The sequence below is a fragment of the Lepisosteus platostomus genome, chromosome 1, assembly GCF_059453375.1.
Source record: "Lepisosteus platostomus isolate fLepPlt1 chromosome 1, fLepPlt1.hap1, whole genome shotgun sequence".
Lineage (NCBI taxonomy): Eukaryota > Metazoa > Chordata > Actinopteri > Semionotiformes > Lepisosteidae > Lepisosteus > Lepisosteus platostomus.
Genome location: NC_142611.1, coordinates 42,271,940 through 43,425,372, shown reverse-complemented (window position 1 = coordinate 43,425,372; position 1,153,433 = coordinate 42,271,940). Strand labels below are relative to the sequence as shown.

At 36.8% G+C, this 1,153,433-nt stretch overlaps 15 protein-coding genes and 1 pseudogene across 28 annotated transcripts; 8 read left to right on the top strand and 8 right to left on the bottom strand.

Annotated features, from left to right (window-relative positions):
• Positions 1-46,264: 46,264 nt before the first annotated feature.
• On the top strand, positions 46,265-49,119 carry hmx1 (H6 family homeobox 1). Its single transcript, XM_088629505.1, has 2 exons — positions 46,265-47,111; positions 48,110-49,119. Exons 1-2 carry the CDS (start codon positions 46,811-46,813, stop codon positions 48,706-48,708), a joined length of 900 nt encoding a protein of 299 aa, XP_088485631.1. The 5' UTR covers positions 46,265-46,810; the 3' UTR covers positions 48,709-49,119.
• A 3,873-nt stretch (positions 49,120-52,992) lies between these two features.
• hmx4 (H6 family homeobox 4) lies at positions 52,993-55,013 on the top strand. The gene is made up of 2 exons (XM_088629491.1): positions 52,993-53,314; positions 53,528-55,013. Exons 1-2 carry the CDS (start codon positions 53,095-53,097, stop codon positions 54,076-54,078), a joined length of 771 nt encoding a protein of 256 aa, XP_088485617.1. The 5' UTR covers positions 52,993-53,094; the 3' UTR covers positions 54,079-55,013.
• A 7,979-nt stretch (positions 55,014-62,992) lies between these two features.
• On the bottom strand, positions 62,993-63,090 carry LOC148677981 (U6 spliceosomal RNA; annotated as a pseudogene).
• A 152,464-nt stretch (positions 63,091-215,554) lies between these two features.
• cpz (carboxypeptidase Z) lies at positions 215,555-243,433 on the bottom strand. 2 transcript variants are annotated; one of them, XM_088629467.1, is made up of 11 exons: positions 243,209-243,433; positions 241,454-241,483; positions 239,135-239,509; positions 232,678-232,893; positions 231,642-231,838; positions 229,221-229,382; positions 221,383-221,541; positions 220,973-221,108; positions 219,765-219,904; positions 219,273-219,372; positions 215,555-217,636 (listed from the first exon to the last, which is right to left on the bottom strand). In XM_088629467.1, exons 1-11 carry the CDS (start codon positions 243,321-243,323, stop codon positions 217,287-217,289), a joined length of 1,980 nt encoding a protein of 659 aa, XP_088485593.1. In that variant the 5' UTR covers positions 243,324-243,433; the 3' UTR covers positions 215,555-217,286. The 2 variants fall into 2 exon arrangements, with proteins under 2 accessions (XP_088485593.1, XP_088485584.1); XM_088629458.1 differs by having other exon boundaries at positions 231,609-231,838; positions 243,209-243,431.
• A 2,438-nt stretch (positions 243,434-245,871) lies between these two features.
• On the bottom strand, positions 245,872-250,242 carry LOC148677979 (G protein-coupled receptor 26-like). The gene is made up of 3 exons (XM_088629478.1): positions 248,808-250,242; positions 248,262-248,375; positions 245,872-247,298 (listed from the first exon to the last, which is right to left on the bottom strand). The coding sequence occupies exons 1-3, from the start codon at positions 249,473-249,475 to the stop codon at positions 247,061-247,063; spliced, it is 1,020 nt and encodes a 339-aa protein (XP_088485604.1). The 5' UTR covers positions 249,476-250,242; the 3' UTR covers positions 245,872-247,060.
• A 91,242-nt stretch (positions 250,243-341,484) lies between these two features.
• On the bottom strand, positions 341,485-366,110 carry trmt44 (tRNA methyltransferase 44 homolog). 2 transcript variants are annotated; one of them, XM_088629439.1, is made up of 11 exons: positions 365,683-366,110; positions 364,231-364,348; positions 362,501-362,720; positions 361,203-361,271; positions 360,101-360,208; positions 358,445-358,516; positions 357,185-357,291; positions 356,569-356,752; positions 355,123-355,531; positions 346,001-346,117; positions 341,485-343,903 (listed from the first exon to the last, which is right to left on the bottom strand). In XM_088629439.1, exons 1-11 carry the CDS (start codon positions 366,089-366,091, stop codon positions 343,665-343,667), a joined length of 2,052 nt encoding a protein of 683 aa, XP_088485565.1. In that variant the 5' UTR covers positions 366,092-366,110; the 3' UTR covers positions 341,485-343,664. The 2 variants fall into 2 exon arrangements, with proteins under 2 accessions (XP_088485565.1, XP_088485574.1); XM_088629448.1 differs by lacking the exons at positions 341,485-343,903; positions 346,001-346,117 and adding an exon at positions 354,110-354,944.
• A 9-nt stretch (positions 366,111-366,119) lies between these two features.
• On the top strand, positions 366,120-417,061 carry acox3 (acyl-CoA oxidase 3, pristanoyl). Its single transcript, XM_088629426.1, has 18 exons — positions 366,120-366,417; positions 367,612-367,798; positions 368,214-368,447; positions 369,156-369,230; positions 370,030-370,119; positions 372,322-372,465; positions 375,280-375,368; positions 379,353-379,449; positions 380,227-380,409; positions 380,545-380,667; positions 382,230-382,356; positions 383,537-383,659; positions 385,763-385,876; positions 394,097-394,212; positions 398,790-398,964; positions 399,320-399,387; positions 399,897-399,983; positions 416,093-417,061. Exons 2-18 carry the CDS (start codon positions 367,634-367,636, stop codon positions 416,210-416,212), a joined length of 2,130 nt encoding a protein of 709 aa, XP_088485552.1. The 5' UTR covers positions 366,120-366,417; positions 367,612-367,633; the 3' UTR covers positions 416,213-417,061.
• A 16,683-nt stretch (positions 417,062-433,744) lies between these two features.
• LOC148677976 (serine protease HTRA3-like) lies at positions 433,745-461,136 on the bottom strand. 4 transcript variants are annotated; one of them, XM_088629404.1, is made up of 11 exons: positions 461,043-461,136; positions 454,613-455,718; positions 444,386-444,485; positions 443,854-444,076; positions 441,281-441,475; positions 440,667-440,699; positions 439,356-439,470; positions 437,351-437,408; positions 436,120-436,215; positions 434,425-434,620; positions 433,745-433,840 (listed from the first exon to the last, which is right to left on the bottom strand). In XM_088629404.1, exons 2-10 carry the CDS (start codon positions 455,019-455,021, stop codon positions 434,452-434,454), a joined length of 1,398 nt encoding a protein of 465 aa, XP_088485530.1. In that variant the 5' UTR covers positions 455,022-455,718; positions 461,043-461,136; the 3' UTR covers positions 433,745-433,840; positions 434,425-434,451. The 4 variants fall into 4 exon arrangements, with proteins under 4 accessions (XP_088485530.1, XP_088485540.1, XP_088485514.1 ...); XM_088629414.1 differs by having other exon boundaries at positions 434,512-434,620; XM_088629388.1 differs by having other exon boundaries at positions 433,745-434,620.
• A 2,344-nt stretch (positions 461,137-463,480) lies between these two features.
• LOC148677975 (von Willebrand factor A domain-containing protein 2-like) lies at positions 463,481-479,617 on the top strand. Its single transcript, XM_088629347.1, has 14 exons — positions 463,481-463,664; positions 464,434-464,501; positions 464,946-465,020; positions 465,695-465,828; positions 466,727-466,836; positions 467,348-467,539; positions 468,665-468,798; positions 469,267-469,405; positions 470,248-470,303; positions 473,823-473,930; positions 474,171-474,188; positions 474,271-474,840; positions 475,433-475,984; positions 476,275-479,617. Exons 1-14 carry the CDS (start codon positions 463,645-463,647, stop codon positions 476,415-476,417), a joined length of 2,319 nt encoding a protein of 772 aa, XP_088485473.1. The 5' UTR covers positions 463,481-463,644; the 3' UTR covers positions 476,418-479,617.
• Positions 479,618-480,532: 915 nt separating this feature from the next.
• Positions 480,533-510,011, bottom strand: sh3tc1 (SH3 domain and tetratricopeptide repeats 1). 4 transcript variants are annotated; one of them, XM_088629315.1, is made up of 17 exons: positions 509,651-509,991; positions 509,213-509,381; positions 501,767-501,894; positions 500,375-500,480; positions 499,880-500,023; positions 498,988-499,186; positions 497,296-497,372; positions 496,757-496,952; positions 494,749-494,879; positions 493,897-493,938; positions 491,778-493,481; positions 489,741-489,921; positions 487,430-487,580; positions 486,570-486,692; positions 483,709-483,859; positions 482,778-482,974; positions 480,533-482,169 (listed from the first exon to the last, which is right to left on the bottom strand). In XM_088629315.1, exons 2-17 carry the CDS (start codon positions 509,346-509,348, stop codon positions 481,918-481,920), a joined length of 3,918 nt encoding a protein of 1,305 aa, XP_088485441.1. In that variant the 5' UTR covers positions 509,349-509,381; positions 509,651-509,991; the 3' UTR covers positions 480,533-481,917. The 4 variants fall into 4 exon arrangements, with proteins under 4 accessions (XP_088485441.1, XP_088485452.1, XP_088485431.1 ...); XM_088629326.1 differs by having other exon boundaries at positions 509,811-509,991; XM_088629305.1 differs by having other exon boundaries at positions 509,213-509,991.
• Positions 510,012-520,255: 10,244 nt separating this feature from the next.
• On the top strand, positions 520,256-624,244 carry ablim2 (actin binding LIM protein family, member 2). Of its 3 annotated transcripts, none has more exons than XM_088629367.1 (22): positions 520,256-520,738; positions 549,280-549,423; positions 566,797-566,980; positions 576,020-576,132; positions 578,292-578,418; positions 583,866-583,959; positions 588,274-588,361; positions 588,949-589,007; positions 589,396-589,434; positions 592,491-592,568; positions 592,955-593,098; positions 593,419-593,457; positions 595,166-595,283; positions 596,762-596,818; positions 599,202-599,297; positions 601,728-601,781; positions 603,182-603,228; positions 603,546-603,657; positions 604,531-604,589; positions 609,742-609,796; positions 610,196-610,444; positions 620,453-624,244. In XM_088629367.1, the coding sequence occupies exons 1-21, from the start codon at positions 520,729-520,731 to the stop codon at positions 610,228-610,230; spliced, it is 1,752 nt and encodes a 583-aa protein (XP_088485493.1). In that variant the 5' UTR covers positions 520,256-520,728; the 3' UTR covers positions 610,231-610,444; positions 620,453-624,244. The 3 variants fall into 3 exon arrangements, with proteins under 3 accessions (XP_088485493.1, XP_088485485.1, XP_088485502.1); XM_088629359.1 differs by lacking the exon at positions 520,256-520,738 and adding an exon at positions 540,901-541,142; XM_088629376.1 differs by lacking the exon at positions 520,256-520,738 and adding an exon at positions 540,902-541,142 and having other exon boundaries at positions 593,425-593,457.
• A 2,442-nt stretch (positions 624,245-626,686) lies between these two features.
• On the top strand, positions 626,687-735,566 carry afap1 (actin filament associated protein 1). 3 transcript variants are annotated; one of them, XM_088629283.1, is made up of 18 exons: positions 626,687-626,961; positions 689,383-689,511; positions 691,094-691,176; positions 708,243-708,351; positions 708,859-709,070; positions 710,460-710,639; positions 716,945-717,034; positions 717,860-717,935; positions 722,269-722,418; positions 723,726-723,937; positions 724,586-724,731; positions 727,830-727,947; positions 728,498-728,755; positions 730,405-730,516; positions 731,446-731,610; positions 731,938-732,128; positions 732,370-732,534; positions 733,250-735,566. In XM_088629283.1, exons 2-18 carry the CDS (start codon positions 689,385-689,387, stop codon positions 733,274-733,276), a joined length of 2,421 nt encoding a protein of 806 aa, XP_088485409.1. In that variant the 5' UTR covers positions 626,687-626,961; positions 689,383-689,384; the 3' UTR covers positions 733,277-735,566. The 3 variants fall into 3 exon arrangements, with proteins under 3 accessions (XP_088485409.1, XP_088485399.1, XP_088485417.1); XM_088629273.1 differs by lacking the exon at positions 626,687-626,961 and adding an exon at positions 681,730-682,082; XM_088629291.1 differs by lacking the exons at positions 626,687-626,961; positions 728,498-728,755 and adding an exon at positions 681,742-682,082.
• A 1,541-nt stretch (positions 735,567-737,107) lies between these two features.
• Positions 737,108-1,105,282, bottom strand: sorcs2 (sortilin-related VPS10 domain containing receptor 2). 2 transcript variants are annotated; one of them, XM_088629251.1, is made up of 27 exons: positions 1,104,850-1,105,282; positions 992,263-992,330; positions 909,755-909,854; positions 809,417-809,581; positions 802,658-802,731; positions 798,288-798,352; positions 794,320-794,438; positions 790,410-790,499; positions 777,574-777,753; positions 771,476-771,622; positions 767,394-767,496; positions 763,291-763,367; positions 758,069-758,160; positions 756,530-756,637; positions 754,830-754,950; positions 753,438-753,571; positions 752,517-752,645; positions 750,261-750,432; positions 749,689-749,875; positions 749,170-749,303; positions 747,971-748,094; positions 746,877-746,989; positions 743,232-743,354; positions 742,542-742,641; positions 741,475-741,577; positions 741,029-741,186; positions 737,108-740,457 (listed from the first exon to the last, which is right to left on the bottom strand). In XM_088629251.1, the coding sequence occupies exons 1-27, from the start codon at positions 1,105,189-1,105,191 to the stop codon at positions 740,393-740,395; spliced, it is 3,393 nt and encodes a 1,130-aa protein (XP_088485377.1). In that variant the 5' UTR covers positions 1,105,192-1,105,282; the 3' UTR covers positions 737,108-740,392. The 2 variants fall into 2 exon arrangements, with proteins under 2 accessions (XP_088485377.1, XP_088485386.1); XM_088629260.1 differs by having other exon boundaries at positions 741,041-741,186.
• Positions 1,105,283-1,132,134: 26,852 nt separating this feature from the next.
• Positions 1,132,135-1,139,875, top strand: grpel1 (GrpE-like 1, mitochondrial). The gene is made up of 4 exons (XM_088629239.1): positions 1,132,135-1,132,289; positions 1,133,641-1,133,800; positions 1,134,434-1,134,515; positions 1,137,630-1,139,875. The coding sequence occupies exons 1-4, from the start codon at positions 1,132,222-1,132,224 to the stop codon at positions 1,137,974-1,137,976; spliced, it is 657 nt and encodes a 218-aa protein (XP_088485365.1). The 5' UTR covers positions 1,132,135-1,132,221; the 3' UTR covers positions 1,137,977-1,139,875.
• A 2,326-nt stretch (positions 1,139,876-1,142,201) lies between these two features.
• tada2b (transcriptional adaptor 2B) lies at positions 1,142,202-1,148,557 on the bottom strand. Its single transcript, XM_088629229.1, has 2 exons — positions 1,148,233-1,148,557; positions 1,142,202-1,147,289 (listed from the first exon to the last, which is right to left on the bottom strand). Exons 1-2 carry the CDS (start codon positions 1,148,500-1,148,502, stop codon positions 1,146,150-1,146,152), a joined length of 1,410 nt encoding a protein of 469 aa, XP_088485355.1. The 5' UTR covers positions 1,148,503-1,148,557; the 3' UTR covers positions 1,142,202-1,146,149.
• Positions 1,148,557-1,150,524, top strand: cfap184 (cilia and flagella associated protein 184). The gene has a single exon (XM_088629217.1). It carries the CDS (start codon positions 1,148,866-1,148,868, stop codon positions 1,150,426-1,150,428), a length of 1,563 nt encoding a protein of 520 aa, XP_088485343.1. The 5' UTR covers positions 1,148,557-1,148,865; the 3' UTR covers positions 1,150,429-1,150,524.
• The last annotated feature ends 2,909 nt before the right edge of the window (positions 1,150,525-1,153,433 follow it).

Sequence of the window (1,153,433 nt, the reverse complement as noted above, 5' to 3'; positions counted from 1 at the left end):
TTTTCTCTCTTATGGAAGGGCTCAGGACTCTGACTCTGAAGGATTACAGGTGGAAATGCCATTGCTATAGCTTTGAGCAAAATACTTTACTCAGATTGCACAGGTAAACCCAGCAGTACAAATGAATTCCAAATATTTGTAGGCTAAAAAGAGTTTCAGACAAAAAAAAACATTTGCTTGATGTCACATCCATCAAGCAAAGAGCTAGGTGAAATGGTTTCTATATTTTTAAGCCATAATAATTTGCCGATTTACAGATTTTTCACAGGACTATAAGGAATCAAGCAATAAACATCCAACATGTTGTTGACAGAAGTGTTTCAGATAATGTATGTTTAGAGCCCATTAATAGTTTCTTTTAGGGACTAATTTTTAAAAAGTCGTTGATCGTTGATTTTCCTTCAGTCATTTAGATCTCTGGTTAAGCAGAATAATATACTGAATTTTAAAGAAACTTCTTTTTAATGTAACAAATGCGCAAAGTGAAATGTCACTGTAATGATGAACGTAGGGGCTTTGTTTAATGCTGTCTATGTGAGTGAAAATAAGACACAACTGGGTTAACTAAAAACTGGCAACAAGCAGGAGTGAGAGTGCAGATCTGGAAGAGAGAACATATGATTGATTATGTGAGTGAGAACCACAGATTTCACTGCCCGTATACAAGAAAGTAGAGGACAAATTGTCAACATGTATAGGAAACTTTTTACTTTCTGTGAAAACTAAGAATATTCTGTTATTTTCATAGATTCTGTGGCAGCAGGCAGTGATACATTTCATTAATTATTGGGTGTCAAAGCACTCTTCCAAAGATCCGTAAAGCAGATGCATGGATAAGATATGAAGAAATAGGAAATTATATGCTTCTCATACGCCTTCACAACCAGGATGACCAGAGCAGCTGGGCCTTGCTGCTCTCTCTCTGTTCGTAATTTGTTTTGTGATAATGGCACAATTTTCCTTGAAATTAAGCCAGCTGGGGCAGCGTGTTGGTGCAGTGGTTATCATTGCTCTCTTGCCGTACTTTTGCCCTGGATTCCATTCCAGACTTGGAGTGCTATCTGCTTTGAATTTGCATGTTCTCCCCTTGTTTGCATGGATTTCCTCTGTATGCTCCGATTTCCTCCCACAATCCAAAGACATACTGGTAGGTTAACTGGCTCCTGGAAAGAATAGGCCCTGGTCTGAATGTGTCTGCCCCTGAGATGGACTGACGTCCCCTCAAAGGTGTATCTTACCTTGTGTCCTTTGTTTGCTGGGATACGCACTGGCTCTCCCGCTGCCCTGTATTGGATGAAACGGTTAGAAAATGAATGGATGGATCAGCCAGCTGGTGTCTGTCAGCCTGTCTCATTCCTCTACTGTCTGTCTTGAAATTCAATTGATTGTTACCTTCCTAATTATCTCAACCAAAACAAAGAGGGCTTTGGTTTTTGCATAATGTATGCCAGTTTAAAATGGGCATCATTATGTAATGGTCTACACATTACACATATAGTAGAGTTTCATACCAAGTTAAAGAACAAGTGTGTTTGTATATTAGAGAAGCACAGTTTATTTTAATAACATTATAATTAAATCTGACTAGCAAGCTGTACCATATTATAGCAGGTCCATATACAGTAAGCAGTTATTTAAAGCCAATAAAATTACCATCTTTCCATAAGCTGCTCATCACTGAAAAGGGTAATAAAACTGTGGTCTCCATAAGGTTAATTCCAGTGTGTACTGATATATGGAATTGTTCTAATAATATGTATTGTTATTTCAAACAGTAGTCCCAAAGCAGTGATTGACTACTTGTCTTTCAGTTGCTTGGATTTGAGAGAGACTTACTAATTCCATTCAATACATTATAAAGCAGTGTTCTCTTTTGTTGCTCTAAATATACAGTACAAAGGTTTCAAATAGCAAGCACCTCCCTTACTCAAGCTCTGACATTTGCAAGAGTTCCTGCTGATGATAGAAGTGACCTATTAGTCCATCCTGTTAAATTATTTAAGACACTAACTACAGGACAGCAGGGTGGTGGCTTGACAATTAATGCTGCTGCTTCATATTCCTTAGGTCTTGGTTAGGTGTTGGATTCTGACTATGTCAGATTCCGACTGTGTCCGAATGGATTTTCTGCCTTCCTCCCACCCCTCAAGTACAAGCTGACTATGTTCTTTGGTGTCTCAAAATCTTCTCTCTGTGTTTGTTTGCCTTCCTTGCCTTCCTATTAAATTGGATTGCCATCCCACCCAGAGTATATCCAATTTGCACTCTATAATGCTGTGATGGGCTAAAGTTTGCAATGAGCCTTACTAGGAATGAACAGCTTTCTAATGATGGGTTGATTTATTACAGGAAACATAAACAGGATGGTATTTATGTAGTATTGGAAATGATCTGTCTCCAACATTAAACTGTATATACAGTATATTATTTTGTATATTTATTAATTATTTAGTATATTTATTATTAGTTGTCTACATGTTATAATTGAATGATTTTATTTTTTCTTTGGCTTACAAAATGGCAGGGTTATTCTTATTCTTTTGTTATTATTTATTGTACAGACCACAACAAGCATACTTTCCCATTTCGAATAAATTATCTCAGGTGATACCAATTGATAATCGACATGTTCTTTAAAACGGAATTATCTGTGTAGTTTGGCATTATTTCTTTGGTTAAAATTTAAAATACTGTATGCAGAGTGTGCCATTTATTCGTTCTTAGTAGATTTAACACATTTTCAAAACAACGGCAGTTTCCAGTGGAAGGGGCTCAGAAATGAACAAGTAGGGCTTGAACAATAAATGTAGCTGAATGATGCACTATCTAACCGCAGAACGATGGCATGATAGAGTGCTGGAAGACAGGAAAGTGGCCAACCCTTCCCCTGTCTCAGTGGAGTAAACCGGGACTATTGTCTTTCTCCATTCCTGTTCACTACCCAATTTGCTTTCAAGCTTATTGTGCCTTCAATAACTTGACCAAAGGAATATGCAGTGTCAGCCCATGGAATGGGGCTATTGCTGTTTTAAAACATTTATCTCTGTGTGTAGGCTTTAAAATACTAGATAAATATTATATCTTTCTATAAAGTTTTAAATGCTAGATTCATGTATTAATTGGAACAAAATGTCTTAAAGTCTTGATCAGCTATTTTCAGGAGGCATTATAGACCTTATTGTTTATATACATATATGCAAATACTGATTATTATGTATCAAAACAGCAAGTGTTATCATTAAGTGAACACACATATGCATTTATAATATATAGTGTTGAGATTAACTTCATATACCAGAAGTGTAACATCCAGAAATGGCGGTAGTTGCAAATCAAACTTGCCTTAAAAATGTTAAATCTTTTTAAGTGCTCCCACAAAAATGGGGTGGTTTTTAACTCTCTGAACCTCCTTTTTTAAAAGCATTTAGTTTGATCTTCTTCAGCTTATATTTCTAATAAAGTGCATCCCAATCATCAATTAGGCTACTTAAAATACATGGAGATGTTCTAAAGTACAGAATGCAAGAATTCGCTTTTTCCATTAAGGGATGTAAGAAATTAATGAATTAAAAATCAATTTATATATTGTACAGATTTCTCAAGTGTAAAGTGGTTTCTAGTTATTAAATATGTTTAAATTAAGGTATATTCATAAATCTTTTTAGAGTATTATTAGTCTCACCCTACAAGCCAACACTGGGATTGTGGGTACATTTTAGGACTGATAGCATACTGATCCTTACAACTTCTTTGGAAAGTTAAATAATAATAATAATAATAATAATAATAATAATAATAATAATAATAATTAATAATAATTGCTTACACTTATATAGCGCTTTTCTGGACACTTCACTCAAAGCACTTTACAGTTAATGGGGACTCCCATCCACCACCACCAATGTGCAGCATCCACCTGGATGATGCGATGGCAGCCATAGTGCGCCAGAATGCTCACCAGACACCAGCCATCAGTGGGGAGGAGAGCAGAGTAATGAAGCCAATTCATAGATGGGGATTATTAGGAGGCCATGATTGAAAAGGGCCAATGGGAAATTTGGCCAGGACGCCGGGGTTATACCCCTACTCTTTTCGAGAAACGCCCTAGGATTTTTAATGACCACAGAAAGTCAGGACCTCGGTTTTACGTCTCATCTGAAGGACGGCGCCTGTTTACAGTACAGTGTCCCCGTCACTATTCTGGGGCATTAGGACCCACATGGACTGCATGGTGAGCGCCCCCTGCTGGCCCCACTAACACCTCTTCCAGCAGCAATCTTAGTTTTTCCCAGGAGGTCTCCAATCCAGGTACTGACCAGGCTCACATCTGCTGAGCTTCAGTGGGTTGCCAGTTGTGAGTTGCAGAGTGATATCAGTATATCAGAGTGATAGAGTTTACTGATAGCTGTAAAATTGTTCGCAGCAGTGTGTCTCAAAGTAATTATTTAGTGCATCACAGAGATTACAAAATGTCCTCAGTATAAGTAGGAAGAAGACAGAAGACATGCACTTACATTCCAAAACATATATTATGTTTCAAATTGATGTAAGTATGGCAGATGGTGAATTAGGGAGGGTGGGACACATAGTTTAATGCTTAATACTGGACAACCCAAGAGAGACACATGGTAAATGCTATCATGGTGGTCAATTCCTAACAGTACAAAAACTGCATAAAGAGTAACTTCAAATGGTTTATCTCAAATGCCACACAAAAGGAACATGATTTATAACAGTATTGCAAACTTTGAAAGAAATCATATTTAGCTAGAAAGAATTAAGAGGTTCAGTTTTCCAAAAGGCTAACAGCTCATTTTCACGACAAACCCACTTTGTCCTGTGTGTTAGAAAACATTTCTAACACAGATAACAGAAATGAATCTAGACAATGACCAAAATAGCAACACGAGTTGTACCCTCAGTCATAATTTGCACATACAGTATCCTGTCTAAGAAAATACATATAAGAATATCAGAACGTTTATAAATGAGAGGAAACCATTCTATCCATCATTTTAGTTTGGTTTCAAGTAATTGATCTGACAGTCCCAACCAGCAATCTTCTGAAAGAAGCCTGGGTTAAACAATACTTAGTTTAAAGTTGAGATTCACATACTGTACCTCCTTTTATTACTCAGTAATAAAATTACAAATGTTATAATAATGTATTGGTGCCCCAGGTCACAAAAGTTGTGAGTAAAATAGTTTTACACATCAGCCAATTATTCAAAATAATACATAAGCTCATGTCTTATACATAAGACTTGGATGTAAATTTCTTTATCCTTGAAGACAAATACATAAATGGTTACAGTGTGCTGTTATTTCTTTAATATAATCACAATTTAAGTAAGTAAATCATGATTATAAGATTTTCAACCTGAATCTTGATTAGAATGTGGACATAAAATGTCAGATGTTTATTTTCATGTATTCTCCCTTCTCCAGCACTCTTCTGAAATTTAGTTCTTCTTTAAAATATATGCTTTTATGACTTATTGACTTGGCTTTATCACCTTGAATATTACATAATGGCATACAGCTCATTGTAAAGTCACATACATTATTTAAGAAATCAGCCAGTTCCATTTTCTATAATAATACAGCAACAGCACCATCTACCACACATTGAAAGGCTTTGATGGCAAAAAAGAATATTGTGTAATGAATTAATGCATATCATGAAGACATAATGCTGAGTTTGAGAGCCACATTTTTATTTTCTTGTTAATAGTGAAGAAAATAAATGTTTTTTTGTTTTAGGATGGTGCTATGTACAGTAAAACACTGGCAGAAATATTGCTTAGCTAGTAGCATTATGTATTTCTCAGTGCAAAGCATTTATGGCAGAAATGGGCAATAGAGTTTTGTACTTTTGCAGTTTTGATACTGACTATGCAAGATGCTGCATTAAAACTGGTTTCTTTAGGTTCCTGATTTTAAGCACATTTTTTAAGTACTCCAATAGAGAAATATAAAGAAACTTTTGTCTTGATTCTTTCGCCATCAGAACATTCACCCACTGCCCTGTGAGCATAAAATGAAGCTACTGTAAATCCAATTCCGTCTCTAAATAATAATATATTGAATCATATGCCATAAACTGGTGCATGAAATTGAAAAACATCAGATGGACATTTTTGGGGTTTTCATTTTTTTTGTTAGCTTTTTTTTGTCTACAAAATAAAAGTGTCCTCATAAGTTTCAGACAGAAAACCGAATCGGTGTTGGACCCAGTGGCTTTTCAAACCGTTATACTCTGACGCCCTCTACAGGAAAAAAAAGTAATTCATCCTTCATCATTTTCAAAACTGCAATTTAAATATGGCTTATGCTCCATGTTCATGTTAATATTTACTAAATGATAAATATGAAGGGTTATACCCTACATTTTAAAAACACAGTTAAAATAGCACTTTAATTCACAGCTTCATAATATTTTCAATTCAGTATGTACAGTATGAACAGGTATCCTCTCGAGGTGTCTATACCACTATGAGTTTATTTTCCAAAACAATCCATATATGCATATTTTCAACAATGTATTAAGACAATGACAGATAAATGGAATGTGATTTTAAAATGAGGGGTTTACCTTTACTTTGCTGAAAGCAGAAAATGTTGTTTAGATGCAAATAGTTGTATACTGTATAAAGTATATAATAATATTATTAATAATAATAATTGCTTACACTTACATAGCGCTTATCTGGACACTCCAATCAAAGTGCTTTACAGGTAATGGGGACTCCCCTCCACCACCAACAATGTGTAGCATCCACCTGGATGATGAGATGGCTGCCATAGTGCGCCAGAACGCTCACCACACACCAGCTATCAGTGGGGAGGAGAGCAGAGTAATGAAGCCAATTCATAGATGGGCATTATTAGGAGGCCATGATATATACAGTATATTATTCCACAGCACTAGACCAGCTGATTAAAACATGGATTTATGTATATGCTATGTATACTCACTAATGAGTACGAGTACAGTACTGTATATTGTTCTAATGTAAGTTCCATTTTATTAAAATGTTTTGGAAATACTTTCAATTTATTAGTTGTTAATTTTTTGTTAAATTGGAACTGTAAATCTGCTGTAACAAATTATTGAGTCTTTCCTTAAGGAAAAAAAATGTATTTTTTGTAACACTGTTTGTGAGTTCTTTGTGATCTGCCTGTTTTTACATTAAAAATTAATAAATCATTTTCAAATGTATGTTTACCACATATACTAGATATAATATTTAGTAAATTGACATAAAACTACTTAAGAATGAAAATCGAATTAACATTTACTGGAAACGTGAAGAATCATTACCTTGTTGGAAAATGGTTTTCACTACCCAAGGAGGTTATTCCTACAAGAAAACACCGCAGGGACTAAAGCACTATAGCACTTTTGGTAAAATTCATTAATCCTGTTGATAAACCTTTAGCAAAAAGTTCAATCACACCAAATTTTCATCATTTATGCTTATGTTCCTCTTTTTCTCTCAGTTTCACATTACTTTTTAAGGTGTGAAAAATTAAGCCAAAGAAGACTTTTATATCAGTAGCTGATTTAACCAATTTAAAAGGATTTTCAATCACAGTGGTCTAAATTCATATGCATTACAAATCTACAAAGGCTTTCTACTCTCTTCATGACAATTTGCTGTGCAAATTAGACTGAAAATATATTTCAGAATTAGGAGAAGTTTATGTATGTACACATATGTATGCTTAATTAACTTATGATTATAATTTTCTATTGATCGGTGACTGTCAGACCTCAGTGTCTGTAAATTTGCCAGAGAATAAGTTCTAAAAGCTATTTATAAGTACAGTAACTAAGAAATACACAAAATGCTTGGCTACTATTATTTTTATTGAATACAAAACCATCTTGTGTGAAAACAAGCCTGGACTGATCTTAAACCAGTCAGTAATATCAGTCATGTAATTCTCTCTTTGATTAACACAGTATTTGACAAAAGTACTACCACAGTTTTCTCTTGCAGGCTAAATCTGCTCAGTACTGGCTTGGGAGCCTTCCATTGAAAACTAGGATGTTACTACAAACATAGGTGGTAGACCTAAAGATGGCGCTCTTTCCCCAGGACAAGAATTTCCAAACCAATACCCCAGTATGGCAACATAGGACTGAGCTGTCAGACTGAGCTGTCAGATGTTCCATCTGTGGAACTATTTCAGTTTATAATTAAGTGGATCCACCTCCTATGTGTAAATCATGTTGGGTTCCTTTAAAGGTAAAAATCTCTGTGCAAGAGGAAGGAATTATACTTATTTTATAAGTTATTATTGTTGTTGCAGACACATTAAAAAGTTATGAAGTTTCCATGCCTATGTAAGTCAGTCCTTTTCTGAATGACATGTTTAGTTATGATTGTTACTTCTTCACAGTAACACAGAACTTTTGTTTTGGATCACACACCATGAAAAAAGGCTTTTGGAGTGTATTTAAACAGTGTGGCAACAGTGGATTTAGATATGACATCTGAAGTCCTGATAAACATGCTTATGACAAGAACCAAAGATCTACAGTATATGACCAAAGCTCCTATAAAATGTTCTTTATATCATTGTATACCTTCATGTTTCTTTCCCCTGCCAGGCATTGGGGCAGCACTGAAAAAGTAAAAAAAACAACAACAACGTTTTCTAAGAACAACTGTTCTCATGATCTTGCCAAGAAAAGTGATTATAATAGGCTTTGATTATAACCCGTGTAGCCCCAAAACCATATTTTCATTTAAGCTATTGTTTATTTTTATTTCGGAGCAAACTACAAAATGAAAACCAAGTTATGAACTTGCACCTGTAAAGATCTGTACCTTGTGCCACTGTTATTTAAATTTCTGGCAATTGTATTGTGTTTACCTTACTTCTAAAACAAGTTTGCTGTATACAGTCTGTCATTCTTAACTGAAATGAAAGCATCAGACTCATAACGGTATGAGTGTCTTCATACAATCTTAAAACACTTAAAGGTTTATTTTAATTAGTGTTTAATTAATGTAGAGCATTATTTATGTTGCCTACCCTTAGAAATGAGCTGTTAATTTTTTAAAAGACAAAATGTCTATCTGTCAAATGCAACTGAAAGGGGGTTCAGGCTAACAAATGTTAATACTGTAGCAAAGTGTTAAAGTGTCTTCACAAAAGATTAATGTAAGTCATTTACAACAGCTATGATGCATTTAACTAAAAATACTGCATTCTGTAAAATTAACAGGAAAAGGCTAAAAAACAACCAATCACAGCTAAAACAAATCAAGAACACAATTTCTGGTCATTGCAAACAACACTTTTCATTAAGCCTGACAGTCATTTTAATTTGTTGTGCAGCAACGGAAGACAAATGATCCAGGGCTTAGTGTTATTTTACAAGTTATCATAATTTCACAGAACTAATAATACTCTCACCACCATTTAGAAAAAAAGTGTTTCACAGTCAGTGGCCTATAATCTATGAATGCTCATTGCATTTCAGCATTTAATTGTTTCATTGCTCATTAAGATATTATGTTCTTTTCTTAACGAATGCTTTGTGGTTCACTGCAGTAATATAACTTCTGCTTTCTTTCTTCACCAGTGATTGTTTGGGGAAAAAGTTTTACCTCACACTTCCATCAAATTCCATCAAACAGATGAGCATCATGCTAGCTGTGAGTGAAGAGAAAGTCAACCTCAAAACAATTTCACCACACAATTGTCTTCTCTCATTTCTTTAGTGCTGAATACAGAAGAAAATGGACTAAAAGAAGACACAGAATTGTAAGTCATATACAAAAGTATCAAACCTGCCAGTTCATGGGTTGCTCCTCATTGTACATGACATAAACAGATTAAATTTTATTTTCTTTGTTCATATGCTCATGACCTCTTAACTGTGTCATTATGATATCACTTTTGCAAAACATGAAAGAAGCATGAAAGCATGAAAGAAACATCAGTTTAACACTTTTCTACGTTAATAATTACATTAATATATTACTATATTAAAAATATGAATCAAGTAAGTGAAATATTAAAATAAGTTTATATTGATTTTTTGGGGAATTGTGCAAATAGTTTTTCTTTAGATATTAATATTCCATTTGGTACAGACAACAGCTTGATAAAGTAAAACTTGGAGTAAAAGTTGGTGAAAGATATTGACATGAATAATTAGTTTTTATTCTTGCGTTATTACATGTCATGTGGGCTAACTTCAGTAAAACAGAACAGTAGTCCTTTATATTGATGCTTCCATCGACATGTTGATGCTAACTATGCACGACAAAAATCTACATTCACTTTCTTAAAATATACTTTATTATTCTAATGTTCTGTGGAAGATAAAATCTCTGTTAATTAAGTTTTCCGTGTTTTATGCCATTAAATGATTGGTAAAACTTGGTAGTGTCTGCATATGTTTCTTAAATATGTTGACTAGTGAGCAGCACAGTGCTGCAGTGGTTAGCATTGCTGCTTTAGAGCGCTGGGACCCAGGGTTCAATTCTAGACCTGGGGAGCTATTTGCATAGAATTTGTATGTGCTCCCTGTGTTCACATGAATTTCTTCTGGGTGCTCTGAATTTCTCCTGCAGTCCAAAGATACTGGTAGGTTAATTGGTGTTGGTAAAATTGGCCCTCAGAATGTGTCTGTGTGTCTTCCCTGTGATGGACTGGCTTCCTGTCCAGGGTGAACTCTTTCTCCCATTTTTCTGCCAGGATAGCCTCCAGCTAAAAATATTTAGAAAATGGATGGATGCTGATTGGTATTTTGGTGATCACAGTGAGTTTTACAGTCCTTTGTCAAATTATGCAAACCCTTCTACATTTCCAGAAAGCTGTGAGGAATGACCTGCCATCCTCAGTTACCTGATCAATTGGTGTAAAATCAGAAAGCTATGGCTTTCAGAATTGGTCATCTGCTGTCTGGAGGTAATGGAAGGCAGATACTCTGTTATGCTAACTGCACCAGAGAGAGGAAAAGAAAGAACCATCTGATTGACAGAGCTGAAGTGAGGACAGGGAGGTTTATGTGTTTTTGAGAATGTATGATTTTTAATGATTTGTTGCTAGTAAGCAGCTTAGCTGCCCCGTTGTGTTATACAAAACGGCTGTGAAGAAGTTAAGTTAGATGCTCAAAGAGGGGCTTTTGCCTTTGATTTGTTTTCTGTAGTTTAAATATTTCCCTTATCTTGTTCATGAAAGAGCACTTTATCTTTATGTTACATACTGTACTGGTTCTGTCTGTTTTAGACCTATACAGATTCTCACCTATAACACCCCACTCCAATGTGTCACAAAATGAAAGAAGTTAAATGTCAGCGAGCAACTGAAATATAATCTCAGTTTCTTTGGACAAAACAACACAGTTTTATTTTATGTAATGTGAATGTGCTGCCTGAGTGCACTGACCACAGCTAAGAGTGGTGGTGTGTGCTCTTCTGTACAGTTGAAAATACAGTTTCAGGGATGCTATGCAATTTTCACAAGCAATCGCCTTAATAATTATTTAGTAGATGGGGCACGGCAGTAAGGTGTATTTGAAATGTGATTTAAAACCTGGTGTAAATCATGCAATAAAATACAGAAATGAACCAATATACCCTGCTAATAAAGAGAAAAATGCCTCTACAGTAAGTCATTGGTAAATTCTAGACTGGACTAACTTGCATACTAAAATGCTCAAAGCTAACAATTTTTAACCTGGCAAAACAGCCAAACATGGTCCATCAGTTATAATCCATAATAAGAACAAATGAAAGATAATATATACCTGTGTGAAGAGGTCATTTTTATCTAATACATTTGGTAAATAGTCGCTTATTGGTTTTGAGGATCCTATATAGCTGTTTCTTGAAAGTATCCAAAGTATCATCAGAATATGGCCATGGCTGAGTAGATTGTTCCATACTCCTACAAAACTTTGCGTAAAGAAGTGCTTCCAGTTCCTGGTTTTAAATGCACTCTCATGTACAGTAGTTCCTGCTTGTGAGCTCTGGCTCCTATTTAACAGGTGATTCGACAGTGGAAACTGGGAGACCCTGATTGACTACACCACTTTATCCAGTTCTGGGCCATGAGAGCTGGAGCCTATTTTTAAAAACAAAAGGCACAAAACAGCATATCCGCTGGACGGAATATCATTCAACAGCTAGGCTCTGGGCTCACGGCTCACAAAGACACACACACATTCACACCAGAACCACTTTTCCCAGCAGCCAATCAACCAACCACTATGTCTTTGGACTGTCAGAGGGAACTGGAGCACCAGAAGGAAGTGCACATGAAAACAGGGAGAATATACAAACTCCACAAAGACTTTACCTCAGGTCCGGGACTGCACCCAGGGCCCCAGTGCAGAGAGGCAGCAATGCTAACCACTGTGCCAACGTGCTGCCCCAGGTTCAACACATCATCATAGTGACAGTCTGGGTAGGAGTATCTAGTCACTACATATCTGCACTAGTGGGACAACATCCAGCGAGTCATCATATTCATGTAGGCACGGTTTTCTTGTGAGATGAGAATGTGACATGCAGTTGATGCTCTACTCAACAGACATGATCTCCATTGAAAAGTTATGCAATGAGCTGGGATTACATGTAACTCACAGGACTCAAAGGACCTAGACATGATTGACGACACTTTGTGAGAGGAATGGGACAGTAATTTACAGTAATTTTGTAGCTTTACATTACCTGACGTAAGCCCTTACTTAGAATACCAACCTTTTGCAACAATAATGACGTTTACCAACTTCTAAAACCTAGTGTAATGAATGTGGGTTTCAGTAATTAGCAGTTAGGTGACTTGATCTGCAGCTTAATGACAAACACTACACAATTACAAAAACAGTAGAACAGTAAGCTGTAGTAGAACTATTAGAATCTTAGAAACCTTAGAAATCTTAGAAAATTAGACACTTTACCACTTTTGGTTTGAGTCACACACTAAACTCAATAAATGGACTTGCATAGCAGAGGCACAATTGTCAAGTACACTTCAACAGTAGTAAGGAGGGCAATGAGATTCAAGATTATGAAATCAAATGACACCCACATTCTTGCTCAGTAGGATTCCTCTGCCGGCCGTGGGATACAAACCAGCAACCTTCCAGCCACAGGCGCAGATCCTTAGCCACAGAGCCACCGCACCACCACTAGTAGTAATGTTTGCGGTAATAGATGTTTTTATAACTAAATATAATAATTAAGATTTCCTAAACGACAATAAGTCAAACGACATCAAATGACAGGTTTTGTAGAAAAGATCAATATGCAGAACAAATTTCAACTGAAGGAACTGAAAAAACATTTACTGAATTCAGTATAGATGATTATATAATGTATTAGAAATGATATTTTATATTATAAAATATTATATTATATAATAATACAAAATTATATATAACCAAATTCAAAATTATATTCAGAATAATTTCAATATAATTTTAATCTTCCTGTGTTACAGAAATCTAAAATCTTGTAATATTATTTACAATCTACAGTAAAAAAGGAAATGGTAAAAGAGTATAATTATTTGTGGCCTTGAAATCAAGAAGCAATGACATAAATGTGTTTTTCTAAGATACGTCCTACACAAACAGATTTCTGCCACTGTTTCAATACAAATTAAATGTTACGTTTTTTAATTCAACATATTTAAAGATAGAGACGATGTGCTCTTTCTGCGTGAAAAACACTCAAAAAACACTTTTCAAAAACAATAAGCACTACAAAAACCAGATCTACAAAAAAATGCAACTGAAGCAACCAATCGATTACTACTACAAATACAGTAGATAGATAGTATTAAGATTAATTTAACCATTAACTCGAGACCAAATGCTGATTTATGTTTGTGTACCCCAGGAAAATAGGGATAATAATAATAGTAATATTAATAATAGTAGCAATAGTAGAAGTAGTAGTAGTCCTGACTATCTGGATGCCACATGTAAGTAAAAACACTCTACAGTATCTTCCTTAAAGTGCCTTTCTGTTGAAGACTGAAGAGGTGTAAAACGAATCCTCCTGGGGCTTGATCTACTGTAGTTCAAGTAGTTAGCTGCGTCCGCATGCGTAGACTGTAGATGAACAAGTAACAGGTTTATTCTTTTGTTTAAAATAAAAGAAAGAAAACTCAACGTCCTCAGACGTTGTGTGACTCTCGTGGCTGCACAGCCGAAACGTCGTGTTTTCTTTTTTCTCTTTTCAGCAGGGAATAAACCAATTACTTCATCTACTGTGGTAGATGCTGCACGGAGGTGGAGGGGGGGTCCCCATTACCTGTAAAGCGCTTTGAGTGGAGTGTCCAGAAAAGCGCTATACAAGTGTAAGCAATTATTTATTTATTTATTATTGTTGTTTTGTTGTTGATGTTGTATACGAGCGTGTAAACCATGGCCTCCGTAGCCATCTTTTTAAACAGTGGTAGTTTCTGTGCAGGCAGGGGGTTCAGACGAAGATCAGAACTTTGCCGAGAGATCTTTCTAACAACAAGTAAATTACGTGATGACAGTAACATAACAAAAAAAAAAACAGGATTCGAGTATTGGAAATGTGGATAATGTAATTTGTTGGATTTCTAACAAACCAGCTAGTGTGTTTAAGCTACATTAAAGAAAATCACTTCCTGACAAATTGCCTTTTTTTTGCAATGTCTAGTCGTTATGAGTCTGCTCTTAAATTATATTTATTCAAGATGTTGACTTTTTCTCCCAATTATATTTTCCTAATCTTTATTTGTATATTGTATCCTCTATTGGATTATAACAAAAAGAATTTCGCCGTCAACCCTCAACAATAGCAACACCTCCAAAACCAGTAGTGTACTCTTCACTGTTAATGTACAGTATCTACAGTACATCAGACATACAGTACAGTACGACCGAATCCACTACAGACTCAGGACATTCTATACAATTATTGTTATTGACTGTTATGTACAACTAATTTTGGAACTAAAGAAAATAAAAAATATTTACAGATCCTCCTGCTGTCGCACTCTTTTCTCTGTATTTTAAGAAAATCAATACATTGATTTTGGCTAGTTTTCTTTACAGTAAAAAGTCACTCGTGCGGTTTTATTGAAGCCATTGCCACCAAATACGGTTGTTTTAGACTGTCAAATTTAGCTTAATTAAATATTTCAACGTGTAATTAAAAATATAAAACCGAATCTCATCCCTACAGTTCATGTTTTGATTCTGATACTATTATTATTATTAATTTAGTATCGGATGTTTTGTTGTTAAGAGAAAAATATATATATTATTATTCAATTATTGGACATTCCACAGTATTTTTTCATTGTTTGAAGTTTACGGAATTTCGTTATCTGCTAAAACATATTGATTAAAATTGTCGCTTTAACAAACATTATACTGCATCATGTCGTTTATCTATTTTATACAACATCGGTTTGTGCTACTTGCGAAAATCATTTCAAAGTAAATACTATGTTAATTCGATTTTATTGAAAACACAATCCCTTACATTGAAAAAGGTGTGGGAGATCATAAAGGTAAGACACGAACACGTGCTATCTGCATGCATCATGAATAAATCAGCTGTATTTAAACGCCTTTGAATCTTAAACGAGGTGGTTTTGCTGCTACAGTTGCAGTAAATGTTATCGGCAGCAATATACAGTAAACTCAGTTTTGCCTTGTCGCAGAAATATTCAGGTCAGAACTATGGAAGGAGCAATCGCATTCAAGGAGAGCGACAGTGAAATTGCGTGACAGACAGAAAAAAAAAAACAAGAGGCTCTAGGGCAGGCAGCTATCCTTAAGGCACTTACTAAACCAGGACTCTTTAATCTTTTATGTCGCTTTTGGTTAACTTACTCTTTCTCTCTGTTGCCATGTAACTTAAATCACATTAGATTTACTTTATTCAAGTGTAGCAATTAGAAGGTATATCGTGCTTTACTTCACTCATAAAATCTTTCGTTTAAAGAAGAGTGGGTTAATTACCTTGTGATTTTAATTCCATTTGATTGGTAAGGAAAAATCTGTAAGAGTGGGACTTGGTTTTAAAAATATGTTGCAAGGAAGACCAGATTGTTTGAAGGTTTCTGTGGGATACTATTCCCAACGAAATGAAACAAAATAAAAACCTAAGCGCACTTGTAATACATTAATATGCTTGCACCTGATATGGATAAAAAGAACAACATTTACACTGCAAATTACAGTCCAAAAGTATACAGCTATACACTTCAGGACGGTAGAATCAACAGGCATTGTGCATTCAAAGAAGTCATTATCAAGTGAGGGGATTTCATTTAACGTTTGGTGGAAAGATTTCATATCAATTTTATATTGATATTTTCATAAATGTGAGATGCTGAAGAAGCAGGGGAGTCATAATTATCATAAAAATAACACTCATAAAATCTTTCGTTTAAAGAAGAGTGGGTTAATTACCTTGTGATTTTAATTCCATTTGATTGGTAAGGAAAAATCTGTAAGAGTGGGACTTGGTTTTAAAAATATGTTGCAAGGAAGAACAGATTGTTTGAAGGTTTCTGTGGGATACTATTCCCAACGAAATGAAACAAAATAAAAACCTAAGCGCACTTGTAATACATTCATATGCTTGCACCTGATATGGATAAAAAGAACAGCATTTACACTGCAAATTACAGTCCAAAAGTATACAGCTATACACTTCAGGACGGTAGAATCAACAGGCATTGTGCATTCAAAGAAGTCATTATCAAGTGAGGGGATTTCATTTAACGTTTGGTGGAAAGATTTCATATCAATTTTATATTGATATTTTCATAAATGGGAGATGCTGGAGAAGCAGGGGAGTCATAATTATCATAAAAATAATATTAAATAGTCCAGGAATATTACGTCACAGTACAGTATGTTGCTTCCAGACAAATGTTTTGGGATATCACCAAAATCACCTTTAGTAAATCGAACCACGGATCGTTTTGAATTATCATATCTGTAATTTTACTAATAATTATATCATTAATTCTGACTGTTAATTTAAAGAGTTGAATATTGTATTTTGCTTGAAAAGATAAAACGTTTGTTTAAAACAGGTCTTATACTATATTTTACTTTCTGATTGCACTTTTACATTATATAATTTGAATAAAACACATTCACATAATTGACGATAATTCGTTTTAATTAATTAATTCAAAAGCTCCGTTTAAGACATATATTTTGTATTGGGGGGGGGGGGGGTTGTAATCAAGACAAAATGCAGGATGAACAATTGAACCAGAGATCAGATGATAAGGACCGCTACCAAAACATTGTCCGTTACAAGACTTTTTGAAAGAACTTTGAAAAAGGGCATCAAGATATGTTTCACGTTGTGCGTGTGTCTTCTGTTAAGGTATAGTTTTTTTTTTTTACTCTAGCCACTCTGCTTACTTGTCAAGTCAAGGTAACTTCACTTTTTTAAGCACCATGTGTGTTTGAAGTAGTCTGCCTCCTGTACATCATACAGTGGAAAGATTACAAATGAAGAAGATCCCCAAACCGTCCTCTTGTAGAGTCTGTATGTACTGTACATTTAAAAACCATGTATCTCTCTGAGGTGATTACGTTATAATACTAAAGTACGTGTTGATGCGAACACTGTCGGTGCTGTATAAAAGCCGCTGTCAAGAAAAGGTAGGCCATTCTAGTTTCTAGTTCGCAAGCAAATGTTGTGTAAAGATAAATGATGGAAATTGTTGATGATTTTCTCTCTGAAAATGTCACAATGATAAAATATCAAACATTGCATTATCGAAAGCGGATACACCACACTGAAGCTTGATTTTCGGTTGGTTTTGCTCCTGGAAACGATATATCAAACGATCACGTCCCTTTACGTAGTGTATTTATTTGTTGGGAGCGAATTTAGACATCAGTAGGTGGCGCTCTTCTCTGTGCTGTAATAAATGTTCCATTATGTGTGTGACCATTGAGTAAAGCGCGCTTTACGATGAGAGCCTGAATCCACACAATTGTGATCGAGGCTTCTATGTTATTGTTTTACAAGAACAAGGAATCCATCCTATTGTCCTGACAAAATCAACAATCAGGTTAAAATAACTGGACCCCCAATCCCCTATCGGTTATTACTAATAATGTAAGAGTAGGAAACTAAAGGAACGTTATTTCTAAGGAAATGTGTAACATTTTACGAGACATTTCCCCCCCTCCTATCATTCTAGTAAATTATTTTAGCACTTCATTTAAAAAGCAACTTTAACATTGGTCTTAATTTCAGGACTTGGAAACAACGTGAAAAATAATATTATACCTACTTTTAAATATTTTTGGGATGATCTCTTATTTCCATTTAACACTTGTAAAAATATCTTATTTAAACACCGAATAACTTATTTTCCCTTATCATCATAATCATTATTCTTATTATTATTGCTTCTACAGCAATTTACCATGGCAACAGACTATGTGACCACTAAAATGCTTGTAGTCAAGTACGGCAATGACAAAATAACGTAACTCATAGATTCTGTACATAGCAATAGAAATGAACCCGCCCCTCTGCACGATAATATAGTAAGAACATGCTAAAGCTCAGGGTCACTTGCATCAAGTCAAAACAGAAAGGCCCCAAGGCTACAGCATAAGCCAATAAATGGTACTAAATAATTTTACAAATAGCCAGCTAATCAATGACACGCGACTTCTTCCCTGCAGGCCTTTCGCATCAAGAGTTTTTACATTTATTATGAAAGATAAACCAGCAAAAACGCCCATGTCGTTCTTACAGTGAAAAGTTCGCAACCATGGAAAAGTCGCCAGATTCTACTGCTTCGCCTTCTGTTTCTTTTCTCATTAATGACATTTTATTAGAAGACTCCAGTCTATCTGCCGACAATATCCGAGCGATAGAAAGGTGTTAATCTTCTCAAATAAAAGGGAACACTCCCAACAAGACAATGCTGTAAAGTTAAATAATTACGGTAAGACAACTACATTTTAAATTTAATGCTTCTCTGTCCTACGAAGGGTATTAATATGCATCGTTACTTTCAAACAATAAAGCGGGTGTGTTAATTTTTTATAGAGTTTATCAAGCTAGCTGTAGACACAACAGCGTTAATGTAGTTTCATGTGTCCCGTTATGTAGAGATCACAACGCTAATTCCAAACTGCTTCATTTTATTCTAAGCAAAATTATTTAATAATTTTATCATTCTTACGATAATTACACTTGCACACCTGCTTGAAACATGGCTATTTTAGATCTTCAGTTTCTTGTATCATTTAGGCCTGTTGTTGATGTTTTAATTCTACTCTTTGTGATCCCCTTCATATGCATATGCATATGTTCTGCAAACACACGATGGACACCAATGTCCGTGCTTAATTTTCTGTATTCTCATATAATTTCTAATATAATTAAGTCACTTAACCTCATATCCCCCCCCCCCCCCCCCCCCCCTTCATAGTTATCGCTGAAAACATAGCTTGTGGGAAATATTCAGAAGACGCAAACGCGGAGGGGCAACCCAATGCACGCAACCGCAACCAGGTCTGCCATCAAAGGAAAAAAAAACGAGGACCATTTTCTCAAGAAATCAAATTTTCCATCTGCAGTCAACGTTTGACATTAAAAGATATTTAAGCAACTCGGAAAGAGCTGTTTCGCTACAGCTAACTGAGACACAGGTTAAGATTTGGTTCAAGAATCGAAGAAATAAATGGAAACGGCAACTGACATCTGAAACAGAAGTATCTGACCTCGTGGCTGAGCACCAGGCAAATAACATCGGTTCATATCGAATCGCCTTTACAGAGGACTCTACCCATTCCTGGAGAATTCATGCAAAATGTAGCTCCTATATTCACAACGTCCTTTCTAGCGTACTGTGGGACATTAATTCCACAAGATTCTGTTAATAAACTTTGCTTTACTTGAAAATTGCAAAAGTTTGTTCGACTGACTACACAATATTTAAGTCAAGTGTTATTAGATAATAACTTACACATTTCTTGTTGTTCTATATATTGTATTTACATACTATTACAAAGTTTACGATGTGCCAAGATTTTCTAATATAGGCTTTAACGAAAGCTCATTTATTCTTCAATTAACTTGATGAAAAGGTGTAATAATTATAGCTTTCACGAATAAAAAATGCTTCTTATGTGGCTATTTTCCCTTGTTTACTTACATATAGTTAACTTAAATGCAGATACAGTACGCGATTTCGCATGATGCTACACGTCTCGGATAAACAAAATGCTTTTGCACATTGTATGTTCCCGTAATTGGATTGGAAGAACAATATAAAAACGACATTTTATAAGTTATTTATATTTTGTTATATTATTTGACAATACTATTTATAATTTAACAACCATATATATAATATATATATAATTTAGCAAAACTTACACATGAGTATTAGCACTGACAGTTTCACAACATTAGAAAGCAGAATGTTCTAACGAATAAGTTTAAATATAATCAAAGTAACCAAGTGGTTCGATTTTATTAAATCAATCTATTTCGCCCGTATTAAGATCTGTTTATGTGTCTCATACACCTAGAAAGTAATTTAAGAATAAAAACATAAATTAAGGTTTAACAGCAAATTCCATTATAAATCACAGGACCTGAAATAATTTTACATGAATACGACGGTATGCTGAACGCCCACTTTGAGAAATAAGCACTCAGCGATGCATTTTAAGGGAAAATGCATCATTTATTTAAAGAAATGGACCTGGTGTAATAACCCGCAAACACGAATTGCTTTAACCTTGAGGGCAGTGCAGTTTCATGTCATCTGCCTTTTCAGTGCACCTAGACTGTCCTCTCTGCTTTCTCACGCGATTGCCAAATTCAATAGGAGCTCAGTTAGGCGTAGAGTGTCTCTCTTTGCAACAACCGGTTAATTGTCAGTTTAAATAACTTCATCAGCAAGATGAACTCAATCATATGGAGCGTTTGGAAGATAGTTGTTTGTATTGGATTAAAATATGCAGAGACCGTTTTTTTTTACCTCGGGAAAATCATCCTTATAAATCTCATCCCTAATACCTAGGGTAAAAACGTTGTTTTACCTTCTGCTGGAGATCATTTTTATTTTCTCTGTATTTTATTTTGCAGGTTCTGTACTTAAACAAGCAAACAGGGAAACAGATTAGAGTTAATAAATTATCTACGAAAGACTAAGATCATAAAAATATTTTTTCCTGAAGAGGTGCTCAAACTCACACAGGTTTCTGCATTATTACCTTTTCACTGGTTGCGGGTTCAACTTACTGTAACATCAGTAAACATTCTATTTTACAGGCTAAAAGAAAAGCTCTGAAAGTATGAAATATTAAGTAGTAAACGAAAACGATAAATCAATCGTCAACATCCCTATACATACATTAAATATTTTTATATAGTTTGCATGCATGTTTACACAATGAGACCGCTTTTCAATACATGTATTGTATGTTCAATATACTGTAGAACATTGAAATGTAATACCGCATATAAACTGCTTAATTAGTTCAGTGTTCGATTAAGGGGGATGTATTTTTCTAATGGAACCCGTCTCCTTGGATCTGGCATAAAATATGCACGTTAGCAAATTTTTACATTTGTGAGATGCATTATCTGCATTAAGAAAATCTCCTTTAGGCCTTTACTTAGTAAGATTTAGCTTTTAAAAAGTCCGAGTATTAGAGGTAATGATCCACGTGTCCTCCTAACCCAGTGGAACTTCACACACCAGGTATTTCAGACACCAATGTCGAAATATTGTAGAAATTAACAAGCAAAATGTATTAGCCTGCATGTAAAAGTTCAGGTCACAAACATCTAAATTTCACTGGCTCTTGTTTAAATTTAGATTTCTTGTACAGTAGGTCATGTCGCTGCTTTATATTTATAAGGACGGTTGTCATTAAATTTACAGTATAATGCAAGGCAAAAGTGAATCAATAATAATCTAAACACATCTTGGTGTTAAAAAAGGTCTGTTTCCCCAGGATGCCAGTCGTTTTAACTATGGTAAGGCCTACCTGCACAAAAGTAAACATGAAAAAATCGGGGAAAATATAGAAAAAAGTGATTCGGCAGTTTGGCACCAAAAGTGGATTATAGCTTGTACACAAGTAGTCTGAGATATTCATGTTCCCTTCGAGAATCAGAACTGTACTCATCGATATACAGTTTAGAGTCGATTACTATTTACGACTATTTTTTCCTACTATTCAATTTACAATTAACAATTTGTTTTAAAACTACATGGAGTATTGTCAAGTAACATGTAACTATTATTCGTTACAAATAGAAGAAGAAACAAAACTGGTTTCATGGACAATTTCATAAATCTGATTACATTTTGGCTTTATTAAAGAGATAGGGTAAACAATGAATAGGGACAATTCTAAGTTTTTAAATCTAATTATGACGATAAAATAGTATGTTAATTATGATTATTTATAAGAACAATTTATTAAATAGATATAAAATAAGCCTAAATGCCATCATTTATTGTGTTAATTTGGAATGTGTCCAATTACACAACAAATGCGGTTTTAATAATCAATGATTGGAAATGATCCTGCAAAAAGTGATGTATTCGCATTTGACCTTAGTTCATGGCACTACCAAGGAAAGAAGAATGCAGCTGAAGTACTGCAGAATGCAAAAGTGTTGGAACTGACTCCGATCGTCTACATTGATCTAATTTCCTATAAGACCATTTATTTTTAGTATTCCAGTAATACAGTCGATGCAGTTGGGTTAGGTCTACTCTTTACATTGAGGGACAACATGCAGTATATACTGTACAGTACTGTGTATACAAGATTAAATCTGGCAGAAATGGGTGTCTGTTTCTGTCTATACTCTAAAATCAGCTGATTTCGTCTAGACTTTAAAGTGTTAGCCCTTAACTAAAACAAAATGAACTAATAAAACTTTTTCATTCGTCCGTTTTGAGGATTTGGAACCAGGCTAAGGAACATAAGCAATTTAAGCATGTGTTAAACGTGAATTAAAATAGGGAATGTCACGTCTAGAAAACCGCAATTTATATTTGTCACATAAAAAGTTAGAAAATCAGAAAGATTGCTTTCCTTAATTTTGTTTTCAATGTTTGGTTAAGTGGTCTGTTTTAAATTGGAGCGTTGGCTTAGCTAAAGCAGAGCAGCAGTGTTCTAAATATATAATTGATCTTTAAACATAGAAAATAAGATAATAATCAGAATAATTCAGAAGATTCCAGTCATTAACAATGTCTATTACAGCAGCCAAAGTACAACTTAAGAGTGGAGAGTCTATCCAGCGTGAGGTTGCTGCAAAGAAACAAGTCGAAACGCAGAAAAAAGTAGAAAGAAGAAACACGCCTTGTCAGCTACAGAACCGTCTTCACGCCGGATGAACCTTTACTTGTTTAAAAGTAGTATTATACCATTATCATCAACTAAACCGTAATATTCTCACATAGCGAATAGAGATACAGTGTACGTTGCTTATTTCCACAACATACTGTACCCATCCACGACTCAATGAACTAGCCTTTCCAACTTCAAGTTGATTTTTACGGTACGGTATATAACATTGTACAACACTGATTTGTACAGTGTATTATTATGCTATGCTAATAGTATTCTTCTACTGTGTTACACTGTACATACTGTACAATATCCTAAATATAATTTATAATAATCAAATGATTTGTAATTTTAACAAGTACTTACCTACTGTGGGTGAGTCCCGATTTTCACGCAAATGTACAGAAGTGTGGTAAGAAACGCCATTTGTGGGCTGAATCGAGATAGTTAAAAAGTCACTCTTTTTTCTCCATTGTCTACAACTGACGAGTTCGCCCTGACAGAGGTTAAGCTGCCGTAAAGGGGTTAAATAAACGAACATTTGTTTTTCTTGGCTAGATGTTCCGATTGGACTTCCCCTCAAATATATGTGTATTGGCCTGATAAAATAAAGTTATGTTTTTATTCATTTACACGACAAAAATGTTGATGCACACTTAATATATTTCAATGAAATGCACTTAATATGTATGGATGGAAGTTACAGCTTTCAACCTAAAATACATTTAAAATGATGCCTGATCAATATGCATTCAGGGGGCATGGAGGTGAATATAAAAACGAATTAAAAGGGAACAAGTATGCTTCAGTCGAGATGGTCATTATTCAAGTTTGGGTTTCCAAGTAAACAAAAAGCACTATAAAACATCTACTACAAAGGAGAAAGTGGATTTAAAGTTATCCACAATGGCACAGCAAGCAAATAGATAAACACGCGGTCGAAAGTTGCGCTGATGCTACATAATGAAATAACTTTTGTTTTGTACCGCTGAACTTTGATCATGTTTGAAACAAATCTTTTGTAAAAGAAAAAAAACAGCTAGGGTAGTCATTATTCTTTCTTGTATCGAAAATATTAATTATTATTCTTCCCATGTAGTAGGATTCATGAATTACAGCTTTTTCTTAGTCTCTTACGCTTCATGGTTCTTCATACTTTGAACTTACATCTTCTGAATAAGAGTCGCATCCGTAGCTAATTAATGTAAATTCGGTATGCCTATGTCCAAATAAAACTGAAAACTACAGTATACTCAAGATGAATATGGAATGCAATAGTGTCTAATTTACTCTAGTCGGACACGATAGCCTACAAACATATTGCAGGTATTTAGCTGTATATTTCAGTGCAGTAAATTCCCGTCAAACGAAATTTCTATCTAATCAGTATTTTCTAATTGTAATCCTGCATTCCTGACACTATGAGACGATGCACAGTGTGTCCTATAGCCTACATAAACAATATAGGCGTTGTTTTGCCTTAGATTGTGGAAAGTAGGGGACAATTAGTTTATTACTCCTATTGCTAGTTTCTAGTATCTCATAAAGCACTTCGGGATGTTCAATACATAGCTAGAAAAGTGATTTAAATATTTAATTATGGGTAACATTAAGTAAATGGATGGGCTCCGAGGAACATCTATACTATATATTTATATCTCTGCGTTTATTTTGCAGTTACTGTATTAGTTGTTCGGTTTTCCAGCATAACCACCTTTGAAAAGACAAAGATGTTATTTTATTCATTGAGTATAAAGCTTAGCATGAAATGACACAAATCCCTACACTGGGATGCGCAGCGTCAACAATAAAACACATTGCTCTTTATGCTGTACTTCATCAGCAACCAACAGGGGTCAGCACAAACTAAAGCATCTTGATTTCAAATGTTTTTGCAATGTAACTCCAAATTTGAAATCATTGCTAGCAGAAAAGAACATGTCCAATTATTCTTGGATAAAGTCAAAACATTCAATCCATTACAGGCAAAATAATATCTCTCACATTCCACAAATGCACCTGAGTTCACATACTGTGTACCCTCGAAAACCCCAAGCTCCAAGCCAGATTCTTATGATGGGTGCTGTTTGAGAACTAACAAACCGGATTATTAGCTCTAAACACAACTTCCTAAAGCTATACTTGTTTTACCAGATAAGAAAGGGCAAAGGTTTCAAAACCTTTGTAGGAGTTAATCCATTGAATTCAAGGTTCAGTGAGTACCTCATTCTGTTTCTGCTGGTTGTCTTAGGAAGTCAGTAGTCATGCTTCCAACTGGAATGTAGAGTTTTTAAAGATATTTTCTCATTCCTCTCTAGACCCTTTCCTTAGTCTATATTCTTTGCAATTTTTGTCCATATAAATACAGACCCAAAAGACAACTAACCAAGTATAATCATTCCCACATTTTTCTAATTCTAGAATGAGCAGAACTAAGCGTTCCTTAATTCTCTCTCAGATCATCACTTTACACTTTTTCTATATTGGAATGGATGTTTAACTGATAGACATCAATCCTGGAAGGAACTACTGTATGTGGTATTAAGTACGGTTTCAGAAAGGTTGCTTCTCATATTGGTTTGTTATCCTGAGATTATTATTACATACACAGGATTAAGATTGAGTTAAAAACTAAAACATCATAATGTTTATTTGACCAAACTGAAATGAAACTGAGTTTAATGCACTAAGCAGTGTATTGCCAGCATAATTCTGAACAAAATCCATTCATTTCTTGCATGACTCAAGTTTGCAGCCTAGTAGGTACTCAGAGTGACAAGAATGACATAAGTGGTGTACTTACTGTATATAGGTCAGTTATTTTTAAATAAAATATTTGGGGAGTTTCCTTTATATCACTAATGTAAAAGAAAAATGTCCTCTAAAGCAGGAGGTTCCTTGTTCGATCCACAAATGGGGACAAAAACAATCAATTAAAATTGAATTATTTACAGCTGGCATCCAATTTATTGTTCGCCATAATAAAGTCTCGTAATTGAATTCACATACATTTGATGTCAGCTGACTTGAATTCCTGCCTATCACTGATCCATGTCAGTTAGTAAGCATTCGAAGTTAAGCTTTGCTGGAAATGGGAAAGACAAAACAGATTAACCCTGTGAGCTGGTTATAGATACATAGGATTTACAGGTACTGTAAATGGGCGATTTCCCCATTAGAGAGACAGCAAAGCAAAGTGTTACCAATTCGACCCCTGTCTGGAAAAAATTAAGAACTGGCCTATGACTATTTTTTTAATATTGGTATTATTTGACCAAATTAACACTGCTGCAAAAACACAAAGACCAACAAGTACCTGTATAGTGACAAATATACTACATTATTTGGTGGTGATCAGTAAATTCCACAGAGGAACTTTCATGCCCAGGCAGGTGGCAGCTTGCAGTCCTTGGTTGGCCCAGGACACTGTAACATTCCCACAAGTGATCACATTCATGCCAGGGGCTCTCAGAGAATGGTCAGGCCACTTGACCATGCACCCCTCTCTCAACCAATCTTCTAATCTGTCTGGTAATCAATCGTTTATTCTCTATTCAATCCCATAAACACCACTGGAACAGTGCTCTAACATTGAGATACTCCCAGTAGTGCTATTTTCACTACTTTATGTTTTTGGACTGTGAGAGGAAGCCCACATAAACAAGTATTTACAAGGGTTCCATTTTTCAACATACATTTGCCCTGTGGGGTGGAACAGTGGGGTGGTGGCTAGCATTGTTGCCTCACATTGCAGGGGCCCTGGGTTTGATCCCAGACCTGGCATGCTACCTGTGTGGAGTTTGTATGTTCTCCACATGTTCAGAAAATTGGTCCTGGTGTGTGTGTCTGTGTGCCCTGCAATGGACTGGTGTCCCATTCAGAGTGTATTCTTCCTTGAGCCTGTTGCCTGCTGGCATAAGAATTTGTTTCCCTGTGACCCTAAATTGGTAGAAGTGGTTAGAAAATGGAGGGTTAGATTTGACCTAAGTTATAATTAGGGGATTTTTTCAGTTTCCTACATCACATTTTAAATACAGTTCATCAAAATGGTTTACACATAATTAACATGTTAACCTATTTATAGAACAGCATCAGTCCACAGCAAATTCGTTGTGGCACAGGTGCCATCTAGTGGTCAGAGATGCACCAGTGGAAAGGATTATTGCTGTTTATTTACAGGCAGCTGCCCAAAAAGATAGCCTGCCAGCCAGCTGACACCTCACCGAGCTGCCTGGATCACTTAACACAGACAATTTAAAAGAGATCCCTCTTCCTGGCAAAAACAAACCTCTCAGAAGGACATACACAGCAACAAAGAGCAATAATAGGCAAACACAGAACTCACGTTTGTACTTTGTAAGTTTATTCTGAATGGTGTGCAAGCAGAGTCCAGCTTTCCAGTACCGAATCCATGATCCTCTAAGATTGCGCAAAATCACAGCAGAAGCAGGCTGATGGGATATATACCAAATCACTCTGGTAGAATGCTCAGAAACCACAAGGTTCTAAAACCTTCTGCTCTAGAGGACATTTTTCTCTTACATTAGTGATATACATGTACTACACCATTGTTCATAACGCTGTATAATTTTTGTTCAATTGAGCTTCTTTCTGAAATAATTTAAATGGATTGGGCATGATAAAAGCTATCCGTCCACCCCTTTTCTAACTGCTTCATCAATTTTAGGGTTGCAGGGAAGCCAGAGCCTATCCCAGCAAGCCATGGGGGAAAAGCAGGTCACACCCTGGATGGGACGACAGTCCATCACAGAGCACACAGACACAAACACACACACTCATACAGGGCACATTTTCCCAGAAACCAGACCTACCAGTCTGTTTATGGACTGTGGGAGGAAACTGAAGCATCCAGAGGAAACCCATGCAAACATGAGGAAAACATACAAACTCCACACAGATTGCATTACAGGTCCGGGATATCATCTAGGGTGCAGTGTGGTGAGGCAGCAATGCCAAACACTGCACCACAGTGCCAGCATAAAAAATGATATAAATGATATAAATTTATCAGTAAAATGATCAACCTTACCAAAAGAGATTCTTGACAGCTAAGGAGAGAATACATTCTCAAAACTCATTCTGTTTCACACTTAAGACATTTCAGGATATATTCAAATATACTGCATATATATTTAGTTTTTGTTCAAGTAAAAAACTACTTGTTCAAGTAGTTGTGTTCAAGTAAAAAACAGACTCCAGTAAATCTACCTCTTACATTATTTGTCTGGTGTCACCAGAAGGTCCACTATTACAGCACAAATTGCAGGAATCAGGGTCACAATAAATATTTTTTTTGAAAAAGCAGAATGGTTTGGAGTAGCAAAACCATCAGTCTAATGCAGTGGTTCTCAAACTTTTTGGACCAAGTACCACCCCTAATCCAACCAAAGCATCCAAGTACCACCTACAAGTCATCATCTCATAGGAACCCCAGAAATTCTCAATGACCAACATGAGCACACGTGCACACACACTCATACATACGTATAATACATACTATAATAATAAACTTTGTTTGATATATTAAAATGTGGCTTCTCAAAGTGTTTAACAGAAATAAAACAACAACAAATAAAAATAAAAAAGCACCATTTCAGTGAGAGGGGTGAGCCTGTTTAGTCGAGCAAAGCAGATGTGAATTAATTTTTCGAGCCTTGATATAATTCACAACAGTCTTAACAGATTTTAAATCGTCAGACATTTTCTCGACGGCAAAGGTCTCGCGGTGGATGTTGCAATGAAACCATTAATTTCTGGAGCAAACTCTCTAATTCGTGCAACTACACCGCTGTGTCGGCTTGTCATTGCTCTAGCACCGTCTGTACAAACTCCGACATTTTATCCAGTCGATGCCATTCTCTTCGATAAATTCATTCAGAAGCTGAAATACGTGCTCTCCTGCAGTCCTGTTGCTTACAGAACAGAAAGTTCTCATGGGACGCACCCTCAAACTCGTATCTAACGTAAACGAGCAAATTGGCCAAATCGACGACAGACTCATCTAATTGCAGTGAAAAACATCTGCTCATCTTAACGCGCTCTGTCAGCGTATTGTAACGCAACGGGGGCTCAGGCGGGCGCCCTTGCCGCATCTGGTCGGCCCAAAGTATAGGTGGCTCGAACCCGGGACTTCCGCGTCTCTCTGCAGCGACCTAGCCCCGTGAGCTAAAGAGAGATCTCTCCACAGCCCAGTAGCTGTGGTCCTGCTATCACAGGGAAGGGCGGTGACGTCACCCGCTCTGGTACGCCGGCTCTTACACACACTGCTTGTCGGCCGTAAGCGTTACACTCTCCCCCGCTTAAATCGCCGTCCCCGGCGAAGGGCTATCCCAACCCGCTTCTGACACCAATGTAACGCAACGGGGGCTCAGGCGGGCGCCCTTGCCGCATCTGGTCGGCCCAAAGTATAGGTGGCTCGAACCCGGGACTTCTGCGTCTCTCTGCAGCGACCTAGCCCCGTGAGCTAAAGAGAGATCTCTCCACAGCCCAGTAGCTGTGGTCCTGCTATCACAGGGAAGGGCGGTGACGTCACCCGCTCTGGTACGCCGGCTCTTACACACACTGCTTGTCGGCCGTAAGCGTTACAGTACTTTTGATATAATCCTTCATTTCAATAATTCGATGAACGACTGTGTCTTTCGGGGGGCAGCAGGTCGAGCCGTTCAGCAGCTTTTTCTCCACACATAACAGTGTGGGGCTTACCTGCTTTAGCAATCCGCAAGCTTGCATTTTTCCACGTTTCCGTTTTTATTTCAGTGTTTATTTTCAGTATTTATTTCATGCGCATGGGAGAGAAACACTGAGACGCTCGGTGTATTTTTCTCAAATTAACTTAGAACAGTTCTTAAATTTTTTCTGTTATTTTTCACGCTTTCCTGTGCTCACAGGATTACCAGCGTTCGTAGCACGCATTTCTATGCATTCCTGTGTTTACAACGTTGGCATTGTTCCAAAATCACGCACATTCTCCTTTCTCCCTATTTGCTGGGGATACAGTAGCTTTTTTTAAATACAATTGGTCACTTGCGTCCTTAGCACGCATTCCTATAGAGTGGTATGGAATTACAGAATATCTCTTGTGTCCACTGAAGTATTAGCGCGCATTGTATCGTAGTACGTAGGCTGCGTATTCGACACATATAAAAATACAAAATATGAAAACCCGTCCCGATTTTTTCAGCGCAAACAACACAGTTCCAGGGTCATTTGGCGTACCACCTGGCGACATGCCACGTACCACTGCAGGTACGCATACCACAGTTTGAGAACCACTGGTCTAATGTATGTTTAAATTATGTTATATTAACCACATTCAGTACTTTAGATTCAACTTACCATATCTCTTTCAACTGACTACAGGTAGCTTCAACATGAATTCCTTATTTCTATGGTAAAGTTAATAATCTGATTATTCACTCTCATGATTTGATTAATCACTTAAACATCACACTATTTTAATTGAACATGGAAAGTCTACATCTTTTAATTTAGAGTATAAAGAAGGTCACAGAAGGTAAAAAATATTTTTGTCTCCTTTACAGTTTCCATCAAATGTCCTTGATGCACAACATGTAACCTACAACAATCAAGGTTCACCTGTTTTTGTACGTGTGTTAATGAGTGAAGCATATCTAATTTCTTAAAGCCAACTGTTGGCTTTTTATTATAACACGAAGGCAATTTTAGGACTGGAGGAGCTTTAGGGACTGACAATTAATGCTCACTTTATTCAATACAAAAATCCTATACAGTGGCGTCACAAAGTCTGTCTAGGAATCTTAACCTCTGCTAATGCTAGTTAATGGAGCACAGAACAAAGTTATTAGAAGGAGTAAATCATTAATGCTGAAAACAAGTTCATCATAATTGCTTTATGTACAGACAAAGATCACTTAAACTTTATGAATAATGTGCACTTGGAAATAGTGTAATATGTGTCTTTGTACTAAGCACAAGTTAGAATGCTGCTTTCAGCAAAGCCTGTTAACATGATAGTCTTCAACAATTAATTCTACATAAAACATTTTTACTTTTGTTAAAAGCCAAGGCAAGACAAAAACAATAGCTTGAGTATTCTAATCCTTAGGTGAGATATATATATAATGCATAGTTTAAAAATAATGTTTTTGTTAATAAAGTATTAGTGTTTTTTTTTCTCTAATGTTGGATTTTATACTCTTATAATTACTAAGACAAGACTTCATGATAAGGCTCAGTAATGAACTGGCAGACTGTTTGAAAGCAAAAGGTCTTACTTCATTTTTTCATGAGGGAAAACAGCTGTAATGTGTAACCTGAAGATGATTTCCAATTAACCTCTGTAAAGATAAGGTGAACACAGGTCACAGAGCAAGTAGTGTTAGCGTTTAATTGCCTGCTGTGAAACATTGAGACAAATGACTCCTTTGCATTTGGTAGTGCTGTATTCTAAGCAAAACAGAGAAGGCATAAATATTGCGTTTTAATGTTGTTTAGCACAGAATGATTATCATCACTTCTATTATGTACCATCGATTGTTTAAGGAAATTAAAGCACATTATATGCTGTGTAAGAAGGCACGGTGGTAAAGAGTTATCATTGCTGCCTTGCAGTGCTTAGAGTCACAGGTTCAATTCCAGACCTGGTTTGCTATCTGTATGGAGTTTGTATGTTCTCCTAGTAGGTTTCCTCTGGGTGCTTTGGTTTTCCTTCCACAGTCCAAAATTCTCAGACATACAGTAGATCTGATGATAGAGTAGTCATTACTTTTAGGTTAAGTGTGACAAGACAAACAAATTATTTCTTTACAACACATAACACAATTATACAAATGTATTAAATAGTTTAAGTAAGAAATCAGTGGGTTACATTCAATGTGTTCCAGAGTACTAATTCCTGTAGACCTATAACAGATCAGGATTTTGTCCCTGTATTCCAAATACACAACAGAAATACCTTAAAAAGACCAAAAAGAGAAAACCTTTGTCTTAATACAAATTGATTTTATCCAATCCTAAGTCATGGATGCCGACAAATGAATGGGAAGAACATTTTAGCTTGAGGATACCACAATATAGGAAATCAGAATTTCCTAAAATATTTAAGACGGCAAGTTCTCTTATAATAATGTTATACTAATGTTCATATTATGTAGACAGAATCTGGTTATGGTCTGATTAGAAAAAAGAGCTGTTCTTCTTCCTCTTTCCTTCTCTTCTTCTCCTCTCTCTCAATTTAATTCAGTTCAAGATGCTTTATTGGCATGACCGCTGAGTACAATCAGTGTTGCCAAAGCAAATAAAATAAAATTAACATTAAACAAAAAAACAAATATAAAATAAAATCTACAGACATATTACAGACATTTACAATAAAGACATATCATAAAATATTTACATATGCTGTAAACATATTGAGCATTATTGGGAGACAGGCTCACTGTTCCTCAGGCTGAGACAGGAGATCACATACAGTACTGGGATGCCAGTTCAACTGAGTTCCCTCCCCCCTATCCCAGTAAAATTGGGACCCATTGTGATTCTGGCAGGTATGGAAACTCTGGGATTACGTTACTGAATTTAGGGAAGAATGTTTCTCTAATCCCAGAATATGTGTCACAGTGCAGGAGGAAGTGCACGTCTGTCTCTATTTCTTCCCACTGGCAGTGGGAACACAGCCTCTCCTCTCTCCTTCTGTTCTTTCTCTGTATTTATGCTAATACCTATTGCTATAGAGGCTGGCTAAGGACCTCCCTTGAAATGTCCAATCACTGTTGACTATTTATTGCTTAATAAAGTCCTAACGATTTAATGAGAAATTACATAATAAAAGAAAATCATTAGGAACACCTTTTGTTCATCTGTGATTTACCCTAGATTTACTCTGCATGCCTCTTTTCCCAGGGACAGCTAAGCAAATACTGTGTGACACAACCCTTTGTTTTAAGCCTTCTGATTAGGGAAATCTAGCAGGGAAATGCAAACGTAGCTGAACATAGCAATACCCCACCCTAGCTGTAACAATATAAATGTGTGATTCAGTATATCAGAATCAATATGTCACATACATTTTAAGTAACACACAAGTCTTGGATAGTGTGTTTAAATTTTTCAGCGTAAGAGGAATCCAACTTATAAACAACACAATACAAAGAGTCAAACAAGTGTTTAATTTTGGTCCCCAGCAATCCATTGCATTATCCTTTTACAAAAGGATCAGACCCACTTGTGAAGTAAGTCTTGAATACTTTTATCGTGTCAATAACGTTGTGTATATAAAGTCCAAATTATATACAATTATTATATACTGTACAATAAGGGAGAATAATTTCTCCCTTATTACTGTATATCTCAAATACTTATAAGGTGATATGAACATATACTGTATGTGTATCTTACCTTATGGTGATCTGGCTGTTGTCTTAGTAGCTCTAAAGAGATAAAACCTACTTAAACTTACTTACACTTTTACATATTTTTCAGTGGTTAGTGTTTGTTACAGCATGTCTTGTTAATGAGCCCTAATAAGCTTGAAATAGCTGCCTGTGACAGTTTACTTCAACTTGATATGCACAAAGGTCAGCATTAGAAGTCATAATATGGTTCCATCTCCTAAGTGCTGTGATTAGGCAAAAGCAAATTAATATGCATATCCATAATTCCTAACTAGCTACTTCCTAATAAAAGCCCTTTACTTAGCAATACAACACAAAAATAAATATGAGGAATTTTTATATGGAACGATACATTAAGATTTGTAATTGCATCACAACAACACCAGAATTTATTTAAAACATTACACATTTGTGGTTAGTGAAACTATCAACAAACCATTGTTGTAAACATTTTTAAAATGTCTTCTGGGCTTTCAGCAACCCACACACCATCATTGTACTTTATATCTTCAAATATTAATGCATGATAATAACTGAGATAAGTGTCAAAACAAAGTTAATAGAGATGCTTTATTGTGTGCCATCATCTAAAGTGAATCCAGATAAAAGGGTCTGAACAATTTCGAGGACACTATTTTTGTAAGAAAATGTCTGGTCGAAGAATACATGTCATAATGCGCATAAAGAACTACCTGAGCTGAGACAGAAAATTAGACAAGACGTTTTGAGATGGAATGCACAACAAATTAAGAAATAGATGCTCTGCTGTTATGTTTGATTGTTTTAGTCTTAGTAGTCTCAGAATTTGTCATCTTCACCATAGTTTAGTCATCATTTCATTTTCTTTCCCTATATTAATGAGTAATGTAGCCTAAAGATCTGAGGCAGTTCAAGCCGAACATGTAGAAATACTATTATTTAACTTCAAAAGTTAAAAAAGACGGCTAAAATAAAGTTTAGCTTCATTACTTTGAACTATTATCCATTTTCTAACCGCTTTATCCTATACAGGGTCGCAGAGGAGCCGGAGCCTATCCCAGCAAGCAATGTGCACAAGGCAGGATACATCCTGGGTGGATGCCAGTTACTTATGAAATGTCAACATGAAAAAAACAACATAATGCTATATAGGCTTAATATATCCATGGACATGACAACAGTTAAACATTTGAAAGGTAGAAGTCACTGCCATGGAGATTAGCTGAAGAAACCCTAAAACCAATCACCTCATGCTACAAAAACCCCAGAGGACAACACAACCATGCTATTTGCCATCCTATAAGGCCAGTTCTCAAAACTAATTCTGCTGTTATGAACATAATACAACTTTGGGACAGTTGTTATTCCAGTTTTAACTTATAATAATATAAATATTAGCCTAAACAGATTCCCACACCACCATTCTGTCCCAGTATTAACCTAGACAAAGTCTTGCCCCCATTCGCTCACATCCGAACATAGATATCATCATTAACAATTTATGCCCAGTAATCTATCCTAGAGTGGTAGAGTGGCAATTAGTTCAGATTCTTCATTGCTCCTGCGTTTTATGCTCAATTCCAGCCAGGGGTGCCTTCTGTGTTCTGAAGTTGGCAAATTCTCCCCAGGTCTCCATCTACAGAATTAACTCCACAAGAACCTGACAATGACGAGGGCAAGAAAAAAGAATCTATCAGTTTGCCAAGTGAGAGGCTGCAGAGGCCAAAGATGTTCAGAGAATCACATGGCTAAAGCACCAGAGCGGTATTTGCCAGATCGTGTTTGGAAAAGGCGAAGATTGCGAGGACAGGGTATTTCAACAGCCTCCTCGATGGATGGTGTGTAAAACCGCAGATGTTGACTGCATGAAGACCCTATGATCTTCGAGGAAGTTTTCTTTACTTTTAAAGGGTCAGTGAGGTCTCCAGAGGTATTAGAAGGGCACGTCAGCTGGGGATAATGGGAACACTGTGGTCAAAAGGACACGTACTGTACTGTATGTTTACATATGCTAGCTCCACAGACCACTCAGTCAGTTAACTTTATTATTCGTATCCTCAAACACATAGGGGATTTGCATTGTGCTATTCGTTACAGGAGTGTAACAGAGGTAAGCTACCAACTGAAAATGCTTGGCAATAGCATAAGGCTGGATAATAGAGAGAGTCATGTTTTGGACAGAGAGCTTCCAGTAGCGGAAGACAAACTGCACCTCAGTAGGGGAACAATCAATGTAATTTTTCCTTGATTGGCGAATAATATGTTCTGGAGCACAGTGAAATTAAAGCACAACTGTAGTAGTATACACATTTTCCAAACATTATAGTCTATGCCAAATATAAGAACTCTTGGGCCTGGATCATTTAGATTTGCTTTTCCTTTCCTTTAAATAAAAAAAAAACAGTGACTGTGGTATGGTAAACACTAATATCAGTAAAATTCAACTGAACTCTTTAGAAACATTCATACAAATAAAACAAAATCAAATCATATTTCATATACTGCATGTTTTTGCTGATTTCATCAGGTTGACTTTTTTTGTCTACAATCCTTTACACACATTTATTCATTGTTTTATCGAATGAACTAATAATACAGTATAAGGTAGAATAAAGTAATTATATTTCATAAGCATTTTCCCTTACAGCTTGCTCACTCCAATTTAAAAAAACAGTCCACTCTTGCAGCAAATGTGTTCTTCTCCAGAAACTCTGTGATCTCTCCCTGCCTACATGAGTGCAGATCTCGTAACAACAGGAAACTTCTTCACTAAGCAGACATCATGTCTGATGTATTTACTGTGAAAACCTCCATCTCAGCTAGATGCTAATTACCCACCTCCGACCTCCCCGAGGGAGAAACGTACTTTCTCACAGAGGATCAATTTCAACAGAAAAAAGCTACAGATTTACAACATCGAAGATTTTTAAATTCACCCAAGGCTGCTATGTGGGGATGATTGTATCCACAAGAAAAAAAAACGCTTGTTTTAGAAAAGAAAGGACATATGGCAGTATATGAAACAAATTTGTTGTTTTCCTTTCTCCACACGTACCAAAACAGACAAAAAATTGATTTCTCAGATCCTACAAAGTTGCAGTTCAGACTAAATGTTCACAAAACTGCTTTGAACATACTATACGTCAGTCAACTACATACTGTAAATTAAGTTGGAAACTTCAGGAAAAGATTGGAGAAATCGACCTTTAGGTGGCACTGCAGTTACAAAACTATCGCAGAATTTAAATTATACCCCATTTCGCAGTGAACACATCGAAAAGGGAAGCAACAGATAAATACCTGTTTTAGTACAAATATAATAAGGTACAAAGTAAAAAAGTACATCACATGAAGCTTACAGCAAATGAGGTAGAAATGTTGAAAACTGAATGCACGGTTATGCATTTAAATATCCAAATGTTTCATCACGCTTGGAGAGAGTTATGTAGTTTTGTTAACATTTTTAGAACCTAATACTTGCAATGTGCCGCAAACAATTTCTGAACGGTTCACTCTCAGTAAATACTGTAGGTTGCTTGTCCTAAAAAAAGGGAGCTTTCCTCTTCGTTAGAAACACTGAAGCACGGGTTATTTTTTCATTTTTCATTTGTGTGATACTTGGACTGACTCAAAATGTTTGAAAGTTACAATAAGATGACAAACCTTTAATGGTTGAAATTATTTTGCTGGACCTTCAATTCTGCTTAATAGATTTTAGACGGTTTGAAATCAACATCTTCCCGTGAAGACAGGTTATTTTAGACATAAAGATACTGTATATCATACTGTTTTATTAACTTTATATGCAAACGGTTATAATTAATAAAATTTAAAAATACTCGCCTAGTTGCCAGATTTCAAGAATTAAATTATTAAAACAACATTTATTTAGTAGTTTATGGATATTTAATATTTATGTTTCTTCAGTCAAATTTCCTCCTCAAATATCATAAATGCTCTGTGTGATAAATTTTGAATCCTTTATACTTGATGTTTCATTAACTCCAATACAAAAGAATGAACTTGGTATTATAAAAATCGCGGATCGATTTATCTGTCTGGCTTCTCCTGGTATTCTGTTGAAGGTGTTTAAACTCTCACGTATAAATTAATCCAATCATAAGTTACCTTGTGTTTTGGCAGATACTGTAGCATAAAAACAAACGGCCTTTAAAGATATTGGAAATGTAACGACAAGATTAAATATTTAGCAGTTTTCCGATGATGAAAGATGAATCTAAGAGATTAATGACGAGTGCGTTGGTAATATAGAAAAATGGGAATATTTTAAATATCAAGTCTTCCATTATAGTAAGGAAATTACAATAAATTAAGACTAATAAAAAATGACCTTTTGAAAAAGTCAAATGAAAGCTTTAATAAACAATCACTCAAAGAATAAGACTCACTTAGGATTCTTCAGTTGTATTTGAAAATGGTCAAAGGCATATTCATGTGTTCTGGAGATAATTGGCTATTTTGTGTATTTGGAAAAAATGTAACAAGGAATCATCTTCTCTGAAACATAATCAAAATGTAAGCGATATCTTTCAAATCTCTTACCACATTCTATGATTTTTTTTAGTTGGACTGAAATATTTTATGCAGGCAGAAATAATTTAACGCTGATTAATTGAGCTTGAGAGGCAAAGCTTTTTCAGAAAGCTCGTGGACTCCTTGGAATGAAAAAAAAACATTCTGTCACATGGCAGATAATCTAATGCTAAAGTTTTATTTTTGAAATTGGGAAGACATTAAAGACCCATTAATTTATATTTTAATGACAATCCCAAAGAAAGGGGAAATGTGAACTACAATGAAACAAAGCCTTTTAACACTCAATCTTAAACCTAGCAAAGACCAACTCTTAATTAACAGCAGGAGACCTGTAACCTTGTTAAATGTGGATTATAAAATGTTGGCTCAATCATATGCACATCATTTAATGTTAGGTCTTAAGCAGACAATCTAGACAAGGAGTAATCTGTAATAAAGAGCATATACCATATGTATAATATCCTTAGTAACATTAAATCCCTGTTTTCTGTAAAGCGGCACAAAAAATGATTATGTGATTTTAGGAAAACTTCCTATCTTATATACTTATCTGTGATTTACACTTTCAAATAAGGAATTAGTTCAATTCACTATCCCAGTAAGTTTAATACATTAAATTAGAAGTCATTTATAGTATCTTGTGAACAGGTAAATACAGTATGTGATTTGCTAATGATTCTCATAAAGACCTAGAAAGAAATTGTTAATTTCTTGATACTACTTCCAAAATATTATTTTCACAACTCAAACGTATCTGTTATATATGCCCACAGTATTTTAAAGCAAATTCTACCATAGTGTATTTCACATGCATTTAACTACAAAATATTACAGTTTTAATGCAAACTCTTAACCATCATCTGATCTCTCTATGTAACTTGTTTTTTCTTTTATTCAAAATGACATAAAGTAGAATTTTGGACTCATTGCTCTCCTCTTCTTTTTGGTGCAATTCTCTTTAATGATTTTCTATTTGCTTGAAAGTTTGTATTTGCCCTGAATTATTGTTTAATTGATCAAATAAAAACATCCCAGTATTTATTTTAATAATTTTGAAATGATGAGTAGTTAATGCAACTCCAAATTAAAATAGTAACTTTATATGGTTTCTTCAGCTGCGTATATAATTTTAAAAATATATAATGGTAAAAAAAACACATAAAACCTAACCACACCTGGCATTTGAACTTCTTCATATGTTTTTAACATTTCTGGAGTCTGTCAAAGTGGTGTTGTTGACCCCTGATATATTGCAGTATGTGAGCCTACTGTTTGATAATAATGTGCAGTATTCCATGCAATTTACTTTTTACCTTTAGTCCTACTGAACATAGTGATGTTCCTTTCTTATCTCTTTCACAAATAGAAACAAAAGATAAATAAAACAATGCAATGGATTAAAAGTCTTGAATGGCTTAGTTAGAAAATATACTATACTATATTACTTATGATTTTCTTTATTGTTTAAAACTTTCTGGACATACTTCTCCCTGCATTATTATAGAGCAGAGGTACAGTACGGTATCCTGAAACCTCTTGCCCTACAACCAGGGTTGGTTATACCTCATGTGATCCCACAGTGCATTATTTGTGTCCCATGAACAGGCTCCCTGTTCTCATATCCTGTGTTTTGTTACCACTTACGTTTTTAAATAATAAGAAGAGAAATTGCTTTTCAGAGTTTATAAATTATTTTACATGGTAACAAGACATACTTTATACATACTACATACAACACTACTACACATATCACTGTAAATTATCACAGCACAGCAAAGACCAACTCTTAATTAACAGCAGGAGACCTGTAACCTTGTTTTTAACCTATTTACTCTTGATGATTTAAAAGTAATTCTATATGCAAATAAAATGTAACTGTAAAGGATCACATACACACCCTGGATACACCATTTATACTGGGCCCTGACACTTATGATATAATTAGGGGGAAGTATATTGATATTATTTAAATAATTAAGATGAACAAATAAAGAGATGTGCAACAGTCCAAATTGTTGTTCTAAAAAGTGTAAGACACATGAGGCTTTTAAAATATTGAACAGATACATCCTGAAGTCCTCAAGATATGAAAGCACATTTGATTATACATAGTTCCCCATGTTAATGCGTGTTTTCACTATTCCACTATTAAATGTTTCTGCATTTTTCCCATTTTTCCCTTGAGTCTGCGATGGTGAGGGTGTGGGAGGTCAAGACTCCTGCCTGGGGTTTTGGGCACATCGGTACATGGAGGGAAAGAGAGCATGTAATCAAGGGATACCCTGTTGATGGTGAAGCTTTGGATTTTTTTAAAAAAAGTACTCCCTTACACAAGTAACTTGTAACTGTAATGGATTACTTTTTAAAAACAGCTTTCACAATCAGTGGTTATAATTGATGTGATTCTTCTCAAAGACATTTCAGAGTGCATCAACAGCAGAAATCTGCTTTTTTGGCAGCTGTTCTGAGACTTAAAATAGCTGTGGCAGCATGTAATACTGATGTACTATTCAGGTCTGTGGTGATATCATTTGACCATGCAAGGAAATGCATCTTATGACCAAGAGAGGAATGGCAACTTCATTAAAAGGCAATATTACAATTTGTTACAAGAATTTTTATGAAGTGTCTGTAATGACATGCTCATAATCCTGTTCTTTATTTTAACTTTATTTATACATTCATATTTTGTCTCTCAATGCAATATTTTCCTGTGTGAAATGTGAAAGCTTCTTTGTGCCATGTTCTAACTCTCTGACTGAAATTGATTGATCTCAGCATTCTAGGCAATCTACATACCATGATTGTGCAAAATGTAAAAATGTATAGTGAAATAAACAGAAGGCTTGAATGCATAACAAAGAGGTTACAGTCTATGGCTACCTCAAGAATGGCTATGCTAAAGCTTTATAATGCTCCAGGTAGTTGCACTGGTTATTTTTCTGGAGCACTGAAAGCGGTTCATCTCAGGTCTTCACAAAAGGGATGAAAAAGCATTGAAGAAAGTTCAGAGGAGAGACATTGGGTGCATATTGTTCTGCCAAAGATTGAACTGTGTCCTCACCACTTACTAAGGTAAGGATAACCCTTTCTGGAATGTGGACCTTTTTTTGCTTTTCAATTAATTATGAACAAAAGTGTTAACAACAGTGTTAGTTCAAAGATCACATAGGCTGCCTTTACAGCAGTTCTGATCTTTTGTGTCAGTGCTTCTGCCTGGAAGAAGACTGTAGCCTTTTCCTCTAGAGAGAGAAGAGGGAAATTAAATTATAGTGATAGTCATATATCACTATATGAATATATGAAGATTTTGTGCTCTGTTACTGATATACAGTATAGCGAGAGTCAGCAACTATGTCACTTTGCAACCCACAACTGACAATCCACTGAAGCTCAGTAGGTGTGAGCCAGGCCACACCTGGATGGGAGACCTCCTGGGGATGCTCAGTATACTGGTGCACTATGGCTGCCATCACATCATCCAGGTGGGGCTGCACATTGCAGGTGGTGGAGGGGAGTGTCCAGAAAAGCTCTATGTAAGTGTAAGGATTATTATGAAATTGGATCTAATGGAAGCTATCTGGAAATCATAGATCCAGAAAGTGATAAATGGAACAGAAGAACAGTTATTTTAGGGCAAGGACATAGTACCTCTGCTGATGTAGAAATGAACACACAACTAGTCGTTTCTGGAGAAGAGGTTGCCCAAAATGGAGTGCTGCTGAAGGTTTTGCAAAACTATGGGGCTGCCTGGTTTCTTGAAAGATGCCAGGGTCACAGCTTCAGCAATACGGCTCAGTAACTTGTTAGAGATGGCATTGTTTTGTGCCAAGAAGGGACTTCTGTTTTCAGTTTTAAAAGGACTTCCCCATAGTTTTCACTTGTGTCCTCTGGTTCAAGTTATACTACTGACCCTGAAGTCCAATGGGTTTACTTTGTAAATGCTTTTGAGGATTTTCAGTACTTGAATCAGGTCCCTTTGTAGTCTAGTCATCTCTGTTTTTAACTAAAAAGGTTTGGTTCTTTAAGCCCGAAGCAGTAGAAAATGTATTTCAGCCAGGGAATGTATTTAGCTGCTCTTCAGTCTTTAATGAACTGATTCTGGAGAAGTGTTATTTTTTTGTTTTGAATATGGTGATCAAAATTGTAAACAGTCTTGTAAATAAGATTGTAAATTATAATGGATTGATGAATGGTCCCAACACACATGGTCCCTGTAGTACTCTGTTAATTACATTTTCACAGTTGGAAAAATGTGTACTGTCTGTACCAGTTTCTATCCATTAACCACTACTCAACTTAATTGCTTGAATTTTCTTTTTTGTCTCCTGCCTTGATTGTGAGAATGAGTCTTTTATGAAAAACTTGATCAAAACCCTTTCTTAAAATCTATACTTTGTAATACTATACAGTATGCTTTCCTTGAATCCATCACTGCTGCTGCTTGTTCTAGGAACCCTAATAAGTTAGTTACAGTACATCGCCTAACTTATCTAAATCCACACTGATTATACCCTACCTTCCTATGAATTTCATACAATACTTTGTACAGCCATTATTTCTCACACCTCAATCTAATGTATTGTGTAATGGCACTACTTGCACATAATGGCTGCCATATCTCACCCATGTACCCATACTGTATGCTAAACCCTGTGGATGAACTAAGTTTCCTTTTTATAAGTAAATGCAAACAATTATTATAATTACTTGTATTTATATGTGCTTTCCATCCAAAAGGAAAAAAAGGTTTTGTATATACAGTAGGAATTATTATTATTATTGTTATTATTATACCTATTTTTAGATCCTAAACATTTTCTTTATTCTGCAATGCCGTGGCCTGTCTTGGAAAAAGAATATCAAAACACACCTTTGGTCCTCTTATAGACATATGCAGGATTAATCACATGTGAACGTTGGCTCTGTGTAAGGTATTTTCAAGTTTGATTTATGCTGATGTCTGATTTTATATGACTCAGAAATACAACTATAGTATAGTGCTTTGCTCATTTCATGAATGCGCCTACTTCATACTTGTTTCTAATCTGGTAGAAGTTTAAGAATTGTTCCTATACATGTACAATAAATGAATAATATCCATGTTCCTGAGTCATGACTTATACTGCTTCTTGTATAATTGGAATTACTATAATGCACCAAAGATGGTAAATTTAAGTCTTTATCTGTTTGTGTGCTTATTGTGCAGATTTTACATGTTACTGATAATTATAGATTATATTAATTATAGTTAGTAATTACTTTCTTAATTTGCCACACCAAAGTTAATCATTTAATAAACACTCATGTAAATGAATAAATGTAATCTTAAGAATGATCACATACAAGTACTACCTCAAAGAAGTTCCATGTAATTCCTACTGTAACTCCATAGTAGTCTGTTCATGGAGGTTTCCAGACACCAAAATTTCCTTCCTCAAATACTTGGACATCCTGTAATTTAACATTTGTGAACATTTAATGTCAAATAGCTATGAACATACAGTACTCCATTAATACTTAACTAATAAAAATGTTAAAAAAAACACTACAGTCCACGGTTAAAAATAAAAATTAAACGTAGTATGATTCACTGAAAGCATAATTTCGTTGTATAACAAAAAGTCACCACTGTGTTATTGCGATCACAGACAAAGTAACCCCGACTCAAAAACGATCTTCCTTGATATCAAAATCATATAAATAAGTTCTCTAATTCAATCACATTCTAAGGGACTGTAGTTTAATGAAGCCATTTATTGATCAACATTGGGGTGAAATAGTCAAATCTGTAAGACAACGAAAAAAAGACGCGGTCCGTGTACCGAACACCGGTGTAAACAGAAAAGAAGTGTGTCGAAAACCTACAGGCTAAATTCCACATTCATTTTAGATTTGCACAAAGACGTGGATAATACTTGACGATAGTAAATAGGTGATTTAAGAGCTGACTGGGGCCTTAAATCAATTGACAAAAACAGGGAAAAGCTTCTTGAAAACTCGCGATGCATCAAACTCAATATACAGTATTACAGCGAGTATATCTGTAGCTGTTCTTAAAAGTATACGAACAACATTAAAATAACTTGCTGTACTCATCTCTTGGTGCATGAACACCACACCCTCTTGTGAAACGATAATTCCAACATCATTTATGCTATCTTGTCAGGTATGCTAGGAAGGTTATTTTTATTGACAGATAAAAGACCATGCTTAACACCTAAGGTGTGGTAAAGTAACGCTTTTGAGTTTTTACGTGGGATAGGCATAATTGTCCAAGTCTGAGAGGTGTCATTACTTGCTATACTCATGTTATTGCCTATTGTTACGTGAGATATGTGGGTCAGATTACTGTACCATGATCCGACATAACAAAAGAAAATTCAGGCCTTGAGGAGAGTTAGATATGGATCTATCAATCACTAATATAGAACTGATACGTACAGCTTCAGGGAAGTATATAATTAGAAAAATGACACACTCAAAGCCCAATATTTCATATAGAGTCCTTGTCGGTCAGGAAGTCACTCTTACGAGCATCGTACCAACTTCAGATATTCTAAAGCTTTTCAAGAGTCCTTAGAATCTACTCGCCAAAGACAAAAATCGCTAAGTAATATAATCCCGTTTAAGTTCGTATAACACTGTTCAAGATGAAAAAAGAATGACCTCAGACTTTCTGAAGGTTCGTGATTAAAAGGAATCAGTTGGCAACTAACCTAAGGTTCTGATTTCATTTAGTCCGCAGCAAGAGATTTTTTATGTATTAGGCTACAGTGATTAACAATAATAGGGCCCATTAAGATGTCTACGCCATTATTGTGTATCTTGAAAAGGAAAGCCATGACAGACGTGCTTCATCATCATCACCATCATTATCAAGCAATGTAGCAACGAAGGTGTCATTTAACAGCAAAATCATTAAGCTCGCAAATGTATTGATTTGCGTGTCCTTTACAAAATAACTAACAATTAGACATTTATAAAAATAATCGGAAATTCTGCAATATTGACAAAACTTTTTTTAATAAAAACACTAATATTTACATTATTAGTACTTTATCTTAGTGAGAGTAAAATTTGCTTTAAAATTGAATCGAAAGCTTATTACAATTCGCTTAGACGTTTAAGTTTCTGGTCTGAAACTCTTAATATCAGTGAACGACTTTAAATATGTCTGAATTTCAAACTCTCGGGGTAGATATTTGGATAAGTTAAATCTCACAGTTATTTGAATAAAATATGTTCTTTTAATTATTGAAGAGACAATTCTTTGCAGATACTTGACATTCAGTTATAGGATGTCCTTTATTTGAGATATTCTGTGAATCTTCGGCAGTTTCACCTGAGAGTGTTACATGGCAGTAAATTGTGCGTTAACACTTACCGTCCTTTAGATGACGACAAGACGAAATGGGCTACCTAAGGGAAATAAATGAAGATAGTTGTTATTCGCAAGTTTTTTAATTGGCTTGTAAAGATTGTTATGTCAATTTTCATTGTCTGGTGAGACAAGGAACTATTGAAAAAGGCTGGCGTGGTCACGTGCCTTTCACAATAACTGTTTTGCAAAGGATTAAAATGTGTAGCAGTGATTAAACAGGCAACACACAACATCTCTACATACATACAGAGGTTCAGTTAGCATATTACCCTTAAACTAGTATCTTGATAAGATTATCTACAGCTTATAAAATGCACCGAATTACGAAAATATAACTTTGCTGTTGCTCCAAAACCCATGTTTATAGTTCAGTTCCAAAAAATACTATCTAGACCTACAATCTAGACCTTCAATGTAAAAAAGTCAAAAGCTCTACATTTGCGGGATGTAATTACTATAGCACACAACGCATGATTTTACAATGCCTTAATGAATGTCTAAAGTATCTTACTTCCATTAAAAAAACCTCTTACTGACTATTAAAAATTGAAAGCGCTGAACCCGAAAGAAAAAAAAACGTAGTCTTTAGCATCTTTGGGTTACCTCGCTCCGGCTTTCCTTTCTGAAATAATAACAGGATGCGAAGACACAAATAGCCAATAGGAGGTACTGTATCATGTTCTTTTAAACCTCTTTCTTTCACTTGACGTGGAATTTGAGCCTTACACACCGCTATCTGTATTTTGATTTGCTCCCTAATTGACCTAAATAAAGCCCCTGACTGACAGGGTTTCTCTAGCCCCCCAAGGCACACTATCTAACAGAGTAGTGAACTCTTTGCAAGTAATTCCCTTATTTTCTTGAGTAATCCCATTTGCTATTGTGGTCGTCCAATCGCAGAATGTTATTTGCTTGTTAAGCGTTTAACTTGCTTGACATTTTTACTTCAGCATTGCCGCTGTCTCCCAGTTTCTGGCGCCTATAATTTTATGTGGTTATTTTAGTGGGTTTCATCCTAGGAAATAGTTGACATGGTTAATCAAAGACGGCGAGACGTACAGAAGGGAATACGTATTTTGTATTTGAAGTGAAAAGATCATTACCGAAGTAAGGGAAGACCAACACTGTGACCAGTTAGAAATTAAAGCGGACATCATGCCTGACAAAGCGGCGGAGAGCCAGAATTCAACATCTGCGAGGGTTTCCTCGTTTTTTATTGAAAATTTGCTGGGATCCAACAGAAAAGAAGAGACGAGGGATACAATTCAGGATAATATAGACGACTGCAGTAAAGAGATGGTTTTTCACAGCGGAGTCGCAGTCAGCCATTGCAATCAAATCTGTTGTCAAGTATCTAATGCTGGATTCAGTACGCAGAACTGTCCTCTGAGGATCTATCCTTTGGAATGGTACAGAAGAGCATCGCTGAACTGTGCAGCACACGAAAGACTGGGGAGTAAGTATAATTTTGTAAATTGTTCATTTATTTTATTTATTTGAAGTTGTCTATATTACTGTAAAAAAGAGAAGCATACTATTGATTTGACTCAAGCAGATCATAATGTTCCTCCCTACCACCAATACACACACACCTCTTCCTCACGTTTTCAGAAATATAGAGTTAAAAGACAAAATGTTTACGTGCAAGTCTGCGTATTCTTGAAATATAAGGCCTACATATTTTATCTCCAGTACAGTTTGGAGTACAAATGCTTAGCCTAATTGTTTCTTCATCAGTTTAATAACCATGCCGCAAATGCACATACTGCAGGTTGCTATTGCATTACACGTTGCATTTGTATTTAAATATTTCCAAACGGAATAAACAATAATCTTTTTTGGACTGTGCTGCTCAGTTTTTCCTTTAGGCTATACCTCGTTTATTAAAACCTTCAAAATCAGCAAGGGTGAACTCTTGTTAAATACTGCAAATTCAGCACGATTGGAGTGAAGGCTTTACTAATTATATTAAGGACGTACAGTAAATATTCAACTGGTTACAGTATTTATGCTTTTAAAATATAGTTCTGGGGATTGAGGAAATGCCAAACTCAAAAGCTTATGCGACCATATCAAGGTTAGGACACATTGTTATACAGTTAAAATGGACTAAGCATTGTCTTGTAAATCACATTTTACACTCTAGAATTACGGTTACATTTAGAGAATTATTCCTTTTCCTGTTATTAAATTATATGTATTAAACCAATCGACGCCACATTTAGTTAGGTTATTATTTAGGCCCATATGAGTTGCGTATAATTATTTTTTAAAGAAAAAATACATGATCACTATTTTCGAGACAGAACATTTTCAACACTGCTGTCTTAATGGTCGCTTTTATTTGACTATATTTTATCCTTAAGAATGTGTTAATGGCATTTGCGTTGCGTCGCGGTTCCTTTTCCACTACGAATATTTATATATATATAAATGGCATATTTATCATTTCAGGTCCAAAGGAGAATCACAGTTTAGATGACGCTTGCTACTCTGGAACAGCTAGCGACCGGGATTCTCCAGGGATTTCTGAGCCCACTGAAGGGAACGAGAGAAAGCAGGAGGAAAACACAGCAGACGGAAAGGGGGATGATAATCTACATACTTTCCACGGATTGCCTGATCAAGAAACCCCAGAACAGAAATCTGCCCGAAAAAAGAAGACTCGTACAGTTTTTAGTAGGAGTCAAGTTTTCCAGCTGGAATCTACCTTTGACATGAAAAGATACTTGAGCAGCTCCGAGCGAGCGGGACTGGCGGCGTCGCTGCATCTGACTGAGACTCAAGTAAAAATCTGGTTCCAGAACAGAAGGAACAAATGGAAAAGACAATTAGCGGCGGATTTGGAAGCAGCGAACCTTTCTCATTCGGCTCAAAGGATTGTCAGAGTTCCAATTTTATACCACGAAAACTCAACTCCTCCTGCCTTGGGTTTTAGTGTGCCTCAAGTGTCGCCACCATTAGTTGGCTTTTCGAGTACTGTGAATTACCCCGTTACAGCCTTCCCCTCTTCAATGTCCTTTATAAGGTCACAAATGACAGGTTTTGTGTAATAACAAGAATACATAATATTTCCACTTCAAATATTTCTGGTGGATTTATTATTGAATCAGAGACGTGCAATAATTCACTGGATAGTGATGCAGAAAATTGCGTTTGTTTGCTGCATTCACAGTGAAAAAGGTGTATAAATCAATACATTATAACATTAATTTAAAACGTGTTAATCCTCATGGATATATAAATTAAGCAATATGTTGTTGTTAATTTTTTTTATTACATCTTACCTATGGGCAAGTTCTGGGTAATATTCTGATCAATACGGGGTCACAACCCACGCCTTTTACCTTACGAAGGGGATTCTTTAAAAGTATTTTACAAAAAAAAACTTTATTCAATTCTTGTTTTCAAATTTTGTCACGTATCCACGACTGAATAGCTACAAATAAATACTTTACAAATAATTGTACTGTCTTTAATTTTATTTCAACACAAAAAAATAAATCCTTTGCCTCTGCTGTAGTTGCTGATAAGCCATATGTTCTGCGCGATACACTGCAGTATTTCTCAACACCTTCCATTTGATGTTTTTGTTTCTAATGCCAGCGTCGGATTTAGCACTAACACTGTAAAGTGTTAATATCCCTTATATCATTTCTGTTCCTGGTTTCTTGTTCACTGAGTTTTAAAGGCCGTATTGTTTCAGCACAAAGCCTCTCAGATAAAACGGTAAGAGGTAAAATGAGTTCACTACGGAACGCTATTGAATAAAATACTAAGTTCTGGAAACCAAAAAGATATTCTTTTAGAAAACAATGAATACCCAAAGAGGTAATATGAAACAGGCTCCGAAGCTCATCCACTTTGCAAATTCAGTTCACGTTTCTCAAACTAAAAGCGGGATCTAAGCACACGATACTTTATTTTAAAAGCACACTATACAGCAAATATACTGTACAGTGGTTCACAGGATAACTTCCAGGCAGTTAAATGTTTTTAGCATTTTCTAATTTTCTAGAAGTACGGCAGTTATCTGAAACACAGACACCACAATGTTTTTCTATCTGAAGTTATGTGCACGTGAATTACACTATTTATAGCCAAACATTGGAAGTTATCGAATACTGTACCTATGATTATTCTTTTAGGGTCCTTCAATAGTTCAACAACTTATTTAAACTAAAACTACAGCCTGTAGTTGTACAGTAACTTCTAAGCCAACAAGCTAGGCTACTTACAGTATCTATACTCAGGTTTAGTTCGAAATTCAAAATGATCAGGATTAATTGGAGGGAACAATGTGATTTGGATATCCATGTGCAAAGGCATACAAATAAATAAGTTAAAATACTTATCAAATATGATGATTTACGTATATACCTGTTACTCGTCATTCTACTTTGATCTTTTCAAATCCAACGCTTGCTTTAAGCACAAATTTAACACCGTACATTATAATTGCTATTTTTATTGAACACGTTTGATTTATGATATATTTTTTAATGCGTTAGTTAATCTCTCTCTTTAATGCTAATAAGATCTATTAGACGTCTGTTTCAAAGCATAAGTGATACCTCCTGTAGAACATTATAGATGAAGGCCCAGATTAAATCAAACTCTTGACCCACTTCCAATCACAAATTACATGATGACTAGTTACCACAACGCAGAAGGAAGAAGCCTTTGGCAAGGAAAAAAACAGTCATCGAGGATTACTCTTTCAATTTGCATTTCAGGAGTAGGTTGAAGTTTTGATTTAAAACAGTTCTACATCTTAGAATAACAACAGATAAAAGATCGAGATTTTGGTAGTGGTTTCAGTAAACTAAGCGCTAGGTCTTCACCACCATAGATAGATGTGGCTGTCCAGTTATACAGTTATAAATGAATACTCAATAATGCAAACGAAAATCAGTCGATGCAAAGGCTGCTTCTATTTCTGTTAATGTCTCGAGACTATTATTTGAACACGCGGAATTTAAAAAGGGAGTGGAAATAAGTGTTGTTACCTCATTATACAGGTGTTTCCGTTATTGTGAGAACTATTATTTTAATTTAGAGTCAACTAGAACATCATACCTCAAAAGGGTTCTAATTTTACAATTCACTGAATACTGAAATACTCAAATCAAAGAAATGAGCATTAGATATGTTCTGTTCTTAGAATTAGAACTAGTTTATATCTCTAACGCTGATAAACACTTAGAGTTACCCTTCTCTTGGACAAAACACTATTTTCATTAGCGCCACACTAATTCGCCTTTAAAGGAGAAGCGGGTTATCGCTTACACTGGGAAGAGAATAACTGTAGAGGCTATGTGTTTATTTCAGGCAAAATGTATACAAATGTTATTTGCAAAAGAAGACTGGGTCATATTTTATGTTTTTGGGGTATGTGACTGAATCACTCCTTAGTCCTCAAATCACCCTGTGTTCCTGACAACGCGTGGCTTTCCCATTCGTAAAATTGTAGCAGCACTGTCAGCAGCAATTGTAGTTTAAGTACAGTAATTAGCAATAATTCGGAATAAATAAATGTATCTTGGTTTTAAAATATATAGTTTAAAAAGAGCTAATATGTCCAATGAAGCCTTAAGAATATGCACATTCAAGTTAAGAGAACTTAAAAGGTCACTTTTTTTATAATCGGTGAAAAGTACGCTACTCTATAAATTCAAATAATAATAAAAGTTACTTAGGGTCGTGGTTAAAACATTCTATTTTAGAATTATTTTCTGTTTTGAGAAAGTATGTAAGATGTAAGAGACTCTGTGTAGATGTAAATATCTATACAAAACGTAATATTCAAATTCCAAAATGAATTAGTTTCTTCTGTCTCCTTTGTACAGGTTAGTAATATAAGCACCTCCTACTGTATATTGCAGTTTTACGGCATATTCACGAATTCTTAAGTTGAAAGTAAAGTTCCATGTCAGCTAATTCCATCTACAGTTGTTTGTTATTTGAACTGAAAAGTAGTCCTACAATGTGATGAGAGATTTTTTTTTAAAAAAATGATTAAATCAATGAAATAAAAATCATTTTTACAATTATTAGTAGTATTATTACACCCATTTTACCATCTTTCCAGTGGATAAAGGTGAGGTGTTTTAGCTCTCTCGTCTATTAATAATGACATTTTTTTTATCTAGATGCATGTTAGTTTCTGGTGATGGTGTTAATTACAAAACAAATAGACTTCGTTGTCATTTTCAAATAAGAAAGGAGGACTACATAGAAAATCGTAGGAATCACAGATTGTTACATCTGACCTTCAGAGATTCGGTTACAACAGGGATGAGTAATTTGTGACTGTAGAATAGTATAGCATGAATAACAGCTTCTTCAGCTTTATCAACACTATTTAAATTGAATGTACCTACGCTGCATTGGTCATTTTTCATAAAGTGTTACTAGTATACGTACTCCTTATTGTTCTTAGTAATATCTGCCAGTTGAAAATGATGCCCAATAACAAGCCATTGCAATGCAAATATCATCATAACTAATACATCCAAGGCCATTGCATCTGCAGATGTCTGTAGTTTAGTAGTAACCAGAACTGAACTTTCATTACCCTTTTTAGGATATGTTATACTTTAGTGGTACAATTCATAGGTATTTAATCAATACATTACAGAAGTATGTAATTTCATATTTATGCACAATCGACGTAAAACAAAATATAATTTCGTGTCGCTACTGTAACTATATGATTACTTGACCTTTTAACCTATGACAAAGTCAGTTAACGATTTTAAACGCGAAATGTATTTTCTATTGTAGGCTAATATTCTAGGTACCCATCACCGTGTAATGTTGGTATTACGAAGAGGAGCAGAAGTGGTAACAATGTTGTTTTTTCATCCTTTCAAAGAATCCTAAAGCGCTTTACATATAGAAAGGGACCCAATTCGACCATGACTGAAATGCAGAGCTCAACCATGGAGACACGCAGCAGACATTCTGCGACAGCAGATCAGGTGGAGAACTGAGAAATTACTTCACCGATTGAATTCGAAAGCCCGATACTGAGACTGTTAAAACTCTTAAATAGGCAAAGAGACGAATGATTTAACAAATCTTCACATGCAATATTATCTTTTCTGTCTACATGGCTAAAATATCCGGATAATACCCTATTTTATACTCGATCTTCACCCGTATAGTAAAAATATCGAACAAATTAGCTCACATTCCACCAGCAGTTAAAACACGCCAGCTTTTAGCTCCCGCCCTCTTCTGTTATTGGCCATGACACTGTGTTTACCATTCGGCCAATCGATAGCTGCAAAACCACGCTCTTCCGGTTCATTGAATAACTGCCAGCCATCTGGTGCTGCAGCTCTAATCTTGGAGCAATGGTGCTTGGAGTATCAAGACGCTACAGTTATCCGGAAACACGGCGATAATTCCAAAGGCAGAGGCTGCTGTTGTAAATGTCTGGGAATATGAGCAAAGAAGACGTGCAATGCCGAACCGCTTCTTTGAAATTCACCATTGACCATATTCTCAATCTCAAACAAAACAGCAAAGATCTAGACGTCTCTCGCCCCAAAGTGCAGATAGCGACGGACAGCAAAAATGATTTACATCACCGATTCGAAGACCAAGAAGTGAATTACAGACATGAAGTCAACTATGCACTCAAAGAAACAGGTTATTATTATTATTTTATTATTATTATAACAACATATAAGTAGATATTTCTTAAATAAATCCATAGTTGGGTACTGTTATACTGCATGGCGACTTTTAATTAATTTAAATTAGTTTTTCGAATGCATAAAATACATTAATGTATGTGAGGGAGTTGGAAAAACAGTTATAAAATGAATGTACTGAATTATATTTTACCACTTAATTTCACAGAGCAGATAGACTCAGTCTGTAACGCCACTGCTCATAACCTCACTGTCTGCAGAGAAGATGCTCTGAACATCAGGGAGTCACGTCCGAGGACTGAAAGCACAGACAGTTGCGACGATGGGGCTCCACATAACAAAAGCAGCAAGAAAAGCAAAATGATGACCAAAAAGAAGACTCGCACCATCTTTTCGAAGAGACAAATTTTTCAGTTGGAATCTACATTTGACATGAAACGATATCTGAGCAGCGCAGAAAGGGCTTGTCTGGCGAATTCTTTACAACTCACCGAAACGCAAGTTAAAATCTGGTTTCAGAATCGCAGGAATAAATTGAAAAGACAGTTGTCTACAGAACTTGAAGGCCCTAGTTCTGCTGACCATTTTGCTGATGCGGGAAAGACTGTACAATTTCCAGCACTCTACAAAGACAACAATATACTGGGTAGATGTCTGTTACCAATGCCTTTTCCTGTTATGTATCCTGGAAGTAGCGCTTCTTATCTATGTTTCTCAAACGCAAGCAAATATTTCAGTCTTTTCGATGGAGATGTATGACTTTTGAGTTGCATGTGGAAGACGAACTGAATTTCGCACCAATATGGCTTCAGTTGACAACTGCTTTATTATTATCATTTATCTTTCGTTTATATTACATTAAGATTCTCAATTCATTTTTATTAAAAAGTAAATGTTACACTTATGGAAAAAGCCAGAAAAATGCCCGACAAAAGTTATGCAAGTATATCTATATTAAATTCTTTTTTATTCGTAAACAATTTTGATATTTTGGATTTACAAGTGAGTGTATGTGACTGTTTCTTTACACCTGAAACCTTTGAAAATGACCTTTTTATATAGACAACGGTAAGTTAGGGTACAGATGTTTGGATGAACAATATTTGGTCTACATAGTTTTAATGACTCATAGTTTTTCCTGATTTTTTTAACCAGTATGTGGTGTCAGTTGAACAGCAATTACGATTTGTTTACATCCGTATTTATTAAATATTTCTTACAGTACTGAACACAGCCAAAGACAATCAGTTTAAAACTCTTTGCATGCATTTATATAAACTGAATTTTAATAAAGATTACTTTTTAAATTAATACCATTTGCTATATATTTAAAATGAATGTCTAAACTTTTTTTGAGCATGTCTTTTAAAACTATATTGTGTATTATATTAATTTTCCGACCTTTGTTGCTTGCCTCCTATACCCAGCCAGGTAACACTATTTACACTTTGTCTTGACTTATTAAAATAATCTAATTTTAAAACTGTACAGTAATTATTATAATTTTATTGTGCACTTTATTATTTTACCTAATAATGGCGTTTATACATCTTCAATAGTTTTATTAAGGACGTGTTTTTCTTGCAAATATTGTGTATTTTGAAGTGGTTAATACCTCTTTTTCCCCTGGTTTATCCATCAGCAGCTCTAGGGGGAATAAGGTATTTCATATAAAAACAAATGTGAAATTCTCAGATTTGTATTTAAGTGTCTTCATTGAGGTAATAAGATCTGAAATAAATATTTTATTGTAATAAAACAGATTCAAAACAATTTAATTCAAAGATTAAACCACACAGTACGTATTTTAAGACAAGCTTAGAAAAATAAGAATGTGATTATGTAAGCTCGTAACTCGCGTTTATAAGGATACAGGAACGCTTATTTTCCAAATGTATATTCAAGCTTATGTTTTGCATATTTAAGAACATTTAAAGATTTAAAATCCCTCACCTTTATAATCGTAAAAAAAACGCCGGATCTCAGACCAAAATTTGTTGCATGACTTAAGTTGTGAAGACAAAGATGAAATAAACCAGTTTAAAAGTGAGAAAGTAAACGCATTTCAAATTAAAATGTATTAATTTTACAAAAAAAAAACAACAACAATTTAGCTACGTTTTGTAGTTTCATCCAATTTCTCCACACCGCGGTAGCGGTGTTTGGATATTCAGCTGAATAAATCTGACATTAAAGGAAAGTGACTCCCAAGTTCAAGTTTGAATGTCAAAACCCAAATCCTTAGATATCAAATATACAATATCTGAGCTCCACTTTGAACTTTATGCCTATACATATTCAATTAAATACAAATACCAAATATCAAAATGTAATCTTCATTATCTGGCATCGGCATCCCCCTGTGAGGATGAAATCATAAATTATTTGCACATGCAGGAATACTGTAGTTCGTGGTTATAGGCAGATTAAAATTTCCCAGCGGCCAAATAAAATCCTAAAGAAAAGACATTAGGTTAGACATGAAGGAGAAGAAAATGCTGACTTCATGCTGATTTCTTCATAGCGGAGAAATAAGCACGAACATGTATTTGAGAGGAAATTTTAAATTTGTTACTTTGTTATAAAACTGTTCTCTGCCAAGCTGTCACGACATAACAGCTTTTTTTTTTGGGGGGGGGGGGGGATAAATACCCCCTTTAATAGTTAAGAAGATAGTGTGTATAAAAAAGTGTTTTATTTTCCCCCTGTTTTATTTTCACCAGTTTGAGAATTGCTGATTAGGCGAATATTTTTATTCCATATGTATCTGGTCTATATTCTTAAATGGCTCTAAACACTGATTCCACTGTTATTCCACGTTATTTTTCCTCAGAGGAATAAAATGCAAATGTCTGTTTAAACGCAATAAGTCGCTGTGAAAACTGTATAGTATGCATCTGAAGTATGCGAGTAATTCATTTTTTTAACTTGATTTGCATATATCTTTACAACCTTCTGAGTTAATAATTGTGGACCACGCTCTACGTCTACAGTTTGCATCTGTTGAGACTTGAGCAATTCGAGGACAGAATCCAACCTCACCTGTAAATTTACTCAACCAGGCATGAGCATGTATCTTGTATTCCCAGAACAATTGTGAGGCCTGACAATTGAGAACTCTCGAAATATGCATAAACTACAGGTGCGCCTTTAGGTTATGAGATAATTCTCTCCACAAAGCCAGAGCTTGTGATTTATCATAGCATTTATGACAGCAAATTAACCCTGACAAATCCGATATAATCTGATCTGCAAAACAGTTGTATTTGTCTAATGCAACTTAACAGAAACGTACAGAACAACAATCAAATTCTACATTTCTTACACAGTATCGCAGTTTATCATGCAGATAATTGCTTCACAGCAAAAACGTCAAATTATTATATATACATTAAATGTTTTATAACATTGAAAATTAAGATAGTAAAAATATGTTTCGAAATGTATTTTAATAACCGTGTCGAAACATACAGGTAGCAAAATCGTGTCTTATGCGTTTCAACTATTTCATTGAACAATGGTGGAGGATTATGAATAACCAATAGCAAAGAATGCGGAGGTAAAGCGATCAAAAAGGTGGATGTACCACAGGCTTTAAATTTAACACGATGGCACATCAAACACAACAATGTTTCTGTAAAATTAAACGAATTTCTCCTTCGAAGAAAAACTGAGTGTTAAGGTAAGGCACTGTACAGTACATCTTATATAGTATAGGAAAACATTTTCCATATTCTAACTAAAATGATTTAAAAGAGTTGCAGTATCCTCTCATATTTGATTTCCGCGAAGTAGCACAAACCAGGCCTGTTTCAATCGGCCTCTATATAATGAAAGTGGATGGCAGAATAATATTTTGAAATATCGTGTTATCTATATGGTGATAACTATAGTTATGGGTTTTGTTGTTGTGAATGAATGTCAAACATTCTCAGTGAAGCCACTAACGGCATATAGTACATTAAGTGTGACTTCATGTACCAAGGGGGAAGCTTAGATAGAATACTGTACATGGGAGAGATGTACAGTACAATGCAGTTATTCCCTGCAGTTATCATCCAATGTCATTATATACATTAATGTAGTACTGTTTCAAAGTAAAATCGTTTTTTAAAGCAAAAAGGCCACAATGGCATTTGAAACGCATTTTTATTATTAAACGTTTTGTCTCTACGCTAACCACTTAATGCAGTCTTATCGGGTCAGCGGTTCCTTAATATGTGAAGCTTTTCGTTGCTCCTCTCAAGCCTTTTGTACGTTCAAGCTGATACTGGAATGAAGGCTATATCGAGCGTTGTTTGGGACTGCTGGTAAGATGGTCATACAGTATATTTATAAATATTTGAACAATAACACGTTTGGTACTGTGTTCCTGGTTATGCAGCTACTGTAAATGCATGCATGCACATTTTGTACGGATAGTTGAAAAAAAACGATATTAAAAATCAAATGTTCCCCATATTATTTTAAAGTAAGACTCAATAGATGTTTGTTTTAATGTTATTAAATATTAACGTTTATAATAACCATATTTAACATTTGGTGCTGTTGGCCACATGCATCTTTACAAGTATAAACAACATTCTTTCCAATTAATAATGCAATTGTATGTCACTGTATGTACTGTATGAGAATTACACTCTGGAGAAAACACAAAATATTAAATGTTTTGAATGCTATAAATATTAAAAGTTGTCTAACCTAACTAATAATGTGATAATCAGCGCGCAGTCATTAGTCAGGTGGTAGTCGATATTTACAATGGCAGTGTTTGCAGATATAATCTTTTTATTAATTTTTATTAACAAGATTACATTTGAAAACATGGCAGTATGACAACTATTTCAAAAGAACAGACCCAAACCGACCAGGAATCGGTAGCAATTGACAATTCATTAATGCAATAATCATGGGTCTTGGACTCTATGCTGTTTTAGTTTTGGGGTTTGAAAACTCATAACGATGAGAGATGGGTCATATTTTTTTAGATTAAGCCAATGTGCTGCTTGACAGTTCTGTTCCACATTACTCTTTGTGAGGGAGGGTGAGTGGAAGATGTTTTCACATTTATAAAGCTGATGATTATGCATCTTTGTAGCAATACACTACTTGGCAACAAAATACAAAAAGGTATTTTAGAGTTCTTGTTAAATTAACTATAGGAAAAAGATTAACCAAAAAATGTCTCTTACCTAGATTTATTCAAACTCAAACAAAAACATTACTTCCAATATTCTTTACTTAACCATCTGGGATGAACATTGCTTTTGGTATTTTTCCTAATTAATACAAAGTTAAAGTTCATTTATTTAATTATTCATCATTTTTAAATATAACCTTCAGCTTGTTCGGTTACTATTAACCTTTGAACACAACAGTATTAAATATTTTTTTTAGCAGTGGCCAGTGTGCTCATAATCACGTACAGTACTGTATACTGTGTATACTGCACTTTATATGTTTATTTGTGATTCCCTCAAAACCAGGTTCTTTAACCCTATATTTTCTATTTGCTATTTTAATAAATTAGGTCTTGTAAATATTGTGACTTATACTGTGATTTTATCAGGAAAAAATAATAACGATACAAAACTAATGCTTATTGCTTGGTCAAATCACTGTTTTACACCTTGTCATTAAGAATGAAGAAGTTGATATTGAGAAATGGCTTTGAAAAAAATACTCACGTTCTTCACATTTATTTATAATTAAATAATTAAAATGAATACTTGGACATGTGTGTAAAGTGCTGAATAGAATCACAGTTTTAGTGTTAATGTGTAAACTGTTTTGTCAGCATGGCTCAGCTGTACTTTGTGAAGTTAGCTAACCTGGAGTGCTGGTAGATACAGTATTTATTTTCCATATGTATCCATCCTTGCGTTCTGCAAAAGTGAAAAACGATATTACCTTCTGTGGAAAATTTGTGAAATATGTTGCAGACACACTACACAAAACCCGTTTCTCACTGAGGGTGGAACCAAATCCAAAACTAATAAATGTAAAACATTTTGATAATATAATGAGCAAAGCTGCTCTGACCTCCTGGCTTAGGTAAACCAAGGCCTATTTTAAATCAAGAAAAACAGAGCTATGATAACACCACTTTCTAATGGCTGTGGCAGTTAGCTAATTTTGATTAATATTACCCTGTATTTTTATATCTATTTAGTGCCCCATAATCTGGCACTGTTTCTTCCTCTCTCTCATGCCATCCCCCATTAGAAAAGGAAATCTTTCTTTCTCTCTCCCTTCTCCCTTCAACCAGCTGGGGAAGGGTCTCTTGGTAGACATCTTCCACAGTATATGTATTTTCAATGGCAGTATAGCGTAGAAGTCACCTATGATCATTTCACATTTTCTTGGAACCCCCCCCCCCCCCCAACATAATTGAATGTTGCACAAATCTGCAAGTGACCTAAAATCTACTTAAGTTAGTGAATTGTCTCCCCTCATCTGTTGGTGTTTATAATGACCAGTCTACGTTTAGGTTTTCAAGGCTTTGAAGGAAAGCAAACTGAAGTGAAACCCTGGGTTACCATTGAGCAATTTAAAACATTTAACTTACTCTGAAAATTTAATACCTACCTGAATAAGCCCAATACTAAAAGATTTTTGTCAAGAAGTCCCATTGTAAACACTGCTGTTGTACCTTGAGCAAAGTACTTTATCCTAATTTGTGAAAAGTATTGGGACCAGTATTGCTGCCAGTAATCCCAGCAATGGATAGACATCCATCTTGGATGAGGGGGAGTGGTGGGGTAGCCACATGCTCTCTTGTCTGGTTAATGACACAGAAACCAAGTTTTAGGTTTTGATCCAATGAGGCCATGTGGCTCAGATATGAAACTTACCTATCTAAATACTTCCTATATTTATGACAGTTCTCTCTGGTTTTACAAAAATATACAGAGTAAATAAGGCAACTAAGCCAATTAATGATAGGTTCTGATAAAATGTAGACGGCTGCAAATTTACGTTTAATTAAGACCTGAACACTTTGAATAATGAAAGTGATTTTGAGGGAAGCAAAGCCAGAAACAAAGACAAAAGCTTAATGATGTAAACATCATCTATAAAAGAGGTTAACACAAAGTTCTAGGCAAAGTTGTTTTCTTTAGACAAAAAAGGCAAGGAAAAGTATTGCCATAATAAATCTTTCCAAAGACCATTATAAGATAATTCCTTGTATTAATCAATTCTTTCTTTTCCCCCCAATATTTATGGAACTCTGATGAGTATTGTGATGAAGGGGAGATATACTCAGTCTTTCATTGTGATTGTACTGCTCCAACTGTCAGATTTAGCAGTGGATGTTTTATGGTATAAGATACCATAAAGTTATATGTCATCTGCAGATGTAGCAAATTGGTTGTATCTGAGGTTCAAATGAAATCTAACCCCTGCAAAAACATATTGAACAATTGAACAAACTTCTGAAACCTCTCATTAATACTTATTGTTTTCTAGTTCCAAGACATCCAACAGTATAATTCAAAAAGATAATGCGCCACACATTGCACAATATGCTAGAAAAAGACAAATGGAGGGTATTTATTTGTTTCAAGATTGGAAATTTGATTACAATACATTTTTTAAGTGATTGTTACCTTACCAACATGATCATACTTAGTCATTAGTCATAGTGCAATAGGTTCTGTGTTTCAGTATGTTAGACTGGAAAATATCCCTGTTTGCACTGATACAAATCAATCAAATAGTTTCAAAGTTACAAAATTCCTACAAAATCACAATACCATATGAGCACGCAATGTATGGTTTGCAGCTTGATTGGCTTTCTGGAAGGAAAATATGTTGGATGCCATGAGCTGGTTTCGTTCAAGATTTGTGGACATTAACCACAGTTTGCGGATCTCCACTGCAACACAAATATCAGTAGTTTGGTAAGATCCTAATAAATGTATGAGAGGGACAAGATATGCAGAGTGTATTTGGCATAGCTCACCTCTATAAGGGTGAGGCTGCCCAGACACCTCCCCAAAACAATCCCCAGAAAACACCTGTGCAGAGTTCTAAACCCTGGGATAAGAGCCAGGCAGTTTAGCTCTTACCTCTTGTGCTACAAACAAAAGAATCTGTGTGATGCAGGCTTTCTTTTCCTAGTGGGCTCGGATGCAGTGCTTGAGAAGCAGGTACAGTATGCTGCAGGTGACAGTACTAGTGGCTAACAGCAGTAGCAGGGCCAGCTAACGTGGTCAGTGTGGGGAACCAGTGTGGTGTCCTGCAGGCTCTGAAATGTTATGGAATGCATAGTGGAAGTATAGAGTGGTCCATGGTGTAAGAAATAGAAGACCATAAGGGCGTGGCGGAGAGGAAAACGGAAATTCCCAGTGGAACAAAGTAAACCTCTGCCTGGTTGTGGCCCAGTGGTTGCCCCCCTCCAGGAAACAAAGTATATTACTTTATGGACACAGCTTTTTTACTTGGACTGTAACTGGACGGATGTACCTGTGTGGAAGTAGGTGACGCCGAAGTGGAACAGGAACTGCTTGCTGATGCATGCAGCCGAGTAGAATGTTATATGTTTATTTTTTCCGGTTTTCAGCTATTGTCGTACGACCCAGCCTCCGACAATGTCCTTATGAGGTTTGTTCCATAGTGACGTGCCCAGCTTGAACGGAAGCGGGAAGAGAGCCACTGGATAGCTGGTACACTAGTTCTACTAGCTGGTTTCGAGATTGAAGCTCTGTGGTGGCACAGGAAGGCACTGGTGGCCAGAAGAGCTGCTGGCCCATAAACATGGAAGAAAGCAGCTGCCTTTTGAACTTAGCTAGAAAGGAACTAATTAGAGGCTGAATGCTCCCAAAAGGAAGGAATACTACTCATGTAGTTAGAGGAATGGGAGGGAGAAGAATTTACAGTCGGTACTGATCAGTTGGACACCAGCTAAAGAGGGGTAAATGGAGTGTACCCACCTAGGCCTGGCTAGGGACAGCATGGAGGTGAATGAGGAAGCCCTGGTGGTCAGACGTTTGACCAGAAATGGAGAGAGAAGTGGAGAGGGAGGAGAAGGGAGCAGGAGACAGTAGAAAGAGAGAGGGAAGCAGAAAGAAAAACTGCTATGGGGACAGCTACCACAGTTTCTTAGATTTCTGGGAGGCATGCTGACACTGGGAAACCTGAAAGAAAAATGCAGATGGTATGGTGGGCATACAGCCACTGTCTTTGTAGTGGGACATTGAGGCTAAAGGGGCATTTGTGCCACACATTTCACTGTGAGTGGCTTTTTGCATCATTATCTTTTTTGACTCAGGTGAAGTTATTTTTATAACATATCAGGGATAAAAAAATAAATACATACTGTATCTTGCACCTGTAAATGCTCTGAACAATAAATAGCAGCTGCCACAACAGAGATCACTGTTAGCATATTTTATATGCTGAGCATATTTTAGCATATTTTATGTGCCACATCTTCAAAGTATTAAATAAGATTAAAATCAGTATTCCAGCAGTTAACTGTTCATTTACTATACATTTAACCATGTGCAGGAGCATTTTAGTTTATGAGTAAGTTATAAGATACTATAAGGACTATGTAGGAATATGTATATATACATATGTATAATATTCCTTATGGGAATATGTACTATAAAGAATATGTTCTAGACATGACCAAAGCTTGTTAAAGTGTTTCCTTGCAAGATAATCCCAAAGACATTAACTTTTTACAAATTTGCACGCCATCCTTGGGTCAATGCAAATCTTCTTTGTATAGTTCCAGTTTAGTATTTGTGCCAAAGCAAACATAAAGAAAATGCAAACAAACATTATCAAAACCTTTGCCTCAGTTGAAGATTCAGGCCATTTTCAACAGTCAGTATGTGATACAGTATATTAAGGCCACATAGGTGCAGACAAAAAACACTATCTTTAATGGTATACATTGGCAGTAGTAATGAGGGGTCAAACACCTGCACTAGTGCTGGTTAAAATGAAGATGCCAGGATCTGTTGATGTTCATGAGAGTTTTATATTCCAGAGTTTCCAGAGTTCTTGGAATCAAAAGAAATACAGTCTTAAAGAGCAGGGAAAGCACAGGTTTATGTGAGTTCACATATGCTGTAGAGTAGTTCATTCATAATTAAACTTTTTTTCTCTTCTTGACAATTCTAATATTTATACATTATACAAATGAATTGATTGCCTTTTTCCACCCAAGAATTTTTGACACTGTCTCAGATTTAACATTTGAGCCAAATCTGCATTTTATAATTTACTGGTGACTAATGATCATAATTATCTCCAGATTATTTTATAGGGATGATTAGAACATGCATGTACCCCTACAGCCATCAACCATTATTGATCATGAATACACCTTTCACAGTCTGGCATGCTATTAAAACAATAGTTTTGATTTCCAAGGTGGTCATGCACTGTTTTAGAATTTATTTTCATTATTTATAATATGGATTGGAAACATTGAAATTACACAACCAGTCTATTCAGTTCTTGTGCATGACTAGATAGTTTCCGTGCATGACTAAATTGCTCTTCTTTTAAGAGTTGTATGTCACATGATTGCCCATTAATTGCCTAGTTCATAATGCATAATAGAGGACCATTCATCTTTAGAATGTTTACCAGTATTTTTCTCACGGTCAATTATGATTTATTACACACACTTGAGCTGTGGAAGCTTTATTTACACAGAGAAAAAGCCAAGAGTTAAATCAGAACCAAATATAATGCTGGAGCTGTATCATTTTGTAGTTGCTGGGAATAGCTATGATTACATTTGCCCATTGTTGTTGATAGATAATGTAAGGGAGAGGGGGAAAGACTAGCTATTATCACACGTTTTCTTTCCTCATTGAATATTGAGTACTACCCCAATCTCCTTTGTTTCTCTTCCCCGGTAGCTGATCATTGTGTACAGTACTCCTCTCTTCTCTATTTCTCCACAATTCTATTGTCTTATTCTCTCCCCTAACAGCTTCTGGCTGTTCATTTCAGGCTTCACCAGGTGTCATACGTGCCCGTTCAGTCGGGTTTAAGAGATAGATTGACTTGGCCAGTCTAAGGTTTGCCACCTTTTTCTCTTGATGAACTCCTGGGTGGCATCGGTCATCATTAACCAAGTCCATGTTTCGATTTATTATGCACTGAAGTTCAGGAGGGATAACAACGACAAGTTAATCTCACACAGCTGTTGCTAGAAACGATCATCATGGAAAAGAGTCTACTGTATATCGAACACAAACACCTCCTTTCACATTTGTTTCAACCGCCCATCCTCCACCCCACATCCACCTGTGCAGCTAACCCTTGGTTCACTTCTCTCTGAATGGGGTCCGAACCTCCTATTCCTATGGCCATAAGGCTGCTGGTAGTGAAGCAGGTTCAGCCAGACCTATCCTACCAACTAATCCAGAAATTCATAAAGCGTTTAATTCTTGGATGTTGTTGTCCCTCATATCCAGTTAAGTAGGCATTTTATATGAAACAAAATAAAGTCAAAGCACACAAAGAACAGACAGGAACTCAAAACATTACAGAAGGAGTTCTGTGAGCTCAGTGGCTTGCAGACAGCATGCTGTTATTGAATCAAAGGGAAATGCTAACAAATAATGACTTTTACACTCTGTAATTTACTTAAAGTGAATGTGTCTCACTATTAACCGACTTGAAATCTGTGCGTTTAGCACAAAGCAATTTTTGTACTAATATGGCCAAATATATCCCAAGAATTATTCAAAACTAAAACATATGTACAGTACAGTATAGTGTTTATCATTCATGTGATCACAAAATACTTATTATCTGACTGTATAGCAAAAATAATATTCTTAAATCTCATTTTTGAAGGACACTGTATTTAGAAGTAGTGATACAGAAATACAGAGAGATGGATAACAAGAGATGTTAATTAGGACATTAATGATGCACAAATGCACATACACTGTCTGCCATTAATTTGCTGCAGTTTTGTCAATTCCAAGAGGACAGCAATTCACAGATGGTGAAATGCATTTGCGTTTTCCTTGATGCACTGTATATAGATTGGTTTTAAAAGTTTTGACAGCTGCTCTGAACAAATAAGACTAGAGGTGGCAGGTTCTTTGCAGCTCCGATATTGAGTTTCCTCATCTTTTCCTTTAACCCCACTAACACTCTTTTCTCGAGCTGTTAATGGTGGGTGATATGGCATGCCGGCAGACTTCCTGACTCTGCTTGTGTGCAAAGCTTGCAAACACTGGGCCACCTTCTGTCGCCCGGCGCACTTTGCTCTCAAACCACAAGGTTCAAATGACCTTCTGGCTCATTCCATTTTGTTGTGAGTTGTTTTGGATTGTGATTTGTCAGAGCCCCAAAAAAATCTATTAAAAACTTTACCTGATCAAAGAACGGACCTTGAAGACACACCATCTGCACTCATTTAGGGATATCCATGACTCAAACACATTATAGACTTTTTATAAAGCTTATTGATTAACGTCACTAGTAGCTACAAAAGACATGATACACTATTAAGGAAACGTTTCAGATTTCTTATAGTCATTTAAGCCTTTTTTGATTTAACAGTCTTTGCCGTCTCACACCCTTCAGGAGCTGGCGGCACTTTTGGTAAAGTATGACAAACAATATCACCACCAAGCACATGTTTCCAATTCATTCCTACAGCTACATATTTTTCAGTTCACATCCTCACATCAGAACCGTATGACAATCTAATCCATTGCTTTCCATAACGAGGTGTCTTCTTTCTTACTAAGAATGAAATGTGTACTGCCCGGTTTAATTGACAAATACTCTTCATTAGGTTTATTTTTCATTTTTAAGATTTCAACAACTAGAGTTCAAATTGGTTTCAAACCCCCCCAAAAAAGAATGATAGGATTTCTATATCTTTAAGTAAAGGAAACATAAATTACATGCAGAGTATTTACGCAATATATACAGTACAATAGTAATACACTTTTACTGTGTTTTCATATGAATTTGAGAATACCCTTAATATATTTAACCACTTGTTCGTCTGGAATTTTCTTATTATTTATGCAGAGGTAATTAAAACCCTAAGCTGTCACATAAATAATAAATAGCCTTCACTATTTAGTGCTCCCTTGGGCTATCTACACAGAATCCCCCACTTTTATAAAAAACAAATAATATACATTCTCAAAACAAAAAAAAAACTTTCACCATAAAAAACACTGTATCATTATATAATGGCTAAACTATACAATTATCCAATTAAGACAATAAAACAAAATAAATAAAATGTATATAATATATTTTTATCTAGTGTATTTATGTAAAGATTGGATTTTAAGCCACTTTCCAGTTTACAACAGATCTATATTATATTATATCCACGTATACATTTGAAATGATCTCAGAGATTGAATTCTAATTGCTTGTTTGGGTGCAAAAGATTACATCTCTTAAAGTGCCCTTTAGCAGCCATTGATGATGTCTCACATTTCCGCACATTCTGTCATGTTCTTTAAGCCTGACATCTAAAAATGCCCTGTGGCTCGTACAGCAGTCTGTACTTTACTGGCAATCCACAGAACATGTAGTCCTTCCATTTTGTTATGCACTGAAATGCAAAGAATGCCAAAACAAGGTGCCTTAACACAGTACAAGACATCTATTGCTACAAATATGAGACAGAATAACAGAATATAAAGGTTTACAGAAAACATACTAGAAAAACACAAAAATCATTGCTATCAGTATTTCATGTACTGTATACAGAGTGGGTTAAATAGAGTACCATGTCACCTAGTCAGTAGAAAATTGTAATTGCTATTGCATGATGTATTCTTGTTAAGAAGAAGAAGCAGAAGAAGATTTTTTTAACATCCATCCAATTTCTAACCCCTTCATCCAATTCAGTGGGTGGTGGAGCTGCAGAAACAATCAACAAGTCCATCACTGGGCACACACAGACAGACACGGACACACACCCACTGAAGCCAATTAACCTACGACAATGTCTCTGGACGGTCAGACCAAACCAGAACACAAACACAAGGTGAATTTCTGAATGCAATGCCAGTTGCACCCGAGGCCCAAAACTGAACCCAGTGCTTCAAGGCAGTGATGTTAACCACTGCACTTCTGGTCCAGCCTGTTTTTGAATGATTTGTAAGACTCACAAAACCTCATACAATAGGATTGTGCTGGTGCAGAATTTGAGAGAAAATTAAAATGACATTGGGACCTTATTGTCTCAATCAGTTTCATTGCCTGGATCAAATCCACTATTGCTGAGGAGAAGGGGGTATTTACTGTTTTGGCAGAATAGAACATCATTTTTCTTATGTCCCTGAGGCTGATGAATGAAAAACATTAGGCTAATAAAAATGGAGTTTGGTGAGACACAGATACAAACGTTAACTGCATTTTTGGTGCTGTGACTTAAAACCCAATCACATGAACTAAAATGCCATTTGGACGGTAGGAAGAATGTGCTGGTGTTGAGCTAATTCCAACCATGGTCTTGGAGAGTCTCAGATCAAGAGATACTATAGGGGTATTCAATCTAAAGATAAAATTACTTATCCTAATGAATAGGAAATATAACATGTGATTCTTCAAAACAACTAACACAAATGATGAAAGGCTGTCCCTCCAAACCAACCCCAGCCTACTCAATCCAAACTCATTCCATCATTGAAAGCTCTGGACCTCAGTAACTGACCTCCAGACAAAGGGTCTTATTGTGTGCTTCGGAATGAGGTTTTCACTATACTTGTATGTTGCTTCTATTTATTATGTATTTATTATTAACTTTACATTGAATCATACCATTGCAACCCAGGTGTAAAACAGATATGAGAGAGATCACATTCTATAGTCCATTAGACGTAACCAAAGTCTATTGATTTATAATTTTCACCAATCATCTCTACTTGATTGGTGAGAAACAGATTTTAAGTCTCTATACTTAGCGTAATTTTACTAATTTCATCTATTATGATCAAAGTTTTTCAGGGATTCCGTTTGCTGTTATTATTAATTAACACCCAACTATTATGTTAACACGCATTTGTCTTCTTTTGATTACGTAATATACAGTAAACTACTTAGTGCTGCACATACTGAAAAAATAAAACAGTAGGGGCCAAGGCAATCATTTGATGAGGCAGAAGATGAGCTCAAATAGGAATTTAATTACAAGTCACTAATAACAATAAAGTGCAACAGCAAGAATCAACGACCTTCTTATGGGTATAAGCATGCTGCTGAATAAACAGCTTCCATGTGTTCACTTCCGTAGACTCCCCAGTAGCCAATAACAACAGCTCCTAAAACAGGCCACTGCGGCCCAACCAGTCAGAACACACACAGAACTGCAACACTGTAAATCATGCATGCACATGGTTCTCAGTGGAAGACAACGCACCTTCATGGAACTTTACGTACTTTCAGTCCTCTGAACTGCTTGAGTAGTGTCTTTTTTTCTCATTTCATTCCACTTTAAACAGCTGAGAATAGCTTTGGTAGCCAATCTATTTACTTACTATTAAACCAGTGTGTCATTAGTAGTTCAGGTTGGTAGCTGCGTCAGCATGCGTCGGCTGCAAAGGAACAAGTAATAGATTTATTCCATGCTGAAAAAAAGAAGAAAGAAAACACAACGTTTCGGCCGTGGAGCCTACGCATGCTGACGCAGCTACCACACCTGAAGAAGGCTCCACGGCCGAAACGTTGTGTTTTCTTTCTTCTTTTTTTCAACATGGAATAAACCTATTACTTGTGTCATTAGTTGATATTTCATGATGAGTAAGAGAACAATACTTGTCGCTGTACAGTTAAAGATCAAATCTGAATTATCTTCGAATTTGTAACAGTCTGTTCTGTAAGTCACAGTGTAGCAATCTGTATAGTAGCAAACGTGCTGGAAAGGGTGACAGCAACGGAGCAGAAGTTTTGCACACCAGGCTTCCAGCTCACAGGCTAACACTCTGGGGCCCTGTTTGCACATCCACAAGCGTCAAATCCATTCAACCAGAAGACCCATCGTGACATGGGCGTGGCAAGTGTGAGGAGATAATTACGTTATCTTTCTTATTTATTGTTTCTGAATGATAATGAGATAAGCAAATGAAATAAATAATTCAGTAGAACATGCAGTGTTTTAGCTTCAGGAAAAAGTGGTCATACCTTAATTTCCGATATCAGACCATGGTGCAAATATAAAAAGAATGTCATGGTGTGACATGAAACACATTTTATGTTCTTTTGTAATATGGTGTTTATCTGATAGTATATACCCTTCTATTCTCCTAATGTTTCTTTCGCATACAAAACCTTTGTCTTGTAATAACGTAGTTTAACAGTGTTACTGCTCAAGAAAGTCATATACAGAACGTGCACATTTTTTGGATGTTTATTTAGTGAGTTATAGTATCTACACAAACGATGATTAGTTCTGCATTACAAAGAAATAGAGTGGCTTATTTCTATTTTGGAGAGTTTACAATTTTTTCTTGGCGCACAACTTTTTGACATTACATTTTCCCATCTCTTATAATAAGGGTGCTCAGCCCTCAGGGGGTAAATCTTACCCTGCCTGGCTAGCAGATAATGTTACCAGACTAGATGCCATGGATGTTTTGTTACAAAAGCCCGCACACTCTAGACAGTAAAACCTTTGCAGGAGCTGCATAAGCATGGGCCTGAATGAGAAGGGGTTCAGAGGAAAACTGAATCTTGTGGAGTAGTTTTGTAAAGCTGTAAAGGGTCGCGGGTGTTGTCAGGCAACCCTACTCCCTTGCATTAAGGTGAATGTGCTTTATTCTGATGTCTGTGATGGAACGGATTGCTCACAATGGTGGTGGGGCTAGAGACCATGCTGTCTGCTGCCATTTTTCCCTTTGGAGAGGTCAGAGATGACTCAGACTGAATAGAAAGGACAGCCGCAAAGCAAGACAAACAGGATGTCCTGTTTTCGTACGAATGACCCTGCAGGAGACAAAGACATTAGTCATTCGGATGGGCATAAGTAGAACATAGAAGGTCAGATGTAAGTAGAGGCCAGTTGATTAAGATCTTTAGTTGTTTAAGATTTTTCATTGAATTTCAATATTTCTCTTCGCAGTTTTTGTCACAAATAGCGGTAGTAGCCAGAGACTGGAGAAATACCAATGTAGTACCCATTCATAAAAATGGTGAGAAAGCTGAATCAAGTAATAACATGCCAGTAAGTCTGATGTCTATTATATGCCAGGGTATAGAAACAGGCAGATGAGGTGACAAACAGCATCACCTATATGAAAATAAAATCCCTAGGAAACAGCACTGATTTAGAAAAAGAGATACAATTCAAGACTTTGCAAACCCCTGGAAGATGATGTTTAATGGAACAAGTAATAGGTTTATTCCATGCTGAAAAGAGAAGAAAGAAAACACAACATTTTGGCCGTGGAGTCTTCTTCAGGTGTGAGAAAGACAGTAAGGTCACTGGTCTCTCTTTCTCACACCTGAAGAAGGCTCCACGGCTGAAACATTGTGTTTTCTTTCTTCTCTTTTCAGCATGGAATATACAATACCTATTACTTATTCCTTTGCAGCCTACGCATGCTGACGCAGCTACCCACCTGATGATGTTTAATGATGAGTACAGGGTATTACATGCAGGTAGAAAAACATAAATTATAAATACAAATGCTGAGAAACTACTTATGAAAATGTAAGGATAAAACTAAAAATAAAATACATATACATAGGTTTCATGTAGATATATTTACATGTTCTTGACAATCTGGAGAAGAAATAGGAGGGCATTTGTAGGATATACAGTTAAAATCACAGTTTATATCAAGGGATGCTATGTTAAAAAACACAGTAGTAAGAACTAGAATTTAGAATATTTCGTACTTTGTTTTTTAGCACGTTATTGCTGTTTTGGAATCATTTCAGATTGATTTAATATTTGGCTTAAGGGAATGTCCTACTCTCGCAGGCTGAAGGAACTGAAAAATTTTAAGCTTCAACTATGAGAGGACCTGAAACAAATCTTCAAAATCCTCTGGCACTGACAAAGTCAACCCAACAGATATCTTTATCTTTTTAAATTTTTTAAACCTGAGCCAGCAGGCACAGGTAGAAATTATGGAAAAGTGCATTTAAAACCAAGAACAGCATGTGTGTCTTTACCCAGAGAGTTGTAGGAGGATGGAACAAAGCTCCCAGACATGTTATTGAAGCTGGTACATTGGCTTCTTTCAAGAAATGTTTCTTGGCAGTTGCATGAGATGGATCAATTAACTACTAAATACAAAAAAAAATCTGGAATAGCCTCCTCTCACTTATTATTTTTATTTTCTCATGTTCTTAATTTTTCCCTTTTTTTTACTCTTCTGTGTTTTTTACAACCTTGTAGATAAATCAAGCAATTGAAAAAGAAGAGCCTCCTGTGTTGGTGTTGCTTTCCTGAATTTAAAACAACCATGACATGTGACTCAAAGGGTCTGGAATGCTGTTTAAATGCCAGAGGGTTACCTCCCTCCTTATGTTCCAAATGGGCCCTGTTACACACAGAAAATGTCTGATAAGAACATTTATCATCTCATTACTTCTTCGTTTCTGCCATCCAACTTTAGTACACTACTTATAATTATACTCATACACCATTTGTACTTGAATTATACATATCTGCAGATGTAATGACAGTAAAACACGAACCAAAGGACAAGTGGGAACTAACAGAACATGCCTTTTAAAAAAGCCGTATTGTTGAAGCTCTGACCCTGGATTCTTTAGAAATAAACAGATACACGAAGAAACAGAAAAATGATGTCCGTGTATAACTCAGTTACTGTCAATAAAAAAGAGTTAAATGGATCATCTTGTTTGTAATCTTTCTATGTTCTTCTGATTCTACACCATCAATTGCTTTGGTTAACATTAGGAAAGATGTGCCCTGGAAAAACTTCTAAATTGTTCCTAATTTGGAATTTAACTTTGATGGTTACTGCAATGTCTGTAAAATGTACAATATTTCTTTTTACTATGAACAGGCCAGGTTCTTCTTTTACAACTGAAAGCAGTGACAGTTACAGCTCTGTCTGTGCAAGGATTCAAGCACAGCTGCTCACAGGCTGCTTTGAATTCAGAGCCATAGATGTGCCTTCACAGACAGCAAAGAGCTCTACTTTGCTCTGCTTTGCTCCAGCTCTACTGCACAGTAGAATTCAGGTTGCAAGGGGGTGTCACCTTCTCTGACAGGCCTCTCAGGACCAAGCAATGTTACACAACTATAAACTAACACTGTGATAACACTGACCTAGTAGTACAGATCCAAAGGTGTTAGATGGTCACAGTACAATGTCGCTACATTATTGTTTGATTAGCAGTGACAGGGTACAGGACAGTACATGGTTTAGTGTATGATACCAAAGGCTAGGCTATAATGTGTGGAGAAGTAGGTCGAGTTCCGATCCTGTTGTACTGTTGAACAGGGTACTTCACTCAGAATGCTCCGGCAAAAAGTGCAGAACAGTGCAGGACTCGGAAGCGATCAGGGGATGTATTGGTAATGGCTTAGAACAAAATAGCATTTCAACTACCATTTCATTCTTGATCTATAAAACATTCCTTGGTATTAAATTGCATACCAAATGGGCATTTTGTAAAACTGGATCAGTGTCTAATTTATCCTATGTTTCTTTAAGATATTACTACAGTATTTCATTAATACCTATTTGACAGATAAACAACAAGGAGAACTGCCCCTAGTTATAAATCTTTTTTAAGTTGTAGATTGTGTTAACTTTTTTTTAAATCCCATTGTCCAAGTTCCTGTTTCTAAGATGAGGGAAGAGCAGCTTTGAAAATATTATATCATCTATGAAAAATGGCATATCATGCTCACTTTAAAATGACTTCTTCACTCTCTGCTCTATCTTGATACATGGAAAGTTCATACCAGCCTTACACCTTTCTGTCAGCAAATACCTGTAATTTCAAATCAGTATAATAATGGGATAATAAATACAGTTATAGATGTGGAGTTATTATGGATAGAATATTTTTTTGGTTGTTTCTTCTTCAGCTGAAAAAAAAAATCCTTCATCGTGTTTTCAAAATCCTGTGTTTATTTGCCCCTGAAATGGTCGATATGTAATTCCATTCATATGTGTTTCTACAGCTGCTTATCAACCAGACCCATGGCAGAAAATCTCACCCCTCCCCCAGTCACCTGTCACTCTGTATTATGGCTTCATTGCTTTGTGGATCGAAAACTGTCGCTGTATACCGGAGTGACAGTCGGAGGAATTGTTCAATAACACGGTGCAATCGGAGAAAGATAACGTTAAAAAAGGGATACATCCACCATTTTGTTATGGTGGCACTAAGAATTTTTATTCATATATTCTGTGCGCGGCATTCATATATTACTTTTGCTTAATTCTGGGTCATGAAGCGTAGCCTACAGAATGAACACTAAACTCTTTCTGCGTAATTGGAGTGCCACTGTGGGTCAGTGAAGCCTTGGATCCTCCAATTTGTTTGACCTCTTTCACCTTTCTCAGTCCTCTGACAGGGGTCATTGTCTGCAACAATGAGCTTGATAGTTTCTACAAGGCACTTAAATGTAATATGAGGATAAATCAAGCTTAGAGCAGTATTCACATTGTATGGATGAAGTATTAGTTTCACATTTTGCTGATACGTCTCTTTTGGTAAATTACCAGTGGAATCGTTTTTAGAACGCCTCATGTGTAATATTAGTTTTTCTTGAATCATATTTTAATGACTTTTAAAAATGAAAATACTGAATTGTATTTTGGCATTTCTTAGAACTGGGTTCTCTTTCTCATCAGCTGTGAAATGAATTACCTGAAATTGCAATTGTGAGGAAACATAAAACTGTAGATATCAAGTTTTAAAGCTCAGTTTTTCTATTTGAGTATTTAGACTATTTTAGTGTAACATTAGTACTACAGAGTTTTTTTTCAAATCCAATATATATATATATTTGTGCTAACATGAATACTGCTCATTTCATAGTGAAATACAGTATTCAGGAATTAGTGTAAGGTAGACCGAATTTGGTTTTGAGAGATCCTGTCAAAAATAAAATCTCAGGCTGGCTAAAATAATTTATCTTTTAAGTTCACCGGCAATACCAAGCCAGAGCTTTGATTTAAAAAATGCATTTTAACAATGTAGGAAGGAGATTTTATAGGTTTTATCCAGATGGACTGTAGTGTTTTTTTTCTGTTAAGAAAGCAAAGCATAATACTGTATGATCAAGGTACCAGATGAATGTGCATTTATGCGTGTTCCCTTTTGTGTCAGAAAGCTCGTGTATAATACCATACATTATGCATTTTCTGTGTATACTACATTATGTACTCAATCCAAGATTTGCTCCAGAGCAGCTTAAAATGGATCTATCATTTATGTAATTATGATTTGAAATTAACAGTTCAACTTAAAGTGGATGAATCTGTCTGTAAGGCTAGGAATATTTGTAAAAAAATTACTTTAGATTTGTTTTCTTTACATTGACAGCTGCCTTAAATATAGCTGACACGTCTCTGAAAGCTTCTTGGCAGAAAAAATAATTATATACATGAAACAGTTGTATCTGAACTTTTAAAGCACAAGTATATTATTTCAAAAGGTGTGTACTTAAAATATGATATTGAAGCGAGGCAGAAAGTATTTGAAAAGTGTAGGTAATTCATCAAATGAGCAATTACAGGTAACCACTTTGGAGTACTAATTCCTCTTTGTGGGTGTCGGTTTTCGTTTGTACTTTTCCAGGGGGAATAAAACATGCAGAACAACTCTGGGTGATTCTCTGCTAAATTAACAAAATCTTTGCCGTCTGTTTAGACTTGTGATGGGAAGAATAATTTTGGACGCTACTTGGTAACTATGCTCGCGGGTAGGTAATTTGATCTCAGTGGTATTTCACAGTGATTAGCTAAGACGCCAGAACAGTATTAAAGTGCATTAACAGTGATTGCCCAGGAAAAGTCTAAAACTATGTTGAGAACATGTTCAGCAAATAAGAGGATGATTCACTAAACTAAGACAGCAAGAGTTTACGTGGTTTATTCATACACAGCTACAGGTACATCCAGCAGCTATATCACTGTGCAACAACAGCCCACTGAAGCTCAGCAGTTCTGAGCCTGGCGACACCTGGATGGGAGACCTTCTGGGAAAAATGCAGGTTGCTGCTGGAAGAGGTGTTAGTGGGACCAGTAGGGGACACTCACCCTGCAGTCTGTCTGGCTCCCAGTGCCCAAGTGTAGTGATGGGGACACTATACTGTAAGAAAGGCGCCATCCTTCAAAATTCTCCATCGTTAAAAATCCCAGGGCATTTCGTGAAATGAGTAGAGGGTGTTGCTTCAGTGTTCTGGCCAAATCCCTATCTATGAATTGGTTTCATTTCTCTGTTCCCCTCCCCACTGATAGCTGACATGTGGTGAGTGTACTGGTGCACTCTGGGTGTGGTGGAGAAGAGTGCCCATTATCTGAGAAGTGTCTTGAAGGGAATGTCCAGAAAAGTGCTATATAAGTGAAAATTATTATCACAACTACAACCAGTAATAAGGACATACACCTCTATTCCACATAGTCTCCAACTAGTCTGGCATTCTAATCATCATGACAACATTGCAGAGGAAATCCAAGACAGTAAGTGTGTACTGCACTTTACTCTCTGATTCTTTAAAGGCCTACAGAAACTGACATCAAGACAGACCACAGGTTACAGATTTGAAGTGGAAGGTTTAGGACTTCCCACCTGTAATACCAGAAATACTTATGGGCACAGCTGGCACAGGGTCATCATGCAGCAAGATGATGCCCAATTGCTAGAAATCAGGCTGTTTTGGAATGAAACTCTGGAAACAAACTGCGGACAGTAATGACAGTAATCCTTAGTGCTTGACCACTTTTTCTACAAGACCTGCCATCTTTAAACTGATACTGGACATTACCACAAAGACAAGCACACACTCACACCAGGGCCAGTTTTCTCAGAAGCCAATTCACCTACCAGTATGTCTTTGGATGTGGGAGGAAACCAGAGCACCAAGAGGAAACCCACACAAACACAGACAGAACTACAAACCCCATACAGACAGCAGCTTGAGAATTTAACCCAGGGCCCCAGTGCTGCAAGGGGCACATACTGTACATTATGGTGTGACAGTGATATACCTACAGTATTGAAACAGACTTACTTAACTTGTTATCCAACTGTGAGAGGTCTTAGTACCTTACTTTTTAAACTCTTTAAAGGATTTTAATTACTTTATTGATTTACCTGAACTGCATATGTACCTGCATGTACTCTTTTGTTTCTGTATATTACAATGGATTGTAAAATTGTATTACATTCATTATTCCTTTTTAATCATTTCACAAAATATGAGTGGAAAAATGTGTTCCTTTTATAGTTACTGTAACATTCTCTTCTGTTACTTTCCTCATCAATGATTAAACATTTGAACCTTTCATGCTGCTTTAATTTCACTTCAACACTTTTGTAAATGCCCCAAACCATAGACATTATCTTGTCTTGTATATCTAATGGAAGCCTATTTGTTAAGTGACTAATTTTGTTAGTGATTAATGTGTTGAATATTAATTTGAACTGCATTTACTGTGGAATGGAAAACTCCTGAGGCAGTGTACTATATCAGGAAGCTGGACGACTGCTAAAGCACCCAGCATCAATTAGGTCAGTTGTTTCTCCAAGGTAATGATATCCTCTAAATACCTACTCTGTCAATAGTAGTTACTTGCAAGTCAATACACATATTAATTCTTGCATGTGTAAATGAAACAGAGATTCTGTACCAATGAACCAAAGTATAATCAGATGAAAATCATTAGGTTGCTCAGTATTGCTCAGTAATGTTAATGCTCCAAATTATACAGAGTTATCCAAATTAAAGGAGTAATCAGTTGTTAGAAAATATTTGGCTCTGGAGTTCATTTTAATTTAATTAAAATTCAGTTTCACCTGAGTGCCTGAGAACATAAAGTCCTTTACAAAAGAGAAAATTAAATCAGTTTCGGTATTATGATTTTGAGATTTTTACATTTTTATCATTTTCAGTATGTTACAGTATTTGTGCATCTGAAATAAAAAAAAAAAATCAAACTTTCCTGTATTGTAAGCATGAGGCTACTGAAAAGAAAATGGTCTTGAGTTAATTTCATGTGAGCTGTTACACTGTGAAGGTGAGGAATAAAAAACAAGTGTTGTTTTTCTTGGTTTAAGAAATAATATTACATTTTTCATTTTTGTGAAATGAGTACAAGTGTGAATCTTTGTGCCCCTCATCTGAGTCACATTTTCTCTCGACTCTCACTGATGTTGTACTTATTCTGCTGAATGCCAGGACTGAAACACGCTCTACATATGTCTGAAATAAAGGCAGAAATGCATCAGTATTCTGTAGCTGGGCTGTTGTTAGGTAATACCAGATTAGTTACATCTGTTTAATTGAGCCAGAATAGAAAGCCAAGTTCCCAATTTTTAATGATGTATACAAAAGTAATGCTTGGGGGAGAATCCTACAGAAAAAGCAATAAAATGAACTATACATGTTGAGAATACACATTGCACTATATTTGTTTTTGGTTTAAATTGCGGTAAGTGTATGCTTTTTTTCTTGACAAAGCTTCTAACATTATATATACATTCCTGCTTTTAATCATTTTGATATTTTTCCAGCTTGATCATTTACTGTGGTTAGATATATAGTTTTTGACCATTCAAGAAAACTACTGTATGAATGGACTTTTTATGCTGCAGAATCATTGCCCAAATTGTGCTTCTTGTTCACTTTCTTCATTTATATTACTTACATTTATAGTAAATGCATTTAAGAAATAATGGTTGTTTAGACCATAAATAACACAGTACAAAAAGTCACACATTCAGCAAAAGAGCACTACAAATGTTTGCCCTTTTATTATAGCTTTTGCATCCAGGTGTCTATCACTAACTATCCTCCCTAATGATGATGACGAAGTAATTTAGCAAAATAATTTATCCAGATTGACCTACAGAACATGTTGAATCAAATATCTCCCATCTGGGCTGGGAATATCATACCGTAACTTATTATTAAAAAGTAAAAATCCTATTAGACGGTGTCCTTATATACAGTAGTACATAGGCATACATGGCCAATAGGGATCTCTCCCTTAAATTTTCAATATGTTGAAAAATGTTTTTGTGCTTCTACGCATGTATAAGTAGAAGTAGCTTTTATATTGGGTTATATCAGGGGTGAGACATGTGGTAGGTTTCGCATTAACATGAAAGTCTCACAATCTCCTCTCTGTGTTGGTTTCCAGGCTTTCTGTTTTGGAATGAAATTTTAAACTTTTGTCCCCAAAAAAACCTCTCCATTCCAAAATATGTAGTTTGTGCCTATATGGAATCTGTCAGGGAACCAATACGTGGAATAGGAGGATCCTTATGCGTGACCGGAATCCCACAGGACACAGAGTAGCAAAGGGACAATCCAAAAGACAAAATCCAAAGGCAGGGTCGATAAGGGAGGCAAAGGGTCCGGTAACAAGAGATAGTCAAACAATTCAAAGGCAAAATCCAGAAGGCGAGGTCAAGAGGCAGAAGCAGAAGATTCGTAACGGGAGATCAGTCAAAAAGGTTAGGAAACATGCACTGGAGAATACTAAGATAGGCTTCTCAATAGTGAGCGTGGGAAGGTGTGCGAAGGGGGTTTAAATACTGAAAGGAAAGGGGTGTGATTGGATGATTGGTTAGGGAGTGAGAATTTGAGGAATCTGATGCATGTGAGAATGTGCTGGGTTCAATCAGGGATGAGATTGGGAAGCAGAGGTTCCGGGAATGTAACGTCGTTTGCGAGGGAGAGTGTGGGGCGTGACAGTACCCCCCCCTTTAGGGTCGGCTCCTGACGACCTCAGAGAGCGAGTACGAACAAAGTCATCAATGAGGCTGCGATCCAAAATATCTTTCTCCCAGACCCAGGAACGTTCCTCAGGACCATAGCCCTCCCAGTCGACTAGAAATTGTTGGCGACCTCGGAGCCAGCGGGCATCCAAGATCTTATTGACCGTGTAGGAAGGCAGACCATCAACGAGTCGTGGTGGGGGTGGAGGTGGCCGAGGCCGGGAGAGGGGGGATCTGTGGTAGGGTTTCAGGAGAGAGACGTGGAAGGAGGGGTGCACCCTGAGAGTTGGAGGAAGAGCAAGACGATAGGTTACAGGGGTGAGCTGGGAGAGGATGCGAAAAGGTCCAATAAAACGGGGTCCCAACTTATGTGAAGGCTGTCTAAGGGGCAAGTTTTTAGTAGACAGCCAGACAAACTGTCCTCGTCGTAGTCTGGGCACAGGTCGTCGATGACGGTCAGCGGTGGTCTTCTGCCGCAAGGAGGTCTTCAGGAGGGCGGATCTGGCTTGTCTCCAAATCCTCTTGAGGAAAGTGAGGCGCGTCTGGAGGCAGGGAATATCCGAATCAGGGATAGAGTCCGGGAGAAGAGAGGGTTGGTATCCCAGGGAGCAATAGAAGGGAGACATCCCAGTGGTGGAGGAAGAGAGAGAGTTATGAGCATACTCAGCCCAGGGGAGGAGAGAGACCCAGTCATCTTGAGAAGCAGAGACGTAAGATCGAAGGTAAGTAAGAAGGTCCTGGTTGGTTCTTTCCGTCAGTCCATTGGATTCAGGATGATAGCCAGACGTGAGAGATGTGGAAGTCCCGAGAGATTTGCAAAAAGTTCTCCAGAATCTTGAAATGAATTGAGGTCCTCGATCTGATACGATATCCTCAGGAATGCCGTGAAGTCTGAAGACATGAAGAATGAAGAGGTCAGCCATGTCTTGAGCAGATGGGAGGGCAGGAAGAGGAATGAAATGAGCCGACTTCGAGAATCTATCTACCACGACCATAATGGTAGTTTTGCCTTGACTCTCAGGAAGATCTGTAAGAAAATCCACTGAGATGTGGGACCAAGGTCTTCTAGGGGTTGGGAGTGGTTGGAGTAAACCGGGCTTCTTGAGACGGGAGGATTTGGACATGGCACAGATGGGACAGGCCTGCACGAACCCAGTAACATCAGTCCTCATAGAAGGCCACCAGAAATGTCTAGAGATGAATTCCAAGGAACGTTTGACACCGGGGTGACCTGCAAATAGTGAGTCATGACCCCAGCGAAGAACAGTGGAGCGTAAGGTATCCGGAACAAAGAGTCTGTCTGGAGGACACTGAGGGGGAACGGTTTGGTTGTGAAGTGCACGTTTGATTTGGTTCTCCAGGTCCCATCTAATAGCAGCCACAATTCTCTCAGGGGGTATAATGGGTTCAGGAGGGTCCAAAAAGCCAGGGGGATCATGGAGGCGAGATAGGGCGTCAGCCTTTATGTTCTTGGATCCCGGTGTATAAGTAATAAAAAAATGGAACCTAGAAAAGAAAAGTGACCAGCGGGCCTGGCGTGGATTCAAACGTTTGGCAGTTTGTAGGTAAGAGAGATTCTTATGATCTGTAAGAATAGTAAAAGGGTGTAGGGCCCCCTCCAACCAGTGTCTCCATTCCTCCAGGGCGAGCTTGATAGCCAGTAGTTCTCGGTCTCCAACATCATAATTAGTCTCGGCCCGGGACAATTTTTTGGAGAAAAAGGCGCAGGGGTGGAGGATACCCTTCTCTCCATGACGTTGAGATAATATGGCACCGACTCCGTTGGCTGAGGCATCCACCTCAAGAATGAATGGAAGGTTGGGGTCTGGGTGATGGAGGAGGGGGGCTGTGGTGAACAGGCTCTTGAGATGAAGGAAAGCTTGGTCTGCCTCAGGAGTCCATTTCCCTTGATCATGACCTTTTCGGGTCAGGGCTGTAATGGGGGAGACGACAGAGCTGAAATTCCTAATAAAACGGCGGTAAAAATTGGAAAATCCTAGGAAACGTTGAATTTGTTTTAAATTCTGGGGGGTTGGCCAGTTTTGTATGGATTCAGTCTTGGCAGGGTCAATTTCAATGCCCAGGGGTGAGAGGATGTAGCCAAGGAAGTGGATTCTGGTAACATGGAAAGTACACTTTTCCAATTTGGCGTAGAGTTTGTTCTGAATCAAACGATGAAGAACCTCACGCACATGAGAGACATGTTCCTGGGGACTTTGGGAAAAGATCAGAATATCATCCAGGTATACCAGGACATATTTGTGCAAGATATCCCTAAAGATGTCATTCATGAACCCCTGAAAAACAGCAGGAGCATTAATCAGTCCAAACGGCATTACTTGGTATTCATAATGACCGTGGGTAGTAATGAATGCCGTCTTCCATTCGTCACCCTCCCGAATGCGGATCAAATTATACGCACCGCGGAGATCCAGTTTAGAAAAAATAGTGGCGCCCCGGAGTGATTCCAAAGCCGATGAAATCAGAGGGAGGGGATAACTGTTCTTGATAGTTATGTTATTCAGACCGCGATAATCAATGCAGGGTCTGAGAGAGCCGTCTTTCTTTTTAACAAAGAAGAAACCGGCGCAGGCAGGTGAGGAAGAGGGGCGGATGAAACCAGATTCCAAGGACTCCTGGATATAATCTTCCATAGCCTGAGTCTCTTCGTTGGAGAGTGAATAGACATGGCCCTTAGGGGGTAGGACCCCTGGAATTAGGTCTATAGGACAGTCAGATGGGCGATGAGGCGGGAGGGATAGGGCCTTCTGTTTACTGAAGGCTAGGTGTAGATCCGAATACTGGGAAGGGATATTGGGGAGGTTATCTTGAGATATGTAGGAGACGGAAACTTTCTGAGGAAGCTGACAACAATGCGAAAGGCAATGGGAACCCCAGGCTGTGAGTTCCCCTTGTGACCAGGAGATGTGTGGGTTGTGAATCCGTAACCACGGGAAACCAAGAACCAATGGGTGAGAAGAGGATTGAATGAGAAAGAACCGAATGACCTCCTGGTGGGTGGCGCCGATGCGAAGAGTGAGGGGAGGGGTCTGCCACTTCACCAGACCAGGGGAGAGGGGGGAGCCATCAAGAGTGAGGAGCCGAAAGGGCTGGGTGACTGGCAACCGGGGAATATTCCAGGACGAAGCGAGTCCAGAGTCAAGGAAGTTCTCTTCGGAGCCCGAATCAACAAAAGCAGAGAGAGAGGTCTGTCCAGTAGTCCATGACAGGGTGGCTGGGAGAAAGAGTCCAGATCTGGGAGAGGAAGAAGTGACACTGGCCATAACAGCAGGTGGATAGGAGCAAGGAGGGCGACTGGGGCAGGCAGCTCGGAGGTGATCAGGGGAACCGCAGTAAAGGCAACGCCCCTCACGACGTCGGCAATCTCTTTCCTCGGAGGTCAGTCTATGGAAGGAAGGCAGTTGGGAGGGTGTGGGAGGGGTCCGATTGTCCGACCTTCGCTGTTGCAGCCTGAGCTCTAGTTCAAAAACTCGAGAAATGAAGGAGTCAAGTGATGGGAAGTCCAGGGGCAGGTGCACAACGTGATCCTTGAGTTCATCAGATAATCCAAGGCGGAAGTAGTGAATCAGGGCATTGTGATCCCAAGCGAGTTGAGCAGCCAGAAAACGGAATTCGGAAGAGTAGTCCTGAAAAGAGCGAGATCCTTGAGTAAGGGAAGTGAGGCGTGCAACAATGAGGTGGCGAGAGTGCAACTGCCCAAAGGCAGATTGTAGAGCTGTCTGAAAAAGGTGGAAGTTAGCAGTCTCAGGAGCGTTTCGAGAGAGGAGATGTCCAGCCCATTCCAGAGCTCGTCCAGAGAGGCAAGAAACCATAAAAGCAATTCTTTCTCCATCGGTGGGGAAGCAGTCTGGACGGATGTGGAAAGCCATCTGACATTGAGTCACAAAGCCCTGACAACTGGAGGAGTCGCCATCAAATTTTTCCGGGAGGGGAGGGGGTAGAAGATTAGTTTGTGTTTGAAGCGGGGGTGCAGGGGCAGGAGCTGCAGGTGGGGGAGACGGCGGAACTGCAAAGTGGTCAGCTAGTTGCTGGACTGCAGTAGTTAGCAGGTCCAGATTCCGGGAGTGTTCAAGGAGAATAGAAAGTTGACTCTGGTCCGCTGGATCCATTTTAATAAGGCTCACTATTCTGTCAGGGAACCAATACGTGGAATAGGAGGATCCTTATGCGTGACCGGAATCCCACAGGACACAGAGTAGCAAAGGGACAATCCAAAAGACAAAATCCAAAGGCAGGGTCGATAAGGGAGGCAAAGGGTCCGGTAACAAGAGATAGTCAAACAATTCAAAGGCAAAATCCAGAAGGCGAGGTCAAGAGGCAGAAGCAGAAGATTCGTAACGGGAGATCAGTCAAAAAGGTTAGGAAACATGCACTGGAGAATACTAAGATAGGCTTCTCAATAGTGAGCGTGGGAAGGTGTGCGAAAGGGGTTTAAATACTGAAAGGAAAGGGGTGTGATTGGATGATTGGTTAGGGAGTGAGAATTTGAGGAATCTGATGCATGTGAGAATGTGCTGGGTTCAATCAGGGATGAGATTGGGAAGCAGAGGTTCCGGGAATGTAACGTCGTTTGCGAGGGAGAGTGTGGGGCGTGACAGAATCGTGTACTCTGTAAGTCTTTATGGAAAGCAAAGATTGTTTTACACAAGACTACGGAGTGGACAATACATCAGCACCTGATGCTGCAGGAATCTCATCTGCTGCGGTAAAGCCCTTGTCTCAGAGAGGCTAAGCAGTTTGAGAAAACCAGCTTATAAAAATTCAGTGGCAGTGACAGAGTTTGGATGTTTCTTGATCAAGGTGGCAAAGCCTGTACCTTAATCAGTGGTCTACTTCACCTTCTGGGAACTTCTGCAGAGGTTTCTCAGTTGAATGCTCTGGCTTCACAGTCTAGAGTTTAGAGCATGGGAACCCGATTCCATTCCAAAGTCTGCAGTCCGGCAGTCTTTTTTCATCTCGAGTTTCCTAAGAAGTAGGAAAGACTTCAATGTTTCCAATTAAGCCAGTAACAATTTCAATTAGGTAATTAAATGTTCACCTGGAAAATGGAAACTTTCTGGTATTCTAGGAGTAGCTGGTTATCCCTGGTCTAAAGTACACCACTCCTTCTCTCCTTATAGACACAGACATCGAATAAATGGAAAAACTGAAAATAATAACACAACAATTATAAAATAATAATAATTATAATGAATTATTGTATTATATCTATAATCTTATAAAAAGTATAGTGTTTGCCAATATAAGGAGAGTCAAAATTATGGAGTTTCCTGTGCAATCGTGGTGAAATATTGTAAAGTCATGAAGAATTAAACAAATCTTTGGTTTATAAGGAAACATTTTTTTTTTTCAAATGAAAGCACAACATAGATTATTATTTTGCAGTAAATCAAGTTTTGACAAAAATATGGCTCCACCTCTTAATGAAACCTGTACCTACTCTGAGACATTCTGTTATACACCTGAAGCAATGCATCAGTAACAGCAGTCAATACAGTCTTAATCATATCTCCGAGAATAGGTTTGCTGGTTAAACCTGTTTTCTTTGTGCTGCAAGGTTTTCTGCAATGTATTTCAGAGTTTAAGTTAAAAGCCTACCAGTCTTCTAATTTAGGTCATTTAGGTGCAGTTGGACTGTGTCTTGAGGGCCTTTGTTATGTAAAGAACAGCTTTAAACAGTTATTGGGTGGAATATTATATGACTTGAAGAATAGGATAACATCTTTTTAAATATATCTTCCATTTTTAATACAGCCCTTGTTTGTGCATTCCCTGAACAACTAAAGCTTCATGTTAATATATTGTAACGCAACAGGGGCTCAGGCGGGCGCCCTTGCCGCATCTGGTCGGCCCCATCCCGACTGGAGGCTCTAACCCGGGACTTCCGCGTCTCTCTGCAGCGACCTAGCCCCGTGAGCCAAAGAGAGATCTCTCCACAGCCCAGTAGCTGTGGTCCTGCTATCACAGGGAAGGGCGGTGACGTCACCCGCTCTGGTACGCCGGCTCTTACACACACTGCTTGTCGGCCGTAAGCGTTACAATATGATGCTGTACTGTAGGCACTGCCATACTGCAGGCATCACAGGAGTACAAGCTTTGATTTCAAGAAAGGCATGAAAAGATGGTAATAATGTCTTACTTTTCACCTTGAAAGATGAGATAAATCACAGTAAAAGTACAACTTTCTATGGAGTGGAGTTCACAATCAATAGATAAAGAAAAAAATGTCATCTCTGCAAACATAAAAGCCATGTACAGTGTAGTGAGGAAGCAGTTCAGTTAAAATACTTTCTTAATAAGCAGAAACTCATCTTGGTGCTGATTTAGGTTACAGCTAAATTGCTTCATTACATCACTTTCAATAACAGCTTATCTGATTGAGGGTCAAGTTGGCTTGAAGCACCCAGTCCATCACAGGGCACATACAGACTTGAGGACACACTCACACTAGAACCAGTTTTACAGAAACCAGTTAACCTACCATCATGTCTTCAGTCCGTGGAAGGAAACCAGAGCACTTGGAGGAAACCCGTGTGAACGCAAGAGAAGGGAGAGCATACAAACTCCTCCACACAGATTGCACCCCAGGAATTTAACCCATTGCTGCAAGACAGCAATGCTAACCACTGTGTTACTAAATGTGCTACCCATACTAAATTACTTAAAAATATTTTGAAAAGTAAATCACTTTTCATTAACCTATTGAACATCTATAGGATGGTCATGAGAACACAGTAAAAAAAAAGGCAATCAGTAATAAATATGCTGTTCTTACTTTATGGACAGTTGCAGGAGTTACCACTAATGTTTTATGACACAATGTCTAGAGCACATTTGGCTTTGATTAGCATTTATGTATTCATGAAAAGTTTATATAAAATGAATACGAACAACCTCTTTTGGCATTTTCTCTCAAGAAGTTATATTTTTAGATGATTCAAGAATGGGTGATCCCTTAATTTCTGCTTTCTTTTCATCTACAGTATGTGACTAACGGCAACAACAACAACAATTTCTGACATTTTTAAAAGAAAGCCGTACAAATCCTGAAACTACTCTCCTACTTGACAGATGACACAACAAATGTTGAGACAAATGTTCCACATACACATTGACTCTGTGAAGCATGAGTCGAGCCACACTTTAGTGAAGTCGACCTTTTAAGTGAGGGTCATGCATTTAGTTACCTCTGCCTAGAGGCTCTTTGACTAATGAGAAATCTAAATGCCCCAGAAGGCACTGGACTATGAGCTACTCAAAACAAAAGAACTTTTTTCAGATATTTACCCATAAACAGACACATTTACCTTAATTAATTCAATTGTCAAAACAGCTATCGTCTCAATAAAATGGTCTAAAGAAAATCCGCAGAAGTGGGGAATCAAAGGTTTCTGTCTCTTTTTTCTAACTTTGCTAAGAGAACTACAAATGTTTTTGACAACAATACATAATAAAACAGAATGTCAACCTAATGGTTATGTTAAAAATGCTTTGCATTGAATATGTCTTAATATCTCTCACCACATAATCACAATATATTTAGAAAGTTCCGAAAAAAATTAAATGGTGGATTAAAAAAAATCTCCTGAATGAGATGTAGTATTGATCAATGGACTACCTCTGTGCTTCCAAATGAAGAAGTGCCATCATTTAATAATTTTATGGACTGAGAGCTGAATTTCTAAATTAAAGTATTTAAATGTTTTTCCCATTTATTTTAATATAATAATTATATTATATGGTAATGGTAAAAGACACTGTTCACGCAAAATCTTTATCAGGAGGAAAAAAAAAGAAAATGCCTAAAAATTCAGTGTTTATCAGGCAGATAAAATGTAATATAATGCAGACTGTTACATGTAAGCAGTGGAAACAATATAAGATTTTAAACACTGAGCTTGAAGAAGTTATTTATAAAAAAGACTATGGTATGCTGCAATATTATTATATTCTAAAGAATGTGTGCAGAAAATAATAAAGGAAAATATAATGATACAAATGCAGTTAAAAAGTACAGTTTAAATAAGGGAATGTTGTAATTGTATAGTGCACTAGAAATATCACATTTAGAATATCATATACAATATTGGTCCCCCCAAAGATTTTCCTTTAGTGGTCCAGACAAAAGAAACCAGATTCTCAAGTTTAAAGGAGTAACCTACTGTACATTGATATGGTAATCAAGAGCTTAATCTTTTAAGCCATGAACACAGAAGATTATGAGGTGACCTTTTCCAATAATTCAGAATCATCAAAGGTATTGGGGAAAAAACCTTCAGAATTCAGAAGGAATTAAATTTATGTTCTTATGCAGAGGGATGTATTTCATTAGAATTGCTGTCTTTAATAGAAGAGGAAACCTCACGAATCATGCACTCATTCTGAGTAGTTTTCAGCATTACAAAATAATTTGAAACAATCTGGTTTTGAAGGAAGCCACATTTTGCATTCGGATTTAATCTATACAGTATGTAACACTTAAACTAAAGTGACTCCAATGAAAGACAAAATAAAGTTAAAATATGAACAAATATTTAAATTTTTATGGACTTCAGAATCAGCAGTGAAGCAGGACCATCTACAAATGCATGTAAAACTTACAACAGGAGGCAAGTCTTTACACAAAGGGTTGTAAGAGTCTGGAACAAGCTACTCTGACAGGCTGTCAAAGCTCGTACTCTGGCATCTTTCAAAGAGCTGCTGGATGAAATCCTTAGATCTGCTAAACGACAAAATAACTGGTTTGGTCAAATGGCCTCTTCTCATGAGTTTATTACGTTTTCCACAACTGTAGGATTTAATGATATACAGATTTACTTGTTTTTTCCTTTCTTTTATCCAGATTTTTTTCAATACAAAATGTAAACATGCAGAAACACAGAAAGTTTAGAAAAGGGATTTGTAGGAGTATGGTCTAGCAAAAAAAAATATATGAAAAGAGCATTTATGTTATTATAGTGTCAACTTGAAAGTTCATAAGAGAATATTCATGATAAATACATTTTAGAGTACTTGCGTTACGGTGTTAATTCACACTTGTCAGACTCTCCAAAGGCTTACAAAGACTTAATTTGTCAAGATGAAGTACCTATGATGCTCTGATACTGGGGAATAAAAAAGTTTTTCATAGGATTAAAAGTATTATATATTATAAGTATTATAGTTCATTTGAAAAAAATATATCACGTAATGATCTGCTGTTTTCCCTTCTTAATGCAGAAACAAAATTCCATCTGGTGATATGCTGAAATGTTAGCTATGTTGTTTTGACCTAACAGTTAATAGTGATTAAGCTGTCTTTTGTTGTATAAATATAACCATTTATCTATATGGTTATGTAGAGAGGAACCAATGATGTTAATAACAATGAACACCTGACAATGAGTCCAGTAATCTGATAGGTAAAAATGATGGATTTGCTTCTACAACACTTCATTTTGACTGCTCACGTGCAGTTAACCATGATTTGCTGTGATCAGTTTTTTTGAGGATTCTGATCAATGTGAATTAAAGAATGCAAACTGACAGGCTTGGTTTCAGAGAAACTGTATTCATATCACCTGAGCTATATTATTAACACGCCAAGCTATAGTAATAGAATAGAAATAGTAATAGAAAACACTAGTAGAGGTTTTGAGTGTATTTGTTGATACTCATATATTCCTTGAAAACTCATAACATTTAACGGGTTTAACATTACAGATTTAAGAGTTTTTGCACGGTGGTGTACATCATGGTAATACACTTTTCAGTGCCAGTTATTTCACTAATGGGGTTCAGAGCACTGAACAATGTAAATGTGCTTATGCAGGTCAAATTTTCTAAACTAGGATGTTTGTACTAGAAAAGCTGGTTAGTTTAGCAAAGCTAACCCATACAGAGTGAACAGCAGCAATTTGTAAAATGTTCTATCCAAACCTATACACAGCTGCATTACAACAGGAAGACATGGGACTTATCAAAAAAGGCAAGAAGTGGTCCAAAAGCAGAGCTTGTAACATACAATATGGAGGTTCATACTGAAGAAGGTCATACCCTTATCTCTTCCACTGCCTACATATGAAAATGATACTTCTCGCTTCTTTGCTTGTGGGACTCATTTTTACACCCCTCCCTTCACCCTGTCTTCTCTTTTGCAGCAGTTCTCTGGCCCACCCTCCACTAAAAGTGGGGGTCTGTCTGTCATGGATCGCACACAAACAACGCAAGCGCTCCCACATTCTCACGAGCACTACTCTTCGTAAATGCCCACGCACCGATTAACACCACACTCGTCCTTACTGAAACCCTCACTCTCCTCTTGGACCTCGGTCACTATTGAGGTTTCCTCACTGAGCTGCTCTTTGGCTGCCTTCTCCTGAAGACAACCCTTTTCTTGTTTTTGTCCTTACTGGTTTTTGACACCCTGCTACTGTACTCGACCTCGACCTTGCAACTCGTTTTGGTTTAGGTATCCTCTCGGATCCCTGTCCATCACCTGACCCGACTCCACCGGAGACTGCTACGCATAGGGTCCAACTACTCCTGCCTGCTACACTGTCCCACTTCTCCTCAACCAGATGAGTTACCCTCCATTCAAACTCTAATTAAGGCCTCTTCTCTGCATTAATTAGAGTTCTGACCGAACTCCTGAAATATCTATTGAACATAACCATACACTTTAAAAGACAACAACACCCTCTTAACACCATGTCAAGGATTTGTCTGAACTTTATCAAAGCTCACAAATGTTCTATTCTGTGTGGATTAGCCAGCCTTTGCTCTTGTGTTTCAGTTTTATATGAAATATACATGTGTGATATACAGTACTGTATATATACTGTACACAATGTTCTGAGCGTTTTTTGAAAGTAGATTATATGGAAACACTATTTTCTGGTGATTGTTTTCTATAAAATACAAAATTGTTCAAAATGTTTTGGACATTGAGATCTTTCTAGTGCATAATCAGGCTATAAAATATGCTGTTTCAAAGGAACAATTTTATTCACAACTACTAAATTCTCAGAATAAACCTTAGTTTATATGCTGAATTTCAGGATAATTTCATTTTTCTATCTTTCATACTAACTAACTTTAACTGTTTCCTACTAAGAATTATTAAGGAAATAAATGAGATCTTTATTATAGGAAATGTAAGTTCTGTTAAGTTCAGGAATTTATTCACACAGCTTAACATTAGTGTAATTTTTTCCTGCCTAATGTTCAGAGCATTTCTTTTCATGTTCAATTGAATGAAAATGAAAGACATGATCACATGAGTTTTGACAGCTTTTCAGACAAATGTTTTTGACCAATTATTTGGTAATATGATGTATATAGTAATGTTTTTACATCAATTAAAAAATAGAAAATGGATACAAAGATAAATTGTTTTAATTTTCTGAAAATTGAGTAAACCATTGGAACATTAAGCAGTTTCAAAAATGTTTGTTCATGCCTCTTTTCTTTTTAATGTACAGTATACAACAGCCATGGCATTATATGACCTCCTAAAACATTAGCAAGAGAAAAAAACTGAAGAGTCCTCAAACACTTTTTCATCAATTTTTCAACAGACTGACATCTCCCAAGTGTGCTTTAGGAAGAGGAGGGAGCTCGTAATAAGAACTCTGTGACACTGCACATTACAACATAAACAACATTCTATTCGTTAAGATCTGAAACCAGAGAGGAACAATGGGTATTTCAATAATCCCAGAAGAATTTTAGATGGCTTATTGATCCATTAATTTAGTAGACTTCTGTGGTTTGAAGTAATGTACAGTGTTTCAAAAAAAAATTGAAAGGGGGTTAAGGGATTACAATGACCCTCTGCAAAAATTACGAGATAAATTGAGAGCCTCTGACATATAAATAAAGTCACAGGTCATTTTGCTTTGTGAGGAATAAGTGCAATCTGTCACAGACAACATTAACAAACTCTCATTACGTATAGATAAAGATCAGGAGGTCTTTGTAAAAACACTTCAAAGACCCTTAAAATATCTTTGAATATGATGAAGTTGATGATTAAGAAATGGAAGGCACCCAGACACTGCCTACAGTAGATCAGTTCGTCCTTCCAAACTGAGCAGCAAGGAGGAAACTGGTTAGGCATGCCAATATGAGGCCATCAGCGTCTTTAAAATAAATTAAAGCTAGAGACAATGGCCTTATTCAACAAGCTGGTCATTCCACAAAAAAGCATTCTGAAATCTGAAATCTCACACAGGAGTTTCTACAAAGCATCAAATTGTAGTTTTTAGGTTTAAATGCAAAGAGATAGATCTGCTGGAAACCCAACATAGTGCCTCACTCATTCAACAAGATCCCAACTTTCAAGCATGGTGGTGGCAACATTATGTTATCGTTCTGCATCTCAGTAACAGGGACCGGGAAGCTTGTCAAGAAGGATTGATGCAAAGATGGAGCAAGGCATTGGCTAATCTTGGATGTAAACTTGCTTCAGACATAAACCTGGGACAAAAAATAATCTTTCAGCAGGATGATTAAAAACACAAGACCAAACCTACACTGAGGTGGCTTAAGAATAAAAAAGTGAAATGCCCTTGAGTGACTGAGGGAAAGTCAAAAAAGGGAGATTCCTGCCTTGAATCATATAGAGAATCTGTGGAATGATTGTACCAAACTGGTGTGCAAAGTTGGTATAGACTTACTATGGAATACTTATGGTTGTAATTGCTGCTACGGATAATTCCACTAAGTATTGACTTTACTCACGTGAATAATGTAAATTTACAAAATGGAACATCACAGGAAGGAACTGACCTGTTTTGCAAGACATACTGTATACAGTACATTTCTTCTTATGGGTATGTGTCCAGGTATGTATCATAGTAAGTGGTCCATTAGTTTCTTCAAGTTCCTTTATGGAAGATACTGAACAGTCACAGAGGATCTTTCTTTAACACACCTTTTGTGTGGACACCGATGAACTGATCACTCTTTTGCTTTACATAATGCTTTGTACCAAACAAAGAGGCATTTTTATTAAACAAAACATCTTATGCTATGCAGATGTATTTTATATAGCAAAGGCTTGCAGAACTACTGCTGAGCAAAATAAAGTGCAGTATGTAAAACCCACAAATGATAGCAACTAGAAAAGCACAAGATTTTTTGTCATTCTAACCAGACATTTTACATTTTACATATCCCTCCAAAATGAATTGACCCATTTTGGTGTACTTTGCGCCTGAGACTGCCTGTGCATTACTAGATTTAGTATTTTTTATAACTGTACCTTTCCTTTCATTTAAGGCAAATTTAAAGTATTCAATATCATTTACTTCAACAACAGACAGAATCCTATCCAGATTCCACATACAATGAAGGGTACTGTATCTAGAAATTCAAAACTTTTTTAGAAAACAATGGCAATATTTAATATATAATACCCATATATATTGTTGTCAACAATTGTCAGTATGATCCAACTTTTAACTACACAGACTAGCAACTGAATAAGTGGACAAACAATTGCATTATTCTAAAATTTCTAAAGTCTAATAAAAGAGCTCAGTTAGTTCAAAACAAGCAGAATTTATTAAACTTCAACTGGAAGTCTGATCTTTCTCGGCACATATTGGTTTATGTTGTGATTTGAACCATCTTTTCCCACATCCTTTCAATAAAATATGTCTCTACTAACAAAACACATCAAATGAAAACAGCTCCATATAGGAAGTCAATGTAATCTGCTTCTTTTTGGTGCCAATTTATCTTCCTTCATCTGGACATATCCCTTCAGTTTCATAAATGTCTTTCAAAGCCAGCAGAGCTGTCTTTCTGCTGTCATATTATCACATGCATCTGTTTAGCATGCCTACTGTATATAGTAATTAGGAGAAAACAGAATGTGAAAGAACATTATCAACAGAGGGCAGGGTTATAAAAATCATTACTTTAAAAAAAGGAAGGAGCACCCTGTGGACATAAAGCCAAACTTATCTCCACATTGCCTAGAGAACAATTTCTTGAGCGTGTGTTCGAATGACTGTACATACTTTAAAAAAATCAATAGTACAAGCTGAGGAAAATAGAAATGTGAGACTAATGGACACAGAATTAAGGTGACAGACCTAGGGGCTAAAATTCATATTAATACGGACAGCAAAGGCCAATGCCGATGCTTAGCAAAGAGGGCAGCGGGTCATTTTGACAGCTTATCCATTCTTAATGGAAGTCTATCGACTGGACAGTGTGAAACCACAGTGAATATTACATATCACCTAGTAGTGAGGAGTCTCTAGGTTTATAGATTTCTGTGTTTCAGCTCCCCTACAAGATGAAAGAGCTTCTCCCCTCCCTTTTTGATCAATAATTTGTTTTTAGTAGAACATTATCGGCACATTAAGACAATGTGTGGAGCAGACAGGAGGGGTCTGAAAAGGAGCTCTTTAATTAATAAACACACTGAAGTATGACATTGTATTCAAACTACAATACATGTGGTTTTATTTCTGCTGTTTATTTTTGATTTAGCTTGCTGACTCTCACAATAGTCATCCTTTAGGATAATATAAACTCTTTGGGAATATAAAGAAATATGAGATGGTTCTAAACTATTAATTGAGCGAACCAAATTTCTCAAATTCCAGAGTTAAATCCTGTATTTAGGATTCAAGGATGTTTATAAACATTTTAATGGAAATCAGTTAAAAATGTACACTATATTTTACCAGTGCTTTCCAATTGTGATTAATTGTATACTGTAGATATTTTTGTGTCCTCTAACAATTAACTTAAAATTTTACCTTTTTACATTTTACATATGAAATGGAAGATTTTTCACACTGAAGAAGGACTCTACAGAAATAGTGTATTAATTAAAAATACTTTTTATTTTTAAGCTTCCAATAAAAAATGTTATTACAAAATGCCTTCATCCAATGATAAAAATTTACTCTAAGTATGTTTCATATAATCAATCACTGTATCTGTGTTTAGTTAATGAGATATGTTAACTCCAGGCATACAGTTAAAAAGACAGATACATTAATTGTCTCTTTGTCCAGTAATTTATTAAATACTGCAGAAACCGTACAAAGTAGTCTATAAATAGCATATTACATATATTTGAATCTAACATCCTAGTAATTAGAACATTTTACAGTGGCTTCAATAATAATTATGTGTATATTTCATGAATGCAAATATATTTCCTAAAGTCAGTAAAATTGTGAAGATTAGCATATTGTAAGGTGTCTGTAGATATTTATTCGAACCATCTTAATCAATTATATAATACAGGTAGGGCAAAACCTGTAACAGAGCATCAGTGTCCCTTACTCTAAATTTAAATATGATTAAAATGTTGCATGGAACAAATTGGAACAAGCATTAGAATTAATTGCAGCAGATGCTAAAAAATTAATATTGATGTGAAACTGACCAGTTAAATGTAATGCGAGATTCTTTTTGCCTTTGACTTTTTTTTCAATATAACTATTTTTGTTAGATATTTAATATTTCAAATTTACCAGTCTCCTTTTCCTACAAGAAAAAAAATACACAAACAAATTTGGAACATGAGACAAATGAAGCCAACACAAAAACGGTCCTATTATAGTTATCTTTGCATAGAGAATATAGGAAATGGAATTTATGTAATTGTCTTTGTATCAGGCAAGATAAATGCTAATAATTCTTAAAAACAGTATTTTTTCTTTATGTTTTGTGTATATCTCATAATTACAGAAATTACGGTTGAACTCCAGCCTGCTTTGCACTAAATAGCTTCAACTGTTTCTTGTTACAATCTCTTTAATAAGAATTAGACCATCCTTTAGATGTATCAGTCCACCTTTAGATTGTCATCACTTTTACTGAATAGTATGATGTGTATTCATGGGAGTGGGAACATTAAGTGATGGTTTACCAAAGGGACACATTTAAGAACTCATTTTCACAAGTTCTTTCACAATCTATTTAGTGATTCTGTTAAAAGGAGCACTGAATAAAGAGAATGGATGCTCAGTTTATGACTAGACAGGAAAGGTGTAATTAAAGCTTAGGTCTGATATTTGTTAATTTAACATTTCTTGTTAGAGATTCATTTTAATGTGTATTGGGTGACATCTTGGGGATGAGATGAGTGCGAGTATGCCACTATATTGATAATGTAACTATGACTCCTGCTTCTCTGCTACATACAGCACTACCTCAAGTGGCCAGCTTTACAGGAACCTCAATTCATCAAAGAAAGACATCAGATCATCTGTGGTTTCCCTAATGCACACATCTGTTCTGTCTCAGCTGCTTTTTTTCAAAGGCCAATCAGCTGTAGTGTCCATTTAAAATGACCTTTTCTCCACCTGTCACAGCAAATGCTTTTCAGCCAAATTGGTTAAAAATGTCAGTTGAAAATATACTGTATGTCATGCTAATGTTTTAAAACCTAGCAATTTTTAATTAACTTGTTTTCTTAAAATCTAGTAAAGGAACCAATCGTAATACAGTAGATTACTTTATTTTTGTATTCCTCAATGGTACAGTAGGAATGAAATCTGCCCTGTGCTTACTCTTACTCTGTCATGTCTTATGTTTTTGTCCAAAAAGTATTGTATAAGATAAGATCACTTTATTAGCCATATACAGTTTTGTACATTAGGAATTTGTCTTTTTGTATACCCCAGCTTGCTCTCCATGAGACACACAGGCACACAGACGAGGAGAGAGTAGCTTGGGGTCAGAGTGCAGGTTTAGCCATTTATAGAGCACCCCAGGAGCAGTTGGGGTGAAGGGCCTTGCTCAGGAGCCCAATGGAGTAGGATTCCTCTGCCCGCTGCAGGATTTGAATTGGCAACCTTCCAACCACAGGCACACATCCTTAACCACAGAGCCGCCACAGAGCCGCCACTCTGCCCCTTATGTACTGTATGTGATGCAAATACCAAATTAGTCATTAAACATGTAATAAAGCCTACATTATTTGATCATTATAAAAAAAATACTCCTTTGATTTTTTCACTTAAAGGTCCTATTGTGATAATGTTCCTTAAAATCAGAACATGGTTAAAATGTGCTTATACTTTTGTTCATTTTGTCATCATTTAGCCACAAACTAAGCAGATGCTTCGAGAAGACACAGATTGTTAACGTTGCCTGCCAGTAAAATAAATTAACATGTAAATTAATCTGTTGCTAAATTCACTTTGTTGTGATTAATCTTCAGAAGGCAGCATTTAAATAAAATAGGCCCCAGAGAAAATAAAAATTAAAGCTCAGCTTGCATTTTTTTCTGACATTATACGTGGTTTGAGAAGAAGATCAAGATTTTTAGCATGCTGACCTAATCTCCAAAGCATCAATGCTAAAGTCAATTTTAAAGTCATGTTAAAGCCACCCATGTTAGATTGTGCAAAGGTCCCAATACCTTCATGTGTGCCTTGTCAGTATTAAGGTATAGAAATGGTGCTCGAATTGTGCAAACATAGTAACACCCTGATTGATGTTGCTTAAATTTATAAAAGTGTAAAAAAAATACTTAAAAAAGTACTATTACAATAAATACTGAGTGATGTCAGTGTGGCTCCACCCACATTCTGACTTTCATAGAGAGTGACTGCTCAGTATAGTAAGATAATCATACTGAGCACATTGACATAGTATCAGTGAACCTGACAGGAGTTGTTTTCTCAAACTTCAAAACATAATGCTGTACTTTGTACTAGAGGAAGACACTGTACCTGTGCTTTCTGATTCACATAAAACTTCTACACCATATGAAATGGTAAAATGAAGAAAATTAATATTAAAAACCAATAAGTAATACTACAGTAAAGTAACGCCCAAGAACAGAGTAAGAACGTGTAAGCACTAAACATTATAGTAAATCAAGGAAATAAGATGCTAAAGTATCAAAACATCATACTGGGAGTCAATATAAATATTGAAGTTCCCTAAAAAAACCATACAGATGTAGGGTGAACAGAACAGTGTTAATAAGCCTGAAAATTCATCTATAAAGTTAGTGGCTGACAAAAAAAGAGAAAAATAATAATAATAATAATAATAATAATAATAATAATAATAATAATAATAATAATAATAATTCCTTACACTTATATAGTGCTTTTCTAGACACTACAGTCAAAATCCTTTACAGATAATGGGGACTCCCTTCCAACACCACCAATGTGCAGCATCAACCTGGATAATGTGATAGCAGCCAAATTGCGCCAGAATGCTCACCACACATCAGCTATCAGTGGGGAGGAGAACAGAGTGATGAAACCAATTCATAGATGAGGATTATTACGAGGCCATGATTGGTAAAGGCCAATGGGAAATTTGGCCAAGGTGCCAGGGTAACACCTCTACCCTTTTCGGGGACCCCCCTTCTGATGTTTAATGATCACAGAGAGTCAGGACCTCAGATTTACAGGTAAGGACGGCACCTTTTTACAGTCTTGTGTCCCTTTCACTATTCTGGGTCTTTAGGACCCACACAGACACCTGGGTGAGTGCTCCTTGCTGGCCCCACTAATACCTCTTCGAGCAGCAACCTTAGTTTTTCCCATCCAGGTACTGACCAGGCTCACACCTGCTGTGTTTCAGTGGGCTGCCAGGGTGATATACTGTACTGTAGCTGTTGGCTATATAGAATAGACCAAAACCACAACCAATGGCTGCCAGGTAATTAAATGAATCAAAAGCATGTAGTAGTTTTAAATTAATCTTGGAATGATCACAGCCCACCCCTGCTCCACTGAGTCTGCTTTTTAAAAAAAAATGCATGTCAGAACAAGGAACCTGATTTCGCAGCAAATACCATAGCTGTTTAGCCGATACTGGATTTGTACTTGATGGAGAGACAGTAATAATACACATAAAAACAACACACCATTTGAAATGCTTAATTGAATAACATTGGTATTTTACCAATGAAGAACATTAGAAAGAAAAAAATCATACTACAATCATGAGTGTGAAACTAATTTGAAAACAAAGCTTTATACGTATATTAAATATAAAGTGTTTAGTGAGGAAAACTTCACAGACTTTGCATGTAAAAAAGGCTAAAGTCAGACAACTGAGATTTCAGAACTGTGTACAGTATGTTAGTGTTGGCATTCACCACTAATGTGGTTACAAAAGACTGTGCCAATAAGACTAAATGATATTAAGATTTCTTATAGCATGAGCAATAGTGACTTAGCATCAGCACAATTAAAACTACTATTTGCAATATTACTGGGAGGATGACTAACCAGCACTCAGAAGCCAAGCAATTCTGTGTTGACAGGCTACAAGCAAAGTAACAGCAAGACACAGTTTTATTTGTCTTAATTTAGATGTAGCAGGAAAACCTGATTGATGAAACTGGTTATCTTTCAAAAGTCACCATTTAAAAAAATGCATTTTTAAAATGACTATTTATGCTTACATATTGCTTTATTCTGTATTTAAAATTGCCTTGTGTATAACTGGTTTAACTAGTTGAGCAATTATCTTGGATTATAATGTAATACAGCAACATGTCTAATACCTGTGAGATCCACTTCTTCAGCATTTCAAAGATTTTTCAGCATTTTCTAACCTCCAATTTGCTTTTACAAAGTGTTCCCACTGGTGTAAAATTAAATTTCAAGGGTGACCTAAATGCTGAACATTGTAGACAAAATGGCACCCAAGAGGTTATAAGAGGATCTTGCAGTTGCTGTTTACTACATCAATGTTGCAGAATCCATATTTTCTGATGATTCAGTTAGTGAATTTGGAGTAGTAGAAAGGAGAGTTTAATTACTTGGGGGACAAATATCTGAAACTAAGATGTTTAATATGAAATGGAGAAGCCTTTGTCAAAGAAGATTTAGGGACGTATTTTGTTACATCTCACAACACAATCTTTGTTAAAAAAATTGCTTCTGGTCCAAAAACACTATTTACAACAGAAATCAGTTTCTTAACACCTCTCCTATTCCAGGACTGACCAGCTCAAGCATTGCTTAGCTTCTGAGATCTTACAATATCTAACTAGATTGTGAAAACATATTTATATATCTTTGGATTTAAAGGCTTATACATACAATAGTAGCTTTTATATGTCAGAACCTAAACAGTTGGAACAGAATTGACTGAGATTAGTTAAATTATTGGTTAATGAAAATTAGGACTCAATCACAACATTCAATTCACGTCAGTAATGATGCAATACAAAGTACTGGATAAGACAGTAAACATGAGTTAATGAATACCAGCTACCGAGTTACAGAAACGCTGTGGATATCCCAAGCTGTCATTCAGAAATTGGAGAACCAACATGAAAGAAAAAAAAACAATGTTTAGTGAACAGAAACTAGAAAAAATGTTTCAATGGAACAAGCAGGGCAGGTGAGGCACAATACAAAAGCACTCTTCAAAGGAAGCCCCTGCACAATCCCCTTTACCACTGAGGCCTAACCCAAATGAATATCATCACAATGTTGTATCTATTGTTACCAGCCATTACAGATTCATATGCATAAAAGTGAACCAGCCAGGCTCTCAAAAAAGAAAAAAAATACACAATCTCCTGTCACCAGACACCTTAACCACAACACAAAAATCTCCCACTCCCAACTCCTTGAAAAGTCTTACTCCTTAGCTCAAAGAATCACACCTTATTTCTGATCACGTAAAGAGATTCTTATCATGTACAAAAAAGAAGCTTTTGGCATATGGCTTCTGGAATGCTGCTTTGAAGGTGTGCACACAAAGGGCCTTAGAAAAAAGTGGGCCTTAGAAAAAAGTGCTTATTAATTTTACCCTACCTGCCTCACCTAACAATCAGGTTACACCACCAATACCCATTTAAACTGCTAAACCACAATCAATTCACAGCCATGCACAAAGTAACAAGAAAGTGGGCTATGGTTTATAACCACAATCAATACTAGACCAATCAATAGTCCGAACAGCAATTGTATCATATTATGCTAGCTTTTACAACAGTATGCATATACATTCAAAAGCACAAAATCTTTTCATTTTTAAAATCAATTAACATAAATACAACCACCAAACGGCAAAATACTATATATAACAAAATTTAATGTTCAAAATATAAAATAACCTGTGAAAGGTGGACTATCACCAGTAAACAAAAACATGAACATTATGTGACAAAATATTACATTTTTGACAAATGTTTTCAATTTCTTGATTTCCATTTAACTGCATGACTTTTAGCTATATGACAGTAACCTGATACTCTGTTCTTGCCACAAGAGGTTGTCATGAAAGCTGTTTCCTTCTAGATGATCGGCTACCTTTGCTCTGAGTATTTTTGCTGCAGTACCAACCAGTTGCAATTCATCAGACTTATCCTTTCTGACAGCTCAATATCTGAAATGAAATGATTCATCAATCAATGGGGAATATTTTGTGAAAGTCAATCTCACAAGAGTTGTAGAAACTATTATCATCATTAATTAATACTGCTAACCAACAGCAACGACAACAGCAATAATAATATAAACAATGTTTGCCTTTCTAACTGAATCTGTGAAGATAATAAGATCTAGGAGACAATATCTAACTTGACTACAGTACAGTACATGTATACTTATGAATCCTGGCCAAGAAGAGCTACTAAGTGAAGTGAATCCTGACATCCACAATTTAAACAGAAGAAAATTAATTCACACATCTATTCATGTTCTAGGAGCCAGAGCCTATTCCTGCAAGCAACAAGTACAAAGGAGGGTACATCCTGGAAAGGATGCCAATCAATACTGGGACAAATAGAAAACAATATACTACATATTTGTTCTACAATATGTAGTATATTGCACAGGGGCCTCACCTGAGCCAAAAACAGCCCTCAGATCATCAACTCAACCAGGAGCTCCTGGCCTCACAACCGCATCCCTTTGGTGCTTCCCTACCACCCCAACACACTCTCTATCCCCAGGACCATTAACGACAACTTTCCTATCCTACAGGATGATCCCTCGAATGGGGCCCTCTTCCCTGACCGCTCCATCATCTCATATCGCCGACCACCTAATCTGCGTAAACTTCTTGTTCACACCTCCCATGACCGCCCTAAGCAACCATCCACACCAGGCACTTTCCTCTGCAACAGAGCTAGCTGTATCACCTGCAAGTACATATTTAACACCACACTCATTCAAGGCCCCTCAGGACGATTCTGGATCACTCAGATGATATCTTGTACCTCCAGCAACCTTATTTACTGCATCTCTTGCAGATGATGCCCAGATATCTACACTGGGGAAGCAGGAAGGAGACTGGGAGACTGCTTCAGAGAACATGTCAGGGCTGTGAGGATCAAAGATTTCTCCAAGCCCATAGTTTTTCATTTCATTTCAGGTCTGATGATCTGACCTGGCAATGATCGCACTGAACTCTCTGTCTGCGTTCTCGAAGAAGGGTTTCTCAACTCCAATTGGAGAAAGCCATCCAAAACCAAAATTATCCTGAAACTTGGTTCACACCTTTCCCTTCTCCCAACGACTGACTAGTTCCCTTCTAATCCTCTCTATTCATTTGCAGGTTTTGACTTCACACCTCTCTTCACCTCTCTCGACTTCGCACCACCTGAGTGCCCACTATGCTTCCCTCCTGCTCCCGCCTCCTCTCCACTCCCAGCTTTTGTTCTCCCATGCTGTATCAGCTGCTGACTTTCCTCTCTTTCTCACACCTGAAGAAAGCTCCATGGCTGAAACGTTTCTTTTCTTCTCTTTTCAGCATGGAATAAACCTTGATCCTTATTAGGGATATATATGCCTTTTTATTTGAAATCTGAAATAGGTAATATCCACCCCTTATACTGTACCTGTACTGTGTTCACTGTCATTGATTTCAATATGGTGATTATGATTCACCAGTTATTTCTTCATTTATATATCCAAATGTGAAATGAGTAATTGTTGCTTAGAAATACAAGAGATAGACTGCATTCAAACCTAGTTTCCTTGAGCTATTGGGATTAGGATTTATTCTGTACTTTGATTCCCTTGTGTCCATTTATGTCTTGCATAACACAGTATGAGGATCTTTCATGATTTCATTTGTTGGAGACAAAGGAAGCTTTTTGTTTTGCTCATGACTATGGTCACTTGGAAATAGAGCAAGATGATGGGTTTGGTAATTAAAGTCTTCTGCCTTTTTAAAATAATTTAAGATGAACAATTTTGAGCTGAAAAAAAAGAGTTGCAATACCATGCAATATCATGTGATCTAGGGCATTGAGCTCTTTTCTGCTTCTGCAATTTCCCATGACTATCTAACCAACCGATGTTCAGTTGACTCATTAATGCTTATGACCTTGAATACAATATATAGATGACAATAAATGAAGCAAAAATAAAGACATAAAACAATTTTTCAAATATCAAAGTTCAGAAAACGCAATCAGAATATCCCTTGGCTAAATGTGATACACTGTTTTTCCTGGCATTTGGAGTGGTTTAAATTAAATATTTAATAACAGTTAAAGTTATATTAACATTTTATACATCGATTTGATTGACTGTATGCTATTTTTACATTACAGGTGATTTGCCCTGAAACACTCTTTTGGCACCTATCTGTGTCATATTACATTTGCATTTACTGATAAAGATTAAACTGTTTTATTGAAGTATGAAATAATTTGTACATAAATATAGTATACGTGTCAGCTTGATAGATTATTTTAGTGTTATTTCAATACAAAAATAATAATAATTCCTTGCATTTATATTGCAATATTGAGGGATTAGAAAGTGCAAGTCATCCAGTCTAAAGAGTTCATTATTAATATGACCGCTTGCTGAAGGCTTACTAAATATTAATCCTTTTCTTTATCCTTCATACATGCTTCTGTAATGATATGGTATAACCTGTAGGGTACTGAAAGCTGTGCTGAATGGAGATGAGACAGGCACTGATGGTAAAAAAACACAGTTCAGACACTGAAGGGACGTTCCAGAAATCATTGTCGATTTCACAGTCTGGAAAACTAGCAGAGGCCGGTACAAGATAAGCACAGTGAAAAGCAAGCAAATCGAGAGAGAACACCAGCAGAGCAAGCAAGAGCATGGCTGAAACAGGGGGAAAATCCCAATGACAGAGTACTGAGCAAGGGCATTGTCAGGACTTAAACACAGGAGCAGATAAATGCCTATCTTATTAACTAATAAGATAGTACCTTGTTAATGCGTGGTGGGGGGTGGGGGTGGGGGGGCAGATGATCACCCATACCGAGTACGGACATCCTCAGTGGAAGATTCAGACTGTGTGAAGACCTGTCAGCCCTAGTGATATGGGGGGGCAAGGCAGCATTTGCACAGGTGTTACAGTAACCTCTGGCCGCTGGACAGTGTGGTGCAAGCAGCTCCCTGGCAGGAACCTTGGTACCACAGTCACTCCAATGGATCATGTATTGTAGGTGACCCTGGACCGATCGAAATCCAGGATGTGTTGAGGCCTTGGATCTCGGGACCCTTCAACTAGAGGGGAAGTAGGTTTGGTTGGTTGCTGCTCAGTGCAGGTTTCAATAAAGAAATACGGAAAGCTGATGACATCCATCATCTGAGCCAGCAGGGAAGAGTAAGCTGGTAAGTTGCAGCATTCAAATGTTTGATGACTTGGTAAGGTCCTATGAATCAGGGGGGCAATTTTACCGTACTAAGAAAAACCCAACACTGGCAGGTGACATAGAAGAGCAAATGAAGCTTTTCTGGAGGTTCTCAGAAACGTACTACTCTATCGCTGCCTTGGACTCTAGAGGTGACAGAAGAAACAGGCACACCTTCTGCACTAAGGTTCCTGGGAGGAGCTCAATGGACAGTTGTAGGGCCATAGGGTTTCTACCTTCTCCTTGCTGAATACACTGGCAAAATCCAGATACTGGGCAAATGAAATGGTCTGAAACAACATCTGAAACAGCAAGAATTTTTGGAATGAAACGACATCTCTCTTGACACTCTGGCCCCCAGGCTACCAGTTCTCGCTTGGTCCACTCTAGCCGGGCTGTGCAGTTCTAACCAGTACAAACCCAGCACCAGAGGACACAGAGGTGAAGGAATACAAAGGAAAACCACATCTTCCTTTTGGGGGACACCCAAAGTGAGGCTCAAAGGGCAAGTCTGCTTTTTGATGTACCTGGGTGGATGGGCTTTCCGTCCAAAGCCTGAAACATGGGAGAGGTCAGGCATGGGACCATGGAAATTCCCAGGTGAAGCTAGATGAGAATCTATAAAGTTCACGGCCGCTCCACCTCCACCTGAGCAGTATGTGAGTTCCATTAGAGGGTGACTGGTAAGGTAAGACTGGCAAGCTTTGAGGACAAGTGGTGCCCTGCTCAGTGCTTAACTGAGCTGGGGTGTTTCCTGACAGCTTGGGACAGTGGTTGTGCTGATGCCCCTTTCCCCACAGTAGAGACACAAAGCCTCCCTGTGGCACAGAACTCACTCTGCCAGAGTGAGCCTTGTCCTCCTTACCTGCTTTGGCTACTTATCAAGGCCGGAGGGTTGCGCGGACATAATACGTCTTTAATACTGTACATGTCTAAGTGGTTTTACAGACTGATATGAAACTGATGATAACAGCTAAGTTAACCAATGATGTTGAATAGTTATCCACCCTTTATTTTAATGTCCATAGTTTATATATATTTAAAACTTAACAGTTTTAATAGAAGATAATAGAACTATTAAAACATAATAGTTAAAAACTTTGCATATCAGCCTACCAATATTTGCCTTAAATTTAATATAACTGTATTAAAATTCATTATAACTCACTGACCAATCAGTTTGCTGGAGAGATACCATATTTTGTTTAAAAACACAATTATCTATGTTACAGGTGCATGTTATGTATGTCATCATATCTTTGTACTACTGTACAGCACATGCATTTAAAGCTTATATTTGAGATCAAATATTTCTTGGCCGCAATACAATTAAGATGAGCAGACGTTGATCAACATTTCTGGTATTCATTTTCCACAAGGGCTTAAGTTAATTGCAAGCAATTATCATCTAAGGAACATTAGCATTGCTTCATCACCCCTAAATTTTTTATAAATTATTGAAGCTGATCAGTTATACTTAACTTCAGTTTACCTATTCAGGAAAGAATTGAACAAACTCAATGAGTACCAACACATTAACTTGTCATAAGCTGTCTTGTCAGCTAAACTGCTTCAAGATTTCTTCACCTCCTGCAATACAAGCTTGAAATGAGCCATCCCTGTTGTTAGAGACTTGTGTCTTCGTGTTTCTACATGCTATTTTATTAAATTTGGTGGTTGTATGAATTATGAATGTTAAATGTATTTAAAGTTAGAAATATATCTCTCCTTTAATAAGTGTTTTTGTGTGAGACTTTGTCAGCTGCTTTGGTTTCCTGACTCTTTTGCAAGACATGTTGGCTAGTTTAATTGGTGTCTCTAAAACTGCTTGTGTACAGTATGTGTGGCACTGTGACAGAATGATAGTTCTCCAGTGATAATGTAATATAATGTACATACTAATGTAAATATGTCCATAAATTTAAATATGTCACGCCTGACATCCCTCCCTAGAGGGAGCTCCACTACTCCCGTTATTGTCCTTGTGATTAAGATCTCCAGGTGTACCTTCTTAGGTGTATTATTTAAAGACTAGCTCCTCCAGTCCTCGGGGCTCATCATTAAGGTAAGGATGTCGCGAGGCCCGCTTAGCACCAGGAAACCCTATGTCCATCTCCTAAGGGCATAGGCCTCATCCCCGACACCTCCCGCTTCCTGAGCCCGGGGTCTGGAGGATCTTGCACCGTCACCCTTGGACCTCCATGTTTTGTATGTCCATGTGTTCCCACCTCCCAGGAATTTTAACCTTGTCGCGTCTGAGTAATCCAGGATGGATTACTCGTTGATGGACTCTCGGACTGTGCCCTGACCTGACTTTGGACCCATTTGGATTTGGATGCCGTTCTTTGTCTCCCCCGTTCACTGTCTCACGGATTGCCACTATTATTTTGTGCACTATTAAGCCCCTGTATGTTTGATTTTACCACACCTCCTGTTTTCTCCAGCTCTTACCCCATCGCATAGGGTCTACTACAAGACCTGACACTAATTTCATTCCTGTCCTTGACAAAATATGGTAGTACCATGGACCTATGTTGAAATAATAAAAAAATGCACAATAGAAATGTAGCGAAGCCTGGTATAATAGTGACCATCTATGCCCAGAAAAAAACATTAAATGTCATCGTTTGTTTCTATGTTAAAAAGCCATTATATACAACAAACTGTAAATAGCATTGCAAAATTTTGGACTGACAAAGTACAATCAATGCCTCATAATGCTATTTTTTCATTTTCAAGAAACGCTTGCATGGTGGGAGTACAACTGACTATCCTTCTACAGAACAAATAGTTTACTGTAGACTTTAGCTGTGCGGGTGTTTAATATTAATTTACTCCTATTGGATAAAATAGGAGTACCAAGATACAGTTTCCCAGTGGCACAAAATACAGTAGCTATATCTGATTTTCTTAATCAAATGATAGATTACTATAAATTAAAAATAATAATAATCAAAAATGTAATTAATAAAATTAATGGTTTCTTGCTCAGCAGAAAACAATGCAGAAAAACACAATCAGTAATAAAGGATATTTTAATGCACATATATGCAAGATTAATGTTGAACATTTTAAAAGAAACATGGAATGATTGTCCATAAAAGCTAATCAAAATAAGGAAGAAATACAATGCAGATAATGTAGCTACATATAATTTTTTTGTTACAATTTGAAAATAATCTGAAATGGTCCTATGTGTTTTTCATAAATATGGCTACTTAATTAGCAATAGACTGCACAATGAATACAAATTCAGAAAATAAGTCCATACCAATAGAAACAGGGTCACTGAAACACACAGTAATGTTCTTCTCTATATACATTTTAAATTCTGTGTGTTTGCTCTTGCTCTGTTGTTTGCGGCTTATTTATTTAAAAAAATGGAAATCTTCAACACACAGATGATAAAATAGGGCTCCAACATAGAATCCTAAAACCATTTACCAGTCCATTGGTCCTTACTGTAAATCAAGTGGAACTGAATTTGTGACACTTCAGCTATTTCTGTGGGAACTACTGGTGTGTAACAAATCCAGTATGTGCAAAAGAATCAAAGCTGTGTTTGTTTGTTCAACCAATATATGACTTAATTTACTATGTATTCCAAGTAGCAATATAATATGAGTATGGTAAATGAGAAAGTAAATAGATACAGTTGTTTTTCCAATTATAGTAACACCATAGCCTTGCATTATTGGTACACATATATACGGTATTTTATATCTTGCACCTTTGGGGATATTAGAGTCCCTAAAGTCAGTTAAACATGTGAAAAAAGTAAGGTTGAAATAGAAAAGAAGCAATACAAATATTGCAAACCTATGTCAACAGGGTTGAGAAATAAATAAATGGTTCTGTAGTGACTATTGTGAGAAACGAGAATTACCTCAGTAATTTCAGTTGAACAATAATAGCAGCTATCAATTGAACTACTTCCTTAACTCAGTGACACTATTGAATCTTGGAACACGTCCAATGTGGCAATTTCAAAGGTATTTGCCTACAGTACAGTACATCTGAAAGAGCTATTCTGTTTGTTCTGAGGCATTATGAAGTCTTTTACAGAAGGCCAGATCATGTGAAGGCTGAGCACTGTACCACAGGCATCTGTGTCCACATTAAAACATGATAACCTTTGTTTCTGACTATTTTTCTTTGGTATTTATACTCCTTTTCACTTTTTGATTTGTACTCACTTAAAAAAATTATTTCCTTTAATACACATTTAAATCCTTCCTCATATTAGATATACTTACTGTATATTGTGCATTCATGCATGTGTCTAGTTTCTTGTATAATATGAAATATCTGTAGAAATTCATGTTGATTCTTTCCGACAAGATGAAGAATGTCTGTCACATCCTGGAAAAAAATATTTTTTAATCAATTAAAAGTAGTGTACAAACATCCATTTCTTTTAAAATTATTTATTAAGTAGTTCAACCTACTTTAATATATTTTGTGTAATGTAAATGTGAAGAATATATACACAAAGTAAGAGTTATTTTCAACATTATTGACCACTTGCATTTTTGTGAATACATTTTAGAGTGTATAGGATGCTTTTTGTGTTTGTAGTTGTTTTTTCACCTAGTTTAAATAACATTAAAATGATACATGGAATATGACTAATGCATATATTCTTTAATAATATTCAATTTTTCCAAATTTGTACAGTATTTGTAATTCTAATTGAGCAGCAAAGAAAAGAGTTAATTTTACATACAGTATTTGAATGCTGGTTTAATGAAGAAAGACCATGCATATATATTTTATATGTTCTCTTTTAGATTTCAGCAGTGTAGTATACTGGATATTAATACTTTAAAAACAAATTAGGTACTGATCAATGTAAAAGCATGCTTGCCTACTGAAAGTATTTTGACTTTTATTTCTATTCTCTATTTCTATTCTATTTTTATGTAGTTTTGCTGATGATTGATGTCTTTCACATATAAGACGTGTTCCATTTGCACGTTAAATTTGGGTTTAAAATGTTAACTTTAAAATTAAAATCATCTTCTTTTCCCAATGGCCCATTAGTCCTTTCTATGTGTCCGGGCCCATTTTAGTGATTAACTCTTGTTGGTCCCTAAGTCGCTTTTTCTGTCACGTCTTGTCCTCGGCTCACATCAGCCCTTGTCTCATGGGAAATCTAGAATTCCTGCATCTCTTCTTATTCCACGTCCAGGTTTCACGCAATATGTAAAACAGGTAATGCATGCTGTCTGAAAACCTTCTTTTTCAGGCACAGGGCATTTTCCCTTTTTAGAATTATGTCTGTAAGGCATGTAAAGCTAGAAATAAAAACACATTTGTTTGCCTTGTCAGATATTTCTGGTTTAAATACAAAATGAAATGTCACTTACATTTAATGCCATATAGAAACAAAACTATAAAGAGACAAATCTATCTATATGTATTTATAATGTGCCATTCAAGAACAGTTGTTCTCAGTAAGTACATCTGCCGACATTCCCTTGATAAACAACATCCCATCTTACCACAAAGTGCTGAATCTGCAAAGTACCCGCACCTTTTAAAATGTTTTTCTTGAATCTTATTTGAACTTCGTTGGTGAATATCAAGGGAATCTGATTTAATTATTTAGTAGGTTGCCTTGATGACACGTCACCTATTAAAAGCTTTTACTTAACAGTGCCTGGAGCCACCAAAGCACCAGTTGATAGAAAATGTGTGGCGTGCAAGCTTTGTAACCACTAAGCTAGACAATTTAAACTCTTGATTGACATGATCATGACAACATAAATGTCTGTCATTGTGTTTAATTCTGATTTCATAATTTTTTGGCATGTACAGATTTTATGTTTTTCATAATCCAATCTGACATAAGTATAAATACAAATCTGACATAAGTATAAGAAACAAGTTAAAGATTTATTCCATGCTGGAAAGAGAAGAAAGGAAACACGTTTTGACTGTGGAGCCTTCTTCGGGTGTGAGCATGGTATACTGTAAGTATAAGTATGTTTGTTGGTACTGCCATTTTTGAAATGGTAGCTCTAGATTAAGTGCTAGCCCACAGGAGAGGCGGAGCCCAGTGATAATTTCAATAATTTTGAATATTTTGTATCCCTGTTGAGTGACGCCGGAGGCCCTGGTTCGAGTAACCGACTGTGGGGGGCCGACCTGATGCGGCAGCAGGCGAGGGCGCCCACGTGAACCCCGTAGCGTTACAGCTACCCACATAATACAGGCTAATATATAACATATGCATATAAAGTATATATTACAGATGAAGTGTACTTACCCTGCCTTACCCTGCTGCTTGTATTAACAGATAAGTCTTTTTAACTGACTTTATTGGATGAGTTTATCAGCTTCTTCCAATTTCTCTTCAGTTGCTTGTTCTTTATAGAACCTGGAAAGTTTGATGGAACCCCATCAGTGATTTTCTAATGTAAGCATAGTGACTGTTCCACTTGTGATTTACCATTAAGGTCTCAACCTGTGATGTGATAATCTTTTCATTACTTTCTTGTGCATTGAACATCATCATAATAAAATGCATTTCATATAATGTCAGTTCATATCATGAAACAGAGAGTTGTATTTTTAAGAAACAAAAGTAAAAGTATCAATTCAATCAGAAGACAGTATGACAATATAGTTTTAAGTAAATTAAAAAAACACAAACAACAAAAGTCCTATATTTAAAAAACAAATGCATACTGCAATGTTCTTGTTAAGTTAACAGAAAAAGAATTTGCATTTGCACAAAGAGCATGCATTGTATAATTGGGAGTATTTTGTAGCAATTATTCAGGGCCTCATTATATACGGAAATCCATGACTATAGCTTAAAGCAAAACTGTTAAGCATTGAAATAGGAGTGAAGTGATTATAGTAATTATGAGATTCCTTGTTCATTTCATAAGGTCTGTAAAACACTGTAGTGTTTCACAGCAAAGAAAGAATTTAAAGTTTTTATAAAGGAACAGCATTTGTTCTCATCGCTTACTATCTAATTAACAAGTAATAAAACAAATGCAAATAGCATATTTGGTCGCCCTTCCAACTTTGGCATTCATATTGATGCATCTTAACCTACTTTTACACGAAGCAGGAGAATCAAATTGTACTTAAATTTTAACATCCCATGTTGATATTAAGAAATACCTTTTTAAGACCATAATCTAAGATCACGAGTTAGCCTTTATTGATAATAATTTATGCCAATAAATTTGGAAAATGTCATTACAACCTAAAACAACCTTTTCAGGTCCTGTGGCTTTACTCATCACACAGTAATGTGTAGCGTGTAATTAATTATCTTAAATTTGACTGTAATTATCTGCAATTTGACCTGGCCCAAGACGCAAGCGCATGTTTCTTCACAATGATGCACCCAAAGTTGTGATTGTTATCAAGATGCGTAAATCATATAGCTTGATCATGTTTTTAAGGCGACTATTTGTCCAGGTCCAGGTTTCAGTGACCAATGAGTTCCAGTGAAGCAGTTTGGGGAAGAATAAGTGCAGTAGCAAGACAGCTTTTTGAATTTGTCATGCCACAGTTTACAGAGCGGTCCATCATAATCAACAAATAAACAACTGCTGAAAACCATCCCATATGTGGTCATTACTGTATAATCTCACGGTGCCAAAATTATAATCACGTCTGTTCTGACTCAGGTGAATGTAATTCTGTCAGCCTTTACAACAGTAGACCACCAGAGCATATCAGAGACCAACATCTATTAATATTGTACAGCACCAGCATCATGTTTGTTATCATTCCTATGTTGGTGCAAGTTTTAGCTACATTAAGTAGAGCTAGTTTTAGCTTAGTTTTTGCTGGTAGCTGACCATTTTTATTCAGATTCTGAAACTGTGCTAATCTTAGTTCTGCTTTTATGTTCTGGGAAATGTCTTTTTTTTGTTCCAATATGATCATGCCAGAGCATACGTATATACCTTATATACTGTAGTTGTAGGAATCAATGGGTTAGGCTATGGTTTTGTTTTAAATACTGCAATTCATGTGAAAAACAACAATTTAAAATAGCTAGCAATTTCAATATGTCAAATTAATTTTTTTTAAAAATAAAGATTTTTATATTCATTTTATATATAGATTTTATATTTAAATAAAGATGTTGTCATAATAAGACACATTATTATTAAGAGATACCAGAAAATAAATAGGATATAGCCTGAAATGTTGTTTTTTTGTTATGTTAGGCATTTACAAGAAACAGTGTGGTACAGTGGTTAGCAATGTTGCCTTGCAGCTCTGGAGCCCTGGGTTCAATTCTGGACCTGTGGCTCCCCATGTTTGTGTGGGCTGTCACAGGTGCTCCGGTTTCCTCTTACAGTCCAAAGACTGGTACAGTGTGGGTGTGTGCATATGTGTGTTTGTGATGGTCAGACGGTGACCCCGCCTTGCACATGTTGCTGAAATAGACTCTATAGGCTCCCCTGCAACCCTGAATTGGAAGAAGAGGTTGGAAAATGGACGGATGGATGGAAGGCATTTTAATATGTCTTGAAATGTCTGAAGGCACCTATAAATAATTTCTAACATCTTTAAAATCTAATATTATGAGCATTAAATAATGATAATGTTTTTTTGTTTTTCAAAAATATCTTAAACACATTGTAAGAAATTTGAAATATGTGAAATCTGAGTTATCTTCCAGTCCAGTCAAACAAGATGTCATAAAATGCCTTACAGATTTCTTCAATGTGTGAGATGTATTAAGGTGGGTATTTCTAAATGTTTTGAATGTTAAAATTAAGGAAGAACTGATTTTGCAAAACCCAACAGAGCACTCATGCAATAAAAAATTACAAGTGTCATCAAGAAACATTACAATTCCCAGCAATCAGTGAAGACATCAGTGGTACTTTTTCATGTGGAATCATAAAAAGATTTGTGCACAAATAGAGAAAAGAAGACTTAGCCATGTCACAGGATAACCCAGCTGTTATCCCTATTCTGTTCCTTCTGGGGAGCCATTCCTAGGTCCTGTAGATCTAGATCTTTGGATATACAGATTTTGTGCGTAGAGGCAGCCAGCAATGATGACTGTTTTCTTACAGAATCATAAAAATAGTTCCTCAGTTTCTTTACATTCTGATGTGCTTCTGTGGTATTATCAGAATGTTCAAAACAGTTTGAAATCTGTACCAGCCAATCATTTGTTAGTATGTGTCAGTTCATCCCTCACTTTATAACTGAATACAGAGTACAAAACAAAAAAAAATACTGAATGTATGAACACAATGACACATTAAACAAGTACCCTGTCTTGAATGAAGATATTTCCTTTATTTTGGGGAAGAGAGTAACCATATGACAAATAAACAACTTTTTTTGTATGGAATTTTTCAATACTTTTTCATTACCCATTTAGCTTTAAAGAATTAAAGATTTTCCAAAATTTCTAATAAGCTGATTTTTACAGCTGACTTTTCCACTCAAGTGACTTTACAGTTATAGGGCTAGTTTCTATTTGTCACATGCTTTTATCACATTTAATAGTGTCAGCTTTTATTCCCCGATCTTCGTAAAGTGCTTCAGCTGGCTTTATTATGGATTCAGAGGGTTTTTTTCTATTTTATTACCTTCTACACTTATCCCTGTCAGATTCAATCAAATTTACCTCCCTTACCCGAAGCAACTTTATCTCACGTGGTTTGGTTTGTCACTGGCTTACAGCCAGGAGTTTTAAAGTGCTCCATAATAGCCTGCAATAGTTCTGATGGAGAGAAAATACTGTTCTCTTAAAAAAATATACAGATACTTTATAAGGCGGACATATGTTTTATAATGAATATAGGTTTAATGTTAAAATATTTATTTACCAAGGAGAAGTGCCTAGCTAAATGGTACTGTTAAGGGGTTTGAGGGAAAATCAGATCTCTAGTGGCGATGGAAATTCCCTTAGCCTACACCTACAGTGCCTGGATCCTTCTGATGTCATCAGTGCACTTCAAACCCAATTACATACGCTTCATTGAATTTCTACATTCAGTACTACAGAGAGACACAGTTCCACAGATGCATCTGAGAGTAGGATTGAGTCCAAATTCCTTGATGAAAGGTAGAAGCATTCAATCAGAACTCTGTTTTTTTTTTACTACTTGTGATGAATCAGTCATTTTGTGTACAAAAATGGCTCTTGGTTTATATATTAATTCTATGCACACTAAAGAAAATCGTAATGTGTTTGGTAAAAAATAATCATTCACAATAATGAACTGCTGTATGTATGCCTCGGTTTGACTCTGTTACTTGCAGACTATATAAAACAGCTTCTTCATTGCCAAGGAAATAACCCCTTTTATGATAGACAGGCTAGGTATTAGATCCGGCACATCTCAGCCTTAGGGCTATGCATTATGAGAGTACTATTAAAAAATGAAGAGAAGCAAGACCCCCCACCACTGTGTTAAAGATTAAATACTATAGGAAAGGTCATTTCCAGCTAGGTTCAACACAGAGACAGCTTTCATAGCTCATCAGATCAGAAATATCCAGGCTAGCTACAAGAACAACAAAACACAAGATAAATCGTGTTTAGGTCCCTGCAGAATAACTCTTAACCTTATGTTGCTCTTTCTGGTCAGCTTTAATATTGTATTGTTTGAGTGTTATTTATGGTCATAGTGAAATAAAATGCATTTTGTAGGATATGAAGTAAAATATCTGTCCATTATGAGAAAAATACTTATTCCTGGTATGGGTCCTGGCAACCCAGAGATCATTCTGGAAGCATAAGATAAGGAAAAGACCTACAGTACAAGCTGAACGGAGTGCCAGGCCGTCACAGGGCACAAACGTACACACACAAGCACTCAAATGAATGGCACAAACAAGCCTGGTTGGCATTTCTTTGAAAGGTGGGAGGAAACTAGAGCACCCTGAGAAAACCCATGTGAACACAAGGAGAACAAACTTTACACAGTAGATACCGTTGTCCAGAATGAAACCCAGGACCCGAGACCCTTAACACTAACCATCATGTTACCATGCAAACCAAAAGCTAAAACTTAAAATCATCAAATTTTAATTTAATGTACGGGACTTTTGTTGTTCTTTGTTAAGGTGGCATTGAATTGAGTAAAGGCAAGTGAACAGCACCTGTGGAGAATGGCATTTGAAGTGTATCTATCAAGAAATAATTAGGTCGACATATAAGTCAGTTCCAGTTTAGCATGAAGAAGAAATAGTGTTACTAAAATGTAGTTTAAAAGTGCTTTACTATTCAATCTATATCATTTTATTAAGCATGTGTATTGCATCTGGAAATGCAAGATAATAGCCGTTAATGAGCCACACCTGTGTGTGATTATAAACAATCGTTTGTTAATGAGTCTAAAAAGAGGTGGGTTTGAAAAGGATAGGAATTTTATCCTAATGTGTTGAAACACTTCAGGAAAAGTGCTTTTCTTCTGGAATTTGTTGTCTGCTTTGTTAGTACCATTTTTATTAAATTGTTTGATTAATGATTATTAAAAACATTCATTTATTCAATTTATGCACACGTCACTGAAGTCAGTGTTTCTCCTTAAAACACACATCTTTTCCTAACAATGGCTAGCCTGTGATATTCCCAATCCAGCTATCTTAAAAAGCAGGTCTATTTGCCTCTGAGATTTTTTTACCTCAGTGAAAAAAGGCTACTCTTATTTTGCTGCAGGAGTACAGGAGAACCCAATTACTGACACGTTCTTCAAGACCTAATTCCTGTGCTCTTTCATATTCATGTCGGAGTCTCTGATGATGATGCCAGACTTCAAGATAAACTTGTGAAGGGGGGGCCAGAGGAAAGCCAACTGACCTTGGTCCCTGGTGAGACTCAGCTGCACAATGATAAGTGAACACAAGAATGGGCTCCCATAGACATACTTCTTCCACTGTGAATGGAATTACTGATCTTCCCATCCTGACCAGTCCTCCTATTCAGATTCCCTGGGTGCAGTTCTGAAGACTCTGCAGACAGCCAGGCTACATCATACACATCTGCTCAGCTTCTCTTTCTGCTGAAGCCCACACCTTCCTCCAGCCAGGAAAACAGGGGACCAGGGTTACTTAGAGGTAGGATTTCAGCTCAGAATCACTACTATGCACCTATCTGCACCCAAGGTGTTTCCTGTCATGTGTCACACTTGTCCACCCTACTATCCTACTTGATGGCACCCTGGAGTGCATATTGTCTGGGATAGTTTTAGTGTGCTTGCAGTGTGTAATAATTGCCACTTTGCCAATGAGGTGGCAAAATAGTCCATGTACTGTACTACTCTGCATGACTCACTGGAGTGCAAAACCATGCATCCTGGGACAGTACCCCTTCTGGTTCGCCAGAAAGCGGCTTGCCCACCAGACAGGATGGACCCTCTTATCCCTGTTGCTCCCATAGCATACCAAACTTAAAGGAGCTTAGAGGATCATGTCTCTCCCTTCAACTTGTCAGTGCGCTTTGTGTTCCTTCCTCTTCCTTTTCCTTATATCCACTGACGTAGCCCTGCCACTCAAGAGGATGACATCCCTTGTGGGCTTGTCACCACCACCATCAGCACCATGTGACAGCAGAATTGTGAGGGCATTTGTGCTGAGAAGTGACAGCAGTGGGAAATTGAGTTGAGTGAGCATGAGGAGGCACTGTGCTGGACAATGAGGTCGCAGAACACATTGGGCTGGTGAAACTTCTCAAGGACCATGAACGTATCATGAGGTTCTGGAAAAACTCAGTGGGATACTGGGTATTTCACAATTCAGTGTTAGGAAGAGACAGAGACACCTCTTCCAGGCCTGACAGTGGATCAGGAGCGGTGGGAAGTGGAAAACCTGAAAGGGTCCCCAAGGTTAGGGACCCCTGAGGGAGAAAGATAAATTAATATGCCTGTATGCAGATCGTTTTGCCACTTCTTTTTGTGAACCCTACTTTTCAAAGTATACTGTACTTATCCAACCAAAACAGTAGAAAGAAAACCTGTGTTTTATGCAAGAAACATAATCTATTTAAAACTGTTTGAGGTTTCTACACCTAGAGAACTACTGAGTTTAGAAAAGAGTCTGGGCAATCACCTGGCAGATGATGTTTGTTGCAGAAAAGTATGTGGCATTGTATCCAAGTAGCAAAAATGGAAAACTTATAAATGGAAAATGGAAAACACTGAGCTTAAAAGGTTAAATATGAAAAACATTTAAATGAATTGTTTTTGTTGACATCTTTTTATAGAAGAGATATTGCTGTTGTAGTCCAGAGAAGAGCAGTCAGATGGATTCCAGGGCTTAAAGGAATGTCTTACACTGAGAGGCTGAAGGAATTGAAACATTTAGTCTTGAATAGAGAAGGATACAGTACAAGTATTCAAAATCCTCAAAGTCAACCCTATGGATTCCAACAGAATTGACAGTGAAACACAAACCAGAGGAAATAAGAAAAAGTACATGGAAATTATTTTAAATCGAGAACAGGACGTCAATGGTAACCCTAAGGATTGTGTAAGTATGGATTAAGCCATATTGTTGAAGCCAGTATCCTGGCATCTTTCAAGAAGCTGCTGAATGACATCCTTAAATTAATCAACTGCTAACTGACAACCAGGCTGAACGGCCCCTCTCTCATTTCAAAATATTCATGTTTTTCTTTTCACTTTATTTAATCAGTTAAGCATTAAATCAGCCAGGTAGTATATTAGGGTGGCAGGTGGTGCAGTGGTTGACATTGCAGCATTGCAGTGCTACTGTAGGTCCCTGGGTTCAGTTCCTGATGCTGTCTCTGCTTGGAGTTTGTATGTTCTCCCTATGTTTGTTTGGATTTCCTCCTTGTGCCGTACAGTAGTTTCCTCCCCCAGTCCAAATATATACTGATAGGCTAATTGGCTTCTGGGAACAACTGGTATTAGTGTGTCTGTGTGTGCCCTGTGATGGATTGGTGTCCCCCTTCAGGGTGTACCCACCTTTGCCTTTTGGCTGCTAACCCTGTATTGGACAGATAAGTGGTTAGAACTGGCATAGTACTGCCTCACATTTCTAGGGTCCTGCTTTAAATTCTGAATGAAATTTGAATGTTCTTGCTGTGTCACATACTGTATATTGCTCCAAGTTCCAGCCTGCCTCCAAAACAGGATGAGAAATTGCTGCTTCCAATAGGCACAGCAGTGCCTTGTTTGATGTATGGTATCTCTGCTACAGTACAATGTTGATCCCAAAGTAATGGTGACAAGATTCAGGGAAAGAAATATGTAAGCATAAATTCTGTGTAAATACATTGCTTTTTCATATATGTATACTCTTTATATCAGATATCATGTTCTGATGTATGATGTACAATTTGGTATATAAAAAATACTTACAGTATGACTCATTATGATATGTGACGTTTCTGCCACATACAGTCTTTGTTGTACAGTAGCTCTAGAGGGCTATTCCAGGTTGCTGCAATTGCTGTTGCTTTATATGCTTCACTAATTTTCAGATATTTTTGGTTGTGTGTTGAGACAGGGACAATCTCTTAAAGACATTAAAACATAAGATGTTGCCAATGTTTTTGTATTTCCAGATAAATGCAAATTGCATGAAATTGCAAATGTCTTTATGAGAGTTAAGGTCAGCATTCAGTAGCATCAATAGTTCCCCTTTTTAACTTTGGTAGTAATATACTGTAGATGACTGAGTCTGATAATATATGTTACTAACACATCGTACAGCTGTTTATAATTATATTGTTTTGCATTGCTGTTAACATTTGGTATGGCAACGTTCACATAATGGTTAAATTAAAGTGTTATACTTGCATTATGACAAAGTCTGCATCAGTAGCAATACCACTTTGTAGCTTGATCTTCTTAAGTCCCAGAAGCATGGCTTCACCTTGTTCTGTAGGTATTGAAATGGGAGTCCAGCTAAGGAAAAGCAGATTGGTGTTGATAGTTATGTGGGTGACACTCTTCCTTCTGAAATTTCAAGAAAGTTCTTCAGTGTAGCAACTGGGGACACTATGAATGAAAATTAAATACTGAATTAAACTGTGGTACTGATAACTTGAAGAAATACAGTCATGTTACCAATAAAATGTGTTATGAACCTAAATGCAGGTTTTGGACAGACATTAATGTTTTATGTTCCATACAGTCTCTAATTTTGGCTTGTCACTTAATATCATCAAGGATCCCATGGTAAGATTAGACATATTAAACCCATGTGTCCTGGCTAGATTCCACTCCGGGTTTACACAATCTGGTGTACCGAAAGTTCTTGTTCAATTGGTGAAGCAAATTCTCAGTTCTTTACCAGCTTTGCTGTGTAGCTAAGCTACTGGGACAAAATGGCTGAAGTACATCAACTATTAGGTTCAGTGGAGTTGGGTGCCACACTTCACTAAAGTTGAATTTATTTACTTTTCTGACACGAGATGTAGCCAGTGTGGGCTTGAATCTGTTCCTGCTTTGCACCTTTCACAAAATCAGGAAGAATCAGTGAAGAACTATTCCTGTTATTAATGTTATTTACAATGTATTCGATGAGAATGTATCAGAATATTTTCTTAAATACGACATACTTAGGAGCCAATTATATCGTCACTGTCTTTGAACTTAAGATATTTTAAATAAAAAATATGAGTTGTTTACCTTGTATCCTTAAGCATCATAAGTAAAGTTTTGAACTTTTGAGTCTAAAATATATTGCACTGAACAAAAACAGTGCATGAAAGAACATTAGGTTGGTAAACATTATCTTTTGGGTCAGTTAGCATTTTAGCACTGAAAAGAAATACAATTCTTTCCTCAGTAAATGCGCTACAAAACTAAATATAGACTGTGGCCGGAGGTGTACTTTAAAATGCAGTGTTCCATACAATCTTTACTTTTACCTCATTACTTAAGTTCATCTTTTGAATTTACAGACAAATAACTATTTGTTGGTGGTAAAGAGACAACAATTTCCTGAGCTCCATTTGCTTTCATCTAAGCAGATGTCCAGTGGTGGTTAAAGTTGTTTGAGCTCTAGAATCAGTCTTGTTGCAAATCATTCTAAAAAAAACAAAATTATGGAAAAAGATACTTCAGTCAATAAACTAAACAATTATTTCAAAGTGTGAATCTCTTTAAAAAGAACAGGACAGTGTCACATGAAAATAATTAACATGTGCTTGAATCTGCACATCACTTTGCAACCCAAAGACGTCCTCGGTTTAGATTCTCTTTGCCTCCTCTCCCCTTTATAATGTCGTCTCACTGTGCTTTCAGAAACAAAGATGTCCATCAAAGCCAAATGCTGTACAATGTCCCGTGTTGACTTCCCGTTTCTTTTCATCTTCATTATTTGGTGTGAGAGAGTCTTCGTGATTTTGGCCATTGTCCGTCTCCTTACCAAAGCGATAGAGTGGTGCAGCTTGAATTCTGTACCTATATACTGTATGGTATGGTACAGATAAAACTTACACCATACCGATGAGCTAATACCAGGGAAAGACACTCCTATTTTATTTAAAACACAATATGCCAGGAAATGTGTCTGATGCATTAGCAAGTTAAAACAATTGCGTCGAAACCTGGGCGTAACAGCTGTTTCTTTTTCTGATCACTTGCTTTCTGGATACACATCTCACCTGTCCTGTTCTTTGTTTTCCTAGTTTGCTGATTATGCCTGCTGCGATCCACTCCTACCCTCACACCTAAAGAAGACTATTTTAAATTTCTTGGCGCGGTTCATTGCGCAATTAAGCCTTGTATGTGCTGTCCTTAAGGTGATATCACATAAAGGTGATATGTAAAATAATGTTTTTATATATAATTGTATAGAGAAACATGATCAGATTTTCCCTGGTTCAGAAAAAAAGAGCTAAAGTATACTAGTTTGTCACTAGTATACTTTTAATACAGTCTTTGCTGTGCTCTTGGGGATCCTTGTGATATTTCAAGCTCTGGTTGGATGATAAGTGTCGCAGTTTAAATAATTTTCGGTGTTGGAAATTATGAAACGCTCTGTTAAAAGCAAGGGAGTTTTTGTGTCCGTTACAGTAAAAGAAAATGTCTGACAGAGTAGGGCTTGGACAGATTCCAAGTGCATTTTTGCAATCAGCCTTATTTATGGGTTGCAATTTAGAAAAAGTCAAAAACCGCACTCAAAATGCAATTAAGAGCTTTCTGGCAAGAGGAGACACCCAAATTAATAATGTAACATGCCACTGCTTGTGCATGAACAAAGTTATACTGCGATTTCCTTAGAGACGCGATTAAAAAAAATTAAAAAAAATTTGAATCCCTGGCGGAACACATTCCATAAGAATCAGCGCTTTTATATATCGCCTTTAAAGGTGGCTTCTCAAAACGCTTTACAGGATAAAAACAACAATAACAGCAACAACAACAATATTGTATTTCAGTGCACTTTGAAAACCAAGTAATAACTTAACTATATGTGCAAACGTTTTATGATACTGTATGTCACTGTTGTGAATGTTTGTGGAGTGTATCTTATTTGCCTGTCTGTCCTGGCTCTCTCCCTCAATTCAATTCAATTCAAGGTGCTTTATTAGCATGACAGATGGGTACAATCAGTGTTGGATATTTACTTTGCTTTGAGATTCCACTTTTAAAGGTGATATATAAAATCAAGGCTTTAACTTGCTTTAACTCCGCAAGTCTGAGTTTTCGTGTCTGTCCTATCCGAACACGAAAGTATTACAATATGTATCTTTATAGCAGGTGGTGTACAACTTTTTAGCATAGATTACACTTTTATAAAATGTATTTAAAAAATAAAAACGATTACAATCTAATCTTTCCACGTTTGATCCCAAGATCCCAAGAAATATAAATCTAAACGGGGAGAAAGTTATGCTGAAAGTTTATTAAAATACTTAGAAGACAAAGATATCAATTTATGTTGCATTTGTCTGATTGTGAATCAAAAAACACATATATTTAAACACGCGTTTACGATTTAAATCAAAACGTGATTTAAATCAATATAAATGTTTATATTGTAACGCATAGGTGACTATTCATTGTTATTAAAATGACTTAAATTCGATCATGTTGTGATATTTAGAAATATAAATTCGTTTGGTGCGAATGAGGTTTTATTTAATCTCTGACCAAGGGAAACGTTTCATTTTTTCAAAGAAATGTTTGTTAAAAAAAAAGTCATGGTTCCAGTGGGATTCGATCACAGACCATGTGACGGGGGAGTCAGGAACCTAACCCACAGCACCACCGGCAAGGTGACATGCAGAGGGCTGAAAAAGCACTACAGAAACATTATCAACAGACAATGTACAGCGTGTACTATTCTTGTGTTGCGGTACATGAATATAATTATATCGTTATTAATTTCTTTAGACACGCGATTCCATATTATATTCTCTTTTAATCAAATTCTAAAAGTATGCTTGTTGACTCCGGTATCTCGTTAATTAAAGACTTCGATGCTTAAAATGTTTAGGAAGAAATGGAATACTGGTGTGTATTTTTTCTTTAAAGTACCAAGACCAGCCATATACTGTATGTTTATGTTCCAAAATTAATACCGTTTATGGCCTTCACACGCGTTACAGTATGCTCCTATTCTTTTTATGCTCAGCTACTAAGATTTCCCTTCAGTGGTAAAATTCCATATAAATATTCAATACTAAAACGGGCACAGTAAAGACGTTTACTGTAAATCTTTCTACGACAGACCAATGGACCACGAGTGCCCCTGTCGGTCAACCAATCACGTACCGTGGAACCGCGCATCATCGTGCGTCACAATGCGCCAAGCCGTAGCCAATTACCTCCGGTACGTGTCTGTACCGTGCACTTTGAATGGCTGCATCTGTAGGAAGGGATCTGGTTCATGCACCACCTCTATGGTTCTAAAGAAGGCCAAGAGTATTATGGAGTATGTGGGACGCCCTCTCCACTGTGAATTTACACTACTCCCAGGGAGATGGCTATGCGTCCCCAGGTGTTACAGTGATAGAGTAAGGAAATCTTTCATTCTCTCTGCAATCTTGCTCCCAAACAATCAGACAATGAGAAATAACTCTCTGATCTGCTGTAACACTGTTGTTCTCTCTTTTGTGTTAATAATGATTGTCCATTTTTGTTGAGTTGTTGTGTTGGACCCTACCGTAAAACAAATTGCCCCCAGGGGACATAAAGTTTGAAATGAATTGAATTGAGTCAAATGGAATGAAATGGAATCAGACCAAATCAAACCAAACTGATGTGCAGCACTCACTGATTAATTAAAGCAAGAATACAAATATATGAATATTTTGAAATGAGAGGAGGCCATTCGGCCCATCTGTCCCATTTGTTTTTAGGAGTTTATTGATCCAAAGATCACATCTGTCAAGGATGTCGTAAAGGCCAGCCTTGGAATGAACAGAAGATCAGAAGAGACCCTATGCGTAGCGGTAAAAACGGGACAAACACAGAGGTTTCCTCTGGGCTCAGGGGTCAGGCGATGTTGGGGATGAGGCCTGTGCCCTCAGGACCCTGATGTGGGATGACCTGGTGCTAGGATGGACTCACGACATCAGCACCCTACTTCTGAGCGAGGAACACTGGAGACACAGGGACTAAATAGGAAACTGAAACCAGGCACACCGGAAGGACATGAATAATCACACTGAACTAGGAACAGGAAAGAAGTAGAGCGCCCTCTAGGGGTTGGATGTTGACCGAGCAAGTACCACACGTAGAATAAGCTGCACAGCAGCTGGGGGTGGAAACACCTCATTTAACTGTCAGGAAACCTACAGGAGTCCACAGCTGAGAGTTACCATCTCCTACAGGATATACAATAAACTTTATTAACATATGGTAGAGGGAGCCGGAAGTCTCCCGTGGACCGTGACAACATCTAGTCATTACTTGAAAGACATCAATCTGAAATGCCAGCAGCCATATCACCCTGCAACTCACAACTGGCAACCCACTGAAGCTAAGCAGGTGTGAGCCTGGTCAGTACCTAGATGAGAGACCTCCTGGGAAAAACTAAGGTTGCTACTGAAAGAGGCGTTAGTGGGGCCAGCAGGGGGCGCTCACCCTGCGGTCCATGTGGGTCCTAATGCCCCAGTGTAGTGACGGGGACACTATACTGTAAACAGGCGCCGTCCTTTGGATGAGACGTAAAACCGAGGTCCTGACTCTCTGTGGTCATTAAAAATCCCAGGGTGTTTCTCGAAAAGAGTAGGGGTGTACCCTGGTGTCCTGGCCAAATTTCCCATTGCCCTTTATCAATCATGGCCTCCTAACAATCCCCCTCTATAAATTGGCTACATTACTCTGCTCTCCTCCCCACTGATAGCTGGTGTGTGGTGAGCATTCTGGCACACTGGCTGCCATTGCATCATCCAGGTGGATGCTGCACATTGGTGGTGGTGGAGGGGAGTCCCCATTGCCAGTAAAGCACTTTGAGTGGAGTGTCCAGAAAAGCGCTATATAAATGTAAGCTATTATTATCAAGGTATCAACTTTAACAGCATGGCTCGGTAGCTTGTTCCATACTCCAACAACCCTTTGGGCAAAAAGGGTTTCTCCTGTTCTTGGCTTTAAGTGCACTTCCATGCAGTTTCTACCTGTGTCCTTCAGTTTGTGTTTCACTGTTCATTCTAAAAAGCACTGGGTTCACTTTGTCAGTACCTCTGAGGAATGTGAAAGCTGGTGTCTGGTCCTCTTCTAATCTTCTCTATTCTGAACTAAAGTTTCTGTTACTTCAATCTGTTAATGTAGGATATTCCCTTTAACCATGGAAAATATTTGGTTGCAGTTCTCTAAACAATAAAAATACTTTTTAACAATGTGGTGACCAAAAGTGTAAACAATATTCTAAATGAGGCCTTACAAGTGTGAATAATAAGTTACTAGTGCAACCAAGTAGTCAGGACCTACAGTAGCCTTAAAATCTTCAGCACGCTGAATGATTAAAGTGTGCGCATCTGCAGAGAGCAGAATTAAAAATGTATAGCTGAAAATGATTAGTTCTACAGTATGCAAGGTCAGGTATTGGTTCCATTGATGATGAACAGTGGTTAGTATTGCTGCTTTGCAGTGCTGATCCCCTGGGCCTGGGGTTCTATCTGTATGGAGTTTAAATGGTTTGCATGAGTTTTCACTGGGTGTTCTGTTTTTTTTCCTCACAGTCCAAATACATAATTTTGCCCTGGTGTGAATGTGTGCATTTGAGACTTTCTGTGCCCTGCGACGGTCCCATCCAGGGTAAATCATTGCTTGCCAGGATAGGCTTCAACTCCCCTGGATGACCCTGAGTTGCATGAAGCGATCAGAAAATGGATGGATGTGTTTACACACATATAATTTACAAACTCCATATTAATTATGAAGATTGCTTGTGTATATATGTAAATATTTTGGCACAGTATGTGTATTGCAGCTAATTATCTTAACATGTCGATAGCCGTTAATAACTGGAAGAATTCTATTATATTCTATCTTTTACTACATAGTATAGTATATTCTAAATTATACTATATACTATATTATATATTATAATAATATCATAGTTATTATACATAGTAAATAACTAGAGGAATTGTGAAAAACAAATTTCAATGGATATAAAAACAGGTGAAATAATTATTTCTCTAAAAAACTGTAGGTAGATCTCTGGACTTATTCTCTCAACTCCCAGTAGGGTAAGTCTGTTTTATCCTGTTGGAGATATTGCTTGTTTTGTCAGTACATTTGTTTTGTATCACTCACTGACAGTGCCTATTAAAGACAGTTATTCAACTCTGTGTTTTCCCTGAAATAATTAAATGAATAAAATAATAATGTCCATACATGTGCATTAAACTGTGCAGAAATGTTTATACCCTTCAGAGGCTGTGTTAACTTCTTTTCACTAAGAGATTCAGTGAAACTTGCAATTTGACCAGGGGTGCCCAAAGTTTTGCATACTACTGTATGTGTCTTTGCATAATGAAATGTAATGCTCGTGTCACACAGTGAAAAAAATGAGTGCTGGGCAACAGGTTTAGTGGATTACATGGAGTTTGAATTTTCATATAGCGGCCAGTGTTGTTGTCAGGTTTGGTGTCTTTCTTCTTGGCCTCCTCTGTTCATCAAATTCTCACTGCTTCCTGCCACAAGCAGTATGATAGCTGGCAAAAAAACAACTGATGGTTTGCATAGGCACCTGTTAGTTACACCACACGTTGGACACATGCATGGACAATGCATCGTTACACCTGGAAATCTGCATACAGTCTAGCCTGTTTGGCTGTTGGCTCTGTCTATACCCACGTCATTACCAGGACACTCCCGTCCTTCATTGCAAGGCCTGAGCTCTGGCCAGAAAGGGGCTTTATAAACCTCAGTCAGGAGGACTTAAAACAGAAGAATTTGAGAGCAGCAGAATTCTGAAGTACACTGCCTTCCCTGCAATCGAATGACTTCCCACCCAGGGTGTACCCTTCACTGTACTAGTTGCTCCCCTATGACCCTGAATTGGAAGAATAGAAGTGCACACTACAAAGAGCACAAGAGGAATGCTCTGGCATCTTCCCCTTTTAAGTATTAGACTCACAGAAACAGGGTGGAGGGACCATATTGGACTACACTGTTTGGGATGATCAGGACTGAAAAGTATGCCGTCAAAGCACTAGACAGAGTTTATTCTTTTCCTATGGTATGGCAGACAAAGGCACCAGAGGTAACAGGACAGAGCTGTTTCATTAGAGTGGTGCTATAGGACTCTTTTTGTTTTTTATTTGGGGACTGTGGGTAATATGTTTGCTATTGTGAGTATTTGTGTTCTTCATTTGTGTGTCTATATGGGTATTGTCACGAACATGGACTGAGATCCGTGTCAGGTCTTGTAGTAGACCCTATGCGATGCGGTAAGAGTGGAGAAAACAGGAGGCGTGGTAAAAAGGGAACACACAGGGCTTTGATAGTGCGCAAAATAATAGTGACAATCCGTGAGACAGTGAACGGGGAAGACAACGAACGGCATCCAAATCCAAATGGGTCCAAAGGCAGGTCAGGGCACAGTCCAATAGTCCATCAACAAAGAATCCATCCTGGGACGCAACAAGGTTAAAATCCCCAAAAGGGGGGTGCTCAGGAAGCGGGAGGTGTCGGGGATGAGGCCTATGCCCTCAGGAGACGGACGTAGGGTTTCCTGGTGCTAGGCGGGCCTCGCAACATCCTTACCCTAATGATGAGCACCGAGTACTGTAGGATATAGTCTTTAATTAATAAAGCTAAGTGGGTACACCTGGGGAGCATAACAATCACAAGGACAATAATGGGAGCAGCGGAGCGCCCTCTAGGGAGGGATGTCGGGCATGACAGGTATAGAGAGTCAAAACCTATAGTTATGTAGGATAACTTGTGCTGGTCTGTGGGTGTACTGGTGGCCCTGGGGGATACAAAGAACTTGTTATGAGGAAAAAGGAACCAAAGACCCTTAAAAAGTATATGTGTGACACTGAGAACCGTCATATCTTTCATTTTGTGTACCCCCACTTACTCATGGAAACTATAGTGGACAGACTGGTTAGAATCTTTCATAATAGTATTCAACAAGCAGATAGGCATAGAAACATGCTTTTTTCCATGTGTTGTTTACCACAATTTTAAATATCTTCTTCATAGAATGTGAACCTTGCTGTGGCTCCTACAATAATTTAAACAGAGCTGTGTAAACTCTTTCTTTTAAATCTTTATAACATGAATTAGGATATAGTTAACATGATTTTGCATTTCAATCAACAACGTTTTGTTCCTTAGATTGCCACCATCTTTCAATTGCCTAGGGGCCTGGAAAGCAAGAGCAGGAATTCCTTCAAACACGTAAAACATATGGAAAGATATTTTTAAAGTACTAAGCATGGAGAACAGTAGATATTCATCCTTTATCCTCAAGTGTTGTTTATAAATTTGCATATACTGTACATCGATTAGTACAAGTGCTGGATTTTCCTAATCTTAGGGTGAGCTGTACAGTATGTTTTAATCCACTTCTAATAGGAAGCAGGTGAGCTTCAAAGGAAAAAGTGAATTTTAATTTCACACTGAAAACTACAGTACAAAGAAAGAGGAAAACGTTTTCTACTCCTCAGTTTATGATTTTTGTCTTTCTTGCTCTTCAGTGCTGAATTTACCTCCATTTCCAATTTTATGATTACATGTCCAAATGATGCATGTCATATACTGTAAGACATTAAATGAATCATTTCACATGCCATGTATCCAATATCCTTTTCTTGTGAAGGCACTCAATGTTGAATTTTTATAACAAGCATTTAAGAGCCCTTGTGAACAGGGCTCTTCCCATCAGTGTGGTAAAAAATATATCATAGTTTCATCTGTAAAACTCTCCTGGTCATTATGTACAGAAATTCAGAGCAAATCTTTTGTTCTTGGTGCCGATGATAGGTTTACATGTTGTGGTGTAGCATTTGTAGAGCTGTGGATTTTCACTGCAATCTTAAGGTTGTTTCTCATTTCACTGACAGTTGTTTTACAGATTTCCTTGACAGCTCCAATACAATTTTTCAAAAGCATAAGGAAATCATTCAAACTAAAATCTGATCAATATACTTCTTAACATAGGTACACTTTAAAGAATGAGGAAGAAGAGAACAAAAGATAATGAGAGAGTTTCTTAAAAAAAACAATGCTTCTGGCCTAATTTCAATATAGATTTTTTTCATTGATTATCAGGTACTTGACTCCTGGCACTGATATGACATTGAACCCCCTACAAAGGGTTTACATTCTAAATTATAAATATACATTATACTAAATAAAGTTAATCTTGTTTATATTGATGTATTTTCAGCAGGAACTGTTAATTTCCATTTAATTGCATAAATATGCTTTAAGAAGATTGTTTTTTTTTTGTGGTAAGAAAAGCAGTACTATACATACAGTATGGGTACATCTGTTTAGTGTTCATTATTGTAGGAGCTGGAAATTTAGAGAGAGTGGTGCACTGTTTATTTTTAAGTACCAACATTGCTTGAATCAATTTGAGAATTAAGAAAAAAATAATTTGTTTATGCTTTAGAAATCTGGTACTCACTATAGTTGGTAAGTATTAGTTTTGTAGTAGTTTATATAGTGGATTTCTGTGAATTTTTGTATTTTAAAATTTATTTAAGCAGTTTCATTTTATTTGAGTAACTGTTTTTTTTTAATATTGGTTATCTGCTTATTCCACTGCCACCATAAATTATATATAAATAAATATAACAATCTAATTTTGTTTTGAGTTCAGAATTTGGTAAAGGAAGTGGATAAAAATGGAAACAACTGTGTAAGTGGGGTACACCAAGGGCAGTGTGGGCTCATTCATTAATTGAGCAAAATATCCCAGGAAGCTTAGAGTCATGAATAGGCGTGACAGGCCTAGTTGCCTATAATTACGACCAAATTGCTTACAAGAAACCCCAGCTAGTTTGAAAGACATGGTATTGCTGGGACACGTTCTGCAGGACCTTCAGTGACTGAGATAGAGCAACTTGTTGATGTTTCGTGAACTACTGTATATAAGTAGATACAATATTTCTGAAAAATTTAGAATCCATTGTGATACCATAATTAGTGAAATCATAAGACAAGTGCTTCAGAGGAGGCTGTGGGTGCCTAGGCCATGATCTCTGGCATGGTTCACAGGTGGAGTGCAACTCTTTGTATCATCAGAAGTTCTTTTCTTTCTCCATACCTTAACCTTCACATCATTGTGGTAAAAACCTATCATGGTCTCTTCTGTCCATAATACTTTGTGGAAAAACTCTCCTGGTCATTATTTACTCCAGAGAAAATTCTAATCTGGCTTTTGTGCTCTTTGTGCTGATGATAGGTGTACATGTTTTGCTGTAGCATTTTTGTAGAACTGTGGATTTTGCTGCATTCACCCCTGTAATCTTGAAGTTGTTTGTGATTTTACTGACAGTTTTCTTATGGTTTTCCTTGACAACCCCCATATAATTTTGTTGTCTTTAACAGCAGAGGAGTTTCTTGGGTGACTCATTTTTGTTTGATAATTATAAACTATGGTTTCTTTCATTTTCATTATAATTTAAATTGTATATATTAGTATTCAAAATTTCTCTTTTCTGGTTTTGATTGCATATTTGTTTTTTTTTTCTTTTACAGTTTGACTACAGGCTCCAAGCACTGAAGTCAAGGCAAGACAAGGTTGATAGGCTATTTACAGCTCTTTTATGAGTTCCTAATTACTAAACAACAAATACCTGATCAAGAGACACCAGTCAACCAATGTTCCCAATACATTTCCACCTTCCTGTGATGGACTAGCATCGTGTCTGGGGTGTATCCTGCCTTGTTCCCATTACTTGCTATGCTTTGACTCCTCCACAGCTTTTTTAAATAATTAATCCAAAAAGGTACAACAAAACTGACTTTATTTAAAAACAATGTTTAGTAGTTTTGCTTTTCTGTCATTTACTTAATAGGAAATGATTTTAGAGTTCATACTGAAAATCTCAGCTGAAACTTTTAAAAGGTAGAGTACATGCCAAGTAGAGTTGGAAGTTAGAAGGAAAACATTTAGCTTTCTAGACTGAAATCTCCAGTGCTAATTAATATTTCCATTTCTATATTTTCTACACTTGCTCTAACAAACATCATAACTGTGAAAGGTGTGCCTTAAAAGTCCAAGATTGCTTTCCAGGTCTCCTGGACCCTTGTCATCCAACATCGTATTGTTGGCTTGACTCTACCATCTGCAGGATAATGGCGGTATTGAGCAATATTTTACCACCTTAGAACAAGAGGTCACAGCCTATGAATTGCCAAAGAAGCAATGAAAGTTTGCATGACAAACAGGCCTGCAACCTTCTTCATTGAGGACAATCAGGACCATGGTCAGGTCAAAAATTATTTTAACCAAAGAGATTAGTAAAGAGGAATACTTTTACTTGTTCAGGATTACACTGGAGCAATGACCCAAGTTTTTGGCAGAGGTACTGTATGAACCTGAGTTTGTGGGCATAATCCTGGGAAAGCTTAGAAGTGCATACAGTAAATGAAAACAAGCTTTCCTGCCAACTCATGACATGGGCAGAAATGACTGCACTAGTCAATCATCTTTCAGCTGTAAACCACAACCTGGTAAGTCTGCTGGTTTGAAGAAGGATATGGTTAACCAAATGCCTGGCCCTGGCTCAAAATTATCCAAGATAAACACAGTGCACCCTCAAATAGTAAAATGGTCAGTTATTAAACATTTAGATCTTCTGATGCATTCATTTAAGCCATGTATGTTCTGGGATATAACTTCATTTTAAAAATAAAGCACTGAATGATGCCCTTGCCTCTGGGAGCTGGACTTACCATATGTAATACAAAGTACTGTACATCACTAATAAGCAAGAATTAAACATTTTGCAGTTAAGGATATACAGTACAAATAACAGATGATCACAGATGATCATTTAGAAAAATATGTAAAAATATATATCTCCCCTTAACGATATAATTCCAAGTTTAAATAAAATCTAAAAATTAATGAGCAAAGAATTATATTGACTAGCTGAGAGAAATATCAACCTACACCTCTGCTAGGAAATTGTTAAATCAAACACAAAACCCAAAAACATTAGTTTCCAAATCTACAAACTAGGACCTAAATCTCTCAAGCTTATAATAATGCACTTAAAACAGGCAAACCTACAGTATAGCATGTGTTATGATGGTAGTGGAAGAATTACAGTAATATAGAACATAATATGACCCTCTTTAGGAATGCCAGTACACCTCACTCATTTGCTGTTTATCTGATTAAAATCTGTGAAAGAACAGTCTGAGAAGAAAATGATCCCATTTCTCAAAACAAAGCAACAAAGCAACAGGTGTGCACATTTTATCTACTTATATCTAAACATTGCTCTTCTCCAGCTCCTCAATACAGTAAATCTTTATGCTTCTTGTCCCACGTCAGACAGACTTGTTAGACCACCTGCTTGAAGGATGATCTTCAGCTTGTCTTGGTGAAACAGGAAGCTCTACACCCTAAACTGGCATAGAGCTACCTGCACTGGGGAAGGAATAATCTAGAATAATTAGTCAAATCCTCGTACTGTTGAAACTTTGCTCTTATTTTTCTACACAGTGTTATCATAGTATGGTAGGAATGTCACAAGCGTCTCTTTATTTTATCTGCTTGTCATTGCTTAATTAAGCTTGTTTTATTTATATATTGTGATACATGAATTGTGATTCATGATTTTATTTGATCATGTTTAGACTATTGTAGTGCTTTATTTACTGATGTATTCTGTAAGGTTCTAAATAGGTTGCAATGTGTCCAGATGTCTGCAGCTTGTAATTGAACATATTCTACATCAGCTATAAGGTTCTGCTGCTCATGTATTAAGCACTGATTGGTCTAGGTGTAAGCCTATGAACATACATGTATCTTATAAATGTGCATGGCTATAGTCCAACGTTTGATCTGAGATCTGAGACCCTTTGTTGATGACTAGGTTTCCCAAAAGTGGTGATATAGGCCTCTCATGCAAAGCACTACATCTGTGGAACTCACTCAGATCCATTAGTGATGACAATTATTTCATTTTTGCTTACAGACCTGTCATTCCTCTAAGATTTTGTTTTACAGTTTTACTACTGTTAGGATCAATTGCAAAATGTTTCTTTTTTATTTTCTTCTCTTCACTTCTGTTATGGGTATTACTTGTGCTATTGTACAGTGCTTTGATTTCCTAGAAAAATGTATAGAAAATTGGATTCTTTTTATTGTTAATTGATAGATAGATACTTTATTGATCCCGTGAGGGAAATTGCAGTGCAACAGCAGCTTAACACACACAACACAGCCACCGTGTAACGAATTATATACTAATAGTACAATACATACAATACAATACAAGAGTTACTCACAGTCCGGACACACAAGAGGAAACTAGAACAGAACAGTACACAGAAAATCGTATCACACGTATGAATATAAATATAGATGTAACCATAGATCTAAATATAAATATAAATGTATTGCACAGGTCCCTGGCATATATTGCACAAAAGTGGTTGTAAACGGGAAAAAGAAAAAGAAAAAGAAAGAGAACAGATGTAGCAGTAGATGTGTATATGCGTTTAGTCCAGAAACAGGTCACTGTCGCTGTTGCCTCTGCCAAGACGCACGGTGGATGCGTTGTACAGTCTTATGGCAGACGGCAAGAATGACCTCCTGTAGCGCTCCCTGTCGCACCGTGGATGAATCAGTCTATTGCTGAACGTGCTCTTCATTCCTGCAAGCCTGTCATAGAGGGGATGGGAGAAGTTGTCCATGATGGCCTCTAGTTTGGACATCATTCTCCTCTCAGCCACTACCTCCAAGGGGTCCAGGTCAGACCCAATGACAGAGCTCGCTCTCCTGATGAGCTTGTTCAGCCTTTTGGAATCTACTGCTCTAATCCCAGAGCCCCAGCACACCACTGCGTAGAAAATGGCACTCGCTACCACCGACTGATAAAACATGTGCAGCATCTTACTACACACATTAAAGGACCTGAGCCTCCTCAAGAAGTAAAGTCGGCTCTGTCCATTCTTATAGATGGCCTCGATGTTCTTAGACCATTTCAGTCTATCGTCGATGTGCACTCCCAGGTACTTGTACGAGTCCACCATCTCCACGCCACTCCCATGGATGTAGACAGGAGTAGGTTTGACCTTTTTCCTCCTGAAATCTACCACCAGTTCCTTTGTCTTTGTAACATTCAGTTCCAAGTGGTTCACCCCACACCACTCCACAAAGCTGCTGACCAGTCCTCTGTACTCCTCCTCCTGCTCACCCTTGATACATCCCACAATTGCAGAGTCATCTGAGAACTTTTGCAGGTGGCATGACTTTGAGTTGTACTTAAAGTCCGAAGTATAGAGGGTGAAGAGGAATGGAGAAAGAACTGTCCCTTGAGGTGCCCCTGTGTTACTCACTACCAGTTCAGACACACAGTTCTGAAGTCTCACAGACTGTGGTCTGCCCGTCAGGTAGTCAGTGATCCACGAGGTCATGGAGGCATCGACTTGCATCTCCTCCAGCTTCCTCCTTAGAAGTAAGGGCTGGATGGTATTGAAGGCACTGGAGAAGTCGAAAAACATGATCCTTACAGTGTTGCCAGCCCTGTCCAGGTGTGAGTAGGCCCTTTGCAGCATGTAGATGATCGCATCCTCCACACCAACACTGGGCTGGTAGGCAAACTGTAGGGTGTCCAGTGATGAGCTGACCAGGGGTCTCAGGTGGGATAAGACCAGCCTCTCCAGTGTCTTCATGATGTGAGAAGTCAGTGCAACTGGTCTGTAGTCGTTGAGGACAGAGGGGCGCCCTTTCTTTGGTACCGGGACCAGGCATGATGTCTTCCAGAGCACCGGGACTCTCTCCAAGCGCAGGCTCAGGTTGAACAGTCGCTGGAGCACTCCGCTCAGCTGATCAGCACAGGCCCTCAGAACTCTGGGACAGATGTTATCTGGTCCTGTGGCCTTACCCTCGTGCAGCCTCTTCAGCTCCTTCTTCACCTGGTCAGCTGTGATGGTCAGCCTGGCCCGGGGGATGATGCTCATAGTGCTTTCAGTGCCGGAGGTGTTAATGGCGGAGGTGTTGGAGAGTGGCAGCTGTGGGGGATGGGTGGGTGAGCAGCCGTCGGGGGTTGTATCTGTAGGCGGCCATGTTTGTGGGGGGATGGAGGAGGTGTTGGGCAGTTGCAGCTGTGAAGGGTTAGGGAGCGTGTGGCTGTGGGGGGATGGGTGTTGCGCCACAGAGGACCCAGAATCAAACCTATTAAAGAACTGGTTCAACTTGTTGGCCATCTCCAGGTTCCCTTCTGTTGCAACCCCAGCCTGTTTGAAGCCAGTGATCTCTCTCATGCTGCTCCATACATCTCTCACCCTATTCCTTTGCAACTTGTCCTCTACCTTCCTCCTGTAGGCGTCCTTGCTCTCTCTTAACTTCTGCTTTAGCTCCCTCTGTACACGCTTGACCTCTTCCTTATCTCCCCTCCTAAAGGCTCTCTTCTTGTCATTCAGAAGAGCCTTCAGGTCGCTGGTGATCCAGGGTTTGTTATTTGAAAAGCAGTGTACGTCTTTGGTGGGGATGGTGTTGTCTACGTAGAAGTTAATATAGTCAGTGACACAGTCCACCATGCTGTCTATGTCGTCCCCATGTGGTTCGCACAGCACATCCCAGTTGGTGGCCTCCAAAGCACCACGTAGATCCTCCATAGCCTCCTGAGACCATCTCCTCACGGTCCTCATGGTCACAGGTTGGCGCTGGACAATAGGCTTGTATAGTGGTGTAAGCAAGACAAGGTTGTGATCTGATCTGCCAAGGGGGGGAAGGGCTGTGGAACTATATGCATCCTTAGCATTGGCATATAATAAGTCCAGTGTTTTGTTTTCCCTGGTCGGGCACTTAACAAACTGGTGGAAAGTAGGCAGAGTGGTGGAAATAGATACGTGGTTAAAGTCCCCTGAAATAGCTATAAAAGCGCTTGGGTGCTTTGTTTGTAGCCTGGCTGTGACTGTGTTTATGACGTCACACGCTACCTCTGCATTTGCCGTAGGTGGAATGTAAACAACAACAAAGATGGCGCATGTAAACTCCCGCGGCAGATAGTACGGACGCAGTCATAAAAGTAATGTCTTACATAGGGAAATCTTTCAAGGCTTTAGTGTGTTTTAAAAGCAAACAGTGAATAGGAATTATGGGAATGGATACTAAATAGCTCTCACCATTTATGTATGTAGAAGTTGTAGTAGAACAACAGAAAAATATAATTGGAAATTACTTTAATGGTTTGGTTTGCTATGTCTGTTACCCCTTGCCATCAGTAGGTCTTAATAAAGTAGTATTTCTTTTGCATTTTACATGACTCTAGGGCTTACTGCTTTCGCCTGTCTGCTCTCCTCAAATCACGTCACATTAACTGGAACAGTTCTGGGCTGCAGGTTTTACTTCTCTGCCGGCATGAGTGTCTATGCCAGATAACATACTACAACTACACTTTGCAACAAACATTATGTAGACAGCACTAACAGAAGGAAATATAGATATTTTAAGCTTCATTAATTGCATGTACTGGCAACTTTTACTTGCTGCATTGCATTACTGAAATAGTAAAGAAATTGAACATATTCTAGAGTTGGGTATCCTACATAATGTCTTATACATACAGTACAATGCTAAGAAAAGGACAGCAGCTTTTTAGGATGTGCATTTTAACTGTTTGCTTCTTATTTAGGCAGTTGGAATTTCCAGTATCATAACTATTGATTAATAAACATTTTCAAATTAAACATTTTGCAGATCATTTCCATATCTTGTACAGTACATACTTCCCCCAGAGTGTTGGCTGATATTTATTTTCAAAACGTGCGTGCATGTTTAAACATATTCTAGAACAATATAATGGTCACATTGACTGTCATTGTCTGAGCAGATTTTCTCAAAGTATATGGTTTCAAACTGATTATTCCCCTGGGGCACTAAAACTACATGACATGACATGATAACACTTACATTTTAGTAACATCAGTTACTTTGTGTGGGAAGTAAAACATTAAATATCTTAAAATTAAGGATGACTTGTTTTACTTTGTAAATTTCTTAATCACAGCAATATCTACTTATTTTCTTATTTGCATGAATTATTTATATGTTATAGAGATAGTTCCATGATCACCATCATACCAATATGTTTGGCATACAAACTTGTGGGTGTTTTGCATTGGGTCTGTGAGTTTATATTTGAATAATGTCCATACAGTACCCAGCCTGCTCAAAAGAATGATATCACAAGCTTCTAAACTGTATAACAGTTAAAGTATGTAGCATAACTGAACCACATATTGTCATCTGGAAGAAGAGGAAAGAAGAATTATTTCTTTATAGCACCTTTCATAAACTAACACAAGTCTAAACACTTTACAATTAAATCCAAAGAACAAAACACATAAATATTTATATGTTTATATTGTAGTATGTATCCGATCATGGAATGTTTGAGTAATACGTCTGTGCTGTGAGTGTGACAACTACTTTTAAGATAACAATTATATACAGTACAATATTTTTGGTCCATATAATATTTGCATTTCTGGCAATTCAAAAAACAAACATAAGCACTGCAATTAATGTACATTAATTAGAGCTATTTTCAGAACTGAAATATCTGAATAAGCACATGAAAGACAGTAAATTAATCACACTAATATACTGTCATTTGAAATAAGCGTTTAGCACGTAAAGAATATTATAACAAAGATCATTTTGCATTTTAATCTGCACTGATAATTGTGTTTGTACATTTTCACAATGTCCCTTTGCTTATACTGAATTGATGTTCATTTTCTTTTCTTGGCTAAGTGCAGCCTAATGGTAATGATCATGTGAAAAAATCTAATTCTTACTTGTCATGAAAGGCTCAGCTTCACTGACTGCAAGCTTGCATCTTCTTGACAGTGGAGCAACAACTGGCCAATTAGCAAAAGCTCTCCCAACATTTTCTACTGCATTTTGTATCTTCATCTCTTCTTACAAACCCAGAAAAGGTAAGGAGCAGGTAATTAGCTCCAATTTCAGTACTGGGTCTTTTCTTCCCAGAGAAAAGACCTTCCCCAGAGCTTTACAACAACTACATTGGGTAAGCTTCTCTGCATAAAACCTAATGACACCTGCTTCATCATCACTTGTTCCTTGTTCAAAGCTTCTTGACATCACAAGAAAAATCCTACACTAAGAAATAAAAACAAACTGACAGTTTTAAACTGTGCAGCTTGCAATGATGTGTTTTAACAGTTACTGTATGGGAATCGATTTGACAGTTTTTATATTACAATTGTTTTTTTTTTGCTTCTGCTTTTGATTAGGTATACTTCTATTTGGCATGTCTCATTAATGTTTGCTCAATAAAGCATATGCCCAAAAATTGAACTAATTCAAAGAAAATGGGAAATGATATTGAAAAGGAACTAGAAATTAAACTAGAATCAAAAAAGTGATCTAGCCTGTAACAACTTAGGCAGGGTTTTTTTTTTCATTTAATAGTCAAAACCCACACAGAAACTAAATTCTGTTCAGTCTTTTGGCTTTGTTTATATGTGTGTATAAATATATTATCCATCCATCTGTTTTTTAACCACTTTATCCACTACAAGATTGTGGGGGAGCTGGAGCCTATCCTGTCAACCAATGGGCACAAGGCAGGATACACTCAGGATGAGACACCAGTTCATTGCAGTGCACACACCAGACACAAACATGCACACACTCACACCAGAAGCCAATGTTCCCAGAAGCCAATTAATCTTAGCAGTACAGATATGTTTTTGGACTCCAGGAGGAAATCAGACCACCTGGTGAAAACCCATGTGAACACGGGGAGTAAGGAACTCCACACAGATACTGTAGCACCCCAGGAACTGAACCCAGGGCCCCAGTGCTCTGAGGCAGCAATGCTAACTACTGCACCACCATGTCACCCCAAAATATATTACATCATATCTATATAGAAATGTTTAAATGCAGATCATCACATAGTTAATAGTAAGCAATAAATAGGAATGAAAAACATTTTTATTGTAGTATTGAACAATCTTACTTCACTGGCTTTAAGGAACTGAGGATTTTCACTTCAGAGTACTACAGAGAATACTCATTATTTAAATATACAGCTTTCTTTTTTTTTAATCAAAAGCGGACAGGGAGTCTTTTAGCCGATTAGTGTCTGTGGGAACGCATTAAATACTAAAGAGCACTATATTTGAAGGAACTGAACACAAGGCTGGGTTTTTTATTTAATGCACATTTAATGAGGCTGCCTTCTATGCCTAGAGCAAAAAATTCAGGCAAATAACATCATTCAGAGTGACAGGCTGTAAAGTGAACTATGAATTATTGCTTATTAAAAGGGCTAATTACTCCTGCCTCTCTGATGCAAGATTTATTGGACAAAGGTGCAATTTGGGCTGATAGTTCAGAGATAAAACGCTGAAAGAGAAAATACCATTTGTCCATATTATGCAGTGGGAACTTCACCCTGCAATGTGTACTTCCAATATAATTTGCATAAATGCCTAAGACTCGGTAGCAGTTCTGAAATAAAAATTACTGATTATTTAAAAATATATATATATTGTCCATGTACTAAACCTAAAATCTAGAATCCCAAAGGAGAAACAATAACTACTTTTATCATTATTCTGTGAACACATTTTCATGCATTTTAGAAAGAGTGAATACATTACTCTAGCTGTTTCCTGGAAAATAAATCGGGGTATCAGCCTCAACAATATTGCTTGTTAACCGTGGTTCCAGTTTCACTGTTTATTCAGAAGAAATCAGTTGGGCTGACTTGGTCAATAACTTTGAGGATTCTGAATACTTTTAACACCTCCCTTCATAGTTTTCTATGTTCAAGATTAAAAAGAATCAATTTCTTTAGCCTGTCTGTGCACAACATTGCCTTAAGTTCTAGAATGTATCCAGATTCTCTTCTCTTGGTAGATTCCAGTGTAGCTATAGCTTTTCTATAAGATAGCTACAGTACCAGAACTGCAGACAATATTCAAATTAAGGTCTTAATAGTGCATTTTACAATTTTATGTTCAACTGGTTTATTGTTTTTTCAGGAAAAAAAAAGATTACATGGTACCATAAAGAACAAATGTGAATAATCATCATGGCATGAAAGACTTGGTGTTGCTCCCTTAGATTAAAATTCTACCCTTAACTTTATGTCCTAAAATTTTGTTTGTCTTTTTAATTGCTTCCCCACATTGCCTAAAACGTAAATCATGTGTCACCATAGACACTTAAGTCTTTTTCATAAGTTCTTCTGGCTAAGCGTTTTCCATTTTGTATTTATATGTTTTGTTTTTTTCTACCGGCATGCAATACCCTGCACATTAAATATAATCTTCAATTGGATCCTGTTTTTTTCAATTGTATCTTGTTTTATTTTATAAAGCAATCCCTTATATATTTCTAAATTGATTTATTGAACTATTTGGCACACTATTTTTAAGCTTTTGATTTACTGACTTTGTGGATACATTTCTATCCATATGACTCAAGTAGAATCTGTCTGAACTGCTGCCATCGATTTTCTACTGATTTCATGTCCATTCTATCCCATTTTACATTTGTTAAACTGTGCCTCATTCCAACAAAATCAAATTTATTTAAATTGTAAACTTTTGCTTTGTACTATTCCCTTACAGTTCCAAACTATACTTCTAAGTGCACAGTATTCTGATCGCAGTTTGCTCATCTCCAGCAGCCATATCACTCTGCAACTCACAACTGGCAGCCCACTGAAGCTAAGCAGGTGTGAGCCTGGTCAGTACCTGGATGGGAGACCTCCTGGGAAAAGCTAAGGTTGCTGCTGGAAGAGGTGTTAGTAGGGCCAGCAGGGGGCTCACCCTGCAGTCCATGTCCTAATGCTCCAGTATGGTGATGGGGACACTATACTGTAAACAGGTGCTGTCCTTTGGATGAGATGTAAAACCAAGGTCCTGACTCTCTGTGGTCATTAAAAATCCCAGGGTGTTTCTCGAAAAGAGTAGGGGTGTAACCCTGGTGTCCTGGCCAAATTTCCCATTGGCCTTTACCAATCATGGCCTCCTAATAATCCCCATCTATGAATTGGCTTCATTACTCTGCTCTCCTCCCCACTGATGGCTGGAGTGTGGTGAGTGTTCTGGCGCACATTGGTGGTGGTGGAGGGGATCCCCATTTCCTGTAAAGCACTTTGAGTGGAGTGTCCAGAAAAGTGGTAAATAAGTGTAAGCAATTATTATTATTATTATTATCTCTGTTTGCCTTCACTCTGTATTGACAAGCAATCTATAAAAGCATTTACTTGTAGATGTTCTGACAAACTGGGTAAGGACCTGGTCATTAACCACCTCAAACATTGCAGTTTCTGCTGCTGATATCCCTGCAGGTCTTTCCCAGTCCCCAGATCTGGGGGAAGTTAAAATGTCCCACAAAAAACTACTTCTTCTTATACAGTATTGAATTATAATCAATATCCGTTTTGGGTGGCATATGGTATTATTTGTATTGTTTTTTTAATAAGCCCCCAAATCCCAAGTCTGATGGAGGGAATTAATAAATTAATTAAAACATCATTAGAAGAAAACACTTCAGAAAAGGCCCCAAAATTCTTAGCCATAAAAAGAATGTAAAAACTAGAAGCATATCTGGAAAAGCAAATAAGAACTGCCAAGAAAAGAAAAGCGTATTGCTGGAGAAGCAATTCATGTCACTTCCAGAGCAGCAAAAGCAATGAAAAACAGAAATAAATCATTTATGAGATAATTGAGAATGAATAACATCCATCCATCTTCTAACCGTTTTATCCAATAAAGGGTTGCAGGGGAGCCGGAGCTAGAGTCTATCCTGGAAAGCCACAGGCGCAAGGTATAGTAGGATACACAATGGACAGGACGCTGGTTCATCAGAGTGCACACAAAAATACAGACATGCACACTCTCATACACAATAGGGCAATATTTACCCAATTTACCCAATATTCTACTGTACCTGAATGTCTTTGGAAGGAGGGGAGAAACCAGATGACCTGTAGGAAACCCACACAAACTCAGGGAGATCCTGAGTCCATGCAGATATCAGCTCAGGAATATGCCCCACTGCTAACCACTGTGCCACACAGATTTAATAACAGATCAAAAATAGACAGTATGCTAAATAAATGTCGTCTGCAGATTGTTACACTTTGCTGATATGAAAACAATTGTAAGTGACTTGAAGTGCCTGTAAGGATCTCGATCCAATGAGTAACACCTGGCAAATGTCAACATTTCCAAGTCTTGGGAGCTGAATCTCAAAACAAAATCTTAACTTTGTTCAAGTGACGAAAATGATAGCTCACATGGATGCAGAAGGCAAAAGGCCATTTTAACTAATGTTTTATAATTCTTTGCAAAAGCAACAAGGACAGTTGATACCCCTTAAATAAATCATAACATAATTAGATTTCAAGAAAGTGTTGAAGTCCCACGTAAGAAAGTTAATTTTCAAATGCCCTAGGAAACCTGGACAATGGACAGATAACTGATTAGTATACCAGAAGCATTCAGACATTCCACAGGGACTAATTTTAGGCAATGTGTGTTAGGAAATAGTAGTGAGGACCCTATGCAGAAAACCAGAGCGATCTCCAGAGGCTTAGTCGATAGAACAATCTGAGGTAGGAAAGCTGTAGGTAAACAAGCTGGTGCAAAAGAACAGAAACCAGAAGCGGAGCCGTAAACGCTGAGGAAGCCGAGAGTCGAAACCAGAATGGGAACCAAAGTACCAAAACCAAAACCAGGAAACATAATCGGAGAACAATCCAGGGTCAGGAAGCCAAAAACCAAGTAGTAAGTCGTAGCCAGGAAAAACCCTAATACTGTGCACAAGGAAGAGTGTGAAGCAGCATTAAATAGGCTGGGGTAAATGGGCTAATTTGGAAACGTGCTGGAATGCGAGGTGGAATGACGAGTACTCAGGGGCCATGGCGTAACAATGTGGTGCAGGGGAAGAGGATGTGTGGCTGCTGTGACACAGAGCATGTGAGCTGAAGGACCAGCAGTGGGATGATGGGGCTTTATAATAACTTGAGAACATGAGAAACATATAATAAATGAGGAGAGGTCATTTTGGTCATTGGTCTATCCAACTCATTTTGTTGATAGCTGGTTGATGTCTGGTAATTGATCCAAGGATCCTAAACAGACGGTTTTTGAATGAAACCCGGGCGCTGGTTTAAAAAACAGGGCTGAAAGGGTTGGTCCATTACTTGGCAATCCTTTGTGTTAATAGATGCCTTCATTGTCTCAATTTTCTTTCTACATAGTTTCCCACTTGTGACCATTGGTTCAGGTTTAACTGTTGATTCGGAAGAGGTCCATAGGGTCAGTGCCTTTGAGGATTTCAAGTGCTTGAAGCAGGTCCTCTTGTAGTCGTCTCTTTTTAAAAGGTTTAGTTGTTTTAGTCTGTCAGCGTAAGACATTCCCTGATGTCTGGGAATCTCTGGTATCTGGTTATTGGTCTGTGTTGAACCGGTTACAGAGAAGAAATATCTCATATGAATCATGATAACATAACTTGCACATAGAATACTCAATGTGGTCCTGCTACCTTTTTAACATAACATTGCTTATTCTTTTAAATATACAGTATACTATATTCTAATATTTTGACATCTTTCTTATTGCTTCACCATATAGTTTATACACTGTAACTGATGCATCATCTTACGCAAATGTAATTTAATTTCTTTAAATTAAACTAACTAAAGTTCAGAGTTTTCCATTCATTTACATTTACTGCACTGCCTACATTAAAAGACATTGGCTAGATGGACCAGACTTGACCTATAACATCAGGAGCAGGAAAGAGTAAGCTGTAGGACAGAGGCTTAGAAAAGTGACAAAGAATAGAAGAATAGAAGAACTTCTGTGGTATGCTGAAGTATCTGGGCTTGGGAATCTGATCAAGAATAGGCCACTGTATGGGGGTATCTATGGGGGTATCTATTAAAATCTTCAGTTTCTCCAATATTCTGTGGCTTGTAAAGCTGCACTCCATCAGCATATCATCCCCATCCAATGAAAAGTGCACTGGCTTCCATTTTGACTTTAAACTCTGTTGATCATGTACAGGCCCAGTCAAGGCATTAAATGCTATACTGTAAGTCCTGGATGTTTTTTAGGCACTATCACAATATCTTGATCGGAGATCTGCCAGTTCAGGCCTATTTACTCAGACCAGGCTTCACACAATGGACAGTCAAGACTCATTGCCCACACTTAAGGCCACTATAGCTTTTAATGATAGTAACATTTTATTTTTGGTTGTATTGGGTTTTGTTGTGTCTTTTTGCTACTGTTACATCTTTCATGCATTTATTATTGTACAAAGCTTGGATTATTTTAAAAATGACCTATGAATTTACTATAGCATTTTTACTTATTCGGTTCTTTTTATTTGCTTTTCTTTTGTTTTTATTTACTTGATTCTTTTATTGCTGGTAAAGCATATTTATTGATTTGTCTGAATAAATGTATGTAATCTACAGTATGTGTAATGCACAATGATTTTAAAATAATTATTTCACTATGAATACAATTGAATAATAAAAAATAATTCAATAAATGAATAAAATGGAATAAGATTATTTGCATCATAACCAACACAATGATAATGATGCTTGTTCCCAAAAACATACAACAAAGGAAAATTCTAAATAAATATTATAAAAAAACTAATCTACAATATTTGCACTTATTTCGTCATGAACAAAACTAAAAGTATAAAAAAATCTCAGATTAGTCTATTTGTGGCTGTGTTCCTTTCGTCTGTGTGTACCAAGTTAATTGTTTGTGGCATATTAAAATTAACTGATAATTTCCCAATCATCTTTATTGTTTTTTTGTTTTTAAGTGTGATTATTAATTGTAATATGAATACAACAAAATGACTACATACTGTACAGCAATAGATCCACCTACTTCTCTTACATCATTAAAACATTACCATAACAACCCCAGACATCTTTTCTCGACCATCAACAGTTTGCTAAAGCCAAACTGCCCCATCACATTACCTTCCTCATCGCAACTTTGCAACAGAGTCTTAGATTTCTTTACCACCAAGATCGACAACATCCAGCATCACATACTACACATATCATTTCCATACCTCCTCCCTCCTTATCCAACTTTTCTGGTTCCCTTCTCTCCAACTTCTCTCTTCTTGACTCTGCATCCCTCAATAAACTAGTTATACACATGAAACCCACCACATATATTTTAGATCCCATTCCCACCACTTTATTTCAGTCCTGTTTCTCTTCTCTCTGTCCCATTGTCCTCAATATTATAAATTAATCCTTGAGTAATGGCGTTTTACCAACGGTCCTCAAAACTGCTGTCATTACCCCATGCCAAAAAAGCTTAACATGGTTCTCGACAATCTTAACGATTTTTGCCCCATCTCCAACTTACCCTTTCTTGCAAAAATTCTAGAACGTGCTGTCACATTTCAGTTACATAACCACCATGGCAAATAACCTTTTCGAACCCCTCCAATCTGGCTTCTGTCAACTTCACAGCACAGAAACTGCCCTGGTCAAAGTCACTAACGATCTACTAATAGCTTCTGATTCTGGTTCTCTTTCTATACTCATCCTTCTTGATCTCAGTGTGACTTTTGAAACTGTTGACCATCACATCTTACTTTCTCGTTTTGAGAGTGTGTTTGGAGTTTCTGACACTGCTCTCAAATGGTTCATGTCTTACCTCAATGATCACTGTCGCTTTGTTTCTCTTAATGGGTATAGGTCTTAAATTGGTCTTGTTAAGCCTGGTGTTCCTCAGGGCTCAATACTGGGCCCCTTGCTCTTACGCATTAACATGCTTCCACTTGGTCAACTTTAAAGATCACATGGCCTCAGCTATCATTTCTGTGCTGATGATACTCAAATACACATCCATACCAAACCTGACTCTGATGTGGCTGTCTCTATTCTATCTAATTGCATCTCTGACATAAAAACTTGGATGACTCAAAATTTCCTTCATCTTAACTGTGACAAGACTGAAGTCATGCTTATTGGCACCCCCCATCAACTTTGTAAAGCCAATCCTGTAACCCTATCTGTAGATGGTTCTGTACTTGAGCTTCTGTCTAAATTGAAAAACCTTGGAGTGATATACGATTCTGGCTTAACATTCAACCCACATCTGCAGCATATTGTCAAAACATCTTTTTGCACCTCAGAAATATCGCTAGACTATGCCCAATGTTATCACTAACTGTGACTGAAAAGCTGATCAACACATTTGTGTTTTCTTGAATTGACTACTGTAATGCTCTACATGCTGGGGTATCTAAATCTACATTGAACAAACTGCAGTATGTCCAAATTTTGGCAGCCAGAATCCTGACCAGGTCTAGTGCAAGTGATCACATTACTCCTATCCTGGAGTCCTTGCAATGGCTTCCTGTCAAATTCCGTGTGGACTTTAAAATCCTCATGCTCACCTACTGTATGAGGCTTTGCATGGCTTGGCACCTCAGTACCTGTCTGAACTATTATTGCCCTACTCCCCACCTCGCAACCTTCTCTCTTCTAATTCTGGTCTTCTAACTGTCCCTCAAGCCCGTCTACATTCTATGGGTGGCAGGGCCTTTTCCTGTTATGCCCCAAGCTCTGGAACTCTCTCCCCAAGGATATCAGAGAGTCACCTTCTCTAAACTCCTTCAAATCCAGACTCAAAACCTTCTTCTTTAGAAGAGCATTTACTTAACTGGTTCCATTCTTTACTTCTCTGCTCCTACTATACTTAGTACCACCATCCACAGTCTCCTCTGTGTATTGTAATTGTGTTTTATCTTGTGTATTCTTTTTTATTATTGTTGTTGTTATTCTGTAAAGTGCTTTGAAAAGCCACTTTTAAAGGTGCTATATAAAATAAAGTTAATTATTATTAATTATATTAATAAAACGAAGCTCTTTAACAGCATGATACCACATTATTTCAAAACAGTTTTTGTATAATGCCAAACTTCATTAGCAAAAAAACACAAAATCTAAAACAAGTAACATACAGTATATTAAATAATCGGCAGGCTTTTACCTAGGTGTATGTACAGTAACTCGAACAGTTTCCAGAATAAGACAGCTTTATGTTTTTTTCATTATTTCTGGCACTTACAGTACGATATTAGACCCTTTCATTGAAAATCAGAAATTAAATTAGATTTGTGCTGTCTGATGAAGACTTGCTGTTTAGTTTGAATGCCAACATGGTTTGAGTGTTTTATATATATATATTTGGCATTCAGTCATCCGCTGAAAAGCATAATCATTTTGCTATTTGAGCAGGTCAGAGATTTTAAAAAACCAAAGCAAAAAGCTACTGTGGTTTTTCTGAGAAATGTTTTTTTTTCAATGGTGAAATGTAAAATACCAAATGAGCAAAGCACCAAACAAAAATAAAAAGAAACAGGACATCTGCTTTGTTCTTTGTCTAAAATTCAATAAGTAAATCCAATTTCTAAAACACCAAACAGTATAAGAATGAAAAAGAAAAGATGAGACAGCTGTTTGCAAATTGTGCTCTGAGCTACTGCAGTTTTAAAAACTTATTTCAAAGACTGCCTAATCTGTAAATTAACTGCAGGCTGTTAAGAATATGCACAAAGTGAAGTAGAAATGTCGAATAAAATACGTTTTATTACCTGGAAGCAAAAATCTGAATTGTATTTAAGAGATGCATAATATTAATTATGTATTAATTGTTTATGCAGTCAGTTAAACCATTGAAACCCTGGCCCCATTTGCAAGGAGGCTGTACTAAACAATTTAAAAGAACCAGAAACATTAAACTTCAGGTCCATGTGAGATAACATTCATAATGTTCTCATCTAGGTATTTAGAAAATAAAGTTTTACAGGAAAAAGGGGCCACAATTAGGGTTTTATTGTTTTATATGTGTATGTACAGTATAAAGAGTATCAACTTCTATATAACACTAAATAAATGTCAGTCCCAAAATCCTATGTTATGCTTATCAAGTGTTCAATATTGTCAAAGAGAACGGGTAAGAATGGGTTGAAATATGCTGAGTTCCTAGTATCAGACAAATAAAGAGCTCTTGTCCCAGACGTAACCTAGCAACTGACTGGAGAAGCTGTCTGCTGTCAGGCACTGACCTCTGTGACCTGTGCTCCACTGTCCTGCCCTGTTCCCAGTGGCTGTGCTGCTGCAGCATGCTCAGCAAGCTCAACAAGTCATTACCATGCTTCTTCATTTTTTTCTTCTTAGTTCAAACTATTAAAAAAGCAAAAACATTATTTTCCTTAAATTTACACTAATTTACATTAATCATTACATAAGGAAAATGCAATGGTACCTGGCAGGGTTTAATGTCTTCAGTTGTAGGCTTTACGAACATCATGTATCTATTGTGACCATATTGTTAATATTAATATTAATCATTTTTAAGCAAACAACTGTATTCATAGTACTGTACAGTAGGTAGCTGTGTCAGCATGCGTAGGCTGCAAAGAAACAGGTATCAGGTTTATTCCATGCTGAAGAGAAAATAAAGGAAACACAACGTTTCTGCTGTGGAGCCTTCTTCAGAATGGGATAAACGTGATACCTGTTCCTCAACTGTATTCATGGCAATTTACAGAATCCTATCAGTTCGTACAAAGAACATGTTCAGGTTACAGTGTTTCTTCGATGAGCATAAGTCATGTAATAACAGCGATGAGTAATATGATGGACTAGTGTTATACTGTATAATCTATTGATACGTATACATGTACAGTATGTAAATATATTCTAGTATCTTTCCTAAAGTTTATTATTTGTGTGTTTTTGACTGTGCCCTATGTTGAGAAGACCTACATTTAACCATTATGTTTAATTCACTGCAGTACTGAAGTTCTGTCCGTGAGCTGAGTACAGCACTTATATTGACATGGCCTGAGAGAATTAAACTCTATTTCTTTATTTATATGCTTGTTTTTAGCATAAGATATCACAAGATGCCAAAATGTCTTTTCATTTCAAGACTGAGCTGTGTAATGTGTTTATTACTTTTTCATCAAATGAACACAGAGCATACATATAACATATAGAGAAGGAATCAATCATTTTGTTTTTTTAGGACATGATTTGTTCTACTTTTCTCTTCTATTGTTTTGGGGTTTTGGCTGTACCTGTTCTTTTATTACCGGTAAAGCACATTCATCAACTTGTTTGAATAAATATTGTATTTAGTCTGTGAGCAATGCAGATACTTTTAATAGTTTTCTGACTTAGAGTCTCAAAGTGCTATTAATATATTTGAATGTTGAGATTTATAACATTTAAAACGTAGAATTCGTATGAAAAACAAATATTAATACAGTACATTATCCACCTTATGACAGCAGAGAAGAGAACTTTATGAGCAGTTTTCATCTTGAAATCCCAATGTGTATATTCCATATTCTGCTACTCCCTATGTACCCAATAGTTTTTTATTAAGATGACACCATGACTGTAGATAATCCAGATTCTTTCATGCATATTGTTCATGTACTGCGGTACTCTGTATATTTCCATTACATTTTTCTCCTACAATATTTTAACAAGATATCCTCTAAAATAACTTTTTTACAGTATATATCTAGATGGAGACATTACATTAAATAGTATTTGCTTATATCAAACTACTGTTGCTTATAGAGTTACTAATCACAGTCAATTGGCCATAAACTGTGTTCAAAAACTCTTAGGTGCTTCAATCCCCATAGGTGCTCTATTCTATAGAAGATATTCAGTAAATGCAATTGTTCCCTCTCTAGGGGAGTAGACAAAGATGACTCTGCTAATATCAGGATTGTCACTGAATATCCAGCAGATGTGATTACTGTGTCTCTCCATTACAAAACATTTTTATATATTGAATGACGGAGTATTGATTTTAAGGATAATGTTAAATTTATCATTATCATTGTTTAATTTCTTTGGGAAAATTTCAGATAAATAATTGAGTAAAATATTTAGGCATTCTCCAAATCCTTCTGGATAGAATAATTTAAATAGGGGACCTTCATGCTTTGATTTTATCCAGTCTATTGTGTGCAGTGGTTGTGTTTAGTTCAGCACTACAATTGAACCAATGGTGTATTTTTGTGCTGCTAAATGAAGAGAGTTCAGGTGCAAAGGTTAAAAAGCTACATCAGATGTTCTCCCTGTTTTTATATTGAAGTGTAGGCATCATTTCCCTGTTGAGTGGCTTTATTTTTGGCTGCAAGGAAATAAATCAAGTAGCACTGTGTCGACTTTTGTTATTTGTGAAGATCTTTACATGCAAGATCCTTAAAAGGGTGCTTTGAGTTACATCTAGCAGTTGTGTCTCATTGTATCACATATCAAGGACCTATTGTGTAAGAAAGCGTAAAACAAGTCATTGCATAACTTAGTCAGGTTGGATTTCTATGTAAAGTGTAACTACAGATGTGCTTTTTTCTAGTAGACATGCAATTTAATATTATATTAACAGAATACATACTGTATACACAGATAGATGCAGTTTTGTACTTGTTTCACTGATTTAACATTGGAGAAATTATTAATACCAAGGCTGACATTTCTTCTTGTTAATGTAAAAGGCCAATATGTATGAATAGTTTGTAGAAGTTTTTTTTGTGCAGAACACGAACCTGATACATTCCCGTTTTATACATATACATTTATTACCCCAGAACCCCTCCAGCAATTTAATAATACATACTTCAGTTTCACTAAATGCAAAGAGAGTTGTTCGAAAATGACAGTAATATTATATGTAGGATAGTGAGGTTTTGTTGGACGGGCCTCAAGTTGAAATTGCATCCCAGTTTTTAACAGGATAATATGACAGACGGGGCAGATTTAGATAAGACCGCACAATACCTCTTTAGTCTCGTCTCAACAAACACAGAGACAGCTCCTTTTCAGATCACAATTGCAGGCACATTTTATTCCATCTTAGAAATATGTAAGAAATATTTTCATGATTATTATCTACCTGTAATTAAATTTGGTGAACAATAAAGGTATTTGTTTGCATTTGCTGCTTTTCTCAGACCATATATACAAGTCTTTAACCACAAAAGCACAGATTAAATGTCCAACACAAAAAGCGTTTAACACAAGTACAACCTTTTAGGCCATGTTTTAAACAATTGTGAAATACTATATGTATGTACATACACACATACACCATTTTATTGCAAAGAAACTAATGCAGCCATTAGACAGGAAAATAGTAAGCAAACAAGTTTTAAAACAAACTCTGTTCTTTCTAAATCCTGTTTTAGTCTGTCAGAATAAAGATGGGGGGATAGAATGAAAATTAAAGACAATCACTAAATCTATCAAAATGTTTAATTATAAAAATTGAATTAAAAAAAATACCAAAGAGTCTACAATTCAACTTTTATCATGTGGACTTCTGATTGTTTGGACAATGTAATCATTTATTTAATTTGGGAATAAATAGTATCCCGTATCATGTTTGCCACAAACAAAATGTCTTCTGGTTCTTTTAAAACATACTGATAATTTAAATTTTAATTGATGTGACGATTGACTGCACAGGTTCGCATTTGTAACACATTACATTTTAAAATTTTCAATGTATTAGTTTTTGGTTTTATTCAACAAGAATGTGACAGTTATCTCAGATCTTATAAAAATGATATTCCTTCTTTGAAATATATACATTTGAATTTTCCTGTTAACTATCTTATGTTTTCCTGTATAAACTACCCTGCTTCAGAAAATTAGGGTAATTCAAGTGGTTTTAGTATAGCACATTAAAACCTTTGCAGGGCATTTAAACAATTATCTTGGAATTTTTCATTCGAGGTGATGAAGGATGAAGACAATATTTGTGTTATCAACTCTTCCTGATCTTTGTTATTCAATACCAGCACTTGTTGAGAACATAAATTATATAAAACTCTCTAATGAAGCAATAATGACATGAGACAGATTTGAAAATTAGTTGAAATTACTATTCAAAACAATAAGATTAAAATTGGCAAAAATTAAGTTCTGCCAGAAAGACTTAAATTACTATAATTGCCATTTTCTTCATTTATTGGTGTGGATTTACCACAAATTTTATATTTTTCACAAGAATAGTAAACATATAAAGGAAATAATTTCTCAGGTTTCAATATATTTGTGTAGGCATACCAGCTTGAGTGTACAGTAATAATAGGAATGTACAGTATAACAACAGTATGAACGAATACTAGAGACACAAGTTAGAAACCCAACATAGCAGACAACACCAAAGGCTGTTGCTGAATTTTCCATGATTAATGCTATTCTTGAGTTATTCAGACTGTCATTGGAGAGTTTAAATATGATTAAAAGCATAAAGAAACAAAATCAGTATAAATCTCTGATTTATACAGAATTATATTAATTCTATCGTATCTATATAAGTTAACATAATACATTAATCTGTAGTGAGCTACCAACTACCAAAATGCTAGAGACATAAGTTCTAAACCCAACATACCAAATAAGACCAAAGACTGTTGCTGCTTAATAGGTCATGATGTATTATCAAATCTTAATGTGACAAAGATGCCACATGTTTGAATTTTTTAATTTCTTTATGCCCTACCTACAGAAGGCTAGTAAACTGAATGTGGATGCAAATTGCAGTGATTTATTTTCTTTACTAGACTCAGAACCTTTCAAATGACCACAGCATTAGTCTATTATTCTAATATTTGGGAAGATGCATCATGTAACTAAAACCGAGAACCAAGAGGAATATGCTGGTAATTTAATTTCCTGAGGTTCGTCATTGATTTAAGCACTTCTTGGTTCGAACTCTCTGCATTTAAGACTCTATTATAATTGTCTTAATAATAGATTTATAAGATATTCAACAACTTGGGAATAGATTGACAGACCATTTTTTTTCTGTTTTCTAATCATCTGACCATTTAGTTCAACATTAAAAAACAAATATCTATTTTCATAGATATTTGAAAGACTTATCTTTGTAAACACAGTAATAATACAATAATACAATAAGCCCAAAGACAATTCAACTACATGCAATTACATTTGTGGCCTGTGTAAGGAGATCTTTTTTTTAGAAAACAAGATAATCTAAATCTGATCTGATTGTGTGGATCCGAAACATTTACTCAAGTGTCCGGTAATAAAAAAGGTCCCTGAATGACAAAGATATTTCTGCAAATCTGTTACCTTCACCTTCACAGTTCATTACAGGCGTCTTTTATAATCATTATTTTGTGCCACATACTGACAAAGAGCCTCCGTGCTGACAAAAGCACATGATAATGAATATCTTGTATTAAATCACATAGCCCGGATTTTGATTCAACTCCTTTTGATTGCAATAGATTTCAGATGAGGATCAACACTTTGAAATAGAGTCAATGGCCAGGGGCCAGTTGCCTGTAGGTCACTGGTAACATTTACAATTTTAATGTTTGATCAAAGCACAGGAGGTGAAGTCTAGACATTTTAGGTGTGGACTTGCAAATGGAATTCATTAGGACCCCTTTTCCTCTGGTGCCATTGTTCTAGCTCTGCTCTTCTTCATGCCAATCTGTGACTGATTTTAACTGTGGTGCCCAACTGCCTGTGGCGATGGGATATGGCTTCCAAGACATTGCTTTTTCTGGAACAGCAGAGCCTTACAACAGATCACATTAGTTTAAATTGACACATTCATTAACCTCTACAGAGTCTTTGAAACAAATCCTTCTCACTGGCAACTGAAAGATTTTGCATGACAACACTTTGAAACTAAATTTTTCATCTTTTGAAAACAATGCTGCAAATGCCCTGGGAATATTAGGTTTCTACTGTGGGACTGAGATGCTTGTTTTGCAGATGTTTGAAAAAACTTACAACCATAGACATATCCCATACCTTATATTAAGCTGTTATGTGGGTCATTTTCTTGTCTTCAGAAATTCACACCTTTCCCAAGCATCATATACTGTATATATTCTGTATATATATATAGGCAATTTTACAAATTGATGTATAAAAATGACTATTAGGTGATCTGGTTAGACAGGAAAAGTGTCCTAAATGTGAGAATTAGCCACGGATAGCAATCCAAGACGGAAATGAAGAGCGAACCCTATTAGTTTGCATGATTAATGCTATTCTTGTGTTATTCAGTTTCTCAGTGTAGAGACCTGCAGTTAAAATATAAGGCATTCAATTAGAAAGTATCAGTATAAACCACTGTTTTATACAGAATTATACTATGCGTTAATTTTATAATATACTGTATTAATCTATATACAAGTTAATATAATAAATTAACCTGTAACCAGCTAACAAATATTAAATGGTCCCCTGTTGTTTGTGACTTTTCTTGTTACTTTCTTATTTTGTGCATACATTACCAGTAACCTCCCAGACAATATTTTTGCCTGCTGGACTGTGCGGGGAGGGACCTATGGGTTTTAACAGATCAATTGCAAAAAACGTTACCAGTCTTTCTTGTTACAGTGATTTAGGTGAATTTAACTATTTAAGGTGCAATTATGTTGACAACCAAATCCTATAGAACTTACATACTGCCTTCCAAAGGGCAGAGCATGAATGAAGACTGGATAATATCATTGTGTCAAATATCAAAATGTTCTTTCTGTTGTAACTGAATTGCCTCATTGTAGGTAAACAAAACAATAACCCACTTTCCCCATTTCAGTGAAAGCACAGCAAAGGAGTGTAAGGTAAAGTATTGTAGTTCCCACGAAGGACAGAATAAAATTATTGGGCCACCAAATACCCTTCACAAACAAAGTTATTCTTTCGGGGAAATTCCAAGAAAAGTCCATGTTTAATACAAACAAGTGCAGACAACAAACATTTGATGCAGAAAAATGTTAACTACTGAAATAAGAGCTGTTGAAGCAAAAAGAGGAAAACAACTGAAAACAGAGACAGATTCTCTGAAAAACCAAGACTAATTTTAGTTTCCTAACAAGCACCCAATGTAGAGCTGAACACATTTAATAAAACTCAAGATACAAAATGTTAAAGAGTGGCTATGGCTGGAAGAGAAAAAAAATCTTTATCTAGAAATATAGTTTACAAAACAGAATATAAAAATACATATTATATCATAGCCATAGTTTTATTAATGCACATTATATATCCAATGGGTTTAGCAATAATGAAGGCCGGTAAAAATCAGATTACATGTTTTTTTTATAAATAAAATGTTTCCAGTTGTGCTTATATTGATGTGAATTCAGAATAGTCACGGGGTGACTATTAGTTTTGACCAAGGGCAAAATATATTTTTCATCTCTTAATTATTTGAAAAGGGAACGTACTGTATGAGTCACAAATGGGTAAACAAACAATAAAGGACAAAACAATTCAGAACATTGGTTCAGAACAAAAATAAATAAAACCAAAATAAATATGAAAGCATCCTGCATAGTAATTGTGATTCAATTCTATGTATTTTCATTTAATACAAACCGTGTCATTATTTTGGACTTTATTGTTACCAGTGAGCTGCATATCTGAAATAAATACTTGTTATTCATCCATCTATTTTCTAACTGCTTTATCCAACACAGGGCTGTTGTAGAGCTGGAGCCTACCCTGGCAAGCAACAGGCACAAGGCAGGACACTCCCTGGATAAGACGCCAGTCCATCACAGGGTACACACAGAAACAAACACACTCCCAGAAGCCATATAACCTATCAGTATGTCTTTGGACTGTGGGAAGAAACCAGAGCCCTTGGAGGACACCCACGTTAACATAGGGAGAATATACTGTACATATCCCACACATCCCTTGTCTGGAATTTAACCCAGGGCCCAGCGCTGCAAGGCAGCAATGCTAACCACTGTGCCACCATGTTATCCATGTTTCTTATTTATAGATCTATTGACCTGTTTATTAATAGTGTGCTCATCCACAAAAAATAATTATATCTAAAAAGAGTGGCAATAGCCCGTATCTTATACTAGATGCACTGTGCACTCCAGGGGACTCACAGGTTGGGAGAAAATCTAAAGTAAGCCCATGTGAACATGGGAAGAACATGCCAACTCCACATATAGGGTCTGTCCAGAAAATTAATCCACAACTGAACCCAAGACCCCAGCAAAGTGAGGCAGCAGCATTTCCCCACAACAACTACCTTATTTATCAATCATTATGTAATTTTTCAAATGTGAAAATATGTATATTTAGTATATAATATGAAAGACTGTATATTTAGAATAATAATAGTCATTATGCATGGATATACTATTTTCCACTAGTCACAGAGTGTACTGTGGATTGCGATTCGATTAACCAACTAAATAAATCATAAATCTTCAACTTTTCAAGCCTGTAATGTGGTCAGGCATATAATATTAGCACTGGAATTCTAGAAATGAAAGTACTGCAGGATTCTATTGGCTGAGCCCTAATCCTGCCTTTGTTGAACAACTCTTGTCAACTTGCAAATGAATATAAGTTGCCTAATTGACCACTGAGCACCCCTGTAAGTGCTCCTCGTTTTCTCTGTTATTGTCTTGCAGGAATTACTTCCTGAGTGTTCTCCACTGATGTTGGTTGTGGGAACGACCACCGTGACTGTTACTGCTAAAACCTCCACAAGAACAGCAAGAGGTTTTTTTTCCACAGACTATTGCCTGCAGTGACAATTAGATCTAATTGCTGAATGGGTAGGAGCTTTAAAGGTCCAGTGTTTATCCCAAGGCTCTGGCACCAGTAAATTCAAGGATTCCTTTGACTTGTCATTAGCAATTGAGTATAGATTAATATTTACTAAGCAGATGTCTCCATGGACAGAGCAACTACAATGATTAAACATTTTCAAAGTGTTAGAAGTTTCCATTTGTAACTGAAAGGCTTAACATTTGTTTTGGATTTTCATCTTAGAGTATACACCCATAGAAAAATCTAATACTTTAAATCTGAATTAAAAAAAATCATATGACAATAGAAACATACATTTAACACTATCTTTTAAATATTGCTTTATTTTCCGGGTGCTGGGTTATTCCATAAATATAACAGGCTAAAACTGAGGAACAATATAAGTGTAGTTGTACGGTAGTTATTTTAGTTATAAGCAAAGAGAAAAAAAGAAAAACCCCTTATATACAGATCATATAAAAGTATCCTCTGCAACTGAAAATGTTGCACTTACCAGCATGTAATCATACCATAATACCCACATGAAATAAATTAGTGTAGAAGGAACTGGATGTCTATAAACACTTTCTTTTGAACTCTTAAGCACAAATTGATTCAAGGTGATGAATTTGTAATCAGTTATGATTGATGGAGCAAAGAGAGGGAAAAGAAAGGTTTGTGTCAAGTGTACTTTCCTTGGGCACAAACATGTTTAATTTTATCCTTTAGAATTTTGGTACCTTTTAGACAGAGATAAAGAAAATAAAGTCAACTGCTATATTTAACTTGTATTGAAACAGATGCTGCTTCATTAAATGTTCAAAGAGGGGGAAGTGTTACAATATAGCTTATGGCTACTTGAACCCTATAGGTGGATAAAGGGCAGATTGTATGTTAAACGATTCTGATAATGAATAGGTGGATAATGACTCAAGAAGTAGGTTCCCAGCTTTAGTCTGAATGACTATGCAGCAAAACAGAAACATGTGGTGTAATATTAAAATTTCAAAGACCTAAATATCACTAACACTCTTCAGTCTTCTTTTGGAATGCACTTAAGCAAATCATAAACATGCTTTGAAACAGTAGAGGATATCTTTTAACAGGACAATAGGCCAAGCTGTCAAAAGTATTATTTGTAGCCATAGTAGTGCAGCAGCACCAATAATCATTTTATTTTTTAGTGGTATTTAAGTACTTTTATTAGTTTGATCCACAACACTGCCACAATTATGGAATACTCTGGACAACCTCACTAAAATTGAACAAAGAAGGAAAGCACCAGCAAAACTTTTTAATTTATATGATAATACACAGACCTTCTCAACAGACAACATCAAAATTTAATATTTTGCTTCCATTTTAATGTTTTTTTTCCTCTTGGGTATGTCTGCTTTGTTAACAATGACAGCGGCTTACAGCCAAGTTGTTCCATCCATCCACCCATCCACCCCTCTTCTAGCTGCTTATTTAAATCAGGGTTGTGGGGGAACCAGAGCTATCCCCGCAAGAAGTGTGTACAAAGCGGGGTACACCCTGGACAGGACACCAGTCCATCACAGAGCAGACACAGGCACACACACTCCAGCACACACTCACCCCAGAAGCCAATTAACCTACCACTATGTCTTTGGAATGTGAGAGGAAACCCAGGCACTCACAGAATACCCACACAACCACAGAGAAAACACAACATACTCCACACAGACAGCACCCACATCCAGAACTGAACCCAGGGCCCCAGCGCTGTGCTGTATGCAATATACAGTACACATTGGGGTAGCAATGCTAACCACTGCACCACCAGCTGCTGGCTTTCATTGCTCATTTGCTCATAATCCTGTCTCAGCTCATGCTTCTTGCAGTCTTTCTTCACAGTTCTGTCAATATTTATCCCACAGAAGTTCAGTTTTGTTTTTGCACATGATGTATCAAAAGTGTTGCTTTTCTTTTTTATTCTTGTAATAAAGGTTTGATCGAGGACTATGTTTTGGGTCATTGTCATCCCGAAAAGCAGATCTTTCACCTATACCTTCTTGGTTAAAAGGTGAAGCTGAAAAATAGAGTAAAAACTATGTGGGAAATTGACAGAAAGACATATAGTATCACCTGTTACATTTTGTTTTAACTGACATATTTAAACATAGTTTGACCTTGTGAAATCCAAGCACAGTTTTTTTTCTAAATGGGAAGAAACACACATTTAAAATGTCATAATATGTGTCATAGCTTCTTCCAGGTTATAGTTTATGATAGTTATTTAGATTGTAGTCCTATTTGAGGAAAAGTTTCCAAGTGACACTGTTATTTTGACTAATGGCACATATCTATGCATTTAAACACATGCAGTATATCTATAACCATACTGTATTCTGTATATATAATAATATGTTATGAACTGTGTCTGACCCTAAACAGTACACTCTCCAGAAGCAGAATGAGTCTGAAGTGATGCAAAGCTGTGTGCCTCAAGATGCTCCAAAAGATTTTTTTAAAGTGATTCATTTTCACAATTATAAACAGGTGAAACTCGTACTTTAAAATATTGCACAAACAACAGGGAAATACATGAAAAGAAGGAATTCATGTGTTATTTCTTAAGAGACAAATTCAATTAGGTTAGATTCCTATTTTTTTTTAGGAAAATGCAAATGCAAATGTTGAAAATTGGCTGACAAGTCTGTCTGGTACATCAAAGCTGTAAACAAAACTGTATCGAAGTTGACTGAACAAAGCCATTTAAAAATCACTGGAGAGAACTATTAAAAATTAGAAAACTACTTCAAATACTTTAATGACCATGTTTAATAAACAATAATCTGTAATTTTCACAAAACCTCTTGAAATATACAGGGTGTATCAGGGGGTTTCCTGGCATAAAGCAAATCAGATTTGAAATAATCATATTTCTTTATGATGTTTTTGAAGCAAAAGTATGTTGTAAAACAGATATCTGAGAGTAACGTTGTCTGGCAAAGTGCTTATCTATTTGGATTCTGTTGCTAGTCTGTTTCCAATTAAGTGATTAGGTGCCTGAAGATGCTACAACACAACACAAAAACACTTCAATGAATTGTGTTTGCATGAGAAATTTGTTCAAGAATTTCCTTTTCACTGGATTTTGTTTTACTTCAGAGATTATATAACCAGGAGACAAAATAATTCTAAACACTGGAATAGCTCAGCAGAATTTATTTGCGTAAAGGGAGATACAGTATACCGATAGCAAGTGACATTATAATGTTTTTACTCCATACGTTTGGGTGACCCCATGTTGCTACCTGAGGGTGAACTAACTGAGGTGCTGAGAGGATGTTATGCTAAAAATGTTATTGCTTGAATTTCAAGTGAAATAATTTCTGTTAGATTTTTTGGGGGTATTTCAGAAAACATAAAAGAAAAATACTAAGTTATTAAAGTTGAATATCTGAAAGAGAAAAAGAGTTATTCAGTTGTCCTTTGCATAATTTCATTGAACACATCAATGCTGTTCAACACAGATATTCCTGGAAAAATAAAAGTTAACAATGAAAGTCTTGTGCCTTGTACTAGGGGCAGCAATTTAAAGGCGATGTATCAACATAGTCATACAATAAAACAAAAGACAGAAATTTCCTAAAAGAACAGCTAGCAATCTGATGGTGTCCAAATGCAGTGACACAGAAGCTAACACAGCTCTTGAAATAAAGCTCTCCTTGTTTTGTTTCTCTGAAATATCTCTTGGAATATAATGTGTCATGAAAACATCAGTGTTTCTTGCTAATACATTTAACCCAACATTCGTGCAGGCATTCTATCAATAACAGATGAACAAAAATAACTGCTTGGGCAAACATGCCTGGCATGGACACAGACTCCCACGTGTATCTTACATTGTGGGTCAGCTCGCATCACAGATGTGATACTTTTGTGATGTGTTTTATCAATGTGGCAAGAGAGTTCAGAAAAAAAGCATGAGTGGAGACCCTTCTTGAGGTGCCTGTCTGAGTGCTGATTGCCGGAAGAGCTGTTTTCTGTACAACCAAATTCACATACAGTACATGATCTTCCATAGATAAATGACCACTGAATTTATTCATAGTAAATTTCAATTAATCACAGCCAAACCCAACACAACTTATCTAAAAATGAATTTGTGCGAATGGAAGAGAGCACCTACTACTCTGAGCATTTTTTTTTGTTTAATGTTCCTTTTATGCATTGCAAAATGCATTGAGATAATTTATTTGAAAGGCACTATTTAAAATTACGTTTTTATGATAATGAACTTTTTTAACTTTGTAAAGTTAAGTACAACTGCTGCATCTTTTGAATGTAAAGAATATCACTTTATGTTCTTAAGCATTAAAGATTTGCTTGCAAATCTTAATTTTTAGAGAAAATGTTCCATCACTATTATTTTTGTAAAAAAATGCTGCAGTCCTTTTTAACTCCTTTAGAGTTGTAAAAAAGTCAGTTTCATTATCCTTTGACTGTAGGATAAGAAAGCACTACACGGCACAGTCTTTTGACCATAATTAAAATCCTCTAATTCCACTTCTTTTGCATCATTTTCTAAAATTAGCTGCCATTTAACAAACTTCAACTGTTTGTGGGAAAAAGAAAGTTTGGAAAAAAGACACAGGGTTCAATGGTTCCAGCATTCAATGTCAATGTCACTTTTAACCTCACAGAGCCTGGTTTGCTGTTCTTTGTCAATCCATTCATTCACTCCTACACTGCACTTGCCTCCATTGTTTTGTGAAGGTTAAACATTTTCTAACATTCTCTGAAGAAGATTTATAACATCTTTTAGTTTCACACACCTACATTTCAGGCATAACACCATTTGGTTGGGTAGCCTATGTCTGTGATATTGAGTGCAATTTTACCTGCATTGTAGAGCTTCCCTCTATTCTTTTGGGATTTTCAGTAGGCTAGTCCTCATAGACAGGTTGGCACTCTGTTAGTCAGGCAAGTTTGAGCCAATTAAGCAAACCAATTTCTCATATACTTCCACTTCATCTAAATTAGGATTGAATCAAAGTACTGAAATGCTCCTTAGAAATCTTGTTTGGTCATAAAATCTTGTATTTGCAGTTCTCTGAGATGAAAAAAATGAATAGAAGCAAAGGTGTTTACAGATCTGAAGGGAATCTTCTGGTGAATTACTCTAGTTAACTAACTCATTGGTAGATTATTAGAGTCCTAATCAACACACTGGAGACCTTCATACAAAAAACAGGTGATCAACAACAACAGAGAAAGAGAGAAGGAATGAAAGAAAGAATAAACTATCAGGTATGAGAAACTTGTTCTGATCAATCTTGGAGACCAGACTGTGGGGCTTTAGTAATTTGAACTTTGTTTAAGAGAGCCATAATAAAACATGCCAAAACCAACTTCTATTTACTTTATGCTACTGGTATGAGTATATTTGGATCCAACTCTATGATCTTGTGATCCCTGAAATGAACCTGTTTTGGACACTTCTGAACATGTTTTCTTGGGGAGGGAATGAAGAATTCATGTAGAAACTAAACTTGGCCATTTTAATGTATTCAAAAACAAACTAAAGCATTTCCATTTCATTATAATTGGTTTCAGACTACAGAAATTTAAAACAAACAACACCAAAAAAAAAAACTTCTGCTGTTCAGCTCCACGTTGACTCAAGTTCAAATCAGTCCAAATCACATCATCAGAATTCATTTAATGTTTTTGAAATACACCTGTTCGGAAAGGTTTAAGATCAAATTCGGTCTGTCTGGTCGTTCTCACATTAATGTGTAAGAAGGAATGAAGTAGGTGGTATCTAAAAGAGGCTATATTGCTACAGAATAAATACAGATTTGTTTTGCAACCTGCGGATGTGCAGGAGGAGGGAATTTAATTCATATATGGTATTTTCGAACCCAGTAAAAACAAATACTAATTTGAACTGATGCTTGACTTAGCAGTCCCTCCCAAGTCCCCTCAGAAAGTAAGATCTAGAAATAAATACATTACAGTACAATCTGTTATACAAGGTAATGTTCACATCTCAATAAACTGAAAATAATATTAGCATGTGGTCAGCATTTTAAATCAAAAATGAACCTCAACATGGAAGAAAATAAAGGTTCCTGCATTGTTTTCCCAGATATAAAACACCTTGATCAACATTTAATGTTGAACGAAAAGTTAGGGGCCTGTGATGAAAAGTAAAAGCATCTTGACATGCAGAATTTACTATATTTAACCTACTGTACAGTAACTATGTAAAGTACTTGCTGAGGAGAAAATAAAGGATGCTTTCTGAATTTGTCCTGTTTTTTGTTTACTTACATTTCTTTTCACTGTACAATTCATACAAAGCCTCAAAAGGCATTTGTGATGCAGCTGACTGTTTTCAACTAGATAATGTATGACATAAAGCCTTTACTTTCGAGACTTGGAATTGGATAGTTGCTGTTAGTATTGTATTTAAGATTGCTAAAGTGTGATGAGACCAAATTTCTCATTATTGATATTTTGTGATGATCTGCGCTATCGATGGAACTTGTTATTTTCTCTTTCCAATGCTGCATTAAAACAATACAAAACAGTCCAGTTGCTGGAGAAGTATTTGTGCCACATGGCACTACTCCACATTTTCAAACAAGCTCAATTTGATTCACCTGGAGCTATAATCTCTGTGGAATATCTAATTCAACTCAGGTGTGTCTAATTATGATCATTGCATTGCCTGGAATTTTTCAGTCTCAACACTGGTTATTTAAAAAAAAAAACTTCCAAATAGTGAAAAGGTTGGTGGATTCATACTGAAAATAATAGAATGCCCACAGGCACATGTTGTAGTGCATGTGGCTAAACATACACAGCATTAGGTTGGGATTAACCAAATATCATGAATAAAACCATATTTTAGAGCCAAAGGAATAGGACTTGAATGGTTAATGGACTTGTGTTAAATTTAGTTAACTGAGTTAAATTTAGTACATTAAACTAAATTAAACTATTTGATCCCTGGGTGAGAGAACTATATTTCCAACAACAAAAACAGAAAAGCAAAAGGCACAAACAGTAAAGAATACCTACAATCATGGCAGTATCACGGCAAACATAGGAAAGACAGATTGTGTAGAAATGTTAAATACAGTATATAGTAAATACATGTTCCTTTTATTAACAGCAAGAATATTTAGACATATAATTTTAAATTAACTTATCATGTTATCATGATCTGCTTTACTTATCCCAGTTTATTTTCAGTGATTCCAGTATTCAAAAAATTCCCTTCCACAGCAGAACTTCTTAGAGTATGAGCCTCATAAGCAATATGGTACTGACACACTTAAGAATACCTTGATGTGATGTTAACTCAATACAAAAATGAAAAAGTCTAACATTTTTTTAACATGGAGGTGTTTAAAATTAGAACACTCCCAAGCGAATAAAAAAAAATATTTCCTTCTTTAAAGCTAAAAATTGAAAACATTGTTGGATTTTTACTCAGAACATGTACTTGCTTATTGCACAGGCTGAACTTTAGATTTAAGTGTTGGAAAAAAATACATATATATATATAAAATAAAGTAACCAGTGTTTCGATTATTTTTAAAAACAATAAGTGTGCATAATATTTATTTATTGCCATAAGCCTTGCCCTGTAAAAAAAAGAAGTATTTTGAATCACACTCTGCATTTTCTTTATCCCATTAGTTGAAGCTTGTATATTTAACATCACCTCTGTTTCTAGCAAAGCCTGTGTCATGCTGCCCAGATGTTAGTAAATTGGCCATTTTCCCTCCCACGAAGAAACACATACTGAAAACCTTAAGGAAACGTGATTTTTCATCTTGTTGGTAGAAAATGTAAAGTCCTTTTCTAATGCAATCCAGAAAGTAATTTGTTTTTTTGTAAATAGCCTTAATCACTAGCACCTATGCCAAGCACTTAAATTCTAAATTCTGTGCTATGGATATTTGCCACCAATCTGGTTCTCTGGAATTGGGGAATCTTGTACATTTACAGCATTTGGTATGATTTACGTGCAGAAATAAACCCAATAAATAAAAAATAAATACAATCTGATCCCTTTTTACTAAGTACACCTTTTCATCCAGTCCATGTTACCATGGGGATGACCAAATGCATATTATATGCATGCATGAGCTTCAGTACCTTAGAGCATAAAATAGAAATGTGCTCCACTTAAAATGCTAATTTTACATATTTAATGTGAGGCTTTTTAGTGTAAACTGCACAATAACTGACTGCAGAGCACTTATGGAAGACTCGGCTGTAGTGTTCTAAATCTTTCTTGACTCAACAATCTTTCTATCCTGTCCGCTGTCAACCCCCAACACACATTTAACAGATGTCTGATATGATAACTGTTTTCTTGGAATGTGTAGGGTTGGGGCTTCTACGGTTGTTTTAATAACTCCACTGCTAAAGACCTGTTCTTATGCACAACACTAAATACCAAACAAAATTCTATCCATTTGTTAAAATAAAGGCATTACATGTTGTAAAACCTCCTCTCTTTTGTACTAAGAATAATGAATATTTTGTTGGTGAAAACATAAAGTTCCATTCTCCACCCCAAAGCTGTTTTGTAATAGTAATTGTTACATACTCAAGGGTAAAAAGACTCAGCACTTTCATGACTGATTTCACCAATCCTGATTAGCTCTATTCTCAGATTGTCTAATTATTTTAGGTAAGGCTGTTCAAGATTACAACTAATTGGGATTTGTTAAATCAAGTGGAAGGATCAGATTTTCTTTCTCATACACATATTGCCTGTACTGTGAAAGGATTTGCTGTAAATGCCTTTATTGTACTGCAGTTCGCCAGCCTCTGAGGTCTGTGCTTAAAGCTGGCACTGAATTCTAGCAAAGAAGCTATATTGCTGACTCAAAAACCTTGCAAGGATGTTGGTGTAACGACAGATCTAATGTTCTAATGAAAGGGTGTGGGGCTTGATGGGTGTATGTGATCTGTAGTTTAACCACTCCAAAATGAAACGAAATCCCTCCCCTTGGCAGCTACCTGAGTGTATTTTTCATCAACTTGTGAATAAGCTAGTCTGGATAATCCACTCATATATCCTCCTCCCCCAACACCACAACCCATTAGCACACCTGGAAAATAACATGATTCAGGGGTGAAAATCAAATTGTTCAAAACCCCACCAAACAGCCCACAGAATTCCTTTAGGAATCCCCCGTGGAAAACTTTATCAGAAAAATATTTCCTGAAGGAATAATTCTGACTGTGTGTAGAAGTTTAGAAGGATTTTGATCCCCATTAATTACTACAGGGTTTCTACATAAAGTATGTCATGCCTATATTTATTTTTTTAAGTGCTCAGTCTAATACAAAAATTTGACATGGTTTTGTCCAATTGGTGGTTCATTGTGTATAACTATCATAGTTTGTTAGGTAATTGAATGTATTTGTTTGTTTTTTTTTTGTTTGTTTAAAGGTATGTGAAACTTTATTTTTAATGTAATTAAAAATAACATCTTATTTACTGTGCTTAGTTGGCTATCTTGCCTCTACATCTCTTAAATAATAAAACAAGCATAAACATAGTCTGTCATTCTCTTTGTAAGTGAAACTAGTCTTTCTGTCCTGTCTTGGATTGGCCTGTTATTCTTCCAAACCTGCTCTTTGATCATTAAAATGAAACAATGGACTGCATGTTTTGTCAACCATCTAAATTATTTCTAAAATTCCATTAAAAATCATTCAGTGGCACTGAGCCTGTTATGTTGCCAAAGCTCTCTTTGTCAAAAGAGTTCTTGTAGGCTGTATCTGTAGGTCATTACCCTGTAGTTCAGGTATTAGAGTAATTTCCTTCCACCATATTGAATTAATTTATTTATCCCCAATTAACACGGCCTTTCAGAAAGGAGAAGAAAATTCAACATACCATCATTCTATGTCAGAATCCCCCACACACTAATTTTACAGTGATCCATTTTGTATATTTCATACTGCAATACATTTGTAAATATTGTGACTATAAACATATGTATTATAAATCTATAAATATTGCTTGCCACATCTGGGAAGTTCTGTATCCCACATAAATTATACAAGTTACTTGAAAAACTGTCCCATAGAACTCAATGCTTTTTTCAATTTATTAAACCGCACATTGTAATTTGAACCAGTTACCCAGCAGAGCAATGTTTAAATCCATGCTTTTTAAGTTGAATGTTCACATGTACTATTGTACAACAGATGTATTAACATGCAAAGTCTCCAGATGTATCATTTATCTTTTCAAACTCATTTTCTTTTCAAGTACTCTTAACTAATTTCTTCTATGTATATGCATTCACATAATGTTTTCCATATATTGATGAGGTATACATATTCAGGCATATTCTTCCTTGGATACTCCACTGACCTGCCACCAAACATCAGTCTTTCTGCCAGATATGTGATGTTATATGTTCTTGCTGTAATGTCTTCAGCTAGTTCAATAAGATCATCCTTTTCCAGCTTAATCAAGATAGAAAACATGCAAGTGTTTTTAAAAGGTTATTGTACTGTTTCTAAGCAATTGGGGTGCTTGTGCAAAACACAGGAGATATGTTCTGTATCTAATTCTAAGCTGAGAAAATACTGACAATACTGATAAAAAAATTAATCTTAAAAATGTAATTGGTGTATTTTTAGCTGACGGTTCTGTGAAACCAAGCCTTTATTCTAAAGCTTAAAACTGACATCTTAGGAAAAACAAATAGGAGAGAGCTGATCAGAGAAAAGCAATGTCAACACAATACAGTAGTGTTCTTTTAAAGTACTGTACCATAAAACACAAATGTCTGATGTCTCATCAATCAGTGCCTTGCAGCCATGTCACTTTATGTATTGGTGTATTGTTTGTACAGTACTTAGTTATCTGGATGTGTATACTATTAGGAGGATGTACTGTACACTATTAAGGGTCAGTATGTACAGTATGACACTACAAAATAGATACGGACCATTGGCAGAAAGCACATTTCCACTAGAAGTCAAAGAGAAGTCAAAGAGACATTATAAAATTAAGATTAAGACCATGCCAACATCCAGAAATTCATGCTTTTTATTTTTTTATGTAAACAAAATTAAAAATAAAGAATGGAAAACAAACGTTTTACAGGGAACATAAAACCATTGACAACTGACAAAACCATCATTTCGGGTTTCCACTGTAAACGTCATCCCTGCTTTAGAGTCACCTGGGCAATTGAATTGTTTTTGTTGATGGTCACCATCCAGCTATATGAACATACCATAAATGAAATACTTTATTATATCAGCACAGCATCAGGAAATTTAACAGAGGTGCCCAGCCCAAATATCTTCTATGGGTTTTGGGGCAGAACAACTTGACCAGGTTTGTCTTGTTGGGAAGTAATTTATCTCTGTCAGCCACTCCCAGATGGCCAGGGGTCATGCTGCAACATGCTGAGAAAATGTGTGTACGAGGGGGCCGCTTCCTCCTGTGCAGCCTCTGTTATGTAACGTGTGTGTTTTCATACACAAATATTGAACTAACTATAGACAACTGACTTAAACGTACAGTTGTGCCTTTTGCTAGTGTGATATGCCACATGTGTCTTGAAATGCAGGTAAACAGAATCCTAAACTGAAGCTTTAAAGCTGCTTTTTTTCCCCTCAACACCCATATGCCATCCTTTGCTTTTTTCGTTAGAAACGTACTTACAATGAGAGTGCTAAAAGTTAAATTGTTCAAGCCGCTGGTGAAGGGCTGACACATGTGTTTCAAATGCTGCCTGAGCATTGAAATACATTTCACTTGTGATCATATACAGTTAAGATGTTTTTTTGGTCACTTTAATCTTGAAATAATTCAAGTGTATTTCCCTAAGGTACAAGTGTAGTGCATTAAGCCAGCGCATTAATCCAGGTCAGAAATTTTGGCCACAGGATCTGAGTAAGCTTTACAGTTGCCCAGACATTTGAAATAGCTTTTTCAGCTTTTTTGACCGAATGTACACTTTTATTACTATTATTACTTTTATTACTTTCAATAAGAGAAAATTGTAACCATGGTTATTTATCCTTAGGGAATATAAGTATATATATATATTATGAATTAATTTATGTTAATATTTTACAATGGTGAAAAAAATATTTTTGCCTGAAAAAAGTGGCCCAGACTCCTAGGTCAGACAAAAAGGACTAAAGAAAGAAAAGACTTGAATGCCACAAATACACGCTAACTAGTTTGACGCATAGACTAATCCACTGTTTTTCTTAGGTAATTAGCTTCTGCTCGGCCCTGTCATTTCCATAAGTGCAGTTATTCTTTCAAAAAAATGAACAAGAAAAACAAGAGCTCAGGCAGCCCATGAGGTCATTGCTTGCTGAGGCCTGGATTACTGCACCAAAGGAACCCTGAGAAGCATGTATTGATCCAGTCTGACAGTTCCTGCCACATTAAGCCTAGCTGTGGCTGCTATTCAAAGGCTTAAAGCTGTTATCATAAATACCTTCCACTATCTTTAAAGAGCATCAAAATTGCTTCACACTGTATAAGATTTATTGTCACATAATTAGCTCAATGCACCCTAACAGCAGATCACTTTAGACTGCTAATACTAGCTTAAAGGTCATATGCAGAGGATTTCAGCTTAATTAACTTGTTAGCCTGTAAAGACTGCACTGAGCATTAACATTGTACATCATATTTGTGTTTAACAATTTCTTGGTTAAAAGATAATTTACTAGTTTTACCTTCCTTATAATGTAGCTTGACCAGTCAGTGTTCAACTGTATTTGTTCAAGCCATTCTCCTACATGTTATTTCCTTCTTGAACATAGAAATGCTGCAAGAAAATAAGAGAAAATAATACACCATCGAAAATCATTAAGGCACACATCAGTTTTTGGAAAGTTGCTCTAATACATAATAGGATGACTTGCACTACGTCGGTATGTCATAATAGTTGACTTATTATGCTCCATTTACTCTTGGGTATTGCCCTTCTTTCATTTTTGATCACTGATTGCCAATGGTTTGACTTACAGATCTCATATAGCTTATAATTACACATTTTAAAGATAAACACTTTTTAAAGAGAGCAATAAAATGTTAATTTAGAAAGAGTCCCACCCCCCACCCACTTCTGGTACAACTGTGATTATACAGTACATTCTTATTAAACCAACTACAATTACAGTGTATACCAATATTTTATATTGTGTATACCAATATGCTTGTTTCTTTGTTTCTAACTGTTACTATTGATTCAGCCTACAAACAAAGCCACAGACATAAGGAAGCTGTATATTGTATTTAATATAATCTAAGATGTTTTGGTTTGCAGGAAAATGAATTAGCTATCCACTTCTTTTGGCTTCACTCCATATAAAATGTGACCAGTCTTGTGGGTTTCTTAGCTGTTATTCATGAGAACTTCAAAGTTCACTGCTCATATTAGTGGCTGGCTTGAGGTCTGACTGAGTTCTCCTTGCACGTAAAAAGAACACTGGAAGTAAAGTAAGAATAAAAAGAGACAGCATGAATTCATACTGCATGTAAGATTACTGCAAAATACTATTACTAGTGAAGCAGCTATTATTTCCAGTCAATGTCAGAAGCTAACAGCTTCATTGATGCCATCAATTGCGAACCAGAAAGATTACATTGTCTGGAAACTGTTAATAAAAAACCACCAAGCTTCAGCTGCTACATTTCAAATTCACTTCTTAAAGTATTTAGTGCTTTTATATCAATTATCATGATGCCATTTACTTAACAGCATCACGGTGTCACATTTGGTAGAGGATAATCTGACTGCATGATTCATTTAGACAATGTACACACCCTCTGGAGAACATTTTTTCTTCTGTTCTGAACTTAAGCTTAATTTAGAACTGGCACTCCAGCTGACATTAGGCCAGTCATGCAGAAGCAAAATTCATGCATTTCTCAGCAAAAGGTGTTATGGAAGAATAATCTATTGCTACTTTACTAATCCAAGTTTGTCTCCTATTTATTTATATTTTAAAATGAAATAAAGATTGAAATGGGTAACTCCTCAACAATCTCTCACACAACATAGGCAGCTCATGCTCATTAGCGCTGGCAAAGTACACAGCATAGAAATGGATATGAGTGATTGAGTGACTCAGGTCTCAATTACACATGCATTGACTTACTCCAGAATAGAAGATACAAAGTCTTTGCTGTGGCACACAACAATGTTGCTATATTTCCCTTGATATACATAAAGACACTGTAAACAAAGAGGCAGTCACTGTGGAAAAAATATCATTTAACTACTACAGTATGTCAATAATTATAACTTTGATATCGTTTATTTTATTGTTAAACATTTGATGATTAAATTAAAACCTGTTTCGATGGTGGGTGGCCACTGGAGTACGGTACAATGCAAATGAACAACTGCCATCAGGTACTTGGTTTACCTCAGTTGTATCAGTCACATGCTGTAGATTTGATTTAATTTAATGACTTTAAACACTGTCCAAATACTTCTAAAACTGAGAACAGGAGGCACTATTTTACACAAAGGATTGTAGAAGACTGGAACAAGCAATTCCTGTTCTGATCAACTGCTGACTTCCCAAGCTTCTTCCAAGATATAGCAAACAAAAGAATTAGAATGGCCAAATAGCTTTCTCCCACTTGCACACTCAGTATTATCTCTTAAGACCTGAACAAAGAATAACAGTATAAAATAAAGGAGTTTAAATTTATCTGATGTATTTTCAAAAGATAATCCATAACCATATTGTGTTTAAGTACTTGTGTATGGTTATAAGTACAAAGGACATGAATTCCCTTTAAAAATAATTGCTTTCTTTAGATTTACATTGCAAAATCATCACAGATTTCTGGTTTTCTTCATGGTAATATTAACCGACACAAAGTGACAAGATCAGTGAATTGCTTTTTTTTTTCTTTTTTGAAAAAAAAATAAACGATTATCTAAATTGCCCATGTAGCTGGGTAAGAAATCAAAGAACATTTTTATTCCTATCTGTTTAAATGGCAGACTGGATTATTCAGCAGTCTGTTGCACAAAATATGCAGACGTCAGAACACTTATTATACGATCAGGCCAGAATCAGTAGTTTTGTCAGAATCAGTTAACTCACTGTGATTAAAAAGCGTAAGTTAAGCATCACAGCTTTCAGCAGAACATCCTGATGCTGATGCATGACAGCTAAAGTAGCTGCATGTAATGTAGATGTTTCCAGCCTAAAGCCCGGGGCATTTTTTGTTGCTGATGTTTTAAGCAATTTATCTCAGATATACCCTAAAAAGTTGCATTAAGACCAAGACACTTATTTAAATCGCTGCTTATAGTTTATTCTGTCCTTAATTTAGAATCTCAAAAGAGTGTTACTGTATATGAAGTAATGTACTGCATAAACAAGTAATGGTGTCATTGCTGACAATGAGGGGATGTGACAATAAGGGATGTGAAACATATTCCTATGCCTTTTATTATCTGAAATGTTTTTTTAGCTCTCTGTTAATAACAAGCAGTTTTTCAAAAGAGAAAGCTGAGAATTACTTCAAAAAAGTAAATGCATTGCAGTTACAACTTACTTGTGTAAGTGTTTTCCCTTTAACATTAACAATTTTAGATATATTTAACTGTGTAGAGTACATATAGTTACTATGCAAAATAATATATTAATGTTTAAAAAGCAATGTCTTTCAAATTCTTTATAATTTTAAAAGTTAACCTTTACACAAGAATCCTTTAACTGTAATTGATTACTTTGTAGAAGCCATTTTCAACCAACACTCAACATACTGTAAGTAACTAAGCTGAAAACAGCTTGTGTTAAAATGAATTGGGCCATTCGCATTTTCAGTAAATATCATAGAATTATGTGGATGAATCATTGATTATATTTACTATTGATTATTTTTTCTTTACACTATATCTACAAATGGCTTGTGACTTTCATTTTAATATACAGTACTTGAAACATGTACAGTATTTGTTTGTCATGTAATCATTCATGATAAATGACTTAAGCACTGCTTAGGGGTTTGGAAATTACTTACAATTGAATGTTTGTCTTATTTAGTGAATCTGCATAATTTATTGCAAAAACAATAGACTGGCATAAAAAGATCAATATAAAGCCAACTTTGTAGCGGTTTTGGTGAAAAGTCATATCTGTGAACTCTTCCCGGAGAGTTTTTGCTCTATAGTACATTGAGAGAGAGTCCATACAGTTCTAAATCAATTTAAATAATTAGGATACTATATAATTAGCACAAAATAGTGTGGTGGATGTATACTGAATGATAACTTGATATGGGATGTGATAGAACTCCTGGAATGAAAATAACATGGCAAGCATTTAGAACCAAAGTCTCAGTTACAGAAGTCTACATTATGCATCAAATTGCAGCTCTGTTCAATGTTTCAGAAGGAGATGTATGCAAGCTAACAATGGCATATGATGGTGCTGTTGACCACAGAATTGGCTGAGGCAGAAAAACCCACAATGTCCAGTAGTAATGTGACATATGTCAAATTCCAGTAATGACAAAATGAGACAATGAATTTAAGGGGTTAGTGTGATTAATACTTTGACTTTCACTTGCCTGGCTGAGTTAATGACTGATCAGGTAATCAGGTAATGCTTCTTGAAGGTCTTCACTGTCACATTCCAGCTCACTTATGTGTCAGAAAGAAAATGATGCAGCAATGATGTTGGAGTGGAGGAAGGGATGTTACACAAGATGTGCGAAAGCACCATGCTCAGACAGGCAGCATTTATGCATAGGGAAGCAGAAGTGCAAGATTAGACGTTGACCAACCAAACGTCTGGTCAAGAAGATCTGCGCTATAAAAACCCACAGGAAAGAATCCCCACAAACACAGATTCAGACTTTCAGCTCTGACTATGAGCAGGTTGGTTCATCTGTGGTTCCACTGGAAGAAATAGGAATCAGTCAGATAACCAAACCTGGAACAAAATGTAGTTTACTGATGCACTGAATCTAATCCAAGTATTACAGTATATCCAGTTTACAACAGCTAAAGTAAAGATGTTACTGTAGATCAATACAACTGTGAGGCTGGATCTAAGCCAGAGGTTTCAGACCTTTGCAAATCATCAATGGTGCTTCAACCACCAACAGACACAGGCAGATTTTGATCCATCATGCCATTCCCTAAAGAAAACAAAGACCACTGAGTGAGGATTCATCTTCCAACATGACAACAGCCTAAAGTATTCAGTGATTGTAGTGAAATAATGCCTGGGATGTAAAGGGACTTACAGAGTCCTTAAATGTATTTAGGATTTTGATAAACTGGAACATTCTTCAGCATATTTGAAACAATGTTACTTAGTTCTAGTCTGATAAACTTTATGGGAGCATGGAAAACAGAAACTGACATGCAATACACAGAACATTATGCTACAGCATGTGAAAAGGCAGTATATAACAAAAACCAAATAGTACATGCATGGAACATTTACTGTTACTAAGTGGGTAAATTAATCAATTAGTTAATCATCCATTTAGGGAGATTGTGATTCATTAATCAATAGATTAAAAGAAAATGCCACTATTAAAATTTATATGAAAAACTATTAAAATAAAAGTTGGGCCCTTTTGATAGTTAGTAAATAATTGAGCCAAAAATCCTATCCAGTTTTTCCTTTGAAGAATCGAGGATATTGGTGTCAACAACATGGCTGGTAGCTTGTTCCATACTCTCCCAACTCACAGTTTTGAATGTACTATTACCTTATTTCCACATGCACTTTTGGGTTTACATTTCACTGTTGTTTCTGAAGAAGTACATTAAGGTGGCTTTTTCAATGCCTTTAATGATTCTAAGCCCTTGAAACAAGTCACTTCAATCTTCTATGTTCAAAGCTAAAACAGATGTTCTTGAATGTCCTGTCATTTTAGTATATATCTTTACGTTCATGAGGTTTTCTGGTTTATGTTCTCTGGACAAATATAACTATCATTTTGGGAACCAAAATTGTGCACAATATTTTAAATGAAGTCTTCCTAGTGCATTGTAGAATTTTAACACATCACCCCTTGATTTAATTTCTTCGTCTTTAACTTCAAAATCCCAATGTTCTATTAACCTCTTAATTGCTTTCTTGCATCTTCTAGAAAATGTAAATGTTGTTTCAGTATTAAAGATATTCAGTAAAAGCCTTTTTCATAAAAGCTCAGTGTTTCTCATTTTATATTATTTTTTGCTGCTTACATGTAACACTCCATTAATTGTGACCTAACAGATACTGTGGATATTCAATTTTTAGGTTTTCTTCATTTTAGCTCCCATTCTGCTTCTTGCAGTTTTATATATGCAGTTTCCTCTTTCCTGTGTTTCCTGTGGTTCATGTTTCACTGCTGTAGAAGTTGCTGGGTTGACTTTGTCAGTACCTTTGAAGATTTTGAAAACGTGCAACTGGACCCTTCATAGTCTTCACTGTTCAAGACTAAAAGGTATGCTTTCAGCATAGGACATAACTTTAAACCATACATTTTATGTACTGTAGTTGCTCTTCTTCTGATTTGAATCCAGAGCAGCAATATCTGCTTTGTAATGTGATGACCAAGTACACAATATTTTAAATGAAGTCTCACTTGAGCATTGTACAATATTAACCTCTGTGATGTTTTTGAAAGTTTGTTGAAAGTTGAAAGTTTGCATTCACATTTTCATTAAAACAATCACTTTAAAAATGTGCATACTGTAAATCATTTGTAATTCAATGAATAACAAGATCGGAAGGGATTCAAATTATGTTAAATATGATTTGCTTTTGTTTTATATGAAGTATATAAATCAAAACATTTTTCAGTTAGATTCTGTATAAAAGACAATATGTAAGTCTTACCATAGCATTTCAACTAGTTTTGTTGTTAATGAAAATATATATTTTAAATAGCAACTTTAAAGCATGTTACTTCACTTTTATATTAAGTTATTTGCATTTAGCAATTTACAATAAAAACATTACTGATGTTTACAACCTTTTGCTATGCAGGGGACTATACTTAAGAAAAATAATAGTAGTTATGAAATAAAACAAAATTAAACTTTAATTTGTTAATTTAATTTAATTTAATAGATCTATTTTCTTCTTAGATTCATTAATCATAAATGTGAACTGAATTCAATTGATAATACAATGTTTTTCCAGAAAGAAGTGATTTCTTAGATCTAATGATGAAACATCAAATTGGTATTCTCATTATGTGAAGATAATTTGATAAAACTTCAAAATGGAACATTGTGAATGTTAATGAAAAATAAGTAAATGCAAAATAGGGCTTAGGGGTTATGAATATTGGTACTGTACATACTATAGACCTCTAGATAATTAGAATGAAGAATCAAGCTCCTTGTTTTCACAAAAATGGAGTAAATCCAATATTTTTTACCTTCAGATTGACTGTTACACACTGCACTGTTGTATCTTCATTAAGCAGGATTAAGATATGTTTCACTTGACTGTTATTGGATTACAACAATAAAGAGTATGTATGATCCAGCTGGTTAGTTTCTTCTGTGTGGTATAAACCATCAGAGCAGACAGGGAATGATAGCTGAGGTCAGAGCAAGTTCATTAACGCACATACATTCCATGGTATTATAAACTCACCCCTTTAGCAAAATAGTGAAATTCATAGGCTTGAATGTAACTGAATACATCTGAAGATGTGCCTACATATTTTCAATGTCTAGGGACGATGAAATGTTCTTATTGTACAGAGGCAAAACACACACAACCAAATGGAGCCATTTGTGAACTTCACACTATGGCATTGCATATCATGAAGCAACAGCTAGTACTATTTTAATATTTTATTAGAATTATATACAGTATTTCATATAATGAGAAATAATTTTATTGTAGGTATATGAGCTTGGAAGACTGGTTCATTAAACTAACTATGTTTAAGTATTCTCAGGAAATCACGATTTGATCATGTACACAGAGCAGTATCTAAAATATCAGGGTAAAGCCTTTTCTTTATGCAATATAAATGAAAGCATCTGCAAGAGATGCACCATATAGAATCACGATACTTCTGCAGAAAGTATTGTATATCTAAAACATTGGTGAATGCTGAAAAGGCCACCCTGTGCACAAAACATGTGGGCATCTTCCCTCTTTTGTCTGACTTTAGTTTGATCCTAGAAGTATACCTATACTAGACTGAAAGACAATAGGGCAGAAAAATGATGGGCTTCCAAACCCAGAACAATAAAGTATCAAGTAGAAAGAACAAACCCTAAGAACACATTAGTGGGGTCACCTGGTGAGCCTAAAGAGTCACTGTAATTTTACAGAATTGAAGTTCTCCTACCTACCTGGTAATATTCAGTGAGTTTAACACCTAGCAATCGCTCAACATACTGTAGGATCCTACTCAGGATGTCACATGTTTTACCATATGACCAACACACAGACACAGATCACATACTGTACATAAGACATTGTTGCAGAAAAATCATGCTTAAATAAGCATGAAAACAAACTTGTTCAAGAGACTAAGCTTGAAAAAGAAACTTTAAAAAAAGCTATGCTCCAGAAATGAATCTACACCTTTTTAAAGAATGTACATTTTTCTCAATATCATTTCAGGGTTTAAACTCAGTGTATAAAACAGACGTGCTGTATGTTTAATACATCAAGCTGCAGCTATTAATCTAGTTGTAGTTGATGCATTCACCAATTCATTTAGATACAGTACATAACATTCTAAGCAATTTGCCGGTAGTACTTATCCTGTCCCACTGGACATTCATATGTCCTTGCAAATTATAGTTAAGAAGTTATATTGAGTTCACTAATTTAAAATACTGAATGATGATACTGAATGATGATCTGTGGTTCTAAGTAGTAGATATAATTTTTCAAAACCTTTAGATTATTTTTTTAAAGTTTAGAATATTTTTAGAGGACTGTCAATTGATGTCTGAGTTCACAATAATGAGTCTTGCACTACACTGGATAACTTAGGATAGGAAGACAAACTAATCACCCCCTTAGCCATCCCTTTGTCTTTTGACACACTGCAAGCTCCATAGTGCCTCACAGGAGCATTTGTGCCAAATGGAGCCCCAGTTTGATTTCACTACAGGCCCACAGGCATCTAAAGAGATGCAGGATCTACTGTTTCGCTAAGAGACAACAGAGCCCTCTCTCACTAATTCTATCCCTACCTCTAGCAACACTCTGCTAATTATGTGCTGCCACTTGGGGAATCCCAGCCACATTCAACTAGTGACATGACCCAGACTTGAACTCCTAATGTCTGAGCCATAGAGATCTGCCTGTGCTCTGAAGTGGCTTAACTGATTGAGCCCTTTAGGATCTTCGACATGCATTGACATTGTCCACAGTCTGTTATGTATTTGAATTAAAATATTCTAGTTTTTCAGACAAATTATACTTCTTAGATGTCATTCTTACACGGATATGCATCACTTTCTTTTATGCCACAGGTTTGCCTCTTTTTAGCTATACATGCCATTCCTCTTGCAAAGCAATTTTAGAGACTTCCAAGTGGCTTATCCAGTGAAGGTACTTATTCTGAGTGTCGATCATGTCCTTTCCTACAGCTTTCTCTAATTCAAGCCTAAGTCATGGCTCTAACCAGCAGTGACTGAGATTCTCCATTTGGCCAGGTTTGTTGTGACTGATGTCAAAGTATTGTAGCACTCTCGGGTTCACATGGGTATGCACCCTTGCCGCTGCCACCTCAGGTCAGCCACCCACCGCTGGAGACTTGAACCCAGGCCTCCGGTGTCACTCGACAGGGACCCAGACAGTTGAGCTAAAGGGAAATCTCCCCTCAACCTGGCGGCTGAGGTCCCTGCTATTCACAGGGAAGGGTGGTGACGTCACCATGCTAGTAAGCCGGCTCGCACAACCTGCACTAGTGATCTATGGAAGCTGTTGGGCATCCATGAGCTTGCAGTGTTGTCCTTAAGAGAGTTTTTTTTCTATTGGAAATTAAGTCTACTTTTAATCAAATTAAATCATTACTTAGATACATACAGCTGTTTTACAGTATTGTATATATGTAATGTGGAAAAATGGAATAAGCCATGTTGTTGAAGCCAATAAAGCTGGTTTCTAGAAATAAAAGGCTGGACGAGTTAATTGGGTTAATTACTAAACGGACTAGCTGAGTAAAATGGCCCCCTCTTGTTTGTAACTGTTTTTAAGTTATTATAAGTAAAGTTTTTAATATAAAAGAAATCTAGCAGAAATAAAATGCTAATACTATGTCCACTTTGGAGGGGTGTTTTGCTTTAACTTTTTCAAATTGGGCTTGGACCCTTAGAGCAGAAATAGCTTTAATATAAATTGTTTTTATTTTGTGTGCATCTGAAAACAATGTATAGCCAAAAAAAACAACTGAGTTTTGATTGAAAAAGCCATTGTTTAAAAATGTGGTTGTAGATGACATCTAAGATATGGATGTCCAGCACTGTGCCTTTCAATGCTCGTAAGCCAAAGTAAAAAACAAATAAAAAACAAATCTTCCAGTGGATATTTCATTTTCAGCTTCATTTCTTTTACTGTTGCTAAAAAATTTATGATCACGTATTCAAAATTATGGATGAACTACATTTGTGCGTTATATAAGAACATGAGAAAGGCTGTGATCAGGACGAGAGTGGAACACCATTAGCCTGAGGCTAGCATCTAATTGAATTGAATTTACTTCAGTACATTTTGGAAAGCCTAAAAGGATAGAATAGTAAAAAACAACAAATTGAAAAACAGTATGTAGATCTATATCAGGTGTCTAAAACTCAGTTTCAGGATGTCCCAGTGTCTTCTGTTTTTTTTTGCTCCAACCTGAGTTAAACAATTATTCTAAGTATTTTTTAGACATGAATTAAGCGTAAAATCCCTGGTCCATATATTTCCTTTTTAAATGTGTTTGTATTCAGAAATATGAACTACAGCTGTTTTAGACACTTGTAAGACATTATAGGTGGATCCGAAGATTCACTTATGTCCACAAGTTAAAACTGATTCTGTAAACATTTCAAGATATGTATTGGTAATATATTATGTATTACCTCTTTATTATTATATATAGTATACAAGTATAATTGATAATATGTTACCAAACCTAGATATTCTATTAATGGACTGTATCACAGATCGTATGGAAAAAGTCATATGCTGTTTAGAGTTTGTGCATGCTAGTTCAATGGATTCAGTGGGGATCTGCTCTGTGAGACAATTCCTGCTGGTATGTGGATCTAAGTTGACAGCCTTTCAGTGTGGAATGATAATTGGTTGCCACATTGCATGTCCAGTGTCAGTAAGATCACAGACTTTTCAGCTCTCATAGTCCAAAGTGAGGAATCTTTTACAGAAATGCCAAGAGTGCAACCCAGACCAGGCATGCCAAAAAGTATGTCAGATCAAGCCCAGAGAACAATAAAATGTGTAATGAAACCAAACAAGATGCCTGACCTAAAAGCCATCACTTGGGAGATCGACACCACAGGTGTCCTGCAAGTGTATGTGTTGTAGAAATTATGTGCTTGAGGGTTGTGTGGCTCTGCAGCTGCCCAGCATCAAGCAGTCACACCTGTGATTACTAAGAGGTGGCTGCTGTGGTCCTCAGACCATTGAAAGTGGGATATAGAATAGCAGTGATTCATTTTGCACTTAGAAGAGCCTCATTGCACACACATTGTTTTGCTTCAGATGGTACTGTGGGTGCACTAGCAGCCCAGAGATCACAATTTGTATCATCCCTCTGCTAGCTAAAAGAGTTGGATGGGGTTGAGGTGATTTCTACAAAATTGGATGATTTAATGTGTAAAGGACCCATGAGTGACCACACAGGAAAGCTCCTTATTAGTCACACACAATTACAGTTAGCTTTAGTGAAAACCCCTCCAGTTTCTATGACTTCTGTAGGGAAATAACCTGCAGATGATTTCAGAACCAGCGGTGATACACAAACTAAAGGGCACATTTGAAAACTATGTAGAAGCGCATTTTAAACTGAGACCCTTTTTTCTGAAAGCGTTGTGGGAGTCTGGAACAAGCTACACAGCCGTGATGCTGAGACAAAGCCTTGGCATCTCACAAAAAGCAGCCTGATGAGATCTTTGGATCAATTAATGACTAAATACCATATGGCCTACAGAATATCGGCTGAATGACCTCCTATCATTTGAAGGTATGCTTGTGTTCTCGTACAAAGGTTACAGTGTATAACTACAGTATAACAGGTAAATCCACAAAGTACATGGAAACTACATTGATGTGCATTTAAAACTGAGAACAGGGGTAATTTTTACACAAAAAGATTTTGGAAGTCTAGAACAAGCTACCCAGCCAAAGTTTCTTTAAGTGTTCTTAATAATGAAATACTGGAGCTATGGTTTTATCAAATAGGGTAACAAATTACTGTTTATATTTTTTAAAATAAATTTAGAATTGCCACTTTATTTTCACTGGGAGCCAGCACCATGCAGCAGCAAACGTTCAGGAGTCTGAAGTGACTCTGTCTCTGAGAGCCTTGGCCCACTAGTCCCACCCTGCCATCAGAGGTGTTAACCCACTTGAGCCCCAATACAGACGTGTAAATGCATAGCAGAAGTTAGCTAGCAACATGCCTCAGGCTTGAACCCATGATCAAAAAGCACCACTTGCAGTCAGGCAATAACCTTTACTAGTAAAGCCTCTCAGACAACTTTGAGATGGCTCAAAAAAGAAATTATCCATATTTCCCTGTGATGCGTTTTGAGTGGAGTGTCCAGAAATATATACTGTAAGTGTAAGTTATTATTATTCAAATTCCCACCTTCTTCGACCGTTGAAGCAATTTCTTACTTCTATTCCTGAAATTCTGTGTAGTGGTTGCCATGTGTCACTCAGGTGGATGAAGTGGGTTTTCTCTTATATGAAAATTCATTTGAGTTACATTGGATTAAAAGTGCTACATAAATGTATTGAAGTATTGTAACTAAAATGTTGATACAGCTGCTAATTTGATCACTTTATTTGGCCTCACTTCTATTAAATACCATTAGTGGTGTAGTCGTCAGAACTGCTACCTTGTAGTGCTTGGGTTCAATTCCAAACCTGGGGAGCTCTATACAGTACGTATGTGGAGTTGTTTTATAGTACAGAATGTTCTCCCCTTATTTCCATGGGTTTAACTGGCTTATGGAAAAATTTGCCCTGCCATGTTTGTGTCTGTCTGCCCTGTGATTGACTGGTATCCCACCCAGTATGTACCCTGCCTTGGATCTGTTGCTTGCCTGATTAGGCTCTGGCTCCCCTGAAACCTTAAATTTAAGAAGCAGCTAGAAAATGGATAGATGTACAGTATAGGTTTTAATGTTCTTGTGGCTACCATTCAAAATAAATACATAGCTTTAATTTAAACTCTGCTTGCATTTCTTTTCTGGAACTGAAGTCTGAATGCTGAATAAAAATGAACACTGTCAGAGAAATGATTTGGTCTAATCAAAAGAATATAAAAATTGAGACTTCCTTTTGAATTGGAGTTGACAATGCAACTTTGGTTCAAGTTCACTGGTCCAAACTTTCCCCTCCAAAAACCAAGAAAACTCAAAAATAGGTAAATCTATTAGATTCATGAGGTAACCAAATGTAAATTTTTAATTGTCATACAACAAATAACATTATTAAGATTTTATACTTTGTAAGGAGTTGGCTGATGTTGATTTAAAAATGAAAGAAATCTTTTTACAGTTTGAAGCTAGACAAGAAGCAGTTCCATTTGTTGTTTTGATTGTAAATGAATATCTGCTTTAAAGTAATGGTATACAATTACCTTTATTACTGTGCCAACCTTTATTTAAGATACGCTATTGTGTTTGAAGCCTGTGTATACACCCATGTGTGGGGAAAACAAACATTAAATAAATGCACAGAATGCATGCATACTATTACAGCAAATAGTTGTTTTATTTTTCATAGGCAGAATATATCTTTGATCAAAGAGGCTTATATGACATTTTCTATTTGCCATCAAATGGGTATTTTGAACTTCTCATTTCATAGAAGGTAATAAAATATCTTTATGCAGATGTTAATGCTAACTCTAATGGCATGGAAAGTATCTCTAATATGACAGCTTAACAGACAAGAAAAAATGAGGGGAGTGATGAGAGGAGCTTACCTAGATTCACTGGTAATAATTCGGTAATACAGTCTTTATGTGTCATTAGAAAAGTATTTGTTATAAATTCATAACCATGTTTTTTCACCTTTATTTATACAGCGGTAGGACATGTAAAATATGAAAGCAGTCTCAAGAATACTGTGTGCCATGGTATATCTACCATTCAAATGGCTGGCCAAAAAACCTAAAGAAGCATAAGTAAAGTTGATTGACTTTTAAAGTCCTCACTCAGCTCTCTAAGATTTAACATTGGTTACATTTAAATAATAAGTTATTCACAGTGCTGTTGCAAATGATTTCTTTTTAGTTTTTTCTTCATTAAAAATAAATAGATCTATGATTTCAAAATGGACAACAAAGTACATTTTAAGCAGACATTTAAATGACCACTCGATTAAAGCGACAAATTATGCATAACTAATGCGATTAATTTATTAGTTCTGATATGCATATGGGCTCTTATTTTCAAAGCGTTATTTATATAACATATATTGCACGTATATAACATATGAAATGTTTTCTTATTTGGTCAGAACTGAAAACATGATCTTAAGGGTTATTGTCCAGCACTTTAAACAAAGTGTTCAAAACACACATGTGAAACTTGCTCTACGTTATTTTGTTTCCAATCTGGTTGTATTCACAGTGCTTACTGAAGGAAAAAACCGAGTCCTTAGATTGAACAACATGTTTTTTGCACACCAACGTGGTTAGAAAAGGAAATTCAAAAGATTTTATTTCTGGGTAATGTTTGCGAAAGGAAAAAAATGAAATTTGGCAAAACAGAACAAACAATTTTTTGTATATTATTGCAAACAATAATAACATTATGATTTAATTGGTTTCTAATCAGAATGGTTCTTAATCAGGCCACCATTAAGTAAATGTTAGAAATCACAAATAAACCAAACTCACTGTATATGGTAATTCTTTCTCTCCTAAATGATCTCAAGCTGTTGTAGCAACAATTTGTTTGAAAAAGTGCTATTTTTATAATATTGTGCATTTAGTCTTATTATTTAGAATTTCTGATCTTAAGAAAAAGGCAATTTTTCCATGTTATAGTCTTTTAATAAATAGATGCCCTCCTGCAAGCCTGACCCTTTCTTATGTCTTTTTAGGAATCCTGAGTACAGACAGTGAAAAGGGCAAAGTCCATACAAGAGCCACAGCAGCTCATCAGACCAAAGCTTGTCCTGGTTTCTCTGCCATCAAGCAGACTAGAGAGTCCCCCTCTGGATGGGACACATCACATGGATTAATCCCCAACAATGCTGGACTCCACTTATACAACTGGGTGGACTGGAGCAAATGGGGTCAAGTATCTCACTCATAAGAGAAACAGCAGTGTCTACATCAAGGATTTGAAGCCATAACTTGTGAGGTACAAATTTGTTATGAGCAATTAACCTTTTTCTGCTAAGCTGTGTCAACTGGTTTAAAGTGTGAAATGTTACCAAAGATTTATATCAGAAACGGTGCTTTATATTTGGATGCAAATTCAAAACCTGTGGGACAATATTATGTTATGTTGCTAGTGTTCTACATTGATAACATAAAACTAGCTACAGTAGGTAGGTTAAATTTTATATTTGCTCTTACATTACCTCAATATTACCTCCTTATTCTTGGCTTTTCATTCCTGACAAGCCTGAGATAATGCACTTATTTAGCATTGTCTCTGTGTTGCTGCTTTCTAGAAGATGGCATGTAAATTATGTTCCACTGAAGCAGATAATCTAATTATGTTTTTACTTTCAGCATCTGTATTCATTAGAACAGTTATGCTAGATCCCCACTGACTTCCAAAATTTCATTATAAATATGATGTTGCCACTTCCAGTAGAGTCTATTTTTATTTCTGTTTCTTTTTGTGGACATTAATTGCTTAAAGGCATATGCAACACTAATTAAATATTTAACAAAGAAGCTTTTGGAAGGGCTAAATGTTAAGATATGCATATGCGACTCAGTTAATTGCTTGCAATATATCGCATTTCCTTAACTAGATTGTGTTCTTTTTTAAAACCCTTGAAAAAGTGCTGTCATTTTCCATTATCTGCTTTCTATCCCTTAATTTACTTCCACTTGGGAAAGTAAATCAAAGAGATTTACTTAAATTTCTAATAATTTCATATCAATCTTATTACCTTTTACTTATCTTAAGCTCTGTCTCATTCCTTCTTCATCTGCTTTTCTGAAATTGTAAACCTTTGTTTGGATTCTTAACTCTGAGTCAATAAATGCATGAAGTACTGTATGTGACTGATTTTACTGAACATTCTGAAGTCTTATTTTCTGGAGGGTTCTGATTCAATTATTTCTTCAAAATCTAAATGCTGTACATGTGCTATTGGATTTAAATTAGGAAATGGACTTGGCCAGTCTAAAAATTCCTAATTTCTTCTCCCAATAAACTCCTTGATTGCAATGGCCAAGTTTCTTACCAATAGTAAGAATTTTGTCTGTCATATAGGCAGACAAAATAGTTGCGTAAATGTTAGAATTCATTTTGATGCTGTGAGAGTGCAGTATGCTCAGAGAAGATAAAGATCTTTGTTTGAACAATTTTCCACAGAATGCTGTGAGGAACGACTGCTGCCCTCAGTTACACCAGTTGGTCAGGCAACTGTATTGTAGTGTATTGAGCTGTGGTTTTGCAACCCCCAGGTTGGTGCTGTTCTTTTGCTGGTACATGAACTCCAGAACATCAGAAAAGCCAGAACTGAGAAAAGGCCATTTTTAGGTGAGACTCAACATGAAGTGATGTGCTGTTGAAGTACTGTTGTGTAAAGCATTGTGGGTTCCTTCTGAATTAAAACATGGGCTTTGTTTGCTTTGAAGTGCTAAACGAGTGTGAAGTGCAATTATTACATCATGCTTGATGGAGACAAAGTAATAACTGGTGGCATGAAATACACCACTTCACACATTTTGCAAGTAGACATTTTGCTTACGGATAAATAAAGTGCTTTGTGTGTTTTTAGGGTTTTATAGGAGTTTTTGTCCTGTACCAAGATTCTATAGTATTTTTTTATTTTACTGAAAGCTTGAAAATGAAGAATTTGAAAATTATACACACTGTTGTCACATTTTGAATGTGTTAAAAACGCTAAATAGTCTTTTGAAAATAAAAAAGTGTGACCAATGGATTAAAACCACTTCATTTTTAAAAATAAATTGAAGTCTAAAATTAAGAACCAAAACCTGACTAACCCTTTTGTTTTTGTTGAAGGGAAACTCTTCTTTGAATGGGTGAACTGAGCAAGATGACAGCAGCTGTTGGCACTGATCTTATTACTGCTTGAGTTTCCCATTTCCTATATCAGCAAACATCAAGGGATGTGTATATAGAGTGCATACTGAAATTCACTAGTTGGCAGAGCCTTTAAAAATTACAGACAGGTACAGTACAACACTTATTTGTTAAGTACATGACTTTGTTCTCATTAGATGTCTGTGCTTGTTATCTTTTCTTATTATTGGTGCCTGTAATGAGTCCAAATAACCAAGTTAAGCCTGAAGCAGTAGTGTCTTGCATAGCAGACACTGAAACATGTTATTTCAAATCCAGTTTTGCAATGTTGGATGCTTCTTTTGCTGAAATCTGATCAGGAGTCACTATGGCCTAAGGCCTAGCAGCCCTTCTGTCTGACTGTTCCTTCTTTATGCTTCTTGAAAGAATGGAACATAATGCCCTATTTTTCAGTGTGGGTTTTCTGAGACTATGTGAAGTACTTGGCTGTAACCAAAGTCTGGGAAAGTCGGCTATCTGTGAAACTGTTCCTTAAAAACACATTCTTCCATAGGGTTCTTACACCTGTAATTAAAAAAAAAATCCTGTCATATTACAATACGTCTTTAGGATGATGAAGAATTCTTCTGTAGCACATTCGGCTTCCAGCTCTTTAATTCTCTAGTGTTTGGCTTAAACCTGTTGGGACTGAATTAATCATTAACCAAAAAATTTTCACTCCCGCAGTCCTCACAGATTCCAGTGGTATTACATTTCCCATTCATTATTTAGAAACATGTTTTCCCAACTAAAATGACTAAACATTTAATACTTTGTAATGACTTTTAATTCTTAAATTGCAAGGTGGGTATTTCCACACTTTGAAAGACTTGCCAACCATGTAATTAAAATGTAAGGAATGCCACTATGCCCTTAAACCAATCATCACATCTGCTGTATATTACTTTTTTCTAGACTTTGTTTCTAGATTTTTTTTCCCCCAACTTTGGTCTTCACAGCTACAACCATGTAGAATACCTAGTCTGATGAAAAGCAAACAATAATTTGCAGTGTAAATAGAGAAAGAATGTTGTAGTGAATGTGTAATATATATTATATACAGTATATTCAGTGATAAATGTGTTTAGTTGTGAATTTAAGTTAATTACAAGAATAAACATTAAATTAGGTATACTGTACCTCATTGAAAACAATATATATAGCATATATTCCTCCAAGTTTTTGTTTTGAATTTGCTATGTTGTGTTAAAAGTGATCTTATAAATCTCAATTAGGAAATAAAGTGATTTAGTTGATGCAGTATTGTAAAATCATGATTGATGTAGCTCGCTCACCCATTAAATAAAAATGAATTGCTGGACTCAAATCATCTGAAAGTACATGCACTATATAGAAACTTTGACTTGAGCATTCATCCCATATCTGTACTCTCTTTCCTCTATCCATTAACTAGTTCTCAAACCAAAGACATGGAGTACTTTGAATGCCTACTGCCTGCAATCTTAAAATTAATCTTTTATGAACTTTATCAAAAGCCTTTTGAACATCTAGTGTAAATCCACCATATCATGTGGTCTGTATCCTTACTGGCAGTTATATAACCATTGCTTAAACAGGACATACCCTTCCTAAATCCATGTTGACTATCCCCTAGAATCCTGTTTCTATGGAGATGATACTTATAATCGTTGTGTCTATAACATTACATTGGAAGAGTATAGAGCTAGTTTTGTAATATTATTTCACAATGCAATTTATCTAACAAGTTGCACTTTGTGTCAAATAGAATATACTGTATGTCAGAAAAAATGTTTAGAAAACATTGAAATAAGTGTTTCCCGAAATATCACGTCTGTCCTAAAACACAGCCATGCCATCAAACGTTGTCTACATTTTGTGGGAATCCTAAGCCTAACCTTAGCTAAAGGTTGACATTAGGTTAGGGTTCAAGATTTTGTCAAAAGACATTCCACAACCTTCCACTTAATTGATTGGAAAATTTACTTCTGTGAATCAAAAAAGTTAGTCTGAAAAGACTAAGCAACCTCACCAAAACAAAGAAAATGCACCAAGAATGGTAAATTGAATTTTTGACAAGTATTCTGTTTTGGGAAATTTTGTGTTAAATGGAGTCCTGATGAGTATGTGTTCAGGCTTAAATGTCAGAAACACCTAATACATTTTGGCCTTATTTGTTGCTATGCCTGTCCATACAATACCTATTGCAAGAGTGTGAAAAGATTAAGCAGTTTCTTTCCAGTTGTTGCTAGTAGGGCAATTTAGACAACATACCCCTTTAGTGCAACTTAGAAAGCACTGAAATAACTGTTTTCCTAATTATCATTTATATCTTAAAACACAGCCATGCCATCATAAATTGTCTACGCTTTGTGGAAATTCTAACCCTAACCCTGGCTATGGGTTTGGCCTTAGGTTCGGGTCAGGGTTGGAGTATTTGTCAAAATATTTTACACAATCTTCCACTCATTTGATTGGAACATTTACTTCACTGAAACAAAATATTAGTCTGAAAAAGCTAAGACCCTCGTCAAAACAAAGGCAATGAATCAAGAATGGTTAATTGAATTTCTGACAAGTAGTCTTTTATTGGAATTTTTGTGTTGAATTGAACCCTGAATGAGTATGTGTTCAGGGTTTAATGGCGTAAGAGTCGGTAACTCCTAATAAATTGTGGCCTTATTCGTTACTATGCCTATTGCAAGAGTTTGAAAAGATTAAGCAGATTCTTTTCGATTGTTGCTTGTAGGCCAATTCAAACAACATTCCCTTTTGGGGCAATATCCTGTACAGTATATAGGCATATGTGTCAGAAACAAAATGTTTAGAAAACACTGAAATAAGTGTTTTCCTAAGTATCATTTCAGTCCTAAAACAAAGCTATGCTATCAAAGATTGTCTATGCTTTGTGGGAATCCTAACCCTAAACCTAGCTGGGGGTTTGCGCTAGGTTAGGGTTAGGGTTTAGGAATTTGTCCAAAGACTTTCCAAAATCTTCCACTCATATGATTAGAAAATGAGAAATGAGAAACATGTCAGAAACATCTAATAAATTCGGTCCCTATCTGTTACTATGCCTGTGCGTACAATGCCTATTGCAATAGTTTGAAAAGATTAAGCAGTTTCTTTACAACTGTTGCTTGTAGGCCAATTTAGATAACATTCCCTTTGGGGCAATGCCCTGTACAGTATATAGGCATATATATCAGAAAAAATGTTTATAAAACACTGAAATAACTGTTTTCCTCAATATCATTTCTGTCCTAAAACACAGCCATGCCATCAAAAATTGTTTACGCTTTGTGAGAATGTGGAGAAGTATCCCTTTGTCAGCCTTGATTTCTTTAAATGTCAAAGGTTAATCAAATATTTTTTTTTATTGTTTTCTATCTCTTAATCTCTTCATTTAATAATAATTCTGATTGTCCCCATGTTGACATTGATTTTACTTCCCTTCTTCACACCCAATTCTGAATAATCAGAATAATTTGGGTGTGACTATTGTAAGAAAACACATGTAATTCTCCATTTACAAGGCAGATGCATTCATGAAGGATGCTGTGTAAACTCAATATGAGCAAATGAAGGGTGTTTAAACCTACAACTACTTGTTTGCTTCTTTTCAGACATTGTGGTGTCTTTTTACCACATTTTTGGTGCTTACAGAAATGCTTGTGTTTTGGGCCTGCAAAAAAGTTATACTCTGCATTCTAAACCTCAGCCACATTCTCAGTGTCATCCAATGATTTACAAACTTTTGGAATTTTATTTCTGCTAAAATTAAGCACATAGTATACTTTGTTATATGCGAAACGTGTAACACAATATGAAAAGGTATTTTCTCTCAGTTGATGTGTTCACAAAGCAGTGTTCGGTTTCAAATATCTTTACTCGAAGATTGTCGTACATCTGCCGGTTTCCCAGTTTTCAATACAATATTATGGCCATAGCTGGATGAACACTTTCATATAAGAGATCACTTTGATCCTAAGCTATGACAAAAAGCTCATTTAAACCAATAAAAAAAAGAACAAAGTACAAACAAACATTGGCTGTTGAAATGATCCTTTTCAAAACATTTAGAAGTCAAATTAGTTTCAGGGTCAAGCCTAAATTGTAGTCTTTTCAGTTGTGTGACCTCTATTTGTTACGGTACTAGATAGCAAATCAAATAAAACAATAAAAATGTTAAAAGAAAATCACTGAAATTTTTGTAAGCCTTCCTGATGGCTTTTGTAGTTAAAGCATATGTAATCTTGTGTTTTGAAAGGAAGTGACTTTCACAAACGAGTGATTCTATATTTTTTTCTTCCTTTCATTTTCTTTTGTGCTTAGTCAAGTAATATTCAGAGAGGCATTACCTTAACCTAGTTGGACCTGCTTTGTTATAGTTGAAGAGTTTTTGACAACAGTGATCTTTACTTTTGTATGGAATCATGCATGAACTGCCACATTATTTTTGCTTCATAGATTTGCTCAAGTTTGCTCAAGGTCTGTAACAATGAAAGTGGCTTATTATCGCCTGCTGAAGTAGTTGTCTGCACATGTACAGTCCAGTAATTGCTGCCACTGAACAAGCAGACTGAATTGAAGATGACACTGAACCATTATTAGAAAATCAAGTGCTATTTTTGCAATTATGTTAGTTTGGCTGAGCACAATGAATCGGCCTTGTGATTTTCATAAAAAAACTTAATTCATTGGAAATTCCCAAACTCTGCAATGTCTCAACAACAAAAATATCACTTATTAAACTAGTTACTGTATACAGTATTAAGTTTTATGTTTAAAGCATAAATAAGTCTTGTGTTTTTAGAAAATTACTGATAAACTTATCAGTCTCCACTGCTTAATTTCAGATATTATCCCTAATAACACCCAAGTTAAAACTTTTTCGAATCAACACATTGAGGCTTTTGTTGAGTTTGTTTTCATTGAGTTCAATTACACATTTCTCTGCAAGACAAGTCAGTGACTGGGTCTCAAAGTAAGTTTAATTTGGAAAAAGAAAATCATTCATGTAATGACACTGAACAAAAGGCAAGAAAAAAATAATTTTAGGGATTCATTATCAATTTCACATTTTCTGTTCTGAAAAATAAGCATATCACCAAAAGAAAAAAGCAAACTATATTTATACAGTGTTGTATTTGTACTGTATCTTAGTGTACAGTATATATATTATAAAAACACACACCCTCACAAAAGTTTGTGTTTTATTTTAATTACCACAGGAGGTGTTTTTTTCTGGAACAAATAACGTGCAGCAGTATAGCTATCAGAACCATTTTTTGCTCACAATTAAACAAAGTAGACGGAGCTTGAGATACGACAGAAGACTGCGTATTCCTGCTGTTAAAAGAATAAACCATGCAGGCTCAGTGAGCTGAAATGAAGCATTACTAGCAATTGCCTACCTGCAAGCAGCATGACACTAATTCAACGTGGCAGCTGAGAGCAGCTCTATACAACTTTCTCAGCCTCCCTAAGTAATTGGTGACCTAGGACCCCATCTCAGATGGGAAGCTGGGGAGAACTACTCCCAGCGAGGCAGACAGGTCAATCTAAAGCAAGATTGTTCTGAACTTTGAAACATGTGACCTTTCAACATAACTTTCTCTCTCACACCTAGAATATGCCACAGGTCCACAGATTTGCACTTTGATCACTGTGCACTGTGTTCAGTTTACCTTTCATATTAGTCCAGTCAGGTGTTCTTGAACTGAATAATATCTGGAGCTTTTGGTTTGGACCAGCGCATGCTCAGTCTCTTAGTGATGCCCAAACGTTTCTAGTTTGCTCGCTATTATGATCCACTAATTTCTCACAATGTGAATGTTTGTTTTTTCCATTGATTCAAATTCCCTTTCCATAGCTTATTTTAATTAATCTGGGAAGGTAAATTGTCCTTCACTAAACTTCCAAAGAACCTGCGAGTTATTCTTAATCTTTACTGACCTCTAAAATTAACATACAAAACAATCTGTACAACACCCTTTCATTCTCAGTTACCCTGGAATGGACTGGCATCCTATCTATGGAGAGAGCTTTGTGTTTTCTCAGCTCCCATTTTTCCTCTGTGCTTGTAGGAAAGGTTGCATTTTGCCTCAGAGCTCACCAGGATCAGTGGCTTTCTGGTGGTAGATGGATATAGTTATCCTCTATTTAGGGATTTTTTTTTTAAAAATGTAATTACCTTAAACTACAAAAGTAATTATCTTTTCATCCAATAAAATATTATTCCTCTTTCTATGCACCCAACAAAATGGCTGATTTCAGACATTATACTACTAATGAGACTTGTCAGTGATGTGAGCAAACATCTTCCGGATTCTTGAATTATCTTGGATTCTTCATTTCACACCATCAAAGCAAATTTTAACCTAGATGCATTTTAGTAAAGTGTCATTATGTAAAAGAAACTGCACAAGCTTGTCAGACTCTCTTACTCTTCAGGACGCCAACTGCCTTCCAGTGACAGTCAGTTTTGCTGTATGAATCAATTTGTCTCCACTGACGGAAAATAATTGCAAAGCAAACAAATTATCTCTGCCACATTGAGCTCACTCCACTCCAGGGACACTGCAGATGAAGCATCAGAATCCTTTAACATACTAGTTTTATTGCCATTAAACCAAGTGTAAATATATTATGTACTGTATATACTATAGGTCCATCTACCTTGGAAACAGAATATAAGAGGTAGAGATTATACAGTAAATACACTTGTATTAATTACACATATATTTTGTTACAATTTGTGTCTGGCAGGAGAATACCCTTCAAATAAATCCATTTTTAATTACATGTGGGAGGAAAAGCAATATACATCAATGGTGGCCACAATTTAATTTTGTGCATATAGATTTTCAATATGATAAGATACACAAAAAAGGATGAACAAATATCCAATACCAATACAAAATGTTGTATTTCGTTTATCATCCTTGCAATAGCAAGATACAGTGCCTTGCGAAAGTATTCGGCCCCCTTGAACTTTTCAACCTTTTGCCACATTTCAGGCTTCAAACATAAAGATATAAATTTTTTATTTTATGTGAAGAATCACCAACAAGTGGGACACAATTGTGAAGTGGAACGAAATCTATTGGATTTTTGAAACTTTTTTAACTAATAAAAAAATGAAAAGTGGGGCGTGCAAAATTATTCGGCCCCCTTGCGTTAATACTTTGTAGAGCCACCTTTTGCTGCGATTACAGCTGCAAGTCGCTTGGGGTATGTCTCTATCAGTTTTGCAAATCGAGAGACTGAAATTCTTGCCCATTCTTCCTTGCAAAACAGCTCGAGCTCAGTGAGGTTGGATGGAGAGCGTTTGTGAACAGCAGTTTTCAGCTCTTTCCACAGATTCTCGATTGGATTCAGGTCTGGACTTTGACTTGGCCATTCAAACACCTGGATACGTTTATTTGTGAACCATTCCTTTGTAGATTTTGCTGTATGTTTGGGATCATTGTCTTGTTGGAAGATAAATCTCCGTCCCAGTTTCAGGTCTTTTGCAGACTCCAACAGGTTTTCATCCAGAATGGTCCTGTATTTGGCTGCATCCATCTTCCCCTCAATTTTAACCATCTTCCCTGTCCCTGCTGAAGAAAAGCAGGCCCAAACCATGATGCTGCCACCACCATGTTTGACAGTGGGGATGGTGTGTTGAGGGTGATGAGCTGTGTTGCTTTTACGCCAAACATATCGTTTTGCATTGTGGCCAAAAAGTTCGATTTTGGTTTCATCTGACCAGAGCTTCCACATGTGTGGGGTGTCTCCCAGGTGGCTTGTGGCAAACTTTAGACGAGACTTTTTATGGATATCTTTGAGAAATGGCTTTCTTCTTGCCACTCTTCCATAAAGGCCAGATTTGTGCAGTGTAAGACTGATTGTTGTCCTATGGACAGACTCTCCCACCTCAGCTGTAGTTCTCTGCAGTTCATCCAGAGTGATCATGGGCCTCTTGGCTGCATCTCTGATCAGTCTTCTCCTTGTCTGAGCTGAAAGTTTAGAGGGACGGCCAGGTCTTGGTAGATTTGCAGTGGTCTGATACTCCTTCCATTTCAAGATGATCGCTTGCACAGTGCTCCTTGGGATGTTTGAAGCTTAGGAAATCTTTTTGTATCCAAATCCGGCTTTAAACTTCTCCACAACAGTATTACGGACCTGCCTGGTGTGTTCCTTGGTCTTCATGATGCTCTCTGCGCTTTCAACAGAACCTTGAGACTATCACAGAGCAGGTGCATTTATACAGAGACTTGATTACACACAGGTGGATTCTATTTATCACCATCAGTCATTTAGGACAACATTGGATCATTCAGAGATCCTCGCTGAACTTCTGGAGTGAGTTTGCTGCACTGAAAGTAAAGGGGCCGAACTTTTGCACGCCCCACTTTTCATTTTTTTATTAGTTAAAAAAGTTTCAAAAATCCAATAGATTTCGTTCCACTTCACAATTGTGTCCCACTTGTTGGTGATTCTTCACATAAAATAAAAAATTTATATCTTTATGTTTGAAGCCTGAAATGTGGCAAAAGGTTGAAAAGTTCAAGGGGGCCGAATACTTTCGCAAGGCACTGTATTTTACCCATTGACATTAAAAAACATTTCTGCAACACAGACATTCCGTGTTATATTAAAACATTTGTTTATATTTATACTTTTAGATTTTACAAATAAAAAGTGGGAATAATCACACTATACTGTTTCAATCTTTTATTGATGTCTAGTTTTATAAATGGCATACAGTACATGTAAATGGTCATCAGTGGGTACTGTATACAGTATGTGGTACAGTATGTGGAACTAATCCAATTAAAAGCTAAAAACATTGGGAATGTTTTGTATGAGGATATGAAAATATGTCTTTTGTTACAATATTAGTGATATACAGTATATAGGGAATGTTTTTTTCTTTATCTTTTTGTAAAAAATGAGCTCCTAGATCTGTTTAAAATAATTATCAACTGAACCTGAGGTGTTATCTGAGTGGAGTCTCTATGTTGTTTCCATGCTACATGGCTTTTTCTCTGGGTGCTCCAGTTTCCTCCCACAGCCCAGGGACATACTGGTAGGTTAATTGTCTTCTGGGAAAACTGGCCCTACTGTGAGTGTGTGTCTGTTTGTGTGTGCCCTGTGATGGACTGGTGTCCTATCCAGGCTGCATGCTGGCTTGCACCTTTTATTTGCCAGGTTAGACTCTGGCTCCCCTCATGACCCTGTACTGAATAAACTGGTTAGAAAATAGCTGAATGGATGGATGCAGGTACTAGAATATCTTAGTTAAAAACTACATTTCCCAATGTCCCACACACATTGAAGAATTCTATGAAGTGTAAGAGGACCAGAGGAAGGGTCATCCAGGACAGGTATTTTAGGAACGATCTGCTCACTATACTTGACTTAGACCTGATCAAGATGGCCGCTAAGAGAAACCAGCTGATCCACAGATGGAAAGGGCTCAGTCTGAAAGACAACCAGACGCAGGTGGGTCTCATCAGGAAACAAAATATATATGCCCCTGAAACAGTGAACCGGCACAGAAGCCAGTAGGTGAATGCATTTTGGAGAAGATAGGGGAGTTTGGTTGGAGTGAATAAAAGATTTAAGGACAACGGATTTTCGGAATAAATAAAGGATAACGGTATACGGCTTGTGATTTGGACTCGGCGCGGATTTGTTGGATTTTACGAACTTTTGGAACACGGACTGAACAAGGACAGAGAAAATGGATTACGGACTGGTTTGGAAGACGGACGAACGAAAGAAAAGGAAGAAACCTCACGAAAATAAAAGAAGAGTTTGTGGTGTGAGTACTTTTGTACTTATTACATTTATCTAATTCCCCCGGAGACACCACAGAAGTAATATCCACAGATATCAATACACCTTCTATTATCACCTTTCTTGCAGACTGCGTTTATCTACAGTAGATGCAATTATTTACACCACTATTTTCCAAGGGATTATAAAAATTAAATTAAATGTTTTGAGCAGTACAAACCTCAACATTGTAATGGGAAATTGTAATATTAACAAGGACAGGAAACCTCACTGCCAGTGCACACACCAAGGGGAGAAGTGCTACATCCACTGCAGGGAAAATGCAGTGTGATGGTGAAACACAATACCAGACAGGAATAAAATAACCCACAGCACCCAATACAGAATGAATTCTTAGTGTTTTCGTGTTCTAACAGTATTTAATCCCCTTGGTAACCAGAGCAGGGCAGGCAGGAGCGGGGAGACATAGCAAGCAGCCACTATAGAAGCACACAGCACATAGCTTCACGGTGGGGCGTGACATTAACGTTGACATTGGTTTTGATTTGCATTCTAGATAGCTGCATCATTAAGTTTTGAACACCACTCAAAATGACAAAATTCTTCATTCTGATAACAATAATCCTCTCCCAAAGTTCATTCTAAAATTCAGACATTGACTTTCTAATTTTAACAATAACCTTAGTGTCACGAATCTCCCTCACGCAGGCAAGCGTTCCCGCATTCCCACGAGCTCTCCCCGTACCAAACATGCACGCATCAATCCGTCCTCTATTTAAACCCTCTCTAGTCCCCCAGTCAGTGCTCACGATTGAGATTCTCTCCCTGAGCTTACCTTCGACCAACTCCTTCGCCATACAACTGATTCTCTCCTGGACCTTGACCCTGCTTTTTCCGACTACGTCTTAGCCACTCGATTTTGTACCTTCGCCTCTAGAATGCCCTCTCGGATCCTGACCCCTGCCCGTCTCCTCAATTACGCCTCCGCCTTCTGATATCCACTCCGACCCCTCTTCAACGCCTTCCCAGACTCCGACCCCAGCCTGTTTCCTCGATTACGCCTTTGCCTACCGATTCTACGACAACGCCTCTTCTACACCTTCCCGGACTCGGACTCCTGCCTGTTTACTATGACCATGCCTACGTCTTGCACCTACCCTTCCTAGAGCATCGCATTGGATCCCAATCCTCCGCAGTCAGCCCCAGCGTGACACTTAGCTTTGTATTTCTACTTAATTCTGGCTTTTAATCTCATGCAAACTCTAATTCTAGAAACGAATTTTAACTTAACCTCCAAAGAGTCGACAGGCTACTTACTATCAAAGCCTGGTGAAAACAAAGTTGTTGTTTTCTGTCTTTGACATAAATTGCACACTTTCCCTATGTAATAGATTCAAAGACAATGTGGACAAGCTGAAAAGTAGAACCACTTCAGTGGTTAGGTTCTCACTATTCAAAGCAAAGTAACACAATACAGAGCTGAAGACACGGTGTACTGTAGGGAAGCAATTATTGGAAACCTTATATAATTGCGTTCACCAGCATGGCTGGCCCATGTAGATTGATGGTACTAGTTGCTATGTAAAGTGGCACTCCAAAAAGTTGGTCAATATGGAAGAGGTAAAGGTGTCACACTATACATCAAAAAAGTATTCAGGCACAGAAACACAATTAACAGCAGATCAGTCAAAAATCTCAGAATTCAAATGAGTCAGGCTTATAAAAACAATCAAGAGACATACTGATAGGAATATGCTACATATTGTACCTCCAAACACAGATTCCAATTATGCTGCAGCTTCACATAATGAAAATAAGAAGCTTTGTGTAAAGAAGGAGTTTATCATAATAGATTTTAAATTTTTAAAGAACCACTAATTCTGCCAGCTGCTGAAAGTAAAACATTAACCACATTGCTTTTCTGCCTTTTTCTCCATGTGTGCATATGTACATTTTCATTTGAGATTATTTTATTCTTACCACCTGTTACATTTGAATTTATTTTTCTGTGTAAATTGAATCATAATCATAAAACTGAACAAAATTAGCAGTTTTTGTAAACATTATAGTTGTCTTGTATCTAGTCTGTAATGCACACTGACAACCAGAAGATAGTCATCAAATTGAACAGATGGCTTAATGACAAATTACTGTAAATCTGTGTATCAGTGTAGAAAGTAAAAGTCAATGCTGCAATCACTGAAACATTTACCCAGGGGTAGGATTACTGCATAGAAGAGCAATGGGCCAAGTATTGAACCCTGGGGAACACTGAATTCTATTTCCTTATCATACATTCCAAAAATGGAGCTATGGTAGCTCAGATGGCAAGGGCATCTAGCTCTTGACCGGAATGTTCAATCCCAGGTAGGGGCAAGCGATGTAGCTTGCTCTAATTCCTTCCAGACGGCTCCCAGGTCCACTCAGCCTGCTTTCCAAATGAGTACCAAGGGTTAATCCTTCCCAGGGTAATAGGCCAGCCAGAGCATGATGCTGACCACATCAAATCCACTTCCAGTGTTGGATGGTTGAGAAAATGAGCTCCCCCATGAGCCTTTATGGCCCGAAAAGGGGACCGACGTACTTACCAACCTACATAGATTTTAAAATAAAACCTAGATTTTTTCTCAATAAATAAAGGCATAGGTTATCACATTATTTCTGTTATTACTTAATTTAAAAAAAGTATTGTTAATAATTAGTCTTAGTACATTTTCAGTATAAACTATGTTTGTATAGTTTAAATTGAACAAGAAAAATCCCATGTGATCTCTGACTAATAGGGACTTTTTCCCAAGCTCTTACCTCACTTCCCATTAAATCCAGCATCTGAGTTTTGGTGAGGTGCATTCATATTTAGTCATCAAAACTAGAAGTGGATAAATTCCACTTTTCTCTGGTACTTCTGTAAAATATAATAGATGTATCTAGCTGAATGTCATCTCACTAGGCTAGTCACTGTTATACAGATGTTAAAATGACATATTTGCACCTTTAAGTGAAAGACCTCCTCAAAGATGGCTTCTAATGTTTTTTCATATGCTGTCTATAGCATTTCCTCTTAAAATAAATATTGTGGATCATTGAGTTGGGGGAGGGATCTCCAAACTACCCATTACACCAGTAAACTATTAATTTAATAGCACACTTATTAAATAAAATTAGTGGAACAGATAATACCCTTATTCAGGTTAAGAACTTTTTATCCACAGATAGTAGGTTCTTAACTCAAGCGGGAGTTAATTTACAGCGGGAACGTGAACTCAAAACTTACCAATTATGAGTTTAAAGGCTTACCCACTATACTATGCTGCCCCCATACAGTAATTCCTAAAAAGGGGGAAGAAATACAGTACATAAATAATCACATTAAATTTGTCAATTAATCAGGAAGTTCAGTTAAAAGTATAATTACTGGAGAGCATGAGCAGATTTTAAATAAATCTAGTTACTGTGTGTATTTGCTAGATTCAAAAAGATGATCCTCTTAAATTATATGTTTTGGGAGATCACGTATTATTTTATAAAATCTTCCCTTTTGAAGTTGTAAACAGCTGTTAATCTAGCCAGTTGGGCTTCCAGGCAAAGCTAAATATAACAATAGGATAAACAGCAGCGCATATTTTATGAGGCTCTGTAATTTTGCTCACTAATCACCTTGCTGTTGCAGGCAAGCTGCAAACTGAAAAAGGATAAACTAGAACAGGGGGGTGGGAACACCCCTTTGCTGTGTTTTACCATATGGGAATTGCCAGTACCCTTTTACAAGGAAGATTGAGAAATAACAATCTGAACATAGTTATTCAAAAAGGGATTCTAAAATTGTGGTCTGGGGATTTCAAGCAAACCATACAGTGGTGCTAGAAAGTTTGTGAACCCTTTAGAATTTTCTGAATTTCTGCATAAATTTGACCTAAAATAGATCTTCATCTAAGTCATAAAAATAGATAAAGAGAACCCAATAAAAAAAATAACACATGAAAAGAAATACTTTTTCATTCATTTATTGATCAAAATGATCCAACATTAAGTGTCTTTGTCGGGAAAAGTATGTGAACCTATGCTTTCAGTAACTGGTGTGACCCCCTTGAGCAGCAATTTACGGTAACTGTTGATCAGTCCCACACATCAGCTTGCATGAACTCCCCGCTTCAGGTCCTGCCACAACATTTCTATTGGATTAAGGTCTAGACTTTGACTCAGCATTCCAAAACATAACACAACATTTCTTCTGCTTCAACCATTCTTTGGTAGAACCTTACTCTTTGGTAGAACCTTACTCTTCCTCAGCATGCAGTATAGCTGTTTGGTGACATCTGATTTAGGCTTCACATTTTAGTTCAGGAAGAATCAGTTTTTGTCCAGACAATGGTGGTTTAGTCATAATCTCAAGTACCCCCAACAGTGCGAAAAGATCTGTCATAGTGTGGATTGTATAGTGCCTTGCCAATAGCAAAACAATCTTTGAAGCCTGTGCTCCCCCACCCTGTCCTGCATAGAGACAAACCAGAAATGTATCTTTCAAGCCTACAGTACTTCTGCTAAAGGCCTAAAAAAGCTGCAAAAATTAAACCTTTATCAAGACGTTGACACTTCTTTCCGAGCTGGGCACAAAGTCTCTCTTTTACAATCTTAGATGACACATGGCAGATAACAAATTAAGACACTAAGAGTCTAATGAGACACTAATTAACTAATTAAAAACCTAGTGACCATCAATGGAAATTTCATTAAGTATAGACAATGTGGTAAATTTATATTTACATCATAATTGTCCATTTGTTTTCTAGATGCTCAGCTTTGTAGGTTTTCTAAATTAGGGAAGATTAACTGTGTCTTGTTATCACAACACAGGAGATAACTGCAGATTTTAGGGTACCTGCGCAATTGTAGGGTACCTTGTCTTTAATGCATATCTGATTTAAAAGTAATTCAACACCTGGTCAATTTAAACAACATACAATACAGAATGAGATGATAATCTGTTACAGTACGATTATGACATTTTTAAACATAACAATATTTTCAGTTTTTTTATGTAGCATGTGAGGCAGCAATGCTAACTACTGTCCCAACATGCTGTCTCTTTTATTATTCCACAGAATTCAAAATTCTCATACAAACTCAAGGAATGAAACTCAGTAAAGGACTGATGACTACAACTTTATTCTTTTTAGAAGCGTAATCTTTCCTTAATTTCCTTAAAACTTCCATAATTAAGATTAACATTTCTGCTTATTGAGACATTTCAGAAGTGAAAAGGAATCAAATTCCCCCTCTAGGAGCGTGCTCAATAAAGTTTCTCTTCCATGCTAGTGATTGTATTGTTATACAAAAACAGAGAGACACTTTATGTTTCTGGTTTTTCAGGTTCATGAATCAGGGTGACTTGGTCAATGTCAAGCTGAAGATTAACACAGAAGGCAAACTAACTTCCATAAATATATAAACACAAAGGGAAGTCTATTTCGGTTTACATAACATTAGAATTTGACAAGTTTATGTTGAAAGATACATACAGTAATTATGAAAGAAATACACTCCGGCCTTCATTACCCATACGACTAAAAGAAATAACACAGTGTAATTTGAAGAAAATATTTTTCATGCTAACTTAAAATGTTTAATCAAATTAATTCTTCTCATCCTATGAACTCCACAATTGACTAAATCATGGACTTAAGAAAAAGTTTCATTCGTATGTATCTGATGTACAATAACTACAAATGGCATTGTAGTATGTCACGACCCAAGTGCTGTACAATCACAAGGCACATCTTATGCATGTGTGTGTCTTGAATTACATCCTCTGTCCATAATGACTTGTACTGAGATTAAGAATGAAAGGAGACATTTAATTTTTTTTGGGAGAATAGCTGAGAAAAGGCACACAACGCCTTAATTCTAGTTCTCTTATCAGGCTTGCAGTGTTGGCTAGAAAAGTCTTATTTTGATGCTATGGATGCCACAGCAAGAGGACTCTTTTCCTGGTAGAATGGAATGCAAAGAGAAGTAAAGAAGACTTCATAGAAATAGAACCAAAAGGTTATGAAACTATACCCCTTGTACAGTATGTTAAAAATCTGCTTAAACATCTTTGCATTTTGACCCAGTTCATTTCAGCACAATTCAAAGCTAATGCTATATCCATAAAGTTATGCCTTTACATAGAGTTCAGCTCAATATCTCAGAGAATTAAATATGAACTGCTTCTCTTCATAATCTAATTCTGATGCATTAATTACAGTGTTACAATTAAGCAGAATGGAAAGATGGTTTAAATACTTTCAACTTTAATCTAAAAATTAAAACATATATTGTAATTGATTTTAACTCTTGAACTACTGTTCAGTTGAAGAGTCATTGAATTATAGATATAGTGTACAAATCAAACAGTCTGCTTTGAGTCAAAGTGTTTGTGAGATTCTAGAATTAATAGCAGTCCACAACCTATCTGGTAGCAGAGGTTAATTCAATACTCACCAGTAGGAAGGGAAACAAAAATAAGAAAGTTTCCTGTTGAGCCTTCTTGAGGTATGAAAGGAGAAAAACGAAAAATTGTGTTTTCATTTTCATTTTGTTTCAGTGTGAAATGTACTTCTCCTTATTGAGTAAATTAATTAGAAAAGTTCCAAACAGACTTATATAACCAGTCTTTATAGAAGAAAAGATTCCCAAACATGAAGTATGATTTATTGTAAATTCTGTGAAGCATGTCTCCAAATGACTGTATATTTATTTAATGTTTTGTGGGAAGTCAAATCCCAAATTGCACTTCTGCTTCTGTGCACCTGTTCTAACACAGACCATTCTGGCCTACAGTATATACATTGTTTCATCATTTATTCTTCCCAATCCCCTTTCCCACTGTCTCCTTAGGAGTCCCGCTGATCACTGATGCTCACTCTACATCAAATGCACCTCTCATTCATTTTGCACACATTCTCATCAGCTTCTGCAAAACGTTGAACTTGAACCAACTCCCTTTTGGCTTAGGATATGAAATCTGCATCTGATCTGGGGATCTATTACTGAAGCAATAGTTGGATTTGTACAACGTTCATGAAATTGATTGATCCCCAGTTTTAGTATTATTTACATTTGTCACAATTTTGAAAGCTGATTGAAGACAAACTCACAAACAAATTTTCAATTGAGTTCTGAGATCAGTCTAAATGTCTCTCACCTGAAGAAGGCTCCACAGCCGAAACGTTGTGTTTTCTTTCTTCTCTTTTCAGCATGGAATAAACCTATTACTTGTTCCTTTGCAGCCTAAATTAATGTTAGCTTGTCTGAATTAATACAATTAGTATGCTGTCATTTTAAAAATTAACAATAGTAATTGATTCTGATATACAAGCAAATTATTGTGGTAAAAAATGTTGATTCATTACATTCATAGGTAGATTTAGGCAATATTAAAGGTTTTACAGATTAGATATACAAAACGACTAGAATAACACAAGGACACTTCAACATGAGACATAGGCAGTAACAAAGGTTATTTCTAAAAACTTCTGCTTCTACAAACATGCCCATGAAAGGCAAAGCACATCACATGTGCTTGCTCTGTGACACACATCCCAGAAAGGGCACACAACCAGTACTGTACAGTATTTTTGCCTCTAATGAATACAAATGTTGTCTGTAAGAGTGAACCTTAGGATAACTCATTATGTGGTCAGAGCCTGCTTGTAAGAATCTACATATACAGCATTTGACTTTTGATGCTTCACCAATAAACATGAAGACATGTCTTACTTGGCTAAGATTCAGTCAAATTCAGCTTTTCAGGTTGAAACATCAGCAGTTATTTTTGTTGTTTTCAATTGCTAGTAGGCTAATAGGGATTCTGGATTCTGAGTTTCAAAAAACTGTAATATTCAAATGTTCCTTCCTGTCAGAACAGTGGGTATTCCCAGATCTCAACTGAAAGAAAGTTAGGGTAGCAGTGTAAATTCTGGAAAGATATTGTTATGCCGCGATTACCAGCAGGCGGAATACCTGGCCGAAATCCAAACTCAGGATTTCCAAGGTTAACCAAGGAAAGCAGCTGCAGCTATTCAGGTAAATCCTGGGCTGTCCGTAGGATCGAGAAGGCGGGGCTGACAGTAGCATGGCTGCCTGGGTCTTGAGATATTTATTTCAGAGTTTTAAGCAGACGAGCAGGGCTGCTCAAGTTCTTTGTAGGTTGATGGACAGCTCAAGGCTGCTTGGTGTTTCAGTAGGAGAGCAGTGGGACAGAGCTCAACAGAGTGGAAGTCAGTATCTCAATGTCAGAGCACTGATTAAGCTGTGAATCAAGCCTTTATGTTGTAGTTCATTGGTGGCTTGCTTAGAAGATTGGCTGCCTGATTGATAGGCAGCCGGACTGACTGACAAGCAGCCCAATCTTGTTTGCACAGGATTAGCTGGAGGGCGAGCACTCATGAGAATGCTGTGGTCGCCTGTGGCAACCGCAGACTGTGAGATGCTGCCAGCCTGGGTGTGACGGGTATCATAACAATGCCTGGAACCTAACTTGTCATCATAGCAGATTATTTGGTAGTTGTGCAGAGCAAAGCTGAAACTCTGCAGTCATACATTGGCAAGGTATTATATAAAAAAACAAGGCTAGAGTTGTCCTTCAAGACTTTGTACAAACAAATAATATGCAAATTATGCTATGCCCATCAGTTTTACCAAATCATGACCAGAAACGTTGTGTGCAATGATATGGAATGATAGCTACATTTGCAACTACAGATGATACAAAACAGCCATGATTCAAGTTTGTAATGCCATAAAGCATTCTAATCATGTCTATTGAGGCTCTGGTCAACATGGTATGTTGACCCTCCAAAGGGCTCAATTAAGAGTTCCAGTTCTACCTGTTTATAATCTTTTGTTTTCATTCCACCAAAATGTTTTACAATTTTCAAGGCTCATCTGCTGAGAGAAAGTTCATACTGATATTCTTTGTCTTATGATGGCCATCGGAGATTTCAGTTACATCGACAGATTCTCTGCTTCTGTTTTAAATTATCCACATAAGTATCCCACATATACTGTACAGTGGCTATCGTATTTACAGTAAATAAAGATTTTATAGAGCTGAAATTGATTGCTGTCCAGAAATCCTGAGGAAATATCTTCTCAGAGAAATAATTGCAGAAATTAGCTCTTAATTTGTACAATTAACTATTATTTTTTTCAATATCCTGTTAACCTAAGAAAATAAGGACAAAAACGAGGAGGCCATTTGGTCCATCTAGCCTGACTGGTAGTTAACTCCAAGGATTTTATCCAGCTGCTTCCTGAAAGAAAGAAGTGCCTCTTGATCTCCGTTTTAACTGCACTTCTATTTGTGTCTTTTGCTTCGTGGTTCACTGTTCATGTTTCAGTGCTAAAAGAGTTCAGTTAATCCGGATTTCAATGTAGAACATTCACTTAAATTGCAGTCCCAATTTCTGGTATTATATTATCAATGTACAGTATTTAGAAATTCTCCTGTACCTAGGTACTACCCCTGTCTTAATGGAGTGTTTGAGTTGGGTGAATGGCTTCTGAATAATACCTCTTGTTTCTTTGTGTATAATTGATAAGATGCATTTGTGCCCTTACCAATTATATTTGGGTATTTCTTAGTTTTGGGTGATTCCAGTACCCAAAAGTCTTTTCACTATTCTATATTGATACTATCCAATACAGAAATATGTTCTTCCAATACCTGGAGGATATTGTTGACTTTTTCTTTAGTGTGTACTGTATGTGAGTGAGTGAGTGAAATACTAAAGGAGTCAAATACTCATTTAGTTCATCAGCCATTTGTCTTTCTTTGTGAATGTATTTTATTTGATCCTCGATAATTATTTTGTTGTTGTAATTCTGAAATAATATTTTATTGTGCATTTTAGCCGTAATTGCAATAATCCTTTCAATTTCTCTTTTGGCCTTTCGGATCTCCTTTTTTACCTATGCCTGTAATATATTGTACTCTTTTTCTTGAAGTGGATTCTGTTGCTTTTCAGTAATTTTACAAAGTGCACTCTTTCCCCTTATATTTGTCCTAATTGATTTTGATTCAAAACATACTTGAAAGCACACCATATTATGAAAACAGTTCCCTAGTGGTTATTTCATTTCTCTTGTTTGAAAATACAAGATCTATACAAGTATTGCCTCTTGTAGGTTCAAACTGTGTAAAACAGCTGTCATCAATCATGTCTACCTCATCAGTTTCTGTTGCTGATATTCCTATACTGTAGGTCCTTCCCAGTCTGTGCTGGGAAATTTGAAGTCTCCCATGAAAAGTACTTCCTTTGTACAGAAGTTTCTAATTGCAATGGTGGCCTTAAAATTAGAAATTTAAAACTTAAAATTTGGAATGTTTTTTTAAAAGTTTGACCCAAAATAGATTTGGAGATTCTTAACTCTTCTAGCATAGCTTCCTGAACCTCAATATTCTTTTTGATATGTAGTGATACGCTTTCCCCTCTTCTATTATTTCTGTCTCCCTGGGACAGAATGTATCTACTAATGTTACATTCTTCACCATCATTTGTGTTCAGTCACTTTTGTGTTAATTCCAATAACATAATTGTCTGCTTTTGAGGATAATCTCAGAGATTTTCCAGCTGTTGAGAAGATTTAATTGTAGCGTTAAACATATACAGAATCAAACCATTAGACCTCTTCAGAATCATCCGTGGAACATGAACAAGGAAAACATGGCCATGTTTTTTAAATCAATATCCTTACTTCTTTTAATAAAAAGTTTGATGAGGTCTTCAAATTACTTAGCTGATAACAACCAAACATGTTAGATGGTCAAATGGCATCCTCATATTTATCATTTGTCTTACTTTATTTTTCCATCCGAAGTCCATAATTTCTATTTGGTAATGTATTCTTAGAGATAATATTAAGTTTTTACTCTTACTTACTCTTAAATTACTTACTCTTAATAATTTTGAGGTGAAGGATTAAAATAACCTTTTTTCTCCAAATATTTGTTTTAAATGTCTTTTCTATTAATGTCAATGTAGTTATTATTGAAATGTCCACATGTCTTTAACTTTTATATTTTTCATTACTTAACAGTGGCTTTTAGGATTACCGATACCAGTTAAACTACATTGAAGCTTTTGCTAGGACAGAAAAAAACAGAAATGTGTTCCTATGTCTGCTAAGTTGTGCCTGCAGATATGATATTAATGAACCTGAAATCTTATAACAAAGACATACTGTACTGTATATGTAAAATGCTTCTACAGATAGAAGAGATTGAGGGAGAGACTCACAGTTCAAATATCATTGCCAACTCAATTACAGAAAAATGACAATGGAACTAATTATGATAACAGATGCTGTAACTGGATGATGGGCGGGTGATTCAAAAGAGTAAATTTTCTTGCAAGAAGAACATTCTATTCAATCTAAAAAATACTAATAGCCTTTAGAATAGTATAACATTTAAAAGCCTAAACCAGGCCACTTGGAGATTTCAATACATAAATATGCATTTCAGTTGCCTGTGCATTTGTTTTTCATCTCATGCTTATTTTGCTGAGTAAAGAAAGGAAATATTACATTTAAAAATTCATATTCACGTAATTTTGATATTAGTTTCTCATCCAATAAATAAGGGTTAGATCAATAAGTAAAGTTCTGAGTGATTCGGCAATTTGATATAAACAACTCATTGACACAATAATGTCCAGTACTTTTCCTTTATTTTACCAGGAGATATTTCCAACGATGTCCTGATTTTTACTGTACATCAATGACCTGAAGACCCATTAAACAAAAGGTGTTTACTGAAGCAATTTGAGGGAATTTCCTTGCTCAAGGGCACAACAGCATTTTTTTTTATATGAAAATGTATGTCTTGCTGTGACTTGACTTTCTGAATGGCTTTCAACTCAGAAAATCAAACAAACACGTTTTGTCAATCATAACTAGGGATCCCTTATCACTTGATACATGAGTTGAAATATGTAGCCTTGTTAGAGGAGGAGCAAGTTACTGTAAACTGTAGCTTTAACACTTCTTTTGCTCTCCTGGGAATGAGAATCCAGAGTCTAGGATGAAGATGATTTTATTATTAAAGATCAAGGAATGTTTCCCACCTATTAACAAGATACAGGTCCAGTGGCCAGTACGTGATAAGTTTCTGGTCACTTTGTGACTCTGGTCACACATTTCACTTTGGAAGGTTATCAGCATTAAAAACATTAAGGAAGAGGGGAAGAGGAAGATGTGAATAAGGAATAGGAATTAGGTTAATGTGCTGAGACAAAGATCGTACTAGAATATTCTGTAGAACAATGAGATGAAATGTGTCCACCTGCCAAACAGCTGGAGAAATTGCCAAACTTCAGAAGTACACAAACATTGACTCTGTGACATTTGACCTCTAATAATTGCCTATACAATACTTTTGTGTAAGTACTCAGTAATCGGACTGGGCTGGTACATTTTTGAATATTATACTAGAGGACACAACTGTACCAACAATGATTGGATAAGGTGATAGCATAGTGGGTAAGTACTGTATCTGTAGTAGTTCAGGTGGGTAGCTGCGTCAGCATGCGTAGGCTGCAAAAGAAACAAGTAATAGGTTTATTCCATGCTGAAAAAAAGAAGAGAGAAAACACGTTTCGGCCGTGGAGCCTTCTTCAGGTGTGAGAGAGACAGGCAGGTCTCTGTCTTCAGCATGGAATAAACCTATTACTTGTTCCAAGTAATGTATCTGACTTCTTAACAATGGGTTGTGAGTTTAAGTCCCTACTGCAGACACTGCTGGTTGACTTTGATTGAGGTACTTTACCTGTTGCTCCAGTCCACCCAGTTATATAAGTGAGGACCAGCATTGCTGGGGGTTATCCCTGTAATAAACTGGGGGAGGAGGGTTAAGTCATGTGCTTTTTTATCTGCTTAAAGCCACAGAAAACAGGATAAGCTCTGCTGCGCTGAGTAGATGTATCTTTGGTATGAAAATTACCTACAATATATGAAATGTGGGCAAAATCAGTTTTCATAATGTTAAATGTTTAAGAATTAGGAACATTTATAGATTCTAGATTCTCTATGACTTATTTAAAGCAGGTGATAGTCTGCAGAATTTACAGGAAACAAAATGACAGAAAACTGATGTTTCAACAAAGTGAAAACAAATAAAAAAATATATATAACATATGGAAAATTCATAACTTTCTCTCCAAGTTGCTTCTATGGTCTTTATCAAACCATATACAATGGTGACTGGAAATAATCTTGATCATGAGTTTAAAAAGTGTCATGATTAAATGTGAATTTTTTGTTTTTAGATGTGTCCCAGGAGATCTGGAACTCTACCATCAACCTGGATGAAATATGAAGAAAAATAAAGAGATAAAAGACAGATATGTTGATAGATTGTTACAGATATGCATTGTTGTTTAAGCAAAAAAAATACATTATACAGTTCTGTTCCTGACTTCAAACATTCTTTAACATGCATACAAACATATGGGAGTACAACTCCAGGCAAATGAATGGGAAATATAATTTTCCTGGAAATGTGTTCCCAATTACCCCTATGATCCTATTCACCCTAATTGAGGTGCAGGATTTCTGTGAGATGCATGAAGATTTTAGCAGTATTCTTTGACTAATCTTACTTTGTGGGACTTTGGCACCCCCATATGGGCCTTCTGCTTTAATGTTTTATTCATTTATGAAGTTTGAATTATTAACAGACACCAGAAAGGAAAACAGATGAGGATGGAAAAAGTAAACCTGTTTAAAATACAAAATACATCTGTATTTTTGAAAAGATACTAAATGTTTTGTGTTAAAAAAACACATGATCACAATATATTCTTTCATGAAATCCCATTATTGAAAGTAAAAAATGGCATCCTCAAGAAAAAAAAATCCTAACATATTTTCAATCAAACATACAGTACTTATTAAATTTATGTGTGTGTTTTATTACTTATTTTCTGCTTAAGAATGTATCACTTATCATTTATGATCATAATTTACCTTTCACTATGCAACACCATCAGTTAAGCATGAGGCTTGTTCAAACGGATCCTTAGTAATGGAAGAAACAGTACTTGTATACAAATAATGTGTAAGCAAAAAGATACCAATAACTTGTAAAACACATTCTATGCAAAGTTTGCATTATTGTTGTTTGGAGTCTTTACACTGAATTCATAACAATTTTTTTTTTTATAAGAACAAGGTTCTTATAAAAGTTCTTGAAACTGAATAATTGTGCCCTCTGGTGTTTATTCCTGAAGAAGCACAGAGATTCACAACTCAGCACTGTACCAGACTTCAGAACTTGAACAATGTTTTCTCAAATGTTCAAGATTGGAGTAATTGGATGCTTAAGATGAGTCAAATCAGAATAACATAATCATGTAATTAAAGACAATAATTAATTATTATTATAACATTTTAAATTTACAGTACATTATCATTGTATAATTATTTTATCTTACAATAAAAAACAAAATCAACTAAAATGAAAATTAATTTAATTATGGTAATAAAATTATATGATTAATTAAAACATATTTTTAAATTAAAATAGAAAATTGCAGTAAGAAAGAGAAAGGTCTGATTTTGGAAATGTGAACAAACAAAATGTCATATTACTAAACAAACAGTATCTTTAATTATATATTGAATAAATAAAGAGACTTTCAACTTAGAGTGTTTGTTCTGGATCATTGTGAATGTTATCATTCACATCAGTTAATGTATCAGCTATCATGTTTATTATTACTGCAGCAAGTGAAATATTCTTGTCTGTACCTTTTAATCTGTGATTTAGGGTGGGAGTATACTGCCCCCTTTTGGTACAGACTGAATTCAGTTCTGAAAGGTTCTATGCTCTGCTGTTAGTAGAAGTAATAATAATTATAATAATAATAATTGCTTACACTTATATAGCGCTTTTCTGGACACTCCACTCAAAGCGCTTTACAGGTAATGGGGACTCCCCTCCACCACCACCAATGTGCAGCATCCACCTGGATGATGCGACGGCAGCCATAGTGCGCCAGAACGCTCACCACACATCAGCTATCAGTGGGGAGGAGAGCAGAGTAATGTAGCCAATTCATAGAGGGGGATTATTAGGAGGCCATGATTAGTAAGGGCCAATTGGAAATTTGGCCAGGACACCGGGGTTACACCCCTACTCTTTTCGAGAAGCGCCCTGGGATTTTTAATGACCACAGAGAGTCAGGACCTCGGTTTTACGTCTCATCCGAAGGACGGCGCCTGTTTACAGTATAGTGTCCCCGTCACTATACTGGGGCATTAGGACCCACATGGACAGCAGGGTGAGCGCCCCCCCGCTGGCCCCACTAACACCTCAAGTAGACCTGCAGACATCAGATCATGGACACTAACTGTTCAGTGCTTTGTCTATCATATTCAATAAACACATATAATTTTATTATAAAGATCCATAGTCTCTGTTTAGGTATATTTCAATATATCTAATGTATTTCACTGTTCAGCTCAATTAGTTAAAAGGGTTTTGGATAGAAAATTGTGTATCTAGGCCGGCACAGCCCCCCTCTATAAATGTGCAGGTACTGTAATACCTTCTTAAGTACTACACACTACACTGTTACTTTCAATCACTTTATGGTCCATGCTTTTATTTATGTTTTTCTTTTTTGATTTATGTATATACTTCTTTCTCAGCAATGTTGATTTTTTATGGTTATGTGTTGTACAGTATGTTGCACCGCTTGCTGCTGCAGTTGCCCCTCTGGGGATGAATGAAGTATTTTCAATTGCATCGCATTGCATCGAAGTGCAGTGACGTGCTTTAAAGGAATTCCTGCCTTTCAGCACTTGAGCCTTGGGTTCAGTTCCAGACCTGGGCTGCTATCTCTGTGTTTTTGTGTTCTCTTCATGTTCGTGTGGAGCCGTGGTAGCTCAGACAGACAGGGGCATCTAACTCCTGACCGGAAGGTCCCGAGTTCAATCCCAGGTAGGGTCAAGCAATGTAGCTTGCTCTAATTCCTCCCAGACGGCTCCCAGGTCCATCAGCCGTCTGGCTGATTCCAAATGAGTACCGTGAGTTAATCCTTCCGGGGGTAATAATAGGCTGGCCAGAGCATGATGCTGACCACATCACCTCCACCTCCAGTGTCGGGTGGTCAAGAAAAACAGTGGCCCTTGCCCCGCATCCCCCCTTGGGCCTTGATGGTCTGAAAAGAGAACCTACTGTACCTACCTAGCATGTTCATGTGGGTTTCCTCCAAGTGGTCCAGTTTCTTCCCACAGTCCCAAGACATACTGGTAGTCTGGGAAGATTGGCCTTTGTGTGTGTTTCTGTATCTGTGTGTGTCCTGTGATCCAGGGTTTACTCTGCTTTGCACCTATTGCATGCCAAGTTAGGCTCTGGCTGCTTGGTAACCCTCAGTTAGATGAAATGGTAAATGGGTGGATGGAAAATAAAAGGATCTTATCCACACATTAAGTATAACACAAAACTGAAAGTATTGTATCCATAAGGATGTTTTTGAATTGATGAATTGTTAAAACGTGTATGAATCAGGAAAAAGGACTACTTGAGAATTATGTTTAAATATGTAGTAATAATTACTGTGACAGATCATCATCTCATACTGTATGTTGTTTAAATTGACCAGGTGTTGAATTACTTTTAAAACAGTGATGCATTAAAGACAAGGTATCGGGATGCATGCAGGTACCCCAAAATCTGCTATTATCTCCTGTGTTGTGATAACAAGAAACAGTTCATCTTCCCTAATTTAGAAAATCTACAAAGCTAAGCATCTAGAAAGAAAATTGACAATTATGATGTCCCGCAATCTGTGTGGTGTTAGTGTGTCTGCCCTGCATACCCTGCCTAGCTCTCGGATAGTCTCCGGTGAATTGGATGTATTACAGGTAGTTGGATAAAGACAACGGATGGATATTGTGCATTTCATTGCCAGAATAAACTAAAGTCTCCTATGGGTTTGTACAATCCGGTCAGTCTGAAGTCCCCCTTAATTTAATAGGTGATGCAAATCCTTACGTTTTCAGTTCTCCTCCTACTGTATGCAGTATGTCAAGCTTTTTGAAGCAGATGAAAAATGACAATAATCATTTTTTTAGTGGTTAAAATGTTTAGTACTGGATAAACTGGATAGTACTGTCTGCAATATGATGAAAAGGAGGAGGAAAAAATAATAATATAAGAAAACAAACTCTAATGTATACTCTAAATAATAAATTGGAAAACAAAAGCGAGATGTTGTTTTTATATCATTTTTTAACCAACTATCATTCCAAAAATGTGTGGACAAAAATTGAGACTAAAAGGTTTACAAAGCCCAAAAAGTCCACATAAAGATATTTCACTAGGAATAACAACATCTAAGAATAAAGTGTCCTGGGAGGATTATGGAGTGAGCGTTTAGTGAAAATTTGGCTTAACCTGCTTGGCTGAGAGCTAAACTTCAGGCCAGAGGACGAGGAGGCTTGGGACCTCCATGCAGGGTGGCCAGGGGGCAGCTGCAGAGGTAGAGATGGGGTGGAGGCGGGATGCAAAAGACGTACACGAGGGAGAGAAGGGGATCACGTATAGTATTTATAGTGTTTTAGGAGAGGAAATGACATCAGGAGTGATAAGTAATTACATTACGATTAAGCTTATCCACAGATTCTTTAAAACATCTTCACAGCAACAGGGCTCTTACATTGTTTCACATTGTTGAAAGCCATCAGTTTAGATCTCCTGATTTTTCCTATCCAGAATTTAGTTCTGACATTGATTTGTGGTCATTAACCAAACATTTATTAACGTGTTTGTGAGGAAACAGCATATTTCTCTTAAGAATGATGGGACGATATATCTTTCAGTTGCTCATTTCTAATAATTATGAAGAAAGCCGATGACTGTTAAGGAGTAGGAGAGGTGTACTGTAAAATGCTGTAATGGTGAAGATGGGTCGGAGGGAGGCAGCTGTGCTAAAAAGATTCATGCAACCAGGGAGCTTTTATGCACAGGGAACTGAAAGGGTGAGATTAAAATTTGACTTCCACCTTAACTTACTGTAAGCTAAATAAAACCATTTCAGTTGTCTGGCCAAATTCTAAGAATGGCGAAGCTAGCTGATGAGTGTAATGCTTTGATTTTAATTAGTCTGGCAGAGAAAGATGCTGTGGCAACCCAGAAGAGTAGATTCACACATACGCAGGAAGAGAGCTACTGCTTTGCAGCTAGCAGCTTCACAGGATTTCCTAATCCCCACAAGTGCTAGGGACAGCGTTTGAGCAAAACCACCCAAGAGGAGAGAGTATATGTGACTGGAAGCTTTGGGGGAAAAGTCGAGGGCTGGACCGCACCAGTTGGATGCCAAACAAGGGGGCTCATCATTGTAGCTTAGGCAAGAGTGCTAGGGACAGGATGAGTTGAACAATGAGGTCCAGATCTGGTGAAGAGTGATGCTGTGTACTCATACCACTAAGTACATATACAGTATAACTTAACTTGGAGCTTAAGAACCATGTAATCAGGTGATCTGTGAGGCACATATAACACTTGAAGAAGGCTCTATGCCATTTTTTTCAGAGGTGGAGTGGGAATTTGTGAATATGGGCAGCTAAAATATGGATAGTGGAGAGATAACGGAGTGTGGAAGAAACAAAACAAGACATAAGCTGGGGTCCTAGATGCGATGGGTTGAGCACTCAACCAATGTTGGAGAGAAAATAAAGCAAAGGGAAATTAGAAAGAGAGAGAGGGAAAGGAAAATGATAAAAGTGTGGCAAAAAAATGCCACAGTTGTTCTGCATTTTTGGAAGGCATGCTAGGAACAAATCCGCTTGTTTTTGTGGAGTGTTGAGGCTGAAGTGCCAAGAAAGAGACACAGGCCCTGGATGAATGAGATGAAAGTAAGATCACAGCAATTCCAAGTGTGAAACACATCCATCTGCAACAAAATGAAACACCAAGTGCTACTGTAGAAAGATTCACACAGCACAGTGTTCAGCCAGAATTTATGCGCAGGGAAGTGGAAGTCTGGGGTTAGAATTTTACCTCCAGCTGAACACCATTTTTCCTGGGCAGATTAGTGTTAATTGCAAGTTAGACCTTCAGAGTAGTTTCCTAGTGACAATAGACAAATAGTTTCCAAAGACATCAGTTTAAGGTCTTAATAACCCATCTATCACCCGTATAGATTTATCTCAACTTTTGCAGCATTTGAATGCTTTAAAAAAAGTTCTGTAGCATTGATTTTAAGATTAACTCTAGCACCAGAAGGTTCTATCCTGGGTCTTGCAGAATCAGTGCCTTGCAAAATATTCATCCCCTTCCAATGATGTCCCATTTTATTAAGTTCAAAATTAAGTACACTCATACCCTGGTATCTGAACCTTATTTGCTCCTGAAAATCTGTTCAGAAGGCGGGAGATCATAAATCGAAAATAACAATTCTGTTATTTCTTATGGGGAACATTCCCCCCCATTCCGAACCGAAGACAAGTTCACTCAAAAATCCACTCTAAACATACAGTATAATACCATACAGACCATTATAGCCAGCTTAGTGAACAGTGCAGGTCTGCTTAAATAAGCCAACTATAGCTGTAAAATAATGATATCATGTTTACATTTTTCATTCTTTCGTAATACTGTTGTTGACTATTACGTTAAAGAATCTTTTTCTCATTCTTGGGCCCATAATGATAAGCAACACAAAACAAACACAAAAAAATACTTTGAAAATGAGAGCACAAGCTTCCGCTGTGATCGTAAACAAAGCACTGCTGCCTCACGGCATCCTTAACCATAATGCCTTGTGCCCGCAAAGAAACAAACAGCTGTTCAGTGGCGCTGAATGCAAATGTTCGCAAAAAGTTCTCGGTCACTTTTGAACTTCAAAATTTGGAATTAGCGAAATTTCGTTCTTATAAGGAATAACAAGGTACAAATTCTTCATGTTCGGATTAGCGAAAAATTCAAATACCGAACGTTTATGAGTGAATACACATTTAATGTGCTATTCATTTTTATGGATGAAGGATTAAAATGTCAATAAAGACTGTAACTAAAATATAAGCAATTACAATCTTTGTTAAAAGACCAGGTGCTCTACCATGGGATAATAGCTACTAGTCTTGTTTCCAGTAGAGCTAGGCTGAATTTGTAGGATTACATTTTATGTACAGTATTTCTATGTTGAAAAACGAGTGTATTTTATGAGAAAGAAATTGTGCATCTATAATACACAGCAGACCTCACAGGCAATAAGAACTGATTCATTTTGTCTGGATGTACTTTTTATTGCAATTGTCTTCAAAACATTTTAATCACTTGAGTACAAAGTATACAAAAACTGACTTTTACAAATGCTGATCTACTGTATGTACTGAATGGTAGTGAAATGTTTTTATTGAAAAAGAAACACACAAACAAACTTTGTATTAGTCTTTAAATTTCAGGCTGACTGTTATGACCTTCATTATTATGAAATTCAGTTTTCTACATAAAACCATGTTATCACCCACATAAGTCACCACCTAGATATAATGTTACAGCATTTAACTTATCTTCTAACATTCTTCGTGTGAAGCTCCAACAGATATCCATTTTAACTACTGAATATAAGGAATATACTGTATACTGTAAGAATGTGCAAAGAAAAAAAAGTTTAAGAAAAGTCTTGAAATGTGAAAATACAAAGTGGCCATTTTATGCTTGTGTTAATTAAAAGGACAAATGTAAAATTATGTATTGTTTTTTTTTCTATTCAAAAGTATGAATAAATAACTATTTTAGTTTATTTGCAATTTTTATTTAATGTTAGCTCCATAATATAAATAGTTTAAGCTTGCAAAAAATTGAATGTTACACTTTCATTAATGTTTTGTTAAAAGGGTGGATTTTAAAAAAAGGGAAAAACAATAAAGGAATTAAAGTATTTAAGCATAAAAGAAATCAAAGGTTTCTTTAATGCAAAAGTAACACTGTAACTGAACTAGCTGTGCATGTAATATTTATTCAATAGACTGAACATTGACAAGATAATATACACAACATGATGTATACTGTATATATAAGATATATATCAAACAATCTGTTTTTATCATTTGTATTTTCTTCACTTAAAAGCAGGAAGGGCTAAAAACAATTGGTAAAGAATCTTTAAGCCATTTTGAGTTTTTTTTTAAAGATCACTGTTGATAACAACCTCAGTATCAGTCTCCTATTGTCAGTCTATTTGAAGTTAATGAATATCTGAGAATGTATTTTATTTTCAGCATTATGGTCAATTACATTAAATTTACCTTCTCTTTTCCTCATCCAAATGCCAAATACTTATTGTGTTTTATATCAAATATCACGTTGTATTACTATTAATAGTTGTGCATTTGTGTATCGGACAATAGGTCATCATATACATACTATGAACTTACCATTTAAAGAGCTTTTTTTTGCTAGAAACCAGTTGCACAAGTTAATACCAAAGTAGACAGTATCACAGAAGAAGAAAAAATGTGAGAGGTATTAGATACAAATATTTGACATACAGTACTAACTTCTCTTAACTGCAGATCCTAATACAACATCCTGCATAGCTCATGTTGTCACTATTTTTTTTAACAAAGGACAACTGCATTTATTTTTATTCAGCAGTCTCAGACAGTAATTTATATTTACCTTTTTATTTACCTTTTCCATAATTTGAATAACTGAAATATTTGGTAGTAACCTGGGACATTTTATTTGTTGATTGAATGAAATATTCATTCTAGGATGGAGAAAGCAAAAGAAACTATCTGGGGCTTAAGTCTGTAGTGCAATAATTAATTATTCAGGAAAGCATGTCAAATCCTTTCAGATCTAAGCTAACTTATACTTTACAGTAAAATGTCTGAGTGTCTCAGTTGCCTACAACTTTGGCAAGAAAACTATTTGCTTCCATATCTGCAATTGTTTATTAAGAAGCTGGAAGGAACTATGGTTGATAATAAACACAAATGCTTTAGAAGGTTAATAGTTCCTCAGTAGCCAAGTTGGTGCTGCGTTACCAGACAAGGCAAAGTAAGACCACCACCAAGGTTTTTCCTGTACCTCCTCTTCACCAGGTTCTCCAGTTTCACGTTGGGTGTATCTTTCAAATTGATTAAAGGGGTCAAACCGGTCATAGGTGTCTTGAGCAGGGAAATGATCATTTATACCTGGTTCCAGAATTTCACGTTTTAGTACGAAATCTACCCGTCCAGCTTTCTGCAGTCTTGGTGGTAAGTTAATCTTTTTCATGACTTTTGTGTAGCCCGGTGCAGAAGCAGTAATGATATGTGTCCCAGAAGTCAACAGTCTCCAGTAGTCCCCATCTTCAGCTAAGGTAAAGATTAAAAATATAGTTTTATATTTATTTCATGCTTGATGAAATGTGATACTGAGGACAGTGAGAACTTAAAATAAACATAAGGGGAACAAGACAAGTAAGATTTATTTTTATATGAAAATGTAAACAAATTGGCATTTATTATACAGTACATAGATCACCACAAACATCCAAGAAGCCTTTTCTTGTCAGTGAAGACCTTAGATACCCTTTTAATGCTTTTCATTATTTAATATCCCATGACTATTTTATCCCATGACTAATATCCCATTTATACAATTATAATTATAATTATTACTATTTTAAAACACAGCTGTTCTTAGAATTTTATAAATCACACATGTATATTCTATTCATTGACAGTTCTAATTTTTCATTGATTGCATAAACCCTTTACATCCAGTGTTACAACTTAACTTTAATCAGTACTTATCACCATCAGAATATTCTTTCCAAGTGATTCTGAGCTGCTAAACACTCTGTAATGTATCTGTCTTCCACTAATCATTCCCTAATCAATCAATTGCAAGTCATTAACTCTAATACTTATTAAACTCTCTGTACTACAAAAACCACAAACATTTCTTGTGGTGTTAAAGCACAAGAGCCCATATGTACAGTATATGTATTCTGATCTAAAACACATCATAGTAAATTTGGTAAGACTTGAATGGTTCTCAGTAGCAAGCAAGTACTGTTTACACTTGCTTCTGTTCAAATTATTCTGAGGACATGCCCCTGCAGATTTAAGCCAAGTTAAGAACACCAGGGTGTCTCAGTATAAAAGCAAGTATATTGTGATTATTGTTACTGAGATACATGGATTAGTTAAGAAGAATACTCCCGTTCCCAGACTTCCTAAAACTGACAGAGTGAAATAGGTATTATAGTGACTTTGCTATTGAAAATGTCTGTGGGGGGAAACATAACAGTGGACTGTTAAGGTAATTTAAGTGTTAAGGTAATGTAGTGACTTAGAGCTGTATTTTGTTCTTCTTAATCATGTTCTATACTGAAGTAGTTCAAGTAGGTACAGTAGCTGCATCAGCATACGTAGGCTGCAAAGGAACAAGGTTTATTCCATACTGAAAAGAGGAGAAAAGAAAAACGTTTTGGCTGTGGAGCCTTCTTCACACACCTGAAGAATGCTCCACAGTCAAATCGTGTTTATTTTCTTCTCTTTTCAGAATGGAATAAACAGTTTCTATACTGTATCTTTATGGCTATTAAATGAATGTATTATGTTTTAATAATTTGCTGTATGTCGTTTGATTGGCTCAAGATGGTCTACTGTAGAGCAGTAATAAAATTAAAATTTACAGGGCTTTGCTGGTTGTCAGCTAATGAAAGTTCCAATCAAGTACTTGTGGTGGGTTGCATTTTTTAACCTTGGTCTCTATAATTATAAGGAATTATGAAATGAATGAGAGAGACTAACATTTCACATCAGGCACTAATGATAACATCTACCAAAACTGTGCAGGTCAGAATGGAAAGGTGCAGATCTTTTGAAAAAAAAACACAGATCTTAATTTTCATCAGACCTTCTCTATTTCAGAAAGATGCTCCTAGATTAAAAAAAAAAGCTTTGCAACAGCAGATTTACAATATAATTATGAAATAATTACCGGTAAAGATGTCATGTCGTACTCCTCTGACTGATATACGAGCTCCTTTGATTCCTTTACCTGTTTCGTCTTTGACTATCCCCTTTATTCCACGATGTACCTGAAGCAAAAAGGAAAGGAATTTCAGTTTTGAATTCAAGTAAAGGTGTAATCAGGAAAAAGGAATATACAGTAACAATGTTTACAACTACCGGTATCCAATATGAACTGTGAGCTTTGAGACCACAGTATTTTATGCAAAGAACTTTTGACACTGTTATCAGTCAAAAATAGGCAGTATTTTTAGGGGGACTGCACTTAATATTGCCTTAGGGCAACCTTGTTGTGAGAGGTGCTATATAGAAATGAATTGAATACTGTATGTGTGCAGTATCTTTAGGGCAGATAACAGTATAGCTTTTATTTTTCTAAAATACTCTTCCATAGTACATACTTATGTCTCCTTATTTTGTGTTGAGTCGTGAAATTGTTTTTAACGATTAAAAGACTCACAGCTTCCAAATAGCTTAAGAGAGGTTCTTTGTTTTGCTGCCAGCCCAAGTACAGTTCATCTTCACTTGGAAACTTGTCACAGCCCAGTTCCACTGTTATCTCAAAACAGTTGGTATGAAGGTAGTTGAAGTCAGACATTCCTGTTTAATAGGAAAATGCATTAATATCACACACGCATAGTATATTGTACAATACACCAGGTACACAGCTAAAAAGTAGTTACTGTTTTTTTTTTAAGTTAAAGATAGAAAAGTTTAAATAAAACTCAGAAGCTGCAATAACTTATGTACTGTAAAATATTATAGTGAAACATGTGGGTTTAAGGCAACAAGAGCTCCCATGTTAGTACACAGCTACAGGACCAACCAATGTAAAGACAGTATCTTGTTCTATGTATCACACTATCATTTAGAATTCACAGTGTCAGCCCAGTAGAAGAAGTTACCATGAAGGATACTGGGAACATAGTTCCAAAAACTATCCCTGGTGACAAGATTGTTTTGAACCTCTGTGCAGGAGGGAACAACAGAACGTTTCTTTGTCATGGATGCAGATATTTGTTCTATTGTCACACAATGTGGCCATGTTTCATCATGAGAAACCCCACAGACTATATTCTGTATAATATTAAACACATTCAAGAGGACCCCGGCCTTTTGGAATCATTAACACCTGTCAGTTATGTTAGTAGCCAGGAAGTGCCCATTTTGCAACAATCCACTTCTTCATGAATGATGTTATGCACAATAGCCTGTGAAATGTTTGAAATAATATCATTACAGTATTTCATGTATCTGCAGTACAATTAACATTTTCATCCACAGATGAAGTGCTTGGTTGTCCAGGTCTCTGCTCACCTTGACTGTCTGCCCCACTGCTATCAGTCATAGCACCATGGCCCCACACTGTCTGTGCATCACTATATAATGGAAGTCTAATTCAGCCAGAGTCATGCCCATAGAAATAAACTCAGACTGAACACCTTAGTTCAAGATAGTTTCATTACCATTAAAATCTATCACACTGCCAGGGGCACATGTCAGAGCAGATAATGTTTAAAGTGCTGTACCTCTTCAGGTCCTCTAAGCTACCTTCTTTTTTAAACATGAGAGATTTTGTAACCTTTTAATTGAACATATAACCCTCATATAACAATTTTCAATAATGATTATAAATGAAAGGTTTGTTGTTTTGGCAGGCCCATTTACCTCCTGAAAAGCTATACCACATTGCTCCATTGATAATACCCCCTTTGCTGGCAAAAGATGCACCACATCTGTCTGTGGAGTTATCAGACATGGTGGGGTGTGCATCTGCATAGATCCGAGACAGCAGTTTGAACACCTTTCAAGAAAATGAAAAAATGAAAAGAGATATACTTAATCCATTATTATTTTCAGACCCAACTATTTGAGTAGCAAAACCATATCAAACTACTCAGATTACTGAATCTTAGGAGGGCTTAATTTCACTTGTGATCATTTATACTATATCATTACCTCTGACCACAGTTTTAACACAAAAGTTTCAAAGAATATGCAGAATCAAGTTTGTTTTGTATTCAGATCCTGTGTTTAATTCTGTTATATCCAATCTGTTTTGAGCTTTACCATATTACCTGCTCGTCAGGGGTAGGAGAAAACATTTTTTCTTCTTCTGGGTGACGTGAAAAATCATAAGGGTAGGAGACGACCAATTCTCCTCCATGTAAACTCGCCGACATCACGAAGGGAATTGATCTTACCCACTTCATCACAGCATATGTCTCCGGAGCTACCTACAGTTTACAAAAATAAATACGCTAACACATTTTCCCATTTTAGCTGTATATATCGTCTCCTAAGAGGATCACACATTTCAAACTTTCTAAATTGTGATTAGGTTTTCAAAAGCTATTGCAGTACTCCATGTGATACTGTTACCATTGACTTATCTTAAGGTCTTTGTTAAAACAATAACAAACAGTTGAAAGAACAACACTTTTATTTACTTATCCTGAAGAAGTCATGCCAAAGATGCTTGTGGTAGCAAATTAGTGGAGACTTTTATGGGGATCTTTATGTTCAATCCATGACTAACTTGTAATTATGAACAAAACAAAGTAATTTTCTCCCAAGTTTATTTTTTTCTGATTGGTATGCTCAGTTCATCCAGTGCAACACTGCACATTGGGCAATAGTGTCTCAATTTGCCTTTGTCTTTAATCAGATATTCTGCCTCTTCTCATGTCATGCCAAGTTGTTTAAAGTCATTCTTATTTCCATCCAAATTTTTCTTTGCCTTCCTTTCTTTTATCTCCAGGTTTCCATTCCATAACTTGGCTGGCTCTTCTGTCTTTATCCTTTCTGGAAATGTGCCCCAATCACTGTAGTCTTTTCTTCCTTATTGTTACCTCCAGCTCTTCTCGGTCTGTTATTTCTCTAATTTTTACATTTGTCAACTCCTCTTTCGGATTATATTAAGCATTTTTTTCAGCTATCTGTAAACGAGCTTCTATTTTATTTTCATACGGGCTGCTGTCTTTAGCCGCGTCTCCACTTCATAGTTGAGTACTCAAGACAACTGTCACGAACCGCATTCCTACGAGCACCTCTCCCCGCCAACACCTTCGCCCGAATTAATCAATTGTCATTCCTCACGCTCTTCCCTATTTATACCCTCTCACTCCACTCAGTCCCCACTCACTGTTGAGAATTACCTTTGGCTTTCTCTTGTGCTCGACCTGATTTCTGGCTGCCCGGCCTTGTTTTTCTTCCGGCTTTGACTTCGTCTCATCTCTCGTTTTGGATTTGGATACTCTCAACCTGACTCTTGTGATACCCGATCTGGCTCTTCTACCTCGACTACGACTTTTGCCTTTTGCCCTTAGGATTTGGATACTAAACACTAGCTGCCTACAGACTCAGCACCGCATAGGGTCCAACAAGGTACTCCTAATGTCACCCTTGACAACAACATGTCCATGTGAACTGTGGTTGTATTTTAAACTTCAGCCTTTATATTTCTCGACACATTTATAGTTTCCTAATTGTTTTGTTTTTTCTGCCCTTTCTTGTTGTATTTCTTTGTCACATCTGCTATAGCCTTTAACTGGGCTGCCCAAGTCATAAACCCTTCTATGATTTTAACCCTCTCAGCATCCACTGTCATGCTAGCTGTATCTTCTTACATACCAACTTTTAGATTTTTGTTTCTAACAGCAACACAGTATGCAATTCCCTAACTACTGTAAAAACCTTTCCTGCACTTTAATAATTTGAATTCCAGTACTCATTTTGAGGTTAATTAATCTGCATAATTATTGCAGAATGAAATAATTTAGACTGGACAAATTCCACATTCAATTAGGGCATATATTAATGATGTGTGATGAAAATAACTTAAAAAATAATCTTGGCTACTCTCCCCTTAAAAGAGTTCATGTTGCAGGATATCAAGCAATCAGCTGCTAGATAAATTACCTCTCTGAAACCAGCCAGCTCTGTAAATGTGTTCATTTTCTTTGCCATTTTCTCACTCCTTTTTTCAATCCCTTCAGTTTCCTGAAACCTACATTTGTTTTCTTAACTACACTATAGCACAGTTTATCTCTGTGTAAAACTCCAATATGGCAGTAACAGGAATCGCTCTTCATTTCTGTATTAGGTTGGTAAGTTTTTTTACATTGAATAGCCTGGAAAGCTGAAAAAGTCATTCTCATTTAGGGGAATATATATTGTTTTTGGAAGCACTGAATAACAACTGCAAAAATCTGATGTTAATGAAAGCAATATTATATTATATTAACAATATTGAAACAAAATCTTTGTCTTCGTTCCAGGCTTCAACCTGCAGGACTGCAATAGTTACTATACATACAGTACAGTATTACACATTATCACATTATGATAACAACCAACACTGTTACAATGGAATTTATTATAAATAAAAATAACATATTATTGATATCAATCCATCTTTTATGTGTCTTAGGACACTCTATATCAAGCTGCAATAGTGTGTTTTGACTAATTATATTATATTATATTATATTATATTATATTATATTGCATCTGGGAAAACTGAAGCAGTAGACCATGTGGGCACATACTGTACAGTAGGACAGGTTTCCTCACAGTGGGACAAAACAAGCCAGTTGTGGTCTCAGGTTCAATGTAGGCCATCTCTCCAGGCAATGCGTTTGTGTTACAATAATTATAATACAGATGCAGCCATTCAAAATGGGTGGGGTATTTCGCGGCATACCCCGGTGGGCGTGTCGCGGTATCACGCGGTGTCACGCAGTATCACGCAGTATCACGTGGTTAATCGCGCGTCATTTGACGTCATGCCGGAAACTATCCAGCGTCACCTTGTAAAACCGCCAGGGGGAGCTTAACCTCTCATGTACAGCATTTGAGCTTTTAATTTTGAACTGTGTATTACAGCATGTTAATCATCAGTCATTAAAATGTTGGTATATTTTATGAAAGCAAGATTGCTCAGTTGGACAAAAGTACACAACCTACCTTTATTAGAAATATTTATGCATCAAAGCCTTTACCGAAGATATTACTAATAGTATTAATAATGGATGACTTTGGACAAGCTGTATACTCAAAGTATAATTTCTTTAGCACATTTGTACAAGCACTTGGAATCTGTCCAAGCCATACTTTGTCAGGCATTTTGTTTTACTTCAACGGGCATAAAAACTTCCTTGCTTTTAACAGGGCGTTTCATAATTTCTAACTACGAAAATTATTTAAAATGCGACACTTATCATTCAACTAGAGCTCAAAATATCACAAGGATCCTCAAGAGCACAGCAAAGACTGTCTTAAAAGATACTTGTATGTATCAACGCTTTCTTTTCCGTATACCAGATTTTATGGAACCACTTCAGAAGGGTGTCAGCCAGTCAGATTCCAGGAATCGGTACTTTAAAGGAAAAATACACACCGGTATTCCATTTCTCCCTAACGATTTTAAGCATCGAAGTATTTAACTAGCATGTGAAATAGCGTGTGAAAAAGTGGTAGTTTTAAGCTTTTCTGCTAATATAATATGGAATCGCGTATCTAAAGAATTTAATAACGATATGATTATATTCGTGTACTGCGACAGGGCTGTGTAGGGCTGTTTCGCCTCCCTCTTCATGCGACTTCCCCTGTAGCCTACTGGTCTACGTGCCCGACTACCAACTCACGGGTTGTGTGTTCAAATCCAGCTGGTGCTGGACTTTTCTTTTAACAAACATTTCTTCGAAAAAATAGAATAGCGATATTATGGACAATCAATTGACTTTTATATTTCAAAATATCACAACATGATCGATTCTAACTCATATTTGATAACAATCAACAAACAACCATTTCTTTGAAAAAATGAGACGTTTCCCTTGGTCAGAGATATAAATATATAATATATAAATAAATTAAATTTAACTAACGTGAAATAGCGTGTGAAAAAGTGGTAGTTTTAAGCTTTTCTGCTAATATAATATGGAATCGCGTATCTAAAGAATTTAATAATGATATGATTATATTCGTGTACTGCGACAGGGCTGTGTAGGGCTGTTTCGCCTCTCTCTTCATACAACTGTACCAGGAAGAGGATTTCTTTCGATTCGAAACGTGTATTTTAAAAGTTTAAGAAGTAAAAACCTTACAGCGTACACAGATTTCTAAACTGATCAGGATCGTTATCTTTGTCTTATGCATAATAATGTTCACCGCTCTGTCCAGCAAATTAATAATAAACTTTATTTTATATAGCGTTTTAAACGAATAAGTAATTAGATTGCTCATAAACCTAATCACTTGCTTTTTTTTTATTTAGGCTCAGATTTCAACTATAGATCGTATTATTAATAACCATAATAACAACCAACCAACAAAAACAACCATATAAACATAATACCAACCAAAAACATAGATAACGACCACAATACAAAATCAAATATATCAAACCATTGTTCCAAAATTAATATCGTTTATGGCCTTCACACGCGTTACAGTATGCTCCTATTCTTTTTATGCTCAGCTACTAAGATTTCCCTTCAGTGGTAAAATTCAATATCTACAACGGGCACAGTAAAGACGTTTACTGTACTGTAAATCTTTCTACGACAGACCAATGGACCACGAGTGCCCCTGTCGGTCAACCAATCATGTACCGTGGTACCCCGCGTCATCTTGCGTCATGATGCGCGACGCCGCAGCCAATTACCTCTGGTACGTGTCTGTACCGCTCACTTTGAATGGCTGCATCTGTACATCATCCCCTGTCCAAGATTATTGAAATAAATGATATTTTTCTTCATTTGAAAACATATACTAAGGAACAATCTGATCTCGCCAGACTTGCCCACATTAACTCAGAAAACAAACATACAGTATACGGTATAAGATATTTTTAGATCTCAAAGTCTCTACAAGTGCAAACATAAGCATAATATCGTAAATTTGTATCTGCTAAAAGCAATAGAAACTAAAGATTTAAAAGATGTATTTTAAAAGACCCTGTCTTCAGGTGGAGTGGCCTAGGAGTTTTCCTATTTTTCTTCCTCTCAGGAATTCCAACACACTATGTGTTAATGGAGTTACTTCTCCCTTATCCAGCATCAGGGTTTCACTCAGGGAATGGATATAATAAAAAAATCCTTGCTTAACTACTAAAGATCTTTCCCCAAGTGTCCTGAATAGTGCCTAAAGCTAGTCTCCCCAGTATCGCAAAGGCTAGTATTTATACAGAGCACTCTGACCTTTAATCCCAGCAGTGGTACATTAATTTGGTCCACTTTCAGTAGTTATAATTTTGTTCATATTTTGGTGGTAAACTGGCTTGGCCAGGCCTATCAGTTATATTATATTGGCAGTAATTGGACTTTAACAGTAGAAGTAGAAGTCTTCGCCAAAATCCAGACAACCTTCAACATATTCTACTCCATCTCAGTGCATAAAACAGAAGAAGAGTCTAGAGAAGGTGATGATAAATTATTAATACAAATACATTTTGTGTGAAATCACTATGGTTTTTTAGTTAACAATGTCAAAACTTTCAAATTAATCTATGGTCAGAATTAACTACAGTAAGTTTACCTTTCCAGGATTTAAATTGTTTAAATTAATATTCCACAATTCAGTATAGTACCTATAAAAAGTATCATTGAAGTCTCACATTTGATGTGTCAGTGCCACAGAGTTTCATGCATTTAATTGATAATATAAAACTGAAATATCATAACTGGACAAGTTTCCAGCCCTGATTTAATACTTGGTGGAAGCATGTCTGGTAGCAGTTACAGATGGTAGTCTGTTGGGACGGGATTCTACTAAGCTTGAACAAAACATTTTGCTACAGTACAGTACATCTCTACAGAATGTAAATAGAAATCAAAGAATTAAAGGTGGGTTTACTTGAGTATTGGCTTCCTTCTTGTCATCTTTCCACAGAAGCCAGATTTGTGGACTGCTTGGGATAATGTTGTCAGTTGTACATTCTACCGACCTTAAAAGCATATACAGTAGCGATTTCTAAGTTGCCATTGGCCTCTTTGTAACCTCTCTGATCAGTCTCCTTCTTGCTCTGTCATCCAGTTTTGAGGGACAGCCTTATCTCAGCACGATGATCTTGGTGGTGTCATATACCTCCCACTTCTTAATAATGATCTTGACCATGTTCCAAAGGATAGTCAAGGTCTTTGTATTATTTTATACCTATCCCCTGATCGCTGCTTTTCCAAAGCTTTACGTTGAAGTTCTTTTGAAAGTTTCTTATTGCTCATGGTTGGGTCTTTATTTTAAAATACACTATCCAGCAGAGAGATCATAAAACAGCTGTTGAATTTATCCTGAAATGATGTGAATGACCACATTTGGAAGACACTTAACTTGGTTTGTGATTTTGATGGAGATAGGTTAGACCTGAGATAATTTAGGATTGCTATGACGCGGCACACGCAGGGAACACACATGTACACAGGGAGCCCACACACATGCACTACTATAGCCTGTAATGTAAATACAGCAATGCAACCAGTAAATCAGATTCACAGCCAGTCTGCGTGCTAACAACAGAAATCATGTGCACACTTGCTTTGAGACCAACCATATGCAACTACAACAACAACAAGATCCACCCTGGGTGAGCACATTATTTCAAGAACAGCACCAACAATCACAGGACACTTCCAAGTCATGCACAGGGGCGTAGTCATTACAGTAACAATAATTCTGGCCCGTCAGGGGCCCTGATCAATCTGGGCTCCTAGGCTACAGCCTATGCCAGCCTGTTCGTTAATCCACCCTAGGGCATAGAAACATGTCCAACCAAGCTATTTCAGTTTTTAATTATTTTTTCTTAATTATTTTAAATTCATTAATAAATTTAAGTAAAGTTTCCAGAAATGTTCTTTCACTTGGAAGTAATGAGGTAGGATGTATAGATGAATAAAAATAAAACAATTTCAATACATTTTAAGTACAGGTTATAAGGCAATAGATCATTTGAAAAGGGGTGTAGAGTTTTTCTAAGCACTGCATCTGCTTCACTTAAATAAGATCAATCTTATTTAAAGAACAGAAGAAACCAAATGTATAATGATAACATTAATATTGTTACAGCTTGAGGTGACTAAGAAGTTCAGATAAAGTTTGTCACACCTGGCAGAGTAAACACTTCTAGCTTCAAAGCAGAGAAGATGTTTGCTGAGATGTGGGGGGGTCCCTTGAGCAAAAGCAATTGTAAGGTGTACCTTGGTATAACTTCTGTCATGAAGTCATGGGTATATGATTGTCAATGAGCAGTACAGAAACACACAATATTAGATCACATTAGAAGAGGAGAAAAGGAAGGTCAGGGATAGAATAGAATAGGGAAACAGGCTCCCATTTATTCTGTGGCATCCAGAGTACAGAGAGAGAGAGATTTAACTGCAGGTTGAATTGCATTCATTTAGAAAGGCGGCTTAAGTCTTATTTGGCCTCTGTAGGCATTAAGGTTTTCATACTTAGTAGACGTCTGGGGGTTTTCTGAGTTATTAGGATGTTAGGCCTCTGAAATGCGTTGTTTGTAAATACTGTGCATAGAGTAACTTGTGTGTCCTATGTTTTGTTTTGTGTAGTAAAGTGTTTGTCTTGTCATCATTAGTAAATATTTGTTTAACCAAGTGTGCCTGGATTGTTACTCTTTTCAACAAAAAGTGAATAAAGAATTCACGTGCCTCTATTTATACCAACCCTGCAGGTATATTCTGGAAAAATCACTTACAAGTAGGGGGTTATGAATATTTTATTATTGACTAAGCCGCTTGGTCAATTCCTGATTTTCACCATTTTCGTAAAGCCCCATGTGTAACAATATAAACAATCACACACATATTAAACAATGTAATTTCTTGCAAATGGATGAATGTACAGTAGGATGCAGAACATGTTCTCTCAAATTTAACTTAAATGAAAAAAAGCTCCATACCTTACTAAACCAGTAAGAATCTGGAATTGGTACGTGATCCGTTCGGTATCCCTTGTTTCTCCTCCGGCTGTAAACAATGGATGTCAGGTCGGGGAAATTTCTATTAAGATCGATGTTCTGTGCATTTGCTCTTCCACTGGTCCAGCCATTATACCTGTGGCCCTAAATATTTCATATGATGAAAATGAAAAACAATATTTTTGGAACATTTAGGGCTGGTTTCACACAGCCTGATTAGCACTAATCTTGAACTACCTAAATGTTCATTTAGGTACACTATTCAAAGACTAGTAACCAATCAGTATCTGTGAAATCAGCCCTTCGAATTTTACTGTTAGTTTGGAAGTATTCAATTAGATTAAAAGATTTATTGCTCATTGCTTAATGGGATTTTGTAATGACTTGTCAGAGGATAGTAACAGAGAGAAAACCCTCTGTGCTCAGAAGAGGCCAGCATCCCAGGATTTGTGATGCTCAGGCACAGCAGGGAACCTGAATCTTAAAAAATGTACAGGGAAATGATATCTTTGTGCCTTTGAATAAACCAAACAGCCACTTATAAAGATTCTTTTATTAAATACTGAAAATCAAGGAAGACTCTCACACTTGCAACTTAATTAAAACTTATTGAGGTTTCATCATTAAAGTTATAAATCAAGGCTCTCCAACCCTGATCCTGAAGAGCGCTAATCTAAAAGGTATTATAGGTAAAGATGAAATCATCAACATCTAAAACTGAGGAATGTTTTTTTTTTCCACAATCAATTAGACTGGTAATATGTTCAATTCAGTAATTCAGAGTTCACTGGGAACACAAACCTGATTATCCATGAACCTGAATAATGGCCAGAGCTCTTTGGATTGAATAAATTGATCAATAACTTCCAAGTGGTCCTAATCGAGAACAAATAAAAATATAATAAGAATGGTAATTTAGAGATTCCTATTTGACTTATTGGATTGGTACTCTCTAGGCCCAGCATTGAAAACTTCAGCATTGAAAATTTTAGCTGGAGACTTCCTTAACTCTCAGTTTCTGCTTTCCATGTATTTTTTTTCCCTTAAGGGAAATAAAAAAGGTTTACATTTCATTGTTTACAAACAGGACAATTCTTTTTAAAAGGCATTATAAAGTAACCCTTCACTGTACATATTTAAGGTAATTAGACCAACACGGCTCAGAGTTCTTTCCAATCTCCAATTGAAGAAAAATGTAAAATGATCATTGTAAATGTAGAATTTTAATTCAATCAACAACTTCTCAAAAAAACTGGAGGAACAAAATTCCTTCTTCCTTTCAAGATACATCTCTCTCTGCGTTTCATTGTTAATTGTTCTTCAACCATTTTCCATCAAACAATTTGTCAGTGCATTTCTTATTCTGCTTTTTCTTTTAAAAACCCTGCACATACAATACAGTAGAGTCTTGTAACTGTACTTTACAAGTGTGTTTGACATGTTAAATATTTTGTCTTAAACATTTCTTTTCCCCTTTAATCTAAGCTTTTCTCCATTATTTTATTCTATATTGTATTATTTATAACCTAGAACATGACAAATCATTTAATCAGAAGTAATGTTGTGTTTGTAAGGTTAATGTGAAGAAAAAATAAAATCAAAATGTTTTTCCTTTTAATGACTTGGGAGGCTTAAAGCTAAAGAAATTAAAAATATATATTTAACTATGCGTGTTCTGGTCAAAATTTTGATTTACATTACAATAGAAATTCATAGGCTTTGTGATTAATAGATAAAACATTGTTCTTCCATGATATATTTGAATAATAAATTCAACATTATAAACCTAAAGATGTTTATATTTGGTATCTTATTATTTATAGTACTGAGTTAAAATGAGAGAAAAAAAAACACGTTTATGTATACCTGGAAGATACATTTAAAACTTATAAAATTATTTAGAAATCTATTAAATTTCTTTGTTATTTAATAATTGATTTTCTTTTTGTCCGTGGTGGCCATTTGTATTAAAAGAGAAAATACTTCTCTATTTTGCAGTAATGTTAAACTACTGTTGCACTTTTATTAGTTGACTATGTTAAAAATTAGTGATTAAAGGTAAGAAAGGTTTAGGAAATCAACAAGTTAGTTGAATCGATGTATTTTGTGAGTCTCATGGCCACTCCCACTGCCAGCTGAAGCATCACTGAAGCATTATTCTATTTTTATTTCTAATTAGAGAATTATTCTAACATTCTAATAGCACTGGTGACTTTTGAAAAATCGTTTAGGAATCCGGTGCTAACTGCTATGTTGCATCTTTTTTTCTCTTGTTCTTGATTCGGTTACACAGTCTGGTAGTGGGGGACCTTGCTGAAGCAGCAGAGCGTCAGAGAGGATCCGTAGTGTATCTTGAGAACTGATATTTACTTCATCTTGTTCCTGCTCATTGGTATCCTCTACCTCTGCAGCAGCTAACTCATATCCATCAGGATTCATTGAGGGGAAGAGATGAATTCTGGTGTTATTGATTAGAGTCTGGATTCTCTCATTTCCTAGCTGGTACTCTGAGCACAAATACTGGGCTAGGTAGATCAAGAGCTGCCTTCCGAGCACTTCATTTCCATGCATGTTGGCAATGTATTTCACTTCGGGCTCCACTGTGAAGAACAAGAGCATAAAACACCGGGGTAAAAGTTAAAGATACAAACTGCCAAATAATTATAAGTCCTTCATTTTTAATGAGTCAAGACTCACCTGTAATTCTTACAATTCAAACAACGTGACCTCAGATTTTCAGACAAAATACCTACCACTACGATTATATCAGAATCCAAATAATTTAGGCTTATAGGTCAGAGATCTTTCCGAACTGAATGCTCTTGTACTTAAATCATTGAAAAAGTCACCATACTGTACAGTATGTGTTAAAACAACAGAATATATTTGTTGTATTGTACTGATATACAGTAAGACTTTATATGGTGATAAGACAGAACATGGGATATATATTTGGTACAAAATCTAGTCTGAGGAAGGGAAACTCATGACCTTCCACTGGAACTTGAACTCTTATTCATGATGCCTGATATTGATCACATCATTCATCTGCTCATTAAATTAGTAGCTCACAAGTGCTGCATTTCATACTAAATCAATATCCTGTCTGGCACAAATGTACTTCCAAGTTAATTTACAGAGTGTGGGCATCCATGTTTCCTGCTGCTTGCTTGTATATCCGTGCCTAATAAATTAATCTGAGTGGATTGAACATTTGGATTTCATTCATCCGTTTTTGACACTTTACTCTGTTGTGAGATTATCAGTCACATACAGTATACTGTATGCCACGTGTATCAAAATATAAATACTATATAACCTTTCACAAACATTTTTTTTATTTGAATCTCATTGGCCTTCATGTTGACTCAATTCTGTTCTTGCGTTAGTGTGCACAGGTCTTTTCATTTTTCACAAAATCACAAAATAATTTACTTACACAACTCATGCTGTCCTGGGTTATCTGAAAACTCAATTACAAGAAGGTCCTTCCCTTCAAAACTTCGACCAATACTGTACGTTCTTGAAATGTCAGAACATCTTGCTGCTGTCTTTTTTAACACATTCTCCATTTGTAAGTGAGAATGGTAGGTAAACTGAATGATAGTTGAAGGCTCTTCAGGAGAAATGCTAGCAAGGGCAACTTCTTGTTTTTCTGAAAAACATGCAACATACACAAGTACATACAACATACACAACGGAACAGTGATTACCAACAGTTTTATACATAATTAAATTATTGTTTCACAGTAATGTTCTTACACTTATATATTTAAATTTGGATTCACCATAGATTTTGAAATGCCACTGCAAGACTCATGTATCAGTAAAGTCAAAATATCTCATATACAGTACCAATGGGACCAGTCTACATCAAGTAGAAAATGCCGGGTAATATGCTGAAGAATAAAAAATGCCTAAATAATTTGTGTAAGATTATGACTTCTACTAGTTCAGCTTTTTGTCTCCCTTTTTACTAGAATGGCTTGTCATTCTTGTTATGTTTAGTAAAGTTGTATTCTGAAAGGCTAACTGACATATACTGTACAGTATATACAGTATATATACTGTAGCTGACTTCAGAAAACACACTTTCCATCTTTTAAGTGATTTCTTAACTCAAAGCTCTTTTATAACATCTGCATCATAATGTTCCACAACAATTTACTATCCTTCTATCTTTTTTACTGCAGAGAATATAACATGATTTCAGACATTAAGGAAAATCTATTAATTTAAACTCCCCCAGTGCCTTAGGCTGATTAAGTAAAGAATTTAATTTCATACTGAATATCATTTCAGTCATGGAAACAATGAATTACTCTGAAATTATGGCAAGCACTTTTCCTTTCTTACTTATTTTTAATTGCTATAAACTCAATCTGGCAAAGGATATTATAGTGTAATAAAAGTTTTACTCCAAACAGATGAACCACATTTTCTGGAAAAATATAATACTTTGCCTATGGAAAAACACCTTTATATAAAAAACCTGTGTAAATTATTAATATGAATACTTTAATATTATTAGTAGTCTTATTATAATTATTATCATTGTTGTTGTATTTATTTCCATTTTGTTTCTAATGTTCTCACCATTAAATTATACCATCACAAACAGTATTTACAGTGGCCATCATTTTTTCAAAGCTGTGATTGCAAAACTTTTTCAGGCAGCATTATTATGAGGATCACTGTGTTAAATTTCCAAGTGATTTTAGAATAAGGTCCCCAGGAGCCAGTGTACCAACTGTGACTAAGATCTCCAGGAGCCATTGTACTACCGGCTGTTGTACCAACAATAACTAAGATTCCCAAGGTAGCATAGTACCATAGGCTGAGTGCCACTAGGCCTGGGATAGCAGTCAGCTAGATGTTCCTAGTTTTCTGAACAACATCGGCTCCTTGTGGCTTGCTGGGTTTGCTGGGCACCTGTGGTGGTTTTGATGCTGCTGTCAATGAGAGCTGTGTTACTGCTTTAGTTAATGCGAACTGTACTGTCTTCAGCTTGAGGCTTACAGGACTGAAAAAGAGCAGTGTAGGGTTTGGAGGAAATCAGCCTTCACCTCTCCCACGCCAGTACGAGTCCTGTACTGTTATATGAGTAAAATAACAATTAGGGATTCAAAATCCATAATACTCTGTATATGTGAAGCGGGAGGGGAAGGAACCTCCCATAAATTTCATTGTTCCTCTGATTCTGAATTCTTAAAAGAGAATCACATCAGTGATTGTCAGACTTTAATGATGTTTCTGTCATGCCCAGTACACTTAGAGGACGCTCTACTTCTGTCCTGTTCCTAGTTCCCTGTGATTATTCATGTCTTTCTGGTGTGTCTTGTTGTGTAGCCTATTTACTTCCTGCTTCTGCTCTGCTCCTTGCTCAGCATTGAGGTTCGGATGTCCTGAAACCTGCCTAGCACCAGGTCGCCCCACGTCCTCTACCTGAGGGCATAGGTTTCTATAAGGCATTTCCTGAACAGCTGAGCCCGGACTAACCCCCATCTCGCCGCTATACATAGGGTCTTTTTCGCTCTCCTGCCATTCCACGGTTCATCCCTTCTGACGTCCGTGATAATTTCTATGTATAATTCCATGTACTGTTCTGTAACTGTTATGTTCAGTTTTTTTTTACTCCCCTCCCATGTGAGAGTCCATTTTTGGAGGTGCATGTGTCCTTAAATTGGCTCTCTCTGTGGATTGGTTGAAGAGAGCGGTCCGGTTTTAAAATGCCGGTACGAGACGTCCGGAGACAGAGGTAGAAGAGAGGTGTGGAATAAACTACGGCAAATTTTTGTGAGACTAATGTTGGTTTGTAGTTTTTGGTAAACGCGAGATCTGTCGGGCTTTGCCATCCCCCTTTCTCAGAAGACAGATTTAGAGGGTATTGGGTTGTAGGAAATTGTAGTGTTTTTTTGTGTATTTCCTTTCGTTTAATCCCTGGCTCATGTTAGTCTCCATTCGCCCCTAGACTGAGCCATATTGGGGACGTAACAATAACATACTGCTGTGTTTAAAGTATGATGATAGCATGTTACCCACTTACAAGATTTTAAGGTGAAAGTTTCTAAATCAAACTAGGAGGATAATCTGTAGATTAACCATTTAAGACCCGCATTGTGCATTAAATTGTCAATCCTGTCTATGTTGACAGGAGAATAAGGAGGTATGCTTTCCAATGGAAAGTGTCTGTCAAACACCACTTTTCTCTTTCTTTTTTTCTGTAAAGATGGAAATGTACAGTATCTGTTTGCTTTTCTTTGGATTGCTTCTAGAGCAGCAATAGTTTTGTATTTTGGTGATCAAAACTATATACAATATTCTAAATAAGGTTTTACTTGACAGTTTTAGTTTCACTCCATTTGCATTATAAGCTTGCTGTATATCCACATATCCTTATATTCTGCTTGCCTTTTTATTGACTTCCAGCAGTGTCTATAAAATGAAAATAGTGTCTACATAAAGAGTCCTAACAGTCAGGTTTTCTCATAAATAGTCCCTTCAAGTATGTCCTATTTTATATTGTAGCTGATGTTTTCGCTATCTGCATGGCATTCTGCACCTGACTTCATTAGATGTCATCTGGAAGGTGTTAGCACAGTCTCAAATGTGATCTAAGAGTTTTGAATTTCTATGGTGTTTAATTCCCAAACTTGACTAGCATCTTCACTATGCTTCTTTAAAATATGTTTGGCATTCATTTCTTAGTCAGTATAATGAATATTTCAAACCCTATTATATCCACTAGGAAACAGATTAAAAAACAACATACAGATTTTTGTAATCTAGAAAATAAATTTAAGGTCTGAGTGTCGTGTGTCTTGTGTTAATTAACTGAACCTGTAATTTATTTTTAATACCTGCCTTGTTTTACAAGAATCAGGCATTAGTTTGTAAACATTTGTGTCCCAGGTGTGTGTTTTAAATTCAAGTGTCCCTTTCGTAGGTTTTCACTCAACAGATTTTAAATTGACTTTCAGGTGGTGTTTTGTCAATTAGCTTAAGAATGTTGCAGAGTTACACAGAAACTGAACATAAACTAATTAGGTGAAGCTGTTCCAGTAAGCATTGAAAACTAATAAGCATTAATATTATAGGTGATTATTAAATGGAATTTTCATAAACAATTCAATTAAGTTTGAAAATATTGTTTCTTAATTAAAACATCAAATTCAATACATTTTTATAAAATATACAGACAATAATGAAAATTGGATAGAGAATGATCTTTTAGCAAATTTTTAAATAATGTTATGTAAATTGCATTACCCTAAACTGTACGGTTCAGTAATTAAGCACAAAATAAAATATGACTTCTGTACGGGCTATTCTCAATTTTCAGCATTTGATACACAGATAAAACCACGTACACAGGAACAAAGCGAAAATGGGCATAGAATGAATGCTGGTCGTACTGCAGTGTACTCAGGGTTGTTCATCCGTGGAAGAAACATAAACCCAAAATGTATCATGGAACTTATGGGAGGTTTTACATAAAGTTCCCATGCAATTAAAAAATATTAAGATTAAATGCAAATTTTACTAAACTCAATCAAAATGCATGATGCAAAATGTTTCTGACAGAAATAAAAAGGACTGCACATAATGTTGGCACATTTATGACACACTAATATTCCCACTGTGGCATAGCAGACCTCTTTTTCCCCTGAAAATCCTCTAGTCGCACAGCTTGCAGAACTTCGTCTCAGAGCCAGAACTCATTCTCATTCATGTCACATTATTTCTCTTTTAGAAAAAGAGTTATTGTCTCTAGTAAAAGGCTTCTTATAGTTTCTTTCCAAGGACATTCTATTATCTAATTCCTAGGCTGGCCTTCTGTCTCTAACGGAGGAGGTATGGACTAGAGCCGGCCTCCAACACAGAACAGTTCTCTTCAGGACAGAACCTTGATCATGTTACATGTGGCGCCCAACGTGGGTCTCTGTCTAAAAAGTTATTACTATGGCAGATAGGATTTGATAACCTTAAGAGAACCTTCTCTCTCTCAATCTGTGGCCATACAATTAGAGGCCAATTCATTACAACAGAGAGCTCAAGATGCCCTGCAGGCACAGCCCTCTGTCATCCAGGTGTTGGCAGTCTCACAAACCAGATGTCTGCAGGAACAAGTCCAGGTTACCCAGGAATTGTGCTATCAGATGGTGGATCACATGATTCTTACGGGGCTGGAGCCAGAGAGCTCCACTCAACTCCAGTTTCAACTAACCTATGTCCTGCGGAAGATGATTCCTCAGGGTGACATGGAAGCTTACCCGAGGGCAACTGAGCGAACCGCTGAACATCTTAACTGGGACCCGTCCCTGTGGGCAAGCATTATAGCCCCTTCTTGTACCGAGAGATGCAAAAAGCTTATTATGACCTCCACAGCACCGCTGCCTCAAACTTTACAAGGCTAACGGTGGAAATCCTTTCTCATACAGACATACCCCAGGAATGGCTATTTCATTATCCGAAGCACTTCAGAACTTCACCATTGTAACCCTTAGACTGAAGATCAGGAAGAAATCCAGACCCAAAGCTGTGGATTCAAGCCCAAGGAACACCCAGCGGTCTAGCGGTCTAGACCTGAGAACCCAAGAGCACCCCCTATTCAGAAACTGTACTCTTAATTCGTAAAACAACAGGAGCACTAATCAACTCAGGGCTTCTTACAGTTTCTTTCTGAAGACATTCTATCAACTTAAAGGAGATCCTTAAGATGGCCTTCAGTGCCTAACGGAAGAGGTTAGACTAGAGCTGGCTACAGACGCAGAACAAATCTCTTCAGGTCAAAACCTCCATTGTGTTACACCACCCATTATCAACTCAGAAGAAAGTTAAAAAGATGGGGCCTGTTCTTTCAAAGAAATTGAACCAAATGTGGCATCAACAGCCACAGACAGATCCAATACTCCCCAGAACTACTGTTCTGGATTCCCATTAGGTGAACAGAGTGACCAGTTCATCACGTGCATGGTGTGCTCTGTCAGAAACTCCCACAGATATACACAGTACAACATGTGGCCTTGTGTCTTCAAGCATAATTTTGTGAGGGCATAAAGTAACTTACATTATTGTTTACCTTCCTTTGCACAAGAGAAGATACTACTTGTTGTCAAAAATATTGTCTCTGTGGTGCTGCACAGAAATGTGTACTGGAGGCTCTATTGCCTTTATCCAAGAGACATCATCTTACTGTATGGAGCCTGATCAGGCCACAGTTTGTCCAGGCATCTCTGCAGCAGTTCAGGATCTATGACTATATCCACCCTGGACATGCCCCTGATAACAATGTAGCTGTTCTTGGTCATGAGTTGTACTCATCTAAATATACGTGGCACATTTGACAGGAGAACACCAAAGTATCGGTTGATCCTAGATATTGTCAACCCTACCCTCAATTTCCCCAATGACCACTACCATCCTACCTTGAGGAACTTATAGTATTTTGGTTCATCCTTAATCAGTCTATGTTTCACTGGATTTTGTACCCACAGTCACAGGAGCAGTAGCATATGAACATTATACGCGCATTGTATGGAGTGTTTCACTTTTTGATAACTGGTTGTTCAAAAATAAAGTGAACGAAATTATTTTTTACTGATAACTTGCAAAAAAATTTTGAGAACTATTAGAAACAAAACCATCTGTTGCATTTTAATGCCTTTCAGGAACAATATTTAAGAAAATCCACCTTTTAATGTTTGCTGTTTTAATTTTCAAATTAATTTGGTCTTTTACAAACATCAGTGACAAAAACGTTATGAATTGTACTTAGGTTTGTTTAAAAAAAAACACTTACCACTAACCAACACAATATGTACTGGAAAACATTAAAACAAATCACTTTTCTAGATTATTTTTTGCACAGTATGTGAAACATTTTTAACACTTACCTCTCAGATTTTCCAAAGGGTCATAGCATCCTTCCTCTTCTCCAACAAAGAACCGATCACAATCCAGAAAATAGGGCCAGGCCATTTTGATGCCTTCGAATGCATGTATGCAGTTTTTCCTCACTGATTCACAGGTACTCCGGCAAGGCTTCATGATCTTGCCATTTTCACACCGGGGAGCAATGATGGAGCAGCCCAGCATCCTTATATCAGGCGTGCACTCGCCATTAAGCAAAGTGTGAATGACACTGAGAAGAAGGTATTCTGTCCCCATCTCTAACTCCTCTCTGTTTTTATTGTCCAGCAGATTGGGGAATAGGGTTTTGGAGTAAGGCATATCATCACAGTAGCCCAGTACAATGTTAGTACATTGTGCTGGAAACACGGGAGGCAGAAACAATGATAAAAAGGATAAAAAGTTGAAGAAAGACAAAGTTAGTAAGAAATAAGCTTGTATTTGTTGTTTGATCACCCAGATTCGCAAATGTTTCTTTTCCAACCGCACAACTAATTCATAGACTAACTGTCACAAAAAGATGTAATAATAATTAAAGACAGAATATTAATCTGGTTTTTGTATCCATGAATGACCTCGTCATTATTCTGTGAGATTATGTGATCAGATGTTGAAATATGAGGCAATGTCTTCAAAATAAATATTCTAAACTTTGCTCTAACTGCTCATTTTCTTTTTTTATCCCTCTCCCTATCTTGGCTTGATAATGTCTGCAGGAGTAAGTGTTTTAAAATCGTGGCCTATACCATGAGCAATGTATCAGGTTTCAATCAGGGTTATTTGATGGCAACATGCCTGCCTTGACAAAGCACAGACAAAAATGTCAGAGGGTACCAGCCCAATCTCTTGAAGACTGGTGGAATGCTCTAGATAGTTTTCTGCTTAACATCCAGGAGAGTACTGTAATGCTAAACCTGTCACCCTACACCCCCACTTTTCCTTTTATGTTGTAACTTATTCCACAATATACAGTATATTTAAAGCCCTTCACCAAATACTATATTCTAATTAGGTACTGTAATTATGACATATGGTTTGTTTTTTAAAGATTGTGAATCATAGCTCTACATTAAAAACACATTAAAAGGTATGTGTCTTGTCAGGGAAACCCCTATGGCTCAGAGATAAAGCCCATTAAGACCCCCATTGTGTTGTCTGAAGTTATTTATAGATAGCAAGGCATGCTGCATCTTGCAATTACCCTAAGTCTCTCAAAGAGTCACGTACCCAGATGTTTTTTCAGTCTTCCTTTGCCTCTGAGCTATAGTACACGTACAATGTATAATGTTTTGGCTTATATCCACACAGAAATAAAAAATGCAAACCAATTCCCTTAGAGATTTTAAAGGATGAATGATATCTGAAACAGCTACAGAATAACTTCTTATAGTTGCAGATCATTAGCTGCACAAATCATTACCACAGAGTATTTAAGGTAGTGAGTTTCTTTGGTTACTTGCCTTTTGTTTCTGTAATTGGTATTTTTCTATAATTTCAATTTACCTTTGTTGTTATTTCCATTACCTTTGTCTCAGGCTTTTTTAGCATTTAATTGAAGAGTTTAAAGAAATAATATGAGATCATCTTATAGCACTACCATATACTATGGACAATAAGCTACATGGCAAAAAGTTATAAATAAAATAATGATTCTTCAGCACACTTACTGTATATTCAGGCTACAATAGCATTCATTTAGCATTCAGGCCACTCTTGACACTATGTAATTATCTTTTTTGGAACACAATATTGAAAGCAAAAGAATGCCTCACATTACTAAAAATCTAAACACAGCTATACTATCAAAAGGTGAAAAGTGTATGTAAAAATATTAAAATATTGCCAATTAAATGTTAAAATGAATGCACACAAACATGCCCTGTTATTACCAGATTGTCTGATGACTGAAAAGCACAATATTTTCTATCTAAAGGCTCAACAGCTAATTTGCACATTCTCAATGAATAGTTTGCTGTATGCAAATGAATAGTCATAGACTTTTGTTAAAAAGCCATCTAAATTTAAGAACAGTTTTTTAGGTAAGGATTTATCTAACAATCAAATTTTGTGCTTAATTTGTACTGCTTAAATTTGAATTTTGGGCCTACTCCAATTCTTCAGCAATTCCTTTTTTCCAGTCCCTTAAATTTGAAATCAAAATCTAAAAGAAACAATTGTTCTAATCTAATGTTATAGGTATTTTATATTTTAACTTTTAAAGGGATTCGTAGAATACATTATGCAAATTGATTAAGACATGACTTTCAACTATAAGTACACTACTTGCCAAAAACAAAACGTACGTTTTTCTTCAACTGGAATTCGGCATCGTCCTAAAAAACATAAAATAATGAATATTATGATTACAGATTACCTTGGTGTAAACATCAGTTTAAACACTAGGTGGCAGAAGAGCTTTTTTGTGAAGCAGACCTGTTTAGAAAATATTTCTGGTGTTGGTGTTTTCTGTTGGAGAAATATTCGAATGCAATAATATTACATACCTAAATAAATTACCAATAACATGTTTTCATCTGCAATACTGCAAAAGTGTAAATATAGTAAAATGCAAACATTTTCAATGCAATGTAGCCTGTAGTATGAATACAATACTTAAATATTTCAGGGGTATTAAGAATTCAGTCTCCTTATTTATCGTGAAGGACAGGCACACCGTTGTTTTTCAATCTACAGTGCTCAAATTAACTGTATCTGGGCGAGATTGACTTTTTGAAATCAATCTCCTTTTGAAGCTGGATAGTTCATTAGGTCATACTTACAGAAAATTGTCTTTGTTACAAAACGCCTTTTTAATTAATTTTGTGTAATGTCTGAAAATATGCATGTAAAATCAAAAGGAAAAAATAATCGAGTCGATGAAGGTGTACAGTATGTGTGTGTGGGAGGGATCACAACTTTAACCTCTTGTAGAAATTGAAAAATATATTCCTCGTTGCATTTTGATCGAATACAGTATAGGGAGACAGAAAACTAAATGATACCGACAGTCCTTATAAGATTTCTAATTTGTTTAGCTAATATAGGAATTCTTGTGATTCCTTCCTGTGGCTTGACTCGGTTCGTGTCTTCCCGCTGAAGTTCTGCGGTTTTTGCTTCATACTTCTATACCAGGGATGGACTGTGCCCGTTACTTTGTGCATCACAATCGCACTTCTGTGGAACATGATTACATCAACAGAAGTGTTGTAATAAATGCAGAATCAACACGGTCCATATAAAGAACTAGCTCAATGGAACTGGAAGGGATCACATCCTTCTACAACAGCATTTTATTCCACGTTAGACATATTTATTAATTGATGCAATTAAAATGGTTGTTTTAAACGATTACACTAGTAAAGGAAACGCAACCTTGGTTCTTTTATTACGTTTATCTCACACAATTATACACACTATGATGAGCTGAATTTTAAATTTCCTTAATGCACACACCAGTTTCACTTACTTAACTCCTCATAATCGACGAGATATGATCAATTCAATTGAATAATTCAGTGATTCCACAGCATCTACACTATACCTTTCATCAAGCAATTTATTCGGGCCTATCGGTATATCTGAATAATCGTTTATACTGGACAAATAACAAAAGAAACTGATTACATATTAATTTAGTGTTAATACAATTAATTGTACGTGACATATAAAAATGTACATGATCACATCTCCTAGAGTTATTTTTTATCATTCTATAATCTTTGTTAAGGGCGTTTTTTCGCCGACAAAATATAGTAATTAAAACTCACGACGATACTGATATTCTAATAAGAAGCTAAATGTATTCTTGTCATTTGGATTCTGTAAAGACATTAAACTGCTAATCCTGCATATAGAATTAATTAATTCCGTCTATCACCCATGGGCATATACAATGTGTTATTAATAAATCTAGAAAGTGTTACAGCACTATGCTCTGACAATGAGAGTAACATCTGTTTTTCGCGTCCCACAACCCTGTCTTCTTTCTCGTTTTAACTTGAGTCCTACAAATAAAATAAACCAGCGCCCGGTTAAGTTTTGAAGCACATATACTTTACCAAGAATTGCGTCTCCAGGTTCGCAACGAGGTGGGGCACTCCAAACAACTGAAGCCAGTAAATTAAGAGCAAAAACAATTGAGTTCATTTTGATCCGTTTGTATCCCATATGCATTGTGATGTGGCACTCACATGGATGCACTCTACGCTTTTAATTACTGCAGAAACTTTTTTTTTCAGTTCACAGACTTCTCTTTCAAAAAAATGTCTCTTTACTACAAGTATTACGGTCACCGATCATATTACACCAAGACGTGCTAGACGGAAGAGGAGTGAAATGTAGTGTTAACATGTACATGTATTTTAAACAATGGTTAAAAGTTAAAAATACATGGGCATTTAATTCCATGTTTTTCTTTTCTTTCTGAAATAGTTTTTTTTTTAGAATATTATACCAGGAGCCGTGTACGGGACAGCTTTTGACAGTCCAGACACAACAAAGAAAGAAAAACAGGAACCAAACCTCCACACAGCTTGAGTGTGGTAATGTAATTGCTGGGTATGTCTCTCCAAGATTCTCTTTTAAGAAGAATCCTGTTTCCCCTGGAGTGTGCTCAACAGATTTTGACCTTGCAGTAGAAAACACACGAAAGTATTTTACTGTTTTATTATTGTATGATACATGTTGGCATCTTTGTCAATAAATATAAGCATCGGGCACAATATTTGCCTATTCATGTGTCAAATTCGTCAGACACACCCTCTCTGGATCTACATTAACATCATGTTTTAATGCCATCGTGTACTGTAGTTTTCCTAGATTTTCCTGATAAATACGTCATCCAATTCTGTTTGGTATAACCTGCATCTTGAAGTGCTCATCCTTGTCCTTGTCCTAGCACTTACAGTCTGTCAACTTTGAACAAGGCTAGCAAGAAAGAATGTTGCATGCAGCGTCTCATGGGGTTCTATCCCTGCCCCTCAAATGTATAACCTCGTGATTTCCTTCAGGTAACTTGATTCAACACTTCAGTCCCCTGTGCCTTTCCTACACTGATGAATTCCACATTTGCTTGAAGATCAGACATGGATGCAAAAAGAAATAGAATCATGCAAAGTTTGGCACTTTGATCTGAATGACATTAACTGGCAAGAACCAAACCACAGACAGAGAAATGTACTGGCCCTGCTTTTCAATTTGGAAAATATCAGCTTCTGCTATCCTGTAAACTCGACCACCAGCAGAGTGGCTTTCAGTTAATGCACACTCACCCACTCAACTGTGAAATCTTCATTCCAACACTTACTGTACAGTAAGTCACACTGCAGATGTTTGATATTATCACTCTGTTACAAAGTTTACTTGTGATGCCCTTATCATCTTCCAACTTGTGTTGGTGCCATATTGCATTAAATAGACATTTATCCATCCATTTTCTAATCACTTTCTTAACCATTACAGGTCACTGGGGGAACAGGAGCCTAGGTGCAAGGACAGTTTCACCCTAGACTGGATGCCAATCACAGGGTGCACACAGACACAGTCTTACAATGTCTTTGTACCATGGAAGGAATCTAGTGCACCCAGAGGAAACCCATGCATGCACGGGAGAGAACATGCAAACTCCATAGAGACAGCACCTCAGGTCCGGAACTGAACCCAAGGCCCTAACGCTGTGAGACAGCAATGATATCTACTGCACTACTCTGACACCCTAAATGGACATCAATTTCACCCATTTTTAAAGATTCAGAATTCACCTTGTAGCTCTATTTGGAATTAACCTACTGCACATGGCTACACACCCTGCACTGAGCTCATCAACAGTGATTTCCCACAGAGAATTTAATTATATTCAGGACTCTACAGTACATCTAACTTGTTTTCTGCATCATTCCCAAATACATACCCAAATACGTCTTTACTCAGCTGATCTTATTTTATAAATTATGGTCATCATTGCAAACGACTGCAAATTTATACTAAAATCAAAAGCTAAAAATGATTTATTCCATTAATTCCATATTTTATGTTGTTTTCAGTGTTGTTTACTGCATTAAACCAACCAAAAAGTCCACAAATAACTAAACACTTTAAAATAAATTTGTTTTGAAGAGAGATGTACATTCAATTACATAAACAAAAGTATGCAGAGTCTTTTAAGATGATATGTTCAAATAAAATACTATAAAGGACAAAATGTTTTAAGTCCTCATAACTAAGAGACGTCAATGTTCAAATAATAACAAATACTATACTGTATCTTCTCTTTGGAAGAAAAGTCGCTTCATAAATAGGAGCTGCTCCCCTAGTCTCTAATTCCTTTGGATTCCTTTGTATGTGGATCTTTAAATCAGCAGAAAGGTGCTGTGCTGTAAGCAAATCATTTTAGCCAGGGTACCCCTACAATAGATATCAAAATAGGCAAAGTGTCCTCTGACCAACCCAGAGTTGAGTTTACAGTTGCTCTGTTATCTTTGGCCCTCCATTTACTTAGGAGATGAAGTGGTGGTATGATAACAATGTAAGCTGTTAAAAAAGGCCTTCACTGTCCTGAGAAAAGAAACACAGCAGATATGTGAACAAACTACAGTAAGCAAGGTCATAACAATACAACAGTGAACATCTGTACAAGGATATTTACAAAGCTTTATTGTACTTGTACTTGTATGGTTTTCCTCTTGAAATGTACGAGAAGACATCATATGATTCAAGGTCATAGTTGTTTTTGCTTTCAAATATTTTTTAATGTTATATCTCAAAAGCAGCAAAGTGGATATGTTGCAAATTAGTTGAATGGAATTACACTGACAAACCAAAGGTACATAAATGTACAGAGATTACCATAATCTGGCACAAAATATATGTAAAACAAAACAAATTAATAGTACAATATTTCCTACACAACCGTTGAATTCTTCTGTTAATTCTTTCCTTAATAATAACTGTTTAAGCAAATAAATGATATTGTTTTCACACAATTCAGTGCAAACATGATAACCTAATGTTGTATACAGCATATAAACATCATTGTATAAACATTTAAGTTTCAGCAAAATAATAAGAATACAAATACATTTCAGTTTTAACAATCTGGCAGTACATTCGATTCTAACATAAGCTTTGATACAATGAAAAACTAATATTTGCCTTTGGCTTTTTCTTGCAAGTATTGACTCTGAAAGACAAAGTGCATTGAAATCCAGTAAAGAAAATAGATAGGGGAATATCCAGAGTATGTGTTTTGTCAGATAAGCAGAATGTTCTGGAGATATAAAACAACAAGTTTTGCCCTACACAAGCAGACTGTTTTCACAAAAAATACTAATACATGTATTATCTTTGCAGTTGAATAGATTCAAGCTACAAGCTGTAAGCTACAGCACCACACTTAGCTATAGCACTGTACTGTATTTGTGCTTGATCTACATCCTCATTGCTCATTTTCAAGTGATCTGCAACTGGCAGAAGACAAAAAGGCTTCAGCCTTTGACCACTTAATAAGAATCGCCTATTACTGTATATTAATGATATTGTAATGGATTGCTCCAGACAGATATTTAATGCTTATATTTCCTTAAACATTGCTTATCTTGCAATCATCCAGAATTGTAATTGAGAACTTTAAATGGCACATGCATTTCAGATGCTTGTGCAAGATGACACACTCTTTCCTTCAAGAAAAACTCATGGATTCTGAATGCTTGCCCTTCTAAACATTTTAACTAGGCGAAAAAAATCTGAATCAAGGTGTTATACACCTTGTTTTTGGCATTTTCACATCATTTTCTCTAAATCAGTTTCATAACAAATATGAAGAATGCATTTCTGTAATTATTTCAAAGACCATGTACACTACCATCTCTATCACCATATTTCTGTATTGAGTAGCTTATCCTTTTACAGTTCTGTTAGCTGACTCTTTGGAGACAGTAATCATTCTCTGTGTCCAAAGAGCTGTTGTGCCCAGATGAAGGATACAGATCTCTTTTAAGAATCTTGTTGACAATATTAACCAAGACCTTCTTGTACTGTTGACGCAGAAGAGAATAAACAAATGGATCTGATGCAGCCTTGCTGTATGTGAGGCACTTACTTACAATTCCCCAGTGGTGATTTACTGTTATAAATGGAAGGAGCTCTATCAGTCTGTGAAAAAGCATAAAAGAAAAGCTACATTAATAAAGCATGTAAGATATACTGTATTAATCTGCTAGAACTTTGAAATATAGACACAGATCAAGAAGCAGCACTAAATAGAATATTTTATGTGACAAGAAGTCATGAAAAGCAAGTTCTATAATACAATATACATGAAAGTACCACACCTTATTTGCACTCCATGCCATATACAGTATTTGAAATCCTTGTTAAGTCCCTATACTGAAATACTGCCACTTCATGTTAATCAGAAAATATCACATTTTCATTATAATCATTATATATGTGTGCATGTTTGAATGCACTGTTTGTATGTTGGTTTAACTTGAAAGTACTGTGGTATTAATTGAAATTGAATACCTTACAAACAAAAATCTGAAAATATTGCCTTGAATTCTAGCTGAGTGTATTTTTGCAGAAGATAAATGATTCCAATAAGCTCCCCCTAAAGTAAATATTGTTGATTTTAAAACTGCTTGTAAACAGTTGATCCACAGAATAATTAAACAATTGAACAGTTAAAAGCTTAGTGAACAGGCATTGGATTTAATTCTTAAAACAATATTATCTGAATCTGAAATACTTGTTTTCATTGAGAAAAACAACTTATACTTTGGGGGCAATTATTTTGGGGGCATTCATATCAACAATTGGTAATGCCCATATCAATACATTCCACTCACAGTTGTCCACTTTATTTTATACAATCATATTAGAATGTTTTATCAGGTGATACATATTAACTAATAATAACGCAGTAACAGCGCCCTCAAAATTACTGATTATGTGGACGTTTTCTATTATTTTACTTTTTTTTAGAACGTCTAATCAACTCATTATGCAAAAGGAGACTGCTTACACAATTAATTTAACAGTGTAGACTAGTTTGATAAGAACACAAGCAAAAGTAACTTGTTCCCGTTGCCACCTGTCTTTGAAATAATTACTCACCTTGTAATAATATATGGGGCGAAACAGATAATAAACGATCCTATAAAAATGCTGATTTTCTTAGTAGCACGCTGTCTCCTCTTTTTTTGTTCAACGAGGCAACGTTGTTTAACACTGAAAATATTTAGAACATGTTATTAGTATGAAATAATTTCTGCTTATATATGTGTGAACGTGAACAAATACTTTTTTTTTAGGCAAGCGTTTGATAAAACAGTAAAAAAGTAAATATTGTCTTCGTCCAATTTAAATAAGGAAAGACAGAGGAGCAGATATTGGTTAAAAAACACAATGCTTTAAATCGTTTTATATACAGTTAAACAGTGTTTTAGCGTTCCGTATTTCATCCATATACACACGCGTTATTACTGCATGTCCCGTAGATTGAAATGAATTCATCCCGAAGATATATAGTTGCTACGATTAGTGAAGTTGACAATGAGGTATTGTATATGCTTTTTTGGGCGATTCTAACATCAGGCTTTGAAGCTTGCCAAAGTTTTTGAAAACACACTAAATACACCAAAAGTAAGCTTGCATAAATACCTTGGGTGAATATCTACCAGCAAGAGTAGAGTCTGCATGGTAATAATGTCTATCCTCTTGCAGTGAAACCTTGCAACTTTTAAAACCTTTAAGTATGTGAAGCACAGTATTAGTAGGGAAAGCATGAAACTCGTGGCATGGAACACGATGGTAAATACAGTGAACTTTCTCCTTTCTCTTTCTTCTTTTAAATGTAAGGTGCAAGATGCATAGATTTGGTTATAGTCAACCCAAGAAAAAAGCAGCGAGATGAGAGAAAAGGTAAGAGAATGAAACCATGAGTAGCACACCATGATTACTGCGTCCTTGTATCTCATTTTACTTGAATAACTCAGTGGAAACACTACAGCAATCCATTTATCTATGCTTAAAGCAGCCATGCTTAGCATCGTGTTTGTAGTCAAGAAAGTCTCCAGAAAGCTTACAGTTTGGCAGATCCAATCTCCAAAGGGCTGATGGTTTTTGATAATCCCGAGTAAAGTGGACGGCATGTTGAAAACAGTAATAAGTAAATTGCAAAAAGACAAGTTCATGATAAAAATACCCGGGACTTGTTTGCGAATCTCGGTGCTGTAGATGAAACATAACAACACTAGTAAGTTCGATACCAAAGAAACAATCACTACCACGACAATAAACAAAGCCAAAAGAATTTCTGGCAAGTCCATTTCTTAATCCGAAATTACAATAGAGGATTGTCTTCAATCGTTGAAAACAAATATTCGAACGCTATCTCCTGCATGCCCCTCCGTTGTACCTCTTTGACACTTCTCATACTCTTAATTAACTCCTGCAAGTCAGCTTTCGGGTGGAGCTGTCCGGCGTGCTGAACACAGAGAATCGAGTTCCTTTGTGCAGACGAACCATTAAGTTCTTGAAGCTTGTCACCTCCTTTCTCAAGCAGGTACCGGTTTAGTCCAAATATTTACTGTATGAGTATCAAAGTATAAAGTGCTTTCTGGTTTAAAATAAAAGAGCTGGTGCCTTTTTCACATTCTTCTGCCGCTGTGACTTCTTCAGTGTGAAAAGCCCGAGAAAAGCTTTGTGACACGTTTATCAGCGCCTGTTCACACGGGTCATGCGCAAAAGATGTTCAATAGGGTAACAGCAGACATGACAAATCTTTGTAAAATTTTAATGACCCGATCACTTTTAAGTGTAAAAGTATGCTGATGTGAAATGACTCTTTTGCAATTAGTATACAAAAAACAAAGCCAGACATACCGAAATGAAAAAGGAGCAAACGAATACAGTAAATAAGATAGTGCCCCGTTCATTCATTTTATGTGAATCAACAACGTTCGTTTAATTATAGAAATTTGATTTACATGATTTTAATAGTACGTTAAAATGTACTATTAAATGTGCTAAAATAGTTCCTGCATTTAAACACGACTATGAATTGAGCTGTGTGCAGATGTGGGTGCTGGATGTCATTAAAACCATTTTCCTTCCCTAGTGTAAACAAGACGCCATTGACTGCACGGAGTTAAAAATAGGATCCTATTGTGACGATGGAGAAGTGTGAGAAATCCACCACCTGTCATACATTACAGCGCTAAACAGCTGGTCGGCCGGGTGAAATCTATCGATTCAACACGTTCTGAAGCGAAAATCAGAGTTTAATAGATGTATTAATACAGTACATAGAAAACTAAGTACTTTAAGAATCTTCCCAGCAAGTTCCTGTCCACTACTTTAAGTAATACAAGTGAACTAAGTAGAAGCTACTGTGCAATGACACCTGTCACGTTTAAGGTTCAATGGCCAGTTTTTAGAAAGAGCAGTTATAACATAGTAAAACATAACAACAAAAGAACAAGATTTGTTTCAACAACATAGATTGGTAGCTTAATCCACATTCCTATAACCCATTGTGCAAAGGAAGCACCTCCTGTTTGCAGTTTTAAATGTGCACCCTCTTAATGTCCTTCATTACTGGCTGCTGTTTTATTGTTTTTTCTGAAGATGTCCATTGGGATGACTTTGTCAGTTCCTTTGAGGTTTTTTAATACTTTAATCAGGTCCCCTTTAATAATCGCTGCTCTCTGCTGAAGACTAAAGTGGTTGTTTATTTAGATTGTCAGTGTAGGGCATTCCTTTAATTCCCAGAAAGTGTATGTTGTTTTTCTGATTCCAGAGCAGTAATATCTGTTGTGTAGCATGGTGACCAAGCTTGTACACAATGTTTGACACAAGTCTTACATACTGTAGGTACGTTTCAATTGAATCATTAGATTATTTCAGGGGATTGTAATAGAGACTGGTTAAACAAGATTTCAGCTACAGACAGAAGAGTTTTATTTTAACCCAACTAGTTAAAACACTGACTAGAATCAATCCTCAAACTAAAAATGGAACTTTACTTCACTGGATACTGGTGACAAGACCTGATAGAATTGTAAAATTGTGAATCCTCATAGATTGCTTCAGAAATCATTTTACAATATACTGCTGCTGGAAAATTAAGATCCCACCAAAAGTACCACCAAAACTGGCAATAACAGCGATAACATTACAGAAGTAACAAAAAGCAGATAATTAATAGTGAGTCTTTCATTTGTGATTTAATTAATATTAATTGAAAAAGATTTCAGTTACTACCAACAATCAAAGAGTCATGGGACTATCTCTGCACATGCAGAAGTTCACAATAGTCTTTGACAGACATGCACCTTGGAGGACATTCGAAGTCAAAGGAAGAATTTAATACACTTTTCTGATTGGGAGATTCGTAGGCATCCAAACCTTGTTTTGCAAAACCAAAACAAGAAATGCTAAGGCCTTCTATTTGAAAGATGTTAAAGTCTTGCCTTAAAAAAATTAAAAATCTAAACATTTTCTAGAAATCTGCAAATAACCCCTTTAACAAATCCAGCAATAAGCTTATTCAGCAGACAACCGTCAATGACAGTGTCATTGCTGAGCCCTTGCACATTCAGTAGCTGACACGTTTATTCAGCATTTTGTACTGTATCTGAGATCACTTCTTCTTCTGATCAAACTTAATATACTTTTTCTAAATGTACAGTACTCATCACCAGAATACCAGTCATAAAAAAATGATATTTCAGTTTAAAATAATGAAGCAAATACAGGTTTTGTGTCTTCTTCATGACTTAAAAATTAAGAATTAAGTAAGGATTAATAAAGGACCCAGTTTAGATGAACTAGAACCAAATGTTATTAAATGAGCTGATTATAAATTAATGTGCCCTATTACAGTTTAGTTTAATTTGTCACTAGCAACTGGTGAGATTCCATCTGTATTGAAATGTGTTAGACTCAGAACCCCCCCCCCCCCCCCCTTTATAAAGGTGATAACTCTTGTCATTTAAATAAGTAAATATTACTTTCCCAGATATCTGATTATCTTAAAGAGTTCAATTTTTATCACATTTCCAGTCTGGTTTCAAACTATTCAACCATGACAGCACTACTGAGATTAACTAATGACACTTACATACTCTCCTGATAAAGGTAAATTAACTGGAGTCATTTTATTTGAGTTTTCAAAACATTTAGATTTCATTGATCATAGTATACTTTTACCAAAGTTTTTTTTTACCTAGATTTGTCTGATTTGGTTTAATGCATACCTTTCCTGAGTGCAATTATTGAACATGTATCCAAATTTCTTGAATTACATAGAAATACAGTTTCTCATAAGGTTCAGTTTTATATCCTTTGTCCTTTACTGTTATAAAGACTTAGTCTTTTTATAGAAAAAAATGAGCATTCATTTATAGTATATGCAGATGATACCATGTTTTACTTTGCCATCTCCAGTTTAGCACATACAGTACTGTATGCACGTTTTTCTACAAACTGATTTGGATTTGGTTCAAAAGTTGTTGTCTATAAATAATTTGATTTGGTAAGGAAAAATCTTATAACACGTTATTTGGTACAAGACAAAGGCTGAGAACTGTTAAAAATGTTTATAATTTATACCAGTAATGGCTCAGCACTTGGAAAGTGTGATTACATAAAATACTTAAGTTTCAGAATTGACTTTCAATTATATTTTTTTAAAATATATTGATCATCATAAAAAAATATTTATTCCACTTGGGATACTTATTAGGTCCAAAGGTTGTTCTACAGTGAACATTAGAAATACACCTGTGACCCAGTAACTGTTGCCTATCTATTAAATCTATTAGATTTAGTGACAGAATTTAAGGGAATGTATCTAAGACTCAGCTGTCCACCCTGGCCTATAACAATCTATAACAATATAGAGCTCACCATTGCTAAATTTACAAAAAAGTTAAATGGTCATCATTTTTCAACAGGTGACAATTGCCCAGTACCAGTTTCCTTTCAAATGTATTCATGAACTTTAAGATAAACTGAAAAACATTAGTTTAACATTCCTCCAGTACATCTTGTGGTAGGAAAGAACAAAGATCACAAAGATTAATTGGTACAGTATGTTTTTAAAAAAAAAACTAATAATGTATTTAGAAACACAATGTTCTTGTAATAATTATACACTTTTATACAACACTTATTGGTTGTATAAATATTGTATATAGTACATATTCTAACAGATCCCCCTTGAAACTAAATTATGCATCTTAAGAGCTTTATCCTGTCAATAATGTTTAATAAGATTTATTAAATGTATTTATTATTATTAACATTTATTACTAGCATTTCAAGCTCAGTGTTTCTTGTTTTCTATTCATGTTTTTGCTACCTGCATGTAGAACTCTTTATGTGCCTATATTAAACATCATCTGCCAAGTGTTTGGCAAGTGTTTAATGTTGTCTAAGACTTGCTGATCTTCAAATCAGGCATTGCTGCTGGAAGGAAGCAGGTTCAAACAGAAAGACTGACTTCTTAACTCTGTTTTTTTTCCTTTGACAAGATAAAGGATTCGAATGGCAAAGTTGTTAACATTTTTGCCTTATAGTGCTGGATCCTGGTTTCTTTTCCAGACCTGGGGTGCTCTCTGCATGGACATTATGTTCACATGGGTTTCCCCTGGGTGTACCAAGTTCTTCCCACAGTCCAAAGACATAATGGTAGGTTAATTGGCTTCTGGGAAAATTGGCCCTGGTGTGCATGTCTCTGTTTCTGTGTGTGCTCTGCAATGGGCTGGTATCTCATCCAGAGTGTACAGTACCTTGCCTTGCTTCTGTTGCTTGCCAAGATAATCTTTACTCCTCCGCGACCCTGAATTGGATGTTAGAAAATGATTGGTTGGAGATCAGATATGAATCATATCCTACCTGCATCCCAAGAATTCAAGCATTTCCCCGGCCACCATCAACAAACTGGCTCAGTACATTGAAAATGGAATCAAAGGAAGACCAATTTTTGGAGAGAAATGGAGATAAGAATGGCTCCGCCTACTATATACTGAAAGTGGAAAGGGAATGCTTCACAGTGGACTCCACAGGGATAAGTGGAGTGGGATGGTGGAGTGAGGTTGAAATGAGGAAAGCAGCAAGCGTGACATGTCCATATGTTACTGTTCTATTCAGAGTTTACACTGCCTGTTTTGCAAGTGGTCTGTGCAGAAAAGAGGAGCACTCCTACTTGTCTGTTAATGAACTACAGTAGTTCTGCAGGCTGAGCTTGATATGACCAGCAATCAGAAACCTGTTACCAGAAAATGTTCTAACCAGTCCCCAGCGCCGGCTAATTCCACAAAGCACTGCTGCACATGTTAATCAGCCATGCTGTATGTTTTCAGAATGTGTTCAAAGAATCAAATGTTGATTTAAATGGGATCTCCTCTTGATTGCAAAAATGAGACAGTTTGACAGCCAAAAAACAAATCAGTGCATTGACTTTCCATAAACTCGCTTTACAAATGGAACTCATTGAAGTAATCAATTTTTGAAACTCAGAAATGACAAGCAAAAAAAATGTCTAAACAACCATCAGCCATCAGTTAGGACTAGAGATTTAGAGCAGAGAATCCTTGTAAATTCTCTAATCTCAGAAATAATTAATTAATCAGCATAGAAACTGTGATAGATTCTACAATTAGAAACTAAATCTATAGATTTTATGTGCAAATGAATATGTTGATGCAATGTAAGTGAAAGACAATTAAAAATTGACATATGATCTACAGGTATATTAAGAAAAAACATTTCATTGAGTGAATTAGAGTGTCTGACAGATGTACTGGATTGATTTATTTTGCGAAACCTACATGTTATTATTGAACTGCACTCAAAAGATAAAAGATTGCAATAGTCTGCAAACTCTCAATAACATACAAAGGAAATGTCAGAGCTTGACACTTGTGAGAGGAAGTCCTCTTAAAAAATGCAAAGATTTATAATACCGTTCAAAATCCATTCAAAGATAGGTGCATTCCTCAATAAATCAAATAATAATAATAATAATTTCAAAGCATTTACTAATGAATCTAAAGATATAAATGTTTTCTGTTTTTGTTTTACAAAGACAAACAAGCATTGTTTTAATTGACTGTACACAATAATTGGCGCCAGTTAATCTAGTAGATACAGTTTATCTGACAGAATTAACTCTCAGTGACACAGGACAAGATGAAATGTTGAAGTGTATTTGAAGTGAAAGTTAAAAATACATGGCTGGGTCTGTCTCAGATTATGTCAGTTGCATGATCAAGGCACATAATGACATTTATTGAGGCCTGTTGTCAGATTCCTTAGTTCTTGCAAGTAACATACTGTACAGTATGAGCACATGCAGTAATTCTCAGAAAGCTGACAAGCTTGATGCAGCTGTGAAAAGAACTTTAAACATTGTTCAAAAAGGAATGTACAGTATGTTTAAAAAAACATTGAGAGACGCAGCCTAACAGGAAGCCTGTTCTCTAATCATTTGGATGCCTTTTGAGCCATGTACAACACAGGGTGACACTTGGTTTTCTGTTACAAAATACTATTCAAAATACATTGGTTTTTAACCAAGCTTTTGGAAGAAATGCACATTTAATTGAATATGGTGGCATTAATTGGGGCATAATCATTGCTGAAGGATGTACATCTGATGTGGTTGATCTAGCAGAGTGTTTTGAGAGTCATTAAGTTAGAATCCACAAAGGACATAATACAACTGCAGATTCCAACAATGTATACCAAGCATTTCCTCAACAGATGCATAGCACAGATAGTTCACTAAACACATTTTGTGTTTAAAACTTCAATGGAGGTATGGAAGAATTCACAGCATACTGAATCAATAAAAAAAAGAAAACCTGCTTCACTCCAGAAAATTTCTCAAAGTAGCAGTTTGAATGTGGATACTCTCTCATTAGACTCTTTTACAGGTTTTCGTAATGATTGTAAATCCAAAGTAGAAAAACATACAAAAGAAAATGGCAATACAATGTAATTTTTCCAAAATTCAACAAAAAGAGTGAATATTTCAATCAAAATATAATAGGTTTTGATTTTCATTTGGGAGCATAGAATAAAAATATTCACATTAAAAACATGTTTTACATGATTTACAATTCAGCAAAATGGAACATTATTGGAAAGCATTTTCAGGATACTGTACAAACCAAATTAACAGACACTGGAGGTGAATGAGAAGAATTTCACACACTTACAGTGTATAATATTAAAGAAACTCAAATGCCATACAACACATACTGTAGATCAGCAAAGTAAGAAATTCCTATGAGAAATGAATATTTTCAGCAAATATTTTATTGACATATACTATAAGTAAAATAATACAGAGAGGAGACCATCAGTTTGATTGCCTTCACTGCCCTTCCTTTAATTAAGTTAAGAGACTTACTGTAGTAACAGGTTTCCTATTCCACTCTCCTAATGGAAAGTATCTAGTCTTATACTACACTGTAGCATATAGGAGGAAGAACTGGCACAAGGTAATGATGACAATTTTTTACTGTGCTACATTTATCATTTGAGGACAAACATAAAAAGCTCACTTATTAAGGAGATTTATCTCCTCTTACACCTATATACCGTATGCTCCAGGACAAAGCAGAAAAATCATAGTTTATCAGAGACTAATTCCAAAAACGGAAAAGGAATGAATGATGTATTGAATGAGTAAAGTAAAAATAGCAACTGCTATGTGAGAATGGAGACTCAGAATAAAAGCAATAAAATTGAAACCCTCAACATTGCACTTTAAAAGGGTCGTGCTACCATCCCCATCCTCAACAGCAACAGTAAGACTTCAATGTGGGACCTCAATTGGGAATCGCTCCCTTGTTGAATATGTAAGATTTCTGACAAAACTCAAAACACTCCCACACACACATATGTGATGAGTGCAGCTTGACTATCAGAAATTCATACTGTTTATAAAGCCTGAGGAATGCACCTTGTCCTACAACTGTCAACCTTCTCACTCCTAATCAGTCACAAATTGTCTTCCTGGTATTTGTATGTTGAAGATAAAGAGCAACTGTTGAAACTTCTAGTTTACGCTTTATATGTTAGAACAGTTAGAAAATTCCACCCTAGTGGAAATTCTTGGAATAATACTAGGATATTGTAGCACAAAGGATGTTGTATAAATGGAAATTCTTAATTGAAGTTCATTAGGGATAACAGTAGATAAGCCAGCCCCACCCAGCTTTTCTAAATCCCAGTCATTACAGACTTTTGCTGTATATGTAACTAGCACACACCTCACATTTGTTTGCAGTATCTTACCTCCATCCTATCTCCATCTTTGCCACTACTGCTTGCTTAACTCCTCTCTCTGAACGGAGGCCGAGACTCCCTGTGTTACAGTCTGCAGGCTACGTCGTAACATAGTAGGTGAAGCCAAAAGTTATTAAACGTAAATGGATTCGCAAAGCATCTGTTTCTTGGATGTTGTTATTCCTTGTGATATGTAAAATTAGAAAGCTAAAACCTCATAAAACCATAAAATGGAAGATACATACTGTATAGTTAGAAAAAAAACAACCAAGTTTACATGTTCTCTATATCTCCCTGGTACTGTATGATGGTTGTGGAATCCCTAATGCATAAAACATAATGCCAACATACTGTATATAACGATAAAAACATGAAGATTAATGACAAAATACACTGTAAGTGCGTATAGTGTAAGGAGTGTTCCAAAGAGTAGTATGTTTTTTGTTATATTTCAAGTCTGTTTTTAATGTATTCACACATAACGACCACATAAGGCTTTATCATTGAAATGAAACTGAGGAGTCAATGAAATCAAAACAGTAACCATTTTTAAAATTATTTTTCATTTCTAAATGTACATTAAAATGTTCATGTTATGAACAGGTACCGGATCTGTGCATGGAGCATGGACAGTCTCATATTGTGAGGTACTGGAGCGGAGCTCTTGTGAATTCCGACACAAATTAAGCCCAGGATTATAGGCCTCGAAGATTAAACCTAAAATGGTGGTACTTTTTCTTTAGGAAGGTGGAACTCAATCGAAGTTTCTTTCTTCAAATCCATTGGATGCGAAAGATCTTTAGTCAAACATAGTTCTAATACTAAGCCTACCTACTTGGACCAGTCACCCATTTGCTATACCAGTACCATGTTTGGCCATTTGTCACACCAGTCTCCACTTAATTGTACCTCCCACTCCAAAGGAACAAGTTCAATATTGTAGTTAGGGAGTGTCAGTACCAATTTTCTGTTACTAGCCCACCTCAAAGCTCACCCCAACTACCTCTCAGTGTATCCCCTAGTTCCAGATTTGCAAAAGACTAATGATTGGTGGATAATTACTGAGAATACTTCAAACAGTCCCAGATTACCCTTAGCTTCTCAGATTGACGTAGGCTCCATCTGTAACTCTGGTTACTGGCCCGGTTATTGACCTTTTGGTATACAGTAGAATACTCAATTACTATATCATAATACACATTAATGTAATTAGCATACACCCTAAAACACAATTTAAAATAATAGGTTCAAAACATTGAAGCAATTGAGCACATTCCTCAGCTGTACAGAATCTTCTTTGCAAAACAAATGTTCAATAAGCAGAAAAAAATAAATTTAACAATTCTAATCAATAGCTTTAAATATGCTTTACCTATATGCACTTATGGTAATAGTAAGTGAATGAGACCATTTTTTTCAGTATTTCAGTTCTTGGTTCATTCTATGAGCATTTTATATGGGAAGTACTGTATACTCTAGCTGTTTGTAACAACACTAGGCCTTACCTTTGTACCTCTGCCTTAAAAACTAGTATGACAGATGATCTTTTGGAATTTTCATTGGTCTGTCTTCACATAACTGCTACATTTGGACTCCCTCTGGGCTTCTATCTCTACCACTGGTCCCCTTCTGGGGAAGTCTGAGTGAACTCCTTCGTCCTTCAGATATCTTGATGCAGATTCTCTGGTCTCTGTCTCACACACACATATTGTGTGACTCCAGAAGCTTTCTCAACCGTTTGATCTTCTTACAAACTCTTCTACACCTGGGAATGGATTCTTCATTCTGACTCACTCCATGATTCCCGGTTCTTTTTTTTTCTTTTCACTATGCTGTAGAGCTTTCAATCCAACTTGCTTTGTAGCACTCAGTGATAATGCCTCCTGTCAGTCCTGTTCAACAAATCATTTCTGTTCCTCAGCAGCATACTTCTTTACCATTTAGCCTAGCAAGTGGATTACCCAATTGTCCAGGACCTGCACACTTCAATAAAGCATTATATAAATCATTATTAAGCTCACCCATAGCTCACTGAGTCTCTCAGGCCTGTCAGTCAACCCAGCCTGTTTACTACAAAGCATTTTTGCTTATGTACAGTACCTCTCCACATCAATAATGTTGTTTGAAATCTAAAAGTATATGTTTTCAACATAAAAGGGAGTTTACAGTATTTTTAGTTGATACTTAGTATTAGATGTACCAGTAAATTAATAAAAGCTAACTCCGTATTTCTTCCATCCTGTTGCCTGATTCGGGGCACTGCAGAATTCCAGCATACAAAACTTCTTACAAGAACACTTTGTCAAAACTATAATAAGGCCTGTTAAATAAACAGGATACATTCATAAATATATAAAATAAAAATCCTGTTCCACTGTTATTTGGGTAGGATTTATGACTGAAGAAGACACTAGGCATGACACGCAAGACCTGGCATTTCTCAGAGGCATGCTGGTAGGTATCCGAACGTTGTATATTTTCTCTGTACTCTTGAAGTGAAATTGCCATCCTTGTGGATTATCTGTATCACACACCCCAGTGATTATTTGCCTCTGTTGCTCTCCCCTTAAAAAATAGTCCTTGATCTGTCAAGGTCTCTTCCTTGCTTGACTGCAGACAGGTCTCGCTCAAGTGTTGCCATGAAAGTGTAATGGGATCCAGTGCAGGCTCCCACAAAGCGTAGTTCAGGACCCTATGCAGACGGTATAATCTGGAAGTAAGTGGAGAAGGACAACAGGGAGGAGACGAAGAGGATTAGGATGGGTTGACAGACAAGGGGGTGTGAACACGGTGATCCAGTGCTCAGAGGGCATGGTGCAGGCAACCAAGTTCAGACAGTCCAAGGGAAAATCCGAGGGTGCAGTCCAAAGTCCAAAACCATCCAAGACATGGTTAAAATCCGGAAGGGGATCCGGAACAGGGACAGGGAATAAAACCAAGGTAATTAGGCCAGGCACTCTGAGCCCCAGACTCAGATGGTCAGGGCGCCATGATTATGCCGTCTAGACATTTCTTTGCCAGATAGATCAGGTCAAACATGGGAATGAGTACTTGTAGCATGACTTGTGAAATCCCTGGGTTCTGAAACATGTTGTAACACTCTTGCGAGCTAGGATTTCTACCTTTAATCTTGTGTAGTCTAAGGCGGCGCTGCTATTGAGGTCACAATAGCCTTTCTGTGCCTCCCCAAAAAAGAAGGAAATTAAAATATTAGCCTACAGGTCCCGGTTCCAGTTAAGGTGCTCAACAGTTCTTTCGAATGCCCTGAGGTAAGTCTCTACATTGTCCTACAGGACATGTGCTGTTTGAATTGCCATTCATGTTGAGAGGTTGGTTTCTGGGTTCTGAATGATTATCCAATCCACCATCTGCTAGCGTAACTCCTGGGCGGTTTGAACTTGTTTCTGCAATTATTGAGTTAGTGCAGCTGTAGACTCCTTGATTTCAGAAAGCCTTGCCTGAGCATCATGGGTTCTTTATTGTAGAGCTTTTGCCTTTAATTGTAAGGATAGGGAATGCAAGAAGATTTGCACCTCTTGATTGAGAGTGTTAAATCAATCAAGCATAACAACCACTAGTCCTGAGGCAAGGCCCTCATTGGGTGTCACATGTAACTGTGTTCTGCTACTGTAATATTTTTGATCGACAGTGGTCACGGATGAATACCTCCTGAGTGAAAGAAGGAAGACGACCAGCCAAGTGATATCTTACTTAATTTGTATCAATACTTAAAAAGACGAGAATGCCAAACCAATCTCATACTGGTTGAGAGATGGAAAAAAATCATTAGATTCCTTTTCCTTTTGTTATGAAAATAAAATTGACAACTTTGTCCAAGAGTGTGAGGATGAGGTTCATGAAGGAAAAAAAATAATCATGTTTTCGTCTTCGAAATCAATTTAATATTGTTGTGCACCTTATATTATAAAGGGAGTAATTTTACCCCAGGCATCAGTTTGGATTAAATTACTAGATGTGTATTGAAATGTTTGAACAGCTGCAGGTGAATATAACCAGGTACAGACTAATACAGACCAGATGGCTAGACCTCTTATCAGGCAGGAACTCTTCAAAAGATGGGCAGCAGGTCATGTGACTGTGTGATATACATATAGAAGAGAACAATGGAAATTACAAGACAGGAGAGATTGAATTACCACTGATAGCCACATTTTGCTGACAGGCTGAAGAATCCAGTTGCTGGAGCCCAGTGAAGGCTCGGAAAGAGATGGGAGCTGATGGGAACTGCCGAAGAAGGACAGAAAGCAAAAGCTGAGATTGCTAAGACAGGATTGAAAGTCGTAGCGGATGGGACTGACTCGTGGAAGAAGGCAAGTGCAGCTATCAAGGTTGATCCAGGCAGGGTAGCTGTGCCGCCACACAGAGTTGCAGGCTGGAGATTGAGAAACCTGTCACTTGTCTGGTGCTTGGCTGAAAGCAAGAGGGTGCAGGCAAGCAGAGGGGTTCCAGATAGATGGAGAATCTCTTGGGCAGGATTCAGGCTAAGAGTCCTTTGGAGATGCAGGTTAGTAATGCTGAGAGCACTACCCAGGTTGGAAAGTTTCGCATTGACAGAGCACAGGGTCAGTGGCAGAGCAGTGTTTCAATATCTTGGGCTTGATGGAATTAACACCCATTAACTGGAGGATGATGGTTGGGACAACTGAACAGGCCCTTGAGCAAATGCGCACAGTTTCTGAGAAAACTGTGGGCTGAGATCTCTCGCTCGCTGCAACAACCACTTGTTGAAAAGATACCAGTCACCGAAGGAATTTAGACTACATTTCGTGGAAAAAAGTTGAAGGCATTATTACGGAAGCTTATTTGTGCCACGGAGACAAAAATCATCTTGTTTATACAAGATAGAATCTCATTTATACATGAAAAGTGTCTTGTTTTCCTCTGTGTTGCTAATACGTTTCGTACAATAAGCTTCCATACATTTTTGTATTTGTGGAACTATTTAATTCTGAAGGAATTAATTTTCAATCCACCAGACTGTTTGCCTCTCTTGTTTATTTGGATAAACTTTTGTCTCCTTTTTATCATCTGTTTAGATGCACCTGCATAGATTTGTTATATGAAGCTGTTCTTTTTAAACTTATAAAAATTGATGTCCACTTCCAAGTGGATCAGAACCTAGGGGATAATTGTGGGCATAATGCAATGGGTTTTATAATAATGCAATGGCCTATAAATGTTTCTGTGTTCTTGTGTTAGTTAAATATACAGTATCTTTATCTTATGAACTATTGTCTCCAACAACTTATTCACAGAACATCAAAGAATCTGCACACTATAGCCATATACAGTATGAAGAAAACAATGAGAAGGTATCAATGAAATATCTTCAGGTTATTATTAGGTTGCGTTAGGATTCAGACTCTTCAAAGATTTTATGTAACCTTCATTTGAAGGGAAAATAGAATTCACTATATCAAAATATTAGTCTGAGATGACCAAGCAACCTCACAGGACGAAAAAGAATATATCAATAATTGCTAACTTATTTTCTTTGACAAGCATTCTACTATTGGAAATTTCGTGTTGAATAGTGTTCTCAGTGGGCATGGATTCAGGCTTAACTATTACTAAGATTCCAGAATACCCAATATTTGTAGCTTCATTTGTTAATATGCCTGTATATTTAATGTCAAATGCAAGAGACCGAAAAGTATATTCACTTCATTGCAAACATTTGATTTTAGGGAATTTTACACAGCACCCCATTTTAAGGCAAAGCAGTGGACATAGCCATATATGGAAAAAAAATCTGAAGCTATCAATGAAATATCATTTATCTAACCTTTAATTTCTGTCCTAAAACACAACCATGCCATCAGAAATTGGCTACCTTTTGTGGGAATGCTAACCCAAGCTAAGTTTTGGGTTAGGTTAGTGTGTTCAAATAGTTTCCTCAATCTTCCACTCATTTCAGTGGAAAATAGATTTTGTTTAGTCAAAATTTTATTCTGAAATGAATAAACAACCTAGTCACAACAAAGAGAGCATGTCAACACTGAAAAAATTCAATTTATTGTCTCGTGTTCTGTTATTGGAAATTTCATTTTGAATGGTGTTCTCAATGAGCATGGTTACAGGCTTAACTGGGCTTACGACAAAGAATACCCAATAAACTTTGTCTTCATTTGATAACATGGGTGTGCATTCAATACCAAATGCAAGAGTCTGAAAAGCGTAATCACCTTATTTTTAACTGTTGCTTTTTGGGCATTTTAGACAACATCCCCTTTCAGGGCAATGCAATGTATACTGTATAGATACTATATATAGGTCATAACAAAAATGTGAGATAAAATTGAAATATCACCTTTCTTAAATGTAATTTCTGTCCTAAAACACAGCCATGCCACCTAAAATTTTCTCTGTTTTGTGGGAATCCTAACCCTAACCCTAGCTTAGGATTTGCATTAGGTTGTGGTTAGGGTTCAGACTTTCTTCAAAGAATTAATGCAACCTTTCACTCATCTGAAGAAAGCATAGATTTCTCTATATCAAAATATTAGTCTGAGATGACCAAGGAACCACACCAAACCAAAGAGAATGTATCAACAATTGCTAACTTTTTTTGACAAGCATACTGTTATTGGAAATTTTGTGTTGAATGGTGCTCTTAATAAGCATGGTTTCAGCCTTAACTACTGTAGGCCTAAGATTCAGGAATATCCAATAACTTTGGTGTCATTTGTTAATATGCCTACTGTATATCCTTACACAGCATTTCATGACTGGTGGAGGCGTGGTATCATTTATGTCTTAAAAATTGCTTGTACTTAAACTGGTTTCGGGAAAGACTGTTATTTTAGTCATAATATTTAAACAATTTAATCTTCTTTTCAAACTCTTCCACTGTGCCAGTTTTAACCTCCTCAAAGCAAAATATACACACACCTTGACATACTGGCGCCCATGGCAGTACTAACTGAGAATACTGGGGTTTCAAAGCTTGATTATTTGTAGGTATTAGAGAAACCATTCAGATATGATTCTTTTCAGCTACTCTTTAAAACAATGGATACAAGACATTGGAAAATATTTTCTTTCCATCTGACAGTTTTGCTAAACAATGGAAAACTGTTTTCATCATACTTAGCAGCTTTAATGACCATCATTTTTTTTTCCTTTCGGTCATTATGTACCCAGGTGTCTTTTATAAAGGATACATAATGCCGTATACATTTACTTGTGTTCCTCTGTTTTGCCTTTTTTGCAGCCACACTTTATTTGCCAAATAATTCCTTTACTATCTACCTTTAGTTGTATTTTACGTAATATATGTAATGAAGACTAACAAAGCTGACTTGGGGTTTTCATTACTGTTAATTAAGTTATTTAAAATATTACAGTTAACCTGAATAGTTCTAGGTTTCATAATCTTTGATACTGAATAAACCTATTATATTCTATTCTAAAAACTAACTGTATTGATCTCATTTTGTTGAACGCCTCTTCATGAACAAGACAACATTTCTTTCATCTGTATTATTAGTTTTTACTCATTGACAGTCTATCTCAATAGAAACCCTCACATTTAATGTACTAATAACATGTATTTTGTTGATATAATACTAATGAGGTGTCTTTTTGCTATTCATTTATGAGCTTCTGAAGACAATAATCAATGCAACCTCCTTCTATCAGCCTGAAAAACATTTCAAAATATCAGAAAACCTTTATCTCTACTTGGCTTAGAGGACTGTGTTGCTAGGTGATAAGAGAGAATTGTCACAGAATGAGCAATGCAACAAATATTTAAAGATAATACTTGTCAATAAACTAGTTTCTTGTGAAGCAATTTGACATTTCTTCTAGTTAAAATAGTGAAAAATAAAAAGTATATATTCAAAAGCCTTATTTAAATAGCAATGCTTAGTCCATTTTACATGGTGTGCCTCTATATACTGTAACTGTAGTTCATTCACTTTTGTAAATAGAAAATTTATAAAGTGTATATTAAAATACGTATTCCACTCTAGCTACATAAGGTGCATTGTATAATTATAGCTGTATAGAATTGAACTCTGGATTGTAACACTGTTTGTAGTGTTTAAATACTAACAGGAGCTCATTTGGCCCATCTACATTTCCAGGAATACTGCTCTGGGACTTACTGCATTAAGGTATTATTTGCTCGTTTGTATCCCAACCTTTTAATATACAGAATTAAAATGCTTTTGAAAATAATTAAATTTCTGTTCTTAAATTGGGATTAAAAAGGTATCTGGAGAAAACAAAAAAGATTCTGGACCAGGTAACATCTTGCAATATCCCAATACATTCACTGTTAAATTGCACATTATTGGAAATTTTGCGACTTAATTGTCATACTAAACTCATTCTGTGAAGCCTGTGACCCAATTGAAAATGATTTTCAATCCAATTCTTCAGTCTGCAGCCTGTGAACTATGTGAGCCAAGTGAATTTGTCAGTCATTTCAAAGAAGCATTTAGCTATGAAAGTGTGAGACTACAGTAACTATCGAGCTAATTGTGAACATGATCTTGAAGTGAATGTATTAAACAAGAAAAATAAAATTAAAAGCTGGACATGCAGAATCGTGAGGGTTAATGATGATTACTTGTAGAAATAGTCTGCGATCTTAAACGATTCATTACCCCCAATTTAGTAATGTAGTAGGATTAGTTTTAGATTACTTTTGGAATCATCTCTGTCTCCATTTTGGATTCCTTCATGGATGAAAATGATTGTCTTCTATCATAGTTGTATGAACAACGAAACACAAATCAGAGGAGACAAGTGTAAAATAAGTGGAAGCACATTTAAAACTGAGAACAAGGAGTACTTATTTTCCCATGGAGATGCAACAGTACAGAACAAGCTACCCAGCCATGTTGCTGAAGCCAGTGCCCTGGCTTGCTGAGATACTTGGATCAAATTACAGAAGGTTGCTAGCTACCCTAATGACCCAGATAGCTTTCTCATCTTATGTTGGGTTATTATCATATTGTGTTGAGTTACTTGCAGCACATTCCTCCTCAATTTGTACAATAGTGTAGTCCTGTGAAATAGTTTCTTACATGTTGGTGTTGATATTGTACTTTTTCATGTAGGAATATGAGTGATTTTTCTTCCCTTCCCTTGGGTGTATGCCATGGTTGAGCTGATAGAAAAAGGAATTGCTTTGAGAGCCTGGAATTAGGCATCTGTATTGAATGGCTGAAATTAATGTCAGATGGGCATTGCCTCAGTGCTTGTTGTGTTTGTTCATGAGAGGATGCTAATGTTACTTTGCCTAAATTTCAGACTGACTGCATTCAAATTTCCAAAAGAAACATTGGTGATATTTTTCGATCTTGAGGTGAATTTCATTTCGATCTTCTGTGAATCTGTCGATGTCAGAGATCTCTAAAGTGGTGTGAAGATGATAACAGCTCAAACCTTTGTTTCAGATGTGATATCAATATGCTAAAGCCTGAAAGCTTTTTCATGGAGGACACTTATTTTCTGACTATTAAGAGTCAATTCAATTTTCTTGTACTATATGTCAACAAATGTCTGAAAGTCAGCCCACACTACAGCACAATGGAGCTCGGCAGCTTAAATTAGGTTGGCCTTTGATCTGGATTGGACAAGGCTGAAGTTAATTTACCTACCATTTGGTAATTTAGCTGTACTCCACTCCAGCTTGGAGCTACAGTAGGTATTGGCCCAATGTATAATCAGAAGCACAATTACTGATAAGGGTGTTGAGGCATTGAGAGGTTTGCGATTAATCAATTGCATATTATCATACAGTAGGTGAACCACAGTGACACATTCTGGGAGTCATTTGTACTTCAGAAGGCTTTTGTGATGTCAAACAATGTCATATAGAATGGCTAATTGTTTCATTAAATTTTTACATACCTGGCAAGCACTGAAGGATATGTCATTTGTTCCACAAGATTCCTCCAGAATGTGTCCTTTCTACATGAACAAAACTGGCTATTTTCAACATGAATTACTTTAAAAAGAAAAAAAGGTACATTTGGTGAAGGGGGTAATTCTGTATAATAATATAACATTCCCTTTCAAAAATTATATTTTGAAACTGCACAATATAATATCAATTCAGTTTTGATCAATTCCATACTGAGGACATGATGTTACATATTCATTAAATGCATTAGCATCAAATAATGTTGAAAAATTGAAGGAATATTCAGAAATAAAAACAAAAAAAATCATTGATCTGACTTTAACAGAAAAAACAGCAGGCTCTGTGATTTATTTTTGATCAAATTATTATACAACTTGTATGAGGGGCAAATGTCAGAGGGAGGGGGCTTTGATTTATGATTAATGTATATTCAGTAATGCAAAACTGATATTTGTTGTATTATTTCAGTCTTCTTTCAATTTCCATGCTTATCAAATTTCTAACTGGTCCCAAAATACGATCACCTTCCATTTCCAAAGAAATAAGTGTCTCAACAAGAGAAGGAACATTCATTTATTTATTTAAATCAGTTTGCAATCAGTTCTTTTGAATATCTCTGTTTGGTGGATTTTGTAAGGGAGCTCCTACTTGTTCTTTTGGGGTTCTGACAACTTTGGGATTAAAGACAGGTTACTGTTCACTCAGCCAACCTAATTCTCTTATTATTATATTATAAATATACTGGAACTGCTGAATACCAAATAAAAGTGATCAAAGTAGCTTCTGGGATGCATACATATAAATGAAAAGTTTTATAGACATTATTAACTAATGGCTGCAGAGACACCAGATATAATTCAGTGATTTTAATTAATATGCAAAGCAAAGGCAGAATGAAATAGTGTGTCATAATTAATGTCAGGTTAAAAAGAGCAGAATTAAAATGAACAAAAATAGAAAGCAGTACTCAATAGGATTGCACTAATGTGAATTTCATATTCTACAGTCAGTCAGAATATTTTCTTAGCTTTTCCTCTCTGATATTTGAAGTTTCTAGTATTATCATCTTGTTTTTCACCTTATTAATTGTAACTCTTTCCTCCAATATTTTGCTACTGGAGTCTTTTCTTGTTGTGTCTGCCTAGTATTTGTGTGTTTGAATATTTTTGTTTAAACAATTTTCCATTTTTATCATGCTATTCTGTCCAAATTAATCTTGTCCCCGTCACAATACTGGGGCATTAGGACCCACATGGACCACAGGGTGAGCACCCTCTGCTGGCCCCACTAACACCTCTTCCAGCAGCAACCTTAGTTTATCCCAGGAGGTCTCTCATCCAGGTACTGACCAGGCTCATACCTGCTGAGCTTCAGTGGGTTGCCAGTTGTGAGTTGCAGGGTGATATGGATACTCCTCTCTACAAAGATGTGCTGGAGAACAAAGAATTCATATGCCTCTAATTATACCAGCGACTCAGCTATATTGCTAGAAAATCACTTACAAGTTGAGTGTTATGAATAATTATTTTGCTTATTGACTAAACAATGTGCAGGTGGTGGTGGTGGTGGAGAGGAGTCCCTATTACCTGTAATGCACTTTGAGTGCAGTGTCCAGAAAAGCTCTATATAAGTGTAAGCAATTATTATTATTTAACTGCTTGGTCAAATCCTGATTTTCACCATTTTCGTAACCCACCATTTGTAAAACTTACATTCTGTAAGAATGTTGCCTTTTTAATATGGTAATATATACGGTAAGAATTCCAATTTGCATGTGGGAGGCCATTCAGTTCAACTGGCTCATTTGATAGTTTTCCAATAAAGTGAATCTAACATGTCATCCATTTTCAGACATTTCATAATTTGGGCTGTTCCAGATACCCACAACATTTTTTTGTAAAGATATGTTTCCTGTTCTCTGTCCCAAATACATTTCCTTGTAGTTTCCAAATGTGACCCCCTGTGCATGTTTCACTACAGAGTGTGAAATAGTGTGAAATGTTGACTCTTTTTGCTTAGAATGTTATTTTCTCAATCAAACCTCTTCTCAGTTTATTATATATATATGAGACTTTCCCCCTTTAACCTGCCCATATATGACAATTGCCAGACACCAGGTCTCATTCTATTTTTTCTGTTTTTTTAGCTCCAACTCAATACTGTCCATTTTGTAAATATGGTTACCAACGTATTCTAAATAAGGACTTACTGATCCATCATAAAGCCAAAGGATAACTTTAACCTGATTTAAATGCTACACACTTTACTGAAAGCATTATGCTTGCTTTTGTTATTGCTTTCCATATCGGCTCAATGAAGATATACTGTAGAAGAACATATTGTTTATCAGCACCTTTCATGATGCCTTTCATGCTTAGCTTCTTCCAGGGCAGAATCACTCATGCTATATAAGTATAGTGTAAGTTCTTGTTCTCAAATTGATTACTTTGTTGAGTTTTGCAGTATATTAATGTTCAGTAGGAAATCAAACCCTAACCTACTGTATAGAAAGTACAGGTATCATGATTCTTGCATAGTTGTACTTTGCATTACATTTTGCTCTCACACAATCCAGAGCCACTACAATACTGTATGTTGAAGAGAATTAAACAATTGCACAAATATTTGTTTTGTAACCAGTTGGGGACTACAGGCGGTGTTCTATTTTAGTGAGATTATGTAAAGTATTGAAAGTGTCATGTTTTGAATCAGGAAGATTTGTCTAGTCTCAATACTATATTATTATGTATGCTGTTTGACTGTAGATTAAGTATTAGTAGTCCAATCTAAACTCTTGTTATTTGTTGACAATATTTAGCCCAAAATAGTTTAATTAGAAATAACAATGAAGGAGAAAGAGTTAATTAGTACAAAGTAACTATTTAGAACACCATTGCCCTGCAGCTATTCAGCTGTAAAAATAATGAGGTGATTCCACTAAGCTGTTACTAATTTTAGGTGTCCATTGGGAGTTAATGACTCAGAGCAGAGGAAACTGGTTTTAACCAAGTTGTCAACCTTCTGCAAAAGGCTGATATTATAAATTTATAAAAAAGATAATTGCACAAAGAAGCTTCAAAGACTTACAGTCCTATGCTCTAAGAATATTTGGGATTATTTATAACTGAAAATGAGCTATTTTAATGAATAGGGCTCCATCTACTTCACATAAAATTGGTGTTATAATGGCATAAAGTGAAATCTGACATACTGTACTTTCTGTTCACAGAAGTAAGTGAAACTCTCAGATTTTCCAATGAAACAAAACATTCTGTTTGTTCATTCCTTTTCAATCAGTTACTTCTAAACATCTGCATGAGATCCTTGATTAACATAGATATTTTCAACCAAACAGTGAGTCACATCGCCTCCTCTCACTTCCTTATATTATAACCTTTCTCGTGTTTTCATGCTCTTGTGTCACAGGTTGAAAAGGATGGGTGTTTGGGCACCAGGTATCGAGGCACACCTGGTGTTAAGTTGCATTGATGGGTCAGTGACACCTTAATGCTGAAGTAGTTTCATGCCTTATCCTCTACATTTCTGCCCTGATCAAAGGCCCTTTTAACACTGATGCTGGGCAATCTCCACACCACTCAGGGGTAATGTGGGGGGCAAGCTGGTTTCACTGGACCTTCCATCAAGGTGAGAGTAAGGAAGAACAAGGACAGGATGGGAGGGAGCAAGCATCATTACACATTGCCATCTGTGTACAGCCATTTCCCTGAACAAGCCTTGTGTGGTTACCCCTGCCCCCACCCAGAACAACACAGAGACACTTCCACCCCCCGGAGGAGTTGAGAGCCGTTGTTAAGAAGGTTTCAAAAGCCCCAGTCAAGAGAGAACAGGGACCTTTTGGCAAGAAGGAGGCGTTTGGTGGTCAGATTACAGCATGTGACCCCTGGTGATGACTCAGACATCAGGGACTCTACAGGGAGCAGCTAAGGAAGGCTTCGGCATCATTGTCCTCTCTCCCTTCCTGACCCCAAAGATTAAGATTAAGAACCACCAAAAACATCTTTACAGAGGACAGAAATGCTGGACAAAAAGTTTGTTTGGTAATACATAAGATAAGATCACTTTATTGACCACATACAATCTATTGTATTAGGAATTTGTCTTTTCACATTGCCTAACTTGCTCTCCATGAGACACACAGACGGGGAGAGAAGCTCGGGGTCAGAGCAAGGGTCAGCCATTTATACAGCTTCCCTGGAGCAGTTGGGGTTAAGGACCTTGCTCAGGGGCCCAACAGAGTAGGATTCCTCTGCTGGCTGCGGGATATGAACCAGCAACCTTCCAGCCACAGGTGCAGATCCTTAGCTACAGAGTCACCACACCCCTTCAGCACCACACCGTCCATCATTAAATAATGAGAGTCCATCAGGGTACTTATATGAGATGTGTGTCCCTTATAGTTGTTTTTTTTTAATGTGTCACTAGAAAATAATAAAAGGATCTTATAGTATATAATACTAGTGTCTGTTGCAGGCCTGTGCATGCACTGATGATTCTGTGAGATGAATAGAACCTGTGGTATAATAAGGATCCTAGCACCCTTTCTAATTGCTAAGGGTGTACAAAGCAAACATACTGTAGCTCCTGTATTCTGTATTTAGAGGTCACAATCCATGAATTGTACCCAGCAGGGTTTTTCATATACAGGTTGTGCAATCTTTTAATTCCAAACTGGTTATAATAATTTAAACCAAGCATCAAACTGAATTTAGAACTTGCTTTACTGGAATAAATTTAAAATTCTCATCAGGAAAATCACAGTCTTTTTGTAAGAGGTATACTGATATTTTATTGAATAGACATGACATAGATAAATTCAGTATGTTCAGTAACATTTGTCATCAACAGTTTCAATCCACTGGGGTTCAACTGTAATAGTCAAAGGCAAAGAGCATAGGATTATACAGTACATACTAAACCTTCATTCATTACTAAAAGGGAATTGTAGAACTGCTGGCTAATGCACCTGAAGTATTACTCCTACAGTATGTACCCGTGGCACAAAGGCATTTTTCTAGGGGTACATTGGTTTCTTTAGGTATTTTTTTTTCTTGTCTGCTTTATTGTTCTTAAGGGAGACCACATCTGCTCTACAGAGAAAAAAGGGAATTCCCTCCTGTAGGCTCACATGTGTTAAATGTGATTATATTTCCATTTTGTATATAATATTGTTTTTTTTAGACTGTATTAATTGCAAGAAAGTTTAACTCTGTCTTGGACTTCTGTCCTCTATTTCAAATCTTTCAAACACAAGAGAACATAATCTTAAAATTAAAAAAATCTTCAAAATCTCAAAATTTAATTTCACGCCCACATTGTCCATAAATAACATGGAAATGGGCAGTGAATGGGTCGGCAGATATTTTCCAGCTCAATTACAGATTTACATCTAACATTTTTTTAATCTAGTTTGATTTAGAAATGAGTTACATTTTCATCCTCCTCCAGAACATTACAAATGAATTGCAGGTTTCTGTATACTTACAGTATGTATACGTTTACGTATTGCTCCTGCCAGTCTTTAAATTAAACTTTCTTTAAAGAAATGTTCTCATTTTTTTTAAAAGAAGAACAAGTGAAAAATAAAATTCAACAACATCAAAATACTTATTTTACTTTGGTGTGAAATACACTTCACATAAGCAATGTAACAGTGAAAAAGACGTCATTGTACTTGAACACACAATTCCAATCCTATTTTTATACACCTATTCTTGTGTGGAAGGACACTCTCCGACACACTTGATTGAAATGTTTTCTTTTTCTTTTAGATCTCAGCAGTTGTCGCACATTCAAAGCCTTAATGTTTTTTCATGTTTTAACACATGGCTGAAAAAGTAGCTGAATTCTTGATCCACAACAGATATTTTTCACATGTATAATGTTATTAGGAATAGAGAATCAGAAAAGGGCCATTTTCTGTACAAATGTACAACGAAATTACTAACATGCTCCTTGGCTCCATGTAAATTAAAAGTAGAAAGTATGCTCATATTAGGTCACCGTTTAGCTAAAGTATCCAAAAGGTAAATAAACTGAACCAGGTTGTCTCAGATATCCTATATGAAATTCAGATCTTCATGTGTTAGATTAAAGTATAATAATGAAAACAACAAAAAAATTAATACTCAGAAAAGCAGAAGGTGTGAAACATAAAAAGAGGATGTTGGATAAGAGTTGATTTGAAAGCACAGCAAAATGAAAATATGTTTCTGTTGATATTGCTGTATGTGGTTTCTTATCAGTTAATTAATTGGTTGCTAGCTACCCAGGCATGTTATCTGTTATGCAAGTGCTAGACTGAACTGAATTGAATAATGTGCTTTGAATGTCTTCAATTCTTTTAAACCTGTCATTTTTTTTTATTTCCCTTCACGTGATACAGTATGTACTGATTTCATAACATAAGATAAAATTAGAGCATCAGAAAATAAGAACATTTTCTTTAACCAAAATGAGATAGATTAAAACATACAAATGACAAAAATAGTAATACAACTGAGAAATCTGAGGTGAAGAATGTGGGAGTAATCATTAACTCTGAATTATGCTTTGAGTCACATGTTAAAAATATCTCTAAATTATACTTCTGTCATCAGCAATATATTGCTAAAATTAGATCATACCTTTTTATGACCCTGCAAAAAGAATGCATCATTTATCACACCTAGATTAGACTATAGTAATGTATTTTATTCTGATCTGCCAGGTCATTCATTATCTCGTCAGTAACTTGTGCAGAATACTAACAAAAATTTTAAAAAACACCCACATCGTCCCTGTGTTGGCATCAGTGCATTGGCTGTCAGTGTATTATTGACCTTAAAGTATTTTGTACTGTAATTAAAGTGCTGAATGCTTTTTTACTGAAATTAATTTAAGAATGTACAAATTGTGCATTAACCTTTGTTAATACCTACTTATTTCATATTCCTAAGGTGAATCACAGAAGGGAGTGTCTTCCTTCTCTTACAAAGCCCCCAGGCTTTACCAGTTTTCATCAGAGATTCACCCTTTACTGAATTGTTAAATCTGTTAAATTTATAACTAAATTAAGTATTTCAGATTAAACATCATTTTAGCTTTCCAGTTTTCATTATGATTTTTTTAAATCTTATGCACAAACAGAGCCATACAAAAGTTCTCATACTAAAACCATGGTGTCACATTTTGTGAAATTACAAAATGATGCATAAACATTTTTAAACATATGATTTGATTTATAACCTGAATACTTGAAGATTTTTAAGGAAAAGATAAGTTACCATAAATGTCAGAATCTATCCTAACCTACTGTACGAATTCAACATTTGGTGGAGCAGCTTTGACAGCAGTCAAAATTCAATTTTTTGGTAAGTCTCTATCAACCTTGCATATAGTCTTTGCCATTTGCTCTTGGCAGATTTATTCCAGCTCTCCTAAGCTGCTCGAGAATCGCTCAAGGACAGCAGGTTTCAAGACTTTTCACAAATTCTCAATACGATTCAAGTCAGCAATTATATTGTCAGGGAACCAATACGTGGAATAGGAGGATCCTTATGCGTGACCAGAATCCCACAGGACACAGAGTAGCAAAGGGACAATCCAAAAGACAAAATCCAAAGGCAGGGTCGATAAAGGAGGCAAAGGGTCCGGTAACAAGAGATAGTCAAACAATTCAAAGGCAAAATCCAGAAGGCGAGGTCAAGAGGCAGAAGCAGAAGATTCATAACGGGAGATCAGTCAAAAAGGTTAGGAAACACGCACTGGAGAATACTAAGATAGGCTTCTCAATAGTGAGCGTGGGAAGGTGTGCGAAGGGGGTTTAAATACTGAAAGGAAAGGGGTGTGATTGGATGATTGGTTAGGGAGTGAGAATTTGAGGAATCTGATGCATGTGAGAATGTGCTGGGTTCAATCAGGGATGAGATTGGGAAGCAGAGGTTCCGGGAATGTAACGTCGTTTGCGAGGGAGAGTGTGGGGCGTGACATATATTGGACCACTCAGGGACACTCATTTTCTTATTCCTAAGCCATTTCAGTCTAGTCTTGACCTTCTGCAAACCTTTTCACTTTGGATCATGTCCTGTTGAGAGGTGAGTTTTTTTTCCCAGCTCTAGGTCTGAAGTGGGCATTCCCCCAGGATTTGCCAGTATTTTGCTCCATCTATTTTTCTAACAGTCTTGAAAAAAGTCCTAGTCTATGCTGAAGAGAAGCAGAACTAGAAAGAAATCATACTTGACATTAGGAATGGTTTTCACTGGGTGATACATTATGTTGGGTTTGTATATTATCAAATGTAGCACTTTGTATTTAGACCAAAACGTTCTAATTTTGTCTCAACAGAACACAAACTGTTTTGCCACATGATCGCAATTTCATTTAACTACAGTACTAAGTTGCAAACAGAATGTGGGATCTGAGATGCTTTTTTTTCCATTCCATATACAGTAAGCCCCCTTTGTGGAGCTTTTGTGGAGGAATATTTTTTGAGCATTGACATTTTTTCCCTCCATGCAGTTGGGTTTTGGGTTGCAGCTCTTTTAAAGCCATTGTAGGTTTTATTGTAGCTTCTCTAATCATTGCCCAATGGCTCATCTAGGAGCCACAGACTGGTCTAGACAGTATCTGGGTGGTACCTTACACCTTTCATGTCTTAATGATTGATTTTACCATGCTGAAAGGATTATTTAGGATCTCTGAATATCTGTGCCTTTTTATAGCTTTATCTCCTAGATAAAAACACCTTGATCTTCATGGTTGAACCATTGCTTGAAATTCAGTTCCTGGCTGAAGAACCTCACAGAGACACAGATAGCATCTTTTTCTTTGCAGTTGTCACTGACATTTATCTTCATTTACCCTGTGACAGAGCTGACCTCTTCTATCTCCTAGGCATCCCTGCCAGTTCTTCTACTCAGCTCATGGTTTTGCCATAACCTCTTATACAGTATATTCTAATCACTACCTGCTCTCTGTACAGTGGAGACCAGTTTCTTGTTTTTCTCCATAAATTATCTTTCCAGAAATCATCAACCACTGGACAGGCATCCCATCCACCTTGTGCTTGTTGCTTTCTGGGACAGGAATTTGATGAAGTTATTAGAAAATGGATGCCTGGGAATATTCAACTCTACTCCACGTCTCCCAGTCCAGTGCATTCACCAATACTTTATACAGTACATACTCTTTAATAACATCATTACTTCCCTTCTCGCTTATGCATTGTTTCTTCACCAAGACTCATTTTCCAGTTATTCCTATTGTTGTAGTTTGGGGTTTGCGGTTTCCTTACTACTCACTCTCTGAGACCATACGTACTGTATGTCAATCTCCAGTTCAGACAAAGGGAGTACTTGAGATTCAACTTGTGCTATCTAGACTTCTCACCATCAGATATGGGGAAAACATATGCTGATACCTTGGCAGCGCATACCATGCTCTTTCAGATGCTCTTGTCAGTCCTAGTTCAGTATGATAACCCATTTCCTTTAGACCTGGTCAAGCACGCCTACAGTATGTGAAAAGCCACTGAGTGTCTTTTCTTGAACTGTGGAGTCTCACAAGCCTGTAGATCTGACTAATCTATCAACCCTCCTCTGGATCTTTCATTCTACTCAGATTGAAACCCTTTTTTTATAAATCTAATCTTATAAACTTCTTAATTAGCACAGAATGGTTCCACCCAAAGCCTGTCCTAACTGCTCCTTTCTCTCATGAGTATCTGCACTCCCTCTGATGGACAAAGACTCATTTAGACCAGCTGTGCCACATTCTTTAGCTTTCCCCAATTAACAGTAAACCAACTTGGTTCAAGGCCACACCACCTCACTACAACCTACTTATGTGTCACTAGTTTGGTTCATGTACAATGTATGTGGCAGCTGTAACAAAAAATGAAAATGGAATGTGCTTCAGGAAGTATGAGTTCACATTAGGGTTAGTTTATAAACACAGTAGTTTGAGTTTTCTTTCTAACTACTTTATCTAACACACATAACACTCCAGGATCTCACTGCTGCAAGGCTGCATTGCTGACCACTGCACTACCATGCCTGCCCACTACATCCTCCCATTAAGAAAATTCATTAATAAATAAACCAAAAGAGGCAGGTTCTCAATGAACTCCAGGTGTTGTCTGCAATTCTTTCTTGAACAACATTCATTTTCCGCCTCTGGAACTGCCTCACTCATCTTTATCGATGGCTGCAGAAGAATTCATTTTGAAATTTACAGAAACATTCCATCTCCCTATGTAGAAAAAGAATGTTTTATGCTTTATTCAAATATTTTAGACAGTCCTCACCAGTACTTTTGCTACAAATCACTGAGTTGACCACAAAAAGGTTTTGTGTTTGTTCTAATATGATCAAATACATGCAAGGAACCATAAATACAACATATATTATATTCTATTTATTACCCAAATTAATTTCATGATCACAAACACAAAATAAAGGCCTAACAGGAAAGCCTAACAGTTTTAAATATAAAGTAACATAACTTTTTTTGAAGGGCATTGCATACCCTTTTTCCATGTCAGCGCTCATTCTTGTCTTGTTGCTCACTTGGAATTACCCAGGGTGTTCTTTACTTAGATCTTGCCAAACATTTTCTGAGCTGTGCAACATGTTTATTGATTATATGCCACATTAAAACTACTCTAACAGGTGTCTTGCCCATTTGGTGATAAAACCAAGACAAGCTATTAAATAGAAGAATAGGGGAGCACTGACTGAAGCTGTGCTAATGCTTTACAACCATTTACCTGTACACAATTGCCATACACAGCACATGAGATAACTGATATCTCTGAAGTCAAACAGCTGAATCACCTGCACTGCAGTATTTAATTGGATTTTGGTAATAACTGCCTCAAAATCTGAACACCATTATGTCTGAATGTGACACATTCTATGATGTAGAACAATACATTTCTACAGTCAAGCATAATAAGAAAGTAATCAGGTTATAAACAGGAAACATTCAATATTTTGTGTTTGATAGTACAGTAACTTATGATGTGAGGATCTCCTCAAGCCATTTATCAAAGGTTCCTGTAGATCAGGAGTCAACAACGTTTCACTTAACAGCAACAAGTCCCTTGCTGCCTGTCAGTGAGTAGTTGGCATAATGACCCTGAAAATCCCATTAATATCCAAGTAGTATATTCATTTCATTCATATTAAATGTACTAATGAGATCTCCCAGAGACTATTAAATCAAAGCCTTCGTATGACACCCCTGTTTAACCAAAATTCATTAATAAATCATTGAACTGAATAAATTCCAATTACATTCCAGCAGATATTAAACAAGGTCAAAGTTTAGTTTTATCATAGATATTTTATCCAAACACCATCTGTTAGTTGGGTTGTTATTCGTAAGTAAAGTTAACTTTTTCATCCATTTGAAACTGAGGCAGGTCCATCAATAATGTAGCAAAAGACCTACTATTTCCATCAGAAGTGGGAGAATAATTTTTGCTCACAAGTGTATTCATTTAATCTGTGGTGTGAGCAGGAATGTAAAGAGACACTTCACTACAATTCATAAGAACTTCAAATGGGATTATCCCACTGGAAGCAGTCTGAAAAGGTTAACAAGCGATAACCTGCTTTGCAAAGACAGAAATCCAAGTTCGCCAAATCTTATTTTTTTTAAAATCTAGCAACAAACATATTTAAAAAAAGCACAATATTTAACAACATGAAGCTGTTTACAGATTGTGAAATTGTTAGGAGAACAATGATATTTGGACTTTAGTCAAGGATTACATACAGTACTATACACAGTCCCGGAATCAGAGCTGCTGTTTCAGACATGCAGCTTGGAGCAAGCACCATGGCTAGAAGCATTTCTGTGCAATTGGACAATGTAAAGAAGCAGTAGAAATGGGACAGATGCCAATTGAACTGTCATATGAACAGTTACAAAGTGATCTCCATTCAGTGTAATGAATCTCTGGACTCAAATGGTGTTTAAGTATTTCACCATCGAAGAGGAATTTAGGACATTTTTGCCTCTAAAAATAACAACCAGAAGTTTTATCAATAATGTGAAAAAGACCTATTTAATCAAAAAGAGTGTGCCAATTAAGAAGTTCAATAACAATCAACAGCGCACCAGCCAGACCGAGAGGCAAGTGGGTTTCATGCAAATCGCAAAGAAGTCCCAGACTTATCTTATTTTTGCACTTGTTAAAAATATCCTCCAGCAGGTAATGTGAGCCAAGGTGATGGGTTTTCATCGTCCAATGACACCTGTCTTTAATGCTATTCATTTAATTTGTGGACAACTCAAGCAATATTGCAGCTTCAAGCTAATTCAGAAGTAAATATAAACTGAGTATAGCAATCTTTTGCTGCACACTGCAAATCAAAGAGTCCTGCAGGGGTATCTTTCACTTTTGTCTAAAAAGTGCCAGACACTACATGGTTATTGATTTGGCATTTCTAACAGATGTAATTGAGGAAATAAATACCCTGATCTGTGAATTACAGGGAAATCACAGATATGATCAGTGCAGTGAAAGCTTTCAAGTCTAGAGTGAACCTCTTTTTTCAACAAGTGCTGAAGAAAAGAATGCAGCATTTCCACTTTGTGCTAAAGGTGCTGCTGCTGGTGGTCTCCTCACCAGCTCTCTTTGTCACGATCCTCATCCTTCCTCTTAAAAGCGCTCCGACCCTTTCATATTTTAGCTCATTACATGCCCTGGACCCCTGTTTGTCCATCTTAAGGCTGGTGCTCCCGCTATGCCTGGCTCAGCATTGGGAGATAGACGCCCGGAAGCCCGCCTACCAGCGGGTCCAGGTGAGACCAGACGCATAGGCTTCATCACGGCGTCCTGACCATCTGAAACCGGGGCTCAGAGCACCTGGCCTCGTTAGCCTGGTTTTTACCTTTTGTTCCTGTTCCAGATCCTGTTCCGGATTTTAACCTTTGTCTGTCTTGGATGGTTCTCACCGGTACCTGGACACTGGACTGCGCCCCGGATTTTCGCCCTTGGACTGTTTGGACTTGTCTGCCTGTGCCACGCCCCCCCGAGCACCTGATCACCGTCGTCATGCCCCCCTGTCTGTCAACCCGTCCTGATCCTCTACGTCTCTTCCCTGTTGTCCTTCTCCACTTGCTTCCATATTATACTGTCTGCATAGGGTCCTGAACTACGTCTCACAGGAGCCTGGACCGGCTCCTGTTACACTCTCATTGTACAGCTGTAACCTGTGGAATGGTGGAATGTTGTGCAGTTTAACTTCAGTTCTGTGCCCCTAGAGGTGGACATAGTTACCCTTTAAAGTGACATCCAATTGAAGTCACATCAGTTTGACACAGATTTCAGAAGCCTTATGGATAAAGAGAAGTACAAAAGTATAAGGTCTGTGGCCATGAAAGCAGATTCACTGTTTCACTTAAAATACCTGCTTAAAATATGTATCTGGATGTCTCCATCAGACTTAACTGTCTCAGGTTATACCCTAAATTACAATACACTGGTAGATAGTATGCAGTTTCAAGCCTCTTGCTAACCTAAAAATATTAAAACAGGACATGTTTAAATATTTAATAATCTTGAATCCATCAATTACAAGAGATAGGTAGTCTATGTACCTTTATTAAAATATCTATTAAAATATAGCTCTGACTGCTATAACAAAGAAAAGGTTAGCAATCTCTGCCATGGAATCTTCTTCAAAAACATGCCTTACCAACTTCTTCCAGGCATGCACCATGTTTAGAGTAGAAAAGTCCCTTTTCTGTCTTAAATACACCTCTTGATAACTTCTAATTGTGCTTCATGTTTTTGTCTCCTTGCGGAGCATAAAGTGATTTATTGAGTTCACTCCATACCTTTCAGGGTTTTGCATACTTTTAACAAATGATCTCCTTCGTTCAGGACTAAAGATTTTCAAATCATTTCTTTTATTGGTGTATAACGTACCTGATAAAATCATTTCGATTAGTCGTATTTGAATTCTTTCTAGGGCTGCAATGGCCTTTTAAAAAGTATTTTAAATTAATTAAAACTAGTGCATTTTAAAAGCTGAACAGTACCACCTTTAACTGTTGTTGTATTTTAAAACAACAGTTTTTGCCTTAAGCAGAATCAGGGTTTTTAATTATGCTCAATATCTAATTTCTCTATTTAGGTGAAGCACAGAATATGAAGTATGAATATTCTGCATTTCTCCAGAACTCTGCCGAGAACATTTCCTGTCTTTCAGCATTTTTGTGTGTGTGTGCTTTACATGTATGTTTGAATGTAAATATAATTGTCTAATCAAAATAAATCATGTGGTGAAAGAAAGAGGATTAGTTGAATAAAGGAATACCTTTCCAATGTGCTGCTGAGTATTTATGCATTATCTAAAATGCATGTTTCAAGAGATGTTTCAAGCCACATTGAAAAATATACTTTACACAGAGTTGAATTCATCATAATGACAGAGTCCAAAACAATTATATTTTCATGAAGTATTAGATTAGATGATAAAAACACTTACCATAATGCCTTCATACAGGATGTATCTCTTCGGGTCAGCAAGAAAAAATTGAATTTGGGTTTGAGTTAGTATGAACTTGTATGTACAGTACCTGTATTAGTATTGTATTTTGGGAGAATGGTCATAAAAGATAAAACATTATTGTTACAGCTTTTGCCTAGAAGACATTATTTTACATACAGCCTTCTGTAATTCAAAGGAAGCTTTTCAGTACATAAAACGTTTATCAACAATCTAAAAATAATTTTGACTGAATGTTTTACCTTTCTTCATGATAATGCATGGAATACCAAGAAACAACCTTCAGCCTTTGCCTTTACAGGTATGTCTTTTCTGAGAGACATTGATTCCTTTCCTTGTTGTTTAAGTTTCTTTTGTGTATTGCTAACAAAGGCATTTAAAGAGACTCACTGGAAATAAAGTACTTTATTGATACTACTTTGGTGCTAGTATTAGGCTCATGTTGACTGATATCTGCTTTCTGTTTTGAAGTTAAAGAGAGCTGCAGAATATAGCACACTACACTGGATAATCCAATGGAATAAGAGCTGTCAGGCAATGCTTTCAGCAGTCATAGGTTAAATCAAAAACCCCAAAAAAGGATTAATGTGAGTCATATTTCCATAGCAACTGAGAACTCCAACGAGATATTATCAATGTTTGACCTGCCATTTGATTGCTGTTAGCTTAAAAAAGCCTTCAGAGAATCAGAGTTGTAACTTGTCTTGACATCCTTTCAGATTCTCTCAGGACCCCACCAAACAACATGATTGCTTGTGCTGAGACAGTAACCAAAGAGATTATAAAGACCTGAAGGAATTTGGTGTAACATTGCTGTTCTTAGACTGCTCACATTGTTTTGTTCTTATGCTATATTTTTCTACCGACCAAGCCTTTTCACATACTTTATATTACCTTATCATACTGTAACATATTATAACATAACATTAAAATGGTGTACATTTCCTTAGAAAACACATTACCACATTTTTATGAAACAGATGAAAAGGACTAATGAAAAGCTTTTCCTTAGTTATATACTGTAAGACTTCCTCAATATGAGTTATCAAGCTTATTATGCATTTACAAAGCTGCTCCTTTTAAATGGTAACAGTAAGTAGTTAAAAAAGAAAAAAAATATTCCTACAAAAAAACAATGCAACAGGTCTAAATTTTGTTTTGTTTTTTAAATTGTACATTGTTTCAGTCGTATTTGTATATTGTAAACAAAAAAGCACCAATGTAGAAAACAACAACAAACAGTAATATAAACCTTGCAGAATAAATGAAACACTGTTGTGACTGGCTGACTCTGTGCAAAGGTCTATTTGCTGCCAAGGAACACAGTTGCAGTTATAAATCAGCATATCTGTGCTAATTCTCATTTGTCTTCTGTGTCTGCTCTTCTGTTATAGACACAGCCTACTCATATGTCACCTCTATAAACAACCCTGTCACTCTTGGTTATCTACAAATGTGTAGAGGGTAATTCTGTGCTGAAACTTAATAAGAAAAAAAGAAAAGGCCATGGAACCTTCTTCAGATGTGAATATTATTTTAAATTATTGAACAATGTGGAAATATACAGTAAATTGAACTAAGCTGTTCTGTACAAGACAATCACACAAAACAACTGACAAAAGTTTCAATAAAGGGCCACATTTGATGCCTGTTCAGACAGAGTGTACTGTATACTACAGCACAATAATTAATGTAATTAAACAGAGCTAAGTACAAAACACTTATAGGTTAAAAAACAGAAATTTACCTCAAATCTGACATGTTGCTAACACTGGGAGGGAATGAAAATAACGGTCTATTAGCTTTAATTTTAGCTTGTTTCTTTCAGCAAAAGACCATACTCATTAATCAGATTATGTAAAAATCCTAAAATGGGGTGTGAAAACAGTTCTGTGTACTTCAATATTCTGCTGAAGATAATACCACTTTAGAGGGATGTGGTATATAATGTTGTAGGCACAAGTATTGCCACTCTTTTAAAATTATGTAAATTATTAATAAATATACCTCTCTATTTTATTAAAAATACATCTGTACTAAATTCTATTTAACTAGAATAATTATTTTGTTCTTATAGTAAGCCTCTTAAAACTTTAATAATAATAACAACTTTATAATCAAAAATCACTTTTGCTCTGATTGGTGCTCATCTCTGCCAGTGAGATAATGTCTTGATTGATTGTGTGTGATTTCTGTTCCATTTCAACTGGCAGCTCCCAAGATACCACAGTTTAATTGGCTATCAAGAGCTGGAGTCAAGTGTAAATAAGGAGTAAAAATTACATCAAATATCATTACCATCAAGTCTCATGACACTGATATCCAGCCATCCATTATCAAAAAGCTGCTTCTCCCAATAAGAGTCTGAGAAATCTGGAGGTACCGCAAGCACTACATGCTGAATAAGATTGTGCAACATCACAAGTCACAAACAAAACTGGTTTAAAGACACCGTTTAACCCAGCCAACATGCAAACTCACATAAACAAGATGCAAACTCCACCAACCAATATGCCACAGGCTGGAATTGAAGAGCTAAGAGCTATATGGAAACAGTTCAATCCTCCACAACACTTTGCTGCCCATTGACATCCTTTTGATGGATTTATTATTTAGTTGAATTACATTAAAATGATTACTCATCTGGGCGGCATGGTAGTGCTTCACAGTGAGGGGGACCTGGGGTGTTTGAAGTTTGTATGTTCTCCCATGTTGTACATGTTGTCAGGTTGCTTTTCCAGACATTGTGTCTCCATATCAGTATGGATTGGCATGAAAGGGAGTTGGTTTTAGGCCAAAGTTCTTTAATGGACTGTCGCTGCGAATATGGTGGATGAACTGCTTTATGTATCTTGAAGATTCACACAGCAAGAATTGATTGTATTAGCAATCAACATGGTATATCAACAGGCAAGCTTGTGCAGAACATATAAAACAAGAAAATGAATTGGACCAGCAAGACCAACCAGATTATGCGCAGTGTAAGAAACGTTATATAAAAAAACATCATGTAAATGTCATGTCTGTTTCCCAGACACAGTTTACAGATAGTCATTAAATAATATTACAATGAATAATAACATATTTTTATCAGGGAATACACCATCAGCAGGAACAAATCTTTTGTTTGGCAAAGGAGAAGGCAAACAGCAGCTGACAATGATGTAGTTTGCTACCTTCTCTAGAATATTTGCAAAGCAAAGAACTGACTTATTCAGTACAGATGGAGGACAGCTTGGTGATGGAAACATTATATTTTTATCACAACCATCCTTTTTGCTAAACCACAACTGAGACGCTGAAGAATGAGTCAGCAGGATTGTCCTCTTTTGTGATTATATCCTTACTGCAAATTTATTTATCTCTTTCATTCCCTTGTCTTCCTAGAAAAGGACAGAGTCCATAGCAAAATACACTCTTTAAAAAACTAAATGAATTAACCCTTTCTTTAAAAATATTTTAAGCATAAGTGATGGACTAATTCATTTTTAAATTATCCAATACAAAACAAATTAGAACAAAGGAATATAGACAGCTGTGCCCTAACACTAAGTTACTTTGGTTGAATAATCTAGTGTCTGGTCAGTAATGAATACAGTGAGGAGCCACTGAGAAGATCCACATGAATTGTAAACAGAATCAAGTAAAGATAATTTTAAAATAAGAGGATGAGGCAGTCTTGCCCAAGAAAGGAACACCAAGAAAGAACTAGGATCCCAGAGGGGGTTTTAAAGAGAATAGACAATGTAAACCACAAAAAAACGAAGGTGATGAGCTGGTAATGATGGACATACTGTACAGTTGTGTGTTTTTAAGTTTTTGTCATGGAGCCTGTTTTTAGGATAGAAGTAGCAGAGTGTCAAATGACCAGTCCACACGCTCTCACAAAAGCCGTCACATTCCCTTGCGCACCCACGTAAACAGACGCTCACGCCGCAACTAATCTTCCTATCGCCTTTCACTGCTGTCATTACTCTAACCCTCCTCTTTTCCCTTACCATTGCTCACCAATTTGGATTCTCCCTGGAGCTCCCTAGTGCGCGTACCCTTCTTCAAAAGCTTGTACACTTCCTTACTTCCCAACTCCTGCTAGATTCTGACCACTATTCTGCCTTTGCGTTTTTGGATTGGTTGCCTTGCTGTATTGTCTCTACCCGGTCTTGACTGTCGCCTGTCCTTTGGGTTTCTGATATTAGGACTTGCTTCTTTTTTTGGTAGCCTTTTTTGTTTGGACTTCCTACTACTGCTCGGGGAATAAGCCTTACTGTAGCCCTGCACAGGGTCCTTATTTTCAGCATTCATAACTGCTAACATGGCCTTAGTTGGACTTTCTGAAGTCTAAGCAAATAACAAATGAAAGTTCGCATCTCTGACAACTGCCTGGAAAAAATACTAATTGGGCAGGGGAAACATTGGCTGTTATAAATTACTGTACAATGCTTATTTGTTTCAACAACAGCATTGTTGAAGTGCTGGTGTACTTGTTTCTTGCCATATTAGTGACATCAAATCCGAAAGCCATGAAATCTAGAAACAACCACATATACTGTATTCAAATTAAAGCCAAACAAAGTACTTCCCCACATCCAATGTATGAATAAAAGTCCACTCAGGCAGAGGCAACATCTGTAGCTACATGTGTGGCATGTGCAGTACGTGATTGGGAACATTATCAGATTCAAGATGCTTGTAATACATCTGGTCTGATTCCGGTTTATTTATTTGGTCATATAGTCTTCTATCCAGTGTTTGAACAGATTAGTGAATTTTTTATAATAGTCCACAAACAGTGTGGGATCCTTGTTTTTTATCAATAACAAGGACAGAAAGACAGTGTTAACCTCCTTCTAAAAAGATTATAACTCAGAGAATATTTTTTTCAGGAGCCAGCAAAGTGCAAAAGAGGGACGATGTATATTGGCTGTAGAGGGCATTTGGCATGACAGCTAGCTGAAGGAAAGGCAGCCTCACCATTGAGGATAAGGCTGCACAGATCCCACCACCCATCTTAACTATTGTGAGGAGTGAGCCAGGGAGTTTTATGATTGTGTAGATGTGGTGGTAAGAAGAGTGTAAAAGATGTACAGTATGCGTAGGAAGGTCATGGAACCGAGATTTATATACATTGGAGAGTGGAAGTGTACTGTACAAGATTTGGTCTAAAGTATTTCCCAAACTTGTGTATTAAACTACATAAATTGCACATGTGTCATGTGATACTATACTTACCATGTCCAGATTATATTTTTACATCAAAGTAAATACAAATGTTTTAAATTGTCCAAAAAGAATATGGCGTTTCTTTTATTCTGTCTTCATCCAAAGCTTTCAGACAAGTATCCAATAATAGAAAATATTCAAAGTCACGAAATAAAACATTTTTGTGTGTTAATTTAAGAAAATGTTTTTTGTACTTTCAAAAGTGTGTTTAGTATTTAATATTTAAATTTTCCATTGTGATAAAAATGTTCAAGGGAAATTATACTTTTTCATTTGTATCCTCCCAATGAATATTAGATATACAATGGATAACTTCTGTCATAGATAAGCATGTCTGTATAAGGAGAAGATGGGAAATTGTATTTTTATGCTTAAAAAGAAGACAGATGTTCAGATACCTGTGGTTTGGAAAATATTGCCAGCCTTAATTTCTTCAGGGGAGTGATGTTTCTTTTTACTTCCCTAGAGAATGTTGTTGACACGATAGAAAATATACAAGCTGGAAGACTAAGAATATGTTACTCATTTTTTCTGGGAGCTGGCCATAGGCCAATGAACAGCAAAAAGACTGGCTTTTCTCCAGATACAATTTTATAATATCGGCTCACATATTTCTAAACAAAGAAAGTGGCGTGTTAAAAAGGCATATGCTCAGTGCTGTAACAGTCAATGTACAGTTTGTTACTGTATAAATTTATATGTTCTGAATTTTGGCCAGGGGTGAGGTCACTTGGCACCAATAATATTTAAAATAACGGCTCATGATTCTGCCTGTGTTTATACAATTTCCATGTGTTTTGAAGTATTGGTCATGGTTATTTATTTACATGTTGCGCAGATTTATTTATAAAACTAACAATGTTTAACAGAAGTTCAGCAGGAGGCCAAGTGCCGGCTGTACTTCCACTCTCTTCCAGTACGTGCTGCATAAATACTCTCTGGCTGCGCACAGCTCTGCACCCATCTTTTACAGGCTTCCCTCCAGCCCACTGGGGCATTCTCTCCCTGGTTTAGCCCTCCTAATGAAAGCCTTCCAGATGAAGGGGGAGGGTGGTGAGTTGTGATGGCATTATTCTTCAGCCAGCGCAGTCATTTCCTCTATTAGGCGAGTTAATTAAGCATATCATTCCTTATGTTTGTCAACTCATTTCATACAGCACTTATTAGAATGCGACTGAACTACTTCACCTGGTGTCCTTGAACTCATCTGCTGTGATCATACATTACAGTAAAAAACATCACTGGAAAGAGAATTCTATGGTGACTTTTGCAGAGCTTGTTATGCATTCTACAGTATGAAATCAACCTTTGAGACTATATTCTTACAAACAGGTTCACATTGCAGAAAACTGGCTCAGACACAAATCACCTGATGTGAATCCATACAAATATTATCTATATAGATAGCTGAGATGTTGAATGTTTAAGTCGAATTCAAAATTAAAATGCATCAATGGAGTAAGATTAACGGTAGTTCAACCAGTCATGATTTAGAGTGAATTGTGGATTTTGAGAATATGCTTTAGGAATATGATTGAATATTTGTAGTGTCATTGTGTAATGAGCCTTAATTTTCTTCATCTTAAAATAATTCTAATATTTTAATAAATGATCAACTAAATTAAATAGGAACAGTGGCATTAAACAGCAGTAGTGGCATGCTGTTTACAGCAGCTGTTATGCTTTTTTAGGATGATTTCAAACCAGAAGTACCAGCCTTCATATATGTGACCACAATTGGATGGACAAAAGTGCATCAAAAAAAAGTCTGGAATATTGGAAGTATGGAATGTTTTTTAATACGAGATGTGAATAAGAACTTAAATGTACCAATGTTTTAAGAGTGTCATGTCTGCGTTGTGACAGACACATGTCCTATGGTTGCCCCTGGCAACAGCAACATTCCCACGAGCTTTCAATGTGCCACTCAAACCAGATCAGAACGTCTTTCAATAGTGTGTTCAAACCAACACTTTTTCAATCAGGCTCCCAGTCTGGTTCTCAAACTCATTAATTAGACACCTTATTTAAGACTCTACAAACCTCTGTATCATTGCTCTGTTATATGGAACCTCAACACTCATATGAGTGTTCACTACTCCTTTGCTAGTAAATCTACTACATTCTATTTCCTTTCTTTCCTGTGCAAAGATCCAGTGGCTTCCTCTTCAAATCATTTTTTTTCCCTTTTATCCTTTTCCTTTTGATATTTTTCTTTTCTGGGCTTAAAAGAAATAGGATTGTCTATGCCTTTGAAATGTATCTTTTAAGTTACAGCAGTCTGATTTTCTATGGACATATCGTCATTCAGGGCTCCCTGTACCACAACTGACTCATGAGGCATGTACAAGGGACCTCTGCTTCTGCTGATATGTTGCTGTTTTTGACAGATCATTTTCGTGGACTTGAGTTCAGGCCCCACTGTGCATTCCCATGTCTCCTTGGGCGAAGTTTGTGCTACTTTCCCCGCCTAGTAAGGAGTCATCATGTTCCAGCTTCCATCTTCCAGTCTGGAAAACAGTCCTTGGTGACAGAAGATCCATCAGTGTTAAGACTTCCTTCCAGCTTTCATGCCCTCTCATCATAAGTGCAGTTGTCTGGTCCTCTGCACTTTCGTCACCCCTCACAGAAACAGCAAACCTTGCATCTGTTTCTGTAGAAGTGGAGTTTTGTATGGGGTATGGTTGCTGGCCCTCCTCCTTTACCCAGGCTTGGGATCCTCCGTTATCTTGAAAGGGACTGCCAGGCAGAATTTCTATGGAAGTATAGGCTACACAAAACGTCAGGCATTCTTGTGAAAAAAATTGAATTCTAATGGTCAAGAGAGTGAAGATAAGAAATGTACTGTAATTGCTGTAAAATACCCTGTAGGATTTTAATTACAACGATTTGGACATCTGATGTTAAAGAAACCATCAGTCATATTTTTCGATTCGTGAAATAATCTCCCACTTCTCTGCCTAATTTACTGTGTAGTAGGTCTGCTGGCACATAATGGCTGCCACCCATTTGAATGCTGCAGGTCCACTGCTATACATCAAGCACTTTGGGATCCATTGGGAAGAAAAATGCCAATAATTATTATTATTATTGATTATTAAGGAAAGGACATTACCCTTGACAATTTCCAGATTTAGCTGTGCAGCAACAATATAACGTTATTGGCATCCCAGACAATTAAGGTCAATTTTTTCTTTCCATAAAGGAAAGCTCACTGTCCACAACATATGAGGTATTTCAGACTGTGTCTTTGATTCACAATCAAGAAAACTCCCTACTGAGTCACTGGTGGTATGGGTCATTGTGTTAATCGATAATGTCTACTGTTAAAATTATAGAAATAATTGGCTGCCTTTCATGAGAATTGGAGGTGTTCCATAATGAATGGAACACTACCTGCTGTTCACTACATGCAGAACACAATGCACTTTGTAAAAGAAAAAAAATCTAAAGAATAAACACTTTATGCTATTTCCAGTTTTCAAACTTCATTTGAAATCCACTGCCTTTGGCTTGTTTTTGATTCAGCAAAAACAATATTAAATGGCTTTTCTTTAGTGAAAGTGATTTTTTAAAGGTAGCTAAATATATATATTTTGTATTCATCTTTCTATTTTTTGGAGGTGGACTGCCAACAGTAATGACCTTGAATGTTTCTGTATGCATCACACTTTGAACACAAGGATAAGTTTTTCCAATGACAGCCTTGCTTTTCAATTAGTCCTATCTTGTGAAGAGATTGGAGCATGACTTGTTGAGCAAACCTACTGAGTCACACAAACAGAGGAAAGATAAATTACACAAAACACAACTTATAGGATTTTTAGATTTTTTTCTTTGAATTTTGTGAGATGAATACATTAATTGTTTAGACAATTAGGAACTCTGTGCATGTCTCTGGTTGTTACTTTAGGCATGACATTTAGATATGTCTAAAATTAGACATGACACAGTGTGTGCTGAGCATGACTTGCAACCTTCTCTAAAACTGCAACTTTCAATTTAGTTTTGAGTTTTCACGTGACGGCTTCTCTGCAGTAATGAAGCCAATAAATATGAACACATCCAAAATAAAGGAAACCTAATTGAACACTAAAGAAAAAGGTGAGAAACAATAATACATTTTATTTTGACAAATATCTTTGTACTACCAGAAAATGAATCTAATAAAGGCATGGAAACCAATTGCTCAGAAATAAAAGTCTATAAGAAACATAATAAAGCTTCAGTATATGAAAACCTACAGTATGTTAAATAGCGTGGGAGGGCACATTCAATGTGACTTGGTGATAATATCTTTCATAATAATAACATCTTTCAGCTCGGGACACATATGCAATATCAACTCAGAACCTACAGTACTGTACATACACCCCCATCCCTACTTCTTCATAAGCAAAACCGACAGCTAATTGGGTAATGGTCATTGCAAAACTGAAAAAGAGAAGGTGGACTGGGCAAACAAAAAGAATGTCTATCTGCCTTCCAAGTGATATTCCAGGTACATCTACAGTATTAGTCCAGTCATTTACGTGACACTAGGGTCCAGAGAAGAGCTCACCAGATTTCTCCAGTGGTAGAGCTAATAGCAGCTGTTGACCACCTCTCTATGGTGGATGTTGGCATCAGCTGCCTTTCTCTGGCTCAGAGGGCACTAGCATTCCTGGGTGGTAATGCAGCTACTGCAGTACCCCCTTCACTGGGTGTGTCAGTGGCAGTTCATCATCACATCATCTCCTTCCTCTTCGTTCAAGCTCAAGCCACTCTGAAACCTCTTGTCACGATCATCATCCCTCCTCTAGAGGGTGCTCCGACACTTTATTGCTAAGTTCATTATCACGTTCACCTGCCCCCTTGTTCTGTTCTTTATTTAAACCTGGTGCTCCAGAACCTCAGCGCTCTACATTGGAAGACAGACGCCCGGAGGCCCGCCTGGCTTCAAGTCGCCCTACGTCCGTGGCTTGAGGGCTTAGGCTTCTGATCGACATCCCGACCTGCACTCGGAGAGCCTGGCCTTGTCAGCCTGTTTTAACCTCTTGTCCTGTTCCTGAACCTTGTTCGTCTTGGATGGATCACCCCACTTTAGATGTTGGACTGTGCCTGTATTTCCCGATTAGACTTCCCTGGACTTGTTAGCCTGCGTTCCCCCCTAGACCACTGTCGGCACCACCCCCTGTTTGCCATTCCTTCCTTTCCTAACTGTTTTCCCCGTAGCCCTTTTCCAGTCACTTCCGGATTATGCTGTCTTCACAGGGTCCTAAACTACGCTTCATTACACCTCTCGCATCCCCACTTTCACTCTCTCTAGCATGGGAACCTTTGTGTGTTCTGCCTCACCGTGAAGATCTGCCCAAGGCAGCAATGGTTGTTCTTCCTTTTCCTCTTAATCTAACCATGGCTTGAGGTCACTTCTCTCTTGGCTGGAGAAGCTTCTCCCCCTCATGAAAACTCCTCCCATCATCCTACTCACACACTACATTGGAAGGTATATAGTATCAACCTTTTTTCCTTTACAATGGAATCATGATAGATACAAATAGAAGAATAACGATCATTTTTAAAACTTAGAATGTATAACTCACTATACACATATCACAAGACAAATGTGAGCCTATATACTGTAGGTGGGACTCACTAGAGGGGTCCCTGTGTAGATGCACCAGTTGCTTTGCCTATACAGCTCCAGTGAATGGATTTCCTGATGAGTTTCTCTTATGTGAATGTTCGCTGTGCAGTGAACCAACATTTCCCTGAACTCTGAGAAAATAGATTAATCTATTCATGCTCAAGGTGGACATTAACTTCACCTTTCTGATTATTTGGAGTTCTTCTGGTTTGGACCTATTTTTCAGTTGTGTTTGACTCCTCCTAAACCATTATTCCAAAATGGGTAAAGTTACGGGTTCCGAAATGACTGTAGAACCAAACAGCAGAAAATGCTAGAGTAGCTTTCACAGGCTGGGACTGGAATGGTAATCTTAGGTATTCTTCTGAAAGCTTTTAGTGCTCTTTGTAAAGGACAAAAATTACAGGGAAATCTAGGCTTTTAACCAGAAAGCAGATGATTGCTTTTCAACAATGCCCATCAGAACTTGAAATTGACCTCTAGCAAATTAGGTCACCAATTCAATTCTACTCAAATTAAACAGTGGTGAATCATATCTAATTTTTGATCAGAAATATAGTATAAACATACAGAATTATGGGCTTTTGTTCATTGTCATGCCTATATAACAATGGAAATCTGATGTTTTGTATTTATTTTTGTGGTTGTTACAAAAATGCCTTCTGGGAAAACTGGTCCCGGTGTGAGTGTATGAATATTTGTGTCAATTTGCCCCATGATGGACTGGCATTCCATATAAAATGTATTCTACTTTTTGCCCATCGCTTGCTGGGATAGGCTCAGGCTCTCCTAAGGCCTTGGATAAAGCAGTTAGAAAATAAATAGATATATTTTTAAGGTTCAGTTGTTTTCTTCAGTAATCTACATTGTTTTATCTCATTTCGTCTCTATATACTGTACATTATAATATATATAGATCAATTTCCAGTTAAGATCTTGGAAAAACCTGATGCATTTTTAGTGTTGGATTATCAACTGAAATAATAAGTAGTATGAGTATCTGAAGAAACAGCATTTCCCACACATTTTGGCATGTCTTTAAATTCTAATTTAGCCTTAATTTATTCCACTTGTTCACAGATATTTTCTTCTAATATATCCAGGCTGTTTTTATACACTATATACTCATAACTCGATAACCTAATTTGTTACTGAAAATTCCACCCCGTTCCGAACCTAGGACAAGCCAATTCAAAAACCACCCTAAACTGATGATTGTCTGTTGTGTCTGACAATAACAGTTGTACTTTGTGCAACTCATCTGGAAGAGGAGCAAAACAACCCAAAAAATCTTTGTGCAGCTCATCTTCCAGATGAGCTGTATGAAGAAACCTGTGCGGCAAAACTTTTTTTGAAGTGGGAAAGCTGTTGCACTGGGACAATCCCACTCTCTGGACCTCAAAAGTCTGGGTCCAGTAGTATGAGTAGTTGTCACAACTGGAGACTTCCTTAGTTGCAGTGGATGGCCATGATGCCTTCCGTACCTTGTTATTCCCTTCACTTTCCATGGAGCGTTGCAACAGTATAGTGTCCCATCACTAAACTGGAGCATTCGGACCCACACAGACCACAGGGTGAGAGCCCCCTGCTGGCCCCACTAACACCTCTTCCAGCAGCAACCTTAGTTTTCCCAGGGGGTCTCTCATCCAGGCTCTGACCAGGCTCACACCTGCTTAGCTTCAATGGGTTCCACTTGTGAGCTGCAGGGTTATATGGGTGGCAAATATATAATATTATACAGACCATTATAACAAGCTTGGTGAACAATGCAGTTCAATTCAAATAAGCCAACCGTAGCTGATCAATGATATCATATTTACATTTTTCATTCTTTCGTAATACATCGCTATCCAAGCGATCAGCTAGAATGATGTGCATACATGTACTGTTGTCGACTATTACTCTAAAGAATCTTTTTCTTTTCCTTAGAACCCACACTGAACAGCAACTACAAAACAAACAAAAAAAATACTTTGAAAACGAGAGCACAAGCTTTTGCAGTGATCATAAACAAAGTCCTTAACCACAATGCCTGTCGCAAAAACAAACAGCTGTTCAGTGGCACTAAATCCAAATGTTCGCAGAAGGTTCTCTGCCAAAATCGATTACTTTCGAACTTCAGAATTAAGATTATTGATATATCATTCTTATAACGAATTACAAGGTACAAATTCTTCATGTTCGGATTAGCGAAAATTCATACTGCTCAATTACATTGGCCTATTCTTTGTGTGCTTTACAGAATTGAGTTGAGCCTGATTTACTTACAAACACTCCTCAGGAATATTTATGTGCTAAACTGATATCATTCTTCTTTGGATGAAGAAAGATTTGTTTTAATTACAACAATAAATCCTTTTTCTGTCTGTTTTAATTCATGCACAGACTTTTTACATATATTTAGACTATAATAAATTATGATTTTGTCTGGTGCATAGGAAATCTCTTATATTTCCACTAGAGTAAAAGTGAGGCATATTCTTTTGTTGTCATAAACATCTATATTTATTATTGAAATTTTTTTGTTGACAAAAAATGGAAAAGGATAAATATTAAACTACTTTACCTGTAGAATCTATTTAAAAGGAATTCACAATGGCTAATTCTCATTCCCTTTGTAAATTAAAATTCTCTATGTATATTCATCTGTACAAAAAGGCTCTGATCCAAATTAAATAACATTTTATCGCATAAACATTAATTATTCACTAAGACTGTCAGATAACCATTTGTTCTCAGACAGTAAAGACCATCCCTGATTAGGACTACAATCAAAATATGCAGAAGTAATTTGTCTTTTAAAAAAAGCTTTTTGTTCGCTAATTTTATGTTAGTTTAGATTTCAAAAGAGTTTGTTAGATGATATTGAATACGATTTTTAGAAAGAAGAATTTAAGCTAAATATTTTTCTTTTACAAATTACTAAAGGAGCTCATCACACTACAGCTGATGATTGCATGCCCTGGATTAATATACTATATACAGTATATATTATACTGTGGTTTTCATATTATCATATAAATGTGCTTTTCATATTTTTATATAAATATTTTCATATTAAAATGTGTATACTGTAAATCATCTACAATTCAACATGCATTTTATTGTACACAACGTACAGTACGTTGAATTACGGATGACGTGTACACATTTTAATCTGAAATATTAAATAAACAAATGTATGTTAAAACTGAATACTTTTGGTGAAAGAAGTTAAATGTCACTATAAATTGCAAAGAAAAAAGCAAAAAGTGAAATATGTTGATTGCCTATGTATTAAAGCCCCTAAGTAAATAGCGAAATTTGGTAGCATTTAAAGATGTGAGTCTTTGTGAAGTCTCCCCCATCTCTGAACACCAGGATGGTGCAAATTTCACCCATAATTCTTTGCAAACTTGCTCATGTTCTGTCAAGGTGATTGAAGATTGCTGATGGATAATAATTTTCAAGTCTTGCCACAGAAATTCTATCAGATATAAATCAGATCCTTGTTTCACTCACTTTCTTCTTCTTAAGACACTTGATGTTATAACACAGAAGTTTAGAAAGAAGTCAAATCTCACACTTCTGCTCTCTTACGTATAAATGTACTTTTTCACATACTTACAATATTTATACTTACATATAAATAAAATACATGCGCATATCTTTTCTTGCACCCCTTCCTCTGCCTCATCATCACCCTTCTCAGCAGCCTCTCCAGTTCATATCTAGCAAGTGAGCGGGATTTTCACAGTCCTGATCAGGCCCGTGCTGTGACTTCCTCAGTCACACAGGTTAATGCCAAACATTAAAATATTAGGTATGTTATCATTTATATTTGTTTCTTATCTCGTCATAATGAGATTTTGACCAAACTACAGAATTTAAGCTTTATCTCGCATTGTCCCGGTGAAAGATACATTTTACAATTTTAGGTCATTAGTAGAATTTCTACTAGGGCTTGCCTATTTCTCCCTCAATATGCAAATTTGTGTACACACGATAGGTGATGAATAAATATATGAAAAATAAAATAATGTGGGAAATTTTGGCATAGCACACACCTGAGCTACGCTTTGGGAACTGGTTAGAGAATCTATAATGCTGGTGTTTTCTTTATCATGCAGCTTTGCCCTCAATAAGGCTTGTCAAATAAGACAAGTACGAAGAGGAAAGAAAACAAGTACGCAGGGGAAAGGCAAGTCACAGCTTATAACATGAGTCAACTAATCAATAAGCACATGATATAATGACTTGATATCTAGATTTACATCATCATTCAATAAAGTGTATAAAATTTACTTTCAATAAATCTGTATCCAACATACTGTAGAATAAAACATCCACAACCCATTGACATACTGTAGGTGTAAAGAATGTTTCTTCCATTTCATGAACAGTTAACCTAGGCAAGTGGTTCCCGTGGTAAGGTAATAAGGGGTTCTGTGACTCTCTACAAGTGAACTATACAATTTAAGTTGACATTTTTTATACTTCTGTGGGAGGAATGTCACACATACTGTACTGTAAAATGGCCATTGCTAAGTTCTGGCTATTTTCTTGTATATTTCAGTTCTTTGCATCATTGTGCAAAATAGGACATCATACATTTCTAACTGGAAAAGAGACTTTAACATTGGTTGAGCAGTGTAAAAAGGATGTATTAAAAAGAGACATAATCCCCCAAATATCTTTCATTGGCATACTGGCAAATCATATTTCATGCAAAGGGATTTAGTTCAATATTACTAACAAAGTCTTTCTTGATATTACTTTAATATAGGATTAAGTTGTGATTAAATAGGTCCATGTGCATATTAGTTTTGAACCAACAAAAGGGACACTCGTTGATGTTTTTTTCACAGCAAAAACTGAGAACAAAATGTAACTAAGTCTTAAACTATTTATGAATATTACATTATGGAAAGAAAACGTTATCACTTACTGATATACATGCAAAATCCATACAAATTTTGAATAATGTGGGAGGCTGTTAAAGTGGAATAAATTATTTAAAAATAGTACATAGGTTTAAAAATAGTGTCATAAATGCTAGGCAGGATAACAATAAAACGTTCTGAATAAAAAATGAAAATGTGTCTTTGATATATATATATATCAGTGAAGAGTTCATAATCTTGCAGCTAGGTTACCTAAACATTTGTACTTCCCAGCAGATTCAACCTTTACAATGAGTATTCTCTTGTTATATGTACGCAGCTGTGGTACTGTAAGTCCCTGAAGATAAGTACAGTAAATGTTGTGAAATGTACAGATGATCAAAGGAGTGGTACTAAGACTAACCTCAGGTTAAACTAATTCACTGTTAAATTATTAAGTCGTCATATTAGAACATAAATATTTAACAGTGACTGGACCATTTTTAGTGAGGTCATTATGCTAGTCACCATGGGGTGGATCATGAGACAGAGAAGGTCATGAAGCAGGATGAAATACAGCAAGACACCACAGGAGAGACAGGAATAACAGACAACAAGAGAAAGAAGGCAGAAGGAAGAAAGTCAAAAGAGTGGAGGAAGGGAATGTGTCATCGTCATCATCTCAAAGGTAGTAGAGAAGATTGAACCGTGAGAGAGTTTCCTTTTTATATCAGAATTAAACTTGGATTCTGCCCATAACATTTCTTACATTGTGGAATCCACAGACTAAAATGGTATCTCCTTATTTAGAGATACTTTGTTTATGACAAGGAAATTGTTTCATTTGTGAACATCTTTTTAGACAGAGTGATATAATCTCAGGACAGTAATTTTTGTTTTTTTATGACGCAGATTCCCTCCTGACCAGTTAAAGTGATTTGTGTTTTGATTATTCTGTAGAAAACAGGGTTCCAAAACTCACAGATTTTTAAATATCTATAAATAGAGGTAATGCTGTGTTTTGTGCATATGTTATATTTATTGTAATAATTATTTGTTTGTCCTGTTTAAGCTTGCCGTATGGTCATTACTCTAGTATCAAGCTGTGGCAGAAAAAAAAGAACACATGTTCTTTGTGACACTCAGTATTCCCTGACTCTAGGGGGTAAATTAGCACTAATCTTTAGAATTGGCTAGCATCACAAGCTGGTCGCAGGACCTGATTCTTTGTGATTTAATTAACTTTAATTAACATATTGTTATTATTTTATCACACTCCTTATTGTAAGTATATATATACTGTATCATATATTCTGATGTGTCCAACACTATTGTAAATGTTTTTTGAAACTGCATAACGCGTCCAAGTCTTAAAAATTAGCTCATTTACTTTAACAATAAAAAGTAGCATATGGCATGACTTTTTTGGCTTTTATTTATTAACAGAAAAGCAGAAATATGTTGACTAAAATTATTCAGACCCATGAACTTAATATTTGGTGTAAGCACCTTCAGCAGTAATTATTGTATAGACACAGATCTTTTTGAGTAAGTCTCTTTGCACACCAGATTTGTATAATTCTTGCCCATTCGTCTTGACAAATTTGTTGAAGCTCTTTCTTTTTGCAACATTTCAAAACCCATAGGTCCTTAACTAAGCTGCTCATGGACATTCACTTTCTTATTCCACTCCAGTGTAGCTTCTGCTTTGGAACATAGACTGCTTAAAGATAACTTTTTGCCCAAGTTTTACATTTTTAGAAGGACGAATTAAGTTTACCTCTTGCATTTGTCTTTACTTTACTCCATCATTTTTTTCCCTTCAGTCCTAACAAGCTTTCAAGCCGCTAATGAAGAGAAACATCCATCAACATGCTTGACTGAAAGGATGGTGTTGACTGGGTGATTCACTGTACTGTTTTTGTGCCAGATATAATGCTTTACAATTACATGAAAAGTTCCGATTTTGGCTTGTCTGAGCCAGAGTGCTTGAGACTCTGCCATGCAGGCCAGCTTTGTGAAGTTGCCAGGAAATTGGCTTTTTCTCCAATCGCACCCATTGATCCGAAACTCTTTCAAACTTGGTGTTTGCCTTAGTTCGAGAGGTGTGGGTGATTATTTGTGAAAACCTTTACTTGAACAGACACAATAAATTGAAATGATTTTTTTGTTACATGGAGTGACACAGAAGGAATGAATGATTTTATTTTTTCTTGTTTTAGATTTTCTATTTTTATATGTCCACAAAACAGAAAAGGTTGGAACAGAACAAAGCAATAAAGAAAAAATGTGTTTTTAAGAAACTGGAAATCAGGCAGAGAGAATTTTATTTATCCTTTTCACTAGACTCGTGTCAAATATTCAAGGTATTGAACAATTGTACCATTCAATATCAATTCTGATGGTCCCTGTTTTTTTCTTGTGATATGGGATCAGTATCAATGGTACCTTTCCAAGTAAAGGAAATTGGTATATTGGTGTTCTCTGTCTCTTGGAGCCCTGGTGTGTACTATCAGAGCTCTCTCTCTGACCCCTCACATACCTGACGAGAAAGAGCACGAGTTTAAGCAATCAGGAGCTCAGCTGTCAGGGCTCGGGAAGTTGAAGACCGACAGCTGGCTCCCAGCAGGTGATCATTAGAGCTGACTGCCTGTCACATAGACATTATGTTCTAATGACATGGAGTAAGTTCAAAGAAGATTCTCTGGAATACTTGGGAGAACACAGGGAAATGCATGCTTTCTTCTTGTGCTCAAAGCAACCACTTGCACATGCAGCAACACATAAAATCTTATTTTAGTAGGTACTGTGGGTTACATGGAGGTAGTTTAAAGATACAAATTTCTGGTCAATGGTAATAGAGAGATGGACACCAGTATTGATTAGATACTGATATTAAAAGTCGAGTCCCTTAGCAATGCTGGAAACAAGTGATTTGCATCACTAAGGGAAAGCAAGGAAATAAGAGCGGACATATTTATTCTGATTTGTAAGCATAGCCTAAGCAAGTGACAAAATGAAGAGTTGGTACTGTCATGTGGAAGAGAAAATGGCATAACAAAACAAAAAAATTGTTTCCAAAGTTAACCATGCTGGTTTAAGAGTTAATGGATTGATCTTTACAATACTGCTTTTTGCATATTAATAACTGTAAAAATTCTGGAATGCCCATCCCCTGTTTTGCTAGTGAGGAATCTCGTTATTCCAATGGAAAGTCAATGCATTTTCATCCAAATAATTAATAATAGGAATCAATAATTGCTTACACTTACTGTATATATCACTTTTCTGGACACTCCACTTAAAGCACTTTAGAGGTAATGGGTACTCCACTCCACCACCACCAGTGTGCAGTACCCACCTGGATGATGTGACGGCAGCCATAGTGCGCCAGAATGCTATCTACACATCAGCTATCAGTTGGGAGGAGAGCAGAGTAATGAAGCCATAGACGGGCATTATTAGGAGGCCATGATTGGAAAGGGTCAATTGGAAATTTGGCCTGGATGCTGTAGTTACACCCCTACTCCAAAGTCATTAATTATTCATAATTGGGTAATAAAGTGATTTTGAGAGTTTGTCTAATTTTGCAGAAATCACACATTCAAGAGAAAAAGACAAAATGCATAGAAAACATATGTGAGTGCACGCTAATGAATTTGTTTATCAGGGGGTTGTTACGAGTTCGGTAATAGGGACCGAACTAGTGAGTGAACCCACTTGCAGGAGCGAACAAAGCCAAGTCGTAATCCGAAAGCAAACCGTAATCGTAGGAACGAGCCGAGAGTCCAGGGGAAGCAAGATATCCGAAAGGGAACGTGTACCAAAGCCGAAGTGTGATCCGAAGTCGTAGTCCGTAGAGCAATCCGAGAATCCAGAGGTAGCCAGTAATCCAAAACAGAGCGAAAGTACCAATCCAAGCCGAGATCCGAAAAGCCGAAGTCCAAAGGGAAAAACCGTAAGCCGAAATCCAAGACAAACACAGAGTAGAAGAAGCGCAACCAGGAAGCTCGATAGGGAAAACCAATACTGAGCAACGAGGTAGGGAAGGACAGGTGTTTAAGTAGGATGAGACGGGGGTGTGGTGGTGAATGGGAAAACTGATAGGTGGACTGATGGATAGGGACTACGCCTACTTCTGCCTCCTCCGTTGCCGAGAGGCAGGGATCGTAACATTACCCCCCCCTCTACGGGCGGCTCCTGACGCCCTAACGGGACGATCCGGGAAGTTAAGGTGGAAGTCTTGGATGAGGTTGGGGTCCAGAATATCCTTCTCCGAAACCCACGAGCGCTCCTCCGGACCGTACCCTTCCCAATCGACGAGATATTGTAGGACTCCACGAGACCATCGGGAATCCAGGATTTTATTGACCGTGTAAGCAGGGAGTCCGTCAATCACTCGAGGCGGTGGGGGTTTTTGTTGCGGTTTCGACAGGGTGGATCTGTGAAAGGGTTTAAGGAGGGAAACATGGAAAGTAGGGTGGATCCGAAGGGTAGGAGGCAAGGCCAGTCTGTAGGTTACAGGGGTGATCTGGGCGAGGACACGAAAAGGACCAATGTACCTGGGAGCAAGCTTGCCAGACGGTTGCTTAAGAGGGAGGTTACGAGTAGATAACCAAACAAACTGACCACGTCGAAGTCTGGGTGGGATACGACGGCGCCGATCAGTCACCTTCTTCTGCTGAGCGGAGGTGCGAAGAAGGGTGGATTTGGCCTTCCTCCAGAAGATCTTCAGGTTAGAGATGTAGTCCTGAACCGAAGGTACCTCTGTGTTGGGATGGGAGTCAGGGATAAGAGGAGACTGATAACCTAAGGCACACTTAAAGGGAGACATGCCAGTCGATGTGGTATACAAAGAATTGTGTGCATACTCTGCCCATGGGAGCAAGGACACCCAATTATCATGGGTAGAGGAGATATAAGTCCGTAAATAGGTCAGCAGTTCCTGATTCATTCGTTCTGTCTGACCGTTGGCCTGAGGGTGATAAGCTGAGGTAAGTGAGATTGAGGCGCCCAGTGACTTACAGAAGGCCCTCCAAAACCGGGAGACAAATTGAGGACCCCTATCAGAAACAATATCCTTAGGGATGCCATGCAGTCGGAAGATATGCTGTACAAACAATTCTGCTAGTTCTCGAGCTGTAGGTAAAGATGGTAGGGGAATAAAATGAGCAGATTTGGAAAAACGGTCTACCACCACCATAATAGTCGTGTGTCCATGGCTGGGTGGAAGGTCAGTAATAAAATCTACTGAGAGATGGGTCCAAGGACGCTCCGGGATGGGTAAGGGTTGAAGAAGGCCCGCTGCCCTCATCCGGGAAGACTTCATTTGGGAGCAGATAGAGCAGGCCTGGACATATTCCTTGACATCCTTGGCCATAGTTGGCCACCAGAAATCTCTGGAGATGAAATCCAAGGTACGGTGGAATCCAGGGAGTCGTGTCCCCATTGTAAAACTGCCGATATGACGGAATTAGAGACAAATAACTTGTCCTGAGGGCACTGAGGAGGTACCGTCTGCCCTACCAAGGCTCGTCGGACAATTACCTCAATGTCCCATCTTACCGCTGCCAGGAACTTACCAGATGGGATGAATGGTTCTGGAATCAATTCGGCCTCAGGGGGGTCGTGGATCCGTGAAAGGGCGTCTGCCTTGATGTTCTTGGAACCTGGAGTGTAGGTGATCAAGAAATTGAATCTGGAAAAAAAAAGGGACCACCTAGCCTGGCGAGGACAAAGACGTTTGGCCGACTGCAGATACTCCAGGTTTTTATGATCAGTGAAAATTAAAAAAGGGTGATGAGCACCCTCTAACCAGTGCCTCCATTCCTCCAATGCCAGCTTAATGGCCAAGAGCTCACGGTTACCGACATCGTAGTTCATTTGGGCAGGGGAAAACTTCTTAGAGAAGAAGGCACAGGGATGAAGAATCTGTTTTTCTCCATGACGCTGGGAGAGAACCGCACCCACACCATGGCCAGAAGCATCCACTTCTACCACAAAGGGCAAAGTTGGATCAGGGTGTTTAAGGATGGGGGCTGTAGTGAACAAATGTCTCAGACACTGAAATGCTTCTTCGGCTTGAGGGGTCCATTTGCCTTGTTTAGGTCCTTTACGGGTCAAAGAGGTTATGGGAGTAACCACCGAGCTGAAGTTTCGAATAAACTTCCTGTTAAAGTTAGCAAAGCCGAGAAACCGTTGAATGTGTTTGAGATTCTTGGGAGTGGGCCAATTAGTAATCGCCGAGACTTTACTCGAATCCATTTCCACCCCCTCCGGCGAGATGACGTACCCTAAAAAGTGAATCCTCGAAGTATGGAAGGTACACTTCTCTAGTTTGACATATAGTTTATTCTTAATGAGCCGGGAGAGAACTTCTCTGACATGGAGAACATGATCCTGGAAAGAATCAGAAAAAATTAATATGTCATCTAGATAAACCAAGACAAATCTTTGTAGGAGATCACGAAAGATGTCATTAATAAAAGATTGAAACACTGCTGGAGCATTAACCAAACCAAAGGGCATGACCAAATATTCGTAATGTCCATGGGTTGTCATAAATGCCGTCTTCCATTCATCCCCCTCCCGAATGCGGATTAGGTTATAGGCCCCTCGTAAATCCAGTTTAGCAAAGATCTTGGCTCCATGCACAGACTCACGTGCTGCTGGAATTAAAGGCAAAGGGTACCGATTCTTGATGGTGATCTCATTGAGGCCACGATAGTCGATGCAGGGACGGAGCCCACCATCCTTCTTTTCCACAAAAAAAAAACTGGCACATGCTGGTGAAGTGGATGGACGTATAAGCCCAGCCTTCAGAGAATCTTGTATATAGACTTTCAAGGCCTCAGACTCAGAATTGGAGAGTGGAAAAATACGACCTTTGGGAGGGATAGTACCAGGCAAAAGGTCAATGGCACAATCGTATGGTCGATGAGGGGGGGGGGGGGCAAGGCCTCCTGCTCATTAAAGGCTTCCTGAAGATCAGAGTATTGAGGGGGTATGGTAGGAACCCCTGAAGGGGACGTCGCCATGAGTGCAATCTTCACTGGTAGGCGACAGCATTTTCTAATACATCTGGGTCCCCAAGCTACAATCTCTTTACGGGACCAAGAAATGTGTGGGTCATGCTGCTGTAGCCAAGGAAAGCCTAGTACCAGAGGATGTGTTGGAGTCTCCAGGAGATAAAACCAGATGTCTTCGACATGGGTGGCGCCTATCTGAAGGCTTATAATTTCCGTTTGCCACCTAATAAGTCCTGGAGATACGGGGGAGCCATCAATAGACTGGACACGAAGAGGGGTGGACACCAGGGTCAAGGGTAGTTTCCAAGCTCGAGCGACGGAGGCGTCTATAAAGTTTCCTGCCGCCCCCGAGTCTATAAAAGCAAGAAGAGGTCTCCTTTCATTATCCCAGAATAGGGTAGAACAAATAAAAAATCCTGAGGAAAACTGAGGGAATTGAGTAGTCTCACTCACCTTAGGATTCCGAGAAGGTGGGCGGCGCCTCAAGGACGAGTATGCAGCAGGGCAGGCCGCTTTAAAGTGTCCAAGTTTCCCACAGTACAGGCAGCGACCCTCTCGTTGACACCTCTCACGTTCTTCAGGGGTTAACCGGGTGCGGGCTATTTCCATAGGTTGTTCCGAGTCGGCAGATCTGAAAGGTGATAGCCGAGGAGCCTCTAGTATAGAGGACCGGGATCTCTCAGCACTCCTATGACGAATTCTGAGTTCTAATTGCAAAACCTGTGAAATAACTTCCTCCAAGGTATTGCCCAATTGTGGCATATTTACCAGATGGTCCTTAATTTCTTCACTGAGTCCTTGACGGAAAAGAAAAATAAGGACCTCATCGTCCCAGTGTGTCTCTGCTGCCGCTACTCGAAAATCAATAGCATAATCATGTACAGACCGGCGGCCTTGGTGGATGGAGGAGAGGCGGAATGCAGAGTCTTGGCCAACTACGGGGCGACAAAAAACCCCCTTAAATTTTTCTAAAAAAAGATCATAATCCTGAATTTCAGGAGCCCCGCGATCAAGCAGAGCAGTAGCCCATTCCAGAGCGCGGCCGGTTAGCAGTGAAACTATGAAGGCGATCTTGTCCTGAGGAGAAAAAAAAGTTTCCGGATGGAGCCTGAAAACCAGCGCACACTGTGCTAAGAAGCCCCGACATTTGGTAGGGTTGCCGTCAAACCTGTCAGGTGGAGTTAGTGGAAGAGGTCGAGGGGCAGGTGTAGCAGCTGGCGGGGGCGGAGCCGAAGCGGCAGCTCCAGCATTGCTTCCTAGATTGCCGATGGGCGGCATTGCAGACAGGTGCGCAGAGATCTGTTGGACAGAAGCCTGGAGCTGGAGTAAGGCTTGTCCGTGCTGATCCAAAGCCGAGCGAATCTCCTGTTGCTCCGCTGGGTCCATGTTAAAGGGCTCAGTATTCTGTTACGAGTTCGGTAATAGGGACCGAACTAGTGAGTGAACCCACTTGCAGGAGCGAACAAAGCCAAGTCGTAATCCGAAAGCAAACCGTAATCGTAGGAACGAGCCGAGAGTCCAGGGGAAGCAAGATATCCGAAAGGGAACGTGTACCAAAGCCGAAGCGTGATCCGAAGTCGTAGTCCGTAGAGCAATCCGAGAATCCAGAGGTAGCCAGTAATCCAAAACAGAGCGAAAGTACCAATCCAAGCCGAGATCCGAAAAGCCGAAGTCCAAAGGGAAAAACCGTAAGCCGAAATCCAAGACAAACACAGAGTAGAAGAAGCGCAACCAGGAAGCTCGATAGGGAAAACCAATACTGAGCAACGAGGTAGGGAAGGACAGGTGTTTAAGTAGGATGAGACGGGGGTGTGGTGGTGAATGGGAAAACTGATAGGTGGACTGATGGATAGGGACTACGCCTACTTCTGCCTCCTCCGTTGCCGAGAGGCAGGGATCGTAACAGGGGTGACGTTATACAGATATGAATATGTAAGCATGCATTTTTGAACACTTCAGTAACAATTATCAGGTAAGTTTAGTAGAAATGACACCTGGGAGAGATAAGACAGTGCTAGTAATGTAAGTTCAAGTTCATGTTTATTTGTCATTCCAGCCATACCCAAGTATACAGTGGAATGAAATACTGTTCCTCCTGGTCCACAGTGCAAATACAGACAGGGCAGACAGAACACTGACATAGACATTGTAGACAGTATACACATAGTGCAAAAGGCAAATACATAATACAATATACACAACACACTGGGGGTTTAAACTGAGGGTTTAAACCCTGTTTCTGGAATTGGAGTGGGTGCACATTGATTCCAGGGTGTTGAGGAGCCTGACAGTCTGTGGGAAAAAGCTGTTACAGAGTCTGGTGGAGCTAGCCCATACACTGTGATATCTTTTCCCAGATGGTAGGAAAGCAAAGAGTTTATGCGAGGGGTGGCAGGATTCATCTACTATACTGGAGGCCCTGTATATGCAGCATTTGTGATAGGTGACAGAAATATAAGGGAGGATCATGTCCCGCTGCATGAAGAGAATCGTTCCTTTCTTGAACCCCAGGACAACACCTCACAAAAATCTAGTAGCAGTAACAGACTAAGGGAGAAAGGGAACAGTCGCAATTGGTGTAACAATGAATGGAATTATTACAGGAGAAGACTGAAACTGTTATATACAGCAGCTTGTTCATGGAGATAGACATAACACTAGAATTAAACCTTTGGACAGTGGAAAAGGGTCACTTGGGATGGTAAAAGTCTTTCTTCCCTTTAGCTACACTTAAATGTGTAATGTAAGTGGAACATATGATTTTGAATAGGTGCTTAAGCTTAGAAAAACAATTATAAGGAGACTTTAAATGAAAGCCCAACTAAAGACACTGAGCTACAATTGTGGCTAGAATTTTAACATTTACATTTAGTTTGTCAAAAAAAGAGTGGCAAGAAAGGTTTTAAATGAAAAAAGTAGTTTCCCAGAAGCACACTCATTATTTTCCATTCTTGAACTGAAATTCATAAGGAAAGATAGATTAGTGAAAGATTTGGAGAACAGCAAGCTTAACCAGTGGGGCATCTAGGAATGAGCCTATTTTGTAGAAATTTATAGGAAGCCCATTAACCTAGGAAATCTGAATAAACTGTCTGCATAATCTGCACAATCTCATCCACAGCAGGTGATCCTCCAAATCTGTTTTAGATTTAAAGCCAATAACTGTGATACTGAGGTTCATAAAGAAGCAAACTATCACAGAAAGATCTATGGGCATTAAATAAAAAAGAGGTTAAATTACATTTTGGAGAGTTAAAGAAACGGATTTGCTGAAATAACATGACACCAGTCATGAGTGCTAAGGGCCACTGCATTACGTTTTTTAAATGTTTTTATGTTTTATTGAAAATCCATCCATCCATTTTCCAACCAGTTTACCAAATTCAGCACTGGGAAAGAGCCAGAGCCTACCCTTGAGTTCCCTGTATCTATCACAGGGCACTCAAACACAAAAACACACGCTCATACAAGCGTCAGTGTTCCCACAAGTTAATTAAACTACCAGTAGTTTTTGGGACCAAGGGAGGAAGCCAGAGCATTTAGAGGAAACCCACCTGAACACGACTGTAACGAACAGTTCTTTCCGGACCCTATGCGGACGACACAATCCGACGAAGTGGGGAAACACTGGGGAAACGTCATGCAGGAATACGGGGCTGAAGACAGGGGGGCGTGTCCAAGGTGCGCTGGTGCACGGGGGAGGTGTGGCCGAGGGCGAACAATCCAAAAGAGTAGTCCTTAGAGAGTATCCAAAACACAAAGGTAAGTCCAAAACCAGGAGATCCATCAGAACAAGGAATTAAAACACGAGGGCCGGGTCGGAACCGGCAGACAGGGAACAGGAACGGGAACCGAGATTAAAACCTTAACGGGACCAGGCGCTTCCAGGTCCCGGACTCGCACGATACAGAAATCAGATGCAGAGCCCGGATGAGCGTCAGCGCCTGGCTTTTAAGGTGGGCTGGGAATAGGAAACAGGTGCACAGAATAAAGTCTCAAGTGAAAGGGCTGGAGCACCCTTAAGGAGGGGGGACTATAATCGTGACAACGACAAGAACATAAAAACTCTATGCCAATAACGCTACAGGTCAGGAATTGAGCCCAGGACACCAGGACTGCTAGGCAGCAATGTTAACTACTGTACTACCATACCACCCTGCTGGAAGGAATTTTCTTCTAGATTATTACAGTTGAAACAGAGTGCTCATTTTCCGTCTAGCACTGAAGCACTGGTCATCCTTTTCAAGGTGAACAGATTTGTTGACAATAAGCCCGTATATATCCATTGGGGAATTCCTGGTAAAAATAACTCTTAAGCCTGGCTGTCATATTGCTGTCTGTCTTTTCTGATAAAGCGTCCTGTTGAGGAAACCTAGCAGCTCTTACATGCTCTCTTGGACCCAAGAGAATGTTGCAGAAAGAAAGCACTGACAGTACTAACACGTAAGATATCTGTCGAGAGCAAAGACACTAGTTCTCTCCTGCTTGACTACTTAAAGTACTGGAGCATTGTATAAAAACAAGTATATGCCATGAGTCATTGCCGAGAACAGTATTATAAATGCCCTGATGCAGAGTTTTCAGCATGCTGTCGATTCAAATTCTATTCACTGTCTGTTGTTAATACACACCAGTAAAGAAGAAAGGAATGAGAAATTAAACCAGAGGCTGAAGAATTTCTTGATAGAAATTTCTTCTTGAAGGTCTTTTTTGCAAATGTCTTTATTTCTTTCAAATGCGAGAGGTGTATCAGAAGTGGTTATTTATCATTCATCATTAATGATAATGCAAAAGACAAATCACATTATTACCAAACATCAGCAAGTCCAGGGGGTACCAATCTTTTGGGGGGATATGATAATTTCATACAATTAATGTACTGTATGCCCTCTTCATCACTCTTTAGAAGGATATTTATAATGATTGAGCTAGAATGAACAGTTTAGTTTTTTAAAGATTAACTTTAGAATCAAATCATCAGGCACACAGATTTGGAGTAGAAGGAATGGAAAAGGCCAAGCAAATAATGTGAAATATGTGACCAACTGCATAAGGAGAAACTGTTCTTGCACCCTTAGATTTTGAGTTTTCTATTCTAAATGAAACCTTTAGATGTTCCATCCATGCATTTCCTAACCAATTTATCCAATCCAGGCCAATGGGAGAGCTGGATCCTATTCCAGCAAGCAACAGGAGCAAGGTAGAATACACCCTGGATGGGACACCAGTTCATCACAGGGCAGACAGACACATTTATTCCAGGATGCACCTAACAAAAACTCACACAAACATGGGAAGAACATTAAATCTCTACACAGATAGATTCTTAGGTCTAAAATTGAACTCAGGGCCCCAGCTGTGTAAGGCTGCAAGGCTGACCAATTGCACCACCAAGCAACCTTAGATGTTGATTCATACATATAATTTAGCGAGTGGATTTTAGGTAAAAACAATTAAGGTATTTAAGACTTGTAATTGTGCCATGTACTGTATTCTCCTTTTTGTTTTTATTTTTATATTTCAATGACAACTTTGCATTTTCATGGTATTTATTAAGCAGCACTTCAGTGCTTTTCCATGAAAAACCTAATTCTAAATCCAATGCATGTTGTTATATTGAGGTGTACTCTTCATATGACATTATGTACGTGACAGAATAACCTTTACTATATTATAAGGTAACCCTAATTTGAGAGCAGTGAAGTGAATGAGCTGTCCATCATAGTCAATTGTTTTCATTTTACTATTTGTATACTTCTGAGATGTTTGTACTTAATAACAAGTATAAGTATACAGTTTATACTTTTCTCCTGCTGCCATTATGGAAACATTCTGCTTCTACTGTTTTCAGATATTTTTTGCTTTATTACACATAGCCATTATTGCATGAATCTGTGTTATAAATATTTATTTAAAAAAATTTATTTGGATTATAATTTTATTAAATAAATGTTTTTGATGGTGGAGCAGTGGTAAGCCATGTTGCTTTGTAGTGCTGAGGCCCTGGGATCAATTCTGGGCCAAGTGTGAGTGTCCTGCGACGGATTGGTGTCTCATCCAGAATGTACCCTGCTTGGTACGTGTTGCTTGCTGGGATACATTTTGACTCCCTACGATCCTGAATTGGATGGAGTGGGTGCATGGATGAAAATGTTAATGATACATGCACAGTATATACAGTACATTTCCTAATAAGCTATCATGTGTAATAAAATAAAAATGTAAAATAAAAAGCCCACAAAATGTTTAACTGCTCTGCAATCTGTGGTATGATTTTTTTTCATTTACCAGTCAAAGAAAGTGGCACTTTATGAATTTGCTTTCAATTCATTTTTAAAGTAATTCATTTTGTGTGTGAGTCTAACTGTACAGAAGCAAACTCCTGTGATTCTTTCATTTCTCCAGTGGCTTTCGCTTCAAAGGTTAACATGACACTCAGCCTAGTTATCATTTCTCGCAACTCCAGTTCTATTTTAAAGCCACTTGGAAAGCTAAACCATTTTAATTAGTAAGTAGGGAGAGTTTAACAAAGGACACCTAAGGTCACATTTTAATAACAGTAAAACATGGAGCACTGCCTTTACTTAAGTTTCCATGTCTTTCCTTAGTTATTATTTCTTCTTTCCTTGGGGTTTCCTGGTTCATGAATATAAACAATACAGGTTATGGTCTACATATTATATTGAAAATGGAATATTAAAATATTTGTTGTGATGCAGGTACTGTATGTAAATCATCTGTAGTTTTCAATTATCAGCAGAGTCCAACCATTTAATTAAATTTAGGGTCCCTTTGCTCACCACATACAGTACCAAAATTATATTTCTTTGTATTTTAATCAAAACACATCACAAATGTGCATTCATTCTGAAGAATAGACCGAAAGCAACACAGACCACAATTAATCCAGTCAGAGGTATACATTCTACATAGCTGCAAATACCCCAATATACAGTATAACAGACCCAAATAGATCGAGATGACAGGAATGACTGAGATGTGGCTGAGAAGTGGATGGGAGGAGGTGACATTTTAATTGCCTTGATTAAACTTTACATCAAAATCCATCAGTATGACAAGGAAAGATAGAAATTGTACTCTCATTTTGAGCATCCAAAAGTATTCATCTCTTTTCGACGATGACCATTTTTTTTTCCAATTTACAGATCATTTCTAAGCATTTTTAAAGTGAATATTTTCAACCAAAACTTCAAGTCTCAAACCACATTTTTATGGGTAAATGGTTAAATGTCAGCAAAATAATAAAACACACAACAGGGAATAAATAAAAAATGTTGTTTTGTAATGACAAAGGGAGCTGAATATTATTGCAAGACATGGTAAATGATAAGTTATAAAAAATGGAGACATATAACATCAGATCAGAGTCTGATCCTAAAAGTTCCACAAGCCCCTTACTAGAAAGTCCTGTCAAAGTCCTTTAGTCAAGTGAGATACATTACGTTCTTCCAGCTCCACTACTTTAGCAGTAGCTGAGTGATGAGATGCTTAAAGTCTCAGCCAAAGATATGTACTGTAGCTGCTGGCTAAACAAGTTCCCTTATCTGCCAGGGGAGACTTTAGAAAATATCTCACATGTTGCTTTACTTAGGATCTCAAGCTCACAAAACACAGATACAATTCCAGAAGAAGGATTCTGAAGGAAATGGTGTCACTCTTACACAGACAAGTCATTAAAACCCTACCACAATAGTCGAGCCTTTTGACACCACAGACTATTGACTGTCCAGAAAGAATAGAAACCTGTCACGCCCTCTGCAGCCAGGGGGCGCTCCTTCTCTGTCCTGTCCCTAGTTTCCGGTCTGCTGTCCTTCCTGTCCCTCTCTTTCCCTTGGGCTATATATTTCCGGGTTTTGCACTCTGTCCTTGCTCAGCATTGACGTTCGGATGTCCTGAGACCCGCCTAGCACCAGGGCGCCCCACGTCCGCTCCCTGAGGGCATAGGTTTCTATACGGCATTCCTGAACTCTTTGCATTATGAGCCCGGGCCTTTTTCCCGTCTCGCCGCTACGCATATGGGTCTTTTTCCGCTCTCCTGCTCCCCACGGTTAGTCCCTTTGGACGTCCGTGACAGAATGCTGAGCCACCTAATGACCCCGCGAGCGGCGCTTTTTTTTGTCTTGCCGCAGTTTTTTTTTTCTCTGGGCTGTTTTTTTTTCAGTTCCTCTATTCTAATCACTGGATATCACTCCGATCTTCCGTGCCTGTGAGCGGGTCCTGTACCTGGCTTTCCTCGGGTAGATCACTCCGATATCAGTGATTGAATGTTGAGCTGGCTTGCCTATTCTTATTACTGGATATCACTCCGAGCTTTTGTGTCTGGAGCAGGTTCTCGTGCCTGGCTCTTCCTGGTCTGGCTCTCTCCGATATCAGTGATAGAATGGTAAGCTTTCTGCCGTTCCTCCATGCCTTTCGCTGGATATCACTCCGGGCATCTGTGTCTGTGAGCGGGCTTCGGTCTGGCTTTCCTCAGGTTGTCCACTCCGATATCAGCGTTAGTATGTGAACGTGCCCATTCGCCGTTCCTCCATTCTTTTCGCTGGATATCATTCCGGGCATCTGTGTCTGTGAGCGGGCTTCGGTCTGGCTTTCCTCAGGTTGTCCACTCCGATATCAGCGTTAGAATGTGAACGTGCCATTTGCCCAATCTGCGGTATTTTTCCCTGGGGTTTTTGTGTTTTTTTTTCTTGTTTTTTGCCTTTTTGTTTTGATTTTTTCTTCCTGGTTTCCCCTCCTTTTTGGTCCCCCCCCTGCTCTGTGTCTCGGAACTTTGGTTCCTACCTGTTTTTGGTTCCTATTTTTTTTGTGTGGTTTGTCTCCCTGGTCTTTCCCAGGTTTTTGTCTGTTGTGTTTGTGCTTGTGTACTTTTTGTTTTAAGTCTCCGGAGCTCTTCTCTACCCCCCCTTCCTCCACCCAATAAAGGTTTATACCCCGGAGGAAGGGGTAGCTCTCAGCCGTGGATTCCCGGAGGTTTCCTTTCAGTTAAATGAGGTTTTTCCTCCCCCCAGTGCTGTGCAGCTTATTTATTTGTTTGGGCGTCGGGAGCCGCCCATGAAGGGGGGGGTACTGTCACGCCCTCTGCAGCCAGGGGGCGCTCCTTCTCTGTCCTGTCCCTAGTTTCCGGTCTGCTGTCCTTCCTGTCCCTCTCTTTCCCTTGGGCTATATATTTCCGGGTCTTGCACTCTGTCCTCGCTCAGCATTGGCGTTCGGATGTCCTGAGACCCGCCTAGCACCAGGGCGCCCCACGTCCGCTCCCTGAGGGCATAGGTTTCTATACGGCATTCCTGAACTCTTTGCATTATGAGCCCGGGCCTTTTTCCCGTCTCGCCGCTACACATATGGGTCTTTTTCCGCTCTCCTGCTCCCCACGGTTAGTCCCTTTGGACGTCCGTGACAAAACCCTAGACTAAACCCATGAGCACATTAGTATGCAAGTATTGCAGAAATCCAGGGCACATGTCAGCATTGTCAACCAAAGGACAGAGAGGTAATACTGAGAAACAGAGGAATTAGGGCAAGACATTATTTTAATTAAAAAAAGGTTTCACTTTTTGGTACCAGTGCCTCATACTTGTTTTAACCTGACAAAAGGTATTAAAATTTCAGAGCAGCTTTTCTAATAATTCGGCATCCTCCTTGCAGTTCATAGTGCAGTCTACGGCATACTATTGAAACAGCTCTCAGTAACCCAGCACATTACAAGAGCACAGACTTTAGGTTTCTGCTGCAGCACATCTTATGTAAATATTATGATTGACCTTTTGTTTCAAATAAATCATATTAAGCTTAATGATGGGAATTTGTTTAAAAATAGGATGTTTCCCTAGTAGCAGAACACAGCTTATGTTTTTCTTAACAGCCTACATTAAATAAAACACCTTACTGGTGGAAGAGGAAGAAACTGAGGTCAAGAGTTTGGAGCAAGCAGCATCAATTGACTCACTGTGTTCCATTTTAGAGACACAAAAATATCAGCAGGTCTTAATGGAATATCCATTTATTCATTAAAAGAAGGCTTGAGTATCTGGGTTGTAAAAGCCAGTCTCTGTTAGAATCCATTAGTGTTTCTGTGTGTTCCTTTTTACCTACACTGTTTAGGTATTTTGAAATGAAAACATTTTACACAATAAGCTTAGATGGTTACAGGTATTTACAGTATGTTTTTTTTTATAAGACATGAATCTATTTCACAACATGAAAGCTGCAGGTATCTATAGAAACAAATGAGTATGGACTGTTGTTAAATGCCCTAGGTCAAATAAAAGCATGCAGAAATCAGTTTATCAATATAAATAGTCAAAATGATTATACTGTAAAGAACATTTCTTAAAGAAAAGATCAAGATTAAACTTCAAATGCATTCTACCTTTGCCTTTACACACCACTTTTCTTTTACCATAGAAGTCCAGAGGTGAGGCAAACCTAACCTCGATTTCTAGGAGATGGGCTAGTGGTTATAGAGGTTAAAGAGTTAAAAATGACATTAAATATTTAGTCAGTCCTCACATTAGCTTTAAAGGGCAATTTATAAAGCTTAAATAATCCTAGACCTCAGACTGTCAGTAAATGCATGTGATTTTACATGACTTTTTTATCCTCCTCAAGAAAGAATGTTCTTTTCTAGATAAGGGGCACTAATTAATATAAGCATTTAAAGATAGGCTTTTATAGGTCCCATCAGTATCTGATTGAGCTGGTTTACAGGTCTGCGGGACTTTTATTGTAAGACTGTACTGAAAGTGTCACAGGTGCTGGTTAGGCATTTTGTTTGCCAAGCTCAATGGAGCTGAAGTGTATTGCATAGCAACTGGGAAAGCCAGCTGCACAAGGGCTGCATGCAGATGTTGGTACCTAGAGGACTGGGGCATCATTTGGCAAGGAAGAAGCTGCTGTGTCAGGTGTACAAGTGTCAGTTACAGACAGGTGTCAAAAGCCAAATAGGATCAGCTGGGGTAGTCAGTGATGAGAAGAGTTACTGGTTGTCAGTGAACGTCAAGAGTAACAGCAAAGACTTGAGCTGAAATTATTATTAAAAATAACGATTGAGCGATACAGAGTATATTGAATACTCTAGGGCCTGCATTGTATTAAAGTTAATTTAGACAAGCGATGATGAACAGTGTGTGGAGTGCTTCGTGTCTAATGAAGACAAAGAGTTAGTGAGACAATCTAGGGACTGTGGGAATAAAACCAAGAGAAGAGCAACAAAGAAGGAAGAGGCCTGTGCAGTCTTACCCAAGAGGGGGAACACTCTGAAATAACTAGAATCCAGGAAGAGGTCCAGAAGAAGATAGACAGACCACTTAAAATGTGAAAAACAAAGATGTTGGCAGTGATTGACCGAGGATGTTGTGTATGTTGGCAGTTGTCAAAAAACATCATTTGAAACATAAAAGGGATAAAGTCCGAACAATACTTTCTGTCTAGTTTTATGTGGGTTTGCAGAATATTGGCAGATTTTTCTAGATACTATTATATGCATCACAGTGGGGCGTGTCACAGTAGTACTGGCCAGTGGCCACGCCAGTGGTGATTATAGACAAATCACCACAGCCAACTGAACACTTGTCAGTTCTTTCAGAGGAGACCAGTAACTCAACAGGCATTACATTGGTGTCATTACTTGTAATAATCTCATGGTGATGGCAAATACAGCTTCTGCAGGAAGGATGAAGGGAGAAGCAGTGGGAGGATCTGGAACAGATGTAGCTATTGTGTTAGCCAGGAATCTGTCAGTGGCAGACTGCAGAACACTCTCAACTGGAGTAAATGTCATGGTTACAGTCTCCAGCTATCATAAGCAGTTGTCCTTATGGAGAGCAGTTTAGTTTAAAACCTGTCTGACTGTGTGAGCAGAGCTTTTAGGAATACAGGAGATAGTGAGCCAACATGGAGACCACTATGCAAAGAACACCTCACAATCAGTCTGTTGTCTTGCAGAGTTTATCCAGCCTGCTAGTTATTTGAACAAAGAACAACAATAATGGATTAAAAACACAGTACAGGGAAGTGGATTTACAGAAGGCTTGTAACAAAGTTCTCCCTAAAAGATTAGGTCTCACATTGCAGGCGTTCAGCATAACACATATCTTTGAATCGAGAACAGCTTAATGGGTAGAAAAGTGCAAATACAGATACATGGGAAAGGCTCAGACTGGGGTGATGTGGTGGAGGAGCACAGGAATCTTTCTTAGGAACACTGATATTTCTCATTCAAATCAATTATCTGGATCAATGGCAATCATACCTGGTTCTTGGGTGCTAGGATTCTGAACATTTCAATAACCATGTGTTTAAGACCTGGAAAACACAGCTGATTTAACAACGTACCAACTTAAATGGTTCACATAAGTCATTATGATACCCAGAAAAAATGCACCAATTGATAACCTGGGTTGCCTCTGATGGTAGGCTGTAGGTTGAGGTACAGTTTGCAGGCTAGAAGAATTCACAGTTAACAACAAAATAGGAAGATTAGCAAACACTTTAGTACAGTATCTGCAAAGGAATTCCAAAAATATGTATATAAAAATCAAGACTCCTCAACACCTGGCATATGACCTTAAATGTACTGTAAGTGTGATGTAATGAATGCTTTAATAAACAATTTCTGTAAAGCTCTAGAGCAAGAAAGACCAGTTACATTCCCTGGTTTAAAGTAATGTCTCAAACAGAAAATTATTTCAAGGGAGTGTGAATTAAGTATTAAAAAAAAAGGACATTCAACCTAGTGGACCTCTTCAGAACCAACAGTTAAACTCACATTGGAGGACACTTTTTTTAGAAAAAGTAAATATACAGTACATATTGCATTTACAGTAGAAATGTACATTGGACGCCCATATTACAGTAATGTTACATGCCAGTAATTGGATACAAGAACAATTTAATTCCTACAAGATAGCTTCTTGCCCATTTTCTGATAGAGGGTAGTATAAAGAGCAAATGTAGTGAGGGATACAGTCCAGTGGGTTTCAGAGGATTACTTAAATTACTATCTACTTACTGTATGTCTTGTAAAGAATTGCAAATAAGACATGCATTAATGAAATTACTGAAGGCTCTGTGACTTCTGGGGAACGGAGTAGACAAAATAGCTGAAGACGGTTTGTGAAAAGCATTCTGTCTTATTTAATGGAACACTTTATTTTCAGTAGTATGGTGTTAGAAGTGCTTCTAATGCTTTTATCCTTCAAGAATATGGTTAACGTTGATTGGATCTAGTGAGTCTTAGAAGATGCAAAATACTACAATGTAAATGCATCTCTGCTCTGCGTTTACAGCATTGTTAGCAGAAATTGTTTGAGTTCCCTTCTTCTTAAATCATGATTTACTGTTTGTGTTTCATTCTTTTTTCATCAGTTTTTATAGATTTGTAAGGGTGCTCACAATACACCTTCTGGAGCTCTCCCTCTGTGTAGATTTTCTTCTTAAAGAGTGCTGAATCATCTCATGGCCCCATTCTGTCTCTTCCTTTGGGTGCTGTCTGATGAAGATGCACCTGGTAGACTGCAGATGTAAGCACCTGAAGAAACATGAAGCACTCTTCAAGGTCATAACAGGGACAGAGATATAATAATCGTTGTGTATATGTCAAAAAAATTAAAAGCCGACTATGCAAGTAAGGGTATTTTTCCAGTAGCTTTTCTCACTCAACCATTAGTCTATTCAGCCATGCTATTTTTACTCCAAACCAATTAAAACCTGACCCGTCTTAAAGATAAATGAGTTACTGAGAATAGCTTGGTATTTTATGATTTAAAGCATTTTTCTCCATTAATATAAATGCAACTAACACAGACCAAGTGAACCTAATGAGAACTTGATCTCCAAAGCTACAGTATGTATTTATGGCTATCCAATCTGGAGAGGAGTGGTCAAAAAGCAATGTCACACCCCAGGTTTAGAAACATACATTGATGAATAGCTGTAGATGATGTGGCACTCTAAACCAGGATGCTCATCTCTCAATTTATGAACACCTGGTTTACAAAATTTAGCAATAATGAAGCTTGCATTTTTTATAGCTGTTTCCTCATACAGACAAAGCCACTCAGAACATGCATTGACATGCATTGCTGCGTTAGACTACCACAGTTGACACGGTGTACGTCGCTGTGTGCTTCACTGGCCAAAGACGATCGATAGGTGGCACTTGTGGTATGTTAGATTTAAGTGAAACGATTGCTTTACGGAATATTAATATGGAATTATGTAACTAAAGAAAAATTTTGTAGCTGAAAATAAAACTAACTGAAGTATAATGTCTCTGAATGTTATAAACAATATTAATTTATGAATATAAATATACATACTGTCGTTACAAAGAGAGTTTCAGTATAATAAAGGTGCATCCTTTGTAGCCGAATGGAAGACACCATCCTCATAGCATGACTTCACACAGGTGCACAGTGAGTCTGCAATTTTAGAATTGTTACACATTTTATCTTGTTAATGACTGTACATAGACTGTAAATATCATAAGTGACGGTCTTTTTACTTTCACGATTCAGAGTCCTGTTAGGGAAAAACACAAGTACTGTGTGCTTTTCTTAACCTTAGGAATCAATCAGGAGGATTAACATGTAAACTAATGAGAATGTATTTTTCTGTTTTCAGATTTTAACCCTTCACTTAGTTTTTGAGGACTGAATTATGTTTAAAAATCAAGAAAGGAAATAATAATACCAATCGGGTCTCCATGAATGACAATAATCACCCTTTTAGATAAGGATAAAACAGATTTTACATTTGTTGAAAGCTGCCAAACACAACAAACTGGAAATTGATTTCTCTTGTAGAGATGTTACAGTATGGTTAGAATTTACTGGGACTGAAAAAGTAAAATGGAAAAATTGGAGGAGTAAATAGCAAGAATATTTTGTATTTTTATGGCTACTAGGAATACAAATATATGCACAATGATTCATTGTATTCAAAATATATCTTTATTTAATACTACAAAAGTGTGCAAAAAACATCAAGAGTACAGATATATGTCAACCAATCTGTCATGATACAGTTGGAGACACAGGGTTAACAAAATAGAGAATTACAGACATAGAGTGGGAATTATTAATAAGTAAAATAAATAATCATAACCCAATTTGTAAAATAACCAAATTATAAAAATATTTTAAAGAACATACTCAAGTGGTTACTATAATTAGAGGCATCTGAGTTCTTTGTTCTCTAGCACAGCTTTTTTAAAAAGAGTAATAAATTGGGCACACTGGGTTAAACAAATATTTATGAACAGTAAACAAATATTTATGAACAGTAAACAAATATTTATGAACACACACTAAACAGCACACAACACAGCCTACAACATATAAGATACACTATTTACAAATGAAGTATCTAAGTGGTTTATGCTCTTAGAAAAAAAAACCCAGACTGCTACCAAGTATTCAAATCCTACATAACACCTACACAAGTCCAAAAAAGGAGATAAACCTGCTTTCTAAATTAAACTCAATAAAACCTGCTGATAAATCTCTCTATAAATGTGAATGTTACACGGTGAAAGGGAAACCTGTCTTCCTATTTTAGGAATGCATCTACTACCCAGGAGAGGCAGTTTAAACCTAGAGATTCTCTATACAGGAAATCAGAGTTTCCTGAAAATCAGAATGGCAAGCTGTTTTAACATGGTTCAAATACTTAACTCGATTCTGGTCTTAAGCTGATTGACCTCCTGCCTGGCACTGTCTCTTCTCCACTTCCCTTGTGTCATTCTGTCCGTCCCTTCTCCTCTGTTTTCCTCCCTTTCTACTCTTATGTTCCTGGACTGTTGATTACACTTAATGATTTACCAAGTACTTAATTCACCAAGGTAACCCAGAGGATTTCTTTGATTAATACATCTCAGACGCAACACAGCTCAGTAAACTCCTCGGGTCCTTTCCTCTTTTGAAACTCCTGAAAATGCAGATGTTGACACTAGCTAGATGATGATCACAAAGGTATGGGTAATAGAAGGGTAGAATAAATTGACTAATAACAATACTTATAATAACACTTGTTATTGTTAACTTCATAATTTAAATCAGTCTCATATATGCCAATATCCATTCACTCTAAGACAAGGAAATGTTTATTGTCAATTATGGGATTAAAATTTATTATTGTACATATTTATAGTAAAAATACAGTAAAAAAGTTTAATTCTCAAGGTTTGTAATGTGAACATTGAATTTATATTCACCCCAAGTAACACACTGGCCAGGGTGTTACATGGAGAGTTTGAAAGTCTGGTTCAGAGATGGACCATATACATTTCCAATCTTCTTTCACTGATTCAGTGCCAAAGGTTTTACTGTTGGTGTCAGAAATTAAAAAGAATACCTTGATACTTTCCACTGAGTTCTGCTTTCTTAGAAGGTACGCACAAGGCCTGACTTGGGTTCAGTTCTCAAGTGAGACAGAGGTGAGGAGAAACTCAATTTGTTTGTTTTGGTTGTAGCTGCTACAATTGAATTAGTGTTGATTAGGTTCATTGACAAAGGTCCAGCAGCCATATCACCCTACAACTCACACCTGACAACCCAATGAAGCTAAGCAGGTATGAGCCTGATCAGTACTTGGATGGGAGACCTCCTGGGAAAAACTAAGTGTGCTGCTGGAAGTGGTGTTAGTGAGGCCAGTAGGAGGTGCTCACCCTACAGTCTGCGTGGGTCCTAAAGCCCTGGTATAGTGACGGAGATACTACACTATAAAAAAAAAAAAGTGCTGTCCTTCGGATAAGACGTAAAACTGAGGTCCTGACTCCTGGGATGTTTCTTGAAAAGAGTAAGTGTGTTACCCTGGTGTCTTGGCCACATTTCCCAATTATGGCCTTCTAATAATCTCCATCTATGAATTGGCTTCACCACGCTGTTCTCCTCCCCACTGATAGCTGATGTGTGGTGAGCGTTCTGGCGCACTATGGCTACTGTTGCATCATCCAGGTGGATGCTACACATTGGTGGTGATGGAGGGGAGTTCCAATTACCTGTAAAGCAATTTGAGTGGAATGTCTAGAAAAATGACATATAAGTAGTGGAAGTATTAATTTTGTTGATCAGGCAAAAAGGCAATCAGAGGAGCTTAGTGTAAGACTTCCCTGTTGCAGAGAAAGTCTTGGGCAGCACTCCGGTAACTTACACATGTACTCACTCAGCCAGGAACGTAAATTCATTTCCTTGAAATTCAGACAATACTGTTCTCTGTCACCTGGTTGATTAGCTGGTTAGGTTGCCAGGTTTCAAGTAAGAGGAAGAGGAATCAAATTTTGACACAAGTAAAATGTGTCGACAAGAATGAACAGGCACCAGAAAGGAAAATCCATAAGAACTTTACTGTATCTTGTCTTATAAAACCAATTTGACATGGTTGTTCATCACAGCTCTAAAAGAAAAACAACTGCTAGTTCAGATTTGGAATAGAAAATGTATCAGTAGCTGGCACTTCTTTATGCTCAAAATGATAGGTACATCAGACAGCTACAGAAGCCACGCTGTAGAAGCTAATCCACTAGGAACTCCCCCGTTAGTAGCCTAGCAAGCTTTTCACTGTTTAACATGACAACAGTCTCTGATCATAACAAACTGTTTTTTTTATTCCACCAATGTCAACATTCTACCTATGCAGAGTTTTGTTTTCTTGACAGTTTGACAGAGCATGTGAAAAGGAATAATTCTGAAGGCTAAACTGTATAAACTGAAGGCTGTATTATTTTTTTTTTAATGGACTCTTACTGTAGAATATGATTGTATGGATAAATGACTACCAGCTGAAATATAAAGAGCATTGGTACACAACTGTAAGAATACTCTTAAATGTCCCTTTTTTGGTAACTAGACATTAGAATCTTATTTAGCTTAACATATTTAGTTTAAATATAGCTAGGCATTATTTTCTTGGGCAGAACCGCTCATCATTAAGTAGTCTCTCAAGGGACGTTTATTTGCTAATATTCATGTATCTCATTATTGTGCTTTAAACAATGAGTGTCAGAGGCAACATTTTAAGGTGGATCCATAAATACAAAGATGAGCATCTTCCTTTTTGAATTTTCTTAAATTGACTCCAATGTTCCTCTGCTCGTTTGCAAATCTGTGATTCAACCAGGGACACCTGAGCAAATTAATTTAATTTTGATTAAACCCTCATTAGCTAAAGAGTCTCTTTATCTTTCACAGCCGTGCCTCAGACAAATCGAATTGTAACCATGACACTTTTGACAGCAACAGCACAGATTAAATCTCTTTTGCATTCTAGGTTAATGTTTTAATTTATTTGTAAAAGGACTTAATTGCATCTTTCCCTAATGATTACAGATCTTTTGTATATTTACTGATTAATTTAACGAAAAAAGTCTTCTTGATTTTTTCACATCTAATATACAAGATTGACTGTAGTCTGTCTATATTTTTATGATAAGATATTCATAATAAAATCTTTTTTTTTCTCAAGAACTGTGTCTTTGAACTCTGGGTTTTACTTTACCCAGCAATAATTAAAATATTTCGGTGACTTAATATGTAAACATGCATAATTTGAGATGAAAAATGTTTATGTTGAAAAAGCTGACAATTCAATATTAATAAATGTGTCAATAATCACAGGTAAAATGTTCAAGGACAGAAAATTGTTTGAAGGAATAAGAAGCAAGTCTCAGCAGGGACTTTGAAATGCTGTAGTTTCAGTACCAAAGTATTTTTGTAAATCAAAATAAATTACTTTCAATGAAAAATTAAAGAGAAATTATTGCTGGTAACAAAAAAAATATCTGTTTATTTTTTATTTGTAAAAGCCAGTGTATTTCATTTCTGTTCATGTTTCTGTACTAATTAGAATTTAGGTGAACTAATTAATAAGAGTGAACTTTATAATTGTAGGAACTATGGAACTATGTGAGTGTCCACAAAAAGGTTATGGACTGCATACTCAAAATGTTATTTTTCATTGACAGTCAAGCAATTTGGTTGTACATCACTTTAAAGCTGTAGCAGCATGAAGTCTGCAATTCAATAAGCTCACTGAAATCTTTATCAGATGCCTTGACAAGCCTTTGTTGCAGTATTTGATTATTATTGGGGTGTTCTGACTTTTGAAGGACATCAAGTCAATTCTTAATGGGATTTATAAGGAGACTGACTTGTCCATTCTCTGCTTTTTTCTCCTGATGAGAATATTGGTTGCATTGCCTGTAAGTTTTGGGTCATTGTCATGCTGCATAGTGAAGAGTTGCCCAGTACATAAGTATAACAGGGCAGCAGTACTGTAGCTACAAGGGGAGTTCAGCAAGAGACCAGCCAATGAGTTCCAGCTGCTGCAGGGAGCTGCTTGTGTACATCCCGCTATATTGCTCACAAGTTCTAATGTGTTCACACCTTCGTACCAATCTCCTTATCTCTCTAATCTCTCTTCTCAATCTTTACTGTATATGGCACTCTGGACACTCCAACTAGGTGAACTCCCCTCACAATGGCTGATCTCCTGTTACATAAGAAAGCATTCTCTTCTACAGGAACAGACAAAATATTTCAGAATTTGACCTGCTTCTGCCATCATCATACAGTACATCATCAATAAAGATGAGTGCACTTTCAGAGGATGCCATGACCACACTTCAGAAACGCACATGAAAGTACAAATATGAGCCAGGAGTTTTTTCTGGATGTATGATACCAAGTTAAACCTCTTTATCCAGTACAAGATCATGGGAGAGACTGGAACCTAACCCAGCGAAACAACCGGCACAAGAGAAAATACAGCCTGGGCAGATTCCAGTCTATCACAGGGTAGGTACAAGCACTCACAACAGGGCCAATTTTCCCAGAAGTCAATTAAAGGACCAGTGGAAGGAAACCCACACGAACATGGGGAGAATATTCTGTACAACCACCACACAGTTAGCAGCCCAGGTCCGTAAGTGAACCCAGGGCACCAGAACTGCAAGGCATCAGTGCTAACCACTGTGCCACTGTTCTACTGCATATACAAACCTTTTCATCTGTATTCTTTCATATTCCTTAAAAATCTATATATCGCTAACTAGCTGGCAATTCATTCGTGCACACTGTTGTTCTGTATATTACACGCTTGTTGGAACATAAAAGGCAGACGTGAAAAAAGCCTGGAGCAAAGCACCTGTATCAGTCTCTCTATTATTTATTATTATTTGATGTGTAGCCAAGCAGCTGCTAGAAGGTTAAGTAAAGAGATGGAGCAGATAAGATATTAATCTTGAGAGCTAGCTTTGAAATGTATAGAATTTGGAGTCATAACCTTATGATTTCCCCCAGCTTGAGTGTTAAATCACTTCAGACTTTAAATTAAAGGCAATTCATCCTAACAGCTTAAGTTACAGTCTTTGGATACGATTCAGATAAAACCAGACTCAACCGGTGGTATTTGTTTGTCCATAAGCAGTTATTTTCAGCATATTAATTACCAGTGCTGGTTGTTGTTGTACAGTTTTTCTAAATTCTGTATTTACAGTAGGTGTGTTATGTAAACTCATTCCAATTAGTTACTGTATACACCTATAGCTATAATAAATAGTTTCCCCACAATATAAATTGCACAAATTATCTCTAACTGTTAGTTTCCGGCTATTTTCTTATACCCTGTAAATTAAAAAATAATTGGAATGAACAAGTAAAGGAATTCATATTACATAAAGATGTCATCAAGTTTTTTAAAAATGTTCTGACCCAAATGTAGAGTGAACTAAGTAAGATGTTTGGTCCAGTTAATACATTTAACCAAGATTTAGCCATCAAAAAATAACATTGGAGTGAATGTTGTGGAAATTGAGTGCTGAGTGTGTTGTACTGGTTTGGAGTTTTCTTTCAGACATATGTTGCCATTACATCTTTAAAAGCTAGCATAGCCCCACTCAAAAAAGCATTCAGGAGAGTGTTTCTTATGTATTATAGAATACTTACTGAATTCAGAATTACTACCCTCTTCTTAAAGGGCAGTTATACAGTACCAATGTAGTTTCTTAAAATATTAAAATATGGAATCGGGAGAACCAAAGTTGATCTATTCTATTTATTTTATTCACTTAGCAAGATAAAAACAAAAATAATTTTGCGCTGAAAAGATTAACATGCTTTTTATGTTATATTTCTTTTATGCACCCATTTGTACATTAGAAAAAAAATCCTAGGAGTTTTTAACAAAGTTTCTGGACGGGTGACAACAACCAAGGTCTCTCTCACTTTTGCACTTTTGTTAATCTACTGTAACTCAGAATTCATTTCCTGAATCCTGGGTGGATACTATAGATATCATTGGAAGTCTCTCTCTTGCTTGCATTTGTCTGTCTGCATCTCTCCTCCCCTCTGAACCCATCTCCACCTTTGCAGCTCCCGGGCTTGGATAACTCTATGTTTTTAGGGACTCAACATCCTCATCCTAGAGGCCAGATGACACCCTTAAAAACCCTTAGCCAAAGGCTTTAAAACAAAGTTTCCTTAACAGATATTCATAAATGCATTTTTCTTATAGGGTGATGTTATTCTTTGTGAAACATTTCCATCAGAAATTTAAAACCTTAAAATGAAAAAAAAACCTAATCAGCCAGCATGGTGACATTTTATGTCTGTAGCTGATTTCCTTTTTTAGAAAGAATGGTGCTCCTAGCATTTTGGAATATTTTGAGCTGTGATATTTCTCTGCTGTGTGGTATAATGACAACTAAAGATGTTCATTGAAAACAAAAAGAAAAAAAATACTTTTCTTTCTTTCCTTTGAAAGACACACTAGATTTGATAGCACAACATACTGTAGCTTCAGACATTCAGCAGCAGTTACATCATTTGTAGAGAAATTAAATTTAGTTAATGCCCTTAATCAAAGTAGCACTTTCTCTTTTCAGGGAGTGTTGAATTAATTCTGTATGATGTTTAGTTATATGCATAATATAAGGACAGTATTATAGCAACTACTTGTTATACAGTATGTGTACTGTCTGTACCCATGTGGTTATTTTTCTACACTATTTGGACAGTTTTGATCTTATATTGTGTGAAAATTATATTCTATGTAAGACTGAAGAAGGTGAATTGACATTGTCTTTGTGAGATATGGATTTTAACGTTAATTGAATATATGGTTTGTGTTTTGAATAATATAAGGGAGAAGTGTTTTGTTTTAATTTGGGTGTGGGGGCTTTAATGTACTGTATATACAGTACTTAAAACATTTTCTTGTTCCTTTTACAATATTTGGTATAATGTACTGAAAAACTTACCTGCATTTTAAGTATTGCACATTGTTTTGATTTTTTTTTTTGTTTAATAAATTAAATTTTAAACCTATCATATTTGAAATGATTTGTTTCTGTTGTGTCTGGGGTTTTTTTTGTCTCAAACCATTTATACATTTCTTTGGGGTTGTCAAATACAATTCCCTAGTCTGTTTGACAGATGGTGTTCTTTCCTCATAGCATATTAACTTGAGCCACCTAGCATTGCAGTGTTTGAAACCCTTCTGATGGTAAAAGCAAGCAGAAATGGGGAGCATGCACAAAGGGCAGAAAGCACCTTAAATAATTTACAGCTAAACAAAGGTAGAATATAAAAATTAAATGCACAAAAAAGAGGGCATGAGTCATGAAGTTCAAAGAAAAACCTGAAAGTCAATGGAAGGGGCTTTAATTACTACAGAAGAATGACTAGTGCAGAAAGTCATTCCAGTTTTCCCCTCCCTGGACTTGGCCATACAGTAGGTCTGAATGGCCTCTTGAGAGTCTGAGGAATTTTCCACAGTATGGCTAAGCATCCTTCTTTTATCTGGGTCATGGCTCTTTTTATTATTTATTATAAGAATTATATTCAGTGTCATCTGGATCTTTTTTTGTCTCTTTCTGTTTTTCTCATTCCCAATTTAGTTTGCTAGGTGACAGTTATACATTACCGTTCATGCTCTAAAAGCAAAAAAAAAGCAGCATTTTGTCTATTCCTTTAAAGAAAAATAGTCAGATAAAATTGATCATTTTTTGTGATTATTTTGTTCTGAGCCGTCAGTAAAACAATCAAGCATTTTTCAGAATGACTTTATTTCCCACCTCTTTTAAATAGAACTTAAAGACTACAGTAAAATGTAGAACAGCTGTATCCTCCGTGGGGGTCAGTTTATTCAGACACCTGCATAGCTTCATGTTACTGAATTTAACACCTTGGGAGGTGAAAATGAAAGCTGCAAAATGTGCAATAGAAAGCACTTGACGTAGAAACAATTAACTGACAGCAACATGATTCACCACAAAGGTTTCATGCAAAAAGCATCACCAGGGAATTACAATGTGTTCAGGTTTTTTGTGTGGTTAAAACAGAGACTGACATTTCACATTGAAGTCATTAGCTGTTTCTGGCTGTTATCTTTCCACACCACACTAGTCTGTTCATGAAAGACATGGATGATTTTTGTGGATTGAGTATCCACAAACAAAATATTTCATTTGGTGAGATTTTCCTGTGCATCTGCAGTATTGAGCCCTTTGAAATTCAATTAGGTGATTGAGAGATTTTTAATTAGAGATACTTTTTTTTTCAGATGGAGTTCACTCAAAGGATAAGTCAATAATGAAAAGAGAAATCGTAGTGCGGTGTTGCGTTAAGCTGTGTTTTTTTTTTACAGTAACCTTGAACAAGTCTGGTTCTGAATAAAATATGAGATACATTTTAGCTGCTTTTAGAAGATTTTAATGTACACCATGAATAGATTACCAGATAACTATGCATTGGTGTATTCAGTGTTCCAAAGACAGAATCTGTCTTTATTTTAATAGAGAAGGCTCCACGGCTGAAACGTTGTGTTTTTTCTCTCTTCTTTTTTTCAGCTGAATAAACCTATTATTTGTTCCTTTATTTTAATAGGTTGAGCCATAAAGTAAATACAGTAGGTAAAAAACTGCTAGGATTGGTCTGGCAGGGCATCCTCATATTATCACTGGACAGAGATAGCTGTGACCTACAACCTGTCTGAGACCTTGCAGTGTTGCCAGTGAGAGCTGTATTTCTCCTTCATCAGTTGTTGGTAACTCTCTTGTATGGTGGTATGGTGCTATAAAACTAACAGCGAGTAGAACAGCAAAAAATCCCTGACAAATACGTTTCAGAGGCAAGCAAGCCTGTAAAATTATTGTAGAAACAATTCCCTGAACAATAATTTGATTCTAAATCAGGAGTGATTAAACAGAAAACCAATGACAATTTTTAACATTAAGAAGTACTGATGAGCTAAACAAATTAGGTTTAATTAGGTATTTTTCTTTTTAGTTTTATGGTAAAGATGTCTGCACAATGACAAAGTGACAAGAGACTATGACTTCACATTCTATTGATTAGGACTAGTCTTATTTTGTCATAACATTTGTCATAACATCTCATACATCAGAAAGACCACCGAAACTAAAATTATTCTGCAGTTAGGATCACACATTCTCCCTTCCCTTAACGACAGATTACTGTTCTTTTAAATTTTCTCCATTCATTGGAAGTTTCATTTCACACCTCTCTGCACCCATTCTGACTTCACACCTCTTGATTGGCCTCTCTTTCTGTCCCCTGCTCCCGCCTCTCACTCCTCCTCCCTCCCAACATTTGTTCTCCCGCTACTTTACCTTGGCCTACTGCCCTGTCTCTCTCACACCTGAAGAAGGCTCCACGGCCGAAACGTTGTGTTCTCTTTCTTCTTTCTTTCAGCATGGAATAAACCTATTACTTGTTCCTTTGCAGCCTACGCATGCTGACGCAGCTACCCACCTGAACTATTATATGACAATATTGACAATGTATATTGACAATGACTCAGGTGACAATGAGTCAGGTTCAAATATATAATTAAGTTTCTGGGTGGTGCATTCGGGTTTTATTTTATCTATTTGATTTATATCAGCTTTGAATCTTCACATAAAGTACATGTTACTTATCGTATCATAATAGATTTTTAAAGAATCCGGGTTTTGTACTATGTAATACTCTGTTCCACAGACAAATTTTCCAAATTGCTTTGCAGCAGTCCCTTTTGAACTAAGATCCTGATGTCCCTTCTGGAGAGAAACAAGGAAAAATTTCACAAGTAATGGTTTCACAGAAAATGACAGGATGAACTTTGTCTGGGTTTCCTCCTGCTGCTCCAGTGTCCTCCTACAGTCTAAAGACATACTGGTACATTAATTGGCTTCTGGAAAAAACGGTCCTTGTGTGAGTGTGTGTATGTCTGTGTTTGTAACTGTTTCTGCCCTGTGATGGGTTGATGTCTCATCCAAGGTGTATCCTGCCTTGCACCCGTTGCTTGCAGCCTGCTTCCCCACAACCCTGAATTGAAGGAAGTGGTTAGCAAACGGATGGGTGGACTCAACCATGAAGACTGAGGACCTTTCTAAGCAAAGTCAATAAACTTTAAGTCTTCTCAATGTGCAATGTGCTGCTACTCAGTCAACAAATATGATAAGATCACTTTATTATCCATAGACAATTTCTTGTATTAGGAATTTGTCTTTTCTCACATACCCAAACTTGCTCTCCATGAGACACAGACAGGGAGAGAAGCTTGGGGTCAGAGCACAGGGTCAGCACCCCTGGAGCAGTTGGGGTTAAGGGCGTTGCTCAGGGGCCAGATGGAGTAGGATTCCTCTGCCGGCCGCGGGATATGAGCTGGCAACCTTCCAGCCACAGGCCATGTCTAATCCTATGAGTAGTTTGCAAAAAAGCATTTAAGTGATGCTGCAAAGATGTGGTCTGACAAGAAAATTGTTTTGGATATTTTGGTCTAAATGCAAAGCCTTTCAAACAAACTGAGCACAGAGCAGCACCCAGTCATCACTGCAACATTATGTTATGGAGTTCCTTTTCCTGTTTCAAACTGCTAAAAACTAAAACTATGCTGAAAAATAACCTTCAAACAGGGCAATGATCTGAAGCACAAAATCAAGATACACCGGAGTGGCTTATACATAAGAAAGTAAACACCCTTGGGTGGTCCAGTCCAATTCCTAACTTGAATCCTGAATAAAATCCATGTAAATACTTAAACTATTGTCTTAACCAGTTCCCAAGCAACCCTAGAGAGCCTGAAAAAGTCTGCTATGTAAAACAGGCAAAACACTTACTGAAAAACAATTGTCGATCTAATTGCTGCCAAGGTGCTTCCACCAGTTCACAGGTCTGAGTATAATCTTATGCAATCACCATATTTCAGTTTTTTTAGAAGTTTCCTTTTTTGCTGAGTAATCTTACTTCATTTAGAGCTTTCAGATTTTCAGTGATAGATTAAATTAAAATGTGTGAGCATTATTTTGTCATGCTGTAACACAAGGAGGGTTTGTATACTGTATGGACTCACATTTAATTTTCATACTGTATATCTGATTTTTTTTTCTTTTATTAGGGATTATTTGTTTTATGAAAATGCCATATTCATAAGGTCAAAAGTAATTTCCTGTTACTGTAGTACACAGCTTGACGGAATTCTTACAGTGCTGCCATTCATCTGATTCAACCTGTACAGTTCAACCTAAACTTCTTTAAATACTGACCTCGCACCTTACCAGAATGAACAACCTATAGTTCCAGTCTGCTGCTGCCAACTGCCTCCTGCACAAGCTAGATGCCTTCAGGCAGTATATGGTAAAATAATCCTCATTTAGAAAAACTGGACTTTATTAGCTTAATTGTGGGGAACATTTTAGCAAGCATTAAGCAATAAGGAATTAAACTTATGCTTCTTTGTTACCTGTAACACTGTATTTTTCTATTTAACTTCATCATTAATTGAACTCATTCTCCTAATGTGCCTTCCAGTACTTTATTTTAAACAACAGCCACATGTGATTTGCTGAAAATCCTGTGGGAACGCTAGTTTCCCTGGCAACCAGTGCACTTTCCATTTTTCAGAAAGAAGTAATTTGAAGCAATGCTGCATTTTAATAAATTTATATCTAAAGAATACTGGAGTATGAATAATATTTTTTAACTATATATTACACTAGAATTTAGTGTTAATAATTGTCCCTAATGAATTGTAAAGATACTGTATGTTATGTGCAATTATCAAATATTTGCATCATGTCGAATTAAGTTCCACTGTAAAGACAACTTTACACAATTAAGTCATGTTTCTTTTTAGGGTTAACTTCACCTATATTCTAGAATCAGTGTAAAGCAAGCCTGGACCTAAATTCATTTTTGAAGGTGGTAGTGAAATACTGATGCTGCCATGTTAACAATCACACAGAAATATGCTTTCCCACTAGTAAAGGGAGCTTTTGTGTGTTATGTCTTGGAACTAAAAATGCTACTTTGGTTTAAAAAGTAAAATGTATTTGTCTTTCTTAAAGTTTCCCCACTCGATTTCTTTTACAATGACTTAACCCTCCTTGGAGATGTCTGAAGGTTTTATCTTGCGGTATGCAAAAACCATTTTCATGTTAACCATACAACACTGAACAACACAGGAATTCTGACAGAATTGGCCAACTTGTCATAGAGGCATTAAGCAACATGTGGTATGATACATGGTTTTCTAATGTTGCTGAAGGTAGAGCAGAAAAATAGCAGTTTTTTCTCTACAGCTTATTCTGGCTGATCCGAAATCCAGAAGTTCAGTATTAAGTATATTCAAAGGGTTCATTCTTCTACATTGATTTTCAGTAGGGATGAGGCTATACTCATTTGTGAAAACCACATCTGGAAAAGAAGCAGACATCTTAAAACTAGGAAATGCCACGGGAAGCCACAGCACCAAATAATCTTTTATTACATTACAAATACAGAAATGTAGTAGAGAGAGAAAAAAAAATAACATGCAAGATAGACAAGAAGAAAATACCTCATCTACTATATTAGTTTCCTAAAGAACATTTGAAAACAATCAAACAAAGATTCTGTTAGTAAACAAAATGACTGCAGTTAAATCCTTCCACCCACAAAAAGAATTTCAGGATATTTGAAGATATACGACTTTCTAATATGATGAAATACAAGTTTTATTTTGATTTAAATTGTGCAATAGTGAATTGCGCAATATATTATTGGCCATTTATTTTCTCCAGGACTGACTTTCAGTTTGTTTCAGGAATATTTCTAACTACATTTTTTTAGATGCCAAGTCCATGGCATGTTCCAAATATTCTGGTTATGAGTTCATGGTAAATCTCCATCTGAGTCATTCTCTTATTATACCCTCTTATTATTCTAGTTAGTACCTAGGAAAACATGCAGCAAGCTTCATGCTGTGAAATAGGTGGGCTTCCATCAGTTTTTGGGGGTATCAATCATAACAAACAGAACTTAAGATTTTTCTTATGGATAATGCAGCTATTTTCATTGTTACAGATGTCAATTTTGCCAAATTAAATACCTCCTCACCTTTAAAAACAGAATAAAATATTCTGCCAATGAATTGCTTGTATAGTTTAATGGATGATATCGTGCCAGCAAAGCTTTTCATTTTCAGTAATGAGAGGAACAACAACTGTTTAACATCTGACCAAATCATGTTATTTATGAGAAAGCCCCCCAAATTAAAAACCTTTGCCACTAATTATTTCAGTCACTGAGTGCAACAGCTTACTGGATGCACTGAACCTACATTTAAATATTACCTGGGGTAAACTGTTGATCTGTAAAAGTTCCTTTTTCATTTTCCAGTAATTGACTTTGCAGATTAGAGCCCTTTTATGCTCACTCACAGAGGTTACAGAGAGGAAAGATTGCAATAGAAAGATGCAAGCAGTTGTCTAGTTTTTGCTTTCTTTTGTACATCCATTATTTTATATCCAGGAGCTCTTGCCTTTTTATGCTTATCAAAAAAAAATTGCTGCTACTAATTTGTCTGACACATTTTCTAAAGCGACATTCCCATGCACCCATTTATACAGGAGGGGATTTAAATGGAGCAATTTGTGTGAAGTACCTTGCTCAAGCGTACTACAGCAATATCTTACCTGGAACTGAACCAACAGCCTTATAGTTACACTTCAGAATTCTAACGGATGATGGCAACATTTTCATTCTCCTATTTTATCAATTGGAGCAAGATTATTTCCTTGGCACAGATTCTAAAGAAACAATTTTGACAGACCCCATCCTAACTATGATAAAGCCAGGGATCTAAACATATTAAAATCAACACTGGCAATACTGAACAGTGCAGAAGGATTTATTTCAGCATTTTCAAATATTCCAAAATACCCTCCTCTCTTCTCCATTTATGAGACCATTTATATCCAAAGACATATCATTAATTAGCCCCATGTGTGAATGCATAACTATCCACAACCAATATTCTAATTAACTAGCTAACTACTACCCCAGGTGTCTATTTACTTACAAAATATAGACAGTCTGTATTGGCAGGTACAGTCCATTCCAAGACCTGTCTGCGACAACAATGTTACAGTCCTACTTTCTTTTCCATTCACTAACTTAATTGAAAAAACGGTGTCCCTTAAAATATACTATAACTCCTGTCATTATATTTGGAAGTTAGGTTTTATTTCCTTTATGTCTAGACATGGATTATTTTATATACAGTAGGCTGCAAATTTATTCCACTCCTGATGAATTGCTCCTGGAATTGTAATAGCATTGCACAGAGCAAAGTCATATTTGTCATGCATAGTTATCTGAATTCCAGAAAACATGAAGATCACATTTATTCATACATATTATGGAGAAACAGCCCAAACCCATTTTGGTGGAGAGGACGGTGACAGAGAACAGGCAGGAGACAGATTGGCAGTGGGTTTATTACCATTTTAGTTACAGAGGAAGATGTTGTTCACCAGGGAGAGATAAGGGGAGAGACACCGGAGGTGGAGAGAAAGAGGGAGCATAGCTTCCCATATCTTGCCCTGCAGTGCAAAGAGGGAAAGCACTAAGGTGCTACCTTACATAGGGTAGAGTGGGGGAGGGGAAGCTGTGGTTCAAGGTCATAGGGCAACGGCGCAGTCCATAACTCCAGGGACGGGGGGTTGGGTTGGATGCTACAGTGTCCATTAAAACAAAATCCCAAAAAAGCCAATTCAGCTGTGTAGAGGTCTCAGAAGGTTTTCTGCTCCTCTGGGGTATTAAAGGAGATAACTTACAGAACATATTGAGTAGTACTTGCATCATCATAGTCAAAGTCAGAGAACTCTGCCCTCTGCCACAAAAGTGTAGTCAAATGGTCATTAACCTCCACAGGCTAGGGGGTTGCTGTAAAAGAGTCCACATAAAGCTCCAGTGTATTCAGAAATATAGAAATTTAGTGGAAGAGGGTGCAACTGTATCTTGCTGCTATGAGCTGTAAAACAAGTGATTTAAGAGGTAACTCAAAATCCAAAGGGAGCGGTTAGAGATCTGCAATACGAACTGGCAGTTTCCAGATACTAAGTATCAAAAACCACCATTCAGCATCTGCTGCATGAATGTGGTATTCATGACAGCATTGTAAGGAAGAAACCTCTTCTAAAGGTGAACCGCTAAAAGAGGCAACTCAAATTTGGCATAATACATATGAATGTGAAATTAAGTCTTAATAGAATTAAGTCTTATGGTCAGATTAAAAGCAAATTCTGCTCATCATAGTTATATTTGGTGTAAAAAATAATTGAAAGCTCATGTTGAGAAAATATACTGTGAGATATGCTGGAGGGTATGTTACCTTAGGAGGAATCATGAACTCATTCAGGATGATTCACAACATTTGTCAGACACCTTGTCCCTTCTGCCAAGTTGTTTAGGCTTAGCCAAAAATGTACAATCCAGCATGACAAAAATCAAAGATCAAATCAACAACAAAAAAAGTTAAGTGCACACAAAACAAATGTTCTTGACTAACCATTTCAAACTCAAGAAGACACAAAAATGAAAACAATACGGTCTGAAGGACCTGGAGCAATTCTGCCTGGAGGAATGGTCAGAATTCCCCCCTCTGAAGTCAGAACTTTGGCCTTGTTAGAGGTGGATTTACAAATAACACTTTGCTCTAAGCAATACTATTACAATTCCAATGTAACATCTTTCAAAGTTTGAAGCAAGAATCATGATCCAATCTGCAAACCTGATATTTGATGTTTCTTGTGCCTATTTCCTTGTGTGTATGAACACATCTGGAAGGCACTGTAATGGGGAGATAAGAAGTTACATAGCAAAAATTATTACATTATAGCACATTGAGATTTTCTAATTCATATTATGTATTGTGATTTTGCATCTTCAAATTTTTACTGTTCTCTGGAAAAGGTTGTTAATTACTGTTACAACCCCAAGTGTCTAGGGGTAAAGGGGTGTAACATTTAGGATAATTTGTGGATGCAGGTGGGTTCTGGTGAGGGACTAGGAAGCGTGACAACAAGTGTTGGAGCTAAAGTGATTATTTTAAGGTGAATAAGTGACTGGTACTTACTGTAATAAGACACAATAACACAAAGTAAAAAGGAACTAGAGTGGTGCCAAAGAAAAGAAAATTAACAAAATGGAGCTGGCTAAGAAAGTAAGGGAAAGCTAACCTAACTACAAAAGAAAACCCGAAACACACGATCTTTGGCGTCTTCAAACGCCCTAGCTAACCTTCACTGACTACCCAAAACCATACAAGACAAAAGGCACTCACCCATACTAAACTAGTGTTACTAATACAAAAATCAACTATGTCTGCAGAATGTACCCAACAACCTAAACTAACCCTATACACAAATGTTCACACAAATAAATTCTTGTGCCACAGTGTTTCCAAATGTTAAGGCAATTCTTGATTAAAACAGTTACGTGGTCATCAGGAATTGCTTACTACACTGTGTCATGTGTTTCTGTATTCTGTTTTCTGTTTTCAAACATATGTATTCCAATTAGCAAGTGTTTCTTATTCCATCCTGGCATGAGCATAGTTTGTGAAAATGTCACATGTAGGACCTCATTACTTCTGCAAAATCTGTGATTATTTTCCAGAGGTCCTAAAAGACGCAAACTGAAGAGAGAGTAGGTTGCAGACATTCTAGAGTACATGCCGGCAGAAACTAGTTTTCAATCCATGTTTCCCTTTCATACTCAAGGCATGTTGTAAGAGCATAAAGATGCTAGTAATCATGGGACTGAATATTCATTATCTTTGGCTACAATGTTATTCACAATTTGGAGAGGGACAAAAAAATAAGAGACTTCTAATTCTATAAATTTCTATAAATACATACAGTAGATGTGCAAAGTGGGTAGAGATTCACAGCTGTAATAGCTGCCGAAGATGCTTCCACTATTACTCGTATTAACTCTGGGGTGAATACTTATGCAATCAACAGATTTAGTTTTGGATTTTTCTCCCACTTTTGCTGTCATTTAACTTTTGTCACCCATAAATATGTTCAGTTTGAATATTCAAGTTCTGATGAAAAATATTCACTTGTGTATAAAGTACATCACGAATACATTTCATGATTCTAGCATAGCTACTTCCACAGTTTCACCTCATCTTTGCCTTTGCAGCTGCTGCTCTACTGCTTATTTCTCATAAGAACAAAGCTTAAACTCTGACAGCCTCATCCTCGTGTTGCTATTCTCTCAGCAAGGCAATTTAAGTCAATAACGCTAACTAATTTAATCACGCCTCTACTGTTTTATTTAAGATTTATTTGAGGTTTAATCAAACTACCGAAATGGAGTTTTAAACAAAAGTCCAAGAGTACTGTCTGTGAAACAGTAATCTCATCCACGTCTACTTACCTACATACTGCAAATATCACATTTCTAGCTCACCCACCTCCGCATCTCATTTAACACAACACCATTCAGCACTTGCTCTCACAAGAGACTGGCCTAATCTTGCGATTTTCCATGGCTCCCTTCTTTTTCCACCTGCTCAAAAAGAACAGAGATCAGAGCTCCTGTCATCACAGCAAGCCACAGAATTCTAACCGGATACAGAAGTTCAATTCCTTTTCTCCTGAAATTCAACCCCAGAACCCCAGTCTGCTATCACCCTTATCTACTGTAGCTTCATGTTCTTCTCCTTCGTTTCTCTGTTTAAAAAAACCTATACCTTTGTCTGTTCTCCATGGAGGGCGAACCTATATGGAGCCTACCGGCCTTCTTGCAAGTCCGCAAGTGGTTCACCTCATCGCCCTGACCTATCCTTCATTATGCCATGGAAAAACAGCCCACCCACCAGAGTCGCCTTGCTGTCCTCCCTTCTCCCACTGCCTGTCCTGAAGACATCACCCCTCCACAGAGCTCCACTATTACCTCCATATTCAAAGATCATCATGTTTTTTTAAACTCTTTTGTCTATCCAATCCATGGCCGAAAAATATCTAATAACTGAAGAACAGTTTGTTAAAGTCTTCGTAAAAACGTTACTTACGCATCAACAGATTTTAGTTTTGGATTTACATGCCTTTCCCTCTTTTGCTGTCATTTAACTTATTTTCCCCACAATGGTGTTCAGGCGTTATTCAGTTTCTTCTAAGGAAGCTCAGCTATCAAAGAGGCATTACAAAAGCACAGGCTAGGTCTCCATATTATGGGTTTGAATCTGAAATGTGTCAGCTGTGTCAGTTATGATCAGGATTCTCCAGCTACCTGGAGTGGGTCTGAGTGAGGTATCCATCCTGGGCTAGCTAAGCAGCAGTGAATCCTTTGATTGACTGGGTGTGCATCACTCATCCAGTTGATGCGAGATCTTCTTTGAGATATGTTGACTTGAACTCTGAATAACAGGTGGGTGGCTCTGATTCTGCGTGTTATGCAGGAATACATGCCTCTCCTGTGTCTGTTTTTATTTGATTTTTAAATAAAACAGCATTAAGATAGCAGGAGTAAACTGAGTGCTATAATAACTGGGTGCTGGTAAAAGGATAGTAGTGCTAAGATGAACTGATTAATATTTATTGATTCAGAATAGCAGGGGTGGTGGAGGAAAAAAGATTACATGCATGTGCCACTGGGGTTAAAACACACGTTTTATTTAATTTGTTTTTCATTGCTGCCAAATTCCTTGCAACAGTCCTTCTTTAAATTTAGAACTACAAAATAATAAGTGGTGTTAAAATCCCATTCCTGTTTTTTTGGATGACCTGGTATGTATATACCAATACTAGAATAAGTTACTGGTTTCATGGGTTAGGGTGGGGATGCAAACTTCACTATTCTAGAATAATTCCAACAAGAATTTGGCAATGATGATAGTTATAACATTTTTAAATCAGGACATATAAGACCTTTATGTAGGTTTTTGTAAAACTATTCAATTATGAATTGAATGCCAGCAGCCATATCACCCTGCAACTCACAACTGGCAACCCACTGAAGCTAAGCAGGTGTGAGCCTGCTCAGTACCTGGATATGAGACCTCCTGGGAAAAACTAAGATTGCTGCTGGAAGAGGTGTTAGTGGGGCCAGCAGGGGGCGCTCACCCTGCAGCTCATGTGGGTCCTAATGCCCCCAGTGTAGTGACGGGGACACTATACTGTAAACAGGCACCGTCCTTCGGATGAGACATAAAACTGAGGTCCTGACTCTCTGTGGTCATTAAAAATCCCAGAGTGTTTCTCGAAAAGAGTAGGGGTGTAACCCCGGCGTCCTGGCCAAATTTCCCATTTACCTTTATCAATGATGGCCTTCTAACAATCCCCCTCCATGAATTGGGTTCATTACTCTGCTCTCCTCCCCACTGATAGCTGATGTGTGGTGAGCGTTCTGGCGCACTATGGCTGCCATCGCATCATCCAGGTGGATGCTGCACATTGGTAGTGGTGGAGGGGAGTCCCCATTACCTGTAAAGCGCTTTGAGTGGAGTGTCCAGAAAAGCACTATATAAGTGTAAGCAATTATTATTATTATTATAAGGTTTAAGGTTTGACAATCAGGGATTGGTGCTTTGTAAAGTCAGTCCTTGTGTGAGGAAGGTGGTGCAATTAAATACTGTATGCTTGACACAGTTACGGTTATGTTTTCAGTAAAACTGTAGCAGTAATTATTTACAGTGGTTGTTAGGAATAAATTGGGATTGCCATAATTCAGGGATTTAGGTCAGTCTTATTTTTATTGCTGTTTTAGTGGTGGAATAGTATTATTGTTGTCATAGAAGTGTAGTTCCCGTAGCTGGCTTTGTCTTTATGCAGAGGCTGCAAAGGTACAAGTAAAGGTTTATTCCATGCTGAAAAGAGAAGAAAAGAAAAGCAACATTTAGGCCGTGGAGCCTTCTTCGGAAGAAGAACTGAAGAAGGCTCCACATCCGAAACATTGTGTTTCTTTTCTTCTCTTTTCAGTATGGAATAATCCTTTATTTGTTCCATCATTGAACTGTGTATAGCAGAATAGGATTTTAACATTTCATATCTGAGATAAAGACAGCGACACTTAAGTTTAGGTTTTAATTAATTTAATTAATATTTATTGTTATAATAAAACAGCATTGAGAAAGCAGGAGCACACTGGTTGCTATAATACATAGAATGTTCTCATAAACAATGTCTACACAATTATTAATTGTAATATAAACACTCCCTCCCAAGAAAACCAACTTAAGTACTTGAGTATTGCTTCATTAGTTGAATGTTTCGTACTTGCACCACCTACTGGTTTATGATAAAAGATATATCTTACAGTTTAAACAGGCATACAAATTTTGTTTTTGCATTTGTGTTATTCAAAAACAGTCATTGCAGTTTATTGGCTTCAACATGAATGTCAGTCAAATTGGGCTATTCTGCTATCATTGTGAAACTATTATTTGCTATAATTTTTTAACACAATTAAATGAAATACCTACACTATGTCATCAGGTTTGATTAATCTAATACTGTATGAACACAATACCATATTGTTTTGTAGAATCAATTCCATTGTAGTGTTGTTTATTTTTGGGCCTTTTAAGGCAACAACACAGCAGCTGCATGTTCTCTCTGAAGGAACAGCTGGGGTGTGACATTGCTGAAGTAATCTATCATTGATTGAGGTCAGGTGTCACATGCTTATACAGCAATCTGGCAACCAAAAGGCTTCTGCTGATCTTTTATTTAATGAAAGTAACAGTGTCATGAGGTCAGTTTGAATTACCGATTTTTTTTTAACATGTTTATCGTCTGTCAGGAAGGAATCTATTGATTTATTATGTTGGTTTTCATAGCAGTGCAGGATCACAATGCATGGTTAATTAACAGTTTTACAGAACCAATGTTGAATCATTGTGCACTACCTTTCATTTCCTTTATTAGGTACACCTATGCCCTGAGCTGGACTGGTGTCCTGTCCAGGATGTATCCTGCCTGGAGCCCAGTGCATTCTGGGATAGGCTCCAGCTCCCCTGTAACTCTGAATGGGAAGGAGTTTAGATGCATGCATGGCACACTTATGTTTGCAGATGCTATTAAATAGACATCAGAAAAAGTGAAAAGAAAAAAAAACTTATCTCTTTAAGAAGCAACTTGGATAAGACAATTTTAAACATATTGATGGTATTGAGATTGGGTCTGTTGCTCTGTTTAAGTTATTTTCTGACAATTACTGCTTACATTTTCCAGAATCAGCAGACTCTGGGGCTCTACTGCCAAAATGTTGTGTATTCACTTTTTTTTTCTACTAGCCTAACCTCGTTTGGTATTCAGTTTAGTAAGGTATCTTCCTTACTGATTTTACAGAAAAAGGAAATGAGAGCATTCCATCTTGTTAAAATTATTAGTGGATTGGGTAATAAAAAAAACATGATTGGTATTATTTATTGTAAGCCAAACTGCTAAAAAAAATAGTTTGTAAATGCAAGACATCCCCTTTTAATCAATTCATACACTCTAAAATATGTATTTTCAAAACTCTAAAATAAAAAATCTTCCAATTAATTTTTGCTTGAGTAAGTACATCACAAACTCATTAACCTCAGTTACACCATTTTCATTTATTTTGACTTTGATGAAGCATTGATGACTCATTTACAACATTTTGGTGACATTCCAAAGGTTATGTTACTGTGGAATGTTTAAAAAATGCACTTTAAACAAACAAACAAAATGCAGCCTTGAAATGTTAATGAAGTCAAAAGGCTGTCTTAGCAAAAGATCAGGCTGATTTTTGTTTACAGCTGTAGAGCTCCTAGTCTAAAGCATAATACAGAATGCTAGTGAGATTCTCGCTACAATTGGCAGGAATTCATACAATCTAATACTTATTTTGCACACTTCAATGTCAATTACCTGTGGTTTTCACGAATGTGAATCTGCTTGTTCACAGTTTGATTTACATTTGAATATATTAGAAATATTTAATTAGACTAGAAAATTAGTATTTATATTAGAAAATAATTACAGCCCCCCCCAAAACAAATAAAACAGAGTCAGATTTCATGAGCCATAACTGATATTCCACACAACTTAATTTTTTTTTTCCCTTTTCAACACAGGGTTTGGACTCCTTTCTCCAACGCAAGGCTATACTTTGACAGCCTGCTGTTTCTGGCTGACAGTTTGTGTGGGTGGTTCTTCTCTTCTTCACTCTGGTTTAAAGTGACATTTTCAGGTGGCGGACGGTGGGCGCAGTGACAGGAAAACAAAGTGGCCTTCACAGAGAACACCCTCAATGCTCCTTTCCGAATTATTTATGATGTTAACATTTTGATGAAAGAGAATGCGGCAGCTCTCATTCCCTCTTAACCCTTTTTATGTCAACAGGGGGATCTTCCTGTAATTGGAAAAAGCCTGCTGGGGGGGCTCGTTTCCCACAGCGCAAGGATACGGGGGGTGTCCATCCAGGTCCAAGAGTTATAATCGTCTCAGAGAAGGGCCGAGAGGGAGCTCCATCAGAAAAATTTAGCCTAGCTGACGGATCGTGTGATACAGAAGGATATAGGGTACAAAGATCTTTCCAAATTAACACTTATCCCTGTGCAGGGATTTTTTTTTCTCTGTAATTATACAGAAACTGAGTTAAATACATCAAAATTTATTAAACAAAAAAAATCACAGCCACAGAAACCGAGGGACCAAAAAATGATTTTTTGTGTAACAATCAGAGCTTCTTCTACTGTTCCCCGTAGTAAAGCCAATCTAATTCAATTTCTAAACATATACTAACTTAGGGCTGGACATCATCTCCAATATAAATATCCAAACTGACACACCCAATATGACAGACGATTAAGAAAAACACATTTATGATGGTAAATCCACATTGCTAAAATTGGTGAATCCAATATTGCTAAAATCTTGAAAAGTAGATGTAAATATCCAACCAAAAAAAGTTTGGCATTTTAAGGTCTACAGGTACACCAAAATGACTTGCATTTCAATTGGACATGAAAAAACGTGGTATTCAGATTGACAAGAGCATCAGTGGCTTTTATATTTTAAAATATTGCAATATCTGGACACAATCTGTGCTGGACTGGGTAAGACAGCCCAGATGAAAAAAAAAGTTTTTCAATTTTCAATGAAAACATGGCAATTACCCTATTTTTACCCTATTTTTCTGGCATTGCAATCCAAATAAAACAATCAGTAAAACTAGTGTCAAGACTGATCTAATAAACTGTGGTATGTAGCTATCAGCAGATCTAAGACCCTCTTGGCTTGAGTCAAATATTTTAGAAGCAACTAAGCCTGCAGCTAGCTGCTGCTGCAATGCTACACTTTGGTATTTTATGGCAGGCTATCATCAATTAAGAGTATATTTCACCTGCCATTACAACTTAGAACAATGGAAGTACTGTATGTCAATAATCATGTATTTTGAACAGAAATCAAGTTACATTAGGTATTAAGTGAATATAATGAAAAAAAATATTCCTAGCTTTTAACTTTTAGTATGTGTGCTTTTATATCCATTTTTTGGCAACACATTGGAATAACAGGACAAAATAGAAAAAAAAAATATTTCAAAACATGTTTTGTTCAATTTTAAAATCAGTGAGTCGTTAAATGGTTTTTGGCTTAATCACTGCCATAGACCACACACAAAAGACTACCAAGGGAAAAGAATGTTCTCCGACCAAGGCACGTAGAAAGTAACAATCAACTAAAATCTAAAAATCACAAACCATGTCCGGCAGGTAGTCAAGAGGACATTCACATTTGCTGTTGGTGCTGCTTGTTCTTTTGGCGTTTGCTCTGGAATGAGCAGCGCCGGAGGTCTTCCGGTCCGTGGGCAAACGCACAAGACTTGGGGGGCAAGGGGCAACCCTGTGGGTGGTTGACGTGGAACCAGCACAATCGTGTCTTGAGCAGCTCTGAGGACGTCTTCCGCTTGCTCGTCCTGCCTCCTGTCTCCATTCGCCAGTCACGGATCCCAACTCTTCCCCCTTCAACTGCACCATCGTGAAAAATACCATTAAAAATGGTGGCTCATATTAAATCATTGCAGCTTCATAATGTATATATACAGTATGAAAATTATATTATAGTCAAGAGAATATCAAAGAATTAAGCTTCTAGAATCTAATATAATGTGAAATGCATATTTTAACTGCTTTTGAGCAGACCTCGTTTTCATGGTAAATATACAATTTTTGCATTCAAAATGCAATCTCTTTAGAAACTTTTCAATAATTATTTAAAATAATTTAAAATAAGACAGTCAAACGTCTTTAAAAACTTGGAATAATTAAAGGAGTTAAGTTTTTGACATTTAGTGAGCTGAAGATGTGCAAGCAGTGTAATTATAAGAAAGCAAAGCATCCAGATCTGCAAATCTGTGTTAAAAAGTAAAGCTAATTAAAATCAGGCATGTGCATCTCTGGAAGTGACAATGCACCTTATGTGAAGTTATCTCAAATATTTTCTTAATTTTAAATAGTTTTAACAAAACATAACATTAATATAAATGTGCATAAACTCCTAAAAAATCTGTGTTAAAAATGATCCAACCACACTGAAACCTGTTGACACTGAATATACTTGTACAGTGATAATGGTGATTTTAAGATAAATAGAAAATTCATAGGTTTAGAGTCAAACTAAATATGATTAAGTGATACGAGAACAATGAGCAGACATGATATTGTCCTTTGCTGGCATGAAATGAAGTGCAACATTTGTGCAAAAGCAGAGCAAATTAAAGCAAGCATTAATTTGTTCTGCTTTCTCAAAGTGTTAGCGAAAAGCACTAACTTTTACTTCTATAGTTGCTCATTCAGGCCTTGCTCTGCCTAGACGAAGCCATTTTCTGCTGAACTGCTCATGTGACCACATTTCTTTAATTTAACCATCTTTAAACCTTTTCTCTGTAAATGATATTTAAGTATAAGCCATAAATAAAAAAAACCTTGTCATAATAAAGTAGTAACATTTATAAATCGGTTGATTTTGAGTTGGGCATGGAATGCACCCCCACCATTTACTTTACATTTCTGAATAACACAGTTTCAGCTAACATTAAATACCTGTACACTGTATGAGCACTGCTATGACTATGAATTAATGAAGGTTTTCTGTATAACTTTTAAAGGGCTCAGTGTTTTCCCCCCATCCCTATTAATGACTAACATTTATTCTCACTTTTTTCCTATACATCTGTACTTTGCAATTATTGGTCATAATGGTGCAGTTAGAGCTGCTGTCTCTCAGCTGCAGGGTTCTGGGTATGATTCTGGCCTCAGGCATCTGTGAACTGTTTTCCAGGAGCTCCATCTTCCTTCCAAAGAGACATGATGGATAGGTTTGATTGACGGTTCTAAATTGTCACTTTCCCAATGGCCCTGTGATGGACTGACAATCTCTCAGTCCTGCTTTGTGCCCATATGCTCCCAGATCAGGCTCCATTTTGCCACAGTCATCCACACAGGTACAAAGAGGTGGTCTCCAGTTACCTTAGAACCCCAGACAATGACAAAGGGTTCATACAGCATTCCTCCTTGATGATTTCCAGATTACGAGAATAGGCAAGTTTCTTGCTGTTACTAATTACCATACCAAACAGCTGTTGAAAGCTTAGCACACAGAGCTCTGGCCATGCAAAGCATATCCAAAGCAACATACATTTGTACCTATTTAGACAGCTGGGCATTTTACTGGGGCACTCTGGTTAAAAGACCATGTTCAAGCATAAAAGAGCAGTGCCCTATGTAGGATCTGGTCCCACAGCTTGCCACTGCTGGCAAACGTAAAGAGGACAACCTACCATTCCTTCAGATTAACAGTGGGAAGAGTAGAAGGCTTCAAATTCTAACAACCATTCAATGTGCAGAGACTGGATAGACAAGATATAGACAGGAAGGCTGAGTTCAAAGCAACACAGCCTCAATCCTGTCTTCAAGGAGAAACATACTTTGGCATCTGACAACACCCATAACTCCCCAATCTGCTCGACAGATGTTAATGCCAGCAGAAAAACAGCGTAAGAATGGGACCCACCACTCTCCAGCATGGACCATTATTGTTACTGTAGCAAACAAAGAATTCCATACCTTTGAACACCTGATGATTGTTTTTTAGAAGGGTCTGTAGGCCTCCACATTCATTTTTCAGATTTTGGAGTGTTTCTTTGTCCAAAAGCTCTGCTGTTTCTCTTAGGGTCAGACTTCCTAGGAAAGTACAAAAGTAACTACCTTGAAGACACTTGTAGTTTCATTTTAGCACAAAACTCCAATAAAGTATATTTTCTCATCTTTAATTCCCACATAAGGTTTAATAATCATAAAGAGCAATGAACTCTTATGTTGTTGAATGTGTCATAAAGATTACACTTTCAGCTTATTACAAATGAAAAGTAAACAAAGCAGCACTTACAAAAAAAAATTGTATTTCATAATCTAAGCTAATGCCTAAATATTATTATACTATCTACATTCTACAATTGTGTCATTTTTTATAAAGTTTTTATAATTTTAATTTTTATCTAAACTATTCTGGGGCAAAGCATGGATAAAAATGGCAGCTTAAAACTTACATACAGGAATATACAGGAGTTAAAACACTTTGTATTTCACAAAACAGTCAGTTGAAGAACTATGAAAGAACTATGGAAAAGTGATCGCACTCTTTTTTAGCAATTCTAGATTAATCATTTTAATTTTTATCACACTCTCATTTCTCATACACATACTGAAACTATCTGTTAAATTCGTAATGTAGAAAGCTGTATTATTAATCATTCCTCAACATGTGAATCGTGTCCCTTAACAATGTAACCACCAGTTTTTGAAATGACTGTTTTTTCAGTATCTCCAGGAAACAATTCAATGCTTAACACAAGAAATCTTTGGAACAATACTGAATAAAAAAAAACAACTTTCCATAACTTAAAGAATTTTGATTAATAGTTAAAGTGAAAATAACCTACAGAAAATCATGAAAATGCTCTTCAAGTGATTAAATCCCAAAAATATTTTTAGAGGGACAAAGTGCAAGGAAATGCTGGTTGGTGATAAGTAAAAGAGACTGAAGACAGAGTCATTAAAGTAGAATTAATTGTTAAGCTTTTCATATAACAGCTGGTGTTCATACCATTTATATATCAGTTAATATGATATGAAATCAAATATATCCTATCAACAAACAATGTAAAGGCTTGCGAATATGTGAGGATACAGACTGAAATTGACATTTTGATATTTTGATATGCTAACCATACGCAACAGGATTTATACCTTAATTGTAACAAAATTTAAAAAATAAATAAACCATCCTCTAATCATGATTTATTTACAAAGTTAGCATTTAATGGAAAACCCCCCCAACAAGTACTATTTGTAATTTGCAACTTGGCACGTAGGTAGAAAAAGTGATTTAATCAAAGACTAAATCAGGTTAAAGACAATTGAAGGACTTAATTTGTGGCCATTATACAAGGGTGGATTGGGATCCCAGTAAGAATGGTGAGAATGGCAATGTATTCATCATGTGACTTGGTTTATTTGTAAGAAGGTTAGTGTGTATTTGTGAATCACTTATATTTTGTTATTTTTCTCTCAGAGGAGTAGAAAAAATAAAAATTGGGACTGCTTCTTTCAAATCAAAAGATATACTACATTAAAAGCATTGTTGCAAGGCTATAATTGGTAGAATTTGCCAGAAAATGTCCACAAAATTATTGGAGCTTCACCAGAGAGTTTCATAGTTTCTACCCTAAGAAAGTCTGATTATAATTGCCAGGTTTTGGTCATAGTACCATAGCAACGATGTAACCCTCAAGCAGTGGTTAAGAAAACTATTTTTTTTTACCAACTCTAGTGCCACCAGTTAATGAGAATTTAAGAGTGACGTATTAAAGTACAGTAGAAGACGTAGTCAAAAGAAAAGTCAATAGCAATAAAAGGTATTACATTTTATATTTTTAAAAGAAAGGTTTGGAGACCGTGAAAGAGAAGCTTGTTAGCCCTGCTGATAGCCTGGGGGTAAATCATACACTTAATGAACCCTAACAAAAATGTACGTTGCTTGGATGCAATATTTAAATATATATAGATTCAAGACAAAACAACACTAGCAACTCTTGTCTGAACTTAGTTAATTCAGCTGGTTGTATATGAATGAAGCTAAGTTATAACACTGTACTTAGTTTATTTATTACAGCTTCCTTACTTAGGAAGTTGTAATGGGTAGATTCTAGTATTATGTCAGCTGAGTTATAATCCGTTTCAATTCTCGGAATGTACTGTGACTAAAGCTCAGATCCGCCAGGGAAAACTTTGCTGTGTTATCAAAACCGTTGAGGCTGTCCACCCACAACCCATCAGGTTTAAGCAGCAGTGAAGCTTTATAATTGAAGGTGACAGAACAGGGAACAGCACATCCTCTGATAGTATCCACACAAATCCCATTCCATCAAAAACTCAGATGATCAGACCTTTTAAAAACATTCAATCTTGATGAACTAGTGATGAACCAGATGAACTAGTTTGTGTGTGCTTTGAATGAGTTTGTTACATCTTTACTATATGCTTGTTCGTATAGATTTTTAAAATATTAATTAAATTGATATGAAGACGATAGAATTTCCTTTTTGGTATTAGATTTCCATAAAGAAAAACAGCTGCTATATTTAAATAAACCTACCAAGCGTCAGCTATGATTGCAGCAATGTTTGTTTTATCTCTATGAAAACAGCATACCTACTATACAAACACAGAAACTGCTACATTTTATTTAATAGTTTACATATCATATATATATCAATGTGGCAAATACATTAAATCACTATACAGTATATATGTGTAGCTTCCAATTACAAAATATCCTAAGTACTTTGCAAAGTCAGAATTCCTTAGAATAAACCTATACTGATGCATATTGAAAATATTATAGTTTTACTTCAACATTAAGTATCATATTTCAAATCACTCACGTCAAGAGATATTTGAGTACTTTACTCTTAAATTAAATTAAATATAATTTTATATGTAACTTTTTTTCCCTGAGGATATAAATCATGGAATTTATCAAAAAGAGTAAGAGGGTTTTCTGTTTTATTTATTTACAGTATATGCCGACACATACAGTATGTTTGTAAAGCTTTTTAGGACACTTTTTTTTCCATATTCTGCAGCATGGCTCCCAGCAACTGAATTATATTATATTGTTACAGCTTTATGACTTTCCCTAGGATTTTTTCAGTTGTAGCCTTCATTTACATAATTGTAAGAAAATCACAGCGAGTTGCAGAGAGTCCCAGCGCACGCCCATTACCATCAGTTGTGTAGTGTGACACCCCCAGCGACTCAGTCATAGCGCTCTTAACACCCCCTTCGACTCTCTGCAACTGGCTACGACAAAATCAAACTGGTTTGACTTTCTCGTAGCGAGTGGCAAGTCGTAGGGGTGGGCTCTTGTATCTGCGACAGTCAACAGCCAATGAGCGCTCAACCAGACGTACAATGCATACAATGTGGCCGCAAGGAAGGAAGGAAAGCGAGTATTTTGGACTGTGCAACTGGTGGAGAGGCTCGTTGAACTTTGGAGCCAGCACAGATGTCTGTTCGATTTTTCATGTTTGTCATTTTGTGTTTGTCGTTAGTTTACTTTAGTGCTCCTCCCCTTAATCCGGTGTCCTCCACGTTGATTGGTTGCCAAAATGAGTCGACCTTGGGGTACTTTCACGGCGCAATACGAGATGATGAAAAGGTGAGAGGGAGTCATGTAGTCACCCCCTGCAATTCCTAGTCGTATAATTTGACACCCTCTAGGACAGAAAAGGGAGCGAGATTCAGCAACTGCAGTCGTTAAATTTGACATACTCTCCAACTAGAAGTTGAGTCATGCAGTGTGACACCAGCCTTTAGGTGACTGAGAAGTGTCTCTTAGATTTTAGATAAAGTCTGTGACACTTGCAACAATAAAAAGTTCTACTTCAAAGCAGAGAGGATGTTTGCTGAAGTCTGAGGGGTCCCTTGAGCAGAAACAATTGTAAAGTTTACCTTAGAATACCTAGGTGGATTAATGATTGTCAAGAAGCAGTACAGAAACACATAGTAGATCACATTAAGAGCACAGGAGAGGAAGAAACACAAAAAGGGGGTGGGGGTGGGGGGGTTGCAGAAGGAGAAGAGGGAGGAAGAAACAAGGGAAGCAAAGAGTCCCTTGTAAAGTCCGCAGGAGCTAGGATTTGAAGCTTGCGCCAGGCAAGAGCCCCTACTTCATGATTATCCAAACCAAACCTGAATGGAGCTAAGTATTTGAACCTAGTTAGAGAGAGCTTGCTATTCTGTGTTTTAAGGAACTTGGGTTTCCTGGGTAAACGATACCTCAGAAATGTCTTTCCTGCTTAGGGTGCATTTTTATGGATAGGAATATAGGCTCCCATTTATTTTCTGGCATCCGGGGTGCAGAGAGAGAGATTTAACTGCAGTTGCATTGTATTTAGTTAGAAGGCAGCTCATCTCTTGTGTGGCCTCTGGAGGCATATTAAGAGTTTAGTGCTTAGTAGCGATCCAGGGTTTTCTGGGTGACCAGGATCTTAGGCCTCTGAAACGCCTTGTTTGTAAGTACTTGTGTGTTGTATGTTTTGTTGTGTGTAGAGTATTTTGTGTCTTGTAATTATAATAAATATTTGTTTAACCAAGTGTGCCTGGTTTATTACACCTCTCAACAAAGCTGTGCCAGAGAACACAAAATTCACATGCCTCTAATTATACCAGGCACTTGGGTATATTGCTAGAAATCATTTACAAGTTTGAGGTTATGAATAATTATTTTACTTATTGACTAAACTGCTTAGTCAAATCTTGATTTTCATATAGTTACGTAACCCCCCATTTGTAACAAAATTAATTATATTAATTAATTAGATCAAAATTGTTATGTTATTATATAATATTAATTAAATCGAAAACCATTACCCTTGTAGGGGCAGAAGTAAAAGTATTAAAGGCATTTAATTATACAGTATATAAATCTCAAGGGTCTGACAGAATTTTACTAATGGTACCAATGGTACTCGATAAGATGTTATTCATCAACCATTAACAAAATACTTCAAATGGCTAACATCAATACATCTAATGACATACAAACACATCTTGTTTCTGTTATACGTAAGATTATGAAGGCAATAATTTCAACTAACTTAAGAATAAAACAGGGAGCTATTTCAGTGTACACTGGCAAGAACGGAACAAGTAAACTTTAATTTTATAATGAAAAATAGAAACAGTTGTGCAACATTTCAACTGTACTTTTTTCGGGTGCAACTGTGAAATAGAGGAGTATACGATCAGTATGGCTTCAGGATTATGAGCCGTTTAGAAACAAAATTAAAAAGATCGATCTTTTTCTAACTAGAGAGTTCTTTGACCAAGCAAAAACTGTATGTCAAACAGAGCCTATGACACGGTATATCATGAATTGGAAACAGAACAGATAGAAGCTGGGCATTCAAATTGTGATGATAGAAATAGTTGAGTACCCCATGAATCTGAAATAGTACCACTACTCCTCCTAATTTACATCAATGATTTGGATTCTAGTACACTCTTTAAACTAGTTAAGCATATGAAGGACTGGCAAGTACTACAGAAATTGCAAATTGCAAAGAAAATTCCTGAAGACTAAGACAAAATTCAAGAGGCAAAAACATGGCAGATTACATCTACTGTATACACCTTGAAGAAGTGATATAAAAAAGTTGTATGTCTTGACATCATTATGGCAATTATGTCACAAAAACATATTAAAATATTGTAAATCCTCAAGCACACCGACATAGTCAACCCATTGACTATGACTATTTGTACTTCTCTAGAATCTAGAATTCGACATGAAATGGAAGACCAATGCAGAAACTATGGAAAAGTTTATTTAAACGGAGAGCAGGAGGCCCTTTTTTTCCCCACGATTGTGGGCGGTTAGAACAAGCTACCCAGTTATGTTGACCAAAGTGTAATCCTGACATCTTTTAAAAAACCCACTGGATGAGAGTCTTGGATTTATTAGATACTAGCAACCAAAAGGGCTAGATGGGTCGAATGGATTTCTCACGTTTGTACACTTACTGTACTTAGCTTAAGCTTGGTGCTGCCTAGCTAAAGATTGTCCACTGAACAACGAAGAAGCTAGAAAACAATTCTATAGTTTGCGCTTCATGGTGTGGGTATGTACAGTACAGTATATCATACCCTGGTCTGGGTAGCTGGTATGCTCTGTGAAGTGACCCCAAACGTAGCCTAGTACACAAACATTTCTGAAGAAGAATGTAGCCTTTCTATGCCAATAGCAATCAGTATTTGATTTTCTTCAAATTAGGATTAAAAGTCTAGAAGAGATCCTAAAATCATATACAGTATCTACTAGCAAGCAAACTAGCTAGAATGGCCAAATGATGACCTCTCATTTGTAACCTTTCTTATGTTTTAAACCTTCCATATTTAAATGGAAATCATTATTAGGACTTCTCATATCCATCTTGTGTAATATAGTCCAAAATAAAATATGATTCTATATTTTATAGAAGCTATATGTAAAATGTAGTAATGAAAGTAAAATTTTTATCTAACATTAAAGAGTACCAATGCATTGTTCATTATTAACAACACTGGAAGTATAATAATAATAATAATAATAATAATAATTCATGTATATTTATGTGTATTTCACAAAAGGAAATAAGTGATTTAACAGGATTCATCAATTAAGTCCCTGCTGACAGGTTCATAATAATTACCCAAACAATAGGATTAAGCAGTGCATATTTTTTATAGAATTCATTGCAGAGAAGGGAATTTAACCGGAGTGTTAGTAGTACTATATGTAGATAGTCCTAACAAAGATATCCTTATTAGTTTTGAAATGCAGATTTTCCTACTTTTGCCATGTATTAATGAACAACATTCTGGAAAGCACTGTGAAACAAGTAGGAACAAGACCTAAATCAGACATTACAGTGCATTGCACTGGATTCATTAAAATATTTAGAAAATATTGAGAGATTATTTAAACACCAATTAAAGAAAAATAATAAATAAATAATCAATATTGTCTTCTCTGGAGTACAGGACGAGATTGTAGCCTACTGGTGTTATGCGAACTTGGTTAAGGACTTATAAACTACCATTACAACATCACGTCATGGTCTTTTTTCCCATTACAGTATCACAAGTCAGGTATTTCTGGCTATATTCTTTAATTCTGACCAGTATTTTCTGAGTTGTGGTGAAGATTTTGATAGCCAAAGTAGAAACTAAAACAGGTATAAGCTTGTTCCGATGATATAGCTATAATTACAACTCAATGTATCTGAAATAAGACTAAGCTCACAAGGTTCATAAATTTAAGATCCACAACAGCAATCTAGGTGTGTTGAGACCTATCATCTCTTTATATTCTCAAATTAGGCTTAAAAGGTGCACACAGTCACTATATATTGTGGGATTCTATTGTGGGCAATAGCACAGCAAGAGCCATATTGCAGATCTGTGAAACTGAATATCGCTGTTATCTCAAACACTGCACTACCTCTTAGCTGTAAAGATTATAACCCTTATTTTGCTCTCAGCTTTTTCCATCTTTGAAACAACCAAGTATATCTCTCTATGTACATGAAAGTGAATAAAAGAAATTCCAATAAGAGGCATAAAACGTTTTGTCACTATAGTACAGTCTATGAGATAAGAACATTTACTTCTACAGGTCAATACCTCATACTAGAAGACATCTCTTACTAGAAGACTCCTGTAACCTCAAAAATGTACTCTTATTTTTTTTAAGTAAGATTAATGAAGTACAGTTTCTTCTTACCAGACAGGAGTATTTATCTTTCCTACTTGGGTGTAGGACACAAAGGTCCATACACCAGAAAGCTCTTAAAGGAAGTGCCTCCAAAATGAATAGCTCCAGATGTGCATGCGGCAGCCGTACAACCATGCAGACTCATCAAAACTGATTATTTCTCTCTCCCACATGATTTCTTCTCCCTCTCCATGCATGCATAAATGCCTTTATTTTATTTAAATAGACATACTGCACCCAGGGATCGTAAACATCATTGTCTGTAGAATTTATAACATTGGTGTCCATGTTTCCACCATTTCATCATATTATTTATTCACTCAAAACTCTCTTTCGGTATTAATTATAATTGTGCATTTTATATTTCAAAGGAACTTTAATCCAACTATAACTTTATAACAAGTATGATATAAATACTGGCAGGTGAGACAAATTAGTGTGGCATCCATACTGAGCAAGGGTCGCGGTGAGAATGGATGCAAGGCAGGATATACCCTGAATGGGATGACAGGGCACACACACAATCACACAATGACAAGCTTGTACAAGGGACACCTTAAAAAACACTAATCCGATTAACCAAGATGGTGTGTTTTTGATCTGTAGGAGGAAACTGAAGAAGCCAGTGAAAAAGCATGAAAACCTGAGGAGCATGCAAACTCCACACATAACCTAACCTAGCATGAACTGAGACCGAGACCACGTGACAAAGCCATGTCTCATACACTAATTGTTACGTGTACACAAATAACCACCCAAAAAGGACTTATGAAATAGTGCAAGTAATGTCCCTATTTGAACAGAAATGTTTTCAATTTTCTGAGTATATTGAATTTAAAATTCAATTTAGAATTTGCTTGTTACATGCGCAATTACTAATACATTATTACTCATAACATAAAAAAATATATATTTCCAGCACCAGCAACTACTTGCATTATACCACTGTTACATTTAAAACAGCATACTGTATATAATACACCACTGCAACTAAAAAACACAATTTCAGAAATCAGACATTTACCAGATGGAGAATTCCTCATTTTTTTCACTGGAGGTACATCTGAAATTAAATCAGTGAAATTGCCCTTCACATTCCTTTGAGAACAGAGCCTTGAAGGACTCTTTTCAATAGAAGTTCAGGTGCTCAACATGACAGGACTACATTTAAAAATCTTTTGGAATTACACTCTGAAAATGAAAAAACAATGGAAGGTTGATTTGTTCAGGTGAAATTATAGTTCTTTTCAAAGAAAAACATAATGCAAATATTTTGGTGTCATTTTTGCCCAACTAAGAGGCCTAAAGCACAGAAGGCATTTTTAACACTCACATTCGGTTTGCTTTGCTTGCAAGAACAAGATCTTACCTCCATTGTTCCATGTATTATTATTACATCTTTGCCCATCTTCTGTTTTCAAACCTAGCAATGCGTTTGCCACTTGAAGCACAACTTTGTCAATTAATTCACGAGGAAGATGAGCACAGTTTCTAACACATTCAATCTTCTCTCTAGGTTGGAATCCAGCTGCCCAGTTCCCAGTGGCACAAACTTGCTTGTCAGTGTCATGGTTAATTTCCTTTGCAACATCATCCATATGGGTAGTGACATTAAGGCAATCAACAGTGGCCCGTAGGTGAGTAGTTTCTCCAGCACTTTTTCCATGGTTAGCCATTGCTTGGCAGGCCAGTCTTTTCTTAATATACTGGGTTCTTTGATCATCCACCAGGGCTTCTTGTGAACAGTCATAGTTTCTAGTCTTTCCGATAAGACACACCTAATGAGAAATTAAGGGACAGAAAAACTTTTAATTCAATGTGTGCTTAAAACGGTTAGTGTTAACACGAATCTTAATAGGAACAAGTAAAGGATTATTCCATGCTGAAAAGAGAAGAAAAGAAACATAATGTTTCGACTGTGGAGCCTTCTTTCGGTGTCAAACCCAAAGAAGGCTCCACAGTTGCAACGTTGTGTTTCTCTTCTTCTCTTTTCAGCATGGAATAATCCTTTACTTGTTCCTTTGCAGCCTACACATGCTGACGCAGCTACCTACTTGAAACACTTATCTTAATGCCTGGGATGTTTTGCAGGCATTTGAAACTTAATATAGCACGGAGCCTCTTTTAAAGTTAAGTGAATGACGCAAAGACTAAAGAGGATGAAGTTAAACTTACTCATATTACCCCGCTGTGAAAGTATTAACTATAAGGTCTACTTTTGCGACACATTTTGCAGCTGTGACAAGTACTAAAATGAACACTCATGACCAACTCTTTGCAAAGGAGTACTATACAGGTCTATGAGAGTGCTACATTCTTCAGTTAAACATTTATATACATTGCAATATATTTTTATGAAGATATGTTTATTAAATATTTTCTAGGTCATATGTTTTCCCTCTCTGTGATAAATTCTGAGTGGGGCCTCTCTGTCGTGAATTCTAGATATCTAATAAACTCATGAAGATTTTTTAAATGAGGAGGACATAATAAGCACATTTCACAATGGCAGGTGCTTAGCAATTACAGTCTCATTACACTTTCCATCATCTACAATAAATCGATTAATAAATCATCCACTTCTTGCCTAAACCAGCCGTACATCTTGTTCTTCAAACAGTGACTGATAATTATCGAATTCATTTTAACAAATGAGCAACATATGATTATCAAGAGAATGCATCATCAGGGCTAAGGTGAAATAAAGAGACACACAGGCTATTATGTCACAAAGCATTGGACATCAAAGACAAGTAGCTTTTTCTACACTCCTCGTGAAACTCGATCTATATACCACATCAACGTTCTTATTCACCCGCTTTGTTGAAGGGATTCTGAGACAGTCTTCTTCCACTGTAAATCCACACACATGGCTCACTTCAGCTATAAAATCAATATATTCTTTGTACTGGGACTTTTCACTGTGCTGCCGGCTGTACTTCCCGTAGAAATCAAAGAAGCAGCAGGGTAGAACAAAGTACCGACAGAAATAGGAGGACCTAAAGTTGAAGACATTTAAATGAAGGATTAAGAAATACACTTGTTTTACTTTGCACTGCATCTAAGCAAGGCTAACATTTTTTGTAAATAATAATCTTTGTCTCATTGAAAAAGTCAAAAGCACCATATGTTAATAAACATCCATGAATGAGTCATTTAAAATACACTTCTTCAACATTCATGGTGAACAGAAATAATAAACAAAAAACATATACAAAACAGAACCAGTAAATAACAGAAAAAAAGGAAATGCAGACTGTGATTTTACAGTATATATCCTTGGGTTGCCATGTTTTGTCATTAAAGCCTTAAGAATAAAACTCTATAGCACCACCTGGTGCCGGAAAGATGTTTAATAAATAGAACAAGTAAAAAAAGCCAATCAAATGCTCAGCTGGCTCTACAAAACTACTCATCATCTGATTACATGCCTGGCAGCCATTACAGGTATCCATGGTGTTAGCTCATCTGAGTGGTTTCCGATCAACCAGTCCGCTTCTCGGAATAAGAAGCTATCACTTGGGGTGATTGCACATTCCTTTAAAAGAGAGAACATGAAAACATGATGTACAGTATTAGAGTATGAGCACAAACAGCACTATTGTCGTTGTACCACACCTGTTACATGGGTGAACTGGCAAGCAGTATTCACCACTTAATTCTTTTTTTACTTTTCAGATCTTATTGGAAGAAAACAGGCCTTTGAAAATTGAAAAGCATTAGGTATTGCTGAAAATCTATGAATTTCAAAACTACATTCTCACAGATTAATATGCAGATGTTTTGTAATTATGCAACTTTTTTTTTTACAAAACACCAAAGCACCGTAAAAACAAAATCATCAATCTATCTGGTCCATTGACCAACACTGCAAACACGAACTGTGTACTGTACTATTACTATTACGTAAAGAAGTGAAAATATTTTTTAGTTAGCATCCTTTTACTAATAATATTATTCATTTACATAATGGCTTGTAATGTAAATGTAATCCAACAACCAGTTTAAAACAATTTGATAAGAATTGACAAACTATACTTCAGTGCTGGTACAGAAGGCAGGTTTAAAAAAATCCACCCCCCTTCATACATACAGTACACGCACTCCCTTGTGAGGATGGGGCATACACATAAAAGGCTTTTCTGCGACTTTTCTAATAGTGAATAAAGAAATTGCAACTGTGCAAATGAAATAATATGCTCTCAGGAATCTGCATATATTTTATTGTAACATGCAGACCATCAGACAGGATTCCCAGAACGAGCAGTTACTACTTTTCCAAGCAGTCTGGATTTCTAGCAATGTGCTAATGAGCACGTCTGGAGTGCTAGTGATCTGGGTCAGCTCCCGAGCCCCAGACCTACCCACATCCTGTCATGCATCCACCCTGTGACAAAGATACATGAGGCCAATGTTTCTTTGGAGATCACAAAGGCTCGAGTCTCCACACATTGCAGACCACTGCGGGATTCATTAAATAATGCATGTCCATGAATGTTCTACAACCCATTTACAATCCTGCTGATAAGCCAGAGAGAAATATGCATAATGTCCTTTTTTCCCATCTAAGTGTACAGATCTGTAAATGGATACACAGTACACTAGAACTATAAGTCTTTCAGACATTAGGATTAAGACCTAAATTAAAAAAAAATAAACTCTAATATCTACTTAGATTCCACTTCCTTTACCTCAAGATGGGTTTGGGGGCCATACATGTCCCAGATCTTTCTTTTCCTCACATCAATACCCCTTCCAGGATGCTGTGAAATACATCAAATTTAAGTCTGGCTAGAATGTAAGTGCAATATTAGCATGTTCTGTGGAAAGTAAACCAGAGATCTATGCCCTTTGAACTTCTTTCCTCAATATTTGTCACAACTGAATGTAAAGTAATACAATGTTATGTTACGATGTTTAAGTCATCTGGGCTCAGGTCAAATAAAGATCGTATCTAATAAATTTTAGTCAAAATAGTTGACACATATACAGTCATCTCCAGAATTATTCAATCCCAGATGAAATGGGAACAAAATACCTCACAAATGTGTACAGATTGGATAATATACCATTTTTTTTTTTTGGGGGGGGGGGGGGGGGAGTCATACTGTTAATCTTAATAGAATCACAGATAAAAAAAGTTATTTTTGTCAGAAAACATGAGGGTCATATTTATTCACATCCCTGTAGCTACTACTTTTAGTGTGCCATTAGGTTCTGGCGCTTCTGAGGGGGGTGTGTTGACTGCTACTCCCTTAGGGTCTCATGTGTGCTCTAGGTTAGGAACCACCTCTATTCAATTGGACTGTGGACTGGACATTGACATGGTATATTTTGTGTGTTGTTCTTTGCCAATTTGGATGTTTGCTGTGAATTGCTGTCATGGAATATCCAATTGTGGCCAAGCCTGAGCTTCTCAACATGAGCTTCATGTTTTAAAACTCATTAAACTCATGAGTATGTAAAGAAAAGCTCAATTTTGCATTTCATCTGACCATAAGACCGTAGATCCAATTGTCATTCAGATGTTATTTGGGAAATCTAAGTCACTCCTTTTTATGGTTTACTCTTAGAAGATGTGTCTTCCATACAAACTGTCCCATGAATGTTATTTTCATGCAGGCAATATGGAATGGCACCTTCTATACTTTGCATCCTCAAAAAAGTTATTTTGTATGGTAAAATCTCCAACTGCTCCCTTTTGGATTTACAGTTACTTACCAAACCAAGTGTCCCCCAGCCCAAGGCCACACACCTGGTCCAACTGCTCCCTTTTGGATTTACAGTTACCTACAGTACCAAACCAAGTGTCCCCCAGCCCAAGGCCACATACCTGGTCCCTCATCCAGACAGGATTGCCTTTATAACAGCAGCCTCAAATGTCTTAACACTAGACACTACAGTACTTGCACCCTTATCTAGACAGGACTGCCATTATAGCATTATAGCAAAGTGTTTTAGTAATGGACACTACATTACATTTTGTTGTTTTAGTTTATTATTTTATACCCACCTCCCAGCTTGTGAATGGAATTCAATTACGGCAATTGTATAGCATGAATTTGCACTATACAATGCCATTATGATCATGGTAAGATTTTTTAAATTGATTTAAGCAAGTCACATTATCCAACCCATTACACATTCTGTAAGGTGTTTTTTATCTATTGTATGTTGTGTACAAATAAATAAGGAGGGAACTGTAGTTATGTTATGCACAGTATTTGATGAAAAAGTGTTTATGAACATGGAACAGTTTTAGGATTTCTGAAATGCAATGAGTTACTAGTAGTATTATAAAATATAAATTCTGCTATTAGCTCTCGAGCTAGACATGTGTTACATACTCCTTCATTGCTTAATATGTGGACTAAAAGTCCATTTCCACAGCCCAGGTCTACAAAGGACTGTTTTTCCATTATGCCCTTTTCTGTACGTTCCTCTTCCCAAAACACCTAAACAACATAAGAGAAAAGACAATAATATAAGATCATAAGTTGGACACGGCAGTATATTTTGCACTTAAGACCTTTGTATTTAAAACAGATACAAGTAGCAAGGGATGCCTTATTTAAGAAAACAACGTGTATTGAAAACATCTGCTCATGCCGAGATATTTACATTTCACTGGAGAGATAAATTCAATTTATCAACAGTTATGGAAACTCTTTTCACTTTACTTGACAGGACATATCTCCAAGTTGGTTCTATTCCCAACGCATCCATCCATTTTGTAACCACTTTATAATCCAGGGTCACAAGATTGCCAAAGCCTGTCCCAGAAAGCAACAGGCAGTAGGTGGCATTCACCCTGGACAAGACGCCAGTCCATCGCAGGGCACGCACAGACACAGAAGTGCACAGACTCACACCTGGGCCAGTTTTTCCAGAAGCAAATTAACCTACCAGTATGTGTCTGGACTTTTGGAAAGAAACCAGAAGACTCAGAGAGAGATAAACTCTGCACAGATAGCAGCCCAGTAACTGAACCCAGGGCCCCAGCGCTGCAAGGAAGCAATCCTAACTACTGTACCAACATGCTGTCCTTCCAATACATTATTAATATAACTAAATTTAAAACAAAGCAATTAAAAGGAAACCTTCTCTTAGACACTTTCCTCCCCTGTTTACTGCAGGGCCACTTTCAGGTTTGTAATCTGTCGTGGGCAGAGGGTGTTGAGGCTCTGTACATATGTGTGTCTGTATTTAGAATTATTCACACACTTGGATAAAATAATCTACTTTGATTTAAATTAAAACTATCACAACGGCACAATCCTATCTTGCATACAGTATAAAGCTGCTTTTTAAAGTATAAAGATATGAGATCGCTGATGTCACCCTCATTTCCACTACGCCTTAAAATCGGAAGCATTTTCTAAGTTAAAATCCCCCCCATAATGGCTTTGATCACATGAAACTAAAAAATACAGAAAAACTAACACATACCAATAAATATGTCGCGATGGCAACATCCTCGTAAACAAATTTTTCTGGATCTGTGACTTCAGGCCAAACCTAATACAGAGCATTAAAAAATAGATAATAAATTAAAATGTATGTTAGTGAATCAGGTATTTTACCATACCACAATACAGCATTTGAAGGGTTATATTAAACGAATACAGCGTCCTGGTAAAGTGCCGTTAACTACTTATAGAAGAACTTGATGACTAACATTTAACTGTTTCATTAATCGCAGTAGTTGAAGTTTTAAATCCAACCATTCGTTTTCTAACACAGGGGCTTGGGGGAGCCAGCGCATGTCCCAGAAAACAACAAGTGCAAGGCGAAATACAGCCAGGCAGAACATCAGTCCATCACAGGGCATGAAGTTAATAATATCCTATGTTTTGTAACTATTGTTTAACGGAGAAGAAATTTCTTTGTATAGATGTAAACTGAAAAATATACTTGATTGGTTCTTATATGCCGTGCAAGGACACAGTTTACAATAAAAAAAAACATTATAGTTACTGGAAGGGACTACAGAGGTGTCTGGGGCAACAGTTAAACATTTAGCTAGTGTCAACACTCGTAGTTTTGGGGAATCATCTGATTAATCTTGGTTAATTATGTTCTTTGTAAATGATTAAGAGTCCTCAACAGTTGAGGAACTGAGGATAAAAACAGGCAGTTAGGGAGACAGAGAGAAGGACACGAGAAGGAAGCACAGCAAGACAAAGGGAAAAGGAGAAGAGAAAGTGCCAAGTGGGAGGTCGTTGTTCCGATCAGTCTTTAAGACCAGATTCGAGTGGAGAATATAAACTTTGCTAAAAGAGCTTTCCAGTTTTCCATTCTGTTGTTTTTCAGGAAACTTGGATTTCCTGTATAGAGAATACCTAGGATAAAAATGGCCTCATCTGGTTATTGGATGCATTTTTTGCAAGGGAGATAGGTTTCCCATTGACTTTTTAGTATCTGGATTTATATAGATTTGCTTATTTATAGTGTAACCTGTATTTGTATGTTTACGTTGTGTCATTATTAATACATATTTGCTTAACACAGTGTTTCCAATTTATTACTGTTTTCACCAAAGCTGCACCAAAGAACAAAGAACACAAGCAACTTTAATAATACCAACTGAACAGACTTTGTAACCCCCTATTGGTAACAACAATAATAATAGTTGTTAAATAATATAGTACAGCACTGCTAAGTATTCACTAGAGTGTCTTTATCCCTTTTGAGGAATACGAACAAAAAAATGTAAAAAGTTAACAATCCATTTAGTATGCACTTACTTTGACCATTGCCTTGTACTTTTCCTTTAGCTGCTGATATAAGATACTGTACTTTTCCACGGGAATAAGAGAAAGGGTGCTTTTAAATTCACTCTTGCTCTTCTCAGTGCACCACTTCACTATTTTTGGTAGCAGCTCACTGCTGAGCCATGAAAGTTTGGGGTATACCACCCCGTCAGAGTCCCAGTTCTCTGAGCTGAAGGTGGAGATGGAAATGGACCTACAAAATAAGACCAGAGGCATGGATGACAACATCATGCAAATGATATTATGTAAGAAATCATACTGAGGACATATGGAGAAAGATGTGTTGTACATGTATCCTCTGGCGGACCACACCATTGAACGAGACGTTACAGTACTTCAATTCCTCCACTTAGGGAGCAGTTCTACCATCACCTGAAGAGAGCAATCTTACCCGCAGGTGAACCATGGCATCAAAATTGGAGGTGCTGTTTCCCATCTTCACGCTAAGTAGCGAAATGGATGAGTTCAGATTAAAGATCACATTCGGAAACCTCACAGAAGGTTTCTGAATGCTGTTGTTTTGTTTGTTTAAAAAATAATAAAGTAAAATATCTGCATTTTTTTTCACAAGAAATTCGATTTCATTACTGTTAGGATTTGGTGAGGACTAGGTGAAAGTCAAATACGTGTTAATATGTAAAACCACAGAATCCTAAGAGGGTGTACTTTCTTTTTAAGTGTATAGTCATGTCACACTACAAGCCTGGAAAATCCCAAACCGGATATGCTCCATTTCTTCAGGGTGAATCATTAACCTGCATCTACTTAGGAACTTAAACTCTGCCAGGTTAGTCTGCAAGTTCAAAAATGCAATTAAATGAGGTTCCAGTAAATTTTAAGGTGTCGTTACAAGATTACAACCTCTCGGTGGCACCACTGAAAGCATGCTCTTTGACTTGTTATTCCAGATCTTACCCTACACAGTGTAAATCTAGAGATAAAGTAATCAAACAGAATGCTTCTTTTCTGCTTGGGTTTGCATAAAATAACCTAACATGAATAGTAAAAGCAAAAGGAGTTAAATAGATGGAACTGGATCACCTGAAAATGTTGTTGTGTTACATATCCAATTGTATGACGGTGGAAGACCTAATCATCATTTTATTCAAATTCACTCACACCAAATGACAGAAAGGTCGTCTGTGATACCTGAAGGCACATGTTCTGTAATTACCTGTCAGCAGTGGCAAAGCTTATTAGTTCAGTTGCACCAAATTACTTTGACACACCACACAATGAGTAGAATTCCCTTCTTTTATCAATTAAATGAAGGGAGAAATCAAGTAGAAGAGATTGTACAAATAAAGAGTAGAATATAATCAGGACACCAGAATTAACACCTTTACTCTTTCAAAATGTGCTATGGGATCCTTGCAGACCAAAAAGTTAAGACCTTGTTTAAATGTCTTATCTGAAAGACAGCACCTCCTACAGCACAATGTCCCCTGTCACCGGAATGGGCAATGATTTTAAAATTCTGGTCCAGGGGAAACCTAGTGATCTATCAATACCTCTTACAGCTGTAAACTGGTTTTCATTGGATGTCTCCCATTCTAGTACCAATCAGCCCAACCTTGCTTTGCTTCTGAGATTGAGTATTTCAGCACTAAAGCTACTTTACAAGAGTGTGTATCAATAAAAATGTTTATCTAGCACACAAAAAAAATGAGTACAGTATAAGTACCTGAATTCAAACTACTCACCATTCTTCATCATTATCTGGCTGGAGCTGTATCTGATAAATATTGCCCTTTTTAAGAACCATGAATCCTTGAACGCTTTCAGCTACTGGCAGAAATGTCACCCGCATGCTAAAGAGATCTGTAAAGATTCAGTATTATGATCAAGATGACAACAGAAAAATGTATATAAACCATAGCATATTTGTAGAAAAATTATTAGCAGACTTCATGTAGTACTTTTATCATCTAATGAGCTCCTTGAACCATTTCATAAAGGGCTTAGACAAAGATACAGCACTGAAACAGCTCCTGTTATTGTAATGTGATAATGGCTTCAGACTCTGGGTCTGCTATATCCTATAACCCCAGTATGCATTTGATACTGTTAATCCCAGCATCCCACTGGATTACAAGGAAAAGATTTGGCAGCCAGAAGCCAACTGATGAAAACTCTTTCGAATCCGATGTAGTTCCACTTCTCCAGGGGTTTTCCCAGGGTTCTAGGCTGGGACCTTTACTTTTTATTATTTCCATGTGGTTTCTTGATCTGATTATTTGCCATCAAGGACTTGAGTACCACAACTACGCTGCTGATACACAAATTTAAAACAAATACTGGTATAATTTCTGAAAATTACAGGTGTATACTTGAGATTGACATATAGACGTAATAGAACATTTGTAAACTAAACTCATAAACTCCCATTGCAAAGTTCCAGATTTCAATGTAGTTTTTGACCTTGCTGAAATCAAACCTTTGTTTATTAGCGATTTAGTTGCTCCTTTTGGAAGACGTGTTCTTCAAAAAGGAATCTTTCTTCCAGCATAAACCCCACTCTGCCTATCTGAAACTGAAATGGTGACAGATGCCTCTATTATATCAAGATTAGACTACTCTAACACCTTACTATTGTATCTTGTAAAATACAAAATAGGCTAGTTTGGCCCTGAATTCAGTAGCCTTAACTAAAAGACCTCACGTCCCATGTAAATTGTACTCACTCCCTGTGAAAATTAAGAGTGGATTTTAAAGTTTTCCTGTTTGCCTATAGAGGCACGGAATGTTCTATCTCAAATTATTGTAAGGATTTACGTTGTTTTGATTGTGACGGATTTATTCAGCTAAGAACTTGGTTTCACATGCTGGACGATAGCGCTAGAGCCAAATGTATAGATTCATTGCACAGTCCATTACATGTACTTTCTATGTATGGTGTACTCTGTCTTTTGATTAAATTTTAGCTTCCCCTGCCCTACTGTGCATTTAGTATCTTTAATTTGTTTGTATTATTATTTATGTATTGGTACGGACCCCTACTAACTGAAACTGAAACTCTGTTTAAATGGCAAATACAGTGAGTGGGCGCAGTATTTGAACTTTTGAGTATTGAGTATTTGAGTTAAAGATGCTAAACGTCTTTCTCTTTCTTTCAAATATACAGTGAAAAAAAAAGATTTCATGGCTGGTCTTACCTTTCACTATAAATTCTTTATGATAGCGAGTCCCATCTAGACTGACTTTAGGAATTACCGATCTTGTTGTAAAACTCCACTGTTCTCTTTTTCCAGTACGGTATTGGGAGATCCCTTCAACACCGTTCCTTAGATAGCAGAATACATCGTTTAGTTCTTTAATGTCAGTATTCCAAAATCCTGATAAAGTATCTTCTATCTCTGCATCTTCGCAATCCTTACTCTCTTCTTCTTTGGCTCCACTCAGTCTTTTATTTACTACATGAGGTTTCTTTATCCAAACATCTACAGCCGACCAAAAACCACCGGGCAGAGACCCACATGAGTCTTTAAATTTTAATTCTGAAAGTTTGGACATTTTAATTTGCGTCTCTCCATTCACATTGTTGGTACGAGAAACCAAGCGCATAGTGATGACGACATGCACAAACACCGGTTCGTCCTTAACTTTAGTCGTCACTCGTCGATTATATTAATTTTATTTTACCAGTAATGTTTTTGTTACACAGCTATATATTTCAAGATTCCACTTGAATCACGCTCGAAACATTAAATTAACAGCTTTCATTATGTGTTGTCATTATCACTCTTATAACACTGTATGAAGAAGCTGTGTGTGACAAAGGGTAAAAAGTTAGGGCAGCAAGCTCTGGGGTAAAAGGACTATCGCACCGAGAAAGCGACAAACAGGACGATTCTTTGACGTACAACTGTGTCGTTGTTTGTAACAGAAAGGTAAGACAAACAGAGGCGGTGTTTTGATGTTAAAAACGTTCTACTGAGACATACAGTATAATGAATTGATACACATGTTGTCTTTATTTTTAAATGCCGTGAATCGATATAAGATAAGATCACTTTCTTGCATTAGCAATTCGTCTTTTCGCATACCTCAGCTTGCTCTCCATGAGACACACAGGCGGAGAGAAGCTTGGGGTGAGAGCGAAAGGTCAGCCATTGTACAGCGCCCCTGGAGCAGTTGGGGTGAAGGGCCTTGCTCAGGGGCTCAACGGAGTAGGATTTCTATGCCAGCCGCGGGATTTGAACCGGCAACCTTCCAGCGAGAGGCGCAGATCCATATATATATATACTGTATATACAGTATACGACTCTTTTCAAGAACAGAAAACTTTAAAACTGCCAAATACATATTGTGCAAATATCTCTCCATTTCATGTACTGTAGCTATTGATAAGAGCTGTTAGCTGGGTTATTGGGAGTTGAGTCGGGCAGTTTTTCTTCGCGTCAGGTGGTTTTACTTAAGACATTTACTGTATATTTAAGCTATTCCCTTGAATTTCAGTGCAGCTAAAACACTGAAAGATTTTTCTCCACTGATGTGTGTTACACACACTGCAACTCTACAGGTCCCGAAAACAATGTCAGTCGAGCTACTAAGAAGTTGGAAAAGACAATATGTTGATTCTGCTTATTTTTGAAGTTCTGCTGCAGATCTGGGAAACGTGTCTGTTACACAACGTGTATTATTATATAGTGATATAGTTCACTATTATTACTTTCAGTTTTCAAATGTTTTTAACTGATTTTAACAAAGTATGATTTGAGTAAGACTGTATCACAGATCCACAAAGATAGTTCTCCCCTCTGTTTTAGTCCAACTCGTTATACTTCATGCAATGCAACAGAACAACGGGCAGTTCTGTCACTCAGCTTTTGATAGCAGTAACAAACCCGTTTGACCTTGTAGGAACTACGAGCAAATTCACACCAGATAGAAAAGTGAAATCAATTAGACTGTGGTTAAGTACAGTACTCAGCAGTATCAAAAACTAGAAAATGCAGCTTTTCTCCTGGACCAGGATTAGGAACTGCTGGTTCCTGATATAATTGTCAACAATGTGATTTAATGATGTCATATAATAACGTTGTGTAAGAAATTAATTTGTGATAAAAATTTCTCCTTTTCAGGAATTGAAGTATCATTAGAAACATGAGTGTACAAAATAACACTGGGATCGGGATTACCCAGCATGGTGCAGGGTACGATCTATCTGATCTTCCCAGTGGGCCATTGGATACTTATCGAAAAAAGGCCTCTTTTGATTGGAAAGAAATGGTTGTGTTTCTTGACGGTGAAGAAATATTAGCCTTCAAGGTATGGATTTGTTTGATGTTCCAAATTCATTGACATTCATTGCTAAATGATTGCTATCATTTATGATGTTTTAAGTAAATGGGCAGGTTGAATACCACATACATCATCCAATTTAAGATTCAGTCTTTGAATTTGTCCTTGTTAAGAGACGTACGTCATAGAATCAATTTTACAAATTAATATTGTTTTGGGTCTTCCATGCTCTTCTGCATGTAGCACATCCACTTTTTCTTTGACTGCTTTAAAGTCATGCTGTTTGAGGCATTGAATCTCAGCCATCAGGACAGTTCATGAAGGCTCCTGTTATAGGACTTCTTTTCACCTTAGTTCTGTTTTAACAAAAACTTTATGTATCGATCATCAATGAATATAATGCATTTACAGTAGTATATGGTATTTTTCATTCTTTTCACAGCAAAAGGTTTTCAGGGCTCTGGAAAATGACCCTTTGTTTGCCCGTCAGCCTGGTGAAGATCTGTCTTTGGAGAGGCAGCGTGAAATGACTTTCTTCCGCTGTAAACAGCTTTTTAAATATGACTTTCTCACAGCCCAGGAAGTCATGGAGAACCCACTGAAGACAATTGCTCTCAATGACTGTTTAGGCATGTATGACTGGTCTCTGTCCTCCAAATATTTTCTCAATAAAGGGGTGAGTCTCAGCTTACATTGATAATGAGCAAAGTTAGAACAATGGGAAGTTTTGCATTTCTATAAAAGTGCACCCCAAATCATCATAGACCCTCACAGCATTAATGTCGGCATATGTACTCTAATATAGGTAGAACACAGCCTATAAACTTTACGCTTATCCGTACTAAGAACCTTGAACCGCATTTGAAAGATATGTATTCTTTAACAATCTGTGCTGTGTTCTTTCATATGGGAATGCTTTTTGCTTCTACAAAGGTCACATGTATGTTATGCTCATGTGCCTGTGACCCTTGAAACATTGTATCTAGATAAGCTGATACAATAATTCTATCAGCCAGGTTCTTCACTGGTTTCTAGAATTTCCTTACTAAACAAATATCTTTTTTTCTATAGCATTTTCTCCACTATCCTCTACCTTGCCCTATACATTAGTCAAGTTAAAGCCTTTTACTGTTTTTGAACTCTATTCAGCTTCACACAATAATTTGTAACAATTTTACAATTCTCGCTATAGTGACATATTAAAGACAGTAATATAGGAATGGAACTAATAATGAACGTTTTCATCAGATTTTCAGTTCACGCCATTTTTATTTCATATGCACAAAAAGTGATTATTATAGAAGCATTACAACATTCATAAAATTGCGCATTAGGACAGCTGTTTATTTTAAAGTGCGGAATACAAAACATGTTTATGTTTCAGATGTTTGGTGCAACAGTAGCCAATTCTGGATCAAAGAGACATGAGCCATTTGTGAAAGATATAGAGGATATGATGGTAAGATAACTAGATTTGCATTTTACTCTGTTTAATCATTATTGCGTTCATGAACTGTGATTTTTAAAGGCATGAGCTGCCATCATAGTGAAAATGTGAACCTTTTATTTGTGTCTTTTTATTCATTATTGTAATGCCACGCATATCAAAGGTCATTGCTTATTTGCTTTCTGCTGTGCACATATTGCCCCTTGATCTAGGTGCAGTTCTTATCAGTTCATCCCTAAACAACTAATTTTAATGAAATAACATTGTTAAATTTCACGAAGTTAAAATATTCTTTATTACCTTGTTTTCCATACTTGTTACGTGGACGTGTCACTTGCATTCTAGAATTTATTTTTTCCAGTTGGGTGATGTCATGCTTTCACATATAAATTCCTCGTATAAAGATATGCAGAATAAGGGATAACATGAGTTTATTTTCTTCTTTTATAGATTTCAGATCCCTTTTTGTTATAATAGTAGCAAATCACTCTTAAGAAGAAATAAGGAGAAACATCAGGAGAGTTGTGCAGGACATATGCAATAGCAGAGCAATATACCCGATTTATGTGGTAATATTCTAGGCCTCTGGAGAGGTTTGTGCTGCTGGAAAGTTGACACCAAATCAAAGCACTCACCTCAGAATGACGCCCACTTTTATGTAATTGAGAACAGTCTCATAAAGCCTTGCCAATCCATAAACAATCAATTTTTCTCTGTTCTGCCTCAGATTGTACTTGTTTGAAGTATGTTGACATTTAATTTTAATAAGTCTGTGCATTCTAAACTGTGCCTTTTGTAATCATCTCTCTAGACATTTGGATGCTTTGCTCTGACAGAGCTGAGTCATGGTAGCAATACGAGAGCTATGAGGACAACGGCAAAATACGACCCTACCACTCAGGTTTGTAAGTGGTATCAATCATTGAGTATCTTACAGCTTTTAATTTATTTAGTTTATTACCTTACTTTTGCATCTTATATTAGGATTGTTACAGCAAGCTGCTCACCAAGAGCAAGGTGGTTGTGAGGCCAGCAGGGGGCGCTCACCCTGCAGTCCATGTGGGTCCTAATGCCCCAGTATAGTGATGGGGACACTATACTGTAAACAGGCGCCGTCCTTCGGATGAGACGTAAAACCGAGGTCCTGACTCTCTGTGGTCATTAAAAATCCCAGGGCGTTTCTCGAAAAGAGTAGGGGTGTAACCCCGGCGTCCTGGCCAAATTTCCCATTGGCCCTTACCAATAATGGCCTCCTAATAGTCCCCCTCTATGAATTGGCTACATTACTCTGCTCTCCTCCCCACTAATAGCTGATGTGTGGTGAGCGTTCTGGCGCACTATGGCTGTCGTCGCATCATCCAGGTGGATGCTGCACATTGGTGGTGGTGGAGGGGAGTCCCCATTACCTGTAAAGCGCTTTGAGTGGAGTGTCCAGAAAAGCGCTATATAAGTGTAAGCAATTATTATCATTATTATTAAGAGTATGTGGGGGAGCAAGGCAGTGTGGTGGTTCCAAGAGCCAGGGCATCACAGTCCAGGGGTAGTGGGCAGCGCCCTGCAAAATGGACTCCGCTTCTTAGGGAAGGAAACAGGATGGAGAAGCATCGGTCTGCACCTGGAGCTGGGGAGCTCTTCCAGAAACCTGGCCAAGCTTACACTGTCAGGGTGGACAGGACAGGCGCTCCAGGGAACAGACCGAGCAGTGCATGCTGTCCAGGTCTGGTTCAGAGTCCCAGTGACAGGTCAGGACAAGGGAGAGGCAGGCTAAAGCAGAGATCAGTCATAGGGCAGGAGTGCAGGCGGGGATGGAGAGTCTGCACCCAGAGCTGGGATGGACAGGGCACCGGTCGTTGGAGTGATCAGTTGCAGGCTCATCAGGAACGGGGCTGAGAAGGGCACGGGCTGTCAGGGTGATCTTCTCTTGAAGATCTCCTGAAGGGTTTGCCTGGAACTACCCTGCCCCCTGAGGATCAAGTGTAGGACTTGGGCCACACAGCCTCACCTAGCAGACCGGACCAGTTCTGGAAGGCACAGCGACAGACGAGGCTCAAGGGAGTCGGGAAGCAGGAAATCAGGAGCAGAGAAGTCTCCGCTGGGAGCCGCCATGTTTGTGGATTGGGAATGAAATAATACCATATTGCTGAGGAGAAGCTGAGCGGGGTTTAAGTAATCTGGTGCACCTGGTGCTGTGTGTTTTCTCACAACAGCCAGGTGCTCCGAATATCCTGTCTCCTCAGCAATCAGGGCAAGACAGGCAGGAGGGTAGAAGTATGGTCTACAGCCACAACAGCTGCAGCACGCCCCACCACTTCGGAGCGGGGCAGACGAGACGAGAATGTTACGAATCACCAATTCTAGTACCACACAGAGATAAAAGGAAATAGAATATAATCTACATGAAATAACTCTGGAAATTATTTGTATACAGTCCGTTTATTCACAAGAAAGTGAAAACCAGTACCACATTAAATCAATATGGAGAAAAAATGGTAGTTGTGAGTGATATGTCCTGAGATTCTGTTGTGTTTTGCCTTTTTATATTTTTTCATATGTAGACTTGTATATCTTGCTTCTCTAAAATTTGTATATTTCTTTACACCTGTATTCAGCCGAAATAGGGTTTCAAAAGTATTCATTCACAAAGAATCAAGGTAGGTTATAAAATTATACAGAGTGAATCAGTTAAAAATAGCCACATAAGAAGGGGACAGGAAATCATGAATACAGTGTACTGTTAATTGAAGTTGTTGTATAAATAGGAGCTTAGAGCAGAATTTCCGTAGCCTTAAATCTGTTGCTGTTATTGCTATCTCAGGATATCTTTTATTAAATATGTTTTGTCATTTTCAAAGAAGTGGGCTGCTTTTAGCAGACTTGATGAACATTGCAGTGTTAATTATGTAAAAAACAAGACTGTTTTTGCAACATACTGTCCTAACAGTGAAGTAATTAACACAAATGAGAAACACATTTTTAAATTATTAAAAGCTAATACACCGTATTTCTAACCTTGTTTATTGTTATTAGAGTCGTCTTTGATTGTATATTCTTCAAACTAAAATCCCTTTCAGCAAAAATGATTTTTGTCTTCCAATTCTTCTAGGAGTTCATTATAAATTCACCAGACTTTGAAGCAGCTAAGTTTTGGGTTGGAAACCTTGGGAAGACAGCAACACATGCTGTGGTATTTGCTCAGCTCTTTACACCTGATGGACTTTGTCATGGGCTGCATTCCTTTGTTGTGCAGGTATAAATTATTTGTGCACACTCTTTCTAACACCATTATTTAATTATTTGGTAAGAAAATGGCACTTTGTTTTACTTGGAAGGATAATTTCAGATTGCCGAATGTTTTAGCATGTTAGTCATTCATCTTGAAATGAAGAGACCCGTATCATATAAGGGCAAGAGCAGAGCACTGCTTGCATTAGCACAACAGAAGTATTCTACACTTACTCATCAAAATAAAAGAACTCCCAGCAAATAGCCATAACAAGTAAGGGTATTCCTGCTCTGGAAAAATATGTCACCCTGCAACTTACAATGGGCAACCCACTGAAGCTAAGCAGGTGTGGGTCAGTACCTGGATGGGAGACCTCCTGGGAAAAACTAAGGTTGCTGCTGGAAGAGGTGTTAGTGAGGCCAGCAGGGGGTGCTTACCCTGCGGTCCATGTGGGTCCTAATGCCCCAGTATAGTGACAGGGACACTATACTGTAAACAAGCGCCGTCTTTCGGATGAGACGTAAAACCGAGGTCCTGAATCTCTGTGGTCATTAAAAATCCCAGGGTGTTTCTCGAAAAGAGTAGGGGTGTACCCTGGTGTCCTGGCCAAATTTCCCATGCCTCCTAATGCCTCCTAATAATCCCCCTCTATGAATTGGCTACATTACTTTGTTCTCCTCCCCCCATTCCGACACATGCGGAGCGACGTGGCGGTTGGAGTATTCTCGGTCGCATTTAATGGCAGCGTCAGCTCAAAGATTTGGTTCTAACCACCAAATGGAGATGAGCGTGCTGACAAGCGGACCCTGCTGATGTGGGATTAACGCTAGGATGAGAGAAAGCGTTAAACCTTTTTCAGGTTGTGGTATAGAGGGAAATTCTGACATCTGTCAACTTATTACAAAGATATTTCTGGCAGTTGTTGGCAGTTAGATACTTTATTAATCCCACAAGGGAAATTGCAGTGCAACAGCAGCCTGGCACAGTCAACACAGCACAGTGTAACGAAATGATACAATAATACACAATACACTACAGTAAGTAGTCAGTGAGAAGTGCAGTAAAAACTAAAAAAAAATGGAGTATACAGAATAGTTCACAGTACAGAAGATACAAAATAAACCAGAATGTACAGTACAAACAAAAAAGATGTATTGCACATTATCAATATATTGCACAAAAATCAGTTGTAAACAGGAAAACCAGCTGTAAACAGAGAATTCATGTTTAGTCCAAAAACAGGTCAATGTTGCCCCTGCCCACACACAGTGGACACGTTATATAGTCTTATGGCAGAAGGCAAAATTACCTTCTGCAGCACTCCCTGTCGCACCATGATTGGATCAGCCTATTGCTGAATGTGCTCTTCATTCTCACAAGCATGCCATAGAGGGGATGAGAGACGTTGTCCATGATGGCCATTAATTTGCACACCATTCTCCTCTCAGCCACTACCTCCAGGGGGTCCAGATCAGACCCAATGACGGAACTTGCTTTTTTGTTTAAATGGCACTCGCTACAACAGACTGATATGAAGCATCTTACTATACACATTGAAGGATCTGAGCCTCCTCAAGAAGTAAAGTCGGCTCTGGCCCTTCGTGTAGATGGCCTCCATGTTCTTAGTCCATTCCAGTCTATCATCGATGTGCACTCCCAGGTACTTGTATGAGTCTACTATCTCCACGCCACTCCCATGGATGAAGACAGGAGTAGGTTGAACCCTCTTCCTCCTGAAGTCTATCACCAACTCCTTCATCTTTGCCACGTTCACTTGCAGGTGGTTCTCCCCACACCACTCCACAAAGCTGTTGACCACTCCTCTGTACTCTTCCTCCTTCCCACCCTCAATACATCCCACAATTGCAGAGTCCTCTCAGAACGTCTGCAGGAGGCACAACTTAAAGTTGTACTTAAAGTCCAAAGTATAGAGGATGAAGAGGGACGGAGAACAAACTGTCCCTTGAGGAGCCCCTGTGTTACTCACTACTGTCTCACAAACTTGTCTGCCCATCAGATAGTCAGTGATCCATGAGATCATGGAGGCACCCACTTGCATCTCCTCCAGGTTCCTTCCTAGGCTTCTTAGCCTAGTAGCTGTGCAATCCAAGGATCTCATCTAGCCATTATTTGAAAGAAGTCAGGGTATCAGCTTGTTCAGTATTACCACAAGTCTTTGTGTAAAGTCGTTACTCCTTTTCTCAGTTTTAAATGCACTTTCACATAGTTTCCACATGTGTCCACTAGTTAATGTTTGATTTGTGATTCTGAAGAAGTCCAGTGAGTTGACCTTGTCAGTGCCTTTAAGAATTTTTGATACTTGTAGTCCCCTTGTTTAAGTCTTCTGTTTAAGATAGAAGACAAAAATGTTGATTTTCTCCGGTCTGTAAGTGCAAGACATTTCCTTTAGTCCATAGGTGTATCAAGTTGTGGGTTCTCGGGTATATTCTAAACCAACAACATGTAAAGTGGTAACCAAAATTGTAGACAGTATTCTAAATGAGGTCTTGCTAGTGCTTTTCAAATTTTAACACAATAATTATACGCTTTAATCTATATAGTTATATTTCATAAGTAGGCTCTTGAACCTCAGTGTTTCCCATTATACAGTATATCTACAATGTGCTTTTGCTGCAGAATCTACATGTGGTACTCTGCACTTGTCTACATTAAATGTAATCTGTCAGGTGTTTGCCCACTCTTGAAAATTTTCTGTCCCCGTAGTATTTGCTGTTTTGGTATCATCTGCAATCTAGACTAGTAACTTACTATACCAGAATCTCAATCATGCTGGAATTTATGATAACTGAATCTGTTCTCTAATTCCAAAAACTGTAGGTTAGAGACCCAAAGACCCTTCTTCCCATGCCAGGTGTGATGGTTGGAGATATGGGAAAAAAGCTTGGACAGAATGGCCTGGACAATGGGTGAGTTTGTAGATTTTTGAAGGTGGAATAACACTTTTCGGGTTTTGCTTTAATGTGTATAGTAACATAAAATTTGTTTTTCACATTTTTTTGAGGGACCTCCTTTATGGATTTGTGTTTAGGATAACTACTGTAATAAATAGGGGCTGTTAATGAGTTAAAGATTTTTGGCATTTATAGTAAAGAATAGATAATAACAGATTACAAGATAATAGATACAGTCAATACGCTGAATATCTGAAGAAACTATATCACTCTGTGCATGCTTTTAATAAGAAATGTTAGATGTTGTTTCAATTATTGGCATCGTTTTGATTAATTGATGGATCATGACTGACCAAGACACACTAATAAGACTTGAACTTGGATGAGTTTCTTCTGATGCTCTATTAATTTAAGTCAAAATACTGTGATAATCCTGATACCAACTGAAGTACAGGCAATTTATAGAAGTTAAATAATAATACTTCCATACAGGTATCAAGTGAGAATATGTGGCTCCTTTAATTTTCTGGAAGCAATTAAATAAACAGGCGATAGCATAAGAAACAGGTGTTACACAAATTACAAACAAGCCGCAAAACTAATTTGCAGTTGGATTGAGTTCTAGAGCTCGGCCAATTAAATACAACCTTCCACGCTACAACTCTAACCTTGACCACCTTATTTCATAGAGAAAGTGAACATAAATCGTCATAGTAATACATAAGACTATGTAAATGTTTATCTTAAAAAGGAGGTATTGTTCTGTGACTAACATAAAGTGCATCACAAAGAAGATGAAGGTGAAGAATTACCTGGTGGTTTTTAAAAAGGAAAGGGATTGAAGGATATGAAAATACAGCACCTTGCCCCAGATTTAGTCCCTTCAATTTTATAGGTTTTTGTTCATAAATGTGGTTTCCAGTGGTGAAGATTGGTTATAAGTCACTCTGTCCAACTCAGTACCTAATGTATGCTGTCTGTCTTTTTAAAGGCTGCGTTGGTGATATGGGCTTGCTGGTTTATTTCTGGGGAAATTCCATAAACTTGGACTCTGCTCAGTTGGGTCTGTAATCTAGTTAAATATCCCTGAGTTTATGGGTGGCTTATCTAATCAAAAGCTTTAACTGGCCTTATGCTCTTTAACAGATACACTTCCTTTGGCTGCCAGAGTGACTTTCCAAGATGAGAGATAGTAAAAATAGCCATAGAGCTAGAAAAATGTGTGATAAGGACAGTTATTTGCAACTAGGATTGTGTTTATAATTGTATTTTGACAGCTGGCAAAGTGGTTGGTTATTTGTTAAATTGGTCTTTTAAATTAGGTGCAGACTTACACAGTATACAGTTTTTTCCATGACTACAACAAATGTTGTATTATTTATGTCTAGTGTGACTAGCATAACAGACTAAGCTTAACACGTAGGTTTGTTGCCAGTGCCTTATTTTTTTCACCTACAATTTTGTGAAATATTTTTTTTAACCTTTTGAACATAATTGTTGTGTGTTTGTGTATAGTCCACAAACATCTTAATGTGATGTTTGTGGACTATAAAAAAGTTAGTTCTGTGATCATGCTTAGTAGTTCCTTAGTAGTAGTAAGTAGTTCCTTTTATACAAAATGAATGTAAACATTTTTCAGCAGTACCCGTGAAAGAGTTCCACAATCATTCTTAAACATACTCCCAGTAGGTTTAGTCTGTGAAGCACTCCATTCTTCCACTAGGTGGCACTTAGCTCTTGCTCTGTGTGTTCACAGGGACAGTGTGGGCAGATAAGAAAATGGTTATTAAAACATAGGGCACCAAACATCTACCAAGACCAATTACATAAAATACAGAATTCTACAGAATAAATAAATAAAAAACATGTTTAAAAAATATAATAGTGGTATGTAGATCTATAACACTGAATGAAAAAAACCTTTCTATGTCCTTCACTGACTATATTTCTTTCTGCAAACCTTAAAACAGCAGAAAATGCTGTGTGTAAATGGACAAATAAATTCAGTATTCCCAGAATTTACAATTTGACAATGAAAGGGATAATGGGACTTCACAAGTATTTACAATTTGACAATGAAAGGGATAATGGGACTTCACAAGTATGCACATTCATCACACTTCACCTTAGAAATCATATTTTCAGAATTTGTCAGATCAATGGTATATCGTTTAACTAAGTTAAATCAATTAAAAAAACATGAATTCCATTCAAGACATTTATTCTACTTTGTAATAAATGTTCTTTACTACCTGTATTGACTTACACCAACCACTTAGGCACTAAAATCCCCACAGGAAGCAAAGAGGATGTAGACATATATATTTTAAATAAATGTCATATACTGTAATGTTTAGTCACTGGTGTCAATAATTACCTGTATGCTGGTGAAGAATAATGAGGTGGTGTTTTCATTTTAATCTGTACTTGTCCTTTATGCAAGCAAGAATAATTCATTGAGTGAAATCTTTGACAATTTTTAAGGTTGTAATGAAAGATTTCTTCACCTGCTGTATGTATGCACTGTATCCGTGTGTATGATCACATAGCTTTGAGAGGAAATGAAGGTTTTTAACTACTCTTTAAAAGGACACATTAATCAAAACTGGGGTAGCTACGTGGCATGGTGGGTAAGGTGTTTGTTCAAATCCCAGAAGGGACAAAGTGGCTGCAGCAAAGCATCTCAAATGAGATGGTGTGGTCAGTGGGTCCATCTCATGTTTCATGTTTCATGCTGGTACTGAAAACTTGAAAGGGGTATGCAGCCAAATATTGAGTTTTACAAGTTTACTTAAAGTGGATGTGTTCCAGTACTAATGGTCACTTATCACTTACAACATCAGTTGGTTGAACATAAAATATGTATTTGTTCTAATGTGATCATATGTGTACCTGTATATGAAAAATAAAAGTTATATTGTACGTATCATTTATATTAATCTCATAAATGCACGAACAAATTGCTTGACTGAAAAGCAAAGATAAGCTTGGACTTTGCTGTCCCATTACATTTGGAGGGCTGCATATGTCCTAAAATATTTTGTGTGAAATAGAACAGCAGGGGTTTGGAATTTTATAAGTATGTGGTGATTTTAAACCTGTCAATTCCCATTGCAAACACATACTTATATGCAATTCATGTTCCCTTAATTTAACAACTTTAACTTTCAACAACTGCAATTTATGCCCTACTTTTATATACTGTTTATATATGTACTTTTAATGATCTGGTGATTTTATGATTTTTCATTAAAAATTGTTGTTTTCATATGGAATTTTAATTTGTGATAATGACTTGAACTTATTTTTTTTAGCTTATGTGTATAGTTGTTTAAAGAACAAATTTAGCTTCATTAAGCCTTTTAACATTTTGGAGAACATGCACACTTTTTATGTTCTGTTACCTAAGGCTATTGTGCTCAGCTGTGTGCCAATTTGGAAGAGCTGTGATGGTGAAATTTTCCATGTCAGTTGTGCTGACAGATGACGTGACTCCTGCCTTCTTCCAGATTGCAGCAGACTGTTGTCTGGCCCTTGTTTGCTCACTGTCTTTCCTCAGCGTGGTTCTGTCTCGCAAAGTCCTCTGCACAATGTATTTCCAACAGATTTGCCTCTGTTGCTCATAAACTGCTCAACCTTTAGAAGTCCCATTTTAAGCTTCTGAATTGTCCTGTGTTGAACCTTTTGTTTAATACATTTAGTTTCAAGTATTCCACTTCTTTGATTTAAAAGGGCCTTTCTAGTGGATTATGTCCCAGTGATTCCAGTTTTTTAAATTAGCAAGCGGTTTAATTGAGATACATCACAACAACATAACCAATATAGCCATTTGGTTTGGCTTGATCATTTTACATACGGTAGTTGGGCTTTCTTATTTGTTTTAGTACTCCATGATCTGAGCTTAATAAAAAGTGATATTTTTTCATAAAAAGTCAGGTGTGTAGGTGAGTTCAGAAAAGAGGCTTGGACTTTGACTTTTTTCTTGTTGTTATTTTACAGGTTTGCAGTGTTTCACAATGTCAGAATTCCCCGGGAAAACCTACTAAACAAAACAGGAGACGTCACACCTGAAGGTTATTATGTCACTCCATTCAAGGTGAAAACAAATGCTCTATTTTGATGTCTTGGGCAGAAAGGGGTCAAGAGTGGGCGAGGGGTGTTTTTTAAAGAATTTTAATGGAAGTGGAAAGCAAACAAATTCAGTAACTACTTATTGTATCAATTCTGAAAACAAGTACTAATCCACACTGAAATGGAAAAGAAAATAGTTGAAACCCAATACAACATATACAGTATACAGCACATTTTCCAACATGCTGAGTCGTTAAAAAATTTAATATAACATGCTGGAAAAATGAGAGAGGGCAAAGAGGTTGTGGAACAGTATGGCAGCACTCTTTTCTTCTTTCCAAAATAAAAAATAACCCCACTTTACAAAACAAGCCACTGTCAGTATCTTGGGCTGCTTCAGTAGTGGTGTCTTTGTGGCTCTTTCTCTGGTCTTCCACTGTTTTGCTTTTTATTTCTCAAATTTGGGCTCTCTTGCACAACCCTTGTATGTAGTGTCTCTCACCCTGCCCCTGGCTACAGTGCACCTGCTAAGTGGGAGTACATATTAAAATAGAGAGGAGCACAGCTGTCAGGTTTCAGGATCAGGAGGATCAACAGCTTCTCCTCTCAGACGGTGTTTCGGTTGTCTGCCTGCCACAAACCCTATATTTGCATATTATAATATGTTCTCTTTGCTTTAAATAGATCATAACACATCGAGATGTAAATGCGGGAAATTTTCAGCTACCATTTCAATAATGAATGTTTTTTTCACCATTTTTGGCACATTGTTATTTTTAACAATTCTGTGTTTGCCTTGAAGGACCCAAATAAGCGATTTGGTGCGTCGCTTGGTGCATTATCAGGGGGCAGAGTATCCATTGCTAGAATGGGGGTTATTAATTTGAAGCTTGCTATGTCGATAGCAATTCGCTTCTCTGCAACCAGGCGGCAGTTTGGGCCCAAGGATGATGAGGAGATACCAGTATTGGAATATCAACTACAGGTACATGTGCAAACGTACAGTATGTTTTTCAGCAAATACACAACACATGTGTCTGATGCAGAAAGGAAAAAATAGCGCTTTCTACCAAATTTTCTAATTTTGTCCATTTCTAATGATAGTGATTTTTTTTTTCAGCAATGGCGCCTCATTCCCTATTTGGCTGCAGTGTTTGCCTTGGATTATTTTTCCAAATCTTTGTTTGAAAACTTTGTTGAGTTTCAGATTGGCCTCATGATGAACGATAAAAGTAACAGACAGGTAAGTTCTAGAATGCTTAAGATAAAGGGTTTTGCACTTTTAAATTCTTAAGAACATTTAAAAAGTTCCAATTGAGAGGAAGTTTATTTGGTAAGTAGTTGAATCTTCTGAATTCCATCTTATACAACACTTTGGAAAAAAATGTTTCATAATGGAAGTTATGGGTAGAAAATACTCCCCTGTGTTGAGGTCATCTTTACCCCTTAGGATTTTATATAATCCTATATAATTACATAAAATCTCCTCTCAGTCCCCTCTGTTCTAGACTGAAAAAAATATTTCATTATGTCTGTATATATCAATTCATAAAGACCAGGAATCATAACTATTGCTCATATTTGAACTTTTCTGTTCTGTTCTGAAGTTTTGTTTCTATATTTTGGGAGGTCAGCACTAGGCAATGGAAGATTTCTTCCATGTTTTAATAGATCAATTTGAATAGAGTTGCAGATAAAATTACTGGAGTCATGCACATGTAGTTCCTAATTTATGTGGCAGATGTGTTCATGAAGGTGCCACATAAATTAACAATTTCCCCATAGGAATGTATATAAGCAGGATAATTGTGTTCCAGATCAACTCCCAACCAGAGTGGACTCCCAAATTTGTACTCCTAAATAAAAAAATGAATTTTAAGCATGATGATTTTGTTTTCCATTGTTTAGAACTAATGATGTTTTTTTTCATAAATATCTTGGTTTTTAGGATTTTAATGATTTTATTTTTCAGTTAAAAGGTACTTAGGCTAGAGATTAAGACAAAAAGTCATATAATCAATTTATTTTGTAAATGAGATGATAGGAGTTGAACGGCAATTGGAATAACTCTGAGACAAAGATTGCCCATCTGCCTGAATGTTACAGAAGTAATGCTATTCATCCCAGCTTGAAGCTGGGTACACATAGAGTATATTGTCTTGAACATTGTCAAGTTGCCTTATGCTTGCCATGTCCAAAATTTCCTACATTATGACGCAGTATAGAAATATTTTAGCTGCTACTCAATATGGTGGACGTATTCCATATGCTTAGGTGAGTTGTTGTTAATGAATAAGAAGATGAAACCAAAAAACATTATCACATTTAAAACGTTACTGAATAACTCTTTCAGATACAAGGTTTCAAAACTAATGGGCAACTGAGCATGTTGCTGTACGGTATGTTGCGACTCACTGGAAAAATGTACATAGGTGCAGAATTTTCTACAGCTCTGCTCATCAAAGCACAAAATTAAATATGTACATGTACTATATATTATTACACAGTATTACCACTGTTTGGCTGTTTTGGATTTGAAATAAGTTTCAGTAACTGATTCCGTGGAATTGGAGAGATTCTGCTGAAAATTCCATGCCCCCCCCCCCCCAACCCATATTACTCAATTACTCTCTTGACATTTTTTTTTTGCTATTTTCTAAAATGTACAGTAATGATCTGACGCAAAGCCAACAGACAAAAAAATCAAGTGGTGGCTGGTCTGCAAACTGTATTACATTGTGTTTCAGATGTATTTGTACAGAGCACAGTGCTTTTCTTAATCTCTTACCTCTTTTAACATAACAGTTGCTGGCAGAATTGGGTAGAGAGATCCATGCCTTATCCTGTGCCAGCAAGCCTGTGGGATCCTGGACTGCTCAGTGCGGTATCCAGGAATGCAGAGAAGCCTGTGGAGGGCACGGCTACTTGGCCAGTAAGTGAAATAAGGGGCTGACCATTCACCGGGTCATGAACTCTCTTTTCTTGCCCTTGTGATGTATGTTTTAAATAGTCTGAGTTACAAAACATAAGAACATATCAGCCATGACAGTAAGTCAGCAGGTACAGTGAATTGTAAACTTTCTCCTCCTATGCACTTCACAGGTGAGAAAAACTCACATATAATGCTAATTGTGCAAGGAAATGGGTGCTCACATAATGAAATACGTTAGTTTGGGCTGTGAGAGCTTCCTATCCCACCACTACTAGGACTTTGTTCAAATCTAGTAGCTTTACAAAAAATCCAACAGACTTTGTTGCAGAATATCAAGTGCATTGCATGGTAGACTTCAGTTTTGCTGGGTTCATGTCATGTTGCAGAATGTAACAGCTGATGAGTGCCTGAGGTTCTTTGTGTGCATTTCGGTACTCAGTGCCGTAGAGTGTTTTGCACTTGTTACTGTGTCACAGTCTGCTTTGAAGTGGATGGCAAAAATCCTAAGTTTATACTGGTCTTATTGTGCACGTGGCAGTAGAACAAGTTGCTGCCCACACAGTTGTTCATGTACTTGATCATAATTTTTTAAACCATGCACACCATAGGTGAACATTATTCTGTAACATTTGTAACCTGTTGTGCAATGACTCTTCTATAAATGTCACTTGGTTCAGTACTTTCGCCAATCAAAAACCTCCATTTCCACTAATGGTGCAACCATCTTACAGAAGTGGAATATCATCTAAGTGGTCAACAAATCACACTTTCTGCATATAATATTATATTAATATAATTCTATCGCATACGTATATGCATTATTATTAACAGAAAAAAATACTTTATTCCTTGACTTATCCTACGTGTGTTATGCTATGATTGTGTTTAATATATAAGAACATAAATATGTGTGTGCTCTCATGATGATTTATTGCCAGACCTTTGGAAGTTTATTTACTGTTTTACTTAATTGCAACAATAAACTTCCCGTAGTCTTCCCTTGTGGATGTCTAATTCCCTGTAATTAAGTAATGCTGAACACATTCCGAGTCTGTGCTAGAAGTCTGAGGCAAAATGTTAGGCACAAAAAGCAAATGTAAGCATGATTTGAAGAGAAACATTTTGACAATGTTAGATGTTGTTTCCAAACTGCTCAATGTTTTGATTTATTTCTTTTTAGTGAATCGGCTTGGTGATATCAGGAATGACAATGACCCGAACTGTACATATGAAGGAGACAACAACGTACTGCTACAACAAACTAGCAATTACCTACTCAGCTGGGTGAATATGAAACATCAGGGTCAGTTAAATATTAGACATTTCGGGGAAATTTATAACATACTCTAAATACAGTGCAGTCTGTAAGTATTTGGACAGTGACACATTTTTTGTTGTTTTGGCTCTGTACTACAGCACATTTTATTTGAAATTAAGCAATGACTATGAGGTTAAGGTGTCACGATTGTAGTCCCTCCTCCTTAAGGGCGCTCCGGCTCTTTCACTTTGGACCTAATTTTGTGCACCTGCCCCTTGTTCCAGCCTCCTTCCCGTCCCCCTTAAATGCCAGACACTCAGTTCGGGGCTCTGCATCTGATTCCCATATCGTGTGAGCCCGGGACCTGTATTCGTCTGGCTCCGTCATGTTTTTAAGTTTCCATTCCCCCCGGCGGTTACGACTCGGTTCCTGTTTTAAACCCGTCTGTATCGTATGGATCACCTGTCTTTTGGACTTTTGCCCTGTCTTTTGGATTTTCCGTCCATCTCATCCTTGGATTGTTTGCCCCGGACTCACCCCCCTGGACACCTGTGCACTTTGGACACGCCCCCCCCCCGTATTCATTCCCGAATCCTGCATGACTTTTTCCTAGTGTTTCCTCACTCCCCCCGGATCGTCCGCATAGGGTCTGGAAAGAACTGTTCCGTTACAAAGGTGCAGAATATCAGCTTTAATTCGAGGATATTTATGTCTAAATTGGCTAAACCATATTGGAATCACAGCCCTTTTTATATATCGCCCCCCTATTTAAGGGGACCAAAAGTAATTGGACACTAACATAATCTTAAATAAAATTTTCATGTTTAGTACTTGGTTGCATATACTTTGCAATCGATGACTGACTGAAGCCTACGACCCATAGACATCACTAGACACTGGGTATCTTCCCTGGTGATTCTCTGCCAGGCCCGTAATGCAGCCATTTTCAGTTCCTGCTTGTTTTTGGGTCTTTTTGCCTTTAGTCTTGTCTTCAGTAAGTGAAATGCATGCTCAATGGGATTCAGGTCAGCTGATTGACTTGGCCAGTCAAGAACATTCCACTTTTTGGCCCTGAAAAACTCATATTTTCTTTAGCAGTATGTTTGGGGTCATTGTTCTACTGCAAGGTGAAGCTCCATCCAATGAGTTTTGAGACATTTGGTTGGATCAGAGCAGATATAATGCTTCTTGTACACTTCAGAATTCATCCTGCTGCTGCTGTCGGCAGTGAACTCATCAATAAAGACAAGTGAGCTGTTTCCACTGGCAGCCATACATGCCCAAGCCATGACACTACCTCACCATGTTTCACAGATGAGTGGTATGCTTGGGATCATGAGCAGTTCTGTTTTTTCAACACACTTTCCTCATTCCATCACTCTGGTACAGGTTAATCTTCATCTCATCTGTCCATAAGACTTTGTCCCAGAACTCTACAGGCTTTTTAATGTACTTTTTAGTACAGAGTACAGAGCTAAAACAAGAAAGATTGTGTCACTGTCCAAATACTTACGAACTGCACTGTATCATTGCAAACTGAACCACATTTATGCAAAATCCCATTTTGATACAATACAATGTACTATAAATTAGGACTACAGTGAGCTGGGTAGATGTACAAGCCCATTGCATTAACTTTTAAGACAATACCATAATTTATACTCTGAAGTGTACAGTGTCCCTAGGCTGCCATGGGCACATTTTTCATATGGTCTGGAGATACATAGATGTTTTAGTGTTTTGGTTAAAGGGAAAAAATGCTGTCCATGGAATATTCCTTGCTTCCCTTTGGTATTACTGCTAAACGACGACTCCTCTATTGGCTTAACAGCACCACAGTAAAGGGTCTGGTGGACTGGTATTACATTGTGCCAATGGAGCTGTCTTCTGCTCAGGTCCTTGATGCTGGGGAGTGCATTTTACATTTCTGGAAGACAAGTGTTTTGCTGAGTTGGTTTCACAGGATTTCTAGAACTAGCCATTTGGCATAGAGTGGGTTTTGAGGAAAGCTGGTAAGGAGTTTGTGCCCCAAGGGTGAAGAAATTGTAAAAAAAGTTGATCACAAAGACAATTCTTAAAATGTATTGAAGTTTACGTTAAAATGTATTTCAATAATGTAAAGTGAAGAAAGTTTTGCTTTGATTGCAGGTAAATCAACTGTTGAGTCTCCTCTGGGGTCTGTTAACTTTTTGGAGGACTTCAACACCATCCTGGGTAACAGATTTTCTGCATCTACAGAAGAGGAGTGTATGAACTCAGCAGGTATTGTACATACTGTATGAATGAGTGTGTCTATACTGTAGGTTGACCTAGACATGATTCCAAATTGGGATAGTTAAAATACACAGATTGTGAGTAATTTATGTATTTAGAACAAGACCTATCCACAGGTATGTTGACCTTAATGTTTAAGATTGTTACAGAGAAGGAAGAATGTATAATTTTTATTTGTAAATAAGAATGATTGTTGAGGGCTTCGTGATGAATAGGTCAAGTGATGGAGATTTCCTTTGTCACGGCGACCTAGAGCATTTAATTCTATAAACAACCAAAAACAGATGTTTTGTTTTGTTTGATTTGTTTACACAAAAGAAAAATTTTACAGTGAGTTTCTAAGTGATTAAAGAACTTTTATTTAGCAGCCCTTTTGTCTTGTTGTCCGATTACCCATACAGTTGGTCCTTCGCAGTCAGCCTTGTGGCTCTCTTATTCAGCAGCTTAACTTTTGGATGTTTATGGAGCTCTTTTCTCTGGAGCTCTCCCTCAGAGCTCCCAGGTATGCTGTACTGGCCCTCTCATCAGCTAGCTCACACACATGCTGGAAAGACTCTTAAGAGCGGTACTAACTAAGCAGGTATCAGAACAACTGATAGCTGGTTCCTCTTAGGCAGTAACTCACATTGACTGTCATAGTTATATAAAGATTATTTGTATATTTGTTAGTATGAAGACCATAACTTACAAACAAATGCCATTCTTATGAAATATAAACAATGTGAAAGGTTTCTGTAGAATTGTTATTATTTGTAAAAAAGCAATGTATGCCATTTTTATATATGTAGTAGTATAATAACTGACATCTGATCTTATGTACTTACAGTATAAAGAAATTGTGTTAAACCTCTGAATTTAAATGCATTGGAATATTTTTAGTGAAACACATTAATCTGCTTATACCCACTGACACAGTCTATAAACTGCAGTATTATATTTGGAATTTCTATCTAGACTATTTAGAATAAAATGATAGTCAAGCAGCCATCATTGCTTATAAAGGATGAATTTGTAAATATTTTAATTGTATTTACTCCAAAGATAAACACCAAGATTCTTTTTAACTGGGCAAAGTGTTATTTTAACAGAAGTAGTAAATGTTATTTGGACATGTTCCAGTACCTTAAGTAGTTTTAAAGGGTGCAGTACTTTACAATACTTTAGTGATTGTGGCAAAATGTATGTTTTCGAATGTAAACAAAACATGAAGTACTAAAAATACACTATTGAAATACTGTCGTACTGCAGTTACTATTTTTTTAAAATAAATCCTAACAACCACCAGTAATTTCTGCTCTTGAAAGTCTAATAAAAATAAATATTTTTGGGTGATTTTGGAACTGCCTAGTGCATGTTCTTCATGTCTTGGCTCCAACAACCAACACAGCAGAAAATGAGCATACAGTATATTCATAAATGGATAGATTCCTCCGACCTGTCATTTAAGATCTTTGACCTTAAAACAAGTCTAAAAAGCTTTTGTAATCTATCAAAAGGTTTTCTATTCAGAAAATATAATTTTTATGAATATATTGTAGAATAAGGTTATTTTTAGAACTTGAACACACCAATATGCAGAGAACCAACATCAGTGTCTTTAACGATTTTCATGGTGGACTAAGCCCAAACAAACTGTAAAGCACGAGGGCTTGTTTTGAAACTAGAGAGATTGTTGCACCAATGCTTCTGTTCTCCTTCTTAAGAGCTCCCCTAGTAGACAGGTTGTACTCTGAGGTTACTGGATAAACGAGCAGCTCCGCTCCAGGTCACCCTTTTCTCTCCTGTGGACCTGACAGTGGTTTCTGCCGGGGTCAGCTGCTCTTGCCCCAGGGTCTGGTGTCTGTGGGGAATCAGTGACCACCACAATAAGTAATTATTGTTACAACATATTGCCGTAAGCAGTTACTTTGTTGAATGTTGGTGATTTTACTTTTGTTTTATAAAAATGTTTCATAAAAAATACTAAAAATACATACATACGAAGCACTCTTCTTACTAGTAACATACTTTAGGTATAAGGTGTCATAAAATCATACAGTCACTTAGAATTATAGAAATGTATTGATTCACTCTTGCCATTTCAAAATACAGAGGTGGACAGAACCATTTAAACTGACTTTAATTCTGCTTTTTGCTGTACTGTAAAATCAAAGTTAACTGTCATGGACAGCTGCCTTGCAAAGTACTTTGCAACGTCTTGTTCCAGCATAATTAGGAATGACTAATTTCACTCTGTGGTTTGGCTGCATCCTGTTTATAGTATTTACTGACCTATTTACAGGAAAACAGTGTGGATTCGCTTTCAGTGTCCATAGCTTTCTAGCCACAAACATATCCAGTAAATACAGTTCAGAAACTGCTCAGTATTTTTCTGTTTTGTGGTATTTTTTCTGCTTTTCTTACACAAATGCTGTGTTCTTTTTTATGCTTTTTGAAGGAGTTTGTCATAAGGTATTGTTAAGTAAATGTTATCTTGTTTGATGACCAATTATTGTATAGTTTGTAATTGGCCAGAAAATGATATTGTGTTTATGTTTCAAGAGAGAGCCATAATCAACCCTGTTTCTAATCTCCCTGCTCTTTAAATTAAAGACATTTACCAAATGAATAAAGAGAAATTCAAACTTCTGCCTCAAGGTTTGGCTCACAGCTGGGGCAGTTGTTTTGTTTATTGGTAAAGAGTGGACACTGCTCGTAATTGTCTTTATTGTGAGGATGCCAGTTTGCACCTAGTTGCTGCCTGTCACACCTACACATCTGCCTTTCCTTTTCTTGGCGAAGAGTGAATGTAAATAGATGCCAAAGAATTTTCAGATGCCCATGGTGGCATTTTTATGGGGCAGATGTGTTTATGCCGCACATTTAGTAAAAGACCACTTAACCCTGTGCTTAGTATTATATTGGTGGTAGCTGAAATAATGAGACGTTTTTTGTCTGTTAGTGAAAAAGACGATTGTGTTAAGAAGAATGACTTGTAAACTTTGTTCATAATATTGTTAATTTTAACATAATAAAGTACCTATGCTACTTTATGGATAGTTCTCATCCCTTATCCAATACATTTGTGGGTTTCTGAGCTAAATTTGTGGGGAGGCTAGATGATTGCATGTCCTATGCAAACTTTATCTTGCTGATTCTTAAAATATTCTACTAGTTATTCTAGCATTTTCTTCATTCATACATTTTCATTTCTGAGAAAATTCGTCTTTAATGCAGATGCCACCCACACTCACTTCTGAGATTATCATAAAAGCTAGGAGTGCTCCGGTTTGCAGTTGAGAATGCAGAACCATAAAATCTTTCCTGTCTGGTAGTGTTTTGCTTCTGTTTTTTCAGATGATGAAGATGGGAATAGAGCCTCTGGCACTGCAGGTCATTTAGGTGACCCTCAGTAAAGGCTTGAAGCGAAGGCACTACAGGTCCATGGGTTTAATATACATTGTGCACATGACTGTTTATATTTATTGCCAATGTATGATCATTAAAAATTTGAGAAGCAACACCACTGCAATGACTTCTCTCATTAGATGCACGATCACAACATTCAGGCATGTGGTTAATGCCAATACTCTGGTTTCTTCCAGGAAATGGATGGAGTAGATTGTCAGATATACTGTTAAATTGTTAAATACCAATTGCATTGGATGGGCGAAATGGCCTGCTCTTGTTAGTAACATTTTTACTGTACATTCTAAGTAGCACTTAAATATCTGTAACATCTTAGAGGATTGAAGCAGCCCTTTCAGATAAACCTGATTGGGAACAAAAGAATATTCAACCATTTTGTATATATTGCAGAACCATCAGCACTTTTCTCTGATCAGTTCCAGAATTTACATAATGTTGTGCTCAATGGACTAGAAATAATGTCTAACGTCAATGTATCAATGTTAGTTCAATGAGAATGGTGGTGTTTGAGAACAAATAAGATGTGTTTTGGTCACAGAGGTCCTAATAATGATCATGTCAGAGCTGCCCAAAAGAGATACATTGTCTACTTTGGTATGTTTAAATATGATATCAATCCTTATAAATAGGAATAGAAGAGGTTTTTATTGCTTCCTAAAACTGTTTTTTTTTGTCAGAACAAACTAAGGCAAGAAGTTATGTTAATTAATACGTCCAACATGTAGCAAGGTGGGGTTTGTGATAAACTCACCTCGTTGTCTTTGGGGAAAAAAATAACAAACCAAAACAGCTTTTCCCGTAAGAAGAGACAAGAGAAATGTATTTTGTGTAAAAACAGGCACTTCCAAGGTAAAGACAGGGTTGTACGAAGAAATATAAACCTTGGATAGAGCTCTTCCACAGATGTGAAACATCTGTTGTACTTATTAACATCATACCACAGATGGTGAGTCACTGCTATTGCTAAGCGAAGGGTATTGTGCTGATCTGAGGAGTGTTTGATATTTGTAAGTTAATGTGTTGATATCCACAAGTATAATAGTTCATTCTTTTTAGTAATAATAATAATAATTCCTTGTATTTGTATGGTTCCTTTCATCCCCGTTGATCCCAAAGCACTTCACAATAAGTAGGAGATCAGTACTGCTCTGTGCAGTACTGATCTTGGACCACAGATGATAAATTCAGGCATTCTTTGAAAGAGAGATCAATTGACAATAGTAAGTCTTAACTGAAAAAAAACAAGGTATAATGAAGCAATGGATGAGCCAGCACAGTGGTGTGGCCATTAGCACTGCTGCTCCACAGGTTTGTGGTCCTATATTTAATTCTAGGCTAGGGAGGCTTCTGTAAAGAGTTTGCATGCTCTCTCTGTGCTCACCTAGTTTACGTCCAATTGCTCCAGTTTCCTCCCATCTTCCAAAGACATGCCGGCCAGTTTGACTGGCATGTTTACAGTAAATCATCACTGTGCAATGTGCCCTGCAATGGACTTGCGACCCCTCAAAGATGCAGCTTGTGTTTGCCAGCTTAGGCTTTGGGCAAAGAGTCTTTGGGCCATGGAAGACTGTAATGTGATGTTTAATGTAGCTGTTCAGGAAGGTGTCATTTCTTTGTTGTTATTTTCTAGTATTAGTTAAGAGAGACACTGTTTTGGAGAACATACACTAGCTTATTTTTGTCAAGTTTGCTATATTGAAGTGTTTTTTTCTGTTTCCCTGTTGTTTCCTACTGTATGTACTCGTATAGCCGTTCACTGCACTGCAGCTGTGGTTGATCTCTCCACACATGCTAATGTACATCAGCACATGGGATGGGGCAGGGGCTGATATTTGGGATGTTTGTGTTGTTTGTACTTTGCCCTTTCGGCCTTCAGCTCCTTCAAATACACAGCGGTAGAATGCAGTTTTTAGTGGAGTGACCTTTGCAGTGAGCGTTTATCTTTTCCCACATCTGTAATTTATACTGAACACAAAAAGTGATACAGTATTTTGCATTCAGTTCAGTCCAAAACGTCCACTCAGATATGCATATTTATTTAAATATTTTCATGGCACTAAAAGTCAATATGAGATTAGCACAATGTCAAAAAGTGAATACAATCAAGAGGCACCTTTGAGCAGTTTCACTCTGAAGGTTAACATGTCTCTGTTGCACCAAGGGCTAACCACCTTAACTGCAATAGTTCTGAGCGGGCTTCCGCTTTATTCGTAACAGCTGTGTTATTGGTTGGAAGTCAGTGATGAAAATATAAACAGTAGGCAATGAGACAAAACTATTCTCGTAATGTTACAAAAATATGCTTCCAGTACTGCAAAAAGAGTGTAATTCCATCACGTCAGCCTCATCATTCACTTTGTTCAATTGACCACATGTTTATTGTTTAAAGAAGTGAAGAATGAAAGGACGTAATTTCCTTATTGATCATTTGAGAATCATCTTTGCCAGAATACCATGTAAACTCTTCAATTTGCAGTAGATGTGTTCTTGACCAAAGCAGTCTGCAAAATAAATTACTTAAATATTATCAAATTACTCCATTCGCCCAATAAATAAAAGCTTGAGTCAGCGCAGACTGAGTTTAAATGTGTTCAGTATTTTTAGCATGTTTTAACATAGGTGAAAGCCAGGCTTTGTAATTTTTCCACTTTCTTATCTCATTATAAACTGAAGTATAAACTGTAATTAAACAGAATGAACACCAACCATAGAATAATTTATCTTCCATAAAGCACAAAACATACAAAATAGGCACTCAACCATCCACATTTCCATGCTATAATATCTTTGCTGACTGCCCTATCTTTCTTACACCCAAAGAAGGCTCCATAGCTGAAATGTTGTGTTTTCTCTCTTTTCTTTTCAGCATGGAATAAACCTATTACTTGTTCCTTTGCATCCTGTGCATGCTGATGCAGCTACCCCACAATAAATAATGAATACAGTGCAGTCTGTAAGTATTTGGACAGTGACACAATTTTTGTTGTTTTGGCTCTGTACTCCAGCACATTGGATTTGAAATGAAACAATAACTACAAGTATAGGGTTATGCAGAATGTCAGCTTTAATGCAAGGGTATTTACGTCTATATTGGCTGAACCATATAGGAATCACAGCCCTTTTTATACATAGTCCTCCCATTTTAGGGGACCAAAAGTAATTGGACAATTGGCTGCTCAGTGACAACAATGATGTTGTTGCATCATTAGTTCATGCACAAGAGAGCTAACAAAAAGTCTAGAGTTGATTCTAGATGTGACATTTGCATGTTGCTGTTGTCTTTCAACATGAGGACCAAAGAAGTGTTAATGCCATTAAGGCGGGCCATCATGAGGCTGAAAAATCAGAATAAACCAATTAGAGATGTAGCCAAAACATTAGGTGTGTCAAAATCAACTGTTTAGTACATTGTTAAGAAGGAAGAATGCACTGGTGAGCTGACCAATAGCAAATGACCTGGCAGACCACAGTAGTGGATGACCAAAGAATACTTTCAATCGTGAAGAAAAACCCCTTTTCGACTGCTGATCAAGAACACTCTCCAGGATGTAGGCATAGATGTGTCAAAGACCACCATAGAGAGAAGAATACACCAGCATAACCTCAGAGGGTTCACCACCAGATGCAAACCACTGGTAAGCCTCAAGAACAGAAAGGCCAGGTTACAGTTTGCTAAAAAGAATGTAAAAAAGCCTGTAAAGTTCTGTGACCAAGTCTTATGAACAGATGAGTCAAAGATTAACCTGTACTGGAGTGATGTAAAGAGGAAAGTGTGGAGAAAAAAAGGAACTGCTCATGATCCAAAGCATACCACCTCATCTGTGAAACATGGTGAGGTAGTGTCATGGCTTGGGCATGTATAGCTGCCAGTGGAATCGGCTCACTTGTCTTTATTGATGATGTGACTGCAGATGGCAGCAGCAGGATGAATTCTGAAGTGTACAAGAAGCCTCTTATCTGCTCTGATCCAACCAAATGCTTTCAAACTCATTGGACGGCGCTTCATCTTGCAGCATGACAATGACCCCAAACATACTGCTAATGCAACTATGGAGTTTTTCAGGGCCAAAAACTGGAATGTTTTTGACTGACCAAGTCAGTCACCCGACCTGAATCCCATTGAGCATGCATTTCACTTACTGAAGACAAGACTGACAGCAAAAAGCCGCCGAAACAAGCAGGAACTAACAATGGTTGAATTACAGGCCTGGCAGAGCATCACCCGGGAAGATACCCAACGTTTGGTGATGTCTATGGGTTGCAGACTTCAGGCAGTCATCGATTTGCAAAGGATTTGCAAACTGCCAAATTTTATTTAAGGTTATGTTAATGTGTCCAATTACTTTTGGTCCCATGAAATGGGGGGACTATGTATAAAAAGGGCTGTGATTCCTACATGGTTCACTCAATATAGATATAAATACCCTGGAATTAAAGCTGACATTCTGCATTTTAACCTCATAGGCATTGTTTTATTACAAATCCAATGTGCTGGAGTACAGAGCCAAAACAGCAAAAATTGTGTCACTGTCCAAATACTTATGGATCGCACTGTATGTTCAATAATGTGTGTACACGAGACTCCCAGTTGGGCCATCTGTGTCAGTAGATTTTGAGGTCCACCAACAGGCCTTTCTGAAGGTTACAACAATTCTGCTTATTTGGCACATTTGCAGCATGTCTATTATAGCTTAACACAATTTCAGAAGTTTCATTAGTTTTATGTGAGGTTGTCCTTGTATTTTAAGTAAAATATGCACACTATTTACACAGCTTATTCTCACTGTTCTTCTTCCCCAGTTCCACTGGCAGCTTACAAGTGGTTGGTTTGCTTTCTTCTACGAGAAAGTTACCACAAACTCAAAGAAGAGAAGGCATCTGGGAAAACAGATTTTGAGGCAAGAAACAATAGCCAGGTAAATTATCCCCTATCCTCATCTCCATTATTGAGATGATACTGTAAGTTATGCTTGGGGCACCCACATTATGTGAGGCCTTTTGTTTTATGAGCTTGCTTACAGATTTGTATGTCTTATGGGTGCAATTAAGAACCTAGTAGAATCCTGAACAAATGTGTAAATGCTTTAGGCATTCATCCTCGCTCTACAGCTCCAGTTTTTCTATTTCTTTTTTTTAAATTAGTGATCTGCTCCCTGAAGGTAAGGCTGCAAGAAGAGCAGATGTTTGTAATGGATTGTGTGCTTGTTCTCTTGAAATCATTCTTGAAAACCTAATCCTTTCCTTTCAGTGAACAGTTCCCCAATTGTCATTTTTAATGTATCAGTAGAAATAATCTTTCCTTTTTTTTTCCTGTTATAACTTAACACAATTGTTTATAGTTAGATCAAAACATGTTCCACTGAAGAATATGGAATGTAACATACATGTTATTAAAGAATAGTTATCTTAATTCTGTCTATCACTATGTCTGGCTATGCATCGGTTTGTTGTTCAAAGTAAACACTTTCAGTTTAGGAAGTATTCTTACCACAGTTTATTTTAAATATATTTGTTGAAATACAAGTTCATAATTTCTCCTTACTGGTGACAAAAGTGCAAAATATTTTCATTGTCTAATATTTGCATTGTCTGGAGGTTTCTGGAACAATTTAAAGGAAAAGGGGTGTTCATTTTTTTCTGTGTTTTGTGAGTGTTTAACAGCTGTTGTTTCCTGAAAGGATATTTCTCCCAGGCCTAATCAAAATACAGAAAACTTACCCCTTACCTCGTTTTTGAAAAATAATATTTTTCAAGGAGGATATAAGCTCTTTCAGAAAATAAGCACCCTTTGTTTTTGTGCTCTTCTGTGAAGGTCTTTTTTGACACATGGGTTTCCATGGCTCCCAGCTCAAATAAGAGGTTTCTAATAACATAATTTCTAATGGACAGATGTACCATAACACAGTTGTGTAGTTGAACACCAGGTAGACTAAGTGCAATTTCATGTTGTCTGTTAAAGAACATGTTGGTAACTGCAACTAAACTATAGTTTGTTTTAAAACAAATGTGAGAATATACTGTAGGGCGGCACAGTGGTTAGCATTGTTCTCTCGCATCACTGGTGCCCTGGGTTCAGTTCTGGGTCTGAGATAGTATCTGTGTCGAGTTTGTATGGTTTTCCCCCTGTTGCCTTGTGTTTCCCCACAGTCCAAAGCCGTTCTGGTAAGTTCATTTGCTTCTATGAAAATTGGTCCTGGTGTAAATGTGTGCATCTCTGTGTATTTTTCTGTCCTGCGATAGACTGGTGTGCCATCTGGGGTGTACCCTGCCTTGTGCCCTTTGCCTGTCAGGATAGACTCTGGCTCCCGTGCAATCCTGAAATGGATGAAGTGGTTACAAAATGGATAGATGTTTGAAAAATTTCAGCCATTAATGTGATATTTTTTGTTGTACCGTACAAATATAATGGACATTCACAAAATGCCATTAGCTAGCTAGTGCTATTCAAATGACAAGCAAGACTGATTATTCATTTTAGTGAGTAAGATTTATGGTAATGTTCAATATGTTCATGTATCTTTAACAAAACAGCTGTCCTCTTCCAAAAATAATTAAACTAACGATTTTAAATACGACAGCTTGTGGAACAGTTCTCGGTATGCAAATTAATATTATATAATAAAAGTAACCAGGAATGTCTAAATTATGTTTTAATTGGAATTGAGAATGATACTTAAAAGGAACATTTCAACGGAAAATAGTTATTGATCTGTATTATTAATTAATATGTGACACTATTAAAAGCTAAAGTCTATTTTGGTTGCATTCCAGGGATGGTTAGCAGAAAAATATAGGAAGTACTGCAGTGCAGCTGCAGGAACACTCTGTGATGTTTCTCACATTTGTTACTGATAAGTTTTCATTGTATTGCATACAGAACAAAAATCCATCTGATGTGTGAAGAGAAACATGTGGTTTAAAAGATAGATAATCTTTTAATGAGGTTGGAATTGATCCCAGTTGATGACAGCCGTATGGTTGATGTCAACTTTAAGAGTAAAAAAAGTATTACGGGAAATCAAAGATAAAGCAATGATTCATTTCCCTTATTGAGATGTTTGTAAAGGAAAGACACCATTTTAGTTTTCCAAAATGCATTAAATAAAATACAGTATAATACAATAGAAAGGTTTGTTAAAAGTCCGCCATTTAAATCTTTATATTTAAAGGTATGAACAAACAATTTAAAAGGAAGGACCCTATTTCCACACAGGACTAAATCCAAATGCTATATACACAGATTGAGATTAGTTTCTCCCAAAGGCAGAAATCACAATTAATCACAATCACAGTTGATCATGTCTTGATCAACAACAAATGGAGATGATTCATGACAAATGTCCATATCGGAAAAGGTACCAATGTCATGTGACATAATGTTCTAGAAATTGGTACAAGCCATAATATTACCTCTAACATTACTGGAATAACAAAATCAAAACTGTTAATCAAGTTCACCAAACTCTTTTTACAATCATTTGCAATGCTTTGCTGCAGTAGCTTTAAGGTCTTACTGATCATTGGGGTGTTCAGGCTCCAGTGTTTTCTTCAGAATGCAAAATGCATGCTGAATTGTATTTAAATGCAGGGATTGACTTGGCCTGTCTTAAGAATTTCCACTTTATTCTCCTGATGAAATCCATAGTTGCATCCTGTTACCAGGACAAATCCTGGTTGATTCAGCTGCTCCTACTTCTGTGCAATTGTGCTTTCATTTGCAAGATCCAATCTGTTACCAACTGGTGCCCCTGCTCCAGGGGACGTCACATCTATAATTTTAAAAGTACAGTTCTGACGCTACTTCCCTATATACAGTAACTCATGTGTTAGCCTTCTTTATTGTTCCCCTATACTTTATGAGTTAAGTTATGAGTCAGCCTAAATGTCTACATTTTTCTACTTCAGTACCATCCTTTAATACTTAAAACGTATTACATTGCATTCGTCAATGTTAAACTCTTTAAGTGTCAGCCTAAGTCTGCGTTTTGACTTTTATCTTTTGTGTTGTGGAAGCTATATTATATTTCTTACTTACATTTAAGGGAACTCCTCTTAGCAGTACCTCTTACCTCTAAACAATTGACCAGTTATTAATTTATGTGGATGTACATTATTTGGATTTCCTGTTGCTTTCAGTGAGAATTTTTTTTTGTAAAGTGTCACTTTGTTATTACAGTGTTTGGTGACTGTTTTAGCTTCTCAAAGAAAATGAGGATGAGAAGGAGTGAATTATGGAGGACAAGGCATGAGTGAACAGAAGGAATCAGATGATGAAGTAAAGGAAGAAAAGTGGAAACAGCAGGGCTAACGTAAACATGAAATAAACTGAAAAATGGAAAGAAGAATGTATTGAGTAGAGAAGGAAAGAAACAGAGATGAAAGAATAGTCAGAGCACATAAGAGTGGTGACAAAGGGAGAAGAAAGAGTCATTCTGGAAAAGATTATCTTATGTCTAATGTGCAATATATACTAATGCATAACTAAATACAGAACAAAATTCACACACATACCGGAAGGATTCAGAGTCAAAATGATTTTTTTTATTTTTTTATTTGTAGTATTAAACTTTGCTTGCTCCTTCACAGTTCAAATACAGTATTGTTGTACTCCCTACTCTAACCCACATTACCAGTAAGGTCCAAAAGCAATTATGGAGATGGTTGAGGTGGTTATAACAGACCTTGAATGATATGATGACCCTCTGTCCTCCTGGTCATGCCAGTAGCAACCAGGTGATATGCCAATAGCAACTCTTGCCAATAACAATAATTTATTTTTTTATTGTTATTTAACCAGATTTCTTACTAATTTTGATCATCTCAAGACAGAAACAGAACATGTGGTGCTTTTATTAAATCACTTAATTTGAGCTCAATATTTTTTACACCAAGGAATAATGCTGAAAGAGAAATCAACAAACCAATCTGCTTACATACTGTAAGCTGTAACTGTTTGATCATTGTCTTCAGGTATATGCCCAATAAGACATTAATGTAAGACTGTTGTGTTTTCATTGTGTTTCATCAAATATATTTATAAAACTATGAAGGACATTTTATTTTACCCGTTAGACAATTATTTTACTGTTTTCATATACTTATCAAGAATTCACTAAAAATAATGTGAGGAAAAATCGAAAATTGAGGAGGCACAGTTTCATCGACAAAGTGATCGGTTTCCGGTAAACTAGTTGATGGAAAAGGTGTTGCGTATAGGAATTAAATTTAGCATGAATAACCAAAAAGATGGTGGTCGTTGTGTTGTATAAAAACAAAGATTGTTTTCCATTCGAGAAGTAAAACAAAGTTGTTCGTTTGCATTTATAATGATAGCATTGGAAGGAGGTAATGAATAGTAGCTTGGTAGAGATTCAGAGCAGACCACAAAATGATTTAATGAAGCCTAAAGACAAGGATATTAATACAATTACAATGTTTAAAAACTGCAAACAATTGTTTCTGAAATCTAGTTCTTTTCTTTCTTTTACCCTAGGTCTATTACTGTCGCTCTCTGGCGATTGTCTATATAGAGCACACTGTGCTACAGAGATTCCATGATTTCACACATGATCCTGCTACTCCAGCCCGCCTGCAACCTGTGTTGAAGAACCTCAGTGGATTGTATGGCCTGTGGACACTCAGCAATCATATGGCAATCTTATATCAAGGTGCTGGTCATGCTTTCTTTTTACAAACCCCAAACTGAATTTTAGGCAGTTTGACAAGTGGGACAACTTGGTATAATAGATGGGTTACAATATTACAAATATTGACTTGCGTGTTTTAAAACGTTTTACAATTGTGTCAAAATGAACAAGCTCGCTCTAGTCTGCAAATGTTATAATTCAGAAGCAGCACATCATGTTTTTTATAATCATTATCTACAGTACAGAGAAATACATTATTAAGATGAAGCTCCATTATTCAGGACAGAAAACATTTGGATTTCTGAAGGACTTTGTCTTCATTAAATTATTCTGCCATTTTCACTTATTTTGAATTTGTTTTTGGTTCTTTAATTAGGTGGATACTTATCCAGAAAGCAGCATGCTGACATGATTCAAAATGCTATTCTTAGGCTCTGCTCACAGGTAATTGCCTGACTATTTATTGTTTGTTGTCTTGTTTATTGGGATTTATGGAGGGCCTGAAAAGTTGAACTTGTCAGTTTGATTTTAATCCACCCCATTGTAAATATTTAAATATTTTGTATTTGCTTAAATTCACTGCATGTGCAAGCATTTTTATGTGTTCATGAAGTTTTTTTAACACAGTAGAAATCAGGTTAAGATTGAGCATGATGATTCAGTAGAATTTAATATGGACTTGTGCTTTGTGGGTAGCACTTACTGTAGGTTTTCTATAGCTGTGGGATTAGCAGTTGTTCTGCACCCCACAGCACAGATTACTTGTCTCATTTCTTCATTGTAATAATAATTGTATTAGTAGTAAATTGGAATAGAGGCACCTTTCATATTAAAGACGCCCCAAAGCTAGGTACATAAGGGCAACAGTATTCACTCACTGCTAATGTAATTCTAGAATTCTTGTGTGCTTTTGTGGTGCAGTAGCTTTGACTTCATATTTGTCTCTGTAATAGCTGAAGGATGAGGCTGTGGCTCTGGTGGATGTCTTTGCTCCCCCTGACTTCATCCTGAACTCACCCATTGGCAAAGCAGATGGTGAGGTAAGGGACAAACCATGAAGCAAATTATTGCTTAATGTTCTCTTAAACCTTTTGCAGTAAAGAAAATATATATTTTAAACACATTTCAATAATAAAACGTTTACTCTGATGACTAAGGTGCCATTTACAGTATTTGAGAATTATTGCTGCTTTAATTTGCCTGACACCTTAAATATTTAGGTATTTAATATTAATATTTAAATTTAGGATTATAACTAAATTGAATAACTTGATATTAAATATTAAGAGAAGCTGAAGGGATTAAGAAAATTCATTTGGACATCTCATATGAAGAAGAGACCAATGTTTCTCAGTCTTTTCCTATGTGTTATGGCTAGCAATAATGCATATTTTATTCGCAAGGGCAGAGGTGTAGTTTGTACTTGAAAAGTGATCAGGCTTAACAAGTGACACATTTCTTGGCCGCAACCCTGTAAAGTCTGGCAGCCTCTTCTTGTCACGAACACGGACTAAGATCCGTGTCAGGTCTTGTAGTAGACCCTACAGTATGTGATGCGGTAAGAGCTGGAGAAAACAGGAGGCGTGGTAAAAGGAAACACACAGGGGCTTAATAGTGCACAAAATAATAGTGACAGCCCGTTAGACAGTGAACAGGGGAGACAATGAACGGCATCCAAATCCAAACGGGTCCAAAGACAGGTCAGGCCACAGTCCGGGAGACCATCAGCGAATAATCTATCCTGGGACGCGGTAAGGTTAAAATCCCAGGGAGGGGGGAATACACGGACAGACAAAACATGGAGGTCCAAGGGTGACGGGGTGAGATCCTCCAGACCCCGGGCTCAGGAAGTGGGAGGTGTCGGAGATGAGGCATATGCCCTCAGGAGACGGACGTAGGGTTTCCTGGTGCCAGGTGGATCTTGTGACATCCTTACCCTAATGACGAGCCCCGAGGACTGGAGGAGCTAGTCTTTAAATAATACACATAACAAGGTACACCTGGGGAGCTTAATCACAAGAACAATCACAGGAGTAGTGGAGCGCCCTCTAGGGAGGGATGTCAGTCGTGACACTTCTAGTGACCAATATCACCTTTAATAGCATATCATATCAAATATCTCATATTTAATATCTAATCTTTAACTTTTTAGTAAGAATTATCATGTTCATCAACACATCATTGCAGTAAGTCTTATAAGCACATGATTTGTTGGTAAATATTAAAAATCCTTTTTCATTGAATGTTTGCTAGATACCTAATAGTTGATTATATTTACACTTATTTATCATTCAATTTTTACAAAGGTTGTTAGGACATTTTTTAAGATTATTTGATGTATTTTTTGTGTGAATCTACCATGGTTTTGTTTTTACTTGTAATTGTTTTCATTTGATATCAGAAGAAATTTTGGCATCTCCTGATGTCCCTTAAATGTTTCAAGAAATCAAAAACCACTATAAAACATGTGACAAACATTTTTCTCCTTAATTGGAATTCATGCTAATTACTGATTCTGCCTTTACTTATTGCTAGTCAATATTTTTTACAAATACAATTTCAAGAAGATTTCAGGCAGAATGATTAAGAAGGGCTTCATAAGTAGAAAAAACAGAAGAATGTTTAAAAAAGACAGACACATACCACTATTTCCTCATATCCTCTAGAGGACTGACACACAATGGATTGTTTGCTGAAGTTACTCTGACACACAACTTTTGTACATATTTTCACAATTTAGTCTCTTGAACTTATTTGTGACTTCTCATCGTACACAACTTCAAAAAACACATCTAATTTTGTTAGGTTTTCATAGTTTAGTTAAATTGTTCAGATAAACCATTTGTTCTAAAGCTTATTATAGCTTCTGTACTTACACTACCTTCAAAACGTTTGGTGTACCATGACTGTTGAATAATTCTGCTATTTTGTGGTTCCACCAGTAGTCAGTCAAAAGGCTAAGGACTAATTATGTAGATCAGCACCGCTTGGATTTTCAGAAAGAAAATTCAGCAGATATCCATCTGTCCATCTAATAACAGCTTTATACAATACAGAGTTGCAGGAGATCCAATCCCGGCAAGAGAGGGCGGATGAGATGCAAACACAGATATGCACACACTCACAACAGGGCGAGTTATCCCAGAAGCCAATTAACCTACCAGTATATTTTGGAATGTGGGAGGAAACTGGAGCACCCAGAGGAGAACCATACAAACACAGAGAGAACATACAAGCTCCATGCAGATGCTGTAGCACCCCAGGTTCAGAACCAATCCCAGGGCTCCATGGATTTGGAAAATCATGCTTTATTAACATTACGTACTGTATGACACACTTTTACAAGTGTTATATGTTTTATGATCACTGAGGGACATGTTTCAGATTAATTACTGAAACCACAGATGGGTCGTATTGTTTTATATACAGCTGTGATAGATTCCATAGGAATTTCAAATGAGGTATGGAGATCTGTTTTGTAATAATTTGTGCCCTGGTGTTAAATGAAACAGGTTTATGGCCAATACAACATAAACATATGTTGACAATTAAAAATTTTAAAGTGAAATATTTTAATGCTTAGAATAAATTCTGAGAACATTTATAAATGTTTATAGAACAGACGTATGTATTTCTTCTTTGTCTAAAATATTGCTAAATTGGTGAATTGTTTTGCATCCTTATTTTCCATTACTATTTCAAAAGTCTAGTTTGAATCATGAGAAGTGTTACTCATTGTTTCGGTATTTATTTTTTGGCATGTGACTTCACTTTAAACTTGTCTATGACCAATGCTCATTTTCAGTTAAAAACTAACATGTGCTAATCACAAAATAAGACCAGCTGCTCTCCACTTCACATCTCAGGCTCACCTATCCCTCAATCGGAGTTTATAGGTGACACTTATCATTAATCCAAGACCCAATTAACTGGCTTTTCAGTCCTGCATGTTACCAACTCATACTGCATGTGTATTTGCTCATTTATGTTCACCAAAAAATGAGACTTCCGGACAATATTATCTTGAACGGGTTTAAAATGTAGGAAATGTACTGTAAACACAACTGCAATATTTTAATACGTTGTGATTAATAATTATAAAAAACATCTATACCCCAGAAGGGTCTAGTAAAGATGTAGTGATTTCTAATATCCTTTGAAAAGAAGGTATGTTGTTGTAAAATAAACAGGGAAAACACAAACACTAATTCATCCAAAAACCATTTGTCCGAACTATGGTGCATCACAGGTGCTCTCCACACCAACCTGACAAAGCTGAGGATGATAGGTGGTACTGTATACAGTGTGTATATTGAGTGCCATTTCAGTTTTTTGCAGATGAGGATTATAAGAACCAATATGAAGAAATCTGTTGTGCAGCTCTATACGATTATACTCTCTTCCTTGCAGTACTGCTGTCAGTCTCTTCCACTCAATAATTTTATTACAGAGATTTATAAGTGAGCTCCTAATAGAACTCCCAAAAGTGCGAATCCTGCCATAGGGGAAGTAAAGAAAAACAGTTTTACCGGTCAGTAGATCACCAGACCAATAATCTCCAGGATACTCGTAGAGCGCAAGGGAATTTAAAGATGCCCTTAGATAGAAACCATAATTGAGGTTTTTACTAGTGTTAAATGCTATTTTTAAAGCCACTATGTATAATATTTTTAATATAATTAAAAGCTGGAAGGACTTGATTCTTGAATCTTGAATCGTGATTAATTCACATCGGATAGAAGATACTAAAAAAATATTAGAATCCTCTGACAGCAGGGAATATTTCTATTCTGTCGGCCTGCCGGTAAGGTAATAATAATAATAATAATAATAATAATAATAATAATAATAATAATAATAAACTTTGTTTTATATAGCCCCTTTAAAGGTGGCTTCTCAAAGCGCTTTACAGGATGACAACAACAATAAATAAGAAGAATACACAAGATAAAACACAATTACAATATACAGAGGAGACCGTGGATGGTGGTACTTAGAAAAGCAAAAGGGTGAAGAATGGAATTAGTTAAGTAAAGGCTTTTCTGAAGAAGAGGGTTTTTAGTCTGGATTTGAAGGAGTTTAGAGAAGGTGACTCTCTGATATCCTTGGGGAGAGAGTTCCAGAGCTTGGGGGCATAACAGTAGGCTGGGCAAATGATTTTTAAAATTTTTAAAAAATAAATAAAAAATGAGATATAATGATGTGTTCCTGCTTAACTTAGACATTGCATGACTTTAAAACATATAAAAACAGGTTTTGAGAGTTAAAAACCACTTTTTATGCGCGAAAAATTAGTGATTTTTCTTCCTCGTGATCAGCTCAGAATCTTTGTGTACGCTGTAAGGTTTTTACTTCTTAATTAAACGTTTAAAATACACGAATTTCATAAAGACAACACACGTTTCGAAGAGAAAAAATCCCATTCTTTTCTCTTCCTGGTGTGTGAAACTGATCAGCAGGTCTTTTTTTCCCAATCAGAGGCTCTGAAAATAGCGTACCGCCCACTGCGCTCCGTCAGAGAGGGGCGCGGCACCGAGAGAGGGAGGAGGCGCGGAGCTCAGCAGTACAGAACGAACGTTCTGCTACCTGGAGCGCTTATGGCAGCGATCGCGTCTGCATTTATAACTTAGTTTTTAAAATTAATCAAGCAATATGAACCATCTCTTTTTACTTTTGAGTCACTTAATTATCATTAAGCACAGCTTTCTCACCACTTAGACTACTTTTTGATACCATCCTTAGACAAAGCAGAAACTTCTTGTTCTGTCTAATGACATTACAAGTGGAAAGATTACAGATTTTAATCGTCTTTAATTTTGTTACGTTATACATTTTAGAAACGTTTCATCCATACAAACACCACAAAACTATTCTCGATTGTATTTCTGAATGGTATGTTACACTTAGTTCACTGTTTTAAATACATCTAATTAAGAAAGTTAGGTGTTAGCATAAACTATTAGCAATCAATATTAAATTTAGCACTGTAATAAGTTGTTGCACTTTCCCCCGCATCTTGTAAAAATATATTTTCATTGTTCAAATATACATTAAATCTGACTTTCATATAATAAGTTAAATACAAAACTAAAGAAAAAGTAGGGTTGAATATAATTCAAAATATTTTGCTAACAATGTTAACTGTTTATAAATAATAAATTGTATTAACTAAAGAGTAGGATGGCACAGTTGTTAGTATGCTTTTTGTTTTGTTTCTTTTTCATAAATACAACAGTAGTACCTGATGTCTCAGTGGCTTTCAAAATTAAATTATGCATGCAAACCTGTGAACTAGAAAGATGACTAAGATATCCATCCATTTAGAATGGTGGCAAAGTGGTTAGCATTGCTATCTTGGAGCACTGGGGTCCTAGATTCAATTCCTGCCATCCTGTGTGTGTGGGGTTTGCATGTTCTCTCTGGGTTACATGGTTTTTCTCCATATGTGTGATATGACTCCCTCTCGCACTCCAAAACATACTGGTAAGTTAATTGGTTTTATGGGAAAACTGGCCCTGGTGTGTGTGTGTTTGTGTCTGTCTGTCCTGTGATGGACTGGCGCTATGTCCAGGGTGTATTCTGCCTTGTGTCCGTTGCTTACTGGGATAGGCTCCAAATCCTCTGTACTGGATAAAGAGATTAGAAATGGATGGAAGTAAAGGCACTGTGTGGATGGAACTATACACAGTGTTAGAAACCCACTATGAAATGGCAGCATCTCACTGAGAATAAAATATTTTATAGTGCTGGCTTAAGGAAACAGCCTTTCCACCTCTCTTGCACATCAGTATCCATACCTAGTTATTTAAACAAATTGCCTCTAATTATAAACATCTTAATATGCTGGCTCTGTGGATCCGCATCAGCTATGTTTGCCCATTCCTTCAATTCATGTGCATCCAACACACAGTTCAATGCTAGCAACTACACAAAATCTAAAATACAATCCTCATTTCAGTATCTATGTAAACATACAGTCTGTTAACTTCATCATCTTCATCAAAAGTATGCCTAACCCCATTAGGAAGTGTTCTTGTTATCAGTGTATTCCTCAAATTATCTTCTTCTTACCAACCTCTCTAGTTCTTTATCCTGCAATAACTCAGCCAACACTTAAATCTTCAAAAGCTGCTTGTGTTAATTTCTTTAAATCACAAATATCATGTGTAAATACTGGCCATGTAATACTCTGCATTGTGGAATAATAGTTTATTTTAAAGGGAACTATAGAAACTAAGAACTAGAGAAATCAAGAAAGGGTTTTTTTTCTAGAATTAATAAATGCACATCCTGTTCACTGGGGAAATTAAATCCACACTGAGCATTCTTCAATATGTTCAGAATATGACAGCGAGAATCCTATCAGGGATGCATTACACCTGTTTTCAAGTCCTTGCATTGGTTACCTATCAGGTTTCGAGTCAACTTCAAAATCCTCATCCTCATTCAGTACCTACAGTATATGGCTTATTATCTGTCTACTCCCCACCTTTGTCCGTCTGACTCTGGTCTTCTAGCTGTCCTCAAGAACATCTACATTCTGTGGGTGACAGGGTCTTCTCTAGCTGCACCCCAGAGCTCTCAATTTGTATTCCCAGTGATATCAGTCACGTACCCTGAGTGCATTTAAATCTAACCTCAGAACCTTTCTTTTCAGAAGACTTAGTGTCTGTATCTGCTTCATTTTCTAATTTTGGTAGCACCTCTAACTGCTTGTCTTTCTTATATGTATTTACTTTGTAATCTGTGGTCCTTTTATCTGTTTTTATATCTACTGTATTGCTTTGAGATGCCACTTTTAAAGGTGATATATAAAATAAAGTTTTTTATTATTGTTATAGAGAAACATGATCAGTTTTCCCTGGTTCAGATAAAAAGATCTAAAGTATAATAGTTTGTCACTCTTCTCATTCCCTTTGCTAAATGACTTATCATACTAATCTGATCAATCTAACTGCCTGTTTTCTGTGCTTTCTCTATCCTGCTAGATTTGCAATTATTATGAAAATTTTCTTCTTGAAATAACTCATTTCTAAATACCTTTTTTCACTGTTAACATCTTGCAGCAACTCTGTGACAAAATATACACTTAGCACAGTTCATCCTGCTACCAACATTGAATAAAAAAAATCTTAAGATTTCTATATTTATGTCTTTATTTAGTGGTTTCATTAGTGACAAAAGGCTAAACTTTCTTGGAAAAATGTATTTTATGTGTTGCGGAAAAAACTGACTTGCTTTAACAAAGTATGTTTACAAATCCTTTCACCTGGCAATCTACCTGAATGCCCAACTATCTGAGAAGCCCTCCATGAAACCATGGTTGCTATTAATTCATTTAGGGCTCATTGACAGAATTGCTGTTTTTTATGCATGCTAATTTTCTGATTCCTCACTCTGTTTCATGTTTATAGATAAGACTGCAAGACTGATCGCGAAGGGAAATTGGTGTACATGTTCATGTACATGATGAACATGTTTGCATGTTGTTTTGTAACATACACCTTTTTGTGATTTTTTGTATATCTAAGCAAGTGTTCCTGCATCCCTCTTCTGCACTATAGTCATGGCTTTTTTTCTGTTTGCTTATTTCAAAGCAACACCTGCTCCATTTCTAAATCTTTTTACTCATGTGCATTTTTGTATTTTTTACAATTCTAGCACTTTAACGTCCTGAATTTTCATTTGCCTTAATTTGTTAAGGAACTTGAGTTTTAGCCTAAAAAAGCTTAAGTTTTCATTATCTTTTGTTTCTTGTCCTACAACTGTTATTATTGATCTCCGAATTATTGTTCTTGACATGACTTCATTCAGCCTTTCCTGAACGTCTATGACAGGCAGAGAGAGTGCTGTTTCTGGTGCGATCTTTTGCAGCTGACATTTCACTGTTTTAAACGAACAAGAAATTAGATTGCTCATAAATCACTTATTCTATATAAACACAGCGTAATTGCCCTCCGAAAATCCTCTTTTTCTTGTTCGTTTTAGAGACCTTGATCGAAACTGATTTTAGATGTCAGAAAGGATTTCTTTTCTCTGTATTTCCTACATGCTTTGTCGAGATTTTAACTTTATATCTAACTTTATATCTAGGCTCAGATTTCAACTATAAATCGAACAGTAATTAATAGCAGTAAATACTGATGTTTTGTGCCCTCTTACCACAAAAATATATATGTTTTGTAGATTTGATTAACTTTATTTCGTACGCGTAGCTACTACCATTCGGACACGGAACAGTTAAAGATGGCGGCAAATCAGACACCCAGAGAGGGGGGGGGGATGGGGCGTCTTCTCGCCTCCATAACTAAAATGCCAAATAGGAGTGGCTTAAGTGACATACACAGTCGTGTAACTGACAGTTTGAGGTAGCCTATTGTGTAAATTTCGCTTTGTTGCTGATAGGTTAAGCTTTCGAAACTGCCCCAAAGTCATGTGACTGATTTTTCGCCCTGTTTCGTTGGTTAAACGCGATGATCACAAGCACCACCATGGTAACTGGGATATGTAGTTTTTAATTCCGTTTGAATTATAACTGTACGTACTGTCTTCATATTTGGCCAGGGCTTTAAAGAGAAGGCGCGCCAAAAAATTTCGGTGACATCGTCTCCGCTTTAAAGCTACCCCCGTGCTGGAAGAATTTGACCTCGGAACGTTTTCCCAGCGTAATAACAGGAGAAGGCCCTGTCACCCAATACAAGCCAGTGCAAGGACTCCAGGATAGGAGTAATGTGAACGCTTGCACTAGAACTGGTCAGGATTCTGGCTTCTGAATTTTGGACATACTGCAGTTCGCTCAGAGAAGATTTAGATACCCCAGCGAGTAGAGCATTACAGTAGTCAATTCGAGAGAACACAAATGTGTTAATCAGCTTTTCAGCCACAGTTAGTGATAGCATAGGGCGTAGTCTAGAATTATTTCTGAGGTGAAAAAAAGATGTTTTGACAGTATGCTGCACATGTGGGTCGAATGTTAAGCCAGAATCAAATATAACCCCAAGGTTTTTCAATTTTGATTGAAGCTCAAGTACAGAGCCATCTACAGATAGGGTTACAGGACTGGCTTTACGAAGTTGATGGGGGGTGCCAATAAGCATGACTTCAGTATTGTCACAGTTAAGATAAAGGAAGTTTTGAGTCATCCAAATTTTTATGTCAGAAATGCAATTAGATAGAATAGAGACAGCCACATCAGTGTCAGGTAAGGGCAGGCCAGCCCGGTGGCATCAACTGAGTTGAGGGGCTACGACTGCTACTCCCCCAAAGTGACTAGCCAGGGAGCCAGAGGTGTGGTTTGGTGTGTCTGGGTAACCATGAGTGAAGGGCTCATCGAAGGAAGGAAACCTCAGGATGATCATATGTGTACCTCGTGTCCTGGTTGCCCCAATGTACATGGAAAAAAGAGAAAATGAGCAAAACGTTCCCCAGCAGTCGTTGAGAGGCATGTCTGGAGAAATGGATAGCCTGTTTCATGGCCATAATGGTAGCTACAACCCCCTAGAGTCACAATACATATTTATGTACGTACAGTTGCATGTATTTTATGCAGAATTATATTTATGATTTATATAACTGAACATATGCATACCTTTAGTCATGGCATGTCAGGGTTTTACTCTTATTCTCCTAGAACAGTATGTTATGCCTCATTTTTGTATATTATTTGTGCTTTTGTACAGAGTTTTGAGTTTCTTTAATGTCACTCATGAACAGAATTGTAGTAGTGGCAAAAGAAGAAGCTTGTAATTCCAAATTATAGCCCTCATGAGGCTGTTTGGTTCAGTATGACCTTGTACTTACTCTGTCTAAAAACTGCTGATTCTGATTGCTGATCCTGTGATTTTGCAGGTAGTAATCATGGGGAGCATGTTTAGGATGTAATTCCAGAACTACTCAGTTATTGGACAGTTCCATTTCATTCTTAAACAGTATATAATTATCAATGGTATTGCCAGAACAGTTTTAATAATTCTTAGATAGAGTATGCCTAGCTCCATACGACAAAAGCCTTTTATTAGGGCAGTCTGTGGAGAAAATCTATAGTTTATGAGTTTTATTTTTACATTTTTGGAAAATGACAAGGCATTTCCCCATATATTTAGCCAATATGTGGTACACCAAAATATCTCACCCATGTATTAAATAGCGTTGTGATGTCTTTCTCAACTGATGACATAACTTTAGATATTTTAGAAACAGCACTGCATAGACCTTCAAAACTATCTGAGATCAGGGGTGAATTAGATGTGCATAATCCCCAAACTGGTAGCTAATATGGGTCCTTTTAAATGGGAGGTCAGTTTTTAGATAGACAATATCGTTCTTCCAAATTCTTAAAGGAAGAAAGGTCTCTAAACCCAAAAATATTGTTCAGATGAGAAATGTTCTTCCTGTTCACAGAAGCAAATGTAAAATATTTCCCTGCAAAGGCAAAGTCTGCAATATGCCAAACAGGAAAATACTTTGATGAAGAAAGATTGCTTAAAAAAATAGAATCACTGATTCGTTTTTTTTTCCCCACCCAGTTTTCATATTATCAGCTGTGTGTTTTTCTCAGCTGAGTTCACAGCCACAATCCCCCTGACCTCACACAGGCAGGAATGAGGTAGTATACAGAGATTCCCACAACCCACGCACCTTCAAATGTCATGTCTTTTAATAGGCTGGGCAAACGATTTTAAAATTTTTAAAAAATAAAAAATGAGATATAATGATGTGTTCCTGCTTAACTTAGACATTGCATGACTTTAAAACATATAAAAACAGGTTTTGAGAGTTAAAAACCACTTTTTATGCGCGAAAAATTAGTGATTTTTCTTCCTCGTGATCAGCTCAGAATCTTTGTGTACGCTGTAAGGTTTTTACTTCTTAATTAAACGTTTAAAATACACGAATTTCATAAAGACAACACACGTTTCGAAGAGAAAAAATCCCATTCTTTTCTCTTCCTGGTGTGTAAAACTGATCAGCAGGTCTTTTTTTCCCAATCAGAGGCTCTGAAAATAGCGTACCGCCCACTGCGCTCCGTCAGAGAGGGGCGCGGCACCGAGAGAGGGAGGAGGCGTAGAGCTCAGCAGTGCAGAACGAACGTTCTACTGCCTGGAGCGCTTATGGCAGCGATCGCGTCTGCATTTATAACTTAGTTTTTAAAATTAATCAAGCAATATGAACCATCTCTTTTTACTTTTGAGTCACTTAATTATCATTAAGCACAGCTTTCTCACCACTTAGACTACTTTTTGATACCATCCTTAGACAAAGCAGAAACTTCTTGTTCTGTCTAATGACATTACAAGTGGAAAGATTACAGATTTTAATCGTCTTTAATTTTGTTACGTTATACATTTTAGAAACGTTTCATCCATACAAACACCACAAAACTATTCTCGATTGTATTTCTGAATGGTATGTTACACTTAGTTCACTGTTTTAAATACATCTAATTAAGAAAGTTAGGTGTTAGCATAAACTATTAGCAATCAATATTAAATTTAGCACTGTAATAATTTGTTGCACTTTCCCCTGCATCTTGTAAAAATATATTTTCATTGTTCAAATATACATTAAATCTGACTATCATATAATAAGTTAAATATAAACTAAAGAAAAAATAGGGTTAAATATAATTCAAAATATTTTGCTAACAATGTTAACTGTTTATAAATAATAAATTGTATTAACTAAAGAGTAGGATGGCACAGTTGTTAGTATGCTTTTTGTTTTGTTTCTTTTTCATAAATACAACAGTAGTACCTGATGTCTCAGTGGCTTTCAAAATTAAAGTTTGCATGCAAACCTGTGAACTAGAAAGATAACTAAGATATCCATCCATTTATAATGGTGGCAAAGTGGTTAGCATTGCTATCTTGGAGCACTGGGGTCCCAGGTCCCATCCTGTGTGTGTGGGGTTTGCATGTTCTCTCTGGGTTACATGGTTTTTCTCCATATGTGTGATATGACTCCCTCTCGCACTCCAAAACATACTGGTAAGTTAATTGGTTTATGGGAAAACTGGCCCTGGTGTGTGTGTGTTTGTGTCTGTCTGTCCTGTGATGGACTGGCGCTATGTGTATTCTGCCTTGTGTCCGTTGCTTACTGGGATAGGCTCCAAATCCTCTGTACTGGATAAAGAGATTAGAAATGGATGGAAGTAAAGGCACTGTGTGGATTGAACTATACACAGTGTTAGAAACCCACTATGAAATGGCAGCATCTCACTGAGAATAAAATATTTTATAGTGCTGGCTTAAGGAAACAGCCTTTCCACCTCTCTTGCACATCAGTATCCATACCTAGTTATTTAAACAAATTGCCTCTAATTATAAACATCTTAATATGCTGGCTCTGTGGATCCGCATCAGCGATGTTTGCCCATTCCTTCAATTCATGTGCATCCAACACACAGTTCAATGCTAGCAACTACACAAAATCTAAAATACAATCCTCATTTCAGTATCTATGTAAACATACAGTCTGTTAACTTCATCATCTTCATCAAAAGTATGCCTAACCCCATTAGGAAGTGTTCTTGTTACCAGTGTATTCCTCAGCTATCCCAAAATTATCTTCTTACCAACATCTCTAGTTTTTTATCCTGCAATAACTCAGCCAACACTTAAATCTCGAAAAGCTGCTTGTGTTCATTTCTTTAAATCACAAATATCATGTGTAAATACTGTCCATATAATTCTCTGCATTGTGGAATAATAGTTTATTTTAAAGGGAACTAGAGAAACTAAGAACTAGAGAAATCAAGAAAGGGTTTTTTTTCTAGAATTAATAAATGCACATCCTGTTCACTGGGGAAATTAAATCCACACTGAGCAATCTTCAATATGTTCAGAATATGACAGCGAGAATCCTATCAGGGATGCATTACACCTGTTTTCAAGTCCTTGCATTGGTTACCTATCAGGTTTCGAGTCAACTTCAAAATCCTCATCCTCATTCAGTACCTACAGTATATGGCTTATTATCTGTCTACTCCCCACCTTTGTCCGTCTGACTCTGGTCTTCTAGCTGTCCTCAAGAACATCTACATTCTGTGGGTGACAGGGTCTTCTGTAGCTGCACCCCAGAGCTCTCAATTTGTATTCCCAGTGATATCAGTCACGTACCCTGAGTGCATTTAAATCTAACCTCAGAACCTTTCTTTTCAGAAGACTTAGTGTCTGTATCTGCTTCATTTTCTAATTTTGGTAGCACCTCTAACTGCTTGTCTTTCTTATATGTATTTACTTTGTAATCTGTGGTCCTTTTATCTGTTTTTATATCTACTGTATTGCTTTGAGATGCCACTTTTAAAGGTGATATATAAAATAACGTTTTTTATTATTGTTATAGAGAAACATGATCAGTTTTCCCTGGTCCAGATAAAAAGATCTAAAGCATACTAGTTTGTCACTCTTCTCATTCCCTTTGCTAAATAACTTTTCATACTAATCTGATCAATCTAACTGCCTGTTTTCTGTGCTTTCTCTATCCTGCTAGATTTGCAATTATTATGAACATTTTCTTCTTGAAATAACTCATTTCTAAATACCTTTTTTCACTGTTAACATCTTGCAGCAAAGCTGCGACAAAATATACACTTAGCACAGTTCATCCTGCTACCAACATTGAATAACAAAATCTTAAGATTTCTATATTTATGTCTTTATTTAGTGGTTTCATTAGTGACAAAGGCTAAACTTTCTTGGAAAAAAATATTTTATGTGTTGCAGAAAAAACTGACTTGCTTTAACAAAGTATGTTTACAAATCCTTTCACCTGGCAATCTACCTGAATGCCCAACTATCTGAGAAGCCCTCCATGAAACCATGGTTGCTATTAATTCATTTAGGGCTTATTGACAGAATTGCTGTTTTTTATGCATGCTAATTTTCTGATTCCTCACTCTGTTTCATGTTTATAGATAAGACTTTATTGATCGTGAAGGGAAATTGATGTACATGATGAACATGTTTGCATGTTCTTTTGTAACATACACCTTTTTGTGATTTTTTTTGTATATCTAAGCAAGTGTTCCTGCATCCCTCTTCTGCACTATAGTCATGGCTTTTTTTCTGTTTGCTTATTTCAAAGCAACACCTGCTCCATTTCTAAAACTTTTTACTCATGTGCATTTTTGTATTTTTTACACCTCTAGCACTTTAACATCCTGAATTTTCATTTGCCTTAATTTGTAGAATGAACTTGAGTTTTAGCCTAAAGAAGTTTTCATTATCTTTTGTTTCTTGTCCTACAACTGTTATTATTGATCACCGAATTATTGTTCTTGACATGACTTCATTCAGCCTTTCCTGAACGTCTATGACAGGCAGAGAGAGTGCTGTTTCTGGTGCGATCTTTTGCAGCTGACATTTCACTGTTTTAAACGAACAAGAAATTAGATTGCTCATAGATCACTTATCCTATATAAACACAGCGTAATTGCCCTCCGAAAATCCTCTTTTTCTTGTTCGTTTTAGAGACCTTGATCGAAACTGATTTTAGATGTCAGAAAGGATTTCTTTTCTCTGTATTTCCTACATTGCTTTGTCGAGATTTTAACTTTATATCTAACTTTATATCTAGGCTCAGATTTCAACTATAAATCGTACAGTAATTAATAGCAGTAAATACTGATGTTTTGCGCCCTCTTACCACAAAAATATATATGTTTTGTAGCTGGGATGAACTTTATTTCGTACGCATAGCTACTGCGATTCGGACACAGACGGTTAAACATGGCGGCAAATCAGACCCCCAGAGGGGGGGCGTCTTCTCGCCTCCATAACTAAAATGCCAAATAGGAGTGGCTTAAGCGACATACACAGTCGTGTAACTGACAGTTTGAGGTAGCCTATCGTGTAAATTTCGCTTTGTTGCTGATAGGTTAAGCTTTCGAAACTCTGCCCCAAAGTCATGTGACTGATTTTTCGCCCTGTTTCGTTGGTTAAACGCAATGATCACAAGCACCACCATGGTAACTGGGATGTGTAGTTTTTAATTCCGTTTGAATTATAACTGTACGTACTGTCTTCGTATTTGGCCAGGGCTTTAAAGAGAGGGCGCGCCAAAAATTTTCGGTGCCGTCGTCTCCGCTTTAAAGGTACCCCCGTCGCGGAAGAATTCGATCTCGGGACGTTTGCCCAGCGTACTTTTAACATATTGTAGGCCACAAGGTTCTGCACTTGAGTTTCAGCACTGTTTGGAAGAGGTGGAACTCAATAACACTGCAAATCTGCAAGTTCACAATAAGCCTACAGTATTACAGTATGTTACTGAGCTTCCCTTCATCTGAACTGAACACTTTTACAAGTTGAGTCACTCACGATTCCCCAGTATTACTTTTTAGGATATTAAGAACTACTCATAATATTAAAACATGGGTGCTTTTGCATAATTTCCATTGTACCCTTTTATTTATACCAACTCATAGACTTGTGAGATGCATTGCATGTCTTGCCACTGTGGCATAAAATGTCAATTCTGCCGTGACCCAAGTTTTTGGTTTTCAGTGTTGTCCCTGTACATGTAAAGTATATAGTGCATATACGTATGAAGTTGCAGACCAAATAATGTGACCGTAAAAAAAACTGAAAGATGAAATAGAAACTCAGCTGCATGATAATTTCCAACATTGCATATCATGCAGAAAAAAAGATAAATTCATATTTTGGTCCAACATATAAAATCGATGTGTATATTTGTTATTTTATCTGAGAGTGACAATTAATAATTTCATTTTAATGAGACTGCTTTAAATATCATGGCTCCTTATAATTAATTTCTAATTCATTGTCCTGGGCAGCATAGTGGTAAGCATTGCTGCCTTTCAGCACTGGGGCCTTGGGTTCAGTTCCTGGGGCATTATCTTTGTGGAGTTTTCATGTTCTCCCAGTGTGCACTTGGACATGCAGGTAGGTTAATTGTGCCATGCAGTGAACTGACATCCTGTCCAGGGTGTATCCCACCTTGTGCCCAGGGCTTTCCAGGACAGGTTCCGGGCCACTGTGACTCTGAACTGGATAATTATTGAAAGTGAAGTGATTCGATGGGTAGTGTGCAGATTCTTCCCCAGACTCAACAACCCAAGAATCTCCATTTATCATTAACCATTCCTTAGTCTGTCAATCTAACCCTGTGGTGTGTTTTTGTTTTTCAGATTTATAAAAACCTGTGGGTTACAGTTCTTCAAGGCAGTAAGGTGCTTGAGAGACCATCGTGGTGGTCAGAGTTCTGCTCCAATAAACCTGCTGTGGGTAGCCTCAGGGCAAAGCTGTAATGCTTAGGTGACCGGCACATTTTAAAGAACCCAAAGATTATCAAAATCTACAACCTGTGACTAAACCTTGAGACACTCTGAAAAACAGGCATAGTCTTGAATCCATAGACTTTGAATTACAGAGAATTGTGAATGAGTGGGATAGCATGGTCTAGATATACTCATTAATCATGAAATGATATAACTTGGTCTATAAAGGGTTTCTGGTTTTAATTATAAAAAAGAATCTTCCCCTCAATAATATATCATGCGCCTCCTTTGCTTTCTCATGACAAATGCACAACATGTAAGCATAATATCCAAACCAACCAAGGTGTAACATTTACGTGTCTTGTATTATTTGCTGATTGTTTTGTTTTGTTTCTTTTCATCAGGCTTAATTAATTGTCTCAAAGTAATTTTATTCCACATATAATCTACCTGATGGTGCACAACATGTTTTGCCTTTAAATGGAGCATAGAATTGGTGCAAGAATTATTTTTTTTTATATTTTTACAATAAAGTTTTACCTTTTATTGTTATTGCTGATATTTAATTTCAAACATGGGAATTTCATACAATAGCTGTTGATTATTGTAGTATTTTTGCTCATTTGTCTGTAACTGTATTATCAGGATTTCTTCTTAAATTCTTTTAATTTCGTTTGTGGGTGTATTTTTTAAATAATACAAAAATAATATTGTTTATATAATTGCCAAAATATATTTCTGGTTTTAAAATAGTGATAATAGTTCATCCACACTAATAGAAAATCAGAAAATAATAGAAACAAATGCTAAATTGTTTAGATATATATGTTTGTAAAGTAATTTAAATATTATAATACAAATAAATATAATACAACAAAATGTGCTGTATTCATCATTATTAAAAAATAAGTTCTCAAAGCTGGTTTTCCTACTGTAACTCCCACATCAGAAAGACTACAGAAACTAAAATTATCCTGCAGCTAGGATCACACCTTTCCCCTTCTCTCAGTGACAGACTAATTTTCTTTAAATTCTCTCAATTCATTGTAGGTTTCATTTCACACCTCTCTTCACCTATCCTGACTTCACACTACCTGATTGACCACTCTGTGTGTCCCCTGCTCCCACCCCTCACTCCTCCTCTCTCCCAGCTTTTGTTCTCCTTCTCCATTACCTTTGCTTACTGCCCTGTCTTTCTCACACCCGAAGAAGGCTCCATGGCTGAAACGTTGAGTTTTCTTTCTTTTCTTCTCAGCATAGGATAAACCTATTAGATGTTCCTTTGCAGCCTACGCATGCTGACGCAGCTACCCATCTGAACTATTATTAAAAATGTGTTAAATGCCTTTTCAAAGAAAATCTATAATATAAGATTTATATCACAAAGTAACAGTTTAGTATACTGAAGCTTTAAATATATATTTTATATTGCAATATATAGTATACAGGGAACATACTAGTAACATTGAAAATTATTAATCAAAAACATTTAATATAATCTCCCAGTCAAACAGTCTGAAATAATAATAATAATAATAATAATAATAATAAACTTTATTTTATATAGCGCCTTTAAAGGTAATAACAATAAATAAGAAGACTACAACAATAAATAAGAAAATTTCACAAGACAGGACACAATTGTAATTACAACAATACAACAATAAAAATAGAGGAGACCGTGGAAGATGGTATTAAGAAGAGCAGAGGGGTGAAGAATGGAACCAGTTAAGTAAAGGCTTTTCTGAAGAAGAAGGTTTTGAGTCTGGATTTGAAGGAGTTTAGAAAAGGTGACTCTCTAATATCCTTGGGCAGAGCTCCAGAGCTTGGGGGCATAGCAGGAGAAGGCCCTGTCGCCCATACAATGTAGACGGGCTTGGGGGACAGTAAGGAGGGCAGAATTTGAAGAGCGGAGGTTGCGAGGTGGGGAGTAGGGCGATAAAAGTTCAGACAGGTATTGAGGTGCCAAGCCATGTAAAGCCTTGTAGGTGAGCATGAGGATTTTAAAGTCTACGCGGAATTTGACCGGAAGCCAGTGCAAGGACTCCAGGATAGGAGTAATGTGAACACTTGTACTAGACCTGGTCAGGATTCTGGCTGCTGAATTTTGGACATACTGCAGCTTGTTCAGAGTAGATTTAGATACACCAGGGAGCAGAGCATTGCAGTAGTCAATTCGGGAGAATACAAATATGTTGATCAGCTTTTCAGCCACAGTTAATGATAGCATAGGGCGTAGTCTTGCGATATTTCTAAGGTGAAAAAAATATGTTTTGACAGTATGCTGTACATGTGGGTCGAATGTTAAGCCAGAATCGAATATAACCCCAAGGTTTTTCAATTTTGATTGAAGCTCTAGTACAGAGCCATCTACAGACAGGGTTACAGGACTGGCTTTACGAAGTTGATGGGGGGTACCAATAAGCATGACTTCAGTCTTGTCACAGTTAAGATGAAGGAAGTTTTGAGTCATCCAAATTTTTATGTCAGAGATGCAATTAGATAGAATAGAGACAGCCACGTCAGTGTCGGGTTTGGTATGGATGTATATTTGAGTATCGTCAGCGTAAAAATGAAAGCTGAGGCCATGTGATCTTAAAAGCTGACCAAGTGGGAACATGTAAATGCTGAAGAGCAAGGGGCCCAGTATTGAGCCCTGGGGGACACCAGACTTGACAAGACCGATTTCAGACCTGTACCCATTGAGAGAGACAAAGTGACAGCGATCAGTGAGGTAAGACTTAAACCATTTGAGGGCAGTGTCAGAGACTCAGAACACAGTCTCGAGACGAGAAAGCAAGATGTTATGGTCAACAGTGTCAAAGGCAGCACTGAGATCAAGAAGGATGAGTATGGAAAGAGAACCAGAATCAGAAGCTATTAGGAGATCGTTGGTGACTTTGACTAGGGCGGTTTCTGTGCTGTGAAGTTGACGGAAGCCAGATTGGAGGGGTTCGAAAAGGTTGTTTGTCATGAGGTGGTTATGTAACTGAAGTGTGACAGCACGTTCTAGAATTTTAGAGAGAAAGGGTAAGTTGGAGATGGGGCGAAAGTTGTTAAGATTGTCGAGAGCCATGTTAGGCTTCTTTGGCACTGGGGTAATAGCAGCAGTTTTGAGGACCGTTGGTACAATGCCGGTTCTCAAGGATTCGTGTATTATATTGAGGACAATGGGACAGAGAGAAGAGAAACAGGACTGGAATAAAGTGGTGGGAATGGGATCTAAAATAGATGTGGTGGGTTTCATGCGCGTAACTAGTTTGTTTAGGGATGCTGAGTCAAATAGAGAGAAGCTGGAGAGACGGGAACCAGAGAAGTTGGATGAGGAGGGAGGAGGTGTGGAAATTATATCCGTAGTGGAGAGAATGTGATGCCGGATGTTGTCAATCTTAGAACTAAAGAAATCTAAAAATGTGTTGCAAAGTTGTGATGAAGCAGGTAATGTGGTGGGGCAGTATGGCTTGAGCAGTCTGTTGATGGTGGAGAAAAGATGTCTGGGATTGTTTTGGTGATTTTCAATGATGTATGAGAAGTAGGTGGATCTAGCAGACTCTATAGTAACCTTATAATCAGATAAGTAATCTCTCCAGGCCTGATAATGTACATTGAGGCCGGAAAGACCCCACCTACGCTCAAGTTTGCGAGAGGCTGCCTTCATGGAACGCAGATGGTCATTGTACCAGGGGGCAGGGCGAGAGAAGGAGATGGTTCGAGTTTTTAAAGGAGCAAAGGTGTCGAGGGTAGATAAAAGAGCATTGTCAAGTAACTGTATTTTGTCCTCTAGAGGGTCAGAGGAAGAGAAACAGGATAAGGAGGACAGAACAGAATTTGCAAACCTTGGGTGATCAATTGATCGCCAGTTGCGGAAATTTACAGAGCATGAGGGGGAAGTGTTAGAAACAGGTAATTCCAGATTGAAGAGAATGGCTAAGTGGTCAGAGAGGCCTAGATCAAGGGGGGAGCAGTGGGAGACAAAGGAGTCATTTGCAATAATTAGATCTAAGGTGTGTCCTTTGTTATGTGTAAGGGTACAAACAAACTGAGCAAGGTCAAAGCATCCCAAAAGAGAAAGGAAGTCTTTAGCCAGACTGGAAGAGGTTGAATCAATGTGTATATTAAAGTCCCCTAGAATAAGGATCCTTTTAAATTTAAGGGATAAGAATGAGAGAAAATCAGCAAACTCAACTAAGAAGTCTCCACTGGGTTTGGGTGGTCTGTAAACTGTGGCAATAATAGTAGATTGGGGGATAGAAACATTTAAAACAAGACACTCAAAAGAAGAGGGAGGAGGTATAGCTATAGGACTTAGACTGTAAAAAAGGTTGTAAATAACAATGATGCCCCCGCCTCTGCCTGAAAGACGCGGAAGGTCAAAGAAACCATATCCAGGAGGAACTAGTTGGTTGAACAGGAGTCCATCGTTTTGTTTGTGCCATGTTTCGGTTAAGCACAGAAGGTCCAGTTGTTTTTCTTTGATAATGTCACATAAAAGAAGAGCCTTGCTGTTAACGGAGCGGGTGTTGAGTAGCGCTGATCTGGCCAGTCTCGGGGATGCGGGGGGAAGCGGAGTGCGGTCCAGGTGCGGTAGTGAGAGGAGATTTTTTTAGATCGGCGCCGGTACGTGATGGACTTACAGACGTGCGCCGAAAGGCAGGGATAGAGACTCCGCAGGCAGACGAACGAAAAGAACGGCGTCCTGTGCTGCGATGGATGTAGCGAGTCGGTCGTAAAATCCCAGTAAAACGGCAGTAATCGAATGTGTCTTTGACCAGGAAGTAGCTTTGTTTTAGTTGAAGAAGTTGCAGTGCAGTGTACCTCACAGACATGATCGATGAAGCGAGACGGGAAGGAAATCCAGAGAAGGCGGTAGCAAGAGGTGAAGGTCTTCAGTTGAGTAAGTTCACAATGCAGTGGAAGTCGCATTTGTGAATTTGTAACGTGTGAAGCGGATGAAAATAGATAAATTAGAAATCAGTGTAATCGAGGAGAAAAAGGGAAAAAAAACATAAATAAGTAGATAGAAATGAAAAACTGGTGAGAGGAGCGGCAGCCAAGTGCGCCAGCGTTCCCTCTCGACCGGAACCGGAATATCCAAATTAATAATAATGATGTAAATAAGATGTAGTGGGGAGCTGCATGAACATGTGTAGGCTGCAAAGGAACATGCTACAGTAGGTAAGAAAAGGAAAAGAAACGCTACATTTCGCCTGTGGAGTCTTGTTCAGGTAAGTCACACACCTGAAGAAGCTCCACTGCTGAAACAAAGTGTTTCTTTTCCTTAGCTATCAGCATAGAATGAACCTTTGCCTATTCCTTATTATGGACATGGCTGAAGCAAATACACTCTTATCCCTTGCAACCTCTGTAAAAGGGAGAGAATATCACCTGCCTGTAGGCTATAACACCTCTGTCTACCAGTTCTGCCAGATTTTGACCAGGGGTTTTGGGTGTTTGAAGAGGAATTCTTTGTGTTAGAGATGAGACGTTGCTTCCATAAAGGCTCCTAGCACTGTATTTTCCACATGCCATCTTGAGTTTTAATATGCTCAGGCCTAATGAGCCACCTTATTTAGGCTGAGGCCTGTTGCACATTGTTATACATTTTTTGGTAAATTGAGCCAAATAATGTTTTGACTAGACAGGGATATCTCACTTCGTGATTGAAGTGTGTTCCAGATAAATGAATACTGTGGGAATAGAGGAAATGATAACACATTATAACCAGGGCCAAATGGGGATGGGTTTCTTGGAGAACAATTTCTTACTAGATTCACTGGGTTATTGTAATAGTGTTACTTATAATTTTACTGTAAAATTCATTTTATTCAGAAAGGAGTTTTATTTTGTAAATGACTGTATAATGACAGAAGAAAAAACTACATCCATATATTCAGTGAGAGCTGTCATACTGTAGATCAAGTACCGTCAGCCTTCACTCCTCCAGCTTGGCAGCAGTAGAGTTTACTGTACATCTGCCGAGATGTGCCAGACTGTGGTTCATTCAATATTAATAAGTTCAATATTAATAAGCAAAATTGGCACAAGAAATGGGAGATCTATTACAAATGACACAGGGCATAGTCATGTGCAGTCAACATAAGCATTTTTCAACACTTGTTGGCTGAGAGATTGAGCACCATTTTTCTTTGCTTTTTGCCTTTAGTCTGTGTACAGACAAGCAAGCATTTTGCTTTTAAACAGGATTATTTAAAGTAATTAAAACAAGGACAGAGTGCTGTGGTGAATTGGTGCTAATAAAATGTGTTATGCAAGGTATTTCTATAATACCTAAAAACTACTATTATTAATATGAGAATAACATTCCAGTTTTCTTGCTAATACACAGAGAAATACACATATTTGCAATATGCTCTTATGTAAAGCACAGTAGTTCCACCACTAGAATTAATGCATTTTTGCAACAAATCTAAATCTAATGTGAAAATTTAGTGGTTTATAATAAGATGTTTCTTTTGGCTCTATATACTGTTCAGGTGCCAGGAAAAGAACCCTACGATCTTGGGAGACAGCAGCCAACAACATGGTGCACTATGAAACATGTCATCATCATTCTGCTACTGATTCAGTGGTTTCTGGCTTCCATTGTGGGATGGGTTAGGGAGAGTTGCCACTGGTGAAAGAGGGGAGATGGATTTTTGATTTATAAACTGAGAATATACTTTTTGTATTTTATTTGTATTGTTCGTTTTTGTTCCCATAAAACGTAAAAAATCCCTACTACCTTATATCCTTTGTCACTGACAATAAAGTCTTCAAGAAATGTCTTTTGCTACTTATCTGTATGAGAAACAGAAAAGTAATTATATATTTTTTGTCACTAGGTTCAGTATCTCCTCATGTATTGTATAAACAAAGTGTTTGGACTTGGAAAAAAACATGTTCTCTTCTTAACAGATGATCTGGAAAAGTTTTGATTCAGGTTTTAAGACATCCCGGAATTTATTAAACAATACTGGGATATTTTATTATTTTTTAACCTCATACTGTACCTCTTTATATTCTTAGTTAAAAAGGTTATTCTTTCCCTACTTTAGACTATAGTGTATATACTGTGGTATATTCCATATACTGTATACATTTAAAATAAAGTAATAAATGAATTATTGAATGATAGAAATAAATATATGAACAAATAAAATTAAATATTTAATTACCGTACCGATCTGCATACAACCAATTCAACATTGAGCCCTGAGCAGATACCTCTGGCCACATCCAAAACATTAAAGTGACACTGCTGTCCACCAAACACACAGTCTCCTCAGGAACAGGTCGTGAACCCTAGTTACGAGAGGTTCATAAAAATTAATAATAATTCCTCATACTTATATTGCGCTTTTCTGGACACTCCACTCAATGCTCTATTCAGGTAATGGGGACTCCCCTCCACCACCACCACTGTGCAGCCTCCACCTGGATGATGTGACAGCAGCCATAGTGCGCCAATACGCCCACCACTCATCAGCTATCAGTGGGGAGAACAGAGTGATGAAGCCAATTCATAGATGGGGATTAATTAGGAGGCCGTGATTGGTAATGGCCAATGGGATAATGACCAAGGGTAACACCACTAGTCATTTTTAATGACCACAGAGAGTCAAGGATGCCGCCTTTTACAGTATAGTGTCCCCGTCACTATACTGGGGAATTAGGACCCACACTGACCAGAGGGTGAGCGCCCCCTACTGAACTCTCTATTATGTCAGCAGAAAGCTTAGTTTTTCTCTGGAGCTCTCTCATCCAGGTACTGACCAGGCTCACAGCTGCTGAGCTTCAGTAGTTTGTGAGTTGTGAGTTACAGGGTGATATGCCTGCTGACAATTAGACATGCGCTTCTGCGTGGGCATCATAAGCCCCAGTCAAGAGAACTCAAAAGAGCATTTGAGAGGGGAAAACTGAAGGGAACACAACTTGCAGTGTTAGAACCAGGAGAGGACGCAGACTCCTGGTACTCTACACAGAGCAGTGGAGAGAGGCCCCAGCATCATCTTCCTCACCCCCTACTCAAAACTGGATCGCATTGTTCAAGATGCCTATGACCGTCAAAGGACTGCATAGAGTTTAGCGGAAGACATGATGATGCTGTAGCAATCCGAGGTTACCGACTTGAACGGTTTTGGAGAACAGAGATTTGGAACGGGCCCTTGGGACAATGGGTTTTGGGTAACTGGTCATATAGTCTGTGAGTGTGATTCCCATGTGGAATTTAATATAATTCTAACATAATTTGAGTCATGGATTGTGCATGATGGATATTGACAGACTGTAATCAAAATTGAAATTGTCCGGCCGGTGGTTGCTCTGGAGGTTCTAAAAGATAAAAAACATTTGGATGGCATAACCAGCTACAAAATCAAAAGTTTACTGCTTATAAGGGGCACTTTACAGTCTACACAAGACAGTTACATTATTACAGTGCCAAGACCAGAGCCACCCCCCCACCCCCCAGGAAATGGGGCATAGCTGTAGGCGTTATAGACCCAAGAGCCTGGCGCAACAGACCAGGGTGAATGGCCAGCTGCCTGCACCTCAGGTGCAGTAGAGGGGCTGGCACAATGCTCTGCCAGCCTGAGGATGAATTGACCATTAAAGTCTGCCAACCAGAAACTGGGACCAGGGGCCACCAGGATGTCACTCTCTTCTTCCCAGGAGGGGATTCCTACTGGAGAGAGGAGAAGGCGGACAGCAAGCTGGTGTCGCCCAGGGTGCAGGCAGGTGGACTGTATTGCAGGAAGGGATGAACCACCAAAGTACAGAGCTGTACGTCCAGAGCTCAGACCTCAGAGCTACGTCCAGAGGGTTTTACTTAAAAGAGGGGCCTGACCTTCCATGCTGCGCAGGAAACTCCAAACCTGGGGTGGTCTGGCCAGAGGGCAACAGGAGATGGAACAGTGCATGCCCTTAAGGCTGGGGGTCTCCTCCAAAGACCAGGCCAGGCGTGTTCTGTTGGCGAAGCCTCCTGCCATAAAGTCCTCTGGGGAAGTGCCTGGATTGTACCAATTTCCCAGGAACCATCTGAACCAGGCTGGCAAAGACATCTGCTAAGGTCGGGTCCCCAGTTTAGACTCAATCTCTGGTCCCCTCTCAGCCACTGGAATTCTCTGGACTGCACAGCCATAGGTAAAAACTCCCAGACAGAGACCAAGGAAACTGGAAACCAGGAACAGGAAGGTCTCTGTTGGGAAGGTGGAGTAGTGGCTCAGGAGTGAGATGTACAGTGTAAATGTCAATACTAGATCACCGAGGAGAGGCTAAGTAAGGTTTAAATACCCTCAGAGGACCTGCTGCAGTGAAAGCTCTCACTAAAGCCAAGTGCTCTGCATCAAGTGTTTCCACAGCGATCAAGGCAGAGAGAAGGCTGCCACTGCAGACCAGCGAGGGTGAGCATAGTTGTGTCCCTATGAAATATGCATCCTTGCCCAAGAGTATAACTACAGTGCCCCCCCTGAGATTTAAATACACAACCTTCGAATTAGTCTGAGCCCCTAAACAATACTCTTTCAAAAGCACCACCCTCAGTTTAACTTCTCATCTACATATTTATTAATTTGGCTGATGCTTGGATCCAAAGAGTATTATCTTAGATTACAATTGTCTATATTTAAATTTATAAATTTGTCATATTTATGTGGTATGCAATTTTAATTGTGCTCTTCTGTGATCTGTCCCAAAATCCCCCCTTCAGTTTATTTTGAAAGCTTATAAAAGCTCCTGTCAACCTGATCCATGTTTTCCTGCTATAACAATCCCTGGCTTAATTATAGGGTGACCAAGAATCACAGGAATCCCGCTGATACCACATTCCAGACATTTCTCATGGCTTCTGGGGGCAACAATAAGGAGAGCTCTATGGAGACCATTGAACTGTTTTTGTTTTAGGTGGAGTCGACTATAAGGAAATATCAGCCCTGTAGGAAAAGACATATTGGGGATATATTTACATTATATTACTAAAGTATTAAAGTATCAGTATTATACTGATTTGATGACAAAGTAATGAACAATTAATACACAGAACCATGGAAAGAAATGGAAATCAAAAATATTTGAAGCATTTTGAAATTTTAACATTATGTTCCTCTTCGACCGTAATCGTAATGTCTTAGATTTATTATGTGTTCTGTTTCTGTTATTTTATACTTTATTTGTATATAATTTGTCTGTGCTAGTTAGATGTGGGTTTTTTTTACACGCATTTAGAAGTGTGAGACTTGAGAACAGCTATAGAGAAACTAGATATCACAAATAGATATACTGTATTACTATATATACTACTATAGATAAGTTCAATATTTAAATACATTGGGATGACTGAGCTATTAGAACACTATCTGAGAATTGGTTAATGGTGTTATTTATCAGAAGGTTAGATGGAGGACAAATTATTAACATTTTATAATATATAAAAATATAATAAAACCTCACTAGCTGAACATGGTGCTGCACACATCTTTCTACCACACTGCATCTCATTTGATTGCAGAAGGATGTGTCTCATATCCGGCGTTACTGGATATGATAGGATATTATATGATATGTTACGGCATTACTTCACCGCATTCATCCAGGACTGTAGTTACCTTCGCCTTGAAGACTTAATACTTCACCAAAAACAAGCGGCTCTGCACTCAACATAGATGTGCAGTTTATCTTTCAGGCCTTCTGATGTCAGTTAGCTTCTAGATACCCCAGGTAGCTATCCCTATGGCAGTCCTCATTTATCTTCTTTCTCTCCCTAATCCTTCCTTCCACCCTTCTCTCTCTGTTTCAGGTCGTACATCCCACCACACCACACCTACGGACGCGGCCTATATGTCCTGTTCTTTTCGTTTTTTTTCTCTCACCAGTTCTTCTTTTTGTTGTCCACTGAAGAAGCTCCCAGTCCCCCATGTGTCATGACCATCCGCAATCAGAACCTAACCCTACGCAACTCCCGCAAACAACCCCGCATTGTTGCCAATCAGGCTCCAGTCTTCTCCAATTCCAACAAATGCCATCTCGTTAACTAATCAACCAATCAGACCTTTCTTTCGTCACCACACCCAGTACATCCTGGAATACATAAGCCCTCACCACCATCACCTCAACTCTCAGTATTGATTTTCACCAAGTGGAGCTCCACATCTCTGTCTCGAGATTTGTCTGCAAACTTCCTGGCTTCTGAAACTTTGGCTTCCTGACCAACGAACCTGTCTTTGACTATGGCTTTTGAACTGCGATTTGGATAAGTACACTCAAATTTTCCAGCAAATTCTCCTAGCTCTCTCAAGATCCTTTAGTCACCACATAGGGTTCTACAATTCATCTGGCCAGTGCCGTAACACCAAGTTTGTCAGTATGTCACTGGATCAGACTTCTTTGTTCACCTCTATGCTCCCACTCTGTCCCTAGCACTGAGAGCTAGGCAGCTGCTCCTCCCCAATTTGTTCTCCTTTTTTAGTTGGTGTCCAACTTGTCAGTGTCTGCCTTCAATTCTTCCCTCCTCCTAAGGCTTCCAGCTTCTGTTGGCATTGGTGTGATTGTCTCTATTTGTGTCTGTTTGTGTGTGTCCTGTGATGGACTGGCATCCCCTCCAGTATTTCGCCTTGTGCCATTACTTTCTAGGATAGGTCCCCAACAACTCTGTACTTGATAAAACTCAACAATGTGGTTAGGAAATGGATAGATGCATCTCTGGTTTATTGTAATGCTGAGTTTTTACTTTTATTGGCAGTTCATATAAATGTTGTGTTGAACATATTTTAGTTTCATATTTAATGGGTATTTCGAGAGGGGAAAGGTTGAAATTTAAAGATGGAAAATCGCTTCTTCCCAGAGACCCTGGGTATCCACATATAAAATTATTATGTGTCATTTCTTTCCTGTAACAGTTTCTTCTTTTATACAGTACATAGTGATTTTCATTTATTTTCCACATAGATTTTTATCATATTTCTAGAAGGTCAGAACAAAAACAAAAGCACAAATTCACAAAGTTTAAAATTATGCTAAATGTGCAATCAATTACAGAACTACACCCAGACATACAGTAACTGATGAGAAAGCTCTCTTCTGGGGAGCATGGTTACTATTGGTAACCCCCAGTGAGACATAAATAAATTATTTAACAAATATACAACTTTAACAATATTACGAGTATGATGATTAACTGCAGGAAACTTGGCAGTCAAGTCTCATTTTGTAGTCAGAATGTCTCAAAAATTGTTTTATCCTTTATCCAGAAAACTGATATCCTATGCCGTATTTTACTCACTAAGCCTAGAAGCTGAAAGCCAGGTTTTCTTCATTAAATTGCCACAGAATTTTGCTTTTCATCATACAGTACATTATGCTTCACTTAGATCTATAAATCCTCATAACAAAGCTTTGCCAAAGGAAATACTGCTTGGGGTTGTCAGAGTTAATATTTTCGTATTCCCTAAAATCCTTGTAACACCTCTGAAAATTGTTGCCTTATCCAGGCATTTGTTTTTCTTCTTCTTCTGAGTTCTTTAAATAACATAAAATGAACATTGAAAAATCCATTGATATGAAAAAGCTTTTTCGGGAACATCAATTCCCCAGTATGGGAGATATCTCGTTGTTCAACTACTCAAATATAAAGCTTGAAACCTTTTATAAATTTTACAAAATATAGTTGCCATTAACAGTAGGGTTGGGGACCATACATTAGTGTGTGTTTTGTTTGTAGCTAACCAAGTACAGTACAGGGGGTCCTGTTATAAATCCAAGTAATGTTCCTAAATAGTAAAATGACTTAAGGGAAATAAAGGGAAATTTATAAATATATATAAGGAATAATGAAAATAGCTTGAAATAAATGTCTAATGCACTGTTTAGGCATCTACAGTATATACAGTATGCATTTATTGTACCTAAAACCTAACCAAAAAAGTAATTCAACACTTCAGGGTAGATGTTTTCTGCATTTACTGTTTATGCATTTTATAGGTAGAGATCACAGTTTTATCAGCAACATAGTGTATGGTGGTAAGAACTCAACTTTAATGTTGGGGTACACTGATTCCTAATCTTAGTCATTACAACATGACAACAGAATTGTCTACAAGAACATGTTCAATTTTGGTTTTTACTGTGTTTTTTTTTTCATTTCTGAACAACTAACTTTGCTGGATTTTTGTGCCTTGGAAAACACAAGTGGGGGGATTTTTATGTTGAGTTCCTTAATTCTTCAATGATGTAAATGTGAAACAATACAACAAAAAGTATTTTTGGATAAGTCTCTATCAATTTTACAATTTTTGGTTGCTTATGGATAATTTATGGGCAGCATTTTTTCCACAGTCTTTCCACAGATTAACAGTAGGATTCAAAATCAATACTGGGCCAATCCCGTGTTGCTTTGGCCTTTAGCTTTTGATCATTGTTCTGCTGAAGGGTGAAGTTTTGGCTACTTTTTAAGTATGAAACGGGTTTTCCTCTGTGATTTGGCAGTTCTTTGCTCCATTTATATTTCAGTCAGTCTTGACAAGCTTCCCTGCTGACAAGGAGCAGGATAGCAAAATATTCCTGTCACAATCATGTTTGACAGAATGAAAGAGGGTTTTTAAATTACTGTAACAACCAGAAACTGAAATGGTAAATTACAAAATAATTTTAAGGAATCTATCAAACAATAATTTACATTCTCACACATGGATTTTAAATTTACAATATTACAATTTATTGATATTAGACTGAAAACAGCATAACAAATGTAACAGAATATATCTATGAAACCATCTGCTGTTATACAAATGGATGATTCTTCACTCAGGGATTACAAGGAGAAGAGTTAATAACTTTAAAGTTAAATACATAGCTCTTTTTTATCAGTCTCATATAATTACCTTATTCATATTTTAAGATACAAGTAAATATGTATTTTCTATTGTGAACTAAATGTCAGACGTGTTTGAAATAATAGTTCAACTCTCAAGAATTAAAATGTGAATAAATAGTTTTATACTCAAAGATAAGTGGACAAACCCCCTTGATGAATTTAATGTTTCACTAAGAAGATGGAGCTGGGCTGGATCAGTCAATGGTCTAATTTAGCAGCTGTCTGCTCTTCCTTGGGAGTGTCCTGGTGCAGAGAGAAGAGAGAGAGAGCTTTGCCTTGTACTGTGACTCAGTAGCTAGTGTTGACCCTCAGGCAGCTCTATTGGGTCTGGCCACAAGATAGACAGGCGGGAGAACTTAGTTGAATATATCAACAAAAACATCCAACTGCCTTATTATGTTGATCAGGAGAAAATAACAGTGGGTTCACAAAAGAATATCAGGGACAGAATTCTGTACTTTACTGACTACTGACTGACTCAGCCTGGCATCTTGGAGAAGTTTAAGTCTTGACTCAGACTGCTTGCAGTCACATGTTTGGAAAAGTCTGATTGCCTGTTCAGTTGAAGAGAGGTGAGGAGCCAGTGAGTAAACCACTGAAAATGAGTTTGGATCTCGCTTTTAAGGTCCAAAATCAGAAGATGCTATTAGGTTTGGTTCTGGTACCCACCCTGCAGATCTTCCATTAATGGGTGATGGGCATGGGTTGTGAAGAAAAAGCCTACAGACTTGCTGGAGTCCATCTGCACTATACTGTATATAATTAAGTGGTTCAACACTGGATACAGCTGATGTCTCTTATCAGTGGGGCATCTTTACACTTAAAGAGAGACACCAAGCTGTTTTGTCAAGACAACACAAAGATTAGTAGAAATCTTTAACAACGTTTAATTCTTAAGTGAAATAATAGGGCTTGTGACTACAAAGGTAAGCATAGTCAACATAATATAATATAATAATATGTGTTTTTAAAAGTTTCACTGCTGTGAAAACAAATTTAATAGAGGACTTAGAGGATATCGGAGATCACTTGCAATGTGAAATACAGTACTTTGTGAAGTGATTAAAAAATATGTTCGTTATCACAATGCAAGTTTAACTTTAGCTTGTTGTAACCACAGTGAAACCCCTAACAGACCCAGTCGTCTGGAACTTTTGTAAAGATGTTAAAGACAGAAAAGTATTTTTTTATACATAGACTGTTCAACCTTAGTTCCATTTTAATAGTTATAGATTAAGTTCTACTACTCTGCACTTGTTTACTTTAAAAGTTATTTGCCAGGTGTGTTCCCAGTCTTCGGTTACATCTGTTTTTTATTTCCTTTATTGCTTCTTCCTTAGTGTTTGCTAATCTCCCTATTTTGTTATCATCTTTAAAATAATTAAAACTAGTTTACTAAATATACGAGAATCAAGATCACTGGTATAAATTGCAGTGTTTCAAAGTGTGAAGTCAAAACCTGCAAATGAATAAAGAGGATTAGAAGGAAATGAGTCTGTCGTTGAGAGAAGGGGGAAGGTGTGAACCTAGTTTCAGGATAATTTTGGTTTCGGATGTCTTTCTGCAATAGGAGTTAAGACACCCTTCTTTGAGAACACAGACAGGGAGATCAGTGTGATCATGGCTGTTAGAGGTGAAATGAGAAACTATGGGCTTGGAAAAATCTTTTATCCTCACAGCCCAAACATGTTCTCTGAAGCGGTCTCCGAGTCTCCTTCCTGTTTCCCCAATGTAGATATCTGGGCATTTACTGCAAGAGATACAGTAAATAAGGTTGCTGGAGGTGATGTCATCTGAGTGATCCAGAATTGTCCTAAGGGGCCTTGAATGAGTGTGGTGTTAAATAGTGTATGTACTTGTAGGTGATGTAGCGAGCTCTGTTGCAAGGGAGAGAGCCTGGTGTGGATGATTGCTGAGGGCGGTCAAGGGAGCTATGAACAAGAAGGTTACGCAGATTAGGTGGTCGGAGATATGAGATGATGGGGCATTCAGAAAATACTTTTCTTTTGCCTCATCTACACTCCTGGCTTTTGTTCTCCTATGCTACTGTATATACAGTAATCTCTGGTAACACCCCTGTCTGTCTCACACCCAAAGAAAGGCTCCACAGCCGAAATTTTGTGTTTCCTTTCTTCTCTTCTCTTTTCAGCATGGAAAAAACCTTTACTTGTTTAATTGTAATTGTAACATATACACCTGACCTGCATAGGTGCAAGATGTTTTATGTGACTGTGATGGCGGGTGACTGGGAAGCCGAGTATTGCTGTGCGATCACCGCCTGCTTAAAGTCTGTGGGCACTGATAGGAAGTGCTGATAGGAAAAAGTGTTTCCCTATTGCCAGACAGCCCAAGCTTTTTGGCAGTGAGCAAATGCATTTGCCTTTGAAAACAATGAATGGGGTTCAGTTCCCCAGCACAGACTGTCTTGCCTGTGGCAACAGACTGAAAACACACGGCGCTGTTGTTGTAATGCAGACTTCCCCAGCCCCTCCTGAGAGTTGAGAAAAAGATTTTATCTGCGTTGTGTGGTTCCTTTACTGCAGAATGATTGGGCTTAAGAGCCTGGAGAATATTTGGGAGCATAATAACATAACATAGTCAGAAACTTTGGCAACTGTTCTTATGAAGCAGCATGAGAGACTTGTAGTCCACAGAAAATCTGTATTTGAGAAGTATACAAAGTTAAGATATACAATATTTAAAAGTTTATTGTAAAAATCACTTTGAAGGATTTGGGGTGTCCTGCAATATGTTACATGTTAAGTGCATTAATTATTAATCTTTATACATTTGTTTAAATTACCTTTGAAAGGCTACACCTGCTGTAGATTTGCATCAAATATGTCTCTATAATCTATATTTGCAAAGCCACTCCAAAGGGTCAGTAAACTTTATTTCCCCAGTGTGCCATGCTCAGGTAGATGGTACAGTACAAGAGGACAAGTGCAACATATTATTCTCAAGAGGGCATATTTTCAAAAATACAATGATATTTTGTAAAGCTTCCCAAATAAAAACCACCCATTATCAGAAAGCCAACACTGGTTAGTGTTGCAGCAAAATGGAGCTGATTCCAGAGGCACAAGGGACAACATGGGAACACACCCAGGATGAGATGTCCGTCCACTGCAGAGCACACACAGGCACACTAATTAACCTAACCGCCATGTTTTGGGAAGCAGAAAGAAGCCAGAGCTCCACAACTTGAATACCAACATGGACAAGAGGAGGTGCTCCAGGCTGGACTGAAGCCCTTTCTTCAGTTCTGGGTCCTACAGTAGTTTAGTTCAGAGCTGTAGGTACAGTAGCTGGCCTAACCACCAAGCCACAGTGCTGCCCATGTTAAGCCAGCCATGGTAATTCATGTTTTATACTACATACAGTATCCATCATTTAAACATTCAAAAAAATGAATATTTCACTTATAATTTTAAATGTAGTTACAGTAAATAACTGAAATTTGATCCAATTTAGAAACCCTACAGAAAAAGGTTTGCTTAAAAAGCAACAGCTGAAATTTATAACACTGCCTCTTCTGATTTAAAAAAAAATTTGTGGCTTGTAATTGGTATATTGTTTGGATAGAAACCACCATTTACTTCTTTTCCTTTTTCATAAATATATCCATTATATACTGTATGCTTGAGAATTACTTATTAGCTGAAATGTTTATATTAAAAAACAACAGATAACAATAGTTTTAGGAATTGTTAACTTTTATTCAACACTGGATGCAAGCAGTAAACATACAAACTGGTGGTATGATGGCTCTATAGTCTTCAGCACAAGCTTGCCTTAATGAAAACAGAAAAAATGAATTACTAGGTGTAAATCACCAACTGATATTTTATGAACTCACTGTATGCTGCTGCATCAGTTCTATAAGAATTATTCAGTGACATACTGCCTTTACAAAAGATAAAAAGAGTCCATCTGACCGGCAGCTTTTGTTTAGCTCATAATGACCATTAAATATTTCTAAACATTTTAGGTTTCCAGAACCAGCGTCAATTTTGTTTTGTATATATTCAAAGGGTATGGATGAGGTTTCATTGATACACAATGTACTGTATTATCCTAATAAAGGGATATCAACCTACTACAGTACATTTTTTTAACTACATCAACATGCTACTTCTGTCATGTTATTGCTAATAGTGTGGTATTTTTTATCGCATCGTGTGTAAAGTCTTTTGAATTAATTGGTGACATTGAAGAAACAGGGGTTAGAATGTAAAACTGGATTAATTGTAAAACATGTAATCATTGATGTCCAGATATACTGTCCCTAAGTCTATGAAACTGCTAGATGAACACAGATGGACACATCCAGCTTAGTCTCTACAGCTCACTGTAGAAGGCCCAACAAATTGTCTACCCACTTCCATATGGCTGTGTTCCACTTTCATTGCATTATGATATCAGGCTCAATGTTGAAAAGCAGGTCATCATTTCCTCTGCGTACTTCGAGAAGCAGTGGTGATTCGTTCATTAGGGCTTCTTGCAAATCACCAGTTGACAACAATGGGCGTCCATTCAGTTTAACAATGATGTCGCCGTCTTTGATCCCACCTCTGTCACAAACAAAGAAAACAGTTTCAGGAAGGTATAATCAACAGTAACATTTACCTTTAACAGCATTAAAGGTAATCTATAATCAAAGTCCTTTTGCCATGTGCCCAAAAGTGCTTTCAACCACATCCCTCAACTCTAAATGAAAGCTTTGAGTTCTGTTTGCAATAGGACTTTTAATGCTTTTAATAGATTACCTTTAATGCTGTTAAAGGTAAATGTTACTGTTGATTAAAGCATTAAAGGTAATCTATAATAAGATACTTATTCCTTCATTTCTGTGGAAGACTCCCTTTACATCCCTTTACATCAATTTCCCTACGGGATTAATAAAGTATTATCTATCTATCTTTCAATTATGAATTTTGTTGGAAGTTTGCACTTGAACTTATTTACTGTATATTTTCAATATTAAAGGGTCTGAATACTTATGCAATCAATGTATGTCAATTTCTGATCTTTATCTGCATTTCTCTGCTGACATTTAACTTATTTCACCCATAAATTTGTTTACTTTGCATATGCAAGTTTTGATTGAAAATATTAAATGACAAATGTGAATACATAATTTGTAATTCAACAAAATGGTGTCAATATTAATTTGCTGTTTCATTAGATTATAAAGCTTCAAACATTAGTTTGTCCATACTTTAAAGTAATTCCATATAAAGCAATACATAATTCCCACTAATGATATGAAATACATTTTAATTCCCTCTTTTAATTCTTAACTCTCTTTTAAGTCTTAGACTACATTTATACTACATCCCCTATTACCCATAAATTATACCTGAACAACTGCATAAAGTGCACAAAGTGCTATTGAAATAGAAAACATTTTACCACATTTGTAGATCTGAAATCTGAAACTTTGAAACTTTATTCAAATTTTGTCCACACTGAAAACATATTTTATGTTGGTGTTAATGGACATACTGTACTTACGTTTATTTTGCAAAAATGAAAACAAATTCAAATGTTGGTAAGCATGAATTAGTGTTATTAGCATAAATATTACAAATTAACAACATTGTTGATTTACACATCAACAAAATGTAGTGTCTTGCCACGATTAATTGGAAAATTACTGGATTTTTTTCACACATGTTTTTCTTGGTGCACTTAGTTAAATTTGTAGCACCTATCTGTTCAGCGAATCAAGACTCCCCAGCAAATGTGTCTAAAGAATGACACATTAAAAGCATTTACTTTATCAATCCACAAACATGTTCAGCTATTTTACATATTAGAGAGGAGCATTCTGATTTAAAGAGGCTTCAGTAGGGAAATTATACAAGTTAATAACATCTATTTATTTGCATAGCTACTGAAATTCAAGTTTGATAAACTACAGTATGAACTGTAGTACACAGTAGTAAAAAAACACCCCAAAACACACAAAACACTTAATATACTGCCTTGAAACACACTTTTCCTTAGGTAAAAAATATGTATATAAATATTTATTAACTCGTAGATAAGCATCTTTAGGTGCACTTACTTCTGAGCTGGGGAATTTGGCACAACTTCATGCACATAGATGCCACTACTCACATCCGGGAAATCAGAGTCCTGTTGCTTCAGTTCCTCAACCAAGCTATAAAAAACAGACAATCAATTATTCAGAAGGAAGCCACCTGGTAACATCCTGTTTAAAAAACAAATAATTCTAAGTCTTTGGATATTGAAACTTAGAAAGCAGTCAAAATTAAGATGCAAATATCTACAATGTTTGGCAAGAATAGTATATACTGTACTGTTCTTCATGATGTGTGTGAAAGTATTGTTAAGAGTTTGTTGGAATGAATATCGGTAATCCCCTGAGATCTACAGTATATTTACAACAGTGATAAAATATTTTGAAACTAAAATCCTTCAATACGACACAATAAACACTGAATCTGTCAGTACAGCTTATAAGAAAATTTTCTTTTACAAGCACTCTGATATCTTTCACTGCTTTCTGTGCCACACACTTCATTCTTGAAGAAAGCAATTGGTATCTTTGGATGCAAAACATCTGCATTTCATTCTTTGAACAGAAACAACATAATATAAGTATGCTTTCAGTGGTGCAGTGCTGACTCACTTGTGAGGGACTGAAGAAAGACTATAAAAAAGAGCAAACACAGCTGTTTAAACAGCCCTCACTTCTCTTGTCAGTATGAGAAAATAAAATGCATGGCCTAATTGAAAACCCAAATAAAATCCAGATTATAACATAGAGTGTACTGTGATGTTAACACTTTATCTTTCTCTGACAAGTTGTTGAGACATAATAACTACAATGTTACGATCTGAAATGGGGGAAATATGAATTCTTTATTTTATATCATTTTATTTTTTTAATTCAATAACTGACAAAGATTCAAAAAATGTTTGTCAATGTTTTTTGAGAATTGAGACACTTGAACTGTCCAATATAAGAACTGGACAGTGCAAATGTTTTAAGCTGGTGAAAGGTTTGGAAGTTACATCCTGTACTTCAAACATCAAAGAAAGAACAACACTCACAATGAATAATTTTAGTTCATCCATGGTGATGGTGAATTTAGCTAAATTATTGGATTTATTTGTAAAACAAATTCCACAACATGGATAGATACATCCTTTATAAAAAACAAAATTAGTGGTCTGTCACAGCAGAATTCAAAACTGACTTTATGGCTTTGTACTGTTGCATTATTACACACTGTTCAAATGAACATAATTTAATAGAAATTACTACTCACCCTGGAGTAATAGTAAGCATTCGTATGCCAATAAAACGCTTCTTTACTGCCTTAACCTCTGAAAATAAACAAGTTGCATACCACATTGAGTACACATATAATGTTAATTAACAATTTTTCTTTTAAATATGCATTTCACTAAAATCACTAAATGCCAACAATTTACGAAATTCATAAAATGAAGACTGTGGCCCTTGCTTGCTGGGATAGGCTCCGGCTCCACTCAACCCTGAATTGATAAAGTGGTTAGATAATGGATGGATAAAATGAAGACAATCTACCTAGATTTCAACCAAAATTAGATAAGGAATTATCATTTTTATTTGTTTTTAAATAAAGGATGCAGAATCTCTGATACTTGCAGAAATACTTAGGCTATGGGTTGAGAGGATGCACATGGAGCAGAAAAAATAGGAACGTGTTGATTCTCTCTACAGTACTTAAATCCTGTTTTAGGACCTTAGAGTACAGTTTGAGCCTTTGGGAATAAGCATTGCTCTCTTACACCATGCAAACATAATTTATTCCTTGCGTGAATGTTTAGGAATTCAACAGAAGTCATCTTCTGGGTTACTTTTCTTTCCTTTCTAAATTTTCTACTGCACTTCCATGGGTTATTTGAATAGAGGCCTCATCTGAAATGTAAAAATGATTTTACGACCCCCAAAATGAGTATCACTCAAATGCATAATGCATATCATATCAAAACGTAAATCATCCTTTATATTTAAGATCCCTCAAGCCCCCTTTTTTGTGGTGTTCAAGGCACATTTAAAATATTTATCTAGCACAAATGTCATTGTTTGCACTAATAAACTACTTGCTTCATGCCTGCAGTCAAAAAACATAAAATAGCAAGCCAACAATGTTAAGTTGGATGGATGTTCACTGCCCATACATTCAGCTACTTTCTTATGACCACACTTTAAGAATATATTCAGAGTTGTGTCAATTAAAAGGTGCAAATGTAGAAAAGGAGAGACTCATTTATTTATTTTTCTTTTCACATACTGTATATTACCTATCATATTACCTATTTTTAGAAACATATGACGCTTAAGCTGTCCAAGTCAATATTCAGTGTGTGTAAACAATCTTTTTTTTTATTGTACATTTTATTTAGCACAAAACAAGCATGTACAAGCAAGTAATGTGGGAGGGGTAGTATAAACAATTTCTCCTTCACAGTCTCACCTGTATCAGATCACAATGTCTGAGACTGTGGAAAATAATAAAATCTCCACAAAATATTTTGTTGTACTACAATCAAGATAAAACACAAAGCATGGATTTTGGAAACAAAAAGCATGAAAAATATGCCATAAGAGTTTTGTTCATCAGTGCCACCACACAAAAAAACTCATTTGAAACAACTAATGACAACTTAGAAAAATAATCTTTAATTATGAGACAGAAAAGTCATGTACTGTAAGTATTTCTCTATGAGACCACTGCAACAGAAGAAACAAAACGTCTTTGTTATAAATATACCATCAGACACCAGGGTTGAACAATAAATATACTATATTTTATGTATTATACTGCACATTTTAAGACTAGGACAATCACTAGTTCACTGTACATTTGCAATGATTTGTGCCTAGAAAAAACTATGTATCTCAAGGCTGTGATGGAAAAATATTGTACTTTATGCAATATTGTCTGCTATGTGTTGATTTCTAAAGATATTAAATACTTGTTACAATTATGTACAAGCAGTACATCATGTACACAGTCAGGGAAAGTAGCCCTTCTGTTATACGGTATGTCCCTGTTTCATCACTGGTATCAATAGATATGGAGGATAGTGTTTTGTTTAAAACTTATAGGACCCTTTGTAAAAACAAGCTGTTTTATATTGTATGTCCATAATCTATCAACCACTTGAAGATGTTGAGAAAAAAGAAGGGATGTAGACTACCTCACAAAATGTTACTAAAGATGTTACTTAGCTATTTAAACTGATAGCTTTTTTCATCACTGTATTAGAAGCAGACTGTATTACCTTTGCTGTGTTTGTCATGGGATTCATTGAGGAAGCGAGTAATCCGATCAGAAGGGATTGCAAAGGAGATTCCAGCTGTGACTTTTAAGGTATTGATTCCAATTACCTCTCCGTCCTGGAGAAAAGAGAAAATGTATTATTCAATATACAGTAGCATCTTCCAATAATAAGCGCTATACTAAAGATTAAGGCTATAGCAGAAACTTAAATTTCTGCTCTATCTGATATTCCTTTTACATTTGTGTCAGTCTATTCTTAGCTACAAGTAGATCCAAGTTGAATAAATAATTGTAGTTTAATGGGGAACTGCAGTCCCAGTTTCATAGACCGGTTATTAAATATTGGTAACAAAAAGAATGAAGGTATCACAAAATTTTACAAGTTCCGAATAAAGCACAAAATCATGAACTTTGTGAAAGTACTGTATAGTCGCCATGTTGTTGAAAACCTCTGTTCTTGCCAGAGACGAGAGAGTTTGCACGAATTGAGATGCGAAATGGCCCTTCCTGCTCACTAGTCACTGTAATGACTAAGGTAGTAAGATGTACGAACAAATAATCAGACTGTGCAGCAGAAATTTTAACACGACAGAAATGTTCCAATGGGATCTGCATGCAGAGTTAGCAATTTGTATTTGTTGGAAAAGCCGTCTCAAAGTCGAGAGTCATATTTCTATTGGATTAAAAAAACTGTAGTAACAAACTTCCCTTTTTTGCAATGTAATAAGGCCACGTCATGTCACCGGATGTTTTGTTGCCGGATGTTTTGTTCTGAATTACAGAATACGGCGCTGTGCATACCTGCAAATTGTGCCTATTTTGTGATGCAAATTGGAGGTTTACACATTACTGTGTACATTTCACTTTCGTTGTGGTTTGAAATGCTCTCATCAATACAGATTCTTTCTAGCCCAAAAATATAAAAATAGTGTTGCAGTTCCCCTTTATGTCTTTATTAGATACTTCTTATTTACAAAGGACGAACAGAGTATAAAATATATTAAAGTACCTTATTCCTAACTAAAACAAGAGTTAGAGAGAATGACAGTGTGAGCAGCCCACTTAATCCTGAATAGCAGGGAGCAAGATTGTTAGTACATCACTGAAATGTCAGAGATGGGAAGCACTTCCTTCTGGCATCTATTGAAGTGCAATTCATGATGCACACATTACAACTTTGGTTTAAACCATGTTGGGAAATAATGCAATTCTAATGTTAAAAATAAGGTTTTCTGTCATGTTGCAAAATTCAGTTACATTTCATACAAATATAATTGACTCAAAATCAAAGCAGTTAATCGTTTTTACTTACTAGGTTTACAAGAGGTCCACCTGAATTTCCATACTATTTATGAAAAAAGGAAAAAAAGGTAAAATAAATAGAGAAAAGGGCTGAATTGATTTGACAAATGTATAATGAAGGATATTACAAAATTCATACGTAAACAAATTTTCATTACATTAAACCAATAACAAAACTTTTAAATCATGTCTGCATTTTAGTGGAAGCTTAAAAAGTGCCTCTTTTTTGTTCTATTTTGTTCTACTTAAAATCCTTATGAACAACTGCATTATGAAGAAGCAGCCAGGCTTGCTAAGTCACAACCTTCAACACAAAAAAGGCATTTCAACAGTGAAGTCTAGTGTATGAATTAGTCCTTATACGTCAAACTCAGCACTTCAGTCACTCTAAATAAGAATGGAAAAAGATCTGTTATAATATATATCTATATAATATAAACAGCAGCAGTAGTCTAAGATGAAAGACGAAATTTACTATAATACAGTACATTCAGTCATTCAGGCCAAAAGAGATGGAACACAGTTGCAAATTATCTGTTTCTCATTTGCAATTCTCAAAAAACGCAGAAAGTATGAACATCAAATTTCTAGACATGACTCGGGTTGTGTATCTGTTGCCCGTACATTGATGATTGCATCTGTCTGAATGTAGTCCATGTCAGAGTCCCTCAGGCCCAGCTCCTTTCCATCTCTCTGAGCTGTGCTCACGATCCCTGTAGTCACAGTGTTTTGCAAAGCGAAGGGACTTCCTATGGCAACAACAAATTCCCCAGGTCTGAGGTCAGCTGACTGGCCCAGTAACAACACTGGCAGCTTTTTCTGTCAAACAAAGGAGTATTTGGTTAAGCGAAATCAAAACAGAATGCCGGAAAGACATGTACTGTAAAGAGTAGTAAATGGCAAAAAATATATCTCCTTAGCAGAGCAACTAAACCTAATTTCACTCTTGAAATTTGACACAGCTAATTGTTTTTACTTAATTACTATTTCTCTACTTCCCATACCCTTTTGGATCTATTAACTTATTTCTGAAAGAGATCAAGGAAAGTGATGCAGAGCCCTTGTGTACTGTACCTATGGCATGAAATTCAAAACACTCAAACAGACTCATGGCTAAGAACACAAGCCTTAGACAGTGCACACATTGTCTTTCTGCCCTGGGAGTACCACTGGTAAGGCAAGACTAACACTGCATTTCATAATGACAGGGGTAATTGAGAAGGCATGCCCAAAGGCCAATGCATCAATGCCCAAAGGCCAAATGTCATACCAAAATAATATAATGTCTAACAATCATCTATTTCCAGGACTTTGCTTCACGGTGAAGGCCGTGGAATACTCAGTTACTCTTGCATTTCACCTCTCAAAACAGACTCACTGGCACCCTTGTGCCAATCCTTTAAAAGATCTCATTGCCTTCTCAATGCATTTTTTAAGAAAGGCCTTAGCTGAGATGTATTGCACTGTACCTTATTACAGTACCTGTAATGTGGATACTAAAATAAAGCTGTAACTACATATTATGTAAGAAACCGGGTAAAGAGACTATTGGTCATGAATAAATTTTGATTTTGAATGTTTGACAGGATTTTTATGTTCAAGCTGGATCATGTTAAGCCTTCTAAAAGATTTTGATCCAACTTATTGGAAATACTCCTTGACTGTCTAGCCTCAATATAAACCAAATGGCCTCTTTTTTAGCTCTCATTTGGAAATGATGCTAAACACCAATACAAGCAAAAGCCAAGTGAACTCCCTATGTAGTTCAGCCAAGCCACAGAAGTGCTCCTAGCAGCCAATGCTTGAGGAAAGTACAAATGAAACACTTAGCATTTTGCCTAATACACCAAAAACATGAATGTAACAACAGGACTTCTGGTATACTTAGTTGACATGTTTGACATGTCATGTATGCAGAATCTGCTCATTTAATTTTGTCACATTTAGAGAAAAAAAATCTCTTTTTTACAAGCGAACTGCAACTACTGCCATGGATGTTGGATGAAAAAGACCCACGTGTGTAGTGGCGGAACGGGGGATTAGCCCGGGCTCAGCAGTTCAGGAGATGTATAGAAACCTATGCCCTCAGGCAGCAGACGTGGGGCGACCTGGTGCTAGTGTAGCGGAGCTAGTTTGGATACGGTGATGTCAGCGCCCTCACTACGCGTAGCAGGGACCTCAGCTGCCTGGGCTGGCGGAGGTCTCCTTTAGCTCATGCGGCTGGTTCCCTATTGTGTTACGCCGGAGACCCGGGTTTGCGCACCAGGTGTGCGGGACAGAACAGGTGGCGGAGGGCACGAGCCCGCGCGGAACCGCGACGATCACACTAGGTGGGCAATGCTGAGCGAAGGTGAATGAATGACCCAGAAATATATAGCCCCAGAGAGATGGAGACACCGGAAGGACAGCAAAGCACAGGAAACTATGGACAGGACAGAGTAGGAACGCCCTCTGGCTGCAGCGGGCGTGACAACTACTCCAAAACTAATCTGCTCATCTAGTTTTGTCATATTTAGAAAAAATGTCTTTTTACAAGCAAACTACTTTTTTCAATTAAAAATTATAATATTTCACCAGAGCAGTCTTTCATTTGCATTTATACTGTATATAGAGTTAAGGCTAGAACACTGATTTCAGTAATTCGGGACAAATCCTATTAAATATGACAACATGACAAATAGCACTGACCAGAGGCTATTCCTTTTGCATAGAAGTGAAGTGGGCTGCTTTACTGTTTTGAATGGTAGGTCATTTAAATATGACATGCCAGGATTTCTCCTGCCAAACTATTGCTTCTCTTGTTTTCTAGCAATTAAGATAGCAGCTTAAAGTCTTTAGAATACTAAGAGAGTTTTCTGCATCTTTTAGGTCAAACACTGACCAAGGGACACTTTTGTTTCTCCAGAAAACATAAAAAAAACTTGGAAAAGCTTTCCTTATTTTTCTTTTGATCCTTGAACTAAAAATTCTCATTTACACTGGTAACCTGCATTGAATCAATCTAAACAGCAAAACATTTGCTAGAGCAACCTGAGTGTAGTACCCTACTCATGGTTAAGAAAGCAGCGCACAGCACTGAGCCCAGAGTCTTAATCATTAATCCATGCTTGCCAAAAGAATACGTATTGTACAGTATATATGGAGAAGATTAATCACTGTTTCTCCTATTTTAAATTTTTGTGAAAAAATCTGCGTACCTGTGGATTAACCTTAATAGTCGCTATATCTGATTTCTTGTCTATATCTTTAATAGTGGCCTCATACGTATCCCCATTGTGCATTTGAACTTTCAACTGCTGCCGACCAGATACAGCAGTTGTGCTTGTGACAACGTGGGCATTTGTCACAATGAGTCCCGTCTCAGTCATGATAAATCCTGATCCACTGGACAATGGCACATTACGACCAAACAAAGGATGTCTGAAAGAAAAACAAAGAGGCAAGATATTAACATTAAATGGGCAGTTTTGTTTTGTCTGTGCATATCACAAAATGGTAATCTATACTGTTAAAATATCACTGATCTAACAGACTAATTTAATTTGTGCATTTCAATGTATTGCTCCATTGTCCATACTTTCCCATCTCTTAATCTAACAAAATATTTTGAAAACAATAACACAAGGAGTTTGAGTTTGCTATCAGCAAGAAACAACAATGTCATATGAAACGTCATTTTAAATACTTATGTTATTTAAAAAATTAATGTTTCACCTTTAGAATACATACCTTATGAAGAGCTCGATATGCACAACTGCAGGTGCAATCTTCTCTACAACGTCTGCGATGAAATTAAACTTGTACCTTGGGCTGTTGGGGTGTTGAGGACCTATACTAGCAGAAATAATTGTTCATGTTAATAAACAGTATCTCAGTATATCTTTGATGACTAAAAATGGAACACAAGACACGTCACAACAGGTTGTACAAACAAAAACAGACACTTAGCTCTGAAACATCTGAGTAGGTCCCCTTTTACACCAGAATAAGCATAACTGTATGTTCACCCTCAAGCTATTTGTTGTGTTTTAACTATGTCATTGTAGAATATAATTTAGGTGGCCATACTGTACATCCTTTCATTTTTAAGGGTATACCTGTTATATACAGTACCCAGAAGCAAATGTAAATCACTCTCTTCAAACTTATCTTCTTATCTTATCTTAAACGCATCTTCATAGAAAAATGAAGTACAGATTTTGGATATCGACTTAATGTTTTGGCATACTTTCACTCACTGTCTGGGGTGTTCAGAGCCAGCACTTTCAGCTAAATGTGATCCATCAATTTTAGGCAACAAAGGCTCTAGTGTGATGTTCTTTGCAGGAGTATTAGTCATTACTGAACTCCATGTGTAGTAATTGATGGAAATTGATTAAGTGAAACTCCTGAAAGCTCATCTTGATATAACACCATTTCAGCAAGACAATGTCCATGCTGGTTGTGTGATGGCTGCTTCCTTACAAGATGAGAATGTAAGTTACACCCTGGACACCCTCCTCACCAGATTTGAGATTCATGAGAATTTGTGGGATGATATGAGATGACATGTGAAATCTAGAGTTTAGAAACCAACATACAGGCACATGCTTGTCCAGGCTGTATGAGAGGAATGGGATAGAATTCCACAAGACAACACCTTCTATCTGGTGCAAAGCATATGCTGCAGTTGTTTAACATGTGGTGCTTCAACAGTGGCCACACATACTACCAACCACAGATTTTCACAACCGAACCCCTGCTGATCAGCCCCCTGATGGCAAGTGTTAATTACAGTAGCAAGAAAAATTTACCTCAGTGATATTTGTTCAATAAAATGACAATGCACTTGTTCTAAAAAATATAAAATATTTTCCTGATGTGAATTTTCTGGAGTTGCACATATATATTGTTTTATATGCTAACTATAGAAACTGACAAACTCTTTTTATTTTGTTAAAAAACAGCCAATGCAATCGTTGGGTAAATTAAGTACACTGAATAATATTTTTTCTTTTTCATAAAGAAATATATTGTAAAAAAAATATATAATTTAAACACATTATGCTATTTATTGCCCCTATTTTAAACCTATTCTACAATATCATGTACTATTTATCTATAGTACATGATATTGTACTATATCTATGTTTTTTTATTCACTCATTATTTCCCATAGTATAGAAAGTTATTGATTACTTTGATATGGGTTTTTTGTTATCATATCATTGCTAACTGTCTAATAACTTTGGTTCCAGAGACATGCCTAAGTAGGTGTTGTTAAGAACGTTTTCCTGTTCTGTTCACTTGCTTGCTCAGGGACAGTATACTCTGTTTTTGACAGTGGAAAAGATCACAAACTATCAAAAGTGGCATTGCCTTAATGTCTCCCTTCCAAATTCTGTTAATAAAAAGAATACAGTTTTGTATTTTTAGGATGCATTCCTGCAGGAGGCAACATGAGGCAAAAAGAGAGCTCTCAGCATTTTTTAAAGTACACATACCTGTTGTTAAACCTTTTTAACAGTTGAAAAGCACACTTAAAATATTTTTAATGTAATAGTATAGCATCTCTGTGAGGAATGAGAGAACAATGATTGAGATTGAGATCTCACTAGAATTTACTACTGCTACAGTAGTATAAAATGTATTTATAACAAAGTAAAACATACAGTACAGTACACCTTAGGTACAATAGTAACTTGTGTTTATATAAATACCAGTATTATTGTGACCTCAGTTTTAAATATTTACTCTGTGTGCATTGTTAAAGTATGCTATCTGTTCCCCTTTTACAAAGGATGTGCAATCTGAAAAGAACGTTTTTTTTTTCTGTTTTGTTGGGCACACACAAAACAGTTAAGTCTCCCTGCAGGACCCAATACCAATGAATGTACATGTACCTAAAAATAAAAAACGGAATAAATATGTCTTTCTATGTAGACTCACAGATCTTGAAATATTTTGGGTTGTTTTCTGAAAAGGCAATTACACCTACTGTAGTTATTTCCAGCACACAGCATCATGGAACACAGGTTTTATAACAGACTCTTAACTGAATCCTTCTTCAAACCACCATTTCCTGTACATTTTTTGGCTATGGTTAAGTCATACTCATTCTCTATAATTTTGTGCCTTCATGGTATTTAAGGGTGGTTCCAACACTCTATACTCTCAGTTGGTAGCCAATAGTTAAACTTGCACTTTTTTCACTTTGCAGAAAGGCGTCTGCCACTTCGTCATTTCAAAATTCTATTTAGTATATTCACAGCAAAAAATAAAAAGCTTATTGGTGATGAATTTAATCTAAATATCCATCCTTTGTATCATAAGTCCCACTGCAGATTTAATTATACACAAGAGACACTAAAACGTTTGTGAATGTTTGAGAGTAACGTCTTTGTACAAATGCAACATTTTTACTTCTTTAACAACATTTGCTGCACAGTATTAACACTGACATGATGCTTTAGTGAGTTAACATCTAACACTTCAATGAGGAACTCTGTTCTTTGGTGGACCTCTAGTCATAAGTGTGATAGACCACATGTTGAACAGCAAAGGTCTTGTTAGTTTAAAGGTGATGAAATTCACTGAATATATATATTAAACAATGTTTTCCATGTCTTAATGTTTTAATTGTTTTGTTGTGAAACTGTAGTTAAAACATACACCCCATGGTTATTTATATTTTAGAGACTATTTTTTCTTCGATTGCTTTGCTTTTTTAACCTCTAAGAAATCATAAGTTAAAGTGTGTAACTTAAATGTCAATGTTTACATTTTTCCACAGCTTGGCTTTGCTTGATGTTCTGCAACAGAAGTATTCAATGTGACTGCAGCTGTGGAAAACTGGCAGAGAAATAAATAGCTGACATTGAATTCTTGGCGGGAATGTACAGTAGTAAAAGGTAAATGTTTTGGTTAGTGCTGGGATTGCAAATGTATTTTCAAACTTCCAGCAATTGTATGTATTTTTACTCATGTTTTAAAAGTCAATAACAAAAAGTTACAAGTAAGAAGAACCTACATTTTATATAGCCCCTTTCACGTTCCATCACCTCAATAAAACAGAGACAGTTCTACACAAATTAAAACAGTAAATTGGAAGTGAGGATTTGAAAATGTTTACAGATCTGCAAAATCTCATATGATCTGGAAGGTCATTCCACAGTACTGGAGCAACAAATCCAAACCAGAAAGCAGCTTCCCAGTGGTCTGAGCATTATGTTGGGAACTAAAAAGTCTTTAAAGGATTGAAGCAGTATATTTAATTTTATTCTGAAATCCACAGGGAGATAAAGTAGGTGATACAGTAAATTATCATGCATTTTTATTTGGGTTACAATCTGACCATCTGAGCTCTGAACATGATGCAATTTGCCCACAGTTTTAATCTACCTGTAAACACTACATAAGTCATTCTGCATCAGACTGGGAAAGATCTGTATGGATACACACAGTTTTATAAAGATGAAATAAAAACACCTTTACAACACTGTAAAAATTAGATTCAAATTCAAGGCTCAGATCAAAAGTGTCCCCAAGATTTCTCATTTCAGTACTTACACTGATTTCAAGAACATAATTGGTTAAACTGAGGCTGAAACATTTGCGGTGTTGCTACAGAGATCCAAGCAACATAACTTTAATATTTTTTCAAGTTTGTATGTTCTTCCATCCAAGTTTTAACATTATGTGTTACAACTGCATGACTAACGGGCAGAGTGGTGGCTCTGTGGCTAAGGAACTGCGCCTCTGGCTGGAAGGTTGCCAGTTCAAATCCTACTCTGTTGGGCTCCTGAGCAAGGCCCTTAATCCCAACTGCTCCAGGGGTGATCTACAATGGCTGACCCTGCACTCTGACCCCAAGCTTCTCCCCCTGTCTGTGTGTCTCATGGAGAACAAGCTGAGGTATGTGAAAAGACAAATTCCTAATACAAGAAATTGTATATGGCTAATAAAGTGATCTTATCTAATTACAAACAAATACAAAATTGAACATTGAAATGAAGGCTGATGCAATACTGTACTTTTCACAACCAGAAAAATCTGAACCAAACATTTATAAAAACCATTAAGTGATGAAAAGAAATGGAGAAAGCAGTTGTGTGGTGTCAGATGTGACATAGTTTGTTGAGAAGGAGGAACAGCCAATTTAAGCACACTATTTTCTATTAAATAAAGTGATCTTATCTAATTACAAACAAATACAAAATTGAACATTCAAATGAAGGCTGATGCCATACTGTACTTTTCACAACCAGAAAAATCTGAACCAAACATTTATAAAAACCATTAAGTGATGAAAAGAAATGGAGAAAGCAGTTGTGTGGTGTCAGATGTGACATAGTTTGTTGAGAAGGAGGAACAGCCAATTTAAGCACACTATTTTCTATCAGGAAAGTTTAACCCACAACAAAGCACTTTCAGTACTACCAGTTACCTTTTCTAAACCATTCAACTAGAGGGTATGATCAAATGTTAAAGGTAGCACTACAGTGCAGCTGGACAAGAATGGATCATTAGTAACACTATCAAGAGCTGTTTCTATACTATTCATTGCTCTTAGGCCAAGGACTCACAGCATGTTTGTATATACAGTAAGTGAGCTTGTAAAAGAACAGTATATGCCAAATGTTGAACCTTTGCTAAATTACAAGTTAGATATTCACCAATAATTACTGAACAGGTAAGAGTCTGCTTTTTTAACAGAGGGGTAACATCTGCAAAGGAACAATTTCAGACCTTAAAAATGAATTGATAATAAGCATGATAATGGGAATTTCATGAAAATTTGAAATTAGCAGGGAATCCAATTGAATCCAAGAAACATCTATTGGAATTCATTTTAGTGACCATTTTTAGACAGCTGTTGAGGAGAGACTGCATGAGATTCTCATGCATGAGAGTTGCCTTAAATTTAAGATTACATAAGTATTCAAAGAATTGGAATTACAAGATGCAATTTGACTCCAGTAGTTAATTTCAAATTTTAGAAAAATGAATGTGCAACAAGGTGACAAGGTGGTGGCAGGAGTAGCATCCTCTCTCAGACTGGTTAGTTAGTTCTCTGCTACCATTTGCAAGACTTCTGTCCTGTGGCATCCCTGGCAGAGGTGAAAACCTCTGGAAACTGGAAACACTCCCTTGGTGTTTTCTAATTTTTTGAAAATAAAGCTCTAATTAAGGGATGCCATCTGAGTTCATCCTCAGTGCACAACTGTCACCCGTGAAGCCACCAGCACTGGGTGGGACCTGTCACCACGGCCTGCCAGCTTAGAGACTTGTGATGTAAATACACTACAAGTAGTCCTGCAGGTTCATTGGAGGTTAGTTCCTATACCTAAGGCATCACAGCCAGTTTCTATACCTGTGTACTCATTGATTCATGTTAACCCGTGGAACTGTTTTACCTGCTATTAGGAAGAATTAACATAGGGTTTCAAATACATTAGACCCGAGGCTCTTCTAAAGCAGTATTCAGATCTGATTTCAAGAGGCAATGAATAGTGAAAAACAGGGTTCTAATATTACTTTACCCTTCATCGACTGGCTTGCCAAAAACAGGCCTCCTGTAGTATTACTATTGGACTACTGGTGTTTCTTGAAGACTTGTAAATGAACAGACAGGCCTGGTTTTCTCCATCTATTTTCATATATTCTTGAGATTTCACTAAGAGAATGTGGTTGTTATACTGATAGAATTAAAATATAATAAAAAACAATTTTCACAACTATCTAAAATGCCATCAATGCTGTAACTGTAAAGCATAACTGACTTCAGAAATCTATAGACAGAAGTTCAGTGACATGGGTATTTTGAATTAATAGACCAGCTGTAGCAAAACCTAATAGCACACCTAGTTTTGTGTTAGTTAATAAAACTAACCACAAGTCTAAAATAAAAGGTTTTACTGTTGAAGAGTGGTGTTTTAATTAAATCGATACGTAATGCTGACAAATCAAATTAAAAAAACATGTATACTCTTCTTACTATTGCAGTGTTACAGTATGCTTTTACTACTGAATGTTTGATTGTCACACATTGGAATCGAATCTTCCTCAGTGACAATAGCTTGAAGTGAACTTACTATGAATAATAAATCCAGCTGATAGAACAAACCTGGTTGGCATAATGAAAAGTAAGTTAATTTATGAAAAATCTGAACTGATAATGATGCCTTTGCTTGGATCCTGTGTAACCACAGTACTGTATAGAAAATTAAAGGCAAATGTTTACCAAGTTTATTTTGTTGCATAGGACTGTGAATAAAACACTCCGATTGTAGCTAGTTTCCGTGTCAAAAAACACTCAGGGCTTTCTCACAGACTTCAAGGACGACTGGGAATCAGACTGGGCTGAGCTTGTAATTTTACCAGTCACCCGTGTCAAGGAATAAGCAAGTCTGACAGCTCATGACTACCATGTCTCAAGGGAAGATCACAGGCATTTAATTCAGAATCAAAGTAAAACTCAACCACAAAAACATATACACATCTATTTAACCAGTTTCTAGTGTTTCCTGTTGCCTTTCATTATTGGGAGTCAGTGAATGTTTATAGCTTTGTATTGATCAATCAAACGGTCAACAGTCAAGTTTATGTTCTCAAGGAATTATATTTAGATCTGAAAATTGGTGGTACATTAGTATTTTCCTAAGGCCTCTGTTGTCAAGATCTGTATTAAGGTTGATGGAGCTTAAACACATATGGTATTATCTTTCCTAAATACTGAAGGTTAGGGTAATCAAATAATGAAACTAAAACATTACACCTTTTAATGTCAGAACTCTTGAACATACATTGTGACCCCAAATGTCAGTCAGGATGTTTTTTTTCCAAATTATGTCCTATTAAAACCTTATACAATCAACCTACATTTATCCTGTGCAATAATCTAGGAAGCAAGGTAACAGAAGGGGTATATTATGAAATGGAAAGGTTTATACCTCTTACAACCTTGCCTTGATAGTATTTGTAGCTACTGACTAAAGCCTGCAAGTCAGAACTACAAAAACCAGGATGCTGTGAGACAATTATTGGTTCAAACAGGCTGATTGTTCAAAGTTATTTTCCATTCCCTCTGAAGCATGTATGTTTCTATCTGGGTGTGGCAAACTTTCAGGTCTTTTTTGGAGACCAGTACCATGTTGTTGGATATAAGCTCAAAGAAACTGAACGGTTAACTTAAAGGTTGCTATAGGTGAAGTTTTGTCATTTAAATCAATGTTTCTTTGACAGGTATTAGGTTATTAGATTAGGGAACTGCCCTTTCCCAATCATATGAGATCATGGAATACAACAGGAAGTTACTCCGTTTCCATGTTAGAGGACAGAGGACTCACGCGTAGTCTTTGGTCATAGCAAATTTGCGTCAAACCTGCTTGGCTGACTGACCTCCTGACCATAGGACTCATACAGTAAGAAATGAACTTAAGAAGTAGCTGAAAAGGTGGAGGAGAGGTCCAAAGATGAGTATGAAGGAGAAAAGGCATACAGTATGCATAGTATTTACAAGTTTTTAACATAGTAAATGAATGATTACAATTTGAGAATCAGGAAATGATTACAGTTCAGAATAGCTGGGAAGAACTGAACCTGGCTTATGTCGTCTCTCCCAAACTTGATTGTAAAATAAATGATGAAATCTTACACTTTGAAGACACTTTGGAATTCCATTAACTTCCTAATTAAATGCTTTTTTCTATACTATTAGAAAATGCAAAGTAATTGCTGTATCAATCTGACACTAAATAATCTACCCAATTTCTCCCAGAAGTGCACAGTTGGGTTAAAATAGTTGAAACGATTACAGGGTTACAATTCCCATCATAGAGGGTAGAGAGACTCAAAATGTAGTCAACAAAGTCTGCCATCATCATCAAAACGTTGACTCCAAAAGTTCGCAATTACCATGCTGTTCAAAAACAATGTTTTGCCAGCACCAACAAAAATGAGAAAATCGGACCTTTCCATTATATTCAGCAGGTTGTTGCCCAAGTTGGTTATATAATCATGTAAAGGAACAAGAAAAGGTTTATTCCATGCTGAAAAGAAAATAAACATTTCAGCTGTAGAGCCTTCTTCATAATCATGTAGCCTGGTCACATTGAAAAATGGTTATAAGAATCATAGATTACTTTATTGTTGGTTATGGGTCTTTCATTACATCTAGATTCATTAGCACAAGCAATTAGAGTCCTAATTATAACTAACTGGCACAGGCATACCTCTGATTGCCTAATCTGCCTTAATAAATTGTCTTGAGAGACCTGAGCATAAAACAACACCAAACAGTTTGCTCTTACTTCATTAGATTTGTCATACTGTCAATCATAGTTGCTGTAGTCTCTTTGAATCTGATGATCCTGCCATTGGATCATTACACACAGTTCACCAGATATGCATCAATCACAGATACTTTCTGACAGGAGAATGTGTTCCTCCTCTGGGTCACTGAGATTTGGCCTCAATGCAGTGTGATTGAAACTGGTAAAACCATGGGTGTCTTATGCATGCAATTATCATCTATTTCTTATGACTTTAAAATCACCGTATCACTTACCCTCTAAATTATACCACCAATAGTCCTGCTTACTAGTGAGTTTATTAGATGATGAATCTTTTATACATTGACAGATAAAAAAATAAATAAAGGTAACATTTCCCAGGAAACAAACACAAATTGCTAGTTACCACCAAAGGGCATGGTGTTCAGTTTTTCAAATGAAACGTTTACCGATTGTGCTGTTCTTTGCTGAACTCTGAAAACAGTAAAGCTGTCTGGGACTGAAAAAAAAACATTCCTGTCAACTGCAGGAAATGACAGAGGCATTTTAGCTACCACACTCAGGGTGCAGCAGTAATAGAAGAGACATTGTAGCCTTGTTGGCGTATGGTAATGAATAACTGTAACTGTTCAGTGGCACAGGACAGGGTTCAAGCCATGCTTGCTGGAGAGTTGTCATCCACTGGGCAGAATGACAATCTAGAAACTTTGAGGGGTTGTGCCACACGTCTAACAGCTGTTTTTATAGGATGTTGAAAGTGTGGGCTGAGAGCATGAATTGGTGCATTATGTCACCCTTTGACAGAGTATCAAAGGAGAGCATCTGTGCAAAAACTCTACTGGGTAGCAACAAAGCACAAAGTTACATCCAGTGCAAATCTGTTTTTTGCACAGCAGAAACATTGCCTTACTTTCAGTATTCAATGCGTTTGAATTTTACAGAAATAGTCAAGAACGCATTATTCTTAGTCTTATTTTATGCCAATCTAAAAACAAAATCTTTATGTTAACAGAATTTATATCCTCAAAACAACCAGTAGGAACACTTATAGTTAATAAAGCAAGAGGTTGCCCTGGTCCAAATCTTAAACAACCTTCCAATTCTCCTCTGAAATATTAATAAGGAATGATGAAGTGAGATAATTTTCAAAGGTTAAATGGAACTTATTAAATATCTTGTAAATCTTTGAATTGGCAGACCTCTCATGTTTTCCTCCAACTGCCAGTAAACTGCGAGTTTATCCAGAAAACACTTACGCTATATACAGTAAGTGTAAGCAATTATTATTTTTAAGCGCTTTGAGTGGAGTATAAAGAAAAGTGCTATATGCTGTAAGTGTAAGCAATTATTATTATTATCACCATGTATTTCAGATACTGTATATGAAAGACATTTTAAGTATATAGATCCATTATTATTGTTATTGCATTAATCTTCATCAGAGATAAACTCAGATATGAATGCAATTCTTATTCTTTTCAGTGCTGACTTACTGTACTTCCGAGAAAACCAAAAGGTTTTGTCATTTTTAAATAGGATTTTTAGTAACAGAGCCTTCCAGTCAACTTATTTAGTAAACCATTATTTTTGAAAAAAATAGTATTGAGTCAATCACTAATAAAATTAAAACTAAGAAATCACAAAGTCTTGTAGCCTGTCAGGATTTGAAACAAAAAAGACTTACCTGATTCACAGGGTCCTTTCTGAACCTGGATAATCGCTGGCAGTCCTTGCTGCAGAGCTTTCCTGCTCATCGCCTTCAGCTGGCAAACATTGCCGTAGGTTTTCCCGTCGTTGCCACAAACCTTATAGGCCAGTTTGCATTGACAGACCCCCTTTGCAAGGCGCTTTCCTGCCGGGTGCTTGCACTCAAGACCGTCTCCGCAAGGCAAGTCATCCTTGCGCCCGCAAGGGTCTCCTTCGCCGTGGGCGCACACCAGGCAGCAGTTACATCGGTCGGGAACATAGCCGCTGGGACAGCTGGGGCTCGGGCACCTACTCACATCGCAGCGCGACGGACACTTGGGTCTAGGCTCGGCATCGATAAATTCTTGGATGACGAGTAAAACTCCTCCAAATAAAAAAAGCTTCATTCTTAGTTTCACAATGGATTTGCAAACTAAGAGAATAACCTACAGTACTGTATGTGTCACTTGAAACGTACTGTATGTACGAGACCAGGGAAAGGGCAGTATATGAAAAAAAATCTCAATTAAAAAAGTTTTAACAGTTTAACAGTCTTAAGAGCATAATCTTATCCTTTGAGGTTTGTAAATTTAAAGTATATCAACAAAAGAAATGGTTTAAAATAACAATATCCAATGCTAATGGAAAAGTGCGTTCCAACACCTGAAATAATAAATCATTGGAAGCTAAAACGCTTCTCCAGAAAGGCACGATCGTATTGTTTCAGCGACTGAAAAGTCATAAAGAAAAACACCTGACTCGAGAAAAACGATCAATTCAAACGCTTGCTTGGTTTAAAAATGACACAAAAAGAAGCACAGCTATGTACACCGTTTTACACGAATAGGCTTATGTAAAACGATTCGAGAAAAAGAAACTCTGCTGCGTGTCAGGAAGTTTTATTTGTCCTCGAAGCTGGAGTTGTCTCAGCAGTTAAAGCAAACAAAGGCGGACAGCGGTTTTATTTGTATCCTGCCATGAGAACTTTTCTCGGCTAGCGGAGTCTGGAGCTGCCTCTCTGGACCCCTGCGGTCATCATGACTGTAGAAACACAGGAGGAGGAGGAGGTAACACACCGCCCGCAAGATTCTGTTTAAAATTCGCCTGCAGAAAAAAAAATGGAAAGATGACTGTAGGTCTTTACTTTTTGTGCTGAGGAGTAGCCAACTTTATGCGTTGAACTGCTGAAATGACATAAACCCACAATTTTAAGAGCCAAGTAGCTGTCTTATTTTTTAATGCAATCTTTACTGTATGCACTAAGTACTATTACTAGTAAAATCATGGTATTAGTAACTATACGAATAGTGAAATGGGTGGGAGCAGTAATAGCTGTTAATTTGATCATATTTACACTGCAAGTCTATCTTAATTCATGTCCGATATATAGGATAGATGTAATGTAGGGAACTGGATCAGTAATGAATATTACAAAAACATGATTGTTAAGTCTAGGAAAAGTACCTACCTTCCAACTGCTTCAGTTGGAAAACAGAAGCACTAATAAGACATGCTACACAAGTTTAAAAAAAGATTTATGAGCATACTGGAAATTGTAATAGATTAGTTGTTAACACTCAATGAATCCATCCATTTTCTAACTACTTCCTCCAATTCAGGGTCTCAGGGGAGCCAGAGCCTATCCCAACAAGCAATGGGCACAATGGGTACAGAGTACACCCCGTACAGGGGGCCAGTCCATCAAGGGCAGACAGACACGCTGACTTACCTAGTGTACTGTATGTAACGTACGGTATGTCTATAAACCTACAGTATGTCTTTGGTCTGTGGGAGAGCACCCAAAGGAAACCCATGCAAAATAGGGAGAACATCCAAACACCACATACAACACATAGCACCCCAGATTCAGAATTGAATCCAGGGATCCAGCACTGCAAGGCAGCCATGCTAACCACTGCACCACCATAGCACTTCATTTTGGCTGCAACCATACAGTATGTAGTTTGTCTTCAATGAGCATTAACACGTTTTTGAAGATTCAGGTCTATGTGAATTAAAGATGCCTAAATTATAAGCTTTGCTCCCTACAATACTCATAATAGGTAACTAGAATATTAAAAAAAAATATTCATTCCATCAAACTTTTCAGCCTTTGCAATCTACTTGAGCCGTTTCCTCCTTATAGCCAGAGCACTGTATGTTTCTTTACATTCATATCTCACAGTGCTTATGTGTTACAGTAGATATTACTGAATGTATTGTAAAATATTTTAATTCCCAATATACTGTACACTTAAACTACTGGCAAGAATACTATGAAATGTATGCATGTAAAAAATACTCTGTATGTCAACGTAATTGGGTTAAATTGGTGTGCAGGAGTGAATTTATAAATGTCCTTTAAAATACTGGACGTTTAATATATAAAATGTCATTAAAGTTCTGCTAAAAGATCTGTGTCTATAAAAGCAAGTATTTCAAAGGCATCCTCAAGCTTTCCGTTTCTTTTATTGTGTGTTAAGCTTGATATGACCTCTTGGTAACATCCTGTAGTGCCTTTAGCAAAATTAAATCTGTCAATCTGAAACCACAAGTTGAAATTCCTGCTGGTACCAGGAAAAAGCTTGGATTTCATTACTGATGTGTGGCTTTAAAGAAAAAAAACCCAAACGTTTATGTCCCATTTTTAGTTTTGTAAAACTGTATTTCTGTCACATGATAGTGTCTGTAATGCTTTTTAAAGTTCTGAAAAACTGATGTTTGGAAGTACTTATGTGAAGATTACTTTTAGGGTACATTTAAATTCAGAGTGAATATTTGCAGCAAATATAAACTTCTTCTTGTTCTTGTACTAACTCCATATGCAGCACATACATCACTCTCAATGCTTACAAAATGGCAAAATGATGACTTGTATAAATTGAGTTTTCAAGTGAAGATCATCTGCTTATTGGTGAGAAAATGCCATATCAAGGTTTGCATATTTTTCATTCATACAGGTTCCTGTTACCCTTCTTATAAGCTAAGGATCATTTCACCCTAGGTATTAGCCCTTAATGAAACCAGTTTTGTTGGATGAAACAAAACACATGACTCCATAGTTGAATTATTTCCTTGGAAAAACATTCCTTTGCATAAAGCCTGCACCAAAAGATCCCAAACAGCTTGCCCCATAATTAGATTAATTTTATTTTACAAATAAGGCTAAAAATATATTTTTTTGCAGCAGTCTAATAAAACAAAAGAAGGCTGCAAATATTATTTTCCTAATATGTTAAAATATTAATCTACAATGTATCTTTAAAAAGAAATGTATATAATACACACCACTGTTCTATTGTTGTAGTTAATCATATTTTTTCAAAACAAGTTCAAAACAAACTGAAAAAAGAAATACAGTGCCTTACAAAAGTATTCAGACCTTTCCTATGGTATCCAATTTTGTGAAATTACAAAATTATGCATACATCTTTTTTAAATCTAATATTTTATTCAAAACCTGAGTGCACAGATTGAAGTCTTCTAAGGGCAAGAGGTTTTAGTAAGTGTCAGCGAAAACTAAAAGAGAAGAAATTGAAATATGCGGATTGTAAAAATATTCAAACCAATATACTCAGTATTTGCTGGATGCACTTTTGGAAGCAATGATTTCTTCTAGCCTGCATGGATAAGATTTTTTGTAAATTCTCCTTGCTAGATTTTGCTCAATCTCTGTTTTCTTGGGTATCACTAATGGACAGCCATTTTCAAGTCTTTTGGTAAATTCACATTAGGATTCAAGTCAAGACTTTGACTGGGCCACTCAAGGACATTCAATAGTCTCAAGCAACTCCAGGGTAGAGTTTTCCTTGTGTTATGAATAATTGTCCTGATGAAAACTGATTTTTGTCCCAGTTTCAGGTATTGTATGAAGCAGGTTTTACTCAAAGATTTGCCAGTTCTTTGCTCCATCTCTGTTTCCATCCTTTAAAAGCCTTCCAGTCCCTTCTGATGAGAAGCAGAACTACAACAATGCTGACAGCAACATGTTTCACAGTAGGGATGGTGTTCACTGGTGTTTAAACCAAACCTTCACAATTATGTCTTATCTGACCACTAAACCTTTAGTTACATGCAGTATTTGCAGTGGGATGGGGTTTTTTTTTGTTTGCAAAATTCTTGCAGGATTTGAGAATTTGTTCAGTTCGAGACAAAGCCATTAGTGGAGTGTCTGGCATATTATTGACTCATTTTCTCCTGTCTAAACCACTGAAATATGTACTGTATTGTAACTCTCTCAAAGTCACCATTGGCCTCACAGCTGCTTCCCCAACCACTATCTCCTTGCCATGCTGCTCAGTATGGAGGCACAGCCTGAACTAGGCATCTGGGTGTCTTCCACTTCTTAATATTCAAATTTTCTGTGATCAAATAGATATTAAGTGTATCTGACATGTATTTACGCCCTTTTCATGATCTCTGCTCTTATACAACTTTATCCCCAAGTTGTTCTGAAAGCTCCTTGTTCTCCCTGGTTGTGTCTTTGCTTGATATTCAGTACCTGTCTGAGGGTAATTTATAAAAATATTTGAGATAAAAGAAAAAAAAGTTTAAATTCCCTGTAACACCCATCTCAAAGCCCACAGAGTAAATGTTGCCCAGAAATGTGCAAACTTCCGTCTAGGAAATAGAAGGGAAACTGATGCAGCTGTGAAAACAACTTCCAAATACCGAAAGCTGTGTGCTGACATATTTTATCAGCTCGAAGACTAAAGGAGGATAGCAACACCTATCCATTTCACAGTGTTTCCTACGGTAATACAGACCACAATGTAGAGTTAATGGTGAGAGGATTAAATTGTGTTGAAGAGAAAATAGCAACTGCTAATGAATAAATATCTTATTTAATATTTCTGTTCTCTCATCTCTCATTAAGTATCCCTTAATAAACAATTTAAAGTAATAATATTGCAGTGCTCCACTCTCCCCAGTGAGTACTTCCTTGTGAGTATGGAATGGTTCCTGCCTACGACCACATGTTCCCTTTCTCTTTTGCCACATGTCTTGCTCTCTAATCTATAGTACTTTCTGTTTCTCCCTAGTGACTAGCACACCACTGTAAACTAAAGGGTAATTAACCCCCTGTCGTTGAAGCGAAGTCTCCAGCCTGCTCTGTGCTGCCGTCCAGCTGATGACCCTGCAACAGGGCCTGCAACAATCATTTAGCAGCTTACTCACAACTCGGATATCGATGTTACGGGATGTCTGTCTCAAAACCGGATGCTAAAGATTTTCTCGCTCATGAGAAACGTATACTTTCTGTACCATTTTATTAAATCTTAAGAATTATAATCGTAGTTTGAATCCCATCCATCCATTTCCTAAACCGCTTTATAAAACTGCTTTCTAAACAGGGTTGCCAGGCAGCCAGAGCCTAACTCAGCCAGCAAAGGGTACACGCCAGAAAATTTGAATTATGTTGAAATATATTTTCTATGAAAACAATATATAGATTCAGGTATGAGTGAGAGAATGTTTGTAGTATTAGGTCTTCTTAATGAACTATGAAGTACATATGTAGAGTAGGTTGTCAACCAAAACAAATTATTTAAAAATGATTTCATTGCATAGCATGAATTCAAAATTGCAAAAACATCATTTTTCTTTTACATTTTGTCGCAGACCTCAATTAGCAGACATTCAGTAATATGAATGTGTTTATCTAAAACATTTTTTATAGCCGGTACCTTAAAGAACTTGCTCTCATTGATGTTTTGCATTATTGCTTAAGAGTCTTACTATCAAGACAAGAACAGAAGCAGGTCTCTTCTGCTAGCTTTCTATTCACTTTAATGTCAAGTGAGAAACAATTGCAGTAGTCCTTCATCCATTTTAATGAACTCATAGAAGGATTAATTTCCTCTCTGTGCATTTTGTGGTATGATCTGTTCTATTCATATCACACCATCTAGTGGTTCACAGTTACATAGCATAAAACCTTAACAATCTACTTTTATTCTTTCTTTTGATGGAGCAGGAGTGGACTTCCTATTGTATAAAAAGAATAGTAACAAACACATGCCATATGATTAGGTCAACACCAAGTTAATCGTGTAGTTAGAGAATTATACAGTCACCAGAAGAAAAGGAACTAAAAAGCAGAGGCTTTCAATGCATTTCAACCACAGGGTTTAACTCCAATTTAAAGATCTATTGTTAGTATAAAAATTCTTCTATTAAATATAAAATATTAAAAATGAACCAACAGGTCAAGGGATCTATCCTAAGCAATATGTGAACAGATTCATTGTATCCAACATTTTCTTTGATACACAGATTTGGGAAAAATATATCTGTTTCTCTCTGAGGAGCCACTTGAAAGTCTCTGAGGTTCCCTGACATACTTTATCCTTTTTTTAACTTATTGCTGTTGTACACAATGTAAGCTAGGATTATTGTATTTGCGTGTTTGTTTGTATTAGCATTACCTGTTGTGTATCCATTGTGCTGCCCTTATCTCCTGTTTGTCCCACCATTTTGTGTGCAGTTCCAGACCCTGACTCACCACTGGTTTAAATGGAGGCCTCTTGTCCATCAAAAGGAGGCAGGGGTGGAGCTTAGGGCATTTCACCTGCCACTCATAGCATAACAGTTAGACTTGTCTTCCTGTTTGGTTTCCCACCTGATCTCTGTGCTATTTCAAACCCGGACTTACTGTATAGCAGCTCAGAATCTTGAAAGTTGTTAACGTGGAATTCCCTCATGAAACTGTAGTTTATTATTTTTGTTAAACATTTTTTCATTTCTCTTTTCCATGCACAAGAACACTTCAAACATTAAAGTTTACATACTGTATTTTGAACTATTTATCTGAATTTCCAATTGCCTATATTTTTCATTACTTCTGTGACCACCCTGAACTAACTGCCTTACCTACAGATGTTAGAGCTGTGAAGAAACAACTAACTGCAGCAATAAGAATGATTACATTTACAATTTGTCTTGATACAGGTGTACTTAACACAAATGTTTCCTTCATTTATTAAATGGTAAGTTTCTCAAGTGACATCATCCCTTCCAACAAGTATTGACTTGGAATCGGAAATTTTAAAGATTAGCTGTGGGCAAGTCTTTCTGAGGAATGTCACTTTCACAGCTGCCGCTGTCAGACTTTGAATTATCAATTGTCTGATGAACCATCGTTTCCCCATACCCTGGGGCTAAAAATTCTTTAGGAAAGTTTTTAAAAAATTACAGTTGAAAAATTTTAACTTCTTGAATGATTTTGATCCAATATTTTCAATCCCACACATACTCTGCACTTTCAAGAGGTTATTGTAAAAAAGTAACCTCTGTGCCAAAGACCTCTTCAAGTTAAGCTGTAACCAAATTATCAGGATAAAACTCCATAGCAAAACAATCTTATGTTTTATACAATGTAAATTGTATTAAACAAGCACGGCACATAGCACATACTCGTGTGTGTGTTTTTTCTCATAGTGTGTGAAGATGTATGGAAAGGAATATTTAATTTGCACTATTTTATGTAGCTCAAAATTTGTAAACTCCCAGTGGTCTTTTCATATACATATTAAATTCTGCCTTGGTTATTATCTTAAGGAAATGTCATGTAAGCTGTTCCCTAATATTTCAGTCTCTTCCCTGTATTTTCACACGAAGTCACAAATACAGTACAACTTTTATAAACATTCCAGTTCTGTTCTGTGAAGTCTTGGCAATGTGGAATGATATACTTTAATAATAAGTATTTCTCCCTTTCTTTATCTTTTGGTTGATGTTTGTGTTTTCTGTTTTTGATTTCTGATGCAAGAAAGATCACTGGAGCTTCTTGCCACTATTTGGTGACCGTGTGTTTACCATCTTAACAGCTTTTGGCGGTCAGTGTAGTTAGAAAATTGCTTGGCCTCAAGCAGTGCTGAACTAGAGATGAGAAGTGAAGTACAAGACAGTACATGTCACCAAAACGTACAAGACATGCCGAAAAATAATATTTATTATAGGACGTTATGCTGAGCTAAAGAAAAACACGATCATCATGTTAATGAAGGTAAATCTGATTAATGGTAGTTACAAATCAATTTTTATAAACTTTAGCATTATGAATAAGAAAGTACTTTAATAATAGCCCACCATTTCTCTACTGTAGTCTATTGTAGAGTCTATTGTAGGAACAGCATGAAGTATATCAAGTAAGTTGTGTTTTGCTTTTGTTCTTCACTTAACTGGCATGACTTGTGACCTAATTATATCATGAGCTTGAGCTTTATTAAATTACTTTTAAATGAGCAAATTATCATTCGGTGTGGTACAGGCCCTGCATGTAGTATGTGGATAATTCAGAAGCTTGTGTGGTCAGATATCTTACATCACACATTCACAGAGGTAGTCAGGCTCACTCACATTGTGATCTGGCATTATTTATATTTTTTCAGTGATGGTTTATTTCTGCATGTAAAGGTTTTTTTTAGATCCACACAACAAAAAAAGTATTTTATACCCTATTATTTCTATTCAGGATCAGATTCCTTGAGTCCCTGTTGCCCCTTTTTTAGTGTTTTTTAGTTTACTAGTCACTTTTTACAGTAGTTAAATGTATACTGTTAACTGTACTTATTAGACATGGCCTTCTATTCCGTTGCTTAATGATTAGGATATATATATCTAAATGATTACTTTTCTTAATTAGTATAATTCAAATATACATTTTTTAATTCTAAATTTTAATGTTTAGATATTTAAAACAAGACAAACTGTAAAGAATACAGTTCTTCAAGTCAAAGCATGCTTCCACACATTTAAAATTCCTTACATTTCCTAAAGGGAAGAGACAATTTCATTGCCAAGTGTTTTGTTTTCATTTGGGAACTAGGTGGAGCTTCACCTTTAGAACCAAGCAGGTAGGCATTCGGTCATTATACTGATGTATAGAACTTGAAAGCTGCAAACAGCATGGTTCCCCTTTCATTGCAGATTAAGATGGAATAACCAGAATACTAAGGTATATTGGGATAGGAATCTGAATTGGAATACTAAAGTAAACAGAACAAATATTTACAAAAGGTTCTATAAATGACAATTTACATGAAGAGGTAGGTTCATTTTCAATTACTGTAGAACTCTCTGTTTTCTGCATTGATCATGTGGTGGAAGACGAATTCAAAGATTAAAACAGTAAATTGAATGGAATGAAAATTGTTTTCAAATGTATTTAATCTAATGTGGCCGTTTTTTCTCTTTTGAAAGTTTGTTACAGCTAAACTTTTAGTACAGCTATTTTAGTTTGTAACTTAATATTAAAATACCTGATCTTGTTTTATGTGATGTACTGTATATTTTATTTCTTTCCTGACAATGCAGTTCATGTGTTTATGTATTTCTAGTTATGGATGTTGTGTGTGTTACAACATGCACTTTTTCAAAGGTTCTTTGAAAAGGAATAGAAGAAAAGTGTTAAGATACTACATTATCCTTTTGTCTAAACAGAAATAGAATATGCTTCCATTTGGAAAGCTGTGTATAGATCATTCTGATCATTTTAGTGTGCTAGTGTGTTTTCCATTATTAATGTAATGTGATAATGTTGCTTTATTAGCCCTATACAATTTCTTGCATTAGGGATTTGTCTTTTCACATACCCCAGCTTGCTCTCCGTGAGACACAGACAAGGAGAGAAGCTTGGGGTAAGAGCAAAGGGCCAGCCATTGTACAGCGCCCCTGGAGCAGTTGGGGTTCAGGGCCTTGCTCAGGGGCCCAACAGAGTAGGATTCCTCTGCCGGTTTTGGGATTTGAACCAGCAACCTTCTAGTCACAGGCACAGATTCTTAGCCACAGAGCATGTTACTTTCAATTATTTTTTAGGAGTCAACACTGGAATATGAAGACGAATATGATTATGGAATTCATTGTGTTCTATCTTTCCGTGTTTGGTAATGTATTCACACATTTGATGGTTTATAGTAGTATTTGGTGGCTTTTGTATTATAATTTCTAAGGTAGCCCATACCCATACCTTACCACTGTGATACAATATTCCCTTTCCTTTCAAATCCTATTGTAAAAGCCATAGAACAATGTAAAATAAAATTAAAGATACTTACTCATACAGTATACAGAAGAAGTACTGTTATAAATCCACAAGCCTGGATTTCTGTTGTCTAATTACAGCACATTAACCTAACCATTTTAATTGGAGGACATTTAATATTTTAATTGCAGTTTTGATTACAAATTTAGAATCTGCAATGGATATCGTGTAAAAACAGAGGAAAAAAAACGATATTTGCAGAGACGTGTATGCATGTATTGGGGTGCATATCCATTGTTGTGAATAAGTAAAAAAAAAACTTTAAACTTTTCATCTGCATTTTTAGTAATCTGTGGAGAAAGCCTGCAGCAGCTTATGGCTGAGAAAGACACAGTAGTGAAAATATCAGCTGCAGGGAATTGTGAGTATTTGAAAAACTAAAAAATATATATTTGTTAACTATATACAGTACTTGTATATAAGTCCAAGTAAGTAGCCGCATCAGCCTGCGTAGGCTGCAAACGAACAAGTACAGGTTTATTCCATGCTAAAAAAAGAGAAAAGAGACACAATGTTTTGGCTGTGGAGCCTTCTTCAACACACTGCACCTTGTGGGTTGATGAAGGCTTTGACACCTGAAGAAGACTCCACAGCCAAAACTTTGTGTCTCTTTGCTTTTCAGCATGGAATAGACTTTTACTTGTTCCTATATAATTGATATGTAATTAGAATTATATTATTAAAAATAACATTTTTTCTTTTACAAAGTACGCATTCTCTGAAGAGTTTAAGAAAATTCAGCTGCTTTCAATAAATAAGCGTTGACAACTGACATCATCAAATATTCTGAAAATAGGGTGGGATATGATCCATCCAAATAAAGGGTGGATCATATCTTCAACAAAAAATGAAGGTTTAGTATGTGCGACTAATTCAAAGTAATTAAAAGTTTTGTTGCTGGTATAGACTATTCCACTGAGAGACAGTTTAGTTTAATTTTGTTTCATTTAAAGTACATGGAAACTTTGGCTAGGTGAAACAGATTTCCTAATTTTTTAACATCTTTGATATTTTGGAGGATTTTCTCTCTTTCAGTGATTCGGTGTTCAGCGGCCATTGATGTTGTTTTCCTTCTGGATGGCTCCTATAGTATCGGAAAAGGAAGCTTTGAAAGATCAAAACATTTTTCCATGAAAATGGTTGATGCATTGGACATCAATCCAGACCGGGTAAGAAGCGTAGTATGCATTTATAAATTGAATAAACAGAATGATTAAATAACCACATTTTACTATTAAGAAACCTGACAACACTGCTGCAATTGCCAATTGTTTCAGGTCCTATTTAAATTCAAACAGTTGATGAATTACAATATAATTTTTCTGTCAATCAGCCTCAGGATCTCTGTCTTACTGTACACTGTAATTATATTAGTTTTTATGTGAACTACTCCATCCCCAATCAAAACAAAAAAAAGAATAAAATATGAAAAATGGAAGCATTCCCTCCTACAGTATATGTTTCTAATCTTGATCATCCCCAGTTGTTACAGTCAAGAATGTACCAAATTAAATCAGACAATTACAACAGAAACACCTTGCAACAAGTCCTTAACTGCAACATCAGAAGCACCTCCACTGCCACACCAGGACAAGCAGTCTGGTTCAAAGAGAGCTCCATATAAATAATATCAAGATTGGCCAGGATCCAATGATATCAGGGGAGGGCGTGTTGGAGACTCCCAGTGCAGCATCAGAATCTTTATGCTGTAGCTGCAATCAGACCAGACAGTCTCTGTATTCCATGGACTGGTCTTTAACAGTTTCAGCCACGTCTCTACTGGGTGTAAATTGTAGCGTGATCTGAGGAAAGGCCAATACGCCATTTAGGAGATTACTTGCTTCACACCACAATATCCAAATTAAAGCTGTAGGGTGCCTTTAGGAGTAGATAAGGTAGGATGAGAAATTATGCCATTCCTCTTTTCACTTGCTCGTTATTTCAATCCTTGAGCCCACTCATGGTGAAATTCAATAGTATCAATAGTGCTGAATTGTCAAATATTATTTAAAATTTATAAAATAACAATGGTGTCTATGTGTGTTGATGTCTGCTGTTGTTCTTTAGGTACGAATTGGAGTGATACAGTATAGTTCCAAAGCAATATTAGAATTTGCTCTTAATATTTACCCTACAAGAGAAGAAATGAAGGAAGCGATCAAAAATATTTACTTCAGGTAAGAGTAAGTCTGATTTCTAGCCTCCTGTATTGGAGCATACTGTCATCTCTAAACAGATACAGTAGGTCTGTGTTCCTTGACAATACTTTTTATTTTGGGACTAATTTGATTGGCACGATAGGGCTAAAGTCCTCTTTCTTACTAGTGATAGCAAATTTTGAGTTTGACTTTACTTTGATAAAAACAAAAGTAACTAATAGTTACACTGTAGTCTGAAAATCAAAGTCTGATCTTGTTTTATACCTTAAACATTTAATTTAATATTAACAGTGTTCCCAACTGTATTCTGTTTTTTCAAGTTCAGCAATACTGCACTTGCTAATTTTAAACCTTGTCTTTCCTAGAACCAATGATCATGCCTTTATGAATAAAAACATAGGTAAAAAGTGAATACTAACAAAAATAAACACAAAAACACTCATACCAGACTTCACTATTATATCTAAACATATCAGTTCTTAGGGATTTGCAAGTTAATTACTGAATTAATTGTATCCTACATTTCAAGAGGTGGGAGCACTGACACTGGTCGAGCCGTAAAGTATGTTCTAAGGAAAGGCTACAGAGGAGGAAGAAAAGATACACCCAAAATCCTAATCCTGCTGACTGATGGAAAATCACAGGACAATATCATGGCTTCTGCTGCTTTAGCCAAGAAAAGTGGAATAAAACTATTTGCAGTGGGAATCAAACATCCAAAGTAAGCAAACATGAGATATTTCTGTAGGCCATAAATGATACAGATTATCAGTCCACAATGTTAAATATCCCAAATCTCAGCTGATGTGTTAGAGGAAAAATGTTGTCTTACACATTAGCAGAATTGCTGCTTTTCTTAAAAGAAGATTATTGTGGTTGTTCCCCCACTCTAAGTCAAACAGTTGAAGTCAGAATGTTCACCACAATATCACCCATGATTAATTAAACCTTAGTGTGAGTGTGTGTGTCTGTGTCTTCTTTGAGATGGACAGGTGTCCTGTCCAGTGTGTATCTTATCTAGTGCCTGTTGCTTGCTGGGATAGGATCCTTTCCCCCATGACTGTGTAATGAATAAAGCAGTTAGCAAATGGATGAATGGATGAAATAAATATGCTTTTTGTTTAATTAATACATTTCGATTTTTCTATATATCTACATTTTTGCAGCCTTAGGAATTTCTCTCTTGAGAATTTCAATGGCTTTGGAACATTCCCTTTGGGTTTGTGGCCAGACTCAGTACTTATAAAAGCAACCTATTGGACTCATAAATCATTTTACATGACAGTCAGTTATAACGTTTTTTTTTTAATTTAAACTGTTTAAGTGTGTACATACTGTATGTAAACCAAATTATTTACAGTACAAGGTGCTGTATAGTACAGACAATAAATAATCTCCTAGTAGCAGAGAATGCAAGCTGCATATAACATAACATAAATAGGAAAACATTTGTTTGGATTTCTTTTTTAGAGCAGAGAATGGAATTGCTATGACATCTAATCTGTCGTATCCTTGATCAAATGAAGATTTATTACACTTTTTTAATAATCAAAAATGAGTTGTAAAATTTGTATCTGTAGCTGGAGTAAGAGGGGAAACAGGCAATAAATAACAAATTAAACGTATCTCGTCATAACTGATTCCCAGATTGGTTCCCTTTGAAATGTTTAATAAAGGTGTAATTCCCAAAAGCTATATAGTGATATAGGTTTATCATTTTAGAATGTAGAAACCATAAAATGCTTTGAGTCATTGAATTCAGTTATTTTGGACTGTGATAAATTGAAGACGTTGATTAAAAGTTTTCATCTGTCTAATAACCTGTGACTGTTCACATCCTCTTCAGATGGGAAGTTCTTCACAGAGTGGCCAGCAATCCCAGTGAGCTGTATGTCTTTTTTGCTGAACAATATGATGATGCAGTCAATGGACTTGTCACAACATTAACACAGACATCTGTTTGCAATGATATTCATCCTAGTAGGTGATTTCTCCACTAATTAGTGATCAAGCAAAATAAAAGTGTCTCATTTCAAATCTTAACTACCCACTTGTCCTTTTTATAAATCAATACTGTATTTATTATGCAATTAGTTAGATGTTCCCAATTCTGAAATTATATTAAAAGTAGTCAGTGTTGGCACCTGTTTTCCATACCATTACAAGTCTTTGTTTCAGCTATTCCTTAATTTGTCGACATAGGTTAATTAAGCATTGAAGGCACAATTCCGTACTTAATTTACTGGAAGGCAGCATAAAATTGAAGCATTAAGGATGACTACCACTGATTTAGATCTAACTTCTCTTGGATGGCAAATTGTGAATTAATTTAAGAATTTACAAGGTTTTGCCAACCAATGCCAGTCATTTCTGTAAAGGTCTGATAATAACGAATATAAATGTATCCTAGGAAGAGTTTTGAGAGCTGCAGGCTTTTTATAATTTCAGCATGTAAAGTGGTGTCACACTACTGCCTTAGAACCACTATAGAAGCTCACAGAGAGTACCAGGGAAATCATGTGTGCTGGAAAAGTAAAGTCAAAGGATTACATGGAGGTCCTATGGCCAGTATGTGTCCTTACTATGGGTGAGTTTATTTATTTTTTCTAATTATCTGATGCCCTTATCAAGAGTGATTTCCAATATATACAGTATATATGAAATTTACAGTTAGTACGTACTGTACCAATAATGGTAATAAGACAAGTTAATAAAACAAAGAAAAACGCAAGGACAAGCTGGAAGAACAGCACAAGCTGTGCTGTGCCAGGTAAATGAATAGCAAGAATTAAAACAGTATGCAGATCGTGTAGATACAAAGCATTAATGAAGGCAGAACAATTGCATACTGTACATTCTATGTTTATTGTGTATAAGAGCAATTAACAAATCACATTGCAGTTTGAGAGTTAAAAGCATGCAAAAAAAATGTAACTGAGCTCTGGGAGGTCACAGGCGCTGACTAAACAGATGAGTCTTGATCAAGGATGCCAAGAGGTGGTCAGGGAATAACTGACGCTGGAATTGTCAGGACAGAGGGGAAACAGAAAGCCTTGTAGAATATGAGAAGAGAGAGTGGGGAAGAGTGCAATTGGAAAAGATAAGAGATTTAAAAAGTCAACAGTGAACAGTGGAGTTCTGGATAAGTTGTTCCTCCTGTTTATTACTTTGTTACTAGGCTGTACCAGAGAAAAAAAATAAAATGCATGCTACTGTATTTGAAGATAGGAAGTGTATAATTGTTAACCCTTATTAATTTTTTTTGCATAGTAAGCTGGTGTCAAGACATTACTGGTATTGTTTTATTACTCCTTTGTTTTAAAATTATCACAACTTGTTGTATCCTCACCCTCTATTTCAACACAGTATACCGTATATACTGATTTTGAATGACAATTCATTTTGATTTTATATTGCTCTGAATTGCAGATGGAAACGTATAAACAGAACATTACAAAGTCAATGTCACCGTACACTGTGTCCAGGTACTTAATTTTTGGCACAATCATTTCATTAAAAATATTTTTTTCATGGGAAAGCATCTGATTTAAAGTAATGATTTCAGATTTTTCCGTGTAACGATTATTAAACATTCTATGCAAAACAACATACCGCTGAAGGACCTTTGAAAATGAACTAAAGACTCTTCAACAGCTGCTGCCTGTTTTGTGCTGCCAAATGTGTTAATTTAATTAATTCAGCCTGTAATTATAAATATGTAGGTAGACATTCACAATATTTATTTTTTCAGGCTAATGTGGTATGTTTTTTGTATCGTTAATTTGTAAGCTGGTAAGAAAGTCCTGATCTTCAGTTATTACTTCAGTGAGAAAAGTTATTACTTTTCTGGAGCATCATTTACATGGACATTTGTTCCTTATATCACAGATTTCTATACTCAACAAAATGTTTAGTTTGTATGGAGAGTGGGAATTTTTAATCAGCTTGTTCTGTGGAGTGAAATCCTTACTTGTTTTAGTGTAACATGTTAAGTACTTTGCACTATCTATTACTAGTTAGTGTGACATAAAAAAAGTTTGACAGTAAGATTAGGGTGTTCCTTGGAATTGTTTGAGGTTGTTTGATTATTGTACACAATAGTTCCTGTACTGACCATAAAAAACCTTCTTACTCCATTACCTCTTATACATGTTGTTTGAAAGATGAAGTGTACCGATTTTGAATATTTATTAAATGCCCGAAATGTGGTATCATTTTGATTGGCTTCTTGACTGACTGACCATTCATGACAAATTGTAACACATTTGAAAGACTTGACATGACAGCTCCATAACACTTGTGGTACAGCCAGGTGTGAGCTGCTGTAATACAGATCTTTTTCTAGTTCCCTGTTTCATCAGATGTTCTTGACCACTGAAAGTCTCTAATTCCTGGTTTTAACTGCAAGCTGACCAGCTGTCTTTCTCCAGTTGATCAGGTGATGAAGGACAGCAGGTCATTCCCCACAATTTTCTGGAGAATGTGCTTCAGAAAAAAACTGCCATCTTGTTTCTGCATTTCACCTTCTTACAGTACGTATCAAGCCCTCCATGATGGAGGACATCAGCCAGTAGAAGATTAGTCTTCTCTTTTTCTTATTCCCTTTTGATCTGAACTTTTGGGCCTCAGGCATCACCATCATCAGTTTCCATATTCATATGCTGCAGATCTTCCGTTCCCATCTGCAAGTTCTTTTTCCAGTCCTCATTCTCAGGCTTTCTATCTCCTAGCATTTTTTATGTCTCTTCAACCAAGGCATTGCTTTGATGCTATTACTCTATTGAGGAGTCTGTTTAATGGAGTTTAAAACGAAAGTTCAAGAGGGATGACAACAGCCAAGATCAATCAGACTCAGCTGTCAGTATCTGTAATGAAATCTGATGTCATTTCCTCATCTAAAACATTATAAATACTAGTTGAGGTAGCTGCATCAGCATGAGTAGGCTGCAAAGGAACAAGTAAAGGTTTATTCCATGCTGAAAAGAGAAGAAAGGAAACACAATGTTTCGGCTGTGGAGCCACAAGAAGTGTGAAGAAGGCTCCATGGCCGGAATGTTGTGTTTTCTTTCTTCTCTTTTCAGCATGGAATAAACCTTTACTTGTTCCATTATTAATACTATACGACATCCATTTCTCTCCCTCCAGTACATCTCCAATCCACTTGTACACCATCTCCACTTTGTCACATTCGTCATCCCTCCTCTAGAGAGCGCTCTGACCTTTTATTATTAGTTCCATTATTACGTACACCTGTATCCTGTTTTATCCTTCACTATATGAGTTATGTGCCTCCTAAGCTCTTGGCTCAGTATTAGAAGACGGACGTCTGAAAGCCCTCCTATCCACCGGGCTCAAGAGAAGCCCGAGAGCAAGGCCTTTTCCCCAGACATCCTGACCATCTGAGTCCGGGGCTTGGAGCTCCTTGATCCGTTATGGTTTCATTTTCCAAGTTCCTGGATCCCTTTTCCCTGTCTTTGCCTTGGACTGATCTCCTGGCTATCTGGACTTTGGATTGCACCCCATTTTCTGCTTTCAGACTCCCACTGGACTTGTTCGCCTGCGCTCCCCCTCGCACCTGGATCACTGTCGGCACCGCCCCCTGTCAGTCCTCCCATCCATTCCTCTCTGTGTTTTCCCCGTAGCCCTTTTCCAGTCTCTTCCAGATTATATCGTCTGCACAAGGTTCTAAATACGCACTACATGGGAGTCAGGACCAGCTCCCGTGACACACCTTTGCAGATGCCCCTTGGTCACTCCTTGCTCTACATGGATGTCCCAGTCTCCTTGTCCTATGGCCAGGCCCTCAGCCAAGAGGGTCAATCCATGTTTTGTTGCCTAAAGGACTCCATTACGCTAAACCTTTTGTTATGTTTTATTCTTGGGTGTTGTTATGCCTAGTGAACTGTCTATTGAGTCAGGATGAACTTAATCAGTTGTTTAATCACTTCCAAAATTATATATATTTTTGTCCCAACACAATACTCTGTCGCTCTATTATCAAAAAGTCACTAGAGGGTGCTGTTCCCAAGACCAAAACCAATACTGTACATATACCTTCTACTATATCTGGTACATTTCATGTCTCCACTTACTGCCCTCTGATACACTACAGTACAATATATTAGGTCACTTACTGTATGACACATTCTGACTGAAACATGGGCGCATGTAATTACAGTAGGTGGTTAGTAATTAGGTTTTGAATGTTGAAAATCATGATAGAAAAACACAGAAATTACCAATATTTCGTGCTTATCACAACAGTGCCATCGTTGTGTTAGAAGAACACCTCATCTTGACTTGTCAGAAATGAGGCCTAGTTTTTAAGTGAGTAATCAAGGTTTTTTGACCAGCACAATAGACATTAGAGAATGTATTGCAGACATGCCGAAAAATATTCTAAGCACTTGGGAGGTCAAAATGGGGTTTTTGGGCAGGGGTGTCTGGTTGCTTTAGAACTCCTTACGTAGAGATTGAAAGAAAACGAACTGTATGCACTACATTGATCAAGTTAATATGACTGAAGTGACAACAATCTAGTAAGACAACACAAGTCCTCATGATGCTCATGTAACAATGGCTTTCTTTTGAGATGAGAATGTGATGGTTATGCCATATATGTTCTACTTGATATACTTGAGCCCTTTGAAATGGGGAAAAGTAATGAGAATGTGGCACCTGGAGCTCAGAGATCAGTGCCCAAACACATGCTTATCTAGGCTCTAGAAGAGGAATGGGACACAGTCCACAACACAGCATCAGCAAACCTTTGCAAAGCATCTTTCACTAATGTACAGCTTAAGTCTTTATTGCTTCCATTGGCGGCCATGCGTTCTAAACAACATGAATTTACCTACAATGCTAGAGCACCTGCTACAAAGTGGGTTTTTAATTATTACTGAAAATAACCTTGGAAATGTATTGCGGTTATATATTTATTTTGATGCTTGTTATATTTGTTCTGGTCATTAGATCTAGTAACTCATTCATACTGTATGGTCTAGATCCCTGTGAATCCAGCCCTTGTTTAAATGGAGGCACCTGCATTACAGAAAGCGTGGAGGATTTCAGTTGTCTCTGCCCACTAGGATATGGAGGTGACCAGCATTGTGGTAAATCAAGACTGATTTTTTTTAATTGAATGCACTTCCTCACTCTTTTCTACAGGAGAGACATCAGACTATCAAAAAAACTCTCATATTGTAATATCAGAAACAAATAATTGTGTTATCTTTTCTTAGAATCTCAAACTGATGTTTAATCATTATCTTCAGCGCCACACTATATTGATGAATGATTTTGATCGACATGAAATAAATTCCATCTAATTTTGCATATTTGTTTTCTTACAGCTGGAAACAGATACCTTAGTAAGTATGTGATAACATACAACAAATTGTAAGTTGTCCATAACATCCTTCATACAATTACAAAAGAGCTTGCACTCTTTAGTACCTGCAGGTCTAGTGGATTGTGCAGTGGACCTATTCTTCCTTATAGATGGATCATGGAATATGGGCCTTGAAGAGTTTCTTACAGCTAAAGATTTCATCAAGAGACTCATCCAGTTTGTCGCTTCAACCTCTGTCAAAGTTCTGGTTGGGATCGCTCAGTATGGGGACATCCCAGTTATGGAAATCCCTATTGGTCATTACGGCAGTGTGTCAGACTTGACGAAGGCCATCGATGTCATCCACTTCATGGGAGGAAAAACATTCACTGGGAAAGCCCTGACGTACACCGCTGAAAACGCATTCAGAGCTGACCGAGGTTCTAGAATGGAGGTTCCTCATGTCCTGGTCCTGCTGTCTAATTCTAAATCACACGATTCAGTGATAGCTGCAGCAGAGAGCACCAGAAAAATGGAAATATTCACTCTGACAGTGAGCAGGAAAAAATTGTTCAATGAAATGAGCCACATCACTGGGGATCCCCGTCTGGTCTTTACATATGCTCAACCACAAGAGTTGTACAGCAAAGTGCAAGAAATCAGAACAACAATTTGTGGGCTAAATGCCCCAGGTGAGCAGTTGTCTTCTCTTATCTGTTTATGACATTGAATACAAAATATACTGTAAATATGGGGTTTTTCCACTTGAGTTGGAAGCACCACAAGTAGCATTTCACTCAATAAATTAGAAGTCCGTACAAATAGCAGGATACATTTTATTTTACGCATTCAAAATAGATATTTGTAATGTATATACTATACATATTTTACTGCACAAGAACATAACAGTTATAAACGAGAGCAGGCCATTCACCCTGTAAGGCTGAATAGTATATCATTCATCCAATGATCCCATCTACAGTAGCTGTTTCTTGAAGGAAGCCATGGTATCAGCTTCAACAACATACAATTTATTCCATCATCTCAAACCCTGTGTGTAAAGAACAGCTTATTGTTCTCAGTTTTAAATACAGTTTAATTTAATATATACACATGTACAGTATGTTAAAAAACATTTACATTGTTCATGAGAATACATATCTGTATGTTTTGCCAATTAAATTATTTTTCCACATTTGAATTTTACAACATGTCAAGTAGATAAAAGTAGCATTTCAATAAAATAAATATTTCAGCTTAACATTGTACTCTCTGTTGCCACAGGTTGTTATTCAAAGCCCGTGGACTTGGTATTTGCTTTGGATTCATCAAATAATGTCGGTCGGCATGGCTTTCGGCAAATTAAAAGTTTTGTCAAGAGTGTAATTTCCCAGTTTGACATTGATGCTGAGCTCACACAAATTGGAATGGTTCTATACAGTGACAAACCTCGAACAGCATTCGGCTTAGATAGCTTTGACAGTGAAGGGAAAATGAAGAAAAGTGTGAGCTTTGCTCCTTATTTGGGTGGAGCTGCTCAGACAGGTAAAGCTTTGCTTTACATCTCAGAAGACACCTTAAGTATCCAGAAAGGTGCTAGGCCAGGAGTCCAAAAGGTGGTTGTTGTAGTAACCGATGGACAAAGTTCAGATGATGCCATTCTCTTTGCGGATCAACTGAGACGACGTGGAATAACAGTGCTTTTAGTTGGGCCTGGAGCTGTCCAATCCCAGACTCTTTTGAGATTAGCTGGCAGCTCCAGCTTTATGATTCCTGTTCCTTCCTATGAACATCTAAAGCATTATGTGACAAATTTAGTACGCAGGATATGTGAAGGTAAGTGAGTTATGAACCCTAATTACTCAGTTTATTAAGATGGATATTTTTGCGATTGTAAAATTGTTACATTTCTTCTTTTGAATAAAGATTTTTAGTTTTCTTTATGAAGTTTTTATTTAATATTACTATTGAAATGAATTATATACTACTGTATAGAAAAGAATTGGAACATCCTGCAGTATTCCAAAATAAAACATTTTTTTTAGTATTTTATCAACCAAATAAACTTGCTGCAATATAAACACCTTGGATAAATAAGGCTGTTCACATTTTATTTCTGTTTATAGCTGGAATGCCTTCTGTCAGTTTGTGTCTACCCAATCCCTGTCTGAATGGGGGAATCTGTCTGCAGAGAAATAGAAGCTATAGCTGCCAATGCTATGGTTGGAGAGGAGCACACTGTGAGGAACGTATGTCAACTCGTTTCTAACTTCAGCAGAATTTGCCAATTTTCATTGCAAAAAATAAGTACCTTCTATATAGTAACTCTTATGCTGTGGTAAATTAAGATTGTTCTAGACCTAATATAAAGGAGCATCATTATCCACAAATGTATAAGCAAACCCACAGAGATACTGTAGACAGTATGAAATATGTCTTATGTTTTTTAATATTTCTAAAGATGTGCACCATTACATTTGTTTACAAGGCAGAAATAGCTATATTAAACCTATTAAGATGAGTGGTTTGGGAGATTACAAATGCATTAGTTCCACTAATCAGTGAATTTGCTTGGAGCACAGATGAAGTCATATATTGTAGATCCGAAATGACTGCTTTTCTAAGTCTTTTTAAAGAATAAGCACATGATGAAAAAGAAAAAAACTTGGTAATTTGGCTCAATAAAGACAATAATGAGCAGATTTACATTATCGAGAGCAGAGCTGGAATGAAAACCTGCACACTGGCCCCACAGGACCAGCTGAATGACCCTGGTCTAGATGTACAGTATGTCATCAGCCAACTGTGACCAAAATTCCCCATGTGGAAGTGCACTATTGACCAAGTACCGCTGAAATGATCTGCAAATTGCCTGATGACTCTAGTGTTTCCAGTGTTGGGAGTGAGTCTAGTCAATCTTAAATCTCCTACAGGCTCTGTGCAGCATGCAATGCGTGTATGCATGCATTACTTTTGTAGGAAAGCATTCATTGTACTCACCCCAACAGATGCTAGAAAGTAATAATTGTGTCAATGATGGTTAATAACAGGTAAATCTAAATTGGAAGGAATTTAAAAGCCTGTAAGAGATCCCTCTGGTGGTTTAATCCCTTAACTGACACTCCAGATCCAGTTGCCCTCTTACAAAGATGTAAAATAGCCACATTTAAAATACTGTTGGTGATTTATACACATTTTGTTCAGTTTCTAGGTCTAGCCCTTCAAGGGACTTTCCTGCCATGACATGCTATGTACTGTAACTTAATCTTCTTGTCTATGCTTGAACAAAGCCGAAAAAGGTACAGCCCCCTTTGATCATGTCTATATTGCTTCGCTATAGTTTTCCACAAATTAGAGGATTACAAACAATGTGATTTCGATTTGATCAATTTGAACGGAGTAAGTTTTCCATTTAGCCTTGTGTTTCCATTTCCATTGTGACCAAGAGTAGGTCAGGGTGCAGTAGAAACAATCAGTATAATTATCAACATCAATATAATTATTATCTTAGGACATTATGTAATTTAAGTGAAGGGGTAATGTGTAGTTACAGGGCTTAGTGTTATTGGGGGGTATACATTTACAGGGCTCTGGTGTAGTTCTGTGGATACCAGTAGGAACAGTGGGAAATAAATATTTATGGTTTTATGTCTGTTACAGTATATAATATTATTTTTATTTGTAATTACTTTTTGCTCTTTTTTTGTACTGTTTGCATATTGTGTAATGTTCTGTGTGTAAAAAAGCTGCTTTGATGCATGACAAATTTCTGAGAAATCACAATAAAAGTATAAGTGTATTGTATTTAAGCCATAAATACCGTAGTTTAAGAAACCATGTAAAACAATGCAAAGCCAAGATCTTTTTTTTTTTACAGTAGTCTTTCATGTTGTTTATACAGACTTAATAGCGTAACACTCAGGGTTTAAAAACCTAAACAACAGGTATGTGCCAAAACCAAAGATGTTTTGTGATAGATGAAGGTTTACTGAATTATAAAATAATTAATGAGGCTGTCATGGTAGCATGAAGCTTAATGATGCTGCCCATCAGTGCTGGGTTTTGGGTTCAATTCTGGATTTGAATATCTGTGAGGAGCTGGCATGATTTTTCCTCCAGTTTCCTTTCATCTTAGGAGATTCCTTCCACATCTCAAATCAAATTTAAAATGATCCCTTTCTCTTCAGCTCCGCAATGGACTGGTGTCCTGTCTATGGGGAGAACAGTTATGTGCCTCAATCGCTCCTCCTGCCCTATGGGTGGATTGTGACTCTTGCCAGAATAGGTGGATTACTGATAACAGATAATTGGAAAGAATCTTTGAATCCTAAAATTATTTTTTTATATGTGAAATAAAGGGTTTTTTCTATCTAAAGAAATCTTAAATGACAAACAGTTTTTGGGCAGTATCTCATTACTGCAACATGTACAGTATACAGTACCACCTTCCATACTACTCTCAACCCACTAGAAAGAAGTCTTCTTTGAAGGAACCAGTTTTTTCTTCACTTGTATTAATGCTGGAAAGTAAACAATAATGAAACAGTATATTAGACTAGTTGTCTAATGTGAAAATTTGCAGTTTGAGAATTCTGATTTATCATATTGTTTACTTCCTGTACTTGTCAATACAGAAGGCAAGTGTTACGTCCTTAAATAATCACCCTTATGTGATGACGTATTCAGGCAGATATTGCTAAACATGTTAACTTCTATTAACCACCTTTCTGTGCTATAAATCATCTACTGTATTAATCTTACCATGTTCAATCAGTGCCAGTTAGCCACTGACTTTAAAGATCACATTGATATGAAGACTGCAAAGATGCTTTAAGCTAAGGTAGTACAGTACCTTGCACCCCAGATCCAGAACAGTTGAACTCTAGTGCCAATGTGTGGACAGAAACAGCTTCCACCTAGTTTGGGCTAACCTAATTTCCACTAGTTGCAAAGTTAACAGCAGTCACTGTTGCAAAAGCATAGGATGACTGCAGCCAAGCCAGTCAGTGATGACACATTGAAGTAAGGAAGAATTTTAGCATTTACCTTTTATTAAGTATATAATATAGTGACTATTTGGCTTTGCCTTTGCCTTTTTGCTTAGCAACAGTATAAAAGGATAATTCAAGCATATTATTTGACATTTTGATATTAATGCTACAACCATAGAGAGTCTAACTCATTTCACACCTTTTGTTTACTTACTTCCTTTTGTCTATATACAAGGTAAAATTGCTTAAGAAGAACGTGGTCAATTACAAAGAAATGTTATGTAGAGAGAAAAGAACAACTCCTAATATGGAAATTTAGAATGCGCTTTCCTGTATGAATTTTCCGTATAAAACTCATTGCATTTACCATCTCGTTGGGGAGGTTACTCACAGATCTGTATGGGAGACTGCTCTCAGATCTGCATGATTGTATCCTCCCCATGCGCATGAATAAAGGACTCTGCTTGACCACACCTAACCGGAGTGAAGAGTTTTCTTCGAAAGAAGTTTGGCTCAATCTCCAGCAACTCCCAGGCACAATCATTCTTGAACTGTGCAGCCTGGACTTCACTCAGCAGGGTACTAGGACTCATTTTCACAATCTGCACAGAGGCTGCATGAACTATGAAGTATGAAAGAACATTAAAAAGACTTGTACCAAGAGAGGAGATAAGTAATTGTTTTGTTTCTCTTAGTTTTTACAAAACTTTATAGGTATTTGGAAGTCAACAGATTTTCATGATAGTCACTGAAATGAAATTTAAAATCAATACAGTATGTAATTACAATCTACTAGCAACGATAGATTGTATCAGTTACTTAGAGGGGGGTGAGCATTTGGTCTATGATTGACTACAATATTTGATGCTTTTTAAAAAGGGGGGACTTAGAAAAAAGTATGATGTAAAGACCAACAATAGCTTGAACACACCATCTACAGGAAAATGTATTGTAGAACTACATTAAAGCTGGTATGTAAGACCAGCTGACATTTTATTATACTGAGGTGAATGCAAATGTGGAACCTCTTAAGTAACAGGTATTATAGCCTACTAGTATTTATGTAGTACTGCATGTAGGCCATACTGTATAAGGCGAAACTGACACATAATTTACTTATTAACTAATTAAAATATACACTCTTAGAAAATGAAAAAAAAACATAATACAGTTTTAACCAGTGTCTTTTGTAGTTTAAATCTATACAATCAATCCTTTAAGAAGGATTTGCAGTCCCAAGTCAAAGTAATTTAGAGATACTGATTCTGACAGTACCCCCCACCCCACTTTCACCTTCAGCAGGACAGATTACATTTTAAATTAAAGGATGAAACTGTAAAATACAGAATCCAATATACAGAATCCCATTTAAATTTAAAAGAAGCAAGAAACCTTTGTAGGAGTTACAAAAGATTTGGATTTTTATTAAAAGAGAGGTCAGATTGTAATATCTGGCTCCTCTCATGCAAACACTGTTAAACAAATGAAAAAAGATCATTACCTTAATAATACCCAAGCAGTAAAAGAAAATCTCTATAAAGCCTGTCCTACATATTTTTCAAAGCAAACATTTTTAAGATCTCTTTAATAATGAAAAATATAGTTAATACATTTGGCAGTTTCTACAATGGTGTTCAAGTAAATGTACTGTACCTACAAAGTAGTTCTATTAAGTTGTTGATTTACACATTTTAACAATGAAATTATTACTCTTTATCCAGATCTGACATATGTTAATCCATTTGATAGGTAAAATAGAGACTACTAACTTTGCATCAGGAGCAAGATTTGCTGTTTTGATATTCAGTTTCAGACAACGTTTACATGCCTACTACAAATATAATGTAAATATGAAAGATAAGACACACTTCATAAAACCATACTGACAGTCTTCCTTCAGTCTTCAGTTTTTGTTATTAATTATTCAAATGTCTCATAATATCTGGCATAACTTACAATCTGATTAAAACTGAAGAATTAAACACTTTGCAAAGTATGTAGTTGCATGTGACGGTGTAGTGTCATGAAAGCTGTTTGATGTAACTTATAAGCACAGATATTCTGAATATAATAATCACATGATAAGTGACAGAGACATTGCCCTTCACTTTTGTTTACTCTTCAATAAAAAAGCAGTACAATTATTTCTGAAAATACTGCAGATATTTTACTCTGATTTCATTATATTTTGCTCCAAAAACAGAAAAATAATGTTCACGATATGTATGTCCTATGGAAACCTTTCAATTCTGCATTCCATTTAGGCGTGTGAACTGATGGGGTGCTTAAAAATTATTGCTGATCTAAGGGTGTGGAAGCCTGTGAATTAGGAAAGCTATCTTAAGAGAAATATTTTTTCAACTGAACTAGATGTTTCTGCCAACCGGTTTCATGTTTGACCCTACAATTTGGTTAATCAATACCTGTCAACATATAGGAGTTTAAAAACATCCAGATCCAAGTAAAAACAACCTTCACTTTTGGCCTATTTAAGCATCTTGTGAGCACATCATTGGAAACCTGGGTTGTCCTTTAAAAAATATTCACAAAGCATAAGACAACACACCCAGAAAACCATAATATCAAACACATTCTTGTCGTTGTACTTTGTTGTTTTAAGAGCACACCCAAGTCACTTAGCTCTATAAAGTCAATGTACAGTATTCAAGTGTAATGCCTATCGTGTTCCATTACTTCATCCTTTCCTTCATCAGAGCCCAGCTGCCTTCCTTCACACTGCCTTCCTTCACACTGCCTCTTGCTGAGAAGTTCCAGATGTTAGACAAATGTTTTATACTGAGATACGCTTTGGTAATACTGGTCTGGTGACAGGTTGATCCTCCTCACATTCAGGTCTGCAGCAAAGACCCTGGCCTTCTGATAGAAGAAAAGAGAGAGCTCTCTGTTGACGAGGAAGTTGTGATAGATGGTGGCGAGCCGTGTGCAGAGCTTCAGCTGGGACTTCTTATTGCCTAGGTCCATGGCAGCTGCCAGAGCCAGGTGGTAATATCCGGCAGCATCATAGGGATCCTGCATCACACGTGAAGGAGAGAGTTCATTTTAAGGAGCGAGCATCTCCTGGCAGACTCCAGCCCACGTTTGATCCATTCTATTAAATGTGTGAATACACCTAGTCGTTGTGCAAGACTCACAGCATATTTCTGTAATAAAGATGTCAAACTCAACACATAGTTTACTTACTCTATAATCTATAATCTCTGTTCACCTAAACATGCCACCAGTTTAATTAACATGTAAGTATTAAACTAGTTATGGGCTTTCTAGGTCTCTGTCTTTGTGAAGCAGTAAGGCCTTAAGTGGGGCTCTATTTCACTACTATAAATAAGAGGTGGTTTTGGGAAGAACAATATTCTTCCACATCCTCCATCATAATTCTAACTTGTTCTTCATTTTGTAATTTCTTACCAAATTCGTAATCACTGCACCAAAATTAAATTCCAACTAAAATTTAATATAAAACAAGACAAAATGTAAGTTATGCAATACATAGCCCGAACAAAAATGAAATTAGAAGCTTGCTGTGGACACACGTTTTGACATTTATACTACCAAGTCAATGGAACATTGAAGGCTGATGGCGCAGTTGAGATATCGCTGACTGAAAAGACTGTCTTTACCTTTAGGTCATAGAAAATCATGTCTCCAAGGAGCTGGTAAACTTTCACGTAGTACATAGTCTCCTCGTCAAATTCCAGGGGTGAGGGACAGAGGGAGAGAGCCTTAAGGTAGTAGTGCTCAGCCATCTCATACTGACCCAAGCAGTGGAATAAAGTGGCCAGTCTGTGAAAAGCTACTCGCTCATTCAGCCTCTCGCCTGCAAATTACATAACATTTGAAATAAAAACACTTTAGTCATTATCAATACTGACTAGCAGTTTCAAAACTGAAAGTCATTTCTATTTGATTCAGAATATAAACAAGCTACATTATAACGTCATTACACTACTGTGAGATCCAAAATAGTAGTCAAGTCAAAGTTAATATAAATAAAAATGATACATACTTTCACCAAAATGGGATAAAATGCGGCATAAGTACATAATACTAAATAACCAAAATAGTTTCTCATAATTTGGTAGGAGAAAACATGTGATAATGTACAAATGCCATCATTGATATTTTGCCGTGGCCTTCCAGTTATCCCTTGTTCACAATATCGGGCCCATTTTAGTTCAGCAAAAAAAATAACTTCTGCATGGGAGCACTGCCATCTGGTGGCAATAGCAAGAATAGTTTTTATTTGTTTTCTAAACTGTGCCTCACTGAAAGAATAGAGTCAAATCAAATCATAAAAGGAAATACTGCAATAATGATCTGTGGGTGGGTGTGAGTTTTCATTATGAGAGGCCCATACAGCAAACCCCTCAAGGCAGCTCAAAGCTGTTACGTACTTTAGCAACTGGACATAAATTAGATTTATTTTTTTTAAGAATATAAGTTTGTAAGAAGAATTAAACAGACTAGACCACGACAGATTGTTTCAGGACAACTGCAGTTTCAAGGCCCGAGTGTTTTGGAGGCTACAAGCTCATCCCCCCTCTACTTTACCAAGGCTGATGCTGATGGCTAATGCTGCCTGGGCGTGGTCCACGGCCTCTCCGTAGAGCTTCAGCTGCAACAGGAGCTCCGCCAGCTTGTTGGACAGCCTCAGCTGTGTCTTCACATTCCCTGTCTTCAAGGCAATCGGAAGGGCTTTGTCCTGAAACAACACAGCACTCCGTCCTATTCCACCTTGGGGCCTGGAATTGAGTTTACCACTCTTAAACATTTGGGTAAAATTTCACTGCAGTGAGTTGATGTGGTTCAAAACATGGTACGTTTCCAGACCAACAGAAAATGGAAAACAGATTCCATGTACCGTATGTGGAATCTTACCATTTATTTATTGGGCTGATGCTTTCATTCTCAGGGACTTACATTTGCACATGTTCTTGGCATTTTTCTGAAGCAATCCTGAGTGAAGCACTTTTTCTCAGGGATAGGACAGCAGTGCCCTGCCTTGGATCTGAACTTAAAACCTTCTAGCTACACATCCAGAGTCCTAAACATTATGCCACAGATTGCGAGCTCTGTATTTAAACTAGTTACTAAAACATTCTACTGGTGTTGTGCTGAAGCACACTGAGAAAATACTTCTACAGAGAGTATAGAAGTATATAATTAAAAATAGTTCTACAGAGAGAAAATTGTATTTGTATCATATTGTATTTTTGTGTATGAGCTTTAAAAGGTATTATTTTCAATGTACTGAAACATATTTTTGATTCCATCAAGCTAAAATCCATAAAATGTCCTCTCATCTTCAAAACAGTTAAAAAAAAGTAACTGTAGGTTACATAACATTTCTAACTATATACAGTAGTTGCATGACAACCCTTCTAGATTTAGCTTTAAGCTGGAAGTAAACACAGTCTTCCCACAAGGCACATGTAAACTGGAAAGTACTCAGAGCCTGTTGACATCAGAACACTGGCTCTTTAAACAATTGTTGCAAAATATCAGTGAGAGACACCTATACAGTACATTACAACATCCTTTGACCATTCAATTAGTTTTTCAACAAAGCCATCCTATACCATAAATCTCACTGCAGTCGACCCAAATGATAACCAGACTGGCCATAGTCACTAGTGTTGGATTTGTACGATGCCATTGATATCTTCAAATTGATAAAACTGTATATGCTAAAACACCTTTTTCCAAACATCATTTACTCATATTCCAGAAAAATTGACATACAGTACATGTTGATCTTCACAAGCCGTAGTTCACGCGTACACATTTTAATTGATTTTACTGTATTTTATCTGGACAATGCAATTCCAAAATATGGAATCCAAACCTCATATTTCCATGGTATAAAGTGAGTTTCTGTTGGTCAGATTCCTTTACACATGCACAGCCAGTACTGCAGTTGTAGGTGCAAAGAGAGGATAAAATTTGCTCATATAAAAAGTACACTGAAAATTTCCATCTGCTTTCATGTCCCCTAACCGAGTAAGTGAAACACCTGGTTTAATTTAAACCCTGAGAAAAAAACAATGGAGGTTTTCCATGCTAACACTACTAGTGATTGAAAGCAGAAATACTCTTGCATACAAATCTTGCTAAGGTGAATCAGCTTACAGGCTCAAAAACTGGATTTCCTGAATCTCAATACAGTATGGACACATGAAATATGAAACAGATTCTGAAAGTTCCAAATACCAAATGACTTATTATATTTATATTATAATTTGTTTAACGGACTTTTTTTTTACAGAAAAAAAAGAGTGGATTACAATAGCATTGTATGATTAACAACTAATGTACTTGATATGATTCTGTGAGTTTTTTCCACAGGGTAGTATGATAAAATATTACAGAATTATTTTAATGTGATAATAAAGAACAAAATGTGGCAAACTTGGCATGGAAGAATGTCAATAAATCTAAAATATTACACAATAAGCAACAATTTAAGCACATTTTAGCAACAACAGCATAGTAAGTCCAAATAAATTATTAAATTAAATCATTCTAAGGTTGATTTGTCTTAAATAGCAGTTATACAACAAGACAACAAAGTTCTGTCAATGTCTTGAGGTGAAGACACATTAAATAGGGAATGACATTTAATTTTGAGGGAAAATGATCAGCATGTTTTAGCCATGTTTAATACCTCGTGTCAAAACTGACTTACAGTTGAAACAGAAATATAGCCATGGATCACTCAACTGTCATCTCACAATTATTTAAATAAATTAAGATCTAAATGTGCTTGAAAAATGACACAAGGCTGTTCTGAAGTTATATGCAAATACTGAAAATGTATTTTAAGATCACAGAATTGGTGGAAAAGGACTAGACAAAAACATGTTATTATGTCAGCAATATTCCATATATTATGACATTATGGGGGTGTGAATAGGATGGAGCTCTTCACAGTAGGATGAGTCATAAAGATAGATTTATAAAGGGATATTATTGGAACAGTGTTATCCACGTGAAAACATGCCAAATGGCCAAAGGCAGGAATTAAAATTTAAAAAACTGGACAAAGGAAATTCTGAAAAGGATCATAACACAATGAAAAATGATAGGGAGTCCTCATAGAAAATTGTAACATAAAATCATGAAGTTGGAAAAGGATTTAAAGAGTAAGAGAATGAAATCTGGCCTGCTGTTGATGTTAATATACTGTAATAACTACTCTTACACTATCCTAATTATTTTTGAAATTATCTTAAAGAGGTTCCGTGATTATTCTGTGCATTAAGAATGATGATTCCTGTTATAATCAGACAAACATCTAAAGTATAGAATTCATGCATTACTATAACATTCAATAACACCTAATGTAGTATTTGCAGCTTCCGCCATTTACTCATGTTGATTTCAGTGAAATTCAATGTTTTATTTCCACCTACCCTGTAGAAGGTCAGAGCTTTTTCCCTGTCCTGGGAACTATTGAAGAACACATCCCCTGCAGCTTCTAACAGCTCCAAAATGAAATGCATGTCTGCAGTGCTTAGACAACAATCTTGTGCAACCTGCAGAAAATGAGGAGACAGTAAAGTGAGTCACATTCACTTTACCTTTTGCTGAAACATATGCCGCCTGCCATTTTGCTAAAGTTGACAGAAATGAGTTTCCTTTGGTGAGGAATTAGACTGGATGTTCCAGAAACTTGAAGATGTAACATTATGCTTTATTAATGGACTGCGACGTGTACTTTTAACTTCATTGAACAAATAACCAGAACAAATCCTGTTTTCACACTTTGTAAATCTTTCAAAAATGCTTTCGTACACCAACAATTTTTCTGTCAAACTCAACTTGAAAGGGAGGATTTACTGTGAATTGCACACCGTAAAAATGAGATGTCTTTCTCACTGTGAAAGACTTATTAATTTTGAAATACTTTCCTGACTTATTTTGAATAGTTTTTTACATTGGTACATGTAGTTGCTTTCTGCAGCATTTAAAATTCACGAGGAAGAATTATTTTTATATTGTATTGACATTTTAACCAACTTGATTCAAATGAATTAGCATATACATTCCAGCACTGAAGGGATGTAATGTTATTAAAGTCAATAAAAAAATCGTTGGATGAAATAGCTTAGCTGCCGGCAACCTAATGTGCTAAATGGGTTGAGTGGCCTCCTCTCACTCGTCACCTTATGCTTTTATGCTTGTTAAGGTTTTATGGTTTGTCAAAGAAACATCTGTATAATTAAATTTACAAATAATTAACTCCTCAAAGAGCTACAAGGTAGCACAGAACCTGAATGTAAAGATCCACCAGCTCATTTTGTCTGAGGATGTGGTAGATCTTCCCAGCCTGCAACCAGGCATAAGCCTCTTTTTCCTTTTTTCTTAGGTCAATGAAGATACCAAGGCTCCTCTTTGTGTAATCTAGAGCAGACTTGTAGGCTCTGAAATAGAGGGAAAAAATGCAAATACAGTATGTAAAAAAAAACAATAAGCTACTTAGGGTAAACCTAACATTCTTTTTATGAAGCTCTGTGAAAATAGCACTAAATAGCGCTAAAATAGCACAAATAATGAAACCCACCAAATTTGTGTGTGCTACAGTACGTTTATACTGGTTTGTTCTTTTGAAAGAAGCATTGGTGCTGCTTTTATTTCCAAAACACAGAATAGCATATTCTTTTTTTGGGGTGTGATGTAGCTCAGCCACCCCTACACAAACGAATGAGACCAGTTCCGTTCTCCTGTGCCATAGCCATTGTAGGGGGGCCAAGTGACTTAACTCTTCCAAAAGAAGAAGGCTATATCCTGGGAATGAAAGCGGCACAAATGCTACTTTCAATGTCATGAATAAGCAAAGATGTATGTTTGCTTCATAAGATTTTTATGAAGCACATCCATAATCACTCTCAGCCTAATACCACCAACTTTATCAAGATATCACAGTTTCATGATTTTAAGATTTTACCATAACAGTCTTCTGTTTATAACTGGTATCCCAACCCATGTAATGCAATCCCATGTAACTATATAATAATAGTAACTGAAACTTTTCAGCAGATAAATGGTAATTTTAGATTTAGCAGCTACTGTACTGTTTATCAACATTCAGAAACTAAGCAAGATGTATTAAAACATCCCATATTATTAATTTAATTTTTATATCAAAGGCGTTTGCTGCTGAAAGCAATAAGCATTTTGCCTGTAACTATTGGCAATTCTGTCTTTTCATTATAGAAGGAACTTTGTTTAATATGCTTAAAATCTTAAGATTGCACATTATTACAGTACTGTATGTTCCCTACTAATCTTATTTGCTTATTGGCTTAGAAAACGTTGTCTAATGTTTTGTGAACCTTATTTGAAGTATTATATTACAGGTAGTAGACAGAAAATTGAAACACCAATTTAAATTAATTTAATAAGGCAATGGGTCACACACTACCAGCCAGTACGACCTGTATGTTCTGTGGCGTAGAGTCTAACAGCATCTGGAATTCTGTAGGAGGGAAGCAGCACCATTCTTCTGTAAGAATGTCAATGAACTCATGCCTGGCTGATAGTAGAAAATGCTGTCTCAGACATCTATCCAGAATGTCAAATAAATACCCAATTATGTTCAGATGTGGTGACTAAGACTTAAACTTCAGTGTTATGTTCATCAAACCACTGGGCAACCACACAAGTTACAGTATGTGGATGTGTTACACGGGATGATTGATCACTCAGTATGATTAAGTAGTGATTAGTATTGACCGTGCCTTCTATGTGAATTCACTCAAAAAATGACAGGAAAAAAAGGGCTCTCAGGGCTGTAGAGTTCTTGAGGTTGGTGGCACACATGCTCGGTTTGTCGAGAACATGGTGAAGGATGATTCATCTAACTAGATTGCACTCAGTAGTCCATTGCCTGTTTTCTTTGCACCACTGGACTTGCGGATTGCAGTGCACGCTGACTGTGGTCTCCCATTCTGTGGAACTCTCAGTGTACTGTTTTTGAAGAAGCTATCTGCTTGCATCCCACATTGAAATTTACAGTCAATTTGTAGTCAATGATTTTCAATTTCTCACCAGTTTTGTGCTGCACTTTGTATTAATGCATGCATATCACTCTCCAGGAGTAGGCATTTCTATCCACTTTTACCCTTTGCTGATGATGTATCTCCCTCTTCTCTGGTGATATCAACTGCTTAGACATACTTGTAGTTGATCATTAAACATCAGCAAGTCAACCTGTCTTTGTCACTGAAGCTCCTGCCCCCAACAATCAGCCCTCTTTCAAAGTTACCGAGGTCTCCTCTTCAGCCATGCTAGCCAGAATTATAGGCAATCAGGCCTGAACAGCATTTTTATACAGTACATGATCCTGTGCCTGTGTACACAGTAGTCATACCTGTATGGGAGCCCTTGCTTTCAATACATTTCCAAGATATTTGATGTCCCTCCTCCTAGCCCAGTGTTCACATTTTTTGTCCACTACCTGAATCTACTAAACAAACTAAACACAGGAAATGCATGAACATTTCATTTAAATTTCAATTGACAGTAATCACACAAGTACATTTGTTCTTTTCTGACTTCTACCCTCAATAAAATCAGTGCACCTTTCAGTTCCTAAGCTGAAATACAGTTGACTAATGGTCTCCAGGATTTCTCCTTCCCATTCCTTGTTGCCTGCTTTTCGGACCAAAGTCAGCATATACTCATTGTAGATTATGCACTGGGCTTCATTGGGGCAAATCATGTGGTAGAAGTGACACAGCTGCTTAGCGGCTTGGAGTTGGCCTGAACAACAAGAGTAGAAAATACAGCACTGCTTTACAATAATAAATGATATGAAACGCCTGAGCCATGTTAGAGAAGAGCACATAAGACATTCATTAGTGCAAAAGATGACGAAATCCCTTTTATAAAATGTGATAAGAATTTGCAGAACATATAAGATTCCAGTACTAACATCCTTCAGATTATTAAAACCCATTCTCACTGGGGCTCAGAGATTTATATAAAATATTTGCCAGCAGCCATATCACCCTGCAACTCACAACTGGCAACCCACTGAAGCTAAGCAGGTGTGAGCCTGGTCAGTACCTGGATGGGAGACCTCCTGGGAAAAACTAAGGTTGCTGCTGGAAGAGGTGTTAGTGGGGCCAGCAGGGGGCGCTCACCCTGCGGTCCATGTGGGTCCTAATGCCCCAGTATAGTGACGGGGACACTATACTGTAAACAGGCGCCGTCCTTCGGATGAGACGTAAAACCGAGGTCCTGACTCTCTGTGGTCATTAAAAATCCCAGGGCGCTTCTCGAAAAGAGTAGGGGTGTAACCCCGGTGTCCTGGCCAAATTTCCAATTGGCCCTTACTAATCATGGCCTCCTAATAATCCCCCTCTATGAATTGATAGCTGATGTGTGGTGAGCGTTCTGGCGCACTATGGCTGCCGTCGCATCATCCAGGTGGATGCTGCACATTGGTGGTGGTGGAGGGGAGTCCCCATTACCTGTAAAGCGCTTTGAGTGGAGTGTCCAGAAAAGCGCTATATAAGTGTAAGCAATTATTATTATTATTATTATTATTTCCTTACAAACCTTTCTAAGAAATTAATATTTCACCAATATATAATGTTTCATTGAAAGTAAGTTTTCCCCTTATTAGAGTATTAAGATTCCTGAAGAAAATCCAAGATATTCTTTCATTATTTGCAGATAAAACACAACAGAATGAAGCAAACAGTCATGAGTGCTTCCAAAATAAGCTAATCACAAATATGTAATCACTGCTTTACAGGCTAGAATTATTTCTTGTAGGAAATTGAGCTGCAGCTCTTCTAATATATAATAATATTGTTTCAGCTGTTACGATAATATCTGTCAATTAAAGACAGATGGGGCTCAAATCACAGCAACCCAGTGTAGCCAAATGTGTTCAACGCTGTGTATTTATACAGTATATACTGTACATGTCCGCCAGCAAAATACTATAAAGGGACTTTTATGTGCTGATGTGGTAATAAGATGGTTCACTGGATTTTAAAAGGCTCTTCCAAGCAGATGGCAGTGAGATTACAGGTTTTGCTTTTTCTTAATGCATGCAACAAATTTATCTTTCAGCTTTGAAAACCCTATAATTTTTGCCAGCAATGAAAGGATTGGAGAATTAAAAGTATTACGTATTTCAGTGAGCCTTGACAACTGCAAATAAAGTCAATACAGTTCCAATAAAGAACTCTTCAAAGACCAAAAAAGGTAACTGCATTACAGAGGATTGTTGTGTAGAATGCAATAAAGTACTGCAGTGAGTTATATTTAAACAAGCAGAATAGACCCTCAACATACCAAAAAAACAACAAAACTAACAAATGGAAAGAATAGAAGTTAAGCATTCAGAATATCTAAACACATTTTCTCCCTCAAATGTAATAAAAAAAAACTTAAATAACATTACATATTTTAGAAAATCCAACAGCTAACCAAATCATACTAATATTGTATTTTATTAACTTAGTTATACACCATGCCTTATGTTTTTAATGCTTAAGGTAATTAATCATTTTATAAATATAGTTCACTTTTTGTTCTGGGTACATTTGTTTTACTACTGCCATTTTACTGGTGATCCAGTGTTAATAAAAAGAAACACTTACACTCAACGTGGTTTGCCTTGATTGCCATGAGGAAAGCCCATTCGTAACAAATCATCCCCTTTTCCAGTTGCGTTTGACTGACATAATACTGGCCCAGCTCAAGCAAAACAGTTATAAAGTTCTCCTCATGAGCTACATCTTCCAGCTGTGAGAAAAGCTCCACAGCCCTCACAAGGCTCAGCTCAGCTAGGCCTTTAGCTTTGGCATGCAAGCACAGGAAGCCAAAGTTGGCTTGCGCAATGGCCCGGTTGTACTTAAAGTCAGACTCCTCACAAATCTGTATTGCTTTACCATAACTCTCAGCTGCCTGTTTTATGTCTTCAGTGTATCTCAGAGCGACAGCACGCATGTTATAAACCAGGCCTTTCTGTAGTTTTGTGCAGTGTTCAGACAAAGAACCCAGCCCAGAGGTCAAAATATCCAAAGCCATGTGATGCTGGCGATTTAAAATGTGAAGCCATGCGAGATAAATTAAGATGTTGGCTGCATGTGTTGCACTTGGCCAAACATTTTTGGAAATGACAGTATCAATATACCAGATTGCTTTGTCGAGCATGCCATGATATTGATGCAGATGAGACAAACACAAGGAGATGGTCTGACAAAGCACTTGGTCTTTCTTATCGGCTGCAAAATAAAGTGCTTTATTAAGGTAAGGTGCAACTTGTGTTGGGACTAATACACCACACTTCCCTAAACTGTACAACCGGGAGGCATTGTCCATGACAAATTCTGTCCCTATTAAACAGTCTGTAAGTGTGGCACCAGTGTGGAATACGGCTTGTTTTACTGAGCTCACTGCTAAGTGTGGGAGATATTTCTCACCATAAAGTTTACCCAAGGTCAAATAATAGTCACTTGGCATCACTTTGCTGGTAAGAGACAACTCCTTAGCAAGAATTTGTAGTCTCTCTGTGAACAGCAAAGCACTCTGAGGCTGGTTGAGTTTTGTGTAAAGTTTAGCTAACAGGAAGCAGGTCCTTACTTCAGCAACTTTGTTTTGAGCCAGCACTGCTTTCTTCAAGACATATTTTAAGATCTCAGATTCTTGCTCTGTGCTGCAGATGTAGTTAGGAATTCCCATCAGAAAGGCAGCAATCCGCTCAAAAATGGACACATATTTCTCCTTGTTCTTCTGCTTTAGATATATGGCTGCAAGGTTTGTGTAAATAGAAATTAACAGGAATATATCTTTAAACTGTTCTCTGGCAACGCTCAGCGCCTCTTCAAAGTAGACTCTGGCTTGGGAAAACTTAAGTCTCCTGGCACACAGTTTCCCCAAGAGAAAACAGATTCTCGTCTGAGCCCAGAGGAATTTCTTCTTTCTTGCATCCTCCCTTGCCATTCCCAGGTAGAACACCAACTCTTCATCATCTGTGTAGCCTTGAAACATGGACTGAAGAAATCTGAAGGAAAAGTCGTAGATGTTTCGGAACTCTTCTTTGTACTCACTGCAGTTGAGGAAAGCAAGCAATGTCTGAAAGTCATCTGCACTGTGATTGTCACCTTCACTATTAATAATGAATAAAGGCTCACTGTGCTCCTTGGATGACAGAGAGTGGTTATGGTGGTGCTCTGACTGCCTGTCTTCATGCTGAGTTTCTTCCGGGGGAACATGTGGCTCCTTCAGTCGGCTCAGACACACAGCTATTTTGTTTTGTAGTTCCTGTCTTTGTGGATCGCTCTCATTGTTGAAGGTGGAAGCTATAATCAAAAGAAAGTATCAGACCATGGATCTTTGACAATCTCTAAAAGAATTCAGGCCAGCTGTCAAAAGAAGAAGAATATAATACACAGCCATGGCGAAATAATGGAAGAAACCATACTAGCATTGTTTAGCATTACATTATAGCAATCAGCATTGACCTATATTCTTAGTTTTCTATGATTTTTTTAGGTCTTAATTTTAACAACACAGAATAAAAACCATATAGAAAAATACATCTTCTGGAGAGCGAAAGACTTGGTAACTGAAACAGCAGCAAAACAACCATGAATAATGTCTTGAGAATAATGCATTTATATTTTGGAAATGTTCGATTACTGCAGTAAGTTCTTGAGGTACTACAAATCAGTGAGATGACTGTAAAGTACAGGATGAATGAGATGGGATTCTTACTTTGCCTTGGTATTCCTGGAGGATCCTGTGTATCTAGTTTATCTATATAAAATAAAAATATAATATGACACAAAATAGATTCCAGTCTGTAAATCAGGACAGCAAACAATGCACACAAACAAAAACACAATACTGAGGAGTAACCAGTTTCTTTACAATAGTTTTTGGATGTTATTTATCAGCCTATTATTGTATTATAAATACAATAAATTATTGTATTTATCTTCAAGACAGTAAATATGGTAGTATTAGAAAAACAATAATTTAGTAAAAATATTATTACAACAGTTCTCTGCTTTTATACTTCTCAAAACAATTTACACACAGGATGTGACCTAATTCACCAACCCCTTAGTGCAGCACTCACCTGCATGACACGACACGGCCATTAAACATAGGCAATGCCACTACACAGCAGTTCAGGGAGAGAACTGAGAAACTGCTTCAACAACTGAACTGATGAAACTTTAGGATCGGCTGATTGTACAAACCCAGATTAAGCGATTAAGCGAGCACACCAGGGTAAACACTCCTAACTCTTCTGTACTTCAGTTTCATGCATTATCTGAAGGATGACACCTGGTACAGTGCAGGGTCTATGGCCACCACATTGGTGCATTGGTTTAGAAACAAGTCTAGCAGTAAGAACACCACCAACACAGCTGCAGCAACCAAGTTTTCCTTAGAGGTCTCCCATGCAAGTGCTAACCAGGTCCAGTTTCAGTTTCTGATCTGGCCCTATATATTCAGTATTAAGAGACGCCTTTTAAGTACTATTATCAAAATTTAAATTGGACAATTTGACATGAAGATCGAACATTTGGATGGACAGCAATGACTGATTAACCTTACCAAGCTTGTAAACAGCATCCACGTCTGTTTGACACATTTTCTTCAGAACATCAATAGATTTTTTTTCAAAGAATTCCTCTTTCCATTTGAACAAGGATTCCTCCTCTTCACTTAGAAACACCTCTGCTGATCTAGAAAAAAGCACCCGTGTATTGCAATGGGTATGGGAATTTCTACTATTTAAAGCAATAAAAAAAGGTTAAAATAACAACAAATATACTGTAGCTATTGATATACGATAGTCTTTATGTCAGAAATTTTCATAAGTACAGTACATAACACTAATAAAATGAATTGCAGACAAATTATGAACAGCTGGTGATATTAATTATGAACATATGAGGAGTTTATAGAAGACCTACTGTAGCAATTTTTACATTGACACTAGTCCAGGTTGTAAACAAAACCGGAGATCAAATGATTTTACCTACAGTAAGCCTGAAAGACTAAACACAAACTTTGACCTACACACCAGTCACAAATTGCACACCTCATACCTTGTTTCAATTAGCAGTAAGCTGCTAGGAAATAGAAAGTAATCATTCAGACAAGGTGTGAAACATATGATTGGTGAGCGGGTTTACATTTCTTTGTAATCTGGATTTAATTATGGCATTGGAATGGAGCTGAAACCAGCCAAAGAGTGAAAAGTATAGATTTAGAACAGGTGGGCCATTTTAACACACTTGTTAAGAGTTCTTTCAATCACGTGATCAAGTAATGGATACAAAAGGAGCATATGATATGGCATATTTAAATTTTAAAAGACTGTCTTTGATAAAGGCCTGGATAACAGAAAGCAGGTACTGTACAGATAAGGTTGAATGGGTGAATGCTCATACTGGGGTGATGTAAGATATCACATGAATTGCTTATTACACACAGCAAAGCAAACTTGCAAGTCCAGTGGTATAAAGAGCACAGGAAGTGAGACTATCAAGCAGTGGAGATATTTGATATTATCAGGGGATTCATCCATTACCATGTTCTTGACACATGCTTGAGGACAGGTGTGGCGTTTTCACACGTAAGTGCTTTGTTCCAACAGTGAAGGGTTCAGTGCTTCCGTAATGTTGTTGTGCACATTTCCCTGGCATAGTCTGAGTGCACTCATTTACTTGAAAGCAAAATCAGTGCTAATAATTTATTTTACAAAGAGTTGTGAGAATCTCAAGCAAACTACCTATCCATATTATTAAAACCGATATTACTTCTTGATTGCTGGATGAGATTTTCGGATCAGTTTTCCACTAAAAGAAAACAAGGAAGCTTTTAATAATAAATTACGTCCAAAGAAGAATCCTTCTTGGAATTACACACAGTATCCTGGTCCCGACAACTGGACTTATCACAGTTCAGATAAAAGCCAGAAGCAAGGTAAGTTCATTTCATACTCTGTGTCCATTCGTCACTCTGGAAAACAATGTATTTAAAGACACTGAGGGAGACCTGTGCACAGTTGTGCCCTTAGTGTACTGACATCTTTAATGAAAACATAGCAGACCCACAGGGCCCAGCCTGTGTGTGACTTGTTTCAGAAGCATGACAGAAACTCTTGACGTTTTCCACAGCCTGCACAGCTCCCACATGAAGCTGACCAATCAGCCATCTTAGTGTTTAAAATGGAATATATAGAAAATTCCCTCCTGAGGTGATTAAAAGTGTTTAAAAATATATATACTTACTACTGGCTGCAGTGTACACATCATAATCTTTGGGTGTCAAAGCAAATATCAAATCACATCAGCACTGATGATCTATACAAAGGTCTCAGGCACTCAATATAAGTATTTTACAGAACTCAATTGTAAAAATCTGGACTAAAAAAAATAAATGACAATAAAGGGTTTTAAGGATAATTCAAATTAGAGTGATTAAAAGGTAAAAACCTCATTACCAGCATATTCATTTAAACTATTTTCAATAAAATATTGATACTGTATAATATTTCGGTGTACGTAATCACATTTTGTTAACAGAAAAAAGAAAAACCCAGAATGTTACTTACTCACAAATAGAATTAGTTGGCTTTACAAGGCTTGTCTTCACTAACCCAGTCCTTCCAGTTTCAGAATGCTTCCCCATAAACCACTCAAAGCACGAGACGAGGAAACCCACAATTTCAACACAATCTCCACTTTTAAAGCTGAGTTCATCTGGCCCAGAACCTTCATATCCCACAGTGGCTATGCAAGAGCCCACAGCTGATGTGGCAAAGAAAAAAAACAGACTCACTCAATTCACAGCTGTCACGACACTCAAATATTTTGCTGTCACTCTCACAATGCTTTTTAAAAAAATGTTACTGCACTTTTAATACTGGCCTAGGACATCCTATTGAAGATCAAAAGAAGAATCTCAGGCATTTTACCATCTATACGGTGATATGTGAGCTCAACTCAGTACTAGTAATTTTTAATGTTTTCTGCTTCTATACGTATATGAAATGTCATTATGGTGATCAGGGCAGCCAGTTAAAATACCATAGTCTGAAAATATGTTGCCGCCTCAACATTTCTTTGATTGAACATAATGACCTATCCTTACCAAACTGGTAGGGGAATTCACACAGCAGTTTTGCATTGCCCATCAGTATATTTTCGGGACACGCTTTAAGGAACCATCTAAAAATAAAACAATAGTACATAGGTTTTTAATTTAGATTCCCAGCATCATTGAATAACCACAGAAAAAAAGAAACTGCAATCATTATCATAATGTACAATTAACTGAATGTCGCTGCTTTGCTTTTAACATCGCTTAATTATTAGTTTGGAAAAGAGCAGCTGCCATCAGATGCATTTATGCTTTTGTTATTTAAAAACTGACCAGGTTGCAGAATTGCAGTTGCATACTTTAGCCACCAGATAGCGGTAAATGCATTGCTGAGACGACAACCGCTGATGCTCAGCTTGTTTTCTTGCTTCTTAAACTAGTACTTTGTGATTATTTGTGTTCTTTTTATAGCTGATATTTTGTCTGCTTTGAATCATCTTTTTTAGGCTTACTACAAAGAAAATACATTGTTAAATTTAAAGTTTTAAATTTATCATGTTACAAAATATTGCTGTTCTGGAACCATCCCAGAGAAAAACGATCAGATATACTTTATTCCTGAGCTCAAGGTTCAGCTCTGTCAAGCTAAAAGAACACTACAAGGAGTCACAAACAACAGGAGCCAAATGGAGAGTAAAGAGAAATTTAAAAACTGAGACCAGGAGGAACAAATACAAAGGGTTGTGGAAATCTGAAATAAACTAGCCAACCAACTTGTTGAAGCTGACACCCTGGCTTCTTTCAAGAAATGCCTTAATGAGAGCCTCACATCAATTAAATTCAAGAAATCAAACAATTAGGTGGGCTGAAAGGTAACAAATGAGAGGAAGCCGTAAATCCTGTAATTCCTCAAGAGCACAACGTAAAGCATAATGCTCTTTTATGGAACAGGGTTTCCTTGCTCATTTTATCTGTCTAAGGATAACCCCCTAATGGCCTTGTACTTATATTGCTCAGTCAAGTGTGCAAAAGCAGAGGAGGCAAACAGACTCTTCACCAGCAGGGATTAAAGACTACAGTCGTTTACCCCATGTCTACTGAACAAATGACTTCTGTGAAATAGGTTAATGTACAAGAGGATGACTGAAAACATGAACTGAAATTATTTCTCTAGTTCAATTACAGTGCTGGGGCCCTGCCTTCAATTCCAGAGCAGGGATGCTATCTGTGTGAAACTTGTATGTTCTCCCTATGTTTGTGTGGGTTTCATCTGGGTGCTCTGGTTTCTTCCCACAGTCTAAAGACCTACTGCTACAGTAGATTAACTGCATATCTCTGTGTGCGCTCTACAATGGACTGGAGCCCCGTCCAAGGTGTTTCCTGTCTTGCACACACTGTTTGCCAGGACAGCCTCCAGCAACCCTGTATTTGATAAAGTGGTTAGAAAATGTATGGATGATTAATATTTAAATATCACTTCCTAGGTAACCAAAGGATAAAAAAAATTGGTTATGACTAGAGCGCTACATATCACATGAAACGATCACAAGAGTAATGTAAAATGAAAAACTACAGAGAAGTGTTTTCAATTGCAAGAGTATGGTGCACTCTTTGGGTGTTATATTTCAACTTTCATCAACTAAGCAACATACATTTTTAAATTTAATTTTTCGTACGAGAGGTGCTGCAAGGAAACCTAAACTTATGGAAAAGAAACAACAGGCATGGTTAAAATCTACTTACTGATGAAATGGACTGACTGGCTCTAGTGCCGGTTTAGCAATGGACCCTCTTGAACCATCTACCAACAACTGCACTGTCCATTCTGATCCATCCGAGGGTGGCTCAAAGATAGCTACGTTACCCTCCAGCAGGCGCAGCTCACTGCCTGTGGAAGCGCTCTCGCAGTTCTGTTCAGCAGTGCATACAGCAAAGAAGGATTCTGGGAAGCAGAGAGAGATGTATTTTGACACACCAAATACCAAAGGACTCAGCTTGAAAACTAAGTGTTCTAAGGCAATGAATAATAGTCTTGTCTTATTGGCTCTTCTACCTTAAAGACAGAGACTACTCAGCAAGCCACCGTGTCAGAAATGCAGGATAAAACCAAGCCATCTAAGAGTATTTCTAGACAAATACTTAAAAAAATCAGAGGGCAGGCTCCAAAGAGCGTGAAACAGAAAACCTATTTTCTTCAAGCTCTGGCTGTGGTCAAAGGCACAGATGTCCTAGTTCAAGCCTGGGTCATGTGTCTATGCCACTGTGACTGGTTTTCACCAAGCAGCTGCACACAACTGGGAGTGTGCCACTGATGGTGGAGTACAGATTCAGTGCCTGGGCTCTCTCAGCTCTTGGAGAAGCAGTAATGTTTGCGATTTCCCTAGGTTCTCTAGTAATGACACTGAGGAAGGTTCCTCAGAAAAACATTAACCAACATGGAAGTGGCTGTGGAGTTTATAGTCAGTCAAAATGTAAATGGCTCTTAACAATGGGAAGGTCAGTGGGCCTGTCTGCACTTCTCTTTCTCCCTGTAGGAGTCAACGCTGTGATCCAAGGCAGAAAAAAAAAACAATTAAGAGGATCAAAAACTGGGTGGATTAAAAATTAAATACTAATAAAATAGCAGGAATCCTACCTTCCTGCATCAGGATCCCTTTGTACATTAAATGTAATGTTTCTTCATGGATTAAGACCTCAATTCCTAAATCCTCTTCATCTAAATGGTGTAACCAGAAGACCTGATCAAGGAGGAGATTTTCCATGCAGTGACCAAGAAGCCCTAAAAACAATAAGCTTTAATCAGCAAAACTCAATAAGCTGCAACTCCATCTACATACTGTAATACCACAAAGCCTGATAAATACATCCTAATGAAAAATATTTTTAAAGAAGTTTTTCAATTAACGTTTCATCGAGATGCACAATTTAGAAGGTGTTTTTATAAATATGAAATCCAACCATTTTTACATGCAGAAACTAAATAGAAATTTAAAATATGTATTAAAATATTACATATTCCTTATTATAAAAATATTAAAATATTACATACTATTATAATTATTCCTGTTTCAGAAATCATCAATGGATACTATTCACTTCAGTGGAGCATGCAATAAGCAAGCAGACATACCCAGTGAGTAGTAAGTGTTAAATTTCCATATTTCTTCAAATGTTTTAAATGTAACAACGATTATATCCTCTTCACTGTGGATGGAAAGCAGCCTGGCTGAAAGCTCCTAAAAAGACAACATTTCAAAGCTTGGACTAACAGTTTTCAGTTTGAGTCATTGCACGAAGACAGCCAAAATATTGAACTTTCATCTGCCAAGCATGTTCAGCAGCAACATTTTCAATGAAAGCTCAATTTGCACAAAAACATGACATTAATGATTTTTGATATGCAGTTTGACAAAGACAGTTTGGAACTGAAGGAGCTGAACAGACAAGCTATAGAAAAATCTATTTTTTTTAATTGCATTATATGCATATACTGTATTTGTACAGAATTAATCTTAATCCTTAAAAGACCTAACTCATGGTCAAATATTAAATGAATATATTGCCATACAGTCACTCAAGACTCAAGTTGCTAAAAAAAAAACATCCGTTAGCATTATGAATCAGTAAGATTGATTAAGATTACGATTTATGAAGGTATCGAGCCTAGTAGAACACTGAAAGAATAATCTTTACATTAATGACATTACATCTACTAGTATTTTCTTCCAAAGAGTGAAAATATCTTTTAGTGCCTGCAGAAACATAGTCAGTACAATAGTCATTTTCTTTATAGAAAATAAACAGTGCTTTGAAACATTTATGAGAAAGGTTTGTGCCAAAACTCATTTTTGTGTTCCCTTTGAGTTGTATCATTATTCTTATTACCACTATTAGTATTATAAATGTACCTGAATATTCCGTAAATAACACTGAATGATTATTCTGTGGAATTTCCCTGTGAGGTTTCTAAATGACCCTTCAACAGTTCAGCCAATTCCTAATAAATTGTAGAGGTGTGATTTGAATTTACTCAGCCTGGCTGAGGCAACAGCAGCCTAATCACAAAGATAAGCTTTAGGAACCCTCTTCATTTCTTGTGGGATGAGCCAGGGACCTGCAGGAAGACTGATGCTGAGGTGGAGACAGTGATGGAAATGGTGATGCAAAATTGGATGCACAAGAGTCACGATACAGATACTGTATGTAAGAAAGCAAGAGTGCATGAGAATAGGATCTGCCCTCCTCCCGAATGTTCAAGCTCACATGGCAAATGTGGAAGTTGTAGGAACCCTCCTACGAAGACAACACACTTTGAATTTGAGAATTCTGTCGCCCGATTCACAGTATTTCTCGAGGCTTAAATACATTTTTGTGAGCTACACTTTGTTCTTGCTCAAATCTGTTTTAACACACTCTGTCCTCATGCATGCTCACTTCCGAGTTCTCTCGAGCACATGACGGATCCGAACTTCAAAACATCACTGACAACAATGGAGCAAAATACCGCAACTCCAGATCTTACACTGAAAAGTGCCATGACCTCCCCACTGTCATTCTCCAGGATACGCAGTTTTCCTCTGAGCATTTCCTGTAGTTCCTCATCAGGAAGTCCTGTCTTTCGCCGCACCATCACCAGCTTCATGAAGATTGCTGAAGAGGAAAGAATATGAAACAGAGTGTAATGCTGACTTTAAACAATAAAGGTAACCTATTAGATGTTTACACTGGAAAAAAGAAAATTAGTCACTTAATGCTGGTTGATGTTAACTGAAGCAACACAGACCATCTCTCCCTTACTTTCTATTTATTTTTTCTATTATTTTCTTACTTGCACATACTGTAACATACCCGGAATTTTATTTAAAATTTTAATTTGAAATATATGACATTAGGGAAGAATAAAAGGAACTCTTTAACTACCATTAGAAAAAATCTGACTATTCAGAAAAAAAAATGTAAAATACAAATCTGTATAAAGTGGAAAAATGTATATTCTAATATTGATCAGTAAATGATATTCAAGTACTTCCACCAAGATGACATAGTTGGAAGTAAGGAGCTCATACACCAAAATAAAAGATGATCTTCAAAATAATGTACTGTATACATAAAGTTGCAAGAAAAGGTTTGTGAACCCTTTGGAATTACCTGGATTTCTGCACTAATTACTCATAAAAATGGGGTCTGATCTTCAACTATGTCACAATAATAGACAAACATAATCTGCTTAAACTAATAACACAAAAATAATTGTACTTCTTCTTGTCAGTATTGAACACTTCTGTTACGTTGTACATTGGGTACACATAGTTGGTCTTTGTATTAGAAACACTAGTTTAGGATGGGTGAGTGCCTTTTGTCTTGTATGGTTTGGGTAGTCAGCGAAGGTAAGCTAGAGCGTTAGAAGACGCCGAAGACCGAGTGTTTCGGTTTTGGTTTTGTAGTTAGGTCAGCTTTCCCTCACTTTCCTAGCCAGATTAATTTTGTTTGTTATTTTATTTTCTTTAGCACCGCTCTAGTAACCTTTCCGTGTGTGTTGTTGTGTCCTGATACACACCAGTCACTTATTCATTTTTTAAAATAAATCACTTTTGCACCAAACTTGTTATCACGCTTCCTTAGTCCTTCACCAGAAACCCACCTGCATCCAAATCCATGCTAAATGTTACACCCCTTTACCCCTAGACACCTGGGGTCGTAACAACATCGTTTAAACATTCACAGCCTAGGTTGGAAAAAGTATGTGAACCTCTTGGCTAATAACTTCTCCAAAAGCTAATTGGAGTCAGGTGTTCCAATCAATGAGATGAGATTGGAGGTGTGGGTTGGAGGTGCCCTGCCCTATAAAAAAGGCACACAAAGGTTGGTTACTGACAGAGTCTGTTCTTCTCAAGAAAGAGCTGTTCATGTGGACTGTGCCCTGATCAAAAGAAATATCGGAGGACCTTAGAAGAATTGTAGAGATGCATAAAGTTGGAAAAGGCTACAAAAGCATTTCTAAAGGCCTGGGTGTTCATCAATCCACAGTAAGACAAATTGTCTACAAATGGACAAAATTCAGTACGGTTTTACTCTAACTAGGAGTGAGCTCCCTGCAAAAATCATGGCAGGAGCACAGCGTGCAGTGCTGAAGGAGGTGAAAAAGAACCCTAGGTAACAGCAAAGGACCTGCAGAAATCTCCTGAACTTGCCAAAGTCTCTGTTCATGTGTCCACTAGAAAAAAAACACTGAACAAGAATGGTGTTAAAGGAAGGACACCATGGAGGAAACCACTGCTCTCCAAAAACATTGCTGTACCTCTCAAGTTTGCAAAAGACTACCTGGATGTTCCACAACACATCTTGGACAATGTTCTGTGGATGGATGAGACAAACGTTGAACTCTTTGGCAGGAACGTGCAATGCTATGTTTGGAGCAAAAAAAGCACTGCACGCCAACACCAAAACCTCATCCCAACCGTGAAGCATGGTGGAGGGAGCATCATGGTTTGGGGCGGCTTTGCTGCCTCGGGGCCTGGACAGCTTGCTATCATAGAGAGAACAATGAATTCAAAATTGTATCAAGAAAGTTTTCAGAAGAATGTCAGGATAGCGGTCTGTCACCTGAAGCTTAATAGAAGTTGGGTGATGCAACAAGACAATGACCAGAAACACAGGAGTAAATCAACAACAGAATTTGTGTTCTGGAATGGCCAAGTCAAAGTCCAGACCTCAACTCAATTGAGATGCTGTGGCATGACCTGAAGAGAGCTGTTCAAGCAAGGAATCCCAGAAACATCAATGAACTGGAACAGTTTTGTAAGGAGGAATGGTTTAAAATTCCTCCTAACTATTGTGCAAATCTCATCAGCAGCTACAGGAAACATTTGGTGGAGGTTATTGCTGCTGAAGGAGGTTCTACCAGTTACTAAATAGAAGGGTTCACATACTTTTTCCAGCCTGGACTGTGAACGTTTAAATGATGTGATCAGTGCTGACAAGAAGTACAATTGTTTGTGTGTTAATAGTTTTAAGTAGATTCTGTTTGTCTATTATTGTGACTTAGTTGAAGACGAGACCACATTTTTATGAGTAATTAATGCAGAAATCCAGGTAATTCCAAAGGATTCACAAACCTTATACCAGCTGTAGATACAGTATGGTACACAATCACAAGTACATCCCAGATGTGCAGTACTGCTTAGTAAATCACTGCCTTTTATAAGTAATGGGTTGTCGACAAGAACTACTAAAATTTATAATGTGAAAGAAAAGATGCAGTAAATTGAACTTGAATTTCACAGGGATGAAGGCTTTAAAAGCGGCTCAACCATTCAAGACAGTGTCAGAGAGATACTGTAAGTGAGGCCTATAGTCTCGTGTCACTGTTTCAGGTCTCAGAAATGATTTTTATCTTAATGTGCCTGGAAGTTACCAAGTAAAGACGCACAGCTGATCAAGCACCACTTCAGTCAGGAGGATCTGAGGGGACCAGGGTATTCTTGCTCTGCAGCTCAACAGTAGCCCCTGCGTCTTGCTACTGTATATACACACCGAGCTTGGAGATACTGTCAGTGAGTACTGTGTCACAACTCCAGTCCACACAAACTCTCCTTTACAGTCACTGGGGGCCTTGGCACATTATTCATGCTTATTACTAGTAACTGGTCCTAGTTATAAAAAACAAAAGAAAAAATAATACAAAAACTGACAGTATGCTACATACAGTACAGGTACTGCATGGTCTTCTCAACCCTTAATTAATATTTTAACTCTTCATTCATTAACCAAATGCTATGAATGCTACAGTAGGCTTCTCCATAAATCTAGCCTTCTCATCAACTTTATTAATAAATAACCTAGTAGGTAAAGTTAAAAATCAAAAGGACAGGAAAGTTAAAAGGTGATAGCTTTCCCCAGCCTGGATTTGCAGTCACAATATGGTGCAGACTTATTCAATTGACTAATGACATTTTACATTTATACCCAAATACCTGAACTGCATCAGTCAATTAACTAAGCATGAATAAACACCAGACATTAGAAACCCATCTATACTCACAAGCTGCATGTGGAATTTGCATCTCAGAAAAAAAAACGTTATTCTTGGGGAGCAGTTTTGAATAATTTTAAATTGATAGCTCAGCCCAGTTCTGACTGAAGCATTTAACTGTAGCATAAGCCTTTGGGTGCATGAGCAGCACCACTCCATGCTTAGACCTCCTGTTACTCACTGGGTCCATGAACTGGAGCAGGAGAGTAATAATGTCATGGTAGGGCAGGATCAAGCAGTGTAAGGAAAGAAAATGGAGGAGCCCTCAACGCAGTGCCAACATCTTATTAATCATAGAGAGACCCGACAACGAGATTCATTTCTGCAGCTTCCAGAGGCAAAGATTGGATTTATCATTTAGCAAGAGCAGAAGGTGAGAGCAAGGAATCACTTGGTCCAGAATGGTGGGCAAAGGAGAGGAATTCTGCTTATAAAACAACATCCTCTTCCAACAGCAGCCTTCGGAAAGGGTGTACAGGACCCAGTTTTTTCTTTTCAGTATTGAGTGCAAGCCATTGAATTGTTTCCTCCCCAAGTAAATCAAAACACATAAATGCACAACTAATAACGTCAGACCTACAAGCAGATACTGTATATTTGACAGAATACTCATGGAAAATAGTGTGGCAATTTTTATATAGGTATTTTTTAAGGTTTTGTATGTGTATTTATTTTACACATACTTTATAATACACATTCTTAAAATATAATTCGACCTTGCTCCATTTACTCATTTTAAGCTGTTTCGATCCAGTACAAGCCACTGGAAATGAAATGAATTTGAAAATACATGGTGCAAATCGCCAAAACAACCCTAAAAAAATGCAAATGCACAGTCATCTTCTTTACATGCACTGTAAGCAAAAATTATACTTACTATGGAAGAAACAAAGGCTGTATGTTTATTTTTCAGAATGATATACAGTACCATTACAAAATAATGCAATACAACAAAACAGAGTAATTTGATAAGACTTCTGAAGCAAAGCAACCTGGTTGTTTATAAACAGGAGGGTCTTAGATAAGACACACTTGATGATATTCCAGTCCTTTAGCCAAATAAACATGTTAGATAACTGAATAAAAGCTCAAATGGAGCTCTTTCTTGTTCTGTATAATGTGTAAATGAAAAGTCATATTTGTTTCCTTGAACTGTTGCTTTGCAAACAAAATCCACATTGTTCAATTAAAAAAGCAAGCTCTGATTGTGGTGTTACCCTGTTAAATTGTACCTGGTTAACAATTCTTAGAACATCTTACTGTACAAACACCGGACGTTAGGGTTAACAAAATTAAGAACGATAACAAAATATGGATTACCTACGGCTGTTTGAGCTCATGATGTTTAATTAAAATAAATGTCAAGCTACTCATTATTAAATGAAGAGTGAAGAAAGCACACTGATCTTTAAAGATTAACTGGCATGTCTTCTGTATGGCTTTAGGCATTCAGTTAAATTAATAATATTAGCAGAGCTCTCATTATGCTACTTGACTCTCACAGTGGTGTAAAGAGAGCCTGAGCCAGACCTCTGTCTCCTAAACTGTACATCAGTGAGTCAGTTTTGCTGTCCAAGTCTCAGTTGTTTCCACGTAAATAGAGCCTGCTGTATAGCTTCAGAAACGCAATAAAAATGTTGGCTTGTGTATTTTAGAGGAAGTCTTGACATTGTAGTTTACCTGTTGGAAATGCGTGTTCTGACGCAGCGGTTTTCAAAGTGTTTACTTCCCAGGAGTTGTTTGATTCTGAAAATACCTTACATGCAGTAAGTAAGATTACGATCACAATGTTTTTATCTGCTACAGTACATTATTCTGATATTTTTATTTTGAAAAAAATAGATCTTATTGTTTCCAACAAGGAGTGCATCTTTTGTACAAAATCGTGTGAGTAGACAGATATACTCAGCATCAAAAGCAACTTACAGCAAAAAATTGGCAAGGCTGCCATCAAGAAAATTACAAGGTTTTTGGCAGAAGCAGCAGTGATATTTTAGTGAACAGACATGACAAAGTACATGCTCATTTATTATGCTGCAGGGTTGTGCTGTGAAAGCAACAGGCTAGAAGGGTGTGTGTTCACTATTTCTTATCTAAGATGCAGAAGCATCACAACCTGCACATCTGTGACATACTGTAAGCTTTGCACCAGGTTACAGATGGTGTCTTGTTGGATTCTGCCCCTTTCCTCTCATAGACAGTGGTCACTCTGTGTGAAATCAATCTGATTTGGCATCCACTAGCTCCTAATGTCCTGAAACTCAGTGCATACTGTACATTTGTCCCATAGAGCAAAGGGCATTTAAACATACAGTATGTTGGTTTTCTTAAAACCATCATAACTTCTTTTCTACTCATGCTAGACACATGTTCAAGTTAAAATAGCCTGCAATCTACAGTAACTCTGGCCTTTTGCAATGAGGGCCCAGAATGGCCTGGTTTTAAAGACATCAGAGGCTTTGACATAACTGAATTTGATGGGAAACTACTGTATATATATCATAATATTTTTATGATATCTTCACTTTTACAACTGTACTGTACATAAACTTAATAAAATGTACCTTAATTTCCATCACGTGAAAACAACCATTCTGCTTTTTAACTAGCAATGTATGACAACTGATGATATAATTAAATGTCCATATTTTTAAGTACAGTGTATTTAAAATAGTATTTTAATAGTAAAATAGAAAACTGCCTTATGGTCCACTTCCTCTCATCTCATGTACTTAACAAATCATGCTATTTATTTTAAATGGCTCACACTTTAATTCAAAGCTACTCACATTTCTGCCCATACTGTATAGTATGTACTGTACTGTATATCTTTGCATTTTACCAAAGCAAATTTAGCAAGTGCCCTTCTAAATGATACCACTGCAACATGCCACCCGGAAAAGTAGAAAAAGTAGTACTTTTTTTAACCTCTATTGAGTTGCAAATCCCCAACTCATACCACTAAAGCACTAAATAGGAATGTATTACTACAAATGAGCCTGAAAGAAATGTAATAACTGAATCAGTAAAGACATCAATAAGACATACAGTATCAATAACCTATGGAGCACTGTATACAAGAAACCAGTTAGACCTGACAGGATCAAAATCATTCTGTAAGGGATATAGTAACATCTCTTTCCTGCTGTAAGGGGTGATTAGGTTCATGTGAAAACCTGTGTATGGCTGACAACACAGATATCTTAAAGCATATTTATGATATACAGTACAGCCCATTCTGCAGAGACTACTTTCATAGTGCAAAAGTAATTGACTTAAGCTAATAGCAACCTGTCCGGTAATTCTGTAACTAAGCAATTTAGTCATAAGCAGCTCACACCGTTTTCTGCTTTACTTTACTGTATGTCTCAGGCTGCAACAATCGAGTTCATATCACTAGCTGTTCCTTGGCAGTCTCTCCTGCTCCCTGTATCAGGGGTTCTGTTCCTGAGAACCACAAACCTGTTCTTTGTTCCACACGAGTACTTAAATAACTATTGAAACTATTAGCATACAATAATTGGTTAAATCTGAACTCTGAAATTATTTTCTGTTTCTGAACATTTAGGAAGTTGCCTTTTAACCACTGTGGTTCTTAAGTAACTAAAAATCTCTTTAAAAAAAAACTTTCAAAGGCTCCAAATAAGTAACTTGTTGGTTCAATTAAGGATTAATTTAAGTGAACAACTCATCTAAAGAAATTAGTCCCTAGGACAAGACTGGGAATTGGGAATCCTGTAATAAATCATTAGCCCAGTCACTCCTAAAGTATTGTTACAGCCTTATGGTCTACTGTATTATGTGACTTCTCTGCAAACTAAAAAATTGTATTACACGAGGTGGCAGCTATACTAGACTCCCACGTCAGTGAGATGTTCAGACTTAAAATGTATGTATCGGGAGTTAACAAAACCATTTACCAGAAGGTTAACTTACCAGCATCTTTCGATTTATTGCCGAAACCACTCTCCATTGCGTCCAGCTCTTGTATCCAAGGAGGATCTCGAAAATTCACTTCACCTCCATTTCTCACCTGTTTGGCCTCTGGAAGCTCTCTGAGTGCGCTGGACATTGCAAACGACTTTGGCTGTCGCACTCCTGAAGGCTGAGAAGTAAAACTTTTATTTTTTTAACAGCCCATTCTGCTGGGCTTCTTCCGTCTCCATATATGACACAGTAATGGGATACCCCATCCAGAGAGAAAAATAGTGTGTTTCCACGTTAAATGTTCTGGAAAATGTAATGGCCTTTTCAGGACGTATTGCTAGGTGTCAGACTGGACACTCATTCTATAACACGTTTGTCTGCAGTAGCCTTTTGCTTTCAGACAAACAAAACGTATGTACTGCACAAGAGTGTAAAAATAACCCGTACCAATATTTTTAGGTAAAAGACACGAAGTCGCACTTCAGTTAAAAACTGTTTAGTAAGAGCATAATTAACTGCAGATCGTTTCAGTGTCAGCAGAATACATTTTTGCAATATTCGAGGATTTGTGCGTGCACAGCTCGTAATTTGAGTGCCGGTTTCTTACATCCTTTAAATCCCGCAGTCTTCTTCAGAGGTTTTACCAAACTAGTTAATAATCTACAAGTGTATAATTTACACCCCCTGAATGTCGCCCACACTACCTACTGTTTTTTCCCGTTTTAGGGAGTGTGTGCATTTTCCTTCTACTTAATGTGTTAGAGCACCGCAAACAACAGAACGTTTAATTTAAAAAGAGTCATATTCAAAGTTATAAAATGTGGAAATTTCGACGAATGTTTTGTATTATACTATTTCTCAGTGCATATGGCCATACTGTACTGTACTTTTAAAATATTTTAAAGACTCAATCACGCCCCATACAAACGCAATTATCCCTTGGTGAGAATGGGCAGTCTAGATTTCCACTAGTTACATTAAATAGGAAAGTACATTTAGTACTTTTAAATGTAATGGGAAAAAATATATATTAACACCCGCGTGCAACTCATTCAGAGAGGATGCAAAATGTGCTAAATCAAAGTGGATTATTTACTTCTGTCAGAAAAAACATATGTTTTTAAAGGGGGGGGATAAAAATACATGGCACAGCTGAGATTGATGCTTAAATAAAAGTAAATGAACAAAATTCTAAAATGTAATTAGTTAATCTTGAGAATACTGTTGTACACTGGATAACATAAAACTCACCAACCTGCATGTATTGTGGAAAAATATACAGTACAGTAAAATAAATGTGTTATGTATCAATGTACATTTTGTCAATACGTCTGAATGTTTTTGCAGGCTTTCACTAAGATGCAGAGGTCTGAAACAAATCCACAAGAACAAGAACAATGCCCTTAACGTTAGTGATGAATTAGAAGAAGCACTGTATATGGAAGATTTCGAATTTTGTACTGACTTTTCCTTCACCATCTAAAAAATGTGGGAAGCAATAAAAAGAACCTATACTGAAGTTAAAGGCGTAGGATTTACATTACTAGGAAAGTAATGTAAATTCAATACTGAGGTCAAATTAATTCATTACTTTGACCTCACTTGGAATATTGTTTTCAGTTTAGGTGATTACATTACAAGAAAGATACTGCTTTTCTAAAAACAATACAAAGGAGAACCAGACTAATTCTTTATCTGAAGGGAATTTGATACTCAAATTAAGGGAACTGAACCTTATCATGATACAGAGTACATTATGTAAAGAGTAATTCTACAGAATTAGAAATATGTTACTACAGATGTCTTTAAGATAAACAACCATACAAGGAAGCTCTAACACCAGTGGAATTTATATTTAGGAGTATTCACGACAGACAGATGAGTCCTCTCCACAGTACACAGAGGGTTGTGAAAGCATGGGACCAATGATGAAGCTGAGACTGAGGGATACTTTAGGAAAAGGCTTAACAGACTTCTGCTATCATGAAGCTACCAATAAAAATAAGAATTATGGGTCGAGTGGCTTTTTCCACTTTGCAGTCTTTTTGGTGTTTGTTTATTCTTAAAAAACTCCTTTCAGGCAAGCATCCAAAGACAACCACAAGGGGAAAAACGGAGAACCTATACTGAAGTTAAAGGCGTAGGATTTACATTACTAGGAAAGTAATGTAAATTCAATACTGAGGTCAAATTAATTCATTACTTTGACCTCACTTGGAATATTGTTTTCAGTTTAGGTGATTACATTACAAGAAAGATACTGCTTTTCTAAAAACAATACAAAGGAGAACCAGACTAATTCTTTATCTGAAGGGAATTTGATACTCAAATTAAGGGAACTGAACCTTATCATGATACAGAGTACATTATGTAAAGAGTAATTCTACAGAATTAGAAATATGTTACTACAGATGTCTTTAAGATAAACAACCATACAAGGAAGCTCTAACACCAGTGGAATTTATATTTAGGAGTATTCACGACAGACAGATGAGTCCTCTCCACAGTACACAGAGGGTTGTGAAAGCATGGGACCAATGATGAAGCTGAGACTGAGGGATACTTTAGGAAAAGGCTTAACAGACTTCTGCTATCATGAAGCTACCAATAAAAATAAGAATTATGGGTCGAGTGGCTTTTTCCACTTTGCAGTCTTTTTGGTGTTTGTTTATTCTTAAAAAACTCCTTTCAGGCAAGCATCCAAAGACAACCACAAGGGGAAAAACGGAAAACTAAGTTATCTCTGCATACGGACAATACAAGCCCAAGACGTTTGTCCATGAAAAAAATGTTAAGATTTACCAATGTTAGACATGTTAGCGACAACATTTTTCTTTTAAAAGATTGAGAAATGGGGTGTGACTCTGAAAGAATTCCGGTTTCAAGCAGTTTGAAAGTAGTATTTGGACAAGCTTTTTAATCTCTTGGAAATCTTTGGTTTGTTGACTGGAAGTGTCTTGTTACAGAGTGCTGTACAGTATGTCCTGCAGTAGCCTGTACCAAAAAAGGGGTGTGAGTGTGAAATAGATTAGTGGAAAATTATGTAGTGGAAAGGTAGGGCTTTGATTGACATTGAGGACAAATCCTCACCAAATTAAAACTTTCTCTGGTATCAAACCTGTTTTCCAGAAACTACAAAATTGAGTTTGAATCTTACTATATCTTTCTTACAGAACATGCCCTCTTTTATTTTCAATTTCATTTGTTTAAAATTACCCATACTGGAACCAGTGCCCTTCCATAATTACCAAAAAATGGAAGATCAAGATTCTTTTATATATAGTCAATTTTGCAGGTGATATGAAAATAAGAGAATTAGAAAACAATGCTGAACTAGGATACGAAATTAAAAAAAAATATTTACTGTAGCTACAGGGACATCACATTGGAACAGTAGTTAGCATGACTGCTTTGCAGCTCTGTGGCCTGGGTTCAATACTGGACCTGGAGTGCTCTCTGTGTGGAGTTTGAATGTTCTCTCCATGTTCTCGTGGGTTTCCACTAAGTGCTCTGATTTCTTCCAAGTCAAAAGATGAACTGATAGGTTAAAGTCTTCTAGAAAATTTGGCACTAGTCTGAGTGTGTGCATGTCTGTGTGTCTATGCTGTGATGGACTGGTGCAAACAAAATGTTAGGCTATAAAGTTGAAAGTATAGAATTTAATTAAAGAATGATTTCCTAAAATTGTATTACTGAAGTAGGAAAACTGCTCTAAAATCAATCTAGAGAAGACGAACGATAAACATTGTGGAAGACTTATTAAACATTGTGGAAGACGAGTTTTCAAAATAGCCAAAGGCAAAAGAAATGCCAAAGACAACTCATCAGATTTCTTCGTAATGAACCTGCCATACTGTATGTATATTAGTAAAACAGTTCAAGCTTTGAGTGCCGGTAATACAGGTCAAGTACTTATTTAATCCACACCTAATGTGCCAACTCCATTAAAGTGTTAAAGAGTTAAACTCCATTTTATATAGAAAGTATGTCCGCACAGACAGATGATTACAAAAGTGATATTATCTCATCAGTATTAATTGCCCCAAAAAAACATTAAAGAAATGTTCCAATACACATTTTGGTTTAAAAGGCAACACTCAGTGTCTTTAGCTTTGCTATATTGCTTCTTTGTTTACATATGGCCTTACAACCTAACAATTGTCATAAAAATTGAGATACATAAAATCAAATTCTGTATGGTACAATTATCATGAAGTTTTTAAAAATGTTTGAATATTTTCTTTTATGATTCTCAATTGTATTTGTTGATTTTTATTAGTTTTTTTGTAAGCAACAGCTCCTAGGTCAACTTTTTCTACACTTATATTATTTTTTCTTATCTCATCCATATCCTAGGAAAAGTGTCAGCATTTCCTTTTCCCTGCCAAAACAGCTCTTGACCTTTCATCCAACAGGAAAACCCTTACGTTTCCCCTGTTCTGCGATCAACTGTTAAGGAAAACCAAATGTCCATCAGTCTATGTGAAATGCTGACTTCAAGATTTTTTTAAAAAATTAGAAATGTGTAAATTATAAACAAATGTAGAAGCTAAATGCTCCTTTAGAGTGTACTTAAAGTTTCATTTGATGAGGTAATTCTAGCACACAGTTATCACAGAAAAAAACCTAATACATGAAGGAATGCACGAACAATAATAAAATAAGTCCTATTAAATTAATATTTCAGAGCTGTGTGATTTCATAATTGAGGAACTGCATTAATGTTGTGTTTCTTGTTGTGAGATACAGGGGTATGATTGTAAAGACTAGGGCAAACAGAAGAAAAGAAATAAGGAATTTAGAGCTTTTACTACGCACAAATACAATCAAGATACATCTGTGTATCAAAATGAAATATTCATACAGTACTGTATACCTCTATGTACTGTACTATACTGTGAGGATGGAGGGCACAAGGATCATGGAGTTTTGTAGGATGAAGAAGGACATCCTAATAAGGGTGCTATAATACTCTCTTTTCTGTATTTTTAAGATTTAGGATTTAATATTTCAATATTTAGTTTTCTAGCACATGGTTGTCCATCTAAAGAGTTTCACAATTAAATCGTTTTTATGATATAAGTTTTTAGGATAGAAGTACAGCCACTGAGGATGGGAGTTGTACCCACAGAATGTGTAACACCTTTACTAAAAAATTAATAAACTGTAGTTGAACCAGAAAAGTGTAGACCAACCAGTCATATTGTTGTTACTAGTAACATTATGGAAATGAGAGTGAGAACAAAATTAGAAACATGTTTACATAAGTCCATTATGCAATGCATGTTTAAAATATTGTGTTCAATAGGTTTTGTTACCATATTACTACCCTGGAATCAGAGCAATGAAGAGCCTGTTTGTGGGCTCAAAGGAATGTCTAAAACTGACTAGAGGCTAAAATAAATTAATCTTTTGAAATCTGAGAGAACATTATGGGAGGACCAGATTCAAATATTTGAGATCCTCCACCCTCAACCCAACTGTCTTCTTTAGAATAAAAAATGAAACACAAAAGAGAGCACACAAGTAGAAACTACTGGAAAGTGAATTGAGAACTTTTTCACACAAACGTTTGTGAGAGTCAGGAACAAGCAACCCCCTCATGCTGTTGAAGCTGATACCTGACTACATTCAAGAAGTGGTTGGATAAGAACCTTGGATCAATTAGTTATTAAAATCCAAACACACTAGAAGGGATGAATGGCTTTGTAAATGTTCATATTTATAAGGCATATGGCTTAATATAGTATAGTATATTTAGATACAAAGGTAAGTTTTTGATAACATCTCTCATAAAAGGTTAATACTGAAATTCAAATCAACAAGCAAGCACTCTTTCTTTCTTACCAAAGACCCAAACACACATTGAAAATCTACCTCTACCATACATGTCAAAAGCTCACTCCCCATAATTTCTATCCCTTTATTTCATTCTGTTGATGCATGTTTTTGCACATAACCTGTTACCTTTTTGCTGTTTTGCACAGTGCCTGCTGTTGTTTTTTTGCACATTGCCTGTTGTTGTTTTTGCACATCGCCTGTTGTTTTTTGCACACTGCCTGTTGTCTTTGTCTTTCTTTTGTTATACAATTGTATTGTTGTTGTTGTTTTTTTCTTTCTTTGTACTACTTATGTCCGAGAGCTAGCTAAATAGCATTTCATCATACCATATACCTGTATATGAGTATAATGACAATAAACTTGAACTTGAACTTGAGGTTACGTCATTTTAATTGGGTGAATGTAAGTAGTGTACCAAATGTGTTTAAGGCCCATTCCTCTTCCCTATCTATATCAATTTAAATTCTGCTGTAGTAAAACTACATTTATAGGTGATACACAAATAGTGGGGATTTGGAAAATAGGAGGAGCAGTCTTGTCAGAAAGTCAAAATTTGGACTAAATCAAAGTTTCTCAATCTGCTTTATGAGTCCGCCACCAGAGGCCGCTAATTGAGAAGAAATAAATATCTTTAAAAATATCTACAGTACAAGTGATTTAGGTGATTGCTTCTGGATTTGCATTACAGTACGCTATTATTTATTCCAAGAGAAAATCATTATGACTCTGAAATTGTAGTTAGATATATTTGAAAATAGTTGACACTATTTAAGTCATCAGAAAAAGAAAAAAAAACAGGTTTGTAGATTGTAATCAATAGGTTGCCAGGTCCCTCTGTTAACAGTAAGTTAAGTTTAAGTCCTTGGACACAGACAATGTGACTGATGTGTTGGCTTATGCACATCTGAATATTGCCACTGGTGGTGGTGGTGGGGTGGGGTGGTGACTGATTTGGCACAACTCTAACATGAGTCACACAAACCACAATAAAGCCAGGGACCTTGAGTTAGGAGTAAAACTGGATAATGGAGCTCACGATTGGACATTCCAGAGGGTAAGGACTGCGGGAAGCTTTTAGGGCCAATTTTAGGCTGGCTGCAAAGTAGGAGGAGAAGACCACACTGCTCAGGATGAGTTGAAGGGGAAGCTCGGTGTGTTCTTCTACATCTCTCACCAAAAGAAGTGCCTGACTTGAAGATGAGCACAGCTACGGGAGAGGAGGATCACATTTTAAGGCGGACATATGCAGTCACGTGAAGGGGACTTGAATTTTGGGGTTAATTTTCCTCTGAGGGGCTGGTGCTCAGCTGTACCCCCGTCAGCAATCAGTTTACTTCCTAGGAGGGACAAACCTCACCCTACACACTGCCTGGCTCTTAGAAATAATGTCCTTTCTTGCATCGCTGTTCCACAGGCCCAGAACAACCCTGGCTCTTCTAAATCTATGCCTTTGACATTGATTTTGACATCCTCTCCCTTCAACACATGAAAGTGCTGCTGACACCCGTGCAGAACCAGAATGCATCCAAGTGACTGATGAAGAAGTTCCCCGCTGACTTATCATTTATTCATTCCCTTAGCATCAGTTACTTTGAGAACTTGATGGTCCATGGTTGCTCCTTGACAATACTTCCCAAGCTCTCCACCTGGTCCTGGAGAGAACAACAGCAGCAGGTCTGGTCAAGTTTCATCTGCTGTGCTGAGAGGTTTTCTTCCTTGGTCTTCGGATAAGTGAAGTCAGTTTCAATTTTGAGAGGGATAAAGTCATCACTGTGTGAGACTGGTCTATGCCAACCAGTTTATGACAGCTCCAAGCTTTTTCTAAGATCAGCTTTCTATTATTGCCGATTCTTGGCTGGTTTTGCCACCATTTCCACTTCCCTCCATAAGCTCACCTGTAAAGGCACTGCATTCTGATGGACTGAAAAGAGGAAGCAAACCTTTGACTCCCTCAAGTTAGAACAGTGTGGCACCCCTGTCCATCGATGAAGGTCCAGGCATTGTCCTATCCCAGAACTCTAGTGATGGAGAGAATGTGATCATCTATTATAGCTAGACCTTCACACTATGATAACAGGCCAGAACTGCTGACAGTTGAAGATAATGCCTTAAAACCCTTCAAACACCACCTGTGTGGCCTTCTGTTTGTATTTCACATTAATCACACTGCCCTGCGTTATCTGATGTCATTCAAGGACCCAAAGGGCCAGCTGACCTGGTGGATTGAATAATATTGAAAAAAATCCAGGCCTACACGCTGAGTAACACTGTGCAGTAGAGAATCACCCAAATACACACATGTTCAGAGGATAGGTTTGCTCTCTGCCATCACTAGAAGGAGCAGGAGCTAGGGTGCTCTTCTCCCCGACCTTTGACTTGCTGGAACACCTTACCTCAAGGATGGAAAGGCAGGAGGCAGACACAGAACTCCAGGTGGTGTGTTGGCAGGTGTTTGCTGGGAAGCACCCACATGGGGTGAGATGGCTGATCAGTGTCCTTCTCTGAAATCATGCTGGGCCCAGTGGCCAGGTCTGCAACTCATCCAAAAGAAAGTGTTAAAGAGACGCTGGGGAGATATTGTATGAGGCAATAGTTCCTTCTGCCAGGGCTTCTACTGGGGGTGCATCACACAGGAATAATGGGATGCCTGTCCTGCCCACAGAGGTCCTCAGGAGCAGTACTGAAAAGCCTTTCAGTCCTTCCTAGCAAGTACCCTATGGAATCAGTGGCCATCAACATCTTGGGCCTCCTTCCAGAACCTCCAGATTTGTGTAGGGCCATGGATCATTTCACGGGCTAGCAGGAGGTAAATGGGCTACTAGATTAGCAGGCTGAGACTGTACTGTATGTGATGTGTTCATTAGATTTCTTCAGCTGACTCAGAGTTCTGCAGGAGATCCATTTTTTAACAAGGACCGATTATTGTGTTTTCCAGGCCATGTGCAGCTGCTCTTTGGCTCAGAACTCAGTACACTACTTGAAATAGCCTTGAGGGTGATCAGGAAGACCCTATGCACACCCTCTCATTCTTCAACACCAGAGGAGGTTGCCAGTCCACATCGGGTGTGGGTAGGGGGGCAGTATAGTATTTTGCTCCTCAGAGATGGACTGCCAGGACTGTTCTTTGACCTTTGCCCTTCTAGCACATGCTGCACTCTTTCTTCCACTCTCTCTCTATCTCTGCCAGTGACAAGCATACACCTGACTAAGGTAATAAACCCTCTTGTGTGCTTTTATTTTATTTACGATGGAAATACACATTTCTACTACTGAGGTTTCTGCACGTACTCTCTCTTAACACCAGGGGTCTCCATATTCATACAGCATTCCAAGACCTTTAAGCTAAGTCTGATTTGATCTCACCAGGTTTAATTTTTTCAAGTGTTTGTTTTGTTTCTCAGATCCCGATGAAGTAATATTGGAAATACAATACATTGTCTGTGAAAAGGCTTCTCTAGTGTCCAATCTGGGTATTCAAGTTCAACAGTCTCCTGCTGACAAATGTTGATTTGGGTGTATGCACTTCAGTAAGCATTTGGCTGACCTTTTGAGACTCTCTAAAGATCTTGATGTACTGAAAAGCCTCTGTTATTTATCTGATGGAAAACAGTTCCTTAGCAACAGTCTAGAGGCATGTCTGACATGTGCTGTATGGTAACAAATACAGTACAATATGTGAAGTATCTATGCCAAATTGTGAAAAATAAATATTAAGTAAAGGTGATTTTCTCCCAATTCTGATTCCATGGTTGCAATTAGTTTACTCCAAGCGCTGTATTACTTCATGCATACTAGGGACTCATCTCAAAAATGAATATGTTATTTTGTTTATCCAAAAAAAAATTTGTGTTACTCTCTTTGTTTGAAAACTCACACCAAGTTTAACATGTCAAAATCAGAAATGAATTTCTCTTTTTACTGCTCTCCTTTTACAGATCTAGAAAACGCGTTACTGATATGATTGAATATATTTGATATATTTCTGACACAATCAGGTTTGGAAAGTCTCAGCTTTATGACTGTATGTTCAAGTTCACGATCAGAAGTTGATTTTCAAACAAACCCAATAATAAAAGATGAACAATGAGACATTGACCAGAGGAAACAAAGGAAAATTTAAGATGAAACTATAGGGGAGTGCATTTCAAAGTGACTATAAAAAATGTCTTTACACAACAATTGTGGGACATGAAACAAACTGACTAAGCATGTGAACATTGACACCCTGGCTTCTTTCAAGAAATGGCTTAGGTTCTTGGATCAATGGGATCAAACCAAATGAAATAGAACCTTTAGTTTGTAACTGTTCTTATGCTCTTACCTGCATACACCCATTTGATTTTACAGTATGTTTCACTTCATTATGTACTGTACTATAATCCAATTTAGAATGTTTTTTGACTGCTACATCACTGTATAAAAATTGTATAGGTGAGTTATTGATTAAAAAGGATGGCACGGTGGTACAGTAGTTAGCATTGCTGCCTCACTGCACTGGAGCCCTGGGTTCAGTTCTGGACATGGGGTGCTATCTGCATGGAGTTTGTATTGTCTCCCCAAGTTCATGTGGGTTTCCTCTGATTGCTGTGGTTTCCTCCCACATTCCAAAGACATACAGTACTGGTAGTTTAGTTGGCTTCTGGGAAAAATGGCTCATGTGTGTGTGTACAGTATTGGATAAAGCGGTTAGAAAATGGATAGGTGGATATACAATAAACCAATTTAAAAATATTTTTGTTGACTGGCAAAGTTAATGAAGCACAGGATAATAACTAAAGACTAATATATACAGTAGGTGAATGGTTTTAAGCACATTTCATTGTGGGAAAATGAAGGTTACTGTACCTGTGCTATATGAATAACAAACGGACACTGTGAGATATTACAATTTTTATACAATTAAAATGCTGATATAATTTTAAATTTACATAAGTTTTATTTTAAATTTACAGTATAAGAGAAAATCTAAACCACGGTACATTTTAGTAGATATATTGGCATTCCTCAAACAGGCGTGCAGATGATGCCCAAGTGCAGCTCGTTTCACACTTGACATTTTCACAACCCCATGTCTCCGCCCAAATGCAGTTCCTACCGCATTCGTTTTATGCTCGGTTTTTGAAAAAGACAAAAACAAAACTAAGACGTTTCACATTTCAGCGTACAATAAGTCTGGGCAATATTTTTTTTACGTCAAGAATTCGGCGTCTAGTGGCATTTTTGCTTGGTTACATCTCTACCCCTTTTTGTTTACTAATTTATATCACCCATGGTTGTTGTAGTCTAGGTCTCAAGTTCTCCGGAGCAGTTCAGAAGCCAGATCCGTCACGAAAACTACATTTCCCAGACGTCTTTTCCGTCATATTGTACGCAATGAGGCTGTCAGATGCACTATTTATCACCTGGCTCCAGAAAGATGCTGAGGCAGAAAGGCGCAGCTAGAGCGCTCGCCTGTATCATCGTTTTGTATCTGCGTTTGCTTTAAGGGCTGTTATATAAAAAAAAAAATAGACAGCATCCGTGAAGCCGAGATGAGAATTGCATAGAAGTACTGTTTATGTCTGCGTACCAACCGATTACTGATTTATTACTTCTTCTGCGGAATTACCATCACTGTGACACTCGTTTGGCGTAAAAGGGATACAGCGCAAGTGGATTGAGATTAGTACTATTCGAAAATCATCATGAGTACCGGTGAGTAGCATTTTCCTTTCCTCTCCCGGTGTGGTTCTCAATTGCAATTGAGATAGCCTTCTAAAATTATCCTTAATAACAGTAATAATGATGGTAATACGCACTCACTACGTCATAAGATATAATAGTAAAAATAGCTATTGAACAGATTTCAAAACTTAAACAGTCTGTCATTCATTTATTTAGGATTTTGCATGAACTTTCCAGATTGCACTAACTAGCTTCAATAACCTGTTCGTGCGTATTGTTACATGTGATATTTTGTTACGTAATGCGTTTTATGACTGAGCAAAATGAAAAGGGAGCGAGCCAGCATATTAACGTTTGTTTGTCATCACATGTTGCAGTGCAGGCTCAGTTTCTTTTCAGGAGGGACGTGGTCAGTGGTTTTCCTAAAAAGAAAACTACAGCCATCTCGGGTAAAATATAACTAAATAATATCTGAGTGCCTGTGTGTCCAAGTTATGATTTACCTTACTCGAAAAATTGATTATGTGGTTTCATTACTTCGGCTAACATATAAGTAGTTCCTGGCCACATACAGTACAACCCGTAAATGAATAAAGAGAAAGCTTTAATTTTGCATGGGTTTGGTGTTTTCATGAATTTTAGCGAGGATTATCCGACTTTGTAAAATATTGCTAAAGCTTTCGGACCTAGACATACTTATTACAGGATTACTTATTGAAAAGGTGGCAGAAATTAATAAATTGCATAGAATTTATTCGATCCGCGTTAATCACATACAGGAGTAGTGGAAACATTTGATGTGCGCTTTGAAATAGTCCTGTTATTGACGGTGACAGGAAATGGAAAATCATCTTGAGAGGAATATGACAATGCAACACATTCTGTATTTGGTTAAATGTTGTGTATATACTGTATCTTCGAAAACACGGAAAGCAAAGTTTTATAAAAGCATGACAGTAGCCGTACAGTATGTATGGTAGGTACTGACAAAGACACCCCTAAGGTATGTTCAAATTGTGTCAAATTCATCAGCTAAACGCTGATATGACTCAGCCTATTATAGCCCGTTTGCAAGATGCGCAGAGCAACCTCAGCAGTAATTTATGGAACCACAGTGTAGAATTTGCACCAGACTGTAACCTGTTGCATCTGGATTCCATATGCTGAGGTCATTTTGATGAGTTATTAGCTAAAAGGGTTTTTACTATGTGTTGTATTTGTCCTGTAGCCCACAAAAACTCAAGTATCCTTTAGACCAAAAACTGTATTAAATGAAATAATTAAAATAGGTTGCAAAAGTGGACAAATAAACTAGGCAATATAAAGATATTTGAATGGGAACCAACTACAACGAAGAAACAACCAAAAAAACAAAAATGGGAAAACGTTTTTTTATGTTTTATTTTTCCCAGCCTAACAATCATTCTGTAAGAATTTTTTAAATAGTAATCTTTATAAGGCAGTCTGTCACTTAGTTAAAACCAGTTATTGTGTTTGATGAGTCACTGTACTTCATTTGAAACTTTGGATCGCGGCATTGAGTGTCATTGTCATTACATTGTAGTGAGGTTTTGAGGGCACAGAAATTATGGATTTTTGTTTACTGTCTAAAAATATAGTTGTAATCCATGAGATCTTTTTCTCCTTCAAAATAGACTCAAGTAAACTTGCCTGCCCTTTTAGAAAATCTAAAATCCTGGCTATACAATTGGATACTGTAGATTGAGGGAGTATCATAGCATATTGTGTTCGTTTATCTGATTGGCTGGACGGTAATTTGTTTTAACTTGGCTGTGTACTGTATGTTTACTGCAAGTGAGATGCTGTTTTGGGGATCATTATTTTTGGGAGATAATACTGTGTAGCAAGCCTATGGGAAATTGGTTACTGTGCTTACATACAGTATTAGGTCATTTTAAATTGTAAAAACAAATCTTAATCTCTGATTTTACAGTATATTTGTGAAGATTAAGGCTATTTTGTAACAGCCATATCCCAGGTATGAGGATTATCCAGACTGCTGGATTACATCTTTTCATTGCTTGATTTGAATATTACCTGTTAGAGAGTTAATACAACATACTGTTAACACACTACTGTTACAGAAGTAATAAGGATGTAAACTTGTATCAAGCTGTATTTACTGTATTTACAGGGTTTATTCATTTAGAGACTGTACTATAAATGTTCAAGAACAAGAATCTGTCTTTAAGGAAAGAAGAAGTAATCTCTACAGCACTCAAAATGAAGTCTCCCTAGTGACTAGTCATATTTGTGGTAGTAGGCATAGCAGTTAAACAGTGCTGTGTGTGTTCACAATAAAAATGGCAGCCATACTTTTTTTTGTACATGTGTATTTAGTTTCTCTAACAGTTAAAATAGAATAGAGATAATTACATTTTTTTTAGATTCCAAGGCCTCTTCAGAATTTGAAGGTTCCTGTGGGTATAACAACGTTTTTATGAATGTTTTATACTCAATGCAAAACTTGCAGTTCCATAATACTGGTTTTCTTTGCTCACAGAATATTAGCCAATAATCTTTGGTGTTGCTGCTGCTTGATTTGGACTGATCTTCTTGTTGGATCCTTGTTTTATGTTCCAGTTCATCTGCTGTGTAAGGGCTTTCAAGTAATCTCTTGTTACATCTGTCCCACCCATTTTGCTAAGGGTAAACACAATGCAGTGTGTCTCAGTTGACTTGTACAGTATGTGTGCAAGTTTCACACGTTTTCTCAAGTCTCACCCAGTTGTGTCTTGGGGTTTATTAGTTCATCTAAATACATTGAAAACATGACAGCTTGTGTTGAAATCTGGCAGGATTGTGCACACCAGGCCTTAAGGACTCGATCCAAAGAATGTTTACCTTTTCGAGTGTTTATATTTCATTCTTTTGAATTTATGTGTCAAATGAGTGAGACGTATTCTAATTCAGATGGAGGAACGTGTCATTGTCAGGTTTGCACTTATGTATCTGTTAATACATATTATTAACTTCAAATGCTTACTTTTTATTCTTTTCTTGGAGCTTTTTGAGATTTCTTTTCCAGGGGGTTCTTTAGATTGAGAGACAAGGGTGTCTGCTTTATTGAAAAAAAGGCATCAAGAGCTTACAAACCACCTGACATTTAAATACATATTCCTGACTACATGCTTAAATCGTTTGACTTAAATTAATGACTAGATTTTCTTATTCTGCCATTTATTCTGCTGGATATGGTATTGTGACATTGTGAATGAAATGTATATCTGATTTTGTAGGTTATAACAATATTTAAGTTGAATAAAATGTCAAAAGGAAGCTTACATAATGATTAAAACACTTTTGATGCTGCAGTATCTACAGTATTTTGTTTTAAAACATTATTAAGAGGATACAAGCATCATGTTTTTGCATTTGCAAGTAAGCAATGAACTACAGACTGGTGCTGTAGGCTTTTATTTTATTTAGTTCTTGCTACTTTCTACATTTTGATGGTGACTTAACTAAATACCAAATGTAACAATTCAATTACACTGGTTAGAAATTAAGGTTAACATTAATCTATTTGTATGTTCTTGTATAGTAGTTTATGAAATGAAGGATGTGTTAGATACACAGACAAGCATACAGTATCTTATCAGGAGATTCTACAGCTGTCAGAGTCATCACTGATAAATACTGTAACATCACTGATCTCATACTTGCAAATTAACAGCACCGTGTTTATATACAGTACAATGTTAATTACCTCTGAGAAGTTTGGTTTACTTGTGATATTTGTGACTTCAATGTTTGTGTGTCTCTTTGACCAGAAGCAGCAGTCAGATGAAATGTAATGCCTATTAGTCTCACTAATAGGATATGAATAGCCTGATATCTTTTTTTTCTTTGTTCAATATGCTGAATAGTAAAAATCTGTTTTAATTACATCTTATCTCATCAACCATTTATGTTTTTACCAATTGATGAATCATGAATACAGAGTTTATTAATTTCCCTGAGAAATTAAAGGGCCTAATTTGTAAAAGAAAAATTTCAGAAGGTTTTGTGCTGTTACCTACTGTATCAGTACCTTTAAGGACATTATTTATTGTGAGCTGAGTAGGCAGTTACCTCCTACACCAGTGCAGTATTGTGTTCAATGCTTTTATTCTGTTTTATTCAGTACAATACTGTAGATCTTCATGTTTGTGAGATGTTTTATAGTCATTTTCATTGCATGTTGGTGTGGGTTCCTAGCACTGTTGCTTGGGCCAGGACAATCCATTCTAATCTAGAACTGAGCAACAGAGCTTTACTGCAGTGCGAGGATACTGTCAAGAGACATATTAAATACTGTGATGGTCCCTTCAGAAGCAGAGAAGTGCATTAGTAAATTGAAATATTGCTAGAGTATTTTTTTTAAGTTAATGATGCTCATAGACATGCAAAGCAAGTCATCTAAACCCTAGGAATGAATACATTACATATGCAGACAGAAACAGTATTAGATTTGCTTAATAAAGCAAAATCTTCATATATAATTGATTTTATCATTAAAAATGCAAGGGAAGTACTACAAAATAAAATGATTGCAGCACAAGGATATTTTTGAGTCAATATTAATTTGAAAACTGTTTCAGCATAATCCCCTTATACAGTACACTTTACACTTTAAAAGTTGTTGTAATAAAATTACAGTAAGTCAGTGTTACACCACCACTTAAAGCTTGCTTTTATCCAAATTTAATTTTTGTAAAGGTTCAAATGTATTTTTTTTTTTTTAATTATTGGACTAAACATGAAAATCTGTCAGTCCAAGAACTGTACTGTAAGGTGGAGTAACAGTTCAAAACCAAGCTTTACAATGCACCGCACTGTGGCACTCAGTCACTCTGGGTTTATGTTGTTATATTGCAGAATAAAGGGGGTAGGTGACCAATTGTCAGGAAAGTAGTAGTGGCAGTATTCTGGGGCCAGAATAATTTTTTTCTCGTCCACTTCAGTGGAAAACTCAGTACTTCAGCAGGTAAAAATAATGTTAGAGGCACATACAAAACATTGTAGGGCACTCAGCCCTAGTGCCACATTGTGGTACTGTATGTGTCCACTTACTGAATAACATGATTTTGAACTTATTTAATTATTATTAATATTAAACATTATAAACATAATGAATAATTCCTTACATTTATATAGCACTTTTCCGACACTCCATTCAAAGTACTTTACAGGTAATGGGGACTCCCCTCCATCATCATCCAATATGATCCAATATGCTTGCAATGGCAGCCAAAGAGCGCCAGTATGCTCAACACAAATTAGTTATCAGTGGGGAGGGGAACAGAGTGATGAAGCCAATTTTTTAATGGGGATTATTAGGAGGCCATGATTGGTAAAGGCCGGGTGAAATTTGGCTAGGACACCGGGCTCAACACCCCTGCTCTTTTCAAGAAACACCCTTTGATTTTTAATGACCACGGAGAGTCAGAACCTCGGTTTTATGTCTCATCTGATGGCATCTTTTTACAGTATAGTGTCCCATCACTATACTGGGGCATTAGGACCTAGACAGACCACAGAGTGAGCTCTCCCGCTAACACTTCTTCCAGCAGCAACCTTAGCTTTCCCAGGAGGTCTCCAGATACTGTCCAGGCTAACACCTACCGTATATTTGAAAATTGCCTAGCTTGAGTCACAAAATCATTTCAATTATTGGACTTGTACTTTGGTCTTTAACATAGCTAGTACAGAGTTATCACTCGCAGTCAGATGTTTGACCTCCAGTAGTTGGTGAGTGATGTTCTTTAATATGCTGTAGCAAAGCTCCAGCATGTGAAATGTGCAAATGTGCAAATCGCTGCTCGGGAATACACAACTTGGGACAAACCCTGGTGCTCTCTAAAGTGCCCTCCACTACCTTGAAATTTTAAAAATGTTAAGCTTTTCTTCCCCCAGGTTGGAACAGAATACTCTTAAGTATTCATACCGACATTCACTTGCTGCAAAACTGGTGTTGCCTTAAAACTAACTCCATATACAGTAAAACAGGACCTAGTACAGATTAAAGAATCATCCTGATGTTTATGGATATTTGTGTTTTTACTAATTCTTACAACAGGCAAAATGTTGATTAAATACTTGGGACAGATTATCACTAAATGGTTGAAGATCATTATACTCTTGGAAAGGCTTGCCTTGTAAATTCATATACAGAAAATTTGCAGTTTTCAATGGGAAAAGTGAATTATCAGTTTTGTAAACCACGTTTATTGGCAGGCTTGATAGATTTCTGACCATAGCTTAATGTTAAACCAATCTGTTTTAGTATGGATAATAGAAGACTTTCTTTCTGGTACTTAAAAAGCCTTAGAATTATATTAACATGACAGGTATCCAAATGTTGACATGTACAGTACTGTCAGTTTCTGGTACTGTATAATTATCTGGGGGTAGAAATCCTATTCCTTGCTGGATTTAAGATGGATTTACTGGCTTTATCTGCAGAGGGAGTGCAGGATTCTTGCAAATCTTTTGACTCAAATAAAGTAGGTCAACATGGAGGCAGAGAAAAAATTCCCTTAATTACTGGCATCATGGTCATGTTCTGTTACTCTAGCTCACCTACAGCAATGGTGGAAACTAGTATGTACTGTACATTAAATAAGTGACCACTTCCTCAAAGGAATCCAACCTGTCTCTGCTCGGAAGGGTTTTCCTTTCCTTTGTTTTAATTCTTTTTGCCGTACTGGAAATAACATTACTACTGTAGGATTAGTAGTTTGTTTCATTATTACTGAGCATGTTATGAAATTAGTTTTCCATGGAACAAGTTACAGTAGTTTAAGCTTCTGAATTACATTGTCTTCTTACACAATATTATTATGAGTCAGAATACCTCAAATGTTTTGGAACAGAGGCTAAAAGAAGTGGTGACAGCACAAAGAAAAAGTTCCTTTTAAAAAAGCTCATGTCTCATTTTTTGTGTAATCCACAGAAAACTGTAAAACTGAAGCCATTTTGCAAAATCTTTGTATATTTTTATATATGTTATTTTACATTTGGAGATAAGGGAGTTCCTTTAGCACATTCAACCAATTCCTAACAAAACCTAACTTTTTTAAAGGAAGGCTTTCTTCTTTTAACATTTTTAAATTTGTGTTTTCTTTTATTATGCTATAGAAAATGGTCTACAGCAGTGTTAAATTAGAAAGAATAGATACACATGTAGAAAACAGAGAATTTAGAATACAATATAATATTGTTAGTACTGGTTTTATAAATAACTTACAATTTACTTGTGTTTTCAAAAATGTAAAATATGAATTTGTGAAATCTTTGTGCACTTGACTATGTTTACATTATTATTTCACTTTTATTTAATTTCATGATTATGAGAAGAAATCTTTCTTTAGCTCATTGTGCCTAATGCATCAAGACCCAAAACATAGTGAGAAATCCAGGAGGTGAAACAGGTAAAACAGAGCAAGAGCATAGGGAAATTTAAAAAGAGTGGAGACAATTCAGTTCATGTGCAGTAGCTGATTTAGCTGCTTTTAGTTTATTGATGCATGAATCTCGTTAAATCAAACCAAAAAGAGTAATGATATCTGCTTTGACAAGATACTATGGCTGTGTAAAGTGTTCCAGTCACCCACAACTCTTTGTGTTAAGGAGTGCCTCCTGCTCCCAAAGACACATTCCATTAGTTTCTTTCTCTTGTACATACTGTATACAAATAAAACTCTCTTTCTTTACACCAGAGACTTAAGTGTAATATTGTCTGGGAAAAAATGTTTAAAAATCAAATAGAGGCTTCACAACCTCTATTTACTGTTGTTATATCCTGGCAATGAAGTCGGTAGATAACAGCATTAATTACCTTTTTAGATAACTCAGAAGATACAATTATAGGATTTGGTACAGCAACAAAATCTTATGTGTTCCATTATTTTGCATCAGTGAAACTAGCTTCCTGGAAAGCTTTCTCTTAAATGTTTCCATCGGTTTATGTGAATTTCTGACAAGCGGAACATTACAGATGAACACATGTTGTTCGTTTCGCTTTGACTGCCAGATGATCAGGGTTAGTCTGCATAGACACATTGCCAGGACATGTTTCCACCTCACGTTTACAGAAATTTTAGAAAAGCAAAGCATTATGTGTCATTTGTTTCATCATGGGAGGTTCTTAAAATTAAATTACAGGTGATACTGATTAGACAATACACCCATACAAGTAAAAAATAAAAAAATATTCTTGTCTAAAAAAACATCAATACTGTAGCAATCCTTGATGTACTGGCAATTAAGTACTGTACTCTCATTAATATAATTAAACAAAAATATTTGTGCTTGTGAAGACAAAAATGAAGTAAGTGCTCAACTAAGTAATTCACCATTCAAGCCATTTGTACAGCATCTTAGTTACACTAAATAGACAAAAAATGTCATCTTTCCCTCATGAGCACTAAATGAACTTCACAGGAGATTGGCCAATTGAAGGGTATTTATTTAAAAAATAGGTAATGTCAAAAACAGTCAGAAATCCCTGACAGACGTACAATGTGTAATATTTCAGCACCATGTTTTTTAAACCAAAAAGTTTGAAAATGAGTGGATACCATTTGACCCTCCTAGCTTGCTGGGCTTTAGTAGCTGTTTAATCTCAGGATCATATCCACCCATTTCTTGATAAAAACAAGGGTATGAGCTTTAACAACATACCTGGGTAACTTGTTCCAGACTCCCCACATCCTTTATGTAAAGTAGTACTTCCTCCTCTACATTTTTCTACTAACTTTCCTTTTTTAAATGCACTTTTTCATTGTTTCTATTGGGGTTCTCTGGGTTGCACTGCTGAGTTTGAAGAATTCCATACAGCGGTCAGTGTCTTTGAGACTTTTGAATGCTTCAATCTGGTCACCTCATGGTCTTCTCTGTTTGAAGGAAGAAGATTTATTTCTTTTAGAATTGCGAATTTAGATAGATTCCGTAATATATCTTTTTTCTCATGTTGACAAAACAATTTTCAAAATGATGCTGTTCTAGAACGTTGTACAATTTGGACATAAAAACTAAAAAGTTGTCTGTATTTTTTAATTCCGTACCAAGTACTGGTTATACTAGGAATAACACCCATGGTGGCCCTTAAATTTTGGACTATATTTACTGTAGTCCCTCTAGGAAATGAAAATTATGTCAGTATTTACTCAAGACCCTTCAAGCTCCTCGTTTCCAATGTTATATGTTGTTTATAGGCTGTTTATACGTATAACACTCTGCAGGCTGAGTGAAGAGTGAAGAGACTTGACATTTCTACATTAAATGTAATTTGCCAGTTGTTCGCTAGTCTTGAACTTAGTCTATGTCTTTTTGAATTCTTCTCTGTGATCTTCTGATTTGATTGTATTCTTGTCTGTAACATTTTGGGGGGAATTATGAAATAGAAAAGGTGGGGTGAGTGGTATGAATATGTCCATTTTTTCAGTCTAGCTTCTCCTGCAATGAGACATTTGCATGTGCGTAAATGTGGACAATTATAACTGTGGATTTGTCCCACTGCCTTTCAAGTTCTGAAAAGGTCATTGTCTTACTTGCTTTTCAAAGTATACCATCACAGCTGTTGTGGCTGGCACTATTTAACTTTTAATGATGTGATGATGAAATGGAAACAAGTAGTTACAATTTAAACAGAAATCAAATCTCGCACACACTGTATTGGAATAAGAATGAGTTAATTGGTCTGCAGATGCTTACAGTATGTACAGACCCAGTGAGTGTATATTCTTTAATTATTCAAAAAGGCCATGCAGCTTTCTCTTCAATCAATAACCTCTCGTGTCAGAATATGTTGTTGTACTGTAGAAAATGAGCTAGCCTAGAGTGAGGCTCCAATACACAAAATGTGGTACTATGGAATCACAAGGTCTTTTTACTTCTTAAAAGTCCATTGCAAGTTAAATCTGTTATTGGGCTTAATTGGCCAAAACTAAAAATATGTCCTAGGTGTTTAGGTTAGGACAGAGACACTCTAAGAACAGGGCTGGTCAACTGTGCAATATACTCTCCCGACTAATGAGAACCGACTTATGCTATTGTAGCCTGGAGGGATTTTCTAGGAAACTGAAATAGTCATTGTCCTTTTCTTTTTTATTCAGAGAATAGGCGTTTTAATAGATACAGCCCGATACCTTTCAAATATCATGGTTAATTAATGAGAGGCTTGTTCATTTTTAATACTGTTTTTAGCTATAAAAAATGTTAAACAAAGTATCATGAGAGATAAGTGGCACAAAAGTCATTTTTTCATTTAAGATGAAAGAAACAAGTCACATTTATGTTATGGAGGGCCTGAGATATAGATGAATGTGGTTCTAGACCAAAAAAGGTCATAATGCATTCTGGGAATAACAAGGCATTCTGGAAAATGACAGGGAAAGCATTTCCTTTACAGTATGTCCTAAATCAAACCAGGCTGGACATGTTAAAAAATCTGGAGGTAATAAACACAGTCTTCACAAGCACCGTCTTGCTCCCAGACTTGCTTTCTTTGACTCTGAGGCCTCATTAAATGAGTTTAAAGTTATTTGTGTGATAGTATTGCATGCATCCACAAAACACACCCTCTGGGGGCTCACAGCGCACGAGTCCTGGGTTCGGTTTGGCCAATGAAAACGTTTGTGTGGAATGTGCATGTTCTTCTGGTGTCCATGTGGGTTTTGTTCATACATATGCTTAGCTTTTCTTCCATCACCTAAAGGAATGCTGGCTAGATGTATTAATGACCAAGTAATAGGTTTATTCCATGCTAAAAAAAGAGAAGAAAGAAAAAAAAACGTTTCAGCCGTGGAGCTGAAACTGCCCTGTCTTTCTCACACCTGAAGAAGGCTTCACAGCCGAAACGTTGTGTTTTCTTTCTTCTCTTTTCAGCATGGAATAAACCTATTACTTGTTCCTTTGCAGCCTACGCATGCTGATGCAGCTACCCACCTGAACTACAGTAGATGTATTTATGTCTCTTAATGGTCCATATACTGTATGTGCATTCCTTATGTTGGACTGACACCCCAACGCGGCTTAGGCTCTGCTTTGCTGCAAACCATTAGCAGAAATAAGTGTTTTGCTGATAATGGATGGATGCACTGATGTTCGGCCACATGACCTCTTTTTGTTACTGTTTTTTTGTACTGTCATTTTGCTTTGAGACAGTACTGTATATACATTTATTTTGGATTATTATGGTTCTGTTTCTTTGCTAACATTTAACTTTTAAAATTTAATAACATTTAATTCAATAAATAATTATGTTACTCTGAATTTGTTTTTTCTGTTTGGTTACTTGGATGTTTTAATGGATTAGAATAATATAGAAATATGTAATGGATCTATCAGAATGTGCTTTGATTCTTTGTCAGCCTTGGCCATTTCCTTAGCTTTGTGTTACTCAGTAAGCTCTGACATAATTTCCTTATTATTGCATGATAATTAACTGTCAGTTTTCCTAACGACGCTGTTGTGATTGAATGAAGACTTATGTTGGCTTGCAGCTAGATCCACTGATTATGTCTCATCTGTGTGAATAAATAAGTGTCACATAGGGAGTTTCTAGCTAAGTGCATGCTGACATTGAGATGGATTCAGTCATTTCTTCACATCTTTGGAATATGTGATAAACAATGAAATGTGTGAAAATCTAAGTTAATGATGTTGATGACTGAATGGATGTGTCATGTCTTTTCCCTTAGGAGACTTTGATTAAATGGATTAATTTAAATCATACTCAGTTGTCTATTCAAATATGTTTATACATTTTTAGTGACTATTGGAATTGATTAGCTGTAATCTATAGTATATTTTATAGTATGTAGAGTATATATTGGAGGTATCTTACTGTATACCTCCAGTTCTGAGAGGTTTTTTCGTGCCAAATTGTACTACACTGCAGCTTGTCTATTAAGTTGTAATGAGGACTGAAAATTCATCCATTCATTGGCAGAAAGCAGCTTATTTATGGCCACCCTTATGGACAACCCAGAAGCACGGAGACACAAGGCAAGACCAAAACCTGGACAGGATAGCTGTCCAATGCAGACACGCACACAGAGGGACAGTTTAGAGACACCAGTTAACCTAGCTGGGACGCATCCAGAGAAGAGCCTCACAGATATGGGAATGACATGGAAACTCCTTACAAAAGGCCACCATAGTCTAGAATTTAACCCAGGCATTTAAAGCTGTGAGACGGAAGCACTAAGCACTTTGCCACGATGCTGCTCCATTTATTTTCAAATTATTTAATCGTCAGCACAGTGTAATACATGCCTACTGTGAATTTTATGGTTTTCTATATACAGTAAATACTGTAAGTGGTCTAGATGATCAGGATTTTCATCAGCAGTTCCTTTCATCCCTGTCCACCCTGTTTCCAAATAGTTCTTTCATCTATTTATTAGACTTAACAAACAGTGAACCCAATTCTGTTCACAGAATACACTGTTTTCACAACCTCTTCTCAGTGTATGGAAAATTGTGAGATCCAACAACTTATAATGACCCAATAAAATAGAAAAGGGAGAGCTAAAGAATAGTGCTGTATGTAGGAATTCATTCTTTTAAAAAATATTTTGATACTAAAACTGAAGAGACTCTTTTCTGTGATGGATTGGCATTGCCATTGGCATTGGATTGCCAGCATAGGCTCCTACTTCCCATGACCCCGTATTAGAATGAGTAGTTAGAAATAGATGGATGGATAGAAGTAACTCTTGCATTTTCTTTACAGTAAATAAGTCTTTAATGCACTATTTGTGAAATGACCTGGCAAGTTGTGAATTTGTGAAAAACCGGGTAACATGTTATGGGGCGGTTTCAGTTGTAAAATAGGACGTAAATACACTTGATCACATGAGGTCACAAAATGAGTCGTACACAAATAATCTTGCCTTACTGCAGGGCTTCGGCATGCTACAGCAAAATTGATTAATGAAAACTGGTCAATATCGACACCCGAGTATCTAGATTTTTAGTCATGTCTGTGACTCTTGTGCCTGAGAATTCCCTTTCTGTGCTGATCTCAGGTAATTGTTACAACAAATCATTTGCCTTGGCCATTTCATTACATAGTAGTAGTACCATTTTGTTCGACCTTTACTCCAGCCACAAGACCACAACAAAGAAGGTAAACTGTGTGAACCTGCAAATCATTCAAAGACAGGGTGTATCAATTCTGAGGTACAAGAGCTCTCTTTACTAGCATGTACACTGTCTATAACAGTTATTCAGGAAGAGCAGTGTTTATTGTGATTATACAGTATATTGAAGGTGAGTAGTGCAGTGAAACAGGTAATTATTTCTGTTGGTGTATTTTGTATTTTTTTAGCACACCTGGCATATAGGGTCTCTTTTATCACTTGTATTTGATGTTTTTGAACACAACCTCATTTTTCAGTATATTTTCTTTAAAAAGTTTGCTACTTCTTATTTCTATGAACATTTTTAAAATGGGCTGTTTTTCGTGTTACTTTCAGTATAAAACTAAATGGAACAAGAATAGCAATCTGTCTAGTTGGTTTCAGTATTGACATTATTTTCTAATGCATTTCATTGGTTTGTTAGGAAAGGTATAACAGCAATGTAGTTTCACTAAAGCTGTATTTATTTTTTATTTAGTTTGCTGATGTCTTTTTTCTGAGGTTTCTTCAATATCTTCAACTGAAGATAACTGGAAAAGTTGTACAGTATAAATTGACACATCATAATGCAAAAGAGTACTGTAAGTCATGCATGCCTTCAGGTTTCAGCAACTATATTAAGACCTAAGCTTTAGGTTATGAGTCTCCAATGTTTTCTTTCAGCAGTCTGTTTTATATCTTGAAACTAAAAATTGATTTCTTACAAACATTATTTAAATGTTAGTGTACAATTGGATTTTTAATAAATAATGACAAATAAATATTGACACATGAGCATGACCAATATTTTGCAAAAATACCTCCCATGGATTTTAATTTCTGATTGTCTCTAAATACAGTACAGTATACAGTTAAATGAAGTCGTTTTGTATAATAAGCCACTGATCATGTACAGTAGCTAAAGCGACAAAGATTAGTAGGTTATAATTTTAATTCAATATAATATCCGAGCAAGATATCTAATTGTTGTGTTTAAGCTTTCACACAGCTGTTCATATAATGTCACTGTCCACGTGATCCTGTGAAATTAAAACTGTACCTTGTTCTGAAGGATCATAATAACCATGCAAATCACACATAAAGTACAGAAGGCTACTCATTGATACCTTCATGGAGGATGAATTGGGAATTGCTGGATGGTATATCCATCCAAAGTGATGGGAATAGCAACTGCCTGGGTCACAAAAAATGATGGGCAGGAAAGTGACCATTGTTTTGAAGAACAATTCAGTGAGGTGATGGGAAGCCAACATTAACAATGACGCAAGTCAGGAATTTGTGGGCTTTTCAGCCACCTGTGGCACTGAGTGTAGATTTTGAAAACCGAGAATACCAAGGAACCCCTTGGCTTTTGGCCATTTAAATTGGTAGAGTGTGAATTAGAAAAATGCCATGTGTTGTTTTTTTTCAATTCCCTTTAGACTGCAGGTGACTCTTTAAGAAAAGGAAGTATCATTAAATTTATCCTCTAGAGAGGAAACAATCTGTGGCTGTTAATGGAACACTGAGAGCAGACAAATAAAGATGATCTGTATTTGCACATTCTGCATATAGCTTAGGCGATTTTAGTGAAGCTGCAGTTGTTCCAAAGTATTCAGTCTGGATGTTACCATCCAGTCTTTTCACATTTTGTGCAGAATAATATTTGACAAAGTGCAGTGAGACTTAAATTCTTTTCCAGCACAATACTTTAGGTTTTTATATATATGATCTACTGTTATGATTACTTGTGCCTCCTGGACAGGTAAAAGTTTCTTTCAGTGTTCCTTTCATGTACGGAAAGGACTATTATACCCTCAATATTTTCTCTACCACTACAGCCCACAAAATGAAGCAGGCTGAAATGTGCTTTGTTTGTTCCATCATGTAAAATCCCGTTATACAAGTTCTATACAAATGGATAGAACTGTAGTTATTTTACCTTAATTTCACGAGTGGCCTCCTCATTTAGATCTCCTGTGACACTACTATATTAGGCAAATTAAGACAAGCGGATTCTCCTTACTTCAAGGGAATGCTTTGCAAATAAGGAACCAGCTGTATGTAGTCTGCCAATATCGGAAAGAAAGGGATCTCTGGTCATGAGGTTGCAGAGTCCTGGCATAACTTTCATATAGCATAATGTCTTAGTGAAGGGATATTTGATACTGGATACCAAATATCAAATGAATGGATAATGATAAGCGGTTCCAGTAGCGCTGAAAATCATTCTCTTAAAAAAGTACTTTGGCTAATCCCTAGCTAGGCTTCTTTATAAACTGATTATTGAAGCCAGTGTCATGGTTTATGATTAAGTAAATAGGATGAGGCTTATCGTAAGTGAAACCTGTTTCCTCACATTTTTTTTGATTAGCCTGTGAACAGCAACTCTTGAGCACAGCATGTGCTCTGTAGTATTCCCTGAGCACTGGCTCAGCACTGCTTTCTTTTCTGGAAAGAAAAATAGTTCACATTTCTGCACACTTGTCAGCTTCATGTTGACTGAGCTGCCTCGTGAGTTAGTGGCATGACTATTGATATTGACAGTGCTTTAGTATGAAAATATTGTGTCAACAATCACAGAGGCACCTCCAACTGACAGCAATTAATAACTGTGACATTTAGGTCTCAGTGGTTCACTGAAAAATGTATAGAATTTCTCCTTCCTATTCACTTCCATCTGTGGGATATGGTGCATTGATGTGGTCCACCACCACGTTTTGGCTTAACACCAACTATTCATCAGTAGAATGTAGTGGAGTAAATGTACTTCCTGTAAAGAACTGTGCAATCATTTTCTTAGCTAAGTTAAACGTACTTTGAGCATGAGAAATAAGTGTGTTGTGTTAAATAAAAAAACATGTGTATAAAATTAAGAATTAAGTATAAATACATTTTCTGTGCTCTAAAGACAAATGTTTTTATGCCATACCTCATAAAATGCGGTATACTTAAATTTGATTAATGTTTTTGTGGAGCTAATGAAGCCCAAAGTTTAAATACTGTATATCCAGGAAAGGTACAGTATATAATGAGAACTAATGGAACATGTGGAGGTGCCGGTACATCTGGTCACTCTAAGCTATAAGCTGCTCATTGAAATTTAGCTATTGGCTTTCCAGGTATCCAAGCTGCTTTTGGACTCCAAGTATAAAATACTAATAAATAAACAAACAAATATGTGAGAAAGAAATTGAGTTAATATTATAAGTGTAGTGTAATACATTTTAATGTAAACCATTTGGTACAACATTCAATACAGAGTTCTTTTTTTTACTTCTGCTGCCAAATTATATGCCAAGGGTCAATTTTGTTATGATATAAACCCATCTTCAATGACGGAACACTTTGAAATTCCAGCCTCCCTAAAGCGGTTCCCTGATATAGAACTTTTCTGTCCAAAATATATTTATTATAATGAACATATTCGAGAATGGATGTGTTTGTCCAAACATTTTTAGTAATGTTAGAGGACCGTGGTTCAGAAAAAGTTAGTGTGTTTATCTCTGTGCTACCCAAAACGTACTTTAGTAATTAGCCACAGTATAGATGCAGGCACGTAATGCTGCTATTCTGGTTGACAATTTCAAGGTGAAAATCTCTGTAGCATGTTCAAGCCATGTGCTGTTATCCAACAAATGCTGCTGCTTCACACGCGTACTGATAATCCTCTCCTTGTTGGGAGTGCTGTTTTCAGTGTGCCCTCGATGAGAAATTAAAGGAAATCAAAGCTATATAAACACTTGTACTTAACCTTGTCCCCCAAAATGTTTTGATTAATAACCACACAGTACTCTAAATGCCTCTTTTACCCTTTGTTACGTCCTTTTTGTACATGCTATATTGTATGTGTGTTGTGTATTGAATTCTGCTTCACAGTTGTTGAATATAATGAAACAGGCCAATTTGGCATTTTGTGCCAAGGTGATATTTGTGGCACAATATGCTTTATTTTCTTCAGATTCAGTGTTGGGAGGCATGGTAGTCCCTGTGTTTCCATGTTTCCTTGCCCCGGTCTGATGACATGCTGGTAGGTTAACTGGCTTCTGGGAAAATTGGCCCTGGTGTGAGTGTCTCTGTGTCTCTGTCTCTGTCTGCCCTGCAATGGACTGGCATCCTTTTCAGAATGTGTCCTGCATTTTGCCAGTTGCTTGCTGGGATAGGCTCCAGCTTTCCCATAACCCTATCCTGGATAAAGTGGTAAGAAAATGAATAGATGGATTCACTTTCTTCACTCTGTCAATGATGAACTGACTATCATTACTCATTTTAATGTACCAGAGGAATAAGGACAGCCAGCTCCTTCCTCCTAAATGCCTTTTTTTTGTTTTTGCAAGCCCTACAGCACAGATGAAGGATTGATGCAGCTGTCATTCTTTTTCACAAGAAGTAGTGTATTTTGAGTTCACATACAGTATACAACCTCATAAAATAGAAGAAAATGTTTCTGTATGTGATTGTTCTGTTACCTACCTTGATACATATGAAATGCTATGACATCAGCTACAGTACATACAGTAACCCAAACAGGACAATAACGTTAATGTGCAAAAAAAGAGATAAGAATACAGACAAACATTTTTGAGGTGCTGTCCTGAGGGAATCATTCATAGCAATGAGATGAGCGGGACGTACACTTTCTACTCCAATATAATTTATTGGAAACTGTTAATATTTTAGCACACTAGCTAATGTAGGCCTTTCTGTGCCAAAACGTTGACTGTGTCCAGTAAATTTCTCTGGAGTGAAGTGTGCTCACGTCATTGCTAGGAATAATAATCCAACATTCACATCTCACAAATCTAAGCCTTTATCTAAGGTGACTAGTCTAAGGTGTTTGTTTTCCCTCTAATTCAGTTAAAATGGGGAATTGATTTCTTTTGAAACAAATGGTACAGAGAGTCCTGCTTTTTTCCACAATGAAGAAAGGGAAAATAGCCACCTCAAAAGACAACAAGTGACAGTAATAAGGAAATCCATCTGTCTTGCAGATGTTGTTCCAGATCACAGCAACAAAGCCAGCAACAAGCCAGGTTGCCATGTGCTGCTTTGAACTATGAATTAGTGCAGCCCTGTTCTGTTCTGAACTGTTCTGTCCCCATGAGAGTTGATTCATTTTGTCTTTGCTAAAATAATTTATGTTCTGCACCTCCCTGATTGCCCATTCAGTCTTCAGTCTCCTCCACCATTTCTTTGAGTGTGTCCCAAATCAAGATGGTTGCATTTGTGACTCTGACAGCTTTTACCTTGGCTTTTTCCATTCCGTACTCCAGAAAGGGCAGCTTGATACTGTCAAGTGCTGCTCTGGTGCTGATTTCCAGGGCTTTGATACCAACGATCAAAGTTCACACGGAGGAACTGCCGCTTCAGCACAGGATAAAAGTGTTTTTTGTCTGCATGAGAGAATTGATTACTCACACAATCAGGTGCAAGTAATTCAACAAGTACTCCAGTTTAGTTAATGCTTGACACAGTCAGCTAATGTCATGCGCCAAACAAGAACTATTGATAACAGACTGCAAGGTTCAGCCTGTTATCCAAATAAGTGCTTTTAGTAGTTGAATTTCGTGGTAACCCCATAACACCATATTTGAGATATATCTGACCTTCAGATAAGATGGGGGTCTCAAATGACTTGAAAGTTCATAACACTGAGGTATTCATCACTTCATGTGTACAGTAGTTGTATGCATGGTTTAAATGTTCACTGTACTTACTGTGGTTACACTACTAAAAAAGTATAAATTCATCTACATGTGTTGTTTCAGTGCTCAAAGGGCAGCAGATAAGTGTTTATAGGTCGTTGTAGGATTACTGATCTGGACAAGATCAGTAAGGCATTCTCCAATTGTCTCAATTACATCGAATACTGTAGGCGTCATTCAAACATCATATGGTGTGTTCAACCAGCAGAGCACCACCAGCAGAACACTTTCTTTTGAATTTTAGTATTTTTCCATGTGATTGTTCAGTTGCAGACAGGACGAAGGGCTTAGTGGACGTGTCCATGAGAATCTGTTGAATTAGCTTATGTGTTTCCAAAATATACAGTAAACAGTATGACTTGTAAAGTACATCTAAATTGACCTAGAACAGTACTAGACCTAGTACTTTATAACAGTGAAAATTATGCACTGAGGTTAAGGCAGTCAGATCAACACATTCATTTTTGCACAGTTCTTAATGATCTGCTTGTGCTTTTTTTCTCCATTGCTTGAAAAAAGGGTTCGCTCCTGAATCCTCTGTCCCTTTAATAACATTCTTTTACGTTTCCATTAATATACACTAAATATTATGTGGCTGATGCCATGCTAAGTAATACAGCAGAATGACGTCTGAAATGACTGCTGAAATCTAGTTCTGAAGATAAATGGTTAGAAAGCAGAGTACCTATAACCAATTTACTGAAACATGTACAGTAGATGAAGTGTTAAAATACCTAATTAAATGCGCCACTCGGATGGTATTTTCCTGGCATTGGGACTTTTTTCTAAGGTGGCACAGAGTTTTACAATGGCATGATCAGTGTACAGTATAATGTCATGTATTGTAATTGAGAAAACTAAGACCAAAAGAGAATATCGGTGGCTCCCTGTCTTGCATTGAATTTGGTTCATATACTGTAAGCCTCTGTGCAGGAGTCTCCAGACTTTCATCCGTTATGCAAGGCTCTTCCATCCTATAGTGGAGGATGTAGGCCATCTGAACTGTACTTCTCAGATAACAAATAAGATGGAAAAAATTATAATTTTTTTTCTGGAATGTTTTTTGAGAAATGTTTAAGTACTTAAAGGTGGATCAAGGCAAGATATTAATTTAAGTGAGGGCTTCTGCTATGAGATTATTGCTTCACAAAAGCACAACCCTTGTTTAGGAAAACATTTCAGTACAATCAGAGGGAAGGCCCTTCTGCTAATGAACTGATTTGTAAGCAAGCCCTCTCGCAGTGTTGCTGTAGTAAACGCCCCAAGAGATTTAATTTTTTTTTAGGACTAGAAGGTTCTATTTATAATAGATAGCAGCGATAGCTGAGCTATAACTCAGGCTGTTTGTGCCTAAGAGCCCGAGGAGTCATATGACCCAGTGCTCATTCCTGAATCATTAGGAGGTATCTCCAGTGACAGACTGCTGCTTGCTGTTTAGCTCATCCTGCTGGGGCACTTTCAGAGACTCTGCATTGGCCACTGCTCTGGAGGATGTACAAAAAAATTTAAGGGCAAGCCTTACCCTGGATAAGCTATTTTGTTTTGACACCTGATGTGAAAAAGACTAAGGAAGAGCGGGGATGCCTGAGGAAAAAGGTAATATGTAATACATTATTTGCAAATACTGTATGAGTGAGTGAAAATGGGGGTATTTAAGGAATTTGTATTAGGATTTTTTTTGGTTTAGACATAAAACATGGCTTATTAGGAGCTGTCTTAGGTAAGAGCTATTAGAAATACAAGCTATATTTAGAATGTCTTAATACGTAAAAAGTATTTAAAAAGCAGGTTATCTTTTTAGAATGGAATCTTTTTAAGAGGTCACGGAGGTGTTAAACAGCAAAAGACTCTCAGGGATTGTTATATTTAAACTGTAGCAGAATTAAATTTGTTGCATGCTTAGAGTTATTAGCAAAAGGAAAAAAGAGTGCTTGATAACTCATGTAAAATTCTTTTTAATTGTCCTTTATCAAGAGCAGCTACTATAATACCTTTTAATATCAGAAATGATACAGATTTTTACATACAATAAGACAAGCTATTAATGGTTTAAAAAACTCTTATAAACAAGGTTCTGTTAATTCCATTAACTTCAAAGGTAAATGTCTCTGTGGAGACAGTGTTTTTCTTTTTTTTTCTGTTGTTACATTCCGGTGCCTAATAATAGTAGAGTTAATAAAAGAAGACTTGTCTGCTATGATAAAAGTGGAATACATTTAAAATATTTCCTCCATCCAGGAATGATTTACTCAAATTTCATGCTAACTTTAGAATATACATATGCATCGGAAAAAGTACAATTAATGCTATGTTAATAGTGTTTTTGTGTCATACTTTATTTGAGGAATGCTGTATTCGTTTTATATAATTATAGGATATTATTTAAAGTTTCCACAAGGCCTTAGTATTTATGATTTATGGTTAGATCTGCATTATATACACCAGTATTTAGTTCACAAAAATGACCAAAGATTTCCGAAGAACCCCTGTATTTACTGTATAATATGAAGGTAAAAATAAGATTAGGCTTTTGTCATGGAAGTGAAGTTAGATTGATATTTTGAATATAATAATATATTATTGCTGTCTAGCAATGATAGCATTGCTGTCTTGCAGTGCTGGGGCCCTGGGTCCCATTCCTGGGGTGTTATACACTGTAAGTGGAGTGTCAGTGTTCTCCCTGTTTTCTCCTGGGTTTGCTCTGGGTGCCCTAGTTTCCTTCCATAGTCCAAAGACATACTTGTCCCTTGTTAATTGGCTTCTGGAAAAAGTTGCCTTTGTGTGAGTGTGTAGCCTTAGTGTTCCATCTAGAGTGTATCCTACCTTGCTTCCCAGGCTGGCTGCCCACAACCCTGTTTTGGATGAAGAGATTAAAAAAAAGATCATTGGAAGTTTTATTTCCCATGGAGCTGCAGTGTAGTGTACAGTTCAAGGGCTGTGCTGTAACATCCTTGCTTTATGATAATCTTAAAAAACTGTTTGAATCTTACGTTACATGATGGTGAGAAATTCACTGCAGCCTAATAAAAAAATAGTAGCTTTTAGATAAAGTAGATAAAAGACCAGACTTGATTAGGGCATGTCCAGTATTTACGAGCCATAATAATAATTCCTTGCATTAATGTACAATCTGTCTGTGACATTCCTCCCTGTTGCTTTTGGGATGTTATGAATTGCATTTTCTAGTGGCCATTTTTAGCTGCGATACAGTATATTTCTGTGATCAGTAGAGTTGATCTTGTGACTAACCACAGTTCCATGCTTTTATGTTCCAATATTCCTATTTCCAACATTATTCATAACTAGACATTATATTACATGACAGCTACTGAGTCACTGTGTCTAATACACCTTAAGAATGGGACATATATAAAAAAGACGCACCACCCGATTAAACAGTGAGTTTAAGGTTCATATTTTCACTTCAAATAGACAATCATAAAGTTAATGTCTGGTAGTGAAATGACCCATGTAGTCCAGTTCATTCTGATATTTGGAGAAGACAACCAGATAAATAAACAGCATATCAGAAAATACAATGAAATATAGGATTTAGTTAAACTTTGATGTTTTGGGAAGAAAACATTTTGTTGCACTTGAACTCACTACTGGAGAGAGCTTCTTGAATAGCCATGGCTCTTTGTCTTGTGATATCTGTTATGTAATTCACAATGCTAGAAGAGAATGCCTGCTTTCTTTGGAAAAGATAAAGAACATTTTTACATGGCAAAGAAAGTGTTGCTTCGTTGTCCACTTTTGGTTGTTTAAAAACCTAAAGCGTAGAAAATTCATTTAAAAGCTAAGTTTTTTAAATAAATAATTTTGTACAAACAAAATATGCTGGGTGATATTTGTTGAACATATTGATCGCTTGTTTACTGTATGTCTTGGATTTTGCAACAGTTAACAAGTTTCCATATGTTCAATGTATTTTGAATATCTATATTGTGAAGCTTTTATATATTTAGGTAAAAATGATAATGCTCTCTGCTTTGTGCTAGCATAACCTGGAAGAGAATGATGTAAAAAATTAAGCTGACATTTTACTTGTGGTTCAAAGTCTTTACTTAAAAATTAATGTCATCTGCTGTAAGAGATTGCCCATTCCAATTGCCCCATTGGTTGTATAGTGATAGGATGACTTTCAAAGTTGCACTGAATTTAGCTCCAAGAAAAAAATACATTATCCTGATTTTGCCTATGTAATTTTAAAGTCTAAAGGCACAAATAATTTGAATATAATTGCAATGACTAATGTTTTTTAAAATATTGAAATATATAACATATGTTCTAACATATAGAAAGAATATAAGAACAAGTCTATATATATCTGTATAGAAAATTAATTGTAATATTCGAATTCATAGAATCTAAGTTGCACTGTTTTCTACAACAACCTACTCCAGAGATTTTTTACTAAGCACCTTATAAGATAATAACAAAAAAATGAACTGTTTTGAGCAAGACTGAGAAGAAAATAAACTGAGTAATCAAACTTGAAGCGCTGTTAGGATCCACAGAATAAATGTCCCTTTTTCTCACAATTTCAACAGGCAACACAATTATTGAATCAACAAACAAAATCACTGGTAAGAATCTCTCACAAGTGCTTAAGCCTGTAAAAGACTAATAAGTAATGCTTTATCATTGTATAAAGCAAGTTCACCATAACTCCAGAAGTAATGTTATTAATCTCAGTCTGGCTCTGTATTATTTTATTTTGCTTTGAAATGTGATAAGTCCTTCATTGTGTGAGAGATTTTGAGTTGATACATGGCTTTGTCTTCAACATTGATTATATTGTTAGTTGCTTAAGATGCACTGAAAGAGGATACCTTTCAAAGTAAAAGCAGTCCTCTGACTGTCCTAGATAGGGTTTTCTTATTAGTTAGGCTGGAACAGAAACATTTAGAAAATGTGGTTTACATGTACTCAGAATATCATCTGAGAATTCTTGCCAGGAATTTCATGGTGGTTAGATGGTATCCTATGTAATTTAAACTTTAAAGCACACCAGGCAAAATTTAATTAGGTACAAATACAATGGTAGTATTTTGAAAAGTAAGGATAGTCCTAAATAGCTGTAACAATTTCAGACTACAGCACTGAAGTCTTGAGTTCATGGAACAATTAGTTTAATACAGTCTGATATTTCCACATGTGTGTAGCATGAAGTGCATAATTTAACAGGCATGCATACATGAAAACAATAATGACCAAAATATTTTCCATGGCAGACAGCATAAGTACAAACATTACAGATCACTGCAGCCTATATACTGGTGAAGGCATCGCATTTTAGATATTTGTACCACCCCTACACTCATATGAGGAATTTGTTGTCTTTAATGAAATATGGATTTCCAAGCGAAAACATGCATTTTAGGAGAAAATCAGCATTATCCAAATCCTCAATTGCTCAAAGCTCTTAGCGTGCAAGACCCGATTTAACCTGAATCCAATGCAAATTTATGGCAGGGCTTGACAATTGCAGTAAACCAACTATCCCTTAATGAACTAGTCAGAATGAAAGTAATTTTTACACTTATACCATCCAACTGTGCAAAGCTGATGGAGTACTAAGTACTATTGGCAGCAGTTATTGCTCTTGAAATATGCTACTACCAATTATTGACTTAGGGGAATGAATACTTACGGAATCAAAATACATTATTTATTATTGTATACTGTATATTATGCTGACATTCACCCTCCTTTGGATATAATGAAGTTCATTTTGATAATTAATTTTTTTAATAAAAAACGTATTTTTAAAATGTACACATTACATTTAAATCATTAAAATGTGATATCATTCGTAGGGCATGAATACGTTTGCAAGCCACTGTATGCACATATAATCACCTGTGGAAACTATGCCAGTTTAACATAAAGCGTTACTATACCAAAATTAAGAAAATTATATTCTTCCTATTACCTTATGAGTTTAACATATTTGAACTAACAGATACTTTTCTTGATAGACCCATGTCAAGTTAGATTTGATAGTCTTTAAACGGCAGAAAGAGGGATGATGGCAACATGCATACAGTAGTTTCCTCCAAAACATTGTCAAATTGCCTTCCTGTTTTGTACCATAAGCCCCACAACGCCCGTGGATATAGAGGTCTGATGGCCTTATGACTGATAACATACCAGTCTTACAGGTGAACCGCCAGCAGCTGATACCCTTGTCCACCATCTGGTGCTTTTTATTTTATGTACAACCACCGGGAAACCATGGTCATAGTTAGCTAATGACATAAGCCAGACTAAAATCAGCATGATCTGGTACAGTTTACTCTATGCACCTTTCAACGTTAAGACTTGTAATCATGAAAACATAACAATTTTGAGGAAGGAATGCAGAACGACTGCTACAATTAACAAACGTTATTACTTAATATTTCCCTAATATTTCCTAGATACTTAGATATTTCCATTTGTCTTTTATAAGTCAGGCATCCAGCATATCAGTGATCTCTGAGAATTTGAATATAAGTTTCCCTATAACTCTGTCATGGAATAGTGGAATAGTAAAACCAGACTGGTGTCTTTCAACAGTTCTTAAATTTTCATTGGGTTAGTTGATGTCATCGTTACATTTCATGGTGCTCATACAGTATATGATGTTATTATGAGGATAATCACAGTGTTCAAGTCCATCTTACACTGTTACACAACATACAGTATGATAATAAACTTTATTTTATATAGCGCCTTTAAAGGTGGCTTCTCAAAGTGCTTTACAGAATGACAACAACAATCAATAAAAAGAATACACAAGATAAAACACAATTACAATATACAAAGGAGACTGTGGATGGTGGTACTAAGAAAAGCAGAGGGGTGAAGAATGGAACCAGTTAAGTTAAGGCTTTTCTAAAGAAGAGGGTTTTGAGTCTGGATTTGAAGGAGTTTAGAGACTCTCTGATATCCTTGGGGAGAGAGTTCCAGAGCTTGGGGGCATAACAGGGGAAGGCCATGTCACCCATACAATGTAGACAGGCCTGGGGGACAGTAAGGAGGGCAGAATTACTGTAGAAGAGCGAAGGTTGCGAAGTGGGGTATTATTGAGTCCACCATAGGAACGTAGGCAAAAATATGTGATGCGTATTGGCTATAGGAAGAGTAAAAGAATTTTAAAGAGTGAAAGAATCCATGTGGGTTTTTTTCAGTCAGCTGTTAGAAAGCCTGTCTAAGAATGGTGAAATGACAGCTTCTTAGTATGATACCATTAGAATCTTGTTGTCCTGCAGAGTACCGAGTGTTAATCTCACTGAGACTTAGAGTGGCCTCGGATACATTCAATTGTTGCTTAGAAATGTCTTTTACAGGGAAACTTTGGTCCTTTTTGTCAGCTGGAACTCTATTAGACTTCAGAATGATGTCAGTGCTTAGCATTCTTCCTTTGTTTCATTTCCCCAAATATTCCTGGATACACACTGAGAGTGTGTTTGTTCAGTGTCAGCATCATGCAAATGGATGGCATCTACTAAACTAAAGCAAAAATGCACTTTGTCAAACCAATTCCAATGCGGTACGCGCTGATTCCTGGAAGCACTGCAAATGTTGCAGAAAGGCAAAATTCTGATCCTGATGGTGGTATTGTGTTGATAGATGGTAGCTATTCTAGTGACTGTATGTAATACTTTTCTTCACCCAGGGGCCCTGGGTTCAATTCCAGACATACTGTAAGATGTAGAGGTCTGCTACCCGAGCCTGACAGGGCCTGACAAAGTATCTGGTTTTCGGGCCGGGTTCGGGTTGGTTTTTGCACAGACAGCTACGGGCTCGGGGCAGGTTCCGGTTTGTTTTCTAATAAGTGAAACTGAATTATTATTATTTTGTGTTTAAAATGTATTTTTATTAGAAGAAATTCATAACTCTTTTTGCGCGTGCACTCACATGGTAAAACCGCGTCTGCAAGAATCCGTCTCCGTGTGTGCACCTGTGTCTACTCGCTCTGAGAGGAAAAGAGAGTGACCATTTTCGGGTTTGGGTTTCAAATTTGGCAGTACCATTAAGGCTCGGTTGGGTTAGGTCTTAAGGTCTCCAGTACGGGCCAGGTTTGGGCTTCAATTTCATGCCCGTGCAGACCTCTGATAAGATGCTGTCTTCACTGAGTTTCCCTCCAGGTTTGCATGTATTTCAGCTGGGTGCTCCTTTTACTTTCCGACAGTCCAAAGATATACTGGCAGGTTAATTGACATCTGGGGAGTTGGTGTGATTGAGTGTACAGTATGTTGGATTTGCCAAGTAAAAGTCTTGACTTGAGTCCTATTGAACATCTGTGGAAGGACTTGATAACTGTTGTCTATAAATAAACCACAAGCAATTTAAGAGAGCTTGAACAAATCTGCCAAGAAGAATGGGCAAAAGATGCACCAAGCTGGTGTGCAAAGGTGGTAAAGACAATTTTCACAGAAGCCAATAAAACTACCAGTATGTCTTTGGACTGTGGGAGGAAACCAGGGATCCTTGTTAAAACCCACACAAACGGGGAGAAATAGCCCCCCCCCCCCCAATACAGAATTGAATGTGCTGCCCCAGCACTGCAAGAAAGCAACGCTAACCACTGTGAAACCACCCATGCCATCCAGTGTGGAATACAATGTGCATCATTTTCTATTTTCACAAAAAAGGGACAACATAATAAATCGTCTGAATATTTCTTCAAGACACTACAAATGTTTTTCATGCTAAAATCTAGATTATTGTTCTTAAAATATTTGATTTGTGGTATTCCTGGGAATAAAACCTGCCTTGGTTTAACCCCAGACCAGCAATTACTGATTTTAAAACTTGTTTATAGCTATATATATATAAATATAAAGTGTCTCAACCAGAACAAATTAGGCAGGAAATGCAATATTTCACAGTGGAAAACCATTTCAGTGATAGTATACTGCTCAAAATCCCTTTAAAGCAAGTAATCTGAAGATTAAAAAAGAAGACAAACAGAAGACAGCTTTATTTTGATTTTAAATTCCAGATGACAGTAACTAAGTGACTGAATATCATTGCTGAGGTTTTTAAAGTGATAATAAATGAATACAGAAATGGCAGTTTTCTCCTTTACATTAGCTGAGAGAAAAAAATATTTTTTGAATGTATAGGATGAATGGAAGTGAGTGTATTGCTGTGTAATTCATTTGATCCACTTTATCAAAACTGAGGACACTTAGAGCTTGATAATTATACCAATAATGAGGGTAATAAGATTAATAACATTTGCAAAAACAAAATGTTTTCTGTTTTCTTTAAAATCCAAGGCACCTGGGCTAGTCAGACTACTGTTCCAAAGATTTCATTTTCTTGACTAGGAAAAAGCTTATCTTTCAATGGAATTTCATCTGTGAAAAGCCATGGGTGTTATTCAGATCAAATAAACTTGAATTGTTTTTTTTTTCAAAATCAAATTTAACATAAAAATAAAAGAATATAAAAAAGTTCCAAATGAGAGGAGGCTCTTAAGTTTATATGGGATATTTGGTTGTTAGTAGGTAATTAATCAGATGATTCCATCCATTCATTTTTTGAAGGAAGCCAGGGTTTCAGCTTTCACAACATCGCTGGGAAGCTTGGTCATAAGAGTATTGGGACAGGGCTTGTGCTGTTAATGCACAATCTGATTAGTGTTTTCCTTAAACTGTCCATATTGCACATCCCTACATCAGCTCAACAGCACTGACATTTAAAGAGGGTGGTGTTCTTTTTTCTGTCATTGCAGTACTTCAACAGCAGGCTGTCCATAGCCCACTAGAGAAGCAGCAGGGCACCTCAATTCTGTGCCACAACTGTGGGAAAGCTTGCAAAGGAGAGGTCCTGCGTGTTCAGAACAAACATTTCCACCTTAAATGCTTTGTCTGCAAAGGTGAGTAACTTTTTAGCTACTGCTGCTTAATTTCAGGGGGAAAAAATAGTGATGGCACTTTGTTTTGGGGGCACTGTGCATTCCACACTTGATTCTACGTTTCAGAGGTTGGCATACATTTGTTTCACTGATAATCCCTATTCCAATACCCTAGCCCTTTTAATAAGGTGTTTATGGCACCAGCTGAAAAAGCTGTTAATACAGCTTTCAGTTGATGATACATTAGGGGGGCTGGTATGATATACTGTAATGCTGGCAGCCTAGTTCCCTTCAAACCCAGGTGGACCAAAGTTTAGTCAAACTTCGTTATAATATATAGTAAAACTAAATACCATCAGCATTCTAGGAATTGCTTGTGGCCTCTGAAAAATAACCTTATATTTGTTCAAATTATAACTAGGCAAAACGGACATAAATTAGTTTACTAATCATTTACAGCAAGATTTGCTTCAATTTCTTTGATTCCAAACGAGTTTTTGCCACATATTTCAAAAACAGTCCTGCAGGTGAAAAGAAATCACACCTGCATTTTCCGGGGATTTGCAACTTTCTTCCCATGCAGTTAGATTCAGAAAAGAGGGAGCTGATTTCACTCTGGAATAGAAGGTTTTGTAAATCGTCCTTACAGTGTAGAAGACGCTGCCCTGAAGAAAACTAAACAGAGTGTTGATTGGGACTGTAATGAACTATGAGAGAAAATTGCTGTGCTATTTCTTCATCACTTTACTTAGCACTTACAGTATGTCCTCTATCTGTATGCTACCTTCAAAGACCTCACTGGATACACAATTAACTCTTGTCTATTCATAAATGAAAAGCTTGTAGTAATAAGGGAATAAATACAGAGAAATAAACCTAAGCAGACAAATAATACTGTAATGTAGGTGAGCATGTTGTTTTTCACAAATTGACATTAAATTCATATCACAGAGTACCTGCATAATTTAAAAAGGAAGAGCTTTGCGCTCAGCCTTCCTCCTTTTGTCTGTGTATAACATTGTGATTTTGCTGTGGGATTGTGTATTTCTTTATTGTTTTGTACACTAATGAAGTTGCTAAGAGACCTCAGTTTGAACACAATTGATGTTTCCTTTAAGCCAAGGGTTTTATTTCAGAGAACAAGAGAAAATAATGTGTAAAGATTCTACATGTCTGTTAATAGATTGTAAATGTCAACACCTAAAATAGTAGGTAAGAGAGTAAAAAACAGTTTAAAGACTAAGATACTGAGTCTGTTTTACGTATTGTTTGCATTTGATTACTTTATATCCTTTCTGAATATAATGTAAGGCAACAGAGGTGTAAACCTGTAAATAAATAATTTATATTGCAGTTTATAAATACCCTTGGCATGTTGTCAGGATGTTGTGGTTTGTTGGTCTTCTCCTCTTAAAAGGCCTTCCAGAAGCTACTCTTGGGCATTAGAGCCATGAAATATCATAAATACCGGCTTTAATGATTTGTATGGCTGTCCAGTGTGTTCAATTTTCATTTATTATTATCCAATTTGAAAACATATTATAAATGGAATATATTTTCTAGCTTTTAATCCTCTTAATCAAACATAAGCTTGACATGTTAATCAAACATAAGTGTTACAAATCCATCACTTAGCATACAACATCTAACCAGTCCAGTTGTTTTTACATGTTTACCACGTATTACAAATATTTTAAAGTGTATCAAGGCTCATATTATATTATTAGTGATGCTCAAATGGAGTGTCTTAGCCATAATCATGAAATCTGTAATGGAAACATGCAAAGCTAAAATTAAAATTAGCTAAAAATTAGCTGCGATTGACTGTAATTATCACTCTTTGTCTCTGGAATAGGCTACAGGTTTATGTGACACTAACCAATAAAAACCAAGAAATGCAGAGCTTTTGACAAAAATAAGTGGCTTTCTGATAATGGATTAACTTAAAATTATAAATTCACAGACCAATGAATGGGTTCATGGTGATTCGCAGGAAAGGAGCTCAGAAGGGGATATTGATTTACTTATGCATTTTGTGCAAGTCAGTGTCCCAATGCATAAAACAGACTGTGTAATGTGTAACTGTGTTTCCTTTCTATTTTAGTCTTTGCAGGACATACAAGCTTCATTTCCCTTTCTAAAAAAAGTATTAACAGATTGGAAGAGAATCTAAATGACATATAAGTCTGTCCTTGAAATGGCAAAGTAAATTGACACTTAAAATTCATTTTAAAACACAGTAGACAATTCTTTTTGCAAATTCCATATTTCAGATTTTCACATTATTGACACTTGTAGACAATTATTGAGTATGATTAAAATTTGGTTTTGGCAAAAACAAATGCAACATATGGTGTTAAACAAACGTTAAGGAGGAGATCATATTGTAATCTTGCACTTACACTCTCTTACATATAAATACTCACCTGCTGTCCACAACTCTGTGCACATCTTTTCTAATACTTGTAGAGCCCCCCTCAGTCATTGATGTCTACTCTGCCCTGATGGTGCAAGTACACAACATCAGTAAGTACTTGGTAAGGGCTCCCCATTCACAGCCCCTGCTGTGCTGGCGTCCAACTGGTGCTGTGTTGGTCCTCTGCTCTGAACTCAGCTTGGGCTGTGATTAATGCCAAGCAAATTAATGCAGAACACTAAAGTTTTAAGTATATTATATTTGCTGACTCATTGTGTCGTAATTAACATTTTACTGAACTACTGAAATGGTGTTGTTAAACAAAAGTTCAGGAGGTGGACTAATTGTTATTTTGTACTTTCCCTCTCTTATGTATAAATACTTACCTGCTGTCCACAACTGTGCATGCATCTTTTCTAGCACCCCTCTGTCCACACCAAATGCACCTTTGAAGCAGCCTCGCTGGTTCATTCCTCATTTCATTCCTCATAAGTGAGTAGGGTTGTGCCTGCTTTGACCTTTAGCCATGGCTGTCTTTTCCTTAGCCAAGCAAGCTACAACCAAAACCTAAAACATTAAGTACACCTAAAGTATTAAGAATATCATCATCTGGTCCACCAATAAAACTAACAGAAGTATACCATTTTGTAATCTTGTGAAGTTTTTTACAACCTTCAAAGAATATTGATGTTGATAAAGTTTTAGAAATGTGGAACTTTGGACAATACACTTTCTCCATAACTGCATTGAACTGAACGTTTTGTTTCGGTGTGTAACCTCTTTTACTATGCAGGGGCAAGCAAGGTGACCTCTAGAATGTTCAATAAACATTCTTATGCTTTGTGAAACTAATAAATGACTTTAAAGCATTAAGATGATTAAAATTCACACAATTTATTTTCAACTTACACAGTATACATAGTATGTATTTCAACATTGTGCATTGAGAAATATGTTAAATTGATTTTTTATGGTTATACTACTCCTTTTCATTCATCCATTATTTGAAAGCTGCTTATACCTGCCAAGGGTCACAACAACATGGAGCTTAGCTCTGAAGCACAAATTGTAAGGTAAGGCAACACTCTGGATGGGATGTCAATCCATCACAGGGCATCCACAAGTATAATTTAGAGACAAAAGTTGGTTAGCTAATGCCGAGGTGAGAAAAAACTGGAGCAGCCGGAGAAAACATGCAGCTCTCCCGCTTACTTACTTTATTGCCCCACATGGGGAGTTCAGTTTGCAGGCAGGTAAAACTTGTAATACAATACATAATACATTTAACACAACATGACAAATCATTTAACAAATAAGAAACATGCATTTGGTGAGACAAACAAGTTAGCATCTTATGAAATCTTCACAATTTAGAAAAAAACAAACATTTTGCATAATGAAACAATAAATTGATTAAAATATGCAATCAGTTCTACAAATTATACAGGTCTGTACAAGGGTTGGGGATGGCATTCAGTGATTCTTCCGCACTGTTTTGTATAGATTGTGGAGTTGTGAGGCAGCAGTGCTAGCTGCTTCACCACAGAGCTGCCTACATTTTTGTACTTTCCTATCTCATTTAAATTCATACCTATTGAAAAATCTCTTGATGTGTACCAGGATTTTACTGTATAAATCAAGGTTTAGTTATAGTTTTTCAATTGTGGTAATAAATTAGGAGATGATCATATACAGTCTACACTGTTGTAATATGCCCTGTAAAGTGATATTTTCCATTGAATGACCTTCCTTGACTATTGTTTGTCAATGACTGATTTTTTTTTCTTGAAAGGAGAATCGCTTCAGCACAGACTTCCCAAATAACCCCTTTCACAAATGGTTTGTCCACCATGTTTTGAAATTGACCTCTAGAATCCTCTAGACAGTAGCTGTTAGCACCAGCTACCATTAGTTTTTTAGCTCTAAGTAAATGCTTCAGACATCCATCCTGGCTAAGTTCACACACTGGTCTATTGCTGTCACTATGTCTTCTGACAAGATCCACTTAGCAGATGGTTCTGTGCTTGTTGCCACTCAGTAACAAAAGTATTTTTGCAAACCAAGTAGCTGTATACTACTGCTGTCTTTTTATATGCCATAGTTCACCGCAGATTCATTACGTTGTCAAGGGACAGTAAAATATGTATCATTATTCTACCAATTAGCTACATGCTATGCCCATGAATCCTATGGCAGTGAAATTGAATTACAGATGTGACTTTATTAAGCAACAGTTGAATGGCTTGTTTATTTACAGTATATTGAATTGATTGCATTCTAGGTTAATTAGAAAAACATGTTTATGAACAGATAGCAACCAGCAGGCCGGTGGATTCAAGTTGTGTGCAGACCCATGAAAACCAAGACTAACTGATACTGTATCTCTAACACTCAAGACTTTGTGCTAAACATTTTAAGAGGTCACATTATACTAATTTACTGTTTTTGATAAATAATTGTTATTAAAATCTTCAGACACAATTTAGAATATACTGTACAGTGATGGTGTTTTGATTTATTTTCATTTACTGATATTAAAATATCTTCATGAAAATCAAGTACATAAATAGTTGACTCAAATTTTATGTCATTGCCATGTCATTACTTGGTAACACAGGAAGGAATATTTATTTCTCTTGTATTGGTTATTTAATTAGTTTGTTAATTATTATTAACAAAAATAACCATTCTAGAGAGAAGCTACTTTATAAGACCTGCTGTTTAGACTTCAGAAAATTGTTCAGGAAATCTGATACAACAACTTTGAGAAAACCTTTAGAAAAAGATATAAGCTTTTCAATAACCTTTGTATTGGATATAATAACCTCATGTCCAGAATATTTTAAAACCATTATTCTTCCATCTCAGAAATATAACCAGACTACACCAGACCAGCAGAAACCACATTTTTTGTTTTAGAATGGATTCATTCTATGAATGTTTTGTAACTCTCCCATGAAGCCCAGATTTGTTAAGCACCTGGGCAACTGTTGTCATACAGTATGTACACATTCTCCCGTTTCAGCTGTGGACTTCTTATAATTACTTTAGAGTTGTCTTAGACCTCTTCGTGTTGTCCCTGATTAGTACCCTTCTAGCCCAGATACTATGTTTTTGAGGATGCCCTGTTCTACATAGATTCACAGTTGTGCCTTATTTTCTTGATTTCTTTATAATGGGCTTTACTGTGCTTTGGGAGATATCCAGTGTCTTGTAAATTTTCTTAAACCCTTCTGCTGATTGGTGTTTTTCAATAACCCGATCCCAGATTTAGTTTGAAAGTTCCATCATGTCCTCATGATGTAGTTTTTGTTGGGAGATGTACTAATCAACTGTGGGACCTCCCAGAAAGAGGTGTATTTAACCTGAACTCATGTGAAACACCTTAACTGCACACAGGTGGACTCCATTCATCTAATTATGTGACTTCTAAGACAATTAGTTGCACCATATGTACAGTAGGTGTGTCATAGCAAAGGGCGTGAATACTTACAGTATGCAATCTGTAAGTATGTTATTTGGTGCAGTGCAGTGGCTCTGTGGCTAAGGATCTGCGCCTGTGGCTGGAAGGTTGCTGGTTCATATCCTGTAGCCTGCAGAGGAATCCTACTCTGTTGAGCCCCTGAGCGAGGCCCTTAACCCCAACTGCTCCAGGGGCGCCGTATAAATGGCTGACCCTGTGGTCTGACCCCAAACTTCTCTCCCTGTCTGTGTGTCTCATGGAGAGCAAGTTGGGGTATGCGAAAAGACAAATTCCTAATACAAGAAATTGTATATGGCCAATAAAGTGATCTGATCTTATTTTCTGTTTTGCATTTATTGTTAATTTAGGGTAATCTGAACCTTTTGTTTTCACTTTGGCATTACTTTGATTGCTTATTATTACACTGATTGCTTTGTGTCAGTCGATGGCAATAATAATAATTAAATATATTATGATATTGTAATAAACATACTTGAATAGGATAAAATGTGAAAACATCCAAGGGGGTGAATACTTGTGGTAGCCACTGTACACAATATGGAAAAGCAATTAAAAAGGCAAACAAAATGTTAGAATATACAGTATAGTTAAAAGCATAGATTTTAGATCAAAACATGTTGTGTTAAAATTGTATAATGCACTTGTAAGACCTCATTTAGAGTATTGTGTTTAGGTTTTGTCACCATCTTACTGTATATCATACAGAATGTACTGCTTTAGAATCAATCTAGAGAAGACCAGCAAGATCTATAATGGGGCTTAAAGGAATGTCCTAGCTTAAGAGGCTGAATTAACTGAATCTTTTTAATCTTTTTAACAGATAAGACTAAAAGAAGACCTGATTCAAATATATACAGTATATATACAGTACTTGAGTAATTTAAGTAATATTCAATGCATTGCAAATGTATTCAGGCTTTTCCAATGATGCCCCTTTTTGTTTAATTACAAATTATATACTGTATGCATGAAAATGTTTATGGATGAAAAAAGTTAGAAAGTCACATAAAGCTGCAAAGGAAAATAAAAATATATAATATGTTGATCACAAAAGTATTTACTCTTTTGCTATGGCAAGATTAAATCAATTTGATAGGTCATACAGTTAGTTGATTGACCTCTTTCTGTGTAAAATAATAGTGGTTCAGAATAAATATACTTGTTTCAGTGACATTTTTCAGACAGGTAGTGCATTTAAAGTAGCGATTCAACCATGAAGACAAAAGAGCTTTCAAAACCACCATAAATAATGTACTGTAAATGTTATTCTACCTTTTCATTGTTTATTATACTCCTTAATTGTTTAATTCTATCTTGAGAAAACAAAAAGATAATACTTCTTTGGAAAAAAAAAGCTTTAAAAATAAAATTTTATATTTTTATCAGCCATGTTTTTACCTACTTAATAAGCTTGAGGAGACCAGAGCACTTATAATACTGTAATGTAATGCATTCTATTATTATGTTTTACAGATAAAAAATGTATGACTGTTGTCTCATACTAAAGCTTTGAAAATTCAAAATGACAGCTTTACAAGGCCAGACTGTCTTGATAATATTCCAGAAGTAACTCTTTAAATATTAAAACATTTCCTGAATGCACTTTGGGTTTATTTGGTGCTTGCTGCCCAGGAGGATTAATTCTTCCTTTTTAAAAAATAAAATTGAGTTTCTCTAAATAAATATTGACTCATGATGACTGTCCCATTGATCCATTGCTGAATGTAGATGACTGTGTTTAAAATTAAAAATAGAATCCATGTTCAATATAGTGCATGTATTAATGCCTTTACATTAATAGCAGTGTTTTTTCTGAGCTCTAAGTGTTCCAATATTGCAAAGATGTCTAGGATAGTCTGTTGCTAGGGTAAGTGTCATGACATAGTAGACAGGAGCTACTGTATTAAGAGTTTGTTTGGTCAGGCTAGGTGTGAATTTTTGTTGGCCTCTTTTTGAACACCACAGTATCCCTTCTCCATCATTATTTTACCAAATTACAAAATATGAGCATTGAGAAGCATGAACTTCTGAAAGATGGGATGTGGAGTGTAAGCAAACCTATTCATCTCGTGATGATTTAATCAGTCACTCATAACAGTGAAGACAAATGTTCAGCAATCTGCTCCGTTTGTCAGTGTTAGATGTATCAAATGCTCTTGTATCAGTTTTACGTATCTTGGCTTTAGCACAAGCTCACCATTTACGGTTGTCTTTTTGACCTGAGAGTGGATGGATGTTTGCCTGTTATGCCTTCCAGCATTTAGGGGCAGCAACATCCTTCCAGTATTTTCCGGGACAGGGTTGTCAGCCTTGTGCCCAACCTCCAATATGGAGGACCTGGCGCTCAATGTAGCACACAAACTCACTACCCTGAGATTATGAGTTTCATGCTCTACCAACAGAGCTAGTCGAGGCCACTTGACAGAGAGTAACCATATTTAAAAAAGAGAATTAGGATATTCTGAAAGCAATTGTGGGAAATTGAACTAGAAAACAAGAGAGGATTTACGAAATCTCTTATTATAGATTGTTGTCTGGTAAAGACTTCCCCTGGCTCCTTTCTTGTAAAACAAGCTGCGACTCATTTATATTAAAGATGTTCACAATGCTGTTGCCAATAATCCATGAGATGTCTTTCTGGGTTTATGTTGGGCTGTGTGTTGATCACTCTGCTATGCATGTCAAACAGTGCAGTATTCCTGCAGATAATTAAAAAAATACATTGAAACATGTTAAATAAATCATTAAAAACAAAAATAATAAGACTTACCTGCAGCACTCTTAGTTTATAGCTTACTTCTTCTGAACATTCTTTTTTTAATCCATTCTGCTAGGTACTGAGGATTAATTAGTTACAGGTAGATGGAACTTTTAAGAATGAGTTTAAAATCCCTTCAGCACTATTGAAGAGTTTTAAAAAGTAGGTTTGGATGCAAATCAAGAGCAGTAACTAACTAGTTCATCCTCATGTAGAAAATTGTGTTGCCTTGCAACATATTGTTGCCTAGCAACAAAGAAGATATTGTTGCTCTAGACAGAATCCACAGGGGAAGAAAGTATTATCTTCTAATTGAGAGGTTTATTTGTGGTTACATTTAAAAAAAATGATATTACCGGTAGTAGTTGAGGAGTATTGACGATTTTCTGAAATACTTGAACGAATGACTCAATAAAATAAAATTCTTGGATGAGTATGATGCTACTCTCCAGAATAGCATGGTGAACTAAATATATTGTTCTTGCTTGCTAACCCTCTAAAGTTGTTAATGCAGGTAAAGAATTTACTTGGTTTGCATTCTCAAACTTTGTTCTATATATATAAAAAAAGAAATGTGTACTTTGAGTTGTGTTTAATTTATTACATTTTCTGTTATGTAAATTGTTATTTCAAATTCTAATTGTATTCCACAGGAAGTGAGCTTATCAACTGGTATTTTTCTATTAACTTGCTTCTGTTCCAGGAAATTTTGTTTAATATAACTGAAGAATTGCTAAAGAATTTCAGGATGTGGAAGTATTTTTTAGACAACTGTTCAAGTACATAACAATGTTCAAGTACATTGGTGCTTGAGGAAGAAAGGAGTACCAGAAAGCATGGTGAAGTTAGTTCAAGCAACCTATAGAGATACAACTACAAAGATGATAACACAACAGGGAGAGACAAAAGAGTTTGAAATCACAGTTGGAGTACACCAAGGATCAGCACTAAGTCCTTTCCTTTTCATAAACATTATTGACACACTGACAGAGGAGGTAAGAACAGAAGTGCCTTGGGAACTCATCTTTGCTGATGATGTGGCACTGATGGCAGACTCAGAAGTAGAACTACAGGAGAAAGTGTTCAAATGGCAGAGGAGTCTGGAAAAGGGTGGACTGAAAATGAATGCAGAAAAATCTGAAATAATGGTAATGGAGAGAAGAGGAGATACTATGACCAATGTTGAGGAGACAAATGGAGGAAAACTGAAACAAGTTGATGACTTTAAATACCTTGGATCAAAACTGGTAAAGGGAGGAGAAACACTGGAGGCAGTAAAACAAAGAGTGAAAGCTGGATGGAACAAGTGGAGAGAAATAACTGGAATAATCTGTGACAGGAAAATTCCCAGAAAGTTAAAGTGCAAAATGTACAAGACTGTGATTAGACCTGTATTACTATATGGAGCTGAATGCTTGGCAGTTGGAAAGAGGGAAGAGAACTTGATGAGAAGAACTGAAATGAGGATGTTGAGATGGATTCTGCAGATTTCAATGAAGGATAAGATCAGAAATGAAGAAATCCGTAGACGATGTAGGGTGGTGGATGTGGTTGAGAAGATGCGAGAAGCGAGGTTACGGTGGTATGGACATATCATGAGGAGGGACGTTGAGGAAGTAACAAAGAGGGTAATGGAATTTGAGGTGGAAGGTAACAGAGGAAGAGGCAGGCCTAGAAAGAGATGGATAGATTGTGTGAGAAAAGATATGGAGGTATGTGAAGTGAGTGAGGAAGATGTGCTCGACAGAGACAAATGGAGAAGAGCAACCAAAGCAGCTGACCCCAGGACAGTCTGGGACTAAGGCTGTGAAAAAGAAGAAGAAGAAGTTCAAGTACATAACTTCAATGAGTTCTTTACAATATTCTCATTAGGAAATATTTTCATCTGAAACTAAAAATAACTGTGATACTCAAAAATGGTACAAAAACCTCATTTTGGAGGGCAGATAATAATTTGATGATCTCATGTCATGAAGTCACAGATAACAGACAATATTCTGAGTGGAAAATTTGAGTGCGGAATGGAAAGTGCTATAAGACAGGAAAGTGCAATTGAATTTTGAAAATAATAGAGATATTGGAAATAACAGAGTGCAGGTATTTTATTCATAAATGCTTAAACATGGAAAGTCAAATGTCTGCCAGAACCTGATTATTTTTTGTAACAGTTGTTATATGAATGTGTATAAGCATTGTTTATACACAAAATATGACTACAGGACCTTTTCGATGTCGGTGTTACTATTTAATAAAACCAGTTTTACTGTACAGTCCTACTGTAGTCATCTACTAACCGAAATGTTACGGGTAATAAAACTGATCTGACAGGCTGATTTATGACCTAAAGCTTCCAATCTTCAGATGGTAGCAGATCACAAATCCCAAGAACACAGGGCAAAGCTGATCTGATCTTCACCTGGCCTAAACTGGCTTTCCCCATCTTGCTGATACTGCTGAGACAAGGAAAAGAAGAGTCTCAGTCGCTATAAAGTATTGTATTGCAGCCAAACCAAGCTTGTAGGTTTGTGCCATGTCCCTCTTGTTCAGTTGGCTCACCATTCATGCTAGAATTCCATTATTGTGCATTTGTGGTGGAAATAGTGTATAATGAGTTTATGACTCATGGGCAATGTTCTTGAAACATTCTTAGGAAAAAACTTTCAATTTTGTTCTGACTTGTGGTGTTGCTATTTACAATACTTTTCTGTATTGAATTGTTTAGTCCCCTTTTATGAACAATGCACAGTAAGCATCATATTTTTATTTCTGTTATTTTTTTGCATTTTGTGTATTCATTATTAATTAAACATATTTGTGTGCTGATCATCCTTTGTTTTTTTTTGTACATTAAAATATGTTTTCATATATACGTACAGTATATACGATGGGACAGTAGCACAGTGCTAGCATTGCCAACTCACAACACTGGAGCCCAGGGTTCAGTTCTGGACCTGGGGTGCTATCTGGGTGGAGTCTGTATGTTCTCCCTGTGTTTGCACGTGAGTCTGTGTGTCTGTCCTGGATGGATTGGAATCCCATCCACGGTGTATCCTGCCTTGTGCTTGTTGCTTGCTGGAATAGGCTCCAGCTCCCCTGGGACCCTGTATTAAGTACAGTGATTTGGAAAATTGATGGATGGATATTCACATATTTGTGTATAGTTATATTATTTACTGTACATAGGTGTTCTTATTTAGCTTGGAAAGCAGATCTAGCTCATTTTAAAAAAAATGCATCAGACTTTTACACCTGAATCTTAGTTAAAAGAAGAATTAACAGAACTGAACTTTTTTAGTTATGATGGAATTAAATTCAAGTATTCAAAATCTTCAAAGGCATTGAAAAAGGCAGCCCAATAAGGTAATGTGACTGTGTGGGACTGTCTCAACAGTGAAACCAGAGGATACAAGTGGAAATTGTAGGTGTATGGAGCATACTTGTTGGAGATGTTATCCTGACTTTTTTCAATAAAGGTCTGTGTGAGAGCCTGGCATTAATTAACAACTACCTACCAAACAGGGTAGATGAGCTGAATGGTCTCCACTCTTCCGTTCTTGTGGTTATTCTCAAACACATACTATACTGTTACTATCTGTAACACATATACTCTATCAAAAAAATGTTGTTGTCCTTAAAAAGCAATCTGTCAGCCTGCAGCAAGATTTTATTCTTAGTTTACTGAAAATGTCAAGAACACTCTGTTTAACCTTAATAGGTTCAAAAAGATCAATCTATCATAAATTAATACTGTACTTGGGCACACAGAGCCTACACTTTAGACTGAGAAGCTCATTCACCTTTCCTGGTGTTAGGTTTAGTTCTGGTTGTACTGTTTTTTAGTTTTCCAAAATTGAATATTTGGTAATTTAATATTAAGTACTTCAACATTTTTTATGTAATACTCATACATGGATTATTTATTATTTATAACTATTTATTGTTATAAGATTCTTTGCTGATCAAGTCTTTTTTCACTCAACAGGAAAAGCCAAGATGGATCAAGTTATGCACTTATAACAGAAAGATTTTACATCATTCGTTTGCTGTTTTATTTCAGTGTGTTAGTCTATAGTGTTAGATCAACTAACTAGTAATAATGAAAACAATCCTGTCAAACTGTAAAATGTGTAGAGGTGTCATACAGGTAAAAAATGCTTTTGCTTTTATTTATAAATAGGCAACCATTGATAAATGTACTATTTCTATGCATGGATAAAGCTCATAGAATTCATATAAGCTTTGTGATGCACAAGAAAATGATAAAGTTACAGAGCGGGGTTATTACTGTAGGCTTCTTGTGGAATATCTTTATCTGTCGCATCACTATTAATTGCTAAATCTTTCTTAATGTTTACATAAAAGTGATGAGTCCAATTTTCATTGGCATAAACAGCAAAGTTGTGTAAATGAATAGGAAGGACCACATTTAATTCACCATATATTCTGCACTTACTGTATTTGTTCGTGGTTCTTTTAAATTAAACAAGTGCAGACTATAGTGTTTTAAAGAACCCCCTAAGAGCTGCTGGTGATACTAGTGCTTATAAAGAGTAAGCTGCTTCAAACACAAGCACTGAGGGCCAAGTCGTGTACAATTGCTCGCGAGCTGCAACATTCCAGACTGGGGTTTGGCTTGGCAGCAATCCTCGGTTGAGACTAGCAGGTCCAAAGATGGAGATAAGGAGGAGATATGAACTCCGAAGAATGAATAAAGTGAAACTGATACAGTGGAATTCTGTTGCCAAAGCGTGTGAAGTGCAGTCTGTTGCATTGCCTAATGGGAAACGCCTGATAGTAAAACGCCATGGTGCCTTGTGTAGTAGTTCGATAGCTCTATGAGTTGTATTGTAGAAAAAAATTGCTCAAATGGCAACGTTTGTGTGCTGCCCTGGGAGAATTGAATCAGAGCTTTCTTTAATGCCGACGTGAATAGCAGAACTGCAGTGAGGCAGGGGCAGGTGTGTGAAAAGACAGGGCTTGTGTCTGTGGTTATTTTAACTGTGCCCAGGGATGAGGCAAGGTTGCCTGGAAAGGAAAAAGGGGTGTATCAGTAACTCAGTAACAAGGAGTGTTTTTTTGTTTATCAGACCTAAACCATCTGCCAGGCTATAAATAGCCTAGGTTGAAAGGCAATCTTTGTAACTTGATAAAGCAACCTGAGTTTATATATACAGTGTAATCACTACATCTCATGTTACCTGACTGTGAGCATATTGACTGACAGAGACACTAGTGCTGAGATTTTTAAATTCTGGGAATTATAAAAGAAACAAACTTAACATTATTTTAAGCATTAATGCTGCAGAGACTGCAGGGATAACTCAAATGTCTTTTGACTATTGTAGATGTTAGCATTTATGAATAATAATTGTATGGAAATATACGGTTGACTACCGTGGGGCCATTATAACATGTTTCCATGTTAGCTTCTCCTATACCTGCCAGCTTATCCTTATAAGCAATATCAAAACAGTATTTACTATATAGATGTATGGTTTAAAGCAAATATGGTTAACTACAGTATATGTTTTTTTCACTGAATGTTTAATTCCTTGAGTAGACACAGAACAAATATTTTGTTACCTTGTTAAACATTTTTGTTTTGTTTTTCTTGCGCTTGGAAAATACATTCTACAATATGGAAGAATCTATGTTCTGAGCTATAGAGATGGCAATGTGGTTGATAAGGCTCTGGACTCCTAACTCAGTTGTAGAAATTCATATAACAGATTCTATTCATATAATTGCGTATAACAAAATCAGTAATTGTTACTTCTGCAGGGTGCTTTGTATTAATGTGTCAGCCACATAAATGAATAAGAAGACACCCACAATAAAATGAATGTTACTAGAAGAGGTCCAGTTTAAATGTACTGTACAATGTGAAATGGATAGATCAAAGATAATTCCATTACACTAATATTTGTTTGTAACATTTTGCCACAAAACCTCTGATAAGCTCCTATTGTTTATGTTTTTTCATTGTTTAAGGAAGTTATATCAGGAGGTTCTGGATGCAATCCAATCACTTGTGAAATGTTCTGGCAACAGGAGCTGTGGTTCTGTGTTACATTGTGTACCAACGCCAGTTATAGGAAAGCAACATTGGAAAATATTTCTAATGTTTCCTGAGAATTATTCCTGCATTATTCTGCGAATTTATTGAAACGGTCACTTTTGACAGTTTTTCCAGGACCAAGTGTGAATAACAACTTCACCAGAGGCTACCAGTAGAGTGGATGTGTCAGATGACACTCTGGCTCTGAAATTTCCTTTACAATATTATTATTACAGGAGTTCATTAAGACTGAGTAAAGAATACGTTCTTTAAAAGTCTGAATGTAAATTAAAATATAAACAACAAATGTTCATCCGCAGTATTTTGTGATTTTTGCATACATGAGATTTGTAAAAATGTTTTGTAAATTTGGAATGCTTTACTGTGCTGGGCAGCAGTTTAATTTATTACGTAAACCTAGAAATATACCCCTCAAAACCCCGGGAAACATCAAGAGGAGTGATGTGAAGTGGTATGCTTGAAATCCTTCCCTCAAGTAAAACGGAAGAACAGATCATACACAATGTTTTGATTCCTCTCTGCATCTGGCGCAGTTATTCCTTTCTTGTGTCTACAGCAATATGATGTAAGATGTAATGGTTTGAATAAAAGGTCAAAAACATGACTTCATGTACCTTGGCTTCACCCTGTGTTTCACATGAAGGCCTGCATATTACTGACAGTGATCAAGTTCAATAAAAGCACAAAGACATTTAGGAGCACCCTGCATCTGGTTTTCAGCTGTTGTTTCCTTCCTCCCACACCTCCCCAAAGAGTTGAAGTTATGTAATGTTTTTGTGTAACAGATTGTTCCACATACAGTAATATACTTGTCACCCCATGAGCATAATGGAGAAAGAAATGTCTAATGTCTTCCAGATAAACTGGATATCAGTGTTACTTCTCATTTCTTGATTCCTCATTTTACTAGTGCTGGAGCTTTTTTGAAGTGTATGCATGAGCTGCTGAAGGAGAACCACTGGTATCACACTTTTACTTATATATTATTATAATGGCATCATCCATGACAGCCATCAATAATGTTCCTTAATAATTACATTAAACCTAAGTAAATGATGTAACATCATTTTAAATCCATCACTCAATCATAAGATGTGTTATATAAGTTAATCTTTCATCAGTAATTTAAAAATATAAATTTAAGTTCAATCTGCTGTTAATTTATTGCTTTTGTTTTTGTGTCAGATAAAGTTCGATTCTGATTTGTAGAAAACTGATCTGTGAAATAAAATCAGACAATGAAGAGTATCTGTACTAATTTACAGGGTCTTGCAAAAGTATTCTGACCAAATTTTTCATGATACTTTGAAGTAGTAACTAATATTTGTTATATACACAACCTACAATACTCCATGTATTTAAAGCAAAAAACAAAATGAAATAATTAAATTGATCATCTGGAAAGAAAAATCTAAAAGTTTTCAAACATATGGCTAAACATCTACTGTACATTTGTACCTCAGTCAGGTATTGAACTTCAAGCAAAACTTCAAGAATGAAGACCAAGGATCTTTCAAAACAACTCAAACCCAACATAGTACAGTACCTGTACATCACTCAGTTAACACCATCCCTACTGTCTACAATGGAAGTTGCAGCATTATGTTACAGTTCTGCTTCTTATTAGCAGGGACTGGGAAGCAGGTTAAGACTAGTGGGAATACAAATGGAGCAAAGTACTGGAAAATCTTATTGGAAACCTGCTTTTAACCTAACCTTTCAGAAGCCGTCAGTTTATTCACGTTTGAATAAAGTAGAATGTGTATGACTCTTTTTGTAATTTCGTAAAATGGAACTTCATAGGGACAGCACAGTGATGCAGTGGTCAGTACTGCTGCCTTGCAGCTCTGGGGCCCTGCATGCAGTTCTTGGAATGCTGTGTGCATGGGGTTTGGGATGTTTTCACTATGTTCATTTGGGTTTCCTCTGTGTGCTCCATTTTCTTCCCACAGTCCAAAGATATACCGGTAGGTTAATTGATTTCTGGAAAAATGGGCCCTGGGTTGAGTGTGTGTGAATGTTTGTGTCCATGAGTGGTCTCTGATGGACTGGTGTCCTATCCATACTGTACCCTGTTTTGTGTCTTTTGCTTGCCAGGATAGGGTCCAGCTCCCCCACGACTCAGTATTCAGTAAAGTGGTTAGAAAATGCATGCATGGATAAAAACACCATTGGAATTGCCTTCGTGTTTTGCAAGGCACTGGTAATAAGGAGCATGCTGAAAAAAAGGAATAATTTAGCTTAAGTGGTAAATCTTTCTGGTAGAAACCTGGAAAATAAATATGCATAGGCTGAAAAAATCAAATGAAGTCCTGTTTCTGCAAGAAATTCCTCTTGGGGAAAAAAAAATCTAACAATTTAAATATTATATTTCGTAATTAAGTGTAATAATGGTTGGGTTTTGTAGTGACTGCTTAAGACAGTAGACTCATAAACTTTATTCCATATGTATTTGACAAATTATTTTAGAATGTTTCATTACTTCATTCAAAATTTGCTTTTTTTGTTTTGTAAACCATGCCCTTTGACTCTACATGTGTATTAAAATATTTATCAAAAAAGTTAAGCTGGGCTCACTTTTTGATACTGCTGTCATACTGCTGACCAAGTTGTGTTATTGCTCACTGATTCATGGTAAACTTGTTTTCTCTTTTCAGTGTGTGGCTGTGATTTGGCCCAGGGTGGTTTTTTCGTACGCCAAGGAGAGTACATTTGTACCTTGGATTACCAGAGGCTGTATGGAACACGCTGCTTTAGCTGTGATGAGTTTATAGAAGGGGAGGTGGTTTCTGCTCTGGGGAAAACCTATCACCCAAAGTGCTTCGTCTGTGCTGTTTGCAGGTGAGGACATTTTTGTTTCTTTTTCTACAATTCAAGGAACATTTCCAAATAGTTTTTGACGACTTCTTAGTAAGGTGTATACTGCATAGGTGCTGTTTGGGATCAGTATAGTACAGTACTGTATATCTGTTGACTGAGATGGGTATAGGTTGTTTTGCCTTGATGCAAAATACCTTTTATTTTACATTGTTCACCATAAACCTTAAGATATGTTTCACTTCAAATTTAACTACTAAGTGTAAGTTATTTTTAGAAGGTAGAGTACACCATTTGCTCTATTATTATATATACATTTTGTTTTTGAACACTATGGCTAGATTTCAGCAGCTGTCTTTGCTGTATGGAATTAAAGATCCCATTTGTGTAAGATAAATTATCTTAGTGCTTCTGTATTTGTGAAGTAATCTCTTAATTGGAAATGTGAATGTTCACTTGACTAATTTGCTGTATTTGGATGGTGTCTAATGTAAGGCAGAGCCAATAAGAGTTTGAAAGTCATGAGCGGAGAAGCATGGCAGAATATTTTTTTTGCAATAAGTACAGTATATTGAAATTCATGTAAAGCCTGAAAACACTTAGGAAACAAAATATCAAGATTTTCAAGTGAAAAACATGTAGAATGCAAAAAATGCTGTTTTCCTAGAATTTGTTAATTTAATGCATCATGAGCAAGCATTTTTTCGGAAGATAGAAAAGACGTTATTAACAGCAAAGATAGCAAAACTAGCAAAGAACTTTATTAACAGCAATGAAACATGGCATACCAAGAAAAGGTGTCGCATTCCACTTTTTTATGATTTTTTGAGGGAGGGGGATAGAAACATTATGAAACAGCATGATCCAGAACAACAGTCCCATTTCCTTTCATATGCTCCCCCCCCCCCCCCCCGAAACCCTCCCCAGGTGGTAATGCATACATACTGTACTACTCATAACCAATAATCCCTGCCCATGTGGGAGCTTCATCTCTCCTTATATTCAGATGTGGGCTCAATATTGCTTTGAGAGTATTTAATGCTGGTCTAGACACTCGACAGAAGAGGAGTCCTTTCCCCTCTCCGTGAGCCAATGCAATGGAGAGCTCCATGTGTACAACATCAAGGAAAGGTGGAGGCAGCTTGTACCAAGTAACCATCTGTCAGCAGTAGATGGCTACTATCAGCAGTCGTAATGATACTCACCTCAATCTGCCTCTAGGGCACAGACAAATATAGCTGTCACGCCCTGTTCTCCTAGAGGGCGCTCTACTTCTGTCCTGTTCCTAGTTCCCTGTGATTATTCATGTCTTTCTGGTGTGTCTTGTTGTGTAGCCTATTTACTTCCCGTGGCTGCTCTGCTCCTCGCTCAGCATTGAGGGTACGGATGGTGTGAGACCCGGCCAGTACCAGGTCAGCCCACATCTGTTGCTGAGGGCATAGGTTTCTATACTGACATCGTCCGACCCCCTGAGCCTGGGCTAACCTCCGTGTTGCCCCTCTTACCGCTACGCATAGGGTCTCCTTGTCATTCCACGACATGCTCTATCCGACATCCGTGATAATAGCAATAACTTGTCATTTAACAAAAGACACACCACAGAAAAAGGAATGTCTTCCAAGAAAATAGTAGAAATTGAGGATACCCTATAAGACAGTTGCATTTTAACATGAACAGAGAAGATCGTGTGGGAACCTAATATAAGTGTTAAGAAATCCTCAAAGACACCAACAAAGTCAATCCAGTAGCTTTCCTCACTGAACAGTGTGAACAGGGTAACTTGAACCGGAGGGTACAAGTGGAAAGCTTTTAAACTGGCATTACTTTGGTATTTAGTAATTAATTGATTTAAGATAATTGATCTCATCCAGCTGTTTTTATTTGTAAGAAACCAGGGTATTAACTTCACTAGCTTGACTGGGCTTGTTCCAAACGTCCAGAGCTAAATGGGTAAGGAAGTGCTCCTGTTCTTAGTTTTAAAGGCACTCTTTCACATAGTATCCACTATTGTTGTCTGGATTTTGTTTTACTGTTTATTGTGAGTCCTCTGGGTAGTATTGCATTATGACTTTACAGTATATGCTAAATGAGTGCATTTAGCACTTAGGTTACCAATAACCTCAGAAAATAATACTGTATGATATCAACACTATAAAGTGAGATGCAATGCTGTGTATTTTTAATGTTGGTAGGGAAGAAAGTGTCAGCATTTGCAAAGGATTTTAATAAAATGGCAGTGTCAGGAATAGAGATGTGTGGAGGACACTTGGTGGCTGGATAAGAGTAATGCTCTTCAATGGATAAGAGTAATGCGGGATTCATTTACTGCATTCACTTCATATCTGCTGGCTCTGGAATGCCTGTTAGCAAGGATGTAGAGTGTATCTTTGCTGAGTTGGTTTCCAATGAAGCGGCACATTATATCAAAAACTGGGAATGTACAGTAGTTAAGTGCAGATTTAAGTGCTCGAGTGTTCCGTGATATTCAGTGTCAACAAAAGTCCAACTATTACAATTGGGGAGCCCTTTCAAGACTCCTCTTATTGCAAAAATGGTCTTGGGCAGATTTCTGGCTTATATAGGTCTCTCAGATCAGCACTTGCTTGTAGTTTGAACAGCAGTAGTTGCTGCCACCTTACAAGGTAGCAGGAAAGTTGCCTGAGTCTCAGAGAGCAAAAGCAAATGGATGTGTAGTAAGTTTTAAGTCAAATTGTGTACAGGAAGTGATTGGTTGCGATGTCACCAGGTATAGTGTTCTCCCCCATCCAGCAGGTTCTGATTGGTAGATTATCTTGGCCCTGTGAGAGGATTATTGACTGATGACCTCCAGCTGGGGTTCTGAGTCCAGATGCCTGTCTCATGAAACTGTAGAAAGTTTATCACTGAGGGTGTCAAAATTGAACTGATTTATGATGTCTTTCTTTGAGTCAAAATCCCAGTGTACTCTGCTTATTTGGAGCCCATTTTACCTACATTAGTAAAAAAAATGACTCACTGGAACTAAGCTGTACCAGGTCATTTTCCATTCAAGGAAATAGAAAGAATATTCTACTTTTTCCAAATACTTTAATTATCATAATAATAATAGTATTAGATGCTCAAAATAATAGAATTATAAGAATTTTTAAGGTACAAGCAATTTCTGTCCTGGGTATATAACTACTATACATCATTTGATTAGTGAAAAATTGTGTGGAGGATGTTATCAACACAGCTCCTGAAATTTGGCCATTAGTAAGTTTAGGGTTAGAAAATATAAAAAAGAGCACCCAGCTGCAAAATCGCCAAAGAAGCATATTTGAAGGGCACTGTCTTAAAAGGAAGCCAAATACATTTTTGGGACATGAATATCATAGATTTATCACTTTTTTTCATCAACTGCCACAACCTATAGGCACTGCCATCATTCAGAGTACAATAAGTGCAAATAACAGTACTCTGAGGTCAGTTATTCCAGTATTCGCTGTGCTAAGTAATAACCCATTGAGTGCTAAGAGATATGCACATCTATCACATACTGTATAATCCGTCCTAATGGTCCCGGATAATGTCACAAAATTATTGTGAGCCTGCAACCCCCATGTGGTACCAATGAATAGTTGTTAGGGTCCTGTTTCAAAGCACTTTTGTCCTTTCACCACCATATCATTATTGTTCACCTACACAGAATAGTGAGGTTTCTGTGTAATTGAACTCCCAACGGGGAAGAAATAAGCTTTTGGGTTCTAAAATATCTTGAGGTCAAACCACTTTTTCAAACTGCTGTTACAAATGCAGAATGAATTATGACAAATGGTCTTTAGACCTTTTGTCTGTCAGGCAAATGTGCTAGCAATGCTGAGAAGTAAAGAGCTGGGTCCATTCATTCATCAGTCCAAATCAATAATACTGCATCAGTCTAAAGGGACTGTGCCACTGCGTTCTTGTTTGACAGAATGTAGAACAAGGTTCTTCAGTGGCATTTGAAGGAAATTGTACACCTTTTAAGACCACATTATTCACTGGTTTCCTTTAAAAGATAATGCCTTTTGAATTTATGGCCAGTGAAGGGCCGGCCATTTTATTATAGTAAAATATATTTTACTATAATACTATATCTTATAGTATATATATAGTACTGTATATGTATAGTATATATACTATAGTATATTTTAGTAAAATATATTTTACTATAATATACTGCAGTTACAGCACAAATGTTACATATATGTTGGGAATAAATGGTTTATTTTGGAAATGTATGATGATATTTAACTGGTTTTGAGAAGTTACCAACCCTTTCTCATGTAAAGGAAGCAATAGTTCCGTTACGTTTACAAAGCGTCTGTTTAGAACCCGCTCAGACTCTCCCACAACAAGCATGTGTATCATTCTGGCTGTAAGAATTCAGCGGTGCCCTTCTCCCAGACTCAGTTTACCTGTGAAGGTTTTAAGTGCGCAATATGATATCCAGATTTGTACAAAGGTTCCCTTGTAGTGGGCCATGTAACCTTTCGCATGTCAAGTTCTCGTGCTTTCTCTGTTCCCAGGTTCTTTTTATGTTGCTTTAGATGCATTGGCAAGGAATGCCTGACATTATGTCACAATTTATTTTCATGCAGTTCACTTAGTTTTATGTTCTTAAGTATCATGCAACAATTACTTTCATATTATTTTGCAAAATATTTTTGATGGGCAGTACTATACTTGCAACACAATTTGTTGATGGTCGCTGCAGGACTGAGACAAAATGCAAAAAGGAAACTCCTGTGTGGTCGCTTCCCATGTTCAGTCCTGAACCATTTCAGTAGTTTGAAAGCACAATAAGTGCAAATGTTTCAGGTAAGAGTCTGATATTTCCTGTGTTTTTCTTAAAAAATACAATGATGTTGAAATGTAGTATGTTGGTATTGAAATACAAGAGTAAATAACAAATGACAATTAAAAAAAAGAAACTTTAATCACTGCCGGAAGAAATTCATTGAATGCTTTGATTGCTGTCCTGTCCTCTCTAATAAATCTCAGAACTGATGGAGTTTGAGTCACTTGGATGGTTAATGTCATTTTCACCGAGGGTAGTAGTCGTCTTTTCAGTTTTCCTCTATTGCAACTAAGCGGAGACTGTCAGTGCTCGTTAATCAGTGACAGCAGCTTGTGCCCATTTCATTAGGGAACTCTTCTTCACACAACCGCAAATTAAATAGCGTTTTAATGATCAAATTAATCTGGAGCTCTTTGAAGAGGCCCAATTCATTTAATATAAATTCAGTAGGATTATAAGTATGGTACCATAAAAAATCTAAATATAAAGCGTATGTTCTTCAGATTTTTTAGGTGTGTATATTTTTTTTTAAACGGACTTGGAGACAACTTTAAAATCAAACTTTTCTCATAACCTTGCAAAGCAGAATGATATGGGTCTTTGTCGGAATGCACAATATAGTTTTTCCAACTGCATATTTTGTGTTGCTCTACATTTTTCTAATTTGTAAACAAAATATTAATTGGCATATACTGTACAGTATGTTCTCAAAAGCGTGGTCACTACTACTGTACTTCCAAATTAAAAAATAATTTGTTAATCTGGGGGAGGGGGGGTTGTGCAACCGATATAAAGAGAAATATTAAATGCGGAAATGTGTGTGTATGTTTTTCACTAATATTTCAAAGCATATGAGAGTCTGAACGGCCTCTATAAGAGTGAAATAGGTTATTATTGTAGGTAGTATAGACCATTCCCACTTTGTGACATGACATTGTTCTGAATGGCTTGACTTTAATCATGGTGTGCTACATGTGACTCATACATTATGCATTAGAATTCATGAGATACTGTAGACACTACCTGTGATTTGAAGAAAGACCAGGCTGAGAATAAAGAAATGTAAGTCTGTTTTTACAGTTGGTACAGTATATGTTGAGGTAAAACAAACCCAGTTTGTGTGCGTACTAGTGGAAATTTAAACCTCCTTACCATTAAATATGGCTATTTTGATGCAACTTCTCTAAAATAACTGAGCAAAACCCACCTTTTTGAATGATGATAATTTACTGGGCGAAATCAAAGTGGACGTCTGTCATTTCAATAATCAGTTTAAGTGATCTTTTGTTCTGGGCTTTGTCAGAAACAGCCTCTTCTGAACTAGTCACCTGCAGTTGCTGTTTGAAAAGAATTCATAGCTGGACTACAGCTCACCTCTGTTTTTTTAAGTTATTTTACTTCTTAACCAGTAGCTCTTGTCTCATGAACGCAGATTATGATATGAATCAGCAGTCCTCTGATCTAAAATCTGAAAATGCAGTAGCTAGGAGATAAATCATGTTTCCCGATTTCAATCTGATGTGACAGCAGGGTGATGCCACTAAGTTTATGGTGTTTGTTCTCTGAAAATAATGGAGATAAAGAACCAGCAGGGATTCTGACTTGATAAATCAACCACATTTCTAACTACTCATACACACTGGTTGCTAGTTGCCATGAGAGAGTAGTTGCACCACTCTCAAGTGTGAGATTTCCACTATATAGCCCATGTATGGTTTTCAGTTGAAGCTAACTGGATGGCATCTGGAGCACTTTAGGAAAAAAACGGCCTAGTGGTTCACACTCAGGCATACAATGAACACCTGTAAGTCTGTAGACTTGCTCTGGGTTCTGCCTGATCCTCCTATATCTTGGATGCAAACAGCTTTGGATTAGGAAATCTTATTTTCTGTTATTAACAAGCTCGTTAAATCCACTGATGACTGCTCTTTCTTCCACCATGACCTCTGTTTTAAGTTTTTAAACCATTTTTTCAAACCAGGTTTGATGCTAGATTGATAAATCTTCAATTATCTGAATCAAACCTTAGCCCTGTACCTGATTTCAACAGCTATTAGAGTCCTCATTTTTACATTGGCATTCCCTGAGTACCATTTTTTCTGAATTTAGCTTAGTTGATTCAGAACAACTTACAAAAATTATTAACAGCCGTAAAACAGCTTATTGTTGCCTAGATCCCATACCTACCTCTCTATAATAAGTTTGCCTGTCAAACATCTTCTCTTTAATTGTCAATATTGTCAAGTTCTAGTTTCCATGTGTGTGGTCCACAATGCTTTAAAGACTCCATCAATCACTCCAATACTAAAGAAACCTGGCTTGGATTCTGATATAATGATGAGCTACACACCAATTTCTAAATTCACGTTTCTATCTTAGGTTTTTAGAGCATTAATCACAGGCTTACATGATAGCTAATGACTTGTTTTAACCATTCCAGTCCAGTTTTCATTGTAATCATAGCACTGAGACTGCTTTTATCAGGGTTGTACAGTATATGATTGACCTATTGTGACTGACTTTGGGGGCTGTAAGTATTCTTATGCTCCTTGATGTTGGTGAGGTTTTGATACAGTAAATCCTTCAGAGTTGCTCAAACGCTTGCAAGCATTATTGTCTATCAATGGTACTGTGTTTAAATGGTTTCACTCATACCTGACCATCTGGCAGCATCTTGTTTCCCTTGGTCCTTATAAATCCCCCATGGCCACAGTCAGTCATGGTGTGCCACAGGATTTGGGTTTGGGCCACTTGGTTTTTGTTATTTACAGTACAGTATATGCTTCCTCTTGGTTAGATAATATGCAAATATGTTTTCAGTTTAGTTTAGTTTGCTAAGCAAATGTCCAAAACTCTGGCTGACTTCTAACTCACACCAGGCCCTGGCAATATATCACACCTATGCTTAAATCTTGAGTTGTAATGGTTTGATCATTACAAACAGCTGGTATTTGCATGAACATCTGACCACAAATAATTGAAAGAAATATTTAAAGCAGTGAAGTTACAAAAAACTGTCAACCTGGTGACATTGTATTCTTTACATATACAATGTCAAATATTCCATACTTTTAATACCGTGTTGTAGCCATGCTGTAGATTGGTTGCCTATAAAGTCACGCATTCTGTGTAAGATCTTGTTACTGACTTTAAATAATATGGGCTGGAATCTCTGAACACCTCCATGTTTACATTCCTTCCTGTAGGCTCCATTTAATTGTGGTAAGTCCTTTGCTCACTGTACCTAGGACTAAATCTTAGACTTTTGCTGTCATCGTTATGGAACGGTCTTCTTCTGACTTTGTGACAGACAAATTCTTTGATTCTCTTGAAATCTAAAGTTAAAACTCACCTGTATACTAGTGCCTACAGTATTTCTGATTGTCCTACATTTTTGTCTATTACTTTCTTTAATCACCGTGTACAGCTTCGTTGGCTTTGGAAAGGTGCTTTATAACTAAAAGTTCTTCTTCTTCTCCGTATTTGTATTATTTTGGATAAGGCAAACACATATTTATACTGGTGATAATTCAAGTTGCTGCACCAATGAGACAGCTATCGAAAATGCCACATGAGCTGGATTCTCCAATGAGGGATGCATCTGTTACTGCATCTACTTTAATTTTTTAAGTTCAAATGCATTGCAGCCTTTCAGCTTTATGCAACAAAATCTAACAAGATATTCATATACAGTATTACTCATGAGGCTGAGGCCTAGTTTCTAACCTCTAATATGATGCTGCTGCAGTGTGTATCAAAATGTGTAAACAAAAGTGTCTGTTGCTCCTATTTTCTTGCACACCTTCTGTATTCTCCTGAAAACCTAAAAGACTGAGTCTAAGTGTGTCATGGATGTCGGATGGGCATTCCATGGAATGATAAGGAGAGCAGGAGAGACCCTATGCGTAGCAGCAAAAGGGGCAACACGGAGGTAAGCCCAGGCTCAGGGGGTCGGACGATGTCGGGATAGAAACCTACGCCCTCAGGCCACAGACGTGGGGTGACCTGTTAACAGGTGGGTCTCACGACATCCGTACCCTCACTGCAGAGCCAGGAGCAGAGCAGCCACAGGAAGTAAATAGGCTACACAACAAGACACACCGGAAAGACATGAATAATCACAGGGAATTAGGAACAGTAAAGTAGTAGAGCGCTCTCTGGGTGTTCAGGGTGTGACAGAGTGATGGAGTCTTCATCCAGCTTAAATGTTTAAAAGTTATGTCAAGTGAGTAACAGTGTTTTTTTTTTCTTTTGGATTGCAGACAGCCTTTTCCTCCAGGCGACCGGGTGACTTTCAATGGGAAAGAATGCATTTGCCAAAAGTGTTCACAGCCCTTGCCTGCCAACAGCCCTGCACCAGTCCAAGTTGTCCGAAGTAAGCACTTCTCCTCCCATTCTCCTTTAGTCATTTAATTTATCATAAAGGATCGGCATGGATGTACTCCAGCAGATTTGCACAGCTGTGTCCATCATTTCTTCATCTGACATTGTTGATAAAGATTCTTTCATACCGACCTTCACAAACAAAGGCCAAATCTCAGAAAGCAATGTCTTGTTAATTATTAATATCACATATCATAAGACCAGTTCTATGTTTGTTATTTTAAGTGTGCTCCTGAAAGAAAGACATTCGCACATCCTGTCTCCATTCTCCAGCGTCTGGCGCCCATGTTTCCTGACTCTTTTTCTTTCTTTTTCTTGCCATATTGAAAATGATCAACTTGTACAAACCTGAAAGGCAGCTAATTTTTAAAAAGCTTGCAGATAAGGAATAATCCAGTAGGATTTAAAAGAACCTTTAAGCCAGATGTGCTGGAGGCAAATGGAGGGAAGTTAATGTCATGAACGTTAATCTAAAAAGGAAAATTTAGGAAAAAAGGAGCAAAACCCTTTGTCTGGTTACTCTTAACATTGTCACAGTCGCCTTTACAGAAGATCATTTGAAAGCCTACAGTTTAATCTCTAGTAAAGGGTTTTGTTTATTTTTTCCATATGATTGCATTGTGGTTTCATCATTACGAATAGCTAGTATTTGCGTAAGTGTCTTGCAAAAATAATTGAAAGAAATATTTCTAGCAGTGAAGTTACTTAAACATGTAAGGTTTGACATACATTCTTATAATGCAATTCTTATAAGCCATAGATTGCTTATACCCATTAATTAATTTTAAAATATTAATTTAATAGTTTGTAACATGTTTAAGTGCATACTGTAGATTCCTTAATCCATTATTATATTGCACATTGTGTCCATAGACTTTCATCTGGAAATGTAAACTCATTAAAAGTTGATCACAAAATATGTATGTCTCTCTTTAGACCCCCTACAAAGGTATAATTGTATGAATTTTTAATGTACAGTATTGTGGTTTCATTGAGAGGACAGAAAGGCATCAAGGACATCAGAATCGAATGTAAACTGAAACAAACTAACCTTGACCAATTCCCTTTAAAACTTGTGCAGGTTTTCCCACCTGACCTGACATGAGCAGCTGCTTTAGGGTTTCCTTTCTGACAGTTTTATTCTGTGCTTTGAGAACATACAACCATGAATCATTCATGGGATCCTTTGACATGTACAGTGATAAAAACACATTTGAATTGATCTAAGGGGCTAATTATTGATGGTACTTCTCATATTCCGCCAACAAAGCATTTGGGAAATAAGTATCAAAACAAACAAAAACATAGTTCATCTCTGAAAATCCTGGAATACTTGCAGCCAATGAATACTATAGTCCCATTGTCTGTTCTTTACCTTAAAAGCAGTGATAAATTGAAGGATTTTTTGGTGTCTTTCTTCCAACTACAACTCTTGTTGTGTTTTGGGAAATGTGTTATAACTGTATACCTTTTCTTTAGAAAAATTGTTTTCATTTGATTTTAGTGTCGGAAAAAAATGTTGTTTTTCAACTTTTGCATCTGTTTTTTTTGTTAAATACGTTTTTTAAACAACTGCATGCAAAGTGTTATTCAAAGTAATAGGAAATTACTCTCGTATTTCTTTTACAAATTCTGATCACAACAGTGTGATCCAAGATATACTTGTAAGAATTAGTTCATGATTTTGGAGATTCCCAAAATGTTGTTGGATGCTGAGAATTATGAGGGTTATTTCAGAAGCATAGTTTATAGCCTCTCACAAGGAACAGAAAAAAGAAATCATCTGATGTGTATTCTTATTTATAAGACAGGTCATTTATGATTCAATCAGGTTTTTGAAGGCAGTATGTAACCAAACATTTTATTGTTGCTGATGCAGTTACCCATAGAACATGACTTAGAGAATATATAGGATTAGTACAGTATATCCTCAAACCACACCTCTGTCTTTGCAGCACTCAATGATTGTGGTATTAAATCATACCATGCGTTAGCTTTGCTGGCTTAAGTAGCTTAAAGTATATGTCTTTTTAGTGTATTTATTTGTGAAAGATTCATAATTATGTTTCTGTACTTCACAGTTAAAACATTTTTCTAGAGGCTTCGCAGTGGGATTAGAATTGACTTTACCATAAAAATATTGTTTTTCAGACTGCTGTGGCTGTGGAAAAGATTTTAAAAATGAACAGTCTCTGGTGGCTTTGGACAAACACTGGCACCTTGGGTGCTTTAAATGCAAAATTTGTAATAAAGTGCTGAACGCAGAATACATCAGCAAGTAAGTATTATTTTCGTTTTAATTATGGCTAAACGGTTTTTCTTTTATTGTCATTCTGAACTGTTCTGTTGAGGTCTCCTGAACTACCAATGAACATAATGGGAAGGATAATGTGTGCCTAGCTGACATGTTCCATAAATGAATTAAGTGTAGAATCATTCCTTATATTATATATAAAACATACACAGTGTTTTCAAAATGTTTTTGAACCCAGTAACAGTGGTCATTTTGAGCAAATGTGTTCATTTGTTTTCTGAAAGAGTTTAAAATTGTGTAGCAAGTACTTAAGTCCAGAGAACACCTGTAGAGTATGTAGAAGATTTTGGCAGCTGACCTACACAGCTGTGCTCTGAAAAACAGTCTTGATATTGAACTCATGGATGAGAGCCTCTGGAGTGTGTGACGAGGCTGGTGCACATTGTATTTCAAAGCTCAGTGTTAAAGTATGCAGTTGTGCTCCTGCAGTGTCACTGTGGGAGCAGATGACCTTGATTTCTTTGGAACTTCACAACAAAACAGAGGGGTGATGTTTCAGTCATGGGAGGAATGCCCAGGATAATCTAAGGCCTCCCTACTAGACACATTCAATCTCAGAGCACCGCATGATGAAAAAGATGAATATCCACTGCATGAAACAATATTTTGAAAGGTTTCTCACTCAGTAACAGCTCTCCATCTGTTGCTACGAAAACAAGATTAGTCTTGTTCTGACTGGAGTACTCCCTGAGCATGAACAAGATGATGTACTGTATATTAGTCTGTGATGCTAATTCTTCAGAATTCGTTCTAATGCAGAAACCTCTGAATATTTAACCCATCAGATCTTTACTGTTTCAGTCTTTTTTGCTACATCTGGGAACCTACATTGAATATATTGTTCTTATCTGTTTTTCAGTTTTACAGAGGAAAAGTAGATTATATTCATTTCACACAGGTGCATATACTGTATGGTGATTGCTCAAAGTCTGAAAAAAAAACATATTTTTAAATAAAACAAATATAAAATTGATAACCAAGGAAGTTAGTACTAATAGAAAACTATATTTTTTTCAAATTAGAATTTTGTGATGTGAAGTTTCATCATTCAATATTAGTGAGAAGAATCAGTGTCAAATTTGACACCGGCAATAAACGTTGTTCACCTGTGTCAAACTCACAGCTATCTTAAGGGTGCCGTTATGGATGTTTTTATAAATTATACAATTTTCTTCCTCAGTTCAGCAATTCCCCATTCCAAATCAGGCACTTTAGGGGTCTTTATTTACTTGTATTGCACATTCACAAAGAATACAACAGTATTCTGGATTGACTTGGGTCTTTGAATATGTGTACAGAAAATATGTAATACCAGAACCTTTCCTTAGATGTACACGTGGTTGAATTATTATTATTATTATTATTATTATTATTATTATTATTATATAATTAATGTATATAGTATACCAATATAATAATAATAATAATAATAATAATAATAAATAAATAACTGTAGGCAGTCAGACGTAGGCAGAAGTTGTCTCTTGTAAAGTCTGAGGAAGGACATTTGGCAACACTGGAGTTGGAGGAATCAAGTCTTGATGTTATAAATGCATGGATCAGACACTCAGCATCAGACATGGATAAAAATTGCCAACTTGAGGTAACATTTCTAAGGTGAAAGAAAAATGTCTTAATCAATTTTTTCACATGTGGCTCAAAAGACAGAATATGATCAAGTGTGACTCCCAGTGCCCTGACTATAGCTGACACATGAGTGCATGAATATAAAATGTCACGTTAACCTAGCTGAGATTTTTTGCCCACCAGTAAAAGTTCTGTTTTGTCACTATTTCGCTTCAGGGAATTTAATGTCAACCACAGTATGCTGTCATGCAAACAAGAGATAACTGACGGAGGGGGGAGAATAGAGGGGAAAGAGGTTTTAACATAAATATGAGTATGATCTGCATAACAGTGAAAATGAAGACCATGTTTGCATATAATTTGGCTGAGAGGTAGCATATAAATAATAAAATGTAAAAAGCACAAGACTGAACCCTGAGGTACACCATAATTGACTAAGGCTATGGGGAATTTATGGAGACAAAATGCCACCAGTTACAGAACCAGTTAAAGAATGCAAGTGACTACGCAATATTGAATGATTTGCTGTATCAAAGACACCACTAAGATCGAGGGCAAAATGATACTTATAGCCCCCACATCAGAGGCAATAAGTAAATCATTCACAACCTTAACATGGCTCAAACAAGTCATTAACTTTCATATGTGCCTGTAGTTGATCCACAGCCACATGCTCTAAAACTTCCGATAGAAATCGTAAATTAGAGATTGGTCTGTAGTTCGTCTTTATAGTCCAAGCCAGGTTTCTTCAGGATAGGAGTGATAGATGCAGTCTTTAAGGCATTAGGGACCACACCAAGGGAAAGGGAAATGTTGCTGATGTTTTGATTTAACGGGCAGGTGTCTGGGAGGCAAGCTGAGTGATTTGTTTTTTGACAAAGCCTGAAAGTGTGAAAAGTATATGCGTTGATCAGGAATTTTGAATATTTTCCCCTTGAACTTGCAGGGTGAAATGTTATGATGCTCTAATATTGAGTATTTTACCTAAAGTTTTGAATCTTACTGACGTTCAAAACCTGTCAGTACGTATTAAATTAGAAGGGCATATTAAATGGGAATATGTAAATCTAAACCCTGTTTTTAGGATACCAGTTTCCTGTGGAGATTTCATGGTAGACATATTTTGAATATAAGGCTGTTCTAGTGCACACCACTATTGCATCACTGTATAAACAGACACCATAGAGACGTGTTTCTTTAGAGCTATTAGGAAACTCAAAAGCAGAGGCCAGCATAACTGGAGCACATTTTATGATAAAGCAAGATTCATGTTTGGCATCCCTCACTGAGAAATAGATTACCTAACAAAATAAATGAGCATGTCAGTGTAGAATAGGCTCTTTCAGATAGCCTTTAGGGTTGTGATACCATTTTCTTGGATTACTTCATGATAATTAAATTGCTCAATACGCAGTTAAACAAAAAAGATTTTAAAATACATTTAGTCACAATTATTGTGATTTTGCAATGTACTGTATTGGTCTGTACAAATCCTGGATTTCCATTGTAGGAAGTAAGACAATATTGTTAGTTTAGACTTTTAAAATGCTTACCTTTTATTTCTTCATGTTTTCTTAAAAACAAAAAGGGAAATCCCATAATGATCTAAACATTATAAAGATATCTTTATGTGAAAGAGTTCAGTATTCATCCTTCATTTGTGTTTATTCCCAGATGTTTAAAGAATTAAATATGGGTCACCTACCTTATACCCTGTATAAGGGATATTATTTTCAGAAGTTCCAAAACAATATGTGTTTATACTAACTGCCTAAGCTACTCTATGTTTTTAACCATAAGCAGTATTTTAATAAATTATTTGAGCTTTGAAGTATTTTCTTTCTTTTTTTATTGAATCAGTTTTTTTGCAAACTCGGAAATGGTAATCTATATTCAAACTGTGCACCTAGGCTTTTTCTTAATTATAATCACGTTGATTTCCTGGAGTTGTATGTCAATACCATTAACTTTTAGTCACAATTTAAAAAAATCATATTCTTAAATCACGTATGTGCTTCATTTGTGAGGTTATTTAATATTTATAGAAAATATATAATATGTTCATTGTACTGTAGATGCTTAAAAGCGCTTTTTCAGGAATCAAAATGACATTAAGTAAGACCAAACACTTGTCTTCTTTTTTATATTATTTATTTTATTCTGGTGCATTCCTGTGGTCATCTTTGTGTCTGTCATATGATGTTTCTCATTGTTTTTACCTTCGCCATTACTTGTGATTGTCACTAAAGTGAAGCTCTAACGCTTCAATGATCAATGATCTATAAAGTCTCTACAGCATCTGATCAGCTCGTAGCTTTGATAAATTCTCTGTCAACATCTGTCCAGTTCCAAAGTTCATTCTTTTACTGATTAGCTCTTAAATGATTTTCATTATTGAGATATAGCTTTTGAGCATTACATGCCATACAAATAGTGTGCAAAAAAAAACTGTGTATCTCTTGTTTCATTCTGTCCTTTACTACTGTGACTCCCGGGTCACAGCCTGATCTCCAAGGCTAAGTAAGCCTGGGTCTGGTCAGTACTGAGATTACAGACCTCTAAGGAAATCCATGTTGCTACTTTATGTGGTGTTGGAGGACCATCCCTGCAGACCAGAATCTCCATTTGAATGCCCCAGTATGTCCAGTGTCCCTACATCTTAGTGCTGTAAGAGGTACTGTACTTCAGATGAAAAGATAAACCAAGGTCCTGACAACATGTGGTCATTAAGGATCCCATATTACTATATGGAAGAGTACTGTAGGTGTCCACTTCAAGCTTACTCAGTCTGGCCTACGTAATGTCCCCCCTTAATGCAAAAAGTGTAGGCGAATCTGCTGGAACATCATGGCTGCTATGAGTCACCCAGTTGTGTGCTGTACCTCAGTGCTGGATGACGTGGGTCCCTTGCTACAGTATGAAGGGCTTTAGGATGAAAAGTGATGTGGAAAATGCATGAAATTATTATAATTGTTACTCATTTCATTTTTTAATATTTTCTTTGTAGATTATTCTAGGGAATACATTATTAGGTAACGTTTTAGAAAGGTTTTGTCTTCATTGGTGTTTAGCATTCAGTTCATGGATCAAGCTGTAGTTTTGATTAAGCCGTTTTGTTTGATGGTTGCGAGTGATTTAGCCTCGGGTTTGTATTGTAAATTCAGTATCGTGGATACCTGTCCTGTACGTACAGATTATATTACATGTCTCTTTTAGTTTATTGTTATGAACAGCAGTTAGTGGTTAGCATTGTTGCTTTGCAGTGCTGCAGCCCTGGGTTCAGTTCTGCTCCTGGGGTGCTGTCTGCATGGTGTTTGTCTGTTTGTGGGGGTCTCCTCTGGGTGCTCTGGTTTCCTGCCACAGTCCCAAAGATATACCAGTAGGTTAATTGGCTTTTGGGAAAATTGGCCCTGGTGTGAGTGTGTGTGTGTCTGTGTGTGTGCTCTGAGATGGACTGGCTTCCCATCCAGGGAATATTTCACCTTGCATCCGTTGCTTGCGGAGATAGCCTCCAGCTCCCCCGTGACCCTAAAATGTATGCAGAGGTTAGTAAATGGGTAGATTGATTAAGTGTTATTTATTTTTTGTCTGATCAAATGAGACGTGCCCTTGGCAACAAGGTGTCACACCAGGTTAATGTCTGTGTTATTGATAGTGATTAAGTGAAATGAGCTACCCTCCCAATTTGCCATGTTATATACTGAACTGACAAGTTTAGACATTAAATTAAAAAACAAATTAAAGGCACCATGTATGGCAGTTTTGTTTTTTCTATATTTTTAACATTTTCGATCAATTGTTTGTTTTTTGTTTTTTTGTTCAAGGGATGGGGTTCCTTACTGTGAGGTCGACTACCACGCAATGTACGGCATTCAGTGTGAACAGTGTAAGAAGTACATCACAGGCAAGGTGTTAGAGGTAAGACTAAAAATGTGTTGTTGTCTGAAATTAGTTTTAGCTTATGCCTCCATGACAGCTGGAAAATAATATTTTTGTGTAGGAGCATTAAACACACAGATTGGGAAAGTATTATATTTCTGACCTTTCAATATGCGGTATATTTCAAATAAACAGATTCAACACATAACATCTTACATCTAACTAAATTGACCCCAGAGCCGACAGTCTTTACACTTGCAAGATTTTACTGGAAAGCCAAAAGCAAAGCAAAATCAGTCATGAATATACCTGGCTGACTTCTGTCCTCATTCTTCCCCAAATTATATCAGCTTCCATTATCAGAATAGTTATCATAATATTATCAGAAAAGTTCTGTGTGTGAGTGGTTAACTGAGCCAGAACTCTGAGCAGTTGAAGTGTTGGCATAATATTTAATAGATAAAAAACACAAGACTTGTCACTTCCTTGGAATAACAAAAAACTAATTTAACAAATTTTGAAAAAGCTCAGAAATGTGTTTTTCCACTTAGTATTCAAATGAGTTCCTTAACAGTATGAACTGTGATGCAGTGCTATCAGAATGCACATGTAGTTCAAATCTCAATTAGCCAACGTAAAAAACCCTTTGGAATGATTAGCATGCAGGGGTCTCCCATTGAAATGCCATGACATTTGATTCAAGGATACCAGTGGCTCAATGACCCTTTGGAGTTAATTTAGAAAAGGAGTGGAGAAAAAGGTAATAAGGTTGTGTTGGCTGACAGTAGTTTGCTGAATGTGTATTTTTTATGGTGATTGAGTAAAGTAAGGCTTCCTGTAGGGATAAAAAGCTTTGTGTTTGTAATTGTACTAACTTTATAAAAGGAATGAAAAAATCCCAATGAAAAAATAATAGGTTTTGAAGAAAATGTGTGGAAAGTTATGAGGTACTTTTATCTGTTGTGTTGGGACTTGACTTATATTATAGATTGTTGCATCCGTTTAGTACAGCATATCTCCTTAAAACGTCTTCAAATGGCATTCTGAATAGATTTTTTATATAGTTATATATTTATATGATTTTTCTTGGGTTACGGCTTTTTCTTGGGTGAAGCTGTTGTTTATGTTGTATTTTATTATTTATAATTATTATTATTATTATTATTATTATTATTATTATTATTAAAATTTGTTTAGACGTAATCTGCTATTACCAATGCCAGTGCTAACCCCATAATTATTTATAATGCCTAAATGATGGAAAACATGGGACCTAAGGTGTAAGCTGATTTGCTATGGCTATTTTCCTACTAATGGCCACTTCTGAAATTATGCAGCAAAGTGAAATGGTTGTTATGCTGCTATTAGGAAAGTCAAGAGTACCATAAATAAACATGAGTACCATAAATGTCTGGAAATTAAAGGGGGATACCTCTGATAACGAAGAAAATGCCACTTTATGGCCTACTGTATATCACTAACTATAGCTAGCTGTGGATTAAGTTCACGGACATGATTTCCAAAATGAGGAAGTCCATCCTTTCATGGGTCCATTTTCATTCTTAAAAAAACTTTTTTAATAGTCAGTCCATCTGTCCATGACTTCCCTGCTCATACATAAGACCCCTTATGGTCCAAGTCCTCTGGTTCATGTCTATTAGACACTGGACACCAACTCATATACTGTATGCTGTATCAATTTTACCGCTCCTTGAACCCGAATGATAAATATTTCACTTTTGTGTGAAATATGAGTGGAATAATTAGCTGTTCCGGTCAGCATCCAAACAATTTTTTTTGCCTTTTTCTATCAAAATACTCAGAAGTAAAGAACAACCACATCTTGAATAGTATAGTTTATATGCAAAATCATATATTTATTGTTACATGGAAATAAGAATGTATTTTTTTAGAATAAAATTATGTTATTTGGTTTTAAAAAAGAATCTAATCTGAGAAATGTTTCTGCCTACAAAATAATCTTCTTCATCAAGAATCGCCTTTAAAGAGAAAATTCACGACATAGTTTCAAAATAACATCACTTGAAAACAAAATACCTGATAGGCAGACTGGATCTTATGGTTTGTTTGATCTCTAAGGACAAAATTAAATGTTTTGCTGAGGACACTTTTTCGAGAAAGAAATGTTGATAAAAAATGACTTGAAGCATATACAGTAAGCAATAAATGTCTGAATGAATCTTCAGTAGGCAGATATTAAAGAAGCAAGCTCATTAGAGTATATGCCTGAAACACGTTGTTGGGTGAAGGGTGATCTATATTTATCTCCTCCAGGAAGGAATAAAAAAGGAGTGTGCTCAAGACAGGAAAATTGATTGTTGCTAACATTCAATCTTTTTCTTTCACTTTCTTTGTCCTGACTATCAGTGACCAAAACAATCATGAACACGTACAGAGCATGCATTCACAAAAGGGTGTTGCTATCGCTTTTGTCTCATTAATTCTTTTTACAGGCCACAGGAAAATTGAGTGTTTTCGTTTGTCATTTTGTGAAATATGTTCAATAATAATAATAGCCATTGTGACAGGTATTTCTAAGTAATTCTATGACGTTACACAAAATTGTTAGTTTAAAAATGGTCTGTTTGGTGAAGATGGTAAAACCTGAATAAAGTAATTAAAATTGAGTATTTTTATTGCTTGAGCTCTAAAGAGCATTCAGTGGTCTAATCTCAGAAGTGAGTAAAAGCTAGTAAAACAGATTGACATCCGGAATTTGCTTTAGGGTGAGATTCAGTACAAGCTGTAACATCAGTCAGTACCACTGCTGTTCTTTTATAGTGTGAGTTGTAGTTTAGAGAGAAGGGTTGGCAGAAACACCCTTGCCACGCAGCAAGAGAAGATCACAGCAACAGAATGGCTGTGGGGATAATCTGACTTCAGGCCAGTGATTTTGGAAGTGCATTTGAGCATTTTAAGTACCATCCTTGGGTGAAAGACTGTAGTGAACCAAAAAATAAATCTGCTCTCTGGTTTCAGATTTTAACTTGAAAGAGTGAGCTGCGGTTTTGGTTACCCTTTAGAATGACTACATGCGCATAGTGTGTCATCAGTGCATGATAGTCCCATTTGCTATGGTTTTTTCAATTGGGCGGGCTCTGAATTGAAGTGTATTCTTCAGAGAATGAAAGACAACAGCTGTTATGAATGACACAGTGTTTCCTTATGATTTTAGTGTACATTTTTGCTATCTGCATGCATACTCTGCCGTAGACTGCATGATGTCATTTGCCAGGTGTTCTAATGAGTCCCCTAAAATGCTAGTATTTTCAAGTTCTCAAACTACCTCAATCTTTACCTTGAAAAAAAACTTAAGAATGTTTCTTTCACAAGGGATATCATCAAAAAGCTTTTAAAAATCTAAATATTAGTTTACAAATTTATATCCACTTTTACTGTTGCTTGTTCTAAGAAGTCTGTGTCAGAATTGCTCTTCATTTCTAAATCTTTGTTGAACAATTGTATCCAGTCATATTTGGTCTTCATGTGTATATGTAAAACAATAAAACTCAACATGTCTTTGTAAACAACTAAAAGGCTTTTATTTAAAAAATATATATATATAATGTATGAAGTCCTTATTTGAGGCAAGTAATATAGTCACTACCGGAAAGAGATTAGGGTATTATATGTATATATATGATATAAATGGATTCTTTTAATATTACTTAAAATATTCATCTGTCACAGAATAGGATTCCTTTCAACCTTCCTTTTAAGTCCCTGTGCTAAATGGCCGTCAGTACAGATTGAAAAGGTTACAATTTTTTTCTAGGGCTGTGTCATAGCTCCCCCTTTTGGTCATTTTACAGCATAACATTTACAAGATTACACATGTAATTACATTTACAATAATACTTCCTTACACTTATATAGTACATTTCTGGACACTCCACTCAAAGCACTTTACAGGTAATGGGGACTCCCCTCCACCACCACCAATGTGCAGTCCCACCTGAATGATGCAACAGCAGCCATAGTGCGCCAAAACGCTCACCACACCCCAGCTATCAGTGGGGAGGAGAGCAGAGTAATGAAGCCAATTCATAGATGGGGATTATTAGGAGGCCACAACTGGTAAGCGCCAATGGGTAACACCCCTACAAAATGAAAAACTTATCAAAGAGAGCACACTGTAGCCACCTGTTGTTAGTCATAGTGACCCACAAGAAAAAATATATGTCCACAACAAGGATGTTATTGATTACCAGGAATGAGATGGAGAAAACCAGTAGTATCTACAGTAACTTACAGGACAAAGAAGGAGGAATAGTCTTTTGAGAGACATTTTGCATAAAAAATCTTTCAACTTCATTATTTTATTATTTGTAGGCAGGTGATAAACATTACCACCCGTCTTGTGCAAGATGTGTCAGGTGTAACCAGATGTTTGGAGAGGGAGAAGAGATGTATCTTCAAGGTAAGCAATCAGCCTTTTAAATTTTATTTTCTTTTGTATTTGAACAGTATTGAACAAACAAAACATTATGATACAGCACATTTCTTAAAGGACACTCTGGGAAATAAAGTTTGATTGATTAGTGCATTTTAAGCACAATAATCAAAAACAAAAACTTTCTGGTTGTTATACCAAAATACCAAAAACTGAAGGAACATTCCGCAGCACTTTAACACAGCTTTCTTCTTTAAACCTGTCATGTTTCTCTTATTTCTATCTTCAAACTACTTCAGATTTCATGCTGTATGCCAGTATGCAACTCTTAATGACTTTAGCTACGTGTAAAAATGGTAGTTTTAAATTACTTAAACTACCAGTATAGAGTGATTACGTCTTTGCGTAAATGTCCCAAAACAAACTACAGTAGTTTAAACAAGTTGCTGTGAACATTTTGCATCATTTGGTTTAATTGACTTCTGAAAAATGAGGCTTTTGACCTAAACATTTTAAAATAGTGGTACAGTATGTGAAATCGTTTTGAGAGTTTGTTTAGTTTTAAATTCCACCAGAAACATTCGAGCTCATGAACACTATTGGTTTTCTTTTAGGTTCTTCTATTTGGCATCCACCCTGCAGACAGGCTGCCAGAGTAGAAGAGAAACATAAGGTGAGAAATACTGAAGGTAAAAAAACGACCTTGTTGTGTGAAGAGGACACGCTTTGAAACGTACAGCAACTTATTGAGTTATTCTGCATATATTTAGTTCTTCTTGATGGATCCATTACAGAATTTAATATTTTGTTTCAAAAGTATTAGTTACAGTTTACTTAAAAGTTTACCTGCTAACAGTAACTGTATCTTCTGTACTGTTATATTGAGAAAATGCTCTAAACTTGAAGAGTAGTAGCTGTATTCACAGTGTACAGTGGAATTTACACGATCCATTGCAGAGTTTTCAAGTAGGTACCTTAACGGAAGGTATCTGTTGTTTTGCATAAATCTCTGGAACTCAGGCTCAGGAGAATATAATCCCTTTTTACACGGCTCCTTCTAGAAGCAGGTCCGGATTCTCCTCAGTGACGGTTCTTCCCAGGTTTGTAGTGTGCAGCTGTCTGCATGCATTAACTGGAGTCTGCTTAGTGCTCTGCAGAAACTCAAAAGCTTATATAAAATATTTGAAAACTTAAGAACCATACAGTAAATGGAGCTGATATTCCCATATCATTACAGCCCTGCAAATTTTACTAATGAATTACAATTACCATGTCAACCTGCTTTTTTACAGCAAACCGCAAATCATACCATCCCAGGAAAAAGTTCAAATAGATCATTTAAGTCTTCAATATACTGTATATTGTAACTACTGGCTTATTAACAAATATCCATTTTACAATCCATGCATTGAAGCATAAAAAGTAACTACAAAACACTGAATCTCGTACAAATAAACAGCAATTCGATTATTACATTTTAATTTCATTAAAGGTCAATGATTTAATTTTGATTTGAAGGAACTACTACTGTATGTTCATCATGATAGAGATAATTACCTAATTTTAGTCCTTCAATACAAACACATGTTTTTAAATGTGTGCTCAATTCCAGTAACTCACCTGTCATAAAGCACTGTTTAAATGTACTGCAGCTGCTGTCCAACTCAGTGTGAACCAGTGTCTGTGGCTCGACACTCTGCGTAGTCAAAGTACTTTACCAATACAGTATTGCCGTAGACTAAACCTAGTGGGCACTAATACTAAATATTACATTTGCACAGTCCCATGTTAAGACGTTGTCAATTTGATGCTTTTTTTTTTGGTGAAAATTGTGAATAAGAATACCTTTGTTTTCATTTTTATAGAAAAGAGAGGTTACCAACTATAGGCAATCAAAGTGTACTGTACAGTATATGTTCTTTACCTCCAGCTGCCTTGTGCAATATTTACATGGCTAGCTGGTTTGCTTCACAGGCGGCTTCTCAAGTTTCTTGCAACAGCACAAAAACTTTCTCTTCTTCTGAAATAAAATGTAAAAAGTACACATGTGGTAAAACAAAGCATAGATAATATAAACTAAATAATATTATAAATGTCATTATAAATAATTTTTAAATAATGTACTGTAGGATAAATACTGCAAAAATGTTCCAAAGCCATCCTGTGAACCTTTATGCAATAATAAACTGTATTTCAGAGATAATAAGTGGCACTGAAATAGACTTCAATTTTGAAATAACTCCAAATTATTTATGAAAGTATAATAATGAATGAAGTATATTAATGATATTTTGTTCAATTTAAAATATCGTATGGTTCTAAAGATCATGGTTACCATTTAGACTTCATAAAAAAGCAGCTACTCTATGTTTCTAAACTGAGCATCACAAGAAGCTTGTCACTTATAACTGCAACTAATTTACAGTTATCAGGAAAATGACAAAATATTTGTGTAGCAGGGGCAGTGAACAGACACAACATTGGCCAATTTATTTTGCTTATTAACATTTGTCATCAACACAGTTGATAAACAAGAGGTCTACTGTGAAAGTCAGGCAAGTAGCACTTGTGGGCAGCATTGGAAGCAATACAAGATGTACATTTGTAACACAGGCTTTGCTCCAGATTTGCAGATGCTGTCTTGCAGGATTCTATCTCTTTTTCTTTTCGTGGTCCCAGAACAAGCATGTGTCCATTCACTGGCCTCTTGAGTTCTAGATGCCAAGAGACGCCAGCTAATCCCACAGATGTTCAGAAGTACTCCAGTGTAGCGAACATGGCATCCATGGCCTATTTGTCACATTGTGGTCTTATAAGAAACAAGTAAAGGTGTCACGAACATGGACTGAGATCCGTGTCAGGTCTTGTAGTAGACCCTATGCGATGCGGTAAGAGCTGAAGAAAACAGGAGGCGTGGTAAAAGGGAACACAGGGGTTTAATAATAGGGACAATCCTTGAGACAGTGAACGGGGGAGACAAAGAATGGCATCCAAATCCAAACAGGTCCAAAGGCAGGTCAGGGCCCAGTCCAAGAGTCTATCAGCGAGTAATCCATCCTGGGACGCAACAAGGTTAAAATCTCCGGGAGGGGGGAACACATGGACAGACAAAACATGGAGGTCCAACAGTGACGGGGCGAGATCCTCCAGACCCCGGGCTCGGGAAGCGGGAGGTGTCGGGGATGAGGCCTATGCCCACAGGAGACGGACGTAGGGTTTCCTGGTGCCAGGCGGGCCTCGCAACATCCTTACCCTAATGACGAGCCCCGAGGACTGGAGGAGCTAGTCTTTAAAAAATACACATAAGAAGGTACGCCTGGGGAGCTTAATCACAAGTACAATAACGGGAGTAGTAGAGCGCCCTCTAAGGAGGGATGTCGGGAGTGACAAAAGGTTTATTCCATGCTGAAAAGAGAAGAAAAGAAACACATTGTTTCAGCTGTGGAGCCTTCTTTGGGTGTCTTATAAGAAAGCCATTGTTACATGAATAGTATGAAGATGTACATAGATGTGCTGGAATGTTATCTTGTCAGAATGAGCCCGCAGAAAGTGTAGAAGATGAGATCCTGGGACTTGATCAAATGAGCACCTTGTTGTCACGTTGCCATCAATCACTACAAGGAGTGTTCTGTAGAGACTCCTGATCAGACCATCACACTATGACCTCTGCATTGATCTTGGTGAGGTGTCACATTGTGCTTGCAAGGGTTGTAATGGCTTGCCATGTTAGAATTTGTTGGCTGTGAATACCCCAGAGAGTAACAATACACTGACACTGTCAAGACCCAAGGGCAAAAGGGTCCCTTTCTGTGTTTTTTATTTTGATGATCTCAAAATAATGATCTCATAAATAATCTCTTCGCCTCTGCCCAATCAGATGTCTATCTCTAATGAAGTATTATAGTTCAGTATATCAGTCAGTCATTAATGATTTATTAATCCAAATCATGCCAAAAATATTTAAACAGTAGCTGATTGTTTTTATACAGTACTTTATATTTTTCTTAAGAAAACCATAAATAAGGTGGTAAGTTTCTTTTGATGTTTTTTCTATTACAGCATCTACTGTATCTTATAAATAACACTGTTCGTTGTCTGATTTAATAAATTATTCTGCAAAACTACATTCTGTGCCTTAGAGTCTTTCATCTTACAGGTAACAAGAACTTCTTCAGAAAGCATCACATCTGTGCCTGCATCGAGCACATCTGGGTCACCCAGCCGTGTCATCTATGTGAGTAAAACTACTACAATTTTTGAATGTTCAATTGGAACAGACCTTTTAATGGTTAAGCATGAGGTGATGGCATGGTACTGTATAAATCCCTTATATCAATTAAACTTTTCGGATATTAATCTGAATACCTATGATAACTAATCATTTTAAATGTAATAATTAAAAGTAAACATTGATCTGTGCAGGGCCACTACTCTGTTTTGTTTAATCTCAGATAAAGTTTTTAGAAGAAAAACAAGCTTACTGTGTATCTTAAAAAGGATAACAAACTCAAGAACAATGTCAAGACTATACAAAAAACATAACGAATAGGAACAGCTTTTCCCCCATATGTTTATGCAAAAAGTCCTTGTCTGTTCTCATGTTTTTTTGGTCTTTCTTAGGCTAAGCTTGGAGATGAGCTTCTTGACTACAAGGATCTGGCTGCGCTCCCTAAAGTTAAAGCCATCTACAACATTGACCGGCCTGACATGCTGACCTACTCCCCATATATCAGCTATATATCAGAAGACAGACATTACGGAGAGGTAACAAGCCAAAACTAACTCAAACACTTCTGCTGAATGATCATAAAACACAACTCTGGGGTATTTCAGACGTTTCCTTTATTATTTTTCTGAAAATTATTTTAAATTTTAATTAAAACAGTTTTAGATAAGCCTTTACCTGTTTGTGATCAACTTATAAAAATGTGTCTTTTGATTTGCCATTTACTGATCGGATATGCCAATTTGTGGATATGTTCAAGACGATATGTCTCCAGCATCTTAGCTTTTAGGACATTTTCAAGCTGAATTTTAGTTTCATTTTTATGTTTTGCTTTTTTAATTTTTATTTTGCTTTTCACTTACAGTCACCCCAGCTGCTTTCTCCAACACCCACTGAGGTAAAACAAAATGTCTTATATACGTGGGTTTTGTACATTTCTTAATCATCAGCATTACACATAGTTAAACCAAAGGTCAAGAACATTCATCTTTTACTTTTTCTTTTAATTTTAAAACAATCGTGATTATAGAATGAGATGTATAACATGTACAGTATCTCTGGAGTTAGATATTTTGTAGAAAAATTTTACATAAATCCCATACACTGTATATACAGTATACTGTATATACACTGTATATCTACAGTACTGTTGCGATTCCATGTGAAAGGAAGGTGATTGGAAGAGCAATTAAATTCACTAAATAAACACTATAATTTTTTTCTTTCTTAATCAATTCTTATTTAAAACAAATGTTTAAAATCTAATACTCTGTTCAGTCCATTAGGTATTGATGTCATTAAAAAATCTTTAGGCAAGAATATCAGTATCACCACTTCTCCTGAGATGTGTCATTTTTCGAAAAGAGGAGATAATATATATAATCATATATAATTTCCTTCAATAAAGAGAGACATGATTTTTGGATTTTGCAAGAAACAGGACAATTAAAAAAGTAACACTATGCAGTACTATTGCATTTTGCACTGATACAGCTTTAAACAATGTCTATTTAGGGAAAGGCAAACATAAAACAAATGACATGATTTATTAACACAAGAAAAATAATTAAAAGAGGAAACTCCAGTTGCCTATCTACATTTGCAAAAAAACATCTGTGTCATTTTGTTAATTAAGCGCTGCTTGAAGAGGATGTTTTACCACATAAAAATTTTAAATACATCCTTGTTTCAGTGTTTAATAATGACATAGTTAATGCCAACTGTCCTTCTCTTGGAATTAGATTGAATATGACATGTACCAGGCTCTGTATATGCATTGTGGTAAACTTGTGATTCGGGTTTGATTTCATGACAATCAGTAGACAAGCTCAAAAATAGTTTTTTTATTTATTTGTCACAGACAGACTGGAATAAACTGAAATACAGTACAGTATGTGGAGTATGAGAATAACAAATGTTTCATGTTTTTGACCTTCCTGAGTGTTACCAAATGAATACCTCAGAGTTTATTTAACCCTGCTCAGGGCTTGAAATAAACTGAATTATTATTTACCTAACCTGCAAATAATCTAGACATTATTAAAACTTTAGTGACAAAAAGAATCCATTATTAACTACTGGCTTCAAAGAAAGTTCCAGAGTAAAATCAAGTTATGTATAATCATTATAACAGAATAAACAGTATGTTATGTGTATTTGTTGTTCAATAATACAATTAAATACAAATAAATTGAAATATCTTAATTAATAGTATTCTATCAGAGATAGACGGCATATGTTGTTAGTATGCAAGAAGGATACAAAGAGGAAATTCATGATCATCATTAAAACCTAGAGGTTCCATAGTTTGAAGTTTGAGAACAATTCCTTCCTTAAGTTTTTGCCATACCTTTATATTATGCCCAAAATGTTCAGAATTTCATTGGAACAGTTTAAAAAAAGAACAAATAATCAATTACAAAATACAATAGCAGTTGAAGGGGGCAAGAAAATGTCTGTTTAACATCTAATTCCAATAAAGCTTGTTTGTATTGCATTACACTGAATGTCAAGCCTGTCCTTGCCAGTGACTGCAGTCTGGTGCTGACAGTCCTTCTGATGGATCTGATAGGTGTGTTTTGTTCTGCATGGCTCTTTGTTGCCAGGGTGACCACGATGACAAATCCCCTGGCCAGAGGAGGGCCTCCAGTCCCAGCTCCCACAGCTCCCTGGGATACGGCCGCTACACTCCATCACGCTCTCCTCAGCACTTCAGCAGGCCAGGTAACTCTCAGCTCTGCACACATGGTTCACTACAGCATCCCCCAGTGGTCACACATATTTCCAATAAGCAGCTTCTCAGGCCTGTTGTACAATGATAGCCTTTGTTACCAAAAAATAATGCACTTTTGATGAATGCAGGTGAGGATGGAATGAACCACCGCCATTGTGTAAAGCTCTATTTTTCACTTTCTTTTTTAAAAAAATAGAATTTATTATTTTTTCTTTCTTCATCAATATTTTATGGTCTAAGCTGTAATTTGTTTTTCTAAGACTTGTAAATTAAAATAAAAGATGATACAAGCTAACAATCACAGTTAGAGTACATATAGTATAAAGTTTGAACTAAAAACCTGTTATTTTCAGTTTGTATTTAGTATTATGTTAAAATTACTGGGACGTAACATCCATTTTTTTTCAGATCTCTGGGGTAATATTTAATAGGAATATTCCACAGATTGAAAATCCCACATCTAAGTGTTTTCCCTTTTAATGATCGATTTCATTTACTCAGTTTTGTTTTCTGATGGTAGAAACACTATACTGTATGTGCAGGGAATCACAGCTCCCTTCCTCTAGACCCCTCTACTGTAGCTCTGGTCCACTAAGATCCAGCCTTTGAAGGGTGTGAAAGAGTGATAGGTTTGCTGGGTGGCCTGGGTCTTAGCTGTGTAGATGGTTTCAAGCTCTGTACAAGTTGCAACTCATTTAAGCCTAATAACATAAACCCTTGGAAACCTAGACAGAGGAAGATGCGGGCTTTTGGGGGTAAAAGCCACTAGGCAGTGGGGCTGTGTAAGCTCTGATCGGGCAATGACATTGCAGCAGAAGCAGAGCTGCAGCCATTATCCAAGATCTTGTCTTCTTTCTGACAAACACTAATCAAATGGGCTTAGGAGCATTCGTACCACATTCTTCACAGTATATTCCATCTCATTCAATAAAGAGCTCAGATTGTGTTTGAGTGCTTTTTTGCAGTACTTATTTCCTAATCAGGTGGGCAATTTATTCCCACTGCTGTGAGGCAAAGTACAGTACTGCACAGTACCATACAGTATGTAGATACACTAGAGATAAACATTCCTGTGTTTCTTTTCTTTTTAATTTAATATTTTGTCTTCCTTTAAAAATAATTCTTTGTTCTAGAAACTTCCTCTAGAAACTAGTCTTTTAATAGTAAAATTTAACATTTTGATACATTAATATACTGTATGACAATGACTGATCTGAAGGGCAAATCAATAACTGAGTGAAGCAAACCAATGAATGCCTGCATTCACAGAAACAATATTTGAAATGTATTAAATTTAATGAAAAATATTATTTTAATAAGAGTCTATCACACAGAAATGGGAGTACTTACTGTAGATTATAGTACAAGATAGTAGAGGAGCACACTTCCTGAGACAGATTTGACGTTTGAGGTCCCACAGCTTCTTTTAGGCCAGATCCAATGATCTCCCTGTGCTTCATTCCTCCAGGCTACAAGCAAGATCTTCTTGAAAATAAGATGTGGCATCTCAGTTTGCCAGCTCACGGTAAAGCACTTCCAAGTGAAAACTGTATAAACCCAGCTGTGTTGGCTGAAAACCACAGGGCAGACTAGGAACTGGGCAGTTTGCCTCTTGTCCTTCATCAGTTTGTGCAGAGTTGCTGTTGTGCTTCTAGTGTTTTTTTTAATGTGTTGTGCATGAGAATGTGTAACTACATTATAATACCCATGAAGGATCTCTGTAATGGGCAGCAGGGAGAGTGCTTGTTTCTTTATATTGATTTCCAGCTGTGTTGTGTGTTGGCTGCTACGTTCGAACTTGAGTGCTTGGATTTGGTCATTTTTTGTGAATTTGTCACATCAGTTTCATTCTGATGTAATCTTAACAACTGAATGCAGTTAATTACAGTACTACTCAGCACCTATGTACAGAGTTATTTGTGTGCCCATTGGGTTCTAAACCAAAAGTCAAGAAAGAATTGCATAACAAAAGCATGAGGTTGTTGTTTTTTGTCTAAAATTGTAGAGAGGAACATGTCTTATTCAAAAGGGCTAAGATGAGCTGAATATGCTAAACCAGTTACTTAAGCTTCAGTGAAAATCTGAATTGTGGTGACTTACATGGGTATAATTTGTTTATTTCAAGTTTTTTAAAATGTCAAAAACACATTGGGTGGTTAATTTATTCAATTTACTGTGTATATTGTACGTATGCATAATCACTTCATATTCCAAAGATATTTGATTTCTTACTATGTTATTATTGTCATATCTATCATTTATTTTTTAATGATACAGGCTGTACAGACTGTGTGTACAGGGATTTTAAGTTGTAGTGGGTAAAATGATAAATGGTTTTATAAAACATGAAAGCTTTGAAAGCCCTCCAGACAAAAAAAGCACACTCACCAAGATCAATTCAGTACTTTTTAGGAAGACAGGCTTTGAAAATTATGAAAGAAAAACAGATGCAAAGTACATTGCCTCAAAGGTGGTTATTTAGCCATTTCTGTAGAAATTCCAGTTTTCAAAGCTAATTAAGAGTGAATCTTTTTACACCCGGTGAGGTCTATTCTGTTAGGGTAAGGGAAGTTAAACTTTCATCAAGTGTGGGCTTCCTTCAGCGGGGAGAGGCAGATGTCAGATGTCTTGTGGAATCATAGCTTGCCTGTGCCTGCTGCTCCAGATCAGCACTTCTGCTCACAGCTGGCGCCATGAGGGCTTTGGGTTTCTTTTTCTCCGATTTCCGCCCCAATAGGGCCACCGCTTATTTGAGCTCATCACCAATGTTCCTGATTGCAGTCTGGAAGTTTGCCACAAGTGTGCTTGCTCATCTGCATTTGATTGTCCAAACTGGCCTGTTTGTTATCTCTCTATATGCAGACATACTGTATTCATACAGCTTTAAGCAAGAACAGTATACTTTCAGTGTTTAAAATAAGGCATTTTTTGTACAGGAAGCTGTAATGATGGAGAGATAATTCAGCAATTCAGCAATTCCTAAAACGTTTGAAAAGGTGAAGGAATACTGAAGACATTTAACAGCAGCGATGAAGTAACTAACTGATGCAGCCCATTACCATTGTGGCAAGACAAAACCACGATCCATCTGGGGCTAGGAGACTATTTCTTTTTATTTTGTTTCGACTAGCTTAGTATGGCATTTGCTGATGTCACATAGATCCAGATGGATATTAGAGGCACCCACTTAACTTGAAAAGCTTTACTAACCAAGAGGCACTCTATGACTTCATTTGCCTTCATTTTACTGCGGTGCTAAAACATCACGGTCCTGTGCAGGGAGCAGAGAGTGTGTGCTTGTTGGATAATTATTTATTTTCTTCCCTTTTTTTTTCTTAAACATTGATGCATAAGCTAGGGCATGAAAGGTGGCAATGACTTCATAATCCAGCCTAAGTGAATTAGTTCTAAATGTTGGAACCCGAATGTTCTAAATGTTACTGATTAAAAAAGAGCTCTGCAGTCCGTGGCTCATTATAAAAATGCAACTCAGCAGGATTGTCAAAGCAAAGAATCCAAACTGTTTTGTTAGGGAAATTGACATTTTTGTACTGCTATCAGTAGGCATTTTTTAAATCAAATGTTTACTGTGCTTCCCTAGCACATTCATGTAAATTTAACTGCATGTTAAATGTAATACAGTCAAAGCCAAACAAGCAAAGAAGCCCAAACTAGACACTATGGATGCCAGGTAAATGGATCTCATATTCTGAAGCTTATACCATTTGCAAGAGAAAATGTTTTTTTTGAGTTTTTTTTCCTATGCTAAAATTTGTCAGATTTGATGAGTATTTTTCAAGGGAGGCTGGATTAGCAAGTTGGCTCATATATCAGCTTGAAACGCTTGTAACTCTTCTACTTTGCCTTCCATTTTCTTTTATCTACTTTCTTTGCTCTTCCCCCTGGAGGTAGTGAAAGTGGTCGGAGTACCCCCAGCTTATCTGCATATTCAGACAGCAAATCTCCTTCCTATGTGCAAGCGCCCAGGCATTTCCATATACCAGGTAGGATTTCATGGCTTTGCTGTAACCCTACACTTTGCTCTGTGCTTTCTATTTCCCTTCATGTAATACATCCTCCTGCCACAGCGCCAAAGGTATAAAAGTGTCCACAAAAAACTTTTTTTTTCTCTGTAAAAGCACTTTTGTCATAAATTCTTCTCACTATTGTGAATGTGAAAAAAAAAACGTTTTATTCTTTTGGAAGTTATTTTGGATTCCACAGAAGTGCAATGAAATTGTTAGCTATTCTCATGATTACGCAGGCTTTCATTTCTGTAAATGATATTGTTCTTGTGCTTTTTATGAACAGAAGTACGCTCTTATCTTTTCTTTGCTGATATTATTGCCATTCATTCAGGGATACATATCTGCGATTTCTGAAATTGTATTTTCACCACCTGTACATTAATTCAGAACGGTTGTGCATCACCTGAAATTGTTACTAGGCACAAACTAAGAACAATACCTTGTAAAAAATCGTTATATCTTTCTTTAACTTTCTTTAAACTTAAAAATAAAATGGCGAAAGTCTATCATGCGGTAATGGAAAGCAGTTCCTTTTGTGATTCTTAGTGTAAATGACATCTGGGAGTGTTTCTCATATAGTCCATGCAGTTCATGTTCAGTGGCGATAAGAAATACTGTAGCACAAACAAAAATGTGCTGAAGACAAGGCAGGGTAAGCAAATGTTTACCTTCAGCTGTGACTATTCTAATTCAAAAAGAACACAATTTGTAAATTATAAGCATCGGCAGCACTACTATTGTCTTGAAAACTGTAGTTTTTCAGTATACATTTTTAATGTTGTGTGTGACTCCTGCTAATACATGTTGTATTGTGTGAAGTTCGAGAAACTACAGAAAGGACCTTGCTATGAAAAGCAAAGTCCTTTCTGTATTGTTATAAGCAACTGGAATTTTTGTAAAAGCCACTCTTGTACCCTTTACAGGATATCTTGTGTTCAGTAAAATATGCACTTTCAGGTGGAAGGCTAATTAGAAATAATACTTAAGATTAAAAAAATTAAATGTTAATGTTTAAAGAGGAATGAATATTTTGTTTTAGATAACCTGCTATTGAATTTTTTTTTAAAAAAGAAACTTTATTTAAATTCCAAATCTCATAACTATCATTAGTTAGTGAACTCAGGTTGTGTATTCCTTAATCTGAGTTCATTTTAGTGAATAAAGTGAACCGGTTTTTAAATAATATTGAAAATGTTTTTTTTTAGAAAATAGGATGTTTTGAAAACAGCATTAAAGTTTCTCTCTAAGGTGTTTTGTGTACAAACTCTAGCAAACTATAACAAATTCTGGAAAATCAATGTTAAATACAGTACTTCCATAAGAGGCCTATATTATTTAACATCCTTCTCTGTGGATTTACAGTATATCCTCTTTCATTTGCCTTTTGATCCTTTATTAATTTGAAATGTGAAAAGTATATATCTGAATGAACATACTGTACAGTATGAGAGGAGTTTAACAAGCATTGAGCCTCATGTAGATGGAGATACCAGTTAGCACTGGTGTTGTGGCTATTTGTCTATTGCGACCTCAGTATTTTCAAAATTCCAAGTGACAATAACTGCATTGGTGCCACAGTGTTTAACATTGCTGCTTCGTTGCACTTGGTCCTGGGTTCAGTTCCAGACCTGGGAGCTATCTAAAGCGAGATTGTATGTTCTCCCAGTGTTCATGTGGGTTTCTTCTGGGTGCTATTCCTTTTGCAGTCCTAAGACATACTGTACTGGTAGTTTAATTGACATCTGAGAAAACTGGGCCTGGTGTGAGTGTGTGGTGTCTGTCTGTCCTGTGATGGACTGGTGTCCCCTCCAGGGTGTATCCCATCTGGCGCCCATTGCTTGCTGGGATAGGCTCTGGTTTCCCTGTGACCCTGAATTGGAAGAAGTCATTAGGAAATGGATAGATGAATTTTGCATAATAGAAAAATAAACTCTTAGTATGCCTTCCAATAAGTGATCTTTGTTTTGAAAATGTGATAATACTTATGTAGGGGATTTATAAATGTTCAGGATCACGAACTGCCTGTAGGAAAAGAAAAGCATAAATGAATAACAAAAGCAATTTGAATAATGAACTTTTTTGTCTTTCTATATTTACAGTACTTGTGTGCTCAGTGTAAAATGAGTGATTTTGGTTGTTTACTTCTGCATTAGAATGCTTTTTAAAATAAGGAGGTTGTTTCCTATTTTAAAGAACTGTTGATTTCAAAGTGAATGATGAAAGAATCAATATCCCACAGATTCATCCTTTTTCATGCATTGTGTAGGGCAGTACTAGACTGCAAAATGTGAAGAAAGGGCTGATATTCACTGCCTATAAGGATATACCTTTGTGCCTTTGGAAGATTGTAGCCTTGACTTATGTCTGTTTCTGTTTTTATCCTCTTTTCTTTCTTTCCATCTTCAGACACTAGGACAAAAGATAATATCTATAGAAAACCCCCTATCTACAAACAGCATGGTACAGTCCACTCTCCTTTTAACAATTTTCTGCATGATCTGCATGCTTAGCCAGTTACTGCTTACGTCCAATGAATGTTATTTTTAAATTATTTTTATGGCGGCTGAATCATTATTTTTATTTGCCTTTGCCTATTTGCCTGCTGTCTCCTTCATTTGGTGATATATGATATTTATATATTGCAGTCGGTTACTTAAGGTTTTTCTTAAGGCAGTGAGACACAGTGTTATCTTCATTTTGTAAGTTCTTGTTATACCATCAAGTTGTATTTCAGTAGATATACTAGACATTTAAAAATGTGGAAAACTATCCCCATATACTGTAACAGACAAATTAGGAGAGCTATTTAATGGAGTATTTTTTAAAGTAATATGAAAATAATATTTTTTGTAATATGTTGTGTTAGATGTTTGCTTTTTGTCAAAAGTGAGTGCTTTATGTCTTGGTCATTATGAATTTCAACAATAAAGCTACTACAAATAATTTAGACTTACTTCTTTGTATTCAGCACTTTACAAATGTTATCTCTGTGGCCCAAAAATAGGCAGCTTGAAAGATGGCAGATTATGTGGTTTCTATCGTGGATCATGTGAATTAACATCAAAACCTGCTTGAAACCTTATTACGTGACACAAGCATGACTTCTGTTTGCCATTTTGCAGTGCTGCTTCTCTTCATGTCATATTCAGCATACGTCTGGGTAATTTAAACTCATTTTTTTCATATCTGTCTCTTTTTTCTGTGTCTCTTTACTGTTTGCAGACATGCAAAAAAAATATAACTCCTTTTACAAACTGCCCTTTAAAGCTGGATTGTGACCCAACCCAAGTTTGTTTAATGTTGAAGTTTTTTTTTTTATTTATTTTTACATTTCCTTTTAGATCAGAACGAAAAGGATACCCCCTTGTATAACAACAGAATGTCCCCTTTCAGTATCAGGGAAAATAGGGGTATTAATTATTGTTGCATATATACCAGTAGAAGTGAGGTCATGCGCCTGATTGATATACTGTACAGTACCCACAGTACCTCCACTAGTGTTACTGTAAATCAATAAAAATGTGCTCAACGTTTCCACATGGAACAGAACCAGAGAATAAACCAGTAAACCAACATGTTTCATGCTGAAGTAGGACTGAGTATCTGACATTTTTAAAGTAATCACTGAACAATATGTTAACCGCAGATCTTTAAGATAGCAGTTCAACTCTGGGTTAAACCTGTCTGTCTGTAAGACATTGCACGAGGCACTGCTTTTTTATTTTTCACATCTGAGACTTGGCTGTTTTTGCTCTCTTATGTCACAGATCCAAAAAGGATTGAGAGGTTCAGCAGCTCGAAATGAGTGTTTTATTAACCAGCATACATTTGAAAAAATGTTTATTGATACTGTTTTGCAGTATTAAGGACATCTTGGCAGGATGGAGACGATGCAGACAGCAGAAAGGTACGTTTATTTGGGGAAAAATAATACTATGAATACTTCTGAAAAGAAAAATAATTTAAAATAAGATTTAAAATGTTTTCATGGTGTATATAAATGCTTATTTTCATTTATGGGCTTTATCTTCCTGTGTCATTTTAATCAAGAAAGAAAAATATGTTGAATTCTATTAGCTCTCTTAGAAGAACACTTTTAGTGATGCAAAAAACAGTTCATGCTGTATTGTGAACAGGAAGAAGATCAAAAACAGGTCCTGGATATGTTTTTCAAAAGCTTTATTTGATTATTTGATTTATTTGGTGTTTGTCATGTGTACGTAGATGAAGACAAGCTGGTTGATTTTAAAGAGTGAGATGGACGCTAGATCTGGTTCAGATGATATCGACCCAAGAACGTCCACTTGCAGTCTTCCCATTGATTCCTCCCAGCCCAGTAAGTAGAGGTCATCATCTCACAATAAGATAAAAATAAGATTTTTAATTGTGAAGTACTGAAGAATCTTGATCCTTTGCTATTTAATTCGTCAATATTTGTAGATATCTTTCCCAATGAGCTGAATAATAATAAAGATATAATTGCATTAATCCTGATCTTTGCAACAATAATATTAAATTGTATTTATAAAGCGCCTTTCCAAATCCAAGGATTTTGTACGTCATGAATAATTAGATGTAATATCACTAGCCTCTCATCCAATGGAAGAACAGTGTCCTTAGTCACCATACTGGGGCGTTGGAGTGGAATTCTGGGCCAGAACAAAAGTGCCACCTACTGGTCCATTAACACCACATACAGTAATGACAACAAACTCACTTTCTTGAAGATCTCCCATCCAAGTTCTGACAATCCAGCCTACATTGCAAGTTGGTAACATTGCTGTCATTAATGGTTGATATTTCTTTTAAAAACATATATTGATCTTTTTTCAAAGGAAAAGTCTCATTTTGGCTAAAAAAGGCAAAGGGTTTGATCTTCAGAATATGCAGGAGGTGAAGAGGGAAAGATGTGCTTTCAAACACCACAGTTAGCAAACTACAGCAGAATAGGAGAAAAACAGAGGTGCCAGCTACTGTATGTCTAACAAGACAGTTCATAGGGAAGGATAAACAGGAGTATTTAACCTTATATTCATGAAATCAATGATAGGAGATATTTCAAATAATGCATAAATATAATTGGTATTGCAACTGCCTTGCTGGTAAATTGGAGGAGTGGAACCATGAGGTTTGAAGAAAATGTCTATCTTTGAGAAAATATGTTGAAATCTTCCATGTAAAGATGTCTTGTTTTTTATCTACAATTCAGGTTTCCCTTATTCTAAATCAGCCTCCCTACCTGGGTATGGTAGAAATGGAATCCACAAGGTAAATAAATTACCTTTAACCTTTTAACCTTTATATAATAACACCCAATTTATTTTTAGTGTTCATATAGCAAAATTGCTTGGGACTACTTTTTAATATCCAGTATATATAGTTAGATACAAACTTATTGGTACCATTCTTTTTAAAAAGGCTATCCACTAATTTATGTACAGGAACACTATTACACATTGTTTTTGTGTTGTTCATTTCGCATTGAGTGCATTAGCTTTCAAAAGATTAGTTCAAGGTTCTTTCAGTATTGGACAAATAGAGACAGATGTTACCGATATGAAAGCTTTAATAATGCTAAGCCATGATTAATGTTTTGTGCTGCAATTGGGCACACCTTGAGCAGTAATGAGATCCAACAAGTCATTCATTTCCCATCATATAGAACTCGAATACAGATGTAGCCTGTGGTGTAACACATGTATTGAAAGCAAACACAGCTGCATGTGGGTTCCACACTGACTTATTACTTTGAAGTGATATCTGTGGGAATGCTGCATTAAACTTCATTCAGAGTCACCCTCATTCACTTCATCTGGCAAGAGCGAAACCTTTTCAGAACCAGGTACCCACATTTTTCTGTAGCAGACAGCCAACCTATTAAACAAGTATCATTTGCAAATTCTGTCTCAAAAATTTGTGTTATGGACACACTATGTTTTCTTACAGTTCTCAGGGTTCGCTCTTTTTCATTTGTAGGCTGTCACACATACATAAACTGCCCAAGATGATATTGTACACAATAGTGTCTGCTGTTCCCATTATTAAGAAGACAAAATAGAATTGTGTGATTAGAATTTGTTTACTACTTATAATATAGAAATATACTCTTTTAACTGTTTCATACTGGCTTGACCTTATTTCATTTTCTTTGGAGCCATCTGCTCCAAAGGGGCGGAGTGGTGGCTCTGAGGCTAAGGATCTGCGCCTGTGACTGGAAGGTTGCTGGTTCAAATCCCGCAGCCGGCAGAGGAATCCTACTCCGTTGGGCCCCTGAGCAAGGCCCTTAACCCTAACTGCTCCAGGGGTGCCGTACAATGGCAGACCCTGCGCTCTGACCCCAAGCTTCTCCCTGTCTGTGTATCTGTGTCTCCATGGAGAAAAGCTGGGGTATGCGAAAACACGAATTCCTAATACAAGAAATTGTATAGGGCTAATAAAGAAAAAACAAAACAAAACAATAGCTAAATACAATCAAAGAAATCAAAGGTTAATATATACTTATAGTTCAGGAAAATCATCTGGCTAATGTGACATAGTGTGCATAAATCATGCACATTACATGACCCACAGGAAAAGGGAGAACCAAAATAGGGTGTTTAAAATGTTAAGCTACAGCTCTGTCTCCTAAATGGCGCTTAACAAACTAAAAATGATCATGGTGACAACAGAAGCATCCACACCATATAGGATTATGACACATACAGTAAGGACTACAGATGTGGTTCATCCTAGAGGTAAGGTTCATACCAGGTACCATGCTTATCTCTTACTTACCTTTCATCTTTTTTTGTTCCAGATAGAAAATTTGCTTTACAGGCCAGTAAATGACATTACACAACACAACGTGAATCCACTAGCAAATAAGAAGCATATGTGTATGATGAGAAAAAAAATATATACTGTAAGTAAATTAAAATATACAATCAGTTGCCCAAATTAAGTGGGTTAGTAGCTGTGAGAATGTGAAAATGTGTACAATACCTCTGTGAGATGTATATCTTATCTCACACCTACTGTCTATTATTATATATTATATTATGAAGTAGTTCAGGTGGGTAGCTGCGTCAGCATGCGTAGGCTGCAAAGGAACAAGTAATACGCTTATTCCATGCTGAAAAATGAAGAAAGAAAACACAATGTTTCGGCCGTGGAGCCTTCTTCACACAGCCGAAACTTTGTGTTTTCTTTCTTCTCTTTTCAGCATGGAATAAACCTATTACTTGTTCCTATATTATATTATTTTGAGAATCTCCCCTTGCTAACCAGAATATGAACAGAAGCAATTTCACCATCAAATTATTGTTTGTACTTTTGTGTTATCATTTGTATAGGAAAGTGCCAGGACACATGTAGTTAGTGATATGCAGCTTATTTAGGAATCTTGAACCCATTCCTGGCTGTACTAGATTAAAAAAAGTACCAAAACACTCTTCCACACTTGTTCAGGTGTATAGTGTGTCTCACTGCAATGTACGATTCGAGCAATGCTGTCTTCCTCTCCCTGCATTCATGTTTCTCTCTGTTGGCTGGATTACGTACAGTAAAATGACTTTATATGGATAACAAGATGGTTGATTGGTATTGCTCATTTTAAACATGTTTTTAAGCCTACTACCCAATCATATTTTAATTGAAACATGTTCTGTATTGAAGTATATATTAACTAATGTCCCTATTTAAACTGTAATAATATTACATTAATCAGTCTGGTTACCTTACAGACGTGGTATCAAAGACTCCCTTTTATAGCTTGGTTTTGTTACCACTGTTGTCCACTCCTGCTCACCTGTAGCAGAATTGTCATGTACAGTAAATGCTGTTTCTGAACATATCATGAGTAGTTTGACCAGTGTTTGTGCAAGATCAGCACATCTTATTTATAAAGCAATTTGCATTTTGCAGTAATTTGCATAACTCTCTCCGTGAAAACCCTGAATCCTGACAGATGTTGCAACTAAAGTTCTGGAAAAACTAAGTGCAGTTTTGATGTTTTATTTTAACATAACCATTGCCTTATAATGTCACACAATGTAGAAAAACTGAGTTAATAAGAGACTGGATTGAATCAAACGTCCAATGATGTAGATGAAACATGCCTTTGGCAAAGAAAAAGCCATCGTCAAGTACGGAGTTTGTAATTTGCGTTTAATTAAGTGGTTTGAAGTTTTAATTCACTCTGGCCTAGGAATGAAATGGGAAACATCATCTGTTTTGTTATTTATTGGTAAAACCTACATTTTAACTAAATAAATAGGTCTGTGTGGATCACATATTTGTGATCTCAATTAATATATATAATAAAGATCACATCTTCATTAAATGCTCATTTCTGAGTATATCTGTCTGTGATTTCTGAGAATGTTCTGTCTTATTTGTTCAAATGCAGAACAAACTCATTTGATGTTGATATCCAGAGCTTGGATATCTTCTCTCTAGGATATCTAGTTATACACATGTCACCACAATCCTAACACTACCAGTGTGTCACCTTAGGTTTACATGTTTGAAGTGGCCTGTTCAGGTCTATAGGACCTCCTCTGGGATCCTAACTCTTCCATGGTATTTCCCACCTGGGAAAGCTTGCATGTTCCTCTTCCTTTTAGACTTTGCTACACCTGGCTCTACTCATACAAGTCACTGGATCTTCTCTCTAATCCTTCAGTCTCTGTCTTTATTAATCACCAGCCACTGAAGTATTCAGTTTGATTGTCTCAGTGTCACTCAATCACAATTTTCACTTCAGTAATCATTTCAGCTCAACTCTTCACTCTGCAGCTGGTCTTATAGGACTCTAAATTAGTCATAAGGACTTGCCAGTTTCCATGCAAAAGCCTATCCCAGCAGCTCCTTTCCCTCATGTGGAATCTCACTCCCCCTGAGAGCTACAGTAATTACTCATTCAGACCAGCTGTGCCTCATTCTGCAGGTTCTAGATGGATCAGATGGCCATCTTGGCTCATGGCCACACTGTTGGGCCTGGGTTTGAGTCAGGATGGTGGCCTTTTCACAAAGCCACCTCTCAGCGCCTCATATAGAACAAAGTAAAAACATGATGGATTAAAGCCTGTTGCTTAAACTGTTACCAAATATAGCCTAATATGTACTTATATGTAATTTAAAAATATTAAAGAGCTTGAATGCTGGAGTCATATTAGAAAACACAATACCACATAAAATAAGGCTTAAAGTGTGAGGGGGATAACTTTTTTAAACAACTGTATCTTTTACTGCTATTGGTTCTTGTGCTTATATGGTGCTTTTCAATAAATGTTAGTGAATTTTCAGTACATAGGAACAAGATAAAAGCTCAGAGACTTGAGCAAAATTTTAATACAGTAGGTGACAGTTCTGCAGATTTTTACCATCTCTAACTTCTTCAGTATTTCCATAATATCTTTTAAAGAGTTTAAAATTTGTAATTTACTACTGTGATGTCAGCTTTCTTTAGGACTATGTAAATACCATAATTGTTTTAAATGCTGCGTTTAAAGACCCCATAGAGGCCTGCTTTTAAAAATAACATTTTGTATTGTTGTAGAATGCTGTAATTTCAAGGTAACATCTGTTTTCTGTCTGTATTTTGGTTTAAATATATGTCATTTTTAAGAGGTCAATCATGAAATTATGCCTCTGGTGTTCTTATTTCTGCTTATCAGTGTTGAGAGATGTTTGAAATGTAAAAATGCATCTCTCCACTAGATGGCAATGTTTCTTGTTTGCAACAGAGGGATTGGTTTTCAAATGAAAATACATGTGTTCCTTGTCATAATGTTCTTCTTGACATTGTAACAAAAAGCATTTTCTTGAGGTTAAAATACACATTAGAGCACAGTAGACAAAAGCCACTTTTGAAAATACAGGAGGTTCTGAAATGTATTTTTGCAAGGCTTACAAAGTCTTATTTATTCAAACTATTATAACAAATTGTCATTACCTAAATAAGGTATAGATTTTGATACAAGTCGACTTTTGTTTCTCCATATCAGTTGCTGTATCAAATGCTTTCAAAGTCAGCAGATTCTGAGAGAGCAAAGTCTGTCGCCTGATTTTTATCAAATGACTGTTGTCTTAAAAGCTTGTTGCTTCAAAGTGTCTGTTCTTCATCCTAAAGGCCCACCATATCACATAGCGAAGCATGACCAGAGCTTTTTGAGAGTGGAAACTAAATATTTGTCTCCGAAATGCATGAAAATGAAGTCTTTCATTTGACATATATACATATGTTAGAACTGTAACTCTATACAATGAAACCATAGATTTTTTTAATGTCTAATTTTAGTCAAATATTCCAAAAACAACCACTCACAAAATTTCCAGTCACTCTATTTCCATATGGTACAGGATGTAGCCTTTTATCCTTCTGATGTACTGTACTGTATATATCTGATTTAAGCAAAACTTGTATTATATCTTTGCCTAGGCCTCAGACCTCACTTCATATGAAGCAGAGCAGTACTCCAGCTGGGGAATGAGAGGTAAGACTCTTGTAATTTCTATGGAAATTCTGAGCTGTTCCACAGTCGTCAATTACACAGGGAAAATGAATGATCATGGATAATGAAGCATGGTCATTTTTAGTATTTTCATACTCCATTTTTCAGATACCTTTATACTTCACATTGCTTTGTATCTGATTAAGGCAATTTGTAAAAGGGTTTTCAAAAGTCGCAGGTTTTAATACCAGACAGACATTTAGTTTTCTGTGCTAATGCATATTTAGAGTAGGTACAGTAATCGTAAATAATAATGCATTTCCAGCAGACGTGATCTCTTATACATTAATCTAAAGTTTATTTTCAGGTTTAAATGAGCAACTAAGGACATTTAATTAACTCATGAAATTGACTTTTGTTTTTCCTTCATTTCTGTTTCAGAGTACAAGGTGAGACAAACTGGCTACATTCCCTGAAAGAGAATGCTCAAGGCCTCCTTGTACAGTCTGAAAATGTTGGACCATTTGTCTTTTTTTTAACTTAAAGCTTAGCACTAGTGTATCTCTTTCAATTTATTTAAGATTGAAGAGTCTGTTTTTGCAATTCCAGGTTTACCCCTATGAAGTTCTCGCAGTAACAAACAGAGCTCGAGTGAAACTGCCAAGGGATGTGGACAGAACCAGGCTGGAGGTAAGGGTTCTAGATCAGATATGATTTGATTTTAGCATAATTGGCACGATGGAATGGTAGTTAGAACTCCAGATTCCAGACTGGAAGGTTGTTGGGTTAGATTTAGTTTGGACTGCCGTTGTATCCCCACTGCAAGGTCATTCACTCAAGGTTTTTATTGTGAAAGCTCTGCTGTATAAATGAGTCTACATATCACCATTGAAAATGAAAATGTGTACTAAAATGTTTTACTTGCCAAACTAAATCCTTCCTTGTGGCTCTTGCCTTGTATTATTTTGCAATGGATTTTAGTTAATTAATTTTTATGAATTAATTGTAGCATAATCTTTTCAGGAGAATAATGAGGAAGAATAGCTGCACAATGTAAGCAAGCGCATCAGAAAAGACGTGATGAATAATGTTTACCATACACTGTAAAAACATAACATTGTTGTGGCTGCATATTATTACCGTACTGTGTGTGATGTCACATTCTGGAGTCATATGATATCGGAATTTGAAATTACTTTTGCTTTGTTGTTTGAAGTGCCACAGCCTTTTGGAAAAACAACAAGTGGATATGATAGTGTCAAAGAAAATGTAATAAAATACAAGTGTACTTCAACAGATTCGAATGAACAGTACCTCTATGGGTAAAATAGTCATATTCTAAGGGCAGTGTGTACAGTAAGTGCACATTATTTTAAATTGGTCAAGAGAGAAATAAGGTAAGATAAGAGATAAGAAATGGTGTTTTATACAAAGGAGCTACACAATCTAAAGAAGAGTTTTGTGCATTTTTTAATTCAATTAGGCTTTGTTTTGGTGTCATCAAGACAACATTCAATTCAAAGGAAGTATCCTTCCGTAATACTGTAATATTCTGGTCTTTCCTCCTTTTTGGGGTTTTACTGAAGACTTTGTAATGGTAAAATTAATATAACCATCAACAGGAATTTAAAAAGCACCTTACTAATTAAGAAACTGCTTACTGTACTCCCTGTAGGTGACTGGTGCGTTACTGTAGTATTCAGTTATGCCTACCGACATGCCTACAAATAACTACCATTCATTTTCTCAGCTAAAAAAGCAGTGTTCTCATTGCTGGCTTAAATATCTGATCTACTGTAATTGTACAAGGGTTGCAATGTCCATTTTGATCTATAGGAACATGCAGATTGAACATGCATGTAATACTGGGCTTTCCAGTCCTGTAGGAGCGGAGATCCGTGGATTATAATTCCACCTCAGCTCTTAGCGATTTAAACCATCTGTTTACTAGCTGAACTTCTCCCAGCTCTTCGGGTGCTGCTGCTTCAAAGACACCTTTGAGACTCTGCAGACACATTAAGACAGCCAGCACTTGGACTGCGTTTCAGTTTTGCTGTATATTGGGTTCAATTATTGAAAACAAATTTTAACCTGTATTCTTTATTCAAGTGCCAAGGGAACGCAGGCGTGCTTTGTTTCCTGTGAAGTTGTTTTTTCCCCCCATCAACTTTGTGTAAAGCAGTTGTGAAGATGTGCAAGCAGGGATCTTAAGATTTGCTCTGTTAGTGCAGCTTTCCATTTCTGCTTAGAAGGAACTCTCAAGCCTCATACTGTAATTTACTTTCATGCAAAGTTCGAACAGCCTGGTTGGAGCTGTGGTCCTGCAAAGTGTAACTGGTCAGCATAGAAGTTTCATAGTTGGATTGGTCTAACCTCTGGTTAAAGTGTTTATTGGAATTAGATATGGTATACTAAAAGGAGTTAGCACAGGGTTGTCTTAACCTCTGCTGAATCCCACTGGTGCTGACCTGAACTCTCCCTCTCATTCCCTTGGGCTCCCTCTTGCAAGTCTACCAATTGTGTTGACTGTTGTGGGAAGGTTGTGGTATGGAGCAAAGCCATTCTGTAGGCTGTTTAGCTCTCCAAGTCGCTCTGTCCTCAGGCCTGACCCCAAGCTGAACTTAGGGAGTGTGCTGATTTCTTTTCAAAACAATCACAAAGAGTAAGTTAGGAATTTGAATTTGTGGAAGTCATCTGAGCATGTATTATTTTGCCATTTATGTTTTGAAACGTTCAGTGTTTTGACCTTGCTTTTTGAAGCTAGAGAATAGAATCATGGAGTTCATTAAACAAACACAAGCATTTCCGAGGCCATTTAAAAACGTTTTATTAACCGTTTGGTCATTTAGAAATAGGCTTGTTGTTTGTTTTGTCACTTTGTTTTTTCTTGAGTCTTTCACTTTTATGATTGAATGGGGAGCATTAATAGTCAGTCATAGAATTAATTAAGAACGAGCTGAAGAATTTCAAATACTAAGGAGAGACTGCTAAAAATTTCATAAAGGATTTGCAAAACCATAGCATATTGCTATTACACAAACTAAATGGATTTAGAATGAAGACAGCATTTGCTGTAGTGTTATTTTGCTAGGGTTTCTCAAACCACAAGAGCAGGGCAAGAAAGTAATATTTGTTCATCTCAAGTTTGCAGTAACGATTTACAGTTGTGTGCTTCGGCAGTCAGCACTGTGCCTTGTAATTGCTATAAACTGTGAATGATATTTTCCATATTAATTTACAAACTGAGTTGCCAACTAGGGAAATTCAGACCAATTTGACATCATGCAGCTGTATCACATTACCTGATACATTAAGGACAAGTTTATGCTTCCAGTGTTCTGGATCAATTTTAAAAATGCATTTGGTCATTAAATGTAGATTTATGTTTCATCTGTCCGGCTTCTAGGAATACCAGTTCTTATCAAAGATCCATGCCAACACATAGTTATACTGTAGATTACTGATGCTCAAGGAGTAATATTTATAATAAGTAAATATGAATTCATTTTGTAGAAGAAGGGGCACAGACTAATAAGAAAATAAAACATACAATATTAATTGAAGTTATTTTTCTGATTTATGTAGCCTTTTGCCATCTGCAACTATTATTATTTCCTTATAGCAGTTTAGTCCAGATAATTCCCCAAAAATAAGTGTTTTGGAATGCAGTGAATATAAGTATGCAGATCCTTTATGGTGCAACTAAAAGTTTCTCTCAGTCCTGCTTTAAGAAACTAGTGATATGAATATGGTTCTGAATTGTAACCCCTTCTATCTGGAAATTACATGGTTTCCCTTTGTCCATGTGGGGTTTCTCCAGGTGCTCTTGGTTCCTCTTACCTTCCAGAGACGTGACAGCTAGGTGAATTGGCATCGGTCTTTGCCACACTGTGGACAGGCATCCCATTCAGAGTGTAGTCCTGCCTTGAACCCAGTGCTTCCTGTTTGAAACATTGCTTAATAATGTTTAACGATGCCTTGTCTTCAAAACATGGATTTATGTGTCATTTTTGAACTCTTTAATCCATTTCAATGCTGTCAGGTATTATGTATTTGGAAAATGATTTATGATAATGACAGAATCTTTTCAATGGGCATAAACCATAAACACATTGCATTTAAGGAATATGAATATTTGTTGTTTGCTTTTTGACAGTACCATGGAGTAGAACAATGCTAAAGGGATTCTCTTTCTGCTTCTTGTGTATGAATTCAAAATTAGAAGCCAGGGACAGCTGTTATTCCATTGTTAGGGTACATCATAATCCTGAAAATTATGTTCCCAGCAAGAAACGTCAGATTTATTTTACAGTAATTTCCATACTTTCTTAGTAAAGATCTTAGGGTTGTGTGGGAATTTAAAAACCAAAAAGATAATCTGGTTTCCGACAACTTCACAGCACAGAAACTGTTCGGGTCAAAGTCCCTAATGATTTTCTAATAGTTTCTGATTCTGGTTCTCTTTCTATTCTCATTCTTGAGCTCAGTGCTACTTTCGACACTGTTAACCATGATATCTTACTTTCTCGTCTTGAGACTGTGTTTGGAGTTTATGATACTGCTTTTAAATGGTTCAAGTCTTACCTTACTGATCGCTGTCACTTAATGGGTATAGATCTGAAATTGGACTAGCGTTTCTCGGGGTTTGATACTGGGGCCCCTAACTTTTCAGCATTTACGTGTCTGCACTTGGTCAGCTTTTAAGATCGCACGACCTCAAATATAATTTCTGTGCTGCCAGTACTCAAATCTACATCCATACCAAATCTGACACTAAACACTGACAAGAGTGAAGGCATGCTTATTGGCACCCCTATCAACTTTGTAAAGCCAATGCTGTAACCCTATCTGTGGATGGTTCTGTACTTGAGCTTCACTCAAAATTGAAAAACCTGGAGATGATATTTGATTGTGCCACATATTGTCAAAACATCATTCTTTCACCTCAGAAATATCAACAGACTATGTCCTATGTTATCGCTGTTGCTGAAAAATTAATCAATTCGTTTGTCTTCTCCCGAATTGACAGCTGTAACACTCTACTCGCTGGGGTTTTCTAAATCCACATTGAACAAACTCCAGCATGTCCAAAATTTGGCAGCCAGAATCCTGACCAGATCTAGTGCAAGTGACCACATTACTCCTATCCTGGAGTCCTTGCACTGGCTTCCTGTCAGGTTTTGTGTCGACTTCAAAAGCACCATGCTCACCTATAAGGCTCTGCATGGCTTGGCACTTCAGTAGCTGTTTGAGCTACTAGACCTACTCCCCACCTTGTAACCTTTGCTCTTCTAACCCTAGTCTCCTGTCTCTCCCCCAAGCCTGTCTACACTCTACGGGTGACAGGACCTTCTCCTGTTATGCTCCAAAGCTCCTGAACTCTATCCCTAAGGATATCAAAGAGTCACCTTCCCTCAACTCTTTCAAATCTAAACACAAAACCTTCTTCTTTAGAAAGGCCTTTACTTAACTATTTCTGTTATTTACCCCTACCATATTCAATACCCCCATCAACTGTCTCCTCTCATTGTGTATTTTCCTTGCAGATATCTTAAGTATTTTTAATGGAACAAGCCAGGTCCATTAAATGTCAGTGCAGTGGAGAGCATTAGTGCATAAAACTGAATAGCATGCCCTCTACATTTCCTTTCAACTCAACCTGAAGATGCTGGCAGATGTCAGTGGCTGTTTGCCTCTTGAGGTGTATTTGTTGCATCAGACAGGCTCAGAACAGTTAAACAAGTGGAACTAGTGCATAATACATTTATCCTATATGCCTTTTTGTGTTTTTAAATAACTTTCACACTGTAGTTGCTTTTTTCTGTCTGTGTTCACAGTCCACCAAGGAACATGTGTGCAATTCAGATCTGGTTTTTAAACATTGTCAATTTAATCACAAACACAATCATCCATAGATGGTTTGCCAAAGTGCTACAGTTGTATGTAAATGAGGATACTCTCCTGAAGGTCATTTAAATAATTGATTTTCCATTGATTCCAAAGATTGGTTGAATTGTGTTACTTTAGATCTGTATGTGGAAATACATTTAAAACTCAGAAGAGGAGGCACTTCCAAAGAGTTGTGAGAGAATGACTATCCAGCCAAGCGGCCCTGTTGATGCCCTTTGTTTTTCAAGACACGACTGGATGAGATCTTATATTCGTTAACTACTAGCAACCAAATGTGTTAGATGGCCTACTCTTGTTTGTAAATGTTCTAATGTTTTTATGTCTATCTAGCCAGTTTGGTCATACATTTTGGATTTGGGAACTAAAAAGTTCTAAGGTTGTGTTAGGGTCTTGCAAATGTTGGTTTTTCAGAATCCAAATCTTTCCTGAGTTAACATCATTGTATAGGAACAGTTTTGATATAGACCAGTTCAATCAGGTTCTGTATTTTTGTAACATTTTATTTTGTATGTTATGATGTATTAAGTTAATTATCTTTATTGATAAAGATAAAATATTGTCTTTGTTACACTGTGCTAGAGCATACTGGTTATGTTGTATCTGGCCCTAGGTTTAATATTTAATTTCAATTACTTTAATTGTGAATCGTTCTAGGTCCTGGTCAGATCAATTAACACATCTGCTCAATAGTTGTTTTCTTTATCTCTTCCAGCACTGACTTTATTAGACAAATACCGGAATAAGATTGATAATTCATTGTAAACCTAAATTGTATTCCATTCCAAAATAAACTGGAAATGCTTTAATGCACTTTTATTTTTGATGTAGTTCTGTTTTTTCATTCATATTTTTATCAAGTTCATTCTGGATACACTTTTAAAAAATAATAAGTAAACCCCACAGATGTTGTGATAAACCCAAATACTAATAGCATTACATAAATCTACTTGTATTTTTTTTATGGACCCTGAGTGAAATCTCATGTCCGTCTTCAGTCTTAGAGGAGTGCATTTCTGGTTTCTTATCATTTATATTTTCCATACAACTGGAGGGGTTCATTGTGTTATTGGGTATCAATTATCTAGGCACAAATCATTCATGCACCATTTTCAGCATCTGAAGCAGATCCATCATGCCAGACTTTGTACCAGGTGCAGGTCTGGCCAGGAAATACCCAGTAGACCACTTACCAGGAAAGGAGGCAGGGAAAATAAAAGGTCTGTGCCTCAATACAATAGATACTAAAACAACCATGGTGACATATTGAATCCCTTCTGGGCTTTTCAGAGGCTATATTTGAATAAATCATTGATATTCCATTGAGTACAAAGACTGGGTGATTTGTTTTATTTTAGATCTATATGTCTAATCAGACAGATGAGTAGCAACGTATTGCATAACCTACCATACAGCAATGAATAGTTATTGGTCATTAGGTACTTGTATATCCTAACCAACAATTAAGTTAATATTGGATAGCCATTCAAATAGACTACATTTAACATACACTAAAGATCTATAGTAGCCTCATCTGATGTCTGATGTGTTAGTTTGTTTCAAAGGTGACACAATGATAGCATATATTAGTGTAAGTTTCAGTTTAACTTATGACTTCAACCAAATTTCTGGCACTTTTGAGATAAAAATGAAAAATTACCCTCTGAAAAACACGTACTGTCAAACACTACAAGGCAGCACCACAAATAACAGGCCATTTATTCTTCTCATATGGTGTATATACAGCGCCTTGGAAAGGTTTCCAGAATCTTGCAGTTTTCACATTTGTTTTTTCAAAGCTTGCGGCCATGACAGTTTGAAGTAGCAATTAATATTTGTTATATTCACAACTTAGTCCACACATTCAAAGTAAAAACAACAAAAAGAAATATGTAAATGCATAATATGGAAGAAAATGGGGAAAACTCATTATTAAATATTCATACCCTTTGCTGTGGCAAACTTAATTTGGCTGCACAAAATTGCCTTAAGGAGCCACACAGTCAGTTGAGTGGCCTCTGTAATCATGCTGGTTTTCGTCTCTCACTGTAAGGTACCTCAGTCAGGCAGTGAATTTCAAACAATGATGCGATCATAAGCACCAAGAAACTTTCAAAACAAACGGCAGGATAAAGTACAGAACATGAATCAAATTAATTAGGATATCCATCCAATTCAAGCAGAGATTTCCAGAGATTTCTTATCCAGAGAGAAAACTGATTAGGGATGCTACAGTGAGAACATTGGTGACTTTGAAAAAGTTGAGTGGCTGAGATGGAGATACAGTAGGTCAACAATATCCCAGTCACTCAACAAAGGGGGCTTGTATGGAATTGAAAAAGTATCTTCAATCCCACCTGGAGGTTGCAAAATACTGTATGTGACACTACAGGTGGATGCTGCACATTGGTGGTGGTGGAGGGGAGTCCCCATTACCTGTAAAGCGCTTTGAGTGGAGTGTCCAGAAAAGCGCTATATAAGTGTAAGCAATTATTATTATTATTATTACAAACATGTGACAAATGATGGCAAAAGATTTTGTAGTCAGACAAGACGAAATTGGAAGTTTTTGGTTTAAAAGCAAAGTATTAAGTCTGATGCCAAACCAACAGAGTATATAGCTCAAGTAACACCATCCATACCACAGCTGAAGTGTAGTGAGCGTACTGGCACACTATGGCTGCCATTGCATCATCCAGGTGGATGCTGCACATTGGTGGTGGTGGAGGGGAGTTCCCCATTACCTGTAAAGAGCTTTGAGTGGAGTGTCCAGAAAAGCGCTATATAAGTGTAAGAATTAAGAAGAATAACAATCGTATTTTTCTTTTTCTTCTTATTATTATTATGGGAACATAGATCAAGGAAAGTACTAAGTACCTTAGAGAAAAACCTGCTTCAGACACAAACCCACCTTTCAGCAGAACAGAGGCCCAAACCAAAAAGTCAAAGATTAATGTCCTAAAGCGGGCCTGTAAAAGTACCATACCCGAAAAAGGCTCCACAGCCGAAACGTGTTTTCTTTCTTCTCTTTTCAGCATGGAATAAACCTATTACTTGTTACTGTAAAAGTGCTGACTTCAAATTCTTTTGAGAATCTGTGAAAAGCAAGGGCTGATGTCCAAAAGTGATCCCCAGTCAACTTCAGAGCTTAAGCAAATCTTCCAAGAACAATGGGCAAAAATTGCACCAAGCTGGTGTGAAAAAGTGGTGGCTGAGACTACCCCAAAAAGACTTGAGCCTGTAACGGCTGCTGAAGGTGCTTCCACCAAATATTGACTTTATGGATTTGAATACAACATATTCCATTATTTCTGTTATATTTTCTTGACATTTACAGTAAGTTATCCTACTCATAATAGTCTTTAGTTTGAGCATTCAGGTTTTGAATCAAATATTAAGTTTTAAAAATGTTTGTAGGCATCATTTTGTAATCTCACAAAAAGGAACATCATTGAAAAGGGTCTGAATACTTTGCTAGGTCTTGTATATAGAATTAGATATCTTAAAATGTTGTTTCATTTGAAAATCTTTCTTGCTGCTTTATGAAGCCTGCCAAATCCATAAATGCATGTATGATATCACAGTCAAAGCAATGTGTTTGAAATTAAGCAAAAAAAAAAGTATCCAGTGCTATAACATGCAAGTGCTTTCCTTTTTAAAACTTCAGTCTACGAGACTGCAGTAAAGAACATTTTATGAGACTTCATAGTAAACTATTTTTCAAACTGCAATATCTGTAGGTTCTTCTTTTCTGAGTAAAGCCTCTTGCCCAAAAGGAAGCTGAGCTCTGAGATCAAGCCTGGGTCATGCCTCTAGCTGACTGTAACTAGGATTACTTAAACAGCACCAGCACACAATTGGCTAAATGCCCTTGAGGGTAGGGTGGGATTAGTTGGCCAGCACTCAACTGTAATCAGTGCTGTTGATATGGAATTTGCCTCTCCTCAAGTCAGCACTGAAACTCCAACATTGGACATGTTAAAAAGATGAGGTGAAGGTAGGCGGGTTGGAGGAGTCTGCTTCAACTCCTGCATTCTCCCCCGTCTGTGGTCACAAGGCGTGTAGCAGTGAACCAAGAAAAAACACAGTTGGCTATTCTACATCTGGTGGACATAACAAAAATCACTACAGTATGTGTTGATTCTGTTTAACAAAACTGAAGTGTCTAGTAACATTGTTCTTGTTCTCACATATAATTGAAGTGTTTAAAAACAGACTGCATTTCAATTTTTGTAAATATTTGCACTTGATGAATTTACCTTAACACTTTTTGTCATTTTTGTTGTCGTTTTTTTGTGATTTAATACCCTTTTTAAAAATGTTTCAAATTCTCAGAGGAAACTGTTTTACCAGTTCAAAGAAAATGCACTGGATTGGATTGTGAGGAATTGCATTACATGCTTCTGTTCTCAAGTCAGATGAGAGAAAACAATCACATGTCTGTTTATAAATGCTGAATGATTTCCAGCCAGAAAGATTGTCGGTGCATAATGAGAAGTTAAGCATAAATACTGTGCTGACTGATGGCTGATGTCACAGTTTATGCATTTCAGTGTTTGTATGTTCCTTCCACATTTCAATCACATTTGTGGGAGTATGGGAGAAGGTACAGTACATAGCTATGTCTTGAATATGATACCCTGGCTTCTTTCAAGAAATGTCTGGATGAGATCATCAAATCGGTTAGCTGCTCACTATTTCACTGCATTTGAAGAAAAAATGTTGCATGTCTGCTCCATCGTATAGTGTGCGAAGCTCTGTTTAAATCTGCTTTTCTGTTTTGTTTTTCAGAGGCATTTGTCCCCAGAGGAGTTCCATAATGTCTTTGAAATGACGATTGAAGAATTTGATCGCTTAGCCTTGTGGAAAAGAAATGACCTTAAGAAGAAAGCACGTCTTTTCTAAAAATTAAAAAAAGAAAGAAAATGGAATCAAAATTGTTGCTTAGCTTCCGTCCTGCCTGACAAAAGTATATATTTACTTTCTTGCAGAATCGTCACTGTTAGAATAAAAACTAATTGGAAGCCAGCAGGGATACAGAGTAGCTAAAGTTGCATGGCCAGCTTTGTGTTTTACCCAAGTGTGAGCCCTGGTCTTAGCCATAACCCTTTCTTTGCTGGACAAATATTCTTTCTAATCCGCACACAGGTCTTTGTTGCAGTTGGTACTATGAAGTAACTCACCTGTACACAGCTCATTTTATTAGATACATTGTCTAATTTTGCTGCAGTACAGACTAATTAAAAGTAATTCAGCATCCTAAGGCCAAAGAATGGATGAGGAAAGATTACCTTTTTATTTTGTATCACAGAACAAAGACTAAGCACCTTACTATATTTTTCGATAAACCTTTTTGTGCAAAGATTGAAGTGTATGTTTCAAATTGACGAAGGCTATATTTTTAGTTGATGTATTACTATTTATTGGAGTGCTGAAATTCTCTGAAATGGTTAGTTGTATTGAATACATGATTTATTAGTGAGACTGAAAACAAAACGAGGGAAACTGCCCAAGAAATTCCTGTTTATCACAGAAATGCCTTATTAGTGGCACTACCAAAACCTACATATGCATTTGCAAATGGGAAAGACTGATTGAGGTCAGTTGTGGTTGCTACTGTATGTCACCATGAAACAGCAATAACAGAAATGCAGATGTACTTCTAATTTAATTTTTTCCAATAAGAGTTACCTACTTCCCAAAACCAACCAAGGGGTCATTATTGTTGAGAAAAGGTTTTAAGTAAAAAAGCCTTTTCAGAACCCTGAACACTAACTTTGAGCTTACACAAAACTTGATGCCTAAGTACAGCATGTTTTACATGTCAATAGGTAGAGCTCAGCAAGGCTAGGGTTTCCTACAATACACAGTGATAGTGGTTGTCTGGAAGAGAAGGGCTCTAAACAGGAATTAGTATGCAGTGGAATGGGGTGAATCAGTAAACCTAGTGATATGTTTTTGTGTTTCTGCCAGGTTATGTCAGCATGATAGCAAGCATGATTTTAATTGGGAACATTCCCATGATTTTCAGCTGCTGTGTTTTATGGCACACATACTGGACAGAATAAAATATTGAAATGGCACTACAGCTGGCATGATAGCATTAAAATATTCCGTAAAAGTGCACAGCCGGTGTTCTGATACCAAAACAGAAATCCAGTGCTAGTGCAGCAGTAGTCTACCAGTAACAGCACATATTTACAGTAGGTTCCACGACACTTGTTTTTGTAACTACTCACAACACTTTGAGCTATGTTCACTTATTGGAAATCTTAAAATCTTTGCTTTGCTTGCTCCATAGACACTGCGTTTTGTAAAGCTACCAGATAGACCAGGTTAACAGCAGAGGCCTGAAATATTTTCTACTCTGTGTTTTTACTCCCCCAGATATTTTCTTAATAGAATTCCACAATGATAAATTGTCCTCTGCATTCATTTCTTGCAGTTATTTTAAAAGACTGCCTTCAGACACACTTCAGATCTTATGTTCCCCTTCCATTCCCTCAGACATTGGTTTATCAAATCTAAACAGACCATTTGCATCCTGACAGGCAGACGTGTTATCTAGTTGTTGAGATCTGGACTCAGGAGAGCAAATCATGAGTTCAGGTCCTGGGTAGGACACTGATTTTGTACTGTTGATTAAAATATTTCACTCCATTAAATGCCCTGCTGTGTAATGGGTCTTCAAATAAGCACAGACATTTATTCACATTTTGTCATTGTGAATAAACGTCTGTGCTTACTTGTTCACAGAATTGACTTATCTGGCTAAATGAAGGGTTGCAAATTGTCTCTATTATCCCTAGGCATATGCCAAAGTACACTTACAATTCATATGATTCTCTGAAAATTGCAGTGTACAGGATAGTGTCCAGTGTAAGTTTTTATAAAAGGCTGGTATGTAATTTCAATCAAGAACCTGAGAGTGTGGGTTTAATCAAGACAGTCTAATGTGTAATCTTTCTTGAAATCCGTTCATTGCATTTCTTTAAGATTATAAAACATATTTAGGACAATCTTAGTGTCGTGTGATCACTACATTACTGTACATAATTCTGTATGTAACTTAGAATTCACTTAAATCAGGGGCCTGATCCTTTTTTTTCCCTAAGATATAATACTCACAAGTGCTTGTTTGCTGTTATTGTAAACCTGTATAAAGCAAGCAAGAAATAAGTACAGAACGCGGTCTACATCTGTGCTTGTTAAATCTGAATATACTGTATTTGAACATTTTCTTTAGGATGACAAGGGCAGACAGTTTTCAGTTTCAGTCTAAACCAGCTAGTTCATCATATGAGGCAAATTTAATAAATGAAGACAAATGCTGTGTACTTCAAAAAGGATGTGGGATTTACATATCTATTTTTATAAACATCTTTAAGTGTCTATGTAAACTCCAAACAGTTCTAAAAGTAAAGAACATACTTGAAGCACTAATTTTAAAAAATGTCATTTTCATGTACAATTCAATACAGTTCTCTTTTTCTGCATATTTGATAAAATACAAAAAGGCAAAAAGGCTAATAAATGTCATGTGATGCAGAAGTATGGCAAATGTTTAGCCAAGCTTTATTTCTTTGTCTTAACATGCAGATTTAAGTATTTAAGTCATGTTTATTTAGCCATTACAATGCCTGAATTATTAGGGTGGTTTTATTTTGCCTTTATGCCTTTATTTCAAGTGGATTTGTGTTTCAGCTCATTTTTTACAGTTCAGAACTGTTGCATATCAGATACGCCTGGCTGATTTTTAAACCGTACTCTAACAGAAAGCTGCCTATTGAAATCAGTTGATAGCATATTTGTATTGTATAGAAACAATATTAAAAGTGAACAGTGGGGGCTAATATCTTGAGCTTAGACAATTCAACATTCTTGCTCACTCAGGCTCTTAAGTCTTTAAATTTGAAGCTATAAACAGTAAATGCTAATGTCTTGGATTAGACAAAAGTAAAAATTTTGCTCAATCTGGTCTTATAATCCTTTAAAATTGTTAAAACCATAGTTTTTTCACATTCTAATTATTATGTTTGCGTCTTATCCAAATTAACATTGTTTCAAAGAAAAATTATATGATTCATCATGTAGTATGCAAAATCCAAAATTCTGGTAGTATGCTTCTTAAAGGAAGGATAAATTGCTTCTTATATTGTACACGATGTTGTAAAAACTTTCTTCAGCTAAATGTTCACCACAAATAAATCTCAAACTAAGTGAAATCTATTGTGTCCGAAGTGCTATTGCATTTTACATCTGCATTTGTACTTTTTAGCACCTGCGTCTATAGTCTTTGATGTACATGTAAGGGTGTCTATCAGTAGGAGCAAATATCAGTGAAATGTTGCTCTTTTCCCATTCTGTTGCAAACATTGGGTCAGCTTGTTGATTACATGATATTTTCTTATATACAGTACTGTATGTGTAAAGAAAGAACAACCAAATGTAACATGTTGTCATTACTATTAATGTTTGTATTTGTGGCACAGCAATTTGAAGGTAAAAGGTCAATATGGCTTTAAGCCTTTTTCTTTTGCTTTGCTGATTTGCAATAAATGCTTATGCTCATCTTATGTTTCATTCGTTTGAGTATTAGTCATTCTGTCAAAGTATTTTATAAATCACATAATGGAAAGTGGAGATTTTTTTTCCTATCAAAACTAAACTCTATTCCAAAGAAAAACATCTCACAAAAGTAAACACTTTCACAGTCTATACACTTTCTAGCAATATACTGTATCACACTACCATGAAGTAAAAGCTCTCCAAAAAAGGTGATTGTCCTTCGTCAATCATAGTAAGTGGATGATGGGGCCAGATTTGCTCAATGAGAGAGACCCTCTGAGCCCTACTGCTTGCTTTTGTCCATTAGTCCCTGTACAGGGCCCAAAGTCCTTTCCAGTGCTCCCTCGCCGTGGGGAAACCCTATTTGGCGACATCATGCTTCATCCTCCTTCTGAGGTCCGCCAGGATCCTCTCCTCCAGCTCCCTTGCTCCCAACTCTGTGTTGTGCCGGGTGAGAGTGTTCCTCGCGTTCCACGGTCCATGTTTCATGAGGGACACCAACAGTCAAAGCAGGTACCGGTTGGTTCCAGCCCCAGCAGTTTGCACTGTTGCATTGTTCTCACTCCCAGGAGTCGCAAGGTGTTGTCCATCCTGCCCCATACTGCCTTGGCAAATGGGCAGCTCCAGAACATAATGGAAAGTGGAGATACCAGGTCCATGTAGACACATTATTATTTACTGTAAAAAGACATTTTATGAATCCACAACATTGGACTTTATACACATTGTGCTTGTTAAGTTTATGGTGTTATTTTTTTCACTTTGGGAATCAATGATGAATTTTGAGGAAGACTCCGGATTGATCAATTTCTAGGAAGAATGAGTAATTCAGTAAGCTTAGAAGAGATCTGACAATCAGAACAGTGCTTAGTCCTGGTAAAAGTCATGATAGCAAGAAGCCTTTACCTGAAACATGGGGAGCAAGGTCTGAAAGCCAGTCCTTTGCAGGAAACACACAAACAAGGACAAATGACCAATTTAGGGTTGCCAATAAACCAAACTACCATGTTTCTTGGAGGTTCTTGGAATGAAAGTCTAATTACGGCTAAATTTGGTCATTCAGTAAATTCAGATTCCATGTATTAACTGTCTTCCATCCATCCATTTTCTAACTGCTTTTTCCAATTCAGGGTCACAAGGAGGCAAGAGCCTATCCTGGCCAGCAACAGGTGCAGGGTACAACCTGGACAGGACGCCAGTCCATCGCTGGGCACACACACAGATATGCTCTCACTCACACCAGGGCCAGTTTTCCCAGAAGCAAATCAACCAATTAATACATTCTGGACTTTGAGAGGAAACCCACACAGACACAGACAGTTCTTTGAAAGAACATACATACTCCACGCGGATAGCACCCCAGGTTCTGAATTGAACCCAGGACCCCAGTGCTGCAAGGCAGTAATGCTAATTGCTGTGGCACTGAGCCGCGTGAACTCGATCTTGATGACTGAAAATCAGGAAAGATTCTTTTGGTTGAAGACCCAGTTATTCAAGCCAAAGATAAAAAAAACAGTTCCTGTACCAAGGACAATGTGATTTACCATTCCCAGAAATTACTAAATGTGCTGTACAGAGCCTTGCAAAATGATTTACTCCTCTGCAAAATTTCCACATTTTGTTATCATTTGAACTTGTAACCATGGCACTTTCAAATATTACTTTATATTTATAAACTTCAGTCTGCTTGATACTGATGAAGCTGAAAGTATGTAAATTCTGTTTTTCAAGAACATTTAACGATTCTAAAATACATGAGAATTGCTACAGCAGCAAAGATAGTTTTAAAGATCACACAATTAGCATGGTGATCTACTGTATGTGTATAAGGAACAAAAATGTTAACAAACTGTATTTGATCTCAATTACAGTGTCTAATTTGATCGTTGCAGTCACGATAAAGACAGTTCTTTGAAAGAAAACACCAATGCTTGTTATTCATCAAAACTTTGATATTACTGGTGTGGGAGGACTTTTACAAAGCACTGTAGCACTCATGCTGTAATATACTTCAGCTGCAAATAACATGCGCTAAAAAACATGAATCACTGAACATCCCACATGATTCACCGTGGGAAAGATATGAGTCTAGAGCTTCTAGTCTGCTGTCTGCACAGTGTCCTTGCAACAGCTTGACAAATTTAAGATAAATCAGAATCCGCTGGAAGCGTGAGCGGCGTATCCTCATGCCTCCCACAACATCCCATTGAAAACACCAGACGGATTCAGTTAAAAAGGCTACAATTGCGGCAAGTTGAAACTACAGATTTATGAAACGAAAGAATCACATTGCATAGAGGATTCACATATTTTAATAAAAATTGCTGAACACGAACTGATGCCGCTATGCTCGCCAAACATTTAAAATAATTGTTTGGATTTGCGAAAACGTAACCTGGATGCTGATTGGCTTGAGTTCGCGCGAGCGTGTTTTTAGTGGTCCTTCCTCACGTCACACAAACCCTTCGGCGACTTCTGTCTTTACTCACTGCCCTCCTCCCCATAGCTTTGCCTTTTGAAATTAATGCGGTGCGCTTAGGCTTTACGTTCCTATTCAGACTAAACACGGGGAATTTTGACAGTTCGCGTTACAGCCTGATCCCAGAAGTTAAGTACACGAGTTGGAGAGCCACAACGTGCCAAAGGGTCCATCCAGTTTGTCGGAGAGAATAAGGAAATACACGGCAATACCTGGGAATAGAGCTTATTCAGCGTGGGATAGTACACTCAAGGTAAAGCTCTTCATGGTTTGTGTTTCTTTGTTTTCTACTGAAACAATTTGATGAATTAAAACAAAAACTGTATTCATGGAGGGTTAAACCGGCATTCGGTTGCTTTACCAATCAAAGTTAGAGTTAGACTACCACAGAATTGGCTTTTTTGCTGTGGTTGAGGTTTAGCAATTTCCCATTGTTCAGACTTTTGTATTACTAGTAAATATAAAGCACCGTATCTTCCTATCGGAAAGCATAATTGCGTTTCCATTAATTTCATGCGTTCCAGATATGATTCTTTGGGATTACGAAATGAGGTAGTGAATCAACCAGTATCATTTTTTTTCCATTTTCATGATGCACGATTCGTTATTTCGTAAACCAACTGTAAATATTAATCTTTTATGATTTTGTCTGAAAATCCCAATGCAGTCTGGCTTCATTCGACTCGTGAAATCGATACATTTGATAAAATAATTCCAATGAAATATTGGTAGACCCATGTAACGGTGTACACTGCTGTTAAAGAACGCCACAAAGAGCTGTGATGACAAGGACCGGACAGCGTGATGTATTGTCAGCACGGCATCTTCACGCCAGTGATAGGAGGGTGATTGTGTATGCTGAGCACGCCGCAGGCGTCTTGATTTGTAACAGGATAACATCACCTGCCCCTAGTGAGTATATGTGTGAGAGCCTATGGAGCCTAGACGAGAGTATGGAAATATAGAAAACATGCAATTAATCAAATGCAGTACAGCTGGTCAAGGGTTCTTATAGAAAAAAATCAAGTTATTTGTGTTCTGCTTCTTTCGAGGATAAAAGCCAAGAAAATGGATTTGCTCACAACTACCGTGATTTTGCTGCTAAATGCGATATGGAAAACACAATGTTGAAAACAGGACTGCCACTGAATTAAAAATACTGAAAACAGGATTTCATGCATCAAGCAAGGTGGGGGGAAAAAAGCCACAAGCAGACCATGCATACATTATCCTTAGTCATAGAGGGTGCATTAGAGAAGTGCTGTCGTGGTAACTGATATGACACATTATGAGCTTGCTTTGTTATGACGTTATTCTTTTGGAAGAATTGATCAACTCTGTTGTTCAAAGGCTCTTTGTTTTACATTTGTTCCCTTATTAACACCTTCCTTTTTAAAGCTTTTACACCAACGGTTATCTTATATCACCCATCATGTTGTTTTCGGTTTGCTTCACTGACAAAGGATTGTCTACGGTGTAGACATTCACATGAGTGCAAGCTGTTCCATGAGCAAGCTGTGCTGTTGGCTGGTTAGATTGTTCTTTATACTGTAAGATGGAATGAATTCGCACACAGTGCCTGATCATTCAAATCAAGTGGAGCTGTTAAAGTGCCAATAATGGTGGTCCTACAGTATATAGATTACAAGTAGCCTTCCTGCTTGGGGTTCCTGGCAATGGTTAGGAAACACAGCTATAATATAGCCTTGATATAATCATGTGATCTCCAGGCTGTGACTCCTATACTATGGGTGTACTCATTTATCAAGAACCACTCCACTGCCATTACAAAGCTTTATGTGAAATACAGTAACTCCAGACAACTCATTTTAGAGATTTATAGTTGTTTGTATTGTACACAAAACGACTGGACCCATATTTCTAATGCTAGGTCCATCATCCTTTTGTGCCTTTTCTCAAAATATAACCACGGCACCTTGTACCAGAGCTGAAACTCAACAACTATTGATTTCTTGTAGATGACAATGCTGTGTTGCGAAAGTTAATAATAGGTAAATGTAAGTGCAGAACTATTTGACATCAGCTGTGGGGAAAAATCATCATCAAATGATACAGGTTGTTTAACTTTGAAATTCTTTCCATCTGACATCTTCCCCACAAGCTTTGAAACGTAAAGCATTCAAAGTGTGCAATAGCATTCGGTGCCGTGCCTTATTTCTTTCACAGATAAGAGACTGTTACTATAGCTTTTACACATTTCCCACCACATCTCCTCAAAACCACAGATTTCTTTCCTAATGATATAATCTCTTACCAATCAATAATATTAAAATGAGCTCAAGCTGAATCCTGACTAAATATAAAGAGTGGGATACCGTAGATTCTTTAAAATGTTTTTCGGCATGTAAGTATATAACCTTCCTTGAAACTGACAGGTTTTTTCTTGACAGACTGGTATATAACACATGGCTGGGCTGACATTTAATCCTAATGACTGCAAAACGGAGACCGCAGCTGCTATTATCCTAGAACTATCAATGATGTATTTCAGATTGACATATCTTTTGGACATCTGTTTCATCTGGAGACTAATGTGTAATCCTTTTGACAAACTGTAGTACAAGCTACACTGGAGGTGGTATACGGTATGTACTGTACTGACTTGTAATGCTGTACTTTGCATTTGTCTTTTAGATTTTAGGCTTTTTTAAAGTTATTCACTTCTCCATTGGTTCTATTCATTTGTATTGCAATGATAGACTTGGAATCAAAGGCTACAATGTATTAAGGTAATAGGATGGCAATTTTTATCTAATCTCCTTATGACAGATGTATTTGCAATATAATCCATTTTTCCTGTTGGTATAAATCAGCATGATACCTAGACTTACAAAGCATTAGGAAATCTGACAAATTGTATGCTTTAGCTCAGACGTTATTTGCAAGAATCCAGTTGAATGTACATCTCTGTTAAATTTTCACATCCTTATAGCAATAGGCTTCTTTGGGATGTGCTTAAATAGAAATGCTGAAGAGTCTCATGCAGAACTTCTGTACAGAATTCCTAAAATTACTTTTAAATGTACAAAGTGTATACATTTAGTGCATTTTCCAAGTATGTCTTTAGTTTTAAACCTTAACCACTCATTTTTGGATCCAGTTTGTTCTATTTTGTGATACGTTTTTTTCTGGATATTGCCCTTTGAATTCAATTTGGTTGACTTTTTTTTCCTGAAACATATAGGCCTGTATTACCCATATAAGTGTAATAAGATACAAATAAGTAGGTATTCCATCCACCCATGTTTTGCACATTAGATTGTTTATGAATTGTGTAATAGATACAGGACATGCCTGATCTCATTTAATTGTTCTCTTTCGTAAAAAAATAAAATCTAAATCCACATGTACAGTTCCTGAATAGTAATCACAGATGAGTTTACAACACGTACAGGAATCGATTGTTTGGTTTCCGATTGGATGTTTTGAATTGAGACAATTTGAAAATGGATCACTAATGAACAGAGCACTGGAAACTGTTTACCAAAGCAATTAGCCATGTAAACACAGATTCAAAGAATAGAAGATAGTTTTATTCATAGTTTTGACATAGGGGTGCAGTGTGGTATCTGGTCTCTTTTGATACAAGGGTATTGGGAAAAAAGATATACACTGTACATTACTGCACACAGCTGTAAGGCTAAAAACAGTACTTTTTATTCACAGTGAGGGAAAACTGAAATACACACAGAACCCTAACTCCTCTATAGTATGTAGGTGTAGACAAACCCTGTCTGCGATTCTCGTGGAGGGCGTTCATGAGGGAGGAAGGAAGATTGTTGTTGTATTGTTTCCCTCTGAAAACCCTTATCCAGCTCCTGAAAGTCCAAGATTATTTTTGTATTAACCTGAGGGTACGTTTTTCTTGCTCTCCATCTCCATCTCTAGGATCACTCTGCTTTCATGCACTCCAAAGGTACCACTTATTTGTAGTTTCTATAAGCTTTAACTACCTGTACATGCCTCAGTAATAACCTCTCTGCTAAAGGCCAGACATCTCAGCTGTTTACCGGCATCAAAATCAAAAGCCAACTCAAAATCTCAAAACAATTAAATCCTCTCCATGCGTCCCTAGAGAGGACATCAGATCCTTTGCTATGCTGTGCTTCAGTTGTGGTGTTTGTCATCATATGGAGTACCAGACCCACAATGCATGTTCCTTATTGGTACAGTAGGTTACCCTGGCCCCTGTGAGTGGATTATGACAGGTGATGTCCTGTCAGGATGAGAGTCCAGGTGCGCTTTTGGTTTTGAGCATTATACAGTATCACTCATGTGATATCAGGGTGAACCCATTTTGGCATAGTCTGGGTTTTGGAATGTCAGAGCTGTTAATACTACAGTATGTCCAACCTTAGAAACATTCCTAATGAGCTTGACTCAGAGGAGCTGACCAGTTTCTAAGTTTATTTCCAATACAAGAGAAAGATTATTTCAAAAATCTTTCTTGACTAATTATTTTTCTCCTGGCCATAGTTGTATACATTTCTCTTTGTTATTTACTTACATTTGTGTAATCTACTTACTTGTTCTTCTGTGTGGGTTTGTAACTATGGAACATCACTGCTCTACAGGTATCTCAGTCCACTTAAATAACTTGCCAACAGAAATTTGCTCTTTTCCCTTTTTTCTCCAATCGTTATTTTTGTGTCATTTAGAGAGGCAGAAAACGTTTGTGCTCAGAACCCCCAGAAGGCAGCAGTGGGAGGTGAACTGTGTTTATAGTGCTGGAGTATGCAGAATGTCTCAGCTGTTACTCTTCAGAGGAATAAGTAGTAAAATTGAAACAAGAAATGTATGTGGAGCTTTCTTCTGGTGTTAGGCTGAAATATAAAATTTCTCTCTTGCCCCCTCCTTTAGCAACTTGTTAAAAGCAATTTAGGTCTTTCAGCAAAAAAGTATATATATATCAGGAGCCCCTTTTAATTACAAGTTAAAGGAGTTGCTATGTATTATATTATGATAGTGTGAGCCCAGGGTAATTCTTCTGATTAATACAACGGAGAGCTCAAAAATGCTCAGCTAGATTTTTCTGGCAGATCATCATGAAGATGTAGTGGGGAAGAATGGCTCTAACAGTGTCACAGTGGTGTCGGGCTGCAGAGTGGCTATTTCTCTGTTATTAGAATATTGCCCCTGTGAGTCCACACATTGTCTGCCTTCCGTAAGTAAATTCTGGCTGAAGTACATTCTTGAATGTTATTGCTACTTCTGTAACATTTCTAATGCAGGGCCATGAGAGGATAATAATAATAATGCAAAGGAACAAGTAATAGGTTTATTCCATGCTGAAAAAAGGAAGAATGAGAACACAACGTTTCGGCCGTGGAGCCTTCTTCAGGTGTGTTTCCAATACAAGAGAAAGATTATTTCAAAAATCTTTCTTGACTAATTATTTTTAATAATCACTTTCATCAACTTTTATTAGGAAAATAAAAACACAGCACCACAAAGTATGTTTTATAAGAAACAAGACAGTCTCTTCTTTGAAATGTATTTGAAATCCCAATCTAGCAATGCGATCATTTTTTTTATAAGGAAAATTGTCTGATAACAGTAAAAAAAGGTGTGCTATATTAAAAAAGCACTAACTGCTAATTTGCCATTTTTACAGCAATATGGAAGTATAATATCACAAGTCTTTGCTTTTGCTAAAAATCACAAAATATCAAAAACTGAATGTCCTTACTGTGAGGCTGCAAAGAAATCTGAACATTCCTGAAGGTGAATCCAAATAATAAACACAGAAAAGGAGGACGGGTGAATGGTTCTGATGCAGAAGTTGAAAGAAGCACTTCTCTCGTGTGAATTTGCTGCTGTGATTGGAGGAATGATCACGCAGTGAAATCTGACCATTTAGAGATATATTGGAGTTTTATGGGTGTCCAAAGCAAATGATAAGTCTTATTTCTCTGTATCATTGTTTGTAGCTCAATAATAATTGAACTTGTATTATTTTAATACATGTTTTCCTAATTTTCTGTTTTAGTTTGGAAGGCTAAGGAAAAATCTTACTTTAGAAAACCTCAGATTTTTTTTAATCCAAAGTATTGGACATGCCTCTGGAGGGCTGGGTTAGGAAAGGGTTAAACATTGTATGTATCGGAGAGATCAAAGCTCTCTCCAAGTCAAGAGAGATTCAAAGACCCCTGCACTAGTGAGACATTAGAAGCCAAAATTGTTCTCAAACTGGATTCACACAATCCACTAACAGTTGCTGATAATTTATTTGTAAATGGAGAAATTGCGGATTTCCCTAGAATTTATGATTATTATGTTTCTTTACTCTCTTTTGCCTTACTCTGCCTGTTCTTATATTTCCTTTCTTTTGTTCTTCTTATCCCCAGTATTCCCTCTCTTGTACCATAACAAAAATAATAAGAATAATGAAGCTTTTCTTACCATTAAGGAGGCTTCATATTGTTAAGGAGAACATGTTCCTTGCCATTGTGCAAATGATTATATTAATGGAAGTCTTCAATGTTTAGTGAAACGTAAACTCTGAATGTGGAGCACAGCAGTGCTGTTCAATTAAGCTTGAATCATTGATCGCTAAGGAATTTTATATTGCAGTGTAATTGTGATGGAGTAAGCTGAGGCTTGAATCCTCCACCTGTTGGATTTAAATTGGATATACCTGCCTTAATTGGTTGGTTTGCCACTTGTGGAATGAAATTCCACAGGCAGAAAAAGGGTTTGCATCAGCATGCATAGTCTGCAAAGGAACAAGTGATAGGTTTATTCCATGCTGAAAAGAGAAGAGAGAAAACACAACGTTTCGGCTGTGAAGCCTTCTTCAGGTGTGAGCAGAAGAAGGCTTCACAGCCGAAACGTAGTGTTTTCTCTCTTCTCTTTTCATCATGGAATAAACCTATTACTTGTTCCTTTGCATCATATCATGTTGTTAAGTTAAAAAAGCCCTGTCTATGTTGCTTATGTAGAATTTAAATGGGGAAGCATCGTGAGTTATTTTCAAAATAAATGGAAGTTTTTTTGTCAAAATCTCACATGCAGGGGCAAACAATTCATTAACAAAAACATACTGATACCTGTAAAAACAATGTCTTGTAGAATGCAAGGAACTCTATGTGAATATCTAAACTGTCACTGACCCGATGAATCCAAATGGAAACGTGATCGTGGGCACATATGCAAGTGGTTTTATCAGTCATAAAAGTCACCGCTCTGAATATTTTTAAGCACTTCACTTTTGTTAGAAACTTTATGGTAACATAAGGATTGTTCATGCTTTTGAAGCCTTTCTATCACATAATACTATCCGTCCAATCCATTCAGATTAAATGCAGATTTCACCTTTTGCCTTTTGCAAATTTTTGCAAATATCTCCTTTCCCTTCATATCCTTAAATGTGAACTGCCTGAATGTTGATGTTTACTTTTGCAGAAATGTTTGGTTTTTCTATGATGTTGCTCTGCTGCTGCTGTTGGCTTCCTCATTATCTTCAACCACATTGGAAGATTACAGTACTTTCTTTTGCAGTAAGAAGAGAATTTAAGTGGGGATTTCTGGAGTTTGTGGATTTTTGTAGGATTTCTAGTTTTCTGAATTACAAATGTATTCCTTTCCCAAATGTACTGTACATGTTGCGTTCACTCATTGATGGGGGTGGATATTTGACATTAAATGGCAGTAACAGTACATATGGCTTACTGGTGGGTCATTAAACAACCAATCAACTGAACCCTCACATAAGTGGACAAGTCCAGGACAAGATGTAATAGTTCGTTAGCATTGATTACCATTTTTTCAGCGGTCTCCAGATTGCACCCAGTGTAAAAATCCATTCATTCCTGCTTTAAGAAGAACATGATCAGAACACAAGTGTGAGCACCCAAGGAGCCCACAGAGCTAGTACCTGTGGCCCCACCCCTTTTACTCTTCTTTCCTTCATTCCCCAGTGGACTGGAAGAAGGCAGTGCTGAAACATTTTATTTTTTCCTTTACTTTTCAGAGTGGACTTCATGTTAACTTCTTTCTTTGCAGCTTCCACTCTAACCTCTATATTATAGAATTATGTGGTCATTCTGTAGACAAAAGTTCCTCCAGTCGGGACATTCCTCTTATTGGGGAGCAGACAGTCAGTCATATACAGTATACTGTATATGTGCTTCGATGAGTATTGTGTTGTATCCTCCATAATATCCATAATATCCTCCACATTTGGTTGTCAATAGGAAATGTGTACTTATTGCATGGTCGTGGTCTACTTCGTACTAATGAGTTGTTAGTTCCCTAGATCTTAAGTGTAATTCAGGTAAGAGTTTGTGAACACTTAGATGTTCCTGGAGAATTATTTTTTTTGCTTCAAAATAGAAAGAAGCTGTTTTTATTTAGAGACTTAAAATCCTTTCTTTGATTCATGCTTTCTCTTTTTGTGTTAAAGAATTGGGATCAGATACTATAGCAATGTATTTGATCTCTTTTGCTTTTTAATTATTTCCCCACATTTCTTACAAATATATTGTATGAAATCCCCTAATTGTAAATGACCATGTATAAATGCACTTGGTCGTGGCACATTTATATCTAGTTTTGGTAGGAAATGCTTTACATCTGGTCATATGTATTTACATATTTACAATTTCGGCAACACTGAGTAATTTGCATTTGTATTTAAATGCTTCTAAACCCATGTTGGGTGAGAACATTTGGAAAGTCAACTGTTTCAGCTCTAGAATGTCTGTGGAAACAACTTGCATAGGAAACATTTTGAATAACTTTTCACCAACTTTGTCAATGACTGAACTCTCTCCTAGCCAGAAAAAATGACCTAATTCTTTGCTAGTTTTCCACAGTTTCATGAACGACTTGGTGACACCAGTTAATATAACTTGACAGACCTCCAATAAAAGCCTTACTTTCTTCTATGTTAAATAGCTCTGTGATTTGCAATGCTGTATACACAAAGGTAACACATGGTATTAATTAAGGCACAAATTAAACTGCAGATCAAAGTGTAAGCCACTTTGTTAACACTGTGCCTCAGGAATAAGACTTGCTAGAAACCCACTTTAGAAGGAATGATTAGGAGGTATAAACCTTTTAAACAGCAGTGACCCATGAATGAGAGGTACATAAAACGAACAGAAAAGCCTTGCTTGAAATTTTCTAAAATATATTTAGGAGTCAATGCTCATAGTAAACATTTAAATATTAAGGAAACAGTGTATCATTGTATATAATATTTCAAATTGTTGAATTAACTAATATTCAACAATATTGTAAACGCTAGAGTATCTGAGTGCACCAAATAATCTCTGTTTTATAAAATTACAAAAACAGCCCCAGTACACCCTATATCCCTACTACAGAGTCTGATCATCATACAGACAACTACAGCCTTCCAATCAAGGAGCTGATAGGTTTGTGTTGGATTTACCACCCCTATTCTACCAAAGCAGAAAATACAATATATTTCCCTTGTGCAACTGAAATGTGTTCATTGGGATTACAATAAGGTGACACTACGGAACACCCCATGTTGCAAATCATTGCAGATTACACCATGATTTATGAATGATGAACACTGCTTTACCAAAGTGCATGAACAGACAATCTTTCATCCAGTACTCAGGTTATAAGGGAAAAGCAACAGCTGGTCATCAGGCATAGCATCTGTCAGTATTATTTCTGATTCCTGTAATCTTTAAATACTGTATAAGAGGGGACCCACTTCATGTACTACTGATGTACGGTGCCCACCTAAATGACATATGGCAGCCATTATACACCAGTAGCCAAACTACACAGAGGTTTTAGTTGAGAACTGATAAATTATGTTGCAAATTGAATTACAGGGAGGTGGAAAATTAAATTATACATGCAAAGGAGGAGGTTATTGACAACAAGAAGAGCAAAACCTGTACTCTTTCTTTATAGTGTTCCATGTAGGCTACATTGTAATAAAATAAGATAAAAATTGAATATGTTCAATCTAAAAAAGAAAAAAACAACCATATAAGCTGCCTATAGGGGTAAGGCATCAGTCACATACAGTACACACAACATCAATCAAATATGTGTCTGCTGATTTTATATTGATCTTTTTAAGAGCTATCTCAGTTCATCTTGATTCATCCTTCTTGATCACTCGTTAATCTGTACACTGGTGTTTACTCCCTTGTAAACATGTCCCCAAGATATTTTTTTAACTTGATCCATAGTGTGAGTTATTTTACTGCTGCCAAACAATTTCACCCACACTCTGTGGAACCATCAAAGTGCCGTTGAAGAATCCTCATGGGTATTGAAAGAAAGTTATAGTAAATAAGAATCATGTATTTGGCAGATGTGCTGTGACCAAATAAGTTACAGACAATCTGTTAATTTGAAAAGAGTTAACTGCGGGGCATTTTAATAAGACATTCCTTACCCCCAGTCGTTTCACCCCCTGCAATTTTAGCTTTTCTATAACAACAACAATAATAAAAAATAGTTCTAATGAAATAGAAGTTAGATCCCCAGGGAGCAAGCAACATCCTCTAAAAGGAAATTGCATCATATTGAGGGAAAAGCTAAACCTACTGCTCATATTGAAGCTGTAAGAACTCTCGGAGGGTTCAAATATCTGTATATCATCTGCGTGATAATATAAATAATGGAATTGTGATCCCATATTATTATCTCTGTGGGAGAATGTCTTTAAAATCGGGAATTGTTATTGGGAATTGCTAATATGGGTTACATATTGACAAACAAAACACAAAATTGTGGTCAAGTGGATACCCAGGTTTATACGGGAAAGCTATTTCATCCTATTGCAATTGTATTATCACTGGAATGATATTTACAGTATGAAGCTTAGTGTTAAATGGCCAAAGCTTTTGAAGAATAGCAGATAAGATTATACTGTAGATTCTGTTTTGCCAAGCAGTCGGTGGTCTATAAGGTTGTAAAAACCATTGCTATAAACGGTGAGATGCACATTGTGTCAAAGACCTGGATTTTACTAACAAAATGGCAGCTGCACAGCAAGAACTCCATTTCACCTTTTTTTTTTGCTGTACTGTCACTAAAATAATGCTTGAAAAGTTTGGATTTATTTGCTACCAGTCTTTTGAGCTGGATCAGTTTGCATTACAGACTGCCAAGGAGCTGACTCAATGTGGTAAGTTAACATGGCAGCAACGTGTGAGGCATAAATCAGGAGCACCTCTGGTTGTTCATGTAATCTGCCAACTTCAGTGCAGCGGCTTCTAAGACTTAGGTAAACTGAGCTGTGATTAAAAAAAAAATGGCAGTTGAGGGCTGGTGACCATCTTGATTCACACAGGAATGCCATTACACATAGTCTTCCTTGTTCTCTTTTCTGTACTTCAGATAATGAAAAACAAGTATTCTGGGGAAAAAAGGTCTTCTTTACCATATACAGTACTGTACATCCCATGGTCATAATGTAACAAATGAATATGCAAATCAACACTAGATCAACAAGAGCATGATGGGAAATAAATACAGTACAGTAGTTTACAGATTATTATAAAAATTAACATAAAACATATCTTTATAGTTCTTCAATGCAGTAATCATGAGGAAAATGTAATGAAGTTGGAGAGATACGATGGGTAATGTGGAGGAAAATGTACACACAAACCTTGAATTAAGCCTCTGATACACTCAGAGAAGCTTCAGCCACTAAGAATGTTCTGGATACTTTATATGTCCTGACACCATGAGTACATGACTGCTGATGAGGAGGAACGGGTGTACATCATATGTTAATTGGAAGGTAACTATGAAGGTACGTAAGTAGTTTGGAGGTAATTCGCCAAACAGGTTTTGAACAGGATGAATGAGAATTATGGGCTGCATATCTACAGTATAATGGAAAAATAATTGTACCAATAAAGTCTGGAGTTAACTGAACAGTTTTTGAGCAGGAGCAGTGTGTTTAACCAAAATTGGGAAGCATATCTGGAAATTAACGTTTTGTGAACTCAGAGTAAGTGGTCGGTGGATTATGTAGCTTCACTGCAGCTGCCAAGCCACATTTGGATGTTTACTAACTGGAATCCTTCAGGAAACCAATGGAGGAGAGCTTGACCCAATTGACCTTTCTGAATGAATAAGCAGTGGCGTCTTGACTCTTCCCCCTTTTTCCTGGTATTCTTTTGCAAGATAACTAATAAAGTGGGATGTGATACAGTCTATGATAGTCATGGGAAAAAAAACTCCTCAAAATTACAATTTTAATTAATTACAAGTTAAATAAATGGTGCAGGTTTTAAGATGCCCTTTACTCCAGTATCATTAGAATCAACTAAAGAATGCACAAAGTCATTGAGCATTTCTTATGAAAATCATATTAAAGTTCTGGTCAGTTAAGAAATGGATAAGAGTATCTACAGAGATACAGTATAAAGTGGTAGGTAAAATCTCACTTCAGAATGCTCCGTCTACATTTAGGTAGTAAGAATGTGTTGTTTTTAATTACTTTATATTTTCTTTAAACCACATTTTTTGACAAAAAACGGTATAATGAGATTTTCCTGAGGATTATAATATTACATTAAGTTTGGTAACACACTGGAAGTGACTAGTCAGTACAGAAGCCAAGAGTCATAACCACATTTTTGTTTGGCTAATTTAGAGCTGTAAGATGAAAACCATAATGAACATTAGGAATGGAAAAGGTCGCTCATCCAGTTGAGGGTTGCTCTTTTTTTTACTTGTCTTTCAAGTTAAAGCTATAGCTGAGGAACTGTGTGAGTTGTGCTCATCTCTGTTGGAAAAACACTGAAGGTACAGTAAGACAACTTATTAGCTCAATTTTTCAGTGCTCTCCAAAATACCTTCACAGCCACAAATAAATCCCTCTAATGACTTCCATCATCATTTTTTGTCTGAGTAAAAAAAAAACTAATTGCTCGTGTGGGCTTCCTCTGGGTGTTCCAGTTTTCTCTCACAGTCCAAAACATATTGGAAGGTTGGCTTCTGGGAAAACTGGCCCTGGTGTGAGTGTGTCTGTGTGCCCCGTAATGAGTTGTACCCCTTTTTGTGCTCCTTGCTTGCTGAGATGGGCTCTGGCTCCCCCTCGACCTTGATTTGGAAAAGAGGTTTGAAAATGGATGGTTTTGTGTGTGTTTTTAGGTATAGTGACTTAACTTGTTGCAAAACCTACCAGAGTTAAAACAGGTTGATTGGAAAGGTTATAATATTTTGGGAAAATATTGGCCTGGGATCTACACAAAAATGTGTATTGTGGATCTTCAGCTAAAAGTGAGAAATCCTTGTAATTAAATCAGGAATTTTTAATACAGCAGTAAAGAAGGGCTTTTTAAGTTAGCAGGTACAGGTATTTCCATGATATAAGGCAAGGGTCGGCAAACTACGGCCTAGGGGCCAAATCCAGCCCGCTAAATTTTTCGGAGTGGCCCGCAGCTCATTACTGTTTGAATCTCGGGGGTTACTTTTTGCATCAGATATTGGAACTCTTCCGCCATAGGCCTCTACTTGTTAGCTCTGCTGCTCTCCTGTCACTAACGGTCAATTGCAGGACAACACCTATTGCACGATGCATTTTATTTTTAGCCTATCAGACGTCGGCTTTAGCCTAGGTTACAAATGCCTGTGCCTACAACTGACTCTTATCGTGAATTCATTTGGATTTGTATTACCTACTGTGATGGGTTCAATCACGCAAATGACGTCTAGTGAATGCTATCGTGTTTGAAAACAGGCAATGATTTCAAACGGTTCTAAAAGTTATAACTGACAAGATGCTGACTGTAAGTTATTCCTGCCATGTTGAAAAAGAGAAAGATCGATGCAGACGGTCGAAAATTCAGCGATAAATGGTCAGAAGAGTACTTTTGTGTCCCTTAGAAATAAAAGGTAATGTGTCTTATCTGTCAGGAAACAATTGCCGTGATTAAAAAATACAACATAAAAAGGCATTATGAGACAAAACATCAGGCTAAGTTTTCGGAATACACAGGAAATGGGCGGAGGCGAAAAAAATAAGACCGGGTGAAAAAGTTGCTTCAGGGGCAGCATTAATTGTTCAAGAGAAAATTTGAAGAAAATGTTGCGGTACCCAAGCTAGTTATCGAGTATCGCAGCTTCTAGCAGCAGCTGCCAAACCCTTCACGGACGGTGAGTTTATTAAGCAGTGTATGCAAGAGGTTGCGGAGGAGATGTGCCCGGAGAAACACAACCTATTCCAGTCGGTGAGTTTATCGGCTAGATAGAGGATTTCACTCAGATGGCCCAGCAAGGTAGTAAAATGTTTTAGTGGCCCTTGCTCTGCAAAGTTTGCCAACCCCTGATATAAGGGAACAAATAATAGGTTTATTTCATGCTGAAAAGAAAAGAAAGGAAACGCAACATTTTGGCTGTGGAGCCTTCTTCGGGTGTCACAGCGAAACGTGTTTCCTTTCTTCTCTTTTCAGCATGTAATAAACCTATTTCTTATTCCTTTGCAGCCTATGCATGCTGATGCAGCTACCCACCTTAGAGTCACTGAAAGAACCTGGTCAGGCGAAGTGGCACTTAAAAGGCTCAGCCACTAAAGGGGTTTATTTGGAGCACAGGCTGGGCTCTGTAGTCAACACATTACTTGTATAAACACTGTGCTCAAAAATATAGACTGCTTCATTCTTTAGAATTCTGCGATTTCATATCTAGTGTGAAAAAATAAGAAAAAGAATACTAATTAGGGTAAAAAATGCTTTGGATCTCGTAACTTAATACATGTTATTTATTATGAATAATTCCAATTTTTGTTTTGAAACTTTTAATTGATGTTAGTACAATATTTACCATAAGACGGGTATGACAGGTTTCAGCAATATTCAGGTAGAAATCCTGTTTCAAATCCTTGTATCTGCATCCAATTTCTAACAGCTTCTCCTAATTCAGGGTCGCGGGAAAGCTGAAGCCTATCTTGGCAAGCAGCGGGCACAAGGCAGGATATTCTTCATTGCGATTATATTATGGGATATCGGGATATGGATATGGAGTAGCATTTGAACTTTACAGGATTTTCACACTCTAAGCATTCCAAACCAATTTATGCTGGAGCATAACTGTTTTAAAATGTCTCTTGTGAATTTTGTGACCCCAGTGTAATTTAGCAGTGCTTTTTGGCTGTCTATAGTCGATTTCATCTCATGAGTTTATTATCCAATTTTCCAGGTGTTTTTTTTTCTTTTTTAATGACAAAATACACAGAAATGATCCAAACAGAGCACAGTTCCTCTAGCTAGGGGTCAGGTACTATATATTCTGTGATAAAGTCCAAGGGCTATAAAAAGGGCGGGTACAGAGAATGGAATTTGGAAAGGCCTGATTCCACTGTGCTTAACCTTTGTCCAACCAGAGATTCGAATATTTGGATTGCTTTAGGTTGCAGCTGGTATATGGAGATGGAAGCAGGTTAAAGAAAGAGAGGCATGTCTGTTTTTTTTAAAAAAATGAGAGGGAGTGCCAAGAAGTTAACATCTGTGCTGAATTTATTGAATAGTCAGAAATACAGGTGTTTACGGTACAGTAGGTATTTTTGCCGTGGGCTTATTGAACCTCTTTCTTCTAAGGTTGATGCTGGGTTTTGGCAGCCACTTATGTATGTGGGCATATTGTTCATTTACACAGCTTGACTTAATATAGAACAGCTTGAGAAAATAGATTAGTCCTTCACTGAAATCTTAGATTTTTATCTTGCCTTTACCTATTCAACTTGGAAGGATTTAACATGCATTAACTTTCTATGAGGATAGACATGTAGGGAGTCTAGTGTTTTTATTGCTTGTAAGGGACAGACCTTTATAAGGCTGTGTTAAATGTTTGGCTTAATTTAGTCCCTGAGTAAAAAAAAAGTCTGGTATTTTTCTTTCTGCGTTTTATTCTTTTGCAGGGAAAAAGTTAGGAATTTCACATATTTGAAATGCTATCTTAATCTAAGTCCTAATAGTAGGTAAAGTTAACCTGTTGAAGAAATGGTTCAAAATATGATTCAATCCAAATGGCACAAAACATGATCGTAACATATACTTATCCTCGGATAATGCAATAATTAATCTCCGTGTGTGACAATGTGAGCATTTGAAATCTGTAGCTGGGGGCACCCCCATTAGCAGGCACTGAAACTAAACAATGATCATATTGGTTTTGAGTTTTGGTCCATTCCGCCTTAAAGAGTTTCTTCTAATCTGTGACATTTGCATGGGCAGCTCACTTCAGGTCCCACCACTCCACAAACATTTTGATGGGATTTAGGTCCAGACTTCAACCAGACCATTGTAAAATGCAGGATTGCTTCTTATGCAGCCAATTTTTTAAAGAATAGTTTCTTTGTTTATGATCATTGTCGTGCTGGGAGACCCATTTCGTCTGAGCTTCAGGTCAAGGACAGATGGCCTCACATTCTCTACAATCTTCCGACCTCTAGATTCAAAGAGAGCTTCTAACCCACAGCCACAAGACTCCTAAACTCCACCTCTTAAATCCTCCTACCCCCCACTTACACCCCTTGGTCTTGCACTGAACTCAAAATATTGACACTAATTTTATTTTGCACTGAACTGAAAATACTACGACTTCTGAATTTTGCATACAGCTGCTATCTAAATGCTGGTTAAACGATTGAGGCTACCCTGTCCCTGTCTCGAAGAATTGTGTGTCATTTTCTATATTTCTGTCATCTTTGATGCCATCTGTAATGTCATACGTCATGTGAGGAAAACACAGAAGTAAGCATTTCTGTGTTCTTGGGTACATATTGTATAACAACTGACTTTAACTTGAACAATGCAGAGTTCATGGTTGCATCAATGACAGCAAACAGTCGAGATTCTGAGGCAGCAAATCAGCCCCAAACTATCTCACTTCCACTGCCATGCTTGATGGTTAAGAAAAGGTTCCTCTTTTCAAAAGCAGCATTTGGTTTTTGCCAAATTATTTCTCTTGGAGAACAAAGTGTTCTACATATGACTCTTCTATCATGAGAACATTGTTCTAGAAGCCTTGTGGATCATGTATCCGCTCTTTGGTCAGGTATCATTGTTCTTTTTGGAGAGCAGTCGTTTTCTCCTTGCTATCCTTCCACGAACACCTATCTTGGTAGTCAGTTTCTGAAAGTGCACATTAGCCAAGGTAAGAGTGACCTGCAGTTCCTCGGATGGTACTTTGGGGTTCTTAGTAATGTCCTTGATGATTTTCCTGCTTGGTCTTGGGGAGATTGTGTTAGGACAACTGCTACTGGGTAGAGTGACTGTTGCCTTGAACTTTCTATGTAGAATATCTGTCTGACAGAGGATTAGTGGAGACCTCAATCCTTAGAATGGTTTTGTAACCCTTTCCAAATTGATGAGTATTAGTCTTTTTCTGAGGTTCTCAGAAATGTCCTAAGATTGTGGCTTGACGTGTTTCCACACACCTGTATGGTGAAGATAAAACTCACAACATTGGTGATCTCTGTATAGCATGTGGCCTTCCAAACCCAGCACCCAGATCTATGTAAATACAGTATTTAAACATCTGATTCTAATTATTCCTCTAACTGAGCAAATGAAACTAGGGGTTGAATTAATTTTTCACTTCTCCTGTAACCGTAATTACTTATTGTTTGTTTAATTCATACATTTATTTCAAGAAACATGGAATTAGAAACTATAAACCCTATTGGATACATAAAGATGGATTTTGATTCAAAATAGCTGCCATGGTAAAACTCTGAAATATCTGTATTTATTTTTGGGGTTCACAAACATTTCCTCAACACTGTACATCTACATCTGGGGTTATTGTGGAGTGTCCACCTGGTCAAAATTAATATGCGAGTTCAGACAGAATTAAAATAATTTTCTGAAATAACTGTATTAATGTAAATAACCGTTTTGTATAAGACGTAGAACAGCTAGCATTGCAATGGAAGAAAGTGGAGTACAGTAATGTAAAATACTTGCCAGATCTTCATTAAAATTAATGTGGTGGGAGAGCTTAATAAATGATAATTAACTTTTATCTGTTCAATGTATCAATGTTTTGCTTGTCTATCCATCCATTTTCTAAGCACTTCATCCAATTCACAAACAATGGGTACAAGGTGGGATACACCATGGATGGGATGCTAGTTCATTGCGGGGCACATACAGATCCCAACGCACACACTCGCATAATGGCCAGTTTTCCAGAAGGCATTTAACCTGCCGTTTGTCTTTGGACTGTGGGAGGAAACTGGAGCACCAAGAGGAATGCCATGTGAGAACAAGGAGAACATACAAACTCCATGCAGATACCACCCCAGGTCTGGAATTGAACCCAGGGCCCCAGCCTTGCGAGGCAGAAATACAAGCCATTTATGATACAGTACGTACAGTATGTAAGCGTCATCTTTGAAACTCTGTTTCTACAAATTGTTCATGTAAGCAGTTCTCAAGCTAGTGTCAAGTTCCTTTATTTTAAATTTGTACTTAAATTACTTTAATTTCCTTTTGGTGAACTCAAGCACACCACTGTGCTGACATTACTACATATTTTTATGATTAAATACTCTGTTGATATTAATACCATATTTACCCAAATAGAAGCCACAGTTTTTCTAAATTTCAGGGTGGTATAGTCTACCTGGCAGCTTACATTTGCATAAAAGTAAAAAAACAAATGGAAGTTGATTTGGTTGTTGACATACAGTGCCTTGCGAAAGTATTCGGCCCCCTTGAACTTTTCAACCTTTTGCCACATTTCAGGCTTCAAACATAAAGATATAAATTTTTTATTTTATGTGAAAAATCACCAACAAGTGGGACACAATTGTGAAGTGGAACGAAATCTATTGGATTTTTGAAACCTTTTTAACTAATAAAAAAAATGAAAAGTGGGGCGTGCAAAATTATTCGGCCCCCTTGCGTTAATACTTTGTAGAGCCACCTTTTGCTGCGATTACAGCTGCAAGTCGCTTGGGGTATGTCTCTATCAGTTTTGCACATCGAGAGACTGAAATTCTTGCCCATTCTTCCTTGCAAAACAGCTCGAGCTCAGTGAGGTTGGATGGAGAGCGTTTGTGAACAGCAGTTTTCAGCTCTTTCCACAGATTCTCGATTGGATTCAGGTCTGGACTTTGACTTGGCCATTCAAACACCTGGATACGTTTATTTGTGAACCATTCCTTTGTAGATTTTGCTGTATGTTTGGGATCATTGTTGGAAGATAAATCTCCGTCCCAGTTTCAGGTCTTTTGCAGACTCCAACAGGTTTTCATCCAGAATGGTCCTGTATTTGGCTGCATCCATCTTCCCCTCAATTTTAACCATCTTCCCTGTCCCTGCTGAAGAAAAGCAGGCCCAAACCATGATGCTGCCACCACCATGTTTGACAGTGGGGATGGTGTGTTGAGGGTGATGAGCTGTGTTGCTTTTACGCCAAACATATCGTTTTGCATTGTGGCCAAAAAGTTCGAATTTGGTTTCATCTGACCAGAGCACCTTCTTCCACATGTTTGGGGTGTCTCCCAGGTGGCTTGTGGCAAACTTTAGACGAGACTTTTTATGGATATCTTTGAGAAATGGCTTTCTTCTTGCCACTCTTCCATAAAGGCCAGATTTGTGCAGTGTAAGACTGATTGTTGTCCTATGGACAGACTCTCCCACCTCAGCTGTAGTTCTCTGCAGTTCATCCAGAGTGATCATGGGCCTCTTGGCTGCATCTCTGATCAGTCTTCTCCTTGTCTGAGCTGAAAGTTTAGAGGGACGGCCAGGTCTTGGTAGATTTGCAGTGGTCTGATACTCCTTCCATTTCAAGATGATCGCTTGCACAGTGCTCCTTGGGATGTTTGAAGCTTGGGAAATCTTTTTGTATCCAAATCCGGCTTTAAACTTCTCCACAACAGTATTACGGACCTGCCTGGTGTGTTCCTTGGTCTTCATGATGCTCTCTGCGCTTTCAACAGAACCTTGAGACTATCACAGAGCAGGTGCATTTATACAGAGACTTGATTACACACAGGTGGATTCTATTTATCACCATCAGTCATTTAGGACAACATTGGATCATTCAGAGATCCTCGCTGAACTTCTGGAGTGAGTTTGCTGCACTGAAAGTAAAGGGGCCGAATAATTTTGCACGCCCCACTTTTCATTTTTTTATTAGTTAAAAAAGTTTCAAAAATCCAATAGATTTCGTTCCACTTCACAATTGTGTCCCACTTGTTGGTGATTCTTCACATAAAATAAAAAAATTATATCTTTATGTTTGAAGCCTGAAATGTGGCAAAAGGTTGAAAAGTTCAAGGGGGCCGAATACTTTCGCAAGGCACTGTATTTACCAACCACCAAACCAACCAGTCAGTGTTGAATTGTTTGCACATACTGTAATGGACCACCATTTGGGTTGTGAAAGTAAAAGTATGATGTTTATCTGGACATTATTTGCATTTTGTCTTTTAATCTGTCCTCCATTTTCCTTTATTTATGTAAGAACAATTGAACTTATTTTTATTTTATCCGTTTCTATTTACAAAGGTAACTTGTGCTTTATAAAGTTCTTTTTTTCAATATTCAGTCCAAATTAGTTGGTTCATCTTATATTTGTGTAAATACAGTAATAAAAATAAAGTAATTACTGAATTTCACAGTATAAAAATAACTACACCAGAATGATCTGTTTTGGGACAAAAAAAAAACTCCAGGCTTTTGTCACTCAGGTTGGGGACAGTATGTCTCCTGGCAGTTTCCGGTACTGTGGTTTAGTGTTTTGGAGGTCGTCTTAATATTCATCTCTCTCACTCTCTCTCTCTTCCTTTTTCTTCATATCTCTAATGCTGCCAGGGTGCTGTTTGTCAGGTCACTTTTGCTCCTTTATGGGCACCTGCCCTTTTTCCTGGGGCTGGCAGATGGTTTAGTGCCTTACTTGACCGCAGCTGATCTCCTAACTGTGTAACTGGTTATGCCTCTTGGTCTTTCACTAATGGCCTTTGTCGAATCCCAGACCACTCATTGTGCCCCCAGGGAGTCTATCTGAGCATCCCATCATTTCTGTCTTAATCTCCCTCTGTCAACCCGAATGGTAACCTTTGCTCCACTTTTACTTTCAGCTTTTGGTTGTAATATTCATGGCATATGATGGCTATTCCATCTGTGGGACCGATCTGGATGTGGATTCAGTGACATGGTGATCTTCCTTTACTTCACTGTACACTTGAGCCAGCTCCAGCACTATTCATCTGAGCTGCTTGACAGCCTCATTCTTTTTTGAAGCAGCTTTCTTTGAGTTCAGTGGCCTGAAATAGAAACCGTATCATCTGGGCTCTTTAGGAATATTGATTACGCTTTGATACAGGTCTGTGACGCTTGTCTGTTTGCTGTCAATTTCAGAGTGGGTTTCCATCTGCTCACTTTTTAGCTTCAGCCTGTCCCTGGCATTTAGTCTGAAGTGACTGTCTTTGGTAAAGCATAAGTGATCAGTGCCACACCAGGTCCCTGATTCTCTCATTGATGTATAGTTCTGTATTTTGGCATGTTGACCACGCCAATCTGACACTGTATCCTAATCTCTCTGGATTTTCACTTGGGGGAAGTTTTCCATTTTTCTAGGCAGGTGTGGTTCTTCCAGCCTTAGTAACATAGTCTGCCTGAACAGCATATACCTCACGGCTTTTACCACTTTCTCAGTCACTTTTCCGAGCTCCTCTAAGCACTACTACACTGATAGTGTTACATGTTCAAAAGCTCTGGTTAGTTTGTTTGGGGTCTGCAAACCTGCTTGCTTTACTTTCAGCTGTGAAAGGTATAACTCGTTTCCTTTTTGCCATTTTTCAAGTTTCAACTTGGCTTTTTTCTGAAATATTTCAGGTATTTTCAGACTTTGGTTAGCATGGACGCAACATCTTGTCCATCTGCTGTCAGAGCTTTTGGGTCATTTCAAGAAGCAGGGCCGATTCGGGTCTGTTTCCTTGATGAAGCTCCCCATGGCTTGCTGTGGGATTTCAATAACAGTCTGAGTCTGCTTCCAGACACAAGTAAGTTAACAATGTAATAGTTATGCAGTTGAGATCTAATTCTTATATATAACGATTCATAACTCATTGACATTCAACATAGCCTTTCCCTTGTATTGCAAGGGCCAGAAAACAGCCAGAAATTGACAAGAAAGTATCACCCAGAGTAAGCCCACACAAGAGAACATACAAACTCCAAGCAGATACAGTAGGTATCCCATCTTCAGAATGGAGCCAAGAGCCTCATTGCTGTGAGAAGGCATTGCTAACTACTGATCTACCATGCTGCCCTAGAAATTTGTTATACATAATATTTTAAAGTAGATATGAATACAGTATGCATATGTAGCCTAAAGGGAGGTAGCTCTGCTACAGAGCGATTTCGAAAGATGGGCTAATTTCACACTTCATGGTCAATGACAATGCATAATACAGCACCCCTGGAGATCATGTGATTTATTCAGATTTATTTATGTGGTGGATTGAGAAGCTCCATACGGTTAATTGTATTTTTCATTTGTTTCTTTAACTATTAATTTGTAAAAAACAGTTGTGTACAATCTACAGGGAACTCAGTACTACGTATCTTAACATGAAATGCATAGGATTACTCATAAAGAGTGTATTGTTACAGTATGTACAAAGTAGTATTTATTTGCTCCACTGCTGCCATCCATTTGATCGTGCTGTAGAACCTGCACAATAAGTATTGTAGTTTCAGCATAAACAGGGTGAAGTATAGAAGGACTATTTTTAGTCCCGGAGCTGCTTCAGTAACCCTGAAGGTCTGTTAGATCTCCTGCAAACTCTGTGAGACGCTGGCTACCACATCCTCAATGGAGGAGCTGGCTAGAATATCTCAACCGTTGCTCTGCCTGTTGAAGGCTGCAGTAGAATTCAAATTTCCATTATTTCAGTCTCGTTGCCATTGGATCAAGATCGCGTTCTGTTTAAGATACTGAATGTGTGGAAGTTGGTGTGCTTCTTCCTAACGCAAGGTTTCATTCCCTGGCCTTTTTTATATCATGTGGCAACACATGTGGCAAAAGGAAATGTAAAGAAATGCAACTTTGTTATTAACTTTTGGGGGATGATGCTTCTTGACGTCTTGAACTAGAAGGAAAAAAATATATATGTTAAGAAGGCAAGTCCTTTGAGGCCCAAAAGCATCAGAACAAGGAATCAAAATAAGAATAGTGAGAATATCAAAGAGAACTCACCGTCACCAGATTGCACAGTACACAGTATAACCAAATATTTCTCAAGACTACACTTGCTCAACCTTTCAGAGAGTGTGCAGATTCCCTTTTGAGTTATTAGTCACCAACAGGGCTTATAGAATTGGCTCTGTTTGTATTTTCCTAAATTTAGAATCTACATTATTTTAGAATATATATAATAGCATATACCAATCCAATTTGGAATTCCCCATTGTGTAAATAACACATATGTATGAATAACGCAGCATTTCTGATTTCTTTTAATCTACACGCATATACACACTCCTTGATTTGGAAAACAAGTGTCTTTCATGAATCAGAATGGCAGGGAGTCTCTCAAAATGTGGTTTCGTTCATTTCAGCTGAAAGGGCATTTCCTTCACTCCGTAGAGTTTGAATCCGTAAAAATCTTTAAACAACCTGAAGTTTTTGTGGCAAAATCACACACTAGTATGCATTTTATATTTTCAGAATTTCACTTTTAAACAAGTGGCTTTGCCTTTTATTTATGTATTATGATGCTAGAGATTACAATATGATTGAACTTTAAATTTCCTTTTTTATTTTGTTTTCATTCTCAGTGGGTGGCAATAACCTCTCCATAGCCTGTTGCTTTTTCCAAATCAATAGATCATCTGCTGTAGAAAAGAACATCCTGTGTTTTGTTTTTCTATTTGGCAATATTCTTCATATTAAAACACTTTCCTTCCTATTCTGTTTAAAATTTGGTACCCATTAAAGATGTTAACTCCTACATTTATTTCACAGAAAGTCCGGTGTATATGTAAAATATATGTAAAATATAGTTAAATTTGCCTATGCCTATAGACATTTGTTTTGTAAAGAGTGTATCTAGCATTTTTAACAGTGCTGGGGTTATAATTGAAGGCCAATTATGTAAATAATTATTTAAATAACCTCTTCCCATCCATCCAGTTGTCTCTGCACAGAGATTGAAGAGTGAGTGAAGTTTCTTGTTTCATTTTTGATGTTATATATTATGCAAATGAAAGAAAGTTGTCATCTTTACTTTTTGAAAGGCTAATTAATATCTTCTTCCTTGTCAAGGTCTTGCTTTTACTTCAGTATCAAACCAGTGCCACTTTCTACTGGGTTCAGAAGAGAAAGCTCACATTCCTTTCTCTTTGTCCTAACAGTACTTTCATTGTGTTTTAATAATAATAATTCCTTACATTTATACAGTATAGGACACTCCACTCAAAGTGCTTTACAGGTAATGGGGACTCCCCTCCACCACCACCAATGCGCAGCATCCACCTGGATGATGTGACGGCAGCCATAGTGCGCCAGTATGCTCACCACACACCAGCTATCAGTGGGCAGGAGAGCCAGAGTATTGAAGCCAATTCATAGAGGGGGATTATTAGGAGGCCATGATTTGTAAAGGCAATGGAACATTTGGCCAGGACACATGGGTTACACCCCTACACCTTGGGGCGGAGCGGTGGCTCTGGGGCAAAGGATCTGTACCTGTGGCTGGAAGGTTGCCGGTTCAAATCCCGCAGCCGGCAGAGGAATCCTACTCCGTTGGGCTCCTGAGCAAGGCCCTTAACCCCAACTGCTCCAGGGGCGCCGTACAATGGCAGACCCTGCGCTCTGACCCCAGGCTCTCTCCCTATCTGTGTGTCTTTGTGTCTCATGGAGAGCAAGCTGGGGTATGCGAAAAGATAATTCCTAATGCAAGAAATTGTAAAGGGTTAATAAAGTGATGTTACTCTTTTCAAGAAACTCCCTGGGATTTTTAATGATCACAGAAAGTAAGGACCTCGGTTTAACATCTGATCTGAAAGACAGCACCTTTTTACAGTATAATGTCCATGTATACTGGGGCATTAGGACCCACACAGACCACAGGGTGAGCACCCCCTACTAGCCCCTCTTATACCTTTTCCAGCAGCAACCTTAGTTTTTCCAGGTACTGACCAGGCTCACACCTGCTGAGCTTCAGTGGGTTGTCAGTTGTGATTTAAAGGGTGATATGGCTGCTGGCCATATTAAGAAAGATTTTAAAAGAGTTTAATCCTATCTTTTTGACTCAAACATCATTAAACCTCTGGTCCTTTGGAAGGGTGGGCCATAAGAGTCACAGTAGAGGAAAGAATTTAACTACAAGATAAATAAACATATATATATATACATATATATAGTCTAGATATAGATTTCTTTTGGTTTATTTTTTGTAAGATATGCTCAGATTGGCCACGTTTAAAACTGTTAGTTTGGGTTTGGAAATTCTAAAGAGAAGCAAAAAATAATTTTGCTGCAGAAAAAAAAACATGGATCCATCCATTTTAAAATAGTTCAAAAGTATACAGCTAAACATACCACCAAAGGATAAAGTGCCATTATATATACACAGAACATCTTAATTTAAAAAAATGCTTGAGGCAAAAAAAAAAAGGTAGCTTTGGTGAAACAAGTATGGCACTAGAGGAAAAAGCTTTGAATGATGCCCTTCTGAACTTTGAACAATTTTCTGTTACGAAAATCTATGGAAACTGATGCCATTGGGATCCACAGCTATTTAGTCAGACAATTCTGGTTTGTGAGTTTTTTTTATTGATTATGAAACAAAACATCACAAAGTTCAGGAAAACCACTAATAATGATTGGGATGGTGGAGTGCTGAGTAAGCACCCCGAGCTCCTTAGGACTTTTGGTTTCTGGATCATTCGAGGCTTTAGGTTCATGGTCGTATTCATATATTTTACCGCTGAGGTTTGCTAAGGACAGGAAAATCAGCCCTTTTGAGAAGAAAGTAATGAAGAGCAAAGAGAGGAAAAAAAGTTCTAGTCATCAAAGAGGTCTCTAAAAGTCTCTTATTTGACGTCTAGAGGAGATGCTTCAGTAGCCTTTGCTTGAAAGCAAGAGGGATTGCTTCTGTAATAGGTTTTCTTAGGCACGTGCACCGAACATTATGAGTAAAATTAGTTATATTATGCAAGGGATGTGTCGGAATTTAATGTCTGGATGAACTGAAGAAAGGGTTTCAATCGTTAATAGTCTGGAGGATTTGAAAGTCTGGTTATTGTTTGTATTATATAGTACGTGCCATAAAATGATTGCTGAATTTAGTGAAAAAGCAGTGTGTAGAAGAAGCTCAGTGCTTTCCAAAAATCCCTAACCCTTAAAATCCAGTGACGGTAAATACAGATGCATTAGAAAAGTGAAGGAGAAACACTTACCTGCGTGACATTTAGCTCTCATTCTTTGTTTGGGTTTTTGAAGTGACTGTTCTCACTTCTGTTGATTTGTAAGGAGCTGCATTTTCAGCCACGGGTGATCAGTTACATGCACATCACTCCAAACCTGTAAAGCAGGAGGAAAGTGAACAGCAGCCAATAGAGGGGGATTTTTCTCCATTGAGTATGTGGTTGGCTCCAGCCATCCTTGGCTCTTCCACTGCAAGTCTTTGTCCAAACCAATCTTTAATTATTAAGTGATATTCAGGTCCTGTGTCTATTGCTTAAGGTTCATTTCAGCAATAAATCCATAGAAAGAATCTGTTGTACCATGGACTAGAGTAGCCTACTGCCCCTGGACTAGCCTTTATCATTTCCTAAAGATAAACTTATAATAATTATTGTGTATATATTATAATAATCAATGGCTTATCTTCTTTTATGCAAATTGTATATGTGGTCCTGAGATAAAGCTCCTGCTTCAGTCCTTTCCCATTTTCTCTGCTTCTTCTTGCTATTTCACAGGCAAAGAGTGGCTTTGAATCTCTAGTGTCTTTGTGGTCAAGTGTTTGCTGTGGCTTCATCAAGTCACAAACACAGTCACAAGCGACTATAAGATCAAAGTGCTAATAAAAAAGGCTAGATCTTCAAAGTAGCATTTCTTACAATTTCATGGACTGTAAAAGTATTGTATTTACATATCAAGAATGAGAAACCTATGGTTGTTCTTGGAATTGGGAATATACAGTATGGTTTGGAATAAAATAAAAAAAGATGGCTACTTTTGTGTGGTGTCCCCTGAGTGTTACTGCCACAAAACAAAGCCTTTATCAGGTAATGCTAAATACATTGTCTTCTGTGCTAGAAATTTAATCCCAGACTGTAGAATTGTCTGAAGTTAAGCAAAAGTACCACCACTGTAATCCTTAGTTGGACAAATATGAAGAAAATGGTGTGCTGACTGACACAAATCCAGCCTAAAGTTCAAAGAACCCAAAGTCAAGAGCATATTTTTTTCATTGCTTATTTAAAACAGATGTGTTGTTCTTCAGGAAAAAGATTTTTAGATGGCAAACGGATGCGTTCTTCTGGGTCGGCGTCCTCAGCATGAAGCAACTCCAGCAAGCATGGAGAATCGCGAAGAGTACTTTTTAGTGCTTTTCTTCCAAAGATAAACTTTAGGAAAATGTACAATAATCTATTTGGCATTCTTTAATGTTTTCACTTCACATATGAAGTTCCTTTGTTATGATACTCTGCCTTTAGCACATGAATGATGACATTGTTTGTAGATCTGCTTAGCAGAGCAGAGTTAAGACATGTACAAAGAAGTTTCTGTTGCCAAAAATCCCTTCGTCTTTTTACGGAGTCCATGGTCTGACTTTTATTGCACTTTGGGGGGGTTTGACCTTTAATTTCTTAAAATCCTACTCTAAATGTCAAGAATAGCCTTTTTTTTTAACTTGCGTTGATAACTTGTGTTGTTACTAAACAGAGTAGTCTAAGGTCTTTTTACTGTTGGTCATGTTTTGGTTAAAAAAAACTGATAAAAATTAGAATTTTCGATTTACTTAGAGCAGTGGTTCTCAAACATTTTGGACCAAGTACCACCCCTAATCCAACCAAAGCATCCAAGTACCACCTACAAGTCACCATCTCATAGGAACCCCAGAAATTCTCAATGACCAACATGAGCGCATGTGCACACATACTCACACATACATATAATAAATATTATAATAATAAACTTTGTTTGATATATTAAAATGTGGCTTCTCAAAGTGTTTTACAGAAAAAACAACACAAAATAAAAAAGCACCATTTCAGTGAGAGGGGTGAGCCTGTTTAGTCGAGCAAAGCAGATGCTAATAAATTTTTCGAGCCTTGATACAATTCACAACAGTCTAACAGATTTTAAATCGTCAGGCATTTTCTTGACGGCAAAGGTCTCGCGGTGGATGTTGCAATGAAACCATTAATTTCTGGAGCAACCTCTCTAATTCGTGCAACTACACCCCTGTGTCGGCTTGTCATTGCTCTAGCACCGTCTGTACAAACTCCGACACATTTTATCCAGTCGATGCCATTCTCTCCGATAAATTCATTCAGAAGCTGAAATACGTGCTCTCCTGTAGTTCCTGTTGGTAGCGGCTTACAGAACAGAAAGTCCTCACGAGACGTACCCTCAAACTCGTATCTAACGTAAACGAGCAAATTGGCCAAATCGACTACAGACTCATCTAATTGCAGTGAATAACATCTGCTCATCTTAACGCGCGCTGTCAGCGTACTTTTGATATAATCCTTCATTTCAATAATTCTATGAATGACTGTGTCTTTCGGGGGTGGCAGCGGGTCGAGCTGTTCAGCAGCTTTTTCTCCACACATAATATTGTGGGGCTTACCTGCTTTAGCAATCCGCAAGCTTGCATTTTTCCACGTTTCCGTTTTTATTTCAGTGTTTATTTTAAGTATTTATTTCATGCGCATGGGAGAGAAACACAGAGACGCTCGGTGTATTTTTCTCAAATTAACTTAGAACAGTTCTTAAATATTTTTCTATTTTTCACGCTTTCCTGTGCTCACAAGATTACCAGCGTTCGTAGCACGTATTTCTATGCATTCCTGTGTTTGCAACGTTGGCATTGTTCCAAAATCACGCACATTCTCCTTTCTCCCTATTTGCTGGAGATACAGTAGCTTTTTTTAAATACAATTGGCCACTTGCGTCCATAGCACGCATTCCTACAGTGGTATAGAATTACAGAGTATCTCTTGTGTCCACTGAAGTATTAGCGCGCACTGTATCGTAGTACATAGGCTGCGTATTCGCCACGTATAAAAATACAAAATATGAAAACCCGTCCTGATTTTTTCAGCGCACGCAACACAGTTCCAGGGTCATTTGGCGTACCACCTGGCGGCACGTCACGTACCACTGCCGGTACGCGTACCACAGTTTGAGAACCACTGACTTAGAGGCATGAAAAACACACTAGAATCAAAATGACTAAACAAGATACTGTAATGATGCAGACTGACCTGGAGAGGGCAGTGATTGCAGAGCTGAAGGTGCACCCACTTGCAAGGCTCTCAGTAGACAGCAAGCAGACAGGCTACAGTAAAACTGTAAGCACGGCACTGAGAGAGGTGACACTGGGAAGCTCAATCTGTAGCTGTTGCGTCCCCATGTGTGTCCGTATGTTTTGTTTTGTTTTTCCACTTCCTGTATTAATGTACCCCCCCCCCCATTGGTCCATCACTACACCATCTTTGCCGTTGTGACGTCATCATCAATCAGCTTCTCGGCCAATCAGAACTCATCTTATTCAGTATATAACTTGAAGGTTATCAGAATGAAAGGGCCTTTTGCTTGACTTTTGTTTTTCTACGGCTTCGTTTCAAGTGTGTTTTCTGTATAGCTTCGGCTATATTGTTTGTGTTCGTCTCCTTGCACTTTCGTTTGTTTGTGTTTATCCCGTATTTCGCCATTACCTTGCCCTAACGTGTAATATCAACCTTTTGTACCATGTTCTTTGTGTCTCCTCTCGTTTTCCCTTATTTGTATTCGTAGTTCACTTGTGTATTTGTGTGAACTTTTGTGTAAAGAGTTAGTTTAGGTTGTCGGGTACATTCTGCACATGTAGTTGATCTTTGTATTAGTAACACTAGTTTAGGACGGGTGAGTGCCTTTTGTCTTGTATGGTTTTTGGGTAGTTAGTTAAGGTAAGCTAGGGCGTTAGACGCCGAAGACCGAGTGTTTTGAGTTTTGTTTTGGTAGTTAGGTCAGCATTCCCTCACTTTATTAGCCAGCTCCATTTTGTTTGTTATTTTATTTTCTTTGGCTCTAGTACCCTTTCCCTGTGTGTTATTGTGTCCTGATACATACCAGTCACTTATTCACTTTAAAATCACTTTTGCAACAAAACTTGTCACGGTTCCCAAGTCCCTCACCAGAAATCCACCTGCATCCAAAACCATCCTAAATGTTACACCCCTTTACCCCTAGACACTTGGGATCATAACAGTAGTGAAGGGCAAATCCAGGAGTTGACTTCAAGTTTCAATTTAAGTTTAAAACCGGGTGGACACAGGGAGGTAACAAGCCTTGGGGAATCTGGGAGAGAAGTCGAGGACGCAAGCAAGGGTCAGAGCACAATGAAGCAGACAGGGAATACAGCTGAGACAACACAATCAGTGCAACACGTGAAGGCGTGTGGCTTCAGGAAACAAACCCAATGACTGAGCATCCATGTAGAGAACTGACAGAACGTAAATACCCAGAGATATTGTTTAGTTCACTCTGAGAAATATTTTACTCGGAGGAAGGCTTCACACAGTTCAGAAAGTGTACAAGGTTGTGACTCTGAATGATACAAACTCTAATCCAGCACATCTCAGGGCTTCTCCGTTGGGTTCAGGTGAGCTAAACAGGTTGGCATACAACATGTACTGTGTCAGGAATGTTTGTCAAATGTCAGCATGCATACATGTCACATACTGTAAATCAAAGACAAAATGTGGTGCAATGTGTGAACATCAGAATATTCTCAATAATGTTGCAGAGGCGAGATGTACACACCATGATGTTTATTGATACAGTATTACAAGCCATACCATCACACTTTCACTGGTGTACTTATTCAACACAAGTATGGTTGCATCTCTCTATGTCTGCCTGTGCATTCTCTTCACCATCTTGTTGCAACAAAGTGAACCATGACATATTGCCAGTTTGCATTTGGCCAGTATCTGTTGGAATATCTTCATGCCTATGCAAGATGTGATACCCGGTGCTGGATATTTGGTATCAAGCAAATAAGTTCAGTAGACTTCATCTTGGAGGCACAGTTTTACTGTACAGGAACTGATCGATCCATGTCAATATATAGTATGTACAGTTTGGGATGAAGGACAATGTTGATCTCGAAGATGCCTCAGTGAGATAAAAGAGCATAACAATGATTCCAAATGACAGTGTCATTAAGGCTATATAGCCCGATTGGTAATGATGTATACTTTTGTGCAGAGTTGGTGAGGCAAGGCCTGTTGGTGTTCTTGGCTGGATGTTGAGCAGTGCTAACTACAGATTGTTGTCATGCAGCAAGGCTCTGCAGACAGCGGAGGGGGAGTACAGACCGAATCCATAGACTTAGGGCTGTAGCACGGCTGTATTCTGCAGGGGGCTTTGGAGGATTAACGGCTGGAACACAAGCACATGACTTTGTGGGTCGTTGGGTTTTTTGCTTTTGTTTTAAAGGGGAGTCTCAGTCAGAGGTCACCAAGGGCAATCAAAGACGCAGCAAGGGGAGTCCACTTGGAGTGTGTGGGACCGCTCGGAGGTATGGGAAGTGAAGACCTCGACAAGACCTGAAAAAGCAGGCGCTCATAGGCAGAGCCCTTCCAGAATTGAGTCTAGGGAATAAATACTAACTTGTTCTATTTCTTCTTATGAATTCACAAAAGTAATTCCTAACACAAATAGGAAATAATAGTAGTAGATTACTTTTTAAAAATTACCTTCCCCAACATTGTTTGTTATTTTATATTTCTTGGGAAACAATAAATCATTTTTCATGTTTTTAATAGCTTTCGATGTACATCCATTCATTTTCTAGCCACGTTATCTGATTCAGTGTCGAAGGGGAGCTGAAGCCTATCTCAGCAACCAATGGGTGAAAGAAGGGGTCCCTGGATGGGACGCCAGTCAGTTGCAGGACACACATACTGTTAACACAGACACACTCACACCAGGGCCAATTTTTCCAGAAGCCAATTATCCTACCAGTAGGTCTTTGAACTGTGGGAGGACACCAGAGATCAAGAAGGAAGCCCATGCAAACATTGGGAGAAAAATACAAACTCCACACGGTTAGCACCTCAGGCCCAGAGTTGAACCCAGGGCCCCAGCACTATGAGGCAGCAATGCTAACCACTTTACCATCATGCCACCCTTCTCTCAGTATACACACATATGCCATGTATATGATGTAATATTTGTTTTTTCATAAGTCTTTTGTACTCAAATATTTAAACAAAAATATGAATAAAAATAATCTATAACTTACTTTAGACAGTGTCTCATTTTACTCTGCAGTTTCATACATTAATTTAGACATTTTCTCTTAAATATTTTGAGTATTATACGTCCCAAAAATTGTGTTACTGCATTGTCTTTTTTTTAATTCTTTTGTTAAAAATGTGTTATTGGGATATAGCACAGAAGAAAATAACCTCCCAGAAGGTGTGATCCCAGTTTATTTTTAACTTCAATTGCCCTTGATACTGTATTTTTCCTCCATGAGGGAGTGGTTGTAATTTTAAACTGAAATGGAACCATTTTATTACTATTTGCCAGGGCTTGGTATCCTTAAATAAATAACGATTCCATATGTATCTGTCTTAAAAATGGAGGATGGAAACCAGAGTTTCCACATTCGTTTGCAGAAACAAGGCTTCCTGATGACGCAGAGGGCTCATCCATTAAAATTGTTTTGCTCAGTTCCATAAAACAGCCCTCTCTCTTCCTACACAGCTCCGTGATGTCCTCTCCTGAACTCTTGTATGTTGTGTTGTATCATGGGAACACCTCCACAAATAAATTGTTAACCACATTTATGTCATTTTGAGTAAAACTGTGAAAGTGGCAGTGATTTAACAACTCTTAATTGTGAGAAATATTAAAGGTGCCAAATGTTTAGTGTTTATTATTATTATGCTTGACGACAAAATAGTGTCTGAATATGATCTGGAAATAATGTTTTGGCAATGCAATCTAGACGGTTAGCTAGTGGCTACACTTATTTTATTTATTTTAAGGAAAAGTATACAGTATATCAAAATGATTCTGTACTTGGTGTCAGAAGCATCAGAAACTTCTTTGCTGATAAAGAAGTATATTCCTTTTTTAGAAAAGCATCATACATTCAGTTAACCCATTTGATTTTTGTTTTGCAGATCCAGTGAGCCAAGCACAGTAGAATTCCTCAGAGGCTCCTGATATTGTGATGTGCATATAGCAGTACAGAATAGCAAGATTGCTGTTGCTTTATAATAAAGACTATTAGTGCTGCATCCCCTGGTTTCACTCCTCCAAGTTGAAACAAAAACATAATAAAAAGAGGTTCTCTGGGTTTGTTAGTCTCCATTTTTTTTCTATTCATGGCATTTGTTCCCCACATTACTCTAGCTATGCTGGAAAATATCCTAACAAAATGCCATGCCTGAATGTAAGCATTTACATACAAGGATTGGATCCCTCCAGAATGTTCTATTTTCTAAAAAGAAATTATTGCTTTTTTGTGGAAAAAAATACATTTGAATTTCTTTTCTACTGCAGCTAATATAGCATTACAGCCATCTGATTATTGTTTCTTTCAGACTTAGGTTACAGTTTCTAAAACATTAAATTATTATTTTTTAAAATTGAAAAGTAATATTACAAATCTTTCATTTTTGCCACATAACAATAGCTGGCAGAATTTGCTTTCGGTACAGCAAGAGAACACTGAGGAAGCAGACAGATACCATAGAATATTAAGAAAACAAAATACATATTGAAATGAAAAGTAGAGCAGAACACAGTCACAATCACAGTCACATGCATACAGTATGTAAACATTAACCTTACATGTAGCGAACAGAACTCACTGGAGTCTAAATATCTGAATGGTGAGAATTCAAAGTTTGTATGGCAGTGGTGAAAGAAGCTAAGGTTGAAAGGATCATTTTAAAGCATTTTCCTGAAGGGGGGAGCTGAAAAAGATTAAGCTGGATGGGAGGGATCTGGAATAATCTAGGCACGATTGGAGGTACATGTATGGCTTTGTAAAGGGATAAATTGAAAGGGAGTTCACAGCCGATTATTTCTGAGACTCTGGACACAATCCGTTCCAGTTTTTGTTTTGTATACAGTAGCTGTCCAAATTCCCATACCAAACTGTGATGGAACGGACTGTCCGATTCCTTTGAATTATGGCTGCGTAAAATTGACAACGAAGTTGCTCATTCATTCTGTACTTCTTTTGTTCTCGGCACGTACATCCTCTGCTGCCCTCTCTTAATTATGTGATCTGCGTTTGTCCTACTGTACGTTTAAGATTGTATCTTGTGTATGTTCCCCAAAATATTACGGAACACCAGGATGTAGCCCAGTCATTGTTATTACTCTCATTATGGAACCTCATCATTATCAGAGATAGGGCCAACAATTGTAGTATCATCTGCATTTTTAAAAATCTTAACTGAGTCAACTTGAGATGTGAAGCTGTTTGTACAAAGAGAAGAAAAACCCAACGAGATAGGACACAAGCTTGGGGAGCACCTGTACTTAAAGTCAGAGGGCAAGATGTCCTGTTGTCACATTGATATTTTGTTTGCGACATGTCAGAATCCAGAATCCAATGATGGATAGCAGAGTTAATGTATAAATCCAACAATCTATCATATAATATATCATACTATCATATCATATAATAACAAGCTTCTGTACCTGTTGGCGCGTCTCATGGAGAGCAAGCTGGGGTATGTGAAAACCCAAACTCCTAATACAAGAAATTGTATATGGCCAGTAAAGTGATCTAAAATCTTATAATATGGGTTAATGGTGTTAAAGGCCAAACTAAAATCCATAAAGACGACACAAGCATAAGAATGTGGCTTCTCCAAATGCTGGAGTGTACTGTACTGAACCAGATTAACAACATCATCAACAGATCTGTTGGCCTGGACTGATGAGGATCCACCAGTGGAGATGTGCTCAGCTTAAGGTGCCTAAACACTAGACACTCAAAGGCTTTCATAGCCACCAGAGTTCGAGAAATTGGTCTGTAGTGATTAAGGCAGGATATGGTTGAAGATTTAGGAATAGGAATGATACTGGATACTTTGAAACTGTGAGGGGACTTTCTGCAAAACAAAGTGAAGTATTCTAAATAACACAGGAGCCAGTGGGTCAGCACGGTGACTGATGACCGCAGCTGACAGATTGTCTAGACCTCTGGCCTTTGTTTTATTTTATTTATTTGTTTAATTTGCTCTCACTTCTTCATTGTTGATGGAAAATGGAAAAGGCAGAGGAGTAGACGGAAGTGAGGGTAAAGAAGGATCCCACAAATCAAAGCAAGCATAAAACTGATTAGGTTTATCTGGTAGGCTATTTATATCAGACTGTATAAACAACATTATATACAGACTGATTTAATGTCATTCTTGTACATTGTATGCTATGTCTTTGGTGTACATACTGCGCAAGTTTTACATAATTTAGATATGTTGTATGGGTAGTTTTGGACTAAAAATGGGCATAGTTATTCCGAAAGACATAACCACTCAAGAATCTAGTCAGTATTTTCATCTTTGCTTGAGATTCTGGCAACATTTTTCTTTGTTATTTTTGGCCTCTTTTGAAAATGCAACTTCATCTGAACTTCATAATTTCCCAGAACTGGCAGCTGACCTTACCCCTTAATTCGGAAACCATTTCCTAGAATGGTAAAAGTCACATCTTTGAATAACTTTAAGTAGTCAGCAGGATGGCACAGCACTTGTGGTTGATCACTACTTTTGCAAATATTGTGACAGTAAAACGTTACATCTATCCTACATACAGTTTCTGTACTGGCAAACCTTCTGATAAATTTGCTTTGCCTGTTTGTTTTTGTTGTTGAATTACATTGAAACACTTAACTGCTATTAAGTGCAGGACCATTGACTGTTAATGATTCAATCTTTTTTTTTTTCCAAGAAGACTTTGTTATTCAAATTTGAGATTCCCTGTACTGTTGAAATCTTCAGTTGTTTACAACTTGACTTTATGGTTATGTATGACTTCAAAATAAAATGGTGAGAAGTACAGATCTTTCATTCAGACTTGTCCACCCGTCTTGGCAATTCAACTTTTCACATACTGAGAGACTGCGAATCTATAATTCTTACCTTCTTACCTTAGTCATAAATGGTAGGATAGGTACAGTTGGTGGGGCAGCATGTGTATATATTTTCTTCTGGCTTACTAATCTTTGATGGGCTTTTTCTAGAAGTGCATTCAGCTCTCTATTGTCCCATTCAATAATGAAATTGTTAAAGTAGGTAAAGGCTTATTCCATGCTGAAAGGAAAAGAAAGGAGAAACGACGTTTCGGCCGTGGAGCCTCCTTCAGGTGTGAGGGAGAGAGGGAAACCAGCAGCTCATAAAACAGAACCAAAGACAGGATAGTTAAGAGGAGGCGAGGAGCCACAGAGAAGGAGTATTGACACTCGGGGTGACCTGGAGGGGAGGTGTGAAGAAGATTAGAAGGAGATGATTGTTGTTGAGAGAAAGGGGAAGGTGTTTCAGGATCAAGGCCTCTTCATCCTTGATTCTATTGCTTTCATTTTAAAAAACCTCCTGGCTGCCATTATACTCGTGCAGCTTCCTTACTTTTGCCTGTAGCATCTTGTTTTTATTAATGACTTGACTGTTCTTGAGGATGCCAAAATATCAGTTAGGGATCTTTGGTGAAGATTTCCTTGACCTTATTCCCAAGTCTACTAGAAGCACTACAGTACATCTTTTGTAGCACTTAAATGTTTGACCTCAGATTTCAGGGGCAAGAGATAGTACTAACAGTGGGGCAAATGCTACTTCTATCAGATCAAGATTGAATTGATTTCTATTGCAGTTTGAACTTGGAACCATGCTTTGGGCACTAACACAGCACTAACACTTGCAGTGGTAGTCTGCAGAGCTTTTGAAGTGTGGTGGACGCATTATTGTTTCCTTGTGAAGTGAATTGGAGTTTGTGTCTTGCATTTGCATTTTAAAAGAGACATCTTAGGGCATTTTTTTTTCAAATGCATTCCTTAGGGAAAAGAATTATGTAAATGTATTATTAATGTAAATAGAGATTGTTGGAGGAACTAATATTTTCAAAGTAAGATACCAATGACAGAACATACAAGTATACTGACAACATGTTGCAGGTGGGTTATGTGTGCATGTGTATATATTTCTATACAGTATAGGTATGTTATTATTTACCAGACTTATCCTCAGAGAATTAGGAAAAAAAATTAAATATGGTAAAAACAGTGAGACAGGCAAGAAAAAATACATGTGCACTACAGAGTATAGTGTAAACAATGTTTATTGAGAGGTAAACAATGTAAAGGTAGAGTAATCGTTGATTACAGTGAAGAGTGCACCATTTATTGCTTGTAAGTGTTCACAGCACTGAGAGAGCGGTGTAGTCAGAACACATGAGCCTTGAGGAGTCTCTGAAAGGTGGTGAGGGTGAGCAGTCTCAGTTTCAATGGGTAGGTCGGCTACTGCATGACCAGGGACAAGAAAGAGCAGGAGCTGGAGAGGAATGGAAAGAAGGATCTGAGAAGCAGACACTCTGATGGCAGGTCTCCTAGCAAGTGGGATCGGTAAGGTAGAGGAGGACCACGTGTAAGAGGTGCCAGAGATTCCCAGGTCAGCAAGTGTAAACGGAAAAATAATGTGACACACAATGTAAAAGGCAGCAGAGAATTCAAGGCGGGCTAAGACTGGTGAGAGGTAACGAGCGTGAGCTTTTTGAAGGGCAGTCTCCTCTGTCATTTTTGGAGACGGTGAAATGATTTCAGTTCAAGTCACTGCCCTAAGTGCAAGGTCAGTGACTTTGCGTGTTGTCCTACCTCATGTACCCAGGTGATCAACACTGGGCCTATACAGTAGTAGTCTGTGTTTAGGACATAAAGAGCAGTTTGGATGGCAACCAAAATCCGGTTTTTGTTTTAGAACGGAAAGCATTAGAATTGAGATAAAGAACAGGGCAGTTCTCATGCTAAAGCAACTGAAATAACACAGATAACAACAGGAAATTACACTGTTCCCAATGAGTTGCTCTGTATCAAACTAGAATTTTGTAGAATCAGTGATGCTGAATTTTTGATGATGATGTCCTATTTATAAACTCAAATTTAATTTTTCTTGCAAATATGTGTCCACTCTGCATAATGCATATATCTTTCTGCTTAATGCCTTTCCAGTTGCATTAGACAAGCCGCCTCTTGTTGACTGGTTATTATATGTCTGCATATTTGCTAGATAAAAGGGAGATCAAACATTAGACACCACGCTGTGGGTGCTCTGTGTGCTTTTTGATCACATTATTGATAAAGTAGGAGTGAATTTATCTTTGTTCATGTTTGGGAGATTACCACATTATTATACATAAAACTACATATACAGTGCCTTGCGAAAGTATTCGGCCCCCTTGAACTTTTCAACCTTTTGCCACATTTCAGGCTTCAAACATAAAGATATAAATTTTTTATTTTATGTGAAGAATCACCAACAAGTGGGACACAATTGTGAAGTGGAACGAAATCTATTGGATTTTTGAAACTTTTTTAACTAATAAAAAAATGAAAAGTGGGGCGTGCAAAATTATTCGGCCCCCTTGCGTTAATACTTTGTAGAGCCACCTTTTGCTGCGATTACAGCTGCAAGTCGCTTGGGGTATGTCTCTATCAGTTTTGCACATCGAGAGACTGAAATTCTTGCCCATTCTTCCTTGCAAAACAGCTCGAGCTCAGTGAGGTTGGATGGAGAGCGTTTGTGAACAGCAGTTTTCAGCTCTTTCCACAGATTCTCGATTGGATTCAGGTCTGGACTTTGACTTGGCCATTCAAACACCTGGATACGTTTATTTGTGAACCATTCCTTTGTAGATTTTGCTGTATGTTTGGGATCATTGTCTTGTTGGAAGATAAATCTCCGTCCCAGTTTCAGGTCTTTTGCAGACTCCAACAGGTTTTCATCCAGAATGGTCCTGTATTTGGCTGCATCCATCTTCCCCTCAATTTTAACCATCTTCCCTGTCCCTGCTGAAGAAAAGCAGGCCCAAACCATGATGCTGCCACCACCATGTTTGACAGTGGGGATGGTGTGTTGAGGGTGATGAGCTGTGTTGCTTTTACGCCAAACATCGTTTTGCATTGTGGCCAAAAAGTTCGATTTTGGTTTCATCTGACCAGAGCACCTTCTTCCACATGTTTGGGGTGTCTCCCAGGTGGCTTGTGGCAAACTTTAGACGAGACTTTTTATGGATATCTTTGAGAAATGGCTTTCTTCTTGCCACTCTTCCATAAAGGCCAGATTTGTGCAGTGTAAGACTGATTGTTGTCCTATGGACAGACTCTCCCACCTCAGCTGTAGTTCTCTGCAGTTCATCCAGAGTGATCATGGGCCTCTTGGCTGCATCTCTGATCAGTCTTCTCCTTGTCTGAGCTGAAAGTTTAGAGGGACAGCCAGGTCTTGGTAGATTTGCAGTGGTCTGATACTCCTTCCATTTCAAGATGATCGCTTGCACAGTGCTCCTTGGGATGTTTGAAGCTTGGGAAATCTTTTTGTATCCAAATCCGGCTTTAAACTTCTCCACAACAGTATTACGGACCTGCCTGGTGTGTTCCTTGGTCTTCATGATGCTCTCTGCGCTTTCAACAGAACCTTGAGACTATCACAGAGCAGGTGCATTTATACAGAGACTTGATTACACACAGGTGGATTCTATTTATCACCATCAGTCATTTAGGACAACATTGGATCATTCAGAGATCCTCGCTGAACTTCTGGAGTGAGTTTCCTGCACTGAAAGTAAAGGGGCCGAATAATTTTGCACGCCCCACTTTTCATTTTTTTATTAGTTAAAAAAGTTTCAAAAATCCAATAGATTTCGTTCCACTTCACAATTGTGTCCCACTTGTTGGTGATTCTTCACATAAAATAAAAAATTTATATCTTTATGTTTGAAGCCTGAAATGTGGCAAAAGGTTGAAAAGTTCAAGGGGGCCGAATACTTTCGCTAGGCACTGTATATTATCTGGAGTCTACAGTCATCTTACAGTATGTACCTGTTAATTATGAGTCAAGTGTTTTTTATGACCGTTATGAGTAACTGAAGTTTGAGCTGGGAAAGTGAAAAAAGATTAACAGCCCCAGGCAAAGAACAAACTTAACAGGATACAGTATATTAACTATATATTTGAGAAAAGGATAAATTTGTCATTCAGAAAAACAGCCCTACAAAAATTCTCTAAAAAAAAGTGTCTGCATTTGATTTGACTTCTGGTATCAAATGCATGAACAATCTCTCACTGCGAAATGTCTAGCAAATAATGAACACGCAATATACAGTATGTGTAGTAAGATGCTCTAAAAAGAAAGAAAAAAAAGAAATGCATTAATTTCTGTTTCATTGGATGTTGCAGATGCCATAAATTACTTCATTAGCAGGAGCACATCTCAAAAATATGTCTTCCTTAACAACAGTATGAAGTCTTATTAAGGGTAGAAAATGCTTTATCATTTCTTACCGTACTGTAAATTAAGGTAACAGGGAGAAGGGGGACAGAAAAATGCTTTGTTAATGTGAAAAGATTGTTAGATGTGCACCCCCAATAGGTTGGATATGGCTTTACTAATATTTCAAAATAATTCTTGGAGAAATCAATTCATTTCTCAAAGTTATAAAACTCAACTTTTTTAACATGGAATTGATTATGTAAAGTATGTATTGAGGAGGCTGCGCGTTGGCGCAGTGGTTAGCATTACTGTCTTACAGTGCTGGGGCCCTGGGTTCAATTCTTGGCCTGTGTAGAGTTTGTATGTTTCCATGTCACCCTGCGACTCACAACTGGCAACCCACTGAAGCAAAGGAGGTGTGAGCCTGGTCAGTACCTGGAAGGGAAGTGGTGTTAGTGGGCCAGTAGGGGGCGCTCACCCTGCGGTCTGTGTGGGTCCTAATGCCCATGTATCGTGACAGGGACATTATGCTATAAAAAGGCACCGTAATTTCGAATGAGACAAAAAACCAAGGTCCTGACTCCCTGTGGTCATTCAAAATCCCAGAGCGTTTTTTACCAGTGTCCTGGCCAAATTTCTCATTGGCCTTTTCCATCATGGCCTCCTAATAATCCCTAATAATCCCCAACTATGAATTGGTTTCATAAGTCACTCCTCCCCACTGAAAGCTGATGTGTGGTGAGCGTACTGGCACACTATGGCTGCCGTCACATTATCCAGGTGGAGCTGCACATTTGTGGTGGTGGAGGGGATCCCCATTACCTGTAGCTTAACTAGGTAGTAAGCTAGCATTACTAGCTAGCATCACTATCTTTGAGTGGAGTGTCCAGAAAAGTGCTATATAAATGCAATAAATTATTATTATGTTTCTCCCCATGTTTGAGGTAGTTTCCTTAGCCCAAAGACATATTAGTAGGTTAATTGACATCTGTTCCAACTGGTTCCTGGTGTGAGTGTGTGTGTGTTTATGTCTGTATGTGCCCTGTGATGGACTGGTGTCCTGTCTAGGGTGTTTCCTATCTTGTGCTCATTACTTGCCGGAATAGGCTTTGTGACCTTGCCCTCATGATCCTGTATTGGATAAAGTGATTACAAAGTGAATGGATGTAAGTAAAAGTAGCCTGATGAAATCACTGTACTAATGTCTAGTGAAGCTACTGCAACAGCCTCGTACTCCTGTAAAGAGTGATAGTACCTCAACTGCCAGGAAAAACAAAGTCACACTTTGCTTAATTTTTCCTTGGGGAAAGATTCTCAATTCACTGCTGAGCAGTTATATGACAGCTCCCATGGTTTGTCAAGATGTAAAACCTCCATTAAACCTGAAATCATTAATATAAGGCAACCCAAAACGTTGACACACACAGCAGAACTTGTCTCGTCATTTTCATTGTTTTGGCTGCTGCGTTGCTTTGATCAGGTCACTCCACTTGCAGAGAGGCGAGGCTCTAGAATGGAATCATCAGTCTTATTAAACACAGCTTGAGCTCACCCAGAAAAGCTTTACTGGTGCCAGAATCTGTAAAAATAAGCTCCAACATGGTTTTCATGTAATGGAAAGTATAGATTAGGTCATAAGTGGTCTTCTTTTTTTTAAAACATACAATATTGCTCTCCCATTTTTCCTTTTAGTGGAAAACCTTTTGAACTTCGAAAGGATCACCCACATTATTATTTGAATTTTGTTCTCTGAACTGAAGGAATTCCTTTTTTTTTTAAGAACTACTTAAACTCTGATAGGGTATCTTAAAAATCTGAATTAAAATCTGAGAAGTACCAGGGATCATAGTGCCTGTCAATTTGCAATTTTATTCGTTCAGAAGTAGCAAATTAGTTTCCACTCTAGTGACAGGCACATTTGTTATTTAAGGTTTAAAATTATCCTCAAATGTGAAAGTTTGGAAAACAGTCAAATCACTTGGGGATCCTAACAAATAAGTCCAAGTAATTTATATTTGTGTCAACACTAGAAGAGTCCATAAGCAAGAAGCTGAAATTTAGTCTGTATTTCTCAATAAGTTGCTCCATAATAAACAAGCAATGGCTTCTTGAAGCATCTTACCAGATTATCACCTTGTTGATCTTCAGCACAGTGTTTAGAACAAAGTAGAATATTATTTTTAAAACTATCACTGGAGAATAGGGGGCAGTGTAGATAAGATAAGATCACTTTATTGGCCATACAGTATTATACTGTATTGGGAATTTATCTTTTCACATACCCCAACTTGCTCTCCATGAGACACACAGACACAGACAGGGAGAGAAGCTTAGGGTCAGAGCGCAGGGTCAGCGATTTATCTGGTGCCCCTGGAGCAGTTGGGGTTAAGGGCCTTGCTCAGGTGCCCAACGGAGTAGGATTGCTCTGCCAGCTGCGGGATATGAACTGGCAACCTTCCAGCCAGAGGCGCAGATCCTTAGCCATAGAGCCACCGCACCGCCCACTGTAGTGTAGTGTAGTGGGTAAGCCTTTGTACTCTTAACTAGCAGATTAACAGACACCGGTGTTGTATTTGCCTTATTTGCTCCAGTCCCCCAGTTGTATAAGTGGGGACCAGCAGTGCAATGGAGATGGACTAGCACATACTGTACTGTCTAGTGTGTTTAACACCTCAGAAACCAGGATTTCTGGCCTGGTGAACCACTGTGACACTGTTGTTACCTTTACCTTTTACTGAAGAATAAAGTTTCACAAAGTATGAGTTGGTAAGCATCATATTAGTGAGTTTGAGAAAAAAAAATCTTAAATAGGCATTATTTTTTGCAGTGTTTTTTTTACAGTCCAATATTAGCTGTAGTGCCAGACTTATTTACTTGAAATAACTTAAGATAGTCCAAGATTAGTGTTAATTGGGGTCTTGAAAACCACTGGTTAGAGTCTGGTTCATTTCACTTAGTAAACCAATCTACACTGCAGATTACACTGTTGTCATAACAAATTCAGTAATTGGAGAATTAAAGAAACCAGAAGCAGAACAAACCTTTTTGCTTTCACCTCAATTGTAATTCCCAATGAGCTTTGCCTACTTTATTTTCCAAATTGTAATTGTGGCTATCTGAACCCTTGGCTGGGAAGTTGAATTTATTTTTTGTTTGCTTACAATGAAACTTTTGATGACATTTTCTCCATGTGGTATGGTACATTATGTAGTTAGGTAGTGGAATTGAAAGGGTTAACAACAAGACTAACAGGATCTTTAGCATGAACACTTTAAGAACATTTAAACTAATTATAAGGTGCAAATCATGCACACCAGAATCTGTATCTGTTATATGCTGTGGTAGCCACACCATATGTTGTGAAGATTGACAAGTTACAGTATTACAGAAGGCCGACTTTGTTCCTCGTTTGTTTAAAAACAAGCAAAATCAGTAATATTATTTCACATGTTCTCTTTTCAGCATGGAAAAAACCTATTACTTGTTCCTTTGCAGCCTAGGAACAAGGCTTTCCAGTTCCCGACGCAGCTACCCACCTGAACTACTTCATATTTTTTCACTGTGTGCAATTTGTTGTTTTTTCTTGTTGATGTTTCATTGGCCTCTTATTGCGGTCTGTAGCCTATTCTGACTGACAAGTTTAATCTAGTGACTATTCTTTAACGAGTCTAGTGAATATTTAAGATTCTCATGAAGTTGAATAGGACTCCCAAAAGCAACCTACAGCCTCACCTTTTGTTATGTTTCTCTGAGGATAAATCTAAAACATTTTCTTTTCATAAGGTTTGTTTTTTTAGTCTTTTAAAGTTCATTCTAATAAATTCATATGGTTGCCACTTTTATCCAAAGCAACTGCTCTCTGTACCGTGCTTATACAGCTGGGCATTTTGTTGAAACAACCTGAGGGTAAGTACCTTTCTCAAGGGTGCAATTACAGTGCCCTAACTTTGACTTAACATCACAACTCTCCAGCTACAAGCCCAGAACCTTGGACACTTCCCCACACTGTTGCCTTGTTTTATACATTGACACTAAACATTTTTCCATCTCCATAAAATGATTAAGACACAATTGCAGCACATACACTTTGAATAAGATTTAATACAAGAGTCTTAAATGGAGAGGCTTATGTTATCAACCCAGATGGATTTTATCTATAATGGAATTTATCCAGAAAGATGGGCTCACTTTTGTGTTTTTGTTATGAATGTAAGGAAACATAAACCACAAAATGTAGGAGTTGATCTTACAAAAATGCAACTTTAAGTACTCTGCAGTGTTTGAGAATTATCTTATCAACAAAACCTCAATGAAATGAATTACTCAACTAAATTCTTTGTTTGACTTTGCCAGGAGCCTAACAACTACAGTATATATCCAATGAATATTGTATTCATCATATCACTCATAAAAAAAAAAATGTAAAAAAGTTCAGTTCTTTTCAACATTTTTTTCCTTAAGCATGTTCTTCATTGTGTGTGTCTTAGAGTTAGATTATTCTAGCGAATTTGATAGAAATGCATTGAGGAAAAGGCACAGTTTTTAAATATTAATAACTAAATGATTTTAATAAACATTTAAAAAGCGTAAAAGTTGGGTATCATTTTGAGGTTTTGACCTGTCTGGAGGTGGGCTAAGGGGGTTAAGATCATTGGGGGTTTCTAATGATTTAATCTGGTTTATTAACTCAAATGTAAATCATTATAACCAATAATAAATTATAAAACATCCAGCAGCCATTGAACACAGCATAAATAGACAAGGGAGTAAACATCTCCATCACCCTCCTCTTCTTCAAAACTCGCGCCATGAGAGAGGAGCTTGTTCTGATTAGTCTTGGAGACCACATTTTGTATAAATTATCTTAACTTTATTACAAAAAGCTTGCTGTCCTATTTATTTTTTGTCATTGTGTTTTCCTGTAGTGTGGAATCCTCAGACTAAAAACATTCTCTCGTACTTTGGTTATGCACTCTTGAATACGGTGATGCATTCTTGAATTATTTCCAATTCACTTTTGGCCACCCGTGTTGTAGGAAGGGAGATTTAGTTCTGTTTATGATCCATTTATTAGGACAAAGGTTTATTTATAGCATTTTAAGTTATTGCATAGTGTTTTGGGGCTACAGGGTTACATAATGGATAATCTGGGTCTGTAGTGAAGGCCTTTTAAATGCAATCTGTTGTCTTAATTATTGTTTAGAAATATTTTTCATGTCCAAGTCTGATTTATTACTCTATCACCAGAGCTGTGCCTGAGAATAAAAAGAATCCATGAGCCTTTAATTTGCCTAACGCTTGGGTTATTTCCTGACCATGCTATTATATAACAATATTTTCTGTTAAACTTAATTTCGAATTTGCTATATGGCATTCAATGTAATTTGCCTGAGTAAATGTGTCCATACGGACTACTAAACAAAATTAAAGTCTCAGGCAAACGTATGACTGTTTTTTCAGTGTCAGTTCAAAGGGAAGTTTAGATGCCAGGTGAAGCATTGGCACTTATATACACTTATACGAAATTCAATAATTTTACAGATTATTAGAAGCACTATAATGTTCCTAATGGATATGGTATTAGTTTTTCCAACATGAAAAGACAAACAAATTACTTCCCTAAACAGAATGACTGAACTGATAAAGAAAATAAGTGAGTACCATGGGAGACTTATTGGTGCAAATTTACAGCAAGCTCAGATAATGGGTGGCTAACCTCTCTCTGTCTCCACTCATGGGAGCAGTGTTGTGGTAATTATATCTGGAATGACAGACTGTTGAATTAACTTGTTTTAAAAGAGTGACTTATTTATTTGTACTCAATTCCTAATCTTATGTGTCGAGAGACATTTGAATGAGAAAGATCTTACATGTTCCTTAGTGTTTAACTGAAGGTTTATATCAATAAATGGATTGATTTTTATTCATCATAGAAAATGCTTCTTTGAAAGTGGCAATGGATGGAAATATAGTAGTTTGTCATTTCTTCAGTACAAAGGTGTTTGACATGGAACACACAACAGGTAACAGGAAAACAGGTAGCACAGCCCCATACATACAGTATAAAGTCTTAGAAGAGAAATCCACATCAGACTTTCTTTGGACAGTTAAAACTGCTACAGTATGATGTTCTTGTCAAGGGGAGGGAGTGAATTTCCTGTGTGTGTGACTAGAAGACGGATCGTTCTGCCTGATCATTCGCTTTGCATTCATGGCAGTGATTGAAAATATCTACTGCATTACTGATGTCTGGTCTAGCACAGGTGATCTTAGTCAAGTGGATTGTCATGGAAAAGATATGAACAATTCCCTTCTTCATTCTTGGAATTCCTTTGTAACGTACTGTGCTATGCTATAGCAATATAGCATGAGTAAATAAAAAGGCAGAATCCCAAAGTTAAAGTAATCCATGCTTTTTGTATTGGTGACATATTCTTAAAAACATTTTCTGTAAAATTCTACTGCAACATTTGTAAACTCACAGAAACGCACAGCATGTGGTTTGATGCCTAGGTCTTCTTTTGGGTTGACCTTTTATAAGATAATATTTGCATTGAAAGTGTTCAGCCAGACAATCCAACACAAAGGGACAGATACTAAGTCAAAGTTACATTAATACATATGCATTTATAAACATGGCCCGATGTAGAATGGTATTGCATGACCAATATGCTGTGAAGGTCATTTCATTCTTGAAGAGGAACATGAAGAATTCTTTCAGCTCCCCCAGATTGCTTTACAGTACAGAGTGTTACAGTGATCCAGCTGTCTCTGCTGTGGGGAAGATAACTGCATCAGCACAGTAGGTCAGAAGAAAACTATGTCTCTTATCAGGCTTTTCTTACTTTTCATTGTCAACAAATAGACCCACTTGTACAGAAATTAGTTGGGTTCTTTTTTTTTTACTAAACTCAAGCTAGAAATATGCAACCCCACTGAAAACCTGTTTTCAATAGGTTCTTGTGATGAATCCTCAAAATCATTTCTTTACCGATTCGATTATCTTACGACCCACCATTTCCGTGAAGCATCGACTGGTCCATATTGAGTATTGTTCTGATGTTGCATAATCTGTGTCTCTAATTCTCTCTTCTGTTGGATATTAAAAAAAGCAGCTTCCCTGTCTTCTTTTTAAATGCAAGTTTTTCATTGCATGTTCATTTTATAATTTGCACATTAGACAGGTTCCAAATGAAAGGTCTTGTCTGTTATTGTGATGTAAACATGATAAAAAATAATTAATAAAACGTATGATAAAGGGATGTACTCTGACATAAACAATAGTACCGTGTTGCATAGAAGTACAATATTTTTTTATCACAGCACTGCCATAATTGATTGACCCTCCTCGACTCCCCCAACTACACCAGATGCACTATTAAGATCCAGGAAAATCCAATAACTACCTCCTTAATATTCCTGTACGTAGTGTCCACAGCAGTGCTGGAAGCAGATGGTAAGATGAAGGGGCTGGTTTTACTACTGGACCAGTTGGAGCACTACATGCGTTCTAATTGGTTGCGACTGCGAGGGTCTGATTATTAGTTGTGGCACCACCAGCTGAGACCCAGAGCCTGTTCCCGGTCACAGTGCTTTCACATGTTGTCTGCAGGAAGGGGAGACTGATTTGCTTCAGGATATGTGTAAAACAGCACTGAGGAAGCAATTTACCTCGGTAATTTAAATTTCCACAGAGATCCTTCCATGTCTGTTGCTTGCTGACTCCCGATGTGCAATTAAGGGTTCGCTGGTCATTTTTGAATACACATAGAATTTTTTTAACAGATCTGACTCCAATTTAACATAAAAAAAGGAATTCTATCACATCTATCAACCTTTAAGACAATCAGCCATTAAAAATGTAACTGATGTTTTATAGGATTCACATGTAAGGTTAATTTCGAAGAGTTCTATTATGGATATAACTAAATTGCCTTTTCTAACATTCTCTGACATGAGGTGGTACAGGATTAGTACTTATCATGTTTTGTCAGAGATAAAATAGGATATTATCACCCACAGTGAGGGTTGCTATACTTTTGTTCTATCACAGCACTGTATTTTCCATTTGTGATTAAATTTACACCTAAATTGGTCAAGGACATATGGCTTAAGATAAAATTCCAAATGGTTGAAGGATTTGTAAAAGATTTTAAGTGCCATCTCAAACTTTGAACCTTGATAACATGGCCTTCTGTACCTTTTCAGGTCGGTTATCCATTATAAGATATGATTTTATCTTTTAGCTGTGGTAGAAGAGCAATGATTTTCTGGCAGCTTTCTGGTCATTACACCAGTGTTTTAGGATGGAAACTCTTTTACTTTACTATCTGTAAATACCATTCCAACACTCTAACATAAGGTGTAATAAGAAACACCACAGATGTATCTGGCTTGAAAAAAGGATATGATGAGCATTAGTACCACATTTTGCTATTGAAAACCCGCCAGACTATTTCTTGATAATAATTTTGGCTGAACAGCACAATTCCCTGCACAGTTGCCTAAGCTCCTTGTACTTCAAGGTTGACTTTAATTAAATATCTGTAGAATGGCACGCAGTGCTACAGTACATATGCTGATTTAATCTTTTTTTTAGGTTGAAAGAAAAATGTTACTTACATTATATTAAATAATAAAAATATTTCTCTGGAACGGAACTTTACCTTGAGTTCATAGTGGATTAAATGAGCCTTTAAGGACTTGCTGATGATGATATGTCTTCCAGATCTGTGGGTGTAACTGTGGCAGCCCTGCAGCCAATATATGACGTTACTTTATTAGACATCATCTGACAAGTAACATGACCCCAGTCAGGGCCTGAGATGGATAAGCTTACTCATTTCAGTGTTTTGTATTAATGAGTTCAGCTAGGATTTAGAAACCAGATTCTGTCATTTTTAAGCAAAGACTGAATCTTATTAGTAGGAATGCTTTATAAAACTTTTTATTTCAAACATTGCTACAGTATGTTCAACTTGTATGCTGCACAACCAAAATATATTAAATTGAAGTTCTGCAATTTGTACTGTATGTGTTAAGCAGTTAAATAAGTATACATTAATTGCAAACATCCTGTGTAAGATATTGTTAATGAATCCTTAATGGTTTGCATTAATACAGATTTGACAACAATATCAACAGTGTTTATTGTAAAGAGTAGAAAACTACTGGTAATCCTTTGTTTTCCAGTCTTGCGCCTTCCATTATTTTGTTGGTAACCATCAGAGCATTATTGATGTTAATATACTAATGCCAAACTTTAAGTGACTGCATGGACAAAGATTATCAACCACAAATCACCGGCAGATCACAAGGTTGTCTACTGATACAGTTATTGGTGTCTGTGGACCCAAACAACCATCTATCCATTCCTATTTTTCTCAGAGGGAAAATGGGGAAAAAAAGTGGGAATAGCCTTCGCTCCTGAAATCAAAACAAAATTTGGCAAGACTTCAACACCTGTGCTTTGGAAAAGACGAAACCCCTGCAGAACTCCCAAATGACTGCACCAATACTAATCATGTTGGTGTTAGTGGTAATATCCAGTAGGCTTCCACCTCCATTCATCGAAAGCAGAACAACCAGATACAGTACACTCCTGGGCGTAAAGGAATGTGCAGCACTGACAAGCTAAAAGAAATGAACGTTTTTATTCTTGAACAGAGAGTATATGGCGGCCTGAATCAAGTATTCAAAACCCTCAAGGGTACTGATAAAGTTTACCCTATGTTTTACAGCTAAAAACAAGTGGCACTTTGTACTTTATGCCTTGCTGTAGTCTGAAATAACCCAGCTCAGATCAGTTAGCTACTAACTTCCAAACAAGCTGAATGGAGCTAATGGCCAACTTATGTTTGGAAAACCTTTTTTATGTTCTTACAGTATGTTCTGCTTGGTAGAAGAATGTGTGCATCTAATACAGTAGAGAACGAAGGAGTGCTTTTTTTTCATAAAGACAGATATTATCTCTAGATTCTAATGGTAGTGCCTTAAATCTGTGAAAGGAGCTATAGTTTAAATTTGTTAAAAGTATTCTGATTTTAGTATATGATGGTTTGTTAAACAGATTATATCCAACTTAATTCTGATCCTGTCTGCATTTACAGTCTTAACCATATGGAGTCTGAGACTGTTTCTAATTAAGCCTCTAAAGCTGATAATAGACAATGTTCTAGTACGGGTGGCATATTGTCTTTATGCTGGTGTCTAAACTTCCTGGTTCCATATGCAAATTGTTGTGCTGGATATTTTGACACTCAAGTATTATTATTTTTTGCTCACACCTAAAGATAGAACAGCAGTTGAAATGCTGTTTTTTTCTACCTCTTCCCATACATCTCGCAAGATGCAGTTCATTGGCTAAAATATTATATGTATGAATATGCTCATCCCTCGTTAAACAAACACTTTGCTTACAAGTACTCATTAATTTTTTTTTAAAGACCAGCACACGGCATGAGGATTGCCTGGACAATTTTCAAACCATAAATACTTAATTTCAAATATTTGTCAAGTAAGGACTTGTCAGTGCTGTAACCTTTCCATTTGAGAGCAAGTGCTAAAAAATGAACATGGTGTTCAGAGGTTGTACGTTTTTAAGGCTGTTTATTTAAAGAATCCCTCACCGTTAGGCACAAAATCTCCCACCAACCCAACCCCAATTGCGTAGTGTAGCTGGGAGGTCTGTAGTTGCCAATATCCTGTTTTGTTTTGAAAGTGCTTTATTGAACACCACAAGAGCAGCCACATTGCCCCTGCTGAAGCAAGCATCTATAAGCAAGAATGTTGTCTCTTTTTGTTTTAATGCTTACTATTTCGTTTTGATTTGATTTGCATGACACTAGCATTGTACTTACAGCCTTATTAGGAACAAGTAAAGGTTTAATTTTCCTCTCTTTTTGGCATGAAATAATCCTTTACTTGTTCCTTTCAGCCTACGCATGCTGGCACAGCTACTACGTACAGCCTTATTGCCTGTCTTAGTGTGATTTTATTGATTTATGTTATTATAGTTGCATGTTAACATGCCTGTTGTTTTCTTTGTATTGCTTCCTCAAAAAAATACTAAATCTATAGATTTGTGTGCATTATAAGTCGCACTGGATATAGGCATCAACTAAGCAAGCTCATATTAATATATATACAGGTACAGTATTTATAAATACGTCTTAAGAAGTGACAAAATATATACAATATTCTAGAATACTCTTCCAACAACAGCATTCGATTAAAAATGTGAAACTCTTCCCCATTAGAAATCATGCCTACTTCATTCCATAATTTAAGTAGGTTAATACTTTTTTGTGTATTTGTCCTGTAATTTCAGCTAATTAATTGCAATCCACAGTCCTCTGATCAATTGGAAGAAGACAAGGATTGGATTACTGCACTTATTTATTTACTTGGGTATCTTTAAGGCTTTTTGTGATGTTAACATGTGAATGGCTTCACGAGTTAAAGAATTATCTCATTGTTGTTACAGAAGGTGTAAAGAAACTATAAGTGGTTTCAAATTGGGTGTAAATACAAATTCAAATAGGAAAAATGCTAAAAATATTAAGCATAAGTCCCATTTTCCTGCTAGAGGTTTTTACATCTTTGTCTTCAACAGCAGAGGACTTACAAGGCCACCAATGGTGCTAGCTTAGCAACAGCAATGTAGGGTCAAAGTGCAGATGAAGAACCTCTCTGGGGAAGTTACTAGGATACCTCTTGTAGCTCACACAGGCTTAGACATGTTCTCGGCGAATCCTTTATATTATGCACATGACCTTCTAACATCAGTATTTCCCTGATGGACAAATATCCAGTGGTAGAAAATGGGTTTGAGGGCAAATTAACAGCAATATAGACATGTTTTGAATGATGAGTTGATGAGGGTTTGTTTTCCAGGCTGATTTGATTTGCCGCTAATGGCTGCTGTGTTCCAGCATAACCTTTTTTCCTGCCTTTAAAAGTGCCTGTTGGCAGGGTGTGGTAGCACTAACAGGAGAGTGCAAATGGATTTAATTATTGTAAATGATCTCAGATATTTTACGAAGAATTTGAGGGTGGGTTTCTTTTACTAGACCATTTTTTTTTCAATATAGGGTTGGAGGAAGAAGACTTTGATATTTTTTCCTTTCCCAGTTTTTAGTCTTGTCTTTAATGTGGGAGCAGTTAACACACCCTTGGTTACCACTCCAACAGTCTGCCAGCAATTAAATGGTGATCTTGTGGGGAAATAAGTGTTTACCACTGTCTTGTAGTATTTAATATGTTCTTAAAAGCATAAATTTTTCTGCTTCCATATAATGACTTGGGACACTAGCAAAGTGCACCTAATCCATTTGTTTCTAAGGGTTACTTTGTCATCCTTCAGAAGCTGTTTTCAGATGAAGATTATGGAAAACAATTTGTGATATTCAGTTAGAAGAGAGGATATAATTTTTTCTGGGTAGATTTTTTCCCTTCCAATATGAGTAGTCGCATTAAAAGGAAACAAACTTACAGTACATGACGTAGTTAATAAGAAGCAGCAGCAGGATTGTTTAGTCCTGTAAAATTGATTTCTTTAATATTATCCATCCCCACGATATTGAAGTTCAATTGTATTTGCAATATTTTGAGAAACGATTCACAAAAATGTTGTTTTTGGTAATGAAGTCTAGAGTTGAAAATAACTACACACGCTTAGGCATATACCTAGCTGGAGGCAGATAATATTACATAATAGACAGTAGCAGACAATCTAGACAGAAGGTTGATATTGCGCTGAGGTTTGGTATTTACAAACCTGAATTGAGATTTTTCTCTGCTGAGCCTGAGATCAAAGAATGTGTAAGACAATACAAGCTTGAACTTGCTTTAGACATGGACAAAAATGCACTTATAATTTTAGTCTTATTGGATGTTGTGAAATTTAATTAAGCAACCGTGGAAGACAGATGAGCTATTTTAGTTATTTATATTGTTTCTGTCATAATGTATGTATGCATCATCAGACAAAATTACAAATGTCTGTGGGGAGAAACAACAAGAGATACACATGTTCTGGAAAATAACAATTTTGAAAAGCATGAAGCTACATGCTTAATAATTAATAAACCGCTAATGAACATTTGTAAAAAAAACAAAGAGAAATTGAATGCATTTTTTAATATCATATCTTTTTATCTTCTGTAGGTTTTCCAGGGTTGTTTCTCAGAGCAGGGCTATAGTTTGGGCACAGACATAGATATGTCTTACAAGAGTCAGAAAAACGCCACGTTTAGGAAACTGCATGTCCTACTGCCAAAAAAGCGGGCAGCAGGCAGAAATCTTGCCAATCAAATAGAATTTGAAATCAAAATGAATAAATGCAGTAATGAAAGAGAAGTATAAAAATATATTGCTTTGTGCCTGAAGCCCGTTTAATGTTTGTCATAATTTCAATTAGAAGCATACACTTGAAATGGACACATCTTTTTGTTCTTAATTTTAACTAAATTTTGTGACAGTTATAACACAATCCATAACTAAGGACTTTTATGGATAATTCAGGAAAAAATGATTTTTCTCTGTTGGACCAAGATTTTGTATAACATTTGCAGAATAACACAATAATTTTTCATCATAAACATCACATAGGCCTGCTCTAACATGTAGTAGTTGGTACAGTAAGATAACTTAATTCCCTGCATTGCACAGGTTCTCAAACTGTAGGCCTTGTAATATTTGATAAGAATTTGTGTGTTAACTGGAATATGTTTGAGTGAGGAACTGCAAGTGTCCACAAAATGTATGTTTTAATTGCCTAGAATTTATGTTGATACTGTTTTGTTTGTTAAGAGTGCGTAATGCAGTATCTGCTCTGTACTTTTTTAATGATAATAACGCATCATTTAATTGAGAGCCAATAATAGTTTTATTTTTATTTGCATATCGGTGTTCACTCGGTGTACATGTCATACCAGAAATAAAAAGAAAGAGTAAAGTTCAAGACTTTGCTGTTAGGATCTGCCCCCTTTTCTTATCAACTCTGAAACAAAGACTGAGAAAAGTCAGAGAAGATGGTAGAGATCCCTCTCGACTCCTGCCCCCCTTGAGTCCGCATATCTGCCCCGACTTGCTTTGTTCTTCATCTGCCGACAGCCACATGCGAATCTGGCCCTTCAATGGGAGGGGGAAAGTCTTTTGCAAATTTCAAGCTGTGCCTTAATTGCCTTTCATTACCATAAGTTGCTGATTCCCTTCTCCCCGGGGGTGGCTGACTGTAGCTGGGCCCCATCTGCCACTGGGAACTGGAGAATTGGGCAGCCTATGCGGTTTCACCTCACAGCAGATTTCCACTCTGGAATCTGAGAACACAGGAGCCCTGTCTCCCTCCAGCCAAACAGACTTGAGCTCTGTCGGCTTCTGCAAGGCAGGACAAGCCCACTGGCTCTCTGTCATAGCTCTGAATGAATGTAGCGGCACTTAACAAGACTCGCCCTGTTCAGAAGGGATCATGCAGGCTGCCAGTGAGAGCTTGTGAGCAGCAGAGAGAGCACCAGTAGGCTGTAAGACTGTAATGTAGTGTGGAGCCGGATCTGCTGATAGAAACAGTTAGGGTTCTGTTGTCGGCACTGGAGTAGCCCAGGAGTTAATGAAATTCAGCAACTGAGCACAGGCTTGCTTCACTGAGCGGAGGGATTAGATGCATTTGCCTGCAAAATGCGGAGTGATCCTATTCTGTTTGCTTCCAGAGGTGAGATGCAGTCCTTTTTGTTGTAGGTTTTATGGGACCACTGTTTAGGTGGATTGTATGCGACTGGACACGAAAGAAAATGCATGCTTTTTGTTCAAGTCAACGTAAATGCATGTAATAAAAATAAATGAAGCTAATGCATTTCTTCTAAAACAATATTTGTATAATACACAGTCTTCCAAGCTTCCTTTTAAAGGTGTTTAGAAGCAAACACAAGGCAAACATTGAAGTAGGGTAAATAATGGAAGTACAATATACCTGTAATTGCAACAGCAGAAAAACAGATAATAGAAATGAATCGTAAAGTACACTATGATGTATAATTATCATGATTGCTGTATAGAAACTGATACTGTTCTAAGTGATATTATATGAGGTAAACAGTATTTTATAGAAGTATTTTGCTGCCAGTTAAAAGTACTAGATTTTGTTGTACTGTACTTTCTGCTGCGGTCTAATTCAGTGTAGAGTGAGTGAAGCTTTTTGTTGTTTTTATGTCATGTCATAATCTTTCTACGAAACAAACCTCAGAAAATCTTAGTCTTCGATAAGAATCCTGACTGTAACTGTTACATAAGTAAAAACAGTATTTTGTGCTGAACTGATCAAACAGTACCAAGACCGATACAATATTGTGGTCTAAATGGTTTTTTTTGAGAGAATTTTTAAGAACCTTTTTCACTCACTTGCTTTTCTACAATGTTTTTTTTTTTCAGAAGCCAGTAACAGGCAGTTGAAGTTGAATAAAACAAAACAATGTTGAATGAGTTGCTTTTCTTTAGTGAAACACAAACACCGACCGGCATTTGTCATTTTTGGATGGGGCTGTCCCACATTCCTAGTATAAGTAGCATAACTGGAACAGTATTGAAAGTGCTCAGTGGGGATTAGGGAGGGCAGAGGTTTTGGATGGAAAGAGAGCTTTTACTGTAGCACTGTAATACCACTGGCCTTCTGTGGTATCATTAGGGCTGTGGTTACTTGTCTGTGGAAATTGTATCTTGGGTGTAGCTAGTGCAACCTGAGACCCCTGGCCTCTACAGCTGATGAATAGTAGTCTTCTTTTTGCTGAATATCATAATCACTGGATTGTCTTTGGTACAGACAGTAGGGCTCATTTGACAGCTGTCTGTGTGTTCCCTTGAAGTTTAATCCACGTGTTTGCGGACTACTCAACCTACTATATATTTTTAACATTTAGAAGTTTACCATTACAAATTGTATCCCACTCTTATTATTAAATAAGAGTGCTCTTATTTACATGTGTGCAATCTTGAATAGTCTGTGTGCCCTATAATGGACTGGCATCCTATCCTGGGTGTAGCCTGCATTGCACCCAGTGCTTGCTGGGAGGCTCCGGCTCCCCCTCAACCCTGAATTGGATGAAACAGTTAAAACGACTTGGGTTAAAATTTTAGATTTAAGCCGTCTTGCTGTAAGACTGTTTCCTTGAAAAACTGCAGCATTTTTCTTTTTTGTATGAAAACTGGTAGATGCAGGTACCCTGCATTTTATTACTTCTGTTTGGCTTTTGACAGATCAATTTACACACAGGGTAGTTTAGCCTTTTCTTTCCTGCAGGAGAGAAGAAAGCTTTCCTTTGAAAAAAACAGCTGTATATAGTCTGTGGGTGAAGATTTCACTTTCAGCAACATTTCTATATGTTACATTTAAACAAAATGCAACAGTGAATACTGTTGATAGCCTTGCATGCATACAGTATTTCACTTTATTTAAGTGTTGGTCACTCTACCTCCTAAACACTTTTTAGTGCCATTTTGCAGATATGGGTTTAAAACGTTTGCTGATACTTTTCCTTTGCCATGTCAAAACCCAGAGTGAGTGGTATACTTTCTGATTTAACATTAACAAAGATTGATTGCTTAGAACTCAACCAGGCAGACTATGCTCTCTGGATATAAGGTCCCATTAGCCAGTATTTACTGTCTCTTAAGCCAGCTGTAGATGTACAGTTCCGTTTAAATTGCTCATCAGACTTTTTAAAACCATTAAGAAGATCTGTCACTTAAACCCCATCAGGGCTGTCTGAAGAAGGGTTTAGGGTAGCTCATTCCTTGCCATTGTCTACTTCCAAATAGTAATACCCAACACATGGATTTTCTAATAATCTTAGAAAATGTTGTCGTTGACAGGAACAACAATGATCTAATAGTATATTGCAGATGTACACATTTTTTACCAGTAAACAAAAGGTAAATCGTTTGCAAACCATTGGTAACCAACAATTTCATCCAAGTGTGTCATAATGATTCATGTGTTCATAGTGTTATACGAAGGTGATTTTATGCAATCCCTTTTTGAGGCTTATCAGAAGGACCACTTTTAATTTAGGCAGTTAGTACAATTTTATGTTTTACTTCAGGATATCCTCCAGTCATTCAAATGATTCCACCAAATCAAGACCAAATCTTTCTTTATAAACTGTGCTATGTTACTTGGAATTTCCCTTACATCTTTGTGCAAGTTCATGGAAATAGTTTTTCTTGTCTGATTTATAATTAGTATGGCCCTATTACTGAAGTCAAGTTATCGAGTAAGACTTTAAAATAAGCTGTATGAACAGATTTGTATTAATAGCCTACATATTTAATCTGAAGTAACCCTGTAGAACAAAGTGTCTTGCAGTCCATGGAAACACTGAATTCAGAGAAACAGTTTAAATATTTCCTTAATGCTGTTCAGAAAGTCTGCTTAACTTTATTTACAACAGTAAGTCAGATTTGTCTTCCAGTAAGAAACAATGCAGTATTGCAAAAGGTCTTAGAAATATATCATTCCCTGCACTGATTTTTTAAGGCCAGATATCTTGTTTTTTGCCTAGTGTTTTATTGCGGTTTTTGAAAACTAGTTCTTGCTTCAATAAAAAGAACCATCTTTGGTTACCAGGGCCCGTAGATGAGGAAAATGTTTCTCCGTTGATGTAAGAACTGAAGATTTTCACAAGGCCATGGGGGCTGCTTTGCAAAGGGGAACTCTGCAATCTGTAAGTCTGGAAGTGAGGCAAAGAGCGTACTGAGACAATTACTTCAGAGAGAGGGACACAGTGCCAACTCAAACAACTTTAGTGGCAGAAAGGCAAGCAGTCGGTAGGGTCGTTACGGAAACACCAGAGCACATGCACCAGCCTGCTGTTCTTTGTGAAATCTGAGGCCAGGATTTTAGGTTGCTGTTGAAAGCATAAGTAGTTGTTTTTTTATATTACCTATTAGGACTGCTTTTGGGCATTGCTGTTGAGCCCAATTATATATCTGCAATGGAGCTCATTTCAGTGTTAGAACCAGTTTTGCAGTTTGCCTTTTATGAGAATGGAGCTGAGATAATTTACACAGAAGGCACTGGCAACCAGAGAATTTGAATCACACTTCTTTACCAATAGTTTATTGGCCAGAGAATAATCATTGAGAATTATTTAAAGAGGTAGTGGCCAATTTAGGTTTTAATTTAGCTTTTTAATATTCTAGAAAGCTAGTTCTAATAGCAGGAAATAAGTTTTGCAAATAAACAAAGCCACTGTAAAAGCACAAAAGGATAAAAAGCTTGTTTTAAGGTCGACCATTGTTTTGTTGGAATGTTGCTTTATTAGATAAGTGCCTAAACAGAGGAAGCCAGTTTATTTTTTTTTATCTCTGTACACTGATGTACAGTATCTCTGTTTATTTTTGTTTAGTATTAAGTGATTTAACAATGTATGGCTCTGAAAAGGAGAGTTTAAGTGCCCCACAAGCCCAGACCTCAAAATGCAAAGTCTCCAAAGCAAAAACATTTTTTCATGCTATTCATTAATAAGATACCTATTACATTATAGATAATAATTTAACAGTATATCAAGATATTTGATCCACAAATGATCTATTGTTACTGTGTGCATGGTACTATCCTAAGGCGTGAGGATGGAATGTACAGTAAGTATACAGAAACAAATCGTACATCTTTATCTGGAGGACGTGCAAAGAAGAAAAATGTGAGGAACTGTTAGTGAATGGATTTAACAGACTTGCAGCTTTTGTCTTTTTGAAGTCATTTGAACAAGCGTGCATAGAACATTGTAATAAAATAGGATTGTAATAAAATCCTCCAATAGGATTGGAGGGTCATAAGGCGGTGGTGCACTGGGTAGGATTGCTGCCTCACAGCACTGGGGCCTTGGGTTCTGAACTTGGGGTGCTGTCTGCATCGAGTTTGAATGTTCTCCTTGTGTGGGTTTTTCCTCAGTTTCCTCCTACAGTCCAAACACATACTGGTGGGTTAAATGCCTTTTGGGAAAATTGGCCCTGTTGTGAGTGTGTGTCCTGCGATGGGTTGGCGTCTCATCCAGGGTGTACCTCACCTTACGCCCATTTGTTTGCTGGGATAGGCTCTGCTCTCCGACCCTGAATTGGAAAACGTGGTTAGAAAATAGAGGGATGGAGGGACTTAAAAATCACATTGTTCAACACCAGGACTTTTTCATACGGTAAAGACATAGAGAAAACAAGAGTCTTTTTGGGGTTTTCAGGCAAGGTGTGGCTTGTACCCAAGCACCTTGCTGCCAGGTGGCTTTCAAATGCTGTGTAGTAGTAATACACAGGGAATATCTTACATTTGTGTAAAGTAGTGTGATGTGTAGTACTCCCACCCCCCCCCCCATAAGAATGAAAATCTCCAATTTGATACAATGTCTTTTCTCTATAAAAAAGGACTAACATACATTTGCTAGGACAGGACTCAAAGATACTTTGTTTTCCTGCACTCTACTTAAAGACATTGCTTTTTGTTGGTTCCTTTAGAATTCTCTTTTATTTGGTTCTCTTCAAAGCATATAACATATTACAGAATGGACTGAAATAAGAAGCCAGTAGCATTTTTTAAGAGCAGTTTTTTATTAAAAGCATGAAATATGTTAAGTCTTAAGCCCACAGATCTTTATACAGTACCTTTATACAGTAAGTGCATAAAATTAATGTATACAATCTTTAGGTATAGTATTGGATCTTCATTTAAAACAAAGGAATATATCAGACATCAAAGCACCAACAACACAATGAATAATTCGTTTTTATTGGAACTTTGAGTATTTTAACAATGGATGTGGTTCTAGAGTAAAGTGTGCTACTACTACCCATACAGTATCTTCAAACCATTTTTAAGTTCTCCTGCGGCTTGTAGAGTTAAAAGCAGAAAGGTTTGTTTTTGTAAAGATGACCACTTTAGTTTGCAAGTGTTTAGTTTAAGAAGTTCAATTTTCTGTAAGTTGTGATGTGGTGCCCTTGACAAAGCTCAGATTCTGGGATCCATCGCAGTGCCTGTCAGTCTCAGTTGCTTGTGTGTGTTTTTCTCTGTTTTCCTATCTAAAAGAACAACACTGGAGTTTGTATGAGGGTGGTCTGTTCCATCACATCATGGCACTAAATGCCAAGTTTACTCTTGCAGTAGGATCCCTGCTGTAATTTACTTTCTTTTCCATTTGTTGTGAAACCATTGGATGGAGTACGGTCATGGGTATCATCCACAGTAAGGACTAGAATGCCATAGATTAAACAGGAGGTCTTCAAAAATGTCTTTCTTGTATGTAGGCAAGGCCTTCGTAAATAAACATTAATAGAGTTCTTTTACAAGTTTCACTATAATAGCTTTAAGAAGGACCTTGACACGTCTGGAATTGCTTAGCTGAATCTCCACATGTTTGAATAGAGTGTAAAACAATAAAACCAAGCTAAAAAACAGTTGGAAACATCTATTTTTAATCCCTTGCAGTTTAAAATTATGAAGACATTCTGCATGAAAGCAACATGTTCATGGCCTACAGTGCACAGTTTGAGAGACACATTCTGCTATTTTCCACATCAGTTGAAATTTTCATGTTCAAGTCTTGAGCTGTGCTGTGTCCACAGGATGTTGTTGTGTTAGCCTTGTTTTTGTCTCTCAGGTTATTTCAGTAAATCATATTACTTTTGAGCTTTGAGCATGCTTCTATTTTCTTATGGTTTCCATCCCTTTGATGTTTTCTATATGCCAATGCTGAAGTTACAGATTTAGCTTTCCTGGTGTGAACCTGTCATCAGTAGAAAAACTTTGGCAATGCCTGACAATTATTTTTTTTTTACAGAATTATGCAGTTTTGACATTTGGTAGTATTTTATCTTACTTTTCTGAGAGTTTCAAGTAACTGTTCTGTCTCATCATCTTACATATTACATTTGGCAGCTACTGTATATCAAAGAGTCAATGGAATGCATGGATGTAGTTGTTGTATCTTGTCTTGTTTTATGACAGGCATTCAGATAAAAATAGTTTAAATGCTGTTATATGTCTGTACCTAAGATTTTCTGAGTTACACGCAGGAAGATGATTATAGATTTATTATACAAGAATGTACCTTCCAAGATGAATTCATTCCAGCAAGTGAGTTTGTGCACAAGTCTATGCACTACCAGTATTATTTTCTTTTAAAACTACTATACTAAAGGTTTTTTTAACAACCAGATGCAAATTACTCCCTTCTATGTTTGATTCCATTATCTCTTGTAATGGAGGAAAGGAGCTGAGCTATGTTAAGCATGGAGCTGATAATACTAAAATAAATTGCCTGACCCTCCAATTGCTACCATGACATTAAGTCTTTTTAAACAGTGGTTCTCAACTCTGGTCCTGAGGGACTGCTGTGTCTGCTGGTTTTCCTTCCAGCTGTGCTCTTTATCATTGGTGCTAGATGATGTATATATTTGATCGCCTTGCTTGTTTTGAAGATAAAGAATTTGCTTCCACATTTCTCACGAAAAAGCTCTTAATGGGCGATCAATTGATGATGAACAGACACAGGTCAGGATTACAGTGTCAGATATCTCCCACTGTTGGTGTTTTTCTTTCTCATGTAGTACAATTGGCTTTATTTCAGCTTCTGCACCTAAAATAAAACACATTTTAAAAGCACACCTATAATAGAAAATTCAAATCCTTTAGCTTATGGTTAAGAAGTTTGCTAGAGCAAAAAGCAAAAGACAGCTGTCTCTCAGGACTAAGTTTGAACACTACTGATCTATAGCACAGCTGTACTGTATGTTCAACTGTGCCTCACAGTGTTAGTAGATCTAATCTGCCTACTAAAGTAGAGCATTCAAAATCTGCAGATCGGCGACCTAAGAATGGTGTATCCTTTTCATTATCTACAAAAGAAGACAAATGACAAACTAATGAACTGAACAAATGCCTTTGGTCTTAGAAAGTTGCTGTAACAAAAAAAAAATGTTTTCTTTCACCATTTGTTTTTTCAAAACACGTTTTTGTTTTCTGTCTGTTTTAGCAATGGAGGAGTTGGTGTCAGAGCTGCGGATATTCTTGGAGCTCTTGGACCGCGAATATCTCACCGCCTCTGTACGTGAAAAGAAGGCTCTGATCTCCAACATTCTCAACAGGGTACTAGCAGAAAAAGGTTAGTCCAAAACTGAACTATGCACTGCAACATGTGACGCACTATATTCGGGGCAAAAACACTATTGTCTTGAATTCTCTTGAAATTTCGCATCTCAAAAACATGTCTCCTGTAACACAGGAAGATATTTAATTTCTCCATTCATATTTTATTTAGAAGTTAAAAATAGTAGAATAAAAAACATAGCAATTGAGCTGTGAGTTCCGACTCTTTCATTATATCTTGCAACCCCTTGACTTAAGGTTTTGTCATCAGAATTTACTAAAGAGTAGTTTACATAACCCAAATTTTCCTATTGCATTTCTTATGAAAGGGTGAACCACACATTTTGTGTTCAAGTCCAAACCACATCAGGCCCCTAGCTTATATATAGTTGTTTATTTTTATACTCTTATAAAAACAGAACAGACCTGAAATAGCAGAAATTCTAGGTATAGGTACATGGTAAATTTAAGAAGAAGTTAAGAAAACATCTACAGTACATTTAAACTGGGTTAACGCCCCATTTCCTGATATTTGGACTGAAACATTTATGCTTATAATATAATACTAAATATTTAATACATTTATAAATATATAAATACTTATATATATATAAATAATGATTTGAATATGAATGTGCAGATTAACTATATGACCTTGATATCCTTTGTAAGAAGAAGGCAGAGCACATTGCAAGAGACTGCATTTTATAATGGTGGCAATTTCTGTGAATTGTAGTATGGATTTCATATGTTTAATATGTAAAATGTTGTATGGAAAATTATCTAAGGACATTATTGTTGTTCAAATTCTGCCTGCACTATATAGAGTTGACAGTGGCACAAACACTGAAGACCTATAGGTAAGGTATGTTTTGGATGCAGAAAATAGATTGATAAAAGACAGGATAGATAAAATGGCTGTTGAATTAATGAGAACTGTTAAAATAAAGCAGTTTTCATTATTTTCATTGAAAGTTCTCAATTTAAAATGGTCTGCTGAGAAATAATTTTTGCAGCTAATGTGCATTTTTAGATATATGTACTTCACTCCTGTCTCTATTATACAGTGTATATTTAGCAGTAATTATGGTAAATTGCTGGCTTTTGTGCTTCCTGTGCAGCAGGTGTTATGATCCCATTTGTCTTTGTGATATCATACCAGTAAATGTGATTAAGACAGGAAACCTACAAGTTAAAACCTGCAGCTAAAGATGGAACATGCATGAAACACATCTTCTTTGCTGGTTTTATAATAAGCATATTGTGTGTCAGAGTGGAAATACTACTTAGTGGCTAGAAATTTAAAGAAATATTTTAAGGTATCTGCGTTGAGCTCATTAAGGCAAAATTCAAACTCCATTTAAGTAAAGATAAGCCAACCATCCCTCCTTGGAACCACAGTGGAGTCTTTTAGACAACTGAAGGAGAACATCTTCTGCTCTGTCCACTGGGAGAGCTGTTGGAATGCTTTTGGTCTGCAGCAGTAGTTTGTAATCTCCCGACTCTAATATGGACACTGATTTGTTGGTTTTATTCATTTTTCCCTACACAGCTCCACATAATATCTAACACTTCATTTCCTCTCTTTCACACCACAGAGCCCTCGTACAAGTCAGAGATTCACAGCAGTCTGCCAGCCCCTCCACAGATGCCTCTTCCAGAAATCCCTCATCCTTGGCTGGTAAGATCTCTGTGCATATAAGGTCAACTTCTCCAAAGGGATCCGGATGGGATAGGAAATATACCAGCCAAAAATCTAAGCTACTTTGTAAATGTGATGCACAAAATTCCATCACTTTAGAAAGTGCACTTTTAATCGTAGAATAAAATATTATTGTGAGAGTAAAATAAGATTTGAAGGAATGTTATTTTCTGAAAACAGTTCAGGAAGACAACAGAGGTCAGTGACTGTTAGAGAGGCAGCGTAACAAAGAGCTGGGCCCTACGCGGAGCGTCTAGTACAGATCCGAGAGCAGATTATCCGACAGGGGCAGAACAGAAGTCTTAATCCAATATCCAAAGCTGAGGTCGAGAAGCCAGAAAAATCCAAAGGAGTGAAGAGCGCGGAATGAACTGAGCTGGCAGCAAGCTGACAAGTCAGGGACTCTAATACTGAGCGTGGAAAAGCGAGACAAGAGGGTTTAAATAGCGGAGAGCTTCAGCGTGATTAGAAAATGAGGTAATTAGTGAGGGCGCGTGCGGAATGTGGTTGTCACATGACTGATTGCTCTTACAATTTAAATTTATTACAAATAATCAAATCAGATTTGATTATTTCTTCCTTTTCCCATCATTTTATGGTTATACTGCTGTATACATGCAAAACCGTATTTCCCTATCTGTTGTTGTTAGCACAGCTCTAATCATATGCCACGAGTTATATTCTATGAAGCTCATTCAATAGCATTTCAGTGGGGCTGAGCTCAGAGGATGAATGAAATCTTTCCAATTCAAATAATTTAGATTTAGTTTTAGGGTGTTTCATGTTGTTACGTCAGTAAAAGCAGACCGTTTATTAACAGTTTGCCTTCATGACGTTAAAGAAGTAAATAGTATCGGGCCTTTATAAATGCACTTTATTCTTTTACTCTGCTTTATCTATTTTTTTGTAATTTTGGAACTTTGTTACCACATCCCTGTTGTAATACAGAACATACACAGGAGTGTAAGTGAGATACCATTGCTCTCAGGAAAAAGACAAAACGTGGTTAGCATGTATCCAAAGTTTCTTTTCACAAGAGATAACTATTCTCTCTAGGACATCATGATATAGAAGAAGACACTGAGACAAAATGGCGGGTTGGATTTACAAATGGCAAATTAAATTTGGCATTGATAAATTCAAAGTGATCCACACAGTTTTTTTTAAAATCTGAGCTGCAGGAAGCTACACAATAAAGGGATCTGGATTTTTATGTAGGCTCCTTCATGTTCTCCAATGTCTCTAGACATTATTCCAAACAAGGTAAACAGAATGACTTGGTATATAGCAAAACGTGTGAAATATAAATCCAGGGAAATTATGCTTAAGATTTATAATGCACCAGCAAGACCTCACTTTAGATGTGGTTACCCTACAACACAAAATATATTATGGCTTTAAAAAGAGTTCAAAGAAGAGCAACACAAATGATTTCTGGTCTTAGGGGGTTGATATATGGACAGGATATGGGAGCTAGGCCTAGAACAAAGGAGATTAAGAAGGGGTTGGAGATCAAGTATATAATATCTTAAGGAATATAGAAAGAGTTAGTCAAGGGGACTTTTTCATTCCCAGTAGTGAAAGAAGAACAAAAGGTTTCAATTGGAAACTAAGAGGGAATTAAATTTAGGAAAGAGAACAGGAAACACTTCTGTACAAAAAATATTTTGGGTATCTGGAAGAGGCTTTCCAGCCAGGTGGTTGAGGCCCAACCTGTAGGCACCTTAAAGAAACAGCTGGACACAATTTTAGTTTCATATGACTGCCAAAGTACCAATTGAGCAAGATTGGCCTTTTATCCTTTTTTTAGGTTATTATAGAAGAAGACAGTGTTTTTCTTAATGGCATGAAGACCACAATCAAATGTGCCCAAGGCTGGAAGACAAAACACTAAAAGTGTGGTGACTGAAGGGTCCAGACTCGCATCTTGCTACTGTGTTAGAAATGTCAAAGAGAGCAATCAAGTCCCATCTTTGAAGAGCTAATATAATGCAGAGCCTTGCAGCTCTAAAACCTGGGATGAGATGTGGAAAATGTCCGTATATCTAGAATGTGCAATGAACCATAAAGAATGGCAAAAGGGCATTAGTGTTGTTGACACCTTAAAGAATATTTACAGTTATTTCAGAAAATAAGCTTGTGAGGAGAAAAAACTAAATGTCGTGTATTTTCTGCAGTAGAACATAAATGGCCTCATTCATTAAGATTTTGTAAGAGTCCACAAAGGACATGATCTGGAAAACATACACTATGTAAAATCCAAATGTTTTCACAAAGATGAGTGTCCCCTATGTAGTTGTGTGCAATGGAAATCGGCAAAGGACTAAAACAGCTACATGTATCTATGTAACGTGCACTTAGCTCATATAAGGAGATGTTCCTAATCGGAAAGTACACTTGAAGATAATGGATGTCTGTGCAATGGTGCTGTACGCTGACTATAAAGGATGGGGTGGAGAAGGAGAACATGTGTGGAAGGGTAGGAGGAGCAGTGGGTAGAAACAGTTGTATTTTAGAGAATGGAAAAATCAGCTTCTTTTCACAGTACCATTATGTAAGAAGGATACTTCTGCTCTCCATCCATCATCAGAGAATTTCCATGGATATAATTTGCATATTGTTACACCTACTCCCTGCTTCACCTCATTTACAAAGAAGCTGGGGTACATGGCATACATTAGCAGGTATTAAGTATATTCAGCGTTCTACTCATCTTAAGTTTTTACATGTATAGGCATGTGCTGTGAAGCTTTCAAATTCTACATTTCAGGATTTTTGACATTTACTTCCATTCCATCTTGCATTAGAGCCCTTTATTCCTTAGCCCTAGAGCCATTCCATTCTCCAGCACCATTAAACAATTTGCTGATATTATAGGGCCAGAGATCAAGTATATTTAGCATTAACTGTTATTACATTGCTAAAGACTAATTTATGCACAAAATCAGAATTGCTGCAAATTGATTCCAGCTTACTTTATTGCTGTTTCCCTTTAGATATACCCCACATTTTATAGAAGATACCTCCTTACATAGCCTTACATCTATTCCTCATATTTCAACTATTCTAGTATCTAATTAGAAACATTCTTTTGTGGGCTCAAAAGAGCTCCTTTGTATTTTCAAGAATGCTGGTCATAGAATTCCATAACTGCAATTACAATTGATTATAGAGCCAGATTGACCTCTGGCATGTTTTTAGATCTGGTCTACCAGACCACATTGCTTTGGCTCGGAAGTGGACAAGTGTCCAGGGTTTTACTGAACCCAAAGAAGGAAGAGTAGATATTGAAGGAGGCGCATGAACCAGGTCAATGACAGGGCAGGAAATGCTTGATAAATCTTAGACACATAATCCACAGGAGCTATTGTGTGTACTGCAGACCTTTGTCATGCTGTTTCATGTTTCATACAATATGGGTTAGGGCAGCTAGTCTAAATCTGGAATTCCGGTGTGCATGCAGTTCAATATAGAAATAATATTTAGTTTGGGTTTGCAAGCAGCTCCAGGATTGATCAGATTGGTTGTATAGCATTTCACCTTGGAATCCTCAATAGTTAATTCTGATAAAAACAATATTGGCTTACATTTAACATCCTGTTGGTACTGGGCTTGGAAAGATTACAACTTGCGTCTTTTTAGGAACATCGCTTTAGAACTGTCCATACCTATCTATCTGTCTCTATATACTTATATATTTTCTAATAATTTGGTATAACTCTTAGGCTACCTATATGCTTTAACTATAACTGCACTGTATATTGAGTGGAAACCACTAAAATGTATGACAAGTATTAGCTTCTTTAATATTACGTTGTCTATTATCAGAATCAGAATCACCATTAAAGACTAGGCACACTGTGGTTTCTATGCTATACTGGTGTATTAAACACTACTATAGATTCGTCCTGTGCTGACTAGTTGAGTCATCTATAAAATTTAAAAATGGGATGGGCTGGGATTGAAAGGTGCTTAAAACAGTTAGATTTGATGTAATTTCTTGACAGTAGGTGCCGTTTTTAGCAAGTAAAAATTACCTGACCGAGTCTCTCTTGAACGGCTGCTCGTTGTTATAGGATATGCTCAAATCACCTTAATGTTAGGCTTTCAGTTTTAGCTTAGCCTCAACACCTGTTCTAACCCCTTAAGAGTATACCTGAGGTGTTTAAAAAAACTAAAGCGGGCCCTAAAATATCTTTAAAACCCCCAATCAAAGATATCGCCTTTATATCTAAAGATGTAATGATTGTGAGAGGTCAGTAAAGTGTATTGTCATTAGTTAAAAAAAATAACAGCAATTGTTACAGCATGCCACATGTACTGTATCTCTCAATCTCTTGCAAAACAGGTCTCAAAGCTGCACGAGTCCTGTATGAGTGTTTAGAATAGCTGGGCCCTGCAGAGATTCAAATGGATTCCATCTGTGTTGATATTGGCTGAATATACCCCCCCACCCAGCTGTGCTGACTAACCAGCTCACTAAAGGGGTCTGACTCAGACAAGCACCATTTGTGTTTCATTTCCTCTTTCTTTGCGTTCTGGCGAACCTTTAGACAAATAAATGAGCTTTATCCTGGGTTTTGCTGGAATGTTTGCATTTTAAGTGGCGGACACTCATTTTTTGAAGGTCCGTTTTTGTTTTTGTTTTTTTTCATACATGAATTGACTGCTTTATTTTACTTTGAAACAAGAATACAATATATTATATCTGTCTACATGATACATAGATTTTTTTTTGCTGTCAATAAATATACAATGCTGTTAGTTTTGTAATTTTCTTGTACTGTCCAGTACATGCTAAGGGCAAAACTTGGTGGTCTCAGAAATCTAGTTTCGACCTGGGTGAATCCCAAAGTTATTGCTTTTTTCAGCATTCATCTGCCTCCAGTGAAGTGACTGGACAAGTAACACTCACCCTAACCCTTAAAAGAAATGGTAACTTCAGGATTCGCGTAGAACTCTTGGACAAAACTAGATTCACCAAACCACTGCCTTCTACCCTTAACCTATAACAGAGTGAGTATATATTTCATCATGACAGAAGAGGTTTTAGAACCTTTTTTACCATAACCTATTCAAGAAAATGACACCAGAATTTCTAGACAACTTTATGAGATCATCCTATTTATGTACCCGTTGCCCAAACAGAAAGATTCCCGATAGGCATGATTAGGAGTGTAGAATCTTAGCTTATTCTCTCAAACGTAATCAATAATTAAAATCTTCATAATAATTAAGAATAAATGTATACAGTGCTTTTCATCCCAAAATATTTTTTTAACATATAGTTCATACTCCTTTTGGAACTTCTAATCCAGAGGAAATAGCACCTACTGTACTACAGCTTCACTGACACCATTTAAAGCAGTAGCCAGATTTTTATGTTTCCCATCTGAGAGACTGATCAGGGCCAGCTTCTGGTACTCAGATGGGAAACTGATAAGAAATGTTTAGCTTTTGAGATTTTGAAAAATTAGGATAGCTGGTGGTAAAAGTAAAGTGTTGTGAAAAGGTAAATAATGCCCCCAGTGGTATAAAAATGTACTCCCGAACCCCAGTTCACTTTCTCACATTTTCCAGTCAGTCACACACTGTCGTCTTATAGAAGTAGAGTACAAAAAAATGGAATTACAACTGGACATTGGATTTAGACTTGATGCGTTATGACAGAGTCTACCAGCATCTGGAATTCTGCCAGCTGATTGTGGCACCATCAAAAGACGTTGATAAAAAAGAAAGTCTATCAACTCATGGCTGGTTGATGAGAAGTGGAAAACATCGCCTCAGACATTGTTCCAGAATATCCCATTACATTCTTGATTGGTTTTGGATCTGGTGACTGAGAAGGCCATGATGTACAGATAACAGCTGTGTCACCATTTGGCAGCCACGGGTGCTCTGTGGATGAGGGTTTTGTCATCCTGTAAGACATCCTGCCAGCAAGAAATAAATGCAGCAACATGAGTTGTAGATGATCACTCAGTACTCTTAAGTTTATCATTGACCTTGCCTTCTAAGGGTATGAGCGCACCAAAGCATGCCAAAAAAATGTGCTCCTCAAGAACCTTACGCTGATGGAACCAAGCACTCAGGGCTATAAAGATCTTTGGTGTGGCAAATTTTAATAAACATCCTGTGCCAGTGCAGTAAATTAAGTTATAAAGACATGCGGTCACCATGCATTCTATCTGTCTAAATTCTAAATTCAAGAATGGTTGAGGGTGTATGGTTAGGATCTGCCCATATTTTCTGCCCCTATACAGACTTCTCACAAATTGTCTGGGTGCATTCTGGAACGCAGTCATTCTTCTGTCACGTTTACTTGACATGATTAATGTGCAGACTGCATCAGACTTGCAGCAGTTGTACACCATTGTCTGTATAATACATACTGTATAGGTGTCTGTGTGTGTTTCAAATTCTCATTTTATTCTTTTGCTTGGGGCACAATATCCCTGAGATATGATACTGTGTGAAACTGTTTTACTGTGATTTCTTCCTTGCTTTGAATTTCCTTGAATTTTTTTACATTTATTTACTTTGCTGTAGCAGTGATTTTACATACAGTAGCACATGCTATGACTGCAATGAACAGCCTGTTTATTTCTAGCGGTTCATCTTCAAGTAGTCAATGTTAATCATGGTACAGTAACAAAAAAATCCAAATTAATATCCAAGGATCTGAAAATCATTTTGAGTGAACTGTATCTGCTGATTCCAACCTAACTTAAAAACAATCTAACTTTTTTTTTGAAAGGGCTTGGATTTCCATTTCATATTTTGCATGAATACAAGAACTGAATTCGTACACAGTACAGTCAAGTCTTTAAACTGCTCAGCTATTGAAAACGTATTTCGAGAAAAGTGAAATTGAATGGAAAAAAAGGATATATATAGTATTTAAACTGTTCTACTAATGCTTAGTTTTGCTTTCATCTCTTGCAGAATGAGGCAGTGGAACAAAGACTACCAAACCACTATAAGACAATGATAGAGTAAAATAAATATATTTAGCACAGAGATGTATTACCAGATAAATGAAAACAAAACATTATAATTACAACCCCTCGTTATGGACTATATTACAAAAAGTACTAAACAGAAGTAGAGTCATATAAATATTTCTTCATCCTAACAAATAGTGTTCAAGCCCAAAGCAAAGTTTGTCTAGAGTTAACACTCCTGCTGTTGACATGTATACTCAATGAGTATACTGTATACTGTATATGATACGTCTCCATACAAAAATATATTCTGTCCAATAATCTGTTCAAGACATTAAAGTAGTTATGAAATTTTCAGGTAATGTTAATTATGTGCTTGGTTTATACTGTATCTTTAACTTATTCTAGCAATCTTTTATTTAAGTCATATTTAATTATTGTTACAAATCATAATCATAATGAGGTGGCATGGTGAAGCAATAGTTACTTTACTGTAACTGAGTTCAAAGACAGATTGCATTTATAATGCATGCAAGTTGTGTGACCTCTACTGTTTGGTAGAATCATATATGTAAAAGTGGATATTGCTGTATAGCAATAAAGATATCCAGTGAAACACAAAATTCAGTTACAGTATTCTGAGAAACTGTTAGTTAAGTATATCAGAGTTTTTAGCTTTGTGTTGGAGTTGTTATACTGTAATGGTCCTTGTTTCGGACCCAGCCCTTTAGTTTTTTTTTTCTAAGTCACTTTATCAGCTCAAATAGTCATTCACAGTTAGATTGCATATCTAGTTTAGACTGCACAATTTATCTCAATTTGAACTCAAAAATATTTATTCTGTATCAAAATTTAAGTTCCAAGACACTAAAGAAACATTTGCCCGGTCCTGTGTAATAAGAGTTGCCCTTCTAGAACAAGGGCTGCACCAAATTTAAAACTGTTGTTTTAAATTTCGACTGAGACAAGAAACAGCACTGTTATTCTAGAAAAATTGCTTTTTCTTTAGAAAAATAAAATAGCTGAGGTGAGCTGAGGTGTTCTGAGCTGAGGTGAGATTTACCACAGGAGTTCCCCTAAAACACACATGGTAGGGTAGCCCCTGAGCCAATTTATCCAAGGAATAAACAAGACCTAATAATGTGCTTTGGTGATCTGGTTCCATTTCATAATTTTCTTGTGTTCCTAATCACAGTTGCAGAAAATGTTAACATTTCAGACTTATGTTATTTACATGGAACCTAATTATACTTTTATATTCAAGGAAAAAATAAGTTAGGAGAGTTATACAGATACTTCTCCCTTTCTCTTTCAGGCTATTACTTTTTAAGTAAAGAATAACCTGTTGAAAATCAACCACCTTTATGAAATTCCGTGTGGCCTGAAATTTATTTAGTACCTTTCCAGCTCTCCACCCTGCGGCACCAAAGGTACTGAAGCACTAGAGCAATGGAAAAAGGAAAGACCCTATCTGTCAAGCACGCTACCTGTCAGGACCTGCTGAGGGAGGCTGAGGAAGAGCTTGAGAGAGATTGTTTCAGTATGGTGTTTTTTTATAAAAGAATGAGGATAGAATAAAATGTTTTTCGCTCCTTTTAAACGTGTATCCATTAAAATTTATGTTGTGGATACTTATTCTTAAACGAGAGGTAATGTATCTGTACGCAGTCTTTTCTTTTGTTTCTCACAAAAGCCCTTTTGGTATGTACCATAGGGCAGTGTTGTTTTTGCAGTGGGTCCTGGTATGAAAATATTTTCTAATCTGATGAAGTTAGATTTAGGTTTCTTAAAAGTACAAAGGCCTATTCATGCAGTGCCTACAGTGGAGCCTGCTGGAGAGTATTGGACTTTTGCCAGGAAGAGTTATACCAACAAGCCATTTCAAATATCTCTATTACTATTTTTTTTCTAGCTGATCGCTCTCTTACATGGACAATAAGCGTTTAGCCTGTGTTTTTTAAACAAATGTCAAATGTGGGAGGATTGAATAATCATTTCAAAAGAGACCAAATATTTCTTTCTAAGTCTTTATGGTTATTGTTGTTTTAAATTTCGGCCGAGACAAGAAACAGCACTGTTATTCTAGAAAAATTGCTTTTTCTTCAGAAAAATAAAATATTTACTTTCTTGTTTGCTTTTGGGCTTTCCAAATTATACATTAATGGTATAGATGTAAGATATAATAAACACCTTGGACTCTAAATAGTAAGATAAGGTGAAGTTTATCTTTTCATGTACAGTAGCTCTCAAAGAGATAAATGCTTCGGTTGTGTCTGTATAATCTGGTGAAGATAAAGGTATTTCTAGTATTGGCCTCTGGAACTACAGTATGGTGAAAAAATACCACAAAGATTTTAAGGTTTAAAAAAGTAAAACATATTTGACCTTCACCTAGTCCTAAAAGTAGAAAAAAATAACTTCATTTCATAAGTAATACACCATAATTCTATTTTGCCATTATTATTTTTTTTTAATCAACGAACGTTCAATAAAGTAGTTTTGGATGAAAAAGTAAGTTCATCCTTAGTTCTACAATCTCCATTAAGGGTGTATGTAGAATCAGGTGCACCACAACATGTGTAAATGATTAGTTGATCATCAGGAAGTGATTCCCACTTGTTTATAATATCAGAAACCTTGTCAGCTTCGTCTTAAGCAGACAGGTTTGTGGTAACACATCATACCCAGATCAAAAGAAATCTGTGATAGGCTTCGAGAAAGCATTGTTGCTTGTTGTTGTTGGGAAGGATTACAGAGGTTTACAGAGCTATTTGCAAACACTATGTGCTGAAAGTGGATAATGCAACAGGATGGTGACACAAAAACACAAAGGCGAACCTACTGTATGACAGAATGATTCAAAAAGAAGAAAGGTGGAATGGCCGAGTCAAAGTCCAGACCTAAACCCCATGGAGATGCTATAGCAGGACCTAAAGAGAGCTGTGCGTACTGTACAGAAAAACCCTCAAACATCACAGAGCTGGAGCAGTTCTATAAGGAAGAGTCATCCAGAATTCATTTCAGGTGATGTAAGAGTCTGATCAACTCTTACAGGAGAGCTTAAATCAAGTTATTGCTGCTAAAGAGGTTACCACAAGCTACTGAATCAATACTGTGCACTTACTTTTTCACACACAGATATTGAATGCTGTATGATTCTGTTAATTAAATGATGACAAAACAGGAGTGGTGTGTTTTATTTGTCAAATGAGGTTAGTTTTATCTACTATTAGGACTAAGTACAGTAAAGGGTAGGTCAAATATGTCTAAATACAGTATGTTACAGCGTAAACTCTTAGTGGGGTGTACTTACTTTTTCAACACACTGTAGAGTGGATCTTTTTTTATTTACTGAATTACAGAAAGAATATACAGTAAATTGACTGTCTGATTTGTCATACAGTAGCAAGAATCAAGACAAAACTATTCACCTGGTTATCTACAGTGTGTAGACAAAACTCTTTCCTTGTGGATTTCTCAACTTTTCTTTTATATTGTGCACCATCCTTTTATTTAAAAGGGATCTACTCAAATGGCCTATTTATTTTTCTCTATTTTTCTAGTTGTTATAACTTGCTCCCCGTTCCTTCTCAAGTCAGGATCTTGACGTTGAGCAGTTGTTGTGCTTATTCACACGACACAGATCAGTGAAAATGAAGCATTTTGCTTGCATAAATCAAGTCCTGTCTTGGTTTTGTATTCTGCAATTTATAATTTAAAGCAGCAGCTAGCTGTGCCACAGGAACATTGCTGATAAATGAGCAATTGTGAAATACTGTAAATGTCCTCAGACTGACCTTGCATGCTCTTTTGAGGATTGTTCTTAAAGCAAATGTTAAGCGAACACTGTAGGTCTTAGAAGTAGACTTTCAGCAAGTTAAGTTTACTGTAGCTTGTAGCTTAGTGTAAACTTTAGCCTTTGTTGCGCAAAAGTTGCACCCAGTTGCAAAAAAGAATGTTTGCTGTTAAACAGAGGCAGGCAAGCTGTTCATTTAAAAGCACCTTTTTTTAGGCTCTCTCTCCCTTTTAAGATGCTTTCTGTTCCAAAAAGAGAGATATTCCAGCAGTTTGATAAAACAATTTTTGTTGTGGTCCAAAAATAACAAGTCAAGATTCAAGAATATAAATATTAATTTAGTCTGTGAGCCTTTCAAGAACCCCCAGAAGCTGTCTGAAACAGAGGAATCTTACAAAGAACACCTTTCAGGGTTATGGAGTCTTCTGCATTTAGAAAATGACCTACATGTAAATCTTTGTAAGAGTAAAAAGGCCTAATTTAATAAATTTTAAAAAAACTGACCTGTAAACCAATGCCAAAAAACTGGCTCTTTTCAAAAAGGCGTCCCAGTAAATAGAGTGACAAAATTGGCCTGTTAATTTGAAAATGAAACCAACCTAGTTTCACAAATAAGAAAATATGTCTGTTACGTTAATATAATCTTAATTCCCTTTAGCACTCAATACCTGATTTAGTTAATCAAGCAAGAGTCTACAGGTGAAAGTCCTATCTTGTCCCTTCAACTATATAGTTATTTCTTTACAGTATGTTCTGTTTCATTTTAAGTGTACCACATGGTTACATGAGCTGCTGGTTATTTTGGGGAAATTTCCACATAAGTGGTTCTCCATCTGTTGCCACATAAATTGAGTCATTTATATAGCCACTGTAGATATACATTCACAGATGTGAACAACAGCAGTTGTGAACTCACAACTGGCAACCCACTGAAGCTCCGCAGGTGTGAGCCTGGTCGGTACCTGGATGGGAGACCTCCTGGGAAAACTAAGGTTGCTGCAGGAAGAGTGTTTGTGGAGCTAGTAGGGGGTGCTCACCCTGCAGTCTGTGTGGGTCCTAATGCCCCAGTATAGTGACAGGGACACTATACTGTAAAAAGACGTCGTCCTTTGGATGAGACGTAAAAGCGAGGTCCTGATTCTCTGTGGTCATTAAAAATCCTAGGGCATTTCTCAAAAAGAGTAGGGGTGTTACCCTGGCATCCTAGCCAAATGTCCCATTGGCCTTTACCAATCATGGCCTCCAGCACATTGGTGGTGGTGAAGAGTCCCCAATACCTGTAAAGCACTTTGAGTGGAGTGTCCAGAAAAGCACTATATAAGTGTGATAAACGTTTTATTATTATAATCTCAATGTGCCCTTTATCTAGTAATTTCCAACATAATGGGGCCTAGGATGGGGTAAGTTCCCTTCTAAGATGAAGGACACTAATTCATATAGACGTTTTAAGATCAGTACTGTAGATCACTGTAATGTCTGTCTCTTTCACCAGACTGCCTTGTATATTAAACCAAGTGTAACAGATAGCTGTCTGAGACTAATGACTTTCATTTTATATACGTAAAAAGCAGAAATAGATAATATGTATCTAAACAGACTTCTAACTACGCTTTATGTATCTAAAGTCAATGTTGGCAGCCATGGACAGCTAAATGAATGTGAATTAATATTCACATTCCCATAATTCATGGTGATAATTTACTCTTCGAAAGCACCATAATCATTGAAAGGTGGTCTTGGTAAGATGTCTCTCATGATAACATTAATATTTGCTCTGTCTGTTTGTGTATAAATATATATTTAGTTTATAAGAACAGTAAGGCAGAATGAGATGTCATAAGACAGTTCTGTTATGTTGTGATTAGACAAAAGAAGATATTAACTGTATTAACATTGTCAAGTTCAGATTACTTATAACTAAGCGACTAAAGATTTATTCATTGAGTATGTCCCAGGAATAAACTCTCTTTATATTTCCAATATTTTCTAATTTGCATGAAAGTCATGACTGAAGAGAATCATGACAGTAAGTATAGGAATATAAAGGTCAATAAATATTATATGTTATTTATATTAAAGTGAATCCTTTTGGTTTAGTGCTTTCTTGATTAAATATTGCTTCTGTGGCACAAGATACTGTACATAAGATATTTTTTCATTGTATTAATTATTAAGTATTAATAATACTGGTACTTTTCCAATTAATTTCTGCATTCAGAGAGTTTACAAGTTTGTTTTGCTCTTTATTTAAGTTTCTTTTGTGCGATCATTGTTTATATTGTGGATCTTGCTGCCTTCTGTAAACAGAACAGGACGGATATCGACAGTCACTCAATCAGCAGAAGAATGAGCTTCTCTGTTTAAAACAACTGAATTCATTTTTCCTTCCTTTTCTTCCGTTTGCTGCACCTTAAATGACCGGTTAAAAATATTACAGTAGTGCCTTTAGTCTAGCCCACTGACTCTGCATCCACATCCCAACGTTTGGCTTCACGTTTTGGTTAATATTTTCTACATAACATTGAAAGATCTGAATTAAACATAGTATGAGAATTTGGAACACTTTGTTTTCTTTTAACTCTTGTGCTTTTTCTGCTTTTTAAAATATCTTGCTCTCTGGCAATTTATATCCAGTGATACACATTGAGTTTCACACAGCTGCTTAAGAGTTTCTTATCATAGTTACCAAAACCTGACATTTCCCAGGGTATATTATTTTAATTTTCTTTGGAAATGGGAAATGTTCTATAGACAAAGCAAAACACCAGAGTGATTTGTTATTCATTACTAAATTATTCAGAGTAGCATTCAATGCTTCACAGGATACTAATACTGTAGTTAAACTAGTCAGCTACAACTATATATTTGCACCACAGTAGACACCTGACAGATAAAACCTTTGAATGAGAAAATGTTTCCACTTAATCTAGATCCCCCCATCACATGCCACCTTGTAAGTGTTTTTCTGAATAGTTTTTTATCAATCTTAATAAAATTAAAAAAGAAGATTTATATATGCTATAAAGTTTTAAAATTTTACAATATAATGATATTCTTAGGTTAACCGTAAAATATAGACAATTACATAAATTCTGTAGCAGTAGATCACAAAGAGATGGGGTGTTCTCATAGTCTGCAGTAAACAGTTAACATTTACATTCTCCAGGGTAGACGATTAACTTCTTTTAGTCTACTTCAGTATCAGATAAGTCTATAACTGTAGTGGAATGTTTATTTTACCATTATTAACTTAAACAACTGTATATTTGAACTTTTACATGGATATTTCCTATTATGTTGAATAATGTAAGGTATTTTAAATAAAAAATGCGCCAGGGACAGAATGGCTCCCTCTTAGGAGACTGTATGAGAATTACTGTACCAGATGTACTAGAGCACATTGACCATACACTATTGTCTGTGGTATGTGGTGTAGATTTTCCACCCTGTACTGTTCAAAATTAAAGCCCTGAGCTGGAATCATGTCAGATATCCTATTGCTATTAAATATGTATTTCTCATCTTTTTGCAGTTTCTATTTGGTCATTAAATATATATTTCTAATCCTTTTGGAGTTTCTATTTTCAGTGGAATAATTGAAGTTGTTTAATTCTTTCACTGCACATATTTAATTGATTTAGTTCTTAATGTTTTATGGAACCACAGTCCTGTGAAGCTGAGAAGGAACTGTTTCTATTCTTCTGCTGTCAGTGTAACTACTGTAGCACTCCTTCTGTCATCCCATCTTCCCATTTCTTTCCTGCTCCTTTTCCCTGACGAAATGGTGTAGATTTGACAAGCCTTGCCAGAAAATAGTTCACAAAAGCAGTTCTCCTAGAGGAAATAAGATAAGATTCTGGGGTTCAGCCATGTCTTACATTATATGTGGGGAGGACTGACTAGGCTACTTTTAATGATATTGTTGGTGGAACCTTTGGCAGAATCCAGTGCAAAAACATGTCGTAATTGTGATTAGTTTGCCAAAACCAAAGTCTTTTTTTCGGCTACCATTAATAAGAAGGTTTCCTTTTTGGCTTGTCTGGGTCAAGCAGCTTAATCTGTGTCTGCTGAACATTGGTAGAGGCCTGTTGTTCAGTCTGCAAATCTCTGTGGTGCTGAAGAAAAGAAGTTAACTTTTAAAGGGCTTACAGTAAATCTCCACAAAATATGTAAAAAGAGATATTATAAAAGCAAACAAATTCTATAGGTTCTAGTACCCTTTTTTCATTCTTTTCATAACTACATGCACTTACACCAAAGCTCAGATTGTTGTCATGCTGATTTTGTTAGTCTTAAGAGCCCCATGATGACATGGATGATTTAAATAAAGACAAGTGTCTCTCCAGACCATAGGCTAACCAGAGAAAGCTGGGTGTTGGGGAGCATTTAATGATATAAAATTGAAAATCCTTGAAGCAGTATTTTTTATTAGAAGCCTTGTACAGTACATTCATGTTTGGTTCTGTACTCATGTACTCACAATTTCACAGTTAAAAAAATAAACAAACCATAAACACTATGTAAGGTAAGAGGTCTTGTAAAGCTTTCAGCTAAACATATTGCACTCTGAAGTTTTGACAATAAAAAATAGCTGAAAGACTACAATTTATTTTCTAAATGTCCTCTGTTATAAGCTATGGAATCCAGTAGGGTAGTTTTAGAGGACCAAACAGAAGACCGTGGTTTAGCTGGCAGTGTTTCTTTAAAAATAAGATCTAAATTTTGCACAAAATAAAGTGTAACTCTCACTGTTGTAGTAACAGTGGAGTTGTACAGCTAGCTTCCTGCACCCTGGCTGTAGGTCTTTCTAATTATGCAGTTCTTAGGAGCAGTAACATGCAAATGTATAGTAGATAAATATTGTTTGTTTGATAGACATTCTCAAAAATGTGTGCAGTAATTGAGGAAGAAAGAAGAATATGATGGTGATAGGAAAAAAATGAAAAAAGTGTTTGTCACTACTTCAGTTGGCAGTAGCTTTTCTCTCTGGCTGTTGCTGGCAACAGCTCTTGTACATATGTAGGTTTGGATCAGATCTGTTTTTACAGTAATTTCTCTAGTAGGCCTCAGACAAAAGAAACAGCTAACAAGTAACAGGTGAAGTTGCAAGCAGCTTTTAAATTTGTAAAAAGTTAAAAGAATCCTATTGTATCTTAATTGAATTTTATGATCTTTTGAATTTGTTAGAAATCTGAGATACTATTATCGAGTAGTGTTACTGATTAATCTTAAATATAGATGAATATTGAAAAATGAGTTGCAGATTGAAATTGTATGTAAAAGCTACATAATTCTCAAAATGTTACTAAATATATGTAAATGAAATCGTAATAACACTGTACAGATCACAGCTTTGTCATAAATAATTACTTTTAGAGAGCATGAGGGTTATATTTATTCACATCTCAATATTCATACAATATTCCTTTGAATCAAATTCACCAAATACACCAAAAACATTCTGCTGTTTGGAAGTATAGATGTACTGTAAGCCTCAGAACTGTATAGAGGCCCCTGAAAGTTTACTGTTTCCCTAAGGAATAAAAAACACAAAACACAAGGAAGATATTAAGTAGTGGCAGTATCATCATGGGTAAAGTCAGAGAGCTCCTCGGAGACTGCAAGCAAATGGAGATTTACCTTTGCAAGTTGGAGGATAGTTATAAAAGAGTCCACAAAAAAGTTGAATCTGCTACATTACACTGTAACTGTTTGACAACTGGCTTTGAAACAATTGGTTCAGGACGTAACAAGGACACCATATATCCAAAGGCAACAAAGTAGCATATTCAAGATACAAAGTGTCAAAAAAACATCATATGATGTTGCCTGCATGAATGTGGTTTTTATGGCTGGAGAAAGAAACCCATGTGAGGGAAAACCACAAAATCAGTTGGCTATATCTTTATTATCAGAACCATATCTTATGGTCAGATAATACAAAAATTGCATTTTTGATATGTTCATCAAGTCATCAAATTAAAAAAAAAGATTCAAATATAAGCCATTCAGTTTTGATCTGTTTTCCCTAATCTTCAGTTATCGATGAGTTAGGAGGTAATTGAAATCATATAAACAAAAATTAACAACGCAAATGTATACTGTAGATGGGAAAGCAGCTAAAACGTTCTTAGTTTTGAAAGTGCTTTTGTTGCATTGAGTATTTTCAGAACTGCTTTACTGCAGAGATAATTTATATACCTTATTTTTATCCAAACATTCCTTACATTTTCTTTATTATTTCCAATGCCTTTGCAGTAGTGCCACACAGATTGTCATGGCTTCATATTGCTTCTGTCTTTCAGCCCCCAGACAATGGGCCGCCACCATTACCCAGCTCCTCCCTCCCGGAGGGTTATTATGAAGAAGCTGTTCCTCTAAGCCCTGGGAAAGCCCCTGAATACATCACCTCTCGTGAGTGCCAGCTGCACTGAAACACATGATATGCTAACCATGTTTATTCAGTGGGCTGCACATTGCTAGAGAATATGCTATTTTAAACCTCCTTTTTGTTTTTGTGTAATATTATCGCTCTGATTGCATTTTCTGTGGAATATGGAAGCAGAAAAGCAGTTTTTGGTCTGACAAAATATAGATATTTTTTACTAGTACTTAAGAAGTAAAAAGGGCTTAATATTTTAGTATGCTATACAATCCGTGATGTGGGTAAAAAATAATATAGATTGCATAAAATGGAAAATTAAGGACTAATGTAATTGTATTGTTTATTATGAGCAGAACATACATACTTTAAGACAATAATGAAAGTGCAGTCTTTAAATAATGAAACTGAGCTTTCTTTCAAAACTAATTTACCATCCTTGGCTGTGTGAAAATACAAACAATATTTTATATAGGCAAACTGTTGTTCGTTTGTTAATGATTTGTTAATAGTCGTTGTGTTCTTCTTCCCTTTTCAAGATTATGACTCGGACGCTATGAGTAGCTCATACGAGTCGTATGATGAGGAAGAGGAGGATGGGAAGGGGCAGAAGATGAGGCACCAGTGGCCCTCAGAGGAGGCCTCCATGGACCTGGTCAAAGATGCTCGCATCTGTGCCTTCCTGTTGCGCAAGAAGCGCTTTGGACAGTGGACCAAGCTGCTCTGTCTCATCAAAGACAACAAGCTCCTGGTATGACGTTCTAACTGGCATAAAATGTAGGCTGCTGTGGGCTCACAGGCCTCCATGCGTTATATAGCATAACGTTACACCACTCAAATGCTCATGTATCTGCCAGGGGAACCTGTCTCTGCTCCTTCATGTCTACCCAATACTGCAGGGACTTTAAAATGAAGATGGAATGTCTGCTCCAGAGAGTTATTGTACATAGAGTATATAAAAATTCATTTAAGTGAACTAGACTCGTAAGCTAGGTAGTAAGCTAGCTGAGTTTCAGATGATACCCAAACAATCACAATAGAAGCAGCAAATGACATTCAGAAAGATTTGGATTAATTCAATTATCTAAATTACATGTCATCCGCTAGTTGTTTGCCCAGGCTTGAATTTATCTAAATCTTTCTGAATGTCATTTCCTGCTTCTATTTTGATTGCTTGGGTATCATCTGAAACTCACCTAATGTAGCTTACTACCTGAGCTAGAGCTTAGTTCACTTAAATCACCACTAAATTATATATACAGTACAAGAAACTTTGTTTATTATTCCACCCTTTTCTGAGTGTAATTATTGTCATATTTCCCGAGTGCAACCTGTAATGTTACTATGGACATATAACCATGTTTTGTTCTTGAACGCACAGCGTGAATCAATTTCCACTCACAGTGAGAAAACGACAGATGTGCCTGCCGTAGAAATTATTAGATATCGTCTTCAGGGACTCTTGCTTCTGCTTTTTGCAAGAACAAATGAGAGCAGGCTGTTCAAACTCCTCTTTATCTAAATCCCATCCCTTGATTTCTACACTTATAATTGGATTCCCTAATATTTTGTTTGCCATATTTATTGCTCCCCTACCTTGTCTGGAAGACATGACTCCTATCTAATAGGTAGCTGGTTGGGGTGGCGCAGTGGTTAGCATTGCTGCCTCGGAGTACTGGGGAACCGGGTTCAATTCTTTATCTGGGGTGCGTAGACTTTGTATGGTATCTCGTGCTCGTATGGGTTTGCTCCAGTTTACTCCTACAGTCCAAAGACATAGTATGGCTTCTGGGAAAATTGGCCCTGGTGTAAGTGTGTGCCCTACGATTGACTGTTATGCCATCCGGGTTGCATTTTGCCGTATGCTTGTTGCTTACTGGGATAGGCTTCGGCTCCCCTAAAGTGGTTAGAAAATGGATGCATTGCTGTAAGCTGCTGATAAGTACTCAATTTAAGCTCAGTGTTCCCCCATTTGAAATCTACACTTAAGTTTTTGCTACCTGCATATAATACTCTGAACATGTCTACATTACATGTCATCTGCTAGTTGTTTGCCCAGGCTTGAATTTATCTAAATCTTTCTGAACGTCATTTGCTCGTTCACTTAATTGAATTTATTTTTTATTATTATTGTTAACAGTGCTATAAATCTTCGAAAGACCAAACTCCGCAAATGGAGCTCGTTCTCACAGGGTGCAGCATCACTCACATCCCCAAAGATGGCAAAAAGAAGAAGCACGAGCTGAAAATCACCCACCAAGGAGCAGACGCACTGGTTCTGGCAGTACAGAGCAAGGAGCAGGCAGAGGAGTGGCTGAAGGTACAGTACAGTGACTTGACCTCATCGTTTTCAAGGTTTCGCCATGGAAATGGGAGGGCTACACTCAGTGTGACAGTTATTAGCCTGCCCTCTAACACTTAATTGAAAGACAGATTTAAACTGATATACAATCTTAAACTATTTCTTTAGGGCCATGGCTGTGTCAATACATAGAAGACATGTTACAAGTTTAGAATTTATTTCCATTTATACACTGGGTGGAATTCTGTGCAGCATATTACCTGCTGGTCCCTTTGTCCTTTTGCAAAGAAAACTGTAAAGTGTGCTCTTAATATTTTAAATCATGGTATATCACTTATATACAGTAGGTTACCAATGTCACAGAATTATTCTGAAAAAGTGTACTCTGGCGCACACTTGTCATGTGTTTTATCTAGAATTTACCTTAAGATTGATGTTGTCTTGCAACATTGGCACCATTTTGTTTTCCTTTTTTTCCCTTTCATGATAATGGACTTCAGGTTATTTAAATATATATACAGTGCCTTGCGAAAGTTTTCGGCCCCCTTGAACTTTTCAACCTTTTGCCACATTTCAGGCTTCAAACATAAAGATATAAATTTTTTATTTTATGTGAAGAATCACCAACAAGTGGGACACAATTGTGAAGTGGAACGAAATCTATTGGATTTTTGAAACTTTTTTAACTAATAAAAAAATGAAAAGTGGGGCGTGCAAAATTATTCGACCCCTTTACTTTCAGTGCAGCAAACTCACTCCAGAAGTTCAGCGAGGATCTCTGAATGATCCAATGTTGTCCTAAATGACTGATGGTGATAAATAGAATCCACCTGTGTGTAATCAAGTCTCTGTATAAATGCACCTGCTCTGTGATAGTCTCAAGGTTCTGTTGAAAGCGCAGAGAGCATCATGAAGACCAAGGAACACACCAGGCAGGTCCGTAATACTGTTGTGGAGAAGTTTAAAGCCGGATTTGGATACAAAAAGATTTCCCAAGCTTCAAACATCCCAAGGAGCACTGTGCAAGCGATCATCTTGAAATGGAAGGAGTATCAGACCACTGCAAATCTACCAAGACCTGGCCGTCCCTCTAAACTTTCAGCTCAGACAAGGAGAAGACTGATCAGAGATGCAGCCAAGAGGCCCATGATCACTCTGGATGAACTGCAGAGAACTACAGCTGAGGTGGGAGAGTCTGTCCATAGGACAACAATCAGTCTTACACTGCACAAATCTGGCCTTTATGGAAGAGTGGCAAGAAGAAAGCCATTTCTCAAAGATATCCATAAAAAGTCTCGTCTAAAGTTTGCCACAAGCCACCTGGGAGACACCCCAAACATGTGGAAGAAGGTGCTCTGGTCAGATGAAACCAAAATCGAGCTTTTTGGCCACAATGCAAAACGATATGTTTGGCGTAAAAGCAACACAGCTCATCACCCTCAACACACCATCCCCACTGTCAAACATGGTGGTGGCAGCATCATGGTTTGGGCCTGCTTTTCTTCAGCAGGGACAGGGAAGATGGTTAAAATTGAGGGGAAGATGGATGCAGCCAAATACAGGACCATTCTGGATGAAAACCTGTTGGAGTCTGCAAAAGACCTGAAACTGGGACGGAGATTTATCTTCCAACAAGACAATGATCCCAAACATACAGCAAAATCTACAAAGGAATGGTTCACAAATAAACGTATCCAGGTGTTTGAATGGCCAAGTCAAAGTCCAGACCTGAATCCAATCGAGAATCTGTGGAAAGAGCTGAAAACTGCTGTTCACAAACGCTCTCCATCCAACCTCACTGAGCTCAAGCTGTTTTGCAAGGAAGAATGGGCAAGAATTTCAGTCTCTCGATGTGCAAAACTGATAGAGACATACCCCAAGCGACTTGCAGCTGTAATCGCAGCAAAAGGTGGCTCTACAAAGTATTAACGCAAGGGGGCCGAATAATTTTGCACGCCCCACTTTTCATTTTTTTATTAGTTAAAAAAGTTTCAAAAATCCAATAGATTTCGTTCCACTTCACAATTGTGTCCCACTTGTTGGTGATTCTTCACATAAAATAAAAAATTTATATCTTTATGTTTGAAGCCTGAAATGTGGCAAAAGGTTGAAAAGTTCAAGGGGGCCGAATACTTTCGCAAGGCACTGTATATATTAGCCTTCAAAGGAGAGCAGTACCACTTTTGCTTAATGTTTTGAACAGGGTTTATGTATCACACAAATTTTATGTGATATTGTCAGATTTGTTCCTAGTTCATCATTGAATGTGAATCCTTGGAATCCAGTTTATAATGACCATAATACTTCAAATCTGGTAAATCAAAAGCCTTATTGTTAAATTTGTAAATAGTGCTAAGACCATGGTTCCATAAAGAATTGATTGTGAAAGAAAATGTTGGTGTAGACTTAGCTGACAATTTGTTTCCTGAGTTTTTTTTCCATGTAGTAACTAGATGTACTGTATGTTTAGTTAATTGATTTTTGCTTGGAAATGTGTGCAACTGTGCAGCAAGTACTCAAAGAGATACAGATTTAATTAATATATTACTCTACCAATGTCAAAACTAAACCAATGTCAATGTCAGTGTCAGAGTTTTTAAAAAGCACTGATTAAATAGCAGTGAAGACCAAGTAAGTGCTTTTTCTCTGTTTTTCATAAGCAGCAACACAATCAACCCCACCAGTTATCGGCAGATTTATTACATTCGGAATGAATTTGGATGTGCTTCACATTTGTTTCCTACATCTTAAACATACTGTAAAGCAAAAATATATTAATCCTGAGGGTGTTTGAAATCATCATTAAGCCAAAAGATTAGATGTGTTTGGATGTGTTGCTATAATATGTCTTGGAAAAAGTGTGTTCTTTCCATCTTAGGCTAAAAGCATATGAGTTTAATCGTGACCTTCATTATGTGTTATGCTTCTTGTTATTGAAAAAAGTAAGAAATTGTACATTTGGTGTGTGCAGAAAATGCTGTGAAATTAGAATATTTAGGTTGAAATAATTATATTTTAAAATACCTAAAACACTTATTCAACAAAGATGGGAGAGGGGTTCATTATACATTCTTCCAGTGTTTAATAAGCACCAGGTTTCCAAAAACAGATGTATAGTATAACCTTCAATGTAGCAAACCCAGACCTAAACCATCTACATTTACTGTACTTAACTGTATCTTTAAATTTCTTTCTTTGATATGTATTGCTAAATAAAAACATTAACTAAATAAAGCTTTTCCTATTTCAGGCTACCTGGGTATCTTCAAAATCAGACAACAGTTCTGATTTTTTTTATAAAAGAAAACAGAACCTGCAGTCAGATAGCCTAAAATGAATAGAGTTTCCCTTTCTTTTTAAATTTAACAACTTAATGTTATACTAATTAGTCCAAATTGGTTTAATGTGTCTTCAAGCATATATAATATGGATTAGGCCATGACTTGGCAGTATTTTTTAATTTCTCTGTTAAATGTTGTTTTAAAATATTTTTGCAGTGTGGCTCAACTAGCAGAGGTTCTCACCTAGATCATAGACTGATCTTTGCAGTTCAGGTACAACTAGCCTGGGCTTTGTCAAGAGATTGCTGTGATTGAGATTCTCTGCTAAGAGTAGTATGTGCTCCCAGTGTTGTCAATAATGGAATCACTCCTCGTGTTGAAGCTTTTTCTGTAGTAAAGGAGTATGGAAAACACTTGCTATGTTTGAAATGGCAAACTGCTTGATGGTGCATATGCAGAATTTGAAGGAAGCTTGTGATGCACTCATTCAAGGTATTGTAGCGAGGTGACATGATTAACAAATGGATTTTCCTGATTATAAGGAAATGTGTGATTCCACATTAGTGGAAGAATAGTGCAAAATGGCATAAATTGGCTGAAGCCTAAACTTTCTCCTAAAAGCTGCTTTTTTCATCATTGTCACTTTCTGGGCAGTTAAAGCCTAAAGGGTTCATCCAAACCTACAAAGTCATGCAGACCAACCGGAATAGATTTGGCTCAACCATTCATCTTTTGCTAGCTCATCCAAAAACAGATGCCAGTGAAGTCGGGCAACTTTTTGAACTGAACAACCTCAGTGAGCTGTTGTTGTTTTTTTATGGTTTGTGATTTAACTGACTCTTCTACCTCTTTCCTAGCTCTCCCTTTCATATCGCTCTTGTGGAGCAAAGCATGCTGCCCTTTCCTTGTTCCTCTTCTTTTATGAGCCTCGCTCAGAGTCTGGGGACCTGCCCTGAACTCAGCAGGCCTGGTGAGATACAGGCATTGTGATGGGACCTGTTTGCTGTTGCTGTTTTCTGTGTGGTGGCTGTGCTATACACATTGTGAGACTGTGACTGGTTTGATGTCACTCTTTGTTGCATGTTCACACTGTGTGTGACGACTGTAAATTGACAGTATCATTAGGATCTTTGTCAGAGTTTGCTGTTCGGTACAACGGGGAAAAAAAACAACCATTGTGCTGATGGTATAAGTTTGTCTTACAACCTTCTTTCACGTAACCATAGGCAGCTACATGCAATGATATGTGGCTACATGATGTATATTTAGTCAAGGTCTTGGGCAAAGTGTCACATAGTCCCCATGTGGAAGGTCTGGTAGAAAGAGATGCTTGTAGGTGGCTAATAGAAGAAAGAGAGGGTAGGAAAGTCCTTTTTCAGGCCATAGAAGAAAGAGAAGGCCAAAAGGTAAGTGAGGCTGCTGAGAGGTGCTTGAAACCCAGAGAGAATTTAGAGTCCATTTTTTACACAAGGTGCAGGGTCCAGTGAATGAAATCCAAAATGTAATCAAAAACAGAATCTGAATAAAAGGACTAACTCATCCAAATTCAAACACTAGAGCACACACAGAGGTTCAGCTGAACATGAGGTAAATTAAACCTAGGTGTTGCATTAGGCCTAGGTGTTGAACAGCTGAAGCTGTCATCTTTTATGTTTAAAAAGAGTTTGACAAAGTTAGACTGTAAGGAATATTTGTACTTTGCACGTGTTACATGTGTTTGTTTGCTTACATCCTTATTTCCTTACTCTTGCAAATATTCCCATCTCCGAGAAACTGTTTGCTTTGTAATAATAGGATAGACAAGACAACAAAACATAGCAAGGAGCAAAGCCTGTTTGTTTCTCTTTGTAAAGAAGGTGTTGTATAAACCTAATTTCATGTAATTACATGAAACATGCTAGAGCAAAACAAACAATAATTGTTTTGAGCTCTGAAAATGCAGAAATGTTTTTTAAGCCTTTAAAACAGACATGAAACTTAAGAATTGTAATTTTTCTAACTAAAACCATGAAAGGGTGCTGTTGGGAAATAGAATCATCTGAAAGCTGTTGAAAGGAAAGCTGAGCTGTATGCGTATGCATGACCCCAGAAGGTCATACTGCTCATGGTTTGGCATATGGCTTGTTTTTGCTGTTTCATAAAATGTCATATTAGTCCATGTTTCTAATAATTCTACATTCAGCCCTGGCATTTATTTATGTAAAGTACTGAAGCTTACTTTCTCACAGAAATATACTCCAAATTTTATCAGTATTTTCTTTGCTGTTAATTGCATTGTTATGGCACAAAGTAAAGGCTGTGATAAATAGCTTACGTGAGAACTGTTTAAAGGAGGAAGGTTGAAATGAGAGGAAATTGCTTTGAGAAAATAAATTGCATCTTAATTACACCAAGGAAAACCTAATCACAAAAAGCCTGTGCAATCTGCATTGCTATTTGTATTCAGGATCCCTTTCTCTTAAATTTGTTATGGTTTTCCGGAAAAGGGAAACATTTTTTTTTGCGAGGTTTTATAATTTTTCCTAAAACACATGACAGTGCCAACCATGCCAAGGAGCTTTAGCCTCTAATCTATCTGCAAGTTCCATTAAAGAAAGTCATTGGCAAAGCCAACTGAGTGTGGTGAGAGCAAATGCTGAAAACTTGACAGCCATTGTCTGTGGCTTGAGAAGACTGATGTGACACAGGGCAAAACTCTAGGAATGCGTGGAAGTCCCCAAATGACTTTAAATGTTATATGACTATGAGTTGTTGCATGTCTGAATCCTGGCCTCACTCCGTGTGGCTATGAAATTTTAGAATAATTTACAATTATCTCAGCATGCAACAACTCTGAACCTACTTTCGCTTCTTTTGTTGAGTTTTTCTCTCTTTCTGTACAGCATGTATTGTACATGTCATTGCATGTCTCTTGCTAAAACCTAATACGCATTAATCAAATTGAGCCCAGGGTAGGTCTAAAATCTACATTGCAGTATATGATTTCCCATGCTTTTGTTTTCTGAGCTTGAAGTCTTTGTTTTCATGTTTGTTCTTTTTAAGGTCATTAAGGATGTTTGTTACAACAGCAATGGAGTGATCGACTCAGATGGAGCCTCCAGTTCTCCAGTGCACAAAGCTGAACTGGAAAAGGTGAAAACCGGGAAGGGCTGATGTTCCATAAAACGCTTTAGAGTAGAGGAGTTTATTGGAATGTACATTGAAAATTTGAATTTTTATTCATACCGATCTCTCAGAATGTACAGGGTACAGCAGACGATACAGTAAGACAGACAACGCCACACAATGAAGACAGTATATTATAAACATAATAAGTAATAATCAGAACAATATATATGGTAGTGGTAGTTAAAAAAAACATGGTAGTCCATGCAAAAAGTGCAAAGTGCAGATGTGAATTTGAGTCTGAGAATTGCATTTAGCTGTTAAGGATGTGTATTGCAGTAGGGTAGAAGCTTTTCTTAAGCCTAGTGGTCCGTGCTTTAATAGTGCGATACCGCTTGCCACAGTGTAGGTGTGAGAGCTTTTGATTAATTAAGGTTCTTTAAAAGAACCTTTTTGTACATCTTAGTATGAGTACAGAAGCTTGACGATGAAACTGGAATAAAAAAGTTATGTGGGAAATGCTTGTGATATGATTAAATGTCTGCAAAATGCATCCTCAGAAATGGGAAAGAGGAAAAATTTAAATACGTAGCCTCAAAATGGAGATATCCTGAGCATATTCCCACCATTATTAAGTTAAAAATGGATTTTACGTGAAAAACGTATGACTAAGGTTCACAAATAACACCCTGCATGTAACATTTGAAATTTTCATCTTTTACTATTTTGAAGCTGGCAAAGAAAACAGCCTAATTATATGTATACTATGTTTTTGACAGATGGTATGGATTCTTTTCAGGGTGATGTTTAAGCACTTTCTCATCTGCCCATAAACATTCTTTACCATTGCAGAAATCATCTTGTGACAGGCCAAGTTCTGATGGGGAGTGGAACGTTGAAAATGGCATTGCTGATGGTAAAGAGCAAGGTAACCTGTGTAACAGATTCAATTCTTTAGCTAAGTGTCTATGCCTGAGAACCATAATAATAATTGCACTAACCGTAAGAACAGCTGACTCTTCATTATACATTTTAAATGAAACATTAAATCGTTTGGCACTCATGGATGAATGTTCTGTTAAGCAGCATTTGTGGCTGAATGTGCCACAGATATACAAAACAAAGAATATCTGTAAGTTAAAGAAAGGATGCCTCTCAAAAACCATATAAACCAACCAATACCAAACTTTCCATGAGAGAATTCAGAGCTATGTGTAAGCACTGGTAAGACATTTGAAAAAAACAAACCATTGTTTTGCTCTTCTTCTAGTAACCAATGTCACAGATGACTTCATTACAATTTCTGAATAAGTGTAATTAGTCCGTGCTCTGTGTAGAAGGATAAAAAACACTGTAAATGTTCTTAGTGTAATCTATAAATGTATTCATACTGCCACAACCCTTTGCTCCTTTGCTTAAAGAACTGATTGAAATGCACTTCCATTTTACTTTCAATTGGATGATGTAAAGACAAAAGGTTTAAAAGTTCTATTAATAACTAATTAACAATTATTTGAAGTATAATGAATCATCCATGGATATTCAGTGAAGTTTATGTAGTACCGTATCTGTAGATGCTTCATTCATTTTGATAGAAACCCAGTTGATAGTTAATTCATTTATTAATTGAATATGTAAGGTAAAACCATATGTATTAAATTTAATCCGAGACATTACAGAGAATATGCTGAACATAACTACTAAATAATGTACAATATATGTACGCTGTTGTAATAATTTGGCTATTCACGTAAATGGACATATTTTATGACAGTAAACACATTTCAGCTGTGATCGTCTTAGATCACATCTGTCGTGAATGAGCAGACAGCAAATGTGCAGAAATATCCTGCAAGAGTTCACTACGTATTTGAGTTCATGCCATATGCCCATGACTGACAGACTGACAGAGATCCTGGCTCTTGTGCCACAGTGGCCATTAATTATTGCAAGGTTCACTCAGGGACATATTAGCCTGTGGGAGGATGAAATTCAACAGTGACACCACAAGAACATACCTTTGCTCACTGCATCTGTTCTTGCGATAGAGCTCTGGCTAACATAATGGATGTGGAACACAGTATGAGATACTGTAGTCTAGTCAGGGGACATGTCTGATTAAACCCTCTAATGGTGGCCTGTATCATAGGCTATATTCTTTTCTGGTGACTTGTTTTGGTAGTTTGTCTAGAAGTAATTCAGGTGTAGAAGTAACACGTACTGTAACTGTTGTGATCTAACTGCAGAGCTTTGAGACGATGACTAAATGAAGAAGCAGGAGTATTGTGGTACAACATGCTTTTTAATGAAAAAAAGCTTATGTTTATGTCTAAGGTTTTCTGCAGAGAACATTGACAGTTTAAGTCATGCATGTCCTAATCAGTCAACTTTCTTTAGTCATCTTGTGATCTGGTTCTATTTAACAACCATGTCTGGATTAATTTTATGGAATCAGAAGTATCATTTAAATATAACATATCCTTGAGTGCTGTGCTCAGAGGTCAGCCAGTTTGTATTTTAAACTAATAGAACATGCTCTGACTACAAATTATCTGCATTAAACAAAGCACCATTCTCAATAGGGCATTTCAAGTTTGGTGTGAGAGACATCTATTTTACCATGATTGTAGGATTTGAACTAAATCATGCCTGGTTATTTGACAATGAAGCTTCACCAATGGAAAAGAGCAGAAAATAAACAGTGAAACTGTGTTTGGTTTTAATCTAAACTTCATGATTACATTATGAGCTTTGAATGTTCTTTAACCACCCAAAACTGCAGTCTTCGAAAGAGAGTAGGAGTTTGTGGCTGTTGTGTTCCCCCTTAGAATCAAAGTGTTTTGGATTGACTATTATTAAAATTTACTTTTAAGAAATCTACATCAAAATTAACTATTTATGAAAATAAATATATAAGTTCCTTTGATTACATTTTCAGGGTGATAATACAATGTGCATTGCTTTTATCCTATGGTAGTATTACAGAAGAACAAATCATTTCTTGTAATATCCCTCTGTTTTTGTTCCTGTCTGAGTAAAACTCTTCTGTAATTTATATAATGTTTATAGAGACCCAGACCTTTTATTTTGAATACATTTTATTAGAATAATAATATTAGTATCAAAATAAAACATCTGGATAAGTGAAGACTTGTGTTTGTATTCATAAGGTGCATTGTTACACTTAGTAAAAAGACAAGGGTTTTGAATGAATCAAATTATAGTTAAGGTTGCATTTGAATTACTGCTCTTTTCTGGTTATTGACTGTCACTTGTGTTTGGGGTGATCTACTAAACATTTTGTGCTGTTGCCCCCTAGAGGGGATCTTTGGAATGACTCTTTAGTGGTGGCCACTGGTAAAACTTTGAACAGGAGACTCTCAGACAAGTCACAATATGAATGGCATCAGTCACTTCTTCTCTCTCTTTGGCAGTGAACAGTAAAAATGACAATTACCTGCGGTATCCTTTCCTAATAACAGTAAAAATTATAAGTACTGGTTTTTGGTGTAGCACACAATATGTTTGTACAGGAATATTTCTAAAGTAAAAAAAATGTTTTTCTATTTATTATAGTATCTTGGAATTCTACAGATTTTAAGTAATCAAATTAGTTTAACCATTTTTATCTCTCCTCCACTGGCAGTTCTGCGGGACTCAAAACTGAAGTTTCTGTTTTGGATTTTTTTTCTCCGTACCAGTGAATAGTTCTAATAATAAAACCTTGGAAAATGCTGTGATATTATGGTGGAGTCTTTAGTAACCAGGGGAATCTCTAAAGGTGTGGGATTATTATGTAAAACAAAATGATCTTCTTAAATCTATGAATTAGTCATCCTTCATTATTTCGGATAACTGAAGCCAACTTAAGTAATACTTTAATGGCACGTTTGTTGTTTCAAAAGTTTAAATGCGTACAATTTAATGTCAGGTATTTCATGAAACTAGGTAGAAATGTATTATCAGTCACACTAGTCTGAGTACTTTATCTGGCCTGTAACTCAACATATCAGCTCTGTGTAATTAAAATTAATTTAGTATTCAAGATGTCTCACTTAGCAACCAAACCACAGTTAAAGGCAAACTGCCAAGAATGGTTTCCACATACTTATGTACAGTACTTCTGTTTTTCTTCTGACCTGTTGTACTTAATCTGGAACGAATGTATTCAATCTTCATTAAAATGTATACTCATGTATGTAATTTATTTATTTGATTAAATGTATTTTAAATACATAGTTTTGAACACTTATAGTTTTGAATTACTGAAAATAATATGATAAAGGTAAATTGAGTAAAAATAATATTTTAACATTTAAAATGTGAAATTAGTTTGTGAAACAACATTATTTCAGAACAAAGGAAGGGAATTACATTAAAATTAAAAATTGGTATAGGCCAAGAGTTGGAAAAAACTGTTAAAATATGTTAACAGTCTATCTTGTCTTTCTCCTGATTTGTTCCAAATTTTCCCAACGAGAGTATCATTGTGAAACACTTTTTGATTTTCTTGGGTTCTGTAATGATCTAGTCCAAAGACAGAACAAGGTCATCCAGTTCCTCACTCTTGCCTTTACTGGTTAGAGCTCATCTTCTGCATTAAACAACTCCCACTGCAGACCATTAAATAAAAATGATAAAAGATGAATTTACGTTTTGCCATTTGAATACAGCAAAACATATCTGTGGAAAAATGTAGCCATTATTCCTTACTTGTCTCTCTAGACAATACTGCATATTGTAAGCAGCTCCTTTCAAATTATTTTGAGTTTCATTTTTAAAAGAGGAAAGTTATAGCTTCCTGTTCAACAGTAATGTTTTTATAAGGCCTCTGATGGTTAAGTATTGTATTTTAAAGTAAAAGTGGAGCAAAAGGGAGTCTCTCTTAGTTGCAGAAATGAATTAAAAGGGAAAATAAATAACCATAACAGATTCATACTATGCTGCAGTTGCCTGAGGTGAAGTCAAAATACTTAAGCCTCTTTTGTTCCTAGACCTCTTTTGTTTTTTTATATTTTTGTCATATATACTTTATATATTATATTTAAGGAAGATTACTGTGATGGTTTCAAGGCCTTTTTTATTGTGTAAAAATATTTAAGTTTCAGATAAACCACAACTAATCTTCCAAATCCTTCTTTGCATGGAAAAAAAACCTCAACCAAGGTTTTGTTCCCCCCCCCCCCTATTAGATTCTAATCAAAGTGAATATTTACTCTGGATTTATGTGTCAGTTTTTCTGTTGTTGCTGTTTGTCCCAGGTAAAGGGAAGAAGAACTCCAAGGCAGATCAAAAGGGTCCAGTGAGTAAAGTCACTGGCAAGAAGATCACCAAAATAATGGGCCTTGGGAAGAAGAAGCCATCTACGGATGAGCAGACCTCTTCCGCAGAGGAGGACGTACCCACCTGTGGTATGTAGGCAAATAGCAGTTGCTGTCTGTAGCAAAGAAACATGACAATACACTGGCCTGACAAGGGTGGATATACAAGACTTTCCTTATATTCAATAGACTAGACATTGAAACAGTAAACTGAGTATACTGTATATAGATTGGTTTCTATTATTTCACTTGTGTGAGTCAAAGGGGGTCTAAAAGAATTTAATACCCAAAAGCTCATGAAGGATGCCATAATATTCATAAGTGTAAAATAGCGATTTACAAGTATGATGGTTCATATTCATTCTATTAAATGTGACGCTCCGGGCCAGTGGCGGCTCATAGCCTGCGGTTAGAGACCAGGAGCATTCAAACGAGAAATATCAGTTGTCCTGTGGCTCAAGGATGCAGTCGGGTTGCCTTTTGATCTGTCCCGCTTCGCCACTAATCAGGTGCACAGTTATTCCTTTAAACTCACCTCTTAATTATTACTGAAAGGGTGCTCTGTCATTGATCTCTTACTGCGAATACTCAGACCGCACTCCCCTCTGGACGTGCTAACGCATCCTTTTTGGATAGCTGATCCAGTGTCATCTAACCCAGCTGGCAGCTTAACCCTGAAGTGTTCCCTGGGCACCGGGTCTCCACTGCAGCTTCTCCAGCTTTTCTGATGTACTATAAACCGGCAGCCAACTACCTCCCCAGCCCACTGCAACAACGGCAGCCTCTCTCGTGGGCTACAGCCAGTCTCCAGACCAGCCTGCTGCAGTTTCTTCAGCTTCACCAGCAATTTCTATAGCCTCGCCAGTCTACTGTTAGTTGGCAGCCTGTCTCTGCTATGACTTCTATAGCAAATATAGTTTGCTACAAGTTGGCAACCATTCACCGCCCCAGCCCACTGCGACAACGACAGCCTCTCTGGTCGGCTACATATCTGCAGCCAGCCTGCTGCAGTCTCTTCAGCTTCACCAGCAACTTCTACAGCCTTGCCAGTCTGCTACAAGTTGGCAGCCATCCACTGCACCAGCCCACTGTCAGGACCACAGCCATTTCTCTCTGCTCCGCTGCAATCCCTACAACTTCACCAGCCTGCTGTAAGTTGCCAGCCTATCTCTGCTGCAACTTCAAGTACCACTCATTCCTGCACCCTCAGCTGTCTCCAGAGAGCTTCGACTCCTCCACCTTCAGACATCATTGGAAGCTTCAGGACTCTCCAATCCCTAGCACTTGGGTTCCAATCTGATCACCCCCGCAGCTATGTCTTGAGCTATAATGATAAAGTCAGCAAATTTGTGTCATGTCATGTAAAGAATTTAAGAAATGTTTGGCTGTTATGACAGGTTACCTGAACGTGCTGTCCAATAACCGCTGGAGGGAGCGCTGGTGCCGGCTCAGAGACAACCAGTTGATTCTCCACAAGGACCGGAGTGACCTGAAGACGCACATGGCCTCCATCCCACTCAGAGGTTGTGAGGTCATCCCTGGCCTGGATTCCAAACACCCGCTGGCTTTCCGGCTGCTGCGTAATGGACAAGAAGTGGCAGTGCTGGAGGTAAAAGAGCTGTTTGTTTGGAATTGCTAACCATTGCTGCAAGAAAGTCTCAGTGAATCATCTCCTGCCATAACTGCCAGTTCCTCAGGAGATTGTACTGCTGCCTGGATTTTCATACATTCCCATTTCTGTAAGACTGTACAAGCTCTTTTGCTGAGTGGCCTCGTTTTTCTCCCTAGGGTTAGTCAAGAGCAGTTTTCCAATCTTAGAAAGTGAGTGTTAAAATAATTACCAGTGATAATTATGATGAATAGCATGGTGTAGTAGGGATCATTGGGTAAAGCCATTTTTGTAACTCAAGTCTGGCTGAACAGCAAATTGTAATCTTTGTGCAGTACTCATGCAGAAAACACAGTATTATGACAGAATATGCATTTCACGCACTACGTTATTTTCCATTCTTGTTTTCTGAAGTACGCTGCAATGAAGAAGATTCCCCCAAGCATGCTTGATAATGATATAGTCTTTTGGGGAATGAAATGCACTTCCACGCTCTGAAAACCAAAGTCTGTGCTGTTTTCATTTTAGGAGAGTACACATGTGCTTTGAGGTTTTCATTGTAATTAAAATTAATTGGAGCTCTGTACAGTATGAGCATCACGCCCAGTCAGGAAAGGGCTTTGAGTGTCTCTCTGTCTCTTCCCACAGGCTTTGTCTTCAGAAGGAATGGGCAGGTGGCTTGGAGTTCTGTTGGCAGAAACAGGCTCGACAACAGACCCTGCTGCACTGCACTATGATTACATTGATGTGGAAACCACTGCAAATGTCATACAGCTGGCAAAGCAATCATTCTGGTAAGGTATTTTGGAAGAACTGTCTTGGAAAATGCTGAGATGATACGTCTGTTTTCTGTGGCTGGAAAGGATGACACCTTCCAGTCAACTGGAAAATGGAGCTTTAATCTTGCTTCTTTGCTGCAATAAAAAAAATCAGATTAATTTACCAGTTAGCTGAAATGTCTGAATAGATGCAAAATCCCATTATTTTCACCCTGGAGCACATCTTGTTTTTTTATTATTATTATTTTTAGTATTGGAGATTGTCCACACCTGTTGAGAAGAACACATTTTTGTCCCACTGATATGCTGTAGTTTTAAGTAAAAAAAAAACAGCACAGTTGTTCCAGTTCCCTTTCTGCCAACAGAAGCTTTAGTGCTGTTTGAAAGGAGACACTAGAAAATCAGCAGAGAAAACTGATTTAGAAATACTTTTGTGCAAATCCCATGATAAGTTAAAAAGAGCACTGTTGAAAATCTTTTTGTTCTGCTTCCCTTTGCAAACTGAACATTGTAATGTGTTAACACTTTCTGTGCTAATAATCCTACAGTATGAACCACATTAAAAACTAAAATATTAATAGTTAAGTTTTTCCTGGAAAACTATGTGTGGGCCCAGCGAACAAATGGGAAGATAACAAGAAACAAATGCCTTACTGTAAGCCAGAAGACCACATTGAACAGGAATGTAGTCTTGTGAAGCAAAGAATCAATCAAAAAAGAGCCCATATTTCATATTGTAGAGACCACTTGAAAGGCTGTGTAATGCCTTGTAATAGAACTATATCTGTGCTGGTTTGTTAATTCATGACAGATGACTAACGTATTGGGTTCCATCATGTTCTTAAATTAATGTGTATCTGAAATCCATCATTGGGCAGTGAAATTAGGAAGCTGGGTATGCTGTAATAGCTGTTCAGGCAAATGATTCTTTGCTTTTATCTATATATATTTGGTGCTACTTGTCCACATTATTGCAGAGCAGTTTAATGAAATGTAAGACGTGAAAGTTATCAAATTATTTATTACTGATAACCTCTGTGTACTGTCTAGCTGTACTGGCAATCCAAACATGGAATATATCAGAACAACTGATCATAACATCCAAACATTTGTCAATATTCATTAATGTTAATGTTTATAACAATATTGTTTTAAAGTTTTAGACCCTTTTGACCTTTTGTTTTAATAAAAATTAAAAGTAAGTTGAAAGTACTAAAGCAACAGCAAGATGCAGAACCAGCAGATTAATATGTTACAGTGTATTCTATTTAGGGTATGACTGCCTTCTAAGTGTGGTTTATTATGGCATTATAGGAAAAAGTCTTCTAAGATCATTTTTAAGATTTGTAGAAGCTGACATCTGGTGTGGTTTACTTATGCCCTTGAAAAGTTCTTTGGACGTGTTCTTTTTTTCTAAAATGGATATGAAAAAGACTTTTCTCACAGAACATTTTTTTTAAATGGACACATTTATGTTAAAATCAGTTTCAATGCATCTTAAGTTGAATTTGATATTATAATTTGAAGTTCAAAGTAGAACTGATCTGTTTCCATGCATTAAATGATCAAACGTCTTTTAAAAAAAGCAATTTGTATCAAATGTTATCAAATGAATTAAAATGGTCAATGATCTGTCTTATTCACTTCATCATCAGTTCAGACACTGTGCTTACTTTTGTGAGAGAGTTTAACCCATTATTAGCTGTAGAAACATATGAATGATCACAAACAAAAGGAGACGGTTTGGATAATGTTCGGACATAACAGTTCAGTGTTTCATCAATTTTTCAAAGAATCACACTGAGTAAACTTAATTATTTCAGATCGCCACCACTCTCTGGTAAAACAAAATATATTTTGTTTTCTGTTGTTACTATTCCTAAACTTAATTTCCACTTGTGTTTCTGTGTCCTTATGAATTTTGTGATCCAGAATCTGTATTCTGTTTTACGTTGTATAACTAGTATTTTAGAGAAAGACACACTTTAAACAAAGAACCCTGTTCTGCACCCATGAAAGTCAAGAGTTAACATTTAATTTGGAAAGAGTTAATTAAGTTCCTGATGTTGCTTTAATTAACTAGGTCAGAGTTAGTGTTAAGGTTAGCTTTTATTGGTTTCTTTCTGATTCAGGAAATGTGTTTTGAAATACATCAGTATTTCAAAAAATAATTCTGTTACATATTACAGAAGATGTTTTTGTGTTTAATTACAATAACAAGATCTTAAAATTAAGAATCCTCTAATTTTCTTTAAAAATCAATTTTCTTTATATACTCTACAATTTTTAGCTTAATCACTTTGGCGTAGGTTGGACAGATTCTACTTATAATGTCTTTAAATGTTTGCAAGCTGAAATAGCAAAATGAGAACTTTGTTGGGGGGGGTTATTTTACAAAGGACTGAGGAGCTTTCTACTGCGTAGTTCCATGATGTGAGCCAGTGGAAGCTCGGAGCAGACAAGTTCAAATCCTTATTGCAGAGTGCCTGTAGCAGAGCTGTCACCCCTACAGTGCATGTTATGTTCTTCTCTTTTTGAGAAATATAAAGCTAATGCAAAAACATTCTATAATTTGTTTCGTCAGCATAATCTACCTAATTTCAAATTTGTACTTAATCTTCCACTGAATACAGTATGTAACTGCTTTACCAAACAAGTAAAAAAAAAAAATTTAAATACCCACAATTAAAATCTAAATGTTCCCATCCATGCAGACTAGTAACTGTGGTAATGGAAGGGATTTGTGATGTCTTACTGAAGTTCTGATGATGTGCCAAATTGTTTTCACATGTCTTAGTTTATTTTAACACCTATTCCCATGGAGGAATATTGAATGAAACTCAATAACAGCAAGAGTGGTGGTCCTGAAAACTGAATTACCTAGTTGTCCTTTGAACTTCAAATTCCTGCTGCTAGGAATGCGTATGCCTGTGCAAATATTTTAGTTACATTTGTAGTATCTACATGGATTTTGTGAGCTTTTGATGTATGTGTCTGACTGTGCCCGATATTGAAAGATGTCCTTTGACCCCATTCCGCACGTCATGCTGATCATGAACCATGATTCAAGCCTTTAATTTCTCCTGTCCTCCTGTGTCTCTTTCCAATTTCAGCTTTACCAACAGACGTGCCACGTCTCCTAACCCTTATCTGGATAACCCTGTAAATGGCTATGCCTGCCCCTCAGGAGTGGCCCTCCATTACGACGATGTCCCCTGTGGAAATGGATTGGTAGGGTTCTCTTATTATAGTTTCTCTGAAAAGCTTCTGCTTATCTGGGCTTTCCCCGTGCATGCCCACAGGGCTTATGGTATTCCACCTGCTTTTCTTTAAAGAGTTTGCTGATCTTGTACTTGTTAGCAGTCTTAACATTATGGGACCTTTAGAATAAGAACTTCTCATACTTCTTATTTCCCTGCACCTACCACAGACCACCTTTCAAAAAGTAACAACGGACACTTGTGCCAGCTTCAGACTTGAACTTTCATGAGATGGTTTTTTAAATAAGAACTTTCTATACATTTTCGCTGGAAGCTGGCAGACTGCAGGTGTGTCTGAAATGCTCTTGTTTCCAGTTTCCTGTTTCAACTGCCAGATAGCATGTTTACCATGAATGGTTGCTTTAGCTTTTTAATCCCGCTACTTATCTAAAGTTTCTTTTGAACTGTCACACTAAAATAAAGTTGTAATTGGTAATTCTTTTAGCACTTTCTACACTAATCCATTTGTTATTTCCACCTGTCTGCTTCGTGTCTGTCTGCATGCGTGGCTGCCTTCAAAGGATCCTGAGGACACACACAGGACTGCTGCTAGCAGGTGCTGGAGGGAGGAGGGGTTGTATGAGAACGCTGACCTGTATGAAAACATGCCCTCGCCAAAGCTCGCAGCTCGATACACCCCCAAGTCTAGCAAGCATTCCTCTACTGAGAAACAGGAAGCTAGTCATTACAAAACTCCTGTTTCCTCCAAAGTGTCCTCTTCACGCCCTGTCACTAACACTGCTTCTGCTGGGAGGGCTTCCACTGGTACAAGCTCTCAGGTGAACTGCCACCCTTAACACAATCTCTGCCATGCACTGTAATCTCCTGCTGTCCACAGTTTCTGCTGCTTGTCTGTGTGTGTGTCTGTGTGTCTGTGTGTCTGTGTGTCTGTGTGTCTGTGTGTCTGTGTGTCTGTGTGTCTGTGTGTCTGTGTGTGTCGCACTTTTACTTTAGGTAGGTAGCTGCGTCAGCATGCATAGGCTGCAAAGGAACAAGTAACAGGTTTATACCATGGTGAAAAGAGAAGAAAGAAAACAACGTTTCGGCGGTGGAGCCTTCTTCAGGAGTGACACCTGAAGAAGGCTCCACGGCCGACACTTTTACTTTGGCAACCTGAAGTTAAAAGATCCTTCCCCAGCGTCCACACTCGTACACAAAAAAAAAAAGCAAGTACGGGGTAGGTTTATTAATATGTGAAGTGTTAAAGCGTTGTATTCATACATTTGGAAACCATGTACAGAGATGCTGCTCCTCACAGTCAGTGACAACTTTGCATCTCTGAACAGGTAACTTCTGTCTTCTGTTTCAGAATGTTTGGCAAACGTTGCCACTGCTGGGCGAGGGCAGTTCATTAAGTCCTCCTTTTACTAGGGAAGGTGTACATCTTGGGAGGGAAGTGTGTGTTATGGATGAGCCATTTAGGGTACTCAAATATTACATGTGTTGGTTTCTTTTAACTTAGTTTCTAAGCAAACATTTATGCTTACATAAATTTATACAATTTTACTGAATTAAGAGAAATCAGCATGTTCAATATGCAAGTACCCTATATTGGTTTATTAGGGGCCTGCACCCCTGACCCAGATTTACAGTTTTTATAGTAGAAGGCAGATATCACTCGTTTGTTTCTTCCTCATCAACGTTTGTAGTATATTATAAAAGACAACACATTTATCTGCTCAAGGATGCCACTAAATTAATAGGCATCATAGCAAATAAAGAAGAACAATTTTTGTTCACTACCCAAACCTGTCTTTTATGTGTTATTTCCTAGCTTTAGAACTGCGTTGTATGTTACTTATGTATAGAGTGCCCTCTAGATTTATTCATGCTCCTAATGAAATAACATTATCAAAGAAATTGATGGTCTTAATCTGTAAATCTTAATATGCAATCATAATAGCTGTAATCATAGTAGCATTAAACAGAGCAAAGTCCAAATACCAGGAAACATGACTTTAAATTAAATCCAACCAAAACCCATATTCAATATGTTTTTTTTTCTCTTTGGTAGTGAAATGGAAGACATTCAGAAGTGGTTATATACCACTGTGGTTAAGGTCAGAGAGCTCTCTGTGGCAAATGTGATCCAAATGTCCAATATGACATTTTCAGAATTCTTCTTCAGCCGGGACCCATTAGTTCTTCATTTGTTTTTGTTTCTACTTCATTAACGTATGAACAAATAAATGGTATTTCATTAATAAAGTAGACATCCATCCCAAAAAAATTGTGATTTTACAGTGTTCTATTATATAATTACTTGATTAAGCACTTTAAAATAAAAACAGTGGATGTCAGGAAGTAGAATTTGGCGTTTAAACATACCTCTATTTGATCATAAATACATTGCACTTGTTTTGATTTGCGATTAATTTTAAATGAAAAAGGTTAAAATCTAACCAACATCTTTCAAAAACTTGAACAGTTCAAAGGAAAGAAAATTCCTGTGACCAATGGAGTGGGAGGAAAACAGAAAATGGAAAAAACGCAGCAGAAAAAGCAAAATGGAAGCCTGCCAATTAAGCGCACAAACTCAAGTAAGCAATCATGATTTTTTTTTCATTTTAACTAATTGAAATAGCGATTCTATTTTCACAGATTACAAAGACATTTATAAAGGCAGTGTAATGCTAAGAGATAAGCTATAATAAATCAATTCATTTTGTTTCTGATTAAGATCCAGTTGAGAGACTGGAAGCTTAGTGTTATAGTAACTGAGTGCTCAAAAGATGCTTTATGAAAGTAATTTTATTAAAGAAATGTGTACAATTCTGTGCTGTGATGTTATAATCAAGGTGTTTAAAATGTAAAAATATTTTACATTGAAGTGACTGAAAATTGCAAATGTCATTTGATTTATTAAAAATCATTATTTGATTATGTGGTGTTATTTGGTGTTATGGTGCACTAAATGGTGTATTTAGTAGTTTTGATTCTAGTCTCAAAGCTGATTGAGCATCCAGATATGTCTTTAAACCTCTGTAAGAAACTTTAAGAAAATGCCAATTACAGAATTCTAGAGAAAGAAATATATTTTGAGCTGCCCAAATAAAATGGAGCACACTATGATGGAACAGCTCAGGGACAAAATCTTTTTGTCGTGTCATGCATAATCCACATTTTTGTCGTAAGATCCCGTGCCTCCAGTTATCTGGTATATTTTAGCTTTGTTTTGCACAACAAGCTGAATTAAAAGTTCTTATTATAAAAGATGTTACTGGGGGAAAATAATTAATTTTTTAATTATGATGGTCACGATAGAAAATGGCGCGAGACAAGTGTTCAAAATATCCATTTCCAATGTTTTCCAGTATTTGTGTTCTTGCTATTGTTGGTAGTCAGTCAAGCTAATATATAGTGGGATGCAACTAAAATTGTTCCCACTATCTCTTCCTCAGAGGTTCGTTGTCATCAAAGGAAGGGGTTTCATTGTTATTTTTTTACTTCCATTTGAATCTCTTTGTAGACACAGATCAGTATAAATATGGTAAGAACAGGGTTGAGGCTGATGCAAAGAAACTACAGGCAAAAGAAGAGGATATGTTAAAGAAGAAGCAGGACATTCGCAACCGCCTTACACAACTGAAGAAGGAGCGGCGAGACCTCAGAGCTGCCCTTGAAACCTGTACAGGTGTGTCTTTTCGATTCTGACAAACACAGGAGGAGGGGTAGGGGAGGTTCATGAGCAGTGGTAATTCAGTTGGCAAATAGCAGGCTTTTTCATTGGATAAAACTCTCTGGCAGTTTAGAAAGCTTTACTGCCTCCATGTCCTAACTGACTCCCTTATTTGGGCTTACTTCTGGCTTTTGAGGAAGGATGAATTGGTAAAGTCATGACTGTAGGAGACAGTCCTCTGTCTGTCAGCATATTTCTATGGAGCTTATTAAACGGGCAGCAGAATTCAAGTGCCCATCAGGTTTGTCATGTGTTTTCGTTTTGATCTTTTGCAAACCAAAGGCAAGAAATCGCAAGCTGTTCTCGAGGACAAGCTGAAGAGGGTGGATGAGGAGTGTAAGAAGAAGGAGGAGGAGCGTGTCAATCTGGAGCTGGAGCTGACGGAGGTCAAGGAGAGCTTGAAGAAAGCCATGAATGGCGGCATCACGTTGGGGCTGACAATTGAGCCAAAGTCAGGGACCTCCAACCCTCAGGTGAGCCAGTGCCGCTGCAAGAGAACAGTTGACACAGTTGGCAGAATGTCAGTAATAATAAGTAACAGGGGCTGTGAGGCTGTTTCCTTGAAACGTTGCATCTGAATTACACATTGAAACCTCTAAGGCAATCCTCTTGTCAGAGATGCTGGTAGACTTTAGCCGTTTTGTACTGTTATGTTTTTTTGAACATGGCCACAATGAGGAGCTCACAGGACTGATGTGTTTTGCTCTTTCACAGTCACCCGTGTTCATGCGGCGGACCCTAGATAATTCCCCGGCCTCCAGCTGTGACACCAGCGACACTGAGACCTCCTCCCTGCCAGTGAACAGCGCCTCCTTGCTGAGGCGGCAGTCGTCTCAGACCACCTCCCCAGTCCGCGGCCACGTTCTCCGAAAAGCGAAGGTCCGCCTGGTTTCCTCTTCAGTCAAGACTGTTTTTAAGATTTTCGTATTCATTTTTTTCCCGACTTCCTTTCTTGTTCAGGAAAACATTTATCTTTGTTTTTGCACTAACTGTGTATTCTAAGAGGCATTAAAAATGCAACAAAGGCTAGAATTAAAACAGGATAGCTGCTCCCTGCTTTAAAGAGTATGTAGAAAAATGCCTGCTAAACACAGAATCAAGGGCTGTTTAGGGATGCAATCTTACTTCAGATCTAGTAAAATTGGCTTCACGAATTTTAAAAAAGAAAATATAAACTACATTAGTATTCAACTTAAGTCACTGTAATGATTTTTAGTAACTACGTAACTACTAGATTTAAAAGTCAGACTAGGAAATCTCCAGATAATGAAACAGAAGGTGTTCACAAAAGTGTTTAAAATACACTTCTATGTAAACACTTCTATGTAAACCAAAGGGTTTTGGGAGTACAGAAGAGCTATGTTGCCGTGTTGTTGATACCAGTACCCTGACATCTTACAAGAAATGACTAGATCAGTCAACTGCTAACTAGCAAACAGGCTAAATAGGCAGAATGACCACATCTTGTTTGTAACCTTTCTTACTGCATGTTCCTATTATTCTATAAATAATTTCCAACATGATATTTCTGAAGCATTTAATGCACATGTCTTTTTTAATGAATCCTCAGGCATGCCTTTTTTTCTCTTTTCAGGAGTGGGAGAAAAAAACCGGGACATAATCAAGCTTTTCAATACCTCCGTGATTGATCCTTTTATTTATTTTCAGCAACAGTCAAACAGTAAGAAGGATTTCTGAAAAAAAGAATATGGATACCAAATGGACCGTAAAGGACAATGGTGATATATACAACATTATAAATCTAAGAAGGAAAAACTTCCTTATCGTATTTGTTTTTTAATACCGGTTATTACTACCAGCATGCTTGTGTCCTTCTTTCCCATTATAAAAGTCTGTGGCCATTGTGTTATTGACCTGAAAAAACGTCAGTGACTGTCCATTCTTTTTTGGAATTTAAACATGCCAAATGAAAAGACATTATTCTTCACTTTTTAAGCTTGTCAACTGTAGCTCGTCAATTTGGTCAAAATTCCTTAAAATATTTATTTGTAAATGTTTAACTAAATATCAAGTTCCCTTTCTTATTTATATTATTATTTAAAGCTTTTGGTGCAGATCAGGCCTCCCTGAGATTATTTCACTATGGGTGGAAGTGTGTTAAAATACTGAAGCCAAAATTCTGAGAGCATATAATGGGCATGCTGTAATGCTGAACCATTGGAACTGGAATGAAACATTTTTTCCCTGTTAGTCTGGGTTCTTACTTCATCCAGCATATGCTGGAAATTAGATACTTTCTAATTTGATAAAAAACTTTTTTGATAAAAACTAAGTAGATTTGTCTTGGGAGAAATACACCTTGGGTTTTACACTTTGGGTTTTAAAAGGCTGGATTTCCTGTTAAGAATTTATGCAGATTGCTTCCAATGTATTTTGCCATTGTCAGGCATTGCTTTATTCATCACACTGGTTTAGCCTACATTCTAGGCTTATGGTGCATATGTTAATTTTTGGCACATTCCAATACTTCTCTTATCACTGTTATCTGTGTAAAAATAAGTAGTACCTTTTTTACACTGTTAAAATGTCAATGCATAAAAGTAGAAACTGATGAAAAAGAGTCAGCTTTGTATATTAGAAAAACTGTAATGCATAATCCAATTAAAACAGATGTAAAACAGAAATAGCAACAAAGTATTTCACTTCACTCACTGCAGTTACGCAAAATGGTTTTCAACTTTCAGGCACTTAGAACATTAGAGTCTGGACAACTCTTTATAAACATCTGAGGAAGTTATTTCTTTCTCCTGGTTTACTTTACATACATTTGTCAACTAGATACAGTTCAGGATATTATAGTACAGCTGCAGAATGTGGTTCTGCTGTCATATTTGCCTACTAGTGTTGCCTAAATTACAGTGCCTACGATAAATTTACTGTAGTTATCGGTCTTTTTGGTGGATTTTCTTGATACATAAGAGCCTTTTAGTCCTTTAAATTACAGACTACTACAGTATTATAGAGCCCCATTTATCAGCTCTTTCAAGGCAAAAAAGCATTTTGTGTTATTCAGGAGTGAAGCTTACTCTTTCTGTGTGAAACATAGTAGCACTTCAAATGGAAAAGTTGTACTGTACTTGTACTGTATAATGTGTTCAGTTTATAAAGTATCTTTAGATGATTTGTCTAGATATCTGCATCTAGAATGGTATTACTGCAAACAGAATTTTGTAATGTACATTTTTCTTTCTCACTGACCTTTTAAAAAGAAATCACCAAAACATGAAACAATTATTTTTAAGTTATTTAATTTGTTTAAGTATTATTTAAGTGTATACATAAAGTAATTGCCACAGACTTCAATTCTTCAGAATGTCAAGTGTTAACATTCATGTTTGTAAATATTTTTCTTTCTTCTCTGCTATCCAACTATTTTTTGGGGGTCCCATGTCTCTGCAAACAAGTATTATTCAAATCTGTTCTGTGCAGTATCTGAGATTTGAGGGTTGAAAAGTGCATTGCCTTGGCAAGTGTTCAGTCAAACCCAACATTGTACCACGAGAAGCAATCCTGACATTCCTGTCTGGTTTTATTGTTTTGGGGACATTTGGATAATCCTAAAACAAACTGAGGGTACTTTTGTTGGGCAATCTGAAATTGGCTTCAGGGATTGTAACTTTAGCAGTTCTTTTCCTTGCCTTCTTGAAATCATGTTTTAAGAAGGCAGAGTGAATAAGGAAAGCAGTACAAGGCATGGTACCAGAATCTCAGTCAAAAGCAGAAGAGATGGATGTGATAAATGTGAAAACTATGTAAATAGTTGGAGAAAAGACACTTTTTTTTGTTTGTTTTGCACCTTAATGACTTATTCCATGTATTACCCTGAATGACAGACACCGACTTGGTGGAAAACATCTGTATAGAAATAATAAAGATAAACTGTTTCAAAATCGTTTATTTCTTTCAGCCCCAAAATAACATTTGAGCAAACTGCTGGATTATCCTATAATTGTCACAGAACAAATGATAATTTTGCTCCTTGAAGAAATTATTTTTTTAAAGGAGATTATGATATTTCCTACTGAAAAAAAACCCAAGATGGTGCATCTCCACCAAAGCAGAATATATTGTACAGAGGATTTCAGATTACAGGACTGTATAATTAAAATTCATATTCAGTGTTTACTTATGACAAGTAAGACAAAGCCAAAGACATTTTGTTAGAGATATCGGGCTGTGTCATACCTACTACTTAATGTTATCTACTGGTAATGGATGGATGTTTGCCCATTATGCCTTCCGACATTTAGGTGCAGCAACATCCTGTTGCTGTTTCTGTAACATTAGTTTTTTTACAGGACAGGGTTGTTAGCCTTGTACCCAACCTCCAACATGGAGGACATGGTGCCCGACGTGAGAGATGAACCCACTGCCCTGAGATTGAGTCTTGTGCTCTACCAACAGAGATAGCCAGGGCGCTATCTACTGGAAGGCCAGTCCTTCTAAGGACAGTGATGTGGAATTTTTGGGTTATGTATTCCATACCAATGAAAAATTAGCATTTTATTAATCTAATTCTGGATCATTCAAGGACTAACGATGATCTTGAGCAAGAACAATCCCTGACCTTTTACTTTTTTAAGTTAGCATTTTCTTCATTTTTATCTCAAAGTGAATTTCACTAAATATCTTTAAAATTAATTCCTTACACTTACACAGCACTTTTCTGGACACTCCTCTCAAAGTGCTTTACAGGTACTAGGGATCCCCTCCACCACCACCAATGTGCAGCATCCACCTGGATTATGTGACAGCAGCCCAAGTGCACCAGTACACTCCCCACACATCAGCTATTAGTGCGGAGGAGAACAGACTAATGAAGCCTATTCATAGATGGGGATTATTAAGAAGCCATGATTGGTAAGGGCCAATGGGAAATTTGGCCAGGACACAGGACAGGGTTAAAAAACTCCCTTTTAATGACCACAGAGAGTCAGGACCTTGTTTTTCGTCTCATCCGAAGGACAGCACCTTTTTTTTTACAGTATTGTGTCCCTGTCACTATACTGGGGCATTAGGACCCACGTAGACCACAGGATGAGCACCCCCTGCTGGCCCAACTTCTTCCTGCAGCAACCTTAGTTTTCCAAGGAAGTCTCACATGCAGGTGCTGACCAGGCTCAAGCCTGCTTAGCTTCAGTGGGTTGCCACTTGTAAGTTCCAGGGTGATAGGGTTGCTGGCAAATCTTGGCATCTTGTTGAAAAATAATCCTGTTTGTAGTTTTTATAACTTTCAGCAGTTTGTAAATCCTCAGAATCTTATTTTTCTTCAAATTATAAAAATTAGTTGAGAAGAATTTCTAAAAAGTTTGAATCCAGTTTTATTTAATACAGTTTGAAGTGAAAGTTGGAAAATCATAGAACACCTTTAGATGCAACACAGAGCACAGGTATGTCCTGTATACAGTAGAGTAAGCACCACATTTGCAAGTTTTTGATTTCTGAGGAATGTTTAGTCTTTATTGAGCAGATCAAATTAGAACAAATCTATACAGTGAGGAAGTAATGTGTCTATGCTGGACACTTGGTTATATGCACTGTTTTGTTGAGTATCCAAACATTTACTGAAAACATTAAGAATAAACTGTGCAGTCAAATTCACATACTCTGTGTCAACAAATATATCTTTTTTGACCACCCAAAAAAATTTACAAACATTACATCACTAAAAAACTAATAACAAGCCAACATGTGCATATGTACAAAAGATGTACAAGTAAAGACTTACCACAAAGTACAGTACAACGTACTGCAGACTTATTCAAGACACTACTAGAAGTGGCCATTTAAATGTTTGTTCTTTGTTTTAAGGCCAGCATGAAGGAAATGAGACTTTAAAGAAAACACCTCAGCATAGCCTGAATTGGACATGGAAGCCTGTTAATTACACATCCTTCAATTTTTAGAATGAAGCTAATAGTGCAATTTGACCACTTTAAGTTTTACTCTAAGTACTGAGTGGTGAAACTGATTCTACTTATGTTAATGATAAGACATCATGGCAACTGCAGTCTTTGGTACACATAAGTGGACCAGGGTTCGTGGTACACAACACTGAGAGATTGATGTGATTTATTAAGCTTGTGGTCTGAAGCAGCGCAAAATCTCTGAGATAGAAGCTAGTGTTTTTAATCAATAAAATTTTGGTCAGAATTAGTAGGACATTTCTAAAATACGTTCAGTACAACTTTGAAGAATATATTTATTGTGATGTATACTCTTCTTGTGTTGTCTGTACAGTTTAAATTACAATTGTACTGTATATTAATTTAATTTCTACAATTGATGTTTACAGTTGTGAGCTTTCCCTTTCTGTTTAGCTTCAAGCTAAATGAATAATACATTTACAGTACTACCAACAGGAGTACCACTTTGATTACTGTTAATAGAAATATTTAAAAAAACATGAAAAATGAGTGGAAGCCTTCTACAGTTTTTTAAGTTTGTTCCATTTTTCATTCCTTCTAATATGTGACCAACTGTTGAGTATTTTCAAGTGAAGCCTAACCTCCAATGTCTCAATGACAATTCCACAAATAAATATGAGCTGTTGTTCTATTGTGAAAGTGGAAAAAGTTATTTAAAAACATTGTGAAAAGCATCTGTGGGACTGTTCTGGTGTTGATGTGTACATTTAGTATAATATGGATATATAAATGTGTACTATTTAAATATACAAAAACAATTAAAGGGAACATCTCAGCATTTGACTGCCTAATATAGGCTCTATTGAAACCACAACTTCTGTTAAATAAAATGTAATTCTTTTGCTGATTATCATACCTCCCACAAAATTGAAACCCATAATGGGAATAACCATATTTATCATGGTGTTTTGTCAGTTCACAACCTCCCAGAAAATCATAAATTCATTATCAGTGTTTGAAACTTTCATTCAGAGTTATTGAGACCCATTTATTTAACAATTTCATTCATCTTACCCAATCGACTAAAATTAGCACACGTAAAGTATTTTTTTTTGGCATTATAACTATGATGCTACTTACCATATCTTCACAGATTGGGTTAGTACTGTCAAAGTCCAAGGAAATAATATATTTTGTGTTGTTTGTGAGATAAACACATTTCAATGTTATTATGTTTCCAAAATAAAATATTTAAAATGCATTATCATTGAAACACTGTACATTAAATACAAATAAGCTAACTTTTTTGGAGGAATTAATATTACTTGAGATACAGTATTATAGAGTGTGAGTTATGATGTGCCAGTGTTTACATACAGTAAATGCAAACTATTGAAGAAATTGTATTTTTCCTCACCTCTTATAACAAGAGCTTCCATGTTAGTATTCTGGGTACTTAATAGGAAGACCAGATGCATTTGAAGAAGGTATTGTGGCTTCAATACACTTTTTCAATTCATTGCAGTATTTCTACAAAAATAAAGTCATAAAAGATTCTTAGAATGCACCAGCACAGTGAGAATACTGTATAAAGCTAACTAATGTATGTGGATTCAGGAAAATACACTCAAGCAAATTCAATATAGTGTTTTGCACTCTACCGAAGAATAAAACATTTGTAGTTTAGGGTGTACTATATGTTGCAACAAAATGTGAAAATTAAGTAAAAACCAAATGCATTTCTTTGAAATACTATTTTAGGGCTGACGTTTTTGGTTGAACAACATACAGTACATGTTTGTAAATAGTAAACTTAAACTAATGTTTTAAAACTGAAAAAAGTGTTTTTAGTTCTGGAACATTTTAAGGTGTTGGTGCACTCCAGTCAAAGGTTTTGGCAAATATGTGAAATGCAAACTAGAAACTGGATTAGATTCCACTGCATAATCAGCAATGTAAAATGGAGATAGATTTGACAAATCAAATACTATTATGTATACACACAGTGAAACCCATTAAAAAAGAACTAGGAATAACACTACTTGTTATTTTATAGACACAACAAGCAGTAGAGTTTAAAGTTTACATATTTGTGTTGCTTATGTCTACTCCATGAATTTGTCTTGTAAGATATTTATCAAGTAGGATAGTATATTAATAAATGGAGCACAACATAGGCAAGACAAGGTTCTTTATATTTAATCTTGCTTAAGACTTGAATGTCTTATCAAATTTACAGGATGTACAGCACAATGCAGCATCTCATTGTGCATTTGTCTTATTATTCTTGGTGCCCTGTTTGGTTATCTCGAAACATAGAAATGATCTAATCTTGAGAATACGTCAGCTGGTCGGAAATGATTTTATACATGTAAACCACTGCAATTTAGTGCATAGAGCCAAAGAACATCTTTTGAGAATTTACGGAGTTCCTTCTTTTTTAGTATTGGCCTCTTCTCCCTGTGACTTGTAAATGAACTAAACAAGGACAAATAATAAAAAAACGTGCGTTCAACAGTCAACGTGGTAACAAACAAAGGAAAGCAAACTGGATATGAAAGTCGACAGGATGTTAGATTAAAAGATTAAAGCAAGGTGTGCCTTGAGTGGTTGCTACAAAGGGCAATTACAGGTTAAGTCACTGAGACCCTTTACGTTAAGTGCTGTTTGGAGTCCACTGTTTTCATTTCCTCAGAAGGTGTAAAATACACAGTCCTTTAACTTGGAAAAGATGACTTGCTGCTGTGGTATAAACTGAGATTCAGCTGCTTTCTTCCTTCTGCTTAAGATCTGAGGCTGTGTAATAAAATATAGAGAGGAGTCTGTGCAGTTTGCTTGGTCTTTGACCATCAGCTTGTTAGGTAGCTGTGCAGCTCTCTGGAGTTTATACTCAGGACCACACCAGAGTGATTACCTGCAATGACAACAGAAACAACTGGCATTTCTTTATGTCACTAAATCTGGATCAATTACTATTAAACTACAATATTTTATAAGTTCAAACTATGCATCATAATGTTATTACTTTTGTTTGTTAGAGAAATGGGTAGGAAAAACTGACCTTGAAAGTACTGCAACTTATTTTTATCTGTAGGAGTTCCTGGCTTATTCACAAGACTGTATACAATATCTAGCAATTTTTACTTCATTCAAATAGAACAGTTAAACTTTCCAATCCCAAAACCATACTGAATACTTTCTAATTGTTTCTAATTGGATTTCTAGTTCCATTTCCATGTGAGTGTTGCATTGAACATTCCACAATTATCTATCAATACTTAACACTGTAAGTATGTAAAAAAAGCGGTTTTAAACACAAAGGCAAAAAGCTGGATGAATGCACAGAGTAATATTAACTAAGGTTAACTGGTAAAATTAGTATAAGTATCAATTCTGAAAAACGAATGCCATACTTTTCAATTAGTTGTATAATATGAAAAGACTCAGAGGATAAGTATTGAGAAAGATACTAAAAGTTGGACTACCTCCTGCGTTACCTAGGGTTTGTGAGTCAAGGTCGTCATCAATAAATTCCTCCCCCTGGATGATATTCTGGGTGTCTTCACTGTGATTTACAGGACTGGTCATTTCCTGTTCCTTCTCATTGTGCATCTGGGCATATACATTTCTGCCAGGAAGTTTTCTAAAACAAAGAGTGTGAGACACATATAATGAAGAAAACTCAAAGAATGAAATCCATGGTATCCTGTTAAAAGATCAATCAACCGTGACTCTGTCAACTGCATAATCATCCATCCATTTTCTAGTTGCTTTATCCAATTCAGGGTCACGGGGGAGCCAGATCCTGTCCTGGCAAGCAACTGGGGCAAGGAAGGAAAGCATGGGATGATATGTATTCTGCAGGAAATTCAGTTCTCAGAACTTTGTCCGGAAAAGGAGCACATGTCAAAACTGATAGTCTCATAAACACCTTTTGAATTTGTACAAAATGAAAGCACCAACGGCCACAAGGCTGATCACAAATATCACTGCCAGAGCCCAGACCCCTGGTCCTGCTGTGCCCCTCCCAGAGCCTGGAAAACAAAAAAACAGAATTTATATTCATTAGTCTTCCAGAAAGAGAAACATTGGATATTCTGCAAGTTTAAAAAAAAGTAAATTACCGACTATGAAATTGCACCAACTTTGTCGCTTGTTAATATGTTTCTTATATACTTGGTCAATTTCACTTTGAAAAACCAAATACACTGAGGCCTTAGGTTATTTTATTTAACGCATCTTGTATATATCTTGTAACATGTAATTTTTTTAATTTAAGTAGTTTAATAAACTTTATGAACTGAATATTTTTTGATGAAAGCCAGACCACAAGGGTTTGAAACATAGTTTTATGTAAAGGGTGATTTTATGTGATGCAATATGTGAGATTAGATCAGAAACTAATAGTTAATCAATAAGAATACTGCAACATTATATTTCATGCACATATGCAAGCAGAAAACAAATAACTGTTTAGTTCTGGTATCCCAGAAGTAATGTCATAATGACTTCTTACTCAAACTGACAACAACACAAAAATGTTTTTTAACCTCTAAAGCGTTCTTTTTAATCACTGAAAAAAAAAATATTTTGAAAAAGTAGTTGATTGGGTGCTACCGCATGAATTATAGCAATTTTATCTGTGAGTTGTTCTGTAAACTTTGGTTGAAGAACAAATAGGTCTTATAAAAATGAAGGGGACGGCGTAAACTCTTCTTCTATTGTAAATCATGTACAGTGCAGTAGATGGAGAGGTTTTGCAAATACTTCATGAGTTTTTCATGCCAGTCATTTACAGTAGTTCAGTTAAGGGAAGATCATTAATGTTTATATGAGGCAGTTCTAAAACATTTTATTCAGAACAAATTAACTCTTAGAAGTGCCATACGAACAGTGTGTTCTTCCAACATTCACATACAATTAATACATCTATAAAACACTTCATTATCAGGTTCATTCCCACTACTACCCAACATACAGCACACATTTACTTATTACCTGGATCAGGGTCTGCCAGATTTACCAGCACTATCAAACCTCCTCTCACAATAAAGCTAACGTTGTTCTCATTGAAGGTTTGCTTTATTGTCGCGATTCTCTGAAAAAGAACACGAACGAACACGCAGCTCTAGATTATACGAGAATCCAAATCTGTACTCCCACACCCGCATATGTCTTGACTCACTAATAGTCTTTCTGCTCTGCAAGGCTGATCTCACGGATTTCAGCAATCACCTCAAGTTCTAAGAAACTAAGTATAGTTTATTATAATACAGTATATTGTCTGCCAACAGTGTTTTCTTCTAGATGGAAAGGTTAACACATAGTAGTACACACAAGGCAAGATCATACTGGTTTATGAAGGACATTTTTAAAATACAAGATTTCAACAGGGCAAATTGCAAGTATTTTAGCACTTTTAGATCAGCTTCCATAAATATATACCGTGGTAAGCACAGTTTAAAAATGTAAAAAATTTAAACCGTGGGTACCACTGTACTTATACAATAATGCTATGAATGAGGAAAAATGTCCCCAGTGGCTTCTTGTCTTGAAACTCTTTAATTCATTTAAGGAATTAAAGAAATGTAGCTTTTGCCTGCAGCAATCTGAGGTGAATTGTGTTCAATGAACTACAGCTGTTTCTTTCTGTCTTGCCATGGAAGTGGGTTCAGTGCAAAACATTACCTTATCAACAGGTGCATTTCTCTTGTCGGATTTATTCTCAGGTGGAAGCACATACAGATCAGCTGCTGTTGGGAGGCCAGGCTTCACCATGGTAACCAAGGACTCCAGCGGAATATCTGTGACCTGAAATAAAACAGTATTAACATTTTGTGAAGGGGCTGTGCTTATATTCCAGCACTACTAACCTCTATTATGTACACACTGAATGTAAGAGACCCCAAGGCCATTTCCTAACAGAAAAGCTAATCAACCATTTCTCTGACTGCCTATACCTACTAGAAATGCATGTCTGATAGAATTGTAACAAATTTCAATTGGCAACAATACAAGCTAAAATCTGTATTGCACCTTTCAAGATTGAAGATTCAAGCTGCTTCAAATGAGTTGAAGAAGAAAATACAAAAATGAAAATGAATGACAGAAATCAGCAAAGCAATGTGTAGGTTAAGAGCATAGTATGTTTCCTACAACAATACTGCCTGGACTTTAATTTGATCATTTAATGTGATTATTAACAGAATAAAAAATATTACATAGGAAATTACAATGGTATTTCTGTTTCTGAAAGGCATTGACCTAGTCAACACAAGGCACCTTTTCAAAATCAGCAGAAAAATATAGCCTTGGAGGCACAAGTGGAAATGAAATTTTACGCCTATTTAAGGCCAAAACTGGAAACAAACAGAGAATTGAAGGACTCTGTAGTACAAACTTCCATGAAATGTGGTTGAACCTGACTCTGTAAAGTCCTTTAACAAGAAATGCACTGTACAGTAATTCTTAAAAACCTTTTCAAATCATTTATTTAATCAGATTTAAATTCTTATATCCAATTACTGACCTGCACCCTGGAATGTGCTGAGGCAATATGAGTGAAATACTGTATTATGTTCAAGCAGCCGCATCTCACTTGGGATTTGAACATGAATTTTCACACAATAAAACAAGCAGGATGAGCTCACTCATTTGTAACCTCTCGTATGTTTGTGTAGATTCATGACTCAAGCAGGCTTAGTGTTACAATGTTTTACATAGGAATAAATATTTAGAATAAGGAAGAAATCCCAGACTAAAAAAATATAGTAAACACTTAACAAAATGATTTTAAGATACAGTAGGCCTATTAAGTTCTTTACAAATGGAGTTCTACTCCTACTATGATGCAAGCCATCCTTCTGAGTCTTCCCAGAAGATAATCCTAGTTGTCAATAAATCCAATGTGTTGATTTAGTTATTTGTAGAAATCATTATACTGACAGATCCTACTTCCAACTGAAAACAGAAATAGAGCCTGAAATGATAGCACTTAATCTTTTGAATGAGTGCTTTAAAAGCTGTCTTGAGATTTTCACATCCTCTTTAGCTTACATCATTGAAGCTGACATGTAAAAATTACTGCAGAGACTTGAGCGTTTTGTTGTATTAAATTGTCAATTTAAAATGAATGTCTTTGGGCCCTGGGAAATGTGTAACACTCATTTACTTAACTTTAGTGAATGCTCTGGAAACATGCTTAACAATGGAGTCAACCGTTCATAATGTAACATTTGGGGACTGTAACAGTTTTCATTAAATTGAGAGTCACTCAGTTATCCACTCTCATAAAGGAGAGGGAGAACATGATAATGGAGGTAAAAAGTATATTATTGACATAACAGACTTTATGTAATTATATCATGCTGAAGTTGCAAAATGTTCATAAACTTGATTTGAAATATTTCAAATGCTTTATTTTCTCAATCCTGACGTTCTATTCCAACAAGGTAATGTCATGTACATCCTTTTCTTTTGGCAGAAAATAGAGTTTCCTCCTCTATCTAATCAGTTAAATCGGTAAAGGTAACTTGATTTCAAAGTTTTGTTGTAAAAGAGAACTATAAAATTAATTGTGGGAAAAATAAACAACACAGAAAGTGTAAAATGTAAGAAATCTACAGTAGGTATTACACCCTGAAGATTTTAATAGCAATTCAAAGAAGAGCAGCTGTATTGCAAAAATAATTGACCCTTGTGATTACTTTCAGTAAAAGCTTTCCTTAAACAACAATTTAACAATTATTTTTTTTTCAGAATAATACCCAGCACTGAGAGCCAATGAAATAATATTAAATATATTTACACATGTATTATTTCTAGTTTTCTTCTCACTGAAATATATAATGATGATGGTTAAGCATGGTACTTCTTTCATGTACCAAGGTCTACATGCAGAACAAATTGATGACAAATGTAGTACATTTAGTGTATCAGTATACTTCAAATGGACAGCTGCTATTAGGTACAGTACATGCAATGCCAAGGAAATGTTTTTGAACTCCCCATTAAATTGATTACAATTTCTAAAGATGATCTCTTCATCAAATCAACCAATCAATCAAATTGATCAAACAAATCAAATCAATCAAACCAATCTTAATCGTCTTAACCAAATAATAACCAAACGTGGTTTTTGAGGCACAATGGTGCATGAAGCAGAAACAAATGAAAAATTAAGGATTAGTGTATGTGAAATAATAACTGAACCCCTAGTTTGACTAAATTAAGGGGATAATTAGAATCAGATGGTTCAATTATTGAGTCACAGTACAGCATTTAGAAGGAGTTTGAGTAGCCCTGTCCTATATAATGGTCAGAAATTGAGAGTGTGGTCTTCTCCAATCTGAGTACTGGAAATATGCACTCAATCAAAAGAGTAGATGATGCTCATCAGTATGGAGAGGGTTACAAAACTAATATGAATAATATGTCGCTTTATCCACCCACTTTCATCCAGATGGTAAACAAATTATTCAAGCCCATGGTAACTGTACCCAGAGTAAGTCATCCTGCCAAGATCTTCCCAAGAGCAACCTGGAAAAACATCCAGGAAATCACAAACATTACCAGAGTACCATCTAAAGATCTGCAGGCCTTGTTGTCCTTTTTGTATGTTCATGCCTCAGACATTAGCAAAAGCCTGAACTAGAATGGCTTTCATAGGGGGACAGACAGGAAGAAACCATTGCTTTCTGAAAAGAACATTGCCCCCATCTCAAGTCCAGCAAAAAGGACCCGTACAATCCCGAAGACAACCGAAACAATGTTCTTTGGAAAGAAATGTTGAAAGTTGGCTGTTTTGGCCACATAGAGAAATATTTTGTATAAGAAAAACGAAGGAGCCAGACAGAATCCCATCACTGACAAAACCATGAATTCAGTGTTGTATTATCAGTTCTGGAGAGGAATGTCAGGCCATTCCATTCATCAGATGAAGCTGAGCTAAACGTGGGGCAGGCAACAACACAATGACCTTAACTCACAAGCGCTTCTATAAGTGGATGGCTGAAAAGGAATACATTTTGCATTTCAATATGCCCTGTGCTGTAAGTAAGAATGGGTCAAACATCCTCAAAGTGCAAATTTGTAAACAACAGTTACAAGAAATATATAGTTGGAGTCATTGCTGCTCAAGAAGGTGATTCCAATTACTGAATCTATTGATTTACTTACTTATTTGCATGAGGATATTCAATGTTGGATCATTTTGTTAAGTTTGTGGTTCACAAACCTTTTCTTGGCACTGTAGCATTCTGATATACTGTATACAGTAGCTAGTAAACAGCCACAATCAGACAAAACATCATTGGTAAGAAAAAAAAAATGTACCGTTGCTAGGATTTTTGTAACCACCTGCCCAATATCATCTCTCCATTCTGGAATATTTGGGTTGATAGTGTCCAGAGTTTTGCTGAATTTGAGTGGAATAACCTCAAATTGATCTGAAACAGAGCAAAGACTAGAGTGTGAGGATTAAAGTCCATGATGTGAAATTTCAGCAAAGAGTTTTATTTTCAGTTGGATCAATACACAGTTAATATAAAAACCACAATAATGCACACAGTATCTATGAAAAAGTATTCACCTCCTTGGACTTTTTCACATTTTATTGTGTTACAGTATGGAATCAAAATGTATTTAATTGGGATTTTTCACCATTGATTGACACAAAACATTCTATGATGTCAAATTGAAAACAGAGTTCTACAGATCTTCCTGTTAAAAAGTCCAAGTGGGAAAGGGGGTAAATACTCTGATAGCTAGTGCACAGCTCTTCTTCAGTCTATCTCTTCTCCCCTTCTGGCAGGCAATATATTTTGTCCATGTTTCATTTTGAAATTAATAGAACTGTCATCCTCAAATACAAACATAAACAACAGGACACATTAATAAAATTACCAACATCAGACCTACAAGGGTCTTGAAGCAGCAATACGAGCAGCTTTTCTCTGCTTCACAGAAATCCTTAGATTCTGTGGCAGCAATCAGACAAAATATAGGAGTAAAAGAAATAAAAGTGCTTTTTTCTATTTTCTGTTTATAAACCCTCGTCCTCAGGTATTCAGCTGGACAAATCTTTACTCCTTAGAGAGTCCATTAGCAGGTGGAAAATTGAGGAAAAAGGCAATGCAGGATGATTGGCCTTTTGTCAGAAATATGACAAGCACATTTCCTATTGCGTCAGTTGCACAGAAATTCAATAGCATGTGGTAAAGCTTCTTCCTGGATATGAAAAGCAGGCCTATGCGTACTCGTCCAAATAGGAGACATCTAATTTGGGAAACTTTATTAATTGTCTTTATAAAGGACTTCTTCATGCATTACATAGAGTTCAACAAAGTACAGTGCATAAGATTTACAACCAGAGGCACTCCTGCGGTCTGCATGTTACAAGACTGACAGATTGTTTAGATATGCCTTACCGAATACACAAACTGTTTTGGTGTCCTGGACCATTGAACGTCCATTTGAAGCCTGCACAGTGACTGACACATTCCCAGTTTCAGAGAACATGGTTATCAGACTGTTCTCTAAAGTAAGAATAGGCTACAAGAAACACACAGCATAATCAGGCGTAGAAGACGACATAAACAAAGGTTATAAATTCACAGCTGTTTAATGTTTGACCACTTTCAGTCTATAGATATATATTGGTAAAACATTTAAATAATAGTTTATTTGAAGCAGTAAAAATGTGAATAATACAGCAGCAATTTGATTTAAAGCAGATTTTACACCAGACTGATTCACTTTGATAATGAACAAAGTTCTAACTTGTCAATTGAGAAAAGGTTTAATCATTGAAAAAGGGTAGAAATTGTTACAGAATTTTCTGGTCCTTGAACCGTAACTAAGTCTTTTATGAATTTGCAATTCTCAGATTAACTAATGGAAGCTGTTAGTGAAAGTTAGTGAAAGTTATCTTACGTTATGACAAATCATGTTTCACATCTGTGAACCACATTGCAAATGAACATCAATGGAACAGGTCCTACAGAGCATTTCAAATGAATATACAATCTGGAAGTAGATGTTTACTGTAGGTTATGTATTCATGTATCTTTTGTCTTGTTCTGGGTCTAATAACTGTTAAAAAACTTGAATTATAATATAAATCAATTAATCCCTTAAATATAAACAAATAATCCCTTACATTTTAAAAATGTTATGTATCTCACCATTAAATCTGATGAGATGTTTTTTGTTAGCATAGAAATTAACAAGACAAATTGTTCACCAGCAAATACTGTAAATAATTGAAAGAGTGTTGGGTTCGTTATTAGGTGTTGCAATCCACCAGTACTACTCCTTCTACAGTCAATTTTGTGCCTTGCATACAGTATATTACAATTCTACAATTACGATTGACTTAACCCTGGGTAGGCTGCTGTGCAATAGCTCAAACACAACACAACCCCTACCCTTCTTAAAATGTAAACTTCTTTGTCTGCAACTACGTTTTATGGAGTATATCAGGATTTATAGATTCAATATTTGTATTTAATTTTATGTAATACTTTTGCATGGGTGTTTATTTGGTTAATTACATATGGCTAATATAAAAAAAATCATACAGGTTTTAACTGCCTAGCTGGTGTTTATGAAGTGTTGCAAATTGTACCTGCAGGTTATCCCCGATCCACCAATAGAAGACTGTTAAATTTGCAGTTGCAGGAAGGACTGATGCTGTCAGGTTCACCTCCTTGTTCCTTCCGGCAATAGGAACAACTTCTAAATGGACTTCTTGTAGGGGGGCTTCATCCACAGGAAAATTAATAGAAAAAAAGATACATAAATGTCTTTCTCACAAAGTTCCTCAAAATACTGTTGACAAATAATCATTCATAACAGGGTCGTATTGTGAAAAGTGGGTGAGGTCTTTGGGCTCCAGAGTGCCAAAAGCTAAAACAAATTTTAATACAAAAACTGAAATATATACTACAAAACAATTTACAACAGATTTTTGTAGCCAAGAAATAGTGGGAAACTGCTCCAAGGAGTCTGGGAGTGTTTTATTTTCGTTTAAATTAAAAAAAAATGTTATTAACACTTGGTATAGGCTTGGTGTGACAATTTGGATTATCTAACGGATCAGACAAGGGGAATAGTGAAAAGTTCAGCTGGAATTTTTATCACTTACAGTTGACTTGAATATAGACCACAGCCTCATCATGCCCTGCTGGATTCTCTGCCTTCACTGTGACCCTGTAGATGCCTGGTTTCTCATAGCGGTGCTGAATTGGCTCGTCTGTCACAGTCAGGTTTCTGTAGATAGCTCTCACTCCATCACCAAGGTCCACCTGGTACTTCGTATTTGTAGTATCTCCCTATAAGAAAGTAGATCTGTAGTGAGTAACTTCCTTAAATCCATAGAGTTCAAACTTTCTGAACTAGACTGACACCACTTTCAGTACAGCAGTGTTGATTGCCGTTACTTGGTGGTTTCATTCCTTTTACAAAAATATGTTCAAGGAGCAACACTTTCACACTTTTATTTTTTAAATACCTTTAAAGGAAACAAAATGACTTTTGATCAGTGCCAGTTTTTGAATCAGTGTGAAATGATTCTTTATTACTTTATGAAATTTCTCGCTCAATACTGCCTCTGAAACGTCTGATTTCCTGTTCTTATTTCTCTCTCCGAATGTGCTTAACCACATTGTCCATGCCGGTTCACCTCCCCACCTCAGTTCCATGTTTTTCTTACTATACCTGCTCCTGCCTGACAACAAAGGTGATGTCATCACCAGGACCCACAGCCAGAGACTCGCCCTTGATTCCAAGCTGTAAACCTCTAGGGGGCAGCAAAGGGCAGGTGTGCTGCTTGGAACTCTGCTGTTTGTTGACTCCACCTTCACAGACATTAGACACCACCTTTCTGTAGCTGTAAAGATGAATCAGGCAAGAGCTTACTTCGAGTAAATGACATTTTAATATTTTGTTAACAATTCCTGTAAATGGCTGGTCATTTCCAAATTGATTTAGCATTTGCAGATGTTTTACCGGTAATTAACAATATGAAATGAAGGCATTTTTAGAGAGGAAACTTTTTTTTTCAGATCCATCCATAAAATACATCCAGATCCATCCATAAAGTACCAGTCTTGGTGTACTGGCATAATTTTATTAAATAAGATTTCAGAAAGGAAGAAAAAACTGTGATTCCCCTCCAAGGAAAAAAAGCATTAAACAACACAACATACTTAACATTTTCATAATCATGAAATTGTAATTTCCAGCTGTTTCTCTCTTCTCTGAATTATAATGAAAAACAAATGTATGTGGTTCATCTGTATTGTCTGCAACCCTTGTAAATAGTTCATTATTGCTGAAGTGCAGAACAAACTGTATAGTTACAGTACAACACAGGCATGTTAAGGACATGTTTCCTTTCCAACTCTTCCCACTCCTGGACCTCACGTGGGAGTGAGTATTGCTCGGATGCAATTGGAGTGAGCATAATTAATTTTGCATGCATGCTGGTGGTTGGGCATCAACGTATTTAAAAATGCTGCTTTGTGCTTCACTCTGCTTCATTTCTAACAGACTGTGTTTGGAAATTCAGATGTAGCCAAAGTGAGAGAATCCATCCACAATAGGCCTGTAGATGTGCTGGCCATCATGCTGTTATTTTTCCTTTTGAAAATGTTTTTTCTTCAATTTGTTTTGTTGCATCCTGTCTCCTTGGTGTGATACACAACAATATCCAATAACTTAATCATACAGTATGCTGTTGATATATGAACTGTGGCTGAAAGCTGTTGAAACATGCTTTATTGTTCATACATGTCCTGTAAATACTTGGTGGATCCCATTCAAATCAATACTTCATTCCCATGTCAACAAAGTTGATTGGAGCCCGTATAAAAAGAAAAACAACAAAACATACAGTATTACACTTACACAAAAATATATACAGTATTACACATAGACAGTACTGTATATATTGTCTACTGTAGACATAATGCCTGGTTGATTTAGGACTTCTACTTTTGAGGCTGTGAGCTCAGGCCAGGACTTGTAGGATACTGAGACATTGTGGCTTATCATGCTGTATGGGTTGATATCTGTACTAGATAGGTAACACACACTTCTTTAGAGAAATAAAGGCACTTTGTTGTGGAAATTATAATCCCCAATTGCTTAGAGAGGACCCTCCACATCAACTTTTATTTCTCCTATTCTTTTATATCTCTGTAGTTGGATTGTAGTCTTGAAAAGTGATATTCATTACTATGCTGCCTTTGTGACCAGAGTTGTTTTATTTTCTCTTAAATTCACACTGTCTCTGAAGCCAGGGAGCCACTGCTATACTTGACAGCCTGAAATATTCTGAGAACAGACACTTCCAGTATCACCACAATCAGGCTGTTGTGTCGGAGTCCTCTGTGTTGGTATTTAGTGGGCAAACCCTACTTTTCTAGGCTTCATGTCTACAGTTTGATGAGGTGAAAAGGACAGATATTGAAGAATGTGCCATGTCACTTCTCTCCTATCTTGGCTCATAAAGGCTGCCATGTTTAAGGTCAAAGAACAAAATGATTGTACTGTATGTGATCTTCATGCACCAAGAAGATGCATCTGTCATATAACACTTAAATCTGCAATTCTCCTCTATTTATACCAGTGGAGTTGGAAACCTAGAGAACAGAAAAATGTGGATAAATCTTTTAGTACTCAAGGCACTTCACAGCATTTCTTTCAGTTTTCAAATGTTTATCCAAATTACAATGTTGGTGTAATGCCAAACCCATTATGAATTACTGTTATTAAGGCGAGTTCTTTTTTTCACTTTCTTGTCAAATGATTAAACAACTAATTGCAATCCATTTTTTTCATTCTAAGATATAAAAAGCAGTGTGCAATGAATTCAAGCACCACTAGAGACGTGCCATGAAGTGATTCATAAATGGAGAAACTGTCATCTTTTCCTGAGCCAACTCATTGAAGATTCTTTCAAGAACTCACCCAGTGCTGGAGAAAAAGCTCTGCCCTAAAACACAGTCGTAAGGTGGAGAGCTGGGGTCATGCCAGAAATCAGCAAAGCACCTGTCCCCTTCAGACTTCAGGCTAGCGGCCCTTTCAAAGCCATAGTCACTACAAGGACAGAAGGACAACAGCAAATTGACACTGGTCATGGGTGGTCATGGGGCTTAAAAGTTTACATTTAAATATACCTACACTTGAACAGAACTAGACTCATTGTGTTTTTCTTTCTGTTTCTTTCTTTCAAAATAATAATGTCAATCTTTTCTATTTATCTTTTCTAACATTACTGCATTAATTAGAAATGAACATTACAATTATTCCCGTGCCACCGTATGGTATAAAGCGGTTCTGCAAATGACATTACAATTATTAATATTCAGAAATAGATCCAAAGGTTTTTTGTACAGTAAAAGAATGGGTGTTTTCTGTGATGATAAAACAGTAGACAGAGCATCCAGAGAGTGTTGTTATTCCAGACGAATGCAGATCTTGCGTTCTCTTTGTACTTCACTGGCTGTTTTCATGAAGAAGAACAACACACTCTCTGTAGTGTCCAGATATTTTAGTACCTCCTAATCACTCAGCTTTGTACTAAAGAATGTGAAAAAACAAGCACAGAATATCAATACTAATTTAACATTAGTACAGAATGTTTTATGACACAGTGGTCAGTAATTCTTCAATATAAGGTGTAAGACATATGAATATTCTCCTCTAAAGAACTATACAATACTGTATATTTAAATTACCTAAGGACTGATCTTCTTTTCTATTATATAATTTTTTGGCACAAATAGTACTCATAGTACTATTATTTCAGTACTATTATGCAGTTATTTCAGGAAAAAAACACTTTGCTTTTACAAGACATGTTTTCAAAAGCAGAGGGATTAGTTTTACCAATTAAAATCCTTTTCCGTGCATTGGCAGGGTTTGGATGTTAGAACAGATGTGAAGCTCTTTCCCTTGATACAATATGATGAGTCTTTTCTCTTTCGATAACTTCTCTCTTGCCCCATGATACACAGCTCTCCCTGAAAAGATGAAAAAAAAACCTTTTATTTTAAAGAGTTTGACTTCTTTGGAACATTGTGTTAATTGATCACTGTTTTGCTTTGGTCAGCTTCTGTGAATCTCAATATTTTATCTGTTTCTGCTTGAAATTTGTGATCACACTGATTATTCAGATAAAAACAGAACTATTATTCCATTTTTTATGAAAAAATGATGAATGTCTGTATTAATTATGTCTTTGATGCAAACTGGATGGACAAATTAAACATAAATCAGCACTAACTCATTTGCCTTCGTTTAATAGCCTGTTATTTGCAGTACCTCACACACGCACATACTGTATTCACACCAGGGCCAATTCTCTCAGACGCCAATTAACCTACCAGTATGTCGTTAGGGTCGATCGTTGTAATTACATTTAAAACAACACTGAAAATAAATATAAGAAAGAAAAATCCTGTAAGGTCATCCATAAGGTCAAAGTTAGCTACATAGTCCAGTAAACAGGCACTGGCCTTGTGAGAAAAGCTTTAATATGATATGAAAAAAAAAACAAGAAATAAAAAAAGTTATAAATGAGAGGAAGCCATTCGGCCCATATAGACAGTTGGTACTGTGGTTAGAAGTTAATTGATCTAAGAATCTCATCCAGCTGTGAAGGAAACCAGTGTATTGGCTTCAACAACATGGCTGGATAGCTTATTTCCCAACTCCCACAACCCTTTGTCTATAGAAGTCCCTCCGGCTCTCAGTTATTAAATGCTTTTTGACAGAGTTTCTACTCCTGTCAGTGCAGGTCACTCCATTAAGCTCTGGAATGTATCTGTGTGCCCTTATCTGGATTAATTCCAGAGCAGCAATATCTTTTCTATAACATGGTGACCAAAATATTCTTGAATACAATTTTAACATCACATAATGTGATTTAAATTCTACAGTGTGTATGTTTAACTATATATCGTAGTGTTTTGCTTGTCTTTGTATCGCTTCCCCATAATATCTAGAAGATAATGGATAGAATCACTTTTGCTAGCACTAGGTGTTCTACTACAACAACAGTTAATCCAGATTTGTGAAACTACTTTGCTCTTACCATTGGAGATTTCTGAATTTTACCATATAAAGTACACACATTTAAGAGTATTAAGATTAATTTGCTGGGGGTATATTAAGGTTAATATTAATATTATGGTACAGAAAAACACAATATGACTTTACTTGACATGAAACTCTGGACTACAGACACAACCCTTAATTAGGAAGATGCACAGTGTTTACCTGCAAATTTGTTAGCTTCCAAGGATCATAGTCTGCCTCAGTACACTGCCTGGGAAAAGACTGGCGGAAATCCACCTTCACCAGCTCCCAGTCTGACCGATAACTCATATGGCCAAAGACCCTGTAAGAAGAAGACAAAAAAAATAGCATAGCAGGAAACGCAGGTTATATTTTTCTCAGAAAAGCAGCGGAAGATACTCGTTTCTTGGACCCTACATTCGACACAATTTGTTTTACTGGAATTCTACAGAATTTCCTTTCTAGAAGAGAATATTAAGGCTGTCTTCAGGAGGAGCCAACATGCAGTGATTTACGGTGCGTGCCTTGTTGTAATTCTGTCACTAGGTGGAGACATTTACTTGACTAAAAATCTTGCAAGACTGCCATAAATCCGGCATTGAACAAAGTGAGATTTCTTATATTAAAAAGCTTTACATCTGACGTCCAGTCCATTTTATGTCTAAAATTGTAATGTTTGTGAAGATTTAAAAGTGTTCTCCGGACATCGTAGGTGCAGACCTTTGTTTCTGCCCGCTTTCATTTTATACGAACCATTATCCAGTCAAGGTAAAAGGCATACTATTAAATATCAGACTTCACGAACGTTTATCTGTCAAACTGTACAGACGCGCTGGCAAAAACTTCAAAGGGAAATACTGATATAAAATGTTAGAATTGAAACAATAATAATAATAAAAAACAATTGTCGTCCTGTTTTGACGTAGCTGGCATTTCCTATCTTCGAAATCATTAGTTTCTGCTTTTAAAAAGCTTCTATGTGGATTCTTCCTTATGCTCAGAATAGAAACCTTTCCTAGTTATTGTTTATGTTTCAGTATTGAACAACGTAATACAATTAGTGTGCACAGTAGGTGCGCATGCTGCACACTCACATTTAACATTAATATCACACAATGCATTAAATACAAAATCTTATGATCTGTTTATGCAGTCATCTGAATTATTTGAATGCAATATTCTTTTTTTTTTTGCTGCTGCTGCTGCTAAAAGAATAATAAATAATTTTGCTGTGTTTACAGGAAACCAAACTACTTGCTGATAATTTTCTGATAGAGTACTAAAATATAACAAATTGTAAGGATCCACATGCTGTTCTACTGTGGAAGCACATAAAAATGCAACAACTTCTATTGGTTCCAATAGCCATGTTTTTAATAGCGCTGCGAAAATTAGGATATGCAAGAACACATCCTTCAATCTGTGTGATTTGGCCTTTAGAATCTCCTTGAAAACCTAACTCTCTAGAGAGACTGAGGAAACCTAATTCTATGTCTTCAAATTACTTTGCTTTTGTTCACATTCAAAATTATGTCATCAGGTCTCCATCAGTCATTTTCTTTTTCTCTTACGGTACAGACAGTGAGAGTGCCACAATTTCTGACCCCAATTAGATCCCTCAGACTTTATTAAAAAGAACAGAAAATTGCTTTACTGTTACAGCCAACCCTCTGTGCATATCTCAGCTCTTTTGAAAATAATAAAAAAAAAGATTCTACAAGCTCATTTAGAATGCAAAGTTTATGGGAAGATGTAATGTGACCTTCTTTTCTGGCTTGTTTCTTAAAAATAGTGGAAGACAGCAAGGCAGGCTGTTACACACAGTAATATCCCGTTTCAAAGGAGCTCAAATGCATATACTGTAGTAAATAATGCAGTGTAGACAGGTGTAATAAACTCACGTCATGACAAGGGTTTCATCTCCAGGTTCACTAAGAAGACCATCTACAAATACTGAAGTGCTGGTGAAGTTGTGGGTAGTCCATGTACGCCCTTCATCTATGCTGAACCTTTAAGGATTCAAACATTAATAAGTAACTTGTAAAACATAAAATACATGAAAACAGATGTCAACAAGTATCCTACTTGTACAAGTCTATGTATGTGGTCTTAAAAAAAATCAAACAGGACTTCATCAGATTTGTGTAATAAAATTGTGTAAACATAAATTTAGTTCCAAACTAACAAGCAGTTAAAGGCTACAAGTTAAGTTATGAACAACAGTAGAGTAAGTGTAGGGGCAATTGTTCTTTGTAAAATTAATTGGTATTATGGATAATGCTTGCTTCAATATTTTAGAAAATAACATAAGAGCAAGCATGACAAGGACTCTGCTGGTAATTTCAAGATTCAATGCTGATTCTCCAGCCAATAGTGAGTGGGTAGGAGGTAAATTTAGCGGCATTAAAAACTCAGTGTGTTTTCAGTAGACATATTATATAATATTATAGCACACTGGGGGAAATGTCAGAACCATATGACTTTGCTAGAAAGAGTTCTCAATTAGAAGCTGTTTTAAATTAATAAGAAAATGAAAGGTCCTTTTAAAATTTTGCATCATAAATATAGGATGACCAACCTCATATTTAATGTACAACTTTAATATCTAAGAGACTCTGCCAGTAACATGGGGAGGAGAATAATTCACAAACACTGCTTCAACTAATAAGCCTTAGGTCAATGTGTTAACATGATGCCTAGCCTACAATAATATTTTCACCAATTACTGGTTTGTAAGAAATATTAAGAACAGTGAGAATATGTGAGCATCGCAGAAGTGCACGCACACCAGGGAGATCTGCTAATAAACCTCCCTGGAATATCTAACATCTTAAGATGATGGTTTTATGAAATGTTAGAGATTAGAGGTCTGTCCCTAAGCTCAGATGCTGAAAAGCCAAGTACTTAAAATAGAATCACTGATGCCCTGTAGTCACTGAAAGTTTGTTTTTAGACTGGAAGTCCAGGAGTTCAGTAACACAAAGCTGCCAAACTTACCCTGTCTTTCAGAACTGAGTTGCAAATACCAGAGGCTCATCTTAGTAGAAAAAAATATTTGAAAGTAATGCTGTTTTCTAAAGACATTCACGTTCCTCATAAAATGCATATACAGGTACTATTGACTATATTCTGAAAAATTGTGAGTACGAATGATGGCTGTAACAATTATTGCAATGCTTCCAAAGCGATTTTTATATTTGATAACCCTCCTCAGACAAAGGAAGCATAAAGGTGAACTTGTGGCTTTATAACGCTTGACTGTTGACCATTTTAATTGTTTGCTGAGAATTTTGTAAAATAATTGAACTGATGTTCTGGACATTAATATCGCTTCCTGACAAATAAAGCACATTGCTTCGTGTGACTATTTCCTACAAACTTGTAAAGGTGTCAATTTCCTGAAGAGCACAGAATGACCGTAAACATAATGAAACCGTTACCTGAGTATTTTGAGTGGGATGGAGCTGTCCCTAATGGCTATTATGACTCCTCCATGATCAAGATACAGAATATGGTGTTCCTCCTCAAAAACCTGCAATAATAGTAATGAAAACCTGAAAAAAGCAGTTTTAAAGGCTTCCAAGCACGTCCCCACTCACATGCACAGTGTGCGCAAACTACAGATGAGGGGAAACTACGATGATACTAACCAAGTTTGGAGGTCATCCAACAAAACATTCATAAAGTAGAGTTGTTGACAGGGTCTCCATTTCCCGCAACAAAAAGATGATGAGAAATAATAGGTGTAAAACATGTTGCTTCGACATTCTGAAGCCAGGGTTTAGTGTGATAAAACCTTGGAACTAACTGACCAGACCATCTGGGAAGAAGAACAGCTAGCATTCCGGGATGTGTTTGCCAAGTAGGAAATAACTCAGTATGGGTGTATAAAGTATCACTTCATCCTGTGAGGTACAGGGAATGATGAAACCTGACAAGTTTCCTGGCAATTAGTGCAGTGGTTTCAAGGCCATAGTTTGAAGCTGCATTTTGGCAAGCAGTTGGTGTCCCATTGTGGGCAAGAAAATTATCATAGCAATTTGTTAAGTGCAAATTGGAAGCAGTACTGGATGAATCACAAAGTTTGAATCACAAAGTTTTAATTTAATCTGTGCTGCAGTTCTCAAGACAGTGGCTATTTGATCACAGTGTCAGTTGTGAGGCCATCTTGGGATATGCATGAATTACTTTGTCAGATGTTAATACCATGCAATGTAGAATAATGTCACAAAGTGAAAGAAATGATGAACAGGCAGACATTGTGGTGTATGCAGGGTCCTCATTTTCACATACATTCATACTGCTGTTACTACAACCTTACTTGCAAGGCTTCTCACAGTTATATACAGGTCAGGCAGGTCTACTGGACGAAACTCGGCACTACCTGGCCAAACAAATGTGTTAACGCTGACAAAAGGTGCCCAAGGATTTGTAATAAAATACAGTTGTGTAGTAACACAGCGCATGATCATTTGGCTTTTCAAGGCGAAAAAAGACTTACTCCCTCAATGAGCGCAAAAATAATAAACAGTGCCTCAACAGAAAAAAAGAACATAATGATGGATTAATGCACAAAGAAATACCAAGTAGAAATACGTTTCAACCATAAAACTCTTCCTCAGGCAGCGTCTACATGGGTAGCCTTCCACAGGTAGCCTACTTCTTCGATGAACCATATAAAATCAAACCAGCTGTTGTGGTCATAACATCTTATTCAGGATAATATTGTTTAGTTACAATAATAAAGTAGTACATAGTACAGTAATCTAGTGTTGGATAACTACTGTAGGTGTTGGGGATGCTAATGTTAATGTGCCCCTTTGTCAACTGCAGGACATTACCACCAAGCTTTTTCTTGTGAGAAACCCTAACTTGTAAAGTTTGAAGGTACTTGGCCTTGCAGGTTTTGAACAGAAATACTATAGTTTGTGTGATGGGTCTTAATTCTAAGAATGGATTGAGACCTGGTTTGGGCATACAAATCATCAAGCAGCTTTTCAGCAACTCAAAAGCTCTAGCTGATAATGAAATCTGCCATGTTTCTATTAGTGTTTTCAAATATGTACTGTAGGTCAGGCTATTACTTCAGTTGATGTAGGACCTCCACTTGTGTAAAAAATGTAGTGGTTCATCTGTTTCAATATAGCTGCCTAGTTTGAAGTTTTTGTCTGGTGTGTGAACACAAGCAGTTTCAAAAATGATTAAATTAAAAAAGAAACCTTACAATCACCATAGGCTTATACTACTTGAAAGCCTAATTAAACATATTGGAAGCAAGTTCAGCAGAAAAATCTGTAAGAAAAACCCATCAGTTATGTAAAGTAAACGCATAAAACTATCGATTCAACAGTAAATATAGATTTTTTTCTCTGAAAGTTCAAAATAAAGCAAAGAGAATGCAGAATTTATTAAAGTCTCTAGTGTTAAAAATGCAATGAATAAAGTGTTGACTTTCCACATCTTGGTTCTTAAAGTTGGCTGGCACTACCTCTTCCCAATCTACTTTATTATAAATCCAATTTACACATTTGAGGAACCGTGTATTAAGAGGAGCTGACCTGACGTGAGCCTGCCTTGTACTGCAAACATAAAAGCAGTGACTCAAAGAAGCATTCAGTGATTCTTTTTGATGAAATGCTTAGCCCTTTAAAATAACAATATACAGTATTTCAAAATCACCGATAAAACGTTCTGAGAAAACAAGAGTGGAAGCAAATCCACAATTCCAGGATATGCCAATAAGTTCAAACTGGTGGAATTCAACTTTTGTCTTTTAAAAAGTGAAATAAATAAAGGTTAATATTTTCAGATGCCATTTGCTGCCCAAACCAAAGTTCACATTAAGTGTACATTAAGTGTAAGATATTATACATATTTGGTTTGGACAACTCTCCAATTTTTAAAAATATATTCTACTAATTTAAAAGTGTCGGTCATTAAAATATTCAAATGTCTATGATAAAACATCTTTAAAAAAATGGAAGCTGTTGTCAAACATGCTGTATTTCACTTCTGTAGCCCAGTCATCCATTGGCCATATATAGTTAAAGCTCCTCCCAGGATGGTTTTCAGCACAGCAGCTACACACTGTAGCTACACCTCCTATGATCCTGGCGCTTAGTGGGCAAGACATATTTCAAAACACAGGTACAGCAGATGCAGACATGGGGCCAGATTGTTTGGGTGCTCTTTTTTAAAATAAAATTGTCATTGACAACTTTCATAACCTCCCAGTTTGGAATTGCCAGTGGTTTATTGCTCAGCTGTGGGGCTCTACAACTACTGTACAACCTCTGTATCGCACATGGAGAATGTATGCCTATGTCCAAAGCATTTATCATTTGAGTTCACGACAGCTTCTTTCAGGAGGGCTAGAGCCTGTCCTCCTTGATCTGGAACTAATGTCTCCAGAAGTGGCATCGCGGGTCTAAGCAGTACCTTTTGTGTTGAAAACCAAAAGCCCTCTGGCCAACATAAGTCCTTCCAGTCCTAGTAGCACTTAAACATTTAGTCACTGCCAAACTGCTCAGATTTTCTAACTAGGCTGCTATTTTCTTGCTTGTGTATTCATCACTGTTTTACACATAATAACATGTGCAGGGCTTATTGCAGCACAACACATTTGTCATAATTTCAGCAGTTCTGCTCTAAAAAACATGTTGAAAAGAATAACTAGATTTATTAAAATTAAAGAAAATAAAGGCTGTATATAACCCAAAGCTTTCTCTTGAGAGAAGTGACATATAAATGTTTGTAGTGTCACTGTAGACTGCAGAATTAATTATGTTAAACATCTAGATTTTGTTATATTCTGCACTTGAGCCTTACAATTATTCCTGCTTTTCAGTGAACTACTGTATATTTGATTTAAACACAATCCATGCTAAACAAATGTCCACAGATGATTGGACTGACTTGGTTCTCTTTTGTTCTGAAGAGCAGCCACAGACCTGTGGGATATTTTCAAACACAAGGCAGGGAGGACTGAATCTTTATACTGGCACTGTCAATAGGTCACCAATAAGTGTGATGCAGCAGGGATGTACCGTAGGGCAAACACAGCTCCTTCTACTCCTCTTTCATTTTCTCACATACTGTACTGTAGGTATGTGAGTGAGCTACTGTCTCTGTAATATTGTGCTTGGATGTTTGTGCATCCACGTGAAAACTGACCCCTGTCCCTTTCTCAGATTTATCCACACTTCACCCTCTCTCTGTTTGAGAAGGTGATAAAAAACAGCTTTCTGCATTTTGCTGAGAGTTTGGTCTCTAACACTCCACTCCTTTGTGTAGCAGCAGTCTGTTTGCTATTCAGGAAAGCAAAAGATTCTTCTTTCTTCTTGTTAGCTTTGAAATAAATAAAAAAAAAAACTACGAAAGCTTTCAGTTAGCACCTCTGTTAATATTGTTAATTGCCCTGCCTTACATTTTCCTGCTTCTTCTTGCTTTTAGATTGAGTTCCATTGCTTTGGCTCTATCCCTTCTGCTAATTTAGTCTGTTCTTAGTTCTTTTTTACTTTTTTCATTATTAATTTATTTGGCTGACACTTTGATTCGAAAGTTCACATTGCATGTGTACCATCTCATGCGGCAGCTGACTGCAGCAATCTGAATGAAGATTACCTTGGTAAATTACCATTCTATAATACAGCACCTGGAATTTGAAGCTACAACCTAAAAAGTCCAGAGGTTTAAACACATTTTCACGTTTCTCAAAGACATCAACTCTCTTTTCCCCAGATGTATGTCTCTACCTTTTCTCCTTTTTTTGTGTTGTCTGTCTTATTCTCTGGCTACTCTTGCCACCATTCTGTCTTTCATTTCTTAACTTTTCTTTACCTTTGACAACCCTGAGAACACGGAAGACTATCCAGATAGAAAAAAAGACACCAATACTCTGCATATTAGCCTTGCCTTTCTGTGACTTCTATCTTTATTTGGCCTTGCAGCACATACTGTTGGTGCCCCTGAACACACCTATGCCTCTCTGCCTCTGTGTACTCCCCATGCACATGCACCTATGAACCTATATATCTGTCAGATCTTTTTTCTCCATGGTCATGTCCATGTTACCTACAGGTATGTGTTGCAGGACAAGACTAGTATTTTTTACACCTTACATACAGTACTGCTACATCAGCTGTTACTTATCTGCTTTGGGCACTCTAAGGTCTCTCTGTTACTGCTTTGCACCTGAGTACACCAGACCTACCCCCCCATTGGAAGTGGACTTGATTTCACAGACGTTCTCGCTCTGTAGAGGCCACTGACACTGGACTAGAACCTGGAACAGTTGATTACTTTTCATCTAATAAATAACTTGAATAAGAGCTTCCCAATGCCAGACCAATGGACTATGCTCTCTGGTCTAGATGGTCACTCGATAAAGGCCTCTACCACTACAACCACTACTAAATGACTACCACTACAGGTATAGCCATCTCGTATCCCAGAGGCCCCTAATGATAGCTGTCTTCATAGCCCTATCCCCAGACACTTGGCTTCAGTACTCTAGAATGGTGATCCATCCTCCTTCATTGGCCTCAGATGACGACTAGCATCTACAGTAAGCACATTGTGTGGTTTTGTGGATTAATAATTTTCTTGTAAAGCATAGTACTGGTATCCAGACAGTCATTGGAGGACAAAAAAAATAATATACCTGTCTCCAAGATTTCCCACAGTCTGAAGTAATATACATTTCTTCCTTATACCCCACCAACTGGGAGCCTAAGTTGCCTGCAAAAAATGTAAGGACAAATGCAATGAACATACATGGACAGATAAACCACAGACAGCTTGGAAAAACAGAAGCAATGCACAGTCAAATATATTACATTACAGATAATGTTGCTGTTGAATTTCTAAAAGGAAGCAGCGCATTTACTGTACATTTGAAAAGTGATGTTGACAGCTGCAAGCCTTTGATACAGTACCTATGGTGCTGTTATTAATAACACAGTCCGTGAATCTCGTTCCACTCAGCAAATGTACAGCTTTAGAGTTGTAAAGTAAGGGATGCAGAAAAGTTGAGGTTTTACAAAAGAAAAAGAATACCCAAATGTATTTTCCCTGAGGTGGTCAGTTGAAGTGCAGTGTTGCACTGACATTATACAAGTCAGAGTTTAGCTGCTCAAATGGAACCCGCTGGCAGTAGCTTGTGTTTATCATGCGTGATGTATACTTCATCAGATCTTCTTTTTTATCAGTTGAATTAAATAAGCTACAATGCTAGGTCATGACTCTTCAATACTACAAGTACTGTACACAGCATGATAAAATATCCATTTTATAACAAATATCGTTTTCTTAACTGTTTAATCTAATACATGGTGACAAGGGCACAAGTCAGGATACACACAAAACAGGATAATTCCTTATACTTATATAGCGCTTTTCTGGACACTTGCGATTTACAGGTAATGGGGACTCTCCTCCTCCACCACCACCAATGTGCAGCCCCACCTGGATGATGCAACGGCAGCCATAGTGCGCCAGAATGCTCCCCACACATCAGCTATCAATGGGGGGGAGAACAGAGTGATGAAGCCAATTCATAGATGTGGATTATTAGGAGGCCAGAATTGGTAACATTTCTAATGGACAATTTGGCCTGGACGACAGGGTAACACCCCTACTCTTTTTGTGAAACACCCTGGGATTTTTAATGACCACAGAGTGTCAGGACCTCGATTTTACATCTCATCCAAAGGATGGCGCCTTTTTACAGTATAGTGTCCCATTCACTATACTGGGGCATTAGGACCCACATAGACTGCAGGATGAATGCCCTCTACTGGCCCTTCTAACACCTCTTTCAGCAGCAGGAGTCTCCCATCCAGGTACTGACCAGGCTCACACCTACCTGCTTCAGTGGGTTGCTAGTGGTGAGCTACAGGGTGATATATCTGCTGGCCTAAGCCCATGCAAGTCCATCACAACAATACCAGGCCTTGCTTAGCTTTGTGATCTGATCAGATCATGTTAAAAGATAATGCTGCTTTAAATTTTGCTTGGAGCATGCTGTCCTACTGGGAATGGTGTTACATTGCTCTTCACTAAAGTAAAGTAAAGCTTTAGGAAGCTTTACTTCACTAGCTTCCTATAACATATTTGTAAACTTGTAACTTACTTGTGTTAAACAGGAAAAAAATCACTTCCAAATGATTAGTGATTTCTGCTTGATCATGACCATGTCCAGATGGCACTGAGTGGCGTTTTAGTAAATGATTTTTGCTTTTTTATGGCCTTTATCAATGCATTTACATTTGAATATACTGTAATATCTGCTATAATATTGTCAAAAGTCTTAGACATCTTAGATCAAGAATTACAACATAGGTACAGTATGTAAATGGCATTAACAGTTTACTCAAAATCTCTATTAGTATTTTCTACTATTACAATTAGTTTGTTGTTAATACACCTCAATCTGTATAAGAAGAAACCAAGCTTGTTATTGAGCAGTTTTAAATTCACATACAGTACATAATAATTTTTGAAAACATGATCAGTAAGTACAATATAAAGGAAGTTACACATGAGCATTCAATATGATATATATGAAATTTACTGGTCAAATCGGACAGAATGGCAGGTGTTCTGTGTTATCAACGCTATTTCTTCTTTGTACATGTCCTAGAAGCTAAACTACTACATTCTAAAGACCAATGTAAACAATTTATGTGCTGTTTGTGAATTTCTATGCTAAATAAATACAATAAATTATCATCCATTCTTCATCACTGAGGTCTGATATCCTTAATAAATCCAATACACTTAATAACACACATCTGTAAGCAAGATAAGTGGGACACTGGCATTTATCTGAGTAATTTATGCTGTTCAATCATACAAGTCATCCAAGAAAAAAGAAAGCTGATTTTGACTTTCTCAGTATAAAAATGTGCTATGAGCTTAAAATAATGTTGTCACTGATGCTTTCTGAGAGAGATGAAGACAGCAGAAAAAAACAAAATGCAGAACTCAAAACACAAGAGCCATTATCAGTGCAACAATGAAAGGGGATTCATCCTTCTTATTGTTTATTCTTGCTCAGCTCTGCATTATGCCAAGCTGCCTAGAAAGCTTGTGTCTTATTATGCATGCTATGCTGTCCTTTTAATACTATCAAAACAAAGGATAATGGAAGAATGAAAATGTCATGTGTTTAATCCTCTTCACTGAGGTCACTAAGCTCATTTAAACCAAAAGTCTAATAGATTGAGGGTATTCCCTGCTGGGTATGTATGCTATTGTGTTTACAGGCTCTTGGACATATTTTGGATGTAAGGGGTCTCATTAGGGCTAGCTCCATTAAACTGCTATTTCTACACAAAGACAAAATGCGCTCCTTTACAAAAAAGAAAGACATTAAAGCAGCTCAGAACTGACTACACAACGTATATTCACCATTGTCTGTAGTTTTGCATAAATCAATATTCATAAATATTGTTATAAATACAATTATTCTCTGGAAATATACAAAAGTTTAGAAAGGGCTTTCAGTTTTATATGATTATTATATACTCTGCCACAGAGAAAGCATGGATTTGACGTTAGCTTCAGGTGTGCTTTATTATAAGTATATTTTATGTTTTAGTCCACAGAATGAGCAGTGTTCTTGGTAGTAATTTCTATATCATTACATTATTTTAATGACTTATTAATTTTACATTTCTCAAATAATGACGATGAACATGATCGCCATATTCATTGGCATCACCTTATGCAACACAAAAAAATGTTCTCTTTAAAAAATGTTCTTGTTTAAGTGTCTAGGCTCACATTAAATTTGCAGAACATGCCATGTACTGTACTGTATGTACTTCAAATCATCAATCACTCACTCACTGATGCAAATCAGAGAAGAGAGGAGAGCACTTTACAGTTTGTAAGCATCTTGCAATATTTAAAATCCATAAATCCACTCATCCATTATAAGAGATCCTCTTATTCCTGGTAAGGGCCGTGGCAACTCTGGGAGGGACAGCCTTGCAGGGCACACATGTAAACACCCTAGAGATAGCAATTAGCCTAGTCAGAGAAGTCTTGAAAGGTTGTAGGAAACCTAGCAAAACCCCATGTAACTAGAGGACTCCACAGGGAAGGTACCCTGATCCAGAGCTGAACCCAGGACCTAAGAACTGTAACGTAACAGTTCTAATTATGACATCATTTGATTAATGCTATGAATGTTTAAGAAATTAAAGCTTATTATTAGCTTGAGTGTTTTTAGCACTACGGTTTCACTTACAATGTAACTGAATGTTTTCTATTTCTTCTTTCTACTTTGAAGCATTTCCAGGGAGTCATCATTTCATTTGCCAAACCGCTTTATACCATATGGTGTTGTGGGAAGCCGGAGCCTACCCGGCAAGCAACAAGCACAAGGCAGAGTTCACCCTGGATGGGGCGCCAGTCCATTGCAGGGCAAGTGCAAGCCAATCATACATGGGCACAATCTGGAGGCCACGGTAAAGGAGAGTGATGAAGCCAATTTATAAAGAGGAATTATTAGGAGGCCATGACTGGTAAAGACCGATGGGAAATTTGGTCCGGACACCGGGATACTCTCCCTACTACTGAGAAATGCCCGGGGATCTTTAGTGACCACTGAGAGTCAAGAAGTCGGTTTAACATCTCCTCCGAAATACGGCACCCACTACAGTATAGTGTCCCTGCCACTATACTGGGGCAGTAGGACCCACACAGACTACAGGGTGGGAGTTGTAATGGACCACATCAAACAGATCAAACACTTACCAGCTCCCATGATCAGTCCAGGTGCAGAGTCCTTGGTGTGCACTGTACCAGACACATAAGGGTTGTCTGCCCAGCGCAGGTGAAGGTGGAGGTGACAGTCTGGCTTTAATGCACAAAAACACCAAAAAAAAACAGCGTCAATCACTGAAGGTGCCTTTATGAGCTGATAACACAATATTGTATTAACTTCAGCCAATTCTGAAGCCAATTGGGTGGTGTGGTGGCTCTGTGGCTAAGGATCTGTGCCTGTGGCTGTAAGGTTGCAGGTTCATATCCTGTGGCTGTCAGAGAAATCCTTCCGTGTTGGGCCCCTGAACAAGGCCCTTAACCCCAACTGCTCCAGAGGCGCTGTACAATGGCTGACCCTGCGCTCTGATCCCAGGCTTCTCTCCCTGTCTGTGTGTCTCACAGAGAATAAGTCTGGGGTATGTGAAAAGACAAATTCCTAATACAATAAATTATATATGGCCAATAAAGTGATGTTATCTAATCTTCTCCACAAAGCATGAGTTCAAGGTCAGGCAAGTTTTCTAAGGAATTTCCTTCTAATATGTCTTCTAATCATGTCTAATAAGCACAGATTTTGGAAAAGGCATTTGCATGAATGGAAACCAATTAACTTCCTTTCCACAGGTTTGAGATCCTTCCAGTCTTTATCTTTTGTTTTGCTGTGTTGTGTAGCGTTTAATGTAAATGAGCTTGTTGGAGCCTTGCACTCAATTGATTCAAGAAGCTCTTCAGTTTGTCACCTGCAATTAGCTCAACCAGCTAGACTGGTACCTGTAAGTAACACTAAGTAATAAATCTACAAGAAAAGCAATTTAAACCTATTTTGCTGCACAATTAAGTAGTTTATATTGCAGTGAAAAATATAATTAAAACCATTAATCTTCATTCCCTGCGGACTTACATTTTGCAGTGTTTTGGTAACTTTTAACTCTTGCTTTAGTTCCACTATGTTACAGGAAACCTATGCAGATACTTCAATAAGTACGGCAATTACAATGATACCAAAAAACATACAAACAAATATGGAACAAAAGATCCTGTCAAGTCATTGCTCATTTAACGTCAATCTTCCCATCTCAACTTTGAGATATTTTTTTCTGTAACATGAAGAAAACAGTGCCAAAGAAAATATATTGAGCCTGTGTTTTCTGTCTCCCTGGACACCATGTTTTCTTACAATGAAAGATGGAAAATAAGCCTATTCAGTAATATACTAATGTACTGTGCTTTCATATGCTACCAAAGGGCTGTTTCCCAATTGAATGTTATTATTATTCTTGCTGTGCAAATTTGAATATATTATCATTTGACATCTTTAAGATTTGACACTGAAGTTTGTTTGTGAACAATATTACAGTACATATACAGTAATAATAATTCCTTACACTTATAAAGAGCTTAACAGGTACTGGGGACTCCCCTTCACCACCACCCATGTGCAGCCCCACCTGGATGATGTGACAGCAGCCATAGTGCTCCAGTATCCTCACCACACACCAGTTATCAGTGGGGAGGGGAACAGAGTGATGAAGTCAATATATAGAGGGGAATTATTAGGAGGCCATGATTGGTAAAGACCAATGGGAAATTTGGCCAGGACACCAGGGTTAACACCCCTACTCTTTTCAAGAAACCCCCTGGGATTTTTAATCACCACAGAAAGTCAGGACCTTGGCTTTACTTCTTATGCGAAGGACAGCACCTTTTTTTACGGTATAGTGTCCCACTCACTATACTGGGACATTAGGACCCACACAGACTGCAGAGTGAGCGCCCCCTAACACCTCTTCCAGCAGCAACTTAGTTTTTCCCAGGAGGTCTCCCATCCAGGTACTGACCAGGCTCACACCTGCTTAGTTTCAATGGGCTGCCAGAGATATGGCTGCAGGGTGATATACTTGACCTTTGTCCTTTTACTTCCTTTTTCTCTGTTACTCTCATTGTCCAGCCAACCCATACTCCAACCCAATCAATCACTGTGCAATTCAAGTTATTGGATATGATCTAAGAAAATGAGGAGTCCAAAATACATAAATATATGATTGTTTCCTCATTATAAATATAATACAATATAATCCTTGTACTAAGGAAGAAATCATCAATCCAAATGAGAAACAATGTGAATTTGGCATGATTGCATAAAAAGATCAAGAGAGAGCTGCAAGCATTTCTTCTTATTAAAAACAGCACATGGAAGAAATCCATCTGATTTTAAGCTAAAAGCTGGGTTGGGAAATGTAAATGGCATACAAATACTTGACAGAATCCAGTTATTCTTCACTCATGGTAAAGCAGGAATATACAGACTATGTAAATGAAAGTTTAAAATGGTAGGTGACCACCGATTTCTGGATTTAATCAGATTCATACTGTTCAAGTTTTAAACAGTGCAAGTTGCCGACAACAGCTAAACCATAATTCCCATGAATTATTCCTATGGTGCCTTGAAAAAGATTTAACCAATACCAATAATGTCACATTTTTTATGTACTGTGGCATGTATATACATTTTGTTTTCAAATGAAGGTTGTTGTTTTTTTTTTACTTGTTCTGACAAGTATGATAATCGATGGACTGGAATCCTCAAGTCTTGCCATAAATTTTCCTTCTGGATTTGAGTCAGGACTTTGATTGGGCTGTGAGGAAATTCGCTCTTCTTGTCAAACCACTTCAGCGTGGCTTGGCTTCATGGGGCTTTGGGTCATTGTCCTGATATGAACCTCCAATCCAGTTTAAGATTCTTGGCGGACTCAGGCCGATTTTGTCTGGCATTCCACTCGTACATAGCACTCGCTCTTTTTCTCTCAGTACTGGCAAGCTATCAGTCCTTGCTGATAACATGATGTTAACATCACCTTGAGTGTTCTTTAGGATGGAGCTTTCTGGGTTGTGTGCTGTATTGGACTTCTGCCAGTCTTGAATTTAGACTACAGTTGTTGGTTTTAGACCATTTTTTCAACATTTCAGCACACGTTTCAGTATGATTTACATGCTTTGTAAAAAAACATTTTGTTTTCAGTTAATGCCCTCTTTTTTTACTTCTTGCTCATGCATGCCAGCTTAGTATAGGAACTCGGATGTTGCTGATGTATGAACACTGACTCTAATCTCAGATACAGAAAATCTTGCAAAGTCACTCTTGGGTTCACACTGGCATCCCTAATCAATTTCCTGCTTGTTCAGCTGTACATTTTGGAAGGATGACCTGCTCTTCAGATTAGTGCCATACAAATTCTCTTCTCAATGATGAGCACAGACTTTTGATCACAGACAAATCGCCTGAGCTGTGCTTCTTTATCACATCTCTGACTTTGAAAAGCTTCATAGTGGGTGTGTTGTATCACTGTGTTATTGGTGGCATAATAATAATAATAATAATAATAATAATAATAATAATAATAATAATAATAATAATAAAAACATTACTTTATTAACCCTATACAATTTCTTGCATTTGGAATTTGTCTTTTCACACACCCCAGCTTGCTCTCCATGAGACACACAGATAGGGAGAGAGCCTGGGGTCAGAGCACAGGGTCAGCCATTGTACAGCACCCCTGGAGCAGCTGGGGTTAAGAGCCTTGCTCAGGGGCCCAATGGAGTCAGATTCCTCTGACAGCTGCAGGATTTGAACTAGCAATCTTCCAGCCACAGGCACAGATCATTAACCACAGAGCCACCCCTGCGCCCCGCATGAAATTCTGAAGTCATTGACCACTTTGATTACAAACAGAGACATAACATTAATTTTATAACTAATAATTATAATTGCTTACACTTATATAGTGTTTTTCTGGACACTCCACTCAAAGTGCTTTACATGTAATGGGGACTCCCCTCCACCACCAAATGACTTGGCAAAACTATTCTTATGCACCTCAATTGATTTGAGATCACCATTGTAAAGGGGTTGAAGAATAATGCAACCAAGATTTTTTTCTAATTTCTTATGAAGATCTAACTTTACATACTATCTCTGTTTTTTAGATTTATCGGTGTGGAGTTGATTGTGAAGGCTATATACTGTATATAATCCTATCTGAAAGTGCCATGATTGCAAATTCATACCATACCGGTTTGCAGTTGACAGGCTTGCTGTTCATGTCTACTGCAGGGGGAATGAGGTAGTCCCAGTCTCGACCTTTGTTGTAAGTGATGACAGTTGTTACCTTCCCATCCACTTTCCGATTAGCCAGGAACACCCCTTTAATTCCACGAACCTTAAAATCAGATCAATGAATTCAGTAAAGAATTTGCAAAAACTAGGGATGGCATAAGAAATATTTATAAAAATCAGATATACTGTACAGTCTTACACCCTGTTACTGCATACTGTATACATAATACATCAGTTGTACATTATATCAGAACACAAATGGAAAACAGAACATACACCCAAACATATTTACCTCAGTGGCAATTACTATAAGAGTTTGTCACTCTTTTTTTCCTGGCTATATGTATTTTACTGAGATTAAATTTTAATCCAACACATGCTTGTGTATGCAACCAGAAAAAAAATTCAAACTGATTTACCCATTTAATAATGAGTGCATTGAGTTCTTAGCATTAGGTATTTTATAGTGGTAACCCAACTCAGTCGCTGTACAGATTTTCTAACATAAACGTCTAACATGACACCGGTAGAAGCATACTAGTTTCGATTAACTCCTATTACCCTGAGTCCTGACTCTAAAGAAGTCCTTTGTGACTAACAACAGACAGTCCTGTTTCAGATGTCTCTGGTTTCTTCCAGTGCTTTCTCTGGTTTCTCACTGCTGTCTGACCCTGAACAAGATAGCTTTCTTGCACAGACATCACGGGAATGTGACTGAAGGGGTGCAAACATACCCATTGTCAGCCAGATACTTGCATGTTGAAGAACACATGCTTCACTGTATGTTTGTTATGAAAATAGTCATTACCTGTACTTGGCACCAATGAAAAAACAGTATAAACGCCTACCACATACACCAACTTGATGCAATATAATAAATGACTCATAAATGCTGTAAGATTCAGGCAGGCATACTTAGATTAAATGCAAAAGTGCAAAGCAACATTAGCTAGTTTAACAATTTAATATCATAGTATTAAATCAATTTTAAAACTCCCTTGAGAAAAACTGGCAAAGAAGGAAAGAGAAAACCATTCAGACAGAAGCATTCTCTCTGTCATCTCTTCATTCATTTTCATAACTCCAGCGGAGGACTGTGCTTCTTCAATACTTAACCAACCTGCACATTAGTAGAAGTAGTCACATATTTCACATAAATGCAAATGCAGTGTGTAACGTAGAAAGACAGATATAAATTAGACTTAAAAACTACATGGAAATGCTTTAATCAGTCAACAGCATTACAAGCAAAACAATGTGCTTAATCACTAGGCAGTTTCATTTATCAAATCCAAAAGTGGCGAAATGCTTACTTTATAATATAAATGTCAATGTTCTTTTGTTTTGCTGTTGAGGCAAAGAATGTGAAGAACGTGAATAATTAGTGTTTGAAACAGTCTTTATCAAATAAATGTAGAAAGTTCAGGAGATCAGCAAATATATAAAGCCTATCAATAAAATACTGGATCACACTTGGCTTATTTGTGATTTAATTCAATACAAGCCAGGAAGTTCTGCATCAGAAATTCACTGTTGATGCACATTGCAGCAAAACTGTTTTTATTTTGCCATATCTTAAATCTGTATATATCTTGTACAGTATCATCACATCATTAGCAATACCTGATCTAATATGTCTAGTAAGGCTTTAATGTGGTATTCCAAAATTCATCACACACTATACTAACAATAAAGCTATCATTTTAATGACTTCACTAATTTAATTTGACTATATTTGATTAAAAAAAAGCTAAATGATGAAGAAACAAAATTACTTCCACTTAAAAAAAACATTTTTATTATGCATATTATGCAAAACATTAGATTTGGAGACTGCATATTGCTTTCACATTAACTTAAATAACGTTGTTTTATTTGCTTCTTCAGTGGAATGTGGTCACTGTTCAAAAATAAAGCTAAAGAAAAAATATTTTTCCTTGCTGCACACCCCCATGTAATTTCCGACTAAAACTAGAGATTCCAGTGGAAAACTAATAATGTCTAATACTAGGTTTTCATGTTTAACTAATACTTATACAAATGTAGTTTTTCCTGAAAATAAAATTCTCCACATACCATTGTGAGTGAATTAAAACTCTGCTTTGGTGATGGTCATTCAAACACTGTATTTAAGATATTGAATTCCTTACAAAAATGTAGTCCTTGTGGTAATCCTTTTGAAAGACACAGTTGTAGCTGTGCTTTGCTGTGAGTTCTCTGTCCTTTACTGCAGTTTAATCTGCTATTATCACCTCATACAGTACAACCATGAGCTTTCATAAGAGTAGACTCGATGAGTGCACTCATTAATCATAATTGTAACATTTTCTTTAATAGCTGGCTCACTAGCATTATGCATCTTTCAGCAAATCACAGCCTGAGTGATGAGAAGAATCTGTTCTTTTAAAACTAAGCATATATGCCATTTGCACATCAGTTGAATCGCCTCTCTACATGCATTGTTATCTCATTATATTCACTTTACAGGTTCCTCAGAAATACAATGGTACTGACACTTAATCCAAAATATATTCTTGCCATACTTCTCAGTTACAAAGTAATTAGCAAATCTAGACACAGAAGAAGAGAAAGAGCATGAAAGATCTGCAAACTACTAAGGAGTGGTTCTGAATAACCAACCTTTGTAAAGAAATGACATTTAAAGCACTTTCATAATAAGGCTAAAGAAGAAAAAACTTTGCTAATAATAGCTCAACATGACACTGTGCTCTGGTCTCTTGTACAATGAGTATAATGTTCTGCTGTATAAATGGGTGCACATTTATGCTGCTTTGAATAAAAGAATCAGTCACATAATTATTATTAATAATATAATTATCATAGAACTAATTCTTGCTGGATAGGAAATAAATGCCAATGATCTGCCAATAACCTTCGCATGTCAAAGTTGAATGATTTTGTACTAATTTAATTTGTTCTAGTTTAGTTGGAAACTGGATAAATTATGCCTTACATCCAATAGTTTAATCAGAACTTCCCCCCATGCTGTGATGTTGCTCTGATGGGGAGGTTTGTGAGCCTCTAAGACCCGATAGCTATGCCAGTGGGACCTCTGACTTGGTTTCAGGTGCGTTGCCAGACAAAATGCCAGCAATCTGGTCATTCAGTTTGGGGATAGGCATAGCCCTAACAATGCTATCCCATACAAAATTGACTGCTACTGAAACTACAATGAGTAATATTAACATGTGGCTCTTAATAGACTTCACCCATCTCAGTCATTCAAGTGGCAGTATGACCAACCCTGATGAAAGCCAGTCGGAATTCAGGGGTCCGATGGCGAGTCTATTGGAGCCTATAAACAAGATTTTATGGAGCATAAATGGAGCTTGGAGCATGGAATGTCCGAACCATGTACGAGACTTCCAAGACAACACAGGTCCTTAGTGAGATGAAGACATACCAAAAGACACTTATCCCTAGAGATAATGGGGATAACTGAATAGCCCTGGACTGGCTCTGGACATGTTGTGAAGAATTATTGGACCCTTATCTTTTACTTAGGCCACCTGAACACACACGGCACAGCCGTCGATCTTTCCAAAGGAAAAGCCAAATCCTTCATGGAATAGGAGTCAGTGAGTGGTAGGATGATAAGGTTGTTCGTCAGTTCAAACTTCTGCAAACTCACTATCCTGCAAGGCAATGGACCAACTAAGCAGGCTGATGAAGAAGACACAGATACTTTGCATGTCCAACTCCAAATGGCTGTTTCCAAGTTACCAAAGCAAGACATGCTCCTGATAATTAGAGATTATCAAAGCAGGACCTGACAACACAAACTGATGTGACTAATGGATGTGGTGAAAGAATGATAGAGACCGTCTTATTGACTTTTGTATGAACAACAACGTTGTTATGGGTGGCACTATTTTCCCTCATAAGAACATTCATAAACTCATGTGGAAGTCACCTGATGGTAAAACCACCAACCAAACAGAACACATCAACATTAATGGCCAGTGGCATGGGTCACTACATGAAGTTAGAGCATACCATGTTGCAGATCCTTGTAGCAAATGCCATCTAATTGCTGCCACCAGCAAGCTCAGTCCAAAGACGATAATAACACAAAGCCAGCATCAAAAACAACTGGACATCTCAAAACTCAAATGCCCAAAGAAGAAAAGGGAAATTGTGTCAGTGCTTAGAACCAAAATGAATGTATTGTATGCTGTCACCGAAAGAGAGGAAGAGTCTAACATGAACACACAATGGGAAGCCATAAAGACCACATATGTAGAACAAGTACAGAAGATACTAGGTTTTAACTTGGGAGGTCCTAAAGAATGGATAATACCTGACACATGACAGAAAATTGAGGAGAGAAAAAGAATTAACACTACTTAACACCATGTTCCCAAGACTTCAAGAGGACAGATAGTCTATAAAAGCAAGGATAGTGAACTAAAGAGAAGCTCCAGGAGAGACAAGAGCACCAGAACTGAAAATCTGATAACCAAAGATGAGAAGGCTGCAACTTTGGAAGAACTTAGTGCAGTATATAAGATCACCAAGCATCTCTGTGGCAAAAATACAAACATAGCATCCCCCATAAGAGGCAACAATTTTTTTAAATTAACTTTGCCATATTTTTAAAACTCCTGTGTAGCTAAAGTAGTAAAAATAAAAATAATTTAGCATCCTGTTGTTTGGTCCCTGCACTTCAGACAATGCTCATTTGTGACACCTCTGAACTTGCAGTGCTGTGAATAACAAACATATCACTCTTCCACTCAATGTTGGTTCTCCTGTTGATGCTGTAGGGCTCACAGGTCATAAGACTGGTTACAAGAAAAAAAACATTCCTTCTAACACACGTGGCAGTCAATAGCTAATTCCTTTGAGGATTTCATCCAGCTGACAAAATTCTGGTTTCTATTTTCTGTTCTTTATTCTTATTTTATTTGACTGACGTTTTTTATCGAAAGCGACTCATGTTTGTACCAATTTATACAGCTGGGCATTTAACTGGAGCATTCATGAATCCATTTCCCAACTGCCTCATCCAATTTAGGGTTTTGGGGGAGCCGGAGCATATCCTGGCAAGAAACAGGTGCAAGGCATGATATACCCTGGACACAGAGCAAACACAAGACACATACTATACACACTCACTCCTAGGGCCAGTTTCCCCATAGTTCTATTAACCTACAGTACCAGTATGTGTTTGGACTGTCAGAGTAAACCAACGCACCTGGAGGGAACCCATATGAACATAGGGAGAACTTACAAACTCCTCGGCTCCAGAACTGAACTCTGGGCTCCAGTGCTCCAATGCTGTGAGACAGCAATTGAAATCACTGTGGCACACTGCCCCCCTTTGAGTAGAGCAATCTGAGGAAAATATTTGGCCTGAATGGTACAACAGCAGTGCCTCCTGCTGGGATCTGAACTTGCAAACTTTCAGTTCTGAGACCACAGGCCTAAGCATATCTTCATATTTCCCAGAGACTTCTCAGGAAAAAGAGTAGACGACTCTAGCAGAAGTATAATTTGGAGGAAACTACACATTATCCTCAAATGCCCCATGCTGGCATGAGAATTGATGTTAAAATGCCAATTTGATTAACAGTTGGCAGCATATCAGTGAGGCACAGGAAGTAAATTTGTAATGTCATTGTCTTTATAAAATGACGTTTTGACAAACTACAGACAAGCTCCTTTGGGGTATGACTTTAGTGGTGCATAATTAGAACAAACTATTAGAAAATATAAACACAAGAAGAAGTCATCTAGCTTCTTTGGTTGCTAAGAACTTATTGGTCTTATACAGATATTTATTTAATGATTATACAGAGAAACAGCCAGGGATTTCAAAACCCCAAGACTCTCTGCAGAAAGAACTCTTTCCTGTATTCTGTCCTGATTGGTAGTAAACCTATTTTTTGTAAACCTGGGTCTTTATACAAATTGTCATTTGAGAAAGAGTGTGGATTACATATCAAAGTGTCATTCAACCTTACTCATCTAAGCTATCAATGAAAGGAATTACATCAAACACAGCTAGGTGAATGGCAGCAAACACCGTACCTCTAAAATATCAATTAGAACATTTTCTTCCGGCTGCTTGGTGCTCCTGACGTTCTCAAGCACAATGGAGTAATAGACACCTTGTGGGTCTGATTGGTAGAGGTTGTAAGTGTCGGTCTGGTACCACTCCTGAAGAGCAAGAAACACCTGGTTCTCGTCTGTACTGATGATCTGCACATCCTGACAAAAGGGAAAAGACGGCAAAAGTTAGTAGGCAATGATGATCAAAAGCGAAAGAAGATTTTGAATGTACTTTGATGCACTTTTTTATTATAATCTTGTACAAATTAGGGTATCTTATTTGCATATTTCAATCTATATTGCACTGATCTGTATTGTATTTCTGATTAATATAAATTTTACTGGCATATCATTGTGCTCCTCTGTATTGTATTTTTTAACCTCTGTGAGTCAGCATGGATAAGGACTTCGACTACACATACTGTAGAAATAGCAATAGCAATAAATAATGTTAATAACTTGCAGACTTGATGGATTAGCATCCTTACAATCCAATAGCCCTTGTGGTAGGCTAGCAGTCTAAAAGTACTATTTTTTAGATTAATTTTGTACTCCAAGCCTACAATTTTGTTCTCATTTGTTGCATTCCTTTCAAACCAGAAAATGTTGAGGTTTAGAGCAGTGTTTAAAAAAAATCAGTAAAAAGGCGTGCCCAAAACTTTTTTAGTTCAGAAAATTTCTAGCATTTTTACCAATGACACAATGCTTTTTCACACAACAGGCCTGGAAACAAATAAGGAATACTGGTAGTCTGAACAATGTAACAATATAAATGAATTAATTCATTAAAAAATCATCCAAAAGTAAACACATACTGTACAGTATAGTATTATGGATCTCATTTGGAATTGCAGCACCTTGCAAAATTATTATATTGACCCTTATACTGTATGCTTTTCATATTCTGTTGCTCTTAAGCTTGCAGTCATGACACTTTGAAGCAGCAATTAATATTTGTAATTTACAGAAACTACTTCACATTTCCATACCAAACACAAAAAGAAAGAAGCAAACAGATAATTCATATGAAAGAAAAATGGGAAAGTCATGATTGTGTAAGTATTCGAAGCCTTTACTGTGGCAAACCTTAATCATTTGAGATACACAAAATTACCTTAATGAGCCACACAATTAATTGAATCTCGTTTGTCTGTGTGCAATAACAGTGGCTGACATGATATCAGAACAAATACAGTACACCCGTCTCTGTACGGTCCCTCAGATGAGTAGTAAATTTGAGCAAGGATTAAAAACATAAAAAATACGGGATGAAAGTTATGTAAATGCACAAATAGAAGAAGGGTAAGTTGGGTTGAAAGACAACCTAGACACTGCCCAGATCAGGCATTTGCCCCAAACTGAATGTCCAAGCAAGGAACAAACTGGTTAGAGATGTTACTGTGAGGTCAATGGCTACTTTAGAAGAGTTACAGAGTTGAATAGTTCAGATGGTAGAAAATGTCCATGAGCAATGAGACAATATCCCAGTCACTCCACAAAGTGGGGCTGTATGGAACAGAAAAAAAATTCAAATCTAGGATCACGAAGTGATACTGCAAACATGTGGTAAAAGTTTTTGTGGCATGACCAAATTGGATCTTTTTGATCTTAATGCAAAGAGTTAAGTCTGACGCAAACCCCACATCAGTCAACTCAATCCCTACTATCAAGCATGGTGCTGCTGCCAACATTTTTTTATATTTCTGCTTCTTATCAGCAGGTGCTGGGAAGGTTGCCATAACTGATAGGAACAAATATGGAGCAAAGTACTGGCTAATCTCAGAACAAAACCTGCTTCAGACCAAAAACTGCAACATATGTTCACCTTTCAATGGGATAATGATACAAAGAGTAGGCTAAAGCTACACTGCAGTGTTTTGAGAACAAGAGAGTGACCCAGTCAAAGTCCCAACTTGAATCTCATTCAGAACCTGGGGGAAGATTTGTACTTCCCCGTTCTTAAGCAATCCCAAACAACTTGAGAGAGACTCAACAAATAAGTCAAGAGGAAATGGGCAACCACTGCACCAAGCCAGTGTATAGAGCTGGAAAGACATGTACCAGCTCACACAGATGTTGAGTTGTAATTGCTGGCAAAGGTGCTTCCACCAAATATCACATTCACAGGTCTGAATACTGCTACAATGAACATATTTCAGTTTTTTCCTAATATTTACTGTAACATTTCATACCCTTAGAAATCTTTGGTTTTGAACATTCTTGTTCATTATTCATATTTTCAGATTTTTTCCATGAATAAATTATTAATGTTAAAAATGGGTATCCAATGGGTAGACCACAGGAACAGTCTAACAACTTTTTCAAGTCATTGTATCTAATCAATAACTAAAACACAATTTTAATGTTTTATACAGTACTATATATTCATACATCTTTGCTTTAAACATCTGTTGCTGTGGTATTGGTTCCCCAAAAAGACATATTTTATATTCCATTTTGCTACTGTACCTCCAGATCTAACAAAATAAGGGCATGGAGGTTATTAAAATATAATTGTCTGAGAACATCACACCTGAAATACTGTAATACACATTTCAGTAAGTATTTTCCATTAGAATTCAAATAGAGACATCAGAACTGGAAAGCATTAGCAATTACTCTGCATGAGTGAGCATTGCTTGTGTCAGCTAAATTTTAAGCAGATAGATTTAATTACATTTACATTTAATAAAGCCCGTTGTTCAAGAAAGAACACCACACAATGGGGGCTAATTCAAAGGCCTTCCATTTGTGTAATTTAATTTCTTTCAACTACTAGACATTTTTGGTGCAGAAAGGCACAGTCTGAATTTCTTTTCCAAAAAACAATTGATTTGATCGCAAACTACCAATACAATTACATTACCTGGTACTTTACATTTTCAGCTTTAAAATTTAATTAAAGAAAATCAATATACTCATTGTATGTTGGCACTTGCACATTCGTATTAACTCACCTTTTATAAAAATGTAATTTTGTCTGGTTTACTAACACTGCCCTACAGCATTTAACTCCAGAGATCTGCATGGGTACTCAGGTCCTACTAATCTAAACATAATCATCTAATTTGTGCATTTAACTGTCTCATTAGAAAATTCCCCTCTATTTCCATGAACATGGAAATTGTATGTATTGCACTGTTAGTTGTAACCTACTACTGTACAGTGTATGTGTGTATCTTTTTCCTTGCTACTTTGAAATCAAGTGCTACATAAGGTTTTATCAGAACACGATTTGTAGCCTTGAACAATCTAGAAAATTAAATTTAATTAAGCAGTCTTTTTTCTATGTTGTTACTAGGTTTGAACCTGAATGCAATTTGAAATGAGAGTATGTAAAATGATAAGGTTGCAGTCAATCAATTTAAATAGCAAAGCATTTATTATTGCAATATTAGCTAAATACCTTGCTCAAGGGAGCTGTAGCAGTATCAGTTACTGTCAAAAATGGCAAATCCATTAATAATGTTAAAATGCTGATGATAGTTGAAACATTTCGACAGAAATTTAGCTAAAGGAGATTTTTTTTTAGAAATAGCCTGAACAGGAAATGATTAATAAATGTAAGACTTTAAATTATTTAAAGAAACACAAATACACCCACAAAGTGCTTACAATCCAAATACAGTATAATAACATGCACAGAAAAGCAAAGGCTAATTGCTCCCTAAATGAAATTATCAAAGTTGTACAACAGACTAATTTCTTAAAGATTACTCATTAGTTAGTTTGATGCTGAGGTTATGTGAAGGGCTTTAGGCTGGAGCACTGAATTATAAGGCTGTGAAAGATGCACAACCCTAGTTATGACAAACTTCGTCCTTGATCAAAAACCTATCCAATGGCAATTAAAATTTGTTCTTCAAGCATGAATAAGATAGCAATAGTACAACAAGTTCCATTTTATACAAGAAAAGGGTGGATATTTGAGTAGTATACAGTACATATATTGTAGTGTATGCCCCTATTGTATATCCAGGATAGGCAATATAATTTTAAATATATTATGATGGTATCTTATACCATGCAATTACACATGACTTCTCCAACCTTGGTCCGTTTAGGCTTATCAACCACCTGTTTCTAAAGAACACAAATCAATTAAGTAAATCATCTGTTTGATTAAGAGAACTGATCCGTGAGGAATGAAAGCTCTTTAGATCTCAAATTATAAATAACTAGTTCCAAGCATTTAAATATAGTGGTTACTACAGAATTAGAGATCTTCAGGATATGCAATAGAGACTCTTGCATTACATTTACTTAAATCCACTTCAGCCTTTTAATATTTCTAATGATATATATAAGTTGATATATAAGTTTTGGTTATTTAATGGTTTGACTTTACATTTAGAAAAAAAATGATGAAGAGAGTTGGGGGCTTATATGTTTTTACAGTTCAGTTTGATACACATTTTAATGTTTCATAGCATGACTTCCAACAAAGTTGTTAGCTATAGGTTAGCTATACACTTTTTTAACTAATCAACTAAGTACAATTATGTAAAACAAGATGATAATAATAATAAAATAAAAACTTTGTTTTACATAGCACCTTCAAAGAGCTTTACAGAATGACAACAACAGCAACAAAAATAAGATACACACAATGAAAATGCACAATGAGAGGAGACAGGAGATGGAGATACTGAATATGGTAGGAGAAAATGGTTTTATAACAAAACCAGTTAGGCAAAAGTCCTTCTAAAGAAGGTTGTGAGTCTAGATTTTAAAGCCTTTAGGGAAGGTGACACTCTTATATCTATCCTTAGGGACAGAGTTCCTGAGCTTTGGGGCATAACAGAAGAAGGCCCAGTCACCCATAGAGTGTAGACGGGCTTAGGGAACAGACAGGAGATCAGAATTCAAAGAGCAAAGGTTGCGAGGTGGGGACTGGGCCTTCTTCTGATAGTAGCTCAGAGAGGTACTGAGGTGCCAAGCCATGCAGAGCCTTTTAGCTGAGCAAGAGGATTTTGAAGTCGACACGAAACCTGACAAGAAGCCAGTGCTCCAGTATAGGAGTAAGGTGATCACTTCCACTAGACCTGATCAGGATTCTGGCTGCCAAATGTTGGACATGCTGGAGTTTGTTCAATGTGGATTTAGAAACCCCAGAGAGTAGGGCGTTACAGTAGTCAATTTGGGAGAGGACAAATGTGCTGACCAGCTTTTCAGCCACAGTTAGCTGTAACATAGGACAAAGTCTGGCAATATTTCTGAGGTGAAAGAATGATGTTTTGACAACATGTTGCACATGTGGGTCGAATGTCAAGCCTGAAGCAAATATAACCCCCACGTTTTTCAATTTTGACTAAAGCTCAATTACAGTACAGTTTAGATTAAAAAAATTTTGAGCCATCCATGTTTTTATGTAAGAGATTAAATTAGATAGAATAGAGACAGCCACGTCGGTGTCAGAGTTGGTATGGATGTAGATTTGAGTATCGTCAGCATAGAAATGATAGCTGAAGCCATGTGATATTAAAAGCTGACCAAGTGGAAACATGTAAATGCTGAGAAGCAGGGGGCCCAGTATCGAGCCCTTAGGAACACCAGACTTAACAAATCCAATTTCAGACCTAAATCCGCCAAGAAAGACAAAGTGACAGCGATCAGTGAGGTAAGACTTGAACCATTTAAGAGCAGTGTCAGAAACTCCATAGTCTCAAGATGAGAAAGCAAGATACCATGATTAACGGTGTTGAAAATAGCACCGAGATCAAGAATAACAAGAATAATAGAAAGGGAACCAGAATAGGAAGCTATTAGAAGATTGTTAGTGACTTTGACCAGGGCTGGATCTGTGCTGTGAAGTTGTCGGAAACCACAGTGGAGGGATTCGAAAAGGCTATTTGCAATGAAGTGGTTATTAAATGGTAAGTTGGAAATGGGGCAAAAACTGTCCAGAGACATGTTTGGCTTTTTTGGCATGGGGGAAATGGCAGCAGTTTTGAGGAACGTTGGTACAACACCAGTGTTCAAGAATTCATTTATTATATTGAGGACAATGGGGCAGAAAGTAATGAAACAGGACTGAATGAAGTGGAAGGAATGGGATCTAATAGGCAGGTGATAGATTTCAGATGCGAAACCAGTTTACCGAGGGATGGAGAGTCAAGAAGAGAGAAGTTAGAGAGAAGGGAACCAGTAAATTTAGGCAAGCAGGGAGGAGGTGTGGAAGTGACATGCGGAGAGAATGTGATGCTGGATGTTGTTGATCATGGAGCTAAAGAAATCTAAAAATGTGTTACAAAGTTGGGATGAGTCAATGTGGTGGGGCAGTTTGGCTTTAGCACTCTGTTGAAGGTGTAGGAAAGGTATCCAGGGTTGTCATGGTTATTTTCAATGATGTGAGAGAAGTAGCTGAATCTAGCAGACTCTATTGTATTCTTATAAGATAACATGTGTAGCGGTGAGGCTTATTAATAAGGCAGAATTAAGTGTTTCTGAGCTTCCCAAATGAGGCCCCATTTCTCTGTTCATCTCTGTGGTGCAGCCACAGAGAAACCATTCATGCAAGATGTTTTCTTTTGATAAGGACAGCTCCCAAAGGGGGATGCACTTAGCTAAGCCTGGCTATCATGATCAATGGTCACCCATTGGCGCCTATCTGTCTAGGGAGTGCCAGTTGGACATCTGGACTGCATTACTAAGTGTCAGGACTAAGTGACTCATATCTCACCTTGATCAACCAATCAGGGACTGGTAGGGCCGAGTAACCCACGTGGGACTCTGATGCCCATGGAACTTTCAGCCAATCAATGAGCTGAAGTTCCTCCAGGTAAAAACAGGCAACACAGAGATTCAGATTCAGATTCAGATTCAGATTCAGATTCAACAAGATTCAGAAGGGATTCTGGAGAGGATTCTGTGGACTGTTCTAAAGGGAATTCAAAGGAGAATTCCAGGGCAGGACGGCCCAGGAGCAGAAGGCTCCCAAGGGCAGGACATCCTCGCAGCGCGCCTCCTGACCATCCTGAGACTCAGCCCGGACAACCACGGAACGGCCAGTGTGTCCGAGTGCCAGAACTTTCCTTTGTTCTAAGAGTCTAGAGTGGAGGTTGCCAGAGAGTAACCAGCAGCAGGCCTCGTGAACAGGTCGGAACTGTGGACAGCTGAATCACTATTCAGAACTAGCTCTTCATTAGGAACGAACCGGTCCTCTTCCTGACTTGCTGGGACCCACAGTCATCTTTTCTCCTGTGCACAAACTGTGCTAGTTAAACAACACCAACTAGCCAGTCAGTGAGCATCAGCAGCGCACCGTCGCAAGCCGCACAGCACAGCCTGGCACCGAGCCAGAGAGCGCGGATTGGACAGCAACAGCCTGCAACTGTTTCTTTGTGCCCGCAGGAGATCTGAATCCCCAGAGATTGGATGAGTATTCAACTTCAATGCATTACAGCTCGAGAATTCAATTGTTATCCAAACCAGTTGATATCAATTTAATTCCTAAGAGTTATGTACTTGTTTGAGTATCTAATGTAGAAGTTGTAACCAAGTTCACTTTACGAAATGGTCTTAATGAATGATATACTGAACGTATGTCCTCTTGATATATGTAACACTTCGTAACTGATTGAATATATATCTTTTGTATTCTGATAACCCTCTCGATAAGATCTGTTAGTTTAAGGCATATTCTATGTATTAATAAATGTATCCTCGTGTATTAGTACCTGTGTGAGTGCGTTGTTTGAGTTATGTCGCATGGTTGGACTCTAAAGCCATCAAAAGAATCAACTTTGTGATTTACTGCTACAATTAATAATTGTCTCAGTAAATGCCCAAACCCTACAGAACTGGTGCCTTCAGAGAGCCACTAACATTACATATTTGGCGTCCCTGAACGGCTATGAATCACTACATTATTTGGCGTCCCTGAACGAATATGAATCACTACACATGCATGTGGCAAAATGAGGACAACTTACAAAGTTACTTTAGTTAACACACCATGTGACCCATCCAGCATCAGAAATCCACTTGTCCTGGTGAAAGCTGCAGCAAACTGGAGCTTATCCTGAAAGCATAGGGGGTAAGGCAGTGCTAAAAGTATGTCTACTATTATCCTGGAAAGGATGCCAGTCCATCAAAGAGTCATGGAGAAAAGGACAATTTAGCATAGCCGATCAAACTAGTTCTGCATACCTTTGGAGGACTAAGACATAAAATATACGAACACAGGGAGAAAATTCAAAATCCACAAAAACTAGGGACAGCATGGGGTTTGAATGAGGACAAGCAGACCCAATGCAGACTGATGGGTGTGTTCGCACTTGTGGAGAAGAGTGGGAGTCAGTGACTTGGGGCTCTTGCAGGTATAGAGCAAAGAAGTACTAGAGATGGGAGAGACAAAATGAAAAATATGGGCTGGGGTGCTCAACCTGATATGTAGAGGTAAAAGAAGGGGGACAAAATTGCCATAGTTGTTCAATTTCTGGAAGGCTTGACAACATCGGGAGCAGTTAAAGAAAAGCGCATATGGCATGGGAGTAAAAAAAGATGCTGGTTTTTGGTGGAGAGTTGAGCTTGAAAAGACTGAAGAGCCGAGAAAGCGCCTCTGGTCATCCCTTGTAGGAGATGAATGTGATGAAGATAAGGTCCCGGCAATGACGAATGTGAAACACATCCAGCCGTGACAAAGCAAAATGCCAAGAGCTAGAAGAGATGCACACAGCGCCATCTGCAGCCGAAGGGCTTTTGTATGTTTCAAAGCTAAAGCATGAGAAGCTTCTGTTTATAACACTTAAAACTAGAATAATTAACTTTAAGTGAAAAGAGACTTGAAATCCAGCATCTGGCACAAATTTCAAGAAAACATCTAACCTTGTTCTATTATTTAAGAACTGAATGGTTTTAAACTACAGGGACACAGTTCCTTTTAAATGTTTGACAAGCTAAGCCAACAAAGTTCAGCTGCAGTTTTAATCAAGAGACACAGGACTAGGATTGGGAACCATAGGTCTACTGTTTAAACTGATACTCTATTGGTCCCAATTACAAATGAGAATATGTTCTCACTTCACTTGTCTTGTTAAATTAGTTCTTCTTTTTATAAGGGGGCTCCCTCTTTTGATGTTTTTGAAGCAAGAAAAAAATTACTGTACATTTTCACTTACAAAGAGTTTTTATTCATATATTTGTCTTTCAGCATTTGTTTTTACTTTTGTATTTTTTATTTTTCTTATTATTTTTCATTTTTGTTCAGCGCTGGTTATTATTCTTGTGAAAAGCCCTATGGAAGATTGAGCGATTTTTTTGTCTTTGGAATTTCTTTTCCATGTCTTTAATATATGTAAACAGTCCCAGTGTAAAAATGATGATGCATACAGAAGAACTGAGGTTATGTTGAGGCTGCATTTTCAGTTCTTTTAAGGTTTCCTGACAAAAGCTGATCAGTAGTCTCTCTACATGGTAAATGCAACAGTTCCATGAATATCTTTTTTCAAAGCTGATTTCATTTGCAGATTTATAACAGTGTCAATACTAAGCAGACAGTATGATTCTCATCTCTTATTGTACTCATTATGAATCCCATTAGATTCTTTAGAGCAAGATGAAGAATTCTTGGTTTGTCAGCAAGCCTGAAATTATAACTGCCATACACACAAACATTATATAGATCAGTTTGATTTCTGAAGAACTCTTTGGACTGAAATAGCATCACATAACTATAATATATTGTATATCTTCTGTTTTATATTAAATGATTAGTGAGTAAGTTATGTACTTCCTGATAATTGACTGAGAGCAGTTTTTACTATTACTGTCATTTTGTTAACTAAGCAAAGGCAAAATGAATGAGGCTATTGTTGAAACACATAGGAAAAATGATTTAAGGAGCTATTAGTTTAAATGACCAGATTTCATTTCCCATTAGAGGTTTAAATCCCTGCTCAGTTTGCTTCTCTTGATCTACTAAGTCTAAGGAAACACTATAGGTAATTCAGTTAAATATCAGGTATCAAACTTCAGGAGCCTCAATATGTTATAACCATAATGGAACATTAGTGTCCATCAGTGTATCATACAAACTGCAAATGAAGATCAAAAGCTGCACTTAAGATTACACAAATGAATTAGAAATTAACATGAAATCTCTACCCTCAGTACATATTGTGATGCCACTGGGGGTATAGTCATCATATGGGACTTTTAATAGGTCTTGAGAAAAACCTTCCAAAAGCAGTGATATAATTTACAGCACTTCTATTTAAGTACAAATTAGATAACAAAAGAGCAACAAAAGTATATTGGCAAATAAAAGCTTAGCTTGAGGATGGAGCTTCTACCTCCCTTATTCTTCTAACTAAATACTATTCTGCCCCTGATATGTAACAAAAATCTTGCTGTATTGCACTGAAAACAAAAATAGAAAAAATAAATCTTCGTCATAATATGTCTCGTTTTGAATCTGGCTTTCCTTTTATTTTCTTAATTGCATGTCTTCCTTCTGTTAGTTCTCTTTAACTTTCATTTTTCTCTGTGTTCTATTTCATCTCTTAGTTTTGCTTTTCTCAGTCTTCTTTTTCTTCCCGCTCTCCAAGATATCCTTTAAGTGTAATATTCAGTTATGTCTTGTTTAAGTGTAATGTTCAGTTTTTCTTTTTCCCAGTTTACGTCTCCCTTTAGCAGGACACACTCTCTAAAAAAACAGATAAGCAATTGGCATAATGCAGGTAATTCTCTCAGTACCACTTTTCAGTTCACAAACTTCCAGAGATAATCATTCCTTCATCAGCAGTAACAAAAATAAGGCGTTTTTATTTACAAACTATCATAGTTTTGTCCCATGCTTTTATTTTGGGATATAGTATATTCTTTCACATTTGATCTTGCTGTTGATTTACACTGGCTGAATCAAGACACACACCTTTGCCTAGTTCTAGACTTGATGTCATGCTGCCATCTGTCATCATGGTTAAGTGTCTGCGGACATTTTCCCTGTCTGGGAAAGTAATGTGCTTCTACTATTACACCCCAAGAGGCATCACAATATAAATCAAGCCAAGAGCCAAGAGACACACAAGAGCATTTAATTTGCCATTTCCAGTAGTTGAAAGCTTTTTTGTTTTATTGACTTTATTGAAGTATTTTCATTGCTTTATGGATCATCTATATAATATTAATACACACATGTATATCTATGCACTATACACATCAGTGCTGTATTAGAATATACTCTACACCTCAGAACACAGCAGACTTTCTGAAGTAAATATTGTTTCTCTGCATATGAGTCCTGCATCTGACACTACTGATATCAAACAGGAGGCTGGAAGATAGCCTTGTGTTCATGTCTGATTTTGAGGGCTGAAAATATACTGTTGCATGTTAAACTACTAATTGGTACATGGGTGTGCATTTAAACACAATTTAAATTTAGACACTGAAATATGTAAAAGTGTTAAAACAATGGCTGTGAGGGTGATGAGTGAAAAATAAACTCAGTTAATCATTCAATTAAATCAAAATGTTGCCTGGAGCTTGGTTGTTTTCCTCAGTGGGTCAACACGCTTGGTTTAAATGATGTTATCCATAATGTGACTTAATTCAACAGACCATGATAACTCCTTCAGGATATTTGTAAAGGTGGCCCATTGAGCAATTTGTTGTTTGAAGGCAATTGCACACATTTTATAAAAACAACACTGAATAACAATTGCAGTATATTATTTGTACATACACTATAAAGTACAAGGAAAAGTTGTAGTCAATAGTATAATCCTTCCTTTCACACATTCAGTATTTTATAAGATCTGTATTTAAATGCATTTCTCTGCGTACCTGTAGGTAATCCTGTTATGCTATGTGTTATCTTTTTCTTCTGTGTTCCCCTTACATTTACTGGGCTTACTGTCACATTAAAAAAAAAAAAAACTTTAGAAGTACTGGGCACTTTTAGTGTGGAAAACTAGGAGTTATATTTAAGTTTTTTTCCCAGCAGCAACACTTTAGAATGCACTTACTGAAACTGCCACTATCAGCACAAACCAAAATCTGAAAACCTAAAATTTTATGTAAAACTAACAGGAAATCTAACAAATAGCAAGTGGTCTACTTGGCTGAGAACTGTGTATTTTTTTTAGAATAGCAAACCAACAACTTTTAGTTTACAATTCTGTGACATTAAATTGCACACCAGTAATTGGCTGCAATATGAAAAAAAAAATTCAGTTATTAACAGATGAAAACTGGCTTTAACAGCTTTGTCCCATTTTTTATTTTTAATCATAAATGATATGCATTTGAAAGTGCGGCCTATATACTTCATAGAAGTGTAAGTCCTGGGAAAAAATACCAATTAATGCCTGCAAAGGGAGAACATATACTGTATGTTAAAAGCATCACTATGATGCTTTTAATGATTTCTTAGATACCTATATGTTTTTACATAGACCTACTTATTACTATGCACGGAGGTTTCGATATCAATTGATACAACAGCTCTTGGGCTTAAAAGTACCATATTAAATGTATAATTCAGAAACAATAAGTACAACATGGTGCACTGTATGTATTAAAGTAAAAGCATACAAACACAATATTGCCCTCAATACTAAGTTTATAAATGATGGAATTTGGATTTTATTTTTTACTGACTTTTTTTTTTAAATATTTTTTTTTGTTCTTTACTGAAAAAATATAATCACTAAATTGTTTGTTTTTTTAATATAGGAAATTTCAAACATTTTAGAAGTGCACAGGACAAGTGAAATGTGACAAATGCTGTAGAAACAACCAGTGTGTTCTCTATATTGTTCTATTGGCTACTACAGGGTTTTTTGAGGATTATGAACAAAAAGAGGTACCTTTGGTAAAGCGTATTTTGGGAATCTCATCTGTACAAATTCATTTCGGCGGTAAGAGACGTAGTGCTTGGTTCGATTTCCAGTGGTTACCTTTAGGAGAAAGTAACAAAACAATCATTAATCTCTAAGTTAATAGGAACATTGGTAAATAGTCCCATACTATATACTACCCACATTTTATTACTATGTACTGTATATGTACAACTACAAATAGCTACAACTGCTCTGTATATGACATTTCTAGTCCTTTTGGTGTTGGTTAGACATTGTAAGGCTCATTACTCTGTACATTTGCCATTTTCTACTTGACTTGATGACTGATGTGTACCATCTATGATGGCACCTGAACAAAAGGTGCTATCATACACCTTGGCAAAAGCAGTATTAAGCTTTGCCCTTCCCTATTTGTGTTGAAATGCATACAAAGAATGATGGCACACAATGCATTATGTCAAAACAAATCACAGTAATTCTCATTTGCTGTTTAGAACAACAACCAATCAAAACGGCTATTCAGGTTTGCTGCCTACAAAGCTTCTCAAAAATAGCAAAAAGTACAACTTCCATGCATTTTGTTAAAGGTCTTTTCACAGCATTTAAAGGAGAAATTGTCAGCATTTCTTAACCTCAAACTCTGAAATTTATGCAAGTCTAAAATAAAACAAACAAGAGGAGAACTTGATGTAAAAATATGAAAATGTGACACTGATTTGTGAATCAAGAGAGATTATCCAGGAATTAAAATTTATCCTCTGCCACAACCAGTCTGGAAGACAGAATATAGTACTTTGAAATTTGGCAGGATTCTTACTATTTTGTCATGTTTAAGAAATACCAAGCATGATCAGCGAAATCCAGAATGTACAGTATATTATAACCAGAACAACGGATATTCACTTGCTTATTTTTTTAATGTTGGTTGATAAAATCTCAAGTGATTAAAAGCCTCACAGAAAATAACCAGAGAACAAATATTAGCTACAGTGATCAATAACAATTTTAAAGACATACTTTACTTTTAAAGTTTCATTGAAAAACTGTGACTGAACATTATAACTGTATAACACAGAAATGAGTGCAGAAGTGCCTACAAGTTCCCCAGCATACACTTAAGTAAACACAGAAGACCACAATTACATCACTAGTTCTCAGTTACAAAAATACATTACCTTTAATGCCTACTGTCTTCAATTTAATTCCAACCTTTTTGAGGAATTTTATAATGTTTTCTGAAATCCTAAATATATTATAATATGCTCTATTTGTATCCATTACTGCTAATGATATTGGAAAAAACTCGAATATTTTTTAAACAAGACTTGCTTCCTCTAAATCCATACTGAATATCACCTAGAATCCTGTAGTCTTCTTTCAGGTTGTAACACTAGAAAAAACGTATTTTTTTAATTAATTACTTGACAACTTCTTTCACAATGGAGCCTTGACTTATGTTCTTACTTATCAGTGGAGGTGATGATGTTCTTAGATCAAACTGTCTCCTACTGGCATCTTTTCAAAGAAAAGGATGACAAAGGGATGTATACCTATCCCATTTAGTCCACAAATGGGATAACCTCGTGTGGACGAAACAGCTTAAAGCATAGAGCAGACAGTTCTCCCAACAGGTCCTTTTATAAGGAATCATGATGCTAAGTAAATAAAATAGAAGCAGAGGAAAGGAATATAAACACCACATTAAACTAATTGTTGACTAATAGCAAAAAATTTAATGATTAAACATACGTGTTCAAAATATGCCTGTGCTTGTATTGTTTTATTATTTTTCCAATCTGACTAATGCTTGTTAACATTGTATCTCATTAAAATTGTATAACGTTGATGCATAGTATGAATGTTCAGGCCTTGTCAGTATAACCACCTCACTCTGGTGGCAGTTCTATCTCAGGCTGACATAAACTGACAAACTGCCTGGCTAGCCTCCATTAGCACCCTAATTGTTCAGGAATGGCACTTCCTTGCAAATAGAGTTGACTTTCATTTTGTTGGCTGTAACCTCCAGATTGGTAAGACTAACAAGATATTAATTTAAAAATGTAACTCGGGTACAACCAGTAGGAACTAAGATCCAACTGCATGGCAGAGAAGACCTTTAGCATTACCAGTAGTGAAAGACCAAGTCAGCCAGGTGACTAGGCTGGAAGTGTGTGTTTATTCTTCAATCTCTTGACCTCCAACAGGTCAAGAGACTTTAGTTTCTCTCTGGCTTATTTTTGGAAATTTAATAAAATGTAATGAGTAAGCTCCATTATACAGCACAGATATCCACTCATTATAATGAAAAACCATTTTGTATAACATGTATAGAGAGCATTATGTAAATTGTGTTGTTTTTTCCCAATAAGTGATTGCATAATATTCTTTATGTGTTATACTGTAAATGAAACTTTTGGATACATCTAACATAATTCTAATTTGTCATATGGTTTGCATTTGGTCTTGTCATCACCTGTCACATGCTGTATTAACTCATGGCAGCCAGCATTACTGGCCTTAGTTGTAATTTCCGAAAGAAGGATCCAGGATGAAGAGGCCATAGGAATGTCATGTTCACAAACTTGGGAAAACTGAGCCATGGAATTCTAATGCAGCTTTAACTTAAACGTACACCTAAAGTTTCAAATGTATTCCATTCTGTGGCCAGTTTACACACTTAAGGATTCTAAAGACAAAGAAGCAAGATCTACAGTTTTCAAAATAATGCTGTAACAGCAAGGCTGCAAATATGTTTAGAATTAAGTGTGCAGGAAGATTATAAGGGTAATCATTCTCTGTTGCCTTGAGTTGAAAACTCTGGAAGCGCTTAAGTCCTTAAAGTCAGGTTCTTATGAATCTTGCTGAGATAGGACTCAGAAAAGCAGGATGTGGTCTCTCTTAACCCCAATCTAGACCACCAATAATTGTGTCCATCTTGACATCTCCAGTGAATATGAATATGTGCCTAAAAATGCCTCATGGTCTACAGTGGCAAGAGGAAGGCAAATCTGGTGTAGGATCCCTATGACACCCATCATAAATCCACTGACAGGACCTGATCCACCAATGAGAATCTTGACATATGGGGATACCACTACACCTAAGGGCATCTTGACCAGTTGCCATCTGTGATAATGTGACTTACTGTAAATGTTTCTGATTCCAAGCAGGCAAAAGATACTCCCTGAATTTATTGTCCAAATATTTAATCGGTTAGGTAATTTCCAACCATCAAACCACCACAATGTGTAAGTAGTACTGTTTTTCCATCTTGGAGGAAACCAGTTATTCAATGGAAAATGGCACAATTCTGTTTCTACTTTTTATTAAAACTAGAGGTTTTATTTTCTCAATTTTCCCCACTCTACACATTTTAATACTGTAGATGGGAATCTCAGTCCTTTTGTGTGTATTCTCTGAGCATATCTGTAATGGCACTTGTCATGACTTCATTACTTATTTAAAGACCCCGTATTTAAAGAAATGTTAGAAAACACAAGTTAGTGTAGCCTGGCAACAATGCAGGTGCTTAAAAGTTGAATTTAGGGTCCAAACAGATGCAAGATGCCAAAAAGGAACAATAAAACCATTTTAAATAGAAAAAAAGTAGGCACTTAAATATTGTTTCCTCTGGTATTATCAATTCACTTGAGAATAGAACAAAAAAAAAATTACTTACAGTAACATTTACCCAAAATAACATGCAGATGTGAGGTTTTTGAAGAATTTTCAGTATCTAAATTGAATCTTTGTTATTGTACATCATATTATCTTTGCCACCATACATCATATAGTACCATGCTACAGTATACCATACTTACAGTAATATAGCCCAGATGTAATGAACAATAATTACAATGCTTATTATTTACTAATCTAATCACTCACAAAAGGGAAAAATAAATACATTCAATACCTTCACAAATATATAATCATCCTGCACAGTCAGTGAGTTTTCATCAATCTTGCCAAGGAATTGGGCTGTTACCATTTTGTCAGAGCAGTTCTGAATCAAACAGGTCACATACAGGAAACCTACACAGAAACAAAAGGTCAGGAATTGCAGTATTTCACTATAAAGGGCAAGACATAAAAGTAATAACAACAGCCTTCAATGTTGTGCCAACGTGAGAAAAAAATGTTATTAATAGTTAGAAAGCTGAAATTAATATTGTTCCTTCTAAAATAAAAAAAATAAAAAAAGATTTAACAATACCTGGGCTGTTAAATGCATTATGTTAAATGTTTAGGTATTTGTCAACGTTGTTGACTAATGTTTCCACATTTGTATTTCTAATAATTCATATCATATTCATATCTAATAATTCAGACCTGAAAGGCATATTTTGTCTCTGCAAAAGTATCCATGCTTTCAGTTCACAGTTTCAAAGACATGCTTGAAGGCTGATGCGTAATTGGAAAGAAAGCAAAAAGCTACTAAGTAGACACCTACTAAGCAGGTGTGAGCCTGGTCAGTACCTGAATGGGAGACCTCCAGGGAAAAACTAAGGTTGCTGCTGGAAGAGGTGTTGGTGGGGCCAGCAGGGGGCGCTCACCCTGCGGTCCATGTGGGTCCTAATGCCTCAGTATAGTGACGGGGACACTATACTGTAAACAGGCACCGTCTTTTGGATGAGATGTAAAACTGAGGTCCTGACTCTCTGTGGTCATCCCAGGGCGTTTCTCGAAAAGAGTAGGGGTGTAACCCTGGCCAAATTTCCCATTGGCCCTTTCCAATCATGGCCTCCTAATAATCCCCATCTATGAATTGGCTTCATTACTCTGCTCTCCTCCCCACTGATAGCTGATGTGTGGTGAGCGTTCTGGCGCACTATGGCTGCTGTAGCATAATCCAGGTGCACATTGGTGGTGGTGGAGTGGAGTCCCATTACCTGTAAAGCGCTTTGAGTGGAGTGTCCAGAAAAGCGCTATATAAGTGTAAGCAATTATTATTATTATTATGTACTTATTAGAAGCAAACGTGTTTCAGCAGAGTTCCTTTTCTCAGTACTTACTCTACTTAAACATCTTACTAAGTAGCTGAAGCCTTGAGGCACAAGATACTCAACACACTATCCCACAGTGTGAAACTAGAGGTCTATTTAAACTCTCATAGATATGGTGATGTTTTTTATTCAGTCTTAATCACTGGTTTCCATCTTCTTACATAAATGCAAACCCCCTGACAATGAGGAATCAAACAGCCTATTCCCAAATGTGTTTGTGCTTTTGTTTTCTTTCCAATTATGCATTAACCTTCAAGCAACTAACCGTCATCCAGCTGGGCCACACACATTTTGATTCACGCTCTTGTTTGTTTTCAGACCTTTGTCTCATTATCGGCACAACTGATATTCATTTCATTGCTTTCGGGTGTCATCTCTTGCTATATATAATTTTGAGCAGCTCTTTTTAAACAACATCTAGTTAGAACACATTTAATTTAATTGTCCTTATTTTGTTCATTGCATTCAGAAAATTTTAACAGGACAGACGGTTAAACATCTCTTATCAGCATGCTTAAAGACTTAGTAATAAAGAACGCATTTTAAATAAAATAAATTAGCAGCCTTTACCCATTTTTTAATGTAGGACAATATTTTATATTTATGGCCACTTTATATAAGACTGATTTTTTTTCCTATTCATATTGAAATATTAATCTGTTATATGAGATCGAAGTAACAAGATTATGCTTGACATTTTTAGCAGGTACGTAACACCAGATGCATTCCCATGATCAGGGAGCTCATTATTTTTCTGATCTCAAATGACAAGTCAAATAACATGTTACAGGATAAGGTTGAAAGAAGAGTAAGAAAGAAGATAACAGCCACCTTAACTACGCTCTGGGGATTATTAGGATGGAGCAGATGAAAGCCAATTCAACAGACAACTAAACTACATGTACGTGTAACTGCTATTGATCACAGGGGTGATTACTTTGATGGGAACAGCAGGTAGGAAAAAAATCTTTGTTGCACTTTCTTTTGAGATGCATAATAGATTTTCATGTATTCAATACTTTATGTTATATCTTCCTTTCTTAGCTGTATTTCAGTAGCACATGCAGATGTATATGGTGGCATGGTGGTTAGTGCTGCTGCCACACAGCTCTTGGGTCCTGGGTTTGATTTCTGACCGGGGTGTCAACTGTAAGGGATTTGTATATTCTGCCAAGGCTACGTGGGTTTCCTGCAGGTGCAGCACATTTCAGACATTGCAGATAAGGTTACTTGGTGTCTCTCGAAAGCTTGCGTACAGTATGTGCCTTGCACCCTATGCTTCTGGGGCTCAGGTTTATCCTTAGAATATCCAGGAAGAAGAGGCTCTCTGATGAATCAGAGTTCATAACTGTTATCTATAAGGAAAATGTGGGTTTATCTCATGGGTGCGGTGATGTTGTAAGTAGACAGAGGAAGCCATGTCTTGCCGATAGGAGGAAGAATCTAAAAGTTCGATCCCTATTAAAGGCTAGGAGAGTGTCGAGAGGTGATGGAGACAGCTGAAGTAGGTGGTGAGTGTAACGATCAAGGTTGATCAGGGCAGGGTGGCTGTGTCGTCTTGCAGGGATGAAAGACGGGAGGTTTAGTTCTGTGCCACTTAGCTTGGCCAGACAGACAGGGTGCTGACAAGCAGAGTGGGTTCGAGACTAATGGGGAAATATTCAGGCTGAATTCAGACAAAGTCACCCTTCTGGGAAGTGGGCTTGTTGTGGAGGGATACCCTGGAACTATGGTATCTCAACGACAGAGCACCAAACCAGTGGAAGATCTGAGTTTAAATATCCTGGGCTGATGGAATAAGCTCCCATTAATTGGAGGTACAGTAGGCGGTTGGGACAGTTTACACAGATCCAGGAGATGTTCCACTCACTGTGCGAATGTGCACAGTTTTGGTGGAAACTGAGCACTGCGAGTTCTGGCTCTCCTGGGCGTAACAATGGGTACTTGGTGAGCATAGCTACCTGCCAGCAGTTGACCTGGGTTTGATTCCCGGCCAACGCATCTTTTAACCTTTGGGGCGATGTGGTGGTTCTGTGGCTGAGGATCTGTGCCTGTGGCTGGAAGGTGACCCGTTCATATCCTGCAGCCGGGAGAGGAATCCTACTCCATTGGGCCCCTGAGCAAGGGCCTTAACCCCAACAGCTCCAGGGGTGCCATATAAATGGCTGACCCTGAGCTCTGACCCCAAGCTTCTCTCCCTGTCTATTTTCTCTTTGTGTCTCATGGAAAGCAAGTTAGTGTATGCAAAAAAACAAATTCCTAATACAAGAAATTGTATATGGCCAATAAAGTGATCTTACCTTGTCTTATCTTAAAGGTAAAGGGACAGAGCATAGCTTCTAACTTAGACTGCTGTGTGAATACCTTCTATAAATCCTGCTTTAATGTGAGGCTGCAGGAGTGGTGAAGATTCAGTATGAAGTGCATGTGTAATGAAATGATATCTATAGACCGAGGTAGGGAAAGTGTTAATAACATAGAGTAGTTTAGATTTCATGCTTGAAAAGTTTGAAAGGATAAAATACCATTTGAGTGAGTGATTGCTGAGGAAGACTCTTTGGATACATGCATTACATGTAGTGTAGTTTTTTACTATAGGGATATTTAAAAATAAACCTGGCATTTTCCTTAATAATTCATGATGAACCCAATACTTGTTACTTGGGCACATCTGTGTTCTTTTTGTGTTTATTCACTTTTGTTTTGGGGAAAAATAGCTTTTATCATGCATATTGCCCAAAGACAAAAAAGTAGATTACAAACACATTAGAATCACATTGTGTTTTAAAAACCTTTTTGTTTTAGAAATATATGATACAGAGAACAGTCCTGTAAGTTTTCATCTTTTGCTGTACCAGTTTTGTTTAAGTGCCTTTACCTCCACTGGTGTCCTGCATTTCCATATGGACCAGGTCAGGATCAGTATCAACTCCTGCCACAGACCTAAAACACACACAATTCAAAATACATTTTATATGAGCCAGTTATTGCATTTCACACATATTAATGCTATACTACAAACTTGCAGCCAATAAATAAGCTGAACGTTCAGCTTAATAGTGGTTGACAGCATAACCACCTGTATGCATTTTTTTTCGTTGATTAAATCAAATATAAAAAGTGTTTTCAGAGTGTATTACAATGCCCACCAGGAATGAAAACCATAAGATGTTTATTATCACACGGTTCATTATCACATCAAACAAAATCACAGTATGAGAATTTTAATGAAAACATATGGTAGATTTCAACATCGCCTTCTAAGAAAAAAAATAAAATATGGCAAGGAACACTAAGCTTACTAGCAGAGCACAACAATGCACAAAACTGTGTTGAAAAGTGCCAGAAACACAAGAAATACATAAAAAAGATAGTTTTAAAGAATCAGAAATAGCAGAACCACACTCTGTTTGACTGCCCTCTTCAATGTACTATCAGCTTTATACAGTATCTATACACCCTGCAACTGATAAAACAGTGCTGAAAATACTCTCTTACTCACTTGTAGGGGTATTCAGGTTCTTCCTTACATTTGAATAAAATGAAAGCTGACATTATACAGTAGGTCCATCCATCCTTTTTCTAATTCACTTATGGCAGTACAGGGTTAAAGGAGGAGCTGGACCCTAACCTGGTAAGTAATGGGCACTAGGCAGAATATACCTTGGACAGGAGGCCAGGCACACACAGACACACACTCACACCAGGGCATTTTTGTAGCTAATTAACCTACCAGCATCTTTGGACTGTGGGAGGAAACTGAAACACTCACAGAAAACCCAAGAGAACAAGGGAAAAACATACAAACACCCGACGGACAAATTCCCAGGCATTGAACCAGGATCCCTGTGCAGCGAGGTAACAATGTTAACCATTGCATCGCCATGCCATCTTACAATGTAGGTGTTCTATGTGGACATTACCGAAACAATATATATACACAACAAAGGGATACTGACAAACTTCAGGCAATGCATTCAACGGTTGTAGAAATAAATGTTTTAAACACTGTAGTGCAAAACTAGAAAAAAGAGCATCTGAAGGGAGACCATTACTGTTTATATCAGAGAAATCCTACAGTATGTTCCCTTCTGTCTGAAGCAGTCCCTGTGAGTGTGCCAAGTGAAAGAATTTCTATATACTTATCTCAGAGGTAAATACTAACATCACAGAGCAGAGAAGTTATTAATTAAGTTATAGTTAATTCTTCACAGGACTGTAGCAACAAAATTAATTCTTCTTGATGAAAAAAAACAGAACCGAGTTCTAAATTTTGTACTTCAGTGCAGTTCCTAATGTGTAGGCAATAGACAGAATTTTAAGGAGCGCTGCAGGTATTTGGTACGTTTTAGCAACAACAAGGACATTCAGCTATTTGATTTATGATTTGATGAACTGTTGATTGCAGGGTTCTGAAAACCCTACAGTAATGCAGTTAAGTAAGATACCTGCACTGTTTTTTTGCATATTCACATATTGACTGCTTTCCAGTGGTGAACTGTTATGTACTTAACGTGTCACATACTGTATGCATTTCTGTTTCCTATAACATCAGAAATTCCTACTATTGTGTAAGTTACAGAAGAAGGAAAACCTTAATCAAAGAAGGTACTTGTATTATTTATCAAGTAATTTAAACGGTGCACCAGAGAAGCACACAAGACATGATGTGCAAGACACAAAGAAACTGTAGACGTCAGCTTTGGACTGTACAAATATCTTAGCCTAAACTATGTAAAAGAAAAATCACAGGGATGTGTAAACTCCTGTGAAACTGACTACTTCGCATTTAAACTGGATTAGAACTTACACTCTGATCATTTAAAGCAATAACGTTCCAAATCATTTGCTGTTTTTCAACGAGCAGTTTTTCACTAACATAATTAAAGCCAAAAATATCATTTGATTAAAAACTCTTCTAAGTGTTGGCCCGAAAGCAAAAAAATGAATGACTGCGATTAAATGAAAGCCTTTTGTACTTCCCAATGCTCTGTATTACATGATTTATTTACTTGGACAAATGCTTATGTTTTAAAATTCCTATTCAGCTAAGCTTTAGAAAACATTAATTTAACAGCAACCCATTTAAAAACAAGAACAGAAAAGGCAATGCCTACTGCGAATGTATCCATATGTATGGTCTTTGAATTCAGCTCACCTCAATCTACAAAACACATCATATCGAGACAAAAAAAGTTTCCATGCTTTCTGCTCCTGAAAGAAAAATCCATCAAGGCTGCAGACGCATTCCAAAAGCAATATTAAACTCTTTCTGTTTTTTCTTGAAGCTTTAAGTTACAGAGAACTTTAAAGAGCTTTCCAGATGGTGCAAATCGAAGAGTAAAGACCTACTGCTGTCAGGCCTGCTTACATAAAACAATAGCAGAAGAAAACGCAGGATGTTTAGATCTGATTTTGTTTCTTTTTTCATTTTATTATTGATTTCTCCTAAAGCATATTTCTGGACATTTCTAATTTAAACTGCTGTATGTGCCTGGCACATACTGTATACATCAAAAATAAAACGGTTTAGTTCTTTGCAAAAGGTATGGTATTTTTTATTTTGGTGGTCAGTGTAATGAGTGACAAAATAGCTAAACTGCAAAAATTACCAACTTTGTTCTACCAATGAATTAAATTGTTTTAATGAATTAACTAGTTTACCTAATTAAGCCTATAAAAGTTATGTGCCATGCCAAAAAGACTACACCACATTATGAGTCTCTAAACACCTGTTCTGAAATATACTGTTCCGAAACCCACAGTTATGTTCTGCTTCAGTTATGTTCTAGATTCCTCTTTTAAAGTCTGGAAGAATTTCTAGGAAAAAAATTTCAAATAACAGCTGCATTACAGTTGAAAGCAATACAGTTGAAAGCAAGTTGCTTTATGCATTTTAAAGCATATGAAGCTCTGAAGACTGAAAAGAGTGTCCATAACAAATGGTTATACTGCAAGTTGTAGTCTAGCTTGGCTCTATAATACAGTATGACAGACATTTAAAAGAAAAAAAGGCCTGTGTGTTTCTCTCTAATGTATATCAACAAATTCAAATTAAGACACTGCAATACCCATTTAATTAATGATACAGTACTGTATATCAATTGTAAACTTTTTTAATATTACAAAATATGCCTATATTAATATACAGTCTGCACTTTTATTATTAACCATCGTCTTCAGTAGGATCCAAGGGTTAACTTGAAGAGCAGAATTATTGCCATGTTTATTAAAGACAGATGTGCTTTAGCTACTTTCGCATGGATTATAGTTATACAGTGTGTAATACAGATACAGTAACTATGCATGTCCAAAGCATGACATTTCGTCCTGAGATGAGGTAGTGTTCTTTGGAACATAAGAAGCCCCTTTTTGTCTTCACACTTTAATCTTCCCCTCGCTTTGAAAAAGGTTTATCTTAATCTCATCTTTCCAACGATCTTTGTTGTATAATGCTTCAATCTCACCTTCTGTCTTCTGAGCAAATTCCTTACCATAGTGGAGGTAAATTTATGGTCTGGACATGCATGGCTACCCTTTCTTGACTGTAAAGCAAAAATAAATTTTGGTTTTGCTCTCCCAAAACTTTTGGAGGGCACTGGAAAGTGATGCACATAGAGCTATATAAACCTAATGATTTTTTTGAAAATGTCATCATGTACTGTATCTAATTTTCCCTTTATCTCTTGTACAATTGCCTTCAGTATGCACCTCTGCAGCAAAAGTACCTGGTAACTTAGAGTTAAGAGAATTATGGGATAATTGTAGTATTAAGTAAGAAGTGATGCTTATTCAGTGAAAATGAAATTAGAAAATTAAGAATTATTTTAAAATAATTTAAGTCAATGTGGGTATAATAGATACTAGAATGGTCAGAGAATAAAACGTCATATCCACTCCAACCTAACTTTGAAAAACTTTAATTCATTTTTAAAATGGAAAGATTCGCACACCTTTTAACCTATAGTTTCCTCCGACAGCCAAGCATCTCCTGAAGGTATTTCTCTTTTAGATATCATGCTATCAGGCTTCTATTACATTAGTATATTATTATACTGTACATTACTTATAAGTACATTAATGCTTTTTTTAATTCAAAACCCTTAAACTTTCAGATGTAAATCTGCTTTTCATAAGAACACACAATACTGATCCACTCAGTTTATCATGTAGAATAACTGTCATTCCACGAACAACTACTCTAAAAGGACTCTACTGTATACTGTATCACACAAACAGCAAACTCACCAGAAAAAACGATCCTTTGTTACTCTTTCTTGCAGCAAAGTCCATTTCCTTCCCAGGTCCGTAGAAACATAGAGCTGGAGTAGGAAATAAAATAGCAGCTATTAAAACCAAAAATGTAGCTACAGTATATTTAATGTAAGATGGTTTTGAAGTCCTTGCGATTTTAGGATGAAAAGCAAACAGCTGTATAAAAGAGAAATCAGCCAGCAAACATGACAAGGCAACAGGGAACATGGGAAACAAAGCAATTGCCAATCCTCTTGTAACCAATTCAAGGAAACTAAGGGGTTTTATACTGGACATTCATCCACTATTCTTAGCCACTTCATCCCGAAGAAGGTCACACAGAGTCAGAAACTAATCCAGGAGACACAGGGAGTAACCAGAACCTTAATGGGACACCAGTCTGTTACAGGGCACACAAAATCATAAAAGAATTAGAGACTGCACTTAGCCTTTCCGGCAGTCTTCATAGGAGGGAGGAAAGCAGAGCATCCAGAAAAAAACCCCACACAAACAAGGTGAAAATCTACTCCTCAAAGAAGGCACTCCAGCTGGGAATCGAATGAAGGACCCAAGAGCTGTGAGCCACCATGCTCCTCTAAGAGCTTTCAAAGGATTGTGGATTTAATCAATGAAAGCAGACATTGTTAATATATTTCCTTAGTTCCATCATTTCTGTCTTAAATTTGGACAATTGAATCTTCAATAATGGAAAAAACTGATTATTCCCAGTAAGGGTTCCGGCAAACTAGAACCTGTGGTTTGGTAGCACGGAAGCCCAGAACATACAGATGCAGCCATTCAAAGTGCGCGGTACAGACATGTACCGCAGGTAATTGGCTGCGGTATCGTGTATCATGACGCAATATGACCCGGTACGTGATTGGTTGACCGACAGGGGCACTCGTGGTCCGTTGGTCTGTCGTAGAAAGACTTACTGTAAACGTCTTTACTGTGCCCGTTGTAGATATTGAATTTTACCACTGAAGGGAAATCTTAGTAGCTGAGCATAAAAAGAATAGGAGCATACTGTAACGTGTGTGAAGGCCATAAACAATATTAATTTTGGAACATAAACATACAGTATATAGCTGGTCTTGGTACTTTAAAGAAAAAAATACACACCAGTATTCCATTTCTCCCTAAACATTTTAAGCTTCGAAGTCTTTAACTAACGTGATACCGGAGTCAACAAGCATACTTTTAGAATTTGATTAAAAGGGAATATAATATGGAATCGCATATCTAAAGAATTTATTAATGGTATGATTATATTCGTGTACTGCGACAGGGCTGTGTAAGGCTGTTTCGCCTCCCCGTTCATGTGAGTTCCCCTGTAGCCTACTGGTCTAGGTGCGTGACTAACAACGCACAGGTTGTGTGTATGAATCCAGCTGGTGCTGCACTTTTCTTTTAACAAACATTTCTTCGAAAAAATAGAATAGCGATATTATGGACAATCAATTGACTTTTATATTTCAAAATATCGCAACATGATCGATTCTAAGTCATTTTTGATAACAATGAATAGTCACCTTCTTCCCTTCTGGCAGCGGTTCCTGCTTCTATTGTGTGTGTGTGTGTGTGCAACAGAGAAAATTTTTATAGAGAAATGGAGGCTGGACAGTATGTGTTACAATATAAACATTTATATTGATTTAAATCGTGTTCTGATTTAAATCGCAAACGCGTGTTTAATTATGTGTGTTTTTTAATCATAATCAGGCTAATGCAACATAAATTGATACAGTATCTTTGTCTTCTAAGTATCTTAATAAACTTTCAGCATAGCTTTCTACCCGTCAAGATTTATATTTCTTGGGATTTTGGGATCAAACGTGGAAGGATTAGACTGTAATCGTTTTTATTTGTCAAATACGTGATTATATTTCTGAATGTTATGTGACACCTACAGTAGTTCACTGCTTTAAATACATCGAATTAAGAAAGTTATGTGTAGCACTTTAGATCTTTTTTCTGAACCAGGGAAAATCTGATCATGTTTCTCTATAACAATAATAAAAAACTTTATTTTATATATCGCCTTTAAAAGTGGCATCTCAAAGCAATACAGTAGATCGAAAAACAGTTAAAAGGGACCAAATTAAATACCAGACAATCGCAAACGTGTTTTCAATAAAATTATTTTATTCATTCAGCAGTTTGTGAGAGGGACATCCAGCAGAGAGAGACACACACACCGGTTTTCATTGACAAAACTGTTTTTTTTTCAATTCCTCTTGTCTAACAGGAATGTTTTGTTTGTGGACAGACTGTTAGACTAGAGGAAAAGAGCGCCTCCTCCTACGAAGCATTAATCGCGTATCTAAGGAAAATTGCAGTATACCTTTGTTCATGCACATCGTTATACAGTATCTCATTTTGTATTTCGATAAAAAAAATCGTTTGCCCAGCCACTACTGTTGTTATTGTTTTTATCCTGTAAAGCGTTTCCTTTTTCTGCATTTTCCATTTCCTTTTTCTGATCACTCGCTTTCTGGATACACATCTCACCTGTCCTGTTCTTTGTTTTCCTGGTTTAATGATTATGCCTGCTGCGGTCCACTCCTACCCTCACACCTAAAGAATACTATTTTAAATTTCTTGGCGCAGTTCATTAACCCTTGTATGTGCTTTCCGCGCCCAAAATGCAATTAAAAAAAAGTCAAAAACCGCGCTCAAAATGCAATTTAGAGCTTAATAAGATACACTCCACAGGCAAAATTAAAGACAAAATTAAAGACGATTAAAATCTGTAATCTTTCCACTTGTACTGTGAGTCATCGGAAAGTTTCTGCTTTGTGTAAGGATGGTGAGAAAGCTGTGCTCAATGTATTTAAGGGACTTAAAAGTAAAAGGAGATGCTTCATATTGCTTGACTAATTTTAAAAACTAAGTTATAAATGCAGACGCTCCCTCGGTGCCGCGCCGGGTGTAAATATCAAAGTATACATTCCCAACAAGAATTGTACCCATCTGTCATGCAAATAAAACACCTTGAATTGAATTGAATTGAGGGAGAGAGGGGGGGGGGGGACAGAGATAGACAGGACTCAAGGCAAATAAGATACTTATGGGTACACAGGCATTCACGACAGCAACATACGAAACGTTTGCACGTACTGTATAGTTAAGTTATTACTTGGTTTTCAAAGTGCAATGAAATACAATACTGTCGGCAGTAAGCGTTACAATATACATACCCAACACTACTTGTACCCATCTGTCATGCAAATAAAACACCTTGAATTGAATTGAACTGAGGGGAGAGGGGGGGAATACTAAAGCCAATACTGGCTCAATACCCTCAATGGGCTTTGACGTGCTAATGCGTTGGTTAAACAGTCCGGGTGTGGCAAGCTTCCAATGTCAACTCGACTCGATTGGAAGACAATGAACGTATTTTAGCCCTAAATGAATTAATAGCAAACATGGTTTACATAAAATACATTTTTCCAAGAAAGTTTATAATAATACGATCTATAGTTGAAATCTGAGCCTACTGTAAATATAAAGGAAAAGCATTTTCAGAGAGCAATCACGCTGTGTTTATGTAGAAAAAGCGATTAGGTTTATGGGCAATCTAATTACCTATTCGCTTAAAACACTATATAAAATAAAGTTTATTTAGAGATGAATGATCAGTGTCGCAGTTTAAATAATTTTTGTAGGAGGGCTTGGACAGATTCCAAGTGCATTTTTGCAATTTACGTTGCATTGTCCAATGTTCTGTTGCAATACAGGCTAGAATACAGTTACAGTAACAGTTACAGTTAGCATAAAAGCTTAAAACTACCACTTTTTCACACGCTATTTCACATGCTAGTTAAATACTTCGATGCTGTGTGTGTATTTTTCCTTTAAAGTGCCGATTCCTGGAATCTGACTGGCTGACACCCCTCTGAAGTGGTTCCATAAAATCTAGTATACGGAAAAGAAAGCGTTGATAAATACAAGTGTCTTTTAATACACTCTTTGCTGTGCTCTTGAGGATCCTTGTGATATTTTAAGCTCTAGTTGAATGATAAGTGTCGCATTTTAAATAATTTTCGTAGTTAGAAATTATGAAACGCCCTGTTAAAAGCAAGGAAGTTTTTATGCCCGTTGAAGTAAAACAAAATGCCTGACAAAGTATGGCTTGGACAGATTCCAAGTGCTTGTACAAATGTGCTAAAGAAATTATACTTTGAGTATACAGCTTGTCCAAAGTCATCCATTATTAATACTATTAGTAATATCTTCAGTAAAGGCTTTGATGCATAAATATGTCTGATAAAGGTAGGTTGTGTACTTTTGTCCAACTGAGCAATCTTGCTTTCATAAAATATACCAACATTTTAATGACTGATGATTAACATGCTGTAATACACAGTTCAAAATTAAAGGCTCAAATGCTTTACATGAGAGGTTAAGCTCCCCCTGGCGGTTTTACAAGGCGACGCCGGATAGTTTCCGGCAGAGCGTCAAATGACGCGCGATTAACCACGTGACACCACGTGACACTGCGTGATACCGCGTGATACCGCGACACGCCCACCGGGGTATGCCGCGAAATACCTCACCCATTTTGAATGGCTGCATCTGTACAGTACTGTCAAAAGCTGAAGAAAGGCTGCAAATGAGAGGAAGTCATATGGTCCATCTCAGCTGTTCAGTTAGTAGTAGTTAACTGACCCAAGGAACTCATCAAGTTGTTTCATGAAAGAAACCTTGTTTCATTCTCCCACAACCCTTTGGGAAAAGAAGTGCCTCCTTTCCTCACTTTTAAATGCACTTGCAAGTAGTTTCCAGTTGTGCCCTCCGAATGGAATAGAGTGCAGGCTGGGACCAAACTCTCAATGAGACTACAATGACAGGGCACTTACGCATATATGGGGGAAAACCAGAGAAAGCAATTGTCTTAGAAAGCATAAATAGCTTTGGGAGAAGAGAGGAAACCAAAAGTCCTGAAGCAAATGCCACAAAGAAGGTGCCCTGTCCAAATGGGAACTCCGGAGTCAAACACTGTGGGACAGCAGCACTGCTATGACACCGTATAGTCTCCTTTCCTCAGGCAAAGTTCTTTAAAATAACACAGGAATTTATTTAAAAAATGGGAAAGATTTTGTTTAAAAAATATTAGCCACACTTATTAGATTTCCAAAGCAAAGAGACTGCTTACAATTTTCACCACACATGAAAATACAAGACATTGTTTTTTTGTGCATCTAACAGACAAAATCAGACATTATGGGATTTTCTGGTTCAACACGTTTGGCCATTTTCAATTATCCCTTTTTGTCTTAAGCATTTTTCATTTATGCAATATTGATTTCTCAGTAATGAAAAGCTATTGATTTTTTAGGAATATTCTCGTCATTTGGAACAAGCTTTAGAGGGGAAAATTATTTTACATCTGACTCCAAAATTCACCTTTCCAGGTCAGTGGATTATAGCACTGCCCCTCCTTTATTACCGTCTTTCCTAATCCTTGATTTAATTAATTACTTGTGCACCTATATCTTCAACCTGCTTCATGAATCATTAAGCAGATAGTGTACCACACACTGTACTAGAAATTGCATCTGGTGCATGAACAAGACCGCCAACCAACAATAATAGAGTAGAAGGTAGATTTACTGACCACAATTTGATTGAGCTAAGAGATTAATTAGTTGTCCATTTGTTAAACATTAACTTCAATAGCTTGTATAATAGACATCTTTTCAAATAATAGCTACAAAATATTTACTACCAGCTAAGACTGGAGTTTATTTGTACCAGAACAGTTCAAAGAAAAAAACACTAATAGGCAGTTATTGATATATAACTATGGTGTGATTACTCATTCTGACAATGGGCACATAATCTGTATAAAGTAATAACTAAACACATAACATCTAGCTAATAAACCAGCTGTTAGATTTTAGGCTTGGTTATGTGCCATTGATTCAAAACAGTTTTATAGCTCTGTAATTCAAATTCCTCTCCCTAATAAATCACTACTGTATTATTAATGCGTGCTTAACAAAGTATTTCCACAAAGTAGTTTTTAGCTGCTTATTTCATAATCAACGAATTATCAACTCATACTTCATATATTAATAGCATTACTTTGTGTGTTATTTACAGTGGCTCCTAAAAATAATTTCCACTTTTTTTTAAATGACTGGGATGATTTCAAGGAACCTCTCTTTCTTTTTTCTTGTGGTAAATCTGTCCAATCTTAAGGTAGGGCTATTCAACATCCAAGAAGATACATAGCTCCTCTTCTGAAGAACTAAAATGTAGCAGGTTGAATAGGCAACTGGCCCATACAGTATATCCAACCGTTTTCTGACCTCTTCCTCCAACTGAGGGTCACAGGGGAGCCGGAGCCTATCCCAGCAAACAATGGGCGCAAAGCAGGATATACCCTGGAAAGATGCCAGTCCATCACAGGGCACACACAGACACATTCACAGGGCCCAATTTTTCCAGTAGCCAATTAATCTACCAGTATGTTTTTGGACTGTGGGAGCAAACCAGGGCACACAAAGGGAACCCAGGTGAACACAGGGGGAATAAACATGCTCTATGCAGATAGCACCCCAATCTGGAATCGAACCCAGGGACCCAGCGTTGGGAGGCAGCTGCACCACTTGCCTCCCACAACTAGTCCCGGAAGCATCAAATTAGTCACGACCTGGAAACAATAACCTGTGAAAGTCACACACAGCCCTGCGGTAAATCACAGGGAGTGATGTTCGTGAACTGTTCAGCTGGATGAGAGATTACCCTTTTCTCTTTGCTGTAGGCAAGCACTTTGTCCTCTTCTTTCGGATGGAAAAGGAGAGTCTCGACGGTGAAGGAGAGAGGCTGTCGCTGAAAGCTGGCTCCTTCATCTGTGCTTATGAACAGCATCTGATCCCGCTCATTGATGGAAGAGCTGACCAGGATGATCTGCAAAAGGATGACAAAAGATCCCGGGTCAGAGATGCTTATGACACACAGCACAACTATGGGGAAAAAAAAGAGTTATTTGGCGAGCCGCTCTTATTTGGGTAATTAGCTGCAGTGCTGTCTCCCTAGAGCTATCTGATTGACTGATTGATTGGCATTACAATGCAACCAAATGCCTAATTCTCATTGTATAGGTTATCAGTGAACCATGACTCAGATGCCTCAGGCTCCATATAGATGAGCACAGTCTTGTTAACAGCTGAGGCTATTTGAGGAAGATAAATTCTTGAGTCCAGGTCTTTTCCTCCTTCCTTTTTTCTGAGTTACAGTCTAGATTTACAGTATATACAGTATCTGATATACAGTATCAATATGTCTGAAACATTATCACAGAGCTCTTGTTTTGTTCTTTAATTTGATTCTTTTGTATTTCTTTAAACAAAATATTTTTTCTTCTACAGCACAAAAGCCTTCAGTGTCACACTGCACCACACAAAATCAATCTTTTTGTACAGTCTTCCAGTACATATACTGTAACTTTAAAATAAAAGGGCTTCCACACATTCATGTCATTATATACAGGTACGTCTCATTTTTTCCGTTCTATGGAGTGTTACTTCAACTTTACACATTCTGAAATGTACTTTTCCATTATTTGTAAAATGCAAATGTTTCAATCTGAAGTATTGTATCCATGCGAGCTTCTATTGTCTGCAGCGAATGCTAGAGATGATGAAAAGAGGCAAAACAGTCCTGAAGGCTCTTGGTACTGTACTGCTTATCATGCATGTCATCATACTATGTGTATGTCATTCAAAACTGAGATGCCGAGAGTGTAACTTTGCAAATCAAACAGAGAAAATATCAGCAAGTGAAAAAGACACTCCTATAACATTGTTTTCAAAGACAAAATGTACATAAAGGCTCACTCTTAATGTATTCTGTAGTTTTACAGTTCTTTTATATTCAGTAACATTGCATTGCTTGTTGGCAATGACAAACAAGACTGTTGATAGGGATATTTAACTGAACAAATCAATTATTTTAAAAAGAAATGAACTTGATGTGTCTAAAATTTGAGATGCTGTATGTCTTCCAGCTGTGAAGGCACCAGTTCTATAAGATCAGCATTTACAAAACAAAAGGTGTGCTCTAGTCACTTATACAACAGCAATTTCCAATGTAAAATGTACTGCAATGTAAAAACAGCATCCTCTAAACATCTCAATGAGCTTCAAAGTTAATTAAAAACTCAACAATCTTTTTACTTCTTCATGAAATTGTCACTTTGTATTGAAGATAATTCTTCTTCCCTTTCTCCCCAAATTTATCAGGACAAAATTCATATAATTAAAAGCCCTTGGTGCAACCCACACACTAAACACTCCCTTTGTTATTTATTCTATTAAATTTCCTGACAGAGCTGTTCATGTGAGACTGCTTCCTTTCTAGAGAAGTAAATAGAAATCGCACTGTAATCTCAAACGTATCTGTGTGGAATACTAATTCCCCAACACTACCTCCCCTAGTTTATGGACAGTTAAGCAGGCCATTGTCAGAAAAAAAGGTGATTTATTTTCTGCCTCTGGCGAATTCATTCCTCAATTTAAAGCTCGCATTAATTCATCAGCTGGCTTACAGTGTTTCCTTTCACAAACACCTAAAGAGGTGAATGTGCAAACTAAGCCAAGGGACAGCTATGCAAAACATAATTATTCCAAACCATTGGATAGCCACTCTGTCTCACATTCTCCAACTGCTGTCCCATGGAAGTTACTAATGTGTCCCTGGCTGTGAACTTCCCCTCAATGTATCCTGATTGAAAATGCGACAGCTGTAGGATAAAAGCACAAGAAACTGTACTGAAACAAAATACCATGCTACAACTTGAAGCACTGTAGAAGAACCCGGAAAAAATTTTATAAGAATTGCAAAGAGGAATTTAAAGCATTGACGTGATACAGAATGCTCATACAATGTTAACAATTTCTGGATTCATTTTTTAATTTTCAAATCTTACTAAATATTTAAAAAGATTAGATCATTTTTCTTTCACATTTATAAATAATTATTACTAAGATAACCACTGCTTACGCTTGGAAATGTTGTCAAAATTGTCCTTGTGAAGCATTATTATGACAGGTGTCTCAAAAATGAATATTGTATATATTCCTTAAAGGGTGTTTGTTAAGTGGCACCTAAAGGGTAAAGATTTTAGGTAAAAAAAATATTTTAAAGGGAATTAAATAATACCAAATATGGTTATTTACTGTTATATATTATATTTAGAATACAATTCCTGAAAATAATCAATCACATAAACAAATTAAATAATACCAAAATATTTTAGATAGAATGTTAACACAACTTTTTGGTGAGTTTTATGTATGATTTCAATAATTAAATGAAAGGCACATAACCCAGAACTTAAATTTAAAGAATTGGAGCTAATGGGGGAACACCCCCACAAAATGTAACATTTAAACATGTTAAAAATAAGCACATCAAGATATTCCACTTTTTCCAGGTAGAGAGAGCACTATATTTTTTAAACTAACAATCTTTGCTGTGTTAAGTATTACCCAGAAGATGGTTAGATTATTTGAGCCAGGTGTGGCATGACAATTAAAACTCTTTTCTTGTTTCAGAATAATACTGTATACTGTATAAAATTATAATCCAGATTAATAGCCAATAATGCTCAGCATTGAAAAATTCATTTTAACCACAACATTTTATGTGAATCATCAACAATCTTTACAAGAAAACATACAAATAAAGTCTTCATTATTTAGCCATGTCATGAATGTGCTAAAAATAAATATTCAAAAGGACTTACTCCTCTAAACTAACAGCAACAATGTTTCATGAACCATGAACGAACAAGTGTGCATGACAGAGGATTTATTATGATCATCACAGTTACTGCACATTGCAGTTCCATTTCCCAGTAAGCACTTGTGATTTAAATCAAGAATGATTTCTTATATTTAAATGGCCTACTGTGGTCTTGAATTGTTGTGAATTAAAAAGGCAAGGAAGGGGCACATTGACATTTTGCAAAGAGTAACTGACTAGATCATGTGACTGTCCAAACTTAACCTGAACGTAGCCATAGGAAATCAGCAGTTTAATAAGACTACCGTGGTTCTAGATGAAACAAACATGGAGCGCCACACAGAAATCAAAGTTAAAGCGAGTGATGTCAAGGTTGATCATTGTAGGGGAATATAAAAAGCCTTGTGAATGTGTTTAAATGCATGGATAATCACATAGTAGGTTTGGGGAATCAGCAAACCAAGGAACAGTGGAAATATTGTAAAGCACTGAAAGAAAGGGAGTGATGCATAAAATGTTAATCAAGGACAAAGACATGATTGTAAAGTAGATTAACTGTAGAGCTGTGCTTTGTCTCAACACGTACTCTTAGGTGTGTGGATAACCAACTTCACAAGACTATCAAAAATAAAACCTGTAGGATAAATAACCTTGACCTATTGACTCTATAGAATATTAGAAATGGGTTCGACCAAGCCAGTGTAATTGGATTAAGGAGGTCAGCAAGGTTGAATGCTCTTACTTGGCAATGAGAACTAAGCACTTGGCTAGACTACAGCAAGACTATTATATTCCCCAAACCAGACCGGTTTCCCCAAAATCTCCTCTAGGTGGTGCTATTTATCAATCAGTGTGAAGAAAGCCTCTAATTTCCCTTTAGAGTGAAACGTACAGGAGCTCTGGATCACCTAGAAAAGAACTGGCAAAAGCACCCAACAATATAAAGTCAAGCAAGAAACGTTTGGTTTTTGACTGTCACTCCAAAATACTATACTTCCATTACATATTAATATTAATATCGTAATATGGACATAAATTCACATAATGTTTTGTGAAAGTTGCTTTTGGAGTTCAAAAGTTTTAATTCGGGGTAAAAGGATCACATTGTTATTTGACTTGATAAAGTTATAGCTAAATACACTGCACCATAAGAGAGAAACTCCGAGAAAATAATCTTCTAATTAAGAAAGCAGAATTCCATTTTCTATAAAATTTTAAAACTTTTCTGAAAATGTTAAAACCTCTGAATTCAGCACTAGATAATTACAATTGTTTTGGTCTTTTCAAATCATATGCTGTATGAAACATACGTTTCGGCTGTTTAAATAAAAAGTGGTACGAATGGAGTATCGGACATTCATATTTTCAGAAGAAAGAAAGTAAATAATAGGAAATATGAATAAAAAATCCAAAACATATATACTATTTTAAGAAGAATAAGAAAGATGGCTATGATTAAATTGGCTTAAATCCTTACAAATACTATAGTCTGCTCCTTTTTTCATTCAAATAGCCAAATTGGCCTCAATCACCGTCTGGCAGATTTGAAATAGAAAAGAATGAAATACTCACAGCTTGCCCAAAAACACACAACATAGTTTTGGCAAATCTGGTATGCTGATCTGTCATAGAAAATAAAAAGACTGGGCCTTTTCAGAAATATTGTTGAGAAATTTGAATTAAATTTTGAGCGTAACACATTTTAGTGTTTTAAAATGTCTCACAATGTACAGAAAAAAGGAAGAGTATTCTGATCAATTATATTTTTTGGATTTATGTGTAAAAGCTGGGGAGCTTTCTGAGCTGTACCTCAGTGACCAGATATGACAAAATTTGTGCATGAAAAGTGCATTTGGTGCTGAACAATCTTAGTCTAAAAAGAACATACTGCAAATGTCACAGAAGAGGTTCAAAACAGGGAAACTACACTTAATTTTACATGTGGGGATACCATAAGTACAAATTATAATGAATGATTGCAAGAAGTACTGTACTCTCTGTGGTCATTTAAAATCCCAGGGCGTTTCTCTAAAAGAGTAGGGGTGTAACCCCAGCATCCTGGCCAACTTTCCCATTGGTCCTTACCAATTATGGCCTCCTAATAATCCCCATCTATGAATTGGCTTCATTACTCTGCTCTCCTCCCCACTGATAGCTGATGTGTGGTGAGCATTCTGGCACACTATGGCTGCCGTTGCATCATCCAGGTGGGGCTGCACATTGGTAGTGGAGGGGAGTCCCCCATTACCTGTAAAGAGCTTTGAGTGGAGTGTCCAGAAAAGCTCTATATAAGTGTAAGCAATTATTATTATAATTATTATTATTACATATTATTATCCTTTAAAAGGCAACAGTTTAAGGGTGACTTGATTGAGATTTTTAAACCTTTAAACCTTGGTGACAGAAGAATCAAAACCGTCACTATTTTTCCACACAGCTCCATTAATTATAATGAAAAGGTTCAATTTGCTTAATTGAGTCAGAGGCACTGTAACCCTTTAAGAATTATTTTGATGCATGCGTTTTTTACGTCTTAATGTCTTAACTAACAACTTAATTTGCTGCCAATAATTCAAGTTATTCAAGGAGAATCACTTTGATCGTAGGGCTCAAGTGATAAGTGGAGGACCCTGTCCATGTGCTTAGACACCTTATGTTCCTAGATTTACGTGAATTAAGTGCAAAAACTGAGTGTCCTTGTAAAATGTATACTGTATGTTGATTGTAATTCTCATTTTAATATGCAAAATCTCATTGAATATTTTAACATGTATAATATAATATAATATAATATAATATAATATAATATAATATAATATAATATAATATAATATAATATAATATAATAATATGCAAAATCCATTATTTAAATCAAATGGTAAGGGTATATTCATTTCATCCATTAAAACAATGAACAAATTCATGCTCCCTTTCCCAAAATACATAGAATACACACAGTAAAAGTCGACATGCTGAAACCTTAACCTTTGTGGAAAGATCCAGATGAACAAACTATTCTCTTCTAATGTCCAGGACTTTTAAAACAGTGGCACCTACATTCCCTCCCTCTGTCCTGATATCGGCAAAACTCAGAAGATACAAAAAACGTGACCTGGTCAGCATTGGAATAAAGGACATGTTAACGGACTCTTTCCTCGCCATCAAAACTTCTAAACCAATTATACAGTACCATTGTGCTGTAGGAGGTGTGGTCCTTTGGAAGAAACCATAAATTTAAGTCATTTAAGATCATTTTCAGAAGAGTAGGGGATTTATCCTTGGTGTCCTGGCTGAATTCCACTCTGGGATTGTACAGAATCTAAAATGAATTCAATTTATTGAGTCGCTTTTAACTTCTCTGCTTGATCTGCTGTGGAGAGGGGTTGCTGATGCAGAATGGCTGCTGTGCATCAACCAGGTGGGTGCTGCACTTCAGCGTTGGATGAAATCCCCTTCTGTATGTAAGGAACTCTGGGAGTCTTTGAAATGTGAATCGCTATAAAGTGCTTTAAATGCAAGAAATGTCAGTCAGAAAATATTGTTTCCAATAGCAAGTTTGTAATCTGGGTATTGATGCAATAAAAGGAGTGACTTTATTTCATTCAGTTGAACAACTACTGTATGTTCTTACTTAGAGTAGAAAATAATACAGTAGCAAGATGGTCTAGTACACAGCAAAAACTAGCTAAAGCTGAGGATGTAAGATGACCTCCTTGTAAGGGCTTAATTTTTGAAGGGAAAAATATGTTTTCAAGACAGTCATTCCCTACAAAAGGTTCATTATACATTCTACTGAAAATTGTTACATGATGTATTATGATACATTCATGAGCTAAAGCTTTGCTGGATACAGCATCCAAAAATTACAGTGTATCTGTGGTTTACAAATTGAATCTGGATGATCAGGCCACACTGTTACAGTACATCTTCCCCTTTTGACCACAGGAGCTTTAACACTAGACACCCATCTAATTTTGACCTCTTATGGAGTAAATATTATGACAGAGCTACTGTCATTCATGCATTAATACAGTATTTAAACAGTAATACATCTGTAAAAAAATATTCCAATATGCAAAAAGAAACATTTTAAAATAGGGTGTATTAATAACCTAATATTCACAAACAAGAATCAATTATTTTAATATGGGACATCTGGGAAAAAACACATTAAAATTCATCAACTCATCACAGACAAAAGTCAAAATGAACTCAAATAGGACACCACTGAGATTAATGTAGCCTGGTTAAATTGTAACTAAATGTTTTTTTCAATCAAAAATTAGAACATGCCTCTTGTAAGATAAACAACGTATCAGTTTGGCAATTTGAAGCAAAGTTTTCCATATCACTGCTAGCTGCAATGACCTAGATTCTGAACATCTCAGAAACTTGTGCCAAGTCGAGCCTCTTATCATGTTCAATCACATGAGTGCTTTTCAATAAATTAATTACAAAGTCAATGTGACATCCACTCCTCATACAGTAAGATGATCGCTCCCATTGAGTCGATATTACGGAGAGAGAGAGAATAACAAAAACATTAAATTCCATTCATTTTTTTCTTGATATTTTCTTTAATTCAAGTACACAACATATACAAATTTCCCTCAGTCTGACCTAACAGCCCTCTAAAATGCAGCTAAAAATCAACGTAATATTCATCATTATAAGACAACTTCATAAATATTAATTATTGTTAAGGTTTTGCCTTAAAATGAATGACAAGAATGAGCTATGGAACATTACTGAAACACATTCAAGGGATGAAGTGACCTGCTAAAGCATACAGTACACCTATTTTTGGTATAATAATAGCCCAGGGGTTTCTTACTCATACTCTTTAATAATTTCATTATTGGCAGAACTCTTTATCTAGAAAACATCTACACGCAGTTTCGATGTAAAAATGAGACACAATTTTACAGCACATTATATGCCAGGTAAACCTATACAGGCCTGCAGAGCTATTTGGACTGTTTGAATCAGTTGGATCTCCACACCAACTAAACTACTCATTCTTACAAAATGTATCATATACCAAGAGGCATTTAAAATACAACGATTGCTATATGTTCTAATACTGAAACTCATTTGTTGAATTTCTAATCTTTATTCCTCATTATAAACAGTACTACTGGGATGTAGCAAGGTAAGGAAGGCTCTGGGAAGAAGCCACTATCTTGGCTCAAAACCCAGTCTTTAGCTGTCTTGGTTCCTCCTTCTCCTTAAGTCCTCCAAAGTGCCTTCAGTTGAAAAAGAAGGCTTCTGCACTGCTTATACTCTGTCTATAAACTGATCTGAGACTATTCAATTCTACCTCCTCAAACAGAATCAGTTAGTTCAGTGTTCCTCTGGTGGACTGGCTGAGAGAATTCCGTGCTTTCGTCTTGAATTACAGAATTATTCCTGAATGATTCTGCTCTGTATCAAAGGGGATTTATAAAACCTTCTGAAGAGCCTCACTCATCCTCCTCTGCCACTGCATCAGTTGCTGTTCTACAATACGCTTTGCAGTCTGAGAGGACCTGTGGCACTGTGTCTTCGTTTGGCACTTTCTTTCAGCAGGTATCGGTGCCTCAACGACCTCCCATAGTTTCAACAAAACACCATGGTTCTGTATGTTTCGTTGCAGAATTCCTTCTTGTATTTGGATAACTTTTCCACTGTTTTCCCTTTCCCTCCCTCTGTCTTTTCTCCGCAAGTACCTGGGAATGCAGAGTCTTTCTCTAGATTCCCTCATCCTTCATTTCCACCTCTTCGCTGAACATGCAGAGGATAACCGTAACCTATAGTACATGGCCTATCTGAAGACTGTTGTCACTGCCCTGAGACTTTTACAATTCACTCTTTTTTCCCCAATCATTTGAAGTAAGTTTTTGCTTTCAGGCTGAGTTGGACTGCTGCCAGTTGATCTGTGTTTCTCAGATGGCCACCTTGGACTCCAGGTCCTTCCTTTGCGAGTCAATTTGGTGCACTCTTGGCACAGTTTTCTCAGCGTTTGCACCTTGCTGGGTCTCTGATTAGTATTCCAGGGAAAGGAGTCTCAAAGAGGTGCATTTTCTGACTGCAGAAAGCACCATGCTCATGTTCCAGCTGCTCCTGCAAGTGCCATACACTGAAAATCAGTGGTTGGACCTGGGTTGTTTGGTCACTGAAGGTACATGTGGGGCTGTGGAACTGTGACTTCCTCATTATGTAAGCACGGCTGTGCATCTGGAACTGGCTTTATCTCTGGTACTCTCCCATTTGGTTCTCTTCCCATCTAGGCTCCACCCCATCTCACATGAACACAAGAAATTTACTCATCGCACATTTCCTTGGTGTCAGCAAGCAACTGTTCTCTCATGTTAGGCTTCCGAGCCTGGGTTGGAGACTTCTGGCACCAGCTCAACCACTCCAGGAAAGGTTGTGTGGTACTTCAGCCCTGCCACATGTACTTCCCAGAACAAGCCAGGGTCCAAAGGGTTGGAATAGTATTGCCAGTCACGACCAAACTCATCATAGCTGCCACAACAATTCAAATGGCCCTTAAAATGCACTCCACAGAGTGGTGAATGGATTTCTTGCACTTCTCACATCATATCCAGGAAACGGGGGTTGAAGTGTAATCAATAACAGGACGACCTGTTTCACAGCTTGTATCATTCTCCCAACTCCAAGCGTTCCCTCTTCTCAAATCAACAATTCACAACTCACAACTATTCAGTACTTCACTTGGACTTTTCCCTCTTGCTTTTACTATTGCTGAACCTCTTTCACATTCTGTCTTAACTTATACTCTTCAGGCTTGTCTTGTTTGGGAAGGTTCTTTATAACAAACACTTTCCCTGACACAGCAGCAGTGTGTTTGCTATTTCATTGCTTACTCACTCTTGTAGGCTACCTATTCCTGTTTTAAATGGAAAAATATCCATAGAAATGTATGCAGATTGTGACTACACCCCACATATCTTCACATCTAGTTTAATAATGTGCAGTTTTAACTACATCTCCCCTTCATATTGTATGTTCTTTTTGAAGAATGCTTACTTTAAAAGATGTACAATTATGAACACATTCTAGAGATTTGTTAAAGAATCATATAGACATGAGTAAGATTGTATTTTTTATTACAATGTCAAAGCACGCTTAAGTTAAACTGTATACGCTTCGGTTCAAAATCCATAAGTAAACTCGACACTGAATTATGAGAGCTACATGACCAATTTGCTTAAGTAACATTTAAAAACAAATGATACACTATGTAACTTGTACCTGTCAAAATGTATTTATTTTATATTCAGCCACAGAGTAGTACAGAGTAAAGGATTGAGCTCCAAGTGTTTTGTCAATTCATACAAGGCAGAGTAAAACATGCTTAATTTGAGATGTATAAATATACAGAGTTACACATTGCATATGACCTTACAATGGCCTACATAAGGCTCCAGCCCAGTCCTGCCACATGGAATTAAGAATGAGACTTTGACAAGGCCAACTTGTGCAACATTCAGTTCTGCCTGCACAATTCAATTATCACTTATCGTTATTGAAAGTAACTGATACACATTCATTTAATGGTGACTGCTTCTTAAGAGAGTAAACCTTGATATGCCAAGGTCTGAATGACAGATTATTTTTAAGCACTTGTGTAATATACTTTTCTAATAAGTTTAGTTCAATTATGTCAAACATTACCCTACTACACATTGCAGAACATAACATCGAAACCATCTGGGGGCACAATTTTCCTTGCATAGTACAAAAAATATAACTATTTACCAAGCTGAAACAATATGCCAACAGAGCTTATGTATGGCAAAGCTAAAACAATATCATTTCAGTGCTATGAAACAAACAGGCTGTTTGAGTACCCAGTAAATAATTTTCTTGTTTCTTGGAAGCTTGTGTAAAGAATTAAATTATTTTGCAATGCACAGCTTTGTCAATATAATTAATCCCAATAAATCATATATGATTTTATGTGCACAAATTGTGGTATCATATGGGGAAAGCAAAGCAAACAGAAGGTGTTGTGCTGGAATGAATAAACCATTCATCTGTGCAGATCTTTTCTTGACACAAAAAGGTGAGGTTGCATCTAAAAAATCTGATTCCCTAATCCAAATTAAGCACGATTATCTGTAATTGCACTGCTAATGCAAAACTGCCAAATACGATATAGCTACCTTAATACATTAAATGGTGTTGTGTTAAAATATACAATCCAGCTTTAATTAAACCCCACATTAAGATGTAATTTCTTGCAGTATAACAGTGTTCCTAGTGCTTGAATGGTAGAATGAGTTGAGGACTCATTTTTCTTAGGGTCATCTTAGACTGGAAGAAAGCTTCTCTGCCTGCATTCTAAGAACAAATTAGATAAGCATGAAGAAACAGGTGGGGCAGAACCTCCTGACATACCTCACTGATTATTTGATTAGCATGGTGGATGCATTTGCTTATACCATCTATTGTAAATCTGTGAATGTGCCCACATTAACAATGGCATAATTGACATTATACAGTACGTAGTATGTTTGCATTCAGTAATTTTAGCATACAGTACAACAATTACAGTATTTCTCCTGGCCAGCACTGGCAGTGACTGAGATCCTTGTCATCCAGTGCTACAGAATTTTTGTTTTTGCTGAGGAGAGGAATAACATACAGTATGTCAGGCAACCTTTTACATGCTTGTTCAGTCAATAGGTCCATACTGTTTTGCAGGTAAGGTTATTAAGAGGTGTAACATACAGTATATACAGCAAGATTTTTAATGGGCCCTAGACCTATACTATAGCTATAAGCAGGGAAGGATAGATACTGTACATATCAGATCTCCATTTGGAATGTTATTTTTCCACTTAGTTTATGTTTAAATAGTACAGCTTCACTACACTGTACTGTATGTGGTTTATTACTAAAACTAGATTTTTTAGTCTGCTACTTGCACCACAGATGGCTCTTCAGTTATTTCATACTCGCTCAAAAACTGCTTTTGATTAAAAGCCTAATGAGTAGTATTTTATAAAAGAATGTTGTCCTTCCTCTCTGAACCGTGGTCTTTTCCTATATGGAAATAAGAGTACAATCTCTCTTCAGTGACCTTCAGTTCTTTGGAAGTCAATAAAAGAAGTATTACAGAAATGGCAAGGCCTGTAATACCTATTTATCACCTGGACAGTCACTTACAGTCACTTTTATGTGAAACATGCTTTTCCATCTTGTTTTTGAGCAGTGCTCAAAATCGGTTTGCATGCAACCATTTGCCATACCAACAGTTTTCAGAGCACCGAACATTCACTGGCATATTTTAAGAATGTTTGATCTAAAGCAGTGGTCTTGGTGATCCACACACCTTTTGGTTTTCATTCCAATTAGATAATTGAAGCCCCACTTGATCTAAGAAGTCGCTTCATGGAATATTTGAATTTTGTTTCTAGTCACAAGTTTGGGATTCTATTTCATACCAGATTCATATTTCCATACCTGATTTCTGTTATAAAACAGTTGAATGAGATCTTCTGATCAATTGAGCTGGAGGGGCTCAATTCCCTCCTCTCATTGATAACTGTTAAGGCTTAAGGCTTAACTTTGTCATAACACTTTAATGTAACATGTTGGGTTGTAGTCAGTCAGAAATATAGTGTGGTGAAAAAGTAAGATACCCCTCTGAAGATTTTTTTGGGCTTAATATATTTTAATATAATTGACCATTACACACTCGCAGATCTGGTGCAGGGAGCTGGTGTGTCAATTTTGGTCCTGGCTCTGAGATTTTGTTTGTGGATTACCATAAAAAGAAGAGCAAATTGTTGCAAGAAGCAAGGAAAATATGACAAGAGCACAGAGGGAAAAGCATATCAAGGATCAAAACAAACAAAAATAAAATATTTAAACAGTAAAATGAAAACCTATTACCTGTCTGACTGTCTGACTAGTAAACTAAAACCAGTGTTTATTTACACTGTTTTGCCTTTTCTGATATTTGAATTATTGTTTTTCTTACTTGCCATTCCCTCTGTCAATGTTGAATATTTACAAACGAGGTAGAGATGATTTTGTATGCCTTTGAATTATGTGATTTTGTTTCATACCTTCAGTAAACAGGCGTCGCAGTGTGATTCATGACGATACAGTATATGTGACAAGAATCTGAGGCCAGATAACATTCCTGTGTAGGAACATTTCATTAACAAAAGGAAACCAGATATTTTACAATGGTTCGAGTGGCTTAGTTTTCACAGACTCATTCAGCTCAAAGGTGCAGCCCATAAAATTAATTCATTGAAAGAAACAAATGGATAGTTTATTAATAAAACTATTTATTAATAACTCTTACAATACACAGGGGTAGACGATGGACTTGCTTATTAGAAGTGGTAAAACAGTTTTCACTCTTTTAACCAGTAATAGGTGGCACAAACAGTTTGAACATGATGTTGATACTGCTATGGCCTGGGCTCCTGTTCTGGCCAAAACATCCAGTCGTATTACTTTATGAAGACAATGGCTTCTTATTCCTCTCTCCTTTAAGGCCTGCACTGGTTATGGGACTGCACGCAAATACATTCTTTTAATTTGTTGTCAATTCATGTAACCAAGGTTTCCCATGCAGCAATGAGTTCAACAGAATGCTTTATTTTAAAACCTAACAAGCCAGTGAATTAATTAAATGTCTCCAGTGACTTCAAGTGCCGTGATTACAGGATCCTTACTTGTTCTGCAGTAATCTGAGGAACATTTAGGTTACTAATTACAACGGGGGGGGGGTTAACAATAAATAGTTTGAAGTCATGGTGATTGCAACATTTTAAAAAACAGTAATTTAAAACTCAGCACTGATATTTTACAGTATGTTAAAAAACTTTAAAGAGCTTGAAATCTGGCAAAACCAGATTCTGAATGTACAGTATAGAGCAATGGTCTTACAAAAATGAATCTGAATAAATGTGAAATATCTTTTACAGTTGTATTATATTAGAAAGTACTGCCAAAATGAAACACAAATAAGACAGGATTCACAAGGGTAACACAATTACTGCTGTAATCAGTACGGTAATCAACTAACTTTTCCATATAACTATCTTACATAATTATCTTACTGTAGTTACTTGGTGCTACTGTACATTACTGTAATTTCTTTTGAAGAACTTAGCTGAAACCCTGATTTAGTTCAAAAATTGTCTAGATGAAATCCTTGGATCATTTAACTACTAATAATGAAATGTTCAAGGTGGGCTGAATGATGTGCTCTTGTTTGTAACCATTCATAAGTTCCTGTGCTTAATTTAACTGATGAGCCTTTCAAATGGTCTCATCAATAAAGGTGATCATCTGGATCATCTGGAGGACAGATTCAATACTAAAGCCTTGATATCACTAATTTGAGCCTAGACTATGCCATTAGCCAACTATGATACACTTCTTGTTGAATGCTTCTGGATGTGAGTAAGCTTCACTTAGTTTGTCACACAAAATTGCCCTGGGATTTGCAAGGTGATCACACCTCCACTTGGTACCATCTCATGTGAGAAATACGGCAGACAACTGAATGTTTCTGAAGATTGTGTTTATGGTCCACAACCTCAGGTCTGGAGGAGCAGTGTGACCAAGATGATTAACAACCACAGACTAGGGGGGAGGATGTTGAATCAAACGAAAAATAGCCGGTCGTTAGAAGAATAAATTGAAGACCTCTTATTCTGAACAGTTTATAAATGTGATTATTTTGAAGAAGTTATCATTTATATTTAGTATAGAACAACACTGAATTTACATCACATTGAAACCAATTATGACTGATGAGCAGAAAAATAAATTGCTCACTGCCATTACTCACTATTTTAAAATGCTCTTAAATATGGTGGATTTATCTTTTTCACAATTCTTCCTTAAACATGGTATAAATTAGATTTTTCTAGGAACCTGTGGACTATACAGTATAATGTTATGTACAGTATATAATATTTCTACATCAAGGTTACTTAGTTTTGACACATATTAACATCATATTTTTTTAAAGTAGACTAACATTCCATCTATGCTGGGTGCTGGAAAAGATACAGTAGTTAAAAACACCAAAGCAATTATTTTTCCAGTTACTGTACATAGTGTGCAGACTTATTTCTATGCACCAAATATAGATACAATCTACAGACAGATGTTCAAATATAAAAAGTATATTCACTTGTTTTAGACGCACGGTATTTTATCAAGTGGGAACACCAAACCAAAATCAGAAACGTCTGGTAAGATTAAGGGCAGATCAAAGACATGACCTCAAGTCCTGTGAGTGTCCCCATGGACCATCAGCTGCCCAGAAATTTTTAATGCGCCAAACAAGCCTTGTGATTTCAGCTCATGCATTCTCACAGGCCAATCATCAGAGACAGACAGAAATAGCCTGAAGACAAACAATGAAAACGCATTTGGATCGACTATGTCACTTTGTATCAGATAAATTCTCTGAACATCTATAGAAAACAATTGGGGACTTTTTTAATTGACCTTGATTTCAAATGTGGGATACAGTCAAAAGCAGAAGGAAGAATTATATTCTACTGGGCTTTTAGGTTTATAACGATTCCATGTTTTGTGGTGGAAAATTGCAGATATAAACAGAAAATGGCTCATCCTACTCTTAAAAGGAATTATCTAACAATGAAAAGGCTGCTTCTAGCTGTTTGAAACAGAAACCTTGCTGCTGGCCTCTCACTGCAGGGGCAATCTGATGGTATTCATTGACTGAAACAGTGCCCAGAAACAACAGCTCTCTGTAGTTCTCAAACTATCAAACCAAAGGCACTGCGTTGTTGTGTTTTTAAAATCTACATTAATATTTGCTCATTTTAAGTAATGTTGGATTAAAAGATATGAAGGACGTGGAGGTCTTGTATGATTTCAGTAGTAAGTCTACTTAATTTATTTTTGGTTAATTTCTGATCTTTCTATAGAAAATGACATTATACGGTATATCATGCTGGTCAATTCTGTAATAATTCTGTAATAAGCTAGATCCAGCATCTCTGGTAAACTTTTAATTTCATCCCTTGGCCGCCCCGAACACTGCAGCGAAATCGGAGGTCATCTTCTGTTGCAGTGAAGTGACACTGACCCGTATCGCTTGTTTAAAGAGATAGCCAAGCAAACGCCATTCTGCCTTTCTCAGATTCATGTAGCAGCTGTGGAAATGAAAGGCTGAAGATCTGCTTTCAAAGGAAAGTCTTAACCTTCCATGGTAACCAGGTTACAGAATCCTACAGAGCTATGTACAGCAGGCATCTTAGCACTTTTATTAACAAGAACTGTCTCCTATGAGCTCCTCTGTAGTCTCCCTTTGCAGTTTATTTTTTCCTGATTTTCTCTCTTTCTGCCAAAATCGTTTTATCTGAAATTTCTCTGGTAATGTGTACTACTTTAATTTTAACGGCTGTTCCAGCACCTTCTGAAAAGTAAGTTGATGAAATATTGTTTAGGAATATTTTAAAACATGTTATGAAGTGTTAACTGCAATCAATGGAGCAGCATTCCTTCCCATCCTCAACAAATTACTGTTTTGAACTTTTTAGATGATGCTGGCCCTAAGTGCGAATTCACATTTATTGCATTTGACTAATTAAACTTTCTTTTGACACAATGATTGATTAAATAATGCAGAAGGTAAGGTAATTATTCTAGGTAAGTGAATAACAGCACTGAACCTACAGTATACTCTCAAGAGAGAAAACATAAATCCCATTAAACAATACAAGTAAACTGTTGGTCTTCACAGATATATGATGGTGACTTTGTTTCAAAGTGACTTCAAACTAAAGGAAAAACTAAAGGAAAAATACCAGTGAGGACAGGAGATTTTATATGCAATTGGAATTAATCCAGACATGGGTCATTTCAAACAGGACTTTAAATGTGTGTATTGAAGAATGATGGTACTTAATCACTGGAAACACAGGAATCTTGAAACTATACAGTGAAAGATGCAAGTCTGCATACCCTTCAGAGAACAGTGTTATTAAAAAACAAAAACTACATCCTTCCATCTATCCATTTTCCAACCACTTTGTTGCAGGGGAGCCAGTGACAGCCCAAGACAGGGCACACAAAGACACAACCATACACACACTCAAACCAGGGCCAATTAACCTACCAGTAGATCTTTGGACTGTGTAAGGAAACCAGAACACCCAGAAGGAACCCATGTGAACACAGGGAGAACATACAAACTCCATGCAGATAAGCACGGCAGGTCCAGAATTGAACCCAGGGCCCCAGCAATGTGAGGCAGCAATGGAAATCACTGCACCACCAAGCCACCCTTCAACAACGACAGCAAATTGTGATAATATGGTTATAATCTAGTATTCCAAAATGCAGTTCTTCAGAATGGTAATTACATTAAATTCCAGCAATTAGCACATGGTGTCAGTCAGGAAAGCTTGCCAGAATCTTTAAACATTATATTTCAAAGGTTCTGAAATCATTTGTCCATTATTGCACCCATTATTACCTGTATTTTTTGCAGATAGATTCCTGTGATTACTTCCAGCTTTGACAGGTTCAGAATATTTGCCACCCATGTTATTTTTACATTCTTCTCATACAAACTGCAGGAAACCACTGCAACAGCTATAGTTTATTATTACTGTGCCCAGCATAAGACATAGTCATTATGATGATATGATTTATTTTCAAAATTGAAGGATTTGCTGACAAAAAAATGAATTATATTGATTTAAAGCCTTACCTGTGGTTTTAAAATTTCACAGCACTTCATAAAAAAAGACTCCTGCTCTAAAAGTTATTATTTTTTCAGGACAAAAATATTGCTTATCCACAGTTGCAGTCTCTACTGCCACATAACTTTTTTGGGCACTCTGAATTAAAAGCAAATGCATTTTGTGCATCATATGATTCTTCTTAAATAATTGCTGCTTAATTTATTTTCACCTTTTAAAAAAAAGACAATTATTCAAAATTAGTGATATTTATCATAAACTGTTACGCAGAAAATGCAATTTTCTTGGCTGTTACTATGCCAATTTCATAACTTTGTAGAACACTTAACCATACCTACTGTACATGCTGATTATGCAACTATAAAGATTGCCAAACAGCATTACTCATATTTAATAAGAATGTTTTATTGATTTGGAATGCGATTCCAGGAAGCCAAGGCTGAAGGCTGATGCAAAAGCAGTTAGAAAACACAAATTAGGAAATGTTGTGTGCTGACTGTTATCTACCACAATAACATTTCCATCATCGATAAGCTCTTTAAATGAAGAACTTATTACTTTTGGTAGGTCGTATTGACATTAGCAGTACTGTTCTAGGAAAACTACAGTACCTACTATGCTTTTGAAGCAAACCCTAGCAGAAAAATGAGCCATTCCCGATTAACATTTGGTATGTTAAACATTCTCAAAATAGAGCAGACCTGAACAAAAAAATAACATCTTCCTAAAAATCCAGTCAGTATCCTGTAGTTCTAATGATTGGGCCCTCTGACAGAAGTAAAATAAATATTAATCTACTGTACTTCCAGTTATATTCTTTAAATTTCGGTTCTTTGCACCCAAAATTACCTGTACGACTTTGGTTAATTCTGTAACAAGCTGTGTCCAGCATCTCAGGAAAACTTTTAGAATTCTTCCCTTGGCTACCCTAAGCACTGACCCTTATCGCTTGTTTAAAGGGACAGCAAAGCAAACCTCATTCTGCCTTTCTCAGGTTCATGTAACAGCTATGGAAATTAAAGGCTGAAGATCTGCTTTGAAAAGAAAGTCTTAACCTCCCGTGGTAACTAGGTTACAGAATCCTTATAGAGCGATGTACAGCAGGCATTGTAGCCCGATTTCTTGTTATTTGACAAGAAACGTCTCCTAGTATCCCTTATGTGCATTATTTAATGTTGTGATTGTGCTTTTTAAAAAATAAAATTGTTTTTTTTGTTATACCCACCCAATATTGAATTGTCATCATCTCATGGCTATGTGTCTTCTTTTATCTATTACTTTATTTTTCAGTATGTACAGTATGTCTAGATTTCTAGGACAGAACTCCATTAACAGTGAATGATTAGCCTTTTCCAAAGGGCAGATAGTCCTGACTAACACCTACTATGCTGGGCAGGTATAAAATTATGTGCCGCAACCAGGAAGCACTTCAATTGAAACTCATTTGTAACAAGCCCGTATACAGCATTTTGTCGAAAATACTGATGAAATGGCTTACATTTTCACCCATTTTTTACATTTCTTGGCAATTTCCATAAATATTGACAATTTTCCACAAAGACAAACCACCATAAAGAGTTTTAAAACATGCAACTATTTATCTTCTGATTGAGCCTTTTGTAGCACTCTATGAATTGATTGACTTTTTAAACCCATTTGACACTTGATTGATGAAGAAGAGGACCCAAGAAACCAACATTAATATATGAAAGTACAGTTGTTAAAAGGTAATTCAACATCCCTTGGTTCCCAGTACTTTTCAGAGGAGTGTCATTTCCACAGAAAACCAGTTTTGAGGTTCTAGTTACAATTTCTGCTGTGAAAACAAAAGCTTGATGCAGGGACTCACACAACTTCTGACAGACACAAAAGAGATCCTTCTATTCCTGCAATTCACTCAAAGTTTATCCTGACACTTTATGTTTGTGTTACATAATATTGATCAGTAATTATTTATTACTATACGGGCTATGTCCCTGACCTCTACAAGCGAAACATTGATGACTGCGTCGGTGCCGCCACATGCTCTAACGACCAGCTTGAGCACTTTCTGCATCATTTCACCAACTTCCACCCATCCCTCAAATATACATTTAACATATCTTCCACTACTCTTCCGTTTCTAGACATCAACTTCCCCATTAACTACCCCTGACTCTCTACTTCGGTCTATTACAAACCCACGGATTCACATAGCTATCTCCTGTATAGCTCATTTCACCCCAAACACACTAAAATCTCTCTCCCTTTTCACAGTTCCTTCGGCTACAACAATTATGGAGCGACGACACCAATTTCCAGAACCAAGCCCTCAAAATGTAGTCCTTTTTCATCAACAGAGGATACCCCAGCAGCGTTATTGACAGAGCCCTTGCCCCGAGCCAAAAACACCCCTTGGACCATCAACTCAATCAGGAACTCCTGCCGTAACAACTGCATTCCTTTGGTGCTTCCCTACCACCTCAACACACTTCCTATCCCCAGGACTATTAACGACAACTTTTCCATCCTACAGGATGATTCCTCCATTGGGGCCCTCTTTTCTGACTGCCCCATCATCTCATATCACTGACCACCTAATCTTTGAACCTTCTTGTTCACAGCTCCCTTGACCGCCCTCAGCAACCATCCACACCAGGCACTTTCCCTTGCAACAGAGCTTGCTCTATCACCTGCAAGTACACATTAACGCCACACTCATTCAAGGCCCCTCAGGACAATCACAGATCACCCAGATGGCATCTTGTACCCCCAGCAACCTTATTTAATGTACAGTATCTCTTGCAGTAAATGCCCAGCCATCTACATTGGAGAAACAGGAAGGAGACTCGGAGACTGCTTCAGAGAACATGTTAGGGCTGTGGAGATTAAAGATCTCTCCAAGCCCATTGTTTCTCATTTCACCTCTGACGGCCATGACCACTCTAATCTATCCGTCTGTGTTCTCAAAGACGGTTTTCCGAACTCATACATCAGAAAGACTACAGAAACCAAAATTATCTTGTCCCCTGCTCCTGCCCCTCACTCCTCCTCTCTCCCAGCCTTTGTTCTCCCGCTACATAACATTTGCTTACTGCCTTGTCCTTCTCACACCTGAAGAAGACTCCACGGCCGAAACGTTGTGTTTTCTTCCTTCTCTTTTCAGCATGGAATAAACCTATTACTTGTTCCTTTGCAGTAATTATTTATGATTGATTATGTTTGGGATATTTTTTTCCTGGCAGGATTTCCACTAGCAATAGAATTAAAAATGGTACTGTATTGGTTTCAATATTCATTAAACAGATACAGTGATAAGTGCTGCAACCCTGTGTTGTTAAAAGAAAAAATATTTTTTTCCATAGTAATTTAACTGGATTCTCCAAGGCAAACATTTAACGTCTCTACGTACCCCAATACCTCTCTTAAAACATATATTAAGGACCTTCTAGATGTCATAAAGCTAAAGACTTCATTTTCATGGAACTTCATTTACGTCAATATAGTTCATTCAACAATGATATCGTAGATTAAAAATTGTTGATAGATATGTTTTAGACTTTCATGTTCATGTGTGTAGACTTAAATATACATTTATAGATTTATTTATAAAATTTATATTTATTTATAACTATACATTTTTATTTTAAAAGGTGATCTATACCAGGGTTGTGCAAAAACCTCTTTTTAAGGGAAAAAAATGTCTAATGTCCTATCTTGAGATGTTAAATGATGCACTTAATGTAGTGTATCATTTACAGTAATTCACCATTTCTCTTTACCGTCGCATTTCTCAGCACTTCAAAAGTCAATATTATACCGAGAGACTAAAACTGCAATAAAAGTTTTTTGTTCCAATACTCATTTCAGTAGTCTGGTCAAATTCTATTGACTATTTGATGACTCACAATGACAAATATAAAGGTGTGGTGTACCTAATATTCTGCTTGGTGTTAACCAAGGTCAAGATTGTCAAGAAAACTCACTTGCAAGGAATTAACTAGGGAGGCTGCTGCAAGGATAAAGATGGGGTGAAGGGAGGAGTGTGAAAACAGCACATGCAAAGGGATACACAGGTGAGGTAAGAATGGTAGTGCGAGAGTAGAAATTGTCTTCCTCCTGAAATTCTGTTTAACAGCTCTTTTTCAGTAGTTTGGTTTAATTCTTATTATGATGAAACAAGACAAATGTAGGGGGATTGTGGACCTAATATTTTATTGTTTGGTGTTTACTAGCATGTTTGAGGAAATGACAGCCTTAGTAATAAGGTCAGGACTTGCAATGCAAAAAAAAGGACTAAAGGAATTCCCAAACTGATGCAAAATTGTATTTTTCAATGACAGAACTACTAGAGATAGATAAGATTTTATTGATTACGAAGTGAAATTGACATGTGACATGCATTTGGACATGCATGCATGCATTTTGGATACAAAAAAATCACATAATCTGTGCTGTGGTTTTGCGGGAACAGCATATGATGCAGTCAGCAGACCTGTACAGGAGAGCCAACAATCCCTCAAATGGGACAGATGGTAATTCTGTGATGGGCAGAAGAGTAGCCTGGTTTGAATTGCACTGATGCACAAACAGAATACCAACTGCTAGTGAGTTACCACTTGCTGAAGTTTGCTTAACTAAAGTGCAGACTCATGCTGTGGACCCGCACTCTCGGGGTGGGTGGATTGGGCAACAGGGCTTTGGGAGTCTCCTATGGGGGCAGTAAAAAGGAGGACAGGGGAAGGGGTAGATATGAAACAAAAAAAAATAGCCTGGCCAAATGTGGAGTGTGTTGGATGCTGGACCAGAAATGGAGAGAAAGGAGGGAGAAGAGAGGGAAAGAGCGGAGTCAGCAGGGTTTGTGGACAAGACGGAGGGTAGAGAAAGTGGCTACGGTTATTCCAGAACGCTGATGCCAACAGAACTGGGAGTAAAGTACAGACAGCATGGCAGCTGCAGGGAGCCAGGTGTTTTTGACGTGAAGAGGTTGAGGTTGAAGAGCTGCTTGCTTGAGAAGAGGTGAGAAAGCCATTCTCATCCTGGCTTGGAGGAGAACGATGGTCTGATCGCCAAGCTAGAAGGGCCAACAAGTGTGAGGAGACGATGAAACGTGGAAGTGAAAAATGGGAGTTTGAGCAATGTTGAGTGTGAGAGATGTCTGCTTCTGATTGAATTGAAATACTGAGTGATAGAAAAGATGCTTGCAGTGTTGTAACAAAGCAGGCAAGTAATTAATATGAATAAAATTAATAATAATTGCTTATACTTATATACTGTAGCACTTTTCTGGACACTCCACTCAAAGCGCTTTACAGGTAATGGGAACTCCCCTCTACCACCACCAATGTGAAGCCCCACCTGGATGATGTGACAACAGCCATAGTCCACCAGAATGCTCACTACACATCAGCTATCAGTGGGGAGAACAATGGAGTACTGAAGCCAATTCATAGAGGGGGATTATTAGGAGGTCATGATTGATAAAGGCCAATGGAAAATTTGGCAAGGACCCCTGGGTTACACCCCTACTCTTTTTGAGAAATACCCTGGGATTTTTAATGACCACAGAGTGTCAGGACCTCGGTTTTACGTTTCATCCTAAGGACTAATCCTTTTTAGTGTCCCCGTCACTATACTGGGCCATTAGGAACCACATAGATCACAGGGTGAGTGCCCCCTGTTGGCCCCACTAACACCTCTTCCAGCAGCAACCTTAGTTTTTCCCAGGAGGTCTCCCCTCCAGGTACTGACCAGGCTCACACCTGCTTAGCTTCAGTGCGTTGCCAGATGTGAATTGTAGGGTGACATGGGAGCAAAAGTACAAGAGTAGAATTTTACCTCCTTCCAGACCCGTGTTTAACAAGTTAATTTCTGGTGTTTGTAATCCCTCTCAGTATATGTTAAAGGAAGTAAAAAGCTCTCCACGATCTATCTCTGGAGAACCTGACTATAGGTACTTATAATCTGTACTGCTATATTTATTTTCCTATTTTATTTTCTTTAACTGCAATACAAATCATAACGATTACCCATCTGATCTATAAAGGCTGATTCTGCTGTCTTTTTGATAGATAGGTGTATATAGGCTTGTAATAGTATTCACCCTCTTTCAAGAATGTCCCATTCTGATGATTTACAAAGGCTGTATACATATTTTTTAAACTGAATACTTTTCATATAAACTTTAATTCTCAAAGAGGGTGAAAGGCATTCACTGTACTGTATATCAGAAAAAGGTTATCAGACCTTGCATGACACTAATATTCTTCTCACCAATGTTTAGATAATATTGTAAAGAAATCACTGAAGGTATCTCACACTTTAACCATTGTAAGTTTGGAAAATGTCCAAGTAGCAGTTTTATGAATTACCTGTTCAATTTCCCCAATGTATTTTTAACAGTTGGATATTACCACCATGTGTTATGAATATAACTTATTATCATTAAGAACCAAATTAAGATTTTTTTTGTATCTTAAAAACAGAAATGTATATTTATAACTGTGTGGACAGAGACTGTGAATCTAAACTTTGGAATAAAAACAGTTACATTAGCATGATGCAGAAGCTGAAATTTAGATTCCTTTGCTGAACCACACATCATGAGAGAGGAACACCTTAAGTGTCAATTTCCTCTAATTACTGATATTTCTGATAAGGAGCTGTTGTTCTGTTTGACAGATCCAGGTCACTGAGAGAGACAAGAACTAAAACAGTTTTGTTTACCTAACAAGCAAGTCATAAATGGGAATGATTAAGTGAAGACATGTAACAGTTAGGTAATGATTTTGTTTAATTTGCCTAATTACTGTCTTTACTGTTTACACTTCCTGCAGCTCACAGCTCTAACACAGGAATTCCCTTTTTACCACTGTGTCTATAAAAGGGATTTGAATGTGCTATCTGAGCTTTACAATGACTGTTGTAATATTTCACAAAATACTATTAGGAAATCACCCAGGCAGTTTTTAAAGCTACTGTATTTATTAATTAGAAAGCAGTCCACTGCGACTTAGAAGGACCATTTAAGAAATGTTTGAAATGTTTTTTTTTTGTTTGCTAAATGTTTTTGATAAGTGAGCAATTTTTTTCCTCTCAAACTTAAAACCTAACACATAGAAATATTTAGTCCCCTTAATAACAGATAACACATGCTTACACACCTCAATAGACAACTTTACCATTAAAGTTTAAGATTGCTGTACTTTAAGAGAACTGAGTGATAAAAAAAAAACTTACAAACCCTACTGTATTCTATTATTCCAAATAAAATACACATGGAAAAGGCCTTTTATCAGTAGCCATCAACACATTACAACGGTGTAAAGAAATTGTAAACTTGTCTCATTTCCAGAAGCCAAGCTGTTCCTTTGTGATTCATATAATGAAACGACTCCATTAATATCTTCACCTGCCCTTGCATGACCTGCTGTCAGAAGGTCTTAATATACAGGGGGTTGTATGCGTTAGGATATGATTAATACATACAGTATGTCTTAATAAATATACGGTGGACTTGTTTCCTCCGAGCTGACCCTCATTATTCAAGCCTGCTGCTGCTGCCAGCATTATTTCGATTTTATGAGATTGCTTCCATTGCCACAGTAGTAGGAAGCAGATTTAATTATCTTTCTAACTGGCATTGCATAAATGACTAGATCTCATTAACAAACACAGATCTTACCTAGTAATATGGTGTATTTGTGCAATGCAAAACAGAGACCAAGACTCAGTCCATAAAGCAAAGAGTGTCAATTTTATCAGGGTAATACACTTAATGTCCTATGATATACTAAATTTAGAGAATGCTTGTATGGTCACAGGGCCAGCCCTAGCTTTTTAGGCACCCTAAGCAAGATTTTGGAAAGGGGCCCCTCCAGATCACGAATTGCACATGCACTGCTATTATCAGCTCCCAACACAACCTTATTTTATGATTTATAATAGTTAAATAGATGAATTATATAACTTGATTTTTTTTTATTTACCAGCTTTGAAGAACACAAAATAAAAAACTTACAGACAAGAACAAGAAGTACACAATTTACAAATACAGCATAAAATGTATTTTAACATTGAAAGTAACATTGAAATGTGAATCTGTTTGTTTCTAGTAAAACACCAAGTAGTTTCGGTTTCTAGCTACAAAATGTCTACTGTCTGCTACAGTATTTACAGTACATGGATCTAATAGACTCAAAACCAAATGAAATACAAATGCATTATTACAATGACTTGTTCAGATCACTTATCCTACTCTTCATTTCTAAGTTTCCTTTTTTCAGTGCCTGATAGGTTAATTCTGATGTACAATGAAAATGCAATAGCTGATAATTCAGTAATTCACTGGACACACACATGATGTTATTTATATACATTTTATTCTGGGCAGATACAGTAGGTTTGTTAATTGGGTGAATACATTGTTTCTAGAGCGAACAAAACACTAAACAAAATCATCTGGCTTCATAAGAGATAAGAGAGCGATCACTTTATTAACCATATACAATTTCTTGCATTAGGAATTTTTCTTTTCGCATACCCCAGCTTGCTCTCCATGAGACACACAGGCACACAAAAAAAGCCCAAGGTGCACAGTGTTTGGTATTTTAACTAAGATAAAGCTGCCAAAATTAGTTGATGAAAATGTCTGTAGATATCTATTCCAAAGACATGATTTTAGTTCTTTCAATCGAACAGAGAAAGTGTTGTCACGCTGTCATGTGGGTTTAATTCTAGACCTGGGGTGCTACCTGCATGGACTTAAGCAAACAAAGTTAAACAAGTTTGTATCTTTTCTCTCCGTGTTCACATGGGTTTTGTCTAAGTGCTCTGGTTTCTTCCCATGGTCCAAAAACATATTGAAAGGCTAATTGGCTCCTAGGAAAATTGGCCCTGGTGTGAGTTTGTGCATATGTTTGTGTCTGTGTGTGCCTTGTGATGGACAAGTGTCCTATCCAGGTTGTATTCTGCCTTGTACCTGCTGCTTGTTTGGATAGTTTCTGTCTTCCCCAAGGCCCTGAATTGGTAGAGGTGGTTAGAAAAAGGATGGATAGATGGATCTAACAGCAAAAGACACAACCCACTTCAGTAAAGTAAAAAATTCCTGGTTGCTATTGACATCCCATGCCTGTAAGAGAAGCTGCCTGTTCTTTTTCAACAATCAGTAGATGGGTCCAGACAAATATAGAAAAAATAATCCAAGCATAAGCAAAATAACTGCAGCTTACCATCTGTATGAATATGATTTAATGATTGGAGGGTGTTCAGGAGTAATATGTTGACAGCTGGGAGAAGAATTCACTGTTTTCTTTTGGCTAGAAAATATCAGAGGTTGTGTAAGAGACAGTCGTGGAGTGTTTTATTCACTGGTGAATATAATTTTGCCCTTGACAAGTCACATGTAGCACAATATGTGTGGAGACATCATGGTATAAATTCTGCTGACGGTGTACTGTTTCAGCCAACTGATCAGGCAACGGAAGTGTGATGAAATGGGAAAGAATCTCCTTTAACACAAAAATGCCTTTGGTACAGAGTAAGGCAAGATGAATTGACAGATAATTTAAGTCTCTCAGCCAAGAGCTTTTCATTACGTTTAAGTCAGTCCTGAAGTGTCACTTTTTCAAAAAGCCAATGCAGGACCACACAGTGCTGAGAATACCACACAGCTTCAAGAAATCAATGCTGAGGACTTGCCAGTTTTTTCTCCTCACTTGCGTCTCATAGGACATCTGTGGATCAACTGTAGACGCAATTGTAACAAACCATCTTTCACTATTTCCCCATAGGTGCACAGGAAGAGTAGCCACAGCAGTCTGGTCTAGACCAGAGATCAGGTCTATGTTTATGACAATAGTACCAGGGTTGTTCTAAGTAAACAGTATCTTTTATCTTTAATTTTGTTCAAATCTACTGTGATTTTGTTTGATATTTATGTTTGAAATATTTTAATAAATCCAACAGAAACTATGCCAGCAGCGTACCAGATATTTTGGTTTACAGAATAGATCTACAGTACAGCATTAGAATATTTGGGTGCTTATGGAGACTCCTCGTCTGCTAGTTTGCAGTTTCCAGTGCATATACTGTACTGTATATGCATCTACTGTAGTTGAAGGTTTCAGCATTAAATGTGGGGACTCTCAATACTGTACATTGTTGCAGTTACAAATGAGACTAGCTTCTTTGTATAATTTGGTAAAAGTGCCTGATTAAATGTTATTCACCTGTGACATTAATGGGGTAGGTAAGCATGAGGAATGCATTTTATTAGTTCAGGAAGTTCTGGTGAGCACAGGTGTGTAGCTAAAAGGTTCTCTGCATTACAGTAAGACCGTTTCCTGGTTTACCTGCAGTCAGGCATCCCAAGTGAGAGCATTGCTGTTAAAGCAAACAGAATTCTTTGTTACACATCATGGAGATCTTGGATGTACTGATAGAATGCAATATGAGATGCCTTTGTGTGATAACACACCCGTTTTTCAGAAATGACACAGCCTATGTGAAAACGTAAAAGCACAATAGGAGTTTCTAGCCTAGGGGGCTATTAGCAACAAGAATATGTGAGGTAAAATGTGTGAATTTCATCAGATGGTGCCACTGATACCTTAGTATAGAGATATACTCTTCTTAACATGCCATTACAGAAAGCAACTTGTAAAACATTTGTAAGCAGATAGAAACTGAACAGAATTCCTAATTTTCTTCAAGCTGATACCACCATAATAATAATAAATGTTTTTTCTCGTCTAAATTTTGTTTAGTTCTATGATTTCTCTTTTCCTCCCTTCAGGGTACTGGGATAGTTGGCATACTATAATTTCTAAATTTACTGACATTTCAATAACAACTGTCATCTCCATTCTGCAATGGTTTCTATTGTGTCCCCTGGTAAGTGAGGTCGTCTATACATGCAATACAGAATTTCAGGGACAAATAAAGGGACTAGTTTCTACTTTTGTTGTTTTTCTGTTCAATGCCCCACTATACAAACTCCATATACAGTAAATAGCACCCCAGAAATTCAACTCTGGGCTCCAGTGTTATGAGGCAGCAATGTTGTTTCCCCATGACATTCTCTTCCAAAAATATAGTTATCAAGTTATTCAATTAAATTTTCTGTGAGAATGTATACTTGACCCCTCTTAGATGCTGTCATACAGCATGAAACATGTCCTTAGCTCCTTGTGCATGGTTTGTCCAAGGTGCTGTGGGGAACATTTTAAACATGCTTTGAAAGAGTCAGGAGTGTTTAATTTTTGGAAAAATTATTTCCCTTCTCCATTAAAAAAACTCAATTTCTTGCTACCAACATAGTATTCTGCAAAATTATAATTGCATTCTTGACCTCTTAAAAGAAAAAGAAACAGATCTGCTTGGCTAGTCTCAACACAGCTTAAACAAGGTTAGTTCTAGTTTGGGACCCTCTGTATTCACTCCCCTGGATTACTGGATCTTGATATTATTTATATAGAGTTCTCTAGTGCTTAGATCCATGGTGGCATTGGGCAGTGATAGATAATCAAATCTTTATTGTACTGTACTTCTGTCATAGCTGTCTGACTATTTTAGAGGCCCTTTTGGCAGAAACTCAAAGAAGGTACAACTGGTGACAGAGATAAGGAGTGGATGGGAGCAAAAGTATTGTTTCCATTATTCCATCCATCTTCTAACCACTTTATCCAATATACTGTAGGGCCACAGGAACGCTGAAGCCTAACCCGGTAAGCAACAGGTGCAAGGCAAGATACACCCAGGAATGGAACACAGGGCTCACACAGACACACACACTCACACCAGGGCCAATTTTCCCAGAAGCCGATTGACCTCGCAAATTTGTCTTTGGACTGTGGGAGCAAACCTGAGCACCCGAAAGAAACCTACACAAACATGGGAAGAACATACGAACTCCATGCACATACTGTGGAACCCCAGGTCCAGAATTCAATGCAGGTCTCTAGCACTGTGAGGCTGAAATGTCGCTATTTAGTTTCTTTTTTAAAATCAGATCAATGAAAAGACCAGATTTTGAAGTGCCATCTGTACAACTCAATCTAGCCTTATTCAACACATTGGAACAAGAAAATCCCATTGTAGAACCAGTTTAGCGACCAAATGACTGTAGCCTTGATTTTGTTTGTAGCAACATTCCCATTAAATCAGATTTCCACAATAAAAAAAAACTGCTTCTCAGGCATGATGATAGTGTGAAAGTTGTTTCATAATTATGATTCATTTTTTTCCCTGTTTCTATCTGTTAGAAATTGATTTTTTAGCCTTTAAAGTCAGTGTTAATCCAACAAACTAAATAATTTTCTTCCTTTTGTATTTGCTGATCCATAATCTGTACCTTGTCTATTTCTACAGGATTGTAATTACCTGTATGGGAAACTCTTCCCAACTCTTCCCAAACTAATTGCCAACTCTTTTTCTTGGTGTCTCAATTCCTGGCATGTTTTATTTGTTCTGGCCTGTCTGAGTATCACTCTCAATAAAGCCGATATTCTAGATTTAATTATAACTAGAGTCTAGATTCATTACCTACTTGTGTCCTTGACCAGATGGCCATTCGATTTGACCTAGAATTCTATATCCATCCCAAAATGATTAATTGTCTTTCATCTTTTATAATTGGTGGATAATTTGTCATGCTACTGTAGGTCCATCGTGGTGACTCCGAAGTTCTTGAAAGATATTGTGTAACTTTATAACAACACAAAATACTTGGCTTCTTGAGTTGATTTCCTCTCAGTATACTGTATATAGTATACAGTATCAGCTACACTATATGTAGACAGATAACCATATGCTTGCCTGTACATGGAGGGATCCCAGGCTAATTGAACACCTGCAGGCTTGGAAACAAGAGCTGCCTGAGCATAGGATTTCTGTTGCCCCTGCCAGGTCCATGTACAGTATGTCTCTATTACACTATTACATATTGAAAATAGTTAGAGTACATCAACACAAGGTGTTTTTGCTTCACTATTAGTGGATTGTTACAGTCACTGAGTTGCCTGCTCCTCAAAGTTTATGTAAAGATTTTTAGTGTTCTTCACCACCACGACTGATAAGATTGTTTCATATATGCTGAGACACTAGACCTCAGGCTACTGTGTAAAGTTTTCTTACTTCCAGTCATTAATGCATACAGTACCTCAGTAAATTACAGAGGCAACTGGAGGTCATGGAATTGATGGGATAGAAAAAAACAAACAAACAAACAAACAAACAAACAAACACACAAACAAACACACAAACACACAAACAAACTAAATGTATCAGCTACTTGGGTGAACACCAAATTTCAACGCATAGGTTTTAAAAGTGGGGAGGTTACATACCAGTGAAATAAATCTTTTAAAGTGGTCCCATTACACAAATGAGATGCTGTTCTTTGTTTAGATCTCATTATTAATATCAGTCCTTCCAGCTCATTTGCTTAACATTATTTCGTCCATGAGCAGCAGCAAACTAAGGAATTGTTGTGTTACACTACACCATGAGGTGGTGAATTATGGGAAGCAAACAAAGATTAGAAAAATTAAAGTGGCTGCTGCACAAACCACATACAGTACAGTACTTTTAGCCAACCATTGGCCACCTATCAGCAGGACATGGAACTGTACTGTAGCCTGGGTTTCTGTCCACTGAATTACTGTGGGCATTTAACAAGCTGTACAAAGTACCTCTTCTAATCATTTCCCATTCGTGTTTTCTTGCTGTTCCTACTGTTATTTTTTATTAGAAATGTGGATCATGCTTTAGATTAAGATGTATAAATGAAGTACAAATATTTACATTAATTATACATTTAGAAACAATTAAGGTTCTACAGAACAATAATGAGATTCATTAAGGTAAGGTAAGTACACTACGAAAACTACAGTGCGGCTTAAAATGCTGTATTAACATTGATAGTAAATCGATTGCACAATTAAACAATATCATTTAAAGGGTTATTTATAGAACTTATTTAAAAGTATTATGGAAATGTTTATTACATGATATTCTGTGTGTTAAGTATTGATTTGGGAGTGGTCAACCTGAAACTGCTTGCAGGAGGGACTACAGAGTGGGAAGGAAATATTTACACAACATATACATCTAAATTATGCAAAATCTATTAAATTTGGGGGGGTTGCCACTGTGTATGTTTGTGTGGACACTTACAGTAGGAATCATTTATATTATGTTGGGGTACTTTCTTGGCTCCTTATAAGTTACTTCTTTATTGGGCACTTATCAGGAGTAAATATATTTGCAGGCAGAAGTATCCATTACTTTTGAAGAGCCTCAATTATCATGTCTAATCTCTTTATTTTTTTCTCTTCCTTTTCAAGGCAGCATGACATCTTCATGCTTCCTTAATTGATACTTATGATACATGTCTACTGTAGGTGCAATAGGACGAAAGAACCTTATTGCTTTGTAATATTAGTTTTATTCACATTGGATCCTGCACAGAAAAAGTGATTTGACAGCACTTCTGACTTCATGCATGGACAGTTGTTGACCTTTATGGGCCATACATTTCCCCGAAAAAACTGCTAGCAGAGCAGCTACATTCCGTAGTATCTGATCGCATTAAAATAATCTTTCTCCTCCGGTTTCACTAAAATGAGTTACAGCAATTCTCACTGTATGATCTTACAATATCCTTGTCACTTTAAACCACATTCAAATGTAACTTACTTCATATCTCAATTCAATCAAGAAATTGCACTAGTCATTAAAACATCCTTCATCAAACTTTTAACATGACATTTACATCTGAGGTCTAAAGTACGTATACAGTATACACTAACTTTAAAGCTGTATATAGGATGTGTTCTGAAAATAAAAGGAGTATGAAGAAACTTGTAGGTTCCTTGAGAAACCTAAAAGGATGTGGGTGTTTAGAGAAAAGTGAGTGCTCTTGTTAATCTATTATAGAGGTTCATATTTTATTGATTTCTCTCGTAATTTTATAAAACTGTAGTTTTATAATTATACTGCAGTTTTATAATTATAATTTTATAAAATGACAGTACAGAAACAATGTGAATAATAAAAATAATATTCCATTAATTTTATCTTTATCCAACAGACGGAGAACCAGAACAATTATTTCATACTGGCATTGTGGATGTCACGATCGCTACTCTTCCTCTTAAGGGCGCTCCAGCCCTTCCTTGTTCTACCTCATTCCCCACACCTGTTCCTTATTCCAGCCCCTCTTTAGTTCCACCTTAAAAGCCAGACGAAGTCGTTACTCGAGGTTCCTCATTGAATCCCGTTTCGGGTCCTGCAGCGTCTGGCTCCCTTATGATTTTAACTTTCTGTTCCTGATTCCCCCCGCCGGTTCCGACCCGGTTCCTGTTCCTTATTCCCCCTGGATGGATCACCTGGCCATGGACTTTTGCCTCTGTTTTTGATTACCCATTTGGATTTGCTATATGGATTGTTCGCCCCGGACTCATATCCCCTGGACACCTGCACTCCTTGGACACGCCCCCGTCTCCATACCCTCTCCTGCATGACTTTTTTCCCCAGTGTTTCCTCACAAATCCGTATCTTGTCGTCTGCATAGAGCCCGGAAAGAACTATTTGTGACAGTGGAGATATTCTACAACCGGAAAACAGGATAAACAAACAAATGGCAACAACTTCCTCTAACCTTGCATATAGAGAAGACTACAAAGCAAAGAGTGAGAGTATTTACAGTATGGGATGTACAGTATATGCAATATACACAAAGTTTGCTCCATTTTATTTTGTTTCAAATCTAGAAATGCAATTAATGTATTAACACTTTGTTTTGAATGTCCCAGGATAAGCACAGAGAAAACACATTCCATGATTAGTGCTTACAGTAGATATACAAGCACTGAGTATGTCCGTTTCCTTCTTTGTATGCTAGTCAGAAGCTACACTGATTTTCATTAAAAGATGAGCATAGTATTTCATTAGTTATGGTCGATAGATAAAGGTCTCTCTCCAAATCAACATACCAAGATCTGTAGAGCCGCTGACACAAAACCACTTTGCAAAATGAAAAATTGACACATTCTTTCTAAAGATCTTTCCTACAATCCATTAATACTACACTGTTGTCTGTCATGATATATTATTAATAGGTTTGATACAATCTCTTTCTCATTTTGCTTTGAAAATGAACATCTTGTTAAAATTACAAGAATATATCATGTGCTACAACAATAATGTCTTCCATGGCAGTTTTTTTCTTAATGATAAGATAATAGTTTCACTGTTAAATTTTGTAGTTCCTGGACTGTTTTGAAAGTACATCACCTCAGTTGAAGACTTCTAATAATAATAATAATTTGGTTGTCCAATTTGTTTTTTATGACTAAATGTCCATAATTTATTCTTACAATCTTGTTCGGTATACAATAATTGATGACTCATCTTTTATATCTGAGTTAATTATGGACTTCATCACATCACATTTCCTAGTGGTCTTTCCAACGACTGAAGTGTAGAAATGAATGCACAAAGAATGTTTTAAATTTAGTTTTGTAAAAAAGGAACGCTTTAATTTTAGAAGGCAAAAATAAGGATGTCTCCGTATTGAGCCAAGTTGAAGAAGCAAAGGACAAACAAGACTGCATCCAGTATAACAGATTTCAGATCCTGGGTCACCAATAGTGGTACTGGAATTTAAAAAGTCAGAAACCCAATTCAAACTTTGGACATTAAAGGAATGCCCCTCAAGCTGTTACAGTGTTTTAAATGAAAACCTAAGACTGCTGGAAGAGCTGTGTCAATGGGTTATACTGTATACAGTATATACAGTATACAGTAACAGCTCTTGTTTCCTTCTGTAAAATACCTTAATGTTGTGGAGATTATTTAATCTTGAGTGCTTTAAACTCTTAAATTGTATTAGCAGAAGGAGCAGAAGTACTTTAATATTGAACTATGTCCTTCTTTTGTGTACTGTATGTTGTTGAATTTTTAATATTTATTTTAGCCTACAGTACATTGCAATATCACATTCCATCTACAGTATCTCTTGGCTTTTCTAATATCTTTTTTTACCTGTGCTTGCAATTCATTGCACTCCTTTTGTTGAACTGGATTCTGTTCCTTTTATAATATTTTTTAAAAGGCATCTTTTCCCCCTTTTATTTTTCCTAATTGATTTGTTAAACCTTTTGGGACAACTGCCTTATAGCTTTTAATTCGCCCCCTCTTGGGATCAATCTGTTCTGCGCTTCCAGCAGGAACTGTCACCCATTCTCCATTGATTGCACATCTATTACAATATAATGCTCTTCACCTCTAGTTAATTCCTTCAAAACTTGCTTTCCTGAAAACATCTTAATTAGACTCAACCTGCATAGCTTCAAAGTGTACTTCAAAGCACACCATATTATGAACAAGGTTCCCTAGTGGTTCTCTCACCTCTGTTTACCTCATAATAAATAGGAAAATATATTTCCAAAATTATGAGGCAACAAGTCCTAAACTACACTACAGATGGTCTTTTTAGTGCTCATAGTACAGTACCTGGGCATATTCTATGCTTTGCTCTGCAGGGTGCCATTTTATCTGCTGTCTTCCTCTCTCTTCTTCCTAATTTGATTTCTGTGTTGACTATTATACTGTCTTCCCTATTGATCCTTTCAAAAGACTTGATTTAATTTGTCCACAATTAGTTTAGTCTTAGTTAAAAATTAGTTAAAGTGCCTAGCCTTATTAACTTCAAGGACAAGGCAAGACCAGGGGGGCAGATGAACAACTGCTACCATGAATGCCCTTTATCTTAAAACATGTTTTGATACCCCCACATGTAACAATATACACATTGCTTATATTTTGAGGTCAATATGAGTCCAAAACACAAGAATATTATTTTCCAAAAAGGAAAACTCTTCAAGGATACAATTTTGTTCTTAGAATAAAAAATAAATTAAAAACTACAGACATCTTAGAGGTTTTCAGTAACGTAAAACATGAGATCATAGTACTTTGAGAACTTTTTTTAATTACTTTAAATAATTAACATTAACTTAGTTTCAGAAAATAAGATCTGAGATGTGCTGCAACCAGTTTTGTAGAATTCAAAATAGAAATTATATCTTGAGGTCTTATTTTGATTAAAAAAACACAAGCTGCAGGAACATTTTATGGATCAAATGTTTCTTCTTAACAACAACTGAAATCTCCTGACACATCTCCCAAAAAGAAAAATCAGGACATAATAAATCACTTAGTGTTTAAAAGTGGCAAAAGTCATACCATCTTGATAGACACAACACAATATCACAACATACAGTATTTGATGCTTTACAGTACATTCATTCATGCAAAAACTACAGCATATTATTATTAATGAGACAATTTCAGTCAAAAGCTAATACCAGAACTCTAGGTAGAGGGAAAGCGAAAATTATGGAAAACACCATTAAGGATTTGAAAGCTGAACGTCTTTATGCAGCTCAGCGGTGCTGGTAAGTTTCTTAAGGAAGATTATATTTTGTTGTATGGTTTCTATGTATGTTGTTTTACCATGTTACAGTATGTAGTGTTTATGAAAAGGTTATGACAGTATGCTAGCCTTATTCAAGTTTTACCTTTCTAATTACATCTATTTTTAAAATGCGCCTTAATAGGACAATATGTGGAAGTGTGTGGATCTTTAAGCATCACAATATATAGATACAGTATATGATAAAGACAGCATACAGTACATGTGTGGTTACATTACTGTACATTACCACTGTACATTAGGGAACTATTTACGACATTCTCTTCTGTTTCTGTTTAACCACACAGGCAGAGCTGGATTCTATTTTGTACTGTAGCTATGAATCTGGATTTTTAAAAACAATTTTATTTTGCTTTACAGATGGATGAAAATAGTGTTAATGACCTCTGGATTGTAGTATTCAGGTATTGCATTAGGATGAAAACAACTACGCTGTAGACTTCCTGAAAACTGTGCAAAAATGTATAAAGAATTCATCAAGTCTATTCCCTGTGCATTTCAAATCCATTTGATATTTGAAATACATTCGTGCTTCACCTGATGAAATTCTGCATGCAGTTTTCATTCCAGCTCCAGACTGAAACAGAACAGAGTTGGGTTTTGAAGCCAGTCCTAAATAAGGACTTGATAATAACAGGCTTTAGCAAACACCTTTGTTCCTTATACGAGAACAATTTCCAACTAATCAAAGAAAAATATAAAGACTGTGTTTTGCTGAAAACATGTACTTTCTCTATTTATAAGAGAGATATACCCATTACTGATTATACCAATCAACTTGCACAGAGATTAAACAACTGACAGACCTAACTGTATGCCCGCATTCAAGCGATTTAAAGAGAGACTAAACGAACCAGTGAGAAAAATTAACTGGTCACAGGTGTTCAATAAGTGGAGACACATAGGCTAATAAGGCTTTTTGGAACAGCAGTAGTTAGGCAGTAATCTTTGGTAATTAAAGAAAGACATTGACCTTGTTTGTTTGCTACTTATTACTATCCATTTCTTATTGATTGATTGAATGCAAGCTTCGAACAAAAGGTCAATTTCTTTCTGGAGGTGGGTTGAAAAGCATCAGGCAGTATTCCAGCAGGAATGATACGTGATTAAAACCTTAATTAGAGTTTTGCTAAGGACCAACCAGGAAACTTATTTTAGAAACCCTGGGAAGACTGTACAAGGTCTGACTTAAACAGGTTGTCAACTTCCATCCATCCATTATAAGAAAGCTCATTATTCCTGGTAAGGGTCCTGAGAAACCAGAGGTCGCAAGGCTAGTCTAAACCTTGGACAGGATGTCAGTCCATCGCAGGGCACATATGTAGTACACACACAATCACAAAGGGGCAACTTAGAGACACAAATTAATCTAGCAATCACATTTCTATAAAGAATGAATAGCAAGTCAGGCAGCATTGTGGCACAGTGGTTAGCATTACTGCCATTATTACAGCTCTAGGGTCCCGGGTTCAATTCCAGACCCAGGGTACTATAGTATCTCTGAGGAATTTGTTTTTTTTTGTATGTGGGTTTCCTCTGGCTTCTCCAGTTTCCTCCCACAAAGACATACTGGCTTCTGGGAAAATTGACCCTTTCGTGAGTGTGTGTGTGTGTTTGTGTCTGTGTGTGCCCTGTAATGGACTGGCATCTGTCCAGGCTGTACCCTGCTTTGTGCCCATTCCTTGCCAGGATAGGATCTGGCTCCCCCATGACTGTGATATGGATGAAGCAGTTGAAAGGAATGGTATATATTTAAAAAGAATGAATATTAGATACTGAGATAATGGCTGTATGTTGTTTTTAACCTCTTTTCAATGTTTTAGTAGTATTGTTCCAGTTATGCAAAGTTTGTTGGGGTCCTGCTACTGTATTTTCTTTTTCCTCTTAGGATCAATTAGAGTATGTTACATTTCAGGATTAAGCAATTATTTATCAGTAGGCAGCTATTGAGAAATAAATTACCAGTTCCTATATCCCAGGCCATTAATATGTAAAATAAATAAATATAAAATATTAGATATATATGTACTGTATAAATATATAAAGTACAGGTATACCTGAGTGATAGTTATAGAGGCAAATTAATTATTTGTTCTCTGGCACAGCTTTGGTGAGAAGAGTAATAATTCAGACACAGTTGGTTACATAAATGTTTTTAACAGTGACAAAACACACACTTTGCTACACATAAACATACAACATACACGTTTCCCTATGTACAGTACAGGTTTACAGGTGAGGCATTCCAGAGGCCTGAAGTCCTAACCACCCAAGGAAATTCCAAGCTCATACAAGTGAAGAATCTAGAAATAAAGCTGCATATTCTTTGCCTGTCAGCAGGAAAAACATACAGTAGCAAGTGTTGTCCGTTCATGATTTCACATAACGTCTATACGGAACTTGTAACACCCTGTTTTGTGAATGCTAAGTTCTGGCAAAGTGCCATATAAGGAGGTCTTTTCTGTTAGACCAGCATAAGAATGGAAAGGACTGAGTTGACAGTTAGCAAGTCATATGATGTACAGTATGTGCTAATACTTTGTTTGTTACACTGTATAAAAAGACTAACTTTATATCCTTTCGGAGAGACTGGCTTTGGTAAGTTACTCTCCTGATTGCAAGCGTAATAAACAGCTCTTCTTTCACCAACATCCAAATTCTGTTATTTTAATGTTTCTACACCATGTACTCAACTCTTATTGTCTACAAAGGTCACAGGAAGAGATAAACTGCCTTCTAAACTAAATAGAATATAACCTGCTGTTAAATCTCTCTGTAAACCCGGCTGCCACAAAATAAATGGAAGCCTATCTCCCTATTCTAAAATGTACCCACACATTTAGAGAGGCCATTTAAAGGGATTCATCACTCAGGAAAATCAAGTTCCATAAAACTACAGAATACCACACTCTCTTAGCAAGGTTCAAATACTAAGCTCCAATCGGTCTTTCTGGATGATCTTGAACAAGAACCTCTCACCTGCCACACACTTTATGTTCTGTCTTCTCCTTCATCCCCTCTCTCTGCATGTTCTGTTCTCATCTGATCTTACAGTATATGATGTCTTTCTAGATTGCTGAGTGAAAATCAATTAACCAGAACAGATCTGTAGACAAGGTAAGACTGTTAGAAATTACGTTGAACAAATAGTCGAAGAATAAATATTTGTTCCTGGGATACAGTACCGATAAAGACAAACAGTGCAAAACTGGAAATTTTGAGAATAGGAGTTTTCATCAGCAAAATGCAAACTTTATGGAGCTACAGGAATTAAATTGCATTGCTTGCATTGAAAGAAATCACACCTTTTTTTAAAAAAAAACACTTGGCTACAAAAGCTTACTTTGCAGCACAATGAAACAGACACCTTAAATCACTAGGGACAGAATTGCCTAAACAACATGTTTTCCATTGCAGCTGGCTGGTGTATTTGTTTTCTTTGTCAGCAAAACTGCAGCTGAAAACAAAGACATTTGTATCTTCAAAACTCAGAACAAACTAACAACTGATACTGTAGATTGCACATTGCAGGTTAAACTGCAGTGTAAATTACTACAAAATAAAAAAAAGAGTTTTCATATTCTATGCAGGGTTTAACTGATAACAAAATCATTTTTTCACAATGTTTTGGACACAGACTTTTCAACTGTTTACAAAGAAAAGTAACAGTTCAGTAAAGTGTTTTTTTTCTTCAACATGTCTGTTTATGACCATATTTATGTTAATATATTTTCTTTTTAAATATCTGAAGAAGGCCTTTTGTGTAACATATACTGAAAAAAATATATTTGTAATCATTTAATCTTTGTGTACCATTAAAACTTCCTTTTTCTAGATGGATGAGCCACTGAATGTTTCAAATGAATTAAATACAACTTTCTTTTGGCTACAAGGGACAAAAGTCAATTCTGTTACATACGGCCACATCTTTTTCCTTCATCCTTTACTACATGGCCACCCCAATTAGCAATCGACCACCCAAACTGCACATTGTCTTCCAGTTTCCTGTAGTTTTTTATACTCTCACTAAATACACAGTAAGGGGTCGATTTGCTTTAGCAGATCAAGTAATGGGAGCCATTTACCTGGGACACTAAATGATTGAAACGCTTGAATTGGTTATTTTCAGACGTTAACTGTCATTCTCTGGCTTTAGCCAAAGTCCTTTTCTTTTTGCATGTCATTTTATGCCTTAATGGATTGCAGACAGATTTTGTGAGTCCGGATAATAGTAATAATAGTGATAATAATTACTTTTCCAGACTCTTTCCCACAGGAATCTATATTTAATAAAAGTTTCAAATGTTGTATATTTCCCACATGTGCTATCCAAAACATAATTTCAGAATAATATTTTAGGCTGATGTGCAGTGAATACAGAATGTAAAACATCCTCAAAGGCTATTCATTGAATATTATCCTTTGATTAATTTAATATTCCATGGATATTATGTTGTGTTTTCCCTGTTTCAATGATATTTCCATTTCAATGTTATCCTTATATTCAAAGAATGCCAAGCATATAAAATAAATCAGGAAAGTGATACATCTTCAGATGAATTCAAAATGTGTTGGTAAGTACTTTTCATCTGCTCATTCAAGATTTTTATACTGTGGCCAAAGCTTAAAAAAGACAGCTTCCAATTTTGAGACAAATTCTGTCTCAATCTGAGCACTGTGTGTATGTGTGCCCTGCAAGACAACATCCCTTTACAATAATGGCAGAATAAAAATGTACAGTATATCTTTTTAAGAAGACTATCACATTATCATCCTTTATTCACCTTGGTGGAATTCTGAGGAGTTTACATACTGTATATAGTCAAGTGACGACTTTCTTAAACTGCATTATAAAGAAGTTTTTCCTTCAGGTGTGTTGCTAGGCATTTTACCATATTCTTACATGAAACTTCTTATCTTCTAATCCAGCACAGTCCAAGAACTAATTATAGCAGGAGCCAAAGAAATCGTCACGAATCATCATAGCTTCTGCACCACTTGGCACCTGTGTTTGATAGCTTAATAATATTGTATAAAACTGTCAGACTGTAACAAATATTTGTGGAATTATTTTCTAAATCTGAGATGTCTCAGATGTTTTATTGTTTCACAGCATCCTCTTAGTTTCCAAATGTCAGGAACAACTCAATTACAGCACAGTTTCTCATTACTCAACACACACTGACGTTTATTTCTGTTTATCCCTACACATATACTGTAGCATGCACTATATTACAATGTATTTTATTGTCAATGACAGATATTTAATGAGGTGTTATCCTAGTGTTATTTTTAGACATTGAGCACTGGAGAATCTTCTGTCAGTTGTTGGTATGCCTTTAGGAGGAATGACCTAAAACTATCACTCAGATTCTAAAAATACATAGCTGGGATTTTAATTAAACATCAAAAGGAATATTCAAATGTGAGGATTAATAGTTCTGTTATACCTGCTGTTCCAGTAATTGCTGGGTTTTCTGCACGTATTACAGTGTACATTCCCAAAGAACTACTCCTCTAATAACATTTTCCATTAAACAGCATTTTCACCCTGGATGGCTCATCAGCCTCAGAAACTGCTTAAAATTCAAACACATCAGTAGTTTTGAGAGGAAGCTAGTCCTAACGTCAACTTACAAAAAGGTGAAGGAACTGCAGTCATTCATTATACTGTACAAGGCAGATAGTTCCTGGCTTTTCACTGTATTGCTAGAGCTGAAGTAAATCATCCGAAAGTACCATTTATGTATAGAATTTCAAACATTGTTAGTTCAAATCATGAAAAAATAATTCCAATGCCTAATATAAAGTAAGAGCATTAAGTCACCCAAGAATGGTAATTTGCTACTTTTCTTCTCCTGTCACACTTTGTATTAAAGACCTATTATTAATTGTTCAAGAATAATTATAATAATAATCTGTCAGTTGCCTTGGAAATACAGGAATGGGTCAACTCCTTTGATAAGCACAATGTCCTGGAATTCCAATACCCAAACTGGGTCACCATAAATTGTGTCCCTCCTGATACTGCCAGTGATTCGATTTGACTGATTTGATAGATGTTTTCATCCAACCTGGCGAAGATGCAAAGGGAGCAATAAACAGTAGAATAAAACAAAAAAGAGAAAATAGTAAGGAGAACATTAAGTGCTAGGATACTGGAACGTCCTAAGGAGTTCCAGTGCTGTTTGGCAAACAAGAAGCAGTCACATAAGAGCATAGACAGTCGATGTGGGTTAGTCACAGACTTCAGGGGTTGGTACATGTTGAATAGATGGATCTTCAGTTTTTTGTGGAAGATGGCAAGTGAGTGGGCAATTCTGATTGTGCCCTTATAATGCCTAATCTCTGTGTACAGCTCCTAGAGGAATGCACATCTGGATATCATGATGACCCAGTGTCACGTCATAAACGCACTGGTTTATATAATGACTCATCAAAGAGGAATGTGCCACAAGGGTTTTGCCACTAGACCAGCTGATGTCCTGGCCAATCACAATCTGTAATGATGTATCTTAAGATCTGCTGCACTGCCTTCTGCGCTTGCTCTCTGAAGTCCTGGCAAAGTGGCAACAAACTAATGACTGTGGTCATGATGCCCATGCCAAAGACAGACCAAGACAAAATTGAATTCTCCCTAAAACATCCCTGGATGAGGTTTATAATAAGCTTCCACATGTACAGAAATTCCCCTGATCCCTGACATGGTACAGTGTGGGTATCAATCAGTGTATATTCAGAGGAACAGGTCTAACCAAGTGTTGACATGAGGCCAGCTTGACCAGTCTGGAGATTTTGCACACAGTCCTTCCTTTTGGAAGAAGTGAACAGCCACACAACAGGGCTCTTAGTTTTCTCCACACTAAAAGGATGGCCTCTTATCACAGTACCCAGTAGAAAACAGCATCCAGCTCATTGTCCTGATGACTTTGGAACATTCAATTCACATCTTAATTCTTAAAGAATACACTATTATTCAATACAAGTATATGTTTGACAGTGAGAATTCATGAAAGAAAGTCAATCTTTACTTCTCTTTGGACTCTTATGTTTTAAGATTTTATGATGTTGACTAACAAGACTCTGCGTTATACTGTATAGTCAACAGATTTACTGTAAGTGTATTAACTGGCTCTTGTAATCCTCAAGTGAGTGATCAGTACATCATTTTGTGTATCACAAGTTTGATCTGCTGTATATTTAGTCTTGTATTTCTTTAATTGTTATTCTTGTGTTAAAAAATGTATTTTGTATTCTTTGAATTGAGTATACTGAAAATGACTATTTGCTGCAACTGATTCCTAGCAACCATAAACGTAGTCTTTGCATTTTCTGATTCAATTTTGGCTAAGTAAATTAAATCCATCAATCCAATGACCCATCAATTGGGATGTGATTTTTGAAAAAGCCATGTCTATTTAACAGAAGACAGAAGAGACAGTTGGGGCATTCTTGACTTGCTTTGCTTTAAAAATTGCATTTATTTCCTTCTTATCCACGTTCATCAGATCTTGTTCTTGTAACTTGGCATCCATGTCAGACTTCTTTACTTTTAACGTCTGAGTTATTTTAGTAATTTTGTCTTTTTATCGCAATATTTTTGCTGTTCTGACCTTACTGAATTAAGACTGCTAATTTACTGACTGCTTACTGCTAATTTTGCTCTGCCATGTCATAATATTATGAATTTTCTTCTTGAAATGTCTAGTTTATCGCATTAAAACTGCTGGTGTTCTAGACTTCTGCATTTGTCATTTACATAAATATAGAATCTCCAATTACATCTGCTATACATACCCATTTTTAAATGTAATTAATTGGAATGAGGATCTGCAACATACAGTGCTTCTGTGTTCCCATTGTGACTGGATACTGCACTTCTCAGATCTTCTCTGTGTTTATAGAGACCATCCATGACTAAAGCATCCCATTCAGCAATTTGAAATCTTAATCCCCGAAACTCACAATGGACAGTTGCATTGGCTAGAATGAACTTGCTGTTATTTTAACAACCCAACACTTGTCAAAACAGCTTTGTTAATATGAATTAATGAAACAATCGGTGCTTTTGTGGACTTAATGTCCAAAATAATCACTTATTTACTTGTTTTATTTAATGATTTAATGATATGAGTATTAAAATACACACTGCCGCATAATTCTAGAATGATACAACTGGAAATACATAAATGTGCCCTTATATCAAGAAGTGAGATATATAAATACAAAATCCTACACATATTGTATGGTTGCATTTAATGATCAATTTCAAAGTGTTTAAGGATAGGAATATGAGATATTTATTTATTTTACATTTGTCAATTATGAAGAGACAACTAAACTAAGGTAAAAGACGTTTCTCTTTTTCTTGCAAATTTTAATTTTTCAATAGGTGCATTTACAGTATACATTAAGCATTATACCAAAAACAATTATTCCTATTGTAAATTCTTTCAAAATATTGTATGGAAATTCTACTTGGACAAATTCATCATTCATCATTTGCTAGGATTCAGGTCATAATTAAGAATTCAATCTTCACCTTTCAGTTCTAATATCACTACACACATTTTTCTGCAGAAAAAAACAGTATCATACAATACTTGATATCTTTTTTCCCTGTTTGAAGCCTAATCAGAGTCACAAAATGTATTGACTTTTGGCAAGTTATGCACATTCATGTTTAGTTAGATATTTTGATATTCATGAACCTTGGGTTTGTTTGTACATTAATTCATTTAAATGTACTTTAATCATTTTAACCTGCATAGACCAGAGCATTCTTAACAACAAGTGGGCTCTATAATGGATAATAAAACCCAGTGAATGGGAATCGCGGGGGCATTTATTAATTTGTACTCAACACACCTTTGATTTTTTCATATTCTATAACCAATGGAGTTTCAAATTGCATCCCTCCATCTTCAACAAAGCCTTAGACTATATAACTGACAGCAGATGACTAAGCAGAAACCTAGAGACTGCCAGTGTTACAAAGATGATGTATTGCATCAATGAACATTCTTCTTGAGACAACAGAAACAACACCAGGAGGTACTGTGAAGTATTGGCTATTTATGAAGGCATTAAAGTACAGCCTGTATGAACAATTGAGGAACTGAAAGTAAATATAGAAGGATGAATATAGACAAAAAAAATATGTGCAATTTTTTAAAAATATCCCTGCCCCTTCATTATGAAGTGATATTGGAACAGCTTTTTCATAAATAATGATGTACAACTGGTCTCAGGGCAAGTGAATGAAAACATCTTATGTAGAGCCATGAGCAGTTTAGATGCGACAGGACTGCTGTTGTATCATGCACTATGGTAAACCACTAATTAAAAGCTTGTTTGTGCATCAGGATGTGACGATACATGATAATCCCCAAGGCATTTAATTCATTCCTTTCTACAGCTAGCTGAACAAACCATCTTAATTATGGACTCAAGGCTGTCAATATCTCAAATTACTAGCTGGGAGAAATAAATACTGTATATGTCTGGCCATGAAGTAAACTGTTGAATATTAAAAGAAACTACACAACGTAACAAACGTTGGTCTGTTTTAGTCTTAATGATGATTATACTGTAGGTTAAAAGAAAGCATAGCCATGGATTTACAAGTGGTAGGATACCACTGAAGCCAGCAACTTGCTAATATGGGATAATTGCATGCAAGTCAAAAGGCTTTTACAATAATAAAACACACAACTTCATGTCAATGGAACATAAGAAAGTGGGTGTGACAAACTGTTAGCCAGTGATAGCCTGGTGTTGGAGCAGCAGCATAGAATTGGGTGGAATAAGCTCCTTCTCTATTTAAATGACTTGTTATTCTTTGTTGATGTAATATTAGTTGTTAGACGGTGTATAACAGGATGGATAGGGATGGCTAGGGATGGATAACCCTCTCTCGAAGGAGAAGAAAAGCTCCTCTGATCCCACTAACAGCAGTCAGAGTTGTGTGTTTGGATGAGTGTTTGTGTTTTACACAGGCTGGCCAGGGGTGTGGAAGTTGCATACAGCTGTGTGTATAAATTAATGTTTGTGTTTGTCATGGATGCGACGAGAAATGAGCAGTGGCAAGAGAGTTTAACACGGGCTGGCCAAGTGCAACAGACGCCCATTACAGTTGGAAATTCATTCGTCTAAACAGACAACATACTTTACCATTTTGTAAACCAGGGGGAAATCATGAACTGTCTGATTGCCCTCTGATTCACAAAGTGCTGTGCTGTCTGCTAATATTGTGCATCACACTTTCTTCTTTGACATACTGACCCTCACAAATAACAATGACTTCACCATCCTGTTTCCTCGGAACACCTGATTTCTCAACCTCTTAAAACCTGGTTTCTTTGAAGAGATAAAAGTATGAGTAAAACGTTAAGAATCTTCTAAAATATATGATTTCTAAAAATAATTATATCTTGTCTGCATTGCAACGAAGAATGTTAGTGGTGGTCTTCATCTATTTTCAGACATGAAATTGGCTATATTTGTATGTTTATTAAAATATTAATTCATTCAAAATTTAATTTATATATCCCATCAAACAATTTAAACACAGTACAACACAATTATCACAGGTATTTTCTCTCTCTTTGGTACCATTTTCTTTTGACACCTTAACTAAAATTTCCTGCAGGGTTTTGCTCTGGGATCCCTGTGATTTAACATCCATATTTTTCCTGTATGCCAGATTATACAGCAGCATGGCATAAAATTTCATTTATATACTAAGAACACTCAAAGTTGTATTTGTACCGAATTTGCAGTTTTTGCTCTGTCATGTTGCAAACAAGATTTCAAATTTCAGGTGCAACAGGAATATTATTTTATTTTTAGATCTGAAGTGATGAGGAGGATCAATTTAGAATGCTTAATTTGTGGTCCATAGTTTTTAGTTGGTACAATATTTAATCTCTAAAATTAAGATTCATAAAAAGTCATTATGAATCCCTCTTTTACTTTGGAAGCTTACATACTGTTACAAAGCACCATTGTTCCGTCTTCACAACATCGCTTTTTTGTTCATTCACTGTTCATTCACTGAAATTCATGTTTTCACCACTTCTAGACCGGACAAGTGTCAAACGTTTTTGTCACAAACAAAAACACAACACAATTAGATTTAACCCATATCCACTGGTTTAGGTTGACATTTGGAATTAATGTTTAAAATCATATTGATTACATTTAAAGACCTACTGTAAGTGAAGGGAATCTTATACTACAGCACAACTTCATTTTGATCCATGAATTCAGTTTAAACATAATAGCAAGAGAAACATGTTATTTTAAATTGTTCTGTGATTGACGGCCAGCTTCTAAGGAGGAGTGAAATTTACTGCTGTCTGAGGAGGCACAATATAGCTTGGGGCTGGGAGCATGTCTTAAAAATGGGAGTAGGTTCCCAGCAGGAAAGATCTCTACAGACTTCCGTCATGGTTAGAATTATTAAATCGTATTTAAATGCATATTATTAACTTTTAGCTTTTTCAAATAAAGAAATTTCCAGTTTAAGTTTAGATAAATACATTTCCTGTTTTAAGTCCTTGTGTTTCAAACTAAAGTAAAGCTTTATGAGAAACAGTGTAGTAGATAAAGATGTTACAGTATACAGTATAAACTAAAGATCACATTTGTATGGAAACAGTGAAGATGTCTTAGTGACATAAATTTAAGAAATGTCATATGACTTTTGTGCAACTTCATGTCATTGACGCAATAGTTTTCAGCTTCATCTTTATTAACTAGTAGTTGTTGAAATGAGTGTCAATTATTTTTTCTATAATAACAAATTCAAAAAACAGTTTCCCAGTGCTAAATTTTGAATCTCCATAACTCAAAATGTTTAAATATACAGCATCAGGTTTAATTCCATGAATTTAGTTTAAACATTTGGCAAATATTTACTTATCTAAAGTGTTAATCTACTGTACATATAAAGAACAATGCATTTTATACTAGGAGTTCCAGACAGACGGAAACTAACCTGTAACTTTTTTTTTTACCAGGGGAAAGTGAAGATATACAGGTTTAAAACTTCAAAGCTATGAAAACAAAAGATCAAAACAAAAAACGAACAACAAAAAATTCCCTGTTCCTATCGTAAGAATGTCCCTATAAGTTTCAGTGGATATTTGTCTAATTTATTTCTTTTTTATTTTCTGAGATTCTACAAATGCAACAGTGAGCATTTACAAATAAGACAATGACAAGAGGCTGACAGGTTAGTTCAGCTCAGACAATACAAACAATAGACTAGTCACGGGCCTGAGTCACAGACTGATCTAGACAATGATAGAACAGAGCTTTGTACAATTTTAAAGTCAAGCTAAATAATATTGGGTAGATCTTAAATATTTCATAAAAAGACTAAGGATGTTTTATTAACTTTTTTTACAAGATACACATGTTGTAAATACAACAATTCCAAGAAGTTCCTGGTGTTCAAAAATGTAATAAAACGCAACCTGAAACTGCTGCAGGGCGATTAACCAAACCCACAAAAACATGCACTTATATTGAATAAGAAAATATGGCAAACTTGTACACTTAGGAATCTGGGGACAAAGCATATGTCCTAAAAATGGAAGACAATCTGTCTCAAGGGAATGATAACTTTCTTGGAAAGAGGAAGTAATGAATTGGCAGAGCAAGAGAGGTCTTGTAAATTACATTGTAGCTTCTTCACACTGCATCTTGTGTTTTAGTGACAGTACATTGCCCTGTGTAGTATGCACAGTATATAGGCATGTATGCAGAAGTACATATTGCTGTTGTTTTTTTAAATAAAATTGCCTGTGTTCAGGTACTCGCAGTATAAAAAAAGTGTTCAGACAGAGAAACCTAAGTTGTAGTTTTCACTGTGAACACAAATTATTTTTCATGAAAAAGCATCTGATAAGTACAATACAACACCTATAGTAAGTATTTTATATTTAATAAAATCAATTCATTACTACTTTCTTGAGTTTATAGTTGAAATTAAAAAACTAACAGATCTGACCTAAAAAAAGCAATTTAGAAGCTAAAAGAACAGAAAAATACACTACAGTAAATTGAAAATGCTCAGAAGAACACCACATCGTCTGTAAAGCATGATGGAGGAGAAGACATGGCTTTCATTAATGCTGTACCTAATAATGGCAGCAGCAGAATACATTCTGAAGTTTACAGGAACATTCTGTCTGCTTATGTAAAAGAAAACGCTTCTTTCTTTTTCGAATGGTGCTTTGGCATAAAAACGATGCAAAACATGCAGACCAGCCAAATCAATCTCCATATTTAAGTTAATCTGATGACACATTTTTCATGCTAAAGAAAAAAAAACAATTCAGTCACATCTGAAAAACAGGCAAGAATTCAAAGTGGCTGTAGCAAAGGCTTGGCAAAACATTTCAAATGATTACAGAGCTGGCTGAGCATGATTGGTCACAGTATTCATGAAGATATAGAGTTAAATGGATATGTAACCTAATACTGACTTTTAAACATGAACAGGAGACAAGTACTGTTGAAGGTGCTAAATCTGTCACTTTTGAAACCACTTGGTTGAACACAAAAAGGTTTTTGTTCTAATATCTTTAAATGTATGCATGGAATTACCCAAAAATAAAACATACTATGTATTACACATTTTCAAATGAATAACAAATCCAAATTCTTTATTGCAATAACTGTAAAGCAAAAATAACAGATGTGTGTCAATACTGGACGTTTGGAGAACACTGTATATTCAGAATACCTGAGACCACTTTGGTAGAAGAATCAGCTGTCTTTTTAGTTTTGCCACTGCACAAAATTACTGATCTGATGCATAAATTAATATAAAATTACTACTGTATTAGGCAGTGAAAATACCAGGACTGTAACAACTGACAAAGGGTTTCTTTGTATTAACATATTACCACACAAATATTTACCATAAAAAACTAGTGTAATACTAGCAAAACAGCAGGATTTTGTTTTAAAGAGTGATAAGTATTTTTGTTTACAGAACCCAGCAACAAAACAGGAGGCAAGTTATTGCACCACTCTTAAATCCAGTTAAAAGTACTACTCTACTTTGGAAGATACAATCAATATGCTGAGATATGGAATTCTAAAATCGATGACATCAAAATCTGATTTACAGTATCTTGTAAATCCACTTCTGAGAAAAGTGAAGCTACTTTTAATTTTAGTGTCCCTCACTTTAAAATTGTTTCTTGCATTTCTCTCCTCAGAAGCTATCTGAAATTATCACTAAAATGAAAACTCACCAGATGTTCTTTGGATCTCATTCCCACTGCCCTGCTGTTTTTAAACCTTGCAATTCTCTGTCCCATTGTCATGCATATAATCAATGAATCACTGAGATCTGGAATTTTTCCCTTGGCTCTTAAATGTGGTTATTATCCTTAAAAAAGCAGAACTTAGATTCCAGTCTGCTTAGTAATTGTCGGCAAATATCTAACTTACAATTTTTGGCAAAGGTTCTAGAACAGACTTCTGCTGTTCAGTTACTAGCTTGTCTTACTGAATAGATTAGAAGGAGCTGTTGGTATTAATAAAACTGCTTTGTTGATGTTTAAATATTAACCGATAGAAAATAATTTGTTCAGATTGTGTATTATTCCTCCTCATCAAATTGGTCACATCTGCATTCCTGCAGAGTACTGTCACTGGCCCAATTTTTTAGTATCTATATGTTTCCTTTAGGTCAGATCAACATGTACTGTATAATACAGCCTAATTTACAGTATATCCCAACAAACCTGATGTAACTCAAGCCCTCTCTGCCATTTCACACTGCTTGGATGAGGATAAAAAATGAATGTAACAAATCCTCATCTGAACTCTGAAAAGAGTGTAGCTACTGTATCTGATTCACAGTCCTAATCAACACCACAACTATATCAATTTTAGTTTAGCTATTGATGATGCTAGAGTCTGGTGGTGGACTCAGGTCAGGAACCTTGGTGTTAATTTCATGCCAGGCTTTGCATTTATAGGTCATGGCAGCAATGCTCTAAAGGTGTCTTTTCTTCTTGTATCTGTTCATGTTTCTCTTCAGTGATGCTGAAAAGCTGTGGCAGGATCATGTTTTTCCAGTCTTGATAATTGTAATGCAGTGCTTGTGCTGTACGCAGACATGTTCTTAAGTTGCAGCATGCTCAGAACTCAACTGCTCAGATCTTAACTAAAACTAAAATGCATGAACATGTATCTCTTCTTTTAGCTTCCGTGCTCTGGGTCCCTGAGGATTCCATGGATATAAATTTCAAAATATTGCCACTCACAAAGCTTAAATGGCTTGACTGCTGTCTACATCAGTGAACAGTAATCTCCCTATACACCTACAGTAAATGGCATTTGTGTTGCACTGGATTCTGACTTCTAGGAAATTCTACTCCTTCTGTTCCATGGCTATGGAAGAATGTCCCAGCCAATTTTAAATCTTGGACATAAGAATTTTCACATCTTTTCAATTTTTTTGACATTCTAGCCTTTAATTCTATGTAATATATTTATTTCTGCTTATGTGTCCTTTTATTAATAATAATAAATATGTTAACCTGAGTCCATTGTTATATTTCTACAGTACATTATGAAAATAATACAACCCACAGATCAGCTTTTACAATACATTGAAACTTAAGGCACTGAACTGAAATAAGGTAATAAGAGTAAAATTTCTGGACTGATAAACAGATGAAGCTGGAGCTAAGAGTCCATTTGAAGTTTACAATTAGTAAGTAATAATTGTATCCTGTGTCATCTCATTGAGCTTTCCAAGTTCACTAACAAAATAAATTTATGCTGTAAAAATGACAGAAAAGAAAAAAAATACCAACTTGATTAAGCTGTTCCAAGTATTACAGAGTGCTGAGTTTGTGAACCCCGAATATATTTATGGGAATTTCAATGTCATAACGTGATAAACTTGTTTAATTTACATCCGTCTTTTCATAAATAACCAAAATGATTTATATTTAGCAAACCATTGTTTTTGAATCAACTGCATTATGAAGTAGAAAATTATATATTTTATAATTTATGTGTGATGTTATTGTGAAATAAGTGATCCTTAAACACGTATTAGTTTATGTAGCACAGTTAAAGGGGGTAATTAGAATCAAGTGGTTAAATAATTGAGTAGCTAGTAAAACAAGGACTGAGTTTGGGCATCCCTGTCTTATGTTATGGTCATAAACTGTATGATCTTGGTCTTCACTATACAGGTTAGAGAAAACAGGAGATGTCATAATCAAAGATCTCGCTCAAAAGAGCAACCTGGTAAATCATTCAGGAAGTCACAAAGAACACCAGAGTAACATCTAACGACCTGCAGGCCTGTCTTGTTCTGGCTAATTTCAGTATTCATGCTGCAACTATCAGAAAAAGACTGAGAAAGAATGGTTTCAGTGGAAGGATATCCAGAAAAACAAACAATTCTTCCTAAAACAAGCACTGCTGCCCATCACAAGCTTCCAAAGCTTTTCAACACCGATCCAGATGACTACTGGAGGAATGTTCGCTTGACAGATGAGTCAAAAAATAAATATTTTGGCCTAAATTAGAAACATTTTATGTGGTGAAAATCAAATGCCAAATTTCCAAAGAACCTCACTCAACCTTCAAGCGTGTTGGTGGAGATATAATCATTTTGGGCAGCTCAGATACAGTACAGTGATACTGTACATCAACAAATAAAAAAAAATCTGGAAGATAATATCAGGTCATCCATTCATCAGCTGAAGCAGGACTAAATTTGAAATTTGGAGCTACAAGTTATTCAATCTAAGTGTTCACATACTGTATAGAAGGATATTTACAGTTGGATCATTCTTAATTCTTAAATGATTCTTAATAAACAGATCAATTAATAAATTAAACAAACCAGCATCCAGTATTAAACAAAACATATCTTCTGTCTTTGTGTTCAATTTGTATTCAAGATATCTTAATCGTCCATTGAACACTTTCATGAAGAACTAATTCTGTTTTACAGGACATCTAAAATGTTGCAGACCAACCTAAGGGGTTCACAAATTGTTCTTGGCTCTGTAAACAAAATTCACAGATTATTTTAACATGGATGTTACAGTTATCTTGCATCAGAAGAATTAGGCTGTCAACAGGAGTCAGTCTAAAATGTTATAGCAACTGTATGTCACTTATCAAAAAGGAAGAGTTAATGTCTTATGACTTTCACTAGTATTGTTACTTTGTACAATAATCTAAAATGAGAAGGATATTGAGGCAGGATGGGGTCAGCAGTGGAGACAAAGTAGTTGTCTAGCAGGAACAATACAAGGAAAATAGCACAAAAACGCAGCACAGAGAGCAGAGAGGTGGTACTGGAAAATCTGTGACCAGGGTTTGAGACCCGTCAGTGCACACCGTATTTTCCTCAAGTGTTCCTTTGATGTGTTGTTGCTTTATTTATCATCTCGATCTAGAGAAATAAGAAATTTCAGTGTCAGGGAGTGGTAGAGTATATCATTATATCACTGATGGGTTGGCTTACAGCAGTCCTCCGCTAACATCGTTCTGACCATGTCCAATAATTATTTTCCCCATGTACGAATCCTAGCCAGCTTTAAGAAAATTCCTCAGAAGATATGTTTGTTGGAACTCTTCCTCTGATTGACAAGTAACATTAATATTTATATACAGTATATATACTGTACAGCATTGTAAGATTTCCTTATTGGTTATTCATTTTTAAGATCTTCTTTCTGTAATCTAATATGTCTCTTCATTTTCCTCAATTTTCTTCATCCTCACTCGACTCAACACCCTGGCTAAACATTACCTCTAGCCATTAACCCACTCAACCAGCTCTGACGTTCCTCACCCGAAGCCAAGTCCACAAACCTACTGTAGTTTAGAGGTTTTTCAAAGCACTGTTTTTTATAGTTATTTAGAACATAAATCTTATATTTCAGACTAAAAGGCTATAGATTTTTCTAGAAAATGAACAATATTTTGTGTTGAGCATGGTGAGACTAAATAGGGTTACATTATGAAGAATTTAGTTACTTAAAGGAAAAAATAATGAAAATAGTGAAAAGATAGTGAAATCCTACAGTATACACAGGTACCATAGTGAATTGTAAAGAGCGAATGGTCTGAAGTCAGACATAAAACCTGTTGTACCTTTCTGTTTCTGATCCAGACTCCCTGCTGTCAAAACAGATTGCCTCTGCCACATGGATTTGACAGGCACTTGCGCTCCCATGTGTCAATGGGCGGAAGAAAGCTCTGGAAATTTGTTTCACTTGGGCTATGGGCTGTCGGGAAAATGTGCCAGTAACACAGCCCCTCCCCACAGTCAAATCCTCCTGCCTCTCATGTAGTTGTATCTTATGACTTTTTTCTTCCTCTTCCCAAACATAGTCCCAATCATTTTATGGAATATTTTGGAGAACTTATTTCAAATGAGAAAGAAATATAAATGTCTAAGGCAAAGTCAAAATGCAGACTCTATAAGTGTTACAGAACAGAAGGGATATATTTTTATTGCAGATACACTGCAAGTAATAGATAAATAGGAAAACATGGACAAAGACTGTTACATAATTCTGGTGCCTGTCTGTGGTTCTCTGGGCACTGGAACTAATTTGTGAAGCAATTCATGGGCTCTTGTGGGCTGTTAACTGCACATAAATGTCATGAAATGGGTAGAATTTAAAAATTTAGTCTGAAGGATTCTCTTTGCTTTGTTTACACCTAATTAAAATTGTGTCAAAATGTAGCCTCGAGTGAATATGTTTGTGAACCCTTAGGATCAGTTACTGATGACAGTTAATGGTTAATTAATGATGATTTAAGTCTTTATTGGTCTCTCATAATGGATTTTATTAATTTTGGTACATTCTTCCTCACAGAACATCTTCAGGTAAGCGACATTTGTTTCTCTTGGCATGAACAGATTGGTTCAAGTCTCGTTATAATATACAAATGGGGTTGGGGTTACACCAAATCAAAAGGCAAAATGTCTTCTTTATCTTAATACAGATCTGCTTGAATTTTTAGGGTCATTGTTTTGCTGGAACAACCACTTTAAGCTTACCCGACCTGACATTCTCCTCCAGAATGTGGTGATTTGCTGGTACAACTGAATTCATGGTTCCATCAATAATTGCAAACCTTGTCCTGAATAATTCCCAAACTGTGATACTTCCATCATCACACATGACCCTTGTGGTTGGAAGGCAGTGTTTGCTTTTCACCACACAGGTTTTTACATAAAATTATTCAATTGGATTTGCCAGTCTACCCAGTTTTTAAATACAGTAAATCTAACCTAAATCATTTTTAGTTTTATTTGCTGCATCTGCAGTGTTAGTCAGTTCTCCTGATTTGGTGTCATTTTGACTATGTTACTAACTTCAGCAAAATCTACTGGAAATCTTTTACTATAAGAAAGAGCACAGGGATCTTTAGGACAATCCTGGTTGGATGACTGCTCCTGGGCCTCTCACATTGATGATGAAGAATACTACTGCTGAGTGCTATCCTTGTATTACCTTTTTCACCACAGGGAAACAAGAAACCTTCAGGGGGCTCTATGTAGTTCCAGAGGCTTCCATTATACAGTACTTCCAAAGAGCAACATTTTACAGTAGATTTGTTTTGTCGAATCTCGTTTAAAGGGATACTTAGAGGTATGAATAAATGTGACCTTCATGTTTTCTGGAATTCAATTGGTGTCAAACACGACTTTGCTCTGTGCAGTATTTTTATTATTACAATATTTCATTATTATAATTTTTTAAGCGACACAGGTTATCCAGTCTGCAAATCACTGTGTTATATTATGTTTGTTTTTTTCTATTTTATAAGGGTGTTATAAATCTGGAGGGCACTGTATGCAAATTTCATTGAAATGTGAGTTATACAGGATCTGGGATTAGCTATCAGCACCCTGTGTAAACTGTGCTTGAGAGTCTGATAAGAATAAAAGCAATCCATTCAGTTCTACAATTACTGCTGCTTGGCAAAAGGTACCTTTTGTACAAATCAAACATATTGTCTTCCCATTTATTTGTATGAATAACTTTCTCCACTTCTCTTGAACCAGACAACACTATTTATTTTTCGTTACTTTGACAACATGATTACAAGGCCCATATCAGGCTGTTCAAAAAGATCATCACAAGTGCACAAAGACATTTTCAGTTAGACCAGTTGTGGTTCATTTTGAGATCCGTAATCTTGTCAGCTTCTCTCCATCCCTAACAAATGCCACTTTATTTGGGGATCCTCTCCATGAACTTGCCATTTCTTCTGTCTCTCTTTCTCCAGGACATCCACAAGTGTCATCAAGACCTTGTCATGGTGCAATCTGTATCTCAACTTTGAGAAATGCTACTTTGCACCCAGAGAAGATATGCCACAATACCCCTCTCTTCACAAAGCCCACACAGTGGATCCTCCCTCATGGCCCACTTTAGTGGTCCATTGGCGATGAGAGGGTGATGGGCCATGTATTTGGCCCATGTGAACATTTCAGTCAGAGCCACCTGTGTACAATCCATAAATTCCTCCTCAGGTAAAAACAAAGACTATCTTGCATAAAGCTCAGTCATGAGACATACAGTAATTGTAGACCTTGGAGGAGGGCTACATTTTTCCGAAGTTACTCAAATATCCATAAGGCCAGATGTGATGATGTGGTTCCCAGAGGCGAGAAAGATCATCCTTATTGAGCTGATGGTGGCATGGGAGGCAGTATACAAGGAGGCCTTTGAAGGGAAAAGTGCCAAATATAAGGATCAGGTAGAAGACTGTGGAGGGAAAGGGTGGAAGACGTGGTTATCCCTGCTGGAGGTTAGTTGCAAGGAATGCCCTGCACAGCCAGTGTGGGGAATGCTGGCAGCTGTTGGGCTGATTGGGAGGAATAAAAAGACAGTCCAAAGGCTAGGAGAGGCAGCTGAAAGAGCCTCAAGCTGGCTCTGGATCAGGAGAGAGGAGTATAGCTGGAGGCCACAAGGAAATGGCTATAACTGCTGACCCGCCAGCAGGAGTGCATTATGGATAAGGGTCAAAAATCCTGATGAAAGCTGGGTTCCATCTGATGACATCAATTCCTGGCTGACAGTAATAGTCAGTGTAAATATTGACAAAAGTGAGCATAAACAGATGTATATAATAGGCTTCAGCCCTCTGGTCTATACTTTTGTAGTTCAGTTTTGTCTAACTTTTAAGAATTTATATGGCAATTCTCTAGCCTGCTGCTGTAGTTCCCATCCTTAGTGAGAGTTGAATTATTGTAGTTGGAGAATTTTAATAACATTTTTATATTGATCAATACTAACAAATTCAGCCCCTGTAGAATATCAGGGTCAGTCAGCTAAAATGATGTAATACTGATACACTACATTCTATAACAAGTGCATATCATTGACATCTTGACGTGTAAAAACGTGCATGAAATATTCAGCAATATTAATTATATTAAGTTGATTTTTTATTTTCTATCATTATCTTTTTGGTATGCTATTTTTCTATCCTTAAAAATTGGACCTTCCTACACAAAAGACTGTTCTTGTCCTTCTGATTTTATTCATTTTTCCATGAAGCCACACTGGTGACATTTTCCTAGACGTGGACTTGTTTGCTTTAGAGATGAAATTATTAGATGAACAGTCTGCTTCGCTAAAATTATAAACTCTAATTTCAGACTCTGCTTTTTCAAGTTTCTGAGTTTTGAAGTGTGTGTCAAAGGGTCCCAAAGGAGGGTCACAGTTCCCCAGTTGTTTTATTTTTTCCCCTGAATTATATATTGGTTGTTTTGTTAATTTTATAGTTTAACTTTAGTGCTGTTGATGGTGTTTGTTGATGTGACTGAGCCACTAGCTAAAATGAAGCCCACAGGCAAGAAGTGAGTCCTTGACTCTATACGGTCACCCAGGAATCTCTCAAAATGTAATCTGAAGCCTTCAGGCCTGCTCATGGCATACACACAATCTCCCTAAAGGAAAATCTAACAAGTTCCTCAATGCCTGCTAAATTTGTGTTGTGGAAGTCTGCAAACTAGGTTTCAATCCACAGATCTTTAACTCAAGGCACTCAACCAGCCAAAAGCATTAACAACTGCAAGTCTTCTCAGATGTCTCCAAAAGAAAGCCAAATACAGTATTGCCTAAAAACACTCTTCAATGGCCTCAGACTGCTATTTCCTTCTTTCTATTTACTAAGACTCTACTTTTAGCCCAGTCCTGGGTTCAAGCATTGCATTTTAAAGTGCTCAATGTTTGATTGATTCCTAGTAGCCATAAAGTACTCACCAAGTTTATTTCCTCAATTTTTCATTGAATCAGTAAATTCAACACACTACTCTAGGATAGTATGTATGTATGTAATATAGAAGCCCGTTTCCGCCAGGAGAGTAAAAAAAATGCGCTATTGTATCTCGCTTAGTTTCTCAGAATTGCAACTTAGTAACTTAGAATTCCGAGATATAAAGTCGCAATTGTGAAATACAAAGTTCCAATTCTGAGATACAAAGTCAGAATTGCGAGATGCCATAGCTCGTTTTTTTTTTTTACTCCCTGGTGGAAATGGGCTTCCATAAGTATGCATATATTTTACACACACTGTATGCTTTAAATGTGAGGAGTTACATTTGGGGCTGCGAAAAGTATACAGTATATGCGATATGGATCAGTTAAACCAAATGAGAATTTACATTTCCAAATCAAAACCTTAAGTTTAACATATCTGCTGCTATACTTTATTGAACAATATGACAACTTCAGACTGCCTACCGGCTTTGAATGAAAGTGTTGTTTACTTGGGATTGCTCATCTCGAAACAAACACAATAAGGTGAAAAAAGGAAACATGGACAAATTTCTTCAATCCGTACAGGTGACCAGAAACACATTCCAAAAGGAATTTAAGCTTTCCCACTTGGCACTTATAACAAAATGTTGTTGGTTTGTTAAGTCACCCTGAATTAAAAATGTGTACTTTTATTTTATTTTATTTCAATTTTATTACACTAATTTTAAAAAAGATCAGATTTGCTACACATACTGTATGCGATCTAATCAAAAATGTTTCCTTATTATTATGTACCAGATTCAGCTGAATGCCTTAAAGGTATTTTAACAGTTATTTATTTTTAAAGCAAAATTAAACAGTTCATATCAAACAATTATTTTAATAGTCATGCGATATTGCCACACATGCTAACGTTGAGTGATATTTAGTTTGTTTGCACTATGCTTCACAACTGGACAATGCAGTAACTGAATATAAAATGCCTAAACATTCCACATTATTTGCTTTGTGAAATAGATGGATTTCAACAAATTGTAAATTACAGTACATTTGTAATAGCTTAGTCTATATCTTAAAAAGTCAGTTGTTTTGAACCAGAATTAGAAAGCACACAGCTGGGGTATTGACATTTCAGTAAAAGCAGCATATTGCTTTGTCAATAAAATGCCAACAGAAATAAGACTGTCATGGCAACCAATGATGCATAACAGTGTTGTCAAACCGAAAGCAATACAATACCACTCAATTCTGTAATTTTCTGTAAAAGAAAAGCCACAACAATCACAAAAAATGAGGGGTCAAAATATGTTTGATTACCTGTCCAGAGAGATGCACAAAATAATCAAAAACTTGATTAAAAAGTGAACATTCAGACATACCTGAACAGGTTTGGACTTTAATCTGTTTTAGATTTTAGTTGCTAGCTCCAAAACTAAATTGTTCTATAGATTGCTCAAGGACCGATATGATTTCCGCATCAGCACAAGGCATGTGCTTGTTTTAATTTAAAGATACGGCAGGGCAAAATCTCAACACATCATTTCATTGACCTGTGGTTTGCTCCTGGGCTGAAAGCAAAGGAATAACACAAGCCCTCCTTCCCATATTGGATTGATGTGTTTTTCCTATCAGGCTGCCACTGCAGCTTTGCTTGGTGCACATACTCTAGTCAAATATAGAGTCAGTTCATCCTCCAAAAGGCATGACTAATTTTCAACTCTGAACAGCATTCCCACCTTATTCACTTACCACTGAACAAGTACTTTGTACATACTGGAATATAAACACGAAGGAGCATAAGATCACAAGAAAGGTCACAACCGAGGAGGCCATTAGGCCCATTAAGAATTTCCTCCAGATGTTCCAGGTTTAAATACGCTTCCCCTGGCTTCTGGCCTCTGGTTCATGTTTCACTTTTGATTCTGAAGAAGTCCGTTGGGTTTACTTTTTCAATACCTTTGAGAATTTTGAATACTTCAATAGACTGTTCAGGACTAAAAACATTTAGGACTTTTAACCTGTCAGTGTAGGGCCCTTCTTTGAACTCAGGCATGTATCTAGACACTCTTCTTCTCATTGATTCCAGAGTATCAGTAGCTTTTGGTGACCAAAACTGTACACAGAGACCTAAATGATGTCTTACTATTGATTGCAAAATAATAAATTAGCATGGCTTGGTTTAAAGTTTCTATTTTTAACTACATATCTCAACACTGTCTTTTTTATTGAAACAATCAAACTGTTCAATTAAACCATAAATTAAATGGATAAATTACAACACATAATTTGAACTAATACACAATTATTTTGAATAGATTGGGTCAACAATTATCCTGGTGCTGATATTTCCTTGTCAAACAATAAAAGGGGATCTTGAATGCACATTCACAGTAGTTGAAAAAATCTGTTACATCATACATATTTGATATGTGGTCTTTTCATTTTGCAAGTACTGAATGAATGTCTAACAAGAGCAACTTTCAGCAATTTGACCAAACCTGACCGCATTCACATTAATATTTCTAAGTAAAGTGGTTATTCAGAATAACTGCATAATTATGCAGTTGAAAAATGCATTAGATAGCATTAATAAATTTGCAACTAATTCACAGTAGCATTCCAATCTATAATCATGTTCATTAGTTTATTTGAAAAAAAGAAACACTAGTTAGATGTAAATCCCTGGACAGTTATGAAATATCTACATACGGCTTTTTAGCCATCCATGTACAGTACAGTATGTCTATGTTCTGCAGTACATGCATTGAAAACAGATTCTCTCAAGTTCATAGACAGCTAACCACAGGGTAAAGGAGTCAAAGACAAAGAGATTTGCCTCAGGGTCAAGGAGTCAGCCAGCATTTGGGATATGATGTCTTTAACACAGTAGTTTAATCTCCTTCAGTTCTATGCTAATATCCCAAAGGAAAAGAGAAAATGACAGTAACAGCTGCAGGCAGTGTTCCTTGCAACTCTGTTGAATACACAACTAATACAGTGCATCTCCATATGTAGTAGTTTGCTAATCAGCTCCTTTCTTTTTGCTAAGGCTCTTTTAGTGAACTGCAAATACTAAACTGCACTACCTGTGATGGACAAAGCTAGTTATGAAACTTAATTAATAATTTGCACTACACAGGAGAGAGAATTGCTTCAGTACACTTCTAAAAATTATAAATACATATTCGAGGACTACAAAATTTAATTTAATTTTTTATTAACTTGGTTGCACATGCAGGGGAAAAGCTTGTGCTGGCTGGATCCACACAACCAAGCACAGACACAGTAGGTTAGGGTTTGCAGTCCCAAATTTGTTCAAGAGTTCATTTCCTATCAGATCAATTTCTCCCTCTGCACAAAAGGTCAGTCAGAGCAACAGAAATCAGAAAGAAGCAAAACCAGCTTTGTCCTTCAGGTGCATTTCAATAGACTACTAATGGTTCAAATGAAGATTCCCTAAAGTATGTCACAATCCTCTCTGAAAGGCAACCTCTTTTTCTAGGCTAGTTATTAGTGATTCATACTCCAACTCAAGTTTTCTTCAGAAGATTTTCCACTTCAGGAAATTGATGTCCCCTTTGTGATGGCTTCCCTTTTATTTACTGTCCAGAAGGGTCACATGACACACTGCTGACTGCTGGAGAAGGAAATATTGAGATGTGTAGTTTCCAACAGGGCAGCCATATTTTTCCGAAACTATGGAAGTTTTATATTTCTTTCTCATCATATCTTACAATGCACATACAGTACTATTGAATGCAATGTGTGGATTTTGTGTCATGTTAGAGCTCTAAGAATAGAGAACTTAGAGCTACCTTTTATACTGCACATCTGTGAATTCTGGTAAGACATGCACTTTTCCAACTAAAATACATGAAACATAAAGAGCAGTACCATATACATTTCCCCTCATGATACAAATCCCAATTAGCTGCACCACAACAAAAGTGGAAGCAATTCAAACTAAATATTATATAATATTTTTAAGACTTATTTACAGCTTCAAGTACAAGTTTCAGGTGCTCAAAGGGGAGATGGGCTTTATTAAATAAAGGTACAGCACATATATTAAGTAAAAAAAATTAACAGTCCTTCAGAATAACACAATGCCCTTCAGAAAAAATTCAAATCACAATGTGTTTATTTTATGAATAGCTGATTAAGATACTTTACTTCTTATCCCTTTATTTGATTTATAATTCAAGATGTCATCAAAACTAATTATTTATGACAATATTCCATAAAACTAGCATAAGAGACTCACATCAAGTTATGTAAACCAGTTTCTTCTAAGAGTTGCCTTATGGAATCACAGCCTGGAGATGCTACTTTTTAAATACCACAGAGACAACATACCATGCAAAGTTGTAAGCAGTTTAACTTTGTAAAGCAAGTTTTCCCTAAAGCTGAATTGTTACACCAAAAAATTTGGAATAGAAGAATTTGAATAGCTTTGCTTTAATCAGTTTAAACTGTTTCAACAATTTCGGTCACAAATAAAATATTTGTCTTGTAAATATAATCTTATATCTCCTTGTTTACCGATCCACTTTCAGTACCTTGTGTGGGAAATAAACTTCCTCATTAAGCGTGCTAATCACATCATACAGTATGCCTTTTGATTCTGAAATGATTTTTACAGGAATGTCAAATATATCTTACCATTGTGTACATATTTGCCATTGAGGATACACTGTATATAAGAAGGAGGAGGTATACTGTAAGAAAAGAGTAACTAGCAGATCATCATATTATTCTTGTTAATGATGTTGGGCTATTATTAAATTTGTACATTTGAAACAATAGTATAGCATATGCTGTTATATTTAATAACTGTATATTAATGTCTGTATAGTTTGTGTATTTTGAAGTTATTAACTCTGACCTTTGTAATCCCAGAGTGTACAATCAGTATTCAGTTCATGGCAGATCATTTGACAGATATATTCTAGTACTTTTGTTTGTTTTTCATGTTTTGGTTATATCAATAAATTGTATATTGTATATTTAGAATCTGTGTGTGAGACTATAAAATATTATTTTGTATTTGGTTCCTGAGAGTTGTCAGATACTCCTACAATTAACTGTTTTCTGACTGTGACAGCAAATTCAATTAAAACTCTCAACCTCCTACACACTTATATTTTTCCTTATATTTCTTGGGCCATTTGGGTTGGTGTTTATAGCTCTTAATTTGCTAACTCTAAATAAAGGATAAAAGTGTTCTTTGTTTCATGCAGAATCTTTTGAAACTATGCCATAAAGTTTCCTAAGTTCCTAGCCCAATGTACTCTTAAACTGTGACTCATTCTTCTGATTTCTTGAAGCTGAAGACTTTTAAGTCTGCACGATTTCAAACTAAACTTCAAATCGCACTACAATGTGATCACAGTTCGCTAATGGTTATTTCTCCTTGGTTTGCCTCACTCTGCTTTGATTGTCTGAAAAGATGAGAACAATGCAAACATTTCCTCTTGTAGGCGCTCTGACAAAACTGGATAAGGAACCTGCCATTAATCGGGCTTACAGCTTCTGCTGTTGACATTCCTATTCGTTTTTTCAGTCTATGTTGGGAAACTTGAAGTCTCCCATAAAAAAGACTTCTACATTAGAGAGTATTGAATTAAATTCTGCATTTGGTGGCTTATAGTATACCCCTAACAATATACAGTACCTTTGGGATTTTGTTTTTAGCAGACTGATCCATAAACAGTAGATTCAGAGTCTTGATTCCTTTAGCTTTAATTCCTGAAGATTAATACTCTTCTTGATATATAGTGCTATACTTACTCATATTCTATCCTTCCTGTCTCTCTGGAAAGTATGCATTTGTTAATGATAAGTTAATCTTGTACATGTTAAACTCATATAACCTTTCCAGCCTCAGCTTCTCTTTGTTGCATACATCCTGATGTAGTTGTTCAGCTGTTACAAGATAACTAACTGGAGGTTCAAACATAAAAAAATAAAGCTATAATTCATGCTTACAGCACTTATGAATCCCAAGACTCTGAAGACTTTATAGGAGCAGCTGAATTTTCAGAATTATGACACAATCTGTTTATGTAGACATCCTCAGTTTTAAATACTGTGAATGTTCCTGCCTCCTAATTTAATCAATCCCAGTTGTAAACCTGCAGTGCTGTGCATTTTCAAAATCTGCTAAAATAAATAAAATGCATTCCTTTGAGAAGCCTGTCAATGGCTGGATAAAACCAGTGCCCACTCAAGCAATAACAGGCTATATGGCGTCAGCACACAACATCTGCTATTTTTTCCTAGGAGGCATATGCTTAATATTTCCACATAAATAACTTTTGCAACATTCCCATGTTCTCAGTGTTAGCTGACAATTGACAGAGAAACACCCAGACAAACATTTTGCATGCTGAGCTTTGACGGCATTATACTGTACTAATTCTGATTTGACAGTATTTTCGCTTTCTTTATTAGGCTTTTTAAAACTTTCCATATACCCACAAAGCTCAATACTATTCTTATCTGCACCTAAAAAGGCTTGATGTTTTAAAATGCTGCTTTTAGATGGGTTGCTTTTAAGAGTTTTTCCCCATCTCTCACCACGATTAAGTTCCATTATTTAATTTAAAACTTATTTTTTTACAGTGTCTGCTGTTTCCGTCCATTTTATTTCCCCTCTTTATTTTGAACATTTGGTTCAAAAGTGTTTTCAAACCCTTGTGTATATTCAAAATGTCTCAGATACAACATTTATTTTTTATTTAATTTCGCTTCACAGTTCTAAACACCTCCTGAGAGTCAATCTGTAGAGGATTATTTCAGATTGTTAAACAAAACTTAAATTAATTTAGACCAAAAGAAAATTAGAGGCGTCAACACATATGTTCCCATACGCAAGTTTACTAATACCATGTGAGTCATTATAGTGCCAAGAAGAATGATAATGATCTATAGATATGCAGGTTGATGGATTTTAAATCACTTCAAGGTATTTTCTACTCAACAGACCATTCTTTTCTCCATGATCCAAAGCCATATCTGATGTCAATCAAATAATTTAATTACAAAGCCAAAATGTTATTATTTTAAAATTCACTCCAATAACTTAAGATCAACAGAGACTGAAATCCTGTTATCAGACACTGTGCCTCAATTGGTGCTTGTGAAGCCAGCCTTCACCTTTAACCAGCAAACAAAGTGGTTCCAGAAGAACAATAACTTTACCACCTTGACATCTGTATGAAAGTAAGACACAGACAACGTTTATCAATTAAGACAAGAAACTGAACAGCTCTGATTTCTGTTGTCTGTCACGAATCCTTGGAATAACATGGAAGAATAAGCACACCCATATCGAGATCTCTCACAGGTGAACATAGCATATTCTGACGCAAATGTGCCTCATTGGCTTGGCCAGGCATATGATGAAGGATGGCTGCATCACCCAAAAGACACCCTGTATGGTGAAATAGCTCACGTTCCCCTACAGAGACAACCACCAGTCTACAGCTTGAAAGCAGTGTATAAATATGAATGCCATGATATCGGATGAGGTGCCTTCATGAATGGTCCACTATGTGTTTGACACACACATGATACAGTCATGTATCAAGTCATTTTAATGTGTCAGGACTCTGATAGACACATTCCTTTTTCTATTGTCTCTAAGTATAAAGCAGAAGACAAAGACCTTTCTCAGACCATCAGCCATCTATGAATATCCGGTACTTCAGAGAAAACTTCACACTGCACAAGCAGGCACCTTTGAGCTGTTCTTACAAAAGCATTCAAGGAAATCGCTTCCTCACATTGATTCTTTAGCAGGGCAGGGCTGTAATTCTGCAAACTTTGTATTTTTACATACTTTGTGCAAGTGCAGTATCCTAAATGAACAGCCCTGCTCATATTGTGTTAGATTTATTTATGGTCCTGGAACAAATGTGATCTTTCAGGCAACATTTCTTACTCTGATATGTGCCATTGCAAATTGATCTCAGGATATACTTTTGACATACAGTACTGTGCCACAGCAGATTTCTTACTTTCACGCTGAGAAAAATATGATTTCCAAAGCAATATTACGGCATGAGAAATGTGTTATAAATTGAACCCTGCTTTCCCTACAGTATGTAAGTACCCATTATTTTAGTGCCATTGCTCTGCTGCTGTGTGAACAGATGATTTCTAGTAAATGACAAAAGCTCTTGACACATATCACTGATGATACGAATTCAGATGGATACAATAAAATATCAATCCACAGAGTGGATTTAATATGCTTGAAAACGTGCATTTCATCATGGAAAGGTGCAACTACAGTACTGTATATGCCATAAAATGTTATGCATTGTAAACTAAAGGAGCACAGCTAGTCTCTTCATTTACAGAAGGCTTGAAGATTTGAAGGAGAATTTGTAATGTTTATAGAAATAATGTTGGTCTCAATTCAGCTGGCAGTAGAACAGAAAACTAACAGACCAGTGGTGATGAATTTCACAACATGATAAGCACAGCATTTTGCTGTTGCTGGGATGCCAATTATTTAGGGCAAAAAAACTGAGGGATTTCAGCTCTGGCTGGTTCTCAGAGTTCATTCTTCTGTAGTGTTTACTGTTCTGCATTAAAATCCAGAAAAATCAGCATTACACCAGATACACCAAATCTTTTCATAAGACTGAAAAGAAGATCTCCATGAGGTAGGTATAATAATAATAACCTGCAAGAGAATCTCCTAACTGGAACTTGTGATGTGCTTTACGCTTTTACCATTCATACTGAGCAACACTTAGTTTTGAACACCTACAAGGTTGTCTCTTACATGAAATGCTTTGAAAAGTTTATGCTGCCTCCTTAAAATCAGGGCCAATTTCATAGGCAGGAAGAATTATGACCGGTTAAAATGTTGTAACTGTAGCCCTGCAGTACTTGTGAAATTATACATGTATTTGAGGAAATTCTAACATTTTGTTACCATGTACTGTAAGTATTATATTAAACTCACAGCTAAGGAAGAAAAAAAATATTCTTACCTTTTTCCACAAAGTCGTATGCACTGTACCATGGAATTTCAATAAAGTCAATTTAACATAATTGGCTCTGCTGTTCTTAGTCTATAATACAGAGCTTATTTCACTATTTTTACAGGAAGTGTGACAAATATTCACAGATGTTAAAATGAATTTAAAACACTTAATTAATCATCTCAAACACTGAATTAGTTTGCTTTATTGGCTTATCTCCCTTTGTGAGGAAGGAGTTGGGGAGCTGCTGCAAGGGCAAAGATGGGGAGAGGAATCAAGTTTCTTGCTAAGAAGAAAATTCTTAGGTTACAGACTGAAACAAAATATGAACAAGGATATGGCCAGCAGTTTGAATGAATAAAGGGGACATTGGAGGCTTAGTAATACAACCAAGAAACCAATGAGAGTGGGGAATTCATGATTTGGAGGACTGTGTCTCCTGTAGGATAGTGAGGAGATTTGAATTGGGAACAGGAAGGCGATACGTAAGAGAATGTTGCTCTGGACAAACTGTAGGAAGGTAGTCCAGATGCCTGACAATGAAACAAGCTGGGAACAAAATGAAGATTGGGGAAAGGAAAGAATGTGCCAGGTAAGGAAGAGTATGGAGGATGGAGCAGAAGCCTGAGGGACACAGTAGTGCTTAAACTGTGTGGAGGGGTGATGTTATCAGGATGTGCCAAGAGAAAAGGAGGAAAGCACAGCAATTCTGGCAAAAAGATTGTCTCCAACAAATGTAGTGTTGGGCTGCTGTGGGTGGTTTGGAAAAAAGATATTTCTGGAGAACAGATTCCTGACCGCAGGCGGATTTGGCTGCTGGAAAAATTGCAGGCAGAGTGGTGCAATTGTTGGTGTTACAGTATAATGCCATAAATGCTCAGCATGCAAAATGTTTGTCTGGGTGTTTCTCTGTCAGTTGTCAGCTAACACTGAGAACATTGTTGGTGGCACCAACCACAGGTAGAGTTTAGTAATGGCAGACTGAATCAGACTGAATCAGAATGGAATACTAAAGTCATTCTCTGGTAAAACACAAATCCCCAATGGCACCACGAAAAATGCAGAAGTGAGTTAAACAGAAACATGGAATTTACAGTATACTGTACATGAAGAGGATAAATTTGGCAATATTAGGATGTGATCTCCTCCCAGAATTTCATTTAAAACTTAATTGAGGGGAAATTTATTTGGAGCAAATTGTGCAAGTAGTGAAATTTAGCCCCAGGATTTTGGGGTCAACACCCCTGCCCTTTTGAACAGAATCACAGGATTACTGAAGACCACATTTCCAGGACCTTGATTTAATGTCTTTGAAGGATTGCACCTCTCATAGTGTCCCTGATCATTAAAGTGCTTAGTTTTTCAGATAGGTTAAAGGGTGTTCATGCTCCTGTCACTTGACCAGTATATTTAAGACATTCATTACATTAATAATTAATGGAAAAATGTACACAACGCACTGCACAAATAACAAATAAGTGTACAGTGTATCAATGGATCATCATGTTTAATCTGCATGTTACTGCTGAAATTAAATCCACACTAAACAACAATAAATTCCATAGGACTTTTGTCATATAGTTTATGAAGAGTTTGTTAATTTGTAATGAATTAGTGTAGTTTTGTCTATATGTAAATGTACGGTTGCGCTATTCAATAATAGGTAGGTCAACCATTTCAATTAGAGGAGAACATTTTCGTTTCCAAATCAAATCAATAGCATTTGATATAAACACCATATCGCACATCTAAGTTAAACATGGGAAACACAGGATAAATCATACTGCTCTGGGGAAGAGTTTACCAATGCAAATGGGTTTTACTTTTTTTTTTGTTTGTTTGTAGCAGACCACCACGCTACGATTTCTGGGAACATGATTAATGTGATTAATGAAGATGGGTTTGCTTTGGATTTCTGTAACAGATTTGCATTCTGTACCAGTTTTAGCCCAACACATTTGCCATTTTGTCAGACTTGAAAAAGAAACTTGTAACAGTATGTTTAACTTGGAACTCGGTAATTAAGACATTGTAGGAATTACTTTAATATTTCGCTTTGGCAAACCGGTCTCTAATATTAATACTAGGAAATATTTCATATACAATTTTTTATATTAATTGTATCTTTTTTTCAAAGAGGACTCAAATAATAGTTTAGACTTTTGTACTGAAATTAAATCCCTCTATGCAGAAACATACAAACACATTATGTCATGTTTTTTGTTGAGTAACTGGTTCAATTAAAAAAACTATTTGTTTAAACGTGTTCACACCAACATGTAGCCACGTTCTTTCAGTCACCTTTGCACGGAAGGGAGTGTCTATCAATTACAACACAGGCCTATGAACGTTGAAAGGCACATCCATTACTACTAATTCAATTTAATATAATTACACCTTCCTTTAAAAATTATTTACTCTTAAATAGACTATTTCAAAAAGTATTTATTAGAATCAATTAATTCACTAGACATCCATAAGCAATAAATTATTTACTTTTAAACCTATGAATATAACCATTTATTAGTTTGCTAAGACATTTTTATTCATTTGTTGGACATCCGTCCTGATCCATTGGTGTGTTTGCAATTTGAGGAAATTTGTAGTCTTCGTCAGACCTTTTCAACTCATCAGTCTATTCCTTAAAACAATGAGCAGATCTGTGCCATCCTTTAACTGCTACAACAAATCAAATGGTACTTTTTACATTCTAATGCTCAGAAACTCATTTTCAGCATACATCAATCAGTGGAAGTGGAAGTCAGGGTGGACAGATTCTGTGCTTTTTGTGTGCTACAGTACATTCAAATTCATCAGTTGATATTTACAACATGATTATGCAATCTAAGCTCTGGATCTTCAATAATATTGTATCAAATTCATACATATTCGTGGTTCCAACTTCAATCAGTGTTGTTTTCTGTTAGTTGTCCCAGAAAGTCAGGTATTTTTTTCTCATAAATGTCTGTCATGTTTATATTGATTTCCTTTACTACCGATTGTGTTGAATTATTGCCAGTTCTGTGATTTATATGGAGGACTTTCTTCCACCTAGAATCATATTACTCTTTAGATGATCTTTTCCTAATTAGCTTTTCACTGATACTCATTTAATAATCAAATATGATTGTTGGAGCAATTCCATTGGTAGCTATAGTATATGAATATATCTTCCTTCCAAAATTTGATCAAGTGTCGTCAAATCTCAGCTGCCAAAAAGCATTAACAACCATCTAGTGTGCTATGGTATTTAGCAACAGCAAACTGCACTATCATTTTCTGTGGTTCTGTTTATTTAAAATGCTTGTACTCTCAGTGTTTCCCGTCTTCTTGTTTTTAAATAAAAGAAGTAATACAATTTAATTACTGCTGTAATTCATGCTCTCAGCTGACTCACCTTTCTCTTGACACCATTTGTGCTTTCCAGACAGGCCCTGATTTGAGCTTTTCCTGAGGTGCAAATGGAACCTTTCTGCATGGATGAATTGCTGTAGACACTTGAATGACTACCTGTGTTCTCCCAATACATTAACACTTCATTTCTCACAAAGAGTTGAGCCGTGGGAATGATCCTGAATATTTTTATATGATTCCTCTAATTACATGCACACAAATCACGTATTGGCTATTTACAGCAACCCGTACCCTGTGCTGTGTCTCTCTTATTTTTACATAGTGTCAGTGTGAGCTGTTATACTGTATTTCACAGAAAAAGATACTCATATTCCAGCAGCTTAAATTTGTAACAGAAGCCCCTTTTCTACCATTTTCTTTAAACTTAATTGATACACCAACATGGGATTCTTCACTTGACATTTGATCAAACCCATACATAATGTCTGATTTTTCTCTGCTTGTGATTCACAGCACCATGGAAAATGGATATTGCATTTTTTGCATGTAAATTATCAGGAATCGGAAATTCTGTTGCCCAGCTGGTGTTTTGTAAAATTACTGCTAGAAGAAAGTGAGAAACCCAGACATATGCTTACTGCGATTGTAAGCAATTTATTGGGCCTGCTGTGGTCTACATTGTGCAGATATTTTCTTTTTCAAGTTTCCCAGCACTGATTTGTTTTTAACTGAGTCTGTTTCTGTTTTCAGGCTGGATATCTTCTTTGTTTCTATTCCCTTCACTGTGTGAATGGTGCTATTTTCCTCAAAGCATCATTTTTTTTATCTCTGCTGCAAACTTCTGCTACCCTGCATATCTTTACTGTCTTTCCAATTCAAGGTCTTGCCCCCAAGAGTATCATATCTCTCAAAGCATTGTACAGAATTCCACTTATTATTCTGATCTTAATTAGTCATGGTGTCTGATCTCCAAATTCATATGTTTTACTGTGCATTCTTAATAATGCTGTACTGCATACTGTAACTATCTGTGATTTTTCTTTTCTCAATATAAATGCCTTCTATCAAGATGTGTTACATTTGTAATGTCTTAAAGCATAATCTTTTATTATGTCCCTTCCAATCTTAAAATATGGAAAAAACACTTCTTCCCCAAATACAGACAGACTGAAGTCTGAAGATATAAATTGTTTACTTTCCCCCAGTGTCAAAGCACTGCTTCAATCTTTTGCATGTTTTTCTGTAAACATTGTAGGTCACCCACTTTGTTTTTCAGTATCTTTCTGAATGGGTGTACGGACATGTACAGTATATTTAATGAGAATGGTTTAACAAAGAATGATTAATGAAAGGAACCAATCCTTTAAAAAACAAACCCAACTCTTTAGTAGAGAATGCTTCATTGCAGCAGATAGGAATATTATTGGTGTCTCTCAGTAAAAACTCCTTGTTTGAGAAAGATGCATTTGCATAGCAATAAATCAGCAAAATATTGCCCCAAGTACAAAACAGCTTCAACACATAGGGCATAAAATAAATTGGGAAACTGTGACATAAATCTTGACTGATTTTTCATAGAATCCTTCAGGAAATCTCCATTTGGTATAGATGAATAGTTTATGTTATTTATTTTATTATTTATTTAATTTTGACACAAAGTAAGAATTCATTTCCAAATTGGAAACACTTTACCACACGTTTAATAACAACAACAACACGCATATTCTTCTGGAAAATACCCATAAAAATACAATGTATTGGTATAAGAAGACACTAATAGCATCATCCAAGACATTCTTCATTTTATCAGGAAATACTTTTTCTAAATCTTTCACTGTGTGTATACTTACTGTATGTTTAAAAAAGAACTAGGTCCTGAGACAGCCCAAATGTTACACCATTGTATTGAAGCTAAAATTAGCACATAATATTGATTTTCTAATAGGCCTTGCATTATAATTTGTTTTTAATCCTTTTGTGTTTTTATTCAAGTCAATTCAATTAAATGAAAAGAAGTATGGACTAGTAAGGTTGCAGTGTGGAACAATCAGGTAGCAGTGTGGAATAGTCAGGAAGCGGTGTTGAATATAAGGAAGCAGTGTGGAATAGTAAGGAAGCTGTGTGGAATAATAATAATAATAATAATAATAATAATAATAATAATAATAATAATAATAATAATTAATAACTGCTTACACTTATATAGCGCTTTTCTGGACACTCCACTCAAAGCGCTTTACAGGTAATGGGGACTCCCCACCACCACCACCAATGTGCAGTCCCACCTGGATGATGCAACTACAGCCATAGTGCACCAAAACGCTCACCACACATCAGCTATCAGTGGGGAGGAGAGCAGAGTAATGAAGCCAATTCATAGATGGGGATTATTAGCAGGCCATGATTGGTAAGGGCCAAAGGCCAATAGTAAAGCAGTAGTATGGAATAGTCAGGTAGAAGTATGGCAGAATGGCAGTGAGACAGACAACAAGTGTATGATTACATATGATTATATTTAAATCAAAGGCAATTTACTGTATATATCTATTTTACAAAGATTACATGTAAGCAGTTTAGAAACTCACCATTACCAGTTTATTTTTTAACCAAATATAGTGTGGTAAATATGGGAAATGGTGTTTGTTTGTATCTTTTTGTAAAAGATTAGGATTTATGCATACAGTAGTTCTAGCATTTTTCACTAGAACATAGTATTCTCATAACTTAATTGAATGACCATTATTTTTTTCAATACTGGACCTTTTTGAACCTTTCTATTACTATTCATGGTATAAGTTTCATGGATTTAAATAGGGCAAGATCTGGACATGAACATGTTCCCAAACTGAAGGGTATGGTTTCCTCCACAGCTTTCTGAAAAACCGCTTAGCTTATAAATAAGCAGAGAAGCTATATACAGTACATATACAGTAATAAGGGTATTTGCAATCATTGAAACTCTCGCATTATTACCAATGCACGCTTAGGAGAAGCCAAAACTTGACTTTTCCTGATGGTAAAGAGTATTGGAAAGAAATTAGATCCTACCCAGACTATTAGGAATGTTTATTTTGTTCATTATTTCAGGCTACAAATCAAATTCTTTTATAATGAATTTTGAGTTTTTTGTATTTATTTCATATGGTCCTTCATCTAATCTAAGTATTCCTCATTCCAGTCCTGATCAACGCTGTATGGCATCACTGTTAGTCAACATGTGAAACTTGTTTTTGGAATTTTCACAATTGCCTCCTATTACTAGCAAACAATCTGTCTTGGAAAGTGTTTTCTTAGAGGCTTTTGTAAGAATCATTTAAGGAATTGCTTGTCCATGTCCATTTGTGCTCATTGTAGTTAATGTCTGGTGATTATTCAGGCTATGGTGGAGATTTACTGTATTATGTATTGAACTTTGGAAAATTTAATGGTCATTGATGGTCTATGAAGGATATTTAGCTACTGAAATATCACAGATTTCAGTGCATGAAACAACTTTTGATCATTGCTTTAATAAGTACTGTATGCCCTTCACTGTTGCATGATGTTTACTTATTTGTTAAACGTCACTAAATTCATTTTATAAAATACCTTTAGATATAATGAATATTATGCCTTGTCTTTAAGAACTGTATTTTTAGAAGTTCTCTTTTTAAGTGTAATAACATGTTGACTTTATAATTTGGACTCCAATGTTTAATATTGTAACGCTTCGGGGTTTACGTGGGTGCCCTTGCCGCTGCTGCATCAGGTCGGCCCCCCACCATCAGGGACTCAAACCCAGGCCTCCGGCATCGCTCAACAGGGACCCAGCCACTTGAGCTAAAGGGAAATCTCCCATCAGCCTGGCGGCTGCGGTCCCTGCTATTCACAGGGAAGGGCGGTGATGTCACCGCTCTGGTAAGCCGGCTCTCACAACCAATGTTGTATGGTTACAGGCCATATGCATTACAATATTATGGCTGAAATATTAAGTGAGCTCAAATTGTGGTACAACATGCAATAGATGCTTTAAAATATTTTTAAAGGCTTGTTTTAGCTGAGCCATCAGAAAGATTTTAGCAATAAAGAAATGTCAGGAATATATTCATGTGAAAAACTAAAGACATTTTTGTTTACAAACTTTAGTAGGATTACTGTACGTCTTGACCCCAGACTTCAGTAGAGCTGTTGCACACTATAGTACATTACTTATTTAAATGTTAAACATACATACATATATATATATATGTATATCGTATTGTACTGCCCAAATGTGACCTGCTTGTGTCAAGAACAGATGGAATGGAGTCCCTCAGACAAAATAACCATCGATAAGGCTGTAAAACCTATCCAAACTTTACCCAGAGGGTTACATTTTTTAAATTGACTAATTACATGTTCTGTAGATGTACGAAGATGGAACCTGTGTTTAAAAAACCTGTGACTAAAATGTCTGACTCTGTTTTTCAGTGTCAGCATACTGCCATTTTGCAGCAAGTTGCTTCTGGCAGGACCTTGCTGGCACGGAGTTTGAGATGTATGTATTCCTGCAGGGTGGGACCCATACTGTAACTTCAGTATACCTGAAGCACTGTTATCTCCACTTGCAGTGTGACCAGATATACAGTAGCATATTCAGGCGCTACTGAAGTGAGTGAAAACACAGACAGATTATGAATTGACTACTCAGATTGAGTAAAATGCAATGTGTTCATCTGTACTTTCAGGAGAACCAAAACAAATGAATTGATTTATCCAAGAGTAACAATTACAACATGCCCTATGGTTTCTGCAATTTGTAAGTTTGTAATGTACTGTAAGGTTATCTGGCAGACACAGTTTAATTTTTTTAATTGAGACCTTATCATGTACAGCCATTGAAAAATGTATTTCATAGGCCTTCTAAGTCCCAGAGTTCATGTAAGCAAATATTTTTTTCAAAAGTCACACAATATCAGTACTTGCAATAGCAAAGGACAATGTTATTAATGCGATTATGAAGCTCTTCATTCAGTCTAGACCTTACTGTCTCGAAAACTGACAGCTTTTAAAAATCATTACAATGACTAATACACAGTACTTCAGAGGAGGACTTCCCATCTAAACTATTAGCCGTTTTCCACCACAAATCATTTGTCTTGGTTGTTATGTTTTTAGACATTCATTTGGAATTCATTTGGAAGCTGAATTTATTTCTATACAAAAGTTAGTTATTTTTTTCTCCTGGTTTCTCAATCTTCTTTGATTTTTTTTTCTTACAAATTACTTAAAATGTGGTGCCAGGGTATTACTTTCTTTCAACTAATATCCAAGAATATTTTAGATTTTAATGAGCACCTACAAGAAATAGGAACTGCGATATTTTACAAATCGTTAAGTTGAAAATGTACTTTGCCTACCATCTCTAATTGCTATCCAACGTTTTGTGCAATTTATTCTGCTGCTTTCACAGCTACACAAGGATAAAAAATGAGCTAAAACAGTCTTTCAAGATTACAGTACAATGACATGGAAAAATGGGATTACTCTGATGAATAACATACAACAAATACCTGATGATTTTAAAATAAGTAAAAGATTACATATTTATTTAATTTAACCTGTAGGTATGAACAGCTCCCAGCAACTCTTACAATACTGTGAGCATATTAAATGGCGAGTAAATTACACAGCCTCTGCTTTCTTTTCAAGAAGATCATTTGTTTTCAGTTTTGTGGGCTCTTGTAACCCAACAGCCATCACTTCCACTGTTGCAAGCCTGACCTCACAATAAACCTTTGGGTGGAAGTGTTACAGTCCAAGTGTTCTTTTTATGCATGTTACATTTTTCAGCACGCAAGTGTTGTATGTGTGAAAAGCAGCTCATCAATTTTTCACGCCCTATTAATTATGAAAGCCCCTTCCATTTCTGTAGCCCAAATTTAGCTTTAGTCTTCGAACTTGGTGGTGGTAAGTACGATATAATCATCAAGGTGTCCCAACAACCTGCCTGCTAGTACTATAGGGTTCAGATACTAGATGAAACACTGAATTTTTAATGGGGTGGCTTCTGTTCCTGGCCTCTACACATTTGGCTTTCTGAACTAGACCTTAAATCATAGGGCACTGGTTGGCCACAAAGTACGTATGCCCTGCACTATGTCTGCTAATTTCAGTTGGATTCTACACTGTTCTCTGGAAAAATAAGAGGGCTGGGTGAATTTTCCAAATATTTTGGGATTCTAAAAAAGTGATAATCCTCTCTTAAAGAAGCATTTACTTTTGTTTCAAGTCTCTGTGCCATCCACTTGGTGAACTGGTGAGGTTGAATAATGGTAAAAAGATTGTTTATCAAGTGAGTAAGCCATTTATGCAGAATCACTTCTCTCAGTCATACATTTGTAAGGAATACAATACCTTACTGCTGCCTACAGTATATGTCTGTCCCTATGTTTGAAATATAGAATATTCTGTATATGGACCAAACTGAAAGCTTCCCAAAATATTAGAATCAAAATAAAATAAAAATTACAGTCAATCTAATTTATATTTCAATGTAAAGATTATTACTAATCCCCGTCTCCTTTTTCATTTTAAACTGACTATAAAGACCATGTCTTAAACTGGGAAACAAATTATTTCTATTACTATAATATTTATAGTGGAACTAATACAAAATATTTAAAAGATAGCTCAAAAATCGGTGTGATAGTAAATCCATTTTTTTTCATTCTCCATATCTGTGACTCAAAGTTCTTTTGAGTTTTGATTTAATGAACAAGGACAGGCCGTGACGTAAGCTTTGAAAAATTAACATTTCCCTGTTTAAGCAAAACTACTGTAAGCCAGTGGTTATTCTGGTATTCACACCATGTCTGTGACCCTGACATCTCAAACAATTATAAATCAATTCTAACATCAGGTTCTTAAAAGAATGTATTTAAATTGCAGCTTAAATAATGAAACCTAGTTTAAACCACTTTTTTGTGACACATAGATTTAACCCTTAATCCTGCTTGAAATGATTATGATTGTATTGCAGAATGCAGACAAACATTTTAGAAGAAAATTCTACAAACAGCACTGTACATCTCCTCTTTACTGCAGACTTGATGCAATACAGTAGCTAATGTTTGATCAGCTTGTCTGCATTTAAATAATGAAGGTAGTACATGTTGTGGGGACCTGTCTAAATAGGTGTAAAAGATGTGTGAATATTTTAGTCACAGTACTATTATTATTGCTGCACAATAAATTTAAAATACATATTAATTTATTTTATACTAAAACAATTTTCTCATTTATGTTATGCATATATCTATTTCATATAACTAAAGTCCACGATGAAGAAACCATTTTCTGACAGTCTCTTTGACAGATGTTCCATTTACTTTCCTGCATTGAATAAAATGAGGTCCTATGCAATCTAAAATAAATTTTAATGCTGTAAATCCAAAAGAAACAGCTCACAGTAAGATACTGCTCTGTTGGAAATGTTTGTTTTTTTTCAGATATAGCCCCTCTTGTGAGCAGCAGAAACAACATGCTATCTGTCTAGGCAGATATGTGTCAGGTTTTTTTTCCAAATAGCAAATTTTAGGATACCTTTTTTTAGGATACCTTTTTCAGAAAACAAAACCAAAAAAGTCTTTCAAAATATTAATATATATTTCTAAGGAAGTGTAATAGTTCTGAATAACATGTAGAATTATATGTTGTGTATTGGAATAAGATAAGCTACACCAGGAGAAGGAAACATGAAATGATTTGGGATTCCAAGCTGGAACACATTGCTTTCAGATCTGAGTGAATGCATAAATGCAAAAGTTCAGAAGTGCACAGTTTGACAGCTTTCGTTTTAACTACTTCCTAGCCAAGTAAAAGAAATGCTAGTGTTCGTGAATAGAAACTTAATTTTTTATCTCATGTCTCATATACTGTCTAATGAAAGAATTGTTTACTTGTGATGCAGATGTTTCTGAAGTTGCTGATGCAGCAGTACCATATCTGTTTATGGTTTATACCAGCCCAGTAGGAAATCAGAGCTTGTTAGTACATAAGATTATCAGCTTGTTTTCTACATATCTGATGTGATTATGCTAGTTATGCTGGAAAATGCTGTCTCCGGTGCTGCTCCAGAATCCCCTGTATGTTTCAACTGGATTCAGCTCTGGTGACTGGCAGGCCATGGAATGTGCTTTACATTGTTTTCATGTTCATCAAATGCTTCTATGACCGCTCGTACCCTGTAAATGGGGCACTGTCTTCCTGAAAGATTTCACTCCCATTAGGATTAAACTGCTTCCCTATAGGATGAATGTGATCACACAGAATGGCTTTGTATTCTGTGTGAATTTACCTTGCCCTCTGAGGGGTTGAATGGATCAAAGTCATGCAGGAAAATGTACCCCACACCATAACCCTTCACTGTGTAAACCATCACCATGGGAAACAAGCACTCAAGCCTGTAGGCTTCTTTTGACATCCACCACACATGTACTCATCCATCAACATGATCAACTGATCATGTTGATCATGATCAACTGATCAACTGATCAGCTGATCAACATATTTGTATTCTCTCGAATTGACTATTGCAATGCTCTACTCGCTGGGGTATCTAAATCTACTCTGAACAAACTGCAGTTTGTCCAAAATTCAGCAGCCAGAATCCTGACCAGGTCTAGTGCAAGTGTTCACATTACTCCTATCCTGGAGTCCTTGCACTGGCTTCCGGTCAAATTCCGCATAGACTTTAAAATCCTCATGCTCACCTATAAGGCTCTACATGGCTTGGCACCTCAATACCTGTCTGAACTATTATCGCCCTACTCCCCACCTCGCAACATCCGCTCTTCAAATTCTGCCCTTCTTACTGTTCCCCAAGCCCGTCTACATTGCATGGGCGACAGGGGCTTCTCCTGCTATGCCCCCAAGCTCTGGAACTCTTTGCCCAAGGATATCAGAGAGTCACCTTCTCTAAACTCCTTCAAATCAAAACTCAAAACCTTCTTCTTCAGAAAAGCCTTTACTTAACTGGTTCCATTCTTCACACCTCAGCTCTTCTTAGTACCACCTTCCAAGGTCTCAACTATTGTTATTGTTGTATTGCTGTAATTATAATTGTGTCTTATGTTGTGCATTCTTCTTATTTATTGTTGTAGTCTTCTTATTTATTGTTATTGTCATCCTGTAGAGCACTTTGAGAAGCCACCTTTAAAGGCGCTATATAAAATAAAGTTTATTATTATTATTATTATTATTATTATTATTATTATTATTATTATTATTATTATTATTTTCATCCAATTGTTGAGAACAGGGTGAAGGATGGCACATCTGACCATATGACTTTTTTTCCACTGCTCAATTTTTGTTTTTGTACAATGTTACTCTCAAAAGTGCATTTTTAGGTGTAATAAGGAGCTTATGTACTACATCAAGAATGCACTTGAAACCACCTGCTCATGCCTTAGATGGTGCAGTCAATAGATGCAGAGGTGCTAGTCTGCTTTGCCTTGCACCTGGAACCAATACACGAACATCAAGGTCAAGAAGTATATGCTTTTCTCCACAGTTGCCCCTATTTCATAATGACTTTCCCTCAGAAAATCACCTTAGCCATAATTCCTTATGAAATTGAGTTAATATGTTGCCCCTGGTACAAATCCACAGGAAATATTGTTGTAAGATTTCAAGGTGGCATTTCTGTTTTGGATCTAATAATAATCATTCTCCATCTGAAGATCAGTTTTGTGAACTAGTTTTAGTTTTTGTGAACTATGTGAACTTAGAGCAAATGCTGCAGCCTTCATATTAAGAAAAACCTACCAGAAAGTACCGGTAACTCCAGCATGCAGTTACCAAAACAGAAATACTGTAAGGCTACAATTACAATTCTTCAACCTACACTGATCTAGCAATTAAGAGCAATCATTACATTATTGTACAATGAGAAAAACAAGTTCCACTGATTAATATTCCTCTGTTGTTTATGTAAACACCATGACCAAAAGGAAATTTAGTTCGGTCAATTTACATAATAGGTTTATTGATAAAATAAAATCAACATTCGTCAATGGGCTTTTTTTCAGTTCAGCACGTTGATTAGAGATCTGAACAAATGGTGTTGTTTTTCTCATTTGAACTGCAAATCTTAACAGCTTGGGCTTTATTTATCTGATCTATTTTTATGGCCCACATGTGGCAAGTCCAAATGATGAAATTTAATAGTGAATGAAAATCTTACAGACAGAGTCATTCCAATTGGATTTGAAGAAAAAAAAAGATTATATTAAACTAAAAAAAAAACTGCAGGCTGTATTTGATGTTTGAACTAATAAAAAAGTGACTCAACATCTAAAATAACTTTGAGAAAAAAATAACTGTGTGGCAATAAACCAAGGTCCACTTTTATCCAAGAATTTAAAAAGACACCTTAATTAATTGTACAGAAGTACAGTACTAAAATTATGCTGCTGTCTACAGAACTGTTAAGGCTTTCTTCTCTTAACATTTTTACTCAGAAATCTGTTGTTTTAATACACACAACTAAAACTGATTCTTTGTCAAAAATCATCCTGGACATGCATCCAGAATGTTCCAAACACAGCATTTTGTTTAATGTCTAATTAATAATGAAGTAATGCTGCTACATCAAATGAAAAAAAGCTCAAATGTCTCTTAATTAGCCCAGATCTGGAAAATACTGTGAAATGTAACACCCAGTCAAGCCTGAACTCACAGCCCCAGGTCAGCAAGATAACTGGCTACTTTTGCAAGTAGACTAAAACACTCCCAGCACCGTGAGAACATGATCAGGTATTGGTGTCTGTGCCACCTGCCCTCATCTAAAAGGTAATTACCTCATCAGCAACAGATACTCGAGTCCTGTCTTGTCCTCTGTCTGGTGCTCTGCCATAGGGTTATTGCCCCAAGAGTCTCAGAGTGCTTCTTACGTGATCCTGCCTGTCAAAGCTGATATGTATCATTCCACCTGAAACTGCCCGACCCTTCGGATCCAACTCTGTGCCTGGACCTGACCGCAATCCTGAATCTGCTCCTGTATTCAGCATGCTGCTCAGCCACTGACAAAGTGTACAGAATGCCATCTGCTCTGCCTGTCGGTGCAGAACATCCCCTGCTCTGCCTGTCCTCTTGCTTTCACAGAGACCTAGCAATTGGGTTCCTTAGCCTGTCTCACAAATACATGCTTTGCCCGGGTCAGCGCCGTGCCGCGACAAAAAAAATCTGTGGATTATATAAATACAGATGATTGGAGATGGTAAAAAAACATTGCAGAACAAATTTTTGTTTTATTATTATTTTATCTTAAGAATGTAATATGAAACAGCAGAATTCCTAAGATAAATGAACCCCCCAGGTGAAACTGAAAGGTTTGAAGCACTGGAGTTTGTATTAGTGCTGCCCATATACTTTTTTTATTAATTAAGTACTGCATATTACAAGAGAACTGTGGGAACACTATAACATGTTGAAAACTCCAAATAAAACTGAATCTGAAACTACAGTGGACAGGTGGACAGTCCCTGAAACCAAATGTTTGATGAATAAACCACAGGCCAGCTGTGATGCTGAACATAAAGATTGTCATCTGTCTCAGACTCATTCTTCCCTGCTGAAATCCAGGAGCATTGGTTGGAACACACTGGTAGGACTAGAGGAATTTCTGTTGTGGCTCTCCCAGCCAACACAATCCGTACAGTGGAAAGTATTTGGGACACAATGAAGAAAAGACTTTTAAAGGGGAGGAAATGTTTTAACAGCTACCAAGAGGGGCCCTGCAATCCACTTTTCCAGGCCAGGACCCTGTCTGAATATAAACTCGATGTTATTGTAACACTCATGAATTAATCCTCCTCACCAAAAGTTAAAGCTCATGCCTGGTTTGTCTAAATGAAAGTTAATAAGCTGTAATATGAAGGGTTTAAATCCTTATGCTATAGCAGGCCATAATAAGCTGCTTCCCTGCTGCTGTTACAGCAATTTAGATGAATAAAGCTTTAAAAATACAAACATAACATCCATCCATTTTCTAACCACTTCATCCAATGCAGGGTTTCGAGGGAGCCAGAGCCTATCTCAGCAAGCAACAGGCACAAGACAGGATACACCTTAGTTGGAAGTCCAACTTGTCTCAGGGCACACAGTCACAAAAATGTTATATCCATTTTAACTTTCCAAATTCACTTGGAAAAATGGAAAAAGAATAAAAAAATTCTACTTAAATCTAAAGAGATATATACATTATAGAATTTAAGTAGCATTGCTTGATTTAGATTACAGTACACATTTTATACTATGCATTCTGTTAGCCTGTTTGATGACAATATTTTTTACAAGATCAAAAATATGTAAACATGTACTATAAGCCCTTTTCATATGTAGCCTCTCCTAGATCAGGTAGCATTTTATTTTGCAAAACCCTCACTTCACTAAACATCACCAGCCTGGTGTTTGTCCAGTTTTAATCTTAATCTATTTGAAATTTAATTACTGTTTTTACAGTGTTTGCCAATCCTTGTTTTTGGTACAATGTGCTAACTGGAATACATTACTAACAATTCCAGAATCTACAGTAGATCATTATATAAATAAGGAAGAGCAGTGGCTTCAGTCCAGATGTCTATGGGTCCCCACTAATGACATCAACCCAGTTTAAACCTTCATACCTTATCTTTAATCAGCATTTTCTACTGACCTATGCTCAATCCAAACACACACATTTCCCTGTACGCACACTACCTGCAATGTGAAAATTATTTTTATAAGGATCATTGTAAGAGGCCTATTGAAAACCAAAGTACACTAGATTGTAAACTCTATGTGTATCCATTGCAGTTGTTTCCTTAAATACAAAAGGTAAGATACAATCAGGCCCTGGGGATTTATTAATCTTGAGTGCATCTATTATCTGAAATACTTCTCTCCCTCTGGATAGGATAACACTATCTAATAAAGACTTCTGTCCTTCCACAGCCTGAGGCATGTTGTTGACTTGTTCCTTATTGAACACCTGAGTGAATTGATTACATCAGCCATTTCCTTTACACTGTCTAAAAGTTTCTCATTATTGTTCAAACACATTTTACTTCATCCTTAAAGGTACTTTTGCTGTTGTTCAGACAAAGGAACTTTCGCCTTAATGATCCCCTCTGACTCTAATGGCCTTTAAATATTTTATTTAACATGTGCTTGTTAATATTTGTATTCCTTTTCTGTTACTGGATCCTAAGGGCTCAGACATTGAGTCACTAACCCTGCATTGAGTTTGTCTCAGTTTCAGGTTCTCAGAAGTATTTCTCAGTGTTTCTTAATCCTCAGTTTCCAGTTCCTCAGTCATCATTGCCACTAATCATATCTTCATCACCTCAGACCTCAGCTTCTAATTTGACTCTAATTTTCACCGAGCCAGTCTCAACACCTTGTTGGGCCCGGCGTAACACTCCCAGATTGGACTCCAGTCCTTCTCAGAGCCTAGTCCCAGGAAATACCGTACCGGTCCCCAATTAGATATCTGGGAAGACCTTAGCAACTGGGGTGAAGCACCTTGATCAAGATACGACAGCAGTGAAATGGAAACTTGATTTGTATCCTCTATGTTACATTGCACCTGCAATGCAAAAAAGCTTCAATGTATTAAATAAATATATATTGACCTTGCTTTGAATCTTGTATTCAAGGAAGCTAATTTTTAGATGATTGAACCTTAAAGGAAAGCAGTAATTACTTATACAAGACTTTTTAAAACATTTCTCTCATAGAGGGCTCTGTTGTATCATGTAACAAACAATCTTTTCTCTATTTTCCATTTGATTCGATTTTTGGACTGGCACTGCTCTAATATCTCTGTGCTGGTTGTTTAAAATGACAGAAACCGATGTGCAGACCGCATAGCATCAAATTGAGGAGTAGGAACATTTTCTTTGTCAGGGAACTGCATAAAGACAAAAGATGAATATAAATATAATATCTGAAGTTGGTTTTCATGGGTACTACTGTACATTTACTTACACATACAGTACAGATTTCAATAGTATTATAAAAAGGTATGTGACAGAGTGAATGTTCTGTATTATCTCGACCTAAAGGTTTCAGCAGACCCCAATTTAGGCTTCCCTCACCATGTCAGACCAGCCATCGTTATTAAGGACATAACCCCAATTAACCCTTTGGTAAAATGTTTCTAAAGAAGTAAAATTCTCTTCTGTAAGTAATTTCACTGCAAGTCCAGATATTGCAGTCCATATCCTCTGTTTTAACTATTTAGGTGAATAATTATAATTCATATATACTGTAGTTTAGTCATTATACAGTAGATTAGAATTGTGACTGAATTGACTTACTTGCTTGTTTTTGTGTAGGCCTTATTTTTTAAAGCAAATGAGCATTATTTATTGACTTAGTTGTGGTTGGTGTTCCCCAAAAGGACTCTTTCCATGGGTTGTCACTTTCACCTCTACAGTACTGTATGTCTCCCCATTAGGTGTTAGACTCTCTGGTGACTGACCTTTCATACACTCCATAAAGCCAATCTGAGTTACTCCTCTCATCTTCCCGGCACAGAACATTTTAGAAAAAGCAGATAATTCTCTCACTAATGTAGTTAGACACCAATCTGTTTTAACACCATGATGTTAACATAAGGCTGAAGGGCTCCCATATGATACCAAGGAAGCATCATCTGGCTGAATGGCAAGGCACTAATATCAGCCTGGGATTGAAATCGCAGAGGAAGAGGGGGGAAATCTGGGGGTCTGTGATTAGTATGCAATGACACTTCTCACGTCTCAGGCAGCCCTGCTTAGTTTTGCAAATAAATGCAAAAACAACTTTTTCGTGCCCCTTCTTCCACCCCCACCCCATAAAACGCATGTCTTGATAAACCACAAGGGAGTTACAAATTAAAATGCACAAACCATTCACCGCACCGAGATTCAAACCTAATGCACTGAACAAGATGAAAATCACTTGCTGACCTCAGTGCATAAAAAACCATCTGGGAAATTTCTTGGCAGCCCATGTCTTTACACTTTGCTGTGGCTGAATAAAAATTCAAAGAAAGATTAACAAAGACGTGGCCTCACCTTTAAATATTGTTCTTCAGAAATAAACACTTTTTTTACATTCTTAACCTGCCATTAAGAGTATATAAATACCAGCCGAGATCTCAGAAAGGTTATAGCACTTGTTTTCCTGGTGTATTCATCCTTAAACTTATATTTGCTTCTTTTACAAGCAATGCTTCTATCATCGACTGTCTCTGCAGATATATGTGAAGATTCATACAATAGAAAATATATTCTAGAAACACTGCATAAGAGCCAGTGAGGTGTTTACCTCAACACAAGACAGTGGGAATGGATTGGGAAGATCACACAGCTTCTTTACCTTTCCCATCTGGAGACTTTTTTTTAATTTCACATTATAAGATGCTGTCGAATGCCATGTGGCATCTGTCCAGGTGACATCCAGGTTCAACAGCATAACAAACAAATAAAACCGTAAATGGTTGTACTGAAAAAGTTGTCAACATGGTTTAGTTGATTTGGTCTCTGAAGGTCAACCTCCATCTTGACAAGGATGGAAAAAACATGCTGTATTCCTCCAGGCATAAACCTTAGATGGCTAATGTTTATATCTTTTAAGCACCAAAGTAGTAATAAATGTAACTCAGTAAAAATTAACATGGATTTGTTATTAACCTCCCCAATCCTTCATGACAGTTCCTGAAAGAAAAGTTATACAGTATAAGACTGGTCATAAAAAGAGACTAAACAAGCACCTGTCTCATGAAATGTAAAATGTTAAGGCACCGTCTTAACATATTGTACACGAAAAATCTCTACGTTCTGGAAATAGCTCTTTTCTTCTCCTAATGATCACAGAAAGACACCTGCCAATCAGCTTTAAGAACATACTTTATTTTGCACCCTGACAAGCATGAATTAACCTATATGACAGCTGTTTTTAAAGTCAGTCAGAGTCAGATTTATTTGATGTAGCTCAGGACATTCTACTGTATGCAAGTACTTCTCTGTATTTCCTGTTCATATATGGGTTTTAGCTTTAGTACTCCCCTAGGGGTAAATTGTCTAGATTTTTCACACAGCAAATTCCCCAAAACACAATTCATCATGTTGACAAAAATTTTAATAGCTCATGGCAATTTCTATTAAAACAAATTGTGAGGTTAGCATACCAGTACTGTGAATGACTAAACCAGCACCTCTATTGTAAATACTGTACAAACATGTTGAATTTCTACAATTCCTCAAACACCCACACAGCAGTGTCTTGAAGGAACTTGGCAGGAATTAAAGTATTTAGTGAGTGAATAAAATGAAGAATATCCAGATTTTGATTTTTGAGGGTGTCTGAATTCAATTAACTCCAGCTATTATATTAATTTTGAAAACTGACATTTATCTCTTAAGGTTATCAAGTTCACAAAAGAATGAAGATAAATCACGAACAAATAAAAAATCACTACAATTAATGAGAGAAACCCCTTGCATTTAACCTTACTTTTTTAGAACTTTAAGGCTTTCTTTAAAAAACATTTCTTGACATGTTGGTACTGTAGAAGAAACTAGTTCCTATGCTGTGCTTTTCTGTGTAGGAACACATCTTAATAACCTAAAGACATCAATTTCCTTCACAGGACACTTATAAAATCCTGCAGAGATGCTAGAATTAGACATCAGCAGAGGTAACATAACAACAGGAGAGCTCTATGTATTATTTGACTGGAAAATAAATAGTCCAATGCAATAGAACAACAACAGGGGTTCATTCTCAAACACTGCTGCTTAAACAAACCAATTAGATATCAGAGGTACTAAATCAAAAGAAAATAATTACTATATTCAAGGAACATAGTAAGGAAATACTCAATATAGTATATACTTTGAGGACAGAAAAGACCACTGCAAGGTTTTGCTCAAATTGACTACTTTTTTTAATCTAAGAAAAACATACCACATGTGGAAAAGCTCTAGCCTTGAAGTCAATGCCTGCTGTTGCAACGTCTCTACTAAGAGAGATGCACATGAGCATCCAGTCACAAAACAATGTTTGCGAGCATCCTACATCTTGATTGGGGTTTTACTTTTGGGTTTTGAATCTATGAAAATGCATTTCAGTAAGCTAAAGCTCCATTTCTTACCCAAGATGATGATAGGGCCCCTCTGGTATTGTGATCTCTGCTTTGCTGAAGCAGTGATAGTAATGTGCTTTGTGACAATGCATTGAGTGTTTGATCATGTCTGCCTATTACTTTACTGTCATCTGCTCATTCCCAAAAGCTGTCAAATTGTAACAGTAATATGAAAACCATCTTCTTCTCAGTGCATACATCATAAACATTACCACCATCAGAAGACTTGGATTGGCAGCACTTTTCTGTTGAAAGTGAACTGGTCTTGTTAATAAGTTATATTATGTTAATAAGTCCTCTAATCCTGCTGTGAGGAATACGGTAATTGTATCTAGAAAAGTATCTAGTATCTTGTACCTTATTAATACATCTGCAATTCCCATTTCTTAAGTATACTGAAATAATTTAAAATAAAAAATATGATTCACAAATTTAATTGTCATGTGTATTTGAAGAGAAAAGAATACAGTATGTAACATTCTATTCAAAGCAACTGTATCAGAAATCCAATTTCCCTTTCTTCTCTAAGTAGCATTTAGATTATTGTATTTAAAAACAACACGTGGAGCGTATTTCATATTTATATAAATTTGTTTGTTACATTCTACACTCTGAAGTTATAGGTGAGAAAAGCATTTATGGACCGTAACTTTTTTCACAGAACGAAAAGATAAATCTAAAGATGACAAACAAAAAACATACAGTACCTCTAGTGGCACTGGGCAGGGCGGTGGCTCTGTGGCTAAGGATCTGTGCCTGTGGCTGGAAGGTTGTCGGTTTGAATCCTGCAGCCGGCAGAGGAATCCTACTCTGTTGGGCTCCTGAGCAAGACCCTTAACCCCAACTGCTCCAGGGGTGCCGTACAATGGGAGACCCTGCGCTCTGACCCCAGGCTCTCTCCCTGTCTGTGTGTCTCATGTAGAGCAAGCTGGCGTATGCGAAAAGATAATTCCTAATGCAAGAAATTGTAAAGGGTTAATAAAGTGATGTTATTATTAGTGGAAACCCCCGAGCCCAGAAGGCAATGTCTGCTGTTGTAATGTCTCTTGTTACGAGTGATGGACATGAGCATTCAGTCACAAAGCAATGTTTGCAAGCACAATACAACAGTGAATTGCAGTTACAGTATATGCTCTATGAAAATGCACTGAATGTTTGATCATGCCTGCTAAATTCGATTCCTGGTTAGCCTCATGGCACCTAATTAAAATTTCATAACCATTTAACACTTCAGAGGAATGTCCTCTTACTGATGGGTTTTTCGGCCGTTTAATCTTCTATGATCTGTTGGAAACTCCTGTATACTGATGTGGCTTCCATTGTGACTGGAATGAGTCTGCCACTGATCTCTCAAACACTCATGTCTGACAATTCCAAGGCCATTATAAACATTCAGACACATTGTTTTTTGTTTGCAGGGTCTAAATAAAGAAAATATTTTGCAAGGACACAGGTTCTCTTAATTTGACATTCGGTAGCTTTCATTTTCAGCAATCCTTTCTGGAAAGACAAAGGTTATACCACATGTTTTATTAAAACATCTATAACAACGTGGTCAAATGTGTTTTTCATCTTCAGGCCTTGTTTAACTAGTCCTCCCTTTACTAATTTCTTTCCTTATGAACCCCTGTTCTTTGTGCTGTTCTAATAATTCCGATGTGTGCTTTCTTGAAGTGTTTCTAAAAAAGTACCGAAAATTGTAAAACAATGCAGCGACTGTAGGATCAGACTCTACACAGTATTATTGACACAGGAAATTTGGTACACATGCATTCATCTCTGATTTGGCTGTCATTGAGCTGACAGCCATGGCTCTTTCTATCCAGCCCATATCATTCTTGTCTGACAGCAACCTCTCCAGAGAGAAAAATGTACAAGCTGCCAGATCTTTGTCAACGCAGCTTCACACAACTTATGTACACAGGGGACCTATATACACTCTAAACAGACAGTTTAAATTTGAGAATTGTTTTTACCTTTGACAGTCACTGGGATTTATGAGTGTCAACATATTTTATTTGGAAACCATCATGTGGGAACAGCATGGGAACAATTAAGTATAGGAAGACATTTAAAGGAAACTGCAGTTCATACCAGGTGTCATGGGTTCTTGTGCTATATGTTAAAATAATAAAGCTTGGTAAGACCACTAGCACTAACTACTCAGCTACAGTATGCACTTTCAGAACCGGACAAACTAGTAAATTCCTTTGAGGCCAAACACTTTCTCCAAAGAGTGAGCAACAGACTCAGAGAAACACTCCTAATGTTTAAACCTCAATAACCTGGTATGTTTCCATTTCTATATAACCGACGTGCATAATGCTTAAATTCTTGTCTTTAAATATAATCTACAATCAGCACATACAGTATGAATTTATATTCAGTTAGTATCAGTAGCACACCAAGAAAAAAGAAGATCGATTTCCTCCAGCCCAGGATTTCATTTCTTTCTCTTTTTTTCTGTCACACACCAATTGAAAGATATAACCTAAACAAGAGAGAGACAAAGCTCCAGAGACTTTATAGATCAGACAATTATCATCAGACTGCCTGCTCCAAGAGAAGTAAATGATGCAGTCACTGAATCTGGCAGAGCTGTATTGATCTGGATGCCATTGTTGTCTGCCTGCAAACCTAATGGGTAGGAAAACAGCCTCACCCTTCATTTGCAGCTGCAGTTTTGTTCATGGTTTTATAGGTGCTCACATTAACATCAAGCTAATGAAGAATCTGAAATTCCATTCATACAATAATGCCAGTCACACATTTCAGAGTTATGTTTGCACATCCACTATATCTACCGCTTGCATACATGTACTGTAATTGCTATGGTGTGGCCAACACATTTCAATATTACTGTGAGATAATTGTGTTATCAACTGTCCAAAAGCGGTGACATCCCAATACCAAGTAACCCAGGAGACAATAATAACTAAAAATAATACCAGCCCATAAACCTCACACTCTCACTGTCCCAAATGCAGTGTGAGCAATGTAAAAACACAAAGCTAGCATTTATTCTGGCTTTGGCAGAAGTGTTTCTCCTCTTGTTTTTCTGATTGAGAATATTTGCTTCCTCTATTTAAAAGAGTGCTGTTTCAGCTCCATTCTGTGTTGCGCTGATAAGATGGATCAGATATGGGGAGTTAGGTCAGCAGCAGGCTACTCCAGCTGAACCTTTTGTCAGGATCAATTAATTTCACTCAGCATAGCTGCTTATCGTCATGGTAAACACAGACTACAGTGTGGCAAGCAAAAGCAAAGAGGAATGTATTACGTCCATCTTGTTTTAATATCATTATTTCCAGATCACAGTATTTCCGTTGAAAATTCGCAATGCAGTCCTTAAAGTGATAATGGTAAAGGATTTAATGAAAACAGCTAGCTATTTTTCATTGTTTTACTTTTTATGTAAAAATAAGTCACAACTGAATGCTGCATTAGAGGTAGAAGAAAGCATAATAGCACATAAAAAGTCTGGAAAACAAAAGGAGATTATTTCACCTACTTATCTAATTTGGATATTAGCAGCTAAATGAACCCAAGATCCCATCCAACCATTTCTTGAAAAGAATGATTTGCTAATGATTTAGACAACTTGGATAGATAACACTTTTTATAAAGTGTTCTCAACAAGAATTTAAGAAAAAAGCATAATCTGTGAAGGATAAAACTCACCGCATGAAAACATAATGCAGAAAAAAGTGTTGAGCTTATCTTTACTTTTATAATATATTTTAAGTTGATTTACTTTCTCAATTAAATGAATAACTCAATAAGATTGTTTTCAAAACTATTGAAAATAGAAACACAGCTACTGTATTTAGGTATTTAAAGTCCTGAGTTTAATAGATAAAGTAATGAAATCCACAAAATCTCATTTCTACTTGGATATTTCTGTGAGGAGCTGTTGAGTCTGAAATAAAAGTAACACCCACTTCTTTTTCCTGTGTAAGAATTTAGTTAGAGGCCCTTACAACGATGAAAACTAAACTCCTACATCTTGACAAAGAATGTTATTTCTCAGGATTCTTTGACAATAAAGAATTATGTTCCTTATAAATATTGTCTTGATTATTTTATATAATGACATGTTAAATGTGTGCACTCTTATGAGTAGTACCCTTAGCAAAATTAAAATGTGGGGTTTGCTAAGTTTTGGAAGCTCTGAAGATTACACATCAAAGAAGCTATGATATCAAAATTGCCAGCATTATTCTGTAAAAGAATAAAAGAGGGATATCCTTCAGCTGCAGCATGTTATTAAATGTCAATGTGTATTTACAACTCCACTTGAAGAGTGTCCTTGGTTTAACAAGCCATTGGGCTTATTAACAGCCTAGCACTCATCTAAAGAAGCTGTAAGTCTCTTAAATGTTTTTAAGGAGTATACTACAGTAGTGGATTTCATCTGCCTTCAGCTCGTGTAGTTGCTAGTTACCATTTGAGCTAAAAACAAAATGGTAGAGGAAGGGGCATAATTCCTGGAAAGAAACATCAAAACTAGGTCAGCATGTAAAATGCTTCTTGGCTTTGGAACAGTGGCTTAATTTGTGATGCTACATACCCACAAGAAGCAAACATCAACACACCTCCGCAAAGTATGCAGCCATCTTAGGAGCTTGTTGTCTTTGCAATAGCACAGTGATTCATCTACAGTTCTGAACAAGACTGAAAGCTCTTTGCTCTAAGAACACGCTTATTCTTGTCAGGCAAAATGTCCTTCATTGCAATGGTAGTGAATGGTAGAATGGAGACAGAGGGGCAAAGTGTACAGTATGTGTGTGTTTTTGTTTTCCTATTTTGAGGACAGAAATTTCCACACTTTTCTCTAAAAAGAAACCAATTGTGAAGACTGCCGAGGAGAGGAAAGGATTTTGACAAAAAGATAATGGGGCAGAGGTTTTGTGATGAAAAAACAATTTCCTTTTAAAGTAACCAGTTGATCAAGGAATAAATGTACAGGAGCTATCTGTGTCCTTGAATATTACAAGTCACATTTATTATTAGTCAGAATATATAAAGACAAAGCATGGCTCCTTGATTCTTGATAAACACAATGATTTCCAAGGGAACAAACATTCAGTGAGGTAGATTATTGTGATAGAACATAAATTCTGATAGAAAACGATTTAAAAATGTTTGATTTAATATCCAAACACCCACAGTAGAATACTGAAATGTTAGTGGACATATTTTAATTTAATAAGTGACTAATATTAATATAATTTCAAGTTAATGAAGTACTATAGTACACAATTAAACCCATAATGTAGAACACCAGTGGCCTGGTTGGGCCTTAATTTAGAGCTTAATATAAAAGCAACATTTTGCCTCAGTGAAAGGAGTCACTTCTAACCTGGACCAATTTTATTCCAGCACAAGAAGGTACCTTTGCACAAACATTTTGGAATGGGATCATTAGAACTAGAGTTCTAGTACTACAAAAGGTGTCGTGCAAAGTTAATGCTGTCATTATTAAAGAGTGAGTAGGGGTTTATTTGATGACAAAGCTGATAAAGGCATTAAAAAGAAATACCAAAGGAGTTACTTGCTCTGTTCTGTCCAATTAATTATCAACAGAGTCTGGAGTTGTACATCACGAAGAGTTGGAAACAATTTCTTTTTGTTCAAGGATCATTATAATTTTGTTAGACTGATTCTAAACAAGAAGAGAAGCACTGCATGGCAGAAATCAACCACCCGTATGTAAAGCAGGAGAGATTACTCCTGGAGCTATTCATTCTCCGTCTCAATTTTTCAGTATGCAAGTATCCCAAAACCCATTAGCTTCTAGGTAATATGTCATCTTATTTGCTGCATAGAACAAGAAATAATCAATGTGAGAAAAACATTTGAGTTCAGCATGTGAAAGCCAAAAATAGAAAAGACTGCTTCCAACCCAAATCAGTTTTACAAAAAGGAAACACAGGAGACAAAAATGCTGCACCTGTCATGGCACTGTCTCTCTCAAGAGAACTTCTTCTGGAGTGCTTAAAAGAAAAAATAAACTAGTTTTTAGCAGCTTTGCAGTGGTAATAAGGCAATAACAATTTAAGTCAAAAGGCACTTCATATTTAATACGTAATACATATGCATACTCTGTATGTACAATATGTAGTATATGTTTTAGTCACAGGTTTGAGTAGGGGGCTACTGTACTGTATGTCAGTCTGCCTTGGCTGCAAGAAAGAAGAAACACAATGTATCAGCTGTTGAGCCTTCAACATCTGAAGGCTGAACAGGCTAAATATTGGTTCTTCTTTCTACTTTTCAGCATGGAATTACTTGCTCCTTAAATGTTTCTGTTAGTCTGAGATAAAAGTACACCATAGTTATAAGGGTTATGAGTAGGTAACAGACAACTATGACCCCGCTTTTTTAAGTTAAAAATCTTAAACGTACTGGAAAATAATAATGAAGCTGTTATTACCACATCATGTTCAATACCTTTTTCTTACACTCAATAAGGTGTACAATATTTTGAATGGAAAAAGTTTCAGATGAAATACTAATGAAACAAAGACCAGAAATAAAGATATAAACAGAGTCAAGGACAACAATTTCTTTAGTGACCTAACTACATTCTACAGAACAGTCGTCATTGGGAAATGACAAACATCTGAAATTCAATTCAATTTCTCCTAGTCGAAACATGGCTTTCCCCTTTTTAAACTAAGACTAAAGACTAAACATTTCATTCTTTATTTGAATGTGTTCGTTTCATTGGATACTAGTGAAGGTTTCACTTTCAAATGGTTTAAAATGGTATTATTTGCCTTTAAAATCCCCAATTCCAGACATACATTCTCAATTGTGTGTTTAGCACCCCGTGTGTTGTAACACTGCTATATAAAGAGTAGCTGAAACATCCTGCAAAGAAAAAGTCTGACCTTAAACTATAGTTTAACTTTGCAGCTCCACGATATACAGGTGTTTTAAACTCTTGGTAACTACTGAGGTTTAAATAAGAGTTATTTTATATAAAATGTGCCTCATTTCACATGCAGAATCATTACTGTCATGAGTTAAAAAGTTACTTATAGAGCCTGTGTCCAATAAATAGCCTTCAAAGACTTTAGCAGGCAGGTAAACCAATAAATGTTGCAAAAATTTGAATTGAATGATCAATTATTGTACGATGACTAAACATCTATTGTGTTGAGGATAACAGCGTAGAAAGCAGAAATGCACCACAACTGCACCACAGTACAATTAACAATTGTGTTTCAGTGACCTATGATCAACAAAACATTTTCTACAGCTGAATAGAATCATATTTTACAACATTTTGAAATGATAGTATGCAAAATGATAGTCTGCAAATAACATACACATATTTTACTGATTTCATTCTTGTGGACCTTCTGAAAAGATTTTAACTACTGATTTGTATCTACTTTGAAAAACTTAAGAAAATAATAAGTGCAAAGTAGAAGTTTATAATGTTCTCTTTTCTTGAGTACAGGATTAAATAATTTAATGATTAAAAAAAAAATCAGTGGCTTTTCAGGTCACCATGCCTAACAGTTAACCTTTACAGTTAGGGGTAATCTGATAAACAGCTGAGTAGACACCAGCTGCTTGACAATTTAAGAGGATGGAATTTCCAATCTCTGACCAGTCAAGCTCATGTAACCAACATTGCACTTGACTAGAAAAGACAGCATAATAGCATAGAGAAAGAGAGAAGCAAATAAGACAGCAGGGATCAAGTTCTGGCACAGTAAATCTGCACCGTTTTGATTCATTGCTGAAATAAATCTTATCAGGAATTTTGAAGGGATTCATTTTAAATTTATAGAACTGTATTTTTTATCATTGAGGAAATAAAGGATTTCTCTCTTTATGTTTGCCAGACAGTTTGTTACTTGTGCATGTATTTAGATGTAGTTGTTGAAATCACCCTGCACTGTGATCTTGTTGGTTTAAGAAACTAATGTAAGTAAGACTGGACCTAGTTTTCAAACAAAAAACAGCTGCTGTAAGTGATGTTGGAGATGTAGGTGACACACTTCTGTCCGGGCCAGAATGTCTAAATCAACGCCTCGATATAGTGACCAGAAACACTGTACTGTAGGAGGTGCTATCCTTTAGATGAGACATTAAACCAAGGTTCTGACCTCTTTAAAGATTTCACGGTCTTTTTCATAAAGATTGGGCATGTTAACCCCACTGTCCTGGGTATATTTTAAAGTTTGTGTATGCTATACCCTTAGCTAACTGTACAAGCACACAGCTGTGGAGAAATGTTTTACTGCTCTACATGATCCACTGAGTAGCGGGTCTGTTGGCACATAATGGTTGCCTTACGAAACCCAGATACAACACCTTTCTCGGTGGAGTACTTTAATGCTGAATAACAGTAATTGGGTCCCATCCTACAGTACACGGTAAAGTGCTTTCAGAACCTTAGAGATAAAAATCATTCTTTAATGGAAGAATTACCAGCGAAACATGTAGGTGTTAGGTCAAATGTGGGGACAGTGGGACTTCTCTCAGATGATAAGAGTAAAGGCACTATTACTGTAGACTTCAAATTTAACATGCTAGAGAGAGAAGAAATCCGTTATTGTTCTCTTCCATTACTCAATAAGTCACTTTCGACACTCAGGTTTTCATTAAAGGTCTCTTTTTCTCAATTTCTAAATGAGTTTATAATACTCTTGTAGTGCGTGCAAAGAGCACCTGACATAACAATAATCCTTCAGAAGACACCTTTAAAGCCTATAAATACTTCAATAGATGTTAAAATATTACTTACCACAACAAGTTAATCCCAAATTGTGAAATTCTGTGCAAAATATCTTACACAAATATATGACTTTAGTCTTTTATAAAAAAGGATTGTGTGTTTAATTAAATTCATGCATGTATAAAGGCAAGTTTAACAGTAGGCATTTGTTTAACATCAAAATACAGTGCAATATGCATTCTTAACTTCCAAAGCCCCACTTCACTCTACCATGAAAATGTGGAAGTATAGTAACTGGAATCAGTAACTGGAAAGGATGTTTAGATTTCTAGACCAGATCATTCATGTTCTGCTTGTTTAAGGGTCAATTATCTGAACTTGCCTATGGTAGTAAAGCCTCATAAATACAGATGCCCCCCTTATTGTGCTTAGAGTGAGAAACCAATGCAATATGGTATGAAAGTCATCTACACAGAGCTGATGTATTTTCCTTCAGTTATTATTTTATCAGTAAAATGAAGAGAGAAATATAACCTGCTGTGGGCATACTGAGGGACAATCACTCAAAGTTGGGTGCCGATTCAGCACAGTTTGTTAAGTAGAACAAAAATTCCTCTAAACAAATTGAGTTCACAGCTGTCTCACAAAGCACAAAAACATTTGTGCACAAAACTTTCTCCATAAATGTAAACCCTGGCAATAGCACTTTTGCTATTCTCTCCACAATTCAATGTCAAGATACAGTACACATCTGAAGTACAGAGTGTGACTATAAAATTCCTCCTTGGAATTTGTCACAGTGGGGCACCACTCACACTTTGCGACATCACTGCTGTCAGACATGTCGATTATACATGCATACAGCATTGACTTTTTTCCAAGTTCACATACAGTAGCACCTGAAAGAGGTGAATGTGTCAGTGAATGTATTGAAGCCACAGTGGCAAAATCTGGGAAATTCATTTGCCACAACTCCATGTTAATATTCACTTAATTTCCCTGTTGTGCTGCAGGTTGAGAGTTACAACCAAAGGCATTTGCAGGTTTACAGTTACCAGGAAACGTGATCAATTAATGCAGAAAAAAGATTGTCTGTTAATCCTATCATGTGTTTGTCATAAATTCACAAAAGAAAACTTGAATATAAGATAAGATCTTGGCATTAATTTTGTCTCCATGTTTTATTAAATAACTTTGAAATTAAAAATATTCCTTGACCTTATTGAAATAAGAATTAGACCTGTCCAATTAGCTGTAGCATTCACCTAGTACCACATAGAAATTAAAAAGTCACTGAGGTTGTTATAGTTTAAAAACAGAAAAAGAGCATATATAGCTTGTATATTTGACAAAATCATACATTTTTGTCAAAGGGAAAGATACAATGTGATATTTGTTTCTAGTGTATCTTACCTTTCACTTTTTTAATGTAATATTATAATTGTCAATATATAATTCCTTACAAATGAGACAACTCAAAATGGCATGTCTGCAGAAGGCCATTCAAACAACTGATGAATCATTTTTAACACTATGTTACTTTAAACCTTTATTCACATAATTCCAAGAAAGAGCAAGTATGCTATTTTGAAAATCACAATTCTAAAAGATATTCTTCTGGAGAGCAAAGTTTATTAATACATTTTCATATTTGAGCTTTTTTTCATTTGGTTTTATTACTGACTCATCATTAGCATCATTACTGCTTCCATTTTGGTCTGAGATCAATGACCTTTGATTCAAACCATAGTGCACATCTTCATTACAGCTCAGGAAAAGCCATGAACTATTTCTCCAGATTGAATAGACAATAAAACAATACTGGCAAACTGCGTAAGAAAAAGAAGGATGAAGTGAATTAGGGTTCGATTCGAAAAATGGTTTGAGGGCTGTCTTAACATAAAAAAGGTTAAAAATGAGAAGATTATATGATGAGTTTCACAAATGCAGCTGACTTTCTTTTAACTGAACATCATGGTATTCTATATACTATAGGAAAGAACCATCATTCCCAACATGCCCCTGTAATCTGTTGCGAATGTCTTAAATCATTTATTCTGCTTCATGGTTTTGTGGCATACTGTAAATGTCTCTTTCATTGATAGATACTTGATTTTTTATAACCACGCTCAGATTATGTACTTTGTAAAGGTAAGCCAAAGACACTTGCTTGAAAGAGGCTAAAAAACCAACAAATAACCCCTTCGCAAAAACTACACAAGCTAATATAACAGCAGAATTCTTTACTACTATTTGTGCAGAAGACATAAGAGGCACTCAATTATTCTTAACGGTTCATAACATAGACATAGTTTCAACAGAAAAGCTACAGGAAGATAGAGGGAGGTGAGGTGAAAATGGAAGACAACTTTAAGGAGTGCCGACGTCATGCAGATGCAGTCAAGGAAGAAGAATATCAGAATGCTTAATGACAGGAAGCCATTCAAACCATCTGGATTAATAAAAGAGAATATAGAACACTCCATGAATTTGCGCGTCATCCTTATTAAATAGCACATTAATTTGAAACTTAATTTTGCTATAGGGTTTTTATACCTGTTTTATCATGTTGTATAGCGCTTATGAAGTGGTTATAACAATGTTGCTTAGCTTGATTCAAGTAAAGTGCTACTGAACTGCTCTACAGTGGGTTCCAAACGACTCCACTTGAGAACAATTTATTGTGCCCTTACATCCATTGTCGATTGAGTATGCCTATTTTTGTACATCTTTTTTAAATTTAATTTGTTGTGTTTTAAAAAAGTGAATTTATTTTGATGCTGAATCTGTAGAGTTTAACTCTAGCTACTATCATAGTTTAAAACTGGAAGAAGCAGAGAAAAGCAGGCTTATGCTGCAGCTCTTTCATCTCACTCTAATAGTCCCCACAGGGAAATTAACCACTGATTCCCAGACAATTAGCGACTGTCAATCCTATATCCTGATTATTTTATAGATTGGTACAGAAGCAAAATCCCTGTGGATTATTGTTTTGCTTATAACAATCCTGACTGACCTTTGGCTGAAGCTCTTAAGTCCATAAGAGACGTCTAAGACTAAAATTACAGTCAGAGTACTATCCTGTGACTAAGCTTCACTTTTTGTTTTTTCATGTTATTGTTCTCAGTATTGTGTATGGCCTGCAGAACATACTTTATTTTACACACAAGACCGGTCTCCATTATTTGAATGCAACATTAAACTGGGGTCCTGACTACTGGTTCATTAAAGATCCCACAACCCCATTTGAATGATTAGGGGTTTAGACCCTGGTGTCCTGGCTAAATTCAACTCTGTGCCTGAACAATCTGGGCTACCTACAGTAAAGTTTCAATTAATCCAGCTGGTGATTTTTCAGTTCTCCGCAAATTTACTAGTGCATGAGTAAAGCATCCTCTCATGAATGTAAAGCATTTTGGGATCCTTTGGAATATACTGTAAAGTGCTATTGAAATACAATTGTTCATGTTCTTAATAACTACTGTAGAGTATCTGCAGTTAGTTTAGGGCTTTTACCATTTTGATTAATTCTAATCAATTGTAACCTTAAAAGGTGGTATGTGAGACAAGAACCTTCGAAAATATGTATGATTTCGGAGCTGAAAACATGCACCATGAGGGGAATAGTAAATGTCAAATGTCTTTTGACAGGGTTACCTTTTTCTTGTTGGTGGGGCAGATGTAAAAGTTGGTGACAACAATTGTGGTACCAGGCATCAGGTTCAGCTTGGTATAAGTTGTTCCATAATCACTAGACCTACAAAGACACAGGGAAGCATGATGAGTTTTATCGCAGTTCAGCAAGAGTTCAATATCCATTTTAGAGAAGAGTAAAACAAATGTCTGAACAAGTTATAGGTTTATTTCATGCTGAAAAGAGAAGAAAGAAAACAATGTTTCAGCTGTGGAGCCTTCTTCGGGTGTAAGGGGCTATTTTTGGCTCGAGTGAGGGCCCTGTCAATAACATGGGGGTGGGGGTTATCCTCTGTTGATGAAAAAAGAGTGCATTTTGAGTGCTTGGTTCTGGAAATCAATGTCATCACTGCAGAGTCGTCGTAGCCGAAGGAACTGTGAAAAGGGAGAGTTTTTCGTGTTTGGGGTGAAATGAGCTGTACAGAAGATAGATGTATGAATCTGTGGTTCTGTCTGAATCTTTCTTACACCCGAAGAAGGCTCCACCTTTATTTCTTCTCTTTTCAGCATGGAATAAACCTATTACTTGTTCCTTTGCAGCCTACGCATGCTGACGCAGCTACTGAACCTGAGACACATATACATACATGTACAGTACACATAAAAGCCCAAAAAACACGTGGAATTATCTTACCAATCTAATAAAAGTCATCAGTCTATGCAGCATGTACATATGGGTCATAAAGATGTTAAGTATCTGAAACATAAATGACCACTTTGTCCCAATAGACATCAGTTGTCAAAGCCCTGCACTTCCTTGTGCAGTGACAAGTACAGTATATTGAGTGGATCATTTGACTTGAATCATTTGTCTGAACTAGAGGAGGCCTACAGCAGTGTGACAAGCCAGAGACAAACATTCACAGATGAGGGACAGCACTCCTTGTACCCTGGCACCTAGCTGGCACAAATCCTGTGTTTTGATATTTATGGATAGAAATCTGTTTAGTATTCAGCACTCCAATTCACTGAGCGTTACAAACCAACAGCAGGGCAAGACTTCTAATGCAGGTTTTAAAAATGATTATTTTTGGGACAGTCAGCTATACCCACTTACAGTAATCTTCCACCTATTACAATAACAAGAACATTAGCACTGTTTGGCTGCCACCGTGATTAAGTAGATCAGCTACATTTTCTCATTTGGCAAACTAATCGCAGAAGCTGGATCCCATGAAAGGGCTATTAGCAAGAGCAGTGCCCAAGAACATTCAAAAGATCAACAGAGTCTATTATTTTTGTTCTTGTGACTCTTAGATGCTTACAAATAAACAACTTTAAAAAATATTTTGTAAATGGATGTTTAAGCATTTTATTTAAGATTGTAGTGATATTTTTACTTTATTATGGTGCTTAATTCTCCTTTGAATATATCAAGAAAGAGAAACACTGTTCAGATAAAAAAAAGTTTTCCTAAACTATTCTCTATATAGTTAAAATTAGTTTTCAAACTACATATTGCATTCTAGACAGTTATATGCATAAAAGGCTACTTCACAATGTAGTTTTGCAGAACATGGCTTATAAATCATTCAAATGAAGGCTGTGAAAGTGTGGATGCATTATTTGCTATCCAAAAATTTCAAATGTATTTTTAGTTATTTCAAAGTATATGGATGCTACAGTATATGCTTAGCAGGCAGTATATGCTAATTAAACAGTTCACTAACTGAACTGTACAAACTATATTTTGCAGTAGAAATGACTACATGGTGCCAATAAAAACAGCAGCCTCAAAGCTCAATAATATTAAACAACTCTTAGTGTGATGAAGCTGCAAGGAGGTTTTTCTGATGATGGATGGGTGTTAAGAACAGAAATGATTGAATACTGGTTGCAAAACCAGCAAAACTGTGATATGCTGCTCTATTCATCTGCAAGACAACCATATTTATCTTAAAGAGAACTACAGCATTAGTCATGAGAATGAGAAACAAGAAGATTAGTATAAAAAATTGTTAAAGGTGAGATTCAGACAAAATGCCAAGACGGACTTGCATTTTAAAATTCAGCCCCCCCACCCCTTCCCCAAAGTTGCACATATACTGTATTTCATTCGTTTTATGAGCTTGGCTGCTGAGTCAATATCTTGCAACTGTTTCTAGTCATTTCACCACAGGTAAAAACACAATACTGTATCTTCAGTGCCAGAAATAATTTAAAACCCAAATAAGATAGACAGTGAAATAAACCCTTTCCAAAATCAATTTTTGGAGGACTCTCAAGATAAGCATGAGATGGAAAAGAATTCAGCTATAGAGAGTCTGTTGAAACACAGTCCATCAATGAGAATTCAAATATAAGTCAGTACGTGGATCTTCATGCTGCTTGTTTGTACGTTATGACCCACAAGGCACATTGGGACTCTCTGGGAGTCCTCATGGGCTGTGTGGATCACTAGGTATTAAGTGTACTACAGACATGGAGAATTAATGCATTTTCATAAAATTTCTTAAAAACAATATTTAGCTTTTTGGTGAAGTAATCATATGATGCTCAACGTCATTTTTAAATGCAGTTTACTTCATTTTTAAACTTATTTTTTGCATATTTATTGGAATGTGTTACTCATCAAAGGAAATGCCACTTACTATCGAATTTACTTTTAATATGTCCTCTTTAACGGTTGGATACTTGAAATTGTACTGTTTAGTTCTTTTAAGCATTTCACAACCACAAAATTAATCTTAATGTAAGGAGACGCAAGCATCATATTACTGTGTCTCTCATGACACACTTGTAGCACTTATTATAATGAATTAGAAAGGTCTATTTGTGTGTAGTCGAGACCCTGGAGGATGGACTGAATATCTACTGTAACTGAAGGAAATTTAAACGTGTTTCTAGTGTGAAAATGACAGGACATAAAAGTATGTGCAGTCATGGAGCACAAGGGAAAGTAAATGAGCATATACTGTACAGAGATGCAATAATCGATTGGGAAGGTTACAAATGTGCAAATCAATACCTGTGTGTACCAACCATGATATTATTTTTACCATGAAGATGAGCTAACAGTGTGTACAGTATATACTCTTACTCCTTTTGTGCAGGAAAGAGGAAAAACACATCCTTGTTTGAGTACGTCATCACTGTGTTGGGCTTGGTGGATGCAGAGGTGATCCTAAAATTCAGCTATGATATAAAGATGTCGATAACCATGGCCCCCACCGCAAAGCATTTCCAAATGCATAGGTCAGTTTTACATCACATCGTCTGTCGACATTTTTACATGCACCCATGTCTTGACTTCGAGAGTACTGGGGATGCTAAATGTAGATTGTATGCAATGGTAGTTCCCCACTGTGAAGGGACTTTGTTTTCCTCAGTTCGACTTGACTCATTTTAGCTTGAAATATAAGAAAGCTTAATAATGGAAGACCAGTTGAAGAAGTGTGCTTTTTTAAAAAAAATAGAGGTTCACTTTGCATACAGTAATGGCATGATTGCTTATCATTTGCTCATCAGTAACATGATAACCTATTAGTTAGAAGATCACAGATACAGGGTATTGTGCAACGAATCTAAACTACTGCCCATAGTCACAGGATTGGATTCAGGCTACTGTATATTGCAGAAAAAGATTTACTGCAATTAATACGAGAAGAATTTCATTTAAGATTTTCCCTCAAACAATATTCAAGAACCAGAAAAGAAACTTGAGAGAAATCAACTGGATAAAAACAATCACATAATACAAACAAAAGCTCTAAGTATCTCTTCAAGTATGTCTCTTCAGTTCTTGATCACCTTGACCTTACTCGGTCTTACTGTCAACTTGGGTATGGCGTTACAGTTCTGTGATAAATAATGCAGTCCTCAATGCTGGCTCTTTTCAGATGGAGTTATTTGTTAATCCCTGAGCTACGGATGCTGTGAGCTCAGAACATCCTGGGAGTTGCAACTTCAGCCGTACAATTTCTTCCAAGTAAAGTCATCCAAGTAAAAAAAAACACCTTTAAACATACTGTATACAGTAGAACCTGCTTTATATAGTATATACAATATATACCCACAGAGTATACACACATTATTTTGTTTTATAAAACACATTAGATATTAAGAGTAAAGCAGGTGCAAAGCTTATGATTCTTCCCCCATTATGCTATTTTTTTAATATAAGTGTTAACTGTTCCTTAAACAAAAACCTATCTGCCAGTCACTAACTTTTTTTCATTTTCACAAATGCTCTTACCGAGAAAAACTTGCTTTTACATTATAAGCATACCCCCATTTCAAAATGCATTGATTTTCAAAACCATATCTAACAGTTAATGTAGAAACAGCCAGCAATACAGCTACTCAAACAAATGATTATCAATTTTGTTATGCAGTATATACATACTGTATTTGGAATTTAGTTGCTCTAAAAGTGCACTTTTGATAGCACTGGATACCTCGTTGGTGTTTGGACCCCAGTGCTGACCACACTGGACACATCAGTGAAGAACTGTTTGAGTTTTACATGTGTATAACTGCATGGGTGAACAATATGTTCAGTGACCTAATGAAGAGCATTAATTTATTTGCAAATAAACCTTTACCTGCCTGATCTGAAGGTAAATAAGATACGTGATTAAAAAAAAGTAGGACACATTCAGTTGAATATGCAGTTTTTTAGCGCAGTCCTTCACGTTAGAATTTGTATTTTTTTAATTACAAAAAATGTCTTTCACTTAATGATGCTTTCCAAGTGACAAGTGACTGAATGGAGATGTCAAGCAGTCTCAGTACTTTTTGTATATAAACTATAATATTGGACAAAGCTATGGTCCAGTGCTCTTACCTTCTGCTACACCTTTCCTGATATTTGTTATAGAAAGGCCAAGAACTTTGTCAAAAACACAGAGCTCTGCTTTGGAGTACAAAGAGAAGCTACAAATCGTGTGGAGAAGCAAGAAGACTGCAAAGAGTTCATTTATCTACACATTGATCTAAATTTTTTTTATCCTTTTAGGAAACTTGGAGGATCATCACTTAACTTGCTATACAGTACGTCCACATTCATTGCTCAGGTTTGTTCAGTACAAAGTAGCATACTGTATATCAATCGTTTTTTACATCAGATCTCATCCCAAGTCTTCTTGGGATGAGATACATTTTAATGTGTATTTATAAATTCCTTTTAATCCTAACATAGCTCAATTACAGGTTAATACAGCAGTTACTACACTTTTCAAAATTCTCATACTTTCAAAGGCTCCTAAAGAAAGCACAATTAAAACTAAACCACCAGGGTAAACCATGGACAATTAGTGGCTGGAACTATTAAATACTGTACATTTTAAGTGAGACATCTAAGTCTTTATCACCAAATGTCTATATAGCTTCTAATGTGAGCCCTTTTGAGAAAACAGAGAAAGAATCCATAATAACAGATTTGAAAGGAATATTTGTTTTAGTACGTGTGGATGAGCTCTTCAGAAGCTGTTGTTTCATGTGAAAAGATGGTCTGTGCATCAGTACAAACAGATGATGTACCAGGAGGCGCTACTCAGTGATAGAAGGGATGCTTGAAGCCATCCTCAATAGATTTTTTGTACATCTTTGGTTGTTATTTCCTTCCTTAAATAAAAATGTTGGTGCTGCCAAGACTCTAGAACTGAAATACTAAAATTGTCCCACAGATGTCATGTGCCATGTAACTATGTCTGCACAATGAAAGAGTGTTATTTAGTGAAGTAAGAAACAATTTATCAGATGCATACAACCTACTTGAAAAAGGGTTGACATGTTCTTTTCTTTAGTCAAGGGATTGTGGGAGCAATATCCTGGCGTCCCTCAAGAAACAGCTGGATGTGAGTCTTGGGTCAATAAACTACCACTAAATACTAAATGGCCTAGATGTGATATACAGTATAAGCCATAAGGTGGTTTCTTATGTTCTTACACTGTTATTTCACCCCCTTTGTGAGGAAGATCTCTTGTGCTTTGGGTATGTTTTATAGCCTAGAACTTTATTGACCTTTCAAAAAATCACATTTTTCTTCCACTTTACTAACAACGCAAAACAAGATGGGCCAAATGGCATCCTTTTATTTTTATCCCGACTCCTAAAACCACCCTGCAAGTCCAACATTTATGCACATAGCCAGTCTGTCACACATCTTCAGCAGTAGTTTTGTTGTTCATTTCCATTATACTGTATACAGGTGCTGTACATATCCCACAGCATATTAATGGAGGTTGCAGTCTTCTTTTTCACTGTTCTATGACAGCAAGTCTGTGGTTTTAAGGAGACCAGCAGAAGGGTTTTCCAACATTAAGCTGTTCCTCCTTATTGAATAAGCTTATTCTTGAGATTCATCTAGAATCATTTCAAAGTGAATAAACATAACCTCTCCAATATGTCACGTGCCAGAAGCTATTGCATATTCTACTATAGACTTTGTTGATGAAACAGTGAAAAAGAAAATGCAGAGATACAATAATACTTGCCCATCTAATAACACGGTCTACAGCAAAACTATTTCTCATTTGGAGAAATCTGAATAGCTCTATATGCATTTTTTCAGGGTTTAATAAAAAAAAATCACAATTCAGCATCAGGCAGAGTGCCTGGTAGTACGGCTAAGGAGAAGGAATCTTTACTGGTACACAAAGATCTCAAAAAGGGAATTTACAGAAGGGTTTAGCTTTAACATGAAATGAAAACAACAAGCAAAGCTCAATCACACACATAAGGAAACATTAACCTTACATGTAGTAAACAGAATTATAAATGCCATGCTACTGGGTACTTAAACAGCTGAAGGGCCAGAGTTCAAAGAGCTCAATAAACTTCAATTCAGTTTATTCTCCTTGCTGAATAAAAAATCAAGTATATGTAAAACATTTAAACTAATGTATACCCCTGATGGGTATAATTAAGCTAATGTTTTGTGTGATTAATAGTTTTATAGGTATTTTTCTTTCTTCATTTGACCTCTTATCTTAGCTTTTAAAAGATAATATTCTTTTTACACATTGTTTATGTCCATTTTAAAACAAACACAAAAAAGCAGAAAAATTACCTGATACTTGTAAAATTCATTCAATAATGGACATGCTCTCAGAAGATAAGCTAAAAAAATAGAATGAAGTGAAAACTCATCAAACATATTGTAAGATATGTCAAAGGCTGTTTGAAAATATAATGCTGCAAGCAATTGAGCTCATTTAGATGATTATGTCAGCTTTACATAATAGCACATAATACTTGAGGTAATGATGTTAATTCAACAGTCATTCAGGCAAGAATACTGATAAATGTGCAGGTTTACTCAGTGAATATGTTGCTTTATGTGAAATAGTTTTGGCAACAGCTGAAAATGTAAAGATTCTTTTCTTCTTTTATACAGTGACCTTCTTGTAACTTAATTAACAAGAAATATAATTATGTATACTTTTAACATGCAAGCTTTATCTCAACAGTAGGTTATAGATTTCTGTGATGATCATGGATCATATTCTTGAAGAAAAGCCATAAAAACACTGCTGTTACTGTAGGAGGCGTTGTGTAGATCATACATATTCCCCACATCCCACACAATTATTAAGACAAAAATTCTGTGAAGGAATTGGAATCACGCTGAAATCACTTCAACTTTGAAAGGAAATGTGACCTCGGAACACCCTACTGGTCTCTTATTAGAATGTGCAACCTTCATTTTCACAAGCACCTGGCTTACCAGATGAATGGCTCAGACCCAAGTGCTCAGTGCTGTTCATATCTGACAAGGTTACTTGGTTCCAACCAGAGGGCTACTATCTTTATCTACAAGTGAACAGCTGGTCAGTTTTTTTTATTCTGGCTCATTACCATAGCACAACTCTTTGCATGTCTTTTCTGAACACAAGGACAGGCATGAGAGACAATATTCATAAGAAAGTGTGGAATGTTTATTGCTCTTTATAGCTTTGATGAATTATTTCTCATCTTCATTTGGAATCGACCTTTCAGTAATTACTTCTGGAAAGCAATTATAGTACTTCTGGAAAGCTAAAAGACTGCAATATTAGCAACCCAGGTTAAAAAGGGAAAAGCTAATTGGTCAAAGTATGGTCTCTAGAAAGATGTTGTACTGCAGTTTCCTTCTGATGCATACATTAGATGACATACAGTATGTAGTGTACTCTTTCTTGTCACTGGGGAGAGTCCTTCGCTGACAAGAACAGCCGTTGAAAGGATGGTCACCAGATCTTCTGCGTGTATTGTTGGAAACAGCAAGGAGGCCCCAGGCAACTGTTACGCTGGAGACAAGCTAGTTAGAAAGTGATGGACCCTACGTGGGTGATGAGGTCACGAGGAAGACGTTAATAAGATGATCAGTGAAATCTGAATACAAGGTCTAAACACTAGCAAAAAGGTCAAAAGCCAGAAGAGAGACAAAATCATACGATACCTAAGGTCCAGAAACCGGGGTCAAAAGACAATCCAAAAGTCCATAAACCAAGAAGCAGTCAAGGGAAAATCACAAGGAAGCTCAGCAGCAATAAAACCCAATACTGAACAACATTGGAACAGAGCGCAGGGTTTAAGTAGGCTGGAGAGGGGAGGTGTGGTGATGAAGGAGTACTGGGATTGGCTAATGAAGTCTGGTACTGTAGATCTACAGGTACACCTCCCCTGAGTAGATGAGGTAAGCAGTAGCGGTATAGGTGCGCTCTGGTGGCTGGATGCTGGTACTGTAACAGGCAACAGTTTTACAGACCAGGAGTTTGCAGAAATACTGTAGAAGGGTTAAAGGTCATGTCAGTAACTGTAAGCTGGAGTCCACATTTTTAGACCTTTGGGTTTTTATTTACAGTATGCGAGCTAGGTTTTCATTACAGTATGTGAATTTACAATATAAAGATACTGTAGATAACTAAATTTGATATAGCTGAGGATTGAAAAGGGAGTCAATCAGTATAGCTTTGATATTCAGGAAGTCCAGATGTAAAAAATGTTTGTTCCACTGATTTATTTATATCATCGTAACAGTGACAAGGCAGACAGTGTGAGACCAATGTCAAGTTTCCTATGAATATACACATCTCTGCAGCAGCACAGCTGATAATCTGTAATTTGCATTTTCTTGATAAATTCAGGGAATATATTTAAATGGGCACCCATATATTAAAAGGAATATTGAACACTTTATCAATACTCATTTTGAATTATCTTATCAAAATAGTTCTAAATAACTTCCCCTTATTATACTATAAACGTAATTATTTATAGCAATTAAAATATCATCCTCCTCAATGTCACTGATTATCAAGCTCTGCAATGTTTCTTTTTGTATTGTATTATTTTGAAAATAAAAAAAAAATACCCACATCTTAGCAGATAAAAAAACAGACATCCAAATACTGCAATTTGTCAGTTTTTGCACTAGTAAAAAGTAACGTCGGCATACTTCTTTCCATAGGAAATAAAATGATAAAATGATATTATTTAGCCAGTCCTAAAAAAATAGCCAGGCCATTGGCTATTAAACTAATATAGTGGGGTGACTTTTTTATACACTCCAACAACTCTTTGCATAAAAAGGGTCTCCTGTTATCTTCTCTTGTTCTTCATATTGAAATTTCTTTGGCTCCTTCCCCTTTCCATTTTAATTTAATTTTCACCACTTTACAAATGAGGAGTTTAGGATATTTTCGAAACAGCTAGCAACATATCACCCTGCAACTCACAACTGGTAACCCATTGAAGCTCAGCAGGTGTGAGCCTGGTCAGTATCTGGATGGGAGACCTCCTGGGAAAAACTAAGGTTGCTGCTGGTAGAGGTGTTAGTGGGGACAGCAGGGGGCGCTCACCCTGCGGTCTCTTTGGGCCCAATGCCCCAGTATTGTGACGGGGACACTATACCATAAAAAAGTTGCCGTCCTTTGCATGAGAAGTAAAACCATGGTCCTGACTTTTGTGGTCATTAAAAACCCCAGGGCATTTCCTGAAAAGGTGTTACCCTGGTGTCCTGGCCAAATTTCCCATTGGTCTTTACCAATCATGGCCTCCTAATAATTTCCCTCTATAAATTTGCTTCATCACTCTGTTCCCCTCCCCACTGATGTGTGGTGAGATTATGTCACATCATCCAGGTGGGGCTGCACATTGGTGGTGGTGGTGGAGGGGCATCCCCTTTACCTGTAAAAGCGCTTTGAGTTGAGTGTAGGCAATTATTATTACTATAAACATAGATTCTCAGAAGCAGTAACAAACAAATAATGATTGTCAGATCTTGTTAGGTGACAAAATTGTTAAAGGCAAAGTCACTCCAGTCACAACTGAAAGCATATTAGTCCCATACATCCAAAAAACTCTATCACAAAGCAATCACAAAACACATGCATGTACAGTATCATGTGCCCCGTGCCCCTGTGACAGAGAAGATCAGAAGTAACCTAAATCTCAAACCACTGGCATGGTGTTGTGTACATTATGTGTGCAAAACTGAGCTGGTGTTTTCAAAGAAAGACATAATTGTATAAAAGAGTCTGCATACCTGTCAAGATTATAATCCATCTTGTTTTAAATCCCTTATAGAAATTCATGTGAGGGGACTGATTTTAGATAAGAGAACAAAGCCACATAGAAGAGACTAAACCCCTTTGTAATAACTGCTGCAACAATTATATCCACCATCAGATGAGAGTAAAGCAGTATCCCATAGAAACCTGGATTAACAGACTCTGGGTACATAAAATGAAAACACATGGAGCAAGTAAAATCTCCTTTAGATCCTAAAATGTGCTTCATTAAAGATGTCACAAAAAGTATGAACATTTCTTGTAGGCCAGGGTGGGTAGATAAGAAGGACTAAGAAACCCATCAATTAGAAGAAAAGATTCCACATCACTAAAAGTGTATGACAGTATTTTGAGGAAAGTCAACCATTCTCTTGGCAGCTCTAAAACTAAGCAACTTTATAATGATTGGACCCATTTGAAGGAAGACAGATGAGCACTTGGGAACAGAAATGAAAAAGTATTTCTCATTTAGGCCCCATGAGGTTGATTCCCTGGAATCCAACCATGTCCTCAACAGCCTCAACTGAAAACTATCTTAATAGGAATGTCTAAAAGTAGGTCCAAAAGCTTTGGGAGTTGTAATGTCATCCACTGGACATGTGGCTAACTACCCCCTCCAAATTAAACTAGTAACACTTTAGTTTATATAGTGCTTTTTATCTCAAAGGTTTCAAAAGCACTTTACATCTTTATTCACCACTGAAGAGCAGCATCCACCTGCTGTGATGTGTGGCAGCCATTATTCACCAACAGCCCCCCAACACAGCAGATAACATGGAGAAGTGAGAAATTCACCTTCATCCGAATGAATTAAGTAGGAACCTTAGATAGGCCACACAGTCCTAGCCTAGTGTACAGTATATTTTATCTAGGACATTGGGATTACCATCCCTACTCTTTCAAAAAGTGTCATATGATCACTAATAACCAAATAGTCATTGGATAGACATCTATAAAAAATGACTGAGGGCAGTAATTGCTGCCAAAGGTACTGTAATTCCATCACGTACTGGCTCAATATTCATGAAATCAGTAAATTTACCTTTTTTATCTCCTTTGCAGTTTTACTGTTATTTAACCTTCTTCACATATCACAGTGTTCAATTTGACTGGTACAATGCTGAATGTAAATAAATTGTATCAATTCAAATATTGTACAGTATATAGGAAGTAAATACTTTTGCAAAGTACTGTACTTGTGGCCTGGCTAAAATGGGACTAAGATGTGCCTTCCTGTCATTGACTTCCACCTAGGCACTGGAGATCGTGGACAGCAGCTCGGTGAGGGATGACATCTATTGCCTGTCCTTTTCCAGCTGTCCTTGCTACTCTGGGCCTTCCTCAGCTTTTCTGTCACTTCAGTCAGATGCTTCTGCTATGCACAATAGCGCTCAGCCTGTCTGGATTACAGTTGGCTGATCTGTCTTTCAAAGTCACACACTTTGCTCTCCAGTCACTTCCTCCGTTGCTCCTCAGCCTGCAGGGCCTTGTTTTTCCCATTCAAAAACTTCAGACCATTTGGTGTACTCATGATGCCATGTATAATTCAGCATTTTGAGTGCTCTCCATCACATAAGTAGCCCGATCGAGGGCCTGAGGAACTCTCTAACCTACCCTCTTTAGCAGTATGAGTGGACAGCAGTTTTAACAGTACAGTTTTAGTGGAACAGCTATGCTCTTCCCACTGTTCCACAAAAAACTTCCTCATTTTCTCCTCCCCCTCTTGTCTAAACTGCAGGGCAAATGATTTTACTCAGTCGAGTTACCTGGGTTTATCTTTTCTTCTTTTTACTCTTCCCTTTTGTAGGGGATGCAAGCCATAGCCATCAGCCATCACAATAAGGCCCATGTTAGTGTGTTGTGGTGTGCCGCTCTTTGGATGCACTTTCTTGTTCTTTTTCTCTTTTTCCTGAGGATAGACTTGTGTATTATGGCCATATTCCACAGGGCAGCAACAAGAACAAGGTAGTGTATGATATCAGGGAAGGAGGGGGCCTGCATTTACACAGTAATATACTGTATATAAAATCAAGTGTCCATGATCAATGGTCATGGTCAAACACCGTCTCTGGCTAAAAGACATGGATGCACTACTCATGCACACAGTTCAGAATTTGTGTTAAAGTTAATCCTTATTGGAAGCATTCATACAACTGCTTAGTTTGATTAACCTGATTGCCAGGTTACATTGCTTACAATTAACAAAAGCATCATACTATTATTAAAGAAACTGTGCCTCTTTATGTTATACCCCTGCTAATCAAGCTATTCTGGGCATCTTCAAAGTCCAGAGAAACAGAACCTCCATACACTGTATACGCAGCACCAAAATGCATTTTCCTTGGCAAACGTCTACATGTTTACACCATCTTTATTTTGCTAGAAGCTTCACAGTGACAGGCAGATTGTTCAAGCTGTAGAAATTGGAGTATTTTTTATTGTAAGGCTGGTTTTCCAATTATAAACTGATTCACTTCTGAAATGTTTTCCTATTAGATTCACTGATTGGCAGCAGCCTTCCTATGCAGACATTTTTTTTATATTAAACGTCGGTTACTTTCAATTATGTATTGATTATGATACATTTTTAAAGCATAAATCAACTGGATCATACTTAACAGTCTGATAAGTTGACTACAGAGTCTGGAACAACATATAGTAGTTATTTAGCACTGTGTATAGGCAATATCTTGGTAATCTCCCAATCATAAACAAAGTAAAAATGTGATAAAAAATATTGAGTGTGCTTGAGCTCATAAAGCACTGTTGGAGTTAACGTCTAATGGATTGTGTTGGGGAAGGTGTTATCCTGACCTAGCCCTTACCCATCCTCTTTAAACCACAATCTGGGATTGCTAATTAACAACAAAATAGCCCAGAGCTTTCTCCTCTGGTCCTGCAAACTGATACACTTGAATTATATTAGTATTGTGTCTTGTTTATCAGCCACGTCACGATTGCTGAATATTAAGTTTGATTTGATACAATCTGATACTGCAACATTTCAGCACTTATTTTCAAGGAGGCTTTGTCTGTAATTTACAATGACTTGAAGCCAAAAACTGGAGTTGTCATCACTTCTGTTACACTTTGTGTTGTCACTTGTGCGGTCATGAACCTTTCCATATAAACTGAGCAAAGCTTACAGCACAATAACAGACGTGATGGAAATGCCAATCAAGTGGGAATCCTGTCCTTCCACTGCCCTTTCACAACTACTCTTGTTCTTTTCTCCCTCAAGTCATAAACATGCAAGGCAGCTAATGTAACGGAAAATTCAAGCATAATTAAACTTGAATTGTCATTTGCCATCATTCTATGAGAAGATGATAATTTACAGTATGGCGTTACATGCCTTTGTTACCTTTTCAGTGAATGACAATATGTTATAACAAAAATAGCATATGATTTTGTTAACTTGATTTAAGCTTTGTAATCACTGATCTCATTAAATCTTATAACCGGAAGTTTCTTCCCAAACAATAATAATCGATTCTGGACCCACACCTCTAATATCCCCAATGCTAAATTAAAAACCTTAGATAAAAAGCATTCTTGTCTGGCAGAAAAAAAAAACGTATGTCCTCTGCCCACATTATACGGGTTAAAGAGAGAGTACTGTATAAGCTTATGCTGTATTATAGGACCACTGATGACTGCATCCTGAATTTTGGTTTAAAACCAAGGTATTATTAACTGTTTTTGTTAAGAAGAACATTTTTAAACCAATATTTTTGGACTGTCTGTAAATCTGCATTAATAGAAAAACTACAACAGTTTCCTACGGTCCTTTAAATAACAGTATGTGACTATTTAATAGACCGCAGCTCTCCCTTCATTTTGCTGAAATAAAATTATTGATGTCTAAGACACTGAACCCTTAAACAACGTTTATGTATTCTTCAGCATACCTTTGTAATGACATTTTATTTTTTAATGTGATCCAAATAAAACTATTGGATCACATATTCCATTATGCTGTCTTTTCCAAAAGAGTATGTTTCTTCACTGTAAAGTTCAATCTTTTGCAAATAAATTAAAAATATAGGTTCGTGTTGAGTTTTGCTATATTTAGCTTTGCTATATAAAATAAATATGATTCTACTGTTGCATGTTGGGGATAGCTGCATATTTTAATTTCCCATTAAAAGTGCCCTATTTTTTGAATGTTTGTTCGGTTGTCTTTTATCTGATAAGATGTCCAAACTGATCCTTAACTAAATCAGTTCTTGGTTAAATCATTTAGTCAGCTTCCTTTAGATCATCCATTTTTGACAGTAACTGGATCATTCTTAGACAGGACAGCCTTCATGGGTGTTATATTGCAGAAGGGCAGGATGTAGAGGACACATTTGACACAAGTCTGCCCCTTTATTATACAGTAAACATCACAGAATTGAGAAAAACGGTTGTGAGCTGACAATATGCACTAGTGCCGTAACGTGGTAACCAAAACATTAGAACAATGTTGTTACAACAGACTACCACTGTGTGCTGACATAACAATAGAGAGGTGACACAGGCCTCAAGGCAGGATAAATAGAACAATACAGGTGTAGCGGCAATGCTTGTTAATAAGACAGAATTAAGCGTTGGTATGCTCCTAAAAGAGGCCCCATCTCACCCTCCATCTCTGTGGTGCAGCCACAGAGAAAGAATTCATGCAAGCTGATTTAAGATGTTTTCTTGTGATAAGAACCAAGCTCCCAGACGGGGATGCAATTAGCTAAGCCTGGCTATCATGATCAATCGTCATCCATTGGCAACTATCAGTCTAGGGAGTGCCGAATGGACATCTGGACTGCATTCCTAGGTGTCAAGAGTAAGTGACTTATATCTCACCTTGACCAACCAATCAGGGACTGGCAGGGCGTGGTAATACCACGTGGGTCTCCAATGCCCGCCAAACTCTCAACCAATCAGCACACATCTGGGTCTTGATCAAAAAGGGAGCGGAAGCTCAGTTCTGAGCTCTCCTTGGCCATTTTCGCGCATCCTCAGAGACAATCACGTGACAACTGCTGTTGTCTGCAAAAGGACTTGGACTTTGTTCTAAGCGCGAGGCCGAGGATCCCGTACGTACTCAGAATTCTACCAACGTGAATGCTCCGCTTGATCAACGGCAGCCTAAAGTTGGACCCTCGTCGACAACCTGAATAGCTTATTCAGAAGCAGCGCTGGACCGGAAACAAACCAGTTTCTTCCCAGGCAAAAGAGTGACTTGTGAGGACTCGCGGTCACACTCTGTGCATAGAGACTTTCTACTAGCCAGCCGGACTGCTGGTAGATCCCCTCGGAGCAACGACTGCCCTGCGCGCCGCAGTTAGATTCCTCCGCCCGTCCTACTCCAAGCTGCACCTCGACTGGTTGGCCGGTAGCCAGAGGACGCCGACACAACGCCCATTGGACAACCGCTGGAACAGAGGCTGCAACAGAGCCTGTCAGCTGGTTTGGTGTTCGTGCCGGGAAATTCCAAATCCGAACACAGTGGATAAGTAAACCCCATGTTCTACATTGCGTCTCGAGAATTCAATTGTACCTCAACACAAGTTGTTATCAATTTAATTCATGAGTAATGTATTTACTTCCGAGTTTAGAGTAACAGTGGGTAATAACACTGATTAGCGATTTGGTAACCGAACGATATATATTGACATATATTCTCTGTTGTGTATCTCTTTGTGTTTGCATCTCTTCGAGATTATATACCTTGTATATTGATAACCCTCACAGTAAGGTCTGCCGCTCGTATCCAGGCAGACTAGTATATGTTTGGTGCACAGTTTATATTAATAAATGTATCTCGTGTATTGAACCCGTGTGTGTGCGTTGTTAGTTGTTCTGACGATTGATTTTCTAAAAGCCCCAACGAACAACCTCGTGATTACTGCTACAATTAATAATTGTCTCAGTAAACCCATCAAACCACTACACAGGAAACGGGGAGTAATCTCAGAAGATAAAATTCAGGAGAAGTATCTTATGAGAAAATCCTTTTTCAACATACCAAAAGAATCTGTTCAGGAAATTTGAGTACTAAGAGGACCAGGCGATGAGCCTCTATTGAGGGAGCTGTTGTTGTATTGTGAGAGACTATGAGTTCTTCAATCTCCACTTAACTCCCCCTTCCTCCACAGACTGTCCCTTCCCTCAATTTCTTACAACTCTGCATACCTTTTTTACACCAAACATAACACTACATTAATGTTTAGTTTATTTACAGCTGTTTATTTTGGTGCCAGGACCTGATTTTGATATTCTTTTTGATGTAATTTTAACACTCCCAGCTGCGACAATTTTAGGGGCTCTGCATCTCCTTTCACCGTACGTACTGTAGTGTCAATTCCGTTTTAATTCTGGAACTGGAAGCACAGAATTTGGGGATTGGAGTTGATATCCTGAATCCAGTGGAATCAATCAGTTTCATTTCAATTCTGTTCACTTCTGCTCATTGTTCTACAAATGAATGAAATGCTTCAATGAAATGGAAGAAAAAATTAAGAAATTAAGAAGGGTAGTCACGAAGAAGCTTGACTTAATGGCAAATGTCTATACTAATAAACAGATTTAAGTTTGTGCTGTCCCTGGAAAGAGTCACCTAATTAATTGGGCCCTTAACAGTTGAGGGAATTGGCATGACACTATATAATAAAAGTAAAAAAATAATAAGAATATAATGACTTTGATTTTTTTTATAGAACCTACAGTAGGTACTTTTTCTCATTGCATTTAGGCTCACATCTTAATTAAGTGCAAATGTGACAACTGTTTGCTAGTACTCCTCAGTTGGTATTCTAAACAGGAAGTGTAGCAATGCCTAGGAAGTCTTCGGTCTTTGATCACTTTGATACACAATGTGCAAGTGATACAGTGGGGAACCATCGTGCTGCATGTAAACATATCAGTACTTCTGTCTCTAGGTCAGTTTCTAACTTCAGAAGGCACTTTCAAGTAAGTATACTGTGTCACAATTTGCATTATTCATGTTCTGAGACAGATTAATGAAGAATATACTCTATGTTGGGTGTAGTTATAACATTTTACTTAATGCACATCAAAATGCAAGTAGTAAATATTTTGTGAAATAGTTGAAAATGATTAGTTCTATTGGGTATCAATAGAAGCTATAGTAAATTTGATCACAAAAATAAATGGAATTATGCAGAGCCAGATTTCATGTAGGTTGGTTTCCAATTAAGATGCATGGCCTGTATCTTTGGTACATGATACAGGACATGCATTCTTATTAAGGAAAATTTTGCTCAGTATTTCTGTTGATTCCTGTTATACAATGTTAGCATACATTACAAGTGACCAACATCCAAAGGTGTCTTTTAACTGAACATTCCTCCTTGAGATAACAAGTGCTATAACTGTAAGCTGACCTTATTTCGCCAGCTCACTGATTAACTGATTATCTTTAACATTAGAAGACACAATGAGAGATATAGATATCCCATACTGAATCAAATGTATTCTATTAGTGTGATATGGAACAAATAATACGATTTTCTTGTTAATGGTGAAGTGCTGATGCTTCAATTCACTGAAACAATTAGAAATTTGCATAGTAAATTGTGAAAGCACTTTATGCTTTCTAGGAATCAATAATAAGTAATAAGAAATGGCTCATGCTCATGAATTCAAAGGAATACAATATCCAGTTTGTATTAATACAATAGTAGCATGCAAAACAAACACACTAGTAGAAATACTGTATATGTGAATCTGTCTGCTTTGATACAGATGGTTAATCACTCAAGGATGACAAAAATACTAATAATAGTAGGATTCAAATACATTGACTATAATACTTGTTATTGTAACTTCATAATTTAAATCAGTCTCATTTAGTGTCGGCATTGTTGCAATTGAAAGATATGTAAACACGGTTGTAAATCTTTCTCAAACAAGCGTCAAGAACAAAAGCTTGACAGGTCTCGACAGGTATAATCTAAACAAAGTGCTGCTGTATAAGTACATGTACACTCATGCAAAGCAGAGAAGTTGACCAGATTGTTCTGCAGAGAGTTTAAAAATCCCACAGGGAGAGGAATGCTGGATCAGGTCATGGCACCAAATCTGTTCCGCCATCTAGAGTATACAGTATGTAATGTTGGGGCATGTCTCAGGAAAACCTTCAATATCACGCTAGATCTAACCCTGAAGACTTCATAGGAGAAATATCTTGCCAACTTAGAGGACATGGAATGCTTCCAAATGTTTTTGGGGATGCCAATCATCTAATACATGAAAGAAAAGTTTGCTTTCTTAGTCCAACTTGTCAGCAACTATAGTATCGCAACCTCACCTGCCACATCAGTACTCACAGAGATTGTTGTGCTATTTATTAGGAATCCAAGTAGGGACACTGCTGAGGTATACCTCTGAGCACGTACCCATGTTACTCCAGCACAACTCGCCTGTATAAATGGGTACCAATGTCAATCTTTTTTTAAAAAAATCCCTTTTTAAAAAAAACCTACACATTTACATACAGTACACATTTACAATAGACATGGTCTTAATTGGTATGGCTGGACTGGTCAGAACAGTTGCATTTAAAGAGAAAGGAAGTACAAATTAAATGAATGCAAGTTATTATACTATTTACCTAAGCAATTTCTATCATTTAATTGACTGGGATTGAGGACAGAAGACGAACAGTCACATATTGGACATACAGTATGTAAAGAACTTTCTACATTATGTAGCAGCATAATTATGCAATGGAATTCAGAGTTCAACAGAGTTCATATGGCAGTGGAAAAGAAGCTGAGGTTGAAGCGGGCAGTCCTTGAGAGGAAGGATTTGAAACGTTTTCCGGAAGAGAGAAACTGAATGAGATTATGAGCCGGATGAGAGGGGTCTGAAATGATTTTCTTGGCACAATTGGCGGCATGGCGAATGAGATGAAATGGAAGGGATTTCACAGCCAACAATTTTTGCAGCTTTGGACACAATCCTTTCCAGTTTGCCTTTTGAGTAGTTATCCAAGCTCCCATACCAGACTGTAATGGGGATTGTCAGAACACTTTTGGATTATGGCTGTGTAAAATTGAAGGAGGAGTTGCTGGTTCACTCTGTGTTTTTTGAGTTCCCTAAGAAAAAAAACATCTTAGGGAACTCTGCTGTGCTTTCTTAACTATGTGGGCAGTGTTGGTGCTCCATTTAAGATCTCTATTGATGTATGCACCCAGAAATTTAAAGGAGTTTTTGGTCTCTACAGGAAGATTGGAAGTTTTGTGTTCTGGATGCGTCGGAAGTCAATGATGATTTCCCTGGCTTTAGATGCGTTGAGTAGGAGGTCGTTGTCCAAACACCAGGCTATTCCCAAGTCAATCTGCTTTCGATAAGTCTCATCATTACTCAAGATGAGGCTGACAATGGTAGTTTCATCTGCATATTTGAAAATCTTGACAGAGCCATCCCGAGATGTGAGGTTATTTGTGAAAAGGGCAATAGAGATAGGACACAGTCTTGGGGAGAACCTGTGCTGAGAGTCAGAGGGCAAGATGTCCTTTTATTCACCCTGATGTTCTGTTGGCGAGGTCTTAAACAATTAAGAATCCAATGACACATACAGTAGAAGGGTTTTTTGGCTGAAATCCAAAAAAGGATGACAGGCATAGGAATTTGGCTTCTCCAAATGCTGGAGTATACAATGGAGAGCCAGGTAAATGGTGTCTTCAACAGACTTGTTGGCCCTGTAGGCAAACTGGTGAGGATCCAGCAGGGAAGATGTACTGTACAGTGCTTGAGGTGTTTAAGCACTAGACACTAAAAGGTTTTCATAGCCACCGAAGTCAGAGCAACTGGTCTGTAGTCTATGAGGCAAGATATTTTTGGAGATTTAGGAACATGTATTATAGCGAATATTTTAAAACTGTGAGGGACTTTCTGCTGAAGAAGTGAAGTCTTATAAATGCTGGCAAACACAGGAGCCAGTTGATCAGTACAATAGCTGAAGGCTGCGGCTGACAAATTGTCTGGGCCTGTGGCTTTTCTTAAATTTTGGTTTTTGAAGATTGCTCATACATCGCCGGTATGGATGGAGAATGGAGGAGGCAGAGGGATAGACGAAAGTAAAGGTAATGAGGAGGTGTTCCCATCGGGTAAGATTTTACCCAAATATAAGTCAGAAAAAGCCTTTGCTAGGCTAACTCTCTTGCAAGGTCAACAATTAGGAATCCTTAGAAAATTGTGGTACAGTAACATCAGAATACAATCTTTCCAAAACTAAGTTTAACCTCATGAATCTGGTGTGTGTAGCAGAAACAAATGGAAACATAAAAAGAAAATATTTTAATTTGCTAAATAACACATCACTCCTAACTCAAATGGGTGCACGTGATGTTCTGTAAATGGATAGAACACACATTATTTTTATGTACAGTCTTACGAGAGGTATGATAAGCACTAAAAGATAAATCTCAAGAGTATTATCCCTTCGGTGAAGAGGGAAAAATAATCTGTTCTGTTAAAGAATTTTTTTGCATCTTTTGGTCCTGGTGCCTTAGCTTCAAATATATTGATTCCAAAGTATACCAGGACATTTTAGCCATAAAACAGGTGCTTCTTGTAAATAAAAATCATACTAGACTGCAAATAAAATTTAAAGGATGGCAATACAAAGCCTGCATGAATATCAAAGACAAAATAGTTACAAGAGAATCAAAATCATTATTCATGACCGGTCATCACAGTCTTCAGTAGGACATCTATGGTATGATCTGAAGCTGGCAGATCACAAGCGGTGACTGTACAACCTAGAGGGACTAAAGAGATTCTTCATTGATAACTGGTTGGATATCCCACATGAGGATTCTCAAGAGCCTTTAACAAAGCTAATCTCACATGCTTTAGGTTATCAAAGCCAGAAGAGGGCTAAAAAACTATCGATCGCCAGATTATGAATAATGCATTCCAAATTAAATATTTATATCACATATTCTATTTATACACACACCATGCTAAACAAAAACTGAAATATAACTAAAAGATCAACCTTGCAGCCTACCTTAAGCTTTCTAGGGTGATATCCACTTTGGAGTAGTGTTTTATAATTGTGCTAAAACAACAACTCATACAAACATAGGTGATCCTCTGTAAGCTTTACAGCAAGTGGTAGATGGTTTTGTGCAGCTCTGCTCTGTCCTGACAGAATTCCATCACAGTAACTTTTAGTATCAGAGCATAAACGGGTCCACTGCTTAAACAGGGGTGATGTTACTTCTCTAAATAATAATTCTGATTGGATTATTCTTGGCTAAGCATGCATGCAAAGTTTCTGCACATTTCTACTCTCGTGATTCAATATTAAGTTCACAGGTCACTGAAAAAATACTCATGGGTTTTCATGCATATTTCTTTATACACATGTATCTCTCAATACCAGAGAGATTAACAAATGTAATCTCCCTCATAAAATTAATCTAAATTTATAAGGATATTCATGTATCAATCCATTTTCTATAACTAGTCTTAAACAGGATCACAGGTTGGCCAGAGCCTAACCTGACAGGCAATGGGCACAAGGTATAATACACCCCAGACAGGAATTAGTCCATCACAGGGCGCACACACCTACAGTACATACACACCTATACACACATATGCATTGGGCTATGGGTGGAAACCTAGTGGAAACCCATGCAACCAGGTAAAGTTATAAGGCTATGCTTTTTTCAAATAGATCTTTCAAATATTTCCTAGCAACCAACAGCTTAATCTGAAAGACACAACCAGTTCTACCAGAATCAACTTGATGCCGCAAAAGCTTGACATTTGCAATCTATAATATGGTTAATGGCAGTTCTTCAGACAATTCTTTATAGCAAGTCTCAATCACAGCCCTCCAGACTGGAATTGCTACAGCTAAGCACACATTAGTGCTTTGACTGTCAAAGCTGATAACACAGTTTCATTGACATGAGGCACAAGTACACAACCCCTGCTGTGAAAGTCCGCTTTCAAACTTAGATTCTGGGGACAGACGATTCTTGTCTTCAAAGCAGCTCTTCTTCATCTGCTTCACTTTGCTTACCTTATAATATTTTGAGATGTAAAAAAGTATTTCTTTCTCCATGAACTCAAAGCAGATATGCAGAAGCTTTATCTCTATCACTTATAACAACTAATTATCCACCCATTAAAGCATGTCAAGTACAGCCCCATTTACATTACAGTACATCCCCAATTCCCCATTGTTTTTTTTTACTGAGAGTTAATGGATGCCTTTATCACTGTATTTCTGCTGGAAAGTAAGGACATCATAATTAAGAACGATTCTGAACTAATTAGATTCATTTTAAAATTATAATGATATCCAATTTTCAAAGAAAAAGAAGGTACAAAAACAATATTCATGCAATGCAGACACTAAGAAAGGAATTTAATAATTATAGAAAACCAGTAATGATGATGTTATTGATATTATTACAAATTTAAAACTGTTGAATTTGTTAAGCTACACTCATTTTAGAAATATAAGAACACTTTACTGAATTAAATGTCAGCTGCCTGAATACATTAAAATACTTTATAAAGACAACACCACTTAATATAAACACTAGACTGGGTGTTCATTGTACACTGTAGTCACTGACAATTTCATTATTTGTAAACATGTTTATAACTATTTTTTTAAATAGTTTGAGAGTTCCATGACATTTATGGTATGTGAGGCATTTCTCCATAAAGGCATCAACATTTCACGTGTCCACTGTTACCTCAAATCTTCAATTACACATGAGGAAATGGCATGGCACAGAAATCTCTTTAACACCACAGGGAACTTTGAAGAAATTGTCAAAGAAATGTGAGAAATGAGAAATGTTATCTGGTTGCTGTTGATATACACACCTATCCAATTCAACACACTTCGTTCGATAAAGATACAGTGGTCCAGATCAATGCTGCAAATGTTAAGTAACTCTTGCTGTGTGAAATCAAGGATTATCATGATAGATAGTGTATCATGCCACCACCTTAAGGTGGAGAACAGGCTTCAAACACAGCACACCCAAAACTATGGTGTTCTACAGCTGCAGTTGTAATAGTAGTCACAGCTGCTGCTGTGTGGAAGTGATCCCTCATCTGATGATTCTGATGTCAGACCATTGCCTGCATGTTTGATTAAGGGTGCTTCTTGTTTGTAGCCCTGCTGAAGTGATGGTAGATAGTGTGGGCCTTGAATGGCTTTGTGACATCAACTCTGCAATTAATATTTTCAGTGGTGCACCTCTTCTGCAAACAAGCAAACTCACATTGTTTCCCAAGCATGTGTTACAACACAATGTCTTTTCATACTGATTTTCATACCAAACTTATTGATAAAGATCTTACAGGCATGTCGAAACATTCATACAGTAATATTTGTTTTGTATGATTAAGAATTTACGTCAAATACTGTATGTAATATGTTGTATGTAAGTGTTTTAGTATTGTCATGTCATGCTTCTGAGGTGGGACTAGTAGCATGATCCAGGATCTTGAGAGCATCCATCTGAGAGGCAGCCCAGTTAAGCAGCATCTGTAAGCAGCATGCCAGGAATAACCTGGAACTGCTCGTTTCTCCAACCAGGAGCATACAATGTGCATTCTGGAAACAAACAGCTGGGTGCTTGCTAGACGAGCTCAGTAGCCATGCACGTACTGTAGACACACATGGTGCTGTGGATAGCTAGGGAACCAAGGGAACTCAGTCTGCAAAGAAAGGTAACTCCAAGAGTCATGATGAATTTTCAGTCCATGTTCAAAGCCAGGAAGACTCTGGGAGGTAACAGCTGAGGGGTGATCCAAGAGGCAAGGTCATCAGCAAGCAAGCAAGAGGTCAGTGTACCAACGAAGTGTGACATGGGGACAAACAAGGGAAACACAGCAACATACAGCAGCATGAGAGGCTCAATCTCAAATCTCAATGACAGAGCCCTGAGCTCTGTCAGGTCTGAGTATTTATTCAAAAGAACATCTTGAACGGGCATACTTGTAAACCACCTACTGTATGGGTGTTACTAGCCTCCAGGTGATTTTTTGGTGTAGGTAGACAGGATGATGATGACGTAACCAGCCACCACAACACTACAATGATGAGCGTGACACGTATAGTATAATATGGTTAAACACCCCACAGCATTTGCCCCAGTTCTCACATGTGTCCACCTTTGGAAAATTTAACTTAAATAATCACACTATCGAAGGCTACAGTACGGTATTTGCAAGTAATAATAATAATAATAATAATAATAATTGCTTACACTTATATAGCGCTTTTCTGGGCACTCCACTCAAAGCGCTTTAAAGGTAATGGGGACTCGGGTTACACCCGGGTTGCCCGGGTTACACCCCTACTCTTTTCGAGAAACGCCCTGGGATGGTTACATGGCTACAGTCATGAGAAGCCTTAATGTTCATGGTGACCTCTCTATGGTATTGACAATGATAGTCTCGGCAACAGGCATGCCCTGCTGTGTAATGATCCCATTGATCAACATATACATCATGATAGTTTTCAGGTACACCTGGAATGCTGACAGAGGTCATGACTGGTCTGGACTGCAAATGTGTACTTCCATTGTGACAGGCAACAGATGGGCACCAAATCACTGAAAGCCAATACCATAGCAAGAAATGGAGAGTCTTAATTGTTGCCGAGGGGCAACTGTTTTTACAGCAGCAGGCAATATAAAAAAGAATCTACAAACAAACACTGTACAAGTACAAAAGAATCATTTGTTAAGCAAGGTTATAACCTCAGGTGTACATGAAAACTTAAACCTATCTGTATTTGTTTTTAAATGTTCTAAGGGGAATAATCAGAATTCATCAAACTAAGGGTGTGAAGGGTCCTGTAGATTGGAATATTGGAGATCAGCACCAATGCCTTTCTGACATACTATTGTTTGACAATCCCCAGTTCATTCTTACTCCTGAGATTTACATTCCCAAACCAGCACATCAGGGGAAAAGTTCAATCAGATTCAATAAAAAAACATATGATAAGACAAAATAAAACATAGCCAATGATGAACTATCAGTCTTAAAATGTTTCAATTTAAATAAGAAAAATGACATTGTTGTCCTTGTTTGAAAAAAGAATTAATGTTTGCCTCAAAATTTAACTTGCTGTCCAGAACAGTCCCGAAATACTTATATTTATGCAATACTAGGTACTAAAGGCCTAAAGAAAGTTTTAAATACTCAAGCAAACTAAAAGTTCAACATGCCAACAATGTAATATAAATCAGTATGTAAAATAAAACGTCTGTCTTAAAATTAACAGAAACATTTTTTGTGTTACATACTGCTGTAGTGTGGGATCACACACTAACTTAAAGTTGGGCAATTAATTTTCTATAACATGAAGTGCTGAGGCAACGTAATTCTCACAGACAAGGTCTTCCTATAAAATATGCCCGAATAGTCAATTAATGGTCATAATTAATTCTGAGTTAAGTAGACATTAATTCATTACATTAATAATAACGAAATAGAAGTATTTTTACTTGAAAGAAAAGAAAGGCCTTGCTGACACACAATCTTAGTGCTGAGTCACCCAATATTCAGCATCCATCAAAACAGGACTCACTGATTCAAATTTAAAGAAAAGCTCCTGTACAGAATTATAGTATATTAAATGCTATAACTTCTATTATGCTTTACTTTAACATATTGAATTTGCCCGAAATTCCATATCCTTTGGAAGGTCTGAGCTTAACCTATAAAATGTGAGTCATTAAGTGGAAAGGGGAAATTCTGAAAACGTGCATACTGCTGAAAAGTAGTTCATGGGGATTTTTAAACAAAGGAAATACTGTCTGTCTCAGCATGTGACTGCCCAGAAACAGCTCTCGGGGTTAACAGGTTACAGCCTAGGGAATCTCCTCTCAACAACTGGTTTACTAATTTGAGGCAAAGGAAAAAAAATAACTAGAAAGATATAAATAATAAAAGGTCCTTATTATTCTAGGCTCTAGATAGCATATATTGCCGACAGTGAGTTTTTCGTTCAGATTGTTTTTCAGTATCAAACCAGCAGAGATGTTGGTATGACTCATTACTGAATATCAGCATGGATTAATAAACATCTTTCTGCAGTGGTCTGACAGGGTTTATCATTGTGTTTTGGAATTTAAAGTAAATTAAGACAGACATCACTTTTTACATTGTTTTCCCATTATTTCATGTTTAAGAGGTAAGATCAAATTTATAACATCTATCCAAAGGATAAGAAGGGTGAACTGCTTTTACTACCCGACAGCAGATTCCAAATACAATTTTCTTCCACTGGAAGAAATACAAGAATCTCAGTGCTCGTAATTTGGTTTTAAAAAACAACAGTAGAATAATGAAATTTTGCTTTTAATATTAGCCTTTTGGTAATCATAAATTAAACTTGAAAAATTCATGTTAAAAAGCCCACAAGAAGCACATTTATGTTTGCAATAAATTCAGAGGGACATTTGAATAATCTCTCCTACTGACTACCAAAATCATTTTTTTTCCATTCAGAATTTATTTTACACACAGATGTGTTATTCATAATTAATAATTACCTTTAACATTCACTGGCTGTAGTAGCCTGTCTATGATTTTTGCACTTGTCTAATAACATGGTTATCCTCACAATCAGATAATAGTGTACATAATATATTTCATTGTTAGTTTCAAAAAACATGTCAGAAATCTAATGGAAATTTCATGACTGAAGATGACATATTGAGTTAGTGAAACCTAAGTTGCATAGCTAGGAGCCATATTGACAAGTACCTTATGACATATATGAAATGGGATAATGGCAGTAGATATGATGTGATAATTAGATTGTGAAAATGTACGACACATATAAAGTTTGTGTGTTTTATCCAGACAGCTATTTTTTATTGCTGAAGATAAGATGAGATATAGGTTTTGATTTACAAATGTGCTGTATTTTCAATAAAATATGCATTGCGATATGACAAAAGTGAAAGAACCAAATGTAAAATTAAACTAAAAAATTTAAAAGTACCGAATGATATTTTTAGCTGACGCTGTACCACCAGAAGCAGCTGCAGCATTATTTATGTAAGAAACATTGAGTTATAAATTGTGGTGCCTTGTGTGTCCTCCGTTTTTTCTAGATTAATCTTATTAACATCAGTTCAGCCTCAACTGCCAGTTTAGACTACTGTAGCATAGTAACCCACATCCATCGTAATCTCCTCCATTAATAAAGGATGTCAAAACCTTAATTGGGAGCATTTATCTAAATGAAATCCACATAGAAGTACTCTATAAGAAATGAACTGAGTTCTGTTCTTCATACATTTGTTTTTCTCTTGGCTCTCTTTCAGAAATATTGTTTGCACTATATTTTCATCTTGAAAGGATATCTTTGCATTTTGAATTATTTTCTCCCACACACCTAAGACACATCAGCAAAATCACTTCTTTGAAAAAAATGACAATATTTAAACAGAATAGGGAAAAAATGCAATTTCAAGATGTGGTAACAAGCAACAACAAGAATACTGTATGGTAGATTATAATTACCAGTAAATTATATTTTCTAATGAATGCATTTATCTTTGCATGTCAATTAAACATTATTTTCCACTTTTATTTTTACTTTTGTGAGGTGAAACAAAGATATTCAGGCATCTTAAGATCACCCTGCCCTGGCAGTACTTCATTTTACAGTATCACTTGACGAATCTTACTTACTGTTAGTTTACGACATACAGCTGCTCGCAATTAGACTGGAAATGTGGAGACTAAAGGGTTCAATCTGCAGTCCAGATTAGCTCTTTTTCTAGAATCAGTTATCTAAATTGCCTTGATTGTAAATATTCAATAACTAGTAAAACATATTTTTGCTTCTTCTCTATAATCAGTGGTTGTCAAGATGTACATGTACAGTAGTACATAAATATAAAGTATTAATGTTACGTAGCAAAACGTCCACTGGTACATCCATCCTATTCACTCATTCACCCCGGTTTCCATATGCATTCTCCCCTCCTACTGTGAGTTGTATTTAATAATGATATATTTGCTTATTATAGTACATTTTAAAAGAATTAAAAAGCTGAATTGATGGATGGCATCATTGAAAGGGGAAATACCACATTGCCATCTAACTCCCTCAAAAGACTGAAATTCTTCAAGGGGGATTTATGAATTCTGGCAAATGGATTCCCCCTTCATATCACTGTTATGCTGGATAAGTTCTGCTCTAAGAAAGTGGATGTACCTCATACAGCTGCCACAGATTGAGCCCACTTTCTTTTTTTTCTCAAGAATGTTTGTTTAAATAAACAAGGCAGCCAAGAACATTGCCTTACTAATTTGGTGCCCTTGTAAGACAAAGAGGGCATAGTTATTGACACATGTTCAGTCATGCTAGGTGTATGGGCTGTGAATATTGAAAGTGTTACTGAGCCGTTATTGCCTTGAGCTGTCCTCTTTGAATGGATGGAAATTCAATATTCTTCTTTACAGGAAAACCAGCCAGTTTGCTGTTGCTTTTATTTCACTAGAGCACAATATGAAACATTGGGGCCACTCTCCAAACACAACTCCTCCCATCACACGGGCAGAAATTAACAAAAGCTTCCCTATACATAAAATGAAAGCACATATTTATTTATTTTTTTCCAGAAATAATTCAGACCTCTGTATACATTGAGTCATCATATTCAATGTTTCTGATCCACTTTTAGTTCTTGACCAGTTTATTTCTCGTTCCCTTACTGGCCAGTTTATTCTGGAACCATAAGATACTATGGGATACAGCAGCCTGAGGTGCCTATTACACAGCACTCCATGGATAGTGGTGTCCTAAGCCCACTTACTTCCACTTCAGCTTTTACAGTTACCTGGGTTGTTTCCTGTAAGAATTTAAAATTCCTAAGGGTCTTCAATAATGTCTGTATTACGCAAAAGAAGAACATTCCTGCACTTCTGACCTATTTAATACATGCAAAGGAACAGGTAATATTCCATGCTGAAAAGAAAAGAAACACAACAACCCGAAGAAGGCTCCACTTCTTTCATTAAGCAGGTTTTTATTGTTGTGCCAGAATGATGGCTAATGTGTTGCTGTAAGGATATACTGTATGGAAAACTAAAAACATATTTGTTCTTTTTCATGGGTGGCTTAAATTCTATATCAGCTAATCCATAACAGTCAAAAGGATCAGCACAGATGCCAATATTATTGAAACATCTTGAAGCATGATCACAGAAGTCTCGACAAATAAGTTGGTGTCTTGCTAACAATATCCCCTACACAGCTGCAGTAATTTGAACACAGTTATAAAACCGTAATACTCATATTTACTTGGTACACTATAACGTCATGTTCTTTTTCTGAATCAGAAGCAATCGCTTAACTCAGAAAAAGGCTGTATAAACATCCTGATACATACACTACATCCACATTTTTTAGGCCCTTTTCTTTTAAATATAATACAGTTCAAAATGAAAGACAGAGGGGAATGTACAGTACAAGCTACTGTTTTTGTGGTTCTTGTGTTATACCACCATGGTAGTTAAAGTATAGTGTATCGCATTTACATTGTTTTATCATTGAACTTACTTCGCAAATGTGGTCTCTCGTGTCAAAGCATAGTGAATGTGTTGATTCTGTAGAATGTTCTTTTTGGCCAGTATTGCTGTGTTGCATTGCTATATATTATGAAGGGAAAAATAATAGAAAACCACACTTCTCAGTGATGCTCAGGGAGCAAATATACTGCTGTTTTCACTTTTTTTTCTAGAGAGTAGTATAATTATGGAAGGTAAGTACCTGGTCCTTTTAATTTATTTTTCATTTGTGTCATTTTTGTCACACTTCTTTTCCCAAATACCAGCAGAAGTTGGAATATGGCTGTGACTGTATGCTACACAATGGGTGCCATGAAACAGGTGTGCAGTTCAGAACCATGCAACTGTGAAATCACTTTCAGCAAATTAATATTCAAGACGTAATGCTGCTGTTACACCTTAAGTGAGAAAATCATTGACCTTCACATAAGCAAGCTATCCATCAAATTGCGTTTTAATGTTTTCTAGCACCATATATTACATCAGGAGCACAGATGAATGCAATTCAAAGTGCTTCCTCCAGTGATCAAAGCAGTGCTTACTTATCTCCCATTAAAATTTAAACTTGAATTCCAAAGATTCTTGGCTTGAAAATCTGAGATGTCAGTTTTTGAAGCTGACATTAGCACATTTGTAGTCTTATACATAGATGATTCTTATAAATGATATAAACCATTATAAAATTCAGCCTTAAATGCTCCTAGGGTAGACAATATACCAATAAAAGAAAAAAGTAAACCAGATACAGTACTTTACTAGTAATTTCAGATGGGAAGACTAAATTATGTTATTGTAATAAAAGAAGTATGTATTAAAGAGCAAGGCATATGGTTTTTATCATACAATGTGTATTTGTAATTCATACTCTGACATCATTTGAAAACACTACAAGTAAACATCTGCAACATGGAATCATCTGTATAAAAGTAGATTCTAGATGATAGCATGGTTTTAAATAGTCCGTAAGTGCTCTGAAAGTTTTAAGGTGTGTGTTCCTTTAACTTTTCCTGAGCTCTTTTGAATTTTAAAAATTAACAACAGTAAGCACATGATATGGTACAGTTAGATGTTCAGATGATTTTTGATAAAGTTCCTCATAAAAGATGAATTCTTAAACTTCGTGAAGTTGGCATTCAATGAAATGCATGTACAGTATTCAGCCTACAGAGCACAGATAAGGTGTAAATGCTCAGATTATAGGGATGTAATTATCAGATAATGACCTGGACCCCTGTTCTTCTTAATTTCTATCTATAATATAGATTCTAGTTTAATTATTAAACTTATTAAGTTTATATATGAAAAAGATCAACTGCTGTAGATAAACACTGAGCTTGAAGAAGGTACCTGTGAAAAGTCATTGGTGTTTCTTCTAGACAAAGGGGGGGGAAAATTAATTAAATAACAGAATTTACAGAAATATTTAAAATCATACAATTTAAATCAACAAATGCTATGTCAAAATAGGGCAATACAAAATTAAGGCATGATTTAGATTGTGGGCAATTTTGATCACCAAGACAATTTACACAAAATATATTGCTTCTCTTGAACTGGTCCTTCCTAGAATCAAAGCAAAAAAGATTAAATAAACTTAATCTTTTTAGTCTTAAATAAGACACTACGAGGGGACCTGATTCAAAATTATCAAAGACATTGACAAAGGTAACCCTATATCAACAGGTAAATACAAATCAGTCTAAGACATCAGACAAAATTGAAGTACATGCTGAATATAATTAAGAACAAGAGAAACTTCTTTACACAAAGAGCTAGTCAGTAACAAGCCACAATGCTACAGTACATTGTTGAATCCAACCCATCACTTCTTTCAAAAATTGGCTAGATGAGATTTTTGGATTGTGAGCTATAACCTCACCATTTGAAATGGCTGGTTTGAAAACCAGCAATTTTCATTAAAATCTGGATAAATCACCATCAGCAAAACAAACAAATTTACTTCAAAATAAAAAGAAACAGCCTGTCTATTTATGAACTTTACTGTGAGACTTCAAGCACCTGGCTGGTTTTCTGTTCCACCCACAGAAGTTCAGAGATCAGGATCACAAAAAATAGGCATGTTCCTGTCAGTTCTGCAATGACTTTGTTTGTTTTTTGTTTTACTGTCATGTACATTGAATCTTACTGTATAAAAGTGTGTCCCATCCACAGGGCTCAAAAATAATATATTGACATATGTTCATGAACTTCAATAGCAGTTATGTAATTAAGCATGAAAACAAACAAAAGACATCTATCCTTAGACCTACAGTATCAACATGCATAAGTGATAACTTTGGATGATTTTTTCTTCTCATAAATTCAAGGTTGCATTGTGTGATCATATTTGCATATATGCTCACACTTCTGCTAACACTAGGGGGGCCCTAAGCATCCTTTAAATTATGGAAGAAATATTTTCCACTCAATATTACTAAATACAAATAAACTAAAACATTCCACAGAATATGACCAAATTTTGTGTTGATAAATCCTATGTGTAACACACACACTCACACCAAGGTAAGCCTGATACAAAAAAGAACTTTAATGTCTGTGTCCAACTGCAGAAACATCCTGATTGGTCACCTGATGGTGGAAAATAAAGCCTTGTTGACACCACGGTTAATCTGTGCTTATTAAGGGCTTATCTGTGCCTGACTGTTGTCATTAGAGCACAATATTATCTTGATAGAAAAAGCAGACATCTGCATCACTTTAGCTACTGGTAATCTCAAAACACATCCGCGCTGAATTTATTCCTTAGTACTGGGTCTCACTATTGAGTGGAGTGGCTAATTGCTACTTGCTGAAAATCATGTGACCCTTTCTCTTTCTCTCTCTACAAAAAAAGCCTTGGGGATACTATTTTGTAATGATGTTAGACAAACTGCCCTAATGTAGTTGAAAGATAAGGCTTGAAATACAATAACTGCACATAACCCTGTAACCCCTGCAGTGCAGTTCATCATCACTCCCATTTTTCACCTTGTAAGCAAACTATGAGAGTGATAAGTCTACACAGTCACCGGGCCAATTCACTGGCTTGCCAGAGTCTTAATTCATCAAACGACATTATGCAATTCTCAACATACAGTACTTATATTTGTATATGAGGCAGCAGCACTAACAGCTATGTCACCTTGCATTGATATACTGTACTGTATACTGTATATGACTTTCTTTCTACTCTTAACATTAAATGCCAATGTACTGTACTTTATAAAAATAAGTAAAAACTGGCTCAAATCATGTCATATCTTGGTTTGGTTGAGGGCTGTGGAATCATACTGTCTGTTAGAAGCACAGAGATGGCCTTTAATCATCTTAATTTAATGTTAAAGTTCTAAATATGCTCCCAGATTGTCAAGTACAACCAATTCCAGCTCTATGTGCACATGAACAAACGTGTGCACAGGAGCTCAGTCCCAGCATGCCTATACTCATTCATCAGTGAGCTGTTTTTCAGCTTTTTCCATTTCAAACCTCGGTGAAGATGACAAAAGTAATCAGGCATATCTCTGTGCTGATCTGCTCAACTGCTCAGCCCACAGTCTTACTTGAGAGTCAGAAAATGGGACTACAGTACGTCTTTACAGCTTTCACTCCTTTGATGGGTTTCCAAAGCACCTTTCAGCTCTCCCTGCAGTGCAAGCCTCAAATCTGCATTACCATTGCACTTCAGTTTTATGCTGTACGTGTAGTTATTGTTGGATTATGTGTGTCACAAAACAAGGGTGATAGTGAGACTCTGAAGAAACAGAAGGTGGAAACATCTGAAGATACACAGAAATCCAATTTTAAAAGTCTTTCTAGCCAGACCAAAACATAGGTAAAAGATTCATAAGTCAGTGGTGCTCAGAACATGTTCCTTTTTTTCCAGTACTCCAGGGTCTACTCTGACCCACTGTCAGGCTTGGATGGCACTGAATTGACCACTCAGTAAGGGTTTTCATCCATAAGCAGCCAGGCAACTGCTCTGCTCACCAGACCATGGAACAGCTCCTCTTGTTTCGAGAACAAAAGTTTTCCTGTTAAAGCCGTCAGCAACGTACATTTTGACATTTCAGACTAACACTCTGCACTCGTTTTAAAGTGGTGGTTAAGGCTAGGGGATGTCTGTGTTATGTACTGTATAAAGAGCTTCACTATTTCAGGGTATTTCTGAACTGTTTTTTTTTTTTAAGAAAATGTTAAGAAAGTAAATAAAAATACAAAGATGTCCCTTTGTGTTGTACTTCACTCTGAAGTAATTTTCAACTTTAGCTGTGATAAACTGTCTTTTTATGAATTTCTTAAAGAATGACTGATTTTCAAGTCCCATTAGTCTAAAATTATTTTAATTTGCACTGGTTTAAAAGTTAATTTTGCTTATTGGGACATTTGCCATTTGCTAAACAGTAGCATTATTTTGAAACTGAACCCTTTGCACTTGTTCAAGCCATTGATGAAAGCAAGCACAGCCCATTCAAATGAATAACAATTCTCCTCGAGAGATTAAGGATTTAAAAGTAGTTCAACACATAGCTGTGCATAACAAAGGAGTAAGGCAAAAACATTTGATACCAGAGTGGCTTTGTTAAAGAAAGTTTGACTGGACAATACTTGATTATAAGACCCACCATTTACGTTTTTTCTAAACTAATTTAAATTTTAAGTAGTGGTACACATTACATAAATATCCACTACATACTTATTGCATGGCTATATTTTCAGCAATACAAAAGGTAAAATTTGAGCCAGAGTCACTTTCAGTCACTTTATTGTACATTCTGTAGTCTGAAGAGGTGTGTTGCAATAATCCACATTACATACAGTAAATGACAGTCATCCCAAAACACACACACCACCTGAAAGCTCAGTGCACTCACAAATGTTTCTCTTTATTTTAGCTCTCCTCAGACAGCTACGCCTCCTGCTGAAGTAATTGTACCTCTGTCCTTTGTCACAAACAGTCTTTTCTTATGAGTGTGACAACACTATATTTAAGGCATGGTAATCCAACCGTACAGGAACTGCCCATTAAAATCTTTTTTTTTTTTCAGTGCAAATTGAAAGGCCAGATTTAATATGACAAGTTTAATATGGTTCACTTGAAAATCATTGGCAGTGACAGGTGGTTTATTGTGCAATTAATATTCTGAAAATTATTTTTAACTTGAGAAAGCTACTTAGCATCTCAAATTTGGGGGGAAATGCTTGGGTATATTCCAAAATGAAGTGCCACTAAAATGAACCTACAGTGAAGAATACGACAAGGACTCTAATTAGTTACTATTTGTTAATACTGTGTCATGACAAGAACTCTATGAGACCAATCACTGTCAACTCAAAGCATGTAATCAGATCAGCTTAGGTGCTGTTGTAGATGTTACAATTAGCATTCAGGCAGTCAGTGAATATCACAACTGAGAAAGTTTACTGCAACATATGAAAGGGTTTGAGAAGTTGCATTATTAAATGCCTAGCTTACTCTGGGACAACTGGGATCTTTTGACAGAAAACATGTTATCCAAAAAGAATCCGTGCAACTGTGAATGAGAGAGTGGTGTGCTGTTCGCATAACATAACTAAAATTATGAAGGATGAGGCATCTCTTAAGAAATGAACACATATCAGTCATCCAAGTCTTCATGTTCTTAGGGCTTGGTCCTCATAGCATCGCAAGGGGAATGTACCATAAATGCATGTAAAAAATCAATTAGGCATGCCCTGCCATGTTCCTGTAGCCTGTTGACTGGCTGATTCTGATTGATTCTTTTGCTTCTCAGCAGTGTTCTGGATTATGCAGCTGTCATCCTAAACATGCCCTGTCGTTGACATTGTGATTAGGGACATCTCAGAGAACTGCTAATGGTTTTTCTGTGACATCTGAAGTGCTTTTCAACAGCTCATTGGGACATTCCAGCTTATTATATGTGCAAGTCATCACTGGATAATTGTAGTGCCACTGATTCAGACCGAGACTTATGTTATGAATTTATGACTTCGTGATATCTCCACTTCAGTAGTGTGCAAGTACCCACTCATGTTCCAATGAATAAACTAAGTCTACAAATTGCAAGGGTCTCTTCTCCTCAGTTTCAAAACTGCTTTTCCTTTGTTTCCTCTTGTATGCTCTAGTTTATGTTTTACTGTCAATTCTGAATATGTCCATTGGGTTAACTTTGTCAGTCATTGAGGATTTTGAATATTTAAAACAAGTCCTTGTAATTTTCCTCTGTTCAAGTCTAAAAGGATTTAAACCACTTAGTGTATGAGATGATGACTTTCATATAAGTCAAGGACTGTACTGTACTATACAGTATATGGTCACTCCTCTCTGGACTGGTCCCAGTGCATCATTATTTTTTTTGGAATACCGTATTTGTTTAATAAGACCACCATTATACACAATATTGTAAATGAGGTCTTACTAGTGCATTGAACGTGTTATAACGTTATAACATTACATATAACATTACATTATATAAATTTAAATGCCATCAACTTTGTTTTTTGTTATTCATAAAAATATAAAATTGAATTCAATGCAAAGAATTTGTAAATAAAAAATCAATTTAGTTTTTTTTCCACACAGTAACATTGTTTAGGTTTTAATAGATTTAAATTTGATTTTTGTTCAATATCAACATAAGGTACAGGGAAAGGCCATTTTATGCACAAGTTGATAGGAAATGAATGGCAGCTGGAAGGACACTGAGACAAAGATTGCCCAGCTGTCAGTGTATTCTAAAAAGTGATGCTATTCATCCCATCATACAACTGGGCATGTGCAATGTGTATCGTCTCAAATGTGCGATCATGTGGCCTGTTACTGACCACACCCAGACCTATTAAAGTGAATGCCAATAGTGTTAATTTTAATTTTAATAAAACAATAATAATTCCTTACACTTATATGGCACTTTTCTGGACACTCCAAGGGCTTTACAGGTAATGGGGACTCCCCTCCACCACCTCTAATGTGCAGCATCCACCTGGATGATGTGACGGCAGCCATAGTGCTCCAGAATGCTTAACACACACCAGCTATCAGTGGTGAGGAGAACAGAGTGATGAAGCCAATTCTTAGATGGGGTTTATTAAGAGGCCATGCTGGTAAAGGCCAATGGGAATTTTGGCCAGAGTACCAGGGTAACACCCCTACTGTTTTCAAGAAACACCCTGGGATTTTTAAAGACCACAGAGAGTCTGGACCTCAGTTTTACATCTCGTCCAAAGGATGGCGCCTTTTTACAGTATAGGGTTCCCATCACTATAATGGGGCATTAGGACCCACTCAGACCACAGGGTGAGCGCTCCCTACTGGCCCCACTAACACCTCTTCCAGCAGCAACCTTTGTTTATGCCCTTTTATTTTTTGTCTCATCCAGATAAACTTTGAAACCCTTCAGTCCTCTAGGCGATGTTTCTATTCTCAAATGCTGTTTTTATATATAGTGCTACACATTCCATGTTATTCCCGTCCCTTTGGAATGCTGTGTATCTGAAGTGAAGAGGAGTAACTTGGGTGTACCACTAGGTGGCGCTGTATTTCGGGAAGCAATCGCAAATCATCACAGTTGGGTGTTCTGCCTCGTGGTGTCCACAGCTCCCTGTGCTTTCTTGAAGAGCCCCCTGTGCATATCCAGTAATATTGTATTTGCCACTATCACTCTTTGTTTCCCTTGGTTTAGTGATTCTAATCACATCATAATTGCCTTCTAGCGCAGTAGCCTCTATGTCTTGTACTTTTGTTTGTATGAGCAGAGCAGTCAATAAAGTGTTTCAGATGACCCACTGAATTAGCTTAACCCACTGCACTTTAGACATGTCTACGTCTTTTCTTTTTAATTGCCTGTTATTACATTAGTGTTTTTACTTTTGATGAAAGCACCAAGATCGCATAAGGATTAGAATGTCTTAGTAAGAAAACTGTGCTCAGGTCTATTAGAGTAATTATATTGGGTTATTTGTAATCTATTTTGCTTAATTATTTATTGCTATTAGTTAACCTGACTGACAGTTTTATCCAGATACAAATAATATTTTGTATATTGGTACTGTATGTGTACGAGGGGTATCTCAATGTTTAAATATTACATCAAAGTGACCCATTCTTTAAAGGTAAATCAATATGCAAAGCTGTCTTTATTTGATCATGTTAATAAACATGGCTAGGTTATAGCACTATTTTGAGCAGAGATTAAATCAATTGTACTTAAATTATTCAGCTTGCTTTGTTAAAGGATCAATAGTGAAGACAGGACACACTGAAATAGAAAAGTTTATAGAAAAGAGAAAGGAAAAGAAGTCTCCTTGACTATCTTTAAAGACAGAACTGCAGATTGTCCAGGTAATTTTAGCATTGAATTAAGTAAGGGAGTCCTGTCCTTTAATTTTGGAAATATCCATATCCTGTTGGTGGTATCCATCAGGCTAAAATAATTTTCTCATTTTAATTTTATGCATTGTTTGGAATAGAAAAAAAGATGCCATTTGTTTAGCATTCAACAGTTGTGCCTCAGTTGCTGGGTAGATATCTTTGCCCCCAAGTCTGTAATGCTAGGAACACAATACATAGGGTAAGCATTATAAATATCTGTACAAGTCAGTAGTTAATGCTGTGTGTGTTTGGAATTTGTCTTTTTTAGGTTTGTCACTTGGTTACTTTGTTACCTGTGTTGTAGAATAAAGAAAGTGCTGTGTTCCGGTTAGGTATTCCTTTTACGATAGGCAATGTCGAATCTTTATAGTGTAATTTGGAAGCTTATGTCAGGGTTTATGTGATATTTAATTTTTATTTTAAAAAGTATACACCCTTGTTTTTAATAATATATTAATGCTATTAACCATAACACACAGTGTAAAAAGAAATATATTTGGAATTTCCATTTATTCACGTTTATGACAATCGGTACACTGTATAGCGTTCCTTTTTTGAAATGTAAGGAAGTCCAGATTCTTAGTAATAACTTTCTTGATTTTACTGTGTACATTCTTCTGGTATAAGAGTGTTGTCTCATGAAATTTAATGGAATTGCACATATGAATCATTTTTCAGAAAGACTGTAGAGCCTCCTCACCGTGTTTTAAATTCTCTATATCCACATAAATGACAAAAGATGCAGACAAACTGAAATTCTTTATCATCATACTCTTTAACGTCCTTTATTTTATTTCAATATGTAAAAGCACAGCACTTATTTATCCATGTGAGGCAATTGAAAACAAATTCACAATAATGACCTGGAAAATACTCATTTAGCAGGCATGCTTAATCATTTGGACCCATTTATACAGCTGGGCATTTTGCTGAACCACTCAAAAGTACAATAACAGTGCCTTATCCAGGGTATGGTCCCCAAACCCCTGTTGAGATTCTAGAGCCCTCTGTGCTTCATACTTGCTTTCTTGTTCATGGCAGGTTCATTTGTTTCCTTCTACTTCTTTACAGGAAATGCATACTTGTATACTTTTTGAGGCTTCAGTTTTTTTTAACTCAAAATGTGAATTACAATTCTTTTCCCGGAAGCTCTGGCACAATTTCCGTCCATAATACTTTGCTTTTTTATACTGACTATACTTATTTTGTATTTGAAAACTGCTGCTTAAGTTTTCCAATCTAGCCAAAGTCAAATAGTACTTATAATAAACATCAGAATGTCTATGGCTTCATTTGAGTGAAGATAAAAGAAAGCGATTAATATTTTCTTTCTAAAAGAATGCTGCTTATAATCACAATCGCATAGAAGGAGTTAATGGTGGGAGTGAAAAATAAAATACATACAGTGGTTGAAAATATTGTAAATATTTTTTTGTAAAAATTGTAAGAGTGTTGGCATGATATTCTTGCAAATGTTCCTTTATAAATCTTCCAAATTATCAGATGTCTTTCCTCAGAGTCATCTTTGCTGAGAATGAGTCAGATATCCTACCTATATGTGAAATGGTATTAAAGTTATTTATTCATTTTATCTAGACATACAGTACTGTAGCAGAATTTCACAATGTGTGTTGTTACAATCTATACATCTTCTGAACATTGTTGGGAGGAATTTTCTTCTCTGCAATTTATGCAGAATATTACAGTATGTGTAAGTACAGTAGGAAAGATTTCATGACTGAATCATGACGCTCTTTTAAAGAGTTCATTAGTCTTACTTCTTTTACTGTTGAAGTTTCGGAAATGACAGAGATAGTACTTAGAAAACAATGTCAGGCAATAGAAAGGAAATTTCTAGTTTAAATTGCTAGAATTCTCTGCAAAAGGAATGCAAACAAAGATTGTTATTGTTTGTTCAAAACACAGATAGTAGATTAATCAAGTTATATAAGATGGCATATTTAGAATTCCAGAAAAATATGATAAGGCCCATCATAAAAGGTTAATTCTTGAATGAAGAGTCCATTTCTAACTTGATTTGTGCCAATCTTCTCCAGGAAGCTCTAGAACAAATAAGATATTTTAAGTGCACTATACTATGGTACCATATGCACGTTTTTTAATATAAATTATTCTTGGTATCTTCTGTTCATCCGATGTAATAAAATGTTTTATGTTTTGGAAAACACATTGGATTTATCATAAAGCGAATATACAACTGCATATACAGTGTCCAAATTCAAAATTAATTTGGAAAACTTGAGCATGGGTGAGCATGAAATTATTTTTTTAACTTGAACACTAATTAATCTTTTTAAAGATGCAGAAGGATAAAGTTACCATTTTAATATTTTTACTGAATCCATTTACCTGATTTGCAAGAAAGAAAAAATATTTTAAAACATTTGTAATCACATATTTTGAAGACAAAAGCTGTCCTGTGGTTTTTCCTCACACATGGCAATACAGTTAGTCTATAGCCAGTGTTGTAGGATAGATCTTTGAAGTACAGTAACCTTATGAAATGAACATTAATGCACCCTCTGAACCCACCGTTTACAGACTCATTTCACCACAAAACATTGCAGCTAACAAACATGACAAGAGGACAATATTTCTGAACTGAATTTTCAGCATAATCACTCTGAGATTCAAAATATATTCTGTTAATAGTAAATATGCCTCTTTATGTTGAGGCCCAACAATCCTCATACATTATCATTGAAACCATTGTAACCAATTGCAATCTTAGAGAATCTTTGACTCTCAACCTTAAAACCATCAGTGCTTAGAAATAGTTAAACATTATTTTTGCCCAAATAAATTCATTTATTCTGGTAATTACTGGAAAGTTCAGATGGAATAATAACCTGAAGCTCTTGTAGTCCTCATGGAATCCCAACTAATTTCAACTAAAAAGAATCGTGCCCAAAGAAAGGCACTTTAACAAAGATAAGAAATCACTTTAACAAAGCATGTTTGTTTTTCCGTTTCTTATGTACAGTAGCTGAAGACTGAATTTACAGTAGCCCTTGAAATCTATTGGATTCCGGTTTCCTTTCCTTACCAAAAGAAAAGGTGAGAAATCAAGAGAAAATCCTCATGTTGGAAACAGAAAATATTGCAAAAACAAGTGGTGAAAGACTTCAAAAAAGCAGCACAAAAGAAAGAAAAACAAGGTGGAGAACTGCTGAAGGAAGGTCCTTAAAGATGCTGTCATGTTTCATTTTTCATGCAGTGGATCATACAGTTAATCTTGGGTCATTTTTTTATATTGGAAAAATCTGTTAGTTTTGTGAAAAGTATGAGATTGTAGAAGCCATTTGTATTTACAGAAGAGAATCAGGCTTCCTGCCAACTAAACTGCAAACAGCCCAAGGCAGTGGACTATGTAGATTAGAGTAGGGGATGTAACTGGGCAGCACTCCACAGTGAGAAATCTCTGAGGCTGGCAACTGAATGCAAAGAGGCTGAAAATAGAGTCAGACTGGAACTATTCATATTGGAGCAATGAATTGTCTTCTATGTGATAGGCTTTAGTTGTCATGTGCATTCATGGATTTTATACAAAAAAGGTGTATATCAGAAGGCATTCATGTAGTCGAAATGTCTTCTTGTTACATTTTTTATTATTTTAAGGGGGTACTGTAAGTGCCAAGAAATATCAAGAGTTGTTCTGTGGGGGGAATGTGAATAGAAATCCCTTTGGTACTTGCGACGTCTCGCTCTTCTTGGTTCGTTGTCAGCAGAGTTGTGGATGCAGCTTGCTGGCGCGTGACCTGCCTTTAAGTCCACAGGCAAGGACGTTTGTTCTGCGGCTGAGTAATTAAGATCTTTCCAGCTCATGTCCTTTTCCTCCCAACTTTCTTATTAAGACTTCAGGTAGAGCTGGTTTGTTCTTAGTACTGGCTTAGCAAGACTGCAGTGACCTCTAACTACATATTTCTGGATAGAAGCAAGCTCTTGTACTTTGGATTTACTGTATATGTCAAATATGAGTATACAAAAAATAACCAAATTGTGAATTGTGCACATTCCCCATTGTAATATGTTTCTCTATTGTTTTTTCATGATTGACAATTTTATTAAATCAGCTTTAAATGTAACAGAATGTATACAGTATATGAATTATATCCATTACATATTCTTGCATCTACATGGTGGTTACCAATTGCTGGATTAAAATTAAATTATTTTTGTATGCCAATTCAATAGCTTGTGCCTCATGTACAGTGAAAGGCTTAAGTACAGGGAATTTTGCACACAAAGAAATTTGTCACTTTTGCTATGTAAAAATTAAATCTCTACAGTATTTCATTTAATATTTCAGATCAAATGATTAATACAAGGCAAAAGCATTTTCATTTTTTTTGTTGCTCGGTATTATTTTGCATGCATGTTTAGCCATGTTAGAACATTGTCATTTGTTTTGTTCAATCCCCTCCCATTTCAGGTGAGAATAAGTACCAGGACAAATAGCTGACAGGCATTTCAAATTGATCAGGGGATCCATGTTGCATTGTGCAAACATTAATGAGCTGTGAATGCATAGCTTTGACTGCAGCCCTTATCATTTACTTTTTGGATCTGGCTCTTGAGTTAAAATGCATAAACTAAGATGAACACTAGAGAGTTGTCTATAATGGGAAAACAAGCAATTGTGAAGATGAGAACAAAGACAATTGCAGTTAGAACCATTGCAGAGAGATTGGGAATCACAACATCAACGATATGTAATGTTGTTAAATACGATCTTAAAAAAGACAACTACCGTAGGAGGAAGCAAGCGAAAGAGAGCAGGTTACCCGAGGAAAACAACAGCAGCTGATGTAAAAAAAATCCTAAAATAACAGCTAAAGGAGATTGCAGACAATCTCCAGAGTACAGGAGTGAAAGAATCTCAATTCACTGTATGCAGAAGAATTCAACAAGAGAATTACAAAGGGCCCTTGCAGATGCAAACTTCTCATCACTAAAAGCTTAAAGGCCAGATTTTGCAAAGAAGTACAAAGATGTGCCACAACAGTTCAAGAACAATGTTTGATGAACAGAAAAGACAAAGATCCATCTTCATCAAAGTGACAGAAAGGCAAAAACATGGAGAAAAAGATTATTGCAAATTCATCATCATCTGTGAAGCGTAGTGAAGGTAGTGTCATGGCTTGATCATGCAAGGTTGCCTTTAAAACATTGCTTATTGGCCTTTATTGATGTCGTAACTGATGATACCAGCAGCAGAATTAATTCTGAAGTGTACAGACACATCTTCTCTGCCCAGGTCCAAAAGAATGCCTCCAAACTTATCGGGTGGGAATTCACTCTGAAGAAAGACAATGACCCAAAACATACTGCATGCTTAATCAAGTATTTCTACAGGAAGAAGCAGTAGAAACATTTGAACTGACCAAGTCAAAGCCCTGATTTTAATGCTATTGAGCAAGCTCTTTCACATTCTATAGAAAGAATTTGTCAGTTTCTTTCTGGGACTTTTTGGGATCTTTTCTGTGGGATAATTCTTCATCCATCCATTTTCTAACAGCTTTTCCAGTACAGGGTCATAGGAGAGCCATATCCCATCCCAACAAAAGGCAGGATACACCCAGGATGGGACACCAATCCATCGCAGGGCACACACAGACACAAACATTCTCACCAGGGCTAATTTTGTCTGAAGCCAATTATCTATCAGTATGTTTTTGGAGTGTGGTAGGAAACTAGAGCATCCGTGCTTCCTGATGCGGTTTCAAATGCATATAGAGTGATTTTAAAGTCTGTGATTCCCATATGCATTTCTACATGTGAGAATACATAATATTTATATCTTTAATAACGTAGAAAAATAGTTCATAGTAAGCTAGAAAGTAACCTTTTACTCCTAAACCTAGCATTTAGTCTCAATGTTTTGAAATAGTCACCATGTTCTGATTCTGTCACGTCCGCAAATCATATTGATGTAAATCAAATATGTTTTCAGCTGACTACATTACAAACAAAAGGTATATAAAGGACGACAAATTATGGGGAATGGTTATATAAACATGTCAATAAGTGTACTGTAATTTACATTCAGTGGAATTGTAGCAACACTCAATGTAATTCAGAAATGTGTCTCGTTCACATAGGCAAGAACATTCCTTCAACACTCTGGAGAGTATGAATAGGCAAATAATTAATATAAAGGACCAAATGAGAAGCTTTGCTTAAAAGGATACCATCAATAAAAGATGCATAATATAAAAACAAATTATATTTTGCAAGCACTGCTCAAAACATTAGCAACCCTGTGACAAGACATCATGCTTTTAAAAATGCTGAATGAGAGTCTTATTCCGAAAGATTATGAATGTGTATGGAAATGAATTATAGTAAAATATGGTTCTACCATTTATATCCCTTTGAATCTCAACACTAGTGGGATATAACGAGCACAAGGCTCTGACATTTGAAAAACCAGCCTAGGAAAGTAATAACAATGATCCCATAACCATCAGGATAAAGTTAATTAAATAAAGGTAAATAACACTGCAGCATTAATTAGCCCTGCATTTAAAAAGTCATGAAAAAGGAGTGCCAAGTCTCTAGGGACAGTGCAATTTAATTAACTACCCAATTCAAAGCATGGTAGTACTGTATATGCAAAACAGGATAGTTTTTACTGTGATACAAGAACATGTGTTAACTCCTTAATCTGAAAAAGTGAGGAAAGAAGCAGTGGTATCACTACAGAGGTCACCAAATATGACATGGTTTGCTGTAAAAGAAACCTACAGTATAAACCTAGTGAATTTCATTCCACTTCCAATATTTACAGTATGTAGTATGAACAAGTTACTGTTATAGAAATCTTTTGCAATTCAACAAAATGGGATTTCACTGGAATTGGGTGAATAATTTTGCAAAGTACTGTATATACACAGTCATCAAAAAGCTTAACAGAAAACAGTTGCTGTGATCTACTGTATGTGATCAATTCTTCCTCGATAACTCTGCTGACTTTGCCTCCTTAACTTGCTAAAAAGCAAGCCTGCAACTTGTCTGAATCTTCACGAAGCGTCTGCAGAGGCTGGTAAATTGATTTTTCCCATTGGGGGCAGTTTTGTAACACTGAGGTATTAAGAAAAGAAGTTTCTGAAGTTATGGACACCCTCAGATGCTCATGAATAACATTTGAAATGCAACCAAAAGCAGCCACTTACTTATTTCAATTGTGGTTCCTGGTTATCAACTCACCTGTAATGGCAGCAGCAGGTTAATTTGATTTTGGGAGCATTCATCCATGACTAAACTATTTTGCTAAAAAAACAGCTATCATTCGTTGATAGTTTGAGGGTGATTTTCCATTTTTTCCTGACCAGGAACTTGATGGCATATCCTCCTCTTCTCCTCGCAACTTATCCGAAACATTCTAAATTAGTATCTGAATTATGCATGTTCTTATTTTAAACGCAACCTTTTGGAAGAATGTGTATCAATTTAAAGAATTTCATCATAAAATAACATCAAAGACATTGCTACTGCAAATACAAAGTCCTTGAAATTCTTTGCATTGACACACCCTCCTGAATTTTCAAATTCAATTCAACAATATCAGTCCAAGCAGTTTCTGAAAATTAAATGTGTTTCATTGGTAACTGGGGGTGCGCGCGGTGATTCTCAAGATGCCAAAAATTTCATTGCATTATTTTATCTTTGTGATACACTAAGCAAAATGCCAAGATATCCTCCTTCCCCATACACACACCTACACTAAAATACCCTTTGTCACGAATTACCTGAGGCATCAGAGTTCTTCCACTGTTTTTTTTTTTAAACGCAGCCTACAGGGCATTCCACATTGATTTTAAGAAAATAAATTAGACCCAAAAGAGCTTGTCAAAATGTTTGAAATTCTTTCCAACAATATTTTAGTAACTTGTTTATGGATATAAAATATAATGTTTAACTGGTAACTGGAGGTGCTCACGATCAGTCTAATGACATCACAAAATTCTTTGCACCGCTTTATCTGTGTGATACACTAAATAAAATTGCATGTTCCCCACCCCAAAACACACTTCCACAAAATTATAAAGTCCCCAAGAAATAAATGAGAGAAGACATTCTTTTCTTGGTGGGTTTGACACATGCTTCAAATGATGAGTCTTTCTTCTGTTAAGGCACTCAAGAAAACAAAAATGCACCATTTGTTTTTGTAAAACTTAGAGTTTCTGTGAAAATAAGGATGTCATTGTTTTGGGTAGTGTGGTCTTGAGAAATTGCTCCGCAGGGCAAAAGATTTCTGCTTTTCATTGGGGGTGGGTTGCCTTCACAGTATTTCTCTTTATTTTGCAGATTTTTTTGTTTTGTGCCTTTCTCACCTTCCAGGGACTACACAATCTGTGCAAAGATTGTTTCTTAAAGTGCATTTTGTTTAAATGGGGGGAGAGGAGTCTCATTTTAGAACCACCGCTGTTCATAAACCAGGTCGTCAATCATTGTGGGAACGGATTTAGAAAATTCAGGAGGATAGATCAATGCAAGGATTTCCAAGGATGCTTTTATTTGCAACTGCAGTGACATCTATATTTTGTGAAATTACAATTTAAATCAAAGAGCAATGATCCATGAGGTTGCACTAAAAAAAAAAAAAACATTGTTCAAAACATTTTCCAAATGCTTCAGCTAATGTGTGAGGAAAAGTGCTTTGAGGGATATTTTTAAAACCACAGCATAATTCATGGTTAAGTAATGTACCATACGGTATCTAAATTTTTAGTCCTCAGAATTTCAAAGCAGACTCTTTTTGCCGGCTAATTTTTCTGTTTCTATGATGAAAGGGGTGGGCATTATGGAATAAACAAAATTGTATTTTAAATTCCATTTCAGGAATGTGGTTTTATCTGGATTAGTGACAACTAAACCATCATTTTCAAAATCACAATATAACTCAATAAACAACACTTAAGGGTCCATTGCAAAAAAACAATACTTACAATGTAAATTTCATTCATTTCAGGTGGATTATTTGGAAGAAGAGAGATGTTTAAATATTTGAGTATTTGGACATAACAATATCCAAATAGAAATAAAACCAATAAACTAAAATAAGATTTGTCAGAGATTTTAAATAGGCATAATCTTGCATTCCTCCAATGCCATGGCTGCAGTGTTAGTGATAGAGTGCATAGACTTCTGGGATAAAAAGGGCAAGAAATTGAGTGCATAGAATTAAGGGACAAATGTAAGAAAATATAATTTGAGTAATGTTTCAGGACCAACGATAAGACATGCTGTAAGACTAAGTTGTTCAGCCCTTAATGACCCGTTATCATTGCATATTAAGGGTTTTGAAGATTTTAAGCCTGAGCAACTGCAGTTACATATTAGCTGAAAGATTAAATCTAAAACACTATAGACGGTGAAGTGTTTCACAGCTAAAACTTCATCAGCAAAGCTAGAAAAGCATTTTCATTCAACGTGGCAAAGCTGTTTTTAATCCACTGTTATGCCAGCCACTCACACACCTCAGGGTCCTTCCTAGCTTATACAATTTCTGCACAGGAGATAAGAAATAAATAAAAAAAGACTGAGCCCTCAAGCATTAATTCTCTTCTCATAACAATTTCTTTGGTAGCCTGTACCAGAGGTAGTGTAGTGTGTTAAATTAAATTAGTGCAATGTCTGCCTTTTACAATGGCCAAGCTGAAGCAACGCCAGTTGAAGAACACAGAACAGGTTCAACCAAAGGTCAAGTCCTCCAAATATATTACGTTTTAGTTTTTGTTATGAAAAGAAAATACCTCAGGCACTCTAAAGTATGACAGTCGCTATGCAGACATACCGCACTGTAGACACTGCGGAAAGTATCATCGTGAAAGAATCTCTGCCGTTGCATACCTATCAAATCCCAAACACACAAAAGCCAAAACAGCCAGTAAGGCGTAAGTAAGCACGTATCTCCCTTCCTGAGCTCCAGTTCTCCAGCTCTCAAAGCACCGACAGAGATTTGACCACTAAGTAATATTAACATGTCAAAGAAAAAAAGGTGCCACAAAAATAGCAGGAGCTGGTAATGACTACTGTTTATTACGCCACTTAACGCAATAAACAGCTATTGCATGTTGGTAAAAGGTGTAATTATTTTAAAAATCTAATTTGAACAGCTGCACTGATTTTCAATATCTTCATTAAAAACAAATTAATAGCATTTTTCTAGAAATATTCATTACATTAAGTGAGTTGTGGGACTATATTTTTATTTTCACATAAGAAACGTAAGAACATGTTTACCAATTATATGAAGCCATTTGTCCATATAGCCCATTTTTGGAAGCAAATCTATCTGAGCTTCTGATGCAACCACTTCTTGAAAGAATCCAATTCCTTAGTTTCACCCTTTATGGCTGGGTTTTAAATGCACTTTGTTTCCTTATTTATTTGTGTCCTTTGGTTTGTACAGTATTTTACTGTTGATTCTAAAGAAGCTCACTGCATTGACTGTCAGTGACTGTAAGAATCTTTTGAAGATGCTTTCAGATGATGGGAGTAAAATGGATGAAATCGAAAACACACGTTAAGCTGAGGAAAGAGGAAAAAAAATCTATATTTAATGTTTTTGTATAAAAGAGGCTAATTTGTTACAAGTAGTAAAAGCACTAAAGATAAATCTCCAGGGCTCAGTGGTATTCCACCAATTACACTTTTTTTTCATTAGCTGTTAACAAAAGTCTTCTTGCAATCTCTCAAGAAAGGAATAATACCCACTGACAGGAACATTTGTCAAGTAGCACTCATCCGTAAAAAAGGTGTCAGAGCAAAACTAAGTAACTACAGTATATATCAACATGGGTCCCAATACATGTGCGATTAAGGAAATGTGAATTACTAGAGGATCATCAAGATGGCAACAGGATTCCAGGTGATAGCTAACGTGAGTTAAGAAATGTTTTAACTAACTTCTTAGAGTTCTTCTAAGAGTAGTAATGGGTACAAACAACATATGATATGGTATATCTAGATTTTCAGTAGGCTTTTATTAAACTTTTTTACTAAAGATTCATTCTAAAATTGCAAATGGAAGACATGCAGGTTGCTGCGTTTTGATTTTGGACTGGTACCGTACAGTATGGACAGAAAATGGTGATGCAAATTACTGGAGCTTTCCAATGATCTGTATTAGGATCACCGCTCTTTCCGATTCATATCACTGATCTAGATTCTGGAACGGTCAGAAAAATTAGTCAAGTTTACAGTTCATACTGTACCAAAATGGAGGATTAGCAAACATTATAGAAGCTGCAAAAGAAATTCAAAAAGGTTTGAGGAAATCCGGGACTAGGCAAAAATATGGCAGATGACATTTAATGAGGACAAGAGCAGGGCGTTGCGTGCCGGTAACAAAAACAAATTGAAACCTTAAAATACAAATATAAATGGGAAAAATGAGAACCAGATGGAATAAAGGTCTGGAAAACTAAATTTTTATGTTCCCATTAGTCTAGGCAAGCTTTGTAGTTAATGTTGCTGAGAAGCAGAAATATAATATAATTCTCCAACCGCCGTGCTGGTCAACACAGAAGGTGTCTGTGAAAGATGTACTGTGAAGGGTTTGTGTCAGATGTCATGCTTTGCATTTAGATCAGAAAATTCAATTCTGTCTTGTCTGACCACAAAACCTTTTGCCACATGTTTGCAGTGTGAATTGCTCTGTTGCAAACCCCATGAGGGATTTGAGTTGGGGGGGGTTTCATTCCAAGCCCCCTTTGTGGAGTGACCATGATATTGTTGACCCATGGAAATGTTCTCCCGTTTTAGTCACTGAACTCGGGACCTCTTTCAAAGTCACCTTTGGCCTCACAGTGGCATTGCTAATCAGTATTTCCTTTCCTGCCTTCTCAGTTTGGAGGAGCTGTTTGATCTACTGTAGACAGCATCAGGGTGCCTTCCACTTATTAATGATCAATTTAAGCATGCACAAGGAGATATTAAGGGTTACTGAAAAATCTTTATACAACTATGCCCGAGTTGTTTTGAAAGCTCCTCGGTCTTCGTGATTCAACCTTTGCTTGAAATTCACCACCTGATTTAGGGACCTCACAGAGACAGGTGTATTTATTCTAAAATCATGTGAACCACTACTATTGCACACAAACAGAGGCAACTAATTGTGGGGCTTGTTAAAGGTAATTTCTTGCACTTAAAATATTTTTGGTTTGCCACAGCAGACGTTTTGACTACCTATACAGTAAAATCATGACTTTTGTACTCTATACTTTTGTAAGGTATTGTATTTTTCTTTCATATAATTTACTTTTTTTTGCTTTGAATGCGTGGATCAGGATGTGTAGAGTATATAACAAATATTGTTACTTAAAAGTATCATGACTGATGTTTTAAAGCAACAAAATGTGAAAACAGTCTAAGAAACTTAATACTTCTGCAAGGCATTCCCATTTAGAATATTTTTACATAAAATTCAAATCATACAATGAAGCATTTTCTCACATCTGAATCACAATTTGTGTTCCTTAACCTCAAGACAGCTTTGCAGAGCACAGTCCAAAGTACCTAAAAAAAGCCATCTCTCATCTTTTGTATCCTGAGTGACTGCTCATCCTTCATTGACAAATACAGACTGGAATCCAACTTGTGAAACCAGTAAACGTAGCTTAGTGGCTTCTGTCTGCACTCTAAAATTCACTCCACTGACTTTGCAAGACCAGCAAAGGCTGGAGTTAAACATCAATTACAGAACACAAACAAAGCTTTGACTTTTCAACCCAAGACAAAGGCTTTTCTTTTTTTTTCTTCTACCATAGTGTGGCCCTGAATTCTTATTTTGTTTGCTGAACAATTACAGATTATGCAGATGCCAGAGGGTGTGTTTGTTGAGCTTTACACCAATTTGAACATAAATTATTCAACTTTATTCTTGCATGCAAAAAAGACTAGGAAGGCTCTTGCCTATCTTACATTAGGACATTATACACAAAAGTTAAGTCAGTGAAGGTGTGAAACATTTAAAAAAATATACATTTATTTAATTTTATTTAATCCTCTAGTCTAGAAGGACTGATTATGGTTGGACGAAGAGATCTGATTTTGGTTGGTCTCTTTTTCTCACTATTTATCCCTTTCTATGTACATAAATGAATCACAATTATGTAGCACATTTTTTTCAAATAATTTACATATGAAAAAGGACCCACTTCATCCACCACTGAAGTGGTGCACTCACCTGGCTGATGCATGGCAGCCATTATATACTGTACCAGCAGCCCCTATTTCACAACAGATCAGATCAGGAGCTGCTTTACCAATAGAATTGAAGAGGGAACTTAATGTTGGTCATATTTGGCAAGCTCGAAGTGGAATTTACAGAGGACACCGAGATTAACATGCATATTTTACAAACAGTAGGAGACATAACCTTGATTTACCATCAGATCTCAAGCACCCCAACATCACAGTGATCCTGATCGACATATTTGGACATTTATGTGCAGAGACAATATTGTCCCGGTTTTTATTCTGGTACTGACCAGCCTTGCTAAATTTCTCAGATCTGACAAGTTCAAGCTGAAATGCAGTAGCACAATAAAAAGTTTATGTAAAAGTTTATGACATATACATCTTATTTTTGGAAAGATAATTAAGAGATTTCTGGCATTTCTATAACACATTGTAGTCCTATAACATATTGGTAAATTACTATATAACATATAAAATAAAAAAACAATGATTTCATACTTTGAAAAACAGATTTGGGGACCATTGCTTTAGAATTATATGCTGAATGTAATTTATACCTTCCAACAACTATTTCTCAAATAGCTTTCTTAGTGGCTCTTCTTTTCGTTGCCCAGATGCTACTGTCTCTGAATGTGAGTATGCATCGTTGTCTACCCAATGTACTACTACAGTGAAACCCAAACCAGAGAACATAAGTGGAAAGTCTATATAAGTGCTTTTAAAATTGAAAACAGGAGGCACTTCTTTACGAAAAGGGTTGTGGGATAATGGAAGAAGCTACCCAGTCATATTGAAGCCAACACCCTGATTTCTTTCAAGAAACTGCTGGATAAGATCATAGGATCAACTATCTACTAACTACCAAACTGGCTGGAGGGGAGCAAAGGACTCCTCTCTTTTGTAACTGCTCTTAAAAATGCTCCTATTGATTAATGATTAGACGTGAAATCACTAGATAAACAGTAGAGGTTGCTGGTGTGTTTTTCACAGCAGAAGGCTGTTCTAATTAGGTAAGCACACACCATGCCTGAGTGGAGACCAGATAGATGCCTTCGAGAACATACTGTACAGTATAAGGCTGAAACGTCCCAATTTTGTGGCTGAGGGCCTTCTAAAAGATGAGACCAATTAGTAGACTTGAGAAAGGGAGATTCAAGGAAAGGGACAGAGAAGCATTTAGCGGGAAAGACAAAGAGCATCACTTTAGTGAGCAGGCTTACCTGTGGGTGATAGGTTATGTGAGGAAAACAGTCATACATTTCCACTCTTTAAAAATTCATGTCCACTTCTTAGTGCACTAGGGTGGTTAATGATAGGGATCTTCTCCAGAAGATTGTAATGAGTTGGGCTCCATCACCTCACTCCAAATGTAAATATTAGTTTTGTGTCTTATGTGTTTAATAAATAATTTCCTTTTAAGCTACTGTACTGTTATGTTTCCACCACAAAACTGTTCATATGCAGTAATTTCCATGAATTATATAATGGCTGCACAGTGGCACAATGGTTAGCTTTGATGCCAGAGCTGGAGCCTGGGGTTGGAGCCTGGGGTTCAATTCCTGGGGGCTATCTGTGTGGAGTTTGTATTTTCTGTCCATGTTCACTTGGGTTTCTACCAGGTGCTCTGTTTTTCTTCCACAGTCCAAAGACACCCTGGTAGATTAAGTGGCTTCTGGAAAATTGGCTCTGGTGTGAATGTGTGTTTGTACGTTCTGATCAAATGCAGGTCAATGCAGAGAGCACCCCAGAGAGCACCCTTTGGACTGTGAACAAGCAATGCTAACCACACCGCCACCATGCCTCCCATTTAGAAATTTCACAAAAATCAGCAGCTTCAAAAAAAAAGAATATTTCACAGATCCTGGTGGCACAGCCATAAGCAATGCTGCTTCGCAGTGCTGGGACCTGGGGTTCAAATCCGGACCAACAGTTTTAATTTTGCCCATGGCCAATGTATAAATGTATACGTATATAACTGTCATCATATACAGTATTTTATCCTTCCATTGATTCCAATGCATAAATCAGGACATTGCCTTAGGATTTCAGTACTTTGTACCTGCATGTTTAGACAATAAGAAAGTAATTATTCAATAGGGGAAATATTTTGTTCCAAGGGCATTGACATTGTCTCATTGTGACAAAGTCAAGAAAATTATACAGGTCACTTAAAGGTCACATGAGTTACCTCTCGGTTCAAGTATGTTTCAAGTTTTTAGGATTCTCTAAAGAGAGTTGAGGGTCTGAGCCAACAATGGCTCTATGGATATCAGTTCATATATTTTATAAAACAAGACATTTTCAAAGAAAAAAGTGAAATGATGATAGAGAAAGCAATGATTATTGTTTTTTTACACTGCAGTTTCAGATTACAAGAAATCTTGCATTTCCAGTTTGTTTTCATTTTTCTCCAGCAAGCAAAATTGTGCAATTTGATTTGCAAAATTATTTCAAGGCTACAGGCTCCAGCTCCCCCGCAACCCTGTATTGAATAAAGCGCTTAGAAAATGGATTAGAAAATTAGAAAATTCAAGGCAATTAGTGAATGAATACTGTCAATAACACATATATTCATGTTGTCTATGTTTTAACAAAGATTTATAATGATCTGCAGCAGTGTAAACTGCCTTTCATTTTCTTGGCTTTTCATTACCATAAAACATTTAAAATACAGTAGAACTATTTGATGTTTACAATATGTATACTGTGGATACTCAATGTGCACTGTCAGTATAAATACACCTTTCCCTTCAATTTAAGATAATGCTCATCTGCAGTATGGAAAATGAAAAATTAGTGTGATGTACAGGTTTAAATGGTAACAAGCTTTAAATGATTACAAAAATACTATATTTAAAACAAAAATCATCCTTCTCTTTATATACTGAGTGGCATTAAAATGCAACAATTGGTGCCTGTACTTATTGGTTGTAATTATAATGCCTTTTGTTATATAGAAGTCTTCCGTTATTTATAATTAATTCATTATTTTTCATAATTATAATATACAGACACAAAGAAACTGTGCTTGACAAATGTCATGTGGTTTAATTTCTGTGATTCACATATTGCACTGTATTGCCACCAAAAATATAATTCACATGAGAGATGGGGACAAAGGAAAGCATTCAAGCATGACATGTAATGAATGCTCCAAATTGCACGTGTAAAAAGTACTCAGTTTAGTCCGTGAGACACATTACTAGATCATTATTGAAGAAGAAATGTCAAATAATATTTCGCTTATAACAAAAAGGTCTCTGCTCATTCACAATAATGCTACATTTATCCACTGATGATATTAACTGGGTATGCTACCTGGAAAGTCTCAATAAAGTGTAGCAAACTACTTCAAACATTTCTGAGATGCTGCAATGTAATTCATAATGCCAGATAGAGTATGCACAGAATGTTCTCGTGTAACAACTCGTATTAACATACAGTACATGGATCGGGGTCGGGCGCCTCTGTAATCATCTTCATAGAACCAAGCAAACCAAGAATCCATCCACAGAGGCATTAATATGTTACATGATCATGACATGGAGTGCCTGTCAGACTTTGTGACTTGATTACCCCATATGTTATGAAAACCCAGACATAAAAATTGAAGCCAAGGAAGACATTTAGCAATACTTTACTCATAGCTCATACCTCAGCACATGCATCACCCTGTCACTTGGATACAGTAAATTTGCATCCAGCTCATAAAAATATAAATTCGGATTCTGTGTGAGTGGGTTTTTACAGCTGCCAGGAGATGAAGGGGTGCCTTGACATTGTTTTCAGTCTTAGGATAAACAAATGGCAAAGCAGTGAACAAGGCAAGCAAGAGCAAGCCCTGGAATAAGAATCCTTAATAAGCCAAATCCATCATGATTAAGCCCGATAACGACATATGCACTACAATAAAGACTTTTTTATTGATTTCCTTTTTTTTCCAAAGGGAGTGTTTAAGGAACAATTGCAAATTCGTAACCGCAGCTGGATCAATAGCAGCATTTTTAAAGTAACCCAGCATCTGCTCTGTCTAACGAGTTGCTACAGGCAAACCAGGGGGCCTTTACTAGTCCTCATACTGATCCTGCTTGAAGAGGATGCTCTGTACTTCAATGGTTAACAGCTCCTCTGTGCAACATGGTGCACTTATTAGACACATAACATAATAGCTCCCACTTGTCTTCTGCATTAGAAGGGACTGAGGTCCAGGTGTAAAAATACCCAAGAGCAAAGAAGGCTAAATATAATGACAGATATGTACAAAAATATGCACACTGCTTAGAGTACCACACTGCTTCTGTACTACTGACACATGAAATTAAACTACAGTAACTGCAAACCCTGGAAAATCCATCAAGCATAAAAAATTGCTCTTTAATTTTACTTTTTACTATTTTGTATGACCTCTACACACTACACTTTTATTTAAAATTATTAAAGAAAAAGAACACCACCAAATGCTGTTGGTGAAGGTTATCTTCACAAACTATGCAGCCTTAAGTCAGTATTTTAGCCTGACACCGTTCTGTTAGAGCAGAAGATAAAAATAAAAAGCTAAATAGAAGATAACTTTGTAAAATTAAGTAACCATCTTCTGTAAAAAATATTAAGCATATCAATACATAAATAGAGGAGAAATATATGACCTCTTCACACTACTGCACATCACTGTTCTTGTCATTTGGCAAACAAGGAATGTGATCTTGTATGATTATGACAGCTTGACAGTAGAGAGACAAACATAATTTTAATAGTAGTATTAACCAATTATTTCGAGAAAAAAAATCTTACTCCATGAAATACAACTATGTCACACTTTTGTGAATAATTATAAACATAATTATAAACATTAATCACAAGTGGACATTAAGAAAAAACAAGTTGTAAACTTTTTATACATCAGAGAACAAAACATTGTGCTGAAATAACCATGTTCTATACAGTCCTCTCTCTGTAGGACTACAGATAAAATCAGAAAATAGATAACACAAACTTGTTTCCATGTAATTAATAAATCACCTCAAAACATTCAAATCATCAATACAAGTTATATGTTTTTGGATAGCAGAAATAGTTGAGAGAAGACACCTAATTTTATTTACTATTGAAACATGCAGTTTAAAAATATTTCAACAATTTAATGATTTTGTAGCAATATCATAATGATGAGTGTCTATTTCTGATTTAAGATTTCAATGTTTCTGCCTTTTCTTGTTATTTGTGTTTTTTAACACATTTGTGCCAATGTTAAAGGTTAACTACTTTTAACTACTCCACAATTTGTGGAAACTAAGTGAGATGATCTTTAAAGCAGGTGTAGTGTTTGTTTTTTAGATAGGTTGTATAAACATTTTTTAGATAATGTATAAACGAATCTTTCAGCACTCAGAATTGAATTTGGGATCACGTTTCAGCAATCTCTACAGCATATGTACTATAAGGACTCAAGGAGTTATCTGCACCACAGAATGACTATGTACTATAAGGACATAGTCATTCTGTGGTGCAGATAACTCCTTGAGACTTAAAGGTTAAGGGGTTTATTCACGCGAGCATGGCTTCATCTCAAGCAGTTGATGGAAGACTAGAAGATTTATAAAGAACTTAAATGGGAACAAGCAATGTCTGCTGTTACTCTTTACCTTTCTTGATTCCCTATTGCTTTAGTAGTAAGAACATCAGGATCTCAAAATCTACACTGGCAGCTGATTTCAAAAAGTGAAAAGGTGCTTGGACAACAATATACCAATTTCTATACTGTTTATTAGACGTTATTAAATGTATCATTTACAGGGCTTTTTTTTTTACTTTAAGCCATTTTTTTATTATTTGATAATAAATATTGTTTTCATTTATAGTGTGAAATATATAACTTTTTTTCCCCTCAGTACCCCCAGCAAAATATTCTTTGATTTGTGCTGGGAATCACCATGCCACTAGCTAGTCCTTTACTTTTTAATCCCTAGGTCTTGAGAAGAGGCTGTTGACTTTCAGAATGAAATAGTTTTAATAATACAGTACATCTGTCACTGTTTGCTGAAAAGTTATATAATATGCTATTAAAAGTCATTGAAATAGCATAACACACTATTCATAATATTCATAATTTATAGGATACATTTCTGGGTAATATATTAAAATAATTTATGTAAGTTTCATTATCACAGTTAATATGCCATAGACCAAAATAACATTAGCTAAATGAAATCCACCTAACACAGTTATAATCTGTTTTGTGCATTGATCTGGTACCAAAGTACATGAGGTATTTTACCTACAACAATAATGGTGATGGAAAAGACCCTAAGCTAACATGAAAGATAGCTGAGATAAGACCAGAGTCATGTTTAGGGTCACTTAAAGTGTTTGAAAGCTATTATTTTTCCCCTCTCACACTGATAAACCAGTCAATGTGACACTTGTATCCCTGAGGACAGAAATCTGAACAAGGTCCAGTCTAACAGTAAATTTCAATGCACACGTCTTCACACCTAAGACAATGTCACATACATTATAAGAATAAACCATGAATGGGGCATCTCAGTGGCAGTTTCTTTTTTTTAATCCATGTTCATTACAAAGCACAATATTAAGGCAATTGAGATGGCTTTTCAAGTAGCCTGGTGCAATCTTATCTTTTTACTTTAAAATCACATGACAGTTGCTATAGTTGAAGAAACATTCACCCAATTGGAGAAACAAAATCACTGCTGTTATCTGTGGTCTCTTGTTTAGATATTTTAAAGAGCTGAATTTTCTCCTCAATCAGAATTTCATTGAAAATAAAGGAGTAGTAGCTTGGCTGAACATCAGTAATTTATGCAAATCAAAACCTTGGACGTTAGGTACCTCCTCTCTTGTCTATCTCGCGTAGGCTGCAAACAAACAAGTAAAGGTTTATTCCAGCAACCCTAAACTGAATTAAGCCATGAGAAACTGTATGGATGGATGGTCTTGATAAATTATTTCAAATAAGTGATTTTTTAAAATATTCCCACAATCATGGACAATAAATTACCGCACAAAGTAACAGTCATCATCCTACCTGTATAACATACATTATGGATAGACGGATACTTTGATAATAGTTCAGCCAGCATCAAATACTCATCACAAATACTTTAGCCATCCCCCTCGGACCACACCTACACCATCACCCTCTACCTCTTTATGATTTCTTATCTATTGCACATCTCCAGTCATTTTTTACACGTCTGTATTGTTTACATTCAAACTGTCTACATGTTTACTTGCACATTGTCTATTGTTTGTTTGTACATTGTCTTGATGCACTGTTTGCACTTTGTTTTGTTTTTTACACTTGTTTTACAATCGAGAGACTTTCTGTAAGTAAGAATTCCATTGTACCAGTACCGGTTACATATGGCAATAAAGTTCAAGTTCAAGTTCAAAAATAAAATAATGGATGCGACACTACAGTATATCATGTGATCATTTGGTAAGGAATAATGAAATGCACAGAAAACACCAGCTACTCATTAGAGCATTTAAGTACGTACATTAATGTTTCCCAATTCAGTGAACAAGCACGGAACACTCTAAAGATTAAACATTACATCTTGAGTAAAAACAAGATTGTTCTAATCATTGTTGGTGTGTGGAAACCTTTAATTACACCTTCTGCCAGATGGTAAAATGGTATTTTGTGTTTTCTCTAAAGAATTTACAGGATTATAGGATGATCCCCTATTGACCCAGGCAGAAGGTAAAACATAAATAGCAAAATACAGGTGCTCTCTTTTCCAACAAATACTGTGGTGTACAGTTTAAACAGGTGTATGCAAAGAGGTAGAGCCCAGCCAAGATGTCACAGGCAATTTTTCTGGTGCCTTCCATCCTCCCCAGAGGGCACAAGGCTGCAGACTGACAAATTCCAGTTTAAATGTACACTGACTGAAACGCACATTTAAAGAAATAAACAGATTTCACCAGCACAAAGTATCAAGGCCTCACTCAATCAATTCAAGGTCCTCAGGCAATATCTGTCTAGCAATCAGATGACAGTGGTCCATTGTATATCCTACCTCAGTGGTAGTAGCGTGTGGGAGGATGTGTGAAGAAATGTCATGGGAAGTTATAACCCTTTAAAATATGAAAACAGACAGGGTTCACATTTTTAAGAAATGCTTCTAAGAAAACTGGCTATAAAACACCTCTCTAAAACTTATAAATACAGTCTACCACCATTAATTTGCAGAAGTTAAAGTGCATGTTTTTTTTTAATCTGTTCTTTGCATTGCATTATTAGTACAAAACAATTGGGGTTTGTTCAACAAGTACTGTACAGATTGTGTTGTGATCTGAGGTTTAAATTGATTCCCGTTAAAAGGCAATGATGGTTCCAGGTTTTTAGCAAACAGAAAACTGTCAAATTTAAATTCAGAGAGTTTTATTGGCATAACCAATAGATTGCAGTGTTGCCAAATTGATAACAATTAGAAAACTTTTATAACTAAGAAACAAGAAACATTATTAACACTAATATCTGAGAGGCTCGTTCTCTGGTCCTCTGGCTGGGACAGGAGATTGCATGGTGGGCTGCCAGCTCTATTGAGTCTCCTCCCCATCCCCCAGTTGGAGTGGAAGAGGTTATGCTTCTGGTAGATGTGGCAATTATGGGATTAGATTGGTTATTTTATTAAATAAACTTTCTTTAATCCCTGAAGTATTTCTTTGTATTTCCCTGCTTCTCCCAGCTGACAGTGGGAGCACAGCCTGTCCTCTCTGGGGAGCTGGATTTGCTTGTGCTGCCCAGTTTCTATGGTCAAGCTGTGGTCACAGAGCCTGTACTTCAGTAAAGTCTGTGTCATCATGTTGTTTTGCACTCTGGTCAGATACTTAGCCAGTGTGTATTGTCTTTTAAGGGCATGGGAGCATTCCAGTTTCTGTTTGTGTGTGTGTGCCCCAGTGGGTGGGGGAGTGTTATTTAGCTGGTACTGTGTTTTGGTTGACCTTGATCTGTGGTGTTTTAGCAGGGCTATCCTGAGGCTGGTTAGTGTCAGTGTGGTTCATAGTAGTGAGCTTCAGGACAGGGTAGGGTGAGAGGGCTCCTCCCTAGGATCAGGGTCTTGTGGCAGTTCTAGGCACTGCTCTGCAGGTTTAGCTAACAATAAGGCTGAATCCTTTGTACATTGATTAGCAGTAAGAACTGACCTAATTCAGCCCTGCACGCATTGTTTGGTGTTGCTTTTTTATCTGCACTAGAATAATTTTTTTCCAGATCTCTTTATGCAGAGCTTCTGGTGTGTTTGTTCCATTCTGCATAATCCTGGCCTGCAGCTGGACTCCATACTTCACTTTCATATAGTGCAATGGGTTGGTTATACTTTCAAATATAAAGAGACACTTTTTGTCCATGGGTTGAAATTATAGTGCCTCCATCTTTTAAAGTAGAAATAACTGTGTGCCTTCTCTTTCGGTGCCCTTATTGCCTGATAAATTTGTTCTCAGACCAAGGTATTTGCATTTAATTGTGTTTCCCAACATGTTGCTATTCAATGTGAACAGGTACCTCTTTCTCCTGGTCTTGTCTAGATTGACTGTCAGTGCCCATATCACAGTACTGCTTCAGCAGTGCGGGGTTCCTCTGTGATGCCCGTCCAGCTAGTGATAGCAAGATTATTGGCTTTGAGCAGGAACTTGATATGTCTTGATATGTCACTCATATCCAAATATTTAATGTAATCCGTGTTCAGCCACTTCAGGGTCATAATAATAATTCCTTACCCTTATATAGCACTTTTCTGGACACTCCACTCCCATTACACAGGTAATGGGGACTCCCCTCCACCACCACCAATGTGCAGCATCCACCTGGATGATGCGACAGTAGCCAAAGTGCACCAGAATGCTCACCACACATCAGCTATTAGTGGGAAGGAGAACAGAGTGATGAAGTCAATCCACAGATGGGGATTGTTAGGAGGCCATGATTTGGGGGAGCTGGAGTTTATTCCAGTAAGCAACAAGCACAAGGTAGACTGCACCCTAGATGGGGCACCACTTCATTACAGGGCATATACTGACACACACATGCACACTCACACACACCAGGACCAGTTTTTTAATAAACCACTTAATCTACTACTTCAGGATGTCTTTGAACTGTGGGAGGAAACCAGAGGACGCAGAGGAAAACCATACAAACTTCATGCAGACAGCTAGTTAGTTAGTAGTAGTTGAATCAGCCGTTTCTTGAAAGAAGCAAGGGTACTGGCTTCAATAGCATGGCTAGGTAGCTTGTTTCATATTCCCATAACCTCACACAGCTGGACATATTTACAAAAGCAAGCCCATCAATTTTTCTGGTAACTCAAAAGTTCATTTTTTAGTGTAATTACTGTATTTATTATTTAACATATTTGAAATTGTATTTTTATATTGGTAGGCCAAAGAGTTGGTTTAAACAGCATTATTCATTATGAAGAAAACAGAGCGTGAATGGTCTTATTCAGTAAGAGTTTGTCACATATTAAAATCAAAATTTTTACTGCACAGCCAGTTGTAAATTCCTGACCTAGTACATGACGTTGCCTTTCCACTGAGTAGGCACAAGGGGCTCCTGGCAAACTAAACCTGCTTGTCAACTGACACGTATGGCTCAGTGAATTGACGTTTCAGTTTAATCCTGGCCCTTATATCAGAAAGAAACAAGGAGTGCTGTGTGACTGGTTGATTGACATGATTAACAGCAAGTTAAGTGCTGGTAAATCTGTCTTTTGTGTTTCACTATTGTTTCTAGTCCTTTTCAATATCAGAACAAAAGCCCAGTCTTGTAGTATAAGAGACCTGCTTAGTTGTATTTTGTATTAACTTGCAATAAAGTTCTGTAATGATGAATGCACAAAATAGTATTTTTTAAAGTAAATTAAAATAAAGTATGTTTTCATGTTTTTATATAACGTTTTTTTTTCATATTGCAGTAATATAACCCTATATTGTACTTCGGACTTCTGAATTTGCTTTGTCCTGTGGCTCTGCATTTAATGTACACTATCTGTGACTTCAGGAGCTATTGCAGCAGGCCTTAATGTGCAGGATGGCAGTCTCCTGAACGGCTGTCTGTAGTATTGGCACTTCACCCCTCCAAGCACAGCTGACTGGGTTGAAGGGCAGTTTTGTGCAGCTCCCTGGGCAGCAGGTGGCTCTTCCAGACACAGAAACTCGACAACGGAGCAGCAGGGGAACCAGGGGCACAGGCAGGAGAGTGGCATCTAAAGACTGGAGAGTTGGCAGGGCCTGCTGTAATGTTGTTTGCTTCTCATTTATTAAAGCCCTTCAACAAAAACACTTCACACTCTCTGTATGCCACCTTACACGCTGACAAAGTGCAACATATCTGGCAGTCTACTTACAGAAAAGGTCTGATGGAGCTCTGAGAACCATCTATTAAGGAAAAATGTGGAAACAGTCCAATTACATCCATACTTTAGAAAGCTAAATTGATTCTATGCTATCATTTATACAGTATGTAAAATAATACACACAATTAAAGACTGTTAAATGATATTCTTTGAACACAGCCAAGAGGCAACATTCTTGGGAAGTTTCTAATGTTTAATTGTCATAATGTTTTACAGTCTAGCATCCTCATTTTCTGCATATTTCCTGGGGGGCAGGTGGGTGGCAAATTGCCTATCACTAATAATCTAATTAGATGGACTATTTGCCTTGATGATTTACAATTTGAAAACAGAAATTCCTCCGTTTTTGCTTTTAAGAAAACCCCCTCCAGCTTGAATCCACACAAAGGAGGTCAAAGACGGATCTTACCACCTAGTCATATCCACTTTTATCTGCCAGATCTACTCAGTGGAACCTGGCAAGCTGCTGAGTCCTGGAAGGCTGAGCTCAATTAATTGTGGTTTATAGTTCTTCGCAAGACAATGCTTATTAGTGTCAGAATAGCAGGATGTGGCCCATAAATCCTTGCCAATTCCCCTTTCCTGTTGGGAGACTTCATTCTGGTCTACCCGAAGGTCACGAACCAAGGGGCTGAAAGCCAGACCTGGTATCTTCTTGAAAATACAGAACACAAGGTTCTTTTAATTTATGACTGTAACCTTTAAACTCTTTCCCACCTTGGTTTTATAAAGAAGTGACTACCAAAATTATAACAGTTAATACAAAAATAGACATAAAATTGCAAGTGCTGCTATATTCATTCAAAATCCCTTTGAAAGGCTGAAGACATGGGCCTCTTCTTGGCCTTATTTCTGTGGCAGTGAGGATTTTACAAGGGCCTAGCAAAAATGGCTACTGGACCATTCATTTTTGTGAGAGGAAGCAGCATAATCATATTGCTCATTAAAAACCACATAGAGTTGTCCTTCCCTATACTGGCTGCTCAGTTTCAGGTTTTCAAGTCATCCCCTTCACAGAAGATCAAAGGGAAATGACATCTTGTAACAAACTCATAGGCAGAGAAAGAAAGGGGAAAAAAAAGTGTGATTCATCTGTGATGCTAAAGCCTACAATGGGAAAACTACAGTCAAATTTGCCTCAGAAAAATATCAACTGTATTAGAAGCATGACTGCTTTACTTGGCTATTTTTCATTCTGAACAGCCTTGATGCACACAACCATCTCATCAACTTTCCAAATATTAAATAAGCACAATTCCCCAAAAATATGCTGGGTGGTGAGACGATCAATGTCAGATGTTTGTTTTTTACCATTGTTATTTCTAGCTACCAAGGCACTGAATGAATGTTATTCTCTATAAAACACTTGGAGTGCTATGTTTGTTGTTACACTATGTATGATTTAGAATCCAGGCCTAAATTAAACAATATAATTACATATTATACAATATCATCAATAAAAATTCAAATACCTACTTATCCTAAGTTTACAAAGGCAGGTGGAATACGCTGTTCTACCTGCATGATTAACTCCTCACACTGTACTGTTGTAGTCTGCTTACCTATATACAGCTTTATCTTGTGCAGGACAGGAAATCTGTAGCCCCCGATAAAGGCAGATCAATAGCTGTGGATGTTAGACGACAGTGACTTATTTTGATTGACTGCATAAAAGAGTCCCACAGCAAAGGAACTCTTACACAGAAACATCAATTCATCCAAGTAATTTGATGAGAAAGTGAAACTTATTAGGATTATAAGTGTTGGCGTGCCTGTATCCATAAAGAGCACAAGCTTTAGAAATTGGGATAGATGACAGCTCCAGAGTTTGACCTTCCTATATTAATGCCTGTTAGAGTGACAGCACAAAGGCAATCAATAGCTCATTTTGTCCCCCCACAAACAGAATAAAATGTCTCCTGGAGGACCTTGAAGTGTCTGAATGAAGCTACAATTTCCTGAAGAGCCTAATACCCCAGTTTTGCAATGGATATGCTATGAAATAATAAGTTCTTATTAAGGTTAAAAAACAGCAACATAACAAAACTACAAAGATCAATGATACACATTCTTTAAATGGAAATGTTTATACACTATATGTTTAGACTTTTGTCTCTCATGATAGAGATGTTAATAACAATAACAGGATGTACAGTATGAAACTAGTATATCCACAACAACACAAATATATTTAACAACCACACACAATTTAAACTCTGAGCACAAACTCATGCTGAATTGCAAATTAAAATACCAGTTTATCAGTGAAAATTGCTAAGGCCCCTTAACATTTTTGAAGTTTCATCTTCAGATTTCACTTCAGAGAGTTTAGCCACAAAGCCCATCTGGTCTTTGAATTCTGAATGAGGTTCCTAAGAATCTTTCCCACAAGAGTACAGTTTGATTTTTTTTTGTGGAAAAAATCATTTTACTTTGTCAGATATGCAGAATTGCTTTGAGGACACTTCTAGCATGCTCTTGTTTAAGTGTAAGCCTGAGGCTAAAAAAACATCCACAATCTTTGCCTTTCCTGTCAGCTCAAGGCTTGTTCTGTATCCTAATTTAAGGCTATTCTTAGGACCTTTGTGAATATTTACAGTATTAGTACAGCATTTGTAGAGCCTCTCAAAAAAACAAGTTTGAAAATGCAGCACTAGTATAGTTCTAGTCTTCAGATACTGTATTCTCTGCTTAATCTTCTGTTTTCATGGTTTAAATTATTATTATGTTGATGCAAATGAATAATGTTGTCTATTCACTCTAAGGAAATAGCTCAAATACTGTTGCCCGGCATTTGATGCAACTTTTGATGAAACTGTCCAGCCATTTCAGATTAGAATACAGAAAATAATACAGGACAAATCTCTTGTAGCCACATAATAATAGTCTCTGGTATTTATTTCTAAGATGCTTTAAACTTTTAAGGGAAATTTCTTCCACTGGTGCTGTTGGAAAAAAATGTATTTATTAAGAGATACATAATACAGAAACACTGCAAATAAAAGTGTTCTTTTAATTTCAGACTGGGAAACTGCTTCTAAATATTTCCAGTTGAGTGAGATGAACAAGGTCAGGCTGCATTCGTACAACATCAGAATGCAGCATCACAACATATGTTCTTTCTGGCTTCTCCTGATAAATGACTTCAACGCAAAGACTCTTTGTTCTTTTCAAAGATTCTTTGGTCCCACAGTCACCTGAGAACGGAATTTGTTTTTGTTTTCTATTAAACATGATTTAGAAGCTACAAATCCTTGCAAAAATGGAATGTCTATGCCACCTTGACCAGCATTTAAATTTGTCTATTTAAATTATTTTCCTTAATGAAGTTAGAGAATTTGGAGCAAAAAATTTACAAATTGCCACAAAAAGACTAATACACTAAAAAGGAAAGACATCTTGAACACAAAATAATAGAATGGAAAATCCTTATATACTGTATACACACATTACAACAAAAATACAGAAAGGTAAGAGGCATAAATAGAAAAAGGGTATACAGTGCCTTGCGAAAGTATTCGGCCCCCTTGAACTTTTCAACCTTTTGCCACATTTCAGGCTTCAAACATAAAGATATAATTTTTTTATTTTATGTGAAGAATCACCAACAAGTGGGACACAATTGTGAAGTGGAACGAAATCTATTGGATTTTTGAAACTTTTTTAACTAATAAAAAAATGAAAAGTGGGGCGTGCAAAATTATTCGGCCCCTTTACTTTCAGTGCAGCAAACTCACTCCAGAAGTTCAGCGAGGATCTCTGAATGATCCAATGTTGTCCTAAATGACTGATGGTGATAAATAGAATCCACCTGTGTGTAATCAAGTCTCTGTATAAATGCACCTGCTCTGTGATAGTCTCAAGGTTCTGTTGAAAGCGCAGAGAGCATCATGAAGACCAAGGAACACACCAGGCAGGTCCGTAATACTGTTGTGGAGAAGTTTAAAGCCGGATTTGGATACAAAAAGATTTCCCAAGCTTCAAACATCCCAAGGAGCACTGTGCAAGCGATCATCTTGAAATGGAAGGAGTATCAGACCACTGCAAATCTACCAAGACCTGGCCGTCCCTCTAAACTTTCAGCTCAGACAAGGAGAAGACTGATCAGAGATGCAGCCAAGAGGCCCATGATCACTCTGGATGAACTGCAGAGAACTACAGCTGAGGTGGGAGAGTCTGTCCATAGGACAACAATCAGTCTTACACTGCACAAATCTGGCCTTTATGGAAGAGTGGCAAGAAGAAAGCCATTTCTCAAAGATATCCATAAAAAGTCTCGTCTAAAGTTTGCCACAAGCCACCTGGGAGACACCCCAAACATGTGGAAGAAGGTGCTCTGGTCAGATGAAACCAAAATCGAACTTTTTGGCCACAATGCAAAACGATATGTTTGGCGTAAAAGCAACACAGCTCATCACCCTCAACACACCATCCCCACTGTCAAACATGGTGGTGGCAGCATCATGGTTTGGGCCTGCTTTTCTTCAGCAGGGACAGGGAAGATGGTTAAAATTGAGGGGAAGATGGATGCAGCCAAATACAGGACCATTCTGGATGAAAACCTGTTGGAGTCTGCAAAAGACCTGAAACTGGGACGGAGACTTATCTTCCAACAAGACAATGATCCCAAACATACAGCAAAATCTACAAAGGAATGGTTCACAAATAAACGTATCCAGGTGTTTGAATGGCCAAGTCAAAGTCCAGACCTGAATCCAATCGAGAATCTGTGGAAAGAGCTGAAAACTGCTGTTCACAAACGCTCTCCATCCAACCTCACTGAGCTCGAGCTGTTTTGCAAGGAAGAATGGGCAAGAATTTCAGTCTCTCGATGTGCAAAACTGATAGAGACATACCCCAAGCGACTTGCAGCTGTAATCGCAGCAAAAGGTGGCTCTACAAAGTATTAACGCAAGGGGGCCGAATAATTTTGCACGCCCCACTTTTCATTTTTTTATTAGTTAAAAAAGTTTCAAAAATCCAATAGATTTCGTTCCACTTCACAATTGTGTCCCACTTGTTGGTGATTCTTCACATAAAATAAAAAATTTATATCTTTATGTTTGAAGCCTGAAATGTGGCAAAAGGTTGAAAAGTTCAAGGGGGCCGAATACTTTCGCAAGGCACTGTAATATGAAAACTATTTTGACAACTATGAATCACAATAAAATTAAATAATGACACTTTTTTTAAAATTTAGTAATCAGTTTAGGTAACCCCAGTTAGATTTTCATACCTACCTGAATGTTTGAAGACTCAGCAGAAAATACAAAACAACTGTTATGTAAAGAGCTTTGTATAAATACATTGCTATAATACTATATAAATACTATATATATAAAGGGTATAAATGCCCTTGCAAAACTGCTGTGACGTTTGCTATAGCAAATGAAAACTAAAAAAATAGACTAAATACAGTATGTTATAACAAGAACAACACAACAATAATAATGATGATGCATGCAAGGTTATAGAGGTCCATAACATTGATTACATTTTAATATGTCAGTTACAGTACAACTGTTACAAATCAAAATATATTTTACCAAGATTTATACCGGGGCTGAACAAGGAAGGAAAATAGTACTACACGAGTCCAAGATGGAACACTGCCATGTTACAATACTATATGAGTGTTACAAGCAGCAATGTTGCCGTCTATTGATTTAACCAACACGGAGTGAGATTATTCAAAACATGGCCCTCCCTTTTAACACAACCTGCACCTCAGATGTTATATTGATCCAACTAATCAAACCATTAAGGAACTGTCAGAAGTGGAGCAATACAATGGAGATTATTGGGAAAGATGTGGGTTGTGTAACATGGTCTCTATCCTATTCTAGGCTGCTATTTGCAATAAGCCCCATTCTGTATGCTTCTCCTTGAAAGAAGAACTCCTGCAATTTGTTGAAGTATAAATTAACAGATGTATCTTACCGACGTTTTGACAGCCATTGTGGAGACACTTTCCATCACGCTCTGCCATATATCTTCCTCAAGCAAAAGCATGTGACCTGACATTGCAACAAATGAATCCCTTTTGAGATGAAGCTGTATGTCAGTTTTAATTCCGTCACCATAGGGTATTTGTCAAAATGCTTTCTTATTCAAGGAGCTAACATGAGCCCCCCAAAACATTTATTCCAGGCACTTGTTCCATAAATGAGGCATTGTTGTATAGGCTGTACTCCAATTCAAGGACATTTCCCAGAGTACTACTTTCAGCCTACAGGCCTGTCAATGGGTTTGGTAGTCTAGGAAGGGGAGAGAAAGGTGGCAGAGGTGATAAAGAAGCAGGTAACAAATAAATTAAAGGAGTCATTTTATGGTTTGGATACTCAGAAGTAAAAAGGAAAATAAGAAAGACTGACAATGACTCAGACACTTAGGCTGGTCATTAATGCTAACTGGGTGAAATCCAAGAATGGAGAGATTCTAAAACACTCTTTGTTGTCTAGGTATGGTGTCTGCGCTACTGTAGGTGGTAAGCACTAAATGACCTAATGCACAGCCAACAGCCAGTGAAATCATCGTTTTTAGCCAGTCTGTTGTGCAGGTCACTCAGTCAATTAGCAACACCTGACAGGGACCCCTTTATTATTAGGCCATTCCAGATCAATAATAACTACCCAGTTTAATGTCCTCAAAGTAACAAAGGCAAATTAAAGTGACAGCAAAGATAGTCATGAAAAGTGTTCCAGAAATACAGTAAATTTCAAATCTTCCACATAGATTTGGAAATATTCATTAAATATTCATCGCTTTGAAGAATCTAGTTGCTTTAGGTTTTACAGTCACCTTTGAGCAGTGGCTAAAGGTCACAATGATGTTTAATCAGGCCCAGAACTGGTTTAGTGAAATAAATGAAAGTTTGGTTTACATGAAAACCAGGAGATTCCGAACTATTCCTGGAACATGGATGAAAATACAGTATTTAATTACTCTTGAAACACAAATCAGGGCACACCAGAGGACACCACATGGATATGCATTTAAAACAGAGTACAGAAGGAATCTCTATATATTTCGGTTTATAAGCAACCAAGGGTCAAGACCAGCTGGATAAGATCCTCGGGTCAATTTGCTACTAGCAACCAAATAGGTGAGACAATAGTCTCCTCTCGTTTATTATCTTTCTTATGTTCCTAATGAAATCACTGAGCACAAATCCAAAAACCCTGAGCACAGAGGTGGTTGAGTACATATAATTGAAGCTGAAAAGCCCATGTGCTTATGTTAATATCCTTACACAGTATAACGTAAAACAACAAAGAAAAAAAAACTCCAATCATGATTTTTTCCCCTCTTACTGTGCTGACATCTCCACATGCAGGAGACTTAAAAATACATTTCTCACTTAACACTATATAAACTGTCTTCCAATATCAGACATAAGCATTACAAAATACTTGAGCTGAGATACATCCAGGCCTTTTCATAAGAAAGTTTCTTGAGTATTTTTCAGTAGCAGCTACAGCAGCTGTGTAGAGCAGTGTTTAAGGCTGGGAAGTTGTAAGCTCAAGGTTTTGTGCCATATCACAGATTGCCGTTGTATCCATAAGTGAGCATGTCTTTAAAGGAGTACAAGCTACCTTGGATAAAAGTGTCATCTTCACAAATTCCATTCTTCATGAATAATGCTTGAAAAGTTATAACATCATATCTGCTACATGACAGATCTGAAAAAAAAAGTGTAAACGGTTCCAGCTGAAAATCCAAAGTTCAGAGTATATAGACTTCTGTAGAGTACAGATATCATTTCTGCTGCTATGAAAAGCTGGCTTTTTTGCAGCTAAAGAGATCAAAATCAGTCATACATGCTGATGTGTGATTTATATCATGTTTCATTTGTGGCACGTCAGTACCCAAGCAATAAAAGGTTTCAGTGTGCAGTATTTTAATTGACTTTGATGTGACTTATAGCATAGATAACATGGATCAATAAAAAATATTCCTCTCATTCCAGCTTAATGCCAAGCAATTAAATCCAAGTGAAGGATAATCCATTCATTTTCTAAACACTTTATCCTATAGAGTCATGGGGGAGCCAGAGCCTATCCCAGCAAGCAATGGGCACAAGGTAAGGTACATCCAGGACAGAACTCCAGTCCATCACAGGGCACACACAGACACACACACACTGACACTTGGGCCACTTTTCCCAGAAGCTCACCTACCAGTATTTGGGAGGAAACCAGAGCACCCAGAAGAAACCCATGCAAACACAGAGTGAACATACAAACTCCACACAGATAGCACCCCAGGTCCACAATTGAACTCGGGCACCAGTGCTGCAAGGCAGCAATGCTGACAACTGCACGACTAAGCCGCCCATAAAAGAAAACATGGTTATTAAACATAGAAATAACTGCATAGACAAAAATACTGTACTACTGCTAGAAAAGATTGAAATCCCTTTATCGAGGGTCTCTGTGCAGTATGCAATATGGGCACAATTGACCAATTAGTACTAGATTCAGAGCCTGATATACTGGGAGGGCAAGTTCAAAATATACTCGGCTTCTGTACACTCAATTTGCAAATCTCAGATTTTTACCCTCTTGCAGTATAAACTTTTGTTTTTTAAATAAGTGCACATGTACAGTAGCATACATGTGTCAAGAAATTGTATATTGTAACAAGCACTAAAACCATTAACCTAATTTTAACCCGTCAAATGTCAGTAAGCCAGTAAGAACGTTAAAATAATAGTAAGTGGAAAAAAGCATAAGGCATCCTGACAGCTGGATTTCAAATCCCAGTGACATCTGTAGAGAGCCAGGATTCTGACAGGGGTAACTAACAATAGACCTCAAGTTATCGCTGTGTATGTGCGTGTGGCTGTGGGGTGGAGGAGTCAACCTGCCCCTTTTAGAAATATTTTAAAAATGTCAAATGGGGGGAGAGGCATGTTTGACATGCAAAGCCTCATGAAAATATAGTACTATATTTTTGTCAAAGATTAATTTACTCTGGTATTAAATCAGAATTGTAGGCTGTTTCCATTGGTTTTAACCATGTCATGGGAAACTAATGGTTTAGACAGACAGCATTCAGCTTGTGAACTTCTTGCATACATTTGCACAGCATAACCTTGCAGCATATTTTGCTACAATTGTCATAAAAATTCTGAGATATAACTCTATAAAACCTGAGGGGGTGGACAAAATAACGGACCCTTTAATCCATTTAGCTATGTGTATGGGGTATTATCGTCTTGTAATATGGGGACATCTTTAGGAAACTGTTACACTAAAATTGTTTTATATTCCTTGGCTGTGAATCTGCCATGCAGAGTAATAATCAGACACAATGACTCCTGCAAGATGGCTGTCCATACCATAACAGACCCACCACCATGTTTAACAGTTGAGAATACGCAGGTGGGTTGAAGGCTTCCTTTGGCTTTCTCCAAACATAAACCCAACCAGGTGTAGGAAAAAGAGTACTCATCAGATCGTACTTTCTTCCACTGCTCAGAAGTCAAGGTTTTGTGCTCATTATGCTATGTCGCGTGTTGTTTTGTGCATTTCCAAATGGAAGCCATACCATAAAAATGAGCTTCGTGTAGCACATGTGCAGGTTTTGTTTACACTGCGTCACAAAGGTGTAGATTCAGTTCTGCGGCAATTTTTTTGTGATTTTTAGCAACTATCCTGTTATGTATCCATCTGTCTCTCTCAGTGAGCTTTGACTTGCGACCACTGCTCCTCTTTCCTGATTCTATTTTCCCTTGTTTGACATATGCCGTCACGATGTTCAACACTGTTCCCCTTGACACATAAAATAATTTTGCAGTTTCTTTGACACATCTGCAATTTGAGCATCAGCTATTTAACCTGTCAAAAGCTCTTAGATCTCTCATTTTGCTTTGGAGACTTTACATATTAAAGTTTTTATTTTAAGACGTCTTTTAAAGAGGAAATATATTGGTAATTAGTATTGACTTTAATTTGAAACGTGTGGAATATTTCTTTTGTTAAGTGTTTCCATTATTTTGTCCAACCCTGTACAATGCTGTTCTAGTGTTTTGATTTACTGTTACATACAATATACTGTAAATAATCATCCATCCATCTGACCCCCATCTGTGATTGGAAAACTATGTATCCTGGTCTTCAGCAAGCAGGCCAACCTGGGTGACATGGGGTGAAAGGCAGCTCCCCCCCAGACAGGATGCCAGTTCATCGCAGGGCCACAGGGAAAGGGAGCATTTAGGAACTTCAGTTAAACACTGGCAATAACAGGCTGAAGGAACTGAACTTTTTAGTTTTGAACTGAGAAGACTACAAGGGGACCTGAAACAAATATTCACTATCCTCAAAGACGTTGACAAAGTCTTCAGAATGTTCAGAATGAATGAATGTTCAGAAATATGCACAATTTGTGCAAATATGCACAAATATGGAAGGTGAGAAGAAATCGGCGCACCTGGAGCTGCAAGGCAACTGTGCTCATTCCCTTCCAGCTGTGCTGCCCACATCATACTAATATGATGTATTTGACTGCTTAACACACCTGTGGGGGCAGCAGTCCGTGTTGGAGAAAGGATCCGTGTGCAGGAGAAGGATGGTGCTGATCTCAGGTAATGAGATTTGAAACAGCGAGACTACAGGTGCAAGCAGGTGAGAATCTCAGAGCTTCAGGCACACAGCTGGAATGAAAACAGACAAAGGTACCAAGAAGGAAATCCAGACAGGATGTTTAACAGGCTAGAAGTCTTGAGAGACTAAACACAGTCTGGCAGTCCAGGTCAAGTGCAAGAGACAAAACAAAGCTGAAGGGGAATCCAGGAATCAAAGGTCGGGAGACAAAGCAGGGAGACAAGCCAGGAAAGGAACACTAAGCTCTGAGGAAAAACCGAGAAAGCACAGGAGAGACAAAACGCCAGGTCACATAGCCAACAGCTTAGGCCAAGCATTGCAACGTCTGTGTGTCCAGGTAACCAGGTGAGTGCAGTTGAATTATGGGACAGCAGCATTGGACACCCGGCCCAAACGTGTTGTCACGGGAACCGGCAAACTGTTCAATTGATTTGCAGTTTGCCCACTAGCCCCAGTGTTACGAGAGCTGGAAACGACACGATCATTACATATGAAATTTACAAACCAAGCAACTGGCTTTGTACCTTGCAGGAAAAATTACAATATTTTCATTCCAATGTGTAATGAATACTTTTACAATGGTAGCAGAGTAGAAACTGGATTAGACAGTGTACTGTAAATGTCTAAAGTCACAAGGGACTACATTCGTTTTTTCTATGTTCAACAGCCTATTTGGGAAATCGAGAAATCCACAACAAAAAAAACTCTTTCCTTGCTTCATTTTATTTTCCACACAGTACGATGTCCTCCTTAGTTGTGCTGCGTCACTAGCACATCTGATATGCACTGACTCCACCCTTTCGACTACTGCTGTGTGTGAAAAATACATTCATCCACCCTGATAAAGATAGCTTTGAAACAGACAATCCTGAAGGAACAAGCAATAAATCATCTGTATTTATGTTGGATGAGGACAGAATGGACTGTCATGTTCTGAAAGGTGAGGTCATTCTTCTGTAGGAAGTAATTAAGATTACAAGCTTGCACTGTCTGCCTCTGGTGTTACAGAAAACATTTTGATAATCTGCAATGAAGGTTAAAATCTCAATTAATATGAATTAATGAAAACTCATTACTCACTGAGCCTGAGCATATTAGAAGGCCCTGTGGGAAGGAACTCTTGTGTTCTTTGGCAGCCTATTCTTTAGCACAAGACCAGCTATTTATTTTCAGCAAACAGAATGGAAGAGTGTGCAGTGTGGCTCAAAGATTAAAAGTAGTGGTAGAGAGAGCTATGAACTTTTAGTTCCCAAAGTCCTGATTCAGCTGTCTTTTAAAAGCTAAGTTTCTAGCCAAACCCAGCCATTAAATAACACAAGCTGACTGAATTTCTGAGTTTGCTTTGATTATGAATGGCTGTGTTGGCTCTCACATGCAGTTTTGCTACACCACAATCAATCATGGAAGATTTTTTGTTTTTATTTATTGCAATCAGTATTTTTGTATTCATGTACGAAGCTCTATGTTAAATGCTACAGAAACAAGGTTTAAAACTTCATTAGGAGAAAAGTTGCAAACTTCTAAAAAAGCATTCCTTCCACTTCAATCTGCAAAAACTAAGCTTCTCTCAGGTGATGTATTTTTAATGTAAGAAATGACTTCAGGACTGCTGAATCTCCATAACTCAAAATGTACTCACTAGATGGGACAGAGATGGCTCAAGTGTTATTACAGTCTATACATACATGTCAGCAAGTTTTAAAGCATCTTCAAACCATTCCTGTCCCAGATCTCTGCTTTAGGATTTATAATTTGCTCTTTGGAAAAAAAAATAGTCAAGCATCCTCTCTTTAAAGACTTAAAATATCCTATCTGTAAAATCTTAAAAACACTGCAATAAGTCATTTTGGAATAGTACACAGTGGAAATAAGAGATGCAAACTGTGCATGATTTACCAATGAGAAATCAACAAGTTTAAAGTTAAACTATATGATGATAATCCAGCATGTGAAATCAAAGAAGCTTCTCAAGAACTTAAATTGTTCACTGTTAAAAAGGATAAAGTCAGTTTTCTTCTTTCCAAAATAACACGAACTAAAAAATTAATAACTGAACATAACATTTTAGGCATAGAACAGAGAATGTCTTTGAAAAAACTCATACCATGCAGTGCAGATTAGCTTTTGTCAAAAGCAATGATGCATTTACATGTTATTTCTGAATCAAGCCTTAATCACACTGTTGGACAAAGCACTTTACATTACAATTAAATTACAAACCATTTTTAATTTTCACTTATAGCTACTTATAGTAGAAAATGACAAAAAAAACTAGAGATTGTTAACATCTCGGATTTCTCAAAGGTCTCTTATGATTTTTTTCCGCAATACCTATTTAATCTTTCTTGTTTCTTGAGAGGTATTCATTAATACTGTAAATTACTCTTAAAAAGCACAGGGCCTTCTCGTTTTCATTTCATAGGAATTTACAGGTACATCGTTGAACTGATTAATAAGGTGCTATTTTCTAAATGTTTTGACATGATTTTAAATAAATCAATAAGTTAGGGCCCGGAGAGTCTCAACCAGTTAAAGGGCTCATTCAGAATGCACACTGAACACTGGGGTGGAGCAGTGGCTCTGTGGCTAAGGATCTGCACCTGTGGCTGGAAGATTGCCGGTTCAAATCCCAAGCCGGCAGAGGAATCCTACTCTGTTGGGCTCCTGAGCAGTGCCCTTAACCCAAACTACTCCAGGGGTGCTGTACAATGGCTGACCCTGTGCTCTGACCCCAGGCTCTCTCCCTCTCTGTGTCTCATGAAGAGCAAGCTGGGGTATGTGAAAAGACAAATTCCTAATGCAAGAAATTGTATAGGGCTAATAAAGTGATGTTATGTTATGTTAATCACTGCATGTGAAATATTGCAAATTTAGTCTAGTTAGAGCTGTATCATTTATTATTAATACAGCACTTTATAATAAATAGAAATGATCTGTACACCAAACAATTTAATTGATTCCATTATGTTAAAAATGGTATGGATTAAAAAGGATTAGGGATCAAGAAAGCCAAATGCAATAGATTGGTTTCAAGATGTTCATGACTGCCATTACTCTCATTTTAAAAATACATCCAAGAAAGCTATTTGATTTTCTTGAAATTGAAATATAGATTAAACTAATTGGAAATAAAGAGTTATGAGAGGGTATTTGAAGATGGAAGCAGTCTTGTTGCATATAGCCAAGCATTACTTTTCCTTGAATACTTTCACAGTTTTCTCAAAGGCAGAAATTATAAATCCTAGGGGATCAATTTTTTTGTTAGCCCCAGCTGTCTGTAGTTTCAGCAGTACTGTTACTGATTCCAGAAAGAATGTAGAAGGAAATGTGAAACTTGTTCCAGATGGAGGCCTGGTTCATTTTGCAAGTAGTTAAATGATTATGAGAGCTAAACATTACATTAGTCCTATTGCATACACACAGAAAAACAGTACAACAGAAAGATAGATAATTTTACCACCTAATTTTCTTAAATGCTAAATGGCAATTCAAAGCATGATATATCCGAATTGGGTCACATTATTTTTCAAACTGCTGAATGATCCAAGTCTCAAATAATATACACATCTTTATACACAGTAATATACATAATTAAACACACAATAAGGAATTAGTGCTCTGTTGGACTGTATTTTAGAAAAAGTAGATACTATGTCAATATCCTAAAAGCCATCAAACATATAAGTAAATCTCAAAGGTATTATTGTAGTATGAACAGACTGCTATAGAGAGACATTTTGTTTTAATTGACAGTGATAACCCATTTAGATTCAGTAACGGCTAAATTCAAACTATACTCACACAATAGCATTGAGTGAAAATAATGTGGTCTTTTCATTTCCAAAAGTTGTCTAGAACATGATTGTGGGTTAATATCCCTCTGTCAATTGCCATTGACAGAGTTTTTCCATAAGTCTGATCATGACAATGTGTAGAAACCTTTTTCTCTTCAGAGAGTCTTTTGATAACGGAAAGGTGATATATTTCTAGCCATTTACCAGTTCCTCAATATCATAAGTGTCCTATTCATATATTTATTTAAATGCATTTTTCAGATACAAGATTTGCTACAGTCCTCAGAAGAACATTAAATATGTATGGTGGACTGGATGGAAATTGGAGAAGGATGTGGTTTGCTATTAACTATTTACAATGCAGCACCATCTGGTGGGGTGCCTGCTTCCTTATCTCTAAAAAGGAAAGATGGAATATTTAGGAAAATAAGACAGCAGCCTCTAACATAATTGGGTTCAGTAGACATTGACAAAATCTGTATATTTATTACAGCTTTAAAATGCAAGGGCAACTCGGTCTAATTGTCAACAGCTTTTAACTTCAGGCCAAAACAAATGGAAAAAAATATAAACGTAGAAAAGAGGGCTTGTATCTGCCTCAGACTTTCAAGCCTTGGATCAAACAGAAGTGAAATCAGTGGTTTTGTACAGTTTCACGCTGGTATTGATTTAGTAAGTGTCATATGTTAATCTCTATAATGCAGTGTAATACATTATCCACACTCTCCTCCAAATCCCTGAGATCCCAGTAAAGGACACTCAAAGCTAACTCTGAAGTCTACCCCCTGTGGAGATACTACAGTGGGCTATGGCAGCCTTTCTCAAAGAAATTTATTATGCACCAGTGGTCTAAAAGTCATCATTCTATCTTTTAAACATCCTGAAGACCCTTTGAATTTCTAAAAGTATCAAAGCTCAAGGGACAAGAAAACCCTGTCTCTGGGTTTGACGATTTCACAATTTTTAAATGAATCTGTTCCTGTTTTATTCAAAAAGCCCCAGCCTGATGCATTTATGAATTTCCAGACGTGTGTAAATGTGACCCCAAACCACTTCTTTTACACTCCAAAACCTGTTGTAAGCAACAAGGAGCCATGTAGACATTTTATCAGTTCACATTGAATGTTACCAAAAACAGAATTCCTTAGAAACAAATTGCAGTTGGAAACCTTTAGAAATTTACAAATTACATTGGAAAACATAGCCTTTTAAGAATGGTACATTTAAAGGGGGTTCTGATTTTGATATTTTCAATCATAATCCCACAGATGGTAACTTCACACCATTGGCTCCTCAGCCAACATACTGTACAGTACACCAAACACGGACACCAAATGTCTGAAAATGTGTTTCCTCTCATAGTGAGCAAGATAACTAGTGCAGCAACACTTACCCTGCTACTAATAACTAAACCCCACAACAGTCAAATCCCAGTTTACGTCCTGTTAGTGAGTGAGTTAGTGAGTCCTGTTTGTTAGTGAGTGAACTGATGCTTGGTGAATATTTCTTTATAGTTATAGGATTGAGATACTATAGGATATACATTTGAAATGGTGAAAGGTACTTTCCTTCTGGCCACAAGCACTTCAGCTAGGGTTACTGTAACAACTTCAGTGCCATTCACTCTGCTGATGTCCCAGAGATCCGCTCCTGACAATAATTAAGTACTTCAGTAAGGAGCAGCTCCACCGTGAGCACATAAACAAAGGGCCCATCCCACCATGCTGTGAGTCCCTTCTGCCCTTTCTTGTGGAAGAGATACAGTGATGTAGAACAAGGATACGCTTTTCCTGCAACACAACCTCTTGACAGTAGAATACCCCCCTGTATGGGAAGGCTACCATAGAAGAGCTGATTTGACTGCAAAGCAAAAACTGAAGTAAAACCTATTTTCAAAATCAGACAAAAAAAAATTCACTGTTTTTTTTTATCAGACGTAACATATTACAACAATTATAAACAGACACTAAAGCCGAGCCCAAGACTTCTGGAGCCACAAAAACTGTACAAAACTGTCTCGTGCCCTGGAATTAAAGAAAACAATCACTAACAAGACATTAAAATGTCCAATATGGTCAAAAAAGTGTCTCCTATTTCAAGGCTAGTACTATCATGGGTATTTCATACATACTGTACCTGTAGGTAGAGTAATTTCACTTGGACCCATATACAGGCATGATCTGTGTAAATGTTGGGCAACGAGTTTCATTCCAATTCTCAAAAAGTGAAAGAACCCAGGAAAGCTGTACTAAGTCCTATCATACTGCTTTCCCACCACAAATATAAGGGAGATATGAACTTTTTTTTATTCTTCTGTGCCTTTTTAAAAATTAAACGGAAAAAAAACACCCAGAAAAGTTCAGGTAAACCATGTTAATATCTGTCAATCTTCATACAACTCAGTTCTCTTGAACCTGAAGTCACTGACTCAGTTATGTTTCAGAGTAGAAAATGTTTTAAATTCTGTTTTCAATAAAGGTCTTATACTGTGCATATTTTGTCCACTTTTTGCTAACACTGCTTTTGAAAAACATGACAAAATGGCACAAAAATCCGACATCTAAAAACTCCCTCACACTGCACAATCTGCAGTTTTCTTACATTTAAAATATAATAGACTGTTACCACGAAACTACTACAGTAGTTATTTTTTTTTACTGACCAAAGACATTTTCCTTATAAAGTGTTGGATCCCAACACAAAACTAATTCTGCCTGGTACTGTAACAAGCTTGCAGAATGCCTCAGAGTTTTCACAGAGGCTACATGTTATCCGACCATATTGTAACAATAAAGTGAATTACACGGAAATACAATCCGAGATGTTTCCTGAATTGCTATTAGGTTCTTCAAGGAAATGTTCAACTTGTTCTTATAATTGCTGAGGGCAGGCGGCTCATAATGTGTATATGAGCATATGAGGATATTCCTTACACAAAAAAAGAATCCCAACAGTAAAAAAATCCCCAAAACCACAATAACACAACCCTGTTTAAGAACCTTTTATTTCCTTTTTGTTTGATTATGAACCTTTATGCAGAAGCACTCCCTATTGATTCGAGAATAATCAGCATACTACTTAATGTCTAACATGGGATCAACAACATCTCCATCATACTGTACTCTTTAAAAGTAAAGGTGCCCTATCTGCTGTGTTGCTGTATATAGCCTATATTTTGATGAATGAAACCTGAAAAAATGAAATAAGGGAAGAAATTTTTTTTCCTTCTGTTCTCCTGTTTGATCTAGGACTTAAATGTATCTAAGGGGGAGTGAAATTAAACTACAGTATAGTACACCTACTGTACAGTACAGGATTATTTACAATGTGCTCGATATAAAGGAGGAGAGATTTCTTTATCTATGTTTAAATGTGTGCTGCACAAAAAGCACCAGCAAGATTTACGAGGTAAGGAATGTCTACTTTGTCATGGTGTATTCTAAAATTCTTTAAACTGATGATTTTGAAAGACTTAATTCTTTTAAAGTTAGATAATTAATGTGTGTTATATTTAGCTAACAACTAATGTTTTCTTGTTTTTATAGATATTTCACTACTTTTGTGAGCATTTTAATTTAATTTCACTTGTTTGTGTGAAAAAATATTTAAAGTTTTTGTTTAATTACAAGTTTTTTTAAAAAATATATATATATCTTTAAATCTGATATGCATCTTAATAAAAGGACATGTTGATCACTCACATCCCATTAGAAGTTTAAGATGACTGTGGTGCACCATATGTTGATTAAAAATACTACAAATGGGTAATGGGTAATTATCATTTATCACAATGTAAATTAATGTGTTTATTGATGTTGATGACATCAGTGTTGATGATGGTCTATTAAATATCTAAATAATTTACCAATGCTAAAAGTTTAAGATCGCTTGGATTTTGCACGTGTGCCATTTGTTGTTTTCCTTGAAACTTTACAAGCACCCATTGTAAGAAAAAACAGCACTTTCAGATAACAATGTAATGAAAATAAAATCTTACATAACCTTTTCTTGTTGTAAAATGAGTTGCACACCACAAGCCTAATGTAGACATTAAGCTGGGCAACTGAGAACCCACACTAGAACTGTAAATAATGCAATTGAACCAAAATGCTGGAGCCACTGCTTTATACAAATGCTGCCAAAAGCTTGTTTTTAAGTGCCATTACATAACTGGTAGCTTGGCATTTACAAGACTTTAGGGATACTTCAAGCTGCCTCTCCCAGGAATACCTCAGATGGATCACTATATCCTTGACTGCTCTGGACATTGAGGGTAAAAGATTGAATTGTTTTAATGTAGGACGTTAGTAAGGTAACTTTGGAAACACATGCATCATATTTCTTTTTCTGGAACCTTAAACAAAAACTGATTTATTGTTGAAGTGTAGAAGTACAGTATTTATTGTTTCAGCACTCGCAGTTCCGCCCTTTCATTGTTCCCATTTTATTCCTTTGGACTCCCGCTGGGAAAAACGGCAATTTCTAGATATGAAATAGATTACTGTGGGGATTCTGATACTAAAGCAAGGACAAAAAGGAAAAACAATTCCAATATTAATAACAAAGCTATAACACAAGAGAAGGAGATAACTTTTTTTTTTAAAAGCCCCGCAAGGTGTCCAAGTACACGCAGGAAGATCATTGTAGAGAGCTCAGAGTATTATCTTTCACAGATCTAATTAACAACAATTCAAATTTCACTGACAGCTGGATTTAACTGGTCACCAAAGCACAAAGGAATATAATAAAACTAACAAACACTGTATATTTGGAAACCTTTTGTCATCATTCTTTATACAAAGATCAGACTACATGTTATTTGCCTGGGATATTTAGTGTTCTATTTATTATTTACCCACCTCCTTTCTGCTGCCCTTTAGAAAGAAGACTAGGATGTTCAATGTATGTGGCTGAAGTAAGCGCCTGTAATTGCTCTCCCAGGAGAACCATAGCCCTCTTAAAAACCTCTACTGCAATTGATAGTGCATGAAGCAAGGCCTACCTCCACAGGGAACTCTCCAGAACCTTGGTTGAGTCTGCATGGTAATATTTGGTCAGGATAAGAATAACCTACAAAAGAAAAAACAAATAATTGAAATACAGTATCAATACAGGACTAAAACCAAATAGCTATTGAGTTATGTATAAAAAGTGCAGCAAAGAAATCCTTCATATGAAAATAAAGAGGACCCATATACATAAAAAATCTTTCCTCATATTTTTATTAGTTCCAGAACTTCACATTAATTAACTTGAAGCACCATCAGTCAGCACTTTAATAAACTATGTTAAGCAAAGCTGTAAAATTTTGAGTATTTTAGCTGATCATTTAGCTAAGTCACTGAGGATTGTCAGCAGCTCAAGGCCATTTTAGGGTATCTCCTGAGGAATCTGGCTTCTCGTCTAGTCTGAAATGCACTTGCTGAAAAATAAATGGAGAATACAGTAGGTGCCAGATTATACAGACTCTGACAGAGTCAACATTAATCATATAAATTCATTTTTCACTTGGTTTTGAGTAAAGAAGCAATGTTATTGCATGATTAAATTCTATTTTGTCTTTCTGTCAATATTTAACGAAGTAACAGACCTCCAGCATGAAGGACTTCAATTAATTGAAATGCTATAAAAGAAATGAAAAGCATATTCTTAGTGACCTCTTTATAATCAATTTTGTGTCACCCTGAAACATTTGCATGTTACATGCAGCGCCAGAAAAAAAGAGGGTATTATTTTATCTGAAATTCCAGTGGAAATTATGCTTGGCCACAGATTGTAATTCACTTGTTTTGGGGATTTCAAAACATGAAAAAGGTAAAGGTATTAAGGTTGCTAATTTGAAGCCCTCCCACAATTATTTATGTTCAAACTTGTACTACAATTTACCAGGCCACATAAGAAAACTACAGACAACATGCTGTGAACATAGAACATGGTACAATAAGGACCATAATGTTAATTGTCTAGGCCCCTTGTAAGGGGCAGTAGTGCAGACAGGCTGGTGGAGATTTACACAATGAAAATAAACACTTAACTGTGACCTTGTTTAAAATATATACAATATTATGTTTAGGCATTTCAAAAGTTTGTCTTTCAAAAGGCATTACAGAACTAGAATATTATATACCATGTACATATACCAAAACAGAAAATATTTTACCCTGAAAGATTGAAATAATTGAATTTAATAATTTATTTTATAACCATGACCTTCATAAACTATGTATGGAAATGGAAAAATGTTACCTTACTACAGTATATGGATTAACTGCTTAGTAAGGGTCTGTGAGACCTAATTTATTAGACCCTAAACAATGTGTTAGCTTCCACTTGTTGCAAGGAAGAACAAAATTTGATCTTTAGCAGAAAAAGACACAAACTAGACATGTTGCAAACTGAGTATATGAAACTGCAAAGATTTTAACCAGGACAACATTCTATTGTGTTGAGTCATTAGGCCTGTATTAATGCACACCTTAAAACTATACTGTAGGTTTCCTTTCATTTCACATAATGCTTTAAATATGGTAGCATATACGCATAAACCTTTTATAATTTACCTTTAAGACTGTCTTTTACACTAGATTTATATTACCACAGGCAGGGTGTATTTATTGCTGCAGTGTAGACAATATCTGACAACTGCTGATTAGTTTTCTAAACTGGAATTTATAGAAGCGTCTGTCTGATAGCAAAAACCCATAAGCACAGGTCCCTGTGTGCCACTTGGTGTGAATCCCAGTTATTAAGCCTTAGATAGGAAGGGATAAAGGTCAATTCTTTTCCTCCCATGTGACACACAATTTATTTTTAATAACCACATATATAAATATAGGACAGCCCTCCATTGGTGACTCAAAACAGATGGAAAGTCATCAAAAAAGTAAAACCAAAAATACCAGGAAAAGTAGTGTTTATCTGGACTGGCAACGTTAACAGATAATTACAGACGACAGAGTAGGAAGGATGTAACTACAGGAATCTTTTAATACTAGCATTTTCACAGGGATAGAAGGTGATCATTATGCATTTGTTCAAGACACAAACCTATTAAGTTATTCAAATGGCTGTCTTGTTTTCTATTTTAATTTCTAGGGAAATGTTTATCCCAAGTTCACATTAGCAAGATTATACAGTTTTACTAAACATGGCAAAGGTTTTTAAAAGACATATTCACTTTGCTGTCATTTCGGAGATTCAATTGAGTGGATTCTATTCCTCTTGTATGATACTAGACATCTTAAAATTGCTGGACCAAAGAATACATTTGTTTTTCTAATGGCATCATCTTTTTTTTCTCCCATTATTACTGCAGCTTTAAGGCCAGTGTGAAGGCTCTGCCAAAACCTGTCAAAGCTCTGACACCAGTCTTGAAATTAAGATTCCCAAAACAAGATATCAAAGCATAACTACTGGGCTGAAAATTAGTCTGAAGGTGGGGCTGCAGTGATATAGCATGTATCCAGAAACCACAACACAAAATGATTGAAAATGCTACAGTATGGATCCATTAATGAACTTATGAATACTGTATTTTTATGCACCCCACCTTGCTCCTGTTGCTTGCCAAGATAGACTCTGGCTCCCCACGCAATAACGAATTGGAGAAAATGGTCATATAATGGATGAATGAATATTTTTAAGGCACATGAGCAATTGCTGTAATAAAACAATGATTTTAGATTTTGCCTCTTATTACGAGTCCTAGGTAAAATTGTTTTAACGAAAACTCAGAATAGGTGTTTTGGACAAGTAACAATATTGATACACAATATTCTTGATACGTATCATTATATCCGTAGGAAAATGTTTCAAACCTCAGTGGTCAAGTATAGTGGTGAGTATAATTCAGGGTAGAAAGCAAAATTATACTGGTTAAAAAAAACATTATTTTAGTATATTCAAGAGATGTTATGGATGTCCTTATATTTTCTAAGAGATCTTTTATAAAAGGTCATTTTGGTCAACTTATTATTTTCACAGGTAATTTCCACACTACAGTATTATCACAGTGGTTTTACACTGCTCAGATCATACACTTGCATTTCTGTAGTTTCTTGTGATGGGATGCTCTAGCATAGCTCTCTATCTTGTGAAAATATGCCAGAAGGTCGTTGGTGCTGATCTTCCAGCCTACTCCACCATCTATCATTCATGTGTTTTGCGTAAAGCAAAACACATCTCTGATGATTCTTCACACTCCTTGTTGAATGAATTCCAGTTACTCCCATCAGAGTACAAATACAAACTCCCCCACTCCAAAACCAATGGATTCAAGTTCTCATTCATACCTGTGGCCATATCCTTACTTAACACTTGATTTTCTATGCAAACATGTATGCATATTGTTGTGGGTTTTTTTTCTGTCCATGAGTACGCCAACGCTGCCAATGTAAAACAAATTACTCCCTCAGGGATAATAAAGACTCTCTCTCTCTCTCTCCTCTACCATGATTTCAGTATCTTGTTCTACACTTTCTCCTGCTTTTGCAATGGTGTACGAGAGCAATCTTTTCTAAGGGCATTCATTTCATACAGTTTTTAAAGAAACATTTCTCAACAGGGTTATAATTTAGATCATTTCAAATAATCAGCTACAAGCATACTTCTCATTAATACTGATTGAAATTACCCACATTACATACACAGTGTGTGATGATTGAAGAACAGTCAGTCACAATGACTCAGATTTTCAAGATGCATCCCACACCGAATGTGTAAATGCTATGCGTTCAGATTATTTAATCAGCTAACTTGTGCGGTAAAGAAACTAGTGTGTTTCTTGAGCAAGTAAACCTCGATGTGTAATGGCTTATGCTTTCCTTGTACTTATCAATATGTTTAACATATAGAACCGGATTTCGTTGACACTTCTACGATTAAAAAAAATTACTCATAAAAAATAAAAAACAAGATAAAGTAAACCATTTGTAACAGAACACATTTAAAATGCACTGAAGCAAAAGGGATTTGAAGGACATAGGCACATTGGCACATTACACATTACAGTACATAACTGTAAAACTGACAGTAAGCTGTAGACAAATGACTACATTTTACATTGGCTGCCAAGAACACAAAAATCAACAATTATAGAATTCTATTTGTATTATCCTTCAGGAAATTATTTGTGGTGGAGTTTTACACCAAGTCAGAGTATTTTGTTTTTGTTTGAACTATTAATAAAAAACATTCTACTCCAAGCAAAGCAACAACACTGCATAGCAACATTTTGCTCTCCAATCGATAATGTTACACTTGAAAGTGGTCTCCGTGTCGGCTGTCACTTCTGTCTGATCTGTTTACTGGGCTCCTGCTCCCTCCACACTGGACACAGTCCTGTGGGAGCCTCAGATGCCATTGATGGACAGCACAGCCCCTGGCTTTTTGGCTGCGAAACAAGAAACTCCTTTCACACAGCCTCCATGTGAGTAAGCCTTTGTGAGCTCTTGGTTTGCATCTGGTAACCTGATCAAGAAGCTTCAGAGCTCTAAACGGCCCTGCGTCATTCCAAACAATGAGAGAGGTTTGTGGTCCCAGGAGGCAAAGAAATGTTTCTATTAGGGTTTGACCAAAACAGGAACATCTTTACCACCCAGATGTCCACTTTTACAACATTTAAAAACTTGTTCCAAACAAGATTTGATGGTGTTGTTGCAACTCATCTAACGTGATGAAATAAAAACGGAATATCATGCACATGGTTCTATTTTAAATGTTTTCAACTGTAAATTTACTGTCAGTTTAATAAACATGAACACAAGGAATCGACTGTCAGGAAAATCTAGACAATGTTTAAAACTCTAAGTTGGATGAGTTTTTTTTTATCATTACTAAGGTTATTTAAAGGTTGAAATGCACCAGTGTTCAGAGAACAGAACATTAATACCCTTAACTATATACAGGAAGGACTTGGCCCTAATGGATTAGAGAACTCAATAACAGAATAACAGACCTGCAATATTACGTAACCCCCCTGCGTTTCCTGAGAGAACTCTCTTCTGCTTCTAAATTAAAGTCCTTAAAGGGGCGGGAGGCATGATCCATCACTTGTTGACCTCATCTCCCCACTGCAACAGACAGCACCTTCCACTACTGGAGTCAGTCACCCTAGCCCAAGGGAAACAGTGACTCCTACAATCCCAAAGTCAGGATAAATTCTCATTAATGAGGTTAGGGATAGCTTTCTCATTTAAATTCTAGTGTGTGGACTGGATGTGATGGGGCAATGAATAGGTATGATATTATGACGAATTGAGCACAGTTATTTATTCATGACAGAAGAAGGTACAGATAACTTGACACCGATTTTATTTGTAGCAGAAAAGGTCAGGAGCATGAACTGTGCTTGAAAACAAAATTACTGAAATTGTACCTCAGGGTGGCCTTGTGGGGTCACTCTGAAAAGTCATTTCAGAAGCGGCTGAGAGAAGGACAGTCTATAAAGAAAAGCAGGACTGTATTCTCTGCCATTGTCGGTCCTTCCATTGAAGGAATGGTCAATTCATCACTTTAACATTAAGAGAAATTTGAAGGAGAAATTATTTACAAAGCACATGGCCTGGACAGGTATTTGAAACCTAGTTGTAGGTGGATGTCTCATCGGTATCATTCAAAGATCTATATTCAAAACCTATAATATTTCATGTGGATTTCAAATTATACTTTATTACAGTATAGTCTCCATACATGAACATATTTTCACAAAGTGAAATTTTTTTGAAATTAGAGCTTTTGAAAAAAAAACAGATGAATTATGTCTAAGGCTGTATCCAAGTTTACAAAAGCAGCCTAATATGCATGCTTTTCTGCATGTTGATCTGATGATGTGGATTGTGAAAAATATCCCAATCAAGCATGCTCGTCTGAATGGATTAAAATACTACCAGTCAAATGTGGAAAAGACATTAATACAGTACATCACTTATTTACCCAAGATAATTATATAAAATGTGTTTTTATTAATTAAACTGTGACAGAATGCTTTCTCACGCACAACTATAGGCACTTCACTACTTCCCCTTTATTTAAAAACACACTCATTTAGTTTATCTAACTTTTAGTGCTTTGTATTTAGCTATTTGTTTCACTGGTGCACACATTAATTATATCTAATGTCAGAAAACGCCATTGTTTGATGGTTGTGCTTATTTGATAAAATGTTGAGGTGGTGGAAAATCTCCCCAGTCACCTCATACATGGGATGGGATTGACCTACGCTACTTGATTTATGATGCTGTGTAAAACAAACTGAAGTAGTTTGTAAATTGCAGCAATCAGATCCATTTCTAAAAACTATTTCAAAAAGCAAGAGGAGATATTACCAACACTCCCTTCATAGCAGCCAGCAGCTATATCACCCCGCAGCTCTCAACTGGCTACCCACTGAAGCTCAGTAGGGTTGAGCCTGGTCAGTACCTGGATGGGAGACCTCCTGAGAAGCTATGGTTGCTGATGGATTTAGTGTTAGTAGGATCAGCAGGGGGCACCCACCCTGCAGTCTGTGTGAGTCCCAATGCCCCAGTATAGTGGTGGGGATGCTATACTGTAATGGGTGCTGTCTTTCGGATGAGACGTTAAACCGAGGTCCTGACTCTCGGTGGTCATTAAAGATCTCCGGGCATTTCTCGATAAGAGTAGGGAGTTATCCCAGTGTCCGGACCAAATTTTCCCCCTCGGCCTTTACTGTGGCCTCAAAATTGTCCCCATGTATTGGTTTGCACTTGCTCTCCAATGGGCTGGCACCCCGTCCATGGTGTACCCTGCCTTGCACCCGTTGCTTGCCGGATAGGCTCCTGCAAATTACATGACATGACGTCATAGGAAAGGAACAATACATTAGCAAAAAGGGTATTTTGTATTGCACCAGTTAGAAAGGGAAGGCTTCTTCCAGTTAAAAGGGAGGACTGGCCATGGAAGGGAGAGCCCAGCAGGGTGTGCCGGGGGTTCCATGGAAGAAAAATAGGGTTCAACAAGAATTTGTCTGTTCTAGCTCTTCCAGTGGAATAAAAGACTGCAGAGTTGTTCCAGTGGAGAAGAGGAACTGAAGATCTGTTGACTAACACTGCTGTGATGAGTTGCTTTTTGGGACTGAGCAGGCTTCTTCGAAAAGGGACCACCAGTGCATCGTAAGAGCCCAGAGGAGTTCTACAAAGCCAACAGTGATAGACCACCCAAATGCGTACATATTTTAGTGACAGGGGTTGGCATTTCCACATTTCAGTGGCAGTGCTGGGATCTGTGTGCACCCTGGTGGCCTGCCAAACCTTCATCTCGAATTTACACTGCCGTATTCACTTTAATATCGTGCTTGAGTTAACTACGAAAGGCGAAAGGGGTTAAAAGGCAAATCAGTCAATCAAGGCTGGTGTATCCAATTTACTCTCTAGAAGAAGGAGGCTACAACCATGCCTCAGCTTGCTCCATCACATTTATCTGTGCATAAAAAAATGAAACCAGACTGTCACTCTTCTTCACTATATTTTAAGACATACTTCAACTGAAATGTACTTTCAAGTGCATTTCAAGAAGCAAAGGATCTTCCAACTTGTACAATAGTCCTATTTTGTGACCTATGATTCAAGCATCTGCTAAAGTCCTCACTAAGAATAAGCCACACTCTGAAGAAGTAGTATAGGATGCTAAATATTAGCATAACTACATACATCCTATAAGTTTGGGTAGGTGAGCTCATACTTTCAACCTAATATTGAAGAACTGCCTTCTGTTATTGGAAGATCCCACTTACTGGAGCATCTTACCACTAGATATTTTAAACTTTGTGATATGAGAACCAGGACATTGAAATATTACCAACATAACTGCCAAAATTCAGGCACCAGCCTTGCAATCTGTGTCCAGACACATGCTTTGCCATGCATTGTTCTGTATCAAACATCCTAGGGGTCATAAAGCAATGAGCCTGTGATTCCATACTTTTACAATACCTCACGAACTGCTCAAATGCATTTCTCCAAGGGTAACTGGTAAAATGAACGCACTCAGTATCAGTTATCAGATGCATCATCGTGTTCTGATGTTTTCTTAGAGAGCAGGCAAGTAATCAAAATGTGGTCTCTGAGCTCTAATTAGATTCTGTTTATGGTGTCAATAGAGTCAAATGCAGCACATGTTATAAGATCCAGCCTACCTACAATACCAGTCTCTTCAACGTCCAATGACATCAACCCTACCTGCCCCAAATAGCTCAATTTTTATAGTCTAGCTTTGTAGTGTACTCATTGGACAGATAAGGCACTGCTGGGATTCAATCACTGCCACTCGCAGGTACTCCAGCCACACCGTAATGCTCCCCAGACAGCAAAGAATTCCACTGTGCCAAAAGACCGGCTTCTATCTTCTAAAGAATTCAGCACTATCCGGTTCCTAGGAGATTATGTCATTCGAACAACCTCAGATGAGCACTGTCACACTCACACAAAATGGCAGGAGCATACCACCCCAGAGGTGGCTTTCACTCCCATGCTGGTTAACGCAGAGCTTGAAGGAAAGTAAATTGTAGTCCTTGGGTACAAACACAGATACCATTAAGATTCTGTTTTGGTGGGATGTGTTATAAACACAAGCTAGATTGCTCACTGCAAATGTGGAATTACTGTTTTATTTATTTTCTCAAATGATGGCTGGCAGATATTTTTCCCTATGCAAAGATGGCAAAATCATTCATTTGAAATGCCAGCACTCCAAAACGTCATGTGTTGGTGCATGTTAAATCCAAGTTGTGCAGGTTTTTTAACACTCTTCTTGTCATTTTGCATTGCAGTTGTGCTGAATTTTAGGGATATACTGTGTTTTTCAATGTTTTGGTAAAAACAGAAAAAAGTAAAATGGGTCAACATTAATGCCTTCCTAATAAGGATACCAAGAAATTATAGACCTATTTGGCTTGGTCGGTCATGTTCTGTCTCTTATAAAATGCTGAATAGTAAAACAGCAACCCCACAACTACCACAAATGTCATTTCTCTTTGCTTATTTCATATCTGTCCTTGGCACACTGTCTTTTTAATTATGGGTTCCTTGGACAAGTAAATGAAATGGTATTTCCAAATACCGTATCAGGAAGCTCAGCAATACCCCTTCTGCTTCAACCAATTGTCTACTTTCTTATTATAGGTCATGATTTAGGAAGCTTCCTTTTATCAATTCTGTCATAATTGTGTGGAAATGTACAGGAAAAGGGCACCTTTTGTGGTCAGTCATTTTTTAACCAACCAACAAAAAAATCTGTTCTAATTCACAATCCTTTTAAAGTCACAGAAAAAGGCCATGACCACCAATGGAATGGTAAAATCTGATATTTTTCACTATCTTTGTACATCATGCTGTTGGTGCATAATTTCTGAACTGATGTGTTCAGAAAACAAATTTTAAAATGACTAATCTTTTCCAGGCACCACACACAGCATGATAAATCTATTTAAATCCCTTCATCAAAACAAAAGGTCCATGTTTCCTAGGAAGGAATGATACATATTGCCTCAAGTGTTCACTGAATCCTTTTTCACCTTTAAAAAAAAAAAAGACCTGTGACAGCAACCAGGTTCTGGCAGTCTGTGCTCATTCTATTTGGCTCGTAAGATTTAGAACACATTGTTAATAATTGGTTTTCATAACATAGATAGCAATAAAAAAAGTCACACAAACAGTGAATAAAAAGTATGAAAACTGGCATTCATCGCAAATTCCAAAACTCATGTATTTACTGTTGCAGTTAACTGCTGTCATACAACCACCACCATCCATTATTAAAGATAAAAGTACTTTAAAAACTGCCTATTTATATACAGGTCAATGTCTGTTATAACAATTCTATAAACTGAAATGTTATTTCCAATATTAAAGTGAAAATCAAACATTTGGACACAGCTTCAAATAGTACAATTTAAAATTTTTGTCCTCACCTGGATATTAGCACTGTCAATGATAATGATGTTCCTGGTACTGTACATTTTCAGATGTTTACTTGTGATATTCACTGCATTTTTATTCAAATTCCTGCCATGTAGCTAAATACAAATTTGCAAGTTTTACAAATAGTCCCCACTAATGACATACTGTGAAACACATACCATTTAACAGTCAGTTAAGAACAGAACCCTTCATTAGACTCTCCTGGCTCAGACCAAGAACAATTACATGCTTCTGTGCTTTTCCGTGGCCCTCTTCCTTCCATCAAAACTGTTTTATTTAGATACAGTCCTACAAGTTACTGCCATAATCCAAGCACCGTCCAGAGGCACAGAGCCTTTCCAGTTCTCAGAATGGGATGATATGGCACATTGATACTGTACCTTCAATTGTAAACCCATGGCTGTGTGGGTGGCATAACTGCTTTGTTGGACAGGCAGAAAAACAGCCTGAAATTGGGTTTCTGAACGGACAAGCAAAGTGTAAAGGAATATCTGCAGCCTGACTCAACACGTCTTCCTGGGAGCTTGGAAGCACCCAATTAACTGCAGGGAAAAGGCCGTCACATTGCCTTATCAACTTGCCACTGGCCTTTCAATGTAAAGAAGGGTATCTTTTTGATTGATTTATGGATATGACCTAAGGAACAGCTAATAAGTCCTGCCATAGGAGTTTTTACTTCAAGAGTTATTTAAAAGGGAGGACAGAGCTAGAATAAGATCAACACTCCCGTCCAATTCTTCTTTTCCCTTTAGCATTTAAATTCCCAACCAATTTAAAGATAAACTTATAGTTTGAAACACATCAGAGCTGCAGGGCTTCCTACTTTTCTCATGACAATCACATTTCTTCAAATGATTATTATATGTGTCTGTGGCATCCAAGCTTCTCTTTCATGGAAAACCCATAATTGATGGGTGTCTAATTGATTGATTCAGCAGACCAAGAAATGGGAGAATTGAGCTCTTGAATGACCAATCAGTTCATTAGCAGTTTGGGATACCAATCACGGAGAAAAGGGTACACTTCAGTTAGTTATAACAAATCTTCTTGGAATTCAAAGAAATTCCTTCAGGGACTCTGCAAAGAATAACATCCAAACAGAGCAACAGGGGTTGTCCAATTGATTTGTGTCTAATTCAATTCTATACGTTATCTTGAAGGGTGATCACAAAGGGAGAAATTTAAAAGTTCTATTAACTACAATGTTTTTTCTACTATGTATGTGATCCATCTAAACCCTACCTGATCCTCTGCATTACATTCACCATTTCCAGGCTTGCTATCATTTTTGCTAGGGCTCCGTTACCTGTAGAATTAATGCACAACATCCAAATATTCAATGGCTTCCTGTTTCATCAACAAAATCTAATTACTCCAGAACTTGTTCCAAAGGGCTGTTACAACATGCTTTCCTTCTTTTCCCAGTCAGTTGCCTTTTTATAGGACAACAGTTTTATTTTTTACACAAGCAGAAATGCCAGATATCCTTAACAAAACCTCAAAGCACTAAAGCCATCAGGAAAACACACCGCAGGTATGAAACGCTGTAACAAAAAGAAGGCTTAAAAACAAAACCAAGTTGTTAATGAATGGCACTGGCCTTGAAATGGAGAAAGAAAGTATCAATTTTCTGAAAAAAAGGGTGCCAATGACACTATTAAGGACATGTCTCCTGTTCAGAGTAATCCACTAAATAGCTTTCTTAAACAGTTTCCCAAAGAAGAACTCCTTCTGCCTTTATTGGTGCAATTATAGTGAAATGGAATCCTAGCTGGGAAAGACTGGCTTCTTTTTAGTACATACAGCTGTTTGCAAGAAGAGCAGCTGTTGGTTAACATTAAAGTAATCCTGGTTCTCATCTTCCCATTCATGTCTGGAAAATACTTGACTCAATATCTATGACCTGCTGCCTTGTAGCCTATCAGGGATACTGTTTTGTTCCCATCACTGTTTATATAATCATTCCTACCCTGGTTATGAATACAGTAGTATCCAAAAAAATAACTCAGTTCTACAGACGGTGTATTTTATATGGTACAAGATTTCCCACTACGAGGTTATTTTGAAACTATCACATACAGTAACAGGACTACTAGCAATAAAGCAATTGACCTGCAAAAATACATGAGCAGAAATCAGAAAAATTATTATTGACAACTTTCATTATGGTATCAATACAAAACAACAAAAGAGGAGAACTTATGTGTGAATTAGAAGAGCCTGTTTCTATTGAAATAGGAAGATTCAGTAAATGTGATTCGTGTTCAAGTGTACCAAGGAGAAACTTCTGGATTGAATTGGGTGCCACAGGTCAATTTACAATGAATTATAGGCTTATTATAGGAGCTAAAACAATCATCAAAGTTAAAATCCATTTTAGGTAAAAATGAAGAGTGTGACTTTAAGCACAGCATTTTCCAGTATAATTCTGCCTTCATGGTAAAGCCTGCTTTTGGAAGGTCAAGGTAAAATTGTAATAGTGGAATTTTAAGAAGAAGCTTTAATGACGAAATAACAAGACCGATTTTCATTAGTCAGCTACATTATCTTTTTTTAATTGATCACAGAGCTCACAACAGATACCTAGAACTTTGACCACAAAATATTAAAAAAAACATTGGAAACTTGTTCTGAAAAATTGTTGGTGGAATTTTTGCCTTCACAAGGAGAAAACACGCCAGTACTTAAATAAGCTGCAAGTTACACAGTACGCCAACAACACTAAAACATAACCAATTTTGATTTTGGTTACCACTTTGAAGGAAGCCAATTTAGATATCTATTTAAAAATCCAATTTACTTACAGTACATCAGTGATATTCTTATTCAAGCACTTTAATTAAACCCATGATAATTACATAATTGTTTTTTTTTGTTATTTAGAAATGTTTTTTGTAAAAGTTATTTTCCAAAACACAAGCATATGCCATATTTTACAACATTTTTTGTGTGTTTAAATGTTCATAGCTATAAATATTTTAATTTACTAATGTGGAAACAACACAAGCAGTTTGGCAGCCAATTTGACCAAACCAAACATAATTCATATCATAAATCTAATAATAATAATATAATAAAGACAGAAAATGTGACAAGATATTTAAATTAGTATCTTCTAAAATAGAATTTTAAGCATTTAGGTTTAGGGACAAATAAGTACATCTCCGCCAAGACTCTGTTTAGTCTATGAATAGGCTGGCTGGATGCATTTGCCAGAATGTATAAATCAGGGTAACTTTCATCTGTGCGCTGTTATCAGGACTACTTCACTGTCAAACTCGTCATAGTGGATTAAAGGGAATTTAATGGAATTTAAATCAAGAAAGAAGTCATGAAAGGAGACTTTAAGGTGTGGTAACTCACAGCAGTTAGATCAATGTACTTCATGGCAGAACAAAAGTTTTTTCTTTATGTATCTCATGCATAAGTGATCCATACACATTATTGTTAATTTAAAAGTTACAGTATACGAATTAATATGAATGGGGTTTTGTTATGTACGACGTAGCTGAAAATAAATTTAAAGCATAGAGCACTGTGCGTTTTATTCGTATTGATACCCGTGTCATAAGAGACCTTGAAGACTGTACTGTTAATGGGTGTTTGCCTGAACTTTCACACTGGTTTAGAAAGATCTGTACTAATTTTTCAGCAGACAGCATGTGGTTTGTAACTTTTCTTTTAACAATCGAGTCACAGAAAAATTAAATCTAGGAAAGAGTATGGCAAGAATTTTAAAGTTTTTAGCTTTCATATCTTCTTGTGCTGGAACATTAAGCTCATATTTCCGTCTGACCTGCCTGCTTGTTTCTCTGGAGACTGTCTGCTTCTTTCTTCGGAGACTGCCTGCTATCTCTCCAGCTGTCTGCCTGCCTGGGCTCAAAGTGTGTTTGGAGTGTTTGGACTGGAAGCTGAGCGCAAGCTTTGAACACGTTTGCTGTGTCCAAATCAGATGGATCAATTGACTAAGATATCTTCATTAACTGATTTCCTGTATTAATGCATGGAGGTAGCCCAAAAATACAGTTAGCAAAACACAAATAAATCCACTCCAGTAACATACAGTATGGTGCACTTGAAATATTACACTGCAATTAGGCTTAATTATTGTATGTCATATCTAATTTAATATTTTCACTTTAAAAAGTTAACACTTTAGAATAGGTACTACTTGTAGGTACTGTACATATTACTACTTTATGGTTCAACAGATTGTTGTGTGCTAGTTACTGTCTAACGAAAGCCTTATTAATGTTACATGAAGTTCATATACAGTATACTGTAAGTTCACATATATATGGATATATCTTTGTACTGTAAAAGCTTTACTCTCTGGCATATTTGGGAAATAAGAGGTGACAGATATTCAATATTGAAGTAGGTTATCACATCAATAATCCACACACCTACTGTATATAGTATGTCAGTAAAAATATATGTAACTTAGTTGGAATACATTGTTATTCAGTATGTTTGCATTTACAACTGTAAGCACTATTACAATGCTGCATGAAATACACTATTACATTTTAATATTACAGTTAACTATACAGTACTTTAATAATAAAACTGTAATTGAAGCAAAGCACTGAACAAAATTACATAAGATGAAACCTCACATAGCTTAATTCCTAGTTTTGTCGTTTCACATCACTAGAACGCTTTCAGCCATGAATAAAAGGGTAATACTGTAAACACACAGCAGAAACGATTCCAGACAAAGCACGTTTAGGAGAAGATTCACAAACAAGGCAAAGTGGAACATGATTAAGGTTGCATACAGAATGACGGATTTTGCTAATACTTGGAGATAATTCTAGGTGAAGCTGATACAATGTCTGCACTATGGCAAATGTTTAATGTAACTGAAAGCACCGATTGATAGATAGCAATGGCAGAAAATGTAAGATGGATTGAACCAAAAATTTCTCAAGATATCAAAGTATCATTTGGTACTGGAGTATTTAGAAAATCCCAGTTAATAGAGCATTCCGGTTCATAAAAGTCCAGGTAGCAACATTTTTACTATATAGTGTATCTTACTGTATAATACTGTAAGTATCTAACCAGCTTTTATACACAGGTTATCCATGATTTGTTATGTGTGAATATAGTGGTCATACAGTATGTGACTAACACTTACAGGTGTTGCTTAATGAAAACTTTTACTGCTGAAAGGTTTCAGAAACGAAAGTTACAGGCTACATATTCTCTTTGCATACAGATTAAATATAAAGGATCTTTTTTTTTTCCCAATCTGAGGAGACACCACCTAATAAGGCTCAACCTGCCCAAGAGCCAGACACTGTCATGCATAAAAGAATAGGTTAGAGACTTTGTCAGGATTGAAACACATGGGTCCTACAGAGTGCACTATAAATACTTCATTCGATTCCCCACTTGCTTGAGTCACTGAAGATCGCAAAGAACTGTAAAACAGAAATACTGAACTCAACATGTAGAAACAGTAATTGTTTTTTTTTAAAAGAACAATTGTGATACTATTCTCTACCCGGATAGTAGCTGCAGTTCCCTAAGGCAAGTTGAAAACAAAAACTGAGAAATCACCAAAAAGAGCAAGGTAACAACTTTCCATAATTAGAATTCAACACTCAAAGGCACGCAAACATGATAAAGTAAAAACAACAGATGTACTCAACTCCTGTGATTTCTTGAAATTTCAACCCAGCGAGTACTAGAAATGTCAAAGCAGATGGTGGGATTTTTGGGTCCAGCACCAATCCCAGGGGTAACCTCATAAATAAACATGGCTGCCATGTGGAATTTAAAGCTTCTGTTCAATTTTGTCAGGGATTTTCAATTTCTTCTTATAGAATACACTACAGGCAGCTCAAACAGCATAACATTTACCTTGGTGGTGTTTTACCCATTTTACTTTCAGAGCAAATCAATCCACATAAAATATATTTTTCTTTAGTACATCCTAATATTGCCCTATTTTTTATCCTTTATATTAATGGCTTTTAAATAAGGCTTTAAAGACTTTTAAAGGCTAAGCATTTGAATACACCATTTTACTTCATGTAAAAAATGTAATTTATTTCTCAGTAATTCAATTCACAAAAGCATGGTGTTACATACTGTACTGTAGCTGCCCATAAAAATATTTCATACTTTTCTTTCCAATGTTACTCCTATGAACAAGGTGTCATAATGACACATTCCTTAATTATCTGTATTTTCATTTACTGTGCCCTCCAAAAGTGTTGGGATCTAAACTAGGATTTTCACAATGAGTGGAAATAATTAAAATAGCAATTTTTCATTAAAACATGACTGAAAAGTACACCTACTAAGCAGCTTATGATAAATAAAACCAATTCCTGTCCACCATCTTGATCAATAAAACAAACCACTACTGTTGGACCTACTTATACAAAGACAAAGGTATTAGGCCAACTGGCAGACAGGTGTTGCTTGTTGGTCAGGTGTTTGCAGTTGGGAAATTAGGTATTAAAGAGCTGTGAACATCCTATTAACCTGTTTTAACTCTGATATTGGTGCTTGGAGCCCATACTGTAGGTGAAAGTCAAAATAGAAACCAAAGACATTCAAGCTCAAGAAAAGAAAAGGTTTATTACAACAGAAATTAGGCATGTAAAAAAAACATTTTGCAATATAATGAAAGGGAAAAAGACCTCAGTTATAATTACCAATTGGCTAAAACCAGATTAGCCAAATAATCATCTGCAGATGGTGAAGGACAGATGATCAGTCCTGACAAATACAAATACCAAAACAACTTTCAGTGATATCACCAAGGACCTTCAAAGTGCAGTGGTGAAAGTATTCGAATCAACAATTCACAGGAGAGACAGTAGAATTACAAAGACTGCACTGCAAGATGTAAATTTCTCATCATCACCAAGAACAGAAAAGCTTAATTAGTATTTGACCTCCTAAACGTCTGTTAAATATCTCCATAACGCAAAAAATTGAAGACAGGTCATAAAATTGAAAGTGGGAAAGTTGATTTTGCCATTGTAAAATGCATAACCAAAATTTACCATTTCAGACCAAGATGAACATTACACACAATGAAGAGGTCAAGGATTTACTGTATGAGGCCTAAGAACAACAAAAGTCATTTAACTCCAAAGAAGCAGCATTGTTTCAAAGCACTGTAAAACTTCAATTGTTTTTCACATAATGCAATCATTGAAAAACAAATCTAAACTCATTCCAGACAAAATAAAAATATGAGACTTTACAAACAACAACTTCTATTCCTGCCGAAAGATGCAGGTACAGTAGACAATTATTGAGCTGCATTGCTGAAGTCATCACTCTACTACTTTTATATGTAAATACATTTTACACAGTCTGAAAATTGCAGGAAGCCCAGTTACAAAAGGCAAAAAAAATGTACAGAGTAGCATTTCTTTGTTGTCTAATCAGAGTAAACAAAATTGTTTTGAGAGCCTGATTCCTCTAAACAGGTTCTATTGTTCAACAGTCAATAATTTCTGATTGTTATGTACAGTACAGTATATATTTTACCTAATGAGTTATACTATTTCTAGTAATATTGTTTCTAGCATTGTCCAAGAAAGCACAATTTAGGTGCTAAAAAGTATTTTAAACAATTTAAAGGAAATTTACAAAAAACCATGTTACTTCAGGGTTTTTCAGTCTTTGTAACACCTGATCAAAGTAAAAAATAAAGGCTTAGAAAGCACTCCCTACATCTCGCAAGCTGTGCTGTGTCCAACACTGGAATAGCCTGCATTAAGAAAAATGAAGGAACTGAACCTTTTTAGTCTTGAAAGCAAAGGTTAAGAGGAGACCTGATACAAGTATTTGAAATCCTCAAAGGCCCAGAAAAAGTCAACCCAGTGAATATCTTCAGAATCTGAAAAGAAACATCAACTAAGGGACACAAGTGGAGACTATACAAAATTAAATGGGCTGAATTAAATGGGCTGATTGGCTTCTTCTCCTTTGTAATTAATTGCAATTAATGTACACTCTTAAGATTAATTTTACATACCTACTATGTTTCAATTGTGAAGTACAGTGAAAGCACAACCTGACATAAGTAAGTTAGTATGCTGCACTTATGGTCTTTGATGGATAATGGCCAAAATGTCATGCCTGTAGCCAAAGCATAGAACACCTCAGGCGAGTTCACTAATTTGGTTACTGCAAAAGGTCAATGGAATGCAAATGAAAACAAGACTACATTTTTTTTCAGCAATAACTGTAATCTCCAAATAAGGATTTATTTTTTATCCACAGTGCAAACCCTGTTTCCTCATACTTTAACTCTACTCACAAACATGTTGTGAACATTTTATATTTCAAAGTAGGAGTTCTGAAAACACAGAAATCATTTTGTAAAATGAAATCTGAAAAACATTTAAGAGTTCAAAAGTATCTGGATTCTCTTTCATATTTCTGTTGCTGAGGACAATTCCTTTTAAAGTACATACTGTATCCAGAGACTTATTAGGTAACTTGAAGCAGAGAACTGTATTGTTCCACTCCACACTTTTGGAAGGCCCAAAAATACTGTTTTTGTGAGCACATTTATATTCTAAAAGTATACACTACGTGTACATTATAATATCTAATATGTACTTGCATTTATCAATACATTTTAAGAAAAAATCTTTGGAAAAAATGAGTTTTCATTGTGCAAATATTTTCAACAATTCATTAATGCCATTAGTAGAACTGTTGAAGCAGCAACCCAAAGTGAAAGTAAAATTTTCAACCTGAGCTAACACACTAATAGAGACCTACCATCCCATCGCAGCCTTGTGGTGGGCTGACAAAGCTTTTTAAAATGACAAAATAACACCTGACACATTGCCAAAAGAACACAAGGGTGAGAAGACTTAAGAAATCCCCTATATGCAGACCCTTGAAAGTCCTAATGGGCTATTACTCAGCTATGGTTAAAATTCTCCCTTCACAGTGGAAATCTCTCTGACCATTAGGGTGGTTATAATTATTGTTAGGAGATCATCGGGAGGTTACCAGTAAAAACTCATCTTATATGCCCCCTGACAATAATAACACTCTTGTTTCATTAACATCTAGATCAGGAGTAGACCACTCAGTACTGCCAGGATACCCTGCTTGTGTGCTTTCATGGAGAATACATACAGAGTATCAAATTATTGACAGTGGAGCAGAATAAAGCCTTTGTGAAGTCTAAGCGCACGTTGGGAATGAGATCCGTAATACAGACAGAAACAAAGCTTTCTCTCCTACTTGGGATACATCATAACTTTAAAACCTGCATTTCATCTGCTCAGTGTGAAGTAAAGATCACACAGCATTTTTAGAAGAAGGGGCGCTGTACAGCTGAACATGGAGAGGGACAAAACAGCATGAAAGTATCTTGAAAGAGATGCTAAAATACATACCGTGAAATCTACCGTGCATACACTTCCCTGATTAATTACAAATTCCAACATTTTTCCATAGCTACAGTAAGTCCCACTTCATGCAACGCAGAATTAGATTAGATTTAAACTTACTGTAGCGAGACCAACACAATGCTTTTAATATGGTCCTAATTCTTGCAATTACAATAAATCTATATATTAAATTAAACCATACATAATTGCAAGCTTGGAACGCTGGGTTTTGTATCCTTTTGTCATTCTTATTAATCTATTAATCTTCATAGTTTCTGTAACTGCCTTCGTTTTGTACTGTGTGTTCAATTTTATTTTTCCATCAAGACTTGATTACAATTGTTGTTTATTTATTCTTTACTTTCTTGTATTCCAAACTTCTCTCTCCTGCAAAGACAGTGTCCCCAAATCTGATTAGCTTCCTTTTAACTATTCCATTTAATCTTCATTGCTTGTTGTGGTACAACTTCATCAATGGCAGGGGAGCTATTATCCTGCAAATTATGGTTTACTGCTTGTCACTGGATTTCACTCCATGGATATGATACATTGCACAAAAAGTACTGATTAATGTGAGGACAGTGTCTCTCCACACTCAAATATCTTTCTCTTCTGATGCATCTTGAAACCCTTAACTGCCTTCACCTTGAAACAGCTGATGAACCTGTCTTTTGCAAAACACTTTCCAGTCCCATGTCCTCTTCTGTCCCTGCTCCAAAATACATTGTGATCTGATGCCAACTACAAAAATAATATTACATGTATTTACACATTTAAATACAACTTTTTTTAGGACTTTTGGTGACCGTGCCTTCTCTGTCGCTGTTCAAGTGTTGTGGAATGACATTCCAGACTTTACAAGAGACAACGTCTGTAACTCTCTTCAAATCTAAACTTAAAACTTACCTTTTTACCAATGTATACATTTGCTTGCCTATAGTCAATTTGTAAAAACCTGTATGCTTTTCTTTCTTTTTCATTTTCTCTCATTGTACTTTTCTTGTCTTTTTCTTTATTCAAGATGTACAGCGTCCTTGGGTTTGGAAAGACACTTTATAAATAAAAGTTGTTATTATTTATTTTGTAACAAATTACACGAGTGGCTCAACGTCTTTCTTTGCTGTCTACTCTGTTGTCTATTCTGCTGATACAGATGAAACTGATTTGCCAAACAACATATTCAGTAACCATACAACATATTATACTGTATCATTAAGGGAATTAGATTTTAATTCCATTACATTGCTGTCACACAGTTTATTAAATACAATACTCATATTGTCCTGTGGGAGATGATCTGCCATTGCAGGCCATAGCTTTTTATGATGGCCTTGTATGAAGAACTGCTGAGGTCAAAGAGCGCTTTGTATTTTTGCCCCTTAACAATATATTTTATGCCATTTATCTTCTGAAATATTTCTTGAAATAACATTTTCACTGAAAACAGGATCTCATAATTTATTTGGCCCATGGCCTTGTCTACTGTTCATCCAGTACAACCACAGGGTTTTGAATGGCAGCTCAAGAAAACATTAACAAAAGGAAACAAAAGCAAGCAGGCCATTGGAACATGATAAAAAATAAAATATTTACAGTACACTGCACTCTATTGCATATTTACATTTCTAGACATTTTTCACTTAACACGCCTAAATGCATAACAGTAGACTTAAAATAGAGTAAAACCAGATCAGGTGTAACAGGAAGTTCAACGCATATCACCCTATTTGGCCGCTAACTGCTCTCTTCCAAAACCATCTGATCAATGAACTCCAAACTGGGTAGATACTGTATCATGCTAGTTTCCAGTTATTTTCACAGACACATAACGCATACCGGGGACAATAAGCCCAGAAGTCATTAGCCTACTGTACCAGTATGCCTTTGGATTGTGGAAAGAAATGTGAACATCCAGCAAAACCCCACACAAATATAGAGAGAAGATAGCACTCCAAGAACTGAACCCAGGGCCCCAGAGCTGTAAGGTAGCACTGCTAACCACTGTGCCACCAGTTGTTGTCAGTTGTTGAATCTCTTAGTAGCTTCCATTAAGGATTTTGATACCCTCGTAACTCCTGCCCATTCAATCCTATGTGTCTGAGAAGAGGAGTCAGTCTCATGGATTCAACTGTGCTACAAAGTCTCAAAATCACTCCTCTACTTTAAATGCTGGAACTGTCCAGACCTGTGGTTTGGCCTCTGCCAATAAGCTGCTACATCAGAGCACCTGCCTTTTCACATGCTTCTTTCACAACATCCTCCCATGACATTTGTAACTCTACCAGGAGTACAAAGTATGATGAGTTTGATCACAAGAAAACATCAGGTAGCAGAGTAGCTACAGCAGTCTTGGATGAGAGTATAGAATTCTGTCTGCATATTCCAATCTCTAGCTACAGTAGCAGCAGTAGTCACAGGCAAAAAAAAAAATTCTACCTGACTGACTTGTTGTTTGCTCTCCTGGACAGAGGATTGTTGGGTTTTTTTGTCTCCGAGGTTTGTCTTCCAGTGTTTTGGTCATATTTTACATAACCTGATCATGAATGTACTGTATTGTCCCTGGTTCAGTTCTACCTTGAATCCTGTAAGAATGTCTCAGGGTAGCAGGAGATTAATTTAATAGACATGCAAGAGTCCTGTCCTACCGCATGTGCTGATTCTGCAGTGAAAAGGAGAGGCCTCTTAAGGAGGGATTTGAAACAATGTGTTCTCTGTGTCCATATAAAAAAAAAACACTGGTAATGACATGATGGCTGAGATAGATGCATAACAAATCTCCTCTATCTGCACCTTAATGCGGATGTTTCTGTGAACCACATCTTCTTTGAGGGAACTATAACAAGCATTCTAACTTAATTTGGCTTTCACTGAAAAGTATGTAATTGTAACTATGACTCCCTTACATTTCAAGCAAATAGCGATGATTCAGTAATTTGGCTGGATCCCATAAATGTTAGAGAGACGACACATGCAGAGTAGATTTAATGTAGCTTGCCTGGCGTAGGGAATTGGCAGCCTAATGTTAAGGATGAGACTTTCCAGACTCCCCTTCTGTATTGCAAGGATTGAGGCAGGGAGTTGCTGCAGGGGTGTAGATGAGGTGGTGGGAGGAGTACGACAAAGAGGAAATCACGGGTAAGAGATTTACTGTATATGGAGTGCGTGAGATTAGGATTCAATCTTCCTCCCGTATTTAAAACTTTGCTATAATTCCATTAAGTTGTCAAGATCCCATTCAAACATGCAGTGTAGATTCATTTTCTTTATTGTCTGACTCGTTTTTCTAGATTTTGAAGTGGGCTTGTTGTCGCACAAGAGCTTTTAAACTGCATTTTGGCTCTAATTCCCATTGTAACATCTTAGAATCTTTATCTAAAACCTATCAGCTCCAAAATTTTAATTTTTATCATCTTAACCACTTACATTAATCAAAAATGTTAGTTACTCGTCTAGCTTGTAATTGTCTTTTTTATGTCAGAGCATTTACATTAAAGAAGCCAAACAAAACATTGGTACGCAAAGGGCTGTGCTATCTATTGCATTGCTTGCAGTGGCATACTAACTGCCTTCATTCTGTATGGAATCGAAGGACAAGCACACGGGGTTCTCTCAACTAAAAACATTATTACAATTATCTCATCTCCTCAGAAGGCAGCCCTATCATTCACATGCTTTTATAAAAAAAAAAGACTCCAGGATTTCTTCCGTCCCAGAACTTTGTTGTGCTTAGGTGTCCAAACCATACATGAATCAACAAGCATGTAGTATACATAGTAGGTTTATTCCTAAGACGGCAAATTCAGTCAGGGCAATTGCATAAGGCCAATTGCTGATGAACGCTATACAGCTCTGCTGCTTCTGTGAATCGTGTTCAGCCTTGCACCAACCAAATGCCATCATAAAGCAAATGACTTACTCTAAGATACAATAAGGGCTTCTCCTGCCAAAAGGGTGCTGCAGCTGCAGTTCATAAGCCTTGTATTCACAGTTGTAGCACACAGCTTCTTTTATTACCAGGGATGCAATCAGAGGGCATTGCTGAGAGTCTGCTAAGCATCACAGGGCTGCTGTCCATATGAAAAACAACTGCAGCAAACTTTTTTTTTTCATTTTGGAGAAGTATCTGGCAAGGGTGGTCACATACAGTACTATAGCTGAATGGCACTGGGGCTGTAACCAATATATCAGATTGAAACTAAGATGCATCTTCCATTTAGATAACTAAGCACATTAATACATCCTTCTTTTTAATGAACCTCTGGGAATACTGTACCTACTTTTAAACACCTTTAAGCTCCTTGGATGTTGCCCTTTCTGGCAGGCAGGTCATATTTATTTGGTTCGATCAGAGAAATCCAAAGTAATGGGGAAAATGGAAATTTCCATAAGATCTTGATTAGAAAGCTCAGGCTGCCCATCCAGATGTCTTTAGCAGAAAGAACTGGGCGAATATAGGTGGGATTGACCTTTTGAACACATATGCAGCTGTTTTCATAGAAATATTTTTGAGGATACAATTCAAATTTGTCTGCTTTTGAGTTTTTTAAATGATATTTCTAAGGATAAATGTTTTGCAATCAATGTTTTACAATGTCTGTCGGGCTTCGCTTTATTAAACAAACTGTATAATCAAAAGTTAAAAGGATCTATTTTTTACATTGCAGGCCATTAAAATGTGACACTACTGCTGCAAATTGTTTTGAAAATGCCCTTATACTTTTATGTACATAGTATTACCACAGTTTAGAGTTTACCATAGGTTCCAAAGCTACCATTCATTCTAAAATACTGCCAGAGTAGAAGATTTTCTGAGCTCACATACTGTATGCACAGTACTGTACCTGATTTCTCTTATCTGGGCTGATTGAAAACCCAACATTCTCTTTTGCAACAAGGTGACAAAATTGTACACAATATAAATATCATGGTGCCACAATTAAATGTCTTTTTACTGCTTCCTCATAGAGTGCAGAAAATTATGTACCCACATGAATACATAAATTGTTTTCTTTGGTAGTGTCTTCATTATTTAATAGCTTAGTGTATATTTATAGTTTTTGTTTTAACCTTAAAACCTTACTGCCTGCAATGTTAGAATGAATATTTTATGTTGAACATTATCAAAAGCTTTCTGCTGAAAATTTAAATATATCATATGCTGTCTGTCTTTGACTGCTAGTTCAAAGACATCTAAATAAATCTATGCTGTTATCCTCTTGAATCCAATGTCCATACAGTTAATTCTCTAATCTAATTCTAAATATCATTTCCATAAATTTACACATAAATAAAATTAGCAAATTATTATTATTTGGCTCAGTTTCCTCACCCTTTTTGTGAATCAATGTCAATGTCAAAATTTAATGTCAATGGGTATCTTTTTCTTGAGATACTGATAGAAAATGAATACCATTTGTTTCTGTAGGAACAATTGCTAGACTACCATCAGGATCTGGTGATTTATTTATCTTGAATGCTCCTTGTAGTGGTAATTCTTCTGCCTCTTCCAGGACACTTATTTAGTATATATTTTACTTGAACCTTTACTGATCATTTGTTGTGGCAATCCTGAAAAAAAACCAGCGTCAATCAGAATATTCCCTCAATACCATATTCTATCTCTATTTTGGCATTTCTATTATACGTTTTATTGGTGGTTGTAATTCAATATACTCAGATTCTTTATTTGGATCCTGTTCTTTTTCAATAATTTTACTAAGTGCTTCATTTCTCCTTGTATGCTTCCTAATTGATTTTTTGAGCCATTTGGGTCACTGCTTCTTATCCTTTGACTTTCTTGATCATGGGATGAATGTTTTCTCTCCTTCAACCAGATTATCTGTTGCCACCCGCTGTCTTCTGATTCCATATCCTTCCTGCCCATTCTACCTCTTAATTTTTTGTCTCATTCTTGTCTGCTTTCCATAAATTGACATCCTTTGTTTTGAACTCCGCCTGTCCATTTTCAAAGAACACTTGAAAGCATACCATATTATGATCAGCATTCCCTGATGGTTCTCACACCTGTTTTCCTTTCCAGGTCAAAAGAGCTAGACTGCAAGCATTCCCTCTGGTAGGTGTTTTCATAATTATAAGTAATAACGTTATCCTTGGTCTGTTTAGCATTCAGTTTCCGATGCTGGCATTCCTATTTGTGTTCCCTGTTTATTTAAGGAATATTAAAATCATTTCTTCCATTACACATGTTCCTAATTTCATGATACACATCTGATCATTATCGTGATACACATTTGAATTTGGTCTGTTATATATTACTAACACTATGCCTTCTGCATGAGTTTTTAAAAGTCTGATCCATATAGTTTCTGAGACCTTTGATACATCTAGATTAAATTCCTGCACTTGAGTGCTCGTGTTGGAGACTCTTTAGACACCCTATCCATTTTTCCCGTCTCTCCAGAACACTGTGTGTCCATTAATATTGAATTCTTCACATTGCTCTCTGCTCACCATATCTATATTTCTGTGATTCCAATTACCTTAATAATTGCCTGAATATGTGGTAGCTTCTATCTCTTGCATTTTGTCCCTAATATTCCTAGCATTTATGTATAAGCACTTAATTATCTGGTCCTCTGATGTTTTGTTTTTCCCTTGGGTTCTCTTTTTGACTCCACAATTTCAATGTTCTTTATTACGCTTCACTAAGCTTTTATTATAGTACACCTAATTAAACTTTTATAAGGACACCCATGGACCTCTGGGTCACAGCAGAGATCCTCTTCTGCATATGTAGTGTCAGATTCAATCTTCTGCAATTGATTTATGAGCTGAAATTGCTTATTCAGTGTCTACAACCATTATTCAGGCAGTCCTACAGTTCTCATTTCCTTGTAATCATTTATAGTGAACGTGAATTCCAGTCCTGACACAAACTTACTCACATTTACATTCCTTGTTCACTGCTTCTGTTTCTACTACGTATTTCTTCATTCATGTTCCATCTATTTGTACAATTTCTGCAGCTCTCATACTCATATCCTTAAACTTTCAAGTGACTGTGCACCATAAGTGCTATTTGAATTTTGCTAACTTATGCTAGGGAGTCTTAACCTTCAAAAAATGGAATTTGTTAAGAAAGCAACAGTTTATCCATATAACCCCTAAACAGCTGACAAATGACATAACACCACAAGTGGACGTTATGTTTTATGGGAAGCGTGATTCAAGTGTTAAACTCTGTTGTTCTCAAATCTAGCCCACAGCAATTAAGTCAGAGTGCAGAAACCATAGTTAGAAAACCACAAATTCTAGGACTTATGACAATGGGATTTGTATATTTGACAATGAGAAATTTGCAGGACTTGAATAGAATGTTTAAATCATTGCCCTGTCTATGCAGGTAGCACTGTAGGAGGGAAAGCACAAAATGTAGCTTTAAAAATGTGAAGAAATGCAAGAAAAAAAATGGTGTTGTTTGCTGACAATTTGTAAAGTATTTTAAACAATGGAAAAGCAATGGCTCTAAGCAAAGAGAACTTGAATAAAGGTATTCCTACCGAATTAAGTAAATACACTGGTATTTTGTGATCTAGTCATTTCTATAATATAGTAATATAGTTATATTGAGGAGCTGCGTAGAGGAACAATCAGAGGTTAATTCCATTACTAGTTCTCACTTTGACTGCTTAATATTGTTACAAATGGGAGGTTACAAAAATGGTGAAAATCAGGATTTGACTGAGCGGTTTAGTCATTAAGTGAAATAATTATTCATAACCCCCAACTTTTAAGTGGTTTTTCTAATATACCCGAGAGGCTGGTAAAATAAGACACGTAAGTTCGTTGTCCTCTGGCACAGCTTTAGTGAGAGGAGTAATAAGAGATAAGATCACTTTATTAGCCATATACAATTTCTTGCATTAGGAATTCCTCTTTTTCGCATACCCCAGCATGCCACAGACACACAGACAGGAAGAGAACTTGGGGTCAGAGCGCAGGGTCAGCCATTGTACAGCACCCGTGGAGCAGTTGGGGTTAAGGCCCTTGCTCAGGGGCCCAACGGAGTAGGATTCCTCTGGCGGCCGTGGGATTTAAAAAGGCAACCTTCTAGCCACAGGCACAGATCCTTAGCCACAGAGCCACCTCTCTTCCCCTTTTGTTTTTTTTATAAGATTTTTTTAAGATAATCCAGGAAAACTTGGTTAATCAAATATTTATTACAATGACAAGACACAAACTACACTACACACAACAAAACATACAACACACAAGCTACTCTATGCACAGTACTTACAAACAAGGCGTTTCAGAGGTCTAAGATTCTGGTCATCCAGAAAACCCCACTCTGCTACTAAGAGTAGTAGTGTTGCACCTGAAGAAGGCTCCACGGCCGAAACGTTGTGTTCTTTCTTCTTTTTTTTAGCATGGAATAAACCTATTGATTGCTCTTGCTGAAGGGACCCCCCAGACCTCAGCAAACATACTCTGCTTTGAAGCTAGAAGTGTTTACTCTTGCAAGTGTCACAAACTGTATCGAAAATTTAAGAGACACTTTTCAGTCACCTAAAGCAATGGTTTATATAAAAATATAGGCAATTGCAGCAACTCAAATAAAATAACACTTTCACAGAAAAAAAATTCTAATGACATGTTTCCCATCCTTAAATGTTTTTCTTAGGTTTCATAGAAACCTGAGGACTGTTGTTTCCAATATTTTCATGGAACTAATTCAGTCAGTAATGATAATTGGTACACTCCCAAACTAATGCATTTTTAATGTTTAAAAGGACTGTGTAAATTAGTGAAAGAGTGGAACATCTAAATCACTCTACTTATATGTTTTAGCAAAACACACAGTTCGACTTAAAACCTAAAGATGGAAAAAAATATGTATGTTCTGCTATATATGCTACCCATTAATACCATCATATTTATTATGCAATTTTTCCAAATGCTGTTGGCTATGTTCCTTACTAAAGCCTCAAAACACCCTCAATGACAAAGTATAAGATAGTAATTTGCAGACACTTAACTAATTAGAACTTATGGGTTGGCACTTTGAACAAATAATTTTAAGCATTAGGGCCTATTTTCTTCATTTAAAGATTCAGTTTCAAGCCTTAAAGGCTTCGAAAGTCTTTTTAAATCCCAGCCAATTTCAGCAAGCAGAATAAAAATAGTTAAACAAGCATTGTGAAAAAGACTGAACACTGAAAGTGTTAGCATCCACTGAACATATGGAGCACTGAAAAAACACTGTGAAGCTCTCTGCATCCATGCATCTCTAAAAAGGTCAGGCTAAAGAGATAAGTTCTTACAGATGACAGGGGTCCAGGAGATTTAAAACATATAAATATACAATTAACCCCCCCTCCCCCTAAAAAAATCCCAATGCTTATTTTCTTAGTTCTTTCACTTGATGTATTCAACCTCTTAGTTTACCACAATGTATTTCCTGTTTCATCAGTGATCCTGACCTTTTTTAATTGTTTTGCCAATACTGTCAGTAGAATCAATAGATGCATAAAGCATAATTATGCCACCAAATATGCCTAAAGCAGTAACTCAAAAACATATTTGTGACAGACAGTCAGCTAATTACCACCTGATAGGATGCAGCTGTTGGTGGTTGCTACCATCACATCTGACAGCTGTGATCTTTATGAAAATGTACTCTGTCTTCAAGCAGGGGTGTCAGGTAAATGGTAAAAGCCAGAGACACTACGCACCAGGGCTCTGCAGGGGAGCTCCCAGACCATGAGAGAGAGAGAGAGAGGGGGAGACAGAGACACCGACTGAACTCTGAGACAAATGAGCCCCTAGACATAACACCTTTGTGGAGCAGTCTGAGGGGACTGACAGCTATAAGAGAGAGACTGAGGGAGAGTGAAAAACTAAAACCTCTGAGGTGACTGAGTCTGAAGTAAGAGCAGTTCCTCTGAAAGCAGCCCAAATAACTGAAGTCTTTTCAGGAAAGTTTCTGTTGGAAAAAAACTTTTTTTAATGTGTTTTTCCCTGATTTTTAAAAACAAAGGATGTACAGTAGCAACCAATGTACGCCACCTGAATTTCAACCTGTAACAATAGCTTCATGTAAAGTCTGTTTGTAATTTATTTATTCCTGAATATCCATAGCTGTTCTTTCAATAGATGAGATAAGATAAGATCACTTTATTAGCCATATACAATTTCTCACATTAGGAATTTGTCTTTTTCACATACCCCAGCTTGCTCTCCATGAGACACACAGATAGAGAGAGAAGCCAGGGGTCAGAGTGCAGAGTAAGCCATTTATACAGCACCCCTGGTGCAGTTGGAGTTAAGGGCCTTGCTCAGAGACCCAGCGGAGGAGGATTTTTCTGCTGGCTGCGGGATTTGAACCAGCAACCTTCCAGCCACAGGCACAGATCCTTAGCCACAGTGCCAGCTCTGCCCAATAGTTACTATGAACCAACACAATAATTAGTAGTAGTAGTCATGATAGTGGCCAAAAAAACTTTCAAACTTTACATTTTGCATTAACAATTCAAAACTGTAAGATTGAGTAATGAGATTAATTATTTATTATATTCTTTAAAAAAGAAAATGCTGTCTTGCAACAGTCAGCACATTGTGAATGTTATGCTTAGCTACTGACCAGGTCAAGCTAATGTATCATATGAGCTGGACTTATTGATTGCTGTAGATCACAAGTTGACCTTATATGATGATTTCACGATTCAATCACAGGAAAAATAAAAGTTCTGTTTCCAAGAGGATGAGAGTAATGAGCTATACACATACAAGCCATCTGCCTTTGGTGATGAGGTCACCAATTCAATTATAAATCTAGTTGTTTCAAACAAAGTTGCCCCACTATTGCTATTTTCACAGCAGATAATACCTCTCCTTAAGAGGTGAAAAAATAAACCAGGTTCAAATCCCACAGCTGGCAGAGGAATCCTACTCTGTTGGGCCCCTGAACAAGGCCCTTAACCCCAACTGCTCCAGGGGCACTGTACAATAGCTGACCCTGTGCTCTGACCCCAGGCTTCTCTCCCTGTCTGTGTGTCTGTGTCTCATGGAGAGCAAGCTGGGGTATGCTAAAAGATGAATTCCTAATGCAAGAAATTGTATAGGGCTAATAAAGCGATTTAATGTTATGTTATAAAAAATTCTAGTCCTTTCAGTTGCTTCTCCTTTTTCCATTTCTGTCATAAAAATCTGTGCATGGTTAACTAAAGAGATGCATACAAAATGAAAGCTGAACTTTGTAATTCTTAAATTGTCTTTCTGCTACAGTATGTGCTAAAAATCTCCCCCAAAATGTTTTTATGTAAGCAATTTTAACTATGTTGTGCAAAAAACATCTCAGGTGGACCAGGTATGTAATGACAAAATGTCTACTATCTTTTTAGCGTCAAATACAGAGCAACAGATATTCAGAAACCAACTGATCACTGAACATCAGCCTAGCAGAAAGGACAGGGTGATTATTAAATGCGGCAATCAATTTTCAGAAGAATACTTCACTAACTGTTCATTGAGATGTGAAATTCACAGGTTACACAGGTGGGATCATTAGCAGTGAAAGGTACAGTAGCAGCGAACAAATCATCTCTAGCAGAGATACAGTACAAAGAATGTCTACAGAAATATTCTTTCCTTTCTTTAGAGGCTTACCCACCTCCTTATAACTGTACTAAAAAATAAGAGATGCTAGAGATTCACTGTCTTTTAACAGAAGAGGATTATGTGCAGTACAAATAGTTTTTTTAATGAACAAGAATTTAGGCAATTATTAGCGTGTCAGAGACAGGGTTTTCTATTAAACCAGTCTTAAACACATCCACACACCATAATTCTACTGGAAAACCAATAGTCGCCTCAATCTACAGCTTATGTATCATTAAATCATCAAAAAAATAATACAACCTTTTAATAATCAAAAGTAGAAATAGTACTGTAGCTTTATATCTGTCATCTCCATAACTCTAGTTAATCATAACCCCATAAATCACTAACGGACATACGGTAGGATACTACAAACTATTTTCACAATTGAAGCAAAAGCAACTTTTTATCATTTTATGAAACAGAATTTAGTTGGAGTTAAATATATTTTTAAAGTGCTCTGAGAAGAAAGATTTCCTATTGACTAATCAAATTAAATGGCACTTTAAAGATATACTGTATGTCTCTAGAGACAATTACTCTTGTTTACCAATTAAATAAACACAGTGAAGAATATAGTCTTCAAATGGCATAGCATTTGAACACCTAGGAACACTCATTAAGCTTTTCATTTGTGAAATAACAACGTCATTTTGGGTTCCATGTTGTGAAACATGAGCTGTGTATTAAAATAGGATCATGTGTGTTAAAAAAAACATGTGTCCTATAAATATGGTTTATGCAATCAGTATGAAATAATTTAATATACAACAGTATATTGCTTTTTTGCATATCGTTTGAAGCAAGCTTTTGAAATAGCGGTATGGAAAATAATTTGCTGTTTTATCACAGGCATTTCTTCACAGTTTTGTTTCCACATTATTTGACTTATCATACAGTATGTATTGTTCTGGGAAAGAGTCCAATACCTGGAATTGCTCTCCCTTTAGCACAAAATGGACTTATTCTGAGGCCAAAAATCCATTATATGTGGTCAATAAATACATTACTTTAGAAAGGGCTTTAGAGAGTTTTTGTATATACAGAAATTGCATTGATTTTTTTTTTCATGCAAAGTGTTAGAGGCATTGTTGAGCCTTTGTGAACATTCTGCAATGTGCTGCAAAGGGCACAGCCACTGTTCTCCTTTTTCATGTCAACAAGAAGGTTTTCTCTGCAGGAAATGTACCATGTTGGTATTTAGCAAAGGCCCCTAACTGTGGACTGCTAATAACAGGGTGCAAATGATACACTGCTATTATTTCAAAGAAGTTCAGACTCCTACATTTTCCTGTCAGGAAATGAACTATATTAAGAAACATTTTTTTTCCTAAAGCTACTGGATAGATTATTTCCCCCTTTCTGTTTTATTTTTAAAACCCTGCTTACTGAAAACCTAAACATACAAAATGGAGCTGGTTTCTCTGATGCTCCACAAAATTAACCATCTCGAAATTACCTAGACACATACTGTACACCACAGCCATCTTGACTTTCAGACCCAAGAGAAAGTATAGGTGGGAGAACAGACAGAAAAATCGAAGGGATTTGTAAGGCTCGGCATTTGCAAAAGCTGCGATTTCAGGCTGTTACTATGTGATACAGTACATTCAGCTTTCAACAAAAATAGCAAGGATCAGCTACAGTCTGGTAGAGTACTGAGGTGTTTTGTAAGACAAGAGAGTAGAGTGGAACAAAATCATCCACCTATTTGGATTTAGAAAGCTTCAAATTCCTGGTAAGAGTTCTGGAAAAAGGGTTATGGAAAAAAACTACACAGGAAGTATAGGCAGCAAGGCAGGATTTTGTCCTGGACCAGACATCACAGGGCACCCCTGGTACTCAGAAATGCACATAACCTGGACACCAATTAACCTGGTGAGCACGTCTTTGGAAGGTGGAAGGAAACCAGAACCAGTAGGGTCTATATGTGATGGTTTTCAGGAGTCAGGAATAGCCAAAGGTGAGCTTAATGGCAACTCATCTCAAATCCCCCAAAATAAGAACAAAATAAAATAGAACGCATTTAACTTGCATTCTAGGTTATCAAACTTTTAATACGGCCATCTATTTTCCATTAAATAAAACATATTGTTATAAATAAGAAGTGGCACAGTGGAGTGCTGAAGCCCTGGGTTCTATTCTTAACCTGGGGTGCCATCTGTATGGAGTTTGCATAATCTTCAGTTTCCTCCCACAGTCCAAAGACATACTGGTTAATAGTCTTCTGGGAAAATTGGCCCTGGTATGACTGTGTGCAGAAAGAAAATGGATGTATGAATTATTTTAAATATAAGCGACCAAGCAATGTCGGCCAGCCACATCACCCTACAACTCACAACTAGCAACTTACTGAAGTTAAGCAGGTGGGAGCCTGGCCAGTATGTGGCTGGGAGACCTCCTGAGAAAAACTAAAGTTGCTGCTGGAAGAGGCATTAGAGGGGCCAGTAAAGGGTGCTCACCCTGTGGTCTGTGTGGGTCATAATACCCCAGTGTATTGATGAGGAACCTATACTGTAAAACTGACAGATGTAAAATTGAGGTCCTGGGCTTTGAATGGAGTGTCCAGAAAAGTGCTATATGATTGTAAAGAATTATTATTACATTAATTGAAAACACATAAATGAGTTTAATTTAAATCAATGTAAAAACATAAGAATTTACATCTACCTGCAGAACCACAGAGATGTTAACACGTCATAGTGGCTTATGAGGAGCTGGTTGGTGGAGACAGAAAAAGATGGAAATGGAAAAAGACCTTACTTCCATAGTCACCTAAACATTTTCTGGAAGACGATTGGGCGGATGACATTTAAAAACAGGAAGCTAGCAGAACAAAGAAAGAGCAGAAGGAAGTGATTGATTGATCAACCCAGGGACATGAAGGATGGGGTTTTGGAAGTCTTGGAGATGGATAACCTTTGGGAATAGTTTATTTTAAAGAAGAGTTTTAAAGAAAAACTTAAGTCTCAGAGAGACTTGTGTTTTGAATCTGGTAAGCAGCTTAGGCACCCACCTGTGTTTAATAACTTGAGAAGCGCAAATTTAAGTTCAAAAATACATTTTTCTCTCATTTTGTTTTGTTTTTCTTACATGAAGTAAATAAATATTTTTTTTAAGTAGAGTGTACATATGGTTGTGCATGTGTGTCTGTTTTGCATGGATGCATATAAAAATTCCCCATTACATATCACATCTTCCCCTGAGTATACCACAGCAAATATTGTATTTTTTAAAATATGTCATTCTTACTGTTCTAATATCCTATGTTTTTGGCTTTAGTAACACTGTGTACTGCATGCAGCTTCTGAATCAGTTGCACATTTTAATAGCTGAACAGAATTTGAAATGTAACTGATAATTACATATTTTAAAAGTTGTTCCACAAAGGCCTGAGACTTGCATTTCCTCAGAAAATTACATTCAAGTTTACTATAGTCTCTCAAACCCAATACAGTTTAACAAGATAATCTCCCACACAAAGCTCCCCCCATCATACAAGATTAAGCAGACCACTGTCAGAGAAGACCCATCATGGTGCATTAATCAGGTAAATTGTCTTTCCTCAGCTTGAGGCACATTGTTGATTTTTTCCGTAGTAAACACTTGCAAAAAATCTTAATTTAATACAGTACGTCAGACATCTACCATGTTTACCAATATTATGGCTGAGATACTTTATCTGTTATTGTTGTTTTGCTGTTTTTCATATTGAAAAGAAATCCATTATGTATTTTAACTTCCAGCTTCAACAGCATTGCTCAGTTGCTTGTTCTAGATCCTCACAATGCTTTTGCAGTCTGCAAAAAAGTGCCTCCTGTTCCGTCAAGAAATGCACTTTAACCTCAGTGTAGAACAGAACACTAAAGCTCATACATGCCACCTCACTTTCCCTAAATACGCAATTAATCACACTACTGGAAGTAATGTGTACTCATATCCACAGCAAAAGCCTGTACCACATATACAGTATGCAGTAGTGCCTCTACCGGTGGCCACAGACAGCAGAACATTTAATGATCAGTCCTGTTATGACAAATATTAATTAGAACAATGAATTTACCTGTATAATGCAGGTTCAATACAATATGAGTGCATCTATTACAAAATGCGTTTGTGAATCAGTGGCAGATATAAGAAATATGTCTCTTTTCATACTCAGCATACACAGTATTACATGTACAGTGTAAACTATTGTCAACCATCTACTGTACTTTGCCAGGTATGCTTTTTTAGGAGTAAAAGAAATACCCTACTGTTAGGTAGGTACTGTTACAGAAAACAAAAAACTTGCACTGGCTTTAACTCTGATTTACAGCAAAATCAAATGAGCAATCCTCTTCCTCTTCTCAGGCGGAAAAAACAACCATAGGCATCCGTCAGGGGCGGTTTCCATATACTGAAACAAGAAGAGTCCATTCTGCATATCTAGCTCATATGGTTGCTAGTGTCTAATTCGTGGATCTCATTCAGTTATTTTTTTTCAAAAGATGCCATGATATTGCGCTTCAGCAACATGACTGGGCAATTTGTTCCAAACTCCACAGACCCGAAGAGGAGGCATCTTCATTTTTACAGTCTTGTGCTCATTTGCCTTGATTCAAGTGAGTTGGATCATATTGATATGCGTCAGGGGTATCCTCTACAACCATATTGATTTTTGTATTGTCCTTTACTTGGAAAGCAACTCTGGCTGCAGTATACCCAGAACTGTTTGTCAGAGGAAGAGAATATAGGTTGGGGTGTTTGGAAAGCTGAGGCATCAGATTAGATAAGCAGCCCATAAATAAGGGGATATCTGATTAGACAACAGCACCAAATGAGTGAAGACTAGAAAGCTGACAGCCTTAGTAATTATAATTTTGTATCCATCTCATGTGACCTAAAGAGAGTCAGTATTACAGCCTATTTTTAATTGATTTGATCCAATTTTTTTGATTGGATCCTTTACTGAAGAGCATAAATCTATCGGGTACTGGGCATTTAAAGGAGTTTGACTTTACCATCGGTTTATTATGGACATACAGTATATTTGAAACTTAGCATTAAAGTTTGGATGTAATGGGTTGGGATCTAGAAATCACACCAGTTGTAAATATTAGTTTATGTGTTTTCTGATTTTTCTGAATTTTGCATAATAAATATTTGTATTTTAAGCTATTATTGATGCATTCCTCCACCATAGAATAGTTCACAGAAAATTAAATATATGAATCTACATTAAACTACATGTCAATCTAAAGATATGAGTGAAAGTGTGAAAAGGCTACACAACCTTGATTGGTATTCCCTGTCCACTGAAGGTGTTAATATAAATAAAATTGCTTGAACTCATGTACAATTGCTTGTACTCTTGCTCATGTCAAGACTGACTTATACTAATCTACTAATTATTGATCTACTAATCCTCTTTTAACACATAGCTTAAATGTAGCAATTAGTGTCAGATAGGGATATTCAGTGGCAAAAATTTGGTGGCAAAGGTTGATTAACAGATTTTGTTCACATAACAAGTATAATAAGGCTTTTAAGAGTTCAGAAGAAGTGAGACATCTATTTGAAATATTACCTCAAAATTGTTCCATGTAGTCATTTTTAAATTGTTTTTGTAAGTGTCACATGTTATGCACAAGTGCAATTAAATTTTTATTTTCATGTATGCTCCAATGCAAACACATTAAGGAAAGACCTACCTAAACACAGAACAACAACAGCATCAACAACAACAACAAAAAACCAACACACAACTTAAATAAAAGTCAGCACAAGTAGTGTTAAAAAAACATCAGTTTGAATCAGTGGTAGAGGTAGAATTCAATAATCTGACAGTTTATGGGAAGAAGCTGTCTCTGAATCTGTAGGTGTGTGCCTTTATACCCCTATAAAGCTTACTAGAGGGCAGGGGAGAGAAAACTGAGAAACCAGGATGATTGCAATATTCCCAGCCTGCCTGAGACAGCTGGTTGTAAAAATGTCCACAAGAGAAGGGAGCTATACTTTAATAATGGAGTGGGCTGACCTGATCACCCCCTGCAATGCCTTTCAGTCAGACAACAAATGTTGCCAAACCACACTGTAATACCACATGTGAGTACAGTTTCAATAGTGCACCTATAGTATGTAGTAAGAATATTTGAAAATACTGTAGACCACATTTTTTCAAGTGTCTGAGGAAATAAAGGCGCTGTTGTGCCTTTTTTGTAGCTCCAGTTACATGCTGGAACCATGTTAAATCATTAGTAATGAAGGTGCCCAGTAAGCCTCTAACCGTCTCTCCAGCCCTCCCATTTATGTGAATAGGGGTGTGGTCCCCTCCCTGCTTTCTGAGTTCGACAATTCGACAACCAGTTCTTTGGTTTTGCTGACGTTGAGGGAGAGATTATTGTCAAGGCACCACTCCACCTGGTTCCTGAGCTCATCATTACTGTTGATTCGGCCAATGATGGTAGTATCATCAGCATACTGGTAGATGGAGTTGGAGCTGTGTTTGACCACACAATCATGGGTAAACAAGGGAAATGGCAGAGGGCTAAGCACACAGCCCTGAGGAACACCTACTGTATATTGATGGTCTGTGTGGAAGAAAGCTTTCCATCAACCTTTAATCTGTGGTCCATCAACCAGGAAATCCAGAATCCAGTGGGAGAGAGGTGCTATAATACCCAGATCATTAAGCTTGCTGACTAGTCTGGATGAAAGTAGAGTGTTAAAGGTGGAGCTGTATTCAATGAATAGCATTCTAACATACAGTATGTCTCTTTAACATTCAGGCAAGGCAGTGTGAAAGTGTTGAGGAAGTAGTGTCATCAGTGGACCTGTTACACCGGTATGCAAATTGCAGGGGGTCTAAGCACTCAGGTAACATAGTATTCATATGGGTAAGTGCGTCAGCATGCGTAGGCTGCATACTGTAGTAACAAGTAATAGGTTTATTCCATGCTGAAAAAAAGAAGAAAGAGAACACGTTTCGGCCTGGCGAAAGAAAGAGAATACAACGTTTCGGCCATGGAATCTTCTTCAGGTGTGATCTCACACCTGAAGAAGGTTCCACGCCCGAAACATTGTGTTCTCTTTCTTCTTTTTTTCAGCATGGAATAAACCTATTACTTGTTCCTTTGCATAGTATTCATATGCCTCATGCCTCAGGACGTAAGGACCCATCCAGGAACACCATCCAGGCCAGTCGCCTTCTGTATGTTCACCCATGTAAAAGTTGCCCTGACTTCAGCCTCCGTGACAGACATAGCCATATCACCAGCAGCTGTGAGCCCTCGCAACGGCGGTTCTGTGATTCCCTTCTCAAACCGAGCGTAATAGGCAGGGAACTCAGTATTAGCAGATGTAACACTGCTTATTATTGTTTACTATAATAACAAGCTTTATGGTTTGTTATTGTCTGAATAGTCTGCCACATTTGGAAGCGTGCCTTTCTAGTTTGTTCCACGTTGCCTTTTAGTGCCCCTGATAGCTATCCGCAGGTAATACCTACCCTTCTTATACAGTTCCGGATTGCCAGATTTAAACATCATAGGTAGAGATACTGTAGGTATAGATATCAGATGTTAAGAGAGTTGCCAATTAAAATGAAGAGTAGAGGTTTTAACAGAGTTATCAAATAAATCTGATAATAATTAGAGCAAGTAGAAACACATTTTACCTCTGATGGATGTGACTGCGAAGATTTTGCACTGCAAACAGAGCTGAAGGATGGCTTAATGTTTGCAAAGCATACTGAGTTTTCTGTAAATGCAATTAGCCAGAACTGGGTATGCGTGACGATAGGGTGAATTCAGCTAGAGATAGCCGAATATGAGTCTGTGAATGAGTAGGAATGACAGCTTTGCCTGTGTACGACTCCCTTCAACTGCCTGCCTTTTTATAGATTTTATAGTATAATCTCTGTTTAATAGAATGTACCTGACGAACATGTAGCATCTTTGTTTCCCTGGGCAAATCACATAATACCACATCTACTATATGACGAAGGCTAGCAGGAAAGATGACAGCTGAGAACTGTCCATTCCGCTGTGCCTCCATTGATCCAAAATTACCCCCGCATTGCAGAACTGCAGGGGTATCAGGACTCGGTGAGCCTCGGCCCAGTTCTGGAAACAGCTTTCCTGGCATTGATTGTAACACCAGTGTTTCTGTGCCACCAGCCTGGACCAGCAACCTACAGTACAGCGGATCTGAAGGGGGACAGCGGGCACTACCTCATCAAAGACCATTGTTGCTCCCTGTCGGAGCCAGGTGAAACTGGTTCACTGCAGATCTTTGGGAAAGTCAGCTAGCAGCTCCAATGTCTGGACTCCAGGCCCAAGATGGGAAAGTAACAGCAGGGTTATGTACCCACTGTGCAGTGCGGGACCTGTGTTAGCCTACTCTAACCTTTCTGCCCTACTTCTTCCTCTGTTACCTGCTGTGCCTTAGTACCATTTCCATGCCCAGATATCTTTCACTCACAGCTGTGATGTGGACAGTAGAGAAAGTAGGTCAGCCTTCACTGACATCCATTGGCATTCGACATGTCCATCCGACTATCACCAAACTTTCGATCTCCCGCAGGAACACATTACCGATAGAAATAACCACTCGCCTTTGGACATCAGCATTTTCACTTCCACCTCAGACCTCAGCCAGCAGCAACGGCTCATCTGGGGATACAACTAGCCCTGTGAGCCCAATTAGTGGAGTCGAGAGAAGGATATGCAATGGTACCTCAGCAGTTCTCACTGCTTTTCTACATAGTGACCTAGTGCTCCTCTGGAGAGCTGACACAAAGTAGCAGGCTGTCCTTGTACAGAAGCCATGAAACGAACCCATGAAGAAGAGCTGCCAGAAGTGTGCTATTTGTGGTACCGGGCTAGCTAAAAAAACAGGAACTGTGCATAGAAAAATATTATGGATACATAAAGAGCTGAATACACTTGGTAAGCTCAAAAAGTTATATAAAATAGTTTGCTTCAATTTAAATGCTTATTAACCTCTTTCTTTTATTTACTGTATGTTGTTAAATAACAGCTTTGTAACTACTGTATATACCTGTAGCTTAATGAATATCTATAAGTCAAGAGTAAAGTCTGTGACTTAAAAAAGGAACAGTAACTTTTTGTATGCGACGGATTCACACGAAGCTATAAAAAATTTAAAGCAATACTAGCAAGCGGTTATGCTCCTTTTCAGACCTGAAGGGAATTCAGTTGGCAAGAGCAGAAACTAATGCCTCACTGCTGAGAAGACCTTGTGTTACTTTTACATCTCACTTGGGCAATCACAGTACAAGTGTCTGTTTTTTTTGATGGAACATGTTCTCTTCTAGTATGTGGATCAACTGTTCTGATGACTTCTTGTGCCTGATGTTCTTGTATGCTCAAGTGTATCACAGCAGCGATGCTCAAATTGAAAGCAAAGTTCTTCATTAGAAGGCATGTAGCCACTACTGATTACACAAAGACTACTGGGCATCTCAGCTGTTAAGAAAATATTTACACACTCACACAATTGAAAACAAAAATCACTTTGCTGCTCCACATACTACAATTCTCCATCTAATTATGGTCTTTTCAAAGCACTGACAAAAATCAAAATAATAGTGACTTTTAAGGCAATATTCCAGCTTTTCATGGTTGATACTTTCCAGCTCAAGCCACATTGATGTTATTTGAACGATGGTATTGTTATTCACTTTGGACTTCCCTACATTTTCAGTGCATACTTTAGGCCTATATACAATAACTGAATATATTTAGATCCTTAGTTGGACAGCATACTGTACATCATTTAATGGAGTTTAGTATAAGATTATCTAGCTTGTTTTTTATTAGCAAAACTATCAAATGACCCATAAACCTGGCTGAATTTTAGACAATTTAGAATTACCCATCTAAAATAAACTATGTGATTTGAGCATTATACCTTTCATAATTTCTAGATTTGCTTAATTACCTCTAGATAGCATGAAAATACAGTAGTCTTCAATTAAACTAATTATACCCTGCAAGCTTTATTTTCTTAACATTTTTTACTGTTTTGTAAATACCTCTATATTAAAGATGCTACATTTTCTGTTACTTTATCAGATCCTATTTTGCCCTTACTAATTTGTACAAATAATTCTGATAAGTTGTTTAACTGACTTGGTTAGCATGAACTGTAAAGAGCTGGTGACATTTAACAAGAGCACAAATCAAGGTGAATATGATAAAAGGTAGCGTTTGCATTGCTTCTTTCACTATTTCCATTATTTTCATTCACAAACTTGCAAATCTGTCAATATTATGTTTGTCAGTTGTGAAACTTTTTGTTTCAAGACAATACTCTCCAGTGTTTTAGTTTTCTTGTTAACAATGGATAGATTCAAGTCATTACACTTTGAAATCCTCACGTTTCATCTTTACACTTCTCTTCATCATTTCTTTTACAGATTCTAAAACAGGAGACAGTTATCTGTTAACAGGTGCAAACGCATCAGAGAATCCATGTCTTACAATGAAGATGAATTAATATATGGTTCATTTCTCTAGACTCTCTGTACGTGATATCTTAAAGCATTTGATTGGTACTACAGAAGACTTCACTGAAGAAATTAAATACAAGGCCTACCACAAGGACATGTTGTTGGGTTTTTCCTGCTCTGCAAAACAACTGTTTACGGGAACCTTGATTTATGTTTTTAAACATTCAAAGCAAATAAATGAAGTAGCTGTTACTCCAAAATATATTAAGCAGCAGAACACAATCACAAGAAAGATACTTGTTTAAAGCAGATTTAGAATAGAGATTAGGAAACACTTTTATACACAGTAAATTATTAATGAATGCAATGAATTGCTGAGCTAGACTGTCCAGAATTAGCAGAATCGTGTGGAACGGAATCGCTGTGCTTTAAAAATGTCTGAAGATGGGCTGAATGGTCTGTTCTCAACAGAAAATTGTCTTCAGCTTTTATGTTCACAAATCGAGGCTGATATGTACGATTTTGCTGCTGGGGCAGGTTACCCCATTCACAAAAGATGAAAAAGATTAATTGGATGATGTCAAGGAAATAGATATACTTCAATTTGCGCTCAAATCAACGTGACTTCAAATTCAATTAAACTGAAAACTTTAAAAAAGCAATTTCAAGGAACGAAAATCATTTTTACATTTAACAGTGAGCAGCCATCTTTGCCTTGCCTTAATTGCTTGCATTTCAGGCAAGTGCACATAACTGTTGTGCCCTGAAGATCCCAATTGCTTTTGAGTCAGTGCTGGCCACAGGCACACGAGAAGTGATTTTCATTACATTTGCTGTATACAAGCTGTCACTGTTTTGACTTTTATGCAAGAAATCTGAACAGATTTTTCTGTGAATAGAATGAGCAAGAACAGGTGGGAACAATCCAAAGAAATCAGTTATTGAATCTGTGTTTAGTTCAATAACTGTGGTTTATTCAAACCTGAAATTAATTAATGCAAAGGGCAAGTACATTTATTATATTGCAATCCACAGGAAAGACACCTTTAGTTTAGGATGGTCACCAAAAAAACTAAGAAAAGCTGCTTATTCATTACCTAAGGCAGTGACAGGCATCAAAATAATACGCTGATGTGGTCCTTGAATTGTGCTTTCCAATACCAGACTCATGGTGTTTAATAACTAACTGATCAACAGGTGTTAGAATACTTGCCATTCACTTCATTAAAGTTCCCATTTCCTGATTTTGTACAATTTAAGCAGTGTGACTAGGGTATAGAGATGTTTAATGATGTTGATTGGGAGGAATTTAAGCCTTCAAATGAACAGCTGCTCAGACTTGAACTGATTATCCCTTGCACCGTATGAGCTTTCACTAGGCGAAATCAATGCAAATGAAACGAGCACTACAGCAAAGGGTATGTAAATTATTTTCTCATTTAAAAACCTGAAGTATTTTTAATCAGAAAAACATTTTGGTATTTGATTAAGACTGGCAATCAAACTCTTTACACATTTGCTTATGTGCAGACAGTCCCAGAGCTGGCTGACATTTTGTTATTCTCACTTTGCAAAGATTAATCAGAACAATCCAGAAAAAAACAATCAGTGGTAATTAATCTTTGATCCATCTTCAATTAAACCTCATGGACACCGTTACCCAAACATTCCTTTCTTTATTTCGAACATCATATGCTATATTGCTAGGTCACTTTGCTTATTGCTGAACTCTTATTGTCAGGCAGGTTCATGGATGAGATACAGTAATTGTTCTTATTCACGTATTAACACCATATACTTATTTATGTATGCTGACACCATGAAAATCTACAGTCTTAATTAGGTGAAATAAACATAACTGTACTGTAGAAAGCAAACTAAGGATATATTTACTATATTTGAAAATTTGATTGAATCTCCATAAACAATGTTACATCACTGCAGTAATCTCAGTGACTGAAAGACCAAGGATTTAAGTAATCTTAAATCAGTCATCTCCTGGACATTCTTACTGTTCCTCACCAAAATGCTGGCATTCTACCCCCACAAGACCTAGGGATCAGTAGTGGGTCCTAAGGTGAGACACTGGATAATAATAATAATAATAATTGCTTACACTTATATAGCGCTTTTCAGGACACTCCACTTAAAATGCTTTACAGGTAATGGGGACTCCCCTCCACCACCACCAATGTGTAACATCCACCTGGATGATGCGATGGCAGCCATAGTGCACCAGAATGCTCACCACACACCAGCTATCAGTGGGGAGGAGAGCAGAGTAATGAAGCCAATTCATAGATGGGATTACAAGGAAGCCATGATCAGTAAGGGCCAATGGGAAATTTGGCCAGGACACTGGGGTTACACCCCTACTCTTTTCGAGAAGAACCCTGGGATTTTTAATGACCACAGAGAGTCAGGACCTCGGTTTTACATCTCATCCAAAAGATGGCACCTGTTTACAGAATAGTGTCACCGTCACTATACTGGGGCATTAGGACCCAGCAGCAACCTTAGTTTTTCCCAGGCGGTCTCTCATCCAGGTACTAACCAGGCTTACACCTGCTTAGCTTTAGTGGGTTGCCAGTTGTGAGTTGCAGAGTGATATGGCTGCTAGCATCTGGGTACTTTAAAGGGAATTTTCACTATTCTCCCCTTTAAACAAAATTAACCTGTATGATATCAAATAAACTCGACAACAACTGTGAAATAATTTTTTACAGATTTCATTATTGGATAATATTTTTAAAAATACAATAGTGTTTCATTGTAAACATAATAGCATTGATAGAGCAAAGTCATATCTGTGCCAAATAAGTAAATTAATTCTACAAAACGAGACGGTTACATTTATTCAAACCTCTAAGCATTCTTTCCATATTGCAATTTCATTTAATATTTCCTTTTCAATTAAACAAAAAACAAACTTATAATAGCATTCTTCTCTTTGGAGACCTATAGAGAGGCCTCTAAAGATCTCCAATTTAACACAATCAATAGTATCAGCAACACCATGAAAAGGGTTAGAGAGCTCTTAAGAGACAGGTCAGGAAAATGTCCATTGACCTCTACAAGTTGAGGGATGGAAATAAAAGAATCCACAAAAAGCATAACCTAACATTTTCTAATTCAGTGCCCATTTTAAGGACACTGGAATAGTGGCAACTCTGCCAGAAATAGGAAGCAAGTATCACAACAAGTTGTTTCATTGGCAACCATAAATCCAATGGTGACAATAGATCTTCAATACACAGTGTTATCTTTAGGATACAAAAGTGTTGAAAACTGCCATTTGAAGTTGCCTGCATTTGGCATTAATGGCTGGGTTACAAGGAAGAAGCTTCTTCTGATGGTGAACCACAATAATATCCAACTCAGACTTGCCAACCATTATTTGACTGCCAACTGAAAACTTGTCTAACAGTCAGATGAAATGAACATTGATCTGAACTGATGCTCATCAGCATTATGTTTGGCATAAAAAAAGATTAAACTCATGTTGAGAAAACACTCACGCCAACTGTGAAATAGTGTGGGGAGTCTATTATATATTGGGGTTGTTTTGCATCTTTGGGTTTTAGAGCCCTTGTCAGGATACAGGAAGTCATGAACTCCCAACACTTACCACGTCATTTTGGCCAGACAACAAAATATTTTTGCCAAGATGCTCAAGTTTAGCCAAAACTGGACATTTCAATAACATGATCTCAAGCACAAAAGGAATGGTTAGTTGCACATCAAAGAAATGTTTTTGACTGGCTGTCTCAATCTTTAGATCTAATTCAAATTGAACATTCTAAATTAAAAAAATCAGAGGGTTGGAAGAACTAAGAGCATTTCTGGATAGAGAAATGTTTATACATTTTCACTCTGAAGTGCCAGAAACTCCTAGCACACTTTAGAAGTAATGTAGTCAGTGTAACATGTAATAACATGGGAACAGTGGCTCTGTGGCTAAGGCTCTGCGCCTGTGGCTGGCAGAGGAATCCTACTCCGTTGGGCCCCTGAGCAAGGCCCTTAACCCCAACTGCTCCAGGGGTGCTGTATAAATGGCTGACCCTGCACTCTGACCCCAAGCTTCTCTTCCTGCCTGTGTGTCTCATGGAGAGCAAGCTGAGGTATGCGAAAAGATAAATTCTTAATGCAAGAAATTGTATATGGCCAATAAAGTGATCTTATCTTATCAAACATGGTATTGCTCTGTACAATGCTGTTAAGATTACTGTATAACATGTTTAGAATGTTCTTTGAAGTTAATTTTTCCTGTTTCTTCAGCAATATGAATAAAGTTGGAAAGCACTGTACTACTAACATATTTTAACAGTTTTTGTGTTGTGTAAATCATAATCTGTCATGTTTAAATATGGTTAAAAATAGTCAACTAATCAGAATTCCCATTAAACTCGCATTCTAGTTAACATGACTAGATACCCCCATAGGAGAGGGGGTTGTGTTCTAAATCTGAAATAAATGAAGTTGTAAATTGAGTTATAAACCTTTACTGGGACATAATTAACAAACCAGCCAATTGTGTAAGCAATTTATCCAAATTAATTGATGCTCTTCTATGATACCACACTTTGCTGTTTTTGTCATAGGCTACTCCTGATCAGATGAGCAGCTACTTTAGTCTGTGGGTAACTGTACATAAAAAGTGAAATGAAAGCCTGTTCACAATATTTTTGTTTTCAGTTCCATAAAAGTGTGTTGAATTGCCAAACACACTAGTGCCAAATTTAAAAAGGTTAGCATTTGATTTATGTCAGTATGTCTTTGTTTCTGATGATATTATGATAACGATGATATTACATGATCACCTTACTATGAAACAGTGTCTGCATATAAATAACGAATTGGGAAACATGAAAACTTTGGGGGAAAATCATGAGATCAGCTTGCGAACACAAAGAAATTGAAACATATATTGTTAATGTATTTGGCTGGGGCTTTTATCCAAAGTATCTAACATTTGTACCCATTCATACAGCAGGGTGCTTAACTGGATCAATTTAAGTCAAGAACAATGATCAATGATAAAGAATACAACAGCAGTTAAAACTCTGTTTTAGAACTGTTGTTCTAAACTTTACTCCATACATATCCTGTAATGTTTAAAAACATTGAAAATTATATAGACTATGCAAACAGTATATTAAACAATATAATGAAATTAAACGCATTTTAATACATGAATACTGCCAATTCCACTGTATTAAAAAGAGAGCTATGCTTTCACAATGTTTTTATTTACATTTGTTTTCTGAATATTCTGATAATGTCAATGGTCTTGAGGCAAACTCAAAACCTGTACAGTATTTCATTTCCTATCTATTTGAAAAAAATGAAAATATAAATTGATTGCATTTCAAAAGAATATTTTCAATATTCTTTTTCAGTTGGTGTCTGTAGATGAAAATGACAACCTATAAAAAACATATGCTCAAGTATACATACTGTATTTGTTACTTTACCATGCTGTTGTGTCCTAATGATGACACTATACAATACCTTTTCACTATCATACTATGTTACTCTAAAGCACTAAATGATATTGCTATTATACTGGTCATTGAATATTGGTATATTAGCACACAAAGGATACAATCCTGAAGAAATTCCTCTTAATCCTAACATTGAAATGTCCTCCACCATTCAGTTTATTATAGATTTACAAGTGATTATACTGACTATCTTTGAGCAGATACTTGGAAAAGACAGCTAAAAACATACAAATAACATAATATGGGTGGTGCGGTGGCTCTGTGGCTAAGGATCTGAGCAAGTTGATGTATGTGAAAAGACAAATTCCTAATGCAAGAAACTGTACATGGCCAATAAAGTGATTAAATGCAAATTAAATATAGACTCTGAATTTTATAGATTTACAAACAATTCCAACAAATATAGAAGTGAGCAGGACATGTAATAGCACAGATTTGAGTAAAAATGTTTCTTTATAGAAATTAAGCATAATAAATAAAAACATTGAGTATGTTCACATAAGCCTCAAATCATGGAAATGTTCTAAATATAAACATTGAAGTCTGACTTTTTGACACATTTTGTGATTTAATGTAGCTTTGAACCTATTTGACAAACTTTGCAGTGTATTTAAGATGATCATAGAGGAATTGCAATTGTAGAGCGCGAATCCATTAAACTATTTTAAAAATATTTTGTGTCTTTTTGACTGAAAAAGAGGTGTGAGCTGCAACTGCATTATTTCCATTGGAAAGTAGGAAGCCTGCAAAAACCCTTCAGAAATCCAGTGTTTTATTAATCATTTCAGGGCAAACAAGAGGAGGAACTGTAGATTTTCCATGTTTTTCTTTACAGACGAAGAGGAGTACTTATTTTCAACAGTGAGCTTGTGCTATTAACCTTTTATTGCAAACGTGGCCGCATGTGGCTACTGTCTAAGAAACATGACTTAAAAGGACATGACTTACTTCATTGTTTTACATCACTAAAACCACAAAACCTTTTCAGAAAACCTTTTACTAATCGAAAAAGGTTCAACTAGAGCTTCACAGAACCGAAAAAAAAATGTTCATTTTAAACTACAGTACATTGGCTCTTCCAAAATAACATGGCTATTCCAGCACATCTTGTGACCCTAAAGACTTGGAAAAGCCCTGTGTTCTACCAGTAGAATTGAAGAAAATTTCATATATTATTGTCTGGAATCATTTTAGATGCTTTCTGTATCATATATCCCTTTTTAATTAATTTACATATAGAGATATAATTACTTTTAACAGGATTTTCAGTATTTTGTGGGCACTTCAGGCTGATATTCCCACATTTCACCACAGAAAAGATCACTTTCGCTTCAACATTTTTATCTGGAATGTGGAATTTCCTCAATTTCTTTATCACAGTGTACACCGGAGGCAGGATTTAATGGAAGTCTCTTAAAAGGTAAATGTGTACATGTATGATTTTTCTCCATTTTGTAGAGTTCAAATAGTTTCCTTTCAGAAGAGTATATAGCAGTCACAGCTTCAGGATCATGTGCTTTCAGCAAATGTCACTGTCTCCCCAAAGCGATTTTTTTTTTTTTTACACTGAGTTAAGCAAGAACACTCTTGAGCACTCTATCTTGAAAAGCTCAAATTTAGTGAAAGGTCTGGACCAGTCACTCAACATAATCACATTTCAGGAGGTCAGGACAGTCCCATAAAGAGATAATGGATCTGATGTGTGAGCTGCAATTGTCAACATATTATATATTTATGGCTTCTTTGCCCATATCATGATGATTCAATTTTGCTTTAAAGAGATTTTCAGAAACTGAAAGCGTAGTACAATTTATTAATTTATTAATTAATTTCCCTACGGGATTAATAAAGTATTATCTATCTAAAAGTACACACATAAAACAAAAATATGTAAATAATCACACAGTATTTTGCACAGAAAAGGCCAAAAGCATATTAAAAATACATTAAAAGCAGAAATAAATAAAGTCTTAAAGTGAGCTTTAAAAAGTCTGTAATGAATTTGAGCAATGACTTTCACATTCATGCTTTTGCGAAGAGAAAACTCGATTGCCTATTGTGTGGAGTCTGGTCCAAAGTAATAAGACCTCACATTGCATTACAGACTGTGACTCACACAGTAAGTGCAGGTAAACTGGGACTAGACCATTCAGTGCCTTATCCATAAGAAGGAGCTTAAAATCCATTTTGTTATTCACAGGAAGCCAATGCACAGGACATATTCTTAAGGCTGAGCAGTTTTGTTAGAACTTTTTTGTTTGTTAAAACTCAAGATAAGTTTTCACAGCGTATGATTTTAAAACAATGTTATATTCTTAGATCTATATTTTTAAATACTTTTTTTTTTCTTTTTAAATGTTTATTGTGAGCTTGAAGACTGCGTGGTGTTTTAAATCACATGCAAAGGGATCTATACAATAATGACTGACCTGTAGAGTCACAGGTCACCAATTCACTGAACTTACAATGTACACAATACTGATAGCTGTCTGGTGGTGTGAGTAATGGGGAGAAATTACTGGAAGATTCTAGAGTGTGTGGCAACGTTGAAACTACTTTTGAAAGTACCTGTTCTGTTCCCATTGATGTTTTAGTGTATAATCATATCTGCTGGACAAGCCAGTGTCAAAGAAGGGATTACTGCATGTACAGTATATGTTGTATAGTCTCTCCTAATAGAATTTGTGTTGATTTGGATTTGTGATATAAATCTCTAATTTATGGATACATATTAAAATTAAATTAATATTAATATAATGTTCCATAATGCTGCCAAGAAATTGAATTATAATGTTAATAGAAATATTAAAATTAAACTAAAAATTCTCCTTCCACCAAACTGGCTGAATTCACCTAATCTGTCTTGATCAGTTTACTGTTAGTAGGATGTGTGTGGACTGCTATGTTTAGTAGGACACTGCTATGATCAGAAATTACCAGTTCAAATGCTTTTACATTGAAAATGTACACACCACAAAGACTAAGTAAGGAAAATTAAAACATCACCCCAAATTTGCTGATCGGTTTTTCAACATAGCCTTATCCAGTAGAAATCACCTCAAATGGCAGCAAATTGTCATTAAGCAGGTGCAATGTTTCAGTTTGTCTAGGCTAATCAATAATACATTCATTGAAAAATGGTGCCTTGTTATTTAACACTTGAGCATTAAATGGCACAAATATAAAAAGAGACCTTAGATTTAGAGACGGCACATTTTGCAATTTTGATAAGATAGCACAGTCATGATCAATACCACAGCCTTCAGGTGAATACTGATGTTGATGAGACCAGACAGCACTAACATTATAGTCAGAGGAATTATTATAGCCCAAAAAGTGCTCAGTATTCTTGTTTGTGTAGAGTTCCCGAACTACTGCAGTGATCATTATAAATACTACATAATCGGTATAACAAATTCTTAAAATAAAGAGAGCCATGGTAGTGAAAAACACATGGTGCTCTAGTACAAGAAAATGAAATGTACTTTAAAAAATACATTGTGATTTTATGCTTTATTCTTGTTATTATTCATTGAAAAAAATAATAAGTAATAAAAAAAGATCACAACAGAGGACTTAATATTTGTAACATAACAGAGCAAAATGCGCTGAGTGAGATACAGAGGTACTGTTACCCCTTCTGAAATCACACGAAATGGTCTTTAGGTGTGGCGAAGTTGTCCACTGCCTAAAGAATGACGCTGTGTGTGCTTGGAGCCTGAGAACAACGGAAATTGAATCCTGGCAGGAGCAGGGAAAGCTGCATCTTGTAGCAGAGTCAAGTAAAGACAGAAAGACAAAGAAATTGTTGTGCTCTCTCAGGCAGAATAATGTAGAAATAATACCTAAACCGACATTAATGAGAAATTCCTTGAATCTTTCTCGGTAATCACCAGGCTGCTCAGTGTTCCGACGTTAAAACAAAAATGTCATCCTCATTATCTATGTTCCTCCTTTTAAAACTGGAGGATAAAGCAGGGCCTTGCACTTGTGATAATGATTTTCTTCATTTATTCCGGTACACTCAAGAGTTCAGGAAAGTGTTCATTTCGACGCATTGTGGAAGGATGAGTTAACACAAACTCCCAGGCTAGAACCGTCAACAGGATTCCCATCTCTTATACGCTAATTAAAAAAAATGTGTAGCTTATAATTAATTGCTATGCAGATAACATGCTGTCATGAAAGCCTTCGCTCATCTGAGACTCATTAATTATCAAGTAATTATCATTCCTACCGAGCGTGGACTGCAGGTGTGATAAAACACTACAAATACTCACAGTAATTACAGCAAAGAACGGGAAAGTTAACTAGCACTAAGACACTCATTGTGTATCACCCCCCACCTGCTGAGCTGTCTCTTCTTCCCCACCAAAGCTCTTAGAATCACCTCTCAGGCTGTTTAACAGACTGGACGAGAACTATATTTATTAACCATCCCAAGGCAAAACACAAAAGAGCCTCTTGCTTAATCTTTTATTGCAGTTTTGGATTTTAACAACATGGCACAACAGAAGCCAAAATGAATGTAATAGGGCAAAATGATTCCAAATCATTTGTAGAGTACATATATTTGTAGAGTGAAGCAAAACAGAAAAAATGCTGATTTTCTATTGTTTCTTTTTGTTTTTTCAGAACATTGGTATCTAAAGATGGTTTGAGTAGTACTGTAGAAAAACAACCTCATTTAAAAAATAATACGTGAGATGGTATGTGCAGGATGCTTGTATTCTACATATCTTCACTGTGATATAGTTTCTTGACATGATTCTAAGTCAGGATGTATGTTTCTAAGTCACTTAGACTATGGGTCACGTGGAGCACTGAACCAGGTTGCCCTATGTACTGTACAGTAAGTGATCAATAAGCAGTATGTTCACCACTGTCTCAAACAGAAGTAGTTGTGTTAACAGAATGACTCAGACTGACAGAGGCTTACATGTGCACCTAGGGGGATGTTTCTAGATTCAACTTATAAAGCAAGTAGCTGTGGCTGCTGCGGATCGATCCCTAATTCCACAACAACTTCACACTGTAATGGTTCTGCCAGCATCATTCCCAGAGCATGTTCTATCCCACTTGTGCCAAGCTATGGCATCATTACAAAGAAATTTAACCTGGAAAACCTGTGAAAATCTGCAGAAAAACCTCCACATTTGTACGTTCAGCTTCACAGGGACAAATTTCTAACCACCCGTGTGCTATATTTTTTAGGGTTTCACACATAATGCATCCACAGATTATTTAACACTCAAATATTATTCAGCCAGCTATGCTTAATTAATAATTATGTGATGAAATAACATTGTGTTTGTGAAGGAGATCAGTACGTATCAATTTTTATAGCACTTTTCTTTTTTCCCCCTTCTTGACCAGCCCTTCTAAAATAAGGCATACAGGGATTAATTCTGTGTATAACGTTATACATTTGATCATTTCTAAATGAGCTTTAGAGGTAAGTGGGAATAGGAAAAGTCACAGGGAATTTGCAGAGGGGAAGCTAGGAAAAAATGTTTTGCTCTGGACAGCCTTACAGTTACTCTACACCAATGAATAGCTTAAAAGTAGATCTTACTACTGCTGGATCCAGAACCTTTTGCATGGAGTTAATAACAAAAGTTTGGGAGGAATAACAACAAGCTACCTCAATCAGACTCAGTTGTCAGTAATTAACAATCGCTCCTGACTCTCCATTCCTTTCCCAAATGCTATAAAGACCTACGAGATGCCTATCTCTCTCTCTTGCACGTCTCTTGCATCTCACCTCCACCCCATCTCCACCTCTGCAGCTACCCCTTGGTCACTCTGCAGGGGGGTCCTGGTGTCCTGGAGGCCAGCCCTCAGCCAAGCGGGTTAAGCCACAATTTCGCTTCTTGGGTGTTTGTCATTCCTCATGAAATGTTATTGGCAGTGTGGCTTACTATGCTTCAGCCATTTATTCCGAGGTTTGTACATTCATGTGTCAAAGCCCGATTTGTAAGGCGCTAAATAATTGCAGCGAGGTGGTTTCAAATTGTATAGTATTTTTATGAGCTCTGGATGTGCAGTCTGGTTAAATGCTCTAGCACCAGTATAATTGGAATCACTACACAGAGGGGGGTAAGAAGTTGAAGTTTTTCCCACAATTTAATATCATCCAATCAGATGAGCAGCCACCAACTGAGTGAAGACACCAGATGCTTGACAGTTTTTCGAACTGGAACATTCCGGATCACACCAGCCAAGCTCATATCTACTAAAATGGCAAAGGAAAGCAGGTACAAGAGTGGAAAGATATTGCTGTCAGAGGGATCTAGCCCTTCACTACTTGGTTTCCTCATTGGTGAAACTATTTTGTAGATTGTAAATATAGGTTCCCAGTTCTCAGTGGTTTTGTATGTCACCTATTTGTACTTTAATAATTCCTTACCTATTAGAGTATTGGACATTTATGTTTTTAATTAACCACCAAATGTGTTAAGAGAAAACTAAACAGGCCATGTGAACTGATTCCATATTCCCTAAAACTGGTGGGACCTTTTTATTATTCAGATCCCATTACTACTTAACTTCTTAGCCTTTTCATTCTTAACATCCTAAATTGCATTAATGGTACTGCTGTTCAACGCATCTATTTTGATTTCTCCCACTTAATTTTCTAAAACATCTGCAGGACATTTTAAATGAATTTAAATTTGTTACATTTCAAACAATGTTTTTCTTTAATCCCAGGAAAACAAGCAACTTTAGTATTCTGCTTTTTTGTGGGGGTTTGATTAAAAACTACTTCAGAGGAAAGGATAAATTTACTGCAGTATTTTGTTCCAGTGCTCTAGGATAAATGACTATAGGGTTAAGGGCACACTTTATTCGACAGCAAGAAATAACAAAGAGTAAAAAAAACTATCTTGGCGCATGCAGAAAAAAGCAAATGCGAGTGCAAATTTTCCAAAGCAGGTGCACATATTCAGCAGTAATTCTCATGGAATGAATAATATGGAATATGGTTTGATTTAGAATTCAGGCATGCCACTAATTATGCACTCAGTTTGCATCCAAGTACTCAAATTTATGGATATCAGTCATCTTTAAAATGTTATGAGCTACTGTATAACTAAATTGCCGGTTTACCGTTTACTAATCTAGCACTGAAACATATACAACAAACTCTGCATATATGAAATAAAATACTACAAAACAATACACGAAATGGTCTTTGTAGCTCTCCCCACCACCATTGGCTATTGTCTGGAATATTTGCTTCAAAACCTATGAGTCCTGGTATTTTAAGTTGACGTACCCAGAGAGAGAGATGTGACCGTCATTTCTGAGAGTGACTGGCTGTTGTGCTTTTGGTTGCACAAATCATGTCAAAGTATACTATCATATATGTCTATGTCTACAGGAATTGCAAAACTGTAAGGAAAACTATCTACAGAGTTAACAAAGGTGGCGAATTAGGAAGAGGGAGTGTGGCTAAATGTGCAGTTGTGATAATGCTCAAGTGAAATATCATGTCCTGTGGTCCCAGTAGTGAAGAGAATCTTATAAAAAAGTGGCATCAATATGGGGACCTTCACTCCAGGGCCTTCAATACCAAACACGACCTTCTCCCCCAATTCAATTTACCCAACCTCAAACGCACCTTGAAAAGAATAATGTGACAATTATTTAAAGCTTCTAACTAATGGATTCAGGTGGTTTTAAATATATTGTGTATGGCATTACAGCATTTATCTTTCTGCAAAGTAAATTTCCAATCTGGGACAATAAAGGAAGTGAGTAATATTAACAAAATTACTGTAATTGAAAGTCATTGCCTCAAATGCATTTTCCAAAATCTGTGTATTTGTGCTGTCTGTAAATTGTAACCAGAAACAAAGAAATCTTTGTATATTTGCTGCTCTCTCTTGGGGTGCTCAATGCATTAAGCAATTTACATTGCTATTTGCAGATGTAATTGTGACTGTAATTTGCAGTATGTGGTATCATATTGCTTACATAATAAAGGTTAGTAGGATATTTAATTTACTGCTGTGTAGGATATTTAAACAATATGTTATTCTGTATAGTTATATATCATTCTGTATAGTTTCCAGTATGATTAATCCATCCAGCCATTTTCTAACCACTTTAACCAATGCATGGCTGTGGGGGAGCCGGAGCCTATCCCAGCAAGCAACAGGTGCAAAGCAGGATACATCCTTGATGGGACACCAGTCCATCACAGGGCAGACACAGACACAAACACGCACACACTCACACCAGGACCAATGTTTCCCTTAGCTACCAGTATTTCTTTGAACTGTGGGAGAAAATCAAAGCACCAGGTGGAAGTCCACATGAACATACAAACTCCACACAGATAGCACCCCAGGTCCTAAATTGAACCCAGAGCCCCAGTGCTGCAACGCAGCAATAATAATCACCGCACCACCATGCTGGCCGCAATATTATTAATTAGATGTTTAGATTATACAACATCTTATATATCATAGTGCCCTATCAAATTCCCATATGTTTATGAAATGTCATGATCATAACATTTCAGAAAGTTTTAATTTCATGGCTTACGATGCTTAAATTCTAATGTTATGGTGACATTATAAAAAAAACATTTAATTTCCGCGAAATTAACAAAGCAATGCACCTATAAGTTCTTGTTTCAATTGTTATTAATAATGTGGCACCTAGTGGCCCTGGGGTGCTACTGCAGGCAGGGTTACAACATTAATTATGCGGCCATTGCCTGTTTTATGTCCCCGTCCCCCCAGTCAGTGTTTGCAACCTTGTCGAGAATGGAGCCGCCAGCCCCTTAGTGGCCGCTATTGCAATGGTCTGGTTATGGTCCATGATCACATGTTCCTTCATCGAACTCCATTGGAGTGATGGTGGAGTACTGTTGGCAGTCATGTTCACATCCTCATCTGCCCCATAGATGTGCTTTGTCCTCCGCCTAGTGGAACCCCACTGAGTAGTTGCCTGTTAGCTGTGCTTGTGCACTTCAAACAGTCTCCAAAATCATGTTTGGGTCTTCGCTCATCACCTCACAAGCCTCCCTCTCACTTGGCAAGGTCTGCTCCTAGTTGATCCTACACTGTAGACGTAATTGAGCAAGGCTAATGTTACTAAGCAATGGACTTCTTCAGCAAATTTAGGTGGTAATTCTTTGTGCTGCAGAAATTCATATTGTTGGGACTCTGTACAAAGCACTAGGAAAGCTGCACAACTAAAGTCACTGCTACGTTTCTTCTAAAATGTGCGTTCTGCATAGTGCATCATGTTTTTTTTACACAACTGGGGATCTACACTGGTTGCATCTATGGGCTTTTTCTTTCTATTGTATTGATACCAATGAACCTATAAACCACACAACATACTGTGGTGAGCTCTGGTGTGGAAAAACAAACTGGAGCAAGTGAATCAGGCAAGTTTATTGCCCTGTCAGTTACACAGGGGCATGCCAGTCACTAGAGAGAGAAAGAGCTGGAAGACCTGAGAGAGACAGATGTAGAGCATCCACTGGACAGACACCAGGAAGAAGAGGGAGAACAGAGACTATTCCTCCATTTTATAGGAGAGATGGAGAAAAAAGTAAAGGGCAAAGGAGAAAGGGGAGAGATCATGGCACAGTCCATGGCTGTCGAACTCAATTTTATTGTAGTAATGTAATTTATTAAATCACTGTGCGCCAATGGTGGATGAAATGACATTCCAGACAATGCTGAGTGTTTTGTATTATTGTAGTCCGGGCCACTGGGACATGCTATTATGATCATATACTGAATAAAATAATTATCTACATGCCATTATATAGCTAAGTAGTTCAGGTGGGTAGCTGCATGAGCATGCGTAGGCTGCAAAGGAACAAGTAATAGTTTTATTCCATGCCGAAAGGAGAAGAAAGAAAACACAACGTTTTTGGGCTGTGTCTTCAGCATGGAATAAACCTATTACTTGTTCCATTATATAGCTAATATATACACTTGGCTTAATGTACATAAATGCAATAAAAATAGACCTGAAGTTTTAAATAAGGCACAGGGGCTCTGCTGCACTGCTGATGTGTATACCTCAGCATTGAGTACAATGGGCACATAACAGGAGCGGCAGACAAATGTCAGATGTGTGTGAAAAAAACATCACATCAAAAATGCAGCTAGTGTAGATTAGCCTGAAGCGAGCGTAGTCATCTTAAGTGAATGAGCTTCTGCAGGAGTGGAGATGGGAAGGAGGGAGGGGTGTGAGAAATGAGGCACTCAGCAGGCCAGACACACATAGGACAGTGAACGCGGTTAAGATTAGAGTTCGGCCTCTTCCTCAACGTTTGTTAAAGAACTCTTGAACTACGTTCCTATAGTTCACCCTGATGAGTGGGACTTGGCGACAGAGTTTATTGGGATAACATATTGAAAGTTTATGCGGTGTTACTAGCTTGGATGAGAAATGTCAGCCTGACTGTAAGGATGAGGTTCACAGAAACTCAGAAGAGATCTAAGGAACCCCATAACATGAAGTTTAGTTCTTCAATGACAAAGCTTACGGCGTGCAAACTTGTGGTCATTTCAGGAACTGGTCAGGTACTCTTATGAGATTAGTAGAGTAGAGATGGGAATCTCTACTAACCCAAACCCACTCTGGGCTGCAGAAGATAAGCACGCCCAACGTGCGGCTCGAACACACGACCCCGAGGATAAGAGTCATATGCTCTACCGACTGAGCTATCCAGGTGCCTTCTGCATGAAAAGTCTCCTTCGGATCTATGGACTGACACAGCACCTAGATGCCAGCAAGGGGACGGAACGAGGCCCAGCAAAGTCTGACACTGTGCACTCACACCTACAAATTGATTTTAACACCAGGAGGGCCCCCACAGGGACAGGAGGAAATGAGAACTGGGGAACGGAAAGGGACAAAGACACCAGATATGTGACTGGGGAGGAAGGTGCAGTTGGTTGGATGCATGACAATGAAAAAGGTCAGCAAGGTGAGAGAGAAGGAAAGGGAGATTGGACAAAGTACAGAAAAGGGGAAGAGAGGAGGGGGGAGAAGCAGCCCCAGCGGAACAGTTGAGTCAGAACACCAGGTGAGGACAGAAGTGGCAGACATCATGGAGACTTGGGGGAGCTTGTTGTTTTCCATGAAGCAAAGTGGGTAGAGGGCTCAGAGCATCAGAGGGAATGGCAGGCCCTCCTGCAGAGACAGGAGAGAGGGTCAGACTGGTTTACAACTGGCTCGGTCAGGTCAGCTGGCCCAGCTCTTCTAGAAAGCCAGTGAGCATGAGGGGGACAGGATGAAGGTCAGAGATGAACAAATGCAGAGGGAGGATAAATTTTGCGCAGTAACTCATCACTTGAGTCTGGACAAAGATCCATGCCACCAAACAGAGTAGCCAAGTTCAACACTGAATGAAGAAAATACAGTATGGCGAGTTTAATTTAGAGAAAACTATGCAAAGGATGCACAGAACATGAGATATTTACATATAGAAACAGGCAAGAGTTTTGTTTAAAAATACAGGACTTTTTAAGTCCTGTAAACATTTATCCAGGCTTGTTCATTTTCATCTTCTACAGCCTACTGTTCTAATTTAACAAAGTGGGAAAGCTGAAATTTAAATTTACTCACTATCATGTAAATGATAACTATTGATGAACGTTTTTATTTGTATGTGCAGTAATCATACATTTAAACCTGCCTCAAATCTACTTGGCCCAAGCGATAAAAATACCAAGCTCTATCGTTTGCAAGTATTAATGGCTCAATGTGTTTTACATCATAATTAACTTAAAATAAGAACTAAAGGGATTTCTAAGGCCGGTTTTGATAGCTGAAACTATTCAAATCTTGAAAGAAGAAAGTATAGTGTATAGTAGTGTACAGTAAAGTACATCAGCAAGAAAGCTTGCAGTTAAGCTATGGATAAGTTGGCAGCACAAAAAAATATTCATTTGGCAGACCACAACAATGCTAATTTGCTTAAACTACATGAAAATGGTTGCAGTCTGTTGAAAATGTAAACCCACTGAGGCACTTTTTCATACCAATAATGACAAGATTTCTTTTATATCATTCTGTTTTACCAGCATTCTAAAGTATCATTACATTCTGGCAGTCTGCACCTCAAGTAAACATGACAGAAGAATCAGAAGAATCCTTTTTTTATTATTATTTCACTGTACGGTTGGTTGCAAAAATACAAAACATTTTTAGGGAAAGCATGATAATAATATTACATTAATTGCTAAAAAAAACACATATCCAGTAAATGCCAATTTAAACAACAGAATAATAAAAAAACAGTTATTATGATATTATTATATCCTGAAGAGCACCTTCACTTCTTATCAACTCTTTCAGTGAATCACTGGTCACCGAGATTTGTCTGAACAGGCTTATTTAATATTTTCAGGAAAAGTCGTAAAAGGAGCATAATTTAAAACTAATGAACAATACGCAGTTTATGATACATGTAATTCGTATCTCCTGGCGGTTTGTTTCCTATTTTTTTTAAATGAGAGCTATTTTTCTTTTATGTTGGAGATATTGCTCATGGCATTGCAGCACAGTGGTTAGCATTGCTGTCTTACTGTGGTGGGACCATGGGTTCACTTCTGGACCTGCAGTGCTCACTGTGTGGAGTTTGTATGTTCTCCTCGTGTTCATGTGGGTTTCCTCCCGGGCAGGTGCTCCAGTTTACTCTCCAAAGGCATACAGATAGGTTAATTGGCTTCTGGGAAAATTGGCTGTGCTGTGAGTTTGCATGTTTGTGTCTGTATGCCCTGTGATGGACTGGCGTCCTGTCCAGGGTGTGTGCTGCCTTGTGCCCTTTGTTTGCCAGGATGGGCTCCAGCCCTCCTGTGATCCTGTATTGGATGAAGCAGTTGGAAAATGGATGGATGGATGGATGGATATTGTTCAATAGCTTGCTGATGATATCTACAACACTTACATTACACATAGAAAATGAAAATAGAAAATGAAAATTTTTATGCATATAGTTTAACTGAGTTAGGTCTTTCATCAATACAAACCTTAAGAGAGATTGTTTTGGGCATTTGGGGAATCACACATTCAAAACCACCAGTAGTGCCCTTATTATTGTACATATTGAGAGGACAAAAAGAAAATAGTTGGAAACCAAATATTGAATCATAATATCTCATTAGCCAACTGCCTACGTTTTAGACTATAGTAAACATATACGTTTATGAACACACAAGCACTACCTAGCCATAGTTTTTCTGATAGCTACAATCCTGCAAAGCAACCTTGTTTTAAAATAGTTTAAATTTGAACCATAATTTATCAAATAATTAACGATTAAAAAAAAACTCAACGAAATGGCAAGAACACAATTCCAAACAAATACAATCAGAAGAACAAAGAACCTTTTACAAAAAGCTCCATAATTGAATTACTACCTTCACACGTGTGTGGCTCTTGGACGGCTGATCAATGCATTTCTAAAAGCACTTCAGCACTCTTAAATCTCTGGCAGGTGCAGATTAAAATAAAACCTTGACGAATCGCCAACAAATTCTAACACCCGATGGTGGCTTTCCCTGCACTGCAGACTACTTGTGTTTACCAAATGGGAATGTGCTACACAGCAATGGTTTTGGTATTAGCAGTTGTTGGGGGTGTAGAACTAAAATAGGTCTTAATATTCTATGTAATAAAAACAAGATGTATACCAACAAATATCAAAAAGCAGAATATGTATGCAGATCATTCTACTGTACCATACTTCCATTTTACCTATAGGAGGAATGAGAGGTGTCATACTATAATGTATAAAGCTTAATAGTAGAAAGCATGACAGGCTGAAATTAAATGTTTTTCAACATTCTGACACCCGTTTTTAGCCTTAGGAGGACAACTCCTTCATGATTGAACATACTGGGGGCCAAATGACTCAATTTGCGCTCTTCATTCTGTGAGTGATAACATTAACAAGCAGAAAGAAAGCAAAATAACTTGATTGCCTGATGTTGTCTATAGAGTGTCAGGCCTTTTAAAATGTCAATTACTTGGGCACAGTTAAAATGGTTAATATAAACTTTCATTATTAGAAACATGATAGCACAGAAATAAGGCTTCTATTTTTAGAGGAGAAAATAGATAATTTAATAAGAAGGCAAATATGTTTAGACAGTGGAAGAGTTTTAATTTTTATTGAGTTGGTGATGTGCTTTGAACAGTGTCTATAGGAATTTCTGCCTCCTTAACACTTGCTTGCAATAAACTGGTGTTTATCAGTATCTATCTGTACAGAGCCCGTCAACACAATAACAGTAGTACCAATAAGATACTGACTTTAGGTAAAACAAAAACTGCACATGTGCCTTTTTACAAGCACTGTATCATTAAATCCCACATTTCACAAGTTTTGGTGTGAATACAGTGCAAGGTGTTGTACTCAAAACAAAGCACAGAACATGTAATTATTAAGGATGTGTATAAGATCTGGTTATAAAAAATCAGCCATCAAAAGTTTCACCAAATACTTGTATTCTGAAACCTCCCCTTTAATTGCTGACATGGTGACAGGTTTTGGTGTCAGGGTTTCATTTTTACACTTGTACAACACTTAGTTTCTTTTGTGTTTGTGTGCTTTGTATACTGAATTTGCAAAAACAGCCTTGGATCTCCAGGTCATGTCTGTGAAACACAGTTTGTGTGAAGACAACACTACTGCAGCTGAGAAGATAATGATAATTTGCTCTCAGCTGAATTCTCATAACACCAGTTAAAAGTGAGATTCAGAATTTACCCCAAAACAAAACCTTAAAGCAGTTTGCATTCCAACTCACTTCTCTGTTTTTTTACTGAAGCAGGTGTTGGTTTGATTAGGCAAGACCTATGTGAGTTTTAGCTACAGACAGAAGACTCCTTAGAACATCAGTAGGTTCAAGGATCTCCAGAATCAGGGCTAAGGATCACGGTTTTAAAATGTCCTGGATTTTGGAAATTCGATCTTCAATACATTCTTTTTCCTACCTATTTAGACCTGGAAATAACCATAAGTGCAGCTCCAACAGCCTTTTAATACTGCTGTATGAGCCAAAAATACACCCACATCTCAACAGACTGATATAAAATGAGTTACTTCATTGCTTTATTGCTTTCCTTCCTGAAAAGAAATCTGAATAAGATTCATTGACAGTATCTTCGTCCCAGTGCATTTCAGAAATCCATGAAAATAAAAGTCTTGAGAAGCAGTTCTACTTACAGTCAATTCAAAAACAATGTTTTGATACATTTGAGTTGCAAATGGTGAAGTGACATTTCAATTTAGCACTGCACAATGACAACAGACAAAGAAAATAGAAACTGAACATTTATCTTGAAAAAGAACACTATCACAAAACATTTGACATGCCCACACACGAAAGCATGCTTGTCCTGTTTTTGTGCTTATTTTTCTGCATTTCCCATTTAATATATTATAAATATGTACTCAAATTATTTACTAATGAATAACCCTTCCATGACATTTGAATGAACATCTACAGTATATTCTTCTTCAACTTGAAGAGAGATTTCAAAAACCACTAAAGTATCAAAACCTAGATCAGTTATTTAAGAAAAAGCCTTTCTTTGTTTTAAAAATTTATTTATTTTATATGGAGTGGAGTTCAATAAGCTTGGACTGTGGAGACAAATGGTCTCTCTTATATAAAAGCAAATAACCATAATACGCAACTGTTTGACTCCTGGTGGTTTAACGAGGAGTTAAGCAGTGTTGCCACGTACTCTTGAGGACCATTAGCAACGAATCAGTGTCACTGGGGAAAGTAAGACCTTTAACTCTGGGATGCAGAGGTCAGAAGGTGATATGGCCTGCTACCCATGTAATTTGCTTTTATCTGCGATTTAACCACTACATCATGATACTGTAGTTCACCCTTAATAAGGTCTCATAAAAATTAGGACAGTTAAGCCAAAGATCAAGGGAGTCAGACAAACAAGTCAGTCAACAACAGTACTTTGCAAAGGAGGTGTTCCAAGCTGGTCAACTGCCAATCTCCACAAAACTGTCAGTCACCTCTGCCAGTGTACAGGCACACCTCTGCCAGCAGCATGAAACCAAAACAAATACTTTTCATGTGTCTTTCTAAGATGCTGTATACAGTAATCTGAACACAGCTCAAGCCAGACAGCTCTTATATAGCAAGACTGGGAATCTTTCCCATGGCAGGGTGTAGACAGCGTAGATTTAGTTCTCAGGATTTTCAACCTTCATCTAGAAACCAATCTAATTGGATAGAAAATGCCGTCATGGGGTCTTTGATTTGTCAATTTCCTCTATGCTGCCTAGACAGTGTAATACTGTAAGTTAAGTAATATTGACCTGATACAGTACATTAAAATATGTACCCATAAGAAGGTAAATCAGGATTAAAAAATGTACTGCATATATTGTTCTCATTTTTGCTCTTTTGTTTCATACATAATTTTAATAGTGTAAGTAAATTATGCTCTAAAATACTTTCATACACAATTTAGTAGCACTCATGTAACATTTATAACCTTTGTTATAACCTAGCTTGAAAAACTGCTTGCTTTTTAAATCTCTCAAAGTGTGTTTTAAGACACATCTGCCTTTGGCTATAATTAAGAACCATTATTTTTTAAAGGAACTATTAGCATTTCCAAGGAAGACGTGAAAAATGTGAGGATAAACAGATATTTCTTTCTGAGAAAAGGCCAGCTTCTTTTCAAGTTACGAAACTAGAAGTGAGCAATTTTATTTTTAATTCTGTTATGTATATTGCTTTTTATTATTCTGTGTTTGTATAAAATGCATATATCTATGAGGGAAACAAAGGCGAAATACAAAAGCCTGCCTCCCACTCATGCTTAGTTATTTAAATAATAAGGTATCTTCTGTCCTTCCCACCCCTGGACACCAAACAGCAGCCTGAAAGGGTGCCAACATGAACAAATATTAGATAAATGTGCTTGGAAGAAGAAGGTGATGCATCAGTAAGGCTGAAGTATGTTATTATAGTTTCCAAAAAGATAGACATTTAAAATAATTATTATACAGAGCACTGCCTGTGGCTGAAGGATGGGTGTTCTACCCTTGAATTTCAACTGAAACATAAAAATGTAAATGTCCAGTGACAGAAAAGTATAAACTCTGAGATGGGAATCTTTAATGCTGCCACAGAAGAACTGTGGCACAACAAGAATAACAATAGCAACAATGACCAAGGTATGTTATACTTTAAGTGCACATAAAAGACTAATGTTGCAATTTTAACATCTCAGGAGTCTCACTTACAAGTAAACCTACAGTAGCTTTGGGCCCTTTATCTTGCTTTTGTATGGCGGCTGGCCTCACTCTGGTGTGGCAGGTATGAGGAGAGAGCACTCCAGCCGGAGAAGCACTGCAGCCGTAGGAGTTCCGTGAGCTCAGAGGAAGGAAAAAATGGAGGAATTTTCACCTGTGTGTGGAGTTTGCATGCTCCCCCCGCGCCCGTGTGAGTTTTCCGCCAGGGTGCTCTGGTTCCTTCCGTTTGATATTCTGCCTAACGACACACTGGTTGTGTTGTAACTTGTAGCCTCGCTTCTGTCCCATACCTCTGGGATAAGTTCATGGATCGTGTAGATGTGTGGCACGACTTGTGATCATTGGGGACATTTCTTATTTTAAAAGAAACCGTTATTATCAGTGCTTGTAGAATGACACATCTGGAATTCTTTTCCTTCTGTCAGCTCATAGTTAGAACAAGATTTACATACTGTATTTAGTTAAATCTTTTATTCTCCTTTCTAATAAACTGAGGTCTGGTACAATACATTTCCATTACATAATAAATCTTTATTTCAATTTTTTTTTAGAGAGAAAGTTGTTAGCCATCCCTTAAAGAACATTTAACTCTGCAAAGGTATGTTTTTTAAAAATATATGAATTATGAAACCTGCAGGCTAATGGTGAAAGGATTATTTATAGTCCAATGTTGCTATCTCGTAAATGTTTTCAGATGCAGATTTTCTAGCAAAACCTGCTTACAGGTTAGCAGAGGTTTAGAGTGTTGAAATCAATCCAGGAAACTGAATCAATACTGGGGATATGATTGCTCTGATGTACAGCCGATTGCCTCCAAACCCTCTACTGTATAGTAATGTAGGTCCTTCTGACATGAAACAACTGCGACCGATTCAGAAGCATGTTAGCACTAAGGTATTCTGAAACCCTTTAATAGCCAGAAAGGCTTCAGCCTAAACTCCACATTTTTTATTATATGCACTCCTTTAAAATTGTTAGAAGTAAGATCCAACATATATTAATGTTTCTTTTTATTTTATTAGATGCACAATATATATAAACCCACTTAATTTCACATGGTTTTAAAGAATACTTTTAGAAACCATTATCTAAATGTTATCATTCATTTAAAGCCAAAATAGTTCTATAGGTATTTTTATTAATTTATGATTCACTTAAACAAGCATTCTGGTTTGTATGCTATTTTGTGTTTAATTTTCATATATTTTTTTGTATGCTTATTGGAACACCCTTTTTTGTCTGTGAAACAGATTTTCTAATGAAAAGCAAAATTTAAATAATGATAGCAACAATTTATCAATAACGTTGCTAAATAACAATAATATAATCAACAAGAAACTTGTCATGATGCACAGTATATATTGTAGATCGACAGAGGTTTAATTTACTTTTAAATCCCAAGCATCAAGAAAAATGATCTGGCTCTAATTATGCATTTCAACAGTTTGCTCAAATCCTAATTAATGCCATATAAAAGAGAGAAGCGGGTTGGCTCTGAGGACGAGGCTGACAGAAGCCTTTGTGAGGAAGAAGCCAGGGTGTTGCCGCAGGGGTGAAGCTGTCAGAAAGGGGGTACTCAGGAGGTAAGATATGGGCAAGATTAGAACTTGACTTCCTATTTCACTTTTGTTTGAAAAAAATCCATTTATGTTTTTAGGCAAATAAAGAATGCACATTTTGGACATTAATTCATTTTGATTAACTGTTCATTAACGACTAACCATTATACATTCAAATAATTCTGGCAGTGTCCTAAACACTAGATCATTGGGCACAGGTGATAAGGTGATTTAACCTGTTGAATGTCACGCCTTGTAGGAATCACACAGAAAATACAATAAGCTCATCTTACCCAAGAGAATGATGCCTCGGTGTGATCTGTGTGTTAGGTCAACAATTCAAGTAGATTCACCAGCACTATGTCCTCTTTAGCAATGAATCAAGGTGTTGCGTTTAACAATCTGAAGAACGTCAGTGTGGCACACAGATGATACATTAATTATTGTCTACAAGAGATCAACAGATAAGAGGGTCAAAGTGTGACATCCTGGCAAGAAGTGTCTATTGACTAAAGAATTCCACTTGTAGTATGATGGCAACCAACATTGGGTCTGGAACCTCATTTAAACAACATTGGGTCTGGAACCTGGAACCATGCTACCCTACCTGTTAGCTCATCCTGACATTATTCCAGCAGGATAACGCTTAACGCTTCCCTGACGCTTGGTGCTGACAAGCTGATCAAATTATGTCAAGCCTGGGCAACGGCACAATCAAATGGGGAATCTGTGACTTCATGTCATGACTCCCATCTTCCATCACTCAACCACTGGACAGCTTGGCCACAGTAGTAGATAGGTCTTTCTTTAATTTGAGACCAGAGTTCTGCTGTTTTTGCAACTGATGTACAGTAGCTTGGAAACGACTCGGTCATTAGTGAGTCTTTTACTTTACCTACGTCAGTGCAGGAGAGAAGGTAAGTGACAAATTTGGTGTAAGTTACAAATCTATTAAAAATCTATTGAACCTGAGAAAAAAAAACATGAGAGAGAGAAGACTTGATTTTACCATACCTCGGGGAAAAAAAGTCATAGAACCGAAGGCACTTTAAAGTCGTTAGATCTCACTGCAAAAAAAAAGCAAGGCAGTAATTTGCCGATTTCTATATGAATCACAGTGTTGTTACACTGTCAAAAGTTTATGTTTATAATGGGACTGTAAATGACTCAGTCATTCTTTACTTAATATGAAACATTTGACTGACTGGTTTAATAACTCCTAGTAAGATCATGTCTGAGTTTTTTTGAATACTGACAGTTTTTACAATGCAGTCCATTTTCATGGCTACCATTGAAAGCTCAGTCTGTGATGATGTAATGAAATATGTTATGCTACAAAATGTTTTTAATGTTACATCAACTAATGGCCTATAATAGCAATGCAAAATTAATTATAAGCAATAATAATTTTGAGCTTGATTGTATCTTTTAGAATTATTTTTTCCTTTTGATTGTCACATAGATGTATTTTCCTTTCAAATCAACGCCTCTGACTCCCTCTTCATACTTTTCAGCAGTGACAATGGACTAAACGTGTATGTGAGCTAAGGAAAACTTTTTTTCCTTTTAGTAACTCTAGAAACCAAATATCATTGCTGAGATATTGGTAATGGTTTTTAAAATGTGTGGTGTTTTGTTGAATTACAGTGTGATTTTACAAGCTGATAAAGTTATAATACTGTTTCAGGCCAGAGACAGACATATCGAGTCCCCTCAAGAATCAAGTCAAGAAGATTTTGGAAGCAACTTTTAAATTACTTACTCCTTAAGACTTAGTCTTAAAAAAATTAAAAAGTTGTAATTTGATTTATCACCCAAACAATTACCATCGTTTAAGATCAAGAGAAACATTTCTGCAGTTCTTGGGGATTAGAGATGCTAGTTCTGGTCTTCATGCATTGTGAACTTGTTAACTGGACTTATAAGCATAAGCATCTGTTAGTCCCGGTAAGCAAAACAATAGAAATACAATAATACAAATAAAATAAAAACTGAAAAAAGAGAGTGTGATGTATGTATATATAAGAAAAATATAATACTGGTTTTCAATAGGAGAGGTTTTGTCATTCTTGAGTCTTCTCCTGAGAAAAGAAAGCTTTAGCACTTAAAAGAACCTAAACACCACAATAAAAAAAACAAATATCTGACCTTTAAAAGCCATGTGTGAGAGACTATAGTGTATTAAATGTCCCAATAAGACACATTCTTCAATCACATTGTCAATAGGCCTTGACTATTGTATTGTCTATGCTGCATCATATGTGGGATAGAATTCAAGTGGATAATCAAAGCAAGCCTTATCTGTCTGGACCAGACACCATATTGGATATGAGTGTGTGTGTGTGCATACAGTCTATGGGATCATAAGAAGAAATGCGAGAAGCCAATATCCCACAGAGACATGCGTAAGAATACACATTTGCCATTATAATAAGAAAGTGATATTTCATAGAAAAGGACAATAAGAACATAAGCTCACTGAGTTTTTCCACTTTTATTCCCTTACCCACATGAATTATTCATCACCCAAAGCCCAGAGCATGTTCACAATAAATTTGCCACCTCACTAGTGCACTCTTGAACCCAAGAGTCGTTACAGATATTTTTCTTCATAAAACACCAAGGAGGTGATTATTTTTTCAGAGAGCTGATGTTTTTATTTATTTCTGTAAGTGATTTTATTTTGGTAAGATACTTTCGTTTACAAGTGTTGTGTCAACTGCTCTGCAGCCCTTCACAATGACCATCCAAGGTAAAAATAAATATTTTCCAGATAAGTCAGAAAGACCAAAAATAATGTTTTGCACTATTTCTTTCTCTCAACAATATTTTATTTAAAACAATGGTTATAAAGACACCACCCCTAGTCTACAGCTCGGTACACATTGTAAAACAAGGTAGGATCTGTACAATGTGTTGTCATTGGAACCAAAACAAAATGCTTCAGGCTCTAGATAGCCTTGAGCACTTAAGCACACACTAGAAATTTTAACTGCAACATGCAAAACCGGTAAAGTAATAACACCCTCATCACTGATAACTAATACAATTTAATTTAAAACAGACATCTTCTATTATGAGAACTCTGTATCAAAAGAAAAAAATTGCATGGTTCAGACAAGCCCACAAGTCAAACATGACTCATTATGATTTCTTGTGAAAAAAAAACAGGACATTTGCTAACCACAAGGGAATGCAGAGAGAATGCTGTGGATGTGGACTTTACACCACTTCATTGCAAAGAACATCAGTCAGTAAATATATTTCCTTACTTGATCCTTCCATTTCTTGGTGAAGACAAACCACAAAAATGATATCCAAAAACAAGTGCAAATTAATATTTAGTTTGGAGCCTACAAGTCAATATCTAGAAGTTATAATTGTTAGAAAACTGAACATTCCCGGTCTCCAGAAAAAAAATTAAATTTATGAGAGAACCCCAGTAAATCCTAGGAAGGCTTCTCTAGATAAATAGTATAAGTTCTGGAATGTTCACAGTAATGTGTCTGGGTCTGTTTAAAGCTTAATCATATTCATGTAAACAATTCAGAAGCCGACAAAAAGACCTGGAGAGGAAATATCACCAATACCTGTATTAACACATGGGAAAAAATGGTTGCTGGAGAGCAAGGGCAACTATTTACTTTTAAAAACAGATTTAATAACATAGCATTCTAAAATACTAAAATGGCTTAAAACATTTAATTTGCATAACATGAAGCGCAATAACTGTGTTTAAGCACTGAATATGATGCTACTCTAATGTATCACCTTCTCAGGGAATGTACATATCGGAGGAAAAGGGGGTTGATTTCAGTAGGAAAGAGTTTCATTCTGGCCGTTACTGTATGTTAGCTCTGTGTATTTACAAATCACCACTAAAGTCACAGAAGAAAATTCTGAAAAGCGCTTTTGTAACCGGTGCAAAAGGTAGGAAACAGAAAACTTAATTTCCCTGATGTCGCACCACCTGGCCTTCAGATAGAAGAAACCCCTTTGAGATATCCTATTACCACTTGGTTTTCAAGCCCAGCCACAATCTTTCATAGTCGTCTGAGCTGTATTCCCCAATTACACAGCAGGAAGCAAAAGGCAAAGAACAATCTTTTACTACATGCCCTAAACAAACATCTTCACAGAACAAAGCATTTAGAATTAAAAAAAAATACAAAATAACACTTTAAGAGGCAAAGAAGAAACAAGTCTGACTTTCTAAATGACAAAGATACCTTGATATGTGGAAAGTCTCACACTTTAATAAGAAGTATTTTAACGTAAAGCCACAAATATTTATGTCAACTGAAGTTCTAATTTTTCTTTTCATGCTCTAAACAGAGAACAAAAGGGAAATTCCCACATCTCTTTACTATACAGTATTATTTTTGGCACTTTTCTTCCTAAACGGGCTACAAACACCCACTGATGGTTATAGAGTTGGAAAGAGACCCTAGATAATTTCACTATCAGTAAAGATGTATTTTGATCTGGCCAGCTGTCAAAAACTGTAATTAAAGTCAGTTGATATTAAAGACCACAGACCCAAATCAAAGCTTTCAATCATCCAAAACTACACAAAGCTTTTTTTTTTAAAAAGGACTGACAGCTGGATCACCAAATTAAGAAAAGGATAATGCAATAGGAATGTGTGTGCTGAAATGCAAACAGCTCTTGTTTTTGAATGTCTAGATTCTTGTTCTTCTCACATTTATTTTAATTTCTACATTGACCTTTGATAATGTTCAGTATTTATTTCAATTACTGACCAATTCAAAAGTTCAGTCAAATTCTAATAACGAAATTGGCCAACAAATATAAAGGGATAATACTTTGGTGTATGGCACGGATGTTGGCTGAGGAAATGAGGAAGTGCTGGCTGAAGATCAGTTTCACAACATTTACAAGGAATGAGCCAGGGAGTAGCTGAAATGGCGAAGTTGGTTTGGAGGGAGGGATGCCTGAAAAGGTACACACAGAGCTGTGGGGAGCCAGGGATTCTCTATATGTAGGTGACCAACATTAGAATGGTCGAACATAGATTATCTACTGTATATGCATGACATTAGAACCTGATCTCCCAAACATGTTAAATAACACCATATGTGACACAAATAGAGATAATAAAATTTATAGCACTGTACCTAAAGCTCAAGTACAAAATATTTTCCATTCTAAACTGTTCTATATTATATATATTTTGTCAAAAACAAAAAAATACAAAGCAGAAGAAAAGTCAATAACTAAGAAGCATATTCAAAGGTAAATCCCACATAAGAGGGGGTCCAACAAGCTGCTTCTTTGCATTCCAAATTAAGGAAGTGGAACTTAACTGGTTACAATATACCTAAGCAAATGTTTATCAGGTGTGCGTTAAATCTAGTATCACTAAAGGTATGGCAAAATATGAAATGTGTGTGATATTAGACATGAGTTATATTATATACAGTAGATTTTAATGGCGGTCTCACTTTTTCAAAGGGAAAACTTGTAAGACAGGCCACAATACACTGCAATGCATTGCCTATCACCCATTCAAAAGCAAATTCCTGCTTTGATTCACAGATATTTGCATAACACTGCTTTCATAGACAGAAAATAAAAAAAAGCACAGCTACTCCGACAACAGAAAATCGAACATGGTGCTGTCAGTGCTCGGAAAACACTTTCTACAGTACATGTTTGGTTTTTATTAGTGCTTTTTTCAGTTAAAAAATAAAATACACTAGCAATGAGTTTTACAGTTTCAGCATCCAATATTATCTACCAACAATCTAGTACACTGCTCTTGGCTACTGGAAAAAATGAACATTATACAGTATATCCATTTAAAATGAATAAAAATGTTTTTAGAAGCAAGCTCAAATGATTTCTCTTATAATACAAATTTTACAGTTAGGAAACTTATCCACACAATAACAAGTATTTCTACAGATGAGAGCAAATACACCAAAAGTGTATATATTTGCATGAAATTACCATAATGGACTACAGAAATGTTATGCAAAAAGGAAAATTGTAGAGATTTTTTCCAATGGCAAATTAATAGGAATTTTGAATATTGGTTGGCATTTTGACCATTTATTTCTGACCTCAGCATTCCCTTTCATTTTTATCATTGTGGGGGTGTCTGGTCAGGTTTCTATGGTAATTAGAATGTAATTAAGGTAATGTGAAACAAAAAGTCAGTCTTTTCAAAAGGTATTTTTAGCCTACTGAATAGAATTACTGTAGCTCATGCATTTAAATTCACACTTCAGCAAAATACTGTAGCAGGGGACAATTTCACACACAGTATCTGCTTTGCTAAAGTAAAAAGCATTCATTAAAAATTATCTTACAATACACAAGGGTTTATTCCAGTCAAATAAAGATTAGGATTACACTGCTGGAAAAGTAAATGCTCTAATATTAAATTCATTAATTTTTTTTTTTTAAAATCATTTCTTTGACATTACAGTGGTGGCTCTGTGGCTAAGGATCTGGGCCTGTGGCTGGAAAGTTGCCGGTTCATATCCTGTGGCCGGCAGAGGAATCCTATTCCATTGGGCCCCTGAGCAAGGCCCTTAACCCCAGCTGCTCCAGGGGTGCCGTATAAATGGCTGACCCTGCGCTCTGACCCCAAGTTTCTCTCCCTGTCTGTGTGTCTCATGGAGAGCAAGTTGGGGTATGCAAAGAGACAAATTCCTAATACCAGAAATTGCATATGGCCAATAAAGTGATTTTATCTTATAAATATAAATCCACTTTCTTACTTAATGGAAATGTTGAAAGCATTTGAACATTATACTGAAATGTATTTACTGACTTGTGTATTAAGTAATTATTTTTCAATACTGTAGGCTACTGGGAAATTACGTTCAAAATGCAATGTTTAGCAATTCACCACTAGACATAGTCCTGAACATAAAAGAGTTAAACTGTTTTATCTCTAGTGTTCTCATTAAGGATTTGAGAGCTGCCTAAAAAAATGTATAAGTAATGACATAGTATGAGTATTTTAAAAATCTTGCCTAAAGGTACTGTACGTCGTGACAAAAAAAGCCCTGCCAGAGCTCATATCTTAGGATATCATTAGTTTTTCAGGTAACAGATGTAGTAACTCCATTTCATAGCAATGAAACCCTCACTATGATCCTTTGCATGACCTTCAGAACAAAGTACAGAAGAGAGAGTAAGAGTATCAGAGTATTTCATACAAGACAAAAATTTCCTGACTTGCAACTGTATAGTTTACAAGAAGAGGCATCTGGTTTCTAGTACTTTTTTCAATTTTTTGGAATCTTTCAGACTAGTTTGTCAGCAGTATATGGAAAGTGTAACGTACTGTAAGCATCCAGCAAATCCACAAATGAAACACTACCCACGTGGTTACCAGTTCATCCAAACTTTTCTGCAAAACCTTCAACACCACCATGCAGGAACAATCTCTTCTGAATCAGAACAAAAGCAGAGATACGGAACCCCTCTACTGTATATCTGAAATGTTAGCAATCTGTACATGATATGAATCTGCGCATAATAACAGTCTGTACATATGAATCCATACATGATTGCCTGCATATAATCTTTTCATGATATCCGTCTGCACATTAAATGACTCTGAATGACTTTTTCATTTTTGAGGGCATTACAGCTAAATTAAATCACCAATAACAGGGTTCTGATTTATACAGTGCATGCAGTTCTAAATAATCTTAAATTAAGTGTGAAAGAAAACATCCAGTACCTGTTATACAGTCAGAGAAATACGTTACCAAAATAAGGCAACTTCGTAATTGTCAGTCTTGCTCTTTGTCTCACCACACCCTTTACAGGATATTGAACTTTCAAGCTATATCATGTATTGATCAAATATAGTGGTATAAAGATGTATGTTGACTTTAAGAGTGTGTACATTCAAATTACTTTAAAAAAGCAACTTGCATTTGTGTTTTAAAAACACTACGTAACAAAAAAAATGCATTATTACATGTTCCCGTCATCACATTTCATCACATACTCAAATGCAATACAGAATTATTTCAAGTTTATTTACCTGACCAAGACACAGAAATAAAAACAAAAGCTCAAAAGCCAATTTACACTTCTACTGTAAAGCCTTGAGTCTTCATTGTTTTTGGACTAGTCTGCACTAACCTGCAGCTAGAGATGAGAACTGCACAATGCTCAGGCTTTTATTACAGTGGAAATCTCATTGTCGTCTTAATGATGCTGGTGAAATGCTGTTAAAGCTGCCAACTGGGAGAAAAATTATCTCTGCACTGCATTCAGTCAGGTCTAAGGTCTTTTTCTTCAGGTTGTTTTTTCTTCTAACACTCTCCGTGGATAATCAGGAAAGGGCAATGCAGCACCAGATTTCATGGGTCCCCAGCAGCTGGTTCCTATTCACACAAGTGCATGTGGAGGCTGACAATGACTGCAAGCTGAATTCAACACAGATTTATAAAATCGTGCCTAGGGTTGCTACACAAAGGCTGGGTTCTGGCCAATGCTAATTTGCTTTCCCCTTCACATACAGTAAAATAGTTTGTCTGCATATACAGAAAACCATCTCTCCTTTAAGATACCCGAGAAACTCCGTATACCCCCCACATGGCAACAGACTAAATCTAAGGTATGGCAACGGATATCAAGCTTTCTCATGTTACTATAGGCCAGGCTTCAGTTAAAACATAGCTAACTAAACCAAGGCAAATTCCATGTTAATACATTTTCAGTAAGGGTAACTGTAGCACTGAATGAAACACTTTCTTTTCTACTGATTGGAACATGTGTGTCCAAATAGTGAAATTGTCTAGCTTATGAAACAGTATTTTAGTGTGCTAACCAAACACTTTCAGAACAGTCTCCAGCAGGACTTCCCAGCAGGTTTCCTGGAATTGTTCAAATAATTAAGTCACAGATACAGTATTGGTGCAGTGTCTCTAACTACAGTAGAAGAAACCTTCAGGATATCATTGCTGTGAAATCATTCCAGACAACAGTAACCATTTAATGTTTGGCTATAATGTCTTGCAGGTTAGAAATTGATGTCTGAACTCCTTTAACAGCAAGCAACAGTACACTTACTTAGTCTAGCCTCTATTATACCAAAGAGGAAAAAGGGCACTGTTCCATTCATTAGTGGAGCATATTGGTTCCTTTCTGTGTCGTTCTTCATTTTATAATAACATTAAAGATTCAAAATACGTACTAAAAACAAACAAGCATATAGTGATACATTTCTTTTGATGCTCAGTGTATATTAACTATATTGTGAACTGATAATGTGACCTTGTAGCTTTAGTTACGATTTTGGCAACATTTCATCATCATCCCATCTTTGGCAGGGGGAAAGATATAGTTATGTACTGCAGTTGTAGGATATACTCAAATTTCTCGATAATTAATTTAATCTTCAGTCAAATGTCCTCAGTAAACAACTGGCTCTAGATTTTGATAATGATACAGCATACAGTAGATAGCTTACTTTAGATTTCTACTTCAAGTCCAAATAATGGCTATTTCCAAATTTAAATCAATATAACTTAAATTTGTTTGAAAACCAAAATCTAAAAGGACTGTGTTTTTCTCTCGCTTCTACATATTAGCTTTTAAAGTAACATGTGGAAAAGAAAATGCTCACTTCCTTCAAGACTTCAAATTAACACAGGCATGTGTTTCTTTTACCTTTCAATGTATTGTAATGAAACAAAGAGGGCATTTGGCTCTAGACACTGTGAATTAGAAGATAAGGAAAAAGCACATTTGTATGGAGGTGAGCAGTGCTGAAGGTCAGCCTAACATGACTCCTACTGCTGCAAGAAGCCCATTCAGAAGCAACACATTTTTTAGACCATTGCATTGTAGTGAAAGAGGACACGAAGGGTGCCTTGTAGAGGGAACCAAATATCAAAGCTTACCACCTTTATTTCCACAAGAGAAGCTCCCCCTGTGCTGTCTTGTACGTTAGTACCCATATAACTTCCTTAGCTGTACAGTCCCTGTATCTCTCATAGACTGGCCTGAGTACAAGAACATTACACCGTTTACAGTTCCACAATAACATCACGAAAGGCAACAACTCATTAGATGAGAGAACACAGGGTAGAGACCTGCCCTCATCTGAAACTTAATTCTGTCTGGTAGCATAAATGTTTGTCTTCACCGTTAAGAGCGTTCAATGTCACCTAACCAACATACCGTAGTGTTGACTCATGTAAAGCTGAAGAATGTAAACACAGGTCACATCTACAGTATGCAAATTGTAATCTCCAGGCATTTTTCATAACTTGGTATCGATATATTAATAACAACCAACGTATTTCAAGAAAATCTCCACTTGAGGAAATGCATTCCATTTTGAGAAATCTTTATTTTACAGTAATTTTTAATTAGCCTCAACTCACCAAGCTAAATAAACCGTTCTACTGACTTGGCTTCACCATTGTAATTCCTTCTTGGAAGCACACAAGACACAGCTGTGAGCACATTCATACAGTATTTGCCCTGGTATCCTGGGAAATCAGAGATGGTGAGAAAGAGAACTGCTTGAGAATAAAGTTTGTTTGGGTCTTTTTTTTTTTGGCATAACCATTTGGCAGAAACTGATCCATAATCTTCCTTCATGGAAGACACTTTGCTGGCAGGTGTTCCATTGTTTTTCATCCCATTTCTGAAAACAAATGTCAAATAGATGTGATATGGGGTGTTGCAGTGTGGGAACATATAATTTTGTGCATGTTAAAAAAGCCTTAATCCATCCTGAAACGGGGGATAGCCCTGTGTTAAAGACGACATGCTGATCCCATTGCGATGCCTTTAATGCAGCTAGCCCACACAGAATAAAACAGCTCTCCGAACGCATACTGTAGGTGATCACTGAAATTATGGGAATACCCATGTTTAAACAAGTTCAATGCTTAAATGTTCTAAGGAAGCTAAAGATATTTAAGATTCTAGGAGTTTTTTTATTGTGGTTCACTTAAAGACGAGGAGGCAGACCAGTGGGTAAGGTAGAGGGGCTGTTAAAGGTTCCTAGCTCATTCCTTGGTATCGCTACTGACCTGCTGTGCAGTATATTACCCTGACTAAGTTGCCTAACCTTGTTCAGGCCTATCATTTATTGTAGATATAGAAACAGGGACTTTTTAAAATTACTCGGGATGGATTGTTAACGTGCAATTCACCCCCTGTATCTCTAGAAGTCTATTTGGCGGAAAAAAACATTTGCTTTGTAAGAAATGAGAAACATAAAAAAAAGATCGGTTGCCCCAGATACACGAAAGGTATTGCTTTTCTATCAGAATGACTCAAACACTGAGTGAGTCTGAGCTGAAGCTAAAACACCTGCTTATCATGATAAAGTGCTGTTTTTCAGAAACTAACACACATCTGTCTTGTTTCATGGGAAAGAATTTATTCAGACTCGCAGAAATCCTGTTTCTTTTTCTCTCTCTCATTCCAGAGAAGTTGGTTTCTATGCTTCTTCTCTGATATTTCTATAATTGGTATTAGAAAAAAAATATTCAACAAAACAAATACAGAGAAATCTTCTTTATCAGACAGAACAGGGGACTATTAAAATGATCAAAACAATAGCCAGAAAGATCTTTGGTTGTCTCTGCTTGCTCAACATCCAACTGAGTGGAAATCTTGTCCTCCAGCCAAATTTCCAGACACAACAACATAGTTGTATTGTTGAAGAAAGGATTCATATAATGAACAAGAAAAAATGACAGGATTGGCATAGAAACAACCACTAAAAGTAACACAGTCACTCAAAGTCATTGAGCTTAACATATTACAAGACACCAAATTATATACTTATGCAATATACTGCTACCTCTTAGCTCCTAACACCCCACATTTCATACAACTAAAACATCTTTGGATCACACATTTTCAAGGAAAGAAAGATGCTCTGAACTTTTGTGCAAAGCAAAAACATGATGGTAAAAGCCTTCTTTTCACACTTGGGGCTGTTAGAACCTCTTAACGCAGATGCCACAAAAATTAGATTGCGCAATAAATGGAAGTAAGGAAGTAGTCCTTCAGCACGTAGCCCAGCAGTTTTACAGAATGATGTTTCTACTTGTCTAGCCCTTTACAAACCAGAGAGAAATGCTGCTGTTGCAATCAAGGGAGAAGGAGCAGCTGCCAATCCATATTCCTCCAAATAATGTTTTGTTGAAAACAAAATTTTACAAGTACTGAAATAACTCCCTGGTGACAGGAAGCTATTTTCTGTAAGAACCTTCAACTCTAAATACCTACTTCATATTGTCAAACTCCTTGAAATATTTCTTTGGTCTACTGCTTCACAGTTTCCCATTCTACTTCAACAGTAGTTCATTATATAATTATCATCCGCTATTGCTGATGTGCCCAAAATTAAAGACATTTCTCTGAATATTTTGATTTGGTTATGAAGAATGGGCCATACTGAATAGCAGCAAAAACTACCATCATTGCTTCTCTTAAAAGAAGAGATATGGCCAGCAGCCATATCACCCTGCAGCTCACAACTGGCAACCCACTGAAGCTAAGCAGGTGTGAGCCTGGTCAGTACCTGGATGGGAGACCTCCTGGGAAGAATTAAAGTTGCATCTGGAAGAGGTGTTTGTAGTCCTAATGCCCCAGTATAGTGATGGGGACACTATACTGTAAACAGGCGCCGTCCTTTGGGTGAGACGTAAAACCAAGGTCCTGACTCCCTGTAGTCATGAAAAATCCCAGGGCGTTTCTCAAAAAGAGTAGGGGTGTAACCCCGGCGTCCTGGCCAAATTTCCCATTGGCCTTTACCAATCATGGCTTCCTAATAATCCCCCTCTATGAATTGGCTTCATTACTCTGCTTTCCTCCCCACTGGTAGCTGATGTGTGGTGAGCGTTCTGGCGCACTATGGCTGCCGTTGCATCATCCAGGTGGGGCTGCACATTGGTGGTGGTGGACAGGAGTCCCCATTACCTGTAAAAGCGCTTTGAGTGGAGTGTCCAGAAAAGCGCTATATAAGTGTAAGAAATAATTATTATTATTAAAAACATCTAAAGCTTCTATCACTCTTGGACAGTAATGCTAAACTATATTACAGTTTAATGCTAGTGCATTGTTATATCATACAACGCACTAGGAATAAATCATTCATAATATTGTGCAGAATTTTGATAATCAAATTACATGAAAGACAGTGCCTCTGTGAAAACAGTACATCAGACCAACGGGATATAATCTGGGTATAAAAGGATAAAACATTTTAGTCTTGAACAGGGAAGACTACAAGAGAACTTAATCCAAGTATTCAAAAATCCACAAAGGCAATGACAAAGACACCAACTTCTTCAGAATTACCACAAAGTAAAGGACACCAACATGGAACTATAATTAAAACCAAGAACAAAAGGCTCTCCTTTATATGAAGAGCTGTGGGAGTACAGAACAAGCTAATTAGTCAAGTGGATGTAGCTGATATCCAGGCTTCTTTAAACAGCTAGGACACAGCTAGATGAGATCCTTCGATCAAGTAGCTAGGAAGCACCAAACAGGCTAGATGCATTCTTATTCGGAACTTCTTTCATTCTTCAGGAAAATATGAAGTGTTGAAATGGGTAGTCTATGTACATGTATGGCATACAATCCTATTCAAAATAGGTTAAAGAATGGTATAGCAGCGAAGATCACTATATACTAGATTCTCCCTTCACACAAAATGAAAACATCTGTAGAGCAGAATTGTCTCTCCATATTGTAAGCAGACTGAGCCCTCAAAACTATTAAGTAGGTTTTTCTAATCAGATTCAGAATGGGATATATGTCAGTAAACTAAGAACAGCAAGATCATTCCTGTTCCATTAAATGTAAGCAAAGAAGTGGGAGAAGTTAAATCCTAATCACAAACGAGAATAAATGTCTATGGAATGAATAGTTTTTTTTTTTTTTTTTTACAAAAACTGCTGTTCATACCACTCTGTAAAGACAAAAAAGATATTTGTAAAGTATCTTTTATATCCTACAGTATTAACTTTTCTTAAAATGTATATATACATTTTCCACAATTACCAGTACTGGCTATCGTATATTAACTAAAAGTGTTCTTATTCTACGAAAGAGGAATTTCTCCAGAACGAGTATATATATATACACACACACACACACTACACATAGTAAGCATCCACAGGATCATACAGCTTTTTATGCATGCATGTTTTCAGAAAAATAAAAGTACATGGGTTTTAAATATTGATTAAATGTTTTTGGCAGCAGTTGAATAAATCATTCATGACCAATCATTACGTATATACTCTAGTGTATGAGTGTTGCATTAGCACTAAGTCATTTCATTTGTTACATCTGAAGGGGCATAGGTAACAATGTGATTTTACCTGAATCTGAAAATCGAGAACGAAAAACACAGGAATTAGCCAAAATGCTCAGTTTTATCAAGAGAAAGACATGTTTGTGACATCGCTGTGGTGGAGGCTATGGTGAAGCCAAGTCTTCTATAGTAATGAAAAAGGGTTCATGATGAATATAAGCAAGGGTGGCATGGACTTGAAGGACGTATACGAATTTTAGTGAACAATAAACCAATCAATCAGGAGGCCCCAGTGTGATGGTCTGGGTAGGAGTGTCTAGTTACTAAAGAACTCCACCTGTACAGGAGGTGTCAATAGGAACCTCACTTTATAGCACTACACCGATCAAGAGCTGGGACCTCAGTTGGTGGCCCTCCTCTGGACTTATCCTGACGACGTGACAACATTCCTGCAGGAAAAAAAAAGCCATGGCTTTGTGCTGCTCATGTAACAATGGATTCCTTGTGAGTTGGGAATGTGAGCTATGCTGTAGATGCCCTGCTTGCTTGAGTCCCAGTGAACATTTGAGGGATGAGCTGAGGTAGCATGATGAATTTAAGTCTGAGAGATCCAATAAATAAAAAAGAATTAAAATGCTTGTGTAGAAGAGGAACAGGACAGCTTCCCACAACACAGCATCAGCAACCTGGTGCAGAGCAAGTTTCTCATATGTTCAGCTTGTGTTGCTTCCAACAGTAGGCACACCTACTATCACCATTTCACTCTGTTGATCAGCAGAATAAATTCAAATACATCATGTCTGGTCAATAAAGTGCACTGGTTAAAAAATTGGTTTTTATAATAACTCTGTAAATGTGTTGCGGTTTGATGTGAAAAGTTTCTTTTGATGCTTAGGGCATTTTCAACAATTAAGGATTAACTGGACCTCTTTCACAGTGTTAAGATATTGACAATTTAAAGAGACTCTTCAAACCTGCCCGCTTCGCCATTCCTATTGATTTCAGATTAGAAAACTAATGGTGAATTGTGAACAAAAAACAACATTATTGCAGGACCATTTTTCAACATATAATTAATTTTGTGACTGAAAGGACCAAATAATACACAGTTACATGTATTGTATATGAATGGAATTATTGGCTTGATTTAATGTTAAAGTGCACATAGATCTTTGCAAATGTGCACCGAGATTAAAAAACAAACTGTCAAAATGAATGCTCATATCATTCACTTGTACTTAAGACATTTTACAGAATCTGTTTAATCCACTAAGAAAACATTTTTAAAAAGCAATTCCACTCTGACAACTGTTTACAAAGTACACTTGGCTTCAGTATAACATTACAACATCAAACTGAACAATATATTTAATATAGATTATTTTAAAATACTGCAAATTAAATACAAACGTTTTGTGTATTGCTTTCATTGATTTACATTTCAGGGATCTAATGACTAATTGTTCTCTGAAAGTGTGCAAAAATATATGCTATATCCAGAGAACAAAAAGCTGTAGTAATCTCAGAATCACATTTCATATACGTTTGATAGCAATTATACTATCAGACACTTAAATAACTTAACCTTTCACATATTAATACAATCACCATCTTTTTTCTGACACTGATAACACTTTTACAGCTTTTAGTTTTTTCTAAAAAGACTTTATGAGGAAACTGAAGATTTCCACCAACCCCTCCGGATCTATATATGAATTATGGGGTACGGATACAGTAGGATCCCTTCAGTAAAGCCATGAAGCTAACGGTGATGTCATCAGATGAAACTATTTTCACTAAATCTATGTAACAGCCCTTACTTAGCTGCACAGTGTGGTACCTGAATAGAAGCTGTTGTAACTTAGCAACAGTATCAAACCTTTACATAAAAAAGCCCTACTTGCCGACACAATTGACCAAGACAAATGGACATTTTAGCTGCCACAGTGCAAGCAGAGCAAAAATGGGGAGAAAAATTATTGAAATGGAAAGGACATCATGTCAATGTTAAATTAACACTACGTTATATGCATTTGCTTCCCAGCATTTAGCTAGCAAGTACAAAATACTGCCTGAACATTATGTACAAAATCACATTTTGACAGGAATCTGATTTAACATGGGGAGAATGTATTAAATGTAATCCAAGGAAATTATGACACATATAATAAGACCCAGTACTTGCCTCACAATTTTTACCATTTATTTTCTTAGTGGTGGCTGAAGTTGAATGGACCTGTACAATTACTTTTTTTTTGCCGTTTGTAATCTTAGGAAAATATAAAAACTTGCAGTGCCAGGGTTTTACTGTGGAATATAATTGTGCATTTTTAATTTGTAGCATGCAAATTTCTCTGAAGAATGGACTGCATCTGCATGACTGAAAACCAGAAAATTAAACAGAGAAGGGAGCTTCTCACTTGTATTGCTTTAAAAATACTCTGATGCAACTTTTGGGATCTTTTTTCATATTTACACGCAAATAGTGGTGGTTCTAACAAGTCAGAAACTACCAGCTTGAGAAAATATAAAAATTGCCAACAATAATTGTAAAACTTCCTTTTTGAGGGCCTAGTGGTTTGGTTGTGAATACATTCCTTCCACACAACTGTTGTGGTGAGTGTTCAAATGTGTGATGGGTAAAACACTTCTGTCAATGAGCAAGTAAACAGACATGAATATTGTGCATAACCAGAAGGCATCTTAGCACCATACTCCATATATACAAGGAGGCTAAGGTGAGGAAAACAAATTGGAGGTTAAAAATAAAATAAACATAACATTGTGCATAAAAAATAACATTCTGGAGACATGCAAATTGTGTTTAATCCAACAGGCCATGAAACTCCATTGTCTCCACTATTCCATTGCACTACTACTGTAAGGTTTAAGTTGCTACTTTTTTCAAAAGTACAATGTGGAATCAGGCCAGTCAAATGTGCAATTGGTTGCTTAGGTCAAGTGGTTCATCTGTACATATAGGTCCTCCTCACAACATTGCCAAGTGCTGTAGTTCAGCCAAAATCTAATTAAGAAGTAGAGACCTGACTTGAATTAGTTGCTTTATTGGCTTAACTTACCCAACTCAGAAAAACACAGCCTGACCATAAGGACAATGCTATCAGAATTCCATTACCCCATCATTTTTACAAGGAACGAGCCAGGGAACTGAAGAAAGCGTGATGATTGGAAGAAGAGACGAGTGATAAATAATGAGCGAAAGGGTGCTTTGGAATTCATCTCCTAGAATCTAACACTTCTATAATGTATAAGTTACACAAGATAAACCCAGGTGGGCTAGTCTGGGGTTTGACTTCTGCCTTCACTTTTCATTGTTACAGTAAACTTGGTTTAACAGACTGTAGGGGAATGTTGGCTGTAAAATCAGAAATACCAGCCTTTCACCACAGTAACAGAAGGTCAAATGCAAAAATTAAACGAAATCGTTTGTACAACTTATCAGTAAGTAGGTCTAAAAGGCATGGAAATCAATGGTTTTCTATAGGGAATCGATGGTTTTCTATTGGGATAGATAGATAGGACTTTATTGATCCCGAAGGGAAATTGCATAGGATGTAGCAATATAGGCAGAACCTACTGTATATTGAGGATTTGTTTCCTTACAGGACACATTATCAAGGAAAAGGAATAACATTGTATGAGTGTTTATCAGAGTTCCATCTGTTGTCCATTAGTTGTGCCACAGCAGGTTCAAGTAAAAGTTAACTTTAAAAAGTGAAGTGGTTATTCTTGCAGAAGAAACACTGTTTAAAACACAGGGGTAGGCACTGCTTACAATGGGGGTTTGCGTTTCATATGCTTTAACAATTTTTTAAAAATACAATAAAATAAAGTAAAAAATACTACCAAGGTTTAACATTCTGGAATATCAGTTGTGCCCTATAGTGATAGGTCAAATGCTTACAATGGAAGTTTTCTATCCTTTGGCCAGTTTTATATGGTATATTTACAATACATGATTAAAAAAAAAAGCAAAGGCACAATTGTCATTGACTGTTGATTGCAAATGTTCAAGATCCAGAAAGCATATATTCCTCCTGTTTTGGGACTGAAAAACATGTAAATTTAACAGGCATTCGGCAAACGAAGGGCACCTCTTCCTCCCCTTAGTCCATTAAACCAAGAATGTACTGCAAGTGCAGACATATATTAATACACAAAGCAGATATATATACTCAGTTGACACATTCTGAAACTCCTAATGCCATAATGAGAGACATAAGAACAGACACAAAGTGTGACAGGCCTACCTCTCCCCAGGCAGCTCATGAAGCCTGAACACATGGACAGATCACAACAAAAAGAAAATGCTGTGCAAAAGTTATAATGTTCCTTAAGAAAGCAACAAAAATAACATCTACTACAACCACCTAACATCACCTATCTCCAAGTCCTTTTCTATACTCACTGAGGCTAAAGCAAACTCATGTGTGAATGTGACTCTTACCCTTCACCAATTATCTAATTACCTAATTCACCACATGTGAATCTATACACAATTGATTAGGACCCAAATAACCTCTAGTGGTAGGTCAGCTGGAAATAATATATTACTGCTGCTGGCCTCCCACAGAAGGGTACTGCATTACCTGTCAGTTCCTAGTGTACACTTCATTCTTACCTAGTATTTAAAGCACAGTGTAAAATGTTGAGCTTATGTTGTGCACAACAAGTATGTGGTCATATAACCAAATGCATCGTTACATAAAGAACAAAAAATATTTTTCAATCTCTGTGACTTTGTCCTTTTTTGTGCATTTTAGTGTTTTTTGCCACGATTCCTAACTGAAGTTTTGAACACCTGCACTGATAACATCATAAATATGCAACTCATAATTCTTTACAGTTATTCATGAACTTGAATGTGCGTAAACTGTTGCACTTGAAGTGAAGAATAACAGATCCTTTTTTAAAAACAAATTATTGTGGCTGGTTTACCCTCAGTGGTGGCAAATGACTAGTTTTGTGCAAAGACACATTTCCCAAAGCACCAAACTTGATTTTTCATAAACATTATCTGGGTGGCACAGTTCTACAGTGGTTAGCACTGCTGCCTTGCAGGACTGGGGCCCTGGGTTCAGTAGACTTGGGATGCTATCTGCATGGAGTTGGTACTCTATGTTCTCCCTGTGTTCATGTAAGTTGCCTTCCAAAGCCCTTGTAGGTTTATTGTATTTTGGGAAAATCAGCCCTAGTATGAGTGTGTATGTGTTTTTCATAACATAACATCACTTCATTAGCCCTATACAATTTTCACATACCCCAGCTTGCTCTCCATGAGACACACAGGGAGAGAGAAGCTTGGGGTCAGCCATTGTACATTGTATAGGGTCAACCTGGAGCAGCTAGGGGTAAGGACTTTGCTCAGGAGCCCAATATAGTACAATTCTTCTGCCAGCTGCGGGATTTGAACCGGCAACCTTCGAGCCCCAGGCGCAGAGCACAGATCCCTAGCCACAGAGCCACCGCTCTGCCCCGAACGTCACCTGTGGGCGCTGAAGAATTGATTTCCTAGGGAGCGGGTCCAAGCAACTTAGACTGTTTAACTTTTTTCACGCACACACACACACGTCGGCAGGATGTGCCCTATGTTTGTATGTCTGTGTGTGGCCTGTGATAAACTGTCGTCCCGTCTTGCGCCCGTTGCATGCCGGGATACACTCCAGCTCCCCCATGATCTTGTATTGGATAAAGCAGTTAGAAAGTGAATACATGGATAAACGTCATCTTGTATGAAGGTTCTGGTGAAATAGGTGGTATAATTCCCATAGTCTTATATACAGTATGCATATATATATATATATTTATGCATATGCAGTTCAAGCTTGCAGGTGCTCAATATGCTATTCCCAGCTGAGACCACTCTAAAATTAAATCTAAAAATAGCTACTTCAGCTCACAGTGTATAATCCTACTAGTCTTTCTCAGTACATACTTGTATGTGTTTGGAAAATTCACACAGGCATTTAGAGAATAGGTAAAATTGAAATCAAGGCCTTTCAGCTACTTCAGCAGCAATGCAGGAATAGTATAAATTGTGTTTCAGTCACTGAAGAAAGGGATTCCCATTTTATTTCAAGCTGAGAGATCTCTTGTCAACACATAGCTTTCAGTGGGGAACAATAATTCAAACACACATCAAAAGAAATGTTCCAAGCAAAATGGAATGGCAAGAAATAAGCTTCAATAATAATTCTGTATAAGTTCTATATAAATATCTTGTATTGGCAATATTGATATAGTTTAGTTTGAGTGATGAAGCTGAAGTGTGTCTTTATAAGAGCCAAATATTTACTATATCTGAACCACTCATTTAAAACCCTTTCCGGTCTTTCATTCTTTCCACACTGCACACTTCAGTCACTGGCTCAAGACAGATCATAGCCAGTACCAGGTAGCCATAGCTGATTTCTAGGAGTAAGATTGGGAAAAATATAAATAAGAGTATTCTTTATATTAATATAGTATTATATAAATCAAGTATTAGTGCCAAGTTGGTTCAGCATCAATATTTGGAGAATCTAAAAAGAATGCATCTGCTTTCTTTGTGGCAAGAAAGAAATCTGAGAACTCATTTTTTATTTAATTTAATTATTTACATGTGAATCGCAGCTTGACCATTCACGTTAGTTTTGAGGGGGTGTAAAATGAGATAAAAGGCAGATGCTGTGAAAGAGAAGAAATGCTTTACTCAGAGCTTGTACCTGGATATGTTGGCTGTTGATATTGTAACAGAATGAGAATTCTAAGCACAGTCCTTTGGCAGCTGAACGCTATTCACCGCTCTGAGGTGAACCAAGGCCTCATTGGTATGCTGTTTACATAAGCCCATTCACACCCCTACTTCAGCCACACCCGATCTTAACAGAGCTCACAGCAAACCAGGACAGGCTAAAAGACACAAATAACACCCTGGATTTCTTCATTTTATCAAGTCTAACACATTTAAAACTACAATTAAATAATTTCTTCAGAAACGGTGTTCTGTCATAACGCATCCCCTACCACAGATGACTGTTACGTAAAAGCAATAAAAGATACAGTAGGTTTGAAATATTGTCAAAAGAACAACTTTTTATGCTGCCTGCCTGAGCACACAAGTTAACATAAATTGAGAATCAGGTCCAGAAAACAAGGTCTAAAGGAGGTCAAGGTGGCTCATATTGTACAACCTCTGCAAACAACACGTCCCATAAACCCACTGCGGTTCTACAATATATTTGGAACTCCTGAAAGGTTGCTTTGAAAATGAAATAAAACACAGAAAAATACTACAAAGAGGACTCTAGCAAAACATCAATGGTCACATTATTTAGTGTGTGGTCCTGCTGCCTTTGCTTTAATGAAATTAATGTACTTCAGTAGTTTGGTTAGTTATTTAAATGACTAGGCAACAAAATTTATAGTGAGAGTGTATTCAAAGTTTGCGAATTTGTAGGGAGCAGAAGTGGACAAGATTAAAGTTGAATCACCTCCCAAACGTCTTTATAAAAACTTATTTTATGATAAATGAAATATATTCCTTCTTTATAAAGTAGTTTACAGATTGTGGTTAATGTACAACAGCAATCTTTAAAGAACCAAGTACCAAAAAATTATTAAATACTATATGGCACTTTAAAAGGGAAAACGTTGCTTTTTTATTAAACAAAAATTACCCAATGTTGTCTTTGACTTTAACTTGTTGCTTTTCTTATAAACTTGACTATTATCAGGTTTTGCTTACTAGACTTTATTTTATCAGAATCAATTTTGACTTGATAATGATGAAAGGAAACTAATGACACAAAAAAAAATATCTTCTAATTTATTTTCTGAAGAATTTCCCGTTTACAAGTACAAATACTGTACACCCAGAAGTTCCACGTCTGTCTGGAACAGGGGCTCCACCTAGTCCCAGCATTATTTATACAGATCTGTGAAACAGATGTTCATACACCATACAGATCAACAGGTGTGAGAATTTAAATGGAATCTTGAAAGAAGGAAAGATGGAAAGAAGGAAAGGCGAAACCTGAAAGTACTGCCCCTACATTTTCAGCTGTCATGTCTTCAGTCACTCTTGTACTCCAACATGGTTTGAACATTAGAAGCAATCTAGAGTTATAGTGACATATTACCGGAGGTCAGCATTATTTTATCAAGAATTCTCTAGCAGTACTATTGCTGGGTTTAATTAATGTACAAACATTAATTTGCAATACAAACAATAATGTATTTTAGGAAAGAGTATGGAGACAACCAAATACAGTCTCAGATTTGAATCCTAAAATAATTCTCTTATTAATCTTATTTAATCCACAGAAGGATTAAAACACAAACCGTGCTGTTTAGTTTGTGTTCCTTCACTGAATGCTAATTGTCTGTTCAATTTTACTACTATAAAGACAAACTGTCAATGTGTCAAATAAACATCATCATTTCAGCCTCCTCAACCTTTAAACATTCTGAGACAACATGGTCTGCTATAGGCTGTGTTTGTGGCACTCAGAGGAGAAAAAGCAAACCAGTGCAACTGAATTAATTTCCAAAAATGTTCCAAATGTTCCAATAGTAAAGGTCTGATACAGTTTAAAATCATTTTTTGTATACGAGCAAATTCAGAAATATGCAGTGATCACTTTGAAAGTGAAGAAAGCTGTGGAAGGTTTCCCTTTGTATTAAAGTCAATATGTGAAATGTATGGTTAAATACTTAGGGATTTCAAATCCCTAGTTTCACTTTATTATTATTATAAGCACATACATAGAATGTGTTCATACTGTAATTATTTATTTTTAAAATTAATCTTTTACTCATTGATCTAACAGCAGGTGTCTGCATGCCCCAGAAAAAATAGAAAATTGGAATCTAACCAGGACAAAAGCTGGTCTTTAGAACTTTAATAGCATACATACAGTACAACACAGACTTCCCTGCTAGATTTTATTAGCTTCAAAATGTTATTACTTTTGTAGCCCAAGCAACAGCAAGCTCTCATAATATAAATCAGTAGGTTGAATGTGACTAACTGCCCAGCAGTCAGCCAAGTCCAAAAAAAAACATGTACTGTATCAGAAGAGGAACTAAAAAATTGCAGGTTTATTAAGGGAAACCAAAAAGTGCAGAAAACCAGCAGGAAAGTACAAAACTCAACCAACAACTACTATACCTTCTAGTCCAGGTTCTATACTATCAGCCCCACCCCTGGTACAGGACAGGTGAACCTCCATTTAAAGAGGTGGATTAGCAGGCTCTGTAACCTGACACAAGATGGTGGAACAAACAGGCACAAGACAACCTTGTGGATTCACAACAGGCAATATGCAACAAAATACAACAACTTTTACAATATACTGTAAAACAACACTGATATTTGAACTGATACTTGAAAAAGAACTATATACAAATGTCCTATGACAAATGCCATGCAACAAGACCTACCACAGCACTTTGTCACATTGAGTATTAACGCATTGTCTTTCTAATATTGATATAATGTTTATTTTGAATTAATCGCATGGTTTCTATAACTAACAATCTATAGAATTTAGTAGCTTACCTTTCTTGTGACAATGGGATATTGTCTGTCTCTGGCCCTGTGGGACCACAGTCCTTTACTCCAGTTACAAACCGCACCTTTAAACTGAGCATCTTGGCATGATAATAGCAATGACTTACTGATACATGGTATTGATGGGTATCTCTAAATTGTGGGAACAGTTGACCACTTAAATAATATCAACCAAAGAGGAATTTAGTGTAGTATAAGTGAAACTAGCTTTGGTTTCCTCCCACAGTCCAAAGACATACTGATAAGTTAACTGGCACTTGTGTGAGTCTGTCTGTGTTTGTGCCTGTATCTGTATTGGCCCTGTAATGGACCTATTGCATGCTGGGATAGGCTCTGGCCCTCCTGCAACCCTATATTAGATGAAGAGGTTCGAAAATGTATGGATGGATAAGTGGAACTAGAATTACTTTCATTGGAGGACAACTAGCAATTCAGTCTTTAAGATTAACATCCTGTGATTGTTCCAAATCTGTCCACAAATGTGCACTCCCATTTGGATTATAATAGCAGTAGTGCCTTGTCTTTGACTTTCAGTCTGGGTGACCATACATAATCAATGAATAAGATTGGATTTGCACTTTAAAAAGAGAAAGGCAACAATTTGGTTTCACAGTCACATTTTCAAGCAGCACTGAATTGTGTTTTCATAATGCCTAGAATCAGATGAATAAATAAAAAGTGGAAATGCTATATCTCACAAAAAGCATATAAATAAACATCTCCTACAGACACTCTGGAGACGCTACATTACTCTGTTTTGCCTTTAAAGTATGCATTCTTCTGTTATAACACAACAATTGCATTTCAAAAGGGAACTGTAACATATTTTGTGGAAAGAGGCATCTGATAAAACATTATAACAACAATTTACTGAGCTGGCTTAAATTCAGGATCTAAAATTTGTTGATTTGTCCAAATTACATTTTGTGAAAATGGCTTATAAATGTATATGTATATACCGTATGTTCTAAGAAGATTGCACACTAAAACTAACTTATAAGAATAACAACCAAAATAAGAGCAAAATGTATTTGGTAAGACTACGTACATGTACAATCCAATGTAATTGATCTTTATTTCATTTATTAGTCATTGTTTATTTTGTATTTATTAGTAAAAAGAACTGAATACTAAGAGCTCAGCTTCTCTAATCATGCTGTCTTATGATTGCACTCCTGGAACTGTATAACACTTATACAATCTCCATTACAGCATACTCCAGTTACTGCAGCAGAGCAAAACCTTTTGGTGGTCACTTGACTCCTTTAAGCTCTTCAACAGTAAAACTGGAATGCACCAGGATATCATGAATCTCAGTTGTTGAATAAATTAAATAGTTTGTTGTTAAGAAGTAAAGTATTGCACAACTTAAATATAGTAAAGTGAATGAAATTATGCATTTTCTACAAATGAGACCTGAGGCTGTAAAATACTTTAGTTTTCATTTTTCATTTAATACCATCAATACCATCTTTTAAACTGCTGGTTTGCCAAGAATTTAATAAGAGAATATAATCAAAATGTAAATCTCTGGCAGGCAAATCATATAACTCTTCAAACCCGATCTCATTTAAATCCCAAAGCTTAGATTTCACGTGCTTACGAGGCATGGATGTAATTATTTAAAAAAGAGTAACTTATTATAGAAAATGTAGGAACAAACTAGGAGTATAATTTGGTTGTTATAGAAATCTGTCCTAACACTGGCATTAAAACCCACACTTGGTGTAATACAGATATGGAAAGTATTCACCAGTATATATAAAAAGTACAAAAAATATCATATTAATATTTTATGCCCTCTTTAATGTCTAAGAAATAGTTCTCAGCAATGCAAACACATTTACATCAGTGCACTCTCAATTCTAGAAATTATTTTTTGAATTATTAATTTGAAAAATTTGTGATTTGTTACTCCTCCCTTCCATTTGTTTCCATAAAATATGCAAGCTAGTAACTAACTCTATGTAAATTAATAAATTAGAAATAGCAGAGAAAATGTAGTATATCAACACACGCTTCAGTCCAGGAAGGGGATTGTTCAATTTCATCCCAAAAGTGTCAGAAATATCTTGCAGTAACTAAAAAAACTCAGATGACCTGTGATGAAGAGTGTACCAAAATGACTGTTTACTACTGTACTGCCTACTGATAAAATACTACTGTCGATGCCCTTAACAATATACAGTATGTCAGTCTATAGTATCTGCGACTGCAACTTTCCTCACTAACTCAGAAACTACATCAGATAACCAGTCTCCACACTTGACCGGGACTGATCCTAGACTGTTAATGAAACTCTCTCTTTGTTATTGACTGGATTTACACTCAGATTAAATTAAAACTTCAATCCACCAGCCAGTCACATTTGCCAGAAGTCTCACTTAATGGTAGGTTTGTTAACCAGAGGCTTCCAATGTCTGCTCATAGTTTTGATTTATCCTGGCCTTAATGTGTTTTGTCATTGCAAAGGTGCACTGCAATTCGTTGTTCTAGCTGCTGCATGTGTTTACAGAAATGTAACAAAATGAGTGCCTGATAATCAATAAATAAATCTGAGTGGACTGCAAGTCTCTGTTTGAGTCCTTTGAGGGTTTGAGGGAATTATTTTAGAGGAGCAGGAAGAAGGCACTTGCTCTTGGCCAGTGTGACCTATTCTTTAAAATAAAATTTACATTAATCACTTACAGTACTAGTTAGAAAATGAGCTCGATAGGAAGAATTGCCTCCTTTTGATTGTAGAACTGCTTATGTTCTTAATTTTTCTTTTACTTTAGACTTTTATCACTTGCTTTTAACTGCTACTCTTGGAGCTTGAAGGCTACAATTTTCAATACTTTTGTTTTTCTCTTACAAGACCATATGAATTTACAAAAGACAATATGCATTTTTACTCATCATTTGCCATTTTAATTCATAAACCCGTAACTAAATCAAGTCCTCAGACCAATCAGCACTTTTCCACATGCAGTTAATTCTCCTCTGTGAAAGCATTCCAAATTCCAATCTAAGAATCTGCTGTATTTTCAGGAGTGTACTGTCAATCCAAGAAGGGGCTGTAGGATCTGAAGCTTTTACTTACCTTGCCAAGAACAGATCTCACATTTAGACAACAGGTCTTACAGCCTTTAACAATGTATAACAATGTTTTTATTATTCATCGCATAATGCTTTGTATTCACAATCTGTTTACTTACTGTACTGCTATTTAAATGATTGAATTCAGAAAATTATCTTTCTTACTTTTTAATGAATACCATCTTTAAATGAAGATGTATATGTTTTTTATGTAAAATATTAAGCATTAAATATAGGGATAAATCAAGATTTCAGTTTGTCAGTTGCACATGACAGCATTTGATAGTGGGCTTTCCTTCCAAATAGAAGAAGGAAGTCTAGCAGACAAAAAGTACTGAATTTGTAATTTGCCATTGGATGATGGATCAAAGCTTAATTAAATCTAGTCTAAACCTGACATGTCTAGTCTCTAAGCACCTGCATAAGCAAACTGTGTTTGCTTAGCCAATAAATCATTAAATATCAATGAAGTTAAAAGCAAGCCAAATAAAGTTATCGATAGCTGTGACACCTTGCTTGGTTTATTTCACATTTTTGTTTGCACAAATACTGTGTTCAAATTCCATACCCACAATCCAGTGAAGAAAATGTGTTTCTTAAGTATGAAAATACAGAGTTAAAATCACATTTATAACTTTAGAACTCTATGTTTGGTTTTTAAGTTTTAATTAAGTTAAAATTGACAAATTGCATTGATTAAGACATACCCACTCAAACAAATGTGATTTACCAAGAATGAAAGGTATGTCTATGCCTGATTAGCGAAGATCTCCTGGCTACTATCAGCATGATTGAAGGTGCCCTGTCTATGAGAGGAACTGCTCAGAGAACCAGACTGTCTGCTTTAACAATCAGTAGAGTAGTCCAGAGAAATAGGAAACTGATTTTGTGTAGGACCGACAATGTCTCCACAACAGCACAGGGCCATCACCGCTCTCTGATTTATCTGCATAATCACTTCCGCAGTGGCCAGAAATTTGAGAAATAAATAACCCCTGAACCATCAAAATGACTGTGGCTCACCAACTGCATAGAAGTGACCAGTGTGCTCTATTTCATGCCAAGAAGCCTTTCAGAGGTAACATGCTGACAGCAGACAGCTGAAATCGTCATCTTCTAAGGACGAGAGAAAACCTGTGACAGCAGAGTGAATGGAGGAGCATTTTATATGCCGTTTGTGCAAGTCATCCAGTAGGGCAGGTGAAGTGAGATAAGATAAGGAGGATCCCCTGATATTCAAGAACACCTTTGGTGCAGATTAAGGACAACCTGACTGCTTGGCGACAGATGTTCTTCTTAAACTACTTCAGCCAACAGTTTTTCCATTCTTGGAAGTCAATTCAGATGATTCAGTTGTCCAGCAGGTCAATGCAAGACCCCACACTGCTGTGATGGTATGATTGCAAGAAAAAAGAGAAACTAAGAGTCAACAGCAACAAAGCCAGAAAGGAAACATGGCAGAACTATCCAGAAACTCTGGATTAACTAGAAAGACTGTGAATTTTAAGGTAGGTCATACACAATACTAACTTTATAACTTTTATTTTGACAGCAAACCATGTTTCATGCTGAAAACCTAAGATTCTTGGATCCATTTTGTTGTTGGCATTTTCTGTGATTTTGCTTTACAGAGCAAGTTTTAAATATTTGATGATACCCACCAGACCTACATGTTGCATTTGTTGTGTAATACCGAAGAAACTGTTTTATAAAGCATCTGCAATCTTGTTAGAAATTGTTCTCTGAATATTTAATGCAGTTATTATTTTATATAACTCAATACAACATTTGGTGTGTACTCCTGGCAGAACTGGAATGTAATTGTGTGAACAATCAATCACACTGGCACATTGTTTCTTTCAGGTTCTAAGTAGTGACTTGTCATTCTGTCTCAGAAAAGTGCCTTTATCAGTTCTTTGTGGATGACACTACTCAAGCAACTGAACTCATAAAATCTTTACAATAGCTTAGCAAAATGACAAGTATTTGGATTATATGGTGCCTTCTGAACGTATTCACATCAACCCCCGAACGATTATTAATTCAACAAATATAACAATTTAAAAAGGGAAAAAAGTTTTTTTATGGGACATGAAAAATATGAAATCGTGTTTCAGTGTTCACATCCTGAGTCCATACTTTGTGAATTATGTATAAAGCTGAATGTTTTCAATCAAAGTTTATTTATCAAATGCACAACAATACAGCTTGCAGCAGTAATTGCTGGCAATGAAATGTCTTTTCTGTGAGCTCACCAGGGGGAAATAAAAATAAAAATCACAAAATTAAAAGTTAAAGAATCAAGTTACATAATAACAGTGCCATAAAAATTGAATTAAAAAAACTCAATATAAATAGAACTGCTACATATCCAGGGTGTATGCAATACATTATGTCCAAATAGTGCAATATGCAGTGTGCAAACTACAATGGAAAACTCTATGTCCATGTAACCTGACCATATAACAAAGACCATTAGGGTGGTTGCTGAAGGTGACTGCAGCTTGGTTGTTTAGCAGTCTTATTGCCTGGAGGTAAAAGCTTTTCGGTAATCTGTTGAGCCATTGGTTTTCCACCAAACAGCTTTGAGTCTTTCGGGTATGTCTGGGCCAGCTTTGCATACCTGGATTAAGAGATTTTTATCCATTCTTTCCTGCAGATTTGCTCAGGCTCTGTCAAGTTGGATGGGAAGTGTCAGTAAATTGCAATCTTCAAGTACTTCCATGGATTTGTTACACAGGACTCAAGTCTAGGCTTTTGTTGAGCTACTCAAGGACATTCACCTTCTTGTTCTGTGATTTTGGCTATATGCTTGGGATCATAGTCCTGTTGGAATGTGAATCTTTGCTCTAGTCAAAGGTCTTTTGCCCACTGAAGCAAATCTTTCTGAAGGATTTACCCTAATTTGAGTCCATTCACTGTTCCCTCTTGCCCCAGTGTCTGCCAGCAAAAAGCATCCTAATAAGATGTAATTGTTACGAAGCATTTTTCAGGACCCTCTGCAGACAGGAGAATCCGGAAGGGAGACGGAAATCCAGACGAGACAAAACGAGACAAAGTTAAATGCCGGAATGGGATCCAGTGCAGGGAGAGGGAATAAAGATGGGGATAATGGGACCAGGCACTCTGAGTCCTGGATTCAGCTGGTTTGGGATGCCAACAGGAGGCCTATCCCATTAAGCCGTGGGCGTAGGGCGACTTGGTGGTAGGCGGGCCTCCGGGCGTCCGTCTTCCAGTACAGAGCCCGGAATATAGCGAGCGTCTGGCTTATGAGGAGGGGCTGGATTGGAGGCAGGTGCATATTATCAACTAAAATGCGAAAGAGCTGGAGCACCCTGAAGAGGAGGGATTACAATCGTGACAGTAATAGGTGAAGATGTGATAAGAGGTTCACCTAACTTCTTTCTGCACAAAGACTTCTTTTGGTACAAAATATTCCATGCTTCAGCGCTTTTGAGTTACAGCAAGGACGGGAGTTAACTGATACGAGATTCCAGGTGTGATTCCATTCAAAGTGTTCAAGGCCTTGAGAACGTCTGAACACAGATGGTCTTCTCCCCATTACCATGGTAACAGTTTGCGTCAGAAATGGCTGAAGTTGGTTATATAAACTGAACTTCTCTGCACCTATAATCTTTGAACAATTGCAATTGTATTGTTCCTTGCATGTATGCAATAAAGCTCACCTGTTCACCTTCATCTCAAGGTCCAGGACTTATTTGTTTGTTACAACATTGGTTTATTCCATGCTGAAAAGACAAGAAAGAAAACTCAATGTTTCGGCTGTGGAGCCTTCTTCGGATGTAAGAAAGATAGAGCAGTCAGCAAAGATAATATAGCATGGGAAAACAAAAGCCAGGAGAGAGGAGGGGGCAGGAGCAGGGGAGAGGCAGAGAGCAGTGGTGCAAGGTCAAGAGAGGCAAGGAGAGGTGTGAAATGAAACCTACAAATGAATAGAGAGAATTAGAAGAAAACAAGTCTGTTGTTGAGAGAAGGGAGAAGGTGTGAACTAAGTTTCAGGATAATTTTAGTTTCTGATGTCTTTCTGTTATAGGTGTCTACTATCTTTAATTTTCACAGCCCTAACATGTTCTCGGAAGTGAAGGTGACTCGGAAACCGCTTCAGAGAACATATTAGGGCTGTGAAGATTAAAGATTTCTGCAAGCCCATAGTTTCTCATTTCACCTCTGATGGCCATGATCACACAGATCTCAAAGTAGGGTTTCTTAACTCCTATAGCAGAAAGACATCAGAAACTAAAATTATCCTGAAATGTGGTTTATAGCTTCCCCCTTCTCTCAATGACAGACTTGTTTTCTTCTAATTCTCTCTATTCATTTGTACAGTTGGTTTCGTTTCACACCTCTCCTCACCTCTCTCAACCTCGCACCACTGCTCTCTGCCTCTCCTCTGCTCCTGCCTCCTCCTCTCTCCTGGCTTCTGTTTTCCCATGCTATATTATCTTTGCCGACTGCTCTATCTTTCTTACACCCGAAGAAGGCTCCACAGCCGAAACGTTGGTTTTTTCGTCTCTTTTTGCATGGAATAAACCTATTACTTGTTCCTTTGCAGCCTACACATGCTGATGCAGCTACCCACCTGAACTACTTCATCCTGTTAACATGCTGCCTTCATCACCATGCTTCATGGTAGGGAGGTGATACATGGGTGATGAGCTGTGTTCGGTTTGCACCAGCCAAACAGTTCAATTTTTGTTTCCCTTCCATAGAGGCTGCAGTAAATCAGTGTAGTACGGCAGAGATTGTTATTCTCTAGACAGGTTCTCCCATCTCAGCCATGGAACTTTGTTGTACTGTAAAGAGGATCGTTGGGGTCTTGATCATCAAAGTCCTTCTTGCCTGGTTGCTCAGTCTGGGAAGACAGCCTGTTGCCCGGAGAGTCTGGGTGGTTCCATATTCTTTCCATTTCCTACTGATGGACTTGACTGTGCTTCTGGGAACTTGCTACATCCCAGATATGATGGTTTTACACTATATCTATGCCTCCTCAAAATTCTATCAGGAAGGTGTACAGGTGTACAGATACAGTAAATCCTTGATTTTCATGTTAATAAGTGTATATTAACATGTATATCTAATATATAGAGGTGTATTTCTTCTGAAATCAGGTCAATCAATTGAACTGAATTCAGGTGAATTGAGGACCTTGTAGGTATAAGGCTGCAGCCCTAACCACCATGCCACCCTGTCATATTTTCTAAATGATTCATGTATGCCCCCTCTCCCTATAAGCTAACAGAGATAAGCAAAGAGCAAATTTCTGTAGTTAAAAAGAGCAAATTTACCTGGAGTTTAAAAAGAGAAGTGACATTTGCACAGCACTAAAATGCTTTGGGAGTCACAGCACAGTTTGCCTTAACTGAAGCCCATTACCGTTTTTCCATACTGGCTTCGAGAAACTGTTCACACCATGAACATCCTCTGAAATGTTTGGCCAAGCCATTTGTTTAGGGCTGCAGTTCTACAGCAGAAGCTAGTGGGCAAACAGTCCAACAAACATCCAATCACTGACAGTAGGTGCTATTGAGTGGCATGTACTGTATATGAAGACACTTTTCTCTTCTGCTGTGGACTCCATATCTGTAATAACAAAAACCTGTCTTTAGCCTTGCAATATCAAAGAAAAAGTAGATACCCTGAACTCCTGAAAGTGATTTTTACTACAGGAACCACTATGAAGCCTTATATTTTCATAATATTTTCAAGTAATTCTCACAGAATACTGGTTTAAGTGCACCTGCATGACCACACTTCCTACTGCAGGTGCTGTATTTATTTTTTACTAAATTAAAAAAGTGCACTAATATTTCAGACTTCCATTGCAGACAGAACTGTTTTTTTTTTGCTTCGCTGCGATGCGAAGGACATAAAGCTTGCATAGTGTATGGGAGATACACATACAGGACGAATATGATAACAAAAAAACAGGTTTCACCAGTCTGAGATGAAAAGAATAAAAGAAAACCCGGTGCAGAACTTCACAGACTTTTATCTTGTTTTAACTCATCCACAGTGACATCCAGTTCATCCAGGACTGGACAATGTATTTGTATATCAAGAGCTAATCTAAAGCTGACAAAATGTTGTTTTTGAGATTTCCTTGACAATGGTGGTGTTGATCTCTTTCAGGAAAATGTTATGCAACCAATGTGTTTGTTTTTTTTTACTGAATACAAGGCATCTATCTTCTTTTTGATTCATCTTTTGTCATTCAAGTCTATATACCATATATTTAAACAGGACAATGAACACTGCAATGTCAAGCAATTCTGTTTATAACAAGTGTTTAATTAAATGTTGCAGTTGTTAAAAGGTTTAAATAGTGGTGTAAAATAATCATATAAATAAGTATCTTACATAATTGTCAAATAAAATGTTACAGGTTACAAACTTTTCCAGCATCATTAGAAATTAAAAGTCTTCTGCATTTCCTGAAGGTAAAATATAATGTATAATGCATTAATTAATTTAATGGAATTAACTCCTACTTTTTCCTTATTAGAGTCTATCATATGTAGACCCATTAGGAGGTAAGCCAACATCTGATTCTTCTTGCTCAACTAGCCTGTACATTCCCCTTCAAAATTCATGATTCCTACACATGAAATAATGCTTATTTCATTGCTGAGGCCAGGATCAGTGTCTGTACAGATTAAAAGGCTGATAAAATGTATTGTTGTTGCATTAGAATGTTTAACAATTTATTAGATTAACAATTTATTTTCATAGTAGACACTAATGACTAGAAATAATCCTTATTTTTTCATGATCAATTTTATAAAAGTATTTTACAAGTCCAATTCTCTGAAATTTGAAAATCCAGGGGTACTGACTGGTATTCTCTCTTTTCAGCATACTCTAAGTATATCTTGTAGTCACACCTGGTAACATAAGAGTAAGCAAATGGTGGATTCATGTTCTGAAGATGAAAGAAAATATAATAACCCTGAAAGAAGAAAGATTTATGCATTGCTGAGGTGTACACTATCAAAAACACTACAGATGTTTCTTTGAACGACCAGACAGAAATGTCTAATGATGGTGATTCACTTCCACCTTAAAGCACAGTTCTGCAAGTTGAAAGAGTATGGAAATGTATTGTAATGGTCACCTGTCAGACTAACAGCTAGCTACAAAAGAACTGAAGTTAAATATATTTACGGGTCTTCAGCATCTTACTGTTTTCTGTAGTCTTTAGCAAATGTCTAGTACATTTCACACCTATTTGTATAAAGCACTGCAGCCTTTAAATACAGGTATTAGTCAACATTGTTAGAAATCAATGTAAGGTCACAAAGTGCCCAGGGGTTAGCCTAAATGTTGTGCATTACCTAAGATGGCTAAATCTAATATACCAGTTTCAACTTAACAAAAACAGTCAAAATCATTGGAATCCAAGCTTCAAATTTCATCCCCTTTATTAACTGTTGACATACTTTGTTTCAGGCACAGGAGAAAGGCCTGTATTGACACTCTTGGCTTACTAAGATCTTTGTTTTTCCCTCTTCTGATTCTTCTTTAGTTAAGTAAAAGCCAAAATGAATTGATATAGAAAATAGACTAAATGTGTGCATGAATGTCAAGGTTTGTGTTTGTTAGTATGAGCACAGAACAAGTGATTTTTAAGATTTAAAGACAAAACAGCTCTACATTAAAACAGACAGAACTGATTTTGCCTTCTTGGGGAGAATTCACTGCTGGGCATGTTTGAAGCAATGCAAGGACTTTTCTGCTGAAACCACCTACAGTACTTGTGTGAGGATTTAGTGTACTTCGTTCTGCTTTATTCCACACCTTTTCCCAAGAACTCCAACACAGATAAACAATAGGGCCTCACACTCATATAAGTATTCTAGTTACAGTAAACAATCATTTGAGGAATTTCATTTACTTGGCTGACCACACATTCCTTTATTAAATACACAGGCCCTACACAGGAAGCATGAATTTTATTTATTTTTTTGTGAAATGAAATTACAGTCAGCATTAGTTATGTGGATGAAATTCCAGTTTCACCTGCATCCCCCCAGAAAAGTGAATGGATTGAAAATGATGAACATTTAATGGAACATTCGCATTTGTACAGCACCACGAACTTTCCCCAGCCCACTTTAATGCAAGCAAATACTTTTGAAGGCACGTATAAGGCAAACTTTAGTGCCAACAAAGGAAACAAGAAGCCAGTATTAAAAACAAGGGCAAAAGCAAAGGAACTGTAATACATGTTTATAGACAACTAAATATTTCTTGTGTGAGCAGCTCAAAGTTTTGTTTTGACTGTTACTAGGTTTCACCTCAACAACCAAACACTACTTCCTTTTTGCACTTTTTATGAGGCGCATCCACAGTACAAAATCAGGAGGATGTTTCTGTTTCATGTCTCTGCAGCAGTTTGCATTTAAAAAATGCCTCAAAAGCACATTTGTTCTGATGGCTGCAAATATGCCTTAGATGCAAAGTACTATCTACTTTATAATAATTTATCACATCCATCTGACTTCTACTTGTGTTGCACCTTTGTTGCTTTCCAGTTTCACCACATCTTTTTTCTTACCCCAGAATTTACTCTATGCTATCCACCATCTTCAACTTCCCTCACCAGACAATTTAACACAAAACCCAAGCAGGACAGCTTCAGGTTCTGTGTGTCACCACTCCCTTCATGCTCCTCACATCGGTGTAATACATGCTAGGTTTTAACCTATTTTCAGTCCTATAAAATAGATTATATATTACAGGCTTGCCAGAGTGCATTAGGCTAAACACGTTATGCTTTAATCATACAATAACCTGTAGTTCTGACTCATTTTCTCCTTGAACACAAGGTCCTATATATACTGTATGCTCACATGCAAAAAGACACTTACAGAAAAAGACAAAGGTGGAAATAATTAGGTATGCTTTGATTAAAACAAAAAAAAGGGTTTCATTACCAAATTAATGAACAGCAATTGAGCCTAATTTACATTGGATGACAAAAGAAGAAAAAAAAATGTTGTTTAAGTTGTGAAAAATGCAGAAATAAATTGCATATCTTTCCCTATTCAGAATTAAGATCACTTGCATAATTATTATGGTGAATATTGTGAACACTAAAGATGGCCAAGGAATTTCTTCTAGCAATAAATACAAATGAACACTGATCTCCTGAAAATGTTGGTAGATTAGTACTGATGAGGACTGAGGATGGAGTGCATCAGGATTAAAATACAATCTGACTGTGAATCCAGTAAAATAATCAGATTATGCCATTAGCAAATGGGTCTTAAAGCCCCCTGATTTCAGTCCTCAGTTTTGGGACTAGAGAGAAGCCTATTCTCCATGATTAAATAGACAAAAGCAGTAGTATGGACAGTATATGTATGATTATTTCTATGTGGGAGGCAAAGGGTCTGGTCGAGTTTGTAAGGGTCTCAAGACCCTAAGTAACCACTGACAAAAAAAGAAGCACTCCTTAAAATTAAAAATTGTAGTCTTTTAATTTTGTTGAACTTGTATACTTGCCAGCCCTGTCAACCCAACTGGCTAATCATTGTCTGGCTCAAAGACTTAGTTCTTCAGGGTGCCATTTCACAATTCACTACCTAAATAATTAATCACAGATGCACAACTGATTTCTTATCCTGTAGTGTTTTTATATTATCAGCTTCCCTTGGCACTGTGTGTTCTCTTTACCCTTGGCATTGTCTGCTATTCTCCTTATACAAAGTATTATTTGGTCTTATCCTTACATTTAAATTTGTGTTGTACTCTGTTTTACCCCTTGTATTGTTTGTTTTCCTCCTTGCCCTTGCCCTTTTCTACAACCTTGCTTCTAAATATGGTATTATATTTGAGTGTAATGTTTGATCAGTCCACTGTCATTTTCACACCTGAAGAAGTCTCCACAGCTGAAATATTGTGATTTTCTTTTCTCTTTTTTACTTCTCAGCATGGAATCACCCTCTACTTTGCTCCTTTTCAGCTCGTAACCCGATGTTCCTCCCCCCTCTTCATGCTGTAATTTCCTTCCTTTTTGTCAGCAGATCAAGAATCTGGACACTAAAGTATTACTGTCCAAGTACAAATCCCAAACGAGTGTCTTCCACAATGTTGCCATTGGATTTACTGGAATAATCTCAAAATCCTGTTTTTATCTTGTCTTTACTCTTGCAGCTGGCTGTGTGGTGTCTGGTAAAGTACTGTATTACCATGACTTCACTTGACACACTACATGCAGACACTACATTCCACACCAACAGATGACTACCTAATTTTAGCACCATTATAACCATAATTTGGAAAGCCACCAATTCTGTACTTTTATTCCAGGTTATTTAACATTGAAATAAAGATTTGACATGCTTGTAATCAGTAAAGTCTCAGACCTGCACAGATACAAGTACGTAACTGTTTTAAATGTGAAGAATTCAGTTACTTCTGAAATTTTTCATCTATGTAATATTACAGTGTGTTCCATTGCCAGCACTAAAATGTAGTTGATCTGAGGGCTTCATTTTTTTTTATTCCGAGATAAATGGCTGTTAACTAATGGACTGAGAAACAAAACCTGCAAAACAAAACATCCAGAAATAATCGTTAACAATTACCAGTTAGAGTATTACTCCTGTGATTTAATTTCCTGATTATGGATTTATTACACACTATCAGATTCTCAAATACTCAATTTAGATTCTAATGACATCTAATGATGCAGGAATAATCCTGAATTTGATTAGCTACCATGATCAAAGCCATACTCCAAAGATGGCTTTTAGAAGATTCGGGGGGTAAACAAAATGCTCTTTACAGGAAATATCAGATACAGTTTCAAATGTAGGGATAAATCAGATAAAGTAAAGATTCTGAATTCTCTTTGACACACCAACTCCTGGTCCTCCTTTAACCTTTGTTTTTTTATTTCATTTTGTCTTGTCAGGCTTCGTGGAAAAAACAACCACTTGAGTAATGCTCTTGTCTACAAGCTAATTCTTTTCAGGGTACAAGTAAATGAAGAAAACTGAACTCGAACACTGCAACTTTCAGTCTTGCCTTTATGTCAAAAGAGCTGATGACATTATGAGAATGTTTTTTCTAGCTCTTTAAGTGTCTGGCGTTTATTTCCTCTTAATACTACACCATTGAAAAGATCTAAAGTTTATTTTCACACACCTGGGAAACATCAGTGAGTGTACATAAAGAATCTCTTCATCTCTGTAATTTTACTCTGCAAAAGGGTCTTCAGTAAGTTCTGCAAGTTCTTCTCTGAGTCTCACTTACAAATTGACAAACCATCTTTTTATGAAATGTGAGTTACAGTACATCTTCCTCCAGTATGTAAGGAAGCATTCTCTTGCATGGTGTGGTTCTGCAACTGTTGTATTACCTTTCACTATTCCAAAAAATTACTATATGTATTGTATAAAATATAGCCATCCTCTGCAGTCTAAACACTGTGTCACGATCACAAACCCCTCCTCTTAAGGGCGCTCCAGCCCTTCCTTGTTTGCCTCATTCCCCGCACCTCTTCCTTGTTCCAGCCCCTTTTCAGTTCCCCTTAAAAGCCAGACGCTGATGCTACTCAGGGCTCTGCATTGGTTTCCGCATCATGCAAGCCTGGGACCTGGATGCGTCTGGCTCCGTTATGTTTTTAACTTTCTGTTTCTGTTCCCGTTCCCGTTCCCAACCTGGTTCCCATTTTTAATCTCCTGTCTTGGATGGATCGCCTGGCCATGGACTTATGCTTGTTTTTGGATATCTCTTTGGACTCGTCCCTGGATTTGTTTGCCTCGCTACATCTTCCCCGACCACCAGCACTCCTTGGACACGCCCCCCTGTTTTTATTACCGTATCCTGCATGACTTTTTCCTAGTGTTTCCTCACTTTTCCCTGGATCGTATCATCCGCATAGGGTCCGGAAAGAACTGTTCGTGACACTGAATCTGTACAAAGGTTATACTTTATTAATTTTCTCGAATAAAAAAAATATATTTGCATTGGAATTTCTAAAACAAAATTTTACTTTTCCCGTGAAATCACACATTTTTTTGACCAGCCTACACTATGCCTCAGGGTCAGCAGTAAATGTGTGAAGCCCGGAACACAGATCAGCCAGATAAAATGTCTTGTGAAGATAAAGAGATCAAGAGTCTAATCCGGTGATTTGGTCCAGTTCTACCACAGAGGTCTTAAAGTAAAGCTGAGTGACAGGCTGTCACATACAGAAACAGGAGACAAAAAGCTGCTTCCTTAAGGGTTGTTGGGAAGTTAAAGGCCTTGTGGTGGTTAATATACAAGACCTGGAAATAACTAGGGTGAGAGGGGGTTGAAGATGCCGTGATGTTGGTCTCATTACAACATGGACTGCAGTCAGCTGGTAGCTGTAGCTGGAGGAACCAGCCCAGTATAACTTCAGTACAGCAAGCATGGGATAGAAACCGCCATTACATACACATTGGCTTTAGGTGTGTCTTGCAAAGAAGCATTTTGCAGTATCTTTTTAGTCTAGCACTAATAGAGAAGCCTAGGATAAGCCCAGGGCTGGTACAGTGGAGAGCCTAGAGGCTGGAGCCCTAATCACACAGGTTTTGTCCCATTTTCATCACATCCCTCCGATAATTAATATAATATAGCTTTAAAAAGATTATCTATTAGAAGACCATTAAGACCATCTTCAAAACAAGAAATGTGTCTAGACTTTAGGTTTCACTGAAGACCTTAATGAATTGCAAAAGCATTTGACAAGCCAACTAGGTAATGTATTATTTATATAGTTAATGCCACTTACGTGAAATGAGTGTATGCTGAGTGAACACTAATTAGAGAAGGCTGAAAGTATAATACATGTTCCTGCTGTGGGGATTGTAGATGTGCATAGTATAGTATCTCCATCTATTTCTGGCATTTCAGAAACAGGACTCTCATAATGGACCAGAATGGTTCCATCTCTAACACTCTACTGTGGCAAAGAAGGTTTTTAAGAGGCTGAGCCCCAACGGAATGGATTTAGTTCCAAATTCTGAAGAGTATCTAAACTTGGCACCATTACATTTAAGCCCTCCTGTTTCTGGAGGCAAAGGGGGACATTCAGTTTAAACCAGCCAAAGAAGGGTGATTTTTTCTTTCTTCTGTTGCCAAAGGTGTGCACACCTTTTGCAAATAAATAAAGAATTACAATTGTGGCAAAGACACTGCATTTCACTATTGACATTATTTTCAAAATAGTCATGTTTACAGTGTCTAAGTTCAAATAGCAATTCACATGGAATACATAGCCTAAAAAAGGAATGACAATACTGTTCCACACTATCTGTGTAATTTTTTAGTCTTTTACTGTTGCACTGTGTTTGCATCTTTACTCACCCAGCTTATGTTAACCTCATTCATATTCATGACTTTAAAGTACTAGTACATAAGAGCATAAGAAAGGATACAAACAAAAGTAGGCCTTTCTAGCTTGTTTGGTTATTTGTATCTAATTGATCCAAGGATCACCTCCAGCCATGTCTTGAAGAAACCCCAGGGTGTCAGCTTCAATGACATGGCTGGGTATCATGTTACACACTCCCACAACTCTTTGAGTAAAGAAGTGCCTCCTGCTCTCGGTTTTAAAAGCACTTCCATATAGGAACAAACAACATATTTACTTTATTATTTTTTTAATTTTGTTCTCTGCACATACACATTACATAACCATACTCCATTTATAGTATATAGTACCCTAGATAATGGCTCCTACTAAGCAAATAAAGAATCCTATGTAAATGATTCACACTACATGTCAGTACATAAGTACATAATACCGTGTTCTTTAAAAGCTGCATAACCTTTTTACCACAAAACATCAAAATATGAAAATGCAGAAGTCATATACATTTTATTTGTTCTTATCTGTCCTAGTATTGTTGCTGTTCCTACTGTGCTGTTTGTAGGATATCAAAATGATCAGACATACAGTACTGTATTAACAGCCTTAAGGTAGTTTTTCAAGGTCCTGTTACAGCTACAATTATTTTCATTGGATCTCTGCTGTTTTTTTACAGTATTGTGTCATATATGTAACTGTCCATATTATACACTTCATCATGATTGGATTTTTAATTGCCTGTGAATCTAATAATAACAACTCTTCTATTTACAAGACTTCATGCAGGCACTTGATCTTATTAGTCCTGCACTTTCTTGCTTATGTAACTATAGTAACAGACATGTTTGTGGTCACGCATAATACAAGTTGTATAGGGTTGAGATAAATAATGTATGAATCTTTTGAAAATAGATATAAACCATATTGTGTAAAATAGGGATTATTACATAAGTTAAAGATGTTTAGCCGCAAAGCTGAAGAGGTTTACAGCGAAGTAAAACTGGCATGTGAAACAAACAAGTGTCCTACAGTGTGTGTGGCTTATGATGTGGAGCTCAAGAGGCTTGTCCTAACTATCTTCACTAAGTATAATTTTAAATTACTATACTTTTCCCTCAAAATGGCCCCTATAATCTTAAATCCCTAAATAAATTTGAAGATGAGCAAAACCTTTATTTTCCATTATTTTCTTTGGTGGTATGAGAAAACACCATATACTCACAAATATAGTTTCATTTCTAATATATTATTCTAATATAATATTTAGAACAGGTTGCTGTTTATATTGGTTTAAAATGGAATTCCCATAGACAGTGGGGGCAGCATACAGTAGCATGCTGGGTAAGTCTCTAGACTTGGTGGGTTGTGCTTTCAAGTCCCTGCTGCAGCAGGCACTGTTTTTGTACCAAGAGTGATGGTCTTCACCCCAGTGACTCCAGTCCACCCAGCTGTAGACATGGTATTGCTTTGGTTAACCCCGTGATGAACTGCAATCCTGTCCAGGCAGGAGTCATGTGCTCACTGCCTCATACCTACTGTAGAAACCCAATAAACTCTGGCCTGATGGACTGCTGTGTGTGGTTTGAATACAATTACCTACCTGCTATATAGTGTTATTCACAGAAACACTTCTTTTGTGCCTCAATCGTGATTTTCCATTATAATAAAGATGAAATATGAAAGCATATATATATATATCTGTCATATACTGTATATATACATATAGATTTTAAATTTTTCTTCTAAAATAGTCTTGCACAGGACACCAGAACATACAATAACCCGGCTCTGTTCACAAGCTCGCTGTGAAAAGGATATTGTTAAAGTACATTACTACCCAAGGTGGATGCTGCACATTGGTGGTGTTGGAGGTGAGTCCCCATTACCTGTAAAGCGCTTTGAGTGGAGTGTCCAGAAAGGCGCTATATAAGTGTAAGCAATTATTATTATTATTAGTTATAATTATTATTACCCCAAACCATGATTATAACTCAAAATTAACCACCAGAGGGATGTCTTGTTCCCTTTATTGTACATGTTGTATACTAATGAGTGTAAGAGCAATTATAAAGGCATCTTATTAACATTGCTGGTGACGTAGGCCTTGTCAGCTTGTTAAGAAACTCAGAATATCACCTGTGACCTCATAAATGATCAAGATGACGATATCATACATGATTTTAGTGAATGGTGATTCTCCTTGGACTTAAATGTTTCAAAAACAAAAAGAACACACCATTGAGCTTAGGAAAAAATGCAGTCCATTCCAAACCACAGCAATAAAGGCTCACATTGGATGAGTTTTTGATGATTACAAGTATTTGGGAAGGGTCATAAAAAATTAAGAAGGGACAAATTTTACAAGGGACCATTTATAAAAAAATGACAATAGCAAGTTGTTGATTTTTAAGGAAGCTCAGCTTCTTTAAGGTGTATAGACCTATTTACCACTTCTCTACAAATCTTTTTTCAAAGTGTTTTAACAATCTTTTATCCGTTGTTTTGGGAACATCAGTATTACTAATTGTAATAGGTTGCAGAAAACAGTGAGCACAAGTAGCAGACTCAATGAGGTAAATCAGATCAACCGAAATGCCCTCTAGAAACAGAGGGCTGTAAAGAAGGTTAAGACCATTGTGGAGTGTGTGTCTCACCCTCCCCAATGTGAAGACACTACTCCCATCTGGGAGATGCCTCTGTGCCCCAAGATAAATAAAAATAGAGTTAGGAAATCATTTCTCCCACCTGCTGTTTAACTAAAAATAATTCAGATCATTATCTGGAATATTGCTTGTCCTGACCTCTTTGTTTTTGATGGTTGATATCGTACTATTGCATTGGACTCTGCAGCAAAACAATTTTCCCCTCAAAGGGGTTAAAGTTTGAATTTGAAAATGACTGCATTTGTTAAGTGTTTTTAAGTATTAAAATGTCTGGAGAAAAGTTTTATGTTACAGTACATCAGTCAGGGATCATTCCAGAACCTAATCTTAACCATGTCTAAACTTGGGGTGAGCCTGTAACCCTGACAGCTTTTACAGCTAACACTTCAGTAAGTCTTGTTTCTCTTTTCTCTGGCTAATGTTTGGGGCAATATGTGCTTCTAATTTTGCTTTTTTTTGTTCTTTCTGATAACACTTTGAGAGAAGTGTAAAGAGAAGCGTTATTTACCATGCTGACAGAAATCTACATTAACTATGGTATATCTCTAAAATAAGACAATACCATTTAGAATAATACTAACTTGACTGCATTGTGCAGCATTCATAATTCTAAACTGATAATATACCATGGTATTGGTTACTGTACCTTGAATAACCTTAAGATTCAATATTAAAGTGCAGTAAAGTGAGAAACAATGTATTGCTCATGTTTAGAGATCATCTGGAAGCTCAAAAATTCACATACCTTTGAAAAAAAATATTAATGAGATTGGCTGCATAAAAGAACAACAATGTTAACAATCCTATTTAACAAGGAATTAGGTGTGGACTCACAAAGTAATCTCAACTATTGCATCAACCTGCAGCACCATGTCTGTGTCAGGAAAAAATACTTTCTCTTTACTAATTTTACCACTTACTGTAAAGGGAAAAAAAAGATTTGAGAATTCCTTTCTAGTGCCAACCATGAGGGCAGGCAGGAATAGTAAGTCCAGTGATCTTACACAGTTCCTACTACTAGGATACAAACATGACAAAATCCAGTTTCCTCCACAGAGTGTTTTCCCAGAATGCAGGAGCTGCTCAAACAAATGGCTGGAAGCTTTTTTTAAATGGGTCTATGCCCAGGACAATGAGTCTCTCTAACATCTTATAATGTTAATTATTATTCACAACTCAGCACTTACCTCTCACTTTCACAGAAGCATAACGTTATTTTTGCAGTTCTTCCACACAGTCAACAAAGATTTCAAAGATGTACAATCAATGCCACTCATGCTAATTGAACTATCATTGCTTGCACACTCTTTGCTCAAACACAAAAAGATTTTATTATACTTTGAGGTTCATGACAAAGAGCTAATGCATTCTGCAACTTCAGAATATGAAAAGCCTTAAGGAAACATAAGTAAGACACAGCATTGCTTTTAACATAGCTAAAAAATGACAACATAATACCCACTGTACCTGACACAATTCATTTTCTTGTAGTCAAAGGAACTTTTCTACTTTTGTTTTTCACAATTAGAAATTGTATTTATCATGAGGTATAAATTCAACTTTAATTATGTGCAATGAAATCTTCCTCACACTCTGTTGATACTCTGAGTAAAAATATACACAAACACCTGGAACATAAATTCTGAAACACCAGTACCAAAAAGTGCCAAAGAGAGCATGCACAGACAAAAACGAGTGTGCACAGCTTTCTGATGTCAGCCAGCATGTTACCCGAACTAAAACACATGGTTAAACATAATCAACCTTACATGTGCATGCACCAAGCCCTCTTCAGTTGACATTATCCAATAAATTCAAAATCTGAAAAGTTCAATATTTTGGAAAAGTCTGTTTAGTATTTAAACAAATCCTTATTCATTTTCCTGAGAAAGTCTCCTGAACATTACAGTGTTGCAATGGTTTAATTGTTGTGAGTTTCCGTGTAGAGTTGTCAATAGCTCATTTGTTCGTTTTCAGAGTAGCTTCACTGTAAAATTTGTCCGGAGTTAAGCTTTTCCACAAAACAACGTACTGTACAGTACGTTCCAGGTTTTCTTGATCCAGAGTTTTCTGTTAGTGTCTCTTTGTTTTTCAATTACTCGGTAGAGAAAAGGCTGCTGCAGTGATCTGTTAATTGTCCTGTTATATTCAATGTAGCACTTCTACTTACAGTAAAACAGTACTTAATTAAATTGAAATGTCTATACACCACTCTATTTGTAAAAATGTCTGTACCGTCATAATTATCAATGTGTCACAAAAACTGCCAACAAAAAACTTCATCGGTATTGGTAGCGTTTCGATTAGCAAAGAGATAATAAATATTTCACTAATTAAGTTTACGGCCATATTCATATTTTCTAACAGTATTCCGCAAAGTAGAGCAGCCCCTCAATTCATACTGCGGTATCTGGTATTCCAGTTAAACTGCCAGACAAAAGGACGGTTGCAGACTCCGTTAGTATCTAAATCGTGATACAGAAATAAAACATTTACATTTCAAGTACGTCTTCAGCATGCATATATTGTGTTTACTTCATAAGAATGGGTGCGGTCTTTAAAAATAGAAGGTACCAACAGTAAGCCGATAAATTAATAAATGGTGAGGTAATTGTCTTATTAACAACTGTATGACAAGAAAATACCTTTACCATCAGAGCCTATCTATTGCTACAATTTATTACTGTATCAGTGCCGATATTATAGGGCTGAAAACTAAGATCTATTTTTCAACACGTTACAGGTTAAGGGTGTGTTATGACAGCGAAATAGCGTCGTATAGAGCGAATACGCGCCTAGAAAATGTGATAGTGCTAAAACACTTAGCCCGACAGTGAAGATTTAAATGACAGAAAGGCTTGATCACTTCCAAGTCAACGATAAATGTTCGCATTTAGCTTTCCGCGGCTGAAATAGATGCAATTCCCTTAAGTGTGGACCTCCTGGATGTCCCTCCGAGACACCATGATGAGATAAGACCGTGACTTGCCGATACTTTCGACAGAGACGTTCTTACAGAGCGTCGGGGGAACCCGTGTGAATTAATGAATACACTACGAAGTTTTTCACTTCGGTTATTCTTCGCTTTACAAGACAGGAGAACCGGGAGATTCTTCTCATGCGCGCTATGATAACCGACAGTGTGTCGGTCTGCACTAGGATGTTCCCGAAACTCATGAAGACCAGACCAGTGCAAGAAATAATTAGACATCGTCTTTTTCATCGTTTAATTCACATATCTTAAGAAAACGATTTTGTGGTCAAAAAGTGAGAGGAAGCCACAGGTGCTTCATTTGCTCTTAATCTGTTGATCATCTCGTTTGTTAAGTCAAAGCTTTTAATAAATTAATAACTTCATTTGTATCGACACGTTAGAAACAAACTCCACTGTATCGGTTTACTGTCACTAACCCACAGCACCGGAGATTTACTGTAGTGTAATTTAGTACTATACCTGTACTACAGAGAAACTAGTTCACAAGAACAGTATTCTTTAAAATAATGTGTGTCATGGGTGGTTCAGCGTGCTAAAACAGGTAAGCTGTTTGCATCAAATTCGGCATACTTTTCGTGCAGGGAAACCTTGGACACAGACAAAATGTCATTACTTGAACTGAAATAAAGAATTCAGTAGCAGTAAAAGTAATGGGAAGGAAATGTAGCACGGATAAGTCCAGAGTGCTGAAAGCGCAGAGTAGTTGTGGCAAACGTCTATGAAGTTGGCGTTTTTCTCTAACGGGGAATAAACTATTGGAAGAGTGCTGGCAGCGATGGATCATATTTGCATGAGCTGTCATGGTGACCAGAAGAGTGTGTTGAGCGAGGAGACGCGATGCACCTATGACACGCATGGAAAGATAAGGTTCAGATAGGTACTCACACTGCTGTTCTCTCCTGTCCAGTGCACCATTGCTTGGTTATGGGTTGCATCTCCTTTGAGCACGAACGAACTGCTGAGCAGAGCGACTTTATCTTGGGACAGGGCTCTCCTGAAGCGCGAGGCTCCCATACCAGCAGCATCTCCGTCATTGTTAGCAAAGCTTCTCCTCAACACACCGCCGCTACTATCAGGAATCCCTGCCCCGCTTGTGCGTTTCAAAACACCGCTCTCACCCTGCACGGGATCCAGCAAAGACATCCACGCCGAAGCCCACACCGCACAGAAGTAGAGGTGCGCGGACAGGCGCCTCTTAGGAGAAAGAGATGCCCCAGTTTGCGCCATGATAGCGCTTTATCTGATACTGACAGAGACTGTGATGTGAATGGAAGATAGATAGATCCACTGTAAGAAGAGAAGGAGGTAGGAGGGATTGTAACCAGAGCGAGGGTATATATTAGAAACAACGTGGTCATTTTTATGTGCAGGATAATGAACTGTAATGGGAAAAGTACTGCTGCCACCTGGCGCTAAATCGTTGCAACGTGACTTCTGTTGCAAGTGCATTGCAGATCGCGGAGAATTAATTTTCTGTAATATTTTTGCACTACAATACTGTACTCGCGTCTCTACCAATTCAGTCTGGTAACTAAGGGTGTAGTTGCTACACGTCTTTTATAATTTTAAGACTGACCACTGGGTCATGTACATTCGGGTATTTATTTGATGCTTAATACGTTTTAAAAATAATAATGCAAATTAATTCTAAATTCCTTAGTATCTGTGACTTCTTCGGCTCGACTAAGCATTTTAGTGGTTAATTTAATGTATTAAAAAGTAAATGTTAAGGCATAAATGTCAAGTTTAAATCGAATTCCAACTCAGCCCACGGTTTTATTTTAGAAAAGAAAATGGGATAGAAATGTTTTAGCAGTATAAAATAGGATCGTGTACTTGAAACAGAACTGATTGCTAGTTTTATTTTTGCAGTCCAATTAAAACTTTTGACCTAAAATTCTTGACTTTACGGCTTTCAGGTCTAAACAGCATGTCTGCACCTTTGTTTTCTAAACTATTAATTGGAAATTAAAAGGTTTTAATTGGAAATTGTCGAGTTTATAGAGGTTATATGTTAGGCTGACCTTTAATGTATTTTCGTCAATCAAATGATTCCAAAATATATTTTCGCCCTGAAACTGAATCTGTGTTCTGCTCGTTTCTCTGATAACTTTCCGTGAAGCAGGTTTAAGGGGAAGTGGATTTCTGATTTCTATTCATTTTGATGACGGGCCATGCTTTTACCTCTTCTGTATTTACGAATTATAAACCACAACACGGTTTCCTGATTTTATGCTGTCTTTTCATACTTGGCACTTCATTTATGCAGATTGCAGGAAATCCTCCTTATTTTGCGTTTAATTTTCCTTTTCGACTCGTCTTGACATATTCCTAAATGATTGTTTATGGCGCTTTGTAATGCGGCTGGTGGAGCTGCTGAATTTTCTTCCTGCCTCACAGGCAACCGCTGTCTGTCAACAAGCAGGCCCCGATCAGGAAGACAAGTCTGGCCAGGACTGTCTAGTCGCTGGAGAACTCCACTTGGCAGTGATTAATGGCAACCTGACCGCAGGGCGATACTTTGATCAAGCGTAGGGACCTCACTTGCTGTCCTTCCTTATGCTCGTAACAGTTTTCTTTTGAGTTGAGAATGTACAGTACAAGTTATTCCTTGGATGACTTACTCCACGGGTTTCATTCCCATTGAAGATTGAACTGGGATGGTGTGCAGCAGACAGCAGTAACCATGCTTGTCCAGGCTCTATCAGAAATGGGACAAAATCTCACAAAACAGGGTCTGCTCACTGGTGCAAAGCATGTACTATAGGTGTACTGTACAATTTGCTCTGCTTCCACTAGTGGCCAGATCATGTACTAGCTCCTGTTTTTCACTGTAGTCCCTCCTGTTGAATAACCTAATTGATGACAAATGTTATAGTGTAACGACAATGCCCCTGTGCATAACAGGGATCATGGCCGGACAGACTGAGGAAGGTCTTCTTCAGCTCAGCCGGCAAGACCCCTGTTGTGGGACGCTGGAAACACAGGTTCGCACCCCTGCGGTGGAGGGACGAACTGGGGTGGGAGCAGCGAGGGCACAAGCCCTAGAACCCGAATCCGTTACAATATTAAAATGCATAATGAGTTTTCCTATGTCGTGCCTATTTAATAAAATGGCAGTTCACCTACTGCAAAAAAGATTTTGTCGTTTCCTGGATAAAGACTATGTGTGTTGTAGTTCTAAGTCATGTTTCTTTTGGTGCACATTAGCTCAAAGTAAAACACTTACTGTGAACTACACATGTGTTTCAAACATGAACAGACTGTCTCGTTTCTGAAATTCTTATTCTTACTCATCATTGTAATGTGGCCTCCTGTGCATTATATTACAAGTTTTCTACACCCACATCTACACTGAAGTCTGTCAATGTTTACTCCACTCAGGCAATCCTGCCACTGCAGCTACCTGCTGAACCAAACAAATCACTTTCGAATATATCCTCATTTAGAATGACGAATGTTTAGGAGCCAAGCCTTCTTTCTTTGGGACAGCAATCTTTCATTTCACCACAAAAATCAAGGTTTCTAGAAGTGCACAAACGTAATATGGTTTGATTATAAACTAGGACAGCAGCCCCTTCCTTCCTCCTGTCATTCGAGATTAAAACTGCTTGCAATAACTCATAGCATCCATGAAATAATTTGGTCCGTAGTTCTACCAGGCTACAGTTTGAAGCTTCTTAATTTATTCTCTATTATTAAATGTAGAACATGTCAGTGAGTGTTTAACCTTGAACATGCAGCGCAGGGAATAGGAATTATAGTGTGAGGTTGAGTAAGAATGGCTCGTGAAACCTTGGCAGTGCAGCATTGTTCTGAATGTTATTAGCAGCTGCATAGCACAAAGAACAGTCATGCGGTTAGTTGCCTTTGAGGGAATGACTGGAGCTACAAAGCATCAGTCTGTTCTCCTGTCTGTTCTTCAGCAGCCTTGGGGTATGCCCACTGGCTTAATCAACAGAAAATCGCCGAATAGTTAAACTTAATCTTCGATTCAATATTCCTGTTACTGTGGATTTTGCTTGAAAAGATCTAATGGCCTCGGAAAAATGACTCACCCCCATGCAAAGTTTCTACATTTCATTGCTGACTTGCAGTCGCGTCACTGTCAAATAGCATTTTATATTTTGAATCTTCTCAATCTACTAAAAACTGAAACAACATTTTTTAAAAATAACAATTTGTAAATAAATTAGATTATTAAAAGTAGAAGATTCTGATTTGCAGGAGCATTTAGCTCCTTTGCTACAGCATCCCCAAATCAGTTCAGTTGCAAAAAAAAAAATAGTATGAAAGGTCACAAAATGAGTGAGATCAAACCGATTTAGCTTGACATTGTGGTAGATGTAAGATTTGTTTTGATGTTTTTTTTTTCAATAATAGTTGATTTGAAAAAAAAATACTTGTCATTTATCAAAATGAAATATTTTTGGTTAGGAGAGAATCATTTTGCACAGCACTGTATATAACCATTTAACATGATATTGGAGTACAGTAATGAATAAGAAAGTTATTTAAAAGATTACAGAGGTCAATTTAGAAAGCTTGTTATAGTAGGTTTCATTTGACTTCAAGCAACTTTTCCATCATTTTGGATCACAGTGAAAGAAGAGTCAGAAGTTCTGAAAGAGTCAGAAGAGTTCAAGCTATTCAATCATGTAGTTTTAGGTTTTTCCATGCAATGAACTTGCATCATATTTATCTATTTCCTCTCAAACACATGCATATAATTGTATTAAACTACAAATTGATTTTGTACAGTAATGTAATGTTAAGCTAATGGCTAAGCTATGATTTAATTTATTAACCCCCAATCACAAAACAGGCACGCGTTAGACTTCTCGACAGTGATCTAGCAAAGTCATTCAAAGGTTGTGCTTTAAAATCCCGCCAGAGTTGTTGCCTGCAGTCATATCACTCTGCAACTCAAAACTGGCAACCCACTGAAGCTAAGAAGTTGTGAGGCTGGATGGAAGACCTCCTGGAAAAAACTAAGGTTGCTGCTGTAAGAGGTGACAGGAACACCATACTGTAAAAAGGCGCCGTCCTTCAGATGAGATGTAAAACTGAGTTCCTGACTGTCTGTGGTCATTAAAAATCCAAGGGTGTTTCTCGAAAAGAGTAGGGGTGTCACCTTGGCAACTTGGCTAAATTTTCCATTGGCCTTTACTAATCATGACCTCCTAATAATATGTCACGCTCGTAAAAAGGATGCTCCAGCCCTTCCTAGTTTAGTGTTTATCTCCTGCACCTGCCTCCAGTTCTTGCCCCCCGTCCTATAAAAGCCAGGCATTCCTGCCAATCTGGGCTCAGCTTTGGAAGATGGACGCCCGGAAGCCCGCCTATCCATGAGTCAAGGAGCGACTCGGCAGTACCGGCTTCAATGGCGTCCTGACCCTCTGAGTCCGGGACTGAGAGCATCTGGTCTCGTGACCCCCCTTTTACTGGTAAGCAGTGCATGGTAAGTTCGATTTTGCCGTCAGAAAGGTCACTACGAGGAAGTACCTCTACTTGACCCAAGGTTCTGCAATATGATTATCTCCACATCTAACAATCATATCCCAAGAGGTTTCCGAAAGACCTACATTCCCGGCTGGGACGAAGTATGTACAAACTTAGCCTCTGAACTTGAGTCAGCAACCACAACAGAAAGAGCGCAATCCATCGGCTCGGCTCTAATAGAATACCTTGACAACAAAAGGAAACAAGAGTGGAACAACACGGTCTCTGAAATCGACATGAAGCACTCCAGTAGAAGAGCCTGGCAAACCATCAACCGACTGACCGGCCAAAGCCATAAACCACAAACCCAAAACCAGGTTAAAGCCAAAGACGTCGCAAAGGTGATTGTTGACAGTGGCAAACCAACCCACATAGACAAGCAGTTTGCCAGGAAAGTTAAACAAGAGATTCATGACAGCTGGCAAGCCAGCTCAGCAGATGATAACAGTCACAGCAGCTTCACCTATTCTGAACTGATTGCAGCGATTTCCACCCTCAAGGCAGGGAAAGCTCCAGGACCTGACCACCTGCGTCCTGAACAGCTTACCCACCTCTCTGCACCTGCCTTAGAATGGCTACTAGCATTTTTCAACAATTGCCTATTACTAAACGAAATGCCTAAGATCTGGAGAACAGCAAAAGTCATCGCTATTCTTAAACCAAACAAACCACCTGAGGACCCAAAAAGCTACCGGCCAATTAGCCTCCTCTGCATCACCTTCAAGCTTATGGAAAGGCTAATATACAACAGAATAAGCTCTATCGTAGACTCACAGCTCCCAAATGAACAAGCAGGTTTCAGGACAAATAGATCAACAACCGACCAGGTCTGCTGTATGGTTGATGATATCGAGCAATGCTTCCAAGAAAAAAGGAAACCGGGTGCTGTTCTTGTGGACTTAACAGCAGCTTATGACACAGTCTGGCATAAAGGACTCATACTCAAACTGCTTCATACCATCCCAAACAAGAAAATGGTCCTCTTTATCCAAGAACTAATCTCTAACAGATCATTTACCTTAACACTGGGCAACGACACCTCCAGGAAATTTTACCTTAAGAATGGCGTCCCACAAGGCTCGGTGCTGGCGCCAATGCTGTTTAACATCTATACAGCTGACCTGCCATGTACAACTGCCAAAAAGTACATATACGCAGACGACATTGCTATTATACATTGCTCCACAGACATCAAAGCAATAGAAACTACACTATCAAATGACCTGAACAAGCTGAACTGTTACTTCAAAGACTGGAGGTTAAAACTTAGCATCACCAAGACAGTGAGCAGCATTTTCCACCTCGCCAATCGCCTTGCTAACATAACAATCAACATCAAGTGCGAAGACAAAACTATTCCATTTGAGAAAAGCCCGAAATATCTAGGAGTTGTCCTTGACCACTTACTGACCTTCAAACAACATCTCGAAAAAACAGCAGCAAAAATCCAAGCAAGGAACAACCTCCTGCGAAGACTAGCTGGCACTAGCTGGGGTGCAAATCTCACCGTCTTACACTCCACTGTGCTTTCTCTGGCCTTCTCGGTAGCTGAGTACTGCTCACCTGCCTGGCACAACAGCAGCCACATGAAGAAGGTAGACACAGCCCTGAACAACAGCATGCACATTAAATCGGATGCATTAGATCTAAGCCCACTGAATTGCTACCGATTCTCAGCGGCATCTCTCCACCTAACCTTCGCAGAGAAGCAAGTTGCATCAACCTTGCACTGAAAGCCTCGGATGACTCCAACCACCTGCTGCACGATGCCATCTGCAACTAGAACACCACAATCCTCCGATTAGAAAACCGGCACTCACCTTCTAACACAATAACACAATAACGCAAACAACGACAATGGCACTAATTGGGCTAAGAAAAAGTGGCAAGACGCGTGGAATAATAACAACCACAGACTGAAACAATTTATTGACAAAGTATCCAACAAACCAGCTGGAAATGACCTATCCAGACAAGCCTGGGTCAAGCTGAACCGACTAAGAACCGGACATGGCCGTTTCCGGGCCACCCTACACAAGTGTGGTCTCACTGATGACCCAATCTGCAAATGCGGAGACGCCAAGGAGCAGATGGCCGACCACATCCTATACTCCTGCCCTCGCTTCAGATGTCCCGGCAACTTTATCGATTTGGATGATGCCAGCCACGACTGGCTAAGGCACCTAACTGTGACAATATAACAATTTAACTTCTGCATGTTAAGCTCATACGAATATATATACCCCCCTTTTATTCCCCCGACCCTCCGCCGGAACCCACTTCGGACTTTTAGCTCTGTTTGTCTGTCAGGATGGATCTCCTGGTGTTGGACATTGGATCAATCTCGGATTTGCCCCGGACTCCTTCGGACTGTTTGCCTTGGACACACCCTCCTGAACACCAGCGCACCTAGAACATGCCCCCTGTTTTCCTTCCAGCCTCTTTGCATGCTTTTTTCCTCATGTTTTCCTCACTCCTCCCCAGATTGTGCTGTCTGCATAGGGTCCTGAAAGAACACTTCGTGACATAATCCCCGTCTATGATTTGGTTCAACACTCTGCTCTCCTCCCCACTGATAGCTGATGTGTGGTGAGCTTTCTGGTGCACTATGGCTGCCATTGCATCATCCAGGTGGGTGCTGCACATTGGTGGAGGAGTAGGGGAGTCATTATTACCTGTAAAACGATTTCAGTGGAGCGTCCAGAAAAGCGCTACATAAGAATTATTATTATTAAAACAGAGTTTAAGTGGTTTTACTGTAGGTCAGAAAACAGTACACATTTGAGATCTGTGGTTACAGTTGAGAACAAACTTCCTAATGAGACAGCAGAAGCTGACTTTGGGGAATCCTTCAAAAAACATCATCTTGAATTCTTTGGTTCAACAATCAACATGCATCCACATAAGCAAGATGGGTAGGATGGCAGTTCTTTCATTCTTATTTCCCTTTCAACCCAAGACTGATTTTTAAGTAGGTCGACGATGAATAAAGGTTGCCCTTGCTTCTGCCATACCAACTGTATAATTTTATTTGCTCTTCATCAGTTAAACAGTGCAACATTACGATAACAGTATGAAAATATTAATTCTATTGTCTTGTGACACACTCCAGGCATTACAACATTTACCATGGTGAAATAGAACCCACATACCTGAACCTACTGTATTTATCCAACTTTTAATAATATAAACTCAGTTCATCACTGGCACTGAAACATCCAGGCACATGGAATTACATATCTTTCCTGAAGAGCTTTGCAATGTTAGAGATCAAGGTCCCGGAAAATATTTTTCTATCCATGAAAGAAAACAGAGATTATAGTGCAAGAAATACTGCATTGGCAGGAGTAAAAGAACTCTGTCTCCAAAGTTTTACTCCTTAATTTGATCTCTGTAGCCACTCCACAAGACTTATTTACAATGAGGTTGTCAGTTATTCAAACATCACAATACCAACGCACAGTGTATGAAATATTAAAGTGAAAGGTGTATCCACCCATTACTTTATATGGAAAAAGTTTTTCCACATGCAAGTTTCCTGTTGGCCAACCCTTCAGTGACTTTCTGGACCATTTTGCTTCGGGCGAATAGAGGTTTATGCCTTTGTTGAAGAACCCCCTCCACCCCCCCCCAAAAAAAAAAAACAGAGTGAGAAACAACAGGAAGAAATGTTCATTCAGTTTTAAGCAAGATGTTTGTGTCTAGTGCTGTGCTTTGACAGATTAATGTTACCTCTGTTCTCTACGTGCTATCACATCTCTGTAATACGGTAGGTGTCCCTGGAGGTTTCACTGCTTTGTGTAGCCGAGCTATCAGACGAGATGGGTGGAATTATACGAAGGTTGTCGCAAAAGATTTTGTCACATAAGGCTTCAATACACCAAATTCATTCTAATGAATGCTGCCACTTGTCTGCTATTTTTCTAAGCTGCAGGGAGATGCGGTAATGCTCAGAGCAGTTCTTTGTACTGTCGTGTGTGTCTGTGTGCGCATTACTCTTGTTGGAATGTTTTTACGGTTTTCAATCTGACTTTATCTGACCTTCTGGAGCAGCAGAGAGTAATGGTTAAGGCTCTGCAACTTGCAGTCAATTCCCTATCATAGGCACTGCTGTTGTTTTCTTGAGAAAAGTAGCTAACCCTGATTGTAGTGACATTTACCACTCATATGAATAACTGAAAACGCAAAGCCCTGTGACACCGGCTGTACTTGCCAAATAATGCTCCACAGTACATAAAACATTTCAATAGGCAATTCAATTGTTTGCTTTTTTTATTTATTTGAGGCTGCACCAAAGAAGCAATTTTAAAAAACAAGACTGTAACGTACAGGCACAATGTCAACTTAAGTATACATGTATATCTATAAAGTAACACATTCCAGTGTCAATAAAACATATATAGTAGTATAAATGCCAAAAAATTCCACAGACTATATCAAAGAAGTGTATGCACAAGAAATATCAATACATAGAATGTATATGAAATAATTAACCTCTAAAGCAACTTTTATACATGTAACAAAGCAATATAATAAACATTTATGGAGTAAAATCTGCTTAGAAGGTCCTCAAAGTGGCCTGTGAGACACAGGATAAGTTTGTGTCATTTAAAACACATTATGTAGAGCAAATAATGTTTTCTTCACAATATAGTCATCCTCCCATTCATAATCACACCTGAAATACAGAACTGATTCCTGCTTTATGGATCTATATACAGTATCGTATTACCAGGGATCAATCACCAGATATACATTTGTACTTCATGTTAACAGTTGAATTGCTGCTCAAATAGGCTGAAGTTCAGCTTCTAATTAAAAACTATTTGGGATTTTGTTTCTTTGAAAAAGCAAAGGGTTTTCAGCGATGTTTAAATAATCAGTGTAACCCTTATTCCTTATTCTGCATAATTAGCTTGGTTTTGAAATTCTTCTTTTCAGCTGTGATATGAGTCCTTTATTAGAGCAGATGTGCCTGTTCTAGAGAAAATCTGTATGGATGAGAGCAGCACACAAGCAGTAGTTTTCTGAACATGAATACACTATGGGATGTGAGAGATGAGGATTAACATTTAATATGAGTAGTTTTGGGAATCCAAAACAAAGATTATATAATCCCAAAGGGAAAAAAGCACGTTTCTCATGAAAATACAGCTCTGGACAATGCAATCTCTGAATGCTGATGTATTCTCAATACAGACATGATGATAGCATCTTAGTTCAAAGGGAATAAGATCCTCTTTCAGATCAAAAGTAGATCAAGGTACTTTCAGTATATAAAGACATACAGAAAATTCTTGCATTTTTAAATAATTAGAGAGGTTACGGATGTAAATATAACATAAAAAATAAGAACTATGTGACATTTGTATTTATATTTATTTTAATATATATTTATTCAAGCATAAAAAAACATTTTTTTCTTGATATAAACATTTTGATTCCTGAACATACTGTTAAAATTGTCTTACACTGGAGTTCTTACATTGGAGTAAATTACAAATTCCCTACCCTTTCACAACCATCCAGGGAGTTAAGACCAGCTTCTCAGTGCAAGAAAGATTTGGCCAAATTGGTTGAACTGCTCGTACGTAGCTACAGTACATGGCTAATCAACCCACATCCGTATATTTTGTTGTGTAGGGCAAATCCTCTCAACCTCCCAAACAAGTTTTCGTTTGCGCTGTCTGTAGGTTTTGTTATTCTCAGTCTCAGTCATTTCATCAAGATAGTACTTTTGTTTAATAAATTCCAGGAAATTTAAGGTTGTATTATTCTTACAATTTGTTAAATGCCTACTTCACACCAGCCAAACATCCTGAGGGGATGACATCCACTCCCCTTCCAGTCAAAGTGTAAGAAGGCAGGGGTGGAAGACATGAACTCAAGGGGTAATTACTGAGGAGGGAGCAAGCTGGTTATCTGTGGTTAATTTCCGCACCTGACTACCTTAAGAGCCCTCTTGACTAACTGGTGTAACCTGTACAGAGGAAATGAAGAGATGGGTTAATAAATATGGGTTTATCACTGTGTTTCCTGTCTAGAGAGAGAGAGAGACAGAGAGAGACAGAGAGAAACTCTGCACATGGAGATCTGTAGAATCATCCTCCGTGTGCAGAGAAAAACTCCTAACAACGGGTGCAGGGCCGAATTAGGCCAGTACCCACTATTGATAAACATACAGAAAAGAATATTAAAGTATTGGCTACACCTAAAAAACAGCGACCAAAATTCCTACCACCACAAAGCCCTGCTGAGCCAAGAGCTGAGCCCAAAACAGAGCCCCCTGAGCCAGCTGGTCCTGAGGCTCACCGACCTGAGCCACACCAACACTAACCAGCCTCAGGACAGCACTGCTAGAGCACCACAACCCAGACTCAACCACATCACAGCACAGATCAAACAGCAATATCTCACACACTGGGACACACACACACAAACACAACATAAACTGGAATGCTACAGAACCTTAAACAGACAATACACACTAGCTGAATATTTGACCAAAATAAAAAATAACAAACAGAAACAGACCCTGACGAAGTACAGGCTCAGTGACCACAACCTGGCCATAGAAACTGGGCGACACAGGCAGACCTGGCTGCCCAGAGAGGACAGGCTGTGCTCCCACTGCCAGCAGGGAGAAATAGAGACAGAGGTGCACTTCCTACTGCACTGTGACAGATACTCTGGGATTAGAGAAACATTCTTCCCGAAATTCAGAAATCTAATCCCAGAGTTCCCACACCTGCCAAAACCACAACAGGTCCCAATCCTACTGGGAGAGGGAGGAGGGAACTCAGTTGATCTGGCAGCCCAGTATGTGATCTCCTGTCACAGCCTGAGGAACAGTGAGTCCGTCTCCCAATAATGCTCCAGCTGCCTACAGTATGTCAATATTATATAATATGTCTTTGTTGTAAATGTCTGTAACACGTCTGTAGATTTTATTTTACTTCTATTTTTTGTTTTGTTCTATGTTAATTTTATTATTTTTATTTGCTTTGGCAACACTGATTGTACCCATCGGTCATGCTAATAAAGCACCTTGAATTGAATTGAATTGAATTGACAGAGAGAGAGAGAGAGAGAGAGAGAGAGAGAGAGAGAGAGAGAGAGAGAGAGAGAGAGTATATAAATTAATGGCCACAGGTATAAGAGCAGTAGATTCCAAAAGGCTGAACAAGCTCATCAGGAGCAAGCTCTGTCATTGGGTCTGACCTGGACCCCTTGGAGGTAGTGGCTGAGAGGAGAATGATGTCCAAACTAGAGGCCATCATGGACAACTTCTCCCATCCCCTCTATGACAGGCTTGCAGGAATGAAGAGCACGTTCAGCAATAGACTGATCCATCCACGGTGCGACAGGGAGCGCTACAGGAGGTCATTCTTGCCGTCTGCCATAAGACTGTACAATGCATCCACCTTGCGTCTTGGCAGAGGCAACAGCGACAGTGACCTGTTTCTGGACTAAACGCATATACACATCTACTGCTACATCTGTTCTCTTTCTTTTTCTTTTTCTTTTTCCCGTTTACAACCACTTTTGTGCAATATATGCCAGGGACCTGTGCAATACATTTATATTTATATTTATATCTATGGTTACATCTATATTTATATTCATATGTGTGATACGATTTTCTGTGTACTGTTCTGTTCTAGTTTCCTCTTGTGTGTCCGGACTGTGAGTAACTCTTGTATTGTATTGTATGTATTGTACTATTAGTATATAATTCGTTACACTGTGGCTGTGTTGTGTGTGTTAAGCTGCTGTTGCACTGCAATTTCCCTCACGGGATCAATAAAGTATCTATCTATCTATAAACATAAACCTATTTGTTTTTAAATTGGGGAATCTGTATCTGCATTCTGAGGGGAGTTATAACACATTTCCTAATTATTGCCCTCACCTGCAAACAAAGCGAAACTAAAATCAATGTCACTGTGATGATTCTGAGGAAAAACTGCTGATATGTTCCCTTTTTGAACATGACCTCATTGCGCATACAAAGCAAGGAAGATATTGTTTCTTAAATAATGAACAACTGTTTTTTTACTTGAAAAACTGTAGTCAGTTACAATAAATTTCTTTTTGAATCACCCTCAGCTAAAAGCAAAAAATAAATGCACACATTCCCCATTGTCTGCATTGTCATAAGTACAAATAGATGTGCAGCAAAGCCAGGCTGACTGGAAAAGTACAGCACATTGCTCTCTGCATGTGCTGGGAGTTAGATATTTTAAAAAAGACATAATTTACATCATCAAAGGGATAGCATGGTCCCTTACGCAATCAGTGCTAAAAAGAGCTATAGCTTATCTATTAAATATTCCAGACACAGTGCCTTTTTGTTGGCAAAACCCAAACCTTTTGTTAAAGAAAGAATGGCATTTGAAAGCATGTGAAAAGATGAAAGATTCTAAAATCTTTATCAGCATATCAACACACCTCGCAGCACATACTGTAGATGTATGAAGCCTTCAGTAATCAACAATGACTCTTCAATGCATTTTTGCCTTTGATTTTGAATATGCTATCTATGGGCTGCAACAAAGCAAAACAAATTATCCCCATCTCTGACACTAAAATTATAATCTACCTTATGCTAAACACAAAAGACCAGATACGTATTGTAGATAAGAACACACTCTTTTATCTTTTTTTTTCTTTTATGGGTCGAACACTTTCATCAGTCCACATTTTCCTGGATTCATCAAAGGATGAACTCACACAGCCACCGGAAAAAGAGAAGCCTTGCAGAATTATATGTGCTACACAACAAGCACAAAACAATCCCAAATCCATACTGTAAACGTCTTTTAAATTCAGTCTGTACTTTCCCTTTTATTAACCATTTTATTTCGTTAATTGAGAACAAATTCTTTACGTCTTTAAAAAAGGACCCAAAAAGTGCCCGTAAAAACTTTCTTACAAATAATATATAGAAATCTCAATCTGGCCACCTGTTTCTTGAAGGAAGCCAAAGTGTTGGCTTCAACCACTTGACTGGGTAGCTTCTTCGCTAATCCCACAATCCTTTGAATAAAGAAGTGCTTAGTTTTAAATGCATTTCCGTGTAGTTTCCATGAATGTCCTCCGGTTTGTCTTGCACTGTTTATTCGAAAGACGTCTGCTGCTTTTTTAAAAAAAAATATATTCCTTTAAATCCTGGAATGCATTTGGCTGCTCTTCTCCGGTTTGATTCCAGAGAAAGTAGTATCTTTTCTGATGACAAAATTTGAGTACAATATTCTAAATGATGCCTAACTTGTGTGTTGTACAGTTTTAACATAACAATGCCTTGGTCTGAATACTACACTTAGTCCATTTGTCGAGTAGGACATTTTGCTGGAACTCACTAAGTCATGGACCTTGCATGAAGATACAATAGCACTGTACCATCAGGGGTCTGAGCCCATATAGATTTCACAGGCCAGAACCCTGACTATGACTGCATACTGCTTCCCAGACCATCCTGCCCTTTTGAATCACGGCAAAGCAGGGAGCTGATGCTTAAACAACAGACTATTCTACCATCAGTCTTTTGTCATTCCTTTTCTGTCTCCTCATATGTTCTCCATCTTCTTTATATTCTTTAAACTCTATGCGCTCTTTGCAGTTATTGGTGTTACATTTCATGTGCCTGATATCTGGTTAATCCCGAATAGTGTAAAAGTGTCACTAGATGACAAAGGGCGGTCCATCCAAGACAAACGGGGTTAAAAACAGGAACCGGGTCGGGACCGGCACAGGAACAGGAACTAAAAACTTGACGGGACCAGGCGCTTCCTGGTCCCTGACTCACCTGGTACGGAAACCAATGCAGAGCCCAGAACAAAATGAGCATCTGGCTTTTAAGATGAACTGAAGAGGGGGCTGGAACAGGGAGCAGGTTCAGGAGATGAGTAAAAAACAAGGAAGGGCTGGAGCATCCTTAAGAGGAGGGGTTTACGAACGTGACAGTTTAGAGAAAGGCATCTCACTATTTTGCATTGATTTTGGAAAGCAGACAGGCCTGTGAGGGGACTATACCATTGTATTGAAACTATCACTAGCACTCTAAACCACTGTATCTTTGTCACTTTTCAGCAGGGTTGGCTCATATTTAAATGGACAAGTGAGCATAGCCTTGTACAGTAGAAAGCCTGTACTCAAGCCTTCTCAGTCACTTTATAAATTTGAAATATCTGTTTTAGGATCTATGCGGGTTACACTGAAAAAAAACTATCTAAGGACTTAACATGCATAATACTGGAGACAAATGTACTGTATGACAAGATCAGTACGTTTAGTAGAAAAAATGACATTACTGGAAGATTTCAAATGAAGAATTGGACTTTCCAATGCACTAGGGCTTATGATAACCTGTAGCTAGACTATTTAGTGCCTTATACCTTAGCAAGGGAATCTTGTGGTTCATTGTAAACTTCACTGGAAGCCAGTGCAAATTACAGAGGATGGAAGTTATGTGTTAATACAGAGTGTTTCTGGATAGCACACAAGCCACAGATTTCTAGATCTACTTTGGAATATATAGTGCCTTAGAACTTACCACATTAATTAAGACATTACAGTAATGTGATCTAGAGATGTGTATCAGCATGGAGCCCTGGGTTCAGTTCCTGGTGTGTTATCTGTTTGCATGCTCTCCCTATTTTCATGTGGGTTTCCTCCCACAGTCTAAAGACATACAGTACCAGGACATTAATTGACTTTTGTGATAGTTGGCCCTGGAGTGAGTATGTGCATTTGCTATCTATGCATTTGTGCATTTGCCGGGTACATGCCGGGGCAACCTCTCCATCGATTACCCTTTTTATTTTGTTTAAAGAGCTTTAACTTTCTAAAAATAACAGCCCTCCTTTCTTTCTGTACAACTGGAAAAAATACTACAAGGCGTAACTAACAAAAAAAGGCTTTTTAAAAAAGTATGAGTGGTTATGACTGGCAGTCAGCTAAAATCACTGCCAAAGAGGAGTCAGCTGTCAGGCCTTACAATCATGATACCCAACAGCTGAGCTCCTCCCTATTTTCTGTGAAGTACAGTTGTGAGAAAAAGTTTGAGAACCCTTTGGAATTATCTGGATTTCTGCATGAATGGCTCCTAAAATGTGATCTCATCTTCATCTAAGTCATAATAATAAATAAAGACTTATTTAACAAAAAACACACACAGCATTTTACTTTGCCATATTTTTATTGAACAAATGGTTTAGACAATCAAGGTCACTGGTGGAAAAAGTATGTGAACCCTTAAATTTAGCAACTAGTGGAACCTTCTTTATTGGCAATAACCTCAACCAAATGTTTTCTGTAAGTGCTGATCAGACCTGTGCAGCAGTTAGGAGGTATTTTGGGTCATTCCTCTATGACAAAAACTGTTTCAGTTCATGTATATTTTTGGGATGACTTGCTTAAACAGCCTGCTTCAGATCACGCCACAGCATTTCAATGGGATTCAGATCAGGACTTTGACTTGGAATTTCTTCCTTTTTTAAACTACCTGCCTGACCGTGGACTGATAATAATTATAATAATTGCTTACACTTATATAGCGCTTTTCTGGACACTCCACTCAAGGCGCTTTACAGGTAATGGGGTCTCCCCTCCACCACCACCAATGTGCAGCATCTACCTGGATGATGCGACGGCAGCCATAGTGCACCAGAACGCTCACCACACATCAGCTATTAGTGGTGAGGAGAGTAGAGAGTAATGAAGCCAATTCATAGATGGGGATTATTAGGAGGCCATGATTGGTTAGGGCCAATGGGAAATTTGGTCAGGACGCCGGGGTTACACCCCTACTCTTTTCGAGAAACGCCCTGGGATGACCACAGAGAGTTAGGACCTCGGTTTTACGTCTCATCCGAAGGACGGTGCCTGTTTACAGTATAGTGTCCCCGTCACTATACTGGGGCATTAGGACCCACATGGACCGCAGGGTGAGCACGGCACTGTGGGGTCACAGCAAAATGCACAGCACTGTGGGGTCATTCTTGCAATGATCAGCCTAGAATTGCTGTTTGCAGACAGATGAAACAGTTGAGTGTGATGGCATGGTGATTACACTGACAAATTTGGGTTCATTAAATAGCCTTGGCATGTTTTATTTTTTTTAATTTGACTTTGTGGGAGTGACAAGAGTGGAGATCAGAGAGAAAACAATGTATATGCTGAGAATTACCACAGATCTGTGACCCAAAGTGTCCGGCTTTGCTCCTCAACTGACACTTGAGGAAGAGTCAGAATTTATTCTGAGGAAGTATCAGAATTTATTAGTACAAGGGGAAGATTCAATTTGTCCGGCTAATCATGAACTCTATCAGGTACTGTAAGTAAGCGCTCCTGGCCTCCCAGGACAGGAGCTGTACCCCCCTGGAGTAGATAGTCCAGAAGTCATGATAGTGACTGTGAAGCACACTTTAATCTTAAGTCATATAAATGGTGAAAATGGGTGTAAGTATGGTTGACTTTTAATAACATCTGCAAATGGAAAACATAGCAACAGAATCTGAGCTGCTGGTAGCAGAGAAGAGAAATCTGAGTGAGTAAAGTTGGAATGGACAAAGATACAGATCATGGAAGTATATGGTTGTTATATGACTCCAAGATGTCTTGAGACATGATAGGTTTCTGAAGCTGCTCCCAGCCTAAAAGAAATAATTTGTGAACTGAGCATTAATGGTTTAAATTACACCATTGCCTTAATTACGCCAAGGCACCAGTGCCATAGTCTTTTATAAAAATCCAAAAATAAAATCTCTGTTAAATGAATTTTATCTCAAGATGCCCACGTTTTTAGATTTGCTGTTCTTCAGTTAATTACATATCAATTTAATTTGAGCAGACACCAATCAAGTCCAGTAACTATCAGTCCTGCCTACCAGCCACCCAAATGAACTACTCATAAGTACTGCTTAACAGCCTGAATGGCAAATTTAAAAACAGAAACAAAAAAAGGTAATGAAAAACTTCTAAATATTAAAAACATACCACCTCTTTGAATGTATTGCTTTAACTGCTGGCAATATAAAATTAGTCCGTTTTCCAAAAATGTTATACTCACTTTGTACTTAAATTTCTTGTACTTTATTGCTGTATTAGGACCTTGTCAAAAGGAAATTTCTTTCCCCTGTCATTTTAAATGCTTTTTAAATAAAGAAATAAGATTACCAGCTTCAACAGCATTAGCCCTGTTCTTAGTCTTTCATGCACTTCCACATAGTTTTCAATTTGTTTTCTATAAGTTTGAATACTCAGATTAAGTATACCCCGTCCTAGTTCTAGTATATCCCCTCATAGTTCTTGTTCGCAAACAGATTCAGTCCCAGCATCATGTCAGTGTAGGACTTTCATTCAAGCTCTCAAATGCATTTGGTTTCTCTTCTCTGGACTGATTGCAGAACAGCAATATCTTCCTGTATCTCAGGGACCAGAATGCAAATGACATTCTAAATAAAGTCTTAATAGTGCATTGATCAATTCCGTCATAACATCCCTTACTTTGAATCCCATACTTGTAACTGAAAGACCTAATATTTTGTTTGACTTTTTATTGCTTCCCTACAGTTTCTAGAAGATAAAAAATATTATTATCTACATAAACACCTAAGTGTTTCTCATTAGCAGCCTTTCAAGGTCTGTTTTCCATTTTATATAATTTATGTTTGCGACCTGCATACAACGCCCTGTGCTTGTCTCTTCATGCTATGATGACAGCATGTCCATTTTTTATTTCTCTATAGCTCATAGTGGTTTACAAAATCTGTGAAACTCTTCTCACGGAAGCTGCAAACCCAATGACGGCACTGAAATGGCACCATTCCTGAAAACCGCCTACTTTACTTAGGGGACAGTCCCCAGAAAATCACATCTTATTAAAACCCTGCTGTTGGACCTGTGATACTACTTTTCTAAGCAGAGGTGTGAATGTTTATATTCCATGTAAACAGTGTCTTTTATTCGAAATCATGTGGTGTCTTGTTGGGGCCTGTGAGTTTAAAAAGGTTGTATATTGCAGTAAAAACCTGAAAAGCCTGTGTGCCATCCCTACTGCTATAGAGGCTGACGAATGGTGACAGTGACCCCTGTAGGGGAAAAAACAAAACATGAACCTTCAGTGAGGTTCTAACTGGTAAGAATTTCACAAATGGGATGACACATTTTCCAAGAAAAGAACGAAAGTCACTCTCTCTCCCATTGCAATTGTGCTTATTACTAATGAATGAGCTCTGCATAAAGGGAATGATGCATGCATGATTGCAGCCTCAGTCACAGAAATCCCTGGTTGAAATATTTAGGCACCATTTTGGGTTTACAGGGTATTGTGATGTTCAGATGAATGGCCTCAACATAAATCCTGTACATGACAGTGTCCTGTTAATTTACTTTGTCCATCAGTCATGGTATTTTCACAATAAAATAAATTGAACACATTTACTTTGTTGCAGTGAAACTTTACATGTGTGGTCATCCTGCTTTGCTCTTATCAATCCCCACCAGCTATGATTATTCCAGTCCAGGCAAAGAAAGCTCTCAATTACTTCTGGCTGTCTTTGCTGTGCCCCTTTGAACTGCTTGGAACAGTATCAGATTCCCATCTTCTTAATCCACTGCTGATTTATCTGAAGACCTATCCACCTTTTTTGAAATTCAACCGCATAATTCTCCCACATGTTGCCAGGCTTACAAACAAAAGCTAAAAGTTATAACCATATTCCCTGTTCTTCCTCTTCTTCTTGATAAGGTTTGATAACCTACAAGTACAATACAATAAGATACCTACAATTACAATAAACCTGACATTTAAAGAATTTTCTGATTTTACAACCCTGTAATGACAGACAAAATCAATTAAATCAGCATTTCAAAATGTACCAAATCTTTAAAAAATATGGAACAGTTTAAAAACTGTTTTCTTTTTCTCAAATACTGCATATTCTCTAGTTATGATGGTTTATAACAAACTATAGTTATCACAATTGTGATAACCATACTCAGACAACCTGAATCCTGTAGATTACTACAGGATTAGCAGTTAAATGAGGATGAGAGAATCCTAAAAGTGAGAGAGGAATTTGAATTAGTACTGAGAAGAGGAAGCACTTCTTCCCACAATAGCTTTGGGTGTCTGGGATAAAGCCATGTTGTTGAACTTGAATTTCTGGAATCTGTCTTTAAACTGCTGGGTGAAAACCTCACAGTATGAGATTTGCCACCAAAGGAGCAAGATGAACAATGTTTTCCCCTTAAAAGTATATTCTTTTTAAACTGCCCAAACATATGTATTAAGGTATTGTCCGGAGGTTAGGATTGTGTGTTAGTATGTGTTTTAAGACAAAGATATATAAGACAATTTTCTGTTGGGAATTCAAAGTTTCATAAATCTAAACAAATCAAATGCAAACAAATTAAATTATAACTACAGCAAGTACAATAAGCACAATTCTAAAATAAACAGTATTTAGAAATACTTTTTTAAATCCTTCTAGCTGAAACTATCCAGGAGGTTATACTGGGAGCAGAAAGGAACTTGAAGAAATACTCATGTGCCTAACTTAATTAATCATATATTTTTTTCTTATGCGCAATTAAAAAAAATCTGTATCAGTGGTATGATAAGAAACAAGAGAGGGCTAAATCAATTTAATCTCTTCCACCAAACTTAATGGTGTGCAAAGAAATTGCAATGAGGAATGAAACAGAACTTGTACAGGCTCTATAAATACATTAAGAAACACACCAAATATAACATCCCTATAATTAGCTGATGAATTGGATAGTTGATTAAAAGCTTGGCAACAGTAATGTGATTATGGTAGGTTATTTAAAGGCCTGTAACAACGGATGCCAGATGTGATAGAAATAGCTACAAACACAATAGCTTTGTATTTGTATATATTCAGTATCAAACCCTGCATGACTTTATAAGGTCAGTTGACATTACAATGTATACTGTACTTTGCAAATGACTTTTGCTTTTCAATGTCCACAACCACAACCCCAGTTTATTTCTAAATCACTGAATTCAGTAATACATTAAGGAGATTGCTCACCTTTTCCATGTGATTCCTTAAAGTATAGACATAATCCATTTAAATCAGTGTAAATTGTGAATTTCAGGACAGAAAATGCACTTTGTAGAGTTATATTGAAAAAACTTAAACATCCAGCCATAAAACATTACCTCTAAATTTTATTATTTATTTAAATTTTATTATTTAAATTGGCCCCTCAAGAAGTAATTAAAGGCTTATTTTGCAAAGAAGATGCATATTGAAAATGTAAAAAGTGACAATTTTATTTCAAAAACATATTTATCATATTTGTTAGATCATGTTAGAACATTTCTTAATGCATAATATTCTTATTCATTCATATCCAAGAAGTTATCTGTAGCCTTGTACTGTAGGTTTGGGGTCTTTTTTTTTTTACTTATCACCACTCTTAAATGCAGAATCTCTCCATATTATGCTCGTGCTTAGAAATTGCTTTGTTCACCTTATTTTACAAATGTTCAACTGGAAAATCAAGAAAACAGTTTTATGTTGTCGTAATTTTTGGGTTGCAGACAGTTTGTGCTTTGTTTGTTATCATGTTAAAAAAAGACAAAGTTTGACAATCTAGACAGAAGACAGCATCTTTTTTGGTTAATATACCATGATAAATGTGGCAAACTCCACACATTCTTCAGTTCTAAAAATGACAGCAGGACCAGAAGATGTAACATAATCTTATACTACAACAAACAAATCAGTTTTCAAGATTCACAGAGGGGATTCTCAGCTATCAGTCCTAAATATTCCACTGTTGACAGTGTCCAAAAAAAATCATCTTATTTTTCATTTGGCTACATCATATGGTCCCTCTCAGTAAATTTCTAATTTTGAACCTGCCACAGAACTCTACAACACCAGATTCATAAATCCAGCACTGAATGGTATTCATGGAGATATACTGATCATGCCATTAATGCGAGCTGGAGATTCGGGTTGTGGTCCAGTCATGTTATGCAAATCAAGACCCTTCCTTCTTTCAAGAGATAGGTGAATGAGATCTTCAGATCAATTAGCTGTTGCCACCAAATACGAAAGCTAGGTGTGCTCTTGTGTATCATACTATTTACTACTAACATATAATAGTATGTACATATAATAGTGACAAACCTGAAGAAGGCTCCACAGCCAAAATGTTGTGTTTATTTTCTTCTTTTTTCAGCATGGAATAAACCTTTACTTGTTCCTTTGCATATAATAGTATATTTGACTACATGTATGTGTTTAATCATTGCCCCTTGGTCTCAGTTAGCATACCAAAACACTTTTCTAACAATACCTATGTGTAAAACATTCTCTGTCCTTTCCTTTTCCGTCCTAAAAATTCCCATCAAAAATTATGATGTAGTACAACTGAGGTTATTTTAAATTTCCATGTCAGTAAATCAATAAATAATGCATAAGACTAAGATTAGGTAAAGTGCAGGGCTAGTTTTCATAGCAGATACAAAGCATCATATTGTAAAAACAGTATTTTTAAGACACAACGTTCTAATTTCTTACTACAGTAGATATCTATGGGACATTAAATGCTTTCTAATGACTCATGTGAAAACCTGTGCAATACCATCAGTCATGAAGTACTATTCATTTCCGTTCACATCCTATCTGTTCACTCTCAAAGTCAATGACATGAATCATATGGGTATCCTTGAAGCCTCAGGCAACACACTACTACCAAGTTATTTTCTTAACACACTACATTCCATCACAGCATGCTTGAAACATGACAGCAGCATTCCACCTGGTCAGCACTCGGACAGGAGACCTCTAAGCAAATCTTGGTACCTGCTGTAAGTGGTGCTGGTGGATCAGTAGGTGTAATTTCCCCCTGTGGACCACATATCCCAAACCAGTGCCCCAATTTGATAAGCTTAGGAGGTGTCGTCCATCAGATGACAAATAAAACAAACGTCCTGGCTATGTGGTCATTAAAAATCCAATGTCTCTGAGCTTTCATTGTTTGTAAGACTTCAAAGCTTGGGCTTTCACAGTTCGGCCTTCCCTTTAATTAACTGGTGAAGTACTTTTTTCATTACTCTGCCTCATTTTGCTGCAGAGAGGGGATACTGGCACATAATGGCTGCTGTGAGTCATCCAGGTGGGTGCTGCACTTCAGCAGTGGATGGAGAGGGTCCTCTCCTATCTGTGAAGTGCTCTGGGATCCTATGGGATAAAAAGAGCTATTCAAATGCACAAATTTAAATACTCAGGTCAAGACAAGTGGTCTCTCGTCCACTAAAATACTGTAATGAAATACAACGGCACAGCATACGATAATTATGCAACCCAGATCCCCTTCCATGTGAAATTTCAAACACATTCTTATTATATACCTTCAATTAGTGTAGGTATTGTTGAATGGTTCATTGCTTCTAGATACACTCAATCGTTGAATATTGCTGATATTTACTGATATTGCATATTCAATATTCACTGATAGGAAAATCTCCATCCATAATGCAAAAGTAGCTAAGAGAATAATTACTGTACTTTCCATTATTATTGATAAGTCAAATGTGTGTCCCGGTGTAAAAACAACCACACGATCATGTACTTTTGAATACAATTTTATTGATACATTAGAGTCTGTCCATTTCAATTTTTAAACAGATTTTGATGGATGATTATATTATCATTTAAAATAATGCTACAATGCTTCACTATATTGCTAGTGAAGACAGGGAGGTCAAGCACACTTAATATTATGTTTTCAAGGTGATTAAAGGATTATTTAATCCTGTAAGCTTGGGTTTCTTATATAACAAAGAGTTTTTGTTTTTTTCCTCTATAATTGCATAATGTGTTAATAAATTAAGACTGGAGACTGGAGGAAAAAATGGCTGAGTGTTGTTCAGCTTCACAAACAAGGCAGATCTTATACACAAAAGTGCAAGCCTTGCACTGCAATGAACCCCTGAAGATAATAAGATAAGATCACTTTATTAGCCCTATACAATTGCATGCATTAGGAATTCTTCTTTTTACATTACCCCAGCCTGCTCTCCATGAGACACAGACAGGTAGAGAAGTTTGGGGTCAGAGCACAGGGTCAGCCATTTATACAGCACCCCTGGAACAGTTGGGGTTAAGGGCCTTGCTCAGGGGCCCAACAGAGTAGGATTCCTCTGCCAGTCATAGGATTTGAAACAGCAACCTTCCAGCTATAGGCACAGATCCTTAGCCACAGTGCCACCTCTCAAACTCAGGCCTAACTACACTCACTGTTACTGTAAGTGTTATTTTAAACCACACCAGCCCTCGGTGCATGTAATTCTCCACTATTAGTTGACTAACAGAATAACTAAAAATATATTTGCACTAAGCCACTGAAATGAAGATTGCCAAAAGTTTAAAACTTCTGTAAAGAAAACATAATTCTGAGCTTTCATTATTTGTTAACTTTTAATAAGGAAGAGTGCTCTCATTCAAATTGCAATAGTTAAGCATGAGATCCAGTAATCATTACTGGAGTCTTTTAAATCCAGATTCACAAAGAACAATGGGAATTTGCATAAATAGAAGATGGAATCTAAAGTTCTTAAGGAAAGTCAAATAGGGATTTTTTTATGTGTTCCAGGACATGATCAAGCGAGTTCACCTCAATGGACAAAGTATTTTAACATAACCACCTTAAGTAGTTCAGGTGGGTAGCTGCGTCAGCATGCGTAGGCTGCAAAGGAACAAGTAATACACACAGTGTTTTCTTTCTTCTTTTTTTCAGCATGGAATAAACCTATTACTTGTTCCTTAACCACCTTAAGTAGCATTTACAGTGCCTTGCAAAAGTGTGAAAGAAAAATAGAAAAGTCATGATTGCATACATATTTATACCCTTGATTTTAAGCAAACTCTAAACCATCGAGACTAAGGACCTTCAAATCAGAAATAATCCTCAGATCAGGATAAGGACACAAAAATATCTAAGTCTCTGAATATCCCTATGAGCTCAGTTTACTCAATCATCAAGAAATTAAAAGTTCATTGTACTACCTGGACCTATGTAGATCAGGCCATTCCTCCAATCTGAGCAGCCAGACAAGGAAGAAACTGGTGAGCAATGCTTTTGTGAAGCTGGTAAACAATTTCACTAGAGTAGGCGGTGCGATGGCTCTGTGACTAAGGATCTGTGGCTGGAAGACTGCTGGTTCGTATCCCGCAGTCGCCAGAGGAATCCTACTCCGTTGGGCCCCTGAGCAAGGCCCTTAACCCCAACTGCTCCAGGAGTGCCATATAAATGGTTGACCCTGTGCTCTGACCCCAAGCTTCTTTCCTATCTGTGTGTCTCATGGAGAACAAGTTGGGGTATGTGAAAAGATACATTCCTAATACAAGATATTGTGTATGGCCAATAAAGTGATCTGATCTTATAATAATTTTGAAAGAGCTACAGAGTTCAAGGGCTGAGATTGGAGAAGACTTCAGTTAGTTAACAGTATCCCAGTCACTCCACACAGCTGGCCTGCATAACAGATTAGAAAATCCATCTCACATCCAGCATGGAGTTTGCAACAAAAGGAGCACACAACCAGCACACAACTGATTAAAATTAACAGTGTATTAAAATGTTCTTTTGCAAAATGTTTTAGCACCATTAATATTCATCATTTCAGTCTTCAATTCAAATTTTAAATTCTATACATATATGAAATCACATGGAGAATGTAATGGTATAATTTCTATTAACTTTGGAATGTGCTTTTTATCATGATATAATGGAGAAACAAGTGCAAATATGAAGAAGGATAAGTGTTCAATATCAATGATAACAGCATACCATATATTGAAATTGGGTATATTCTTCTAACAACACTTTCTGTCTACAGAGAAAATGTATTGAATACAAAAAAAACTTTAATGCGTTGGCGAAGTACTTTTAAAGACACAGATACTTTTCAAAGTCAATGTGATGTTTTAATAATGGATTCACAGTTTGAACAGCAAAAAGGAACTTTAATGAAATGACAGTACTTAAAACTGCCCTTTACTCTCTTCCTGTTGAACAATCAAAATTTGTTCTACAGGGAATATAAAGGAGGTGATTATTGTCGTTCTGTGCAATTGAAGTCATTCAATAGTGTGAGCAATCTAAAATGATGTTTGAGAAGGATCCATCTAGAAAAATGAACTCTTATATCACCTCAAGGACAGAAGGCTCTGCTTTCAGCACATGAAACAGAGGCAATGGTGAAATGTAGACCTAACCAGCAGGGATGACAGCCCACCTATCTATCCATCCATTTTCTAACCACTTGATCCATTTCAGGGTCACAGCAGAGTCTGAGCTTGGGTTTTCCACATTCTGAAATACTGAAATATAAAAATAGAAAATAACTTCTAAGGTTGGGTCTGATGGCTGGGTTTCCCAGTCAATTTCAACTTTCTAACCACTTCGTCCAATTCAGGGTTACGTAGGAGCCATGGTCACAAGGCAAGGTGCACTCTGGACAGGGCACCAGTCCATTGCAGGGCACTCTCAGACACTCACACCAGGGCAAGTTTTCCCAGAAGCCTATTAATCTGCCATTATGTCTTTGGACTGTTTGAAGAAACAGGAGGACCTGGGGGAAACCAATGCAAACACACAGAGAATATACAGACTCCACGCAGAGAGCACCCCAGGTCTGGAACTGAACCCTGGGCCTCAGCACTGGTCACCACTGCTTCGCCATGTCACCCTTTCAGTGAGGTCTACTAAACATACCCTCATGATGTTCATGACAACGAACATCACAGCAACACATACAGTATACATGCTCAGCACAGAAGACGAATACAGAAGACAATTATGGTGCAGTTTTTCCAGTTTTGTAAAATAATCCCACAATCCATGGTTCCATAGCATTTTGAAACCAGAGGTTGATTAAATCCACAATATTCTGGGACACCTCAGACTGCACTCCTTCACTGTTGGCTGGGATTACAAACTACTGTGACTGACAAAGTTTAATTTTGCAGACAAGGCCAAATACATTTTCTTTGTGACTACACATGTAATCCTAAATAATAGACTATTATCTTATTTTCTTTTAGTATAATGGAATCCTGCTATTAATGACTTATAAAGTTTTAGATATTACAACGAAAAACAACAACTATTCATATGGAACATGTGTGATGAATTACCCTGCACTTTCTGTTCCTTGAGTACAAAAAGAAATAATAATGTAATGCTGGTTACAGACACTACCCAATCATTTATTACAAATAAATTTATATTTTTTAGCAAGGAATTAACCTTGCTATTTTGTAGACAGCGCACGCTGGCGCAATTTCCCCACACTCGAACCTTTTGCAGAAGAAATGAGCCACCTGCTTTGGTGGAATAACTCTGGAATCAACTGGATTTTTGCACGTCTAAAAAATACGAAACGCATAAATTATAACTCTGTAAGCAGAATTTTTAAAAATAATATACAACGAAAACAGGCATATTTTTATTTTATTTTATTTAAAACACCGTAGTCCTTGAAACGTCAAACCGTCATACGTCACGTGAATTGCTTTTGACCTCTTCAGTCAATTACAACCAAACTCCTTTTTCCAGATCCTGCTTTACTCTTTCTCCACCGTGCTGTTATTGGTCGCTTTAGTGAGTAACTTTTGTTTCTTCCTTCTGATTGGTCAAAATTCTTGACGTACTCAGCAGCAGGTTATTGTGTCCCCCCGGCGTGTGCGCTGTAGATAAGTGACAATGGCGAGCTGGTGTGCAAGAGCAGCAAGACAGTGCTATTCTGTGATAGCATCGCCTGGCCTCATAAGGTAAGAGGAAAGTAAAGTGATCAACGATCGTCTGTAGTTATTTCCCATTCCCTAACTTGCTCGAGGTGTCCTTAGCGCTGTTGAATTTGCGGGTGCGCCATGTAACGTGGAGGTTAACAGTTACATCACTGGGGATGCCAGAGGTAAGTCTCGTTATTTAAAGCAGTCCGGTCAAGGTTAAAAGGGTTTAAGGTTGTTATGCCATTGGGTAGAACTCGCTCTTCTGAATACCGTAGGAATCTGAAAAGCGTAGCCTTCGTGCATTGCTACAACATGTGGTGTGTTCTTACTTTTTACGCAAGAGAAATATATGAGTCTTCCATTAAGTTGCTTCATAAAGAAGAGCAACCGATTTCATAATCTTGTTTGACTCTGGGAGATTCAAGTTGCGCTTTATACGAAGTTACACAGTGCATTTCAGTACGTTTTTGCACGATAATGGTGTATTAATTAACCCTGACCAGTTTGCCTTTGGTTACAATGTAGTAACTTGTTTTCCTATTTTTCGCATGATCCCAAATGAAGTATCGCAACAGAATACAGGAGATGTTTTCAAAGGAGACTCGTTACTTAAAGTGTGATGTAACAGCATGACACTAGTGCTGAACTGGGGATATTGTCCGGAGTGAACAGAACAAACTCCTGCAACTGCGTCAACAGCAGATGTCACTAGAGATCAGGACATCTCGGAATATTAAGAGGACGTTTTTGTGTGACTTGTTAATTCAGATCAGATCACTTTATTGGCCATCTACAATTGCTTGTATTAGGAATTTGTCTTTTTGCATACCCCAACCTTTGCTCCATGAGATACACAGGTAGAGAAGTTTGGGGTCAGAGCGCAGGGTCAGCCATTTATACGGCACAGTTGGATAACTGCTCCATTTATACCTGGAGCAGTTGGGGTTAAGGGCCTTGCTCAGGGGCCCAACGGAGTAGAATTCCTCTGCCGACTACGGGATATGAACCGGCAACCTTCCAGCCACAGATCCTTAGCCACAGAGCCACCATGTTCTTTGCTTTGTATTACTTACATGTTAGTCTTATGTGTTGGGATTCTTGTTTTATAGTAATGCAGTCCGTTTCGTTATACAGTTCTCTAAATTGTAAGGAGCCAGCACTATCCCAGCTACTTTGTCATAGTAGAGAAGCTCAGACCTCAGGTGGTATTCTGTGCTCAGGCTACAGATCTACAATGCGCTGAGCAGGCTGAGCACAGGCGTAGCAGTACTAATTACGTTTAACAAGTTTCCATCACTTTAGGAAACGTTAATGCACTGCAAACGCCCATAACAGTACAAATAAGTGTCAGTTTCACGTTTCAGGCCTTGAGATGTGCTTTCCTCCACAGGGCTTCCCCAAGACTGCTTTGCACTGCTGCCCAGCAGAAGAGCAATGGGCAGAGCACAGAGGAGGAGCAGGGCGGGGGGCAGCACGCTCAGCAGACCCCAGCCGAGAAGGTGCTGGCAGAGGAGAAGAGTCAGCTTGAAGAGCAGCTGAAAGAGATCACCGTAAGCGTTCTTCTGAGCTGACACCTGATCCACGTAGAACTCGCTTCATTTCACTGCTATGAGTTCATGTTCTATCACTCTCGCCTCAGTTGTATTCTTAAAAGATGTTCAGCCAAAGTACTTTTTTTTTCTAGATATAGGCAAGTGTGGTATTTGTCTGAGAAGATGTGTTGCTGAAGATGTTATAACACTTGAGTAGTCAAATGATATTTTTTTTGGTGGGGGGGTTTCAGTATCTTAATGGAAATTAAACACTTCGAAGATTTTTCTAAATTACATTCCTGTTCTTTAGGAGCAAACACATGCTGCATTTTTGTTGTCCGGAATGATGTGTGTGCACTCAGGCACTCAGTTCTAAGGCCTGTGGGTGGTTATATCACTTAGGGATGGGGATTTTCATATTCAGAGCAAACAGCTGAAAATGACGGAGGTTTCACATATTAGAAAATTATTCGTCTATTGCTCAGTCCTCATAGATTTCCTCATTTAATTCCTTTAACAGTTGTTAAAGGATATAGTTGTGATATGCTGGTTTCTTTCAAGCAACAGCCGGATGAGATATTTAACTACTAAACAGGCTTGATGGGCCGAATGCCCTCCTCTCATTTGTAACCTCTCTTATGGTCTTAACAGGACAAGTACAAGAGGGCCCTTGCAGACACCGAAAACCTAAGGCAGAGGAGCCAGAAAATGGTGGAAGACGCTAAATTATATGGTAAGCTTGTAGGAAATTGTCTATGCCCATCATGACTTTATGCCTTCCACTGAAATACGGGCTAGTGTGGTAGTGTCTTAGTTGCCCTTTGTGCCCTGGAAGGACTGCCATCTCTTCCTGGGTATGTTTTCCCTCCTTGCGCCCTCCAGCTTCGAGACTTGAATCCTAAAGAAATTTTCTTCTTTACTTTTAAAAATGAGCCGCTCAAATTTTTATTTGGGCGGCCCAGTGGTTAGCCTTTGCTGCCTCACAGTGCTAGAGCCCTGGGTTCCATTCCAGACCTGGGATGCTCTCTGTGTAGAGCTTGTAAATTCTCTCCAGGTCTTCACTGGGTGTGCCACTTTCCTCCCACAGTCCAAAGACGTACTGGTGAAGTAAATTGGCTTCTGGGGAAAACTGGCCATGGTTTTAGTGGGTGCACGTCTGTGTGTGCTCTGCGATGGACGGGCATCCCATTCAGGGTGTACCCTACCTTGCATCCATTGCTTGCTGGGATAGGCTCCGGCTTCACCATGACCCTGAATTGGATGAAGTGATTAGAAGATGGATGAATTTTAACTAACTGGACGACAGTACCCAATCACGAAGTATTCAGTCCGCAACAGACAAGCAATTTGCCTCTGTGATCGTGAGGCTGTGATGATTTAGGAGTATATTCCATGTAATTCCATGTATGCATTTGAATTGATTATATTAGGAAAAAAAAAGTTCAGCCTAGTGATTTCTATGGAGACACATTTATTTTAAGTAAATTTTAGAGTCAATAAGCACATAACCTAATCCGTGACCCATTGTGCTACCAAACACTTTAAATTGTTGCAGCCACCTCACATTTTTACACAGTCTTATCAGTGTTCAAATGACTTTTTCAGGTGGTAAAATGCATATTCACTTGGAATTATGTCTAGAGACTGACTTGGTTATAATAAGATTTTTTTCTACTGGTGAAATCCTTGGTTGCATAGATTGTACATTGTAGTGCTGCCCAATACATATGGAAGCGTTTCCTAAATATGCAGGTAGAAGGTTTCTGTAGCCTTCAGAATGCAATCTGCACCCGTCATCACAAATTACAGCATCAGTAAAGATTTTGATGACGTGGTGTTCTTCAGAGCATCTCTAGTTCCTTCCTTTCTCTGCTCTTTAACCTCTCCTTCACTTTGGTAAAGGTGTTTATGGTCCCATCTGTCTATAAACCTTTGATCAAAAACTCTTTGAGTTCATCTTGGTATTTATCATCTGTCAAAATATGAAGGACAATGTATATTTTGGTCTAATATGATTTAATACATGGAAATACCTGAAAATAAATGTGTATAAATATGAATTACAAGTACAGTAGAAATCTTGATTACACACACAAATTGCTTCACAAAAACACATTTTGTCTTTATTGTTCAAATACTTTTAAAGAGCACTGTATTGTGTGTGTATATACAGTGCCTTGCGAAAGTATTCGGCCCCCTTGAACTTTTCAACCTTTTGCCACATTTCAGGCTTCAAACATAAAGATATAAATTTTTTTATTTTATGTGAAGAATCACCAACAAGTGGGACACAATTGTGAAGTGGAACGAAATCTATTGGATTTTTGAAACTTTTTTAACTAATAAAAAAATGAAAAGTGGGGCGTGCAAAATTATTCGGCCCCCTTGCGTTAATACTTTGTAGAGCCACCTTTTGCTGCGATTACAGCTGCAAGTCGCTTGGGGTATGTCTCTATCAGTTTTGCACATCGAGAGACTGAAATTCTTGCCCATTCTTCCTTGCAAAACAGCTCGAGCTCAGTGAGGTTGGATGGAGAGCGTTTGTGAACAGCAGTTTTCAGCTCTTTCCACAGATTCAGGTCTGGACTTTGACTTGGCCATTCAAACACCTGGATACGTTTATTTGTGAACCAAAATGGTCCTGTATTTGGCTGCATCCATCTTCCCCTCAATTTTAACCATCTTCCCTGTCCCTGCTGAAGAAAAGCAGGCCCAAACCATGATGCTGCCACCACCATGTTTGACAGTGGGGATGGTGTGTTGAGGGTGATGAGCTGTGTTGCTTTTACGCCAAACATATCGTTTTGCATTGTGGCCAAAAAGTTCGATTTTGGTTTCATCTGACCAGAGCACCTTCTTCCACATGTTTGGGGTGTCTCCCAGGTGGCTTGTGGCAAACTTTAGACGAGACTTTTTATGGATATCTTTGAGAAATGGCTTTCTTCTTGCCACTCTTCCATAAAGGCCAGATTTGTGCAGTGTAAGACTGATTGTTGTCCTATGGACAGACTCTCCCCACCTCAGCTGTAGTTCTCTGCAGTTCATCCAGAGTGATCATGGGCCTCTTGGCTGCATCTCTGATCAGTCTTCTCCTTGTCTGAGCTGAAAGTTTAGAGGGACGGCCAGGTCTTGGTAGATTTGCAGTGGTCTGATACTCCTTCCATTTCAAGATGATCGCTTGCACAGTGCTCCTTGGGATGTTTGAAGCTTGGGAAATCTTTTTGTATCCAAATCCGGCTTTAAACTTCTCCACAACAGTATTACGGACCTGCCTGGTGTGTTCCTTGGTCTTCATGATGCTCTCTGCGCTTTCAACAGAACCTTGAGACTATCACAGAGCAGGTGCATTTATACAGAGACTTGATTACACACAGGTGGATTCTATTTATCACCATCAGTCATTTAGGACAACATTGGATCATTCAGAGATCCTCACTGAACTTCTGGAGTGAGTTTGCTGCACTGAAAGTAAAGGGGCCGAATAATTTTGCACGCCCCACTTTTCATTTTTTTATTAGTTAAAAAAGTTTCAAAAATCCAATAGATTTCGTTCCACTTCACAATTGTGTCCCACTTGTTGGTGATTCTTCACATAAAATAAAAAAATTTATATCTTTATGTTTGAAGCCTGAAATGTGGCAAAAGGTTGAAAAGTTCAAGGGGGCCGAATACTTTCGCAAGGCACTGTATATATAAGGTGTATGTTATATACATTTCCTGTTGAAAGGAATTATTTCCCTAAATGTTGAACAATAGGTTTGGGATATATCACATTTTAATAACCAAACTCTTTGGGAAATATCACATTTTAATTGTTTTGTTTGCCATTATTAATATGAATCACTAGGTATTCAAGGATTCTGCAAAGACCTACTAGAAGTTGCTGACATTCTGGAAAAGGCGACAGTGAGTGTCCCCAAAGAGGAGGTGACTCCAGAGAATCCTCACCTGAAGAGTCTGTATGAAGGGCTGGTCATGACAGAGGTCCAGATTCAGAAAGTGTTTGCCAAGCATGGTTTGGTCAAGCTTAACCCTGCGGGGCAGAAGTTTGACCCCTATGAACATGAAGCTCTCTTCCATGCCTTTGTGGAGGGGAAGGAACCGGGCACAGTAACCATGGTTACGAAAGTGGGATACAAGCTGCATGGGCGCACTCTGAGGCCTGCGTTGGTGGGTGTTGCAAAAGCACCATAACAGAATTTGTAAAAAGAATGTATTCGGTGGGTAACGGATTGGGGTTTTTGTTCAAATTCAAAGAATCTTTGGACTTGATTTTTGAACAGCATGTAATTGAAAGAAAACTTGTAACCTAAAATGAAGCTCTTAATCTGTTTGATTCCCCCAACTGTGTTACAAGTTATGCATTTCTGCTCGACAATATATTTTTCTAAATGCAGATGAACCTTGTTTTCATATTTTGAATAGCCTATCATAATTGTCTCCTCGCGTTTTAGCAGCCCAAAGGAAGCTAAACCCGTTAACCACAAAAAAACTACAAGAAATCAGGTTTATGTCTCATAGTTTGAATTTCTTTTGTAAACATGTACCATGTATTTAAGCGCTCTTTGCAGCATTTTCAGGTTTATTCCATATGTTATAACACTTTCTTAATAAAAAAAACTTACAAAACCTTGGCTTTGAGAAGAAACTGAGGGAGTTAAAGGTTGAAGTGTTTTAGTTTTTTTTAAACAAAGGAGTTTGTGTTAGGAAGAAGAGAAAGCTAAGCAGAGAAGTGAGGATAGAGGGTAAACAAAAGCAGAGGGAGGGAGGGAAACATTAGGAATGGCAACCTTAAGGGTTGTAGGTGTCCGCGGTAAAATGTCCATTGAACTTCATCAGACAGTGTTATGAAGAGAGATGCAAAATTGCATTAGCATTTGTAAAGGCCACAGCTGCAGATGTGTGCCTTTGAACCAACATACTTTCGGGGGGAACTAAAGGTGTCACAGAAGACCAGGGAAATGGGAGATTTCTGAAATGATGTCCCAGCCTGCTAGATGCAAAAAAAAATAGCATGATGATGAAGAAAACTGCCTCAGTATGAATTAAAAAACACTTAGTTCAGGCACAGAGATATGTATTTCAGGAGCTGTCTATTACCTTTGGAAGGGTGTTTCCATTCCGTTTCCTCAGGTTGTTGAAGCCTTTTTGTTCTGCACACTTCCTCATGCATTCATCTCCAGTGCTAACTCTTATCCATTGTTTTCACCTGTTAATGTGTTTGAAGTTAATTGTAACACCACAGGGTATAGCAACTATACTTAGGTGCATATAATATTGCTAAGTTAACTCTTTTAACACCTCCTTTGTCTTTTGGGCCTCATTACTGAAAAAAACTAGGTAATCAGAACTTCATATGAGAAAACATGTTGACAGTACACACCATGTACTTACCTAGTAATGTTCTCTCTAGTGAGATTATATGATGATAATACATACAATACCATTTTCAAATATAAATATTTTAATATTCATATTTGTATTTTCTACAACACTGCCCACTGGCACGTTACATATTTCATGAAACCTTGAATTTCCGTCTACCAATTAGGATTTCGCTGGACAGGAACCTTAGTGATTGGAAGATAAATTACATCTTATTAAAAGCAAACACTAGTCTTGTTGCAAACATTCCAATGTATTATTTCATTCCATATCTTGGTAGGGTTCTGCACCTGAATGGTTCCAATAGGATCTTTGAAATTTTGAAATTATTCTTGCACTCTTTCCTGTGACGAGTGTAGCTGGATGCCATTGTACATGTCTGTGAATCTTTTCACTATACAGTATTTGTAAATTCTTTAACCATACTAATAATATTACAGAATAATCTAGGGAAAAGAGCTGCTGTGTTTTTGTTTCCTGTCAATGTTTTATGTTTTTTATTCAGTTATAAATTCATGGTAATTTGAGTTTTATGCTACTGGAACATAAATGTTTAGTTCTATAAATATTTGTACAATATTTAGTTTTACTCTTATCATGCATTTGAAGGTAATCTGTGTACAATGTTCCCATTCAAATTCTGTTCTGTACTGTATAGTCTAATTTTCAGCAACAATTCCCAACATAAATTAAAAACCCACTAAAATATTTCTTATTGTTTGCTTTGTTTGCAAAGAATTAATTTTCAGGAAATACACAGTTGACACTAAACTGAAACCCTTAATTCAATCCTTAATCAAATAACCATTAAATCTGAACTTTTTCTCAATTTTAAAAACTTTTTTTAAAATATAAGAGGCATAGAGATATTACAGGCATGGATTTAGTGAATGCAGGTCCTAAATCTGCATTTACTATTATCTACTCTAAACTATTAGTTTAGAGTTAATAGTAATTTGTTCAATGGACAAGTTATAAAAGATGGACAAAGGATCATAAAAGATTGATTCTCAAACTACAGGTAAGGAAATGTTTGTTTGAATTGAGATTGGTGAATAAATACGAAACAAAGTACAGATAATAGATTAGTGGAATGAGTGGAGAACTACAAAAATCCGTGCTAGGACAAATGCTCTCGCAAATTTATATCAATTATGTAGATTGTGGTATAGTTAGATTTGCAAGTGATGCAAATATGTAAGATTAATGAACCCTGTAGAAGCAACAAATGAAATTCAAAAAGATCTAGATAAAATTCAAGAATGGTAAAACCATGGAAGAAGTGAGCTTGAAGATGTTACTTGTGAAAAAGAGTACTTGAGTATATCGGCTTGTAATTTCAATAATCTGGGGAAGAAATAAAACAAATGTGTTGAATGTATAGAATTTAAATCAAGGGAGGTTATGTACCATTACTTTGAATATTGTGTTTAATTTTGGACACCATGTGTTTCTTTGGGTTCATTCCAGAGAGGAGTAACCAGACATATTTTAATGCTTAAAGGAATGTTCATCTACACTGATAAAAGAACTGAGAACTGAATGATTTTGGTTTTGAGCACAGACTTCAATGGGCCTGATTCAAGTATTCAAACAATGTTCAAAGGTGTTGACAGAGTCATCCCAGTGGACAACTTCAGTATGAACAATGAAACACAATCCAGAGGACACGGGTGGAACTACATGGATGGGCACTTAAAGACCAAAAACCCGCAGCACGTCTATAGAGGATTTACATATCCCAGAGTTTTATAGAGGATTGTACGAGTATAGAACAAGATACCAAATCATAGCTACAGTTTGAACAAGTAGGTGTTGAGTACAAATCTCAGCTGACACACAGTTGTACTCTTAGCCAAAGGATTTAAGCACAAAAAATGTTCCAGCAAAAGATCCGGCTGCTGAAAACATATGTTGCTTTGAATAAAAGTGTCAGCTGAAAGAATTAGTAATGTTGATTAAGCTGAAAGCCTGACTTATTTCAAGAAATATCTGGATATCTGTAAACTTCTTCAATATATTACTAATATTTTCAATAAAAGCAGGCATTTTGGGAAGAGAGTCATAATCTGTTTCTTGATACATAAATTGCACCGATATGTTAAGTTTAAATTAACAAATGCAAACTATAAACCAGGACTAAGGGATGCAATTTGAAAATTAAGGTCTTTTTAAGACCTTAAGATACATGTAAACCAAATTAGATGGTATCCCAAATGGTTACCTTTAAACATGTCACTATTGTATAGAACCGTAGCATGTTACTTCTCTAGAATAATCTTTTGGGAAACTACTTTCTGAAGTCAGTGAAGAAGGCAGCAATATCCTTCAAACAAGCAGCAATATTTAGTTATTGAATAATGTTCACTTGACCATTTTAAATTTATACTTAAGATTATTTCCATACAATGTGTGAAGCTGCATCCCTAAACTGCAAACAATTTGCCAGCTCAATTCCCACCAGCATGAAAGTTTCGAAACAATATACACCTTAGAGAGGAACAAGGATCCTAATCAGACCTCTGTAAATACAAAGTCTCCCGAGGAAAAGATCGATTAAAAGCCTTCACCTTTCATCTACGTTTAAAAATCCATATTAAGAATCTAAGTGGGTTTTCCACAATCAGAAATAATGAAAAAAACAGAAAGTCTCTCTTAAGACTTCACTGTGTCTGATGGCAGAGTTTTCCAGGCAGAATATTGTTAAAACATCTACTGATCCATTTTTTAACCTCTCCTTCCAATTCGGGGTCGTGGGGTCGTGGAGTCTATCCCACCAAGCAACAGGTACATCACAGGGCAGACAGATACAAAACAGTCATGTACACAGCCACACACAATTTTCCCAGAAGCCAATTAACCAACCACTGTGGGAGGAAATCCATGTGAACCTGTGGAGAACATACAAACTCCACACAGACAGCAAGCAAAACCAGAACTGAGCCCAGGACCCCAGCACTGTGAGGCAGCAAAGTTAACTCCATAGTGCTACTGTTGGTAAAAATGTATTTTAAATAAAGAATGAAGCAGGAAACAAAGTATGTGCACTTTAATACAAAACATGTAATGACACACAATTTGATGTGCAATCACAAAGAGTAGAACAGAATAAAGCCCCCCTCAAATTTAACAAGTATTATCCTAACATCAAAATGTCTACTCTACCTAAACACAAGTTTCACAGCATGCTCAGACAGTATGAGGAAGGCTTTGACAAGTTTGTTGTTTTTTTGTACAAAAGTTATAAAATATTCCTGAAATAAAATACTTTACATTTCACAGGTCAATCTTTATAATTTTTTTTCTTATTTTACAAAAAATATTTACAATTGCTAAAATATTTAACAAACTCCCATGAAATACAAAAGACAAAACGTTAACATTTAACTGAAACTTTGAATGGGTTTAATAACTTGAATGATCATTTCGTATCTCAGATTACCAAAACAGATATTAAATGGCTCCTCTACTGACATGAAATTACTTTTGAATGAAATATTTTTATAACAACTGCAACACTTAGCTTAATATTTTTACATGTCGGAGAAAACTAGTCGGATGTTAGAAAGTTTAACATGCTGAGTCAACAAAGCAACACACCATTTGTTAAGAAAGTAATATGAGCATCCTTCTGGGGCAAATTTAACTTCCCCTCCTTGTTTACTTGGCATTTCCGAACAGTAAATCAAGCTTAGGAACACAAACCTCCACATGTGTGTCCACCTTAATAAAGGTAGAGCACAAAAGTAGACAAAAAGAGAATAATGAAAATCTAACACAGGATTTAGTCACTGGCTGACAACGGCATTGATCAAAACAAATGAAAAAACATGCAAGTTGTGATTCTTCTGGTTTGCAAGCATGCTCTTCACAAATATAGCTAAAACACAGGCCAGGGGGCTGCAAAATACAAGACTACTGTATGTTTCACCAAGTGGACAGAGCCGGCTCACTTACATTGAGATAAGACAAAAACACAACCCCAATGTGATTGCTTAAGCTACACTCAAACAGTAAGTAATGACATTTAACACTTCTATCACATTACCACCCACTGTAAACTCACAAAAAAAAGGCTAACGGTTAAAAAGAGAAAACAAAATCTGTCCTAAAATGTAAGAGTAATTTGCTCATCCTAAACAGTATAGCCTGAATCACAGGTTTCAGTGCCATACCTCAGTGTTCAAACGTTTAGAGTTTTCACTCGCATCTTCTCAAGACAAATCCAGGTTCTTTCCCCACCCAGTAAACACTAAAAGTTCAACAAAATGATGCACTCACAGACACCCCCTTCCAGTTTGTTTCACTAACCCAATTCCAAAATCAGGAAACAGTAAAAAAGAAAAACAGCACTTAAAACTGCTTTTTTAATGATGTTTCATGCAATGAGATGTTTAAGTACTCAATTTCCATGGAATCCACTTACAGTTGTGCATGTTTTACAGCTTTAACCCTGATTTGCTAATTTGTCCAACATTCCCACTGTTTGTTTCTAGGCATAAATTCAGAATTTTCACAGAAAGCTGGCTCACACCAGAATACCACAAATTCCCGGCGAATGTCTGAATTTACACAGAACAGACTCAAGTGACATTTTTCACATAACATTCCAACCTTTGATAAAACCTGCGTCAGCATTTTCTTACTAAATTTCTGAATGGGTAAAAACCCACGATACAATAGACGAAATGGAAAGGCTGATTCAACACTTAGAACCTATTGAGGGAGACTACACATTTTATGAAGGCTGTGGCAGGAGTTAAATACTTCAGTGTATGAGCTGGAAACTTTGTTTCCGTATTTTTCTCACTATCAGCATTTTAACAGTGAAACCATCTCACTCGATGCAAAATGCTGAAGCATTCCCTATTACTAGTCACAACTGTAAGGGTTTATCATGGTATTTACAGAGTAAGGAGGGCTGTCTTTGTACAAGCTGCAAAGAAACACGTAGAAAGTGAATTCCTTTTCGGCTACTGATATTTTTCTTTCCTTTTTACTTTTCGGCAAAAAACTGACCTCTGCTTTATGTTTATTCACAGAGCAAAACCCATTTCTTTGTTATCGGCAAATTCAATCTTACTTCGTACTGGTTAAATGTCAGCAACATGCGACAGTTTTAAGCTCTGTACAGATATTGACAAAATGGTTTTTCAATCGTCAAACGGAGGCGTAACATATGTTATAACTTGCCAAGATAGTTATCTCTATGCCAAGATAGTTGTTACTTTCTGCGAAAGCAAAATGTAACTGCCAATGTCTCTCAGTTGTGGCTGCTGCAGTCTTTTGAGGTTTTACAAACAACATGCTAAGGTAATATAAATATACTAACCCTTGGATTTTATTTCAGGTGGGCAAAAAGTGTTGTGAAAAAATCTAGACGGGATTTTCATTTAATAACGGTAATCTATACTGCGATATGAGACTCATAAAGGTTTAGAAATAAAACTAAATTTAAGTTATTGCACAAAATAAAAACCCAAACTTCTCCTTCACAACTACACTATATATCTAAAAACTGCATTTTAGTTCTTACTGTATATCAGCTGCTCCTACAGTACAAGAACAAAGAACTGTAGACCCTGTTCTTGTAGCAGTATCTTTTGACTTAATGCTTTAAAGATACTTGCAACATGCTTCAGACCCTGCATGGCTTGATGCTGCACACAATTTAAACAATGCATTATCTGCCAGTTAATTAAATCTTGCATGTCCTGTATTTGAAAGAAAAACAACATTCTTGGCAAGAATTAGAGTGAACCAATAAATTATAACACAATGTCCAGAGTATCACATGCAAACCACCGGCCAAATACATGAACCTGCTACAGTACAAGAGATTGAAATGATTCACATGTATAACCACATTTATGTCCTCCGTTTTCCCCCCACAGTAGGCCTATACAAACCACCAGCTCCCAAGAAAAAATAAGTTTCACATAAGCATACTATAAATATATATTCACAAAGGAAAAAAATACCATAATTCTGAAATATCTCAGATCAGATAGGGTTGACTTTTTGAGAGAATGGGGCACCCGGCTTCAAATAAAATGGCAGAATCCAAATGTCTGTGCTTGTTTGACAAGCAGAGAGTATTTGTTGTGCTTTTAAAATCTTTAGTAATTTCTAAATTAAAAAACATATATACGAGTGCCCTTTGGAGCATTTTCTGTCCTTTTTCTAAAAGACCTTCTTGTACCAGACCCTAACAACGATACACTTGGCTCTTTCTTCCTTGACAAAGCCCGCTCGGGCCACTTCACTCTTACAAACATTTTGGCAACTAAAACAAAAACGAACAAACTCAGAGAACGAGAATAGAAAAGGGAGATGCATATACAGTATTACCAAATAACTCCCCCCCCCCAAAGGACTCAACAGGCCAAATGAATATCCCAGCTGCCTGAAACTGTACATAGCAGTTTCTTTCCTAAAACAGAAATGACACTTTTTCTCTCCATGCATTTATCTCTCAAGACAAAGCCAAACGAATCCAGCATGACTTTTGGATTGTAGGAGATAAATGTTAACAATGGCATGGGTCTCCCTCCCTTACACAAAAGGCGGTGCCTCGTTGTGACTTCAAAGTTATTACGGAGATCTTTTCCATACACGAGTGACGAAGAGCTGCCGTAAAACAGCACCCACATTGGTAAGTTCAGGGATTGTAGTTGAGCCCTGGGGCAAAGATCACAGGAGAGAAGCAAACGTTGTTCTTCAGTTACTCTGTTATTGCCATTTTGTTTTCTCGCATGCTCAGCTTTAAAAAGGCTTAAATAAACCGCAAACAGCTTTTGACTTCTTTCTTTCCCCAGTCCCAGCATTATCACGCTCCCGTAGAAAGAAACAAAAAATAACGTCCAGTAGTTTGGCCCATTCGGAACTTACAGAGGTCAGACACGGCACACAGAACACCTTGTGAAAAGTAAACCACACACAAATTGGCAATGAAGTGAAACGCGCAACGAAGTAAGACAGACTAAGAGGCGTCCCGCGATATCCATCCACTCTCGGTGAGGAAGTTCAGAATCCTCTTTTTGAGGACTTTGTCCAGGTAGCTAGGGAGACGGCTCTTGGAGGGGATCCCCTGGCGCTTCTGTAGGTGGTCCTTGATTATGATGGTCTTGGCCGTCAGGTAGCGCGTGGGGCTGAGGTTCAGAGAGTTGCAGAGGACCTTCTCCCGGTCGGAGAGCAGCTCGAAGCCGGACAAGTTCTCGATCGCGGCAAACTCGCTGTCCTTGCCCTCCTCTTTGCCCCCGCCACCACCACCGCCGCCGCCGCCGCCCCCGCTCCCACCTCCTCCGCCCCCCCCCCGTTTGGACTGGGCCACGTTCTTGTTCTCCTTGCGCTTCTCCCGCTTGTGCCGCGCCGCCTCGTACTCCACCGACTCGTCCAGCCTGGTGATGCCGTTGCGCCGGTAGCGCTGCAGCTCCCGTACCTTGGCCCTCAGGACCCGCTCCTTGTGCATATTCTCAAAGAACTCCTCAAACTCCCGGCAGGCCATGAACTGGCAGAGGGGCCTCAGCTTGAGCCGCTGCTCCTTCTCCTCCTTGGTGATCTTGCGCTTGGGGGTCGGTGTCGCAGCCGAGGAGCCGGCCGCCGCCGGCGGAGCCACCGCTGCCACCACCGCCGCCGCCGCCACCCCCCCGGCAGCCGGCTTCTCCTTGTCCTTCTCCTTCTTGTCCTTGCCCAGGAAGGCCGGCACCAGGTTGTAGTCGCGGGCGATGGTCTTGCGCCGCTGCCGCTCCCTCAGCTTGCGCACGTACATGTCCACGTGGGCCCGCTTCATCTCGATCTCCACGTCGTCGTCATCGTAGTTGACCGACAGCCCGCTGATCAGCGTCTCGGCGTCCTGGTCGTACTCGATCTCGTAGTCGTCGCGCAGGGGCATGTAGCCCAGCTGCTGCTGCTCGGCGACGGTGATGTCAAGGGGCGGCAGTGGGGTGGTGAGGCTGGGAGACAGCGGCCCCCCGCTCGGACAGGTGTGGTCCGTCACTCGGTTTGGGATGCTGTCCGGGATACAGGCCTTGCCAAGGTTACCGTGGATGTACATGGTCACGTAGTGCTCCATGACTTCCTGTGGCGTCCTTGAAGCTCCAACATGGGCTGCCATGTCCTCCTGGAACAATACAATTGCGTTAGTGGGGCAATGATACAAATCTTTACACAGGCAGCCATTGTTACAGAGAAACTACACACGTCTTAGTATTTGCTTAGCCAATGGCCTTATCTGGCACAACTCAAAACATACAAAAACTTTCCCTCAGTAAGTAACAATCATGCAGATAAATTACAGAACATGCTGTCTTATGCAAAATAGAACAGTAAGGTTTAAAATGATATACAAACATTGTGGATACCACCAGCACTGAAAACTCACTCTCTATCAGCAGTGAACAATGTTCACTGGACTAGGGCAATGTTCACAACAAAGTCCTAGACATCCATGGAGAAAATCTATTCACAAGCTTTCTGTAGGCAAAAATACGTCGTTTCTGTAAACTGGAATAATTGCCTGTGGTCATATCTAATTGCATATATATATATGGCAGCACACAAATTGCTAAATCGCACAAGCACGCAGGTGCCTGTTTATGGATATTCTAAGAAAAACTCTTAATATTGTAAAGTGTAGTACGGGAAGAATTATGTTTTTTTTTTTACTTTCTTGATGGTGCAAAACACACACTTTACACAGTCATTTTTACTATAGCATTTAAAATCTCACGTATTTGCGAGGCGATAGTTTTTTCCACTCAAAGCGTTCAAAATCCTAAAATGTTTAAACGCTCTTAATAATCACAGGTTTTTATTTTATATAAGTCTATAATTTGACGCGTTTTCTACATTCTCAGAAAACCGACAAAGTAATTTTTGATCTTACCTATAGTTTGGCCAGTCCTCCTGATTGAAACCGATTTCAAATTAACTTTTCACTCACTCACAAACGTGACATTTGCTGAAACAGAACAATACTGGAGTACTGCAATTTCAACTGTCACCATCAAAACGTAATCCTCTCTCTTCTTCTCCATCCCGTGGGAAAATAAAAGAAAACTTACCCAGTTTCCAAAGCCATATTGCTCGATCGCATCCAGTAGCGACTGCTCTTCCCTGCTGGTCCAGCCTCCTTCTGCTTCGGGACCCCAAAGAGTAAAGCGTCCCCCGTCTACTTGCTGATACCCATGCCATCGCCGATGATTGCCTATTTCGGCGCCTGCAGAGAAGCATTCTGGACAGAGTTCGATGTCTTGGCACTCGGTGCAACGAAGCCGCAGGTTCGTTACATCTGCTAGACAATTAACGCAGTACTTCTTGCCCAGGTCGGCCATGTTGCAGGCTGCTGCTGCTTGTTGTTGAAGCTGCACAGCCTCCAAGGCAGGCGCATGCGCACTGAGCAGCTACCGCTCTGCTCCCTGCGTCTCATTAATATAAATATCACGCGCATGTTGGTTGGGTTACGCCCCCGTTTCTGGGGCAACCGAAAGACACCGCATTAGGTTTATAAAAAAGTTGGACAGGAAAGGTACAGTAGGTGTAATTTCTAGGTGATTCAGTTTTGGGTTCTTTTTTTTTCTTTTTGGAGCCAGTGTTTAGTTTGAGCTAACTTTACAGCTAACAATAGATTTACATTTATTTTACAGCGAGATAGGAACAAATAGTGACTTATTATTCTTATATTATTTCGTACTGCGATGGAGGCGTCACAGCCCCCCAAACTCGAAACTGTTGAGGAAACGACAGAGTACCTTCCTGAAGCGGAGAACACTAACGGTTTGTCCCAAACCGAAAAGCAAGAAGAGACATTCGAGAGAGAATCTGATAAAGCTGGAAATAACAATGACTGCACTGCTGAAATGCTAGCTGAAAATGATGGTACCGAGGCTGGGACGGAACAAAAGGAAGAGTTGCCTGAAGTTAACAGTGACCTTCCCGACACCAGACAGGGGCCAGCAGATGAGGTTTCAGGTGAGTCTCCAGGAGGACCTGCCGACGCTGAAGCTGAAACCTTAGAAGAGTTAAAAGGAGATAGTGCTGGTGAAGATGCACCAACACCTGTAAAAGAGGAGGAAAAGCAAGTTGTGCCTTCTAGTGAAGTTTTAGCAGAGCAAGAGGAGGAAGAAGGGCAGCAGATCATAGGAGAGCTGCTGTCTCGAGAGGGCAGCCCAGTGGCCCAGCAGGAAAATGCTCCCCTAGAGCTGGAGCTGGAGGCGCCAGAAAGAGAGACAAGCCCAACAGAAGAAGAGGAGGAGGAGGAAGAGGAGGAAGAAGCCCTAAGCATAAACTATGAAGAATACATGGAAAGGTACAAAGAACTTAAGAAGGAAAAGGCGAATATTATCCAGCAGAGCGGTCAGCTACAGAACAAGTTAGTGGAGTACTTCCGCAGGAAGACAGGGGAGGAAATCCGTCATGAGAAAGAGAAGCCAGTCTCAGATCAGGAGCAGCGCTACCTCAAGTACATGTCTACAATGGAGGACCTGAAATGGCAGCACAGGCGGGACTCAGAGAGCTACCAGCAGCAGATCAAGGAGCTGAGAGCCCAGTCCCAGGAAAAAGTGAGCCAGGTGGACAGTGAGTGGAAGGTCTTCATGGGCTTCAAGAAGGAGGTGGCAGTGTCAGCCATGAGCCGGCGCCTAGGAAAGCAAGCCGCTGTCGCACAAGTGGAGCAGATCCAGGCCAATGAGCAGCGGAAAGAGAACGAGCTGGTCCAAGTGAGGCTAGAGAACATCAAGCTGAAGAATAAGGTCAGGAAATTTGAGGCTATGCTGAAGGCTAAGGAGGAGCTGGCTGAAGGGCTGCACCTCATCGACTTTGAGCAGTTGAAGATTGAGAACCAGACGTACAACGAGAAGATTGAGGAGCGCAACGAGGAGCTCCTGAAACTCCGGAAGAAGATTACCAGCACAGTCCAGGTCCTCACCCACGTCAAGGAGAAACTGCAGTTTGTCCAGGTGGAGAACCAGGCAAAGAAGGCTCAACTTACAGAGGTGGAAGCCCTGGTTGCTCGGAAGAGGGACATCCTCACCAAGACCAAACAGGCACGTGATGCTCTCCGCACGGACAACCTGAAGCTCCGGCAGAAGTGTGGCCTTCTGGGAAATGAGACCTTGCTCCGGGACTTTGAAGAAAAGGTAGATGCCTCCGAAGCTCTGAGTCAGAGGCTTGAGATGCTGAGGCGCCGGCATGCTGAGCTGACACTGAGATGTGTAGGACTTAAGAGAAAACTAGAGCAAGCTAAGCTTTCACGCCAATGAAAAGCAGCAGATGCCAAAAATAACAAGACTCTGGACCCATTTCCTTTCATGGTCAATAACATAAAATAAATCAACCCAAAAAATAACTAAAATAAATGGTGTCAGCTGGTATTTTCAGATATTTCTTATATAGTTGGCTATTTATGTATGAAAGGGAGATATGATTTCTCTATTATTACAATGTATTTGTATTTAAAGTCAAATCTACAGTTTAGTAGTTGTGTACCTGACATTCACATTAGTCTCCTCATCATGAAAAAATGAAATTGATGATTTATATAAATTACTATCATACAAACTGTGAACAGATTGCCTTCCAGTTGAGATAAACACAGTTGAGATGAAGCAGAACTCTTTTTAAATTAAATTATTTCAGGGTGAACCTCAAATATTTTTAGATACATTTTACTCATATTCATTTTATATTTATTGTTGTCCGGGTCACTTGTGTGTAGATTCATATTGTGTATAATCAGTTGTCAACCTATTGCTTAAATGGCAATCATCTAAAAGTCTTATTGACTAAATATTTTATCCAGCTCTCTTCCACTGTATTATCTCATGCTTTGGGTTGAGTGGAATTTTAAAAATCATTGGCCTGGGGTATCCAGCTCCTGTCCTCCACTTCCAAAGTGCAATTGTTTGTTGTATCTCATTAAATCATTTCTTAGATGTGGGGACACAGTTCAATTGGCCAAATAATGCAATGGCTCTTGTAAATTAATCTAATTTGAGCAACGATACAGTTGTTTTTAATTGAAAATAACTTTATGGGTGACATATTATTATTCAGCATACAGGAGCATGACGTCTCCTTGTCCATTGGGGTGGACACCGTAAAAATAATGTCATTCTCAGGATGTGCATATTTCAGTATAGAGTATTTTGACCTTACTGCAACTTTTCCTTTCCTGTATTTAATCTCATTCCATTGGAAGCACTATTTGATTTATGTTAACTTGAATCTTTTTGCTGACCTTAAGTGTCCTGTGTGTTTGTGTTTCTTCATTCAAATCCTCCTACTGTTCTATTGCTTTTTAGGATCTAGGAAACTATTCTTATAATCAAACTGTCTGCCATTTCTATACGTTATTTTTTTATGGAATCTTGTTCAGCTTTTTCTAACAGAATAAGTGTTGATTCTGACTTGTTAGTGGTAAAATGCTTTATTTTTTGAACAAGCATTAAAGGGAAATTATTAATAAAGGGTAACAGAGCACTTACATTATAATTTTCTTTCAAATCTACCTATCAAGGCAAAGAAAGACAATAACATAAAACAGAATGTAAAAGGAGTAGTTTCTACCATTTATCTAACTCTATTGTTTCAGCTTTTTGTATTGCATTCCCTTTTGTAAGTTTTGTGTGATTTTGTTTAATACTTCATCCTCATGTTCTTTGCAATTATATCTAACTATTGTAAATATGATTGAAAAACAATAAGAACCTGACAGACCTGAAATAAAAAGTACAATTGGGAATATGCAGTTTTTGCTCATGGGATTTTCATAATTACCCCCCTTTTCACTCTTTTCTTTACACTTTCTGGCAACTAGTTTTCAGAAGTCTTTTCAGAGAATTCTCGTGTGAAAAAGTTTTCTTTTTAGATCAGTAAATAAATCAAATTCTAAACTGAAATAATACCAATGAATTCTACAAACCACATAGCAGGAAAGTCAAATCAAATGAAACAGAAAATCAAGGTGATAAAGACTAGTCCTTTAAATACACTACATTATGTGGATAAGTTCTGGCATAGGGCTTGGTTGCTAGACTCATCTGTAGTTGACTGCAGCAACACACTCACTGCTGGTCCTAGTTTGATTTAATCATCTCACTAAGTCACAGGGGATTTTACCTTTAGTGCTAAGCAAGCCAAAGGAGAAAAGGCTGCGCCTTTCCCCAGGGGATCGAGGCCAACACCAGTGATATGGGCTACAAAGGAGAAACATTATAGAGGAGCTGGAAGAAAAAAGTCAAACTTCTCAGTCAGCAGTTTATTTTCAAATAGGTACCCTAGTGAGCAAACAGCTGTATTAAGTGTTCTTTCTGCACTCTGCAAAGATAGTATTTTTGGTATAGCATGAGAAACAAAAGTAGACTTACATTCAAAATATAAGGTTGTCATAACAATGCTGTAAACGTGTTTAAAAATGTGAAACATTTTTCAACTAATCTCATCAACATTTATGCATGTACAAAATAATGTGATTATTATCTTTAAAGGTAATATCTAAGTCATTTACTGTATGTCAAAATTTTAAAGCAGCAGTAACACTCAAAAATGAGACTTAATTGTTTCCCTATTGCCTGGCAAAATAGGCAACCACGGAACAACGGTAAACATAAAGCATTGCATTTTTCTCACAATAGATTCCATCCAGCTTGATCAACACAGAATGAAGATTCATCCATCCATTGTTTATAACCACTTCATCCTTAGGAAGGTCCACAGTGAACTAGAGCCTAGTCCAGCAGACACAAGACACAAGGTGGGGCTGTAGTGAATGTGATGCCAGTGCGTTGTAGAGCACACAGAATAAAACAAAATCCTTCAGCTATGTTAGGGGATTGTGAGTCAAAGGGATCTTGCAGGTGCTGAAGGAAAATGCAACTGTCTAAAGGATTAATGTTGTGTTATTTTAAAATTCTCATTTGTCGCAGATCTTTTTCCCACACTTTACAAGGCAGAGACAAAGCATTAGAGGCACAAAATCTTTTGAAGCCCTACCCAAATCATTGATGGGTCTTTTTTTACTTTGTTTATAGTAAATGCACAATAATTGCAGACGAACATCTGCATCATTTATTATTAAAACATATCCATCCATTTCCGAACTGTTAATCCAATACAGGGTTGCAGGGGAGATGGAGGCTAACTTGGCAAGCAGCAGGCGAAAGATAGGATACGCCCTGAATGGGACTCCAGTCTATCGCAAGTCACAGAAATACAGACACACTAACGGCTGGGCCAGTTTTCCAAGCAATCAGTTAACCTACCATTA

Coding starts and splice junctions, on each gene's coding strand:
- LOC148677976 (XM_088629388.1), bottom strand. CDS start 455,021: ATGAAGCTTTTTTTATTTGGAGGAGTTTTACTCGTCATCCAAGAATTT. Junction 439,471..440,666: donor GTGGACCTCTTGTAAACCTA/GTAAGTAAAAAC, acceptor TCTTTTCTCCAG/GACGGAGAGGTAATTGGAAT. Junction 434,621..436,119: donor CCAAATTCCCCAGCTCAGAA/GTAAGTGCACCT, acceptor TGTTTGTGACAG/AGGTGGGATCAAAGACGGCG.
- tada2b (XM_088629229.1), bottom strand. CDS start 1,148,502: ATGGCCGACCTGGGCAAGAAGTACTGCGTTAATTGTCTAGCAGATGTA. Junction 1,147,290..1,148,232: donor AATATGGCTTTGGAAACTGG/GTAAGTTTTCTT, acceptor GTATTGTTCCAG/GAGGACATGGCAGCCCATGT.
- LOC148677979 (XM_088629478.1), bottom strand. CDS start 249,475: ATGGACTTGCCAGAAATTCTTTTGGCTTTGTTTATTGTCGTGGTAGTG. Junction 248,376..248,807: donor CTGGTAGATATTCACCCAAG/GTATTTATGCAA, acceptor AAATATTTTCAG/TGTTAAACAACGTTGCCTCG. Junction 247,299..248,261: donor GCCCCATATATTATTACAAG/GTGAGTAATTAT, acceptor GCTTTTTCACAG/ACTGATAGAGCTCCTTCCAT.
- LOC148677975 (XM_088629347.1), top strand. CDS start 463,645: ATGACAATTTACATGAAGAG. Junction 468,799..469,266: donor TTGCAATGATATTCATCCTA/GTAGGTGATTTC, acceptor TTATAATTTCAG/CATGTAAAGTGGTGTCACAC. Junction 475,985..476,274: donor AGTACGCAGGATATGTGAAG/GTAAGTGAGTTA, acceptor TTCTGTTTATAG/CTGGAATGCCTTCTGTCAGT.
- sh3tc1 (XM_088629305.1), bottom strand. CDS start 509,348: ATGTCCAGCGCACTCAGAGAGCTTCCAGAGGCCAAACAGGTGAGAAAT. Junction 493,939..494,748: donor GGATGCTGTTTACAAGCTTG/GTAAGGTTAATC, acceptor TATTTTATATAG/ATAAACTAGATACACAGGAT. Junction 493,482..493,896: donor TCCAGGAATACCAAGGCAAA/GTAAGAATCCCA, acceptor TTTTGATTATAG/CTTCCACCTTCAACAATGAG.
- acox3 (XM_088629426.1), top strand. CDS start 367,634: ATGAGTGTACAAAATAACACTGGGATCGGGATTACCCAGCATGGTGCA. Junction 380,410..380,544: donor TATTGGAATATCAACTACAG/GTACATGTGCAA, acceptor TTTTTTTTTCAG/CAATGGCGCCTCATTCCCTA. Junction 394,213..398,789: donor AGGCAAGAAACAATAGCCAG/GTAAATTATCCC, acceptor CTTTTACCCTAG/GTCTATTACTGTCGCTCTCT.
- ablim2 (XM_088629359.1), top strand. Junction 576,133..578,291: donor ACCAGTCCAAGTTGTCCGAA/GTAAGCACTTCT, acceptor ATTGTTTTTCAG/ACTGCTGTGGCTGTGGAAAA. Junction 592,569..592,954: donor CACCCAGCCGTGTCATCTAT/GTGAGTAAAACT, acceptor GGTCTTTCTTAG/GCTAAGCTTGGAGATGAGCT.
- afap1 (XM_088629273.1), top strand. CDS start 682,049: ATGCGGAGTGATCCTATTCTGTTTGCTTCCAGAG. Junction 717,936..722,268: donor TGCTGATGGTAAAGAGCAAG/GTAACCTGTGTA, acceptor TGTTTGTCCCAG/GTAAAGGGAAGAAGAACTCC. Junction 722,419..723,725: donor GGAGGACGTACCCACCTGTG/GTATGTAGGCAA, acceptor CTGTTATGACAG/GTTACCTGAACGTGCTGTCC.
- hmx4 (XM_088629491.1), top strand. CDS start 53,095: ATGTCTGGGAATATGAGCAAAGAAGACGTGCAATGCCGAACCGCTTCT. Junction 53,315..53,527: donor CTATGCACTCAAAGAAACAG/GTTATTATTATT, acceptor TTAATTTCACAG/AGCAGATAGACTCAGTCTGT.
- trmt44 (XM_088629439.1), bottom strand. CDS start 366,091: ATGCGCTTGGTTTCTCGTACCAACAATGTGAATGGAGAGACGCAAATT. Junction 364,349..365,682: donor TAAAGAATTTATAGTGAAAG/GTAAGACCAGCC, acceptor GAATCTTTACAG/ATCTCTTTAGCATGCGGGTG. Junction 362,721..364,230: donor CCAGATAATGATGAAGAATG/GTGAGTAGTTTG, acceptor CTTATTTTGTAG/GTCCATTTCCATCTCCACCT.
- hmx1 (XM_088629505.1), top strand. CDS start 46,811: ATGCCTGACAAAGCGGCGGAGAGCCAGAATTCAACATCTGCGAGGGTT. Junction 47,112..48,109: donor AGCACACGAAAGACTGGGGA/GTAAGTATAATT, acceptor TTATCATTTCAG/GTCCAAAGGAGAATCACAGT.
- sorcs2 (XM_088629251.1), bottom strand. CDS start 1,105,191: ATGGCGCAAACTGGGGCATCTCTTTCTCCTAAGAGGCGCCTGTCCGCG. Junction 802,732..809,416: donor CCTACAGCAAAGAGAAAAGG/GTAATCTCTCAT, acceptor TTCCTACTCCAG/CTCTATGTTTCTACGGACCT. Junction 798,353..802,657: donor ACAAAGGATCGTTTTTTCTG/GTGAGTTTGCTG, acceptor TGTGTGTTTTAG/GTCTGTGGCAGGAGTTGATA.
- cfap184 (XM_088629217.1), top strand. CDS start 1,148,866: ATGGAGGCGTCACAGCCCCCCAAACTCGAAACTGTTGAGGAAACGACA.
- grpel1 (XM_088629239.1), top strand. CDS start 1,132,222: ATGGCGAGCTGGTGTGCAAGAGCAGCAAGACAGTGCTATTCTGTGATA. Junction 1,133,801..1,134,433: donor AGCAGCTGAAAGAGATCACC/GTAAGCGTTCTT, acceptor TGGTCTTAACAG/GACAAGTACAAGAGGGCCCT. Junction 1,134,516..1,137,629: donor GGAAGACGCTAAATTATATG/GTAAGCTTGTAG, acceptor ATGAATCACTAG/GTATTCAAGGATTCTGCAAA.
- cpz (XM_088629458.1), bottom strand. CDS start 243,323: ATGCATATGGGATACAAACGGATCAAAATGAACTCAATTGTTTTTGCT. Junction 232,894..239,134: donor CCCTTTGGAAAATCTGAGAG/GTAAGTGTTAAA, acceptor CATGTTTTTCAG/AAAAACAAGAAGTTGCCCTT. Junction 221,542..229,220: donor ATTCTTACTGGTTTAGTAAG/GTATGGAGCTTT, acceptor TGTAAACTGTAG/GTAGCTCCGGAGACATATGC.